This window comes from Erpetoichthys calabaricus, chromosome 15 (assembly GCF_900747795.2).
Source record: "Erpetoichthys calabaricus chromosome 15, fErpCal1.3, whole genome shotgun sequence".
Taxonomy (NCBI): domain Eukaryota; kingdom Metazoa; phylum Chordata; class Cladistia; order Polypteriformes; family Polypteridae; genus Erpetoichthys; species Erpetoichthys calabaricus.
The window spans coordinates 89,916,115-91,069,547 of record NC_041408.2 but is presented as its reverse complement, the minus strand read 5'-3'; the positions used below and the strand labels follow the sequence as shown (position 1 = coordinate 91,069,547).

Genomic DNA, 1,153,433 nt, shown 5'->3' with positions numbered 1-1,153,433 from the left:
AATAGCTGAACTTTTTGACGATTTTCCTTATTATATTTTGTTCCATAAATGAACATGATATTGTTAAATTTCCCCATTAACCTACTACATATTTCACTAAAAAAAATGAAAAAAAAACTAAGTCTCATACATTGCAAGAATAAGTGGACTATCGTTTCTTTTTGTCCACAAAATACACAAGTATCATCCTCTTTCTGCTCAATTATTTTTAAAAAGGAATTGGTAGCAACAATCCCATGCAGGACTCTCCATTGTAAGTCTGCTGTTCTTTTCTTATATATCTCCCTCCAAGCAGGTGCACTCCCACCTTCCACCCCCAGATATTCTCTCCATGGTGTGTCACATGCTGTTTTTAGTGCTGCAAAGTGTACAGTTTTAACACAATATTTATAAAGGTCCCCCTTTGTCAGAGACTTAAAACTCACGACTTCCCCTTTATGGAATGTCATGATCGTATTATCGGTGAGCGAGGACAGATCAACAGCAGGGCAGACCTCCATCTCTGAGTTCGCTGCTCTGATCGAGTTGTTCAGCCGATGATAATCTTTGGCCATGAATGATAAAAAACTCTGAAGCATTCTGACTGACTTGACCCCCAGTATTGAAGATAGCACTGCTGGGTCAATAAAGGACTTCTTGCTGTCATCATAAATTTGGGACAGTGTAAGTATTTGATGTGTGATGAGTGTTTTAACAAAACTATCACTTAACAGCAGAGGACATGAAAAAACAGAGTTGAAAACTAAAGGTTCATCAGCCAACCAACCAGATGTAGCAAAGTTTCTTTTAAAGACAAAGTGCCACGTTAATAAGACTCCCTTGTAAAAATGGGGTAGGCTGGACAGGTCCATTTTGTGAATGTTCATCACCAGAAGTTGTTTATCAAAACCGAAGCCTCCCACTCGGTGGAAGAAACCCATCGCCATCTCTCTCCAACTCAGAGGATGAGAAACAAAAAAAAAACCTTCTGCAGAACCTGAAGTCGAAATTGTGCAACTTTAGAGACAACATCAATGAGCCCCTGACCACCCTCTTCCAAAGGTAAAAACAGTACACTTTGTTTAATCCAGTGTAGGCCCCCCCAAAAAAAATCAACCAGAAGTTTCTGGATTCTGTGTAAAAGCCCAGGAGGAGGGTCCCCACTCACAAGTTTGTGCCAGAGCATAGAGGCTATCAAATTGTTAATTACAATCACACGTCCCCTGTAAGACAGCTTAGACACAATCCATTTCCATTTGTTCAGTCTCATAGTTACTTTATCTAAAAATCCTTCCCAATTACTGTTGTCCACCCCCTCAGCACCCATCACCACCCCGAGATTTCGAAAACACCTTCTGTCCCACCTCATTTCTAAGGGCAGATCTGGTGGTGAACATGCTGTCCAGGAGCCAACCAAAAAAGCGGTACTTTTGGCCCAGTTGATTCTTGCTGACGATATTTTCTCAAATACTTGTTGACATGAAATTAACATTTTTATGTCATCGTTTGATGTGACAAAGATGACAACATCATCAGCATAGGCCAAATATTTAAAATTAACAGTTGGGCACATAGGAAAAACCCACACCCTGCAGTCTGCGACTTATCTGACGTAAAAATGGTTCAATTGACAAAGCATATAGCATTCCAGATAAAGCACAGCCCTGTCGAATTCCTCTCTTTACTGAGAACGGGGCACTCAGCGAACCGTTGACTTTTAAAACTCCAAAAATATTAGTATATAACAGCCTTATCATATTTATAAAACTGTCCCCAAAACCAAAACTTTTCAATGTATTAAACAAATATCGGTGATCTACTCGATCGAAAGCCTTTTCCTGGTCTAGGGACAGAATCCCCAAATCAACCCCACACAGATTACAGGCTGAGATAACATCCCGCACTACAAATATATTGTCATGTATTGACCGGCCTGGCACACAGTATGATTGACACGGGTGAATTATAGAGTCCATTACATTCCTCAGGCGGTTGGCCAAGGCCCTTGAAAAGATCTTGTAGTCTGTACACAATAGGCTCACAGGACGCCAGTTTTTGATTTGACACAAGTCTCCTGTTTTTGGTAGCAGAACGATGACGGCTCTTCTGCAGCTCAGTGGTAATTCACCAACCGTAATGCTCTCCAGAAACACTGTAAGCATATCTGGTCCCAACAGATGCCAAAACTGCTTATAGAATTCTGTTGGAATCCCGTCAATCCCCGGAGTCTTTCCAACATTTAAATTAGACAGCGAGTCGGAGAGTTCCTGCAGATTAATCTCGGTGTCCAGATGTAATTTTAACTTTTCCGAAATTGATGGCATACCTTCCAAGAACTCAGACATTGCAGCCTCATCGATGCTTTCCTCCTTGAATAAATTCTTGTAAAACGATACAGCAAAGTCTCTTATCTCCCCTGTAGTACACAGTTCTTGACCGTTGGTGTCACGGAGCATATGGATTGTCTTGCTCTGTGCTTCCTTCTTTTCAAGACTAAAAAAAAACCTTGTGGGTGCGTCCAGGTGATTCAGATTCTGGAAGCGAGACCTCACTAAAGCCCCCTGAGCCTGCAACTCCAGAAGCTGAGACAGTGAATGTTTTTTTGCTGTCAAAATTTCAAAGGTATCCTTATCAAAATTGTTTTGAAGAGTAGCCTGTAGTTCAGTGATGTCCTCCTCCAGGCTTTTCATATGATCCACCACTCCTCTTCGTCACTTGCTTGGTGTATTGTTGGCAAAAAGCTTTGATCTGTACTTTTGAGATATCCCACCATTGTTTGAGGGAAATGAATTTGGATTTAGTGAGGGTCCATTGCTGCCAGAAAAAATTCAAAGCACTGAAGGAAGTTCGAATCATCCAACAGGGAAACATTGAATTGCCAGAAAGACTTGAATAAAAGTTTTTTAGAAAAGGTGAGCTTTAATGCTACTAGCGAGTGATCAGAAAGACCGAAAGGACAGATATAAGTGGTGGTGATTGTATTCAGAAGATGCCGTGAACAGTAAAACCTGTCTAACCGTGCCATTGAAATGCGGCCACCCCCCCCCCCCCCCCCCCCCTTTTACCCAGGTGTATTGTCTATCTGTAGGAAAATTATTCCGCCATACATCCACCAGATCTGACTGCTGTAATAAAGTATGTAATACTCTGACAGAAGCTGGATGAGGCTCAGCACCATTTCGATCCAGTTGAGCATTTTCTGTACAATTAAAATCCCCTCCTAGTAGAAGGATTTCCCCATTAATAAATGATTCCACCACCTTTCTCAATGAATCAAAGAAACAGATCCTCTCTCGACCATTTGTTGGTGCATAAGAATTAATGAACACGAGGTCCTGATCGCCATCTTTAATCTGCACCACCAGCAGGCGCCCAGCCACCACCTCACTAATATTAGTAATCTGTAAATTTACAGTTTTGGAAATCAGCACAGCAACCCCAGCACTGATATGGGATCCGTGACTAAGCACAGCCTGACCCCCCCATTCACGTAGCCAGTCCAACTGATTCCTAATATTGGTGTGTGTTTCCTGAAGTAGTGCTATGTGAAGGCCTTTTTGCACTAAATAATCAAACACAGCAGCCCTTTTTGCGTCTCCCCTACACCCATTTACATTTAGACTCCCAATATGTAAAGAGTCCATTAATACAAAACACAAGGGAGTGACCAATAAATTACACAACACAAACGAATAAAAGCAACGTAGAGCTACCTCCATCATGATTAAAGCAGTGATTTCCTAACCCTACTGATCAGATTCTTTAATCTCACGGACTCTTTCTGGTCCATACCAAGCTGTACGGCATTGTGCATCACCCTCTGTGCTGACACCAGGAAGAGCTGAACATCTGGGAAGTGCTCCTCCACTTTAACTCCTCTCTTGCCCTCAATAAATTCCAAGAAATACCGAATACTTGCGGTGCTGTATCCGCCTCCGAGTGTATACCTTGATGAGGACTCGCTTCTCACGGAGGCGTCAGTGTCACTGCCCTCATCCTCCCTGTCACCCACATCACAGTCACTGTAACTTTTAAACAAGTGACTGCGTTCACTGGATGGCTCGCTGGACACAAGGCTTTTCTTTGCAGACTTCGTATTCTCCGATTTATTCTTTCGCTTATGACGGGGCACTTTGAAACTCTCATCCCTCTCGCTCACACTTGCACTCCCACTCTCCACGGCACACACCTCGTCCATCGACCTCTCACTCAGCTGCCTTTCCACGACTTGCGCCGAGCTCTGCTTCGTCAGCAGTGCGTCCTCAGCGGCCTGAACTTGTGCAGCTTCATCGGTTACCTGAGACTCGTTCACAGCAGTGGCGACTGGTGCAGCTCCCTCGGAAAGAGCGTTCAATGTCGTCCCCTCACTGCTACTGGTCTCAGGCTCTGTGCTTACTTTACACACTGCACTGTCGGCTTCAGCCGGCATTTCATTGGCAACAAGAAGCGCGCTCTTCTCTGGAGCGTCTTCAGACAGAAAGCTTGCAGGCCGATCACACACAACACCCGCACCCTCCAACCGATCATTACACACAGACCCATCATCCTCCATATTATCCACCTCACTTTCATACTCAGACTCGCAGTTTTCATCGTTAACCCCGTCATTGTTCTCCTTAATCGGAGCGGAGCCGCCCGGCAGCACCCCAGGTTCATGTTTGCACTGTGCCGCCTTGTGTCCAGCTCTGCCACAGTTAAAGCATTTCATTGTATCTGAAGTGACAAATACTACATAATCATCGCCCTCTACCTTAAACCTGAGGTCCACGTTTATTTCCTCATTCATGTTATTTAAAATCATATAAACTTGTCTCCGAAAGGAGACCACATGTTTTAATTCCTGCATCTTGCAGCCAAGTGGGATCAATACTATATCAGACATTATCTGCCCATAACGTTTCAATTCCCTTAGTAAAATATCATTTTTTAAGAAAGGTGGAACATTAGAAACAATAACTTTCTTCGCAGGCGCTGATAACGGCAGGACAGGAACTAATGCGCCATTGATAACAACCCCTTCTTCAAAGAGTGTATTTACAAGAGACTCATCGTTTAAAAAAACAACCACAGCCTTGTTCATTCTGGAGGCGGATAGGACATTTTTATAACCGACAACTTTTCCTACTCCCACCACACATGCTTCGGCAGAAACCTGGGGGTCCACCAGGACCTTTGCGCCATGACGGCGTGAAAGATTTTCAAATGCCTTTGGTAACAAACCAGTAGCCCTGCCTTTGGACACGGCCATGGCGATAGCCGCCAAAGCCGCGTCTTAAACAGTAAAAGCTATCAAAAAAAAAACAATTCTAAGACAAAACACTAAGAAAAAACAACTAAGAGAAAGAAAAAAAGGAGAAAAAGTAAAAGACTTACACAGAGAGCTCGACGCCCGTCGGCTTCCCACGACTCGAACACGCCCACCCCAGGCAGCACTAATCGAGCAACACACAGACAGCAAGATAGATAGATAGATAGATAGATAGATAGATAGATAGATAGATAGATAGATAGATAGATAGATAGCGTAGTTGGCAGGATTAGATAGATAGATAGATAGATAGATAGATAGATAGATAGATAGATAGATAGATAGATAGATAGATAGATAGATAGCGTAGTTGGCAGGATTAGATAGATAGATAGATAGATAGATAGATAGATAGATAGATAGATAGATAGATAGATAGATAGATAGCATAGTTGGCAGGATTATATAGATAGATAGATAGATAGATAGATAGATAGATAGATAGATAGATAGATAGCGTAGTTGGCAGGATTAGATAGATAGATAGATAGATAGATAGATAGATAGATAGATAGATAGATAGATAGATAGATAGATAGATAGCGTAGTTGGCAGGATTAGATAGATAGATAGATAGATAGATAGATAGATAGATAGATAGATAGATAGATAGATAGATAGATAGATAGATAGATAGATAGATAGCGTAGTTGGCAGGATTAGATAGATAGATAGATAGCGTAGTTGGCAGGATTAGATAGATAGATAGATAGATAGATAGATAGATAGATAGATAGATAGATAGATAGATAGATAGATAGATAGATAGATAGATAGATAGATAGATAGATAGCGTAGTTGGCAGGATTAGATAGATAGATAGATAGCGTAGTTGGCAGGATTAGATAGATAGATAGATAGATAGATAGCGTAGTTGGCAGGATTAGATAGATAGATAGATAGATAGATAGATAGATAGATAGATAGATAGATAGATAGATAGATAGATAGATAGATAGATAGATAGATAGATAGATAGCGTAGCTGGCAGGATTAGATAGATAGATAGATAGATAGATAGATAGATAGATAGATAGATAGATAGATAGATAGATAGATAGATAGATAGATAGATAGATAGATAGATAGATAGATAGATAGATAGATACTTTATTAATCCCAAGGGGAAATTCACATACTCCAGCAGCAGCATACTGATATAAGCAATATTAAATTAAAGAGTGATAACAATGTACATATAACAGACAGTAACTTTGTATAATGTTAACGTTGGAATTGAAGAGTTGCATAGTGTGGGGGAGGAACGATCTCCTCAGTCTGTCGCTGAAGCTGCTCCTCTGTCTGGAGATGATCCTGTTCAGTGGATGCAGTGGATTCTCCATGACTGACAGGAGTCTGCTCAGCACCCGTCGCTCTGCCACAGATGTCAGACTGTCCAGCTCCATGCCTACAATAGCATAATGTATAATAGTATAATAGTATAATGTTCCTTGTATCTTCCATCAATGGCAGGCGTTTATAGCACGACCACGATATTTTCGGATTCGCTTTTACAGCAAACTGCTACAGCGATGGGAGCCTGTGATTACTTCGCGTGTCATCCCGTTAGGGGGGGGGGGTCTCAAAAGAGTTTAGAAACCTTACAGTGCGTAAAGCCAGTCAGTCAGTCAGTCATTGTCCAACCCACCATATCATAACACAGGGTCATAGGGCAGTGTGTAAAGCATTTTATTCATTTTGTGTTCAAGTGTAGTGACTCTTCAGGCAAAAGCAACTGTCATTCGACAGACTCCTTGTTAAAGTCACAAAAAAAAAGAAGAAGATTCCAGTGAGCCAACAGATAGTCAAGTCAAAGTCAAAGCGAACTTTATTGTCAACTCAACCATATACAAGTATACAGATAGACGAAATTGCGAAGCTCAGGGTCCACAGTGTAACTGTGCAAATAATAAATTAAAAATAGAATTAAAATTTAAATTTACAATTAAAACACAAACATGACAAGACATTGTGCAAAGACAAGACAAAGAAGTAGCAGCAATATTGATGTGTAGTAAGCAATATGAACATTGATGCAACGTATGGTATTTGCCATCTAGATACATAAAAATATTCAATAGATATGTAATATAAAAAATAAACAAATAATAGATATAGATAATACAGAAATTATCAGTGTATGATAATAGTTGTTTAAGACATGTGTAAACAATGACAGGTCAGAATGTTTCACAGCAGAAGGATATCCATCCATCCATCCATTATCCAACCCGCTATATCCTAAGTACAGGGTCACAGGAGTCTGCTGGACGCAATCCCAGCCAACACAGGGAGCAAGGCAGGAAACAAACCTGGGTAAGGCGCCAGCCCACCACAGGGCGCGCACACACACACCAAGGACACACCAGGGACAATTTAGAATCGCCAATGCACCTAACCTGCATGTCTTTGGACTGTGGGAGGAAATCCACGCAGACACGGGGAGAACATGCAAACTCCACGCAGGGAGAACCCAGGAAGCGAACTCGGGTCTTGTAACTGCGAGGCAGCAGCACTACCCACTACCCACTGCACCACCATGCCGCAATACAAATTTTTTTTTTTTTTTTTACAGTGGAACCTTCGTTTCGGATTTGTGCTTGTAATCCATCAGTCTCATCAGTCCAAAGCACTTTGTTCCCAAATGAATCTGGCTTGTCTAAATGAGCATTGGCATACAACAAGCAACTCTGTTTGTGGCGTGAGTGCAGAAAGGGCTTCTTTCTCATCACCCTGCCATACAGATGTTCTTTGTGCAAATTCTGTTGAATTGTAGAACAATGTACAGATACACCATCTGCAGCCAGATGTTCTTGCAGGTCTCTGGAGGTGATCTGTGGTTGTCTGTCACCATTCTCACAATCCTGCTCATATGCCGCTCCTGTATTTTTCTTGGCCTGCCAGACCTGCTGGGTTTAACAGCAACTGTGCCTGTGGCCTTCCATTTCCTGATTCCATTCCTTACAGTTACAGAAACTGACAGTTTAAACCTCTGAGATGGCTTTTTGTAGCCTTCCCCTAAACCAGGAGACTGAACAATCTTTGTTTGCAGATCTTTGGAGAGTTGCTTTGAGGATCCCATGCTGTCACTCTTCAGAGGAGAGTCAAAGGGAAGGAAGCACAACTTGTAATTGACCACCTTAAATACCTTTATATCACATGATGGGACACACCTGTCTATGAAGTTCAAGTCTTAATGAGCTCATCACACCAAGTAATCAGCATTGAGCAGTGACAGGCATTCAAATCAGCACAATGACAAGGGGACCCACATTTGTGCACAGCCAGTTTTCACATTTGATTTAATTTCATACAACTAAATACTGCGTCACTAAAAATCTTTGTTCGGAAAACACTGCAGTACTCAGATGTTCCTAGGAAATTAAAAACATTCCCACTGTTATCTTTATTGTTGAAAGGAGAGTCAATTATTATGCAGGCTCAGAGGGGGTCCCAAACTTTTTCATATGACTGTATATTATATTTCAAGTCTATCACCTTTATCAGTAGGCCCGTTCTGCTTGACGGTCTACTGGTTGCCGGTTCAGATATGTTGATAAAGTCAGCCATTTCCATGGGGTCTTCTCACATATTCACACCCCTGTTTTATGCCTGAATTTTCCATTACAGAGTCACGGTGGGGGCTATAATAACAGCAGTAGGTGCAAATCAGGATCCAACTCTGCAGGACATGCCAGTCCGCCATGAGGGTCCTGATTTCTTCAGAATGTCCGTCTATAAATCTCTTCCACCCCGAGTGATGTCACGTCACGTCGGCCAGAGACGAGCCCCAAACTCCTCCATGAGGAGGCTATAACTTGCCCCCAGTACTGTACACATGCAAAAGCCAAAGCAGGGGCATCCTGTGAACCACAGCAAGAATTCAGGAGGCCCACAGGGCAAAAATAAAAAAATCAACGTGGGAAGAGGATGACGGGAAGCGTTTTCTTTTCCTACACAATGCCCCCATGCTGACGCTGGAATCCTGGAGGTGTGGGGAACGCCGAATGCGGCAATCTGAAGGCAGTTTGAAAATAAAAACAGATGAGGCTTAGACACCGGGGGTCAAATTTGGTCGAAAAGTCAAACATGGTGTGTGTGTGTGTGTGTGTGTGTGAGACACACTGACGCAGAGGAGATTTAACACTGGCTGAATAGGAACTTGAAAAGCTTTCACAATGATGAAAATGTCAAAGGAGCGATTATTGAGCAACTAGCCACTTAGCAGAACAAGTGGGCGTGTCTAATTATTCAAAGTGGCTAACGAGGCGAATTAGCATAAACGACTAAAAAAAAAAAAACAATGTTAGTTCAAAGTCTCCATGTGCTTTGCACATTCATGTGTTTCTAATTACGGGAGGACGCTGGACTGCACAGAATGGCTGATTCTGGCCAGCTATGGCTCACCTGCGTTCTTCTGACAGATGGCCTGCAAGTTCTCCGACTGTTGATTATCCTGGCTTTGTCAGAAATGTGGGGACATGTCTCACAGCTTCGGGGGTCTGGGCTCAACCGCCAGCTTTCTTAGCCTCTGTCTGCCTGTGTGTGGCACTCTTAGTGGGTGACTTTGGTTCTATAGGGGATGTGTGGCTAAGTGGGCCCTGCAGTGCATTGTGGGAAAGAGAACAAACAAAGCAGAAATGTTTGGGGGATCCGCCCCGTATACTGTTGGCAAAGAAGAAAACGAACGTAAAAAGAGCAGTCAACACGGAGTGAGTGAAGGGTGGAGGGATCGGTCAGTGCAGGAAGGGGCGGGTTCTGAGGCGGAAGTGAGGTCTGTCCGGGGGCGTGGTCTGGATACGGAAGTGGGAGGGGCTCTAGCTGGTCTTATGGGAGAGGCAGAAAAAGTATTAGTACAGTTCATTAACCCTTTCGGCCCTGGATTTTCTGTTTTTGTTGGAAAAATTATTTTGAGATACTTTGGGGTGTCTAACAAGCTCAAAAATGAAAAAAAAAATAGATCACTATCCATCCATCCATCCATTTTCCAACCTGCTGAATCTGAACACAGGGTCACGGGGGTCTGCTGGAGCCAATCCCAGCCAACACAGGGCACAAGGCAGGAACCAATCCCGGGCAGGGTGCCAACCCACCGCAGGACACACACAAACACACCCACACCCCAAGCACACACTAGGGCCAATTTAGAATCGCCAATCCACCTAACCTGCATGTCTTTGGACTATGGGAGGAAACCGGAGCACCCGGAGGAAACCCATGCAGACACGGAAAATAGATCACTATTATTATACAATAGCTGCCAAATACTTCAATCTTCTTGAGGAAATAAAATTGAAAGTGGTGAACACTGTCCGGAAGTGTCCATTTTCACTTCCATGTCTCGCAGACTGTATGTCAGTCTCTCCAGTTTGCGCAAATAGTAGCTCGCCCGCTTCCAATGGTTGCAAGCGTACCTGTGCTTTACAAAAATGGCTGCATATATGTGTACTCATAATAGGATGTCAGGGCCGAAAGAGTTAACCCCTGATTTTGTGTCTTATCCCCAGTTAAACCCTTAGACACGCGCGTGTGTGACAATTGGCACTGCCATCCTACCTTGTGCCAGATTTTGGCAGTGTAGGCTCTGCTCTGTTATTTAAGCGAGTTAGAGGAGATTTTGTCATGCCTGCTAGACACATAGCTAATTGGTGACTAATTAGAGTCTCTAAATTGACCCTGTATGAATAGGTGAACTGGTGTCCCACCTGGGGTCATCTCCCACCCAATGTTTCTAGCTGAGCTCCGTTTGACTCTCAATTAGACTAAGCATCCATCCTTCCATTTTCTTAACCAACATTTTCCAGGGCAGGGTCACAGGACACCTGGAGCCCATCCCAGCAATTATTGGGCCATTCATTCATTAAGTAGAACTGCCTAAAGAAGTTTTTGGGGGAATCCAGATGGAGTGAATCCAACCAAGGTAAGAAGGATGGAAGTTTCGAGATCAGGTTTTTCTACTCACTAAAGATGGCTGCTAGGCATTTGCTTTTATTAAGCAGTTTGGAGAAGGTTTTGTTAGGTTTGCTAGATATGTGCTGATCTGCGTAACTCATGGCTAATTAGAGTCTCTAGATTGCTAAGGGGACGCCCACGTAACATCTGGCTGCAGCAGATAGAGGGTCATTTCCGGAGGGTGGGACTGGACCACCGTGTGTCTGCCTGGGGGGTTGCCAACCAGGATCCCAAGCTGTTTTGTGATGTGGTGGGCGTGGCGATGAACCGTACCAGTGCAGGCTCCCCAACCTGACCTGACCTGACCTATATTGTCCCCATATGAATATATGAACGGGTGTCCCACCTGGTGTCAGACCCTGCTGACGCTTATAGCCGGAGTGAGCTTCAGCTTGACATGACTCTGAATTAGGCTAAGCATCCATCTGTCCATCTGTTTTCTTAACCTGATTATCCAGGGCAAGGTTGCAGGGCAGCCTGAGCCCACCCCAGCCATCGTCGCGCCGCTCATTAATGAACTGGAACCACCTAAATAACTTTTGGGATTCCTAGATGAAGTGACACCAACCAAGGTAAGGAAGATGGAAGTTTTGAGACCGGGTTGTTCTGTTCACTAAAGATCTCCACTAGACACATGCTGATTGGTTAATTTGTGACTAATTAGAGTCTCTAAATTGACCATGTATGGGTATGTGCACTGCTATTCCATCTTGGGTCTTCTCCTGCGTGGTGCTTCTAGCATTGGTGAGCTTCAGCTCCGTGTGACTCAATTAGACTGAACATCCGTCAACCCATCAGACAGGAAGATATGGAACAAGATGATCTGCTGTGGCAACCCCTAATGGAAGCAGCCGAAAGAAGAAGAAAATAAAAGAAGAAGAAGAACCCATCATCCCATTCACATATCCATTTTCTTAACCCACTTTTTTCAGGAAACCCATCTAAACAATCATTGGGCCATTTACTCAATAACTGGAACCAACTAAACCATTCTGGAGGAACCTAGACATGATATGAAACCAATCAAGGTTAGGAAGACGGAAGTTCTGAGGTCGGGTAGATCTACTCACTAATCATTTCAGTGTGGTGCACATTGATTAGTACATGCAAGTGAGTAACCCTGTCGAGAGTCAGTTCCTGCCTTCCACACAATGCTCTATCAGGATTGGCCCCTGCGACCTTGGACTGGGTTTGAGAATGGCGGGATGAATGAGTGCATAAGCATTTGATTAATGGGAAATTCAACACTCCATCACGAGGATTGTTTCCTACCAATTGTTGGGAGAATAGACTTGGTCCTGAATTCTATTAAGCGGTGTTGAGAGGGTTTTGTTAGTTCTGCTGGACACTGTTCTGCTGGATGGATGGATGGATGGATGAATTCTGGAAATGTGTGTAGACCTCAAAGGACATACTGAATCCATTCATTAATTTACTGGAACCACCTAACCCAGTTTTGGAGACCCAGATTAAGTAAAGCTGGCACAAGCAGCAACAGATACAAGGCAGGAACCAACCCTGTAGAGGTTAGAGGCAGGATTATGTTGTTGCGCAAGGTGACAAAAACATTATTGAGGCACTGAACATTCCCAACAGCCTGGTGACCACCATAATTCTCAAATGGAAGAAGTTGGCAACAACCCCAACTCTTCCTAGGGCTGTCCACCTCACCAAGATGAGCAATCTTGGGAGAAGGACAGTTGGAAAGTGAGGTGGCCAAGAACCAGATGGTCACTAACCTCCAGAGAAGCTGTGTGGAGATGAGAAAAACTTCCAGAAGGACAACCACACCACCACTGAAACACTCCACTAATCTGGGTTTGATGGCAGAGCGGCCAGAAGACACACAGTATGAAAGCTCTGCTTGTAGTCACCTATAGAAGTGTCAAGACTGTAAGAAACAAGGTACTCTGGTCTGATGAAAGTAAGACTGGAATGTTTGGACTCAACTCTAAGCATCATGTCTGGAGGAAACCAGGCACCATACTCTTCCAGCAGTGATGCACAGTGGTTGCAGCATCATGCTGTAGGGGGTCTCTTTCAGCAGCAGGAACTGTGAGACTAAACAGGATTGAGGGATAGTAGAATGGAATAAAGGAGAGAGAGGGAGATCCTTAATGAATACCTGCTGCAGAGCCCTCTAGACCTCAGACTAGGAACAGAACAGGAGTGACTTAGGGACCACGCTGGGAAAGTCCTTGGGTGGCTTAGGGACCACTCTGGGAAAGTCCTTGGGTGGCTTAGGGACCACTTTGGGAAAATTCTTGGGTGGCTTAGGGACCACTCTGTGAATGCCATTTGGTGGCTTAGGGATCACTCTGGGAAGGTCCTTGAGTGGGTTAGGGACCACTCTGTCAATGTCCTTGGGTGGCTTAAGGACCACTCTGGGAAAGTCCTTGGGTAGCTTAGGGACCACTTTGGGAAAGTCCTTGGGTGGCTTAGGGACCATTCTGGGAAGGTCCTTGAGTGTCTTAGGGACCACTGTGGGAATGTCCTTGGGTGGCTTATGGACCACTCTGGGAAAGTCCTTGGGTGGCTTAGGGACCACTTTGGGAAAATTCTTGGGTGGCTTAGGGACCACTCTGGAAAAGTCCTTGGGTGGCTTAGGGACCACTCTGTGAAAGTCCTTGGGTGGCCCAGCCATAGGCTAGATGAACCCAATTGCACATCTCTGGAGAAACCTGAAAACAGTCATCCACCGGTGGTCTCCATCCAACCTGACAAAGCTTGAGAAGACCCACAGAGAAGATTGGCAGAAAATTCCCAAATCCAGGTGTATCAAATTCATCACATCAGACCCAAGAAGACTCCAGTCTGGAATGGCTGCATGAATGAAGTATACTGAGTACAGGGGTCTGTGTACTTATGTCTGTGGGCTATTTCAGTTTTTAATTTTTAGAAATGTACACAAATTTCTAAAAATGTAGTTTTCGCTTTGTCATTCTGAGGGTATCATGTGGGAATGTAAATGATTTGAGTTTCTGAAGGTGCCGTATGCTGTCGTAAGAGCCTGAAGCTGAAGCAACATTGAGAGCAAAGCAAGGACCACCACCAGATGGGATACTGCTGGGCCATCAGCACAAAATGTTTTCCCTAAAAGACTTAACTCTGGGTCCGCCTCAGCATGACGCACCATAAACCGAGCGAGAATTACCAACGTGAGAGGATCTCCCAGTTGCCGTAAACATTCCCACCTCTGCTGAGCCTTATTTGTAGGTAGGGCTGCCCCCCGAGGATCAGATTCCTCGAGTTTTTCCCACAAATGGAGTTAACGACTTTATAAACATAGCAGGTTGCCTCTTTCACGTCGTTCAGGAAGCCAGTCTGTACCAGGCCAACTTTCCGCAGCCCTTCTCTCCCGAGACCCCATATGTAAGAGAGATTATTTCACAGCCATTTCCTCTTTTGGTACCCGTGGTCTCCGGTTACAACATTCATTGACCTGCTTGTCAATTGCAGGTGATGGGTCAGTGGAAACCTTGGACCTTTAAACACGTTTTATCGTAAATCCGTTGGAATGGACGACACATAAATATTTACTGGTGAACGAATGGGGGGGGGGGGGAGAGTCTGAATTAGTGTGATCCCCCCGAATGTTCATAAATAATGTAATGATTTACTTCACAAGGTGGACTGACACAATATACAAGAGTAGTTGTGCCAAATATCTGAAATGTGTGCTTCAATTTACATGTTTAACGTCTAAATATTCTAGAATATTTGTCATTTGTCACCCTCTGATAGAGGTCCATGGGGGGCTAGACACCTACTAAAGAATCAAAAGTCAAAAATAACATCATATTCGTAATCACTGACCTTGAAATAGTTTAATTTCTCAGCTGTCTTGCCACTCTGGGAAATTAACGGAGAAGATGCAAACTGCAATGAGCGTGTATGAGGTGTGCCACCACACGCCAAGCCATGCCAAGCTCTTTATTTCAGTCCCTTACTCTCTTTTCTCATGACGTCTTCTTTCATTGCTTTCTTAAGAGAAGCCCTCTGTGGATCAGATGGTGGTGGTATGCAAGGCCTGGGACCCCCTTAAAAAATAAATCCTGAAAAACTATAAAAATTAAAAATTGTGGATGGTTCCTTAATTTTTTTTTTTTAAAAGCGTGTAATGGTGTTATAAATGACTGCTTTATAGCAGATGGCAATGAGCTGGCAGAAGGCTGTGTGCTTCGTGGGCTGGGCGGGGCAAGAGGGGTGTGTGACAGGAAGCTGGGCGGGGCTAGATGCTTGAATAGGAGAGGGATGGGAGGGGCTCGGTGCTGGGAATCCGCATGGAGGGCAGGACTATGTGTTTGAGTGGCAATACATAGGGCGGGGCTAGATGTATGAGTGGCAGGTTTGGTTTAACTGGCCACATGTTGGGTGGGGCAAGATGTTTTGAGGGTAGCTGGCAGAGCAGGGCTAGATATTCAGAATTAGCAGGATGAGTGGGTGTTATACTATGTGTTTTTATTAAGTTTAATGTCACTGTTCTCTGTGCCCACTGTTATAGACTCATTCATACAGGCCGACCAAGTATGGCACACAGGGGCACTGCATTAGTATTTAGAATTGCCGAGCCAAGCACAGGACTAGAGAGCCAAAGGACAACTGGAGAATTGAACAGTCAGCCTAAAGACAGACTAGTATATTTCTGTCTTCTGTCAGCACACCATTTTCTTTCCTTGTTGGGAGAATGAGAACTGTATGTAGGCATTGTGCTATTCCTGTATGTTTGAAGGTGGGGTTTGAGTCCTGTCCTGACCTTGTTTGGATTCGGAGCCCAGGAGCCTGCACATGGAGCAACCAGTATATAAGAATGGACACCTATGGCCAACACTTTGAAGCTTCTGGGCGGAAGAGTATGTCTTCCGTCCAAGGCTGGGAAGAAGATTATGTCTTCTGTCCGGTGAAAATAGTTTCAGCGTGGCGACGAAAGATGACGGACTGCACAGATCAAGCTTCCCATGACTTGATATGTCTGTCATAAGCTTTCCGTTTGTAATACCACGTGAACCCGTCAGTAAAGAACTAGTTTATCCTTTTTGTTCTCGTGTAATCTTTTAACCGTCATATTGCATGCAGGGGAGGGATAATACCTTTTTATTTAAATTCAGATTAATTAAAACGCCGCAGTTGAAAAGAACACATTTCCAGAGAGCTAATGCCTCCCTTAAGGAAACAGTGGGGTTAGATGTCTAAGTGGCACCAGAATGGGTGGGGCTATATAGATGAGTGGCAGCATGTTGGGTGGGACTAGATGTATGAGTGGTAGCAACACCATGTTCTTGCAGGTCTTTGGAGGTGATCTGTGGCTTGTCTGTCTCCATTCTCACAATCCTGCTCATATGCCGCTCCTGTATTTTTCTTGGCCTGCCAGACCTGCTGGGTTTAACAGCAACTGTGCCTGTGGCCTTCCATTTCCTGATTCCATTCCTTATATTGGGTTGAATTCATCCGACCCTCGACTTTAAGAAGGGCCCCAGTCCCTGAACTAGCCCCACAGCCCCACAGCATGATGGAACCTCCACCAAATTTGACAGTAGGTAGCAGGTGTTTGTCTTGGAATGCGGTGTTCTTCTTCTGCCATGCAAAGCGCTTTTTGTTCTGACCAAATAGCTCAATTTGTGTCTCATCAGTCCAAAGCACTTTGTTCCAAAATGAATCAGGCTTGTCTAAATGAGCATTGGCATACAACAAGCGACTCTGTTTGTGGCGTGAGTCAGAAAGGGCTTCTTTCTCATCACCCTGCCATACAGATGTTCTTTGTGCAAATTGTGCTGAATTGTAGAACGATGTACAGATACACCATCTGCAGCAAGATGTTCTTGCAGGTCTTTGGAGGTGATCTGTGGGTTGTCTGTCACCATTCTCACAATCCTGCTCATATGCCACCACTGTATTTTTCTTGGCCTGTCAGACCCGCTGGGTTTAACAGCAACTGTGTCTGTGGCCTTCCATTTCCTGATTCCATTCCTTACAGTTGAAACTGACAGTTTAAACCTCTGAGATGGCTTTTTGTAGCCTTCCCCTAAACCAGGAGACTCAACAATCTTTGTTTTCAGATCTTTGGAGAGTTAATAATAATTCATTACATTTATATAGTGCTTTTCTCAGTACTCAAAGCGCTATCCACAAAGGGAGGAACCGGGAAGCGAACCCACAATCCTCCACAGTCTCCTTACTGCAAAGCAGCAGCACTACCACTGCGCCACCTTTGCCACAGTTGCTTTGAGGATCCCATGCTGTCACTCTTCAGAGGAGAGTCAAAGGGAAGGAAGCACAACTTGTAATTGACCACCTTAAATACCTTTATATCTCATGATGGGACACACCTGTCTATGAAGTTCAAGGCGTAACGAGCTCATCAACCAATCAGCACTGAGCAGTGACAGGCATTCAAATCAGCACAATGACAAGGGGACCCACATTTGTGCACAGCCAGTTTTTCACATTTGATTTAATTGCATACAACTAAATACTGCGTCACTAAAAATCTTTGTTCGGAAAACACCGCAGTACTCAGATGTTCCTAGGAAATGACATCCCACTGTTATCTTTATTGTTGAAAGGAGAGTTAATTATTATGCAGGCTGAGAGGGGGTCCCAAACTTTTTCATATGACTGTATATTATATTTCAAGTCTATCACCTTTATCAGTAGGCCCAGTCTGCTTGCCGGTTCAGATATGTTGATAAAGTCAGCCATTTCCATGGGGTCTTCTCACATATTCACACCCCTGTTTTATGCCTGAATTTTCCATTACAGAGTCACGGTGGGGGCTATAATAACAGCAGTAGGTGCAAATCAGGATCCAACTCTGTAGGACATGCCAGTCCGCCATGAGGGTCCTGATTTTTATCCATCCATCCATTTTCCAACCCGCTGAATCCGAACACAGGGTCACGGGGGTCTGCTGGAGCCAATCCCAGCCAACACAGGGCACAAGGCAGGAACCAATCCAGGGCAGGGTGCCAACCCACCGCAGGACACACACAAACACTCCACACACACCAAGCACACACTAGGGCCAATTTAGAATCGCCAATCCACCTAACCTGCATGTCTTTGGACTGTGGGAGGAAACCCACGCAGACACGGGGAGAACATGCAAACTCCACGCAGGGAGGACCCGGGAAGCGAACCCAGGTCCCCAGATCTCCCAACTGCGAGGCAGCAGCGCTACCCACTGCGCCACCGTGCCGCCCTGATTTTTATTATAAATAAATTTTATTATTATAAATTATTATTATTTATTATTTAAGTAATAATTATTATTTATTATTTATTATAAATTATTATGCAAACTGAGAGGGGGTCCCAAACTTTTTCATATGACTATATAATCATTCATAAGCATCAACTAGACAAGAATATCGTATAGACTCACTGATATGCCGTGTTCTAATTATTAGTTTAACATAATTACGCTGTGAAAACCAACACCAGCGTAGTGTACAAGTGATAGGTGGGAATGAGCAAGAACACATCTGGATTGATAACAAAGTGAAATAATAAATTGTAAATTAGTCATTTATCTTCCTAGAAATTCTTATCGGTATCATGTTTCTGTTTATTTTGTTATCGCCTCCTAAATTTCAACTGTTGTGTCTGATGCCGTCACAGAAGGACAGTCTGAAAATTATTTTTGAAGCATTTGTGGATAAAAATCAGAGAATTTTCCTTTTTTCATTCATGAGCGATATTCTACTGAACCCTGCTGCTTACACACGGATTGTACTGAGCCTTTCAGCCAATAATGCCACCCCCAAAAATGTGCCGCCCGCCCTCAGCTACGCCACAACAACAACTTACAATAACACAAAGAATAACAATGTGTGGTCTTCCTACACATGAATGACTGTAGAACAGCGGTTCTCAACCTGTGGGGCGCGAAGTAACAAAACCGGGGGCGCAAAGATGAGAAAAAAAGAAAACGAGAATTGAAAATGTGAAAAATCCATCTATTGAAACTAAAACAAATTAACTTAAACTCCATTCTGATACTAGAAAAAGAAATATAGAGTTAGATAAATGTTGATAAAAGTTAAGCAGGTATATTAAAATATGCATCTATGATATATCATTAATTAAAAAAGAACAAATTGGTATTAGTGGGCTCCTTTCAAAAAAACGTTAGGGGGGCGCAATTAAAACTGTTATGAAAACTCGGGTCGCAAATACTTAAAGGTTGAGAAACGCTGCTGTAGAAAGAAGGATGTATCCAGGAAAGGTCATGTAGTTCATCTTCAGGGGATGACATTAGACACCAAAGGAGATCTTGATATGAAATTTGTATTACAGTTTCTCATTAGAAAAGCTTTTGTAAAGACAGTTAACAAATCACAGCTACAAACATTCGAAAAAGTCGTTTTATTTTTTTAATTATTTTTTTTTTAGCTTTATTGGATCTAGGCTGAATGACTTGTTTTTCTCGTCATAAACATTTCATTGTATGTTGACCCTGTGTTAACCTATATATGACAAATAAACCTAAACCTAAACCTAAATGAAATTCACTCACGGGCTGTTATACGTTGCATTGTCACGATGAAAGTCCAAACACGGAATCAAAATTCAGTGCGATATTGACGAAAATTTAATTCAAAAAATTGTTTTTGCTGACGTTTTACAGTAAAAGTGTAAGTTTAAAAAGTATTTGCGTGTTAATTTCAAAGTTGAACAAACCGAAATCGTAATACGCAACCAATAACTCTAACACAACGTGAAACATAATTCTCTTTCAATTCATCACATTTTACTATTTTTTTACTATGGTTAATTACTCGCTATACCGGAAATAAAAGACAAAGAGTAGATGATGAAGTAGGACGTCATAAAGAATTCAAAAACGTTGGCGCGGTACACATGCAGAGCAGGTTAGAGATAATGGAAGTACGAAAATTCGAAAGTCTCCAAAAAAATGATCGTAAAAATCACATTAGCGCAAAAACGGAAATGATTACTCGATGAAATAACGGAACAGCGAAAAGAGATTGAATATATTGTTTGGATGTAAACTTTAAGTCGGTGACTTGCAGATCGTCTAATTTGTGTTGCCTTCAGGGAAAAGTCGTGTTTTCTTCCCAAGGTAAGAGGTGTACCAGCGAGAATTAAACGATTTGTTGTTTGGTGAAAGTGAAATCGAGAGAAAATTTTAAGCTCCGAGTGACAAGACTTGCAAAGAGATTTGGAAATGTCCCAGTGACATCTATAACATTTACAACCACGCACACGGCTCAATCATTTCTCATTTGTGTGAATTCTATTGTGAGATACAGTTTGTGTAGAGAGAAAGAAACGATATTCACTCACGGGCAGTGATACGTGGCGTTGTCACGATGAAAGTCCAAACACAGAATCAGAATTCAGTGCGATATTGACGAAAATTTATTTTAAAAAATAGTTTTTGCTGAGGTTTTACAGTAAAAGTGTAAGTTTAAAAAGTATTTGCGTGTTAATTTCAAAGTCGACCAGAACAAAATCGTATTATGCAACGAATAACTCTAACACAACGTGAAACATAATTCTCTTTCAATTCATCACATTTTACTATTTTTTTACTATGGTTAATTACTCGCTCTACTGGAAATAAAAGACAAAGAGTAGATGATGAAGTAGGACGTCGTAAAGAATTCAAAAATGCTGGGGTGATACACATGCAGAGCAGGTTAGAGATAATGGAAGTACGAAAATTTGAAAGTCTCCAAAAAAATGATCGTAAAAATCACATTAGCGCAAACAAACGGAAATTATTACTCGATGAAATAACGGAACAGCGAAAAGAGATTGAATATTTTGTTCGGATGTAAACTTTAAGTCGGTGACTTGCAGATCGTCTAATTTGTGTTGCCTTCAGGGAAAAGTCGTGTTTTCTTCCCAAGGTAAGAGGCGTACCCGCGAGAATTAAACGATTTGTTGTTTGGTGAAAGTGAAATCGAGAGAAAATTTTAAGCTCCGAGTGACAAGACTTGCAAAGAGATTTGGAAATGTCCCGGTGACATCTATAACATTTACAACCACGCACACGGCTCAATCATTTCTCGTTTGTGTGAATGCTATTGTAAGATACAGTTCATATAGAGAGAAAGAAACGATATTCACTCACGGTCAGTGATACATGGCGTTGTCACGATGAAAGTCCAAACACGGAATCAAAATTCAGTGCGATATTGACGAAAATTTAATTCGAAAAATTGTTTTTGCTGACGTTTTACAGTAAAAGTGTAAGTTTAAAAAGTATTTGTGTGTTAATTTCAAAGCCGAACAGAACAAAATCGTATTACGCAACGAATAACTCTAACGCAACGTGAAACATCATTTTCTTTCAATTTATTACCTTTTACTATTTGTTTTACTCTGGTTAATTACTCTCTGTAATGTAAAATAGTTAGTTCTATCATTCATATGTAACAATTCCCATGAAAATAACAATCTGAGGCTAGCGAATAGCACAGGCCTGGGGGTTGGCGGTTGGCGAGCGAAGCCAGCAGGGGGCAAAGCCCACTAGTCTGACAAAAAGATCTAAAAAGACTGAAGCAGCAAACTTTGTGAACACCAACACTTGGGTCGTTCCCAGAACTTTTGGCCACAACTGTAAAATGGCGCCCTGCTGGTAAACCATCCAGTGTGTATCTGCACATCAAGAGCACACGCAGCTGACATGTTCGCTCGCACTCACGCTCATACGCACGTACGCAGGCTCACACCCCCTCTGTGCTCTTTTTCAAGTCTCTTTTTGAAAAGCCCTCACATCTGTGCTAAATTTCCCCGAGTCCGCCGTGTGCCGCATTAGGAGCACATAACTCACCCTCGGTACGCTTTGCTGCGTCTCCTTTGATCTTTCCTGAAGTCCAGTGATTCATTTAAATAGGAAGCCCCTGGAACGGCCCGTTCATGAATAACAGGTACACACAGCCCGGGCGCGCGTGACATGATTTAACAGGCCTGTAATGGATTGTGCAGGTTAGTTAATTACACTGTGGAGAAAACGGACGGCTCCCTCAACGGCACACGGAATTGAAATCCTCCCGTCTTGTTTGTGTTTTCTCCCGGAGGTTAATGTGAGATCAGCTTTGGACTTTTCAGGGTTTGTGTTCTGTGTCTGAGTCATCCCATCGGCCCGCTGTCACTACGGTTCACTGCCCGGTGAGTGGGCTTAAAGGATAAGCTTGGTATTTTTTTGTAAGGTCAAAGTTATTTCTTCACAAACGTGCTGCAGATGCATTTGCCATTTGAAACTGTGTTCTAAAGAGAAGTGTTTTCTGTGAATTTTAAAGAACACACCAGGGTTCAAGTCCTGGGTGCTTCCTGTGTGGAGTTTGCATGTTCTCCCCGTGTCTGGTGGGTTTCCTCCCACTGTCCAAAGACATGCAGGTTTGGTGAACTGGAGATGCTGAATTGGTTTGAGTGTGTGTGTGTGTGTGTGTGTGTGTGTGTGTGTGTGTGTGTGTGCCCTAAGATGGACTGGTGTCCTATTCAGGATTTGCTCCTGCCTTGCACCACTATGTGGGCTGGGAAAGGCTCCACCACCCCATAAACCCTGGTCTGGGTTAAGCAGGTTAGAAAATGACATGTCATTAGAAATCTAGCAGCATTAAATAGTGTGACCACTAGGCGGTGCTCTACAAGACAATACATACTGGAGGACACAATGATCACTGGCCATCCATCCACATTTAAACCCACCTAATCCCTCAGTGGCTGTAGTCGTAGTGGTGACCGCGCCAAACACAGGGAGAGCAGTGCAAACCTAACTGACACGTCAGACCATCATGAGACATGTCAGCACGATAACCTGGAAAGGATTCAAACACACAGCACAACATCAAGGCGAGTGCAAAGAGTGGCCATGTATCAAAATCTCACAAAAGCAGCAAACTTTAACATGAGCAAGAGAGAAAGACAGATTGGAAAGTCACTATATAAGAAACAACCTTTTATTACTATTTTTATATCCACGTACGTCAAAGATGGATTTGAAAGGCACTCAATAAAGTTGGTCTTTAATTACTATGGTTATCTCCAACTATGCCAAAGATAGATCTGTAAGGCACCATACAGGATAGATAGATAGATAGATAGATAGATAGATAGATAGATAGATAGATAGATAGATAGATAGATAGATAGATAGATAGATATGAAAGGCACTATAAGTTAGATAGATAGATAGATAGATAGATAGATAGATAGATAGATAGATAGATAGATAGATAGATAGATAGATAGATAGATATGAAAGGCACTATAAGTTAGATAGATGGATAGATAGATAGGAAAGGCACTATATGATAGATAGATAGATAGATAGATAGATAGATAGATAGATAGATAGATAGATAGATAGATAGATATGAAAGGCACTATAAGTTAGATAGATAGATAGATAGATAGATAGATAGATAGATAGATAGATAGATAGATAGATAGATAGATAGGAAAGGCACTATATGATAGATAGATAGATAGATAGATAGATAGATAGATAGATAGATAGATAGATAGATAGATAGATAGATAGGAAAGGCACTATATGATAGATAGATAGATAGATAGATAGATAGATAGATAGATAGATAGATAGATAGATAGATAGATAGATAGATAGATAGATATGAAAGGCACTATAAGTTAGATAGATGGATAGATAGATAGGAAAGGCACTATATGATAGATAGATAGATAGATAGATAGATAGATAGATAGATAGATAGATAGATATGAAAGGCACTATAAGTTAGATAGATAGATAGATAGATAGATAGATAGATAGATAGATAGATAGATAGATAGATAGATATGAAAGGCACTATAAGTTAGATAGATAGATAGATAGATAGATAGATAGATAGATAGATAGATAGATAGATAGATAGATAGGAAAGGCACTATATGATAGATAGATAGATAGATAGATAGATAGATAGATAGATAGATAGATAGGAAAGGCACTATATGATAGATAGATAGATAGATAGATAGATAGATAGATAGATAGATAGATAGATAGATAGATAGATAGATATGAAAGGCACTATAAGTTAGATAGATGGATAGATAGATAGGAAAGGCACTATATGATAGATAGATAGATAGATAGATAGATAGATAGATAGATAGATAGATAGATAGATAGATAGATAGATAGATAGATAGATAGATAGATAGATATGAAAGGCACTATAAGTTAGATAGATAGATAGATAGATAGATAGATAGATAGATAGATAGATAGATAGATAGGAAAGGCACTAAATGATAGATAGATAGATAGATAGATAGATAGATAGATAGATAGATAGATAGATAAGAAAGGCACTATATGATAGATAGATAGATAGATAGATAGATAGATAGATAGATAGATAGATAGATAGATAGATAGATAGATAGATAGATAGATATGAAAAGCACTATAAGATAGATAGATAGATAGATAGATAGATAGATAGATAGATAGATAGATAGATAGATAGATATGAAAGGCACTATAAGTTAGATAGATAGATAGATAGATAGATAGATAGATAGATAGATAGATAGATAGATAGATAGATATGAAAAGCACTATAAGATAGATAGATAGATAGATAGATAGATAGATAGATAGATAGATAGATATGAAAGGCACTATAAGTTAGATAGATAGATAGATAGATAGATAGATAGATAGATAGATAGATCATCAGGTCTGAGCCCATTCCCAAGGCATGCTGGGATTAAGAATTCAAAAACTCAGCCCTATCTATGATCTTTGGTGACCAGAGGGTGCTGTCCGGGGGAATACTGCCCTGGTTTCTGCATGACCTGAAAGTGCACCAGACAATTTGTGTGTAATACCAGAATAAGTTCTTGGGTCTAATTCAAAAAAAGCCTGCAGCCTGTCACAGTGGGCGACACTTATTTGGAGGAAAGAAGATGGAAAGAAATTACTTATTATATTTTGATATTGATCTTTGGTCTGGAAATTATTGGAAATATGTTGTTGGCAATTAGATACCTTTATTTGCACTTGGAATTGTGTTGGGTAATACTGTGTCTTAGGTTTGGGACTCAATGGCGTCCTCTTGTGGTTGCAATAGATAGATAGATATTTTATTACTATAGCTACATCCCACTGTATTGCAGATAGATTTGAAAGCCATTACATAAGATGATAGATATGAATATACTGTGTATGTCAAACTTTGTATTACTGTAGCTCTGTTGAAGAACTTCTTAGATAGAAAGTTCGAACACACATGGGTACACCTCATGGCCATGTGGCCCAATTTTAAAGCAGCACCCAGCCCTGGTGTCTCTTCTGTAACATCATGCCAAGTTGATGACACCAGTCCACTATGCCATCTGCCCTGCCGGTTACTTCGCAAGGACAGCTGGACGAGTCAGGAAGCTGAAGGCCGTACTTTTCATTTGGTTGGGGCCTCTCTTCGCCTCGTCAGTGGATTCCCACCCACCTCTCTGCATTGCTCGGTTGTTTTATCAAACTCGGTGGGATACACACCTGGCTATATGCGTTTTCATGTCGTTTCCCGACGTGCGTCTGCTTCAATAACGTGTTTCGTGTTGATTAGCACATTCGAGTACACGTGGCCATAATAACCCTATAAACTTGAATATTGAATCGATTCGCGTTCTTCTAAATGAGGTTGTGCGCATATTTTCTGACTGACCAGTGCACGAACAGCCATTTGATTCATTTTTAAAACCTCACACTTGCCATCTGCTCACATTGTAAGAATCCTTCAGAAATCCCAAAGGTTTCAGCGATGTCGCCTCATAGGGCTGTGGAGCCAATCAGATCTCGTCAAACGGCCGGGCTGCCCGATTCGCTAACATAGCGGCGCTTCGTGTCAGCTGTGCTGCGTCTCGTTTCTGCTGTCGTGGTGCCGTTCAGACTCCAACAGGCCGTTCGTGCAAATGTCTGACTGGATTCACTTTTTTTTGTGAGTTGTAGCCTCTGGCACCAGCACTTCGTTATTTTATCAAGTTTACATTAAAATTCAGGACGGATTCTTTAGTTTTGTTTCCCAGTCCCCTTTAAAGCCTAAACTTGAGATTTCGTGTTTAATTACAGGCTCAAGGCAGAAATAAAACACCAAACCATAGAGAATAAAGACAATAATGAGAAACCTGTCAGTCTTGATTGCCCAACAAAAAAACACGGCAGTGCTAGGATTTGGTTTCAAAGTGAGTTCGCTTTGTTTGGATTTACATTTAAGTGGAGCTATGGGGTCACATTTTCCCGCAGCTGCGAGTGTCATTATCGGCAGAAAAGCCAAATAACACCGCAAAGAAATCAGCAATCAAGCCATTGAGGGATTAGCGCATTCCGGCGAGGCAGGTTTTAAATTCTCGCTTAACACCTGTTTGTGTGAAAGAAAGGCGGGGGGGGGGCGGACCCAGCGCTTCGGAAAAAGGCACGCCGTCCATCCTTCAGATTATTTATCAGGCTGACACCTTCAGCTTTTTCATAACCTTACCACCCAGCTTTTCGTTTTTCTTCTTTTTTTTGACTCCTCTCTCGTTGCCGGACCCACCACAATCTTCACAAATGTTACAAACATCCTAACATTGCGTCCTACTTATAAACCTTTTTTTTTTTTTTATAATAAAAGGGACAGACTTTCAAAATCTGCGCAAGCGCGCCTGCAGCTTCTTCGCGTGATCGACACCTCCGACAAGTGCTGAGTAGTGATGGGTCGTTCTTGAACGAATCTTTAATGTGACTCGGGAAGAACGAGTCGTCTCGAGGGAGTGATTTGTTCAGTCGCGCATGCGCATTTGCGCAACTTTCTATAGTTTTTTTCGAGTCATTCGTTCATCACGTGACAGCCCCATAAGCTTAACCAACTCCGTCTGAGCCGGAAAGAGAATTGATTAGTTCATCTCTTGAGTCTTCGGGTTTGAGTCGTTCGTTCATCACGTGACAGCCCCATAAGCTTAACCTTAGCAGTCTGAGCCGGAAAGAGAATTGATTAGTTTATTCCTCGAGTCTTTCGAGTCGTTCGTTCTTTTGTCACGTGACCACTTACCGGCTCAGTAGTAGCGAATCATAGACTAAAGACCCAGGTAAACAATGAATTAATATTTTCTGTTTCTTATAGCATTATAGTTTTGTCTTGTTTGTAGTGTGATCAACATTTGTGTAAGCAGTAGATGTGTTAGGGAGGTAACAGGTAACATTTTAATTATATTTTGCTAAAACGAGCGAAATGAACGAAATGACTCGGAAAAAAGATTCGTTCATTTTGCTGAACGAGACTCAAAGGTCCGAGTCGGTAAAATGATCCGAATTACCCATCACTAGTGCTGAGTGGCAAAAATTCGACAAAACCGCTTCTCGCAGCGAATTTCCTGCGTTTTTTCCCATTTATGGAGAGGGGTCTGGCTGCACATACTGTAAACTGTGGAGCTCCAGGCTAGACCGGAAACACGTGACGTCCACAGAAGCTCGTTTTTGTCTCTTTGAGTCAGATAACCCTAAACTCAACCCTAATCATAACCTCACGATTTTGAGCATGGAGGTAGTGCCGCTCAAAGCCAATTTGGCGAGATTGATGGAAGTCGCCCCTCACTGTCCACAGAGCAAGTAGTCGGTATTGTTAAATTTTGACGCCCCGTGGGGTGGGGTCCCCCTTGGTGGGCTCGATGTCTGGAGGGCACGTCCCTACAATAGCACGAATGGCACCCCTTTGTGGATATGCCATGGGCTGTAAGGAGCGTAGGCCCCTAGGAGTATGGAGCCTGCAAATTTTACTTTCTTAACTGGGCCCAGCGGTAAACAGTGCAAACTCGTTATCACCATAGTTTGATGACCGGGTGGGGAAGCCATAGTTTCCCCATCTGTGTCCAGAACATTCATGCCTTCAGAAAGACAAACGGTGCCCCTTTGCATCAATATCATGGACATTATCCATCATATTATTACGAGCTTGGTGCGGGTGGTCCTCGGTGTCCAGGGCACATGCCCTCAGATGACGACACCTTAGGCAGCTTCCAATGTCACCTAATGGACTCGTCTGCTTTGTATGGCGGTAATGCGTTTTCCTGTCAACCGTGGACCTCCATTAAAAGTATCTGACGGCAGCTACTGGAAGGTGTGGAGCGCCACGCTAGACAGGAAACGTGATGTCCACACAAACTCGTTTTTGTCTCTTTGAGTCAGATAACCCTAAACCCAACCCTAATCATAACTGGAATCAAAGCAGACCCTTCACGATTTTGAGCATGGAGGCAGTGCCGCTCAAAGCCAATTTAGCAGGATTGATGGACATCACCCCTCATTGTCCACAGAGTGGGTAGTTGGTATTATTACACTTTGATGATCCATGGGGTGGGATTCCCCTTGGTGGGCTCGATGTCTGGAGGGTATGTCCTTACAATAGCATGAACAGCACCCCTTTGTGCATATGCCATGGGCTGTAAGGAGCGGGCAGACTACGGACCATGCAGATTTTACTTTCTTAACCGGGCCCAGCATATAACAAAGACCAACTCACATCAGCATAGTTTGACGAGCGGGTAGGGAAATCACATGTGCCTTCAGAAAGACAAACAGTGCACTTTTGTGTAAATATCACAGACATTATCATCATGTTATTACAACCTGTGTGTGGGTGGTCCTCAGTGTCCAGAATGCATGCCCTCAGATGACGACACCATAGGCAGCTTCCTGTGTCACCTAATGTACTCATCGGCTCTGCATGGCAGTAACGCCTTTTCTGTCTAGCGTGGACCTCTAGCAAGAGTATCTGACGGCAGCTACCGGAAGGATGTGGAGCTCCACGCCAGACAGGAAACATGTGACCTTCCTGCGGTGATTGTACTTCAACAAAATAATCATTGCGTTAGCTTATGTGTAGCTTTAAAAGGTAATTGGACTAACCTTTAATGATGCTGGGCTCTGGGAATTCTAGTCCTCGAGGTCCGAGTTTGGAATCCCATCCTTCTCCTTGTTACTTTCTCGTATAGCGAAAGTAGTGGAATCGTCCAAAAATTCGACCTCGAGATTTTGATGAATCTCGACATTTTAGAACACCCTGACTTTCTCGTTTATAAAGTAAAGGGGAAATATTGGAATCGTCCAAAAATTTGATGTCGAGATTTTATTGAATCTCAACGTTTTAGACCTTGACTTTCTCCTATACAAATTATAAGGAAAGTATTGTAATCGTCAAAAAATTTAATGTTGAGATTTTGATGAATCTCGATGTTTTAGACCTCCCTGAGTCCAATTTACTTTCTCGCTGGGAAAGTATTGTAATTTTCCAAAAATCGATGTCGAGATTTTGATTAATCTTGATGTTTTAGACCTCCCTGAGTCTGATTTACTTTCTTGTTGGGAAAGTATTGTAATTGTCCAAAAATTGATGTCGAGATTTTGATGAATCTCGACGTTTTAGACCTCCCTGAGTCTGATTTACTTTCTCGTTGGGAAAGTATTGTAATTTTCCAAAAATCGATGTTGAGATTTTGATTAATCTCAATGTTTTAGACCTCCCTGAGTCCGATTTACTTTCTCGCTGGGAAAGTATTATAATTGTCCAAAAATCGATGTTGAGATTTTGATGAATCTCAACATTTTAGACCTCCCTGAGTCTGATTTACTTTCTCGTTGGGAAAGTATTGTAATTGTCCAAAAATCGATGTCGAGATTTTGATGAATCTCGACGTTTTAAACCTCCCTGACTTTCTCATTTATAAAGTATAGGGGAAATATTGGAATCGTACAAAAATTTGATGTCGAGATTTTATTGAATCTCGACATTTTAGACCTCCCTGACTTTCTTGTATATAAAGTATAGGGAAAGTATTGGAATCCTCCAAAAATTCCATTTCGCAGATTTGATGAATCTCAACATTTTAGACCGCCCTGAGTCAGAAAATACAATTTTTGGAATTATGACTGTGTGTCTGTCTGTGTGTGTGTTTAAACACATATTCAAGTTATTGCTTACACTTCGGTCAACCAAATGTTGTATACAAGTATTAGGTACAAAATGTAGATTTCTATCAACTTTTGCACTATTTCCGCTAACTGGAAGTGGTACTTTACCTGAAACGTTTCCCCAAAAATATTAAAAACTTGATAATTTCACATCATATTATGGTAAAGCACCACATTCTAAGCATTTTTTGTCCCTTTGCATTTTTTCGTAAAACAACCGGTTTTCGAGATAATCCCAGTGTTCCACTTGACGCTCAAATGGTAATACATGCATATTTGAGAACGTTTAGCTTTACATAAATTAAATTTTGTGTACAAGTATAACATTACACACTTTACTAAAGTCTCTTGCCATGTTTGACCCACTTCCGCACCCTGCTGGACACAGGGGCACAGCAGCACTTTTTTGTTTACCCGCTCCCAGGCCCATGTGTGGGTTGTGCCAGCACTGGAGTAGCCAAAGCTCCCAGACATTAAAGGAGTTACGGAGGTGAGTAAGGAGAGCTTTGGGTGTTGGTGCCCTGCACTGATCTTGAATGCTTACGTAAACACTTCTAAAAAGTGTCTGCCCTCTGTGTGCCGTGCTGGCTTAGCTTTACTTTTCCTTCATTGTCACAGGCCTGTTACTTTGCGTAAAGCCTCCGACTGATTTGTGCAACTTGAGGAGCTGAGGAATCCATCCTTCCATTCCAGATGCTGTCCCATAAATAAAAACGATGTGTGCCCGGCCTTGATTGGCTCTCATGTTGCCTTGCAGCCCTTCCCATGGACCTTGGGGCTGTTGACGCCACTTATCAGTGACATTCAGACTGAAGTGACACTTTAAGAGTGGCAGTTCAAGTTCAGCCCTGAAATAGAAGCCACTTGCTATCTCTGTTTGACGTCATTTGGTGTTTCTGTTTTATTGTTGCCACCTGGAAGACCACCGTGACTGAAAGAGTTCAACAAGAGATACGGATGGTGTAATAGAAACGAGTCGGAGGCAGAAAAGGATTTGGGATTTTTTGGGGTGAGGTATGAGTGCCAATCTGTATACTGAAAAAAAGCAGGTTGAAATCAAACCGGGCGAGCGCTCCCCTCTACTTTCTCATATACTGAGACGGAGGAAAAGGCCATCAGAACCACTTCTAGTTGGGTGATATAGTCTCAAATATCAGATGTCTTTGTTTCTTATCATAACTAATTGCTAATATCAATACACAATCATTTATCTCTATTTATAATCAAACTTTATATTAAAATTATATTTTCGCACTTAGGGAGGTCGAAAACGGTGGTGGAATTATTTCAGGATTACAAATGCTTTACCAAGATTGCAAAGTAAAAAGAGTTATAGTCACCTAAAAAAATTGAAAAAGGGTTGGTGTAGTATATTGTAGTCTGGACCTTTGGGGATTCCATAGTAATAAGGAATTATGGGTATTGGGGAGCTTTGAGGAAGTGTTAATAATAATAAGGCTGTGCGGCGTGTACTCTGAAACGATCTTAGTAAAAGGACCTGTTAAAGTTTATTACTTTGAACCTGTCTCTCCGTCTTCTTCCTTTTTATTGGTACAATATTATTGCCCATAGATATAACAGTCGGTATTACAGTTGTGATGGATGGCCGGCTGAATATTCCGGCCCACCCCTCCAGGCCGCCAGGTGGAGCTCTCCCAACAGCATGGAGGTTCCCCGAATTCCAGCAGGGCCTCATGGACCTTGTAGTTTGTATGCGCAGCCCTGCTGGATACCATGGGGGCCACCGGGAGTCGCTGTAGGGAGGTGGTCAGACTGTTATGTGCCCTATAACCTGGAAGTACATCCTGGTCACATGAACAGGAGAAATGACGTACTTCCAGGTTGAAGAATAAAGGACTTTGACTCTGACCCGGAAGTAATGAGGACTTGTGGATTGTTGGACAGGAACCACTTCCGGGTCAGGGGGTATAAAAGGACTGTGGGAAAGCCCAGACACTGAGCTGAGCTGGGAGGAAGGGTGGCAAAGTGTCTGGGAGAGGAGGATTGGTATCGTAGTGCTGCTGCTTTGTGGAAGATTGTGGGTTCACTTCCCGGTCCCTCCCTGTGTGGATAGCGCTTTGAGTACTGAGAAAAGCGCTATATAAATGTAATGAATTATTATTATTATTATTGTGATTATAGAGAATAGTATTGATTTATTGTATGTGTAGTGTGGAGTGGAGGGTGCTTTGTGCACGTAATTATTATAAAGTCTTGGACTTTTACCTGGTGTTTGACGTGGTACCTGAGGGTTCAAGAGGTCGATAACAGCCTCTACTGCTACACAGTATATAAGATGTGTTGCAATAAATCGCTGTAAGTAAAACTACATTTAGTTACATTTAATTATGATAATAAAAGCAAAAATCATAAGCTTAAATGTGTTACCAGGAACACAGTGGGGACGTAGCAGCTTATTGTTCCCATTACATCTTTATAAACTGCTCACAACCATTAAAAGAACACTTTGAAAACTCATCAGATCTCAATGGGGGAAAAAAAACTCCTGCTGGCTCTCTCTACGGCTATGGACGGATATGGTGATGTGTGAGGAACGAGAGGATAGCGATGAAAATGATCAACCGACAGAGGGACACCCCGAAAATCAAAGGGAAACAATTATGGGCCAGGCAGGCTGGAGAGTCCATTTGGCCAAAATGTCATTGCAGCAACTCCAAATCGTACTCAGTAGTTTGTATGCCTGACAACGTCCTAATGAGACGACAGATGGTGTCCTGGGGGATCTCCTCCCTGATCTGGGCCAGGGCATCACTGAGCTCCTGGACAGGCTTAAGCGTCGGATGGACCGAAACATAATGTCCCACCCAGAGGTGTTCTATGGGATTAAGGTCAGGCGAGTGAGCGTTTGGGCAGTCAGTGGTATCAATTCCTTCATCTTCTCGCCACATTAGGCAGGGCATTGTCACACACCAGGAGGAACCAGCACAGAGTCTGACAATGGGTCCAAGGATTTCATCCGTAGCTGTGAGATCTTTCACTTGGATGTTAGAGATTGCATTGAGTAAGTAAAGCTGGAAAAAATATTGTTTTGTGTGTTTTCATTTAAAGCTGTAAAGCAAACAAAATGGGAACATTTCAAAGGGGGGGATTCTTTTCTATATCCACTGTAAGTTGGTGTGGGTTGGCATGTGGATGTTCTCTACAGGTTTGCTTCTGATCTGGTGGCAAGGGTAGATTTCAGGTCTCTGTAATGATGAACTGGACTAATGGAGCTCGATAGTGGATTAATGGGTAAAGGTGTGGGCCTATAATTGTGCCCTACGGGAGAATGGCACGACCCAGCATTCATTACTGTATAATGCTGCAAAAAAAGGAACCCTCACCTTGGACAACTCAAATTCAAGTTCAAATTGACATGGACGGAGCACGGTGAACGTCTTACTTGCATAGCTCAGCAAAGATGTACGGATATTGGAACAGAAAGAGAGGACAACAATAAAGAGTGGGGATGCCAAGTCGGCCAACCCGTATGATTGGTAGCAGCTTAATAAAGGGGAACAGCTTAAAGGTTTGAGTGATTGCAACTTTCCACCGAGACATGAGGTGGCGCTGTCTAATAACTATTGCCCTTCTCTCTCCCTCTGCAGAAAGGAAGACTGACATCTTTCCATTAAATCAGCGTTTCTCAACCTTTAAGTATTTGCGACCCGAGTTTTCATAACAGCTTTAATTGCACCCCCTAACGTTTTTTTAAAACCCTAATAAAATTTATTTCTATAAATTCTCTTGTTTTACACAGCAAAATTCAAAAAACACGCAATGACTGCAGAGTCAAGTTCAAAAGAGAACGGTCACCAGGAAGGCGGAGCTTCCAGTTCAGGGCCCTTCTGACAGGAAGAGGCGGATCCAGGTGGATGGACACTGGAAGTGATGTCAGAGGTGTTCTAGCTGTCAATCAACCGGCCTGCAGAGGGCGGAAGGGAGAAAGACATTAGGACACAGCGCCAACCCCTGGAGCGGTAGTAGTATTACACTTGCTAGACCCTATGTGCACATGCGCGTGACAGTAGATAGATTTTGAGCCTTAAGTTTTCATTGTACTATTAGAACAGCGTTTCTCAACCTTTAAGTATTTGCGACTCGAGTTTTCATAACAGTTTTAATCGCACCCCGTAACATTTTTTTAAAACCCTAATAAAATGTATTCCTATATTTTGTGCTGCCAATACACCACTACAAGTTTAAAATTTCCCTACGAATAGCACAATTACGCCACATATGGCAACAAGTTTGAGAACCGCTGTATTAGAATGACGTCTGACTGTGGGTATAAGATCTGAATTCAACCAACGGGATGCAGAATGAATGGGCACCGAACTAGAATACATGGGAATGAGCCCAGTCAGAAAATTCTAGAATTATCACCACATGAAAAAAATAAAAAAAGGAGAGTGACCAAACGCCACGATAAAAATCTGATGGGTAGCAGTTGACCGATGAAGAGGAGAAACGAGCATTTGACTAAAGTTCCTCCTGAGAACTGGCGACGGGCACCGCGCAGTAAATGAAGTGAGGTGTTTATTGCTGCAAATTACTTGCCTTTGAACTTGAGCCAGCCGTGCCAAGCGGCACATGTGTGTTTACAGCAGGAAGCCATTTGTACTGCTGCTCTCTGCTTGAATATTCAAGCAGCTGAAATCGGTAAAGTTAAGACTTGAAAGAATGAAATGAAAGCGAGCCTTGAAGTCAAAAATTAAAAAAGAGAGAGAGAGTAGGAAATGAGATCAGGAAAACGTACAAAGGGGCCTTTGAGAACATAAAGAAAGGGGTCTTAGCAGAAAGGTGTGGGACGGCTATGGCTGCAGTTAATTAACGGTTCACGCTCTGTAGAGAAATGCGGTTCATTAAGACAAGTCATTAAGGACTCGGCTTGGGGGTTAGGGGGGCCACCGTGTCATCCTCGAGCTTTGACTTCATGGGCGGTTTTCAGTTTTAGGCCACAAAAGTGCACTCTATGGAGGACTTGCGCCCATCACAGGTCAGGGAAGGTGTGGAAAGTGCACATCGCCTCCTAGAAAGTCTCCGGACCCCCTCAATATTTTACACATATTTGTTACGTTGCAGCCTTGTGCTGAAATCATTTTATTTCAAATTTCTTGTTTTTCATTTCATTATCCACCCCTTATCTGAGGTCGGCAGCAGCCTAAGCAAGGAAACCCAGACCTCCCTCTCGCCGGACACGTCCTCCAGCTCATCTGGGAGGACCCCGAGGTGTTCCAAGGCCAGCCGGGAGATATAATCCCTCCAGCATGTCCTGGGACTGCCCAGTGGGACATGCCCCCCTCTAGGGAGGCGTCCAGGGGGCATCCTGACCAGATGCCCGAACCACCTCAGCTGACTCCTCTAAATGCGGAGGAGCAGCGACTCTACTCCGAGTCTCTCCCAGATAACTGAACTCCTCACCCTATCTCTAAGGGAACGACCAGCCACCCTGCGGAGAAAACTCATTTCGGCCGCTTGTAGCCGCAATCTTGCTCTTTCGGTCACTACCCAAAGCTCGTGGTCATAGGTGAGGGTAGGAACGTAGAACCACTGGTAAATCGACAGCCTGGCCTTTAGGCTCGGCTCTCTCTTCACCACGACGGACTGTTGCAGAGCTCACATTACTGCGGATGCCGCACCGATCCATCTGTCGAACTCCCGCTCCATTCTTCCCTCACTCGTGAACAAGACCCCGAAATACTTGAACTCCTCCACTTGAGGCAGTACTGTGTTCCCAACCCGGAGAGAGCATTCCACCCTTTTCCGGCTGAGAACCATGGCCTCGGATTTAGAGGTGCTGACTCTCATCCCCGCTGCTTCGCACTCGGCTGCGAACCGCTCCAGTGAGAGCTGGAGGTCACTGTCCGATGAAGCCAACAGAACCACGTCATCTGCAAATAGCAGAGACGAGATTCTGAGGTCACCGAACAAGACCCCCTCCGCCCCTTGGCTGTGCCTAGAAATTCTGTCCATAAAACTTATGAACAGAATCGGTGACAAAGGGCAGCCCTGGCGGAGTCCAACCTCAACAGGAAATGAGTTTGACTTATTACTGGCAATGTGGACCCATCTCCTGCTCCTCCTGTACAGGGACTGAATGGCTCGTAACAACGAGCCTTGTACCCCCTACTCTCGGAGCACACCCCACAGGATGCTTCGAGGGACACGGTCGAGTGCCTTCTCCAAATCCACAAAACACATGTGGAGTGGTTGAGCAAACTCCTATGCCCCCTGCAGGATCCTGGCCAGGGTGTTAGAGCTGGTCCAGTGTTCCACGGCCGGGGCAGAATCCGCATTGTTCCTCTTGAATCCGAGATTCGACCATCGACTGAACTCTCTTCTCCAGGACCCCTGAATAGACCTTACCGGGGAGCACAGTTGGAGTTGGAGCACATCCTCTGGTCTTGGGAAAAGGGGAACCACCACCCTGGTTTGCCAATCCAGACGTACTGCCCCCGATGTCCATGCAATGTTGCAGAGACGTGTCAACCAGGACAGCCCCACAGTATCCAGAGCCTTGAGGAACCCAGGGTGAACCTCGTCCACCCCAGGGGCCCTGCCACCTCTGAGCTTTTTAACTAACTCGGTGACCTCGGCCCCTGATATGAACGTGCCCCCCCCGGAGTCCTCCAGCTCTGCTTCCTCTAAGGAAGACATACTGGTGGGATTGAGAAGATCCTTGAAGTATTCCTTCCACCGGTCAATAACGTCTGCAGTTGAAGTCAGCACGGCCCCATCTCCACTGTACACAGTGTTGGTGGAGCACTGCTTTCCCCTCCTGAGGCACCTGACGGTTTGCCAGAACCTTCTTGGTGTTGACCGAAAGTCATTTTCCATGGCTTCCCCAAACTCCTCCCATGCCCGAGTTTTTGTCTCTGCAACAGCCGATGCCGCCACATGCTTGGCCCGCCGGTACCCCTCAGCTGCCTCTGGAGTCCCACTGGTCAACCAGACCCGATAGGACTCTTTCCTATCAGCTATCAGCTTGACGGCCTCTTGAACCTTAGGTGTCCACCACTGGGTACGTGGATTGCCGTCACGAGAGGTACCGACAACCTTGCGGCCACAGCTCCGTTCTGCTGCTTTGACAATGAAGTTTCGGAACATGGCCCATTCAGACTCAATGTCCTTCGCCTCCCTCGGAAAGAGGTTGAATTTCTGCCGGTGGTGGCAGTTAGAGATCTTTCTTTCCGGTTCCTCAGCCAGACGTTCCCAGCAGACCCTCATTATTCGTTTGGGTGTGCCTGGTCTGTCCGGCAGCCTCTCCCATCATCTGATCCAACTTACCACCAGGTGGTGATCAGTTGATAGCTCAGCCCCTCTCATCACCCGAGTGTCCAAGACATAAGGTTGCAGATCTGATGACACGATTACAAAGTCGATCATCGGGCTGCGACCTTGGGCATCCTGGCGCCAAGTGCACTTATGGATACCCTTATGCTTGAACATGGTGTTTGTTATGGACAATCCATGGCCAGCACAGAAGTCCAACAAATGAACACTAATCCAGTTTAGATCAAGGAGGCCGTTCCTCCTAATCACACCTCTCCAGGTTTCACTGTCGTTGCACCTCGCAGCGCCTCTTCCAGGGACTCCAAGAAGGCCGCGTACTCCGAACTGTCATTCGGCGTATAAGCGCAAACAACAGTCAGAGTCCTTGCCCCAACTCGAAGGTGTAGGGAAACAACCCTCTCATCCAACGGGGAGAACCCCAATGTACAGGCCTCGAGCTGGGGGGCCATAAGCAAGCCCACCCCTGCCCGACGCCTCTCACCCACGGCAACTCCAGAGTGGAACAAAGTCCAGCCTCTCTCAAGATTAATGGTTCCAGAGCCCAGACCATGCGTAGAGGTGAGCCCGACTATATCTAGCCGGTACCTCTCAACCTCTCGCACCAGTTCAGGCTCCTTCCCCGCCAGAGAGGTAACATTCCATGTCCCAAAAGCCAGTTTTGGTAACCGAGGGTCGGAACACCAGAGTGCCCACCTTCGGCTACCACCCATATCACATTGCACCCAACCCCTATGGCCTCTCTTGCAGGTGGTGGGCCCACAAGAGGGTTTCCCACAATCCTTTTAAAGTCCCTGACCCGGAAGTATTCCGTCTCCAGGTCAAACGCCTTCTTCAGGTGTCCTGGAAGTACTGTGGGTTTCCGTCCTCGTGACTCCAAAGTAGTTCCAGGTTAATGTCACCATAATAGTCCTCGGGTTCTTGGTGAGCACCCCCTGGCAGCACCCACGGTATGCAACAGGGCTGAGGAAATGGACTCCATGTCCCATGCTGCCCTGCGGGAGTCCGGGGAACCATTTCTGTCCAGGGGAGCTGCCATCTAGCGTCCCGGGGGATGTAGTGCCCTAAAAAGGCTCTTTCTTTCAGTTGAGGGGCGTCCCGGGCAAACTGAAATGCCAGCCATCCATTACAATATATATATATACTAGCCTGCGGTGGGCTGGTGCCCTGCCCGGGGTTTGTTTCCTGCCTTGCGCCCTGTGTTGGCTGGGATTGGCTCCAGCAGACCCCCATGACCCTGTAGTTAGGATATAGCGGGTTGGATAATGGATGGATGGATGGATATACAGTACTAGCTGTGTAAGCCTGTGCTGTAAAAAGCCACCGCTCCTAGAAACTATTGAAATTGTCAGACAAAAAAATTGAAATGCCGAGTCTGTGGTTTTCGTTTTGCGTACGCGCTCGGCCCCCTTGTCTATCAGCAACTAAGCGAGTTTCTCTCTCGTTTGTCTTTCCTCGGTGGTTTCACTTTGGCGACGGAGTCGCTCTCTTTGAGCTTCATGCTGTAGTCTCGCACTTCTGGGCCGGACAGACAGACACACTCACTTCCACGTGTAGACGTTTATATATAAGATACTGTATGTGTTTGTGTGTCTATGTAGCATGTGTGTGTGTATGTTTGTGTATAAGTGATGTAGATAGATAGATAGATAGATAGATAGATAGATAGATAGATAGATAGATAGATAGATAGATAGATAGATAGATAGATAGATAGAAATGAAAGGCACTATATTATAGATAGATAGATAGATAGATAGATAGATAGATAGATAGATAGATAGATAGATAGATAGATAGATAGATAGATAGAAATGAAAGGCACTATATTATAGATAGATAGATAGATAGATAGATAGATAGATAGATAGATAGATAGATAGATAGATAGATAGATAGATAGATAGATAGATAGATAGATAGATAGATAGAAATGAAAGGCACTATATTATAGATAGATAGATAGATAGATAGATAGATAGATAGATAGATAGATAGATAGATAGATAGATAGATAGATAGATAGATAGATAGATAGATAGATAGATAGAAATGAAAGGCACTATATTATAGATAGATAGATAGATAGATAGATAGATAGATAGATAGATAGATAGATAGATAGATAGATAGATAGATAGATAGATAGAAATGAAAGGCACTATATTATAGATAGATAGATAGATAGATAGATAGATAGATAGATAGATAGATAGATAGATAGATAGATAGAAATGAAAGGCACTATATTATAGATAGATAGATAGATAGATAGATAGATAGATAGATAGATAGATAGATAGATAGATAGATAGATAGATAGATAGATAGATAGATAGAAATGAAAGGCACTATATTATAGATAGATAGATAGATAGATAGATAGATAGATAGATAGATAGATAGATAGATAAATAGATAGATAGATAGCTAGAAATGAAAGGAACTATATTATAGATAGATAGATAGATAGATAGATAGATAGATAGATAGATAGATAGATAGATAGATAGATAGATAGATAGATAGAAATGAAAGGCACTATATTATAGATAGATAGATAGATAGATAGATAGATAGATAGATAGATAGAAATGAAAGGCACTATATTATAGATAGATAGATAGATAGATAGATAGATAGATAGATAGATAGATAGATAGTTTATTAATCTCAAGGGGAAATTCACATGCAATATGTACATCAGTGTGTGTGTACGGTATGTACAGGTGTATAATTGTACATAAAGAATGTCTGAGGGTTGTCACAAGAACGACAAAGAGATATTGGAAAAGTTTGGGGCAGCCACCCATATAATTCCTGGATGCAAAATTGATCAAAAAGAACAAACATGTTCACACGACTTGAGTCCAAAGCAGAACTGACTTGCTGCCTTAAAATGGCGGCCTTTAAATGCAAGTAGAGGAAGTGATGTCATCAGGGCCGGAACCCGAAAGTGACATCATTGGTTGCTCCGGAGCTGGTCGGGACTTCCCGAGAATGGTCTGCAAGGAACCGAGAGAGAGAATCAGTGCACTTCGCCGCCCACTGGTCAGGTGTGGAATTACTTTGATTCAAGCCCTTTAGTTGTCCCCTAAGTGTGTGACAGGGTGTATTTACAGAAGGCATGTAGTGTGTATACAGAACATACGTGCATGTACTGTGAATGTATATGTACAATATGTTTGTATGCATTGTGTTCATGTATGTGACTGTATATACAATACAATACAACACAATTTATTGTTGTGTAGCCCAAAATCACACAAGAAGTGCCGCAATGGGATTTATCAGGCCCTGTCTCTTGACAGCCCCCCAGCCTTGACTCTCTAAGAAGACAAGGAAAAAAAATATGGTATGTGCATGCACATGTTTGTGTAAAAAGGATGTGTAAGGGTGTTTGTGTGTATTTAGTGTATGAAGTGAGCATTACATATATACACATATGTGTGTGTTTGAGGGTTTGCATTTAGAGTATGTAGGACTGTGGTATGAGTACAGCATGTACACAAGTGTGGATACAGTATTACAGGTGTGTGTTTGTACATAAAGGATCTTTGAGGGTGTGTATACAGCATATACAGTTAGACGTGTGTATACAGTACATACTGTATGTGAAAGCAAATGTATCACATGTGTGTATGCAGTGTGTCCGTGTGTGTGTATGATATGCACATGTGTATGTTAAGCATGCAGTATGTATATGTGTGAGTGTTGTGTATACAGAGTGTATGAGCGTGAGTGTGTATGGGATTAATGTAGCATGTATGCAGCATGTATAGCACATATGTAGGTGTGAGTGTGCTGTGTGCATGCTTGTACAGTATACTGTGTTTGCAGCATATGTGAATGGCCTCAGTGTGTACACGTGTTTTAGATAGATAGATAGATAGATAGATAGATAGATAGATAGATAGATAGATAGATAGATAGATAGATAGATAGATAGATAGATAGATAGATAGATAGATAGATAGGAAAGGAACTATATAGATAGATAGATAGATAGATAGATAGATAGATAGATAGATAGATAGATAGATAGATAGATAGATAGATAGATAGATAGATAGATAGATAGATAGATAGATGTGAAAGGCACTATATAATAGATAGATAGATAGATAGATAGATAGATAGATAGATAGATAGATAGATAGATAGATAGATAGATAGATAGATAGATAGATAGATAGATAGATAGATAGATAGATAGATAGATAGATAGATACGTTATTATTCCCAAGGAGAAATTTACATACTCCAGGAGCAGCATACTGATAAAGAACAAGATTAAAGAGTGATAACAATGCAGGTATACAGACTTTGTATAATGTTAACGTTTACCCCCCACCCAGGCGGAATTGAAGAGTCACATAGTGTGGTGGAGGAACGATCTCCTCAGTCTGTCAGTGGAGCAGGACGGTGACAGCAGTCTGTTGCTGAAGCTGCTCCTCTGTCTGGAGATGATCCTGTTCAGTGGATGCAGTGGATTCTCCATGATTGACAGGAGTCTGCTCAGCGCCCGTCGCTCTGCCACGGATGTCAAACTGTCTAGCTCAGTGCCTACAATACAGCCTGCCTTCCTCACCAGTTTGTCCAGGCATGAGGCGTCCTTCTTCGTTATGCTGCCTCCCCAGCACACCACCGTGTAGAAGAGGGCGTTCGCCACAACCGTCTGATAGAACATCTGCAGCATCTTATTGCAGATGTTGAAGGACGCCAGCCTTCTAAGGAAGTATAGTCGGCTCTGTCCTCTCTTGCACAGAGCATCAGTATTGGCAGTCCAGTCCAATTTATCATCCAGCTGCACTCCCAGGTATTTATAGGTCTGCACCCTCTGCACACAGTCACCTCTGATGATCACGGGGTCCATGAGTGGCCTGGTCCTCCTAAAATCCACCACCAGCTCCTTGGTTTTGCTGGTGTTCAGGTGTAAGTGGTTTGAGTCGCACCATTTAACAAAGTCCTTGATTAGGTTCCTATTCTCCTCCTCCTGCCCACTCCTGATACAGCCCATGATAGCAGTGTTGTCAGTGAACTTTTGCACGTGGCAGGACTCTGAGTTGTATTGGTAGTCCGATGTATATAGGCTGAACAGGACCGGAGAAAGTACAGTACCCTGCGACACTCCTGTGTTGCTGACCACAATGTCAGACCTGCAGTTCCCGAGACACACATACTGAGGTCTGTCTTTAAGATAGTCCACGATCCATGCCACCAGGTATGAATCTACTCCCATCTCTGTCAGCTTGTCCCTGAGGAGCAGAGGTTGGATGGTGTTGAAGGCACTAGAGACGTTTTATGCTTATACAGGAAGTATGTATTTTATGTGTTATGCATGGAGCTGTGTACGCAGCGAGGGCACATGTACAATATGTTTGTGCACCCAGTATGTACATGTGTGGGTACTCACATATGTCCACAGATACGCCATGTCTAAGTGTGTCCCTCTGTGTATGCACAGTGAGCACTCGTGCACGTGTGTGTGTGTATTTTTCCACCAGCTCACTCCTGCGAGGATGGGGGTGCCCAGCCCGCCCAGCAGCGCCTGTTTTCCTTTCCTCTTCTGCAGCTCTCGAGATTGATGCTTGAAGTTCACGAGCTGCCGGCTCCGTCTCCTCAATAGGCGCCCATTCATTTTCTGTACGCTCCAGTGAGGAGGATATTTTGCCTGACTGGAAAGAGTCCATGATGTTAAACAGTACACAGGATTGTGAAGTGCGAGGAGTAATCACGCAGCGTAACAGGCCACAGGAATGCAAATCATCCGGCGAGCCAAGAGTAAAGTTAGCAGGTGGCCTCTTCCATTCATCTAATGTCAACACTCTTTTCAGATGAAGCCCACAAAACATCTGGGCCGGCCGGTCGCTGCTTTTAATTAAGTGAAATACAGTCACTCAATGTTCCTACAAGCATGGAAACCGCACAGTAAAAAAGCCGAACTGAGTACATATCCTGTGCTCGGTGAGGGTCAAGCCAGTTGTGTAAATAAATATTAATCTTTAACCTAATCTGTCAGGTTACCGACACGGGGCAGCCGTCCCGACCAGCCAGCCGTGCCTTTCATGTCTGCAGTCTTTCTTAGATGGTGAGAATCGTGAGTTTTATAGCCCCCTTGAAAGGCGCTATATAAAATGAACGACATAGCTGGGATAGCCTGACATCACATGCAGGGTGGGATCCCGTCTTGCCATTGATCTGGCGTCCCATCCAAGGTGGGTTCCTGCTCAACACCAAGTCCTGCTATGTTAGGCTCCAGGCCTGCGAAACTCCAGTCACTTTCTAACATACCCAGCCCTGAACAGGGTCACAGCGGTCTGCTGGAGCCTATCCCGGCCAGCATAGGGCACAAGTGAGGAACCAACCCTGGACAGGCCGCCAATCCATCACAGGATGAATTCACACACAAACCTCAATAATAATAATAATTCTTTGCATTTATATAGCGCTTTTCTCACTTCTCAAAGCGCTCAGCAATTGCAGGTTAAGGGCCTTGCTCAAGGGCCCAACAGAGCAGAGTCCCTATTGCCATTTTACAGGATTCAAACCAGCAACCTTCCGATTGCCAGTGCAGATCACCACTCCACCAATCACACACTTTAGGATCGCCAATCCATCTCACCTGCACGTCTTTGGATTGTGGGAGGAAATCCACGCAGACATGGGGAGAACATGCCAATTTCAGCCAATGAGAATCTGAACCCTAGTCTTCTTACTGAGAGGCAGCAGCACTACCACAGATCCACCGTGCCACCCCCAATAAGGTGAGCATTTAAATTAAATCCAATCCCAAAACAAAAGCCCAGGAGGACAATAACAAGAAATGCAACACTCACCCGAAACGAAAAGTCAAAATGAGTCTCCCATTTCCTAACTGCATATAAAAGCTTGAAGGCGGGGCCAACAGCAGTGATGTCAGAGTGGCCCCGCCTCCAAGAGCTCCACCCACTACGTTCACAGAAATGCTTCATATTTAAGTTACAGGACACAATTACTAAATCACAGACAAACATAACAGAAATTACATGTAAAATGATCATTCAAAAAAGATAAATGCAAGCCTTGGCTGTAACATCATGCTTTATTTGTGGTGGAAATCATGATATTGCAACAATGACATCACGCATCGCGCAGTTCTGGTTGTCCCAGCATAGCTCACCAGTCTGCCAGGTTTCAGTGGTAAAGTGAATTTTGGGGTCCATTTAAGGCAGTGTGTCAGTTTTAGTAAAAATGGTGCATTCGGACTCCGGGTGGGGGTGTAGCTGTGCCCAGTAGCATGGCCGAGCAGCCCTGGGCCCCCCCCCCCCCCAACACCCACATGCAGATGCGACAGGTTTGGCCGATTTCGTCACTAGAACTAAAAAAAAAATTAAGGCACCTGCGGCCCCTGAAATAAAGGACCACTTTGAAAATCATTGAATTATTTATTGATAGTTGATGTGGTTTTAGTCCCCCACCAAACACCGTTTTTATGAATTATTTATTGACTTGAAGATCTACACTGTACTTTCTTTGAGTTTGGAAAACTTTTTTGGGACAATAAAAGCCCTCAGCAATTTGCACCGTCCTTTGCTGTGTGTGCTCTCATTGCCCAACACATCTCGGTTTATGATTATCAATGTCCAGGTTAAAGGACAAGTGTGCCAACTGTGACCAACCAGGGCATCACATGTGCCCCCCAAGGCTGGGGTATAAATTGCTCATTTATGTCTGTTTTATTTACTGTGTATGTTTCCATTGCACCTCCTTCTGGGAAGGTGTTTCATCTCGCAGGGCACCCTGGATATCATCGAGAGGAGTCGCAGCGCACGGCTCAATGGCAACTCTGGTCTTTACCGGGAACGGCTGCGAGGGCTCTGAGGGCAGATAAAGAGTCGTCTGTTAGAGGAATCTGTGAGCAAGTGACACCCCATCTGTGGTCTAGCGACCCACGTCCTGCTTACAGAGGAATCAAAGAATCTGTTCCTCGGAGAGTTGCAGTCAGGGCGGCTGATGGAACGGTCCTTATGGATGACACTGCAGTTGTGACCCACTGGGCTGGCTACTTTGAGCAGTTGTTCAAAGATGATCCTCCAGCTATGACGTTGGATATCTCTGGGTCCTTGGTTCTTGAGGCTGATCCTCCAATTAGCTGTGAACCCCCCAGTCTCACTGAGATGGCACAGGTGGTGAACCAGCTGAGGATAGAGAAAGGCTGCAGGGATCTGTGGTATCCTGGGGTGAACTTCTCCAGGCTGGTGGTAGGGCTGTCCTCCTGGCATTGCAAGCAATCTTTGCTTCCATTTGAGAGACTGGCATCATCCCAACTGACTGGAAAATGAGCCTTGTCATCCCTAAATGGAAAGGGAAGGGCGATCGCCTGGATTGCAGCAACTACAGGGGGATAACACTGCTCTCGGTGCCGGGTAAGGTCCTGTCGTGGCGAAAAATTGTCACCACAAGGCTTTTTACCTGAAATGAAGGCTATTAGGAGACTCGGGATAGGCAAACAGAGTCTACAGTTTTATTGCAATAAAATAACAATAATAATAACACGGACTCAACCCAATACGGCCAAATTGAGCTGAGCCCTGAACAGTTCAGAACCCAAAACTTATATAGTAATTTCTTATCACTCCGACCTCGTTCAATTAGCTCATTCTGCGCCTGTCCTTATTGTTCATTGTTCATCTCTAGTTTCTGTTTTGCTTATTTTTGATTGGCCTAGGCTGATCAGATGTTCCCTTCTTCCATTCTTGGGCACTCTTATCATTTCCTTCCCCTTGGCCTTCAAGCTATTTTTTATTTAGCGGCTGAAGCTAAGCTTTTAATTAAAAAGAAATATAGCATGTATCTTTATATAATTCTTTGCGTGGCAGGCCTGACTTGCATTAGTATCTACACTAAGGTTATCCATCCATCCATTTTCCAACCCGCTGAATCCGAACACAGGGTCACGGGGGTCTGCTGGAGCCAATCCCAGCCAACACAGGGCACAAGGCAGGGAACCAATCCTGGGCAGGGTGCCAACCCACCGCAGGGCACACACAAACACATCCACACACCAAGCACACACTAGGTCAGGGGTCGGCAACCCGCGGCTCTGGAGCCACATGCGGCTCTTCAGCCTCCTTGTAATGGCTCCTTTTGGCCTTGACAAAAAAAAAAAAAAAACATGAAAATGAATAACGGCAATTTCTTAATTTAATTTGTATATAATATATGTAATATATATAATGTTTATTTACTACTACTACTGTTATACACTTTAACATCTAATTTTTATTTTTATTTTTTATTTATAATTTGTCAACTAAAATATGCGTCACATCTACGTCTATAGCCCTCGCCTTTACCTGCAGGTGGCTTCTGGAGTGTGCGACCCCTGCACTAACCATGAATAAATCCCAAAAATGAAAAATCCCAGAAGAGAACAGAGAGTTTAATTCTGCGTGGACAGAAGCATTTGCCTTCACCGCCAACGACGCTGGCTTACCGGTGTGCTTAATATGTGGCGATAAATTATCGAACAACAAAAAATGTAACGTTGAAAGACATTTTCGAAACAAGCTCTCAGCATTCACTGAAAAATACCCAAGTGAAGATGAGCGAAAGAGAGCAATTTCGGAACTGCAACAGAAAGCTGAACAGAGCAAACATACTTTCAAAAAGTGGATCACTTCTCCACAATCAACTACAGCTGCTAGTTTTGTGGCAGCTCAAGAGATCGTAAGGAGGGGTAAGCCGTTCACAGATGGAGAATACATGAAAGAATCGTTCATAAAAATATCAGAGCATCCATTCTCTGACTTTAAATGTTTTGGCGTAGGATGTTTTGGTGTTTGAGCGCATGATGACAGTGTTTGCCAGAGATGTACAGAAAGGTACACTCTCTCACTTCCCCTCCCTGAGAGAATTCAAAGCAGTGAACATTCACATAAATTGTGATTATTTCCACCGTACAATTATTGCAATGCAAGCTGCATTTAGAGAAAGATTCAGTGAGTTCAGAAAGAAAAAAAACACTCTCTCCTTCCCTGGACATCGACCCATCCCTGCTGAACACATCCGCATTCACAGGAGTAAGTAAGCCCGATCTAGAAATTGAACTGGCCGCATAGCGGATAAAGATTTATGGGTGTCCAAGTTCAAATGCCTGACAGCGGATCTTGAAGAAGTCGCCCGTCAGAAGGCTACTCTCGCTAAAGAGCACAAATGGACTGATATTGAAAACCTCCCCAAACCCGACAAACTTGTTTTCAATACATGGAGTGCCATTCCCGAAACATATATGAACAAGAAAAAATATGCATTTGGAGTCCTGTCCATCTTTGGCTCAACATACTTATGTGAGCAAGTTTTCTCAAGCATGAACTTCATAAAGTCCAACTATCTCTCCCACCTCACACATGAGCCTGCAGTCCTGTGTGAAGGTCAAAGTCACATCGTATAACCCCGACATAGAACAACAACAACATTTATTTATATAGCACATTTTCATACAAAAAGTAGCTCAAAGTGCTAGAGATGATCTGCAGCGAACTTCAGAAACAGAAGTCACATTAAACAGGTGAGAACAATAGCATTTAATAGGCTAATATTTAAAAAAAAAAAAAAAAAAAACACATTTATTTCAGACCCGGAGCTGATGTCGGTTTTTTTGTATGTTCAGGTGCTTCAGTTGATTGCTGGCTGAGAGGGAAACCTGAAGAGGATGAGAGCACACTGAAATGGAATTTTATGTTTACTTTTTTAAAGCTGCTAAGCTACAGCTAAATGTTTTATTTATATTAAAGTGGGCTAGTTTTTATTTTAATTTTATACAGGTATAGGAAGGACTCAAATAGGCCTGCAGAGTTCAGTTAAATTTATTTCAAAGTAGGCCTACACATGCACACTGCACTTCTGTTTGTTGTATTCCGTGGTTGTAACATGTAAAATCTAAAAAAAGATTAAAACTTTTAAAAGTTTATAAGCTGTGTTATGTTTTGCGGCTCCAGACTATTTTTCTTTGGAGGAAGAGGGGGCAAAATGGCTCTTTTTATAGTGAAGGTTGCAGACCCCTGCACTAGGTTAATGCTTATATATTTGTCTATTTTTATTTTTACTAGTACATGAACCTGCGGTGGGTTGGCACCCTGCCCAGGATTGGTTCCTGCCTTGTGCCCTGTGTTGGCTGGGATTGGCTCCAGCAGAACCCCGTGACCCTGTGTTCGGATTCAGCAGGTTGGAAAATGGATGGATGGATGAATATACTAGCCTCGCAGTTAGGAGACCCGAGTTCGCTTCCCAGGTCCTCCCTGTGTGGAGTTTGCATGTTCTCCCCGTGTCTGCGTGGGTTTCCTCCGGGCGCTCCGGTTTCCTCCCACAGTCCAAAGACATGCAGGTTAGGTGGATTGGCGATTCTAAACTGGCCCTAGTGTGTGCTTGGTGTGTGGGTGTGTTTGTGTGTGTCCTGCGGTGGGTTGGCACCCTGCCCAGGACTGGTTCCTGCCTTGTGCCCTGTGTGGCTGGGATTGGCTCCAGCAGACCCCCGTGACCCTGTGTTCGGATTCAGCGGGTTGGAAAATGGATGGATGGATGGATGAATATACTAATTTTATTTTTCATGCATTACATCATCCCACTTCTGACTTTGTTAGTAGCAATGCCTCTTGCTGTTTCTGCTGATTCACTATTCACGTGTCTGAGCGCCAGGATGTGAAGATTGTTGGGCCTCAGACACCTCAACGTAGAACTTCTGATCACCAGATACAAAGAAATAAGAAATAAATAGGCCCAGCAGAATGTTGCGTGGGTGAGTTTGGCACCGGGCATGGTGATGTGAAAAGAGTTGGGTTCAACTTACAATGATGACCAGTCACAAGGTACCATGATGAGAAGATAATTAGGATTCAGGTGCAATAACATCGAGCAGCCAAATGCTGCATAGCTGGGTGACAGACATGAAGAATTGTTGAAACAAACTGGCCAGAGAATGTCACCGGAGGCCAATGACACAAAGAGTGTTGGGTCCCAGCTACAATGAAACTGAGAATATGGGAACTGGTCACTGTGATAAGAAGATAATTAGGACTGAAGGATAGTCATATTTGCAGTGGGCTGGCGCCCTGTCCGGGGTTTGTTTCCTGCCTTGTGCCCTGTGTTGGCTGGGATTGGCTCCTGCACACCCCCGTGAACCTGTGTTCGGATTCAGCGGATTGGAAAATGGATGGATGGATGGATATACTAATTTTATTTTTCATGCATTACATCATCCCACTTCTGACCTTGTTAGTAGAAATGCCTCTTGCTGGTTCTTCTGATTCACTATTCCAGCTGGCTTCTCATGTGCCCACCAGGACCATTTTTCTATATTATATCATTGGTATCGTTCCTCAGCTTCCTAACCTTGAACACAGGTGTCCATGTTTTCCCTACTTCTGTTCTTGAGAGTTTCTGTGTGTCATTCTCTTTCTATTCTGTCGTTCCTTTCCCAAATTGGTAATTCTGCTCCAAGCTTAAAAAATAATGTACTATGGATAATGGTTTTTTTTTTTATTTAACTATTTGCTTGACATTCTAATTTATGCTAAATCTAATGCTTCAGAAGCTGTTAATTACTTGTATGGCTATTTATGCTAATATATGAATTTCTTATCTTCCATAGTCCTTGCTAGGGTCATCCTCAATGGGATCCGTGATCACTTGCTCACCTACCAGAGACCAGAAACAGTCTGGTTTGACGCCTAAGAAGTCCACCATCGACCACATCCTGGCACTGAGGGTTCTCATGGAGCGCAAACGCGAATATCGTCAGAGTTTCTTTGCGGCCTTTGTCGATTTTCACAAACCGTTCGACTCAGTTGATCGAGCTGCCCTGTGGGACATCCTGAGACTTTACGGCATCCCCTGAAGGTTGTTGGATATCATGGCTGGCCTGTACGCTGGTACTGTGGGTGCTGTGCAGAGTGGAGGCAGGACCTCTGTGTTTTTCCCAGTTGATTCTGGTGTTCGTCAGTGGTGTGTTCTCCTCCTACTATGTTCAATGTTTGTATGGACTGGGTGTTGGGCAAGGGTGTGGGGTCCAGCGGCTGGGGGGCATCTGTTGGTGAAGAAAGATTCACTGATCTTGACTTTGCTGATGATGCTGTGATCTTCGCGGAGTCAATGGAGGCTCTGATTGGGGCGCTCGAGAGACTGAGTGAGGGGTCTGACTGTCTGGGCTTGCGAGGGTCCTGATAAAAACCAAAGAGCCAGGCCTTTAATGACCTCATGGGCACGGCCATCAGAAGTGTGTCTGTCTGCAGAGAGAGTGTTGACCTCGTCGAGAGGTTTACTGACCTCGGCAGTGATATTCATGTCTCTGGTGACTCTTCCTATGAAGTCAGTAGACGGATTGGGAGAACATGGAGGGGTCATAAGGTCACTGGTAAGGGGTGTGTGGCGCTCCCAATATCTATGCAAAAGGACGAAGGTACAAGTCTTTAGAGTCCTGGTGCTTCCTGTCTTGCTATATGGTTGTGAGACATGGACGCTATCCAGTGACCGGAGACAAAGACTGAACTCCTTTGGTACTGTGTCTCTCCTGAGGTACCATTGGTTTGACTTTGTGTTGCTCATGGAGTCCCGAATGAGGCACATGACCTGCATTGTGAGGGAGCATCAATTACGGCACTGCGGCCATGTGGCACGTTTCCCCGTAGGTGATCCATCTCGTAAGATCACCAAGGGGCCGCCCACGTAACACCTGGCTGCGGCAGATAGAGGGTCATTTCCGGAGGGTGGGACTGGACTGCGTGTCTGCCTGGGGGGGGTTGCAAACCGGGATCCCGAGTTGTTTCGTTGTGTAGTGGGTGCGGCGGCGTGCTGTACCAGTGCATGCTCCCCAACTTGACTTGACTTGACTTGTTATCATTGCTAATCATTTCATTTTTTTACATGTCTGTGTACTGCGGTGGGCTGGCGCCCTGCCCAGGGTTTGTTTCCTGCCTTGCGCCCTGTGTTGGCTGGGATTGGCTCCAGCAGACCCCCGTGACCCTGTAGTTAGGATATAGCGGTTTGGATAATGGACGGATTGAGATGTCTGTGTATCTTTTACTGTGTGCCATGTATTTTATGGGTGGCTCCCAAAGAGGCTGGGCCACTTGCCCATCAGGGCTGTCTTAACATCATCACGGGCCCCTGGGCAAAGTAGTACTCTGCGGCCGCTATTTTGATAACAAAAAAGAAACATACATAGGCATCAGAAACATTGTGGGCCCCTATGCTGAGCCCATTGTGCTCATACGTTTAGACGGCCCTGCTGCCCGTCACCATCAAGCAGTCTAACTTCAACCCATTAAAGGCTGAGGAAGGCCCACAGTCCCTTGCGGTTCATTGAATGCCCAGTGCTGGCGAGTTTCTTTCCTGATTATTTTTCTATGCCATTGTGAATTATTGGGTTTTTGACATCCGTGCTCTGGTTTTGTGGCAAGGTGTTGGATTTGTGCATGGGAACATTATTTACCTGAGTTGATTTTTTTTTTTTGTTCTTTTTTTTTTGTTCTTTTGTTCTTTATTTCATCTTATACGATTTCTCGTATTAGAAATTTGTTAGTTTTCGCATACCCCTTGGGGTCAGAGCACAGGGTCAGCCATTGTACAGCGCCCCTAGAGCAATTACAGGTTAAGGGTCTTGCTCAAGGGCCCAACAGAGTAGGATCTCTTTTGGCAGTGACGGGGATTCGAACCGGCAACCTTCAGGATACCAGCGCAGATCCTTAGCCTCAGAGCCACCACTCCACCCCAACTTCTTTGGCCTATTGTGCTCCATGCAGCTTATTGTGTACCTTGAAACATTTTTTGCAAAATACTAATCTTTTTATTTATAAAGATTTCATGGTTGCCCTTTTTGTTACTAAGCCAGGGTTTGATGGCTTTCCCCCTCTAATCACCATTTTAAGGCATTTTTAGGGACTTTAAAGCTTAGGAACTCTGTAGTTCACAACACCATTGACCCATAGTGTGGATAGGCTACTGGACCTCACAGTACAATATGAGATTTGCTAACAAGGATGAAAAGTGGTGGGAGAATCAAGTAATTTATCATCCCTGTTATTCCTAGGTGTATACTTGGAGACCCTGAGAGGCAATGAGATTGTAGTCTTCAATTCTCTGACCAGAACTTGTGTCAAGACCTGTAGTCTTTGCCGGCCTTATGTGACATTTGATGTCTTTTTGATGGCAAAACTCCCCCAACCATACCATCACCCCTCCCTATAACCCATCTGCTTCCTGAACTGGCCTCATTAAAGCAAGAAGCTGACTATTAATAGGGAATAGAGATACTGATAAGAAACGGGATATGGGGGGTTAAGCGTGTGCTCTCTTTCCCTCTTACTAAAACCGGAATGGTTGCCATGCCTCCGAGATAAGAGGCCACTGGCTTGCCGGTATCTTTGAAGAGCAAACACCCGGCCCCCAGGACTCCATCAAGTGCCATACTTCAGACGTCCAGCTTTTGACATGTTTATCTAATCTCAGAAGAGCCACAAAAGCCCCTCATAGCACATTGAACTCATTACTGCACCCAGGAATGCGCTTACACATCTGATCTCAGTTCCTGGTGCGCCTTTTTGTTTTCCTGTTTTGCTTCATTGGGAAACATGGATTAAATTTGTATGACATTGTATTTCAATTAATGGGCGTCTTGATCTTGGGAAGGATCCATTTGGGCGGCCCCATCCTTGAGCACGATGGTAGGAAGACCTCTGGGATTGGAACGCCCTGCCGTCAGTCACAAAAAGACACGTCTGGGGGAATCACAGCCAGTGCCCATCTCAGAGGATTAAACTTGTTTATTCTCGAGACTTCATGGGGGACCTCATCCAGGGTCCGTATTTATCAATCATCTCAGAATCACTCGTTGGAATTGAACATAATGTCTCACTAGGAGGAGATTTTGGGCTGCCTCAGAGTGGGACATTGGAAGAATTTACTAACCACCCAACGTCCCACTCGCAGCTAGGAGCAGAAGTTTGAGAACGAATGGCAGTGAGTGGTTTTGTGGATTTTTAAATACTAATGGTAAGGCATCACCACAAAGATGATCATGATGATAATAACAACAATATTTGAAGTAGCAGCAGAAGAAGAAGGAGGAAAGCATAAGGTGGAAAATTGTGCTAAGTTACATGTAAGCGTTTGCCACTTTGCAAACTTAATAATAATATTTCAACTGTGACACTAGGGGTCGCTATTGCCCCGTAAAACCCACAGACAACACGTCCAAACACCAGGTCAAAAGTATCAGAAATAATTTCTGTAATACTGCAATACCCCGTGACCCTGTGTTCAGATTCAGCAGGTTGGAAAATGGATGGATGGATGGAATACTGCAATACAAAATGGCTGCTGCTTCACCACCTAAGGCCACAGCTCTGCCACGCCCTCGACCCTCTGCAGTTTACATACCCGGAGAAGGTGGGAGTGGAGGATGCCATCATCTAAATGCTACACCAATCCCTCTCCCACTTGGACAGAGGCAGTGGTGCTGTAAGAATTATGTTTCTGGACTTCTCTAGCGCCTTCAACACCATCCAACCTCTGCTCCTCAGAGACAAGCTGGCAGAGATGGGAGTAGATTCATACCTGGTGGCGTGGATCGTGGACTATCTTACAGACAGACCTCAGTATGTGCGTCTCAGGAACTGCAGGTCTGACATTGTGGTCAGCAACACAGGAGCGCCACAGGGGACTGTACTTTCTCCGGTCCTGTTCAGCCTATATACATCAGACTTCTAATACAACTTGGAGTCCTGCCACGTGCAAAAGTTCGCTGACGACACTGCTATCGTGGGCTGCATCAGGAGTGGGCAGGAGGAGGAGTATAGGAACCTAATCAAGGACTTTGTTAAATGGTGCGACTCAAACCACCTACACCTGAACACCAGCAAAACCACGGAGCTGGTGGTGGATTTTAGGAGGACCAGGCCCCTCCTGGACCCTGTGATCATCAGAGGTGACTGTGTGCAGAGGGTGCAGACCTATAAATACCTGGGAGTGCAACTGGATGATAAATTAGACTGGACTGCCAATACTGATGCTCTGTGTAAGAGAGGACAGAGCCGATTATACTTCATTAGAAGGCTGGCGTCCTTCAACATCTGCAATAAGATGCTGCAGATGTTCTATCAGACGGTTGTGGTGAGCGCCTTCTTCTACGCGGTGGTCTGCTGGGGAGGCAGCATAAAGAAGAAAGATGCCTCACGCCTGGACAAACTGGTGAGGAAAGCAGGCTCTACTGTTGGCATGGAGCTGGACAGTTTGACATCCATGGCAGAGTGACGGGCGCTCAGTGGGCTCCTATCCAGGAGAATCCACTGCATCCACTGAACAGGATCATCTCCAGACAGAGGAGCAGCTTCAGCGACAGACTGCTGTCACCGTCCTGCTCCACTGACAGACTGAGGAGATCGTTCCTCCCCCAAACTATGCAACGCTTCAATTTCACCCGTGGGGGTAAACGTTAACATTATAGAAAGTTATTGTCTGTCTGTATACCTGCATTGTTATCACTCTTTAATTTAATATTGTTCTTTATCAGTATGCTGCTGCTGGAGCATGGGAATTTCCCCTTCGGATTAATAAAGTATCTATCTATCTATCTATCTATCTATCTATCTATCTATCTATCTATCTATCTATCTATCTATCTATCTATCTATCTATCTATCTATCTATCTATCTATCTATCTATCTATCTATCTATCTATCTATCATCTAATCCTGCCAACTATGCTATCTATCTATCTATCTATCTATCTATCTATCTATCTATCTATCTATCTATCTATCTATCTATCTATCTATCTATCTATCTATCTATCTATCTATCTATCTATCTATCTATCATATAGTGCATTTTAATTATAGGGTGGTTGTATTATATAGTACCTTTTATATCTATCTATCTATCTATCTATCTATCTATCTATCTATCTATCTATCTATCTATCTATCTATCTATCTATCTATCTATCTATCTATCTATCTATCTATCTATCTATCTATCTATCTGTGCACAAAGCTCCTCCACCTCCACAATACACAAATAATAATCAATCCTCCTCTCCACCCAGCAGCTCTGTCACACTTCCAGCTTCCCTTGCTGGGTTTCCCACAGTCCTTTAAATAGTCCTTGACCCGGAAGTGCTCCTGTCCTTCAGTCCACATGATCCAATGGCACTTCCGGGTCAGATGAAGAGTTATATTTTTCTTTAGCCCTGAAGTACTTCTGTCCTTCCATCCCCATGAATTGGGAGTAGTTCCGGGTTATAATGGAAACAATCTTTGTGTCTCCCTGCAGCGTCCCCTGGTGGCCCCCACGGTATCCAGCAGGGCTGTGAAGCCGAACTCCATTGTCCATGATGCCCTGCGGGAATTCGGGGCATCTCCATGTCGCAGGGAGAACTCTATCTAGCGGTTTGGGGTTTGCTGGCCAGGATAAACTGCCGGCCATCTCTCACACAATACACACCAAGATGGAGTGACTGAGACACACACACACACACACACATACAATAATGAGTGTAAAGCCCAATATCAGGCCTAATTATTTACCAATGGATGATCCACAGCTGTACTTTCAATCGAGTTAACTTCCCGCCGTCCTAGCTGTGGGAAACGCCTCATAAAGTAACAGTTTACCACAACAATTTCTTGCGCTGTTTCTGAAGTTCTGTTAACTATTCCAGTGTTCCCGATCGTCTTCCACTGTTTTGTGCCCTGCCTCTTTCTCTATAACCCCCCCCCCCCCCCCGCCCCATCTTCTGTCCAATGTCCTCAGAGTCTCCGCCTGCCTTCTTGAACCTTCCCGGCCTTGTAGAATGAAACGTGAATTCCCCAGGGAGAGATTCAATGCAATTCAAATAGTTTAATTCAGAGCTCAGCATACCTTTGTGACATTTTGCTGTCAATCATCCATCCGGCCCCGCCTACCCTCAGGGTAAAATGCTGGGTACTGCAGCACAGTTTGCATCCATGACCTCCTGGGTGTTGATATCATGATTCACAATTTCACGCTCGTCCACTCTTGGGAAGTTGATCTTTAGGTTGTGTTGTAAGGGTGGTTGCCAAATTTGACATATGGCTGGCTACGACAAAACAAAATCATCACCTTTGAAAAGCTCCACTTTAGACGTAACGCTAGCAGAACTTTCATCTCATGACATCCTTTGGCCTTTCCACGTAGACGGGTTGATCAGGTAACATACCAGAATATCGTAATGTTATAAATATTATTCCATCTTTGCCAGATTAATTTCTTCTTACAAGTTCATTGCAGTCCAGCGTTTCCATAAACATTCCACCTTTCCCAGGATGTGCGTGCCGATCTCTGCCCGGACACCATCTTACAGCAAGTCCTAATGAGTCAGATCAGCTCACGAGTTCTCCTAAGTCCTGGTAAAGTTGATTTTGTAAATGAGGATATTTGATAAAATGCTTTCACTCCGACTCCTAAGGGATGGACCCAGTTTGCGTCACTCAGATTTTTGAGCCAGTTGGGACCGTTTTCTTAGCCTGAAATGCTTGACAAATGCGGGCCCAGGACTCTGACTGACATCCACACCTGGGACACTCGAGTTCAAACTAACAAAGTCAGCAATTTAATGGTGTCCATCTGCACCCTGACCGAAGGGACTGCTCACCTTATGACAAAACAAATGAGCCGGAAAAACCAACGGCATCAAAGAAGCCAGAATGGCTCAGCAACGTTAACTTAAGCGTATTGGCAGATCCAAATCTCTCGGTGGCAATTTATTCTTTTGATGTGACTTTTCCTTGCTGCTTTGGCTGCTCAGCACGATTCAGATATAAAGGAGGGTCTTGTTCTTAAATGATCACCATCAGCCTCGGGAGCTTCCAGTCTCATTCCATGTGCCCTTCATGTGCATTCATCCGTTTTAACCTGCACTTGTCCCGATGATGGTAAAGCTAACCGCGCGCTGCAGGATGAAGCCTTCTGGAAGATTCCTAGGATTCAATTCCTCTTGGGCTTAGGGGCACACCTGGTAGATCTTATAGGAGGAAAACACAATGAGACCACAATGATCATCTCAGCTAACTGTGCTCAATATAAAAGAGTGCATGCAGGAATCAGAGGGTCTCCAGGACAGGCTTCTGATCACTTCTCTTTACTAAAGAGTCAAGAATTCAACTGTAATGATAAATGAGCTGTACTATAGAGAGAGAGATATACAGTAGATGGGTACAGAGATGTAAAAAGGATTAAGAGATAATTAAATGGTCTTCGATAGATAGATAGATAGATAGATAGATAGATAGATAGATAGATAGATAGATAGATAGATAGATAGATAGATAGATAGATAGATAGATAGATAGATAGATAGATAGATAGATAGATAGATAGATAGATAGATAGATAGATGTGAAAGGCACTATATTCAATAGACAGATATTCTGCTTTCAAGTGCTCTTGGACAGACAGTAAATCCAAGTTGTGAGTTGGAAATGCCAGGTGAACGCTTGATGAACATTGACCTTTCACCTTAGCCAATTGTTGAAAGTAAAACATAACCTGCTCAGCCCAAAATACCACTATTGGTTGAAATGCATCTGGAGAGAAACTTTTGTTTTGCTCTTTATTTCCACAAAAAATGCGAACAGACAGATATTTTGAAATGAATAACTAATTACTGCTGCTAATGGCACAGACTTGTTTATTGGCTCAAGATGAAGGGATTGCGGAGGCCATTGCAGCAAACTACACGCCCCATCACGTTTGTGGAAGCAGATTGAGAAGGAGTGTTTTTGGAGACATGTCCATTTGAAAGAGGGCAGACTGCGACCATTGAAGGGATGCCTGTGGCCGGCATCAACACTTAAGGTGGGCTGATGATCGGGGCGTGTTTTCGGAGGTCGTGACCTGGGCATTACGACACAACAGTATAAGTGGTCTTACAGGGTAATCCATTCATCCATCTATCTATCTATCTATCTATCTATCTATCTATCTATCTATCTATCTATCTATCTATCTATCTATCTATCTATCTATCTATCTATCTATCTATCTATCTATCTATCTATCTATCTATATAGTGCCTTTCACATCTATCTATCTATCTATCTATCTATCTATCTATCTATCTATCTATCTATCTATCTATCTATCATCTAATCCTGCCAACTACGCTATCTATCTATCTATCTATCTATCTATCTATCTATCTATCTATCTATCTATCTATCTATCTATCTATCTATCTATCTATCTATCTATTCCTGCCAACTACGCTATCTATCTATCTATCTATCTATCTATCTATCTATCTATCTATCTATCTATCTATCTATCTATCTATCTATTCCTGCCAACTACGCTATCTATCTATCTATCTATCTATCTATCTATCTATCTATCTATCTATCTATCTATCTATCTATCTATCTATCTAATCCTGCCAACTACGCTATCTATCTATCTATCTATCTATCTATCTATCTATCTATCTATCTATCTATCTATCTATCTATCTATCTATCTATTCCTGCCAACTACGCTATCTATCTATCTATCTATCTATCTATCTATCTATCTATCTATCTATCTATCTATCTATCTATCTATCTATCTATCTATCTATCTATCTAGCTCATTATATAGTGCCTTTCACATCTATCTATCTATCTATCTATCTATCTATCTATCTATCTATCTATCTATCTATCTATCTATCTATCTATCTATCTATCTATTTGTGAAGTATTCAGGACTAACTATAATAACACAAGATCTGTAGTACTGTATATGATGCATTTCATATTAAACAATCTTATATGACGCCTTTCAAAGCCATCTGGAAAGTAGTTGGACGTATCAAGATCTGCTTTATCCGTATTGTCGCTTTCATTCTTCTCTTCTTTTTTGAAATGTTTCCAATTTCATAATAAGTAGAGAGGTTGATTAAATAAATCAATGTGCGAGTCCGATGGTTCAACCCGACCTTCTTTTTCTCCGGGAGTCCCGTGGACGCTTTTTCGTTTTTCGGCGCTTCTCATTCCGTGCCTGGCTCTTCCTTTAGCCCCCCCACCCCCAGCTGATCACCTGCTCTTCCACGCACCCCCTCCTTCACTTTTCTGCGCGTGGACGTGTCACGTGTGAGCCGAGCGCTCTTTTCGCGTCGTGGTCAAAGAGATCACCGCGATGTAACTTTTCGTCCAGCGTGACAGTACAGAATTTCTTTGATCAACTTTTCGGAATATTAACATTCATTTATCGCGAAATCTTTTGAAGGGAATGTTGCATTTAAGTAAAGCGCTGAAGACGCGCTCCGGCATTTCTGACTTTAAAAGGAGACACCGAGAAATGGTGAAAGGGGGGATTGCTTGAATTCCAGCGGAAGGTCCTGACTTTGAATAAACAGCTCGAAAGGCATTCGTGTTTGAACAAAAGTGCACGTGCAGATAAAAAATGATTTGAAGACGAGTACAGTGAACAGATGACACGAGGAGAGCTCATCTCCGAGCAGCGTTGGGGCTTTTATCAGAAGGGCTTGAGGGGGAGAAGCGGGCGGCAATCTGGAGTTTGTCAAACAAACCGCTTAGGTGGTCCTAGGGAAGCGCAGTTCGGCCGGTACGGTGTGATAACGTGGAGTATATGAAGATACGGGAGTGAACGCCAACGGCATAAACGGACACGATTATTATGTGATTAAAAATACAGTGAAATATACCGCAGTGAAGGAGACGAGGTACCAAGTAACTGAGAGCGGGAGGAAGGAGGGCAGAAAAGGGGCCATAAAATAAACAGGATGGGGAAAGAAAATGTGCCATATAAGAGAAAGACTTGGAAAAATACGTTCAAGGGTTGGTGAAAGGCACTATAAACATAAAAGGGCGAAGATAAAAGGTACAGTATGAGTGGGGAAAGTTAACATACGAAGGACAGAAAAATAGATCATATAGCGCCTTGTAATGTTCATGTAATACTCAGAAAAAATATATAAAATTATAAAATAAAATAAAATTATAAAATATAAATGTAAAATCAAAGAGATCAATGTATGTGTATTATAAAACACTGGAAAATAAACTGTATGAAAGCAAAAATGACACTATATTATAAAAAGACTTCCTGGATTTGTTCCTGCCTCGCGCCCAGTGCTCACCGGGTTAGGTTGCAGCTCCCCGCGACCCTCATCAGGATTAGGCAAGTTTAGTAAAAAAAAAAAAGAGAGAGAGAGAGAGAGAGAAATTAGGGGCACTATAAAAAATAGGCACTATATCAAAGCAGAAAGGCTGCTATATTATCAAAATGACATTTAAAACAATAAAGGGAAAAAGTGCTAAACGAAAGCAAAAAGGCTCTGTACTATACCAACATTAAATAAAAGTATAAGAAAGAGATTAGGTGCACTAAAGACAAAAAATGACATTAAATAACAGCTAATGAAAGGTGCTATATTATGAAAGAGGGAATATGTGCATTAGAAAACAATGGGCAATATGAAAGCCGTTAATCAAATACATTTAAAATAAAACAACAATAGAACAAGTATGTGAATTATGAGACGATGGAGAAAGCAAGAGGGCATTAAATTATAAAAAACACTTTCAAGAGTAAGAAAGGACATTAGGAGCTCTGTAAAGATCTGAAAGCAAAACGGGTCTGTGCTATCAAAATACATTTAAAATGAACAAGTACTTTAAAAATTAATTAGATATACTATGAAAGAAACTGGGAAAAAGCACTAAAGTGGCAAAGCTTCACTATATTATAAAATATATTTAAAATTAACGAAAAATGAGGGCGTACATTATAAACAATATATGAAACCAAAAGGCACTATATTACAAAAAAAAACACATTTAAACACCAACAAACACATACATACATACATACATACATACATACATACATACATACATACATACAGTACATACATTAATGAACATTTTGCTTTGTTAAACCTAAAAGTACATTTATTTAATTCTCTTTAATACCATAAAGAATGAATTAACAAGTAAAAGAACTGATAGCACATTTTCTTGTGAATGTCAACGATGATTGCCTAATTCTTTGAAATTCATTATTATCAGATTATATGTCAAATTATCATATCAGAACATAGAAAGAAAGAAAGAAAGAAAGAAAGAAAGAAAGAAAGAAAGAAAGAAAGAAAGAAAGAAAGAAAGAAAGAAAGCACGTGTTTATTTCATTATTAACTCAAAAAGAATTAATGGATTTCTCTTGTATACCATAATAAACGAACTGCACATTCACTGGTATTCTCTGCTTGGTGTGAAATGTTAACACACAAATAAACAAACAAATGAATAATTATCAATGAATTCAAAACGCATTGTCATAGGAATGAAAGACTTTAGTCTAATTCTCTGATTCATGATACTAAACAAGTCAAAGCTTTACTTTCTATAAAGCGCTTTTCTTCTATAGTTTCTTTTACATTTAAAAAAGTCTAGTCCTGTTAAATAATATATTGATTAAACAGACAAATAAATAACGAAATTTCAAGTAAAGCTTAAAAGACATTGTCTTTTCTGATGTGCAACTCTAAACCAGCAAACAAAGAAACAAATAAATAAACTGAGTGCACATATTTTATTAATAAGAAAAGAGAGTGTCTTTGGTTTTAAGTATAATAATAAACAAACTACCATGTAAATAAATAAATAAATATCACTTAATCTAATTTTCCCCTTGGGGTTTATTAAGTCTACTTAATTTAATCTAACTTCAATTAATATAAAATAAAATAAAGTGCTTGATTTAATTTCTGTTAAAACTCACTGAAATGTTTTCCTGGTATATGGTACTAAATAAATATATACATTAAGTTGATACACAGACTATCATGAATTGCATATTTTTTTAATTAACTACAACTGATTCAATAAATATATGAAATATCGTGAGTTTGGGTATATAAATATATGACTGAACACAAATACAAATCAACATGTTAGTATGCAAAATTACTGTTTTATGAAATTCTTTATCTCCAGGGCATTTCATGTAGATGTTTATGGTGGTCTGAAAAACAATATTTAACTAGAAAAATAGACATGAAAGACACTATTTAATAGATAGATAGATAGATAGATAGATAGATAGATAGATAGATAGATAGATAGATAGATAGATAGATAGATAGATGTGAAAGGCACTATATAATAGATAGATAGATAGATAGATAGATAGATAGATAGATAGATAGATAGATAGATAGATAGATAGATAGATAGATAGATGTGAAAGGCACTATATAATAGATAGATAGATAGATAGATAGATAGATAGATAGATAGATAGATAGATAGATAGATAGATAGATAGATAGATAGATAGATAGATAGCCAGGAGGCCGTTGTAACGGGTGGTCCAAATGGACACCTGGTGGATGGATGAATTTTTGCCTGGCCCCTAACCCCTTGAATGCATGGAAGGGGTCTTCCTACTGGGGTCATAGGCGCCCCTTTCACGATTTGCGGCACTATCCCATGTCCACACGTAAAGAGCAGTATGTAACTGACAGACAGATGGACAGACTGTAATTTCTGACTTGACTATCAGAGGCTGCAGTTTTTATTTTTCATTTTAATCCTCAGACTTGTGTGTAGTTGTGTAGAGCATTGGGCCTGAAGGAGTGAATAAAATAAATATAAAAGTAAAAAAAAAGCAAAGACCTTATAAACGTCACCGTTTTCTAGATTAACGTTCCCTGTTTTTCATCCCATACGGCCGGCTGTCCGGTGCGCAGTGTCTGCCAGGACTGCACGTCTGATAAATAAATAAGTCTACAGCTGATCGTCCCAATCATCTAAATTTCACTTTCTTTCTTTCTTTCTTTCTTTCTTTCTTTCTTTCTTTCTTTCTTTCTTTCTTTCTTTCTTTCTTTCTTTCTTTATTTATTTATTTATTTATTTATTCTCAGTTGTTCCTGTTATTAACTTTGTAAATATAGAGCTGGTCGTTGTGAATTATTCATTGCAGTTTTCATTCTCCATTAAACCCGCAGCCTTCAGTGTTGTTCTCCGATAGCGCACATTTAAGTAAATAATTAAATAAGCAGCCCAACTCATCTGAGCTCCGTGTCCCACGTTACAATTTTTTTTTATTTTGCCATTGAGGCCCAGAACTTTTTTTTTTCAGTTGAGTGATACAGTTATAAGAAAAAAACAACCCCACACGCTCTCCCACCATATTCATCTGCCATCTGAAGAAAGCAAAATTGTGAGAAAACGTCGGAGAGCGAAATGAGCCCGAGGTCTGGCCGCCTCGCAGGGAAACTGATCCTCGTCTTCCTTGTGAAGCATTAAAGGCTTTTGGGGACAAAAGGCTCACGAGCTATTAGAGGCAGCGTTTGTAAAGTAAGAAGATCTAAGGGCGGAAGTGCTGGGAAAACAAAGGCGCGTTACTGAGCCCCTTATCATCTAATCACAGGTGATGAAGGACAAGAACGTGAGGCGCAGGCACGGAAGAAAAGAGCGGCATTATGAGGTCTTGATGAGAAAATGTAGACTTATGAGAACCTCGCTCTTCAAATTGATGAGAAACGTGTCCTGGGAATTCCCGAGGGTGGGACAGTAATTCAGTAGCAGACAGGCGAGGCTGCACTGCGTGTGACCCCCTCGGCCGGACACGGTCACAGTCTTTGTGATTCACGAGACGGTAGCCGAAGGTCACAGTCGCAGAGGTCCTTCCAGCTCGCTCATCCACGGCCTTTGTAGTCTGATTAGGTTGCAGTTTAAAGCGCCTCGGTGAGGGTGAAAGGAGCTGTAAAGTACAGGCGGTGTGAAAAAGTGAGGGCACCCCCTTGTTTTCAAATATATGTGGACAGATCGAGATTTAGTCCTCATTTATCTTTGAGCATGGGAAAGGCGCTATATAAATAACATTTACTACTACTACTACTACTACTACTACTACTACTACTACTATTATTATTATTATTATTATTATTATTATTATTATTATTATTATTATTATTATCTCTAGATAAAGGTGATGCAATTGAAGAAAAAAAAAATTCACTTTCAGTAATTTCTTCAGCACAAATAAACAGATATGTCATCCATATCTGGCCCAAATAGTCAGTATTGTCCCATCAAGTCCTGCTCCTCCATGGCAGAATTCTTTCACCTGTAGAGCTGGAGGGGTCTCTTATATCCACAAACACACACACACACACACACATTCAGATCTGACTTGGCCTTTCCAGAACTTTTCCTTTCTTTCTTGTCACCCATTTTTTGGTGGGCTTACAGGTGTTGTTAGGGTCACTGGTCACCTTCAGTTGATTTTCCTTCTTTGATAGATGGTCTCATATTATTCTCCTGCCCCGAGGACTGGCTCTATAGGTGAACTTGATGGTCATCTAGGGTGGCAAAGTTTCTGGTGTGCGTGGTGGGTGGCAGCATTTTGTTATGTATAATAGGCGTCATTGTTGGCTTCAGAAAGTGGAGGATTTGGGTGATTTTAGGATGTCCAAACACCTCATTTTCCCAGCCATCACCTGCCAATCACTCTTTTAAATGACATCCATGTTTGATTTGTGTGAATCTACAAGGAGTTCCACCAACTCAACTCTTTGATGACTTGTGTGAATTTTCAAGGGGGACCCAAAACCTCATTGATGCATCATAAGTGTGTGACTTGCATGAAAAGATGAAGCCCCTGATTGTCCCTCTACAGTCTGCAGTAATTTGAAGAGCAGTTGCCTTTGAGTTTGGGTAGGACTTTTTCATTTTTGCTGGAATTAGACCTGCCAGCACCAACTGCCATAGTGAAGAATTCCTAGTGGACACAACGGTGGGGCCAAAGTAAAATGTAATGAATTATTATTATTATTATTATCCCCAAACCAGAACATCTCCACCAGCCCGCTTTACAGCTGCTATCAGGCTGTTCAGCTCAAATGCCATCTTTGGTTTGTGCCAATTTTGTGTCCAAACAGCTCTATATATGTCTGTCCAAAGCACATTGCTCCAGAAGTCCTGGTATTTGCCTAAGTATTCATGGACACACGTGAGCCTTCCGCTGATGTTCGTTTGGATTTTCTCTTGGCACACATCTCATGTAGACATCATTTGTGCAGCCTCTTTGGCAGACTTTAACATGAGCAACTGGGATTCCTAGAGATTTCCTTTTAGCATCTCATGTTCTGATGTCAGACTAAACTCGCTGGGGCGGCCTGGCCTGGACAAATTTGCATTGTTCTTCATCCACCTTAACAAAAGGCCAGTGTCTGACTGTGTATGTGTCTATGTGGGGCTATGTCTCTGTTATATGCCATTTGTTGTAAGATTCGTAAAAGCAGTTTGTAATGTGTCATCTGTTGGAATGAAAAACACAATGCATTTTATTACTACAAATGTATGTCATGAGCCATCTGTTAGAATTAAAAATGTAATGCATTTTATTAATATAAATGTTTGGATTATGCTATCTGCCTGAATGAAAAACGCAACTCATTTTAATTCCTACAAATATTCATGATGTATCTTTTATTGGATTAACAAATGCAATACATTTTATTACTACAAATGTTTGTAATGCACCATCTGTTGGAGTAAAATATGCAATGATTATATTATTAAGACATTGCGTGATGTGCCATCTGCTGGAATGAAAAATGCAATGAATTATAGTACTTCAAATGTCTGTAATGCACCATTTGTTGGAAAGGAAAATGCAATGCATTTTATTAATACAAATGTTTGTGGTGCACCATATGTTGGAATAAAATATGCAATGATTATATTACTAAAAAGATTGTGTGATGTGTCATCTGCTGGAATTAAAAATGCAATGCATTTTACTGCTACACATTCTTGTGATGCACCATTTGTTGGAATGCAAAATTCAATGGATTTTCATCCATCCATCCATTATTCAACCCGCTATATCCTAACTACAGGGTCACAGGGGTCTGCTGGAGCCAATCCCAGCAGGCAAGGCAAGAAACAAATCCCGGGCAGGGCGCCAGCCCACCACAGGGCACACAAACACACACACACACGGGACAATTTAGAATCGCCAATGCACCTAACATGCATGTCTTTGGACCGTGGGAGGAAAGCGGAGTACCCGGAGGAAACCCACGCAGACACGGGGAGAACTTGCAAACTCCAGGCAATGAATTATATTACTACAAATGTCTGTAATGCGCCATTTGTTGGAAATGAAAATGCAATGCATTTTATTAATACAAATATTTGTGATGCCCCATCTGTTGGAGTAAAATATGCAATGATTATATTACTAAAAACATTGTGTGATGTGCCATCTGCTGGAATGAAAAATGCAATGCATTTTACTGCTACACATGCTTGTGATACACCATCTGTTGGAATGCAAAATGCGATGAATTTTATTGCTACAAATCTGTACGAAAGAAAAATACAATGCATTTTATTACTACATGCATTGGAAATATTTTCCGATTGATGGTGCACTGAAAATGTTAACAGTTAGTTTAAATTACACAATAGACTACAAAATATGCGGTGGGCTGGAGCCCTGCCCGGGGTTTGTTTCCTGCCTTGTGCCCTGTGTTGGATGGGATTGGCTCCAGCAGACCCCCGTGACCCTGTAGTTAGGATATAGCGGGTTGGTTAATGGATGGATAGAATAGACTACAAAATGTAAATGTGATTTTGTTTGTTAAATTCTATTACCTTTATCTATAGATACTGTTTAAATGAAGATCAAATCTTGATATGTTCATATATGTCAGTTTAAATAGTTTAACCTTTGCAGTGGTTTGCATTATTATTTCTCCTTTTTGGAAAATGTTTAAAAATCCATCATTTTGCAATGCATTTGGAGCATCTAATACTGATTTTCATTCAAAACTACCAGTACATTTCATACTGCATATTATTGTCAGATACTTTTTCAAACTCCTAAACGTTCCCTGGCCTGTATCTTTGGGAATAAACATAAAAATGCTGCTTGAAAAGTCAAGAGACAGAGAGAAGATCTGGCACTAATGGGCCGTGACGTTTCTTGGTCGTGTTAGTTTTCCAGTAGGATTGTCACATGTTTGTTATTCAACCAACCGAGTGACATCCACAAGAGCACTATGTTAAGGGTAGTCGGCAAGTGGGCACTTATCACCATGGATACGCATTATTTAGACTTATCAAAGGTAAGCATTACCACTCTGGGACACGAGGAGGCACTGTCGCTGATGCTATTGTCTCCTTTTCCACCCACAGCTCCAAGAAGACACCCAATGAGGGCAAATGACTGCACCTCTTCTGGTCCAGGGACTATAAAGCTGAGGCGCTCCTGGAAGGAGGTGTCTCATTTTGGGAAAGAGCAGACCGCTGGATGACTGCTCTACAGAGCTTCACTGAACCAATTGTCACGCATGCTCACTTAGGGATCTCCCGAAAGGGCTCGGCTAAGCCAATGCGCTACCACCGCCATGCAGTAGGGGGCGCTGCCGCTAATCATGTCTCTACTTTCCTGTGCAGCATGCAGCCATTGCCAGGAGGCGACACCTAGCCCCGCCCCGGCCAGGCATTGGAAGCACCGCCCCTTTCTGGAGCCAGCAGATATAAGCGGGCTGATTACAGATCATGGTCACCATTTAGACCCAAGAAAGACAGAAAGGTGGAGGGTGTCTTGTTGCCGATAGCTACATCCTATTGATTGTAATCTGTGTGCCACGCGGGTACACAGCCAATCTATGGGAGCCAGAATTCTGGCTGTGCTATAGGGGATCAAATCCTTTTCTCTGTCAATGGCATGCAAATCAGTTTCTAACTTTGATGTCATGTGTTTTTTCTGGATTTTTGGTTCATACTCTGTCTCTCTCCATTAAAATGAAACTACCATAAAAATTAGAGACTGTTCATTTCTTTGTACTGTAAGTGAGAAAACTTACAAATTCAGCAGGGGATAGAGAGGTGGCAAGATGGAAGCCCCTCCTGAGTTCCAAAGCATATGACAGTTTAAAGGATCTGGAGAGCACGAAGGGAAAGATTCTGAGGTCTGATGAGACAACAATTGAATTCTTTGGGCAGAACTCCAAGCACTGGCTTTCTATGGCTCTGCTACCCACGCTGCACCCTATGGCTTATCTCCATCTCTAATTCTCCATCCTGATCTTCGTTCAACCTGAAGTGTTCTGTCTTCTTCCTAAGTATCCCCAATCTTCTGTCATCCAAAGCCATTATTTATTCTTCCATCTTTTCTCTCCAGTAAAAAGTCTGCACCAGGGACAATGCTGTTACAGTGCATCCGGAAAGTATTCCCAGCGCATCACTGTTTCCACATTTTGTTATGTTACAGCCTTATTCCAAAATGGATTCAATTCATTTTTTTCTTCAGAATTCTACACACAACACCCCATAATGACAACATGAAAAAAGTTTACTTGAGATTTTTGCAAATTTATTAAAAATAAAAAAACTGAGAAAGCACATGTACATAAGTATTCACAGCCTTTGCCGTGAAGCTCCAAATTGAGCTCAGGTCCATCCTGTTTCCTCTGATCATCCTTGAGATGTTTCTGCAGCTTCATTGGAGTCCACCTGTGGTACATTCAGTTGACTGGACCTGATTTGGAAAGGCACACACCTGTCTATAGAAGGTCCCACAGTTGACAGTTCATGTCAGAGCACAAACCAAGCATGAAGTCAAAGGAATTGTCTGTAGACCTCCGAGACAGGATTGTCTCGAGGCACAAATCTGGGGAAGGTTACAGAAAAATTTCTGCTGCTTTGAAGGTCCCAATGAGCACAGTGGCCTCCATCATCTGTAAGTGGAAGAAGTTCGAAACCACCAGGACTCTTCCTAGAGCTGGCCGGCCATCTAAACTGAGCGATCAGAGGAGAAGGGCCTTAGTCAGGGAGGTGACCAAGAACCCAATGGTCACTCTGTCAGAGCTCCAGAGGTCCTCTATGGAGAGAGGAGAACATTCCAGAAGGACAACCATCTCTGCAGCAATCCACCAATCAGGCCTATGTGGTAGAGTGGCCAGATGGAAGCCACTCCTTAGTAAAAGGCACATGGCAGCCAGCCTGGAGTTTGCCAAAAGGCACCTGAAGGACTCTCAGACCATGAGAAAGAAAATTCTCTGGTCTGATGAGACAAAAATTGAACTCTCTGGTGTGAATGCCAGGCGTCACGTTTGGAGGAAACCAGGCACCGCTCATCACCAGGTCAATACCATCCCTACAGTGAAGCATGGTGGTGGCAGCATCATGATGTGGGGAACTAGGAGACTAGTCAGGATAAAGGGAATGATGACTGCAGCAATGTACAGAGACATCCTGGATGAAAACCTGCTCCAGAGCGCTCTTGACCTCAGACTGGGGCGACGGTTCATCTTTCAGCAGGACAACGACCCTAAGCACACAGCCAAAATATCAAAGGAGTGGCTTCAGGACAACTCTGTGAATGTCCTTGAGTGGCCCAGCCAGAGCCCAGACTTGAATCCGATTGAACATCTCTGGAGAGATCTTAAAATGGCTGTGCACCGACGCTTCCCATCCAACCTGATGGAGCTTGAGAGGTGCTGCAAAGAGGAATGGGCCAAACTGGCCAAGGATAGGTGTGCCAAGCTTGTGGCATCATATTCAAATAGACTTGAGGCTGGAATTGCTGCCAAAGGTGCATCGACAAAGTATTGAGCAAAGGCTGTGAATACTTATGGACATGGGATTTCTCAGTTTTTTTTATTTTTAATAAATTTACAAAAACCTCAAGTAAACTTTTTTCACGTTGTCATTATGGGGTGTTGTGTGTAGAATTCTGAGGAAAAAAATGAATTTAATCCATTTTGGAATAAGGCTGTAACATAACAAAATGTGGAAAAAGTGATGCGCTGGGAATACTTTCTGGATGCACTGTATATCCTGCAAGTCAACACATCCATAATCAGATCAGAGAGGTAAGGACTTGGACTTCAAGAAGACACTCATATGCAGACCTACTCTTATATAAAGCCTTAAATGGCAGAGGCCCGGCTTACTTGTCTGAACTTATCATGACTTACAAACCAGAACGTACATTAAGATCTCAAGATGCCGGTCTGCTTCTGATTCCAAGGATTAACAAAATAACAGCGGGAAGTTGAGCTTAAAGTTACAGGACCCCTAAACTGTGGACTGGTCTGTCTATAAGACAGCGTTTCTCAACCTTTAAGTATTTGTGACCTGAGTTTTCATAACAGTTTTAATCGCGCCCCCCTAACGTTTTTTTGAAACCCTAATAAAATTTATTCCTATATTTTTTGCTGCCGATACACCGCTACAAGTTTAAAATTTTCCTACGAATAGCGAAATTACGCCCACAGTTTGAGAACCGCTGCTATAAGAGAAGCCCCTTTGGTCTCAGCTTTCAAATCTCACTACTTCAGTTTAGCACACCCTGACTAGAGCTGCTGATTAACTGTACAGACTTCATCTCTTTTGTTAGTCATTAGCACTAAAACATAAGTAATATCCATCCATTTTCCAACCCGCTGAATCCAAACACAGGGTCACGGGGGTCTGCTGGAGCCAATCCCAGACAACACAACGCACAAGGCAGGAACCAATCCTAGGCAGGGTGCCAACCCACCGCAGGACACACACAAACACACCCACATACCAAGCACACACTAGGGCCAATTTAGAATCGCCAATAGTTCGAATTTGTTACTAACCCTCACCTATTCTGTTTCTCTTCTTGGTACTCAAATGTGGCGCTTGGTGCCACAGCCCACCTGCCAAGTTGTTTTGCCTGCCTAAGGTAAAGATGGAGGATCGCAGGAGTCGTCTGGTAGAGGGGTCCTTTCATCGGATTGGCTGGCCCAGTGCTGACTCAGCTGGGGAATGGCCAATAGGGGGAGGCAGCTTGATGGTCTCCAGGACAAATCCAAATCGTATTATGGGATATCATCTACTGTTGAATTCTGCCCTGTACTTTCTATTACACTATTATACTGTATTGTATTGAGCATTACTTGTGTTCTGTGTATTGTGTTGTATTGACCCCCCATTTTTGACAGCCACTGCATGCCCAGCCTACCTGGAAAGGGGTCTCACTCTGAACTGCCTTTCCCAAAATTTCAACTGGTTTGACTTTGTGTTGCTCATGGAGTCCCAAATGAGGCACATGACCTGCACTGTGAGGGAGAGTCAGTTACAGCACTACGCCCATGTGCCGCCATTACCCGAGGGTGATCCAGCTCACAGAATCCTCATTTATGAAGGCCCGAACGGCTGAACCAGGCCAAGGGGATGCCCACATAACACCTGGCTGTTCCAGATGGTCATTTCTGGAGGGTGGTACTGGTCTGCCCTGGGGGGTTGCCAACCAGGATCCCAAGCTGTTTCATCAGTTGCTGGGTGCGGCAACACGCTGTACCAGTGCCAGCTGCCCAACCTGACCTGACGTGACCTGTTTATGCCCATTAAGTATCATACTAATAGTTTTTTACTATTGCTAATCAGTTTATTACAATGAATTTTGCCTTTCCGTCTGGATTTTCACCTGCAATAAAATTCAGAAAAGTCGTACATCACGTGAACTTCAGAAATGTTCACCGTTCTCTGCAATTCTGGAAGCGTTGCCCACAATTTCTTTACAGTGATCACATGCTTTTTCATCTGACACGTCTTTCATTAAACTAAATGTTCAAATATTAGTCAACTTAACATGTACACCTAAGGGACATAATGTATCCTAGGATGACGGTGTCACAATTCAGCTTATCCTGCAAGTCAACACATCCATAGTCCGATCAAAGAGGTAAGGACTGGGACTTGAAGAAGACCCTCGTAGGCAGACCTGCTCCATGTGGGATGTTGTTTGTTACCCCAACACTGAACATCAGAACTTAATGAGGAGACAGTGACCTGAGATGAAGATTGGATTCCTTCATGTGTGTCTCTTCGGAGAATCCTTGGGTCCCGCTGGTTTGACTTTGTGTTGCTCATGGAGTCCTGAATGAGGCGCATGACCTGCACTGTGAGGGAGCATCACTTACATGTGACACCATTACCCGAGGGTGATCAAGCTCACAGGACCCTCACATTGTAGAGGACCCGAGTGGCTGGACCAGGCCATGGGGATACCCACGTAACACCAGATAGATGGTCATTTCCAGGTATTGGACCATCTGCCTGGGGGGTTGCCAACCAGGATCCTGAACTGTTTCGTCATGTGGAGGGTACGGCAACATGCTGTGCCAGTGTGTGCTTCCCAACCTGACCTGACTTGATCAACTTTAGAAATGTGCTTTTCTATAGGAACCCTGGCTGTGATGTGACACAACTCTGCTCATGCTTTGCCACTATGAACTGGTACAGCCGAACAGAATCCACTTGTCGATCTCATGTTCGCTTCTTCCATCAAACATGAACGAGATTCTGAGATACTTGAACTCCTCCACTACACATAAGAAATGTGACAAACGAGAGGAGACCATTCAGTCCATCAGGCCTGTTTGTTTAGCTGTTAGCTCAGTTGTCCCGATATCTCATCTACGGGCAGCTGTTCCATCCTAACCTGCAGAGAGCAGTCAACTCTTTTCAAAGAGAGGGTCATGACTGCAGACTTGGAGCTGCTGATCCTCATCATATTATCATATTCAGTTTATCCTGCAAGTCAACACATCCATAGTCAGATCAAAGAGGTAAGGACTTGGACTTGACCTGCTCTAAGTGGGAAGTTGTTTGTTACCCCAACACTGAACATCAGAACATAATGAGGAGACAATGACCAGAGACGAAGACTGGACTTCTTCATGTGTGTCTCCTTGTAGAATCCTTGGGTACCGCTGGTTTGACTTTGTGTTGCTTACTTGCACTGTGAGGGAGCGTCACTTACGGCACTACGGCCATGTGCCACCATTACCCAAGGGTGATCCGGCTCACAGAATCCTCATTTTTGAAGGCCCGAGCGGTTGGACCAGGCCAAGGGTATGCCCATGTAACACCTGGTTGTTCCAGATGTTCATTTCCAGAGGGTGGTACTGGTCTGCCCTGGGGGGTTGCCAACCAGGATCCCAAGCTGTTTCATCATGTGGTAGGTACGGTAATGTGCTGTACCAGTGCAAGCTCCCCAACCTGACCTGACCTGACCTGACCATTCAGTTCATCAGACCCATTTGTCTAGCTGTGGGCTCAGCCGTCCCAGTATCTCATCTGGATTCTTCTTTAAGGTTGTCAAGGTTTCACTTTTGTTTGTTCCAGTGTCCTACAATTCTTTGCATAAAGAAGTGCTTTCCGGCTTCTTTACTTCTAACCCGAGTCCCCACTTCTTCATACATGTCCTGGACTCTGGTACTCCTTTCTTTCTCTCTTGTCCACCTCCAGACCTCTCAACGTGGCACTCTATCCTAAGCCTTCATAAGCCTCCTTCTGATAAGCATCGTTCCTTATTTCTCTAAACTACTGTAAAAACTGAAAACTAAATAAATAAATATCCCAGGCCACCCTTTCCATGTTTTTCACTCCTGAAAAGCACAGCTGGAGACAGATGTGCGAGCCTCCCGGGGTGAACCCTAATGTTTATATTCGACTTGTCAGCTATTTATCAATTTCAGAAATGCGATGCCACAAATGCAGTGGAAAGCATCCGCAGAATTTTCAATAATAACAAAACGAAAAAAAAAAAAAAGAGAGGCCGCCTGAGTAACAATAAATATCCGTGTCGCATGAGACACGCAAAAGCAACCGCTGCCAGACTGTTGTGGCTTATAGAGGTGCCGCTTTCAGCTCTTTCCTCCTTTCAATGACCAGGACTTTCTTCTCCCATACGCGACATCTGTATGGACCATCCATGTTGAATGCTCTTTCAATGTCAAGAAATGTTGTCTGGGAATTTTAGAAGTTGTGCAACATGCAAACAAATGGAGAGGTGTTGGCAGGTTTGGCACCAGACGGGCACAAGGAAACAGAAGGGGCAATCAATGGCTGGAGCGTGAGGATCAAAAGGCCAAAAAGACTTGACCTAAGAAACTCAGACAAAAAATGATCCATTTGAGGGTCACTGGGTGGAGGGGTAAGAGCCAACAGCATCGGGCACAAGGCAGGAACCAACCCTGTTTGCATGCCAGGCTTTCACAGGACCAGTTTACAGTGTAGACACCAACTCACTTGTCATTTGAATCTCAAGTTGGTTGAGATGAGGAGGGGATTGATCCACCTTGATCGCTTAAGGGGTCTGTCCTTGGACCCTCATAACTTTTTCCGATTTTCATTAATGACACACACTTTGGTATTTTTAGTAAACGTGTGAAATTTGAAGATGATGCTAAGATTGGAGGAACAGCAGACACTGAGGAGGACCACCCAGAAGACCTGGACAAGCTTCAGAACTGGGCAAACCCTTGGAAAAATAGAGTTTAACGTAGAAAAGCACAAAGTGTTACATGTGGACAACAGGAACATCACTTATAAATACAAGAGGGGAGACCCCCATCCTACAGGAAGCAACCCCTGAAAAGGATCCAGGGGTTTATGTTGACCCAACATTTTCATCAAGTGAGCAATGTGTAGAAGCGATTAAAAAGGTAAATAAACTGTTAGGCCATATTGTAAGAGCTGCAGATTATAAATCCAGGAACATTATGCTCAGATGATACAACGCACTTGTGAGACCACATCTGGAGTACTGACTACAGTTCTGGTCACCACACCAGGGAAGACACAGCCGAACTGTTTAGGAGGGATGGCAGTGGAGTTTCTAACCAGATTGTTTAATGCTGTCTTGGAAAGTGAGAGGATGCCTGAGGAATGGAGAAGAAGTGTACTGGTGCCGATTTTTAAGAATAAGGGGGCTGTGCAGAGCTGTAGGAACTACCGGGGGATAACGTCGATGAGCCACAGCATGAAGTTATGGGAAAGAGTAGTGGAAGCTCGGTTAAGAAGTGAGGTGATGATTAGTGAGCAGCAGGATGGTTTCATGATGGCAAAGAGCACCACAGATGTGATTTTGGTCTGAGAATGTTGATGGAGAAGTAGAGAGAAGGCCAGGAGGAGTTGCATTGCGTCTTTGTGGACCTGGAGAAAGAACATGACAGGGTGACTGAGAGAGGAGCTGTGGTATTGTATGAGGAAGTCGGGAGTGGCAGAGAAGTATGTGAGAGTGGTACAGGATATGTACGAGGGAAGTGTGACTATGGTGAGGTCTGCGGTAGGAGTGACGGTGGTGGGATTACATCAGGGATCGGCTCTGAGCCCTTTCTTATTTGCAATGGTGATGTACAGGTGGACAGACGAGATTAGATAGGAGTCCCCGTGGACTGTGATGACATTGTGATCTGTAGCGAGAGTAGGGAGCAGGTTGAGGAGACCCTGGAGAGGTGGAGATATGAGAGGAGAGGAATGAAGGTCAGTAGGACTACCAAGACAGAATACATGTGTGTGAATGAGAGGGAGGTCAGTGGAATGGTGAAGATGAGGGGAGTAGAGTTGGCAAAGGTGGAGGAGTTTAAATACTTGGGATCAACAGTACAGAGTAATGGGGATTGTGGAAGAGAAGTGAAGAAGAGAGTGCAGGCAGGGTGGAGAAGAGTGTCAGGAATGACTTGTGACAGACAGGGAGTGACAGGGAAGGTCCACAAGATGGTAGTGAGACCAGCTATGTTATATGGGTTGGAGGTGGCAGAGTTAAAGATGCTAAGATTTGCATTGAGTGTGACGAGGATGGACAGGATTAGAAATGAGGACATTAGAGGGTCAGCTCAGGTTGGATGGTTGGGAGAGAAAGTCAGAGAGGCGAGATTGTGTTGGTTTGGACATGTGCAGAGGAGAGATGCTGAATATAATGAGAGAAGGGTGCTAAGGATAGAGCTGCCAGGAAGAGGACAAGAGGAAGGCCTAAGAGAAGGTTTATGGATGTGGTGAGAGAGGACATGCAGGTGATGATGGGGGTGACAGAGCAAGATGATGAGGACAAGAAGATGTGAAAAAAGATGATCCGCTGTGATGACCCCTAACAGGAGCAGCCAAAAGAAGACGACGAAGAAGAAGGCTGTGGCCAAGCAACTCCACAACATTGCTCCTAAAGGCCTGGTCTTTGCCTAGATGTTCACTGGCAAACTGTCATCATGCTCTAATGTCCTGCAGGTCACATTGGTTCACTCTCATTCCGATTGTAGATGACTGACACCAACTTTCTCAAGAGTTACCTGCAGATCCTGCAATGAAATCTTGAAGTCCTTGAAGACTTCTTTTGGTATCAAAAAGGGTCAGTTTTTGGACTGGCTAGTCCTGGTCAAGTTAGCAGTCGTCTGAAATCTACTCCACTTGTAGATGGTCTTCCTTATGGTGGAACTATTGATTTCAAATAATTAGGAGATCTCTTGACATCTCTTAGCAGACTTCTAGGCATCCACACCCTTCTTTCTGAGGTCCTCATAGGGGTCTTCAGTACTTGACTTGATAACACCACACAGATGTCAATAGCAAAGAAAACATCAGGCACTTGATATCTGCCATTTAAATGAGATGGGGTCCACCTGGACACTCCATAATAAGGCTCTAATCATTGGCACCTCATTTGGACCACCTGGTTTTTATGTGGCGGATTTGAAGTGGTGGTCATTGTAGGGGTGGACTTACTTCTTCCATGGGAAAAATTGTTCATTTAGATTATGAGAGCGAGTACAGCATGTCCATTTCATGTGTAATTTGTTCAAGTAAAGAATAACATTCACCTATCCTTCTTAAAGGCTCCTCAGCACTGTCTGGATGTAGACAGTGATGAGTCCACTATCACCATCAGGACCTTCTCATTAGCAGTACTTTCAAATTTCAGACCTTCCATTGTGTATTCAAATCTCACATTTCGACTTCCTATTTACTGACATTAAGGTTCATCTGCCACACATCTACCCAAGCCTGTATGCCCTCTAAGTTCACTTGCAATGATTCAGATGATTTGCCATCATCTGCCATGCCACCTTCTTTAGGATCATCTTCACACCACCAGCTCCTTGTTTAAATTCTTATTCAAGACACCATTTTTTAACGTCACCCAATTCTGAAAAGGCTCCTCTACTCATGTGTTTGAGACGATCTGCACCCATTTACACCCCGTGTCCCGCATCCCCACCCACAGCCTCTCATGCTGCACCTTCTCAAACGCCGTCCAAAATCCCAGCCCAGCAGTCTCATCTGCACCTCCTGATCATCTGCTTTTGCTGCTTCTTCATAGAATTCCAGCGTATTAGTGAAACACAACCTCTCCCTTCTGAACCCACGGTGACTGCTCACTGGCCATGTGCTTCTTGACCTTTTCCTTAATAATTGCTTCCATCATTTTTTCCCCGTGATGCGTGTAAGGTGATTGGCCTAAACGTTCTTGTTCTGGCCAGAGAAATTCTACAAAAACAACATGGGGGTGCAGACTGAAACTTATTAAGGGGAGATTTTGCACAAATGTTGGAAAGTTTATCTTTACACAGAAAATCACAGACACATGGGATGAATTAGTGAATTGGTGGAGACGGGGAGCGGCAGCAGGTGAGCATCCAAGAACATGTCGGGACTGTGGGGAGTTTCAAAACTTGACCAGATGGCACCTTGAAGAAATTAGACTGATATCCTACAGATTGACTGACAATAAAAGATTAAATTAATAATCTGCAAAAAAAAGTGTCATCCCCATTGGGAATTTTCACATTATACTATTATACAACAATGAATCCCACTGGATTAATTTTGGCTTTATCAAAATGAATAACAGATCTGTGAAACATGAGCTAAATGAACTCCAAATAAAAAATGCAAAATACTTGATCACATGGAGTATTCACTCCCTTTAGATAGATAGATAGATAGATAGATAGATAGATAGATAGATAGATAGATAGATAGATAGATAGATAGATAGATAGATAGATAGATAGATAGATAGATAGATAGATAGATAGATAGATAGATAGATAGATAGATAGACTTTATTTTAGTATAGTTGGCAGGATAGATAGATAGATAGATAGATAGATAGATAGATAGATAGATAGATAGATAGATAGATAGATAGATAGATAGATAGATAGATAGATAGATAGATAGATAGATAGATAGATAGATAGATAGATAGATAGATAGATAGCATAGTTGGCAGGATTAGATGATAGATAGATAGATAGATAGATAGATAGATAGATAGATAGAATAGATAGATAGATAGATAGATAGATAGATAGATAGATAGATAGATAGATAGATAGATAGATAGATAGATAGATAGACTTTATTTTAGTATAGTTGGCAGGATAGATAGATAGATAGATAGATAGATAGATAGATAGATAGATAGATAGATAGATAGATAGATAGATAGATAGATAGCGTAGTTGGCAGGATTAGATGATAGATAGATAGATAGATAGATAGATAGATAGATAGATAGATAGATAGATAGATAGATAGATAGATAGATAGATAGATAGATAGATAGATAGATAGATAGATAGATAGATAGATAGATCAGGCGCCCACACAAATTAGTTGCAATTTAAACAGACTGGAATATCAAATAAATAAATCAATTCCATGAAATTAATTCAGGGGCCCCTAAACCGAGTGTTGTATCAAGAAGACTGATGCCCAGTGGTCTGTAGAAAATCAAAAGCCACGTCATTCCCACGATAAGAGAGGAATGCCATGCTTGTCCGGTGTAATAAGAAGACCCCACATATTCCAGTAACAGCCCTTTAATGCAGTGCTTTACAGAAGGACATTTCTCCCCATACAATGTGGTGGACTTTGGGCACGTCCATCACTCCATTTTCCACTCCTGTCAGTGGGCAATTTAGAATTGACACAATACAAGCTGACCTGATGAGTCTAACTTTTCTGTGGTCCCATCCTGGTGTTAGCATCTGAAGTTTGTAGAGAAAAGCTTGCGTATCCATGGATCCATCCTGCGTGCTGGTGGGGTGTTAGCTTGGCAGATCATCCGCCCACCTTAGGCATTGATGCCAGCCATGGGCATCCCTTCAATGGCCACAGTCTACCCACTTTCAAATGAACATGTCACCAAGAACACTCCTTCTCAAGCTGCCTCCACAAATGTGATGGGGCTGGCAGTTTGCTCCAATGGCCTCCACAGTCCCTTCATCTCGAGCCGATAAACAAGTCTGTGCCATTAGCAGCAGTAATTAGTTATTCAATTAAATAATTGGCTAAAATGAAACTGTAAAGAAGCCGAGCTCGACAGCCCTGCTCTAATCTTTTAATCATCACCACAATCGCCACAACACTGTGATGTGTTGAAGGCGCATCAGCAGGCAGGTACTGGCACCTTAGGTTTCCATTTTATAGGAATATTCCACCCAAAATGTATTTTTTATGAGTTATTTACCCCATGTGGTTTGTAGTGATGGTCGCGAAACATGACAAAGTTTTGGGACCCAATGACGATCAACACTGGACCACAGCAAACGACATCAAGAAGGTCCGTGAGAAGACTTCACGTTACTCATGGCTCAGAGTCCACATGTCTGTCAGGATGATCTGGACTTTGCTTTCAATTTTTATTAATTTTATTTTTTGATAGCCGTTTCCTTAGCTTCAAAAAATAACGGGGGTAGTGTTTTTAGGGTGGGTTTCAGAGGTTGAGAGCTTTAATGGTCTGTGCCCGCATTTATCAAGCATCTCAGAATAGGAAAACGGTCCTAACTGGCTCCAAAATCTCAGAGTGACACAAACGTGGTGCAACTCGTAGGCCTAAAAGCGTTTTACTAATTTTTCTAATTTAAACCACAGATGAATGACTTTCACCAGGACTTTAGGAGACCTTGTGAGATGGCCTGACTTGCCAGGATCTGCCAGTAGATGGAACTCAGCATGCACATCCCAGCTCTAAGGCTAAATGTTTTAAAAATGCTGGACAGCACTGAACTTATACAAAGATATCAATTTTTCAAATAATAATATTTCTATCTTGAACATTACGTGATCAGTCCGCCTACAGGGAGAAGCCATGTGCTGTTAAGCAAAATGAAAGCGTTGCTAACGTTACATTTTTTTGGGTGCAGGGAAAATGCAGAATCAGCATAGTGATGACCTGGGCCTGTCACAACCAACCATTTCAGTCCTTACAACACGTGACGTTATACGCAGATTTATACATTTGCCCACCATTCCATCCACGGGAGGTAATCTGTGAGACCACCTCAGGGCTGATTTAATAAGTGTTATACTCCGAGCCAGAGGGTGGCACTGTTGTCTCCTCCCCTCTGCAGAATGGATGATTGGCAGCTCCTCTGGCTCTGATGTCACTTCCTGTTTTTCGCCCTTTCTAGCTTTGCAAATGTCATAACCGACTCCAGCGCCATCTTGTGGCAGTCTGAGGGGGGCTCACGTCTGAACGACACAATCTCTATCAAAGGGTTTCAAAAAGATTCATCCATCCATCCATCCATTATCCAACCCGCTATATCCTAACTACAGGCTGGAGCCAATCCCAGCCAACACAGGGCGCAAAGCAGGAAACAAATCCTGGGCAGGGCGCCAGCCCACCGCAGCAAAAAGATTCATCCGATTTCAAAGTCCCATATTTTTTACAACTGTGCGGAACACCTAGGAACCAATTAAACGAAGGGGGTCATAGAGTCTGCTGGAAGTTCAAGCATTTCTCAACAACGAGCTCCCTCATCGTTGCCACATTCCTGAAAACTGGCACTCACATTAAGATCAATGTCCTAATATGTGATTCGCAAAATGATACCACGATATCAACACACAGGTGCTCATGGATTCAAACCATACTCTGATATCCACCATATTACCCTGAACATAGGCGGGGCCGGACGAATGATTGACAGTGAAATGTCACACAGGTATGCTAAGCTCTGCACTCCATGAATACTGAAAACATTCTCATTGCACGTTGCAAGCCCAGGAAGGTTCAAGAACGTAGGAGGAGACTCCTGGGGCAGTGGATAAGCCTTTCAGGTTTTGTGTGTTTCTTACGGCAAACTGCATGTGCAAACTGTTTGAAAAGGTGACACGGTAGAGAGAAAAAGAAGAGCAGCAACATCTGCTAAGCCTGAAGCAAATTGATGTGACAGTAAGAAGAAGAAGAGGAAGAAGCGACATCTGCTGACCCAGAAGCTAATTGAAGTGACAGTAAGAAGAAGCAGAAGAAGAAGAAGCGACATCTGCTGAGCCTGAAGCAAATTGAAGTCACAGTAAGAAGAAGCAGAAGAAGAAGAAGAAAAAGTGACATCTGCTGAGCCTGAAGCTAATTGAAGTCACAGTAAGAAGAAGCAGAAGAAGAAGAAGAAGTGACATCTGCTGAGCCTGAAGCTAATTGAAGTGACAGTAAGAAGAAGCAGAAGAAGATGATGATGATGAAGAAGGAGAGATATCTGCTCAGCCTGAAGCTAATTGAAGTGACAGCAAGAAGAAGCAGAAGAAGAAGAAGAGATATCTGCTTAGCCTGAAGCAAACTGAAGTGACAGTAAGAAGAAGATGATGATGACGAAGAAGCAACATCTGCTGAGCATGAAGCTAATTGAAGTGACAGTAAGAAGAAGTAGAAGAAGATGATGATGAAGAAGAAGAGATATCTTCTGAGCCTGAAGCAAACTGAAGTGATAGTAAGAAGAAGAAGAAGCAGAAGAAGAAGCGACATCTGCTGAGCATGAAGCTAATTGAAGTGACACTAAGAAGAAGCAGCAGCAGAAGATGATGAAGAAGAAGCTATATCTGCTGAACCTGAAGCAAACTGAATTGACAGTAAGAAGAAGCAGAAGAAGAAGAAGTGACATCTGCTGAGCCGAAAGCAAATTAAGGTGACAGGAACAAGAAGAAGAATGACAGCTTCTGCATCTGCTGTGTGTAACCTGCTGGTACTTGCAAACAACTGGGGATGGAAGCTTGATAATGGGAGAACTGGAGGTCTGCATGTTCGATCACAAATGCTGTTAGGTAAGATCCATTCTGCATGAAAACATTTTCTCAGCCATCGCTACCAACAACATGGAGTAAGTATCACGTAAAAAAATATGATTTTATTTTTGGGTGGCATATTTCTTAAAGGTCTGTGAGCTCTTAGTTCAATCTGTTTCTTATCTTATTTTTTTTTTTCATCTGTAGGACACTGTGTGAATTTAAAGCTCAACGTTTTAACCTCTAAATAAAATATAAAATAAATAACAAAACCAAGAAACTGTTATATACATTACACTATACATACGTTCAGATCTTTCGAGTGGAATCTCGTTTTTCTTTTCTTTTTTTTTTTTTTTAATTATGATAAGAAATATGAATGTTGTAACATTATAAAGAAAACTCCCAGCAGGTCCAGTTAATGACATCCACAAGAGCGGACCACCATGTTTCTGTATTTCTTCAAGATGACGTTTGAACTGTCGTCAAAGTAGAGGACCGAGATGGCATTGAGTTTGGTGGGAGCGCAGCAAGGCTTCGGCACGTTATCTGGAAACATCAGGTGGACCTAAAAAAAGAAGGGGAAACAAAAATGTGAAACCAACCACATTGTAGAGTCTCAAGTAGCGACGGTGAGTGCGAAAAAAAAGGACTTTTACAAGCTGAAAAGATGAATTGCAATAACGTCGTCCTGGTGTACGTTCTGTTCCTTAGGTGTACATGTTAAGTTGACTAGTATTTGAACATTTAGTCTAATTAAAGATGTGTCAGATGAAAAAGTGTGAGATCACTGTAAGGAAATTGTGGACAACGCTTTCAGAATTGCAGACAACGGTGAACATTTCTGAGGTTCACGTGATCCACGACTTTTCTGAATTTTATTACAAGTGAAAATCAAGACGGAAAGACGAAATTCATTGTAATCCACTGATTAGCTAAACCGATCAGCGTTTTTTTAGGATCAGTATGTTCCTTAATGGGAATAAACAGGTCATGTCAGGTCAGGATGGGGAGCAGGCACTGGTACAGCGCGTTGCCACCCCCACCACACGACAAAACAGCTCGGGATCCTGGTTGGCAAACAAGGCGGACATGCGGTCCAATCCCACCCTCCGGTAATGACCCTCTATCTGCCACAGCCAGGTGTTACGTGGGCATCCCCTTAGCCTCAACAATGAGGGTCCTGCGAGCCGGATCACCCTCGGGTATTCGCACCACATGGCCGTAGTGTCGTAACTGACGCTTCCTCACAATGAAGGTCACCTGCCTCATTCAGGACTCCATGAGCAACACAAAGTCAAACCAGCAGCACCCAAGGATTCAATGAAGAGACACAGAACCACAGGACTTCTTCTTCTTTTGGCTGCTCCCGTTAGGGGTCGCCACAGCAGATCATCTTCTTCCATATCTTCCTGTCCTCGTCATCTTGTTCTGTCACCACCATCACCTGCATGTCCTCTCTCACCACATCCATAAACCTTCCCTTAGGCCTTCCTCTTCTCCGGCAGCTCTATCCTTAGCACCCTTCTCCCAATATACCCAGCATCTCTCCTCTGCACATGTCCAAACCAACAAAATCTCACCTGTCTGACTGTGTCTCCCAACCGTCCAACCTGAGGTGACCCTCTAATGTCCTCGTTTCGAATCCTGTCCATCCTTGTCACACCCAATGCAAATCTTAGCATCTTTAACTCTGCCACCTCCAGCTCTGTCTCCTGTGCCACTGTCTCCAGCCCATGTAACATAGCTGGTCTCACTACCGTCCTGTAGACCTTCCCTTTCACTCCCAAGTATTTAAACTCATCCACCATCGCCAACTCTACTCCCTTCATCCTCACCTCTCCACTGACCTCCCTCTCATTCACATACATGTATTCTGTCTTGGTGGTCCTACTGACCTTCATTCCTCTTCTCTCTAGAGCAGATCTCCACCTCTCCAGGGTCTCCTCAACCTGCTCCCTACTCTTACTACAGATCACAATGTCATCACATTCCATGGGGACTCCTGTCTAATCTCATCTGTCCACCTGTCCATCACCATTGCCAATAAGAAAGGGCTCAGAGCCGATCCCTGATGTAATCCCACCTCCGTCACTCCTACCGCAGACCTCACCACGGTCACACTTCCCTCGTACGTATCCTGTACAACTATGTACTTCTCTGCCACTCCCGACTTCATCATTCAATACCACAGCTCCTCTCTCCTCACCCTGTCATATGCTTTCTCCAGGTCAAGGAGAAAAGGATACTGCAGGGCAAGGACAAAAAATATTTACTCTTCAAAACAAAAATAGGGTGGCACAGTGGCACAGTGGGTTCGCTTCCTGGGTCCTCCCTCCGTGGAGTTTGCATGTTCTCCCTGTGTCTGCGTGGGTTTCCTCCCACAGTCCAAAGACAGTGCAGGTTAGGTGCATTGGCGATCCTAAGTTGTCCCCCTAGTGTGTGCTTGGTGTGTTTGCCCTGCGGTGGGCTGGCACCCTGCCCGGGGTTTGTTGCTGCCTTGCGCCCTGTGTTGGCTGGGAATGGCTCCAGCAGACCCCCGTGACCCTGTATTATGATATAGCGGGTTGGACGATCACTGACTGACAACAAAATTTCTCTGTAGTGCTGTGAAGTTCCAAAGAGTACAAAAAGCTTTCAACTCCCATTAAAAAGCAAATCCAAAAGCCAAACATGGTCTTAATGCATCATCCAAAGAGTAGTCAAACGAAATAAAGTCAAAAAATCCATGAAATCCAAAATGGCAGAAGCGCATTCAGAATGAACCACCAGGAGCTGTGGGAGACCCTCCAGATTTATAGCGCAGAGGGCAGACCCTGGGGATGATTGGCAGGTGGCCCCGCCTTTTGGGGAGTGGCCACCCACAAGACATATGGAGCACAACAAAGGCATTTTATATACTGTAACCACCCAGGGGGGCACCACTGAGCCCCAAACCACAGGCACAGTAACGCCCAACATTTACCCAAAGCACCCTCACAATGATCACATGTGCAAAGAACACACCACCCAAAACAAGTTCTTCCTCCTTCTGTCCTCCAAGAGTGTCTGCCCACGGCTTCCTGACTCAGTGTGCTCCTTTTCAAGCCGGACCTGGAAATGCTTCCAGTGCCACAGCATGTCTTCCAGGTCATACGAAAAGCAGGGAGGTCCTCCCTCCGACAACACCCAGAGGACCGCTGCCACCTGCCATCTGTGGGATGGAACTTCTCCCAGCTCTTCCGGCTTCCTCCTGTGGTCCAACAGTTATTTCATTCCTGCCGGGCCTCATCTAGGCTCATCTGACCTTCCATCTTGGCTTCCCTTCCAGGCAAAAAATGATGCCACCTCTGGGCCGGGAAGCCCGTCTGTCCTCTTGAGTGCTTAAAACACATAGAGGGCACCAAAAATAAAGAATGCTGCCAATAACATATATAAAAGAATCACAAATGAACAAAAGAGACACGAAACATCAATTTGAACCTCAGCCATGGGAGGTATGTTGTGGCACTCGGAGACCTCTGGATACTGTGGCGAGTGGCTGGGGGTGGTACCCAGCCGGGATGCCCAGAAGAATTACACCTCCTCCAGACCACGAGGGGGCAACTGCCCTGAGCTTAGAAGCTCAACCCTATAGGGGCCCGTGGTCACCACCAGGGGGCGCCCCAATGCCTATGGAGCCCTGGCCCTCAGCACTTCCGCCACACCCGGAAGTGCTTGGGGGGGAAGAAGACCAGAGACACCCAGAGTGCTTCCTGGTGTGCAGCCAATACTTCTGCCACACCAGGAAGGGCCAGCGGAAGCTTATCGGGAGGCACCTGGAGCACATCTGGGTGGATATAAAAGGGGGCGCCTCCCTCCATTTGATGGCTAGAGTCGGGTGGAAGAGGACGGAGCTCGGAGGAGAGGAGTGGAGGTGGCGAAGAAAGGCATCGTTGAGGGCCTGGACTGAGGGTGATTGGTGCTGCTGCACTGGGTTGTGTGCTTCATTTGTGTAAAAATATTGTAAAATAAACGTGTGTGGGTTGAAACAATGATGTCTACCTGTCTGTGTCCGGGCTGTTCCCCACAATATGCAGGCAGAATCGAACTTTATTGCGTGATGTGCACACGGTCTCAGTTCAGATGATCTGAGCAAATTAACAACTCGGCTCCCATTCATTTATTCCAGTCCTTGTCACGAGTTTACCTCACTCAGCTCATTTGACGCCCCCCTCCCCCCTTATCTGACTCCCAATTTCCCGTTGCCTTGGTCCCGCCTCTAATTAGCTCCACCCACATTTCCCAGCCTAATGAGCGTAGCACTCTATCTTATCCATCATGGCCACCTGGCAGGCCCTCTCCCCACCTTGAACCCGTCCAGTTCCTGCCACCATTATCTCTAGTCCTCAGCTGATGATGGCCACCTGGAAAAAAAAGTGGGGGGCTTGCCTGTCAGCCTCTCTCTATGTCCCTGACCTTGAATCGTGAACTATTGGTGCTTTCCAGCTTGCTAAGAAAAATAAAAATTATACCGGCACAGGCCTTTTGTGATTTAACCCTTGCTATACTAACGTGCACTAGGATATAATGTTTATTTTCATATAGGCTTGTGAGTCTCTTAAAATATATGCAAACCATCAAATGTAAATATATGCAAATCATCAAATATAAATATATGCAAATCACCAAATGTAAATATATGCAAATCATTAAATATAAATATATACAAATCATCAAATGTAAATATATGAAAATCATCAAATGTAAACATATGCAAATCATTAAATATAAATATATACAAATCATCAAATATAAATATATGAAAATCATCAAATGTAAACATATGCAAATCATTAAATATAAATATATGCAAACCATCAAATGTAAATATATGCAGATCATCCACTTTTTACACTTAAATTCTTCAACTCTGTCTTTTATCTTAATGTTATGTCAATCACCTTCTAACCCACTTAGTTCTGAACAGGGTGGCAGGGAGTGCTGTAGCCAGGACAGGGTGCCAGTCTATCACAGGGCAAACATGTATACACACCCCAACCACACACTAGGGCCAGTTTAGTAATGCCTACTGTGATCGACAGCGGGGATTCTTACCCGGTCGGGATGCCTTCTTAAGGGAAGGAGCTGGCATGGGGCAATACCTCCCCCGGGATGACAGAGGGCAGCCCCTTGCCACGGAGTTGGCGCATGGAAGCTGTGCAGAGTGGAGGCAGAACCTCTGCGTTTTCCCCAGTTGATTTTGGGGTCTGTCAGGGGTGTGTTCTGCTCCTACTCTGTTCAAAGCTTGCATGGACTGGGTTCTGGGCAGGGTCGTGGGGTCCAGCGGCTGTGGGGCATATCTGTTGGTGAAGAAAGACTCACTGATCTTGACTTTGCTGATGATCTTCATGGAGTCAATGCAGGCTTTGATCAGGGCTCTCGACAGTCTGAGTGAGGGGTCTAAGTGTCTGGGCTTGCAAGGGTCCTGATGAAAACCAAAGATCCAGGCCTTTAATGGCTTCTTAGGCACAGCCATCAGCAGTGTGTCTGTCTGCGGAGAGAATGTCGACTTCATCAAGAGGTTTATTACCTTGGCAGTGACATTCATGTCTCTGGTGACTCTTCATATGAAGTTAGTAGACGGATTGGGAGAGCATGGGGGGGTCATGAGGTCACTGGAAAGGAATGTGTGGTGCTCCTGATATCTCAGCAAAAGGACGAAGGTCCAAGTCTTTAGAGTCCCGGTGCGTCCTGTTTGTGAGACATGGACGCTCTCCAGTGACCTGAGATGAAGACTGGACTCCTTCAGCAGTATGTTTCTCTTCAGAGGGTCCTTGGGTACCGCTGGTGTGACTTTGTGATGCTCATGGTGTCCTGAATGAGGCACATGACCTGCATTGTGAGGGAGCGTCAGTTACAACACTATGGCCATGTGGTGCGATTACCCAAAGGTGATCTGGCTCCCAGGACCCGAGTGGCTGGACCAGGCCAAGGGGATACCCATGTAACACCAGATTGATGGTCATTTCTGGGTACTGGACCGTGTGTCTGCCTGAGGGGTTGCCAACCAGGATGCTGAACTGTTTCGTCGTGTGGTGGGTGCGGCAATGCGCTCTACCAGTGTCTGCTCCCCAACCTGACCTGACCTGACTTGATCAATTTTAAGAATATCCTTTTCTATAGGAACTCTGACTGTGACGTGACACAACTCTGCTCATGCTTTGCCACCATGGACTGGTACAGACGAACAGAATACACTTGCCAATCTCATGTTTGCTTCTTTCTTCACCCATGAACGAGATGCTGAGATACTTGAACTCCTCCACTACACATAAGAAATGTGACAAACAAGAGGAGACCATTCAGTCCATCAGGGTCATTTGTTAAGCTAATAGCTCAGTTGTCCCGATATCTCATCTACGGGCAGCTGTCCCCCCATAACCTGCAAAGAACAGTCAACTCTTTTCCAAGAGAGGGTCCTGACCTCAGACTTGGAGGTGCTGATCCTCATTACATCCACTTCACATTTCTTCTTCTTCTTCTTCTTCTTCTTCTTCTTCTTCTTCTTCTTCTTCTTCTTCTTCTTCCAGTCACCTCAATTTGCTTCAGGCTCAGCAGATGTTGCTGCTTCTTCTTCTTCCAGTCACCTCAATTTGCTTCAGGCTCAGCAGATGTTGCTTCATATTCTTCTTCCAGTCATTTCAGTTTGCTTCAGGCTTAGAAGATGTTGCTTCTTCTTCTTCTTCCTGTCACTTCAATTTGCTTTAGGCTCAGCAGATCTTCTTCTTCTTCTCTTCGAAAGCATGAAGGTGCAAGTCTTTAGAGTCCTGGAGCTCCCTGTCTGTGAGACATGATGGACGCTATTCAGTGATCTCAGATGAATATTGGACTCCTTTGGTAATGGATCTCTTCGGAGAATCCTGGAGTACCAGTGGTTTGACTTTGTGTTGCTCATGGAGTCCTGAATGAGGCACTTGACCTGCATTGTGAAGGAGCGTCAGTTACAGCACTACAGCCATGTCGCGTCATTACCCGAGGGTGATCCAGCTCACAGGTTCCTCATTGTTGAACACCCGAGTAGCTGGACTAGGTCAAGGGGATACCCATGTAACACCAGATTGATGTTCATTTCCAGGTAATGGACCATGTGTCTGCCTGGGTTGTTACCCATCCTGAACCATTTCATCGTGTGGAGGGTGCGGCATCGCACTGTACAAGTGCCTGCTCCCCAACCTGACCTGACTTTTCTACAGGAACTCTGGCTGTGACGTGACATGACTCTGCTCATGCTTTGCCACCATGGACTGGTACAGCCGAAGACAATCCACCTGTCGATCTCACGTTTGCTTCTTCCATCCACCGTGAACGAGATCCTGACAAACTTGAACTCCTCCACTACACATAAGAAATGTGACAAACGAGAGGAGAACATTCAGTCCGTCAGCTAATAGCTCAGTTGTCCCGATATCTCATGTATGGGCAGCTGTTCCCCCCTAACCTGCAGAGAGCAGTCATTCCAAGAGGGGACCCTGACTTCAGACTTGGAGGTGCTGATCCTCATCACATCCACTTCACGCTCTGCGGCGAATTCCTTGACTGAAGGTCTTTAGTTATGAAAGTTTTTTGAAAGAAAGGAATTTGGTTATTGCAGCTGAGGTTCAGTTTGGGGGCAACTTGCAAGTTAGTTGGCCGTGACGCATCGTGGCCAAGCACTGATTAAACGGAATTCCTTTTTTTTTAATGGTCAGAATTGCATGTGTTGGTTAAAACGCACATTAGTGTCAGTTGTTACGCTCTCAGTTTTCTCATATTCCTCAACCACGAGGGCCTGTTATGCAGCAGACCACCACTCCACCGTAACTTAAATCTCATGGGCCCCCTTTTTCCGTAGCCTGCTTTATTTGCGTGTGGCACACATGAGGCCTGCACACTGCCAAGTGCGCCATCCCCGTCCACAGCTATTTTCATTTGTCAAGTTTCATTCACTTCTTTTACATTAATTGAGTTTGTGTGCAGATTTTCATGCATCCCTCTTCCCAGTCGGTTTGCGAGTTTCTTGGTGAATGGCGGGTTACTTATGAGAAAAATCGGCAGGCACAGTGGGCAGCAAAGGCCAGAGGCCCTCTACGGCGAGGGTAGGCCTGAAGATCTCAGGGAAGGATGTGAAGGACGTGACTCTCTAAAACAGACCAAGGCACCAAGAAGGCCCGTTTCAGAACTAACACTGGGGATGTGATTCCTATTAAGTTTGTGACAACTCTCATCGTGTTAAGTATCATAGATTGCTTGCAGGAGCGATGTATTCACGCTAATCTGAGGCAGTGGCTGCGGGCAGGGCCTCAGGAGTAGGGAGTTGGCCGGGGTCTTCTTCACTGTTTTGTTTCACTACTACATGGACGAAGCCGTGAGGGACAGCTAGTATCTCTATATATATAAAATCCAACGTCTGCCTGTGTGTCTGTCCACTTTTCATGAGAGAACTACTTAACGGATCTAGATCAGGTGTTTTTCTAGAATTTGCTTGAACATTCTGGTTGATTTTGCCACTTTTCTCGTCACGCTTGTGGCACCAATTTATTTAAGCGAATCTGAGAGAGCAGCTGTGGGCCAAGGGGAGGGGAAAGCGGGACCTCAGGAGTAGGGAGCTGGGCGGGGCCATCGTCACTCACACACCCGCCTCCGTCTGAGTCGCTGTACCTCTCGCCACATGTTGGAGCGCACCTCGCCTCCGCTTAGCTGTTGATACCTGTTTGTTCAGCAGACATTATCATCTGGAGTAGCGTTTGACGTTTTTGAGAGAGCGATCAGAGCTACGTGTGTTTTAGAGGGTACCTGCCCACTGGCAGAGATATCACAGCTATATGCTCTTCTCCCCATGTGTGGCATGCTCTCCTGTCAGAGCTGAACACAATCACATACAGTGCCAACGTTCAACATCGGAGTGTACCTACTTTCCGCTTGGCCACATACCTTGCCAACTTTATCTTTAACTTTATATTATCGCCCCTGATAGCAAAATCAAAAATATTGTATATCAAGAGGCCCTTGGATACGAAAACTATCAATATAAATTCTTCTCAATACAAGTTATTACATTTTATTTTTATTAAGTTTATCCTGTTTCACTACTACGCGGGCAGAGCCGTGGAGTACAGCTATTATAACATATAATAATGTAACATATATAGCATAATTGGACTGGACTGCCAATACTGATGATCTGTGCAAGAGAGGACAGAGCTGACTATACTTCCTTAGAAGGCTGGTGTCCTTCAACATCTGCAATAAGATGCTGCAGATGTTCTATCAGACAGTTGTGGTGAGCGCCCTCTTCTACGCGGTGGTGTGCTGGGGAGGCAGCATAAAGAAGAAGGACGCCTCACGCCTGGACAAACTGGTGAGGAAGGTAGGCTCTATTGTTGGCATGGAGCTGGACAGTCTGACATCCGTGGCACTCATCTTCTTTCTACATGGCCATTAAAAGGGGTCTATCAGGCTGGCATCTCAAAACTTTTTACTTCTACCAATCTTGTTTCCACAGGCCCATTAAACAGGGTCTATCAGACTGGTACCCCAAAACTTGTGATATGTGCCCATCTTGTTACCACAGGTCCATTCAACAGGCTCTATCAGGTTAGCACCCCAAAACCTTTCATGTGTGCCCATCCTGTTCCCACAGGCCCATTAAACAAGGTCTATCAGGCTGGCACCCCAACACTTTTTATGTGTAACCATTTAGTTTCCACAGGCTGATTCAATGGGGTCTATAAAGCTGGTACACCTACATATTTTTTGTGTACTCATCTTCTTTCCACACAGCCTTTACAAGGGGTCTACCAGGCTGGCACTCCAAATCTTTTCATTTCTACCAATCTTGTTTCCACAGGCCCATTAAATGGGGTCTATCAGACTGGTACCCCAACACTATTCATATGTATCCATCTTTTTCCAGAGGCCTATTCAATGGGGTCTATCAAGCGGCTACACCTACACATTTTACATGTACAGTACTCATCATGTTACCACAGGTCCATTAAATGGAGCCTATCAGGCTGGCATCCCAAAACTTTTCATATGTGCCCATCCTGTTCCCATAGGCCCATTAAAAGGGGTCTATCAGGCTGGCACCGCAACACTTTTCATGTGTGCCCATCTTGTTACCACAGGCCCATTAAATGGAGTCTATCAGGCTGGCATCCCAAAACTTTTCATATGTGCCCATCCTGTTCCCATAGGCCCATTAAAAGGAGTCTATCAGGCTGACACCCCAACACTTTTCACATCTACCCATCCTTTTCCCATAGGTCTATTTAATGCGGTTTATCAGGCTGGCACCCCAACACTTTTCATGTGTGCCCATCTTGTTACCACAGGCCCATTAAATGGAGTCTATCAGGCTGGCATCCCAAAACTTTTCATATGTGCCCATCCTGTTCCCATAGGCCCATTAAAAGGAGTCTATCAGGCTGACACCCTAACACTTTTCTCATCTACCCATCCTTTTCCCATAGGTCTATTTAATGGGGTCTATCAGGCTGGCACCCCAACACTTTTCATGTGTGCCCATCTTGTTACCACAGGCCCATTAAATGGAGTCTATCAGGCTGACACCCCAACACTTTTCACATCTACCCATCCTTTTCCCATAGGTCTATTTAATGGGGTCTATCAGGTTGGCACCCCAACACTTTTCATGTGTGCCCATCTTGTTACCACAGGCCCATTAAATGGAGTCTATCAGGCTGACACCCCAACACTTTTCACATCTACCCATCCTTTTCCCATAGGTCTATTTAATGGGGTCTATCAGGCTGGCACCCCAACACTTTTCATGTGTGCCCATCTTGTTACCACAGGCCCATTAAATGGAGTCTATCAGGCTGGCATCCCAAAACTTTTCATATGTGCCCATCCTGTTCCCATAGGCCCATTAAAAGGAGTCTATCAGGCTGACACCCTAACACTTTTCTCATCTACCCATCCTTTTCCCATAGGTCTATTTAATGGGGTCTATCAGGCTGGCACCCCAACACTTTTCATGTGTGCCCATCTTGTTACCACAGGCCCATTAAATGGAGTCTATCAGGCTGACACCCCAACACTTTTCACATCTACCCATCCTTTTCCCATAGGTCTATTTAATGGGGTCTATCAGGCTGGCACCCCAACACTTTTCATGTGTGCCCATCTTGTTACCACAGGCCCATTAAATGGAGTCTATCAGGCTGACACCCCAACACTTTTCACATCTACCCATCCTTTTCCCATAGGTCTATTTAATGGGGTCTATCAGGCTGGCACCCCAACACTTTTCATGTGTGCCCATCTTGTTACCACAGGCCCATTAAATGGAGTCTATCAGGCTGACACCCCAACACTTTTCACATCTACCCATCCTGTTCCCATAGGTCTATTTAATGGGGTCTATCAGGCTGGCACCCCAACACTTTTCACATCTACCCATCTTGTTTTTGCACGCCCATTAAATGGAGTCTATCAGGCTGGTATCCAAACACTTTCTACGTGTACCCGTCTCATGTCAAAATTGCGTTCATAACTTTTGGCAAACATCAGGGATGTCAAAGCCCCACAATTCTGAAGATAAAGGAGTCAAAGTGTCACCTTACCAGGGTTTGCACGATGGCATGATTTGTAGCATTCATGTGGGCATTGAGAGGAAACGAGCATTCTCCGTCACAATAGAAAGCCGCGTATCCCTCAGGAGCAATAATCCAATCCTTCAGTTACAGTTGGAGGGGGGAGAAAGAAAATAACAGCGATGAATAAATTAGAGGATTATGGATTGACCACCTTTAACCAAAAAAAAAAGCAAAACAAAACAGGATTCCACATGCTCTCGAAGCGAGGACTTCTTATCAGGAGCAGACATTTACAAGCTGCGGAGGGCGTGCGTGATCATCGGCATAACAGGCTCGGCAACATCCAGCACCTCCAGCACCACATTAGCACCCCTTCAAAACGGTAACTTAAACCCTCTGGAAGCAGAGAGACAGAGAGAGAGAGAGAGACATCTGGATTTCATTACGGAGGACATTCTATGATAAAGATCTAACTGGGGACAAGTGTTCAAACTCAATTAAACAGTCTGCACATTCTCTTTCTCTCTCTCCCTTTTTCCCCTTTTTAAATCAAAACATATGAGCCAAAGCATAACAGCTTCTTTGTCGTCGATCCATTCCCCGGCGGGGGGAGGGGGGCGTTACACATGGCACATTTTATGTGTATACAAGTCGATTATTAGGAAATGTTCAAAGCAAAGAATGTCTCTAACCTGCCACCCGAGGTCACGGAAGCTGACGTAGAGTTCGTGCTTCTTACAGGCCTGCTTCTGTTCACTGGTGTTATAATCTGTAATATCAAAAGGGAATAAAAGACATGTTAGAGGGGAGCCAAAATAAGCACGGAAAAAAATAAGCCTGCTATCCGTATGCTCATCCACTTTTAAACCGGCTTACGCAGTTCGGGGTTGAAACAAAAATATGTACATGCAGTTTATTTTACCAAACCTACCACAGTTATCCACTTTAATAAAAAGATATGTGTCTGTGTGTCTGTCTGGTGGCTATGCCTCTGTCATTCCAACAGATGGCGCATCACAAACAATTGTAATAATAAGATGTATTGCATTTGTGATTTCAACAGATGGCACATCACAAACACTTATAGTAATAAGATGTATCATATTCATCATTCCAACAGATGGCACATCACAAACACTTATAGTAACAAGATGTATCATATTCATCATTCTAACAGATGGTGCGTCACAAACAATACAATACAATACAATTTATTTTTTGTATAGCCCAAAATCACACAAAAAGTGCCGCAATGGGCTTTAACAGGCCCTGCCTCTTGACAGCACCCCAGCCTTGACTCTCTAAGAAGACAAGAAAAAACTCCCAAAAAAAAACCCTTGTAGGGAAAAAAATGGAAGAAACCTCGGGAAAGGCAATTCAAAGAGAGACCCCTTTTCAGATAGGTTGGGCGTGCAGTGGGTGTCAAACAGTTTTAGTAATAAGATGTATTGCATTTGTCATTCCAACAGATGGTGCATCACAAACAGTTGTACTAATAAGATGTATTGCATTTATCATTCCAACAGATGGTGCCTCAGAAACAGTTATAAGTAAAAAAAAGTGTTTTGCATTTGTCATTCCAACAGATGGTGCCTCAGAAACAGTTATAGTAAAAAGATGTATTGCATTTGTCATTCCAAACCTCGGGAAAGGCAATTCAAAGAGAGACCCCTTTCCAGGTAGGTTGGGCATGCAGTGGGGGTCAAACAGTTATAGTAATAAGATGTATTGCATTTGTCATTCCAACAGATGGTGCATCACAAACAGTTGTAGTAATAAGATGTATTGTATTTGTCATTCCAACAGATGGCGCATCACAAACAGTTGTAGTAATAAGATGTATTGCATTTATCATTCCAACAGCTGGTGCATCACAAACAGTTGTAGTAATAAGATGTATTGCGTTTATCATTCCAACAGTTGGTGCCTCAGAAACAGTTATAGTAATAAGATGTATTGCATTTGTCATTCCAACAGATGGTGCATCACAAACAGTTGTAGTAATAAGATGTATTGTATTTGTCATTCCAACATATGGCGCATCACAAACAGTTGTAGTAATAAGATGTATTGTATTTGTCATTCCAACAGATGGCGCATCACAAACAGTTGTAGTAATAGGATGTATTGCACTTGTCATTCCAACAGATGACATATCACAGACATTTGTAGTAATAAAATTTTTTGGTACTGTATTAATCCCCGAGGGGAGATTGTGTTTTTGCATGATCTTTGTAGGTCAGAGTGCAGGGTCAGCCATTGTGCAGCAAACCTGCATCAGGTTCAGAAATGTTGTTCAGCTGCCATGCCAACAGATGAAACATAACAAACATTTGTAGTATTAACATCCATCCATCCATCCATTTTCCAACCCGCTGAATCTGAACACAGGGTCACGGGGGTCTGCTGGAGCCAATCCCAGCCAACACAGGGCACAAGGCAGGAACCAATCCTGGGCAGGGTGACAACCCACCGCAGGACACACACAAACACACCCACACACCAAGCACACACTAGGGCCAATTTAGAATCACCAATCCACCTAACCTGCATGTGTTTGGACTGTGGGAGGAAACCCACGCAGACACGGGGAGAACATGCAAACTCCACGCAGGGAGGACCCGGGAAGCGAACCCAGGTCTCCTTACTGCAAGGCAGCAGCGCTACCACTGCGCCACTGTGCCACCTAGTATTAACATGTTTTGCATTTGTCTTTCCAATAGATGGCAAACCACAAACATTAACATTAATTTTATGAATAGCATACCAAATGGCACATAACAGAGACATATGCATTGCATGTGTCATTCCAATAGATGGTGAATCACAAATATTTGTAGTAATAACGTTTTTTGGTACACAGCATTAATCTCCAAGGGGAAATTGTCTTTTCACATGATTTTGAGGGGGTCAGCGCTGAGGGTCAACCATAGTACAGCGACCCTGGAGCAATTTTCAGGTTAAGAAAAGTATTGCATTTGTCAAGCCGACAGATGAAGCATAACATTAATTTGTAGTATTAAAATGTATTGCAAGTGTCATTCCTATAGATGGCGTATAACAAACATTTGTAGTAATTAAGATGCATTGTGTGTGTCATTCCCACAGATGGCGTATCACAAACATTAACACTGCTTTTATGAATCCTATACCATATGACATATAACGGAGGCATATACATTGCAGTTGTCATTCCAACAGATGGTGTATCACAAACATTAAAACTGCTTTTATGAATCCCATACCATATGACATATAACAGAAGCATATGCATTGCATTTATCATTCCAACAGATGGCGCATCACAAACATTAACACTGCTTTTAGGAATCATATATCATATGACATATAACAGAGGCATATGCATTGCATTTGTCATTCCAACAGATGGCACATCACAACCATTTGTAGTGAGGTTAATCTGAAGTTCATTGGTTGGATCACATATTATTTAGGGGTTCCATAGAAAAGGGGATGAATACATATGCATTCACAACTTTGCCATGTTTTACTAGATATTTTATATGTACATATGGAACTGTTTTATTTTCATTCCAGTTAATAAATTTGTTAAGTCCATTACATAAAATCCAAATGAAAATCCATTTTAATTCCAGGCTGTAATGCGACAAAACAGGATGCAGAGGAGGGTGAATACTTTTGTACGGCCCTGGGATTCAGTGTTGTGTAACATTAGCACGTGAAAGCTGCCAAGGGGCTGAAGACTTTTTTTTTTTTTTAAAGGTGCTGTACTTTCTAGAAGCACAGCTTCAAAAACCTAAATCCGAGCAGAATGTAAGCGTTTTGAAATATTTCCACTTAGATAATCCTGGCAATGAATAAAGCATTCACAATTTGGGAATATCCCAACATGCGGAATGATATTCAAAACCACAGTAAAGCCGAGGTCTGCTATCAAGGGCTTTCATTTTAAACGTGTGATACGAAGAAGGAGACACAAAGGGCAAGCTGTTTAGCGCTTCCAACCAAATTAACACTGCCCCTTGGCATTGCTGTAAATTCAGTTTATTTTGGCAGCGACATCTTCCCATATATAAAAGAGTGAAGACAGTCGGGTTTTATTTAGAGAAAAAAATATTGCCGCAGAGGCTAAACTTGTTCAAATTTGTCCAGACCTCGAACGGCCACATGAAGCATGAATCTGACGATGTCTGCATCTACTTATAGGCGTGGAGGATGCTGTGAATTTGTATGCCCCATGGTGCCAACCCCCACCTGGGCATAGCTGGCACCACTGTCACGATCACATTCTTTACTTTCTCCAACACCTTTAGCATCAGACTGCATCACAGGCTAGGACAGGGGTCCTCAGCTCCGTTCCTGGTGGGCTGCAGTGGCTGAAGGTTTTCATTCTTAACTCTTTTCTTAATTAATGACCCGTTTTTTGCTGCTAATCAGGTGTTTGCTTACCTGAACTTACACTAAAAGGCCAAAAGTATGTGGTGTCCCCTTCAAAGTCACAGACCGGGCAAGGAGGGCATTGATCAGAGATGCAACAAAGACACCAAGGATAACCCTGAAGGGGCTGCAAAGATCCACCGTGGAGATAGGAGCAGGGCCGTTCTTAGCAGTTTGGGAGCCCTACGCGGTTCAGAAATGTGCAGGCCCTGGATGGAGGGGGGGTCCGGGGGCAGAGCCCCCCTTTAGCTCAGGAATGACCAGTAGGCCTACATGTACGCTTGTGTGTATGCAGAGTGGTACAATATTGATTTTGTTCTGGATATGGTAATATAGGGATATTTCATGATTTTATGGGGATCTCTCTGAATGAATCCGAAACGAATCTCTAAAATTAACGTTTGCTAGAGTGCATTTGTCAAAGTTACGACGGCGTGACAATATTATTAGGGATTTATAGTGCATCCGGAAAGTATTCACAGCGCATCACTTTTTCCACATTTTGTTATGTTACAGCCTTATTCCAAAATGGATTAAATTCATTTTTTTTCCTCAGAATTCTACACACAACACCCCATAATGACAACGTGAAAAAAGTTTACTTGAGGTTTTTGCAAATTTATTAAAAATAAAACAACTGAGAAATCCCAAGTCCATAAGTATTCACAGCCTTTGCTCAATACTTTGTCGATGCACCTTTGGCAGCAATTCCAGCCTCAAGTCTTTTTGAATATGATGCCACAAGCTTGGCACACCTATCCTTGGCCAGTTTCGCCCATTCCTCTTTGCAGCACCTCTCAAGCTCCATCAGGTTGGTATGGGAAGCGTCGGTGCACAGCCATTTTAAGATCTCTCCATAGATGTTCAATCGGATTCAAGTCTGGGCTCTGGCTGGGCCACTCAAGGACATTCACAGAGTTGTCCTGAAGCCACTCCTTTGATATCTTGGCTGTGTGCTTAGGGTCGTTGTCCTGCTGAAAGATGAACCATCGCCCCAGTCTGAGGTCAAGAGCCCTCTGGAGCAGGTTTTCATCCAGGATGTCTCTGTACATTGCTGCAGTCATCTTTCCCTTTATCCTGACTAGTCTCCCAGTCCCCATAGCATGATGCTGCCACCACCATGCTTCACTGTAGGGATGGTATTGGCCTGGTGATGAGCGGTGCCTGGTTTCCTCCAAACGTGACGCCTGGCATTCACACCAAAGAGTTCAATCTTTGTCTCCTCAGACCAGAGAATTTTCTGTCTCATGGTCTGAGAGTCCTTCAGGTGCCTTTTGACAAACTCCAGGTGGGCTGCCATGTGCCTTTTACTAAGGAGTGGCTTCCGTCTGGCCACTCTACCATACAGGCCTGATTGTTCATCAGCCTGATTGGGCTGTATCAGGAGTGGGCTGGAGGAGGAGGAGTATAGGGACCTAATCAATGACTATGTTAAATGGTGCGACTCAAACCACCTACACCTGAACACCAGCAAAACCAAGGAGCTGGTGGTGGATTTTAGGAGGACCAGGCCACTCATGGACCCCGTGATCATCAGAGGTGACTGTGTGCAGAGGGTGCAGACCTATAAATACCTGGGAGTGCAGCTGGATGATAAATTAGACCGGACTACCAATACTGATGCGCTGTGTAAGAAAGGACAGAGCCGACTATACTTCCTTAGAAGGCTGGCATCCTTCAACATCTGCAATAAGATGCTGCAAATGTTCTATCAGACGCTTGTGGTGAGCGCCCTCTTCTACGCGGTGGTGTGCTGGGGAGGCAGCATAAAGAAGAAAGATGCCTCACGCATGGACAAACTGGTGAGGAAAGCAGGCTCTATTGTTGGCACGGAGCTGGACAGTTTGACATCTGTGGCAGAGCGACGGGCGCTGAGCAGAATCCTGTCAATCATGGAGAATCCACTGCATCCACTGAACAGGATCATCTCTAGACAGAGGAGCAGCTCCACTGACAGACTGAGGAGATCGTTCCTCCCCCAAAGTATGTGACTCTTCAATTCCACCGGGTGGGGGGGGGGGGGGGGGGGTAAACGTTAACATTATTCAAAGTTATTGTCTGTTTTTTACCTGCATTATTATCAATCTTTAATTTAATATTGTTTTTTTTGTATCAGTAAGGTGCTGCTGGAGTAAGTGAATTTCCCCTTGGGATTAATAAAGTATCTATCTATCTATCTATCTATCTATCTATCTATCTATCTATCTATCTATCTATCTATCTATCTATCTATCTATCTATCTGATTGGTGGATTGCTGCAGAGATGATTGTCCTTCTGGAAGGTTCTCCTCTCTCCACAGAGGACCTCTGGAGCTCTGACAGAGTGACCATCGGGTTCTTGGTCACCTCCCTGACTAAGGTCATTCTCCCCCGATCGCTCAGTTTAGATGGCCGGCCAGCTCTAGGAAGAGTCCTGGTGGTTTTGAACTTCTTCCACTTACGGATGATGGAGGCCACTGTGCTCATTGGGACCTTCAAAGCAGCAGAAATTTTCTGTAACCTTCCCCAGATTTGTGCCTCGAGACAATCCTGTCTCGGAGGTCTACAGACAATTCCTTTGACTTCATGCTTGGTTTGTGCTCTGACATGAACTGTCAACTGTGGGACCTTCTATAGACAGGTGTGTGCCTTTCCAAATCAGGTCCAGTCAACTGAATGTACCACAGGTGGACTCCAATGAAGCTGCAGAAACATCTCAAGGATGATCAGGGGAAACAGGAGGTACCTGAGCTCAATTTGGAGCTTCATGGCAAAGGCTGTGAATACTTAGGTGTGCCAAGCTTGTGGCATCATATTCAACAAGACTTGAGGCTGTAATTGGTGCCAAAGGGGCATCGACAAAGTATTGAGCAAAGGCTGTGAACACTTATGGACATGGGATTTCTCAGTTTTTTTTATTTTTAATAAATTTGCAAAAACCTCAAGTAAACTTTTTTCACGTTGTCATTATGGGGTGTTGTGTGTAGAAATCTGAGGAAAAAAATTAATTTCATCCATTTTGGAATAAGTCTGTAATATAAGAAAATGTGGAAAAACTTGTGCACTGTGAATACTTTCTGGATGCACTGTAGGTGAAGATTGCAATTTGGATAATAAATTATCATTGTTAATAAGACGAAGAGATGCACTGAAGTGAATTTCCTGGGACTGGCACAGATGGCTGCAGTGCCAGGGGCATGACAGGAGCCCTAGGCCCACAGCCCGACAACAAAAAAAAAAATTTTTTTTAATATTGTAAGTTGGGGCCGGGCCGGGTCCCCCTCACGGTTGGGGCCTTAGTCGTTCGTGTATGCCTAAGAACGTCCCTGATAGGAGTATCCGTCCATAGGGACCACTATTGGCCCGTACGCTTCTCAAAGAGGGGCTTTATGGAAGAGTGACGCAGAAGGAACAAAAACAAGAAAACACATTTGATGGACTCCCCAAAAACACGGAAGAAGCTTCTCTGGTCAGACGAGAGTAAAAATGGAGCCTTTTGGGCCATCTTGAGTTAACACCCCATGTGGCACAAACCCAACACTTTCCAATTCCGTTTTTAATAATCCCTTTCCAGGAGTCTTTCGACTTTAGAAAATGGGGAGTGAGCTGCCCCTCATTGGGTGGGATTCTCTGCGCCTTGGGTGAAAAAAAAAAAAGAGACAAAAGCCGTCAGCCGCAGCGCCCCCTCATGTCCCGGAGTGGCAGTGCTTTCCCTAAACATCACGCTGTGTACTTAATAAAGTGGGCGCCTTGTGCGTATATTCAGACACGGATACTCCAGGGACCCCCCGATTCCCGAAAAAGAGCATAATACATCAAACGTAAGGGAAGAGCCTTAGCACAGCAGCGTCATAAACCACCAATGACACCATAAATCGTCGACAATAAGAGCATTTTAGAAACGTGTCTCTTAACGTCTGAGGCGTCTGTAGCGGTGCCGTACAAAAAGATCTTCCTCAATGCCAAATTAAGCGACGTGTAAATCTGAATTACCGTATAATTACAGGCTAACAGGTTGAAACAAAGCACCTCGCAAATGTTTTTGTGTTTTTACAAGGTTAGATAAGCACGGCCCTTTCCTTCTAGTTTTATTTAGAATTCCTACCAGGGATGAACAAATACCTTGTGGGAAGCAGCTGGGCCCCCGAGGCTCTGCCTGCGCTAAAACAGAAAGCCCACACACACCCGCTCGAGGGGGCAGGACGTTCGGCTTCATTCTTTTTTCTCATCCAGCTCTTTAATTATGTTTTCAAAAGCCGCCTGCTTCGAGCCGAAGAAGAAAAAGAAAAAGAACAACAAAACGAATCGCTCCGCGGGGCTGCTGGTTCACAAGAGCCGCTCTTCCATCACGCCGTTGTTTGTGTATAGGAGAAGCAAAAACTGCGCCGCTCCGCAACAAGCGAGCCAATTTAGAAAACTGGCAGAGAAACACGCGAGCCTTAGACATAACATCCTGTAGTGTGTAAGAACGGAGCGAGAAAACGAGGGAAGGAAGAGGGCCGTGAATTAAATGGCCAATTCGTTTTCTACACACTTGGATTGTTAGGTAGCAACAAGAGTACAAGGGGTAGGAACTCGACCAGTAGGGGGCGCCAGTCCATATTCAAACCAGGCCTGTATAGAGTTTCCAATGTACAAGGCATGCATGTGTAAAAATTGAAAAGGAATGGCGTCTAGTGACCCCAAATCAGATTATGCATTTTTAAGAATAATCTATAAGGGTCAATATGCAGAAATGTAAGAAAAAGTGCCCTGGCCAGTGTTTAATGGGGTAGCCCATGACAGAGAAGGGCAGGGGGAGGCCTGTGCAGCACCCCTTATGGATTGGGGCAATACAGTAGGTGAGTATTTACATGTACGAGGGCGACATGGTGGCGCAGTGGGTAGCGCTGCTGCCTCGCAGTTAGGAGACCTGGGTTCTCCCCGTGTCTGCTTGGCTTTATTCCGGGTACTCCGGTTTCCTCCCACAGTCCAAAGACATGCAGGTTAGGTGCATTGGCGATTCTAAATTGTCCCTAGTGCGTGCTTGGTGTGTGTGTGTGTGTGTGTGCACCCTGCGGTGGGCTGGCGCCTTGCCCAGGGTTTGTTTCACTGCCTTGCACCCTGTGTTGGCTGGGATTGGCTCCAACAGACCCCCGTGACCCTGTAGTTAGGATATAGCTGGTTGGATAATGGATGGATGGACTTCTGTATGAGGGCGGCACGGTGGCGCAGTGGGTAGCGCTGCTGCCTTGTAGTTAGGAGACCTGGGTTCTCCCCGTGTCTGCGTGGCTTTATTCCGGGTACTCCGGTTTCCTCCAACAGTCCAAAGACATGCAGGTTAGGTGCATTGGTGATTCTATATTGTCCCTAGTGCGTGCTTAGTGTGTGTGCGCCCTGCAGTGGGCTGGTGCCCTACCCAGGGTTTGTTTCCTGCCTTGTGCCCTGTGTTGGCTGGGATTGGCTCCAGCAGACCCCCATGACCCTGCAGTTAGGATATAGCTGGTTGGATAATGGATGGATGGATGGACTTCTGTACGAGGGTGGCACAGTGGCGCAGTGGGTAGCGCTGCTGCCTCGCAGTAAGGAGACTCGGGTTCGCTTCCTGGGTCCTCCCTGCATGGAGTTTGCATGTGTTTCTTCCCACAGTCCAAAGACATGCAGGTTAGGTGCATTGGCGATTCTAAATTGTCCCTAGTGCGTGCTTGGTGTGTGTGTGTGTGTGTGTGCGCCCTGCGGTGGGCTGGCGCCTTGCCCAGGGTTTGTTTCACTGCCTTGCACCCTGTGTTGGCTGGGATTGGCTCCAACAGACCCCCGTGACCCTGTAGTTAGGATATAGCAGGTTGGATAATGGATGGATGGATGGACTTCTGTACGAGGGCGGCACAGTGGCGCAGTGGGTAGCGCTGCTGCCTCGCAGTAAGGAGACCTGGGCTTGCTTCCCGGGTCCTCCCTGCATGGAGTTTGCATGTGTTTCTTCCCACAGTCCAAAGACATGCAGGTTAGGTGCATTGGCGATCCGAAATTGTCCCTGGTGTGTGTGTGTGTGTGCCCTGTGGTGGGCTGGCACCCTGCCCGGGGTTTGTTTCCTTCCTTGCGCCCTGTGTTGATGGGATTGGCTCCAGCAGCCAACATGCATACAAGACCGCACGGTCACCCCCCCCGCCCACCCTATACAGAAGGGGGTGGGGTAGGGCTGATTTCAGCTTACAGTATTTTTAGTCGACCAATGAGGAACATGTGTACCAAGTTTCATGAAAATCGCTCCAGCCGTTCGGATGTGATGCTGGAACATTCATACGAACACACATTGACTTTTATTTAGATAGATAAAGATCTTGATGAGTTTGAGTCCGGATATTCTCTTAAGTGTATCCCACATTGACAAGACAGACTGCAATTCAGATGTTGGATCGTGATTTTGTGTGAACAGGATCATGATATGATTTTTTGGAATTTGACTGATTTATGTAGGATTCATTAACCCTTTGGTGAGCTACTTGGAAAGGGGTTTGCGAGTTACCGGTAGCTCGTGAGTGACGTATTGCAAACCCCTGGACTAGTGGGATAACAGTCATGGAGTTCAGGGGACACCATCGGCCAGTCCAGAGGCAGAAATATTTCTTTAAAAAAACCCAAAGAAGAAATATTTTTTATTCAAGTTAATACACTTCACATACCCCTAGGTGGCAGCACAAGGTGAGCTCATACAGAAGTCCATCCATCCATTATCCAACCTGCTATATCCTAATACAGGGTCAAAGGGGTCTGCTGGAGCCAATCCCAGCCAACACAGGGTGCAAGGCAGGGCGCCAGCTCACCACAGTATATATATATATACATACATACATATTTATATACTGTATATATAGTGGTAGATGCCTGTATAATGCGTGAGAGAGGGCAGCCCCCTTAGGTTGCTACAGCACCACGGATTCCCGCAGGGCATGCTGGGAACTGGAGTTTGCTACAGCACTGTTGGGTTCAGTGGGTGCTGCCAGGGGTTGCTGCACAGCCTGCCCGGCCCTAATACGTTGGGCTTCCGCCACAGCTGGAATTGCTGCAGGAAGATGATCACCGGGCACTTGGAGCACCTCCAGGTACCCTATAAAAGGAGGCAGTTGCCACTGCTCGGAGAGCCAGAGTCGGGTGGGAGAGGACAAAGCTTGGCAGGTGGAGTGGAGGTGGAAGAAATAAAGAGAGAGAGAGAGAGAGAGAGAAAAGGACTGCATTGAATTGTGCTTGGTACTGTGCTGTATTAGGAAAAGTGCTACCTCACTGAAATAAAGCCTCCATTGTGCTGCAACTTGTGTCTCTGTCTGCGGATCTGTATGCCCCCCAATGTCCACAATATATATATATATATATATATAGTTTATTCATGCACGCACATCAGTCAGACGAACACCTTCTGGGCTCATCAGAGAGACATGTTGAGATATACGAGAGAGGATGTTGTCGCTATTTGTGTCATCTCCCTTTCTCTCCACAGCTCAGAGACGACGCCCCATGAGGGCAACTGTCTCCGCCCCTTCCGGTTGAGAGCCCAATCAAGCTCAGGCCTTCTGGAAGACAGCGTCACCTGTTGGAGTAAGCTAACTGCATGACAGACCTCCATCCTAGTCCAGGGACCCACAGAGCGCGTGGCTCTAATTTGGCCACCGAGGCTGTTTTCTTTAGTTCTTAGACATTTCTATTGATATTGCGCCATTGTGTGCCGTTTTTGCTTATAGCACAGGGAATTAAACGGGACAACTCGGCTGCCATCTCAATTGTTTCTTTTTTTTGGGCTATTTTATTCCTCCTGCTCGATGACTAAATGTATATATATAGTAGATAGATATCCATCCATCCATTTTCCAACCCGCTGAATCCGAACACAGGGTCACGGGGGTCTGCTGGAGCCAATCCCAGCCAACACAGGGCACAAGGCAGGAACCAATCCCGGGCAGGGTGCCAACCCACCGCAGGACACACACAAACACATCCACACACCAAGCACACACTAGGGCCAATTTAGAATCGCCAATCCACCTAACCTGCATGTCTTTGGACTGTGTGATGTGTCATCTGCTGGAATGAAAAATGCAATACATTTTACTGCTACACATTCTTGTAATGCACCATCTGTTAGAATGCAAAATGTAATGAATTTTATTACTACAAATGTTTGTAATGCGCCATTTGTTGCAAATGAAAATGCAATGCATTTTATTAATACAAATATTTGTGATGCCCCATCTGTTGGAGTAAAATGTGCAATGATTATATTACTAAAAACATTGTGTGATGTGTCATCTGCGGGAATGAAAAATGCAATGCATTTTACTGCTACACATTCTTGTAATGCACCATCTGTTGGAATGCAAAATGCAATGAATTTTATTACTACAAATGTTTGTAATGCGCCATTTGTTGGAAATGAAAATGCAATGCATTTTATTACTACTAATATTTGTGATGCCCCATCTGTTGGAGTAAAATATGCAATGATTATATTACTAAAAACATTGTGTGATGTGTCATCTGCAGGAATGAAAAATGCAATGCATTTTACTGCTACACATTCTTGTGATGCACCATCTGTTGGAATGCAAAATGCAATGGATTTTCATCTATCCATCCATTATTCAACCCGCTATATCCTAACTACAGGGTCACAGGGGTCTGCTAGAGCCAATCCCAGCACACAAGGCAGGAAACAAACCCCGGACAGGGCGCCAGCCCACCACAGGGCACACAAACACACACACGGGACAATTTAGAATCGCCAATGCACCTAACCTGCATGTCTTTGGACTGTGGGAGGAAACCCACGCAGACACGGAGAGAACATGCAAACTCCACGCAGGGAGGACCCGGGAAGCGAACCCGGGTCCCCGGGTCTCCCAACTGCGAGGCAGCAGCGCTACCCACTGCGCCACCGTGCCGCCCGTAGATAGATATAAGCATCATAAATATACGATACATAAAATAATGAATAATAAATAAACATGACAATATTACATAAAAACAATAAACATAAAATTGAAAATAAACATAAGCCGGGCGACAAAGCCAGTACCGTAACATAACGTGTCCCACCCACACTGCCTATAGTTACACCACTGGGGTCCATCACAACATGAACAAATCAGAACAGGAGAGATTCTTAAAGGGAGTCTCCATGAAGACACTGTGACCACCGGGGGAGCTGTTGCCGCACCACAAACACCCAACACAACGGCTCGGACCCAAGTTCTAGTGAGGACAAAGGGTTTTTATTGTTTGAAACGCACGTTTCCACAACTCACAGAATGTAAATCAAACTCGCAGCACACCTTCCATCTCTCCTCCACGTCAGCTTTGTCGTCTTTTCTCCCGTCTCTGGCTCCCCGTATGGAAGCAGGCCGTTCCTTTCATACAAAACCCTGAAGCACTTTGAGTGCCCCCGAATCTGTGGCTCTGAAGCATGTTTGAAGCCCCACAAAGTAGGACTCTCTAGTCCCTTCATCTCCATCAGGCGGCACTCACAGTAACCCAACAGGGCTGACCCAAAGAACCACAATTCCCATGATGCACCCTGTGGGTATTTGCAGGGACGTTGCCACCTAGCGTTTGGGGGGATATAATGACCGGCATACATTGCCTTCCCCTGTCCTTCTATGATACTGGCGTCTCGGCCGGGTTATGATCCCAGATCAAGTCCGGTCAGAATGCCAGTCCCAGTGTGCCGATCTTCACACCACGAATGAAAAAGCAGCGCCCGCCTCAGGACCCTAGAGCTGTACTGCCAGGTGTCTACTGTGGACATCTTTGGTCGGGTCAAGTCACTGGGACGTCGCTGTCAGGATCCGGCTTCTGCAAGAAGCCACAACGCCGTTCACAGACTCAAACAAAGGCAATGACTCAAACGAGGCGTGCAAATTACATGGAATACGAGGAGAAACACAATCAGAAACAGGCAAGTGTTGGCAGCAGCTTCTGAGGCATGCCTCGGTGGCCACAAAAGTAAAACAATTTCCTCAAAACAATGGTCGTCTGGCATAAGGAGCCGCTCTGTGCAATGCTGGGCTCCCACCCACAGTGTGCACTGGTAAGCTATTTCCACATGACAAGCTTTTCGCTTAATTTAGACATTTGCTGCAAATTTTTTTTTAAGTTCAACCCAAAAATAAGAAAACACCAACAACGATGGATCATCAAGTCCTAACATTGCACTTCTTACTGCTGAACATTTGTTACTTTCAGATGAATGTTTTCCATTTGCAGTGTTCCAAAGCACAAAATGTCCCAAACAATTTGAAAAAGACCCACTAGAGGGGGAAATCCTGTTAAAAACCCTGGCTAGTATCACACAGGGTAATGTAGTATCGTTATAAATAAGAGATTTATTTTTTTTAAAGGGCTCTGCTGCACAAAAAAAAGTTCCATGGAGCTCAAAAGGCAAAGAAGCACAAAATCCAAGAGGAAACATCAAAAACAGCGCAGGTTCAAAAAAAAAAAAAAAAAATCACAACAGCATAAGAATAAACACAAAATAACACTACAAGTGCAATCAGATGAACCGTAAAAGACTGTGGGTTATCCCCGTCTTTATAGGGCTGAGGGCAGTCCTTAGTGATGATGGGCAGGTGACCCCACCTCTCAATGAACTACCCATAAAACACAAGGAAACACAGCACAGGTATCAAGAACACGGCGAGTAACAAATAAAAAGTAAGAGTAACATAAATAATGAACAAAAAAAAAGACACAAAACAAGAGTTTGAACACCAGACTAGTGAGAAAACCTGGCTGAAATATAATGGCAGAGGAGAACATGCAGCTCAGTCTTTAGGGGATCATCAGCAAATAATACTAAGTGGTGGGTCTGTCCTCTAGGGGCAGTAGTGAGCAATGAGGGTCTAACATTCATAACCTGTCAGCAGTGGCAGCATGGCAGGTGAGAATATGCAGTCCAGCGTCTTATGTCTGCAGCCTTCTTATGTAACACGTAGATCCCGATTTTATTTACTGTGCTCAGCCTCTGGGGGCACTAGTGAGTAAACTGCTGTGTGAAATGGGGCTATTTAGACCAACCTCTCTCACACACACACACACACACTGTCATTTTTAGAGCTTTTTGATAGATAGATAGATAGATAGATAGATAGATAGATAGATAGATAGATAGATAGATAGATAGATAGATAGATAGATAGATAGATAGATAGATAGATAGATAGATAGATAGATAGATAGATAGATAGATAGATAGATAGATAGATAGGGACCCCTTTTAGCATACATTTCTCATGCTGACCCTCAAGAGGTTTACAAATTCCGAGGTGGACAAGATGATCAGAGTCCACCATGTTTTTTTTATTGGAGTGATATGTTCAGTTTTTCCCTCATCATTCTTAACCCTCATTCCAATCCATAGCCTCTTGAACTTATCATTTTGGATGTTAAAAGCTCTCTTCATACCTCCTGCATTGGGCACTCGTGACGAGTCCTGATGCCCAGGAGATTTACTTCTGTTCTGATTCTTCCGTTTGTTATTTGCTGCCCTCACCGACCGAAGCAGAACTTCACTTGCTTTGAAGAAGGCCACCATGAAGGGTTGTTTCGACTGAGGCCCGTTTCTCCCGATGATGCCAGCTGATTTGATGTTGATGCTGCGACCTATTGAGGGAACAGAAATGAAGGGGGACAAAAGCGTCAGGATTTCCGATCTTTAATTGACGGTCATTCTATACTTGACATAACACTTTTCAATGCATGGACAATCTCTAATATTACATTTCATTGCTGCTGCTGGAGTATGTGAATTTCCCCTTGGGATAAATAAAGTATCTATCTATCTATCTATCTATCTATCTATCTATCTATCTATCTATCTATCTATCTATCTATCTATCTATCTATCTATCTATCTATCTATCTATCTATCTATCTATCTATCTATCTACATTCTCAAACGCCCTTATCCAGGTCAGGTCCCTGGGGTGCTAATGACTACCCCTGTAGCACCAGTGACAGGACAGAAAGCAGCCAAGGATGTGATGCCTGTCCAGGCCATCAGAGGGCGCAGACTAATTTTGAATTGCAAATGACCCTAATGGGCATGTCTATGTTGTGTGGCCTGTAGGGGGCACCTTGGAGCCCCAACCCCAGACACTCTACAGTTTTCCTTTGTTCCACAAATTATTCACTGAACTGGAACAGTACAAATTTCAATAAAAACTGGAAAAATGGGGATGACAGATCACTTATTACCACAGTTTGTTCAGTTTTCTGTGGGTGCCATCTCTTATTTTGCGTGTGTCATTTGTTTGATCGCGTCCCTTCTTTTAATTTTGCAACTGCGTCACCTTTTATTTTGTGAGTGCACCACTAGTTTGAATTGTCACCCCACTTGTTCCAAATGTCTGCCTGTGTCACTTCTTATGCTGTGCACATCTCTTGTTGGATCACCAGTTTGTTCAAATATCTGCGGGTGTCATCCCTTATTTTATCCGCGTCACTTCTTTTCATTTTCTGCACGCGTGTCCTCTTATTTTGTGCACTTCACTTGTTTGATCACATCCCTTCTTTTAAGTTTGCCCCTGCGTCTTATTTTGTGTGTGCCACTAGTTTGAATTGTTACCCCACTTGTTTCAACTTTCTGGGGAATCCACCATAAAAAATCCCTACCAGGAGGCTGGCACATTGTACCAACAGACCCACAAAATGTCTCCCTAAAAAATAAGAGTAGAAAATCCTGAATTAAAACCAACGTGGAAAATAAAAGTGAAAGCAAATTTCTTACACCTCAAACCCATCAGCATAACAAAGAATATCTCAAGGCCAGGAAAATGTAAGAAACATCATCATGTTCATCATCTCAATGGAGCAAACACAAAGCAGCTCCACACCGATTCACATAAATGGATCTTCACGTCTCTTTATGTTATCAATGAGCTCTGGGCAGCTGACAACGTAAAGGAGCAAAACAAAAACCGCAGAGAAAAGGAACCTCTGGGGGTCCACTGTCATTTAGAACAGACGAACGTCTGACATGATCAAAGACCCAGAGAACCCCGGCCAGCTGCCCACCCACTCTCGATTGAACATTCTACTGCCTGAGATTATATGACAACGGGTTATGGTGGCAGATAGAAAAATCGTTAGTGCCAGTTAAACGAAAACTACAGCAAGGGTCCGGTTCCTGTGGCTTACAACGCTTGCTTGCTCCTTTGACTTTAATTTTAGTTTCTCCGCTTCCAATAAGTATGACAACTCTTTCAGCCATCTGGTTTTTGAGGTGGTTTAACATGTAATGCGTGAAGCACTTATTGTGAAAGCCCATGTCTGTCCATCTGTCTGTCTGTCTGTCTTTCTGTCAGCATGGAACAACTCAGCCAATGGTGGACCAATCTTGTGGCACACTTATTCGTCAAAGGAATTTGTGGAGTCCACTCAATTTTCGTTCAGATATCTCTGACCAATCGTACTGTACAAAGGTTTAACATTTCAAAATCTCCCTTTGAAAAGCATCGCCAAATCAGCGATCTCGTCCATCTTTAAATGGGGATACGTTCGGTGCAACTTCAACTACACTCTAAAAAGAGAAAAGGGGCTCTTTTTGATTTAAGGTAATTTTAGTAGTTGTAATGAACTATATTAATATGTTTGTTCACCTAATGTAATTTTTTGCCTTACTTCAAATTGAAAAACCTTGCTGTCTCTTAATGTAACTTCTTCTATTTAGTCTAAAGCAAAAAAATCGCTTTGGAGACCTTGCTGGCTCCTCCCCCTGTGATGTCACGTCCGGGCTCACACCAATGGCAGAAGACCTACATGAGCCCGACCCCTTTGACTTCACTTCCTGTCTCCCCCTTTAAAAGCCTCCACCTTTTCCCTATTCCCTCAGGTCTGTTTGGACTCGGTTTTGTGCACATCAGTGCTGTATTATTTTGAAAAGCAACTTTGCAGCCAGGAAACCAAATTATACGGGTGGCTGCCCTAAACCATTATATGAGTTTGTGACTATATATATATATAGAATTTAAGTTGGCATTACAGTGAATACAATAATGGACAAAATTTTAATTTGAGTTCATCCATCCATTATCCAACCCGCTATATCCTAACTACAGGGTGATGGGGGTCTGCTGGAGCCAATCCCAGCCAACACAGGGCACAAGGCAGGAAACAAACCCCGGGCAGGGTGCCAGCCCACCGCAGTTAATTTTAGTTTTTAAACAAATTTGGTTTGAGCTACAGTAAATACATTTTTTTGCTTTTATTCAAGTTTTTGAAAAGGTTAAAACAAACTCAAATGAATTAAGTTTACTCAACTACTTTTTAAAATTTGAAAGAAATCAATTAAATTGCTTGTTACCTTGTGAAGTAATTTATTTAGGTTGATCCAACAAAATATTTTTTTACAGTGTAGGAGCGAGTTTACTGTTTCCATTTTAACCTTGAGAGCGGTTGCTTCAACTTGCACATTTTGTATTTTTTCCTCTTTTACTCGTCTGAGGGCCCCTCGGATGCCCAATACAAGTTCAGAACAAACAGCTCACACAACAGCGCCCTCTCCTGGTGCTTTAAGTAAGATAACTAATAGAGGACACAAAATTTGGCCGTGAGCATCAGTAGGCTTTGCACCCTCGGAACGAAGTTACCCAAACTATTCAATAAAATTTCAATAATTACCGCTCTGACGCGGATCTTTCTCACCAGCAATTGACGAGAAGAATTAATAACACTATGTAACACAATTTTTGTTCCTGGCTTCCAAGAGTTATATTTCAACTGCTTATGTCTAAAGCCTATGGAAAAACGACTACATTCAGCACAAACTTTGAGTTTATGACCACAGCCCAGAACATTTCGGATTTATAGTGACAAAACAAGGGAATTTTTATCTTTTCGTTCATGCGGTCTGATAAAGAACAACACTTGCATGGTAAATAGACAAAGACAGTCAAAACCACTCAAAAAGGTTCAGAAATGAGTAGGTGTTCTAGATTTGCGACTGTACTGCAAATCGCTTTCTCGAAGAAGCCCCCAAATGTAGTCCCCCATCATGTTTTCGTTATACTGTCCTTGGTAACGACGTTCAAAGTCCAGTATATCCTGATGAAAGCGCTCGCCTTGCTCCTCTGAGTAAGCTCCCATGTTCTCCTTGAATTTGTCAAGATGAGCGTCAAGGATATCTGCAATATCTTCCTCGCTGTCTGACTTGCTGCTGTCTCCAGAAGATGGCTGATTCCTCTTCGGAGGAGTGGGAACGGGCAGCTCGGGGCAGTGTGGTACTGGGGCAATGGAAGAAGGAATGTCTGGATAAACGATTTGAGGCGCATTCTTGCCAGTGTGCTGTTTGGTAGGATCCACCATGCAGAAGTAGCAGTTGCTTGAGTGGTCAGTCGGTTGCCGCCAAATTCACGGGATAGCAAACTTCATGGCTCTCTTTTCTCTCCTGTACCAACCTTCAAGAGTTTTCTTGCAATATTCGCATGTGAAATGAGGTGCCCAGGGCTTGTCTTGATCCCCGACAGGCATGCCAAAGTATGCCTTGTAGGCCTCGCACATCTTACGACATGCTTCACAGAATACTTTCTCGCTCTTGTCTTTATAAATTGTCCACAGACGTAGCAAAATGCATCTGCTGGGTGCAAGCAACCTCTTGATGCCATCTAAATCAAATCAAAAAAATAACATAAACCGAATTGTTGGTTTGAGTCACTTGTGCTTCTATACTTGTATGACTGCTATTGTACAGTCTGAGAACGTTCTAGAAAGTTCTAAAAGTTTCTTGAAAGTTCCAGATAATTCTGGAAAATTCTAGAAATTTCTGGACAATTCTAACAGTTCAAGAATATTCTAGAAGACTACTCAGTATTGAATGCGAATCGAGAATTTTCTCGAAAACAGACAAATTTCAAAATATCATTGTCCTGATCACAAAAGCAAAGTTTTTGTGGAACAACAGCTATTTTCTATTTTTTTAGGCATAACAGGTTAGGAAAACACACTTTGTACCCCAGGAACAAAATAAAAATAAAAATTTGTTACATAGTGTAATTAATTGGAGAATTACGGTATTTGAGGGTTCTCTTTCCTTTGCACGATTTGCCTTCAAAACTAATCTGCACATCGTCATCTCATAACAAGCTTAAGTTTCCAGTTTGGTATTTTTTCCGTCTGACCATTTTAGCTCTACAGTAGACCGTCCTCAAGAAATATACAGACAGACGCACACACAAACACTAACGATATATCGATGTTTTCGGTTTCAGGGGACCATAAAACATCGAGATCTGTCAAAAACCAGAGATCTACATTTTTTAACGAATCTCCCATAGACGATGGGTTATGGTGGGGGGGGCCGCAAAGCAGAAAGTCACTTCTCTGGAAATAAACGGAAGGGAAAAGCAATAAAAACATAAACAAGACGCTATTATCTGAAAATTATTATTGTATAGAACCAACGTTATCAACCTGCCACCAAATGGCATTTGAACTCATTAATTAAACAGAAACTGACAGGTTTAAAATCATCTAGTGGTATCGGCAGGAGGGGGACTTCAGTAACTTAAGGGGTGCAGCCCAACCGACTCTTCAGTCCCAGTTATGTGCATTTCTATTCCTGTTATAAAATAAATCAGGTCTTTTCGAAATTCTTACTTCATTATATTATTTTAATGATTTTCAGTGTTTTTATCTAATATTAATAGCTTGACGGGGGATGTATTTCAGTTCCTTTTCTCCTGTCGTGGGGTGATAGCGATGCTGATTTTATGCTAGTATCGGTCATTTTGTATTAATAGATATTTTCCAATTGTTAATTATTGGATACTACCCTGTCGGTATACTTTAAAAATGTAATGTTTAAGAGAACTGAACAACAATTAATTACAGACCCCCTGTAGCAGATATAGCGCTTGTCCACCTCTCGAACCCTCAGGTACCACTCTTCAGACCAGGTGAAAGTACAACAATATTTTATTTTTCTATTGTACAGTGCACCAAGCACTCTCCACACTACACTCATATATTCAATAGCTCTTCTCTATAAACACAATCCTCCTCGCCCAGACACGTCGCCACCCTACCTCCCAGCTCAGCTCAGTGTTCTGGGCTTTCCTTAGTCCTTTTATAGCTCCTGACCCGGAAGTGGTTCCAAGCCAAACCCACAAGTCCATTTCCTTCCGGGTCAGGGCAAACAGTCCTCTTCTTCATCCCGGGAGCACGTCGCTTCCTCCAGTCACGTGACTGTGACGCACTCCCGGGTTATAGGGCATGCAAGAGCCCACTAGCCCCCCCTACAGCGACTCCTGGCGGCCCCCCAAGGTATCCAGCAGGGCTGTGTCACAACACTACAAAGTCCATGAGGCCCTGCTGGAACTCGTGGCACGAATATGCTGTCCGGAGGGCTCCTCCTAGCGGCCTGGGGGTGAGGGCCGGACTGGAAAGCCGGCAATCCTCCACACCCCTCACCACCACTAACACACATCAGTGGATGTCGTTGTCTTATCGCTTGAATCGCAGTCTTCTAGGTATGAAAGCCATTGAGCCGCCACAAGCCTCTCTCTGCTCTGTTTCGAACACCACTGTGAAAAAAGTGAGGATTTAATGTCATCTGCTAATACATTGTATTATTGCTATTACTGTTGAATACGACTCATTGCTACAAAACTGTTTAATTAACACAAATGGGATAACTCACCTTTGGAAATTAAGTACATTAAAAATTGTGAAATGTTCCAACTTCCACATCTGCTAACTTAGTCGCCGAACACGCACTTTGCCTACATTGTCTAACTTGTTCAAGTAAATTAAAAACTGTAAAAAAATTCCAACTTCCATATCCACTAACTTAGTCGCCGATACGCACTTTGAGTACATTGTCTAACTTACTGAAGTAAATTAAAAATTGTGAAATGCTCCATCTTCCACATCTGCTAACTTAGTCACCGAACACGCACTTTGAGTACATTGTCTAACTTACTGAAGTAAATTAAAAATTGTGAAATGCTCCATCTTCCACATCTGCTAACTTAGTCACCGAACACGCACTTTGAGTACATTGTCTAACTTACTGAAGTAAATTAAAAATTGTGAAATGCTCCATCTTCCATATCTGCTAACTTAGTCGACAAACATGCAGTTTGAGTACATTGTCGAATTTGTTCAAGTAAATTAATAACTGTAAAAAATTCCAACTTCCATATCCGCTAACTTAGTCACCGATACACACTTTGAGTACATTGTCTAACTTACTGAAGTAAATTAAAAATTGTGAAATGCTCCATCTTCCACATCTGCTAACTTAGTCACCGAACACGCACTTTGAGTACATTGTCTAACTTACTGAAGTAAATTAAAAATTGTGAAATGCTCCATCTTCCACATCTGCTAACTTAGTCGACAAACGCGCGATTTGCATACATTGTCTAATTTGCTCAAGTAAATAAAAAATTGTGAAAAATTCCAACTTCTATATCTGCTAACTTGGTCGTTGAACACACAGTTTGAGTACATTGTCTAACTTGTTCAAGTAAATTAAAAACTGAAAAATTCCAACTTCCATATTTGCTAACTTAGTCGCCGATACACACTTTGAGTACTTTGTCTAACTTGTCAAGTAAATTAAAACTTGTGAAATGTTCTAACTTTCATTAACTTAGTCGCTGAACACGCAGTTTGAGTACATTGTCTAACTTACTGAAGTAAATTAAAAATTGTGAAATGCTCCATCTTCCATATCTGCTAACTTAGTCGCCAAACGCGCGGTTTGCACACATTGTCTAATTTGCTCAAGTAAATTAATAACTGTAAAAAATTCCAACTTCCATATCCGCTAACTTAGTCACCGATACGCACTTTGAGTACTTTGTCTAACTTACTGAAGTAAATTAAAAATTGTGAAATGCTCCATCTTCCATATCTGCTAACTTAGTCGCCAAACGCGCGATTTGCATACATTGTCTAATTTACTCAAGTAAATAAAAAATTGTGAAAAATTCCAACTTCTATATCTGCTAACTTGGTCGTTGAACACACAGTTTGAGTACATTGTCTAACTTGTTCAAGTAAATTAAAAACTGAAAAATTCTAACTTCCATATTTGCTAACTTAGTCGCCGATACACACTTTGAGTACTTTGTCTAACTTGTCAAGTAAATTAAAACTTGTGAAATGTTCTAACTTTCGTTAACTTAGTCGCTGAACACGCAGTTTGAGTACATTGTCTAACTTACTGAAGTAAATTAAAAATTGTGAAATGCTCCATCTTCCATATCTGCTAACTTAGTCGCCAAACGCGCGATTTGCACACATTGTCTAACTTGTTCAAGTTAATTAAAACTTGTGAAATGCTCCAACTTCCTTATCTGCTAACTTAGTCGCCAATAAGCACTTTGCCTACACTGTCTAACTTGTTCAAGTTAATTAAAAATTGTGAAATGCTCCATCTTCCATATCTGCTAACTTAGTCGGCAATATGCACTTTGCGTACACTTTGTCTAACTTGTTCACTTCTTGGATTTCAGGCTCTGCTATCTTCATCTCCTCATATTGTTTCCCCTCACAATTATTTTTAGGTGTCTTTCTTACTTTGCTTTTTACACAAAGCTACTCAGTGGTGCCAATTACTTTCCAAAAACACAATCCCGACATCCAAAAATCTGGTGAGGGGGTTCTTAATTTGAAACTTGAGTTATTTTTCCATCCACATTTTCATTGTAACAAATGCATTAATTCATTTCAGATTTTCTTTTCCTGGCTTGGATGTTTGCTGGATAACATTCAAGCAAATCGCATACCTTGAACTGACCCGCTTTGGGATAAAAAACAGTTTAACAACATGTTTATTCAGGTGTTTTCCTTTAATAGGTTTAAGATGTAGTTGGTGACACTCAATACAACTCCCCACATTCTCCGGTATGTTAACATTTATACAGTAAAATCAGAGCCCATATTGAAATAATTGAGCAATTCACATTTATTGAATTATACGACAAAATGCATTAGGGTGTCTTTACTGACTCCAAAGAGCTTTTGCTAACGTATAGCACAAGTTGATTCGTATCGCACGGAACTCCATTTTGTCAAAATGTGATAAAAAACACAAAGCCTTTGTCTGTCTTTACCAAATCTGACAAGCCTGAGCTAACATTTAGCAAACAAACTGATTTATATCGCACAGAATTCAATTTTGTCACATGCAGATTTTTTGTTTTGTTCCATTTTCCAAGACTAAATTCTAAAAATGAATACCACACAGCCTTATTTTTTTTTTCCAGCGTACTTTGCAATTATTTGTTTGAGACTTTTGAACGTTTACCGCTCCCCATTCACTAAACATGTCCATTTCTACTTCATGTTTGTGGAAACAAAACATTTTAATGGAACACAAGTCGATCATTCACATGCTTCGATGGAAATCCTTAAGGTCGACGTATTATCAGTTTATGTACGGTAACAGCTGGCCAGATTGTAAGAGGATCAGTGAGCAGGTCTCCTCGACCTCAGCCAAGAAAAGCTGCCGTCTGCCACAAACAACCAGAGACAGACATTGGCGATATTGTCATTTGCCCTAAACATCTCTAAATATTGTCAAAAGTTTTTAAAGGTGCTCAATGATTTCAATAAGTGAATACCTCCATAGACAAAATGATCACACGAACGTACAAATATGTCAATATTATAGTGTGTTGTATACCAGTGTTGTCATTGGTGGGGGGCTTCTGGAGTTTTAAACCCTGATCTCAAGCATCCAGCCTACCTGTCCAATGACGTCAGGCTTCTAGCCCCCCGTGATGTTGGAGAGATGGGTGAACAGATGGTCACTCAGAAAGCTGCTTACTATTCTGGATGATCCTTGGAGTGAGGCTTGGCCTAAACAGAGGACCACCTTCATTAACAGACTGGGACAACCGTGCTGCTCCAAGTGGCGCCATGGGAGGTTACATCTACCCCCCCCCCCAGACATCACTCCCATCCATGGCCCAGGTGTTCTCGTGCCCTGTCTGCTGAATGGTGCTGAGCTGGTCTAGCAGTCATCTTAACTGACAATGATACCATCTGCGATACATTGTGCCAATGCCTGGCATCCTGTACAGTGAAATTGTAACTTATAAGTATGGGCAATTCTTATCACTTCACACTCAGTAAATACCCGTTCATTTACAGGTGCTGGTCATAAAATTAGAATATCATGACAAAGTTAATTACAAAATAGAAATAAACATTTGAAATACATCAGTCTGTGTGTAATGAATGAATCTAATATACAAGTTTCACTTTTTGAATGGAATTACTGAAATAAATCAACTTTGTCATGATATTCTAATTTTATGACCAGCACCTATACTTATAGATAATTCATGTTGTATTTGTACCTTGCTAGCATATGTAAGATTATTATAACTCTTGTTTTATGTATACGAGGTGAGACACAAAAATAAGCGGATTGGTAAAAAAAAATATTTCTTGATGAATGTTTCTGTCTTCACTTCATCCACTGAAGAAAAATGTCTTCCCTTCAGGTCACTTTTGATTTTCGGGAACAAGTAAAAATCACAGGGAGCTAAATCCGGCGCATAGGGAGGATGATGGAGGACAGGAATGTTTTTGTTCATTAAAAAACTGCTTTACGGAAAAAAAGGTATAATAATTTCGAACAATCTGATTCACTGTTTAGCTGCTTTCATCCGTCCGAGACAAGCGTGGGCGACCTGGGTGTTGAAGTCTTCCACATTTTCTTGTCCTTCCGTGAAATGTTTATGCCACTCAAAACCTTGTGTGTGAGACAAACTGTTATCACTGTACACTGCTTTTATCATTTCATAAGTTTCTGTGGCCGTTTTGTTCAGTTTCACGAGAAAGTTTGATGTTGATTTCGTTGTTTGATTTTTTTCACCCGACATTATCTCGTAGCAACTCGTGTAGCCATTGTTGTGCAAATACTGACTGGGCTATTCACAGGATATACCTGGGCGGTCAGCGGTTTGAGAGGGCATGTAGGAGGTGATATAGTTCTATGATTCACGTTCGGCCGACATCCAGACGGTTTCCAGGAAAGCCCCAAGCCCAGTCCGGTTATTTTTGAGTCTCACCTTGTACTTGTGCTTTTTTTGTGTCTGCTGATGTAACCCGGTAATTTTACTTTGCATAAATAAAGTTAATCCAATAACATTACTTCAGAAAGAGGCCCACAAAATTAAGAAGCTGATTAGGAAGGTATGAGTTAGGTATGGGATGCTCTCTGGACTCGCTGGAGGTAGTAGAGAATTAAGACAAAACTAATTGATGTTATGAGCAATGTTGGATATCTTCTGTCTGTGACATGTTAGGATTAAGGGCATTTAGTCAATCTGTTAGACTATTGCTATAAATTTCATGAACTTTAAACATAAATTTCTTAAAATTTAAAACTAAATTCCCCCTTGGGAAAATTAAAGTACTATCTATCTATCTATCTATCTATCTATCTATCTATCTATCTATCTATCTATCTATCTATCTATCTATCTATCTATCTATCTATCTATCTATCTATCTATCTATCTATCTATCTATCTATCTATATAGTGCCTTTCACTCTATCTATCGATCATTCCATCTGTCTGTCTATCTGTTGCCACACACGTGCGCATGGGAGGCAGCTAAAGGGCTCGAAAGAAGGTGAACCAGGGGATGGCAGAGTGTGCTAATCCTTTCTCTTTTGTCCTTGCAGACAAAACACAGGAAATTCCTCCTGAGCCCAATGACATCACTTCTGGTTTCCGGGCCTGAGGACTTCACTTCTGCTTCCTGTCCAGATGACATCCTTTCCCCTGCCTGACATTAAAAGCTATCCTTCTGTCAAACAGTTCTGTTTTGGACTCACATCTGTAAGCAGCTCGCATCTATATTTTTTGTTTGCCTATTTTTGCAGCAACACTCCAATTATATGGGAGGCTGCCACAAACCTTTTTCTGTGTCAAGGCGTATTCTGTTCTATCAATCTACTGTATATACTCATGTTTAAGTTCTCCACGGATAAGTCGGGGCTTGATTTTTACCGTATAATTTCTGGTATTTTATAATGTCAGACGTATAAGTCGAATACGGAAAACTCACAATTATGATATGCTAACGCCCACCTGAGAGAGTAACCACGGAGCACAAGGCCTTTTTATTCTATGTATTGTGCCTACATGACCACATGGTAATAACCAAACTATTCCGAAGCGACATTTGCACCGTTTTGTGTTTTTTTGTATCTCACACCCTCATACACCTTTATCGTAAGAGCATCCCTCATCTACGATGGAGCATTCGATCAGAAGAAAATATGAAACTGGTTTATAATTAAAAGTCGTTGAAGTGGCAAAAGAAATTGGTAACTGCGCTGCTGCAACAAAATTCGATGTGTCTGAGAAACTGATGTGAGATTGGATTAGGCAAGAAGATGTAAAAAAAAAAATCTAAGTGTCATATTTTTGAACGGGCGTATAAGTCGGGCTCTGATTTTATGATTTTCAAGACCCAACTTATACCCGAGTATATGCGGTATATATTTGTATCATCAAATGGGAATAGGAAGGTTGTCTGATTTTTGTTGTTATTAATTGATTTTTCACTCAATATATTTCACACATTTGTTTGATTCGAGTCTCTGTCGGTGAGCGTGTGTGGGTCGGGCCAAGGGCTGGGTGTGTTGTTTTTAGTCGCCTAGATTACTGTAACACACTCCTCTCAGGAACACCCAAAAAAGACATCAAATCGATTGCAATGAATGCAGAATGGAGCTGCCAGAATGTTAACTAGCAAATCACAGCAGTCTTAGCGTCACTACACTGGTTACCCGTTCCATTTAGAATTGACTTTAAAATCCTGCTTGTGGTTTACAAAGCCTTCAATAATCTGCTCCATCCTATATTTCAGAATGCCTCTCACCTTACACTCCAAATCGTAACCTTAGATGTTCAAATGAGGGTCTGCTTAGAATTCCAAGAGTTAAACTTAAAGGAAGTGGTGAGGCGGTCATCTGCTGTTATGCACCTAAAATCTGGACTAGCTGACCAATAGAACCTCGCCAGACTAATACAGTGGAGCACTTTAATAAACTGCTAAAAACACATTACTTTAATATGGCACTCCCATAGCTTCATTTTAGTAACCCTGATGTTCTGTAAATGTATTGAATTATCATTTTTCTCATGGTTCAGCAATCCGTACTAACCCCTCCTTTCTCTGCTGATCTGCGTTGCCCATCTGCGTCACCACCACCTGATCAGGGCACCATGCAGTCCTTACATTAATGGATTGAAGGCCAGAGGTCCACATTCCCACCATCATCGTCTAATTCTTCCACATGAAGCTTGAAAACCCTGAGGACTGATTGAGATCAAATATTTTAGGGGGAGCTGGGTGGTCTTGTGGCCTCGGGACCCCTGCAGATTTTGTTTTTATGTTTTTTTCCTCCAGCCTTCTAGAGTTTTTTTTGTTGTTTTTTCTGTCCCATCGTACCTTACTTTATTCTTTGTTAAATAGTATTGCCTAATTTTATTTTTATATTTTTTCTTTCTTCATCTTGTAAAAGCACTTTGAGCTACACCATTTGTATGAAAACGTGCTGTAGAAATAAATGTTGTTGTTGTTTCTGCTGCATTCAAACTGTGATGAGGATATTGTCGTAAGTGTCTATTAATTATTGTGTGTTTATATTTGTATCACCGAAGGGGAAGGGGGCGGTTGTCTGATTTTGGTTTTTCTATATTTGATTTTCACCCAATATATTTCACACATTTGTTTGATATCGAGTCTCTGTCGGTGAGTGTGTGTGGGTCGGGTCAAGGGCTGGGTGCGTTCCTGGTATCCCCACCAAAAAACAATAAATAAATCACCGTCCCATTGACGGTGTGAATCTGAGCGGCACTGGACTGCTACATTGATCACATCCCTGACAGAAGGCCCTTCTTGCCAAATTAATCAGTTTGGCAGGACAGCCAACTCTAGGAAGAGTCCTGGTGGTTCCAAATGTCTCCCAGTTCACAATTCCTGGAGCCTGGAAACACTCAAATATTTAACAATGGCTTGATCCCCTCGTCCCGAATCTCTGCCTCACCACAATTTGATCGTGGAGGTCTACAGAGAGCTCCTTGAACGTCACGGCTTGGTTTGTGTCCCAACATGCATTGTGAATTGTGGGACCCTCTATATACACAGATACAAGTGTGCCTTTCTAAATGATGTCCAATCCATTCAGTTTTCCAAAGGTGGACTTCAGTCAGGTTCTAGAAGCATCTTGAGGAGAATTAAAGCCAACAGGAGACCCCCCGAGTGCCAGTTGGAGAGCCAGAGCAGAAAGGGTCTGATTACTTCTAGGGATTGAAAGATTTCAGTTTGTAATTTGTAATAAATGTGCCCCCCTTTCTGAGTCTAAAGAGTTAATTATTATTTTATTATTGCTTACATTTTTCAGATTATATTATTCATTCAGGTGTATTGTATTTGCGATGTGTCATTTTTCCATCTGTACTCGTTCATGTCAAGTCAAGCGCCACCAGGGACATTGGATTTCTCTTATGACGGCTTGTGAAACTTACAAGAGATTCTCATTTCTGTTTCATTGGAGAATGAACCTAAAATTCCGAAGACGTGTTTTCATTTTGGCATTATGGGATATGAAGCGTAGACTGACGGGTAAAGATTGCAAGTGTACCCATTTAAAAATGAAATGTGCGGCACAGCAAAGCATGCAGGAAGGGAAGGGGACTGAATATGTGCCGAAGCCACTGTACAGTATGTCATGTTCTTGTGGTTTGATTGAGCACCGTAGAGTGGCATCAGATCTCCATACCATAACCTCTGCAATTCACCCTGCCAGGCTGTCTGTCAATCAACATCTGGGCCAAATCCTGACTGATGGCAGCTGCCCATTCTTGCATAATCAATAATTGGTGGGTTTTTGTTTGTCCACCCGCCTCTTGAGGATTGACTACAAGTTCTCAGTGAGGAGTTTCCTGGTCCATGGACAACAAAATGTCGATGTTTTGTTCCCCGAGCCACTTAGTTCTCACTTTTTCCTTATGGCCCGGCGTTCCATCATGTTGGTCACCAAACTGTTCTTGAATTGTTGGGAGAAGTTGTCTCTAGGAGGATGTTTTGGTCCCATTCTCTATTCATGGCTGTGTTCTTAGGCCAAATTGGGAGTGTGAAGCAACCCCAGGTGACATAAATGGTCTCAGGATGCTTTACTGTTGGCCTGACACAGGACTGATGGTAGCGCCGCTCACCTTTTCTTTTTTCCGAATACCCCCAAACAATCAGAAAGGGGGTTCATCAGAGACAATGACTTTTCCCCAAGCAGTCCTCAGCAGCAGTCCAATCCCAGAATATCAGTCTGTCCCTGACGGCTTCTTTGCTTCCCTTCTTGACACCCACCAGGCCATCCTCCAAAAGTCTTCGCCTCACTCCCACCTGCCTGCTGCCATTCCTGAGCCAGCTCTGCCCTGGTGGTGCCCGCAGCTGAATCAACTTTAAGAAACGGTGCTGGCGCTTGCTGGACGTTCTTGGGTGGCCTGAAGCCTTTCTCCTTGAAGTTCTTGATGATCTCATAAATGGTTGATTTAGGTGCCATCATACCAGCAGCAATAGCCTGGCCTGTGAAGCCCTTTTTGTGCAAAGCAATGATGACTGCATGTGTTTCCTTGCAGGTAAACCATGGTCAACAGAGGAAGAACAAGGATTTCAAGCACTGCCCGCCTGTTAATGCTTCCAATCTGCAACTGTAACTCAATCAGCGTGACAGAGTGACCTCCAGCCTTGTCCTCGTCAGCACTCTCACCCGTCTGAATGAGAGGATCAAGTCAGCAGGTCCTTTTGTGACATGAAGTGTTTTTTTGGGGATGAAGTTCATTTCCATGGCAGAGAGGGACTTTGCAATTAATTGCAGCTCATCTGATCAGTCGTAAGAACATTCTGGAGTCGATGCAAATGGCTATCATTAAAACTGAGGCAGCAAACTTTGTGAAAATGAACATTTGTGTCATTCCCAGATCTTCTGGTCATGACTGTATATGTCATGGTTCCATCAAGCACCGTATAGTGGCAACAATCCCCATACCATAATCTTCCTAGCACCCCCACCTTGGTTCATCACACGGACCAGAGGGACTCTGCATAGACGGTGAAGGATTTGAACCCGTGGCCCGAATATGACAAGCCCCCCCCACAACCTACCCCCCTCCCCCGCTCCAATACATACTGTGCTTCAATTTATTATACCGGGTGTCCCAAAAAGAATATCAGAGTTTTAAAGAGCTGTAGCTTGGCACCCATTCATCGGAGACTGCAGAGCAACCTAGTGGCATATTGAGGAATTAATCCAGTTTCATTTCGTTGCCAGTAGATGGTGCTAGTGCTTATCAAAAAGCTAACAGTGTGTTGTTTCGATTAGTTATGTTTGCAGTTATGGCTGTGCAACAACAAAAAGCTTTTTGCGTTTGCAAATTCACCAGAACTCAATCGGTTGTTACTGTGCAGCGGGCATTTCGTCAAAAATATGGGACTGACCCTCCGAATGACAATAACATTTGTTGATGGTACCGGCAATTTCGGGATACTGGGTGTATCTGCAAAGGTAAAGGCACTGGGACGACCTCGAACTTCCTCCTCTGCTGAGAATGTCGCCCAAGTGCAAACTGCGTTCGATCAGAGCTCATCGAAATCAGTTCAATGAGCAAGTCATGAGTTACAGATACCAAAGTCAAGTGTATGGAGAATTCTCCGCAGTTGGTTCAGGCCCTTAGACGAGGGGATAAGACGCGTTGAGTTGAGTTTTCAACTTCATCTAGCAAAATTTGGAGACCAATGAAGATTTTTGTTCCTTGATTATCTGCAGTGATGAGGCCACGTTTCACATTAGTGGGGAGGTAAATCGGCATAATGTACGAATTTGGGGTGAAGAAAACCCTCATGCGGTTATCGAACATGAACGAGACTCCCCCAAGACTAACGTTTTTTTTGCGCGATTTCCAAGTCGAAAGTTTACGGGCCTGCGGTGGGTTGGCACCCTGCCCGGGATTGGTTCCTGCCTTGTGCCCTGTGTTGGCTGGGATTGGCTCCAGCAGACCCCCGTGACCCTGTGTTCGGATTCAGCGGGTTGGAAAATGGATGGATGGAAGTTTACGGGCCTTACTTTTTTTTTGAAGGAACCACTGTAACAGGGGCTGTGTACCCGCAAATGCTGCAACACTGGCTATTTCCCTCAATTGGAAGATCAAGAACCAGCCGATTTCATTTTTCAACAGGATGGGGGTACCACCTCACTGGTCTCTTCCAGTGTGGCATTTCCTAAATGAGACCTATCCCCCAACGTTGGATAGGAAGATCTGGGAATAAAGATTTGTCACTCCACCATTGGCCTCCAAGATCCCCAGATATCACCCCATGTGACTTTTTCCTTTGGGGATCCATCAAAGGATTAGTGTTCCTACTACCAATGTGTTCCACCACCAACCTACAACTTTGGACGAAATGAAGTTGAAGATAACATTCAGAGCGTCAATCCCGATATGTTAGAGAGGGTTTGGCAGGAATTTCAATACCGCCTCGATATCGTTACAGTTACTCGTAGGGGGCACATAGGACATTTATAGACAATGTGGGAAACACGTGAATATAACAGTTTTTGTATATGCTTGTACAATTCAATAAATATAGCTCTTTGAGGCGGCACGGTGGCGCAGTGGTAGCACTGCTGCCTTGCAGTAAGGAGACCTGGGTTCACTTCCCGGGTCCTCCCTGCGTGGAGTTTGCATGTTCTCCCCGTGTCTGCGTGGGTTTCCTCCCACAGTCCAAAGACATGCAGGTTAGGTGCATTGGCGATCCTAAATTGTCCCGTGTGTGTGTGCCCTGCGGTGGGTTGGTGCCCTGCCCAGGGTTTGTTTCCTGCCTTGTGCCCTGGGATTGGCTCCAGCAGACCCCCGTGACCCTGTGTTCAGATTCAGCGGGTTGGAAAATGGATGGATGGATGGATATTTCACACATTTGTTTGATATCGAGTCTCTGTCGGTGAGTGTGTGTGGGTCGGGTCAAGGGCTGGGTGCCAGGGTTTGTTTCCTGCCTTGTGCTCTGTGTGGGCTTGGATTGGCTCCAGCAGACCCCCGTAACCCTGTAGTTAGGATATAGCAGGTTGGATAATGGATGGATGGATGGATAGCTCTTTGAAACTCCAAGGTCCTGTTTTTCAATCCCGCAGGACTTTCTTCAGGTTTAAATTAGCCAAACGTCTTTCTTTTCTTTGTGAGCTCACACAGAGTCTATGGAGTCAGCTAGCGGTTCTGCACCAGTGAACTTTACAAATAAGCACATGTCTGTTTTTCCTGTATTACAGTCTCTCAGTCATTCCTGTGATCCCCCCCCACCACCACCCCTTAACCAAAATAACTCCACCCTCGCTCCTGCTGGGAGAAGAGTGGTTGGAATAACTTGAGGGCTTCCCAAGGCCACTCTGTGCCAACACCCACGCCCAGTCCAGTCCGCCATGGTGCTGCTGCCAGTAAAGAATCTGAAACAAGTGCCAAAGGATTTCTTTTTATTTTTTTATTTTTTTTTCTCCTAGCTTTACAGAATTCTGGAAAGCCATCTCATCTTGAGGAAGTACCTACGTGTGCCTTCGGAAAGCATTCAGATCCCTTCACTTTTCACACATTCACCATCCATCGACAAACAATGAGACCCTTTTCTTACCGTCCATTGTCTCCACGCAGAGTTGAAGCCCCATATTCTGGTGAGGATTCAGGACCCAGTGGTTGCTAGTCGCAGTGATATCGAAGACCAGCCAGCCGCCGTCCGATGCTTTTATCTTCCTGAAGTCTAACAAGAAGGTGTCTGCATCCCTGAAAACAAAGCAATAGCCAATCAGGTGCCTGAATTCTCATTTGAAATAGACAAGAGCTTTACCCAGTTCTCCAAGGTTGTCCTCATTTCTGATCTCATAAACTGCCAGACTGTGTTTCTCTAGGTTTGTAATGTTAGAGCATCCACCTCGTGCCCCTCCACATACCAGAGCCGTCTTAACAGCATTATAGACCCCCCTCCTGGGCAAAGCAGTGCACTTGGGGCCCCTACTTGCACAACCACTCATAGGAATAAAAATGTAGATGGTCGATAAAATTAAACATATATTCAAGGTGGAGGTGGGATTACATCAGGGATCGGCTCTGAGGCCTTTCTTATCTGCAGTGGCTGACAGACGAGATTAGACAGGAGTCCCCATGGACTGTGATGTTTGCCGATGACATTGTGATCTGTAGTGAGAGTAGGGAGCAGGTTGAAGGTCAGTAGGACCACCAAGACAGAATACATGTATGTGAATGAGAGGGAGGTCAGTGGAATGGTGAGGATGAGGGGAGTAGAGCTGACGAAGGTGGATGAGTTTAAATACTTGGGGTCAACAGTACAGAGTAGCACGGAGTGAGGAAGAGAAGTGAAGAAGAAAGTGCAGGCAGAGTGGATTGGGTGGAGAAGAGTGTCAGGAGTGATTTGTGACAGACGGGCATCACCAAGAGTGAAAGGGAAGGTCTACAGGATGGTAGTGAGACCAGCTATATTATATGGGCTGGAGACCGTGGTGAGGTCTGCGGTAGAAGTGACGGAGGTGGGATTACATCAGGGATCGGCTCTGAGCCCTTTCTTATTTGCAATGGTGATGGACAGGTGGACAGACGAGATTAGACACGAGATTAGACACGAGTCCCTATGGAATGTGATGGCATTGAGATCTGTAGTAAGAGTAGGGAGCAGGTTGAGGAGACCCTGGAGAAGTGGAGATATGCTCTAGAGAGAAGAGGATTGAAGGTCAGTAGGACCACCAAGACAGAATACATGTATACCATGATGTTCCAACAATGATGGATGGATTAAAAGCCAGAAGTCTGTATGACCATCAGCATCAAGTGACTCCGTGAAAAACCCGAACTACAAAGAGGACTTTTTCATTTATGTTAGGTAGAATGCCCAGAGGGGACTGGGCGGTCTCGTGGCCTGGAACCCCTACAGATTTTATTTTTTTCTCTCCAGCCTTCTGGAGATTTTTTTTGTTTTTTCTGTCCACCCTGGCCATCGGACCTTACTCCTTTCTATGTTAATTAATGTTGTCTTATTTTAATTTCTTATTTTGTCTTTTATTTTTCTTCTCTTCATTATGTAAAGCACTTTGAGCTACTTTTTGTATGAAAATGTGCTATATAAATAAATGTTGTTGTTGTTGTTGAAGTATGTGAATGAGAGGGAGGTCAGTGGAGTGGTGAGGATGAAGGGAGTAGAGTTGGCGATGGTGGATGAGTTTAAATACTTGGGAGTGAAAGGGAAGGTCTACAGGACGGTAGTGAGACCAGCTATGTTATATGGGCTGGAGATGGTGGCACAGGAGAGAGGGCTGGAGGTGGCAGAGTTAAAGATGCTAAGATTTGCATCGGGTGTGACAAGGGTGGGCAGGATTAGAAATGAAGACATTAGAGGGTCAGCTCAGGTTGGACGGCTGGGAGACAAAGTCAGAGAGGCGAGATTGCATTGGTTTGGACATTTGTATAGAAGAGATGCTGGGTTTATTGGGTGAAGGGTGCTAAGGATAGAGCTGCCAGGTAAGGGGAACAGAGGAAGGCCTAAGAGAAGGTTTATGGATGTGGTGAGAGAGGACATGCAGGTGATGATGGGTGTGACAGAACAAGATGACGAGGGCAGGACAATATGGAAGAATATGATCCGCTGTGGCAACCCCTAACGGAAGCAGCCAAAAGAAGAAGAAGATTCATTCTATTGGTACTTCCATCAAAATGAAACAAAACGCTGTCCAGCAAAGATGAATCAACACAAACGTTTGAACAATACAACATGATCCTTGAAAAAACACACAAAATTTCAACGTATAAATGATACTTAATTGGTAAACCATACAGACAGAGATGGCACAGTATGAAATTACTATGAATTATTTATTATTAATCATCCATCCATTTTCCAACCCGCTGAATCCGAACACAGGATTCTCTCTTCGCCTCCCTCTTGTCGCCTCTCACTCCTCTTTTTTAAATGTTAAATGTCCCGGATGTAACTGGTGTGAAAACAGGTGACTTCTGTCCTGGGGTTGCGGTCTCTCTCCATCATCCTTCCCCTCTGCACTTACGGGGATAACATTCACTGACGCACACATAACGGACAGTAAACGGGACGATGAAAACAACATGCATTTAGCACACACATAGAATATACTATTACTGTGTAGCCCCGCTACAATGTGGCAGGTCCATCTTAACACGTGGGCACGCTGGGCCCCACGAGCATAGAGGTCCCATGCTAATCTATGTATGTTGGGACTTGCTGTCAATAAATAAATAAATACTATACTATACTAAACTATATCCACCCATTATTCAACCCACCATATCCTAACTACAGGGTCACGGGGGTCTGATGGAGTCAATCCCACCCTACCCAGGGCACAAGGCAGGAAACAAACCCGGGCAGGGTGCCAACCCACCGCGGAACACACACACCAAGCACACACACTAGGGACAATTTAGGATCGCCAATGCACCTAACCTGCATGTCTTTGGACCGTGGGAGGAAACCCATGCAGATACGAGGAGAACATGCAAACTGCACACAGGGAGGACCCGGGAGGTGAACCCAGGTCTTCTAACTGCGAGGCAGGAGTGCTACCACTGCACCACCCTTAATAATCAAGTGTTTGCAAAATTTGTTTGCATAGAATTGAGTTGAAGTGACGTTAACATATACGCTTTTATGTGATGTTGTGTGTGAGACCCGTACACAGATAGGCACGTGAGGTGGCAGAGGTGACCGTGATACTAAATCAGAGGTGAATGCCAATGTCCACTTTTAACACAATAACAAATATTTATAGTTTAGTATCTGCGGTGGGCTGGCGCCCTGCCTGGGGTTTGTTTCCTGCCTTGTGCCCTGTGTTGGCTGGGATTGGCTCCAGCCGACCCCCGTGACCCTGTAGTTAGGATATAGCGGGTTGGATAATGGATGGATATAGTTTAGTACAGTATAGTATTTATTTATTTATTGACAGCAAGTCCCAACATACATAGATTAGCATGGGACCCCTATGCTTGTGGGGCCCAGTGTGCCCATGCGTTAAGATGGTCCTGCCACATTGTAGCGGGGCTACATAGTAATATTCTATGTGTGTGCTAAATGCCTGTTGTTTTCATCGTCCCGTTTATTGTCCGTTATGTGTGCGTCAGTGAATGTTGTCCCCGTAAGTGCAGAGGGGAAGGATGATGGAGAGAGACCGCAGCCCCAGGACAGAAGTCACCTGTTTTCACACCAGTTACATCCGGGACATTTTACATTTAAAAAAGAGGAGTGAGAGGCGACAAGAGAGAGAGAGAGGAAAAGAAAAGAAGACAATTTATCCATCCATTTACAAACTCATTACTGCTATTCATTGCTTTATTCCACTGCCTGCTTTTCCATCTACCGATCATTCATCACGACAGCCAGAGATGAGAAACCCCAGGGTTGAAGTCATTCCAACCATTGCCAGGACGTTTATGGTGAGGTCGTTTTGTTGTCGGGAAGGAGCACAATAACAGCACAACCAGTTTCTATACCGCCAGACTTTATTTTAGAACACATTTATTCACCACATTTTCAACTGCCATGGTTTTCAGATCTATGTTTGTATTTATGTTGTGTGCTTTTGTTAATTGTTTGGGGTCAAGGGAGGGTTTTTTGTAAATATTTGTGTTATTACATACTAGCCAACCCGCGGCGTAGCATACGCCGCATAATTATGTATTGATGGGTGAACACTTCCTGAAAGACACAGTTGTCCAAATGGGGTTGGTTTTGAGGATACGACTGTAGGTGAATGAAAAGATGTTACTCTGGAGAGGGCAACATACTGTAGAAGTGCTACTTAAGAACTGCATCTCCCAGCAGTCCCTGCTGGGGCTGCTGGGGGTCAAAGGTAGTCACAGGCAGTTAAAAGGAGGGCAGAGGGCAAAGAGAAAAAAAGTTAGTTTTGTTTTGGTGTGTTGCGGTTATTTGTCGTCTCTGCCTGCTGTTATTGGAACTCTAATCATTTTGTCTTGGACTGTATTCGTTTGTTGGGGTCTGGATTGTCTGTCTACCTGTACACTGAGAACTGTGTTGGATTATTTGGTTTTCCGGAAGAGTGGAGCGCTCCTGAATCAACCATCAACATCATCAGTAACTACCGGTAGGACTGTATTTTTCCTTCTCCATTTCAACATACAGATCGCTGGACTTTACTCGGTCACTTTTCGTCTTTCAACCTGTTTGGTATATATGGACTTTGCTGTGTGGTGTTTGTGTTTATTTTGTTTATGTGTAATATCGCCGAAGGGGTCAGGGGTGGTATTACTGTTTCATTACTTATTTCGGGTCATTATATTTGTAATTGTTTGCCATTCCCAGTGTGCTTTATTGTCTCTGTTGTGTGTGTGTGTGTTTGGGTCGATCCAAGGCTGGGGACGTTCCTGGGATCTCTTCAATTAAAATAAATAAATCACCGTCATCTTTGACGGTGTGAATCTTAGTGGCCCCTGACCGCTACAATACAATACAGCGTTTTACATGCTGCATACAGCGATTCACAGCGAAGCATAGACACTGCTAAGACCATGGGATACCCCTCGCAAACTGTTTTACACGCTGCATACAGCGATTTACATCCACGACAAATATGATTCTTCTTAGATGGTGCTGTCGCGTCCACCCTCGTTCTCGAAGCATACACACCGCCTGGTCATGTGCCCCCTCACAAGAGCAACTCACGGAGACCCGCCCACCAACTCTAAGACCATGGCGTGTAAAACAGTTTGCGATGGTGGACGCGGTCATGCATCATAACCGAAAAGAATGCAGTGGAACCTTGGTTCACGACCATAATTCGTTCCCAAACTCTGGTCGTAAACCGATTTGGTCGTGAACCTAAGCAATTTCTCCCATAGGATTGTATGTAAATACAATTAATCCGTTCCAGACCGTACGAACTGTATTATATATATATTAGTTTTTAAGCACAAACATATAGTTAATTATACCATAGAATGCACAGCGTAATAGTAAACTAAATGTAAAAACATTGAATAACACTGAGAAAACCTTGAACAACAGAGAAAACTAACACTGCAATGGTTTGCGCTATAGCAACAAAAAAATGAACATTTGAAAAAATCCGTAATTTAATAAACCACCAAGAAAAGTAACATTTCAAAAATGCACACTATGAACCGATCGCTATAAACAGAAGTAAAAACAAAATCAAGCCCAGTGCATTCTTTAACTGCCTTCCTACCTTATGAGTCCAGCCCTCTCTCTCGCTCGCGCTGCCTCTGTGTGTGTGTGTGTGTGTGTGTCGCACAGGAAATGCACAGGGAGAGACTGAACCTCGCCCACCAACTGTAAGACCATGGGATACCCCTCGCAAACTGTTCTACATGCCGCATACAGCGATTCACATCCACGACAAACAAACTTCTTCAGAGGTGCATGTGGAGTGTAGCAGAGACGAACGCGAATGACGCTCTGCTCTGTGAGTTGCTGCGTCCGAGTTGGTGGGCGTGGCTCTGCGAGTTGTCGTCGTATCCAATGGTCTTAGAGTTGGTGGGCGTGGCTCTCTTGCGTGCTTTCCATGGGTGTCTACTTGTCGGCGGCTTAGTGAATTATGTATATAGATAGTAATTAGTCACTGGTGTTTTGGGGATAAGTGGTAATTTGCGCACCCATATACATATTTATTATTGAATGTTTGTCTGTCTTTCATTTTACAATATATCTGTGTTTAATTTGACATATCCATTGTCAATATCTATTGTCCATCCATATCCATGACATATACTGTCTCTGGTTATTTCATTGTGTCGGGAAAATAAGATATCTTTCTCAGAACATTTCCAAAATTTAATCGCCCTCAAAATATTCTCCCTGAGACACAATACACGTGTCCCACCTTTTCTTCCATTGTTCAAAACTGTCCTGAAACTCTCCATCGTTTACTTCTTGACCTCTTCTACATCCTGAAAATGCTTTCCTCTTCATTCTTGGAAATAAGAGAAAATTGCAGGGTGCAAAGTCCAGGAAGTGGGGGGGAATGGGAAACTGTTGTTATCCCGTTTTTCGTGAGAAACCGAGTGTTGTTGTGATGCAGAAGCCACTCGCCTGATTGCCACAATTTGGGTCATTTTCTTGGCAATAGAGTGAAAGGCACTATATAATAGATAGATAGATAGATAGAATTTAGTATAGTAGGCAGGAATAGATAGATAGATAGATAGAGTGAAAGGCACTGTATGATAGATAGATAGAGCTTTTTCATTTTTAAGAGATTGTTAAAATATTTCTACAATTCTGCTTTCGCTCTGCCATTCTGGGGTATTGAGTGTTGTTTAATGAAGAAAAAAAAAAGAATTTCAATGTTTTTAGCAGAAGGTTCCAACATAAGAAAATATGAGACAAGTGGAGGGTCTGAATATTTCCTGAAGGCGTTGCATGGAGGAATTCTGGTCTCACAACCATTTTTACTCGATGGCCCATTTCACTGTTTCTCTTGATTTGAGTCGTTTGTCCTTTGTTTCATATTTACAGTTGAGCTTTTCTTATTTAACTCGAGTGGAAATTTGATCAACTCAATAAAAACGGGTCACGCCTGCAGATCCTAACGGAGACCCTCGAACGATGTTCAAGCCACAGGTACTGTAGATGTACCACAGAACAGACGTTATTTTTCAGAAGTGAATGATTTCATTCCAGACTTCAGTCATTTTACATCTGAGACATCCAACTAAATGATAGAGCAATTACTTTTTAAAAGGCCACTTTCACTGTCTGCTGATCCACATTGGGTATGAAGCCCAAACACGTTGTTGGTGTGCAGTTTTCTTTTCCCCACCTCGCAGAACTCTACGGTATAATTACAAATGTTTTCCATATGTCTTCAGTTCTGTACCGGAGTAATGTGATCCCATCCTGTTTTCAACAATGGAGTGAAGATCAAAGAGGCACCTACAGTAGAGGGAAGGTGTTTCATCCTGGCTTCTGTACGTTTACAGTTTACGGGTGTTTCCACTACTAAGGTTTTCATTCATGGGCCATGTGCCATGCAAAATTCTGAAAAACTACGAGCCCCTAGGAAGTCTTCAGACCCCCCTCACTTTTTACACATTTGGTTGGGTTGCAGCCTTCTGCTAAAATCATTTCAATTCATTTTTTTCCCCACTCAGCAAGCAACACTCAAAACTCGAGAAAGGGAAAACGAAAATAGGATTTTAGGAATTTTTGGTGATTCGTTAAAAAGAAATTAAAAAAGAAAACACAATTTAAGATGGGTGGCATGTCAGTCGATGATTCGTCACCTCCTGGCTAGTTCTTCAACTTCTCAAACAGACCAAAACGTGGAGAAATTTCAAGAAGCAATTCTGGTCAAATTCACGTGACACTCAAAGTTCCAAAGCACGTAAGTCCTAAAAAGCTGCCCAAAGCACTAAGGGAGAGGAGGGGGACATCGTCAAAATCCCCGGCAAGACACAAACAGACATTGATGAATTTTTATAAAGTTAAAAGTTTACTTTAACAAAAAAATGAATCGGAGTAACGCTTTCGAAAAACATAATCGCAAAATAGAGTTGCCTTAAAACACAGTTTAGGGTCCTTTTGTTATTTTCCATATCGGACGCCAATTTGTGTAACCGTCGTTAGGGACGCATCCCGTATTTCTAGGGGTGTGGTCTCTGAGTTCAGCGACACGATGGGACAAAATGTCAGCGTATGTACCAAACTTTATCCAATTTGCGGATAAATTCTTAAAAAACAAAAAATAATTCTTTTTGCTAACTGATCTTCTGGTCTTGCCTAATTTTTGATAGAGATTAGGAAGAAGCCAACAAGCCCTAAGGTGAGCCTTTCTATAAGGGATAGGGGGTCGATTGTGGTAACTAACGCCTCCCTTTCTCTATCAACAGAACCAAAGAAGACAAACAATTATCCACCTCTGGTGTTTTCGGTCATTTGCAATAACTGTCCTGCATCACTCCCGTCTCCGTTTCCCATCAACAACATCGCTTCCAACTCCCCTGTGATGACGTCAATCCCGGCACACCAAGATGACATCGAGCCTGGCACATCACTTCCATACTCACTTCCGTTCTCCCACATCTGATGTCACTTCCTACCTATCTCATTTCCTGCCTCCATTTTTCTCTATAAAAACGCCATGTTTTCCACGAGTTGTTATCAAATGCCTTATTTTCATCCTCTTATTATTATTCTCTTTCCAAACCTATTACGGGGCTATTCCCCAAACCTTTTTCGAGTATTCCTCGATTTGCTTATTCTTCACAACAGCTTTAGACAGAAAGGAGACATGAGATACAGTTGTGGTAAAAGGAATCAGAATTGAGAACTTTCTCTGAAAAGCACATGAAATGTTGTGAGATCTCTTTCTACTTTTGTTTAAATCGATTTCAAGACTTCATCATGTTTACTCTACTTTATCCAAGGTGACGTACAACATCTGAGATACAAGTCAGTTCAATTTCTAATGGGAAAACAGGCAGCTGAAGTGACTGGCACGTGGTCACACAATGGTGTCAGTGGTGGGATTTGAAGTTCAAAAAGAACAAAAAAGAGACATGCCACCATTTTATTTCTTTCTGATCTCATTGCTGTCTAGATGGACCCAAAATGATATTAAGAAGGTCACTTTTTCTGATTCTTCATTTCTATGGTGTGAGAGGTTCAGCCCGGACACAACCAAATGGGCACCAACTGTTCATAAAAACACACACTTTTATTCTGAATTGGCCCCACAAGTCCAAATCCCGCACACTCACAGTGCTTCATGCACCAAACACCCTTACTCGGGTCTTCCACTAATGTCCTTGGACCGTCTTTCCTCTGCTCCCGCTCCCGACTCTAACTCCCAGACTGTAGGAAGGCGGCCCTTTTTATTCTCACCCGAACGTGCTCCAGGTGCCTGATGACGCTCTTCCGGCAGCACTTCTTGGTGTGGTGGAAGTGCTGCCCTTGCACCCGGAAGCACTCTGAGCGTCGCTGGAAGGATCTTCTCCCACCTTCCCAGGTGTGGCAGAAGTATAGAGTTTCCGGGGTTTAGGATACTTGGGGCGCCCCCTGGCGGCAGCCATGGGCCCCCACGGGTTTGTGCCTCCTTGCTCCATCCCCGTGGTCCCCTGCTTATCCAGGGCAGTTGCCTTCTAGCGGCCCGGGTGACGTACTGACTGCCTCCCCGTCCTTCCAAGCATCCCGGCTGGGTCTGGCCCCCAGCCTCCTGTGACGATGGGTTACCCTCATCACCTTAAGGACATCAAATTACATGACTAGACATCACTAGAGATGACAGACTTAATGTTTCCGTGATGACTTTCCACATCAATTTCACATTTTAAAACTACGAAGACTTTGCTGCCTTCTAACAGCCAATTACGTCTTGCCTGACAGAGCTGGTGCTGTAGCAAGTCTTTCCAGGGCTTCATTTATTTGGTTTAAAATACAGCAAGGGGCTCAAGAACAAGTCTACAGTTGGAAACTTCCTCTTAGGACAAGCAAAATAAGCAATTTTAAAAACGAGACAAAATGAGAAGAAAAAGAAAATACTCCAGTAGACTGAAACTTGAATATACGTATTATAAAGTGATGAAAGATGTCAGAGGGTTTAATGAGTTATGGGGGGTTGGACAAGTGCTGTGCTCTGTTGAGAGGGACAAGTTGATGGTAAATTGGTGAACTGATGTTGAAAGGTGGGAATGGCTTCCTTATTTGTTGTTGGTATTTATTAATACGCAAAATGCTGTTTTTCTGTATATGCCTTGGAATGTCATGAATCCATGTGAAAAATATGGGATGTGTAACAGGGGTAGTGGTGGTGGTGCATTTATTTATTATTTTTAACTGGTCTCTAACTGGAGAGGGGAACGTGTAGATGGAGGACGGTGTGATGATACTTATAATTATTATGATTTTAACAGGGGGGTGGAATATAATTTGTGATACTTTTATGATACTAATAATAATTGACAGACAGACAGATAGATAGATAGATAGATAGATAATACAACCACCCCAAAATTGAAAGGCACTATATAATAGATAGATAGAACCACCCTATAATTGGAAGGCACTATATAATAGATAGATAGATAGATAGATAGATAGATAGATAGATAGATAGATAGATAGGGTGGTTCTATCTATCTATCTATCTATCTATCTATCTATCTATCTATCTATCATATAGTGCCTTCCAATTATAGGGTGGTTCTATCTATCTATCTATCTATGATTGGAAGGCACTATATAATAGATAGATATGAAAGGCACTATATAATAGATAGATAGATAGATAGATAGATAGAACCACCCTATAATTGGAAGGCACTATATGATAGATAGATAGATAGAACCACCCTATAATTGGAAGGCACTATATGATAGATAGATAGATAGATAGAACCACCCTATAATTGGAAGGCACTATATGATAGATAGATAGATAGATAGATAGATAGATAGAACCACCCTATCTATCTATCTATCTATCTATCATATAGTGCCTTCCAATTATAGGGTGGTTCTATCTATCTATCTATCTATCATATAGTGCCTTCCAATTATAGGGTGGTTCTATCTATCTATCATATAGTGCCTTCCAATTATAGGGTGGTTCTATCTATCTATCTATCTATGATTGGAAGGCACTATATAATAGATAGATATGAAAGGCACTATATAATAGATAGATAGATAGAACCACCCTATAATTGGAAGGCACTATATGATAGATAGATAGATATTTAGGTTATGTAAATTGTCACTGTATATGAATATGGGCGTATGTGTGTGTGTATATGTGTGTGTGTGTGTAAGTGAGAGTGGTGGAGTCCTGCCCAGGTCTGTTTTTAGCCTTTTGCCCAGTCCCGGTGGGATAGCCCCTGGCCCCCATAAACCTGAGATGGATTGAGAAGGTTCTAGAACCGACCTACAGACCTCAGTCCATTGAGTGCTGCAGTGTGTCATGCACGTGTGTATCGGAATCATCAGGATGGCTGTAGTAAGTTGACAAATAGCGCTGTGGGGTTGACGGTGTCTTCTGCTTTCACCACAGATCCGAACAGCCACCCTGAAAACAATACCTAGCCCCGCCCCCAAAGGGCACCATTGGTCCCGCCTTCTAGGGGCTGTAGCCCATAAGACCAGGTGGCCGAGAGCAGACGGGGTCTGTTGATCTCCACGTGAGTTGAGAGACGGAGCTTTTGAAACAAAGCTGACTTACTTTGTGAGATGGCACACCTTTATTTGTGTTTAGTTTTTGCCAATTTTAAAGGGGGGACGGTTGGCACCTGTGTCCAGCTAGTACTTTACAGGTGCCTGCACGGCGCCTCAAACGGTCCTGAGTATTACGCCATGCAGACATTTTCTAACTTAACTTTTTTTTGTAGAGTACAGAGGGTTAATGTCCTCTTATGGTGCAGCCTGCTAATCCGCATATCATTCGGCTAAATCTTTTTTGCAGTTTAACACGCAATTAAGTCAGTTCACAGAAAGAGTAAAAAAAAAGGTGGGGGGGGGGGGTGGCACAAGTCAGTTGTTACTGCAAAAATAATTCAAAATGGTTTAGTCATTATCAGAGGTCGATCTGGAATTTGCTCTTTAATGCTTGACTAAAATTCACATGAATTCACCAATGGCTGGGGGCTTCTTTCAAAGCTCACAGATGTCCACCACTGGTGGAAAAGGCCTCCTTCTGCCAACACCGTTTAGATTCATTTAGAGCTCTGTGAGGCAGTTTACTATTTTAATTATAAAAGTGCAGATGAAAAAAAAACGATCTCGTGATAAAACAGGTGGGCTTACACTACATTCTACCTAATGGTGTCCATTTCAGCCTTTATTTTTATTTGTAAATATAGTTATCTGATTGTTCCTTAAAAGCAGATGTTTCCAAATAGCACAGTATGGCGCCAAACACTGGGGGGGCACATTGAAAAAAAAATGAGTAAAGTGAAGATGCCTTCAGAAATAATGAAATTTAGAGTCTGAAAATATCAAGAAAATGTACAACAAAGAGCAGTAATGTCACTCTCTCTCTCACTCTCTTTCTCTCTCTCTCTCTCTCTCTCTCTCTGTGTGTATATATATATATATATATATATATATATATATATATACATACACATAGTCGTATGAAAAAGTTTGGGACCCCCTCTCAGCCTACATAATAATTGACTCTCCTTTCAACAATAAAGATAACAGTGGGATGTCTTTCATTTCCTAGGAACATCTGAGTCCTGCGGTGTTTTCCGAACAAAGATTTTTAGTGGCACAGTATTTAGTTGTATGAAATTAAATCAAATGTGAAAAACTGGCTGTGCACAAATGTGGGTCCCCTTGTCCTTTTGCTGATTTGAATGCCTGTCACTGCTCAATGCTGATTACTTGGTGTGATGAGCTCATTAAGCCTTGAACTTCATAGACAGGTGTGTCCCATCATGAGATATAAAGGGATTTAAGGAGGTCAATTACAAGTTGTGCTTCCTTCCCTTTGACTCTCCTCTGAAGAGTGACAGCATGGGATCCTCAAAGCAACTCTCCAAAGATCTGAAAACAAAGATTGTTGAGTCTCCTGGTTTAGGGGAAGGCTACAAAAAGCCATCTCAGAGGTTTAAACTGTCAGTTTCTGTAACTGTAAAGAAATGGAATCAGGAAATGGAAGGTCACAGGCACAGTTGCTGTTAAACCCAGCAGGTCTGGCAGGCCAAGAAAAATACAGGAGCGGCATATGAGTAGGATTGTGAGAATGGTGACAGACAACCCACAGATCACCTCCAAAGACCTGCAAGAACATCTTGCTGCAGTTGGTGTATCTGTACATCGTTCTACAATTCAGTGCAATTTGCACAAAGAACATCTGTATGGCAGGGTGAAGAGAAAGAAGCCCTTTCTGCACTCACGCCACAAACAGAGTCGCTTGTTGTATGCCAATGCTCATTTAGACAAGCCAGATTCATTGTGGATCAAAGTGTTTTGGACTGATGAGACACAAATTGAGTTATTTGGTCAGAAGAAAAAGCACTTTACATGGTGGAAGAAGAACACCGCATTCCAAGAAAAACACCTGCTACCTACTGTCCAATTTGGGGGAAGGTTCCATCATGCTGTGGGGCTGTGTGGCTAGTTCAGGGACTGGGGCCCTTGTTAAAATCGAGGGTGAGATGAATTCAACCCAATTTCAACAAATTCTTCAGGATAATGTTCAAGCATCAGTCACAAAGTTGAAGTTAAGCAGGGGTTGGATATTCCAACAAGACAATGTGCCAAAACACAGTTGGAAATGTACAAAGGCATTCATGCAGAGGGAGAAGTACAATGTTCTGGAATGGCCGTCACAGTCCTCTGACTTCAATATCACAGAAAATCTATGAGATGATTTGAAGCAGACTGTCCATCAAATTGAATTGAACTGGAGAGATTTTGTATGAAGAATGGTCAACAAGACCTCCATCCAGAATCAGACACTCATCAGAGGCTATAGGAGGACAGCGTCTAGAGGACAAAAGGAGGCTCAACTAAGTATTGATGTCATATCTCTGTTGTGTGCCCACATTTATGCACCTGTCTAATTTTGTTATGATGCATGTTGCATATTTTCTGTTAATCCAATAAACTTAATGTCACTGCTGAAATCCTACTGTGTCCTTAAGGCATGTCAGATATTAAAAGGAAGTTGTTACTTTGAAAGCTCAGCCAATGAGAAACAGAAATCCAAAGAATTACGAGGGGTTCCCAGACTTTTTCATATGACTATAAATTTATAATATATATTATAATAAAAAAATCTTGAAAGAAGATGAGATATGATTTTCTCAGAGAGACACTTTCATGTCCTGCGAGACGAGACTTTGTTTCAAGAGATTTAACCAGGCCCGGGACCAGAAATAAAAGGCAAAGAGTAGATGACAAAGTAGAATATCGTAAAGAATTCAAAAACGTTGGCGCCATACACATGAAGAGCAGGTTAGAGTCTATAGAAGTACGAACATTCGAAAGTCTCCAAAAAATGATAATAAAAATTGCATTAGCGCAAACAAATGGAAATTATTACAGTGAAAAGAGATCAAATATATTGTTCGGCTTTAAACTTTAAGTCAGAGACTTGTGGATCGTCTAATTTGTGTTGCCATCAGGGATAAGTTGTGTTTCTTCCCAATGAAGAGGCATATCTACGAGAATTAAAAGATGTGTTATTTGGTGAAAGTGAAATCCACATACGTGAGCGGCACAGATGTGAAGTGGCTGGCGTGTAGCACAGGCCAGGGGGTTGGCAAGCGAAGTGAGCAGGGGGCGAAGCCCCCTAATATAAATATATATATATATATCCATCCATTCATCCATTTTCCAACCCACTGAATCCAAACACAGGGTCACGGGGGTCTGCTGGAGCCAATCCCAGCCAACACAGGGCACAAGGCAGGAACCAATCCCAGGCAGGGCGCCAACCCACCGCAGGACACACACAAACACACCCACACACCAAACACACACTAGGGCCAATTTAGAATCGCCAATCCACCTATATATATATATATATATATATATATATATATATATATATATAAAATCCAACATCTGTCTGAATGTCTGTCCGCTTTTCACAAGAGAACCACTTCACGGATTTAGATCTTTTTTTTTTTCTATAAGTTGCTTGAACATTCCGGTTGATTTTGCGACTCCTCTCATCGCGTTATGTTTCATAGTTTGCTTCCAGGAGTGATATATTCGCACTAATCCGAGACAGATGCTGCGGGCCGAGGGCAGGAGTGGGGAGCCAGGCGAGGCCCTCCTCGCTGTCCTGTTTCACTTCTACGAGGGCAGAGCTGCGGGGGGGTGGCTAGTCAGTATTAATCTTATCTAATCGATATTCGGTGTGCCCACCCTCTTCCTTTTGAACTGCCTCAGTTCTCTTCGGTGGTCCACTACCCAGTCTGCCCATCAAGCATGCAGCTGGTTGTCTGACCCCAGCCTCTCGTGCCATTCACTCCAGTTTTTCTGCACGCTTTGGCTGCTACGTCACCTTTGATTGCCTTCACGTTACTTGGATAATTCTAGAACGTATACGTGCGCAAACATGCGTTGACTCCCTCCCCCTTGTGGGGTGGGTGGGAGCATTGATTTTTTTTTTTTAATCAGACCAAAAACCCACGAAGATCCACGCACTCGGCCTGACTTGGTGACTCTCGTGTCACACATGGGAGGGAGTCAAAGGGCCTAACTGAGGGTAATATGTCAGCTCGAGGGTTGCTGAAGTTCACTAACCTCTCTTCTCCCTCAACAGAAGGGAATCCCAGTTAAGACAGCGCCAACTTCTGCCCGCCTGTCCAGACCACACCCTCCTACTGACCTCCCTTCCGCCAATTACCCTGCACAGGCCCACCTCTTCCTGTACAACAACTATAAAAGTCCGCACCTTCTTTCCTCAGGCAGTCTATTCGGGACTCGGTTACTATTTAAGTTGGCCTTACAATACACAGGCGGACCCCCAAGCCTTCCTCTCTCTTTCTCTTGTCCTTCTGTTACACTAGATCAGGGGTTCTTAACCAGTATCCATGCCCCTTGGGGGTATGGGAACCAAATGCTGGGGATATGGGACTCGATCTCTGGGTACTGGTATTTATTTTATTTAATGTATTAATTTATACTTCTGCGGTGGGTTGGCGCCGTGCCCGGGGTTTGTTACTGCCTTGTGCCCTGTGTTGGCTGGGTTTGGCTCCAGCAGACCCCCATGACCCTGTAGTTAGGATATAGCGGGTTGGATAATGGATGGATGGATGGATTTATATTTGGGTAGAACGTGAATGGAACGCGATAGAATCTTCGGGAACATTCGACATTTCCTGCAAATGCTTGTATTTAATTTTACACATGTGTATTTACTACAACTTTAATTTTAAATTTAATACGTTTTAATTTTAATATGTAAATTTAATAAATGTGTATTTACTGAACAAGCGTGTATTGGTTTATAATCTGAAACAGGTGAATCAAAGTTATATTGTAAAATAGTTGTAGCTGTTTGTATATTGGGCGGCACGGTGGTGCAGTGGTAGCGCTGCTGCCTCGCATCTGGGGACCTGGGTTCGCTTCCCGGGTCCTCCCTGCGTGGAGTTTGCATGTTCTCCCTGTGTCTGCGTGGGTTTCCTCCGGGCGCTCCGGTTTCCTCCCACAGTCCAAAGACATGCAGGTTAGGTGGATTGGTGATTCTAAATTGGCCCTAGTGTGTGCTTGGTGTGTTTGTGTGTGTCCTGCGGTGGGTTGGCACCCTGCCCGGGATTGGTTCCTGCCTTGTGCCCTATGTTGGCTGGGATTGGCTCCGGCAGACCCCCGTGGCCCTGTGTTCGGATTCAGCAGGTTGGAAACTGAATGGATGGATGGATGGATGTTTTGTCATTTTTTATAAATAAATATGATAAAGTTATCAATGCTTATGATTTTAGTTCATGTTCTCTTCCTAGATATCCATATCTAAAGTGCAGTAAATTCAAGCTGTTGACATATTTGGAAATCACACTGACAACTTATATAAGGAATGGTGATGATTATTTCGACAGTCAAGTAAAGGGACAATTCATTGGGGGTCTGAAGTCATCAAAAGGTTAAGAACCCCTGCACTAGATAGTACATGGCTAGGGGTCAGACCTGGCCGGGACGCCTGGAGGGACCAAGTGGTGGCATATTTGTCCTCCGGGCCACGAGGGGGCAACAGCCCTGGAGCAGAAGAGGCCCAGGGAAGGAGAGCAGGGAGGCTCAAGACCGTTGGGGCACCGCCAGGGGGTGCCCCGAGCCTCATGGAGCCCGGGACTTATTTACTTCCAACACACCCATGGAGGACGATCCTTCCAGGGTCACCCGGATTGCTTCCGGGTACTCTCCTGACACTTCTGCCACACCAGGACGTGACGTCAGGTAGAGCACCTGGAGCTATCAGAGAGCTGGAGTCGGGAGCAGGAGCAGGACGAAGCTCCTGGAGACAGAGTACAGGTGGCCCAGGGACGAGGAGAGAGAAGGCCCAAGAGAAAGGTGACTGGGGCTAGAGGCACCGTGTGTTGTGCGAGACTGAGTTGTGTTGTGTTAACTGGAAGAAAATAAAGAAGCATGTCGTTTATAAAGATGCGGTGTCTGTCTGATGGTGTCCGGGCAAATATCACAATAGCTTCAGGCCAATCGTGTGCCCCCCGCGACTGCAATGACTCATTCGAATGTTAGCTGTCGATGGTCCTTTCTATGCCCACCGTGGGTAATGGTGAACCCAGGTTCGATTCCGTAGAGCGAGCCTGAGAAATGGCTACCACATCCAAGGAAGGCAGCAATGGCCGAGTTGGTTAAGGCATTGAATCTGAAATTCAGTGGGGATGACCCCATGCAGGTTTTATAACCTGCGGGCAGTGCAAATTGTCATAATTAAATTCACAGAACCATAACACTGGGTGAGGATAAAGCGGGTTTAGAAAATGGATGGATGGATTGATGTTTGGGAAGCATCTGTAAACTGCCATTTTATGGTCTCTCCACACATGTTCAATGGCAGGGGTGTCCAACTCCGGTCCTTGAGGGCTGCAGTGGCTGTAGGTTTTCATTCTAACCATCTTCTTAATCAGTGAGCAGTTTTTGCTGCTTATTAACTATATTATGATTTCACTTTAATTGGCTTGTTCTTGTAGAGTCAGTCCCCTGGGATTTGTTGGGTTGCAGTGCCCCCATAGTGGTCACAAAAACCCACCACCAACTCCTTTGTCTTGTTGCTGTTGATCCTCCACCAGCATCCTGTGCTCCGACTCGCCTCCATTATCAGTACGACCCATGATGGGAACTTCTGTAGATGGCAAGAGCTGGTGCTGTACTGGGAGTCCATGGTGTAGAGCAGGGGCCCCCAACTCCAGTCCTGGTGGACCACAGTGGCTGCAGGTTTTCATTCTAACCACCTTCTTAATCAGTAAGCCGTTTTTGCTGCTAATTAGCTTCTTTTGATTTCATTTTAATTGACTTGTTCTTGAAGATTCAGACTCCTGGGATCTGTGGTGTTGCAATGTCCCCATAGTGGCCACAAAGACCCACCACCAACTCCTTTGTCTTGTTGATCCACAGGTGGTCCTCTCTGTACCACAGAACAAAGTCCTTCACCAGCATCCTGTGCTCCGACTCGCCTCCATTATCAGTACGACCCATGATGGGAACCTCTGTAGATGGCAAGAGCTGGTATCGTACTGGGAGTCCGTGGTGTAGAGCAGGGGTGTCCAACTCCCGCCCTGGTGGGCCATCGTGGCTGCAGGTTTTCATTCCAATCCTATTTTTAATGAGTACCCTGTTTGTGCTGCTAATTAACTTCTTTTCATTGAATTGCTTTTTTATGATTTGTCCCCTTGAATTTCTTCGCCGTTCCTCTGAGTTGCTTCATTTCTTTCCTTAAATGGCACCCAAATAGAAATGAGGTGTGAAGTGAGTGAGCCGACAGAAGACCAACTAAGTCAGGGCCTCAAACTCCAACCAATTTCACTCCAACCAGTTGCTCAATGAGACACCGCGGCTTGTCGTTAATTAAACTCGTTCTTTAATTCTGTGGCTTGTTGCTGCTCTCATTGTGCAATAGCAGACATTTTGGAAATTGTTGTTGTTCTCTTTTCTAAGAGCACTGTGAACATGTTTTGGGGGTCCTGAGTAGATGGATATTCCTGAGACCCTCACTTTATTTTCAGATACTGTATGATGGACACCAGTTGTATTAATTGTGGTTGTATTAAAACCTGTAGCCATTACGGCCCACCAGGACTAGAGTTGTTCTATGAGATTTAAGCCTGGGTTTTCCACCCAAAGACTTAACCTTCAGCCACTCCAGCATCATCTTGGCCATGTGCTTCAGGTCATTCAGGTTGCTCCATGTCCACTCTGGAGCAGGTGTTGGTTCAAGGACCCCCACTGTATTTGCTGCATTCACCCTTTTGTCAATTCGGACAGGTCACGTTGTACCTGCCATTGGGAAGCACTTCCACAGCATGAGGCTGATGCCACCAGAGAGATGGTTTAAAGCAGGTGATGCCCAAAAACTGGGAGGACAAACCTTCTGCAAAATATAAAGTTGCCATCCCCCCAATGTCAAACCAGCTAAGCAAGTCCAAGGCTACCCCTGAGTGTTACATCGCAGCTGACATTTCTTACTTCTTGTATATTCCATTATATCAAAATGTCATGCACCAGACCTCTCCCGAGTGATGTTTTTTGTACTCGTTTTTCTTTTTCCAGCCTTCTCGAGATGCGCTGCCTATAAACAAAGGTCGCCCTCTGTGCGCACGTGAAGGACAGTTTGTTCCTTGGAAAGCTGAACAGAGGAACTCATCTGGAGTCTGGAAAATGACTTATAATTAATGGAGGCTCAAAAAGGAGCCCTGAAGAAGGAAGTGACTTGGCCATGTTTTTATTGCGTGAAGTCGACATCCAAGAATGCCTGAGTTCAGGTCTGTGCCATGAATGCCAAAGTGCCTCCTAGCCACCCTTACATACCAGGAGAAAATTCATTTAAAATATACGAGACACAAATAGAGACATGACTATGGGCTATGATATCTTAGCCTTAAATAATTCTTCTCCTCTGGGCTTATAATTCATGCCAATTCAATTGGCTCATTCTCGTACATGTTGTGCCTTCAGTATTTATCTTAATTTTGCTTATTCTCTTTTATTTTAAAGATATGCCCCATTGATGAAAAACATTGTTGGATTTACGTTTCACTAATTCCCTGAAATTTCCTCCTTTTAATCCCATTTCATTATGTAGAAAATGGATGAAAGGCCACACATGGAGAAAGTCTCTGTGTCCCCTGGGTGTAAGTAAGGAGGAAATAATATTATAATTCGAGAGGCCCTGATCCAGCACTCACAACTGATTGCATAAACAAAGTTCAGCGGCCAGCGAATACGACTCCCCACAGATTTCACTTGTAGATGTGTGGTGTGCCTTTAGGACGTCTCCAATCAGTTCTGCTCGTGGGGAAATTCCTGCTATATTGCGTCTGGACTTACATTATCAACTCTTCTTCCGGAAAACAACCTGCACAGAACAGATGGGTTACTGCTGCCGTCTAACGACTCCAGGGCTCCGGGTTCAAATCCCAGCCAAGTTATGGAACAATTTGTCTGTGTGGGTTTACTTTGTAACCATCAGCTCCATTATACATCCGAAAAGTGTACCACTGAGATAAATAGATCTGAAAGGCCTCTTTAAAACTCATAGCTGTAACTATACATAACTATGTGATATGAAAGGTGCTATAGATGCGTTCAGTCTCCCCTCTTCACAACATGAGCGGCGGAGACATGAAGTGGCTGGCGCGTAGTGCAGGGCGAGGGGAGGTTGGCAAGCGAAGTGAACAGGGGGCGATCCCCCTAGTAGATAGACATGAAGTACACTAGAAAGATAGATAGATAGATAGATATGAAAGGACCAATAATTCATAGATAGATAGATAGATAGATAGATAGGAAAGGACCAATAATTCATAGATAGATAGATAGATAGATATGAAAGGCACTATATGATAGATAGATAGATAGATATGAAAGGCACTATATGATAGATAGATAGATATGAAAGGCACTATATCATAGATAGACAGATAGATATGAAAGGCACTATATGATAGATAGATATGAAAGGACCAATAATTCATAGATAGATAGATAGATAGAATAGTCACTTTATAGTAAATAGATATGAAAGGCACTATATAATGATAGATAGATTGTAAGGAACAGCTGGCAGCCTTATCTAGCTGGAATGCCCACAAGATGGAAGGACGGAAGGGTGGGGCGGGGGGCATGCACGGGTCATTATCTCCCCAGGAGTGCTGGATCCTTTAATCCTTTAAATCTTTTACAATTTTTTGTATTAGGAATTTGTCATTTTTTCACATAGACCAACTTACTCTCCAGAGAGTTTTGGGGTCAGAGCGCAGGGTCAGGTATTTGTAAAGTGCCCACTGGAGCAATTGCAAGTTAAGGGCCTTCCTCAAGGGCCCAACAGAATAGCATTCCTTCTGTCACTGCTGGGATTCGATCCGTCAAGCTTCAAGTTACCAGCCCAGATTCTTTATTGGTTATTTATACACACACAGTAAAGTCTGAACACACACCAGAATGACTTAAAAAAAAAGAAAATTAAAATGAAAGAAAACCTTCTAATTTGGCAGTCCCAGTCCCAGTGAAGTGCTATTAAGGTGTATTGCTGTTGGTATAAAGGACCCCACTCGTGGTTCCTGACCCACTTCTGCTGAATGATTCATTGACTGAAAGTCCTCAGTGCTGGTGTGTCAGAGTGAGGATGTGCAGCTTTGTTCATAATGGCTTTGTCTTCATTCTCTCCTTTGCTACGACCTCCAGGGGGTCTGGAATGTCTCCCATAATTGAGCCTGCCCTTTTAATTAGCTTATTGATTTGGTGGGCCCCTCTTTTTGTGATGTTACCAGCCCAGCACACCACACTGGACATCTGAGTTGTAGAAGATGTGAAGGATGTCATTTTCTCATATTAAGAGAATGTAGTCTCGTAAGACAAAGGAGCACACTCTGCCCTTTATTCTGTGGTTCATCTGTGTTATGAGGCCATTCCAACCTGTCATTGATGTGGACCCCCAAGTACTTGTAGGAATGGACACCTCAACATGCACTCCTTGAATAGTGACTGGACACAGAGGATCTTTGGTGCAGTGAATGTCAATAAACAGTTTCTTGGTTTTGCTGATGTTAAGTTACAAACAATTCTCAAAGTTCTCCCCCTGACTCCTCTCCTTTTTCTCATCCCCCTTATCAATACCAACCTCCCCGCCCCCACCAATAAGTGCAGAATGCATCTGAGAATTTCTTCAAGTGACCTGACCTCCTGTTATATTTAAAGTCGGAGGTGAGCAGAGTGAAGTGAGAAGGTGACAGGCTTGTCCCTTGTGGTGCCCCACTGTTGCTCACACAGTCCTTGAGTCTCTACCTGAATGATGGGCCATCATCTACCTGGGCAGACCCTTTAACAGAGACGTCTGGATGGCATCAAAGGCACTGGAGAAATCAAAATCATAACCCTCACAGTGCTGCCAGTTTTGACCAGGTGATAATATGGACCACTGCCCTGTAGTCACCCACATCACAATCACATTATTTGAAACTGTGGTCTGCTGGACGGGTAGTCCATTATTCAAGACACCACACCTCAGTACCCCTGAGCTTTGCTCCTTAACAGAAATGGCTGGATGGCATTGAAGACCCTGGAGAATTGAGAACACATCATTCTCAGAGTGCTAACAGCTTTGTCCACCCTTGTGGAGCAGACAGATCATTGCATTCTCCACTCCAATATTTGTCCGATAGGCAGACCTCAGTTGGCCCAGGTGGTCTTCCACAAGAGGACTTATGTAGTCCTCTCAAAGGCCTTCATGATTTGCACTGCCTATAATAAAGTAATCACCCCTCATGAAAGGAATCCCATTTGGTTAGCTAGATATGAATGATGCTGTGTTTGGCTGGAGGGATATGAAAGGCATTATGTTTGTAGACCGGTTTGAAGGAAGCCATGTTGGTTAGATGCCATGTATAGATAGGAAACTTGCCCATTAGTGGTATTCAACCATCTGCATTTCATTGCTAAGCAACTTTGATTATTCCACGAGGCTACCATGTTACAAAGTAGGAATACTTTACAATAAATGGCACATTTTCATGTATGTGAGTGCAGTACCCAACCAAGACCACCAGTTCTGAAAGGTCTTGGGGCCTCATGCATAACGCCATGCGTAGAATTCACACTATAACATGGCGTAAGGACAAAAGCAGAAATGTGCGCACGCACAAAAAAATCCAGATGCATAAATCTGTGCGAACGCCAACTTCCACGTTCTTCCACTCCATAAATCCCAGCCAGCATGAAAAGTAACACACGTGCATGCGCCTACTGCCACTCCCCAAACTCCTCCCAGAATTACGCCTCTTTGAATATGCAAATCAATATAAATAGCCCTTAAGATTAGCATTCTGTGAAAAGGCAATGGCAAAAGCATGGGGGAAATTAGAAGGATTTCAGCGAATACCAAGTGGAAGCAAAGAAAAATATATCTATTTGTAGGTTTAAACAGTGATATAAACAACAAAAGGAAGTTGATTGAGTGACATAGGGTGTCAGAGAAAATCGAAAGCTCAAGTTCACAAAGTGAATAAAGAAGTTGTCAGATATCAAAATCGCCATGAAAAGGCGCGTCGTAGCCCACCGTCTGAGTGTCATATGAAAGCTTATTAGGGTACAGAGAAAAGAAAAATAGGCACACAGTGGGGAAAAAAGCACGAAATGTCAAGTTTAATCTCAAAATTTCCACTTTAATCACATAGTTAAAGTAGAACATCATAAACTTCATCTTAAAATCGTTTAATTTACTAGTTTCTCAAATCCTATCATAACTAAAGTAGCACATTAAATGCTTTGTTTTGTATTTGATCTTCTATGTGCTCTAGGTGTGTGAATCACTATGTGCTTCTTAAACGGGCTTTCTCTTCCTCCGACAGGACACAGAATCCATTACATTCGTGATATTACAGCTCTCTGAATAATTAAAATACTGAGATGTATACGTGATAGCATTTTCATGATGATAGGAGTTAAAGCATGTTATTAAACATGGGAACACGGTGGCGCAGTGATTGTTCATGTCTCACTCAAGATGCTTGCTGCGCCGTGCGTGACCTTCGATGAAATAATTTATTGCAGCAGTACTGTTTCTTTCAAACAATTCCTGTCCTTACTTTTCTTTCTCCAAATACCCAATCACCACACAATCAACTCTGTAATAGACGTTAATCCATCTGTAAGCTGAGAATGCAGATTCTTCAAAACTTTTAAGGAACTTTAAAATATCTTGGTAGTCCATGTTTAATTATTCTATCAATCTATCCTTCCAGTGTTGCGTCAGCACCAGCAAGAATACAGTGCTATCTCTGAGACACCGTGTCCTCACATGTTTAATTATTAACAATATAGATTATTTAAACAATGTTAAAGTTTTGTCTGTATAATGTAATAAGCATATTTTGCTGCATTTCATCTTAAAAAATGATATCGTCATCATATGTAAATACGTGCTTTATAAAGGGGCTCAGGTTGTGCAATATTATAACTGTATCGCAAGTTTACAGTGAGGTGATTGTACTTATAAGTACAACAGTTCTACAAGGAGCACTTGATGGACTGATTGAGTATGTTTAGAGCTCTTGGGATGAAACTGTTTCTGAACCACAAGGTCCGTACAGAAAAGGCTCTGAAGCATTTGATGTATGAGGGAAGTTCAAATAGACTGTGTGCATGGCTGAGGCAGCGTGTGCTTGATGCTGTATACCGATAATTCTCTTTCTGATGAGCTGCTCTAGATCTGTGATTCCCCACTCAGATACAGTGATATAAATACTCCAAGTGGTGCAGTGAGAGTAATATGGAAAAAGATGATCTGCTGTGGCAACCCCTAACGGGAGCAGCTGAAAGAAGAAGAAGGTGCAGTGAGAGTAACAATGCTAAGGCAGCTATGGCATTTAGAATAGTTTGGCTATTCCGTGGACCATTATATTGTTACAGGTTAATTGCAATCAGATGCCTTAAACTAATAAACAATATGTGGTTAATTTCAGTGTACTCGATAAAGCCGTGTCAGGGATGAGGATCTAAAAAAGAAAGGGAAACCACACTGGAACAAAAGCACTGCTTTGACGCTGGGTGCTGCCAGTTTGCAAAACCAAGTAGTGAACTAGCATACACCAAGGATTGAGCTACCGTGAAAATGTGTGTGGCTTTACGCCAAGTTTAGGTTTTATACATCACTATGTGAGCGTGGAAACGGGCGTACGCAACATTTTTGTGTGTACGCACCGTTTATACATGAGGCCCTTTTGAAACTGGAAGTAATGTCATATGCCTTTGATTTGTTGGCTACCACATCTGCAAGGGGAAGGAGAGGAGAAGTGTTTTAAGGCAGTACCAACCTGTGGCTTGGGGTGGAATTACAACTCAATAAGCCCTGAAATTGTCTCCCAGGCATGTGTGTGTACGGGAATATGCAACATTTTTGTACTTACGCACCGTTTATATATGAGGCCCTTGGTCTTGGCTGTTTTGCTATGTTCATGTACCAGACTATGGGGCAAATCATTAAAGGGTTTCAAAACATTAGCTCCAAACAAACCAGTTGTGAAAGAATATTGGCAATCATTGCAGCTTTACTTAGACCCGTGTGCGCTGGCACATGTCCATCCTGGGTGGTGAGTCCATCGCCCTTCACCTACTCCTTACAATGAATGAACCCTAATGCCTAACCCTAACCCCTCTGAGATTATTATGAACTGAGAGGCAGTAGACCCCCAATTCCAGTTCCCCTCACTGAATTTCAAACAAGATCTCACCAAAGAGGAGGCACTTACTTGTTCTGGTATTCCTGGATGACTTGATAGATGCTGATCTTTAGAGTGTCGTTCTCATACCGCGCATGGCTTCGATCCTTGTAAATCCTAAACTCGGCAGCTGTTACGGCTTCACCGTCTGGGATCTGGGTGAGATCAAAACGAAACTCCTTGTAGTGCCGTCTCTGATGGGAGAAGTCCTTATCTCGCTCCACTGAAAGAGGGAAAGGAGAAGCGAGTGAGTTTCATCGTGGACAGGAACGCTCAAGGGGGCAGGTCCTTTAAAAAAGCTACAACCCCCAAAATCCAAACAAAAAGTTGGGACAGGATGGGGAACGCGAGCGCAAGCACATAGGTGTGATTTGTCAGTTCTCTTCACCGCGGACTCAATTGAAAACACCACAACAGCACATTATTGGAAGTTCAACTTTGTGAGTTTCATTGTTTTTACTTTCTCATATATAAAGTATAGGGAAAGTATTGTAATCGTCCAAAAATTCAATGGCGAGATTTTGATGAGGGCGGCACGGTGGCGCAGTGGGTAGTGCTGCTGCCTCGTAGTTGGGAGATCTGGGGACCTGGGTTCACTTCCCGGGTCCTCCCTGCGTGGAGTTTGCATGTTCTCCCCGTGTCTGCGTGGGTTTCCTCCGGGCGCTCCGGTTTCCTCCCACAGTCCGAAGACATGCAGGTTAGGTGGATTGGCGATTCTAAATTGGCCCTAGTGTGTGCTTGGTGTGTGGGTGTGTTTGTGTGTGTCCTGCGGTGGGTTGGCACCCTGCCCGGGATTGGTTCCCTGCCTTGTGCCCTGTGTTGGCTGGGATTGGCTCCAGCAGACCCCCGTGACCCTGTGTTCGGATTCAGCGGGTTGGAAAATGGATGGATGGATTTTGATGAATCTCAACGTTTTATACCTCCTTGACTTTCTCATATATAAAGTATAGGGAAAGTATTGTAATTGTCCAAAAATTTGATGTCGAGATTTTGATGAATCTTGACGTTTTAGACCTCCTTGACTTTCTCCTATACAAATTATAGGGAAAGTATTGTAATCGTCGAAAAATTCAATGTCGAGATTTTGATGAATCTCAACCTTTTAGACCTCCTTGACTTTCTCCTATACAAATTATAGGGAAAGTATTGTAATCGTCGAAAAATTCAATGTCGAGATTTTGATGAATCTTGACGTTTTAGACCTCCCTGACTTTCTTGTATATGAAGTATACAGAAAGTATTGTAATCGTCCAAAAATTTGATGTTGAGATTTTATTGAATCTCGACATTTTAGACTTCCTTGACTTTCTCATACAGTATGCAAAGTATGGGGAAAGTATTGTATTCATCCAAAGATTCTATTTCGCAGATTTGATGAATCTCGATGTTTTAGACCTCCCTGAGTCCGAAAATACCATTTTTGGAATTATGTCTGTCTATGTGTGTGTGTGTGTGTGTGTAAACACAATAACGCTTTCACTTCAGTCAACCAAATTTTGCATATAAGTATTAGGTACAAAACATAGATTTCTATCAACTTTTGGGCTATTTCCACTAACCGGAAGTGGTACTGTACCTTTTATTTTTTATCCACTCACGTCAGATAGGACAACTGCAGCATGCTTCTCAAAAGTGGAGACAGTCAAGCGTTTCCCGCTGTGTCACATCACCTTTTCTTTTAATAACATTTTCTCACACATGGGCGCCTGAGGATCACCTTCCAGGCTTGGACAAAGTATGCAATAACCCGCCGGGACAGAAGGGGGCGCAAAGCTAACCGTATCTTCTCTTTTCTCTTCCCTAGCTCAGAGAAACCACCCATGGAGGGCAAATCAGCCACGCCCCAATGCAAGTAAGTCACGCCCCTTAAGGTAAGATGGTATAAAGCTGAGAGCTCATGAAGGATGTCATCTCAGTTGACAGAACTTCGTCTCTCAAGCACGAGCTTCCCGACACAGACCCGCTTGAGACAGCTGATTGTTTAGCAAAAAAGCCATTGAGGGTAAAAGGGCAGTGGTGCCCCTGGATTTCCACAGGGCATCATGAGACTTGGAGTTCTTTACCTCAGCCCTGTTTGGTCCCTTGGGTGCCACCAGGGGGTGCTGCAAGGACTGTAGAGCTATATGGCCTGGAATGTGGGCAGAAGAGCAGAAGCACTTCTGTGATGGCCGACATAAAAGGAGAGACAAGCCAGAGTCACACAGAGACTTATCCTTTTGTTAAGGTTGATTAGTAAAATAAATAGTCCGATATCAATTACCCTTTTTCTTAGAATATAATTTCTCCTTTGAAAATTTCTGCTGTTTTTTTCCCCCAACAGGGCACAGAAATCTCAGATGGATTTGTTTCAATATGGAGGAGTTTCTTTAGCCCTGCACACTCTTATTACCTTTCTTTTTTAATTGATACATTTCCTCTGTGGAGCACATATTATACTTTTATAATATTTATCGATAAGTTTAAATAGGTTTTTTCCATTAATAGGAATGAAAGACCACTGCTTATTTTCAGTATCAATGAATCAACCGACAGATTTTGTTCTGAGCGCAGTTAAATGGCAGCTTATCTGCTCAGAGAGCTTGTGGTTACTTAACACAAGAAGGTCAAAGGTGGCCCGGGACTTTTACTGGAATTACTCAGCTCAACTAGTAATGACTGCTAATTGGAAGCAGAGACTGAGACTATCAAGCAGGCTGGGTGACAGATAAGCAGCAGATTAATGGCAATTCCTCACAAACTTGACTGAAAGGTCACAGTAGGCAGGAATCGCAGGGCATCACGTTCTTTCAAAGACGAGTCATTTCTTACCCCTTGGTTATAGATTTGTATCTCATAGTTGATTCAGACATTATTTAGACCCTTCAGTTTCTGTACTCCTACAAGCAGTTAGGGGTCTACATCAATGACAGGCTGGACTGGTCTCATAATACAGAGGGACTAGAGAAGAAAGGGCAGAGTGGGGTCATCTTCTTATAGGAGACTGTGTTCCTTTAATGTGAGAAATCACCTCCTTTACATCTTCTACCACTCTGTGATGACTAGTGTGTTGTGCTGGTGTGGTAACATCACTTCAAGAGAGGACCACCAAGTCAACAAGCTAATCAGAAAGGCAGGCTCAATTATGGGATACACTCTGAACCCCCTGGATGTCGTAGAATGAAATGAAAGAGAATGAAAACAAAACTGAGAGCCAATATGAACAACGCTGCACATCCTCTCTGTGACACATCAACACTGACGACTTTCAGCCAACAAATCAATCAGCAGAAGTGGGTCAGGACACATGACGAGGGCTCCTGCATACCACCTGTATAGTGCCTCACCGGGACTGCAAGGCAGGAGTTTTTCCTTCTGTTTAATTTTGTTAATTTTTGTAATTCTGGTGTATAATACTATGGTGTGTGTGTATAATAATGAATTAATGTCTTTAAAGAACTTCAACTAGCCAAAAGGCACAAATACAGTTCTTTCTATCTATCTATCTATCTATCTATCTATCTATCTATCTATCTATCTATCTATCTATCTATCTATCTATCTATCTATCTATCTATCTATCTATCTATCTATCTATCTATCTATCTATCTATCTGGTATCTTCCAGCAACCCTCTGTGTATTCTGGAGGAGCATTTTGTACCTGGTTGATCTCAAAATCCCAACTAAAGTGTGAGATTTCAGAACAGGTTCTACCTGCGGGTGGTGAGGCTCTTCAGCTGTCATATGTGACAAACTGTAATCAACTGAGAGAATGAAGTGCCACATCTCTGTGATTCACATGCACGTGATGTTGTCTTTAGTGTTCATCACTGGGGTTGTTATTATTGATATTAGTTTTAGGTGTGAGGTTTTACTTTTCCTGATGTGTTATGTTGATTGTTGTGTCTACAAAGGATATTACATTAGTAAGAATTTCACTGTTCATTGTTGATGGACAGGTTGACAGACGAGATTAGACAGGAGTCCCTGTGGACTGTGATGACATTGTGATCTGTGGTGAGAGTAGGGAACAGGTCAAGGAGACCCTAGAGAGGTGGAGATCTGTTGTAGAGAGGAGAGGAATGAAGGTCAGTAGGACCACTAAGACAGAATACATGTGTGTGAATGAGAGGGAGGTCAGTGGAATGGTGAGGATGCAGGGAGTAGAGTTGGCGAAGGTGGATGAGTTTAAATACTTGGGATCGACAGTACAGAGTAATGGAGATTGTGGAAGAGAAGTGAAAAAGAGAATGCAGGCAGGGTGGAATGGGTGGAGAAGAGTGTCAGGAGTGATTTGTGACAGACGGGTATCAGCAAGAATGACAGGGAAGGTCTACAGGACGGTAGTGAGACCAGCTATGTTATATGGGTTGGAGACGGTGGCACAGGAGACAGAGCTGGAGGTGGCAGAGTTAAAGATGTTAAGATTTGCATTGGGGGTGATGAGGTTGGACAGGATTAGAAATGAGGACATTAGAGGGATGGCTGAGGTTGGACGGTTTGGAAATGAAGTCAGAGAGATGAGATTGTGTTGGTTTGGACAGGTGCCGAGGATAGATAGATAGATAGATAGATAGATAGATAAATAGATAGATAGATAGATAGATAGATAGATAGATAGATAGATAGATAGATAGATAGATAGATAGATAGATAGATAGATAGATAGATAGATAGATAGATAGATAGATAGATAGATAGATAGAGAAGGGTACTAAGGATAGAGCTGCCAGGGAAGAGGAGAAGATGAAGGCCTAAGAGAAGGTTTATGGATGTGATGAGAGAGGATATGCAGGTGATGAGGGTGATGACGAGGACAGGAAGAGATGGAAGGAGATGATCCGCTGTGGCGACACCTAACAGGAGCAGCTGAGAGAAGAGGAAAAAGATTGTACGTGTGACAATAAACCACTGACCTTGACCTTAACTAAAAGCACACCAATCATTCACGCTGGAAGTGATGTACCTCAGGGGTCGATTTCCAGTTCTGAATGATAATTTTTGTTTTATTAATCTTTATGCTTATCTAATTTCATGTGAGATTATATGCTTGAACAGTAAATGTTTTAATTGAACAGCCATCATTACTTGTCTGTGTGTAGACGATGTGTATAAAGTTCCTTATCTTGGGTCTCAGTCCGATTTTCTGATTTTCATTCAGCTTTGGAGGCCACACTCCTTTTTTTGTCACCCATGTGTGTGCAAATCACCACAAAAACGGCTCAACATTTCAGTCTAAGGAAAGGAGAGTCAGTCTGTGGTTGGACGGTGACCACCTATGACGTCAGAGGCAGTGCGTCCAGCTGCTTCCTGTCCTTGACAGACAGAGAGAGAGAGAGAGAGACCACCATTAAGATTTTGCATGTTAGCCCATCTCATTAACCCGGCGATCATTTCAATCTCTGAAAATATTTCACTCCAGGCGAAACTTTCCTCCGCTCGAGTCTCAAGTCCATTGCAGGCCATTAGTACTTAAAGCCAAAATAAATGCTTGGCAGTAAAGACGGTCCCAAAAGTGCCGTCAGATTAATAAAGTGCATCTCTGATGTTGTCCAAACAAATCCGCAAGTCTAATAAACGTCCGGCCGCTCAGCTCCAGCGTTTTCCCCACAAGCGCAGTAAGTTCCTGTGGTTTCTGATGGAAGTTTTGACATTTGTGATAAACAATGGGACCCTTCGCTTTGTACTTATTAGCATGTGGTGGGTGGGGGGGGCACGGAATGGGGGTGGAGTGGTGGCTCTGAGGCTAGGGATCTGCACTGGCAATCGGAAGGTTGCCAGTTTGAATCACATAAATGCCAATAGGAACTCTGCTCTGTTGGGCCCTTGAGTAAGGCCCTTAACCTGCAATTGCTGAGCGCTTTGAGTAGTGAGAAAACTGCTATATAAATGCAAAGAATTATTATTATTATTATTATTAAGGAGTAGAGGGCGACTGCATGTTGATAGCTTTCTTGTTTAACGTCTTGAAAAACAAAGTCTGGAGGGTGGTGGTGGGTTCAAATTCCACCCCCCCGCCACCTCACCAGTGGTATGGACGTCAAACGAAGATCCCATTTGTCAAGTCAAGTCAAATTGTATTTACAGAAGCCCATTGACGAGAGCCAAAACTGAACCAGAGTGCTGTACAAGGAAGGAAGCAGTTGAAATAAACAACATAATCACGCGTCACAGACGCAACCAACCATCACTCTCTCTCTCTATATATATATATATATTTACTGTATATATATAAACTCCAACGTCTGTCTGTCTGACTGTCCACTTTTCGTGAGAGAACTACTTCACGGATTTAGATCGGGTTTTTTTCTAGAATTTGCTTGAACATTCCGGTTAATTTTGTGACTTTTTTCATCGCGTTACGTATCATAGTTCGCTTTATATGAGCGAATCTGAGAGACATGCAGTGGGCCGAGGGGAAGGGGGCGGGGCCCTCCTCACTTACATGCCAGCCTCGGGGGCGTAACCTTAACTCCACGTAGTTAGCGAACGAGAGAACTACTTCACGGATTTAATTCAATTTTTTTTTCTATAATTTGCTTGAACATTCTGGTTTATTTTGCGATTCCTCTCATTGCGCTATGCTTCATAGTTCGCTTGCGGTACCGATTTATTTGTACGAATCCAAGAGACGTGCAGCGGGCTCTGCTCACTCAGCCTCGGGGCGTAACCTTAACTCCACTTAGCTAGCAAACGAGATAACTACTTCATGGATATAGATTGTTTTGTTTTTTTCTAGAATTTGCTTGAACATCCCGGTTGATTTTGCGACTTCTCTCATCGCACTAAGAATCACAGCTCTCTTGCAGGAACGATATATATTCACGCTAATCTCAGACAGAGGCTGAGGGCCGAAGGGACGGGGAAGCGTGACATCAGAAGTGGGGAGCCAGACCGGGCCCTCCTCACTGTCCTGTTTCGCTTCTACGCGGGCGGAGCTGCTGGGGATGGCTAGCATATATATATATATATATATATATATATATATATATATATATATATATATATATATATAAAATCCAACATCTGTCTGTATGTCTGTCCGATTTTTCACTACTTACATTTACATCATTTAGCAGACGCTCTTATCCAGAGCAACTTACAACAGTGTTTGTTAGTTTTTTCGCATACCCCTTGGGGTCAGAGCGCAGGGTCAGCCATTGTACAGCACCCCTTGGAGCAATTACAGGTTAAGGGCCTTGCTCAAGGGCCCAGCAGAGTAGGATCTCTTTTGGCACTGACGGGGATTCGAACCGGCAACCTTCGGGATACCAGCGCAGATCCTTAGCCTCAGAGCCACCACTTCACAGATTTAGATCGGGATTTTTTCTAGAATTTGCTTAAGCATTCCAGTTGATGGGCGGCACAGTGGCGCAGTGGGTAGCGCTGCTGCCTCGCAGTAACGAGACCCGGGTTCACTTCCCGTGTCCTCCCTGCATGGAGTTTGCATGTTCTCCCCGTGTCTGTGTGGGTTTCCTCCGGGCGCTCCGGTTTCCTCCCACAGTCCAAAGACATGCAGGTTAGGTGGATTGGCGATTCTAAATTGGCCCTAGTGTGTGCTTGGTGTGTTGGGTGTGTTTGTGTGTGTCCTGCGGTGGGTTGGCACCCTGCCCGGGATTGGTTCCTGCCTTGTGCCCTGTGTTGGCTGGGATTGGCTCCAGCAGACCCCTGTGACTCTGTGTTCGGATTCAGCGGGTTGGAAAATGGATGGATGGATGGATTCCAGTTGATTTTGTGACTTCTCTCATCACACTAAGTATCACAGTACGATTTATTCATGCGAATCCGAGAAAGAGGCTGCAGGCCGAGGGGAGAGGGAGGCGGGACCTCAGGAGTAGGTAGCTGGAAGGTTTATTAAGGCTGAGGGTGAGAGCTCCACTCAATAGTAGGGAACAGTACGTAAAGAAGGTATTCTTGGCTGATAAATGGCCTATAATCAAGAGTGCTGAGCCTTTGTATGTTTAAATGTATTCTTGTAGACCCAAAGTAATATTTAGGTCTGAGATATCATTAAAACATCACATGTTGTTCGTGCCGATAATAAGTAAGTCTCTTGAAGTGCTGAGTGACAGGCCGTGTTGTACCTAAAGCACTTGAGTGGTTTAAAGTGCTAAAGGTTAGCACTTGGCGGTTAGGGTCTGTGTGTATGCGTATAGCTATGTATGTGTGTGTTCATCTTAAAGTGCAGCAGTAGACCAACCCGATAACGAACTTGACGAGTACACTTACCCTTGAGAAAACAGGTAAAGGGTAAGTAGAGGGAAATACTACGATAATACACCTCCTAATGTCACAAATATACAACACATTGTACTCTTCTTTCTTCCCCCCAATACTACTGCACGTACACAACCGATGGATTGCGGCATCATTAAGAACATCAAGCACTTCTACCGAAGAAGGCTGCACTAAAGCGGCTGACGGATCAAGAGCAAAACATTAACTTTTCTTTTGGTTGGCTGGATGCTGTGGTGCTTCTTATCAGGAGTGGGCAGGAGGAGGAGTATAGGGACCTAATCAATGACTTTGTTAAATGGTGCGACTCAAACCACCTACACCTGAACACCAGCAAAACCAAGGAGCTGGTGGTGGATTTTAAGAGGCCCAGACCCCTCATGGACCCCGTGATCATCAGAGGTGACTGTGTGCAGAGGGTGCAGACCTATAAATACCTGGGAGTGCAGCTGAATGATAAATTGGACTGGACTGCCAATACTGATGCTCTGTGTAAGAAAGGACAGAGCCGGTTATACTTCCTTAGAAGGCTGGCGTCCTTCAACATCTGCAATAATATGCTGCAGATGTTCTATCAGACGGTTGTGGCGAGCGCCCTCTTCTAACCGATGGTGTGCTGGGGAGGCAGCATTAAGAAGAAAGATGCCTCACGCCTGGACAAACTGGTGAGGAAGGCAGGCTCTATTGTAGGCAAGGAGCTGGACAGTTTAACATCTGTGGCAGAGCGACGGGCACTCAGCAGGCTCCTGTCAACTATGGAGAATCCACTGCATCCACTGAACAGGATCATCTCCAGACAGAGGAGCAGCTTCAGCGACAGACTGCTGTCACCGTCCTGCTCCACTGACAGACTGAGGAGATCGTTCCTCCCCCAAACTATGTGACTCTTCAATTCCACCCAGGGGGGTAAACGTTAACATTATATTAAGTTATTGTCTGTTTTTACCTGCATTGTTATCAATCTTTAATTTAATATTGTTTTTTGTATCAGTAAGGTGCTGCTGGAGTATGGGAATTTCCCCTAAAGTATCTATCTATCTATCTATCTATCTATCTATCTATCTATCTATCTATCTATCTATCTATCTATCTATCTATCTATCTATCTATCTATCTATCTATCTATCTATCTATCTATCTATCTATCTACAGTGATCCCTCACCTATCGCGGGGGTTACGTTCCAGAGCCCCCCGCGATAGGTGAAAATCCGCGAAGTAGCGACCTATATTTATTTTATTATTTATACATATTTTAAGGCTTTATAAACCCTTCCCACACTCTTATAAACCTTTCTCACTCTCTTGTTAACCTTTCCCACACTCTTATAAACACTTCCTATGCTCTTAAACACTTTCTACATTCTTAAACACCGCAGACCAACACTGCACAGTGCACGCAGCGATCAGACAAAATGTGTCTGCACTCGCTTTGTGAAGGGGGGCAGCTGAACTCACGCTGAGCAGAAATGGACTTTGTGCTGCTTCTGCCAAAATCCCTGCTTGTCGCTCTGCGCGTTCAGAAGGAGGAGGAGGAGTGGGGGTGTGTGAGGGCTGAACTCACGTTTGCTCACACCCCCCTCCCTGGAGGCGCAGTACGCTCCTGCCACTTCGCATTGTCAAGGGGGTGGGGAGCTGAATGAACACTGAGAAGTGGACTTTGTGCTGCTTGTCGCTCTGCGTGTCAATAATTTAAAAGCCTGTACAGAACCTATTTTCCTGTCTCACTGTCTTGTCTTGCGTGAAGTTAAAATGTTTTATAATAGTGAGATGTTACTTATATCCTTAGCCCGACATCCACATATCATATGTGTTAACAAAGTGTGTTTTATAAGTTTACATGTGTTTAAAGCATGTGGGATGGGTATTTTAAGGCTTAAACTATAAAAATGTTTATTTATATGGTCTTTCTATATCGCGGATTTTCTCCTGTTGCTGATGGGTCTGGAACATAACTTCCGCGATAGGCGGGCAATCACTTGTATTTAAAAACCCGCAATGTCGTGAATCTGCGAAAAGTGAACCGCGAAGTAGCGAGGGATTACTCTATCTATCTATCTGTCTATCTGTCTATCTGTCTGTCTGTCTGTCTGTCTGTCTGTCTATCTATCTATCTATCTATCTATCTATCTTCTCTAGGAATCATGGGATGGAGTGAAGGAAAGCACAATCGTCAACTGCTTTCATGCAGCTGGATTTTTCCACAAAGAATCAGTGTCCCTACAGATGCAACGCAAAATCATGTGAAGATGGCCCGAGAGCTTCGAGCATTTGTTGTGGATTCCTCAGCTGCAAAAGTAAAGCAGACACATTTATCAAGCAAATTTTTGCACCCGTAAAATTCATCAGCGCAATGTGCAATTGGGGAGTAGAATATCGAGTTGAGCGGATTTTTTCCATTGGGGACGCCTAAACTTTATCGAATTAAGTGGAAATTCAAGTTATCCGATATCCATCCATCCATCCATTATCCAACCTGCTATATCCTAACTATAGGGTCATGGGGGTCTGCTGGAGTCAATCCCAGCCAACAAAGGGTGCAAGGCAGGAAACAAACCACCGCAGGGCGCATACACACACCAAACACACACTAGAAACAATTTAGAATCGCCAATGCACCTAACTGGGTCTCCTAACTGTGCCACCGTGCTGCCCCTTATCCGATATCGTGTATAACAAATATTTTTTAACGGGGCTTGATTTTACCGTTTAATTTACTGTATTTTATAATGCCGGTCATATAAGTCGCATGCGGAAAACTCAACGCTATTGGTCCAAGAGATTACGATAAGCTAACGCCCACCTGAGAGAGTAACCACGGAGCACACGCCCTTTTGTTTTTCTATGTATTGTGCCTACGTGACCACACGGTGATACCCGCACTATTCCGAAGTGACGTTTGCACTGATTTTTGTTTTTTGTATCTCACACCCTCATACACTTTTATCATAAGAGCATCCCTCATCTACGATCAATCAGAAGAAAATAGGAAGCTGGTTTTAAATTAAGTCATTGAAGTGGTGAAAGAAATTGGTAACTGCGCTGCTGCAACAAAACTCGATGTGTCTGAGAAACTGGGGCGAGACTGGAGGAGACAAGAAGTTGTAAAAATCAAAATAATTAAGTGTCACATTTTTGAACGGGCGTATAAGTCGGGGTCTGATTTTTATGATCGATTTTTCGGGTTTCAAGACCCGACTTATACGCGAGTATATACGGTAAATTGAAAAGAGTAGAATTATTTTTATTTTACTAGAAGTGAATTTACCAAGTGTATCATTTTTTTTACAGTCAAGCTATCCCAATGAGAATGGAAGGGATGAAGTCTGTTCATTTAAAGAGGCTTGACGTATTCAAAATATCGAATGGCGTATTCGATTGCCAGTGACTGCGATTGTGGCCATCATATTATCATTATAGTGATAAACTGCTACTAAAGGTTTATATTATTTTTAAAAACCGTAAAACGGTATAAAGGCGTATTACAGGAAAAGGCGTCCTCAAAAGTCCTCACTTTTCGACCCAAATGTCCTCATTTCCAGAGAAAGAGAGTTGGCAGCCCTATGTACGCCTCTACCTGTCCATCCATCCTTTCATTTTTCTAAACTTATTCTTATCAGTGAGGACGTTCTCAGATTACCCAGAGCCCATCAGGCTGCAGGAGTAACAATAATGGCAGCCCCCCCACCCCCTTTTTTTTGATCCTCAGACCTGGGCTGCACTGTGTCGGCTATCAAACGCAGGCTTCCTGCTGATAACACAAACCACGGCACCCTCTGTCTTCGGTGTGGCATACACAGGAGGCGTCGGAATTATTTGTCGGGATCCTGCAGCTCTTCATAAAGCAGCTAATTTAAGGAGAAAAAAAAATCGCCCTTTGTTCCTTATGAACTTCTGACTTTTTACGAAACTGTTTTGGCTTTAGGCAATCCGATCAGATGAGATAGCAGAGGCTGATTCATCCGTTCCCCTGTCCCACACGCTCCTATGATCTCATACTTGAGGAACCCAAACATTATCGGGCTCTTTCACATGCAGGCGAAGGTAAACATGAACTCACGTTAAGCAGCGGGTCTCTTGACAGGCACTGACTTGGTCAAATTGAAACGGGCATCGGGGTCTCGGCGATACGCACATCATTTACGACTTGGTGGGCTGCAACTCAGGGGAAAGGAAACAAGGAGCCTCCATCTCATCTCATCTCATCTTCTCTTTCGTCTTTTCCAGGCAAGGGTCGTGGTGGCAGCAGGCCAATGCAGGTCAACCTAAGACTTCCATGTCCCCAGTCTACAGATTCCAGCACTTTCTGGTGAATTCCCAGGCAGCCAACCGAGACATATAATTCCTGAGGTGGGTCCTAGTTGTACTGCTGGGTCTCTGAGGTGGGAGCTGATGGAGGACATTCTTCTTCAACTGGCTCTCCTCAATCTGAAGGAGCAGCGACTCTACTCTGAGGTGTTCCCAAATGGTTGATCTTCTCACTCCATCACAGAGTATCAGAGCAGCCACCTTTGTGAAGAAACCTCACATCTTTCACTTGTACTTGTGATCTCATTCTTTTGGTCATTCTGCACAGCACATGACCATAGTTGAGGATGAGGATGTTGAGCAACTGGTAAACCGAGAGCTTTGTCTTTAGAACCATGGCCCACCATAGACTGGTACGGCACCACTACTCAGATCTGTGTGCTGATCTCACGTTCCCTTTTTCCATTACCTGTAAAGAAAATCTCGAGATACCTGAACTTCTTCTCTAAGAGTGGTTGTTTCATCCTTACCTGGACAAAGCAATCCACGCTTTTTCCATGAGAGAGCCATGAGAACTGATCTTCATCCTAGCTGCTTCACACTTGGCAGCGATTCTCTCGAGCGCTCGCCGAAGTTCAAAGAGGACGACATCATCTGCATCAAGTCGCGATGCTCCCCATACCATCCCCAAGTGGACACCCCCAGATTTTCAGCTATTCTGTCCATGAAAACCACAAACGGGAAATAATGTTGAAAAGACAACGCCTGGATGGAGCCCAACACTCACAGCGAACGAATTCTACTTAATACGCCCCCACTTTGGACTGTCACAGTGATGTGGTGGTGGGGTTTGTGCACCTTAGTGATGCTGAGAGGTATGCAGACACCCACTCATCCTCGGATGTACATGTAAACAGTAATGGAGCCTACATGCTAACTTGAAGGCCACAGCGAAGATAGTTTCAAAAATAATGAAATAAAAACTTACTAAATATCAAAAAAATTACTATAAAGAGTGGTAGAAACCTAAATCCAATCACCATTTGGTATGCCCACCAAGGGTTAACAGGTCCTTAAAAATGTATAGCCCAAGGACAGTTTCAAAATAGCACAGTTGCCCGAAAAAATAGCCCAACAGTTGATGTAGCCAAAGTGACACACCGTAAAGTGTGGAGTGGTGTCGACAGCAAGGGATTAGGTACATACCATTGAAGCCCAGGGGGACGGGTCCCCTCGTAGATATTTGAGAGTGATAGAATCGATATATACCATTACACAACTTCCAAAGGACAACTTCCTAAGGACAAAGTACATTGACAACTGTGAATAGCAGGGAAAGGGGGGTCAGATGAAAAAGATGGTAATAATGTGCAGGAGTGGGGTGAAAAAATAGCCCAAAATATCCTATTAAATTTCGAAAAAAGTAGCCCAAAAAACTACATTCCGTGAAAGCTTATTTTGTTTTCCCATGTGAAAGCTTTTTTTGTTCCCCCTTGGATGCCAATCAAAAATAGCCCAATTGGGCAGAAAAACCTTGGACCAATGGCAACACTGGTGCTCACCCTTTGCCTTTTTCCAGCTGCCTCAGTTCTCTCAGGTCTACTGTCTGTCTGTCATGCTGTCCATTTGTTCTCCACCTCTAGTTTCACTCGGCCGAGTTCTTCTGCACACTTTGGCCAATTGCTTCCATCTCTCTGCATCATTCCTTGACGGCCTCCATCCTCTTCAGGTCAGGGCTATGTGGAGGCCATCTCTCATCTGGCTGCAGAACTCTTTGTTCTTTCTGTTTTCACCAGTTCTTTATAACCTTGGCTGAACGTTTGAGGGTCATTGAAATGCAGACCAACCAGATGCATCTCTGATGGGATTGTGTGATGGATGAAAAACATGATAATAACAGGGAGGAGTGGGGTGAAAAAAGCACAAAATACCACGTTAAATTTGGAAAAGTAGCCCAAAACACTACATCCCGCAAAAGTTTATTTATTTCCTCCCACAGATACCAATCAAAAATAGCTCAATTGGGCAGGAGAGCCTTGGACCAGTAGCAACACTGGTGTCCACCCTTTGCCTTTTTCCAGCTGCCTCAGTTCTCTCAGGTCTACTGTCTGTCTGTCATGCTGTCCATTTGTTCTCCACCTCTAGTTTCACTCGGCCGAGTTCTTCTGCACACTTTGACCACTTGCTTCCATCTCTCCGCATCATTCCTTGATGGCCTCCATCCTCTTCAGGTCAGGGCTCTGTGGAGACCATCTCTCATCTGGCTGGAGAACCTCTTGTTCTTTCTGTTTTCGCAAGTTCTTTGTAACCTAGGCCGTACGTTTGGGGGTTGTTGAAATTGAGACCAACCCGATGCCTCTCTGATGGGATTGTGTGATGGATGACAACGTGCTTGTCCTTCTCAATTCATTCTAACCAGATGACCAACTCCACTTGCCTCTGCCATGCGTTTCAATGTTGACCCACCCGAACACTCATCTTTGTAGCTCTCGCTCTGCAGCCCCTTTGTGGACAATCTGCTTCCAGTTTGGGCCAGAAACCTGAAATGTGGACTCGTCAGTGAAGGACACTTACCGCGCCCCAGTCCTTGAGCTTCTGTGAGCCTCTTGGCTTTGATTCCACTTTGCTTTTGGGCAGCAACTCTTCCATTTCTGACCGCACTTCCATCAACTCTGAAGGGCTAAACTTGGGTTCCAGTGGTCTCTCCAGTAGTGGTGTTGGACTTCTGATTTTACCGGATGTGTCTCTCATCTGCCGCCCTGCATTTCCATGGCTTGCTATTCCAATTCTGGTCCTCCCTATTGGCCAGTTTCCCTTTGTGCTTCTTCACAAAATCTTGGGCAGCACATCTGGAAACTCCTGTCTGCTTGGAGATGCTGGATGACCACCTTGTGTCTTGTTGTTCTGCTTAAATTGACGATTTGAAAGTTTAAATGTCACATTTGCCACCCTTTTACTCTGGAGGTCCTCATTCCTTCTCCGCCCTTTCCTGTTTCACTTCATCAGTTCGGCACTCATAAATCAGAGTGCAGAAAACTGGTGCATAGGAGGAGAGCGACAAAGCTGCAGGTCTTCCATACTGCATGGACAGAGAGCATTAAAAGGTATAAAAAAAGCCCTCTTTATAGCCCACTCAGACTACTATTCTAGATTAATGGATAACAACAGAAATAATCCTCAAGAACTGTTTGGAATAACAGCTACTCGAACGATTGGGAATTCGGAACAGCCATGTAAAATCCCGGCAGACATTAGCAGTGCAGACTTTTTGAACTTTAATGAGAAATTTGACTGCATAAGAGCTCAGATCTCAGTGTCACCTCAGTGTCACCTCATAAACTTAATACAGGATTGGCGTACCCTGTCTCGACTTGCGTGACCATTTTAATACGGTCAGAGAACAGGAAGTCATAACTTTCATTTGGAAAATGGAACCTACGACTTGATCCCCTTGGGATTAATTAAGTATCTATCTATCTATCTATCTATCTATCTATCTATCTATCTATCTATCTATCTATCTATCTATCTATCTATCTATCTATCTATCTATCTATCTATCTACTTTATAATGCTTTTCATATCTATCTATCTTATCCTGCCTACTATAATAAAATTATCTATCTATCTATCTATCTATCTATCTATCTATCTATCTATCTATCTATCTATCTATCTATCTATCTATCTATCTATCTATCTATCTATCTATCTATCTATCTATCTATCTATCTATCTATCTATCATACAATGCCTTTCATGTCTATCTATCTATCTATCTATCTATCTATCTATCTATCTATCTATCTATCTATCTATCTATCTATCTATCTATCTATCTATCTATCTATCTATCATACAATGCCTTTCATGTCTATCTATCTATCTATCTATCTATCTATCTATCTATCTATCTATCTATCTATCTATCTATCTGCTCCATAGATCCAGTCCTGACAAAACTAGCGAGAAGCTCAATGGCTGTCCTGGCAGCACCCATTCTTAGCACTGTCAACGGTTCATCACAATTCTCTGACCCGTACTTAAAAACCCAGAGCTGGACATGTCACAGTTCCAGGTTGGCAGCACCAGCCAAGTCTCCCTTGAACCCTGATTGTAGATAGTCGTAAACCGAGATGAGCCAGTGCAATGAGAGAGAAGATACAAAACTGTGCAAAATGAAATTCTTATTCAAATAAGTAATAAGAGATAAATAAATTCCAGCACTGACGAGCATTTTAAAAGCCACCATAAATAATTAAAATCCACTCTGTAAACTGTGCAGGTCACCAATCAGTTCATGACGGCTCTCCACAGCTGGCAGAGATGCCAACAGCTGTGTTCAGTTTCTCCCGACCTGCGTCCTGCAAACCTCCACTAAGCGTTTGGCAAAACACATAGAGCCGGACCTCCATTATCCTTCATGCTCACTCAGTGCATTTTTGGATCCCTGGGAGGCTTTAGTTCCAGATCCCTGTTCCAACACAATTGCTTGGACCGCCATTGCTTTGCTCCCTCATGGCGGTCCGACCACACTGTCTCCTTACTTCCACCTTCACTCGTCCTCCCAATTTTGCCTCTCGTTTCCCTACCCAAAAGTGTTCCTCCCTCCACTTCCTACTCCGTCTCCTTTTAAAGCCACATTTGTGGGTGCAGATGCCACAATCGCAAACCCCAGGGTCCTACTGAGGCAACTGGCTGTGACGCACCTCCGCACATAATTACTTAGCCAATGCCTCACCTACACCCTGGAGCCACTCCGCCAGCTTACCGCTCACCCTCGCCACACCCTAGCATTGATTGTACTGTTTATTATAAAACTGGCACCGCTGTGGACCTCTCTTTATCTCAGGACCCGCATACACTTAATAATTATAGAACCATTTCAAATGAAACCTTTCTTTCTAAAATACAATGGAATCCCCTGTATCTTTCAGAAAGCGTGTGATGATGTGCCACATGAAATGGTGGGCATCAAACTAAAACCAGAGACAGTTCAGGGCATGGTATGTAGATGGGTGCAGAATTGGCACAGATACAGGAAGGGGAGGGTGATGGTGTGAGGAACCTCATCAGAAATGGCCAATGATAAAGGAGGTCCTTGGGACCCCCGGGGTCTCCAGCGCTCGTTTGTTACCCATCACACTTTGATCCACTGCAGGATTTAAACTGTCACTTCAGCTATTCAATGGTTAAAAACCTGCAGCCCCGTTGGGTCACCAGGGTTAAGTTTGGGAATCCCTGTATTAGTACATTAGAACAGGGGTTCCCAAATTCGGTCCTAGGGACCCCCGGGGTCTCCAGCGTTCGTTCGTTACCCGTCTCACTTTGATCCATTGCAGGATTTACGCTGGTGACACATTATTCAGTTATTGAATGTTCTTTGCAGACAAAGTCATCGCCAGAAGGACATCTCGGGTGTTGGCATACATACAGTTAGGTCCATAAATATTTGGACAGAGACCACTTTTGTCTAATTTTGGTTCTGTACATCACCACAATGAATTTTAAATGACACAACTCCGATGCAGTTGAAGTGCAGACTTTCAGCTTTAATTCAGTGGGGTGAACAAAACGATTGCATAAAAATGTGAGGTAACTAAAGCATTTTTTGAACACAATCCCTTCATTTCAGGGGCTCAAAAGTAATTGGACAATTGACTCAAAGGCTATTTCATGGGCAGGTGTGTGCAAGTCCGTCGTTATGTCATTATCAATGAAGCAGATAAAAGGCCTGGAGTTGACTTGAGGTGTGCTGCTTGCATGTGGAAGATTTTGCTGTGAACAGACAACATGCGGTCAAAGGAGCTCTCCATGCAGGTGAAAGAAGCCATCCTTAAGCTGCGAAAACAGAAAAAACCCATCCGAGAAATTGCTTCAATATTACGAGTGGAAAGATCTACAGTTTGGTACATCCTGAGAAAGAAAGCAAGCACTGGTGAACTCAGCAACGCAAAAAGACCTGGACGTCCACGGAAGACAACAGTGGTGGATGATCGCAGAATCATTTCCATGGTGAAGAGAAACCCCTTCACAACAGCCAAGCAAGTGAACAACACTCTCCAGGGGGTAGGCGGGCGTATCGATATCCAAGTCTACCATAAAGAGAAGACTGCATGAAAGTAAATACAGAGGGTGCACTGCAAGGTGCAGGCCACTCATAAGCCTCAAGAATTGAAAGGCTAGACTGGACTTTGCTAAAGAACATCTAAAAAAGCCAGCACAGTTCTGGAAAAACATTCTTTGGGCAGATGAAACCAAGATCAACCTCTACCAGAATGATGGCAAGAAAAATGTATGGAGAAGGTGTGGAACAGCTCATTATCCAAAGCATAGCACATCATCTGTAAAACACGGTGGAGGGAGGCAGTGTGATGGCTTGGGCGTGCATGGCTGCCAGTGGCACTGGGACACTCGTGTTTAGTGATGATGTGACACAGGACAGAAGCAGCCGAATGAATTCTGAGGTGTTCAGAGACATACTGTCTGCTAAATACAGCAGTCACATTGATTCATGATACAGATGGACAATGACCCAAAACATACAGCCAAAGCAACCCAGGAGTTTATTAAAGCAAAGAAGTGGAAAATTCTTCAATGGCCAAGTCAGTCACCTGATCTTAACCCAAATGAGCAGGCATTTCACTTGTTGAAGACTAAACTTCAGACAGAAAGGCCCACAAACAAACAGCAACTGAAAGCCGCTGCAGTAAAGGCCTGGCAGAGCATTCAAAAGGAGGAAACCCAGCATCTGGTGATGTCCAGGAGTTCAAGACTTCAGGCTGTCATTGCCAGCAAAGGGTTTTCAAACCTGAAGAAGGGGCCTGAGTTGCCTCGAAAGCTTGCATATTGTAATCTTTCTAGTTAGCCAATAAAAGGTGTCATTTTGCTTGGCTTTTCTCTACATTCATAATGGCTAACACGGTACAACACCCTAGTACTACAACCAAGTATTAGAAATAAACATTTGATTTCCAGTTATTTAATTTGTCCAATTACTTTTGAGCCCCTGAAATGAAGGGATTGTGTTCAAAAAATGCTTCAGTTGCCTCACATTTTTATGCAATCGTTTTGTTCACCCCACTGAATTAAAGCTGAAAGTCTGCACTTCAACTGCATCGGAGTTGTTTCTTTTAAAATTCATTGTGGTGATGTACAGAACCAAAATTAGAAAACAGTTGTCTCTGTCCAAATATTTACAGACCTAACTGTACATAAGCGCCAAATGGAACTGGTGAACTGGGCATCCACTCATAAAACCAGCTGGGGCACATTGGAGGGACACCGAAGGCCCCTAAAACGAGCAGGGAAGACACGGTTTTAACCAAACGTTTTCTAATTTCTATAGTGTTGCCCAAACACAGAATCCTGGACAGAAGAACCCACTTAATGAGCCCAATTGAAAAGGTTGGAAATGCGCCATATGAAACTGGCGACTGGGCATCCACTCATAAAACCGGCTGGGGGCACACTGGACTTGGAATGACTCGAGCTAAGGAAAAATGGCGGATGCCATTCAAGTAAAAGGACGTTGGGCACAAATAACTTGAGACTGGTATGCAAAATAGAGCAGCGCGAGTAATTTAAGATTTAAGCGCAACACGCAAGGTAAACGCTTAGCTCGCTCAGAGCGCATTCACTTAACCACGAGCTGAACTCACATGTGGAAAAATAGTAACAGGAAAACAACCAAAAAAGGAGGAAAAATAACAGGAAAACAACAATAAGGAGTTAAGCGTTTAAAGCTATACCCAAAAAAATGCAAAAATCGCACTGCTGTGCTTTTCTGAATGCAGAATAAGAGAAAAGACAAGAAGACCCGCTAACTAAATGAGATCAATTACACACATCAACAGATCGTTTTCATCAGCCATAATTTTAGGTGCGTTCTCCAGTGCTGATTGCGTTTAGTTTTACTCAAGCGCGTCTAGTTTTTCTTTTTTCTGAAGAAGCTAATTATACATTGCATGCTATTTGTTATAATTAAGCCTAAGCGTATTGCAAGGTTTAACGACAGCTGTCTGTATTTTTTACAGACGGCATTAACTGCGAGTGATTTCGGTTGTTATCATGCCTAGAAATTATCTTAATCATGCAGACGGTTTCTGTTCTGCGTGTGGTTCGTTCACGACAAAAGCACGACGTCGCCCAATTAAGAAAGAAACACAAATTGTACTCCGGCCGTCCACTTGGTGACATGCAGGATAAATGTTAGGGATATTCGTAGGGTCACAGATCAAGTCCGTTTTGCAGGATGATGGTTTTAAACAAGCCGGCTCTTTGAAGTGGCCCTGTGAAGACTTTCTGGGGAGCCATAAGTCTCCTGCATACCAGATTCCTACCAGAAACTGGGCTGTCGTGTATCATTGAAAACACACTCCTTACACTCACCTGAAAGAGTGCTTTCCACAAACTCTTGTTAGGGTGAGTGACGAGCAAGGAGAACGTTTTCACCAGGACATTCAGTTAATGGTGCGTCCCTGGAATGAGCAAGTATGATGGCCGACTAGGATGCTGCACTGCCACAATCCACACACACAGCTGGCACAAGACAATCCGACTCGAAGCGTTTTTGTAAAAAAATGTGGTCTCCTCTGGACTTTCTCGTATACTCAGATAATGGAGATGGATATTTGAGGAGTAAAGCGCAAGACAATCTTCTTCTTCTTCTTTCGGCAGGTCCTGTTTGGGGTTGCCACAGCGAATCATCCAAAATTGTTGTCTGCATATTGATTTGGCAAAATTTTACACCGGAAAATGATTCTGTTTTTATATTATGTACATCAAAGAACCACAGGCAACAAATCAAATCACACTAATAATATATTAAATAATTATTTTAAAAGTAAAGTTGAATTAATCGGATTCTGCAGCGGTATGATTAGAATCCACCACTTCCGGTTAACGGAAATAGCCCAAAAGTTAATAGAAATCTACGTTGTGCACGTCATACTTCCATCCGTCCATCCATTTTCCAACCCGCTGAATCCGAACACAGGGTCACGGGGGTCTGCTGGAGCCAATCCCAGCCAACACAGGGCACAAGGCACGAACCAATCCCAGGCAGGGTGCCAACCCACCGCAGGCATCAGTACTAGTGCTTTGAAACTTCGGGGCCATTACCGTATTAAGCAAAAAATCTGTTGTCAGATTGCACGTGTTACCTACAAGGCCCAATCAAATTCAGACCGAAGGGGCGGGAACCGTCCAATATAGCGGCACTCGCGTATCATTGGCTGAACCCTGTGGGTGTGCGCGCGCGCGCGCGTGTATATTGCCTGGCCTTGTCCGTTCTTTTTACTAAGATTACAGAAGTTGCGACGGCACTAAATTTTAAAATTTAAAGGCAGCGCAGTTTAGTTCTAAAATATGAATATATTGCAGCGACCTCAACAAGAAACACAGAAGGACAAAGTGGGGATTGCAGACCAGTTTACGGGAACAGTCAAAATAAATAAATAAATACACGATTGTCAAAGCAAAAACGAACGACTTTGAACTTGAACTATTTACAGTTGTCTATGAATCTCTCATTATTCTGGCCCTGAGTGACTCCATTTCTAACCCCCCCAAAAAAACCCGCTGATCCCACATGCACCATTACATTCACATCCCTCACAGCCCACCCACCCGAACCATCCCTTACCTCCGTCCTCCGACCCTCCATTCAGAAGGTGCCACCCTCTTCCCTCCCTTTTTCCGTCAATCATACCCCCATGTCGATCCTCTGCGCCCACACTCGATCGACCCAGCAGTCACTACCATACCCCGTGCTCCAACCTGTGTGTGGTTACATTCAACAACAAAATAAAGGGCAGGAGGGGGCAATTACGCGCCGTGCATACCAGTGGTAAAGTGGGAGAGTCGCAGTATTTACGATACGATAATATGCAGTTGTTTGTGATCTCCAGAAAAACGCTGCATTTATAAATAGATAGGCGTACAAAGGGATCCCCCCCCCCCCCTCCCCCGCCCACCTTGTGCCGCACGCCTTCTTTAATTCCGCCGATGCCTCCTCGTTACCTGCAGTCACAAAGGGGGAAAAAAGCAGCTGGAGGGGAAGTAAAGCACTAAGCGAATTTAAGAGTTCAGTGACTTCAAACTCTTGTCTTTTCTACCGGGGGGCATAAGAGAAAACGAGAAAGAGAAGCAGGTGGGGAGGAAATGAATGAAAGAGAGAGAATGCCTCCCAAAATAATTAGAAAGGTGGAGGTTTCTGTGGGGTCGCAGGGGAGTGGAATCAGTTCGCATGACATTACAGGCGGTGCAAAGGGGGAACTGAAATCAGACAAAACTCGAAACGAATCGATTCGCCGCGGTACGCAGCAGGAAAGCGCTCAGGTCTCATTGGCGGAGCTATCAGCGCGTGTTTACGTCCCCAATATGCTCAGACTTTATTATTTTATTAAGATAAGATAAAGCACACACGAGACTTGCAATTACTGTGCTTGCTGTCCTTCGAAATTTAAAACCGCGTTATCTGATTTAGTTTGAAAAATGAAAATCTAACATGCTGGAAATTAAACGGTGCGCGGTAGGGCAGGGGCGAGCGCCGCTTCACAGATTCACCCTTTTGGGTTGGCATCCCGTGTCAAGCTGATGTCCGTGTGCGAGTTTTAAAAACAATGACATTTGACTGGGTGGTGTGGTTCCATTGCTTGAACAAGACCCATTTTGTACTTTTGCACACGAACTCGGTTCTTTGGGCTTTGGGAAGGGTCCTTACATGAGGACAAAAAAATAAACCGCCATGGGTGACCTAAGCAGGACACGAACAGATCCGGAAAACCTCAACTGAGCCTGCAGGATTTTATATGCATTGAGACCCCTTCTAAAATCAACAAACCAATTCACAAGTCAGTTATCTCTTCGTGATCATTTATGGAACTTGTTACGGATCGAAATGCAGACTTGTTCTCGAACCTTCATGGGCGTGGATGGGTCTTGTGGGGACAAAAAATTGCGCCCCCTATGCCATCGCTCTGAAGAGCCACTTTTGGCACTTTTCTATTTATGAGGGTTTGTGGGTTTCTCTCTGGGTATCCTCTACTCTTCTTCTCAAATCACCAAAGACGTGCAGGTAAGCTGGGGATAATGACCAAAATGTGGAGGCGTGGGTACTCTGATGGACTGGCACTCTCCAGGGCTGTGCCCTGAGATGTTGCGGGTACGATCCAGTCCCCTGGCCCTACATCGGACAATGTCATTTTTCAGAGTGGAATAATAATAATAATAATAAGGGGGGACAAGGGGAGAGAGTAAGAGTGGAAGCTATCTCTAATATGTCCTTCTAATTGAGCCAACGTAACAATAAGCTTCATGGCAATAACTGCTGGAAAAATTGGAAATTAGGGTCAATATTTACTATTTGAATTTGGAAAAAAATTAAACCTTTTTTTTTTTTACAACCTGGCACGATCTAATTAATAACAGTTTGGAATAAGCATTTAAATTGAGGAAGAAGATTTTCTTCACCCCTGTACTGGGCTGGCGCGGTTCTATTCAATAAGGGCGCGCACAAAAAGGCGACCTTCAAAAGGGCGACCTCAATTAGGCTCGGAGAATAAACGCGCACATAAATAAAAGCGATCTTCAAAAGGGCGACCTCAATTGAGCGCTGAAAAAAGGCGCGCGCAAATAAAGGCGGGCTTCAAAAGGACGACCTCCATTGAGCGCCGAATAAATGCGCGCGCAAATAAAGGAGCCCTTCAAAAGGATGACCTTCGGAGCGAATTAAATTAATTGTCCTTGATTATGCTAATAGACCGCATCTCGAATATCTACGTAGCATTGCACATAATCTACAGCTTCAAGTGTAACTTGCTTTCACCTTTTTATACATTCAGTCATTGCCTTAATCTAATTTTCTGTAATTTTGAAAACAACGAAATACAGAGAGCTTTGGAAATAGTTCGTTAGAAGTAGTTCGTTAGAAGTTCATGCATTAATTAATTGGATGTTTTAATATTCTTGCTTTCACTTCTTTATACGTTCAATCATTGCCTCTATCTAATACATTTTCTGTAATTTTGTTGCGTTTGCCTTTATTCGCTGCGCCCAATTGACGTCACCCTTTTGAAGCACTCCTTTATGCGCGCAGTTATTCGGCGCTCAATTGAGGTCGCCCTTTTGAAGATCGCTTTTATTTATGTGCGCTTTTATTCGCCGCGCCCAATTGAGGTCGCCCTTTTGAAGGTCGCCTTTATGTGCGCGCCCTTATTGACGGATACCGGCTGGCGCCCTGCCCCGGGGTTTGTTTCCTGCCTTGCGCCCTGTGTTGGCTGAGATTGGTTCCAGCAGACCCACGTGACCCTGTAGTTAGGATATAGCGGGTTGGAAAATGGATGGATGGATGGATTTACTATTTGAAATTGGAAAAAAATCAAACCTTTTTTTTTTTACAACCTGGCAGGATCTAATTAATAACAGTTTGGAATAAGCATTTAAATTGAGGAAGAAGATTTTCTTCACCCCTGTGGCGCCCTGCCTGGGGTTTGTTTCCTGCCTTGCGCCCTGTGTTGGCTGGGATTGGCTCCAGCAGACCCACGTGACCCTGTAGTTAGGATATAGCAGGTTGGAAAATGGATGGATGGATTTTCTTCACGTTTTTTATTCTATTTATTATTTACTTATTTTTCCTACTATTAAAGTTTTACTCTGATGCGCTCCCTTTCTCATGGGTGGGGGTTGATTTGATTTGAACCTAAACTTTGACTTGCTTGTATGGAATGTTTTTTTTATTTTAATAAATTCAATAAAATGTAAAAAAAATTAATAATAATAATAAAACACTTGAAAATATTTAGCTTTTCTTTTAAAGTCTTCAGTGGTACTGTGTCTAGGGCCAGTGCCACCATCAAGGCGAATTAGGCGCAGATCATAAACCAGTCAAACAGGTTAGCTACCAAAAAGTTGGTTGGCACACTAATGAACTTCGGGTACAAAATAACCCGGCATGGGCACTGACGGTGGTTCACTGTGGCTTGTGCTGTGACCTCACAATGTGACACTTGAGTTTGATTCCCACTTGCAGTCTTTGATCACACCTTTAAAACTCCGATGACGTCACACTCACACACAGACTAGCTCTGGTTATCTCTCTGGAATAATGTACCATCGATAGAAACGTATACAAACACAGGTAAACTTAAACATAAAGGTGCCAAAGGGGTTCTTTAGAGCAATGCCAGATTTAAATGGTTCTTTGTCAACTACTGGTAAGAGCCAAACAACCCAGTAAAGTGTAATGGAAAGCTGCAGCTCCATATTTTTTATTTTGTCAGTGACTTGTGTTAAATGTGCTCTGCTGTTTCTTGGGGATTGTTGTTAACAGTGCAGCGCGTTTCTTTAAAGAGATGGATGGTGGTATACTTAATAAAAAAAAGGTCTGAAACAATTTGAAATGTCGATTTTTAATGTAATTTAATTTAAACAAAATATCGGGTCTCCAAGCCAGTTCATCTTTGCTTTGCGTGCGTTGCTCCAGGGGTCCTGACTTTACGGACTGAGGGAAAGTACTGAGAAAAGCGCTATATAAATGTAATTAATTATTATTAATTATTATTATTAATGTGAATTCCAGATTGCATTAGTTAGTTTTTAACAACTACAGAATTTATTTATTTACTTATTTTTATGTATTTATTTATTCATGTTTATTCCCGCGACCCCGACTCTCTTGATTCACTGACACAATGTCTTACTTGTGTTTCTGAATGGATGAGTAGTAATTTTCTCAAACTGGAGATAACAGAAATCTTAGTGATCTGCAAAAATGGATATAATGAGGGTATTAAAAATAAATTTGATCCATTAGGGTTAAACGTCAAGACAGAGGTAAAATATTTAGGGGTAACTATTGACTCTGAGGGTGGCACGGTGGCGCAGTGGGTAGCGCTGCTGCCTCGCAGTAAGGAGACCTGAGTTTGCATGTTCTCCCCGAGTCCACAGACATGCAGGTTAGGCGGATTGGCGATTCTAAATTGTCCCGTGGGTGTGTGTGCCCTGCGGTGGGTTGGCGCCCTGCCCGGGGCCCTGTGTTGGCTGGGATTGGCTCCAGCAGACCCCTGTGTCCCCCGTAGTCAGGAAATAGCGGGTTGGATAATGGATGGATGTTTATTTCCCTTCGTATTACCTTTTAGAAACAACAACAGTAATAAAAAGAGGGGCATCCTGCAGAAGTCTTTGAATTGTAATGCAATGACTGACGGCTCAGCTGTCACCATTGATTTGGGGGGCACAACAAGCTGCATGTTGTAATGGTGGTGGAGGAGGGGGGTGTTGCCAAATGGGTATTTTGTTGCCCCGTAGCGATGTGCCTCAGTCACCATGTACTTGCACCAGCGACCCTCAGTTGAATAAGCGGGGTAAGAAACGGGTTAGGTGTACATGCGTTATATAAAATTCAGAAGCAACCCGAATATCCATTCAGCCTAAAAATCCTAACAGTTAACAAGACTTCTGCCCTGAGAAGAATTCAGTCCGGCGACGACCATCGGCCTCTCCCTGCGGCTCAAGTGTCACCGCGGCCACTTTATAGGGACACAGTGGCGTAAGACGTACTGGAAGGAGTGACACATGGAATGAGTTTTAATTTTCATTAGACACTGGAAATTTGTGGCCTGAAATCCGCCATTTTTAAGTAGCTACAGGAATAGTTACAGGAAGGAAACAATTAAATTAAGAGGAAACGGCAGTAGCCTATACATGACTAATAGCTTAAACAGAGACGGGATATACTGAAGCAAAGTCCAAAAAGTGAAAAGTCATAACAGGCTAACGATGTTCAAGGAGACCCGACCGGGCATTTCGTTAGAATAACAGCTATAGGGTGAGGAAGACCCGTTTTACTCGTGTGTGAGGCACAAAAACACACGTTTAGTAACAATAAGTAAGTAAGCAACACATCTGAGGGCTTATTCTGCAAGAGAAAAAGTCTCCAGCAATGCGAAAATGGCAGCACCGAGTTATAAAACGAGTCGCTTTCCTGGTATTTTGGAGATACAGCGGGTTCCAATGGCGGCTGTGTGACATGTCGTTAAACGATCCAGACCGACTCCGCGGCACCTGCCGTACAGACCCCTTCAGACCCTCGTAAACGACAGAGTGAAGCTGGGGGCCAGTCAGACTGCGAGTGAAAAAGGCCCTGCTCCGTCTTTGGGGGGGCTTTTAAAGTCCCCAGCGTCACTCGTCAGGCCGGGCGTACATAAGAGGAGGAGGACGACGACATGCTTAAGGGACAGTTGGTAGCAAGAAGTCCCTGACTTGGAGGTGCGCAGCGTGTTTGGCTGCTTTTATGGGCGGCTGCCTAATTATATTCCAGGAACCCCGCATATGAAAGGCACTATATGATAGATAGATAGATAGATAGATAGATAGATAGATAGATAGATAGATAGATAGATAGATAGATAGATAGATAGATAGATAGATAGATAGAGTGAAAGGCACTGTATGATAGATAGATAGATAGATAGATAGATAGATAGATAGATAGATAGATAGATAGATAGATAGATAGATAGATAGATAGATAGATAGATAGATAGAGTGAAAGGCACTGTATGATAGATAGATAGATAGATAGATAGATAGATAGATAGATAGATAGATAGATAGATAGATAGATAGATAGATAGATAGAGTGAAAGGCACTGTATGATAGATAGATAGATAGATAGATAGATAGATAGATAGATAGATAGATAGATAGATAGATAGATAGATAGATAGATAGATAGAGTGAAAGGCACTCTATGATAGATAGATAGATAGATAGATAGATAGATAGATAGATAGATAGATAGATAGATAGATAGATAGATAGATAGATAGAGTGAAAGGCACTGTATGATAGATAGATAGATAGATAGATAGATAGATAGATAGATAGATAGATAGATAGATAGATAGATAGAGTGAAAGGCACTGTATGATAGATAGATAGATAGATAGATAGATAGATAGATAGATAGATAGATAGATAGATAGATAGATAGAGTGAAAGGCACTGTATGATAGATAGATAGATAGAGTGAAAGGCACTGTATGATAGATAGATAGATAGAGTGAAAGGCACTGTATGATAGATAGATAGATAGAGTGAAAGGCACTGATAGATAGATAGATAGATAGATAGAGTGAAAGGCACTGTATGATAGATAGATAGATAGATAGATAGATAGATAGATAGATAGATAGATAGATAGATAGATAGATAGATAGATAGATGAAAGGCACTATATGATAGATAGATAGATAGATAGATAGATAGATAGATAGATAGATAGATAGATAGATAGATAGATAGATAGATAGATAGATAGATAGATAGATAGATGAAAGGCACTATATGATAGATAGATAGATAGATAGATAGATAGATAGATAGATAGATAGATAGTGAAAGGCACTATATGATAGATAGATAGATAGATAGATAGATAGATAGATAGATAGATAGATAGATAGATAGATAGATAGATAGATATGAAAGGAATGATTAATAAACTGACAGAAAAACATAAAATGCACGTTAACGTTGTACTTCCATCAGAGAGACCAGATAAACTGGGTGTGGGAGGCGTATGTGTGTATGTGTGTGTGTGTGCGCGCGCGTGTGTGTGTGTGTGGGGGGGGGGGGGGAATGCGCGCGCGCGCGCGTGTGTGTGTGTGTGTGTGTGTGTGTGTGTGTGTGTGTGTGTTCACTCTGCGATGCTGCTACGCATTTCCAGGTGCTGTTCCCGCCTTATCCCGATGATTGCTGGCGACTCAGCTCCGGATTGAATAACGGAGGGATGGTTAAAGGGTCACAGTGTCACCTGTCTATCTAATATTTTCGTGTAGTGATCCCTCTAATTTGTGTTTGATGGCGACTCTAAATATCCCCGCTATGTGTCAGTTTTGGGGCTGACGCGCCGTCCGGCATTGATTTCTAGCTAGTGTTTGATTCCGTCCGTGTGGTCTCGGACCTCTTCATACTCTAAAACGCATTAAATATCATGCATTTCAATATTGTATAAATCCACCGTTTTGCAGAAGACTGGGGAGCGGGAGCCCACCGTAACAGCATAAAGGCACCAAAGCAGGATTCATTCCTGAATGGATCCGTCACAATAGATACACGCGTACCCGACAAAACGGCATGCATTTACGTACAGCTTCTCTTCAGAGAAAAAGAAAACAATTGCGTTCGCCATTACAGGACACTCGAATTGATCAACGCTAAAAAATGATGCTCTTTGTTAAAAAGTCCCCAACTTTCTTCTTCTGTATGTTTTTAATAGGAAAATAAAACACACACACAGACACACATAAGGCTAGCTGCTGGTACTGCGGTGGCCAGTCTCCCCGTCCAGAGTTCGTTCCTGCCTTGCGCCTCATGCTTTATAATAATAATAATACATTTTATTTATATAGCGCCTTTCCCATGCTCAAGGCACTTACAGAATAAATAAAGAACGGCAGAATATACAGTATATAGCATTGTACAAACCAGATAAATAAATAAAGAAGATTAAGACAGTAAATTCTGAAAAAGAAACAGACAATATAATTGATGGTCTAGCACACACATACACGTTACATTAGCATCTTGACAGAGAAGTCAAGGATTTCCAGGATTGGCCCCAGCTTCCCCGTCCGTGTCTGGATAAGCGGGTTTAGAAAATGGATGGACGTTAAACAATCAAAGTGTCACCTGTCCATCTATTAATTTTTCATTGAACCCTTTGGTAGCGACTCTAAATATTCGCGGTATGAATGAGTATGCCCGTTTTGGGATGACACGCCACACTGAAACGATTTTCTGTGTGATTCAGTCCGTGTGGTCTCCGGCCTCTTTAAACCCTAAAACGCATTACATGCCAGATACAATATTTGATAAATACATCCAACTTCTTTATCTCTTTCTTTTTTTTTTCAGAGGGAGGCAAAGGGGAGCCGGAACCCACCGTAACAGCATCAACGCGCAAAAAATATGCTAGATGGGGCGATGCTCCTAAATTCACCGTAATCGATTAATTGTAAATCCATTACAATCGATACACACGTAGCCGTCAAAACGGCCTTTACTTACAGCTTGTGTTCAGATAAAAATACAACACTTGTGCTCGTTTATTACAAGATACGCGTGGACATATCAACGCTAATAAATGACGATCTTTGCTAAGCAAAGTCCCTCATCCGTTCTTCTTGTGTATGCTTTCTATAACGATACATAAACAAGCAAACAGGGGGTTTGATTTGTCTTCAATTTTGTTGGGTTATAAATTGATCTATTTGTATGGAATGATTACAATGAAATAAAATAAATAAAAAAAAACAAGCAAACAAACAATCAAAACAAACAGACAGACAAATAAATAAATAAATAACAACAAGTCTAATGAGTACTGGGATTCGTTCGTGCTTTGCGCCTCATGCTTTCCAGGTTTGGCTCCAGCTGTCCCAGTTCCGGAAAAGCGGGTTTTGAAAATGGATGGATGTTAAATAATCAAAGTCTCAGCTGTCCATCTATTATTTTTATTTACTGAACCCTTTGGTGGCGACTCTAAATAATCCCGGTATGAGCGAGTGTGTCCGTTTCGGGCTAACGCGCCGTCCAGAATCGATTTCTAGCTTTTGTCTGATTTCCGTCCGTGTTGTCTTCGGCTTCTTTAAACCCTGAGACTCATTAAACGTCAGATATAATATTTGATAAAAACATCCAGCCAGTATTCGATACACACGTATCCGTCAAAACGGTATGCATTTATTTATAGCTTGTGTTCAGATTAAAAGAAAACCCTTGTGCTTGTTAAGATACGCGTAAATATACCATAGGTAATAAATAACGCTCTTTGCTAAGCAAAGTCCCTCATTCATTCTTCTTATGCTTTATATAGGGAAAAAGAAAGAAAGAAAGAAAGAAAGAAAGAAAGAAAGAAAGAAAGAAAGAAAGAAAGAAAGAAAGAAAGAAATACAATGCTGGCTGGTACAGCGGTAACCACTCGCCCCGTCCAGGGTTTGTTCCTGCCTTGCGCTTCATGCTTTCCAGGGTTGGCTCCAGCTGTCCCAGTTCGGGATCAGCGGGTTTAGAGAATGAAACAATATTTATTAATCAAGGTGTCACCTGTCCGTCTATTATTTTTATTTATTGAAGCGTCTGGCGGCGACTCTAAATATTGCCGGTATGAGCGAGTGTGTCTATTTTTGGGATGACTCGCCGTCCAGAATTGATTTTTTTAGGTTACGCCTGATTTCCGCCCGGTTGGTCTCCGGGTTCTTCAAATTCTAAAACACATCAAATGTCAGAAGCGATATTTGATAAATCCACCCAGGCTGTGGGTGACTATTTTAGGCTGACACTCTGTACGTCCCAAATTTGTTTCTATAACTCCGTCCGCGTGGTGTCCCGCTAATTCAAACCTTGAAACGCATTAAATGTCAGATATGATATTTAATAAATACATCAAATCGGTTTCTAAACTTGCTTGTGTTTTTGTTTTACTTTCCAGAAGGTGGGGGAGCCCGAGCCCATCCTGGCAGCTTTAAGGAGCAATTCAGGATTCACCCCTGGATGGATCCATCACCGTAAATTCACGGTAACCGTCCATCCATCCATCCATTTTCCAACCCGCTGAATCCGAACACAGGGTCACGGGGTTCACGGTAACCGATTGATTGTAAATCCATCGCAATTTATATACACGTATTCGTCATCACGGTATACTTTTACTTATTGCTTGTCTTCAGAAAAGACGCGATCGCATTTATTTCTTAAAGTTATACTTTGCATTGGAAAATATGGCTGAATTTCATAGCTGAAGCGTTAAAAGTCGTCAGAGGTTACATACCCAAGTTGACGAAGCTCATCACCATGTCGGCGTCATTGAGAAAGTTGGTGTCATGCGAACTCGCCAACGGAGGTGTCTGGGTGACCAGCGGAGATGCCCTGTAGGGCTGGGCACCACGGGAGTAGCCATTGGGCACCGCGTGATATCCTTTCCTCGAGCCACCTTTGCCGTAAGATCCTTTGCCGGTGCTGGGCGCAATGCCATCATCTTCTTCAATCGACATGGCATTGTAGAGGTCCAACATAAAAAGGGGCGCAGAGGATGCCTGCTTGCCAGGTGAAAAGGGACGGGGTCGATGAGGTAAACCCAGGATGGACAGGATCTCCCTTTGAATCTCCCTTCTTTCGTGGTTGCGCAGCCTCCTGTAAATGAAACTCGAGTGGACGTGATTGTCCCCTAATCCGCAGTGGACGCAATCCAGAAGTCCCCAGCTATTCCACACGAGGCCGAAAATCGCGTGAAACAAAAACAACAATGGTTTCATTTTATTGCTCGTCACGCTTTCCTTCCCTTTCGCTCGAAAAAAAAAGAAGAAGAAGAAGCAAACTTTCAGCTTTTCATTTTGCCAAAAATAAATCATAAGCAAAAAAACGGCACCCACATTTGTGTAAAGTGCAACATGATTACAATGGAACAGCTGTTTGATTCTTCCATGTCAAAATCATTTTTGTACACTTTATTCCCAATTCCTGTTCTGGATTTTTCGCATTCTTCCGATCTCCCGATCTTGAGCGGCAGGTAGAGCTCCCAGGTGCGCTTCTGCGGAAACACTCGGTAAACACACTCAGTGCGCAGGTCCCGCTTGGAAGTGGATTGAGTTTGACGATCCGACTGCGTTAAAGACACACTTCAGGATATCGTTTCAGTTTCCCCTTTGAAATCCGAAAGTTCTGCCACACGGGATATTTGAAACCGCGAAGTGGAAAAAAAAAACACTTAAAGAAAACACCACGCGACGTTTCCGTACGCCCCAGTGAACACATAAGCATTCATATCTTCATTAAAGACAGCATACAGAATATACATATTCGGAAGGAATGAGCGGGACCCTCGTGCTTTACAGATATATATACATATGCCACAGTTGAACAGTAGCGCTCCAGCCATCTCAAGATGGGAGAAAAATACGCGGGCGCCCTCTACCGGCGCTCTGGGGAAATGCGCCACTGTTGACTCCAATCATGAAACGACCGACTGTGAACCGGGCACTCAAGTATTTAATGACACGTGACGTGAGTGAAGCGAAAGAGAGAATTTTTTTTCCCGGAAACAGAAAAGATGCAAAGTACAATACATTATGTTTTATCATGTTTTTATTTTTTATTTACTTAAAACACCAATTTCCATATTTAAAGTTCAAGGATTGATTTAAATGCTAGGTTTTGTAAACTGCTCAAAAAAATGAAAGGACCCCCTTGTAATGAGAGTATAGCATCAAGTCAATGAAACTTGTGGGCTATTGATCTGGTCAGTTAAGTAGCAGAGGGGCTTGTTCATCAGTTTCAGCTGCTTTGGTGCATTAGAGGGGCAACAATGAAACGACCCCATGAGATGAATGGGTTAACAGCTGGAGGGAGGCCACTGACATTTTTCCCTCCTCATTTGTTTTGTCACTCGTTTTGCATTTGGGTACGGTCAGTGTCACTACTGGTACCATGAGGCCATACCTGGACCCTACAGAGCTGGCACAGGTAGTCCAACTTCTCCAGGATGGCACAACAATACGTGCCTCTCATTGCCAGAAGTTTTGCTGTGTCTCCCAGCACAGTCTCATGGGCATGGAGGAGATTCCTGGAGACAGACAGGCAGTTACTCGAGGAGAGCTGGACAGGGCCCCTCGTAGAAGGTCCTTAACCCATCAGCAGGACCCACCGCTATCTGCTCCTTTGGGCAAAGAGGAACAGGATGAGCACTGGCAGAGCCTACAAAATGACCTCCAGCAGGCAGGCAGGCCACTGGTGTGATTGTCTCTGACCAAACAATCAGAAACAGACTTCATGAGGGCCTGACATCCTCTAATGGGCACTGTGGAGCTCGATTGGCATTTGCCATAGAATATCAGAATTGGCAGGTCCACCACTGGCGGGCGCCCTGTGCTTTTCACAGATAAGAGTAGGTTCACCCTCAGCACATGTGACGGACGTGAAAGGGTCTGGAGAAGCCGTGGAGAACGTTATGCTGCCCGTAATATTGTTCAGCATGAGCAGTTTGGTGGTGGGTCAGTGATGGTCTGGGGAGGCATATCCATGGAGGGACACACAGACCTCTACAGGCTAGACAATGGCACTGCCATTAGGTTCCTCCTGGTGCACGACAATGCCCGGCCTCATGTGGTGAGAGGGTGAAGGAATTGATACCATTGACTGGCCGGACCTCACGCTCACTCGCCTGACCTCAATCCAATAGCACACCTCTGGGTGGGACATTATATTTCGGTCCATCCGACGCCTCAGACTGTCCAGGAGCTCAGTGATGCCCTGATCCAGATCTGGAAGGAGATCCCCCAGGACACCATCCATTGTCTCATTAGGACGTTGTCAGACATGGGGGACATACAAACTAGATTTGGAGTTGCTGCAATGAAAATGGGACTCACCTGCCTGTTCCCTCTGATTTTCGAGGTGTCTTTGAATTCAGCCCTCTGTAGGTTCATCATTTTCATTTCCATCTAACGATGTGTCATCCTTTTGTTCCTCACACATCACCATATCAGTCCAGAGCAGTAGAAAGCCAGCAGGAGTATTTTTCCTTTTGAGATCTGATGGGTTTTCAAAGTGGTCCTTTTATTTTTTTTTGAGCAGGAAGTCGGGAGTGGCAGAGAAGTACATAAGAGTTGTACAAGATATGTACGAGGGAAGTGTGACAGCGGTGAGGTCTGCGGTGGGAGTGACGGAGGTGGGATTACATCAGGGATCGGCTCTGAGTCCTTTCTTATTTGCAATGGTGATGGACAGGTTGACAGACGAGATCAGACAGGAGTCCCCGTGGACTGTGATGACATTGTGATCTGTAGTGAGAGTAGGGAGCAGGTTGAGGAGACCCTGGAGAGGTGGAGATATGAGAGGAGAGGAATGAAGGTCAGTAGGAACATCAAGACAGAATACATGTGTGTGAATAAGAAGGAGGTCAGTGGAATGGTGAGGATGCAGGAAGTAGAGCTGGTGAAGGTGGATGAGTTTAAATACTTGGGATCAACAGTACAGAGTAATGGGGATTGTGGAAGAGAAGTGAAGAAGAGAGTGCAGGCAGGGTGGAGAAGAGTGTCAGGAGTAATTTGTGACAGACGGGTATCAGCAAAAGTGAAAGGAAAGGTCTACAGGATGGTAGTGAGACCAGCTGTGTTATATGGGCTGGAGACGGTGGCACAGGAGACAGAGCTGGAGGTGGCAGAGTTAAAGATGCTACGATTTGCATTTAGTGTGACGAGGATGGACAGGATTAGAAATGAGGACATTAGAGGGTCAGAGATTGTGGTGGTTTGGACATGTGCAGAGGAGAGATGAGGGGTATATTGGGAGAAGGGTGCTAAGGATAGAGCAACCAGGTAAGAGAATAAGAGGAAGACCTAAGAGAAGGTTATAGATGTGGTGAGAGAGGACATGCAGGTGATGGAGTGACAGAGAAAGATGGAGAGGACAGGAGGAGATGGAAGAAGATGATCCTCTGTGGTGAACCCTAACAGGAGTAGCTGACAGAAGAAGACGAAGATTATTTAACGTAACCTCCCTCATCTGAGCCTAGCTTGACTTCTTAGTGAAACTAATGTTCTTGTGTTGCATTGCTCAATCTTTTTAGACCATCTGCAATGACGTGAGAGCACATGCGGGACCCACCTCTAGTAGTGGGGTGCAGTAATCCAGTCCGGACCACAAGTCGTGCTGCATACTCACTCAGAACATGACTGAAGGTGCAGATGTCCCAAGGTTGAGTTGGACTTGGCAGGTGTTTTAGTGACGATGAGCCAAGCTGCACTGAGATGAACGGAATGGCAGTCTGGGATAAGAAGAAGCTCCGTCTTTGGCATGCTGAGCTGTACATGGTGGTCCTTCATCCAGGCTGAATTATCCGTAAGACACGCAGAGACATTAGCCGACACCGTGTTGTCCTCAGGAGGGAGTGGAAGGTTCAGCTGTGCGGCGTCAGCACAAAAGTGATATGTGAGCAACCATGGGATTGGATGATGGGGCCAAGTCAGGTGATGTTCATAAGGGAAGAGCAGAGGACCCTGGGATACCCCTATGCATGTCTGATGCACTCTAGACAGGACACATGGTGGGATCTGCCCAAGATGTTGGTGCTTAATCCATCTTAGAGCAGTTATGGTGGTGCCAAGGGCAGGGAGGGTGGCAAGAAGGATCTCATGGTTGACTGTGCCAAAGGCAGAAGAGAGATCTAGAAAGATCTGGACCGAGCCAAGCTTATATAATAATGAAAGTCCCCGTGCTTGACTATAATACCCCCCTCCAAATGTGCTTTTGTAAAGTATCAAAAAGATGTAAATTTAAATGATTGTCCACATTAGGGGTCTATCACAACAACTGCTGCTGATTACGTTGATAAATGGTCTGCTTGAACCCCTCGTCCTCCTCAGCGTCTCTCTGAGTTCTGATTCAGTTTCTGAGTCTTGCATTGCGAGGCGCCATATGAAATAAAGAATGACTTGTGACTGTTTCCTTTTCTTTCTTTCTTTCTTTCTTTCTTTCTTTCTTTCTTTCTTTCTTTCTTTCTTTCTTTCTTTCTTTCTTTCTTTCTTTCTTTCTTTCTTTTTTATTTAACAGATGAAGTACGGCAGTGAAAGCCCCATCCCATCCCATTTACAGCCTTATTTACCTCAAAGCTCTCCTGCTGTCAAATGAGTTCCTGTTCCATCGGAAAGAAAAAAAAAATTTAAAAAAGCGCCGACCTCCCTCCGTCAAATTCAAATAAAGTGAATTTGTCAAAGATACGACATTGACAGGTCCGGTGACGAAAAGTCTATCTCTTTTCCAGATCCAGGAAACCAGCAGAAGGAATGGAGAAACCATGAGAGCCTGCAGAAGGAGGAAGCGAGAATCTGGCAATAAGCAGAGGACTGTAAATGAGCGCTCGAAAAAAAAGTGATGAAACAGCCTGCCTTGAGGTCCGCACGTTCTCATCCTGCTGTGACATCCTCCGTAATGACACGTCTGCCTCGTTAAGGCCCAACATTACTCCAGAAGGGAAAGGTCAGGAAATCAAAGAAGAATCCCATCCATATCAGTCAATCAACCAGAGAGTCTGTCAATCTGCAAATTCATCAACTAGTCTGTCAATACATTCAGTGAGCCAAGTAGTTAGTCAATCGGTCATCCACTTTAATTAAAGGACCATCGTCTGTGTGTCTGTGTACCTATATGAGCCCCAAAAACATTCAAAATACCCACAAATGGGGGGAAAACCAATAAACCCTGGCTAAAAAATGAAGAGGCCCTCATAGAATCAAGCCTAATGAAAAGATAACTGTTTGTGTGTCTGAGTGCCTTTGTCTTTCCAACAGATGGCACATCACAAATGTTTGTTGTAAGAAAATGCATTGTATTTTTTTCATTCCAACAGATGGCACCTCACAAAAATTTTTTGGATTTCACGAATCCCATACCAGATGGCATATACCAAAGACATATAAATTGCATTTGTCTTTCCAACAGATGGTGTATCACAAACATTTGCAGTAATAAAATACATTGCATTTTTTCATTCCAACGGATGATACGCCACAAACATTAACACTGCTTTTATGTATCTCATACCAGATGGCATATACCAGAGACCTATGTTTTGCATTTGTCTTTCCAACAGATGGTACATCACAAACATTTGCAATAATAGTCAGTATTTTTCCAAATTTTTTTATTTATGTATTTTTTTTTTTTTTGGTTCTTCAAACTAATTAAGCATATATAGCCAAGTGATAAAGTGTGTACAGCATTTTTCAACTCTGTTTGGAATTTGAGGACATCACTAACCGTTTTCTAGTCCAGGGGTCTGCATGCTTGGTCCTTGAGGAACATAGTGGCTGCAGGTTTTTATGCCAGCCTAGTTTCTTAATAAGAGGTCATTTATTGCCTCTTAAACACTTCTTGTGCAACCATCATTTTTATGATTCATTTTACTTGTTTTGATTGCTTAGCTTCTCTATCTCCCAGTTTCTTATTTTAGTTTTAAGCTCTTGATTACTTCTAATTAGCAATGAGATTGTGATATTATTGTGAAGTTTGTGAGACTTACCAGGAACGTTTACTTGGTTCATCTACTCTCACCCTTGAAGATTAACACACATACACATACACTGAAATCCTAGCCAGACAGAGTTTCAGGTGGGACCAGTTGCTAGTCACCCTGCAATATTCCTCATAGAATTCTCTTCACATGCATGCATATGGAGATCCGATCCAGACAAAGGCGCTAGTGGTGCCAAGTGCCAGTCACTGTGCATAGGATTCTCTACATGGGGACTTCACTATTACCAGCACTAACAAACATGTCGGTGTCCTTGTGACACACATAAAAGCACAGCTCTTTTGGTTAAATGTCACTTACCCAACCAAACAATGTTGTACTTTGACCACAGTTATTCTAATGATTGATGAGTGATCTCAACAGCCTCAATTATCCCTGCCAGCAAGACTGTGACAGTTTTGCCCATGCTTGGTACCTTTTTATTATTTCAATCACTCTAGATAAAAGCCAAAGTATAGAAAATATAAAATGAATTATTTTTATAAAAATAACATTTTACTGCGGTGGGTTGGCACCCTGCCCGGGATTGGTTCCTGCCTTGTGCCCTGTGTTGGCTGGGATTGGCTCCAGCAGACCCCCGTGACCCTGTGTTCGGATTCAGCGGGTTGGAAAATGGATGGATGGATGGATTATTATTAATATGTTATTTATTAATTTATAACAATACCAAATATAACAAATTCTAATGGAAAATAAAACTGAGAGCAAAGTCTGGATATAAACAGTCGTAGAAAAGCTTACTGAAAATCAGAAATGTCAAGGGGTGGATGTTGTTCTGGGTGGCTTTTGATTTATCAGTTGTATTATTCATAGATTACGTTTTCTATTGTCCAAATCAGATGTTCACACGTCGCTCGATTTCTGACATCACTTCCTATGTTGTTGCCCTTCTGTCCTTTTCTGCTCTTCTGTCCCTTAGATGAGTCATATTTAAGTTCAAATGTACACGTAGGGTCCAGGACGTGTGTCATATTATACCCATTTGATTGGCTATCTTGTCCTGATGATGAATGACTCTGCTCAGAGTGTTTGATCTTTTAAATATCTCCATACTTCTTCCTTAAGTCCACATAACCGTCATCATCAAGTTCTTCTATGTGAACCCTGAATACAATGAGGACTGATTGAGGTCATTTATGTTAGGTAGAATGCCTAGTTGGGCTTGGTGGTCTTGTGCCCTTGGAACCCCTGCAGATTTTTTTTTTTTTTCTCCAGCCGTTTGGAGTTCGTTTTTTTTTTTGTTTTTTTCTGTCCTCCCTGGCCTTTGAACCTTACTTTTATCCTATGTTAATTAGTATTCCCCAATTCTATTTTCTTATTTATCTTTGTCTTTTTTCTCTTTCTTCATCATGTAAAGCACTTTGAGCTACATCACTTGTATGAAAATGTGCTATAGAAAAAAATATTGTTGTTGTTGTTGTAATAAAATACATTGCATTTTTTTATTCCAACAGATGGTGCCCCACAAACATTAACACTGCTTTTTTGTATTTCATACCAGATGGCATATACCAGAGACCAATGTATTGCATTTGTCTTTCCAACAGATGGTGCATCACAAACGCTTGTAGTACTGTAATTTATTAGTAAAAATGCTTGTGATGTACCATCTGTTGGAAAGACAAATGCAAAAAAAATTATTACTACATGCATTGCAATAGATAGTGCATTGCAAATGTTAAACGCTTGAAGGTCTACATTAATTATTTAGATTTCAAACTGTCTTGGATGAGTAACACAGCTAGTTTGATCAATAAGTCAATCAGTAAATCAAATAACTCTCTGAATGGCAAGAAAAAGTGCGTGAACCCTTTGGAAGGACCAAAGGGTCATTCTATTTGAGTTTATAAAGTTTCTTTATTTATACAGACACTTTATTTGTGTGTATGTGTGTCAGTTTGCCAGATGTCTTTTGTTTTTCCTTATTGTGTTAGTGTTTAATTAGCCATCTTATGTGGGGAGGGGCAGGTGGGCATCAGTGGGGGTTGTTCCTACATAATCCAAAAAGCAGTTAGTATTTCTGGATTTCCTTGTACTGTTTTCCTTTTTCATTTTATTAATAAAAAAATTGATCAGTAAAAAAAGTACTTGATTTCCCCTGGGGATTATTATTCTGGGACATTTCTGTGCTATTTTGCCAGGTCCCTGTTAATTTTTTGGCCAGGGTTCCTGCCCTGGCTTATGTTTACATTTCTTTTTTTTTTGCCTATTTTTCATTCATTTTTCAGTTTGAATTATTCAGTTTGAATATTTCTGCTATATTGTTCTGTTTATTTTCCATGTAAGTGATATGTTTAATGTATTGTGTTTTTTACTGTGTTTACCAAAATTTATGTCCTGTTTCTTTAAAAATCCCTTACGTTCCCTGTATTTTGTGGGTGGTTCCTCAAGAGGCGGGGCCACATGTCCATCACTATTGATGGACTGCCCCCAGCCCTGTAAAGGCTCATGGGACATGCAGTTTTCTTGTGGTCCATTACATACAGTACACTATGGGAATGAGTTTTCTCAGCTGTGCTGTTTTGTTATTCCTGGACAGTTATTCGGATCTCTGTGCTTCTGTTTATTGGGTTACTCTGATTGGATTCTACTTTGGGACTTGTTTGCTGCGGATTTCCTTTTTAACAAATACTTTTGCAACATGTATATATACATACAGTGCATCCAGAAAGTATTCACAGCGCATCACTTTTTCCACATTTTGTTATGTTACAGCCTTATTCCAAAATGGATTAAATTCATTTTTTTCCTCAGAATTCTACACACAACACCCCATAATGACAACGTGAAAAAAGTTTACTTGAGATTGTTGCAAATTTATTAAAAATAAAAAAAACTGAGAAATCCCATGTCCGTAAGTATTCACAGCCTTTGCTCAATACTTTGTTGATGCCCCTTTGGCAGCAATTCCAGCCTCAAGTCTTTTTGAATATGATGCCACAAGCTTGGCACACCTATCCTTGGTCAGTTTCGCCCATTCCTCTTTGCAGCACCTCTCAAGCTCCATCAGGTTGGATGGGAAGCGTCGGTGCACAGCCATTTTAAGATCTCTCCAGAGATGTTCAATCAGATTCAAGTCTGGGCTCTGGCTGGGCCACTCAAGGACATTCACAGAGTTGTCCTGAAGCCACTCCTTTGATATCTTGGCCGTGTGCTTAGGGTCGTTGTCCTGCTGAAAGATGAACCGTCGCCCCAGTCTGAGGTCAAGAGCGCTCTGGAGCAGGTTTTCATCCAGGATGTCTCTGTACATTGCTGCAGTCATCTTTCCCTTTATCCTGACTAGTCTCCCAGTTCCCCACAGCATGATGCTGCCACCACCATACTTCACTGTAGGGATGGTATTGGCCTGGTGATGAACAGTGCCTGGTTTCCTCCAAACGTGACGCCTGGCATTCACACCAAAGAGTTCAATCTTTGTCTCATCAGACCAGAGAATTTTCTTTCTCATGGTCTGAGAGTCCTTCAGGTGCCTTTTAGCAAACTCCAGGCGGGCTGCCATGTGCCTTTTACTAAGGAGTGGCTTCCGTCTGGCCACTGTACCATACAGGCCTGATTGATGGATTGCTGCAGAGATGGTTGTCCTTCTGGAAGGTTCTCCTCTCTCCACAGAGGACCTCTGGAGCTCTGACAGAGTGACCATCGGGTTCTTGCTCACCTCCCTGACTAAGGCCCTTCTCCCCGATTGCTCAGTTTAGATGGCCGGCCAGCTCTAGGAAGAGTCCTGGTGGTTTCGAACTTCTTCCACTTACAGATGATGGAGGCCACTGTGCTCATTGGGACCTTCAAAGCAGCAGAAATTTTTCTGTAACCTTCCCCAGATTTGTGCCTTGAGACAATCCTGTCTCGGAGGTCTACAGACAATTCCTTTGACTTCATGCTTGGTTTGTGCTCTGACATGAACTGTCAACTGTGGGACCTTCTATAGACAGGTGTGTGCCTTTCCAAATCAGGTCCAGTCAACTGAATTTACCACAGGTGGACTCCAATAAAGCTGCAGAAACATCTCAAGGATGATCAGGGGAAACAGGAGGCACCTGAGCTCAATTTGGAGTTTCATGCCAAAGGCTGTGAATACTTATGTACATGTGCTTTCTCAGTTTTTTTATTTTTAATAAATTTGCAAAAACCTCAAGTAAACTTTTTTCACGTTGTCATTATGGGGTGTTGTGTGTAGAATTCTGAGGAAAGAAATGAATTTAATCCATTTTGGAATAAGGCTGTAACATAACAAAATGTGGAAAAAGTGATGAAGCGCTGGGAATACTTTCCGGATGCACTATGTATGTGTTCATATATATATATATATATATATTTACAGTATATATGTATACACAGTATATACGTGTATATATATATATATATATATATATATATATATATATATATATATATAATATACTGTATATATATATATATATATATATATATCCATCCATCCATTTTCCAATCCGCTATATCCTAACTACAGGGTCACGGGGGTCTGCTGGAGCCAATCCCAGCCAACACAGGGCACAAGAAAGGAAACAAACCCCAGGCAGGGCACCAGTCCACCGCAGTATAGATTATATATATATATATATATATATATATATATATATATATATATATATATATATATATATATATATATATATATATCACTTTTTCCACATTTTGTTATGTTACAGCTTTATTCCAAAATGGATTAAATTCATTTTTTTCCTCAGAATTCTACACACAACACCCCATAATGACAACATGAAAAAAGTTTATTTGAGGTTTTTGCAAATTTATTAAAAATAAAAAAACTGAGAAATCCCATGTCCATAAGTATTCACAGCCTTTGCTCAATACTTTGTCGATGCACCTTTGGTAGCAATTCCAGCCTCAAGTCTTAGCCTGAGCTCCTTGATTGACCTCCAAGGTTATTCCTCTTTTTATTTTTATTTTATTTTATTGTAGATTCAACTCTCAGCAGCAGGGTGGCCGTGTGGCGCATGTGTATTGGCGCCGTTCTCATTCCTACCACCTTTGCCATCACTTCCCCTACCTCTTTATATCTGAAATTGTTCTTGAGGCAGATTGAAGAGAAAAATGAAAGAAAACGTCCTAAGTAATTGCAACACAAACACCGACTTAATCAGTTTTAATGCAAAAAGATGCCGACAGAAGAAGAGAAGAAGCGGACCACTAGGGTGGAGGAAAGAATCGCTGCTCAGGAAGGAGCAAGCACATCAGCATCTGAGCAAACGAATACTAAACGTACAGAGAAAGAAAGAGGAGGAAAACTAGGAATGCTCAAGTCAAGTAGATTCACTGCACGTTATCGTACAGTGTGCCATTACTGGTATATGTATATATAAAGTATATTTAAACTGCTCAAAAAAATGAAAGGACCACTTTGAAAACCCATCAGTTCTCAAAGGGAAACTAATCCTGCTGGCTCTCTCTGCTGCTATGGACTGATATGGTGATGTGTGAGGAACAAAAGGATGGCAATGAAAATGATCAACCGACAGACGGACACCCCAAAAATCAAAGGGAAAAAATGAGGCAGCAGGCAGGTGAGTCCATTTGCCGAAATTTCATTGCAACAACTCCAAATCGTACTCAGAAGTTTGAATGCCTGACAACGTTCTAATGAGATGACGGATGGTGTCCTGGGGGATCTCCTCCCAGATCTGGACCAGAGCATCACTGAGCTCCTTGACAAGCTGAGGCGTTGGATGGACCGAAACATAATGTCCCACCCAGAGGTGTTCTATTGGATTGAGGTCAGGCGAGTTGAGTGTGTGTGTGTATTGGGTCGACAGTTTATGGTATCAATTCCTTCATCTTCTTGCCACATTAGGCCGGGCATGGTTGTGCACCAGGAGGAACCAGCATAGGGTCTGATAATGGGACCAAGGATTTCATTCCAATACCTAATGGCAGTCAAGGTGCCATTGTCTAGCCTGTGGAGGTCTGTGTGTCCCTCCATGGATATGCCTCCCCAGATATACCATCACTGACCCACCACCAAACCGGTCATGCTGAACAATGTGACAGGCAGCATAACGTTCTCCACAGCTTCTCCAGACCCTTTCACGTCTGTCACGTGTGCTCATGGTGAACCTGCTCTCATCTGTGAAAAGCACAGGGCACTCGCCAGTGGTGGACCTGCCAATTCTGGTATTCTATGGCAAATGCCAATCGAGCTCCTCAGGCCCCCCTCATGATGTCTGTTTCTGATTGTTTGATCAGAGACATTCACACCAGTGGCCGGCCTGCCTGCTGGAGGTCATTTTGTAGGCTCTGCCAGTGCTCATCCTGTTCCTCTTTGCCCAAAGGAGCAGACAGCGGTGGGTCCTGCTGATGGATTAAGGACCTCTGCAAGGGGCCCTGTCCAGCTCTCCTCGAGTAACTGTCTGTCTCCTGGAATCTCCTCCATGTCCTTGAGACTGTGCTGGGAGACACAGCAAACATTCTGGCAATGCCACGTATTGATGTGCCATCCTGGAGAAGTTGGATTACCTGTGCCAGCTCTGTAGGGTCCAGGTATGGCCTCATGCTACCAGTAGTGACACTGACCACAGCCAAATGCAAAATGAGTGACAAAACAGATGAGGAGGGAAAAATGTCCGTGGCCTCCTCTAGCTGTTAACCCATTCATTCCTGTTTTGGGGGTCGTCTCATTGTTGCCCCTCTAGTGCACCAAAGCAGCTGAAACTGATGAACAAGCCCCTCTGCCACTGAACTGACCTGATCAATAGCCCACAAGTGTCATTGACTTGATGCTGTACTCTCATTACAAAGGGGTTGCTTCATTTTTTGAGCAATATATTATATTATATACAGTATGTATGTGCTGTGAATATTCGTGTGTTGTCTGTAAGTAGTCACATTTCTTTTTTTGTTTGTCTCATTTCCTTTTCTGTTTTGACGTTTTTCTGTGCAGTTCATTATAACGGGTGGTTCAGGTATCTCGTCCTATTAGTTTGAATCTGTTTACTTGTTCAGTTAACTTTTGGGTAGGATTTTCTAAAGGGGAATATGTTTAGAATTGTGTTTGGGTTTTCATAATATATGCTCGTTTTTTATCGACTTAAATTGGTCTGGCGGTTATTTTTTGCAGTTCATAAAGGACACCTCCATCAAAGGGGGTCAAATTAGGGCTAAGGTTCTGTCTGTTTCCTAACCTGATATAATTAGTCCCTTACTAAGAGTAAGAGGTTTGTGTGTGTGTCGGGCTCCTCATACTGGGGGAACTCGCTACACTGTAGCCCTCCAAAGCCACAGCCCTGCTATGTTGCATAAAGGGGAGACCTGAAAACAAGGGCCAATGTGGGGGACTACAACTCCCATCAGGCAGCAAGAGACCCAATATCCCCAAATTCAAATTCTCCATTTTGTTTTTTTTGTTTTTTTTGTTTGACTTCTTATTACATCCATTATGGCTAACAGGGCGGAGTGGTGGCTCTGAGGCTAAGGATCTGCGCTGGTATCCCGAAGGTTGCCGGTTCAAAATCCCCATCACTGCCAAAGGAGACCCTAGTCTGCTGGGCCCTTGAGCAAGACCTTTAACCTTCAATTGCTCCAGGGGCACTGTACAATGGCTGACTCTGTGCTCTGACCCCAAGGGGTATGCGAAAACTAACAAATTCCTAATACAATACAAGAAATTGTATAAGGCGAAATAAATAAAGAAGAAGGCTGCAACACCCTAGTTGTATCATTTTTGTTTCTATTATTTCAAATGCCACAGCGCCATCTAGTGGGGAGCTGATAATATCTCTCCAAGGCAGCAATTAAGATTTCTTTTTCACATTTACAAGTGAATACTGTAAAACATCAACTTGTCTCATCTCATTTTCTAAAACTGCTTCAACTGGTGAGGGTCATGGTGGTCTACCAGGTCAGTTCAAACTTCTCTATCCCCATCTACAGATTCCAGCTCTTCCTGGGAAAAAACCCAGATGTTCCCAATCTAGCTAAATGATATAATCCCACCAGTGTGTCTTAGGTCTACCGCAGAGGTCACCTCCCAGAAGAGGGTCCAGGGGGAGGCACCAGGTTGGGAGGATTCTTACAACATGGCCAAGCCACCTCAACTGGTCCTTCTCAATCAAGAGGACCATCAGCTCTACTCTAAGGCTTCACCAAATAGCGGAGCTTCTCACCTTATCATGAAGTGTCAGTCCAGGCACGCCGTGAAGAAGACTCCTTTAAGCAGCTTGTCACACCTGCCATCTCATTCTTTTGGCCGTCACCCACGGCTCGTGTCCATAGGTGAGGACAAGGGTGTAAGATTGACTGGTAAACTGAGAGATTTGTCTTCATCACCATGGGCCAGTGTGGCGCCCATAGAACAGCTGTCATCATGAAAAGTAAAAAAAATTAATAATGATAAATGTGTCCACTGGTCTGTGCTATAAATTTGTTTTCTGTATGATTCTAATAACTTTGATCATTTTGATAGTCCAAATCACTGAATTTGCGCATTTCCTGTTCAAATACAGGGGAGAAATACGAGGATCGGCAGCGACGAGTCTCACCTCCCCTCGGACTGTGCTCTCCTCACACACTCACGGAGTTGATGCGTGTGGCTGTCGCTGTCTCTCAGTATGTCGCCAATATAATGTGTGAAGACACGTTTATTCTACACCCTGACTTTCCACAGTCTGGCTAATATCTTTAATGAATGTATTTGACATATTTAGTCTTGCTGGTCGACCGCAGTGCAAAGGCACAAGGAGAGGCAGACAGTACGGTACTATCCTGAAGGGGGCGCATGTGAGCCTAACAGCTGCTCCTTGCTGTTCTTCTACGCAGAGGCGCCGATAAGTCAGCGACATCAGAAAGTCACGTGTACGGCAGCGGGCCGTTTATTTTTATATTTTATTCCGAATGACTGCCGAAATGGAAGATTAAGATTTTTAAAACTACAGGAATATAAGGAGGACTTTTACAAGGAAGTGACGGAGATTTCCGTGGAGAAGGATAGGCGCATGGATTTCATCTATACTAATAAAAGGCAAAGCCCTCACTGACTCACTGACTCACTGACTGACTCACTCACTCATCACTAATTGTCCAACTTCCCGTGTAGGTAAAAGGCTGAAATTCTACACGTAATGGTCATAACTGGAACCTGTTTTTTGTCCATATACTCTAATGGAGGAGGCGGAGTCACGTATCGCGTCATCACGTATTACGCCTCCTATGTAATCACGTGAAGTGAAAACAAGGAAGAGATTTACAGCACGAGTCAAACGCGGGAACGAAGGTAAATGACGTTAATTGTTGAGTGTCTTTTAATACTGTGTAATTGTTGAGTGTCTTTTAATACTGTGTAAGCATACATATTAACAGATGTGCAATTAAACGTGTGCATTTACAGGGTGATTTCTCAGGCTTAAAGCTCGAAGTGATCACTCGAGTGAAGGCAGCTTTACAAAAAAACAGATCCTTAACAAACTGTTATTGGTATATTTTACCTCAATTTTAAAAGGTTTTCTTTTCTTCTTAATAAAAATTTAAAAGCAGAACTTCGCCGGTGCGAACCGCGGGGATTTGAGCGACTGACGCATACAGACATATTCATGAGTGCAGGTACTTCGGAAAGAAAGCACCGTGTAAACCTAAAGTTTAAATTAAGTTCATAGACCTACAAAAGGTTGCCATTGATTTGAGGCAAGATTGCTTTTCTCCTGTACAACTATACGTTGCATTCTTAACAGTAAGCTTGCACGGCTTGGTCATATTCCAACCGGAGTGCTGAACTGACAAACTGGTATACAAACAGAACAATCGTAAAAACAGGATTAAATAAAAAGGCTGCTTCCGTTGGCGAAGCAACGAAAAAGGAAGACCATATATGGCGTTCGTTTATAAAACAGCGGAGAGGCTGTGTGAAGTCAGCTACACAAAAAAACAGATCCTTAACAAATTGTTAGTGGTATATTTTACGTCAATTTAAAAAGGTTTTCTTTTCTTCTTAATAAAAATTTAAAAGCAGTACTTCGCCGGTGCCAAGCGCGGGGATTTCAGCGACTGACACATACAGATATATTCATGAGTGCAGGTACTATGGAAACAGAGCACCGTGTAAACCTAAAGTTTAAATTAAGTTCATAGACCTACAAAAGGTTGCCATTGATTTGAGGCAAGATTGCTTTTCTCCTGTACAACTATACGTTGCATTCTTAACAGTAAGCTTGCACGGCTTGGTCATATTCCAACTGGAGTGCTGAACTGAAAATAGATAGATAGAGATATGTATATATATATATATATATATATATATATATATATATATATATATATATATATATATATATATATACATATATAGATAGATAGATAGATAGATAGATAGATAGATAGATAGATAGATGTGTATGTATGTAGATATGTAAATAGTATATGTATATATATGTGTCTGTATGTGTATATATATATATATATATATATATATATATATATGTGTGTGTGTGTGTATGTATGTATGTGTGTATATATGTTGATATATGTATATATATGTGGATGTGTATATGTACAGTATATATATATATATGTAGATATGTAGATATGTGTATATGTAGATATGTATATATAAGTATATATGTTTATGTATATATATGTTTACATAACCTCTTTAACACACTACTTCTCCACTGCGAAGCACGGGTATTTTGCTAGTTTACAAATAAAGGTAAGACCATCAACGGTTTTCAATTTTATAAGAAAAAAATGGGATCAGACTATGAATAAAAAAACAATCCAATATTTCAAAAACTAAATTTTGACCTTACATTAAATATTCTTTTGTTTGTCTTGTTATCCTTTTATTGAGCAGTCTGTATTAAAATTGATTAAATCATCAGAATTAAAAGCTTTTAAAAACAACTAAATATTTCAATCAAGGTCAAAATTGAAATCCGTTTTTTTTTGTACACCACTCTATACTTTCATTTGTATTAATGATTAGGAATTGTGGAATAGCAACGGCAAATTTAGAACACGTGGAGGGTGAGGAGCAAATGCGTTCTCTCCGCTAGAAATGTAACGTTCTTCTTATCCAAATATGCGCCTTACCTGCGTGTGTGTAAAGAATGAGATATGAAACATAACCAGTAGGCAATGTGCATGCTGGCTGCCAAATGAATAGTGAATACGCAACTCTTTAGGTTCATAGATTTGTAAAACTCACTCTGAAGGAGTCACCAGCCATGAACCTCACCGCACGTCACTGAGCTACTGCCCCCCAATTCCCTTGTTGATTCCTTCCCATACACTCCCACATTTCTTGTGAATAAGAGAGACCTCCTCCACTAATGGCCCCCTCACCTAAAGAGAGCAATCCCCCCTTTTCTTAAAGAGAAGCTGAACTCAGACTTGGAGGTGCCCATCCCAGCTGCTTCACATTCACTCAGCTGAGTGCTGATAGGTCACAGTCACATGAGGCTAAGAGGACAACCTCATCTGCATAATGTACTGCTGTCCCATAGCCGCCCCAACGGGTACACCCTCACACCCTAAGCTGTGCCATGATATCCTGTACATAAAAACCACAAGCAGAAGTGGTGATAAGACACAACCTTAATGGAGTCTGACACTCACAATGAACGAATCCGGCCTTGACATGATGGTATGGCTTGGGCACCTCGGTGATGCTAAGAGCTGGGTGGTCTGGAGCTTTGTGCTTCTAGTGAGGTTTCCCAAGGCAAATGGGTATGGGCTTAAAGTTCAAACAAACAATGGTTCACAAAGACCCTCATGAAGATGCTCATTAAAAAAACAGTCCCTGACCACAATAGGGTCACTGGAGTCCACTGCTTGACTCTGGCCTGGAGGTGGCGTTTGCCATGCAGAGAGCGCCTGGTGGTCAGGCAACCCAAAGAACCCAGCATAGCGCAGCCCAAAAATGATGACATGGAGTCCATGGGCCCATCACCTTCAGGATGAAGGGGAGGGGAGTGGGTTTTGGCTAGGGTCGAGTGTGATTCCAGTTAAGTGAAAGGCACAGGTAGGAAAGACCTAACAGAAGTTCACCCTGGCAATGGACACTGCATGGGGAAATATAAAGTTATAACTTCTTTTAATTATTTCATTCTCAACATACGATTTCATAATGTTCAGATTTTGAAAATGACTTTTAAGAGACCTGAGGAAAAGTTCACATTTCACCGTATAGAGGCCAGGGAGCACCTAAGGACTTCATCTGCAACATATGGGAGAAAATCTGCATTCAAAGGAACTAAGTAACGTTTATATTTTTGGTACCTTTTTGTACTTTATAGAGATTTTGAACAGCTGCTCCCGTGTCTGTGATAGGAAGAGCAAAGGCGTTCACAACCAGGACCTGAACCAGCGACCTTCTGCTTAGCAATCCAGTATCTCAATCACTGCGCCACTCGGCCCTGCCTAGTCACACTTGCCAGATGGAATATTGTCACTTATTCAATTGTTAGTTCACCAAACTCAAAATGTAAAGAGCAACTTTTTAAAATGATTTTGAAGGCTACACTGCCATCTTGTGGGAAAGTGAGGTATTGTAAGGACCGATTTAAAGTGGGACAGCACCAACATAGGTTTAGGTTTAGGTTTAGGTTTCTTTATTTAGTCATGTTTACACAGGAAAACATGAAATTTGCCTTCTCAGTTGCATCTAATAACAGGTAACAGACAGAATGAAATAAAACAGACAAATAGAAATAAGAAAGGTTAAGGTAAGGCAGTTAGATAAAACATATTTACACAAAAAAAAAAGGTAACAGGATATATATCAAAACCTTAAATAAGAAATAGATAGATAGATAGATAGATAGATAGATAGATAGATAGATAGATAGATAGATAGATAGATAGATAGATAGATAGATAGATAGATAGATAGATAGATAGATATGAAAGGCACTATATAATAGATAGATAGATAGATAGATAGATAGATAGATAGATAGATAGATAGATAGATAGATAGATAGATAGATAGATAGATAGATAGTTATGAAAGGCACTATATGATAGATAGATAGATAGATAGATAGATAGATAGATAGATAGATAGATAGATAGATAGATAGATAGATAGATAGATAGATAGATAGATAGATAGATAGATAGATACATAGATAGATAGATAGTTATGAAAGGCACTATATAATAGATAGATAGATAGATAGATAGATAGATAGATAGATAGATAGATAGATATGAAAGGCACTATATAATAGATAGATAGATAGATAGATAGATAGATAGATAGATAGATAGATAGATAGATAGATATGAAAGGCACTATATAATAGATAGATAGATAGATAGATAGATAGATAGATAGATAGATAGATAGATAGATAGATAGATAGATAGATAGATAGATAGATAGATAGATAGATAGATATGAAAGGCACTATATAATAGATAGATAGATAGATAGATAGATAGATAGATAGATAGATAGATAGATAGATAGATAGATAGATAGATAGATAGATAGATAGATAGATATGAAAGGCACTATATAATAACAGGCAGATAGAACTTTATTTGTCCAAAGGAGGCTCCGAGTTTCTCTTTTTCATAAATGAGTATCAGTAATGCAGACATGCTGAGTGCCATTTTTTTGCTGTTATGAGGTTGCTGATCATTAATATGCTGATATTTTTGATAGCTGATTTTATACCGGTGGTCCCGTCCCTCTAGGAGTCACTCCCAGAAGGTTAAAAATGATCAATTTCAAACATAAGCATGTGGTCTATTGTTTTAGGGTATTTTAAAGTCCTTGATTATGAATTTGATGTTATTTTTGATTTATGATCCTTTACTAGGAATCTGCCGCTCTGTGGACCCTCATCAGAGGGTGAAGAAGGAGACATTTCTATTACAATCTGTACTGTCCAGAGGGCAAGAGAAAATAAGAACAACTGGAAGAAAAGACGTAGAGAAAAAAAATAATATATGAACAAAGCAAGCGTCTAAGCCAGGAGAACAAAAAGATAAGAATAAGAACCAAAAGGTTTGCAGAATTCAAAACCGGTAAGAAATCAAACACCAATTAATGAAATTAGAGATCAAGAAAGGTTTTGGAATCCAAGAAGTCGGATGAGGAAGTGAAACAAGAACAAGGTTATTATAGTTAACGAAAACTAAAATCAAAACTGAAACTTTTATTAAAAAACATTTAATACACGTGGGCTGCAGTGTGTAGGGGGCACCAAACACGGCAACCCCTTTCAGGATTTCATGTATGGTCAGGTCACATTTGACTGGTCATCCAAACATCATTCAGCTACAGGAACTCATATGGCGAAAGAGGCTGTCGGGCACTAACATGATTTGTACACTGAAACAAGCGGTGGTCAGTCAGTCAATCGAGGATTGCAAAATTAGCCCCCATGAAGGCACATCAGAATACATCACTTTTCACCCATGGGGTATGGAAGCTGGCAGCCCAACTGCTTTCCACACCTGCCAAGAAGGTGCAGGCATAGCAGGCAAGGAACCCAATGATTGGACAAAGGAGGATCATCACGTGTATCCCGAGTCCATCTCATTGGCCGACCAGACGTAGAGGAAAACCCAATGGGATCCATTGTGATGGGTGTTAGCGGTGGCGCTCTGTTGCCAAGGACTTCATTTCATGGTGGTGTCAAATAAATAGAGGAACACAGAAAAAGGATTGAGGTGGCCACCCCGCATACTTGAAGATTGGGTGAAAAAAGAGAGCAATAAGTCATTGAAATCTCTTTATAGAGTTGAGTCCAAAGCAGAAGTGATGCACGGGTAACAAAATGGCATTTTTAAAACGGGGTGACGTCATCGGGTCTGAAACAGTAAAAGACGTCGTCAGGTCCGGAACCGGAAGTGATGTCATTGGGAGTGGAATCAGAAGTGACATCATCAAGCCCAGAACTGGAAGTGACAGCATCGGGTCCAGAATCGGAAGTGATGTCATTGGGACCGGAATTGGAAGTGATGTCATCGGGCCCTGGTGAGATTTCTCTTGGGTGGTCTGCAGAAGAAAGAGAGAAAGGATTAGTGTACACTGCCACCCTCTGATCCGTCATGGAATTACCGTCTTTGATGCCCTTTAGCTGCCTCCCATGCGCACGTGTGTGACAGAGGTTAATAATAATCTCTAATTGACGGACGCACCTCGAGGACCTTTCCACATCCAGATGTTCCCCGAGCAGCAAGTCATAAGTATAAAACTCAGACATGTGCGAAGCAGCCTTTCTAAACAACACGTGATCATCAAGTGAATTCCAGACTATATATCTATTTACATTGGATGGCTCAGCCAAAAAAAAAATCAAACTTTATTTTCTTTTGCATTCCTAACAAAAGAAAAAAAAAAATTAAAGACAAAGCAGTCTGGAGTTCAGCTATTTATTCTGAATGATTCAGAAGAAAACAGGAAAAGAGTCTTACTTGTAAAGTGTTTCCTTCGGGATGCTGATTGCAGTAATGGATTCCAGGCAGGCGTCTGCCCTGTAGAGGGCGCCAGTCCACCACCGACATCAACCCGTTCTCCTGCTCCTCTCTCTCCAGTTATGTAGTCTCCTTTGTTTATTGAAGGGTCTCAGGTTGAAGGTGGTGGGGGGCACTCATCAATGGATGCAGCTCTTCATGATGTGCCAGTCCATTACAGATGAATCTCTATGCATGCATCTATACGCTGTTCTCCATCATCCATCCATCATTCCAAAAAAAAAACAGCACTCAATCCATCCCAAGTTAACGATTACAGGCCTGTCTCTCTCCTTTCCTTTCTTTCCAAAACACCTGAATGTACCATTTCTAACCAGGTCTCTTCCTTCCTTGTAGAGAATGGATTGCTCGATACCAACCAGTCCGGCTTCAAGAGGAACCACTCAACTGAGAAGACTCTACTGACTGTGATGGACGAGCTAAGACTTGTTAGAGATACCAACAGGTCATCGGTCCTGATCGTCGTAGATCTCTCCACTGCCTTCGACACGGTTAACCGTGACATCCTTCTTACCACCCTCTCTGACCTTGGCATCACTGGAACTGCCCTCAGATGGTCTGAGTCCTCCATCTTCAGCAGATCCTAGAGCAGGGGTGGCGAACTCCAGGCCTGGAGGGCCGCAGTGGCTGCAGGTTTTCATTCTTACCATCTTCTTAATTAGTGACCAGTTTTTGCTGCTGATTACTTCTTTTAATTAACTTGACTCAGGCCCCATAGTTGTTTCTTTTTCTTTAATTAGCAGCCAAACAATGATGAGACACAAAACAAGCCACCACATGACCAGCTCCCCTGTGCCCATCACACAATATCTGAAATTAAAGAGAGGTGATGGTCTTGGTAAGGCTGATCTCTCAGGTCACCAAAACATTTTGACGGCGCTCTTAGAAAGAACAGAAAAACAACAGTTTTGCTGAGGCAGAAAGAGAGCAGCAACAAGACATGGAAATAAATAACGGGTTTAATTAACAGCAAGAATTGGCTTCTCATTAAGAAAGTGATTGGAGTGAAACTGGTTGGAGTTTGAAGCACCAGTTTAGCTGGTCATCTGTTAGCTCATTTCACATCTCATTTCTGCTTTGCTCTCATTTAATGAAGAAAGGAATCAATTCAGAGGGCTGAACTCTTCTAACAGGGCTATTAAAGTGATGGGGAAAGAGTTAATTAGCAGCGAAAACTGGTCACTGATTAGGAAAAGGGTTAGAATGAAAACCTGCAGCCACTGCGGCCCTCCAGGCCTGGAGCTCGCCACCCCTGTCCTAGAGCATGTCCTGTGAGGGCACTCCAGACATGCACCGGGGTACCCCAAGGATCAGTGCTAAGTCCTCTAATTTTGTACTCTGTACTCCACCTCACTGGGCTCCATCATCCAATCCCATGGTTTCTCTTTTCAGTGCTGTCACATTGCAGTACCGAGATGGGCACGTGTCACTCCTCTCTTCAGGTCGCTGCATTGGCTCTCTGCAGCAGCACACATTAAATTCAAATCTGCAAACTTGCACACACCCACCTCCTGGGTGCCCATTTAGGCAACAAAGAAACCCTTCAGCATATTAAGCTCTGATTTTATTGGCCGAGGATTAATGAAGAGGTCCGTCGCTTTTGCATGTCCTGTCTAGAGTGTCAGCTATGTCAAATTCCTAGGAAAGAACTGTGCTCCTGTGGTCCCCACTCCCCATATTGATATCCCATTTAAACGTATTGGGATTGATTTAATAGGACCCCTAGAACCCTTAGCTAGAGAACATAAATATATCTTAGTCCTAGTTGACTACACTACCCGATATCCCGAAGCTGTCCTTCTGCGCACAGATACTTCCAAAGCCATCGTGCAGAAATTGGTAGGGGTCTTTGCAGGATGTGCCAACCCTAAACAAGTCCTAAATGACCAGGGGACGCCCTTTACTTCAGGGACATTCAGGGAAATGGCCAAGTTACTTAATTCTTTTAGGGCTAATTTTTTTTTTTTGTTTCTTTTCTTCCAGGGCTGAATATTTTTTCAAAAAGTAACATTTTTTAAAAAAGAACACAAAGCAATTGTTTAAAATAGCAAATCACCAAAAAATATTTACTTTTGACAAATGTTACTGTCTTGCATGTTGTATGAGCCTGCATACTCTATGATTTCACATACAGTGCATCCGGAAAGTATTCACAGCACATCACTTTTTCCACATTTTGTTATGTTACAGCCTTATTCCAAAATGGATTAAATTCATTTTTTTCCTCAGAATTCTACACACAACACCCCATAATGACAACGTGAAAAAAGTTTACTTGAGATTGTTGCAAATTTATTAAAAATAAAAAAACTGAGAAATCCCATGTCCATAAGTATTCACAGCCTTTGCTCAATACTTTGTCGATGCACCTTTGGCAGCAATTCCAGCCTCAAGTCTTGTTGAATATGATGCCACAAGCTTGGCACACCTATCCTTGGCCAGTTGCGCCCATTCCTATTTGCAGCACCTCTCAAGCTCCATCAGGTTGGATGGGAAGCGTCGGTGCACAGCCATTTTAAGATCTCTCCAGAGATGTTCAATCGGATTCAAGTCTGGGCTCTGGCTGGGCCACTCAAGGACATTCACAGAGTTGTCCTGAAGCCACTCCTTTGATATCTTGGCTGTGTGCTTAGGGTCGTTGTCCTGCTGAAAGATGAACCGTCGCCCCAGTCTGAGGTCAAGAGAGCTCTGGAGCAGGTTTTCATCCAGGATGTCTCTGTACATTGCTGCAGTCATCTTTCCCTTTATCCTGACTAGTCTCCCAGTCCCTGCTGCTGAAAAACATCCCCACAGCATGATGCTGCCACCACCATGCTTCACTGTAGGGATGGTGCCAGGTTTTCTCCAAACATGACGCCTGGCATTCACGCCAAAGAGTTCAATCTTTGTCTCATCAGACCAGAGAATTTTCTTTCTCATGGTCTGAGAGTCCTTCAGGTGCCTTTTGGTAAACTCCAGGTGGGCTGCCATGTGCCTTTTACTAAGGAGTGGCTCCAAGGTGGACTCCAATGAAGCTGCAGAAACATCTCAAGGATGATCAGGGGAAACAGGATACACCTGAGCTCAATTTTGAGCTTAATGGCAAAGGCTGTGAATACTTATGTACATGTGCTTTCTCAGTTTTTTTATTTTTAATAAATTTGCAAAAACCTCAAGTAAACTTTTTTCACGTTGTCATTATGGGGTGTTGTGTGTAGAATTCTGAGTAAAAAAATGAATTTAATCCATTTTGGAATAAGGCTGTAACATAACAAAATGTGGAAAAAGTGATGTGCTGTGAATACTTTCTGGATGCACTGTACATGTTACACAGTAAAGTCCTGCACAGTCTGATCTCGCTCAAAGCAGCCAATTTCAGTCATCGCCACATTGCACTCCTTACAATACGTGTTGCTTTGGTGCCTACTTTTCAATTGTCTGTTGCTGCACTTTCTCACATATATTGTTAGTGTGTACTGTAGAGAGACAAGTCACCCATTTGTCATCGTGCCATGCCACTGCCACCAAGTTTTCCACCCACATGAAAACCGCATTGTCACATCTTTTTATCTTCAGCCTGTCTGGCTTCAACTGTGAAGCCATGTGTCTCCTGTTCACCCTCACTGTGCCACAAGCTCCAATTCCTCTGCTCTGTAGCTCCATGAACAATTCTGTGCAGGTATAAAAATTGTCCAAATGTACACAACATGACCCAAATATTCATAGCCCTGAAGCAGCTCCAGCACAACCTGACTTGTCAAGGGACACTTCTCTCTTTGAAAGAAATACTTTCCTGTATATGTAATTATTTTCAGGCAGAAACCAGTGTTTGCTTCTGCCAGTACAAAATCCTTTATGCCATACTTTGTGGGCTTGTCTGGCATATATTTGCAGAAAAAAAGGCAACCCTTTTATTTTATCATAGATTCATGCACAGACAAATCACGGTCAGGCTGATAAAATTGTTTCTATGTTGGTTCCACAATGTCAAGCAGGGGCTGAACTTTATACATGGCGTTATAGCCTGGCTCACCCCTTGGGATTTGCTTCTGTTTATTAGAGAAGTGAATAAAACTTTGCAGCATCACGTACCTATCATCACGCTGCATAACCTGTCCAAAGCCACCAGGGGATAAAGCACGTTTGGACCTATGCTCCCTGTAGTTATATCACCAGTTCTGTTCCATCTCTATTTGTAATGCCACAGCGCGCTTCATCTCGTCTTTTGTTGTGGGTTTCCACTTTGAAAAATGAGAATGCGATGCAAACGCAGCCTGCGATTCAAAAAATTTCTCTGCCTACCTGTTTGTCTCGTCTGACAGTAGCTGAAAAGCAGCATCAGGAGAGAGCAGCCTGAAGTAGTCCAGCGGCTGGTGATCTGTCGTGTCCAACAGCAAGCCATGCCGTCTTGTGAAGTCCGGTAGCCAGTTTGGCTCCCACAGATAAATGTCTGTGTATTCCTCCCACACGAACCTTGCCGTAGATGCATCGGCTGCACGAATGCGTTCAGCTGGCAGCGGATCAGCTGGCGCGGCATCGGCTGGTGTCCGATCAGCTGATGCCAGCTTCTCACTCTCTTGTTTGATCTCCTGATCACTGTCAATAAAATCCGATTCTGAAAAATCAGAGTCCTTCTCCGCGATAATGCGCAAAACATTTTCTCCTGAGTGTTTTCTTTTCTGCACTTGCTTCGCTCCCTTGTGACATGTCGATGCCATCTTGCCATTGTTTACATTTCGCAACTCACGCACACGCAAGGATTAGTTGCCGAGTCAACGAGTCTAGCATTCCTCCAAGCACAGAGGGAATGCCTGCGATGTGACAGTGAGTTTTGTCGCCATTAACAGCTGATTGTCGCCCTCTATCTTTTGTCGACATTCGCCCTCAACCCCTCCTGTCGACAAAAGTCGACATCCGCCCTAAAAGAGTTAAGATAAAGCATTTAAAGACCTTGGTGTATCATTCTCAAACTAATGGTCTAGTGGAGCAGTTTAACCAAACCCTCAAGCAGATGCTACGGTAGGTGGACAGTGGGGATGGGAGGAACTGGGATCAGCTCCTCTCACTCGTCCTCTTTACCTATCGGGAAGTCCCCCAAGCCTCTTGGTGTTTCTCACTGTTTGAATTGTTATATGGGCAAAAACCCCACGGCGTATTAGATATTCTAAAGGAAGGATGGGAGGAAGAGGCTCTCCCCTTTACAAATATACTGCTGAATATCGCGCAGGTATGTGGTAAATTCTCAAAAGTTCAATCTATTGTAAAAAGTCACAAGGAAAAGACACAAGCAGCACAGGCCCATTATTATGGCAAGTCTTTTTGGGAATACCACCCAGGAGATCATGTCATGGTCTTCATCCCCACCTCACACTCCAAATTACCGGCCCATTGGCAAGACCATCATGAAGTTAAGGAGAGGAAATGACTTATCGAATATTTGGTGAAACAACCCTATTCTCGAACGAGCAAATGGGTATATCATGTAAATCTGCTGAAACTGTAGAAGAATAAGGATCCTGATCCCTCCTCCGGCCAGCCCTGTTCACTCTTTGCTCACAAAACAATCCTTAACTATAGACCCAATTTGGCAGCCAAACAACGACAGGAGCTGGGAACAGTCATCCTGTCTATCCCAGAGGTGATGAGCGAAAAACCGGGATGACCCGTCTATACCGACTTCCTGAAGCAAAAAGAGCCGAGGTGGAATAAGAGATCAAGCGCATGCTGGAACTAGGTGTTATTGTGGAGAGTCATAGTCCCTGGTCCAGCCCTATTGTCTTGGTCACTAAACCTGATGGAGTTGGGGATTTTGCAATGACATTCATCATCTTAATCAAGTCTCGCAGTTTGATGCCTCTCAGATGTAACTAGTGGACCTCTTTGAGTGGCTAAGACAGGTTGAATTCTTGACCACACTTGAAATGACAAAAAGATACTGGCAGGTTCCTTTAGCGGACTCTGCAAAAGCTAAGATTGTTTTCAACACCCCTAGTAGTCATTAACAGTATTGTGTCCTTCCTTTTGGGTTACATGGGGCACCAGTGACTTTCCAGCATGTGGATGATAAAGTGCTACATCCTCATAACTCCTATAGTGTTGCCTACATGGATGACATGGTCATTTATTCCAACACCTGGAAGGAACACCTACAGCAGGTCCAAGTGGTGCTACAGACATTAGGTCAAGCCAGGCTTCGAATTAATCCAAAGAAATACTTATTTGGATTAAACAGAGTCAAATATTTGGGCTAACTGGTGGGTAGGGTACCATGAAGCCACAGTGTTCCAAAGTAGATACCATATTGAAATTGCCTCGTCCGAAGACCAAGAAGCCAATACAAGCCTTTTCGGCTTAGCAGGTTACTACTGCCAGTTTGTACTCTGGTTTTCTGAGAGAACGGCGCCCTTGACAGATCTGACAAAAAAGAGGGCCCTGAATACTGTGGTATGGAATGATAAAGCAGAAGCTGCATTTAGTGATCTAAAGCAGGCCCTAACATCAGCACTGGTATTGAAAGTTCCTCACTTTTCTTTGCCTTTCATTCTCCAGACAGACACTTCGCCCACAGGTCTTGGTGCCTTGCAGAGCCAGAGCTTCAACGGTGTTGAGCATCCCATCATGTTCCTGAGCCAGAAACTGCTGGACCGGGAAACCAGGTATACGGCAGTGGAGCGGGAAGCCTTGGTGATCAAATGGGTGATTACGCAGCTGAAGTATTATCTCTTGGGTCATGAGATCACCTTGGTTACGAATCATGCACCCTGGATGTGGATACAGTGGATGGCCTTTCAAAGGGAATCGAACCCTTGTGTCACAAGGTGGTTTTTGACCTTCAGCTTTACAAGTTTTCACTTGTTCATCATCAAGGCTCTCTCCATACCAACACTGATGCTCTTTCTCGGGTTCACGACCTCTCGGTTAAAACCGCCTGACCGGGGGGGGGGGGGGGGGGGGGTATTTCGGGGGGGGTTGGATCCGTATCACAGACGTGTGCATGGGAGGCAGGCAGCTAAAGGGCTCAAAAGATGGTAATCCCACACCGGATCAGGGGGTGGCAGTGTACACTAATGCTTTCTCTTTTTCTCCTGCAGACCACCTGAGGGAAATTACGCCTGAGCCCCTCAACATCACTTCCAGATCCTGATGTCATCACTCTTTGCTCCAGGTCTAATGACATCACTTCCTTAACCCAACTTTAAAAATGCCATCTTGTTTGCAATGAATCAGTTCTGTAAAAATCAACTGATGATACTTTTTACTCTATCTATCTATCTATCTATCTATCTATCTATCTATCTATCTATCTATCTATCTATCTATCTATCTATCTATCTATCTATCTATCTATCTATCTATCTATCTATCTATCTATCTATCTATCTATCTATCTATCATATAGTGCCTTTCACATCTATCTATCTATCTATCTATCTATCTATCTATCTATCTATCTATCTATCTATCTATCTATCTATCTAGCTGTTATATAGTGCGTTACACATCTATCTATCTATCTATCTATCTATCTATCTATCTATCTATCTATCTATCTATCTATCTATCTATCTATCTAGCTGTTATATAGTGCGTTACACATCTATCTATCTATCTATCTATCTATCTATCTATCTATCTATCTATCTATCTATCTATCTATCTATCTATCTATCTATCTATCTATCTATCTATCTAGCTGTTATATAGTGCGTTACACATCTATCTATCTATCTATCTATCTATCTATCTATCTATCTATCTATCTATCTATCTATCTATCTATCTATCTATCTATCTATCTATCTATCTATCTATCTATCTATCTATCTATCTATCTATCTATTGTAACACACGTGCGATTGGGAGGCAACTGAAGGACCTGAATAACAATAGTTCCATGTCAGACCAGGGGGTGGCAAGGTGCACTTGCCACTTTCTCTCTCAATCCTCTGCAGACCATCAACGGTAAATCTCGCACAGTTCCAGCCCCACTGATGATGGTACTTCTGGATCGGGGCCCACTAATGATGTCACTTCCGGTTTCAGCCTCACTGATGAGATCACTTCCTGTCACAGCCTTTAAAGCCACCATCTTTGCAACCTTAAGTCAGTTCTGTTTTGAACTCAAACCTGTGAGCATCTCATAATCTGTTTACCCATTTTGCAGCCAGGGCACACTATATGGGTGGCTGCCCCAAACCTTTTTGATGTCTTTTGTCTATTCTTGTGACACTATCTATCTATCTATCTATCTATCTATCTATCTATCTATCTATCTATCTATCTATCTATCTATCTATCTATCTATCTATCTATCTATCTATCTATCTATCTATCTATCTATCTATCTTTAGCAGTACTTCTGTATGGGACAGAGACTCAAAGAGCCATCAAGACCCCCATGCGTGTGAAGGATTCTTTTTCATTCATTGGCCAAAGACCAGCTGACCTGTGACAAATCTGAGGAAATCCTGAAGACAGGATGGGGATGGCTATGCCAACCAGCTTCAAACATAACATGTAAGGGCATCCCCAAGGCAAGAGGAAATGAGGGGGACCAAGAAATACTTGGAGAAGCGACCTTGATGCTGATATATAAGTGGTGACAGAAGAGTAAGACAAGGAACACTGGAGGACCATCGTCGATGGTCTGTGCTCCAGGAGCAGTGATGCATTTACAGTAAGTAAGTACGTACGTAAGTATGATGCTACCACTAACTTTTGATCCTTCTCTCCTTTTATAATGGAGAGGAGGAAATGCCCAGAAGACCAATGAGGCCACCTTCTTTGTGGCCAAAGCCATGCTCATGCTGGTCACACTTGTATGTAAACCAGAGTCCCATCAAAAGTTGGTGTTCAGTTGTGGCCCAGCTTCTGAAGACCATGGAGCTCTTTACCTGTGAAGATCTTCTCCAAAGACTGTGTTACACTAAATGCTTTCTTATCTTTTTTGTCCATCAGACACCAAAATTCAACAGGGCATCCCTCATCCCTCTGTTGACTGTTTCATTTTACACACTGTTAGGCTACGGTCATTAGGGTTGTCCATCAAACACCACTGGAAGGAGATATGAGATGCCATGAGCATAAGAATGAATTGTCCGCAGTCATTTTTTTTATTGTTACACTGACATTTTATTTTCAAAGACAAGAGAAAAGGAACTAAAACCCAAATTTAATTGAATAGAAAAAGTTACTTCCACTTTGAAAGCCCAGACACTGAGGGTCACCAGGGTTTGGTTCTGACTGGTGGACACTGCTGGACCGTATGGGGAAGTCGCCCTCACCCTCTATTTAATTATGAAAAAATAAAACAAATCTAATTTATACAATTAATCAATATGTTGTTTGCGAGTATTTATATGCTCTTCACATACTTCAAGCATTCCGGTATATTCTTGCGACATACACACAATATGCTGTAGATAAAGCACCCCTAAAGGAGACAGGTAGACACGCCTGTGTACACTTGAACGTGCGAGTGTATGACAAACCGAGGTACCCCTGGTCCTGCTACAGGCCGAAAAGGAGCTTCCTGAGACTTGAAAGAATTTTTTTTTTTTCAATAGTTAAGCACCATGTCCAAAAACTGCTGGTGTCGTCAGCCAGGGATTATCAAAAATTGGGTCCTTTCCTGAAGGGGTCTCTTCCCACCATCACATTGTAACACAAAGATGGATCGCACATTCCTGGCTGTCCGGGTACTCCGGGCATTCCGGGATTTCCTTGGGCTCCAGTCTGTCCTGGGGGGCCTGGATTACCAGGAGATCCTTCCTTTCCTATTCCAGGTGGGCCTGCTGGACCTGCAGTGAATGGAGATGGAGGACAATCGAATCAGTGACGCACGGTAGCCACGTAAATGCTTTGTACTGAATTTCTTAAAAACACATAACATTCCATACAATATAATAAAACTAAATTCAATTCAACCCCCCCAACACAAGCTTGCGAAAGAGAGGAAGGCCAACAGGCAGAATAAAACAATTGCAAGCAGTAAAGAGAGAAAGAAGTGTTTCTCCGCAATATCAATGCTTATTCTAAAATATTATTAGGTCCTGCCAGGTTTTCAAAAGGTTTTGAACACATCCTCGGAGTGAGAATTTGATTTTTTCCAATTTAAAATAATATATAATATCAGTTACCCGCTGACTTAGGAGCGGTGAGTTAGGATTCTTCCATTTGAGCAAGACAAGTCTTCATGCCAATAGTGAAGTAAAGGCCATTCCAGTTTGTTTGTCCTTCTCCACTTTAAGCCCCTCTGTGAGCCCACCAAACACAGCTGTTAATGGATTAGGAGGGATTGTGACGCCAAGGCTGTCTGATAAGCATTTAAAGATTTTGGTCCAGAATGATGTTAATTTGGTACCCACCCAGAACACGTGGCCTAGTGAGGCTGGAGCTCGATCGCAACATTCTGTGAAGCCCAAGGTGCATACAGTCGCCCTAAACCCAACACAGGCAGGCAGGACATGACTGTAGCACACACTTTTATTGAATTTATTAAAACCATTATAACCTTCCACACAGTCAAGTCAAAACTTAATAAAACTAAATTCAATTCAACCCCCCCCAATGAGAAAGAGAAGAAAGCCTGTGGTAAAAAAAAGGGCCAGGTTTTAAATCTGTATAGCTGTGTTGTTCGTTCTCCGTGGGCGCGATTGCATGACCGTGAGGAATTAATGAGGTAGATGGAGCGAGTCGCACCTGCACGTGTGGGTGTGATCGTTCTCGATTGCCTCATTGGCTTCCTGTGGTGTGTGATTAAGGCGGCCGAGGGTCTGTATATACAGTGCATCTGTAAAGTATTCACAGCGCATCACTTTTTCCACATTTTGTTATGTCACAGCCTTATTCCAAAATGGATTAAATTCATTTTTTTCCTCAGAATTCTACACACAACACCCCATAATGACAACGTAAAAAAAGTTTACTTGAGGTTTTTGCAAATTTATTAAAAATAAAAAAATTGAGAAAGCACATGTACATAAGTATTCACAGCCTTTGCCATGAAGCTCAAAATTGAGCTCAGGTGCCTCCTGTTTCCCCTGATCATCCTTGAGATGTTTCTGCAGCTTCATTGGAGTCCATCTGTGGTAAATTCAGTTGACTGGACAGGATTTGGAAAGGCACACACCTGTCTATAGAAGGTCCCACAGTTGACAGTTCATGTCAGAGCACAAACCAAGCTTGAAGTCAAAGGAATTGTCTGTAGACCTCCGAGACAGGATTGTCTCGAGGCGCAAATCTGGGGAAGGTTGCAGAAAAATTTCTGCTGCTTTGAAAGTCCCAATGAGCACAGTGGCCTCCATCATCCGTAAGTGGAAGAAGTTCGAAACCACCAGGACTCTTCCTAGAGCTGGCCGGCCATCTAAACTGAGCGATCGGGGGAGAAGGGCCTTAGTCAGGGAGGTGACCAAGAACCCGATGGTCAGTCTGTCAGAGGTCCAGAGGTCCTCTGTGGAGAGAGGAGAACCTTCCAGAAGGACAATCATCTCTGCAGCAATCCACCAATCAGGCCTGTATGGTAGAGTGGCCAGACGGAAGACACTCCTTAGTAAAAGGCACATGGCAGCCCACCTGGAGTTTGCCAAAAGGCACCTGAAGGACTCTCAGACCATGAGAAAGAAAATTCTCTGGTCTGATGAGATAAAGATTGAACTCTTTGGTGTGAATGCCAGGCGTCACGTTTGGAGGAAACCAGGCACCATCCCTACAGTGAAGCATGGTGGTGGCAGCATCATGTTGTGGAGATGTTTTTCAGTGGCAGGAACTGGGAGACTAGTCAGGATAAAGAGAAAGATGACTGCAGCAATGTATAGAGACATCCTGGATGAAAACCTGATCCAGAGCGCTCTTGACCTCAGACTGGGGCGACGGTTCATCTTTCAGCAAGACAACGACCCTAAGCACACAGCCAAGATATCAAAGGAGTGGCTTCAGGACAACTCTGTGAATGTCCTTCAGTAGCCCAGCCAGAGCCCAGACTTGAATCCGATTGAACATCTCTGGAGAGATCTTAAAATGGCTGTGCACTGACGCTTCCCATCCAACCTGATGGAGCTTGAGAGGTGCTGCAAAGAGGAATGGGCCAAACTGGCCAAGGATAGGTGTGCCAAGCTTGTGGCATCATATTCAACAAGACTTGAGGCTGGAATTGCTGCCAAAGGGGCATCGACAAAGTATTGAGCAAAGGCTGTGAATACTTATGGACATGGGATTTCTCAATTTTTTTATTTTTAATAAATTTGCAAAAATCTCAAGCAAACTTTTTTCACGTTGTCATTATGGGGTGTTGTGTGTAGAATTCTGAGGAAAAAAATGAATTTAATCCATTTTGGAATAAGGTTGTAACATAACAAATGTGGAAAAAGTGATGCGCTGGGAATACTTTCTGGATGCACTGTATATGGGTCGACACCAGGAAAGAGGGAAAAAAAAGATGGATGGATAGATAAATCGAGGAGAAAGAGAAAGGAGGTTAAAGGATGGGAAAGAGTAGTCCTAGCAGGATGATCCGGCCACCTACAGCAGGAGACAGAACGAGCTGAGGCCCCGCGAAGGAGCGTTTGGTTGTGGAGCTGTAGGGACTAGTTCACTCCACTGAATGTTCGAGTGAATGGTGTGAGCAAGGCAGGTGTCCTCCCGAGGGATCTGAGGAGCGACTGTGGGAGCGCAAAGGATGAAGGGAGGAGAGCCAACCTCGGACGGTCTGGCAGTGACGTCTGTAAGGAGGCCAAGGCGGAGGTTGGCCGAAGGACCTCGTGGCTGTTGGGTCTCCGCTGGCTGTGGGAGCAATGGGAGAGCCGGGGAGAAGGATAGAAGGAGGTGTGCCGAGATCGGGATGAGAGAGACTGCATTTTTAACTTCTGATTTTAAAGGATTTATTTATTGATGGTTTTTATCCCCACTGGACACTTGTTTTATGGATTATTTATAGAAACTATGACGCACTTGCACTTTGGACACTGTTTTGATGTTTGTTTGTAATAAAAGCATGTTGGCACTTTTGGAAATATCCCCTGGCTTCATTTAAGAATTGTCCTTATATGTCAGTTCATCTCGGTGACATTACCGATGGTGTTGGGTTTAGGGCTCCCATGAGAACGTTGGGAGCATGGAGAGAACCCGCATCGTCACAAGCCAACAGCCAGAATAAAACTATTGAGAGTAGTAAAGAGAAAAAGGAGATATCCCCCCATTATGAATTCTTATTCTAAAATATTATTATACTAGCTGTCTCCTGTGGCTTCGCCCCTGTAGTAGTGAAACAGGACAAACTTTAAAAATTAATAAAAAAAATAATTTGTATTGAGAAGAATTTATATTGATATGTTTTCATATCCGAAGGCCTCTTGATATACAATATTTTCAGTTGTGCTATCAGGGGCGAGGACAGAAAGGTTTCTTAGGGAACGAACCCGGGAGAAAGCGACATAAAAGCTGACTATGTGAGAAGCCCGGTGTGCCAACCCAGAGGCTGGAAGTGCCCACGAAACACTGGGGATGATGAATTTGGTTTTATTTCGAAGCCAGTCGGGCCTGCATTAAAGCTAACCTAAAGATACATGTCTGACTGTTTCGTTGAACCAGCAGGTGGAGACCATTTAGGGCTGTGTAGCTTTGGCCATTCGAAACATACTGTACTGTGTAAGAGTTAATGGCCGCGTTCATTCTAAAGAGCTTGAAACCAGAGGTAAATCCCTGCGCCTTGTTAATTGATATCGCAAAGCAAAGCTTCACTGGGAACTGTAATCTCTTGAATTGAAATGGCACGTCCGTCACGATTAGAGGAAACATAGGGATTAAAACCCTCTCGCCAATGCCACATCAGACCGACTCGAACAGTGGCAGACACATGAATGAGGAGGGCCCCGCCTGCTATCCGCCCCTCCTTGGCCCACTGCGTCTTTCTTGGATTCGCACAAATAAATAGGCAGTGCAAGCGAACTATGATATGTATTGCAATGGGAGAATTAAAAAAATCAGAGTAAATTATAGAAAAAAACCTGATCTAAATCCGTTACATAGTTCTCTTGTGAAAAGCAGACAGACAGACAGATATTGGATTTTATATATATAGACTATATATATATACAGTATATTTACTAGCTGTCCGCCACGGCTCCACCCACGTAGTAGTAAAACAGGACAAACTGAAAATCAACCGGAATGTTCAAGTAAATTCTAGAAATAAACCCGATCTAAATCTATTACGTAGGTCTCTCGTGAAAAGCGGACAGACAGACGTTGGAGTTTATATATATACAGTACTGTGCAAAAGTTTTAGGCAGGTGTGAAAAAATGCTGTAAACAAAGAATTCTTTCAGAAATATAAATAATGATTGTTTATTGTTATCAATTTACAAAATGCAAAGTGAGCGAACAAAAGACAAATCTAAATCAAATCAATATTTGGTGTTCCTACCCTTTGCCTTCAAACCAGCATCAATTCTTACAGGTCCACTTGCACAAAGTCAGGGATTTTGTAGGATTCTAGTCAGGTGTCTGATCAACCAATTCTACCAAACAGGTGCTAATGATCATCAATGTCACACGGAGGTTGAAACACAGTCATTAACTGAAACAGAAACAGCTTCAAACTGGGTGAGGAACAGCCAAACTCTGCTACCAAGGTGAGGTTTCATGTCATGGTGAGATTGAGCACAGCAACAAGACACAAGGTAGTTCTACTGCATCAGCAAGGTCTCTCCCAGACAAAGACTTCAAAGCAGACTGGGGTTTCAAGATGTGCTGTTCAAACTCCTTTGAAGAAGCACAAAGAAACGGGCAATGTTGAGGATCGTAGACGCGGTGGTCGGCCAAGGAAACTTAGTGCAGCAGATAAAAGACACATCAAGCTTATTACCCTTCGAAATCGGAAGATGTCCAGCAGTGCCATCAGCTCAGAACTGGCAGAAACCAGTGGGACCCAGGTACACACATCTACTGTCTGGAGAAGTCAGACAAGAAGTGATCTTCATGGAAGAGTTGCAGCCAAAAAGCCATACCTCTGATGTGGAAACAAGGCCAAGCGACTCAAGTATGCATGAAAACATAGGAACTGGGGTGCAGAAAAATGGCAGCAGGTGCTCTGGACTGATGAGTCAAAGTTTGAAATATTTGGCTGTAGCAGAAGGCAGTTTGTTCGTCGAAGGGCTGGAGAGCGGTACAATAATGAGTGTCTGCAGGCAACAGTGAAGCATGGTGGAGGTTCCATGAAAGTTTGGGGCTGCATTTCTGCAAATGGAGTTGGAGATTTGGTCAGGATTAATGGTGTTCTCAATGCTGAGAAATACAGGCAGATACTTATCCATCATGCAATACCATCAGGGAGGCGTATGATTGGCCCCAAATTTATTCTGCAGCAGGACAATGACCCCAAACATACAGCCAAAGTCATTAAGAACTATCTTCAGCGTAAAGAAGAACAAGAAGTCCTGGAAGTGATGGTACGACCCCCACAGAGCCCTGATCTCAACATCATCGAGTGTGTCTGGGATTACATGAAGAAGGATGTGAGGAAGCCTACATCCACAGAAGATCTGTGGTTAGTTCTCCAAGATGTTTGGAACAACCTACCAGCCGAGTTCCTTCAAAATCTGTGTGCAAGTGTACCTAGAAGAACTGATGCTGTTTTGAAGGCAAAGGGTGGTCACATCAAATATTGATTTGATTTAGATTTCTCTTTTGTTCATTCACTGCATTTTGTTGATTGATGAAAATAAATGATTAACACTTCCATTTTGGAAAGCATTCTTTGTTTACGGCATTTTTTCACACCTGCCTAAAACTTTTGCACAGTACTGTATATATATATACTAGCTGTCTGCCACGGCTCCACCCACGTAGGACAAACTTTAAAAATCAATAAAAAAAAAGTAATAATTTCTATTGAGAAGAATTTATATTGATAGCCTTTGTATCTGAAGGCCTCTTGATATACAATATTTTTGGTTTTGCTATCAGGGGCGAGGACATTGAGGTTTCTTGGGGAACTAACCCGGGAGAAAGCGACGTAAAGCTGACCATGCGAGAAGTCCAGTGAGCTAAGATCAACACCTGCCAACTTGAGGGTCTGTCCCTGAGTCTTATTAATTGACGTTGTAAAGCTAAACTTCACCGGGAACTGTAATCTCTTGAATTGAAAGGATTAGAGGAATGCAAGGGATTAAAACCCTCTCATCAGTACCGCATCCCATGATGATTATCGCCTCTATGACGTTGTTCTGAAGCTGACAGACCTGGAGACGGGTACCAGTGCAAAGTTTGGGTGGGCTCAGGTTTCTCAAAAGGATAATCTGTGCTCCTACTTTCAATGCTAAGATGTGGGGCGGCATGCCAGAAGGATTAATGGAATTTAAAAATTCTGTAGGATAATGAACTGAATTCTGGTGTTCTAAAATGGTATTTATTGAAGTGTATGTCTGAGACAGTGTGTCAAATAATTTGAGCACCAATTGATTAAGTTTATGCCTCCCCCGCCCCTCGGCCCGCAGCCTCTCTCTTCACTTCTTGCTTACAGATCTCTGCTGCAAGCGATCTATGATTCTTAGCGCGATGAGAGAAGTCGCAAAATCAACCAGAATGTTCATGCAAATTATAGAAGAAAACCCAATCTAAATCCGTGAAGTAGTCAGATAGATAGATAGATAGATAGATAGATAGATAGATAGATAGATAGATAGATAGATAGATAGATAGATAGATAGATAGATAGATAGATAGATAGATAGATAGATAGATAGATAGATAGATAGATAGATAGATAGATAGATAGATAGATAGATAGATAGATAGATACTTTATTAATCCCAAGGGGAAATTCACTTACTCCAGCAGCACCTTACTGATACAAAAAACAATATTAAAGATTGATAATAATGCAGGTAAAAACAGACAATAACTTTATATAATGTGATGTAAGATGTTTTCCAAAGCCTCGGGACTCTCCCCTGTTCCAGGCTCAGGTTGAAGATGTGCTGTAGTGGACCCCCCAGCTCCGATGCACAGACCTTCAGCAGTTGTGGCGATACTCCATCTGGACCCACTGCTTTGCTGGCACGAAGTCTCCTCAGCTCTCTGCTCACCTGCGCTGCTGTAATTGTGGGTGGGGATGTCTCTCCTATTCTGGTATCAGCAGAAGGATGGTTGAAGGGTGCAGTACTCCAAGGTGACAGTGAAAGTGGGTTAGGATGGTCAAACCTGTTAAAGAAGTTGTTCATTTGGTTTCCTCTCTTCACGTCTCTCTCAATGGTGGTACCCTGCTTTGAGCTGCAGCCAGTGATGATCTTCATCCCATCCCACACTTACTTCATGCTGTTATTCTGCAACTTCTGCTCCAGCTTTCTCCTGTACTGCTCCTTCGCCGCCCTGAGCTGGACTCGGAGTTCCTTCTGCACTCGCTTGAGCTCATGCTGATCACCGTCTTTAAAAGCCCTTTTCTTCTGCTTCAGACGGCCCTTGATGTCACTTGTAATCCATGGCTTGTTGTTAGCATAGCAGCGTACTGTTCTTACTGGGACTACAATGTCCATACAGAAGTTGATGTAGTCAGTAGTGCAGTCAACAACCTCCTCAATGTTCTCACTATGTGATCCCTGCAGGATATCCCAGTCTGTAGTTTCTCTCGTGAAAAGCGGTCAAACATACAGACCTGACTCGGACGGAGGTTGGCGCATGAGTGAGGTGGGCCCCATCCGGCTCCCTACTCCTGAGGTCCCGCCTCCCTCTCCCCTCAGCCTGCAGACTCTGCATGAGATTAGCATGAATAAATCACTCCTACATGCAAACTATGATACTTAGCACAATGAGAGAAGTCGCAAAATCAACCGGAATGTTCAAGCAAATTATCGAAAAAAACTCGATCTAAATCCGTGAAGTAGTTCTCTTGTTCGCTTGCTAAGCGGAGGCAAGGTACTCTCCGAGGCTGGTGCCCAGCCTGGCTCCTTGCTTCTGACGTCAAGCTTCCCCTTCCCCTTGGCCTGCAGCCTCTCTCTCTGATTCGGTGCTTTGACCAAACTATGATACTTAGCGAGATGAAAGATGGCGCAAAATCAACCAGAATGTTCAAGCAAATTATAGAAAAAAAAACCCAATCTAAATCTGTTAAGTAGTTCTCTCGTGAAAAAGCGAACAGACATTCAGACCTGACTCAAACGAAGGCTGGCGCGTGAGTGAGGATGGCACCATCTGGCTCCCCACTTCTGATGTCACGCTTCCCCCTACCCTCAGCCCGCAGACTCTGTATGAGATTAGAACAAATAAATCGCCCCTGCAAGCGAACTATGATACTTCGCAAAATCAACCGGAATGTTCAAGCAAATTCTAGAAATAAACCCGATCAAAATCCGGGAAGCAGTTATCTCGTGAAAAGTGGACAGACATACAGACAGACAGACGTTGGATTTTTATATACTTAGAGAAGATCCTGGTTTTAAAAAAGTTTTGCACAGATCTTCTAAGTGAGAATTTGATTTTTTCCAATTTCAAATAGTATAGAACATCAGTTACCTACTGACTTCACAAGAGGTGGGTTAGGATTCTTCCAGTTGAGCAAGGCAAGTCTACCTGCTGTCACACACGTCATGTCCAAGGGAGGCAACTAAATGGGCCAATAGAAGGTAATTCCACGCCAGGCCAGGGGGTGGCGGGGTGAGCTAAACCTTTCTCCAATATACTAACAGACCAAACATCGAAAATTCTGCCTGGTTCCGGCCCCAATGATGTCACTTCCTGTTCCCAACAGATGTCACTTCCGCCATTCAGCTATTTATGCCAAACCACATCCTGCTTTTACTGAGTTCTGTTCTGGACTCAACTCTGTACACATCTGGACTTAATACTTGCCTTTTTGCAGCCTGGATTCAAGTATGCAGATGGCTGCCCCAAACCTTTATTTCGTGTGTCAAGGCTATTCATGTCACAGTACCAATAGCAAAGTAAAGGCAATTTGATAGATAGATAGATAGATAGATAGATAGATAGATAGATAGATAGATAGATAGATAGATAGATAGATAGATAGATAGATAGATAGATAGATAGATAGATAGATAGATAGATAGATAGATAGATAGATAGATAGATAGATAGATAGATAGATAGATAGATAGATAGATAGATACTTTATTAATCCCAAGGGGAGAGTCACTTGTCCTTCTCCACTTTAAGCCCCTCTGTGAGCCCACCCAGCACAGCTGTTAGTCCTGTTGGTGAATGACCTGAGTTGCTTACCGGACAGAAAGAAACTGAATAAGGATGGACAAAGTGCAAAGATTCAGGTAAGATTGCAATGGCAATATAGGAAAAACACATTGTACCCACAATGGTGGAGGGGGGTTTAAGGTGGGATAAATGGTGGGCAGAGAAGACCCCTGATTTAAGAGGCAGTATACACCACTTTTCTCTTTCTCTCTCTCTCTTTCTGCTTCCTGTCTTCTTTAGACAAACAGCGATGAGTGAAATGCTTGGTGTGAAATTCCTTTAAATACGTCGTGACAGGTGGACACATGCGGAATTAAGGCACATAGACACTTACAGACAGGAGCGAGTTGCAGAAATTTCACTGCAAGCAAAACGCAATTTATTCTGAGAGTTTTTAGATCAAGCAAAACTCAGAGTTTCACTGAAAATTTATTGTCATGCAAAATCGCTTCGCACATCACTAACATGGCACTCTGGTGGCACAGCTACCTACTTAAATCCACACTTCTTCTTCTTTTGGTTACTCCCATTAGCGGTTGCCACAGTGGATCATCTTCTTCCACATCATTCTGTCCTCTGCATCTTGCTCTGTTACACCCATCACCTGCATGTCCTCTCTCACCACATCCATAAACCTTCTTTTAGGCCTTCCTCTCTTCCCCTTACCTGGCAGCTCTATCCTTAGCACCCTTCTCCCAATATACTTAGCACCTCTCCTCTGCACATGACCAAACCTACGCAATCTCGCCTCTCTGACTTTGTCTCTAAACCGTCCAACTTGAGCTGACCCTCTAATGTCCTCATTTCTAATCCTGTCTATCCTCGTCACACCCAATGCAAATCTTAGCATCTTTAACTCTGCCACCTCCAGCTCTGTCTCCTGTGCCACCGTCTCCAACCCATATAACATAGCTGGTCTCACTACCATCCTGTAGACCTTCCCTTTCACTCTTGGTGATACCTGTCTGTCACAAATCACTCCTGACACTCTTCTCCACCCACTCCACCCTACCTGCACTCTCTTCTTCACCTCTCTTCCACACTCCCCATTACTCCATACTGTATTTAAACTCATCCACCATCGCCAACTCTACTCCCTTCATCCTCACCACTCCACTGACCTCCCTCTGATTCACATACATGTATTCTGTCTTGGTGGTCCTACTGACCTTTATTCCTCTTCTCTCTAGAGCATATCTCCACCTCTCCAGGGTCTCCTCAACCTGCTCCCACTACAGATCTCAATGTCATCACATTCCATGGGGACTCCTGTCTAATCTCGTCTGTCCACCTGTCCATCACCATTGCAAATAAGAAAGGGCTCAGAGCCGATCCCTGATGTAATCCCACCTCTGTCACTCCTACCACAGACCTCACTACTGTCACACTTCCCTCGTACATATCCTGTACCACTCTCACGTACTTCTCTGCCACTCCCGACTTCCTCATACAATACCACAACTCCTCTCGAGGCCCCCTGTCATATGCTTTCTCCAGGTCCACAAAGACGCAATGCAACTCCTTCTGGCCTTTTCTAAACTTCTCTATCAACATCCTCAGAGCACACCTACTTAAACCAACACTGGAGGTTAATAACCTTTTCTGTTCTTAGGAGGACCTCTAGGATGTCATCCTTGCTGTGTTGAGAGACCCCTGCTACTGTATGTACGATGACAAAACATCTCCAAAAAGCATAATAATATTTCATAATGAAATTCACTTTACCTGGTGGACCTGAAATGCCCGGTGTTCCAGGTTCTCCAACTCCTGAGCTGCCTTTAACCCCTTTTTCACCCAGGTCTCCTATAAATGAGAAGAGGAGTTTGTTTTACAACATTGGATTGCCAGCCAAACCGCAGAGCAACTAAATATACCCCAGGAACATTTTTTTCTTTTTTATCATATGTGGAAATATGGAAATGTGGAGCTCAGACTCCAGATTGGAGAAAGAAGGTTTAAAAAAGGTCACACAACAAAGACAGAAAACTCAAATATAAAACCAAAACAGAAGCATCCTTCTTCCAATATACCCAGCATCTCTCATCTGCACATGTCCAGACCAACGCAATCTCGCCTCTCTGACTTTGTCTCCCAACCATCCAACCTGAGCTGACCCTGTAATGTCCTCATTTCTAATCCTGTCCATCCTCGTCACACCCAATGCAAATCTTAGTATCTTTAACTCTGCCACCTCCAGCTCTGTCTCCTGTGCCACGGTCTCCACCCCATATAACATAGCTGGTCTCACTACCGTCCTGTAGACCTTCCCTGTCATTCTTGCTGATACCCGTCTGTCACAAATCACTCCTGACACTCTTCTCCACCCACTCCACCCTGCCTGTACTCTCTTCTTCACTTCTCTTCTACAATCCCCATTACTCTGTACTGTTGATCCCAAGTATTTAAACTCATCCACCTTCGCCAGCTCTACTCCCTTTATCCTCACCATTCCACTGACCTCCCTCTCATTCACACACATGTATTCTGTCTTGGTGGTCCTACTGACCTTCATTCCACTCCTCTCATATCATATCTCCACTTCTCCAGGGTCTCCTCCACCTCCTCCCTACTATCATTACAGATCACAATGTCATCAGCAAACATCACAGTCCACGGGGACTCCTGTCTAATCTCGTCTGTCCACCTGTCCATCACCATTGCAAATAATTTCACCCTCATCACTGTTGCTGGGGGAAATAAAATGAGAAGAACAACAAAAAAAACCAAACTTAAGATCCCTGACCAAAAACAAAAAATCATTTCATTTTGATGGCATGCTAAGCTGTGACTGTAATATTTCGGTCAGGGTTCTAAATCTCCACCACCAGCTGGAGTTTAAATGTCCCTTTTATCAGGGCTGTGGAGTTGGTAGATAAATCCTTCGATTCCGACTCCTTAGTTTCCAATACTTCTGACTCCGACTCCTCTGTATTTAATATGCTAATGTAGTTTCCATGTTGATTGAAGGAAGGCAACATACACGTCATTTAACTACAGAAGTACTGGCTAGGAAGCTGACTCTCTACCGTATTGGCCAGTTTGAACCCCTGAACACACATCAGGCCATAGCACACACCTCCACCTACATCATGACACTTGTTTACACTCACATGAACTTGTTAAACACATTATATCTGAAATCAAATGAAAACACATTTTGTAATGTACCATAATCCAGATTACAATATGTGAATGTGAGGTTGTATAATAGCTCAGATGAACTTCACACTACAGTAGTAGTAACTCAACTATGCACTGGGCTTTATTCTTACATCAGAGAATTACTTAATTAGGACTATCGTTTGTGAAATGGGACATTTGAACTTGCTGTATTTTTTTTCATTACAATTTAAATTTATTAGGAGTCAGAGTCAGTACATTTTTGCCGACTCCAGGTACCCAAAATTGTCTCCAACTCCAACTCCGATTCCACAGCCCTGCCTTTTATGCCTGTTTTGTTCATTTTTTACGTTAACACAGTTCTTCATTTAGTTTCTTTATGTCTCTCTTTTTCTGTGTACAGTGGAACCTCGGGTCACGACTGTAATTCGGTTCCAAAGTTCTGGTCGCAACCCGATTTGGTCGTGACCCAAAGTAATTTCCCCCATAGGATTGTAAGTAAATACAATTAATCTGTTCCGGACCGTACAAGCTGTATGTAAATATATATTTTTTAAAGATTTTTAAGCACAAAAATAGTTAATTATACCATAGAATGCACAGTGTAATAGTAAACTAAATGATCACTTACTTCTTCTGTAATGTTTACTTCTTCTGCTTGGGCTCTCTCGCTCACTCTTTCTCTTTCTCTCTCTCGCTCACTCTTTCTCTCTCTCGCTTGCTCGCTCGCTCTCTCTCTCTCGCTCGCGCTCTCTCTCTCTCATTCGCTCATGCTCTCACTCTCTCTCTCTCATGTTCTCGTGCTCTCTCGCTCGCTGTTTCTCTCTCTCGCTCACTCTTTCTCTCTCTCGTGCTTTCTCTCTCTCTCTCGTTCACTCTTGCTCTCTCTCTCTCTTTCTCTCGCTTTCTCGCGCTCTCTTGCTCGCTGCACAGAGAATGCACAGGGAGACACTGAACACGTGCAGAAATCATCGGCACATGTGAACCGGAAGGGGAACTGGCTTGTTCGTCACCTGAGTGTGTGGTCGTGAACAGATGCAAAAGTTTGGTGCACTTTTTGGTCATAACCCGATTTGTACATGGTCCAAGATGTTCGTGACCCGAGGTTCCACTGTACCAGGAATATTGTGGGTGGTTCCCCAAGAGGCGGAGCCACCTGCCCCTCTTTGTCATGTGACTGCCTCTGCCCTATTAAGTCTGAAAACCCACAGTCCCTTGCGGTTCATTGAATGTGCTGGCATCGGTCAGTTTTGTGAACATTTGACTCTGTTTTTGGTATTATGTTGGGATTTGTTTGCCATGGAGTGCATTGGTCTCTCCTTCTGTGCCTTTTGGTACTCTTCGGAGCTTCACTATTTTCATTTATTTATAAAGACTCAGTGTTTGCTGTCTCATTACTAGTTGGGTTTTGACAGTTTCCCTGCTTTAATTAGACATGACTGGAACTTGTTCTGCTTTGGAACTGTCTAGTTCACTGTTTCTCAAATTATGGTCTGCCAAAGAGACTTCTATAAAGTACTGAATTAAGGGTGTGAATACTTCTAGGAATGAAAGAGTTCAGTTTTGGATTTTTAATAAATTTGTAAACCTTTCTGAAAGCATGTTCTCAATTTGTCATTATTGGTGATGGGTGTCACCGAACAAGATGCAGAGGACAGAAAGATATGGAAAAAAATGACCCGCTGTGACGACCCCAAACAGGAGCAGCCGAACGAAGAAGAAGAAGAAGGTAATTATTTATCAATGGCGCCTGATGACCCCGACTCTCTTGATTCACTGACACAATGTCTTACTTGTGTTTCTGAATTGATGAGTACTAATTTTCTCAAACTAAATAAGGAGAAATTAATGAGGGTATTAAAAATAAACTTGATCCATTAGGCTTAAAAGTCAATACAGAGGTAAAAAATTTAGGGGTAACTATTGACTCTGAGGGCGGCACGGTGGTGCAGTGGTAGAGTTGCTGCCTCGCAGTAAGGAGACCTGGGTTCGCTTCCCGGGTCCTCCCTGCGTGGAGTTGCATGTTCTCCCCGTGTCTGCGTGGGTTTCCTCTGGATACTCCAGTTTCCTCCCATAGTCCAAAGACATGCAGGTTAGGTGCATTGGCGATTCTAAATTGTCCCAAGTGTGTGCTTGGTGTGTGTGTGCGTGTGCCCTGCGGTGGGCTGGCGCCCTGCCCGGGGTTTGTTTCCTGCCTTGTGCCCTGTGTAGACTGGGATTGGCTCCAGCAGACACCCGTGACCCTGTAGTTAGGATATAGCGGGTTGGATAATGGATGGATGGATAATCTCACTTTTTTAATATTTTTATTTTATGTAAACTTTTCATTCTTCATCTTGTAAAGCACTTTGAGCTACACCCTTTGTATGAAAATGTGCAATAGAAATAAATGTTGTTGTTGCGTGTAGATTGTTGGGCACAAATGGCAAATGTATACATTTACAATGAACTCTAGAACACAAAGAAGCGGGTGGAAAGTAAGGGAATCTGAATACGCTTTATCATATATCTCTTTAAATTAAAAGTGAAAGACCCCAGCCTGCGTATCCCATCATGTGCAGTGATCTGTCCCAATTCATATTCAATGGGCCACTGCTTGGCTCGTCCACAGCTCACACCATTTAACTGACTTCTGCTACCTTTGAGTCCTGGGATTCCAGGAGAACCCGGTGAGCCGACGCGTCCAGTTAAGCCATTCATTCCAGGAACTCCTGGGAAACCGCGTGGTCCTTGTAAACCATTTTGTCCTGGTGGCCCAGGTGGTCCTTCTCGTATGTGGCAATGACTACAGCTTCTTGATCTCCCGTTATGCAAAAAGGAGGGCAGCTCAGCTATAGAAGAAGACATAACAGAAAAGGAAAGTTACTTCAAAGCAAAATGACATCTGTCGTAGCAAAACAAAAACAGCCTGAGTAGAGTTAATGTGACATTCACGTGTTATTCTAAATGCCATAACACTTTCATTTCTTGCTTGTGAATTTAGAGCACCGGGATGTGTAAGGCGTTTAGGTTTATGCATTGAGTTAGGGCTCGTTTATACTTCACGCTCAGAACGCGTACGCGCACGCTTCATGGCTGCCACGTGTTTATTTGACGCATCCTCTGAGCAGGTCCTCAGAAATTAACGTGACGTGTGCACGAGTTGCAGTACCAGAAAAAAGTTGGGGGGGCTCAGTGTGATAAAAGTTGGAATGTGACGTCAGAGTCTCTCTTCAACATTTGGAAATGACTTTGCTTTACCCAGTGAATGATCCAAGTTGTACTCTTGTACAGGAGGTAACATCTCATCCACAAGCAGATGCATTATTAATTCACAAAGCTCATGAAATCTAATATAACACACTTTCATTCTTGCTACGCTGCACAGAAACCGTAGTGGCAAAGTGTGGGATGAAGTCTCAGACTGGGAAGTTTACCCTTCTCTGGGCATACAGTGCCTCTGGTTTGGGATAAGAAAGCTCAGAAAATTTAGGGACGGAGAGACGGAAGGCTGAAATGAGGTGTATGGTTGAGGACTGGAGTGCCCCCTAGTGGCAACTCGGACAGAAAGGAAACCCTCAACGTTAGTCTCACCACAGAGCGATCCCCGAGCACTGGAGTCGTGTCATAGAATCAGGAACACCGGCACACAGAAAATGGAAAACTTTATAGCAGAGGTGGCCATCTTTGACCCTGGAGGGCTGCAGTAGCTGCAGGTTTTGTTGCAACCCAGTTGTTTAATTAGAAACCAATCCTCCCCAATAATTTCATAGCTTGTTAGAGTTTTCAGGGCTCGTTTATACTTCACACTCAGAACGCGGACACACACACATCATGGCTGCCACACGCTCCCAGCATTCATTTGGCGCGTCCTCTGAGCAGGTCCTCAGAAATTAACAGGACGTGTGCGCAAGTTGTAGTACCAGCAAAAAGTCGGGGGGGGGGGGGGGGGGGGGCGCACTGTGATCAAGTCGGAACGTGACGTCAGAATCTCGGTTTACTATTTACATGTGACAAAAAGCCACTTTGAGGATCCTACAGGATCGATGTGCGCGCTTCGATGTTCGATTGTGGTGAAGCAAAATTCTGACATTCAGATGCGTTCATGCTGATTTTATATTTAATCGTTGCATATTTCCGATAGTAATGATACGATACATTTTAAAAGTCTCACATACTGTCTTCTGTTCCTTCTTTTTTTTCTGGTGCTTCCTCTGGTACTGACAGCAGTGGCAAGCAGCAATAGATCGCCACACTGAGCACATTAAATGTATGATATTCCAACTCTCTGCACATTTAGAATCCTTAGATTTATACTTGACTAGCAAAATACCCGCGCTTCGCAGTGGAGAAGTAGTGTGTTAAAGAGGTTATGTAAACATATATATACATATATACATATATATACATATTTACATATACACATATCTACATATACATATATATACATATATACATATATATATATATATATATACATATACACATCCACATATATATACATATATATATATATATATATATATACACAAATCAACATATATATATACACATACATACACACACACATATACATATATACATATACACATACATACATACACATACATATATATATATACACACATACATACATACATACATACATACACATATATATATATATATATATACACACATACAGACACATATATATATACATATACATATTTACATATCTACATATATATACACATATATATATACATATCTACATATATATATATATATATATATATATATATATATATATATATATATATATATATACACATATATATATATATATAGACATACATATATACATACATACATTCACATATATATATATATATATATATATATATATACATATCTACATATATATATATATATATAGCCAAATCCATGTGCTTCGCAGCGGCGAAGTATTGCTTTTAAATTTTTATTAAGAAGAAAAGAAAACCTTTTTAAATTGAGGGAAAATATACCAATAACAATTTGTTAAGGATCAGTTTTTTAGTGAAGCTGCCTTTCCGCTGTTTTATAAACGAACGCCATATAAGGCCGTCCTTTCTCCTTGCTTAGCGGTTCTGTATTGTTTTATGGTTCGTTTATTACGATTGTTATAGTTATTGTGTAGCTATTTGAGACTCACTTTTCTGTTCAGGTACTCATTTCCTTTATGTAATCTGCGGATTCTCCGCTATTTTTTGTTCGTTTATTACAATTATAGTTATTTATTGATTCCCTTCTTTAGCTGACTGCCTGCTCATATAAGGCGCTCTGCTGTTTTTTTGTGAAGCAGTCTTTACACAGCTTCTCCGCTGTTTTATAAACGAACGCCATATAAGGTCATCCTTTTTCCTTGCTTCGCCAAGGAAGCAGCCTTTTTATTTAATCCACGGGTTCTCCGCTGTTTTATTGTTCATTTATTACGATTGTTATAGTTCTCTTTGTATACCACGTTGTCAGTTCAGCACTCCAGTTGTAATATGACCAAGCTGTGCAAGCTTACTGTTGAGAATGCAACGTATAGTTGTACAGGAGAAAAGCAATCTTGCCTCAAATCAATGGCAACCTTTTGTAGGTCTATGAACTTAATTTAAACTTTAGGTTTACACGGTGCTTTGTTTCTGAAGTACCTGCACTCATGAAAATGTCTGTATGCGTCAGTTGCTTCATATTCTTTTCCTACATTATCAATTGTGTAATGTGTTTTTTGAACAGGTTTGATTCATCGAAGTGATCACTTGTGCTGCGTTCAGTCACTTCACGTGAGCCGCTCTTTTGTGTGATGTTGCGATGTCCACGGCTTTATTTAATGTTAGCTAAGACCCGGCACTTAAAAGTTTCTCGCTACAGCAATTTTAACTCCGTTACAAAGTGATCCAAAGTCTCGTTTATACCTCGTGTCTTCTCATTAAACTTGTATGTCGCGAATATGGTATTGCAAACGGCAGCGGGAGCGTTTCTATAAACTTAATTTAAACTTACGGTTTACACCGTGCTTTGTTTCCGCAGTAGCTGCACTTATGAATATGCTTGTATGCGTCACTCGCTCGCTTCTTATTGTTTCGCTGCCTTCTCAATTGTGTAATGAATGTTTTCTTCAGCGCTCTTTGGGGCTCTTCCTTGTTTTATACGTACTGCGTTCACAGTCAGTTCACGTGATTACATGGGAGGCGTGATGACGCGATACGCAACTCCGCCTCCCACGGCCATCGAGCTGCAGTCTATTACAGTATATGGACAAAAAAGAGGTTCCAGTTATGACCATTACGCATAGAATTTCAAAATGAAACCTGCCTAACTTTTGTAAGTAAGCTGTAAGGAATGAGCCTGCCAAATTTCAGCCTTCCACCTACACGGGAAGTTGGACAATTAGTGATGAGTGAGTCAGTCAATCAGTGAGTGAGTGAGTGAGTGAGTGAGTGAGTCAGTGAGGGCTTTGCCTTTTATTAGTATAGATATCACTTTCATGATGAAATACATTAAAGGATGTATGTTACATTTTACGGATAAATCGGTAATTTCGTTTAAATAATGAATACTGTTAATAATTACACACATGGGGGTGACACGGTGGCGGAGTGGTAGCGCTGCTGTCTTGCAGGGTGTCACCTCGCTGGTATTCCCTGCCTGGAGTTTCCATGTTTTCCTGCTGGGTTTCCACAGTGAGCTCCAGTTTCCTTCCAAAGATATGCAGATTTGGTGACGCTAAAATGACGCCAGTGTTTGTGAGTGCTTTAATTCACCTTGCGATGAGCTGATGCCGCATCTAGGGATTATTTCTGCCTCGTGCGCAATGCTTGCTGGAATGGACACATCCCTGGATTGATGGATTCAATCATTAAACATCCTTTTCAGAGATATTGCGGTAAGGTGTCATCGGAATTTAATTGCTGTTCCAGCTAATTCACAACACAGCGAAGCCGAACCTGTTCTCACCATGATAATATCTCACACTGCCACCTGATGGATTCTTCCAGATTTACGTCAAGTACGCACACAAGTATAAACAGTCCTGCGTAGCAGGAATGTCCGCTGGAGCATGCGTCATGTCGCGTGAAGTATAAACCCGGCCTTAGTGGTAATTAGTCAATCAGCAAACTTACGGAGAAGACGTAAATGCCGTGACCACTAGAGGGCATCATCCTCATAGATCTAATTTTAGATAAAAGCGCCTGCTAAATGAGTGGATGGAAACGATTTGCAACATAACTAATGCTGCAGAGCATCCTGTGGAGTAAATTAAAAGATACATTTTTATTTTTCAAGTCAACATTATTTCTTCATAATCAGGGTGTAGTGGAGGGCATATTAATATTCTGCATGTGTGTTTTGCAAGATAGACCAAGCAAATGTAATGTTTGATTGTGTTTCACAAGTTACGTTTTACTCCCATTGATAAGAAAAGCGGTGCTTAGATGTTAACTTAACCACAAGTGCTTAGGACTGACCCAAGATGTGACATTTATGGCAGGTGGGGATGGAACATCAGACCGGTTTGTCAAAGGTGACTGTGTTTGGACTTTGGTGTTTCATAAATCTGTTGCCATCTATTCATGGTTATTTACTGTATGGAGTCCGTTACAGATCTAAAAAAATAAAAAGTTCCTTCCAGAACCTTGATGTGGAAAGGTCTTGTGACCAAAAATGGTTCCCCCTCTGGCATCTCTCTGAAGAGCCTGTTTCATCTGGTTATGGATGTGTTGAGTTATGAGGTAAAAGACCAATTCCCCCCTTCGGTGCAGGCTTCTTGCTGATGAGATGGAGTGGTGTAGCACCAGAAATGAAGAACTGGAGAGGAAGTTGGAAGAATTTAGAATGGCTTTGGAAGATAAAGGGTTGAAGATGAACAAGAAGAAGAAGACACAACATCTGAGGATTCAAAAGGTAGCTTGCAAGGAGAGCCAGTAAAAAGAGTGGAGAAGTTGAAATGTCTAGAATCAGTGGTAGCCCAAGATGAAGAGTTAGATGCAAAGATAACCAATAGAGTGCAGTGTGGATGAACAGCTGGAAGAAGGTGTCAAGACTATTGCATGATTAGATAGTTAAGACAAAGGTTAAAGGCGAGGTTTATAAGACAGTGAGGTAAGACCAGCAATGCCGTATGGAGCTGAGACGTGGCCAGTAAAGGGAGTTCAGAAGAAGAAGTCTGATGTGCAGGAACAAGGAAGATGTGGACAAAACAGGGATGAGAATGGAGAAGAGAAAGATGGGAAGGCCAAAGCAGAGTAAAAAAAAAGATCTGAAAGAAAAGGACATGACTGGGGAGGAGGTGCAGGACCAAGCCATGTGGAGAAGATTGATCAAGCACATTGACCCCACACAGAAGTGGGAAAAGAAGAAGGTGAAGAAGACGATTTTGCAAATATTACAATGTCTTGTTCTAGGGGCACTTACATCTTAAGACATCCATACATATCTGCCGAATGAAGTCTTCCGAAAGCTCTCTCCCCTGTTCATATAAACCAAAATATATAAACACAATGAATTTCTAGAAAAGACAAAACTCTGGCCATAAATTTCTTTTAGGCCCCACATTCAGATTCATTTTAAGCAACTGCTTCTTTTTTCTCAAAATATTAATTTGTTTGTGTATGTATTTCATTTCTCAAACCCCCTGGGGTCTTTTCAGGCCCAAAGCCAGAGCTCACAGGGTACACTCACTCACTCACATTTGGCCAATTTAGACTCGCCAGTCAACCCAACAGACAATATGCCAGACCCAAAAAGGGCCTTGGGTCCTGGCACCTGAGTTGGCCTGTTGTTGTAACCAGAAGTACTCCCAGGTCCAGGTTGAAAAGGAACTGCTTCACCTTCCTGTCATGAACTAGGAGTCACACAGCGTGTAAGGTCCCAAAAGCACTTCCAAAACTGCTCACTAGAGGGAGAAATCTCATCAAAAACCCTGGCTAGACACGAAAAGGGCCTTGTAGAACCTTGCACCTGAGTTGACCTGTTGTTGTAACCAGAAGTACTCCCAGGTCCAGGTTGAAAAGGAACTGCTCCACCTTCCTGTCATGAACTAGGAGTCACACATTGTGTAATGTCCCAAAAGCACTTCCAAAACTGCTCACTAGAGGGAGAAATCTCATCTAAAACTCTGGCTAGACACGAAAAGGGCCTTGTAGAATCTTGCAACTGAGTTGGCCTGTTGTTGTACCAGAAGTGCTCCAATGTCCAGGTTGAAAAGGAACTGCTCCACCTTCCTGTCATGAACTATGAGTCACAAAGCAAGTAAGTCCCAGGAGCACTTCCAAAATTGCTCACTAGAGGGAGAAATCTCATCAAAAACCCTGGCTAGACACGAAAAGGACCTTGTAGAACCTTGTACCTGAGTTGGCCTGTTGTTGTAACCAGAAGTACTCCCAGGTCCAGGTTGAAAAGGAACTGCTTCACCTTCCTGTCATGAACTAGGAGTCACACAGCGTGTAAGGTCCAAAAAGCACTTCCAAAACTGCTCACTAGAGGGAGAAATCTCATCAAAAACCCTGGCTAGACACGAAAAGGGCCTTGTAGAACCTTATACCTGAGTTGGCCTGTTGTTGTACTGGACGTACTCCCAGGTCCAGGTTGAAAAGGAACTGCTCCACCTTCCTGTCATGAACTAGGAGTCACAGACCATGTGAGGTCACCAAAAGCACTTCCAAAATTGCTCACTAGAGGGAGAAATCTCATCAAAAACCCTGGCTAGACACAAAATTGGACTTGCACAATCTTTATAAAATGAGATTAATGCTTTGCAAAAAAATGTTCTTCAGTAACAAAAGAGCTCCATGGAGCAGAAAGAACATAGGATTTACCCAAAACATTAAGGCACACCTATACAACTTATAGTCCCGATATGGAATCCCAAGAACGGTCAAAGCACAAAACGAAATGTCAATAATCCAGTAACCACAAAGCACATTGGGTTTCACAAAAATCACAAGAACTCATGACTCCTAAGCATAACCACCAGGAATTACGGGAGGCTCTCCACATTTATAGGACGAAGGGCAGTTCCTGGTGTGAGTGGCAGGTGACCCCGCCTCTTGGGGGATCCGCCCACAAAACATGCAGAACATAAGACAGGCTAAAATGTAAAGAATACAATAAAACATAAGCCAAAGAAATAATAGCACGTACAAATAAATCAGAAATGTACAACAAGGACACAAAACAAGCATTTGAACCACCTTGGCTGAGATCTGACACTTGCACAGAGGAGTCCGAGTCAGAAGAGGAGGAAGATAAAACCCACCAGGGTGGAGAAAGGACTGTATTTGTCTGAGGGTACTTTATTACATTTAAATAATATTTTTTTGAACCCAGAACTTGTGTGAAGGGTTTGGGGCTTTGAGATGCTCCCTACAGGTCACACTGTGCAATCCCATTCTCTATCAAACATTAGACGAATCTGTGAGTCTGAATTGGCCCTGTATGAACGAGAAGTGATGGGTGCAGGAGTGTACCCTATAAAGGACTGGCATCCTAACCCCTTGCACTCAGTGCTGCCAGGAGAGTTTCTGGCTCCCAGGGCACCTATGATGGAATAAGAAGGCATGAAAATGGATGGATGGAGCAGAAACTTGAACTTCTGTAGAAGGCATAGAAATAAAAAAGAACATACAGGCCTTCCTTCGGGTCCTGGTGGACCCAATGGTCCCATTTCTCCGCTTTGCCCCCTTGGACCTGTAAGTCCCATTGGGCCTGGTTGCCCTGGGTCTCCAGTGAGTCCATTTTGGCCCCTACTTCCAGGCTCTCCTTTTTCTCCTTTCTGTTAACAGGATGATCACACATACATTTCATTAAAAACATTCGTTTATGCTCATACTAGTATTATTACAGCACTGCACACAGAGAAGTCCTCATTACCTGTCCTTCTGATCCCGGAAGCCCAGGCTGTCCCTAGAAATTCACAAAAAGTTACAAATTCATCAACGCTTGTTTTGTATGGAATCATCAAGAGCATCATCTTTAAGTTAATAGGATTAGGGTACAGAATTACAATCAGAATCCAGTTTATTGGCCAAGTGTGTTCACATGTGCAAGAGGTTTGACTCCAGTTGTTGGCAGCTCTCATAGAAGTTCATGATATATTTATGTGCAACAAACAGAAATAACCAGAATTGACACCCACGAAGTTCAAATACAAAGACTACAATTCCACATACAAATTTTCAGGGCCAATAAATACATAAATGTTTAAACTATGTTAAGCCAATATTTTTACAAATCTATAAATGGACTAGAACAATAGATAGATAGATAGATAGATAGATAGATACTTTATTAATCCCAATGGGAAATTCACATTCTTCAGCAGCAGCATACTGATACAATAAATAATATTAAATTAAAGAATGATAATAATACAGGTGAAAAAAAAAACAGACAATAACTTTGTATAATGTTAAATGTTAACGTTTACCCCCCCTGGTGGAATTAAAGAGTCGCATAGTTTGGGGGAGGAACGATCTCCTCAGTCTGTCAGTGGAGCAGGACAGTGACAGCAGTCTGTCGCTGAAGCTGCTCTTCTGTCTGGAGATGACATTATTTAGTGGATGCAGTGGATTCTCCATAATTGATAGGAGCCTGCTGAGCGCCCTTCGCTCTGCCACAGATGTTAAACTGTCCAGCTCCATGCCAACAATAGAGCCTGCCTTCCTCACCAGTTTGTCCAGGCGTGAGGCGTCTTTCCTCTTAATGCTGCCTCCCCAGCACACCACTGCGTAGAAGAGGGCGCTCGCCACAACTGTTTGATAGAACATCTGCAGCATCTTATTGCAGATGTTGAAGGAAGCCAGCCTTCTAAGGAAGTATAACCGGCTTTGTGCTTTCTTGCACAGCGCATCAGTATTGGCAGTCCAGTCTAATTTATCATCCAGCTGCACTCCCAGATATTTATAGGTCTGCACCATCTGCACACAGTCACCTTTGATGATCACTGGGTCTATGAGGGGTCTGGGCCTCCTAAAATCCACCACCAGCTCCTTGGTTTTGCTGGTGTTCAGGTGTAGGTGGTTTGAGTCGGACCATTTAACAAAGTCATTGATTAGGTCCCTATACTCCTCCTCCAGCCCATTCCTGATACAGCCCACGATAGCAGTGTCATCAGCGAACTTTTGCACATGGCAGGACTCCGAGTTGTATTGGAAGTCCGATGTATATAGGCTGAACAGGACCGGAGAAAGTACAGTCCCTTGTGGCGCTCCTGTGTTGCTGACCACAATGTCAGACGTGCAGTTCCCAAGACGCACATACTGAGGTCTGTCTTTAAGATAGTCCACGATCCATGCCACTAGGTATGAATCTAATCCCATCTCTGTCAGCTTGTCCCTAAGGAGCAGAGGTTGGATTGTGTTGAAGGCGCTAGAGAAGTCTAGAAACATAATTCTTACAGCACCACTGCCTCTGTCCAAATGGGAGAGGGATCGGTGTAGCATATAGATGATGGCATCTTCCGCTCCCACCTTCTCCTGATATGCTTAAAAAATGTAGCCCTGAATGCTACCGAGAGCATCCGGGAATGGCATGTGACAGATCTCAAACAACGGTGACGGACAAAGTCACAGAAGCGGATAAGTTGATTAAATTTTGGTGCAGCTAGTAGACCAACTATGAGCATATACATTGTGGTGGTGCTGTAAATGTGAAACTCCTACATGAAGGAAAAGAAATTAAAAAGTCACGGAAAGTGAGAAACAGGGTGATCCTTCAGCTCAAGCGTTCAGATCAGGATGACCTAGCCTGGGGTCTGTGGAGACCAGGGAGCTCTAGAATTGACTCCAGGAGGGAGTTAAAAAAAATGCCAAAAATATCAGGCGCCTGACGTCAGTAGCAAAAGTCTGCTGGTGTGATGACGAGAGGTGAAGATCAAGAGGAGGTAGGAGGTGAGGGGTAGGAGCTGAGAAGTAGAGGTCTACATTCCCAAAGAAGTGCTCCAAATTTCTGCAGAATGAAACTAAAATTTAAGAGTAGTGACAAGTGATACGGGGCAAGTTAGCTTTATTCCCGTGAACATGATTGGATGGTCAGGGTGCAGATGAACCTCTAGGAAAATTCTTAAAACAAAACAAAACAAAAAAATACATACAAACAGGTATAGACATCTGTACTTGACTAACTCTCTCTCTCTCTCTCTGTATATATATATATATATATATATATATATATATATATATATATATATATATATATATATATATTATACAGTAATCCCTCTCTATATCGCGCTTCGACTTTCACGGCTTCACTCTATATATGTAAGCATATCTAAAAATATAACGCGGATTTTTCGCTGCTTCGCGGGTTTCTGCGGAGAATGGCTCCTTTAACTTCTGGTACACGCTTCTTCAGTTGGTTTGCCCAGTTGATTTCATACAAGGGATGCTATTGGTGGATGGCTGAGAAGCTACCCAATCACAGCACGCAGTTAAGTTCCTGTGTGCTGATTGGCTCAGCGACGGTGCGCCAAATTCGATTCTGCTGCATTAACCAGAAAGTCTCATCTCGCTCATTCAGCATCAACGTGTTTCGCTGTGTAAAGAGTTAACTTTTGTGCTCTTTTGTGTTTATCTTTGTGCGTAGTCAAGCCCTACGTCATGGCTCCAAAACGATCTGCTCCTGCTACTGCTTCAGGGGCCAAGTTGCTACTTTGAAAGCTCAGCCAATGAGAAACAAAAATCCAAAGAATTAAGAGGGGTTCCCAAACTTTTTCATATGACTGTATATGTGTGAGTATATTATTCTTTGTATTTAAAAAAATATTAAGAAATACATTGCAATAAACAAAAATGTCAATAATTTACATACAATATAATAACAATAATGATACTTTTCACTTATATTAAAGTGTACTACTGAAAATTGTAACATATTTTTCCTTGAAGAACATTTTAATATGTTTTAAAATATATATTTATGTTGCTAGAAATATATTTTTCCAAAATACATTTGACATTTCATTTTTGTAAGGGATACTTTCATTCAATTAGTCTCTGTGTTAGTCTTTTCCATTGCTACAAAAGAAAATGAAAAACTCGCCGGTGAGTCCATGTTTGAGTCAGATGGTGGAACGGGACACGTCCAGTCCACTGCCAGACACAATAAGCGTTTTGTTTTTTTGCATTGAAATCCAAATAATTCACCAGTATTACGAAAGAACATGAACAAATCTGAACTCTTTTCTTCTTACTGTAAATAATTTTTAAAAAAAAAATCAAATATTCACCTGTGCTCCAGGCCTCCCCATCTCTCCCTTGACGCCCATGGCACCCTGAAAGACATTCAAAAGAAAGAATTTCTATTGATTTGTGTACCGTGAGAGGATAAGGAGGGGAACAGAAAGATCATTCATCTAGCAGCATTTTCCAAAATAAACAGCCTTTATAGCGTCTTCAGAAAGAACTCAGACCCCCATTGTACTTTTTTTGCATTTTGTTATGTTGCAGCCTAGTGCTAAAATTCTATGGGAAATGGCAACACCCTTGATAAAGTAGGGAAATGCGGCCAAATCAGATACATGATGGTTCGTGCACATAATAATTCATACCACCAAGATGTTTTAATAATGTGCATTAAAGTGACAAACATATTAAACCTCAAATGTGATGAATATGAATATGTGATCACCACAGCACTTGCCTCACATAGTCAAACAGAATGTAATTGATATGAGCAGACTGCAAAATCCTTAAGTCTTGTATACATGGCACTTTCAACAAGCACTATTACATATGTAGGGCCTTTAGAGACCCACCATATATTTATATGTAAGTGTATGTTTAATGTAAACAAATTCATTTTTTTCCACATCAAGTATTACTTAATTACTCAACACTCATAAAATAAAAGTGTGGGCGCTTTTGCTAAGATTTTATTGAATGATGAAAGCACCCACACTTTTATTTTAAGAGTGATGCATGAGACACTTATTTTTTACTTTTTAGTACATTTTTAATTTAATATAAGCTTGGTTTTTAAAAAGTATTTTTTTAATATATATATTATTTTCAACTTTTTAGTCTTGGGTTTGTTTAAGTATAATTTTGTAATCAATATTTTAACACTTCCTTTAATATTTCTATCTGCTACTAGCGCCATCTATTGGTGAAATCTTGAACTATTCTTCATATGAAAATTTCATTTCTTAATTAACATGGATTCATTGATCAATTAGTGAAAGTGATTATTGATTCATGTATTGTCATCGGAAGTGAGTGTGTCCCCACTTGCCATAGCAACAAGATTATAAAGTTTGCGGATGACACGACTGTGGTTGGACTCATCTCGGGCAAGGAGGGTGAGCTAGCATACAGGGACGAGGTGGAGCGACTGTCAGAGTGGTGCACAGTCAATAACCTGCTCCTCAACAACAAAAAAACAAAGGAGCTTGTTATTGACTTTAGGAAAAACAAAACTGACATCCAGCCACTCATCATTGGCGGGGTCTGTGTGGAGAGGGTCCCGGTGTTCAGGTTTCTAGGTATGGAGCTGGAGGATGACCTGACCTGGAGTGCCAACACCAAGGAGCTGCTAAAGAAGGCGCAGCAGAGACTGTATTTTCTGAGAATTCTCAGAAAGAACCATCTCCCCAAAAAATCTACTCCTTGCTTTTTATCATTGTTCCATTGAGAGTGTGCTCACGTACGGACTGTGTGTGTGGTACGGCAGCTGCACTTCCTCAGTAAAGAAAGTGCTCCACAGGGTCGTCAGGATAGCAGAGAGAACAATTAGTTGTACCCTCCCCACTCTGGAACAAATCTACACATCCCGAAGCCACAAAAAAGCAATAGACATTTCACAGGACTCATCACATCCCGGTCATTGCCTCTTCCAGCTTTTGCCATTGGGCAAGAGATACAGAGCTATGAAAACTAGGACAAACCGCCTTAAAAACAGCTTTTATCCGAAAGCAATCATGGCCCTGAACTCAGAATAAAACTGCTCCATATTATTCTACCAATGTGCAATATAGACCTTAAGTCAACAAGTGCAATTTGTATATTTATTACTATTCGGTTTGTTATTATTTTCTCTCTACTTGTCTTTATGTCTTTTTAACTTTTATTCCTCACACTGAGTTGATTGCACCTTCAATTTCGTTGTTCCTTTGTAAAAGTGACAATGACAATAAAGATCTATCTATCTATCTAAAATTTCAAGTCATTTGGACAATAGGAAGTGGGTTAAATATCGATTACAAGATTCATACCAGACAACAAACAGGTGAAGTTAAAAGAAGTGTGGTAAAAAGAAGGATACAGACTCACAGGACAGATGATACAGTCAGTCAGTCAACCACTAAATAAATAAATAAATTTAACAAGTACATTGGGGAGAAGCATTGAATTGCCTGATAGCAGTTGGCAGAAAAGACCCTCAGAGGTGCTTCTTAGCACACAGTTGTGATTTGATCCTATGGCTAAAACTGCTCCAAGAGAGTGCCTCCTGGTGGAGAAAAAATCTCTCTATATATAAAATCCAACATCTGTATGTTTGTCCGCTTTTCACGAGAGAACTAATTCATGGATATAGATCAGGTTTTTTTCTATAATTTGCTTGAACATTCCGGTTGATTTTGCGACTTTTCTCATCACACTAAGAATCATAGTTCGCTTGGAGGAGCAGTTTTATAAGTGTGAATCCAAGAAAGAGGCTGTGGGCCGAGGGGAGAAGGAAGCGTGAAGTCAGGAGTGGGGAGCCAGGCAGAGTCCTCCTCACTGGCATGTTTCACTTCTACGTGGGCAGAAACACAGGGGTGGCTAGTATAAAATAAAATATAATAATATATTATATATATATATAAAAAAAAAAAATAATCTGAAATATTAACATAAAACATCTGCACTCCAGCAACATTAGACATGTGGTATGTTAATTAGTACATGTAAGTATTAGTTATTAGTTAACTGTTAATTAGTAGATGTAGGTAAAATTTAGAGAAAAGGTTTCAGCAAAAGTTTAGACAATTTTGGTTATTTTGACATAATTTAAATATAAATAGGCACGGTGGCGCAGTGGGTAACGCTGCTGCCTCACAGTTAGGAGACCTGTGGTTCGCTTCCCATGTCCTCCCTGCATGGAGTCTGCATGTTGTCCCCGTGTCTGCATGGGTTTCCTCCGGGTGCTCCGGTTTCCTCCCACAGTACAAAGACATGCAGATTAGATGGACTGGCGATTCTAAATTGTCCCTAGTGTGTGCTTGGTGTGTGTGTGTGTGTGTGTCCTGCCTGGGGTTTGTTTCCTGCCTTGCGCCCTGTGTTGGCTGGGATTGGCTCCAGCAGACCCCCGTGACCCTGTAGTTAGGATATAGCGGGTTGGATAATGGATGGATGGATGGATTAAATATAAATATATACGCCGGGTCAATAAAGACCCTAAGTATGTGATAGTGTCTGTTGAAAATCCCACGTTGATAGTTCTAACAGAATTATCTTCTTTCATCTTGAAGGAAAATTAAAAAAAAAAGAATAAATTAAAAGGTTAGAAGTGATAGGGTACCCCAAACTATTCTTGAATGCTTTTCAGTAAAGTGTTAAGTGACTTGTAAAAACACAATATTACATGCTAATAAATTGTACAGCGGCATCTTCCTAATTTCCGAGATGACCTCAAATCTCTTAGTATTTTACCAAAATAAATTCAGTTCTGCCCTCTAAGAAAATCCTCAAAAATGCTGAGATTTATCATCTACAGGACATTAATACACAATGAAATACACCAAGTAACTAACATTCTGCCCATAAACCTCCGTCCACAAACCGCTGGTTTAGACCTGTGGTGACGTCTGATGCTGCAGCTGTGCAAATGGCAGTCCTGATCAATTCGAAAACAAGCCTGGAGGTGCAGTGGTGCATTTATGATACAAATGTTACAATAAGACTCACTAAATGAAGTGTTTGTATGTGAAACACCTAACCTGTGGTCCCAGCCCACTTTCAGGCACAACGTTCACTTTGTTGTGCGCCGACAGCTTCCACGTAAACATCATTGCGCAGATGGTGAATGTCGGTTTTGTGAAAGTGCAAGTACATAGTTTTTCACTTTGGGTTTCATTTTTGTCCTGTGTTAATGTCATACGATACACAATACAAGGCTGCATTTCTTAGTTCTAATATTCTGAATCGATAGATAGATAGATAGATAGATAGATAGATAGATAGATAGATAGATAGATAGATAGATAGATAGATAGATAGATAGATAGATAGATAGATAGATAGATACTTCATTAATCCCAGCAGCATACTGATAAAAAAAACAATATTACAGTAAAGAGTGATAAAAACACAGTGCATGTTAAAAAGTGCAAGGTGGAGAGGGCATGGCGGGTATAACAGACAATAACTTTGTATAATGTTAACGTTTACCCCCCCGGGTGGAATTGAAGAGTCTCATAGTGTGGTGGAAGAACGATCTCCTCAGTCTGTCAGTGGAGCAGGACGGTGACAGCAGTCTGTCGCTGAAGCTGCTCCTCTGTCTGGAGATGATCCTGTTCAGTGGATGCAGTGGATTCTCCATGATTGACAGGAGTCTGCTCAGCGCCCGTCGCTCTGCCATGGATGTCAAACTGTCCAGCTCCGTGCCTACAATAGAAGCCTGCCTTCCACACCAGTTTGTCCATGCGTGAGGCATCCCTCTTCGTTATGCTACCTCCCCAGCACACCACCGCGTAGAAGAGGGCGCTCGCCACAACCATCTGATAGAACATCTGCAGCATCTTATTACAGATGTTGAAGGACGCCAGCCCTCTAAGGAAGTATAGTCGGCTCTTTCCTCTCTTGCACAGGGCATCAGTATTGGCAGTCCAGTCCAATTTATCATCCAGCTGCACTCCCAGGTATTTATAGGTCTGCACCATCTGCACACAGTCACCTTTGATGATCACGGGGTCCATGAGGGGTCTGGGCCTCCTAAAATCCACCACCAGCTCCTTGGTTTTGCTGGTGTTCAGGTGTAGGTGGTTTGAGTCACACCATTTAACAAAGTCCTTGATTAGGTTCCTATACTCCTCCTCCTGCCCACTCCTGATACAGCCCACGATAGCAGTGTCGTCAGCGAACTTTTGCACGTGGCAGGACTCCGAGTTGTATTGGAAGTCCGATGTATATAGGCTGAACAGGACTGGAGAAAGTATAGTCCCCTGCGGCACTCCTGTGCTGCTGACCACAATGTCAGACCTGCAGTTCCCGAGACGCACATACTGAAGTCTGTCTGTAAGATAGTCCACGATCCACACCACCAGGTATGAATCTACTCTGTCAGCTTGTCCCTAAGGAGCAGAGGTTGGATGGTGTTGAAGGCGCTAGAGAAGTCCAGAAACATAATTCTTACTGCAGTACTGCCTCTGTCCAAGTGGGAGAGGGATCGGTGTAGCATGTAGATGATGACATCCTCCGCTCCCACCTTCTCCTGGTATGCGAACTGCAGAGAGTCGAGGGCGTGATGGACCTGTGGCCTCAGGTGGTGAAGCAGCAGCCGCTCCATGGTCTTCATCACATGTGATGTCAGAGAGACAGGCCAGAAGTCATTCAGCTCACTGGGACGTGATACCTTTGGGACTGGGGTGATGCAAGATGTTTTCCAAAGCCTCGGGACTCTCCCCTGTTCCAGGCTCATGAAATTTGGTACATTCAGCGTGTGTACATTTGTATTTTCAAAAATGTCACATAGACCATTATTCTGGTTAGTGAAAGCAGGTTACTGGTCTGTGAGAAACTGGGTTAACAGACATAGATTTCTATGTGAGCCCACGCTGACTGTTCCTAATAACTCCTGTCCTTGCCAGGTGTTGCTCAATCTTCTCCTTAATAATTCCATCCATCCATCCAGTTTCCAACCCGCTGAATCCGAACACAGGGACACGGGGGTCTGCTGGAGCCAATCCCAGCCAACACAGGGCACAAGGCAGGAACCAATCCCGGGCAGGGTGCCAACCCACCACAGGACACACACAAACACACCAAGCACACACCAGGGACAATTTAGGATCGCCAATCCACCTAACCTGCATGTCTTTGGACTGTGGGAGGAAACCCACGCAGACACGGGGAGAACATGCAAACTCCACGCAAGGAGGCGAACCCAGGTCCCCAGGTCTCCCAACTGCGAGGCAGCAGCACTACCCACTGCGCCACCGTGCCGCCCCCCCCCTTAATAATTCCTTCCATTAATTTTCCTGTGATGCATGTTAAGCTTACTGGCCTATAGTTACTTGGATCTGCCCTGTCACCCTTTTTCTATAATGGGATGATATTTGCCATTTTCCAGTCCTTCGGATTCTCTCCAGTGCGCAGTGACTTCCTAAACATATGTGTCATTTGTGTTATGATAACACCTTGGGTGTATGAATTATTATGTGCACGAGTCGTCATTTATCAGATGTGGCTGTGTTTCCCTACTTAATCAAGAGTGTTGCCATTTCCCAGTTTCTCCGAAATGTTATATATTGATGGGTTCAGAGTTGTTGTGTATAGACGCACGCTCCCCTGTCAATTTTCCTTTTATAAGTCTTGACGTTTGCGTGGGAAATTGTGTATTCACATTTCAAGTCTCTTTTTGTGTGTAAGCAAGATTTATAAATGAGGTCTAAGGTTTCTGCCTTAAAAGGGTTACACACATTATTCCAGTTTCGTGTGTGCATATAAATGTGCTGACTGAAATTTGGTTGCATGTCTATTTCCTGTCGTGGTCCAGCATTGGTCTCCATTGATGCCCATTATGTCAGAAAGTTTATCTCCATTCTCCATGAAAGCGTTTTTCTTGGCCATCATTATAAACTATATGGAGTAAGACATTACAAAACATCATTTTCTGGATTTTTCTTTAAGAAGCACCTTCTCCTTATTTCCACTCATCCATCATATTCTCTGTGGATTTTGTTTGGTCCAAGAAAGCTGTGCCAGAAATTGGTTTCTTTGTTTCAGTACGCATCGCACAATCAGCAAAAAAAAAAATATGCTTTAGTTTTCGGTTGGTTTATTACAGTACTTGGAAATCTGATAATAAAACTTTAATGTTTATACATCTTCTTTCTGCCAGAATGAACCGTGCCATTGCTTTCCACAGAGTTTGTCTTTCATTCATTGCTTGCATGTTGTATCAATAGAGAAAATTCGAGATTCATCATTTTTTCCCACATCCTTCAGCCTCAACTTGTTTGATGTAGTGATTTAGTAGCAGGGGAGATGGCTGACTAATGTAGGCAACACAGTCTGATCTGCAGACATTCACAAAAAGCCTCCGTCTCCTAAAACAATGTTATCTGAAGAGAGGAGGCTGTCATTTCAGTCGGGTTTGTGACGCTTCAGATGTCACACATTTGACAATTTTGTCCTGTGTGCCAGAACTGACGCAGTTGCCATATTTAGAAAGTGTCCAGACCCCTGTACTTTCTGCACACTTTACTGTGTTGTACATTTTATGTTAAATGGATAAATTTGCTACTTTTGCCCCTCAATCTTAACTCAGTAACCCATCACGACAAAGTAAAAACATATTTTTAGAAAGGTTTGCAAATTTATTACAAATCAAAAACTGAAATCTCTCCTTCATAGAAGCATTCAGACCCTTCATTCAGTACTTTGCAGAAGACCCTTTGGCAGCAATTCCAGCTTCATGTTTTCTTGGCTAAGTCCCTACAAAAGCTTTGGACACCAGGATTTGGGCAGCTGATCCCATTCTTCTTGGCAGATCCCTTCACGCTCCATTAGACTGCATGAGAAGCATCTTCAAACTGACATCTTCAGGTCTCTCTGGAGTTTAAGTGAGGGCTTTGATTGGGACACTCAGAGACTAGTGCCATATTCACTCCAGTGTTGTCTTGGGTCATTGTCATGGTAAAAGGTGAACTATTGTCCCACTCTGAGGTTGCATGCACTTTGGAGCAGGTTTCCTTCAAGGACCTCTCTGAATTTGGCTGCCTTCATCCTTCCCTCAGTTCTGACCAGTCTTCCTGTCCCTGCATCTCAATAGCATGATGCTGCCCCCATCATGCTTCACCATAGGGATGGTACTGGGCAGGTGATGATGAGATATGCTTCACCCTCACCAGACACACTGCTTGAAGTTCTCCACAAAGAATTCCATTTTTCTCACATTAGACCAGACCGTCTTTTTCCGCATGGTCCCAGAGTCCGTTGAATTCAATTTGGAAAACTCCAAGCAGACAGTCATAGGCATCTAATTGATGGGGAGCTGCTGAAGTGGTCCTCGTTTTGATAGGAGCTCTCAACTCAGCAGAGGTCTTCTGAAGCTCAGTTAGAATGACCATTGGGTTTTTGATCAACTCACTGATCAAGACTCTTCTGGTCCCGTCACCTCCAAAGGGAGGCGCTGATCTACATGGCAAATTCTGATGCATTCAACCCTCACAAGATGGCCAACTCTAGGAAAATTCAAAAAAATTTCTTTGTGTATTGAGAGTTTTGTATTGGGCCTGTCTCTCAAGCCAGAAGTTTAACAGTTCCTCTCCTTTATTGGGAAGTTTTGGGTTTTTTTATAGACTTTTTTAAAAATATATTTTAAGCTTTAAAATCCTGGATCTTGTTTTAGGCCTTTGTAGGCCGAAGCCTGCCTGTTGATTTTTGGGGTAAGGCTGCCTGAGGAAAGGCCTACATGTTATGTTATAGCCAGGAGTTGTTCCCTGGTTTATGTTTATTTTCATTATTATACTTGCTTCTGTTAAATTTTAAGTATTATTGTTTTTACATGTTTTTTTCATGTTGTTTTTATGTAATTATTTTATATTGTTATATTTATTTATGATTTTGGATATACCTTATTAATCCCCAAGGGAAAATTGTCTTTTCTTATGCCCTTTGCAGGTCAGATTGCAGGGTCAGGCATTGTGCAGCCCCCTGGAGTAATTTTCATGTTAAGGGCCCTGCTCATGTTTTAGGCCTGTGTAGGCTGAAGCCTGCCTGTTGATTTTTGGGGTAAGGATGCCTGAGGAAAGGCCTATATGTTATGTTATAGCCAGGAGTTGTTCCCTGGTTTATGTTTATTTTCATTATTATACTTGCTTCTGTTAAATTTTAAGTATTATTTTTTACATGTTTTTTTCATGTTGTTTTTATGTAATTATTTTATATTGTTATATTTATTTATGATTTTGGATATACCTTATTAATCCCCAAAGGAAAATTGTCTTTTCTTTTGACCTTTGCAGGTCAGAGTGCAGGGTCAGGCATTGTGCAGCCACCATGGAGTAATTTTCATGCTAAGGGCCCTGCTCATGTTTTAGGCCTGTGTAGGCTGAAGCCTGCCTGTTGATTTTTGGGGTAAGGCTGCCTGGGGAAAGGCCTATATGTTATTTTATAGCCAGGAGTTGTTCCCTGGTTTATGTTTATTTTCATTATTATACTTGCTTCTGTTAATTTTTTGCATTGGGTGTGACAATGATGGATAGGATTTAAACAAGTAAATTAAAGGGTCAACTTAGGTGGACAGTTGGGAGAAAAAGTCAGAGAGGCAAGATTGTGTTGGTTTGGACATGTGCAGAGGAGAGATGTTGAGTATATTGGGAGAAAGGTGCTAAGGATAGAGCTGCCAGGTAAGAGGAGAAGGAGAAGGCCTAAGAGAAGGTTTATGGATGTGGTGAGAGAGGACATGAAGGTGATGGGGGTGACAGAACAAGATGACAAGGAGGGGAAGAGATGGAAAAAGATGATCCACTGCGGTAACCCCTAACAAGAGCAGCCAAAAGAAGAAGATTGTTTTTACATGTTTTTTTTTATTTTGTTTTTATGTAATTTTTGTTCATATTGTTATATTTATTTATTATTTATCATTTTTGATTTTGGATATACCTTATTAATCCCCAAGGGAAAATTGTCTTTTCTTATGACCTTTGCAGGTCAGGGTGCAGTGTCAGTCATTGTGCAGCCCCCTGGTGCAATTTTCAGGTTAAGGGCCCTGCTCATGTAGTATGTGTGTATCCGTGTCTGTGTATTCACCCTGTGGTGGGCTGGTATTCCGTCCAGGTGTTGTTCCTGCCTTGCACCCAATGCTTGCTGGGATTGTTTCCCTGTGACTCTACTCAGGATAAAGTGGTTTTGGAAGATGGATGAATGGATGGATGGATATCTGTTCTTAAAGGATACATGCCTTGTTTTCTGTGTCTGGAACTCCCAAAAGGTGGAGCCACCGTTATGTCACCTCCGAGGGAGGCGCTGCTCTTCATGGCAAATTCTTACGCATTCAACCCGCACCAGATGGCCAACTCTAGGAAAATTCAAAAAATTTTCTTTGTGTATTGAGAGTTTTGTTATGGGCATGTCTCTCATGCCAGATGTTTGACAGTTCCTCTCCTTTGTTGGGAAGTCTTGATTTTTTAGACTTTTTAAAAATATATTTTAAGCTTAAAATCTTGGGTCCTGTTTTAGGCCTTTGTAGGCTGAAGCCTGCCTGTTGATTTTTGGGGTAAGGCTGCCTGGGGAAAGGCCTATATGTTACGTTATAGCCAGGAGTTGTTCCCTGGTTTATGTTTATTTTCATTATTATGTCATTTCTGTTAAATTTTAAGTATTATTGTTTTTACATGTTTTTTTGTTTAATTTTTATGTAATTTTTGTTAATATTATTATATTTGTTTATTTTTTATGATTTTTGATATACCTTATTAATCTCCAAGGGGAAATTGTCTTTTCTTATGACCCTTGCAGGTCAGAGTGCAGCGTCAGCCATTGTGCAGCCCCCGGTGCAGTTTTCAGGTTAAGGGCCCTGCTCATGTAGTATGTGTGTATCCATGTTTGTGTATTCGCCCTACGTTGGGCTGGCACTCCATCCAGGTGTTGTTCCTGCCTTGCACCCAATGCTTGCTGGGATTGTTTCCCCGTGACCCTGCTCAGGATAAAGTGGTTTTGGAAGATGGATGAATGGATGGATGGATATCTATTTTTAAAGGATACATGCCTTGTTTTCTGTGGATGGAACTCCCACAAGCTGGAGCCACCGTTATGTCACCTCCGAGGGAGGCGCTGCCCCTCATCGCAAATTCTTATGCATTCAACCCACACCAGATGGCCAACTCTAGGAAAATTCAAAAAAGGTTGTTCATGTATTGAAAGTTTTGTTTTGGGCCTATTTCTCAAGCCAGAACTTTGACAGTTTCTCTCCTTTGTTGGGAAGTTTTAGTTTTTTTAGACTTTTGACATTTTCAAAATATATTTTAAGCTTTAAAAGCCTGGGTCCTGTTTTAGTTCTGTGTAGGCTGAAGCCTGCCTGTTGATTTTTGGGGTAAGGCTGCCTGGGGAAAGGCCTATATGTTATGTTATAGCAAGGAGTTGTTCCCTGGTTTATGTTTATTTTCATTAATATGTTGTTTCTGTTCAATTTTAAGTATTAGTGTTTTTACATGTTTTTTTGTTTTGTTTATTATGTATGATTTGGGATTTTGGATATACCTTATTAATCCGCAAGGGGAAATTGTCTTTTCTTATGACCTTGCAGGTCAGAGTGCAGCGTCAGCCATTGTGCAGCCCCCTGGTGCAGTTTTCAGGTTAAGGGCCCTGCTCATGTAGTATGTGTGTATCCGTGTTTGTGTATTCACCCTACGGTGGGCTGGCACTCCATCCAGGTGTTGTTCCTGCCTTGCACCCAATGCTTGCTGGGATTGTTTCCCTGTGACCCTGCTCAGGATAAAGTAGTTTTGGAAGATGGATGGATGGATATCTGTTTTTAAAGGATACATGCCTTGTTTTCTGTGGCTGGAACTCCCAAAAGGTGGAGTCATCGTTCTGTCACCTCTGAGGGAGGCGCTGACCCTCACGGCAAATTCTTATGCTTTCAACCCGCAGCAGATGGCCAACTCTAGGAAAATTCAAAAAATGTTCTGCATGTATTGAGAGTTTTGTTTTGGGCCTATCTCTCAAGCCAGAAGTTTGACAGTTTCTCTCCTTTGTTGGGAAGTTTTGTTTTTTAAGTCTATGGGCATTTTAACAATATATTTTAAACTTTAAAAGCCTGGGTCCTGTTTCAGGCCTTTGTAGGCTGAAGCCTGCCTGTTAATTTTTGGGGTAAGGCTGCCTGGGGAAAGGCCTATATGTTATGTTATAGCCAGGAGTTGTTCTCTGGTTTATGTTTATTTTCATTATTATACATATTTCTGTTAAATTTTAAGTATTATTGTTTTTACATGTTGTTTTTTCATGTTGTTTTTATGTAATTATTGTTATATTTATTTATGATTTTTGATTTTGGATATACCTTATTAATCCCCAAGGGAAATTTTTCTTTGCAGGTCAGAGTGCAGGGTCAGGCATTGTGCAGCCGCTTGGAGTAATTTTAACGTTAAGGGCCCTTCTCATGTTTTAGGCCTGTGTAGACTGAAGCCTACCTGTTGATTTATGGGGTAAGGCTGCCTGGGGAAAGGCCTATATGTTATGTTATAGCTAGGAGTTGTTCACTGGGTTATGTTTATTTCCCCTTGGGATTAAAAATATTTTTGACAAAAAAAAATTAAGACAAGAAACAGAATGAGGTCAAGGTCCCTTGCCATTTAATATAGACTGTTCCTACTAATGTTTATGCACTACATTAACATTATATTATTATATTAACATTAACATTATACAAAGATGTTGTCTGTTTTTTACCTGCATTATTATCAATCTTTAATTTAATATTGTTTTTTGTATCAGTAAGGTGCTGCTGGAGTATGTGAATTTCCCCTTGGGATTAATAAAGTATCTATCTATCTATCTATCTATCTATCTATCTATCTATCTATCTATCTATCTATCTATCTATCTATCTATCTATCTATCTATCTATCTATCTATCTATCTTTATTTTCATTATTATAAATGGATAAATTGATGGATGGATATCTGTTCTTAAAGGATACATTCCTAGTTTTCTGTTGCTGGAACTCCCAAAAGGTGGAGCCGCTGCTATGTCACCTCTAAGGAAGGCACCGCTCCACATGGCATATTCTTACACGTTTGGCCCGCACCTCCTTCCTTACTCCTGTGTTTCTCAAACTTTATGGTCCCAATGCAAGTGAGTCAAACGTCGGGCCGAGTGGGCGCATCAAATTAGTCGCCGAATGCACCTGAATGCTCCGCCATGCTGACATCGTCAAACTTGTTCCATTCATAATTACCTGGTTTCCTTTTTCTCCTTGACTTCCTTTGTCTCCCTGAAAAAATAAACACATTTACAGTAATTAGATGTTACATTTTTTCTTCCGCAGAAAATTTCTCTCAATAATTCCCAACATGCAATTTTCCACTTTTAATCAAATAATATGAATGAATCTGTTGCTGCAATAAGGAATACTGGCGCACACTTAAATAACAAATACCTTTGAGCAGATAGCCTACCAGAGGAAGTCGGCTATTACAGTTCAAAAATAAGAACAACATCAAAAGAACCCCAAAATGAGGAGAGCAAGTAGAACGCTTTAAAGATGTAAATTAATTCAAGAACTTGATTATTTCTGATTTTCTTAAGACACCACAAAGTATATTTCTAATTGCTTATGGAAAACCATGTTCCTTGGAATATATAATATTTGCTTTTGGCTAAGTGTACAAGATAATGGCCACATGGAAGCCAGATGCCGTCCGTCTCCCCGCTTTCCTTCTTGAATGCCAAATGTAGTCAGCCGTCTGAGCAAACTGGCGCTGCAGTGGAAAGGAAATCTGCAAATATTACCAGGCAATGACCCCGAATCATCACACGTTCACGTGGATTAACTACTGGAGATGCACATGGAACAAAAGTATTAGACGGTAATGAAAAAAATAATTGAGATAAAGAATAGAAGGGGACTGAGATGGACTGGCATCCCGTCCAGGGTTTGCTCCTGCCTTGCACCCTGTGCTAGCTGGGTAAGGCTCCTGCACCCCTCTGCCACCCCGGTCTGGATTTAGCAGAAATTAGAAAATGACATGACGATGTAAGTGAAAAAAACAAAAGCAAGTATTCAAGAATTATCTTAGGCAGTTCCATAGATTTGGGTGTGTAACATTTTTATGCAAAGAGAATTACAAATCCCCAAGAGTGTAGTTACTTTAATATTCAAGCAGTGTGAACACAGCTCAGGATCATAAAAAGAATCAATAATAGATCAGAAAAGCAGTGAGACTGAGTCCATAACATTAAGAGTGTCTTATGAAAGTATTCAGACTCCTTCATTTTTTACACCTGTTGTTCTGTCGCAGCCCTGTGCTAAAATCATTTACATTCTTTTTCTTTTCTCTCGTCAAACAACACTCAATACACCAGAATGATCAAGTAAATAAAGGATTTCAGGAATTTCTGCAAAATTATTTTAAAAACTAGCAGTGTTAACTATCTAAAATGGGTGGAAATCTAAGTAATCAACGTATAACACAGCATTAACATTTGCAGCACACCATGCAATGTATGTGTCTTTGTAATATGCCATTTGGTATGGGATTCATAAAGGCAGTGTTAATGTTTGTGGTGCTCCATCTGTTGGAAAGACAAATGCAATGTATTTGTCTCTGTAATATGCCATTTGGTGTGTGTTTCATAAAAGTAGTTTTAATGTTTGTGATGCTCTATCTGTTGGAATGACAAATGCAATCTATGTGTCTCTATAATATGCCATTTGGTATGGCATTCATAAAAACAGTGTTAATGTTTTGATGCACCATCTGTTGGAATAACAAATGCAATGTATGAGTCTCTGTAATATGCCATTTGGCGTGGGATTCATAAAAGCAGTGTTAAGGTTTGTGATGTACCATCTGTTTAAAAGACAAATGCAATGTATATGTCTCTGTAATATGCCATTTGGTATGGGATTCATAAAAACAGTGTTAATGTTTGTGATGCTCCATCTGTTGGAATGACAAATGCAATGTATGCGACTGTGTAATATGCCATTTGGTTTGGGATTCATAAAAACAGTGTTAATGTTTTGATGCACCATCTGTTGGAATGACAAATGCAATGTGTATGTCTCTGTAAAATGCCATATGGTGTGGGACTTATAAAGCAGTGTTAATGTTTGTGATGCTCCATCTGTTGGAGTGACAACTACAATGCATTTTGTTACTACAAATGTTTCTTATCTGCCATCTGTTGGAATGACACATGCATTGAATTTCATTACAACATGCATTACATAATACATTCTAATAGATAGTGCACTGCAATCATTAACACTGAGTTCTATGGTTGATAACTTTGATTTCAGCACATCTTAGATGGGAAGCACAGCTCTGTCCATGTAATACATGTTGTAATAAAATTCTAGCAGTTTCTCCCATCTTCACACAGGTTCCCTGGAGCTCAGGCCGAATGACCTTTAGGTTTTTGGTCAACTCACTTTTCCCATGAATGCTCAATTTGGCTGGGTGGTCAGATGTAGGAAGGGTCATGGTTGTTCCAAACATTTTCCATTCAAGAATTATGGAGGCTCTTAGGAAGTTTCAATGCTGCAAATATTACCTTCTAGCCTTCGCCAGATCTGTGCATCGACACAATCCTTGGACCTCATGGCTTGCTTTGTGCTTAACTCTGGGCCCTTCCATAGACAGGTGTGTGTCTTTCACAGTCCGTCCACAGAATTGACCACAGGTGGACTCCAAACAAGGTGCAGAAACATCTCAATGATGACCAATGGAATGGGTTGTCCCTGAGCCCCCACAGTGTCATTGTGAGATTTCAGTTCTTTAATTTTTAATAAATTTACAAACTTTTATAAAATCATGTTTCCATTAAGTAAAAGGTGAAGTGTCTGTATGTTCATCTGGTTGCTATGTCTCTGTTATTCCAACAGATGGCACATCACAACCATTACCATTGCTTTTATGAATGTCATACCCAAATACATAAAACAGAGACATGTGCATTGCATTTGTTATTCCAACAATTGGTGCATCACAAACATTTTTAGTAATAAAATGAGTCTCATTTGTCATTCTAACAGATGACACATCACAAACATTAACACTGCTTTTATGAATGCCATACCCAAAGACATATAACAGAGACCTGTGTATTGCATTTGTTATTCCAACAAGTGGTACATCACAAACATTTTTAGTAATAAAATGAGTCTCATTTGTCATTCTAACAGATGGCACATCACAAACATTAACACTTATTTTATGAATGCCATACCCAAAGACATATAACAGAGACATGTGAATTGCATGATGCCTTGCTGAGGTCTACCTTAAATACTTAGATTTCCACACATCTTAGAGGGTACCACAGCTAGTTTTTAATACATTTGCAAATATTCTTAAAATCCTTTATTTACTTTGTCATTCTGGGGTATTGAGTGATGTTGGACATGGGGAACAATGAATGTAAGTGATTTTGGTACAAGACTGTAACATAAGAGAATGTTTTAAGAGAGAAGGGGTCCGAATACTTTCAAAAGGATCTGTATATGGTGCCTGGGATCAATTCCTAATTTTCGGATCATTTCAAGTGTATTATCGCATACAGATAACACAATTGAACATCATTACCTGTAATGAACTTCTTGGTCTCTGAGCCCCCTCAAATTGCATAATAAAATAACACTTAACATTAAAACAAAAAGAGTGAAAGTAGTAAAAGTAAGAATAAAATAGTTGGATGCATAGTAAAAAATGTCTGTAGAGCAAGAGAGTAAAGTGCTCAGCGTTTCTCTGCAGGTTGAGCAATGGCCATATAACAGGCCAAGGTGCACTCTGAGTGGCTGGCATAACCTCATCTGCAGGGAACAGCTCTGTCACCATAAAACAATGGCATGTCAAACTTTTTAATGCCACTCCAGCTTTAATTTGCCCCTCTTGGTGAAGTGCATCCCCTGTAAACCCTCCTGAAGTTTTCTTCTGTTTGCCTTTAAAATCGGATGCGGCTCATACCTTAAGACTCAGAGCACCACCTCAGCATGACCAAATACACGAGGGGCCCAGCAGGTGGCACTAAAGAGCGGCTTTCATTACGCTTCCGTTTGCCTACAGTGGGAAGTTCCATCAAAAGCATCAACAGTAAATGTTACTAGAATTTATTTCCAGAGTCCAGATAGACCACGACGACCATTAAACATCCAAAACCCCTACCAGTAAGAAAGAAGCAGCAGCAGCAGCATCCTTAGAGCCTCAACAGATTGGACATTTTTCATATGTTGTTGAGTGCCAGACCCTGTTTGCTGCTTTTACAGCATTTTCTGTTTCTTTATTCCATGTCACTCCTCTGCAGCAGCTTGTAAGCTTCAGCATGATTGCCTTTAATGGTCACCACCCGTACTTAAGCATTTTAATATTTTTTCCATCTCTGTTCTCAATGTACTACTGTTTGAATTCCACGAATAAGCCAAGTGCATGATTCACTCATCATTGCTACAGGGTTGTATTAAATGTAATTTCCAATAATATCCCATAAGGAAGGCGCAACATACTGGCACAGGGGTACCATTTCCATCTCTGGACTTCAGTAACCCAATGCCAGCCAAGTCACTTTTTGTTTGGAGTTTTCATGTTTTCTTCAGATTTCTTCAGACACAGTCACAGTTGGACGTGGGAACTTTGTGTCAGTCTATAAGCTATAACAGTTTATATTTTGCACGAGCTGTGCTACCCATCTGAGACACGTTGAAATCTCGGAATCAACATAGACCTCGGCATTAATATTTGCATTGCAACATCTATTGGAATGTATTGCATTTATAACTCCAACAGATGGGGCACCACAAACCTCAATCTTAAGGACAGGTCCATGTCTCTGTCTAATTGCTGTGTCTCTGCTATCCAACAGATGGTGCATCACAAATATATAAATCCCGTACCAACTGGCATACAAAGCCACTGGACGGACATACTGCAATACAAACATTAATGATGAATGCGTTCAACAGAGAGTAACTGCTGGATGGAGAGAAATCAGCTTATCAGCCTTAAGAAAGAGACAAGCGTCTGTGTATCTACATGTCCATCCGGTTGCATTGTCTCTACTTTATGCCATTTGGTATGGGATTTATAAAGCAGTGGTAATGTTTGTGATGCACCATCTGTTGGAATGAAAAATGCAATGCATTTTGTAACTACAAATGTTTGCGACGTGCTATCTTCTAGAATGACAGACACAGAGAAACTGGTCAGATACACAGACACACAGACACTTGTCCTTTTATTAAGGTGGACTAGCTTTGCTACCTGTCTAAGAGAGGATGAAATCGTAGTAATCGACACAGATCCCAGCGTTGACATTTGCAGAGCACCATTTATTGGAATGTATTGTGTAATGCATGTAGTAATAAAATGCATTGCATTTGCCATTCCAACAAATGGTGCATCACAAACATTTCTATTAATGAAATGCATTATTACAAATGATTGTGATGCAGCATCTGTTGGAATGACAAATGCAATACATATGTCTCTGTTATATGCCATTTGGTATGAGATTCTTAAGAGCAGTGCTAATGTTTGTGATGTGTGATCTGTTGGAATGAAAAATGCAATGCATTTTGTAACTACAAATGTTTGCGACGTTCTCTCTGCTAGAATGACAGACACAGAGAAACTGGTCAGATACACAGACACACAGACACTTGTCCTTTTATTAAGGTGGACTAGCTTTGCTACCTGTCTAAGAGAGGATGAAATTGTAGTAATCGACACAGATCCCAGCGTTGACATTTGCAGTGCACCATTTATTTGAATGTATTGTGTAATGCATGTAGGAATAAAATGCATTGCATTTGCCATTCCAACAAATGAAATGCATTATTACAAATGATTGTGATGCGGCATCTTTTGGAATGACAAATGCAATACATATGTCTCTGTTATATGCCATTTGGTATGGGATTCTTAAGAGCAGTGCCAATGTTTGTGATGTGTCATCTGTTGGAATGACAAAGGCAATGCATATATCTCTGTTATATGCCATTTGGTATGGGAATTCTGAAAGCAGTGGTAGTGTTTGTGATGTGTCATCTGTTGGAATGATACACACACATAGCAAACAGGTGGACACATAGAGACACAGACATAAATATACTTGTCCTTTTATTAGCTGTACTACCCATCTAAGACAAACTCAAGTCTAAGCAATCTATGTAGATCTATCTCAGTGTTAACATTTGCACTGCACCAGTCTATTGTGCTGTATTTTGCACTATTTTAGTAATAAAATGCATTAATACAAATGTTTGTGACATGCCATCCATTGGAATGACAAATGCAATACATATGTTTCTCTTATATGCCATTTGGTATGGGATCCATTGAAGCAATGCTAATGTTTGTGATGCACCATCTGTTGTAATGAGAGATGCAATGCATTTTATTACTACATTTGTTTGTTTACATTTAATGTCATTTTAAAACTTGCTTAATTCAGACCAGGGTGTGGTAGATGCTGGAGCCTATCCCAGAAAGCACAAAGGCGCAAGGCAGGTATAAACTCTGGACAGGGTGCCAGTCCATCACAGGCAATGCATTTTATTGGTAGAAATGTATGTGATGCACCATCTGTTGGAATGATAAAAGCAATTTTATTACTTAAAATGTGAGTGATGTGTCATCTGCTGGATGACAGAGACATAGCAACCAGACAGACACACAGATGCACAGACACCTGTCCTTTGATTATGGAAGATAGTTTTTCCCTTTACATTTGTCTTCTGGCTTTTCCTGGGCACTGCTGTGTGTCACAAGGTGCATAGGCCACATCCTACATGTGGTGTAATTTCATTGAATTTGTCTATTAAATCAGGGGCCGGCTGCTAAATGACATCCAACCTTATAAATGAAGGAGCAACTTTGCAAGTGAATTCTATTCTTGAGCAGTCTGAAGGGTAGGGTTGATCGGCTCAGAGAGTTTGCTGGGTGACCTCATTTGCCGAATTGTTGTGTGGCCAGTTTACTCTTCCCATTGCTCCACGCTGCTTTTTGAGAGGCTAGTGTGACATCACAGAGCAATGTGGGATGGGGATGTCAGGAACTGCTTTGCGCTACCTGCCCAATTTGTATCAGGCATATGCATAATGACAAAGTTCTCAACATACTCTGTTATTTGACTCATTGGATGTCTTCACTGCTGGGTTAAGCACGTTGTTGCTCGTCAGTTTGTAGTGCTGATCCCTTGCATCACAGGCTCTGTGTGTTTTAGTTAGCCGTAGTGATGGGAGCTCAGGAGCCGCAGAGAGAGGTAAAGGATTTGGAGTGAGGCACGGTGGCGCAGTGGTTAGCATGGATGCCTCACAGCTCAATTCAGGTGTGAATAACTTCTAATAAAGGAGAGAATTGGGAGCTCGGGAGCCACAGAAAGAGATAAAGGGCTTGGAGTGAGGTACGGTGGCACAGTGCTTAGCACGGCTGCCTCAGAGCTCAATCCAGGTGTGAATAACTTCTAACAAAGGAGAGAATTGCGAACTCGGGAGCAACAGAAAGAGATAAAGGGCTTGGAGTGAGTTATGGTGGCACAGTGGTTAGCATGGATGCCTCACAGCTCAATTCAGGTGTGAATAGCTTCTTTCAAAGGAAAGAATTGCGAGCTTGGGGGCTGCAGAGAGAGATAGAGGGCTTGGAGTGAGGCATGGTGGCACAGTGGTTAGCATGGATGCCTCACAGCTCAATTCAGGTGTGAATAGCTTCTAACAAAGGCGAGAATTGCGAGCTTGGGAGCTGCAGAGAGAGGTGAAGGACTTGGAGTGAGGCATGGTGGCACAGTGCTTAGCACGGCTGCCTCAGAGCTCAATCCAGGTGTGAATAACTTCTAACAAAGGAGAGAATTGCGAACTCGGGAGCAACAGAAAGAGATAAAGGGCTTGGAGTGAGGCATGGTGGCACAGTGGTTAGCATGGATGCCTCACAGCTCAATTCAGGTGTGACTAGCTTCTAACAAAGGCGAGAATTGCGAGCTTGGGGGCTGCAGAGAGAGATAGAGGGCTTGGAGTGAGGCATGGTGGCACAGTGGTTAGCATGGATGCCTCAGCACTCAATTCAGGTGTGAATAACTTCTAACAAAGGAGAGAATTGCGAACTCGGGAGCAACAGAAAGAGATAAAGGGCTTGGAGTGAGGCATGGTGGCACAGTGGTTAGCATGGATGCCTCACAGCTCAAGTCAGGTGTGACTAGCTTCCAACAAAGGAGAGAATTTGGGGTCTCCATCCTGAAGATGGCAGTTTTGCAGATGCTTTCTATTCAATCTGATGGAGCTTGAGAGGATCAGCCAAGAAGAATAGGATCAGCTTTCCAAATCCTGGTGTCCAATGCTTGTAGAGACTTAGCCAAGAAGCGGGAACTGCTGCCAAAGGGGCTTCTGCACATTACTGAATTACAGGACTGAATGCTTCTGTGAAGGAGAGATTTCAGTTCTTGATTTTTATTACATTTGCAAACCTTTCAGAAAACACGTTTTCACTTTGTCATTTTGGGTTATGGCCACTGTATCCAAAAATGTGCAACACAGTAAACTGAGCAGAAAGTGAAGGGGTCTGTAGACATGATGAACGCAGCGTAGGGTGAGGGTCAGCATTGACACACGGAGTAAACCCTACGGTTTAAAGCGGAGCCTTCAGCTCACCATGCCAAGGTGCTTTACAGGTAAAGTAGAAGTTTATAAAGTGAACAATGGGTTGGTGGGCTTGTAACTGTAAATGGCTCTTTTCAATAGAGAACAACATCTGAATAAATAACCCAGTCGTCTCCGTTATTTCTAAAGGTCCTTCATCGCCTGCTCCACTGAGAACAAACAGCTGGACGTGTTTAGTGAGCGGTTCTTGGCCACACAAATACTTTTCACCAGTAATTGCTCTGTTTTTTTCCTTCCACATAAAACATACAAATGTGCTTTGGAAAGAAACTTCAACAGCTCCCTTTGAGCTTCTTTACAAGTTTTTTATTCAAGAGTTTACGGTTTCCGAGTTGTTTCTGTTGTAGCTGAGCGGCTTACCTGGAAGGCAGAAATGGTGGTTGCGGAAAGCGTAAGTGATAAAAAAAATAAATAAAAAGCTGAAAACGAGATGCCACTTGACCTTTGCTTACTTCTGTAGAGACCCAAACGCCTGCCGAGGTTATTTCTAGACTAATTAAATTATAAGCTTGGTAATTCTCAACTTGAAGTTGTTTCTTCACAATAATGTTATAAATTAATTTGTCGCAATGAATCTGCCTCCTAAAGTGAAGCGTAGTTAACTGGCCTGCACTTTTGTCTTATAACTGCGCTCTACATGTCACAGGAGGTTCTGCTCAAGCTTTATAACACACTGGTGAGGCCTCATCTGGAGTCCTGGGTGCAGTTTTAGTGTCCAATCTATTAAAAAAGACATAGCAGCACAAGAAGAGGTCCAGTGAAGAGCGACTAGGCTGAGTCCAGGGCTACAGGGGATGAGTTACAGCGCATCCAGAAAGTATTCCCAGCGCATCACTTTTTCCATATTTTGTTATGTTACAGCCTTATTCCGAAATGGATTAAATTCATTTTTTTACTCAGAATTCTACACACAACACCCCAAAAAAGTTTACTTGAGGTTTTTGCAAATGTATTAATTTGTTAATTATTTTTTACATCTTCTTGCTCCTTCCAATCTTGCACCAGTTTCTCAGACACATTGAATTTTATTACCAATTTCTTTCGCTACTTCAAAGACTTTTAATTTAAAACCAGCTTCATATTTTCTTCTGGTCAAACGCTCCATTGTAGATAAGGGATGCTCTTACGATAAAGGTGTATGAGGGTGTGAGATACAAAAAAACACAAATTCGGGCAAACGTCGCTTGAGAATAGTGCGGGTATCACCGTGTGGTCACGTAAGCACAATAGAGAGGTGAGGAGCACACGCTGATACAGCGCATTGCCGCAGTCACATAGAAAATAAAGGCCGTGTGCTCCGTGGTTCCCCTCTCAGGTGGGCGTTAGCATATCGTAATTTCTTGGACAAATAGCCTGAGTTTTCCGCATTCGACTTATATGACCAACATTTCAGGTCATTATTTTCTCCAGTTATATTTTGATAAAGTCCACATGTTATCTTGCAAAAATGTAGCTGAAAACTGTAATGATGAAATCCTGTGTATGTTAACATTATTTTTTTATTAAATTCACGCTCAAGTCTCCACAGTCCCCACATACCGGTAACAGCATTTGACGTAAGCGGCCCCGCGTGCGGTTGGTCAGCCCTACGCCCCGCACACCCCTCTGAACCTTGAGACCTGTCACAACATCCGCAGACTTGTTTCAACTTACTTTAAGATTTTAATCTTTTTCTTTTTTAAATGATATTTTCTGAAACGAAATTTCAAATACCAAAAAGTACACGGATCATTTTTGCATTTTACAATTTGTTTTTGTGTATTCAATTTATTTTAACAATTTCCGATTCGTTTTTGTGTATTCAATTTATTTTAATGATTTCCAATTCGTTTTTGTGTATTCAATTTATTTTAACAATTTCCGATTCGTTTTTGTGTATTCAATTTATTTTAACGATTTCCGATTTGTTTTTGTGTATTTAATTTATTTTAACGATTTCCGATTCGTTTTTGTGTATTCAATTTATTTTAACAATTTTCAATTAGTTTTTGTGTATTCAATTTATTTTAACGATTTCCGATTCATTTTTGTGTATTCAATTTATTTTAACGATTTCCAATTCGTTTTTGTGTATTCAATTTATTTGAACGATTTCCGATTCGTTTTTGTGTATTCAATTTATTTGAACGATTTCCGATTTGTTTTTGTGTATTTAATTTATTTCTGCGATTCCTGATTTGCTTTTGTGTATTCAATTTGTTTTTGCATTTTCTCATTTGTTTTGGCGTTTTCAGTTAGTTTTTGCGATTTTTTGATTTTGCTTTTATCTATTCATTTTATGTTTGCATTTTCTAATTTATTTTTGTGATTTCCGATTTGCTTTTGCATATTCAATTTATTTTTTCCTGTTCAGCTTGTTTCTGCGATTCCTGATTTGCTTTTACGTATTCAATTAATTTTGATTCTCAAGTGGTCTCAGCGATGTAGGCACATCTGTTTGATTTCTTGTGATTTCAGATCAGGACCCCTCTTTAGCCTTGAGCTGGGATTCCATTTGCAAAAAAAAAAATTCTCTAAAATTCTAATCAACAGTTTATTCCTTTTAAAATTGTCCTCAGGATTTATTCGGCTCCTTTACATGCTAACATCCTCCATGGCATCTTGCTGGGAAACCAAGATTAGTGTTTAAGAAATGCCTGGAGGAACTCATTTTATAACTTACTAACCAGCCGCACCTATTCATTTCTCGTCTCCATCCATCTTATCATCTTTAGAAAAACAATTGAACTTATTAAAAACAAAACCACGCACTGCACAAGTCTGCCACTAACTCAGCCTTTTGTTCTTTTTTTTTACTTCAGCCATCTTTCAATAGGGGGGATGGGCTGCAGTCTTAATTAATTTTTTTAAGTTGCACCTCGCTCAGTTCTATTCTTTAAAAATAAATACATTGTTTTAACAAATATTAGAGTTATCTAAATATACTGGCCAGTAACTCGTTTAATTCATTTCTGAAGTTATAACCCTGCAGAACAACACGAGTTACTACATCAGCGTACCTTATTACCGATCATCCCACGTAAGCCTGGATGTCCTGGCTGTCCCACAATTCCCGAGTCACCTGGCTTTCCCTTAAAAACAAAACCAAAAACACATTAACACGTTAAAACAATATCATTCTATATTTGGGAATTTGAGAAATGTGAAAGTGTTGTCGAATTTGTTGAGACCAACGGGGGTCACTGCTGGGATGGGTTCTGCCGATTGAACCTGGCCACCTGCAGAGCAGTGATATTCCCCCTGCCATGTCAGGACAGGGGCACAGGAGGATACTGCAGCAGGAGCTGCACTGCGGTTGGCATCCCTACAACCCTCGAAGGACACACGGATCTGGGATTGTGTACCAAGAACGCCAGGACAGTGGTGAGTGACTGCCTGTTATGGGCAGAGTGTTCCCCTGTTCACCGGGTGACAGCATTCTTTCTAGATGAACTCAGCAGGGCAGCATGGGAGTTGTGGTCCCGGCAATCTGTCCTGCCAGGTTCTGTGGGGGCTACAAGGGGCAAGCTGTTGAATATTATTGGAACAAGGACCGTTGGGGGGTCCTGCCAGACATGGAAGAGCTTCCTGGGGGTAATAGAAGATAGAGTAGATAGATAAAGGCACTATATGATAGATAGATAGATAGATAGATAGATAGATAGATAGATAGATAGATAGATAGATAGATAGATAGATAGATAGATAGATAGATAGATAGATAGATAGATATTTTAGTATAGTCGGCAGGATAGATAGATAGATAGATAGATAGATAGATAGATAGATAGATAGATAGATAGATAGATAGATAGATAGATAGATAGATAGATAGATAGATAGATAGATAGATAGATATTTTAGTATAGTCGGCGGGATAGATAGATAGATAGATAGATAGATAGATAGATAGATAGATAGATAGATAGATAGATAGATAGATAGATAGATAGATAGATAATGAAAGGCACTATATAATAGATAGATAGATAGATAGATAGATAGATAGATAGATAGATAGATAGATAGATAGATAGATAGATAGATAGATAGATAGATATTTTAGTATAGTCGGCAGGATAGATAGATAGATAGATAGATAGATAGATAGATAGATAGATAGATAGATAGATAGATAGATAGATAGATAGATAGATAGATAGATAGATAGATAGATGAAAGGCACTAAATATTATAGATAGATAGATAGATAGATAGATAGATAGATAGATAGATAGATAGATAGATAGATAGATAGATAGATAGATAGATAGATAGATAGATAGATAGATAGATAGATAGATAGATAGATAGATAGATAGATAGATAATGAAAGGCACTATATAATAGATAGATATAAAAGGCACCAGGTAGATAGATAGATAGATAGATAGATAGATAGATAGATAGATAGATAGATAGATAGATAGATAGATAGATAGATAGATAGATAGATAGATAGATAGATAGATAGATAGAATCACACGAGTCCTACGATGAAAATGAGAAATCTTCACCTGTGGTCCTTGCAATCCTGAGATCCCCGGCTTTCCAGCTTCACCTTTACTTCCCTAAGTGTATTAAATCAAAATAAGAAAGTTAAAAAGCAGAGAATATGATTAAACATAATTTCATACCTTCTTTCATTTCTTTAAAATTATGTTTCACCAGTATGATGCTGTAAAACCCGACGCAGTCTTCTCATTGACCTCTGAGACCCCCATTAGAAGTTGCCAGTGTGTCTCACTCTTCCTTTTCTCTTTAGGTTAAGATTTGTAGGAAGCTTTTTATGAATGCAAATTTTCCATAGCTTTTTTGGTTCTCTTCATCTTCTAATCTGAATCATTCCTACATTTGTGGTTACTGTCCATCTCGTGATCATTAATGGTTAGCTTCTCCTTGTAGCGTTGAACTTTGGTTTTAAAAGAAGCCATTTTCACATCACTTGAAGCTTGAGTGAGTCTCTCATAAAGCAGACGGGTCACTAACAGATCTGACACTCGCTTCTTTCAACTCGCTGGCAAACTCTAGAGAGAGCAGTGTGTGAAAATCAAGTAACTAACTTGGTGGGACCACCAGGGACCCACAATCACATCACAGCCAAAGGAGTTTAACTCAAGAGTCCTTCCCTTGGTGAGGTCTGGACAAACAACAACAAGACCCCCTGAACTGGCTGGCTTGGACTGGACTGGCTGGCTGGATGGAGGAGCAACATATTTGTGATAACAAGAAGGTGGGCCGAGTACACTGGCCACATGGAGGACACAAGCTGACAAGTGACTAATGCTTGAAGTTATTGACATGAGTTGATGAAGTTCAAACAAATAAATCATTAATGCAGCCATGCAACATCAGGGCAACAGTAGTCATCTATCCCCAAAGCCACCAAATGACCCACTTAAGGAATGAAGAGAAGACCCACAATGTAAGATGAGTAAAAAAATAATCATCACATACCTTAGTTCCAGGTAATCCAGGTACGCCGGGCAGTCCAGGTAAACCAGTCTCACCCTAAATTAGCACATAAAAAATATTTTACTTAAAAGAGAAGATCATAGAATCTATCAAGTTATGTATTACAGCATGCTTTATACACAGTGATCAAGTGGGGCAAAATCAGTGGCTTGAACTGCATGATGGGTACTGGGATACCTGGCAGTACCTCACTCAGGGTCACCCAGGGAATATGAGGCGGGGGGGCAAACAGGAAATGTTACTTAAATCACTTCATTTGTATAAAGTGCTCTTTGCAGATAGATAGATAGATAGATAGATAGATAGATAGATAGATAGATAGATAGATAGATAGATAGATAGATAGATAGATAGATAGATAGATAGATAGATAGATAGATAGATAGATAGATAGATAGATAGATAGATAGATAGATAGATGCAGTCATAATTTAGTAATAGATTTTACCAAACTGTGTGTGATGCATCATCTGTTGGAATGACGACTGCAATGCATTATATTATTACAAATGTCTGTGATGTGCCATCTTTTGGAACGACAGAGACAAAGCACTGTGACAGACACACAGACAGACGTTCAGACACTTCTCCTTTTATTACGGTGGATTCCTGGTGCTCTTTCTCTCGTGGTAAAGGATACGTTTTCTTTTTGCTTGTGTGATTTCTCACATAAACACGTAAGTAAATCAAAACAAAACCAACCGCGTGGCATGAAACGTTTACTGTGATTTGGTCCTTCGGGAGGAAACCACATGCTGAAAGTATGAAAGGCTGTCGCTCAGAAACAAGTGCTGCGCAGCCATTCTTCTTTTAAAATGGCCAAATCTCATAATATTGGTGTTTTTTGGTTCAAAAATCACATGTCTGGACTATTTCATAAAGTGTGTGTAATTGCAAGGCGCAGATCAGTACTCTACAACTGTCTTGGCTTGAAAAACAAACGTATTTGGTACAATTTTACACTTTTCCTCCGTGCCCCACGGCCTCCAATGTAAAGTATTGGAGTGGGTAAGATACAATTTAAAGTAATAAAAAGCGCTTAACTTTAGAACACAACTTTGAGTGACAAATGCATGGCTATGAGAAAAATCCCAAATCTAGCCTAATTGAATGTAATCTAATGTGATGGATTCACTTAATCTGCAGGAGCTCGAGGATTTAACGAAGTGCTCCGCTGTAACACATCTTTGCAGGCTGCCTTGGGTGACGCTACAGGCTGAACGTCACTTGGCAGATCGTTACTCAGAATGGTAATAAATAAGGAAATGAAGGAGTCGTTAAACAAAACCTCATCAAATCCTAATACTTTCCTTTATAGCATTAGTTGCTTTCTTATTTAGGAAAATAGCATTAAGAGTTAACAATAAGCGTCGTTCATCTTTGTTGTTTAATGTTTGAACGCATAGAAATATCACTGAGCAAAACTAATCGCCATCTGGACACCTTCTGACGACTCCTCTTCTGCAGATCCTGACATAATTAGCTCTGGCACTAGAAAAGCTGACATGCCAATAGCAGGCCTGCAGAGGAGGATGACAAATGTTCATTGGTTGCGATGTAAATTTTCCTGGAAAGACAGAACATCAGAAACAAATTTCCAGGGTGTTATTAGGCATAACCCAACGGTACTAAATTATTTTTCCTGACACTGCAGGCACATTTTTTTAATGGATGTGCTCTTATTTTTTTAATACTGGATATCATGTTGTATATTTGTTTTAATTCCTAGATAATGTTACGGTAGTGTGTCTCAGGGCCATCTTAATAGGAATTTATAGGTCCCCCGGGCAAAGCAGTGGACTGGGGCCCCTACCTGCACAACCACTCACAGGAATAAAAACGTAAATGGTTGATAATATTAAACATATAGTTATTGTATTGGTACCTCCAACAAAATCCATGTTTAAGCATTAAAAAACATGCTGTGCAGCAAAGATGAATCAACACAAATGTTTGAAGAATATAACATGAGCCTTTAAAAACACCTAAATTTCAATAAATAAATCAGTGGTTCTCAATCTGTGGGGGCGTGAAGATGTGAACAAAAGAAAACAAGAATCAAAAATATGAAAAATACATCTATTAAAACCAAAACAAATTAACTTAAACTATATTCTGATACTAGAAAAATTAATATAGAGTTAGATAAATGTCAATAAAAGTTAATTAGGTATAATAAAATATGCATCTATGATTAGGGTTAGGGTTAGGGTTAGTGCTGACTGTGGAAGATTGTGGGTTCTCTTCCCGGTTCCTCTCTGTGTGGATAGCGCTTTGAGTACTGAGAAAAGCGCTATATAAATGTAATGAATTATTATTATTATCATTAATTAAAAAAGAACAAATTGGTATTAATGGGCTCCTTTCAAAAAAACGTTAGGGGGCACGATTAAAACTGTTATGAAAACTTGGGTCGCAAATACTTAAAGGTTGAGAAACGCTGGTATAAATGATACTCAATTGGTAAACCATAAAGATGGAGATGGCACAGTATGAAATTACTATGAATTATTTATTATTAATCAAGTGTTTGTGAAATTTCTTTGCAGAGAATTGAGCTGAAGTGATGTTAACAGATACACTTTTACGTGATGTCGTGCGTGAGACCCGTACACAGACAGGTGACCGTGAAACTAAATCAGAGGTGAATGCCAACGTCCACTTGTAACACAATAACAAATATTTATAGTTTTGTAGAGTACTAGGGGGCTTTGCCCCCTGCTTGCTCCGCTCGCCAACCCCCGGGCCTGCGCTACATGCTAGCCTCTTTGTGGATCTGCCGCTTGCGTATGGGGATGCGGATTATTACAGTGAGTTATTAACCATATTAAAAAATAGTAAAACATAATAATTTGATAGTAAATTATGTTTCATGTTGCGTTAGAGTTATTGATCACGTAATATGATTTCGTTCTGTTTGGCTTTGAAATGAACATGCATATACTTTTTAAACTTACACTTTTACTGTAAAACTTCAGTAAAAACAATTTTTTTAATTCAATTTTCGTCAATATCACATTGAATTTTGACTCTGTGTTTGGACTTTCATCCTGACAACGCACCATAAAGCTGCCCGTGAGTTAATTTCATTTCTTTCTCTCTAATTAATAAAACGACTTTTTCGAATTCTAATGTTATCCCCTGAAGATGCACTACATGACTTTTCTTGAATATATCCTTCTTTCTACAGTAATTTGTGCAGTTGAAGACCGGACAGTGTTAACGGTTGTAGATATTCTTCGTGATATTGTAAGTTGATGTTTTCATCTTCCGCACCATCACCACCAACTGTTTCAGCAGAGTCTATTGATACGCATTTAACCAATTTGCAGTGTAACCGATCGACAATTTTCGCATTAATTCGTTTGACTTCATCGTTTCTTGGTGCTAGGATTGCCCGTGTACTCATTTCTTCTGTTGATAACCCTTCGGGATGAAAGTCTTAGATAGATAGATAGATAGATAGATAGATAGATAGATAGATAGATAGATAGATAGATAGATAGATAGATAGATAGATAGATAGATAGATAGATAGATAGATAGATAGATAGATAGATAGATAGACACTTTATTAATCCCCAAGGGGAAATTCCCATACTCCAGCAGCAGCATACTGATAATAACAATATTAAATTAAAGAGTAATAAAAATGCAGGTATAACAGACAATAACTTTGAATAATGTTAACGTTTAACCCCTCGGGTGGAACTGAAGAGTCTCATAGTGTGGTGGAGGAACGATCTCCTCAGTCTGTCAGTCAGCAGGACGGTGATAGCAGTCTGTCGCTGAAGCTGCTCCTCTGTCTGGAGATGATCCTGTTCAGTGGATGCAGTGGATTCTCCATGATTGACAGGAGTCTGCTCAACGCCCGTCACTCCGCCACAGATGTCAGACTGTCCAGCTCCGTACCTACAATAGAGCCTGCCTTCCTCATCAGTTTGTCCAGGCGTGAGGCGTCTTTCTTCTTAATGCTTCCTCCCCAGCACACCACCACGTAGAAAAGGGCGCTCGCCACAACCTTCTCATAGAACATCTGCAGCATCTTATTGCAGATGTTGAAGGACGCCAGCCTTCTAGGAAGTATAGTCGGCTCTGTCCTCTTGCACAGGGCATCAGTATTGGCAGTCCAGTCCAATTTATCATCCAGCTGCACTCCCAGGTATTTATAGGTCTGCACCCTCTGCACACAGTCACCTCTGATGATCACGGGGTGTGTGAGGGGCCTGGTCATCCTAAAATCCACCACCAGCTCCTTGGTCTTGCTGGTGTTCAGGTGTAAGTGGTTTGAGTCACACCATTTAACAAAATCCTTGATTAGGTTCCTATACTCCTCCTCCTACCCACTCCTGATGCAGCCCGTGATAGCAGTGTTGTCAGCAAGTTTTTGCACGTGGCAGGACTCCGAGTTGTATTGGAAGTCCGATGTATATAGGCTGAAGAGGACCGGAGAAAGTACAGTCCCCTGTGGTGCTCCTGTGTTGCTGACCACAATGTCAGACCTGCAGTTCCCGAGACGCACATACTGAGGTCTGTCTGTAACATAGTCCACGATCCATGCCACCAGGTATGAATCTACTCCCATCTCTGTCAGCTTGTCCCTAAGGAGCAGGGGTTTGATGGTGTTGAAGGTGCTAGAGAAGTCCAGAAACATAATTCTTAGTGCACCACTGCCTCTGTCCAAGTGGGAGAGGGATCATTGTAGCATGTAGATGATGGCATCCTCCGCACCCACCTTCTCCTGGTATGCAAACTGCAGAGGGTCGAGGGCGTGACGGACCTGTGGCCTCAGGTGGTGAAGCAGCAGCCGCTCCATGGTCTTCATCACATGTGACGTCAGAGCGACAGGCCGGAAGTCATTCAGCTCACTAGTACGTGATACCTTTGGGACTGGGGTGATGCAAGATGTTTTCCAAAGCCTCAGGACTCTCCCCTGTTCCAGGCTCAGGTTGAAGATGCGCTGTAGAGGACTCCCCAGCTCCAACGCACAGGCCTTCAGCAGTCATGGCGATACTCCATCTGGACCCTCTGCTTTGCTGGCACGAAGTCTCCTCAGCTCTCTGCTCACCTGGGCTGCTGTAATTGTGGGTGGGGGGAAAACTCTGTCCTTATGCTGGTATCAGCAGAAGGATGGGTGGAGGATGCAGTACTCTTACGTGAGAGTGGGTTAGGGTGGTCAAACCTGTTAAAGAAGTTGTCCATCTGGTTTGCTCTCTTCACGTCTCTCTCAATGGTGGCACCCCACTTCGAGCTGCAGCCAGTGATGATCTTCATCCCATCCCACACTTCCTTCATGCTGTTATTCTGCAACTTCTGCTCCAGCTTTCTCCTGTACTGCTCCTTTGCCGCCCTGAGCTGGACTCGGAGTTCCTTCTGCACGCGCTTGAGCTCATGCTGATCACCGCCTTTAAAAGCCCTTTTCTTCTGGTTCAATAGGCCCTTGATGTCACTTGTAATCCATGGCTTGTTGTTAGCATAGCAGCGTACTGTTCTTACTGGAACTACAATGTCCATACAGAAGTTGATGTAGTAAGTAAGATTTGGACATAATATGTCTTCTTTAATTGTGAACTTAAAGTGAGGAAAACGTTAAAATTTATAAGAGCTGAGAGAGCAAGAACTGTGTCTGTCAAAAGCATGCACACCAATGAGAGGTGAGAGGACCGTGGGCGTGGTTCAATATGGTTGAGGATGAGGATGGGAGTTGAAAAAAAAATCTCATGGCCAGTCTCGTCTGCAGGATTTTTTTATATGATAGAGAGATAGTATTTATTTATTGACAGCAAGTCACAACATACATAGATTAGCAGAGGGTCCAGCATGCCCATGTGTTAAGACGGCCCTGAGTGTGATATCATCTGAGCTGACTGTCGAAATACAACAAGGGATCGAAACTTGGATACGTAAAGAGATTCAACTTACGGCTACTCCGGGTAACCCTCTGGCTCCATTTTCACCACTTAATCCAAGATCCCCCTATATTTAGAACAAAACAAAAAAAGAAAGAGTTTAGGTGGTAGTATACTGTATGTCAAAGCAGGATTAAGGCCTCCCCACAGGCCCCGGGGTGACTTAGCTCCCCAACGGAGAGTCTTACCAATGCAGCACATGGAAAAATTGTGAGTAAGCCCTGCACTGCCTTGGCTGAGAAGAAACCCCACATGACATGAATGGTCTCAGGATGCTTTACTGTTGGCATCACACAGGTCTGATGGTAGCACCGTTCTCCTTTTCTTTTTTCCAGATACCCCCAAACAATCAGAAAGGGGATTCATCAGAGACAATCACTTTTTCCCAGCAGTCCAATCCCAGCATATCAGTCTGTCCCTGATGGCTTCTTTGCTGCCCTTCTTGACAACCACCAGGCCATCCTCCATGAGTCTTCACCTCACTCACACCTGCCTGCTGCCATTCCTGAGCCAGCTCTGCACTGGTGGTGCCCCAATCCCGAGCCATGAATGAAGAATGGGACCAAAACATCCTCTGAGACCAACTTCTCTCAACCATCCAAGAACAGTTTGTTGGTCAACAATGCATGATGGAGCACCGGGCCATAAGGCAAAATTGAGAACTAAGTGGCTTGGGGAACAAAACATCGACATTGTAGATCCATGTCCAGGAAACTCCTCAGAATTTAATCCCATTGAGAGGTGGGTGGACAAACAAAAATCCACCGATCCTGATTATGTAAGAATGGGCAGCTGCCATCTGCACTGGTGGTGCCCCAATCCCGAGCTATGAATGAAGAATGGGACCAAAACATCCTCAGAGACCAAATTCTCCCAACCATCCAAGAACAGTTTGTTGGCCAACAATGCATTATGGAGCACCGGACCACAAGGCAAAAGTTAGAACTAAGTGGCTCGGAGAACAAAACATTCGAAATTGTAGATCCATGGTCAGGAAACTCCTCAGACCTTAATCCCATTGAGAGGTGGGTGGACAAACAAAAATCCACCAATCCTGATTATTTAAGAATGGGCAGCTGCCATCAGTCAGGATTGGGCCCAGAAGTTGATGGACAGCCTGCCAGGGTTAATTGCAGAGGTCTTGAAAAAGAAAGAAGAGCCAACACTGCAAATATGGACTGTTAATGTCATTGTCAATAAAATACTTTGAAACTTCTGAAATGCTTGTAATTCTACTTCAGTATCCCATAGAAACATCTGACCAAAAGATCTAAAAACACTGAAGCAGCAAACTTTGTGAAAACCAACACTTGGGTCATTCTCAGAACTTTTCACCATGACTGTATAGGGCCCACAGTTCTGTGCTACACCCCTGCACACACCACAACCACACACAAGGATCAGCAATCCACCAGGGAGAACATGAAAATTCCACATAGGGAGGTCCCTGGTCTCCTTACTACCAGTGCTCCATCGTACCCACCCTTCCTGTATTTGGTGTAATTTCCACATTCAAATCCAGTCGCATTTTTTATAAAAGAGATCCACGGACTTGCATGTTTTCCATAACAGATGAAAGTTACTGGTGTTGGTAAACAAATTAAAAGTGCGTACCTTCGGTCCGGGAAGGCCGTCATTTCCTGGAATTCCTGGCATACCCTGCAAAAACAATATGTATGTGAGAAAAGTAAATCAAACTTTGTGGATGTCCATAACCACTGAGTATAGTCGTTGATTGTAAGCACAACGTAATAATGGAAGAGTCTGCACTTGGAAAACAACAGAAGGGTACATGCATAGTAGATCCATACTTTGCTCATAACATTTCAGGTTGGTCCCTCAACCATTGAATGAAAAACACCAATCATAACAGTTCCCTGTTCACCCCTTATCCAGGTTTAACGGTGTCCACAGTAGAAGGAGGTTGCCCACTTCTCCTAGGGCTTCAACCGGTACTGATTTCCAGATCTTTTCAATCCCTTGCTAGACTCCTAGGATTCCACAAGCTTCTATCATGTCTTAGGGAGCTCTTTTGATCCACACACGTCAATAAGCAAAGAAATAGCAAACACCAGACCCTCGATATCTACATTTTAAATAAGACAGTCGGGCCCACCTTCATTCTTCCTTAAGGAGTTTCTAATCATTGGCACCTCATAAGAAACACCTGATTCTCATTTGACGGATTTCACGTGGTGATCAATGCAAGGTTGGAGTTACATTAGCCACGTGACAAACCTGCATTTTTTTGTGGAATTCCATTACGAGAATGAAAACTCCATGTCCGTCTGATGGGTCATTTGTTCAGGTCCATCACCTTTACCTGCAGGCACCGTTTGCATGAAGATCCATTGTTCGTCTTGTTCAAATACAGTAGAGTCTCGCTTATCCGACCTTCACTTATCCGACATTCCGTATTATCCGACGTCCCACCGCAAAAAAAAAAAAAAAACGCATCAATCGGCAACAAGAACTGCAAGTTGCGAGCGTGAGCGTAGTCTATTTTTTGTTACTAAGTTCATTTTTTCAGTTCATTTTTTCTGTTGTTTTGTTGTAAAACATGATTATTAGGTTTGTAATGTGTAAAATTACAGTATAACATAGTTTGATGTTTGATGTTAACGTTAACGGTAACATTTAACATTATACAAAGTTATTGTCTGGTTTTTTTTTTTGTTTTTTTTTTTACCTGCATTATTATCAATATTTAATTTAATATTGTTTATTGTATCAGTATGCTGCTGCTGGATAATGTGAATTTCCCCTTGGGATTAATAAAGTATCTATCTATCTATCTATCTATCTATCTATCTATCTATCTATCTATCTATCTATCTATCTATCTATCTATCAGGCTTTTTCTTTTTTTTTGTTTTTATTTATCAATTTTTATTGTAATCATTCCATACAAATAGATCAATTTATAACCAAACAAAATTGAAGACAAATCAAACCCCACCCCTGAGAGGGAGAGCTTAGCCAAAGGAGAATCGCTTAGTGCTTTTTAATAAGGCAACAATAAGCAAAAGAACGGGAGAAATAAATATATAGGTAAATAGGAGATGGAGAAGGGAATTAAATGTGGTAATAGTTATTTCTCTTATTCTAAAATAATATTGATTAGATCGTGCCAGGTTTTGAAAAAAATAGGCATTTTCTTAACACCTCCTATTATCTGACATTTTTGCTTATCAGACGTTCTGCCGGCCCGTTTATGTCAGATAAGCCAGACTCTACTGTATATTGACGAAGTTCCGTAGTTTCCTTGGGGTGCACTGACTTTTTCACACGACTGTTTTTTTTTTTTTTTGTGTGTGTGTGTGTGTGTGCCTGGGTAGAACTGAACAAAAAGCCTAGAAAAGGCCAAGCATACATATTGAGCTGCTTTGGAAATACTGGTCTGGAGTGTTTAAAACTCTAAAGTGAACAGCAAGATACGACTATGATGGGCCAACTTCTCTGAAGCGGCCTTGTACGAGTCAGTCTTGGCACCGAGGGTAATTTAAACCAGATCAAATATGTGGCTTCGAAAGCTCAATCTAAATCACCCAAGGAAGCACAGCAATGTGGAACACACCATAGCTGGGAGAACAATGCCAGGCTCCAGCAAGAAAGATTGTGATGGAATAGCGAATGACTCGCTGGCGTGGACAGAAAGTTGATGTCATTGTTTTAGGAAATCCTCTGTAAGCATTTATCTGATTTCGGCACTGGCTGCAGCAGGCATCCCATTTTCATAAAACATCGCTCATTTACCTAATGATGAGACTGAGCGATGAGGACAGAATCCACGGAAGTAATTGCACTGCATGCAGAGACTTTGGGAAATCCAGCAATCGCCTCCAGAGACAGTAAGAACATAATATCCCGTCACATACATAACATCCTCAGACCTGCTTCATTTGGTTTTGGGTTGCGGTGGGCAGCCCCGTCGCCAGAAAATCTTGGGCCCCTGACCATTAAGGCTGAGCACCTGGACCCCCCTTGTTCCGTACTAGGATAATTTTGCCTCCCCTAGCTGATCGAGTAACGTGCCTATGCTACACTCATGCTTAACGCCAATCACATTGAAATTTAGCGCAACCATAATTAAATTTATGTAATATCATATCTACTATGTAAACGTCCCGCCAATTTCTGCAATTTCTTCTTCCCTCGTGATTCCCATAAAGATGTCGCTTCAAGATGAAAGCTTTGATGTTTGAACTAGGTGGGCTCCCCTTGTGTCCTGGAGATGTTTAGTGGCAGGGATCTCTTCGATGGAGGTTGTGACAACGAGTGCAATTCTTAGTAGGCTTATATCTGGCTCTGGTGCGGATTTCACTCGGCAGAACTAGAAATGCTTCACAGTGGCACTCATACTAATTAACACACAATACAATATCGCCGGCTCAGTGAAATCGAGTTACAGAGTTTATATCGATATGGCATACGTTCGCACCACGCCAATAATTGCTATTCGACCTCAGCCGTCCCGTCGGCGCCATTGGATGAAGATTCACAGAAATCTTGGGGCCCCTTGTCATGGTTGCCTCCCCCAGACGGCAGCTCTGTGGTGGGTCACAGCTGTCCTTGACAGCATCAGGTGCAAAGATGGTACAAGCACCGGGCATGGCCTCGATCTACTGCCAGTCCCGCTCATGCGTATGCCTGTATTGCGACCTGCAAGCTTTATCCATTTTTTGTGGATTTCCTGGATGGATTTACGCAATTCTATACATTGATCTGGATGGGGTTTAGACTTCAAGGAGTATGACTTTCTCATTACTTCATAATTTTCCAAGCTCAAAATATTCCCATATCTTTGTTTTCTAAGGGAGCTGCAATTCCGGAACTCTTGTGTCATTCATTGTCATGCTTATTCTCCCAGAATTCCCTTGGAATGTGACATCATTGAAGCAACCCTTAAACCAGCGTTTCTCAACCTTTAAGGATTTGCGACCCGAGTTTTCATAACAGTTTTAATCGTACCCCCCTAACTTTTTTTTGAAAGGAGCCCACTAATACCAATTTGTTCTTTTTTAATTAATGATATATCATAGATGCATATTTTATTATACTGTACTTACTTAACTTTTATCGACATTTATCTAACTCTATATTTATTTTTCTAGTATCAGAATGTAGTTTAAGTTAATTTGTTTTGTTTTCAATATTTTCGATTCTTGTTTTCTTTTTTTCACATCTTCGCGACCCCCTTTTTGTTACTTTGCGCACCCCTAGGGGGGCCCGCCCAACAGATTGAGAACCACTGCCTTAAACCGTTGTTGAACTCTCTGTGCTCTTACCACAACAAGACTGAAAGAACCCTCTGAGATCTTCCGAGAGAAGGTTCTGGATGCTTAGGAGTTTAGAAAGGGATCTCGCCACAATCGGTGTTGAGGATTGCGATTAAGGATTGTCACACAAGTGTGACTGGGAGAGAGTTAAAGGGCATGAATGGTAGTAATTCCACGGCAGACCAGGGGGTGGCGAGCTGCACTGATTTTCTTTCTCGATCCCTTGCAGACCATCCATGGGAAATCCTGCAGGGTTCTGGCACCACAAATGATGTCACTTCCAGTCCAGGAGCCACTGATAATGTCACTTTCCTTCTCGGCATATACAGTGGGTATAGAAAATAATCCCCCCCCCCCTTCAAAATATTCCTATTTTTTTGCTTTACAGCCTTAAATGAAAACACACAAACCAATATTTTTTCCAGCTTTACTTACTCAATGCAATCTCTAACATCCAAGTGAAAGATCTCACAGCTACAGTTCAGGAGAATTTAAAAAAAATAAAAAACAAAAACTTCCCGGCCCAATGACATCACTTCCAGTTCCAACCCCAAGAATGTTAATTCTGGTCCCGCCCCCCCAGATGACATCACTTCCGCCGACCTGCTTTAAAAGCCAGACGACCTCCACTTGTATTCAGTTCAGTTGCTGGACTCAACCTGTACACTTCTGTGTTGCCAAATCTCCAGTATTGCAGCCTTATTCAAGTATACGGGTGGCTGCCCCAAACCTCTTTTTGGTGTCAAGGTCTATTCATTTTACAATCAATAATTCAGGCAGTAAAGTTAATATGAAATGAATTATGATATCTAGTTAGACTGCGCTACTATAGGGGCTCAAGAGTGGATTAGCGAAGGTCAGGGTCCTTCACCTGCACATTGATGTCCGCGCAGCGTAGCCTCTGCCAGACGAGTGTGCAGAGTACTCCACGATTTAACAGCGCTGATATCTGCGTTCTCAGGCTTTTATATTAACACGCACAAATATACAGTGGGGTGGGGGGGACAAGGAATTGATCCCCTGCTGAATTTGTAAGTCTGCTCCTTTACAAAGAAATGAACAGTCCCTGATTTTTATGGTAGTTTCATTTTAATGGAGAGAGACGGAATATCAACCGAAAATCCAGAAAAGGTACACGACATCAGAGTTATTAGAGACGGTTCATTTCTTTGTACAGTCAGTGAGCAAACGTACAAATTCAGCAGGGGATCAAATCCTTTGTATTTATAAAATATTGTATTTTAAATTAGCATGTAAGTGTATTTGTCAATGCGTCTTTGTATATCCTAATGATAATAAAGTTACAGCAGAACATATTAGCATAAAGAATCAGTTGTTAAAGGCTCGTCATTTTTCCCTTCTTGCAAGCGGCATTGAAGCACCAAGTCGAGGCTGTCCGCTGCTTGGCCCTCATCAGTGAAGCTGCCCGCTGCCGCTGACTGGCACAGCCGCCTGTCATTCCAGCCATAAGGGACACGAGTGCAACAATGAATTAGTAATTGAATTATTAGTTGAGCGGTCCGGGTTTTCACATCCTGATCCCAAATTAATTGTAAGAATTGATTAACCAAAAGGCCATCGATTTTTAACAGGGACGTGAAAACGAAGGGAGGGGCAATCAGATGATGCTCACCTCCAGGTGGCGAATACGTCCTTGACGTCAAAGTGGCTGTGATGAGAAAATGGACTCCAATAGCATTTCGATTCATTAGGGCTCATCTTCGGGCAATAAAGTTAATACGAAATGCATTATGATATCTAGTTAGCCTGCGTTACGTAGGGGCTCAAGAGTGGATTAGCGAAGGTCAAGGTCCTTTACCTGCACATTGATATCCGCGCAGCGTAGCTTCTGCCAGACGAGTGTGCAGCGTACGCCACGACTTCACAGCGCCGATATCTGCGTTCGCAGGCTTTTATATTAACACGCACAAATATACAGTGGGGTGAAATTTGGATTTGATCCCCTGCTGAATTTGTAAGTTTGCTCCTTTACAAAGAATTGAACAGTCTCTGATTTTAATGGAGAGAAACAGAATATCAACGGAAAATCCAGAAAAGACACATCCATATTACTAACCGAGAATGCTAAACCGGATGATGGACGCAGGCACATCCGGCAATGGGCCATAGCTGCAAAAAGACGTACTGCGCAGGCGCAAAAAGAGTCCGCGAGAGTCGGCTGAGGAGCCGAGAAAGGCGGACAAAAGAGGGCGAGAGAGGCGGATGAGGGGCCGCGAGAGGCGGACAAGACCACAGAAAAAAGGAGTGAGCACAGGAAAAATGGAGAAATGAGGCGCAAAGAGCACCGAAAAAAGGAAAAGGCACATAAAAAAGTATTCAAACGCAAGCAAAGCACGAAACACATTGCACACGAAACTAGACCCAAAAAAAAAAAAAAAAAAAAAAAAGAGGCTCGCGCACAACAGCAAGGCACCCCCCCCCCCCCCACCTACAGGCACCGGACGGAACACACACCAAGAGGGGGATTCAACAAGCCCATGGAACACAAAAAAAAGAACACAAAACCACCCCACAGACCCTACAAGCAAGGGACGGGACACACACAAAGAGGGGGATTCAACAAGACACAGGAACACAAAAAGAAAGAAGACGCTCGCGCGACAACAATCCTCAACCCCCCCCCCACACACACACACACATCCATAAGAAGTGACACCCAAAGCCACATATTCTAAAGTGAACATCAACACCTTCACACTAGACAGCATAGGTGTCAGCATTGGTGGATCTCCTTACAATAAAGCACTATTAATCGTTCAACTGCAGAAAAGGAAACATATTAACAGTGACTGCGATCCTCCTTATTACTTATCCATATTTCGCATGCTGAGAAAGAAACAAGTCATGAATACACGGTCACGGGTACAAAACGAAAAGGAAAGGATAACAGGAACAAACACACGAACACGAAAGAAACAACAAAATAGACGGCTATGCAGCATAGGTGGATCTCCTTACAATAAGGCACTATTAACCGTTCAACCGCAGAAAAGTCTCCATATTAACAGTGAGTGCAATACTCCTTATTACTTATCCATATTTCTAAAAGAAAAAATGTCTCGACTCCAAAAACGCAAAGCTCAACTAAAGCTTCTAACTAACGATGTACCTAAAAGTAAAAACTTTATGAACTGCATTAGATCCTACAATAGTTCATTTGCTTTTGCATGTACCGGAGTAAATATCAGGCCACCAAAAGGCAATGGCCCATACTACTTTCGCATATGTGCACAAATACTGCATCAAATTGGAACAGTGAACCCTGAAACAAATCAACAACGCAAATATGCACAAATCTACATCCTAGATCCACATTACGCAAACTATCAATCAAAGTGCTGCATCGCAACAGGCACGGATTCAAAACGAAACACCTCCCGTCTCAGACATACGTTAATGGCAGCGAAGGCTACAACGGGCTTCTCACACAGCACAGGCAAATGGATTACAGCTCCAAAACAACACGTCTCAAATACTACACATGCAACAACGCGCCTCTCAAACGGCACAAGCAAAACATACACCAGGAAAATTCATTCGGATTAATGAATGTCATTTGCAATCATTCTCATTCAGTTCACTTCCCTGAAGAAACAACTGGCAATACAAGTTATACATTTACACGTTGTTGTCAAAAGGGTCAAATTAGACTGCCTTCTTTACATTCATATACTGAATATCTACAGAAGCTTATAACTGACGATGTACCTGAAAGTGAAATCTTTATCAACTACATTAGATCCTACAAATCGGTATCCACTATGAACATTAACGGTGGCACTGCACGTGACATCCGTCTTGAAAAAATGTTATTTATTGATGAATGTACAATGGCATGAAGTCACTTACTCAACACCATTCATAAACTTCTACAAACGTTTATGAATAATAATATTCGATTTGGAGGAAAGGTAATTTTATGAGGAGGAGATTTTAGACAGTGATTAGCTATTCTTCCAGATGCCATGCACTCAGCTATTGTTTAGTGCACCTTAAAATACGCAGACAATTGGCATTACTTTCAAAAGATACAGTTAGTAAAAAAGATACGATGTCCAGAACCAGATCATAACAATTGCTTATTACAACTGAGAGATGGTACACTCACCAATACAGCTGGACTTCAGGCACATATTATTACAATTCCTCAAGCCTTTATCTGCGACGACTTAGTTACAGAGACATTTGGAACAGCAATCTCATTAGACCAAATGCCCCTTTTAACACAACGCACTATATTATGTCCAAAAAATATTAATGTGGAAAACATTAATACCCAAGTCATTCCATTACTTCCTGGAGAGACACAACTCTTTCTAAGCTCTGAGAAACTTGACTCTGATCACAACAATAACCATCTTAAATGACCTTACAAGTTCTGAGCTGGAATTACCTTTTACACTTAAACGGCGTGTACAAAGAAATTTTCCAATAAACCTTTACACTGTGCCACACACTTTATTGTTTGCTTTCTATTTGCATCATCTACACCGTCACACTATTCTATATCTCATTCATACATCACGCTCTTTGTCATTCCGAACACCAGGGGTTGGCGAGCGAAGCGAGCAGGGGGCAGAGCCCCCTAGTGACATCAGAGTTAGAAATTGATTTACATGTCATTGAGTGAAACACGTATGTGATCCCCTACAACCCAGCCGGAATTCTGGCTCCCACAGATTGGCTCACATGGCACACAGATTACAATCAATCAATCAATCCCAGATACCCCTGATCTCAACTCCTTATGTGTATAAAGCACACCAGTCCACAGAATCCATTTCTTCCATTCCAGCCTCTCCACCACTATGGGCAACACCAAAGAGCCGTCACAGGACTGGAATGGGCTACAAGACCACCAGCAAGAAGCTTGGTGACAAGGTGACAACTGTTGCGGTTATTTTCCAGTGGCCTTCACTTTTTGATTTACCCTCTGTGGACCACCAGGGGGCACACCAGCCACCCCAGCCCGATACAGACAGACATTGGGAAAGAAGTTCAGCACATTTATTTTTTATTTTTCTTTCTCCTCCTGTGGGAATCACCTTCCCCTGTTTCCCACGTGTACAGCACAGTCACAACACAAGTACAGTCCAGCACCAAACACTCTCTTTGCCTCGACTCCTCCTCACAAGCTTCATTCTTCTCCCACCCGACTCTGGCTCCCTTAGTAGTGGCCGCTGGCTCCTTTTATAAGGCACCCCGAGGGGCTCCAGGTGCTCGTTGACCATCTGGCAGCACTTCTGGGTGTGGCAGAAGTGCTACATACAAGGGCTCAGCAGTTCACCAGGCACCCCCTAGTGGTGGCCATGGGCACCAACAGGGTTGAGCTTCCAAGCTCCATGCTGCATGCCAGGAGGACCTGCCTTCTAGCGCTCGAGGGGGTAATAGTATGGATAGGCTCTCTCCCAATGACCTCCTATTATAGGGGCATCCCAGCCGGGCAAGGTCCCCAGCCGTCCACCACACCTTATAGTTATGTCAAGAACTGCACTTCACTTTATTTTGTTAATAAAAGCACTGAGCGCACTTTGCACCTACTTGTCCTTATTATGGCTTATCCTCAGACATGACTATCAAGAGTTGCAGGTTCAAGGAGGTGTTGGCAGTTGCAGCCACCGTGGGCCATTAAATACCCCCAACACCCACACCCACACCCACACCCACACCATACAGTTTACAGCGACCCGTGATTGTGTTTTGCTACTCTTGCAGGCCCATCTTTTTCTACAGAGTTTACAAAATCCACACTGACCTATCCCAGAATTCCAAGCACCGATACAATCTATCCACAATTACAAACCCCCTCAAGATTCTTTTCCTTAATCTGTTGCTGCTCCTGCACTGCCATGTGTCAAAGAGATTTAGATGGAAACGGAATTTCCCCGAGCGGCGGGCTGTTCCAGCGATTTGAAAAGGCTGCACCGAGGTGAACTTCCTGCAACGTAGCAAAACAAACAGAGCAGCTTGGCCCATTCTCGTTTTTTTTCTCTCAAAGTAACCACAGCAGAGAAGTTACATTTCTCCAATTTTATTTATTTATTTATTTATTTTCGTTTAATGGGTTGCATGCCAGGAAAAAAAAAAAAAGGGACTTCTCAAAAGACGGGCAAGGATGAGACCCCCCCGACGACGTTGTCCTGGTTAGTATCTCAAAACCCAGAAAACAGCGGTTATTTCTTAACTCTTTGACCATTTGAATGTGGAGGTCTTCCTTCTCGCGCATATCTGGATTGGCTGTTTCCACCACTTCCGCCATTTTTTTGTTTTCAGGGTCCAGTCCCCCAAACCCCCCCACCCCAGGTCCTCACAGACCATACTCTGAAAAATAAAGATTCTAAAATGAGGGAGTATGGTTGTTCATAGGACTATTGCTTGATAAAGGACCGTATCATTCTATAAAGGCTTCTTTGCTTATGGGCTTTGTAAAGGTTCATAGTTTGATTTTTGATTTGATTTGATAAACTTTCTTAATCAGGTCAGGTCAGGTTGGGGAGCCTGCACTGGTACATCACATGGCTACACCCACCACATGATGAAACAACTCAGGATCCTGGTTGGCAACCCCCAAGGCAGACCCCCCCTAGGAAATGACCCTCTATCTGCTGCAGCCAGTTGTTATGTGGGCATCCCCTTGGCCTGGTCCAGCAACTCGGGTCCTCAACAATCAGGGTTCTGTGAGTCAGATCACCTTCTGGGAATCCCGCCATATGGCCGTAGTGCCATAACTGATGCTCCCTCACAATGCAGGTCATGTGACTCATTCAGGACTCCGTGACCAACAAAGTCACACCAGCGAGTCTGAAGAGACACACACAATACTGAAGGAGTCCAGTCTTCATCTCAGGTCACTGGATAGCGTCCATGTCTCACAAACAGGGAGCACCAGGACTCTAAAGACTTGGACTCTGGTCTGGAACTGGCTCTTGGTTCTTATCAGGACCCTCGCAAGCCCAGACACTCAGACTCCTCACTCAGTCTCTCAAGAGCCCCCATCAGAGCCTCCATTGATTCTGTGAAGACCAAAGTCAAGATCAGTGAATCTCCCTTCACCAACAGATACCCCACAGTTGCTGGACCCTATGACACTCTGGAAATGGCCATCTATCTGCTGCAGCCAGGTGTTATGTGGGTATCCCCTTGGCCTGGTCCAGCCACTAGAGTTCTCAACAATGAGGGTCCTGCGAGCCAGTTCACCCTCAGGGAATCATAGCGCTGTAACTGACGCTCCCTCACAATGCAGGTCATGTGCCTCATTCGGGACTCCGTGACCAATAACGTCACACCAGCGAGTCTGAAGAGACACTCACAATACTGAAGGAGTCCAGTCTTCATCTCAGGTCACTGGATAGCATCCATGTTTCACAAACAGGGAGAACCAAGACTCTAAAGACTTAGACCTTCATCCTTTTGTTAAGATATCAGGACCACCACACACCCCTTTCCAGCGAGCTCATGACCCCTCCATGCTCTCCCAATCCATCTACTGACTTCATAGGAAGAGTCACCAGAGACATGAATGTCACTGCCCAGGTAAGTAAACCTCTCAATGACGAGGTTGACACTCTCTCTGCAGACAGACACACTGCTGATGGACGTGCCCAAGAGGTCATTAAATTCCTGGATCTCTGGTTTTTATCAGGACCCTCACAAGCCCAGACACTCAGACTCCTCACTCAGTCTCTCGTGAGCCCCCATCAGAGCCTCCATTGATTCTGTGAAGATCAAAGTCAAGATCAGTGAATCTCCCTTCACCAACAGATACCCCACAGTTGCTGGACCCTACGACCCTCTGGAAATGGCCATCTATCTGCTGCAGCCAGGTGTTATGTGGGTATCCCCTTGGCCTGGTCCAGCCACTCGAGTTCTCGACAATGAGGGTCCTGCGAGCCAGTTCACCCTCAGGGAATCATAGCACTATAACTGACACTCCCTCACAATGCAGGTCATGTGCCTCATTCAGTACTCCGTGACCAACAAAGTCACACCAGCGAGTCTGAAGAGACACTCACAATACTGAAGGAGTCCAGTCTTCATCTCAGGTCATTGGATAGCGTCCATGTCTCAGAAACAGGGAGAACCAGGACTCTAAAGACTTGGACCTTCGTCCTTTTGTTGAGATATCAGGAGCGCCACACACCCCTTTCCAGTGACCTCATGACCCCCCCATGCCCTCCCAATCCATCTACTGACTTCATAGGAAGAGTCACTAGAGTCACATGAATGTCACTGCCTAGGTAAGTAAACCTCTCAATAACGAGGTCGACACTCTCTCTGCAGACAGACACACTGCTGATGGCCATGCCCAAGAGGTCATTAAAGTCCTGGATCTTTGGTTTTTATTAGGACACTCACAAGCCCAGACCCTCAGACTCCTCACTCAGTCTCTTGAGCGCTCCGATCAGAGCATCCATTGATTCTGTGAAGATCACAGCATCGTCAGCAAAGTCAAGATCCATGAATGTCTCTTCACCAACAGATGCCCCACAGCCTCTGGACCCCACGACTGTGCCCACCACCCAGTCCATGAAAGCATTGAACAGAGTAGGAGCAGAACACACCGCTGACGGACCTCAGAATCAACTGGGATAAACATAGAGGGTTTGCTTCCACTCTGCACAGCACTCACAGTACCAGTGTACAAGCCGGCCATGGTATCCAGCAATCCCACCAAGTCTCAGAATGTCCCACAGGGAAGCTCGATCAACTGAGTCAAACGCTTTACGACAATCGACAAATGCTGCAAAGAAACTCCGCCGATATTTCTGCTCACCACAACACTTTTGGGCCATCAAAGGGGAACGCATTCTGAATTTGCTTCATTTGTCACCATCCAAAACACCAGGGAGTAGCGACAGTTCCTTCCTTTCTTTCCACATCAATGACTGCTATTGACTTTTGATACAACGTTTGGTTTAACATCGTTTGTTTCAAAGCAGGTCCCAGTTGGGTGGTTTTAACTGAGCAATTGTGGAAAAGGAAGGGGCCTTGGTAAAAGAGAGGTGACTAAGAAACCAATGGTCCCTTTTGTCTGCGTGGGAATGGGAGAAGATTCCAGAAGGATCTCTGTATGTGTGTGTTGATCTTAAGGTGCGACAGTAAACCAACTCGGTATGAACCTGATGAGTACAATTACCCCTGAAGAAAATAAGTAAAGGGTAAGTACAGGGAAATATCAGTGTGACCGTGGTGAGGTCTGCGGTAGGAGTGACGGAGGTGGGATTACATCAGGGATCGGTTCTCAGCCCTTTCTTCTTTGCAATGGTGATGGACAGGTGGACAAACGAGATTAGACAGGAGTCCCCGTGGACTATGATGACATTGTGATCTGCAGTGAGAGTAGGGAGCAAGTTGAGGAGACCCTGGAGAGGTGGAGATCTGCTCTAGAGAGGAGAGGAATGAAGGAAAGAAGGGGCCTTGGTAAAAGAGAGGTGACTAAGAAAGCAATGGTCCCTTTTGTCTGCGTAGGAATGGGAGAAGATTCCAGAAGGACCACCATCCCTGCAAGCATTCCACTTTTTACCAAGGGGTAAATTGTCTTTGCGCATGATCTTTGTGAGTCAGATATGTAGGGAAAAAAAAGGAAAGGTGTAGTAGGCTAACAAGCAGGAAACAACAAATTGAGAAAATCAGAACTTATTGTATGTGGCAGGAATTCTTTTAAAAGGCAGGAGCCCAGCAGTATTTTATAAATCTGTCATCAGGATATGTAAATCAATAAAGGATCTTTCTGGAACTTTCATGCAGACGGGTCTTTAGGGAACCAGAAGTGGCATCACTCCAAAGGACCGCCCTGTGCCCGCCTGCCACACGCTTGTGGCGACTCTGAGTTCATATGTAAATTCTAGTTCCCTGGCAAATATTGAAAGAAATGTGGTGGGGTACTTAAGAGGGGCTCGTGCAGCCACCCAGTGCACTAATATTACTTTTTTATGTGCGTGTTTTTGTGTATTTTGGCCTTTTCAGAGGAGAGAGAGGTTATTTTTCCTTTGTTTATTTTTTTATTTTAATCTTGTTCTGGAAAGTTGATCTTGGCTCATTTTTATTATTTCTCCTTGAAGCGGGCCAGAACTCGGCGGTACTCAGTGCTAGCAATTGCTTTCCCCGTTCGGCCCCTTGAAGGAGCAGCACTTCGCCCCACAAGAACAGGCTATAATGTCACCAAGCTGTCACACTTCCACGGAGATGACCACCCTCCCTTAACCCCACACCCCACTCTCCACTATAGTTTCTGTGTACCACCCGTTTATTGGAAGCCCACTCCACAACACCTCCCTGCTGCCATGAGTCGGTATGATTTTGAAGTTTAAAGTCAAGCAATATCTACATACTTCTGTCACATTCGATCTCTTTTCGCTGTTCCGTTATTTCATCGAGTAATAATTTCCTCTTATTAGCGCTAAGGCGATCTTTACTATCAGTTTTTTGAGACTTTCGAAGTTTAGTACTCTCATAATCTCTAACCTGCTCTGCATGTGTACCGTGCCAACGTTTTTGAACCTCTTTACGACGTTCTACTTTGTCTTCTACTCTTTGTCTTTTCTTCTTCTACTCTTTGTCTTTTATTTCCACCCCTGCTTGGACCTGTTAGGTTTTCAGTTCATCTCTTGGCACAAAGTCTCGTCTCGCGGGACATGAAGTTATCTCTCTGAAAATGTCTCGCCACGTCTCTCTGAAAAAGTCTTGTCTTGTCCCAATAATCTATATTACGAAACGACAGTTTAATTTATGCACGGCGGACTCACCGAAGCGCATGCGCACTGCGCCGCGGCGCCCCAGAGTCAAACACAGCGGCTTCCCAGAGTCAGTAGGTGGTGCCCAAACAACACAACCTGTAAACTAAACTTGCTCTAATCCACTGTGCCAGCAGTCTGTGTGGCATGTTCAATTATGATTCCTAACAGTAAACGACGTCTACCTAATGACACAGCCACAGAACAACAAAGACGAGACCATCCATCCATCCATCCATCCATTGTCTCCCGCTTATCCGAGGTCGGGTCGCGGTGGCAGCAGCTTGAGCAGAGATGCCCAGACTTCCCTCTCCCCGGCCACTTCTTCTAGCTCTTTCGGGAGAATCCCAAGGCGTTCCCAGGCCAGTCGAGAGACATAGTCCCTCCAGCGTGTCCTGGGTCTTCCCCGGGGCCTCCTCCCGGTTGGACGTGCCCGGAACACCTCACCAGGGAGGCGTCCAGGAGGCATCCTGATCAGATGCCCGAGCCACCTCATCTGACTCCTCTCGATGCGGAGGAGCAGCGGCTCTACTCTGAGCCCCTCCCGGATGACTGAGCTTCTCACCCTATCTTTAAGGGAGAGCCCAGACACCCTGCAGAGGAAACTCATTTCAGCCGCTTGTATTCGCGATCTCGTTCTTTCGGTCACTACCCATAGCTGATGATCATAGGTGAGGGTAGGAACATAGATCGACTGGTAAATTGAGAGCTTCGCCTTGCGGCTCAGCTCCTTTTTCACCACGACAGACCGATGCAGAGCCCGCATTACTGCGGATGCCGCACCGATCCGCCTGTCGATCTCACGTTCCATTCTTCCCTCACTCGTGAACAAGACCCCGAGATACTTGAACTCCTCCACTTGAGGCAGGATCTCGCTACCAACCCTGAGAGGGCACTCCACCCTTTTCCGGCTGAGGGACCATGGTCTCGGATTTGGAGGTGCTGATTCTCATCCCAGCCGCTTCACACTCAGCTGTGAACCGATCCAGAGAGAGCTGAAGATCACGGCCTGATGAAGCAAACAGGACAACATCATCTGCAAAAAGCAGTGACCCAATCCTGAGTCCACCAAACCGGACCCCCTCAATGCCCTAGCTGTGTCTAGAAATTCTGTCCATAAAAGTTATGAACAGAATCGGTGACAAAGGGCAGCCCTGGTGGAGTCCAACTCTCACCGGAAACGGGTTCGACTTACTGCCGGCAATGCGGACCAAGCTCTGACACCGGTTGTACAGGGACCGAACAGCCCTTGTCAGGGGGTCCGGTACCCCATACTCCCGGAGCACCCCCCACAGGACTCCCCGAGGGACACAGTCGAACGCCTTTTCCAAGTCCACAAAACACATGTAGACTGGTTGGGCAAACTCCCATGCACCCTCCAGGACCCTGCTAAGGGTGTAGAGCTGGTCCACTGTTCCACGACCAGGACGAAAACCACACTGTTCCTCCTGACGGACGGACGGACCCTCCTCTCCAGGACCCCCGAATAGACTTTTCCAGAGAGGCTGAGGATTGTGATCCCTCTGTAGTTGGAACACACCCTCCGGTCCCCCTTCTTAAAGACCTAAGAATCCTGGTGAATCCTACAGCCCTGGAAACCAGCACTTCCGCCACACCAGGAAGTGCTGGTGAGAGGAATTCCAGGGTCACCTGGACTGCTTCTGGGGGCTCGTGCAGCACTTCCACCACACCAGGAAGTGCTGCCGGAAGTTCATCAGAGGCACATGGATCACATCCTGGTGGGGATAAAAGGGGACCGCCTTCCTGCGATTGGAGAGCCGGAGTCGGGTGGAAGAAGGCAACGCTCGGGAGTGAGGAGGAAAGGTGGCCCAGAAAGGACCAGTGAAAGGCACTGAATCAAAGAGTGTTTGGAGCTGGAGCGCTGTGTGTGTGCGGGGACTTGTGTTTTTGAACCATGTCTGTAATAAACGTGTGTGCTTTTAGAACTTGCTGGTGTCCGTCTGGATGGTGTTCAGGCTACCTCTCACAGTGTGTATACATCGTTCATACGGTACTGTTGCAGTTAGGGTCTGTGTGTTTGCGTATATCTCTGTATGTGTGTGTTAATCTTAAAGTGTGACAGTAGACCAACTCGGTATGAACGTGATGAGTACAATTACCCCTGAAGAAAATAAGTAAAGGGTAAGTACAGGAAAATATCAGTGTGACCGTGGTGAGGTCTGCGGTAGGAGTGACGGAGGTGGGATTACATCAGGGATCGGCTCTGAGTTCTTTCTTATTTGCAATGGTGATGGACAGATGAGATTAGACAGGAGTCCCCGTGGACTGTGATGACATTGTGATCTGCAGTGAGAGTAGGGAGCAGGTCGAGGAGACCCTGGAGAGGTGGAGATATGCTCTAGAGAGAAGAGGAATGAAGATCAGTAGGACCACCAAGACAGAATACATGTGTGTGAATGAGAGGAGGTCAGTGGAATGGTGAGGATGCAGAGAGTGAAGGAGGTGAAAGTGGATGAGTTTAAATACTTGGGATCAACAGTACAGAGTAATGGGGATTGTGGAAGAGAAGTGAAGAAGAGAGTGCAGGCAGGGTGGAGAAGAGTGTCAGGAGTGATTTGTATCTGCAAGAGTGAAAGGGAAGGTCCACAGGACGGTAGTGAGACCAGCTATGTTATATGGGCTGCATACGGTGGCACAGGAGACAGAGCTGGAGATGGCAGAGTTAAAGATGTTAAGGTTTGCATTGGGTGTGATAAGGATGGACAGGATTGGAAAGGAGGACATTAGAGGGTCAGCTCAGGTTGGACGGGTTGGGAGACAAACTCAGAGAGGCGAGATTGTGGTGGTTTGGACATGTGCAGAGGAGAGATGAGGGGTATAATGAGAGAAGGGTGCTAAGGATAGAGCTGTCGGGTAAGGGGAGAAGAGGAAAGTCTAAGAGAAGGTTTATGGATGTGGAGAGTGAGGACATGCAGGTGATGGGGGTGACAGAACAAGATGGAGAGGACAGGAAGAGATGGAAAAAGATGATCTGCTGTGGCGACCCCTAATGGGAGCAGAAGAAGAAGAAGACAGGAAGCAAATCCTTATCTGATCTGTGGATGCCAAATCTCTGAAATATTTGTGCTCTTTTCTCATGTGTTCTTTCCGGTTCTCTCCACCACAATTATTATCACTCATATTGGGCTTCTGTTTCGTCTCGTTTTACATTTTTTTTTAGACTTCCCGAATCCACGCTAGGACTCTGTGACCTACCAGGGGGCACTCCAGCCGCTGCAGCCTCCCCAACCCTGACACAGACAGACGCTAGGCACAAGTGCAGCACACCACGTGTTTTATATACCAGTGGGGTAGCGATTTTCCCTTGATCCCCAAAGCACCAATCTACACCTCCACCGGTAAGTCTCATCCCTCTTGCTCCTGACTGGAGGGAGGCGACTCCTTTTATATTACACCAGATGGTTCATCAGGCTTAACTGGAATTGTCATGGAAACCCAATATAGCAGGGCTCTGCTGTCTCTGCAGCTCCCCCTAGTGAGCCACACGGGAACCCAACAGGGCTGCATTACACTCCAACTCCCAGCATGCTGTGCGGGAATCTGTGGTACCAAAGCCACCCGGGGGTGCTGCTCACTCATGTCCCGGGTGAGGTAATGCCTTATGGATGCTCTCTCTTCCACAGTCCTTCCATCCAGGTGGCGTTCCGGCCGGGTAATGGCTGTGGCCGTCCATCACATCTTGTAATATTAATATTTTTGGTTGGTGTGTATTGACTCATGGAAAAGAACAGCGTCTTTTGTCGACTGCCATAAAAAGAAGCTGATAAATAAATTAGATGGAGATAGAGAGGGGGTGAGAGACAAGAAGAAGAAGAAGAAGAAAAATGAGGGAATCCACAGCTCCTCCTTAACACAAACCAGACATGTTCGTGCTAATAAGGAACAGCACAAGGTGGTCCAGGAGATTCTGAACACGTCCCAATGGGAGATTAATGAGATGTCGTTGACTGAATCTGGAAGATACCATCAAGAGACGGAAAGGAAGCATAATTAGCCCAGGCGGGCATATTGATGACCATCCTTTGGCCAAGTTTCAAGATGCTAACAATAGAAACCCAAGCATAACACGAGCGAGGCTTAAAAATAACAAAAAAGAAATTGTAAAAACTTTGGTAATTTATGACAGGGGAACATCTGTTTTCCTGCAAAAAGTCTCTGCTAGCTGTAAAAAGGCGCAGTCACGCCAAACGGTTTATCGTTTTCGAGTGTTCCTAAGCTGTATCACTGCAAATAACATTTCCTTTCTCTGGAAAGGTATTATGTCATTCTGATTTGAAGCCGTTTCAGATTTCTGCTTGGGCCTCAATTTAAAATGTACCGCTAACAGCGTCAATTTATGAAATAAAAAGATGAATATCCGTTCTACACCTGTTGGTGCCTGGTGGGCGTTCATATTTCATTTTGTGTTTTGTATTCATTAAATGTCTTCCTGCCTCATCGGCGTAGATTTGATGGGGCTGGGACTGGCAACACTGAATGACTGGAGTACGTGGGTGTGTGTATGTGTATATGAGTGTGTGTGCGTGTCTTTATATGTGTGTGTGTGTGTGTGTATATGAGTGCGTGTGCGTGTGTGTGTGTGTGTATATGAGTGTGTGCGTGTCTTTATATGTGTGCGTGTGTGCGTGTGTCTTTATATGAGTGTGCGTATGTGTGTGAGTGTGTGTGTGTGTGTGTATGAGTGTGTGTGTGTGTATATGAGTGTGTGTGCATGTCTTTATATGTGTGTGTGTGCGTGAGTGTGTGTTTGTGTGTGTGTGCAGGTGAAGATATAGTGAAAGGCACTATATAATAGATAGATAGATAGATAGATGTGAAAGGCACTATATAACAGGTAGATAGATAGATAGATAGATAGATAGATAGATAGATAGATAGATAGATAGATAGATAGATAGATAGATAGATAGATAGATAGATAGACTTTATTTTAGTATAGTTGGCAGGATAGATAGATAGATAGATAGATAGATAGATAGATAGATAGATAGATAGATAGATAGATAGATAGATAGATAGATAGATAGATAGATAGATAGATAGATAGATAGATAGATAGATAGATAGATAGACTTTATTTTAGTATAGTTGGCAAGATAGATAGATAGATAGATAGATAGATAGATAGATAGATAGATAGATAGATAGATAGATAGATAGATAGATAGATAGATAGATAGATAGATAGATAGATAGATAGATAGATAGATAGATAGATAGACTTCATTTAATATAGTTGGCAGGAGCCAGAGTCAGGAAAGAGAGAGATGAAGCTTGTCAGAGGAGGAATGGAGGCAAAGAGAAAGAAAGAAAGAAAGAAAGAAAGAAAGAAAGAAAGAAAGAAAGAAAGAAAGAAAGAAAGAAAGAAAGAAAGAAAGAAAGAACTGTGTACATATTGTGTTGTTATTATTCCTTTGTACTGTGCTGTGCTGTGAACAGCGTGATGCTGTGCCGGGTATCCTGGTGTATCCTGGTGCCTGCTTGTGTTGGATTTGGGTGGCTGGAGCGCCCCCATCAGGTCACAACATTCATTGAAAAAATACATTTTATTAGGTTATAAATATTACAACAAACAACACCCTCTACCCCTCAAATTCAGAGCAGAATAACTGAAAAGGAAAAGGAAACTTCTGACTTGGCGAAGGATAACGAGAGCAGCCCCAGTCCCAGCGACCCTGTCACAGATGTCTGGGCCTTCCCCTTACTGAGTTTTAATCATAAGACTTTATAATAAGGCGTATTCCTGGAGCACTTTTCTAATTTAGTGTTTGTCATTGACACATGTGCTGGATTACCTGGGCTCATTGATACGCCTAGATTTCATACGGCCCGCTGTTTGAGTCATTACTGACAATCTGGCCCACCAGTGCCAAAGTTTGCCCACCCTTGCTTTGTATTATTCTGGAATGATCTGTCATTATGTCTACGTTGTTGTAACCCTATTTAAACTTTTATTTCTTAAGGAATGGTTTGCATTTGTTGTATTTTGCAGATTAGGCAAAAAAAAGAATAGAAAAGCAAACTTATTTCTAATAGTCTGACAATTATGCCAAAAATAAGAGCAAGTCACCATAAGAGCCAGCAGCATTTCAACTGGCAAGTTACGAAGGAGGCTGATGTAAGCACTTGCATTATACGAGTTAACTGAAATGAGCTTTTGCTCTGGAGTAAAACATACCAGACTAACAAAGCAACCATCAAAGTGCCTAACCTTAGTACAACCAGTTAAATGACTAGAGAGGAGACCCTCTTAAAGTTATTAATAAGGTCTGCAACTGTGGCCTACATGGTGCTACATGGTCCATCTACATAAGGACATGATTCTTGCCATATATTGTTGTCTCTCACTGTCCCCTAACCTGAACCTGCTGGGCTTGATCCTACTTTCCTGAAGGGAGTTAAGACAGAATCTAAGGAAAGGCAAAATAAAGGGAATTGTTTGGTGGCTCAACAATCAAAACATTGCTTCTGTATTTTATTACTGTGGACACAGCCTTTACTGCACTTATTATTTCCATGCTTGCTGTGTTACCTGACTAAGGCAGGTTGAAATCTCACTAATCAACGTAGGAGAGGTCAACATTGACATTCCACACATTTTTTTTGCAGTGCCCCATCTATAGAAATATATTTTCCAACGCATGTAGTAATAAAATGAATGGTATCTTTCATTCCAACAGATGGCGCATCACAGATTTTAGCACTGTTTTTACAAACCCCATACTAAATAGCATATAATAGAGACATGTGCATTGCATGTGTCATTCCAACATGTGGTGCATCACAAACATTAACACTGCTTTTGCAAATCCCATACCAACTGGCATATAACAAAGACATATGCGTTACAAATACATAGAACTTTATAGAAAGAACTTTATTGGTTCCCAGGGGAAATGTGTCTTACAGAAGCTCTTTAAATAAATACATGTACAAATATATATGTATAGCTAGCTGTACATGTATAGATAAAGCTGTAGATGTAGCTGTATGTATAGATAAAGAGGTGACCTGACTGACGTGTGCAAAATGATGAAGGTAATTAGTCCACTTAGATCAAGACGGTGACTTTAAAATGAGGTCAACAAGAAAACGGGGACACCGTTGGAAACTTGTGAGGGGGAAATTTGGCACAAACATGAGGAGGTTTTTCTTCACAGAGAACCACAGAGACATGGAATAAGTGACCAAGTGCTGTGGTGGACAGGAGGACTTTAGGGACCTTCAGAATGTCACTTGATGTTACTTTGGACAACACTGGTGAGCTTTGTGGGCCTGTTCTCGTCCAGATTGTTCTAATAGCTAAACAGTTAGAAAAGTAAGTAAAACACTAAAGAACATTCATCATAAGAATGTGAATCAAATCTTCCAGCTTAATGAAGAAAACCACAGTGAGATGGACAGGGAGGAGAAGAAAATAAAAAAAAAACTGGAGAATAGTAACCCTGCAGGGGTCCCCCCTATGCTAAATTGTTTGTACAGGATAGTGAGGAGCCCCCCATGTCCCACGTTCCCCCTCACCCCCCAAAATGGCACAGCCAAACTTTATTTGCAAATGTTTCACCTCCAGGTCAGCATTTGCAAATGAGGAGAACAAAGTAGTCGGATTTCTAAGGAAAAAGTGGTCCGATTTCCTAGAAAACATCAGCATGTGCGCCAAAGGGTGGTCCCGGCTCGGCAAATTTTTAATTATTTTTTGCTTAAAAGCAAATATTAATTGGGACTCGCTGAAGAGACAAAATGCACAGATTTTACACGGCAGCAGATTGAAAATGCGACCGTCACCCGCTCAGGTGGATTTTATGAGGGTCTTGTTGTCGTCACCTGAGTGCGATTGAAATGATCTTTAAACCAGATTTGCCAGCCGCTGTTTCCCTGGGTGTCTAATCTAAAGCTATTTAAGGAAGATCATTCTCCAAATATTTAAAGACGGCTTTAATGATAAACTGATACAGATGTTTGGAACTTGAAATTTATATATCTTGAGGGGATTATGAAGTGAACACGCTCTGGAAAATGTTGGAAAGTAACCGTTGTCTGCTAATATTCTGCTGCTTTGAAAAGTTTAGGCCTTTTCTTAAAATTTCTTTTTTTTCATTCAAATGATTGGTAGAAAAAAAAGGATAAAAAACGACCTGTTTGTGTTGGCCTGCTTCCATGCTTGCATAATTGCTATATTTTTTTGAGTTGAGTTGCACGCTGGCTCTCGTCCGCCCCACCTAAACGTCTCACTTCACTTTCTGAAGTTCCTTCAAGCCCAGAAGGCTTTGAATACTTTGGGCTCTGAGGTCAGTGATGCCACCGTACCCGTTGTTGTACTGCAGGCTTATACTGAACTGTCACCACTCCCAAGATCTTGCCTGGTTAAAAATGTCACCGGACTGTGCTTGATTGGCTTCCCTGTCCTTCATTCCTATCTCAGGACCCCAATAAGGTTAACTCAAGTCCACTTTCCTTGTTGCCTCTAAACATTTGGATTCCTGAATGATTTCCATTTACAAACCCCTTCACAATTATGTTGTAAACTTATTTTAAAATGGAAACATTTGATATTTTTGCCATTCAATGTACTCTTCATAACCCAGAGTGACAAAGTGACAACATGTTTTCAGAGAGGTTTGCAAATTGATTAAAAATCAAAAACTGAAATATCTCATTCCTAAAACTATTCCGATTTTTAATTCAGTACTTTGTTGAAGTCCCTTAAGGCAGCAGTTTCAGCATCAGGTCTACTTGGGTAAGGCTCTACAAGCTTCACACCCCTGGATTTGGGAAATTCATCCAATTCGTCCTTGTAGAGCCTCTCAAGCTCCACTAGATTGGATTGGAAGTGTCTGTAAACCGCATCACAAACATCTGTGATGTGCCATCTGTAGGAATGACAAATGCAGTGCACATATCTCTGCTATATGCCATTTGGCATGGGATTCTTAAAAGCAGTGTTAACGTCTGTGATGCACCATATTTAGAAATGATAAATGCAATACTTTTTATCTCTACAAATGTTTGTGAAGCACCAAGTGTTGGAATGACAAATGCAGTGGTTTTTATCTCTACAAATATCTGTGATGCACCATCTGTTAGAATCGCAAGAGCTATGTTTTTTATCAATACAAATGTCTGTGTTGTGCCATCTGTTAGAATTGCAAGAGCTATGTTTTTTGACACTACATATGTTTGTGATCTGCCATCTGTTGAAATGCCAAATGCAACGATTTTTAACTCTCCAAATGTTTGTGAAGCACCAAGTGTTGGAATGACAAATGCAATGATTTTTAACTCTTATTAAATAGTGCCTTTCATTTCTATCTATCCATTATTATATATTGCCTTTCATTTCTATCTATCTATCTATCTATCTATCTATCTATCTATCTATCTATCTATCTATCTAGCTCTAATTATATGGTGCCTTTCATTTCTATCTATCTATCTATCTATCTATCTATCTATCTATCTATCTATCTATCTATCTATCTATCTATTATTATATAGTGCCTTTCATTTCTATCTATCTATCTATTATTATATAGTGCCTTTCATTTCTATCTATCTATCTATCTATCTATCTATCTCTTATTATATAGTGCCTTTCATTTCTATCTATCTATCTATCTCTTATTATATAGTGCCTTTCATTTCTATCTATCTATCTATCTCTTATTATATAGTGCCTTTCATTTCTATCTATCTATCTATCTATCTATCTATCTCTTATTATATAGTGCCTTTCATTTCTATCTATCTATCTATCTATCTATCTATCTATCTATCTATCTATCTATCTATCTATCTATCTATCTATCTCTTATTATATAGTGCCTTTCATTTCTATCTATCTATCTATCTATCTATCTCTTATTATATAGTGCCTTTCATTTCTATCTATCTATCTATCTATCTATCTATCTATCTCTTATTATATAGTGCCTTTCATTTCTATCTATCTATCTATCTATCTATCTATCTATCTATCTATCTATCTATCTATCTATCTATCTATCTATCTATCTAGCTCTTATTATATAGTGCCTTTCATTTCTATCTATCTATCTATCTATCTATCTATCTATCTATCTATCTATCTATCTATCTATCTATCTAGCTCTTATTATATGGTGCCTTTCATTTCTATCTATCTATCTGTAGCAGTGCTACTTAAATTGCCTACAACTCCCAGAAGTCCCAGCAGTGTTACACCATTGGTCAGACTCAGAGGGTGCAGGGTTTGCTGGGAAGAATGCTGATTAAGGGGGCTTCTTTAAAAAGCAGCCAAAAAGACACTGAGGATATCACGATTGATTGTCTGTTCTCATTTGTTTCTACACATCACACACACCATTGGATTACCGCCATGCATTACGGTTTCTGTGTGGATGACTGTGCTATCGTGTGCCTGCTTGTCCATGTGATTCCGTTTTATTTGGATTCTTCTTCTTCTGGGGGGCTTTCCCAAATCTTCACACAACAACTGGAAGCTGGTTGGAGTCCTGGAACTTTCCATTTCCTTCAGAGGGTTTGTCACAGGGGGTTTTCATGCCCCACGTCATCGTCATCTGCACCTGCTGTACCGGACTGTGTTTGGACTATCGCGTGTGTTCATTTTTGGACTGTGTAGTGTTTGTTGTCGTTCGGTTTTACATATTTTACATATTTATTGCTGGTGGCGAATCGGGGAGGGCTTTTGCATGTGGGTTTTTTATTTCATATTTTTTTTTCCTTCTTTATTGTTTAAACCCTCCTGGATTAACCATTAAGCAAAATAAGCACATGCTTAGGGCACCACAGAAATCTTCCATTGCCGGATTTCCCATGGAGCACTTGGTGCAAAACTGCAAAATAAACACTATTTTTATTGTAAGTTTTATTTCATTTCAAAAATTAATTTTTATTTTACGATTTATTGTAGTTTATAATTTGAATTATTTATATATGGGGTACCAAAATCATTGAAGTGCTTAGGGCCCCTAGAGGTCTTTATCTGACCCTGTTGTTAAATATACACTTTCTTATTGATGTTCATGGAGCCGCTCACCAGTGTCTCTGGGTGCCATTGTGTGTGTGTGTGTGTGTGTGTGTGTGTGTGTGTACCAAGTCAAGGCTGGTGGTGTTGCTGGGGTCCGCGTAATAAAATAAAAAAAATCCACATCTTCGGATGGAGTGAATCTTCGTGCCCTTGTGACCGTTGCTTATCAGATCTATGAAACGTTTAAATGTTCTCTTCTACTCCCTGCTAACTTGCACTTTCTCAATAAACACTCAGATATCTTTTATGTAACGACGTCTGATAAACAATCTTGATTTGAATTGCAAAACTTTGAAAACTGAAAAAAAAGAATAAAAGTAGATGTCATCAAACACGTGAGACTGGGAGGCAGCTAGAGGGCCTGAATAATAGTAGTACCACGCCAGACCAGGGTGCGGTCGAGCTATCCCGCCGACTAACTTTCTCTCTCCGTCTTCTGCAGACCATCCACAGGAAATCCCACTAGGTACTGACGCCACTGATGACATCACTTCCGGTCTCGACGACATCACTTCCTGTCACGGCCTTTAAAGCCGCCATGTTATCAAACTAAAATCAGTTCTGTTTTGGATTTCAACCTAAACACAACTCACAAAAAAATACCCACATGCAGCCAGGGCATGTTATACAGGTGGCTGCCCCAAACTTTAGATGTCTCTTGGCCATCTTTGTTACAATGTGACAACACTTGAGGGCACAGGAAAGACATATCAGCCATTACTTTCACAAGACTGTTGTGTTTCCTTTTATTTAGTAGTTGATTTAGTTGAATTAGGTGGTCACCCACTGTTCACAATAAAGAATTCAACATTTCATAATGATCCATTGCCATATCATGAACAAATGACATTAACCACGACACGGTACTGAAGCAAAAAGAGCCGATGACAATGAAAATACTCACGGGGTGTCCCCGTAATCCATCCCTTCCCGGCATTCCAGGGCTTCCCACTTCACCCTATAATCATAGAAATTAAAAATAGAAAAAGAATTATAAAATGACCCGATTTTGTGAATATCAAGAAAAACAATACTATTATTTTTTCTTATTTCTCCTCATCAACAATGTCACATATACCATTGGTACATTTATTGAGGTTTAACTCAGGGGTAGACTTACCAATCAGTTTATAAGTATAAAGTGCGTTCAGAATGTGAGTCAGACCCTTCCATTTTTACCTTCTCATATACGAAGTATAGGGAAAGTATTGAAATCGTCCAAAAATTCAGTTTCGAGATTCTTTTAAACCTCCCTGAGTCCGATTCACTTTCTCATAGGGAAAGTATTGTAATCATCCAAAAATTCGATTTCAAGATTTTGATGAATCTCAACGTATTAGACCGCCCTGAGTCCAATTTCCTTTCTCATAGCGAAAGTATTGCAATCATCCAAAAATTCAATTTTCGAGATTTTGATGAATCTCAACGTTTTAGACCTCCCTGAGTCCGATTTACTTTCTCGTAGGGAAAGTATTGGAATCATCCAAAAATCTGATTTCAAGATTTTGATGAATCTCAACGTATTAGACCGCCCTGAGTCCAATTTCCTTTCTCATAGCAAAAGTATTGTAATCATCCAAAAATTCGATTTCAAGACTTTGATGAATCTCGACGTATTAGACCGCCCTGAGTCCAATTTACTTTCTCGTGGAGAAAGTATTGCAATCGTTCAAAAATTAAATTTTCGAGATTTTGATGAATCTCAACGTTTTAGACCGCCCTGAGTCCGATTTACTTTCTCGTAGGGAAAGTATTGGAATCATCCAAAAATTTGATTTCAAGATTTTGATGAATCTCGACGTATTAGACCGCCCTGAGTTCCAATTTACTTTCTCGTAGGGAAAGTATTGGAATCATCCAAAAATTCGATTTCAAGATTTTGATGAATCTCGACGTATTAGACCGCCCTGAATCCAATTTACTTTCTCGTGGAGAAAGTATTGTAATTGTCCAAAAATTCAATTTCAAGATTTTGATGAATCTCGATGTTTTAGACCTCCCTGAGCCCAATTTACTTTCTCATAGGGAAAGTATTGGAATTGTCCAAAAATTAAATTTCGAGATTCTTTTAAACCTCCCTGAGTCCGATTTACTTTCTTGTAGGGAAAGTGTTGTAATCGTCCAAAAATTCGATTTCAAGATTTTGATGAATCTCGATGTATTAGACAACCCTGAGTCCAATTAACTTTCTCTTAGAGAAAGTATTGGAATTGTCCAAAAATTCAATTTCAAGATTTTGATGAATCTCGACATTTTAGACAACCCTGAATCCAATTTACTTTCTTGTAGAGAAAGTATTGTAATCGTCCAAAAATTAGATTTTCAAGATTTTGATGAATCTCAACGTTTTAGACCTTCCTCAGTCCAATTTACTTTCTCGTAATGAAAGTATTGGAATCATTCAAAAATTCAATTTTTGAGATTTTGATGAATCTCGATATTTTAGACCTCCTTGAGTCAGAGATCTCCGAGTCAGGGGGCAGAGTGGTGGCTCTGAGGCTATAGGGATTTGCACTTGGCAATCGGAAGGTTGCCAGTTCGAATCCTGCAAATGCCAAAAAGTGACTCTATTTCATTGGACCCTTGAGCGAGGCCCTTAACCTGCAATTGCTCCGTCCTGTGTGTTATGTTAATCTGCATCCAGCCCTGCATGTAGGCCTGTAAAGAAAAACCTGAAGTACTCCAGTCATCATAAGAAAACCTCCCACTGGTTCCATTCCATCTGAACTGGTGTGGTGCTGATGTGTCACCTGCCGCATGGCTGCACTCGGGGTCCTAATCTGGGATCCTGAGTTGGTTTGTCATGTGGTGGGTGCAGCAATGCTCTGTATCAGCGTGTACTCCTAACCAAACATCTGAGTCAGAAAATACCATTTTTGGAATTATGTCTGTGTGTGTTGTGACAGACGGCTAGGGGTCTTACGCGGTCGGGATGCCCTTCTGATGGAAGGAACACGAGAGGACAAAATCCCCGGATTGCATTGTGGGCCATAAGCTTGGAGCTTGGAAGCTCAACCCTGCTGGGGCCCGTAGCCAACACCACGGGTCACCTGGACAGTTCCGGAGCCCTGGACTGCAGCACTTCTGCCACACTCGGAAGTGCTGCCAGAAGAGGATAAACAATTTATTGATGTTTGTGAGTGTTATTAAGACTAAAAGAAGCCTTTGCCAACATGCTTTTGTTGCTGAGAAGTCCAAATATCAGATGAACAATCACCTAAAGACCACTGTAAAAGATTTCCACAGACCTTTTCTCCATGATTTCCAGGAGCTCCATTTTGACCATTAAGTCCAGGGTGTCCCTAGAACAGAAAAAAACAGAATTTAATTTTCCTAATACTAATCCAGTAAGAGTAATTCAACGTTCTGTGGTTTTTGTGATACATACAGGTGGTCCGGATGGTCCTGGTAACCCTTGAGAGCCTCTCTCTCCCTTCTCACCCTAAAACAGAAAGGAAATTCCATAAATAACATTTCATGGTTAGAGAAATTGATCATCCAACACATCATAGCAACTGAAACACAGGACAGAGCAATAATGTAACAGCAGAACAAAAACACAATGGAAATAATTGTTTAAGCCCTCCAGTGTCATAACACCAGAACAAATACTAGTCAACAGTCACAAACAAAGAACTTTAGCTCAAAAGTCCACAAGGAATAATTCTAAATCAAAAGCCGAAGGACTCTCAAACCAAACACACTGCAATTCGACTTGAATCGGTGATCTCGGACAAACTGCAGGTGCACAACGCTAACTGTTATGCCACATTGACGTCAGGCCTCATGAATTTTTGGAATACAATCACCAGCAATCTAACCACCCAGAAAAATCACAATGGCATATCATGGTGTACTACTCCAATGAGGTAAGCAGAGGAAAAGATGGTTCAAGAGACAATAGTCAAGGAATGAAGCAAGACCAGGAAATCAAGACACATATACTAAACCAGGGTCCAAGTCATAAAACACAGGGTGACATTTATAAGCCGGAGATTCCATAGGAAGCATAAGATTGAAGATTTTGAGATGTTTCCTCAATCATGGACAAGAAGATTAGTGCGACACCAGCTTAAATTGTCTCAGTCCAGTGACCCAATGTGACACAACTTTCAGGGAATGTGGCCTGAACTTGTAACTCCACAGCTGCTTATCTAAAATGGCACGGCAGATTTGGCTAAAACTTAACACTGAAATAAAATAATAATTCTTTTAATTTTATTTGAAGAAAATGATATTCCATTCCGTCGAGTCGAACTTATACAACAGATGACTTCATAGTCAAACTAGAAAAGAAAGAAGAAAAAAAGCAAAACAATAAGAGACAAAACCTAACAAAACAGAATTGACAATAGAAAACAATGTCAGACACAATGTGAGTGCCTTGGGGACAGCTTAAAGACCCTGGGGGTATAATTCAATGCCCATCCACTAGGTGGAGGTGTACATTAACGCCTCTTCTCGTCCTCCCTCTGCAGACCAGATGATTGACAGTCTGACCACCTCGCACATCACTTCCTGTGTCCGTCCCCCTGGATCCGCCTCTTCCTGCCTGGCCTGCACTTAACAGGAAGTGTTGTCATCCTTGTCCTAAAGGACATACTTTTGTTGGCGGCAAAGCCCTTTATTATTTTGAATTCATAATATAAGGGACCATGGTGTCACCCTAAACCTTTTTTATTTGTTCTGTTACTTTTTACAACAATAATTGTAAACCAAAGTTTTTCATAAAAAATAAAGGTGCCATTAGATACCCCGTCTTTCAAAATCCACAATAAAAAATGAAAACAGAACAACCAAAACTGTATTGGGCCCAAAAACATTAAAGAAGCAAAAGCTAATATAACACACTGGGAGATGTGAACAATTTTTAACTCCTTCAAAAATTAAAAGTAATGATAATAATATAATATATATAATATAATATATCATAAAATGATAATAAAGAATATTACATCATAAAAAGCCATCCTGGGAAAATAAACTTCTCAAAATGAAAGTGAATTATGTGAGAAAAAAACAAAACCTAGTAATTAACCACAAAATGGCAGCACCCATTAAAAAAACAATTTAACTCCTTCAAAAAAAATTAAACCATAAGTAAAAATAAATCATCCTAAAGAATATTAAACCATAAAAAGCCATCATGGGAAAACAAACTTCTCTAAATGAAAGTGATTTTACTTGGGAAAAAAAACCAAAAAATCGAAACAAAACAAAACCTAGTAATCTAACCACAAAATGGCAGCACCCATAAAAAAACAAAAATTATCATGGGACAATGTGAAAATTTTTTAACTGCTTCAAAAATTAAATCAAAAGTAAAAATAAATGCCAATAAAAAATATTACACCATAAAAATCCATCCTGGGAAAACAAACTTCTCGAAATGAAAGTGAATTATGTGAAAAAACAAAACATAGTATTCTAACCACAAAATGGCAGCACCCATAAAAAAAACAATTTTTAACTCCTTCAAAAAATGTAACAAAAACTAAAAATAAATGATAATAAAGAATATTACACCATAAAAAGGCATCATGGGAAAACAAACTTCTCGAAATGAAAGTGAATTACGTGGAAAAAATATAAAATGAAACCTAGCAATCTAGCCACAAAATGGCGGCACCCATAAAAAAAAAATTGTCATGGGACAATGTGAACATTTTTTAACTGCTTCAAAAATTAAATTAAAAGTAAAAATAAATGCCAATAAAAAATATTACACCATAAAAATCCATCCTGGGAAAACAAACTTCTCGAAATGAAAGTGAATTATGTGAAAAAACAAAACATAGTATTCTAACCACAAAATGGCAGCACCCATAAAAAAAACAATTTTTAACTCCTTCAAAAAATGTAACAAAAACTAAAAATAAATGATAATAAAGAATATTACACCATAAAAAGGCATCATGGGAAAACAAACTTCTCGAAATGAAAGTGAATTATGTGAAAAAACAAAACATAGTATTCTAACCACAAAATGGCAGCACCCATAAAAAAAAAAAACAATTTTTAACTCCTTCAAAAAATTTAACAAAAACTAAAAATAAATGATAATAAAGAATATTACACCATAAAAAGGCATCATGGGAAAACAAACTTCTCGAAATGAAAGTGAATTACGTGGAAAAAATATACAATGAAACCTAGCAATCTAGCCACAAAATGCCTTGTGCCCTGTGTTGGCTGGGATTGGCTCCAGCAGACCCCCGTGACCCTGTGTTCGGATTCAGCGGGTTGGATAATGGATGGATGGAAGTAAAAATAAATGCCAATAAAAACAATTACACCATAAAAATCCATCCTGGGCAAACAAACTTCTCAAAATGAAAGTGAATTATGTGAAAAAGCAAAACAAAACATAGTAATCTAACCACAAAATGGCAGCACCTATAAAAAAATAAAAATTGTCATGGGACAATGTGAACATTTTTTAACTCCTTTAAAAAAAATTAAACCAAAAGTAAATGCCAATGAAGAATATAACAGCATAAAAAGGCATCATGGGAAAACAAACTTCTCGAAATGAAAGTGAATTACGTGGAAAAAAAAAATCAAAACAAAACATAGTAATCTAACCACAGCTCTGCTACCACTTGGCTAACCAGCCCAAAAAGCCTCATTTCTTTAAGTTGGAAAACCCACAAAATGGGTACAAACCATTGAGTGCTGCCTTTTGTTTTTGCTTTTTGTGTCATCGGACAATAAACGGGTTATTTTCTTGTGTCATGGAGCTGTCAAGTGGCGTAGTCGGCAGGATTTTGGCAGGAGCAATGGCACACCCAGCCAACATCACAGAATTAGTACAGCAGCTGGCTGACCACATATCCTTTTTAATAAAACCCCTGTGTGCATCCAGTGTCCGTGTGTGTGTGTCTTCTGGTGAAGTGCGCATGCGCGGGGCACGGTGCGATGCTTCAAAGGCCGCCTGATGCATCACACAAGACAGAGAGGGCGGGACCTATACAATATCGCGCGGCCGATCCCATCGGATTTCGGTAAATGAGGTAACACCTAAAACATAACGCACGAAAAATCCAATCGGGTACTGAGACGCAGAGACCAACTTCCCCAAAGTGTTTGTTGTTGTGCAAGTGTTCACTCTGAGGATGTCAGATTTGCAATTAACAAACTTGGCCCAGTAAAGTGTAAAGTGTCAGTCATTGGAGGGGTTTTCCTAAATATACGAATTTCCATGATATTACAATAGGATGACTTTTAAAAGTAGATTTATTTTTGCGCACATAAAATCCATTGCTGGGGAGATGCCACACATACAATAATCATCTGCACACCAGCACAGATTAAAATATTTGCTGGGGAACTGCACAGTACTTGCTGGAGAGACGTATTACTGCGAGAGAAAATTAAAGGCACACAATACAGTGACGCATATTACAGCCACATACAGTACAAGCCAGGATTACTGTAACAGAAAATAGACGGTCCCTTGCCATTTAATATAGACTGTTCCTACTAATGTTTATGCACTACTGTTCTAGCGCCCGTTATTGTAACGGGCTTAATGTCTATTACAGTATATTATACTTTGTAACTTTTCTATTTTTTTTGTAAGTAGGGAGTAATGTAACTAAGTATAATCTTAAGAGTAATGTTCCCCGCGACATTTGGGAGATACAGGCTCCATTCTTGTTTTTAGATTACTGGCAGCCATGTATGATTTAACTGTTTTAGGGTTTTTTATGACAGTGGAGCTCCAAACGGAAGTTTTTAAGAGACGAGATTTCTGTCTTAACCGGGGGACTCGCCTTATGCTGGTTTTGTGTGTGCACATAAAGGCAACTCATTGTTGATTGTTGTCTCTTAATTAAAAGGCCATCTCTTTCACTGCCTTGCTATATCCTGATTTGTCATCCCTGCTTCTTCTCCAACCCAGCACAGCCATGTCATCAGCAAACTTCATGATGGAATTAGAGCTGTGTGTGGCTGTGCAGTCAGGAGGCAGCAGGGTGAAGAGCAGAGGACTGAGCATGCAACCCTGAGGAGCTCCAGTAGTCAGCATGAGGGACTTGGAAGTGTTGTGGCCGATACAACGTGATTGGGGGGCATCGCTGTCAGAAAATCCAAGATCCAATTACAGAGTGAGGTGTTCAGCCTTAGTTTCACAATCAGCTTTTGGGCAACAGTGGTGTGAAATGCTGAACTGAGGTCTGTGAACAACATTCTGGCTTTTATCTGGGTGTGTTATGGAGAGGTGGAGCTCAGACGATATGCGTAGCATCCTCAGCAATCAGCAAATTGTAAAGGATCAAGACAGCTAGGGAGACGGGACTTTATGTGTGCCCTGACCCTCCTTTCTGCCACGTTGCAGCCAGCATTTCTCCCCTACTTGGAGTTCAAAGTTGTGTTCCTTGTCTGTTTTTGTACAATTTTCTCCATTTATTTATATTAATGTTCCCTGGAAAGGTGGGGACATGCTATAGAGAGGAGAGGAATGGAGGTCAGTAGGACCACCAAGGTAGAATACATGTGTGTGAATGAGAGGGAGGTCAGTGGAGTGGTGAGGATGAATGGAGTAGAATTGGTGAAGGTGGATGAGTTTAAATTCTTGGGATCAACAGTACTGCAAGAGTACAGGATTGTGGAAGAGAAGTGAAGAAGAGAGTGCAGGCAGGATGGAGTCAGTGAAGAAGATGTCAGGAGTGATTGGTGATGGACGGGTATCAGCAAGAGTGAAAGGGAAGGTCTACAGGACGGTAGTGAGACCAGCTGTGTTATATAGGTTGGAGAGGGTGGCATAGGAGACAGAGCTGGAGATGGCAGAGTTAAAGATGCTAAGGTTTGCATTGGGGGTGACGAGGATGGACAGGATTAGAAATGAGGACATTAGAGGGTCAGCTCAGGTTGGATGGTTGGGAGACAAAGTCAGAGAGTCGAGATTGCATTGGTTTGGACATGTGCAGAGGAGAGATGAGGGGTATATTGGGAGAAGGATGCTAAGGATAGAGCTGCCAGGCAAGGGGAGAAGAGGAAGGCCAAGGAGAAGATTTATGGATGTGGTGAGAGAGGACATGAAGGTGGTGGGGGTGACAGAGCAAGATGGAGAGGACAGGAAGAGATGGAAAAATATGATCCACTTTGGCAACCCCTAACAGGAGCAGCCGAAAGAAGAAGAAGAATCATGAAGACCTTTGAAAGGTTGGTCCTGGACTATTTGAATCCTGTTGTGGTAGACCACCTGGACCCACTGCGGCTTGTCTATCAGACAAAGATTGGAGTGGAGGATACTATTGTCTGTCTGCTCCACAAGGCTGATGACATGTTTTGATTTCTCTGGTGCATCAGTGCCCTCCAGCCATCTCTGTTAAGGGGGACATACTGGTGGGAGAGCCTGTGGTGTTCTGGATAACGGACTGTCTGTCTGGTAGACCGCAGTGTGTGAGACTCTAAGAAGAAGAAGAAGAATGTTCCTTTTCTGTACTATGTACATTATTGTTTGTTCATCTGCAAGTGTCCCATGCATTTTGTGGGTGGTCCCCTAAGGGGCTGGGACCAATCACCACCAGGAACTGCCCTCCACCTTATATACTGTAGGGCCTTCCATAGTTCCTGGTGGTTCATTTTGAACACGCTAGAGTGTATAGTGTTACTCGTGGTTTGGTTTGCCTTCTCAGGCATTTCATTTTGTGCTCGTAAGAGCTTTTTGGACTTTTGTTTCAATCAAACTTTTATTTTATAAAGATTCTTCTGAGCCCATTAGTTTCTAGTTGGGGTTTGGATGGTAATCAAGGGGCAATTTCTGAAAGAATTTTTGTGTCTTCTGTGTTTTTCGAACTCCCGAGTCATGACACTTTTGAAGCATTTCATGGTAACAGAAGGGTGATAGTCATTCAGGTTGATCACTGATGGTTTCTCAGGTTCCTCAATGATAATGGTGGATTTGAAGCACACTGGGATGGGTGACCGGCTTCAAGATGTATTAAAAAGTGTCCCCTCAGTGTTTCTAATGTGTCCTTTGGTTAGTTTTTGACATTTCTAATGCTCAGGGAAAATTCTACTCACCGGTTTTCCGTTGATGCCAGGCAAACCATCAATTCCTCTTGGACCCCTCGGTCCCTGAAACACAAATGGACAAAAGACAAAAAATGAAAATCAGCAGATGCTGACAAAATAGTAACTGCAACCTCAGGTTGAGCTTCTTCAGCTCTATGCCGTGACAGGGACGAGTGACTGAAATTCAACAAGTCAAAAATGTCAAAATAAATTCATCAGACTTCAGGGCAAGTGAAGGAGGCCAAGTGCGCGTGGCTGCGTGACAGCAAAGAAGGGAGCCAGCAGGCATGACATCACTCTTTTCCTTCATCATTCCACATGTCTCTGTTGGCTTTGCCAGGATAAACCTGACTCCATTTCTGCTGAGTCAGTTCATTATCCTAAATGAAATATCGAAATATCTTTTCTAATATGAATCACTTAGTTGGCCCACCCAAAACGTCTTTAAAATTTGGCACAGGTTTGCCAGGAGGAATCATCCTGGATGATACGACTCTGCTTGTAATGGAAGCCAAGCTCAGTTTGGACCTGTTCTTCAAAAATCCATATCATGCATTAAAAATGCATTTTCACCTTTGTAGTTGATGACGTGGATTACTTGGCAGGCTTCTTAAAAATTAAACGTACATTTCAGGTTTGTAAACCGCAAACAATTGTCAACAGTCTGATTTACCAAAGGATTTCTGATCCATCTGGAAGATTTTGAATGTCCACAGTATTCATCTATCCATCTTCCTAACCTCCTTATTCAGGGCAGGGTCATGTGAACACACACACTTTTTACCACCGAAGCCCAATTTTGGGGTCTACAGGTAGTCATCGACTTACGACTTAGGCGTGTTACGACCATTTAACTTACGAGTGCTACCGCGTGTCACGGGCAAGCAACAGTTTTTGCCACTCCAGCTCCAAATGTCGTGATTCATTCATCTCGATCTCACTTTATTACCTGCAACGGTTTCGACTACATTTAGTTACATTTGTCTTACAATTACAGGAAAAACGCAATTGATCTCGACATGAAAACAAAGGCGATCAAGCAGTACGAGAAAGTGAATGTGATTGCATGTGACATTAAGTTACGCCATTGTAACGGGTGTTCACCACATGCGCTGTACTTCTGGCTTTAAATACAGTTAAGCTCCAAAGCTTCTGCGTTGTGACTTACGATGTGCAGCTTTGTACAAACTGCCACCGAGGGGGTAATGGAACTGCACTGAACTCCTCTATCGATCAATGTTTATTATTAACAGGCCAAAATTTTAAAACAGAAAACACACGAGTGCACAAACTCTGGCGGTACAATTCCTCCTCTCACGGTTAGCAGAATGAACACTGGGAGAGGCCCATGCTGATGACGTAACAAAACACACATAAAGAACGGATTCGTGAAGCTGTTAAAGGTTCGGCACCCATGCGAGCAACGGCAATAACGAAACAAAATAATACAATAACAAAATCATTTGCTAAAAATAAATGATAGAAAATTCACACAATGTGCTAAGAATGATGATAAAAAAGGATATACGGTATATACTCGCGTATAAGTCGGGTCTTGAAACCCGAAAAATCGATCATAAAATCAGACCCCGACTTATACGCCCGTTCAAAAATACGACGCTTAACTTAATTTTTATTTCTTTTTTTACATCTTCTTGCCTCCTCCAATCTCGCACCAGTTTCTCAGACAGTTACCAATTTCTTTCGCTACTTCAACGACTTTTAATTTAACTCTTTGAGGGCTGAATATTTTTTGCAGGCAACTCACTTTTCTGAAGAGCACACAAAGCAAAGGTTTCATATGTTGCTGTGGCTGCTGTCGGCGCCTGTTCAGGGTCTCTGGTGGCTGTGTAGGGGGGGCCGGTAGGAGTGCGTGGCGGGCTGGCTGCCTGACTGTCTTCGTATGGCAGTGTGACACAGTTTGGTTTGTACCTCCTGTCGTCGTAAGTGGCGGTCCTCCCAGGCGAACATTGCCGTAGGCGCATCGGCTACACAAGTGTGCGTTCAGCACCGCAATCAGCTGGGAGCCAACCGACCGATCAGCTGAAGCCGGTTCCTCACTTTCGTCTTCAGTCCGAGTTGGCAATAATACGCAAAACGTCATGCACTGAATATTTTGCTTTGTACTTTTGCTTTGATGCCATTTTAGAGGTTGTTTGCTCTTCGCTACTCATGCATGCACAGATAATCGAGGTCAAATCAACGAAGCTGACTTTCCTTCTAGTAAAGAGAGCCAAACTAAAACAAAGCAGCAAGTTTTACGGCTGATTACCGTCCTCTACTCCTGAATTTCTGATCAAACGCTCCATCGTAGATAAGGGATGCTCTTACAATTAAGGTGTATGAGGGTGTGAGATACAAAAAACACAAATCAGTGCAATTGCTGCTTCAGAATATTTCGGGTATTACCGTGTGGTCACATTGGCACAATACATAGAAAAAAAAAAGGCCGTGTGCTCCGTGGTTACTCTCTCCGGTGGGTGTTAGCATATCGTAATCTCTTGGACCAATAGTGGGAGTTTTCCGTAAAGTATATACGGTGTCACACATGTGCGAGTAAGAGGCAGCTAATGGGCTCAAGTAATTGTAATACCACATCAGACCAGGGGGTGGCGGGGTGCACTGACTGTCTTTCTCAGTTCCTTGCAGACCTTTCCCGGAAATTCCCACCTTCAATGACATCACTTCCGTTTTCTGGAGCTTTTTGATGACGTCACTTCCATTTCGAAGCATTGGATGACGCCACTTCCGGTTCCCGATGGCATCACTTCTGGTTCTGGCCCCTATGACGATGTCATTTCTGGTGTTGCTTCCTTTACGGGCCTTTAAGGCCACCATCTTGCCTTTGTTTCATCAGTTCTGTTTTGGACTCAGTCTTGTAAACAACTCTTTTTGAGAATTCAACCTTTTTTGCAGCCAGGACATATTATATGGGTGGTTGCCCCAAACCTTTATCATGTCTGGTGTTTTATTGTGTCACAACAAATAATATGACTTAAGGGACTTATTATAATACTATACATATGGCCAGGTTTGAATACATATACCGTTCCGTCTTACGTACAGATTGACTTACGACCGGTCCACTGGAACCAGACATGTTCGTAAGTCGACGACTACCTGTACATGAATTTTAATGGAGGGTGGATCTACAGCACCTTCTCATCAATACAATAATCAGTTTCATGGGCATTCGATTTTAGGTCCTTGATTTCACTTACGTCTCCACCTTATTGGTGTGCATTCTGCAAAATGGTCCCCAGTTTTAATAAAATTTTGAGAACACACACACACACAAGGGCTGATTTTACGATGCCAATTCATCCACCCATCCATCCATTTTCCAAACCGCTGAATCCGAACACAGGGTCACGGGGGTCTGCTGGAGCCAATCTCAGCCAACACAGGGCACAAGGCAGGAACAAATCCCGGGCAGGGTGCCAACCCACCGCAGGACACACACACACACACACACCAAGCACACACACTAAGGCCAATTTAGAATCGCCAATCCACCTAACCTGCATGTCTTTGGACTGTGGGAGGAAACCTGTGCATACTTGAGGAGAACATGCAAACTCCACGCAGGGAGAACTTGGGACGTGAACCCCAGTCTGCAAAGACCATTTAACTGAGGATGATAACCGGAAAGACACATCTGAGAAAGAGAGAGAGACGCGTCGAAACAAGAACGGGGGATCATAAGCCATGGGTACCACAGAATAAGCCGAGGAATGGTGTTGGAAATAAAAGAAATGCGATAGCTCCCAATTGAAAAGTAATGGGGGGAGCATGCATTCGATAACATCTCTTCCCTAAGGTTTGCCATCAACACATAAGATGTTGGGTTTAATTTTAAGGTGAAGGGGTCTTAATAGAAGATCAGAAATCATTTAAGAACTGATAATGTTTTCAGCTGCTCCCAAATCGATCAGTGCTTTAATAACGCAAACCCCCAATTTAACAGGCAAAACAAATGGACTGTCCCACAGAGCAGATGCACCCGTCTTTGCTGAACTCAAACAGAGGAAGGACCAACTCAGCCACTGGCCAGAGTCTCAACAATAAATGCCACATTTTCCTTTTAAATGTCAGTATCATTCTGCCAAGTTTACACCTTTAATTATAATAATAAATTCTATTTGGCTCTAGCAGACCCCCGTGACCCTGTAGTTATGATATAGCGGGTTGGGTAATGGATGGATGGATACATTTTATTTATATAGCACCTTTCCCATAGGTTCAGAGACATTGGGATCAGTCTTTTCTCCCTCTGCTTTTTAGGTTAGAGATCCCTATGGCCTTCTCCGTAATATTTTCAGGCATGTTAGTAATAATCAAATCTTGGTCTTACCTTTTCTCCTGTTAATCCAGGTGATCCGGGAATCCCTGGAATCCCACGTTCTCCCTACAATCCATACAATGAAGAGGGTGACTGCACTGCATTTTTTCATGCTTTCATATATAATCAGAGCATGTCCGCCTCGCAAAGATGCTCAGTAATGACCAGTTTCTAAGAGTTCTGCATGTGTTACTATTCACAAGGGATTTCTATAAATTTAAAACATTAGAACAATCTGGACGAGAGCAGGCCATTAACCCTGACAAACCTCACCAGTCCTGTCCATTTAATTATTCCAAAATAACATCAAGTCAAGTTTTGAAAGTCTCTAAAGTCCTACTGTCCACCACACTCTTTGGTCACTTCTTCTATATGTCAGTGGTTCTCTGTGTGAAGAAAATATTTATAATGTTTGTGTGAAATTTCCCCTTAACAAGTTTCCAACTGTGTCCCCATGTTCTTGATGAACTCATTTTAAAATAACAGTTTCGATCCACTGGACTAATTCCCTTCATCATTTTCCACACGTCAGTCAGGTCTCCTCTTCATCTCCTTAAGGCTCAGCTCTTTTCATTTTTCCTCATCACTCATCCCCCTGTAGCCCTGGACTCAGCCTAGTCGCTCTTCTGTGGACCTTGTCTAGTGCTGCTATGTCTTTATGGAGACCCAAACTGCACACAGCACTCCAGATGAGGCCTCACCAGCTTGAGCAGAACCTCCTGGGACTTGTACTCCACACGTCAAGGCGCTATATAACCTGACATTCTGTGAGCCTTCTTAATGGCTTCTGAACACTGTCTAGTAGCTGATACTGTCAAGTCCACTAGGACCCCAAAATCCTTCTCATGGGGGCGTACTTTCAATTTTCAGACCTCCTATTGTGTATTCAAACCTCACATTTTTACTTCCCATGTGTGACCCTTTACATTTACTGACATTAAATGGTTAAAAGGCTCAGCTCTTTTAATCTTTCCTCATAACTCATCCCCTGTAGCCCTGAATCAGCCTAGTTGCTCTTCTCTGGACATTTTCTTGTGCTGCTATGTCTTTTTTAATAGATTGGACACTAAAACCGCACACAGGACTCCAGATGAGTCCTCACCAGTGTGTTATAAAGCTTGAGCGGACCCTCCTGTGACTTGTACTCCACACATCAAGGCGCTATATAACCTGACATTCTGTTAGCCTTCTTAATGGCTTCTGAACACTGTCTGGCAGTTTATAGTGTCAAGTCCACTGGACTAATTCAGTCAGGTCTCCTCTTAGTCTCCTTAAGGCTCAGCTCTTTTAATCTTTCTTCATAACTCATCCCCTGTAGTCCCAGAATCAACATAGTCACTCTTCTCTGGACCTTCTCTTGTGCTGCTATGTCCTTTTTTGTAGCCTGGAGACCCAAACTGCACTCAGGACTGCAGATGAGGCCTCACCGGTGTGTTATAAAGCTTGAGCAGAACCTCCTGTGACTTGAACTCCACACGTCAAGGCGCTATATAACCTGACATTCTGTTAACTGTCTTAATGGTTTCTGAACACTGCCTGGTAGTTGATGGTGTCGAGTCCACTATGACTCCTAAATCCTTCTCACATGACGTACTCTCGATTTTCAGACCCCTCATTGTATATCCAAACCTCACATTTTTACTTCCTGCATTTTCTGACATTAAATTTCATCTGCCACAAATCTGCCCAAGCCTGTCTGCTGTCCAAGTCCCTCTGTGATGACTCAACAGATTCTCGATTATCTGCCAATCCACCCAGCTTGGTATCATCCGCAGACCTGACCAGTTTGTTACTTATATTCCTATCTAAATCATTTCTCTATATTAAAAATAGCAGTGTCCTGACCCCCTGCTGGTCACCACTCTTAACATCGGCCAATTCTGATGAGGTTCCTCACCCCATCACCCTCTGCTTCCTGTGCCTGAGCCAATTCTGCCCCCACCACACCCTGAACTGCCACTTCTTTTCGTTTGATGCCCAGCCTCTCATGTGGCACCTCATCAAATGCTTTCTGAAAGTCAAGATAAATAATCTCATGTGCTCCATTCTGGTCGTATCCTTTTGTTCCTTCCTCCTAGATTTCCAGCATGTTAGTAAAACACGACCTCCTCGTCTGAATCCATGCTGACTCTTTCGTAAAACTCCTGTTCCTGCCATGTGCTACTCAATCTTGTCCTTAATAATTCCTTCCATTACTCGACCTGTGGTGTGTGTTAAGCTTACTGGCCTATAGTTGAGGTTGATTAGCACATCTAAATAAAAATGTCAATATCGTCTGAACACATGACACTCATAATCCTATAAACCTTTAAATCATTTTCTTATTAAATTCACCATACCGACTCGCCAGATCTGCCAGGCTCGCCTTTATATCCTCTTGGTCCTTCAGGCCCCTGAAAAATACCAAAACAATTCCTGTGTGAGTGTTAAACATACTAAGAAAAATTTCATAATGGGTGAAGCTAACTGGGGCTGAGAGGTCCTGCCATCTACCCAAACTTTATCCTTGAATGTTGACTGCAGTTGCTGGGGCCATGTTAGGCAAAACAAATAGAACTGAAATAAATTGGTGTTGTGATAGAACCAGGGGCGTCAGTGAGCCCCAAACCCCCAAACACGATCACACCCAATGTCCCGGGTTCAAATAAAAGTAACACACACACACAGGTTTTCTTTCTTTCCTCTCACTCCAGTCAAATGTTGCCTTCCTTCCTCCCAGCTCCAACTCGCCTGGATAAGGGAGTGCGGTCCCTTTTATTAAGGACCCGGGAGTACTTCCGGTGCCAGGGCCACTGCCCGTTGGAAGTACTCCTGGGTCATGCAGAAGTCCTATATTTTGGGGAGCGCATCTCTCTGTAACACTCCCTTGTGGCACCCACGGACCCCAGTAGGGCTGTGCTGACAGACTACAATTCCCAGCATTCTCTGCTGGTTCCTGAATGGGCACCGATATGGAGGACTGCTGCCATCTAGCGCCCATGGGGTGTAAACATCCCCCAGGGACAGTCTTTCCCTGTCCTCTTCTTTTCCCATGGACAGGGATGGTGTTAAGTCCGGTCAGGACACCTTTATGTTCCCTCGGGAGCCTCACATCTGGGTAAGGGATCTTCCAGGTTCCTGGCCGGGACGTCCATCCATTCCGTGTGCCACCTACAGTATTTACGCCAAAATCTTGAACCACGTTGTAATTGAGCATTATAATAAGATCATTTTGGAAAATGATGGTGTAAATTACCTGAACTCCTGGAGAGCCTGGTCGGCCTGGGGTTCCATGATGTCCTGGGATGCCCTAAAAATTAAAAAGGGAACAAAAAAAGAAAACATTCAATTAGATTCCAACTGGAAGATAGAACTTTGCAGGTATCACCTCTTCTATTTTCTTACATTTGATCTGAAACCGTTTAAATGCAGTACTTCCCTTTCCTCAATTTAATTTATTCTTGCCAGGGTCAACATGACTGGAGTCTGATCTCTGAAATGTGGCAGGTGCCAGTCTAGCGAGTCATTCCCATCAGATCAGGTCGGAGATATCAATCAAACTTTGTTGGAGAACATGCAAACTCCATAGAGATGGGAATCAAAATGGTGTCCAAGTGATTGTGTGGTAGTGGATGTTCATGAATATCTGGGGACTGAAAGATCAGGATTGGCCACCAGACATCAGGGGCTTAAGTTACTGCAACTCCACTATCCATTTTGAAACTCATCCTGTGTTTATATCAATTAGGGTAGCAGCACCTTTCTTATGTTATTAATTAGTTTAAACACCATTTAGCTGCAGGGTCTTTACAATAATAATCTGCAGATATTATTGCTCAATCAATTCAGTCGTATCTGTTCTTACTTCATTACTTTCCCCTTCCATTTCTTTCCAGAAAAGTGACTTTTTCTGAACTCTATGAGTTAACTTACCCAAAGCACCAGGAGAGGGCGCTGCTGTGTGAGTTGTTTGCAGTGCCGCTCTACTCTGCCCAGCGTTTGATTCGCTTGCATTGGGCAGACAAGTAAATGAGGAAAATCTACAAAATCTACAGGTTCAAGGAACCGCTGTGAAGGTAAAACTGAAACAGTAAACGAATCCATAGTTGAAGTTGCACCGAACGTTTCCCTGTTTTAAGATGGACGCGTTCCCAAATTCACCGGTGCTTTTTCTATTGGGAAATTGTGTGTGAAGTCAAGCAAAATGACACTTTTTATTGGCTAACTAAAAAGATTACAATATGCAAGCTTTCTAGGCGACTCAGGCCCCTTCTTCAGGCGAGACATAATACAGAGAGTGGAGTTCCCTGCGTTTATAAAGACACCGGGACAGATACAACTTTGTAAAACCTTTAAGTGAGACATCTCAAATGTAAAAAATTAATAGACTTCTTCAGGCTAAGATTCATTTCGCAAAAGAGAACAATGCACGGTCGAGATCTCTGGATAAGATAACTGTCCAACAAAGTCTTTTGACGTTTCTGGCGAGTTTTTCAATACAATGTGGGTCTGTAATCAGGGTGTCTGGGACAGTTCGAGAGATGCAAACAATCCTCATATCTGGCCATAAAACTCTGTTCTCTATTTAAACCAGGGGTCCTCAGTCTGTCTCAGTCCTGGAGGGCCGCAGTGGCTGCAGGTTTTCACTCCAACCCAATTGCTTAATAAGAAGCACTTATTGCTCAAGTAACACTTCTGTTTTACTTTAGTTGTCTCACTCGTTAAGATTTTGAACCCTTATTGATTATTTTAGTCTTAAACAGCCATATTCTCAATGTTTAATTGCTCCTAATTAGCAATAACATGCAAATGACAAAAGAGACCAGCATTTCTCCATTTGGCTTGTTACCATTTACACCTGTGTGTATTTATCATGTACTATTGGGTTTAATTAAAGACTTGGAAGGAAAGAGAAGAGAAAAAAGTGAAGGACTGAGAATTACTCCTCCATTTTAGCCTTCAAATCATTAGGATGATATCCTTAGAAAGGGGAAGAAAATATAGGACATGAGAATGAGCTGACATAGCAGAGTTAGAGCACAAACAAGCCATGAAATGAAATTATTGGCAAGAATTGCTTTCTAATTAAGCAACCGGGTTAGAACAAAAACCTGCAGCCACTGCGGCCCTCCAGGATTGGGATTGAGGACCCCTGATTTAAACTCTGTTGTAATGTGCTCAGTTTTAGCATGAGTTTAACTTCCCATTCTTTTCTGTCTTGCTATGTCCTGAAGTTGTCCATAAGCATAAAGTCCCTCTCCAGTGTCCAATGTTTTATCTGTGACTAACTCCTAGACTTTCTGACTGGCAGACCCCAGTAATAGGATTTCAGTCACCATTATCACAAACACATGCACCCCACAGGGGTGCGTCCTCAGCCCTATCCTCTACAACCTTGTTCACCCATGACTGTGTCGCCTCCCACAAAGATAACATCCTCCTAAAGTTTGCAGATGACACCACAGTGATAGGACGCATCACTAGGGCGAATGAGGCAGCCTACAAGAGGGAGGTGAACAGTCTGACGTCATGGTGTGAGGACAACAACCTCACCCTCAGCACAGACAAGATGAAGGAGACGATAGTGGACATGAGGATGGAGAGCAGACCTCACCGGCCACTGTTCATCCGAGGGCTTGAAGTGGAGAGAGTGAGCAGCATTAAATACCTGGGCGTCTACATCAGTGAGGACCTTTCATGGACACTTAACACCACACAGCTGGTCAAGAGGGCTCAGCAGCGGCTGTACTTTCTGAGGAGGTTGAGGAAGTTTGGTGTGTCGACTAAGATCCTCAGCAACTTCTACAGCTGTATTGTTGAGAGCATCTTGAACAGCTGCATCACCGTGTGGTACGGCAACACTACTGCTATGGACGGCAAATGACTGCAGGGAAGATCACCAGGACCCCAGTGCCTTCTCTGCAGAGCATCTACAACTGCAGAGTCTGAAGGAGAACTGCCTCGACTCACCCCCAACATGAACTGTTCACACTTCTACCCTCAGGCAGGAGGTACTGGAGTGTGAAATTCAGGACTTCCAGGCCGAAGAACTCTTTCTTCTCCAAGGCCATTAGACTCCTAAATAACTGACTGGAGTTTATAACCGTGAGCCACCTCATTCTATCGACCCTCACATGACTGCATTTCACTTGTCCATCACACACCTACCTGCACATTACACTTTATACTTCTTTTCTGTTTTTATACTTTATGCTGCCTCTGCTACCTATTATTTATGTTTATCTTTATACGTTGGTTTTGGCATTTGGTGTGGACAGCAAAGAAAGAACTTCATTGTACAGGGAAACGTGTTTTCTTACTGTTCACGTGACAATAAATTTTGAACTTGAACTTCTCCCAATATACCCCTCATCTGTCCAATGCACATGTCCAAACCAACACAATCTCTCCTCTCTGGCTGGAGCACCCCCTGGTAGGTCACAGAGTCATAGCGTGGATTCGGGAAGTCTAAAAAAAAATGTAAAACGAGACGAAACAGAAGCCCAATATGAGTGTTAATAATCGTGGTGGAGAGAACCGGAAAGAACACACGAGAAAAGAGCACAAATATTTCAGAGATTTGGCATCCACAGATCAGATAATGATTTGCTCCCTGTCTTCTTCTTCTGCTCCCATTAGGGGTCGCCACAGCAGATCATCTTTTTCCATCTCTTCCTGTCCTCGTCATCTTGCTCTGTCACCCCTATCACCTGCATGTCCTCACTCACCACATCCATAAACCTTCTCTTAGACCTTCCTCTTCTCCCCTTACCTGGCAGCTCTATCCTTAGCACCCTTCTCTCATTATACCCGTCATTTCTCCTCTGCACCTGTCCAAACCACCACAATCTCACCTCTCTGACTTTGTCTCCCAACCCGTCCTACCTGAGCTGACCTTCTAATGTCCTCATTTCTAATCCTGCCCATCCTCGTCACACCCAATGCAAATCTTAGCATCTTTAACTCTGCCACCTCCAGCTCTGTGTCCTGTGCCAACGTCTCCAGCCCATATAACATAGCTGGTCTCACCACCGTCCTGTAGACCTTCCCTTTCACACTTGCTGATACCCGTCTGTCACAAATGACTCCTGACACTCTTCTCCACGCTGCCTGCACTCTCTTCTTCACTTCTCTTCCTCATTCCCTGTTACTCTGTATTGTTGATCCCAAGTATTTAAACTCATCCACCTTCGCCTTCTCCACTCCCTGCATCCTCACCATTCCACTGACCTCCCTCTCATTCACACACATGTATTCTGTCTTGGTGGTCCTACTGACCTTCATTCCTCTTCTCTCATATCTCCACCTCTCCAGGGTCTCCTCAACCTTCTCCATACTCTCACTACAGATCACAATGTCATCACATTCCATGGGGACTCCTGTCTAATCTCGTCTGTCAACCTGTCCATCACCATTGCAAATAAGAAAGGACTCAGAGCTGATCCCTGATGTCATCCCACCTCCGCTGTCACTCCTACCACAGACCTCACCACAGTCACACTTCATATCCTGTAAAATTCTTACGTACTTCTCTGCCATTCCCAACTCCCTTGTACAAACCCAATATGCCAAGACACCTAATAATCATAAAAAGACAGATCAAAATCTTCAGTGCTCATCATGGTCCAGTTAAAATAATTTTTAAAAAAAGTTTGCACAAATGGAATTTGCAGTCCAGCTTGTTTTATTTATGACTGTGTTATTTTAGCTCTTGAATAAATTATTATATCTTAAAATAAGTTAAAGGCATTGAAATCACTTTGAGTGGGAAAGAATGAGTAGGATTTCATTTATGTAGCATTTCTGGAAAAACGTCTAAATATATAATATACACAAAGGATCTTGTTACGCTAAACTGTTTTAATTTATGGAGGCATTTCAGTGTTCCTAGATTTCCACTCAGATTGACCTTTAACATCTTTATTTTTTTTCTTTGTTTTATTTTTAAAACAATGGTAGACTTGAATCAACGAGCCGTATCTTTTGGACAATAAAACAAAACCCGCATTTAACTGGACATCCGTGGTGAAATGTCATGAAACGCATGCAGGGAATTAATGTGCCGACTCACAAAGACCACTTGTGCTGAACTGACCTTAAAACGTCGAACATTAGGCGCACTTCATTCTTGCAGATGTCAATTCGACTAACAGTTTGGGCCTCCTGAATTTAACACACTGTATGCAGAACGTGAAAAGAACAAAACCAAAACTGTAGCCGTTGTCTGACATACAGAGGATTCAGAACGTCTCTCCGCAGACAGACACACTTGCTGATGGCCGTGCCCAAGAGGTCATTAAAGGTCTCTTGAACGCTCCGATCAGAGCCGCCATTGACTCTGTGAAGATCACAGCATCATCAGCAAAATCAAGATCCGTGAGACTCTGTTCACCAACAGATGCCCCCTAGCTGATGGACCCCACGCCCCTGCCCAACACCCAGTCCATGCAAGCATTGAACAGAGTAGGAGCAGAACAGACCCCTGACGGGCCCCAGAATCAACTGGGAAAAACACAGAGGGTCTGCCTCCACTCTGCACAGCATTCACAGTACCGGTGTACAGGCCGGCCATGATATCCAGCAACCTCGAGGGGATCCCAGGTAACAATTCGTCCCGCATGCTGACACGAGACGATCGCTACCGCTAATCTGTCCTAGGTGACGGCAGATTATTAAAGGATAGGCCAATATCACACCCCAATAAATTGCCCGTATACCCCTTATTCTACAGGGTTCAGTCCCCTAATGCCGATGCATTTATAGCCCTCAAAAAACTAATAGACAGTCTCTATCATCACATAAAGAATATATTACATAAAATAAAAAAGAACACAATTCCTTACTTATGCACCCCTCCAACCCTAAATAACCCTTATATTGTAGCACCACAAATATATACATATATATACAATAACATATTCCTTCCCCCAGTTCCCCTTTCAGAGATTGTAAATAGGTCCACAGTTGTCCACAGTACTGCCCCCCTGATTGCCGGCAGGCGAAACGAGGAGTTCTGACAATTGCGGACTCCTAGCTGCAATCAAATCTTCGCTATAAAAGACATACAGTCAGTCTTGCGCCATGAATACAATACAATAAGTCCTTTGATTTAGCTCACCCTAGTCCGAAGGAAATAGTGGAACGTTCAATTCCCCGATCAAAAGAATCACTTCCACCTTTTGACAGGACCGTAGGACCTCCTGGAGTTCGTTACATGGCCTATGTAATAGCTGATCTGTTTTTCTTCTCCGATTGTCTTTTTTTTTTCCTCCTCTTCTTTTAAAAACGGTGCACTTTATGCAAATCACTCCCCGAAAGAAAAAGATGAAACCGGAAGATCCACCTCTGGGGCACCGCTGTCAATCTCCAGATGTAAGAATGATCCCCACAACACCCGATCAACAGCAGAAAAACATTATATTTATGTGGTGGCGCTACACCGTGAACCCTCAGGATTTCTCACAGGGCAGCCCAATCAACTGAGTCAAACGCATTATGAAAATTGACAAAGACAGCAAAGAAACTCTACCGATATTTGCGTTTGCGCTTGATAACCAAGGAGTGGCCTTAGAAACAACACTTAGAATGTCCATGAGTGGTCCGGCCAAAGCCCAGAACTGAACCCAATCAAACATCTCTGGAGTGACCTGAAAATATACAACCACTTATGGTCTCCATCCAACCTGTCAGAGCTTGAAAGGATCTGCAGACAAGAAAAATAATAATAATAATTCTTTACATTTATATAGCGCTTTTCTCACTACTTAAAAGCACTCTCCACACAGGGAGGACCCGGGAAGTGAACCCACAATCTACTTACTGCAAAGCAGCAGCAGCACTACCACTGAGAAGAGCAAGAAACCCTTAAAGAGACATGGAAGCCTGCTGAGAGTAGATAGATAGATAGATAGATAGATAGATAGATAGATAGATAGATAGATAGATAGATAGATAGATAGATAGATAGATAGATAGACAGACAGACAGATAGATAGATAGATAGATAGATAGATAGATAGATAGATAGATAGATAGATAGATAGATAGATAGATAGATAGATAGATAGATGTGAAAGACACTATATAATAATGATAGATAGATAGATAGATAGATAGATAGATAGATAGATAGATAGATAGATAGATAGATAGATAGATAGATAGATAGATAGATAGATAGATAGATAGATAGATGTGAAAGACACTATATAATAATGATAGATAGATAGATAGATAGATAGATAGATAGATAGATAGATAGATAGATAGATAGATAGATAGATAGATAGATAGATAGATAGATAGATAGATAGATGTGAAAGACACTATATAATAATGATAGATAGATAGATAGATAGATAGATAGATAGATAGATAGATAGATAGATAGATAGATAGATAGATAGATAGATAGATAGATAGATAGATAGATAGATAGATAGATAGATAGATAGATAGATACTTTATTAATCCCAAGGGGAAATTCCCATACTCCAGCAGCAGCATACTGATAATAACAATATTAAATTAAAGAGTGATAACAATGCAGGTATACAGACAGACAATAACTTTGTATAATGTTAATGTTTACCCCCCCGGTGGAATTGAAGAGTCGCATAGTGTGGTGGAGGAACGATCTCCTCAGTCTGTCAGAGAGCAGGACGGTGACAGCAGTCTGTCGCTGAAGCTGCTCCTCTGTCTTGAGATGATCCTGTTCAGTGGATGCAGTGGATTCTCCATAATTGACAGGAGCCTGCTCAGCGCCCGTCGCTCTGCCACTGATGTCAAACTGTCCAGCTCCATGCCTACAATAGAGCCTGCCTTCCTCACCAGTTTGTCCATGCGTGAGGCGTCCATCTTCTTTGTGCTGCCTCCCCAGCACACCACCGTGTAGAAGAGGGCACTCGCCACAACTGTCTGATAGAACATCTGCAGCATCTTATTGCAGATGTTGAAGGACGCCAGCCTTCTAATGAAGTATAGTCGGCTCTGTCCTGTCTTGCACAGAGCATCAGTATTGGCAGTCCAGTCTAATTTATCATCCAGCTGCACTCCCAGGTATTTATAGGTCTGCACCCTCTGCACACAGTCACCTCTGATGATCATGGGGTCCATGAGGGGTCTGGGCCTCCTAAAATCCACCACCAGCTCCTTGGTTTTGCTGGTGTTCAGTTGTAGGTGGTTTGAGTCGCACCATTTAACAAAGTCCTTGATTAGGTTCCTGTACTCCTCCTCCTGCCCACTCCTGATGCAGCCCACGATAGCAGTGTCATCAGTGAACTTTTGCACGTGGCAGGACTCCGAGTTGTATTGGAAGTCTGATGTATATAGGCTGAACAGGACCGGAGAAAGTACAGTCCCCTGCAGCGCTCCTGTGCTGCTGACCACAATGTCAGACGTGCAGTTCCCGAGACGCACATACTGAGGTCTGTCTGTAAGATAGTCCACAATCCATGCCACCAGGTATGAATCTACTCCCATCTCTGTCAGCTTGTCCCTAAGGAGCAGAGGTTGGATGGTGTTGAAGGCGCTAGAGAAGTCCAGAAACATAATTCTTACAGCACCACTGCCTCTGTCCAAGTGGGAGAGTGATCGGTGTAGCATGTAGATGATGGCATCCTCCGCTCCCACCTTCTCCGGGTATGCGAACTGCAGAGGGTCGAGGGCGTGATGGACCTGTGGCCTCAGGTGGTGAAGCAGCAGCCGCAGAGCGCATTGCCTCACCCACCACACGAAGAAACAGCTCAGGATCCTGGTTGGCAACCCCCCGATACAGACGCGCTGGTCCAGTCACCCCCTCTATCTGCCATGGCCAGGTGTTACGTGGGTGTCCCGGTCCAAATCCAGGTGTGCCAAGCTTGTTATGTGAGACCCAAAGAGAACTCCAGGCTTGAATCACTAAGGACTGAATTAAAGGCCCGAATACTTGTGTCAAAGGGATATTTTGATCAATTTGTTATATTTTTAATACTTTTGAGAAAACTTCTAAAGTCCTGTTTTCCGTTTGTCATTCCGAGGTACGGTATTGAGTGGTGCTTAATGAGAGGAGAAAACCAATTCATACGTATGACTTTAGCACAAGGCTGCAACAACAAAATGTGAGAAAAGTGAAGAGAAAGAACGTGAATTAAACTCAAACAGCCTGCCTACAATGTGCTCACTATGGCTGTTATCATGAACAAGAACAGAGACACGGAGGACACGTGAACTTCTTCAAACGACCACGTCCTGCTCCCGTAACGACAACTGATTTCACACTCGCAGCCTACGACTGGCCAGACTGTTTTTCTTCTTAACCGGTTGAGTTGACTCCATTCCAGTTTCTTGTACATGTACAGAAATATTTTCCACATTCACATCCCGGAGATGTCGATCCCTGTGAATTACGGTGAGTCGCTGGAAAAGCTGAAAGCCTGCCAGACTGCAGAACTGCACAAGTCTGCAAAAAAACGTTTTCCAAGATGAGTCAGGAGGCCTGTGATCCTCTAAGCTGCCTGAAGTGCAAAGTCACAGAAACAACGGCCAGCTGACCACTAGTTGAACGCCAAAACAGTTCCAGAAAGTTCTCTGCTTTTGATTTTTTCATTGATAAGAAGGAAATAAAGATGGGAAGTCAGTCATTGATGATGGAACTGCCGATGGCAGATGCACAATAAAATCTGAGGTGTTCAGAAACATCTTATCTGCTCAAGTTCCAGTAAATGTCTCCAAACTCAGTGGACGGCACTTCATCCTACAACAAGGTGATGATCCAAACATACAGCTGAAGCAGCACAGGAGTTTATCAAAGCTAGAAAATGGAAAATTCTAGAATGGCCAAACCAGTCGCCTGATTTGAATCTAATTGAGCGGGCCTTTCATAAATAGAAGAGAAAACTTAAGGGGACAAGCCCCCTGAAACAAGCAGGAGCTGAAGATGGCTGCATTAGAGGCTTGGCAGAGCAGACCCTCAGCACCTAATGATGTCTGTGCATGCCACAGATATGTGACAAAGTGCTAAATATGACGGCTTTAATGTCCAAATCAGTAACACAGTCCTGGAGTCTACCTGACAGACAGTCCGTTATCTGGGACACCACAGGCTCTCCCACCAGCATATCCGTAAAGTTTACCCCTTAACATAGAGGATTGGATGGTACTGAAGGCACCAGAGAAATCAAAAGGCATCATCCTCACAGTGCTGCCAGCTTTGTCTAGCCTTGTGGAGCAGAGAGACAATCGTATCCTCCACTCTAATCTTTGTCCGATAGACAAGCCTCAGTGGGTCCTGGTGGTCTACCACAACAGGACTCAAATAGTTCAGGACCAGCCTCTCAAAGGTCTTCATGATTCTTCTTCTTCTTTCGGCTGCTCCTGTTAGGGGTCGCCACAGCAGATCATCTTCTTCCATATCTTCCTGTCCTCGTCATTTTGCTCTGTCACCCCCATCACCTGCATGTCCTCCCTCAGCACATCCATAAACCTTCTCTTAGGCCTTCCTCTTCTCCTCTTGCCTGGCAGCTCTATCCTTAGCACCCTTCTCTCATTATACCCCTCATCTCTCCAATGCACATGTCCAAACCAACGCAATCTCTCCTCTCTGACTTTGCCTCCCAGTTGTACAACCTGAGCTGACCCTGTAATGTCCTCATTTCTAATCCTGTCCATCCTCGTCACACCCAATGCAAATCTCAGCATCTTTAACTCTGCCACCTCCAGCTCTGTCTCCTGTGCCACCGTCTACAGCTCATATACCATAACTGGTCTCACTACCGTCCTGTAGACCTTCCCTTTCACTCTTGTTGACAGTGGCGTAGCTAGGGGCGGGCGGAGGGGGTGGTCCGCCCCGGGTGACTCATTAATAAAAAACGTCAAATTCTCTGATTTTTATCCACAAATGCTTCGAAAATAATTTTCAGACTGTCCTTCTGTGATGGCATCAGACACAGCAGTTGAAATTTATGAGGCAATAATAAAAATAAATAGAAACATGAGACCAATAAGAATTTCTAGGAAGATAAACAACTAATTTATAATTCATAATTTCGTTTCGTTATCAATCCGAATGCGTTTTGCTCATCCCCACCTATCACTTGTACACTACACTGGTTCTGGTTTTCGCAGCGTAATTATATTAAACTAATATTTAAAACACAGCTTATCAGTGCGTCTATACCATATTCTTGTCTAGTTGATGCTTATAAATAATTATATTTGAAAAATGATTGCTGTTTCTCTATATATGAATAAATCAATGCAAAATTTATCTTATTTTTTTCTGTATATGTCATTTTAATTTTCTATTAACAACAGTACCATCTCCAGACAGAGGAGCAGCTTCAGCGACAGACTGCTGTCACCGTCCTGCTCCACTGACAGACTGAGGAGATCGGTCCTCCATCACACTATGCGACTCTTCAATACCACCCGGAGGGGGTAAACGTTAACATTATACAAAGATATTGTCTGTCTGTATACCTGCATTGTTATCACTCTTTAATTTAATATTGTTTTTATCAATATGCTGCTGCTGGAGTATGGTGCCTTTTATATCTATCTATCTATTATATAGTGCCTTATCTATCTATCTATCTATCTATCTATCTATCTATCTATCTATCTATCTATCTATCTATCTATTATATAGTACCTTTCAAATCTATCTATCTATCTATCTATTATATAGTGCCTTTCAAATCTATCTATCCATCTATTATATAGTGCCTTATCTATCTATCTATCTATCTATCTATCTATCTATCTATCTATCTATCTATCTATCTATCTATCTATTATATAGTGCCTTTCAAATCTATCTATCTATTATATAGTGCCTTATCTATCTATCTATCTATCTATCTATCTATCTATCTATCTATCTATCTATCTATCTATCTATCTATCTATCTATCTATTATATAGTGCATTTCAAATCTATCTATCTACTATATAGTGCCTTTCAAATCTATCTATCTATCTATCTATCTATCTATCTATCTATCTATCTATCTATCTATCTATTATATAGTGCCTTTCAAATATATCTATCTATTATATAGTGCCTTTCAAATATATCTATCTATCTATTATATAGTGCCTTATCTATCTATCTATCTATCTATCTATCTATCTATCTATCTATCTATCTATCTATCTATCTATCTATTATATAGTGCCTTTCAAATATATCTATCTGTTATATAGTGCCTTTCAAATATATCTATCTATTATATAGTGCCTTATCTATCTATCTATCTATCTATCTATCTATCTATCTATCTATCTATCTATCTATCTATCTATCTATCTATCTATCTATATATTTAAATAGATTAACATATTCAGATATGTTGGTGGGTGGCAAATTGATGCACCGCCCCGCCTTGTGTGGCACAAACTCTAGCTATGCCACTGATTGCTGATACCCGTCTGTCCCAAATCCCTCCTGACGCTCTTCTCCAGCTACTCCACCCTGCCTGCACTCTCTTCTTCCCTTCTCTTCCACATTCCCAGTTACTCTGTACTGTTGATCCCAAGTATTTAAACTCCAGAGGAAAACCAGAGTAGTGAGAAGAAAGCCCACTCCAACCAGAGGAGAACTGCGCCGCATGCATCCAATGCTAAGAATGTATTTATTTATTTGTTTGTTTGTTTGTTTATCCATCCATTATCCAACCCGCTATATCCTAACTACAGGGTCACGGGGGTCTGCTGGAGCCAATCCCAGCCAACACAGGGCGCAAGGCAGGAAACAAACCCCGGGCAGGGCGCCAGCCCACCGTAGGGCACACACACACACACACACACCCCAATCACACACTAGGGACAATTTAGAATCGCCATGCACCTAACCTGCATGTCTTTGGACTATGGGAGGAAACCCACGCAGAGAACATGCAAACTCCACGTAGGGAGGACCCAGGAAGCGAACCCAAGTCTCCTAACTGCGAGGCAGCAGCGCTACCCACTGCGCCACCGTGCCACCTGTTTGTTTATTATTTGCTATAATTACACTTGTACATCAGAAACCAATCTTTACAAGCAACAACATAAACAAAAAAAACAAATATACAAAAAGACCGCAGAAACCCATTCGACCCGCTGAGATCTAAAGACTGGTGCCCACCCTCCCCTTATAAGAAAACACGGGCAGTTCTGCTTTAAATAGTTGCACTTTTTTTTTTTTGTTTTGGCCGTGAAGGATAATTTTCAAAATTATTTTTGCCAGAGTCCAAAATAATTACAATCAATTAAGGTGGCACCGAGCCATTTTTATGCCATATTTGATGCCATTTGCGTCTCACTCTAAAATACACAGGGGTGTACTGTTACAGATTACTGGCTGCACATGCTTTTCATTTTGGAATTGTTTAAGTGACTAAAAGCAGAATTCAATTTCCATTTTTTTATTTTTTTTATTATTATTCTGTAATGTGCTTGAAATCCAAGACTAAACAGGAAAGACGTGCACAGTTTACTATCAATGGAGTCGCCCGTAGTGTTGAGACATCTGTGAACATCGGCTTTAGTGAAGTATTAAAAGGGGGCCCACTTAGTGGTGGACCCATTTGGGAACCAACCAAATCTGCCTCAATGAGAGACATGCCCCCACCGCCACCCCTCCCAAAGCGACTGGCGAGTCTCAGGACGGTGTAGGACGTGTGGCCTAAGGAAAGTCCGGCAATGTCTGTCCACAGGAAAGACGGCGTTCCCCTTATCTTGTGAGTTCTCAAGAGCACATCCATTAAAAATCTTCCACCAAATGGACATTCAACCCATCTCATGTCTTGCCCGTTTAATTAATTTAAGATTTTCGATGATATGTGTAATATCTTCATAGAAATCTTTACGGGACTATTTCCAGAAGAGTATGTCTTTGCAGCAATCTTTCGATAATTGTGCATATTAATGAAGCTGATCCCAGGTATGTTCCCTGGGGTGAAACTGTGGCTTTTATGGCATTTAAAGTGTCAGCCCTCATCCTCCATTTCTTTGTATCTCTCAGTAGCAAATGGAACTGGAGAAGAGGAGAGGTTGGGAGCCTGCGCCGATAACATGTTACTGTACCCACCATACGACGAACCAACCCAGGATTGGGACCCGAGTGCAGCGGGTGACACCTCAGCACCACACTGGACCAGTGGGAGTTTTTTTTTTTTGTATGGTGACAGCATTGGCCTGTCCGGGATTGGTTCCTGCCTTGTGCCCTGTGTTGGCTAGGATTGGCTCCAGCAGACCCCCGTGACCCTGTGTTCAGATTCAGCGGGTTGGACAATGGATGGATGGATGGATGGATGGACAGGATTGGCACACATCATCAGTGATGGTACCTGGGGTCATCGGCTCATTCTGGCCTTTCAGCATCATGCACCCATGCCCAGGACACCCAACCTGGAGACATCTTTGTCACCGGCTTTTGTCCAAGTACCTTGTGTAGTCCACTTTGGTGGAGTGAGATTTGGTACATAAGTTGATGATAATTTTGTACGTCTTTATTTGTAAACTAGACATACCAACAGTAATTTTAACATTTCGTTAGGCTTCTTGGTGAACTTTCAAGTCTAACTAACCAACCCCTGAGTCTTCAGGATGTCAGATTTATTGCAGGGTTGGGGACGTGCGGAGTGCCTCAAACCACTTTGGCAAGGGGGGATTCTGTGCAGGACATTCTAGAAAGCATCGCCCACATGAAGCTGGCAAGCTTCAGCTAAACAAATGGTGTCCAATACTTGAGGGGAGCATAGGAGTATATGCTGATACCACATGACGAACCCCCTGGATTGGGACCCGAGTGCAGCGGGTGACACCTCAGCACCACACTGGACCAGTGGGAGGTTTTTTTATGTTAGCTGGAGTGCCAATCCTGCCACCAACCCCCAAGTTTTCCTTGTAAGTTGGAGGACCTGCTTGCAGGGCTGGATGCAGATGAACGTCATAATGGATTCTGGTGTCGACTCTTTTGAAGATTTTTATGGCCATGCGTTGCCCCATTTGGATAAGCTTTGATCTCTGACTTCAGGATAAGTTTTCAAATTCCGAAAGGGAACAATAGTATTTCGTTGATCCTGAAAGTACGAGGATGAGTATAATTATACTGATTGTTTTGTTTTTTTCATTTTTGAGCTTCGTAGACACCCCAAAGGTAGAATATCTCACAAAATAATTTTTCCCATAAAAACAGAAAATCCAGGGCTGAAAGGTTAAGTCACATAGCGCTGCTACAACTGAGCATCTGAGGTTGCAGATGAAATTTATGCAACCCACGCTGAGATAGCAACTGAGCCCCAGAAGTTTTATTATAGAGCCCACGCTAGTTAAACGGCCTTGACCTCTGAGGTTCCAGATAAGACGCCATTATTAGCTATAGTTGTATTGCTTTCTAGGGGTGTATAACCAAAGCTTCACAAATGATACTTAGTCAAGCTAACTCGACTATTACAGTAAACTTATTACTAATTTATATCATAAAGATAAAATTAATCTCTTAGCCCAAAAGCAATAAATTGTAGTCAAATTAATGGTCCACGTTTCTATTCCGTCGTGTTTAGTAGACATGAGGCTGTAGAGAAACGGAGTGAGTTTAAATGTAATATATGTGTCTAACCTCACAACCAGGTAAAAACACTTACAGTGGAACCTCGGTTCATGAACGTCTCTGAACACGTACAAATCGGGTTACGACCAAAAAGTTCGCCACTTTTGCATCAGTTCACAACCACACTTTCAGTTTGTGCGCGCTGATGATTTCCGTACGTGTTCAGTCTCTCCCTGTGCAGCGCGGGAGAGAGAGAGACAGACAGACGGATACATGCACGCACGCAAGAGAGAGAGAGACACACACGCGAGAGAGACACACACACGAGCACAAGAGAGACACACGCACACACACGAGAGAGACACACACACGCGCACGCATGCGAGAGAGAGACACACACACGAGAGAGAGAGACAGACAGATGGATACACACACGCATGCGAGAGAGAGACACACACGTGCAAGCGTGCGAGAGAGAGACACACACACGAGAGAGACACACACGCGCACACATGCGAGAGAGAGAGACACATATGCACAAGAGAGACACAGACACACGCACACGAGAGAGACACACGCACACATACGAGAGAGACACACACGCGCGCACGCATGCGAGAGAGAGACACACACGCGAGAGAGAGAGACACACACACGTGCAAGCGTGCAAGAGAGAGACACACATGCGAGAGAGACACACACACGCGCACAAGAGAGAGACACACAGACACACGCACACGAGAGAGACACACGCACACACACGAGAGAGACACACACACGCGCACGCATGTGAGAGAGAGACACACACGCGTGCGAGAGAGAGACACACATGCGTGAGAGAGACACACATGCGAGAGAGACACACACACGCGCACGAGAGAGACGCACACGCGCACACATGCAAGAGAGAGACACACACGTGAGAGAGAGAGACACATATTCGCGAGAGAGACACAGACACATGCACACAAGAGAGACACACACACGCGCACGCATGCGAGAGAGAGAGACAGACAGATGGATACACACACACATGCAAGAGAGAGAGACACACACATGTGCAAGCGTGCGAGAGAGAGACACACACGCGAGAGAGAGAGACAGACAGACGGATACACACACACATGCAAGAGAGAGAGACACACACACGTGCAAGCGTGCGAGAGAGAGACACACATGCGAGAGAGACACACACACACGCACGAGAGAGAGAGACACACGCACACGAGAGAGACACACGCACACACACGAGAGAGACACACACACGCGCACGCATGCGAGAGAGAGACACACACATGTGCACGAGAGAGACGCACACGCGCACACATGCAAGAGACACACACGTGAGAGAGAGAGACACATATTCGCGAGAGAGACACAGACACATGCACACAAGAGAGACACACACACGTGCACGCATGCGAGAGAGAGAGACAGACAGATGGATACACACACGCATGCAAGAGAGAGAGACACACACACATGCAAGCGTGCGAGAGAGAGACACACACGCGTGAGAGACACACACACGCGCACGCATGCGAGAGAGAGACACACACGCGAGAGAGAGAGACAGACAGACGGATACACACACACATGCAAGAGAGAGAGACACACACACGTGCAAGCGTGCGAGAGAGAGACACACACGCGTGAGAGACACACACACGCGCACGCATGCGAGAGAGAGACACACACGCGAGAGAGAGAGACAGACAGACGGATACACACACACATGCAAGAGAGAGAGACACACACACGTGCAAGCGTGCGAGAGAGAGACACACACGCGTGAGAGACACACACACGCGCACGCATGCGAGAGAGAGACACACACGCGAGAGAGAGAGACAGACAGACGGATACACACACACATGCAAGAGAGAGAGACACACACACGTGCACGCGTGCGAGAGAGAGACACACACGCGTGAGAGACACACACACGCGCATGCATGCGAGAGAGAGACACACACGCGAGAGAGAGAGACAGACAGACGGATACACACACACATGCAAGAGAGAGAGACACACACACGTGCAAGCATGCGAGAGAGAGACACACACGCGTGAGAGACACACACACGCGCACGAGAGAGAGACACACAGACACACGCACACGAGAGAGACACACGCACACACACGAGAGAGACACACACACGCGCACGCATGCGAGAGAGAGACACACACACGTGCAAGCGTGTGAGAGAGAGACACACATGCGTGAGAGAGAGACAGACAGACGGATACACACACACATGCAAGAGAGAGAGACACACACACGTGCAAGCGTGCGAGAGAGAGACACACACGCGTGAGAGACACACACACGCGCACGAGAGAGAGACACACAGACACACGCACACAAGAGAGACACACGCACACACACGAGAGAGACACACACACGCGCACGCATGCGAGAGAGAGACACACACACGTGCAAGCGTGTGAGAGAGAGACACACATGCGTGAGAGAGACACACATGCAAGAGAGACACACACACGTGCACGAGAGAGACACACACGCGCACACATGCAAGAGAGAGACACACACGTGAGAGAGAGAGACACATATTCACGAGAGAGACACAGACACATGCACACGAGAGAGACACACACACGCGCACGCATGCGAGACAGAGAGACAGACAGACGGATACACACACGCATGCGAGAGAGAGAGAGTCACACACGTGCAAGCGTGCGAGAGAGAGACACACATGCGTGAGAGAGAGACACAGACACACGCGCACGAGAGACAGAGACACACACACAAGAGAGACACACACTCTAGAGAGAGACACACACACGCACGCACATGCGAGAGAGAGAGAGACACACGCGCACGAGAGAGAGAGACACACACAATGCAATGTTAGTTTTCTCTGTTGTTGAAGGTTTTCTCAGTGGTATTCAATGTTTAGTTTACTTTTACGCTGTGCATTCTATGCTATAATCTTATATATAATTCGCCTGCCTCCTCACTCACTCACTCACTCACGTCTGTCTGAAGCCGAATGCGCAGTCGCCTTCTGCGCAGCTGCCCGAAAATCCTTACGAGACCGACATCATGGCAGGCGGCGGATTTACGACCGCAAAAATTCAAAGAGAAAGGCGACTTCGATTAAAGCTCTGGAGGCCTGAAAGGTGATTTCGACTACAGCTCCAGGCCTAATTACGCATTCTGATTCAATACACCTATATCAGGTTTGTGGTACTTATACTTATTACTATTCCACTCGTGCCCGTTTCATCTTACGTTGTTGAAACGGGCTCTTTGTCTAGTTAACTATATTTGTGCTTAAAAATCTTTAAAAAAATATTTACATACAGTTCATACAGTCTGGAACGGATTAATTGTATATACATACAATCCTATTGGGGAAATTACTTCGGGTCACGACCAAATCGAGTTACGACCAGAGTTTTGGAATGAATTACAGTTGTGACCCGAGGTTCCATTGTACAATGGATCCTGATTTCCATCAGCTCATGCAGTTAGAAACAGTGAGTGCAGATATTGTCAGCTGGGACCCCATGTGTGTGGTGTGAAGGAGAGCAGGTGGTGTGAATGTGCAGGCAGTGAACGTGGCAGGAAAAAGATCCTGGGAGCAGCTTGGAAGGAGCAGCCATGGGTGACAGTAACGATGTTGGAGGACTCTTGCAAGTTAGCGTCCTCTGTGATGGGCTGCCACCTCATTCGGGGGCTTGTGCCCATATACTACAGCAACAGGATTAGATCTCTACACAGGATTCGGTACAATTTAGGATGGATACCCGCCACCATCAGCTGTATGGACCCTTGTATCTTATTGCCTGAATGTTTATTTCCAGATGTTTATCATTACATGCCTTGTCCATCTGGGATTATCCAGAGTTGGAGCTAATTATTCCTTCACTCCTCAGGCTGGATGCTTCAGAATAGCTCATCTGAATCTCGACAAATTGTAACCAGATATACAGCTTTCGTAAAACTTGCATTTATTTGCACATCTTAACAGTACCTGGAGGAAATCAGAGTTTGAAATGGAGCTTAAAACCTATCATGGTTAAGCCAGCGTTCCTCCCCTGGTTTAAGCTGATATTTATTTTTCTGTCTTCTTTATTCCATTTTTATTATTATTCATATGTTTTCTACCATTGCTGATCATCCATCCATCTATTATCCAACCTGCTATATCCTAACTACATTGTCATAGGGGTCTGCTGGAGCCAATCCCAGCCAACACAGGACACAAGGCAGGAAACAAACCTCGGGCAGGGCGCCAGCCCACCGCAGTTGCTGATCATTTAGTAGGCATTTTCTGTTAATTTTACTCTATTTAGTTATTACTTATTACCTAGGGATGGCGCAGTGGTAGCGCTGCTGCCTCACAGTAAGGAGACGTGGGGGTTCACTTCCCGGGCCCTCCCTGCGTGGAGTTTGCATGTTCTCCCCGTGTCTGCGTGGCTTTCCTCCCACAGTCCAAAGACATGCAGGTTAGGTGCATTGGCGAGCCCAAATTGTCCCTAGTGTGTGCTTGGTGTGTGGGTGTGTGTGTGTGTGCCCTGCCTGGGGATTTGTTCCTGCCTTGTGCCCTGTGCTGGCTGGGATTGGCTCCAGCAGACCCTCGTGACCCTGTGTTAGGATTTAATGGGTTGGACAATGACTGACTGACTTATCAACTACTTTATAAGTATTGTGAACACCCCAAACCCCGGACACAACAGACACAGAGGCCAAGTCCAGCACACAACACACTTTTATTCAGCTGTGGGAAACGCTTTTGTCTCGCTCCCCACAGCAGCCCATAGTACTTAGTATGAAATATTAAATACAGTAATCCCTCGCTACTTCGCGGTTCACTTTTCGCGGATTCACGACTTCGCGGATTTTATATGTAAGCATATCTAAATATATAACGCGGATTTTTCGCTGCTTCGCGGGTTTCTGCGGACAATGGGTCTTTTTACTTCTGGTATTTGCTTCCTCAGTTGGTTTGCCCAGTTGATTTCATACAAGAGATGCTATTGGCGGATGGCTGAGAAGCTACCCAATCAGAGCACGCAGTTAAGTTCCTGTGTGCTGCTGATTGGCTCAGCGACGGAGTGCTGCATTAACCAGGAAGTCTCATCTCACTCATTCAGCATTAATGTGCTCTTGCTACTGCATTCAGGGGATTATTACCTTCATCGTCATCATTTTTACTGCGCAGCATATTCATCACCATCATCACGTCATATATAGCTACGTGTACTTCGTTATACAGTAAGTGTAAACTTATCTACCGATTTCATATTGCTTAGCAGTTGTCCCTGTTATTAATAGAGTAAAGGGTGGGTTGTAAACAATAAAGGGAGGGTTTAAAAATGTCCAAATACACGTTAAATAATTAAATAAATATGGTGTCCCTACTTCGCGGAAATTCAGTTATCGCGGTCGGCCTTGGAACCTTTCTCCCGTGATAAGTGAGGGATTACTGTACACAGTCCTTTTTCTTCGTCTCTCTCAATTCTCCACTTCTACTCCCTTAAGCTTTGTCCACCTCCTCCCGACTCTGGCTCCCCAAATGGAGTGAGGTGGCCCCTTTTATAGAGCACCCAGGAAGTGCTCCAGGTGTTCCACAATCTCCTTCTAGGTGTGGTGGCAGCTCTACAGAGGCGGGCTCAGTCGTTCTCCATGCACCCCCTTGGCGGTGGCCACGGGCCCCAGCAGGGTTGATCTTCCATGCTCCAAACCTGTGGCCCTCTATCGGTCAGTATCAGTATCCGGAATAAGCCCCTCTCCCCCTGTCCTTCTGTGCCAAAGGTGTCCCGGCTGGGTAAGAGTCCCGGCGGTCTGTTACAGCATGTTATCCTGTTCTATTATAGTTCTTTGTAGTTTGTGGGTGGGTCCCCCAAGAGGTGGAGCCACCCTTCAATCAGCATTAAGGCACCGCCCCTAACCAATAAAAGCAGGCTGGGAAATGAAGTCCCTTCATGGTTTATTTGAATTTATCCTTGAGGAGTTTGGTCATCTTTGTAAGTATTGCTTATTTCTTTGTATTTTTACAGGGTTTTCAACTATTTTGCTACTGATTTAAGGATTACAATTATGGAAAATATTTGTGGACTTGTTATTTGTGGATTGTCTGCTGGAAACTCCTTTTTCCTCCTTTTGAATTCTTTTTTCTCGTCAAGTAAATTTTGCAGCGCCAGTGCTGAGTGTCAGAATGAGCTCTCTTCACATGGCATCTTCACTGGCCCTGTGAAGGAAAGGAACTACGGCTATGAAGAACTGTCTAGACAGGCGGACGTCAGCATTCGTCTCCGGGGACGTGGATCTTGCGTTAATCTTAATTACAACTAACAGACTCGGTTTTGGGGGGGCTCGTTGAAGTTCTGTTTTTTTTTTGATGGTGGAAACATTTTACATTTAAAAACTCTTTCGTTAGCTGGCTTCAAAAATGTAGCCACCCAGCATAATAGGACACCTCTAGCTCTGGACAACTGTGTAGAAATTCTGGAGAGGATGGGTGTCAGGAGCAGGCTGGGTCTCAAAACCGGCCCGGGCATCCTTCAACAAGTGAGGTGACGAGGTCGGCCCACTTGGCCCATTATTCATTATAATTTTCTTAAAATTTGTCGTGAGTACGCGGCTCGCTACTTGCTATAAGCCTATGATATGAACTAAACTGTTGTTAAACTTAATCTGTACACTGTTGTTTAGACACAACTTAAAATTTGACGACGTGCTTAGAAATAAAATTGAATGAAAAATTTAGTAACACGGCTTACACGTTATTAGAGTACATGTCAAATGTCAACGTCATGTCCAAGTGCCAGTACCCTAGTAGGCTAGCAGCTGCTCATTTATAATGGAATAAATGACAGTATAACCGAGGTTATAATGAAAACCTCACATGATTGAAATGTTCCATTAACTTAACGAAAAACTATAAGTGTTCCGTCCTAATATGAAAAATTCCTATCCTGTGCTTTATAACTTTATTTCATCATACTAATAATCGCAGCTGAAAACCACTAATTGTTGCTCTCGCTGACAACCAGAGAATAATAAAATGCATAATACATAATCTAAACTAATTATTAGTACCAAAGAATTGAAATACTAGATATGAGATAAAATAAATTTCAGTAATGTACAGCTGCGGTGGGTTGGCACCCTGCCTGGGATTGGTTCCTGCCTTGTGCCCTGTGTTGGCTGGGATTGGTTCCAGCAGACCCCCGTGACCCTGTGTTCGGATTCAGCGGGTTGGAAAATGGATGGATGGATAATGTACAGTCACATGAAAAAGTCTGGGAGCCCCTCTTAATTCTTTGGATTTTTGTTTCTCATTGGCTGAACTTCCTTTTAATATCTGACCTGCCTTATGGACACAGTAGGATTTCAGCAGTGACATTAAGTTTATTGGATTAACAGAAAATATGCAACATGCATCATAACAAAATTAGACAGGTGCATAAATGTGGGCACCTCAACAGAGATATGACATCAGTACTTAGTTGAGCCTCCTTTTGTCCTCTAGACGCTGTCCTCCTATAGCCTCTGATGAGTGTCTGATTCTGGATGGAGGTATTGTTGACCATTCTTCATACCAAATCTCTCCAGTTCAGTTCAATTTGATGGACAGCCTGCTTCAAATCATCCCATAGATTTTCAATGATATTCAAGTCAGGGGACTGTGACGGCCATTTCAGAACATTGTACTTCTCCCTCTGCATGAATGCCTTTTGTAGATTTCCAACTGTGTTTTGGGTTATTGTCTTGTTGGAAAATCCAACCCCTGCGTAACTTCAACTTTGTGACTGATGCTTGAACATTATCCTGAAGAATTGGTTGATATTGGGTTGAATTCATCTGACCCTCGACTTTAACAAGGGCCCCAGTCCCTGAACTAGCCACACAGCCCCACAGCATGATGGAACCTCCACCAGATTTGACAGTAGGTAGCAGGTGTTTTTCTTGGAATGCAGTGTTCTTCTTCCACCATGCAAAGCGCTTTTTGTTCTGACCAAATAACTCCATTTTTGTCTCATCAGTCCAAAGCACTCTGTTCCAAAATGAATCTGGCTTGTCTAAATGAGCATTGGCATACAACAAGCGACTCTGTTTGTGGTGTGAGTGCAGAAAGGGCTTCTTTCTCATCACCCTGCCATACAGATGTTCTTTGTGCAAATTGCTCTGAATTGTAGAACGATGTAGAATAACCACTGGGATCCCCCAATCCTCCACTCTGACAATCGAACTTGAATCACTGAGGAGGACCCCCAACCTCCCTACTCGGGTGATCATGCTTGGGTATTCCCATTCCACTGCTCTGATGATCGTTCTCAAATCACCAAGGGGGACACCCACCACCCTACACTGGAGATCATGCTCGAGTATACCCATTCCCCTGCTCTGATGTTTGTGCCTGAATCACTGAATGGGACCTCCATCCCTTTTTTCTAACATTCGAGTTTAAACCACCAAGGGGGACTCTCACCACCCTACTCTGGTGATCATGCTTCCCATTCCCCTGTTCTGACAATCATGCTCAAATTATTAATGAGGACCCCCAACCCTCCCATTTGATGATCATGCTTGAATCACCGAGGGGACCATCCCCCCAAAACCTCCACTCTGACAATTCTGCTCAAATTACTGAAGAGGACCCCCATTCCTCTGCTCTGATGTTCATGCATTGAATCATTGAGGGGGACCCCCAACCTTCAGTTATAATAATCAAACCTGAATCACCGAGGGGCGAACCTCTCACTGTACTCTGGTGATCATGCTCAGGGATTCCCATTTCCCTGCTCTAATGATCATGCTGAAATCAATGAGGGGCTCCTCCAACCCTCCGCTCTGACATTGGTGCTCAGATCACCAAAGGGGACCCCCGTCTCTCCACAGAGAATCACAAAGACACTCACAGGGAAAGAAAATGGGTCAGAACACCAAAAAGTTTAAGAAAGACCATTCTAGAAGGAACGACAGATACAACACTGTATCACCAGCACCACGATAAGACTGGACGAGAGTGAGGAGGTGTAGAGAGAAAAATATTTTTCAAAACTGATATGAAATTCATATTCTTTAGGGATCAAAACCCAGAACATATGTAAAACACGTACCCACCAACCACAGAGAAAGCAGAACAAATACTAGAAAATAACTGCTTATGACACTGAGGTGGATCAGGTTAAGGGTTTGCTACAATGTACCGTATATATTCGCGTTTAAGTTCTCCCGCGGGGCTTGATTTTAAAGCATACTTTCCGATATTTTATAATGTCAGTCGTATAAGTTGAATGTGGAAAACTGACGCTATTGGTCCAAGAGATTATGATATGCTGACGCCCACCTGAGAGAGTAACCACGGAGCACACGGCCTTTTTCTTTCTACGCATTGTGCCTACGTGACCTCACGGTGATACCCGCACTATTCTGAAGCGACGTACGCACTGTTTTGTGTTTTTTGTATCTCACACCCTCATACACCTTTATCGTAAGAGCATCCCTTATCTACGATGGAGTGTCCGATCAGAAGGAAACATGAAGCTGGTTTTAAATTAAACGTCATTGATGTGGCGAAAGAAATTGGTAACAAAATTCGATTTGTCTGAGAAGCCGGTGCGAGATTGGAGGAAGCAAGAAGCTATAAAAATAAAAAATGAAGTATCGTATTTTTGAATGAACGTATAAGACGGGGTCTGATTTTATGATCGATTTTTCAGGGTTTCAAGACCCGACTTATACACGAGTATATACGGTATATCCTTTTTTATCATCATTCTTAGCACATCGTGTGAATTTATTTTTAGCAAATTATTTTGTTATTGTATTATTTTGTTTCGTTATTACCGTTGCTCGCATGGGCGCCGAACCTTTAACAGCTTCACGAATCCGTTCTTTATGTGTGTTTTGTTACGTCCTCAGCGTGCGCCTCTCCCAGTGTACATTGTGCTAACTGTGAGAGGAGGAATTGTACCGCCAGAGTTTGTGCACTCATGAGTTTTCTGTTTTAACATTTCGGCCTGTTAATAATAAACATTGATCGACAGAGGAGTTCAGTGCGGTTCCATTACCCCTCGGTGGCAGTTTGTGAGTCACAACGCAGAAGCTTTGGAGCTTAACTGGATTTAAAGCCAGCAGTACAGCGCGTGTGGTGAACACCCGTTACAATGGCGTAACTTAAAGTCACATGCGATCACATTCACTTTCTCGTATTGCTTGATCTCCTTCGTTTTTGTGTCGAAATCAATTACGTTATTCCTGTAATTGTAAGACAAATGTAACTAAATGTAGTTGAAACCGTTGCAGGTAATTAAGTGAGGTTGAGATGAACGAGTCACGACACTTGGAGCTGGAGAGCCGAAAACTGCTGCTTGCTCGTGACATGCGGTAGCGGTTGTAAGTCAAACGGTCGTAACACGCTTAAGTCGTAAGTCGATGACTACCTGTTTGCAAGATAACACGCAGACTTTAGAAAAATATAACTAGAGTATATACAGTAACTTCCACTCGGACCTCAAGGACCTCAAATGTCGGTCGTATAAGTCGAATGCAGAAAACTCACGCTATTGGTCCAAGAGATTACGATATGCAAATGCCCACCTGAGAGAGTAATCACAGAGCACACAGCCTTTTCTATTTCTATGTATTGTGCCTACGTGACCACACGGTAATACCCGAACTATTCTGAAGCGACATTTGCACTGTTTTGTGTGTTTTGTATCTCACACCCTCATACACCTTTAACGTAAGAGCATCCCTTATGTACGATGGAGCGTTCGATCAGAAGAAAATATGACGCAGGTTTTAAATTAAACGTCGTTGAAGTGACGAAAGAAATTGGTAGCAAAATTCGATATGTCTGAGAAGCCGGTGCGAGATTGGAGGAAGCAAGAAGCTGTAAAACAAAAAGTAAGTGTCGTATTTTTAAACGGGCGAATAAGTCGGGGTCTAATTTTATGATCGACTTTTCGGGTTTCCAGACCCGACTTATACGCGAGTATATACGGTAATATTCAAATATTGGCCAGCCATATTCTACCACTCAAATCACAGGCAGGTCATGTGTGGGACACATCACATTTGCATGTCAGTGACGCGGATGTTTTTAGATTAAACTATACAGTACTCACAGGCTTACCATCTGCACCACGGTGTCCAGGGTCTCCAGGATTTCCAGGCATCCCTTGTTCCCCCTGTGAAACAAGCAGTCATTCTGTTACAATAGAAAAGGTTTGTCTGAAGAAGACCTCAAGCCGAGATTATTAAATTGTAATCACCCGCGGACCGCTGGCATCGCGCCCCTGCACCGCTCATACAGTATGGAAATTCGCACGTCCGCACTGCACTTCATCTAACATTCAGCGAGGATGGGCGACGAATCAATTTGTATACATTTCAAACGGTACCACCCAGCCTTTACATTTTCGAGAATTTCTTTAAGACGCGGGATCCACTTAAAGGGAAAACAAAGAGGCGAGGGGATTTTATTGCAAGATTGGTTATTGAAAAAATATGTTGCACTTACCCGGCTTGCCAGTTTTGAAAAACAAGAGCTTAACTCAGTCCAGAAAATGAAAACAGACGGTGCCAATCTGCACTTCTCCTTGGTTGTAGTAAGTGTACATTATAAAGGCTTGGTGTGCGTCAATTGACAAACCGACTAAATACTTCAGCAGGTTACAGGAGAACAAAAAATAAAATTGCTGTACTGTATATGAACTGCAGCCGGAAAGTGCGCACAGGTACAGTGGGGTCTGCAGTACGTGGCCTGAAGGGGGCGCTTTTGAGCCCAAAAGAAACACAATAACAGAGCAATGGAGGACAGAAGTACAGTGGGTATAGAAAAGAATCCCCCCCTTTGAAATATTCCCATTATTTTTTTTTTGCTTTACAGCCTTAAATGAAAACACACACAAAAATATTTTTTCCCAGCTTGCAACCTCTAACATCCCAGTACATTAGAATATTACAACAGTCTAGACGAGAACAGGCCATTCAGCCCAACAAAGCTCGCCAGTCCTATCCACTTACCCACAAGTGAAAGATATCACAGCTACAGTTCAGAAAAATGATAAAAAATCAAAAACAAGACCTACTGAGATGAATAAAGGATCACCCCCCCCAATGTCAATGTCATTTTGTTGACCCCCCTTTCTGCTTTAATGACAGCCTTGAGTCCATTGATTCTTCTCTATCAGCTTTGCACACCTAGATCGAGCCCACTCAATATTTGCCCCCCACTCTTCTTTACAGTTTAACTGTTCAAGTTCGGTCACATCAGATGTTGAGCATTGGTGGTCTGCTATCTTCAGATCTTTCCACAGATTTTCAGTGTGATTTTGGTCTGGGCTCTGACTGGCCACACCAGGATTTTCACTTTCTTCTCCTTCAGCCACTCCATTTTGCTGTGTGCTTCGGGTCGTTGTCGTGTTGAAAGGTGGACATTCTGCCCATCTTCAACTTTCTGGCTGAGGTTAGAAGGTTTTCCTCAAGAATTTGATGGTATTTTGCCCCAACCATTTTTCCTTCTACCCTAACGAGAGCCCCAGGCCCCCCCACACAAGGATGCTGCCCCCTCCATGCTTTACTGTAGGTATGGTGTGTTGTGGACGGTGAGCTGCATTGGTGTACTGTTTGGTGTTGAGGCCAAATAGATTGATTGTGGTCTCATCTGACCATAAGACCTTTATCCACTTGGCATCAGAATCTTCAAGGTGCATTCTGGGAAAAGCTCAAACGAGCCTTAATGTGGCCTTTCTTGACAAGTGGCTTTTTCCTTGGGACTCTCCTGTAAAAGCCACAATTGTGGAGCGCTTCTGAAATTGTTGTCACATGGACACCATTAATGACCACTCTTTGCCATCAAATCCTGTAACTCCTTCAAAATGGCCTTTGCCCTCATGGTAGCCTCTGTTACCATTTTCCAGTTTGGAGGGACGGCCAGATCCAGGAAGAGTCCTAGTAGTACCAAACACTTCTTTATGATGCTCCTTGGGATTGATAAAGCCTTTGAGATGTTTTTGTCTCCATCTCCTGCCTCATGTCTGTCCACAGCTCTGTCCCTGAGATCTTTTGAAAGTGGCTTACCACCCACAGTCAGTTGTTTGCTGTCAGTGGCACTACCAAGCAAAGGAATGAATGAGCCAGGAACAGCTTCACTAGTCACACTGAGTACAATTGATCACAGGTGGAAGGAAGCCAGTAACCGCAATGGAAATGGTGGGCACTGACACCTGAGTGAGTTTAGGAGGGCGGGGGGGTCCTTTATTAATCTCAGGATTTCTTGTTTTTGATTTGGTAAAATTCTCCTGAACTGTAGCTGTGAGATCTTTCACTTGGATGTTAGAGATTGCATTGAGTAAGTAAAGCTGTAAAAAATATTAGTTTGTGTGTTTTCATTTAAGGCTGTAAAGCAAAAAACAATGGGAATATTTCAAAGGTGGGGATCAAAGTAATAAATAAAATAAGCAAATCAAAAGCCTGACGGGGGTCAAACTTCTTTTACCACCTTTAAACCACATTAACATTTTTTTTACTTTTTATACCCTTTACAACAGGAAGACAAAAAGGTGCCAATCCTGACTGAATCAAAATGGCGGTGAAAGCAGAAACAACTGTAACCACTAAATCAAAAAATGAACATTGGAATTGAATTCTAGGGCATAAGAAGCCCACAATTTTCAATAGCAGATTGCTAAATATACAGGAGAAAACCTGCAAAAGGGCAAAACAGGCAATGGGAACACCTCTGGAGGACACTTTGGATGGACAAAGCACATGAGAGGGCATCTATTGGATCGACAGGCCGCACAGACTCAATGTGGACGTCACTCAAGGTGAGGAGGAGCAGCCTGAGCGGGCCAGCGAGACAGAAAGGGAATGCCATGTGCAGATCCGGCTTTGTGTCACTTATCACAATTTGCTGATCAGCGAGGATCCAGACAGGACCCAAAACCTATGACAGCATCAGGCCTACAGAGTCGTCGACACAATATTAAAAATAAAATGCAGTCACAAATAACTCATCATCACGATGGGCAGATACTCCGGGACAAAGAAGGATCCATTCATCGTGTGAACGTGCTTTGTCCTGAGTCATAGAATAGCTTTAAAAATATGTTTTACTGACTGACCTTTAGACCGGGCTTTCCTGGCAACCCTGGGGGGCATGTGCACGGGGCAGGGGTCAGCTCATTGTCTACATCACCAGGACCATTAAGACACTGTGAAAATAGGAGAACGGGAGAAGAGTCATGCTGCTGCTCCCTCTATATAATATCTATTATATAGTGCCTTTCATGTCAATATATATATTTATTATATAGTACTTATAATGTCAAGCTATCTAGTATATAGTGCCTTTGATGTCTATCTATGCATATATTTAATATATAGTGGCTTTCATGTATATCTATCTATATATTTATTATATAGTACCATTCATGTCTATCTATCTTTTATTTACTGCCTTTCATGTCTGTCTATACATATATTTATTATATAGCGCCTTTCATGTCTGTCTGTTTATCTATATATGTATTATACAGTCCCTTTCACATCTATCTATCTATCTATCTATCTATTATATGGTGCCCTTCATATCTATCGATCTATCATATAGTGCCTTTTAATCTATCTATCTATCTATCTATTATATGGTTCCTTTCATATCTATCGATCTATCATATAGTGCCTTTTAATCTATCTATCTATCTATCTATCTATCTATCTATCTATCTATCTATCTATCTATCTATTATATGGTGCCTTTCATATCTATCTATCTATCATATAGTGCCTTTTAATCTATCTATCTATTATATGGTGCCCTTCATATCTATCGATCTATCATATAGTGCCTTTTAATCTATCTATCTATCTATCTATCTATCTATCTATCTATCTATCTATTATATGGTGCCTTTCATATCTATCGATCTATCATATAGTGCCTTTTAATCTATCTATCTATCTATCTATCTATCTATCTATCTATCTATCTATCTATCATATGGTGCCTTTCATATCTATCGATCTATCATATAGTGCCTTTTAATCTATCTATCTATCTATCTATCTATCTATCTATCTATCTATCTATCTATCTATCATATAGAGCCTTTCCAGTTTGTCTCTTTATCCATCTATTCTGGCAACATCAAGTAAAGACAGTAGCAAACCCTGGACTGGGCAGTCGTTCCTTACAGGACACACTCACACATTCACATTGAGACAGTTAAGAGTTGTCCATTAATCTGACATGCACTTCTTTATGGCGTATTTTCCTTTTTAAAAAGCTATATTAGCACATTTCACACAATTGAATGTAAAGGATAACAAAAACTTACCACTGCTGTGTGACAAATTCAATTTATTACTACATACCTCTCCATCCTGAAAAAAAAAACAAAACAAAATATGAGCAGAGAGGCCTTTTAATGCAATGTAGGATGACATCAGATCAGCAGTTTTTGGTTATTTTAATATAAAGCTGCATGTCTGCTTGTGAAAAATCAGCAACACACCAGGACCTTCAGAATCACAATGTGCAGTGTCATTCAACTGCATTAGTGAATCAATCACACTGGTTCATAGATATAACTGTAAAATCTGTGATAGTAATGTTAAAGCTCTAATCAAGCTAATGACTCTCATTTAATTTATGATAATAACACAAGCCATTAAGTATGAAGTGAAGCTAAAGCCAGTAATCACACTGTGATGCCAAAGCAGATTATGAATGTCAGGGCTGTGGTGACGACACTGCACAGAGAAGGTGGCTGAGGCTGACACTTAGAGAGATCAGCTGATGTCACCAAGGAAGTAAACACCGCCCCCCCCCCCCCCCCCCCCTCCACACACACATCATGGCAGTCAGAGACACCACAGTCAGACCACAAAGTGTCTTTCTCTGAGCTGGAGAGTGCGGGTTACACAACTCATTAGCAGCGGTTCACCACAGTGCAAATGTTCAAACTGAGAAGCTTCACGGTGCAAGTCGACAGCAATTATAAAGGATAAACAGCTCTTGGCACACAACTGCAAAATTCACTAATTGATACATTTCTAAACTTTCTTCTTTATTTCTTGTCTCCTTGCCCTTCACTACTTTATTTGCTCATTCATTCCATTGCTTATTTTTCTATTTATTTTATAGTGCCTTTCACACATCTATCTATCTATCTATCTATCTATCTATCTATCTATCTATCTATCTATCTATCTATTTTCAAAAGTATCCTTATTCATCATATAAAGACCCAGTATTGATTTTTGTTGTCACTTTCCCATTCATTCATTCATTAATTTCTTTCTTTACTTTTTGTTGCCTTCATTCATGGACCGCCTCAGTCCAGGAGGGCTTAAACTCAAATACTAGTTACAGAATTGTGGTGGCCATTCTTCTTTAAATCCATGACTTCAGGGACCACTACAAGAGTCAGAGGTCTCAGCCATGATGAAATGGCGTGTGGGTCGGATAAAGAACAGAGAGCACCCTCTTAGACATGGGCAGCGTCTGCTCAGAGGGTGTGTTGAAGTGATGGACTGAGTTTTTGTCTGGATTTCCTCTGCCCTGCAGTCAAGTAGAAGGACTCAATGGAAGGCTCTTGATCAGTTTGTGGGTGTCTGTCCTTCATTTTCATTGTTGATCCAATCTTTGATGATGGGGATGCACTTCATTTTCTTATGGTCTTTTAAAAAAAGTTCAGCAATCACCGTCCACTTAGCCATTAGATTAAATTGGCAGTCACCACCTCTGAAATGGGTGTCAGGCCATCACTGACAACGCAGGACTAATCTGGGACCACCAGGTAAGCTAACCTGCCTGTCTTTGAAATGAGGCCCCTTTTGGTGAACACACTTATCAAGTTAAGATCTTCTAAAATCCCCAGAGCTGGACAATGAAACTGCTCTGCTTCTCAGCATTATGTTCAGACTCTGACATTCATTGATTTTACATTTCAAATGATTGCCATCATACTCACAATTCCTGGGATCTCGCAGGCCGTTTCTCGACTGTTCTGCTCAGGGCTACAGTAGATCCTGAGTTTCTGCACCTCAAACTGTGAATACAAAGTAAGAGCAGGCAAATCACGTCAGGCAGGTTCACGTCGAAACGCGCCGCTCCGCCTCCAGAATGCAAGGAGCGTAAGACCATTTGAAGAGACAGTGCATAAACCTACATAACAAAAATTACATAAAAATATGAAAAATATTCAAAAATAAAGAATACAACAATAAAACAGAAATGCTCATAAGCCCAGGCTAACACATAACTCTTTCATTGAACAATCCTCAAATTTTGCGTTTAAAATATGCTTCACTTACCGCTACAGATTCCTCTTTATTGATGTACTTCCCGACTTGTGTTTTTCCATTAACGTAGATACCGAGAACTGGTGCCAGTGCCAAGGTTTCAATTTCTTGGTCGTCGACATACAATTTAATTTGTTCCTCTGTTACTAGAAGGCGAAGCTGGTGCCACTTTTCATCAAAGAGTTTCTGCAAATTCACCACAAGAGCCATGTCAGTTCGAGATGTCCAAATAAAACAATCGTAAAGAACGTTCTCAAACTGTGGCCTGAACATCGTGGTGGGAGGTGTCATCCCAGAATTTTCGTCAGTGTGTGCAGGCGTCTCTACCATTTACATGAATTTACAGTGGCAAATGAATCGTGTCTTCTAATCGTGTCTAGTGAAACCTGCATGTTCACCAAAAAAAAATAATCAATCAAATCATGTCGGTTGCTGATTTGTTTCAATTGGCATCAGATCATCAAGGTACCCTCTGACAAAATAAGGCCATAGAGATTTAAACATTAAGTAAACTGAGAGCCTCATGACCACCCGCTGCCAGACTATGAAGCACTGGCGTAGCAATGGATTGTGCAGATTGTGCAAAGCAGAAGGGCCTACGGGCTTGGGGGGCTCACGTGGGGCCATATAGATTTTTAAAAAATGTTTAGTTAACTTAACTAAAACAGCAGTTTCACAGTCTCGATTCAGTGGCTTCAACCTTCAATGTCTTGTTACCATCAACTCTGACCTCGATGGCTGACGACAAATTGTATGCTGCTGCCGCTCTTCTCGTTGAACGCTATATGGCGTTTGCTGCTCAATTGTTGTCATTTCGTGTGTGTTTTCAGTCCATCCTGTCAACCAAGTCGACTGTTTTCGAAGTAGCTGAGCTGTTGCTGATAGGTCACTGTGTACCGTCGTCTACTTTCAGTGACATTTGCACGGCTTACATGTTACTGCCGACTATACCAGTGACTGTCACTGCATGTGAATGATCGTTCTCCATCAAAAATGACCTCAGAAGCACCACGTCGCGGAAGACAGACTTAGTGGCTTGGCTGTTCTCTCAATTGAAAACGAGCGTGCCGGACAACTTGACGTGTCAAACATCGTTGAGACTTTTCGCAACATAAAGCACACAGGCAAATATTTTAGCGAACCCAGGTCCCCAGATCTCCCAACTGCAAGGCAGCAGCGCTACCCACTGCGCTACCGTGCCGCCAACGTGTAAGCCGTGTTACTAAATTTTTATTTTTCATTAAATTTTATTCCCAAACTTTTTCATATGACTGTATATATAGAGAGTGAGTGTAGATCAATGGGAAAAATGGCAAAGTTTTTCCAAATAAAATTAAATCAACATCACAATAAAGGGTGCAGAAGGTGACAGGACCCAAAGACTTTCTGAATCGACTATATGAACTAAACGTTACAGTTTTCCGTTAAAGTTTAAAGTGTTTCTCTGGTGCACACTTTCTCACTATAACAATACCATTAAGACAACTTAATATAATGTGAAAGCAGATACAGCCAGCAATTGTCCAAAGTCCACCCTCGTAACATGCCATTTATTTGTTTTTAAGTCCCCCTCCGACGTGTAGGCTGCCCTGTCAATGACTCTAATTCAGTAGGGTACAGCTTACAGTATTCTATTAAAAAGACTTGACTTTCAAAGCTTGACGGCATTCATCAGAGACACTAAAATCATTTTTTAGAGAGCTATCTGGCTGACTTTGTGTCTGCAGTTATCCTGGAAAAAAAAAAAAAAAATCAAAGCTGAATTTGTGAATTTCAGAGATGGCATCTGCATTGGAATGGATTAAAGCTGTCATCGGATATTAAATCAAAGTAGACAGCCTGCTGAGCATTAATACATCTACACTGATTTTAATGTATAATACATCCACTCCCTTTGGTCCCGGCTTTATTTCTCAGTCTGTAAACATTTTTTTATTAATCTTTTCATTTTCTCTGCCTATATAATCCAATATAAGGGTGGTGTGGCTGCACAGTGAGCTCAAACCTCATGTCCAGTTGTTGTCTATGTGGCATTTCCATTGTTTCCTCCGACATCATAAAGATTAAGATTCATCAGGTTAAAATTGAGAACTTTATATTAAATGTGAGTTTGTGCAGGAGTGGACCCAACTCTGGACTGGAACACTGTCCACGCCTTGCCTCCTGTCCTGCGCCCAGTGCTGTTTGACATTTTCTCCATCTCAAAAATGTTGGAATATTAAGACATTTTTTAAATATACACGATACCCAGAAATTAATTCATGTATTCATTTCTACCAGGATTGACCACTGCGATGTGCTACTCACTGGCTCTTCAAATTATTCTTTAGGTGACTTTCAGTTCATTAGAACATTAGATAGATAGATAGATAGATAGATAGATAGATAGATAGATAGATAGATAGATAGATAGATAGATAGATAGATAGATAGATAGATAGATAGATAGATAGATAGATAGATAGATAGATAGATAGATAGATAGATAGATACTTTATTAATCCCAAGGGGAAATTCACACTCTAGATGAGAACAGGCCATTCAGCCCAACAAAGCTCACCAGTCCTATCCATTTATTTCTTCAAAAAAAACATCAAGTCGAGTTTTGAAAGTCCCCAACGTCGTAATGTCTACCACACTACTTGGTGGCTTATTCCAAGTGTCTATCGTTCTTTGTGTAAAGAAAAACTTCTTAATGTTTGTGTGAAATTTCCCCTTCACAAGTTTCCAACTGTGTCCCTGTGTTCCTGATGAACTCATTTTAAAGTCACAGTCCCGATCCACTGGACTAATCCCCTTCATAATTTTAAACACTTCAATCATCTCACCTCTTAATCTTCTTTTGCTTAAACTGTAAAGGCTCAGCTCTTTTAATCTTTCCTCATAATTCAACCCCTGTAGCCCTGGACTCAGCCTAGTTGCTCTTCTCTGGACATTTTCTAGTGCTGCTATGTCCTTTTTGTAGCTTGGAGACCAAAACTACACATAGTACTCAAGATGAGGCCTCACCAGTGTGTTATAAAGCTTGAGCAGAACCTTCTGGGACTTGTACTCCACACATCAAGGCGCTATATAACCTGACATTCTGTGAGCCTTCTTAATGGCTTCTGAACACTGACTGGTAGTTGATAGTGTCAAGTCCACTATGACTCCTAAATCCTTCTCATGAGGCGTACTTTCAATTTTCAGACTTCCCATTGTGTATTCAAACCTCATATTTTTACTTTCTATCTGTGACCCTTTACATTTACTGATATTAAATGGTTAAAAGGCTCAGCTCTTTTAATCTTTCCTCATAACTCATCCCCTGTAGCCCAGGACTCAGCCTAGTCACTCTTCTCTGGACCGTCTCTTGTGCTGCTGTGTCTTTTTTAATAGACTGGACACCAAATCAGCACACAGTACTCCAGATGAGGCCTCACCAGTGTGTTATAAAGCTTGATCAGAACCTCCTGTGACTTGTACTCCACACATCAAGGCGCTATATAACCTGACATTCTGTTTGCCTTCTTAATGGCTTCTGAACACTGTCTGGCAGTTGATAGTGTCGAGTCCACTATGACTTCTAATCTCTTCTCATAAGGTGTACTCTCGATTTTCATACCTCATCTGAAACTGAATCTGAATGCTACTAACTCATCCCATGTAGCCCTGGATTCACCCTAGTTGCTCTTCTCTGGACTTTCTCTGGTGCTGTTATGTCCTTTTTGTAGCCTGGAGACCCAAACTGCACACAGGAGACCAGATGAGTCCTCACCAGTGTGTTATAAAGCTTGAGCAGAACCTCCTGTGACTTGTACTCCACACATCAAGGCGCTATATAACCTGACATTCTGTTAGCCTTCTTAATGACTTCTGAACACTGGAAGTCGATAGCTTAGAGTCCACTATGACTCCTAAAACCTTCTCATAAGGTGGACTCTCGATTTTCCAACCACCCATTGTGTATTCAGACCTCCCATTTTTACTTCCTATGTGTAATTCTTTACATTTACTGACATTAAATTTCATCTGCCCAGGCCTGTCTGCTATCCAAGTCCTTCTGTAATGATATAACGGATTCCAAAGTATCTGCTAATCCTCCTATCTTGGTATCATATGAGTTCATTCCAAACGCTGCTGCAAGTATTCTTACAAGAACTAGACAGTCTGACCACATAACCCCTGTCCTTAAGTCATTACACTGGCTACCAGTTAAGCTTAGGGCTGATTACAAAATCCAACTCTTAATTGATATGAATAGGAAAAAAAGTAACAATAATGTATATATTAAAATATTTTTGGTTATATTAAGTACTAGGGGGCTTTGCCCAGACACCCAGCACCCCCTCCCCCGCCCCCCACCACCGCCAGCAGTACGCACTGTTGTTAAGAAAGGGGGCTGAATGCACCCCAAGAAGACACGACCGCCTCCGAAACCCCCTCTTAAACGGTGATACAATGGGAAACAGTTGGTTTTTTTTACCTCCTCTTTGCTCGATCAGCTGCTGCTGCCATGCCATGTTGATCTGCATCTCGCATGGCTCTTTGAACATTTAAAAGCCTGTACAGCAGCTGTCCTTTTGGTCTCACTGCCTTGTCTGTCTTGTCCCCCAGACACTCTGTGATCTCTTTTCGCTGAAAATAGTTGTAAGTAGGGCGTGAATTGAAAGAATCTCATGTTAAAAGTCTCCCTCTCACGGGACTTCATACCGCGACAACGTTTTTGGAATCTTTTAAATAGACGATCTACAAGCTTCCGACTTAAAGTTTAAATCCGAACAATATTTCTGATGTCTTATTTATTAAGTTATTTCACCGAGTTGTATTTTCCGTTTGTTTGCGTTGATGCGATCCTTACTCTCATTTTTTTGAGACTTTCGAATTTTCCTGCTTCCATTATCTCTAACCTGCTCTGCATGTGTATCACGGGACTTGCTTCCAAAGGATGTAAGTATGACGTGACTTGTCCGTCTCGCGGGACGTGAAAGTGTCACTCTGTCTCTCAAAAGATCACGTCTCGTCGCCAGGATAAAAGTCTCGTCGCAAGATTTTTTTTAATAATAGAGAGATAATGATTATAGAGCTGGCTCTGTTACTTACCTGTGTCTGTTTATCTCTCTCTATATATATAATCCAGCGTCTGTCAGTATGTCTGGCCGCTTTTCACGAAAGAACTGTTTAACGGATTTAGATCGGGTTTTTTTCCAGAATTTGCTTGAACATGCTGTTGATTTTGCGACTTCTCTTATCACGCTAAGAATCAGAGTCCGCTTGCAGGAGTGATTTGTAGGAGCGAATACGAGAGAGAGGCTGCGGGCCGAGAGGAGGGGGAAGCGTGACGTCAGGAGTAGGAGCCGGGCGGGGTCCTCCTCACTCACTCACTCACTCACCAGCCTCCATTCGAGTCGGGTCTGTATGTCTGTCCGCTTTCACGAGAAAACTACTTCATTGATTTAGATCGGGTTTTTTTTCTATAATTTGCTTGAACATTCTCTTTGATTTTGCGACTTCTCTCATCGCGCTAAGAATCGGTTTGCTTGCGGTACCGATTTATTTGCGCATATCTGAGACAGAGGCTGCGGGCCGAGGGGAGGGGGAGGCGGGACCTCAGGAGTGGGGAGCCTCCTCACTGAAGCGCCAGTCTCTGTTCAAGTCGCTCTACCTCTCGCCACGTGTTGGCGCGCACCTTGCCTCTGCTTAGCCAGCGATACCTGTTTGTTCAGCAGACATTATCATCTAGAGATTGTTAAAGAGTAACGTTTGATGGTTTTGAGAGAGAGATACAAATTATTACATTTTTTGATTGTTTTTAAATGTTTGTTACAGTTAACTTTGTGAGCTGGAATGTTAAAGGCCTGAATCATGAATTAAAGAGAAAGAAAGTATGCTCTCACCTAACAGGCTTAAACGCTAAAATAGTATTTTTACAGGAGACCCACTTACTAACCAAGGATCAGTTCAGACTACAAAAAGACTGGACTGGCCAAATGTTCCATTCTAGCTTTATAAAGAAAACTAGAGGGGTGGGAATTCTCATACACAGAACAGTCCCATTTGTAGCATCAGAGGTAGTGTCGGACCCTGAAGGGAGATATGTGATGGTCATGGGCAACTTATATAACAGTAAAATGATTTTGATAAATGTTTATGCACCCAATGTTGATGATAAGGAATTCATGCAAAATCTATTTGCATCCATTCCCAATGTGAACACTCATAAAATTATAATGGCTGGGGACTTTAATTGTGTTTTAAATCCACTCTTAGATAGGACTCCTGTGACAGGGGGGACGACATCTAATACTGCAAAGATAATTACACAGTTCTTAAATGATCACAACTTATCAGACCCCTGGAGGTTTCTTAACCCAAACTCAAGAACATATTCGTTCTACTCACCAGTGCATTATAGCTACTCAAGAATTGATTATTTTTTTATAGATAATAATTTCCTGCCTACAATTAAATCATGCAAATATGACACAATTGTTATCTCTGACCATGCCCCTCTAGTCTTGGAGCTAAAATCAATAAGCCCCTCGTACTCACCTCGCAGATGGCATCTTAACCCTCTTTTATTGGCAGACGAGAACTGCACAGAATTTATATCCAAACAAATCAGCTTCTTCCTAGAGACAAACACGTCCACAGAGGTTTCTGCAGGAACACTCTGGGAAACTCTAAAGGCCTTCTTAAGAGGCCAGATTATTTCATATCTTTCCCATAGAAATAAATTAGAAACCAAGAAAGTGTCAGAGCTAAGAAATGAAATTACTAGAATAGATGAAGAACAAGCCAGGCGTCCAAGTGAAGCTCTTCACAGGAAAAGGCAGGCCCTGCATACAGAACTTAACATCTTAACAACTAAAGAAACTGAACAACTTATTTATAAGTCTAGACAGCATTACTATGAACATGGAGAAAAAGCTAATAAGCTTTTAGCTCAACAAATTCATAAACAAGAAGTTCACAATGCAATACCAGTAATCACCAACAAGAATGGAGAAGAAATCATCGACCATAATAAAATAATGCACACATTTAGAGATTACTATAAGTCTTTATATTCCACTGAGCCCAAAGAAGACAACACGCAATCTAATGCATTTCTGGATAATTCACAAATACCACAAATAGATGCTTTAAGTGCTGAGGAACTAGATAAACCTCTAACGCTAACAGAATTACTAGACGCTATAAAGTCACTACAAAGCGGGAAATCATCAGGCCCTGATGGTTACCCCGTAGAGTTTTATAAGAAATTCTCCACTCAGCTAGCTCCACTCTTATTGGTAACATTTACAGAAGCTAAAGACCACCAAATACTACCTCAAACATTTCGACAAGCATTAATCACCGTCTTTCCTAAACAAAATAAGGACTTGTTACAATGTGCATCATATAGACCAATTTCACTCCTGAATAATGATGTTAAGATACTCTCAAAAATCCTAGCTAGAAGGATGGAGAAAGTGCTGCCCTCGGTAATATCACAAGATCAAACTGGATTTATTAAAGGCCGACATCTATCTTCAAATCTCCGACGCTTGTTTAATGTTATATATTCACCAGCAAAATCAAACACCCCAGAGATATTACTATCATTAGACGCAGAAAAGGCATTTGACATGATCGAATGGAATTACCTTTTCACTGCATTGGAGAAATTTGGGTTTGGCCCGAATATTTGTGCTTGGATTAAACTACTGTATACCAGTCCAGAAGCTTCAGTTTGTATTAATAAAATTTGCTCAGACTACTTTAAACTAGAACGTGGTACCAGACAAGGATGTCCCTTGTCGCCACTGTTGTTTGCAATCGCTATTGAACCACTGGCGGTTCACTGCCGAAATTCTTATCAGATAAAGGGGATTGTCAGAGAAGGACTGGAACAGAAAATTTCTCTATATGCAGATGATATGGTCTTATATATATCGGACCCAGAAAACACTGTCCCTGCTGTTTTAACAGCACTAACAGAATTTCAAAAGATATCTGGTCTTAGAATTAATCTGAATAAAAGTATACTCTTTCCAGTGAACTCACAAGCATATAATATTAAATTAGACACCCTACCTTTTACCATAGCAGATCAGTTTAAATACCTAGGGGTAAATATCACAAGTAAACATAAAGCTCTTTATCAACAAAATTTTGGCGTCTGTATGGAAAAAATTAAGCAAGACTTGCATAGATGGTCAACCCTTCATCTCACTCTAGCCGGAAGAATTAACATCGTTAAGATGAATATCCTTCCTAAACTTCTCTTTTTATTTCAAAACATTTCAATATATATCAATAAATCGTTTTTTAAACAGTTAGATTCAATAATAACCTCATTCATTTGGAACTCAAAACACCCACGTATCCGAAGAGCGAGCCTACAAAGACCTCAGGCAGAAGGTGGCATGGCTTTACCTAATTTTCAGTTTTATTACTGGGCAGCAAACATACAAGCCATAAAAACCTGGACACAAATAAATGCACATACACAGGCTTGGTCTGCAATAGAAGTAAAATCCTGTAGTACTTCTTTATATTCCCTGCTCTGCTCTCCAATAAATGAAAGTTATCGCAAATATACTAATAACCCAATTGTGCTTTACTCACTCAGAATATGGAACCAAATTAGGAAGCATTTTAAGATGGAAAATCTTTTATCAGTGGCACCTTTGCAAGGGAACCACCTCTTTCAACCTTCGCAAGTATATCCAGTTTTTAATACCTGGAAAAGTTTTGGGATTAAAATGCTCAGAGATCTTTATATAGACAACATATTTACATCTTTTGAACAATTACGTTCAAAATTTAACCTCCCAGCTACACATTTCTTTTACTATCTTCAAATTAGAAATTTTGTTAAACAGAAATTGCCCGATTTCCCCCACCTTGCACCCTCCACAATGCTGGAAAAAATACTGCTCAATTCCGAGGAAACAAACACTATTTCCGCAATATATAAAATCTTATTAGAGTCCCTACCTTTCAAAGATCCAAGAGGACATTGGGAAGAAGATCTCTTAATCAATATATCAGAAAAGGAGTGGAAGGTAGCAAAGCAGAGAATTCACTCGAGTTCTATATGCGCAAAGCATAGAATTATTCAACTAAAAATTATATATCGAGCTCATCTGTCTCGCTTAAAACTGTCCAAAATGTTTCCAGGCCAGGATCCGACCTGCGAGCGCTGCAACCAAGCTCCTGCCTCACTGGGTCACATGTTCTGGGCCTGCACCAAACTAACATCATTTTGGACAAAAATTTTTAAGTGCCTCTCAGACAGCCTTAGTATCACAATCCCTCCTAACCCACTAACAGCTGTGTTTGGTGTCCTTCCAGATGGACTGGAATTGGAGAAGGACAAGCAAACAGTGATTGCATTCACTACACTCTTGGCACGCAGACTTATTTTGTTAAATTGGAAGAATCCTAATTCTCCTCTTATAAGTCAGTGGGAAACCGATGTTTTATATTATTTGAAATTGGAAAAAATCAAATTTTCAGTTAGAGGATCTGTACAAAATTTTTTCAAAACTTGGCAGGATTTAATCAATATTATTTTAGAATAAGAGAATTAACTATTATTGCATTTAACTCCCTTCTCCATCTCTTATTTATATAGATATTTACTTCTCCCCTTCTTTTGTCTAATGTTGCCTTATTAAAAAGCTTAAAGAAATTTTCCTTTAGCTAAGCTCTCCTTCTCAGGGGTGGGGTTTGAATTGTCTTCAAATTTGTTGGGTTATAAATTGAGCTGTTTGTATGGAATGATTACAATAAAATTAATAAAAAAATAAAAAATAAAAAAATAAAAAAAAATGTTTGTTCAACACGGGTGGAGCCACAGCGGACAGCTGGTACCATATAAGAAAAGGTTCAGCTCAAGCAAAGTTTTATTTTTTTTTTGTAAAGGGTAAAAGGTCAAAGGACAGAATGTAAAAGGAAATTGCAGGAAATTGCATCAGTCGGTCAGTCAGTGAATCAGAGGTCAGTTCAGATCAGATAAAGATGAGAGAAAGGGATGATCCAGAGAAGGATTAAGACCGACAGCCAGGAAGCTGCAGGGTTCCTTTCCTTTTGTTTTGTGGTCAGGTCAGGTCAGGTTGGGCAGCAGGCACTGGTACAGCGCATTGCCACACACACATCACACAACGAAACCCGGTGGGCAACCCCCCCAGACGGTCCAGTCCCACCCTTCAGAAATGACCCATCTATCTGCCGCAGCCAGGTGTTACGTGAGCATCCCCTTGGCCTCATCCATCCACTCGAGTCCTCGACAATGAGGATCCTGTGAGCCGGATCAACCTCGGGAAATCGCGCCACATGGCCGTAGTGCCGTAACTGACGCACTTTCTCACAACGCGGGTAATGTTTTGTGGAATGTTCAATTATTGTTCATGTCTGTCTATTATAAAAAAAAATCTTGGAAGGAGACGAAACGTGATTTTCTCAGAGAGACACTTATACGTCCCACGAGACAAGTCCACGCCCGGGGCCGGAAATAAAAGTTCAAAGTGTAGATGACAAAGTAGAATGTCATAAAGAATTCAAAAACATTGGCGCAGTACACATGCAGAGCAGGTTAGAGATAATGGAAGTACGAAAATTCAAAAGTCTTAAAAAAACGATAGGAAAGATCGCATTAGCGCAAAACAAACGGAAATTACTACTCGGTGAAATAACAGAACAGCGAAAAGAGATCAAATATATTGCTTGGATTTAAACTTTAAGTTGGAGACTTGTAGATTGTCCAATTCGTGTTGCCATCAAGAATTAAAAGATTCCAAAAATGTTGGCACGGTATGAAGTCCCGTGAGAGGGAGATTTTTAACAAGTCACGCCCTTCTTACCACCATTTTCAAACAAGACCACGGTCATCTGATCTCTCAGTCGTGTGAATGCTTTTGTCAGATACACTTTCTGCGCTCTCAGCTCTTATAAATTTTATCAGGACAATAAATTTATACATTTTTAGATGACACGTCAATGACTAAGCGAAGAAGAAAGAGCATGCACAAACATTCAAACAAGTCGTTTTATTTATTAGAGAGGAAAAAAACGATATTCTCTCACAGGCAGTTATACGTTGCGTTGTCACGATGTAAGTCCAAACACGGAATCAAAATTGAATGCAATCTTAAAGAAATGTTAATTCCAAATAATGTTTTTACTAAAGTTTTAAAGTAAAAGTGAAAATATTGCATATGTGACAATTCCCATGAAAATAACAATCTCTTAAAATTGTGTATCTGGTTAACCAAACCCGGGGGTAGGTGAGAGAAGCAAGCAGGTGGCAGAGCCCCCTAGTTATATAAAATAAATTAAGACAACGCCTGTTGTTAATCTGCATCACGTCTGAATGAAGATGAATGTTACCTTCTAAAGCTGAGGTCCTGCCTACTTCCAAAGGTTTTAATTCCAAGCTGAAGACTCACTACTTTGGTTTAGTATACCCCGACTAGAGCTGCTGAGTAGTTATACATACGACATTTCTGTGGTTTGTCATTAGTACTGAAATATAAGTAATAAGATATTTATAAATAATCCAGCCCTGTTCTGTTTCTCTTCTCAATATCCTCATGTGGCACTTGGTACCACTGCTCTACTGCCAAGTTGTTTGCCTGCCTATGGACATAAGGCAAGAATCAACCCTTATCGTGGTAGCAGTACATTGTAGGGCAATAAATTACATTTAGGTAACAACAGGATCCACACATGTCCATTTCCATGTATTTGCTTAGCAGACACTTTTATCCAAAGCGACTTACAAAAGAGGTCAACGTAATCGAGTGACATCAGTATAGGGTACTGTTTGGGGACAAGTGTGACAGGATGATGGAGAATTGATCATCACAAGCGAGGAGCTCAGAATCCCAAGTGAGTTGCAAGTACCAGATTTACAAAACCTAACAGTCAATTTCAGTTAGACTCACCAAAATAGAGGGTCTTCAAATGCTTCTTGAAGACATTGAGAGAGTCCGGGTTTCGAATGGAGGTGGGCAGCTCGTTCCACCAGCCAGCCAGGAGCTACAGACGAGAAGAGTCTGGAGTGAGATTTGATACCACGCAGAGGCGGCATCACCAGACACCATTCATCAGCAGATCTGAGTGGTCGAGGAGGAGCACAGGACCTCCCAAGTCTCTCCATATATATCGAGGGGGCAGACCCACTGACCACTCTGAAGTCAAGCATCAAAGATCTGAACTTAATGCTTGCTGCTATAGGAAGCCAGTGTAGACATCTGAAGAGAGGAGTGACACGTGCCCACCACCGGACATGCCGCTGCAATTTGAATCATCTGCAGTGGCTTGGTGACACACGCCGGTCCTCCTCTCAGCAGAGAATTGCAATAGTGCAGACGTGACAAAACTAGAGCCTTGAGCATGGGAAAGGCACTATATAAATAAAATGTATTATTATTATTATTATTGGAGCCTGGACCAGGAGTTGTGCTGGAAATTCTGTCAGAAGGGATCTGATCTTGTGGAGATTGTACAGAGTGAATCTGCAAGACTGATCCTTGAAGGACAGCTGGTCATCAATCGCCACCCCAAGGTTGCATACCAACATGGTAGGTAATAATTAAGAAAGCTGAACGGTGATGGGGTGATGGATGAGCTGGGATAACAAGAAGATCCAAGTTCCTTCATCTGAGTTGCAGTGTCAGTGAGACATGCACACAGGGCCATCTTAACGCATGGGCACGCCGGGCAGTTGCCCTTCCTAATCTGTGTATGTTGTGACTCGCTGAGTGGTTGTGTAGGTAGGGGCCCCAGTGCACTGCTTTGCCCTGGGGGCCTATAATGCTGTGTCACAGATGGCTGGGGTTCATGTCCGGCCGGGATGCCTCTTCATTGTATAGACCAGGAGAGCAAGCCTGGTCAGGACAGTACCTCCTACTGGAATACTAGATGACAGCCCCCTGGGTTGCATCGAGGTCACAGGCATGGGATTTTGGAACTCAAGCCTGTTGGGGTCCATGGCCACCACCAGGGGGCACTGCAGTGGTTCCTGAGCCCATGTGGGCGGTTCTTCCACCACACCCGGAAGTGCAGCTGGAAATAGGTCATCAAACACCAGGAGCATTACTGGGTGGGCTATAAAAGGAGCCAGCAGCCACCACTCCAGGAGCCAGAGTCTGGAGGAGGAAGACAAAGGTTGCCAGAAAGGTGTGGAGAAGAAAGAAAAGTATTGTGTGGATTGTGCTTGTGTTGGGACTGTGTTGTGCGAAGAAGAAAAATAAAAGAAAACATTTATTTGTTTTATCAGTGTACCTCCTGTATCTGTCTGTGTCGGGTTGAGCGCTCGTATAGCGCCTTTGTCACAGCTTTTAAGACGGCCCTGCATGCAGAGGTCCTGTGTGTCCAGGCCCCTCCTGGACCCCGTGATCATCAGAGGTGACTGTGTGCAGAGGGTGCAGACCTATAAATACCTGGGAGTGCAGCTGGATGATAAATTGGACTGGACTACCAATACTGATGCTCTGTGCAAGAGAAGACAGAGCCGACTATACTTCCTTAGAAGGCTGGCGTCCTTCAACATCTGCAATAAGATGCTGCAGATGTTCTATCAGACGGTTGTGGCGAGCGCCCTCTTCTACGTGGTGGTGTGCTGGGGAGGCAGCATAAAGAAGAGGGACGCCTCACACCTGGACAAACTGGTGAGGATGGCAGGCTCTATTGTAGGCACGGAGGTGGACAGTTTGACATTCATGGCAAAGCGACGGGCACTGAGCAGACTCCTGTCAATCATGGAGAATCCACTGCATCCACTGAACAGGATCATCTCCAGACAGAGGAGCAGCTTCAGCGACAGACTGCTGTCACCATCCTGCTCCACTGACAGACTGAGGAGATCGTTCCTCACCCACACTATGCGACTCTTCGATTCCACCCGGGGGGGTAAACGTTAACATTATACAAAGTTATTGTCTGTCTGTATACCTGCATTGTTATCACTCTTTAATTTAATATTGTTTTTTATCAGTATGCTGCTGCTGGAGTATGGGAATTAATAAAGTATCTATCTATCTATCTATCTATCTATCTATCTATCTATCTATCTATCTATCTATCTATCTATCTATCTATCTATCTATCTATCTGAGTTATATAGTGCCTTTCACATCTATCTATCTATCTATCTATCTATCTATCTATCTATCTATCTATCTATCTATCTATCTATCTATCTATCTATCTATCTATCTATCTGTGTGGTCGTCTGGAGGGAATGGCAGGTACAGCTGGGCATCATCAGCCTAGAACTTATAATAGAGACCATGGGACGGGATGATAGAACCTAGTGAGGAGGACGAGGAGGAGGAGTATAGGGAAAAGAGGAGCAGGCCCAGTATTGACGCTTGGGGCTCAGATGTGCTCGCCAGGCATCCCCTTGACATCTCATAATTATAGTAATAAAATAAAAACCAAAATGAAAAGAGAGAGATGAAAAGATACGCAGTCAGAAATATGTTCTTGGCTTCTGTTTCATACGACTGCTACCAGAACTCTCAGAGACAATGCGAGATGAAAAGATTTCATCAGTGGCGAGATATTTCATACACAACGTTTGGAAAAGAAAGACGCACGGATAATAAAATACAATTTGCTTTCATCTTCAATTGCCCCCCTAAGGAGGTGAAGCCTTGGAATCAACCTGCCTGACAAAAAGAACAGGTTACGGCAGGGTTATGCTGTAGCTTTAAATAAACCCCTTGGCCCCCGGCTCTTGGCGGAAACAATCATTTTTAATTTTGCACTGAAAGATATGCCATGGGGGTGGTGGGGGGGGGGGACTTCGCTTTAGACTTCACATTTAGGCGTCAGCCATCAAGACTAGAGTGGAGGTTACCTAACCCGCTGGACCCCAGCTCTGCTATTGCAGAAAAGCGTTTTGAAGTGAAATCTTATCATTGGGCGGAAGGACTCGCTGAGGGCCGAGTGCCAGGGGTCTGCTATTGTGTACCAATATCCAGATGTTCTGCCATTTCTGGTAAAAAATACCACACGCTGCAGCCATGTCTGTTTAAATATCTGCTTTACGTCACCTTGAAATGTAAACTCATTACACTGGTATTTAATTAAAAAAAAAAAAAACAGAAGTAGCGTCCTCCGAAAAATGAACTAAACTTATTTTTATTGTTTAGCAAAGAAGTCAACATTTTATTTATATATGCCAGCTGTGTTACGACGGGCTGACATCTAAATAATCGGTGTTAAAATTTGCAGTGCACCATCTAGTGGAATGGGTTTTGTAATGCAGCTAGCAATAAAATGCATTGCATTTGCCATTCCAACAGATGGCACCTCACAATTATTTCTAGTAATACATCTTATTACGAGTGGCACAGTGGTGCAGTGGTAACACTGCTGCCTCACATTAAGGAGAATGGGGTTTGTGTCCTGCGTCCCCCCTGCATGGTCTGCGTGGGTTTCCATTGGATACTCTTTTGTAGAATGAATTAAAATAACAGCTAATTAGACTTGTGCAACACAATTTAATTCTTAAAAGGTATTTGGAAAAAGCAATATATGGATGGCGCCCTGCGGTGGGCTGGCTCCCTGCCCGGGGTTTGTTCCCTGCCTTGCGCCCTGTGTTGGCTGGGATTGGCTCCAGCAGACCCCCGTGACCCCTGTGTTCGGATTCAACGGGTTGGAAAATGGATGGATGGAATATATGGATGGTAATGTTACGGAGTACATCTACGTAACTGCAGCTGCCATGTCCCTCTTGAACCCGCAACCGTCAATAGTCTTGACCAGGATAAGCCGTGTAATCACAAGAGGACGGTGCCAAGTGTCAGTAGTGCTTTAATTAAGAAACCGGTCCAGAATTCAGATCCCCAAAGTGGAAAATATGTTCACTGCATTAAATAAATCAATTCAATAACTGATCAATAAAAACAAAAAAAAAAATCTCAAATAAACATTCCTAAAAAACCTGCAGAAATTGGATTTCTTTTCCTCCACCTCTCTTTGTGTCTCTCTTGCTTTCCCCATCCAGCATGTCTTCTCTTTGTCTCCCCAACTCACTTCCAGTTCTCTCTGGTGTCTGCTACGGAGCTCAGAGTCGGTCCCCTCAGTCTTCCCCCCCCATCCTTCATGGTATCTACTGGATCCCCTAGGAGGGCTCAACTTTTGTCCCCTGATCTACTCAAAGCACTGTGATGTTCCAACATTGATGGATTAAAAGCCAGAAGTCTGCATGACCATCATCAACAAGTCCTTCCGTGAGAACCTTAACTACAAAGAGGACTGTTTCATTTTTGTTAGGTAGAATGCCCAGAGGGGACTGGGTGGTCTCGTGGCCTTAGAGCCCCTGCAGATTTTATTTTTTTCTCCAGCCATCTGCAGGGTTTGTTTCCTGCCTTGCGCCCTGTGCTGGCTGGGATTGGCTCCAGCAGACCCCCGTGACCCTGTAGTTAGGATCCTTTTACTGTTGTGAACCGGAGATCCAGACATGGCAAAAGGGTGTGAAGCCTCCTAATGCTCAACAAAACACTTTACAAGCCAGGCCAGACATCCTTTGCCTACCTAGAAAAGGCCTCACCCCAGTGGAGCTTAATCCTCACTCCAGTGGCCTGCCTCTGAGCTCTGCAGGCCCAAAAGGGATTTTTCACCTCAAAACAAACTTAAATGTCTCAAAATGTGTCCAAATGCTCCTCGAGGAGAAGGATGACCATTAATCCTCCCCACTTTATACACAGAAATAGTAACAAAATCCTTCCAAATAAAAGATTTATTAGAAGGAATGGAGAGAAATACAAGATAAATGCTCAAAAGCAGGCAAAAAAAGGAGTTGCCTAATAGGGAATCCTAAGCAAACCATTCCAGAGGAGAGCAGCAAGGCCGATTCCAGGACTGCGACAGATGAGTTATGAGGGAAGATTAAAAGAGCTGAGCCTTTTCCGTTTAATCAAAAGAAGATTAAGAGATGTCATGACTGAAGTGTTTAAAATGATGAAGGGAATTAGTCTGGTGGATCGAGACGGTGACTTTAAAATGAGTTCATCAAAAACACGGGGACACAGCTGGAAACTTGTGAAGGGGAAATTTCACACAAACATTAGGAAGTTTTTCCTCACATAGAGAACCACAGACACACAGCACTTGTAGGACTTTAACCCTTTAACCGCCAACTCCCTAAATATTCCCCACGCCGGGCGAAATCTGAACAATTTTTGGTTTTTTACTTTTTTTACATTTATTCAAGCAGTATTTACCACTAAATGTTGTGCAAGTTCTAGAAATGGGCAAACGCGATAATAAAACACAAAAATGTACATTTTCTCAGGCTTCTGGATTTAGTGTCTACTACAAAATGGAACAGTCAAAAGTTATCGAAGTAGTTCGGTCAGTCATAGTTTCATTCCCAGTATTTGAGTTTGCTGTGCCACAGGCCAAAGCAGGGAGCTGCACAGAGTCCTGGATTGTTGGGACTCTGGTAGTGTCAATGGTAGTTCACCACGTCAGCAGTCCAGTTGAGATGTTGGGGATACAGCCACTCATCACCATCATCCGATGCGTCGTCATTCACAGTATCATGCAGCGCACGTTGCTGATCATCATTGTCGCTAAAATAATCGTGATCAGAATTATTGTCCAAAATCACCTGCAAAACCTCACTTGAAGTCAGTTTACGTTTCGCCATATTCACAACTTTCACTTCCGAATCACAACGTAAACAATGGTTATCACGTGACCAGCAAAGAAAAACAACCACAGAGTTGTCGAAATACAATGTAGTAATAATACCCACGCCAAACCGTCAGTTATACTACGCGCCAGGCATTCACACAAATGTGCCGGATAATTCCGGCAGTATGGCATCAGCAATAACGCTACGATGCCGGATATATCTGGCACAGGGCGGTTAAGAGGTTAAGGACCCTCAAAACTTGACTGGAGGTTACTTTGGGAGCATTAAGTGGATAGGCCTGGCTGCATGGATTTTTCTAATATTCTAAATTCAAGCCATAAGAGAAATCCAAAACACGAATTAAAAATCCAGAGGAAAAACAACACTTACAGTAAAACATCTGCAATACTCAACTGCTGGCTGGAATAAATAGCCAGAAGGAGGAGCCAGCAGCTGTGACATCATGATGGCCCCGCCTGCTGGGGGCTCCACCCACAAAACACAGGGAATGGACATCCATTTAAGAGGACTGAGCACAGATTACTGTGGAAATGAGCCAGGCAGACACCGACGGTTCAAACCCAAACACACGTTTATTCATTACTGCTATATACAAGTGTACGCACAACCCAGTGCCTCTGCACCAATCACCCTCAGTCCAAACCTTTCACAATGATGCCTCTTTCTCCTGACCGCCTCCACTCCTCTCCTCCGAGCTACGTCCACTTCCACCCGACTCCAGCTTTCGAATGGAGGGAGGCGGCCCCTTTTATGTTCACCCGGACTTGCTCCGGGTGCCTCCCGATGAACTTCCGCTAGCACTTCCTGATGTGGCGGAAGTGCTGGCTGAGCACCCGGAAGCACTCTGGGTGTCCCTGGTAATAATTTCGCCAGCACCTGCGGAAGTGCTGACATCCAGGGCTCTTCAGGCATGGTGGTGACCACAGGCCCCTATAGGGTTGAGCTTCCATGCTCTGTTCCCGTGGTCCCCATACCAACCAGGGTTGCTGCCCCCTCGTGGTCTGGAGGAGGCATAATCCCTCTTCCGGTCCTTTCAGGCGTCACCGGCTGGGTAGCCACAAAAAACATGAAAAATAATAACTCACATAATTGACATAAAACACATATAAGAACTGATACATGACATGAGGAGGGCACTTCGACAAGAAACAGTGGAGAAGAAGTTAGACATCGTTGATTGGTAAGTGGCCGATAACCATAGGGTGTGACGGCCTTCATGTGTTTGAGGTATTCTTGGGGACCAATGTGGCGTTAAAGGTCTGGGTTAGATCTGGGGACAGACGTACATTGTTCTTGCCGCATGTATGTGGACTTCTAGAGAAGTAGGCATCGCTGTTGTGAAAACAGGATCTCTGTGGGTGCGTGTGTTGAGCTTAAGGTGTGACAGTAGAACAATCCAATAATGAACATGCTGAGTCTCACTCATCCATCAATAATATAAATAAAAGACAACACATAACAAGCGGTTCATGTGGCGTACCTTCATCTCAGCTGCCGTAAAGGTCACCACCTGCACGCCATTTTCTGTACTCGTCGTCGAAAACTGCACCGACTTTTCTTGGCCCAGTAACGTCACGGCAATTTGCGTCATTCCGTTCAGGGCGCGGATTCTCCACAGATCCCAGTTTTCTCTGGTCAGCGGACTCTTAAATCTCATCGTAGCCACGAAAACATACGACGGAGGTAGACCATCGGGAAATATGTTTCTGGAACGAAAGCAACATCATAAGCGAAAAACCCAGCACGGCTAAAAGGGGAAGAAGGGGACGAGTACAGAACGAAACCTACCGTGTCTGTTCCGTCAAGTCCACCTGTTGGGTCACCTGGTAGGCTCTCTTAGTGGCAAACGACCCCGGAACTCTTTTGGCTTTTTTGTTGATGTCAACACCAACGAGAATATCAAAACCCTTCTCATCGCTGGCCGCCACTGGGATTTTAGAGGGACACACGGTTTCTGAAAGAGAAGAACAAGGACATTAGACTCAGGCATGATTGAAAAATCAGCTTTTTTACTGTTTATAAAGAGTCTCTTTTGGACCCCCATTAGTAGCCGGGTTTTGATGGTCCTCCTTTCATATACTCCAGGGGGTGTTTTAATAAGTTTGATGACAAAGTCGAGAGATGCCAGGATGTGACTGTTGAGCTCTGCTGTCACCAAGGTACTGAACCACCTTATGGAAAGTGCTAGCGAAATGTGGAAGGAAAGAGAAATATACAAGTCGGTGACATGAATGCTTGTAGCGGGTGCCATATGTGCTAATGTCCCTGTATTAGTTTGCATCTCCTTTAGGAGAACCTCAGGAAGTGGGTTGCTGAGGGTTCACCGAAAATGGGGAACTACACCTTTAAGGGGCAGTGACGTGCGGTGAGGTTCATGGCTGGTGACTCCTTCAGAGTGAGATTTACAAATCTATGAACCCCAAAGAGTCGCGTATTGACTATTCAATTGGCAGCCAGCATGCACGTTGCCTACTGGTTATGTTTCATATCTCATTCTTTACACACACGCAGGTAAGGCGCATATTTGGCTAAAAAAGAACGTTATGTTTATAGCGGCGAGAGAGAGCAGAGAGAACGCATTTGCTCCTCACCCTCCATGTGTTCTAAATTTGCCGTCGTGATTCCACAATTCAAACTCATTCAATACAAATGAAAGTTTAGAGTGGCGTACAAAAAAACGGATCTCAATTTTGACCTTAATTGAAATATTTGGTCGTTTTTAAAAGCTTTTAATTCTGATGCTTTACTCAATTTTAGTACAGACTGTTCAACAAAAGGATGACAAGAAAGATTATTTCATTTAAGGTTAAAATTTAGTTTTTAAATATTGCATTGTTTTTTTTTTCTTAGTCTGACCCCATTTTTTATAAAACTGAAAACCGTTGATGGTCTTACCTTTATTTGTAAATGAAGTCCATGTGCCTGTCATTCTCCACGAAAATCCCCGTCACTTTCTTCTAAAAGTCCCTCCTTATTTTCCTTTATTTTTAAAAATCTTAATCTTTCTTTTTGGCAGTCAGTTGGAACGAAAAATAAAAATAAACGGCCCGCTGCAGTTCACTTACTTTCTGATGTCGCTAACTTATCGGTACCTCTGCGTAGAAGAACAGCAGCAACGAGCACCTGTTAGACTCGCATGTGCCACCTTCAGGGAGGCACGGTACTGTCTGCCTCACCCTGTGCCTTTTCACTGCGGTTTTGTGTCCAATCAACAAGACTAAATATGTCACACACATTCATTAAAGGGTGTGTAATAAACGTGTCTGCAAACCTTATATTGGTGACATACAGAGAGACAGCAAGGGGCACGTGATAATCGCAGGCATCAATCCCGTGAGTGAGGAGAGTGCAGTACGAGGTGAGGTGAGGCTTGTTGCTGCTGTACCTCGCGTTTCTCCCGTGTATTTGAACAGGAAATGCGCCAGTTCAGCGATTTTTCTGACTACAGGCCAGTGGCGCTCACCGCACACATCATGAAAGTCTTTGAGAGACTAGTCCTGGAAATACTTCACCCCCAGGTTAAGTCAGCACTAGACCCTCTCCAGTTTGCCTACCAGGTGAGGATTGGAGTCGAAGATGCAATCATCTACCTGCTGCACCGTGCCTACAGTCACCTAGACAAGCCAGGAGGAACTCTCAGGATTATGTTCTTCGATTTCTCATGTGCCTTTAACACCATCCAGCCAGCCAGACACTAGAGTAAGCTATCGGAAATGCCAGTGGATGCTCCCTTAGTTTCGTGGATCATGGATGGATCATCAGTTTGTGCGGCTACAGGGCTCTGTGTCTGACACCGTACTGTGTAGCACTGGTGCTCCACAAGGGACAGTTCTGTCACCATTCCTCTTCACCCTGTGCACTACAGATTTTAGTTATAACACAGAGGGCTGCCATCTGCAGAAATTCTCTGATGACTCTGCAATAGTTGGTAGTATCAGACATGGAGAAGAGACGGAATACAGGAAGGTAGTGGACAGGTTTGTTGACTGGTGTGAGCTGAATCAACTGCAGATCAACACCAGTAAAACTAAAGAACTGGTAGTGGATTTAAGAAGATCGTGATCTCCAGCCACTCCCCTGTCTATTAGGTGTGTGGAGGTGGAGATAGTTGAGGAGTACAAGTATCTAGGGGTGCATATGAGCAATAAGCTAGACTGGTCCAGGAACTCGCTGGCCATATACAAGAAGGGTCAAAGTAGGCTGTATTTCCTACGCAAGCTCAGATCTTTTAGTGTCAGCAGCACTATGTTGTGGATGTTCTATGACCGTGTGATTGCCAGTGCCTTTTTCTTCGCTGTGGCATGTTGGGGGAGCAGCATGAAAGTGGCAGACATCAGGAGGCTAAACCAAGTAATTCAGAAGGCTTCCTCTGTGGTAGGAGAGAAACTGGACAGCATCAGAGAATGTTGTCTAGGCTTTGGTCTATTATTGAAAATGCGAATCACCCACTTCATAGTGTTGTGGTTGGACAGAGGAGCGTTTTCAGCAGTAGACTGAATAGCATTAAGTGCTCCACTGAACGTCACAGGAAATCCTTCCTCCCCACAGCCATCAGACTCTCTACCTCCTTTTTCCGGTCACTCACCCACACTTTAAGCTATTACCCTTTTTTCTTTATTGGATATCCAGGTACATTTTTCAAGTACTTATAATGCAATCAGCAAGCCCGCAATTCTCGAAAGAATCGCAAATCCAAGAATGGCAATCACTTTCTGTTCCCTCCCATACTTGGAGGGATGAAATATCATGGAGGGTGGGTGTGTCCTGGGAAAGTTCATTTAATTAAATAAACATATTTGTACTAAAGCGGTTTCTTTTTGGAGCTGTGACTCATCTGGTTCTGGTGTTTCAGAATTGTGTTGTAGGCGCCTTCGTTTATTGTTTTTATATGGCTGTGTCGTCAGCGAGAAGTCGTTTGCTGACGGCGGCGGATTCACGTGCTGAAGTGACCATGGCGGCGGATCCGGGCATGGAGGGCTACATTACTAAACGAAGGTGGTACATACGGTGGTGTGGGCCATCGCGTTCGGGTGGCTGTACAACCTGGCGTGCATGCTTTACCTCAGGTTTAGTTTGCAGGTCGTAGCCATGGTAAAGTTGTCATTTAATTAAATAAACATATTTGTACTAAACCATTTTCTTTGTGTGAGCGCCTTCGTTCATTGCTTTTATCCGTACGGGCTTGTGTTTGTATTACTAATCGTTGAGCGCCTTCCATTTGCAGCCGTGACTCCTTTGCCTCTGCTGTGTCAGAAGCGCGTTGTGGGTGCGTTCGTTCATTGTGTTTATCCATACGGGCTCATTTTGTATTTCCATTAGTTGAGCTCTTTCATTGTGGAGCCGTGACATCATTGCTTCTGGTGTGTCTGAAGCACGTCGTAGGAGCCTCCGTGTATTGTTTTTATCTATGCGGTCTCGTCTTTGTTGTTCTGTGGCTGTGTCGTTAGGTAGAAGTCGTTTACTGTTAGGAAGCATAATCCAACTTACACACACTGACTGCTGGCACAGTGGATTAGAGCAGGTGTAGGTTACAGGTTGTGATGTTTGGGCGCCACGCACTGACTCTGGGAACTACGGGCTCGGTTTTGTATTACAAATCGTTGAGCTCTTTGTATTATGTGATTCAAATATGCCACACAGACCGCTGGCACAGTGGATTAGAGCAGGTTTAGTTCACAGGTTGTGTTGTTTGGGCGCCACCTACTGACTCTGGGAAGCCGCTGGGTTTGACTCTGAGGCGCAGTGTGCATGCGGTGCGTCCGCCATCCATGCATAAATTAAACTGTGGTTTAGTAATATAGATAAATTGTCTTCTCTTCACATGAGAATAACCTTATTTGTTCTCAGAATGTGCAATATTAACTTAAGGTGCAACACTCTGCACTCTAGTTTGATATGTACATTTATTATACTTTATTATATTTACATGATCACTTTTATACGTGCTCTTAGTGTAACATGTCCCTTGTCTGTTGTTAAGTTGTAACATAAGTAATTTCCTTTGAGATTAATAAAGTTTTCTGATTCTGATTCTGATTTAAAATGATCAAAATTATTGGAATCATACAGAAAACAAATTTATAGCACAGACCAGTGGACACATTTATTTTATGTTATCATTATTAGTTTTTTTACTTTTCATAATGACAGGGGAGGCTCCGTCTCCCTTGACTGCACGTCCCTGTTAAGGGGAAGATACAGCGTGGACAGGACGGTTGGGGCTGAAGACAATTTAAGGAAGGGAGAGAGAGAAGGAGACATTGAGTGGCGAAGTGAGGAGCAACAGTGTGTTAGCGCCGAGAATCCACTTGCGGGCCACCTGCTTGAAGAAAGATTCACTGGAGCGACTGGACCGGTAGGACAGAACATTTACGTTATTGGCATCGGCTACCAGTGTACTCCGTTGGGCTTACGGCCTTTCAGCGTTCTCTTGAACTGTAAGGACAATAAAGCCATTTGGGATGATTTGGGGGAATTGGGTTATCTCCAATGACAGCATCTCACACCCTAATTTGTGAATGCTTGTTTTTAATTCTTGTTACTCGTACTTGTTGTTTGGAGAAGTACGTTTAAACTATTTTGTCTGTTAATATGTAGAAAAAAGTAGTAGAAAAAAATCTACTTTTTTTTTCTTTCATTGCTTTAATGCTTTTTTATCATATGCTGATCGGGGGCGTATGGTGATTGGGTCAAATAGGACGATTTCTCTAAAGTACTGCTATTACTCTAGCAGTATTCTGATTGTGCAGCAGCCCTGGGCTTAGTTGTTCTCCCGAGATGGTGGTATACGTCTTTTAAATCCAAAAAATGTGTTTTTTAAATTAAAGTCTCAAAAAGTATAAATCTACAGTACAACACATATGTGAAACCCTTGTTAAATAATTCACTGGTGTACAAATCATTACTGCCCTGCCTGGGGTTTGTTTCCTGCCTTGCACCCTGTGTTGGCTGGGATTGGCTCCAGCAGACCCTCATGACCCTGTAATTAGGGTATAGTGGGTTGGATAATGGATGGATGGATGGACAAATCATTACAATATTGCTATTTGCATAATTTTTTGCCAGTTTCATTTATCTTTAAGTTCTTTGTGTGAGAATTTGTTCTACCAAGTGCATTGTATTTTGTGGTGGTTTCCCAAGAGGTGGAGCCACCTGTCAATCTTCCTGTAGGCACCGCCCCCAGTCTAATAAAGGCTGAGGAGGCAGGCAGTTAATGGCAGCATGCTGTATAGGCAGGCAGCATGGTGGCGCAGTGGGTAGCGCTGCTGCCTCGCAGTTGGGAGACCTGGGGACCTGGGTTCGCTTCCCTGTGTGGAGTTTGCATGTTCTCCCCGTGTCTGCGTGGGTTTCCTCCAGGCGCTCCAGTTTCCTCCCACAGTCCAAAGACATGCAGGTTAGATGGATTGGCAATTATAAATTGGGCTTCGTGTGTTTGTGTGTGTCCTGCGGTGGGTTGGCACCCTGCCCAGGATTGGTTCCTGTGTTGGCTGGGATTGGCTCCAGCAGACCCCTGTGACCCTGTGTTCGGATTCAGCGGGTTGGAAAATGGATGGATGGATGCTGTATAGGCTGGCTGTTGGCGAGTTCTCCTGTGTTTTGCTTTTCGTTGTTATTGGATTACTGGATTTTTGATATTCACACCCTGTTCTCCTCAGAATGGGTATTGGGGGGTTCTGTTTGTTCCTGGATTTCCCTTTTTTGTGCAACTCCTTGTGTGTCTTTCTGTTCTTTGAGCTTTCATTTCCTATTCAGAGCTTTCGTGCCACCATAAAAAAACCTCCCACGGTTCCATTCCATCTGAACTCGTATGGTGCTGAGGTGTCACCCATTGCATGGCTGCACTCGGGTCCTAATCTGGGATCCTGAGATGGTTTGTCATGTGGTGGGTGCAGCCATGCCCTGTATCAACGCATTTTCCTAACCTCATCCTCCTCTGCCTTGTTTTCCTTTTTGGTCCCCTAGCCAAGGGTTTATGGCACGGATAGCCACGTCAGTTGTGGACGTTATAATAGTACATATAGCTTACTGCTCCTACTCTAGTGACATTAGTAAATACAGCGTACTAATTGACAAGAAACACAATGTTTTTCGGCCACATTGCCGTCAGCTGTGTCGTTATTTTCTCTCTGTTTTATTTTCAATATATATTGGCGTGGCGGCCCCTGGGAATTGGCGGCCCTGTGCAAGCTGCACAATTTGCACATGCCTAAGGACTCCCCTGTCAGGAGGCATTGCCCCACCAGGCTCATCACAAGGGGCAAAGGGAGAATAATCAAAATTAACATAACTACAAAAGAGCAGGGACATGTGAAGATATTTGGCAGCAGAGAAATATTCAATGAAAAACAATTAAATGTAAAAAGAAGGAGCACCATTACAGCACTAACAAAAGACTCTTTTCAAAAAAATGAACAAAATAAACAGGCAGAATTCAAGTTTTGAAATCAAATATGGCAAAGCCATAATGCAGTGGGACCTGAACATGTCCGTGTTATGTAGGTATGGATTGGGATTTTCGTGCATGTTATGTTATGTTTGTATGTTTGCAACGGGGTCTCTAAATATGATTCCATTCCATACACTTTGTGGGTGGTGCCTCAAGAGGCGGAGCCAACGTCGGGTCACTGCTGCTGGCTCCTCCCTCCCTCTGCCGTTATCTGGTGGTCCGAGTGAGAGACCCAGCCAGTGGATCATTGGGAGTTGTTTGGTGGAGTTTTTTTTTTTTTTGCTTTTGAAATTTGCTGCTTCTGTTGGATTTTGCTTGTGGATTTCATTTTTAGGCAAATCCATTTTTGATATTTTGAACCTTTTTCTTATGTCTTCTAACTCCTAATTTGTAAATATTACCATTTGGGATTGGCCAGAGTTTTCACGGTTTTATCTCCCGTGTAAGGCAGTTTTCCTTTATTTTGGAACTCTTATAAGCTTTCAGAACTTTCAGAGCCAGCATCCTGTTGTCTTCTGGGCAGGCCAATGAAGGTTCCTGGCCTGTTGTATGGTCATTTCGGAGGCATGAGACCCCCTTATTGCCATGTTTGTATCTCCATTACACAACGGGTGGCTCTCATTCTTGTTGGCCAGAGGAGTTAATGGAGATCTCCACCATGTCAAGTAGCCAGTCAGGACTCTAACTGGGAGGGTGCCTCTCTTTCTCGGCCATTGTCACACTCTCCCCCTTCTGATTACGCCCTAACTCACCCCCTGACTGTAAGGCACTTTTAAGAGGTTTCCAGACCCCTTTGACCATTTCTGGGGCCAGCACAACACCCTGTAGATCCCCTGGGGTCTTCTACCAGAGGTCCCGCTACACACCTTGACTTGAGAAAGGTGAACCCTGAGCCAGTTCAGCCTCAGACGTTTAAGCCTGTTGTCTGTTTCTGCATCACCACCCCGGGGCAACAACCTTCACTATCAGCCAGCCAGACAGCTGCCACCAGGTGAGATAATTTAGCAGTCAATTAAATGTTCAAGCAGCCACTTGTCCGCTCATCATGGGGCACTACGTGCTGTGAGAGCTCTCCAGCTGCATTTTTCCATAACGGGCCACGCTCCTAAGCATCGGGTTGATGTCATGTTTCGCCACACCGCATTCCAGCACAATCTCAGGCTATTCTGGGCTGGCAGGCGGCCTGTGACTTGGACTGAACTGCTGCATGGCCAGCCAAAGTAAACGGCCTTACAACAGGCAAGCGCGGCCCCGTCGAGCCACAGCGGTCTCTTCACTGGAGGTCGGTTTGCACCTCTGAATGAGCTTCTTGCTGAACGAGACTTGAGTTTCTGCCTCCACGAGGATGTCACAGGAGGGGATTTGTGATATGCTAGTGATAAAGAAAGTGATGTGATCTAAAAGACTAGAAAAGTGTAGTTCTGCTTGACACCTAGACCTTTCATTTTTTATTTTTTTTTGGCTAGAAGATGTGAAATTAGGGGGATTAGACCCAGGTGTGAATCATCCATCCAATCTTTAAACCTCTGAGTTCATTCTTGGCTTGCAGAGAAGTGACGTCTACCCTAAGGACATTGGGCTCCAAGTTAAGATCCATCTCTGTCTGGCCTGCCCAGACTGGACCAGTTTTCCTATCTAATCTTTGCCCTGTTAGAGAAAACCGGTGGTCTCAATGAAGCCCCACATGAACTCAGGAGAACATGGAAATTCCAGAGGGAAGCAGGATTTGGACAGAAAGCCAGCAATCTCAATGGAACCCCACACAGACTCAGGAGAACATGGAAACACAGCAAAGAGAAGCAGGATTTGGATAGTAAACCAGCGATCTCAATAAAGCCCCATGCGAACTCAGAAGAACACGGAAACAATTGTTTTGTCTCTGTAGAGTCCTCTGTTACTCTGCTTTAACCCTTTTGTATTATTAATGTGTAGCTTTTGTCAGAATGCCTCAAATCTCACAGACTTGCCACTGCTTATAAGGTTATTGCACTTTATAACTTCTCCCCACCTTCCCTTCTACATTTATAACATCAGGCAATTAGGTGTAGTAAAAGACAAGCAGGAGTTAAGTTACACTTTAAATAATGTATTATTGAGAATATTCATAAATAATAACAATAAGCAAAGTACGAGTGAATATTGGCAGCCATACAACCTGATAAATGCTGATGTGTAGTTTCAGGTGGCACACAGGACTTGTTTGTTCTTTAAAATGTCTCTACAGCCCAGACTAGACCAGTTTATCTATCTAATCTTTGCCCTGGTGGTCTCAATGAAGCCCCACCTGAACTCAGGAGAACATGGAAACACAGCAAAGTGAAGCAGGACTGAAACAGAAAGACAGCGATCTTAATGGAACCCCACACAAACTCAGCAGAACATGGAAACACAGCAAAGAGAAGCAGGATTTGGATAGTAAACCAGCAATCTCAATAAAGCCCCATGCAAACTCAGAAGAACACGGAAACAATTGTTTTGTCTCGGTAGAGTTCTCTGTTACTCTGCTTTCCCCTTTTGTATTATTAAGGTGTAGCTTTTGTCAGAAGGCCTCAAATCTCGCAAACTTACCACTGTTTATAAGGTATTGTACTCTATAACTTCTCCCCATCTTCCCTTCTACATTTATAACCTCAGGCAATTACACAGAGTAAAAGTCAATCAGGACTTAAGTTACACTTTAAATAATGTATTATTGATAATATTCATAAATGATAACAATAAGCAAAGTATGAATGAAAATTGGCAACCATACAACCTGACAAATGCTGATGTGTAGTTTCAGACGGCACACAGCACTTGTTTGTTCCTTAAAATGTCTCTACAGCCCAGACTGGACCAGCTCACCTATCTAATCTTTGCCCTGGTGGTCTCAGTGGAGTCCCACATAAACTCGAGAGAACATGGAAACACAGCAAAGAGAAGCAGGATTTGGATAATAAAGCAGCGATTTCAAGTGGTGCAGTGGTAGTGCTGCTGCTTTGCAGTAAGGAGACTGTGGAAGATTGTGGGTTCGCTTCCCGGTTCCTCCCTGTGTGGATAGCGCTTTGAGTACTGAGAAGAGCGCTATATAAATGTAATGAATTATTATTAATAAAGCCCCACAACAAACTCAGAAGAACACAGAAACAATTGTTTTGTCTCGGTAGAGTTCTCTGTTACTCCGCTTTCCCCCTTTTGTATTATTAAGGTGTAGCTTTTGTCAGAAGGCCTCAAATCTCCCAAACGTACCACTGTTTATAAAGATTTTGTACTCTATAACTTCTCCCCACCTTCCCTTCTACATTTATAACCTCAGGCAATTACACAGAGTAAAAGTCAAGCAGGAGTTAAGCTACACTTTAAGTAATGTATTATTGAGAATATTCATAAATGATAACAATAAGCAAACTACGAGTGAATATTGGCAACCATACAACCTGACAAATGCTGATGTGTAGTTTCAGGTGGCACACAGGACTTGTTTGTTCCTTAAAATGTCTCTACAGTCGTGGCCAAAAGTTTTGATAATGACACAGATATTCATTTTCACAAAGTTTGCTGCCTCAGTTTTTATGATGGCAATTTGCATCGACTCCAGAATGTTCTGATGAGCGATCAGATGAATTGCATTTAATTGCAAAGTCCCTCTCTGCCATGAAAATGAACTTCATCCCCAAACAAACAGTTCATGTCAGCCCTGCCACAAAGGGACCTGCTGATGTCATTTCAGTGATACCAGGGCCATCTTAACAGCTTTATAGGCTCCCCGGGCAAAGCAATGCAGTGAGGCCCCTACCTACACAACAAGTCACAGGATTGAAAATGTAAACCGTCGATACATTTAAATATATATTTACTGTATTGGTACTTCCAACAAAATTAAAAAACATGCTGTCCCACAAAGATGAATCAACACAAATGTTTGAACAATACAACATGAGCCTTGAAAAGTACAAAAATGTCAACATATAAATGATACTCAATTGGTAAACCATACAGATGGAGATGGCACAGTATGAAATTACTATGAATTATGTGTGTTTAACACAAACATTTTTGAAATTTCTTGAAGTGACGTTAACATATACAATTTTACGTGATGTTGTGCATGAGACCCGTACACATACAGGTGACTGTGATACTTAATCAGAGGCAAATGCCAATGTCCCCTTATAACACAATAACAAATATTTATAGTATAGTACAGTATAGTATTTATTTATTGACAGCAAGTCACAACATACAGTACATAGATTAGCATGGGGCCCCTATGCTCTGAAATATTCTGTTGAATCAAAACTCAAAAGCAAAGTCTTATCTTTGTTAAATACGGAATAAACAATGATGGGCGGCAAATACTTTTGTCCATCTCAGGTTATTTCAGAGACAATTGTGGGCTCTTCTTTTTTCATGTAGGGGTACCAACACATTTGACCAGGAGAACATGGAAACTCCAAAGAGAAGCAGGATTGGGACAGAAAACCAGTGATCTCAATAAAGCCCCCTGTTATGGTGTATAATATCTACAAGTTATTCTCTATATTTTTATTATTATGTGTAAGAGCCATGTTCCTAGTTATATAAGATTCATAAATATTTTACTAGCAATAGCACCTGATGACCCCAATTCTCTTGATTCACTAACACAATGTCTGACTTGTATTTCTGAATGGATGAATAGTAATTTTCTAAAGCTAAATAAAGAGAAAACTGAAATCTTATTGATTGGCAATAATGGATACAATGAGGCTATTAGAAATAAACTGGATACATTAGGATTAAAAGTCAAGATGGAGGTAAAAAGCTTAGAGGTAACTGTTGACTGTAATCTGAATTTTAAATCGCATACTAATCAGATCACTAGGAGAGCATTTTTTCACTTAAGAAACATTGCAAAAGTTAGACCTCTTATATCATTGAAAGATGCTGAGAAATTAGTTCATGGGTTTGTTTTCAGTCGACTAGATTACTGTAACGCACTCTTCTCAGGAATACCCAAAAAAGACATAAATCATTTGCAACTAGTGCAGAATGCAGCTGCTAGAATCCTAACCAGGAAAAGAAAATCCGAGCACATCTATCCAGTTTTGATGTCACTACACTGGTTACCTGTGTCATTCAGGACTGACTTTAAAATTCTGCTTATGGTTTATAAAGCCTTAAATAATCTCGCCCCATCTTATATATCGGATTGTCTGACATCTTATATTCCAAATCGCAACCACAGATCCTCAACTGAGTGTCTCCTTAGAATTCCAAGAGCAAAACTTAAAAGAAGTGGTGAGGCGGGCGGCCTTCTGCTGTTATGCACCTAAAATCTGGAATAGCCTGCCAATAGGAATTCGCCAGGCTGATACAGTGGAGCACTTTAAAAAACTGCTGAAAACACATTACTGTAACATGGCCTTCTCATAACTTCACTGTAATTTAATCCTGATACTCTGTATATCCAATTCATTATAATAACTATTCATGGTGCCTCTAAAATCTGTACTAACCCCTACTCTCTCTTCTGTTTCCTTTTCCACTGTCCTTTTGCATCTACTCAAAGCACCATGATGTTCCAACAGTGATGGATTAAAAGCCAGAACTCTGCATGACCATCATCATCAAGTCCTTCCGTGAGAACCCTAACTACAAAGAGGACTATTTCATTTATGTTAGGTAGAATGCCCAGAGGGGACTGGGTGGTCTCGTGGCCTGGAACCCCTACAGATTTTATTTTTTTCTCCAGCCGTCTGGAGTTTTTTTTGGTTTTTTCTGTCCCCCCTGGCCATCGGACCTTTCTCTTTTTCTATGTTAACTAATGTCTTATTTTAAATTTCTTATTTTGTCTTTTATTTTTCTTTTCTTCATTATGTAAAGCACTTTGAGCTACTTTTTTGTATGAAAATGTGCTATAGAAATAAATGTTGTTGTTGTTGTACTAAATGACAATGCATAATCTATGGGAGGTTCCTATAACCCCCATAAGTAGAATTGTATTGGTATATTCTTGCCATTTCTAACAGCTTTGAGTAAACATTATTCTTCAGTTAGCGACAGCCTTGCCATGTTTTAAACCGTGACCGTGCCTGTGCACATGCCTATGTGCTTATGGGCCTACGGGCTTTTTGAGTGTGTAAAGTTACTTGTAAAACAGCACTTATTTAAGTGCAGAACTGTACACGTATAGTGTATAGAAGAAGAAGCTAAGAATCTTTAAGTATATAAGAACTTAAGAACCTTTAAGTAAAGAAGAAGAAGTAAAGAACTTTAAGTACAGAAATAACTAAAGTTTCTCAAGAAAAGCTAAGTTTTTTTTTTGCCTTTTGGACAAAAGCATAGTGCTAAAATGGTATTACAGCCTGGGAAAAGAAGACTGAGCCATGCCTCAGGCTATTGATTACTTTATGGATGGACATCTGGGACAACAATTTGGTTTACAGCCTGGGAAAGGAGGACATGAGGCAATATCAAAAAACTTGGGAAAAGATAGATTAAAGAGTTTGAGCAAAATCCATCCATCATATTGACAGCCAGCCAATCAGGCGCATGGAACATTCATGTGTTGTGAAACCATGGCATTGAAACTTTATAATAAATATCCCACATTTGAAAGCAACGTCAGAAGAAGAGAAACAGCAATGACGGAAGAGCAATGTCAGAAAATAAAACAAAGACACATGGAACCAGTTTTCATCAGATTGTCAGTTGACAGCATTTTCATGAAAATCGATTGCTAAATCAAACGCTGCCCTGGGACTTTTATCCTTGACATCACTGATTCCTTTCAGTAAGCTTTTCTAAGACTCTTTTATCTTTACTATCGATCTTATTTTCTATTGCTTATTATTGTTCTTTAATAAATAGTAACTTGTTTTCATCTTTCTATGCTTTGTCTTAATGTCTAGAGTGACTGAAATAATAAGGTAGATTTCTTTGAGCACCTGGTGCAGCCGGAGATTTGCCATACGCTCTGTGCTGCAAGGTTTATTAAGGCTGAGGATGAGAGCTCCACTCAATAGTAGGGAACAGGACGTGAAGAAGGTATTCTTGGCTGATAAATGGCCTATAGTCAAGGATGCTGAATCTTTGTATGTTTTAATATTTTCTTGGAGACCAAAAGTAATATTTAGGTCTAAGATCTATTTAAAACATCGTACGTTGTTCGTGCCGATAATAAATAAGTCTCTTGATGTGCTGAGAGAGTGACAAGTTGTGTTATTCTTATAGCACTTGTGTGTCTTAAAATGCTTAACGTTAGCCAACTGTGTGTGTGTCATTCATAGGGTACTGTTATGGTGTGTATCTATGTATGTGTGTGTTATTATTTAGGGTGCAGGAGCAGACCAATCCAATAACGAACTTGACAAGTGTAAGGGGTAAATAGACAATAACACCCCCCCCCCCTCCCCCTTGAACTCAGGAGAACATGGAAACCCAGCAAAGAGATTTGGACTGTTCTTCCAGGAGGTGTGAGGCAACAGCACCAGGCCCTAGACACCCATCTTCATTTAGCAAGTAATCCATAGGAAAACCAGCGGGTCTTATTTATCAAGCATCTCAGAATTTCTTCTAGGAATTTTATGAAAGGTCTGTCTAGGGTAAGATATTGTCCTACTCCAGAGGAGGACATTTTTTGTTAATTGTGGAATAAACAATGACAGGCGGCAAATACTTTTGTCTATCTCAGGTTATTTCAGAGACAATTGTGGGTTCTTCTTTTTTCACGGAGATTATCATTGGAGTCCCGTTGCCTAATGTACAAGACTTGGCAAAACAATGCTGTCTGGCCAGAGCTGTGCGGATTTCTAGAGACCCTACTTATCCTCCCTCATGCCCTCAAGCAGAAGGTACCGCAGCCTGAAATGTAGAACTACCAGGTTTAAAAATAATTTTTTTTCCTACTGCCGTTCGTCTTTTAAATGAAGCATTTTAGTATTTTATTGTAGGCATTTTTAATTCAGAATTTTATGTATTTTCAATTTAGACTTTTATGCACCTCTAATTAGAATTTTTGTGCATCTTTAATCAGAATCTTTCTGCACTTTTAATTAGAATGTAATTGATTTTAACTATGTGTTTTTATTAAAGGGCGGCACGGTGGCACAGTGGTAGCACTGCTGCCTCGCAGTTATGAGACCTGGGTTCATGTCCCAGGTCCTCCCTGCGTGGAGTTTGCATGTTCTCCCCGTGTCTGCGTGGGTTTCCTCCCACAGTCCAAAGACATGCAGATTAGGTGGATTGGCGATTCTAAATTGGCCCTAGTGTGTGGGTGTGTGTCCTGTGGTGGGTTGGCACCCTGCCTGGGATTGGTTCATGCCCTGTGTTGGCTGGGATTGGCTCCAGCAGACCCCCGTGACCCTGTGTTCGGATTCAGCAGGTTGGAAAATGGATGGATGGATGGATGTTTTTATTAATGTCTTGTGCATCATATGTTCGTTCTGCAGCACATCTTGGATGTTCTGCTGAATGACAAATAAAATTGAATTGAATTGAAGCTCTTTACGTGTCTTGCACTCATCTTGTGTTAATGTACACTACTGGCCAAAAGTTTTAGAACACCTCCGTTTTTTGCAGTTGTTCTTCAAATTTAATCCATTGAGATGTAATGAATGTTCTAAAATGGTCAAAATGTCAGCAATAAACTGCCAGAGGTTTAACATTTAAAGTTTAGGTTAGCAAAAGCTGAAATAAAAAGGAAAGATCAGAATATTACAAATGGGCCTTCATCAGGGAACAACTAACAGGTTACAACCTACAGATGCTCTGCAGCAATTCAAGAAAAGTAAGCCTCACAAAAAAATTGAAGCAAACAATTTGCACAGGTGTCCCAACTTCTGTTGATTACTTAAAAACCCTCCGCCTGTCTTATCCCTTAGACCACCACATACTTGGGTGGGGGGGTTAATGCACCCCAAATGCCAAATACTTTTTTGCTGCACTTTTTAAGGAAACGTCACAATTCACCAAGATATAGTGAAATTTGAATGGAACACGTATTTTTTTCATGCAAAGAGCATCATGATTACTGCAACCCTGATCATTTTACACACTGCCAATGAACTGTAAAAACTATAAAAAATAAACTACTGCAACAATCTATTATTATATGTACGAGGTGCAACTGACGCCATTGATGAAATTCAGTAAATCACTGACTGTGACAACTGCGCTTGAACTGGCTGCACACAGAGGCCAACGCTGATGCCAGCAGGCCAGTCGAGTGCAGCGGCTGAATCCCAGGGACAGTGACGCTGATTCGCTAGGGGGTTCCAGTGGTTACGAGCTGGCTGCTCAACAAGTGTACGGCACGGACTGACAAAACTTTGCTGGCAAATTGCACTGGGAACTGAACATAGCCGGTTGCAGCTATTAGACATTTTCCAACCCGCTATATCATAACACATGGTCACGGGGGTCTGCTGGAGCCAATCCCAGCCAACACAGGAACAAATCCCAGGCAGGGCACATACCAAGCACAATTTAGGACCACCAATGCACCTAACCTGCATGTCTTTGGACTGTGGGAGGAAACCCATGCAGACACGGGGAGAACATGCAAACTCCACAGAAGGAGGACCCAGGAAGCGAACCTCAGGTCTCCTTACTGCAAGGCAGCAGCACTACCAGCCCACCGCATGGTGCACACACACACACACACACACCAGGGACAATTTAGGACCGCCAATGCACCTAACCTGCATGTCTTTGGACTGTGGGACAAAACCCACGCAGACACGGGGAGAACATGCAAACTCCACCCAGGTCTCCTTACTGCGAGGCAGCAACGCTACCACCGTGCCACCGTGCCGCCCTTCAAAGAATGCACGTCGTTAAATATACTCTGCTCCGGCATGCTGGCAAATTGCACTGGGAACCAACTATAGCTGGTTCCAGCAGGTTTAAGGGTTAAAGAAGAGTTGGCACAGACTGTGTCACTACACCCTCTGAAGTACAACTTGGACAATATTCTAGTGATGATGGCAAGAATTAAAAATTAAATGAGACTGGGCATCATTACCCTTAGAAGTGTAGGCCTTTCTTTTAGAGAAACTGCAAAGGAAAATCAAAGTGTCAGCAAGTCCAGTGGTGTCCTATACCAGTGGTTCTCAATCTGTGGGGCGGGGCAACGACCCTAAGCACACAGCCAAGATATCAAAGGAGTGGCTTCAGGACAACTCTGTGAATGTTCTTGAGTGGCCCAGCCAGAGCCCAGACTTGAATCCGATTGAACATCTCTGGAGAGATCTTAAAATGGCTGTGCACTGACGCTTCCCATCCAACCTGATGGAGCTTGAGAGGTGCTGCAAAGAGGAATGGGCGAAACTGGCCAAGGATAGGTGTGCCAAGCTTGTGGCATCATATTCAAAAAGACTTGAGGCTGGAATTGCTGCCAAAGGGGCATCGACAAAGTATTGAGCAAAGGCTGTGAATACTTATGCACATGGGATTTCTCAGTTGTTTTATTTTTAATAAATTTGCAAAAACCTCAAGTAAATTTTTTTCACATTGTCATTGTGGGGTGTTTTGTGCAGAATTCTGAGGAAAAAAATGAATTGAATCCATTTTGGAATAAGGCTGTAAAATAACAAAATGTGGAAAACGTGATGAAGTGCTGTGAATACTTTCTGGATGCACTGTATAATGAGTGGCCATTTTGCATACAAAAGGAGTGTTTATTTTTAAAGTTTAATAATACTTTGTGTATGTCGTATATGTATGAGACAATCACAAATCTCTATAAATTAAGGACATTCTATTCATTGCACGCAAAGTTGTGTTTATGTGGATATTCTTGGAGAAGGGGGCCCATAGCTTTCATCAGATTCTTAAAGGGGTCCGTGACTCAAAAAAAGGTCAAGGATCACCGACCTAAGGGATGACTGCAGCACCTCGTTTGGTATTCCTCTCTCAAAGAGTCGCGGCTGTTCTGGAGGCAAAACGATTGGTTAATTCCTCAGTACACTGATGTTATGAAAGAATAAATCATTGCCGAGTTAAGAACTAAGGATGTCTGCCTCCCTTTTGAAAACAGAGCAGTGGCAAAAACAAAAAAACGCTTGGCAGGCTTTGGACCTTCAATGTGCCGGCAATCAGGCTTTTCAAAGCCAAGTAAAAATGTCATCCCAAAGACTAATTTCTTGGTAAGCTAACCAACCATTGCTTCGGGAAAAAGTTCTGCACTTAATCCTGGAGTAACCACATCAGTATGAAGTTGTAACAGACAGCCGATGACTAGGCAAAAAGAAAAATAAAAAGACCACGATGTGAATTTGTTTAAATAACCGATGATGAGAAGGAGTTGTAGCAAAAGTCAAAAACAATCTTCTCCTATTTTTCCCCCCCTTTTTTTTAATATAAAATGTGTGTCCCCCCCCCCAATTCAGGCTTCATGTCTCCAAAAGTAATGAAAATCTGGCAGGTCACCTGGAGGACTCTCAGTGTCCAGTGGTTTTTTTTGGGGTGGGGGGGGGGGGGGGGAATAAAAAGGGCGAGTGAGTCAAAGCAAATTCAGCAGGGGGTTCCGCTCATCACTAGTCAGTAACCCGTCTTGGTTGATCTTGGCTGGCAACGAACTCCATAAATCTCATAAAAATGCTTTACTCTCCCACTGAGAATAAAAGGTTCACCACGTGCTCCACTAAAAGAGAACTTGGGTAAAAGAAAATCTATTCACAGATAAACTGAGATACTTTGTGAATACAATTAGTGATGAGCAAAACAGCCAAGACGTAAACCAAAAGGGGGGGGGGGGTCAAAACAGGACCAGAAATCAAGTCCTAATCTCATAGAAAAACAATGCTAGGGTTTTGGGTTGAATCCGTAAACTTGGACAACCAGCATGTGTACGACGCTGACCTTTAAACCTTTACATGTTTGACTCGGTGATATCATGCAGCTCCAGAAATTATTATGAGGAGCAAGAAGACCAGGAGATGTCCTGTCAGGAAGACTTGTGATGAGGAACAGGCAAAGGTCAGAACTTAAAAATCAGGTGTGGTCTCCCCTGGACTTGCTCGTATACTCAGATATGGGGATGGATATTTGAGGAGTAAACCGCAAGACAATGATTATATTTTTATATTATGTACATTAAAGAGCTGTCAACAAAAAATCAAATCAAATTAATAACATACTGAACAATTATTATAAAAGTAAAGTTGAATAAATCAGACTCTGCAGCTGCATGAATAAAAGGTAATGTACCCCATCCAGTTAGCTGAAATAGCTCAACAGTTGCTAGAAAACTACATTTTGTACCTAATACTTGTATGCAAAATTTGGCTGACCCAAGTGAAAGCGTACTCAGGTTATCGTGTTTATACACACACACACACAGACAGACACAGACATAATTCCAAAAATAGTATTTTCTGACTCAGGGAGGTCTAAACTGTCGAGATTCATCAAAATTTTGAAATTGAATTCTTCAATGATTACAATACTTTACCTAGGGGAAAGTAAATGGGACTCAGAGAGGTCTAACACATTGAGATTCATTAAAATCTCGAAATTGAATTTTTGGACAATTACAATACTTTCCCTATGAGAAAGTAAATCAGACTCAGGGTGGTCTAATACATTGAGATTCATAAAAATTTCGAAATTGAATTTTTTGATGATTATACAATACTTTACCTAAGGGAAAGTAAATGGGACTCTGGGAGGTCTAAAACATCAGGATTCGTTAAAATCTTGAAATCGAATTTTTGGACGATTACAATACTTTCCCTACAAGAAAGTAAATTGGAATCAAGGAGGTCTAAAACGTTGGGATTCATTAAAATCTTGAAATGGAATTTTTGGACGATTACAATACTTTCCCTACGAGAAAGTAAATCGGACTCAGGGAGGTCTAAAACGTCGAGATTCATTAAAACCTTAGGTTGAATTTTTGGACAATTACAATACTTTCAGTACGAGAAAGTAAATCAGACTCAGGGAGGTCTAAAACGTTGAGATTCATCAAAATTTCGAAATTGAATTTTTCGATGATTATATAATACTTTACCTAGGGGAAAGTAAATGGGACTCTGGGAGGTCTAAAACGTCAGGATTCATTAAAGTCTTGAAATTTAATTTTTGGACGATTACAATACTTTACCTAGGGGAAAGTAAATGGGACTCTGGGAGGTCTAAAACGTCAGGATTCATTAAAGTCTTGAAATTGAATTTTTGGACGATTACAATACTTTCCCAGAAGAAAGTAAATTGGAATCAAGGAGGTCTAAAACATTGGGATTCATTAAAATCTCGAAATGGAATTTTTGGACGATTACAATACTTTCAGTACGAGAAAGTAAATCGGACTCAGGGAGGTCTAAAACATCGAGATTCATCAACATTTCAAAATCGAATTTTTCGATGATTACAATACTTCACCTAGGAGAAAGTAAATCGGATTCAGGGAGGTCTAAAATGTCAGGATTCATTAAAGTCTTGAAATTTAATTTCTGGACGATTACAATATTTTCACTACGAGAAAGTAAATCAGACTCACGGAGGTCTAAAATGTCGAGATTCATCAAAATCTTGAGGTAAAATTTTTGGACGATTACAATACTTTGTAAACGAGAAAGTAAAAAGGTTGTAAATAATCAGCAAACTAAACAGGGGATGGCACATCGAAGGAGAAGTCAGGAACAAAAAGTCAGAAACCAAAATGCACCCTACTTGATAAATTAACAAGAGGCGGAGCCACCTGCCCATCACCCTCAAGGGACTGCCCTCAACCCTTTTAAGGACAACCCACAGTCCCTGGCAGTTCATTCTGAATGTGCTTGTGTTTGTGCTTGTGATGGTGATGGTGATGGTGATGGTGGTGGTGAGCTCCACCTATTGTGCATTTGTGATTGTCTGGATTTTTCTGAACCTGTACTCTGTTTTTGACTTTGCCTTTTGGATTTTGGAATGGGACTTTGTTCACTTTTGGGATTGCCTTCTATCCCTTTTGAGCTCTTACTTCTTATTTCTGAAGAGCATTTTTGTGAAAATATGTCTTTTCTTATTTACTTTATTATCTGAAAAAATAACACTGCATACAATCCAGTCAATTTAAATACAACAAATGAGATTCATAGATCTTCCTGTATTAAACCCAAAAGCCTGCAATGAAATCAGCTGCTTGTTTTTCCAGACCAGAAGGATGATGGAGCTATAGGCACTATACAATAGATAGATAGATATGAAAGGCACTATATGATAGATAGATAGATAGATAGATATGAAAGGCACTATATGATAGATAGATAGATAGATAGATAGATAGATAGATAGATAGATAGATAGATAGATAGATAGATAGATAGATAGATAGATATGAAAGGCACTATATGATAGATAGATAGATAGATAGATGTCAAAGGCACTATATAATAGATAGATAGATAAACAGATAGATAGATGTCAAAGGCACTATATAATAGATAGATAGATAGATAGATAGATAGATAGATAGATAGATAGATAGATAGATAGATAGATAGATAGATAGATAGATAGATAGATAGGCAAGGAACTATATAATAGATAAATATATTAATTTACTCTGTCAGAAACATAATCTCATGGTGCAAAATAGTCAAATCAAAATATTTAAAATATTACCCAGGTGCAAGACTACCTAACATACACAGTTGCCATTTCATATTTAGTGTCCCTAATGCAATATTTCACTTACAATAATGTGCCTTTATAGAGCTGCCCAAGTTAAAGATGGGGACAATAGGAGGAGACATTCTGTAGTGTGCAGGACATGGGCAACCACATAAACAGCTCCAGTTTTGGTTCTTTGCAGAATGGGTGGACTGAGCTGGTGGATAAAGAAAGGTGTCTCAGATGAACACATCATGGAAAGGATGGAGAGCCATAATGACATCTCATTTTTCAGTTTCTGGCTGAAGTGTTTGGTCATATACCTTGATAGTCTGATGATCTTAAGCCTTCTACCCTCTTCTGTTGAATTCTGCTTTTTCATGAGAGCTCAAGGTATTAAACACCAGGGCACTGACCACCAGAAGGCGTCCAGCTGGTTCCTGTTTGAGTTTGCTGGGCCCCTGTCAGATGGCGCTCATTCGTGCGTGATACAATAAGCAGTCTGCTGATTTTTTCCATCATGCTTTTTTTTTTTTTTGCAAGCACTAGTAGCAGCAGAGAAATTCCTCGAGGACATAAGCCAAGGCTGGAAACTTGGCTTCCCTCAGATTCAAGGCTGGGAGCTCCCAGCCGTATGACTCATTGAAGACTTCATCAAAACAGGCCAAGAAATGTGAACAGACAAAGGCAGCAGCCTTTCTGCCTGAATATATATGGTCCATATATTTAAAGTACGATATGAATATTCTTTCCATCCATCCAAGTTAGGAAGACACTTTTTCCATGGTCCAAAAGGAGCCAGAGTCTATCCCAGCATCCTTAGATAGATAGATAGATAGATAGATAGATAGATAGATAGATAGATAGATAGATAGATAGATAGATAGATAGATAGATAGATAGATAGATAGATAGATAGATAGATAGATAGATAGATAGATATTTGTCCCCTGTGGGAAATGTGGCCTTCAAGGTACAAAGTTCAACTATTATTAAGGGGGGCACTTACTTTTTCACATGACTGAGCAAATGGAGTGCATTTTACTTTAAGGAACAAGTTCAATAATCGAAACGGATGTAGCACTCCATGTTGTATTTGTTGATTTCAAGAAAGTGTTTGTCTCAATCAAGAGAAGTATTATGTTGAGAATCCACACACATTATGGGTGTAACCACAAGGGGGTGCCACTGAGCTCCAAACTAGCCTTCAAGGGCAGAAATAGATGAATCTCGTAAATGTTCCTAGTAAGTCTCACAAACTTCACGATGACTCACCCAGCCCATACTTCTTTATGGAAGCGAGCGTTGCATCATCACTGAAAAGCTGGTAAAAAGCCTGAACAGTTTCAATACTAATGGTCAAAGAACCATGATCATCAGACACTTGCACGGAGTAACAAAGGACTCGCTAGATGAAAGAATCCAAATGGAAGCTTTGGTCCCAATCTTACAATAAACACAACTCAGATTTCTCACATGCTGGCCTCAGGAAAACATGAAGCGAGCTTATTAACCAATACATTCTCCACAAGTCACATGAGAGCTACGAGAAGAGAAGTAGAAGTTTGTCATGCAATAACTACATTGGCCAACAAGCAAATCGTGATGTTCCACCAACGGTCAACGAGATAAGGGAAGCAGCTGCCAATCATGAAGAGCGGCGAAAAACTGTGAACGTCAGCACACTCACCATATTTGCAGTCAAGTGAAGATTATGATGATGAGCAATTAGGGTATTAAGAGCTTTCATCCTCCTGTTACTATCACAGCAAACATGTTAATGTTCCCCAGTTTCACTACCAGACTCTTGGGTGGAGTAACAAAGAACTCGCTAAATGAAAGAGCGCAAGTGGAAGCTTTGGTTCCAATCATACAACAAACACAACTCGGATTTCTCAGACGCTGGCTCAGGAAACCAAGAACCGAGCTTATTAACCAATACGTTCTCCACGAGTCACCTGAAAGCTACAAGAAGAGAAGCAGACGTTTGTCGTGCAAAAACTACATCGACCAACTTGTATATCATGATGTTCCACCAACAGTCAGCAAGATAAGGAAACCAGCTGCCAAGAATGGAGAAAGACTGCTAACATCTGCACACCCACCATATTTGCAGTCAAGTAAAGATGATGATGATGATGAGCAATTAGGGTATTAAAGGCTTTCATCCTCCTGTTACTATCACAGCAAACACGTTAATGTTCCCCAGTTTCACTACAAGACTCTTGGATGGAGTAGCAAAGGACTCCCCAGATGAAAGAATGCATGTGGTGGCTTTGGTTCCAATCATACAACAAAGACAACTCAGATTTGTCAGACAAGGGCTCAGGTAACCAATACCCAAGCTTATTAACCAATATGTTCTCCATGAGTCACCTGAAAGCTATTTGAAGAGAAGTAGAAATTTGTCGTGCAACAACTACATCAGCCAACTTGTAAATTGTGATGTTCCACCAACAGTCAGCAAGATAAAGAAACCAGCTGCCAAGAATGAAAAAAGTCTGTGAACATCTGCACACCCACCATATTTGCAGTCAAGTAAAGATGATGATAAGGAGGAGCATGGAGCAATTATGGAATTAATGGCTTTCATCCTCCCGTTACTATCACAGCAAACACATTAATGTTCCCCAGTTTCACTACAAGACTCTTGGGCTGAATAACAAAGGACACCCCAGATGAAAGAACGCAAGTGGAAGCTTTGGTTCCAATCATACAACAAAGATAACTAAGATTTGTCAGGCACGGGTTCAGGAAACCAATACCCAAGCTTATTAACCAATATGTTCTCCACGAGTCACCTGAAAGCTATTTGAAGAGAAGTAGAAGTTTGTCATGCAACAACTACATCAGCCAACTTGTAAATCGTGATGTTCCACCAACAGTCAGCAAGATAAGGCAACCAACTGCCAAGAATGGAGAAAGACTGCTAACATCTGCACACCCACCATATATGCAGTCAAGTGAAGATGATGATGATGATGATGATGAGCAATTAGGGTATTAAAGGCTTTCATCCTCCAGTTACTATCACAGCAAACACGTTAATGTTCCCCACTTTCACTACAAGACTCTTGGGTGGAATAACAAAGGACTCCCCAGATGAAAGAACGCAAGTGGTGGCTTTGGTTCCAATCATACAACAAAGACTGCAGTTTGCATATCAGGAGAAGGTGGGAGTGGAGGATGCCATCATCTATATGCTACACCGATCCCTCTCTCACTTGGACAGAGGCAGTGGTGCTGTAAGAATTATGTTTCTGGACTTCTCTAGTGCCTTTAACACAATCCAACCTCTGCTCCTTAGGGACAAGCTGACAGAGATGGGAGTAGATTCATACCTGGTGGCATGGATCGTGGACTATCTTACAGACAGACCTCATTATGTGCGTCTCGGGAGCTGCAGGTCTGACATTGTGGTCAGCAGCACAGGAGCACCGCAGGGGACTGTACTTTCTCCGGTCCTGTTCAGCCTATATACATCAGACTTCCAATACAACTCAGAGTCCTGCCACGTGCAAAAGTTCGCTGACGACACTGCTATCGTGGGCTGTATCAGGAGTGGGCAGGACGAGGAGTATAGGGACCTAATCAAGGACTTTGTTAAATGGTGCGACTCAAACCACCTACAACTGAACACCAGCAAAACCAAGGAGCTGGTGTTGGATTTTAGGAAGACCAGACCCATCATGAACCCCGTGATCATCAGAGGTGACTGTGTGCGGAGGGTGCAGACCTATAAATACCTGGGAGTGCAGCTGGATGATAAATTAGACTGGACTGCCAATACTGATGCTCTGTGTAAGAAAGGACAGAGCTGACTATACTTCCTTAGAAGGCTGGCATCCTTCAACATCTGCAATAAGATGCTGCAGATGTTCTATCAGACGGTTGTGGCGAGCGCCCTCTTCTACGCGGTGGTGTGCTGGGGAGGCAGCATTAAGAAGAGGGACACCTCACGCCTGGACAAACTGGTGAGGAAGGCAGGCTCTATTGTAGGCACGGAGCTGGACAGTTTAACATCTGTGACAGAGCGACGGGCACTAAGCAGGCTCCTGTCAATCATGGAGAATCCACTGCATCCACTAAACAGTGTCATCTCTAGACAGGAGTAAACGTTAACATTATAAAAAGTTATTGTCTGTTTTTTCCTGCATTATTATCAATCTTTAATTTATTATTGTTTTTTTGTATCAGTATGCTGCTGCTGGAGAATGTGAATTTCCCCTTGGGATTAATAAAGTATCTATCTATCTATCTATCTATCTATCTATCTATCTATCTGTTGTGAAGGACAGCCGGGTCCCATGCCCGGCAGGGACGCCCCTGCTGCATCTGTTCCAGGGGAGCAGCCATGGACACTTCAATATCTCCCCCGGGATGCTTGGTGGCAGCCTCCCTGGCGGACGATGATTCCCCAACCTGGCGCATGGCTCCATGGGAGATGGAGTCCTCCACAGCCTGGTTGGGGGCTCGGATGACCGCTAGGGGGAGCTGCATGGAGTTGCAGCCCGGCTGGTTGAATCTTCAGCCCCACCCGGAAATGCAATTAGGACCAGGTGATCAAGCACCTGGAACGCTTCCGGGTGGGGTATAAAAAGGGCCAGCCACCACCACTCAAGGAGCCAGAGTTGGGAGGAAGGAGGACTAAGCTTGTGGAGGAGTGGTGGGAGAAGAGGAAAGAGTGCTGTTGTTGTTGTGGACTTGTGTTTTGTGGGACTGTGTATTACCTGTGGGTCACGGGGAAGACGTGCGCCCACGGGAGAAGAAAATAAAAAGTCCATTGATTTTATACGTGCCTCTGTGTCCTTCTGTGCCGGATCAGGTGCTTATATAGTGCCTTTCTACACTATCTATCTATCCTGCCAACTACACTAAAATATCTATCCATCTATTTATCATATAGTGCCTTTCATATCTATCTATCTATCTATCTATCTATCTATCTATCTATCTATCTATCTATCTATCTATCTATCTATCTATCCTGCCAACTACACTAAAATATCTATCCATCTATCTATCATATGGTGCCTTTCATATCTATCTATCTATCTATCTATCTATCTATCTATCTATCTATCTATCTATCTATCTATCTATCTATCTATCTATCTATCTATTATATAGCACCTTTCATTTCTATTTATCGATTATATAGTGCCTTTTATATCTATCTATCTATCTATCTATCTATCTATCTATCTATCTATCTATCTATCTATCTATCTATCATATAGTCCCTTTCACATCTATCTATCTATCTATCTATCTATCTATCTATCTATCTATCTATCTATCTATCTATCTATCTATCTATCCTGCTAACTACACTAAAATATCTATCCATCTATCTATCATATAGTGCCTTTCATATCTATCTATCTATCTATCTATCTATCTATCTATCTATCTATCTATCTATCTATCTATCTATCTATCTATCTATCTATCTATCTATCTATCTATCTATCTATCTATCCTGCTAACTACACTAAAATATCTATCCATCTATCTATCATATAGTGCCTTTCATATCTATCTATCTATCTATCTATCTATCTATCTATCTATCTATCTATCTATCTATCTATCTATCTATCTATCTATCTATCTATCTATCATTACAAGGGGTCCTTTCATTTTTCTGAGCAGTATAAAAAGCCAGGACTCAAGCCATCTTCTGGCGTAGTAAGACAACAGCAGCTCTAACCAGAGAAGCCCCCCAGCCCCGCCCCCCAAAGTGGTGAACACAGCAATGCCAAATAAAATTGGATGTAATAATTTATGGTACCTTCACAGAGCTTCTGTCTCATCACTTCTCGTATTTTGGAAATGACGATATACTCTTCGACATGAAACACGTAGGTGGACGGCGGCTTGTTGGCGATGGCTTTCAGCTCGTCGTCTTTGATTTCTGGCCCAACCCCAATGGCAAAGAGGGTAATTTTATTGTTTCTCGCCTCTTCGGCTGCATCTTTCACTTCATCCTGGGATTTCCCGTCCGTGAGCACCACTGCAATTTTCGTGACGCCGTTCGGGGCTCTTTCTGAGATGGCAAACATTTGTTTATCTGCAAATTTTATCGCTTCTCCCGTTCTGGTGTTTCCTCCCATGTAACTGATGGACTCCATGTCCCTTAGAAGTTCTTCACTGGAAGAATGAGTTCCCAGAGGAATTTCCAATACGGGGTTATCGCTGTACTGGATCACCCCCACTTGCGTAAAAGTGTTACCGATGTTAAAGTTTGAGGTAATGTTCACCAGCCATTTTTTCACAATTTCAAAATTTGTGTCCTCCACACTCCAGGAACCATCTAAAATAAATACGAGATCACTGGGAGCCGTCCTGCAACCTGCGGGGTTTAGGGAACAGAAAGAAAGCGTTATGAAGGATCAGATGAAAGACTGAAAAATATTCACATTTTTAAAAAATATTTTGAAAAACAGTAAGGTAAACATTTCATTTGACATTTGTATTATTATCCATCTTATAAACAAATGTCTTCGCTTCTATTGGTCGCTGCTGATTAGTCTTAATTGGTCAATTTTACCAAAGAGTTTTCTGCTATTTGCCGGTGACCCTTGTCACACATGTGCATCAGAAGGTCACCTCACGGGCTAATCTGAGATGTGTAATGCCACCCTGGAGCATGAGGGGGCGCTAGCACTAAATTTGAAATCTACTTTTCCCCCCAGAATCCAGAGAAGACGCCCCTTGAGGGCAACTGACTCCGCCCCTTCCAAAACAGAGCCCTGTAAAACTTGGGCACATCAGGAGGAGAAGAGCCAGCTGTTGGTGACCTTAGCGACTCACAGGTCGGAGCTCTGTGCAATCTGAAGACTCGCAGCTCCCCGATTACCGCATCCTGTGTGTTATTATTAGTTTTTCTTTTCGTACACCATTGAGGGTCTCTTTTTTAAAAGAATTAATCGGGGACCACCAGATTGGCATCTCCTTCCCTCACACAACGACACCCTAGATTACATTTTCATTCTGTGCCCCGTGATGCTTTGTGAGGCCAGCGTGACTTCACCAAGCTGTAGCAGCCATATTGGATGAGGATGACACTACCTGATCTGCACTACCTGCCTGATTGGCTTTGCATGTGTACAGACATTTCATACATGCGTACCGTAACCGTACTTCACCTCAGACTTCATGGAAATGCCCAATTTGTTTCAGGCATGCATAAATAATTTATAACATAATGTTACTGCCCCACAAAAACATCACAGATTTTTATCTGAGGAGGTATATTAACTTTGTACATGGATTAGGAGCATTCTGGTCTGGCGCTAAAATATTCAAGAAATGATTACGTGTGATAAGGACCTGCACAGTTTCAGACACTTGGACTATCACATTTGGTCTAAGGTGACAGAGTGTCACATCTCAAGTGACAAAGCAAAGGGCCTGATGGCTTGTGTCATCTATCTATCTATCTATCTATCTATCTATCTATCTATCTATCTATCTATCTATCTATCTATCTATCTATCTATCTATCTATCTATCATATAGACACCTTTCACATCTATCTATCTATCTATCTATCTATCTATCTATCTATCTATCTATCTATCTATCTATCTATCTATCTATTATATAGTGCCTTTGATATCTATCTATCTATCTATCTATCTATCTATCTATCTATCTATCTATCATATAGACACCTTTCACATCTATCTATCTATCTATCTATCTATCTATCTATCTATCTATCTATCTATCTATCTATCTATCTATCTATTATATAGTGCCTTTCATATCTATCTATCTATCTATCTATCTATCTATCTATCTATCTATCTATCTATCTATCTATCTATCTATCTGTCATATAGACACCTTTCACATCTATCTATCTATCTATTATATAGTGTCTTTCATATCTATCTATCTATCTATCTATCTATCTATCTATCTATCTATCTATCTATCTAAGGTATGTGGTGCCACCCCCGGTCGAGAGGGGGCGCTATTGCTAACCAGGCCCTCTCTTTTTCCTCCAGTAACACTGAGACGATGTCCTCCTAGGGCACCTGACTCCGCCCCTTCAGGTTTTTCCACTTTCCATTGTGAGGTCACCAGAAGGAGGCGTCGACTCTGAGAGCAGAGCTCCTGTGACCCGACCTAAACCTGATCTAAGCCCAGCTGGGTCTAATTTTATTGTTTTATTTTTATGACTGTTGTGTCTCTGGGCGCCTGTATTTCAGTTAAACCTGAAAGAAGTAGACAGGGATGACCAATTTGGTGGACTGACATTTCTTTGTCTAGGACTTGCTGTTCCTCACTCGTCTACAGTATATATCTATTATATAGTGCCTTTCACTCTGTCTGCCTGTTATTTACTGCCTCTTCTGTCTGTCTTTCTGTCTATGTACCGTTGGTCATTTTCTGTTTGTGCCTCATATGCTGCTTGCTTTTGCCCATACCATACATTTTGCACACTCTGCCTGAGGTGGGCTTGGTGGCATTTTGTTTAAATACTTGGGCCACTAAAATAATACAAATAATTAATTTGCCTGGTGCTCTGGCGCGAGTCAGCGGGGGTCTGCGTGTGAGTTTGCCCCGTGCTGGTAGCCCATGCAGGTGATGTGCTTAATTCTGCCCAGAGAAGCTCTGGAGCTCCAGTGGCTTGGGTTGGAATGGCCTGAGTCAGTAAAGCGATGGCTCCTAATTAGGATTACAAAGCATTTAATAAAACATAGCAGGCTGTCCAGCCCACCACAAATCACCAGCTCCAGCTAAGCAGATCTGTGCACATTTCAAATTTGTGGCTCCCTCAGGGGCTATTTGAGATTCTGCTGCCAGACAGCTGCTTCCATATATTCACGCTCTTCTTTTATCTTATGTATGCCTGCCATTTCTTCCTAACCTGTTTCCATATGTGACATCACATTCTTCTTAAAATAAAATGGGTGCCCACCACCCCCATTGCCTCCATAATTTCAATATTTTTCCACATGCGCTCTCAAGAGGACAGCACTGTGACTTGAAGTTTAGCACCAAAGGCCCCTCCAGTCATTGTTTGTTGTCCCATCTGCTCGCTGTCCTCCTGTCCATTTGGATTTTCCTCGGACGTCTATGAACTCCAGGTACTCTGGACACACCTGGCCCAATGTGAATGTGTGTGAGAGTCGGCCTTGCAGTCGACTGGCTCCTGATCCTACACATATTGCTGCTGTGAGAGGCTGGGACCTCCACCACTTGAACTCGATTAAACCGATGGGTGACAGTGCACGCACAGCATCTCCTTGCATTTGTTCAGTAGATTTGGTCCTTTCAGTCTTTCCATATACAGAAGCTTTGATTGAACTTTTCCGTCCTTTTAAGAAGGACCATTCTCCACCAGTCTGTAACGCTCCACTACACTCATAGGGGCCGATACAGAACCCATAATCGGCCTTTGGGATGTGGAAGGAGAACAGGCAGGCACTGTGGCATGGCGGCTGAGGCTCTGAAATCTTAACCACAAGCTGGCCAGTCCAGCGCCCACCTTTGACTGCCTGTGTGACCCCGAGTGAAACACTTAGCCTGCAATCGTATAGAACAATGACCCTCGAAGTGGGGCACACACTCCACACACCCACACTCACATACCCTGCTAGTGGACAAAACTGGCACATCTCTTGTGCGTGGAGATAGGCATCAGCTAAATGCACAAAATTAATAATAATAATAATAATAATAATAATAAAGAAATAACCATAGTGCCAGCTAACAGTATAATAATGGGGGAAAAATAAATAAATGGAGGGCCAGCAAGTTATGCAATATTAACAAAGAAAGAAATAACATGAGTGCCACCTAAGTAGGAATTATTCTTAACGATATGAATAAATGCAGTGCCAGCCAATTATGTGAAAAATAATGAAGAAATGAATAGCTAGAGTGCCAGCCATTTACATAATAGAAGAAAAATTAATAACTGGAGTGCCAGCAAGTTATGCAATAATAATAAAGACAGAAAGAACACGAGTGCCAGCCAGTAATACAATATCTACCCAACTGTAGTGCCAGCCAATTATATAATAATAATAATAATAATAATAATAATAATAATAATAATAATACTGCGGTGGGCTGGCACCCTGCCCGGGATTGGTTCCCTGCCTTGTGCCCTGTGTTGGCTGGGATTGGCTCCAGCAGACCCCCGTGACCCTGTGTTCGGATTCAGCGGGTTGGAAAATGGATGGATGGATAATAATAATAATAATAATAATAATAATAATAATAATAATAATAATAATAATAATAATAATAGGAAAATAAATTAAGAACTGTATTGTCAGCTAATTATGCAATAATAATGAAGTAATGAATAACTGGAGTGCCAACCAATTATATAATAGTAAGAAATAAATAACAGCAGTGCCAGCTAATTATGCAATAATAATAAAGAAACAAATGATAATGGTGACAGCCAATTATACAGTAATAATAAAGAATTAAATAACTGATGTGCCAGCTAAAATAATAGAAAAATAAATAAATAACTATAGTGTCAGCTACTTATGCAATAATAATAAAGACATAAATAACTAGAGTACCAGAAAATTATATAATAATATGATAATAAAGAAATACATAACTGCAGTGTCAGCTAATTATTCAATAATAATAAAGAAACAAATGACAATGGTGATAGCCAATTATACAGTAATAATACATAATTAAATAACTGAAGTGCCAGCTAAAATAATAGAAAAATAAATAAATAACTCAAGTGTCAGCTAATTATACAATAATAATAAAGACATAAATAACTAAAGTACCAGAAATTTTTATAATAATATAATAAAGAAATAACTGAAGCACCTGCTAATTATAAAATAATAATAAAAAAATAAATAAATAACTCGTGTCAGCTAATTATACAATAATAATAAAGACATAAATAACTAGACTACCAGCAAATTATATAATAATATGATAATAAAGAAATAAATAACTGCAGTGTCAGCTAATTATTCAATTATAATAAAGAAACAAATGACAATGGTGACAGACAATTATACAGTAATAATAAATAATTAAATAACTGAAGTGCCAGCTAAAATAACAGAAAAATAAATAAATAAATAACTGTTGTTTAGCTAATTATGCAATAATAATAAAGACATAAATAACTAGAGTACCAGCAAATTATTCATCCATCCATCCATCCATTATCCAACCCGCTATATCCTAACTACTGGGTCACAGGGGTCTGCGGGAGCCAATCCCAGCCAACACAAAGCGCAAGGCAGGAAACAAACCCCGGGCAGGGCGCCAGCCCACCGCAGACCAACAAATTATATAATAATATATATATACTTCCTTAGAAGACTGGCGTCCTTCAACATCTGCAATAAGATTGCTGCAGATGTTCTATCAGACGGTTGTGGCGAGCGCCCTCTTCTACGTGGTGGTGTGCTGGGGAGGCAGCATAAAGAAGAGGGACGCCTCACGCCTGGACAAACTGGTGAGGAAGGCAGGCTCTATTGTAGGCACGGAGCTGGACAGCTTGACATCCATGGCAGAGCGACGGGCACTGAGTAGACTCCTGTTAATCATGGAGAATCCACTGCATCCACTGAACAGGATCATCTCCAGACAGAGGAGCAGCTTCAGCGACAGACTGCTGTCACCGTCCTGCTTCACTGACAGACTGAGGAGATCGTTCCTCCCCCCACACTATGCGACTCTTCAATTCCACCCGGGGGGGTAAACGTTAACATTATACAAAGTTACTGTCTGTTATACCTGCATTGTTATCACTCTTTAATTTAATGTTGTTTTTTGTATCAGTATGCTGCTGCTGGAGTATGTGAATTTCCCCTTGGGATTAATAAAGTAGAATAATAAAAATAATAATTCATTACATTTATATAATGCTTTTCTCGGTACTCAAAGTGCTATCCACACAGGGAGGAACAGGGAAGCGAACCCACAATCTTCCACAGTCTCCTTATTGCAAAGCAGCAGCACTACCACTCTATCTATCTATCTATCTATCTATCTATCTATCTATCTATCTATCTATCATATAGTGCCTTTCACATATCTATCTATCTATCTATCTATCTATCTATCTATCTATCTATCTATCTATCTATCTATCTATCTATCTATCTATCATATAGTGCCTTTCACATATCTATCTATCTATCTATCTATCTATCTATCTATCTATCTATCTATCTATCTATCTATCTATCTATCTATCTAATATAATAATAAAGAAATAATTGAAGCACCTGTTAATTATATAATAATATTAGAAAAACAAATAAATAACTCAAGTACCGCTAGTTTTGCAATAATAATAAAGACATAATAACTAGAGTGCCAGCAAATTATGTAATAATATAATAATAAAGAAATAACTGAAGCACCTGCTAATTATATAATAATAATAATAATAATAGATAAATAAATAAATAACTCAAATTCCATAACTGAAGTGCCACTAATTTTGCACTAATAATAAAGACATAAATAACAAGAGTACCAGCAAATTATATAATAATATAATAATAAAGAAATAAATAACTGCAGTGGCAGCTAATAATTCAATAATAAAAAAGACAGAAATAACAAGGGTGCCAGCCAATTATACAGTAATAATAAAGAAATAAATAACTGAAGTGCCAACTAATTATTCAATAATAAAAAAGGAATAAGTAACTGGAGTGCTATGCAATTATAAATTATTATTAAAGATATAAATAACTGGGGTGCAAACACAGTAATAAAGAAATAAATACTCAGAGTGCCAGCTAATTATGCAAAAATGATAAAGAAATACATAACTGTAGTGCCAGCCAATTATTTAATATTTATAGAAAAAAATAAAACTGGAGTGCCGGCCAAATATGCAATAATAATAATAATAATAATAGTAATAATAATAATAATAATGAAGAAACAGATCCCTGCTATACCAGCCAGTTTTCCCACATCTCACAGGTGTGGATGAAGGCCTCAGTCAAGGGTACAATAACAACAAAGAACCAAATAATGGAAGTGCCAGCCAATAATAACAACAACAAAGACATAAATGAGTGGAGTCCTGGAGAAACTCCCAACATGGTGAAGCAGGGTTAAACTGCACCAAGACGCTGAGGGGGCCTGTGAATCGGCCGCTGCTGTTTTTCTATCCCCTCTCTTTTTCTTGGGCCCACACACACCAGGCCCCCCATATTATATGTGAACTGAGGGCTGCCACGATGTCCATTTAAATGTTTAACATGACCCACTTCTATCTGCTCGTGCCCTCTGCTTGTATCTTTTGAACTGGGCAGAAAAGCTGAAGGCAGAAGAACAAAGCTTCATTTTTGCCAGAGTAATAATCCTTACTTGATCTCATATCCTCCTCCTGTGCCACAGCATCATGTCTGATGAAAAGAGCCAATAACGCTGGAAGAAAGAGCCTCAGGGATGTCCTTTCGGTAGCCATGGCAAAAGATGAGAAACTTGTACACCTCTGTTTGAAAAAGAAAGAGAACGGACGTCAGTGAAACACAAAACTGAATCAACATCTGACTTCCAAAGGTCAGCAGCCCACACGCTTGTTTTCCACATCCACTCCCTGAGTGGTTACCGGGCTCTTGGCTGCGGTGAAAGTCGTTAGCAGTTCCTTGGTTTGGATGATGTTTAGTTACCAACAGATCTCAAAGTTCTCCCCCTGACTTCTCCCCCTTATCAAATACCCCTCATAAGTGCAGAATCGTCTGAGAATTTCTGCAGGTGAGCTGACCTGCTGTTATTTTTCTAGTCGGAGGTGTGCAGAGTGAAGAGAAGATCCACACCTCAACACAATCCTGTCTGTCAGCTCAGCAGGCCATTCCTTGGACCTCACAGCCTGGTGTGGAGTTGCTCACCTGTCAGACCCCCTATAGACAGCTGTGTGCCCCTACTGATGGACTGAACTGACCACAGGTGGACCCCAAACAAGGTGTAGAAACATCTCAGTGATGATCAACAGAATGGGAGGCACCTGAGCCAAATGTCAAGTGTCATAGTGAAGGGTCTGAATACTTCTATCCATGGGATACTTCCGTTTTTAATTTTTTGTATTTTTAATAAATTTGCAGCAATTTCTAAACTCCTGTTTTTGGTTTTGCCCTTCTGGGGTGTTGAGTGTTGCCTGATGAGGGAAAAAAGGAATGGACGTGATTTGAGCACAAGGCTGCGACATAACACAATGTGTAAAAGTGAAGGGGTCTGGAGCCTTTCTGAAAGGCGCTATATTTTGGAATACAATTGGCGATGCCGGGGTTCGTTTTTTGTTAAAACTCTAAACGTTTCAAGCTGCCCGTAACTGTGTTCTGTAAAAAAAGGTGCTATCTATTTGATTCAGACACACAAATGGCCCTTTTTAAATCTGTCGTAACGTGGCAATCATCAAAACAACGGGAACACAAGATTTTTGGGATTGCAAGCCATCAGCCGAAATGCCAAATTAATAACTCGGCATCTGCACATCATTTTCAAAGTAACTGGTCCAACATGAATTGCAAAAAAAAAAGTAAAAAACGCATCAGCTGGCTTGCGTTTTGCTTTGAATGCTGTGAGTGATGGCCCGCAGTAAAACTTCAAAATGTGTAACAAAGTAGGGCTGCACTCTGAGGCCGGGTACATGTCATTAAATTATGGAGGATGAGCACATAATCCTCCCCTGCCATCGTGAGAAATTACTGGAGAGCTTGGCAGATAGCAAGATAGCAAGTGCTTGTTGTTTAGCAAGACCCCCCCCCCAGGCCTGTGTCCCTATTGAACCCTTTGAATATTTCTGAAGTGTCGTGAGTGTGGAAAGTCGTTAGTATTATTATTAAATCCATCGTTCCTCCTATTTTGTGCGGTGATGGAGAACAGAAAGAGCAAGGGAAACATGGAGAACTCGGGAGAAGAGACGTAATCCAAAAAAACCAAGCTTAGTCGTAACCGGAAAAAAACGTTGAAGACCGACACCGACACCGAAACCAAAACGAGAACCAGAAGAGTCAAAGTCAGGCAAACAGAGCAGAGAGACGACTCGAGAGAATTTGCTGTGCAGAGTTTTCAGTACTTATCCGCAATCTCGGACGGATAAGAGACAACAGCAGTGACCTTTTAACCCATCACCTTCATGACTCTCTTGTACTTTTTCTCCCCCAGCTTGAATTTATTCTTGGTTCAATAGATACATTTATATCATTATATTTTTATGTCTTGTTACACATGCGCTGCAGAGGACCACCATTCCAAACTCACCTGAAGTATGCAGTACCACTCTGGGGCGAAAAGGTGGCGCTGTCACTAACGGTCTTTTCTCCTTTTTTTCCTTCATAGTTCAGAGAAGACGCCCAGTGAGGTCAACTGAACCAGATAAGCCCCACCCCATCCAGTCCAGACGACAGAAGGATTTCAAAAAAGATGTAGTCAGACGTCAAAGTCGACGTGAAAAGACGAGTGTCTGAGTGTCATATGGAAGCTTATTAGGGCCACAGAGAAGAAGACACCCAACCTTCTCACGTCGACTTTGACATCTGACCATTTCTTTTTTATTTCGGGCACTGTGCGACTTTCTGAACTTGAACTTTTGAGTGCCACTTCTTCAATTTCCCTTTGTTGCTTATACCAATGCCTAAGCCAACAAATAGTACATTTCTCCTTATCTCCACTTCACTGAGTGGGACCTCCACTTCTCTTTCACTGAAATTCTTCTTTTTTCCACTATTGTCTTTTAACAAAACACTATACGGAAGGAGCCATTTATATTGATTTGCATATTCATAATATGCAAAATTCAGGGTGGAGTCGGGGTGGGGCTATTGACTGGGATTTGTAAAGGGAAAGTCCATGGAATTTAGCTTACACACAGTTTTATGCGTCTGAATTTCTTTGTGCGTACGCACATTTCCATTATTGTCCGTACGCCATATTTTAGTCTGAATTCTACGTACGACGTTACACATGAGGCCCCATATCTTTAAAGATGATGTCTGATGTTGTGCGGAGTTGTCGTTCTTGTTGGTCTCGGTTCAAATGGAGGACTCATTTTTGCCTTTCTCTTTATGACGTGGTCCTTTGGTCGAGGGGTGCCGTGCTTTCCTCAGTTTGACCCGTTGCTGTGACGTCTGCAACCTCAAAGGGAAAGGCGTTGCTCTTTCTGGTAGAAGAGTTCAGATGCTGAAGTTCCCTCCTTGAAGTCAATGGCTGTTTCTCAATCTTCTCAGACTGGGCTCAGTCACCGGCACAGAGCTTGACTTGGCAGAGTGGATGCCAGCTTTCAGGTCCACAAACAGAAGAGACTGTCAGCTCCCCAACGGGAGGGCAGCTCATCAGCTTTATGGTTTCAGAGAGGATTTGGTATCAGAGAGTGTAAGACAACATAGTCAGAGAGGCGTCCATTGCCCCTTTACCTGATGTGATCTCTCATGATTGATAAGTGTCTGCACATAGGTGTGTTATTTTGTCCATCACTGTTGTCACTTGAGTGCCTTTGGTCTGGATGGCTCTGCAGAGATGTCACTTCAACTCCGATTTACACTTTTGTTATCAGATGAAGTTACTGGCTGATCCTGTTGCAGACTGATGTTTAAATGTGGGTGGGAGTTTGGTTAAGCTGGATTTCTTCACCCCTGTTAAATCTGCTGTCTTCACAGGCCTCATGCACCACTTAAAGACTGGCAGAATGGGCAATGCCCATTGGTGAAGAACATGGATGAGCTCCTTTTTCACCACGACACACCGAGGCCGCACCGATTCACCTGTCGATTTCCCGCTCCATTCTTCTCTCACTCGTGAACAAGACCTTGATATACTTGAACCCCTTCACTTGGGGCAGGATCTCGCGCCCAACCCTGAGAGGACAATCCACCCTTTTCCGGCATTAGGAATCCCAACTCCTTTAAAAGGAAGAAGGTTGGATAGGGAGAAGGTGACGCACAGAATAGTTGGGTTTTCCTGCCCAATTGGGCTATTTTTGAAACAGGGGGTGTTTTGGGCTATTTTCCAGCCTTCCTCCACCTCAGTTTTACCATTTCCACCTGGCACTCTTTCTCCTGCTACTCACACTTTCGTTTGTTCTTTGTGAGATCTCTGAGATGGTGTATGTCCATTCTATCCCTCTGAAATTCCTCTAAGGGGACCTCTAATACCTTTAATGGTAGGTCCCTAACCCTCTCACTCTCAACACTGCCCCCTGCTTTCCGGTGTGTCATTTTGTCTACCTCAGGTATTGGGCTATTTTTTTGGTTATTTTTAACCTGTCCTTGGGCTATCATTTTTTTTTTTTTTATGAACCTGGAAACCCTGTTGACACATAAAATAATGGCTGAACGTTTGTAGTGCATTCCTTTGATAATGGAAAGGTGTCAGGTTTAAATTTATTGCTTTTGAGGTTCGAGGTGGGCTGATCCAGCTGTCAGCAGATTTTGGGAATGTGTCTAAGGTTTTAATATCAAATGCATTTCACCAGTCTAACTGGAAATGTAAAACTTCGCCTTTGGGATTTTGAAGGTAATTATTTCAGAGCCGCCATAGTGGTGGTAGGGGTGGGGGGCTAATTTATTCCAATGGTGGGCCAGGCAGCGTCATTAATTATGCTGAACTGACAGATTTGTTGCCTTTTTTCTCCTCCACTGTGAAATAACTTGTTTGACACTTTCTGATATACTTCCCCATTAATTAATAAGTGCTGCAAAGCATATTTCAGATAAAGAAAAAAAAAGAAATGTATTTAATGCTTTGTAAAAAAAATATCCTTTATCCAGGATGGGTTTCAGCCTTGTGCCCATTTCTCACCATCATTAGAATAAGAAGAATTTATTAAATTAAAATAGGGAGTGCAGTGTGATGTATTCTTTTGTGCACAATGTCGCCCCCTGGTGTCAAAATATCAAACTGTCCACATTTCCCCTCCCCACTGCCAGCTCTTACACCAAGCCTAGTCCCTTACTGATATGTGGAAACAACCCCACTGTGATTTGTGAATCACTTGAGCTAAAAGTATAAGCTAAGTAGACACATGGAGAGGTTACTCTTGTAGGGCGGCATGATGGCACAGTGTTTAGTAAAGCTGCTTTGTGTGTCGTAGTTGGGCTGCAGTTAGAACTTTTGTAGAAGTTCTACTCCTTTGAGCTTGTTTTCTAATCTTAATATCTATTGCTTTTACTGTTTGCACCTTCATGCTTGTAAGTATTATAACTTGCTTTGTAAGGCATCTTGGATAAAGGCGTCTACTAAATTAATAACAACAAACTACAGCATCTGGAGAAAACCCACATAAACAAAGGGAGAACATGCAAACTCCACACTAGGAAGTACCCAAGACGTGAAGCTTAGTCTTCTTGTTGCAAAGCAGTACCATTACCGCTGTGCCACCCCAAAGACCACCAGCCTAGACTGACTGGAAGTTCTAAACCAATTTGCTGTTGGCGCTGTGTGTGAATGGGTCATGGCTTAAAGCTGGTTTAAAGCTCTTTGCAGTTTGCCATGCAATTAGCACTACATCTGCATAGCATCGTAAATAGAACAAAAAAAAAAAACAATAACACTGGCTTATGGGCTTACTAGACAAACTACCCATCCAAGATGGGTTGAAATCTAAATAATCAACTTAGACCACAGCATTAATTTTTGCAGTGCACCATGTAATGTATATGTCTCTGTTATATGCCATTTGTTATGGTATTAGTAAAAAGAAGTATTAATGTTTGTGATGCACCATCTGTTGGAATGAAACATTAGGGTTAGGCTCTCTGGGATTTGTAAAAGTAGTGTTAATGTTATGATGTGCCATCTGTTGGAATGACAAATGTAATGCATATAGTATGTCTCTGGTATATGCCATTTGAGATGAAATTAATAAAAACAGTGTTAATGTTTATGATGTGCCATATGTTGGAATGACAAAAGCCAAGTATTTTATTACTACAAATGTTTGTGATGCACCATCTGTTGAAATGACAAATGCAATGCAAATGATTCTGTTAGGGCGGCACGGTGCCGCAGTGGTAGCGCTGCTGCCTTGCAGTTAGGAGACCCAGGTTCGCTTCCCGGGTCCTCCCAGCGTGGAGTTTGCATGTTCTCCTCGTGTCTGTGTGGGTTTCCTCCGGGCGCTCCGGTTTCCTCCCACAGTCCAAAGACATGCAGGTTAGGTGGATTGCCGATTCTAAATTGGGCTTGGTGTGTTTATGTGTGTCCTGCGGTGGGTTGGCACCCTGCCCAGGATTGGTTCCTGCCTCGTGCCTTGTGTTGGCTGGGATTGGCTCCAGCAGACCCCCGTGACCCTGTGTTCGGATTCAGCGGGTTGGAAAATGGATGGATGGATGGATGGATTCATAAAAATAGTAGTAATGTTTGTGATGCACCATCTGTTGGAATGACAAATGCAATGCAAATGTCACTGTTATATGCCATTTGGTATGGGATTTATAAAAGTAGTAGTAATGTTTGTGATGTACCCTCTATTGGAATGACACATGCAATCCACTTTATTACTACAAATGTTTATGATGCACCATCTGTTGGAATGAAAATTTAAACGCAAACATCTCTGGTATATGCCATTGTTTGTGATGTACCCTCTATTGGAATGACAAATGCAATCCACTTTATTACTACAAATGTTTATGATGCACCATCTGTTGGAATGAAAATTGCAACACAAACATCTCTGGTAAATGCCATTTGAGATGGAGTTCATAAAAGCAGTGTTAATGATTATGATGTGCCATATGTTGGAATGACAAATGCCATGCATTTTATTACTACAAATGTTTGTGGTGTACCTTCTGTTGGAATGACAAATGCAATGCAAATGACTCAGTTATATACCATTTGGTATGGGATTCATAAAAACAGTAGTAATGTTTGTGGTGTACCCTCTGTTGGAATGACACAAGCAATGCACTTTATTACTACAAATGTTTGTGATGTACCATCTGTTGGAATGGAATATGCAATGCAAATGTCTTTCTTATATGCCATTTGGTATGGTATTTGTAAAAGAAGTATTAATGTTTGTGATGTGCCATCTGTTGGAATGATAAATGCAATGCATATGTGTCTGTTATAACATTTCCTATGAGATTCGTAAAAATAATTGTAATGTTTGTGATGTACCCTCTTTTGGAATGACACGTGCAATCCATTTTATTATTACAAATGTTTGTGATGCACCATCTGTTGTAATGTCAGAGGAAAAGCAACCAGTCAAAAACACAGATACACAGACCAATAATATCCATTGTCACTTGCAGTTCTACAACACACATGCAGATTTTTTTCCAAAATATTGTTAAACTGACACTTGGGAAATTTGTGGAGCCGTGTTCAGGTGTCGTCTCGCTGCAGTACTTTGGAGTTGTGGATGGAAAGATGAAGTTGGGAGCAACAGCACCCCCTGTCTTATTAGAGCGGCCACACAGAGGAAGTGAGTTCAAAGGAGATTGAGCTTTCTGAACTGAGCTTTCCTCTCCTCCTCACTCATTGGTTGAGAGTCCTGTCTACAATTCAGACACTCAATTCCCCAGTTATTCAGATAAGTCAGACAGGCACTTCAGTTTATTTCCCAGACTGATTCACTGTCTACAGCTGCCAGCGCCCACATATACTGAAATACGGAAATAACTTTCTTCACACACTTGAGACGGGTAATTCTCTTTGAATTAAAGTGTCAACCGAGTAAGAGTAATGTAAGTGCAGGCCCACCGCAAACATGGCCGCCCCTGAGTTTAGGAAATGTCAGGCAAGCCTGGGCCACATCTCACAAAGGAAGGACATCTGTGAAAAACATTGGATGCTTAGGGAAGAATTCATTTCTTACATGTCTGCAAGATGTTGTGGGGAACCGGAAAAGGCTTCAAAGAAATTTATGGAAAATACAAAAAAAGAATTAAAAAAATGAATCTGAGTGGTGTCCCATCCAGGGTGGGATCCTGCCTTGTGCCCAGTGTTATCCGGAGGTGTAGGGTCTGCTTCATCGCAGCACCTCAGTTGAATACGTGTGTTAGAAGTTGAATGGATCGTTAAATGACCGTCTGATTTATTTGCTTGGTAATTGATCTCGTATTATTGGGGAGCAGATCATAAGGGGGGGAAGTGAAGGGGGGGCTACTGAACAGTCGGTTGGCGCACTAATAAGCTTGGCCAAGGGTGCAAAATAACCTGTCGGGAGGGACATTTTATAAGGCAGTTGTTCCCATCAAGCTGCTTGGAGATGGTGGTCTTCAAGCTTTTGCCTGGTCTGTCATTTTCTTTGTGATCCTCTCACTCAACTCTCTCCTTTGCTTTGGTCCATGTTCAGTGCGGGACACACAGTGACACCAAACACGACTTTTCTCTGTTTAAATTGGCTGATTGCATGATTGGAGACGTGTGTCATATGAATTCAAGAAAACTGCTTATTTGAAAACTCACTCGAATCTAATTTTTTAGGGGCTTTTCTAGGGGTCCCAACAAATGTGGTCCATTTTGGAAAGTCTTTGTAGAATAAGCCACACTTGATCTCTTGTCCCACTTGCTTTGCTTCACTCAATGACACCGAGGACAATGGCTTTTCATGTTTTCAGGACGCAGACAGCACTTGAGCTGTAAGGGGGCCGACAAATTTGTCCACGTCTATGTGTAGCCCACCCCGACTGAAGTCGCTGTCTCCCTCGTGAGAGCACAAGAGGAAAAGAGGAGTTTGGTTCTTCTCTGTTATAAAAATTTCCGTTATTGTTAACAGTAGAGTTGGATCATGTTGTCTTTGATTTGATTCCGTTCCAACAGGTGGTTCCCTAACTTGAACCTGTGTCTGACCAGTCCGGCCACAGTTTCAATAACAGACCTTCATGGTTTTCAGTTCTTCTCCTAAGACCTTTTTTTCTTTGTTAACTTGTGCTTGTCTTGTTGTTCTTTATGGTGTTGAGCTGACATTTTGCTCTGACCTCCTGGTCCCTGCCACTCTTTGATGTTTTGTCCCTGTCACCCTTTCACAGTGGCATCACATGTCAGGGAGAAAACTGCATTCTGGGAATGCTCAGAAGGTGAGTCTGAAATCAGATGAATAAACTGATGACTAAACATGTTGGCGTGATCTTGTCGCTGATAACCATTCAACTTCCTGAGAAATATTTACTGACGGCAAGACAAGCGCACTGGCGTGACCCGCTTGCTTCGTAACTCCCAGTTTCTTATCCTGATGTGAGCTCTCAGCTGGAAAACCCCACAGCTGCACAAGTTCTGCCTGTGATTTCCTTTTGTCTTTTTTTTTGCCACACTGGATATTTTTACATCATTAAAGATCTCACATGGAACCCATTTGTATAAGCAGACAGCGAAATTCCTCTTGGACGCGGCCCAAACACATGTACTGTACCTTCTGCGCTTGTACTGTACGCTACATGACAAAGCTGCACGATTTTAGAAGCACGAGGCAGAATGGGGCCTCTAGACTGGAAGTCGGCTCAAACTTGTTTTGGGATTTTATTTACATCTGGCCCTTGTGGAAATCGGCTTACCCGGGGCAGAGTGGCGGGGCAGCTGGAGCATCTGGCACAAGGCAGGAACAACCCCTAGAAGAGGTGCCAATCCACCACAGGGGCAAACACACCAGGAGGCCTACTTACTGTCACCAATCCACTTCATCTTCATGTCTTTGGATCTTAGGCTCTCAGTCAGATAATCTCAAACGTGGGTGACGGGGTCTCGATGCATCAGGTGGGAGGCCGCTCTTCCAGCCAATGAAGTTCTGTGGCAATCGGGATTACATATGCATGAGGTCGATTGAAGCAATCTGGACGAGAAGAGGCCACTTGGCCCAATGAAGCTCACCAGTCCCATCCACTTAATTCCCCCAAAATAACATCGAGTCGAGTTCTGGCAGTCCCTAAAGTCCTCCTGCCCACCACACTATTTGGTCACTTGTTCCACGTGTCTGTGGTTCTCTGAGTAAAGAAAAAACGTCATAATGTTTGAGCAAAATTTCTCCTTAACAGGTTTCCAGCGGTGTCCCCGTGTTCTTAATGAAATCATTTTTAAGTCACCGTCTCGATCCACTGGACTAATTCCCTTCATCATTTTGCACACTTCACTCCTCTTCATCTCCTTAAGGCGCAGCTCTCTTAATTTTTCCTCATCACTCATCCCCTGTAGCCCTGTAATCAGCCTAGTCGTTCTTCTCTGGACCTTCTCTTGTGCTGCTATGTCCTTTTTGTAGCCTGGAGACCAAAACTACACACAGGACTCCAGATGAGGCCTCACCAGTGTGTTATAAAGACTTGAGCAGAACCTCCTGTGACTTGTACTCCACACATCAAGGCGCTATATAACCTGATATTGTGATAGCCTTCTTAATGGCTTCTGAACACTGTCTAGCAGTTGATAGTGTCAAATCCACTGGACTAACTCCGTTCGTCATTTTGCACACTTCAGTAAGGTCTCCTCTTCATTTCCTTAAAGCTCAGATCTTTTAATCTTTCCTCATAACCCTGGACTCAGCCTAGTTGCTCTTCTCTTGACTTCTTCTTGTGCTGCCATGTCTTTTTTAATAGATTGGACACAGATAGATAGATCCTGCACACATGACTCCAGATGAGGCCTCACCATTGTGTTATAAAGCCTGAGCAGAACCTCCTGTGACTTGTACGCCACACATCAAGGCGCTATATAACCTGACATTGTGATAGCCTTCTTAATAGCTTCTGAACACTGTCTGGAAGTCGATAGCTTAGAGTCCTCTACGACTCCTAAACTCTTCTCATAAGGTGGACTCTCGATTTTCAGACCTCCCGTTGTGCATTCAGACCTCACTCTTTGACTTCCTACGTGTGACCCTTTACATTACGGTGGATTTAGAAAGTTTTTCTGACTCCTTCACTTTCACTACACTTTAATATGTCGTTGATTTAATTCTAAATGAATGATCTTGCCATTGTTGCCCATATATCTGTACTCAATAACCCATAATGACAAATGAGAAAATGTTTTCGAGTAGGTTGGCAACTCTAATAAAAATACAAAAAACTGACAACTCTCCGTCCTCGAAGTGTTCAAAGCCTTTAATTCAATGCTCTGTTGAAGCCTCTTTGGCAACACTTCTAGCTTTGACTCTTTACAACATAAGCACAAGCTCTTTTAATCTTTTCTCATAACCCTGGACTCACCCTAGTCGTTCTTGTCTGGACTTTTTCTAGTGCTGTTATGTCCTTTTTGTAGCCTGAAGACCCAAACTACACACAGGACTCCAGATGAGGCCTCACCAGTGTGTTATAAAGCCTGAGTAGAACCTCCTGTGACTTGAACTGCACACATCAAGGCACTATATAACCTGACATTCTGTGAGCCTTCTTAATAGCTTCTGAACACTGATGGGAAGTCAATAGCTTAGCATCCACTATGACCCTTAAATCCTTCTCATAAGGTGAGCTTTTGAATTTTCAGACCTCACATTATTACTTCCTATGTGTAATACTTTACATTTACTGACAGTACATTAAATGGTTAAAAGGCTCAGATCTTTTCATTTTTCCTAATAACTCATCCCCTGTAGCCGTGGATTCAGCCTAGTTGCTCTTCTCTGGACCTTTTCTTGTGCTGCTATGTCTTTTTTAATAGATTGGACACTAAAACTGCACACAGGACTCCAGTTGAGGCCTCACCAGTGTGTTATAAAGATTGAGCAGAACCTCCTGTGACTTATACTCCACACATCAAGGCGCTATATAACCTGACATTCTGTTAGCCTTCTTAATGTCTTCTGAACACTGTCTGGTAGTTGATAGCTTAGAGTCCACTATGACTCCTAAATCCTTCTCATGAGGCGTACTTGCAATTTTCAGACTTCCCATTGTGTATTCAAACCTCACATTTTTACTTCCTACCAGTGACCTTTTACATTTACTGATATTAAATGGTTAAATGGTCTTTTAATCTTTCCTCGTCACTCATCCCCTGTAGCCCTGGACTCAGCCTAGTTGCTCTTCTCTGGACCTTTTCTTGTGCTGCTATGTCCTTTTTGTTATCAAGAGACCCAAACTGCACCCAGTACTCCAGATGAGGCCTCACCAGTGTGTTATAAAGCCTGAGTAGAACCTCCTGTGACTTGAACTGCACACATCAAGGCGCTATATAACCTAAGATTCTGTTAGCCTTCTTAATGGCTTCTGAACACTGTCTGGTAGTTGATACTGTCAAGTCCACTATGACTCCTAAATCCTTCTCATGAGGCGTACTTTCAATTTTCAGACCTCCCATTGTGTATTCAAACCTCATATTTTTACTTCCTATGTGTGACCCTTTACATTTACTGACATTAAATGGTTAAAAGGCTCAGGTCTTTTAATTTTTCCTCTTAACTCATCCCCTGTAGCCCTGGACTCAGCCTAGTTGCTCTTCTCTGGACCTTCTCTTGTGCTGTTATGTCATTTTTTGTAATTAAGAGACCCAAACTGCACCCAGTACTCCAGATGAGGCCTCACCAGTGTGTTATAAAGTTTGAGCAGAACCTCCTGTGACTTGTACTCCACACATCAGTGGAGTGGAGGCAGCAGAAGAAAGGAGAAGATTACTTCATAAAGGACTGAGTTTATTGGGGTTTTGCACTGTATGTGCTGTGCTCATTTGGAAAAGAAGAATCAACGTGGACTTGTGAGTCTGTCTGGATCGGGCTGGCCTTGGACAACAGGAACACCTTATGGATGAGGAAGGTCAGAGAAGAATGGCCGGACTGCTTCAAGCTGACAGAAAGGCTGCGCCAACTCTGTTGGAGTTATGATCTCCTGTTGAATTCTGTTCTGTACTTGTAATATTTCTATTGCACTGTTATATTGTATTGACGATTACTTGTGTTCTCTTCTGTGTATTGTGTTGTATTGACCCTCCTTTTGTTTTTGACACCCACTGCACGCCCAGCCTACCTGGAAAGGGGTCTCTCTTTGAACTGCCTTTCCCAAAGTTTCTTCCATTTTTTTCCCTTCAAGGGTTTTTCTTGTCTTCTTAGAGAGTCAAGGCTGGGGGGGCTGTCAAGAGGCAGGGCCTGTTAAAATCCATGGCGGCACTCCTTGTGTGACTTTGGGCTACACAACAATAGATTGTATTGTATTGTATTGTATTGTTGGAGACTCTGCACAATCGTGGTGAGCAGAAAAGCATTCAGATTGCACAGTTCATCGAACCTTGAGGCCGATGGGCTACGATAGCAGAAGACCACGTCAGGTTCCACTCCTGTCGGCCAAGAACAGTGGGCACAGACTCATCAAAACTGGACAGCTGAAGAGGGGAAGAAAACGTAGCCTAGTCTGATGAATCTCGATTTTCTGCCAAGGCGGACAGATGATTGGCACCCACAGCATGAATCCAGGCACCCAACCTGCATGGTGTCAACAGTTCAGGATGGTGGAGGTGGTCTGTTGGTGTTGGGAATGTCTTCTTGGCACACTTTGGGCCTGTTAATAACAATCCACCATTGCTTGAATGCCACGGCCTACTTGAGAATTTCCAGGTTGCATCCCTTCATGGCTGCAGTTTCCCCATCCATCTTCCAAAGGCTACATCCAGAAAATGTCACAAAACTAACTGGTTTCATGAGCAGGAGGACGATGAGTTCAGTGGTCTACAGTGGGCTTCCTGGTCACTGGATCTGAATCCACTTTTGAGATGTTGGAGAACATGAAGGTGCAGCTTACAAATCAGCAGAAACTTCAAGTCAACATGTTGTCCAACGTCTTGTGGAATCCATTTCATGATTAATTGAGGTCTTTCTGAGAGTAAAATGAGGCCCCCTGCCCTGTATTACTGTAGTGGTCCTAAGGATTTGCTTGGTGAGTGTATGTTGACAGCAGGATGTCTGGAGGCGTTGTAGCGGCTCCATACGTCTCCGTCATCCACCTTGCATATGAATTACCCACCTCCTTACTTACCTTGGGCACTTTGCAGAGTCTCACAGGATGGCAACTCACATATGGATCGACTGATCAATAAGCTGACCTAATGTGGTGTCCCCACGCCTTTCTATAAGCACGACGGATGGATTGCAAATGACAATGAGGAATAAATTGAAATGCATCCAACAGCCTAACGAAATTAGCGGTATGGCCACTGGCGCTAGCGGGTGCCGGCAATGACAATAACCACCAGCCGTGTCAGAGCGCTGTGCCATATGTTTTCTATAACTCTGTCAAAGAGTATGTGAACCCCCTCAAGTCGGTGTCTTATGTACTGCACGTTTCAGCGGCACTAATCTGAAACCGGTATTTGTCAACACAATGAACGCATTGTTTGCTTGTTCTCGACTACTTTGTCTTACTACTTTTTTTGAAAGTTAATAGATCTGTACTTCTGGAAGTAATGTCTAGGCATGTTCAACGACTTCTTTTTCTCCAAGATGATAGGAAAATTAATTAGGGCCAAGATTTTTAAGGCTCTGAAATCGAAGCCAAGACATTATATCAGCTCCCCACCCCCTAGACCTCGTTGAATTTGATTCACATTTTTAATACTCGCAGAGGGATTTTACAGCGCTGGATTGACTCTCGGAGGATTGACAAATGCCAAATGCATTTTATAAAGAATGCAGGTTCTATGGTCAAGAAAGGCTCTTAACAGAATTCACTTTTCAACAAATGGAAACTTCAGCAGAGGCGTTCAAAAGTCGGGGGGCTTTTGTTTCCTTTCACTGAAAATGAATGGGAAAACTGTCTTAAATCAATAAATACATCAAATAAAGTTCTATCTATCTATTATATAGTGCCTTTCATATCTATCTATCTATCAAAAAAGTTATATCTATTATATAGTGCCTTTCATATCTATCTATCTATCTCTCTATCTATCTATCTATCTATCTGTCTATCTATCTATCTATTATATAGTGCCTTTTGCATCTATCTATCAAAAAAGTTCTATCTTTTATATAGTGCCTTTCATATCTATCTATCTATCTATCTATCTGTCTATCTATCTATCTATCTATTATATAGTGCCTTTTGCATCTATCTATATATAAAAAAAGTTTTTCTATTATATAGTGCCTTCCATTTCTATCTATCTATCTATCTATCTATCTATCTATCTATCTATCTATCTATCTATCTATCTATCTATCTATCTATCTATCTTTTATATAGTGCCTTTCATATCTATCTATCTATCTATTATATAGTACCTTTTGCATCTATCTATCAAAAAAGTTTTTCTATTATATAATACCTTTCATATCTATCAATCTATCTATTATATAGTGCCTTTGCATCTATCTATCAAAAAAGTTCTAACTTTTATATAATGCCTTTCCTATCTATCTATCTATCTATCTATCTATCTATCTATCTATCTATCTATCTATCTATCTATCTATCAAAAAAATTATATCTATTATATAGTGCCTTTCATATCTATCTATCAATCTATTTATCTATCAAAAAAATTTTTCTATTATATAGTGCATTTCATATCTATCTATCTATCTATCTATCTATCTATCTATCTATCTATCTATCTATCTATCTATCTATCTATCAAAAAAGTTCTATCTATTATATAGTGCCTTTCATATCTATCTATCAATCTATCTATCTATTATATAGTGCCTTTTGCATCTATCTATCTAACAAAAAGGTTTTCTATTATATAGTGCCTTTCATATCTATCTATCTATCTATCTATCTATCTATCTATCTATCTATCTATCTATCTATCTATCTATCTATCTATCTATCTATCTATTCTTTAGTGCCTTTCTGCTCTATCTTTTTATAAAAATGAAGCAAGCTATGAGGAGATCATTCCATCATTTCAGACAGTTAGAAGGATTGTTGTTTAGCGACAAGCAAACTCCACTGAATTCACTTCGCCTCAACTTTAGAGAAAAGACTGACATTTTTGGGGAATTTCTACAAACCTGGTGTAATGCATTGAAGTCAATAAAGAAGGAGAAGCCAAACAAGTTTTGAGGGGGTTATTGTGGTCTTTTAAGTGCCCCTGAGGGCTGAGGAAGTGACTATCGACTACACTTGGCCATTTTTTGGAAAGTTGGGGAACTCAAAGCAGGCAGCTACAGGGTTTTGAGGTCACACTGGCATTACAAAGCATCATGGGGTGCTGGGATAAAAATGAAAAAATAAAAAAACAAGTAGTTTGCTTAGGTGTGCCGTCCCGTGAATTTCTGAGGAAAAGGACAAGGAATAAGGTCACAGGCGTATACAGCAAATTCATTACGAAATACACTTTGCCAGATGTCACTGACCACCACCAATATGAACACACCGATGAAACATTGCATTCGCTCCAGAGTTGCTGTTTTTAGTAAGTCATATTCATTCAATCATTACTTTATATATAAGGCTGGTTTGCAGAATTCCATGAGCATTATATTATATAGCGCCTTCCACATTAAGCACGATTACGTATTGCTTTATAATCATTACCCATTTCTTTCTGAACTCTTTCATCTTGTGCAGTGGTGCCAAGTGGAAGGCGACATCACCCACAGACAGGACGCCACCTTCACTCACCCTGTCACCTACTTTACACCTCACCTAACACACCTGGGGACTTTCAACTTTCACCCTCACATGCAGGGTGAAATTCAAAACACCAGCAGAAGTTACGTTTTCAGCACACAACCCAACATTGTCAGACTGCAGCCCATAATCGTGTCATAAGCTCTTAAGATGCAATCGAAGAGTCTTGAACAAATCAGTCAACCTCATATTGTGCCATCTGCAGCAATAAAAGGTGCTATATAAACCTGAACACAACTCTTACCAGTGCACTGTAGCTCCAGTTCTTCAATTTAATTAAGAAAGCAAGAACTCTTTCTTCAATATAGCGCCTTACACAGCGAGCCCCCCCTCCCCCCACCCCATTTAAACAACATATGTCCATTCACTTGCGATTTCATTGTAAAATATACTGTATTCTGCGTGGCTTGATTCTACACATGCCGTGCATATCAAAGTCAGGACATGTCGGCTTCCGAAACAAAAATCTATTTTATAAAGCGCCATCCACAGTGGCAACATATAAAAGCAATGCCAGATTTCCTTTCATCAGTGGGTGTCTTATATGGAGCCTTGCAAAATGAACAAATTGGTTTATATGGTAAAGGGTGTGACACACGTGTGCTTAGGAGGAAGCTGAATGAGCCAAATGAAGGCAATTCCACGCCAGGCCAGGAGGTGGCGGGGTCCACTAAACTTTCCTCTGTTATTTCTGCAGACCAAATACGGGAAACTCTACCTGAGTCAGCCTTGACGACATCACTTCCATTTCTGACCTAAATGACATCACTTCCTTTAAAGACCTTTAAAGCCACCATCTTTGGCTTAACTAACCGGTTCAGTTTTGGACTCCAACCCATTAAAAAAATAAATAAATACAAAATCCATGTTATCCATCCATCCACCCATCTTCCAAACCCGCTCATCCAGTATGGGGGGCAGTGGGGCAACTGGGACCGATCCAATCACTCACTTGGCGCAAGGAAGGAACAGCACCTGCACTCTTAAAAATGAAGGAGCCAGAGGGGCTCTTCAGATTGATGCCATAGGGCCCAAAAGAATCCAAATGAACCATTCACATGAAGGTTCCAGAAAGCATCTCAGAGGGACATGCCCCTCAAGTGTCAGCGGACCCACTGAGGGAGGGGGTTACCTGGAGAGGCCAGCTCTATATAAGGCAGCCTGTGAGAAGGGGGGCACTTAATGTATTATTATTATTATTAGTATTAGTTAAATAAATAATAACTATTATTATTATTTTATTTTTATTATTATTATTATTACTGCTGCAGTGGGTTGGCACCCTGCCTGGGATTGGTTCCTGCCTTGTGCCCTGTGTTGGCTGGGATTGGCTCCAGCAGACCCCCGTGACCCTGTGTTTGGATTCAGCGGGTTGGAAAATGGATGGATGGATGGATATTATTTTTATCATATTATTATTATTATTTTATTATTATTATTATAATTATTATCATTATTATTATTTCTATTATTATTATTATTATTATTATTATTATTAGTTAAATAAATAATAACTATTATTTTTTTTATTTTATTATTATTTTTATCATATTATTATTATTTTATTATCATTATTATTATTTCTATTATTATTATTATTATTATCAGTATTATTATTTTTTATTAATATTATTATTATTGTATCATTATTATTACTATTATTGTTATTATTTTATTTTATTATTATCATTATTATTATTTCTATTAATATTATTATTATTATTGTATCATTATTATTACTATTATTATTATTATTTTATTATTATTATTATCATTATTATTATTTCTATTAATATTATTATTATTATTGTATCATTATTATTACTATTTTTATTATTATTTTATTATTATTATTATTATCAGTATTATTATTATTATTATTATTATCAATATTATTATTACTATTATTATTATTAGTTAAATAAATAATAGCTATTATTTTTTATTAATATTATTATTATTGTAACATTATTATTACTATTAGTATTATTACATAAATAAATAATAACTATTATTATTATTATTATTAAGACCACTTCGATGGTACACATCTCCCTGCTGCCGACGCCTGTCATCTCAGATGTGTCATCGCCGCCCAAACCTTAAATTGTAACCTGGACTTGGGTCAATTCACAGAGAGCTGGAGTAATGGTGTGGCCTCCAGACCCTTGTTGAGACAAACCTGCATGAAGGGACAAAGTGACAAGCACCTGGGAGGCCATGGCACTACTGAAGTGGTGGTGAAAACAGCACTGAAGATGCCAAGGGTCCTATTCAGGACCCACTCATCAGTATTCAGCATTAAGAGGCTAATTTCATTCCTCTGTTTTTAACATTGGTGGCAGCGGTGGGATGAAGAACAGACTAATGAACCCAAGACAGAGGACTAGTTTTAGCTAACTCTATTGAACCTCTCGATCACATTCATGAGAGTTTCCTTCAGGCAGGGCTGACCTCGCACCCCTGGAATGTCCCGGTGGACAGAGTTTCTGTTAACCCTTTTTTCTTAAATCTCTTAAAGAGCTCGGTGTCCAAAAACTAACAGGGATATATGCCATAGGTGATAGCAGATGGTCTAAGGGTGCAGGAATACCTGGAATGTCCCGGTGGACAGAGTTTCTGTTAACCCTTTTTTCTTAAATCTCTTAAAGAGCTCGGTGTCCAAAAACTAACAGGGATATATGCCATAGGTGATAGCAGATGGTCTAAGGGTGCAGGAATACCTGGAGAAGCCGTCTATAAAGCAGCTCGTGAGGTAAGGGAGGGCACAGACACAACACTTTGATGAGCACTTCAATAGGACACGTCTCCCGTGTTCTGAAGCCCATCGGCTTAGATGTGTCACCACCATCAAAACTTGGATTGGACCTTGGACTTGGGTTGGCTTGCAGAGAGTTGGAGTAATGGTGTGGCATACGGGTTACCTCTGACCCCAGGTGAGGTGGAGGTGGGTGGTGTGCATGAAAGGACAAAGGGATAAGTACAGTAGCTGAAGACCTGAGCTGCGGTGAAAACAGCTCTGAAGGTGCCAACGGTCCCTTTGCGGCTGCTCACCAGCAATCACCATTAAGAGGCTTATTCCATTCCTCTGTTTCTCTCACATTCCCGGGTCATCACATTAGTGGCAGCAGTGGGATAAAGAACAGACTTCGAGACAAAAGCAGGAATATCTGGAGAAACCGGCTTAAAACTACTTGTGAGGTTAGGGGGGGACAAGGACACAACACTTTGATTGGACACATCTCCCAGCTGCTGAAGCCCATCAACTCAGATGTGTCAGATTGGACCTCTGGTTCGCTCTCAGAACGATTCACTAAAAGTGTGGCATGCAGGTTGCCTCATAACCCCAAGTGAGGTGGAGGTGGGCGACATGCAAGGAGGGACAAAGAGATAAGCAGCTGGCAAGACTCGAGTGATGGTGAAAACAGCACTGAAGATGCCAACGGTCCATTTTGGGGGCCACTCAGAAGAGCAATCAGCATTAGGAGGCTAATTCCATTCCTCCATCTCTTACCCCCCGGGGTCGTTACAGAACATTTACTTATTTAGCAGGCCAATCAATAAAAAGCCACGAATAGCTGGGAACAAACCTGTGAAATGCCAGTGCGTTTTGTGATTTGAAGAAGACTCTTAATGCACACAGTAACACAGACTGAGTTCAGGTCATCTTGATCTCTTATAGTATCCTGCTAGACAGGAGAGGCTCAAGATTTCTGTTTTCTCCACAAGTTAAGAACCTTTTTCAAAACTCAAAGCACCAACTTTATACATAAAGAACCAGTATAGCAGAATGAAATGGTTCTTTGTCAACAAATGGTTCTACTGGGAATCACACCACCCAGTAAAGAACCAGTCAGTATATGTGGCCATGGCAAACAGACGCGCACGTCTTTCCCCTTGGGATTAATAAAGTATCTATCTATCTATCTATCTATCTATCTATCTATCTATCTATCTATCTATCTATCTATCTATCTATCTATCTATCTATCTACAGGGTCAAATTAAACAACGCGAATCCATACACCCATAAATGTCTCGGGATATTGGAAGGAAACAGGAGAAAATCCAGGCAGACACGAGGAGAACATGCAACGTCCACGCAGGACCAGCACCCGGACGAGGCGTTCTTGTTAAGAAAGAGCACCGGGTATAGTCAACGTGCGAAGTCCGCATAGCATCCTGCATGGCCGGGATTCGAACCCAATTCGACTTAAACAACACAGATAGGCCTATTAAAATCTTCAGTACTGATTACAAGAAACAAGAAAGTTAAATAAAACAAATCCATAACATTCATAATTGGTGGTGAAGCCAACCCCGTTAAAGATGCGAGGGGGCGTCCCGCCCTGACTCGATCGATGCATCGCGACCGCACATCTGAATTAAGCCTCTGAGAAAATGAATGGATGTAATCCTTTTTTATTAATTTATTTATTTGTTTGCTTGTTTTTAATTATTTTTTTAAAGTAAACGCCATTTTTATTGCACGGCGAGACGTCGTGAACAAACTGTCACGCACATCGCACGGACTCCGGGAGTCCCGCAAACTTTAACGGTGTCTCCGCTCATCCTGTTCAGGTCTGCACCCACCGAACTTCTGCCTTACTGTTGTTCTTACGCCGCTCTTCGCTTCTCACGGATATATAAAAAAAATACACTTTTGGAAGTTTCCTCCTGTAAATCGAACCCCCAGCCGGCTGCGGTCAACTTACCAGCAGGCAGGTGCGCCACTATAGCGGCTCCTCGCAGTGACTCAGTCCGTTAAGTTCTGGCTGGTGTGACCGGGCATCGGCGTATTGCTGCTGCTGCTGCTGCGCGGTTGTTGGAAGACAACTGGACGCTCCTGCCCAGCTCGTTCTTCATTGAGTAAAGCCTGCCCTCTCTGCAGGATCTCTCTTCTCTTCTCTTCTCCTCTGTGACTAGCGCTGGCCACTCGCCATACTACGGGGGGAGAGGCTCAGATAAGGAGCAGTAGAGGGGGCCGCCCGGATACGAGTTAACTGCTTTGACTCGTTTAGCGTCGCTCTTTTTCGATTTCCAAAAATCAGTTTCCAAGTTTAGCAAGAGGAGGGCAGATCGCTGCAAAATTCTGCAAAAAAAAATTCCCTGGAGACCCTTGCGTTATTTTTTGCACAATCAGTTTTTTGTCTTTCCAAAGTTAGCCACTTTGAAAATAATTACGAGCTACTAGCAATTGGCCAGATTTTGAATAAAAACAATTCTTTCACTGATTATTTGAAGGAGGGGAACTGGAGCCTGTCCCAGAAGAAAATAATTCTGGAGAAGGCATGCTTCACTGATAGAATGCTGCTTCAAGAAGATAGCCATATTCGGAGTGAGCACAGTCTGCGGGACCGCGGGCCAGTGACGCTCATTCCACAGGTGCCATGGTGGTTCTTCAGAGCGATGGCACGCTGTAAAAAAAATAATGTTAAATTTACGGTAAAATACTGGCAGCTGGGGTCGCCTGAATTTTACCGTAAAAAAGAAGGTGACAATATTTTTTGGTCTACGGTACACTTTAAAAAAAATGTTACATTTACGGTAAAATACTGGCAGCTGGGTTGCCAAAATTTTACTGTAATAAATAAGGTGACAATATTTTTAGGTCTACAGTATAAAAACTATTGGTTCTTTGCAACAAATTCCAACAGAAGGAAATGTTTAACCATAACCAGAAATTCATGTTGTGTAATAAACATGCTGATCAATAAACAATATGTATTGTTAGGAGCAAACCTCAGTACACAGTTTGCATCAGTAAAGTAATAACAATCAATAACAAGAATGTACCATTTAATTATATACATTGAAAATTATTCAATGTTTAAGGAAGTTACGGCACGTTGTCTGGTGGGGAAGTAAAGTTTGTTTTTGTGGTGTATGGTGTCCTACTTATCGAATACAACCCACCATAAATCAGCTTCCATAACCACAAAAAACCTTCAGCATGCAGGGAAAAATAAGTCTGCTAACTAATTTAAGTTTTTTTCCCTACTATTCAAAGGTATTCGGTAGAAGGGGGCGTGTCCTTATGCAAATATCGTAACGGTTTTACTGAAACTGCGCTTTACCGTTTTACATTTTACGGTTGTTTACTTTCGCTATTTAACAGTTTTACACTGTAAAATTAACAGGTCTTGTCAGTGTAACTGTAATACATCAATAAACAGTATTTAGCTTATTTTGAAGGCAGAAAAATATCGATTTTACAGAACTTGGCTGTAAAAAATAATGAAATGTATTGTTTAAGATATACAGGTAATTTTCAGTAGAACATAAGGTAACTTTCCTTTTTTTCCCAAAAGGTCTTTTACTTTCACCATTTACAGTATTTTTACCGTTAAATTTACTGACATTTTTTACAGTGCATAGGGGACCCATTTTTAGTTCACTAAAGAATCATCCACATGAGGGTTCCACAAAGAAATTTTATGTATAGTCATAACAGGTTTCATAAATAGCGTGTCTGGGGACCACCTTCCAAGCTCTGGTGAGGTAAGTAATTCCACCTCGGGACAAGAGGGGACGCTAACACAAACGGTATCACCTCTTTCCCCAGCAGTTTGAAAGGGCTGCCGAAGGAAGACGACACCACACCCCCCCCCAGACCCCGCCCCTTTTGGCTCTGGCACTATAAATAAGAAATCAACCAGGGAGCCTGGCGTCACACCAAGTGATATACGTTTCAATTCACCTTACTGATTTGATTCTTTCGAACTTCCCATTTAAGTGAATTGATTCATTTGATTTATTTACACTTTGGTGTATACAGAGGGGAGAAATCCCTTATGATCACATCACAAATGTATAGTTTAATAATTTGTTCATTATTTTGATATACAGTATAAATTTGAGTGTATATAAATAATATTGTTTATTGATTTATTTATTACTGATTATGTATACTGCAGTAGGTTGGCGCCTTGCCCAGGATTGTTTCCTGCCTTGTGCCCTGTGTTGGCTGGGATTGGCTCCAGCAGACCCCCGTGACCCTGTGTTCGGATTCAGCGGGTTGGAAAATGGATGGATGGATGGATTATGTATTTAAAGAATGATCACACATTTAAGATGCATAATTAAAAGAAGATGTTTTATTACAGAATCACAAGTGAATGAGAATTTTACAGCTGGTAATGACTCGTGAACCACTCGTGAACCTCGAGAATCATTAAACTGATTCTTGGGTAGTAAATCATCCAGCCATCCATCCATCCACACTAGAGACAAGTGTCTTTCTAACCTTCTTTTTCGAATTTTCAGTGTGGAAATACCTTTTACCATTTTCTTCCAGACAGTATTAATTCCAAGTGTTATTCGACTTTCCACCCAGCCTTGGAAAGGCCACTGGCTTTGTTTCGACCTCTTAGGTTTATAGTGACGCCATCTGCTTAACACCATTTACAGTGCAGAAAAATTGTTTTCAATTTTTGTCCATTATGAGCTCTTGCAGGTGAAATACCAAGATGGGTCTCGCTGCAGACCTCTGCTGCCCCGTTAGACAGCCAATTGGATTGCAGGTTTTTGTCACTGACTTTACTTGACTTACGTAACTCCTCCACCAACCCTACCACAGCGTAACCAGGTGTTCTCACTGAAGTATAACATAAAGCAACAACCTCCTCGATGGAGCGGAGCTCTGGAGATCCATAGTTAGAGTCTATTGGAAATACCTCACCTTGGTAATGTTGTGGGATATCAGTTAGTTAGTTAGTTAGTTAGTTAGTTAGTTAGTTAGTTAGTTAGTTAGTTAGTTAGTTAGTCCTCCAGTCAGAACATAGGGCCTTCATTGTAAGCTTCCATCTCTCTCTATCTTGAGCTGTCTAAGATCTCCCCAAGATAGACCAATGGTCTTGAGCTCTTCTCCATGTCAGGATTGGTCTACTCTTCCTCTTTTCCTTTTTCCCTTGGGGGTTCCATTCCAAGACATGGCGCGGAATGCTTATCTGCTTCTTGCACAGGGTTTGTGTTGCACACTCTCTGCTTCTTGCACAGTCATGGTGTTACCCGATCCACTTCCATTTCCTCATCTGCATGGTATTGACGTTGGGCTGCTGCCGGGTTTTCTGACAGAGCTCCTGGTTGGAAATCCATTGAGACCACCTAATGCACAGGATCTGTTAACGAAGACTTGTAACTTGTGGTCAACTCTCTTAGCATGTTTTCAGGTCTCTGCTCCACACAGTAGTATGGACTTAGCATTTGTGTTAAACACCCTCAACTTGGTATGAAGGCTAAGGTTTTTATTCCTCCACTCTGGTTTCAGGGCAACAACTGGATTACAATTAAACCCACCGGATTTCAGTTGTCTCTGGATTTATGTCTCTGTGCCTGCTTGTTCGTGTGATTTCATCTTGGTTGGAAGATGTTTTCATCTCGGGAGCGCTATCAACTTCTACAAATCTCCACTTACATCAGCATCACGGTAGGACAAAACTTTACATAACACACAGAACGCTACTCTTTCACTGGGCATCTCCTTCATTATTTCAGGCCCGGTCTTAGGTATTATGGGGCCCTAGGCGAAAGGGGGGTACAGGGGCCCCCTGAGGGGGGTGGAGCCCCTCTGGAAGCTCTGCGAAATGCATGAAAATTAGACCAAGGAGACGTTTTCTTGTAACGTTACGAGGTCATCACCCTGTGTCCCTTTATCGCCCGGAGTAGTTAGCTGCTACAATTTAGCCAGTTTGAACTGTTTCCACTGGGCACCACATGGCGGTATGTAGCTAGGCCCAGCTTAGTTTTTTTGTATTTTTTCTTTTTTTAGTTTTTTTGTCCTTTTTTATTTTTTGGGATATTTGAAACTTTTGGAATGCATTGCGAGGGGAGGGGCAGGCCGGGGGCCTGGCCGCCGTTGATCCGGGGCCCCCCGGACGCCGGGACCCTAGGCGGTCGCCTACTTCGCCTATGCCTAAGGCCGGGCCTGATTATTTGCTCTCATCTGTATTTGTTTCACTGGACTGTGTCTGAACTTTTGTCTTGAGTGTTCAGCTTTGATCATGTGCTGCTCAGTGTTTTGTTGAATTTTCGTTTCTATCTTTGCTATTGCCATTTGGGATATTTAGATGAGATTTTGAGCGTGTAAAATTTGTTCAATTATCTTTGCTTCATTACTTATTCAATGAATTCTATTTCGTTTTGAATGAACTTCCATTTGTGTGTCTCTGTTTCTGAGGGTGCGATCTGAATCAAGGCTGGGTGCATTCCCAAATTAAGACAAATAAATCAACTTATTACAAAATATTATCTATCTATCTATCTATCTATCTATCTATCTATCTATCTATCTATCTATCTATCTATCTATCTATCTATCTATCTATCTATCTATCTATCTATCTATCTATCTATCTATGTCTGCTATATACTGCCTTACACATCTGTCTATCTATTGTGTCAGCATCTAGTCCAGAGGGAAAGCTGACCCCGTGTCAGGTAAGGATACTGGAGCAGAAGGACAACAGTGGATCGGCATCCTGACTAGGTCAAAAATTGTTCCATTGCCAGGGAAGGAGACCAGCATGATGGCATGGGTAGTTAGCCTTCCCAAAGCACATACTTTCCTAAAAACTCCTATGTCTCTGGTCCTTTTTTTTTCAGCATATAGACATACTGGTGTCATTTTGTGTTGCAGCCCTGTTGTGTGCTATGGGTGCCACAAGGGGTAGCTGCAAGAAGAAACCATCTCTGCATCATAGAAGCTTCATAGAAGTGACTCAAAAGAGCTTCTGTCAGAATTTGGGTGGATTCCAGATGTACTCCTGGCGTCTGGTTAAAAGGGAGCAACTCTAACCTGCCTCATAGAGTTGGAGTTGTAAGAAGAGAGAGGGGTTAGGAGGAGAAGAAGAAAGATAATGGTTACACCATCTTCTTCTTCTTCGTCTTCTTCTTCTTCTGCTTATTATTATTATTATTATTATTATTATTATTATTACTAAACAGTGTCATCTCCAGACAGAAGAGCAGCTTCAGCGACAGACTGCTGTCACCGTCCTGCTCCACTGATAGACTGAGAAGATCCTTCCTCCCCAAAACTATGTGACTCTTCAGTTCCACCCGGGGTGGGGGGTAAACATTAACATTATACAAAGATATTGTCTGTTTTTTACCTGCATTATTATCAATCTTTAATTTAATATTGTTTTTTGTATCAGTAAGGTGCTGCTGGAGTATGTGAATTTCCCCTTGGGATTAATAAAGTATCTATCTATCTATCTATCTATCTATCTATCTATCTATCTATCTATCTATCTATCTATCTATCTATCTATCTATCTATCTATCTATCTATCTATCATATAGTGCCCTTCATTATCTATCTATCTATCTATCTATCTATCTATCTATCTATCTATCTATCTATCTATCTATCTATCTATCTATCTATCATATAGTGCCTTTCATTATCTATCTATCTATCTATCTATCTATCTATCTATCTATCTATCTATCTATCTATCTATCTATCATATAGTGCCTTTCATTATCTATCTATCTATCTATCTATCTATCTATCTATCTATCTATCTATCTATCTATCTATCATATAGTGCCTTTCATTATCTATCTATCTATCTATCTATCTATCTATCTATCTATCTATCTATCTATCTATCTATCTATCTATCTATCTATCTATCTATCATATAGTGCCTTTCATTATCTATCTATCTATCTATCTATCTATCTATCTATCTATCTATCTATCTATCTATCTATCTATCATATAGTGCCTTTCATTATCTATCTATCTATCTATCTATCTATCTATCTATCTATCTATCTATCTATCTATCATATAGTGCCTTTCATTATCTATCTATCTATCTATCTATCTATCTATCTATCTATCTATCTATCTATCTATCTATCTATCATATAGTGCCTTTCATTATCTATCTATCTATCTATCTATCTATCTATCTATCTATCTATCTATCTATCTATCTATCTATCTATCATATAGTGCCTTTCATTATCTATCTATCTATCTATCTATCTATCTATCTATCTATCTATCTATCTATCATATAGTGCCTTTCATTATCTATCTATCTATCTATCTATCTATCTATCTATCTATCTATCTATCTATCTATCTATCTATCTATCATTTAGTGCCTTTCATTATCTATCTATCTATCTATCTATCTATCTATCTATCTATCTATCTATCTATCTATCTATCTATCATATAGTGCCTTTCATTATCTATCTATCTATCTATCTATCTATCTATCTATCTATCTATCTATCTATCTATCTATCTATCTATCATATAGTGCCTTTCATTATCTATCTATCTATCTATCTATCTATCTATCTATCTATCTATCTATCTATCTATCTATCTATCTATCATTTAGTGCCTTTCATTATCTATCTATCTATCTATCTATCTATCTATCTATCTATCTATCTATCTATCTATCTATCTATCTATCATATAGTGCCTTTCATTATCTATCTATCTATCTATCTATCTATCTATCTATCTATCTATCATATAGTGCCTTTCATTATCTATCTATCTATCTATCTATCTATCTATCTATCTATCTATCTATCTATCTATCTATCTATCTATCTATCTATCTATCTATCTATCTATCTATCTATCTATCTATCTATGTGGTGCCTTTCACATTGATCTAAGTAATGGAGACCACAGTTTCATGGTAAGACTGTTACACACATTTAGACATGACATATGTAGCACATGCATGCTGGGATTCCTCCATGGTCTGTACATGTGACAATAAGGACCCTGTCAATTTATAAAATTGTACTTGTGTACTGTGTTGCATAACCATCACTTTGTTTTTATTTTTACTGCTATTATTTACAAATTATTTATTTACTGCTATCTATTCACCTACCTGTTTTTTATTTGTAATTACTGATCTATTTATAGATAGATTAGATAGATAGGTAAAGTTAAAGGCACTATATGATAGATAGATAGATAGATAGATAGATAGATAGATAGATAGATAGATAGATAGATAGATAGATAGATAGATAGATAGGAAAGACACTATATTACAAAATAATAATATTAATAATAAGAATAATAGATAGATAGATAGATAGATAGATAGATAGATAGATAGATAGATAGATAGATAGATAGATAGATAGATAGATAGATAGATAGATAGATAGATAGATAGATAGCACCTTTCACTTTATCTTTCTATCTATCCCTCTATCCCCAAACCCTTCACCAGACGTATTTCTCAAACTGCACTTCATGCCCCATGGCAGGTGACCCACCTGATGTCATCGCAGATCACTTAGGACCCCCAGTATTTTACACTCCCATGATGCTTTACAGACACTCCACACTTGTCTCCATATTTCCACAGCAGGAGCTCCTCGAGTGTAAAGTGGACACTCACAGACACCTAAGAAGTCACTGGCAGGACACCCGTGTCCTTTTATATAGCGCCTTTCCATGACAAACACCACTTTATCCGCTAGACCTCCAGTGCCTTCAGAGATTAAGACATATTTGAACATGTCATCTGAAGAGCGTTCTTTTAATTACTGTTTGGTATCTGCACATAAGCACTTGGCTCGGGGCTTCACAAATGTTATTACTTCAACATGGCTGCTGTGATTTACGGTGCCTGTTGCTAGTCAGCCATTTATTAGGTTTGAGATGTTCAACAGCCGCTTCACCCCTTGATTTCTGAAACCATAATTATTTAACCAGCCAGGGAATCACCCCGAATGATTCCAAAACAGCAAAGCCCCCCTGAGATGCGAGGAACTACTCACATCCGTTTAAAAGGGGAAAATTGGAAAAGAAGGGGAACGAGGGAATACATGATCAGTCAGCGTGTGACGGAGTGTTTTCTTTGTCACGGTGCCATGGAGATCCCAGCTCATCCTAATTATGAGAAAATCACAGGAGCGTTTGTTAAACAGCTTGTAGGGGAGGAAACAATCTGTGCTTTCTATTTTCCTTTATGTATTTCTTTATTGTCATTTTTTTCTTTTTTCCTTTTCAAGACGGTCAGGACAGCAGGCCAGGATTCTGTCAATACAATCGTCTCCAGTCGAGCCCACATGCTGCGGCGTGTCTTTGGCACTGGCGCCGCACCAGAGGACCTTTCATCGTCATGCAGGATTTTCTACCAATGTGAGTTACAACCCTCAACACAAACGCTGTGTTGGAAAACCGATGTTTCTTAGTGACTTATCTTTCCAAATGCTTATCCAGAACTTTTAAGGGAACTTAGTTACTTGGTGTTTATTCAGGTTTTGCAGGAATTGTCTTCATTTGTAAGGAAGTCTGAAGGGAGATCGCCCCTCCATCTTGGAAACCTCCATTTCTTTTTTTTACAGTGACATTTATTTCCTTAGCAGATGCTTTTTATCAAAAAGAGGTCAACAAGTAAACTTCTGTCTGGGGGACTGTTTGGGGACAAAGTGACAAAGTAAAGAGCTAAGAACACAATACCAGTGAGTTACACTTCTACAAAACCTAACAGACAGAAATTCATCACACAAGAGGGTCTCCAAATGCTTCTCAAACACATCAGATGAAGGTGGGCAGCTTGTTCCACCGGCTAGGAGCTACAGAGTTTGAAAAGAGTTTGGACTGAGGTTTGAGAGGTGGCGTCCCACCAGATGACGCCCATCAGTAGAACTGAATGGGTGAGAAGGACCGGAGGACCCCACAAGTGTCTCTGTGTGTGTAGGTGTTGACCATTCGACTTCTCTGTAGGCAATCATCAAGGATTTGAACTTAATGTGTGCTGCGACAGGGAGACAGTGGAGTGACCTGAAAAGTGAGGAGTGAGATGTCCCCCAACTCGGGTGACACATGCCAGCAGAGAAGTGCAGCAGTCCAGACGTGACAAGGCCAAAGCCTGGGCCAGGAGTTGTGTGGCATCCTCCATCAGGTATGGTCTGATCTTGTAGACGTTGTATAAAGTAAGTGAATCTGCATGACTGAGAGGCCACATTGCAATGGCCATGCGGGGACTGGCATCCTGGCCAGAGCTGAACCGAGATCCGTACCCAGCCTGGACCCCCCTGGTGTGGAAGGACAGGAAAATGGCAGCTTGCTTTGGGCATTATCTTCCCCAAGGCACTAGATGGCAGCCTCCCTGGATTACTGCACCTCTATGGATTCCCACATTGGGAACTGTAGTTCATTGGCTCAGCCCTGTTGGATTCCGTGGGCACCACCAGGGGGCACAGAAGGAACTAGCAAGGCCTACTTTTTCGGGCTCCAACCCCACCCTTACAGCCACAGTTTTGGGACCCTAGAAGAAGTCCCGGGTGTTACATAAAAAGAGCTGACAACATCAACACAAGGAGCCAGAGTCGAGAGGAGGAGGAGGAGGAGGAAGAGGACAAAGCTTGTTGGAGGAGCGAAGGAGAGGGCACAACGCGTTACGGAGTGTTGAAATTGTAATTGTGGTTGTGGTGTAGGAAACTCTTCCTTAGAAGAGTTTCACAAAATTAAAACCATTTATGTAGAGTGAACTTGTGTCCGAGCCTTTGTGTCAGGAGTCTGGTGGGGCTGCAGTGACCCCTGGGGACCACAACAGCAAATAAGAGACAGGAAACATCAAAGGTTTGGGGAAGCCATCTGTATAATATCCCTGGCTGCAGGATGAGTATTTATTCATGAGTTGTGAATGGTACAACATCCAAAACAGAACTGATTTTAGTTTGGAAAAATGGCAGCTTTATAGGCCGTGACCGGAAGTGACATCATCTGGACCAGAACAGGAAGTGATGTCGTCTAGCTTAGAAGTGACTTCAGCCGGAGTGCCAGTACCGGAAGTGGCATTTCCAGTGGCGCCGACACCTAGATAGATAGATAGATAGATAGATAGATAGATAGATAGATAGATAGATAGATAGATAGATAGATAGATAGATAGATAGATAGATAGATACTTTATTAATCCCAAGGGGAAATTCCCATACTCCAGCAGCACCTTACTGATACAAAAAACAACATTAAATTAAAGATTGATAATAATGCAGGTAAAAACAGACAATAACTTTATATAATGTTAATGTTTACCCCCCCGGGTGGAATTGAAGAGTCGCATAGTTTGGAGGAGGAACGATCTCCTCAGTCTGTCAGTGGAAGCTGCTCCTCTGTCTGGAGATGATCCTGTTCAGTGGATGCAGTGGATTCTCCATGATTGACAGGAGCCTGCTCAGCGCCCGTCGCTCTGCCACAGATGTCAAACTGTCCAGCTCCGTGCCTACAATAGAGCCTGCCTTCCTCACCTGTTTGTCCAGGCGTGCGGCGTCCTTCTTCTTTATGCTGCCTCCCCAGCACACCACCACGTAGAAGAGGGCGCTCACCACAACCGTCTGATAGAACATCTGCAGCATCTTATTGCAGATGTTGAAGGACGCCAGCCTTCTAAGGAAGTATAATCAGCTCTGTCCTCTCTTGCACAGAGCATCAGTATTGGCAGTCCAGTCTAATTTATCATCCAGCTGCACTCCCAGATATTTATAGGTCTGCACCATCTGCACAGAGTCACCTCTGATGATCACGGGGTCCATGAGGGGTCTGGGCCTCCTAAAATCCACCACCAGCTCCTTGGTTTTGCTGGTGTTCAGTTGTAGGTGGTTTGAGTCGCACCATTTAACAAAGTCATTGATTAGGTTCCTATACTCCTCCTCCTGCCCACTCCTGATGCAGCCCACGACAGCATTGTCATCAGCGAACTTTTGCACGTGGCAGGACTCCGAGTTGTGTTGGAAGTCTGATGTATATAGGCTGAACAGGACCGGAGAAAGTACAGTCCCCTGAGGCGCTCCTGTGCTGCTGACCACAATGTCAGACCTGCAGTTCCCAAGATGCACATACTGAGGTCTGTCTTTAAGATAGTCCACGATCCATGCCACCAGGTATGAATCTACTCCCATCTCTGTCAGCTTGTCCCTAAGGAGCAGAGGTTGGATGGTGTTGAAGGCGCTAGAGAAGTCCAGAAACATAATTCTAACTGCACCACTGCCTCTGTCCAAGTGGGAGAGGGATCAATGTAGCATATAGATGATGGCATCCTCCTTTCCCACATACTCCTAATATGCAAACTGCAGAGGGTCGAGGGCGTGTTGAACCTGTGGCCTCAGGTGGTGAAGCAGCAGCCTCTCCATGGTCTTCATCACATGTGATGTCAGAGCAACAGGCAGGAACAGACCTAGTGGGATTTCCCGAGGATAGTCTGCAGAGGACGGAGAGAGAAAGTTAGTGCAGGTCGCCACCCCCTGGTCTGGCATGGTACTATCATTATTTAGGCCCTTTAGCTGCATCCCATGCGCACATGTGTGACAACACCTTTGTATGAAATTTTCAGGTTTCTGTTCCATAGAATAACCTCCATTCTAAAAAAGCAATAGACTGACACGCTTCGTCAGAAGGCTGTTTTCATTCTGGCCATTTTTGAACCCAGAACTGAACTTTAAGGATTGACAGCATCCTGCAGCACAAGTGAACAAAGTAACAGGTGTTAGCAGTGGAAATGCAATTACAAAGGTTTCTCTAATAACCAATTAACATGTAAACACAACTAATGAAAGAGGAGCTGAGGGAGTTGACCATTAGAAGAGTAAAGGAATGGCTGCTGAAAATGGGGCCTTGCAGTCGTATATGAATAATACGTTAAAAATCAGTCATCTCAAGCGGTAATGGCCGTTGTACACACTAGGAAGGTCTTGGCTGTATTTTAAAAGGTATCCATTTCTATCAGAAACGTGAAACTCTCTGGATGTGTTCAGTCTTTTCACTGGTATCCCTGGATCTCAGACCAACGTGCACATCTATTTTACGCTCTGGAGGATGGAGCCTCCAAATCCTACCAACGCCAACTAACATGCACAGGTGGGGAAAGAGGGTGGACCCACTGTGCAAGCTATGTGGGGAGAGAGGCACGCTGGCACATTGGCACGCATACTGGCGAGGTGCAAGATGGCGCTTAGCCAGAGAAGATATGGATGGCAGGGCTGTCTTAACGCATGGGCTTGTTGGGCAGTTGCCCCACGAACATAGAGGTCCCATGCTAATCTACGTATGTTGTGACTTGCTGAGTGGTTGTGTAGGTAGGGGTTCCAGTGCACTGCTTTGCCCGGGGGGGCCTATAATGTTGTTAAGACGGCCCTGATGGATGGCGCCATGACAAGGTTCTCAGGGCACTGCAAGATATGTTGAAAAGTGTCCAACCCGTGTGAGTATGGTGTCACACACATGCGCATGGGAGTCAGCTAAAGGGCCTGAATGAGAGGAATTCCATGCCCGACCAGGGGATGGCAGACTGCACTCACTCTTTCACTCGCTTATCCACAGCCCCGATGACGTCACTTCCAGTTCCGGGGCTCAATGATGTCATTTCCGGTTCTGGCTCCAAAGATGACTTCACTCCCAGTCCCGTCCCCTATGATGACATCATTTCCTCAACTCCCCTTTAAAGCCACCACCTTTGTGCCAGAGAATCAGTTCTGTCCTGGACTCGAACTTGTACATATCATACTTGCCTAAACCCAATTTGCAGCCAGGGAACAATAAGCGGGTGGCAGCCCCTAACCTTTTTGATGTCTCCAGTCATTTCTTCTGACAATAGGTCTATCCATCCAGTTCATCAGAGAGAGGGAGATGCCACTCTCCTTCAAGAATGACCAAGCTGGCCCAATCATGGCAGATGATGGGTGGACCTGGGCAGGAAGCTACATTTCCCCAAAGTCTATCAAACACCTCTAAGGCCTGACATCGTCATATGGTCAGAGGAGGAGAAGAGGATCATCCCGATAGAACTGACTGTTCCGTGGGAAGTTGGATGTGAAGATGCCTTGGAGAGGAAGGCCACCAAGAATCAGGATTTGGTTCAACAATGCAGGGACAAAAGCTGTCATGTCTGGCCATTTCCATTCCAGGTTCTGTAGGCTGTGGAGGTTTTCCAGCACAATCGGTGTGGAAGATGTGGACATCCCTGGGAATAGAAGGAAGGGAATGGAAAGTAGCATCTCACAGGTTGGGGGAGGCAGTGGAATGAGCCTCTTATTGGCTCAGGAGAAGGCGAGCTGGTGTCTGGGCACCACTGCCAACCCTCCAACTAGAGGATGTTGTGGTTTAGGGTTGAAACATTCAATGAAAGCTGGACGCCACCTGACGACACCTTCTCCAGGCTGAAGGCGTCAGTCACAATCGGTGATGGAAGGTTTGGTCACTAGATGTATTCAATAGCACATTAACCAAATTACTTGGACTGCATTTGTCTATTTACAGAACATTGTGAAGGTTAGGCCTCCTATAACATCGCAAGATGCTAAGAAAATAATTCACGCTTTCGTTTTTTATTCAACTAGATTACTGTCACACACCCTTAACAGGACAACCTAAGAAAGACGTCAATCAGTGGCCATCAGTTCAGAATGCAGCAGCAGGAATCGTAGACAGGAAAAGTAAATCTGAGCGCAGCACATCAGTCCTGGCATCACTGCACTGGTTACCCGTGTCCTTTAGAACTGACTTATAAATACAGCTAAAGGTATGTAAAGCCGTAAGTAATCTGCTCTTTCCTACGGTGCCTGTCCCCCTACATTTCAAGTCATAACCTTAAATCTTCTAATGGTGGTCTTCTTAATATTCCAGGAGCCACGAATAAAAGAAGTGGTGAGGTAGCGTTTTGTTGTCACGCACCAAAAATCTGAAATACTTTACCGATAAAAATACGCCAGGGTTAGGGTTAGAGTTAGGGATTGTGACGCCACCAGGGGGCGTATCGCCACCATAACACGGACACAGACAGGCAGGACACAGGTTCAACACACAACACCCGGTTTATTTATAATAAGAGTGCACAAACCATCAACACCACAATACACAGTCCATTCCCTTCCTTGCCACCAGTCCCTCCGCCTCCACTCTTCCTCAGGCTTTGTCCACTCCTTCCTCCCGACTCTCGCCTCTGAATGGTGGGACCGGCCCCTCTTTATAGAGCATCTTCTGGCCAAATAAGGGGAACCGGAAAGGTTCATGTGCCCCTTGGCGGTGGCCACAGGTTCCAACAGGGTTGACCTCCCATGATCACAACCCGTGACCCTGCTGGAAACCAGGGGGGGGGGGGGGCTGCCCTCTGTCCACCTGGGGGAGAAACTGTTCCAAAAATACTTTCTCCCCCAGACTCTGGGCATCCCAGCCGGGCAAGAGTCCCAGCCCCCTGCCACAGGATCATTTAAAAAACTCCTAAAAAGCCATTCCTTTAGTTCTGCTTTTTATCCATCCATCCATCCATTTTCCAACCCGCTGAATCCAAACACAGGGTCACGGGGGTCTGCTGGAGCCAATCCCAGCCAACACAGGGCACATGGCAGGAACCAGTCCTGGGCAGGGTGCCAACCCACCGCAGGACACACACAAACACACCCACACACCAAGCCCAATTTAGAATCGCCAATCCAGCTAACCTGCATGTCTTTGGACTTTGGGAGGAAACCCACGCAGACACGGGGAGAACATGCAAACTCCACGCAGGGAGAACCCGGGAAGCGAACCGACAAAAATTATTACTCTGTGAAATAACAGAACAGCGAAAAGAGATCGAATATATTGTTCAAATTTAAACTTTAAGTCGGTGACTTGTAGATCGTCTAATTCATGTTGGCAGTGAGAATTAAATGATTCCAAAAACGTTGGCGCGGTATGAAGTCCTGTGAGACGGTGACTTTTAACGTGAGATTCTTTCAAGTCATCTGACCTCTCAGTCGTATGAATGCTTTTGTCGGACACACTTCCGGCACTCCCAGCTCTTAGATATGTTATCAGGACAATAATTTTATACGTTCTAGATGACACGTCAACGACAAAGTGAAGAAGACAGAGCAGGGACAAACATTCAAAAAAGTCATTTTATTTATTAGAGAGAAAGAAACAAAATTCACTCCTGGGCAGTTGTTATAAGTCCAAACACAGAATCAGGGCTGCCCTTTGTCACCGATTACTGTTCATAACTTTTATGGATAGAATTTCTAGGCGCGGCCAGGGTGTTGAGGGGGTCCAGTTTGGTGGACTCAGGATTGGGTCACTGCTTTTTGCAGATGATGTTGTCCTGTTTGCTTCATCAGGCCGTGATCTTCAGCTCTCTCTGGATCGGTTCGCAGCTGAGTGTGAAGTGGCTGGGATGAGAATCAGCACCTCCAAATCCGAGACCATGGTCCTCAGCCGGAAAAGGGTGGAGTGCCCTCTCAGGGTTGGGAGCGAGATCCTGACTCAAGTGGAGGAGTTCAAGTATCTTGGGGTCTTGTTCATGAGTGAGGGAAGAATGGAGTGTGAGATCGACAGGCGGATCGGTGCGGCGTCCGCAGTGAGGAGGGCTCTGCATCGGTCTGTCGTGGTGAAAAAGGAGCTGAGCCGTAAGGCAAAGCTCTCAATTTACCGGTCGATCTACGTTCCTACCCTCACCTATGGTCATGAGCTGTGGGTAGTGACCGAAAGAACGAGATCGCGAATACAAGCGGCTGAAATGAGTTTCCTCCGCAGGGTGTCTGGGCTCTCCCTTAAAGATAGGGTGAGAAGCTCAGAGTAGAGCCGCTGCTCCTCCACATCGAGAGGAGTCAGATGAGGTGGCTCGGGCATCTGATTAGGATGCCTCCTGGATGCCTCCCTGGTGAGGTGTTCTGGGCACGTCTAACCGGGAGGAGGCCCCAGGGAAGACCCAGGAGACGCTGGAGGGACTATGTCTCCCGGCTGGCCTGGGAACGCCTCTGGATTCTCCCGGAAGAGCTGGAAGAAGCGGCAAGAGAGAGGGAAGTCTGGGCATCTCTGCTCAAGCTGCTGCCCCCGCGACCCGACCTCGGATAAGCGGAAGAAAATGGATGGATGGAGGGAATCAAAATTCAATGCGATCTTGAAGAAAAGTGAATTCCAAATATTGTTTTTACTAAAGTTTTAAAGTCAGTTGTTTTCCAACCCACTATATCCGAACTACAGGGTCACAATCCCAGCCAACACAGGACGCAAGGCAGGAAACAAACCCCGGGCAGGGCACACACACCAAGCACACACACGGGACAATTTAGAATCGCCAATGCACCCAACCTGCATGTCTTTGGACTGTGGGAGGAAACCCAGACAGACATGGGGAGAACATGCAAACTCCACACAGGGAGAACCCGGGTCTCCTAACTGTGAGGTAGCAGCACTACCCACTGCGCCACCGACGTTTTAAAGTAAAAGTGAAAATAATTCCCAATGAAAATAATAATTCTTTAAATTGTAAATCCGGTTAACCAAACCCAGGGGTGGGCAAGCGAAGCAAGCAGGGGGGATAGCCCCCTTGTCTTCTTTATACAGTATAAGGAGTCTACTTCTCTATTAAGGCAGTGTCACAGGGCCAGTAGGGGGCATGGACACGATGGGAGGCCCACACAACTAGAGGTGCCAGCTGGGCAGACACCTGGAGAACACCACAGGGACGGCTGAGCTTCCTGAGAAGGTGACAGATGACACTCTCGCTTGTTCTGAGAACCTCGCTCTGTGGTTTGCGAGCGAGGAGAAGTGCCCACTGTGTAACAACTGCAGCACAGGTCTCCAGCACATCTTGTCGGGATGCAAGGTTGCATTGATAAAGGGGCGCTCTGGGTGGCACCATTACCTGGTGTTGAGCAAGCTGGCAGAGCCATTAGAAAGGCACAGGGTGATGACAAATGACACTTCAGAACTCCATTTGTTAAACAAGGTGGGACTCGAGCAAAAACAGCAGAAGGAAAGTCACAGTCAGTGCTGACCCCCTGGGATGGCATGGGGGTTGAGGGTGGACTTGGAGGAGCAGCTGGTTTTTCCGTCAGAAATCCCTCAAACACCATTAAGGCCCGATGCTGTAATGTGCCGTACAGCTGCCAGGAAGGTCCTCATCATCTGCTAGTAGCACATGAGTCCAAGCACCTCAAGTACTCCCAGTTGGCCGCAGAGGGCAAAGAGTCAGGAGGGGCTTTGTGGGTAACCTGGCTCCCGTGGGCTACGGGGATGACTGGTACCAACTTACAGAAGGCCATACTCGTTGTGGCTGTGGAAGTGAAATAGTTTTTGGGACTTAACCATACAGTAAGGCCAGCTATAGGAGTGACCACTGTCACAAAGGGTGATATACTGGCATCAGTGACGCCCCTAATGGGTACTGGCAATGCCAAGCAGGAGTAGCGCCACCTGTACAACAAACTGACAGATCTCTCTTATGTGTGGATTCGTTTTTTTATGTTATTTATTTATTATTACTCTCATCAAATTTTAATTTATTTTTTCTTTCCTCTGACATCTCGTAAAGCACTTTGAGCACATCCGAAATGTGCTGTAGAAATGAATGTCGTTGCTTACTGTATTATACGAAAGTAGACTTGCTAGACACGGGTGCAATAATTGGGGCTGCCAAGCCAGTGGTACCCCGTTTAATTGGTAACATTAAAAAGATCAAATCCAGCGCATGCCATGGTGTCAACACCCTCTCACAAGAATGCTGAGATCTTCGTCTCCGTCTACTTGACCACCTCCTGGTTTCGTTCCTCCACCTTGAAGGACCCCCCAGTTCTGGGACGGGGGTGGGACCGATGTTGACTTTTGGGGGCGGTGCTATGCATCCTCTCCTGGCAACTGCTCAGCAGTTTGGAGAAAAAATAGGAGATACCATTAGCGACAGCGCCCCCTCCTGCCCCGGGGTGGTATTTGTCGACTTACCTGGGCTACCCAGGTGATCCCAATGCACAGGTGCCTGACAGCAGCTAATTTAATGTCATTTTAACAAAGATTTTTGTGTTGCTCTGCAGTTTCCCTTCAGTCTTCATGGCAGCCTTTTCCCACTTTTGTCATTGTGTGTCTGTCCGTGCCATGGAATGGATTGGCATCCCCCCCATGGGTGCTACCAGGACCTGCCCCAGCCAGCAATGACGCTGAACTGGATTAGGTGGATTTGAGTGTGGTATGGTTTGTGAATTTGTAATCTTATTGAACTAAACATTGTAAGATGCTGTTCGGCGGGTGGGAGGGCGAAGCGCTAAACCTGCGCTTTTCTTGACAAGATTTCTAAAGTACAACAAGAATTTCCACGAAATAAGGAAAGCGTGTGGGGGCAGGAAGGGAAACTTGACATCCCAAAATAGCGGCGGCTCCGTTGTGTCACTTGTGGCAATAATCTGTTTTAAATTAAAAAAAATAAAATTCTCTGAAATACCCCGATAGGAGCGGCGGCCGGGCGGGCGAACGGGACGGGAGGGCAGGCGCGCGCACCCCTTCTGAGTCACTTACTTGCCTTTCTCGTGATTGCCAGGGAGGATTCATCCATTCCTGCTTTATTGGAAATGTCTTCCTTTCCATTCATTAATTCTGCTCTTGTTATAACAAAGAAGGGGATTTCTGCTGATTCAGCGAAAAAAGAGGAGAGGCGCGGAATCTGCGCCAGCGCTTTAACTTCGGACTGCGGCACCCCGACCCGCTGCGCTCCGTAAATTGCGTAGCTCGAGCGCTGCGCAAATGGCGTAGCTGGAGCGCTCCGTGGAGTCACCGCTCGAGTTCAGTCCGCTCCCCGAGCTCTTACAGCAAGTCGGGCTACAGGGGGACCCTCGATCACTGAAGCAGGGGCGTCGTTAGCTTCAGTGCTTTGTAATGGTGGGTATTGTGGGACCGTCCCACCCCCCCACTGAAGGTGTAGTGCTGTCATCGAGCATTATCACAATGCCGACACTCGGGGCCGGGTTTGTACAAAATCGGGTACTGAAAGCCAAAGTGAATTGGACCGGTCTGGGGGTGGCGGTGGTTTCCTACTGATCAGGGGGCTAAAGCCCCGGAAGCCCCAAACAAAGCCACAACACTCCAGCCTCACTCCAGCAGTTCACGCAGCCAAGTCCTTCTCCGCATCCGCTTGCATTTCCTGCCTCATGATGGCCCCGCTGGCCTCCAAGCAGACGCTTCTCGTGGGCCAACGGGGAGTCCTGCCAATGAAACCAAACGTCTTCTTCCACATCCACCTCCTGGTTAACCGACCCTGCTGAACTGAGATGTTGCATCGCAGAAGAAAGAGAAATCTGATCGACATTGTCCAGTGAAACATCCGGACGGGCAGAATGGAATTGGAAACAAACTTTTAACCCTAATTAGGACAAACTACCTTTATTTTTATAGCGTCTTGTTATAGTGACCACGTGACCCAGGTGACCCAAGTGCCTTGCACCTTCTCTTGATTTTTTTTTTTTTTTTTACAGTTGCGCTGTCAGGGGACACAACCAATGTCACTTAGGTTTTAACAGGAATGGAGATGTTATTGTATTGGTTTTATATGGTGCCTTACACGGTTAGCACTGACACAGCTGATCCACAGTTTCTACAGCTCAGGTGGATAAATACAGCGCCTTCCATGGACTACACTATTCCAAGGCACTTCACATATATAATATGGAAGAGAGGATTCAATGTGCGGTATGGTGGCGCAGTGGATAGCGTTGCTGCCTCACAGTTAGGAGACCCGGGTTCGCCCTGCGTGGAGTTTGCATGTCCTCCCCGTGTCTGCGTGGGTTTCCTCCCACAGTCCAAAGACATGCAGGTTAGGTGGATTGGCGATTCTAAATTGGCCCTAGTGTGTGCTTGGTGTGTGTGTGTCCTGCCCGGGAGAAATGGTGCATTTTCTGGGAAAATTCCAGGGGTGCCGATAATTTCGGCCATGACTGTAGATAGATAGATAGATAGATAGATAGATAGATAGATAGATAGATAGATAGATAGATATGAAAGGCACTATATAATAGATAGATAGATGCGGTGGGTTGGCGCCCTGCCCGGGATTGGTTCCTGCCTTGTGCCCTGTGTTGGCTGGGATTGGCTCCAGCAGACCCCTGTGACCCTGTGTTCGGATTCAGCGGGTTGGAAAATGGATGGATGGTTTCAATGTGTAAAGTGAACACGAGCAGTGGCGAGAATGTAAAAATAAACTTTCTGATGTATATAGCGCCTTTCATGGTGCGCATAGATGGAGCAGAGACCAATAGTATCCATAGTTCTTCAACAATTGGACTTGTACAGGATTGTTGAATGGTTTCCAGATTTCTAACAATGTGAATACCATCAAGTCAAATGAATTTACACCATCACCTTATGGGACTGGACAGGCCACTTTGTGAAATTATATAGCGCCTTTCATAGTGAGAACAGAGATGGTTTCCATATTTCTTCAATGAATGGATTTCTACAGTGGTAGCTGCAGTGACCGACTTCATCCTCATGTGCAGTGCCTATGGAGGGGATGGGAATGTTAACCTTACTGTATATAGCGCCTTCAATGACTCCTCACTGGGTCAAGCTAAAGGCCACCGCTCTCGAGGAGCTTCACACGACTCGCACAAGTGCTGAAAAGCAAATGGGGAGCAGACAAGAACTTCAAGTTGTACAACTGCAGTTGGCGTTCTTACCACGTTCTGCTCCAACACCACTTCTTCTCGTACGCTTATGATGCCACAAATTCATTCCATAATAATATATTTTATTTATATAGCGCCTTTCCTACACTTAAGGTGCTTCTGACCCTGCCGGTCACTCAGGTGGGCTGACGCGGGACCTGAGCAGCTGAAGTTCATCAGACGTCGACTGACGAGGGTCACGTGGGCACAGGAATGTCTCTTTCTGTCAACGTCACCTAATGAGGACATCCTTACGACTCGCGAAGCAGACCTCGCGGACAAAATTGAACTCCAACGACGACTTCTGACGGTTTAAAGGTTAGACAGATTTTATTTTTTATTTTTTTGTTTTGTTGTGCCTGCCGAGTTATTAGTTGTGTGTTAATTGAGCCCTGCAGATTTGCATTTGGACGTCATACCTGCGGTGGCAGCTCCAAGTGCCGTGGCCCGATGGATGTCAGCTTTGGTTGCTTTTGTGTTTTGAGCGGTTTGGTTGTTCTGCTCATCTTGAAACTGTCAGCCTTGTTGAGGACATTCTCGTCATCGTATTTGGTTGTTTGATTTTGCTGTTGTGTACAGCGGGTGGGTCGTGATGCACAGATCAATCCACTTATCACACGGCTCTGCGGTGTTTAGTGGGCCGACAGAATCTTAACATTTAGGGTGCCAGGGTGGCATGGTGGCACAGAGGCAGGGCTTCTGCCTTGCAGTAACAACAACAACAACATGTATTTATATAGCACATTTTCATACAAATAATGTAGCTCAAAGTGTTCAAAGTGTCTTCCCTGCATGTTCTCCCCATGTCTTTGTGGGTTTCCTCTCATTGTCCAAAGACAAGCAGGTTAGGTGACTTGGTGACATTGTTTGCTGTGTGTGTTTGAGTGTGTGTCCATCTTGTCCAGGGTTTGTTCCTGCCATGCACCGTAAGCTCCAACACCCTCCTCTAACAGATGGCCTGTCACAAACTTTTGTAGAAATGAAAGCATTACTAAAAATGTTTTTGATGCGCCATCTGTTGGAATGGCAGAGACAGAGCAACACACAGGCATATATCTCTTTATTAAGGTGGACTGATATGTGGTCGCTTGTACTAAACTTCTGTATTATAAATCCAGAACCCAGATCCTTAGAGATTAGGGGTCACTGGATTAGTTAGCGCTGTGGTGGGCTGGCGCTCTGCCCGGGGTTTGTTTCCTGCCTTGCACCCTGTGTTGGCTCGGATTGGCTCCAGCAGACCCCCGTGACCCTGTGGTTAGGATATAGCTGGTTGGATGATGGATGGATGGATGGATTAATTAGCGTGCCACATCATTTGATACCCTGCACTGCATTAATCTTTAATTGGCTCATCTGAATTTACACAGGACAGGCATAGAGAGGCTCACGTGGCCCCCTAGTGGCTATGACTGTAAAGCACTTGTGGTTCACTTGTTTGATGAGCCCAAGCAAATTGCCTAACCTGCCTATGTGACAAATGTAAATATATATATATATATATATATATCTATCCATCCATTTGCCAACCCACTGAATCCGAACACAGGGTCACGGGGGTCTGCTGGAGCCAATCCCAGCCAACACAGGGCACAAGGCAGGAACCAATCCCGGGCAGGGTGCCAACCCACCGCAGATATATATATATATATATATATATATATATATATATGTCAACAATGGTGATGTACTTCTCCAAAGTAAAGTGCCTTCACTACAGGAAAGGCGCTATATAAAATAAAGTTTGCTTGTTTTTACCAAGCACCAATTACAGTTTGTCAGAGAAGAGTAACTGAGCTGTGCTGCATTACAAAAGAGAGCACCCCAGGGTTCCAGGCTTGTCTTCAAGTGTACAAGACATTAAAGGGTTAACAGAGCGAGGCTCTAAACCCCAGCCAATGGGGTCTGCAATTTTAACGTCAAAGCAGACACACCGGATGCGCCCAGCAGGGGAGGAGACTTCCATTTGTCAAAAGATCAACCAGTAGGCGTAGGCAGTGAGGACTCCAGAAAGATGAGGATTGCAGTTGTCAATGGAAAAAACATTCAAAAGAACTCAAATCCATGAAAAGGGAAATCTGGGGGTCTTCGCAGTGACACATAGCAGGGGGAAACCAACAGTGGGCTGATCTTTACTGAAAGGAAAAAAAACTGGACAGGTCAACTCTGAGAATGCTGAGGGGCACATTAAAAATGGGCTTAAAAATGAAAAGTGCTGGCCAAGGGTCGAACAGAGCGGACCCCCATATGACATTTGTGGGGAGTCAACATGTACTCCTCATGTTGTTAGAGCTGCTCTGTGTGGATTGTGGTTACCAGACCATTAAAAATGGTGTTGCCTGAGAAGCAGGACAGCTTTGAGTCTCTGATAGGGTGGGCTCGGTGATGGACTGACACCCCCTCTGGGATGGGTCACTGCTCAACGTCTGCTGCCGTCAAGATGGCTTCTGGGGTCTAGAAACATGAAAATGATACCTTAGTCCTAGTTATGTATGGCCACCTTTAAAACTTCAGAAACAGATGAAAGTAAAGTTGGGCATCATGGTGGCACAGCAGTTAGTGCTGCTACCTCACGTCTTACAAAACCAGAATTCTAAAATAGACCAAAATAGCCATTTTAACTTCTGAATCCTCAGTCCTTCAACTGGTGACTCTAAGTTGGCCCCCCATGAATAAACAGGTGGTCCTGGGATGAACCTGATGGCCCATTTGTGGGGATTGGGGGTCTGCCTTGGTGTCACAGAGTGAACTGAACCAGCATCCATGACGCTGGGGGGCTAGTGCTTTACCAGTGGGCCACTCCCTGTGGGACCCTACACTGCATCTATGTAATATATAGTGCCTTTCACTCTATCTATCTATCTATCTATCTATCTATCTATTATATAGTGCCTTACAATCTATCTATCTATCTATCTATCTATCTATCTATCTATCTATCTATCTATCTATCTATCTATCTATCTATCTATTATATAGTGCCTTACAATCTATCTATCTATCTATCTATCTATCTATCTATCTATCTATCTATCTATCTATCTATCTATCTATCTATCTATCTATCTATTATATAGTGCCTTACAATCTATCTATCTATCTATCTATCTATCTATCTATCTATCTATCTATCTATCTAATCCTGCCAACTATGCTTATCTATCTATCTATCTATCTATCTATCTATCTATCTATCTATCTATCTATCTATCTATCTATCTATCTATCTATCTATTATATAGTGCCTTAAAATCTATCTATCTATCTATCTATCTATCTATCTATCTATCTATCTATCTATCTATCTATCATATAGTGCCTTTCCTATCTATCTATCTATCTATTATATAGTGCCTTATACTCTATCTATCTATCTATTTTAAAGTGCCTTTCACATCTATCTATCTATCTATCTATCTATCTATCTATCTATCTATTATATAGTGCCTTACAATCTATCTATCTATCTATCTATCTATCTATCTATCTATTATATAGTGCCTTACAATCTATCTATCTATCTATCTATCTATCTATTATATAGTGCCTTACAATCTATCTATCTATCTATCTATCTATCTATCTATCTATCTATCTAATCCTGCCAACTATGCTTATCTATCTATCTATCTATCTATCTATCTATCTATCTATCTATCTATCTATCTATTATATAGTGCCTTAAAATCTATCTATCTATCTATCTATCTATCTATCTATCTATCTATCTATCTATCTATCATATAGTGCCTTTCCTATCTATCTATCTATCTATCTATCTATCTATTATATAGTGCCTTATACTCTATCTATCTATCTATTTTAAAGTGCCTTTCACATCTATCTATCTATCTATCTATCTATCTATCTATCTATCTATCTATCTATCTATCTATCTATCTATCTATCTATCTATCATATAGTGCCTTTCACATCTATCTATCTATCTATGTATGTATCTATCTATCTATCTATCTATCTATCTATTATATAGTGCCTTACACTCTGTCTGTCTATCTATCTATCTATCTATCAATCTATCTATCTATCTATCTATCTATCTATCTATCTATCTATCTATCTATTATATAGTGCCTTACAATCTATCTATCTATCTATCTATCTATCTATCTATCTATCTATCTATCTATCTATCTATCTATCTATCTATCTATCTATTTTAAAGTGCCTTTCATTCTATCTATCTATCTATCTATCTATCTATCTATCTATCTATCTATTATATAGTGCCTTACACTCTATCTATCTATCTATCTATCTATCTATCTATCTATCTATCTATCTATCTATCTATCTATCTATCTATCTATCTATCTATCTATTTTAAAGTGCCTTTCATTCTATCTATCTATCTATCTATCTATCTATCTATCTATCTATCTATCTATCTGTCTATTATATAGTGCCTTACACTCTATCTATCTATCTATCTATCTATCTATCTATCTATCTATCTATCTATCTATCTATCTATCTATCTATTATATAGTGCCTTACACTCTATCTATCTATCTATCTATCTATCTATCTATCTATCTATCTGTCTATCTATCTATCTATTATATAGTGCCTTTCACTCTATCTATCTATCTATCTATCTATCTATCTATCTATCTATCTATCTATTATATAGTGCCTTTCATATCTATCTATCTATCTATCTATCTATCTATCTATCTATCTATTATATAGTGCCTTACACTCTATCTATCTATCTATCTATCTATCTATCTATTATATAGTGCCTTACACTCTATCTCCTTTCATGCCTATCCGTCTGTCTGTCTCTTCCGTGGTATAAATGGTTTGCTAACACCACTCAGTCATCACGCGATGCGGACATTTGCCCATTAAAGTATTTGGCTGTTCAAGTTGGTATTTTTAGTGACTATAATGGTGACATGGTGGCATGTTGATTAGCACATGCAAGTAAGAATTCCATTGGAGTCCCCATATGTGACATTAATGTCCATTTGTCCCTTTATTAATCATTGAGTTTCCTAGCTGATCGCGCAGAGGCTCACGCCGCCCCCTAGTGGCTCTGATTATACAGCACCCCTGCCTCCTCCCCTAATGAGCCTGTGCAGGTCCCCTAGTCTGTCGCGTAGCATTTGCTGAATGTGTAAATTATTGCACTAAACTTCTGTATTATAAACTGAGAAGGCTGATCCTCGGAGTGTAAAGACCACCTCGTTCCTCAGTGTGCCCCCCGTTTTTCGCCATTCCTTTTTCTAGTCCGTTCGCTGAACATCGAGCTCTTGTTCCACTTCATATTTATGTGCTCCTCGGTTTGGAATCGGAGTGCACATGTGGGATTTGAACTGCTAACATGTAATTAGTCAATCAGTCGCTGGCTTTTTCGGAATGTTTTCCAAGATTTCTGGTTAGCGCGGTTTTGTTTCAAATGCACGACAAATCCGAAGACACAGCAATGGATGGCGGAAACTACTGTGGGGGATCAAAGGAGTTTTTAATGCGTGTGGAGGACGCCGGTCTGTGGACTTCACTGTTTCTGACGCTGCCTCCTTCTCTTTGGTTTAACTGACTTTTTCCGATTTGGATTCTCATTCCCGACTCTCATGTGTGGACACGGGAGACGTGGAGTCCATTTAGACTATTGGGGTCCACTTCATGCCAGTTAGCTCATTCGCAGTTTATCAGGATAGCCAACCTGTTCGGGCACAGTGCTTGGGCACTCACTGTGAGCGCAATACCCTGGAAATTCAATGTGAAGATCACATCGCGCAGACGGGGCGTCAGTAAAGCCAGCAGATAAGGTGGTCTTGGTTTGCTGCAGGTCTTTCCCCATTGAGACGTGTTGGTGCAGCACCAGGTAGAGGCAGCAGGTGGCGCTCTTACCTTATTTAACATATGACCAACTTCAAACAGACGTTCATGACCCACTGCTGCCATTTAAGCCTGTGGACCCGTCTATTCATCACATTATCCAATAAACTCATCCATCCATCCTTTATCAGATCTGCTTAATCATTTTCAAGATTGTGGACTGTGAAAGTCCCCACTTCTTTTACATGTAGCAGACTACAAACTGAAAAAAACATAATGAAGGACTTTTTAGAGTTAAAGAACCTCATGCTGTTCCTTCACGGACTACACGAAAACTTAAAGCAAAGCAGCCATGGCACCGGTTCACCTGGCAGAAGGGCGCCTTGGAACAGCCGGCATTTTCCATTTAGTCCTGATGGAGCCTGTGTGGTCTTAATGCTTCAGTGCCAGAGCAGGAACAAACGGTACATTTTCATCCTTATTGCCATCGGGTAATGAAATATGAAGCTGTTTTCTTGATTTTAGGCCGAAGCTATTAACACTTTTGTAAATTACACCTGACCCTAATGTGACTACTCTGTAGGTAGGAAGACTCACTTTGTGCCCTTCTGTGACTTTCACCGCCAGGAACATTACATTTCTGCAATTTACAAGAATTTCATTATTAAAATATTCTTATTTATACATTTATTGGTTATCACTTTTTATTACTTGGTTTTCTAACTTCAACTCCAGTTCTTTTTCTACATTTTCTTGTGTGGCGAAGGCAAAGTCTGTGCCTCTGGTGACCTCTGCTGGTCACTTTCAGTAGTGCAGAATTACTGGTCTGTTTTAATAAGGGGATGAATGGAAGGGGCGTGTGGTGTGTCTTTGTAAAACTGTATTCATTATCATGGGACTGAAAAACTACAATCCGTGTGTCATATAGTGGCTTTTTTCTATCTATCTATCTATCTATCTATCTATCTATCTATCTATCTATCTATCTATCTATCTATCTATTATATAGTGCCTTTCATATCTATCTATCTATCTATCTATTATATAGTGCCTTTCATATCTATCTATCTATCTATCTATCTATTATATAGTGCCTTTCATATCTATCTATCTATCTATCTATCTATCTATCTATCTATCTATTATATAGTGCCTTTCATATCTATCTATCTATCTATCTACTATATAGTGCCTTTCATATCTATCTATCTATCTATCTATCTATCTATCTATCTATCTATCTATCTATCTATCTATCTATTATATAGTGCCTTTCATATCTATCTATCTATCTATCTATCTATCTATCTATCTATCTATCTATCTATCTATCTATTATATAGTGCCTTTCATATCTATCTATCTATCTATCTATTATATAGTGCCTTTCATATCTATCTATCTATCTATCTATCTATCTATCTATCTATCTATTATATAGTGCCTTTCATATCTATCTATCTATCTATCTATCTATCTATCTATCTATCTATCTATCTATCTATTATATAGTGCCTTTCATATCTATCTATCTATCTATCTATCTATCTATCTATCTATCTATCTATCTATCTATCTATCTATTATATAGTGCCTTTCATATCTATCTATCTATCTATCTATCTATTATATAGTGCCTTTCATATCTATCTATCTATCTATTATATAGTGCCTTTCATATCTATCTATCTATCTATCTATCTATCTATCTATCTATCTATCTATCTATTATATAGTGCCTTTCATATCTATCTATCTATCTATCTATCTATCTATCTATCTATCTATCTACTATATAGTGCCTTTCATATCTATCTATCTATCTATCTATCTATCTATCTATCTATCTATCTATCTATTATATAGTGCCTTTCATATCTATCTATCTATCTATCTATCTATCTATCTATCTATCTATCTATCTATCTATCTATCTATCTATCTATCTATTATATAGTGCCTTTCATATCTATCTATCTATCTATCTATTATATAGTGCCTTTCATATCTATCTATCTATCTATCTATCTATCTATCTATCTATCTATCTATCTATCTATCTATCTATCTATCTATTATATAGTGCCTTTCATATCTATCTATCTATCTATCTATCTATCTATCTATCTATCTATCTATCTATCTATCTATCTATCTATCTATTATATAGTGCCTTTCATATCTATCTATCTATCTATCTATCTATCTATCTATCTATCTATCTATCTATCTATTATATAGTGCCTTTCATATCTATCTATCTATCTATCTATTATATAGTGCCTTTCATATCTATCTATCTATCTATCTATCTATCTATCTATTATATAGTGCCTTTCATATCTATCTATCTATCTATCTATCTATCTATCTATCTATCTATCTATCTATCTATTATATAGTGCCTTTCATATCTATCTATCTATCTATCTATCTATCTATCTATCTATCTATCTATCTATCTATTATATAGTGCCTTTCATATATCTATCTATCTATCTATCTATCTATCTATCTATCTATCTATCTATCTATCTATCTATCTATCTATCTATTATATAGTGCCTTTCATATCTATCTATCTATCTATCTATCTATCTATCTATCTATCTATCTATCTATCTATCTATCTATTATATAGTGCCTTTCATATCTATCTATCTATCTATCTATCTATCTATCTATCTATCTATCTATCTATCTATCTATCTATTATATAGTGCCTTTCATATCTATCTATCTATCTATCTATCTATCTATCTATCTATCTATCTATCTATCTATCTATTATATAGTGCCTTTCATATCTATCTATCTATCTATCTATCTATCTATCTATCTATCTATCTATCTATCTATCTATCTATTATATAGTGCCTTTCATATCTATCTATCTATCTATCTATCTATCTATCTATCTATCTATCTATCTATCTATCTATTATATAGTGCCTTTCATATATCTATCTATCTATCTATCTATCTATCTATCTATCTATCTATCTATCTATCTATCTATCTATCTATCTATTATATAGTGCCTTTCATATCTATCTATCTATCTATCTATCTATCTATCTATCTATCTATCTATCTATCTATCTATCTATCTATCTATTATATAGTGCCTTTCATATCTATCTATCTATCTATCTATCTATCTATCTATCTATCTATCTATCTATCTATCTATCTATCTATCTATTATATAGTGCCTTTCATATCTATCTATCTATCTATCTATCTATCTATCTATCTATCTATCTATCTATCTATCTATCTATCTATCTATCTATTATATAGTGCCTTTCATATCTATCTATCTATCTATCTATCTATCTATCTATCTATCTATCTATCTATCTATCTATCTATCTATCTATTATATAGTGCCTTTCATATCTATCTATCTATCTATCTATCTATCTATCTATCTATCTATCTATCTATCTATCTATCTATCTATCTATCTAGATAGATAGATAGATAGATAGATAGATCGATCCTTTATTAATCCCACGGGTACATTCCCATACTCCAGCAGCAGCATACTGATAATAACAATATTAAATTAAAGAGTGATAACAATGCAGGTATGACAGATAATAACTTTGTGTAATGTTAACGTTTACCCCCCCGGTGGAATTGAAGAGTCTCATAGTTTGGCGGAGGAACGATCTCCTCAGTCTGTCAGTGGAGCAGGACGGTGACAGCAGTCTGTCGCTGAAGCTGCTCCTCTGTCTGGAGATGATCCTGTTTAGTGGATGCAGTGGATTCTCCATGATTGACAGGAGTCTGCTCAGCGCCCGTCGCTCTGCCACAGATGTCAAACTGTCCAGCTCCATGCCTACAATAGAGCCTGCCTTCCTCTCCAGTTTGTCCAGGCGGGAGGCGTCCCTCCTCTTTATGCTTCCTCCCCAGCACACCACCGCGTAGAAGAGGGCACTCGTCACAACCGTCTGATAGAACATCTGCAGCATCTTATTGCAGATGTTGAAGGACGCCAGTCTTCTAAGGAAGTATATTATTATACCCCTCATCTCTCCTCTGCACATGTCCAAAACAACACAATCTCGCCTCTCTGACTTTGTCTCCCAACCTGAGCTGACCCTCTAATGTCCTCATTTCTAATCCTGTCCATCCTCGTCACACTGAATGCAAATCTTAACATCTTTATCTCTGCCACCTCCAGCTCTGTCTCCTGTGCCACCGTCTCCAGCCCATATAACACAGCTGGTCTCACTACCGTCCTGTAGACCTTCCCTGTCACTCTTGCTGATATCCGTCTGTCACAAATCACTCCTGACACTTTTCTCCACCCTGCCTGCACTCTCTTCTTCACTTCTCTTTCACACTCTCCATTACTCTGTACTGTTGATCCCAAGTATTTAAACTCCTCCACCTTCACCTCCTCCACTCCCCAGGATGACCTCACCATTCCTCTGACCTCCTCTCATTCACACACATGTATTCTGTCTTGGTGGTCCTACTGACCTTCATTCCTCTCCTCACTAGGGCATATCTCTTACATTATTATTCATTATTAAATTATTATTATTCATACATTTAATAATTTAATTATGATTAATTATTAGTTAAATATCCACAGTAAATGGTTTTATTTGGACTTTGGAAATGTATTGTTACAGCGTAAGAGTTCACGTTACTAACACTGAATGGAACAATACATAAAACATTTGTCAAGCAGAAAACGAGGATGACTTTCAAGGGGGGTGAATACTTTTGCACACCACTGTACATCTCCAGTGGACTCCCAGTTCCAGGAGAGTAACAAGCTGTCACTTTAAAACCGATCTGCTTAATCCAGTTCAGGGGCTCGGGGACTGTCATATTTTTTCATAATAATACGTCGAATGACACCAGAGAATTATGTTAATCCGTTTAAGGAAAACAAATAAAAGAGTTTTGGAATTTTATTAAAAACAACAGATTTGTCTTTTTTTTTTGACATCACATATTTCTGTTTACCATTTTATTACAGACTTGAGTTGTCAGGTTTCAGTAACATCAAGAACATTTTTACATTTCCAAATTATAACACTTTATTGCTTAAATATATGGTTTCCTTAGAGGACTCAGGCCTTACATAAAATAAAGAGTTTTCAAATAGTCAGACGTCGGCAAAACTTTACCCACCAAATGGTAGAAATTAGGATACTGGACTTTACTGGAGAAGCAACTGTGTGAATAAGTGGACACTGTCATGACATCTCCTTCGTTCTGCTGTTGTTACTAGCTGCACATATGTTCAGCAGTTATTCCCTGCAAATGAGTATTTCCCAGTAATAGAAAAACCATCAGATTTTGTATTTAAATGAATGTAGATATGACTCAGGCTCTAAGTGCGCTGTAATGAAGGTCTTGGCCCTCTTTGAGGGGTCGAAGGTCTTGGCCCTCTTTGAGGGGTCGAAGGTCTTGGCCCTCTTTGAGGGGTCTCTGCCCCGGTACTTTCGGTTGCATTGTTCATCTCACATCCAGAAGCCATGCAAATTCCTGGAGCACCACGGAGTCCTGGGTATCCTCTCAAGCCAGGCTGGCCTGGGTGTCCACGGGGTCCCTGATGACCTGGCTGACCGTTAAATACTGTCCCGGTTCTTCCTCGTTTTCCTATTGTTTTGTTATAAAAGGAAAATAAAAATGGTATTTCTCTTTTGTGACTGTGTTTATTTTTAATAATTACTTTATTCAGGATAGACACAAAATCTGATTGAGTACTATAAAATCCATACAATGTCTACAAAGGTTTGAGAATGACATGAATATGAATTTTCACAAAGTTTGCTGCCTCAGTTTTTATGATGGCAATTTGAATCGACTCCAGAATGTTCTGATGAGCGATCAGATGAATTGTAATGAACTGCAAAGTCCCTGTTTGCCATTAAAATTAACTTCATCCCAAAAAACCACTGCGTGTCAGCCCTGCCACCAAAGGACCTGCTGACATCATTTCAGTGATCCTCTCATTAGTACGGATGAGAGTGTCGATGAGGACGAGGCTGGAGGTCATTCTGTCACACTGATTGAGTTACAATAGCGAGGTGAAGAAGGCTCCAGGGCGCCCAAGAGAGTCCAGCAAGCGCCAGGAGCGTCTCCTAAAGTCGATTCATGGCTCGGGATCGGGGGGGTTTGCACCACCAGGGCAGAGCTGGCTCAGGAATGGCAGAAGGCAGGTGTGAGTGAGGTGAAGACTTTTGGAGGATGGCCTGGTGTGTCAAGAAGGGCAGCAAAGAAGCCAAGAAAAACATCAGGGACAGACTGATATTCTGGGGTTGGACTGCTGAGGACTGCTGGGGTCAAGTCATTTTCTCGGATGAATCCCCTTTCAGATTGTTTGGGGCATCCGGAAAAAAGAAAAGGTGAGCGGCGCTACCATCAGTCCTGTGTCAGGCTAATAGTAAAGTATCCTGAGACCATTCATGTCACATGCGGTTGTGTTTCAACCAAGGCAGTGCAGGGCTCACTCACAATTTGGCCTAAGAACACAGCCATGAATAAAGAATGGCACCAAAACATCCTCTGAGAACAACTTCTCCCAACCATCCAACAACAGTTTGGTGACCAACATGATGGAGCACCAGGTCATAAGGCAGAAGTTAGAATTAAGTGATTCAGAGAACAAAACATTTGGGGTCCATGGCCAGGAAACTCCCCAGAACTTTAATCTCATTGAGAACTTGTGGTCAGTCCTCAAGAGGCGGGTGACAAACAAAAACCCACCAATTCTAATTATGCAAGAATGGGCAGCTGCCATCAATCAGGATTTGGGCGAGAAGTTGATCTACAGACAGCCTGCCAGGGTGAATTGCAGAGGTCTTGAAAAAGAAAGAAGAGCCAACACTGCAAATATGGACTGTTAATGTCATTGTCAAGAAAAGCCTTTGAAAATCATGAAATGTTTGTAAGTCTACTTCAGTATCCCAGAGAAACATCTGACACAAAGATCTAAAAACACTGAAGCAGCAAACTTTGTGAAAACCAACACTTGGGTCATTCTCAAAACTTTTGGCCACAACTATAATTTGTAACTATTTGGTTAATATAGAAAGTAGCAGATAAAATGTTAGTCAGTCATTGTCCAACCCGCTATATCCTAACACAGGGTCACGGGGGTCTGCTGGAGCCAAACCCAGTCAACAAGGCAGGAACAAATCCCTGGGCAGGGCGCCAGCCTACTGCAGGGCACACACACACACACGGGACATGGCCAATGCACCTAACCTGCATGTCTTTGGACTGTGAGAGGAAACCCACACAGACACGGGGAGAACATGCAAACTCCACGCAGAGAGGACACAGGAAGCGAACCCGGGTCTCCTTACTGTGAGGCAGCAGCGCTACCACTGTGCCACCGTGCTGCCCCAGATAAAAAATAAATAAATATAATTCAAAGCAAAGGTACCTCATTTTGTTGACCTGAATGTCTTAATAAAGGCTGTCACACATGCGCGTCCAAGGATCTCCTCAAAAGCATGTAATAACCCTCCAGGATGAGAGGGGGCACTGTCACTAACAAGTTTTTCTCCTTCTGTTCCCACAGCTCTGACAAAGCACCCATTTACAGCCCTTAGCCCCGCCCTTCCAGTCCATGCAACGTAAGAAGCCCGGCCATCCAGAAGGAGGCATCTTTTGTGAACAAAACAGATCACAGGACGGACGCTCCCTGGAAGACCCTAGTCTTGACAACCAAAGTTCTTGCTTCTTTGCTTTTGTTGATTTGCCCACACAAGCTAAATTTTGAAGCCATAAAGTCACAAATTTAAGTTGAGTGATATTATTAAATGGGACGACCAGGCTGGTGTCCAGATTGTTCTTCCGTGCTATTCCAGCACTCATCCACAAGGTTTAAAAAGCATCTCCAGTGTCCACTCATATTCATCTGTGCTGCACAGTGCACTTCTGCCTGTAGTTAGAATGGAAACTGACCCCAAAACAGGGTGATATGCCACACTGCCACAAAGAACTTTCATATGATGCCGAAGAGGCGACAATCTCGTCAAAGAGATGGTAGGCCCGTCTTCACACACACTGGTTCTGACACTGTTCTCACATTTTTAAAGCCACACAGATGTCAGAACTGGCCAGCTTTCTGTTGGTTTACCTGACCGCTGACTCGGCCCCGCACAATTATTTTTACTTTTCCACTGACTTAGTAGTTTTACGTGAATAGAAAACGCATTGAAATTGCTATCCTTTGTTGATGAGCTTTGAGTGTGGGTTGTGTGGTTAACACTTGGTTTTTAATTTGGTCAGTCATGACACTCATTAATGCAGGTGTCAACGAACACACTTTGCTTTAGCTCATCCGGACTGCTACTCTCCCTCAAGTTTATAAGCTGACTTAAGGCTGATTTCGGTCCTTTGGCCTCTGGTAGCTTTCCTAACTCATTAATCAAATGTTATGAGGGTAGACAGTTTCAGGAGAGAAGTGGGGCACAAAACAGGATTGTGATGAGCGGAGAGGAACTTGTTGGCCTCTCTTAGGTATATAAAGTGTTATTTCTGGCCTTCAATTAAATTGAGTTTGGCCCCCTTGATCTACACAAATGTGAATAATAAAAAAATGACCTATGTCTTCAAAAAAAACATTAAGTTGAGTTTTAAAAGTCCTTAAAGTCTTACTGTCTACCACACTACTTGGCTCTGATTTTAGAACATTAGAACAATCTGGATGAGAACAGGCCATTCAGCTCAACAAAACTCTCCAATCCTCTCCACTTAGTTCTTCCAAAAAAACATCAAGTAAAGTTTTGAAAGTCCCTAAAGTCTTACTGTCCACCACACTACTTGGTCACTTATTCAAGGTGTCTGTGGTTCTCCGTGTGGAGAAAAACTTCCTAATGTTTGTGTGAAATTTCCTCTTCACAAGTTTCCAACTATGTCCCCGTGTTCTTGATGACCTCATTTTAAAGTCACCGTCTCGATCCACTGGACTAATTCCCTTCATCATTTTATATACTTCAGTCAGGTCTCCTCTTAATCTTCTTTTGCTAAAACTGTAAAGGCTCAGTTCTTTTAATCTTTCCTCTTAACTCATCCCCTGTAGCACTGGACTCACCCTAGTTGCTCTTCTCTGGACCTTCTCTAGTGCTGCTATGTCCTTTTTATAGCCTGGAGACAAAAACTGCACACAGGACTCCAGATGAGGCCTCACCAGTGTGTTATAAAGCTTGAGCAGAACCTCCTGTGACTTGTACTCCACACATCAAGGTGCTATATAACCTGACATTCTGTTAGCCTTCTTTTTTTATGATAATTACATTTTTAATTATAAATATAATGACAATAGTCCTAAGGCTAGTGACTGAACTGATATTTTGGATTTTCAGATTTATGGCTCACCGATGCTTCCATGTTTATAACTGCTTCTAGTCTTAGTAGCGCTCTTTGCTTGGCTGATAATGCTTCATTTTTTACCCTAAACCTGTGACAGACAACAGCAAACTCCAATTTTCAGACTTCCCATTGTGTATTCAAACCTCACATTTTTACTTCCTACCTGTGACCTTTTACATTTACTGATATTAAATGGTTAAAAGGCTCAGATCTTTTAATCTTTCCTCTTAACTCATCCCCTGTAGCCCTGGACTCAGCCTAGTTGCTCTTCTCTGGACCTTTTCTTGTGCTGCTATGTCCTTTTTGTAATCAAGAGACCCAAACTGCACCCAGTACTCCAGATGAGGCCTCACCAGTGTGTTATAAAGCTTGAGCAGAACCTCCTGGGACTTGTACTCCACACATCAAGGCGCTATATAACCTGACATTCTGTTAGCCTTCTTAATGGCTTCTGAACACTGTTGGGAAGTCGATGGCTTACAGTCCACTATGACACCTAAATCCTTCTAATAAGGTGTACTCTCTGCCAAGCCTCAAATGAGCCATCTTAAGCTTCTGCTTTGTTTCGGGGGGCTTGTCCCCTTACATTTTCTCTTCACCATATGGAAGGCCTACTCATCTGGATTTACATTGGGTGACTGGCTTGTTCAGTCATGAATTTTCCATTTTGTAGCTTTGATAAACCCCTGTATGGCCTCAGCAGTGCATTTGGATCATCATCTTCTTTTAGGATGAAGCACAGTCCAATGGGTTTGGAGGCATTTATTGGAACTTGAGCAGATCAGATTTTTCTATACACCTCAGAATTCATTGTGCTACTGCCATCAGCAGTTCATCAATGAAGAGAAGTGTGCCCAGGACCTGTGACTGCCATACATGCCCATGCCGTAACACCCCCAGAACCATGTTTAACAGATAAGGTGATCTGCTTTGGATCTCCGGCAGTTCCTTGTCGTCTCCAAACTTTGCTCTTGACGTCACTCTGATGAGGTTCATCTTTGTTTCATCTGTACACAAGACCTTTTCCCAGAATTCTGCAGGCTCTTTGAAGTCCTTTTTCACAAACTGTAATCTGGCCATCCTGTTTCTGTGGCTCACTAGTGGTTTGCATAATGCAGTGTGGCCTTTGTGTTTCAGTTCATGTAGTTTTCTGTGTATAGTCGCCTCTGACACATTCACATCTGCCTCCTGATGACTGTCTATGATCTGTCGACAGGTGTTAGGGGCTTTTTCTTGACTATGGTCTGTCATCAGCAGTGTAGGCCTTCCTCATCTCTATCTGCTACACTACTACTGCACCTAAATCTGAAACAGCTAAATGTAAATTCGAACTGAATACTTTACCTTTTGGTCCTTGATTACCAACATGGCCAGATATTCCATAGCCTTTAGCTCCCTTATCTCCTGGTGCTCCAACATCACCTGAAATAAAAAATATATATATATTTTATTTATAGCACCCCAACAATCAAAATATAATAATAAATAAAAAGGTAACCTGCATATTTGTAAAAGGTTTCCCATCTTTAAGTACTTGAACAAACCCACTGATTTACTATGAACAAATACTACAGGCAAATCAGGTATGATAAGGTATGTGGCTGGCAATGGGGTTGCAATGAACATGAGTACCACTATGGTAGCAAAACACTGGGGTAAATGTCTGCATTTAAACCTACAAACAAAATAAATAAACAGACTGTCAAAATTAGAGTTCAATTGAGCGCCTTTATATGTCATTGTGGGAAGGCTGAGGTCACTTGTTTAGAGGTATCATTACAAGAGAGCGAGTGCAGCACCCTGGCAGGGGGGTACAAGAGGAAATTCCTCTGGTTCATGTACACCAAGAAGGTACTAGAAAAGAATGATCTTCTGCTTGCAGTGAGGATGTGACTATGCATGTCTGGCATATATATTGTCACGCATGGGCATCAGAGGATTCCTCTAAGGGCCAGGGAAATGTATGCAATAACCCACCGAGACTAGAGGGGGGGGGGGCTACCGCTGAATTTGTCCTGTTGTTCTTCTTCCCTCACAGCTCCAAAAAGCTGCCCGGTAAGGGCACTTAACCCCGCCCCTTCCGGAAGTTGCGCTATAAAAAAGCGCTGATGAAGAAAAAGGCATCTTTTGCCAGGAGACTGGAACAAGCCATACAGTGGAGCAGGTGACTGTCGAAAACTCTTTAGAAGGAGAAAATCCCTGATCAGGGATAGCACATTGCCACTGTTTTTCAATAATTCTTTGTTTTTGTCTGTTTCGTCTCACGACGATTAAAAGGGACAACCTGGTTGGCGTCCCAACATTTCAATTGTTTGAAGTCTGTCCTTCCACCACCCAAAAACTATTGTCATATCTTTTTGTTGCTTCCTGATAGAATTCCAGCATGTTGGTAAAACATAACCTCTCTCTTATGAACCCATGGTGACTGTTCAGTAAAACTCCTGTTCTTGCCATGTGCTGCTCATTGTTCTCCTTGATTATCCCTTCTATTAATTTACCTGTGATGCAAGTTAAGCTTATGGGCCTGCTCAGTTGCTTAGATCTCCCTGATTACCCCTTACATATGACTGGATAATATTTGCTATTTTCAAGTCCATCAGAGTTCCCCCATTACGCAGTGACTTCCTAAAGGTATGCATCAAGGATTTGTATATGTACTCACTAACCTCCTTAAGAATTCAAGGATAAATATTATCTGGTCCTAGTGATTTGTTGGACTTCAGCCTTTTTAATCTTAGCAGTACTGCTCCCTCTACAATTTCCAAATCACTTGTAAATAACAGATAGGTAGTTATATGAGTCTTGCCAAAGCTTGTTTAGCAGCCTATTTTGGAAGGTTTGGGGGGAAGCAGGTTCTTTTACTATTGTGTTTTTGATAAATAACACACTACTGCAATTTTTATAGCGCCCTTGTAATACTGCAGATGTGGAAAGATGCCATATCTTATAGATACTAACAAGACATATAAAAACACAGCTCACTCCAGCCCCTTACATCGATCATCTTTTGGGGTTTTGGTCAGATTAAAAAGAAGGGCATTGAGAAGCTTAACTGCTTTATGGACAGTCCTTTTCACATGGCAAGAAGGCACCAGATGTGCAAGTGTCAGAACACACCTAAGAAAGAAAGGTGGAAATCAAGAGAGTCCAACATGGCCTAGAAAGGTCCACAAGGACAACTTATGATGTCACCACTTCATGTTACAATGGACATTATCTGATGTATCCTCTGAATAGGTTAAAGTATACATCAGATCAAAACATGTTTAACCAGTAAGGGAAGTAAAAAGAGTATCATACCTGGTGGTCCTTGTGCTCCAGTATCGCCTGCTTCTCCATAGAAACCTTCTTGTCCCTCTTCACCGTCGACTCCATTTATACCAGGCTCCCCCTTAACAGGAAAAATACATTTTAGTAAGTTCATTAGACTGCTTGCAATTTTGCAAAAATCAGCTTTACTTAACACTTGCAGTTGTCAGTGGAAAAAACATTCAAAAGAACTTGCATCTGTGAAATGGAAAAATCTCGGGGTCACCGCAGTGATATGTAGTAGAGGGAAACCAACAGAGGAAGACCCCCAGTGAACTGATCCTTAATGAAAGCAAGGAAAAAAACACTGGACAAGTCAACTCTCAGAATGTTGTGGTGGAAATAATTAACATGCTTTTAAAATTTAAAGGTGCTGGCCAAGTATCAAACCAAGTGTTATTACAGGAACCCAGAACAACATCTATGTGGAGTCTGCATGTTCTCCTCATGTTGTTATAAGCTGCCCTGTGTGAATTGTGGTTACCAGATCATCAAAAATGATGTTGTTTGATAAGCTGATCAACTCTGAGTTTGTGCCTGAGTGAGTTTGATGATGGACTACCATCCCTCTGGGATGGATCACTCAGCCCCTCTCTCCTGCTGGTGGTCCTGGCAGGAGCACAGTAATTTTAGCTATGTGCCACGTCTTTTTGTGAACTGCAGTGAAGTAGTGATCAGGGGGACAAAGCTAATTGACTGTGTTTCACTGCTTAGTGGTGCGCCAACACCTGTTGCTTTACAGTGGGTCTCCAGTCCCCCAGACTCCTTGACTGTTGATCACATGTCATTTCCTCATGGCACTTGAAGATTCACGGGATACCCCAACCCCTGGATCGTCAATCAACTGTTTAAGCTTCACTGGGGACACATTTACAAGATTATTGAGATTTATAAAGGTAAATTGCTCAATTTATATTTAAATTGTATGTACTGAGTTCAAGGCTTATTTTTTTGAGTTCAATTTGTTCACTGGCAGTACTGTATGCATGTGGTTCAAAACTTAGAAATTTGACTTCCTCATCTTGAAATGTTATTTGTAGGGAGTGCAAATATAAATCAGACATTTTTTTAGGGTCCAGGGCATAGAAAAGGTTGGGAACCACTGCCCGAGGGTGACCAAACACTGAGAGCTTTTGATTAACCATAACAGTCGATGAACCAGATCTGTAGATACTGTATATCAGGTTCCATTGAGTAAGATATACAAAACTAGACAACTGCTCGAGGCTATACAAATGAATCAAGGCTATAAGACAGTGAGTTGATGAGTGTAAGGAAAATGATTTCTTTTTTCTCTCTGTGTTATATATGGTTAGATTTTAGGACAGAATATTTGTAATACTTGGTATTATGAACTGTTCACTTTAAAAATGTATTTCTCTTAAAATATTTTTTCTCAGCAAAAGCATACTAAGGGGTTTGGTTTTCTATCACTCTGGAATATTTCTGTGTGGTTACATTTACCATATTTTTAGAGCATAGTGATTATTTATTTTGTGGTGTCGCGGCGCTTTGTTTTGCATATGGGCGCCGCCATGTTATAATTCCCGTTTCCAGGACGCTACTCCCGGTTGCCAAGGTAATGTGGTTTGAACGCCGCTGCGTCATACGTCATAAGCGCGACGCTATAAAAACCGGCGAGAAAATTCATTCGGTTTCTGTGATTCGCATATAAATAGTACCAAATGTAGTACGGGTTTCTCTCTTGATTTTCTGGTTTACGATCTGTTTTCTCTTAAACATTGATTACTGTTTAGCGGTTAGGCTTTTGACTCAGAAGTAACGTGTTTTTGGTTTTCGTTTCATCTTCCGGACCTCCCGAGATGATAAATGGGTTTAGGGAAATAACACGTTTTCAAGGGGATGTTGAAGAGTAAAAAAGTCATAAGAAGTGGTTAAACAAGTGATTTAACCAACTCTTTTCAACACGTAGCAACAGAATTAAGTAAAATAAGAACAGGCGGGAGCATAAGGGGGAGCTCTAGGATCACAGAAACTGCTAAGACAGCGTTAATAAACTGTGGGTTGTCTTATGATTGCGTTTCAAAATTAGCTGAGCTCGTCCAAGTGGGAATTCTATGACGATTGGTATTTCATCCTCTGTTTAGCGCGCTTGTTATTGTTAATATGTGGTCTGAGATGCGGGCTGTAAACAACACTCCTGAAACATCACAGAGAGCTTTTATTTGTATGGTATGAAAATTGAATATGCAAACTGACTCCGTCAAACCGAGATGAGCAGCAGAAAAGGCACGCCTATAGGACGGACGAGCTTGTGAGGTAATTGGTGAAGGAACCGCAGGGGTAGTTTGCAATGTCGGAACTATAAGAACTGGGGCCTCATTTATAAAACTGAATTTCGAGCATGAAAAGGTGTGCACCCGTACGCCAAAAAAAATCAGGTTTTCTAACATCTGGCGTACACAATTTACTCGTTATAAAATCAGTCATCCTGTACATGTGCGTTCGTGAACGCGCCTCATTTCCTCAAACCCGGCCCGGTTTCACCCATATATTCACAACCATATATGGCTCATGTTAATCGAACGTATACATATGATATCACTATGTCGCAGAGCTTCATGGTAGTGCAGCCTCATAAGACGAGATAAAATTGGTCGCTTAAGTGCGGGTGTCAACAAGTGCATAGATGTTGAGTGGCATCATATTACCGCTGCTGTATGTCGAGCCAGTCGAGCCATTCCTGAAATTAAAAAAAAAAAAAAAAAAAAAAAAAAAAGTTTGATTTTTGGCAGCGAAGCAGTACGTTAGTCGCTGGCAGAGTGTGCTTGTATCGGATGGAGGAAAAACATTAACGCACTCAAATTTCGATCTGCGAAGGGTATCCGTAATGGGAGACCAGTCCTGACGATTGAAAGTCTCATCTTGGTATCACAGATGGCATGCAAATTAATAGAATGTAACTGTGTTTAAACGAAGTAGCGTCTTTCTTTGCTGGCTGCCCTTATTGCAATTTTTAGTCAAAAGTGTGTGAGAATGTATTTCTATTACCCTGGCATACTTCTGTGGGGTTACTTTGCATTCATAATGTTTCTAAAGCAGAGTTTATTTTGCCATATCGTAACACTGTTTAGTTTTGCATATGGGTACTGACATGTTATGATTCCCGTTACCTGGATGCTGCTGCTGGTATCCATGGCATGTGGTTTTTGGATGCCACCACATCATCTGCCATCAGCACAATGCCTAAAATATTGGCAAGATGGTTCATTCAGTATCCATGACATGAATAAAAGGAGAATCAATGCAAATTTCCTTTTTGATTTTCTGATATTTGGTTACTGTTTCCCATCATCTTTAATTACTCGTTAGCGGTTAGGCTTTGGTGAAAAACTAAGGTCTTCTAAGTTCTGACTGTTTTATCTTCTGGCCCTCTTCCAGCTTTAGGGTAGAAGAGTTGATGATGAGAGCTCTGCGAGTTACAAGTCAGCTAACGTGTAATGAGCTGTGAGTTTGATAAAAGACAGAACACTAGCCTGTGTATTTTGAACTTCTTGTAGCCAACTAATATTTTCAAGAAAAAAATCTGACATCCTAGATAAGAGGTTATAAAGATACAAGTGAGGGTTTCAGCATCTAACAGTGTGAGGTTAGAACATTAGAACAATTTAGACGAGAACAGGCCATTCAGCCCAACAAAGCTCGCCTGTCCTCTCCACTTATTTCTTCCAAAAAAACATCAAGTCGTGTTTTGAAAGTCCCTAAAGTCTTACTGTTCACCACACTACTTGGTCACTTATTCCAAGTGTCTATCATTCTTTGTGTAAAGTAAAACTTTCTAATGTTTGTGAAATTTCCCCTTACATTTCCAACAGTGTCCCCGTTGTTCTTGATGAACTCATTTTAAAGTCACTGTCTCAATCCACTGGACTCATTCCCTTAATCGTTTTAAACACTTCTGTCATGTCACATCCTAATCTTCTTTTCCTTAAGGTTCTGGGGCATTGGGTGAAATGTGAAAGGATGAAGTCTTGACATCAGCCCAGAATTCAAGTTACCAATCCAAACACCTAGACCTTTCATAAAATGATATAACATGACTGGAACCAATATTTCAGCAAGGTGGATTCATGTTTCTTTAACTAATGGAGGTTATCAAGTACCAGATTTTAAATCTTTCAGGGTGGATGTCGACTTTTGTCGAAATTCAGGGGTAGATGATGGTAATCAGCTGTAAGCTGCAACAAAACTCGACGTTGCATTTTAGTTTGAATCTCTTCTAGAAGAAAAGTTAGCTTTGTTGACTTGCACATACAGGTAATCAATGGCATGAGTAGTGAAGAATTAACAAGTGCTATCATGGCATCGACATCTGGCGAGAGACTAAATTGAATGTGCAAAGCAAAATACTCTATGGACAACATTTTACGCATCATTGCCACTGAATTGGACTCTGACCTGTCGGACTCCAATTTTGATGCAAGTAGTCCAGAGATGGAGATTGAAAAGGAAAGTGAGGTACCAACATTAGCTGATTTTTCCCTACAGCAATATTTGCCTGGGAAGACCGCCACTTATGACGACAAGAGGTGCATACCAGATTGTGTCACACTGCGCCTGCCGCCCATTAGCCATGTAAAGACAGCCATTGAGCCGCCCAGAGACGCAGAATAGGAACTGACTGTAGCCACAGCATACAGCAACAGACGATTTATGTGTGAAACCATTGCTTTGTGAGCTTTTCAGAAAACTGAGTTTTTTGGAAAAAATATTCAGCCGTTAAAGAGTTAAATAAGAGCAGATCAAGAGGAAATCCTTCAGGGAGAGAAGAAGCCACTGGCAGTGGAGAACAAAAGAAATGCAATGGGCAGTCAGTAACGTGTAAAAAAAGCCCTGTAAATCCTTAGAAATATTAGTCATTGACCACATCTAGTTAGAGCATCGTCTTCTCTTACAGTAATATCCTTAATCTGTGATTGAGATGCTGTGGTTAAGGGTTTATTTCTACTCAATATCTGTATATTTATGCAATATTTTTTATTTATAATACTTGCAGTATGATCGCTGTGTTCTGTACCCTTTTGTTTAATCGGGTAGCATGTAGGAGTTGCTCTTTTATGGTGCAAACTACTGAATCTTGGAAAATAAATTTTATAGGGGGGGCAGAGTTATGACATGTTCTTCCTTTTCTGTTTATTATCTATCTTAGGCACTAATAATATGTTGAAAAACAGACACAGATAAGAAATAATTTTATTGATTGCATGCATTATATGAAGTGTTGTGAATTGTTAACTCTTTCACCTTTTGCCTGCTTTGCTAAGGGGAGGAAAACTGCACAACACTGTATGTAATAAACTATTATTTCATCGGATGATTGTACATGCGAATATGTTTTTTTTTGTTTTTTTTTAATTCCAGTGTGTTACCACAGTGTTCAAGTGTAATAAAACTTTATCCAAACTGTTAAAGACTCCTGCCAGTAATTGCCTCCAGCAGTGTATAAATTCAGATGGGTGGCTTATCACCCCTTTCAGGTACAAGGACCGAGAAGACTGGCAGGTTGCCAACTGCACATGATGGTGAAAGTCTGCTCTCAAAGGCACCGAGCAACAGTTAGTTCTCCACAAGATATAGCAGTCAGAAAAGGTATATGAATAAACTGCTATTTTAAAAGTTAATAGAAGGACAAAGATAAGAATTCCGAGGAGTATATAGCAGAGGTTCCCAAACTCGGTCCTGGGGACCCACTGTGGCTGCAGGTTTTTGTTCCAACCAAATTCATAATAAGTGACAACACCTGATAACACTCATCTCATTTAATTAGCTGGCATTTGTTTTCTGTTATTCTATTTTCAGAAAAGCACAGCAGCATGATTTTTACATTTATAAGACATCTGGAAATATTTCTGCTTTTGCTATAGATATAAATGCTTAACTCTTTTGTTGATTTCATTATATTTTGCCCTTTCTCTGTGCAGTTTTCACCCTTTGTTGTATCTTATTAGTGACAATTAAAAACAAGCGGTGCAGACACCCAGGCAAACAACACTGAATAATCAAAGGCTGCATCTACTTTAGCATCAGACCCACTAATTAGTAAATAATGGATTAATGAAACAATTAGAACACCTGGAAAAGTAGAACAAAAAAAACATTATTTCCATATAACTGCATGATACATTTTAATTTTTTTTTTTTTTTTTTTTTGCCTAACTTAGTTTTCTAATTTCTATATTGTTCCCAAAACACAGAACTTGGGAAATAACAGTTCACTTAATTAGCCCAGGAGTCCAATTAAAAACAAGCTGGTTGAAACAAAAACCTGCAGCCACAAGGGATCCACAGGACCGAGTTTGGGAAGCACTGTATATAGGACTCAAAACCAAGCAACAGAGCTATGCTCTGGTAGAAGAGGAATGCTTCAAAACGAGTGAAATCATGCATGATGTCTTCAAGATTAAGCAAATAACTCACACACACCCTCAAATGGTGACTGCCATAAATAACTAGATGTCTTAATACTCTGTTTTGAAGAAACAAATTGCAGAAAAGTGTCCATTAATCAAAATGTGATGGACTTGTATGAATTCATTTATCACTTGGTTGAGGTATGCAATCTGTATTTTGCCATATGATAAAAATGACTTCCAGATCTTCCATTAATTTTATTACGTCATTGTAATCAAGGCTGACCCCATATCTTTTACCCTCTTGGCCTCCATTTCATTGCCTATACTAATAGGCGAGTTGACGTAATTTTATTCAGGGGTCTAAACCAATATAGACACTTTTGTTTGGTAATGTCCAACGCTAGAGGTTTATCTGTTAATTGATGAAAAGTGGCACTGCAGACTAATTATCAATCAGTTAATATTATAACAGCGATAACTTGTTTTGTTTGTGCTTCTTTACTTCTGGGTACCTACAAAAGCAACTTGCTCATCTGATTTCAACTTGCTCAAGCACTGCTGCTCACTCAATTTACTTTACATTGTAGTTTAAGTTGACTTTTACTCTAAAGCTGATTCCCTGGTTATACTCTACCTTATACATACAGTACAGTATTAATGTAAATGCACTGAACATCTGGTAAAATTATCTTATTAAAATTAGCTAATATGCATCTGGTTTTTAACATTGGCATTAATAAAAGGTGCTGTACAACAGCGAAGTAATTAGGTCAGTTTGTGTTTTTTTATGGATTTAGTGTCATTAAGTGCTGGGAAGTTAAAGTGCTCCACTAGAGACTCTCACACTTACTAACATCCATACTTACTGGAGATCCAGCAGATCCTGTCAAGCCTGGAGGACCTGGGGGACCCATTGGTACATCTCCATAAAGAGGACAAGCAGTGGCACATTTCCTCCTCACAACATTTGCAAACACTGACATCTGCTCCATCACTACTCGTTTGCAGACTTCTACTACACGCTCCGCTGGGAATGTTGGTCCCTGTTTGAGATAAAGTAGGAAGCGAGATAAAATTAGAGCAGAGTTAAAAATATAATGGTACGATTTTATTGTTCATGGACATTGGTGTATGCAACCCCATCAGACCATTCAATAATGGCTGCCAATAAAGTTTAGGGTCAACTACAAAATTTTAGTCCTTACATATAAGGCCATTCATAATCTTGCCCCCACATATCTTTCACAGCTCCTACAAGTCATTAAACCCTCTCGTATGCTCAGATCCTCTTCTTCCATTAACTTAAATAATCCACCAGCACGTCTTGTTACGATGGGATATCGCGCATTTAGCAGATCGGCACATTCCTTATGGAACTCATTACCTGCTTATCTTAGGAATATGACTACCCTTCACCAATTTCAGGCTAATCTTAAAACTTATCTGTTCAAAATTGCTTATTCATTGTAACTGTTATTGGTGTTTTATCTGATGTTTTATTTGGATTTTAAATTTTCTAGTTATTGAATGTTTATTTTTTAACCTGATTGTACAGTGACCTTGAGTTTTTTGAAAGGCGCTTCAAATAAAATGTATTATTATTATTATTATAATAAATATATTTAAAATATAAACACTTTTTTTGATTTTAAATTCTAATTGTCCCACAACACTTACCGGAGGTCCAGGAGGTCCCTGGAATCCAACCAAACCTCCATCCCCGCGAACACCTTTTGTTCCAGTAGACCCTATGCGACCAGGCTCCCCTCCTTTGCCCCTTGAACCTCTTACTCCCTGGGGCCCTGGTAATCCTTTGTCTCCAACCTGCAAGACAAACATTTAATCCCATTGTTTCAACAAAGAAATTTTGCACAGAAAAAACATGTATCACAATAAACCTTACATTAGGTAATCTTTCTTTCCTATAAAATAATATACCATTTATTAATATAACATCTTGTATTATTTGGGTAATTTGATTGATTACTAGGCAGTACAGTGGCACAGTGGGTAACACTACTGCCCCACAACTCTAGGAACCTACAATTAATTAACATCCCTGGTTAGTGTTTGCATTGGATTTCCCGGTCTGTATGATTTTTCTCCATGTGTTTAGGTTACCAGCCACATCCCAAACGTGCATGTTAGGTTGTGACTCTAAACTGACCAGTGACTGAGTGAGTGTGTGTGACTACGTACTGTCACTTTTGCTTCATTAAGGGTTGATTCCTGCCTTGTACCAGATCCTGCTGGTTAGTACAAAGAGCTGACAAACCAGGTAACCTGTATTCCTAGTAAGTCTTTCACCTCCTTCTGGGGAATTCACAAACACTTTTAGGCCAATCAAGAAATATTATCAGGTCCTGGCTGTCCATCTCTGTCACTATCCCTCTTGTGTGTACACTAGTGACAGAACAGGCCAATTCAGGTAATGACCCCCCTGTTCAAAGTGATGGACTCCTTCAATTACAGCCTGCATCATTGCTCAGGAGGTCATTGATCGCGTAAACCACTCCACCACGTTAAGGCACTGACTTAACAAGAAATATTATAATTGTATAAGTCCCTTGGCTTTTATGGGTAGGTATTCTATCTCTACGCTAACCGCAACTTCTTACGAAGTAGATAACACAGGTCTCCTCCAAGGCTCTCCTGTATTTCTGAGCTCCTGTGCCTATCATGAGGAGTAAGGCTAGAAACGCTGCACACTGTGCCCCCTGGAATTCACAATCTCATTCTTCCAACCATTGCTTAAAGATTGAGACCATAAGTGAGGATGGTGAAGCAGTGTTTGAAATAATTGGTAGCAAAAGACAACAATGCCAACAGATTAAACAATTCTGACCCTTTAAATAGAATTGAGAGGGTTAAAAAATGCCTCCTAATTAAAGCAAGCATACTGATAGTAATAATTTATTATGTTTGACTGTCACTATTACACTAAAATTACACTAAACTCTAAAATTTCACACTGAAACTTGATTTTCCAATTCAATCTAATGTTATGCTTTTTTCACAGATTCTCACTTCCTTTCTTTGTGTGCTTACTGTGTAAATGCTTTCTTTACAAAATGGACCACTCATCTCTCCACATCTTGACTGTGCCTTGACATCTTGTCCAGAAAATCGTAAAGAGGAGAAGACAAGATACAGCCTTGGCAGAGTTCAGCATTCACATCGATGGAATGAACTTAACCTCAAGTGGATGGGTGGATGGATGGATGGAAGGAACTACTTTTTACATAATAATAAAAATAATGTGTCTGTTTGGAGAAGAAAATATGCATACTGTAGAGTTACTCATTAGTTGGGATATAATGTATTATCAAATACTATTGTCCATCCTTCACTTTTCTGAACTTTGTCTAGCAGAGCATTAGAGACAGCCAGTGCCCATCTATCAACAATGGATGGGACAGCAGTCCTCATCAATTGCACATTTATGTAAACACTCAAATTTACTGGTACTGAGTCAGTTTACTGTAACCATTCAGTGAAAAACAATGCTTTAGGAATGCAGCAGGAATGTCATGAAGGTTGGAGAACATATGAAAGCTCAAGACATCCGGAAACTCCAGCAGAGAATGAAAGTTAAAATGTTAACCTATGGATTATATTATATTATATTGATAATGCTAAGGAGTTTGTGTTTAAAGTAAACATTGCATACTGATATTAACAATAGAAAGCATTTACTCACCTGCCCTTTTGGTCCTTTTATTCCTTTTTGCCCCTTTGCAAAGACAATGGAAAATATATTTTAATTAAAGGCTTTAAGGCTTTAGGAATTACTAATATTCTGCTTGGTTGTGCAAAGCACTGCGTGAAGTACTTGTATTGAGCAGTGATATGTAAAATTAAGGATGAAGGTGCAACAATTAAGTTTAGGAAAGGTTTCAGCCTACCTTTTCACCTTTAACACCCTGAATTCCTTGTGTTCCTTTATCGCCCTGGAATAAAAATATATCAAGTTTATATATGCAATATAGTATTAGATTCAGTTTTTATCTTTGGCACTCACAAATATTATTGGATTAATCAATTAATCTCAGGAAGCTATATACTCATCCTTAAAATTTCAGTTCTGATTTATTACTTTTAAGTCCTGTCAATTATTAACTCACTTAATCCATGCCAGGGTAAACACACGCACACCAAACACCCACCAAGGCCAATTTAGAGTCACCAATTCACCTAACCTGCATGTCTTTGGACAGCTGGAGGAAACCCACAAAGACATGGGGAGAACATGCAATCTCCATGCAGGGGGGACCTGGGACATGAATCCTAGTCTCCTTACTGTGCATCAGCACCACTTCTACTGCACCACTGTGCCACCCATTCCTTTGAAGTGTAGAAGTCAAAGTTTATCTTTACAGTAATTGAAAGCAAAGCTTTCATGTGGAGAATTTGAGAAAATGTAAACACGTAAGTGAAACAAAATTGCCTTATAATGTGTCCCACTCTACCATCTGTAGGCACCAATCCAGATCCTGAATACACAACTTTAGCAGTTGTCAAAAATACATAATTAGGACATTTATTTAATAAGAAACAATGTGCAGGAATTTATTCTTAGTTTTTGATGCAAACTCTTCTTTTACCACAGACTGGAGGTATAAATGTATAACATCAGATATTACATGCGGGTTCAGAGGTCACAATAATCTTCTAGTTTTGCCAGGTTGCCCCTCAGAGCACTACAGTTCAAACTAACTGTCCACCCTCAATTCAGGGAAGCAGATTATTTTATAATTCTGTCACTTTGCTCTCACTCTATGGTCCCTTCCTTTTTATGAATGGAAAACTGAGAGACGGATTAAATGAATTCATCAATCAATTTGTTGTAAGTTATTAATTATAATTAAATGAAGGTTGCTGTACTTTGCAGATCAGAAAAGAATCATTTAATTTTGGTTTATTATTATTATTGAAAAAAACTGTTATTACAGAACTCCCAAGGAGAAATCGTATATGTATTTGAAATGAAAAGAAACCTATGTGGTTTTCTAGCTGGATCTCAAAAGTAAACTGTCCAAAATGTAAGATTTCAATTCGGCTATTCCATATTTTTGAAGAAATTTTGTTTTCTTAAGCGGTAAATCCCTGCATTTAGAGGCCAAAGCCTAACCAGGCAGCGGCCATCAGGAGACATATATCTGGTTTAGAGGTTCCTCTCTACATTTTTTTATATAAAATAATGATTTAAATTATATGAAAGTCACATGATGACAGTACTAGATTTGTAGTGATTTAATTTGCTTTCACAAATATCTCTGTCACTCAAAGCTAAACATATATTTTGCAATTCTTCTTGAAAGTAAAAATTAATAATATGGCAACTAGAAGAAATATAAAGTCCAACATAAAACCACTGAGATACTAAACAACGGAAAAGTTGCCCCTCACATTTCACCCCAACAATTCGCCTCCTACATTTTGCCCCTTACATTTCGCACTTACTACGTTTTGCCTTCTACAATTTGCCCCCTGTAGATAATGAATAGGTTACAGAAATGTAAATAATGCACCCAATTTTTTTTTAAATCTTGTCATTTATTTTGGTTTAATAAATGCACATGTTAAAATTGGCAAAAAATGCAGATGGGTTGTTCATCTACCGTTCTCTTTGAAAACACATAAATGTGGTTGTCACCATCTACCAGTTTTCTTTTGCCTCTTATTGACGGAACTCTTTTTGCCATTGTAAATTTTTATAACATTATACAGCGCAGTGCATGGCGGCATATATACTAATATTGCACTGTCTGTGACGCACTGCTTGTTCTTCAGCACCACCAATAGTCAGGCGGCGAAAACAGCAAACGCACACTGTATAACGGGCTTAGTGTGTTCGCACACATTAAATTGAGTAATGATGCTGACGAAAAAAACGAGTGAAATCCAGTAACTTTAGTTCTATGTAACGCTATTTCGATATTTGAAATAAAATCAAAATGAAAAACAAAAACAATAAAATACAGGTAATTTTTTATAAAAAAGTTTAAATGATCCAAGTAGATGATAGGAAAAATATCTAGTGAGGAGCGAAATGTGGGGGGCAGCTTTTTCAGATACACTAAACATACGGTGCAGCACATGGCAAAGCTTGGTGGCACCAAAACATAAAAACACAAATATTTTCTATTCTTTTAGGTACATTTAAGAATAGGCTACTTCACTCAACACAAAATATCTACCTTAGAACCTTGTTTCCCAGGTAATCCCAGATGGCCCTAAAAAATAAAATCAAGTTATACAATTACAGTTGATTTTAGTATAACATAATTTTATGGATTATTATTATTATTAGACATAATAACTTACAGTTGCTCCAGGTGGACCAATAAATCCTGGTCTTCCTGGTTTTCCTGCTGAGCCTTTGTAACCTTTTGGACCCTGCAAAAACCCCAGCATCTCCAGATTAAACAAATTTCCAACATAAGCATCAGAATCCACATTTGCAAATATTGTAACAGTTTACCAGATGTTACACTCACCCATTCCGTTTTGTAAATACAATTTAAATGTCTGTTGTTGTGTAATAATGTACAGATAAGAAAACCTTTAAAATATCTTTCTGTTGTCTGTGGTTCTTTGAAAGCTAACTATACTGTGCCCTCTAATTTACTATCAACTGCTACTAATACTATGAAACCTGTAGGAATTTTTCCATTTCTTATCAGTTTGAAGAAATTTAAAACCTATTGTCCCAGAGTCACATTTTATTTCTCCAATGGCACTATAGAACATTTTGTATCTGATGACTGGGTTTTGATTTATGATTTTTAGACCTGACAGTACAAAGTCACAAGTAGACTCCCCATTGTCTGATCCTTCAGAACATCACTTACTCACATATGCATTAGCAGAATCAAAATTTAACTCTGAAATGAGTGTGTTTCACTGTGTATCAACAGTACTTGTGGAAAGTATTTAGTATGAAAGACATGGCAGTATACCTAAAACAAACACATCTGCATACTTGTTATCTCTTCAAGTGGAATAAGCACTATATAAATACAATGTATTGTTATTATTAAAGGGTTACATAAAAATATACCAGAGGCTAATAGTATAGTACATAATAAATTTATTCCTACTTTTAACAAAGACATCCGAAAGATTTTTATATTATGGTTTACATAAAATAGTGTATAAGATGATTACTTACCGGTATACCTCTTAAGCCTTCATGTCCATCAGGTCCTTGCGCACCTTTTTCACCCTTTTATCATAAAACAAGCATTTTTACTGTGTCATATTCATAACTAACAACACCATTTCTTCTACAATGAATAAATAAACTTACCCTTTCACCAGATGAACCAGTTCTTCCTTCACCACCCTGAGGCCCTTGATATGCCTAAAATGTTCACCAATATATCATTTAAGACATACTGTATAACATTTAAAATATAAATAAAACACTAAAAGTGATAGAACTCCTGCTATGTTACTGTTGTATCCTGACCTCAATACCCGAATCTCCATCTCGTCCAGGTATTCCAGGATCACCAACAATTCCCTATAAAACAAAAAGCATAAATGACGATGATTCACTGGTGATATGTGTGCATGTACTGTCAAAGTCATTTCTGAGCAGTTAGTTACCTTTATTCCAAAAACCCCCTTCTGTCCAACAGGTCCAAGTGCACCCTGTAAAGAAGTATGAAAAATATTATTTGACATATATTTAGCAGCAACAAACTAAATCTCTAAGAAAATATTTAAGTATTGGAAGGCCATTCAGTAAACTGGCGTATGGTACACATGATGTATAACTTTTGTTTGAGATAAACTCAAAAGTAAACACCTTCTTCTCAATCCATTAATGAAAATTTGAAACTTGGTCAACAGGATCTTCATTTTTACTTTGTTTTATTTTAATATGAACTGGCATAGTTTTTATGTGTTACTTTTATAAATGCACAGCACTTAACATAAAACATCTCATGATGCTGAATTGAAATAACATCCAAACACCAAAGCTGGGCACCCTGGAGCAGTGCTAATCACTACAACAATGTTCTGTCTCTCTTGCAATAGATACACAGGCATTTCCACATACTGTATTTTATACAGCAGATGCTTAAACTTATAAGTATATATTTTTTAAGATAGCCAAACATGATTCAATTCACAAATCTTTCTATATGGTTTCAAAAATCTGCAAACCCTAATGTAATGAAAAAATACATACTTGTAAATGGCAGGGATCTGATAGTCTAGTTAAATAATGGAGAAAAAGTACTGAACAAATAAGAACTCCCAACCTGAAAATCTAAACAGAACATTCACCAGCCCATAACTGATACAAGGCAGGAACCAGCCCTGCATAGGCTGCCAGTCCACTCACAAACACACATCGATTCTCATAAAGGGTCAATTTGCAAATAGCACTCATCATAACCAGCCTGTCTTTGGGGATCTCCTTATCTAATCCACAAAGAGATGCTGGTTACTAATGTCATTAATATTCATACTGAGGAATATATACCCAGGAAAGCACTAAATACAACATCATTGAAGATGTCAAAAGTCATTAAAATATGAAAAAGTTTACTTCGCAAACCCGAAGATTATAGGTCAGGTGTCACAGGTAAATTAATGGCTGCATTTCTTAAAGACCAGACAGAGAAGAATGTTGCAGGTATTCCACCAAACTTTCAACATGCATTTATGGAGGAAAGATCATTTTTCAGTAGTGCAGTATATTCTCTAAAGATCAGAATGATGCATTCTTGATTTCCAGAAACATATAACTAAATTAACCGTATGAAAAGATAATGATTAAAATGCAAGGTTCAGGGTTTCAGGATACAATAAACCAATGGGTGCAAGATCAATTTTAACAGAGGTATATCAGTAGCAATTAATGCTTATATTACGTTATTTAGTTCTCTCATTACATAGATAATACATATAGAACAGAAATAAATTATACAATATTAAAGGCATACATTATGATCTAAAGTAATCGTTCAACTCACAGTTCAATAACTGTGCAGCACCAAGTCAGATACGTGAACTGATAAAGAACATTGGAGGATACAGGCAGGACTGAGCCACAATGGCATTGACAAGCTGCTATCTGTGCTATCTTCTGCAACTGTTGTAGACCAGCACTAGCATCACCTTTTCCATTTATTAAGTATGAAACATAATTATTTCTCTGATTTTTATATGACTAACTTTCAGTGAGTATGGATTTTTATGGGCCTTAGGGTCATAATATATATTATGTTGGAGGGACCAGCAACCCAGCTGTTCCTTTACCTGGCTTGGCAGCTAGCATAATAGACAGTCAGGATTGGGGGGGGGGGGGGGGGGGGGGTTGAGTGTGTGACAGGGGCAAGGTGGTGGACATGGAGGGGGACTGCGGAAGCTGGTGCAATGGGACTGGCATCCCAGCATAATGGATGGGTGACCTGGGTGAAGAAGCATCCCACTCAGAACAAGTAGCAGTCCTTTTCCTGGTCAGGAAGCCAGATGAATTGTGGGGCAGTGGGAGATTGCCTCCCATACACAGTACATTCCCTCATACACTAGGTGGCAGCATCCTTTGTGACAAGCTCGTATATGGATGTCTGCTGGGCAGCGTGGGAGTTGTGGTTACATAGGGTTGCCCTGTTGGATTCCACTGGGGGCCACCTATCTGTCAGGAGATAAATGCTCTGTTGCAGGGGGGTCCACTTGACTGGTAAATGCTTCCTGGAGACAATGGTTTGGGCAGTGGAAGTACTCCTAGTTCAAGTTTAAAAGAGATCCCTCCACTTTGCCTGTGAAGTCTTGGTTGAGAGAGGAGTTGGACAACACCCAACTGCGAAGAGTGGCGGAGGGAAAAAAAGAAAAGGAGTGTACTGTATTGTATTGCATTGTATTGTGCACTTCTAAGGAAAAAATGCATGTCAGTAATTAACAGTAACTGTTGCTTAGTGTGTATTTTTGCATACTAATGATTTATCAATTATTTTGTGTTTGGGGATATACCCAGCTATATTATTTAGTTACAATGCCTGTTGCCATTCACTAGGGGGAGTGTGACGTGTGAAAAGACATAGGTGTGACATATGACATCATTACACCACTACTGTTTAAGATGGTGGCTCACACTGCCAGAACATTCTTAAAAAATGCTGGTTCTTTAATGGCACTATATGATTTTTTTTTACTGGGTTGTGTGCTTTCTCATATAGCCATCGCTTTACAAAGCACCACTTCATTCTGGGAAGGGTTCTCTGCATATAAAGTTGATTCTTTATAATTTGAAAAACTTCCTAATGTGTGGCAAAAAAGTGACATATTTAATGTATGGTAGGCTACCAAGTAGGATACAAATAGAGTAAGAAAACCTTGACTTGGCTTGTGTTACTGTACGTATGCAGTGAGAATTCTTTTAAAATTATGATCCATTGGTATTTCACAAATCTGTTATCAGCTATTCATGGTTATTTACTTTATGGAGCCTGTTACAGATCTAGATAAATAAAAGGTTCAAAAATGGTTCCCATATGGCATCGCTCTGAAGAACCACTCTGGCACCTTTATCTTTACAACTGTTTGTATTTTCACTAATAAGAACCATTAAATTCTAGCAAGTTATGAAAGGATGTAATTTTGTCTTTTAGGATGACTGATTTTTCCTCCCATTTTGTTTTAAGATACATAGCTCTTGTGATTACTTTGGTATTTGACTGTAGCTTGTATCCTGATGCTTCGTTCAGCTTGCCCTTAAAGAAAACTCAACATTTTTCAACTCACAATTTATTTATTTAGCCGTATTTTAAAAGTCATAGCCATTTATTGATTTACTGTTATTTTAAAGTGATCTTGAAATGATAAAGGCAGTGTGATTTGTGCTTTGACAGCCACCATGTAGATGGTTGTTGCTGACCAGGGCATTGTGATGTTTTGAGGCTGATATAATCAGCAGGGTTTCATGATTTTTTTTAATGAATTCCTTTAAGGTTTTTAACAATCTGTGTCTAATTTTAAGTTCCTTTTTTATATTGAAGTTCCTTGACAAAGTTTTTGAGTTTTATCATGGCACCCATAAAAAAACAAGGACGTTTGCATCTAACTTGGTGGTCACATTCCCTTAGCATTGCCTGGATTGCTCTTCACTTGTGATGTCCTACTAGCTATGGTATAAAGGTTGGCCCAGTCAGTTCAGGGATATCCAGAATTGTGGAAAAGCAAACTCTTTCCTTTGTGCACGTTACATTTTGCCATTTGCTGTTCTCCCTGGTTAAGACATTTTTGCTCTGTTCCTGGCGTTTGATTTTTGGTTTGAGACTCTAACTTTGATCAAAGATCAGCTTGACCTTTGATTTTGACCTCGGCTTGTTTATTGACTATGCGCATCTCCCAGTCACTTTTATCTCTTATACACCATACACAGGCTCTTTAAATCAATAAGGTGGCTATGTTCATGAAACCCATATTCCTCATCCTAAACATTTTGCAAGTGATCCAAGTTATTGTAAAGGTTTTTTTTTTTATCATTGCAGGTTAACTTTTGACCTGAAGCTTAACACCTAGACATGCTTTAAAGCAGGGGTCGGCAACCTACGAATTGAAATATAGTAAAAAAAAAAATTTTCAATTACAGCGCACATGCTCGCACCCTCACATACGTCTTGTGTATGCGACTCACATGTAAATGGAAATCATGTGTTCAGTGCAAGCCGTGGTACATTAAAACAAACCTCTTATTATATTTTAATTACAGCGCATGCGTTCGCGCTCCATGTCCCCACCAACGTTTTGCACGTGTGACTCACATACAAAGGGAAACCATGTGTTCAGTGCAGGCTGTGGTACTGTATGTTAATACAAGCCTATTTTTATTATTACGTAATATACTGCTCTAAAATGACTCATAAAAGGCAAAAACTTGATGTTCGCTATTTTCAAGACTCTTGGACGAATGAATATGAATTTGTATAAACAAAAGGACTGTGCTGCGTGTGTGTTATACTGTGAAAGTGTCGTGTCATACGTCAAGTGTACAAAGACATTATCAAGCTACACATCAATCCACGTTTAAAAACTCTGATGAGAAAAGTGAAGCTATAAAAGAAGTTGTCTAACACCTGAACATTCAGAAGCCTGCGTGAAGCTAAAAGTGACCAATTACACACCTGATAATGAGCAAAGAGTTACAGGGACAAGGTTCGCATTAATTGATTAATAGCTCTGATTAATAATAAAGAATGATTAATCATATTAGAATTCTTTAACTTTTTCTTATTCAAACTATGTATTTTGTATTGAAAAAAATTGTAATTTATAATTTGTAATACAACTTTTAATGTGTTGAAAATTAAAATTTGACAAAACATTCTTTTCACATATGATCCTATGTATTTTAAATATTGAATGACCAATAATATAAGATCTGGTTATAATGGGCTTCAAAAGTATATAATGTACTTTTATATAGTATATTATATACTTTTGAAGCCCATAATAACCCAACCAACTTTGTTACTATATATAACAAAATTGGTAGAATTATGTCGGCACGCGGAATAACATTGTAACACAGGTTCGGCATGACACTGCTGAAAGGTTGCCGGCCCCTGCTTTAAAGCAAAGATGGCATTCATTATTTGTTAGTTGGGAGACCTTTAGAGCAGGCATCTGCTTTTTATGATGCAGGATATACTTTTTCAAATCTACGTGATTTTAAAGAGTTTAGGGCTATTTCTCATTTCCATGGAAGGAAGGGAATGGTTGTTGAATATAGTTGGTCAGCCATGATTCATCATACCATCAGGTACACAAGAAGAAGCACAGAAATGTCTCATAGGAGTGTTACACATAAGCAGTGGGCATTCCCTGATAAATTACCCATAGCAGAAGACAAATCCAAGCTAACTGGAAAAAAAAAAAAAAAAAAAAAAACTGAATGACTAGACAAAAGCCAGCAGAGAAAAGTTGTTTGTCCATCCAGCAGTGAAATTCTGAAGATAAGTATCTCTCATTCAACCAGTAGAATACCCCAGTAGAAGGTTCTCATTTTTGAAAATTACCAAGGAGCACAAACAGATAATGATGATGAACTTGGCACTATATTTAAGTTAGATCTCTTCTTTTCCTGTCAAAGGCACATTTGGATGCTGCAGTCCTCCTGTATGTACAGCTTAGAGTTTTCTGCTCTACTGGTCAAGAATGTATAGTTAATTAGGGGTTCCTGGGAAAAATATGTTCTTTTGGAGTGTGGCTTAAATATGTGATATCAGTTAGACAAAATTAAAATTTGATTGACTGAATTTGTTTAGACAATTCAGCTTCAGTCTCTCCAGGCCCCACAGTAGTCATTGCACAGCCAAAATGAACTGTACAAATTTTAACGCTGGTTCAACCAGGTCACCAACTCAGGCCCAGAACTGGTACTCAGCATTCAACAATATGTTTCTCAAGGCTGAGAACAAGAGCATGCTCATAATTGTCAATTCCTTACTGTAGAATGTTAAAATTAAAACTACGTCAACCCAGCAGTTAAACTTAAATTCCTCCCAGAGGCCAAGACATCTAACATTGAGGCTAAATTGGATTTCCAGATTAATGAAGTATCCACTTTATTGCTTTGCAAAAATCTTCGCTATTAAAGAGAAACTACATATCTTTGCGCAAAAAAGTTTAAAAAATGTCAGAACTTCATTGTGTTGGGCCCGTTACCAAGATTATACAAAGGAGATATGGTCCATAGCAAATTGTGTTCCCTTCACTGCTTTTTAACCTGGTGTGCAAATAAAAACAATACATTTTTAAGAGAGACTGTCCTAACTAGTGGGTATATTTTATTTTAACCTAAATTAATGACCTAGTTGACTAACCAGTGCACCATCTAGACCACAGCCTTGTGATCTTAAATCTCAGGATGTCTTTTGTCTTATCTCTTATTGTTGTAGTTGCTACCCAGAACACCTGCTGTGGGGCATCTCATAAACTGAGTCATGAAACAATGTATAAATCAATTGATAATCAAATAATAAAGAGTATAGTTAGACTTAGAATTAAAATCAGATCCTCCATCAGGGTTACCAGGTCAGGACAGGTCAGGTTGGAGAGCATGTACTGGTACAGCGCGTTGCCAAACTCAACACATGACGAAGCTTGGGATCCTGGTTGGCAGCCCCTAAGGCAGACACAAGTTCCAGTCCCACCCTCCAGAAATATCCCTCTATCTGCCACAGCCATGTGTTACGTGGGCATTCCCTTGGCGTGGTCTTGCCACTCAGGTCCTCAACAATGAGGATCCTGCAAACCGGATCACCCTGTGAGAATCGTGCCACATAGCCATAGTGCCGTAACTGATGCTCCCTCACAATGCAGGTCATGTGCCTTATTTGTGACTCCATGAGCAACACAAAGCCAACCCAGTGATACCCAAGGATTCTCCAAAGAGACACAGTACCAAAGGAGTCCAGTTTTCATCTCAAAGACTTGGACTTCTGTCCTTTTGCAGAGATATCAGGAGTACCACACACTAGTGACACCCCATGCTCTCCCAACCTGTCTACTGACTTCATAGTAAGAGTCACAGAGACATGAATGTCACTGCAGGGGTAAGTAAACCTCTCAATGAGGTCAACACTCTCTCCGCAGACATACACACTGCTGATGGCCGTGCCCAAGAAGTCATTAAAGGCCTGGGTCTTGTTTCTATCAGGACACTCGCAAGCTCAGACACTCAGACTCCTCTCCCCGATCAGGATGTCCCACAGGGCAGCCCAATCAAATGAGTCAAACTCTTTACGAAAATCGACAAACGCTGTTACCTGTATAATTAATTTAATTGAAATTATAATATCAAGTATATTACTACCTGAAAACTTTCTTTGCAGTTGTTTGCTGAACATTACCTCTCTTGGAAGTAAAGTTGTTTTGAGTAACAATATTATATAAACACAAATCTGATCTGTGTACTCTTACTGAATCCTGGGCAAATCAGGCACTTTTCATTTAGCTGAGGCAGCATCAAATGGTTTAAAATTTATTTATAAATCAAGAGATATTTGGTCAAGCATGCAAACTTTGGATAATTCTGTGTGATGAATATTGCTTCTAAAAATATGTTTGAATTTACATCCTTTGAGGCACTCCAATTAGGTAATATAACAGTTTCCAGTCCTTGTTCATGACTGAATTTTTCAGATTTTATATAACTTAGCTATTAATAACGATTATGCAGTGTTGAAAATGATATTTTTAGTAAACATTTTACTCATCTGCTAAACTTACAAGGGTTTTGCCAGAGTGTTAATGGTCCGACTCATTGTCATATTCACACATTTGATTTAATTATTACTTCCAGAGTTGAGATACAAAATTTTAGTATTACTCCACTAAATTATCTGTGATCACAACTTAATTATATCTGACTTGTTCTTGTTCTTACCATTACAATCAAAAGGACAGTGTGACATTTAGATTGTAACTCTGCATCAAAATAAGTAGATATTTTGATAAATATGAACTTAACCTAAATTGCTTTCCATAATTATCTAACATATAATTATGATGTCTCTGAAAGAGACCTTAGATACAGTGGCTACCATTTAAACAAAATTGATTACAGTACATAGAACTCTCTCTGGTTTAAAGAGAGTATTCACATTCCTAAATTAGAATCTCAAAGACTAAAGATGAAGGACAAAAAAGCTATAGATCTTTGTTGAGATCTATGAACAATCAATGTAAAAACATAAAAATAATCTTTTGTGGCCCACTCTGACTGCTACATCAAATTAATATGAGAATAGAAAAAAATCCTTCTGTATTATGTAGAAGAGTTGCTAGTCTGTTTTATACCTGTATATAGTTTATATATAGTCTAAGCTAGCACTGAGGCTGAAACCAATTTAAGATAATTTATTAAGACCATGTAATATTCCATTGAACGCTCAGTTGACAGTTTCTTGTTCCAACTGTAACAGTGGTTCTCCTGACATAAGCTTTGTTGGATAGTTTCATAATGGCAACACTTACTGGTTTTCCTTTTTGTCCTGGAGTTCCACGGTCACCAGAATCTCCCACAATGCCCTTAAAGAAATAATGAAAGCAATAAATATGCTAGATACTTTTAAGCAATTGTATTGGAGAAAAATGGAGAAATTTGTACCTGCCGGCCTTTTGGTCCTGATGTCCCTTCAGCTCCAGAAAAGCCTTCTTCACCCTTAAAAAGATTGAATGCAGAATAAAATGAGAACAAAAATCATAGCAAATATAATTAGAATTGAAAAAAATAAAACAAAAAAAAGACTTTCTAATACATACAGTGATCCCCCGCTACATCGTGGATTTATTAATACTATTATTATTACTAGGGGGCAGAGCCCCCTGCTCGCTTCGCTCGCCCACCCCCGGGTTTAGTTTACTGGGTAAACAATTTAAAGAGGTTATTTTCATGGGAATTGTTACATATGCATTATTTTCATTTTTACTTTAAAAATTTTGTAAAAACAATATTTGTTCTTTATTTCCTGCCCGGGCGTGGCTAAATCTCTTTCAAATGGCACTTATAACGCTGCTCGTGTTGTGAAGGGGGGGGGGGTCTGAACGCACGCTAAAGAGATGCGATCAGTTCAGCTGGTGTCTTGCTGCTGCTGCTGGTCAGCTGTGTGTTGTGCTTGTCGCGCTTTGCGTCAATCACTTAAAAGCCTGTACAGCAGATGTCCTTTTGCCACTTCTTGTCTCTGCCGCTCGCTTTGTGAAGGGGGGAGCTGAACGCACGCTAAGCAGAAGTGGACAGATCAGCTACAGGCTGCTTCTACCAAGATGTCTGTTCTGCTTGTCGCTCTGCACATTCTGAAGGAGGAGGAGGAGGAGAAGGCTGGGGGTGAGGGCTGAATGCACGCTAAGGAGAAGTGCTTGGATCATTTGCTGGGTTTCTGCAGCTGCTACTGGCAAGCTGCGTGTTCTGCTTCTCGCCAAAAGCATTCCAACAACTGCTAGGTTAGATGTCAATGAACTTGTTTTATATTGTTTGTAAGTAGGGCGTGTCATCCAAGTGTCTGTCTGAGATGATCCGGTCTCGATCGCTTCGCTCAAACTCCCCCCCTTCACGTTGTGCTGGCTTTGTGCTGCTTCTGCCAAGATGCTTGTTCTGCTTGTCGCTCTGCGTGTCAATCATTTAAAAGCCTGTACAGCAGCTGTCCTTCTGTCTCACTGCCTTGTCTTGCGTGATGTTAAATGTTTTATAATAGAGAAATGTTAATCCTATCCTTAGCCCGACATCTACATATCATATGTGTTTACAAAGTGTGTTTTAATAAGTTTACATGTGTTTAATGCGTGTGGGGTGGGGGGGGGTATTTTAAGGCTTAAGCTATAAAAAAAAAATGTGGTCTTTCTATATCACGGATTTTCACCTATCGTGGGTGGGTCTCGAACTTAACTTCTGCGATATATATATAAAATCCAACATCTGTCTGTCTGTATGTCTCTCTGCTTTTCACAATTTAGGATTTAGATTGGATTTTTTCTATAATTTGTTTCAACATTCTGGTTGATTTTGTGACTTCTCTCATCGCGCTAAGTATCATAGTTCGCTTGCTGGAGCGATTTATTCACACGAATCCTAGAGACAGGCTTCGGGCCAAGGGGAGGGGGGACCTCAGGAGTAGGGAGAGGGGCGGGGCCCTCCTCACTTACGCACCAGCCTCCAAGTCACTCTACCTCTCACCACGTGTTGGAGTGTACCTTGCTTCCGCTTAGCTAGCGATACCTGTTTGCTCAACAGACATTATCATCTACAGATTGTTAAGGAGTAACATTTGATGTTTTTGAGAGAGAGATCACAGCTATGTGTTTTAGAGGGTACCTGCTGATTGCCAGAGGTATCACAGCCACGTGCTCTTCTCCCCACATGGAGGTCACTCACCCATCACAGCTGAACACGATCAGATACAGTGCCAGCGTTTGACGTTGGAGTGTACCTACCTTCAGCTTGGCCAGAATTACATTTTTTTTTTAAGTTTATTTATTTTTGAAGTTTATCCTGTTTCACTACTACATGGGTGGAACTGTGGGGGTCAGCTAGTATTACTTAAAAAAAAAAAAAACTTGATAAAATACAAGTAAATTAAAGTCAATTGAAGAGCCCATCGGAAATGCAAACATATTATAGTAAAGCCAACAAGTTTAAATAATTACTATATCTGTAAAAGTTAAGAGCTCAACAGGAAACTGAATCAACTGATTAATCAACCATTTATAAACAGTAAAAACCACTCCATGTTCATTTACATTTAATGTAATTACTTCACCCGCATTAATCACTTCTTCTACACTTGTAGTCATGTGGACTAACTTTTGGATCTAATAAATTTTACAAACCACCGTGTTATCCCTTTGAAACTATATCTTTCATAAATTCAGCCAAAGTCATATTCCAAACTCGGTCTCTTTTATATTAACACACAAGCTGTTTAAACCTGTAATTATTATATAGAACAGAACTGTTCTGATAAATCAACTTCATCACAGTATATATGCAATCAGAAATTGTTTTTTATTAAGATAATATGCTACTGAAAGAAAATAAATAAAAATTCAGTCCTCCAATTATCCATCAATGTTAACTTACCTTGGCCTAAATGTAATTGTACCATAGCTAATCTTAAAAAGTAAGGCATAATGTCTCCTATTGAACTGAATAGTAGTCCATTATAGTATACACATGCACACACACACACACACAAACACATATTGTGCAGTATAAAAACCACATTCAAAATCAGCTAATCAGTGATCTCATTTAAGCTCATGGTGTCAGTCAGGACTGTTACATAGTGTGTAGCAGCGCTACAAATTATAGGACTCCATTTCCCTGCTTTCCCAAATCACCACCTGTACATCAGTCAATGTATGGTCTGTCTTGTGCCTGCCTGTCATGTAATTAGTGTGTCAGATTTACCACTGTCATCATCGGAGGGAGCACTCCCAAATTCTCACCAGTCCTTGCCATATCAGGAATACTCTTAGAACTGTTTATACAATTCTTTCAGCAAGCTGTTCACAGGATCGCCATTTTGTTTCTTCATTCCACAACATCTGTTCCCACTGCTTTTGTACTGATTATGGACTTTGTTCTTAGTGTTTATTGTTAGGTGTTTCATTGTGTTATTTGTTATCATTTTATCACCGTAGGGGGTGGGGGGTTATCTGTTCATTTATAGTTTGTTTTTGTTTCATTTAATATACAGCATTATTATTTTATATACTGTTAACTTCATGTCTTTGTGAGTGAGTGGTGCAGGTCAGGCCAAGGCTGGGCGCATTCCTGGGGTCCCCACCAAACAAATCACCGTCTCTATGACAGTGTGAATCTGAGCAGCTCCAGACTGCTACAAGTGTATGATACATTTAACACTTTATACATGGGGTTCATGCTATATGACACCCTAGTATTCACTGATTTGCATATATAAAGTGAATTAATTATGATAGTATCTTGCTATATGATTTATTTCCCCATGAAAACATGTAATTGACCCAAAGAAAACATGAAAATGTTTAATAATTGAATGCATTTAGGAAATAATTTTTATATGTATATAATTAAAAAAAAATCTGTATATTATGAGATGATTCAATGTTAATAATAAATGGACATATTGAACAAATCACACACACCAAATTTCTGAGTGCATGTGAGGATTTATGCAACGCTTCTTATTTTGGTTATCAACATTAACAAGAAAGGCTTTGACAAGACTGAAATGGGCACTATCCTATATCCCTGCTACAGTAATTTTTATATTGTCTCACACTTGAATTAAAAATGGCACCCATTGCATCTGTTATATTTATAAGTTTAGCATGAAAAATGGCTAACGGGCTAAAAGACATGGGACATCATGGTGCTGTGTGTAGATGCATATAAAATTGTTTCAAATACAGGAAAAAAGGGTAGTAATAGTGAGAGGAAATTTTTCACACTTGGGTGGTTTTATAGGGGTGTCCCTTAGGGATCAGTGTTGGAGACGCTGCTCCTTTTTATATACATTAACATTCTGGACAGAAATATAATCGATAAGCTGGTTAAATTTGCAGATGATACCACATTTGGAGGAAAGGCAGATAATGTAGAATCAGCTAAATTCCTTCACAGGGATCAGAATAGCATAAAGGCTTGGGAATATTTGTGTCAGGTGAAATTTAATATAAGTAAATGTTAAGTATTACATGCAGGAAGGATTTAAATACATAAGAGTTCAAAAATGTGAATGTACACCTTATGAGCAGCACCTGGGAGTCACAGTGAACTCATCACTTTCTAAATCCAGACCATGTATAGAAGCAATGAAGAAAGCTAAATATATAGTACCTCGATGGGTTAAGTATGAGTCTAAGGGGGTTATGCTTAAGTTATATAATGCACTATCAAGGCCTCATCTGGAGTAATGTGTGTAGTTTTGGTCTCCATATTACAAAACAGACAAAGCAGCACTAGAGAAAGTCCAGAGGAGAATGACTAGGCTTATTTCGGGACTAAGAGGCATATGACCTATGAGGAGTGGTTGAAGGAGATGAACTTTTTCAATTTAAAAAAACTGAGATCAAGAAGGGACATGAATAAAGTGTTTAAAATTATAAAATGAATTAGTACAATAGGTTACAATTGTTACTGTAAAATAAATGTAGCGAAAAGGTAGCTCCATTCAACTACAGATCAAATTCTTTTTCTGCATCCAACGATAATAATATCTCTGGGGTGTTAGACTTTGTGGGTGAATATATCACATTAAACAGGCATCAAAGATTGGAAGCTAAGTGTCTGGCTTTAATAAATCCAGGTTGGTCTTGTGATATTGCCAAAGGAAGCACTTTCTCAATCTTTCTAACCACCTAAATTCAACTGTAATTTCATTGTTGTTCACTTCCATCAAGGATTCTTCGATAGTTAAGATTTTATTAGCTTTCGCAATTGTAATTTTTATTTTGCTCTTTGTAAAGCACTTCAAGCTGCACTGTTGTGTAATAATGAGCAGTTCAAATTAATTCTTTTGTTATCATGCAGAAGCTCTGTATTTAAAGAGCTTCGGTAAAAAGCCGAAAAGGACAAATAGAGTTCTATGTATTCAATCTATACTAGATGTATATGGAAACAATGACAGCATGTCTTTCTGTTTCAAAAGTTAGCACCCCAACACCAATATACAATGACAGATTTTGTCTGAAAAGCAATAGTATGACTTATTGATTTCTGACCATGGCATTAAAAATCAAATATACCTTAATTCCTTGATATCCTGGTATTCCTGAATAGCCCTGTTCTCCTCGATCTCCCTTAAAGGAAACATAATACACATTTAGAGCTGCATTCAAAAGTCAACAGCCATGATATTCACATGAAAGCATCACTTTTGCCAGATGCATCTCACAACAGTTTAACACTGGGCTTTTGGTTAGATAATGCATAGCTAGTTGCTTTTTTCTTTATTTGTTCTGCAGTCCTTAGTCTCATCAACACTGTTCTGCTGTTGTACAATTTTATTATATACATATTCTGTTATGGTATTCCCCCAACTCAGTCCCTTTGTATGCTTCCAAGCTTGGTGCTATGATATCTCTTACTAATATAACATCTTGTCTTGACATGTCCAAAATATTGCAATTGACAGACGTTAACTAAAAAAATATTTCACATCTACATAAAAGTTGATGTTTCTAATTACATGTTTAGTAGTGCTAACAATTACATGAACTCTTCTTTTTTTTTTTTTTCTTCTAAGATAGTGAATGCATTTGGAAGCACAGGTAGTGTTCAGACTGGCAGACACAGCCTTTGAAAGTAATAGTAGTTCTAGTGATCATTACATAAATTAATGATTTAACGCAAAATAAAAGGACTACAGAAGGTTCTGTAACAGTAAGTGTTGCTGTTACTCACTACTGTCCCTTGAAGTCCAGTGTCTCCCCGATCTCCTGGATGTCCTTGTACCCCCTACAACAGAAAAAAAATAATGATTTATATCATGTACTCTGCTACTTTATACAAATCATTCTAATTCCATGAAGGTAATGTGAAGGGCAAAAAAAAACTGCTAAATTAGGGATTGTGATAACTGAAATTTATGTTCCAGACTTTTAGGCATCAATCCTGAAATGGAAAAGAAAGTCAAATTTGCATGTCATCATGCTAATATAATAATAAATTAATATCCAGATATCCATAATGACGACACAGTGGCACTGGGCAAGAAGGATGGATACTCGGTTCTTTTGATGTGTGCAGCAGGCTGCTGGAAATGTTCTATCAGTCCACAGTTGCCAGTGTGTTTTTCTATGCTGTGGTCTCCTGGGAAAGCAACTTGAGCTCAAAAGAAGCACAAAACCTGAGCAAACATAACGGGAAAGAATGCTTCTTCACAGGGCGGACCCTGGACACACTAGAAGCTGTTGTGGAAAAGCGGATGATGGCAAAATTGGAAAAAATCCCCTCCAGAAGGCACTATCTCTTGGAACATTTATAGCCACATGCTCAGTCCTCCATGGTATTCTAAGAAGCACCCCTGGGGGTCTGGACTGCTTGCTCCTATCAGGCAATTCAATGCTTCCTCTTGACATACTCTTTAATTTCATTTTAAAATATCTAAAATGAATTTATGTACCAGACATCCACACTCATTCATTCACTCATACAGGGCAAGGTTTGAGGGGCCAATCTATCTAACGCGTACCTTTGGGATACTGGATTAAGAAAAATACAGAACATTTGGAAAAACCCCACAGAGACGTGGGGAGAATGTGCAGACTTCACATAGGCAGCGACTAGAACTGGATTCAAACTCAAGAGCTGTGAAATGGAATGACAAACCACAATGCCATCTGACCACTCAATAATTCAGTATGACAAATAGATCTAATGTAATTATTAACAATTCATTTACAACATTAGCTCTTTAAATCCACAGAAATTTTGTTTTCAGTAATATAAAAATATTATATGTGCATGATTATATTGGTACCAGTAACAGCACACTGCACAATAACATGCAGTGAATATACTTGACTTGAGCATTCATAGTTTTCCTCCTCTTTCTCTGTATGTTTATCATTCGTTTGCTCAGAGGTTGATGCGCTTGCTGCTTTCTGAGCAGCTTTTCTTTTCTCCACCCTAGCGGCCTGCTTCTTCTCTTCTTTCGTCAGCATCTTTTCGCATTAAAACTGATTGTCAGTTTTTGTGTTGCAATAACTTAAGACGTTTTCTTTAATTTGGCACTTAAGTCTTCAATCTGTCTCAAGATTGATTTAAGATATGAAGAGGTAGGGATGAGAATGGTGCCTGTACGCATGCGCCTTACTACCGCCCTGCTGGCCGCTGCCGAGAGTTGATTCTACAATAAAATAAAAATAAAAAGAGGAATAACCTTGGAGGTCAATCGTCACCCTAAAAGCGGATAGTAGACGTCACGTAGTATATGTGTACCAAATTTCAACTCAATAGGTCAAACGGTTTGCGAGCTACAGGTGATTTAATATCCTGAACAGACAAACGGACAGCCACGGTAGCGTATTGTATATAAAGATAGTATACATCTAAAATACAGTGTTCATCATTTTGCATTTTATTATACTTTAAATAATTTACCAGGCAAATAAGCTGGAAAATGAACATCCATACTAAGCAAGAAGCAAAAAATGTGAGACATTATAAAGAGTTTTGAAATGTTTAATCACTTATTTCATCTTTTGCTACTATTTAACTTTGCTAAATAGTTAAATACGAATTGAAACAGTTGAAGAATTAATTATAAATATTACCAAAATATTTTTAGCTCTCAGTTTTCAGTTGATTTTAAGTATTTTACACTACATTTTCAGGGATGGATGTGTTTTTTAATTACATTATATGAGTGACTTCAATAAGTTATTGAATGGGAAGACAAAATAAATGCATGCTCCAGTTTTAATTAAGGAAATAAACATGAGCTTACTTTAAAACCAAGAGCACCAGGCAGTCCTTTTAATCCTTTGGGACCACGGTCGCCCTGAAAAGTTAAAGATCAGTATTGAAAATCTAAACTTTGCAAAATTATCCAACTTTAATGTCTCAAATGTAAAATACATTACCCTTTGACCATGAATTCCTCTCACTCCTTTTTCTCCTTTAATGCCCCGTATTCCCTAGAAAACAAAACACGTCCAGGAAATATCAATCTAAGTAAAGGTGCAATAAAGTGTAAATCTGATACGTCACCAGCTTCTCAATGTCTTTGTTAAAATGTTGCTTACTTTAGGACCCGTTTCACCAAATAAGCCATAGTCCCCAGTACTTCCACGTACACCCTGATCAGAAAAAAAAATATTAAATTATTAGAAAATAGCCCTGACTGTATGCATCAATAGTAGTTGTTTCCCCTCCACTGACTCAGCACCTTCATATGGCTAAGTAGTTTTTGTGATCAATGATCCCCTAAGCAATGCCGTTGGGAGCTTGTGTACTTATGGTAGGGCCATTCATGGTGTCAAGGTTAGAGGTGAGGTACTGAGTAAGATTGACTCAACCATGTTCCACTCCCCCATCCCACAAAGGATTGATCCAATGTGCTGCAACTTCCTGCCATCCCTCATTGTCCTGCACTTGGCATCTCACATGGACTCCCGACAGTAAGTGAAGTGGTGTGACTGAGGACTGCACACCCTCACCACCACCAATATCAACAATTCCTTTGTGCAGGCTCTTCTTTCTATCTGTCTTTCTCATCCTTTTTAATGTATCAAGACTTTTTCACTAAGTCTGTACAGGTTGTGTGGCCTAGCGGTGAAGGCAATTGCCTTTATGCCAATAGACTTTTAAGGATCCTGAAATTCACTTAACTTTCAGGATCATATGGTGGTCCTGAAAAGTCCTTCCATGTCCTCGCCACCCAACCTCCTTCATTTTCTATTACCAAGTAGAAACAGCCAACAGAAATGTCAAATAAAAGTGCACTATTCAACCAAATGCCAATTTCTATTTGTATTCACAGTATAATACATCAAACACAATTTAATAACTTTATTATATTAGCTGAACAGATTGCACATACTACATACTGTATATAGCATTTACATGCATAAACAGTAATCAAAAACAAATACAGTAAAATCCTGCAATAATACACCCCAAAAAATTACATCACAATTATTTTTTTTTGGCAACCAAGTGATCATAAAAATCAGTCACTAGTCTGCTCCTTGCTAAAACCAAATGAACGATGGTCACAAGCTGCAGTCTAAAACTAAACCACTGGCAATGGGGTATACCTGAGCGATTCTGTGGCACTATAAGCAATAACAACACATCCTTACTCAACCATTCAATATAGTTCAATATCGATCACCAAGTCTAGCTTATGTAGAAAGCACAAGAACAGAAGGGGGGCCCAAAATCATCACCACTAGCTTTCAAGACTCAGTTGCTTTAATTAACCTGAGGGCCCCCAACCTTACAACCTTTGGGTCAGATAGGCTCATTCAGTGATCCATGCATGCGAGTCTGTGCTCCAGTTCTACAAAGTACACGTAACCATGTGTACTATATGACAGCACTAGTAAAGCACCTTGGAATGTTAACAATAGGGATGAGTGGGGTGGTCCACTGTTTTGTTTGCTACAGCTATGTGATACATCTACTGATACAGCAAATATAAACATCCCGAATGAGTACATTGAAAGGAAATTGCCTAAAAAAATCATATTTAATCAAAATGAACTCTCAATCATTAAAAATAGAAAACTGATACTATTTTTATTCTCCTATCTACCTTTACAAAATACAATATTTTTCTTTCTACTCTTTCAATATTTTAATGCTAATGTCATATCAGTGGAAACTGTAATACTTAACTAATGTTAAATTGTCAAAAGAAATATATTGCATCAACCAAATGATACAGAGTTTTAAGTTGAGTGTAACACTCTTCAACACAACAGCAATAAAGAGCATTTATCCTTCTTCCACATAATAATGATGTGATGCCCATAATGTCTTCTACAAACTACCAAGTCATGGAGCTGAAGCAGAAACCTTGACAAGCTTTAAGAAGGATCTGGATGAGATAAACAAATGAGCCTAATGGACTGAATGGTCTCCTCTCAGTTTTCAGATTTCTTAAGTTCTCTTATCAAATTTATCTGCATTATAAAACAAGTCAAGTAATATGGGTAGACAGATACTTACAAGGTTGCCTACTCTTCCTGGCTCTCCCTGTTTGCCTTTAAAACCCTTGTGACCCTATGGATGCAAAACACTTTAGTGGCTAAAGATGAAGTTATAATCATCATCATTATATTACATGCATATGATTTATATTATTACAATACCTTGGGTCCTGGGCTCCCTTGTACACCTGGCTGGCCATGAGAGCAATGACACATATATGAATTCCCACCACCAAGCTGTGCTCTTCCACCACACTGAAAGGGCAAAATAAAATAAGTTGTGGAATTTATTTGACATACTGTAGGTTGTTGATTAAAATATCAAGCAATAAACACAATTCACAACATTCCTTACTTACAACATCTGAAAGCTCACAGCATCCCTCAGCACTGGCTCTATCTGGATCACAATAAAGTTCCATTTGCTGCAGATCCACCTACATCAAATCATCCAGCATATAACAGTTTATAAATTATTACAAACAAAAAAGCAAATACTTATTTGACCAGTGCTTCTGCACAATAATTTAAAGAAAGTTCTTGCTAAATAGAGGACTGATGTAGAACAAATGCAAATACATAAATAAAATCTTTACTCTGTGGCACTATAGGATGATTACATAAGTAACACAATCATAAATGATAGCAAAAATTTTAGTTTAAAAACTGCATTGGTCAGAGATGTAATTAATGAAGCCTGTCATCACTAGGAACGTGTTTGTAATCTAAATTATGAATATGGAACAGAAAAATGTCTCTCATAAAACAACACCTTATCCACAGCAAAAACATCTAGTCTGTCCAAATGCTATCATGTATCAACTAAAATAGGGACAAGGGTTTTAGACCTACACCCTTATGCAACTCTATACTACAGTATTAAGTACTACAATTTGTTAAACAAACATATATGCATAATAAAAAATAAAAACATATTTTTCAAAAAAACCACAATTTATTCATGACTTTAACTCCCTTTGATTAGTAAGAAAAAACATAAAACCTTTATGAAACACCTTTCATTTGGTAAGTACAGTACGGTAATGTCCAATGACTATTTGTTCAGGTGTTACAGTCTAGTTGATGCTTTACTTAAAGTCTAAATCAGTGTATTCAATCTGTTTAAACCCCAAATACTGTGTATGTTAATATTGGTACAAATCACACAATATTTTGTCCATATTATGTAATACTTATTTCATTGATTCTGGGTAAACCTTGCATCACATCTGTTTTCCAATATGTGAGGGGCATTCAAAACGTTTCCACTCTGTTATATTTTCGTTGCAAATGGTGAAGGTGGGAGGAGTAGTCATTGGTCGTGTCATGTGACTAGTTCTGTCTGGCAAGCCGGCTGCCCTTGCAGTTTAGTATAACAGTTGTCACCCTTTGGTGAAGATGGCTGCGAAACTTATAAATTGTACCAAAGAGGAACAGCATCCTGTCACATGCTTTTTGTGGGCAGAAGGTGTGCCGGGAGCACAAATTAATCTCTGCATGTGTGCTCAGTATGGGGATAAAGTTCTCTCTAGTAGAGTCGTCCATGAGTGGATTGAAATGTTCGAAAATGGCCATACTAGCATCAGAGTGTAATTGCAGACTGCAGTAACCTATGAGGTCAGTCATGTAATGCACCAACATCAAGAAACACCTTCAATGTCAGTCACAAAACACCCATCGCATTAGACTATAATTAATATTAAGGCCCCATTGCACTATGGTTAAGATTAGGGTTGTGGGAGGGTTATCTGATTTAAAGGGCGTTTCTTGACTGACATTGTTGGCGTTACCTAACCTATGTCATAGGTATTGCATGCTGCAGTTAGACACTTCTCGTACTAGTGTGACGGATACAGATCGCTCCGGATGTCCAGCTACAGCCATGACCACGAGGAGTGAAAGAGGAACCCTGGAACTGATTTGTGAAAACAGAATTTTTTCGCTGATGGCTGGGAAAATTGCATTGCAAAGGAAGGTGACTATGTAGAAAAGTGATGTCATTTGTTTTTGAAATTCTTCATAAATAGAGTTAAAAAAATGTGTGGAAACTTTTTGAACGTCCCTCGAATTCTTATTTTCTTTTAAAATGTAACATTAGTAGTTTTGCGAAATGGACAGATATAATTAAACACAGTCCAAATGACAAACAGGCTTGCAGACTGAAATACAGATAAATACAGAGGCAGGTAGTAGATAGATGGAAAGATCTGGAAGGCACTATGTTAGATAGATAGATAGATAGATAGATAGATAGATAGATAGATAGATAGATAGATAGATAGATAGATAGATAGATAGATAGATAGATAGATAGATAGATAGATAGATAGATAGATAGATAGATAGATAGATAGATAGATAGATAGATAGATAGATAGATAGATAGATAGATAGATACGTATATTCCTCCTTCCACCTGTGAACCTGTGCCCTAGCTGAAACTTTTTTTAAAGTAACAGTTACCTACAACCTCAGTAACTTTCTTCCTATTTATTAATATTTCACTTATTCTGCTGGTTGATCTTCAAATGTTAACATTTAACTCCTTCAAGCTTTGATCATAACTCATGCCCTGCAGTCCTGGAATTAATCTAATAGCCCTTTTCTGAACCCACTCTAATATCGTTATGCCCTTCTTACAATAATGAAACTAAAACTGCAGGTAATATTCCAGTAGCCTTGTGAATGTAATGTATGTCTTAAGCATAATTTCTTCACTCTGCATGCAAGGGATATGTAACAAAGTCCTAAATATGATGGCTTCAATAGACCTGCCATTGCTGTGTCCCAAACATTATGGGGTCCTGAAATAGGGGGACTGTGTAGAAAAGGCATTGTGTGACCAAAATGTATGTAAATACCCTTAAATTCAAGTCTGCAATGTGCACTTTAATCACAATGTCTGAATGGTTTGATTAGTAATTTTAAACTGTGGAGCGGAGGAGGAAATCAAGGAAAAATTAGTGTTTGTCCCACACCTTATGGAGTGCACTTTGTATTGTAGATCAAGACCCAAAGTGTGTATGCATATTTAATATTTTTTACACTGTGTGCAGAAGGCATTTTTTATTACATTAAAATGTATCTGCAAATTTTAATTTTGCCCATGCTGCTCTGTCATGATTTTGCTTACTGTATGGTATTTACTAAATGCTACATTTACTGACTTGCTTCTTTACTTTTTTATCCAAATCATTCACATAAACGAAGAAGCAGGCCCAAAGCAGCAGCAGCCGCAGCAATGGCTGGCCTGAGCTAGTCGCAAAGAGTGCCTAATACTACAGCTTGTTATTGCCCATACTTGGGGCAGGTGTAGAATCCTTGCCATTTAAAGGTTTATAAACTGCCTCTCAGGTAATAAAAAAATAAAAAAAAAACATATTTCATGCTTTCTTATAAATAAATTCTTATGTTGCTATTGTATAACATTCCTGCATTTTATTGAAGGTGCACAAGTTTCTATTAACTGTCTATGAACACGGCAGATAAAATGATTGTAAGGCACTATATAAATAATAGATATGTAAAGCACTATGTGATAAAGATATCTTTCTTGTTTATAATGATGGACATAATTTGATTGAATTCATCAGATTAACTAAGGAATTCTGTTTTACACGGCAGAATGCAGAAGATCTATAGACATCTGAAAGTACCAAGTAGTAGCTGCCCGGCTGTGTGGTTGAATCAAATACGGTGTGGCCATCATTTACTGAATACTTACAGATACTGATGAGTCATCAATGGCTCGTTTCACAATAGAGGTGTACCCATTTCTAATAACAGGTCGCTGGTCATTAATGGGAATGGTGCTAACTTCTTTACAGTCAATGAGCAGCTTCATTACATCTCCTTTCACACTAAGCGCCAGCTTATGCCAAGATCCATCAAAGAGTTTCTCCACATTACTGAAAGTCCTCAGCATCTGTGTGCTCTCCGGAGTGCCATAAAAGAAGTCCATGGATTTGGTCTCCCCTGAAAAACGAATTCCCACTTGTTCTCTGTTATCAGGGCTGCTGATTTGCCACAAATCCCAGGCACTTTTGGGGGTGTCTTCCAGCATCTTAAAAGTGGCAATGATGGAATAGTCTGTGGGGAGGCCATTGGGATGCAGATCACTGATGAAGAGTATGGGAATAGAAAAAAAGATATTTAGTAATATGCCTAATGATATTAATAATCTGTATTTATACACGTTTGTACTGTAATGTTTATTTTTATGCATATTGAATGGTACATTGTGCTCATCCTGGTTGTTTTGATTATTACAGTATTTAGGTATTTTTTTTGTTTATCAAATAAATCACAAAATAACAATGTACTATTTAAAAATGACAGGTCTCTGAGCTGAGAAATGCACTTTATAAAACTAAAAGTAAATTAAACTTAATTATGAATTTCATTGTTCTGTATGATATCTAATTTAGTATAACTGTTTTTCCTAAAATGAGTAGCAGCAGTTTGTCAGCCCAATGCATTGGATTACTTTTGTGTTATAGCTAACAGATTAGTGTTTGTCTTTGTACACTAAGAAGGAATTAGAGATTCTTAAGAAGAATGTGGAAATATCAGAATGTAAACACAAGAATGGGCTCAAAGAGAGACGGGGGCAATAATAAGGATTATACCACCCATAGGCTCCAACTTTCATTAAATCTGTTGTATAAGAGATAACAGCAGTAGTAACTATAAATGTATTTCTAACTGTTTAAAATGGTGTTTTAGTGAATACTAAGCAAGCAAAAAAAACAAATAAATACGAAAGGTAATATAATTACCTTTATTATAATTATTTTTGCATAATCACATATAACCGAAAGTTATCTACTTGATACTCTAATATCTACTGTACATGTACCAACTGTATGAAACCTTACATCAGTTCTTGTTTAAGGGTGTGACTACCCTTAAACCCATAAAATTATTAAAGAAATCAGTCTTAGTTTAATTTAGTACTATTTCATTTTATTCAGTTTTCATTTTCAACGTCTGGGGTAAAACAAATATGCATTTAATTATTTAACTTATTCTTAACTTTGTACTTAGAGCTATTTCTCTATTATATTAAAAATGTTTTCCATGATGTCCGTGTTATTCAGCCTTGACCACGCCCCTCCACACAGCTCGCCCAATCATTACTCCTCCTGCGCACATCCTTTCTCTGCACCACTCCGTGACTCTCTCAGTGCTGCAAACTTGCCCTTCAACGCAGTCAGTTATAATGGCAAGGCAGAAAAGCAAATTATCTATTCAAGAACATCGAATTTTAGATTGTGATAGAAGAACAGAGAAAAATATCCCAAACAATATTTGAACAGAAATGCAAAAATGCAACATTTATAGAATGTAAGTTAGAGGATAAAGTTATTTATACTATTGTTTTTGACGAGGTGTTAATATCATTTAATTTTTTATTTACTTTTTATTTAACTTTTTTTACATCTACTTTTTTTTACTACGTGTTATTATTCATTGGGATTTAAAATAGACCATTGTAGTGAAATACTCAAGTAACTGATTTTCTATCTATAATAACTAAGGAACAAACCGTCTTTCTCCTGTGCCCCACATACTTTTCTATATACCAACTCTTTACATACAATCGCTTTCTCTGTTTCCCTTCAAGTGGCTCAGCCCCCAGGAGTAGGCAAGTGAAGCAAGCGGGGGCAGAGCCCCCTAGTGATATTTATAAAATCTAATGTGGCCAGCATGTGACTTTCACCATATTGGCAGCTTGATTACAGTATAAGGTATTCACTTATCAAAATACATGCAATATATAATATTGCATGTATATATTGCATGTATTTTATTATATATTATTCCCAAAGACCTTAAAATGGTTATGCAGTATTTTAAGAGAGACAAATGGGTTTACCTCTTGTTGATCCATCCAAAGTGCAGTGCTAAACATTAATGAAATCTTAATTCTAATACAATATAATTTTTCATCAAAATAATTGATAAATTACCCTAAAGATTTTTTCAAATGCAGGTTTGGGTTAATACGATAGGCCAGCTTATCAGGCTCCGATCCATCCACTCTTTTCACGGCTGATGATTGGGTAATCTTGAATTGTTCCAGGAGATCAAAGCCTAACACAAAACAATAGATATTATATTATTGTAGGTGTTCAACATGGCTAATAACGGTAAAATTTGTCAAAGTTTTCAATTTTAAAAATTCAACTGACTTCAGATAGTCCACTCCGATAATCTAACAAGACTTCTATTATGCTAAAGACCTGTGACAGCATGCAATCTATCAATCAATCAATTAAGCAATTATGCATTATTTATACATAATATAAGTGAAGTGGTTCAATCGGGCGATCGCCCCTTGGCACCAGGAGTACTCCCGGGTCTGTAATAAAAGGGACCGCCCTCCCTTATCCAGGCGAGTCGGAGCTGTGAGGTAGAGAGGCAACACTCGACTGGAGGAGGGCAATGCGGTGGTGAGAAAATTATTGTGAGGAGAAAATAACCTGTGTTTTTGTGCTTATTGTTATATATTTGAGAGGAGTTGGTTAATAAATCAACCTTAAATTGGACCCGAGACTGTGCTTGTGTGTTTGTGTTGGGGTTTGGGCTTGGGCTTGCTGACACCCGGGTTTCCTTCACAATAGATAAATAAATCAATGTATTGTCAATGCCATGCTCGATGCCCTGGCATCCCAACCAGGAAGGGAGGCCGGAATGGAAGGATGGAGATGGCTATGCGTACTAACCAGGATGGGTACTTGTTCCTTTCCTGGAGGTGAGGTCTATTTGGAAGTGCAGATGGTTACTGCTTCCGGGAGTCATGGTCTACCCCCAGTGCACACTGGTAGAACCCCTATATGGATATCCAATGGGCAGGATGGGAATTGTAGTCCCGTGGGACCACCCGGTCGGGGTTTTTGGGTGCCACCAAGGGGGAGCTGCAGGAGAGCACTATCACTTCTTTGAAAGGCTTCCACCTGATCTGGAAGTGCTCCCACAATGCACTGCTGTGGCACTGGAAGTACTCCTGGGTCCAGGATAAAAGACACTGGCTTTCCTGTCTCAGGAGTCCGAGTCAAGAGGAGGTTGAAGAGACTATGTTGAAGGTGTGGAAGGAGGAAAAAGAGCTGAACACTTTGTTAGGGTTAGGGTAATTTAATTTAATTAGGGTAACCCTAATTTCTGAACAGCAGGAAATTTGACACCTAAGTATTGTCTTAAATAAAGCTCCTTGTATATGAACCTGTGACTTTGTTGTGTAGTTGTGGTGTTTGGGGCTCAGTGGAGCTCTCTATTGGCCACATTATGTTGTGCAGGAATAGCAAGATGAATACAAGAGACCTTAAACAGCATAAGTACTTAGTATTAGTACTTAGTTTGGGAAGACAGGAGAAAGCAGTGGGGAGAAACGATCATCATTTGAGTAAATGTGTGTGTGTGAAATTTACATTTTTGTTTTTGAATTGCCTTTCTTGACCTTAGGATTATTTTAAAACACCCTTGAATACTTTCTTCAACCACCTCTTGCAGGTATAAAAAACAAGTAAACTTTCTAGATAAGTAGTGAAGTAATATTTGTCTATTCCTTTTCGTAAAATTGATTTAGCTAAGGCAAGTTTAACTGGGGAACAATAATGAACACCAGTTTTTTCGGGGTCTTACTTTGTCCTCTGACCCATTCATCTGGAGACTCTACTACTGAAGGGCTTCCCATAACATGACTTTAGTGTAACTCTATTTTATGGTAGGGATGATCTAATTGTATGGGTGTGAAGTTTAATATGTAAAGTACCTTGAATAAAGCAAAAGAGAGTGATGGGATTGGAAGACCAGGGAAAGAGAAAGCGAGGGAGGCCAAAGTGTAGGTGGGTGGGTAAGTAAAAGAAGATCTGAAGGAAAAGGGCTGAGGAGGAGGAGGACCAAACTATTTGGAGAGGACTGATCAAGCACATCGACCTCACTTAAAAGTGGGAAAAGACGAAAAAGAATATTCTAGTTACTCATACTGCTTGGCATTTTGGCAAAAAGGTTTCACCTTATTCTATCTGAGTACAAGACACTGACCCTCATGTCTATGGTATTCTGTAAAGCAATATTTTAAGAATACGTTTCATTTTGTTTTTTTTGTTTTTTTCAGCCAAGGCATCTTTCTTCTCACTCGATCATACAGTCTTGCTCCAATTTTAAATGTATAATTGCCATCTACAAGTCATCAAGGGTCATATTTGGTCTTCCTGACAATGTTCCTTTGAGTGTCATTCCAAAAGACAATACATTTTCTCAATAACTAATAAACTTAACTGGCAAGGCACTATATACACAGGGGAAAATAAGTATTAACACATCAACGATTTTCTCTGTAAATATATTTCTAATGGGGCTATTGACATGAAATATTCACCAGACGTCAGTAACAACCCAAGTAATCCACACATACAAAGAAATCAAAACATGTAAGCCCATAAATTAAGTTATGTGTAATAAAGTGGAATGACACTGGGAATAAGTACTGAACACATCAAGTAAAGGAGGAGCAAAAAGGCCTGGAAAGGCAAGAAACCAGTTGAGATCTCTCAATCCTGATAGCCCCTCGTCAGTGCAAATGAATATCAGCTGGTTTAGTCCTAACTGATGGCCTGTCATTACCAAGGGGTCACACAAGAAGCATCCCATGATGGGTAAAAGCAAAGAGCTTTCTCAAGACCTTCGCAACCTTATTGTTGCCCAACATACTAATGGCGTTGGTGACAGACATATTTCTGAACTTCTGAATGTGCCAGTGAGCACCGTTAATCCGCAAGTAGAAAGAACATCATTTCACCATAAACCAGCCACGACCAGCTGCTCCTTGCAAGATTTCTGAGTCAAAAGAATAATCAGAAGAGTTGTCCAAGAGCCAAAGACCACACTCCGAGATCTTCAGAAAGACCAGGAATTAGCAGGTTCAGTTGTTTCAAAGAAAACAATAAGTGATGCACTCCACCACCATGGCCTCTATGAACGCTCACCGCACAAGACTCCACAGCTGAAGAAAAAGCACATTGAAGCTCGTTGAAAGTTTGCTGCACAACATTTGGACAAGCCAATGAAATACTGGGAGAGTAGAGTCTGGTCAGAGGAGAGCAAAATTGAACTCTTTGGATGTCATTACACACACCATGTTTGGAGGAGAAATGGCACTGCACATCACCCCAAAAAACACCACAGCAACAGTGAAGTTTACAGGTGGGAACATCATGAAATGGAGAATTGAGAAATGTAGCGTTCTTGATAAGAATCTGCTGCCATCTACCAGGATGTTGAAGATGAAACGAGGGGGGACATTTCAGCAAGACACACAACCAAGGAAACTCTCAGTTGGTGTCAGAGAAAGAAAATAAAGAAGCTGCTCGAAAGGCCCAGTCAATCACCCGACTTGAATCCAATTGAAAATCTATGGAAAGAACTGAAGATCAGAGTTGATAGAACAGGCCCCTGGAACCTTCCAGATTTGAAGACGGTTTGTGTGGAAGAATGAGTCCAAATTACACCTGAGCAATGCAGTCGACTCATTTCTCCATACAGGAGGCGTCTTGAAGCTGTCATTACCAACAAAGGCTTTTCTACTAAGTATAAAATACATTTCAGTAAGCTTGTTCAATACTTATTCCCTGTGTCATTCCACTTTATAACACACTAGGGGGCTCCGCCCCCTGCTCGCTTCGCTCGCCAACCCCTGGCGTTGGGACATGAGAAAGAGTCAGATGTATGAATTAGATATAGAATAGTGTGCAGCTTTGGATGATGCCCATAGAAATAACAAATAGAGTGTTTGTCATATATTAATGTTTTATTGGAATATTTCTTTGTATACAACATTAGCAGTAAAGATGGTGTCTTGTCCTTGAATGAGTCTTCCTTGGCATGGATTATTTATAATTTTAACTTTAACGTCAGATGAACGGCGAACACGTGAGAAGGCAACATAAAGTTGTCCATGTCCAAAAACGGGTTCAGAGAGGTAGATGCCAACCTTGTCCATGGTTTGTCCTTGTGATTTGTTGATGGTCATGGCAAATGCAGGTTTAATGGGGAACTGTCGGCGTTTCAATGTAAAAGGTAATTCTAGCTCAGAACTCGTAAGGTCAATTCTAGGAATGAGAACAGTATTGTTAGCATGTGATCCTGTAAGAACTGTCGCTTGAATAACATTGCGTGTCATGGTGTTGACGACTAACCGTGTGACATTGGATAAACCCTGTTTTGTGTTAAGGTTTCTTAATAGCATGATTATTGTTCCGTTTTTAAGGGCAAGGTCGTGTTGTGGTAATCCGGCAGGGTTAATAGTGTTCAAATATTCTAAGAGGAAATTTATATGTTCATTGTCGTCATTAGAGTCAACTTTGTCTGAGCTTAGAAAGATCTGTGTCTCTCCAGGAAGTAATGAAATGACTTGGTTATTAATGTGATTAACATTAATATTTTTTGGACATAATATAGTGCGTTGTGTTAACAGGGGTATTTGGTCTAATGTGATTGCTGTTCCAAATATCTGTTTTACTAAGTCGTCTGAGATAAAGGATTGTGGAATGGAAATAATATCTGGGTGAAGTCCATCTGTATTTGTGAGTGTATCATTTCCCAGTTGTATTAGCCAACTGTTATATTCTGGATCTGGACATCGCATGTTTTGTACCAACTGTATTGTTTTAAAGCAATGCCAATTGTCTGCGTATTTTAAGGTGGACTGAACAATAGCTGAGCGCATGGCATGTGGAACAATAGCTAAGCATTGTCTAAAATCTCCTCCTAATAAAAGAACTTTTCCTCCAAAGGGAATATTATTATTCATCAACGTTTGTAGAAGTTTATCAATGGTGTTGAGTAAGTGACTGGATGCCATTGTACATTCATCAATAATTATCAGTTTTGCAAGACGGATGTCTCGGGCATTGCTACTGTGAATGTTCATAGTGGATACTGATGTCTCTGTGATTGGGACCGGTATTTTGAATATTGAGTGACATGTACGACCATTTATTAACAGATTTGCTGCCACTCCGGAGGATCGCAGTCACTGTTAATATGTTTCCTTTTCTGCAGTTGAACGGTTAATAGTGCTTTATTGTAAGGAGATCCACCTATGCTGACACCTATGCTGTCTAGTGTGAAGGTGTTGACGTTCACTTTAGAATATGTGGCTTTGGGTGTCACTTCTTATGGATGTGTGTTTGTTGGGGGGGGGGGGGGGGGGTGAGGATTGTTGTTGCGCGAGCGTTTTCTTTCTTTTTGTGTTCCTGTGTCTTGTTTGAATCCCCCTCTTTGTGTGTGTCCCGTCCGTTGCTTGTAGGGTCTGTGGGGTGGGCTTCGCTCGCCAACCCCTGGTGTTGGGAATGACAAAGAGCGTGATGTATGAATGAGATATAGAATAGTGTGACGGTGTAGATGATGCAAATAGAAATCAAACAATAAAGTGTGTGGCACAGTGTAAAGGTTTATTTGAAAATTTCTTTGTACACGCCGTTTAAGTGTAAAAGGTAATTCCAGCTCAGAACTTGTAAGGTCATTTAAGATGGTTATTGTTGTGATCAGAGTCAAGTTTGTCAGAGCTTAGAAAGAGTTGTGTCTCTCCAGGAAGTAATGGAATGACTTGGGTATTTATGTTTTCCACATTAATATTTTTTGGACATAATATAGTGTGTTGTGTTAAAAGGGGCATTTGGTCTAATGAGATTGCTGTTCCAAATGTCTCTGTAACTAAGTCGTCGCAGATAAAGGCTTGAGGAATTGTAATAATATGTGGCTGAAGTCCATCTGTATTGGTGAGTGTACCATCTCTCAGTTGTAATAAGCAATTGTTATGATCTGGTTCTGGACATCGTATCTTTTTTACTAACTATCTTTTGAAAGTAATGCCAATTGTCTGCGTATTTTAAGGTGCACTGAACAATAGCTGAGTGCATGGCATCTGGAAGAATAGCTAATCACTGTCTAAAATCTCCTCCTCATAAAAGTACCTTTCCTCCAAATCGAATATTATTATTCATAAACGTTTGTAGAAGTTTATGAATAGTGTTGAGTAAGTGACTTCATGCCATTGAACATTCATCAATAAACAACATTTTTTCAAGACGGATGTCACGTGCAGTGCCACCGTTAATGTTCATAGTGGATACCGATTTGTAGGATCTCATGCAGTTGATAAAGATTTAACTTTCAGGTACATCGTCAGTTATAAGCTTCTGTAGATATTCAGTATATGAATGTAAAGAAGGCAGTCTAATTTGACCCTTTTGACAACAACGTGTAAATGTATAACTTGTATTGCCAGTTGTTTCTTCAGGGAAGTGAACTGAATGACAATGATTGCAAATGACATTCATTAATCCGAATGAATTTTCCTGGTGTATGTTTTCCTTGTGCCGTTTGAGAGGCGCGTTGTTGCATGTGTAGTATTTGGGACGTGTTGTTTTGGAGCTGTAATCGATTTGCCTGTGCTGTGTGAGAAGCCCGTTGTAGCCTTCGCTGCCATTAACGTATGTCTGAGACGGGAGGTGTTTCGTTTTGAATCCGTGCCTGTTGCGATGCAACACTTTGATTGATAGATTGTGTAATGTGGATCTAGGATGTAGATTTGTGCATATTTGCGTTGTTGATTTGTTTCAGGGTGCACTGTTCCAATGCGATGCAGTATTTGTGCACATATGGGAAAGCAGTATGGTCCATTGCCTTTTGGTGGCCTGATATTTACTAAAAGCAAATGAACTATTGTAGGATCTAACGCAGTTCATAAAGTTTTTACTTTTAGGTACATCGTTAGTTAGAAGCTTTAGTTGAGCTTTGCGTTTTTGGAGTCGAGACATTTTTTCTTATGGATGTGTGGGGGGGATCGTTGTTGCGCGAGCGTTTTGTTTCTTTTTGTGTTCCTGTGTCTTGTTTGAATCCCCCTCTTTGTGTGTGTCCCGTCCCTTGCTTGTAGGGTCTGTGGGGTGGTTTTGTGTTCTTTTTTTTGGTCTTCCATGGGCTTGTTGAACCCCCCTCTTGGTGTGTGTCCCGTCCTGTCCCGTGCCTGTAGGGTGGGGTGGGGGGGGGTGTATGGTCGTGCCTTGCTATTGTGCGCTCGTCTGTCCTTTTTTTTTTTTGGTGTGTTTAGTTTCGTGTGCAATGTGTTTCGTGCTTTCCCCTCGTTTGAGTACTCTTTTATGTGCCTTTTCCTTATTTTGGTGCTTGTTGAGCCTCATTTTTGTGACTCCTTTCTGTATGTGCTCACTCCTGTTTTCTGTGCTCTTGTCGGACTCTTTTTGCGCCTGCGTCTCTCGCGGCCCCTCATCCGCCTCTCTCGCCCTCTTTTGTCCGCCTTTCTCGGGTCCTCAGCCGACTCTCGCGGACTGTTTGTTGCGCCGGCGCAGTACGTCTTTTTGCAGCTACGGCCCATGGCCGGATGTGCCTGCGTCCATCATCCGGTTTAGCATTCTCGGTTAGTAATATGGATTATTTATAGACTTATTTGTTTTGATTTCTTTGTATGTGTGGATTACTTGGGTTGTTACCAACATCTGGTGAAAATTTCATACCAATAGCCCCATTACAAATATATTTACTTTGAAAATCGTTGATGCTTTCAATATTTATTTTCCCTGCTGTATAACTGCACTGTAAGTACTGAATAGCAACACTCAAGGCGGTGGGATGCATCATAAAAATACTACTGGGTCAAATGTGTATCTCTCTATGTATTAGTCCAGGGGTCCTCAATCACAATCCTGGAGGGCCGCAGTGGCTGCAACTTTTTAGCTTCCTAATTAGAAAGCAGTCCTGGCAGATAATGAAACTTGGTATTGAACTATTTATCTTGTTAGTGCTTGCATTCAATCCAAGAGCAATTTGAATTGCACTGTAGAGTTTCCTTCTGTGAGAACGTCATCCATGTGTTTTATGGACCAGAATATATTTAAGCTTAATGGTCCTTCCAATTTCCCTCTCATTCATTTCTAAACATTTTTTTTATCACAGATACTTAGCGCGTTAGCTGGAGAGCTGCTGGTTTATTGGTTATCTGCATCTCATTATTAATTAATGTATGATTAAGAAAACAGACAACAATTAAAACTTAAATGCAGCTGCTAAAATCTAAAATAGGCAATTAAGGGTTCTGAATGGCAACAGGCAAGAGAACTAAAATTAAGCCCAAAAAACGTACTGCTTTAGTAGTAAATAAAAGGGTTCTAATTAAGAAACTGGTTGAAGTAAAAACCTGCAGCCATAGCAGACCTCCAGGACTGTAATTGAGGACCTCTGATCTACAAAGGAACTCAAATTTGTCTTTGATGAATGAAGGCACTAACAAGGCAGAGCATTAAACACCAATTATCATTATCAGCAATTACTGAGTTCTAATTAGGACACAGGCTGGAATGAAAACCTGTAGTCACTGCGGCCCTCCAGGACCGTGATTGAGGACCCCTGTAGTAGTCAATTGAAGCAGAAAAACATTTTAGCTAGATATTTTACTGTGATCTGTTTTATACCACAGTCCTAGCACAGCACAGACAAAACTGGTCATCCCAGATGTTGTACTTACTTGGCAGCTCCTGACATCTTACAAGGCCAAGCAATGCAAACAGGACAGAGTAAACAATGGCCGGGGTATCCATGTTCATTTAGTACAGTATCAGCTTTTACACACACCTGGACATACAAGAGAAATACATGAATTAGGCTAGAATGTTTCTAGTTTCATTAAACACACTGAAATCTTTTTTTATAATAACAGAATCATAGTGTAACATAATATTCTTTTTGATTGCCATTTTTTGCCAAATAAGCTATGAACAAGAAATATATAAAGAGAGATCTGTTTTAGTGTATGCAGGAATTCAAACACAAGGAATAAAAAGGGTCAAATAATACAACGCTACTGTACTCATCCCTCCTTACTCCCAGTGACCATATTTATTGTAAGAACATACGAATATAAGAAATTTGAGAAGTGAGAGGAAACCATTCAGTCCATCAAGCCCGTTTGTTTAGTTAATAGACAAACTATCCTGATGCCTCATCCAGATTCTTCTTAAAGGTTTTCAAGGGTTCTGCTTCCACTCCATGTCTCAGTAGTTTCTTTCAGAGTCCCCAACTTTTTTTTAAAGATGTACTTCCTGGTTTTATTTTTAAATGCACTTTCCACTGATGTCTTTGAGTACAGGATTCACCCTTGAGCCAAAAGAATGTTGGCTGGACAGTAATACAGGGAAGCTTATTTGTCAAAATCAAATAAGGACCTTTCAAAATTACTTTTACTTATCAGGTGTGTGTTCTTTTCAGAGGTCTTATTCAAAATGCTCATTCAAATTCTAAGACAAGGCCTACAGACATTCTCCAAATTTCCTAGTTTTGATCCAAAATTCATGGGAAGAAGCAGCATACACAGTACTAGATTAACCATTTCCAAAAGCTGAAGAAAGGCCACAAGTTTAGATAGACGGATAGATAGATCTTTATAGGTTCCGAGGAGAAAATTTGTTTTTCTTACAGAAACGCTTTAAATAAAAACATAAATAGGTAGATAAGTAAATATTATGCTTCCTCTTAGTGAATAAAATGCTTCCTCTTAGTGTTTTCCTTCAAAATAAAAATCAAAGTAAGAATCAAATTAAATTTATTACATAACTTGCATTAAAGGTACTGCGGTTCACTGTTAAAGAATATTTTTCTTCATGTATAACTGCAAAACATTGATTCACTGGGAACTGCAGGCATTTAAAATAAAAAAAGAACGGTTAACTTGACAGAATGAGGGGAATGAGAGGAATGGGCAACATAAACAGAACTTCTCCTACAGCACCTTCTGCTAAGAATGTCATCAGTCATTCTCACCAGCGCCGCCCCCAGGTGGACTGTTACTCACCTTCAAGCAATCATCTTTAAAGTTAGCCTATGTCTCTGATATTGTAAAGAACAGACTTAATGTTTAAGAACAGAAACTCAATGCTAAACATGGATTCATTTACAGTAAGTGAGAAACCCAGACTGAAATAAATTACTTTATTCAAGACTTCCTTGCACTATTACATCATAAAGTGTTACACATGATTATTATTCAGTATGCAAACAGCACTGTCTAGGTTTAGACAAACAATTTATCTATTAAAAATCATCTAATAGCGCTATAAACATTTTCCATTAAATTTTAATTTTACTGGCTCTTTTTTGCAAATATAATATGCGTCTATTAATTTACTGAACTATCAGATAAGAGGAGAGAACCAGTCCTTATTAACAGACATACAAAAACACACCCATGTATATAGTACATTCAAGTTTCTTATTTTTATATATATATATATATATATATATATATATATATATATATATATATATATATATACATACACAAGGGCAGCATGGTGGCGCAGCGCTGCTGCCTCACAGTAAGGAGACCTGGGTTCACTTCCCGGGTCCTCCCTGCATGGAGTTTGCATGTTCTCCCTGTGGGTTTCCTCCCACAGTCCAAAGACATGCAGGTTAAGTGCATTGGTGATCCTAAATTGTCCCTAGTGTGTGCTTGGTGTGTGGGTGTGTGGTTGTGTGCCCTGCGGTGGGCTGGCACCCTGCCTGGGATTTGTTCCTGCCTTGCACCCTGTGCTGGCTGGGATTGGCTCCAGCAGATCCCCGTGACCCTGTGTTAGGATATAGCGGGTTGGATGATGGATGGACGGATATATTTATACAAAAGCATATGACTTTATATAAACTCGCATAAAGAGAAAATTTAAGACATTCTTACAACCATTACTGTTCACCATGTTACCAAAAATTAAATGAAGTTCATTTAAATGGTACATAAAAAGGAATATAACCTTTTATATGTTAATAATCATTAAAAAAAAATCTAATATAATGGATTACTTAAATTACCTAATTTAGCAGCACACCCACACCTGGTCAAAAATTAAAGGAATCAAACGCAGTTGTTTTATTTTATTTATTTATTTTCATTATTTTAGCTTGGAAAGGGATAAATTATCCTGATAGTCTCCATACAATCAACCATCAAGGAAACATACAATATATATTAATTAATATATAATAATATATTTCATTATATAGATAGATATAAATATATAATTTAACCATTCATCTGTAAGCTTCTTTAATGCAGATTATTGGTAGCATGGATTTATCTCAGCAGAAATGTGCAAAAGGCAGGATCCCACAACAAATATGAAGCTAATCAATCACATATATACAGTACTGTAGTCGATATATATTTTTATTTTATATAAATATAAAATACCATGTGCTGTATCAATTTCTGGAAAATACAGGAATGAACTGAAAAGGCCTTTAAGGTGAAACAGAGTTAACCTTCTTTCAATAGGTGCTGGTCCCACAGAATTATTTTTTAAGGATTTGTATAGGCTACTGTATATATTATTTATTGTATCAGTATGCTGCTGCTGAAGAATTTGAATTTCCCATTGGGATTAATAAAGTATCTATCTATCTATCTATCTATCTATCTATCTATCTATCTATCTATCTATCTATCTATCTATCTATCTATCTATCTATCTATATCTATCTATCTATTTATTTGCTTTATACTTCCATTAATTACTGTCAATAGGATTCTGCCATGCATAAAAGACTAGAAAAATACATTTTGTGTGTATGTAAGAATGAATTATACTGAGCATTCAACAATGTTATGTTTGTGAATGAAAACAGGGCTCTACATAAATATATATTAAAATTAAATCAGTTTCCATTTTCAACAGACAAACCACAAATGCGCAATTAGCAAAAGATTTTCCTTTAAATATTCCGCATTTATGCGTTCAATATTTTAAGTAGGATGAAACAATATTAGCATTTTTTACTTAGTGGAAAAGATAAATGTTAGTTTTAGCACTCACATCTTACTGTTAAATACCGTTCTGTGTCTGCATTTCTCAGTTTCATGGCAATGTAACTGTCCGAGGTTCTGACTTCTGTGAGTTTATTGTATTCGGGGGTTGACGGTAGGGTGCTGGATTTTTAAGGTTTTCTGCTGAAAATGCATAATTCAGTTATCTGCCTTTAAATTAATTTTTTTAATGGTGCCATAATATAATATTTTTTTAATTACCTTTTAAATCAAGTGAAACATTAATTGAAGTCGTAGCTAGGAGGGCATTTCTTATACTTTGAAAGCTAATGCCGGATTTTTGGAAAAACGCTGCATATTCTCACATATGTCTCATAATCCAGAAAGTTGCCCCCCAAAGGCACAATGTTAAGTAAAATACAACACTCATAAATCAGCGCACAGTATTGAGAGGGCGACCCATCTTGGCAGCCTCGGTAGTAAGGCAGGAACCAGCCATTACAGTCTTCTCCTTCGCACATATCAGAGTTAGAAAAGCGAGTCCATTTCAAAGATCAAATTTTAGGATTTGACAGACAGAGGGTTCCAACTACTAAGACAGCGATGCTGGTCATGTATCTCGTGAAATAAACAAATAAACAACTCATAAATACACACATATTTACACATTAAAGATTACAGGTCCTACATTTTAAAGGATTTTTTCGTTTAGCCGCGTACACGGAAAAAAAAAGCTGCTGTCATTTATCAAAATGACTTTTCCATTTTTGCATTCATATTTATAATTAAATAAGACTACGCTTAACATGCTCCAACAAAATGTTGAACATTTTACTGTCTAATTTATTACCATATTACCATACTTTGTTTTTCGTTACCGTTTTCTTTTTAATGAAGGGATCTCAAGAAATAATAGGAGTGCTGGGGTATCCGTCCTTTCCGACACGTTCACAGGGTCGGTGGAGCAGAAGAGTTGAACTCTGAGCCACTTTAAACCTGTTCGATTTGATGAGGTGGGCGATTCGGTCTGTTTAATTTAAAAAGCCTCCTTTATATGGCATTTTGGTTTACAGAAAAATACCTTTTTTGTTTTTTACACTACATTCTTAAAACTAACAGCGTTTCCTATAATAAAGACACGTGCATCGGTCTATTCATTGTATAAATCAGCGGTGAACCTTCCTCTGAAAGAACACATCGTAGTCACGGGCCGGGCAAACAAATGTTTCATTTTGGGTTTCACATTGAAATGCAGAATAAAACTTTTTCTTTTCGTTTGTTTTTTTGTAATGCTATACGACTACAAAAGTTGCGTTTAGTTAGTAACGATAATATTTTTTCTCATCCTAACCATTTTATATGCAATAACAACGTGACATGCAATTAAAATTTCCCCCCTTCATTATTTACTGTTTGTTATTTCTGCACACGAATTGTGAGCATAAATACATTTAATGTATTATGTACTTTCACACATTACAGACACCTCAGATACACTTCCAACCACAGACTAGAGAGTTTTCTTCTCGATGGCCCAATCGAAACACTTGAATAAACAGGTGCACCGCATCTACGCGCGACAAAAATGGGAAATAGAAGTTAAAGGAAATGGACTTACATATTCTGGGGGAATCAGGCAGCGGCGAATGTTTGCGAGTTAGTCGGGAGCACCTCGGTTAGACACAATTTTAAAGTGTCATCCCAACTGACAGCCAAAAAACCGCTACTCACAGCGCGGGCGCTGACTGGCGTGTCCTCCTCAAGCACCACGTCGCCTTCGGCGCCAATGGGCTCGCGCTTCTCTTCATTGGCCAGAAACGCCCGCGCGACGCTCTGATTGGCTCATCATCCCTCGTTAGCTATTTCCCACTTATCGTTTCATTCGAGAAAGCAGCAGGTTAAGAAAAAGAAAAATAAACTCGGACTTAATCTTCGAAGGAATCGACTCTTTATTTTCTTTCAAAGAAATTAAAATGTTTTATGAAAACCTATGTTCATGGAAAAAAATATGCTTTATAATTTCAGTGCAATGTTAAGGTGATCTTACACTATCCTTCAACGTTATGTTTTTTTTAACGTAAATGAATATCGGAATATAATAATTTTAGAGTTACAAAAAATTATAAGAAAACACACTGAGTGATTGGTAGTGTTTTAATTATTAGCATCATTTGCACTCGGAGTAGACGCACTGTAACAATGTAAACTTTCTGCCCCTTACTGTTAAATGTTCGATCTACAAACTATTCATTTAAAATTACATTTTGTTGCTTTATTTTTATTCCAGGTGCCCGTTAAGCAGACACCTGCAATTTAACAGGATTCAATACTTCCTCCTTTAAAATTATTACAATTATTAAATGGAGCAGATTCACATTGTTTAATAGATCTAATACTGTTTCGATTTGATGCAGCACTATGGCGGAGAACATCTGCCGAGTCCAGGCTTCGATTTATTTGCACTGTCTGTGCATACTATATAAATGTAATGAATTATTATTATTATTATTACAAATGGTCCCTAATGATTCTTATGAAATTGAAATTGTGTACCACTGTATAGAATAGAATACTGTGTTCATAAGAATTACTTACTGTATGAATGCTTTGAATTCACTTCAGCACCTTTTTGGGTTACCCAATATATATTTGGGCCTCTTGACTCGAAAATCCTCTTTTTTTATGCCGTTCTTGGACCATACGTTGTGTAGGAAATTACACTCTTGTGTTAAAGAGAAAACCGAGAAATGATCAGAAAGAGTTCATGTCGTGCAGACGCCACTTCAGCGGACTTCAGGGGCTCACCCCCAACTGGGAAATGAGTGGTCAAAGTTCGAAAAAACAGGAATGGTCATTTAGGCACATGGGATGTCATTTAATGCTATTTTAAAGCTGCTGATCACAAATACGATAATACATTTGATATTGGATTCTTTACGGTGGTCCAAGACCTCTAAGAGCCACTCTCAGAAGGCTAAACATGACAAACAGAAGCATGTGGGGTACCGTTATGGACTATTTCAAAGTCGGTATAAATAGAATGTTATTTTTGATCCTTTGAATAGACCTCTGTCAGAGGGAGACAAATGACACATTTCTATTACAATCGAGAATATTGAGACATTTAACTTAAAACACACATTTTAATATGTGAAATATCTAACACAACATTTTATTTAGTTTTATGTACTTATACCTAATGAAGCAAACCATTACATGTCTTATGAACACCGTGAATTCGGGACAACTTACACTAATTTTGACTTTTTTATTTCAAAGTTAAGCCCATTTATGTATTTAATGTAAAAAGGCAAAGTTTTGCAGTTCAAATGAATGGCTAGTTTAAAAGTAGTGAAGTCATCTGTCCTTCTAATATATTTCATTGCACACCATAATTTGAATTTTTCCTACTTCTTCTACTTTCTTATTAATTTCTTTTTCTCCTTTTAATATTTTTTATTTTTTTATTCTATCTATCTATCTATCTATCTATCTATCTATCTATCTATCTATCTATCTATCTATCTATCTATCTATCTATTATATAGTGACTTTTAATCCTATCTATCTATCTATCTATCTATCTATCTATCTATCTATCTATCTATCTATCTATCTATCTATCTATCTATCTATCTATCTATCTATTATATAGTGCCTTTCACATCTATCTATCTATCTATCTATCTATCTATCTATCTATCTATCTATCTATCTATCTATCTATCTATCTATCTATCTATTATATAGTGCCTTTCACATCTATCTATCTATCTATCTATCTATCTATCTATCTATCTATCTATCTATCTATCTATCTATCTATCTATTACATGGTGCCTTTCACAATCCATCTCTCTATCTAGTATATTGTACGTATTAGTTTTATTTGTCATTGTCACCTGCCCTGTCACTTGTATGTTGACCCCCAGAGGGCAGGTCCACTTCCTTATTCATCTGGTGGACTGTGGGCAGCAGTACCAGTGGAGATGCTGGTGGGATTGTTGATTTTTCATTTTGCTTTTCTTTTGATGTTTGGATATCCCGGCTTTTGGCCCCGGCTATCGCACTAAGCTGCTGCTGCTTCTGTTTGGTTCTTATTTGAATTCAGCTGATAAACACATTTTTCTCCTTTCTGCTACTGCCTTGCTTATTTCTTTTTCTGTTTTTGCATTATTTTGAACAAATCTTTAAATAGAAAATACTTTGACTTGTTTAGTCCTGAACCAAAGGTCTATCAGTTTGTCTTCTCTTTAACTTTTGTTACAGACTGAGACTTTTACTGTTTATGAGAGAAGTTCCATTTTGGGATATAATATATTTCATTGCACAAAATAATTTGATTTTTTCCTACTTCCTCTACTTCTTTGTTAATTTCTTTTTCTCCTTTTAATATTTTTTTCATTGTTTGATTTTATCTATCTATCTATCTATCTATCTATCTATCTATCTATCTATCTATCTATCTATCTATCTATCTATCTATCTATCTATCTATCTATCTATCTATCTATCTATCTATCTATCTAATCCTGCCAACTACGCTATCTATTTATCTAAGGATTATATAGTGCCTTTCATATCATATAGCACCTTTCATTTCTATCTATCTATCTATCTATCTATCTATCTATCTATCTATCTATCTATCTATCTATCTATCTATCTATCTATCTATCTATCTAATCCTGCCAACTATGCTATCTATTTATCTAAGGATTATATAGTGCCTTTCATATCATATAGCACCTTTCATTTCTATCTATCTATCTATCTATCTATCTATCTATCTATCTATCTATCTATCATATAGCAACTTTATCTATCTATCTATCTATCTAATCCTGCCAACTACGCTATCTATTTATCTAAGGATTATATAGTGCCTTTCATATCATATAGCACCTTTCATTTCTTTCTTTCTATCTATCTATCTATCTATCTATCTATCTATCTATCTATCTATCTATCTATCTATCTATCTATCTATCTATCTATCTATCTATCTATCATCTATCTATCATCTATCTATCATCTATCTATCTATCTATCTATCTATCATATAGTGCCATATGTAGTGGTATGCCATGGATAAGTATGTTTGTAAGATGGCTGGATGTTTGAAATGACCTCAAAACAATTGTTTCTATGTGTTTTTGTCAATGGAGCACTGGCATCTTATTTGACTGTATTTCCCAGGTTTCACTGATCACCTTTTTATTTTATTTGAAACTGGTTTTAGTACAACATAAACATTCCATTCCATTTTTTCGGAGAGCTTTTCAGAAGATGTAGTATGTCGCAGGCAAATTCAACCTTTTAAGCAAACATTCCTTGAAAGAGAATCTGATGTCCTGAGGGTAGCGCGCAGTAACAGAGCGCTCAGACCAGCAATATCGGATCAAATTTGGACAAGCAAGTAAAGGGGAGACCTCTTTGTCTTGTGCACTTTTCTTCCCCTGGGGTGTCACTTGTGTCCTTACTGCACTCCTGAATTGTGTTACCTGTCACAACTACACTGTGCTGTTAGCAAATGCTGTTTGGGTTTAGCAGGCACCTTCAAAATACCAAAGGGATTGTTCACATAAGCCACTGTGCCGTCTGTGCTGGCAGTATAAATGAGGCCATGTTTTAATTGCAGTTGTTGGAAAAACTGCAGACTGCATGAATAAGGCATCAAAGAACTGTTCATTTAGAGAGCACTTTTCTATAATGTATAGAAGTAGATTCAATTAGATAAACTTTATTAATCACATGAAGAAATTCAGAATTACACAGTATGATAACTGTTTAGCAATATGCAGGAAACATTTGAAATTACAGTGGCACAGTGGTAGTGTCCTGGGTGCTTCATGTGTGGAGTTTGCATGTTCTCCCCATGTCTGATATTTTTCCTCCCACAGTAGACAAAGACATGAAAATGTGGTGTATAGGTGATGCTAAATCCACCTCTGGTTTGTGTTTGTGTATAACTTATTCCCCTGGCCTAGTGTAAAGGTTCCCATCCTCAGGTGCCCGCACTCCCTGGAGCTGCGAGATGGCATTTGAGGGGGTACAACAAAGTGGAAGGCCGCGTTGCGATTCGTCAAGAGTAAGGTGTGTTGTTCGACTTTATGCAAGAGGTGTCTTGCAGTGTGCCATCATTTGTCGGTCATTTATTAGTCAGTGCTCCTGTTCTGTGACATGAAAGAGTCCAGCATTACATACACCATTGTCACCTGGGAATGAGGGCTCCCTCCTGCGTTCATGAAAGCGAATAACTTTTTTTGAAGAGAATGAAATTTGGACCTCGCAATGATCCGTGGAGAAGGCAGAGGTCTACTATTGATTTCAGTGCAAGCCCTGATTGTGAAATGTCGCAGATGTCAAGGTTTGATTGACATTTTTATCAGGTAGGGGGGACATCTCTACTGCTGGCGTCCTGGCTGTAGAGCAGCAATTTGAATTGTGCGGTGCTTCTATTTTATTACCACGCTTATTTTTAACTTCACCTGTTTGTTGTCTGCTACAAATTTTGTCATCGATATTTAACCCACTTCCTATTGTCCAAATGACTTGAAATTTTGCACACTTACTCACTTCTGATGACAATACATGAATCAATAATCACTTTCACTAATTGATCAATTAATCCATGTTAATTAAGAAATGAAATTTTCATATGAAGAATAGTTCAAGATTTCACCAATAGATGGCGCTAGTAACGTATAAAAATATTAAAGGAGGTGTTAAAATATCGATTTTAAAATTATACTAAAACAAACCCGAAACTAAAAAGTTGAAAAATAATTTATATATATATATATATATCTAAATACTTTTAAAAAACCACACTTATATTAAGTTTAAGTTTTAATAGTAGTGGAAAATAAGTCTCTCATACATCACTTGTAAAATAAAAGCAGCCACAGGGGGTCCCCCAGGTCTGAGTCTGGGAACCTCTGATCTAAGTAATTTAATACAAAATGTTTTCCAGTCAATAAAAACTGCGTACGTTTGTGAGGGTGGAAAAAGGTGTTTATCGTGCAGAGGTGCCACAAATAAAAGCTTCTCCATCTCGAAGTTCTTCCTCCATTGGTTCCATATTCTGAGTGAGTGAAGCACCATTGGGTTGTTAGCATATTGGCGATGACTTCTACTTATTGGGGTACAAAGCAAGGAATATAAACAAGTGCTGCAGGATTTTATTTCTTCTCAAGTTCAAGGTTGTCATGTGGACAGTAAGGAAACACGTTTCCCTGTACAATGAAACTCTTTCTTTGCTGTCCACACCAAATGCCAACGGTTAACAAACCAACATACAGAGATAAACATAAATAATAAGTAGCAGAGGCAGCATAAAGTATAAAAACAGAATGGAAGTATAAAGTGTAATGTGCAGGTAGGTGTGTGATGGACAAGTCCAATACAGTCGTGTGAGGTCCACAGAATGAGGTGGCTCACGGTTATAAACTCCAGTCAGTTATTTAGGAGTCTAATGGCCTTGGAGAAGAAAGAGTTCTTTGGCCTGGAAGTCCTGAATTTCACACTCTGATACCTCCTGCCTGAGGGTAGAAGTGTGAACAGTTCGTGTTGGTGGTGAGTCGAGGCAGTTCTCCTGTGGACTCTGCAGTTGTAGATGCTCTGCAGAGAGGGCAGTGGGGTCCTGGTGATCTTCTCTGCAGTCATTTGTGGTCCACAGCAGTAGTGTTGAAGCACCACACGGTGATGCAGCTGGTCAAGATGCTCTCAACAATGCAGCTGTAGAAGTTGCCGAGGATCTTAGTCGACATACCAAACTTCCTCAGCCTTCTCAGAAAGTAGGGCCGCTGTTAAGCCCTCTTGACCAGATGTGTGGTGTTAAGTGTCCAAGTGAGGTCCTCACTGATGTAGACGCCCAGGTATTTAATGTTGCTCACCCTCTCCACTTCAAGCCCTCGAATGAACAGTGGCCGGTGAGGTCTCCTCTCCTTCCTCATGCCCACTATCGTCTCCTTCATCTTGTCTATGTTGAGGGTGAGGTTGTTGTCCTCACACCATGACACCAGACTGGCCACCTACCTCCTGTAGGCCGCCTCATCCCCACCAGCGATGCGTCCTATCACTGCAGTGTCGTCTGAGAACTTTAGGAGGATGTTATCTTTGTGGGAGGTGACACAGTCATGGGTGAACAAGGTTGTAGAGGATAGGGCTGAGGACGCACCCCTGTGGTCCAGGCCTGTGTCTGTTCATCTGTTTGTGTCCATGTCCAGATTTTTATCGCTTGTTTGACTCCATTTGTACCGCGGCCTTTCCTATTTGTGGCCTTCTCAGTTGGTTATTAGTAATGAACCTCCCAAGCAAGCTGTTCTATGCACCTGATTGATGGCGTGCTGCTTCCAACAGGCTCTACCGTCTCGGCAGAAGACCCCCGAAGCTCTGTTCGATTGGGTTTATGGTTACTTCAGATTACTAGGACAACATTTTTTCACTTAAGAAATATAACAAAAGTTAGACCTCTTACAACATTGCAAGATGCTGAGAAATGAGCTCACGCTTGAGATTACTGTAACGTACTCCTCTCAGGACCACCTAAAAAAGACATCAATCGATCACAACGGGTGCAGAATGGAGCTGCTAACATCTTAACTAGGAAAAGAAAATCTGAGCACATCACACCAGTCTTAGCGTCACTACACTGGTTATCGGTGCCGTTTAGAATTGATTTTAAAATCCTGCTTATGGTTTACAAAGCCTTCAATCATCTGCTCCATCTTATATCTCAGAATGTCTGTCACCTTACACTCCAAATCGTAACCTTAGATCTTCAGATGAGGGTCTGCTTAGAATTCTGAGAAGTGGTGAGGCGGGCGTCCTACTGCTGTTAGGCACCGAAAATCTGGAATAACTGACCGATAGAAACTCACCAGGCTAATATGGTGGAGCACTTTAATAAACTGCTAACAACTCATTACTGTCACATGGCGCTCTCAGAGCTTCATTTTAGTGTCACGCTGATACTCTGGATATGCATTGAATTATCAATATCAATCCTGATGGCTCCTCAATCTGTACTCACCCCTACTTTCTCTGCTGTTCTTTTTCCAGTTTTCTATGGTGGCGACCTGTGCCACCACCACCTGATCAGCTATCCTTATATTGATGGATTGAAGGCCAGAGGTCCACATGACCAGCATCATCAAGTTCTTCCATGTGAATCCTGAACACCATGAGGACTGATTGTGAGGTTATTGATGTCAGGTAGAATGGGGGCTGGCTGGGTGGTCTCGTGGCCTCAGACCCCCTGCACATTTTATTTGTTTTTTTTTCTCCAGGCGTCTGGAGTTTTTTGGTTTGTTTTTTCTGTCCTCCTGGCCATCAGACCTTACTTTAATTCTTTGTTAATTAGTGTTCCCTAATTCTATTTTCTTATTTATTTTGTCTTTTGTTCTTTTTCTTCATCCTGTAAAGCACTTTGAGATCATCATTTGTATGAAAATGTGCGACAGAAGTAAATGATGTTGTTCTTCTCTGACTAAAGTCCTTCTTGCCCGGCTACTCAGTTGGGCCAAGTGGCCAGCTCTAAGGAAGGACCCAAACGTCTTCCATTTCCCAATTCTCAAAGCCACTGCGCTCCTGGGAGCCCCCAAAGCTTTAGAAACGGTTTGATCCCCTTGGACTAATCAATGCCTCGTGGGGGTCTAGAGAGAGTTGATTAGACTTCATGGTTTGTTTTTTTGTTCCAGACATGCAGTGTGAATTGTGGGACCCTCTAATCCACAGGAACCCGTGGGCCTCTCTGAATGGTGGTCAGTCAGTTTGGTCGGCCACAGGTGGACCCCAATCAAGTTCTAGAAACATCTGAAAGAGAATCAAAATAAACAGGGTGGGCCCAAGGACAATTTTGAGGACCACCACAAGGTCTCTAAATACTCTTATGAATGAGAGATTTCAGTTTTTGTTTTTTAATACATTTTCTAACCTTTCTGTGGACATGTGTTCACTTTTTTATCATGAGTGTAGATCGAGGGGCAGAAATTCCAAAAAATAAAATCTACAAGAAAATTAAGTGGGCAGAAAGTGAAAGGGGTCTGAAGACTCTCTGAATCCACTATATAAGCCCACTCTGTGCTGGGACACTTCATTCAAGATTGGAGATACCATCTCAAGAGCTTAGTGTGCTTATCGTTAATAATTCACCAGAAACGAGTCTGCACTTCTACTGCTGAGTACCATTTTGGTTTACATTCTGGTTTTGATGAAAGATCAGCTTCATTTATTGGTTTTGTTAGTAAGTGTTGTGAAATCCTCCCACCAGACTTTAAAAAAATCCATACACAAAAAATGAAGGTTCAAGTCTCCTGGATAGGCATCTCACCCGGGCTGCCTAGCCCCAAACTCCAAAGGCCTACACAGGCCCAAAATGGAAAACAGTAAAAGTCTCGGTCTGCAACAAAAGTTAAAGAAAAGACAAGCTGATAAACCTTTGGGTCAGGACTAAACAAGTCAAAGTATTTTCTATTTAAGGATTTATTGAAAAGAATGCAAAAATAGAACAAGAACAAAGCACGGGAGTAGTTCAGTGGTTCAGGTCACATCTAACTGGTAGACACTTTTCAGTGACTTTAAATTCCTCTTTTTCGTCTACTGCTCCTCTTAAATGTGGTGTTCCTCAGGGATCCATTTTGGGTCTAAATACCTTCACCCTATTGGAGCTATTTTTAGGAAATTTAACATTGTTTTCACTGCTATGCTGATGATCTTCTTTTCTTCTTCGTTTGGCTGCTCCCGTTAGGGGTCTCCGCAGCAGATCATCTTCTTCCATATCTTCCTGTCCTCATCATCTTGCTCTGTCACACCCATCACCTGCATGTCCTCTCTCAGCACATCCATAAACCTTCTCTTAGGCCTTCCTCTTCTCCTCTTCCCTGGCAGCTCTACCCTTATAACCCTTCTCTCATTATACCCCTTATCTCTCCTCTGCACGTGTCCAAACCAACGCAATCTCGCCTCTATGACTTTGTCGCCCAACTGTCCCACTTGAGCTGACCCTCTAATGTCCTCATTTCTAATCCTGTTCATCTTCGTCACACACTAGTGCAAATCTTAGCACCTTTAACTCTGCCACCTCCAGCTCCGTCTCCTGCTTTCTGGTCTGTGCCACCCAAATAACAGTGGGAGGTCGAGTGTTTAGTTACAGGGGGACCCTAAACCGTGGAGTGGTCTGCCTGCTACTATAAGAGATGCCCCTTCGGTCTCAGCCTTCAAATCTCACCACTTCAGTTTAGCACACCCTGACTAGAGCTGCTGATTAACTGTACAGACTGCATCTCTGTTGTTAGTCATTAGCACTAAAACATAAGTCACATGATAGTTAGAATTTGTTACTAACCCTCACCTATTCTGTTTCTCTTCTCGGTATCAAATGTGCCACTTGGTGCCACGGCCCACCTGCCAAGTGGTTTTGCCTGCCTAAGGTAAAGTCATCCGTGATGGAGGATTGCAGGAATCGTGGGGTAGATTGGATCGGATTGGCTGTCTCAGCTGTGGAATGGCCAAATGAGGGAGGCAGCTTGATGGCCGAGGTCTCCTGGACTCTAAACAAATACAAATCATATTATGGGATATCATCTACTGTTAAATTCTGCTCCATACTTGTAAAATTTTTATTTTTATACTGTTTTGAGGATTTGTTCTGTTCTGTGTATTGTATTGTATTGTATTGTATGACCCCCCTTCTTTTTGACACCCACTGCACGCCCAACCTACCTGCACAGGGGGTCTCTCTTTGAACGGCCTTTCTGAAGGTTTCTTCCATTTTTTCCCTACAAGGTTTTTTTTTTGGGAGTTTTTCCTCATCTTCTTAGAGAGTCGAGGCTGGGGGGCTGTCAAGAGGCAGGGACTGTTAGAGCCCATTGCGGGACTTCTTGTGTGATTTTGGGCTGCTATACAAAAATAAATTGTATTGTGTTGTATTGTCTCCAACCCATATAACGTACTCACTACTCAGGTTTATATTCCCGTCTGCAACTCTGCAATGAATCAACTGCACAACTGCCTTTTTGAACTGAGATCCTGGATGGCTAATCAGTTTCTTGATCTGAATCAAAATAAAACGGAGGTGCTTATAGCGGGTCCATCAGCTAAAGCCCAAATTGTTCTTGGACTTCTCGGCTCTTTCTCTGTCTTTTGCAAACCTCAAGTCCACAATCTTGGTGTTATCTTTGACAGTAACCTCTCTTTTCAGAAACAGATTAATTCTGCGGTCAAGAGTTGCTTCTTTCAGCTTTGTCTTTTAAGTAAGATCAGGCCTTTTTTGATCTTCTAGGGATCTTGAGAAAGCTGCTCATGCTTTTATCTTTTCTCGCCTTGATTACTGCAACTCGCTGTATTCTGGGATTAGCAAATCCCTGATACGCAGGTTACAGTTGGTCCAGAATGCTGCCGCTCGCTTTCTGGTTGGGGCAAGAAAGTCTGATTCTGTTTCTCCAATATTAGCTTCTTTACACTGGCTGCCTGTCAGTTTTCAAATTGATTTTAAAATCTTGTTACTAGTCTTTAAATCTTTACATGGGCTTACTCCTGCCTGTTTATATGAATTGTGTGCTTTACACCAGCCATCTAGGGTGCTTAGACCTTCTGGTCAGTTGTCTCTTGTTGTCCTTCGTGCCAAGTGTACAACTAAGGGGGACGCACAGGACTTTGGCAGCCTCGCCTGTGGAACTCGTTACCTCATCACATAAAGGAGTCGTCGACAATTCAAAACGAGATTAAAGACTCATTTCTATTCACTTGCTTTCCGTGACCTTCAGTAAGACTGATGGTTTCCTCATTGTGATTATGTAACCTTACTTCTATTTATTATTTATTTTTTTATGTTCATTTATTTTATTTCTATTTATGTTATTTATGTTAATTGTAGGGAGTTTGCATGTTCTGCGTGGGTTTCCTCCCACAGTCCAAAGACATGCAGGTTAGGTGGACTGGCGATCCTAAATTGTCCCTGGTGTGTGTGTGTGTGCCCTGCGGTGGGCTGGCACCCTGCCTGGGGTTTGTTTCCTGCCTTGTGCCCTGTGTTGGCTGGGATTGGCTCCAGCAGACCCCCGTGACCCTGTAGTTAGGATATAGCAGGTTGGATAATGGATGGATGGATGTTAATTGTATATTTTTTCTTCTTTTATTGTAAAGCACTTTGGCCACAGCATTCCTATGTTGTTTTAAATGTGCTATAGAAATAAATTAACATTGACGAGAAGGAGAAAAATGTGTTTATCAGCTGAGTTCAAATAAGAACCAAACAGCAGCAGCTTAGTGCAATAGCCGGGGCCAAAAGCCGGGATATCCAAACATCAAAAGAAAAGCAAAATGAAAAATCAGCAATCCCACCAGCATCTCCACTGGTACTGCTGCCCACAGTCCACCAGATGAATAAGGAAGTGGACCTGCCCTCTGGGGGTCAACATACAAGTGACAGGGCAGGTGACAATGACAAATAAAACTAATACGTACAATATACTAGATAGAGAGATGGATAGTGAAAGGCACCATGTAATTAATAGATAGACAGATGAGAAAGGTGCCATATAATAGATAAGATAGATGTGAAAGGCACTATATAAAAGATAGATAGATATAAAAGGCACTATATGATAGATAGATAGACAGACATGAAAGGCACGATAGATAGATAGATAGATAGATAGATAGATAGATAGATAGATAGATAGATAGATAGATAGATAGATAGATATGAAAGGCACTATATGATAGATAGATAGATGATGGCGCCTTATGGGTGTCTGAATGTTCGTATTCCCCTCACATCATTTTTCTGAAAGGGTACTAAAGATAAAAGGCCGTGTCACATAATAGTTTAGGGTTGGGAAGCCAAACCTGGGGGTCGTGGATTTAAGCCACAGTGTCACTATGAGCAGGTTACGTTACCTGCCTGTAATAAAACTGAAAAAAACGAAAGTGATTTAATTGATTGAATCTTTTAAATGTTGTAAATCGCCTTGGTTAAAGGCGTCAGCCAAATCATATGCATTAGTAACATATTAGATAGATAGATAGATACTTAATTAATATTATTACACATAGTACTGTATTATGTTAACACACCAGTAACGCCAGATTGCACGATAACATACCAGTGAATCCACTTGACTTGATCATTCCTAGTTTTCCTCCTCTTTCTTTCTCTGTACGTTTATCATTCGTTTGCTCAGAAGTTGATGCGCTTGCTCCTTCCTGAGCAGCATTTCTTGTCTCCACCCTAGTGGTCCGCTTCTTCTCTTCTTTTGTTGGCATCTTTTTGCATTAAAACGGTTGAAGTCAGAGTTTGTGTTGCAATTACTTAGGACGTTTTTCTTAATTTTTCACTTAAGCTGGCAGTTAAGTCTTCAATCTGCCTCAAGAATGATTTAAGATATGAAGAGGTAGGGGAAGTGACCGCGAAGGTGGTAGGGACGAGAACGGCGCCATACGCATGCGCTACACGGCAGCTCTGCTGGTCGCAGCCAAAAGTTGATTCTACAAAAAGATAAAATAAGAATAAAAAGAGGAATAAAATCATCACCCCGAAAACAGACAGTAGAGGTCACGTAGAGTACATTGAGTACCAAATTTCAGGTCAATCGGTCAAACGGTTTGCGAACTACAGGGAATTTAAAATCCTGGACAGACAAACGGACAGCCACGGTAGCGTATTATAGAAGAAGATTGTTTGTGAGAGTTGGCCGCTAGAGGGCGCTGATGTATTTCGGTTAGGGTTGCCAGACTCATTTTTTGCTGTTACGAATCCGCACTGAGCTCTTGCCCGGAATTGAGTTTTAATTAAATAGACTTCTAATCTTACTCTGTCAGTTTGTTTTAGTTTCTTTAGAGACCAGCAGAGATTTCTGGGGGTTTATTTACAGGAATGATTTTATTTCTGGGAGTTCCTACGTTAAACATTTTCTGTACTTTTTCTTTTTTTGACTTCAAACAATCAACTCACCGCCTTATCCGCGGAGACTAAATAATGAAGACCCTAATGCCTTCATTTTGGCGTCAATCCATGTCACCAAGATCTGAACTTGACGGCTTCATCTCTCACTGGGTGTGTCTTAATCACATTTTCCTTTGCGGTGTTAACCATTAAAGCAGCTGCTTGGTGATGAGCACCCAGATGTGAACAGAGCTGAATGAAGAGCCGTCATTGTCACGGCTGCAGCTGTCCATTTAAAGTCATTTGTAGATTAATTCTTTGTTTCTCAAGTAACTGCGTCGTGACCTTGGCTGCCGCTGGCGGGTCGTAAGTTGCTTTTGTGTATAACGGGAGGAAGTCACGGTGGGTTACGAAATGGGCCAAGCATTTGATGGTGGCATATATCGCTCTTACAATCATCAAGTCTCCCTCTTTGACGAAGACACTTACATTGGAAAAGGTGGGTCTCAGCACCCGAAAATGTCGAGAAACGCTAGAAAGAACAAAAGAGTCCGTTTTTAAAACGAGTCAAGAGTACTTTAAATGCCAATGTGCCAAGAGAAATGGAAAAAACGCCTTGGGTTAGGAATTTTCTATGCCAGCTGTGATGGAAGACAAGGGTGGGCGGGCATTCCTGGCTCGGGTGGATGATCGTTTTTCCCGACTGGGATGCCCCCATAATGGGTATAGAAGGCCAGTAGTTGGTCTCCCCTTTCCCAGTCAAGAAGATATAATGGAAGGTTAGGGGTTGGCGCCTGCCGGGCTTACGTTCCCCGAGTCCACTCAATGGCCGCATCTCTCTATGCGATTCATTTGAATTGGGAAGGCGGCATTTCCGAGTGTAGTGTCATACGGTCTGTTAGCATTTGTGTCTCACTAAATCAGTCTTACACACAAACTGCAACTTCTACGTGTGCACATGCCGTTAACTTAACGGTGTTTGAATACGCAACATACCGCGCGATTCATTTGTATATTAACTGCTATTTATTCCGATGGCGCAAGCGCAACAAAGGTTTTCCAGGACACGTCCGTATTGATATTCCGAATGTTTTACCAGAACGCAGTCAAATCGCGTGTGACGTCATTGCCAGCTCTGACATCTGATTGGCGCAGAGGTGAAGGGAACGCAGTATTAGCTCCCGTTTGGATACCCGCAGGGCAACTTGGGAGTTGTAGTTCTGGAAGGTAGCCCTGGCGGGGGACCTTGGGGCCCACTGTAGGTACAGTTGTGAGGAAGCTCCCATGTCTCTGCTGGGCCCTTGAGCAAGACCCTTAACCTGTAATTGCTCCAGGGGCGCTGTACAATGGCTGACCCTGCGCTCTGACCCCAAGGGGTATGTGAAAACTAACAAATTCCTAATATAAGAAATTGTATAAGGCGAAAACAACAAAAAAAAAATGTCAGATGGAGGTCTGGTATTCCGTGCCTGGGCATAATGTCATCCAGTGTCCACAAGAGGGCAGCAATCTCCAATGAAAAAAGGCAATAAGAAATGCAAAGAAAGAGGGACGTAAGGGCTAGTGTATCCACAGCATGCATGATGGGATTGGACATACCATGGTACTATCAATAAAATGTATATGTCTCTGTTATACATCATTTGGTATGAGAGTATTAATGTTTGTGATGTACCCAGTGCCATGTTATTTTGCACCCTAGGCCAAACTTATCAGTCTGCCAACTGGCTGTACAGTAGCTAACCGATGCAGCTGGGTCCCCCCACCCTTTATAATCTGTGACCAAGGTGAGTGTCTAATTGGCCTTGATGGTAGCACTGGCACTGGAAGTGCCATCTGTTGGAATGATAAATGCAATCCATAGGTTTCTGTTATATGCCATTTGGTTTGGGATTTGTAAAAGCAGTATTCATTTTTGGGATGCACCATCTGTTGGAATGATAAATGCAATCCATAGGTTTCTGTTATATGCCATTTGGTTTGGGATTTGTAAAAGCAGTATTCATTTTTGGGATGCACCATCTGTTGGAATGATAAATACAATCCATAGGTTTTTGTTATATGCCATTTGGTTTGGGATTTGTAAAAGCAGTATTCATTTTTGGGATGCACCATCTGTTGGAATGATAAATACAATCCATAGGTTTTTGTTATATGCCATTTGGTTTGGGATTTATAAAAGCAGACTTAATTTTTGTGATGTGCCATCTGTTGGAATGATTCATGCAATCCATAGGTTTCTGTTATAATATCATTTTGTAAGGGATTTGTAAAAGCAGTATTCATTTTTGTGATGCACCTTCTGTTGGAATGTCAAATGCAATGTAGTTTATGATTACAAATGTTTGTGTTGCACCCTCTGTTGAAATAAGAGATATAGCTAACTAGACAGACACACAAACACACAGACACTTCTCGTTTTATTAAGGTGGACTAGATGATATCCATCTTAGATAGGTTGAAATCTAATTAATGCAGACCTCAGCATGGTTTCCAGTGCACCATCTGTTAGAATATATTTTGTAATACGATCACATTTTTGCTGCATTGTGAACAGTGCAGAGAAGAGTGACTGGGCTGAGTCCAGGGCTAAAGGGGATGACTTATAAAGAAAGATTAAAAGAGCTGAGCCGTTACAGTTTAAGCAAAAGAAGATTAAGAGGTGACCTGAGTGAAGTGTTTAAAATGATGAAGGGAATTAGTGCAGTGGATCGAGACTATCAGCTGCCAGACAATGTGTAGAGAAGCCATGAAGAAGGCTCACAGAATGTCAGGTTATATAGCACCTTGATGTGTGCAGCTCAAGTCACAGGAGGTTCTGCTCAAGCTTTATAACACACTGGTGAGGTCTCATCTGAAGTCCTGTGAGCAGTTTTGGTCTCTATAAAGACATAGCAGCACTAGAGAAGGTCCAGAGGACAGCAACTAGGCTGAGTGCAGGGCTACAGGGGATGAGCGATGAGGAAAGATTAAAAGAGCTGAGCCTTAAGGAGATGAAGAGGAGACCTGACTGACTGAAGTGTGCAAAATGATGAAGGGCATTAGTTCAGTGGATTGAGATGGTGACTTTAAAATGAGTTCATCAAGAACACAGGGACACAGTTGAACACTTGTGAAGGGGAAATTTCACACAAACATTAGGAAGTTTTTCTTTACACAAAGAACAATAGACACCTGGAATAAGAGACCAAGTAGTGTGGTGGACAGTAAGACTTTAGGGACCCTCAAAACTCGACTTGATTTTATTTTAAAAGAATGAAGTGGACAGGACTGGTGAGCTTTGTTGGGCTGAATGGCCTCTTCTTGTCCAGATTGTTTTAATATTCTAATAAAATATAAAATCCATTGCATTTCTCACAGGTGGTGCACTGTTGAAAGTGCTCTGATGGTCTGAATGCATACCGGAAAGAAAAAAAAGTTAAAATGAAAAAGAAAGAAAACTCCTGACTTGGCAGTTCCACTCTCTGTGAGACATCATGCAGACGTGTTGCTGTTGGGGTGAAGGACCCCCAGTTTAATTTTGCTGAATGTTTCGTCAGCTGAAAGTCTTCAGAGTTGGTGTGTCACAGAGTGATGTGCAGCGATGTTCATAATGGCACTCAGTTTTTTCTTTTCATTCTCTCCTTTGCTATGACCTCCAGGGGGTCCACTGTGTGTCCTATAACTGAGCTTACCCTTTTATATTAGCTTGTTGATTCGGTGGGCCCCTCTTGAAGTGATGTCACCAGCTCAGCGGACCACCCTGACCATCACAGAGCTGTAGAAGATGGTGAAGGAGGTCACTTAATGGAGCTCATAGTCTGCTCTGCCCTTTCTTCTCCAGCTCCTCTGTGTTTATCTGACCAGTCCAACCTGTCACAGATGTGGACCCCCAAGTACCCGAGGGACACCTGATTCTGAGGAGGTTTCTCACACCATCACCCTCTCCTTCCCATGTCTGGGCCAATTCTGCACCCACAGCACCCCCTGAGCTCCCACCTCTTTTAGTTTGCTGTACCTCCCAACGTCACATGGCACCTTATCGAAGGCTTTCTACAAGTCCAGATAACAGTTGTAATGTCGCATCCACCACTCTGGTTGTGTCCTTTTGTTGCTTTGCAGACAGAAGATCTCATTTCACACAAGACGACCTCTGAGTGCTCACTTACAGGTTTTAATGTCTCATCTCTGAAGGCCTCACACTCCAAATCACAACCTCAGATCTTCAAATGAGGGTCTGCTTAGAATCCCAGGAGCTAAACTGAAAAGTTAAGGGGTGAGGCGGGCGGGCGGGCAGGCAGGCGGCCTTCTGCTGTTAGGCACCTCAAATCTGAATGGCTGACCGAGAGAAACTCGCCAGGCTGATATGGTGGAGCACTTTAATAAACTGATAGTCTCATTACTGTCACATGGCGCTCTCAGAGCTTCATGTTAGTGTCACCCTGATACTCTGGATATGCATTGAACTATCATTTCTATCATGGCTCCACAATCCGTACTCACCCCTACTTTCTCTGCTGTTCTTTGTCCAGTTTTCTGTGGTGCCAACCTGTGCCACCACCACCTGATCAGGGCACCATGATGTCCCTACATGGATGAATTGAAGGCCACAGGTCCACATGACTGTCATCATCTAATTCTTCAACATGAAGCCTAAAAACCCTGAGGACTGACTGAGATCATTGATGTTAGGTGGTCTTGTGGCCTTGAGACCCCTGCAGATTTTGTTTTTTTCTCCAGCCGTCTGGAGTTTTTTTTTTCTTTGTTTTTCTGTCCTCCTGGCCATCGGACCTCACTGCATCCTGGAAAGAACTTTGAGCTTCGCTGTTAGTAGGAAAATGTGTGACAGAAAGAAAGAAAGAAATCAATCACTCAAGAAAGAAAGAAAGAAAGAAAGAAAGAGTGTGGTGTTGTTGTCGTCTCACCTCACCTTACAAGTGGAACACGTCTCTCTCTCTTTCTCCCCATTTTTCTCTTTTTCCCTCTCCCTCCCTCTCTCTTTTTCTCTGTCTTCCCCTCTCTTTCTCTCTTTTTTCCTCTCTCTCTTTCCCTCTCTCCCTCCCCCTCTCTTTTTTCCTCTCTTCCCCTCTCTTTTTTCTCTCCCTCTCTCTCTCTTTTTCCCTGTCTTACCCTTTCTTTTTCCCTTTCTCTCTCCTTTTTCCTCTCTCTGCCTCCCTCTCTCTCTCTTTCCCCCTCTATCCTTCCCTCTCTTTCTCTATTTTTCTTTCTCCCTCCCTCTCTCTTTTTCCCTATCTCACCCTTCCCCCTCTCTTTCTCTTTTTCCCCCTCTCCCTCCCTCTCTCTCTCTTTTTTCCTCTCTCTCTTTCTCCCCCCCTCTTTTTTTTCCGCCTCCTTGTGCGGCGAATCTCGACGAGTCCGATGCCCATTTGGGCCGCACTCCGAGCTCCTGTACTTATATGGAGTGATTTTTCGGCCCTTTATTGCTGTAATTGAATGATAAGCCGGGGGTCTGCCTGGCTGCCAAATCCAAAGCCCACCAGCAAGTCGGTTTTCCTTTTTTTGCTTTTTGGTTTGTGTCCATTGTGTAAGTCGAGGGTCTGCTGAGAGCCGCTCAGGTCGGCCCCGTTGATTTGTGTAAAGAACGCTGGCAGGAGCGGCGCTGCTGGCGGATCTCCTAAAACATTTAAAACTGAAATGAGAACAATTACGTCGGGCTCTCGAACTTCGCAAATGAAGCCTAAAATGATTAAATAGAATTTAATGTGTGGAGGCAGAGGGAATACAACAAATGAATGGAATTGGGCGAGTCCGGCTTCATACTGGGATGTTCCCTTCTTTCTCTGTTTGTACAGAGTGCCACAGGGAATAAGGGGCACAGGGCGGTAAAGACTGGCAGGGAAGATGCGTGTCCTCATGCCAACGAGTCGAGGGCACCACCAGATGGCAGTTTGCAATCAAAATAGCCCCCCAGTGAAGCTTCTTCTCACTTTGAGTTGCATGAACGATGCGAGATCAAAGTCAGCGAACATCACATAGCCATCAAAGTGGTAGATAAGGGGGGGGGTGACATCTGCACTGTACGATGAGCTTGTCGTAGCCCCCTTAATGTATAAAAAAGTAGAAAAATGTCATTACATATAAGAGAAACAAAAATGTAAAACAGAACGTTTTTGGGGGGTGTTGGGTGGACGGGGACGGGGACCGCTGCTGTGCCGATTGACTTCCCGTCCATCGAGTGACTGTCACCGCCACACGGCCCGACGTCACAACCGAGACACGACACGCCAGTTTCCTTGGGCTCTCTTTTCTTATTTAATGTTACTGACTGGACCCCACGATCAACGAGCCCCCCAAACCCCACCATGTGTTATTGTAGGCGACAGCAGCGCGAGGCTTAGTGACTTCGATTCCCTGGCGCTAACGTTGGCAGTCATTGCATTGTGAGCGGTGCTTGGGGTGACGTCGTTCTTGTCCGCCCACTTGACCGCAGTCCTTATGTACCCGCGCCACAGTCAGCCCTTCAACTGAGCGAAGTCACAATCCGGACTAAGACCACCAGAGGTCCGCAGGTGACTTCACGAACAGAGAGCTCAGCACACTTTAAAAACGCAACGTGCGAACACCCGGCCGTTAAATCCTCGTGGCAACTCCTTCATTTCATTGATGGGGCGGAATTCCTCTTTAATGGTTTCAAATGGGCCTGTTGGGTCCTTGGTCGTCATAAGGCCTCCTAGACACACACCCAGAATGCCTTGTTGGTAGACCCACCTCCTGTCCGTGCCAATGTCATCTTGTCATTGCTGAGTGGTTGTGTAGGTAGGGGGCACCAGTGCACTGCTTTGCCCGGTGGGGTGGGGGGAGAGGGGGGGACTATAATGCTGTTAAGATGGCCCTGATTCAACTGACACCCCCTGTGCTATAGTCAGTTAGCATAGCGCAAGGTTTTAGGACAGGGGTCCCCAACTCCAGTCCCGGAGGACCACGGTGGCTGCAGGTTTTCATTCTCACCCTTTCCTTAATCAGTGACCTGTTTTTGCTGCTAATTCACTTCTTTTGAATTCATTTTAATTGACTTGCCTTTGAAGACGCAGACCCCCTTAATTGTTACTTTTTCCTTAATTAGCTGCCAAATGATAATGAGATATATCCATCCATCCATCCATTCTCTTCCGCTTATCTGAGGTTGGGTCGCGGGTGCAGCAGCTTGAGCAGAGATGCCCAGACTTCTCTATCCCTGGCCACTTCTTCTAGCTCTTCTGGGAGAATCCCGAGGCGTTCCCAGGCCAGCCGAGAGACATAGTCCCTCCAGCGTGTCCTGGGTCTCAATATCGAGTTTTTGGACAATTCCATTACTTTCCCTACACTTTGTATACGAGAAAGTCAGGGAGGTCTAAAACATCGAGATTCATCAAAATCTCAAAATGGAATTTTTGGACGATTTCAATACGTTTCCTATAATTTGTATACGAGAAAGTCAGGGAGGTCTAAAACATCGAGATTCATCAAAATCTCGAAATGGAATTTTTGGACGATTTCAATACGTTTCCTATAATTTGTATACGAGAAAGTCAGGGAGGTCTAAAACATCGAGATTCATCAAAATCTCAAAATGGAATTTTTGGACGATTTCAATACGTTTCCTATAATTTGTATACGAGAAAGTCAGGGAGGTCTAAAACATCGAGATTCATCAAAATCTCGAAATGGAATTTTTGGACGATTTCAATACGTTTCCTATAATTTGTATACGAGAAAGTCAGGGAGGTCTAAAACATCGAGATTCATCAAAATCTCGAAATGGAATTTTTGGACGATTTCAATACGTTTCCTATAATTTGTATACGAGAAAGTCAGGGAGGTCTAAAACATCGAGATTCATCAAAATCTCAAAATGGAATTTTTGGACGATTTCAATACGTTTCCTATAATTTGTATACGAGAAAGTCAGGGAGGTCTAAAACATCGAGATTCATCAAAATCTCGAAATGGAATTTTTGGACGATTTCAATACGTTTCCTATAATTTGTATACGAGAAAGTCAGGGAGGTCTAAAACATCGAGATTCATCAAAATCTCGAAATGGAATTTTTGGACGATTTCAATACGTTTCCTATAATTTGTATACGAGAAAGTTAGGGAGGTCTAAAACATCGAGATTCATCAAAATCTCGAAATGGAATTTTTGGATGATTTCATTACTTTCCCTACACTTTGTATACAAGAAAGTCAGGGAGATCTAAAACATCGAGATTCACTAAAATATTGAAATGGAATTTTTGGACGATTCCAATACGTTTCCTATAGTTTGTATACGAGAAAGTCAGGGAGGTCTAAAATGTCAAGATTTATCAAAATGTCAATATCGAGTTTTTGGACGATTAGAATACTTTCGCAAAACTTTGTATACGAGAAAGTAAAAATGATGTACCCAATGTGGAGTGAAAACACCACGTGCACAAGCGGATGTGAGAAAAAGTCAATAAATCTGCGTAATAATCTTCCACTGTGACGCCGTAACCCATGTGTTGCTGTCTTTTTACTTCTAGAAAATAAGTACTCCAGTACGTTACAAAGTAATCAGACTTTGTAACACACGTTATCCCCAACGACACCAGTTTCTTTCCGCTGTGCGCTGCTATGTGTGAATTCGAATGACAGACAAACTTTGGAGAATAACGGGGTGAGCCCGGGACCCTTACCATGATGGAACAAGGGGGGCCTGCCACTGGAGGTCTGCAGCCAGACACCTCTCGTCTGATCTGACAACAAGATTGAACAAACAGACAAACCAACAGCCGCGCAGACACCGTACACGTCATCGGCGCCACGCCACCCCTTACGGTAAAAGACGGAAGACAGAGATTCATCTTCAGCTTTGTGCAAGCAAATTTATTAAAAAAAAAAAAAAACAAAATGAACTGATACAGCAGTCCTGTCCACTCAAGCGAAATGAAACCCGTACAGTGACATGGACGCCCTTCCTAGTGATGTTATAGCGAAGCCTCTCGGAGTCCGTATACGGCCCTGGACACGGTTAAAATAAATGGCACAAAATCGCTCGGAGATCATGAAAGTTAAGTGTAACATCTGCAGGTGCGTAACGTGATGTCCGATTGTGATTCTGGAGTGTGAGCCGTACATTTCACACCAGCGTTTGTGTTTCTCGGATTCTCTACTTAGTGTCTCTTCCGTTTGGATTCTGGTTGAACTTCATTGCACAGTCAGTATAAATAAATTACGTGTTAAGGTCAGGCAGGAGCCACCGCCTAACTTAAATAGGTGAAAGTCATATTCCAGCAAAATTACAGTACATTCATTCAGCAACGTTCTTCTCACATGTTACTTAGTGTCGCGTTTACACGTTAGTGTGTAGAAATGTCAGCTTAGCTTTTACAATAAAGTCTCTCGCTTACCCCGTTAGGGATAACTGACAAAAACAGTCTAATCCGCAGTGATCATCAGACAGAACGTTATTCACATGAAATAAAATAACAGGACAAATAACACATAAGGCCAACCGCATTCAGGTCCTCCTGGCGCAATATTAAAACAGTCATTTTCTACAGAATATTTTACATCTCACAGCCTTTAAATATGTGACGTAATGCACGTTAGAGCAACTCTGCCAGGCCCCGGGTACTCGTAACTATCTCTTTGAAGGCTTGGCGGCCAACTTGCTAGCAGCAGGAGACCTCCTCTTGGGAGTGGGGATCTTTGAAGGCTTCGAGGACGAGGTCCGGGGTCCAGCACGCGGCAACGCTTTGCTACTTTCGGGCGCCGTCTCGGACGTGTCTGAGCACACAGACTGGATTTCCGAGATGTCGTAGTCCGAGGCGTCGCTGCCTCGCCGGCTGCTCGCCCGACTGCCCGCTTTGCTTCCGGGGCGACTTCCAGGTCGGCTTGGGGTTTTCTTCAGGTCTGAAAGATGAGAGAAAAAAGTCTGAATTAGCGTAATTATGGGGGGTCTTCCTAAAAAAAATGGAATGATTTACTTCATGAGGTAGAAGAACGTAAGAAACGAGGATAGTCAGGTCAGATATTTCAAGTATTAAAATGTCTGCTTGAATTTCAGTGTTTAAAGATTGTAACAGAAATGTGCCATTTGTCACCCGCTGATTGAGATCCAAAGAGGGCAACATCTCTAGTAAAGGATCAAAAGTCATAATCACTGACCTTAAACTCCTCTAAAATGATACCCCACATGCTTATGTTTGAAATTTGTCATTTTTAACCTTCTAGGAGTAGAACTTAGAGAGCTCGGACCACCGGTAAAGGATCAAACATCTAAATATGTATATATATGTATATATATATATATATATGTACACACTAGCGGTACCCCGTGGCTATGACCATATAGTAATGAAACAGGACAAACTTTAAAAATCAATAACTGTATCTGATCGTGTTCAGCTCTGACAGGAGAGCGTCAAAAAGCACATGGCCATGACATCTCTACCAATCAGCAGCTACCCTCTAAAACGTCAAACGTCACTCCTTAACAGTCTGTAGATGATAACGTCTGCTGAACAAACAGGTATCGCTAGCTAAGCAGAGGCAAGGTGCGCTCCAACACGTGGCGAGAGGTAGAGCGACTCGAACGGAGGCTGGCGAGTGACTGACGAAGGCCATGCCGCCCCCCAACAGCTCTCGGCCCACAGCCACTCTCTTGGATTTGCATGAATACATCGGTACCGCAAGAGAACTCTGGCGCTTAGTGCGATGAGAGAAGTCGCAAAATCAAATTATAAAAAAGCAACCCCATCTAAATCCGTTAAGTAGGTCTCTCGTGAAAAGCGGACAGACATACAGACAGACAGCTTGGACCACGAAAGTTTTAAAACCGTTTCTTAGCGAGCACCTATGGGCCAAAGGTAACCTACATTCCAAATTTCAAGTCCCAAGTCCTCATGGTTTGGGAGATTTCGTGATGGCTTATATATCCATCCATCCATCCATTGTCTCCCGCTTATCCGAGGTCGGGTCGCAGGGGCAGCAGCTTGAGCAGAGATGCCCAGACTTCCCTCTCCCCGGCCACTTCTTCTAGTTCTTCCGGGAGAATCCCAAGGCGTTCCCAGGCCAGCCGAGAGACATAGTCCCTCCAGCGTGTCCTGGGTCTTCCCCGGGGCCTCCTCCCGGTTGGACGTGCCCGGAACACCTCACCAGGGAGGCGTCCAGGAGGCATCCTGATCAGATGCCCGAGCCACCTCATCTGACTCCTCTCGATGCGGAGGAGCAGCGGCTCTACTCTGAGCTCCTCCCGGATGACTGAGCTTCTCACCCTATCTTTAAGGGAGAGCCCAGACACCCTGCGGAGGAAACTCATTTCAGCCGCTTGTATTCGCGATCTCGTTCTTTCGGTCACTACCCATAGCTCATTACCATAGGTGAGGGTAGGAACATAGATCGACTGGTAAATTGAGAGCTTCGCCTTGCGGCTCAGCTCCTTTTTCACCACGACAGACCGATGCAGAGCCCGCATTACTGCGGATGCCGCACCGATCCGCCTGTCGATCTCACGCTCCATTCTTCCCTCACTCGTGAACAAGACCCCGAGATACTTGAACTCCTCCACTTGGGGCAGGATCTTGCTCCCAACCCTGAGAAGACACTCCACCCTTTTCCGGCTGAGGACCGTGGTCTCGGATTTGGAGGTGCTGATTCTCATCCCAGCCGCTTCACACTCGGCTGCGAACCGATCCAGAGAGAGCTGAAGATCACGGCCTGATGAAGCAAACAGGACAACATCATCTGCAAAAAGCAGTGACCCAATCCTGAGCCCACCAAACCGGACCCCCTCAACACCCTGGCTGCGCCTAGAAATTCTGTCCATAAAAGTTATGAACAGAATCGGTGACAAAGGGCAGCCCTGGCGGAGTCCAACTCTCACTGGAAACGGGTTCGACTTACTGCTGGCAATGCGGACCAAGCTCTGGCACCGATCGTACAGGGACTGAACAGCCCTTATCAAGGGGGGCCGGTACCCCATACTCTCGGAGTACCCCCACAGGATTCCCCGAGGGACACGGTCGAATGCCTTTTCCAAGTCCACAAAACACATGTAGACTGGTTGGGCAAACTCCCATGCACCCTCCAGGACCCTGCTAAGGGTATAGAGCTGGTCCACTGTTCCGTGACCAGGACGAAAACCACACTGTTCCTCCTGAATCCGAGGCTCGACTATCCGACGGACCCTCCTCTCCAGGACCCCTAAATAGACTTTTCCAGGGAGGCTGAGGAGTGTGATCCCTCTGTAGTTGGAACACACCCTCCGATCCCCCTTCTTAAAGAGGGGGACCACCACCCCGGTCTGCCAATCCAGAGGCACTGTCCCTGATGTCCATGCGATGTTGCAGAGGCGTGTCAACCAAGACAGTCCTACAACATCCAATAAATAAATAATATATATATATATATAGTGTAGCAAGCAGCTGGGGGGTGGCACCCAGCTGGGATGCCCAGAAGGACCAGACCACGAGGGGGCGACTGTCCTGGTGGCTTTGGGACCACAGGAACAGAGCTTAGAAGCTCAACCCTATAGTGGGCTGTGGTCACCACCAGGGGGTGCCCCAATGCCTGAGGAGCCCTGGCCCTCAGCACTTCCACCACACCCGGAAGTGCAGGGGGGAAGAAGACCAGGGACACCCGGAGTGCTTCTGGGTGCGCAGCCGGTACTTCCACCACACCGGGGAGTGCTGGCGGAAGCTAATCGGGAGGCACATGGAGCACATCTGGGTGTGTATAAAAGGGGCCGCCTCCCTCCATTCGATGGCTAGAGTCGGGTGGAAGAGAGACGGAGCTCGGAGGTGAGGAGTGGAGGCGGCCTGAAGAAAGTGAGGAAAAGGCATTGTAGAGGCCTGGACTTTGGGGGAGTTTTGGGCTTGTCTGTGCACCTTGTAAATAATATATTATAAATAAACGTGTGTTGGGTGATTTAACAGGCCAGGTTCCACAATAGATATTCAGTATATCTGTTACCGGCAATGTATGAAAGGCAGGCATTGTACTGAATGCCTGGTGTTTTTGGGCAAAGTATGAAATACTTGAATTAATTTAATATTATATATACTTTCCCTAGGCATTATATAGAATGACAAATGCTATTTAGGCAAAGTATTAAAAGAGAGTCATGAAAAGGCTTTTATTAAAAAGACGTATATGAAAAAGAAAGGAATACAAAATTAAGTATAGGACTTTCTTATTGAGGAAAACAAGAAAAAATAAAATATGAACCTACTTGTTGCAACAAGGAAGGAAAAAAAAATGATTTTAAACTGCACTGAAATGCAAATGGGGAATTCTCGTCGAAAGTCATGTGACATTAGAAACGTCATTAGCGGGAGTATTTTATACTTTGCCGGTTTATGCTGAAGAAATGTGTAAAATATTAATCGTTTCATACTTTGATGTCCAATTTTCGGCATTCTATATATTGCCTGCATTTCATACATTGCTGGTAACATACAGTACTGTGCAAAAGTTTTAGGCAGGTGTGAAAAAATGCTGTAAACAAAGAATGCTTTCCAAAATGGAAGTGTTAATCATTTATTTTCATCAATCAACAAAATGCAGTGAATGAACAAAAGAGAAATCGAAATCAAATCAATATTTGGTGTGACCACCCTTTGCCTTCAAAACAGCATCAGTTCTTCTAGGTACACTTGCACACAGTTTTTGAAGGAACTCGGCTGGTAGGTTGTTCCAAACATCTTGGAGAACTAACCCCAGATCTTCTGTGGATGTCGGCTTCCTCACATCCTTCTGTCTCTTCATGTAATCCCAGACACACTCGATGATGTGGAGATCAGGGCTCTGTGGGGGCCATACCATCACTTCCAGGACTTCTTGTTCTTCTTTACGTTGAAGATAGTTCTTAATGACTTTGGCTGTATGTTTGGGGTCGTTGTCCTGCTGCAGAATAAATTTGGGGCCAATCATACGCCTCCCTGATGGTATTGCATGATGGATAAGTATCTGCCTGTATTTCTCAGCATTGAGAACACCATTAATCCTAACCAAATCTCCAACTCCATTTGCAGAAATGCAGCCCCAAACGTTCAAGGAACCTCCACCATGCTTCACTGTTGCCTGCAGACACTCATTATTGTACCGCTCTCCAGCCCTTCGACGAACAAACTGCCTTCTGCTACAGCCAAATATTTCAAATTTTGACTCATCAGTCCAGAGCACCTGCTGCCATTTTTCTGCACCCCAGTTCCTATGTTTTCGTGCATACTTGAGTTGCTTGGCCTTGTTTCCACATCAGAGGTATGGCTTTTTGGCTGCAACTCTTCCATGAAGATCACTTCTGGCCAGACTTCTCCGGACAGTAGATGGGTGTACCTGGGTCCCACTGGTTTCTGCCAGTTCTGAGCTGATGGCACTGCTGGACATCTTCTGATTTCGAAGGGGTAATAAGCTTGATGTGTCTTTCATCTGCTGCACTAAGTTTCCTTGGCCGACCACTGCGTCTACGATCCTCAACGTTGCCCGTTTCTTTGTGCTTCTTCAAAAGAGCTTGAACAGCACATCTTGAAACCCCAGTCTGCTTTGAAATCTTTGTCTGGGAGAGACCTTGCTGATGCAGTAGAACTACCTTGTGTCTTGTTGCTGTGCTCAATCTTGCCATGACATGAAACTGTCTTCCACAACCTCACCTTGGTAGCAGAGTTTGGCTGTTCCTCACCCAGTTGTAAGCTGTTTCTGTTTCAGTTAATGACTGTGTTTCAACCTACGTGTGACATTGATGATCATTAGCACCTGTTTGGTAGAATTGGTTGATCAGACACCTGACTAGAATCCTACAAAATCCCTGACTTTGTGCAAGTGGACCTACAAGAATTGATGCTGGTTTGAAGGCACAAGGTAGGAACACCAAATATTGATTTGATTTAGATTTCTCTTTTGTTCGCTCACTTTGCATTTTGTAAATTGATAACAATAAACAATCATTATTTATATTTCTGAAAGCATTCTTTGTTTACAGCATTTTGTCACACCTGCCTAAAACTTTTGCACAGTACTGTGTATATATAAAATCCAACGTCTCTCTGTCTGCTTTTCATGAGATCTGGTTGTTTTCTATAATTTGCTTGAATATTCCGGTTGATTTTGTGACTTCTCTCATCGCACTGAGTATCACAGTTCGCTTGTGGTACTGATTTATTTGTACTAATCCGAGGCAGAGGCTGTGGGCCGAGCGGCGGGACCCTCCTCACTCACATGCCAACCTCCGTTCGAGTCGCCCTACCTCTTGCCACGTGTTGCCAAATGCATTCTTGCCCCTGGAATGTTGTAGAATTTGTGATCCTCTAAAACTACAGTAGTGACAGATGCTGATGAACGGGCATTGCTGGTGGGCATTAAGGGCATGGCTAATTATTGAAATTTTTGTAAGCGACTTAAAAAGCAATGCCTTTTGACAATAACTTTTAAATCAATAAATTCAAATGAAATATTCAATCCCTGCCTGACGGCCTTAGTCCATTCCTGTACATACCTGGGAGTGGCATCCTGACTTTGGTGGCTGCAGCTGATATTAGGCTGCTCTCCTCAAAAGAATGGAACCCTTTTCCAGACAAATAGCCGGGAAGACGTAGTTTGCTTCCTTGTATCGGTGTACCCTGTTGACAAAGGAGACATGGAATATGACAAAAGTAAGACGTGGGTCTGCTCTCTCCTCTCAGTATGTTATGCGTCCTCACAGGACATTAGGGCGCCATATGTAAAAGGTTCAGAAGTGGAACACGAATTTGCTGAACAGAGCAAATCTGCTTTATTTGTTCATTTTGTGTCAAGTCAAGTCGGCCTTATTTGTCATCCCACCATATAAAGAATATGCAGACAGACAAAATGGCGTGCCTCTAGGACCACAGTGCAACCCGATACAAACCGAACAACAAAATTTGATGTTTGCGGCGATTTACGAACGTCCCGTCTGCATTATTTATTGCGTTTATGATAATGTGGGGTGGGCAGACGTGATTCTCAAACAAAAATACCCGTGTGGGGACAACCCGTTAAAAAAGGCTCCACCCATTAGGCTTTTCCCCCCCAAAAACAGCCACCTCCCTAATTCCTTCAGTCCGTGCACTAAAGTCACACATCGGGGTTCAGAGCGAGAGCAAAAGAAACTCAATAAAAGACTTGACGCTGAAAGGAAATCAAAAGTTAAAACTGCTGTCACCCATTCAGGTAACCGAAGCCTAATAATTAACTTGTGCGTTGTAATGACAGACTGACACACGCACACACACATATGCAGACCACCGCTGCCCCACCCGTTTGAGAAGTGCCTCTGTCTGCTATGAAGTCTTTCTGTCATTTTCACTGTTGCATCACTTATACGGCATTACAAGTTTAGATAAGCATTGTGCTCTATGGATGCATGAAGTGGTAAAACGTGGTGGCCATTTTATCACGGCATGTTTGCATTTCCAACTAGACAGCCATGTTAAATTTCTCTATTTATTTGTTTAGATGTGCAGTCAGAAGGTGGATGATGCGCAGCCCCATCAACCTGTGCCATTAGGCAGGTTTGGTGTTTTGAGCACTGAAGTCTTCGTCTCCTGCGGCTCTTCGTTATCCGCTCTTTTAACGGCAGTCCTTTTGACAGAGTGTGACGCGCCGTTTACTTCAAAAGCATATTTTGCAGTTCATATTGTCACAGGCATGACTGCCAATTCTTTCAAACTCGCATTGACTCCTACACCATCGTTGTAACTCTGAACAACAGGGAGCACACACAGCGCCTGTGGTGATATATCATTCATGTTTACCACTCGTCCGTTGATGCCGGTGAATGCCAATGTAGGTTGGTGAAGACTTTTCACTTGCAATGGGTTGTGTTTATTTTGAAAATGTGCAACACGTGACACACATTTATATGCCTGACAGGGTTATTGTAGAAGACTTTACGCCTGTTCATCGAAACTGGAAACTGTCAGTCTGTCAGCTCAGGTTAACAAGGGCACCTCTGATCCCCGCCCCCTACTCTTAGCTCCACCTCCATGAGGCGTCGGATTGGTTTAGAAAGATGACACTCAGTAAGTCGGGTGATTGTTCCTCCTACTTCCTACTTTTAAGCAAAATTCCCTCATGGTTGTCTCCAGACTTATATACTATATGATATTTTGTCATATTTATGTTTGTTACTTTAAAACTGGGGTGTCTAGCTCCGGTCCTGGAGGGCCACAGTGGCTTCAGGTTTTCATTCTAACCATCTTCTTAATCAGTGAGCTGTTTTTGCTGCTGATTTAACTCGTTTCCTTTAGTTTTAATTGATGTGACTCAAACCTCTTAGTTCAGGGGTGTCCAACTCTGGTCCTGGAGGGCCGCAGTGGCTTCAGGTTTTCATTCTAACCATCTTCTTAATCAGTGAGCTGTTTTTGCTGCTGATTTAACTAGTTTCCTTTAGTTTTAATTGATGTGACTCAAACCTCTTAGTTCAGGGGTGTCCAGCTCCGGTCCTGGAGGGCCGCAGTGGCTTCAGGTTTTCATTCTAACCCTTTTCCTAATCAGTTTTCACTGCTAATTAACTCCTTTTCCCTTCATTTTAATAGCCCTGTTTTTAAGGATTCAGTCCTCTGAATTGATTTGTTTCTTCATTAAATGGCAGCCAAACAGAATTGAGATGTGAAACGAGCCGACAGATGACCAGCTAAACTGGAACGTCAAACTCCAGCCAGTTTGTTAATGAGAAGCCAATTCTTGCTGTTAATTAAAGCCATTATTGAATATCAGGACTTGTTGCTGCTCTCATTCCACCACAGCAGACTCTTGATTTTCTGTTTTTTTCCGTCAAGATGTTTTGGTGACCCAAGCAGCCCAACGTGACCGAGACCCTCACCTATCTTTATTTTCAGGTTAGCTGGTCATGTTGCGGCTCGTTTTGTGTCTCATTATTGTTTGGCTGCTCATTAAGGAAAAATGAACAACTAAGGGGGTCTGAGTCATGTCAATTAAAACTGAGGCAAAAAAAGTTAATTAGCTGCAAAAACTGGTCACTGATTAAGAAGGTGGTTAGAATTAAAACCTGCAGCCACTGCGGCCCACCAGGAGCGGAGTTGGACACCCCTGATTTAAAAGGACACATCCAGGAAGCAAGTCTCGAATTCTGGTTAGACGTAAATGAGTGTTTATTTTCTCAACCTGTTTATTTTACTACTGGGTTGCAAGATGCAAATAAGTGCACCCCAAGGACTAAGAGGGGCGGGCAGGGGGGGGGTCTGTCCTCGTCTGTCAGGCCATTTTTTTTTTATTTTTGAGTGAAGAAGGTTGCATGGCGATCTAATCCAAGTCTTCAAAATTCTCAAAGGCTTCACTAGCGTTGATCCATCAGAATTCTTTCAATTGGATAACAAATCACATACTTGAGGACGCCAGTGGGAATTATGGGGAAGTGTATTTAAAATGGAAGCCAGGTAGCGATCCCTTATGCAAAGAGTCAAAACGAAACCTTGGACATTTTTAACAAGTAAGAAAATGTCAGTTTATGTGACCGAGTTCCAGTCCGCCAACACCTCACATCGCACTCGGCCCATACTCCTTCTGCAGGTGGTGGCCCGTCACAAAGAAGTGACAGAGTTGGACAGTCCTCTCCGAGCCAGAGATGAGTTACTACCTCAAGTGGAGGAGTTTGAGCATCCTGGGGTCTTATTCATGAGTGTGAGGGTAAGAGCAATGGCGAGATCAACAGAACGATCAGGGCAGCGAGTGAACTTACACGGTAGTAGCTACACTGATCCATTGTGGTGAGAAAGGAACTGAGCCAGAAGGCAAAGCTCTCGATTTACCAGAAGATTTATGTCCCTACCTTCACCTATGGTTATGAGCTTTGGGTATTGACTGAAAGGATGAAAAACTGATCTCGTCCAATAGGGCTTGCGGACACCAGGGGGTGCTCCAGCTCACCAAACACCCAGCACAAGCAGACATGGATGCAAGTTTGAAAGGCAAAGAGTTTTTTGTTGTGGGAAACTCTTCCCCAAAGCATTTCCCACCACAGCGACAAGTACAATCAAGCACAATACAGCGCAACTCTCTTCTTCTCTCCTCCTCCTCCGCTCCTCCTCCTGACTCTGGCTCGTCCATGTGAGACAGGCAGCTCCTTTTATCTCCCACCCGGAGATGTCGTCTGAAAACACATCCAGGTGAAGATGGAAACCCCATGAACTTGGGCTCCCCAGTACCTGCAGCACCCCCTGGAGGCACCCAACAGAACGGAGTTGAAAAACTGCCCTGTGGAAATCTGAGGCACTGCTGCCATCTAGCGCTCTAGGGGAGATGATGGCCTGTGCAAGCTCTCTCCCTCCCCGCCAGCCGGGTAAGGACACGGGACGTCCCTCACAGGCTCAAAATGTTCATAAGCAAAGATTTTAATAGCACGTGTTAACCTGGCGTGACAAAAAAACTGAAAGTTTCTAAACAAATTCGCAGGGAAGAAGACAACATGAAAATGTCACACAGAGGGTCCTAACGATATGAGGAGGCAGTGCTGCAAACTGCCTTGTTGGTCCACCCTAAGAATAAACGCCGCAGTCTGTCTTTTTGATGTTTACTTTTTTGTGAATTTCCCCTTGGGATTAATAAAGTATCTATCTATCTATCTATCTATCTATCTATCTATCTATCTATCTATCTATCTATCTATCTATCTTATAGTGCCTTTCATATCTATCTATCTATCTATCTATCTATCTATCTATCTATCTATCTATCTATCTATCTATCTATCCATCCATCCATCCATCCATCCATCCATCCATCCATCCATCCATCCATCCAACTATACTAAAATAAAGTCTATCTGTCTATCTATCTCAATTGGGAAGGCCCACAAAACAGCAAGACAATCCAGCGTTGAGCTAGAATGAACCGTGGTTCCTCTGGTTTATCAGCAAGCCATTAAAGGGAATGCAAGTGTAATGAAGATAAATTATAAATAGTTCCATGGAAAAAAAGATCAGGCTGCAAAAATGAGGAAGAATTAAAAAAAAAAAAAAAAGAAAAAGAAAAATAAATGAGTGCAAAAGACCAGAACGCCTCAAGAGGAGCTTGTAACACAAAGACGTTTTGGCACAGCCAGTACATACTTGGGCATGTGAAACATGCTGGAAAAATATTTTAATGATTTGGTTGAAGAAAACAAAATGATTTTTCTTGTGTTCAGTTTTTGAGTATAAAGCTTAGCCACCCTCTAAACCATCCATCCATTATCCAACCCGTTAAATCCTAACTACAGGGTCACGGGGGTCTGCTGGAGCCAATCCCAGCCAACACGGGGCACAAGGCAGGAAACAAACCCTGGGCAGGGTGCCAGCCCACCGCAGCCCTCTAAACCAGGGGTCCCCAACTCTGGTCCTGGTGGGCCGCAGTGGCTGCAGGTTTTCATTCTAACCCTTTTCTTAATGAGTGACCTGCTTTTGCTGCTAATTCACTTCTTTTGAATTCAGGCATGATGTAAGCTTGCATATTGTGATCTTTTTAGTTAGCCAATAAAAAGGGTCATTTTTTGCTTGACGTCTCACACTGTCAAGTTCAAAAGCAAGCGTCTGTCAAGTTATGGGGGTGTCTGAGTGCTCATTGCATCTACTAGGGTGGCATTAAACCAGAAGGACGTGGGAAAATATTGGAGCAATGTGTGCTGCCATCCAGACAGTGAGTGACTTTACCAGGGACGTCCCTGCAAGGACAACAGCAAACCACATTCTGCTTAAGTATGAGCTTGGCAGTCCTGACCTGTGGGGGGCGCATTATGAAATGCAAAATGGAGTGGTGGATGAATGGGGGGAAAACACCTGCTGGCTAAACTCACCCAAATGGGTGTCTTCGGTGCCCAAACACTTAATGAGCATCACCAAAAGAAATGGCGATGTGACAGTCGGCTGTCCTGACTTTTTTGAAGCACATCACAGCCATCACATTTGACACGGGTGTGTGTTCTTTCAAAAAAAAAAAAAAATAATTCAATGTGAAGTGTTGTCAGAGTGTGCGCAGTGTGAACAGAATTTACAAATCCCAACTTTTTATAGAATTGCGGGTTGGACTTTTCCACTCAGAATTGAGTCTGATGAAAACTTGGCAGGATAGATGCCACCAGAAAGAAAGAAAGAGAAAGAAGGAAATACGAAATCCCTGCTACAAGACGAGTCAGACGAGCAGTTAGTGTGAGAAAGGCGTCTAGTAAGCAGCGACTAAGAGGTGTTAGCAGCGGTGAGCCGATTAGAGCAGTTAGTTGGTTTTTACTGTACCTCTGCAGACGACACTTGACTTTCAAAGGATTCTGCTGACTTAACAGGCGTGGAGGTTTTGCTGTTTGTCAGCCATGGTTTATCATAATTGCGGGTTATGTGTTGGGGAGTCTGCATGAAACAATGGCAAAATCAAAAATACAAAGGGCATTAGATGAAAGAGGATAACATGAAATGGCAGGACATGAAAATGACACATGAGATGTTACAAGCCAAAAATCAAAGAAGCTTACAAACTGTCACGCAAAACAAAACAGCAAAATGCGGCCATAAAACAAATGCAGCGGCGAATAGCAACTGGCTATTAATAGAAACTGAAAATCCATTTAATGTCAGCTGCTCCAAGATGAAGTCACCGGAGGTGATGCTGAGGCTCCGTTTTGGGTTGAGCTTTGGAAAAGAACGGATTTCAGTGGTTGGCCGAGGACCGTCCACAGGCATCTGATTTCAATTCCGAGATCTCATTTCTGTCACCTCTCCATTCGGGGTACTCTAAGGACATGTCCTTGGCCTCACTTTGCACAGGGAGGGACACTCTACAAAACCGGACACGACTTGGGGAAGCTTCTGGAGAGCCCTGCTGTCATCAAGCTGTCTGATCAAACCTTAACTTGAAGGAGTACGCCACCCAAAAATGATACGTTTTTAAAAATATTATTCACCCCAAGCAGTTTGTAGTGGTGGCCGAGGACCAATTATAATGCCATGTGTTCATGGAGAAATCAAATATTGAATACTCAAACTCAGCTGGGTCGATAGATGACCGGAGCTACACAGGGCCAAACGATGTAAAACAAAAAAGAAAAATCTCACGTAACTCATGCTGCATAATCCACATGTCCGATATCGATTTGAATGGTGAAAATGTGCAAAATGTGTGCATTATGTGTTGAAAAAATGTTAACAGTTACTTCCTGAAAAGCCACCATTACATGTAAACAGGAAAGACGTAACTCCCACAATGCTGTGTGGTAGAACTGAAGAGCCGCATATCTCCCTCATTCATTAGTGTAGAAAACTGTCCTTAATTCAAACGCAACACACTGTGGAAGTGATGTTTTCCGACAAACATCTGTATTAATAAAATGCTTTGCATTTGTCATTTCAACACATGGTGCATTACAAACATTTGCAGTCATAAAATCCACTGCATTAGTCATTTCAGCCGATGGCACATCACAAACATTGCCATGGCTTTTACAAATCCCATACCAAATGGCATTTAACAGAGACATATACTGTACATTGAATTTGTCATTCCAGCAGATGGCACATCACAACATCTGTCATAATAAAATGAATTGCATTTGTCATTCCAATACATGGCACATCATAAGCATTAACACTGTTTATATAAATTCCAAACCAAATGGCATATAACAGAGACATGTGCATTGCATTTGTCACTCCAGCAAACGGTGCATCATAAACATTTAACACTGCAATAACAAATCTCATATCAAATGGTATGTAATATAGACATATGCATTGCATTTGTCATTCCAACAGATGGCGCATCACCAACATTTAGAGTAATAAAATGCATTGCATTTCTCATTCTAACAGATGGCACATCATCAACATTCCATCAAAAGGAATATACCAAAGACATATGCATTGCATTTGTCATTTCAACAGATGGCGCAACACAAATATTGTTAGTAATGCATTTTATTAGTACAGATGTTTGTGATAGACAGACAGACAGACAGACAGACAGACAGACAGACAGACAGACAGACAGATAGATAGATAGATAGATAGATAGATAGATAGATAGATAGATAGATAGATAGATAGATAGATAGATAGATAGATAGATAGGTAACTTTATTAATCCCAAGGGGAAATTCACATGTACATGATGTACCACCCGCTGGAATGACAAATGCAACGCATATGTCTCTGTTATATGCTATCTGGTATGTGATTCTTATGAGCTATGTGCTAATGTTGGAATGACATGTGCAATGTATTTTATTACAACATTCCAATAGATGGTGCACTGCAAATGTTAACACCAAGGTCTACATTTGCTTACTGGGATGTCAAACAGGTAGCAGAGTTAGTCCAGAAATAAACTGAATTGAATTGAATGACTTGACATGTGGATTACACAACATCAGTAACGTGAGATTTTAATTTTTTTTCGAAGACGTTTCTATATTGTTTGCTGACGTCCAGCACTGGTGACCATTGAAACTTGTTCTATCACAAAGTTCTCCATGAAAATACGCGATTAAACATTTTGCTCAGCCACCTTTACAAAGCACCCAGGGTAATTTGGCATGTATAAAATCTCATTTCTTTGGTGGAGTTTTCCTTTAAGTTACTTTCCAATGCATTTGAATTGTCTCTGAATCAGCAGAAAGTTACCTGAGGATGTCATGAACAGAACTGACGTGCCCAGGTTTTCATGAAATGCACCGAGGTAGCTTCACAATTCATGTGGTGTTCCTCGGGACAGACGCATAATCACATATCTGTACCTGATCTTTCTTTGAGAAATATCTCAACATTTGATTGGCTGGCCATACACACGCCAATCTTGAATCTTTTACGCCTTGCAAACACGTGTTACAAATGGGGGAGTATAAAAGTGAGAGCAGCCCAAGGGTGAAAAGCAACTCATGATCTACACTTCAAGAAGGGGGTCCATCTGGCTTCTTGATCCTCCTAACATGGCTGTTTGCCACCACTGGGACGCCCCGGCATTATTCAATCTGACCTGAGCTGGTCCCTCAGAGAGCCGAAAGCTAACTTCATAAGTGTGTGATCATTTAGTCAAACACTCTATAAGGAATTATGGGTGATTGTGAAGAGCTGGTCCACTGGCAGGACACCGCCAATCATCTTAAACAAACACAGAAATCAACCAATCAAAGCCTTTCTTGCCTTGGCAGGATGCACAAGTCGTCTTACCTTGGGGGTACTGGTGGCAGCGGGTTGAGGTTGGACGGAAGCACAGCTGTGACTGGAGTTTGATCGATTCGGAGAGGCAGCTCTGGAAGACGGCCGTGATCGGCGACCTCGGTAGCGGAAGCTACCCATCGCCTGGGATATACCCTCTGGTAGAATGAACTTTTCTCGAAGTTCCACGTTTGTTCTCCCTTTAGCTAAAAACACCACCAAGAAAGACCAGGAAGGTTAGTCAGTTTCTAACAACGGGCGAGGAGTTTTCTTCTAGAAAGAGACGTGAGACACAGTAATGCAGGGTTGGAGATCGGGGAACACAAAAGTTCAAAAATGATCTTGCTTTTTGGTTTTTTTTTTTTTTTTTTTCATTTAAAGCAGATCGAAATAAAGACAAGCTTTGGCAAAGTCATAAATCAGCAATCAGAGGTGAACAAAACCAAACATGCATTTTCCACAACATTGCACAATAAGTAACAATTGTTTTAATTCCAGACCATTAAAAATGAAAGGGCTATTGTACTACCAGAGACACGAGAAAAGAAACCAAACAAAAAAAACATAAACAGCACTCAGTGGATTCAAGGCATCATGCTCGAGCACCTCTCACAACATATTTAGACGTTTCATAGTAAAACGATATCATGCAGCTGACAGAAACTCTTTTTATGTGACTTTAAGGACAGAGTGAATTAACCTATAAAACAAAATCAGCTGTTTGCATAGCCACAAAATTAAATTCAGACTGGCCGAAGCGCTCGGTGCTGCCCGGGGTTTATCTGTAAAATGGGCTTTTCAAAATGGCGACCCTGTTGTTATTTCTAGCTGTCCCATCCGTCATCTATACTGCCCCTCTATCGATGTCTCTGCTCTTGTGATAATCGAGAATTTGTTCTTTTTGCCTCAAACTGGATTCCAGAGTCGCGGTAAACTCCTTGCTGGGTTGTAGCCATGAATGCTGTCATGTCTGACTCGTCCTCGTAGTTCTAGATGGACAGTGCATAGTGTTTAAATTTTGAAGAAAGGCTGACAAAGCAAAAGTTAAATAACAATCCTTTGAGTCTCCCTTGTGTTACGCTGCACTTCCACTCCCAATCAGGCCTCACTCAACACCTCCCTGCTAAAGCGCATGATACTCCATTTTATATTACAGTGGATAGAAGCAGCACGCGGTGCTGCCCGGGTAAGTCATTTGTAAGGTGTGGTCATTTCGTCTGGTCCTCTGGCTTCAGTCTGTTCAGATGTTTCATTTGCTCTGAGCCAGTAGGTGGCAGTCGCATGGGAATTATAGGGAAAAAACATTGGCACATCCTGGGTCCAAATTTGGGATTCCAAAGTAATCTATCTTGTCTGTATGGTCCTAGAGAGCAACTACAAAAAATGTGGTGCAGATCAGTCAAAAGGCCGAGGTTTGTAATACTTGCTCTGAGCCAGCAGGTGGCACTGGTGTACAAACTGTAACACATAGGAGAAAAACAAACACTGGGACTCCCAGGGTCAAAATTTTAGGTTCCAAAGTAGACTATCTTGTCCGTACAGTCATAGAGAGCAAATATGCAAAATTTGGTCCAGGTCTGTCATACAGTGTAGGATTGTGATACTTGTAGTGACTTGTAGTGAGTCAGTAGGTGGCACTGTTGTGCAAACTGTAACACATACAGAAAAAAGCTGGGATTCACAGGTTCCAAAGTTGTCTATCTTGTCCATGTGGTCAGAGACAGCAACTAAACAAACATTTGGACCAGATCAGTCCAAGGGTGTGGGATTGTAATACTTGCTCTTAGTCAGCAGGTTCCAATGGTATGAAAACTGTAGCACACAAGAAAAAATAAAAAATCCCACTGGAATTCCCTGGGTCAAAATTTTGGGTTCCTAAGTAGTCTACTTTATTTGTATGGTCTTAGAGAACAACTATGCAAAATTTGGTCCATATTGGTCAAATGGTGTAAAATTGCTATACTTGTACTGAGCCACTACGTGGCATCGTTGTGCAAAGGTGCTATATAAATAAAATGTATTATTATGATTATGAATATCATTATTAAACTGTAACATCTATGGAAAAAAATCACTGGGATTCACTGTCAAAATTTTGGGCTCTCTATGGTCATAGAGAGCAACTATGAAAAATTTAGTCCAGATCTGTCAAACAGTGTAGGATTGCAATACTTGTAGTGAGTCAGTAGGTGGCACTGTTGTGCAAACTGTAACACATACAGAAAAAAGCTGGGCTTCACAGGTTCCAAAATTGTCTATCTTGTCCATGTGGTCAGAGACAGCAACTAAACAAACATTTGGTCCAGATCAGTCCAAGGGTGTGGGATTGTAATACTTGCTCTTAGTCAGCAGGTTCCAATGGTATGAAAACTGTAGCACACAAGAAAAAATAAAAAATCCCACTGGAATTCCCTGGGTCAAAATTTTGGGTTCCTAAGTAGTCTACTTTATTTGTATGGTCCTAGAGAGCAACTATTCAAAATTTGGTCCAGATCGGTCAAAGGGTCTAAGGTTTGTAATACTGCTCTGAGCCAGCAGGTGGCACTGGTGTACAAACTGTAACACATAGGAGGTAAAAAAAAAAAACATTGGGACTCCCAGGGTCAAACTTTTAGGTTCCAAAGTTGTCTGTCTTATCAGTATGGTCATAGAGAGCAACTATGCAAAATTTATTCCAGATATGTCAAACAGTGTAGGATTGCAATACGTGTACTAAGTCAGTAGGTGGCACTGTTGTGCAAACTGTAACACATACAGAAATAAAAAGCTGGGATTCACAGGGTCACAAGTTTGGGTTCCAAAGTAGACCAACTTGTCCATATGGTCATAGACAGCAACTAAGCAAAATTTAGTCCAGATCAGTCAAAGGGTGTAATACTTGCTCTGAGCCAGCAGGTGGCATATGGTGTGAAAACTGTAGCACACAAGAAAAAATAAAAATCCCACTGGGACCCCAGGGTTAAAATTTTGGGTTCCTAAGTAGTCTAGTTTATTTGTATGGTCTTAGAGAACAACTGTGCAAAATTTGGTCCATAAATGGTGTAAAATTTCTATACTTGTACTGAGCCACTAGGTTGTTGTGCAAAGGTGCTATATAAATAAAATGTATTATTATGATTATGAATATCATTATTAAACTGTAACATCTATGGAAAAAAATCACTGGGATTCACTGTCAAAATTTTGGGCTCTCTATGGTCATTGAGAGCAACTATGAAAAATCTGGTCCAGATCAGTCAAAGGGTGTAGGATTATAGAGGGAACACAAAAGATAGACATTCTATTTTATACAGATAGATTTAATAAAATTAACTTAAAAACAAATAAGAATAGGACCTGCCTATATATAAATAAGAACAAAGATATTTTTATTTTACATACTGCTGCTAGGGCCACAAACGTTATTGCATTTTGGGCCGACACCATTATAATGTTATAGCGTCGAGTCCAGTGAAGTTCTTATGTGCTAATCAACATGAAACACATCTCTACTCTATAAAAAAAATTGTTTGATAGTTTTCTCCTTCTTCTTATCTTTTATCTCCTTAATTAAACTCTTTTTTTCTGCTACTTGTAATTTTTAATTAATCGTATTACTGTGTTTCCCCTTGGCCTTCTTAATTGTTCTTATTGCCTAATCTACTATATAATTAAACAGTATGGTCTGTGTGTCCCGCCCCTCGGAGCAATCTGATTGGTCTGTTTGGCTTTGGTGATGTGACAGAAGAGGAAGTGTGTGTGTGTGTGTGTGTGAGGAGTTAAGGCGTATGAAGCACACAGGCTGAGAGAGTCGCCTTGAAACACCGGACAGGAGGTGACAAAGGGGCCTTGAGAGTAACGGCTGAGTCTGAGAAGCCGAATGCGCTCGCTCGAGACAGGGAGCGTCAGTGTAGAGACGTTCACACACACACACACACACACACGAGTACCGAGGAAAGGAGCTGAAGGTACGGCAAGAGATAGATAATACTTATTAGATAATTCTACTATTACTGGTCTTTGACAGGTACTGTGGCTAGTAAACAGAATTAAATGACATAAGTGACATTATGATTTTGACTTACGAGTTTAGTTATGGGTTTCATTAGGGTGTCACCTTCCCCTTGATGATAAACACAATGTTTGTGACAGCGCTAATTCTAAATATGATGGCTTTACTAGACCTGTCCCAGACATTACGATGCCCTGAAATGGGGGTGGGTCCATGTAGAAAAAGTGTGGTGTGACCGAAATCAGAGGGGTACATCAAAGAAAAATGTGTCTTTGACACAAACATTATGGAGGGCAAGTGTATCTGTGCTATGGATAGCGAGAGAGTGCAACTGAAGAACGCTATACAGTGTGATGGATGACATGGATGGACTGGTGTCCTGCCCAGGATGGATGGATGGCATTCCCTTACCCGGCCACGGTGCCAACGTGTTCTAGCGTTTAAGAGCGCTGACCTGAGGGGTATCCCAGCTCTTTCTGTTTGTTACAATGGATATCTTTGGTACAAACTCATGTGGATACTGAAGAAGGAGCAAACTCCACACTGGAACTGGGATATTAAATTCCACCTGAGTCCCTGGATTTATGATAAAGCAATTCCAGTGCTGTCTTGGAATCAAACCAGGACTGTTATGGCCAAGTACAGTCAAACGATGTAAGTCGACTCTGAAATGGTTTACTTTGCAGAACCTCCAGCTGGAAGAACTTAGAGAAACTGGATTAGGAACACATTCTACTTTTTTTTGTAGCCTGTTGGGTTATTGCCTTTTTAGTTATTACTTTATAAAGTTAGAAGTAGATTACTGCATATTAAAAAAGGGCAGTTAAGCTGATATAACTGTGCAAACATGAAGTGCAAGCATGGCTTACGAACTAAAGAGCACACACACACAAAAAAAATGAAGGGCACAGCAGTGGCCACGCTGGCACAGCCTCACCAGAACGCAGGCTCTACCACAGGACAAGGACACAGCAGCATGCGTTTGACCCGAAGGCGATTCAGTCCACGACAAAGGGGACGAGCCATTAGCTAGAAGCAGAGAGTCACACAGATGCCACAGAAGCAAGGCAAGAGAGAAAGGGACAGGGAAAGACAGAGAGACGGACAGACTGACGGACAGACACAGAGAGAGAGAGAGATTTGCAAACCTATAGGAGACTGAGTAATTGAAGAGTTTGATTCCGAACGTAACATTTTACTCCCATGATGATGAACTAGAAAAAACAATATAGGTATCTGGTCACAAGAGAAGCAGGAGAAGGGCTGAGCAGGAAAAGAACAACCACAAAAAAAAATAAAATAAATAAAGATAAAGAAAAGTAGAACAGCCAGAGGAAAATAAATAAAGACAGAGACACGAGACTGCAAGCTTTCACAGACAATACAGTAGAAGAGTGTTCAACAGACTTGACACCGTGCTTGCCTCCCAATTGCTTGCTTAGCTTACGGCCTCCTGCACCCTTCTCACATTATACTATGAAGTGGGACAGGAACACTTTTTGTTACCCTTGACGATGTCCCCCCCCCCCGCTTCCCAGGCCACTAGAAGGCACTGGGGGCTGAATTTGCAAGAATAAAAGGGAGGATGGGCAGTCTGGACCTCCCAATCACACTCTGTGGTATGGGGAGTCCAAAAAGAGTCCACCAAGTGCCGCTACAGGGGGCTCCTCAGGGGTACTTGCAGACCTTGGAGTGCTGGCCAGGTAACCCAAAGGTACTTACTACTTAGTAAAGGCTTTCCAAATTCAGGCTTAAAAAGCCTCAGTATCAGTAGATCGACAAGAAAGGCGCTATATAACAGATAGATAGATAGATAGATATGTAAGGCACTGTATGATAGATAGATAGATAGATAGATAGATAGATAGATAGATAGATAGATAGATAGATAGATAGATAGATAGATAGATAGATATGTGAAAGGCACTATATGATAGATAGATAGATAGATAGATAGATAGATAGATAGATAGATAGATAGATAGATAGATAGATAGATTAAAAGTCACTATATAATAGATAGACAGATAGATAGATAGATAGATAGATAGATAGATAGATAGATAGATAGATTAAAAGTCACTATATAATAGATAGATAGATAGATAGATAGATAGATAGATAGATAGATAGATAGATAGATATGTAAGGCACTGTATGATAGATAGATAGATAGATAGATAGACAGATAGATAGATAGATAGATAGATAGATAGATAGATAGATAGATAGATTAAAAGTCACTATATAATAGATAGACAGATATGAAAGGTACTATATGATAGATAGATAGATAGATAGATAGATAGATAGATAGATAGATAGATAGATAGATAGATAGATAGATAGATAGATAGATTAAAAGTCACTATATAATAGATAGACAGATATGAAAGGTACTATATGATAGATAGATAGATAGATAGATAGATAGATAGATAGATAGATAGATAGATAGATAGATAGATAGATAGATAGATCACAAAGGCACTACATGATAGATAGACAGACCAATACAACCTGCCTTACATGTAGGCCCATAAATTTACAAATCTTTCTGAAGACATGTTTTCACTTTTTCATTGGGGTTATTGAGTGTAGATTAATGGACAGAAATTGGAAATTTATTAATTTTAAATGAAATTGACAACAAAACAAAGTGTACAGAAAGTAAAGGGGTCTTAGTTCTTTCTTGATGCACTATAAAGGTAAGACTTCTGTATAGAAATAATAGATTACAAACTAATAACTTAGTGACCCCAATATGTGAGGGTGTAAAGATCGTGACTGTTTCTATCTATAGACTAACTATAGAAATGTCTGTGTGAACTGTAGGAGGATCTTATGTATCATCTCAGAACCAAAATGATGACTAGAATAATGAAAGTAACAAAGAAAAGGGTTTTATTAACAAAACTGTTGAACAATCAAACCAAATGCAATTCGAACACATAGGTGTTGAAAATAACAAAATCCTAAAACTTGTCAAGTATATTAGCAATGGCTTCCTCCCACTTCAAAGTCCCAGTACCCCCATGTACAAATAAAGTTCTATCTATCTATTATATAGTACCTTTCATATCTATCTATCTATCTATCTATCTATCTATCTATCTATCTATCTATCTATCTATCTATCTATCTATCTATCTATCTATCTATCTATCTATCATATAGTGCCTTTGTGATCTATCTATGATCTATCTATCTGTTATATAGTGCCTTTTAATCTATCTGTTATATACTGCCTTTTAATCTATTTATCTATTATATAGTGCCTTTCACCCCTGAACAAAGCCATGAAAAATGTAGTACAATCCCAGTTACAGCATCTGCACTTCCACAGAGTTACACACAATGGTGGACAATACATCACACTGCAGGTTAGACGGCTTGAATTTTGTTCCAAATCAGAGAACAAGGCCGTGAGTAAATAACACTGTTGCAGGCACCAAAGGGACCTTTTTACTTAATGGGGCCGTCTCAAGCAGGTGCAGTTCCTATTATGTGTGACTTTGTGGGCTGTAAGTCCTCAGTTGGATTCAAAAAGACAAATCACGTGGGAGGTGATTAGCATTCACTGCACATTTAGGCTCTGCTTTAGTTACTCGTGTAATGGGGTCTGTTAATTCAGTGTACATCACCAAGAACACCATTGTAATTGCTGCTTTGGCAGTTCTTCCTTAAGGTTTTCTGTTATGTTTTCCCAGTTTTTAACAATTCCAAGGTCTGGTTGAAGGGCTCACAGATAAGGCGAGTTTCTCAAAGTGTACTTTAATCAACACATCAAGCAGCTGATGAGATCAAGTCAGTATTTTAACCCTTGGCACCATTTGGTTTGGCCAAATATGGAAGCATTCTTCACCTTATACATGTGCTACTGGGGACACAAAGCGGGATCTGTTGGACATAACACAAATAAATTGTGATTATTTACCTCTGCACGGGTCATTCTTCACTAAAAATTCATCAAGCGCCATCCAGCCACCTCCAACACGAACCATGACTGTACTCCGCAGGATCCGGACGAGACGCAGCTGCTGTGAATCTCCAAACTGTTAAAGATGAAGAGCAGAAGGTGAGTGGAGATGTTCTGTGATTGCTTATTATTCCTTTCAGCTCATAAATGCGTGACAGGAACACACATTCCCACTGATGCAGACATCGGATCAATCCAACTGGTTGATATTTTTTTTTTCCTCCTTGCAGAAACGGCTTCAATTTTTAAAATTTTTTTTTGTAATACGACAAGCTTTTTTATAGTGTGACTTACCACTAAAAGTAACGTGAGGGTTGGGGACTCTGAATTTCTATTAAAAACTTTATTATACAATTTACATCAATTCCTTTATTAGTCGCTGGGTATGTCAGACTACGCTACTGAACCGAGTCAAAAAAAATGAAGTCTATGACCAAAAATTGCTGGAAGAGTCACGTACCGTGTGACATGGTCTTCAGCTGCATGCATGACAACAGTTCGAGCTCAGATACACGTCTGGACTGTTAAAGCACTAATCCTGCTCGCTGCGCCATTTGTTACAGTCTAGGAAGTGTGGTGTCACTGGCTAAGCAGTGCAAGCTGGCAATATTTGGGTTACATAGAAGCTCTTTCTTCAACCTGAGCAATAGAAGGCGAATGCCAGTTGCCCGGCCAATGGGAGGCTACTAAGCTGGTGTGCTGCCCAGTTAGTGTTCACAACATCAAGCTGAGCTTTTCCTGAGCCTCCAAGCAGGCTGGGATTCAAGACACATGGTTAGAGCAGGAGTGGGGTGTTTTTCACTTGGTTTGGTTGGAGAAGAAGGAATGAGAACGAAAAATAGCATCAGCCATGTTGATTACTCGCTGGAGGAGACCAGGCCCGAGAGCTGTGTGACGGTTCCGTGAGGTGGCAGTGTTCTCGTCCGCGGAGTGCTGGAGCAGGCGAGAGGTGGAGATGTCACCAGAGCGAGTTGGAGGAAGGAGGCTCAAGTGTAGTGGCATCTGGAGATGGGTAAAGGACCCTGGCAGCTGTGGTAGCCACTGCAGATCTGCAGGATAGATCTAGGGATGCAGCTGGCTGCATCTGGGAAGGAGCCAGATGCAACGGCATCGCCTGGAAGAGCAAGGCACCCTGGGAGCTGCGGGCAGTCACAATTCGAATCTGCTTGAGGATCTGGGATGAGCCTGAGGTGCCCCGTGATGGACTGAAAGTGAGGACAGGGAAAGACTACAAGGATGTTTACCTCTCCACCATTTTGGTTTTAACTTTATTTATCGAATTATTTATTTGTACCCCCAAAAATAAATTGCTTTTATGTCACGATATTCTGGATTTATTTTTATTGAACTATGAATTTATTTTGGGAATGCACGGTTTACTGCACTTTTGCTTCTCCAATTTGAAAATGAATTGCCAATCATCTCATTTTAAACTCTTTGTATTGTCTGCCCGACTCTTCCTGGTCCTTCCTCGTTTTTTAACTATTGATACCCCAGATAAAGGAAGATGACCACTGGCTGTGGGTTCGGGACATCACTTGAGACAGCAGGTTCTCCTCTTTTAGTGACTTTCTAGTTGGCTCGTTTTGTGTGTTCCTCTCAGTAGGCTTTTTATAAAGCGGTGACACTGCGGTCCTCTAATTACAAAACGATGACCATGCCAGCGTGCTGTGATTTGTGAACGCTAAACAAACAGGGAACCAAAGCGTTAGCCAGCCGCTTGTTTTTCTTGCTGTGCTTTAATACTTGACATCTAATTTTGAAAACCACAGACTGACAGATGAAACAAATCTGAATGAGGGGGACGCGGACCACGCGTTTCCAGAAATTTCTACTGCATTCCTGATGGCTTGTCAACCAGTTGCATTCTGATCCGGGCACGATCACTTGGTACCACAGAACAACAGCTATGGCCTCATGCTTTCTGCAGACAAAAATAAATAAAATAAAATCTTTTGGAAAATCAAGAAAAGTGAATAGTGTGATTTTTCTTTTTTCTAGACTATAGATCACCAAATTGAAAAACACAAGTGCTGACACGATACAGAAAAAAAAAAAAAATTAAAATATTGTAGAATGGAACATCTGATTAAAAAAAAAAAGGAACAAACATGAGAAATGATTACTTCATACTAAAGAAATTTTGGGTGGAAATTTAGGAGAGGGTCAAATGTTCTTGACCCCCTCGGTTCAGGATGACGTCTGGCTACAGACGTCCGTCCATGTGGCCTGATTGAATATCACACTTTCTTTCCAAATGATTATGCAGCTGGGTGAATTTGGGTGATCAGATAAAAGAAATGAAATTTGGTAATGATCTGAAAAATTGACGACAAACGCTGAAGAATAACAATTTACCAGTATACAGCTTTCCAATACAGCAACTTGTAGTTGTGGGGTTACATTTTGATTGTCTCTGTTTGTTACTGTCTCATCCACGATTAATGGTTCATGTAAGCAGTGTACAAGACCAAACTGTTAAAAGAATTGTTTAAGTAGATATCTGTAGTAATGTATTGAAATATGTGCTTACATGACATAAAAATGTAGAGGAGATACATGGCTTCAAAACAAAACAAAACAAAAAAAGGAAAACCTAAAAGTAAACCAATAGCATTGTCCAGGTTTAGGTGAATGTCAAACACATACATACATTTACAAACAGTGGCAGCTGGTGACAAGCCGGCGGGGGACACTTTCGTTACTTACATCGTTCAGTGGGGACAGTCTGTAACAGCACGACTTCAGCGGGGCAACCTGGCGCCAAAGTGTGGCATGTGACAATTTAAATGAAACTTCACATGTGCGCCCAGTTAGTTTACCCTGGCCTTTGGTTTTATAGAGAAATTGCTGAACTTCACTCATCTCACCAGTTTTCTAATCCAATCTATAAATCTTATTATACACTCGTCTGTTTGTCTGGTACGTAAATCAACACAGTTGAACCAATCGTCGCCAAATTCAGCACGGATTCCCCATTTGTAATAAGACCATAGACTATTTTCCCCATCAGAAACTTTATGTAGTGACCGCCCAAAATGGGCCAGTACTCACCAATACTCTGTACTGGCAATTCGACGTTATGTTATTTAGTATACCGGAAGTTTTTCTTGCGTACCAACAGTGTTTGACATCAGCTGGTACTCACTTGTATCTACAACAGGCATTTACACTTTTTAACTCCAGTATGATTTATTTTTCTCTCATAACTCTATAATGTAATGCTGCAAGTAAGAACTGGCAGCGATCTCCTGAGAACTGTAGCAGGGGTGATACCAGTCTCTATCTAAAATCCCTCCATCTCCTAGCTAATATATATACAAATGAATATCCTCCTGCTACTCTGGTTTCCTACCAAAAATCCCTCCATCTCCTAACTTACTGCACATATTTACAACAGAATATTCCTTTTCATCTCTGATCTCCTACCTAAATTCCTAAAATCGTTCTGTCTCCTAGCTTATATATGTACAAGCAAATATCCTCCTGCACCTCTGGTTTCCTTATCTAAAATCCAAAAATTCCTCTATCTCCTAGTTTACTGCATATACAGTATGTACAAAGGAATATCCTCCTGCACCTCTGGTCTCCTACCCAAATTCCTAAAACTCTTCTGTCTCCTATCTTAAATATTTACAAGCGAATATCCCCCTGCACCTCTGGTCTCCCCATCTTTCAGCTTATATATTTACAAGGGAATATCCATTTCTGGTCTTCTAACTAAAATCCTAACATCCCTCCATCTCCTAGTTTATATATGTACAAGGGAATATCCTCCTGCACCTCCAGTCTCCTACCTAAAATCTCTCCATCCCTTAGCCACTATACTGTATGTACAAGGGAATATCCTCCTGCACCTCCGGTCTCCTACCTAAAATCTCCCCATCCCCTATACTGTATATACAAGGGAATATCCTCCTGCACCTCTGGTCTCCTACCTAAAATCTCCCCATCCCCTAGCCACTATACTGTATGTACAAGGGAATATCCTCCTGCACCTCCGGTCTCCTACCTAAAATCTCCCCATCCCCTATACTGTATATACAAGGGAATATCCTCCTGCACCTCCGGTCTCCTACCTCAGATCCTAAAATCCTTCAGTCTCCTGGAAGAGAGAGAAAGAGACCTTTGTTCACAGATTCAAGGCTATCATGGCTGCCATCTGCTAAATACTGACTCGAAGGGGGTGAATACTTATACCTTCAATTATTATTTGTTTTATATTTATAATTAATTTAGTTTCTATTACAGTAGTAATTAATGTCATCTTTGCATTACCAATTTTTTATTTCTCTGTGGGTCATTTACTTTTTGGTGCTATGTTCTCTTTGGTATATTAAATTTCTAGATTTCCCTCTTGGGACAAATTATCTATCTATCTATCTATCTATCTATCTATCTATCTATCTATCTATCTATCTATCTATAATTAACCCCAACTTCCCTGATTTCTATTGCTTATAATAATTTCTTGTATAAATTAATATCCTGTTAGTATGTTGTTCAACTGGTCAGGAAACACTGGATGGAGTGTTGGGCTGAACGGAAACGTCCATTTCCCCCAACACAAATTAGGGAGGGTTCACCCCCTTAGGCCCACTTATACCAGCCACCACTATATGTATATGTATATATCTCTATATTTATATCTATATATATGTATATACACTCTATAGATATACTTAGACACAAATCCGGTGTTGCTCAATTGCATTATTTTCATCTCCTGTCCTTACACTTACATATTTTATGTTATTCTTTAGTAGCTTCAGAAAGCACGTGGCCTGTGGCTTGTGATATATGAGCGTTATATTTGAACATGCATTTCTCACAATGCAAGGTATTCACTTCACTGGGGTTCATCTGCTTGGGTTTTATTAGAGGATTAAAGAAACCACAAAGACAAACAGCAGGTTCCAAAGTCCTAAGCATCATTCTTAATTTGAAAACATCAGGAGAGACCATTAATTATGACTCGCAGGTGAATTAGAGTAAAGCACATATTGGTAGCATTAGTGATGATCCCACAGCTATCCATTAAAACACCAGTTATACAAGCTGGAAGGGAAAATGAGGTCAGCACTGACAGGCCTAGGTTTATAAGCCAAAGGAAAAGGATATGCAATAAAGCTTGGAAATGGTCTGATTAGTTTCTACTTACTCTACATATAACATTAATATTTTTTAAAATCAAGACATAATGGGCTACATGCATAAAGAAGTTTAAACAAAAGGAAGTACATTAAGTTTCACCTCTACCAGAGAAGTCCACATACAATCGTGATTATAATAAATCTAGTCACAAAAAAGAAACACCCACATACAGAACAAAAGGCAGTTTACATGTACCTGGTTTCCAAGGAAGAACTGATGATGAAAGAAAACAATACAGAAATAAGCAGTTAGTTCTTCTGAAACTTCTTAAATTCACACACATTGCCCCCAACTGGTGATTAAAATTACACAAATACAAAAGAAATACTCAACAACGTCTGGGACAGTTCCCACTAAGGGAAGCCATTACCTGCTGACAATAACAGCTTAGTCCTCTTATGAAAACAGAGCCCACCTACAAACCCGATGTGGACGAAGTCTGAACCTAAACATCTACACATTTAAATTCACATTAAACACATCATTTCTGTTATTGGTAAGCTTGTAGCTAATCTTAAAGATAGAATGTATTTTCACCATTTGGAGATTCTAATGACAAGTATCGTGTATCTCTCTTCTGATTCTGCTATTTATTGTTGTTATTTGCTTAAAAAGAAAAGGATTACTATTGGTTGCTGTCATAGTTTAGTTACAGCCCGCCCCTTTATTTGGTTCATTATTATTTTCCCCAGCTCTTCTTTAAGATTGTGCCCAAGGGGGGCGGGACCATCACTTGATGCTAATTCTTACTGTATAACGACTCGGAAAAAAGGAATTCATATTATTAAATAAAAATGAACAGGAGACACATGTAGTCAAGAAACAAGCTACGGTCAGAACTGTAAATGTTACAATTGGCAATTTTCAGCCTTTTTTTGTGCCTTTTCCTCCACAAATTCTGGCTAGTTAGATGATGTTTCTGGGGTTTTGGAATTGAGGATTCTAATTCTTAAGTCAGATTTGAGATGTAATGCATTTTTAGGAATTTACAATTTATTAAGAGTTTTGCTACAACACCAAGGCCTCCTCCATTTTGTGGATTCTGTCGTTATGATGTGGGTCCTTGTTACTAGAGGCGTGAACTCCAGGGTCGTGACACCGAGGGCTCAATTGGTGAAGGGTTAAAAAGTCATCATGAGAGATGTTTTGTGGATGACAAACCTTTTCTCTGCGACTTTCACAACCTTTACTGCTTCTCGAACGTTTGCTCTTCTTCCCTGACCTTTGATTTTAATCTCATTCTGATTCCTCTGACAGATCGGTTTGACTTTCGGTTTTGATCTCATTTAGTTTTTTGACTTTCTGTTTATCTCCTGGTCCTTTACATAAAAATATACCATCTATCTCTCTCTTTCTCTATCTCTCTCTATATATATATATCTCAGAACCATTAAAGTAAGTTAATCAAATTTTTTGTGAAATCGTTAAACAGAAATCATGAGACAGAAAAGGAAGTAGAAGTTCAAGAGGTGGGAAGTCACAAACAAAAGATTCTCTTTAGAAGTTCAAATGCAATATCTATCAGCAAATGCTGATACTCAGGGAATGGCCCAAGGTGGACATCCCAAGGAATTCTGGGAGAATTACTGCGACACTGAACAAAGCAAAAGTCCAGAAATGACAGCAAAGTGATAAAAATATTCAGCTTTGTCAATTTACACTGAAATAAAACAAGTGAAAAACTTGTTGGGTAAAGCATGTGGTAGAAACACCCATCTTCTCCAGCAAAGAAGAAATTCAAATGACCACCCAACGGCAAAAAAAAATCATGATGACCACCTTTTGGGACACGAAGGGCCCTTTTCTAGTGCATTTTCGTCGCTTCTTTTCAACATTGTGATCGACACGATTATGCGAGAAGCATTCGATGGGCGACACGGAGTTCGGTATGACGATACAAACTTCTTAACCGATCTGATGTTCGCCGATGACAGCGATGTTTTCGCCAACACAGATACTGAAGCAATGTACACTTTGTATGACATTTCCTGCATTGCACAGTCATACAGATTGAGAATCAACGTGGATAAGACCAAAGTACTTACGACAGACGGATCGGAAGCCAGAGTTTACCTTGAGGGAACTCATATCGAGCAGGTACCAAAGTTCAAGTACTTGGGATCATTGATCACGGAGAAGAAAGCAGCGTCGGCAGCCGAAGTTCACAGCCGGATAGGCCAGGCAACAGCAGCATTCGCCTCACTCAAGTGGTGCATATGGAAGCGGGCGAATATTACCATCAAAACCAAAATACGCCTATATAGGACGCTGATCCTTCCAATTTTTCTTTACAGATCGGAAACATGGACATTGCTCAAGTCGGACCTCAACAAGCTCGAGGCCTTCCAAATGCGATGCTTGAGACAGATTCTCCGTGTCTCACTCCGTGACCGTCTCCGAAACGAGACAATCAGAGAAAGGTGCGATCAACAGGCATTGATCACGGAGGAAATTCAAAAACGTCGATTAAGATGGTTCGGCCACGTCTGTAGGATGGATGAAAATTGACTACCGCACAAACTCCTATGGAGAAAACGTCCTCCTGATTGGAGGATACAACAACAAGCACCGAAGATGACATGGTTGAAACACGTAGAGAACGACCTAAAGAACCAGCGACTGACAACAATCGAAGCAAGAACCGTCGCAACCGATCGACTAGCATGGAAGAGTGTGGTGAACAGAGCACGGAATCCAGCGGCACCAACAGCAGCGCATTGGCTAAGAGGTCGACCTCCTTTCCAAACGCCAGCTATGGAATAAAGAAGAGAAAGGAAAGAAGAAGCATTTTCAGGAATAGGACAATCGGTGATCGGTACAACGTACTCTGCTATGCTTAGAGAGAATCTGAAACCTGCAACTCGCTGCAAAAGAAGGGGAATGCTGTCAGAAACTGCTCCTTGCAACACATGTCTCTAACGGTGGCGGCAGATTGTGGTGTGAACTTCTTTCACACACCCCTTAGAGTCCTGATCTGGCGCCATGCGACTATCACATCTTTGGTCCTCTTCAAGAGGTTCTGCGCGGTCGTAGGTTCACAGGTTCTGATGATGATGAGAATTGGATTCAGGAGCAGCTGAAAAGCTTCTTCTACCAAGGAATGAAGAAGTGAGAGGAACGATACAAGAAATGCATCGACCTGTAGGGAGACGATGTGGAGAAGTGATAAAACTGTGATGTCCACCTGGCTCAAGTTGTCTTTACTTCTTGATTCTCCTTCGTATATCTGGCCCTGCAAGACTACGTTGGATGAGACGCAAGCTCAAGTCGAGTGCATACAAACACACTCACAGCTTTGCTCCAATTTGGGAAGTGCAGTAGACCACAGAAGAAAATCTACCATCTATTCAAAACTGTCCCAGGAGGAAAGCCATATTACCCTATTTTATGCATAATTTTACAAAATTCAGTGTTTCTTCACATTGCCTTACAAGATTAATCAATCCAATTCCAAAAGTTGTCTCCCAACTTACCCGGTATTTGTTGGCACCGATCTGCTCCACCTGGAACCGTTTTGGACACTTACACTTGGCGACTTGTCGAGTGACCTGTCGAAGAGGGAAAACTTTAATTTAGAGGATTAAAACTAAATCAAAGAACCACTGTGATTCAAATCTTTGAGAATTCACGTTATATCATGTGAGAAGATGGCAGCAAGTTCACATACGGTAGGTTTGGAGTCGTCCATAAATGACATCTGATTATTTTCGAGCCCCTTGTCGTCACATTTCATCACAGATCTCCCAATACCCTTCTAGTAAAGACATCATATCACCCACTACCAATGAAGTCAGTGGGGCTCGGAGATTTTACTCCCATTCATTCAATTTCATGGAATTTAGTTCTTACAAATATCTCATTGGTGTCAAGAAATCCTAATCACCAATAAAACTCAAGATGTCCACCGATTATATTTTACCTCCCATAGATGATATGCTTGGGGACTGGAATCTGACTTAAATTGTCACTTTTGCTCCCTGAGCACCCCAGGTACATTTATGCATTTATCATCTCGGACAAAGCAGCATTGGGATCATCGGATGGAAAGATTCTGTCATCAGCTTGGACGGCCAGCACAGACTCCACCACAGAAAGCCCAGGAGTGGGTGGACAGCCACAACTGGGACGTTCGCTTTTATAATTTTAATCTCCTCTTTTGTCAACTAGCCATAGTTCATCAATTAATTAATTGGCAGATATTGTTGGCTTCCATTTTGTTTAATCAGTTCCTACCTTGTTGTCTGTGTGTTTTAACTGATCTGCATTTATATGTGTGGTAGTTCTGTATTTAGTACACAATGGGAGGTCTGAAAATCGAGAGTCCACCTTATGTGTAGGATTTAGGATTTGCAGTGGACTCGACACTACCCACTCCCAGACAGTGTTCAGAAGCCATTAAAAAGGCTAACAGAATGTCAGGTTATATAGCGCCTTGACAAGTCACAGGAGGTTCTGCTCAAGCTTTATAACACACTGGTGAGGCCTCATCTGGAGTCCTGGGTGCAGTTTGGGTCTCCAGGCTACAGAAAGGACATAACGGCACAAGAGAAAGTCCAGAGAAGAGCAACTAGGGTGACTGAGGGCTACAGGGGATGAGTTATGAGGAAAGATTAAAAGAGCTGAGCCTTCACAGTGATGAAGAGGAGACCTGACTGAAGTGTGCAAAATGATGAAGTGAATTAGTCCAGTGCATCGAGATGGTGACTTTAAAATGAGGACACCACTGGAAACTTGTGAAGGGGAAATTTCACACAAAAATTTTTATTTGTAATTCACAACTGAATGGCTTTCTGTTCCCCATCGCAGTGTTCGTTTCGCATTTCAACAAAAATTTTGATTTTATTATGGATGCTAGCCACACACCACACCTTTGTGGTACACTGACTGATGACTAAGCTTAGCGTTTGCTTGCCATGTATGTATGATAGCACAGTTGGCATCTCCGCATAAACTTGAGACTTGAAGTATCGGCAGTTTGGACCATAATCAGTATCAGTTATCTTACATCATCACAGAGGTCCTGATCCACCATTTATAGGTGGCCATTTTATCAATATTTGTATCTCATCCTCTGTTTTGTCTTATGTTGATGCCAGCCACACACCATACAATTGTGGTGCATTGACTGATGACTAAGCTCAGTGTTTGCTGCTGCACCACTGGTGATGTTGGGTTGCCTGCCATGCATGACAGCAGAGTTGGCGTCTCTGCATAAACTCGAGACTTTGAAGTATCGCCAATGCTGACCAAAATCAGTATCAATTATCTTGTAGCTTTGTGACATCACGATTTGTCATATAGCGCCACAAGAGTCATAATTTTACCCAGGACATGACGTCATTTGTGGGCAGCCCCCTTTATTAATACTTTTACCTCATCCTCTGTTTTGTCTTATATGGATGGCTACCTACATACCCTACATTTGTGGTACACTTACTGATGTATGCTGCTATACCACCAATGATGATGGGTTATCTGCAATGCATGGCACGAGAGTTGACATCTCTGCATAAACTCAAGACACTGAAGAATCGCCAACGCTGACCACAATCAGTGTCAGTTATCTTACACCTTTGTGACATCACGATATGTCAGATTCGTCATAAACGCAATAACCCTCTCCCTAAATTGGGACTTGACGTCATTTATGGGCGTCCCCCTTTATCAATATTCTTACCTCGTCCTCTATTTTGTCTGCGTCAGTAAGAGGCTTATAGGCATCTTTGTTGGGATGGAGAGCCGCGACAAACTCGTAGTAATCGATGTAACCATCGCCATCTCGATCAAAGATGTCAGCCACTGCGCTCATTTCCAAACGACTCGTGGGGAACTCTGAAAGGTAACAGAGAAGACTTGACTTTTCTTTGCCTCCTTAGTAGTCAATGCCACTCCCCAGTTCCTTTTCTCTTGGTTTTTTTTGTCGGTTCTTGTTATTTTTCCGCAACTGGGAAAGCTTACTTGAAGAAAGAATTCCATCAATAAACTCCTGTCTGGTTATTTTTCCATCCTGGTCTTTGTCAATGCGCCTGAAGAAGTCCATCACCCTCGACTTTTTGTGGTTCATCCATCTCATGTATCGCTTTCTCCAAATGTCAAAGTCAAAGTTGGCAAACTCCCTCAGCTGGGACGAAATGCGTACAAAATGAGAGAAATGTTTGTTCTTACTGAAAAAGGAAAGTGCAAAATACCATCAGCTCTGAGGTTCTAAAAAGCCAAAGGTACCTACCTCCTCCAGTCGATCCAGGGCGTCATTCAACTTTCTCCGTCTGTCCAGTGCCAGAAGCCAGACCTGCTGCCATTTGCTAACAAGGTGATTCACTCGGGGGTTCTTCGTCTCGATGGGAGCGGGAGCTGCTGATGGATATAAACCTTGGGTAGGGGAACGCTTTCCTGAAAAACATTTTAAAAACGTTTTGTCGTGTACACCTAAATGCTTTTCACAGCTCTTCTTACAACTGTCATTTGCAAATTAAAGTAGTAATCACACACTTCTCCACATTAATCCATTCATTGATTTTTCTTTAGCTATTTATACAGTTCCGTGTTATGGTGGAGTTAAGGGTTAGAGTTAGGAGTTATGAGCCATCTAAGATTATCTAAAGGAAGTCTGTAACTGAAAATCATTGGAATGATTGTAAAATGTGAGGAAGGAGCCTGTTCTGTTTCAACCAGGGTTCCTTTATGTCCACCTCTGATCATCAGAAGAGTTGTCCATAACTTAGTGAGAACTGAGGAAGCTACACACAGGAAAAGCCACGGGTCCAGACAGAGCCAGTCCTTGACTTCTTCAGGCCCGTGCTGACCAACATTGCGGTGTCCTCTGTCACCTGTCCAGTCAGTCATTAACGCTCCAGAAAGTGCCACCACTCATGAAAATGCCCAGCATTGTAAGGTGGGCGCCTCATCATCTAACGCCTACAGCCCTGTGGCACTTGTGTTTTGCATCAATGGAGACCTTTGAGAAGCTGGTCATTCTTGTGGTAGACCACTTGTGTTTTTATGGGACTTTTGTGTTTAGGAACTCTTAGTTCATGACTGGAGCCAACCCTGGACAGGTGTGCTTATGCCAAGAAAATGCACTTTCTCCTCCATCAGCCTAACTGCATGTGCTTCGACTTTGGAGGACACTGCATGGGAACAAATGTGAGAATGTGAAAATTCCATACTGACCACCAACTGTGAATTGATCCAGGGTCCTAAAGTGGTGAGGCTGACCACTGTGTTTATTCATCATATCCGAAATGAGGTGAATGTTTTAATAAAAACTGTGTGACAGATGGCCAGCAGCATTACCAAGCCAGGACGTCGTATAGGTGGAAGGACTGAGGGAGAGACCGTAGTCACGACATTATCTCCCCCAAGACACTAGAGGGCAGCACCACCTGACTTGCTATAGCACCACAGATCCCCGCAGGGCACACTGGGACTTGTACTTTGGAACAGCCCTGCTGGGCTCCGTGGGTGCCACCAGGGGGTGCTGCAGGGTCCTTGGAGGAACCTCTTCCATCACACCCAGAAGTGCAGCCAGAAGAAGGTCGAGAAACACCTGGAGCACTTCCAGGTGTGCTATAAAAGGAGCCGCCTCACCACCAATCGGGGAGCCAGGGTCGGGTGGTGGAGGACAAAGCTTACGAGGAGGAGTTGAAGCAAGGAAGATAGAAAGAAGAAGAAGAAGAAGAAGAAAGGACTGTATTTATATACAGTATATATATACTGGTGCTTTACACTGTGCTGTGTAGTGGGGAGTGAAGGAAACACACTTCCCCACTGAAGAATATGAACTTGTGTCTTAGCCTGTCTGTGTTGGGGTTGAAGGAGCGGTACGCCCCCTGGTGGACAGCTGCTAACTCAAGGAAAAGCCATTTTAAGCTGTTTAGCTGTACAAAGAGAATGTTAGACTCTTAGTTGATGAAAAACAACACAAGAAATTAAGACTCATTAAACAAGAGCTGGAAAACACCCCACCACTCCAGAAAGATTCACAGTCCCGCTCTACTATGTGATGACAGCATTACAGGACGCCGCTTTAATTACTAAAATGTGTTTACGGCCTCACCATCCTGTAACGAGTCCCGAGTTCAAGAAAGAAAATATGTTTAATTCAAGCATGAAATAATTAGCAAGACAAAAAGTTAGTTATCACCGGCAGTGCACCTTACTAAGCCCACCATAAAATGCCTAAGCCAGCTCTTGATTTTTACTTTTGTCTTTAATTAAAGCAACACTCTATCAAAAAAGAGTAATAAAAAAAAACAAAAAAACCAAAACACCATCAAAAGAAATCCATTAGTACATGCAGTACACTGATTTGAATAGAATGTAACGGATATGAGGCAAGCGCTCAGGCAGTAAACTCGGCCATCTGCTCTCCATTAAAAACAAGTGCACGTACTTCCACCTCTTCCTTTATCCAGGACAGGAATATGCGAGTGGGAGGACGACTCGGCAGCAGGCTTCCTTTTGTACGTCTTGGTTACTTTGTCAACATCAGGTTGCTTCCTTGTCATTTCTTCCATAAAGGTCTGACGAAATGAAAGCAAGAATAAACTTGAGGTGGTCACAACATGACTTTTCTGATATAAGCAGTAGCAGTAAAATGTTGAAGACCAACATTACAATAAAATGGTATATTGATCTCCCCAGATGTGCTGCAGTTGGGGGCCAAACAGAATAATTCATAGTTGTAACAAAAGCAAATCCCACTCACAATGATACTAAAGTGCTATCAATCTCTGTCTGTCTGTCTATCTATTTGAATTATATAGTGCCTTTCAGATCTATCTATCTATCTATCTATTATATAGTGCCTTTCAGATCGATCTATCTGAGTTATATAGTGCCTTTCAGATCTGTCTATCTATTTATCTATCTATCTGAGTTATATGGTGACTTTCAGATCTATCTCTCCATCTATCTCTCCATCTATCTATCTATCTATCTATCTATCTATCTATCTATCTATCTATCTAAGTTATATAGTGCCTTTCAGATCTATCTATCTATCTATGAGTTATATAGTGTCATTCAGATCTATCTCTCCATCTATCTATGAGTTATATAGTGCCTTTCAGATCTATCTTTCCATCTATCTATCTATTATATAGTGCCTTTCAGATCTATCTATCTGAGTTATATAGTGCCTTTCAGATCTATCTCTCCATCTATCTATCTATTATATAGTGCCTTTCAGATCTATCTATCTATGAGTTATATAGTGTCATTCAGATCTATCTTTCCATCTATCTATGAGTTATATAGTGCCTTTCAGATCTATCTATCTATCTATCTATCTATCTATTATATAGTGCCTTTCAGATCTATCTATCTATGAGTTATATAGTGTCATTCAGATCTATCTCTCCATCTATCTATGAGTTATATAGTGCCTTTCAGATCTATCTTTCCATCTATCTATCTATTATATAGTGCCTTTCAGATCTATCTATCTATGAGTTATATAGTGTCATTCAGATCTATCTTTCCATCTATCTATGAGTTATATAGTGCCTTTCAGATCTATCTATCTATCTATCTATCTATCTATCTATCTATTATATAGTGCCTTTCAGATCTATCTATGAGTTATATAGTGTCATTCAGATCTATCTCTCCATCTATCTATGAGTTATATAGTGCCTTTCAGATCTATCTATTTATCTATCTATCTATCTATCTATCTATCTATCTATCTATCTATCTATCTATCTATCTATCTATCTATCTATCTATCTATCTATCTATCTATCTATCTGTCTGTCTGTCAGTTTTAGAAAGAAGCACAAGGGCTCAGGAATGATTTTAAAGGGCAGACCCTGCGGTTTCACACCTTCGATGTGAACCTGTTTTTGGCTTTAACTTTTGTGATTTTTAGCCTCCACAAAAGCGCTGCTTTTACTGGACTATTTATTGACTTATTAAGAAGCTGAACTGCACTTTTGTTCTGGAACACAATTTATTGAATAATAAAAGCACTAAGCACATTCTGTCCCATCTTTTCTTTTGTGTCCTCACTGCCCAGTCCATCTCGGTTTCATGACTATCGATGTCCCGGGTACAAGGGGAGTGTGCCAGCTGCGGACCACTCTAGCATCACACGGCTACAGAGGAGACACTTGAGCCAGATGTGGCCAAGATGGCAGTCCATAACAGGACACACTCGCATTCTCACAATGCCATTCTAGAATCACAGACTATTCAAGAAAACATCTTTCAATTATGGTGGCCTCAAAAAGAAGCTAGTTGGGGAAACCCATTGGGGTAGCCTACACCATCCACATTGACATCATCCTCACTACAAATCAACATGCAGTTACACTACTGTGAAGCAGCAGGTCTACCCACTGTGCCACCATGTCACTTGCGTTAAAAAAAAAAAGATTAAGGGGAATCCAAGAGTGATCACCTGATGTTCTGCAATCAGGTTCTTGACTTCATCGATTTCCTGAGGGATGGTCTCTTTATCCTTTTCATTGAGAGTTGTCTCTGCCCACTGCAGCCATCGTAGCAAAGTCTCCATCAGCTCCTGATTGGCGAGGAGCTCATTGAGGGCACTGCTCAGTCTTTGATGGTGTTGCTTTGCCCAAGCAAGTACCTGAAAAAGAGATGAATGAAGGTCTTCAGTTTAGAATGTCCCTGAGGCAGAAACAGTCGCTTTGATCATTGAAGAATTGTACAGCATCGGGCAGCATGGCCATAGAGAATGAACCACAGTTGTTCTGTTGGGCGGCTTGAGTGTCGTGAAAGAAGATGAACAGACTGGCATAGCACAGCAATGACTAACTGTGTCTGGAGTCAAGGGGGGGGGTGCACAGTTATGGTTCAGTGATGTGTAAGTCGATTAACTGTCCCCTTAAGCTTTGCTTAATGAAGACAGGGGGCAGCAGACGGGTATCACCATCTTAACAAAGTAGGAAAACAGAGCTTCTCTGCAATTCGTGTACAGTGGGCTCACCACGTTTTCAGACCAATTCACTTTGTAGATTTCATTTTAAATGAATAAATTTGACATTGTGTCTACCCTCAATAACCCCCCCCCTAATGACAAGGTAAGGACAAGGTTTGCAAAATTATTAAAAATCAACCATGCAAAGTGAAGAAAACGGTGCGCCAATCACGTTGAACCTCACCATTTAGCAGATTGTCAGACGGCTAATTTGCATTTTATGAGAAAAAAATCAGATTTGTACATTTCTGCTAAAGAAACATTTCAAGCTTCTAGTTGTAAATACAATCGGGATACAAAGTGCTTACTATAATTACGACAGCTTTAGTCATGCAAAGAGGACGTCCATTGGCATTATAAGTAATCAATAGTGTTTATTGGCAAATTTCGCAAAAGCATGTCCTGCAGCAAATATGCTCCATTTGCCGGTTACCTTGCTCGCCGAATATTTTTCTGGAAGTTTGCCCTACTTGCCATATTGCTTAAGCAAACATTTTTTTCTCCCAGCGCCCCATGATGCTTTGCAAGGCCAACCTGACATCACAGAACTGTTAGCTGTCTCTGCACACCCTTAGTGTGCAAAGAGCTAAGGTGATAAAACAATCGTCATAAAGGGAAGAACAGAACTGACCCGCTTTATGTTGTCTACTTTGTCACGTATGATGCAACAAAATTAAAATGGTGAACGGATATCGTGTATGCCCAGGTGCTTCCTGTGACGGAAGTGCTGTGAGGTCGCAACTGAATTCACGGATTCCAAATCAGGAAAAAGGGAGATGCAGATTGAAACTATCAATGATGGTAACTGTCGATGACCCTCAACACAAAGCAATGGCAACTCAGCACTGGGTTAGGGTCCACTTTGGGAATGTTCTGGAATGGCCCAGACCTGAACATCTTTGAAAATAGCATGGTGCTGGAGGCATCAGGAAGTGGGAGAGTAGTCAGGGTCGTCGAAAGCTGAAGTGAGCAGAGTACAGAGAAGTCTATAATGGAAATGTGTTGTGGAGCACTCTGGACCTCAGACTAGGCCGAGGGTTCATCCTCCAGCAGGACAAAGCAAAGGCAACAGATGACTGGCTTAGTGTCAACTCTGAGAATGTCCTTAACTGGCACCTATGGAGAGACTCGAAAACAGCATGGTGGTGGAAGCATGAGTGGCTGGGAGACCATTCAGGGTGGAGGGTAATTTGAATGGACTGAAGTAAAGACATATCCATAATAGAGACCTGCTCTGGAATACTCTGGACCATAGACTAGGCTGTGGGTTCATCTTCCAGCAGGGCAAAGCAAAGGCAACACATGACTGGCTTAGTGTCAACTCTGGGAATGTCTTTGACTGGCACCTCCTGAGAGACCTGAAAACAGCACAGTGGTGGCAGCATCAGGGGCTGGGAGACCATTCAGGATGGAGAGTAATTTGAATGGACTGAAATACAGATATATCCATAATGGAAATGTGTTGTGGAGCACTCTGAACCTCAGACTAGGCCGAAGGTTCATCTTCCAGCAGGACAAAGCAAAGGCACACGTGACTGGCTTAGTGTAAACTCTGGAAATGTCCGTGACTGGCACCTCCTGAGACCCCTGAAAACAGCACAGTGGTGGCAGCATCAGGGTGGAGGGTAATCTGAACAGAGTGAACAAAGTACAGGCATATCCATAATGGAGACCTGCTCTGGAGCACTCTGGACCTCAAACTAGGCCGAGGATTCATCTTCCACCAGGACAATGACCCTCAGGACAAAGCAAAGGCAACAGATGACTGGCTTAGTGTCAACTTTGAGAATGTTCATGACTGGCACCTTTGGAGAGACCCGAAAACAGTATGGTGGTGGAAGCACGAGGGGCTGGGAGACCATTCAGGGTGGAGGGTAATTTGAATGGACTGAAGTACAGGCATATCCATAATAGAGACCTGCTCTGGAACACTCTGGACCATAGACTAGGCCGAGGGTTCATCTTCCCAGCAGTGCAAAGCAAAGGCAACACGTGACTGGCTTAGTGTCAACTCTGAGAATGTCCTTGACTAGCACCTTTGGAGAGACCTGAAAACAGCATGGTGGTGGCAGCATGAGGGGCTGGGAGACCATTTAGGGTGGAGGATAATTTGAATGGACTGAAGTACAGGCATATCCATAATGGAAATGTGTTGTGGAGCACTCTGGACTTCAGACTAGGCCGAAGGTTCTTCTTCCAACAGGATTTAATTGAGGATCATTTATTTATTTAACGGAAAGACTGCATTGCATCTCTTTGAATACTCTGATGGTTGAATAAAAGCACTGCACACTTTTACACCACCCTCGCCACGTTACGTGCCCTCATTACCCGGTCCATCCTCGGCACATGACTATCGACATCCCCGGCCTTAAGAGGAGTATTCCAGCTGTGGGAGGCCCGAGGTCTGTTAGTCTTGTCCTACTTGGATCAAGCGCTCCACTTTTTCTCCATCCATCCATTTTCCAACCCGCTGAATCCGAACACAGGGTCACGGGGGTCTGCTGGAGCCAATCCCAGCCAACACAGGGCACAAGGCAGGAACCAATCCTGGGCAGGGTGCCAACCCACTGCAGGACACACACAAACACACCCACACTCCAAGCACACACTAGGGCCAATTTAGAATCACCAATCCACCTAACCTGCATGTCTTTGGACTGTGGGAGGAAACCCACGCAGACACGGGGAGAACATGCAAACTCCACACAAGGAGGACCCGGGAAGCGAACCTCAGGTCTCCTAACTGCGAGGCAGCAGCGCTACCACTGCGCCACCATGCCGCCCACCCACTTTTTCTCAGTCTCCCTAATTTTATAAATGAAGGTGAGATACACAAACTGTTCAAAGTAAGGAAATAAATAAATGATCTGAATGAATCAGTAATACGGGGTTCATGGCTCACAGCTTTGTTATATTATGCTACTTCCCACCAGATTAAATCGGCTTCTTCAAACCACATGCAAGTGTCACTCTCAAATAAAAATGACCTCGGTAGGCTGCATGCGTGGCGTCGCTTTGAACAAAGTCCATCATTACTTAGAATACTGACCTCCTCGAATCTGGCTTTGATGATGGTGTTCCAGTGTTTAATGGTGGTGATCGAATCTGGGTGGCAGATGGTCAAGATCGCTTCCCCCATACCTGTTGCTTTGCTCAATGCTACTCTCTTTTCTTCGAGTTTCCTCATAAATTCCTGAAAAAAAAAAAAAAAAAAAGCAAACGTTTTCAATTAGCAGCTGGCACATTTTCAAAGACGTGGCAGAAACGTTTGCGTCCACATGCCGATCCAGAAGCCAACACTCCCTTTATTCAGGTGTAAATCTTACAGGATCCCAACAATGCCGCATTTATCAAATGTTAGAATAGAGAGGAATAAAGAATAAATGGTGAATTATCTCACTATGAGACAAATCTCAGATACAGAAGGTCGGCATGAAGAAGCCGTCACACGTTCAAATTGGGTTAGGAAATTTCTAACCATTCATTTTCATTTGTCCGTTCACTAGTGCCTCAGCAGATAGGAGTGCGAGAAGAGAAACCGTAAATCGATCGAGTCAATGCGGAATACCTGAGCCAGCCAAGTCAAAGAGAACGAAACTCTGGCAGTTGATTTATAGTGCCAAGGTCTTCAGAGCATATTCTGACCCCTTCACTCTCTTCACATTTTGGTACGTCACAGCCTGCAGCTAAAAGTCACTTCAATTTTTCGCTCATCAAGCAAAGTGAAAACAGACTGCTAAGAAATTTTTTGTACATTTTTTTAAAAGTAAGAAACTGAAACATCCCATTGGCACAAGTACTCGGACCCTGCGCTATGACACTTGAAATGCTGCTGCTCATCACTGAGCTGTTCCTACACCTTGTTTGGAGTCCACCTGTGGTCAGTTCAATTGACTGGACAGAATTAGGAAAGGCGCACACCGGTCTGTAGAAGTTCCCACAGCTGAGCAAAAACCAAGCCAGGAGGTCCATGGAATTACCCATAAAGCTTAGCGACAGCATTGTGTCAAGGAGCAGATCTGGTGAAGGCTACTGGGTAATATGGGCAGCATTGAAGGTTCCCGAGATCACAGTGGTCTCTATAAATCTTGAAAGGAATCAGGTTGGTCAAAACAGCACGGTTGGGAAGAAGGGCCATGGAAAGAGAGGTGACCAAGAGACCGAGCTGCAGAGAACCTCAGTGGAGATGGGAGAAACTTCCAGAAAGGCACCGTTTGTTAACATTGTCATCTCCTTCTTTCGCCACAGTGCTGAGAAACCGCCCAGTGAGGGCAACTGACTCCGCCCCTTCCAATACTGGAAGGAGGCACCAGGCGGAGCTCCCGAGCAGACTGACCTCACTTGTCCTACCAGAGAGCCTGAGAACACAGCAGATTGTGGGCTGTTTAAAAAAACAGCGGAAGACTTTTCTGTTTAGGAAAGCTTATTAACAAGAATGCTATAATGATTGTTGTTTTATCTCCGTTTTTAACTTGTATTGCCTTTGTTTAAACTTTTTATGTAGCACTTTGAGATTTACTACAAATGTAAAGTGCCCTATAAATAAAATGCATTATTATTATTATTACTTGTGACTAAGAAACCGGTTCTTTGTGTTTTGTCTCCAGCTCAGAACCCCATAGGGAGAATATGTCAGACAGAATTTCTTTGGTTTTGAATTATTGGGCATTAAAAGGAATGACCCGGCTGGTGCCAGAAATTTTTCCCTTTCTAAGTATATACAATACAATACAATACAGTTTATTTTTGTATAGCCCAAAATCACACAGGAAGTGCCGCAATGGGCTTTAACAGGCCCTGCCTCTTGACAGCCCCCCAGCCTTGACTCTCTAAGAAGACAAGGAAAAATTCCCAAAAAAACCCAGTAGGGAAAAAATGGAAGAAACCTCAGGAAAGGCAGTTCAAACAGAGACCCCTTTCCAGGTAGGTTGGGCGTGCAGTGGGTGTCAAACAGTTATAGTAATAAGATATATTGCATTTGTCATTCCAACAGATGGTGCATCACAAACAGTTATAGTAATAAGATGTATTGCATTTGTCATTCCAACAGATGGTGCATCACAAACAGTTATAGTAATAAGATGTATTGCATTTTTCATTCCAACAGATGGTGCATCACAAACAGTTATAGTAATAAGATGTATTGCATTTGTCATTCCAACAGATGGTGCATCACAAACAGTTATAGTAATAAGATGTATTGCATTTGTCATTCCAACAGATGGTGCATCACAAACAGTTATAGTAATAAGATGTATTGCATTTTTCATTCCAACAGATGGTGCATCACAAACAGTTATAGTAATAAGATGTATTGTATTTGTCATTCCAACAGATGGCGCATCACAAACAGTTATAGTAGTAAGATGTATTGCATTTGTCATTCCAAACCTCGGGAAAGGCAATTCAAAGAGAGACCCCTTTCCAGGTAATGTTTGTATTATATATTACAGGGGTGGGCACACAAGTGTACTGTGACATTCTTTTGAGTTAACAAAGTTAATAAAGCTGTTGTAATAATCATAACCTGCATGTTTTTTTCTATATGAACAGTTGTAAACCTACTTGTGCCTACCCTTATATAAATATTTATATACTGTATATAAATATATATGTACACAATATACTGTATATATATTTAGTATACATATAATAATAATAATTCATTACATTTATATAGCACTTTTCTCAGTACTCACACAGGGAGGAACCGGGAAGCGAACCCACAATCTTCCACAGTCTCCTTACTACAAAGCAGCAGCACTACCACTGTGCCACCTGTGAGGATAAATATACATATATAAATACAGTATATATATATATACTGTATATGTTGCATAGTTTACTGTCAAATAATGCAAAGAGTACGCGACCGATCTACAGGCTGTCAAATAAACGAACTACACGCTGTGGTGCAGCGTAAAGGGACTTCGTCTCTAACGCTGACGTCCGAGGTTCGATCCCCGCAAGGGGAGCAGTAGAGTGTGTACGCCTGATGAGCCCAAATGAGGGCGAAACACGTGTCGCGTACTCTTTGCATTATTTGACAGTAAACTATGCAACATTCCATGATCTTATTCTCGCAACTGAAGAGGGCCCCGTGGCGGATGTTTGCCGAATGGCAGACCAACCGCAAGCGTTACCTGGTAGGTAACCACCCATGCAAATCAGGTCGTGACTCAGACTACAAATGCAATGAATGAATATATATATATTTATATATATAGATAAAATCCTAAGCCTAAAAATGCAACGATGACGTTTTTAAAGCCACGTTTTTTGTCACGCATTAAATCGGGCTTATTTTAAAATCTACATATGTTTGGTATCATTCTTTTCAGAATGTATCAAAGTTTAATGTGATGTTGTTAGATTTTCTGATTCTTATTCCGTTTTTAAATTATAAACTAAACAACATCAAGAACTCACGTCCCGCGAGACGAGACTTTGAACCAAAAGATATAAGCGTGCCCAGGGCCGGATATAAAAGACAAAGAGTAGGACAGCCGCTGTACAGGCTTTTAAATGTTCAAAGCGCTGGGCAAGATGAAGATCATGTGGCACGGCAGTAGCAGCAGCTGATCGAGCAAAGAGGAGGTAAAAAAAAAACTATTTGTTTCCCATTGTATTGCCATTTAAGAGGGGGTTTCGGAGGAGCGACTGCGTCTCCCTGGGGTGCGTTCAGCCCCCCTCTTCACAACGCGAGCGGCAGTGACATGAAGTGGCTGGTGCATAGCACAGTGGGCGAGTGAAGCGAGTAGGGGCGAAACCCCTAGTATATATATATATTGTCACAGACAGCCGGGGTCCGTGTCCGGTCAAGACGCCTCTTCACTGAGAGGACCGGGAGAGCAAGTGTAGCCAGAACAGTTCCTGCCCCGGGACGCTAGATGGCAGCCCCCATGGGTTGCAGTGGTGCCACAGGGCTTCATGGGAGATGGAGTTGGATACAGCCCTTTTGGGATCCAGGGGCACTGCCAGGGGGTGCTGCAGCTGCTGCTGAGCCTTGGAGAGCAGATCTTCCGCCACACCCAGAAGTGCTGCCAGAATTAGTTCAACGAGCACCTGGAGCACTTTCGGGTGCCTTATAAAAGGAGCCAGCAGCCACCACTCAGGAAGGTAGTCGGGAGTCGGGAGGAGGAAGACAAAGCTTGCCGGGAGTAGTGGAGGAGAAAAGAGAAGAAGAAAGTTAAAGAATTGTGAATGTGGGACTGTGTTGTGGGCTCGTGGGAATGGGGAAGAAAATAAAAACAGCTTGTGTTTTGATCAGTGTGCCTCCAGCGTCTGTCTGTGTCAGGTTAAGTGCTGGTATAGTGCCATCTGTTGTCACAATTTATATTATATACACACTATACAGTATATAGGAATGCATGTGCACCAGAGGGTCACCTTCCAGTCTCACCTAAGGTATATAATGCCACCCTGGAATGAGAGGGGGCTGCTGTTACTAACAGTCTTGTCTCATTTTTACACTCACAGACTCGAGGAAGCGCACCTTGAGGGCAAGGAAACCAAGGAATTCCCACCCCTTCTGCTCCACTCAGTTATAAAAGGGAGACAACTCCCAGAAGGTGGCATTTCATTTTGAATGTGACTGCCATAAGGAGCATAAGAGAGACAGAAAGTGTGTCCTTTAAGAGAGCACTGTTTCCTGAGGAATTGTGCCAGTCATATCGTGCCATCAACTGTGTGTTTTATTTAAAAGTTTTCTTTTATGTTGGAATTAAATGGGGTTTTGCCCAGTTGGCACCCCAAGAATTTGGCTTTTGCCCCTGCTTCAGCATTCACCTTGGTACAATATACATTTTATATATATTATATTACTATACTGTGTATATATATATATATATATATATATATATATATATATATATATATATATATATATATATATATATATATATATATATATATACACACACACACACAAATTATGAAAAGCACTTTGTTAATGAATGCTGTAAATAAGTCATGACATAACATGAAGTGTTTTGAAAAAATGCTATCTGCAGTAACATGAAATTATAACATAAAGGCTTCTATATATGACTAGAAGATAAGAGAGTGAAGGAGACAGCAAGAGAGAGAGAGAGACGGAGAAAGCACCCAGGATGAAATTATGAAGAGCAAAGCCATCCATGATGGGCTTCAGGATGGGATAAGGAGGAGTAGCCAGGCTGCAGGTTTTATTTGTCCTAAATTTGACACCAAAGTGATTGCTTAAGACAGCAGGAAGATGAATGACAGTAACAGTGGAAAAACAGTTATGTGTGCTCCTTGCTTGACACCCGATCCATACCATTATGTGTATATTTTATTTATAGACAGCCTGCTTAATATTACAAATTTGGCAGCATATGGCTTTTTTTCTATTCTATGCAGTATATACAATGTCTGGCAAGAAGAAAGTCATGTGGCAGTGTTCTGTATTGTCTCATTTATTGAGTGGTTTCGTTGCACTGCAGTAAAACATACTTTAATATTGTGAAAATTCTGAGAAGTAGCAGCAGGAAAGTGGAGAAGCAAGGAAGACTCTGCCAAATTAATTAAAAAAAATCATTAATAATCCATCCATACATCCATTTTCATAACCCACTTATTCAGGGCAAGGTGGGGAGGCTGGAGCCAATTCTAGCAAGAATAGAGAACAAGGCAGGAATAAGGCCTGGGCAGGGCGTCAACTCGTCACAAGGTGAACACACACACACATCAGGGGTCAGTTCAGCATCTCCAAAATATAATAATAATAATTATGACACTAGATAGATAGATAGATAGATAGATAGATAGATAGATAGATATGAAAGGCACTAATTAGGATAGATAGATAGATAGATAGATAGATAGATAGATAGATAGATAGATAGATAGATAGATAGATAGATAGATAGATAGATAGATAGATAGATAGATAGATAGATATGAAAGGCACTATATGATAGATAGATAGATAGATAGATAGATAGATAGATAGATAGATAGATAGATAGATAGATAGATAGATAGATAGACATGAAAGGCACTATATAACAGATAGATAGATAGATAGATAGATAGATAGATAGAGTGAAAGGCACTATATAATACAAGGAGAGATGTTTAAGGTGCTATACTGTATAATAGAAGCTCCCACACCTGAAGGTCCAGGAATATTATAACAAACAACAACATCCTCCTTAAATTCACACAAAGAATTACAACAAAGAAAAATATTTCTGACTTTGCTGAAGATAAGCGAGTAGTCGCGGGGAGGCACTATAAGGTTGTTTTTCCGTTGGTATGAAGAAGCCCCTGTAGTGTTTCTTCACACACGCCTGCTGAATAATTCAATGGCTGAAAGCCCTTCGCTCCAAGTGTGTGTCACACTGAGGATGTGCAGCTTTGTTCCTAATGGCCGTCAGTCTTGTCGCCATTCTTTCCTCCATATCTGAGCCTGCCTTCGTAATCAGCATGTTGATTCGGTGGGCCTCCCTTGACGTGATGTTGCCGGCCCAGCACACCACAGCGGTCATCACAGTGTTGCAGAAGATGTAAAGGACGTCATCTCGCCTATTTGTGGTTTGGGGTAAGGGGATCACTCAAGAGTGCCTCCTACAGAGCACAGTTTATTAATCTTTCTGTAACTATAACTTGGCACTGCCCATAAAATCTACAATCCCAAAATAAAACCTGGCATTCATAATTTTAAGAAAATAAAAGAGACGCTACAAGCACTTATAAGGACATGCATGGTGAGCAGATACATCCTGTGCAGAGACGGTTTCTGAATTGTTTTAGAAATGATTTGCTCTTCTATGTGCAGATATCGCGTATGGATCTGCCGATAAGCGGGCAGACTTTTATTGCTAGGGCACTGCGGGGTCCTGCACTGCACAAAGCCAAAGAATAAAATGTACATAAAATAAACCGAGCCGATTATAAACAGAAGGGAGTCGTTCTGAATGGCACGTTAGATGTTTATCTTTTCTCTAAGAGGCCCCAGATGTACTTTTGGAACTTTTTAAGTTTAGACTTTACAATAATATTTATAGGCCAAAATCAAAGCAACATAAAATTATGAAATGCGATGTAAAGCTTCAGATAAAACAATAAATTCATAACAAAAATTAGAATAAATCATTTACAGAATTATGTATATAATTCTTCCTGCTGTATTACCGGACTTATTTCTGGATGGCTGCAGAAATTCTTGTAACAATTAGGCAAAAAACTTCTTTTCTCATGGAGGGGTACCAACAAATTGGGTGGAGCAAAGTAAAGCACGCCGCCATTGGACTCGGGAGCGGTGGAGACGTTCTCTCTTCAGGGGTGAATCACGGACACCCTATCTGGTAGGCTGGTGGACTAATCTGGGTTTGGTAGATGCCTGGCAGGGCGCTACCTTCTAAAGTTTATTGTGCCTACTGTAAAGCTTGGCGGAGGAGGGGACAATGATCTGAGGTTGTTCATCAAGTTTTGGGGTGGCCCATTGGCACTGTTAATACTACGGCATACAAGTTAGACAATTGTGGGCTTCCGGTCCACTTTACTGTTCCATCACTGACTGGGCTCCAAATCCAGGACCATAAAGACATGGAGGAACTCGAGTGGCCTGCACAGAGACCTGACCTCAACCTTTGGGATGAACTGGAATGCTGATTGTGAGAGGGGTCTTCTGATCCAATGTCGGAGCGAATGCTTAGTAGGCTATATGGGCACAGCCTTCCCAGAAGACTGCAGGCTATGACGGGAGGCACCAACTCCATATGAATTCCCGTGGTTTTCGAGTGGGATGTCCAGCAAGTTCAAATTGGTGTGATGGTCCATTTATGGCATACAGTGTACCTGGTGATTGTCAGATTGTCCCAAACTGAAGGCTTGCAGCATCGGTGGACCTCGATGACTTTAAATTGATTTGGGAGTTTTTAGGGACCCTTCATTACAGTTAATATGTCATTAAACAATTAGGCTTCTTTAACTTCTCTTTCACAAGTGTGGCCCCCTACACCCCCCGGAGAAAGGGAACGCAAGTTATGAGCTGCTCAGACTTTTCACCACAGCTGGCGTTGTCACCACCTGTCACTTGGCACCAGCTCTTGTATAAAACGTCTGCAGGCTTGGCAAGCGTTTTATATCCAATGTGAGAGCCAAACTCTCAGCTAGTAAAATTCTGCTAAATGAGAGCTGGCTGACAGTGGATTTTAAAAGGGGAGTTACGGAGGATTCAGAAAATCTGCGGACCCCATCACTTTATTCACATTTTGTTTGTCACATGGGTGGGTTTGCTGATGCTAGTTACCCACCGATCCAGGGGTTGGCGCTGTGTTCTAATGCCGTCTCTCTTCCTTCCTTCCACTGACATCACTTCCGGTATCCGCCCTCCTAGACCCTCCCCTTCCTGTCGGGAACCCAAATAACCAGACGTTCGGCCATATTGACTCAGTTCTGTATTAGACTTGCGTGTGAAAAGACGTTATCAAAATCTTTGTAAAAAGAAGCCTTGATTGTCATTTATTTTTTTATTAAATGGGGTCACAGACCTGCGGTGGGTTGGCACCCTGCCCAGGATTGTTTCCTGCATTGTGCCCTGTGTTGGCTGGGAGTGGCTCCAGCAGACCCCCGTGACCCTGTAGTTAGGAATATAGCGGGTTGGAAAATGGATGGATGGATGGGGTCACAGACGGACCCCCAAACCTTTTTCTTTGTTGACGTCCGTTCTTACATGTCATGTTGCAGCCTTGAGTTCAAAATTATTTAAATTCCATTATTTCCTTCGTCAAGCAACACTCAAAGACGCCAGAACGGTGAAGCGAAAACAGCAAATTTCCCAGAATGCACGGCAAGTGTCATTGCAACAGATATGTAAATAATAAAACGAGGGACGATCAAAAAACTTCCGCACTTTTATATTTTCGTTAGAAACGGTGAAGGCGGGAGGAGTAGTGATTGGTTGTGACTGAGAGTGTCATGTGACTAGTTCTGTCTGGCAAGCCGGCTGCCCTTGTAGTGTAGTATAAGAGTTGTCACCCTGTGCTGAAGATGGCTTATAAATTGCACCAAAGAGGAGTAGCATTCTGTCATACGCTTTTTGTGGGATGAAGGTGGCGTGCCACACGTTTGCTCAGTATGGGGATAAAGTTCTCTCTCGTAGAGTTGTCTATGAGTGGATTGAAATGTTCGAAAATGGCTGCACTGGTGTGACGGATGCAGAGCGCTCCAGACGTCCAGCTAGGTTCTATTCAATAAGGGCACGCGCAAAAAGGGGAGCTTCAAAAGGGCGACCTCAATTGGGCGCGGCGAATAAAGGCGTTCGTAGATAATTTAGTTCAAATGGCTCTGGAATATGTGAAGAGCAACAAAGGTGCAGATCTACTCGTAGTCGAAGGCTACACATTGCGCCCAATTGTTAGTCAATGGTGCTAGTTTCGGTCATTATGCAAAGCTACTGTTTATAAGGTTGGAGAAACCTGCAGAGAACTTGAGACTGAGGAAGTCACCTGGATGAGTGATGTAACGTATCTCCCTATGTCCAGATGAACTGAATCAACTTTCTGGAATGTTGTTGGTTAAATTTGAAATGGATCAGATTGCCATTTTTACCCATCAATCTATACTCAGTCACGAATGATGACAAAGTGAAAACCAAGTTTTCGGAAAGCATGTATAGAAATTCATGAAAAATCAAAAACTGAAATCTCTCATTCCTAGATGTATTCAGACCCTTTGCTGAAGCCCTCCAAATTATGGTCAGGTGCCTCCTGTTTGTCTGAATCCACCGTACGGAGTGAAAATTACAGGCTTGATTAAGAGTAGCCGACTATAACTATAACATTTAAGATGACCTCCATTCCCCCCATTCCAACCCCCCCACCATTCCGACCTGTGGTCCTCCCATGCTCGTGTTTACCTTGTGTTGATCGATGAGCACACGCAGAGCTTCTTCATCATCTGGGAGGGCGCCATGGAAACGCAGGCTCTGTTCAGCCTCAGCGAGCCAATCCAGGAGAATGTGCACCGTGGAATGGAACTCCTCCGCCTGCACAAAGCAAAGGGTTCGGAAAAAGACAACGTTAGGGAGTCCTACTGGAAACGGCCCTTCAATCAGGACAAGCCAAGCCTTAAAGCTGCTTCTGAAAACATTTGGTTGCCAGGGCTCACAGCAATTCATAAAACGAAATAGGAGGTCATCTGCCGTGCTGTCAAGGTGGTCTTTAATCGGCATTTGTCTAAAAGAGCACACGCTCCAGTTCTGAACCAATGCAGATGAATTTTACATGGGTTAAACATTTTTTAAAGAAGTATGAATGTTACACATTAAGCCTCATCGACACCTAGAAGGAAATCTGAGGAAAGTGATGGACGACCTGGCCTTCTTTATCAGTTCCCAAAGGAATAGAGTTTTACTGTCACACAGTGCTAGTGCTACTGTCTGTATATCTCAGATGTCTAATATTTAAAACTAGCTAAAGTACCTGGCATTGCATTGCCTGGGCATCCACCTAAATAAAACAATAAGTGTCTGTGTGTCTGTCTGAGTGTCCGTCCGAATGATATATCTCCATCATTCCAAAATATGGCGCAACACAAGCATTTGCAGTAATAAAATGTATTACACTTTCCATTCCAACGGATGGTGCATCACAAACATTAGAACTGCTTTTACAAATCCATACCAAATGGCATTTAACAGAGACCTGTGCATTGCATTTGTCATTTCAACAGATGGCACATCACAAACATTAACACTGTTTTAATGAATCCCAAATCAAATTATTGAGACAAACACAATGCACATGTCATTAAAACAGACGAAACATCACAAACATTAATACTGCTTTTATGAATCCCGTACCAAATTACATCTACCAGAGACCTATGCCTTGCATTTGTCATTCCAACAGATGAAACATCACAAACATTAACACTGCTTTTATGAATCCCATACCAAATTACATCTACCAGAGACCTATGCATTGCATTTGTCATTCCAACAGATGGCACATCACCAACATTAACAGTGTTTTTATGAATCCCATACCAAATAATAGAGACAAACACAAAACACCTGTCATTCCAACAGATAATGCATCACAAACATTAACACTGCTTCAATGAATCCCATACCAAATGGCATATAACATGGACACATGCATTACATTTGCCATTCCAACAAAAGGCTCATCACAAATATTAACACTACTTTTACTTCATACAAAAAGACATATAACAGAGACATATGCATTGCACTTGTCATTCCAAAAGATGGCACATCACAAACATTAACACTGTTTTTTTTATGAACTCCCATACCAATTAATCGAGACAAACACAATGCACATGTCACTCCAACAGATGACACATTAAAAACATTAACACTGTTTTTATAAATCTAATACCAAATGACACATAACAGAGACAATCACAAAGCACTTGTCATTCCAATAGATGATGTATCACAAACATTAACACTGCTTTTATTAATCCATACCAAATGGAATATAACAGAGACATATGCATTGCATTTTTCATTCCAACAGATGGCACAGCACAAACATTAACAGTTTTTATGAATCCCATACCAAATGGCATATAACACAGACATATGAATGGCACCTGTCAGTCCAACAGATGGCGCATGGCAAACATTATTACTGCTTTTACAAATCCCCCTCCATACCAGAGACAATGATGTATTCTGTCACTATGTTTGTTCATCTTGGCGTGGGACCATCTACTGAGCTAGGTGGATGAAACAGATAATAGAGGACATGGACAAGATGAAGAGATTAAGTCTGGCAGGAGTAGTGTATGTTGAGTTCTTTGGAGGCATGGAGACATCAAACTATGGACAAAATTAAGAGTCTACAACATACTAGTACGTAGTGCCGGTAGCCTTGTATGGAGCTGAAAGCTGGAGTTTAGCCAAGCGATTTAGAGAAGGCTGGATGTGTTTGATTGAAGATGCTTGAGATGGATTATGGGAATAAGATGGCCAAGAATGATCAATTACAAGGATTTGTGAGAAAAGACAGGTGAGATGAAATGGAGCCGAGTGAAAAAGGTGTATTGAAAATGATAAGATGGGAAAGACATGTGAGGCGCATGGACAACTCAAGGACAGGAAAGATGAATTCTGGCAGGACGGAGAAGAGCTGGAAGGCCAAGAAAGAGTTGGAAAGATATGGTGACAAAGGAACCTGGAGGAAGTGGTACAGGATAGAGAGAAACGGAGGGAGCTGTATAACAGGTGAAGTGTGGTTAACTAACTAACTCAAGTTCAGCGTGGTAGGAAGGTCAACACATTGGATGTGGCCATTAGTAGCAGCAGTGTTGTAGGCCATGACTCTGCTAAACACCCTCTGTACCTGACAGAACATCTGATATTTGAACCTTTCAAGAAATCTCACTGTGCTAGCATCTCCACGACTAGGGGAATGACGATGGGGACTCACCTGACAGAGGGCCTGCTCCAGACGGCTTTGCTTGGACACAGAGCGCGCACAGACAGTCTCCCAGCGGGTACTCAGTTCTTGCATTTGAGCTTTGACCCAAGACGAGTCGTCATGGCTGCTTTCAATCAGCTCTCTTGCTGAACGTTTCAAAGCCTGGACGCTGCTTGTCCGTTTCCCCAACTCCTTTTGAAAGGCCTAGGATGGAAAGAGAGAGTGTAGGAACATCACTGGCAGAGCTCACTTTTGCGTTCTTCACACCTGCTTGTCCACCTTACTCTACCAAACGGGGCCAAAGGATTCGGTGCTAGTGAAAACGGAGCTGGTAACTCATCCCACATGCATTGTCAGCTCCTATCAGGACAAAATAACAAGCACTTCGACATCTCCCATGAATATAAAAGCAAGGCTGCGGACAGGTTAAGAAAGTAGGATATGCAGAGAACCGAACGTCATCTAGAACATAACCCAGTGAGCAGAGACTCAGGAACATTAGCAGAACCACCATGGGGCCCTAAACTCACTCCGTTGTCACGCATGCACGTCTAAGGATCCCCTCACAGGTTTATTGGAGACAAGCGACACCACTGCAGGGCATGAGGGGGCACAGTCACTAAACTTCTTTCGTCACCCACAGTGGGCAACTGACTCTGCCCCTGCTGGCCGGAGGACTTTAGAAAAGCAGATGGTGTCCGACAGCATCACGGAGCTCCCCAAGGCGACCTGCTCTATCACGGTCAATTCAGTCCAAAAAAACGTCACGTAGACCCCCCTTTTCTTTTGTTAAAATTGCCTGTAAATGCCGTATTTACGTTAGGATTGTGACCCGCCTGGAACCCCAACACTTCCTTGATGTCAACAAGTGTCCTTCCAACCGTCGACAATGCATAACAAAGTAACGGGTACCGTGTCATCTACTTTCATTGTCCTCACCGTCATTGTTCTTCTAAAACAGTCAAATGGAAGTATGTCTCCCATTCCAAAACAGTTGGGAGAGCATGAACTATACTAATAAAAATAAAAAGGAGTCATCTGTAAATTGACTTGGACTTACTTCTATTCAACCATCAATAGCATAAAGACGAGGCATTTCTAATCAACTCCATTGTTTTCTGAAGACATACATATACAGTGCATCCGGAAAGTATTCACAGCGCTTCATCACTGTTTCCACATTTTGTTATGTTACAGCCTTATTCCAAAATGGATTAAATTCATTTTTTCCCTCAGAATTCTACACACAACACCCCATAATGACAATGTGAAAAAAAGTTTACTTGAGATTTTTGCAAATTTATTAAAAATAAAACAATTGAGAAATCCCATGTACATAAGTATTCACAGCCTTTGCCATGAAGCTCCAAATTGAGCTCAGGTGCCTCCTGTTTCCCCTGATCATCCTTGAGATGTTTCTGCAGCTTCATTGGAGTCCACCTGTGGTACATTCAGTTGACTGGACCTGATTTGGAAAGGCACACACCTGTCTATAGAAGGTCCCACAGTTGACAGTTCATGTCAGAGCACAAACCAAGCATGAAGTCAAAGGAATTGTCTGTAGACCTCCGAGACAGGATTGTCTCCAGGCACAAATCTGGGGAAGGTTACAGAAAAATGTCTGCTGCTTTGAAGGTCCCAATGAGCACAGTGGCCTCCATCATCCGTAAGTGGAAGAAGTTTGAAACCACCAGGACTCTTCCTAGAGCTGGCCGGCCATCTAAACTGAGCGATCAGGGGAGAAGGGCCTTAGTCAGGGAGGTGACCAAGAACCCGATGGTCACTCTGTCAGAGCTCCAGAGGTCCTCTGTGGAGAGAGGAGAACCTTCCAGAAGGACAACCATCTCTGCAGCAATCCACCAATCAGGCTTGTATGGTAGAGTGGCCAGATGGAAGCCACTCCTTAGTAAAAGGCACATGGCAGCCCGCCTGGAGTTTGCCAAAAGGCACCCGAAGGACTCTCAGACCATGAGAAAGAAAATTCTCTGGTCTGATGAGACAAAGATTGAACTCTTTGGTGTGAATGCCAGGCGTCACGTTTGGAGGAAACCAGGCACCGCTCATCACCAGGCCAATACCATCCCTACAGTGAAGCATGGTGGTGGCAGCATCATGCTGTGGGGAACTGGGAGACTAGTCAGGATAAAGGGAAAGATGACTGCAGCAATGTACAGAGACATCCTGGATGAAAACCTGCTCCAGAGCGCTCTTGACCTCAGACTGGGGCGACGGTTCATCTTTCAGCAGGACAACGACCCTAAGCACACAGCCAAGATATCAAAGGAGTGGCTTCAGGACAACTCTGTGAATGTCCTTGAGTGGCCCAGCCAGAGCCCAGACTTGAATCCCATTGAACATCTCTGGAGAGATCTTAAAATGGCTGTGCACTGACGCTTCCCATCCAACCTGATGGAGCTTGAGAGGTGCTGCAAAGAGGAATGGGTGAAACTGGCCAAGGATAGGTGTGCCAAGCTTGTGGCATCATATTCAAAAAGACTTGAGGCTGGAATTGCTGCCAAACAGAGCTCTTAGAAAGAGAAAATCCACAATTTCAGAAATGTCTGCTATTGCACAATGAGAGCAGCAACAAGCCACAAAATTAAAGAACGAGTTTAATTAACGACAAGAATCGGCGCCTCATTAAGCAGCTGGTTGGAGTGAAATTGGTCGGAGTTTGAAGCCCTGACTTAGGTGGTCTTCTGTTGGCTCCCTCACTTCACATTTCATTTCTGTTTGCGTGCCACTTAAGGAAAGAAATGAAGCAATTCATAGGAACGATGAAGAAATTCAGGGGAACAAGTCCTAAAAAAGCAATTCAATTAAAATGAATTCACAAGAAGTAAATTAGCAGCACAAACAGGGCACTCATTAAAAAAAAAAAAGGGTTAGAGTGAAAACCTGCTGCCACGGTGGTCCTCCAGGACCAGACTTGGCGATCCCTGATATAAAGGGAGGACAATTTACAAATCACTCCTCTTTGTTCTGATCTGCCTTTTCCATATTGTCCCACCTTTGTGGCTGCAGTTGTACAAATGACTTCTATGGATAGCAAATAACACCGAGAACAACAGAGAAGCCCTCGAAAACGTAAAACCCGTTCCTTCTGCTTTCTGTTTGGAGAAACAAAAATTGTAAAACAAGCGTGCAAATACCTTGTGATTATCTATTAAATTTAAGACAAGGTCAATATCTCCATGAACCGGCTGGTCCTCCGCTAGCTGGGGCTCCACCTTGTACAGCCAGTCGATGAGAGCCTGCAAGGCATCAGTGAACTGTCCAGAAAACAGCAGGGCTTCCTCAAGTTTATTCTGCCTGTGGGAGCAAACAAGCACACGTTATTAGTCCGTCACGTCCATACGAAGACAAATGCAGTGACAGTTTTGACAGCCCCCAAAATGTCACCTAGAGATGAGCAATCTGCAAACAAAAGCGACCCTGCATGGACCCTCTTGTCCAGCATCATGCAGAATGGCCAGTTTGCATTTCAGTGCGGAAGAGCAGGAGCCGCCATCACTGTAGGTCCAATTGTTCAGTCCATCCCCAGCTGTTTATCGAGGGTCCCATTGTTGGACGATCCTGCAGTTCATAAGCTTGGCAGGACTGCCAGGCCAACTACCCGTATTCTTCACCCCATGCTTTCTTTTTTGGTTATGGCTGCTTTGCTTTTTCTTCTCACTTTTATTACCAGTATCATCAACACATCTCTTTATACTGACTTGGTGTCTGCCAGCCTAAAGATGGCTGCCACTGTTTGTTCCAAACGTTGCCCTCTGGTCTGAGTTATGGGTTAGTGGAGTACGGTGTAACACCCTTATCCTTATTTTCCATTTCAGAGCTAGACAGCCGTACCCGCAGCTTCCGTGTATGGCAGGAGTTCTTTTGTACGCATGTAGGCCAAGTGCCAGGTAACGTGAAAAATCCCTCGGTGTTCTTGGCTTTCGATTCTCTGATTGGCCCGCGGGTCTTGTTCACTCGGTCTCTACGATTATTCTGGCTTTGACCCCTTTCTGTCCCTCACTACGTTTAGCCACATGTTTGTGTCTCCTGGGGCCTCATTTATAAAGCTTGTGTACGCACAAGAAGAGGCCTGAAATATGCGTACCCAACTTCTCACAAAAATGGTGAAAAAATCTTGATGGTGGATCATAGGTATATTGACGGCAACTCTGACCTGTGCGTCTACAACATTTTGGAGGAACTGGGGAAAGACGGCACCTTTGATCAAGCCAGCTAAATGAAGACTCACGTGTATAATACAGGTGCTGGTCATAAAATTAGAATATCATGACAAAGTTGATTTATTTCAGTAATTCCATTCAAAAAGTGAAACTTGTATATTAGATTCATTCATTACACACAGACTGATGTATTTCAAATGTTTATTTCTTTTAATGTTGATGATTATAACTGACAACTAATGAAAGTCCCAAATTCAGTATCTCGGAAAATTAGAATATCAATTAAGACCAATGCAAAAAAAGGATTTTTTAGAAATGTTGGCCAACTGAAAGGTATGAACATGAAAAGTATGAGCATGTACAGCACTCAATATTTAGTTGGGGCTCCTTTGGCCTGGATTACTGCAGCAATGCGGCGTGGCATGGAGTCGATCAGTCTGTGGCACTGCTCAGGTGGTATGAGAGCCCATGTTGCTCTGATAGTGGCCTTCAGCTCTCCTGAATTGTTGGGTCTGGTGTATTGCATCTTCCTCTTCACAATACCCCATAGATTTTCTATGGGGTTAAGGTCAGGCGAGTTTGCTGGCCAATCAAGAACAGGGATACCATGGTCCTTAAACCAGGTACTGGTAGCTTTGGCACTGTGTGCAGGTGGAAAATGAAATCTGCATCTCCATAAAGTTCGTCAACAGCAGGAAGCATGAAGTGCTCTAAAACTTCCTGGTAGACGGCTGCGTTGACCTTGGACCTCAGAAAACACAACGGACCAACACCAGCAGATGACATGGCACCCCAAACCATCACTGACTGTGGAAACTTTACACTGGACCTCACGCAATGTGGATTCTGTGCCTCTCCTCTCTTCCTCCAGACTCTGGGACCTTGATTTCCAAAGGAAATGCAAAATTTACTTTCATCAGAGAACATAACTTTGGACCACTCAGCAGCAGTCCAAAGGCGAGACGTTTCTGACGCTGTTTCTTGTTCAAGAGTGGCTTGACACAAGGAATGCGACAGCTGAAACCCATGTCTTGCATACGTCTGTGTGTGGTGGTTCTTGAAGCACTGACTCCAGCTGCAGTCCACTCTTTGTGAATCTCCCCCACATTTTTGTTTCACAATCCTCTCCAGGGTGCGGTTATCCCTATTGCTTGTCCACTTTTTTCTACCACATCTTGTCCTTCCCTTCGCCTCTCTATTAATGTGCTTGGACACAGAGCTCTGTGAACAGCCAGCCTCTTTAGCAATGACCTTTGGTGTCTTGCCCTCCTTGTGCAAGGTGTCAATGGTCGTCTTTTGGACAACTGTCAAGTCAGAAGTCTTCCCCATGATTGTGTGGCCTACAGAACTCGACTGAGAGACCATTTAAAGGCTTTTGAGTTAATTAGCTGATTAGAGTGTGGCACCAGGTGTCTTCAATATTGAACCTTTTCACAATATTCTAATTTTCCGAGATACTGAATTTGGGACTTTCATTAGTTGTCAGTTATAATCATCAACATTAAAAGAAATAAACATCTGAAATACATCAGTCTGTGTGTAATGAATGAATCTAATATACAAGTTATATATATATAGATATTCTAATTTTATGACCAGCACCTGTAATCCATATAATTGTGCCGTCCATGGAATGTGTGTTGACGTGACAAACATATTAAAGGATGTACAGACTGTATTTTAGCTCTCTTTCACGAGGGCCACTGCTGCGTGTTTCCATCTACGAATCTTTTGCTTTGTCATCAGTTTAATATCGCCTACCTGTTGTCACTTCTCGGGTCACTGGCTGACAGGTCAGGAATATCTCAGCCAAGCTTCACTCCGTCATGCCTGCTGTACTGTAAGCCATTAACAAACTGGCGAGGCGCTAGATTCACTTTTCGTGTGGTGAGGGTGTACATACTGTGATGGACAGCACAACTGTGCAGGCGTCCTGGTCAGGATGGGTTCCGATCCCTTACACATAGGATGGAAGAACAAGGGGAGACATCCTAGTAAGGTTGCAAGCCCCCCAACCCTCGAAACAATAGATTGCAGCTTCCCCAAGTGACTCTACCAGTATGGACACTGGCAAGGCATGCTGGGAAATGAAAAATCTGATAAGAGCAGCCTCCAGGTGGTGTTGCAGGGATATGTGATCCTTACACTCTGGGACCTCCGACTGACCCTCAAGTACTTCCACTGGGCTATGCCCTGGCACCAGAAGTACTCCCGGGCGTAAGATAAAAGGAACTGACTTGCCACATCTGACTCGGAGTTGGGAAGGCGGAGGACAAAGCTCAGCTGGAGGTGTGAAGGAAGAGCAAAGAATGAGATAAAGAGGAATTGTGTGCATTGGAGACCATTGTGAAGATTTTATTAATAACAAATCATTCTTTTGAACCTGGGACTTGTGTCTGAGATTTGGAGTGCTGCAACACTCCCTACCAGTAACAGTGCATGAAACATAACATGTTGTTATCAATATACAAAGGCAACTGGCAGCCGTCTCCTTCTCCTAACGTAATCGGAACACCCGACTGCACCCATATTGCAATAAGGGCACCTAGCGAGAATGAAGCTGCTTTTGTTAACCATAAGCTGTTACATTCCATTAATGTACAAGTCATATGAGGTGCCAAGATGAACCTGAATAATGTTGTGGCTCGGTGCCCTGCTTGATTCATTTACTTTGAGGCAAAGTGGTTTTCACAGACATGACGGCGCTACACATGGTGACTAGCTTGTTGGTGAGGTAACTGGCTGTACCCCTCAGTGTTTTCACATGGCCTGCACTATTTATTGTATCACGTTATCACATGTGCCAGGGGATAGTGGCTACCTGCTCAGACGCTGGCACCTTATGCCCTTCCCTGACCCCCAGTAGGCAGAAGACAGGTGCTATTATGGCCCGCTTGATTTTGCCCTCTCAGTTGCAAGAGTGAAAGGGAAGGTCTACAGGATGGCAGTGAGACCAGCTATGTTACATGGGCAGGAGACGGTGGCACAGGAGACAGAGCTGGAGGTGGCAGAGTTAAAGATGTGAAGATTTGCACTGGGTGTGATGAGGATGGACAGGATTAGAAATGAGGACATTAGAGGGTCAGCTCAGGTGGGACGGTTGGGCGACAAAGTCATAGAGGCGAGATTGCATTGGTTTGGACACGTGCAGAGGAGAGATGAGGGGTATAATGAGAGAAGGGTGATAAGGATAGAGCTGCCAGGCAAGAGGAGAAGAGGAAGGCCTAAGAGAAGGTTTATGGATCTGGAGAGGAAGGAGATGCAGGTGTGGAGGGTGTGACAGAGCAAGATGACGAGGACAGGAAGAGATGGAAAAAGATGATCCGCTGTGACGACCCCTAACGGGAGCAGCCGGAAGAAGAAGTTGCAGAGCACAGCCAGACACTCTTGAATGCAGGGGGCGGGGTCTCGACGCATCAGGTGGGAGGCTGCTCTGCCAGCCAATGAAGTTCTGCAGCATCGTGATTACATATGTATGGGGTTGATTTGCATGCTCCGAATATGGATGCTTCAGGGCGACGCTCGTGACGTGTTCACATACGCACATTTAAAAGGTGATTGCAATTTCTAAAGGGTATGGCAGGTTTTATAAATCAGATTTTTTTTTTTTTTTTGACGCTCACATATTTTCGCAATCAAATCTATGCAAAGTTTTATTAATGAGACCCCTGGTTATCTGCTCTCACTATAATATCTGGAGGCAAACGTCTCTCACCCCTGCCACTGAGTGAGTGAAAAACACCAGAACGTGATTTTAAAATGTATTTTGGGGGATTAGCCATAATTTTGAGATTTTCAGGGAGTCCTAAGGGTTAATTTAAGGGGTCCCAGACCCCCCCCCCCCCCCAAGAACCCTTGTATTTCACACCTTCAGTTTGTCATTGGTCTTTTCTTTGACACCCCTTTAAACTTTTCAACCATTTCATTTCTCTTAAATATAAACTGAATTTTGAAAGTTCTCACTATATGAGTGGTGGCTCTGAGGGTTGGGATCTGCACTGGAAATCAGAAGGCTGCCAGTTCAAATCCGGTAAACACCAGAAGTGACTCTTAACCTGCAATTGCTTCTTCCTGGGTAATGACGTTAATCTGCAAGCAGGTCCTCCAACTTAGGGGCTGGTGGCAGGATTGGCCCTCCAGCCACCATAAAAACCCTCCCACTGTTCCATTCCATTCAAACTAGTGTGGTGCTGAGGTGTCAACCGCTGTACTTGGGTCCCAATCCAGGTGGTTGGTCATGTGGTGGGTGCAGCAGCGCGCTATCAGTGCCTGCTCCCAACCAAACTATACGACAAGAATGTAACAGCAGTTTACACATTTACAGCTCTTACTATTAATAAACTCGGCCTGAATCACAAACCCCTCCACGCACCTTTCCACAGATTTTCCGCACACCGTGTCCCACTTGTCTCTCAGTTCGCTTAGCATGTCGTCCAGTTTCTGGTTGTCATCACTCAGGGAGGTCTTTTCCTTTAACGATCGGCCTGAACGGAGGGTCGTGTCGTACATGGAATGCTTGGCTCCGAGGGCCTTCTGAAACTCCTGTATTACAAAGAAAATGGAAGCATAAGGACAAAGTTAAAGGTGCAGCGGAGTTTTGCATGGCAACATTCACAACAATGAGTTAAACGGAACAAGACTTTCATAAAAAACATTTTGGAAATATTTTCACAGTGAAGAATGAAGTGAGTTGATTCTTATATAGTGCCATTCGCTACAGACAGGCTCAATGTATTTAATCACATTTTCAGGTTTAATACTAACAAGAAGGGCGGCACGGTGGCACAGTGGGTAGCGCTGCTGCCTTTCAGTTAGCTTCCCGGGTCCTCCCTGCGTGGAGTTTGCATGTTCTCCCCGTGTCTTGGTGGGTTTCCTCTGGGTACTCCGGTTCCCTCCCACAGTCCAAAGACATGCAGGTTAGGTGCATTGGCGATCCTAAATTGTCCCTAGTGTGTGTGCTTGGTGTGTGTGTGCGCACCCTGCTGTGGGCTGGCACTGCCCAGGGTTTGCTTCCTGCCGTGCACCCTGTGTTGGCTGGGATTGGATAATGGATGGATGGATAGATACTAACAAGAAAAACGTACAGAACCATACAACCATATAACAACCTATATCCAGTATCCAGGGTGTGATGGTTCATGTGTGCCCACCAGGACAGTCGTAGAAGATGCCAGGGAACTCGTAATTGCCAGCCTGCTCCAACATCCAGAAGTCGCCAGCCAAGAATAAGCTGACTCTGCCAATGTCTCAATACTCTGCAACACCCACTTTTCCATCCATTAAAGAAGATACCCGCTGCCTCTTATGACCAGGAGTGGAAAGTTCACACCACCTTTGGAAGCACTTAGTGTAGCGATCAATACAGCCAACCTCCACATTGTGACTGCCACAAACAGGTGCACCTGTTGCTCCTGACACCAATGTAAAATCATATCCTATCCACCATAAAAAAAGACAAGTGTCTGTGTGTCTGTCCAGCTTTCCAACAGATGGCGCATTACAGTCTGTTATGAATCCTGTACCAAATGTTACATGACAGAGGCATCGCAACCAGATTGGCAAAACAACAATTTCTTGCATAGCCCAAAATCACACAAAGGATGCCTGAGTGGGCTTTAACTGGCTCTTTTTTTTGACAGACCCCCAAACCTTGTCCTTGTCTTAACTCTAATCTCATTTACAACAGTATAAGTTGGATTGACCAACAAATAGTTGAAGTGGCAGACATTGTAATGGACCTTGCAGGCAAAAGGGTGACATACCCCGATTTAGTGGTCAGTCTAAATCGGCTTCCCCACCAATGCTCAGGAGAACTTGACGGTGACCGACAGAATGAGATTGTGAGTACGTGTGGACAAAATGAGGTGGCTGGCATTCACTCTCTGTGATTGGGTCAAGAGCTCAACGCTACACCAGGACCTTGGAGTAGAGACGCTGCTTCTCCGGATCATTCTGGCCACTTGACCTGCCCTTTCCAGTCTGCACAATGTTTAAAGTATGACATGACTGGTAATTGGCGTTCATTTTACATTTACATTTATTAACTTGGTTGACGCCTTTATCCAAGGTGATTTACAACATTTATGATACAACTGGTTCCATTCCTTTTGGTTTCCAGTTGGAGCCCAGGCAGATCAAGTGACTTGCTCAGGGTCACACAGTGGTGTCAGTAGTGGGATATGAACCCAAACCTTCAGGGTTTGAAGTGCAAAGCATTAACAACTACACCACATTCCAGGACCACCTTCATTACAGAAGAAGCATATATAGACCACGATGAAGGACAGACCAGTGGCGTTCCCTTTTTTCCCATTTTAGTTTCGATTTAACGTTTCACTTAGAAACACTGGACATTAAATGGGGCATCTTTAGGGACCCTCATTCTCTTTCTTTTTTTTCCACTCTTTTTCATTTGGAGCATTAAATGTGGGATTCACCAGCAAATCTGTAAAGTGGCAGATGTTTTGTGGACATTGAGGTAAAGAGAAAACTAAGACTCTTGACGAAACTCTCAACTTAAATGTCAGTCTAAAATCACAAGCCCACCTTGGCAGTGACCACCAAAAATTAGATTGTGAGTACAAGTGGTCAAAATGAGGTGCCTGGGCTCACTCTCACAGTTCTTAAATCCTTACACTGGCTCCCAGTTAAGTTTAGGTCAGATTTCAAAATCCTCCTTTTAACATATAAAGCCTTAAATGGCCGAGGTCCGGCTTACTTGTCTGAACTTATCATGACTTACAAACCGGAATGTACATTAAGATGTCAAGATGCTGGTCTGCTTAGGATTCCAAGGATTAATAAAATAACGGTGGGAGGTCGAGCTTTTAGTTACAGGACCCCTAAACCGTGGACTGGTCTGCCTACTACTATAAGAGATGCCCCTTCAGTCTCAGATTTCAAATCTCACCACTTTAGTTTAGCACACCCCGACTAGAGCTGCTGATTAACTGTATGGACTGCATCTCTGCTGTTAGTCATTAGCACTAAGTAAGTAACATGATAGTTAGAATTGGATACTAACCCTCACCTATTCTGTTTCTCTTCTCGGTACTCAAATGTGCCACTTGGTGCCACTGCCCACCCGCCAAGTTGTTTTGCCTGCCTAAGGTAAAGTCATCCCTGATGGAGGATCACAGGAATCGTGGGAAAGAGGGGTCCTTTCATCGGATTGGCTGGCCCAGAGCTGAGCCAGCTGTGGAATGGCCAATGTGGGGAGGCAAGGCAGCTTGATGGCCAAGGTCTCCAGGACTCTCTGAACAAATCCAAATCATATTATGGGATATCATCTACTGTTGAGCTCTGCTCTGCACTTGTAATATTTCTATTGCACTATTATATTGTATTGGGGATTACTTGTGTTCTGTTCTGTGTATTGTATTGTATTGTATTGACTCCCCTTTTTCTGACACCCACTGCACGCCCAACCTACCTGGAAAGAGGTCTCTCTTTGAACTGCCTTTCCCGAAGTTTCTTCCATTTTTTCCCTACAAGGTTTTTTTGTGAGTTTTTCCTTGTCAAGGCTGGGGGCACCCGTTGTGTGATTTTGGGCTATACAATACATTGTATTGTATTGTACTCTAAATGGAGCTCAATAGTACTGAAGAACCCTGGAGAAGAACCGCTGCTTCTTAAAGATGGAGAGGAGTCTGCTGAGGTGGCTTACGCAGACAGAACATACTCAGGGTACCTAACAGGGTAGGAAGGATACGCAGTACACTTTGAACACAATGACTGCAATGGCCTGGGAGCATCTAGAAGTTTACCAAGAGCAGACAGAAGGAGCTGCTGAGAACATGTTGGCATGCTTAGTACCATGCCACCTGTCACACATGCATATCACCTTCAGGGCACATCTGAGGTATGTAATACCACTCTGGGATGGCAGGGGTGCTCTATCACTAACTCTCTTTCCCTTCAGAGTGCCAAGAAGATGCCCAATGAGACCAAGTGACTTCATCCTCTCTGGTCAGAGCTCTATAAATCCCAGCCACCCCAGAAGGAGGCATCCTTCTTTTGAACCAAGCAGACTGCTGGACGGAGCTCCTCCGAATGATGATGATGGTCATTGTATAGCACCCCTGGAGCAGACCCACTTAAGAGAGCCATATAACCTCAATTCAAGTGGCCATATTTGTGATTTTCTTGGTTTTAGAAAACTTTGATGTGCCAACGTGCTACTTAAATGGGGCGACCCGGTTGGCACCCCGACATTTCTTTCTGGAGCCGGCAAGTCCCTCACCTGACGATGCACCTGAGCCATCAGAAGGATAAGCGGAGCGAGTGTGAAGTGAACTGAAGTAAATGTATGAAGCATGTTATCATGAGTTGTTTATCAGTAATGTAAGCGGGCTGAAGTATGCGCAAAAACTGTTTCTAAAAAAAAAAAGGAGACATTTTCCAAACTGTCCTGAAGAAGCACACGAAAAGAAAAAGATGAAGAACTTGCATTGTAGTGACAGACAAACATTATATACAGAGACTTTTGGCATCTGCGGCACCCCATAAATTAAAAGAGTTCAGTTTTCTCTAAATCAGGCTGTGGCCCACAGAGCGTGCAGAAATCAGATTTCAAAGTTATTGCTTAAAATGTCTATGACATGACAGCACTGCAGTAGATACGGCAGTGATTGGCTCATCTGTCTTTATGATCCACGGCATAAGTCAACAATTACAGTGCTGAGAAAGAACAAAAATAGGAATCCTATCAGCGGCTTTGTGCGTAGAAGGATTCAGATTTATTACCTTGTGCTGTGCCAGCTGCAATTTAATCTTGTCTGGATCGTTTGCAATTTCCAGCTCAGAGTCCAGAGCCTTTTCAGATTCCTCCAGCCACTCCATCAGTTTGTTCCAGGCTTCACTGAACTATTTGAAAAACAAGAAAAGCAAAGAAAAGTCAGTTTACTCATGTAACGGGGCAGCTTTTCTTTCTGTCTTCACAAGGATTTTAACAAACTGCAGGTACAACGGAGCAGCGCACGCTCCCATGGACCAGAAAGATCGACGGCCAAAGTGGTGAGCTCATTACAAGGTGCAAGAAGTCCGCGTCTTTGGCCAGATTGCTGCCCTTGTACCAGTTTGCCCATCGTCGTGTCTCCACTTCTGTCAACTGACTCATTCCTACTGCTGTCACCCACAAACTTAATGATGGTGTTACAGCCGGGCGTAGTCATATACTGTAACTCCGACTAGAAATATAACAGCAGGTCAGGTCACCTGCAGAAATCCTCAGATGACTCGGCACTAATGGGGTGTAAAGAGGATGAGGAGTCAGGGGGAGAACTTTGAGAATTCTCTGCAACTCAACATCAGCAAAACCAACAAACTGCTTATTGACTTTCACAGCACCAAACAGCCTCCAAGTCCAGTCACTATTCAAGGAGTACATGTAGAAGTGGTCCGCTCCAAGTAAATGGGGGTCCACGTCAGTGACAGGCTGGACTCGGAGGAACTACAGAAGCCAGTTCTTCCTTAAGACACTGTGGTCCTTTAATGTGAGAAATGACAACCTTAACGTCTTCTACATCTCTGTGAGCGCCACTTTGGTGCGCTGGGCTGGTAACATCACCTCAAGTGAGGCCCACCAAATCAACAAGCTAATTAGAAGGGCAGGCTCCGTTATGGGGCACACTCTGGACCCCCGGGAAGTTGTAAAGGAGGAGAGAATTAAAATAAAACTGAGCGCCATTATGAACAACGCTGCACATCCTCACTGTGACACACAACATTTAGAACCTGCAGCCAATAACTAACTCAGTAAAAGTGTGTGAAGAAACACAACTGGGGGTGCTTCATCCCAACAGCAATATACCTGTAGAGACCCTCACTGGGACCGGGACTGTCAAGTCGGAGGTTTTTCTTCTTTTTAATTTTCTTCATTTTTAGTTTATCTGGTGCGTGTTTACATATATTTATTTATCTATCTATTTATGTATTTATTTAAAGAGTGTCTGTAAAAAGTCAAACTTTTCCCTAGGGACAAATAAAGTTCTATCAATCAATTACATAGTGCCTTTCCTATCTATCTATCTATTATATAGTGCCTTTCATGTTTATCTGTCTATCAATTATATAGTGCGTTTCACATCTATCTATCTATCTATTATAGAGCGCCTTTCCTATCTATCTATTTATCTATCTATTATGGAGTGTCTTTTATGCCGACCTATTTATTATTCTTTCTATTTGTTATATAGTGCCTATCTATCTATCTATCTATCTATCTATCTATCTATCTATCTATCTATCTATCTATCTATCTATCTATCTATCTATCTATCTATCATATACTGCCTTTCACATCTATCTATCTATCTATCTATCTATCTATCTATCTATCTATCTATCTGTCTGCCTGTCTGTCTGTCTGTCTGTCTGTCTTGTCTTTCATGTAGTGTTTTCCCCAGTGGGGGCTGGGTGGTCTTGTGGCCTTGGAACCCTTGCAGATTTTGTTTTTTCTGTCCTCCTGTCCATCAGACCTTACTTTATTCTTTGTTATTTAGTATTGCCTAAACTTATTTCTATATATTTCTTTCTTCATTTTGCAAAGCACTTTGAGCTACATAATTTGTATGAAAATGTGCGATACAAATAAATATTGTTGTTGTTTCAGGCCAATCTATTTATTAACCTTTCTATTTGTTATATAGTGCCTTTCTTATCTGTCTATTAATCTACATTCACGTGTTTGCTGAGTGAACAGAAGCGTGCCGAGTACACTCACCGTGATGATGATGGTGTTGGAGATGGGGTTTCCAACGCAGGCCTTGCATTCTTGCTCTTACAATACACACACACACACACACACACACACACAGTATATATGCACTCGCACTTAAAATTCTACAGAGAGCCTTTCCACTGACCTGCTTTGCCCGCTTCCTTGCGTCGTCCAGGACGCGGCCCCTCTCCACAGACCGCTGGACCACCTTCTCCCACCGACTTTGCACACTAATCAGGAGATTCTTAATGAGGACGACATCTTGCTTCTGACTGAAGTATTTCAGATGGGTTCCAGTTTTGTCCAGCTCTATTATTTGATCACGATGAGAATTCACTTCCGTGACAAAGACCTACAAGAGACGACACGTCAGAAGATGTGCTCACGGTGTAACATTCTGCTGCACTCAGGGAGGTTAGTTGAACATTTTTCATTTTTGCTAATCTACATTATCAAAGACACAGATGTAAATACGTGTTGTGAAGTATCCTCTCACTCAAAGTCAATCTGAAAGAGCAAATTCAGTCATTCAGTCTGCACTCGATATTTCTCTTTTGAACAAAGGCGGACTGTTTTGAAAGTTTGGCAGTACTTTATAAAAGGGAGTTTTTGAAATTTCAAATAAAATGGAACCTTCCCAACTACTCTTCTTGAAGAGTAAGTATAAATTTAAATGAAATTCAGTTGTTTTAATATGGACACATTGACAGATATGGCGATGACAATTGGAGCGCATGTATGTAATAAAGACATTAAATGTTAAAGTCTGACAGATGTTAGGCATTTCTTCTTCTACTTTATTACTACTTAGTTTTGCAAAGGGAAAAAACATTGCAGATAAAGTATATATATCAAAAATAAAAAACTGAAATCTCTCCTTCATATGAGCATTCAGACCTTTATTTTGGTACTTTGTAGAAGTCCGTTTGGTTGCAATTCCAGCTTCGAGTCTTCTTGGCTAAGTCTCTACTAGCTTTGCACACCTCAATTTGGGCAGTTGCTCCCATTCTTCCTGGCAGATCCTCTCAGGCTCCTTCAGATTGGATGGTGGGCGTCTGTAAGCTGCCATGTTCAGGTCTCTCCACACGTGTGCAATGGGGTTTAAGTCTGTTACTGTGACTGGGCCACTCAGAGACTTGTCCCAAAGCCACTCCAGCGTTGTCTTGGCTGTATGTGTCAGGCTGTTATTTCTCTTGAAAGGGGAACAGTCAACTCAGGCTGAGGTGGCGTCCACTCTGGAACAGGTCTTTAGAACATTCAGCCCAACAAAGCTTGCCAGTCCTGTCCACTTATTTCTTCCAAAAAAACATCAAGTTGAGTTTTGCAAGTCTCTAAAGTCTTACTGTCCACCACACTACTTGATTGCTTATTCCAAGTGTCTATCATTCTTTGTGTAAAGAAAACTTCCTAATGTTTGCGTGAAATTTACCCTTAATAAGTTTCCAACTGTGTCTCCGTGATCTTGATGAACTCATTTTAAAGTCACCGTCTCGATCCACTGCACTAATTCCCTTCATCATTTTAAACACTCCAGTCAGGTCTCCTCTTAATCTTCTTTTGCTTAAACTGTAAAGGCTCAGCTCTTTTAATTTTTCCTCATCACTCATCCCCTGCAGTCCTGGACTCAGCCTAGTCGCTCTTCTCTGGACCTTCTCTAGTGCTGCAATGTCTTTATGGAGACCAAACCTGCACACAGTACTCCAGATGAGACCTCACCAGTGTGTTATAAAACTTCAGAATAACCTCCTATGACTTGTACTCCACACATCAAGGCGCTATATGACCTGACATTCTGTTAGCCTTCTTAATGGCTTCTGAACATTGTCTGGAAGGCAATAGCTTAGAGTCCACTATGACCCCTAAATCCTTCTCATAAGGTGGGCTCTTGATTTTCAGACTGCCCATTGTGTAGTCAGACTTCACATTATTACTTCCTATGTGTGATACTTTACATTACTGACAGTAAATTAAATGGTTTAAAGGCTCAGCTCTTTTAGTTTTTCCTCATAGCTCATCCACTGTAGCCCTGGATTCAGCCTAGTTGCTCTTCTCCGGACTTCCTCTTGTGCTGCTATGTCTTTTTTTATAGATTGGACACCAAAACTGCACACAGGACTCCAGATGAGGCCTCACCAGTGTGTTATAAAGCTTGAGCAGAATCTCCTATGACTTGTACTCCACACATCAAGGCGCTATATAACCTGACATTCTGTGAGCCTTCTTAATGGCTTCTGAACACTGCCTGGCAGTCCATATCTTAGAGTCCACTACGACTCCTAATCCTTCTCATAAGGTGGACTTTCGATTTTCAGACCTCCCATTGTGTATTCAGACCTCCCATTTTTACTTCCTATGTGTGATTCTTTACATTTACTGACATTAAATTTCATCTGCCCAAGCCTGTCTGCTGTCCAAGTCCTTCTGTGATGATATAACGGATTCCAAATGATCTGCTAATCCACCTATGTTGGTATCATCTGCAGACTTCACCAGCTTGTTACTTATATTCCTATCCAAATCATTTCTATGTATTAAAAATAGCAGCTACCCCAACACTGCCCTCTGCTGGTCGCCACTCTTAACATCAGCCAATTCTGATGAGGTTCCTCGCACCATCACCTTCTGCTTCCTGTGTCTGTGCCAAATCTGCACCCATCACACCCAGAACTGCCAATTCTTTTAGTTTGATGCCCACCCTCTCATGTGGCACCTCATCAAATGCTTTCTGAAAGTCCACATCAATCATACCATGAGCTCCACTCTGATCAGATCCTTTTGTTGCCTCCTCATACAATTCCATCCTGTTAGTAAAACACGACCTCCCTCTTCTGACCCCACACTGACTGTTCCTAATAACTCCTCTCCTTGCCAGGTGTTGCTCAATCTTCTCCTTAATAATTCCTTCCATTAATTTTCCTGTGATGCACGTTAAGCTCACTGGCCTACAGTTACTTGGATCTGCCCTGCCACCCTTTTTATATAATGGGATGATATTTGCCATTTTCTCCCCAGTGTGCAGTGTCTTCCTTTCTTCAAGGATCTCTCTCTACTCAGCGGCATTCATCTTTCCTCTTCTCCTGAACAGTCTTCCTGTCCCTGCCGCTGAGAAGAACCTAACAGCATGATGCTGCCACCACCATACTATACACTGTAGGGATTCCATTCGGCCAGTGACGAGCAGTTCCAGGTCTTTGCCAGATATATCACTTTGAGTTCTGCACAAAGACTTTAATTTTTGTCTTATCAGGCCAGAGAATCTTTTTCCTTAGGTCCACAGAGTCCTTTAAATGCCATTTGGTAGACACCTAGCAGATTGACATATGCCATTTTACTCAAGAGTGTTTCCCATCTGGCTACTCTACCATAAATGGCTGATTAGTGGAATGCTGCTGAGATGGCCGCCGTTCACACAGGTTCTCCTACTTCAGCAGAGGACTCCCGATGCTCTTGTAGAGTGACCACTGGGCTCATAGGTCACCTCCCTGACTAAGGCCATTCTTGGCTGCTTTTTGAGTTTGACCAGATGGTTAACTCAAGGAAGAGTCCTGATGGTTAACTCAAGGAAGAGTCCTGATGGTTCCAAACTTCTTCCATCTTTGGAATCCATGAGACAAACTCAAAGCTTTACAAATGGCTTGATCCCCTTGCCCTGAACTGAGCCTCACCACCAGTTGATCGCGGAGGTCTAACTGAGAATTCCTTGGAGTTCGTATTTTAGTTTCTGTCCTAACGTGCAGTGTGACTTGCAGGACCTTCTATACACAGGTACTTGTGTGTCCTTCTCAGCGATGTCCAAACAATTGAGTTTGCCACAGGAGGACACCAATTAAGTTCTAGAAACATCTCAAGGAGAACAAAAGCAAACAGGTGGCACCTGAGCACAATCTGGAGGGTCCAAAAACTTCTAGGAATGAGAGATTTCAGCTTTTGCTTTGTAATAAATTCACAAATCTTTCGGAAGACGTGTTTTCACTTTAACATGATGGGTTATTGAGTGTAGCCTGATGGGCAAAAATGGCAAATTTCTCCATTTAAGGTGAAATCGACATCACAATAAAGTGGCAGAACGTGAAGTAGGTCTGAAGACTTTTGTGCTGTCAGTCGCCTCCGTAAATACAGAAAGCCAAAGTCACTTGCTTAGGGACACACAGTGCTGGCGACGGACGCTCGACCCAGGAGACCCAAACCTCAAATATGTTTCAGGTACCTTACCGAGTTTGTGGAAATAAAAATGTAGAAGCAATGCAGACTTTTGAGAAAGCAATAATCATGTTTATTAACGGGGGGCAGATCTACAATCAGGGCATTCTGGGTGCCCGTGATGGCAAAGGGGCATTTTGACCAATCAAACTCCCCCCCAGCTTGATGAAACAATCAAATCTTAGTATGAGAAAGTGACCAAGGGGGGGAACCTGGTGCACACTCTCGATGAAACGATCGAGTCTCTGTGTGCTGACATCGAGATTGGGCAATACCGCGCTGCATTACATGACCTGGTGTCTGAACACTGTATGGTGTGGCAGACGGCCAGCGCCCATACCCAGCCGGGATGTCTGTGGAGTGGAAGGACCGGGGGAGACAGTGTGTACAGGGCACTATCTCCCCGGGATTGCTAGATGGCAGGACCCCTGGGTTGCAGCAGGGCCTTGGATTCCCATAAGGCACCATGGGACATGGAGTTCTGTGACTCGACCCTGTTGGGCTCTGTAGGTGCGTCCAGGAGGTGCTGCGGGGATTGCAGAGCCCTGCGTTTTTGGGACTCCTGAGTGTAGCATAAAATCTGCTGCCTTCATTCGAGGAGCCAGAGTCAGGAGGAAGGTGACAAAGCTTGCTGGAGGAGGAGTGGAGGCGGCCAGAGGCAGAAAGAGAGAGACAGAAGGAAGAGAGAAGAAGAAAAGACAAAGGACTGTGCGCTTATTTGTGCACTGTAACTGTGGCTGAATTGTGGGAAACGCTTAAGGAAGAGTTTCCCATGAAACAATAAAACCTGTGTGATGTGCTGGACTTGTGCCTTGTGTTTGTCAGTGTTGGGTTTGGGGAGCTGCAGCGTCCCCTACAGGCCACAATGGTCAAAAGGAGGATCAGCTCTCTGTTAAGGAGCTAAGTCAGCTGAGGGGCCTGTTGGGGGGGGGGGTCTTAAACACTATTACACTCTACGAGAGTTTACACTACATATGCAATGTGTCTGACAGACTAGTACAGAAGGCTAAAAAAAATAAAGTCAACCTTGTGCTCATCGATCTGAAAGAGGATGGTATCCAGGATGAGACTCGGTGACGTGGCCATGGTAAGAGTTTGTTCAGCCTGAGTCAGCCAGTTGATGAAGTCCTGCAAGGAGTTGTGGAATTCTGTGGCCAAGGTCAGGGCCTCCTCGAGTTTCACCTAAAAAAAAAAAATGAAACAAAGACACATTGGATAGGAATTCTGTTTCGCGTTACAGAAGACGGCTTCCTGGAAGGCTCACAACACAAGATTAGGGCCTTCCAGAACTGCAACTCTTTGGCACATTCACTTTATTTTATGTATTTACTAGGGGGCTTAAACTCGTTGTGAAGAGGGGGGGCTGAACGCACCCCAAAGGAGACACGGCAGCTCCTCCCTGAACCCCCTCTCAAATGGTGAAACAATGGGAAACACTTGATTTTTTTTTTACCTCCTCTTTGCTCAATTAGCTGCTGCCATGCCGTGTGGTCTGCATCTCGTTCGAACGTTTAAAAGCCTGTAGAGCAGCTGTCCTCTTATCTCACTGCCTTCGTCTCTGTTCTCCCCCAGACGTCCTCAAACACTTTTCGATCTCTTTACATTGTTCCGTTATTTCACCGAATAATATTTTCCGTTTGTTTGAGCTAAAGCGACCTTTACTCTCATTTCTGTGAAACATTCGTATTTTCCTATTTCCATTATCTCTAACCTGCTCTGCATGTGTACCACAGGATTTGCTTCCAAAGGCTGTAAGTATGACGTGACTTTACCATCTCGCGGGATGTGAAAGTGTCTCTCTTTTCCAAAGATCACGTCTCGTCGCAGGAAATAAGTCTTGTATGGCCGCAAGATTTTTTTTTTTATAACAGAGAGATTTCCGTTTTTTCTTTCAGAACTGCTTGTGGGAATGGACGTGTGGAAACAGAGGCCACTTGTGACCGTTTACTAAAGATTGTCAAAACAGGAAGGACATGTCACTCGTTTCTTTCATACTTTCCTTTTGGTACTGAAGCACACCATTAGTGCCATCATGAATGTTGAACCTAAATTTACTATACAAACAGAATTAAATTCCATCCATCCATTATCCAACCCGCTATATCCTAACTGCAGGGTCACCGGGGTCTGCTGGAGCCAATCCCAGCCAACACAGGGCGCAAGGCAGGAAACAAACCCCGGGCAGGGCGCCAGCCCACCGCAGGGCACACACTCACACACCAAGCACACAATTGGGACAATTTAGAATCGCCAATGCACCTAACCTGCATGTCTTTGGACTGTGGGAGGAAATCCACGCAGACATGGGGAGAACATGCAAACTCCACACAGGGAGGACCCGGGAAGCGAACCTCAGGTTTCCTAACTGTGAGGCAGCAGTGCTACCATGTGAATTTATGTGAATTTCTCCTTGGGATTAATAAAGTATCTATCTATCATTATTATATAGTGCCTTTCATATCTATCTATCTATCTATCTATTATATATTGCCTTTCACATCTATCTATCTATCTATCTATTATTATTATATAGTGCTTTTCAGATCTATCTATCTATCATTATTATATAGTACCTTTCATATCTATCTATTATATAGTGCCTTTCATATCTATCTATCCTTTATTATTATATAGTGCCTTTCAGATCAACCTATCTATCTATTATATAGTGCCTTTCAGATCTATCTATCTATCTATCATTATTATATAGAGCCTTTCATATCTATCTATTATTAGTATATAGTGCCTTTCATATCTATCTATCTATTATTATTATATAGTGCCTTTCAGATCTATCTATCTATTTATCTATCTATCTATTATATAGTGCCTTTCAGATCTATCTATCTATCATTATTATATAGTGCCTTTCATATCTATCTATTATTAGTATATAGTGCCTTTCATATCTATCTGTCTATCTATTATTATATAGTGACTTTCATATCTATCTATTATTAGTATATAGTGCCTTTCATATTTATCTATTATTTTTATATAGTGCCTTTCATATCTATCTATCTATCTATTATTATTATATAGTGCTTTTCAGATCTATCTATCTATCATTATTATATAGTGCCTTTCAGGTATATCTATCTATTTATCTATCTATCATTATTATATAGTGCCTTTCATATCTATCTATCTATCATTATTATATAGTGCCTTTCATATCTATCTATCTATCTATCTATCTATCTATCTATCTATCTATCTATCTATCTACCACTGTGCCACCATGCCGCCCCCAGAATTAAATTAAACAAATAAATCTTAATAACATTGAGCGATTGCAGTGTTTCCTCTCCAGGCCAACCTTGGATTCAGCATCGGTGCAGAATCGGGCCCTTAACCCTTTCGGCCCTGACATCGTATTTCGAGTACACATATATGCAGCCGTTTTTGTAAAGCATGGGTACGTTTGCAGTCGTTGGAAGCGGGCGTGCTACTAACAGACTGGAGAGACTGGCATCCAGTCAGCGAGACACAGGAGTGAACATGGACGCTTTGGACTGTGTGCACCGCCTTAAATTTTATTTCCTCATGAAGATTGAAGTATTGTATAATAATAGTGATCATTTTTTGTTTTTTTTTTTTTCATTTTAGAACTTCCTAGACACCCCAAAGGCAGAATATCTCACAAAATATTTTTTCCCATAAACACAGAAAATCCAGGGCCGAAAGGGCTAAAGAGGCCTTAAATGATAATTCCCAGAGTCACCGTGAAGGTGCGGACCACCACGACGGCCGTCTTACCTTTCTTTCCGTCATCTTCGCTTGTACGGATTCCCATTTCTCCCGCAGGTTCAGCAGGTCTTGTTGCGTGTTGCTGTCGCGGCTCTCCGGACACATCGCGATCAGTTGCTCCCCTTTCGCCATCAGCTTTTTGTACAGCTCTTCCTTCAGCTCAAACACCGCGCAGAGTTCCTAAGGAGATAAGCCGGGTTTGGGGGTTTATCAGTGCAGATCGTGAAGACAAAAAACACAAAAACATAAAGAGGGATCCATCCATCCATCCATTATCCAAGCCGCTATATCCTAACTACAGGGTCACAGGGGTCTGCTGGTGCCAATCCCAGCCAACACAGGGCACAAGGCAGGAAACAATCCCAGGCAGGGCGCCAACCCACCGCATCTATCTATCTATCTATCTATCTATCTATCTATCTATCTATCTATCTATCTATCTATCTATCTATCTATTATATAGTGCCTTTCATATCTATCTATCTATCTACAGTCATGGCCAAAATTATCGGCACCCCTGGAATTTTCCTAGAAAATGTACCATTTCTCCCGGGCAGAGTGCCAACCCACCACAGGACACACACACAAACACACCCACACACCAAGCACCCAATTTAGAATGGCCAATCTACCTAACCTGCATGTCTTTGGACTGTGGGAGGAAACCGGAGCGCCCGGAAGGAAACCCATGCAGACACGGGGAGAACATGCAAACTCCACACAGGGAAGACCCTGGAAGCGAACCTGAGTCTCCTAACTGCGAGGCAGCAGCGCTACCCACTGTGCCACTGTGCCGCCCTTAAATGTAACCTATTAGTATTATTATTATTATTCTCTCAACCTCCACTCCTCCCAGCAAGCTTCATCTTCTCTCTCCCGGCTACCAGAGTAGTGGATCCTTTTATGTAATCCCGGGGAGTACTTCCCGTGTCCCTTAGGCTTGGTCCGGCAGCACTTCTGGGTAAGGTGGGAGCCCAATGAAGTCCCTGCAGCACCCCCTCCAACAGAGCTGAGCCACCAAATTCCAAGTCCCAGGGTGCCCTGTGGGAATTCGGGGTTCAATGGCAACCCAGGGGGAGTGCCAACTAGCGACTGACGTTTGGAGATAATGCCCTGAGCACACTTACTCCCCTAGTCCTTACATTAAGAACGGGTCCCGGTCAGGCAAGGGCGCTGGCTGTCCGCCACACCATATACTTGGATTTCAGAATGCATGACTTTTTCTTTTTTTTTTTTTGGTTTTATTAATTGAGTTCACTATGTGAAGAGTCCATTCAAGGAGCGGACATACGAATCACATGCAGACACACAGCTGCCTTCATCCTCGCTGACTTGCACTAATCCATTCGAAACTGTCAGTACGCCTTTAATGCCGCCGGCTCCAAGTTCAATAGGGAGCAATTTCACAATGTCATTTTCTATTCACACTTCTCGGGATCTGAATAGACGTATCTGCGGTCTTTACAAGTCTACCATCTGTAAGAAAACCTTTTGTTATCATGAAACACATACCAGATGGACATTAAGCTGCTCTCTGGCTGTTTCTGGTAAACCTCCAACTCCCTTTGATGCCAGCAGCTGACGCTCGGTCTCCTTCAGCCAGTGCTGCATATCTTCAATTTCGCCATGGAAACCTTGAGCCTGAAGTGTATACACAGAAAAAGAGCCGATTGTAAGAATAATTCAACAAAATAAAAAAACGGAGACCTCCGTCTGCCCGCTAGGTCTTTAAAGTTGGGATACCATTGAGGTGACTGCTTAGGAAGAGCAAAAGGAAAGGAAAAACGGCAAGGATGCAAAAAAAAATGTAATCCACTTTAAGCGGCACCAGTCCAAAGTTTTAGAACTTCTTCAAATGTAATCAGTTGAAATGCAATGAATGACCTAAAAAAGGTGAACAGGAAAGCAATAAACTGTTAAGAGGTTAAAATAAAAAAGTTTAGGTTAGCAAAAACTGAAAAAATAATGAAATATCAGAATATTACAAATAATGGGCCTTCTTCAGGGTCACAACGTACAGCAATTCAAGCAAATGAAGCTTGGCAAGTGAAAGCAAACAATTTACGCAGGTGTCCCAACTCCTGCTGATTACTTACTTAAAGGAGAGTTGGCCCAGACTGTGTTGCTACACCCTCTGAAGTACGACTTGGACAACATTCCAGTGATAATGTCAAGGAAACGGCAATTAACAAATACAATGCTTCATGAAATCAAGGCATAGAACAAATAAACAATGGCAAATTAAAGAAATCATGATTCAAATTTTGGAGTCATCAAAGAATCCTGCACTTTTTTCTGATGTAACAGCCAACCACAGACATGGCATTCTTTCTATAAATATCGATCAGAAAGTTCTTCCCAACACTGTTGCAGACGTTCCCACAAATGTTTTGCCCTTGTGGGTTGCTTTCCTTTCACCTTTCTGTTCAATTAATCCCAAACTAACTCAATGGGGTTTAAGTCTGGAGACTGCTGGCCACTCCGTGTTTTGAGGTGTACCTTCCTGTTCTTTTCTTTTAACGTAATTCTCACATGGCCGCGAGAAACACGGCTCATTGTCTTGCTGTATGATGAACCCCCACATACAAAATGGCCTACTAGACGCAGATCAGAAGGTATTGTGTGGCGCTGCAAAATGCTGTGGTAACGTTTGTGATTCAGAATGCCAGTCACTCTGTGCAAGTCACCAACTCTGCCTCCAGCAAAAGGACCCCAGACCATCACATGTCCAGTAGCGTAGCTAGGGACGGGCGGAGGGGGCGGTCCGCCCCAGGTGGCACATTTTTGGGGGCGGCATTATTGGCCAAAAGGCTCAGAACACTTCACGTGTAAGCAGCAGGGTTCAGAAAAACATCCTTGAGATGTTTCTGCAGCTTCATTGGAGTCCACCTGTGGTAAATTCAGTTGACTGGACATGATTTGGAAAGGCACACACCTGTCTATAGAACGTCCCACAGTTGACAGTTCATGTCAGAGCACAAACCAAATATGAAGTCAAAGGAATTGTCTGTAGACCTCCGAGACAGGATTGTCTCGAGGCACAAATCTGGGGAAGGTTACAGAAAAATTTCTGCTGCTTTGAAGGTCCCAATGAGCACAGTGGCCTCCATCATCCGTAAGTGGAAGAAGTTCGAAATCACCAGGACTCTTCCTAGAGCTGGCCGGCCATCTAAACTGAGCGATCAGGGGAGAAGGGCCTTAGTCAGGGAGGTGACCAAGAACCCAATGGTCACTCTGTCAGAGCTCCAGAGGTCCTCTGTGGAGAGTGGAGAACCTTCTAGAAGGACAACCATCTCTGCAGCAATCCACCAATCAGGCCTGTATGGTAGAGTGGCCAGATGGAAGCCACTCCTTAGTAAAAGGCACATGGCAGCCCGCCTGGAGTTTGCCAAAAGGCACCTGAAGGACTCTCAGACCATGAGAAAGAAAATTCTCTGGTCTGTGAGACAAAGATTGAACTCTTTGGTGTGAATGCCAGGTGTCACATTTGGAGGAAACCAGGCACCGCTCATCACCAGGCCAATACCATCCCTACAGTGAAGCATGGTGGTGGCAGTGTCATACTGTGAGGATGTTTTTCAGCGGCAGGAACTGGGAGACTAGTCAGGATAAAGGGAAAGATGACTGCAGCAATGTACAGAGACATCCTGGATGAAAACCTGCTCCAGAACGCTCTTGACCTCAGACTGGGGCAACGGTTCATCTTTCAGCAGGACAATGACCCTAAGCACACAGCCAAGATATCAAAGGAGTGGCTTCAGGACAACTCTGTGAATGTCCTTGAGTGGCCCAGCCAGAGCCCAGACTTGAATCTGATTGAACATCTCTGGAGAGATCTTAAAATGGCTGTGCACCGACGCTTCCCATCCAACCTGATGGAGCTTGAGAGGTGCTGCAAAGAGGAATGGGCGAAACTGGCCAAGGATAGGTGTGCCAAGCTTGTGGCATCATATTCAAAAAGACTTGAGGCTGGAATTGCTGCCAAAGGTGCATCGACAAAGTATTGAGCAAAGGCTGTGAATACTTATGGACATGGATTTCTCAGTTTTTTTATTTTTAATAAATTTGCAAAAACCTCAAGTAAACTTTTTTCACGTTGTCATTATGGGGTGTTGTGTGTAGAATTCTGAGGAAAAAAATGAATTTAATCCATTTTGGAATAAGGCTGTAACATAACAAAATATGGAAAAAGTGATGCGCTGTGAATACTTTCTGGATGCACTGTAGATGGGCCTTTAAAGTCGCCATCTTACCACCAATGAATCAGTTCTGTTTTGGACTCAGTCTTGTGAACAACTCTGTCCTTTTCAAAAGTCCTCTTGCAGCCAGGGATATTATATGGGTGGCTGCCCCAAAGCTTTTTACAATGTCTGGTCTGTGTTTCTATCACACATTACATTTCAACTGATTACATTTGAAGAAAAACTGGAAAAACTGAGATGTTCTGAAACTTTTGACCGGTAGTGTAAGTAAAATAAACTTTGCAAAAAAGGCCACTAGGAGCTCGCCATATCATCATCTGCCTAACACAAAAGCATTTTACCATTCAGAATCATTAAATCAGAACATCAACGTCGATGGCTTTTATGGAGTTGACCCCTGAACGGTGTGCAGGGTGGACGTGACTGACCGATGTGCAGCATGCGCCTGTGCACCTCGTCACGTCCACCACCTCTTGCCCCCGACATACCTGCAGTAGAGCGCTGTCCAGTTGCTGTCTCCGCTGCTCTGTTTTTTCCAGAATTTTCCCCCACCTCTGGTTTAAACTTCCAAGCTTATTCTGCAGGTTGCTGGCTTCTTCCCCGGCGCTCGACTCAATGAGATCGTTTCCTGCGATGTTGACCGCTTCCACGGTGGTTTTGTGCGCCAGCACGTCGTTCTGGAGAACCTGTGGTATACGGGACAACATTCAGTTACATGTACAATTAAACTGAGGTAGAAGGAACTTGGAAAAACGGTAAAAGGGGTTTGGCGCTCGTATAAACATTACAGAAAGAGTATCTTCATTTATTAAAAATTAAATATTCCCAATGTGTAATTACGTAAAAGAGCTTGATTTATTTTCCCTTAATAAGATTTTTTTTGGGTGTTGTTGTCTTCTTAGAGAGTCAAGGCTTGTCAAAAAAACAAGGCCCATTGAGCCATCCCTTGTGTGATTTTGGGCCATGCAAGAAATTGTTGCTGTTGTTGATAAGGCCTCAGATGGAACGTCTGAAATCGAAGAGCAATTTGACACCGTTGTGTGCTTGACATGGCAATTATCCTGACAGATGAGAGTGTCACGTGTTAGCAAATCACCGAATTTTGTTTCCAATGCAATTTCATAAGAATCATTTCACCCAGCACTGTGCAAAGAAAAAGAATTAACTAGAGATCTTTAGTCGAATAATACATGACGCGTGCAGAATTAGTACGTGAAAACACTTGCACACATTGGTGAAACGGCTTTCTTCTTGTACGAAGAGCACAATTTTCCCAGCAAGCAAAACTCAATGCATTTCTGAAATTTTTTTGTGGAGCAAAAATCACTGAGTTTCGTTACAAATGCAATTTCGGAACAATCACCTCACTCAGTATTACGTAAAGAAAGAGTGTTCACAAATAAAACGCATGCGTCATTAATGTGTGAAAACACTTCCAGACGTGGACGAAACGCCTTTCTTCTTGTACGGACGATGCAACTTTTACAGCAAGCGAAACTCAATTCACTTCTCGAATTTTTTTTTGTGGGCAAATCAAAGCGTTTAATTTTGAATGGAATTTTGGAAGAATTGTTCCATCTTACACTGTGCAAAGAAGCAGCGTTCGCTAGAGATATTTAGTTAAATAATAAATGACACACAAAGAATTAACGCGTGAAAACACTTTCAGACACGGATGAGTCAAACGACGTACTTCTTGTATGAACGACACAATTTCCACGGCAAGAAAAATTCAATTTACTTCACAATTTTTTTTATGGGGCAAATTACAAATTCAATTTCGCCAGCTTTGTTTCACTCAACACTACACAGAGATATATTTTTTTATATGAAAGGGTCACCCGTGCAAAGCTAGAGGATAGTGCGATGTCGAGCAGAAATCGAGACTAAGAGTGGGAATGGCTCAGCTCATCTTTCTGAGAGTCTCAGCCTCGATGGTGGACAGGGACAATACCTTCTGCAACGACAACAGAAGGACAACCTTAAATTGTTGTACTATTAAATATTCTCATAATTTACAAAAAAAAGAAAATATCATCTTGAAAATGTCATCTCTAAACATGAAAGTTATAACTGGAGCTTTACCATATGAATAGCATTGGGAATATCAACATGGAATTCATTTTATTATCTCAAGGCATAACGTGAGCTACCACAGCTCTGCTGATGACACACAACTGTATTTATCCATAGCGCCTGATGACCCCGACTCTCCTGGTTCACTGACCCCTAATGTCTTACTTGTGCTTCTGAATGGATGAGCAGTAATGTTTTCAAACTAAATAAGGAGAAAACAGAAATCTTAGTGATTGGCAAAAATGGATATAATAAGGGTATTAGAAATAAACTTGATCCATTAGGCTTAAAAGTCAAGATGGAGGTAAAGAATTTAGGGGTCATTATTGACTCTGACCTGAATTTTAAATCACATATTAATCAGATTACTAGGAGACCATTTTTTTCACCTAAGAAATATAACAAAAGTTAGACCTCTGATAATTCTGCAAGATGCTGAAAAATAAGTTCACGCTTTTGTTTTCAGTCGGCTAGATTACTGTAACGCACTCCTCTCAGGACCACCCAAAATTGATCGACATCAATCGATTGTAACGAGTGCACAATGGAACTTCTAGAATCTTAACTAGGAAGAGAAATTCCGAGCACATCACACCAGTCTTAGCATCCTTACATTGGTTACCGGTGTCATTTAGAATTTAAAATACTGCTTATGGTTTGCAAAGCCTTAAATAATCTCGCTCCGTCCTATATTTCAGAATGTCTTACACCTTACACTCCAAATTGTAATCTCAGATCTTCAAATGAGGGTCTGCTTAGAATTCCAAGAGCTAAACTTAAAAGATGTGGTGAGGTGGGCGGCCTTCTGCTGTTAGGCACCTCAAATCTGGAAGAGCTGATCGATAGAAACTCGCCAGGCTGATACGGTGGAGCACTTTAATAAACTGCTAACAACTCATTACTGTAACATGGCTTTCTCAGAGTTTCATTTTAGTGTCACCCTGATATTCTGTAAATGCATTTCATTATCGTATCATGGCTCCACAGTCCGTACTAACCCCTACTTTCTCTGCTGTTCTTTTTCCGGTTTTCTGTATTGCCCATCTGTGCCACCACCACCTGATCAGGGCACCATGCTGTCCCTACATTGATGGATTGAACGCCAGATATCCACATGACCATCATCATCATCATCTAATTCTTCCACGTGAAGCCTGAAAACCATGAGGACTGATTGAAATCATTGATGTTAGGTAGAATTTCTAGTGGGGGCTGGCCAGGTGGTCTCGTGGCCTGGAACCCCTGCAGATTTCGTTTTTTTTTTTTTTCTCCAGCCGTCTGGAGTCTTTTTGTTTTTTCTATCCTCCTGGCCACTGGACCTTACTTTTATTCTTTGTTAATTAGTCTTCCCTAATTCTGTTTTCTTATTTATGTTGTCTTTTGTCTCTTTCTTCATTCTGTAAAGCACTTTGAGCTCCATCATTTGTAAGAAAACGTGCTCTAGAAATAAATGTTGTTTACGGACAAGCCGTTTCAGAAGACTTCTATGCTGCTAAGGTTCCCATTCCAAAGACCTAAAATGTTTGTCTTTCAGTTACATCAAATACAAATGAAGACTTCCATAACAGTTTCTAGAAACATGAGGCCCAAGACATACGTGATGTTTTGCAAGTTCGATTTCGATGGCCTTAGGGTCGCCCGTTGTTTTCTTCTGTTCGTTCAGCAGCTCCTCGGTGTGCGTCATCCACGTCAGCAGTTCGTCCAGAGCATGCTGGAACTGTCCCAGGGCGAGAAGAGCATCCTCCAGTTTGTGCTGTAAGAAAAATAAGAGGAAAAGACACAACGCTAAGGACACTGATGCACATTACGATATTACTACATAAGTCGAAATGCAATATACAGTACGGCAAATTCACAAATTTAAGGAGAAGTCAATCATTTTGTGATGATTTTGTTTGAGGTGGTGGTACGGCTTTTTCCTGTGCACGTGCGGACACACGGTGGGTCTGTGGTCCCAGCAGTAACCTTTCCAACTTCTTCTCTTAGTTTCTATTCTTGTTTTTCCGGGAGCAAACAAATTGGCCAATCTGCTCTCATTTTACACCAAAGAAGAGCAGCGAGCTGTGAAGGTGGATCCACTTTTTATCGGCTGAAGGTGTATGAGGGGCTGAAATCCACACAAGGCTTTCTGCACAATATGGGGGCACTACGTTACCACGGCAGAGAGTTTATGAATGGACGGAGAAGTTCAAATATGGCTGGGCAAGTGTTAAGCACGAAGAAGGAGCCACTACAGAGGACAACTATCAGTGAAGTGACACATTATAAGCAAATTAGTCATGGATCTGCATACGATGTCATCCACAATGGGCTCGGCTTTCATAAAGTCTGTTTGTGACGGGTCCCGAAAAAGCTCACAGAGGAGCGTACAGTAAGTGCAATCGTCCAACCACCTGCCAACGCTTACTGGCTCACCAGCCAGAAAGAAAATCAACAACGCAACCCACTACAGTGAAAGTGACGCTGATGGGGTTTTGGGACTTACAAGGGACATTAATGGGACAGGGCAGGGGTTCAGCTGTGCACAGTGCAAGTTACAGTGCCATGCTGTCAGATGAGAGGAGGCCTGCAATTTGAGGCAAACGTTAAAGAGGAGGCCTGCAATTTGAGGCAAACGTTAAGTCAAAAGGGGATGTGTTGTTGAATGATAACACACATCCACACTGCTGCCCATACCGTTGAAACGCTTTGGAATCTGGGATTTTGAGGTCTTGGACCATCCTCGGCATAGCCCTTGTGAACCACCATGGGGCGTACAGCTCCCCTGACACAACAGACACGGAGCACAAGTCCAGTACACAACACACATTTATTATTAAGAGTGGGAAACGTTTCTCCCTCGTTTCCCACCACGCCAGCACAGTACCAACAAGCACTGATACACTCCTCTTTCTTCTGCCTCCACTCCTCCATCAAGTTTGGTCCACTTCCTCCCGACTCTGGCTCCCGGAGTAGTTGTAGCTGGCACCTTTTATAGGGCACCTGGAAGTGTTTCCAGGTGTCCAGTGATCATCTTCCGGCAGCACATCTGGATGTGGCAGTAGTCTTGCTAAGGAGGGCTCAGACGTTTCCCTTGCGTCCCCTGGCAGTGTTGAGCTTCCATACTCCAAACCTGTGGCACCGTAGCAAGCCAGGGGGATGCCCTCTGTCGTCCCGGGGGAGGTATTTCCCTGTGCAAGCTCCTTTCCACAGTCCTTCTCGTCCAGGGATGTCCCTCACACCATGACCTCGCATTCTCATGGTCCACTTATAAATACTTTAAAAAGGTCATCGATTTCAAAGTTTGTCCTCGAAAAACCAAAGAGGGAATTATAACCTGAAATGCTCCCAAAATAGCAATTTTGATTTTCTTTCCAGGTTGTTCCAAAGAGGAAGGTCTCAATATTTGTCCACTTTGTCACACACATCAGTGTCACTAGCTGCTCTCGTGTGTCCCTTGTTGCCCAGTTACCTGCCAGATTTTAGTGCCGACACACTGCTTGTCTTCCTTTTCAACCAGAATCACCCCTCAGCTAGAGGATCCAAGACCTCCAAACTCCAATTCCAACCCACCGTCGTACACCATGACAATTAACTTGAGGGGTTGGCACCAGGACCGCTTCAGCTTACCTGTCGGTTGACGATTTTTTCATCCAGGTTGTCCCAGAGTAGCTTGAGCTCCGTAAAAGGGTCCTGAATGGCGTGTTTGTCGTCCTCCTCCACAACCTTCTTCAGCAAGAGCTCTGCCTGATGATTGAGCTTCTCCATTTCTATCTGGAGCTGGTAGGCTTCTACCTTGAATTCCTATTGGACAAAAATTGCAATTAATGCCAAGGAAACGTCACCCTCGTAATCCTCAGAAGATCTCAACTATTGAACATGTACTGTATACTGCATGACATGCAGGGCTGGTCAACCCATTAGGTGACATAGGTGGCCGCCTAGGGCACCGTCACCCAAGGGGGCATACCCCAGACAATGAGGGGTACCCCCCCCCCACATAGGGTTCCATATGGACTTCATCTGTCATTAATGACATGTATACTTTTTATTTACATATATTTTTTATTGTACTTTGTCAACTGTGAAGAGACATGCAAGATTCATGGTATTCGTGACCATAAACTTGACTCTTTCAATACACAGCACTTCGGACCCCCACCACATTTTTTTGTGTTGCAGCCTTTTGCTAAAATCATTTCAATTCATTTCTTCTTTCATCAAACAACGCTCAGTACCTCAGAATAAGAAAGCGAAAGCTGAATGATAGGAATATTTGCAAATTTATTAAAAAGTAGCTGTCCCCTCACTCACATATGTGTGCCCGGACCCCCACTCCTGACGTCACACTCACCCCCCCCCCCACTCGGCCCGCAGCCTCTGTCTCAGATCAGCGTGAATATATCGCTCCTGCAAGCGAACTATGATTTTTAGCATGATGACAGAAGTCGCAAAATCAATCAGAATGTTCAAGCAAATTCTAGAAAAAAAACCCCGATCTAAATCTGTCTCTCATGAAAAGTGGACAGACATACAGACAGGCAGATGTTGGATTTTATATAGATGGAGATAAAAAACTGAACTATCACATTGACTCAAGTATTCAGGCCCTGTTGATCTTCATTGAGATGTTCCTAAACCTTGTTCAGAATCCACCTCTGGTCAGTTCAGTGCATTGGATTGATTAGGAAAGGCACACACTCACACCTGTCTATAGAAGGTCCCACAGGTGAGCAAAAAAACAAGTCATGAGGCCCAAGGAGTTCCCTGTAGAGCTTAGCGATGGGAATGTGTGGACGCACAGATCTGGGGAAGGCCACAAAAAATATTCCTGCATCATTGGAAGCTCCCAGGAGGACAGTAGCCTCCATAATTCTTAAATGGAAATGGCTTACTAAAGATGGCCAACCATCCAAACTGAAACATCAGGAAGAAGTTCCTCAGTAAGACAGGTGACCAAAAACCTGATGATCACTTTGTTTGAGCTCCACAAAACCTGCGTGGAGGTGGGAGGAATTTCCAGAAGGTCAACCATCACCGCAACTCTCCATTGAGCTGGGACAGCTTAGCTATTAAGTAAATGAACGGGCCTGAGTAATTGAATGATCTCCTCTCATCTGTCAAATTTCTTATGTCCTAATCTGGGCATTGCGGCACAAGAAAGCCTTCTTGGGAGTTTACAAAAAGCCACCTAAAGGACTCTCAGATTTTGAGAAAGAAGATTATCTGGTCTGACAAAACCAAGATTGAAATGTTGGTTGCAATTCGAAGTGTCACCTCTGGGGGAGACAGGACACCGCTTAGAACCTGTGCAACACCAGCCAACAGTGAAGCTTGGTAATGGCAGCGTCATGCTGAAGAATTCTTCATTAGTTACAGGGACTCCATGACAGGGTAGATGAAATGCAGAATGGGGAAGAATACAAAGATATCCTCACTGAAAATCTGCTCCCGAGTGCTCCGAACCTCAGATTGGTCAATTCTAAGCCTCACTTGTAGAGAGAACCGGGCACCGTTCATCACCTGCACCACTTCAACATTGAAACATGGTGGTGGTAGAATCAGGGAATGGGAGACTGCTGAGGATTGAGAGAAAGCTAAATGGAGCAAAGTACAGAAATATCTTTAATGAAAACCTGCTCAGAGCATGCTGGACCTCAGACTGGGCCAAACATTCACCTTCCAACAGGACAATGACCCCGAGCACAAAGCAAACACAACACAGGAGTGGCTTAGGGACCACTCTGGGAATGTCCTTGAGTGGCTCAACCAGAGGCCAGACTTGAACCCAATCAAACATCTCTGGAGTTATCAGAAAATAGCCGCCCACCGACGGTCTCCATCCAACCTGTCGGAGCTTCAGAGGATCTGCCGAGAAGAATTGCAGAAAACACCCACATACAGGTGTGTGAAGCTTCTCACCAAAGACCCAAGAAGACGTCAGGATGAAATCACTGCTTCAACAAAGTGCTGAGTACAGGGGTGGGAATACTTGTGTTGATGTGTTATTACACTCTTTTATTTTGAATAAATTTGCAAAAGTTTCAACAATACTGTTTATGTTTTGTTATTTTGGGGTATGGAGCATTGCTAGATTTGGGAAAAATGACATTTAATTAATTTTAGCTTGAAGCTGCAACATAGAGAAATGTGACAAAAGTGAAGGGGACTGAAGACTTTCTGAACCCACTCTATCTATCATATAGTGCTTTTCATATCTATCTATCTATCTATCTATCTATCTATCTATCTATCTATCTATCTATCTATCTATCTATCTATCTATCTATCTATCTATCTATCTATCTATCTATCATATAGTGCCTTTCATATCTATCTATCTATCTATCTATCTATCATATAGTGCCTTTCATATCTATCTATCTATCATATAGTGCCTTTCATATCTATCTATCTATCTATCTATCATATAGTGCCTCTCATATCTATCTATCATATAGTGCCTTTCATATCTATCTATCTATCTATCTATCATATAGTGCCTTTCATATCTATCTATCTATCTATCTATCTATCTATCTATCTATCATATAGTGCCTTTCATATCTATCTATCATATAGTGCCTTTCATATCTATCTATCTATCATATAGTGCCTTTCATATCTATCTATCTATCTGTCTGTCTATCTATCTATCATATAGTGCCTTTCATATCTATCTATCTATCTATCATATAGTGCCTTTCATATCTATCTATTATATAGTGCCTTTCATATCTATCTATCTATCTATCTATCTATCTATCTATCTATCTATCTATCTATCTATCTATCTATCTATCTATCATATAGTGCCTTTCATATCTATCTATCTATCTATCTATCTATCTATCTATCTATCATATAGTGCCTTTCATATCTATCTATCATACAGTGCCTTTCATATCTATCTATCTGTCTGTCTATCTATCTATCAATCATATAGTGCCTTTCATATCTATCTATCTATCTGATTGCCATGTCTCATTCAGTTATACAGTAATAGCATTTGTGTCTTGTACAAACTGTGTAAGTTATCAGGTTATAAAGATTGATGTAAACTGCAATGCAACACGATAACAAATGGATGATATTAAATGACATACCTTAAGTTCCATAATTTGTTGCTTGACGGTCTCAAGATCAGTGCCAACTGGTGACATTGAGTCAATTTTCCCTTCCAAAATGTCCACCCAGTCAAACATTCCCTATAAAGCACAAAAGAAAATGAAATGTACTGGTGAGTGTTGTTCTGTATGGCTTACCAGCAGAGCTCATCCCATTGTGGCCTACAACTCTGAAGTTTTCAGCTTCTCAGTGTATTCATAAAACGTGTTTCTTAATTTACCCTGTTTAAAATTTTTTTTGCATTCCTCATACCCTACACTTCAACATTAGACTGGAAGTGTGCCCACCACTAAATGTGTCATCCACACTGGGCCCCTTCTTTTATGATCTTTGGCAAGCCAGCAAAGTCGCAGCATTTTCCAACTAGTGAGCAGTCCTTTTAAGGATAGAGAGCCACCTCAAAGAGCCATGAAAAGAGCAGAGAATCCATCCATTGTGGCACTTGTTGTAGATGCAACAATGGTGTCAGCAGTGGGATGAGAAGACCTACAGATTGACTTAGCAGAATGCTGAGTGCCTTGGAGACGTAAAATGGACCTGCTTGGCTCTTAAGATGAGTTGCTGGACGCACCTCAAAGAGCCACGTAACGGGCACAGAATCAATCCAATGGGCGCTCATTGCCGATACAATACGGGTGTCAACAGTGGGATGAGAAGACAGACAGTCTGACTTAGCAGAGTGCCCTGGAGCCCTAAAATGGACCCGCTTGGGTATTAAGATGAGTTGCTAGAGGCACCTCAAAGGGCAGAGAACCCATCCATCAGGGCACTCAGCTCCGACACTACAACAGAGTCATGTTTTTAGGGTATGAAATCACACGTAAGGATCTGGCAATGAACAAATCAAAAGTAGAAGCCATAATCAATTGGAAAATTCCAGACAACGTAAAATAAGAACTGCGCATCTGTCATTTTTGCAAATTATTAGGGGTGATTTATAAAACAGCTTTAGTTCTGCGGCTTCATCTGTTGACTCGGCTGTAGCCAAAGCTTTGCCCCAAGTGCCACTTTTACTTCTCTTGGTAAGTCATCATCTGGCAAACACAAGAAAATATGGATAATCGGAGCTTGGCAGCAAATCAGGACTTGACTTGACTGAAGGAATACGTGACAAGTTAAAGGCTAGCAATCAAACCGCAAAACAGGCCAAGGAACGCATCAAACCGGGGAAGTCCAGGCTTTCAAAATGAGACCAACTTAACCTGTCTGAAAGCTGCTACACTCTTGTAAGATGAAGCATTTTGGAAGCTCCTGTTCCTTCCTCGAAAATGTACTGATGGCCAAAACATCTGCAAAATGGCCGCAATCCAGGTCAGCAAATGTCCATGCACATATCAATCAACTCATTATCTACCAGATGTCTCTACACACAATACAACCCCCTGAGATGACCTCACGCTATGGGCCATTTTGCGCTGTAATCTGTAATCTACTTGGACTTTTCAAAAGGCCTTTGATGTTTCTGCACAACAACAAAGATTAATTCTGAAGGTGGAAGCCACTGGCATCAGACGAAACAAAACAAAGTCGAAAATGAAGACGGTTAATAGGCCCAAGACAACAACAAAAAAAAAAAAAACAGTCAAGAAAAGCACGGACCGCAGAAGGCATCGCCTCCTTAAAAAAAAACTTGAATAAACGTCGACCAACGAGAAACCGTAAAGGTTACGATTTACTTTACTCGCTCCAACAATCCTTCTCCAGTCATTCCTTCTGCCACCCTCTGAATAAGAAAGACAGAGCGTGCGCTATTAAAAAAAAAAATAGCACCTCATTTTGTTTCATTATTGCTCAAGTCCGTTTACATTCTCCTCCATTTCCTCAGCATTTCTCTTATTGTGTGCGCACACGACATGCCACATAACGCTTAGAACCTGAGTGCTGACTGATATTGCGACCTCAGGAACATGATACAGGCGGACGGAGGAGTTTTTTTTTTCTTCAAAATACTCAGCTTTGCTTTGACAAAAATGTGGTGTCATCAGTTGTGGGCGGAGCTAATCTTTAATTCCATTTATGTTTGACGGTCGTTTAATATTTAAATAAAGATCTCTAGTGAGAAACAACAAACTACACATTTATTTCCTTTGACATGTAGAAGTTGGTGTGCCAATCTTTGTGTGACAATTAAAATGAACTTACACTGTACTGCCAAAAGTATTGGGACCCCCACCCTTGCCTCCAAATCATTGAATTCAGGTGTTCAGGTCACTTCCATGGCCACAGGTGTATAACATCGAGCACCTGAGCATGCAGACAGCCTCTACAAACATTTGTGAAAGAATGGGTCGCTCTCAGGAGCTCAGTGAGTTCAAGTCTGGTATCCTGATAGGATGCCACCTGTGCAATAAGTCTGGGTCCTGGTCCTGGGTCCTTGAAAATTCCACTGTCTTGCTCAGAGTTGGCTGATCCTTTCCCTCTCAACATTTCTGCTCACCTCATTTTGTGGCGTCTCTAAACATCACACAACGTGGTTCAGTGTGAATTATCTGAGACGCTACCATGACATGCCGGAAACAGGCCAGAAACACGTCAGGCTTGAGTAAAACGACAAAGGACAAACCCTGTAGATATCGAGCGATCGGCCCTGATCGAGTACCTGCAATCCATCTTGGAACTGCACGGCCGACTGCATGGCCTCCTCCAGCCTTTCCATCCGTTCTTTCCAGTTCTTGTTCAGATTATCAAAGGCTGTATTGAGCTGCGGAAGGTGAACACAGCATGATAAGTTCAGGCATAAATGCAAATGAAAAGTCTAAATAATCATCTAAATAATAATAATAATGTGCTGCAATCTCACTGTTGAAACAAGAACTTCAAAAGAAGAAACCTTACAGCACAAGTCTTTAACAGTGCAGACGACACACTTTAACATTCACAAATGTGGCGTACAGATGACACACATAAATAAAAAAAAAGAAAGAAAACACATCCAAAATTACATCATGCTGATGATAAATGCAGTATTCCATTAGCAACAGAAATATTTTAATGTCCAACCTCATCAATGCTCTTCTTAATTACAGGCTTGTCTGGTTCTCCACAAGCTGACATCAATTCATCTCCCAGGTTCTGAATGGCATCAAGTTCTTCTTGAAGTCCTTCGATTTCTTCCCCAAAGCTCTGAAAAAAATAACATTAACACAATTGTGAAAGTGCAGTTCTGATGGAACACGTCAATTAGTCTTTAGAATAAAAGGACCAACGACAGTGGACATCTGCGTTCTATCCACCCATTCATCAAGTTCCCAAACCCATGTAATACAATTTGAAGACTTTTTCAGTTGCATTGGCATATAACATGTGAAGCCCCAATTGGGGAAGCCAAAGTCTGTCTGTCTGACTGCAAAAAAAACAACTGGGCCCCCACCGTGGATCAATTCTGTTGAGATGTGGCATGGTTATCCTTCAAAGAAATTTGTCAAAAACGCTCAATTTTTGTTCCGATATCACAAACAGAACACGCTGTACAAAGTCTTAAAATTTCAAAATTTCCCGCTGAACAGCTTTGGCAAACTTGAGGTCTCGTCAACCTTAAAATAGAGAAACGATTGGTGCAACTTCAACTAATGATTTGTTTCCGCTTTTACTCGGCCTGACGGCCACTTGGATGCCCAACGCAAGCCAGTCTGACGCTGGGCAGAGCGTGTGCTCACACATAGCTCCTTCACTCCTAGGAATACACGAAAAATTGTGGCAAGCCCCTGATCTTCTTGCTTTTCGTGTTCCAGTCGTATTCTTGTTATACAATAAATCAGTTCCTTTCCAATTTGAATTAATTACTGTGTTTTAACTAATATTAATAACTACATGGCGAACTGATCCCATGCTTTCATGGGGTAATACTGATGCTGACTTCATGATAGTTGGTCATTTTGCATTAATAGATATTTTTCAATTGTTATTTACTGGATTTTACTCTATTGGGCACACTTTCAAAAAGAGATAGATAGATAGATAGATAGATAGATAGATAGATAGATAGATAGATAGATAGATAGATAGATAGATAGATAGATAGATAGATAGATAGATACTATATAACAGATAAAGTGAAAGGCACTATATAATAGATAGATAGATAGATAGATAGATAGATAGATAGATAGATAGATAGATAGATAGATAGATAGATAGATAGATAGATAGATAGATAGATAGATAGATAGATAGATAGATAGTGTGAAGGACAGCTGGGTCCCAATGCCGGCAGGGACGCCCCTACTGCATCTGTTCCAGGGGAGCTACCATGGACTGCTCAATACCTCCCCCGGGACGCTTGGTGGCAACCTCCCTGGCAGACGATGATTCCCCAACCGGGCACATGGCTCCATGGGAGACAGAGTCCTCCACAGCCTGGTTGGGGGCTTGGATGGCCGCCAGGGGGAGCTGCATGGACTTTGCAGCCTGGCTGGTCAATTCCTCAGCCCCACCCGGAAATGCAATTAGGCCCAGGTGATCAAGCACCTGGACTACTTCCGGGTGGGGTATAAAAAAGGCCAGCCACCACCACTCGGGAGAGCCAGAGTCGGGAGGAGGAGGACTAAGCCTGAGGAGGAGTGGTGGTAAAGAAAGAAGAGAGAATTGTATTGTGATATTGTGAGTGTTCTGGGACTGTGTTGGGCCTGTGGGACACGGGGAAGGCGTGCCCCACGGCTGAAGAAAAATAAAGGAGTGTGCTTTATTTAAGTACGTGCCTCTGTCTGAGTCTGTGCCGGGTCGGGCGCTATATAGCGCCGTTCTCAACAGATAGATAGATAGATAGATAGATAGATAGATAGATAGATAGATAGATAGATAGATAGATAGATAGATAGATAGATAGATAGATAGAAATACAAGAGCTCTGAAAGGATGTTGAATTTTAAAGTGTTTAAAATATGAGTTCACGGGTTTGAAGCAATAAACAACGCTGTGCTTGAATCTTACTATACAAGTTCATTAATTCATACCTGAGGCCCCCCACTTTACCTTTAGCATAATTTTTTTTTTGTCAAAGACTCTACTCCTGGTAGACCCTTTTTAGGAAATCCTATTAAAATCCTCCCTGTCTTTACATCCAGACACATTTTGGCATTTAGAGTGGCCTGGAATTTTAAAAGCCCCTGGCTTATTTATGGGTGGTTTATATTCTGGTGTAATTCTGCACTATGTGTAATAATGACCTCACTATATCAGCTGCTTCCCCTGCTTATTTTCTTCTTTTTCTATCAGTTTGATCTATGATAAGTTAAAAAAAACAGTGAGGCTTATTAGTTCTTATTGTCACATGTACAGTGAAATTCTTATTTGCGTGACCAATCAATCAGCAGCATGTCGTCAACCTGTAGTGCCATGACTGTTGAGTACCACCACCTCACTTTCAAATTTCAAAAGTCTCAGGATATATTTATATTATATACATGCTTATAAAATGCCTCATAAGTTTTATTCATCCCATTAGCACTTTACACAAAAGGTCTTACTAAACACTTGATTACTATCTATCTATCTATCTATCTATCTATCTATCTATCTATCTATCTATCTATCTATCTATCTATCTATCTATCTTATAGTGCCTTTCACATCTATCTATCTATCTATTATATAGTGCCATTCATATCTATCTATCTATCTATCTATCTATCTATCTTATAGTGCCTTTCACATCTATCTATCTATCTATTATATAGTGCCATTCATATCTATCTATCTATCTATCTATCTATCTATCTATCTATCTATCTATCCTATATAGTGCCTTTCATATCTATCTACTTTTTTGTATTGTATAAATGTTAGGAAGTTTTTCTACAGGCAAGGTACTACAGACCCATGACATACACTACCAAGTAACATGGTGGCAAGTAGGACTTTGGGGACCTTCAGATCTCAACCTGGTGTTATTTTGGACAATGTTGGTGGGCTGGATGGATGAGCAGGTTGGACTGAATGACCTGTGAATGTATCACTCATATGACCACACAGCAGACGGACACTACTTTTTATCAACACCCTCTTGGGAAGCCAACACTTTGACATGTGTTTTGTTACAAGGGTCTGTCTCCCTTTTTCATGTTACTCGTTTCATCCACTGACCTCTGCTGTCTCTTGCTGCTGCTTTACGACCGAGGGGTCAACTCCTGGTTCTTCAAGCTCTCGAAGAAGGTCCTGCGTGTCTTTGATGGTGGCAATGAGTCCACTGTGGTCACACCAGAACTTCTCTGCAAGGTCCATTACATCGAGGAGCTTTGTTTCTCTTTCTTCGAGCAGGGCGTGAATATCCTCCCAGATAAATACCATGAGGTCTAACTTTTCCTGAACAGCTTAAAAAAAAAAAAAAAAGCCATATTTAAAATTCACTTTGTAAAGGGATGCAAGTAGAGACAAAAGAGACCCTCCAGACGGCCAGATAAAGTGAACAATCCCACTGCCGAACAGAGGGGGGGCGCTTTCATTAATTGTGTCTCCAATTTCCAAAACCTGTCACCAGGAGATGATGCCTAGCCCCGCCCCCTCGGGGTGCTACAAGCACCGCCCCTTACAGGGACAGAGCAACATAAGTGGGGCGCCTAATTATGGAGGTCATGTCTTGAGCTGCCTAGAGCTCGTGTCCAAAGCCTACTCAAGATCTAAAGAACATACTGAGTCAGCTGACAGCTTCTAAGTCCAGAGGAATTGATTTCTGGTTTACACTTTTTATTTTCTGTGTTATTACAATACAATACAATTTATTTTTGTATAGCATCCCAAAATCACACAGGAAGTGCTGCAATGGGCTTTAACAGGCCCTGCCTCTTGACAGCCCCCCAGCCTTGACTCTCTAAGAGACAAGAAAAAACTCCCATAAAACCCCTTGTAGGGAAAAAATGGAAGAAACCTCAGAAAAGGCAGTTCAAAGAGAGACCCCCTCTCCAGGTAGGTTGGGCGTGCAGTGGGTGTCAGAAAGAAGGGGGTCAATACAGTATAATACAGTACACAGAACAGAACAAATCCTCAATACAGTATTAAAATAAAAATTTTAGAAGTACGGAGTAGAATTTAACAGTAGATGATATCCCATGATATGATTTGGATTTGTTTAGAGTCCTGGATACCTCATTTATCAAGCTACCTCCCCCATTTGGCCATTCCACAGCTGAAATAGTGCCAATCCGATGAAAGGACCCCTCTTTCTCACAATTCCTGCGACCCTCCATCAGGGATGACTTTACCTTAGGCAGGCAAAACAACTTGGCAGGTGGGCCGCAGCACCAAGTGCCACATTTGAGTACAGAGAAGAGAAACAGAATAGGTGAGGGTTAGTATGAAATTCTAACTATCATGTTACTTATGTTTTAGTGCTAATGACTAACAACAGAGATGAAGTCTGTACAGTTAATCAGCAGCTCTAGTCAGGGTGTGCTAAACTGAAGTGGTGAGTCTTGAAAGTTGAGACCGAAGGGGCATCTCTTATAGTAGCAGGCAGAACACTCCACAGTTTAGGGGCCCTGTAACTAAAAGCTCGACCTCCCTTTGTTATTTTATTAATTTTTGGAATCACAAGCAGACCGGCATCTTGAGATCTTAATGTGCGCTCAGGTTTGTAAGTCATGATAAGTTCAGACAAGTAAGCCGGACCTCAGCCATTTAATGCTTTATGTGTTAAAAGGAGGATTTTGAAATCTGCCCTAAACTTAACCGGGAGCCAGTGTAAGGATTTAAGAACTGGAGTGATGTGTTCGTATTTTCTTGTTCTTGTAATAATTCTTGCAGCAGCATTTTGGATTAACTGGAGGCTGTATAAAGAACAGTTTGAACATCCAGTGAACACCGCATTGCAGTAGTCAATCCTACTAGAAATAAATACAGGAATTAATTTCTCAGAATCCTGTATACGGTATTTAGAAAGCGCCTTAATTTCCCAACATTTTTAAGATGGAAGAAACATGATTTGGACAACTTTGTAATTTGCGCTTTAAATGACACGCTAGAGTCAAAGATCACTCCTAGATTGTGGGCTGATTCAGTACAATTAATGGGGATTCCAACTGAGTTCAATGATGACAGAATATTGTTGCAATCAGCGTCATTCCCTCCAACAATTAACTTCTCTGTTTTATCGGTGTTTAAAGACAAATAGTTCTCATTCATGCACTCCTTTAATTTACTAACACAACTAATTAAAGACAACATCGGAGAAACTTCATTTGATTTAAATGAAAGGTATAACTGGGTGTCATCTGCATACGAGTGAAAATTAACATGATGTTTCCTAATGAGAGATCCCAGTGGAAGCATGTACAGTGAAAACAGTAAAGGTCCCAGTACTGAGCCCTGCGGGACACCATATTGAACTTCTGTGTATAATGATGGAGTCCTGTCAGCACATTGCTGTACAAATTGGAATCGATTTGATAAATAAGAACTAAACCAAGCGAGCACGGTGCCTGTAAGCCCAACATCATTTTCTAAGTCTAACAACATAATTACAGTGGAGTTTCCTTCATCAGAGGATATCAGAATGTCGTTTACAACCCGCGTTAGTGCCGTTTCTGTACTATGACCAGTGCGGAAACCAGACTGGAATTTCTCAAATAAATTGTAATGCGTAACGTGTGACTGAAGCTGATTGGTGACTACCTTTTCTAGTATTTTTATTAAACCCCCAAATTTTCCAAAGTCTAAACATTCTTCACATCACATTATCTGTTGTCACAGGCACAGCAGTGTAGGAGACATCTACTGGGCTCTGGTCAGGTACGCAATACCACCCTGGGATAAGAAGGTGAGCTCTCACTAAAGCAACATCTTAATTAATCAATCCACAATTCAGAAGGACAGCGACTGTAAAATGAGGGATGGCATTTCTGGGCCTTCATCATCAATCTATCTGTTATATGGTGCCTTTCTGCTTTATCAATCTATTTGAGGAAAAATTAAATTTAATTAATTTTAGCACAAGGCTGCAACAGAGAGAAATGCATAAGTATAACATTTTTGAAAAAGTGCCCAATAGAGTAGAATCCAGTAACAACTGAAAAATATCTATCTTATAGTGTCTTTAATCTGTTTATCTATTATATAGTGCCTTTCATCCCTCTATCTATCTATCTATCTATCTATCTATCTATCTATCTATCTATCTGTCTATCTATCTATCTATCTATCATCTAATCCTGCCAAATACGCTATCTATCTATCTATCTATCTATTATATAGTCTTTCATATCTATCTATCATATAGTGACTTTCTTATCTATCTATCTATCATCTAATCCTGTCAACTATGCTATCTATCTATCATCTAATCCTGCCAACTACGCTATCTATCTATCATCTAATCCTGCCAACTACGCTATCTATCTATCTATCTATCTATCTATCATCTAATCCTGCCAACTACGCTATCTATCTATCATCGCCTTACCTCTCTGTTTATTATACAGTATAGTGTCTTCCATCAGTTATCACAGCCACGCTGACCTCTTTTCCAGCACCTTCCCTTTTGAATTCAGATGCTTACTTACAAAGCTGTAAATTCCAAAGCCGAAGCACCCCGGGGTCAATGACACACCCAGGAGTGAGTTGTTTTGTTTGTTGGTTTCTTTTAATGAAAAATGTGCAAAATGGGTTTTAGCCTCAACTTTATAAAACTGTTTAAAATGAAGGTCGGCTCTTTGAGTTATCACCTCTTTCATCTTTAATTTTGTTATATTCATTTTTGAATATTTTTATGTTGTGTAAATGATGCATCGATTGATTGATTTGTTAATTGATTTTCTTATTAATCAGTTTTCTTTTATTCTTTTCTATCTTTTTTTAAATCCAGACCTGTCACTTGTCTGCACATCCTTGGTGGTGTCTCTGAGTCCCAAAGCCTCTCATCGTCCTCCTCGTCCTCATTGCTGCTTCAGCCCCAGCAGTGTGTTATGTGACCAGAACCACAACAGATGCCATTTCCTGACTTCACGCTGGCCTTGACTGTTTTATTTATTTGTGGCTCAGTTTTCTTGGCTACTCTTAGTAATAATCGTTTTACGCAGTGTGAACAAATTCCAAGGCATGGAGAAGCATTAGCAGGAATTTGCCAGGGGTCAACAAGGCAGAAATTCCTTCTTTGGGTGTTTGATCAATGGAACTGAACATCAAGCTGGCTGCTTTTAAACAACGGAGGAAATAAAATTCAAATCCTGCTGGCGACATCAAAGTCGGCATCTGCTGATCAATACATTTGTTTCTAATCAGGCGTAAAGTCCCTGATGCATTTAATTGCTTCCCTGCTGTAGGGCATCCTGCCTCCACCACTTACAAGAAAAGCGAAATGATTTACAGAGTCTGTGAAACGTCTCATTTTCTATAAATACAAATTACAGATTTTTTTTCTCTTTTGTTGTTTTGTTTTGTAGCACACTGAGGTTTTCAATTCCCATCAGCTTCTTCATCACACCTGCAGTTTGCTGCAAAACAAGAGGGTGACAGCCAGTGGTATGTGACATGGCGTTATGGTGTCCTGGCTGGGATGGTTTAAGGTTCCTTACCCCGTTTAACAGAAGGTCCAGGGAAGACTAATCACATGGACTGTGTGCAGAGGGTACAGACCTATAAATACCTGGGAGTGCAGCTGGATGATAAACTGGACTGGACTGCCAATACTGATGCCCTGTGCAAGAGAGGACAGAGCCGACTATACTTCCTTAGTCCTTCAACATCTGCAACAAGATGCTGCAGATGTTCTATCAGACAGTTGTGGTGAGCACCCTCTTCTACACGGTGGTGTGCTGGGGAGGCAGCATTAAGAAGAAAGACGCCTCACGCCTAGACAAACTGGTGAGGAAGGCAGGCTCTATTGTAGGCACGGTGCTGGACGGTTTGACATCTGTGGCAGAGTGACGGGTGCTGAGCAGACTCCTGTCTGTCATGGAGAATCCACTGCATCCACTGAACAGGATCATCTCCAGACAGAGGAGCAGCTTCAGCGACAGACTGCTGTCACCGTCCTGCTCCACTGACAGACTAAGGAGATCAAACCTCCAACACAGTATGCGACTCTTCAATTCCACCCGGGGGGATAAACGTTAAATTATACAAAGTTATTGTCTGTTATACCTGCATTGTTATCACTCTCTAATTTAATATTGGTTTTTATCAGTATGCCGCTGCTGGAGTATGTAATATTTCCCCTTGGGATTAATAAAGTATCTATCTATCTATATTTGCTCCTTTAATACAATACGGGGCAGTGTTTATGGGCTATAGGGCCTACATGGGTACCCAGGGGGCATGCTGGGAATTGTAGTCCGTCAGATGGCCCTGCTGTGTTCCGTGGGTGCCACCAGGGGGAGCTGCAGGGAGAGATCATCCCCAACTTTAAGGAACGTCCTCCTGACCCAGATGTGCTTCCATCCTGTAGTGCGGTAACAACGGAGATACTCCGTTAAAGGAGATACTCTGCCAGACGCAGAGTCAATAGAGTCCAGCTGCAGTCAGGACGGGTTTAGACCTCGGACAGATTCAGTGACCCGAGACATTCTGTGGCCCGTAAGGTGACGTTCCTGTCAGCTGCATCTCTTTTGACTCCACCACACTTTCCATGCTCCCGCTCCCATGTTTGCAGTACACGTCTGTTCCAAATGTACTATTATAGTAATGGTGGCAAACCGAACGTGTGTGCAAATAAAAAAAAAAGCTTCACCAGGCTAAACGGTCGTGCTAATGTAATAAACGTCTCTTCGTACTTGATGTGACGTCGTGAGCCATCATCCCCAAACAGGAACGCAAAGCCATTCGGCTAACAGAGAAGGTCTTAGCTGGGTGACTCAAACGACTACTTTAGGCCTCTTTGTGCTTCTGAAAGGCGAGTGCGTCATTCTTCTGGCGCATAAACTTTGCCACAATTAATATATCGTTAATTTAAATATTACAATTTTGTACACCAGTACTAATGATATGACACAGAGAGGCCCACAAAGGCAGTAAAATTAATTTGTCCTCAAATGAACCCGAGTTCACCTGACGTTTTCCATGCGGCGTCAATCTCTTTCCCTCTTGCCTTTTCCTTTGATGGCATCCACTTCTCTCTTGGCTCTGCACTTCTCCTCTTCTTTTTCCCGTCACCCATATACATACCATTGACTCCTCCCCCTACATTATATTGGCTCCTCCCACTACAGTCTGTTGGGCCCTCCAAGTCAGGTGCTCCCCTCCCCCTGTACAATTGGCCGGCCTTACAAATTAAGCCATTCCACTAATAACAGGAATGGGAAAAGGTACAAACTCACAGAGACGCACACATATTCCAGATGACCGTTACAGTGGAATGTGGAAAAAAATCCTAACTTCATGTACATTCCGATGAAAACACTTTTGCCTTTTATGTGAAAAGAAAAGAAAGAAAACAAAAGTGAGGACATTTTGAATGTGCAGCTTTGCCAGTATTTTTTCTGTTCTGTTGAGAATGAGAGCCAGGTGAAGAACAACGTGCTGCGATTTCTCAATTAAGCAGCCGTGTGAGCCGTAGACGCTCTACCGGCAGCCATGAGCTGAAGGCGGAAGTACCGTACCTTTGGCTGATACGTCTTTGTCCGCTCCCTCCGAGCGGGCGATCATCTCCTGGCCTCGCTGCTTCAGGGTCTCAAAGACGGGCTGGAGCTTCTCGAGGTCCACCAGAACGTTCTTGTTTTCATTGATCTGCTCCTTGATTTTCTCCACTTCAACGGAGATGGAAGGCGGAGTTCTGAGACGCTCGACAATCCTCTTCAAAGTTTCCAGCATTGGGTCGATTTTGTCGTGGAACTGCGGAACGAAATTAAGAAAGAAGAGTGAGAAAAACTAAAACAATGTGAAGACAGCCATTTGTTACATCTCTCGCAATATTAACATTTTTCATTCATATTAAGGGTCGGCCCACCATATCTGCGGATATAGCCTTCCAGGACCCTGTGATGGTACGAGTCGGCTCCATGGGCCTTCTACTTGTATATATTGTCACACACACGTGCAAATGGGAAGCAGCTAAAAGGACCAAATGACGGTAATTCCATGGCAGGCCAGGGTGTGCTAACCTTTTCTCCGTTATCCCTGCAGACCAAACACAGGAAATTCTGCCTGATTCCAGCCACAAAGACACCACTTCCGGGGTCCGACTACAATGATGTCACTTCTGGGTCTGGCCACCCTGACATAACTTCTAGTTCCAGCCACGATGACATCACTTCCAGTTCCTATCACCCTGAGTTCACTTCCGGTTCCCTTCCTTAAAACCCAGACCACTTCCTATGTTTCCTCAGTTCAATGGTGGACTCGAATCTGTACACATCAGTGCAACAAGTTTTGCGTTGTGCAGCCAGGGCTCAAGTATACGGGTGGCTGCCCCAAACCTATTTATTTCACAATATATATTGTCACACACGTGCTCTTAGCAGGGCAGTCGAAAGGCTTAAATGAGCGAGAAAGAACAAAAGACAGAGGATCTCATCACAGTTTTAATGCCTTCCTCTACTCCCAACAGAAAACCAGAAGACTAACAAATAACATTCCATCCTCCGAACTCACACAATAACACCACTTCCTGATTCCCTGAAGACTCCGCCTCTGGTCCCTGCTTGATGACTTCACCACCGGCCCCAGGACGACGACCTCACTTCCGCCTCCACCCATCAACATCACTTCCTCCCAGACTAAATTCCATTTCCTGTTTGTCAAGATGAAAGAACCGTGAACGTTACTCTCTCTGTCAAATGCCTGTAATTACAAAGTTTGACCGTGGTATCAGTCTAGCAAGACGACCACCGAGATTATACGGGGAATTCCCTCAACCCTTGACCTGTTTTCTCCTATTGTTTGGACCATTACAAGTTTTTGAACTTTAAAGTGTTTTATGGTTTGCGGCTCAATGGCGCCCCCTTGTGCTTACATTGTACTTCCCTTTATTTCAAGATCAGTGGTTTATGAATAAAACTAGTGGCGTTTGGTCTTGGGGACAAAAAAACAACCCGAAGACTCCCTAGCGGTTTTACTATAATGGTGAACTTGCACAGGCGTCAGGTAAGTGGGCCGGGAAAAGGTCGTATGTTGCCCGAGGTGGACGTGTAGTCGAGTGCAGCTGTGGCACAAATTGAGCAGGACAGGCTGGAAGCTTGTGAACGTACACAGTGCATGCACCACACAGCTGAGTGTGTATGCTTGCGTTGAATGAGAAGTGAGGTGCGTACGAGTGCTGAAAAAATGTAAAAGTGCATGCATGTGTCATCTCACCAAGTGCAAGTCACACTTGGATAAGCTTCTACATCTTCACACCAACTCCCGTGGCTGTGGTTGAGTGTGAGCAGAGCAGCCTGCTCCATACACACACACAGGTCTTTCATGGTGAGAAGTAAGGTGCATGCAAGAGCCAAAAAAAAATGTAAAAGTGCGTGCATGCGCCATCTAGTGGCTGTGGTCGAGTGTGAGCAGAACGGACTGCTCTACACACACACACACACACGTCTTTTGTTTAAATATGTTTAACTCTTTGAGGGCTGAATATCTTTTGCAGGCAACTCCGTTTTCTGAAAAGCACACAAAGCAAAGGTTTCACATGTAAATCAACGTAAAACGTTTGTTGCTGTGACTTCTGTCGACGCCTGTTCAGTGTCCCTGGTGGCTGTGTAGGGGCAGCTCGATGGCCAGTAGGAATGCGTGGCGAGCTGGCTGCCTGTCCTGTCTTTGCGTGGCGGTGCGGCCCAATCTGGTTTGTACCTCTTGTCATTGTAAGTGGCGGTCTTCCCGGGAGAACGTTGCATCAGCTACGTAAGCCGATACCTCACTTTTGTTTTCAGGTCACTTGCATCAAAATCAGAGTCCAACAAGTCAGAGTCCGATTCGGCGATAATAAGCAAAATGTCGTCAACGGAGTATTTCGCTTTCTGTATTTGCTTCGGTCTCTCGCCAGATGTCGATGCCATTTTAGAGGTTGTTTGCTCTTCGCTACGCACGCATGTGCAGGTAATCGAGGTGAAACCAATGAGGTTAACTTTCCTTCTAGCAAAGAGAGTCAAACTAAAACATAGCGGGCCGTTTACGGCTGATTACTGTCTTCTACCCCTGAATTTTGACAAAAGTCGACATCCGACCTAAAAGAGTTAATGTGATTTTTTAATCCTTTCTGTTGGCCTCTGTTCAGGAGGTGACAAGTGACAAATTTCTATTAGAAAGGAGATTATTTAGACTTCAAACATTGAAAATGAAGCTCATGTTTTAATTTTTCAAACATTTCCAGGCCTTTAATGACCTCTTGGGCACGGCCATCAACAGCGTGTCTGCCTGCGGAGAGAGTGTCGACTTCGTCGAGAGGTTTACTTACCTTGGCAGTGACATTCATGTGACTCTTCATATGAAGTCAGTAGACGGATTGGGAGAGCACGGGGGGTCATGAGGTCACTGGAAAGGGGTGTGTGGCGCTCATGATATCTCCCTGCTTGTGAGACATGGCCGCTATCCAGTGACCTGACATGAAGACTGGACTCCTTCAGTACGGTGTCTCTTCGGAGAATCCTTGGGTCCCACTGGTTTGACTTTGTGTTGTTCACGGAGTCCCAAATGAGGCACATGACATGCATTGTGAGGGAGCGTCAGTTACAGCACTATAATTTCCCCGAGGGTGAGCCGGCTCTCAGGACCCTCATTGTTGCGGACTCGAGTGGCTGGACCTGGCCAAGGGGTCTCCCACGTAACACCTGGTTGCAGTTGATAGATGGTAATTTCCGGGGGGTTGTGGGGTCCAGCAACTGTGGGGCATCTGTTGATGAAGAGAGATTCACTGATCTTGACTTTGATGTTCTCAGAGTCAATGGAAGCTCTGATGGGGGCTCTCGAGAGACTGAGTGGGGAGTCTGAGTGTCTGGGCTTGTGAGGGTCCTGATAAAAACCAACATCCAGGCCTTTAATGACCTCTTGGGCACGGCCATCAGCAGTGTGTCTGTCTGCGGAGAGAGTATCAACCTCGTCGAGAGGTTTACTTACCTCAGCAGTGACATTCATGCGACTCTTCATATGAAGTCAGTAGACAGATTGAGAGAGCATGGGGGGTCATGAGGTCACTGGAAAGGGGTGTGTGGCACTCCCGATATCTTAACAAAAGGATGAAGGTCCGGGTCTTTAGAGTCCTGGTGGTCCCGGTTTGTGAGACATGGTCGCTATCCAGTGACCCGATATGAAGACTGGACTCCTTCATGTGTGTCTCTTCAGAGGGTCCTTGGGCACCACTGGTTTGACTTTGTGTTGCTCACGGAGTCCCGAATGAGGCACGTTAACCGCATTATGAGGAAGTGTCAGTTATGGCTTGCAGGACCCTCATTGTTGAGAACCCAAATGGCTGGACCTGGCCAAGTGGACACCCATGTACCACCTGGCTGTGGCAGATAGACGATCATTTCCAGAAGGTGGGACTGAACCTGGGGGGGTTGCCAACTGGAATCCCGAGTTGTTTCATCATGTGGTGGGTGCATTGATGCGCTGTACCCCAGCGTGTCCTGTATTCCTGTTTATTATGTACTTCTACCTCATAAAGTAAATCATTACATCTCCTACAAACACCCTGAATTAGGGCGGCTTAGGCTAATTCAGACTTTTGGACCCCTTTCAAGCTTTAACGTCTCCCTCCTGGTCCTCCCTTTACAATCTGCCATGCCAGAGCACATATCAAAGACCCCTTTAACAGCTGGCACATCCTGCTGACGCTACCTAACGTGACTCACCTTTGCAGCTGCATTGGTGACTGTGGATTAGTTACTTGAAGGTTAAACTCCTTTTTTCATGGGTGCACCGACTGAAAGGGTAGTCATTAAAAACCTTTATGAGCAATGATCCAAAAAAGGGGTCAATACTGGAAGTCGGAAAGATTTTCCAAAAAGCCAAATCGCTGACTAAAAATCAAAGCCAAAAGTTCAGAGCTTTTTCCTATTGCCAGGAGTCACAAAAAAAAAAAAATATGAAGAATCGTAAAAAATATTTAAATTAATCTCGGATATGCCAGGAATGCATGAAGTGACCTTTATATGGGGGCTCCCTGTTCAGCGGATGGTTCGTGCCTTGGTTGCTAGGAAACCCTCCAGAATTCCCCCACGACCCTGTTCAAGAATAAATATTTTAGAAAATGAATGACTAGCTGATTTTTATATGGTTGCCCCAGTGACATCACCAGTTGATCACTCCTGGTGCATCATGGGAAAATTTGCCACAGTAACGAAAACACAACTATCCCATAAAGAGAGCGAAAACGGAAGTAAATGATTAAAAACGTATTATAAACTGAGAAGCCTGTGATTGAAAAATAAGTTACATTACTACATTCCTTGTGCCTAAAAATGCCCCATAAAATGAACTTTAGGTCAGGAAGGAGAGACGCAAACAATTTATAGAAGGTGCCATCATAACAAGATGGAGTTTCCCGTTCTTTTGTCCCCCTCCGTATGTTTCTTGTTCCAATGCCAGGTCTACTCAGATGTTGAAACTGAATTTCTAATGCTACAGAACAACACGCCTCGTGAGGTTCATTCTCGTCTAGTCAACGTGGACCAGAACCAGTGTCACCCGCGGGCACATAGGGGACAGCTTTAGGGCTCCGCTGATTGTAATTCCCTGCCGCTCCAGAGGTTGGCGCTGTGTGCTAAGTAAAGCCTGATTTCTCCTCCTCCCTCTGCTCTACCACCACTGATGTCACTTCCGGTGTCTGGTCCTGCCTCTTCCTGGAAGATCCGCCATCTTGAGTCATTTCACTTGGGAACTAAAGTCTGAAAAGACATCTCCGCCATTAATGGGTGGTTTGCTTTGTTTTTCAATACTTCAACTATAAGGGGTCACCAGGGGTGGTGCCCCAATTCTTTATCTTGATGGTCTGTCTGATCTCTTACAGCAGTTAATTTCATAGACCACGGTCTTATTATGCTGTTGGAGGGTCCATGAGCTGTGACTGAGACAGAGCGCCCTGACACTGGGCGGGATGTTTTGCTCCAGAAGGTCTTGGTGGTCTTGAGACTTCATTGTTCCCTGCACAGACTCGAGGCACCCCATGCCAGACACAACCAAGGATCCCCAAAACATCACCACTCATTCATGTTAGAGACTCGTGGTGTTAGAACCAGAGATGTTGATTCTCTTCATGACTGTGACAAAATCAGCTGTAGACCACTCCAGAGCATGCCAGAGATCACTATTACGTCTAGGTGTAAACCATAGCTGCAACTTGACATCCTGTCCAAGAAAATCACAAAGATGAGAAGAGGCTAAATGGTCTCCATGTTTCACAGTAGCTAAGGTGCTCTTTTCTTTGAAAGCTTCATATTTTCATCTGTGGACATTGAGCTGATGTGACTTGACACAAAGCCCTCCGGTTTTGTCACCTCTGTCCACAAGACGTTCTCCCAGAAGGATTGTGGCAAGTCAGCAGGGATTTGAGCAACTTCAAGTCTGGCTCTTATAAGTGGAGTCCTTCTGGAAGTGGAATCCTTTCAAAAAATGCTGGATGGTGGGATGAGACACTGGAGTTCAGCTTGGATCTCTTTGGAAGTTGTCCTCAGCTTTTTGTCTACCATTCCCACTGTCCTTCTGCCCATTCTGGGCTGGATTTTCCTCTTGGCGGCCGCGTCCAGGGAGGTTGTCTACAGTCTCATGGAACTTAAACTTCTTCATAATATTTGCAGCTGTCATCATAGGAACATCAGGCTGCTTGGAGGTGGTGGTCTTCTAGCCTTTGCCTTTATCACGCTGGTCTAGAATTTTCTTTCTGATCTCCTCAGGCGACTCTCTCCTTTGATTTCTCTGCTCCATGTTCAGTGTGGGACACCAAACAGCAGGGTGACGACTCATCTCATTTTATAAACTGGCTGAATGGCTGATTGTAGACGTCTGTGATTACGAATTCAAGAAAATGGCGAGTTTGAAAAATTCACTCCAATCCAATGTTTTAATTGGGGTCGCAACAAATGTGTCCAGGCCATTTTAGAAGATCTTTGTAGAAGAAGCCATACTTGATCTCTTTTCACACTTGCTCTGATTTACTCGATGACATCTCAAAGGGGCGTGCAGGTACACAGGGGACAATGGCTTTTCATGTCATCACTTTTCAGGGGCCGTGCAGCACACTTTTAATGAGCTCTAAGGGGACCAACGTGTTTGTCCTTGTCTGGGTCTACATGACAGAGTTAGGATCGGGTCACCCCAAATCCCTTCTACACTGAAACACACGATTACCTGGCAGCACTGGACGCTCCATGAGGGTGAGTAGTAAGACTAAAAAGTTTATTTTTTCTCTCTGTAATATTTTTCTGCTATTATCTGTCCTCATTGTGTTCTTTTCCAAAGCACTTAAAAAACACACAAACAACCCAAAGACATAAAAGTCCTGGACAAATTACAAACTGTGCATTCCAAAGCTTAAATATTTGTTAAATGTAAGTTCAGCTGCCCAGAAAGCCTCAGCAGTAAATGACAACCAGACAAGCAACGCGTGTGATACACGGCAAGCCATGCCGTCCTGACAAAACATTCAGGCGGGAGGCCATCGTGCGTCAGATCTCACCTCATTTAACTGGTTGGCAGTTTGAGTCATAAACAGTCAGGAGAGTGAAGGCCCGACACATACAGTGGGGGGGGAACGAAGTGAACAAGAAGAGAGGAAAAGAGAAAGAACACAGTAAGTGAATTTCAACAGTGGGAAGGGGTCAGGGCCGACTCCCACTTTTTTTGCTTCCCTAAGCAAAAGTGAAAACATTACCCACAATCCACAGCGTCTCAAAGGCACTTGCTATGCGTATTATTGCCGATCAAAGAGCGGTGCTCCCCCTGAGTCGTACATGCATGTCAAAATGAAGAGCGAAGGGTTAGAGGTCACCCTGAAGTTTAATGCAAGTCACACATAGATGTCAAATCAAAGAGGGGTTAGGGGTCAACTTGACATTTCGTACATGGATGTCAAATCAAAGGGAGATGAGGGGTCAGCTTGAAATTTCATGCAAGTCATAAATGAATGACAAATCAAAGGGAGATGAGGAGTCTCCCTGATGTTTAATGAAACTCATACATGGATGTTAAATCAAAGGGGGGCGAGTGGGTCACCTTGAAGTTCTATGCTAGTTGTACATGGGTTTCAAATCAAAGAGAGGAGAGAAGTCACCCTGAACTACAATGCAAGTCATACATGGATGTCAAACTGAAGAGGGGATGATGGGTCACCTTGAAGTTTCACACTAGTCATACATGGATGACAAATGAAAGGGAGATAAGGAGTCACCCTGAAGTTTCATGCAAGTCGCACATGGATGTCAAATCAAAGGGAGATGAGGGGGTCAGCTTGAAGTTTCACGCTAGTCATAAATGGATGTCAAGTGAAAGGGAGTGTGAGAGGGTCACCTTGAAGTTCTACCTTAGTTGTACACGGGCTTCAAATCAAAGAGAGTGAGAAGTCACCCTGAAGTATAATTCAAGTCATACATGGATGTCAAATCAAAGAGGGGTTAGGGGTCAACTTGACATTTCGTACATGGATATCAAATCAAAGGGAGACGAGGGGTCAGCTTCAAGTTTCATGCAAGTCATACATGGATGTTAAACTGAAGAGGGTTGAGGGGGTCAGCTTGAAGTTTCACACTAGTCATAAATGAATGACAAATCAAAGGGAGATGAGGAGTCACCCTGACGTTTAATGCAAGTCATACATGAATGTCAAATCAAAGGGGGATGAGGAGATCACCTTGAAGTTCTACGCTAGTTGTACATTGGTTTCAAATCAAAGAGAGGAGAGAAGTCACCCTGAACTATAATGCAAGTCATACATGGATGTCAAACTGAAGAGGGGATGATGGGTCACCTTGAAATTTCACGCTAGTCATACATTGATGTCAAGTGAAAGGGAGGGTGAGAGGGTCACCTTGAAGTTCTACCCTAGTTGTACATGGGCTTCAAATCAAAGAGAGTGAGAAGTCACCCTGAAGTATAATTCAAGTCATACATGGATGTCAAGTCAAAGAGGGCTGAGAGGGTCAGCTTGAAGTTTCACGCTAGTCATAAATGGATGTCAAGTGAAAGGGAGGGTGAGAGGGTCACCTTGAAGTTCTACCCTAGTTGTACATGGGCTTCAAATCAAAGAGAGTGAGAAGTCACCCTGAAGTATAATTCAAGTCATACATGGATGTCAAGTCAAAGAGGGCTGAGAGGGTCAGCTTGAAGTTTCACGCTAGTCATAAATGGATGTCAAGTCAAAGGGAGATGAGGAGACACCCTCAAGGTTCATGCATGTTATACATGGATGTCAAGTCAAAAGGACTGGGGGATAATCAGTAAAATCACAGGCTGGGTGCTAAAGATCACCTGACGCCACCCCTTCCTCTGTCTATTATAGTTGACAAAAATGTGTTAAACTTTACCAGCCTATGCGACCGCTTCGTTCGCACACATGGCAGGGCCGGCGCTGGGAAGGGTCTTTCTTATCATATACCTAAATCAAGTAAGAACCAAAAAGCCACCCCAAATCTGGATTTAGGGCCTTGAGCCTTTCCTGAATGGTTAGGCGTAAGGCCCTTTGACTTTTCAAGCCCTTTGTCACCTTTTTTTAAGCTCGTAACATTTCATCCAGTGCTTTGTACATACAGGGTATGGTCTTTAATGGCTGACCATTCAGCATTCTACACATACAGCCTAGAGGCGTATTATATTAAAATTTGATCATACTTATGGCAGATCACTCCTACACAGTACATGGCTTTCCTCCAATATTCCTCACTCAACAAAGCGAGAGGACACCAGTAGACATCTGGCCGTATTTCACTGGGTAAATACGAGGTTGTTACCCCATGAGAAGAATGAAAGGAAGCAAACGTCATGAGCACGCCGAGTCAAGGTGGGCTCCCATAACTCACAAAATGGCATTACCTGTGTGGACTTGGACATGGCTTCATCCAGCACCGCTGCCCGCTGTTTCACATTCTCCTTGATTTGGGCATAGAGCTGATCGGCGGCTGTGTACTTCGCTTGGATGGAGAGGCCTTCAGGGGGACTGAGCTGAAGAAGCTGAGGTCCAGTCTTGTTCATTTTGTCGATGTGAGGCTTGTGCTCTGCTATCAACTCCCGCATTTGCTGTAAATAACAGAATGAATACCGTTTTACTTTTCCATTTATTTGCTTTGGAGACGCTCTTATCCAAAGAGGGCAACAAAATTTAAAATGCTGGTGCAAGGATTATCACACAAACCAGAAAACACGTAACTCCAGTCCTCAAGCCCATACACTGGCTCCCAGTTAAGTTTAGGCCTGATTTCAAAATCCTCCTTTCAACATACAGGTCTTCAATGACTGGGGCCCTACTTACTTATCTGAGCTTATCATTACTTGAAACCAGAGCACACATTGAGATCTCAGGATGCCATGCCGGCTTACGATTCTGATTATCAATAAAACCAGGGGGCTTCGTCCTCTGCTCGCTTCGCACGCCAACCCCTCGGCCTGCACTCCGCGTCAGCTACTTCACATCTCTGTCGCTCGCATTTGTGGATTTCACTTTCACCAAACAACAAATCTTTTAATACTCGCGGATACACCTCTTCATTGGGAAGAAACACGACTTATCCCTGATGGCAACACGAATTAGACGATCTACAAGTCTCTGACTTAAAGTGTACATCTGAACAATATATTTGATCTCTTTTTGCTGTTCTGTTATTTCACCGAGTAATAATTTGTTTGTTTGCGCTAATGTGATCTTTACTATCATTTTTTTTAAGACTTTCGAATTTTCGTACTTCCTTTATCTCTAACCTGCTCTGCATGTGTACTGCGCCAAGATTTTTTAATTCTTTATGACGTACTACTTTGTCATCTATTCTTTCTCTTTTACTTCTGGCACCCGGTGTGGTTAAATCTCTTGGCACAAAGTCTTGTCTCCCGGGACGTGAAAGTATCTCTCTGAAAAAATCACATCTCGTCCTGGACTAAAAAGTCTCGTCTCGTCCCAGGTTTTTTTAATATAATAAGAGAGACAACAGGGATGGGTCGAGCTTTTAGTTACAGGGACCCAAAGCTGTAGACTGATCTGCCTGCTAATATAAAAGAATCCCCTTCAGTCACAGCTTTTAAATCCAAGCAGGAGACTCACGACTTTAGTCCAGTATACCCTGACTAGAGCTGCTGATCAGCTATGCATGCTGCCTCTCTGTGTGTTAGTCATTTGTACATAAATTTGTGAATTTCCCATTGGGATTAATAAAGTATCTATCTATCTATCTATCTATCTATCTATCTATCTATCTATCTATCTATCTATCTATAAACAACTCTGTACACCTCCAACTATAAATGCAACAGCAGCATATGTCACATGTGGAAATTCTCAGATGATTCTGCACTTATGGGGAGTATTGATAAGGGGGGATGAGACGGAGGAGAGGAGTCAGGGGGAGAACTTTGAGAATTGTCTGCAATTTACCAACAGCAAAACCAAAGAACTGCTTATTGACTTTTACTGCACCAAACGGCCTTGATGTCTGGTCACTATTCAAGGAGTGGATGTAGAAGTGGTGCACTCTTACAGGTCCATTGGGGTCCACATTAATCACATGTCTCGGAAAAATATGAGAAAAGGGCTGAGCGGGCTTTTCTTTCTTAGGAGGTTGTTTTCCTTTAATGTGGGAAGTGACATTATTCATGTCTTCTACAACTCAGTGATGGCCAGTGTGGAGAGCTGGGTCAATAACATCAGTTCAAAAGAGGCCCACTCAACCAACAAGTTAATTAAAAGGGCAAGTTTGGTTATAGGATGCACTCGGGACCCCATGGAGTTAAGCAAAAAAGAGAATTGAAACAAAACCGAGTGCCATTATGAGCAATGCTACACATCCTCTCTCTTGACACACCAACACTGAGGACATTCAGCCAACAAATTATTCAGGACCCCCACGAATGCAAAAATCTGCAAATACAATTTGGGCCCTTGATCACTATATATTCTAAGTTTACCGAACTAAAGATAGTAAGATGCAAAAGGTCCCGAGAAATGCGAGACAGAATGATCACCGTGCAGTCAAATTACGTGGGTGAGGCTGGCGGCCAAGACAAAGATGTGTGGTACCCCCCAGACAAAGTGCATAGTTCAGCAGTTCTTTAGTGAACGGCAACTGGTTAACAAAATGTAACTTATTATAATTCATTTTGTGTGTTGTGGCTGTGGGAGGAATGGTATTTCCACAGAATGAATGTTGGGACACCAACCCGGCCGTCCTTGTTTACTTTGAATGTTCAACGAAAAGGGCACTCAATGACACAGTTAACCTAAACAACTTAACAAAGGTAACCTCTCTTGGGCTCACAACAATTAGGCTTCTCGTTTGGCTACAAGGAGAGATAGGAGACAGACCCCCGACACCCCCCCACCCTGCGTATGGACACCAACCCAAAGCACGATGGCTCAGATTCAGGAAGAGCTTCCTTTTAAGAACGTTAGTTTTGGAAGGAACTCGGGAAGTGAACCAAATCACCAAATAGAGGAGTGAAGTGACAACCCACACTTTCCAGTCTAAGAAGATCTGTCTTACACATTGTGGAGAACCTTAAATCGTATTAGAGTGGGTATGCCAAGATGGAAGACCAACCTGCAGAAATGGGGTCTCCTGCCAGCTGAGTGTGGTGCTGTCCAATATCCTCATCACTTGTTAGACCATACTGTACATACACAGTGGAAGACATCCAAGTAGTCAACAACAAAGCCATCTTAGCTGCAAGTTTTTGTTAAGTATTATGTCTCACTGGACACGGAAAGAAGAAGAGGAGGAGGACGAAGAACAACAGGAACTATCAGCAGTTCTTTTTCCCACTTCATCCTCTCAGCAAAAACAAGAACTATAAATTTCTTGGCCACCTAAAGATCCTGCTCTTGTCATTTATTTTTGAACGCTTTCCTTCATCTTAACTACAAACAGTGTCATGATGTCACTTGTCAGGATGCCAGCAGCAAAACCTGGCAACGTTGGCCCACACAACATGGGAAACCTGCATGTGAACTGTCAGCTGTGAGAGACATGGGGACTGGCATGCAAGCAAGAGCTGTTCTGGGATCCTTGCCCGGCCGGAATGCCAGTGGCATGGAAGGTCAGGGGAAGACAATTTGATCAGGGCATTGTCTCCCTCAAAACTCTAGGTGACAGCTGTCCTGGCTTATGGTGCCATTCTGGATTCCCACAGGGCACATTGGGAACTGTAGTTTGTTGGCTCAGTCCAGTTTGGTTCTGTGGGTGCTGCCAGGGTGGGCACTATGGGGACTAGCGAGCCCTACTTTTGTCAGGCACCAGCCTTACCTGGAAGTACTCCCGAGCCACAGTTCTTACAGAAAAGGGGCTGAAGGCCTCAACTCAGACAGCCAGAGTCGGGAGGATGAAGTCAAAACTTGCAAAGGGGAGCAGGAAAGAGACGACAGAGAATTGCAGAAAATGAGAGTTGTGGTTGTGGTGTGGGAAACGCTTACCTGTACGAATTTTACACAGTGAAACTCTGTTCATATGAGACCTTATGTGCAAACCTTTGTGTCAGGAATTTGGGAGCAACAGCACCCCCTACAGGTCCCACAGGATTAATTAAAAGATTTGACTGAGTAAATGAATATATCAATCGCAGGACATCATGGTGGCATGGTGATGTCCCCAGCATAACCATACAATAAATACAGTATACGAAAAAAATCCAAATAATAATAAGTAAAATGAGTCAGAAATGAAAGGGAAGGTCAACATTGTAATATTCTGGGCAAAATCATCACACAAGAACCCTCACCCTCAGTTCTTCTTGCTGTTGCTTCAGGGTTTCGTACTCAATGGCAGGGGCCGGCAGCTGAGAAATGACACTGGTGATATCCTGTAGCCAGGGCCACAGCTCCTCGTAGGTCTCCCAGAACTGGCTGGCCAGTGAGTGGGCACGTTCTAACTGGAGACACCTCTCCGAATTGATATGGCTGACCACATCGTACTTCTCCAGGAGCTGTCGGATTTTCTCCTACAGAAGAGAGCACAAAGAGTTAACCCATCTCCGCCTTGGCCGTGGTAAACGTTACAAAGCAATATTTGTCTTTTTGCTCTCTCATAATTCAACATCTCATGACTTTAATTAAATTAATAATAGAAAAACAGAACCCGGGGACAGAGTCAAGTTATTATTAGACCAAATGTCAAGAGCAGCTTTGAGCAGCTGGCTTACGACATTGCAACACTCTCCAAGTATGTGGTAGCCACTTGACAATGGCGCGAGCTCGTTTGTCGGCAACGCAAACACAGAATTTCCATTGCTGGCTCATCTGTGTTATTACAGCTGCTCTCCGCTGGTGAGAAGAGAAGGAACCATGCCCATTCTAGTGAGCCATTGCAGATGACAGCATTTCGGCGAAAAGGAATGCGTTGAGCTTTAGATGTGGTTGCCAGCTCCTCAACAGCTGTCCCGTGCAGTACATGACTGTGCCTAACACAACTGGCCATAATAGAGGTCTCGCTGACTGCCTAATCCTCCTTACAGACACGGAAAGCAGAGACTTTTAACAGAGGGCACAGTTACGGTGCAGCTGGCATTTTTACCTTTAAAGATGCTTTCTCTTCTTCATCACTGTTATCCAACATGGCCTCCCCTTTCTTTACAATCTCATCAATGTTGTCCTTATGCCTCAAAATGTCCATTGAGAACGCCTGGGGAAAACAGCAAATCAAGAACAGTTAAAGGAATAGGCCACACAAAAGTGACACTGTATATTTTTATTATTTTGCTTACCCCATGTAGTTTGTATGGATGCCAGGTTCTCATGTTTTCATGGAGAATGGAGATTACAGTTTCTGTCTATGGAGACCAACTCTGGACAAAAATCATCCATGACGCATAATCTACGCGTTTGCAAGGGCCCAAGAGGACAGACGAGCTTACCGGCTGGACAAGGAAACGACGTCGTGCCAGCCGGAGTAAGATAACTGATGGACCAGAAGAAGCAGTTCCATCCCCCATACAGCAGGTGTCGGTGGTCCTCGTCCCAGTTTGGACACCCGCAGAGGTGCTTTGTTGCTGGAAGTGCAACCCTGTTGGGGTCCCTGGATGCCAGTAGAGGGCGCTTTCTGGGGAGGACTGCCCTGCTTTCCATGTGACCCGGAAGTGCTTCCAAAAGGACTCATTGGGGCACAGGATGCATTCCCGGGTCCGGCTTGAAAAGGAGCCCACCGCCCTCACATCAGAGAGTCAGCGGGCAACATTCTTGAAAAGAGGAAGGAGGAAGAATTGCGACGGTTATTGTATTTATTTAGTGATCTTAGTACAGGTGATTATTGTGAGAGTGTTTTGTTTAAATAAATATTTTTTATTTAAACCAAGAATTGTGTTGGGCATCACTGTGTCTGAGGTTTGGGGCTCAGTGGTGCCCCCTGGTGGTTACAGCATGAAGTCATCCACTCGTAGACTCATCATGGGCAAAATGCATGCTTATTTCTGCTAAAGGTTTGTTAAATAAATACATTCATGTGCTGATTTTATGGTTAACTAATTTGAGGCGATCCATACTTTTGGCAGAGGGCCACAGAAAAACAGAATTCCAGAAACTGCCGGAACTAGTTGCAGTGATAAATCTTGCTATTATCATAATTATTATTGCTATCATTTCGCAGGGTCTCATATGTTTTCTGACTCCCGGAGGGACCTCTATGGTTTGCTTTGATCGGCGCTGCTAACCATGTTGCTAACTTTTACGTATTCGGCCCACACCACTTTCCTTACACCGGTGTTTCCCAAATTTTATGGTCCCGAGACCCAGTTTTGCCTTTTTAAATTCATTGACAACCCCCTTGGTGAACCAAGCGCAATCAGATCTCCCCATTGCTGAAATAAGCTCAGTTAGAAATAGGGAAACATATCGCGTAGTGCTGCCGATCTCTTAGGTGATGCACTACAGCCCACTCGCTAAGCCACCACCATAACCCCTCGACCCATCAGTGGCAACCAGGGTCACGACTCAGTGGCTTAGGCAACCCACTCACGAAACAATGACGGCAACCTATGACCCACCTATGGATACACAGGTGGCAACCCCAGTGTTTGAGAAACACTGGCTTAGGCGACCTACTCTTGAACCAACAACGGTAACCCACAACCCACCAGAGGCAATCAGGGTTATGACCCCGTGGTTGAGAAGCACGATGCCAGGCCACTGGAATCACCTCCGGATCAGGCGGATCACAAATCCCTGCAGCATCCCCCTGGCAACACCCAAAGAACCCAATATGGCTTCCCTGGGGGACTACAGCTCCCAACATGCACTGGGGGTGTGCGTACAGGTAAAGCACCTCAGGGACGCTGCCATCTTGTGTCTTGGGGAACACAAACAGTTCACATAGGTTGCCTCACCTTGGCCTTCCAGTATACTGACTTCTCAGCCAGGAAAGGATCTACAATAGCGCCCTCTCTGGGTTGCCAATATATCTGCTGCGGTGTTGGCACTCTATGCCAATTTCCTCTTCTTTTAATTGGGGCAGCTTAGCTGTTAGGGTTAGGGTTAGGGCAAATGAACTCGATGGATTGAATGGTCACCTCTCGTTTGTCAAATTTCTTATCTTCTTATGTATGTTCTGGTTGTGGCAGGGAATGCCCTGCCTTTCTTCTTTTTATTCTTCGTCATTTACTGGCTTGGCCTCCTAGCCGGGTAGGAGACTTTGAAAACCATCCCAGAAGGGCACTGCATGCTTGCCGTCTATTCAAGTCCATTCTTCATGAAAACATGAGATTAAAAATTTGTCTCGGTCGTCACAACAAACCACATGGGCTAAGTAAACATATTACTCAGAATATAAGTCATGTTTTCTGAACTATAGGGAATTTCTTACCTTCTGTGCCTGGAGCTGGGAGGTGGTCTGGTCTTGCTCCAGTCGGATGTCACCCTGAGACAGCAGCTTTGTCTCCATATCTGACAGCCAGGCAAACTCCACGTCAGCCGCCTGCTCAAACTGAATCACAGGGCAGCAGTGCAAATTAGAGACAGCTTCGTTCACATTTGCGCTAAATAGAAAATACTTGCGGCCAGAGTAAAACATCATCATCATCAATCATGTGACTATTTCAGAATGGCGCCAAGGGCTATGACGCTGGATTTTTAATCAGCCAAGAGTGTGTCACCAGCCCTGAAGGTGTAAATAGTGACTAACATCTCTCTCTCATCCTCGGTAAGTTCACGTGAAATCATACAGACAGTAAATATGCGTTTCGGGGTCAGGAATTCCACGTAAACACGCTAAGAACATGGAGCCGTGAGTCGGATAATTTGAAGAAAATGAATTTTGTTAGGTCTAGCTGGAGTCACTGGGTATGACAGACTAAATGTCTGCTGGTCACAAGAACACACCACCGACCCCCTAAGATTACGTGTGTGTCCTGGAGAACACCGTATGCTGCAATATGGTGTATGGGTGGTGTGACAATCAAGCCACTTGACTTGACGTGCCTAATCTCTACATATATAAAATCCAACGTCTGCCTGTCTGTCCGCTTTTCACGAGAGAACTACTTAATGGAATTTTCTAGAATTTGCTTGAACATTCTGGTTGATCTTGCGACTTCTCTCATCGCGCTAAGTATCACAGTTTGCTTGCTGTACCGATTTATTTGCGTGAATCTGAGAGAGATGCAGCGGGCCAAGGGGAGGGGGCGGGGCCTCAGGAGTAGGGAGCTGGGCGGGACCCTCCTCACTCACGTGTCAGCGAACGAGAGAACTACTTCACAGATTTAGATCTTTTTTTTTTTTCTAGAATTTGCTTGAACATTCCGGTTGATTATGCGACTTCTCTCATTGCGCTATGTATCATAATTCGCTTGTGGTACAGATTTATTTGCGTGAATCTGGGAGACACGCAGTGGGCCAAGGGGCGGGGCCCTCCTCACTCACGTGCCAGCCACTGGGCGTGTACCTTACCTCCGCTTAGCGAACGACAGAACTACTTAATGCATTTAGATCTTTTATTTTTTCTAGAATTTGCTTGAACATTCCGGTTGATGTTCACTTCCCGGGTTCCTCCCTGTGCGGAGTTTGCATGTTCTCCCCGTGTCTGCGTGGGTTTCCTCCGGGCTCTCCGGTTTCCTCCCACAGTCCAAAGACATGCTCGTTAGGTGGATTGGCAATTCTAAATTGGCCCTAGTGTGTGCTTGGTGTGTGGGTGTGTGTGTGTGTGTCCTGTGGTGGGTTGGCACCCTGTCTGGGATTGGTTCCTGCCTTGTGCCCTGTGTTGGCTGGGATTGGCTCCAGCAGACCCCCGTGACCCTCTGTTCGGATTCAGTGGGTTGGTAAATGGATGGATGGATGGATTCCGGTTGATTTTGCGACTTCTCTCATCATGCTAAGTATCATAGTTTGCTTGCTGTACCGATTTATTTGTGTGAATCTGAGAGAGATGCAGCGGGCCAAGGGGAGGGGGCGGGGCCTCAGGAGTAGGGAGCTGGGCGGGGCCCTCCTCACTCACGTGCCAGCGAACGAGAGAACTACTTCACAGATTTAGATCTTTTTTTTTTTTTCTAGAATTTGCTTGAACATCCCGGTTGATTTTGCGACTTCTCTCATTGCGCTATGTATCATAATTTGCTTGCTGTACCGATTTATTTGCGTGAATCCAGGAGTCACGCAGTGGGCCAAGGGGCGGGGCCATCCTCACTCACGTGGCAGCCTCTGGGCATGTACCTTACCTCCGCTTAGCGAACGACAGAACTAATTAATGGATTTAGATCGTTTTTTTTTCTAGAATTTGCTTGAACATTCCGGTTGATTTTGCGACTTCTCTCATCACGCTAAGTATAATAGTTTGCTTGCTGTACCGATTTATTTGCGTGAATCCGAGAGAGATGCAGTGCGGCAAGGGGAGGGGGGCGGGGCCTCAGAAGTAGGGAGCTGGGCGGGACCCTCCTCACTCACGTGCCAGCCTCTGGGCGTATCTTACCTCCACTTAGCTAGCGAATGAGAGAACTACTTCTCAGATTTAGATTGGTTTTTTTTTCTAGAATTTGCTTGAACATTCCGGTTGATTATGCGACTTCTCTCATCGCACTAAGAATCACGGTTCGCTTGCAGGAGCGATATATTCGTGCTAATCTGAGAGACAGAGGCTGCAGGCCGAGGTGAGGGGGAAGCGTGACGTCAGCGGTAGGGAGCTGTCCTGTTTCACAACTACGCGGGCGAAGCCACGGGGGATGGCTAGTTAGCTATAAATAACAATCCATTTTCATATGCAAAGCATTAAAATTGAATGATTTTTTTTAATAAAGAAATCAAGCAGTGTGTTACCTGCTGAGACCGAAGGATGGCGGCATCGATTTCTTCAACATGGTGCACCAGAGCATCGTTCACAAGCTTGTATCGCTCGTTGTACTCCGACACCAACTTGTCCAGACCTTCCCGGGCCCTCCATGGTACGAGTTCCAGCAGGCTACTGCTCACTTCATTCAGGCTGCTCAGTAATCCTTTGTGATCCTTCACATCCTTCAAAAGGTCCTGCGTAAAAGATAAAATCAAATATTTACGAAATCTGAAATCTCCACCAGGACTGCCCACCGATGCTGTGTGTCATTTTTACCGAGAGATTTTCTTAGAGCAGCCAAAAGAGTGGAGAGAGTAGGGTTACCAGACATCCGGCAAACCTTTTCGGCGTGGTGTTCTCCGTCCGGCAGGCATCGCCCAAAAAGGTGAAAATGGCTTTCATTACTCACTGACTTGACCGTGACATTGGCTGAAATCACACGCTAGCATCTCTATGTTTTACACAAATCACCTGTTTTGATGCGTTTATGCCCACTTTGCCTTTTTGTGTTGTCCGTACTTGTTATACGAATACGCAGAGTATAACAGTAGTACTGTAAGTAGAGACTGAAAGAGCTAGATCTCGAATGTACGCTGGGTTGTGGAAATGGCCTTCCTTGTAGGGTGTCTGGGCTCAAGTTTGTAGACAGGGTGAAGACCACAGACATTCTAATATCATTTTATTATAAGAAATGGTATAAGGCAGTGAAAGGCTACCTTTCTCGAGTCCAAAAATTTTCTTTCGTGGCGCACCTGAGGGACTGCCCATAAATATAGTCGCGACAACACAATCTATGGACAATCGCCAATAAAAACAGTTAATTTTACAAGTTTGAAAGACATTTTATTAATAAAGGAATCAAAGGATAAATCTTAAATTTAATTAATGTGAACGTTGAGATTGTTTTTCAGCACATATGAGATTGATGCGAGGATCAGTTTTCGAAAGACAGATCATTTGAAGTCTCTCGCGTTTCTTAGACTTCATTTCCGTAAGTGTTGAAAAACCTTAATCACAGAGATAAGAGCTTCCAAATGGTAATAGTGATTCGACGGCCTTGTTACTGAGTTTCCGTGCAGTGAGCGAGATCTTCTAACGAGACTTTTTAAGTCTCACGAGATGTGTTTTTGACACCGCTGGTGTTGATATTATGATGAATGGTGAACAGCGAAAATTTTAACTTGCATTCAAAATAAATACGTTCGTTTATTCAACAATCTGATTAACCGTTATCTGTTTTTCCAATATAAAATATTTTTTTTAAACATTATCTTTTTAATCAACCAAAAGTTCAAAAACACTAGCAATTTTACATATTTTACAAAAGTTTTCGCAGCGCCCCTAAAAAATTCCTAGAAAATTCCACGGTGTGGCGCACCGGTTGCCCGACAGTGGTATAAGGTGAGAAAAGTTATTGCTATAAAGGCTGTTTGTGTAGGATTATAGGCAAAGAATAAATGTTTAATTAGAGATATTTATTTATTTATTTATTTTAGTGTTGGGCAGGCGATTCAAATTTTTAATTGCATTCATCGCAGATAATCACAACAATCACATTGTTATGTGCAAAATTCAATAATGAACTCAAAAGTAGTGTATTGCGTGTATTTGGTTTGCCAACACTTTAAACAAATAACAGCAGTATTCCCTTTACATAGCAGCAGTTAAAATATTTTTGTAAATCTCAAATTAAACATTAATGTACTGTATCACGTATAAGTCGGGTCTTGAAACACAAAAAATGATCATAAAATCAGAAACCGTTCAAAAATGCGACACTTTACATCTTCTTGCCTCCTCCAATCTCACATCAGTTTCTCAGACACATAGAATTTTGTTGTAGCAGTACAGTTACCAATTTCTTTCGCCACTTTTAATTTAAAACCATCTTCATGTTTTCTTCTGATCGAACACTCCATCGTAGATAAGGAATGCTCTTACGATAAAGGTGCATGAGGGGGTGAGATACAAAAAACACAAAACAGGGCAAACGGCGGGTATTACCGCGTGGTCACGTAGGCACACTACATCGAAAAACAAGGCTGTGTGCTCCGTGGTGACTCCCTCAGGTGGGCATCAGCATATCGTAATCTCTTGGACCAATCGCGTGAGTTTTCCGCATTCGACTTATATGACCGAGATTATAAAATACTGGAAATTATACAGTAAAATCAAGGCCCGACTTATCCGCGGGAGAACTTAAACACAAGTATATACGGTAATCAAATCAAATGTAAAACCAAAGCTATTGGCCACTGCTAGGGCATTAACATTTTATCGAGTTTGTTATAAAAAAACAAGTTACCCTCAGAGTCCGGAGTCACAATCACAACATTATAACAGGCACCTTCCGAGCGACAGCAAGTTAACATTTCTAAATCTGTTTTCTTTTTTTATCTGCCCGGGGTTTGTTTCCTGCCTTGTGCCCTGTGTTGGCTGGGATTGGCTCCAGCAGACCCCCGTGACCCTGTGTTAGGATATAGCGGGTTGGACAATGACTGACTGACTGACAGCTCTGATGTTAAGTCAGTAGAATGGGGCGTGTTTGTAACCCTATAGGTGATCCAATTATAAAATTTTAGTAATTATATAATTTATATTTTATGGTGCATTTATTAATATTTGTGTTTTAGGACTATTGTATACCCAAATTTTTAAGGTCATGATTTTAGCATGGCATATGAGTTTATCCTGGGTGTAATCCTTAGTGTTCATGTAATATTTTATGGCTTTTTAAGGGGGGGGGGGGGTTTAGTCTATATTAGAGTATTTTTACAGCACCAATTTTATAAATTATAATTATTTAATTATTAGAGATTTCTGTGTCTGGGTTTAAAAATTGTTAAAGATTAAAACTAATGCTCAAATCTGTGTACCCATACATTTCCCCTTCGGGGGAGTATCCTCCACTACCCTAACCTAACCCTAACTCTGAATGTTGGAGGACCTGCTGGCGGGGCTGGATGCACATTAACGTCACACTCAGGATGAAGCCATTGCAGGTTAAGGGCTTTGCTCAACGGCCCAACGGATTCAAACCGGCAACCTTCCAATTGCAGATACAGACCCCCAGCCGCAAAGCCCCCACTCCAGTGCTATCAATAACGATCCCCTAAGCTCTTAACCTGGGAGGATCAGAGAATAATCGATATTCAACACAATATCACATTTGCCCAAAACAGTTTTAGTTCCTACCAGAAGAACCTCTGTTTAATCACTATTTAATTTAAGAGAATTAGCAGACAGCCATCATTTAACTTCCTATTACCCACTAAAGTGTGACTCAGGCACCGCCGCGAGTGGCAGACTTTCCAGCAGCTCTGTGTATGACTTTATCTTTCTACCTTTTTACTTTATTTTTCTCAATTTCACTGTTCACAAATACCACCTTCTGTGGACTCGTTCCCTGGACACTTTTTATTACCTTTTACTACTTGGACATGGTGTGAATTTCCCCTTGGGATTAATAAAGTATCTATCTATCTATCTATCTATCTGATAGAAGTTTATATGCAAAATCAACAAAACGCTTACTTTTTGCCTCTCCTGGACCTGGCTTAGCTGTTCTCCAACAGGGACCTGAGCCTCAAAGGTAACGACCTCGGCTTCGACACCATCCAGCCAGTGGCACAACTCCTCGTGCGTCCGGAACAGCCTTGTGGAAAGCGTCAAGGCCTGGTTCAGCAGTTTCGAAACGTTTGCACTCATTGTATTGATCTCGGCATATCTGGCTTTGATTCCATCCAGTTTTTCTTGGATGATAAGAACTTCGTCACCTGAAAAACACAACAAGAAAGATTTCATTCACTTTGGTCATTTCTGCCGGAGGGGTTCATGTGGTACAGTGATGCAGGAATCGTCGGGTAGACGGGTACTTTCATCGGATTGGCTGGCTCATCGCTGTCTCAGCTGTGGAATGGCCAATAGGGGGAGGCAGCTTGATGGCCGAGGTCTCCAGGACTCTCTGAACAAATCCAAATCATATTACTGTATGTAATATCATCTCCTGTTGAATTCTGCTCTGTACTTGTAATATTTATATTGCACTATTATACTGTATTGAGGATTACTTGTGTTCTGTTCTGTGTATTGTGTTGTATTGACCCCCTTCTTTTGACACCCACGGAACACCCAACCTCTCTGGAAAGGGGGTCTCTCTTTGAACTGCCTTTCCCGAGGTTTCTTTCGATTTTTTCCCCACCATAAGGGTTTATTTTGGGAGTTTTTTCTTGTCTTCTTAAGAGAGTCAAGGCTGGGGGGCTGTCAAGAGGCAGTGACTGTTAAAGCCCATTGCAGCACTCCTTGTGTGATTTTGGGCTATACAAAAATAAATGGTATTGTATTGTATACACACCATGAAGGACCAACAGGTGTCCCTGCCGGGATGGGTCCTGCTCCCTTACCTGGCCAGGAACCTATACCAAACGAAGGACAGATAAGACAGTGGCAGCAGTCCCCTGCCATGCCAGGATATGGATGCAGGAAGATGCTGCACGCAGGAGCTACACCTCAGTTGGCGTCCCAGCAACATCAGAAGGACACGTTGTGTACTGGGAACATCAGGACAGAGGACAGAGAATGGCTGCCTGCTATAGGCAGAGCGTCTCCAGATGGGGTGCTGCCACAGTACACTGGGTGGCAGTGTCCCATCTAAAAAGCCCCGATATGGACACCCACAGGGCAGCATGGGAGTTGTGGTCTCAGGGGCCTGTCCTGCTGGGTTCTCCAGAGAGAGCTGTTGGATACTAACAGTACAAGGACTGTTGGGGTCTTGCCAGACCCAGAAGTTCTTCCCAGGGAAAACAGATTAAACACTAGAAGAACTCCGGGGTCCGGAGTTAAAAGTGAGCCCTCCACTCGACCAGGTAGTCAGAGTCGGACGTGGAGGAGAGAGAGGAACAGAGAAACAGAAGGGCTTTACAGACCAGCCATGGAAAAACCTGACTGATTCAGAGCTGATGGCGTCACTTCCGGTTCCGGCGCCCAGAAGAACGCCACTTCCGGCGCACAAACTGATGTTGGAAGAACATCACTTCCGGTTCCCTTACAAAACTTCTGGTCTGATCCCTTAACCCCTTAACCGCCCTCTGCCGGATATATCCGGCATCGTAGCTTTAATGCTCACGCCTTACTGCCGGAATTATCCGGCACATTTGCCTGTGGTTATGTGAATGCCTGGCGCGTAGTATAACTGACAGTTTGGCGTGGGTATTATTACTACGTTGTATTTTGACAACTCTGCGCTTGTATTGGCCGATCACGTGATGTGATTCGAAAGTGAAAGCTGTGAATATGGCGAAACGTAAACTGACTTCAAGTGAGGTTTTGCAGGCGATTTTGGACAATAATTCTGATCATGATTGTAGCAGTTCTGAAGAAGATTTTAGCGACAATGATGATCAGCAACGTGCGCTGCATGATACTGTGAATGACGGCGCATCGGATGACGGCGATGAGTGGGTGTATCCACAGCATCTCAACTGGACTGCTGCCCGAGGTGAACTACCTTTTCTGCATCCGTTTGAGGCAACGTGTGGCTTTACTGTTGATGTAAACAATTACACTGCTGAGCAGTTTTATGAGCTGTTTGTGTCACCTGACTTGATCAGACATTTTGCTCATCAGACAAATCTGTATGCAGCACAGTTTATTGAGAAAAATCCCAATTTACCTCCACATTCCCGTGTTCATGCTTGGGTAGACACTGATGAAAACGAAATGAAAAAATTCATTGGGATTTTGATGTTGATGGGAATAATCAGAAAACCAGATATTGAGATGTACTGGTCTACAGATCCTATGTATGCAACACCTATTTTTGCAGCTATCATGACACGTAACCGATTCTCTTTGCTGCTGAAATTCTTTCATTTGAATGACAACAGAAATGAGCCAGATAAGAAAGATCCAAACCGCGACCGCTTGTTCAAGCTACGTCTTTTGATTGACCATTTATTTGAAGCATTTCAGTTGCCCTACATGCCAGGACCGTCAGTTACAGTTGATGAAAGTTTATTGTTGTGGAAGCCTGAGAAAAGGTACATTTTGTGTTTTATTATGTGTTTGCCCATTTCTAGAACTTGCACAACATTTAGTGGTCAATACTGCTTGAATAAATGCAAAAATGTTAAAAAAAATGTAGAAAAGTAAAAAAACGAAAATTGTTCAGATTTCGCCTGGCGTGGGGAATATTTAGGGAGTTGGCGGTTAAAGGGTTAAAGGCGCCATCTTTGCAAACCCTCGGCATTTCTGTTTTGGACTCAATAGTGTGAACATCTCTGTGACGAATATTCAAAACCCTTTTGCAGCCACGAATATTATACAGGTGGCTACCCCAAGCCTTTTAAAGTGTGTCGAGTCTGTTCATTTTCACAATAGATAGATAGACGTGAAAGACACTATATAATAGATAGATAGATAGATAGATAGATAGATAGATAGATAGATAGATAGATAGATAGATAGATAGATAGATAGATATGAAAGGCACTATATAATAGATAAGTTAGATAGATAGATAGATAGATGTGAAAGACACTATATAATAATAGATAGATAGATAGATAGATAGATAGATAGATAGATAGATAGATAGATAGATAGATAGATAGATAGATAGATAGATAGATAGATAGATATGAAAAGCACTATATACCGTATTTACCAGTGTACCACGTGCACATTTTTTCCCGAACATTAGCATTAGAAAATCAGGTGCGCGTCATACACGAGGAAATTGTTTTCTGTAATGTTTACTTCTTCTGTTTGGGCTCTCTTTCTCTCTCTTTCTCTCTCTCTCGCTCTTTCTCTCTCTTTCTCACTCGCTCTTTCATCATGCAACAAAAACAGAAGGGCATTTCGCAGAAAACGTGCTCTAAACTCTTCCTATACAATCACAACGCGCGTCATACATGGGGCAAATTTTTTCCGTGATTTTCTTTGTAAAAATTAAGGTGCGCGTCTTACATGAGGGTACGTGGTACACAAGTAAATATGGTGATAGATAGATAGATAGATAGATAGATAGATAGATAGATAGATAGATAGATAGATAGATAGATAGATAGATAGATAGATAGATAGATAGATAGATAGATAGATACTTTATTGATCCTGGGGGAGCTCTAAGTATCAGTAACCCAGAATTAAAGCAAGTCAAGTGAAACACAAACACACTAGTACACACATAAGTACACACTATACTAATAACAAACACTATTCAAATAACGCAATCACAAGCTGTTGCATACAATAATGCCAGTGCAATGGGAACTGTGCCAATAATACTATATTACCAAAAGTGAGAAGTGTCATATAATATTAAAGTGACAGATACTAAAGTAACATTAATATTAAAGTAAAATAAAACAAAATAAAGTGACATGGCTTAAGCTGAGAGGGTAGCATGTTTAAAGTGACACGTTCTGAAGATGTTCTAGAGTAGTGACCATGAGGTGAGATATCAGATGGAGTGTATAGCTAATAACGCTACCATAGCTTATGAGCAGAGAAGGGGCATCAGGCCCAGAACTCAAAGACCACCAACCTCCCCCAGTTTGGTAAGAGTTAAAGAGTCTAATGGCTTCTGGGGACACAAGACCTCCTGTGTCTGTCCGTATTGCAGTTCTGCGATGGCGGCCTCACTAAACAAACTCCTCTGCTTAATTACAGTGATGTACAGCCAGTGATATTTATTGTTCTTACAATGTGGAGAAGTTGCCAGGAGACAACACCTGACTCCGCCCCCCTGCCAAGTACTGGTGGCGCTGCCCCTTCTGGGAGCAGGTAGATACAGCCGGGGTGATTACAGATCATAGTCGTCATTTGGACCCAGGAATGACAGAGAGACAGCCGTTTTCTCATATAAATGAGTTATTTTATATGAGAGAACAGTATTGCATTGCAAGATACTTTTTTCTTTCTTTTTTGTTTTCTTCATAATTAAAAGGGCAATCCGCCAGGTTGGCACCCCAACAATTCTTAACGTCTCAGCCGTCCTTCTTTCACAGTCCTTCATTTTCATTTCACACGCTGCACAGAGATGAATAGCCGCTTCACTCATGCTGTATCAACGCCAGAAGAATCCGTTCTTAAGTTACTGTTACCTAAGAGTCCACGAGTGACACAGGCATTCTTGCATGGCTTGAACTAAAGCATTGCCAGCCCTTCTGCCACAACTGCTCAGTTTGATCAGGTGACCAACTCTAGGAAGAGCTGTTCTTGTTCCAAACGTTCTCTATTTGTTAAATGGGGCGGGAGCGTAGGAAAAGTGCAGTGTGACCAAAAAGCCTGCAAATCCCTTTAAATGAAAGTCTGCAATTAAACACGTCTGAAAGGTCTGATCTGTAATTTAAACTGAGGGGTAAATCAAGGAAAAAAAAGTGTCCTTGTGTCCAACATTACGGAGGGCACTGTAACCAAATGTGACAAAAGTGAAGGGGTCTGATTACTTTCTGGACCCACTGTATCTATAAAGCAACATCTCTGTCGACCCGTCTCCTCGCGTGACTTTGTGTCCCTGGGCCTAATAAAATTCAAGGCCACAGTCGTCCACTGTTATTATAAACCAGCAACTACAGCGCTCACCTCAAAGCCATAATGGATTTTTTCCATCATAACTGTCTGGCAGCGCCCTGCGCAGCGCCAGCCACGTGTTACGTCGCATCCTAGTGACCACCCGCTGCTCTGTGTTTAAACAGGCCCACGTGATTTGAGGGGTGATACTGGAAGGAGGACGTGGTTGTTGTGCCCCGATGATGAATGCCCTCTACGCCGGGCCTTGTAATCAGGCACCACCACCAAAGCACTTTGAACAAACTTCAAGCAGCTCGGGGCTTTGGTGCTGCAGACAGTTAACCCTTAGTGAAGTCTTTAATTTACCCCGGGTTTCCACACACAACACCCACCCAATTTTTTTTTCTCTGCCATACAATGCACTGCAGTCGTCTCCAACTCTGGGAAATAAAATATCAAAGAAAATACGAACATCTATATATATCTATATATATTAAGGAATCTCTATCAGCCTCAACATTTGAATCAAGGCTGAAGATTCCATATTTTAATATAACATTTAGCAGTTGCCTTTCTTCTTATTTATCTATACTGGATTTCCACTCATTGTGCTAAGGGTGGTCTTCAGGTTACAAGTGAGTTCCATAAACCGATTTTGGAGCATCGGTCAGACCTTACACTGAAGATGTCCATTAACGGAAATATCAGCGAAAATGCGAAAGGCTTTATTCTTAACTAGCTGTGCTACGTGGCTAAGATGCATTTGCAGGGCACCACCTGTTGGAATGCATTTTGTAATGCATTTTTCCTTAATAAAAAAATCTTAACATTTATATAGCACGTTTCTCACTTACTAAAGTGCTTCAGGGAGTAGGGTGCTCCTTTAACCACCACTAATGTGTAGCATCCACTTTGAAGATGCGACGGCAGCCAGTACGCTTACCACACATGAGGAATTAGTTGGTGAAGTAGTGAGAGAGACAGGGGATGATTAGGTGGTCAGAATGACTAGGCCATGGTGGGCATTTTAGCCAGGACATCGGGATACCCCCTACTCCTTATGAAAGATGCCCACATATCTTTAATGACCACAGAGACATAGGAGCTCAGTTTTATATCTCATCTGAAGAACGGCGCCATTTTTACAGCACAGTGTTTCCCACATTGCATTGGGGTCCACATTCATGCTACAGGGTAAGTGCACCCTGCTGGCCTCACCAACACCTCTTCTAGCAGCAACCCAAGCTTTTTCTGAGATGGTCTCTTATCCAGGTATTGTTTAGCTTCAGGTGGATGACCTCTTCTGAAATGCAAATTAATGTTTGCAGGGCACCATCTGTTGAAATGCATTTTGTAACGACTCCACCTTAATAAAAAAAGTCACATCCACCTGCCAAACTACAGAACCATACATCACCATAGGTCTATGCCAGCAGTTTAGGGATGGAAGTGACGTCACTGCACATCTGGACCAGCGGTTTGGTGGTAGGAGTTGGCACCAATCAGATTAACTGACCCTCTAAACACACCCAATCCTAACCTTAACTGCATGTATGGACTGTGCAGCTCTGCAGTTGGATATTTTTGCAGTAAAAGGGTAACTGTCTCTGTGTCCTTCTGGCTGCCATCTGTCCGTCTGCTGTCGGGAGTCATGGTCACCCATGGCGGCAAAGTCAGAGATGAGGTCCTGACTAAGAGTCACCATCATGGAGCCCCGACAGGAAGTGAAGCGGTGCGATTGAGGATCCCGCACCCTCACTGCCACCCATACCAACAAGTCCTTTGTGCCAACTCTTCCTCCCTTCTTCTTCATTCCTATATTGTAGATTTTCTTTTATCTCCTTTTCTTAAGGATATCATCCAAATTCAAAGGCCCCTCACTTTGTTCCGCTTCGGCTTTCTTCCAGATTTTTTTATTAGCCAAATACTTCATGATGAATACACAGAGGTGTAGATGGAAGCAAGTTAGACAGACTTGCTGGTCACAATGGGCCATTAAAGCAGAGACTGCAGCTGTTTAAGGCTAAAACAAGCCATTAAGGGTGGGAAATCAAAAACAAAGGAGACCACGGAAATGAAGGTTAAAAATGGTGTTTGAGTAACGAGTGCTTCAAGGGCAAGAAGTGAGGTTTCATTAAGAATAAAAACCATCAGCCACTATGGACTCCTGAGGACCAACTTTGAAGATCCCACACAGACCCAAGGAGAACGTGCAGGGTCCTCACAGACAAAGAGTCGGGGTGCCCATCGCACCCAGGAAGCAACATCTTTATATCCGCCGCCCCACCAAGCTGCTCCAGCAGCAGCTAGTAAGACCGCTTCAGTGCAGGTGGGCATTGCAGATGGTTTAGACCTCCAGACCAAACGTACACAAAACAAACAAATCAAAGAACATAAAGACAGAAGCAGAATCTCAGCTGCCTGCGTTTCCCTAGAGGTCAGCAATAAAGAGAACAATCTCAGTATGCGATCGCTAACAAACGTCAAAGGGGGCACCGAGCTTTGAGACCACCGTAATTCCCTTCAGGGTACCATTAGGTCAATGAAATTCAAGACGCTAAATTACCATGCAGTTTTATGAGTCACTTCATACAATTGGCTCTAGTCAGCCTGGCAGCTGCGATGGGCTAATCATTTGATGCCTTGTTTTGTCTTATTGGCCTGGCATTTTATTTTTTTTCACTTGTCAGTAGGGCTATAAATTTCTTTAGTTTCCCAGTTCAACTCAATTCACATCAAACATTATCTCAACTTTTCTGGTGGCGTCATCCACTTTTTTGCACGTAGGTGTCTTTGTGACCCACCACCCTTATAAACAACAGCAACACGCGACCCACCGGCAGCAGCCTGGAACCCGCACACAGGAACAAAGCCCAACAAGAGAGACCTTCCATTAATGGCACTGGGTACCTAATACAGTAGTTCAATCACTGTGGTGAAGTGTGAGCTAGGGGTCCACGGCTGTGTGATGGTTTTTAGTTTCGTTACGGACGAGTGTAAAGCAGCTAGGATGAGGATCAGCACTTCCATGTCCGAGGTCGTGGTTCTCAGTCCGCAAATGGTGGCCTGTCCTCTCCAGGCTGAACATGAGCTGCTGCCTCAGGTGAAGTATCTCTGGATGACAAGTGAGGGACGAAGGGAATGGGAGATCGACGGTGGGGGGGGATCGGAATAGCGTTGTAAGGGTCAGTCGTGGAGAAGAAGAGAGCTAAGCGGAAAGGCCAAGCACTTGATTTATGGGATGGTCGACATTCCCACCTTCACCTGCGGACACAAGCTGTGGGTTTCGTTTTTAAAAAATGGAAATGGGGGTTTTGTGTTTCCATCCATCCATCCATCCATTTTCCAACCCGCTGAATCCAAACACAGGGTCACGGGGGTCTGCTGGAGCCAATCCCAGCCAACACAGGGCACAAGGCAGGAACCAATCCCGGGCAGGGTGCCAACCCACCGCAGGACACACACACACACACACCCACACACCAAGCACACACTAGGGCCAATTTAGAATCGCCAATCCACCTAACCTGCATGTCTTTGGACTGTGGGAGGAAACCCATGCAGACACGGGGAGAACATGCAAACTCCATGCAGGGAGGACCCGGTTTTGTGTTTCTTCCCTGAATTTTCTGTTCTAATTGGTTTTGTTTTTGGAAAAAAAAATTAAAATAAGCATTCATGTAGGGAAAAAGGTGTGTTTTTGTATTGTATTTTTGGTTCATAGTGTGGTGGGTGCGGCAGCACACTGTCTCCGTGTTGCTCCCAAACTTTTTTCCCTTTTGCTTTTGTTTTTTTTTTTTTAATTTTTTTGTTCTGTTACATTTAGTTTTGTTCTGTTTTATAGGAAAAAAACAATATTTTTTTTTGTTTTTCCCCTACATATTTTTGTTCTGTTAGGTTTTGCTTTTTGAAAAAAGAAAAAAAGAATAAGCATTCATATAAGGGGAAGGACATTTTTTGGCTTGTATTTTCCCTGCAGTTTTCTGTACTGTTAGGTTTTGGTTTTGAAAAAAAAAGTAAATAAGAAAAAGCAAATAGGGGGTGAAAGATATGTTTATTTTTTTATATTTTTGTACTGTTAGGTTTTGCTTTGTCTTTTGTGTTTTTGAAAAAAAAAAATAGAATAAGCATTCGTATGCAGGAGTTTTTTGTGTGTTTGTTTCTTCTGTTATTTTTTTTTCAATAACAAAATAAAACCTATAATAAGCATTCATAGGCACAGCAAAAATGAAATCTAAGCAAGTGAAAAGTATTTATATATCATGACATTAAGGTTTGTTTTACTTATTGTAAGAATTATTGATTTGTCAAAAAAATTAATTAATTTAAAATTAAAAGTAATTGCAACACAAAAACTAACTTAATCAGTTTTAACGCGAAAAGATGCCGACAAAAGAAGAGAAGCAGCAGGCCGCTAGGGTGGAGTAAAGAAGAGCTGCTCGGGAAGCAGCAAGCGCATCAACCTCTGAGCAAACGAATGATAAACGTACAGAGAAAGAAAGAGGAAAACTAGGAATGCTCAAGTCAAGTGTATTCACTGCATGTTATCGTGCTGTGCGCCATTACTGGTCTGTAATAACTAAGCAACAAACCGTCGTCCTCCCGCGCCCCGCATTTTTTTCTATGTACCAGCTCTTTAAATACAATCGCTTTCTCTAACAAAGGGGTGCCCAAAAACGCCCTATGAGCAGCTCAGCCATGAGACAGCAGATGCCCAGTGCCTACCCCTGGGTGTTGGTGAGTGAGGAGAGCAGGGGGCAGTGCCCCCAAGTTAAAAAAAAAAAAACTGACTACAAAAAAAAAAATTCCAGGTCGTCACGTCTTGGCAGTGACATTCACGTCTCTGGTGACTCTTCCTATGAAGTCAGTAGATGGATTGGGAGAGCATGGTGGGGGGTCATGAGGTCACTGGAAAGGGTGTGTGGCGCTCCCGATATCTATGAAAAAGGACGAAGGTCCAAGTCTTTAGAGTCCTGGTGCTTCCTGTCTTGCTATATGGTTGCGAGACATGGATGCTATCCAGTGACCTGAGATGAAGACTGGACTCCTTCATGTGTGTCTCTCCGGAAAATCCTTGGGTACCGCTGGTTTGACTTTATGTTGCTCACGGAGTCCTGAGTGAGGCACATGACCTGCATTGTGAGGGAGTGTCAGTTACGGCACTACTGCCATTAAGATCGTCATTGTTGGGGACACGAGTGGATGGACCAGGCCAAGGGGTCGCCCACGTAACACCTGGCTGCGGCAGATAGAGGGTCATTACCGGAGTGTGGGACTGGGTCGCGTGTCTGCCTGGGGGGATACCAACCGGGATCCCGAGTTGTTTCGACATGTAGTGGGTGCTGCAATACACTGTGCCAGTCCATGCTCCCCAACTTGACACGTCAGAGCCAAGAAGACCCCAAAGGGGCTTCAGATAGATAGATAGATAGATAGATAGATAGATAGATAGATAGATAGATAGATAGATAGATAGATAGATAGATAGATAGATAGATAGATACTTTATTTAATCCCAAGGGGACATTCACATACTCCAACAGTAGCATACTGATACAATAAACAATATTAAATTAAAGATTGATAACAATGCAGGTACAACAGACAGTAACTTTGTATAATGTTAACGTTTACCCCCCCGGGTGGAATTGAAGAGTCGCATAGTGTGGGGGAGGAGCGATCTCCTCAGTCTGTCAGTGGAGCAGGACGGTGACAGCAGTCTGTCACTGAAGCTGCTCCTCTGTCTGGAGATGATCCTGTTCAGTGGATGCAGTGGATTCTCCATGATTGACAGGAGCCTGCTCAGCGCCCGTCGCTCTACCACGGATGTCAGACTGTCCAGCTCCATGCCTATAATAGAGCCTGCCTTCCTCACCAGTTTGTCCAGGTGTGAGGCGTCCCTCTTCTTTATGCTGCCTCCCCAGCACACCACTGCGAAGAAGAGGGCGCTCGCCACAACCGTCTGATAGAACATCTGCAGCATCTTATTGCAGATGTTGAAGGACGCCACCCTTCTAAGGAAGTATAGTCAGCTCTGTCCTCTCTTGCACAGAGCATCAGTAACTATGCAACTATGTGCAGAGTAAAGGGTCTGAATGCCATTTATTATTTTTAATAAATTTCCAATAATTGCTGACCTCCTCTTTTCTTTCGCTTTGTCATTCTGGGGTACTTACTCTTGTTTGATGAGGTGGAAAAAAAATGAAAGTCAATGATTTTAACACAAGGCTGTGACATACGGAAAGGTGAAACCGGGTCTGAAGAGTCTGCGCAGGTGCCACAGATGAAGAAGCTGGCAGGATTGAAACGTTGGGGTACGAGCGATGTCTTGCGTTTTGTTTTTTGCTCACCTGTCGTTTGTTTCAGGAGCTCCAGGCCATTTTGAATCGCCAAGTCCACGTTCTGTTTCTTTTCAATGATGTCCACGTGCAGCGCCTAAAGAGACAGGAAAGTGAGAGGACTGCAGAAAGCGTTCACGGCAGACAAAGATCCAATTTTGAAATGCAAAAAACAAAACAAACAAGCAAAGATGCAAAGAAAGACAAATGACTTAAACCATTAAAGAAAATAATTAAAAAGTAAATAACATTGGGGGGAAAAAAAAAAGATAATGAGGATACCCGTTGTTCCGCATCCTGCTTCTGGAGGAGGTCGGGGTGATAATCGTGGACGGCCACGTTGCTCAGCTTATCGTGAACTTCGCTTAACCAATTCATAAGCGCGACTTCGTCTTCCCCAAAGTGCTGAGCATTGGAGAAGGCCTGCTGCAGCATGGCCGCCTTCCTGCCGCTCGTCTCCTGGAGCTCGCTGAACTGACTCTGGGTTGAATCCACTTTGCTTTGAACCGAGTCCTTGTCGTCCGGAGAGCTCAGAGTTTTTAGAGTCTGACCAACGCTAATGGCCTGGTGCAAGTTTTTGCTATGAGCCATTATGTCGTCTTCTAACGCCTACGTGAAGGACAAATGAAGCAACAGAAAGGAACATGCAGAAGATGATGAACAAAAAACAACACAAATGCAAATAAAACCAAAGATGGGGGAGAACTTAAAAGTCAAATAAATTCATGCATGGAAAGAAAACGTCAAAAAAAAAAAAAAAAAAAAAACGCTAACAGAATTACTTGATGCTATAAAGTCACTTCAAAGCGGGAAATCAGCAGGCCCTGATGGCTACCCCATAGAATTTTATAAGAAATTCTCCACTCAGCTAGCTCCCCTCTTATTGGCAACATTTACAGAAGCTAGAGACAACCAAATTCTACCTCAAACATTTCGTCAAGCATTAATCACCGTCTTTCCTAAACAAAATAAGGACTTGTTACAATGTGCATCATACAGACCAATTTCACTCCTGAATAATGATGTTAAGATACTCTCAAAAATACTAGCTAGAAGGATGGAGAAAGTGCTGCCCTCGGTAATATCACAGGATCAAACTGTGACATCTATCTTCAAATCTCCGACGCTTGTTTAATGTTATATATTCACCAGCAAAATCAAACACCCCAGAGATATTACTATCATTAGACGCAGAAAAAGCATTTGATATGATTGAATGGAACTACCTCAGGGGTGGGGTTTGATTTGTCTTCAGTTGTGTTTGGTTATAAATTGATCTACTGTATTTGTATGGAATGATTACAATAAAAATTAATAAAAAAAAAAAAAAACAAAAAACCTCCAACGTTAACCAACGCAGCACCTACTGACGGCAGGGTGGGGTGTTAACGTGGTGGTACCTTGTGCTGAGAGATTTGCTCTTCTAATTTCTTGGTCTGGGTGCCGATGGGCTCCGTGTTTGCGAGACGCTTTTCCATGGATGTCAGCCACTCGGTCAGAGGCTCCAGGGTTTCGTGGAACTGTTGGGCCACCACGAGAATGCACTCCAGCTGCCTGTGCCTGTTCAAAAAAAAAAACCAAACAGCAGGAACGTTATTTTAACTCTTTCAGGGGCTGAATATTTTTTCCAGTTTTCTGAAAAGCACACAAAGCAACAGTTTCACACACAAATCAATATAAAATGTCTTTTGCTGTATGCCGTGGCTGGGGTCGGCGCCCGCTTGGTGACTCTGGCAGCAGCGGGGGCAGCTCAATGACCAACATGAATATGCGGTGGGTCGGCTGCCTGGCTGTCTTCGTGCAGCAGTAGGGGTCGCAGTGTGACGCAATCTGGTTTGTAGCTCTTGTCATCTTGTCAGGTGAACGTTGGCGTCGGTGCATTAGCTACACGGAAATGTTCAGCACCATGATCAGCTGATGCTGGTCCCTTCACTTTCGTTTTCGACCTCCAGATCACTTCCATCAAAATCCGACAACTCAGAGTCCGACTCAGCGATATGATACGCAAGACGTCGTCCACGGAAGTATTTTGCTTTGCGCATTCGCTTTTGTCTCTCATCAGATATCGATGCCATGTGAGGGGTTGCTTGCTCTTCTCTATTCATGCACGCGCAGGAAATCTCGGTCAGATCAACGTAGCATCGAACTAAAACATAACAGTGAGTTTTGTCCCCGTTTACAGCTGATTACTGTCCTCTACCCATGAATTTCGACAGAAGTCGACATCCGCCCTGGAAGAGTTAAATAAAAAAATCAGAAGGGGCTTTCGAGTTTGGATTCAACAGAACATTTTGAATCGTAACTCAAACGGACACACATGATGGGACCCTTCATCTCACATCTTGTGGCGCATCCTTTGGAGTTTACAATCCCTACACACACACACACACGCGCGTGCATGATTCCTGGAGCTCTCCATGAGAACTTTGTCACCTGTTCCCACTCGAAGGGTCAGGTTTGAAGGGGGCTGGGGGGGGTCTTCCTTCTGCAGACGGCTTGTTTCATTTCTTTCCATAGGTGCTTGGTGGGATTCAAATCGGGGCTCCTAGAAGGCCACTTCAGAACATTCTTGGTGCTCTTACTTGTAGGTTGTGGCTCATCATCCTGTCAGAGGGTCCATGATCTGTGATTGAGATGGAGCTTTCTGACACTGGGCAGAATGTCTTGGTGGTCTTGAGATTTCATTGTTCCCTGCACAGACTCGAGGCCCCCTGTGCCAGATGCAGCAAAGCAGCCCCAAAACCTAAGCGAGTCTCCTCCGTGTCTCACAGTAGGTCTGCTGCTCTTTGCTTTGAAAGCTTCATTTTCTCATCTGTGGACATTGAGCTGATGTGACCTGCCAAGAAGCTCCAGTTGTGTCCCATCTGTGCACAGGACATTCTCCCAGAAGTCATTGTGGCTTGTCTGTATGTGTTTGAGCAAATTTCAGTCTGGCTTTTCATGTGGAGTCCTCCTGGGTCTTCTTCCATTGAGCCGTCACTCGAAAAGCGCTGGATAGTGTGACTGCCATCTTCACGTATCTACACACGTGGACTACAGGGGTTTGTCTAGGCCATTCCAGAACACTCGGAGACACTTGTCCCCGAAGCCACTCCAGTGTTGTCCTGGCTGTATGCTTCAGCTCATTGTCACGATGAAAGGTGAATTGTTGCCCCAGTCTGAGGTGGTTTGCACTGACGGACCTCAACCTCAGAGTTCAACTCTTTGGAAGCCGTCCTCGGCTTTTGGTCCACCATCCTTACTGTCCTGTCCATTCTGGGCTTGATTTTCCTCTTTGGAGGTTGGCTACAGTCCTCTTGACATTTAAATTCTTCGTAACATTTGTATTTGTTGTCACGGGAACATCAAGCTGCTTGGAGATGGTGGTCTTCTAGCCTTTGCCTTCTAGAATTTTCTTTCTGATCTCCTCAGACGACTCTCTGCTTTTGCTTTCTCTGCTCCATGTCCGGTGTGGGGCACACGCTATGACCTCATACAACAGAGTGACGACTTGTCTCCATTTAAGTTGTCTGATTGCACGACTGGAGACACGTGTGTGATACGAACTCAAGAGAAGAGCAAGTTTTAACGTACCTCGTTTCTGCTTTCCCAAGCAGGGATTCCCATCGTTGACCGAGGGTCACCAACTCCTTGAGTGTCTTCTCCTTATCCGGTGACTCTACAGAGGCAGATATTTTCTCTCCTTCTCTTTTGATTATGTCCACAGTCGGTTTACGGTCTTCCAGTAGCCTCTGAAGGAGCTGATAATGAAAAAGAAAGAGTCACTCTGGTGTATTTATATTTTTTTTCCACCTGATTGAATTTTGTTATATGTGACATTTATCCAGGAAACTCAAAACAAAATCATTCTGTGACCTGTGGACACAAGCAGTGGGGAAAATTCATTTTGGGGGAAGGCCACTGAGGTGGTCTAAATTCCAATGCAAAGCATTCAGACACTCTGGGATTTCTCGTTATCAAGTGTGGGCCTTGCCAAGCCGGGATGCCCGGAGGGCATGACCGGAGGAGTGGGCATATTCAAAGCATTACCTCCCCCAGAATGCTAGAGGTCAGCCCCCCTGGCTTGTTTGGAGCATGTAAGCTCAACCCTGCTGGGGCCCGTGGCCACCGCCAGGGGGTGCCAGGATCACTGCTAAGCCCTTTGATGCAGCATCTCCGCCAGAAGAAGGTCATTGTGCACCTGGAGCACTCCCGGGTGCCCTATAAAAGGTGCCAGCCTCCACTACTCCAGAAGCCAGCAGGGGTGGACAAAGCTTGCCAGGAGGAGTGGAGGTCAAAGGACTAAGAGAGAGAGAGAAAAGGAAAAAGAAGAAGAACGGTGCTTTAGTACTGTTTTGTGCTGTGTTGTGGTTGGGAAGATGAGACAAATTCATCACAATTCAAATGCTTGTGATGCACCATCTGTTGGAATGACAAATGAAATACATTTTATTACTACAAATATTTGTGATGGGCGGCACGGTGGCGCAGTGGGTAGCGCTGCTGCCTCACAGTTGGGAGATCTGGGGACCTGGGTTCGCTTCCCGGGCCCTCCCTGCGTGGACTTTGCATGTTCTCCCCGTGTCTGCGTGGGTTTCCTCCGGGCGCTCCGGTTTCCTCCCACAGTCCAAAGACATGCTGGTTAGGTGGATTGGCGATTATAAATTGGCCCTAGTGTGTGCTTGGTGTGTGTGTCCTGCAGTGGGCTGGCACCCTGCCCGGGATTGCTTCCTGCCTTGTTCCCTGTGTTGGCTGAGATTGCCTCCAGCAGGCCCCCGTGACCCTGTGTTCGGATTCAGCGGGTTGGAAAATGGATGGATGGAATATTTGTGATGCACCATCTGCTAGAATGACAAATGCAATGCATTTTAGTAGTACAAATATCTGTGATGCACAGGGCCGGTGCCAGCATTAAGGCGAATTAGGCATTCACCTAGGGCACAAATCGTAAGTGTTGGGGGGGCACGGACATGCCGCATGGGTTAGCTACCAAACTGTTGGTTGGAGCACCGGCACTGGTGATGCACCATCTGTTGGAATAATAAATGCAATGCATATTATTACCACAAATGATCAACTGCCCAAACCCAGGGGTGCAAAGCTTGTAGAGACTCACCCAAGAGGACTTGAAGCTGTAATGGCTGTCGAAGGGGCTCCTTCAAAGTTCTGAAGAGTGTACATAGGGTTCGCCGTCATATGGAGGGCGATAGCATAATTCATTTTTTGCACCAGGGTCCCATCAGATTCTTGTTATGCCACTGCTTCAAATAACTGTGAGTGCAGAACCACATCACGGAAACATTTTACAGCACTTACTTTCTGTTCCTGAATCTGCGCCTTCACCACTTTGAACTCGGCAGAAGGTGGCTTTTGGTTGGCGACCAGTTCTTCAGTGTCCGTCAGCCAACTGAGGAGTGACTCCAGGGCGTCCTGGAATCGGCCACAGTGTAGCAGGGCTTCATGCAGGAGGGCAGCTCGTTCTGCGACCTGTGGGCACAAAGCAGTGGGGAAAGTTAATTTCGGGTGAAGGCTGCTGAGGTGCTCTAAATTCCAATGCAAAGCATTCAGGCACTCTGGGATTTCTCGTCATCAAGACAATGAGGCTGTACAGAACGGTACAATACACTTCCTTACATTGCGTTCATTTGATTAGCAGATGCTTTTATTTTTTGTTCATTCATTTTGCCTTACATAATATCTTGCATTAGACATTTGTTAGTTTTCGCATACCCCTTGGGGTCAGAGCACAGGGTCAGCCATTGCACAGCACCCCCCGGAGCAATTGCAGGTTAAGGGATTTGCTCAAAGGCCCAGCAGAGTAGGATCTCTTATGGCAGTAATGAGAATTTGAACCGGCAACCTTCTGGATACCAGCGCAGATCCTCAGCCTCAGAACAACCACTCTGCCCACAGTGACTTACAAAAGGGGTCAACATAATCGAGTTAACGTCAGTCTGGGGGGCTGTTTAGGAACAAGTGTGACAGGTTTATGAAATGGATCACCGCAAGTGAAGGGCTCAGAACAAAATACCAGCGAGTTACACTTCCAAGGTGTCAAAAAATCCTAACCGCTACTACAGTGCCAGCTGTGCAAAAGAATTCACCCCCCACCCCCCCTTCGATGTTTGTCCTGTTTTGTCGCATTACAATGTAATGGACTTAACAATGTAGTCCAAATCGCTGAAGTGGAACAAGTAAAAACACTGAACAGTTGGGAATATGTAGGTCCTTTGCTATGGAACCCCTAAATAAGATCTGGGCCATCCAATGAACTTCAAAAGTCATATAAAGAGTTGGTGAGGGTCCAATCAAAATGTCACATGATGTGTCACATGATTTCCTGTTCTGAAAGGCCACCTGACTCAGCATCATCACTAAGCAAGTGACACGAAAACCACGGAGTACTCCAGTCAGGTCAGAGACAAAGTGGAATGACATAATGCAATGCATTTTTAGTACTTACGAATGTTTGTGATGCGCCATCTGTTGGAATGACAAATGCAATGAGTTTTAGTACTACAAATATTTGTGATGCACAGGAACGGTGCCACCATTAGGGCAAATTAGGCATTCACCTAGGACGCAAATCATGGGGGGGGGGAACAACAGCTGCATGGGTTAGCTACAAAACAGTAGGTTGGGCCACCAGCACTGGTGATGTGCCACCTGTTGGAATAACAAATGCAATGTATATTATTACTACAAATGTTTGTGATGCACCATCTGTTGGAATGACAAATGCAATGCATTTTATTGCTATAAATGTTTGTGATTTGCCATCTGTTGGAATGACAAATGTAATGCATTTTTACACTACAAATGTTTGTGATGTGCCTTTGAGCTACTTTTTGTATGAAAATCTGCTATATAAATAAATGTTGTTGTTGTTGTTGCTGCCACCATTAAGGCGAATTAGACATTCGCCTAGGGTGCAAATCATAAGGGGGGGGGGGTAAAAACCTAGCCGCATAGGTTAGCTACCGAACAGTCGGCTGGTGCCCTGCACTGGTGATGCACCATATGTTGGAACGACAAATGCAATGCATGTTATTGCTACCAATGTTTGTGATGTGTCATATGTTGGAATGACAAATGTAATGCATTTTCACACTACAAATGTTTGTGATGCGCCATCTGTTGGAATGACAAATGCATTGCATTTTATTACTATAAATGTTTGCAATGCACCATCTGTTGGAATGATAAATGAAATGCATTTTATAACTACAACTAAGATGGTGGACTGCAAATGTTAACACCAAGATTTAAGTTGATTATTTAAATTTCAACCCATCTTAGAAGGGTAGCACAGCTTATTACTCAGAATCTCAGATGCCGTTTCTGTGGTTTTTGCCCATGCCCGTACACCTATTGCATGTTCTCACACTACTTGCTGTTTAATCGACTTCTAAGCTTTGACGTTACAAATTAAATTTTCCGCAGTTCCCTCAGACAACCTAGGAGGGGACCATAACAGTAGTTCAAGCCCATCAAGCCCACCCTCTCTCCTAAGTGCGCAACTGCCAGCGACACCTAATCTTTTTCGTTGGTAACAACTAATTAGCTGTCATGGCAGAAGTTTAAAAGAGTGCACGAGAAAGAAACAAGAGCTTCTCTGCAGCTTTGTATTTAGACTTTTGGAAGAATGTGTGAAATTATAAGCACAGGGCCTCTCAGCCAGCATTGTGTATTTTCATCTGTCAAGTCTTCTAATCACTGATGCGCTGCACGTTTCTTAAAGGTCATCACTGCAAAAAAAGAAAACATCTATGCTAACCAAGGGCATTGCTAATTTCTGCACTAATTGGGGGCTTAGCCCTCGTTCCCCCCACCTCCCCCAAACCTGATAAAACGGTTACCACATGGGACAGGAGCGTCCCCCTATATAGTTTCAATGTTGACTGGTGGGGGAACGTCAGAGCGGAGTTACTTGTGGAGTTTCACATTTTCCATGAGTAAATTTCAGAACATGTGCTGGGCCCTCCAAGATCAGGGACTTCATTGGACAGGCAATTAAGTAATTAATTACATTTATATAGCGTTCTTCTCTCTACTCAGAGGGCTTTCCAGATCCAGAGTGAGTGGGGAGCCACTTCAGCCACCACTAATGTGTACCACCAAACTGGATGATGAGATGGCAGCCATTATTGCACCAGTATTCTCACCACATATTAGCTAGGGGGGGGGGGGGGGGGATTTGGGGGGGGTGGGGCAAGAATGGCCGAGGTCATGATGGGCAATTTAGCGAGGACAACAGGAAACAACCCTACTCTTTAACAAGGATGCTCATGGAACGTTAATGACCACAAAGAGTCAGGACCTCGGGTTTACGTCTCATCTGAAGAGCGTCATTAGGATCCACACACACCACAGAGTAAGCGCCCCCTGCTGGCCCAACCATCACCTCTTCCAGCAGAAACCTCAGCTTGTCCTAGATCAGGGGTCCCCCAACTTTGGACCACTTCAGAAGAGGTCATCCACCTGGAGCTAAGTCTGTTCAGGCCCGGTCAGTACTTGGATGGGAGACCACCTAGGACAGGGGTCCCCAACTCCAGGCCTGGAGGGCCCCAGTAGCTGCAGGTTTTCATTCTAACCCATTTCTTAATTAGTGACTTATTTTTGCTCCTAATTCACTTCTTTTGAATTATTTTTATTTGATTTGTTCTTGAAGACTCGGACCCCTTAATTGTTTCTTTTTCCTTTAATTAGCAGCCAAACAATCATGAGATAACAAAATGAGCCAAAACATGACCAGCAAACTGTGACCACCATATAATATCTGAAAATAAAGACCGGTGAGGGTCTCAGGAATGTTGATCTGCTCCAGACCCCCAAAACATTCTACCAGTGCTCTTAGAAAAGAGAAAATCAAAAATTCTGAAAATGTCTGCCATTGCACAATGAGAGCAGCAACAAGCCACAGAATTAAAGAACGGGTTTAATTAACGACGAGACCTGGCACCTCATTGAGCAACTGGTTGGAGTTTGAGGCCCTGACTAAGCTGCCACCCAAAGAGAAATGAAATGTGAAGTGAGTGAGCCGACAGAAGACCACCTAAGTCAGGGCCTCAAACTCCAACCAGTTGCTCAATGAGGCGCCGAGTCTCGTCTTTAATTCAACTCGTTCTTTAACTTCATGGCTTGTTGCTGCTCTCATTGTACAATGGCAGACATTTCTGAAATTATTTTCTCTTTTCTAAGAGCTCTGGTCAAATGTTTTGGGGGTCCGGAGCAGATCAACATTCCTGAGACCCTCATCTTTCTTTATTTTCAGATATTGTATGATGGACACCAGTTGTTTTGGCTCATTTTGTATCTCATGATTGGCTGCTAATTAAGGAAAAAGAAACAATGAAGGAGTCCGAGTCTTCAAGAGCAACTCAATTACAATGAAATCAAAAGAAGTGAATTAGCAGCAAAAACAGGTCACTGATTAAGGAAAGGGTTAGAATGAAAACCTGCAGCCACTGCGGCCCTCCAGGACTGGAGTTGGGGACCCCTGTCCTAGGTGGTCTCCCAGCCAAGTACTGACCAGGCCTGAACAAGGCTTAGCTCCAGGTGGATGACCTCTTCTGAAGTGCAGGTGGTGGGGCTGCTGGGTAGGTGAGATGGTTCTGATTGATGCAGGGCTGGACGCTTGAGATGGGGGGGAGCTAAAGCCTCAGAAAGCCCCCTCGACTGATCCTAACTATACAGTACATTTAGCTCCATTAGCCTGCTGGGAGAAGCAAAGTGTACCTTTTTGTTAAGTGTGTTACACCGCATGTTGATGTCTTCCAGGTCCTGCTCCAGCTTCTGCGTGTTGGTCGTTTTGGCCGCACTCTGAATGAGGCCTTGACCAATCCAGTTGACATCCTGCAGCTTGCCTTGCAAGGGTTCAATTTCTTCTTTCTGGAATACCTACAGATTTAATTAAAATAAACGGGGTTATGATCTCTTACTGAGAAAACAGTTTGAACCACAGGTTAGATTGATTCATTGCAGTACCCATACATCTTGGTTGGCCTCAACCCATCATAGCTGACTCAGCATTTGGGAGACGAGTTAAAAACAATTATAATGACAAAGCTGGCAGCTCCAATCCGTCCATTTTCTGAAAAAGAACATCAAGTTGAGTTTTGACCATTGCCACAAAGTCCTACAGGCCACCACACTACCTGCTCACTTATTACTCCACGCCTCTGTGGTTCTCTGAAGGACCCCAGCAATGGGCTCGTCCTTCATTGGGAAATTGCAATGCGTGAAGACAAGGACCACCTGAGCACCTCCAGCTTACGGTTGATTTGAGAAGCACTCGGACCCCTTGACTTTCTGCACGCTTCATTGTGTTAAGCAGATATATTGGCCATTTGTGACCATCAATCTACACTCAACAACCCATAATGACAAAAGTGAAGACATGTGACCAGAAAGGTGAGTGTTCAAAATCGCAAAGTGAAATCTCTCGGACCCTTAGCTGTGGCCCTCCAGATTGTGCTCGGGTGCCTTCAGGTTGCTCTCATTCTCCATGAGATGTTTCCAGAACTTGACTGGAGTCCACCGGTAGAAGACTGGATTGACCGGTCGTGGATCAGAAGGGGCACACGTGTCCCTGTGTCAAGGTTGGGAGCATGCGCTGATTATTACACCCACCACACGACAAACCACCTGGATTGCGACCCGAGTGCAGCGTTTTCCAGAAGCCCCCGCAATTCACGCTGCATATTAGGAGGAAAAACTAAGCCACAACGTCCAAGGAACTCTCTGTAGATCTCCAAGATCAAATTTTGGGGAGGCACAGACCGAGGCATGGAGATCAAACCATTCCTAGAAGTCTGAGGAGCACAGCGGCCTCGACAATTGTGCAATGGAAGACGTTTGGAACGACCAGGACTCTTCCAAGAGTGTGCCGTCCAGCCAAACTGAGTAACTCAGCAAGAAGGGCTTTGGTCAGGGAGGTGACCACAAAAAACCCAACAGTCAGTATAGGAGAACCTTCAGAAGTCATCTGCTGAGATAGAAGAACCTGTCAGGAGGACAACCATCACAGCAGCGCTCCATCAATCAGGTGTTTATGGTATGGCGGCTAGATGGGCCTTGGGCAGGGAGGTGACCAAGAACCAAATGGTTACTCAAACAGAGCATCAGAAGCCCACTGATGAGATGGGGAGAACTTGTCAGGAGGACGGCCATCTCGGCATCACTCCAGCAGTCAGGCATTGATGGTAGAGTGGCTAACATCTGCATCTGACCATGGGAGACCATGAAGAAAAAGATTCTCTGGTCTGATGAGACAAAAATTGAAATCTTTGGGCTGCTCTGCTGCTCGCGTATGGTGAAGCAGATGTACAATTTAAACAGATTGTTATTTTCATGTGAATTGTTACATATGCATAATAGAACTAACTATTATATATTACAGCAAGTAATTAACCGTAGTAAAAAATAGTAAAACATAATAAACGAAAGAAAATTATGTTTCAAGTTGTGTTAGAGGTATTTGGTGCGTAATACGTTTTCATTCTGTTTAGCTTGGAAATGAACACGCAAATACTTTATAAACGTTCACTTTTACTGTAAAACTTTTTTTTTTTAATTAACTTTTCTTCAAGGTCGCATTGAATTTTGGTTCCGTGTTTGGACATTCATCGTGACAACGTGACATATAACTGCCCGGGAGTGAAAATCGTTTCTTTCTCTCAAATAAGTAAACCGACTTTTTCGAATGTTTGTCCCTGTGATTTGTTAATTGTCTTTGCAAAAGCTATTCTCACGGGAAACTGTAAACGTTTTAATACAAATGGCACATCAAGATCTCCTTTGGTGTCTCAAGTTATCCCCTGAAGATGTACTCCATTACCTTTCTTGTCGCCTGTTAAAATTTTACACGTCAGAATTGTTCGACCAATTTCGAATACAACTAATCTTGTCCTATTGCATAGCCCATCACTCCGACATCAATTACGCAATTACATTACGATACATCCTTCTTTCAACAGTAATTCATGCGGTGGAAGACCAGACACTGTTAACGGTTGTAGATCCATCCATTATGCAACCCGCTATATCCTAACTACAGCTTCACGGGGGTCTGCTGGAGCCAATCCCAGCCAACACAGGGCAGGAAACAAATCCAGGGTAGGGCGCCAGCCCACCACGGGGCACACACACACACACACACACACACACACACACCAAGGACAATTTAGGATCGCCAATGCACCTAACCTGCATGTCTTTGGACTGTGGGAGGAAACCCACTTAGACACGAGGAGAACATGCAAACTCCATACAGGGAAGACCCAGGAAGCGAACCCGGGTCTCCTTACTGCAAGGGGTTGTAGATATTCTACAGGATATTGTAAGTTGATGTTTTCATCTTCCGCACCATCACCACCAACTGTTTCAGCACAGTCTGTTGATACACATTTAACCAGTTTGCAGTGTTACAGATTGACAAGTTTCGTATTAGTTTGATTGACTTCATCGTTTCTCGGTGCTAGGATTGTCTGTGTACTCATTTGTTCTCTTGATAACCCTTCGGGATGAAATTCTTCAATAAGATTTGGACATAATACGTCTTCTTTAATTGGGAACTTAAAGTGAGGAAAACGTAAAAAATTTATAAGAGCTGAGAGCGCAGGAACTGTGTCTGACAAAAGCATTCACACGAATGAGAGGTGAGAAGACCAAGGGTGTGGGCTGTTAACTGGAAATGGTGGAGAGGAGGGCGGGACTTGAAAAAAATCTCTTGGCAGTAGTCTCGTCTCGAGATTTTCTTTTATAATATATACAATATATATATTCTAGGGGGCTTCGCCCCCTGCTCGTTTCACTCACCAACCCCCCGGCCTGCCACTTTGCATCTCTGCCACTCGCGTTTGTGGATTTCACTTTCACCAAACAACAAATCTTTTAATTCTGGCGGATACGCCTCTTCATTTGGAAGAAACAATACTTTTCCCCGATGGCAATATGAATTAGATGATCTACAAATCTCCGACTTAAAGTTTAAATCAGAACAATATATTCGATCTGTTTTCGCTGTTGCGTTATTTCGCCGAGTAATAATTTCCGTTTGTTAGCACTAATGTGATCTTTACTATCATTTTTTTGAGACTTTCAAATTTTTGGACTTCCATTATCTCTAACCCGCTCTGCATGTATATCACGCCAACGTTTTTGAATTCTTTATGACGTTCTACTTTGTCATCTACTCTTTGTCTTTTATTTCCGGCCCTGGGCGTCATTAAATCTCTTGGCACAAAGTCTCGTCTCACGGGACATGAAAGTGTCTCTCTGAAAAGTCGCATCTCGTCCCAGGCTAAAAAGTCTCGTCTCGTAACAGGATTTTTTTTCTTATAATAGAGAGATATATACACATACTGTACATTTACATATACATACATTCATACACATATATACCTGTATACATATATATATATAAAGCAATAAGATGTCTGGTCTATCTATCCAGCATTCACAACCCTGCTCGGTTGTAATGTTGTCCGGCATCCACAAGGGGGCAGGAATGTCCTCTTGAACAATGACCAGTGGCAGTGTCTGTGTGCCACATGGTCCAAAGCAGGACTGGCATGTCTGATGAAGAAAGGCAACAAGAAGCACAAAGAAAGAGGAGTGTAAAGGCTAGAATGTCCAAAGGCATGTCAGGTGCACAGAGGTTCACAAACGCATGACGCGACTGAAACAGACGGACTTAGCCATGAAGCTCAATGGGCTTTAACTTTGATTGTATTAATTTCAGCAGTACTGAACTTTGGCCGCCCTCGACAAGATGCCATAAAGAGTGCAACAAGAGAGATTAATGACTTCCTGCTCATGGCCGGCTACTCCTGTTTTGATTGTTTTTTGCCTTTTGTTTCACAGTCGGTGTTCAGGCCTGATATTTCACAGCACTCACTTACCACGTATTGGCAAAATAAACATCAGACTGACAGCACTTAAGAAGATGTAAAAAATGAGAATTTAACTGGGAAAACCAACACTGTTGAAAATAAAATAAACAGAAAAGAGAACATTCACAGATTACAAAGAATGCTGAATATCTCGGGGCTCCAGCTGTTGTGGTGCACAGTTTGGTTTGCTCTGACAGAAAACCGATGAAGCAGCCATGAAATAACCAAATGAATGGCAGGGGCGTAAGGCTTATAAGAAAAGCCACTGGCACAGGCCAAGATAAATTCTGGACTACTGCACTATGACTCAAATTCAAGCGCTGAAGCATCAGCTAATTTATATGAAGTCGGCAGAGTGGAACATCAGTCCCCAATCCCTACGACGTCACTCACAGCACATCCATTGCAAGGTGTCTGTTTGTGATAACCCATCTGTTGGAATGACAAATGCAGTGATTATGCCTCTGTTATATGCCATTTGGTATGGCACTTGTAAAAAAAGCAGTGCTCATTTTTGGGATACACCATCTGTTGGAATGGCAACTACAGTGCATTTTATTACTAAAAATGTTTGTGATGCGCCAGCAACAGAACTGACACACCCAATAAGGGTGACATGGTGGCACACAGTAAGGTGATCGTGGTTCACATTCCAGGTCCTCCTTGCACGGAGTTTGCATGTTCTCCCCGTGCCTAGGTGGGTTTACCTTTGGGCGCTCAAGTTTTCTCCCAGAGTCCAAAGACATGCAGGTTAGGTGGATTGGCGATGCTAAATTTGCCCGAGTGTGTGCGTCTGTTCAGCCTACGATGGACTGGTGCCCTGTGCATGGGTTGTTCCCGCCTTGCATCCAATGCTTGCTGGGATAGAATAAGCTTAAACCAATCAATCTAATTCTGAGTTGCTGTGGGGGGGCCAAGTGGGTCCAAGGCTCAAAGACCACCAATTTGTACAAACAGAAAATACTAAAACATTCTCCAATCTATTTAATCCATCTCAGGGTCCTAAGGGCTGAAGCCTATCGCAGCAGCATCAGACATAAGGCAGGAATCAGCCTGCGAAGGGATGGCAGCATACACCGACACAGCGTAATACGAAAGCATCAAAACCATTTAATCCAATTCACCATCAGAGGGAAGCCAAAGCCACAATGCAGGAACTGTCTTGGCAGAGGATGCTAGTTCAGTTATGTAATTTAATAGAACATATCACGCCCAAAAACAATTTAACCAACTCAGAGTCATGGAAGGGGGCGAGAGCCTATCCTGGCAGCAACGGGCACAGGGCACTCGCCAAACCCTTGTGGAAGGCCAGCGCAGGCTGACATAATACAACATTTAATCAATTACTGACTCATGGAGAATGGGGTCCATCCCAGCAGCACTGGACACAAGGCAAGAACGAACCCTCGATGGGACAACAGCAACATACAGTATACCAGTATAGCATATGACGATATTCTGAAGCCCACTTAATCGATAGATAGATAGATAGATAGATAGATAGATAGATAGATAGATAGATAGATAGATAGATAGATAGATAGATAGATAGATAGATAGATAGACATGAAAGGCACTGTATGATAGATAGATAGATAGATAGATAGATAGATAGATAGATAGATAGATAGATAGATAGATAGATAGATAGACATGAAAGGCACTATATGATAGATAGATAGATAGATAGATAGATAGATAGATAGATAGATAGATAGATAGATAGATAGATAGATAGATAGATAGATAGATAGATAGATAAGGCACTACATAATAGATAGATAGATAGATAGATAGATAGATAGATAGATAGATAGATAGATAGATAGATAGATAGATAGATAGATAGACATGAAAGGCACTATATGATAGATAGATAGATAGATAGATAGATAGATAGATAGATAGATAGATAGATAGATAGATAGATAGATAGATAGATAGATAGAATCCAGACCATGGCAGTTGGTGGAGCCTAACCCAGCTAGCGTCAGGTGCCAGGCAGTAACAAACCTCAGACAGGATGCCAGTCCATTGCAGCACAGTGTGTGGTGGGCTGGTCAAAAGAAGCCAAAAACGAAAAAGTGATTTTTACCATACAATGTATAAGTTAGCAAATGGATACAAAAATAAGTTAAAAAGATTGTTTGTGATGCGTCACCTGTTGGAATGACAGACACATAGCAACAAGATGGACACACACACTGTTAACCTTTTGCTAGCTATGCTAAATACTATAAAAACTTTCAGAATGGGTTGGCACGTTGGCGCACTGGTATGCTGCTGTCCTCGCAGTATAGAGACCAGTGTTCACGCCCGTTTCCTCCCACAGTCCAAAGACATGCTGGTTAGGTGGACTGGCGTTTCTAAATCGGCTCTAGTGTGTGGTTGGTGTGTGTGTGTGTGTGGCCTGCGATGGACTGGCATCTGGTCCAGCGTTTGTTCCCCATGTTGTACCCTATGATAGCTGGGATAGGCTCCAGCAGAGCCTTGCTGTTCAGGACAGAGCAGATTAGGAAATGACTGACTGACCTTTCAGAATGGGGTGGCATTGTGGCACAGTGGCAGCGCTGCTATCCTCACAGTAAGGAGACCAGGGTTCATGTCTGGGTCCTCGCTGTGTAGAGTTTGCATGTTCTCCCCGTGTCTGTGTGGGTTTCCTCCCAAAGTCCAAAGACATGCAGGTTAGGTGCATCAGCACTGCTAAACTGGCCTGAGTGTGTGTTCACCCAGCAGTGGAGGACTGGCCCCCCAGTCCAGGGGTTTGTTCCTGCCTTGCACCCTATGCTAGCTGGGATAGGCTCCACAACACAACAGCGTCCCTGATCAGGATGAAGGAGGTTAGAAAATGACTGACCTTTAAAAGTGAACTCTAGTATGAAAAGTGCTCTCTACTTGATGCAATCAAAAATGTGGTTTAAATGCAAAGCTATTTAAAAAGTATGGTAGGAGGAAAAGCTAAAAAAAGAATAAACGTCAAGTTTCTTGGCGCATCAAGTTCAGTCCACCCTGAAGCTTCACATCTCCTATAAAAGGCACAGACTGGCACGCCAGAAACGCTCCTACTAGAAAATGGGGTAATATTTCTTTGCCCCCATTTGACTGAGCTTCATATATGGGCTCCCCGGCATGTGTGCTCAACAACTGGCACATCTACCAAAACCGATATGAGGAACAAACTCAACAACGTGAATAATGGAAGAAACGTCCGACTCCTGATTCACTTGAAAAGCCGTCACGGCCAGCTGTAAGCGTGCTTGGGAAAGCAATTAATGGGATGAGGTAACTGCAATCCCTGGTGACTAAGCTTAAGACAAATGACCGGGAACGTGTGAATCAGAAAGACGGCCCTGGGGGGAGAAGCCCACGGCGACAGGCCAGACAGCGTCCTCGAATGCGCTTAAAAGGCAAAGCTCCAAAAACCAGACGAAGAGAGCGAGAGAAAGGGTAATGTGCGATTCCCCACATAAGACCACGCAGTTCATAACCTGAGCGGGCTTGAGCTGCTAGGAGACGTCGATCAGGATGCCAAGCTTTGCTGGCCATTTAAGCCGCTCGCCTCTATTTGACTCCTAAGTTTAATGCCTCCTGCCCCACGCTGGGGTGCTGATAAACAAGGAACTGAAAATCCTGCTCTCCTCAGTGTTGGGAGGCACGTGGCTCTCCATTTCTTTACTTCTAATACATTTAAATCGATGTTAAAAATCCGATAACACATAAACTTGGCCCTTCAAAACTCCATCCACATCTTGGACGGAAACGAGACATGGCCTTGGCATCGTCGGCATGATCTGACTTATTTATCTTCCACGACTTTTTCAGAATTTAATAATATAAACTTGGCACCTCAAAACTCCACCCAGATCTGGAATAAAAGTAAGGAATGGCCTTGGCATAGTTGGCATGATCTGATTTATTGTATCTTTGACAACCCTTTCAAAATTTAATAATATACATTTGTCCTTTCGAAACTCTAGCCAGATCTTGAATTAAAACTAGGCATGGCTTTGGTATAGTCGGCATGATCTGACTTATTGTATCTTCCACATTAATAATATAAACTTAGAACTTCAAAACTCTACCCACATCTTGGATGGAAACGAGACATGGCCTAAGTATAGTTGGCATCAGGTTAGGTCAGGTCAGGTCAGGTTGAGGAGCCTGCATTGGTACAGCACATCACCACACCCCCCACACGACGAAACAGCTCGGGATCCCGGTTGGTAACGCCCCCAGGTAGACATGCAGTCTAGTCCCACCCACTGGAAATGACCATCTATCTGCCACAGTCAGGTGTTACGACAGCATCCCCTTGGCCTGGTCCAGCCGCTTGGGTCCTAAACAATGAGAATCCCGCGAGCTGGATCATCCTTGGGGAAATCGCACCACAAGCCATAGTTGGCACAATCAGACTAAATGTATCTTCCACGACTTTTTCATAATTTAATAATATAAACTTGAGACTTCAAAACTCCATCCACATCTTGGATGGAAACAAGACATGGCCTTGGCATAGTCGGCATGATCTGATTTATCGTATCTTTGACGATCTTTTCAGAATTTTATAATATAAATTTGGCACCTCAAAACTCCACCCAGATCTTGAATGAAAATAAGGCATGGCTTTGGCATAGTCGGCATGATCTGATTTATTGTATCTTCCACATTAATAATATAAACTTAGCACTTCAAAACTCCACCCATATCTTGGATAGAAACGAGACATGGCCTTGGCATAGTTGGCATCAGGTCAGGTCAGGGAGCCTGCACTGGTACAGCACATCACCACACCCCCCACACGACGAAGCAGCTGGGGTTCCCGGTTGGTAACGCCCCCAGGTAGACATGCAGTCTAGTCCCGCCCACTGGAAATGACCATCTATCTACCGCAGTCAGGTGTTACGTGAGCATCCCCTTGGCCTGGTCCAGCCGCTTGGGTCCTCAACAATGAGAATCCCGCGAGCTGGATCGTCCTTGGGGAAATCGCACCACAAGTCACAGTTGGCACAATCAGATCAAATTTATCTTCTGCGACTTTTTCATAATTTAATAATATAAACTTGTGACTTCAAAATTCCACCCATATCTTGGATGGAAGTGAGACATGGCCTTGGTATAGCCGGCATGATCAGATTAATTGTAACTCCTATGACTTTTCCATAATTTAATACAATTTCACCGTGTAGCAACCCTGCGTGGGAGTGAGAAAAAGAAGTTAAAAGGGAATGCAGACCTTTACCCTGCCGTAAATCACGTCATCCATTATCCGTCCATTCATCTGGAGACCCAAATTATTTCGGGAGACTTCATCTTTAGGAGAAGGTTGGATGTCGACAGCAGCAGCAGCAGCATCCATGCAGGCCACACTGTCCTGGAGGAGCCGGTCATTGACATTTAGCCAGTAAGGTTCCACTTGAGAAGGTCGGGGTTCATCCAGTAGTTCCAGTGTGGGCAGCTCTTCGTAAGGAGCCCGCAGGTCGCTGCCTGCACCGTAGACATTTGCAACTTTGTCTGTTATTCCACACAATGTATGAAGTGCTTCCTCTCTGCACCCCAGTCTTTGACTCAGATGATCGATGCTGACCCCATCCATCATCTCTGGACATATCATGACATTTTTCTGGAACTTTCTGGCCCCCTCGTTGTGCTTTGGAGTGCTAAGTTGCTCCTCGTTATCAGAGTTGTCCACAAATTCAAGTCTGGCATCGTCTAAGAAGCAAACATCTTCTGAAGAGATTGCAGGACTGGCGTTATTGTCGGGGACGTCCTGTTGCAGTTCAATTTCTGCCAGTGGGCTGCACACACCAGAGTCATCTTCCGATGCCAGGGAGCTCGGGGTCCGCTTGCTCTTACTCTGCTCCGACAAATCGGACTCGTTAGCGCTGTCCGCAAACTGGGCTTCGCTTTTATTAGCGTAGTCGATCAGATTGGTAGGGGCGTACGTTCTCCATGAACGTCTCCTTTCGGTGTGGGACTTCACTTTAGGCATTACCGTCCCTGGCGTTCTCCTCACATTGGCACTGAGCTTTAGGGCATCCAAAATCATCTGCTCGTCCAGCCTGCTTGCCTCCCGACTCCGCAGCTCATAAACGCTGGAAGACGCCAGGAGGCCATTGCTGTAAAAAGTGCCATTGTCCATAGTCCTGAAGCTGTAGGGAAGGGTGCGCTCGGTGAAGTGTCGGGATGACAGGCTGCCCTTGGACTCTGCGTCAATCTGCTCGTTCAGTCTCACCGTGTCATATATGGATCGCTGCGGGACATAGCAGTCGTCGATGTTCAAGTCCTCTTCCTCGGGCTTCCCAACGCAGGTCGGGTTCTGCCGCAAGCAGTCGGGCCTACTCAGGGGCTTTCCCATTTTGGTGTCAAAGTGTTGCCGGTGGTGTAAACGCACACCGCATGTCCTGGAGTACCAGCAGTATCAGCAGCCACCCTGCACTTTACGAGGAGGAAGAGGAGGCATTCCGTGCTGTGGCATTTCCCAAAAATTGAACAAAGCTGACTACCTGTCCAAGTAAAAAGTCTAGATGAAGAATCCAAAGAAGGAAACAAATGACATCCTCATGGAAGGACCAAAGGCAGGTTACTGTTTTTTTCTTTTGTTTTTTTTTTTTAATAAAGGAAAAGTTTCCTTGGAGAAGAAGGACACGAAGTGTCAAAGTCTGTAAACACACTCACGTGACCAACGATCAACCAAAAAAAACAGAAAGCCGAATTGTGCCGTAACTCACAATGCAGCTCCGGGCAGCCCGGCGTCTCTTAGTTCTTTGTTCAGCAGCAGAAGATCCACAGTGGGTGAATGAGCTGAACACGGCCCCCCCAAACCCGACCACGACCCCACCATCCCCAGACCACAGCGGCTTTAAAACATTACCACAACAATGACTTTTGACTCCCGTGCTCCTGCTAATGCCTTTCTATGGCTCCAATACGGAAGGCATCACGGTGTCCGTTAAAAAAAAAAAAAGCTCGGCACTTTATCCGTGACATGAAAAAAAAAAGTTGGGAAAGATCTGCTTCTTCTCTCTCTCTCTGTTGTCCCGTTCATACACATAAATCCAAATCGATATTGCGTTTAGTACGAAAGCAACACATGGAAAATAAATAAATAAACAACTGCAACTTTCGTAACACAAAAGGCAATCCCGAGGCAGCCTGCGTGCGGCTGCTGCTGATAAAGCGGCTCTCGTACTTTGCTGGAGTTGACAGGGCGCCCTCCTCGCAGCCCGCCTGACAGGACACGCCCCCTTCTCATTATTCAGGCAACATCTGCCGCAGCTCCGATTGTACTGCGCGGCCTGCGCCCGTGCTGACTGTGAGCGCTGAACGCTTGACCTCGCGCACTCCGGGCCCACATGACTTAATTCCTGAGTCATCTTTTCACTCCTCACCATTTGTCTTATTGTAGAGGGGGGTGTATGGAGGGTTGATGTTTGGAACAAGGCGACGCTCATGCTACAGGACAGGCGTGTGGGGGCTTGACGCGAACTTTATACCTTCCGTGGTGTCCTTCTTCGGCTGAGTGCAAGCCAGGCTGGCCAGACGTCCCGAGATGAACAAGCAGTTCATCTCCAGTCCCGCATTGCCACTGAAAATCCCGAATGAACAAAAATTGTATGTAGAAAAAATATTTTAAAAAGATTGACTTGATTGTTATATACTTATAATAAATTCAATAAACGATTTTTAAATGACGTAATTGTATTAAAAATGCCCTCAAAAATATTTTTTTCTTGTACTAAGATCTTTCGGTTATATGTGACTTAAAATAAAATCGTGGGGCGCACATAAAAGAATTAACGTAATTCAATTAAAATGCATAGATTTGTGAAATTTCTAACCAGCTTAACGATGAAAAGAAAATGACACATCATATATAAAAGTTGATGAAAGTGCGTAGGATAATAGTTATAACTGGAGAAGTTTTCCAATCGTTAAGAGTTATTTATGTTTTTTGGAATCATTTAAGAAATCTATGCATTTTAATTGAATTAAAGAAGTTCTTTTATGGGCGCCCCATGATTTTATCTTTAGTCTCATATGACCAACAAAATCTTAGTAGAAGAAAAAAAAATAATTTTGAGTGTATTTTTTATGCATTTTAACCACCCTAACGCAGCACGGTCTTCGGCACGTTACAAAAACCTTGACTTGGGTGGGAAGGTGACAGAAATGACATTAGCGACAGAGTGGAATCAAACTTATGATCTTAAGAGGTAACGTTCATTCACGTTCGTTACTCACTTCAGGAAATCCTAAGCACGGTGAAACGTCACGGGTGTGGAGCGCTGGGAAAGTGCGTTTGTCTATTGGAGCCTCGAACCTTCAGTCCTCCTTAGAAAAGACCAACACTTCATCCACTGAGCCAAACCACTGCGTATTTCAGCAAGTAATAAATGTTAGGATATAGCGGGTTGGATAATGAATGGATGGATGAGGAAAAATTGGTAAAATTAAAAAAAAAAAAGATTGTGTCTCGAACTTTCGTCCATTTGACTGAACGCCCAATACGCTAAGCGCTTGACCAGTGCTGCTTAACCGTCATACTGAAGTTACTGGACAACACTTCAATTTCAATTAATCAAAATTATTTTTTTAAATTAATTTATCTATAGTACATTGGTCTTGAACCTTCGACCGTTTGATCAAAAGTCCAACACGCTACTTGACCAACACCGCTAACTTTTCATATTTACAGTATGTGTGTTGGCTATATATATATGGAACAGAAGGTCTGTGATACGGTTTGCATATCTGCAGCTGGAGATCCACAAAGGGAGAAAAAGCGAATCACGTATCATAAAATAGTTTTATTCCTGAGCTTTCAACCCCTATCAGGGGTCTTCATCAGAGGATAATGCTTAGACTTACAAGAATCAAAGGCAATATATAGCAACACATTACGTGGAGGGGGTGGGTGGCTAAGTCATATATATATATATATATATATATATATATATATATATATATATATATATATATATATATATATATATATATATATATATATGCGTGTGTGTGTGTGTAATCACTGAAAGTAAAAAAAAAGAAAGCAGAATTTTAAATTTGACGTAATTAACGCACAGATCCCCGATCAAAACTTATGAAATATTTAATTGTCACCAGAGATCTTCACGCGTGCAAAGTTTGAAGAAAATCAGTTTAGTAAAGGGGGGTAAAAATTGATTGCAAAATTTGACTCAGACAGAGAGGGCAAGTTGAAGAAAATCGTGTAGTAGTAATACTAATAATAAGAAGAAGACGATGAAGAAGAAGAATTCATTTCTATATTGGATATCTAGTTAAAGAGGTTCGCTACATTTCTGTAGACGGCCTGGCGTAACATCTTTCATGAATTCAGTTTATTACTGTCAGCTGAATCCGGGTGTTTAAATTCGTGTGCGCGCTCGTGCTTATCATGGCTGCTCGTGCTCGAGTGTAATTCTTTTTCTAAGTGCAGTGATACTGATGAAGACTTTTCGACTAACAAGGTAGGTCGTAACTGCTTATCTGCATTCTATTTAAACGCATCCTGTCGTATTATATGAAATACAAAACCAATTACACGTTATATCCGTACTTCTGTGACTGTTTTATATATGTACTTATTTACATACATGTTTAGGTTATACAGGTATATACGTCTATACTTATAAGTTAATTAAAATGATCCTTTTCTTTTGGTCGCTCGAAATGGTGGCTGTCCCGATCTGTCATGTTTGGTGGGAGCACAAGGAACTCGCGCCGATGCTTTCTTACGCGTTTCTCCGTTTCTACAGCGTGTCGCACCATTCAATGGAAAAGACGCGACGGGGGTCCATGCTAATTATACGGCGCCTTCACAAAGCGGTCAGACCCCTTCACCTTCTTCACATTTTGTGCCCTTCAAAAATTTTTCCCCACAACAAGCAACACTCCATACACCCCCCCCCTGACAACGCGATAACAATGTATGCATTTATCTAAAAAAAAAAAAAAAAAACTGAAATATCCCATTGATACAAGTATACAGTACTCTGACATTCAGTCCCTTTATGGGAATTCATGGGTGTCAGAGCCTAATCGAGCAGCTCAGAGTGCAAACCAAGAACCAATGAGACCCCAGAGTATCATAACTAGAATTCTCAAACTGTAGGGGTCCCCAAACTAGTGTGATGGCTTTGCAGGGAGTGGGACAAACAGGACGGCTGACTTGCAATTCGTCAGTCCTGATCAGTGTCAGGTGGAGGTGGAACCGATCCCAACAGCTCAGGGTGCAGAGCAGGAGCCCTCCCTGAATGAGACCCCGGTATATACCAGTATAACATAATGCAGCATTCTCAAACTGTAGGGATTTCCAACCTGTGGTGCCCACAACTCCAGGGGGTGTGAGTGTGAGATGGCATTTCAGGGGGTGCGACAAAGAGAAAAGCAGCATTGCAATTCACCAGACATGTTCAGTGTCAGGTGGTGGGGGGGGTTGTGTGTGGGGGGGTTGTGTGTGGGTTGGGATGCACGGCTTATCAAAGCTGCTTATAGCTCAGAGTGCAAAGCAGAAACCAACCCTGAATGAGACACCAGTTATAACATAATGTAGCACTCTCAAATTCCAGGGGTTTTGAAACTGGGGTGCCCACATTCAAGGTAGCATGTCAGGGGTTATGAGACAAAGAAGAAGGCTGCATCGCAATTGGCCAGTTCTGTTCAGGTGGGGGTGGAGCCTATCTCAGCAGCACAGAATGCAAAGCAGGAACCAACCTGAGACCCCACAGCATAACACAGAATTCTCAAACTGGGGTGCTCGCACCTCCAGGGAGTGTGTAATGGCTTTGCAGGGACTGCGACAAAGAAGAAGGCTGCGTCGCAAGTGGCCAGTCCTGTTCAGGGTTAGGTGGGGGTGGAGCCTATCACAGCAACTCAGAGAGCAAAGCAGGAACCAACCATGAATGAGACTCCAGTATATATCAAAATAATATAGCATTCTGAAACTTCTAGGGTTCACAACCTGGAGTGCCCGCACCCCCAAAGGGCTGCAAGATGGCATTTCAGGCAGGTGCGACAAAGAGGAAGGCTGCATTGCAATCGGCCAAAATCAAAGTGAGGCGTGTTGTCCGACTTTGCTGTGGTGCAGTCGGTGTCTTGCAGCGCATCGTCATTTGTAGTTAGGTGCAGCACAGCACTGGACATGCAGTGGTCACCTGTGAATGAGCCGCGGGGTCCTCGCTGCGGACACAGCATTCTTGAAGCGGTTATAACTTTCTTTTTTTTTTGTTGAGTGGAGTTTGGACCTTCAATGATCCACAGAGAAGGCCGAGGTCTAGTATTGATTTCCGTGCAGGTCCTGATCGTGAAACGCCACCGAATTGGAAATTTGATTCACGTTTTTTGTTACCTGCTGCTTCCACTCGGCCCATCTCTCCTGCTGGTGGTCCTGGCAGTAGAGCAGGAGTCTGGACTGTGTGGTGCGTCTGTTTTTGAACTACAGTGCAGGTGTCATCGGTTTGGGGGCTGGGGAGACAAAGCTCGTCGACTGTTTTTCAGCACAACATTCCCCACATGTATCATCGTGAGCTGGGTAAGACCTACTAAGTCCACTACTAGGTTTGTCTTCTCCTGCACCATAAGATTAATACACACACAAACCTTACAATTTCAAAGTATGACGTCAATGGATCATAAAGTGACGCCGCTACCAACGCATGGCAGTCGCAAGCCGGTTATCCCTGTGGTAAGTTTTCTGAAACACAAATTAGCACACCTGACGTCTACACAATGTCACGCACAAACGCTTAGATGGCATTTTCAGAGCACCAGAGAGGTAAGCAATACCACCCTGAATCTAGAGGGGGTGTTGTCGGTAGAGGGACGTCAACCGGAGGACGACTGACATCACTTCCACATTGACCGCTGACGCCCCGTCCCTTCTGTAAGTCAGCTACAAAGACCCGACAGCAACTGGAAGTGGGAGTTCATTAAGAACAGTGGAGATACCAGTCAGGAGCAGCACCACCGATCTTACGCATGCCAGGGGGTGTTGTTTGGCACCCACACATGCTCTTTTCTTTGCCCTTTATTCAATACCATCGCCATTAAACTGGTTTAGCTCCTTGTACCCCAATCTTTCATTTTGACTTCCCTCTAGCGTTCTCTTACTACAGTGAAGTTCTCAACTGCATTCAGAGTACCACACTGACTGGGTGGCATGGTGACAACACTAGTGCTGCTGCCTCATTGATCTTGCAGTCCCAGTTCCGGACATTGTCTATATAGAGTTTGCATGTTCTCCCTGTGTAGATGTGGTGCAGGTTGGGTTAACCGTCAACTCCAAACTGGCCCCACTGGGTATGTGAGGTAGGCCTGGTGCCTGGTCCTGGCCTGGCACCCTACTCATATGTGCCTTGATCTGTTGCTTTCAGTACGGACAACATGATGCCATTTGAATTGTGTATAATGGATTGAGGATCACTTTTTTGTTTTGCTTGTTTTTACCACACATGAAACACGCAGGCTGCCTTCCAAAATCCTACTAGTCAGGAGTTTACCACTCAGCAGTCAATACACAGAAGAGGGTAAAGTTTAAAAAAACAAAATGTCTGCTGTGTCCCATCCCCAAAAGTACATGGGCTCCAAAGTTCACACTAAAACCAAAGTCTGAAGTGCTTTGACTAAGGAAAGAAATAAAAGGACAACAACAGAAACAGTTCATGAATTGGTAGAAACACTCAAAGGCTTTTATAATAATAATATCATGATTATTATTATTATTTTTATTATATCTAGTCCTATTATTCTGAACCATGGACAGATCAAAAGGAAAAAAACCTAATGGTTTATGTATGTATACCTCCATCCATCATCTCTCTAACCCACGTAACGAGTGCAGGGTCTCGGGGGAAGCTGGAGCCTATCCCAGCATCACTGGGCACAGGGAAGGAATAATTTCTGGACAGAATGCCAGTCCATCACTGGGTGAACATGCAATCGAGAATTTAGTGTCACCAGTCCACCTAACCTGCATGTCATTGGACTGGGGGAGGAAAACAGAGCACCTGGAAAAAACAGACACAGACACAAGGAGACCACGCAGACGTCATGCAAAGAGCACCTGGGACTCGGACCCCCAGTCTGCACCTGCACCACCCTAGATAGACAAGCTAGCTAGCTAGACAGATAGACAGATAGGTGTCAAAGGCACTAAATAATACATAGATAGATAGGCATGAAAGGCACTATAAAATAGATAGATAGATAGATAGATAGATAGATAGATAGATAGATAGATAGATAGATAGATAGATAGATAGATAGATAGATAGATAGATAGATAGATAGATAGATAGATAGATAGATAGGCATAAAAGGCATTATAAAATAGATAAGGCTGATGTTAAAGGCACTATATAATAGATACATATGAAAGGTACTATGTAATAGCTAGATAGACTTTAAAGGCACTATATAATACATAGATAAGACAGATGTTAAAGGCACTATATAATAGATAGATGTTAAAGGCACTATATAATAGATACATATGAAAGGCACTGTATAATAGATAGATGTTAAAGGCACTATATAATAGATAGAGCTGCTGATTAACTGTGCAGACTGCATCTCTGTTGTTAGTCATTAGCACTAAAACATAAGTAATATGATCGTTATAATTTGTTACTAACCCTCACCTATTCATTGTCTTCTCTGTACTCAAATGTGGCACTTGGTGCCCACGGCCCACCTGCCAAGTTGTTTTGCCTGCCTAAGGTGAAGTCTTCCCTGATGGAGGATCGCATGAATCATGGGGTAGAGGGGTCCTTTCATCGAATTGGCTTGCACAGAGTTTATTCAGCTGTGGAATGGCCAACAGGGGGAGGCAGCTTGATGAATGAGGTCTCCAGGACTCTAAACATTATGGAATATCATCTACTGTTGAATTCTGCTCCGTACTTTGTAACAATTTTATTTTTATACTGTATTGAGGATTTGTTCTGTTCTGTGTATTGTACTGTATTGACCCCCCCCCCCCCCTTCTTTTTGACACCCACTGCACACCCAACCTACCTGGAAAGGGGTCTCTTTTTGAACTGCTTTTCCCGAGGTTTCTTCCATTTTTTCCCTACAAGGGGTTTTATGGGAGTTTTTCTTTTGTCTTCTTAGAGAGTCAAGGCTGGGGGGCTGTCAAGAGGCAGGGCCTGTCAAAGCGCATTGCGACACTTCTTGTGTGATTTTGGGCTATACAAAAATAAACTGTATTGTATTGTATTGTGCAGTATATGAAAAGCACTATATAATAGATGTTAAAAGCACTATATAATAGATAGATAGATAGATAGATAGATAGATAGATAGATAGATAGATAGATAGATAGATAGATAGATAGATAGATAGATAGATAGATAGATAGATAGATAGATAGATAGATAGATAGATAGATAGATAGTGATGGACTACTTCCCGACCAGGATGGATGGTTCCTTGTCTAGCTGAAGGATTCATGCATTGGGCAGAGCACTGAAGGAGTGAAGTTCTGACTGTGATGGCCCTTCAACTTACAACTGAAACTCCAGACAGGGTGGATGGTGTTCCCTTTTCCTAGATGGGACTGTGAAATGGAGGGGCGTGGGGTGTCTGCCCATCTGGGCTGTATATTCCCTGTATATTCAGTTTTCTGTCTTGCCTGTCCTGTCACTATGCCTCTGATCAGCCCCTTGAAAGTTCTTCCAGCAGAGTCTCCTGTGTGCCATCTGCTGAGATGCCCTCTATCTGTGTGTGTGTTTTTTTTCTTTCTGCCACTCTCCCTGGTAAAGCACACAGTTGTTGCCAATCTCAGAAACTATAGCTTGTCACTCCTTCAGATTTCTCAGAGGTGTCGTGGTAGTCTCCCTCATTCATCTTCTTCAGTTTTGGTGGGCAGCCTGCTCTAGTAGATTTACAGCTGTGCCATACTCGTCTTATTTCACTTGTTAGAGGAGTTATTGTCATTGTCCCCTGACGTGTGCTTTTAACCGCGTTGCTTGGTGTGTTTTTTTTGTCCCACCATACTCGCCACAAGTTGGCCCTTCAACATACAACTGAACAGGTGACCTCCAATGATGGGACATCTCAAACCAGTTGCCTGCACCCCTGTCATATTAAAGGGGGGTGAATACTTACATAATCGATTATTTTGCGCTTTATATTTTTAAATGAATTTAGATCACTTTGCAGAGATCTGTTTTCACTTTGACATTAATGAGTCAATTTGTAGTGATCGGTGTCAAAAAGCCAAATTAAATCCTCTGGGATTCAAAGTTGTATAACAATAAAATGTGGAAACCTCCAAGGGGTGAATACTTTTATAGGCTCTGTATGTTTCCCATAACATAACAGATAGGAAAAGACCACCAAGTTAGGAAACACCATCGGAGGTGACGAGTAGGTGTGCAGTTCCTCACAGAATTTCACACAGGGCCGAGCATCTTAAAAACATCTTGAATTTCCGGGAGCACACCACACGCCCCACCAGCATACTTCTCATTCGGATTGTAAAGCCCCCTTCAGCTAAGACCACCTGCACTGCAGGACGTCACCGAGCCCAGGTTTCAAGGTCTTGAGTTTCTGAAGATGAAACAGCCAAGTCTTTCTTTCCTTTGTGGTTGGCACAATAGCACATTTTGGTCCAAGTCAGCAGTGAATCATGGACTCTGATGTAATGTCTTAAAGTGTAAAAAGCAACTCACGCAAGTATCGAGTTACCATCTTCATTCCCACCACATGCCCCAGAGGGTTAGGGTTACAGAGCTTGTTTCTCCCTATATCCAGTTCAACAGAATAACCCACCAGAGAAGAAAAACTGGAAAATAAAAACTGGAATGCCGTGGTTGGTGCTACAGCTTTAAGGTTCCAGTTTCAAATCCATCCCAGTCCAGTCACCATCTTTAGTTTGTACTTTCCCTGTGCCGGTCTATGGTGGTGAAGCTGGAGCTGAACCTAAAGACAAAACTCTCGGTTTACCAGTTGATCTACATCCCTGTCGTGTGGGTAATGACCAAAAGAATGAGATGATGGGTACATGGGTGGCTGGGATGACACTCCACGACAGGGTGAGAAGCTCAGCGATTCAGGAGACCTTCAGGGTAGAGTCGCTGCTTCTCCAGATGGAGAGGAGCCAACAGAGAAGAAGGTTTAGGAATGTCAGGCGACTTCCCTCTGGAGCTGCTCCAGGCATGTCCCACTGGGAGGAGACCCTGCGATAGAAGCAGGACATGCTGGAGGGATTACATCTCTCAGCTTTAGCTTCAGAATGCCTGGAAATTCCCCAGGAAGTGCTGGAATCTGTAGCTGGGGGGGACAGGGAAGTCACAGCCCTCACCGGGAAAAACAGTCTTAGAAGATGGGATGAGATAATATGAGACATTCCACCAGAGTCTACATGGGTTCACCGGCAATAGACTGGTGTCCTTTGTCAGAGAAGACGGAGGCTGGTGGGCATCCCGACTGGGATGGATGTTTCCTTACAACTTGGTAATGGAAAGGAGGAAGGAGGCCACCACCCAGGGCCAGGTGCTTCCTCCAGTATGACAAGTGACAGCAGCTCTCTGGTAGGTCTCCCATATACACACTCGGGGCAGCAAGGGAACTGGTGCTCTAATGGGCAGCCCTGCTGGGTCTCATGGGAGCCGCTAGGGGGTGCTGCGGGGAGGAGGTTTCCTCATTTTAGGGAGATATAAAGGAAGCCACTCCTCCTCATTAGAGGAGTCAGAGTCAGGTGGAAGAGGATGAAGCTCACTGAGGAGGAGTGGAGGAGAGGGAAGAGACAGAGAGAGAAAGAAGAAGACCATTTTCTTGTAATCGCAAGTTTTGGAGAAGCCTGTGAGAGGTATGTGTGCACAATAAATCATTTGCTTGAACCCTTGACTATGTAGAGTTGTGGTTGTGGTGCTGCAACGCCCCCTACTGGTCACACCTTCTATATTTGAAAAAAATGCACAGGTTGGGTCTACTAGAAACTATATGAGAAAAAGATTTGGAACCCACGTTTGAGGATAATTCGTGCTGCTATCCGTGTTCTTATTTAGCATTTCAGACCCGCTTCGACTTTGGTTCCCGATTTAGCATTTAGGTTTGACACCAAAGATGGGGCTGATTCTTGTTATTGAAATTTTTCCTGCTATTTTTAAATTTTTTTTTCTCATGGTTTCTTCACTAATTTATATACTCGCGTTTAAGTTCTCCCGCAGATAATTCAGGAATTGATTTTACCGTATATTTTCCGGTATTTTATAATGTCGGTCGTATAAGTCGAATGCGGAAAACTCAACACTATTGGTCCAAGAGATTATGATATGCTAACCTTTTTTTTTGTATGTATTGTGTCTACATGACCACACGGCAATACCCGAACTATTCCGAAGTGTCGTTGGCACTGATTAGTGTTTTGTGTATCTCACACCCTCATACAACTTTATCGTAAGAGCATCCCTTATCTATGATGGAGCGTTCGATCAGAAGAAAATAGGAAGCTGAAGTGTTGCTGAAGTCTTGAAAGAAACTGGTAACTGTGCTGCTACAACAAAATTTGATGCGTCTGAGAAACTGGTGCAAGACTGGAGGAGGCAAGAAGATGTAAAAGAAAAAAAAATGAAGCGTCACATTTTGGAACGGGCGTATAAGTCGGGGACTGATTTTATGATTGATTTTTCGGGTTTTAAGACCCGACTTATACGCGAGTATATACGGTAGTTTTCCTTCTCTTTCCTTGGCAAACTTGTACACTTTTGGTTTTGGTTTCTCTTTATTATATTTATCTAATATTTTGTTGACATTATAATGTGAATTTTAAATATTGTGATTACTGTGTGTGTTATTTAATTTATTCAGTAGTATTTTCTAGCATAATTTATAAAGTTTATTCAGTTGTCTGCCCTGTCTCCTTCATGTAGAGCCAAAGCCTTTACACTCTGGCAGAAGGTTAAGGTCCTTCAAAGCTTCATTAAAGTGTTGGAGGATTTGAATCCATTTTGTAAACATCGCTTGCACATTCTGCTCGTAGTGAGGGATGTCTGTGGCGGTTTGTAGTGCGATTGGTCATTTGATTACGTCTAGTTTTGGCACAAATCGAAACGTGATATGCATGGAGCTGCTGCAAAATGGAATGCAATACGTCGGCTTTGCTTTTAGTTATGACACGCGGTCTGCGGGCAAAACTCAAAATGTAATAAGCCTTTGAACCAACGTGTAAAATGTGCACCCGTCGTGAAAAGCAATCGATCGTTTTGTTGAAGTGTTTTTAATTAGGATACGATAAAACTGTGCCAAAACTAAACTGCCCACTTGCATACGTATTGCATTTCAATGTAGTTAACATGTTTGGATTGCATTTCATTTTGGCACAAATAATCTTCTATGTATCTGTGAACATGAGGCCAGACTTCTCAAAAAGAAGAGATAAAAAAAAGATGCATCTTATATTTTAATAAAAAACCAATCAAAGGCAGAGCTAAAAATATCCAGTGAAATCCAAATAATTAGATCATCGGCTGACGTTGCGAGGGTCTCGTTTTTTCCGTTTCCTTTTATTACTCATCTGGCTCAGCGGTTGTGTTACTGAAACAACAAACAGATTAAGCAAACTTCTCACCGAGGGTCTCAGAGCTGTTGAGAGGTTAACGTTTTTTTGGTTTTTTTTTGGCTTGAGTTCCATAAAGAAAAAAAAAACCAAACTTGGAGATCGGTGCCAGGTCACATCCTGCTTTATTCTAACCCATGGAGCCAGAAGTGATCAACACATACATTTCTCTAACCTACTTAATCCACATCAGAGTCAAGGGGCGATTGGTGCTTATACCATCAGAAACGGGCACAGGCCAGGAGCCAACCAGTCCACCCGAGGCCCCAATCACACACAGGGACCACTGGGAAACACCCGTTGACCTTACCCACTGCTGCACATGGCAGGAAAAGAAGGGCGTTCAAAGTTATTTTCTTAGTGGACAAAAAGGACAACAGGGAGATGAAGGTCAAAAAAAGGTGATGGCAAACACGTAAAGTGGATTCTGATTAGGATGTCCCCTGGACGCCTCGCTGGGGGTGTATTTTGGTTCATGTTCAACCGGGAGGAGACCTCAGGGTAGACACGGGACACGCTGGAGAGGTTATATCTACCCACTTGGGTATCCCACCAGAGGAGTTGGCGGGGAAAAACGACGCCTGGGCATCATTGCTTAGACTGCTGCCCCCGTGACCTGGATGAGCATGAGAAGGTGGATAGATGGATTCAGAAAGTATTCAGACCCCTTCACTTGTAATACACTATGTTGCAATAATTTATATTCATTTTGCCCCTCATCAAACAACACTCAATATCTCAGAATAATAAAACAGAATTTTAGGAATTTTGGCAAATTATAAAAGAAACTGAGCGCTAACACAAGTATTTAAACCCTAAATTTGGCTCATTCCCCCCATTTGGCAGCAATTTCAGCCCATAGTCTTCCTTGGTTTCACTCCACATGTTCTCACACACCTGCATTTACAGATTTTCTGCCATTCTCTCTGCAGATCCTCTCAAGTTCTGTCAGGTTGGATGGGGGCTGTCAGTGGTCAGCTGTTTTCAGGTCTCTCTCGTTATATTCCATTGGGTTCAAGTCGGGGATGTTGCTGGGACCCTAAGAACATTCACAGGGTTGTCTGTAAGTCACTCCTGAGTCATTTTTTTGCTTTGTGTCCGGCTGGAATGTGAACCTTTGGCCAAGTCTGTGGTTCAGAGTGCTCTGGAGCAGGTTTCCATCATGGATATCTCAGTACTTTGCTTCATTCCCTCCACCCTGACTAGTGGACCACCCTGATGCTGCCACCACTATGCTGTTCAGGACTCTCCAGAGATGTTCGATTGGGTTCAGGCTGAGTCGATCAAGAACATTCCCAAAGTTTTACATTTACATCATTTAGCAGACGCTCTTATCCAGAGCGACTTACAACAGTGTTTGTTAGTTTTTTGTTTTTTTTCGCATACCCCTTGGGGTCAGAGCGCCCCCTGGAGCAATTACAGGTTAAGGGCCTTGCTCAAGGGCCCAGCAGAGTAGGATCTCTTTTGGCACTGACGGGGATTCGAACCGGCAACCTTCGGGATACCAGCGCAGATCCTTAGCCTCAGAGCCACCACTCCGCCCCAGTTGACCCTAATCCAATCCTGTGTTGCCTTTAATTTGCACTGAGGGTCTTTGTCTTGTTGGAAGATGAACCCTCACCCTCATCTATGGTCCAGAGTGTTTTGAAGCAGGTTTCCATTATGGATATCTCTGTACTTTACTCTGTTCACCGTTTCCTGTACCCTGACTAGTCTCCCAGTCCTTGATGCTATCACCACCATGCTTTACAAGTATTCCACAGGTAACGAGCGGTGCCTGGTTTCCTCAAGACATGGTGGTTAGAACTGAGGACAAGCCCTGGTTTCATCTTTCTCATACTCCAAGAGTTCCTAAGCTGCCTATTATGAAACTCAAAGTGGGCTTCCGTGTGACTTTTACTGAGGAGAGACTTCTGCCATTCTTCTCTGCTGATCCTCTCAAGCTCTGTCAGGTTGGATGGGGGCTGTCGGTGGTTAGCTATTTTCAGGTCTCTCCTGTGAGGTTCCTTTGGATTCAAGCCAGGGATCTGGCTGGGACCCTAAAAACAGTCACAGAGTTGTCAGTATGTCACTCCTGTGTCACTTTTCGTTTTGTGTCCCACTAGAATGTGAACCTTTGGCCAAGTCTGTGGTCCAGAGTGCTCTGGAGCAGGGTTTCATTCAGGTTATCTCTGTCCTTTGCTCTGTTCAGCTTTCCCTAAACCCTATCTAACTTCCCAGTCCCTGCCCACCCCATGATTCTATCACTACCAGGCTTCACCTTGGGAATGGCATTGCACAGGTGATGAATGGTGCCTTTGTTACCTTCAGATAAGACACTAACCTAGGCTTCATTTGATCAGAGAATATAGCTTCTCACAGTCTGAGGGACCCCCAGGTACCTTTTGGCAAAACCTTCCATGTGTCTTTTAACGAGGAGAGGCTTCTATCTGGCCACTAAGCCAAAAAGCCCAAATGGGTGGAGTGTTGCAGTGCTGGTTGTCCTTCTGGTAGTTACTCCCATCTCCACACAGGATGTCTGGAGGTCAACCAGAGGGACCATCAAATTCTTAGCTACCTTTCCCACCATGGCCCTTCTCTCACGATTGCTCACTTTGGGAGAGTGACCAGCTCTAGCAAGTGCTGTAGTTGTTCCAAACATCTTCCAATTCAGAAATATAGAGGACACTGTGCTCTTGGGAACCTTCAGTGCTGCAGAAATGTTTTCTGTAACCTTCCCCCGGATCTCGGCCGCCATGTAATTCTGTCTCAGAGCTCTACAGGCAATTCCTTTGACCTCTTGGCTTGGTGTGTCCTCCACTGTGGGACCTTCCACAGACAGGCGTGTGTCTTTCCTATTGTCTCAAAGGAGACATTGCAGAAGACGAGGAAAGTGTGAGGGGGCGTACTCGTGAGGCTTAAAATGTATCTGGCATCTAGTCTGGTGATTGATCCTTGCTAAGGTTCAGCTTATGGTCGTTTCATCTCGTGGCGCTCTCTCTGGAACCTACTGTATGTATAGATGGATCCAGCCTGTTGTTTCAAACCGACACGATCTGCTCCTCTGTTGGCGATCGCTGCACCTCCACAGGGGTGAAGTGGATTTTGGAAACCTTCGTCTGCTGGGTCGTGTGCCCCAACAGTAAGGCAATTTGACTCGATTGAAGACTGAGGAAATGCCAGATTCCTAACTAACAAAACGTTTATTTTTCACACTAGAATCCCAGAAACCTACAAAAAAATGTAATCCTGGGCAACCTTAAATTCCTTTGCACCTCTCCATCAATGTCTTTTGTTTTGTAAATGTGTCCATCAGCACAAGCAGCAAGCAGACTGCTATTCCATCAACCCCACCCCAAAGCTCAACTCAGGCAAAAAGTTCTCCCACCTCAAGTCTGTTTATTTGGGTGTGAGGTGCCTGGAGTTGTATAAGGCAAATAATAAACTACTCAAAAAATGAAAGGACCCCTTTTTAATGAGAGTATAGCATCAAGTCAATGACACTTGTGGGCTATTGATCTGGTCAGTTCAGTAACAGAGGGGCTTGTTCATCAGTTTCAGCTGCTTTGGTGCACTAGAGGGGCAACAATGAGACGACCCCCAAAACAGGAATGAATGGTTTAACTGGTGGAGGGAGGCCACTGACATTTTCCCCTCCTCATCTGTTTTGTCACTCATTTTACATTTGGCTGCGGTCAATGTCACTACTGGTGGCATGAAGCCATACCTGGACCCTATAGAGCTGGCACAGGTAGTTCAACTTCTCCAGGATGGCACATCAATACATGGCATTCCCAGAAGGTTTGCTGTGTCTCCCAGCACAGTCTCAAGGGCATGGAGGAGATTCCAGGAGACAGGCAGCTACTCTTGGAGAGCTGGACAGGGCCCCTAGTAGAAGGTCCTTAACCCATCAGCAGGAAACACCGGTATCTGCTCTTTTGGGCAAGGAGGAACAGGATGAGCACTGCCAGAGCCTACAAAATGACCTCCAGCAGGCAGGCCACTGGTGTGACTGTCTCTGAGCAAACAATCAGAAACAGACATCATGAGGCTGGCCTGAGGGCCCTATGTCCTCTAGTGGGCACCATGAAGCTCGATTGGCATTTGCCATAGAATACCAGAATTGGCAGGTCCACCACTGGCACCCTGTGCTTTTCACAGATGAGAGCAGGTTCACCCTGAGCACATGGGAGAGACGTAAAAGGGTCTGGGGAAGCCGTGGAGAATGTTATGCTGCCTGTAACATCATTCAGCATGAGCAGTTTGGTGGTGGGTCAGTGATGGTCTGGGGAGGCATATCCATGGAGGGACGCACAGACCTGTACAGGCTAGACAACGGCACCACAGGACTGCTATTAGGTATCGGGATGAAATCCTTGGTCCCATTATCAGACCCTATGCTGGTTCCTCCTGGTGCACAACAATGCCCGGCCTCACGTGGCAAGAGGATGAAGGAATTGAAACCATTGACTGGCCAGACCCCCCACTCACTCACCTGACCTCAATCCAACAGAACACCACTGGGTGGGACATTATGTTTCAGTCCATCCGACACCTCAGATTGTTCAGGAGCTCAGTGATGCTCTGGTCCAGATCTCAGAGGAGATCCCCCAGGACACCATCCGTCGTCTCATTAGGCCGTTGTCAGGCATACAAACTACCGAGAATGATTTGGAGTTCCTGCCATGACATTTTGACCAAATGGACTCCCCTGCCTGCCATATCATTGTTTCCCTTTGATTTTCGGGGTGTCCCTCTGTTGTTTGATCATTTTCATTGCCATCCTTTCATTCCTCACACATCACCATATCAGTCCATAGCAGTAGAGAGAGCCAGCAGGATTTGTTTCTCTTGGAGATCTGATGGGTTTTCAAAGTATTCCTTTTTTTTTTTTGAGCAGTTTATATCGTTATTTGGAACACATGCATTTCATATGGGATTACGATTTTTTTCGTATGCTTCAGGGATGCTAGTGTTAAAAGATTTCTTCACCTCACGAGGATTGCATTTTTTATTTGTGACTGAAACATGGCTAACTGTTGGTGAGTTAAATCAATACGATACTTTGGTCAACATCTGTTGTTTTTTAATGTGCTCGACAAATAAAATGGACTTGACTTGACTTGACTTTCCTAATCAGTCTAGTGCACTGAATGGACCACAGGTGGACTCCAAACATCTCAGTGATGATCAGTAGAATGGGATGCACCCCATTTAATTTTAATACATTTGTAAAAATTTCACATTGTCACTCTGGAGTATGGAGTGTTGATTGATGTGACAGAGAAAAATGAATTTGAAATGACTTTAGCACAAGACGGCAACATCAAAGAACGTAATAAAAGTGAAGGGGTCTAGTAAGGCACTAGAAATAGTCCAGAGAAGTTCTGCTAGGCTGATTCCAGGACTACAGGGGGATGAGTTATGAGGAGAGATTAAAAGAGCTGAGCCTTCAGTTTAAGCAAAAGCATGTTCTCCCCATGTCTATGTGGGTTTCCTCCCACCCTGCAGAGACCCGCAGATTATGTGAAGTGCAAACACTAGCATGTGTGTGTTCACCCTGTGATGGACTGGGCTCTGTCCTGGGTTTGTTCCTGCCATGCGCACCAATGCTAGTTGGGATAGACTCCTCTCAGTGCAGACCACTTTCCCCCAAACCCACCTTGATGGCTTCCATTAACAATAAGAATAGACAAGTGGACTGAGGGATGCATAATCACCACAGCCTTGATTTCCAGTTAGACAAAACAGCATGGTAACATGGAATTAATTGTACAGTCAGGGCAATAAGTGCTTAGCTATCTTTTCATAAGTTTGGCTCTGTGTGCCACCACAATGGATTTGAAATGAAGCAATCAAGATGTGATTGAAATGTAACTTCATCCATCCATCCATTTTCAAATCCGCTGAATCCAAACACAGAGTCACGGGGGTCTGCTGGAGCCAATCCCAGCCAACACAGGGCACAAGGCAGGAACCAATCCCAGGCAGGGTGCCAACCCACCGCAGGACAAACACAAACACCAAGCACACATTAGGGTCAATTTAGAATCACCAATCCACCTAACCTGCATGTCTTTGGACTGTGGGAGGAAACCCACGCAGACACGGGGAGAACATGCAAACTCCATGCTGGGAGGACCCGGGCAGCGAACCCAGGTCTCCTAACTGCGAGGCAGCAGTGCTACCACTGCGCCACCGTGGCACCCGAAATGTAACTTTGCAGTTTTAATTTGAGGTGTTTAACAGAAACATTGTATGAGCTGTTTAGAAAAGACAGCCATTTTTATAGATCGTCCCCCTATTTTCAAGGGGCTGCAAGGATCCTGATGAGGGTGCAGAAATATGAGCATATCTCACCAATCCTTCAGTCACTTCATTGGCTCCCTATTCACCCAAACTCTGTTTGCTCACTCATCAGTGTATTCATGGAAATGCTCCACAATATCTGAAGGAACTCCTTATATTACAATCCACTTCATGAAACCTCCATTTTGCAAATACCCACCACCAGCCAAACTCTGCTACCAAGGTGAGGTTGTGGAAGACAGTTTCATGTCATGGCAAGATGGAGCACAGCAACAAGACACAAGGTAGTTCTACTGCATCAGCAAGGTCTCTCCCAGACAAAGATTTCAAAGCAGACTGGGGTTTCAAGATGTGCTGTTCAAGCTCTTTTGAAGAAGCACAAAGAAACGGGCAACGTTGAGGATCATAGACACGGTGGTCGGCCAAGGAAACTTAGTGCAGCAGATGAAAGACACATCAAGCTTATTACCCTTCAAAATCGGAAGATGTCCAGCAGTGCCATCAGCTCAGAACTGGCAGAAACCAGTGGGACCCAGGTACACCCATCTACTGTCCGGAGAAGTCTGGCCAGAAGTGGTCTTCATGGAAGAGTTGCAGCCAAAAAGCCATACCTCCGACGTGGAAACAAGGCCAAACGACTCAAGTATGCACGAAAAGATAGGAACTGGGGTGCAAAAAATGGCAGCAGGTGCTCTGGACTGATGAGTCAAAATTTGAAATATTTGGCTGTAGCAGAAGGCAGTTTGTTCGTCGAAGGGCTGGAGAGCGGTACAATAATGAGTGTCTGCGGGCAACAGTGAAGCATGGTGGAGGTTCCTTGAACGTTTGGGGCTGCATTTCTGCAAATGGAGTTGGAGATTTGGTCAGGATTAATGGTGTTCTCAATGCTGAGAAATACAGGCAGATACTTATCCATCATGCAATACCATCAGGGAGGCGTATGATTGGCCCCAAATTTATTCTGCAGCAGGACAACGACCCCAAACATACAGCCAAAGTCATTAAGAACTTTCTTCATCGTAAAGAAGAACAAGAAGTCCTGGAAGTGATGGTATGGCCCCCACAGAGCCCTGATCTCAACATCATCGAGTGTGTCTGGGATTACATGAAGAGACAGAAGGATGTGAGGAAGCCGATATCCACAGAAGATCTGTGCTTAGTTCTCCAAGATGTTTGGAACAACCTACCAGCCGAGTTCCTTCAAAAACTGTGTGCAAGTGTACCTAGAAGAACTGATGCCTTTTTGAAGGCAAAGGGTGGTCACACTAAACATTGATATGATTTAGATTTCTCTTTTGTTCATTCACTGCATTGTGTTGATTGATGAAAATAAATGATTAACATTTCCATTTTTAAAAGCATTCTTTGTTTACAGCATTTTTTCACACCTGCCTAAAACTTTTGCACAGTACTGTATATATTTTCAATACTTGGTTGGAAGTCCTTTCCAGTCAATGAGTGCCTGAAGTCTGAGCCCACAGCCATCTCCAAGTGTTGAGTTTCCACCCTCCTGATGCTTTCCCAGGCCTTTCCTGCCGCTGTCTTCAGGTGCTGCTTGTTCACTGGACTTTCTGCAATCAGTTAGTGAACTGCCTGTCCAGAAGTGTTGAGGTCAGTTGACTAACTCAGCCATTGAAGAATATTCGATTTCTTGCTATACGGTTGCGAGACATGGACGCTATCCAGTGACCTGAGACGAAGACTGGACTCCTTTGGTACTGTGTCTCTCCGGAAACACCTTGGGTACCGTTGGTTTGACTTTGTGTTGCTCATGGAGTCCTGAATGAGGCACATTACCTGCATTGTGAGGGAGGAGCGTCAGTTACGACACTATGGCCATGTGGCACGTTTCCCCCGAGGGTGATCCGGCTCGTAAGATCATCATTGTTGGGGACCCGAGTGGCTGGACCAGGCCAAGAGGTCGCCCACGTAACACCTGGCTGCAGCAGTTAGAGGGTCATTTCCGGAGGGTGGGACTGGACCGTGTATCTGCCTGTGGGGATTGCCAACTGAGATCCCGAGTTGTTTCGTCGTGTAGTGGGGTGCGGCAATGTGCTGTACCAGTGCATGCTCCCAAACTTGACTTTACTTGGTGTTGAAGAGCCCTTGGTTTCCTGTCCCAAATGGTCCGTCTATACTGTGAGGTGTCGTCCTGTCAGTTTTGCTGCATTTGTCTGACTCTGAGCAGACAGTATGGTGCCCTGGACACTTCAGAATTCATTCTGCTACTTCTGCCAGCAGTCGTATCATCAATAAACACCAGTGACCAACTTTTATTGACAGCCATGCATGATCAGGCCATAACACGACCTCCACCATGTTTCACAGATGATGTGGTATTCATCTGATCATAAGACACTCCTTCTCTTCCCCATACTCTTCTCTATCCATCATTCTGCTACATTCATCCATCCATCCATCCTCTTCCGCTTATCCGAGGCCAGGTCGTGGGGGCAACAGCTTGAGTAGCGATGCCCAGACTTCCTTCTCTCCGGCCACTTCTTCTAGCTCTTCCAGGAGAATCCCAAGGCGTTCCCAGGCCAGCAGTGAGACATAGTCCCTCCAGCGTGTCCTGGGTATTCCCCGGTGGCCTCCTCCTGGTTGGACGTGCCCGGAACACCTCACCAGGGAGGCGTCCAGGAGGCATCCTGATCAGATGCCCGAGCCACCTCATCTGACTCCTCTCGATGTGGAGGAGCAGCGGCTGTACACTGCGCCCTTCCCTGATGACTGAGCTTCTCACCCTATCTTTAAGGGAAAGCTACATACATACATACATATTCTGCTACATACTGATCTTAATTTCATTTGTTCAAAGTAAACTGTTCCAAAACTGGACTTTTTTTTTAAATGTTTTCTGTCAATGTCTAATTTGTCCTTCCTCATCTTGAGACTTACCAGTGGTCTACACCTTGTGGTGAACCCTCTGTCTTTACTTTCATGAGGTCTCCTCTTGATTGTAGATTTTGCTAATGACAGGCCTACCTCCCAGAGAGTGGTCTTGGTTTGGCTAAATATTGTGAAGGGGTTCTTCATCACCAAGGACAGAATTCTGTGATCATCCAGCACAGTTGTCTTCTGTGGTTTTCCAGACCTTCTGGTCAGGGCCATCTTACCAGCATTCAGCAAGTCACAACATACATAGATTGGCAACTCCCCAGCATGCCCATGTCTTAAGATGGCCCTACTTCTGATGTTGCTGAGCTCACCCGTGTGTTCCTTCTCTTTAAGAAATGGTTGACTTGACCACTCCTGGTGTTTTTGTTGTTTCTCTGATGGGTTTGTTTTGTTTTCTCGGCCTAATGTTGGCCTGTTTTTACTCGCATGGACCTCACATTGAGAGTTCACAGTGGCAGCTTCCACACTTGGAATCAACTGCAGACCTTCTAGCTGCTTAATATTTAATGACATAATGAGGGACCTGCTCACACCTGGCTATGGAACAGCGTGACAGTCAAATGTCCAAATACTTTTGAGCCCCAGTTGGCTGTAGATAAAAATGGTGGTCATTCCTAAACGACTCATTCTAATTCTGTTAAACCCTTTGAATGAATGCTGAAAGTCTACACTTTAATTACGTGACGATTTTCATTACAAATGCATTGTGGTGGCACACGGATCCAAAATCGTGACAATGGTGTCACTGTCTAAACACTTACAGACCTGACGGTAAGGTGACCTCCACAGGGACTCCATCTGAACCCAGGCTTTCATGTAAATCATCGAAGTCTCACCTTGTTTCTATTATGCCAAGTTTCTGCGTTTCCCCCCTTTCATAATCACAGGAAATACTTTTTTTTCTGAAACTGAAATAAAATAACAAGGAAGGCGGTGTAATACTTGGCAGAGGCCGCTGTGTTTCCAATTGCGTCTTCCTTCCCCACTTCTAAGCAAATAAAAATCTCTGATTTCTGACCTTAAACATGGCGTGTGAAACCTGGCGTGTTTGTTTGACTGAAGGCCACGGGACGCCCTCGGGCAGGAAGACATCAGGATTGCGACGGACTGAACTCCTTTTATCGGCCGTCATCGGAGCTCATCCGAAAAGCAACTCCGAACTTTAGAAAGGGAATTATGATTCATAAAATCAGAGTGTCCCTTTCACCTGCATATCCATCTGTTTGTTTTTCTAGCCTGCTCAGCCAGTTTAAGGTTGGCTGTTGTCATGTCGTGTCATTTTCTAACCTGCTTAATCCAGACCGGGGCCGCGGTGGGAGCTGGAGCCAATCCCAGTTAGCATCGGGTGCAAGGCAGGAACAAATTCTGGACCAAGGAGGTTCTGCTCAGGCTTTATAACACACTGGTGAGGCCTCATCTGGAGTCATGTGTGCAGTTTTGGTCTCCATAAAGACATAGCAGCACCAGAGAAGGTCCAGAGAAGAGCAACTAGGCTAATACTAGGGCTACAGGGGATGAGTTATGAGGAAAGATTAAAAGAGCTGAGCCTCATTAGTCTAAGCAAATCTAAGCCTGAAGAGGAGATGTAATTGAAGTGTTTAAAATGCTGAAGGGAATTAGTCCAGTGGATCCGACACTATCAACTACCAGACAGTGTGGAGAAGCCATTAAGTCACCGTCCTGCTCCACTGATAGACTGAGAAGATCGTTCCTCCCCCAAACTATGCGACTCTTCAATTCCACCCGGGCGGGGTAAACATTAACATTATATAAAGTTATTGTGTGTTTTTACCTGCATTATTATCAATCTTTAATTTAATATTGTTTTTTGTATCAGTATGCTGCTGCTGGAGAATGTGAATTTCCCTTTGGGATTAAAAAAGTATCTATCTATCTATCTATCTATCTATCTATCTATCTATCTATCTATCTATCTATCTATCTATCTATCTATCTATCTATCTATCTATCTATCTATCAAGAAGGCTAACAGAATGTCAGGTTATATAGCGCCTTGACGTGTGGAGTTCAAGTCACAGGAGGTTCTGCTCAAGCTTTATAACACACTGGTGAGGCCTCATCTGGAGTCCTGTGGGCAGTTTTGGTCTCCATAAAGACATAGCAGCACTAGAGAAGCTCCAGAGGACAGCAACTAGGCTGAGTGCAGGGCTACAGGGGATGAGTTATGAGGAAAGATTAAAAGAGTTGAGCCTTAAGGAGATGAAGAAGAGACCTGACTGAAGGGGTTAAAATGATGAAGGCAATCAGTCCAGTGGATCGAGATGGTGATTTTAAAATGAGTTCATCAAGAACACAGGGACACGTAAAAGTCACCATATATGAAGGATTTTGTAGTCATAGTGGACTCGTTACTATCAACTACCAGATAGTGTTGAGAAGCCATTAAGAAGGCTCACAGAATGTCAGGTTATATAGCGCCTTGATGTGTGGAGTACAAGTCACAGGAGGTTCTGCTCAAGCTTTATAACACACTGGTGAGGCCTCATCTGGAGTCCTGGGTGCAGTTTTGGTCTCCATAAAGACATAGCAGCACTAGAGAAGGTCCAGAGAAGTGCGACGAGGCTGAGTCCAGGGCTACAAGGGATGAGTTATGAGGAAAAATTAAAAGAGCTGAGCCTTAAGGAGATGAAGAGGAGACCTGACTGAAATGTGCAAAATGATGAAGGGAGTTAGTCCAGTGGATCGAGACGGTGACTTTAAAATGAGTTCAACAAGAACACGGGGACACAGTTGGAAACTTGTGAAGAGGAAATCTCACATAAACTTTAGGAAGGTTTTCTTTACCCAAAGAACGACAGACACTTGGAATAAGCGACCAAGTAGTGTGGTGGACAGTAAGACTTAAGGGACTTTCAAACAAAACTTCACTTGATGTTTCTTTAGAAGAAATAAGTGGACAGGACTGGCAATCTTTGTTGGGCTGAATGGTCTGTTCTCGTCCAGATTGTTCTCACATTCTAATGATGTTGTCGGAAATGAACGTGCGCGAATTTCAGTACCAGGAAAAATTTTGTGGCATTTGTGTTCAAGTCTTGGTACGCGATGTAGGGCATCATTGTTTTCTATCAACATCTCCATAGTGACCATCATGCCTGTCAGAAGGGCTGGCATCAAATCGCCAGCTCTCTGAAAGTGGATGTGGAAATGTGTAAGACAAAATGGAAGCAAATTCGAGACAGATATATGTTTGTGACTGCGAGCGAGCCAGGCCTTCTCGTCCAACATCACAAATGCTCTCCTAGTCACAAATTCCCATCAACACACTCCTACATATTTGTGGAAAGTCTTCCTAGAAGAGCTGAAGCTGATAGAGCTGCAAAAGGTGAGCCGACTCCATATTAAAGGTTATGGATTAAGAATGGGATGTTGTTAAAGTTCATGTGTGTGGAAAGGCAGGCGTCCCAATACTTTTCAAACAAAACCTTTTTCCGTCTTTTCTGCAGTCACCTGCTCCCTTTTATCTGCTGTCACACACGCGCGATTAGGGGACAACTAAAGGGCTTGAATAAAAGTAATTCCACGCCTGACCAGTGGGCGGCGAACTGCACTGATTCTCTCTCTCAATTCCTTGCAGACCATTCTCGGGAAATCCCACCCGGTTCTGGGGCAACCAATGACATCACTTCCGGGTTCCGGCCCTGATGACATCACTTCCTCTACTTGCATTTAAAGGCCGCCATTTTAAGGCAGCAAGTCAGTTCTGTTTTGGACTCAAGTCGTGTGAACATGTCTGTTCTTTTTGATCAGTTTTGCAGCCGGGAAATATTATACGGGTGGCTGCTCCAAACCTTTCCAATGACTTTTTGTCATTCTTATGACACTGTGTAGTGCCCAGCTGGTGCCTGCTGATTACCGCTTCACGCTAATTGACTTATTAAGCCAGCACACACAGTCGCACGTTAACAGGTGGTGCTAAAAACCCTTAAAATCAATTCCTCAAAACGCCCCCCATACTCGTGATACCACAGGATCCTACCTTGAAGGCGTCCAACTGCTGGTTGACAATTTCAATCTCCATCCGCACTGCTCCTTGAGATTTCTCATGTTCCTCTACCACGATGCATTTCTCGGAGAGCTCCTTTAGTTTCTGGTAGAACTCATCAACGCGAGAGTAGATGGCTTCTACTTGTTCCTGTCTCCCTTTGGCCCGGTCCATCAGTTTCCCACATTGCTTGTTTAGAGCCTCGAGGTCGCGCTTTAAGCCAGGAAGATCAGGAGATCCTTCTTTCTCAAGCATCTGCTGGCAGTTTTTGTTGGCAGTTGCCGTGTTGTCAATGAGCTCTTGGAGTTTTTTAATAAAATTCCTTATGTCTTCCTTCTGGAGCTGTAAAACGTCCAAGTCTCGGCCAACCGGCTGCATGCTGTCCAGCTCATCGTCCAAGTCGGAGAACTGCGAGAACATTTCCCTAATGCTATTCTGGAATTGTCCGATTCCTTGGAGCTTCGTCTCCAGGAATGAGGAAACGTCTTCCACCTGCTGTTTTACAGACTTGAACTCTGTGTCTAGAGATTCCACCTTCAATAGCAGGTCTGAGACTCCTGCCGCGTCCGAAGCGTCCACCACCAAACCCTGGGCCAGGCCTTTGAGGCTACCTACTTGTATTCCAAGAGTCTCCAGAGCTTTCTGCTGGGCTTTCATATTAGTGAGGTGTTTGTTGCTGTACACCTGGGCTCCCAGTGACTCGTGGACTGTAAGCTGCTGCCTGGCACCCTTCAGATGTTCACGGACCTCTTTATGGGTATCGTTGAATTCCTTCAGCCGCTGTGCTATTTTGTCTAAGGAGTCCCTTTTCTGCTGCAGAATTTCAGAAATGTTCTCAACCTTCTGGGTGACATTGGCCTTCTCCTCTTTGACGGGCTCGTGGTCGGCTTGTGTCACCTCAAGTAAACTGTCAGCCGCGTTGTGGAAAAGCTCGACCACTCCTCGATGTTTGTCGACGTCCTTCTGTAACGTTCTGGCCCGTGAGATCGAACAGTCCACTTCTGCGGGGTCCACCGAGACCGTCACCTGAGTTAACTGCTTCTCGCAGTCCTCGATCCACGGCTGCACTTTTTCCAGATGCTCTTTATATTTCTGGGCCTGCTTCAGGCAGACCTGTGCCCTGTCCGAGTAGTCCGCGGACTGTTTCCGTAAGGTGTCCCACTTGCCTTGAAGAGTGGCCAGTTGATTCTGGAGAGCCGTCCTCTCGGCCCCTTGGGTTGTCTGAAGCAGAGTCTCTCCTTCTTGGACAATCTTTTTGTATGGCCCACTTTGCTCCTCCAAGGACGTCTGGTAAGTCACGTGTTCTTTAATGCGCCGGTGCAGAACCTCCATGTTGGCAGATAAAGGAGGAACCTGGGAAAGTTCTTGTATTTTCCCATCCAACCATTCATGGAAATTTCTGGACATCTGATTGAACTGCTGAGAGCTGGCAAAAGCTAAATTCAGCTGCTCTATCCTGTTACCTAAAAAACAAAAAAAAAATACACACGTACATGTTTACATACTGCATATGCCGAAAATTAATTTAATTCTGGTTAACTAATATCTGTATGCTTTGTCCAAGTGACAGTTACTCATTAGATGGGTCCATCATTAAAGGGACCTTACAAAGTCGGGAGACGGTGGTCTATACTTGCTGAGAAAGAAAGAAAGAAAGAAAGGAAAGAAAAGAAAGGAAAGAAAGAAAGAAAGAAAGAAAGAAAGAAAGAAAGAAAGAAAGAAAGAAAGAAAGAAAGAAAGAAAGAAAGAAAGAAAGAAAGAAAGAAAGAAAGAAAGAAAGGTCTGTGTGCATTGGTGGTATAAACATCAAATAAATGGTGGGTTTGTGCCGTTGTGTCAAGGATTTGGGGTCTTGACACATCCCCTCATTGGTCTTAATACATTATTTCTTCATATTTCTTCACTACATTTTAACAGTTGGACCTTAGGGTCACACATTCGCTCAAAGGGACGGCAGCAGGTTGATTTCAAGTTTTCATCTTTGGCACCCTGCCTGTCATATTTTGTATTTCAGATTCATTGCTTTGCTGGAAGGTTGTCAGAATTGTGCTTTAATGGAAGATTTAATAATGGGGGGGTGCATCTCTGGATTTAGAACAGAGAACCTTCACTTATCTGGAGATATTCGTGAAATGCCAGTTACTCTGAAGACTGCAGATAACAATAAGCTGAGCTCGACCAGGTTATGAATGTCTCTGCTACTGACATTCAGCCAAATGGGAACAAATTAAAAAAAGGAATGAAAGAACAAACCTGCTTTTTCTTTAAGGTCTTTAAAAGGTTTTAAGATGCTTTCCAGCTGTCTGCTGAGATCCGCTTTTAAATATTCCTCGCCAACCAGTGCTGACAGCTCTTTACACAGAGCCTCGGCCTCAGCCACCCTCATCTTTTCTTGGTCCAGCTTGCTGCGGACGTCCATCGCCGTTTCAAGTTGTTGCTTCACGGCATCAGGCTGGGTGCTAAGAGATGACGGGCCACCCAAACTCTGGCCCAGGACGTTGACTTGCTCACTGAGGTTTCTGAGAACCTCCTGGAACTTGGAGGTTTTGACGATGGCCTCGTCAATTCGGTCGGATCTGTCGGTCAGCTGGCCTGTCAGACCCTCCCATTTTTCCGTGATGGCAGCCAACTGAGACTTGACTGCGGTACAAGATGGTGAAAGGTCTCCTGGTTGGCTCAAAATACTCAGTGCGGTTTCCTTTAGCTGTTCGTACTGAGACTTTCGAGAGTCGAATTCCTTCAGGAGAATCTGCAAGCGAAAAATTGGAGAAAACAATGAGAAAATGGTAGGACATCTCAGGACACCAGACCCTTCATGAAGAATCACAACTGACTGTCTAAACTTTCTGGCAAGATGTTGTTTGAGTGGCACAATGCCACCGGCTAGACCTGTGCTGAAATTGTTTGCGAGTGCAAAGAAGAAGCATTTAATGCTAGGAAAACATAACGATTATTATCTCATCTCAATTTGTGACACCACTTTTCCTGGTGAAGGTCATGGTGGCAGCTTGGCCAAACAGGTCATCCCAGACCTCCTTGTCCCCAGCTACGGATTCCAACTCATCCTGGGGAATTTCCAGGTGTTTCCAAGCCAGCTGAGATATATAATGTTCTGGGACTGCCAGAGGGTTTCCACCCAGTAGGTCAGCTCTAGGGGGAGCCACCCAAGGGGACATCCTTATGACATGCCCAAGCCACCACAACTGGCTCTTCTCAATCTGGAGGAGCAGCGACTCTATTCTGAGGCTTTCCTGAATCGCTGAGCATCTGACCATATGATGAAGGGTCAGCCCAACCACCCTGCGGAGAAACCTCTGCCTCTTGTTCTCACCGACAACTCATGGCACCCCAAAATATTCTGGTTTTGTTGACCCTTCTTCATTTGCGTGACCACAATATGCATGTAATGGTGTATGTGATAACACCTAGAAACTTGGAGAGATGTAACTAAGATACATAAGCCTGTGAGCATTGGGGGTACAAACATCAAATAAATGGTGTTTTGAACCTGGTGGGCTTGTGCCGTTGTGTCAAGGATTTGGGGTCTTGAGTCACCCCTTACTGGTCTTAATACATATTTCTTCAGTACACTTTAACAGTTGGACCATAGTCCGGTTAGGTGACTAGACTCAGGGTCACTCAGTCGCTCAAACGACAGCACCAGGGAGATTTCGAAGTTTTTATCTATGGCACCCCGCCTGTCATATTGTGTATTTCAGATTCATTTTTTTGTTGGAAGGTTGTCACAATTATACTTTAATGGAAGATATACTGTAACAATGGGGGGTGCATCTCTGGAGACAGAACAGAGAACCTTCACTTATCTGGAGATGTCTGCTAAATGCCAATTACTCAGAAGGCTGTAGATAACAACAAGCTGAGCTCGACTGTAAGTGAGAACCAGGATGTGGACTTTTGTCTTTGGACTAAACTCCTGCTTCACCACCATGGAGCGTCACAGTGCCTGTGGAACAGATGCTGCTGTTTCAATGTGTTTCTCAATCTCATGTTCCTCTTTATGCCATCAATCAAGAACAACATCCCAAGATGCTTGAATTCCTCCACTTTTGGGGGGTTGCCCCCTCATCTGGAGAGAGCAATCCACTCTTTTCTGGGATAAAACCAGGACCTCAGACTTGGAGGTGCTGGTCCTCATTCCAACCACACAGCCCAGTAAATTATTATGGACACTTGTAGACCTGCAATGATCTAAACAGCCAATCACATGGCAGCACCACCATAGTCATGCAGATATGGGTCAGGAGCTTCAGATGATGTTCACATCAGAATGAGGAAAAAATGGGACCCTGGTCTCCTTACTGCAAAGCAGCAGTGTTACCACTGCACCACCCAGGACTTCCTAACAGTTTTCTGGGCTGGGTGGCTGACATGAGGATCAGCACCCCCAAGTCTGAGGTCCTGGTGTTCTCCCAGAAAACAGTGGATTGCTCTCTCCAGGATTGTCCTTTCCTTGATTCTGTGTGTCTTTAATGTTCATTTCTTTTCAGTCACTTAGCACATTCTGCGTGTTTCATTTTGTGTGAGGAGACCTCTGTGGTTCCTGTGCCCCCTCTTTTAAAGGTGACAGTAGTAATGTGAGTGCTGGCTGACAGTTTGAGTTCTCACCTGCACCTGCTGCTTCTGCGCCTTCAGCATGTTGGGATCGATGGAGAGAGGACCAAGCACGCCAAGCATCAATTCCTTTTCGGCGAGCCACTGCTTCAGCTGCTCCTCGTTGGTCTGGAACTGGGCGAGATTCCTGCACGACTCCTCCAGCTTCTCTTTCCTCTCCTCCATGGAGCTGGTGACATCCTTCCACGTGGAATCTAAAGGACATTAAATTCATTGAGTGGGAGCAAACAAAGAGAGGATGTGCTTGGCCAACTACACCATTCAAGTCATCATTTGCGGAGTAAAGCCACAGGTTCCAATGCTATCTATCACTGAAAGGCTGCATGACAATCAACAATTTTGCTTAACCTGCTCAAAGACTAACTATAAAATAAGTCAAACGAATAAATAAACAAAATGGAGAAGAACACTCCAAGTCCTCCATGAAAAGAATCCTGGAAAAAAGACTCCACTCAATGGCCGAATCTCAGATACAGGAGGAGAATTTTGGAACCCAAACCTGGACATTGCACAGTAGACCAACTGTTTGTCCATGGAAAGATACAGCGGACTCACAAAGTAATCCGACCCCTTCGTTGTGTTGTACATTTACCTTGAAATGGATACATCTGCCAATTTTGCACATCAATCTGCACTCAGCAACCCATCATAACAAGGTGAGAACATGCCTTCAGAAAGGTTGGTAAAGTTATTACAAACCACAAGCAGAAGTCATTTTTCATTCCTAGGAGTATTCAGACCCTTGACTCTCCATGAGATGTTTGTAGAACAGGGGTCTCCAGCTCCAGTCCTGGAGTGCCACTGTGGCTGCAGGTTTTCATTTTCTTCATTAGTGATCAGCTTTCGTTGCTAATGAACTTCTTTCCCCTTGTAATTGTAATTTGTAATTATTGAATTGCACAATGGCCTAATAGGAGGGCTATCTGTGCTACCCACCTAAGTAATCAACATCGACCTCCGCATTAATGTTTACAGTGCACCATCTCTTAGAATGCATTTTGTAATGGATGTAGCTTTGCAAGTTTTCATTATAACAGATGGTGCATTACAAAATTTTTTACTAGTAACAGGCATTGCATTTGTAATTTCAAGAGATAGTGCATTACAAATGATTTTAGCAATAAAATGCATTACATTTGCAATTCTAACAGATGATGCATCACAAACCTTAGCACTGGTTTAAAATTCCCATACCAAATGGCATGTAACAGAGACACAGCAACTGGACTGACACATGGATACACAGACATTTTCCTTCAATTAAGGTGGATAAGCTGATTTTTGTCTGTCCAGCAGGTCCTCTCTGTTGGATGTACTCAGCATTAACTTTTGTTGTGCACCATCTATTGGAATGTATTTTGTAATGCATATAGTGATAAAATGCATTGCATTCTTCATTCCAACACATGGCGCATCACAAGCATTGGCACTGCTTTTACAAAACCCATACCAAATGGCTTATAACAGAGACATAGCAAGCATACTGACACACAGATACACAGACACTTGTCCTTTTATTAAAGCTGATTTCTGCGCATCGGGGCAGTTCCTCTTTGTTTAACGTATTCAGCGTTAATGTTTGTAGGTCAGCATGTTCAGCCGGTTGCTATGTCTGTGTTATATGCCATTTGGTATGGGATTTGTAAAAGCACAGCTAACATTTCTGAAGCGCCATCTGTTGGCTAACAGAAACATAGCAACTGTACTGATACACAGATGCACAGACGCATAGACACGTGTCCTTTTATTAAAGTAAAAGTGTACTTAACAAGAATAAATTGAACTGGAACACACCCAGCATGCCCACACTGCACACAGTAAGACACGCTTCATCATATAAGAGAGAAGGCGGCTCGTTTACCTATCTGATCCAGCATCTGCTTCCATTTTTCTGCTTCTGAGGATTCTGGGTGCTTCTCCAGCAGGTCAGAGAGCTTTTCCTTCAGCTGCTGAAGTTGGCCTTGCTTTAGCTTTACCTCTGCTTCAAGAGACTGCAAAAACAGGACAAACCGAGAAATCAGAAAACTGCAATTATGTATTTCAGTATGAAAGGACTGCCAATGTTTTCATTCATTGCCACCAGAGGAGCACGGCCTGCATCACTGGGGGTTTTCAGGAGACACAAATTTTTCGTTCTTTTTTTTCTGTGCCACCTATAATTTATTGTTCATTTCTTCAAAGTGAGGCAGCCTAGCTGCATGTGTTTTTGCTTTAAGTACGGCATGTGGACAAGCATAACACTCAACAGCAGGGGAGAGTGTGAGGAAAGGAGAGGTCAGCCTGTCCATCAACACTTGAAAGAAACCCGAGGAGATAACCAAAGACTTCGAGGGGTCTAATGCAGAATAGGTGGACAGGCACATTACAGAGTTAAACAGAGCAATTAAGGACATTGTTGTTTTTTTCACTATCTATTAAAAAAATGCCCGTTTGTTAAATTGCCATGAAACTAATGTCAGTAAGAAGCCATCAGGACCTTGAAAGTATGTCTAATGAGGCAGAGTTAGAAACTGTGCTGTATGGACGGCGCAGGAGGCACCAGGCCAAGGGGCATCAAGCACTTGGGGGAGACACCAAAACCCCTCCTTGAGCATCCAACGGTCTTGGAGGTGCGTAGTGAAGTTAACCGCCTGCTCGTCGATTTTCATATGCAATTGGGAGGGTGCTGATTTCCATGGAACACATGGAATTTCAGTTACAGATCCGAGTGCAAGGATCTATTTGGAGGACGTTGTGTTGGGTGTCACTTTTTGGCAGCTTCAAACAAATTATCTATCTATCTATCTATCTATCTATCTATCTATCTATCTATCTATCTATCTATCTATCTATCTATCTATCTATCTATCTATCTATCTATCTTATAGTGCCTTTCATGTCTATCTATCTATCTATCTATCTATCTATCTATCTATCTATCTATCTATCTATCTATTATAAAGTGCCTTTCATCTATCTATCTATCTATCTTATAGTGCCTTTCATATCTATCTATTATGTAGTGTCTTTCATATCTATCTATCTATCTATCTATCTATCTATCTATCTATCTATCTATCTATCTATTATAAAGTGCCTTTCATCTATCTATCTATCTATCTATCTATCTATCTATCTATCTATCTATCTATCTATCTATCTATCTATCTATCTATCATATAGTGCCTTTTATATCTATCTATCTTATAGTGCCTTTCATATCTATCTATTATGTAGTGCCTTTCATATCTATCTATCTATCTATCTATCTATCTATCTATCTATCTATCTATCTATCTATCTATCTATCTATCTATCTATCTTAAAGTGCCTTTCATCTGTCTATCTATCTATTTATCATATAGTGCCTTTCCTATCTATCTATCTATCTATCTATCTATCTATCTATCTATCTATCTATCTATCTATCTATCTATCTATCTATCTATCTATTATAAAGTGCCTTTCATCTGTCTATCTATCTATTTATCATATAGTGCCTTTCCTATCTATCTATCTATCTATCTATCTATCTATCTATCTATCTATCTATCTATCTATCTATCTATCTATCTATCTATCTATCTATCTATCTATTATAAAGTGCCTTTCATCTATCTATCTATCATATAGTGCCTTTCATATCTATCTACCTATCTATCTATCTTATAGTGCCTTTCATATCTATTATGTAGTGCCTTTCATATCTATCTATCTATCTATCTATCTATCTATCTATCTATCTATCTATCTATCTATCTATCTATCTTATAGTGCCTTTCATGTCTATCTATCTATCTATCTATCTATCTATCTATCTATCTATTATAAAGTGCCTTTCATCTATCTATCTATCTATCTTATAGTGCCTTTCATATCTATCTATTATGTAGTGTCTTTCATATCTATCTATCTATCTATCTATCTATCTATCTATCTATCTATCTATCTATCTATTATAAAGTGCCTTTCATCTATCTATCTATCTATCATATAGTGCCTTTCATATCTATCTATTATGTAGTGCCTTTCATATCTATCTATCTATCTATCTATCTATCTATCTATCTATCTATCTATCTATCTATCTATTATAAAGTGCCTTTCATCTATCTATCTATCATATAGTGCCTTTCATATCTATCTACCTATCTATCTATCTTATAGTGCCTTTCATATCTATCTATTATGTAGTGCCTTTCATATCTATCTATCTATCTATCTATCTATCTATCTATCTATCTATCTATCTATCTATCTATCTATCTATCTATCTATCTATTATAAAGTGCCTTTCATCTATCTATCTATCTATCTATCTATCTATCTATCTATCTATCTATCTATCTATCTATCTATCTATCTATCTATCTATCTTAAAGTGCCTTTCATATCTATCTATCTATCTATCTATTATAAAGTGCCTTTCATCTGTCTATCTATCTATCTGTTTATCATATAGTGCCTTTCCTGTCTATCTATCTATCTATCTATCTATCTATCTATCTATCTATCTATCTATCTATCTATCTATCTATCTATTATAAAGTGCCTTTCATCTATCTATCTATCATATAGTGCCTTTCATATCTATCTACCTATCTATCTATCTTATAGTGCCTTTCATATCTATCTATTATGTAGTGCCTTTCATATCTATCTATCTATCTATCTATCTATCTATCTATCTATCTATCTATCTATCTATCTATCTATCTATCTATCTATCTTATAGTGCCTTTCATATCTATCTATCTATTATGTAGTGCCTTTCATATCTATCTATCTATCTATCTATCTATCTATCTATCTATCTATCTATCTATCTATCTATCTATCTTATAGTGCCTTTCATATCTATCTATCTATTATGTAGTGCCTTTCATATCTATCTATCTATTATGTAGTGCCTTTCATATCTATCTATCTATCTATCTATCTATCTATCTATCTATCTATCTATCTATCTATCTATCTATCTATCTATCTATCTTAAAGTGCCTTTCATATCTATCTATTATGTAGTGCCTTTCATATCTATCTATCTATCTATCTTATAGTGCCTTTCATATCTATCTATCTATCTATCATATAGTGCCTTTCACTCTATCTATCTCTGTCTATCTGACTGACATTATTAGCTGTGGCTCCCATCACTGTTTTTCTAATATTTCAAATACCTTATGCTGCTCCATCTGCGTCTTCACAGATTCATTCCCCGCCTGCCCGGTGTTCCATGATGCGACTTCTTTCTGCATGTCAGTCAGCCATTGCTTCAGTGAATTTCCTTCATTGTGCACCACTGACAGATCTTGGAGAACCCCCTCAAGCTCGCCACTTTTCTCTTTCAGACGCTCCCCCAGATTATCGTAGCTCTGATTGACGTATGTCAGGTGGTGCTGAACTAACATTAGCTCTGTAGACAAGAACAGAAGGAAAAAAAAAATAGAAATTTATTGGTATCATCAGAGAGATTTGTGAAACAATTATCTTCATTCCAGCAAAATATAGTCGTGTTCCTAAATTGTGTTCTTGATGTTATCTAAATATTTTGTCTCTTACGATAAAACACAATCATAAAACTGACAAGAAAGACTGGGAAAAGGATCACTGCACTTCCCACTCTTGGAACTCTTGTATTGCTCCTCCAAAAAGTCAGCTGTCAGCTCACCTCTTTCTTCTAAGCCCACAGTCCTGTACTGGAATTGCCTGATCGATGCACCGCGGGGTAGTCAGCCACAAACAAGTGATCACAGTCAGACTTGCTGGCTTCTAACTCTGTACTCCAGCATCCTTCCACCCTCCAATCCTTTCTTTTATAGCAGATACAGAAAATATGGAGACCCCCTCATGTTCCACACACTTTATTTTTTTTTGATGTAGATTTCATTTTAAATGAATACATTTGTCAATTATGCCCATCACTGTACACTCAATAACCCATAATGACAAAGTGACAACATCTTTTCAGGTTTGCATATTCATTAAAAATCAAAAACTGAAATCTCTCATTCAGAGAAGTATTAATGCTCTTAATTCAGTACTTCGTAGAAGGCTCTTTGGCAGCACTTCCAGTCTTACTGGGTGAGTCTCTATAAGCTTGGTACCTCTGGATTTGGGCAATTTATTTTGTTCTTCCTGGCAGATCCTCTCAAGCTCTATTAGACTGGATAGGAAGTGTCTTGTCAACTGCCATCTTCAGGTCTCGCCACACATGTGCTGTGGGGTTTAAGTCCGGGCGTTGGCTCAGCCACTCCAGGACACTCAGAGACTCGTCCTGAAGCCGCCCCAGCAATGTCTTTGGTGTTTGCTTCAGGCCATTCTTGTGCTAGAAGGTGAAACGTCACACCAGTCTGACGTAACATGCACTCTGGAGCAGGTTTTCTTCAAGGACTTCTCTGTATTCTGCGGTGGGTTGGCACCCTGCCCGGGATTGGTTCCTGCCTTGTTCCCTGTGTTGGCTGGGATTGGCTCCAGCAGACCCCCGTGACCCTGTGTTCAGATTCAGCAGGTTGGAAAATGGATGGATGGATGGATGGACTTCTCTGTATTGGGCCGCATTCATCCATCCCTCAATTCTGACCAGTCTCCATATCTGAATTTCCCCATGGCATTAACAAAAAAGTGTTTCTAATCTAATCTAATCTAATATCCGCATAGCATAATGCTGAGTAATGATTAATTTTTCTCAACTTTTTGTTTATACAGTTTTTACTATTCATACTTTTATGACATGTGAAGCAATGATAGCAGGACTGACGTAGGAGAGAAGAGAAACAAACAACGAAATGCTTACCCTTGTTTGTCAGATAGCCATGTGCTCCAGAACCATTCACCACAGCTTTGCCTGAAATGAAAAACATTTAATACTATTAGCATTTATATTTAGGTAAGCAGAATTGTAAAGAGTAAGTCGCTTTCTAAATAATATTTACTATGAACGTCATGGACATGATCCACTGCACAGCATAATACTCTTCATCATGAAGCAAGTAAGCACTTTTAATGGGGATGTCTTCAGGAATGACTGAGAGCTGCCCATTTTACAGAGTCACAGTGGCCAGGAGGCGGCATGGCACTAATGCAGTAGACACAAAAACGCAGCCACACTCACACACGTCTATGAAAAGCAGACCTCCAAATTGTTCTAAATAATGTATGCATTTGGACAGTTAATTACAATATAGCATCAGTGGAGAGAAAACAAAACCACTCTGAGCGTGTAAATGACATAACTTAGCTTAGAAATGAACCAGTACCAGGCCTTATTCTCACATCGTGATCTGGACTTTGATTTCAATTTTTGCTGCCGTCTTTTTGGCCTCTAAAGATAATCGAGATATCATTTTGGGTTTTTAGAGTTCAAGGGATTTAATGGTTGGATTGGTTTTTTTTTAAAATTTAGGACATTATTTTTTTTTATGGAAAAATTAGTCGTGCCAAAATTAACAGCAAACTGGTTAGGTGAATAATAACCTGTGGGGTACGTTTGTGCATGATACCAAGCTGGGTGGACTGGCAGATAATCTTAAATCTGTTGAATCATCACAGAGGGACATGGACAGCATACAGGCTTGGGCAGAAGAAATGTAATGCCATTATATCTAGTGTGAATAAAGGCGCTATATAAGCGTCCGACCCGGCACAGACTCACACTGAGACACGTATAAATTGAACACAACCTTTTATTTTCTCTTCAGCCGTGGGGCACGTCTTCCCCGTGTCCCACAGGCCCAACACAGTCCCACAAGCACTTAACACAACACAAATCTTTTTCTTCACCTGTGGGGCACATCTTCCCCGTGAACCCCACAGGTATAACACAGTCCCAAAGTACCTCTTTCTCAAGACAGCAATCCTTCCTTTGGCAACACCACTCCTCTCAGGCACCTCGTCCTCTTCCTCCCGATTCTGGCCCCTGACTGGAGGGAGGCGGCCACTTTTATACACCCCAGATGGACTCCAGGTGCATCCTAAGGGCTTCTGTAGCCACCCCCGTGTGTGGCAGAAGCTCTGTCGGTGTATTCGGAAGTCATCCAGGTGTCCTCAATACTCTTCCTCCAGCACTTCGGACATACTGAGGTCCAGGGCTCCCAAGACATCGGGGCGCCCCCTCATGTTCTGGAGGAGGCACAAGCCCTCCTCCGGTCCTCCTGGGCATCCCGGCTAGGCATGAACCCCCGCCGGGTACCACACTATATATATAATTCACTAAGCCGCCAGCGAGCAAGACACCCATGGAGCACGTAGGACGGAGCCACGCCCACCAACTCCAAGACCATTGGATACGACGACAACTCGCAGAGCCACGCCCACCAACTCGGACGCAGCAACGCATAAAAAACGGCATCATTCGCGTTCGTCTCTGCTACAGTCCACATTCACCTCTGAGCCACGTTGACTTTTCATTATTCTGTTGGTTATGACGTACGACCACGTCCACCATCGCAAACTGTTTTACACGCCATGGTCTTAGAGTTGGTGGGCAGGTCTCTGTGAGTTGCTCTAGCGAGCGGGCACATGACCAGGCGGTGTGTATGCTTCGAAAGCGAGGGTGGACACAACATGATCATCTAAGAAAAATCATGCTTGCTGCAGATGTGAATCGCTGTATGCAGCATGTAAAACAGTTTGTTTGTCGCGGATGTGAATCGCTGAATGAGCATGTGATGGCGGTCCTCCAATTGTCAGTCACGGACAATTTTATGTTGCCCTTTCCAGAGTTCCATCTTTTCATTAACCTACAGTCGTATCCTCAAATCCACCCCATTTGGACAACTGTATCTTTCAGGAAGTGTTCACCCATCAATACATAATTATGCGGCGTAGCGGGTTGGCTAGTATAAAATGTTACAGTACATGTAGGAAGTAGAACTGTGAGGTTTGAATACACAATGGGAGTTCGGAAAACTGAAAGTACATCTTATGAGAAGGATTTAGGTGTCGTAGTGGACTTGACACTATCAACTGTCAGACAGTGGTCAGAAGCCATTAAGAAGGCTAACAGAATGTCAGGTTATATAACGCCCTGATGTGTCACAGGAGGTTCTGCTCAAGCTTTATAACACACTGGTTATGGTCCAGACTGATCATCTGGAGTACTGTGTGCAGTTTGGGTCTCCAGGCTACAAAAAGGACATAACAGCACAAGAAAATGTCCAGAGAAGAGCAACTAGGATGACTGAGGGCTACAGGGGATGAGTTATGAGGAAAGATTAAAAGAGCTGAGCCTTAAGGAGATGAAGAGGAGACCTGACTGAAGTGTGCAAAATGTATGAAGGGAATTAATCCAGTGGACTCGACACAATCAACTTCGAGACAGCATTTAGAAGCCATTAAGAAGGCTAACAGAATGTCAGGTTATATAGCGCCCTGATGTGTGGAGTACAAGTTCAAGGAGCTTCTGCTCAAGGTTTATAACACACTAGTGAGGCCTCATTCAGAGTCCTGTGTGCAGTTTTGGTCTCCAGGCTACAAAAAGGACATAACAGCACTAGAGAAGGTCCAGAGAGGAGCAACTAGGGTGAGTCCAGGGCTACGGGGGATGAGTTAGTAGCATTCAGATTCAGTTTCAGATGAGGTCTGAAAATTGAGAGTACACCTTATGGGAAGAGATTAGAAGTCATAGAGAACTTGAACACTATCAACTGCCAGACAGTGTTCAGAATCCATTAAGAAGGCAAACAGAATGTCAGGTTATATAGCGCCTCGATGTGTGGAGTACAAGTCCCAGGAGGTTCTGCTCAGGCTTTATAGCACACTGGTGAGGCCTCATCTGGAGTCCTGTGTGCAGTTTTAGTGTCCAATCTATTAAAAAAGACATAGCAGCACAAGAAGAAGTCCAGAGAAGAGCAACTAGGCTGATGAGAGGAATAAAAGGTATGACTACAAAGACAGACTGAAGGAGTTGAACCTTTTCTGTTTAAGCAAATGGAGATTAATAGCAGTAAAAAGATATAATCAAAGTGGAGGATATAACATTATTTATCTGCACTTTTAGAAAGCATGTGATAAGGTGCCATGTGAGAGATTGGGTGTCAAACTAAAAGAAGTGGCATTTCAGGGTGGAAATAAAGGGGACGTGTGTTTAAAACCAATGCCAGGCAGCACTTCTTCACGCTCAGAATTGTGGGACTCTGAAAAAAAACTACTGAGGCATGGAGTTGAAGCAGAAACCTTGAGAGCCTCTAAGATGAATCTGGATGAGATATCGTGACAGCTTAGCTTTTAGCTAAACAAAAGGGCTTGATGGACTGAATGGTCTCCTCTCGTTTGTCAAATTTCTTATGTTCTTAAGATCCAGCATAGCTGGCAGATGTCTGTCACAGCAGGACATGTCCTTAAGTCCCATGATGCACTTGGGTGATCTCCTCTGCACAGCTTCAAGTGCTGTTATGTCTTTCTTATAGCGTGGCGACCAGAACCATACATTTTAGTCACACTAGTTTGTTGCATATCCTAAGCATTACATTCCTTGATTTATAATCAACAGTTTTTATGATATAATTTATGACTATGATATCATTTTTTTCATAAAATTTATTTGCCTTTTTAGTTGCTTCTGTGCATTGCTCAGATCAGTGTTTCTTAATCTAAATGGGCCGCGTGATGTCTGTGCTTGGGTCACACTGAATCATGAATTATAATTGTACTGAGTAGCTGAGGGTCTCCCATCTTTGTATTTATAAAACACTCAGGGAAACGTAAAACACCACTGCACCATTATAAGCCATTTAAAACCTCCATCCAGGTTGACTTCTGTAGATTTTGTGGAGTTTGGCGAAGTTCACAGACATTTTTGTGATTTTGTTGAACTCACAGTTAAGCGAGCTACGTGGGGTTCACTCAAAACTACTCACCAAGAAGGGCCAGGAAGATGGCATTCCAGTAGGGAGTCAATATGAGCTTAAACGCCAAATGTTATGGACAATTATCCAGAAATGATGACGGCAGTCTCCGTTTTAATAAAAACCACAGAATGTGGCGTCAGATCTATAAAATGATGGACGAGCTGCAGTATGTCAGGTCTGTAAGGTCCAGTCTTGTCAGAATTGTTGTAACGCTCTAATTGAAAATTCTATTTTGATTGAAAATGGCAGGACATGGAGTCACAACATGAGAATGTGCTGTGAAAACTGGGGGAGCTGCACATACCTGCTTTTACAGAAGATTTTGTTTTAGCCGGGGAGGTCAGAACGCTTATCAGGTTACACACTTCTGACCCTTTTCTATTAACGTCTTCAACAGCCGGTGCCTTTGCGGTCCATTCCTCTGATAAGGCCTACAAACAGGAGACAGAATTGAAAAGAAAAACGTTTTCACCAATCCGGAAAACAAACTGATCACTAGAATAATGTCAAAAATCACACAATGGTAAAGACCGCATGGAAACAAATGCAGTTCGGCGAAACAATTTCAGATTGTTCTCTGAGGATTTAATCCACCTGCTGACCATTACAAAAATAAAAAAAAAATAAAAGTGATGTTTATAAAAGGGTAAAAGTGAGACATACCAAACTTAAAAATGGAAAATAAGAAGCGATAAGCAAATGGCGACTTTCCAGCTATTTGTGTTGTCTTAGGCAGCAGACGAAAACCAAACAGGAGTTAAGGCCTTCATTTTAGAACTGATTTCCAGACATTTTTCTTTTGGATCAATTTTTCAGATTGCAGCTTATCTTGGACAGTTGAAATTTGGACTTAAAATCTCCTGCTATACATATATACTGTATTTTATATCTAACTAGACAAAGAGCCCGTTTCGACAACGTAAGATGAAACGGGCACGAGTTTGTGTCAGCAGTGTATGAAGAACAAATGATAAGTAACGAAGAAGTTGTTTTGTAATTATTGTAGTCCGCTTTACTCATTACTGTGCAGGCTTGTACTGTTAGTTGATGAATTTTCAAGGCCTATAGTATAATACTGAACGATGAATGTTCCAGTACAATATGGAATAGTAATAAGTATAAGCACCACAAACCTGATATAGGTGTATTGAATGAATGCGTAATTGAATCAGAATGCGTAATTAGGCCTCGAGCTGTAGTCGAAGAAAGCAAATGACAGGGTGAGGGGAGAGGAGCTGTGGTATTGCATGAGGAAGTTAGGAGTGGCAGAGAAGTACGTAAGAGTTGTACAGGATACGTACGAGGGAAGTGTGACCGTGGTGAGGTCTGCGGTAGGAGTGACAGCGGAGGTGGGATTACATCAGGGATTGGCTCTGAGCCCTTTCTTATTTGCAATGGTGATGGACAGGTGGACAGACGAGATTAGACAGGAGTCCCCATGGAATGTGATGAGATTGTGATCTGTAGTGAGAGTAGGGAGAAGGTCGAGGAGATCCTGGAGAGGTGGAGATCTGCTCTAGAGAGAAGAGGAATGAAGGTCAGTAGGACCACCAAGACGGAATACATGTGTGTGAATGAGAGGGAGGTCAGTGGAATGGTGAGGATGAAGGGAGTAGAGTTGGCAAAGGTGGATGAGTTTAAATACTTGGGATCAACAGTACAGAGTAATGGGGATTGTGGAAGAGAAGTGAAAAAGAGAGTGCAGGAAGGGTGGAGAAGACTGTCAGGAGTGATTTGTGACAGATGGGTATCAGCAAGAGTGAAAGGGAAGGTCTACAGGACAGTAGTGAGAGCAGCTGTGTTATATGGGCTGGAGATGGTGGCACAGGAGACAGAGCAGGAGGTGGCAGAGTTAAAGATGCTAAGATTTGCATTGGGTGTGACGAGGATAGACAGGATTAGAAATGAGGACATTAGAGGGTCAGCTCAGGTTGCACGTTTTGGGGACAAAGCCAGAGAGGTGAGATTGTGTTGATTTGGACATGTGCAGAGGAGAGATGCTGGGGTCAAACTTCTTCCATGTCACAATTATTGGGGATAATGTGCTTTGGGGAACTCTTAAAGCTTTAGAAATGGTTTACCCTTCTGAACTGATCTGTGCCTCACCACAGTTTGATTGTAGATGCCTACAGAGAGCTCCTTGGACTTCATGGCTTGGTCTCTATCCTGACAGGCAGTGTGAATTGTAACACCTTCTATACGCAGGCACACATGGGCTTTTCTAAATGATGTCCAAACAATTCACAGTCACCACTGGTGGACTCCAATCCAAGTTGGAGTGCAACAGCTGAATACTTGGAGGAATGACAGACTTCAATTTTTATTTTTTAATGAATGTGCAAACCTTTCAGATACATGGTGTCACATTGTCATTATGGGATATTGAGTGTAGAGTGAGGGGCAAAAGTGGCAAACCTGTCAATTTAAAATGAAATCTACAAAACAATAAATTGTGTAGAAAGTTAAGGGGTCTCAGGACTTTCTCAATCCTATATAATAGATAGATAGATAGATAGATAGATAGATAGATAGATAGATAGATAGATAGATAGATAGATAGATAGATAGATAGATAGATAGATAGATAGATAGATAGATAGAAAGGCACTATATAATAGATAGATAGATAGAGTGAAAGGCACTATATAATAGATAGATAGATAGATAGATAGATAGATAGATAGATAGATAGATAGATAGATAGATAGATAGATAGATAGATAGATAGATAGATAGATAGATAGACGTGAAAGGCACTATATAATACAGATAGATAGATAGATAGATAGATAGATAGATAGATAGATAGATAGATAGATAGATAGATAGATAGATAGATAGATAGATAGATAGATAGATAGATGTGAAAGGCACTATATGATATAGATAGATAGATAGATAGATAGATAGATAGATAGATAGATAGATAGATAGATAGATAGATAGATAGATAGATAGATAGATAGATAGATAGATAGATAGAGTGAAAGGCACTATATAATAGATAGATAGATAGCGTGAAAGGCACTATATAATAGATAGATAGATAGATAGATAGATAGATAGATAGATAGATAGATAGATAGATAGATAGATAGATGTGAAAGGCACTATATGATAGATAGATAGATAGATAGATAGATAGATAGATAGATAGATAGATAGATAGATAGATAGATAGATACAGTGGTGTGAAAAACTATTTGCCCCCTTCCTGATTTCTTATTCTTTTGCATGTTTGTCACACAAAATGTTTCTGATCATCAAACACATTTAACCATTAGTCAAATATAACACAAGTAAACACAAAATGCAGTTTTTAAATGGTGGTTTTTATTATTTAGGGAGAAAAAAAATCCAAACCTACATGGTCCTGTGTGAAAAAGTAATTGCCCCCTGAACCTAATAACTGGTTGGGCCACCCTTAGCAGCAATAACTGCAATCAAGCGTTTGCGATAACTTGCAATGAGTCTTTTACAGCGCTCTGGAGGAATTTTGGCCCACTCATCTTTGCAAAATTGTTGTAATTCAGCTTTATTTGAGGGTTTTCTAGCATGAACCGCCTTTTTAAGGTCATGCCATAGCATCTCAATTGGATTCAGGTCAGGACTTTGACTAGGCCACTCCAAAGTCTTCATTTTGTTTTTCTTCAGCCATTCAGAGGTGGATTTGCTGGTGTGTTTTGGGTCATTGTCCTGTTGCAGCACCCAAGATCGCTTCAGCTTGAGTTGACGAACAGATGGCCGGACATTCTCCTTCAGGATTTTTTGGTAGACAGTAGAATTCATGGTTCCATCTATCACAGCAAGCCTTCCAGGTCCTGAAGCAGCAAAACAACCCCAGACCATCACACTACCACCACCATATTTTACTGTTGGTATGATGTTCTTTTTCTGAAATGCTGTGTTCCTTTCACGCCAGATGTAACGGGACATTTGCCTTCCAAAAAGTTCAACCTTTGACTCATCAGTCCACAAGGTATTTTCCCAAAAGTCTTGGCAATCATTGAGATGTTTCTTAGCAAAATTGAGACGAGCCCTAATGTTCTTTTTGCTTAACAGTGGTTTGCGTCTTGGAAATCTGCCATGCAGGCCGTTTTTGCCCAGTCTCTTTCTTATGGTGGAGTCGTGAACACTGACCTTAATTGAGGCAAGTGAGGCCTGCAGTTCTTTAGACGTTGTCCTGGGGTCTTTTGTGACCTCTCGGATGAGTCGTCTCTGCGCTCTTGGGGTAATTTTGTTCGGCCAGCCACTCCTGGGAAGGTTCACCACTGTTCCATGTTTTTGCCATTTGTGGATAATGGCTCTCACTGTGGTTCGCTGGAGTCCCAAAGCTTTAGAAATGGCTTTATAACCTTTACCAGACTGATAGATCTCAATTACTTCTGTTCTCATTTGTTCCTGAATTTCTTTGGATCTTGGCATGATGTCTAGCTTTTGAGGTGCTTTTGGTCTACTTCTCTGTGTCAGGCAGCTCCTATTTAAGTGATTTCTTGATTGAAGCAGGTGTGGCAGTAATCAGGCCTGGGGGTGGCTACGGAAATTGAAGTCAGGTGTGATACACCACAGTTAGGTTATTTTTTAACAAGGGGGCAATTACTTTTTCACACAGGGCCATGTAGGTTTGGATTTTTTTTCTCCCTAAATAATAAACACCATCATTTAAAAACTGCATTTTGTGTTTACTTGTGTTATATTTGACTAATGGTTAAATGTGTTTGATGATCAGAAACATTTTGTGTGACAAACATGCAAAAGAATAAGAAATCAGGAAGGGGGCAAATAGTTTTTCACACCACTGTAGATAGATAGATAGATAGATAGATAGATAGATAGATAGATAGATAGATAGATAGATAGATAGATAGATAGATGTGAAAGGCACTATATAATAAATACACTATATATTAGACAAATAAATGGGAACAACCCTATAGAATATATAGACAGATGGTTATTTATTAGCATAATATAAAATGTAATATATTATATAATTAAATATAAAATACAGCATATCTGCGGAGAGGGAGATTTTAAGTCCAAATTCCAACAATCCAAGACAAGCTGTAATCTGCACAGGACCCTCTCACAAAGTGTGCAGACCATAAGCAGGTTTGGATGCTTTCGGCCCCCTGTCTGCGTATCCTGCACTCGCCCGCACATCTTTCTGGGCAGATTTGTTGTTTTTGCTTGGCAGAATGAAAAGGGAGTGAATGCGCGCAGTTAATTAGTGGACCATGAAATATGAAGGGCAGTGAATCAGGAAAGATCCCCTCTGGCAGACTGTTACGGAGGGGAGTGACTGCTTATGGCTTTGCTTTATTAACTGCACAGCAGATTTATATTTCAAGCTGACACAGGGAGCTGAAGTTCACACAAATGTTGGAGTTTTCAGCCCATTTGCCATATGAAGACATTCCGTGGTCAGCTGTGTTTCCTCACCGTGAGCCGCATGGCGGGGGAGGGAGAGATTATTCGGCATTCCAAGTCATTATTAATAGGGAATTGCAAAGTAAGAGGAGATATAAAAAGTAACAAAAGATGTACAGCACTGCATTTGCAGCTGGAAAACGACGGACCAAACCTGCGGTTTTCAGCTGTGGGAGAAGGTAAACAGGAAATATTTCTTTTCATTTCACGGCCACTACAGTAGTAGAAAAGCTGTCATGTAGGAAAGTGTTCATCTTTGCAGAACAATACTTAGCGTCATTGAAACAGCCAGGCAGCTGTGCACAGGCACATCCACACAGAGAGGTCTGTAAGGTAAACAGGAGGAGCCCGGCCGGCCATTGTAACAGCTTATCTCAAAGTGAAGTTGTGGTGGTGGGGGGACGGTGACAAAACTGTACATTACCTTACTGAAGGAATAAATGAAGAAAACCAGAGGGTTGAAGATGATGATATACTGTATATAAAGCCATTATTACAAAACTTGGGCATTGGGATCCACATTCAACCCACAGGATGACTGCACCCTGCTGGTCTCACTAAAACCTCATCCAGCAGCAACCCAAGCTTTTTCCTGGATGGTCTCCCATCCAAGTACTGGCTGGGTTCAAACATGCTTATCTTCATGTGGATGACCTCTTCAGAGGTGCAGGTGGTATGGCTGCTGACATGTAGCACCTAACTGAAGATCGCTGCAGTCCACACCACACCCCATCATGGCAATGGCCTCAGCAGCAGGATAATGTACCCTGCCACACTGCAAAAACGGTTCAAGAATGGTTTGAGGAGCACGACAAATTCCCTGGATCTCAATTCACATGAGCATCTATGGGATGTGCTGAAAAAACAAGGCCAATCCATGGAGGTCCCAAATAGCAACTTATAGGACTTAAAGGATCTGCTGCTAACGTCTTAGTGCCAAATACCACAGGACACCTTCAGAGGTCTTGTAGAGTCCATTCCTCAACAGTTCAAAGCTATTTTGGTGACACGAGGGGTTCCTAATGTAGTGGTTGATCTTTGTATATTTTGTGAAGGACAGCCCGTGTCCTTACCTGGTTGGGATGCCCTTGGGATGGTAGGACTGGAGGAGAGAACATGCATGGGGCAATATCTCCCTCGGAGTGCTAGATAGCAGCAGGCCCAGGCTCGGATTCCTGCATAGGTGTCCACAAGGCATGCCAGGTATTGTGGTCTTGCTGGTTCCCCTAGGTGCTGTCAGGGGGAGCTGCAGGATTTGGGAGTCCCTAACCAACCCAGAAGTGCTTCGGAGTGGCAGCGTCATGTCAGCAGAAGCGCTCCCGGGTATTAGATAAAATGAGCGGTCTGCCTCACAAGGACAAACCAGAGTTGTGAGGGAGAAGACTAAGCTTTCTGGAAGGAGTGGAGGTGGAGGAGACAGATGGAGGGAGACAAAGAGAAGGAGGAGAAGAAAACTGCTGTGTACTGCTTTTATTATTGGTGCTTTTGTACTGTGCAGGTTGGACACTTGGGAAACATTTAACACATCAAAGTAAAGCCAGCGTTGTGCTTGAGAACTTGTGCCTGGTGTCTGTCTGTGTAAGGTTTGGGAAGCTGGTGTGCTCCCTGAAGACCAATATATATATATATATATATATATATATATATATATATATATATATATATTTACACACACACATATATATATATATATATATATATATATATATATATATATATATATACATACACATACATACACAGTATATATATATATATATATACATACATACACAGTATATATATATATATATATATATATATATATATATACACAGTATGGAAAATGGATGGATGGATATATATGTATATGAGGTGTGATCAAAAAATATGGTTAATGTTTAAATAAAAAAAATAAATTACAGTAAAAGATACATTGCCATTTATCCATCCATCCATTTTCCAACCCGCTGAATCCAAACACAGGGTCACGGGGGTCCGCTGGAGCCAATCCCAGCCAACACAGGGCACAAGGCAGGAACCAATCCCGGGCAGGGCGCCAACCCACCGCAGGACACACACACATACACACCCACAAACCAAGCACACACTAGGGCCAATTTACAATCGCCAATCCACCTAACCTGCATGTCTTTGGACTGTGGGAGGAAACCCACGCAGACAAGGGGAGAACATGCAAACTCCACACAGGGAGGACCCGGGAAGCGAACCTGAGCCCACAAAGCCATTTATCCCCCTCAAAATACTTCCCATTGCTTCGAACAATCATATTCCATTGTTCTTGCCACTTTCTGAAGCAGTTCTGGAAGTCCTCTTTCATGAGTGTCTTTAGTTGCGCTGTCATGGCTGCCTCGACATCCTGAATTGATTCAAATATATATATATATATATATATATATAGAATGGTTGAAATAGTTTTACTGTCAAATAATGCAAAGAGTACGCGACACGTGTTTCGCCCTAATTCTAGGCTCATCAGGCGTACACACTCACTGCATCCCCTCTCGGGAATCGAACCTCGGATGTCAGCGCTAGAGGCGAAGCCCCTAACGTTGCGCCACAGCGTGTGGTTCGTTTATTGGACAACATGTAGATCGGGGTAATTACATTCATGGCATTCGTAGTCTGAATCACAATCTGATTGTATGGGTGATTACCTACCAGGTAACGCTTGTGGTTGGTCAGCAAGTCGGCTAACATCCGCCACGGTGCCCGCGTACTCTTTGCATTATTTGACAGTAAAACTATTTCAACCATTCTATGATCTGCTTCTCGCAACTGAAAGAGGGCACCGTGGCAGATGTTAGCCGACTTGCTGACCAACCACAAGCATTACCTGGCAGGTAACCACCCATACAATCAGATTGTGATTCAGACTACGAATGCCATGAATATATATATATATATATATATATATATATATATATATATATATATATATATATATATATTATATATACTAGCTGTGTAAGTCCGTGCTATAAAAAGCCTAGGCTCCTAGAAACTATTGAAATCGCCAGAAATAAAATTGAAATGCAGTGTCAGCAGTGACCTGGGTTCGCATCCCGGGTCCTCCCTGCGTGGAGTTTGCATGTTCTCCCCGTGTCTGCGTGGGTTTCCTCCCACAGTCCAAAGACATGCAGGTTAGGTGCATTGGCGATCCTAAATTGTCCCTAGTGTGTGCTTGGTGTGTGTGTGTGTCCTGTGGTGGGTTGGCACCCTGCCCGGGATTGGTTCCTTGCCTTGCGCCCTGTGTTGGCTGGGATTGGCTCCAGCAGACCCCCGTGACCCTGTGTTCGGATTCAGTGGGTTGGAAAATGGATGGACAGTCGGCAGTTTCGTTTTGCCTATGTGCTCGCCTTGCTTGTCTATCAGTGGCTAAGCGAGTTTTTCTCTCGTTTGTCTTTCCTCAGCAGTTTCACTTTGGCGACAGAGTCACTTTCTTTCAGTTTCATGCTGTAGCCTCGTACTTCTTTCTTCTTCCGACTCATTAACTTGGGGTCGCCTTACCGGCTCTTTGAGCTTCATGCTGTAGCCTCACACTTCCGGGCCGGACAGACAGACACACACGCTTCCACACGTAGACGTTTATATATAAGATACATGTGTGTATATATTCGGGCATTCAGGCATAGTGGCTCACTCATTCAGGCTCACTGTGCATAGTGAGCACCACACAGAGATCACATCATGTAACCTATTATTGGTGTGAAACCCCCCTTCGTGAAGACGTTTCTGACCTTGACAGTCTGCAGACTTTTCTCGTGCTCCTCCACACTGCAGGAAGGCTGCACCAACGCAAGCTTCTCTGTTGACTCGTCCAGCCATCTTTGGAGAGACTCCACGGTGTTTTTAAACGCCTGAAGCTGTCCTTGACAGGAAGAAACTTCCTCTTCTCTGAAATTGAAAACATACAAAATATAATAAAACATCAGTTTTATCTGAAATAGGGGTGAAACCCGTCTGAAAATGGAACTGAATGCTATTTCTTGTGTCTATATGTAGGCGGAATGGAGGCTCGGAGGCTAAGTATCTATGGTGGTATCTGGAAGGTTGACAGTTCAAATCCCATTACTGCCAGAAGGGATCCTACTCTGTTGGGCCCTTAAGCAAGGCCGTTAACCTCGCAAATTGCTGAAGGGGTGCTATACAATGGCTGACCCTGCACTCCTCCTTCTGGTTCTTTTTGCATTATTTTAGGATTTTTCTAGCTATTCTTTCAGCTCTTTTCATTTGGGGCCTGCTTGGCCGAAGCCAGCAGTTAGCAGTGAGGTGTAGCTGGATTTCGGCTGAGTCTTCTCAGTCTGGCTGGTGAGGTAGCTGGCCTTCCTTCACGGTCCCTTCAGAACACCTCACAGACATTTTGTGATTCCAGCACACAACAGAAACAATGTGTGTGGTAACACAGCAGTGCCCCAAGTTGGAATGAACAAAATGGAGGCAAAAACAATTAAATGAATACACGGATAAAATCAAGTGAGCTATGTGCAAGGTGACCAGAAAAAAATAAAGCTTCATAACAAAACAAGACCATTTCTTACTTTTCCTTAACGGTGTCTTCAAAGTCTTTAAAGTTCCTGGAGAGTGTTTCAATGGTTTTCTGAATATGACTGTGGCTTCCATCCGGGTCGAGGTCGGCCAGCTCGGCAGACAGTTTCTGGAGGAGCTCGATGTCTTTCGCTTGGTCTGTCAGCTCAGCATTTGTCTCCTGAAAGAAAACCGAGTGGCACCCAATAAGAGATCCAATATTACTGTTGACGAATAACTAAATGATGCAAGAAACTTGAATAAAGCCTTGAAGCTTGAGAAACATCTTGACAAGAGGATTTACAGAATATTCAGTTCTCTACCAGATTGCATAAAATGTACTGTTTGTCAAAATTATTTTTATTATCCATGTCGCCACGCTGACAAACGCTGCCATCTATCAAAAGTTCAGATGTATCTGAATTAGTGAAGTGCGCCTCTAGTGGTGTGGCCTGGTAATCCACTGAAGCAACCTGTCGGTGCCAAAGCCAACCCTGCACCTCAGCCCACAGGGAAAGAGGCCATGCGGGCATCCAAAGAAGTGGCGGCTTGATCGGATGAGTGATCACATGTGCAAAGTCCGTGTGATGGTCCGGAATGTCCCCAACAGCCCAACACAAGTCGAACTCAGTAACCGTCAATAATGGGCCCGAGATGAGCCGTGCAATGAGGACCCATTGAGTCAAGAGTAGACATAAAGTGCAAGAACGCTTTACATAAAACGGACAAGAGCGCTTCAAAAAAATGCTGGCATTCCATCCAATAAATACAGCGGGGAAAATAAGTACTGAACGCATCAACGATTTTCTCATTAAATTTATTTCTAATGCTGCTATTGACATGAAAATGTCACCAGATGTCAATAACAACCCAAGTAATCCACACATACAAAGACATCAAAACGTCTGTAAGTTATGTGTTCACTTCACTTCAATCCTCTTCGTCCCTTATGGGACATAAGGCTTCAATGAGCTCCCTCCATCGCCTGCGGTCCGTTGCAGCATGTTGTGCTTCTCCCCATGACAGGTTCATCTTTTAAAGCTCTTGTACCACCGTTCTACACCAGGTGTTTTTGGGTCTTCCAGTTTTTCTTTTTCCAGGTGGTGTCCATCTTAAGGCAACTCTTGGGATGCGGTTTTGCTCCATCCTTAACACATGTCCAAGCCATCTTAAGCGTCTTAATGTAATGTCCTTGGTGATGCATTGACTGCTTGTTTTCTTGTATAATTGTTGGTTTGATATTTTGTTGGGCCAAAAGATCTGGCAGATTCGTCTGAGACATCTGTTGTGGAAGACCTCAAGTCTCCTCATGTCTGTACTGACCAACACTCTGAACCATACGGGAGGAAAGACTTTACGTTGCTGTTGTACAGGAGTATCTTTGTATTTAGGCTGTATTGTTTGACCTCAAGATGGAACGGAGTTGGGAAAAAGTGTCCTGAGCCTTTCCCAGCCTTGCTCTAATGTCTTTATGGACAGCGCTATCCTTGCTGATAAGGCTGCCAAGGTAGGTGAAGTCCTCCACAAACTGGAATGGTGCTCCATTTACCTGGATGGGTGCTGTGGGGATGGAGTTTATGCACATCGCTTGGGTTTTGGAGGTGCTGATGTTAAGTCCGGCCTGTCTGGCATATTTATGAAGCCTGTCAGTTTTTGATTGCATGTTTGTTGTGGTTTGTTGTTATGTGTAATAAAGTGGAATGACACAGGGAGAACGTATTGAACACATGAAGAAAAGGAGGTGCAAAGAGGCCTGGAAAGTCAAGACACCAGCTGAGATCTGTTAATCCTGATAGCCCCCCGTCAGTGCAAATGCATATCAGCTGGTTTAGTCCTAACTGATGGTCTATCATTACCAAGGGGTCACACAAGAAGCATCTCATGATGGGTAAAAGCAAAGAGCTCTCTCAAGACCTTCACAAACCTACTGACGGCATTGGTGACGGAGATATTTCTAAACTTCTGAATTTGCCAGTGAGCCCCGTTAATCCACAAGTGGAAAGAACATCATTTCACCATAAACCGGCCACGACCAGCTGCTCCTCGCAAGATTTTTGAGTCAAATGAATAATCAGAAGAGTTGTCCAAGAGCTTCAGAAAGACCTGGAATTAGCAGGTCCAGTAAGTGATGCACTCCACCGCCATGGCCTCTAGGCATGCTCACCGCACAAAACTCCACTGCTGAAGTAAAAGCACGTTGAAGCTCGTTGAAAGTTTGCTGCACAACATTTGGACAAGCCAATGAAATACTGGGAGAGTAGAGTCTGGTCAGAGGAGAGCAAAATTGAACTCTTTGGATGTCATTACACACACCATGTTTGGAGGAGAAATGGCACTGCACATCACCCCAAAAAAACACCAGCAGTTAAGACTGGAGATGGGAATGTGATGGTGTGGGGCTGACAGACTTCTCAGAATTGAAGGAAGGAAGGATGAATGGAGAAATGTAGAGGAACATTCTTGATAAAAATCTGCTGTCATCTACCAGGATGCTGAAGATGAGACGAGGGGGGGACATTTCAGCAAGACAAGGATCCCAAACACACAGCCAAGGAAAGTCTCGATTGAAGCCTGGCTTCAGAGAATTAAGAAAATAAAGAAGCTCAAATAGCCAAGTCAATCAGCCGACTTGAATCCAATTGCAAATCTATGGAAAGAACTGAAGATCAGAGTTCATAGAAGAGGCCCCCCGGAACCTTCCAGATTTGATGACAGTTTGTGTGGAATGAAGAATGGGCCAAAATCCCACCTGAGCAATGCATGTGACTCGTTTCTCCATACAGGAGGTGTCTTGAAGCTGTCAAGGCTTTTCTACTAAGTATTCAATAAATTTCAGTAAGTGTGTTCAATACTTATTCTGTGTGTCATTCCACTTTAATTTATAGACTTTATTTGTTTTGATTTTTTTGTATGTGTGGATTACCTGCGTTGTTACCAACATCTGGTGAAAATTTCATGTCAATAGCCCCATTAGAAATATATTTACTGAGAAAAATGTTGACGAGTTCAGTACTTATTTTCCCAGCTTGTATATAATAAAATAATGACCCAAGAAAGGGTGAGGTGTTCTACAGTGGCGAAAAAGTTCAAATAAATAATCCATAAATGCTTCCCTAAATTGAGGTTAAAAATCACTGGCAGGATCAATCCTTTAAAAATGGCCGTGAACTGCAGTGCTTCTTTCCAAAATGGCGTCACTGCTGCTCACCCTCACGGATCTCCAACAAGTACCTTCCTCCTTTACACTGGCTTGTGCCGCAGTCACCTCATTCAATCACCGCCGAGGCACTCCAAGTCCGTCCCGTGTCCTCGCTGCCATCCATCTGCATCTGTGGGGACCCCGTGTTCCCTGTTCTTGTATCCCGTCTCCGTCCCTTGGTGTCTGCAGGAGCCCACTCAGAGCCCACTCCAGCTCCTTAAGTGTTCCTGCAGCACCTAACTGCTCCAACCGGTGGTCATTCCCTAGTACAGTGGAATCTCGGGTCACGACCATAATTCGTTCCAAAACTCTGGTCGCAACCCGATTTGGTCGTGACCTGAATGTAATTTCCCCCATAGGATTGTATGGAAATACAATTAATCCGTTCCGGCCAAAAAAAAAAAACCTGCTTGGGCTCTCTCTCACTCGCTCGCTCACTCGTGCTCTCTCTCTCTCTTTCACTTACTCGCTCGCGCTCTCTCTCTCTCTCTCTGACTTGCTTGCGCGCTCTCTCTCTCTCTCTTTCACTTACTCGCTCGCGCTCTCTCTCTCACTCGCTCTCTCTCTCTCTCGCTGCACAGGGAGAGACTGAGCACGTGCGGAAATCATCGGCGCGTACGAACCGGAAGGGAAACTGGCTTGTTCATCACCCGAGTGTGTGGTCGTGAACAGATGCAAAAGTTTGGCCAACTTTTTGGTCGTAACCTGATTTTTACGTGGTCCGAGACGTTCGTGACCCGAGGTTCCACTGTACTTGCTTCCCCTCAGCTCAGCTGTGATCCTGCCTATTTTCCTTTTCCTTCTCTTAACCTCCATGCTCTTTCATTTTCAAACTCCATGTTCCTTGCTCAGGTTCCCTCTTTATACATCTAGGGACGCCGGTGTGCTGGCATTGATGAGGCAGTCGGCTGAACCCCACACGTCAGCAAGTAAACGCACGATCTGTCGATCGCCCCATTAATACTCCATAGCCGCACCAGTTTGCTACCATGTGCCCATCTATCCATCCCGAAGCCTGAGCACTCCTTTATTTATTTATTTTTAAAATAGCCAACACCATGGACCCCTCTTGTGACACCTCCTTCAAAATGCCCTGAATTGGTACAAGTGGAAAGTGATGGGCCCAAAAGCATACCATGAATCAAAGTGGGACAAACTCAAGGAGGAGGAAGAAGAAGAAGAGGGAAAGAAACAAAAGAAATGTCAAAAACTCCACCGATTAACTCATCTCATACCTGCATCAGCTGGGAGAGCTCATTCACGTTCTTTCCCGGTCCATCCGTTTCTGTCAATGTCCGCGACCCTTTGGCAACAAACTGCTGCACTTTCTCGGCCGTCTTTTCAAACATGTCCACTTTGTCCTTCAGTTCTTCCAGTTTGTGGACCTTCTCCCTGTGTTTCTGGCTGGCGTCGGTGAACCGTTTCGACAGAGTGTCCATCTTGGCTTGCAGAGAAGAGGCAGTGGATGGGTCGGTGGTCTCGATGAACTTGCTGACCTTCTCCTTCATGGCAGCGATGCTGCTCTGCCGGCTGACAATGTCCTGCTCCAACATCTGAATTGGAACACAGAAAAACAAAATGAAGCCCATGGATTTACATTCTTTGTTGTTTTAACCTTTGTGATCAACAATGAATTGTTTTGCTGTGGGCGTTCCACTGAAAGGAAAGCTAGAAATAAAGAACATTTTTAAACAAGTAATAAAGAATGCCTGATCCCCTAATGATGCGGGCTGTTCAGATACGGGAATTCAATACGTTATTAGGCTCATACCTCACATCCGGTCGTTGTTTATGTGGAATTTGCAAGTTCGGCCTTGTCTTTGTGAATTTACCTCCAGGTCATCCAGTGGTCTTCTATGTGCCCGCAGAAGTCTGAATTACTTTGAATGGTAGTTCTAGCTTGGTCCAGTGTGAGTGTAATGTGGCTATGGGGGTCCACTCTATCCATGAGTGAGTCTTAACAGGCATCTGGTGCCATCGGTATTAGCTTAGCAACACAGCCACCCAGAAATGGATTAGAATGGTTTGATAATGTTGGGTATATTTTATAGGTGGGCAAGATGGCACAAGGAATTGGTGATGCCTCGCAATAAGGAGACCAAACTACATGGAGGGGCAGATAACAGAAAATCAGCTAAACTGTAAAAGAGGGATTTGGGTAGAATACAGCATTGGGCAGATTTGTGGTGTGCAACTTTGGGTTTCTTTTCTGTCTCTGATGCATCTTTAGGATTCCCGCTGCCAAGATTGTCATAATAATAGGGAAAGTGGGGAGGGGTATAGGGGTGATCGTCCTACCAAAACACATATGGCAGCTCAAGAAAATGTCTAAGTGTGACACTAAAAGAGCCTGGTGATTTATTTTCACTACAGCACTTTACTTAAATTCTATAACATAACTGTCAGACGAATACGGAATTATTTCATGAAAACGCCTCCAGACAGGAACTGAAAGACCATTGCTCCTGTGTTAATGGTGCAGATTTTTACTGGAAGTGAAACACCACTTTTTGCGGATCTTTTGTTTTTCAAAATGAAACACCAAGTTTTACACACATAGTTTCACTTTTTACTGCCTTGCCAATGTTAGAATCATTTCATGAAAAATAAAAAGGAAAATTTCTAATAAAGTTCTATCTATCTATCTATCTATCTATCTATCTATCTATCTATCTATCTATCTATCTATCTATCTATCTATCTATCTATCTATCTATCTATCTATCTATCTTTAGTGGTGTATGGCCGGCAGTTCATCCCGGCCAATACCCCCACGCCGCCAGGTGGAGCCCTTCTTGAAACATGGAGGTGCCCAGAGTTCCAGCAGGGCATCATGGACAGTGGAGTTTTACATCACAGCCCAGCTGGATACCATGGGGCCCGCCAGGGGACACTGCAGGGAGGCTCAGGGACTTATATTTTCCTTATAACCTAGAAGTGCTTCCCAGTCACGGGGACAGAGGAAATGATGTACTTCCGGGTGGAAGAAAAGAAGTAGTTTTCATCTGACCCAGAAGTGCTGGGAAATCACACGGACTGAGGGACAGAAGCATTTCCGGGTCAAGAGATATAAAAGGACTGTGGGAAACCCCAGCAGGTTGAGCCGAGTTGGGAGAAAGGGTGACTGAGCTGCTGGGAGTTGAGGATTGTGTATTGTATTATTGATTATTTATTGTGTATAGTGGAGGTGCTTGGTACACTTATTTATAATAATAAATTTAATTATTGGACTTTTATCTGGTGTCTGACAAGTGGTCTGAGGGTTCAAGGGGATGACAGCACCCCCGTCACACTATCAATCAATCATATGGTGCCTTTCATATCTATATATCTATTATATAGTGCCTTTCATATCTATTTATCTATCTATTATATAGTGCCTTTCATATCTATCTATCTATCTATCTATTATATGGTACCCTTCATATCTATCTATCTATCTATCTATCTATCTATCTATTATATAGTGCCTTTCATATCTATCTATCTATCTATCAATCAATCATATGGTGCCTTTCATATCTATCTATCTATCTATTATATAGTGCCTTTCATATCTATCTATCTATCTATCTATTATATAGTGCCTTTCATATCTATCTATCTATCTATCTATCTATCTATCTATCTATCTATCTATCTATCTATCTATCTATCTATCTATCTATCTATCATATGGTGCCTTTCATATCTATCTATCTATCTATCTATCTATCTATCTATCTATCTATCTATCTATCTATCTATCTATTATATAGTGCCTTTCATATCTATCTATCTATCTATTATATAGTGCCTTTCATATCTATCTATCTATCTATCTATCTATCTATCTATCTATAATATGGTGCCTTTCATATCTATTTATCATATAGTGCCTTTCATATCTATCTATCTATTATATAGTGCCTTTCATATCTATCTATCTATCTATCTATAATATGGTGCCTTTCATATCTATCTATCATATAGTGCCTTTCATATCTATCTATCTATTATATAGTGCCTTTCATATCTATCTATCTATCTATCTATCTATCTATCTATCTATCTATCTATCTATCTATCTATCTATCTATCTATCTATCTATCTATCTATTAGGACCAGACTTTCAGGAGCATTTTGCTCTTTTAAATTTTGAAATGAACAGATAATAAACCAATCAATGATAAAGGTGAGAACCAGAAAAGACAGAAGTCCATTAGAAACTTGACAGAAATATAGGGCGAACATGGCTAGTTTAGTACTTTCTTTTTAATACTCACAAAATGTTAACCTCCTGTAAGTTAATCCAGAGCCTCTTTCAGGTTCAGAATTCTATGTAATAATGGTTAAGCCCAAGTGTTTTTTTTCTTGGGTGACACTGATGCACCTGCCACTGTACAACCAAACTGCCATTGATAAGCCATGGTAAATTTGAACACGTGAAGGTTCACCGTGGTGCAAGTAAGTCCAACCATCCATCCATTTTCCAACCCACTGAATCCGAACACAGGGTCACGGGGGTCTGCTGGAGCCAATCCCAGCCAACACAGGGCACAAGGCAGGAACCAATCCCGGGCAGGGTGCCAACCCACCGCAGGGTGCAAGTAAGTGTGTGACAAAAAGGCAAAATGATTGTGATTGAAGAACAAGAAGGACGTTAGCCTCCTTACCACTAAGCAGCACTTTTCACAATGCAGCAGCTGTCAATGTTTTTGTCAGAGGAAATGTGGAAGTCACTACGTCTGGAGCTGTGGTAGCCCACAATAACACAATGGGCAATGTCCATTATGTTGATCAGACAGTGACATGCTACCCTTTCAAGTGCAAGCAACAGAAATATATTATATATATTATTTTTTATATATATTGTTTTATACGTTTTCATATTATATTGTTTATATATATATATATATATATATATATATATATACACCGATATATATTTACTAAATGGGCATCAGAAATACAGCAGTGGACACTCGACAGGACTTTCCCACTGTATTTATGTTGACATTTTGGTATTCACTTGTTCTTGTTGCACACAATAACATTTCTTTCTTGTTGAAAATACAATTAAACATTTTTGGTGTGTTTTTCTCTGGGAAAAACATAAAGCTAAGGAGGTTAATCAATGATCCAAGTTACAGATTCAATAATGGCCACAACTCTCATTCAATGTCTTAAAATATATATATGGCAGTTTAGTGTAAAAATTCCTTGTCTGCTTAATCTCAAGGTAATCCACATGTGAAACTTAACATGACCCAAACATTTATAATGGACAGACGTGATTTTAACACGCTGTTAATGACTTACAGCCTCTTTACTCAGAGCTTCCTGGATTGCTGTGGAATGTAAAGGCACTTGCTCCTGCTCTTCCAGACTCTTCTCCACATTTTTCATCCAGTCCAGCATTTCGTCCAAACCATCCTGCACACTCAAAGAGCGAGTCAGCGTAATCTGCAGAGTCTCGTTTCGATCACTCACTGATTTGGCAAGACTGTCATACCTCTCGACAATGTCACCTAAAGGAATGAGAAAGAAGGTATTGATGCCGTGGCCATAGAACCCTTGGCATAAAGATGAAAAATTTAAAAAAAAAAGAAGAGTGGGGCTCACTAGTTGTGTGTTCATATAAGACTAGCTGTCCCCTGCGGCTCCGCCCACGTAATAGTGAAACAGGACGAACTTTAAAAATCAAAAAAAATAAATAAAAGTAATAATTTGTATTAAGAAGAATTTATATTGATAGCTTTCGTATCCTCTTGATATACAATATTTTTGGTTTTTGCTATCAGGGGTGAGAATGTAGCTGTGATCTCTGCCAGAAATGTAATAAGTTGGGAAGGTATGTCTGGCCAAGTGTAAGGTAGGTACGCTCCAATGTCAAACGTGGGCACTGTATCTGATCGTGTTCAGCTCTGACGGGACAGCACCCCCCGCGTGGGGAGAAGAGCACATGACCGTGATATCTCTGTCAATGAGCAGCTACCCTCTAAAACACACATATCTGAGATCTCTCTCTCAAAAATGGCAAACACTACTCCTTAACAATCTCTAGATGATAATGTCTGCTGAACAAACAGGTATCGCTACCTAAGAGGAGGCAAGGTGCGCTCCAACACGTGGCGAGAGGTAGAGTGACTTGCACGGAGGCTGGTGTGTGAGTGAGGAGGACCCCTGCCTGGCTCCCCACTCCTGAGGTCCCGCCTCCCCCTCTCCTCAGCCTGCTGCATGTCTCTCAGATTCACGTGAATAAATCGCTGCCACAACCGAACTCTGATTCTTAGCACGATGAGAGAAGTCACTAAATCAACCGGAATGTTCAAGCAAATTATAGAAAAAAATCCCAAACTAAATCCGTTAAGTAGTTCTCTCGTGAAAAGTGGACAGACAGACAGACAAGACGTTGGATTTTATATATAGAGATGTGATTGTACAGGCATGCCTAACAGGTCTAAGCAAACAGAATCACAGCAGAAGACTGGTGAAGATGGCAAGAAACACACACATTTTCTTCGTAGTTTCAAAGCCACAGTGTCATGCACGTGCATCAGAGGATCATCTTCCAGGCTCACCATAAGGTTTGTAATACCATTGTGGAGCAAGAGAGGGCGCTGTCAGCAATGATATGTCTCATTTCTCATTCACAGCACCGAGAAGACGTCCAATGAGGGCATCTGACCCCGCCCTTTCCGGTCAGAGCCCTATAAAATCCAGATGTCCCCAGAAGGAGGCCTCACCTTTAAACCTGAGCTGGCTGCAGGATGAAGCTCCCCAAAGGCAGACCCTACTGAGAAGTACTGACTTAAGAATCTGACCCGAAGCAATAAATGCCTATTGGCATGGACACCAAGCATGGGGTGGCATTGCAGCTGGGATGGTTTAAGAAGGCCAGTTTAATAGAAGGACAGGGGAAGACCATTCGATACAATAAGTGGCAGTTTCCTTGGCCTCCCTGGCTTGTGGTCCCGGCATGGATGCCCTCAGGGCAGGCTGGGAACTGCAGCCCCCACTGGATTCTATGGATGCCACCAAGAGGAGCTATAGGGACAGACTCTCCCTACTTTAAGGAACTTCCGCCTGACCCAGAAGTACTTCCAAAGTGCAGCGTGATAATACTAGCAGTACTCCACTGGGTCGGGCATAAAAGGGATCCAACGCCTCAGAGTCAGAGTCAGGAGGTGTAGGACGAAGCTCACCTGGAGGAGTGGAAGGAGAAGAAGAAGAAGACAGAGAGGTAGAGAAGAGAATTGTGCTTGGGTGATTCTATTAACGATAATAAGAAGTCTTGTAAAGGTATTGTGAAAATTAAATTCATTTACTTGAACTTTGGGACTTGTGTTGGTGTGTCTGAGGGTTTGGGGGTGTCACAAGCGGCTGGGGGACAGACCCAGCCGGGACGCCTGGAAGGAACGGGAGGTGGTGTATTCGTCCTCCGGGCCACGAGGGGGCAACCGCCCTGGACCTGGAGAGGACAAAAGGAGAGGAGTAAGGAGGCTCTAGCCCATTGGGGCCCGTGGCCACCACAGGGGGCGCCCCGAGTCTCAGAGAGTCCGGGAAACAGTTACTTCTGCCACACCCGGGAACATGGAAGTTAATCCTTCCAGGGACGCCTGGAGTGCTTCCGGGTGCTCTCCTGACACTTCCGCCACACCAGCAAGTGTCGTCAGACGGAGCACCTGGAGCCCATCCGGGTCACTATATAAGGGGCTACCTCCCTACAGTCAGGGAGCTTGAGTCGGGAGCGGGAGCAGGACGAAGCTCCCGGGAGAAGAGGAAAGGCGGCCCACGGACATTGGGACGAGAGACCCGTGGAAAGGAGGGTGATTGGTGCTGGGGGCACTGTGTGCTGTGTGGGACTTCTGCATTTGTAAATAAACGTGTGTTTTGGGCAAAGTGCTGGTGTTGGCCTGATGGTATTCGGACCCGAGCTCACAGGGGGCTCAATAGCGCACCCAACAGGTTACTCTATTTATTTGTGTTCTTTTGCACCATCATGCGCCTCCTTTTGTTATTATTATATGCCAGTATCAGATTAAACGGGGCAACCTGGATGGCGCCCCAACAATTCTTTAGACAGCATGACATCCACAACAGACATGAAAGAAAATCTGTAACCACCAACTAACTCCATCTACCCATCCACCCTGTACCAATCCCTCTCCACCTCTAAAATAACTCCATCATCCTCAAGATACCATCTAGGCGATGACCGCTAACTAAAAACTCTGTCTATAGGATGCAAGTTTACGGGATTCTCCTCTACTGGCTTTTAGGAGAAAAACAGACATTCGATTGGTAGGTTTTATGAATAACCATACCTTCACAAAGCATGGTACCTTACCCACTGATTGCTGGATTTCATCACAGTTGGTCAACAGGTTGCCTTCCGTAGCAATCACAGCATCTGCTGCCTTCCGCAACTTCTCTATGGCGCCTTGACGCCCAGACACCTGGCCATGAAGCACCTAAAAATGAAAAGGAAGACATGAGAATTGCATGAAAACCTTCACACGCCAGGGTTCACATAAACTCCATTAAGGACTGGTAACTGAATCAAGCGCTACCACAATGGTGAAGAACTTGTCACTGGGTTTAAACATGACATCAGCCTCATTGTCTTACTGCTGACTGAAATAAATCATAGTTGGCAGGATCTGCACTGGGGCGGGTTTGGATTGTGGTGGGCTAGTGGTATTTGCTGATGAAGACATCAGAGAATGTTGACGAGTCGTATGTTGGTCAGACTTTCATATAACAATTTCCCTGTACCCTGCATAAGATGATAAACTTGAACTTGAAATACCCTCACATAAAAGCCCCCACCTCCAAACTAAACGTATGCCAATGTGTTATTCCAGCTTTTTATTTTTAATTGTCACATGCACATAACAGAGGGCTGTCTTCCAGGCTCATCCAAGGTATGCAGTACCACCCCAGAACGAGAGGGGATGCTGTCACTACCAGTCTTGTTAGTTTTTCAAAGCCACCCATTAAGGGCAACGGAGCCCGAGAAGCCCCACCCCTTATGGTCCAGATAATATAAAAGTACAGACTGGAGCTCCCCTAAAGCCTGACTAATTTTTGTTTAATGCCACTAGAGGGCGAATGTGAGGCTGTTGCCTTATTTATGCTTGAGTGCCGTCGATTCCTGTGGTGGGTTGGCACCCTGCCCAGGATTGGTTCCCTGCCTTGTGCCCTGTGTTGGCTGGGATTGGCTCCAGCAGACCCCCGTGACCCTGTGTTCGGATTCAGCGGGTTGGAAAATGGATGGATGGATGCCGTCGATTCATTGGGGTGGCACCCCAGCTTTTTTTGGGTCTCATTCTACCTTTGTCACTCACTCCCCCACATAATACACCTGTAAAGATTCCTAGAATCCTGTTTTGTTTCGTCATTCTGGGATATTGAGTGTTGCCCGATGACGTCATGTCTCAGATTCATGTTTTGCGTCTCTTTAGTTCATTTTTGATTCCTTTATTTACGTCATTCATTATTTTTGTTTTTTTTTTCTATGTACGAGGTTAGACACAATAGGAAATATATATATATTTCTTGATGAATTCCAGCATTCTAAACATTGTCACCTTCTCTATACTCCCCCTCCCTCCCGATCTCTAAACCGCTCCATGCATATCTGCCATTGATGGAAACAGTGCTGGAAGTCTTGCTTGAGGCTCTTCAAACAGGCTTGCCGTTTCTGTCTTCACTTCATCCATTGAAGAAAAATGTCTTCCCTTCAGGTCAGTTTTGATTTTCGGGAACAAGTAAAAATATCACAGGGAGCTAAATCGGGCGCCTAGGGAGGAGGATCGAGGGCAGGACTGTTTTTGTCAGTCAAAAACTGCTTTATGGAAAAAGAGAAAATTTGCGAGAAATTTGATGTTGATTCGCTGTTCAATTTTTTCACCTGACGTTGTCACGGCAATTCGTGTAGTGATTGTTGTGCAAATACTGACTGGGCTGTTCACAGGATATACCTGGCGGTTTGAGAGGGCGTGTAGGAAGGGCATATAGTTGTATGATTCACGTCCAGCCGACCTCCACATGGCTTTCCAGGAAAGCCCCAAGCCCAGTCCAGTTATTTTTGTGTCTCACCTCGTACAGTCATGGCTGAAATTATCGGCACCCCTGGAATTTTCCCAGAAAATGCACCATTTCTCCCAGAAAATCATTGCAATTGCAAATGTTTTGGTATACACACGTTTATTTCCTTTATGTGCATTGGAACAACACAAAAAAACTGAGAAAAAAAGCCAAATCTGACATCATGTCACACAAAACTCAAAAACCGGGCTGGACAAAATTATTGGCACCTTCTACTTAATATTTGGTTGCACGCCCTTTGGAAAAAATAACTGAAATCAAGCGCTTCCTACAGTATAACCATCAACAAGCTTGTTACACCTCTCAACGGGAATTTCCGACCACTCTTCTTTTGCAAACTGCTCAAGGTCTCACAGATTTGAAGGACGCCTTCTCCCAACAGCAATTTTGAGATCTCTCCATAAGTGTTCAATCGACTTTAGATCCGGACTCATTGCTGGCCACTTCAGAACTTTCCAGCGCTTTGTCTTCAACCATTTCTGAGTGCTTTTAGAGGTATGTTTGGGGTCATTGTCCTGCTGGAACACCCATGACCTCTGACGCAGACCCAGCTTTCTGACACTAGGCCCTACATTGTGCCCCAATATCTTTTGGTAGTCTTCAGATTTCATGATGCCTTGCACACAGTCAAGGCATCCAGTGCCAGAGGCAGCAAAACATCCCCAAAACATCTTAGTACCTCCACCATGTTTGACTGTAGGTACTGTGTTCTTTTCTTCGTAGGCCTCATTCCATTTTCTGTAAGCAGTAGAATGATGAGCTTTACCAAAAAGCTCTACCTTGGTCTCATCTGTCCACAAGACGTTCGCCCAGAAGGATTTTGGCTTTCTCAAGTACATTTTGGCAAACTCCAGTCTGGCTTTTTTATGTTTCTGTGTCAGCAGTGGGGTCCTCCTGGCTCTCCTGCCATAGCGTTTCATTTCGTTCAGACGTCGACACTGTTGCACCCTGAGTCTGCAGAACAGCTTGAATATGTTTTGAAGTTGATTGGCATTGTTTATCCACCATTCGGACTATCCCTCGTTGCAGTCTTTTATCAATTTTTCTCTTCCGTCCACGTCCCGGGAGATTAGCTACAGTGCCATGTGTTGTGAACTTCTTGATTATGTTGCACACAGTGGACAAAGGAACATGAAGATCTCTGGAGATGGATTTGTAGCCTTGAGATTCTTGATGTTTCTCCACAATTTTTGTTCTTAAGTCCTCAGATAATTCTCTGCTCTTCTTTCTGTTCTCCATGCTTAGTGTGGCACACTCAGACACACAACAGAAAGGTTGAGTCAACTTTTCTCCATTTTAACAGGCTTCAGGTGTGATTGCTATATTGCCAGCACCTGTTTTTTGCCACAGGTGAGTTCAAATGAGCATCATACGCTTGAAATAAAACGATTTACCCACAATTTTGAAAGGGTGCCAATAATTTTGTCCGGCCCATTTTTGGAGTTCTGTGTGACATGATGTCAGATTTGGCTTTTCTTCTCTGTTTTTTCGTGTTGTTCCAATGCACATAAAGGAAATAAACATGTGGATACCAAAACATTTGTAATTGCAATGATTTTCTGGGAGAAATGGTGCATTTTCTGGGAAAATTCCAGGGGTGCTGATAATTTCAGCCATGACTGTACATCAATTGCCTTTGCTATGTTCCTTGTCTTTTGTGGGTGGTTCCCCAATCACCGTCAGGAACTGCCCTCCACTCTATAAATCCAGAGGGTCATTTCATAGATAACGGAGTTAAACCTTTAAAACTCTGACACGAAGGTTAATTTAGGTGGTTGTTAGAATCCAGAGGTTGTGGGTTGACAGCTGGTCAACAGGAGCTACCAAAGTGCAAACCTGTAAACTGACAGGACTCGTTGTGTGAGTGTAAACTCGTGACAGAACAATTGGCACAGTCGGCAGGATTTACACTGTGATGAGGGTGGAGTGTGGCGTTGGTTGATTGCTGCTCAGTAGAATGGGAGCTGGGTAACAGAATGAGCCCAACTGATGTCACCAGGAAGCCCTTCTTGCCCACTTACAGTCTGTCCTTGTGCTTAGAGATAACGGAATTACTCCTTTAACGATGGGCGCTCAGCAGGCTCCTATCCATTATGGAGAATCCACTGCATCCACTAAACAGCATCATCTCCAGACAGAGGAGCAGCTTCAGCGACAGACTGCTGTCACCGTCCTGCTCCACTGACAGACTGACGAGATCGTTCCTCCCCCAAACTATGCGACTCTTCAATTCCATCCGGGGGGTAAACGTTAACACTTCTCAAAGTTATTGTTTGTTTTTACCTGCATTTTTATTACTCTTTAATTTAATATTGTTTTTTTGTATCAGTATGCTGCTGCTGGAGTATGTGAATTTCCCCTTGGGATTAATAAAGTATCTATCTATCTATCATATAGTGCCTTTCATATCTATCTATCTATTGTGGCACCCGGACGAGGCTCATGCCCGGCCGGGATGCCCAGGAAGACAGGAGGAGGGCTCATTCCTCCTCCAGACCGTGAGGGGGCGTCTGCCCTGGTTGTATTGGGGGTCACGGGTACAGGGCTTGGAAGCCCAACCCTGTAGGGGCCCATGGCGTCCCCGTGCCTGAAAGACCCTGGACCCCAGTACTTCCACCACACCAGGAAGTGATGGGGGGAAGAAGACAGGGAACACCCGGAGTGCTTCCGGGAGGACAGCCGGCACTTCCGCCACACTGGAGCGTGTCCGCGGGATTGCCGGTGCACACCTGGAGCACATCCGGGTAGTGATAAAAGGGGCCACCTCCCTTCATTCGAGGCTGGAGTCGGGTGGAAGTAGGACAAGGTACAAGAACGAGAGAAGGAGGCGGTCCGAAGAGGCAGAGTGGTTGGCCTGGACTTTGGGGAAGATTGGGGTTTGTGGCACAATAATAGTAAATAATAGTGTAAATAAACGTGTGTGACATGAGCGTGTCTGCCTGTCTGTGTCCGAGCCAGTCTCCACACTATCTATCTATCTATTTATCTATCTATCTATCTATCTATCATATAGTGCTTTTCACATCTATCTATCTATCTATCTATCTATCTATCATATAGTGCCTTTCATATCTATCTATCTATCTATCTATCTTTAAAATGATGACAAGAAGGTTCATTTAGGAGGCCACTAGAATCCAGAGGTCACAGGTTTGTGACTAGCAGTTACAAAAGTGCAAATTTACAAACTGAGAAGGCTTGTGGTGTGTGTGAGTCTACGACAGAACAACTAACCAGTTCATCAGGATTTGCACTGTGGTGAGGATGGAGTGTGGAGCAGGCATGGAGCTGTGCAGTATAGTGGGTGAAGGGTAGGACAGAGGGCCTGGCTGACATCACCAGTAGGCGGTCTGTGCCGCTTAGACCTTTAGTCCTGGTGACACGAGATAACAGAGCTACTCCTTTAGTTCAAAAGGCTGACAAGAAGACCGATTTAGAGAGCTGTTAGAATTCAGAGGTCATGAGTTTGTAGCTGGCCGCTGGCAGACACCAAAGTGCAAATCTGTGCGCTGAGAGGGCTTGTTGTGTGTGTGTGTGTGTGAACCCACGACAGAACAAATTGGCATTGTTGGCAGGATCTGCACTGTGGTTAGGGTGGAGTAAGGTGTTGATTGAAAACTGCTCAGTAGAATGGGGTTTGGGTAAGAGACAAAGAGCCAAGCTGACATTGACAGCAAGTGCTCTGCTCCGCATAGATGTCTAGTCCTTGTGACCTGAGATAATGGAGCTACTCCTTTAGTTCTAAAGGCTGACAAGGCAACTGAGGTCGCGGGATTGTAGCTGCCTACTGGCAGCTACCAAAGTGCAAATCTGTGCACTGAGAGGGCTTGTTGTGTGTGTGTATGTGAACCCACGACAGAACAATTGGCATAGTCGGCAGGATCTGCACTGTGGTTAGGGTGGAGTAAGGTGTTGATTGATAACTGCACAGTAGGATGGGGGCTGAGTAAGAGAGAAACAACAACAAAAACATTTATTTCTAGAGCACATTTTCACACAAATGATGAAGCTCAAAGTGCTTTACATGATGAAGAAAGAGAAAAAAGGCAAATGAAAGACCCAAGCTGACATCGACATCAAGTGCTCTGCTCCGCTTAGATGTCTAGTCCTTGTGACCTGAGATAATAAGAGTTACTCCATCCATCCATTTTCCAACATGCTGAATCCAAACACAGGGTCACGGAGGTCTGCTGGAGCCAATCCCAGGCAACACTGGGCACAAGGCAGGAACCAATCCTGGGCAGGGTGCCAACCCAGCACAGGACACACACAAACACACCCACACACCAAGGCCAATTTAGAATCGCCAGTCCACCTAACCTGCATGTCTTTGGACTGTGGGAGGAAAACAGAGCACCCGGAGGAAACCCACGCAGACACGGGGAGAACATGCAAACTCCACGCAGGGAGGACCCGGGAAGTGAACCTGGGTCTCCTAACTGCGAGGCAGCAGTGCTACCACTGCACCACCGTGCCGCCCAATAGAGTTACTCCTTTAGTTTAAAAGGCTGACAAGGCAACTGAGGGCACGAGTTTGTAGCTGACCGCTGGCAGTTACCAAAGTGCAGATCTGTGCACTGAGAGGGCTTACTGCATGTATGTGTGTGTGTGTGTGTGTGTATGTGAACCCGCGACCGAACAATTGGCATAGTCGGCAGGATCTGCACTGTGGTTAGGGTGGAGTATGGTGTTGATTGAAAACTGCACAGTAGAATGGGGTTTGGGTAAGAGAGAAAAAGCCAAGCTGACATTGACATTAAGTGCTCTGCTCCGCTTAGATGTCTAGTCCTTGTGACCTGAGATAATGGAGTTACTCCTTTAGTTCTAAAGGCTGACAAGGTGACTGAGGTTGTGGATTTGTAGCTGGCCACTGGCAACTACCAAAGTGAAAATCTATGCACTGAGAGGGCATATTGAATGTGTGTGTGTGTGTAAGTGAACCTGTGACAGAACAATTGGCATAGTCGGCAGGATCTGCACTGTGGTTAGGGTGGAGTACGGTGTTGATTGAAAACTGCACAGTAGAATGGGGGCTGAGTAAGAAAGAAAGAGCCAAGCCGCCATCGACAGCAAGTGCTCTGCTCCGCTTAGATGTCTAGTCCTTGTGACCTGAGATAACGGAGATACTCCTTAAGTTTTAAAGGCTGACAAGGCAACTGAGGGCACGAGTTTGTAGCTGACCGCTGGCAGTTACCAAAGTGCAAATCTGCGCACTAAGAGGGCTCGTGGTGTGTGTTTGGACTCATGACCAAATAGTCACTTTATATCAAAACAGCAACTAAACAGGCAAACAAACAAAAGCCAATTTGGGAATTCAGCTCTGATCCTGTATTGCTATTGTTGGCCTCACATTGCAGAGAAGTAAATTTAATTTAATAGGTTATTGTTATACAAAAGAACTTTTGAAGGACTTGCAGCCATGAGTGCTAAGGATGTCAGCCAAGTGCAAAAACTGGTAAAAAACAGGGTTAGATAAAAAAAAAAAATGTAAGAAAAAAAATCTGGCAGATTCAAATTAAAAAAATAGAACATTTAGCAAAAAGAATCTTTATGGGACCGAGTCCCAGGGACTGATTCAGCGGTAAAGTGGTTTGGACAAGGAGGGAAAAAAAACATTTTAGAGGTGCAGCGAACGGCGAATAGGGCCTAATCTGTGCCTGTCTAGAAGCCAGAGGGCCTTTGGCAGGACACGGGTGAAAGAAAGAAAGAAAAAAAAAAAACACTTGGCATCCGTCCACCTTCTAACAGCTGTGTCCTGATAAAACTGGCCGAGTAGGACACAACAAATTAAAACCACCAGGCTGAGAAATACAAAAGCTAGCAGAATCTTGGCAGCGTAATACGACTGAGCTAAATACACTAAACAAATTCTCCATATAATCTGATTTTGATGCTTATTGTGGGTATACGGCTGTCCTGCATTCAGAAAGAAAGAAATAAAATAAGCAAAGGAACACAGAATAAACCTGCTATAGATCTTCTCTGCTATGTATCTGTACATTTGAACCGGTGTAAGAACATGAGAACAATTTGGACAAGAACAGGCCATCCAGCCCAACTGAATTCGTCCAAGCTAACATCAAGTCACGTTCTGTAGGTCCCTAAAGTCCTACTGCCCACCACACTCCTTGCTCACTTATTCCATGTGTCTGTGGTTCTGTGTGAGAAAGAAACTTCCTAATATTTGAGCGAAATTTCCCCTTAACAAGTTACCAGCTGTGTCCCCGTGTTCTTGATGAACTCATTTTAAAGTCACCGTCTCGATCCACTGGACTAACTCCCTTCATCACTTTGCACACTTCAGTTAGGTCTTCTCTTAATCTCCATAAGACTCATCTCTTTTAATCTTTCTTTCATAACTCATCCCCTGTATCCCTGGAATCAGCCAAGTTATTCTTCTCTGGACCTTTTCTTGTGCTGCTATGTCCAATTTGTAGTCTGGAGACCAAAACTGCACACAGGACTCCACATGAGGCCTCACCAGTGTGTTATAAAGCTTCAGCATCACCTCCTTGGGCTTGTACTCTGCACATCAGTGTAAGAACTGCTTTTACGAACCCCATACCAAATGGCATATAACTGAGACATATGAACTGCATTTGTCATTCCAACAGATGGCACATCACAAACATTGACACCACTTTTAAGAACCCCATACCAAATGGCATATAACCGAGACATATGCATTGCATTTGTCATTTCAACGGATGGAATATCACAAATATTAACATTGCTATTACAAATCCCATACCAAATTGTTTTTAACAGACATATGCATTCTATTTGTCATTTCAAAAGATGATGCATCACATTTTAATTAATAAAGTGCATTGCATTTGTCATTCCAACAATTGGTGCATAATAAACATTAACACTGCTTTTACGAATCCCATACCAAATGGCATATAACTGAGACATATGAACTGCATTTGTCATTCCAACAGATTGCGCATCACAAACATTGACACCGCTTTTAAGAACCCCATACCAAATGGCATATAACTGAGACATATGCATTGCATTTGTCATTTCAACAGATGGTATATCACAAAAATTAGCATTGCAATTACAACTCCCATACCAAATGGTTTATAACAGACATTTGCATTCTATTTGTCATTTTAAAAATAAGATGATGCCTCACATTTTAATTAATAAAGTGCATTGCATTTGTCATTCCAACAGATGGTGCATAACAAACATTAGCACTGCTTTTACAAACTTCATACCAAATGGTATATAATTGAGACACATTCACTGCATTTGTCATTGTGACATAAGGTGCATCACAAACATTTTTAGTTATGTGTTTTATTACTACAAATGTTTGTGATACACCATATGTTGGAATGGCAAATGCAATGCATTATTTTTTTTTTACTACACACATTGCAAAATACATTCCAGTAGATGTTGCACTGCAAATGTTAATGCTGAGGTCAATGTTGATTACTTAGATTTGAACCCAACTTAGATGGGTAGCACAGCCAGTGATTTTGTAAATCAGTAAATCAGTACAGGGAGACTACTTAACAGACTGAAGGAGAAACAAGTAAAGCCAAACGTCCATTAAATTCCACTTTGGTTTATGCAATATCCCAAAGTCATCCTCACACTGAATTCTACATTAGGAATGCCATTAACAGATTGCTAAAATGAAGCGCAACATAAAATTCTTAAAAAAAACTACAGAGCAAACACATACACTAACTGGAAAAAGAAAATGAAATGAATTAATGCCCCCTACATAATGTAAAATCTTGACAATATCGATTAATGCACTTCAGACCACCTTTAGCCTATCGGTAGCAGGGCACATTAAATTGTTAATTTTCACAAACGCCACTGTCTGCCTGACAACTTGCACTCACTCCAGGATACGACAAACGTCGCTAGACGTCCGGCCTTAAGCTAAACTCACCTTGGTGTCTTCCAGCTGCTTTTGGAGATCCTGTGGATCCACGGCGATCACCTCGGCCAGCTGCTTCCTGGCAGTTTCTTCTGCGTCTTCCAACCAAGTCACGATCCCAGACGAGGCGTCTCCATAGTGCTTGTACTTCTCGACCACGTCTTTAAGGTTGTTGCCTAGCAGGTAGCACTGAAATGTGAAAGTTCAGAGAACAGTCCTGGTCAGAATGTACGTGAGCTGCAAAGCCTGGCAGGTCTGCAAGAATACAAAGGTAAGCATCTCAAGAGCTTTGTGGATCTGGTAAGTTACTGACATGTTGAAAGATGGTGGGCAAGAACAAGCCACCTGTGTGCCCAATGACATCAGTCAGCATGTTGTAATGTGCCGTGTTGCACAAGGTAAAGCTTGGATTTCAATTATGCAAGTGTACTCCACCTCACATTTTACGTCGCGTGTGCATAAAAAGACCTACCTGATCCAGCTGAATTTCTGTTTAAATAAACAAAAAACTTTTGGTATTTTAATTTCAGGATGAGAATACTAAGAGTACTGCCACCAAATACATGACACTGATCTCTGTGCGCTCGCTCACTCACTTGCCACCAAGGCTAATTTTGTATGCCAGCTGAATGCTTGCTTAAGTAGCCTCGCACCACAGCTATGGGTCAAAAATAAGCCATAGCCTCCTTAGTGTGATGTTAACCCCCCAGAAAAACGAGACGGAAACATGTTATGTTTGAGCCTTCAGTGACAGGAACACTCTGCCTTCTTGTACTACTGCACCCCCCTGTGGCAAGTTAGGAGTAGTGCACTGAAATGTGTCCACAGTAGTACTGATGCAGATTCAGGACTCGTCCTTCATGTGATACGTTTTGTGACAGTCACCAACGCACAGTTCAATGTCACAATTGGGACAGGAGCACTTAAATCCCACGCAAATTGTTTAATTTGTAATTTTAAACTGTGGAGAAGAGGGGGAAAATCAAGATAAAATGTGTCCTTGTCCCAAACATTATGGAGGGCAAGGCTAGACATTTTTATTCAACATTGTTTGACTTAATTGACAAATGTTGAGACCATCATGACAAGAGGCATTTGGAAATATGTAATGCAGTCACTTCAGGAAAAGTCCCATCCTCTTTAATAAAATCCCTGTGTGCGTCCAGGTGTCCGTGTGTGTGCGTCTTCTGGTGAAGTGCGCATGCGCGGGGCACGGTGCGATGCACGATATTACTGTCAGAGAAAGTTACAGGCGTTTTACGGAAATATAAACCAGTATTACTGTGAGAGGAAATTAAAGGTACACAATACAGTGACTCGTATTACAGCCACATACAAGCCAGTATTACTGTCAGAGAATAGTAAAGGCATATTACCGACGCGCACGCCTGTATTACCGACAGAGAAAATTAAAGGTATGTTACGGACGTACAAGACAGTATTACTGTCACAGAAAATTAAAGATACACAATACACGGCGGCAGCCCACAAAGAACGGTCAGCTCAGCAAGTAAACAACAAAAGAAAGGCTGAAAGACAAAGAAAAATACGACCAACAAACAGAATGAGGTCAAAGTCCCTTGCCATTTAATATAGACTGGTCCTACTGATGTTTATGCACTATTGTTCTAGCGCCCATTATTGTAACGGGCTTGAAATAAATAAAATAAAATTTAAATAAAACACATTCATTCTGAAATAACAACAGCAATCATTTTACACAAACTAACTACATTATTGAACCCAGATAAAATGAAGATACTGTATCTCATAATAATTATTTATCTAATTTTGTATTTTTTGTAATCTGTTTCCTCATTTATATAATTTGCTGTATTTTTACGTGCAATTACTTTTTTCACAATTGCCATTTTGCGTATTTAATTTTGCCTCACATGTGATTCCAAATTTACCAACTTCACAGGAAATACGTTAAAAAAAGGGAAAGAAGTACTCTGTCGCCACCTAGTGGTACACATTTCATAGCACTTAACAATTACAATTTTTACTTTTTAATCGACCGTCTCTTGAAACGCATATATATATATATACAATATTTATAATTTATATATATATATATATATATATATATATATATATATATATATATATATAATTTTTTTGTGAGCAAATATTTATTGGAGTTTTAGTAACATTAACAATTACAATTTTTATTATTTAATTAAATCGATTGTCTCTTGAGACTTAAATATATGTATAATATTTATAATTTATAATATATTTAATTTCTTTGAACAAATGTATTATTTTTTTAATTTTATTGATTTTATTGAAATCACACAACATTCCATACAAATAGATCAATTTTTACAAAAATAGGATTGAAAACAAATCAACAAAATAACTTAATTTATTTAAACTTCTTTGAAGTTTAATTAACATTAACAATTTTTTTTTATTTAATCTAATCAATTGTCTCTTGAGACTTATAATTTACTGCGGTGGGTTGGCGCCCTGCCTGGAGTTTGTTTCCTGCCTTGCGCCCTGTGTTGGCTGGGATTGGCTTCAGCAGACCCCCATGTCCCTGTAGTTAGGATATAGCGGGTTGGATAATGGATGGATGGATGGACTTATAATTTATAATTATACTATATATAAATTTTTTTGTGAGCAAATATTTATTGAAGTTTAAATAGCACTAAGAACTACAATTTTTATTATTTAATCAAATCGATTGTCTCTTGTGACTTAAATATATTTCAACCATTCTATGATCTGCTTCTCGCAACTGAAAGAGGGCACGTGGCGGATGTTAGCCGACTTGCTGACCAACCACAAGCGTTACCTGGTAGGTAACCACCCATACAATCAGATTGTGATTCAGACTACGAATGCCATGAATATATATATATATACATATATATATATATATATATATATATATATATATATTTATTATTTATCATTTATATTTATAATATACATAATATATTTTGTGAGTAAATATTTATTGAAGTTTAAAGAAAAGAAAAGAAAAACTTCCTAATGTTTGTGCGAAATTTACCCTTAACAAGTTTCCAACTCTGTCCCCGTGTTCTTGATGAACTCATTTTAAAATAACAGTCTCAATCCACTGCACTAATTCCCTTCATCATTTTAAACACTCCAGTCAGGTCACTTCTTCATCTTCTTTTGCTTAAACTGTAAAGGCTCAGCTCTTTTAATCTTTCCTCATAATTCAACCCCTGTAGCCCTGGAATCAGCCTAGTCGCTCTTCTCTGGACCTTTTCTAGCGCTGCTATGTCCTTTTTGTAGCCTGGAGACCAAAACTGCACACAGGACTCAAGATGAGGCCTCACCAGTGTGTTATAAAGGTTGAGCAGAACCTCCTTGGACTTGGACTTAAATAACACTAACAATTTTTATTATTTAATCAAATCGATTGTCTCTTGTGACTTACAATTTATATTTAGAATATATGTTTAATATTTAAGTTTAAATACCATAAAAAGTGTATAAATAGCAGGTTTCTAAAAAAAAAACAAACAGCCAAGAGAAAACAATTGTAAATGCAGCAATAACAGTAAAAATACAACCCCACCCCAGAAAATATGCCCTGTTAAAAAAGCTAAAAAAGAAAACAGCCTGAGGAAAACCAAGGAGGGAACTTGTTGCCTTGTTACAGAGGTATCGTATCTAATAAATGATGCATTTTGAACCCAGGACTTCTTGTGTCTTCTGGTTTGAGGATCTGTTACACCCCCTACAGGCTGCAATGTATTTAACCCTCATTGCAGATGAAAACAAATGTCAGATGTGGGATCTCTACTGTCAAAAACCACAAACAGAACCCAAACCCACCAGAAAAAGGTTAAGAAAAAGCCCAGAAACAAAAATATCACAGCAATGATGGTAACAAGAAAATAATCAGAATAAACTCAAATTGGTACAAAAATGAGAAAAAACCTTGGGGTACTTTGAATTCCCCTTACATTTTAACAAACCCATTTTGTGTCACCTTGATGTCACTCTTTGTTCAGAGACAGCTCAAGGGCACCCCCTTTAGTAACACCGACACGACTGGCTGCCTAACCAGTAGGTTCGTCTATGTTCTTAAATTTCCCTCAGGATCAATAAAGTATCTATCTATCTATCTATCTATCTATCTATCTATCTATCTATCTATCTATCTATCTATCTATCTATCTATCTATCTATCTATCTATCTATCTATCTTATAGTACCTTTCTATCTATCAATCAATCAATCAATCAATCAAAGACTTACTTGTGAATGAAGGGACTTGTACCGATTTGCAGCCAACTCCAGTTTGTCCTGCACCAGTGTGGAGACCCCCGAGGTGTCCACAGAGAGTTCAGAGTCCTTGCTGGTGTCAGATTTATTGCACATTTTAGCAGCGTCCAGCACCCTCTGGCCGGATATTGTAATGAAGCGCAGGTCCCCTTTGTGGGAGATGACATCATCAGAAAAACTTTTTTGCCGTTGCAGTTTGCTGTTAAGGTGGTCCTGGTCAGAGACTCCAGATTTCAGTTCGGTGATCTCAGTTTCCGATTGCTGTAACCAGTTTTCAAATTCACCGCAGTCGGTCCTAAACTTCTGCAGTTCGTCCTGGACGGTCTGAATCAGCTTCATTTTGAGTTCTGCCTCAGTCAGCGTCGTCTCGTAGCGGTCCCGTAGTTCCTGGATGTTACTCTGAAGTTTCTCCTTCTCCCCTGGGGAAAGCATGTGGCCCTGCTTCTCGAGGAGCGCCTGAGCCGACTGAGTGGCAATGATGAAGGCCTGCTGCTGCGATAAGATCTCACGATGATGAGCCTGCAGAAGAAGCACAGGATTGAATCCACCACCAGCTAAAAGCCATTCAGTTTTAGAAGAGATGTAAAAAAGTGTATTTGAAAACAGGAATCTGGAAAATGAAACGCCATTGAAGTGACAGTTTACTTAAGGCCACATCGATTTTCAGTCATATACACATTCATAGGTATTTCTGAAATGTCTGTTAAATTTGGGGTCTGGCTGATGGGGTGAGGCGGCATAGCTAGTGAGGTACTACTGTGGCATTTTTGTGTATTTTGTGGCCTGTTCCCTTTATCTGCCAATTTCTACTGCAGCTCCTCAACACCTGAGACTTTAGCTATGGAAACAATCTTTCTTCTTAAGCTATTACGACCCTGTTGCAGATTTGGAGTATTGTCCTGAAACAGTCAAATGGAAAAAAAAACAGAATAGAAAACCAGAATGAGGGCCAGTGGAGACAATAGACAGGAGTCTTATGTTTTAGTTGGGGTTCCTCCTCTGCTTAAATTTGAATTTCTTTTCTCTTGAATTTTTCGTTCAATTTTTAGTAATGTTCATTTGTTACAACAGTTTCTGTTGATATTGTTCTGTCCAGTTATTATGTAATAGTGTTTTTCAATCAGAAGTGGGATAAGGGCTTACGTCGGTGCATCACCAGTTGCTGTTGTTCAGAATGGTAGGGAGTCATTGTGGGTTGTGATTGGGCGGCACAGTGGATCACCACTCTTGTTAAATACGGAATACACAATGATGGGCGTCAATGACTTTTGTCAGTTTCAACTTAGTTCAGAGACCATTGTGGGGTCTTCTTTTATCATGGAGGGGAACTACGAGTATACAGTATTTCGAGATATTGAGTCTCTCTTGTGATTTTGTCCTCTGTTTTGAGGCCTAGACAGACCATAAGCCTCTCATTAAGTGCTTTTGAGTAGCTAGAAAAGAGCGATATAAATGTAACGGGACAGGCAGTCAGGCAGCCTGGGAGTGAGCCTCAGTTAAGCAAGCTAGAAAGAAGTCTGGCCTGCTCTTTGGAGGTCTCACACCTTTCGTGTGTGCTTGATTAGAACCCAACAGCAGCAATGACTTCTAAGCTAGTGTGCCACCAGCATACACGTTTACACACAACCAAACACGTGGATCCTAATTTCATTTATAAAACAACAGCATTGTAAATGTTCTTCATGCAGTGAGTAGACCAAAGAACCCTTACCTTTACTCGATCGTGCTGCTTGCTTAGGTCCAGGTCATCCTTGCCCGTCCTCTTTCCATCAGTAACTGTGCATGTCTGGCCATTGAGCTGAGGTAGGTTTCCATTTGCATCGTCTTCTTGTCCGTTCAACTTGCTTCTGTTTTCCAGAGGTAGATTCCCATTTTGTCTCACCATCTGATCCTGAAGGTTTTCATCCACCCCCTGATCTTTTCCAATATTTGACAGCCAGCCCAGGAGTCCTTTAATTTTATTCTTGCTGTCTTCCAGTTGCTCCTCTGCAGCCACCTATGGATCAAAGGGTAGAACTTAATGATATTGAAGAAATAAAAAAACATAACTGAGCACCTCACTTTCATCACTGAATCTTATTTTATTGCGGTAGGTCCATCTGACCAGATGGAAGACCACAGGAACCCCCTTCTTCAAAGGGAAATGGCGGCACTCCAATCCTAAAAGTGAGGAGGGATGGGTGACATGCACCTGATACTAGTTGTGTTTTAAGGACACTTCGAGGTCACTACATTCAGTGTGAAATTTAAAAGGAGATCCACTTAAACTACAAGTAGATGTATAACTTCACATGACCAAGTTCACTTTTGTTTTTAGGTAAAACCTTCTTGGACCATCTGTTGAACCCCAGGATAGCAATCTATGATGCCCCAGACCCACAGCCATGGTCACCTTCCTTAATCTGGGGCTTCGATAGTCATGAAGAGAAGACGAAACAGGACAAGTGAGCAGACAAGAGAAATGTGAAGGAGAAGTTTATCAGAATCACAGGGATTTGAAGGTGCCTCAAAACTTGTGCAAAGCAGTGGACAAATATCAATAAAAATCTCATAAATAAATACCATTAAATTCCTTGGTCCTGGGGTGCTTCAACCTAATTAAGATGTCACACACGTGAGAGTGGGATCTAACCTAAGGGCCCATTTGACTGTAATTCCACCCCTGACCATGGGTCAGCGCTGTCACCTAATGCCGCTCCTCTTTTTTCATCTGCAAGATCCGACAATTGACAGCGAGATGAGTCATGACATCAAGTCCGGTTTTCTGAACCCGCCTCTTCCTCTCCACTAACCTCTTAATCGGCTCCACCGCCATCTGTAGGCAGTCTATTGCTAGACTCGTGCCTGGAAAGATGTCATTGCTAAACAAATGTTAATCGATGTTATTTCGTTTTATTCCAAATATACTGGGTTTGCCTATGGGTGTCCTATTTCTTTATTCCCTCTCTTGTCTTTTTATTACAAAGAATAAACAAGTGAATACACTTAGAATTTCTGTTCTCCTGTTTGTCTATACTTCCACATTAGGGCATCCCACTATATCCACCAACACAGCCTGCTGCATCAGCCGTGTCACACATGTCTCTCTGGGGACCTCCATACGGGCTCTGAGAAGGTACACAATACCATCCAGGGATGAGAAGGTGTGCCAGCATTAACCATTTATTATCTCTACACCGCAGTTTCAAGGATGACATCTACAGTAGCCCCACTCACAGCACATAGAGAAAGCCCCACCTCTTCCACTTGTGATGCTGTAAAATGGGTGGGCCCCAGAACAAGGGATTCATTTTTGACCTGGACATCAACATCATCAGAGCTCCTGCTGAAGTGTTGGACCTTTGGCTACTGAAGGCCCTATAATTGGAGGTGCTTATTTTTTTATTTTCTGCAATTAAATGGGGCTGCCTAGTTGGCTCCCCAATTTTTCTTCTGGCATCCTTGGTCACCACAGACCTGAACTGCCACCCTTGCTGCTTACAGAGCTGCAACCTCTGATGGTCACCGCAGTTCCTCCAGGGAGCTTTGCCCTCTTGTTAGATGTGACCTCACTGCAGGTCCACATTCGTACCTGTGGCCTCTCTCCATTCGTGTCTGCTCCCCTGATCAGTGTTCAGCCTACAGGGACTTCATGACACACCAGAAACCTCTTCTATGCCATCGACCCTGGATTGAGCTTTTGAACTGTAGACAGACAGGACTCCTAACCAATGAATGAACGGAAGAGGTGGGTCTTCAATTCAAATATTTGACTTAGTGTGAACGCAACTTTAGCAAAGAACTGCATTTTACTTGGACTTATGGATCACACCGTAATCTTGCAGTCCCCAATAAACTAAATGGAAAAAATATTTATAGTGTGAATTCTTCAATTGCATATTAAATGTTTTTGCTGGTTTGGCGATTCTAAATTGGCCCTAGTGTGTGCTTGGTGTGTGGGTGTGTTTGTGTGTGTCCTGCGGTGGGTTGGCACCCTGCCCAGGATTGTTTCCTGCCTTGTGCCCTGTGTTGGTTGGGATTGGCTCCAGTGGACCCCCGTGACCCTGTGTTCGGATTCAGCGGGTTGGACAATGGATGGATTGATGGATGTTTTTGCTGGTGAAAATTAACAAACTGAAATATATGAGACCAAACATAACCTGATGCACCCGACACATGAAGCCAAATAGCCAAGAAAGACAAATTAACTGTCACCATTAAGGCCATTCTGAAAGATAACCAGACCTTAGCTGTTTCTTGTTTGATGGCTGTTGTCAAAGCCTTGTCCAGCTCTTTCCTCGATTCCTCAGCTCGTTGACTTAGCAGTTTGGATTTTCTCTTGGCTTCATCCACTCTGCTTTCAATGAGTGTGACTTGATCAGGGTGCAGTTTGCCTCGATTCTCTTCTAGGAACTTGTTTGAGCTCTTCACAATTTCCGCTAAGGCACTCTGGCCTGCCTGGACATCCCTCTGCAAAGCCTGAATGGAACAGTAAAACAGAAGAGTCCCGCTCAGAATTTGACATTTCAACCATTTCCTAAAGTGACTTCTTATACCACACCAAGTCTGACTTTCTGTGTGTGGAATTTCACAAACCATTTAAGAGAAATTGTGAATTTCCCCTTGGGATTAATAAAGTATCTATCTATCTATCTATCTATCTATCTATCTATCTATCTATCTATCTATCTATCTATCTATCTATCTATCTATCTATCTATCTATCTATCTATCTATCTATCTATCTATCTATCTATCTATCTATGAGAAAAGAAAATCAAAACAATGTTCCTTATCAGGATTTGTGACATCAACCGGATTCCAAAATGGTGTAATATGGTGAGTGCCATTTAAACTCACGACCTCGTTAAAGACCCTCAGTTACACAAACACTGTGTCCACCCCTTCATCCAACATTCAAATTTGTATTCATCAGTTCACTTTAATTTTGATTCCACTTCTTATAACACAAGTAAAAAGTAGATGGCTACCAAGTGATCTATTGGTGCCACCAAGGCGCGCTGTTAGGAGATGCGCTCCCCAATTTATGGGACTTCCCTGGCACCGGAAGTACTCCCGGGTCCTTAATAAAAGGGACTGCACTCCCTTATTCAGGCAAGTTTGAGCTGGGAGGATGTGGAGCAACACTCATTTGGAGGAGGGCAGTGCGGTGGTGAGAGGAATTGCAATTTGTAGAAGGTGAGAGAAAAAGATAAGAGATATTACTTGTTTTTTGCTTGTGCTTATAACTTAATGTGGAATAAACCATTCATTATTTGAACCTGGGACTGTGCTGGTGCATTTGTGTTGGGGTTTGGGCTCATTGACGCCCTGGTTTCTATCTATCTATTATATAGTGCCGGTGCATTTGTGTTGGGGTTTGGGCTCATTGACGCCCTGGTTTCTATCTATCTATTATATAGTTCCTTTCATATCTATCTATCTATCTATCTATCTATCTATCTATCTATCTATCTATCTATCTATCTATCTATCTATCTATCTATCTATCTATCTATCTTTTGCAAAGCATTTTATTACTACATGCATTACAAAATATTTTCCGAAAGTTGGTGCACTGCAGACGTTAACACTGAGGTCCACGTTAACTACTTTGATTTGAACCCGTCTTTCACTGGTATTACACCTAGCAGACTGATTAATGCATTTGGACTGTGAAATGAAGAGGGTTAATGAACTTTCACAATACAAATACTGTATGTGTTTATTTAGTGAGCAATATATGAAATTTAATTTGTTTTAAGACATCAGGCTGTGTTTCCTGGTTATTGCCTTGTTCGAAAAAGGCCACTTATGTGAGCAGTATGTATTTGGTACCCCAGAATGACGGTCGTGGGGCCGGATGGTGGTGCCTTCTGTGGCTCTGGCCGAGTTTGGTGGGCTTTATTACACAGTTCTCACCTGATGCTCTGTCTGGTACTGCTGCAGATCACCAAGGCTGTCTTTATTTAACGCGGTCTGCTGGTGCCCAATGATGCGGTTTTCTGTCTGTGTTAAGAGATGGCACATCTCCTCCAGTTTCTCGGTATATTCCTTCTGCTTTTCTGCAAGAGTCTAAAAAGACCAAAACAGTTTACAACCCCAGAACTGCAGAGGCTCCCTGATACAAGTAGAACATTTCCCTTCATCATCTCACAAGTGTGCTGTAAACATGATAGCAGTTGACCAGGACAGAACATGGAGCGCACTGTAAATAACACAATATCATTTCAAACACATTACAGGTTATTTGGATGGTAACAAAATGTGTTTCTGTTAGGCCCGTTGTGCCATGCAAACTGAAGCGGTGTTTTGCTTTGGTCCTCTTGAGTAACATTCACATCTACCATCTTGAAGCCTGAAAGGTAAGGTGGACCACAGAAATGGTTAATCTACAGGAATGTAATTGAACAGCACTATGCAGCAGGCATTATTAAGTCATGCAGACAAAAATGAGAGACACAACCAGTGCTTACCTCCCGCTTGGCCTAAATGAATATAATTTTCTCTACTCAGTATGGAATATGGTGATTAAACTTCTGCAAGCTTTGAGTTCTCCATCCTAACTAAATATAGCGCCCTCCAGCAATCCACACCAGTAAATGACTACTTGGAGAGCAGAATCTGATTTTCTGAAATTTGAAGCGCGTTTTCTTTCTACTACACATGCACTTGAAGATCTCGCAGAGGTGAGTTGTGCCGACTCGGTGGAGTCCATCAGACGGCATCTCCTTCTACGTGTTAGTGACAGCAAGTGGCATTGCCAGGTGTATAGACAAACAAACATTCCCTTCCCAGACATTGGCAACAGAGCTTCATGTCTCCTTACCACATACTCAAGCACGAAAAAAAAAAAAGAAACATCAAACCTTCTGGGTACTCAGATCTCGTCTTATTTCGAGATGAAGCATCAGTGTGTCGCGCTGTGTGGAGACCATTTCCATAACTTCCTTAAATGACCTCTGGGTGGTACTGAGAGTCCTCAGAAGATCCCTGCTATCGGAGGGCAGCAGATCCTGAGCGTACTCCGAGATGAAGTACTGAACATCAAATGCTGTCGTATCCAGCTCATGACCCTTGGCAGATAAAGCTTTTTTCCAGATCCTAAATTGAAAAAGAGACATGTGAGTGGGCAAGTGTCACCATGTACAGTCTTATCTAACATGGTGTACACTTCCTGTGATCTCTGCTTAATAGCCATGTGCTGCATTGAGTGAAGTTCCATGGTGGTGAGTGGTTTAGAATGAATCAATTAAGGAGCACTCAGGCTTTGATGGGCTGATGGGGTAATCGACCAATCGTACATTCATCTTGTCACGCATGCGCGTCAAAGGGTCACCCTCCCAGGTATGTAATCCCACCACTAGGCTGACAAGGGGGTGCAGTGGCTCACTATGTTGTCTTCCTTTTCCTTCACAGTGCAGAGAACTGCCCATGTAGTAAGGGCAACTGACTCCGCCCCTTCCAACTGCCTGGAAGGAGGTGTTTCTTCCCTCAACAAATCAAAACACAAAAAAACCCATAAGAGGCGGAGTTTTCCTTTTTTTTTGGTTCAAAGACAGAAGTAAACGTTTACCAGCATTTACCCCTTGTTTCGACCTGCCATTCTCTAGGATGTCACGTGCGGTTCTCATTAGCGCCCTGCCCTCTGTAATCAGTGCCAGCGCAATGTCATTTACTAATAGTATCAAAGAAGCCTGAGCAGGAAACAGGAAAGAAAAACAAAAAAGAGAAAGGAAAAGAAAATGGGAGGAGTAAAGGAAGAAAAGGAAAGCAGAATCCTAATGTAGCCGGTGCTGATGTAGAGTGGAAGCAGGCAAGGAGGTCAGGAACGTGAGACCTGAGAAAACATGTGAGGGGATAGGGGACACTCCTGCTGAGCATTCCAAGGAGCAGGACCCACCATTGGTTTAGAGTCGGGCTCACGCAAAAGTCTGAGGGACTTATGGGAACGAGGAGTAAGGCTCGGTGTGGCACCTCACAGACGCTGAAGGATCCGAGGCTCACTTGAAGGTCAGTTGACGTCTCTGGTGAGCTTTGGAGACCCTCAGTTTCAGAGTGAAAGCACCGTGGCTCATCGTTGTTTTAACAAAAGGGTTCTGCCTGTAGGATCTGAACCTCATTTTACTGGATTATTTATTATTATTGATTTATAGTTGGGTGGCACGGTAGCGCAGTGGTAGCACTGCTGCCACCCAGTTAGGAGACCCAGGTTTGCTTACCGAGTCATCCCTGCGTAGAGTCTGCATGTTCTCCCCGTGTCTGCGTGGGTTTCCTCCCACAGTCCAAAGACATGCAGGTTAGGTGCATTGGCAGTCCTAAATTGTGCTTCGTGTGTGGGTGTGTGCCCTGCGGTGGGCTGGGGATTTGTTCCTGCCTTGACCCTGTGTTAGGATATAGCAAGTTGGGAAGTGACTGACTGATTTATAGATTTTAACCTTCACGTGATCGCCTGTTTAAATGGGTTATTTCTTTATTTCTAACTAGCTGTCCCTTGCGGCTCTGCCTAAGTAGACGTGAAACAGGACAAACTTTAAAAATCAATCTCTCTATTATAATAGAAAAATCCTGGGAGGAGATGAGACTTTTTCAGAGAGATACCATCACGTCCCGCAAGACTTTGTGCCAAGAGATTTAACCATGCCCGGGGCTGGAAATAAAAGACAAAGAGTACAGTTGCTGGTCATAAAATTATCATGACAAAGTTGATTTATTTCAGTAATTTCATTCAAAAAGTGAAACTTGTATATTAGATTCATTCATTACACACAGACTGATGTATTTCAAATGTTTATTTCTTTTAATGTTGATGATTATAACTGACAACTAATGAAAGTCCCAAATTCAGTATCTCGGAAAATTAGAATATTGTGAAAAGGTTCAATATTGAAGACACCTGGTGCCACACTCTAATCAGCTAATTAACTCAAAAGCCTTTAAATAGTCTCTCAGTCGAGTTCTGTAGGCTACACAATCATGGGGAAGACTGCTGACTTGACAGTTGTCCAAAAGACGACCATTGACACCTTGCACAAGGAGGGCAAGACACAAAAGGTCATTGCTAAAGAGGCTGGCTGTTCACAGAGCTTTGTGTCCAAGCACATTAATAGAGAGGCGAAGGGAAGGACAAGATGTGGTAGAAAAAAGTGTACAAGCAATAGGGATAACCGCACCCTGGAGAGGATTCCAGACTTCAACATAACAAAATGGGTGGAAGTGAAAGGGTCTGAATAGTTTCTGAACCGACAGTAGAGAATGTTAATAGATTATACTTTACAATATTTGTTCTAAGGGAGAAATTTAGCTACAAAAGTTCAAGAAATACTGTAGCAAACAGCAACAACTACTCTCCTCAGATACACACAAGAATTACAAAAATGAAGAAAACTTCTTAAAGAGGGCAGTCCCAGTGAGGGTCTATAAAGGAGTATTAATATGAAGTCACATCTCTTCGCAAACATCCACCGAATGAGATGTTGGCTGAAAATCGTCAGTGTTGGTGTGTCACAGAGAGGATGTGCAGCTTTGTTCATAATTGCACTCAGTTGTGTCTTCCTTCTCTCATCATCTTCAACCTCCAGGGGGTCCAGAGTATGTACCATAACTAAGTCTGCTCTTTTAATCAGCCTGTTGATTTGGTGGTCCTTACTTCAAGTGATGCTACCATCACACACACTGGCCATCCCAGACTTGTAGAACATGTAGGAAGATATCACTACCTACATTGAGGGAATGCAGTCTCCTAAGAAAAAACAGCCTGCTCTGCCCTTTCTTAAAAATCTCCACTGTGTTACAAGACTAGTCCAGTCATTGATGTGGACCCCCCAACTACTTGTAACAGTTACATGTCACATTGGCAGTCACATTACCTTAAGCAATTTTTGATTGTCAAACTCTGACAAAAATGTCATCCTTCTGAAGTTGACAACGTACACTACTGTAAGAACTGGTATCACAGTGGCACTGATTCTCTTTTGTGGTCAATTTTGAGGCTGGACATTAGTGGATTGTTTTTTTTTTTTATCCATTTTGGTTAGGAATATGAACATTTCACCAATACAGTGTGTTCAAATCAAATCTTAATCACTAAAAAATGACTGATTGGTTTACAGTGACTACCTTGTTATGCTGAATTCTGTACTTCACTGTTTCCAGATCATCTGTATTCATGATATCCAGGCTTGTGATCGTCTTTGTGTTATCCTGAATGAAGTCTGCCAGTCTCTGAAGTCGGTCAAGGAGGTCCTGCTTCAAAGCCTTTATTTTGGACTGCGAGGGGATTAAACAGAAATTCATTTAATTTCTAATTGATAGATATGAAAGGCACTATATTATAGATAGATAGATAGATAATTTTAATATAGTCGACAGGTCAGACAGACAGACAGACAGACAGACAGACAGACAGACAGACAGACAGACAGACAGACAGACAGATAGATAGATAGATAGATAGATAGATAGATAGATAGATAGATAGATAGATAGATAGATCGATCTAGGGACCATTTGTAACCAAAATAGGGACCATTTGTAACTCATAGGGATCATTTGTAACTCATAGGGATCATTTGTAACTTATAGGAAGAATAACTTCCTATAAGAGTAACTTCAGTGGGGTAATTTTGTAACTTTTAGGGAACTTTTGTAACTTGAGGCAGGCATTTAGTCAGACAGATATAAACACTTCATTACATAAATATAAACAATGGTGGAAGGATAGGAATGGCATTACATGTGATTAATTGGAAAGGTTTGAAATAAATCATATACTGTGTGTTACAGATTTAGGGAAGGTGCCATTTATGGATATAAAAGGCACTATATAGTGCCTATAAAAAGTATTCACCTCCATGGAAGTATTCACATATTTTTCTCTCATGTCACTCAATTTATGATAGATAGATAGATAGATAGATAGATAGATAGATAGATAGATAGATAGATAGATAGATAGATAGATAGATAATTTTAATATAGTCGACCAGATAGATAGATAGATAGATAGATAGATAGATAGATAGATAGATAGATAGATAGATAGATAGATAGATAGATAGATAGATAGATAGATCGATCGATCGATCGATCGATCGATCTAGGGATCATTTGTAACCAAAATAGGGACCATTTGTAACTCATAGGGATCGTTTGTAACCTGATAGGGATCATTTGTAACTTATAGGAAGAATAACTTCCTATAAGAGTAACCTCAGTAGGGTAATTTTGTAACTTTTAGAGAACTTTTGTAACTTGAGGCAGGCATTTGGACAGACAGATATAAACACTTCATTACATAAATATAAACAATGGTGGAAGGATAGGAATGGCATTACATTTGATTAAATGGAAAGGTTTGAAATAAATCATACACTGTATGTTACAGATTTAGGGAAGGTGCCATTTATGGATATAAAAGGCACTATATAGTGCCTATAAAAAGTATTCACCTCCATGAAAGTATTCACATATTTTTCTCTCATGTCACTCAATTTATGATAGATAGATAGATAGATAGATAGATAGATAGATAGATAGATAGATAGATAGATAGATAGATAGATAGATAGATAGATAGATAGATAGATAGATAGATAGATAGATAGATAGATAATGAAAGGCACTATATAACAGATTCTTGTCGAAAGATGTCCAGGGATATTTTGTGACCACAGAGAGTCAGGGCCTTGGTTTTATGTTTCATCTGAAGGACTGTGACATTTTTACAGCACAGTTTCTCTGGGGCATTGGGATCCACCTTCAGAAAACAGGTTAAGCGCCCCCTGCTGGCCTTACTAACACCTCTTCCAGCGCCAACCCAAGCGTTTCCTGATTGGTCTCCCATCCAAGTACTGGCTGGGTCTGAACATGTTTAGCTGCAGGTGGATGACCTCATTTGAAATGCATGTCTTTGGTACAGATACTCTGGTGATTTGTTTTATTCTACTAGAAATATATTACTTAATAACTAGAAAAAAGGGAGAAACATGCGGAATTAATTCATGAAAACCCTTCCAGGAAGGTATTATAACGCATTTCTCCTTGTGCAAATGGCACGCATTTCTCTAGAAGAGAAACACCATTTAGTTTGCAAAATTTTTTTGCAAAGTTGAAAATTCTTTCACGTGAACCACTTTGCTCATCACCACCCGCCAGCCATTAAACAAGACATTCCCTCAATAGACGCCAACTTTTTCCAGTTCTCGTTCGTGTTTTCCGTTGACAACTGATGGCCAGTTTCTGAGATTGTTTGCCATGCTTTCCTGGACCATAAAGTGGAACAGATTGTTTCTGTAACTCCAGTGACATTCACTTTTTAGTAGACGCATGCATGCAAGGACAAATTAGTACAGCAGAAGAGATAAATGACAACCCAACACATTACTTTAGCCTAATCACGAGTACCTAGACCCGCAGGTTTTTGTTTCCCCAGACAAAATACTGACCTTTTCCAAGGCAGTGGCCTCTTTAATACAAGTTCTCCTTTCTGTAGCCATTTTGCAAATATCAGCAAAAGCAAGCTGCAAATCTTTGGAGACTGTTTCCAGATCTCTGCGAATTTGTGTGGGCACGTGCTCCCCGGCGGACTCTAACAAGCATTCAGCTGTCTTCAGATCTGCAGCTAGCGTGCCGGACAGAGCAGAAAGCTGTGACTCTAGAGACTGAAAAAAGGAAAAGGGTCCATGCTTTACCGAAAAGCTGGCTCCCAGCAAGAGAAGTGCTTCTGGTCTAAAAGAGATTGCAACTCGTATCTATCTAAGGGTGCATTCATGCAAACTGAGCAATGAACCGCAGCAGCACTATAAAGATGGCAATCTGAAAAGATAGGATGCTTAAGCTTTTCCGTCTTGTTGTCTACTGCGAAAATAACTAATACAAGCAATTATCATAACTAATTAAGAATTACCATACCTCTGATCTGTCGAGTTGTTCTGTCAGAATTTCCAAAGTGTGACCTACGAGTTCTTGGCTATTGAGATCCTCTCTTAAATCTTCTAACACATCCGAATGATCCTGAAGTCTCCCAATACACTCCAGATAATGCTGTGTACAACTTAATGGCTGAAATATATTGAAGCACTCACAGTAAGCACATTAATATCAAGTAGACACCGCACTGCTCATCAAACAAACCTGGAAAAGATCCTTACTTTGCCATTCTCATTCTTCTTCCCTTTCAAAATTTCTTCTGAATTTTCAGACCCTTCTTCATGTTTTTCCCGCTCCTTCAGTTCTGAATCGGCCTTACTCAAAGTGCAGAGCCGTGTGCCATAATCAGTAGCTTCAGCCATTTGCCCGCTCTTAACACCTTCAGCAGCAGGAGGTCCTTCCCTCTCCATGAAACCTACTAAGATCTCACTAAGCTGAGCATTCAGATCCGGATCTGTGCCACGAGGTGAAATGTGGAAAAGACGCTGTAACTGCGCCTGAAGGAGTTCTGCTGGAGTCATGGATTTTGAGACACGTTGTGGGCTTTCCTTGAACAATTCGCCTTTCTTCGTTTCGGGTATTGTGTCAGCTATTGTACTGGCGCCGCTTTGTTTTAGCAAGTCGATTAGGATATCTGGACTTCTGCTATCAATGCACGTGAGAGCATCATCCCTGTCCTCATCGTCACTCGAATCGCTTGCGTTGTCCAAACCGCCGCTCGACTGTATTGCATTATTTATAATTTTGATCATGCCTTCGATGACCTTTGACTCGGCTTTTTGCAAAACTTCCACTGTAGTGTCCGTAACTTTCACTTTCATCAGGTCCTGCCAATTGGATCTCAGGGTGTGGTAGAGGTCACACATTTCCGGAGGTTCTTCCCGAGGTTTATTAACTTGGAAGAGCTCATTGGTTTCCATGTCTGCACCACCACTTAGTAGTACATCTTGTGGGGATGCACTTTGTCTCTCCTCAATGATATCATCTAATGTACCACTTTCTTGATCGTCACTTGTCTCCTCAGGTTCAAAGTTTGGGACATATGGGTAGCTGCCACTACTTTCACCAATCCCACTTATCTGTTCCATACCACTTTCTTGCTCGTCACTTGTCTCCTCAGGTTCAAAGTTTGGGACATATGGGTAGCTGCCACTACTTTCACCAATCCCACTTATCTGCTCCAAATTCTCATATTCGGTTTCAATTGCAATTTCTGAATTATTGAAGGCTTTGGGATGTTCCGACTTTCCATTTTCGGAAAGCTCTAGATTGTTGTGATTGTTCCTAGCATTTATCTTCATTCCCGTTAAAGGATGGAGCACACCAGGAATGGTATCATGACACTCCACAGCCTTGGAGTCTTTATCTTCCAGGCCAAACTGGTGTACTTCACTAGATTTGAGAAACAAAGTGTCTGCTGGATCAGTAGTGGGCTCCTCTTCATCACTGTTGACAAATGATGAAAAAACATCGGTGGAGCTGTCCTCTTCCAAATAATGATCATCTCCATTTTTGCTTGGGTCACCAGGAAGATTCTGTATACCCATTTTCTTTCTTTTAGTCAATAAAGATAGCTGTCCTTCATTACTAACTGCATCTGTAGATTCTGAATTAAAAGACCTGGTCATTTCAGACAACAACCCGACCAATGACTCTGAGTCTTGGTCAAATTTGTGGCTCTCCCTGATTGCTTGTGAAATTTTTGGGTCACAGTTTTCCTCAGTCTGTGCCCGCTTGCATGTCTGTCTGGTTTTATTAACAGAGTCAGTTATATCAAAATTCGGAAAGATTTGTTTATCGGCGATAGTCGATTTACATGGCTGATCATTGGTTGTTACCGTAGTCCATGGAAGACCACAGTCCTGGGAAAGTGTCTTGTCTGAAGCCGACGTGCCCTTAATGAATTGTTCTTCTATAGACAATTCACAATTACCCCAATGTTGCTCTCTGGTACCATCAAACATCTCTCCACCATCGGCCCACTCATGTGGAATGGCTCTGTCTGTGTTTCTTAACACACCTACACTACTTTCTATTGAAGCTGAGATGGGCTGGTGTTGGAAGTCATGGGAAGCCCTGAACTGTACCAATGTAGGCTTCTCTACTCTATGACCTGCTTCCAGGTCACAGGGTAACTTTTCAGGTTCTAAACACAATTCATCCTTTTCTTCTTCCTTAAGCCAAGATTTGGCCTGCACATCCCCTAACATTTCTTCTTCATTTTCCAGGAGAGCATACTTCATAGTAGAGACATCCTCCAGCTGTAACTTCACCGTTGCCTTCTCTGGTGCAGCATGAACCTCAATGGCATCGGAACACCTTTTGCTTTCTGAAACACTGATCTTCTCCACCATGCCATCATCATCTGAACTAAGCAACTTAACATTACTTTTCACGTTGCCTGTTGTGGATAAATCTTGAAGGTCATTCAGTCCATCTAAAATATCCACAACTAGATGTTTGTGTTGTGCACGGTTCCCAAGTGTTAACATTTCTCTACTTCTGTCTTTAATGATTTCTCCTCCCCTAATCTCAGCAGATGACTCTTCAATCATCAACTGCTCACCAAAAGAACTCTTTTTGACATAAGGTTCAAGCTTGAGTTCTTCATCAGTGCATTCATCTAAAGGACTAGGTTGATTTTCCATGGATTGTACAGAGTTCTTATCAAATTCTAAACATTTTATGATCATTGCTTCTGTGTGAAGAGATTGCTCTTTCAAGAAATGTCCCTGTTTCTCAGTATGTCTACCAGGTGACGGTTCTGATGTCAATTTGTCCACTTCCCCATTATGGCTTCTTGACATATCTGGTGCATTTGGGCTAAATGAAGGACTCTCACTTATATCATGTGGAGAGTTCATGTTTCTAAGAGAAGCCCAATCTAATTCACAACTGCCACGGATTTTATTAGGCTCACTTGTAAATAAAGCTTCTTCTTTTGTCACCAGGGCCATCTGTGGAACTGTAGAACCTCCACTGAGTATTTGGGCAATTTTGTTTTGATGCATTCTATAATCAGTTTTACTGTCACTTAGGTTGATTTCAAAAATGTGGTTATGATCCAGGACAGGTTCAGTGACAAGATCATGATGAGGTTCTTCTTGAATATTAAGGTTTTGGTGATGGTTTGTAGGTGTTGTGTCCATCGGTTCATTTAATAAGAGGAAATCGTTTTGTACGTTCATATGGGATCCAACCGTGCTACTGCTCAAATGCATAAAATCTCGAGAATCAACATTTGCAACAACTTCACTATCTGGAGAAGTTTCAGATGTTACTTTGTCATGCTGCTCTTGAACCTGGCCCAGAAACCCCTGAGTATCAACTGATTCCACAACTTCCTTCCCATCAAATGTATTTGCATCCATAGACTGTCTACTGCCAATATTGTTGTTAAATGCTGTTTCTAATCTTTGCCTAACTGAAATGTTTTCCATTTCTGTGTTGAAGCACTGATGAAGAAGTGTGGATATTTCTTTTCCAGGTTCTTGCGGGACAGCTGACAAAATAATTTGAAAATTATCATGATTAGGTAACAAAATTTTCTCTGCATAAAAAGAAGTAATTTTATCCAACTCTCGTTCGTATATTAAAACTCTTTGCCCAGATTTGGGATCTACGTAACTGTTAATCATCAGATAGGATATGAACCACCGTTTTGCTTCTGAAGCTGACACTGGAGCCAAATGAGGCTGCTGAGATTCCGATAAATCATGCCCATCTACACAAGAATTACAAAACAATGTCCATTTTGCAGCATTTTCATTCATCTCTTCTGGGTTAGGCATAGAGTCCGGAAGTGCTGTTGATCTTAGGAGCAACGTGGAGGTACGTTGCAGCATTCCTTGTGCTTCTGCATTTTCAAAGTTGAGCACTTTGGATGTCTCGGGAATGTAAAGAGCTGTAATTTGGTGACGGTTTTCAGGCAACTTGCAGTCGAGCTCGGTGGTAGCTTCTTTATACTCGAAATAGGAAGAAACTGTAAAGGTTTCTCCTGAATGTGGACATATTAGACCTTTAAGACTCCCTTGTCTTTCCAGGACTAAGAGAGCACTTCTTGATGACATCAAATTGCACTGCACTGCTTCATCCAAAGTAAGTCTCTTACCACTGTGAGGGTTGACGATCCCACCGTTTTGTACTTGATAGCTCAATATTGCGCAAGACATGTCTTCATCGATCAAGCCCTTGTGGATGGCCTCTTCCACATTCAGTTTGTGGCCGCTTTCAGGGTCAATAATACCCCCGGCAAACAGCTGAGCTCCTAATAATCTGACTGCTGTTTCCCGATCAATACGTCCTTCAAGTGTTGCCTGAAAAATGCTGAGGTCACCACGAGACTGCAAAGCTATCCTGCCATCCTTTCGTTTCCTCACATCCAACACTCTTAATCCCAATTTTCCATGTAATCTGCTTCTTTGTACCGTCTGAGCTAGACTGAGCTTTTCCGCTGTATTCGGATCAACAAGATGTTTGCCACTACCTTCGGTTTCTAGAATCCGGACAAACAGAAACTCGGGAATGAGATCATTTTGGAATGCAGTCTGTAAACTCAACAGCTCCCCGGTACGACTGACCCTTAATCCGCCACTTGCCAAATGTATATTTATTATTCTGAAAGCTAGAGCCTCAGAGATCGCTCCTTCTGTCACTGCTCTGATGACTGGAAGAGCATCTGATGAATACTGTTGGAGATTTTTGTTAGCGCAATCGATATCCTGCAGTTGAGTATATGTGCTTTGGTCAATCAGACCATTCTGAAACGCCTCCTCCAGATCTAAACCCTTCATGGATTCAGGGGAGACAAGCCCAGTGGTCACCAGCTGAGCTTCAAGTAACAGAATTCCAGTTGTACAGTCAATGAGACCCTTCTGCATTGCAAGGGGCACTGAAAAGACAGCTCCTGTTTCAAGATCAAGGATGCCTTGGATGACCTGGTGTTCCTAGAGAGGAAGGAAAAAAAAAATAATGTAATTACGTGCAAGGAAACACTCGGGAATATTTATGGACGGCTCTTAAAAAAAAAAAAAAAGTTAAGATCGTGTACTTACCAAATACAGCAAAGCATGTGAATGTTAGCAGGTCATACGCACAAGTGAAAAAATCTGTGTCAGTGTTTCAGCAGCAAGAAGAGACGACACAACGCAAGCAGGCATGCATCGGTGAACGGAAACCCCTACTCCTTGCAGTTGACAAAATAGAGTTAGTCAGAGAACACAACAGAATCAACAAGGGTGCTGGCCTGTTTTAGTTCAGTGGAAACCTGTGAAAACGGCGTCGCCATGCGCTCCTCTGACGTGACACGTTAGAACGTGGGCAAACCATTAGATGGTCATGCTAAGCATGTTTACAGCACACTTGGTCCTTTATTACATAAATGCAGTCCCTTAAATTGAAACCAAACAAGGTTAATAAAGTGGTGCTTAAAAACAGACACATTCAAATTACGCACATATTAACTCTCTCGACTGGAAATACTCTATAGACCGATTCCTAGGCAAGTACCACAGCGGTGTGAAAAAGTAAAGACACCCCATACGATGAACATATCAAGATTTAAACCGCATCTTAGGTGATGGGACTGTAAGAAAAAAACATTGAAAATTTGAATTTGCAATGATTTTCTTCAACAAAAAATGAATAGATATGCTATTTCTGTCTGTGGTAAAAGTAAGCCCACCTTTGGCTCTAACAGCTGGTGTTGCCCCCTCAAGGAGGCATTTCCTATCACTGGCCAGCAGGCTCTGACATCAACTGGTTGAGAGTTTTTCCCCACTAATCCACAATGAATTCTCTCAGCTTTGTCTTGTTTGAGTGGGCATCTTGTAATACACAGCTCGCTGTAAATCCCCCCACCCCACAGCATCTGGATGGGATTCAGATCCGTGCTTAGACTTGGTCATCCCAGAACCCTCCCAAGCTGAGGGAAAAACTTGAGGGGGCAATAGCAGGTATTAGAGTGAAGGGTGGGCTTACTTCTCCCACAGGCAGAAATGGCATATCTGATTGTTTTTCAATAAATTATTGCAAAGTTAAATCAGCATTGTTTTATTTATTCAGTTCCATCACCTTTATCTTTAGATACTGTTTAAATGGCAGATAAATCTTAAAGTGTTTTTAAATATCTTAAAAAAAGAAAAAAAACTTTCATGGGGTGTGTTTACTTGTAAACATGAGATATGTGGTATATAAATATACACACAACCACAATAAACAAACACACACACACACACACACACACACACACACGATATGCTGCAGCAACCTGCCATCATGAAGCCATTAATACCTGCACACTTCACTTATCTGTACTTGAGATAAGAGACGTCACACTAAGTGACTCAGAATCTGAATTAGAGTCACAATGAGTCCTGCATCTGTATTAATGGCTTCAGTTACTGTTTATGAGTTAAAATTTGACTTCTTTAAGAATAATTGACAAATGATTATTCATAGGCTTATCTAACCTCAAGCGCTATGGTACTTAATACAAAACATAAAAGTGATACAAAAATAAAAACTCTTCTTTGCTGTGCAGTAAAACACCATACTTACAGTTCTGTTAGTCATCTTCACATGCATCTCAGAATAATTTACTCTTCTACTTCTAGAAAGTCCTACCTGCTCGGCCGGAAGGCTCTGCGGCTGATGGAGCTGATCGAGAGGCTGCTGAGACAAATCGTTGTAGGCCTGCTGGAGGGACTTGAGCTGCTCTTTGGTTTCCTGCTTTTCTTCTTCTGTCATTCTAAAAAAGAAAATCCACAATCCAGAATTATGGTGCTGGAAAAACTGCAGGTAAAAGGTGAGTCAGATCAGCCATTTTATAACCAACTGATCTCATCCTGAAGATAGATAGATAGATAGATAGATAGATAGATAGATAGATAGATAGATAGATAGATAGATAGATAGATAGATAGATAGATAGATAGATAGATAGATAGATAGATAGATAGATAGGAAAGATGATAAATAACAAACATATACAAACGTAAAATGTAACAGGTAAATGGATGTGAATGGCGCTATATAATAGATAGATAAGGAACTATATAACATAGACTGATTATTTATCCCTCCTTCTACAGGTTTGGCCTATTTTAAAATTTTTGTACCTAACCCTAAACAGGACAGACCCACACATCCAATTGTCCTTTTATTAATCTCTTAATTGTCCTATGTAGCTATCTATTATACAATGCCTTTCATATGTATCTATTATATAGTGCCTTTCACATCTATCTATGAATTATGTAGTACCTTTCATATCTATTTTTCTATGAATTATACAGTGTCTTTCACATCTATCTATCTATCTATCTATCTATCTATCTATCTATCAATCATATAGTGCCTTTCATATCTATCTATCTATCTATCTATCTATCTCTCTATCTATCTATCTATTATATTGTGCCTTTCATATCTATCTATCTATCTATCTATCTATCTATCTATCTATCTATCTATCTATCTATCTATCTATCTATCAATTATATTGGTCCTTTCAGATCTATCTATCTATCTATTAATTATATTGGTCCTTTCAGATCTATCTATCTATTAATTATATTGGTCCTTTCAGATCTATCTATCTATCTATCTATCTATCTATCTATCTATTATATTGTGCCTTTCATGTTTATCTATCACTCTTTAGTAGTCATGAACAGTGAAATTGCTGGATTTCAGTCAGAAATGTCAACATTTTCAAAATGAGTAGGAAAACTAACTTGTCACTGTGTTTGGTCAAAATCATCTGAGTTGCTCTTAAAGCTTCAGAAATTTGCTCCTTCTTTCTTGCCACATCTTCCATTGATACCTGCAGTAACAAAAAATAAATACATAAATAAATATCTTATATTAACTTTTTGAAAAAATATTAGTACATGTGACATCTCTTAATCCACCTTTTCCCAAAACCCCACTGCTGTCAGAAAATGGAAGTGCTGAGCTGTGATCCTGGAGTGGATAAGCACTCCTACAAGTGGATTGATGGACTGATGGATATGTGGTTTTACTGAATTGTTAAATTTCTGAAATTTCACTATCCTTTTGAGTTGTGTCATGAACTTGAGTGTAGGCATAAAACGACAGGTTACAACATAAATACTAACAATTCATGTTGGCTGCAATCAACAACCTACCATTGACACCCTAACTGCCTGAGTTTAGAGATTCATCATTGGCATCGAAAGATTCAGGAGTAGTGGGTCCACGATAAAACATTTACATAAATAATGAAAAATTCCTACACCTAATCTTTGATGTACAACTGTCATGTTTAGGTTTCAAGTGAATTCATTTGGTATTTTTCTACATCTTGAATGTTACTTTTTCAGTCTTTCTAGCCGGTCTCGGTGCCACTGCTGATGGTGTCTGGTAGTGTTGGTGAGTTCTTGTGATTATTATTTGTTTTGTTTTATGTTGATTCTTTGAATTTTTGACCTCTATGCTCTGTTTTTGACGTTGCTTTCTCAGTTTCCCCTGGATTGCCTTTGTTGTTTATCCTACTTAGTGTCATGTTTGTTTATTCTCCAGAAAAAACAAGTTAAATATGTGTACGCCAAGACTCGCGGAAAATCCGCACAATTGAATAAAAAGTCGACTTGGGGGGGTTCCTTTCCTTATCCAATCTGCAAAATGAAAAACTTCTAAGAAGCATTTTGTTATTGTGCTTCTCGTGAGTTTTGTTTGGTTTGAACTCTTTGCCTGTTTATTCAACTTAAATTCTTGTCTCTCATTAGGATTTCATACCTAGCATTATTTTTATTTGTATTGGTTTCATTTTTTTATGTGCTTTTCCCAGTTTAGCTCAGTAAATCACCAGTCTGCTTCTGGGCAAGACAGAAACAGAGCTGAGGTTTTCAATAATTATTGAAAGGCAGTGTACTGTAAGCTACTGTTGAGATATTTTCCCCTTCATTTTCATTTGATAGGAAATACAATACTCATGAAATTTTCATTCATTTTAAGAAGCACATTTCAAAATCTTACTCTAGAATTTTCAATGTATGCAAATGTATAATTACAGCAGCGATTTTTCTCACTGAAAACAATCTATATATATAAAGGAGAGTTCAGATCCGAGAGACTGTGTTTGTGGAGGGATGGAGAGTTAAGGCGGGAGTTGGAGTCACGTGATCATCTCCCCTCCCATTCACCTCATTTTATTCACTTCATTTCGTTCCGAGCTGAGCTCCGCAGCTGACGCGGTCTTGCCGTTCTTGATTTGCTTTTCACATGGCCAACTATACGTTACATGCTAAAGAGTAAGCTCAGCGCACAGCTTGGTCATATTACAACCGGAGGGGCGAACTGACAACATGGTATACAAAGAGATCCTTAACAAATAATTATTGGTATATTTTCCCTCAGTTTATTATTTAAAATTTTAAAGCAGTACTTCGCCACTGCAAAGCGCGGGTATTTTGTTAGTTTCAAATAAAGGATAGTAGGATAACACTATGATATAATAAAATGCTAAGTTCTGTGTGTCCAGTCCCTCACAGCAATCTGATTGGTCGGTTTGGCTTTGGTGTAATTGGATTGGTTTGGCTTTGGAAGAGGAAGTGCAAGTGAGAGACACAAAAGGAAAAGTAAAGACGCTGCAAGAATAAAGACAGAGCGCAAGAAGAAGGTTTTCTGGGAATGCGCTCAAGAGAGAAATGGCCGGAGAAAAGACATTCACACACACAGGAATACTCAGGAAAGTACACGTAGGGCAAGAGATAGCAAATATGTTTAAATTATTCTATTACCGGTCTTCGACAGGTACCATGACGTGATGTGTGCAAAAAAAATGTGGATGCCAGCAACTTCCGTAAAGTTATCAGGGTCCACATTTACTTATGGCAAACTGCATTGCCAAAACTGATCAAGAAGGTGACATGGCAGATATCTGCTGAGCATGAGGCAAAGTGCAGAAGCCAATTACATGATAAAAGAAGAAGAACAACCTCTCCAGTGAACTACTGGGGCTGGAATCTTGTTCTTGCTGGGACCAGGGGTCCACGTGTTTCCTCTAATATCAGATATAGTTTCTATTTAAATGTACAACATGTTATAAAAACATTGGTATGGAATGGTGCACACAGCCCTTCCATGTAAATTTCACTTTGGTGATACCACAGGAAATCAGTCAATGGAACATTTTACAATACAATACAACTATACAATGAAGTACATTAATGTAATGTACATTTATTATTTACACAAATCAAATGATGAGTAAAATTAATTGGAAACTGAACCATATGAACAACTTCATGACAATATTTAATCAAAAGGGTCCAATGAAGTAAACATGTCACACAAACAGGCGGTTTGGTACCGGGCCGGCGTAACACCTCAGTGCATGTCGTTCTGTTCCGTTTGTGTTTCTCTGTTTATTTCCTTATCATCACCATTCAGAAACAAGCTGTCACTTATAAATAGCTCTTGTGTGTGCGCGTCTGTGTGCCCCTTCGTGTGTGCCAACATGAAGACTTCAGTAAATTATCTATCAAGAAAACAACAGACGTTCATAAACAGGAAGGCCTGCCACAAGGGATTGTACTTCTGAAGTGAACACAGGACTCTTGACCAATGACTGTTAAGGACGGAGGCGGGTCTTGGTCCAGATTTACTTTTTTAACAATTTGTTTAGGTAAATTTTGCACACTGTGATCATATGACTAGATGACTTGACGTGTCACCTGTCAGATAAAATGAACACTGCCCAGGTGCAGAAGACCACCTTCCTAGGAACAGCCCACAATCTTCGTAAAGTTCTGGCATTTGGACAATAAGACATAAGGAATCTGGTGGGTTCCTGGTTATATGCACCCAGCACAAATTTAACAGCAGAATAAAAACCGGATAAAAACTCGATTTGAGGGGTTCCTTTCATTATTCAATCCGTTTTGCTATTTTTTCTCGTCAGTTTCGTTTGGTTTGACCTCTTTGCCTGTTTTTTCAAATTCAATTCTCGTCTCTTTTTAGGAAGGCCTTCCAACATGGGACTGTGCTTCTGAATTGAACACAGGACTCTTGACCAATGGTTGTTAGGGGGAGGCGGGGTCTTGGTCCAGAGATATTTGTTTAACAATACTGTAGCAAAATTTTGCATGTTGTGAGGATACGACTGGATGACTTGACGTGTGACCTGCCAGGTAAACTTGAGTGCTGCCCAGGTGGAGAAGATCACAATCCTTGAAAGTGCCCACACACTTTGTAAAATCAGACAAAAAAACGGTAATAATAATAAAAAATTGGATCCATGAGGCAGAAGCCCAGCCACATTGACCAAAAATAGGTGCAAATACATTCATTCTTGAAAATGTCATAAGAACATTTTTATTATTAGGTTGGTCCTAAGAAATTTGTGTTTTGTAGCAACTAAGGCAATGCAACCCAAAGCTGATGCTCAACTGATAGTCTTCGACCTGCTGCATGACCCGGCCTAAAACATTTAAGTTGCCACGGCTTCAGTCGTAAAAAGCAAAATGTCTGAGACCAATTTAAATGAATGCCAACTGCCCTGAGTAAAGGTGCCACATGGGAAAGGCACTACATAAATAAAATGTATTATTATTATTATTACTATAATTATTAATATCCACACACTCTAAATCTAACCCTAATAATAAGCATGATGCCTCAGAAGATAATTTTGTTTCAGACAAGTCAATTGAACTCTCAACATTTGGCATTTCATTTATCTAAAATAACATTCCATACAATCAAGTTGAACTTATACAATGAAGAATATAACATTTGGCATTTTGAAAAAGTGAACTCATTTTCATAATTCTAAGAAAAAAATTCCAGTAAATGGGTAGTTCTACTTTTTTACTGTGATTTTATTTACTAAAGTGTACAATTATAATGAATCGGGCTAATCAGAGTTTTGGTCACAGCTTATGGTGCACGAGTTGAAAGTCGGTGTAGTGTTAGGAAGTCGGAGATACACGAGACTCTACGGAGGGACGACGTCTTCATCTTAAAATAAGTAATCTCCTCAAACCTGCTTAATCCAGTTTACAGTGCATGAATTTTTTCAGAGCAAATATGAACAGCACGAGTCTACAAGACACAGAAATAAGAATGCTCACAAAGATTTGGTGTCAAGAATATTTATGCAATTTAATTTGGTTTAGTTGCAGAATTTGCTTTTAATGCTTAATACAGTCAGTCCTGAACGGTTATACTGGCTGCAGGTTTATGTTCCAACTTGATTGATTTTAATGAGAACAACATCAGTCCAAGGAGGTTCTGCTCAAGATTTATAATGCACTGGTGAGGCCTCATCTGGAGTCCTGGGTGCAGTTTTGGTGTCCGGGCTACAAAAAGGACATAACAGCACAAGAAAAGGTCCAGAGAAGAGCAACTAGGCTGAGTGCAGGGCTACAGGGGATGAGTTATGAGAGAAAGATTAAAAGAGCTGAGACTTAAGGAGATGAAGAGGAGACCTGATTAAGGTGTTTGAAATTACGATGGGAATTAGTCCAGTGGATCGAGACAGTGACTTTAAAATGAGTTCAACAAGAACATAGGGACACATTTGGAAACTTGTTAAGGGGACATTTCACACAAACATTAGGAAGTTTTCCTTTACACAAAGAACCATAGACACTTGGAATAAGTAACCAAGTATTACAAGTATTGTGATGGACAGGAGGACTTTAGGGACCCTCAAAACTCAACTTGATGTTGTTTTAGAAAAATAAAGCAGAGAGATCTGGTGCGTTTTTTTAGTCTGAATGGTCTGCTATCGTTCAGATTGTTCTAAATTCAATTACTGCTGTTGAAGCAGTTCACACAAAATTTTTATGCTTCATTTTATACTTCCCGCATGTTAAGATTCCCTACCCTTAAATTCTTCTTTTCGACTTAAAAAGCTGCACTCCTTTTTTTAATGGCTCCTTATCAGCAATGAAATGCAATGACAATGGACCCAGACATTCTCCATCTAACTTGTTTCCACTTCCACCAATGTGTATTCATCGTGAACTATCTAACATAATAAAATATTTGGGAGGAAAACCGAAGAGAAAAAAACTGAAGGGCTGATAATTTGTCAACTGTTTCAGGCTGCAAATCATTTGCATGATATCTTTAGACAGGAAAAAAAAAATCTACGATGTAAGAATGGCCCACCACGGCAGAATGGAAACACTCATAAGCTATCAAATTAAATGAGATCTGTTATCAGCAAGAACTAATCAAGCTACTTTGACTGGAGCAGAAAGCCTGCTGCCACTACGAGGCCCTCCGAGACCCACTATGCAGTCCCCTGATCTGATGACATACTAAAGATAGTCTAAAAGGCATTATTAGGAAACTTGAGTATTCCACCAAATTTGAACATGCGAGCAATCATCTGCTATATGATAAGATGCTAAGGTCTGTGTGTGGGTGTGTCCGGTCCCTCAGAGCAATCTGATTGGTCAGTGTAGCTTCGGTGTAATTGGCCAGCTTGACTTTGGTGATGCGTCAGCAGAGGAAGTGCAAGTGTGAGACGCACGAGGAGGAGGAGCAAAGATGTAGGAGGCACACTGAGAGTCGACTTCAAAAAGACCAGAAGTATAAAAACAGCAAAATGGCGCAGTCTGGGAAGCAGGATTTATGGAATTGGACTAAATGGGGGAATCGGTCAAGAGACGTTCAGACACATACAGAAACAGAGTAAAGGTGCCAAAGGTACGTGAAGGGCAAGAGATATCAAATATTTTAAAATGCATTCTATTACTTGTCTTCTACAGGTAAAGTGACTAGTGAGATCATAAAACAGACAACCATTTCTAGTTCTTCTGTTTATTTCTACTAATTTTTTGGCTATGTTCTTTTGTTTCACTGTGTTAGCTCAGGTATTTTGTCTTAATGATTTTGTTTTCAAACTTTCCCTGCACTTCTGGTAAGAGTTTATCTCAGTTTGCAAGTTTTTCTTATCCCAAGGATTTTGGTTGTGACGTTTGTTTTTCGCTTTATGGTTTCGTTTTGCTTTAGTGAAATATTTGGAGCATTTCCGTCACCGTTTTTTGAGCTCACGTTATCAGGGTGTATCGAGACGGGGTATAAGTTCATTGTGAGGTTTTGAACATTTCCCTATCCAAGTCCAAGGATTAAACAAGCAAGTTGCTGTTATGTTTGTTAACAATCTGCTGGCAAAGTATCTGTCAAGTTTTTTGTTTTTTGCTGATTTTTGTGTCGTTGTGTTTTCGCTGCGGTTGCCCTAATTTTAAGTTCACAGTTTTTGACCCGTTTCTGTCTTTTGACTATGTCTCTTCTCCTGGTCACCTTTTAAAAGTTCTTTGTCGTTCCCACTAAGTATAATAACTGTGTCACACTTTCCATATACAAACACTTTCTTGTTGATGCATTTGTATAAATTAAATAAAAATACTAGCCGGCCTAGTCCACTGTAAATCGCGGACTGTCTGTCTACCACTTAAATTTAATTGTAGAAGAGTCGGCTAATTCAAGGGAACTATTCCGAATGACTCCTTTCTACATGCAGTTCTATGGTACAGCTGACCATGAATTCCAAAGCAGTACAGTCCATTCTCTGAATGTACAGCAATTTTAGCACCCATAGAGGCAAAAGCCAAAGAACCGTGGATTGATTGTATTTGATCGCAAACATTTTTACTCTCAGTGTCCGCATTTTTCATCAAATATTCTGGTTAGTCTTTTGGTTCTTCAAGGGAAACTTCCCATTTCTGGTGACACTGACTAAACTTTCCATCAGTGTGATTCTCATCTGCAAAGCTTATAAAAATGTAGTATTCACAACAGAGATCCATGGCAGCAATGCTCTGAAATAATTTCTTTTCGAGTTAAGGCAAATTCTGTTAGATTTTTCATGATTTCTGATCTTTACTGAATGAGATTTTGTGTTGATGATAACTGGCGTCCCATTAATGCTGAGGCAGAGTCTCACAGACTCCTTTGTTTCATTTTCTTGTCACCTCAGTCTCACGTCGAGATGGGTCCAGCTGCAGACCTCCACAGTTCTGTGATTCAGTAGCCAATTAGATTGCAGGTTTTTGTCACATGGTTTAATTAACTTGAGTCAGATGACCCTAATCTTGTCCACAGTGTAACCAGGTGATATTATTGATGTATAAAATAAAGCAGCAATTTCCTCAAAGGAGTGACGGTCTAGCAGAGTCTGTTGCTCACATCTGCAAATTTTCACTTCTTTATCTCCATTTGCATGTCGTAATTACATGCTGGTGTTTCACATTCGTATCTTTTGTGCGTTTCTTCATCTGCAACATTTGTTCTCCTTTTACTCTCTGCTGCAGCTTCTCTTAATCTTGCCTTTTTCGTTGTCCAGGTGAATCATTTTATTGCCTTTAATGTATGTTTCTGCAGTGCTTTTTCACATATCTTTGCCATATTCAACATCATCAATTGCTTAAATATTCTTAACAATTTGGTGGGAGTGCTAATATGAAAAGCTAATTCCCTTGGAATTTCATCAAAATTGGTTTGACGGAGAAGCAAACTTCTTTTAATTGTAACTGCCAGTAAGATAAAAACTGGCTTATGTTATATAGATAGTAAGAGTTTAGAACCAAATGGTGTTCTTGCAAAGTTAGAGAGGAAAAACTATTGTCTGGATAGTGTGCCTCAAAGGGTGTGTGATTTCACATTTTACTAAATTAGGAGGATTTTACTAATATTCATTTAAAAAAAAAAACATACATGGGCAGTATAATATGTACAGTAACATATCACCTGATTTGAATATGAGCTAAGAAACATTCACATCAGAAAATACGTCAATAAGGGAGGATCCAAAAATTTGCAGAATCAGTCAATAGCACAGGAGGGGATAGTTATCGAATACGTTGCTACGTTTCGTACACCTACAGTTCGGTTAATCAGTCCAGCGAGTGGCACCATGATGAGCTGATCGAGTGCGTATTTCTGCCGTTTATTCTAGTCGTGCACGTGACTTTACCGAGTTTTTTTGTGACCACGGTGGAATTTTAAGAGACAATGATGATGGTGTTTTTTGACACAGAGTTTGTTCCCTGTGAGCGACGTTGCAATGAAAAGCTGTGAGAAAAAGCATCAGAGGAAAAAAAATGTCCGGAGAAGTCACAAACCAAAAACTGGATTTTGCACAATGACTACACACCTGCATACATACCACTATCATTCAAAAATCTGTGGTTCTTGTTTTGTACCCTCAATATTCATCAGATCTTGCACCCCGTGACTTTTCATAGTTCCCGAAAAATAAAATTGAGACTGAACGGAACAATATTTGCTACCGGGGAAGAAATATAGGAGAAAATAAAAAACACACAGGAGGCACTAGACACGGTCACAAAAGATGAGTGCGGGAAATGTTTCCAGGAATGGGAGAAGAGTTGGGACTAGTGAATTGCATCTAAGTGTGCAAGTTTTAGATATGATGAAATTTGCACATTATCTAAGACAGCTTTACAATGCCAACACTCATTAGAACTATTTATAAAGATTTTTGACACTTGGAGCACAGGACTAACCACCCAGTGAAGCTGAGGCAGGACATGAAACCACAACTTTATGGGTTAGGGTCTAAATGACTTGACCACGACTGCCTGTCCGCTGACTAGTATGATGGTCAAAGGGAAACAACAGGAGTGAATGCTTCAACTTGATTTGACGACCATAAGATGAGACTTTCAGACCTGTCAATGCCTCCACTGAAAGTGCTGTTGCCAAACAGGTGGGGTTTTACTTTCGAGGGGATGTACAAAATGCAAACACTTGGGTAGGGACAACTTTAGACACATTAGAACAGGGGTCCCCAACTCCAGTCCTGGAGGGCCCCAGTGGCTGCAGGTTTTCATTCTAACCCTTTTCTTAATTAGTGAATTGTTTTTGCTGCTAATTAACTTCTTTTGAATAAATTATATTTGACTTGCTCTTGAAGACTCAGACCCCTTGATTGTTACTTTTACCTTAATTAGCTGTCAAACAATAATGAGATTCAAAATGAGCCAATACAACTGGTGTCCATCATACAATATCTGAAAATAAAGAAAGGTGAAGGTCTCAGTAATGTTGATATGCTCGGGTCCCCAAAACATTTTAAACAAGAGAAAATCAACAATATCGGAAATGTCTGCTATTACACAACAAGTAAGCCCGCGATTCGCTAGCGAATCGGAAATCCAAGAACGGCAATCGGTTTCTGTTCCGTCCGATATCTGGATGGATGACATATGTGTCTGGTTGGGAAGCCGCTGGGTTAGAGTCTGTGACCGTTATGTGATCTATATTACTGGCACAGTGGATTAGAGCAAGTGTAGCTCACAGGTTGTGTTGTTTGGGCGCCACGTAGTGACTCTGGGAAGCCGCTGCGTTTGACTCTGGGGCGAGCGCCACGGCGTATTACGATGTGATATTTGGGCGCCACCTACTGACTCTGGGAAGCCGCCGCGTATTGGGAAGTCGCTGCGTTTGACTCTGGGGCAGGCGCCACCGCGTTTTGGGATGCCGCTGCATTTGACTCTGGACTCTGGGGCGGGTGACAAACTGAATGACCATTATGTGATCTACATTACTGGCACAGTGGATTAGAGCAAGTCTAGTTTACAAGTGGCGGGCTCGTGGCAGTGCACGTGACATCCGGTGTATAACCCTCTCGTCCATATTACTAACCTTTCTGTGGCTGTGTCATTAGCTATGGGCGGGCTCGTTGCAGTACGCATGCGCTTCCATGCGCCCTGCGTCCATAACCTTCGGTTAGTAATATGGATGAGAGTAGCAACAAGCCACAGAATTAAAGAACGGGTTTAATTAACGACAAGATTCAATGCCTAATTAAACAACTGGTTGGAGTGAAATTGGTTGGAGTTTGAGGCCCTGACTTAGTTCGTCTTCTGTTGGCTCACTCACTTCACGTTTCATTTCTGTTTGGGTGCCATTTAAGGAAAGAAATGAAGCAATTCAGAGGAACGATGAAGAAATTCAGGGGAGCAAATCTTAAAAAACAAGTCAATAAAAATGAATTCAAAAGACGTTAATTAGCAGCAAAAACAGGTCACTAATTAAGAAAAGTGTTACAGTGAAAACCTGCAGCCACTGGAGCCCTCCAGGATCGGAGTTGGGGGACCCCTGCACTAGAAGATATCTGCATGGTGTAACGTTAATCTGGGGGCATTCAGGGTGAACGGGGCATTTTTAATATTTTTCATTTACTTCAGACAGAGATATCACATTTTTCTTTATTAAATATTCCTGTAACAATGATTTCTATTCAAAAACATACCACAGTACATAAACTCAAAGTCTTTCAATAGCATTTTACAAAACCATTTAATTAAAAACTGAGCCCAAATGGCTATCGTATCTTTCATAGTCACCAGATTCCAACTCAAGTGATGTAAATATTGCATCAATCGATGGGCCATTATTAGTCGTTGGTAGTGTATGGATCGACAGTTAATTGTAGCCCAAATTTCATACACATCAAAAGAAACACTCAACGAAGAGTGAAAGTCTATGGTCACGTTTACCCACTACACGGATTAAACAGCAGACGTGACGGCGAATTCCCTGCTACAGTCTCGACTGTGCTGTCAATTCTATAAGCTGTACTGGATATTTGCTTTTGCCTTATGGAGTGGCTGTTGCATGAATAAAAGCGGAAAACACGCACTTTAAAATGACCTCCGTTAAGGTAAATTTGAAAGACACAATGAATTAGTAATTGATTTCTCTGATTTAAAAAAAAATTGCCAATGCTATTTAGTGCTGCTGCTTTGCAGTAAGGAGACTGTGGAAGATTGTGGGTTCGCTTCCCGGTTCCTCCCTGTGTGGATAGCGCTTTGAGTACTGAGAAAAGCGCTATATAAATGTAATGAATTATTATTATTATATTAAAAAGGAGTTTTTTGAAATTTCAAAAATTGGCATAGAGTGCTCTATTCGACGTATCCCAAGTAAAAATTTGTTTTTATGCAGACTGAGAAAAAGATGTGACAACGACAATAGGTGCTTTTGCATTCTGTACAACCGCGCTGTCGCTTGTGCTTGAATAGGGAGCACCCCATAGCATAATGAGGTAAGAGATTAAAAGCCTCTCATTTTCCACACCGGAAGAAGAAGGCCGCTGACGTCACTTTGGCTCCGGAGCTCCCGCCTATTCCACCCTGCAACATCCCGAAGAAGTGGATGTTCCCTCGAAACTAACGAGCAATGAACACGGAACTCAGTAGTACAGACAGAGGCATTGGAGGATGCGCAACGTCTATGATAATTTAGCAAGAATCTAATTTCTTTTCGTTCTTTTGTTCAGCATTAAGTTAGGGAAGTGGTAGTTTGCTGCCCTTTTATCATCTCTCTTTTGTTTTTCATTAGTCGTTAAGGTCCATCTTCTATTCTTTACTTTTTCATGCATTTAATAATAAACAAGTAATAAAAATCTACATATCAAATAAGCAAGAACAAACCATTTGGAAAATTCTCGGGTGCTGACTAAAGCTGTATCTTTTTAAGTTTTTTAGGTAGACGTTAACCACGTAAATCCATGAAAATGTCTGCCTCTTGTTGCGTGAAATGGACCTTTATCAATCAATTAATCTGTTCCCCAAAAACAGAACTTCCAATTACCTGCGGCATATAAGACGGCTCGTTTGTGCCATCCTCTAATGGTCTCTCTTCCTTTTTAACACGTGATACCCAGTTTAACAGTTTATTAACTTTCTCGCCATGTTCTTTCTTCTCCTCCTCTACAGATTTCTGGGGTGGAGTCAAAAAAAAAAAGTCGAAATAAACATTAGACCTTCCATTGGCTTTTTATTGGTTGGCGAGAGGTTAATCAGAAAAGGCACACGACAGGTGGAAGACCCGCACCAACCTAGAAAATAACAACAGAAATATAAGAACCTCAGAAAACCTCTCAGCCACTGCATGGAGAACCCAGATTTGGGATCACGTCTACAAGCTCTCTGAAGCCAGATATCACTTCAGGAGGGACTCCTGACACTGTTAAAAAGTTCTCTTCACCGCGTGCGCTTGATCGAGAAGATTACCTTAACAGAAAGTTTGACACAAAGTTCTTCCTACTGCTCTCGGATACACACACAGTATGTTGGCCTACTTTAAACTGTCAATTACTCGTTAACCGCACCAACGCTCTTACATTTGTCAGCCTCTTTATAAGCAGAAACACTGTAATTCACCTGGTTGAGCAAAAAACAGATAATTAAAATCAAATTATTCTTATAGCACTAACTATATGATTAAAAACAATAACAGGAATTTTGAAGTTCCATTTCTTAAAACAGCAAGTGAAAACGAGTATTTTTTCTTCCTATACACACAGCGCGCATTTTTTAACATCTGCAAAATTTCCTGTTACATTATACAAAAAAAAAGTTTGCAAGTGCTCAGACACATACACATAACTCAAAAATTAAAATGTCCTCATATAATAAATAGATGTGGAGCCTCCGGGAACTTGAGGTTTAGAGGCTTCCAGTATTTTAAGTCCGGTATGACAATCGTAAACTGCTCGATCTAACGCTTCCTTGAAGGACATCTTCTTTTTAGTTTTTGGACAGGTAAGGCTTTTGGCATGAAATTTATCATCCTTCAGCTTCATGGCGGTATTGGCGTCAATAAGTCCGGTCCTGATGGCCTCTTCCAAACGAATCTTCCCCCCTGTATTCGGATCTATTAGGCCACCTGTCAGGAACTGGAATTCAAGACAGCGTTGACCGACATCTTTGGGAAACAGATGGTTTTTCATTGCTTCGGCTATAGACAACGGTTTTTTAGTATGTGGAGAGATCACGCCCGAGTAAGCGAGCTCAGCCTGTTGTATTTGTCGGTTCAAAGAATCATCGATCAGCCCTCTTTTCAAGGCGTCTGACACCGAATACTTTTTTCCAGTTGAGGGGTCATAGATTCCCCCAGTGCATGCCTGAGCCTCGAGAAGACGAATGGCTGTGAGCCTTTCCACCAGATTCAGTTGCAGTGCTTGGAGAAAGGTAAGCCTTTTGTTGGATAAAGTATCCCAGAAGCCTGTGATGGGACAATCAGAGACCGTCAGCACTTTATGTTTGGCAATTAACTGGTCAGCCAGCTCATTGATGGTTATGATACCCACTTTATACTTCGTAACCTCACTAGTTCCAACAGTACCCTCCTTGAGTGCATCTTCAAGAACAAATCCTCTTCCACTCTTGCCATCAGATAACACAGTAACGGTCAGATTATTGGAATCCAGATCTGAGGTTTCCTTCCATTCGCTTTCCTGTTCAGAAAGTTTCTGATACATCTTCTGGTCAATTTTCTGCTTGCAGTATGCATCGTAGATTGTCATCTCTGCTCCCGTGTTACTCTCGACCACTAGGATCCTCTGTGGCTTGGTTGGTGAAGGAGATGAAATGCTCCGGTCACCGAATGGTAGGAGTAAATCTTTTCCACTCACATCCAAAACGCACAACTTTAGCAACTCCGAGTAATACATACTTTGTCCTGTGTTTGGATTATGGAAGCCTCTTGGATTGCTCGATGGATCATGCAAGTGAGTCAGAGTAAATCTGTTCAGCATTCCTTGATCGATTGCTGTTTCAGGAGAGAGGCGAATACTTCGCTGAGGATCGATGATACCCCCAGTTGAAATCTGCAACTCAATTATCTTCTTCCCTTTCATTCGCTCGATCAGCCGGTTCTCCATTGCTTGGAACACTGACAAGGTCTTGCCGCCATGCACATATCCTATGGCTGCCTTTTCCGCATCCAGTAACTTATCCCTGAACTCGGTACTGACGATATCGTTGTGTACTGCTTCTTCAACTGAATACTTCCTTCCTGTCTGGGAATCAGTGATAAAGCCGGTGGCAGCCTGGGCCTCCAGGAATTCCAGAGCATAAGATTTTGCCATTAGCCCCTTATTGGCCGCATCCATGAAGGACACTTTTTTCTTGCCGGATTCAACGTAAAGACCAGCAATCACCGTTCTGCTGCTTATATAGTCTTCAAGCGATTCTTGTACTTCTTCGATGGTTGTCATTCCTAACTCAAGCCTTTTCAGAGTGTTGAGGTCTAAAATTTTCGCTTCGGCTAAAGCACTGGCTGTGACGTAATCTCTAAGTCCTCGAAACTTAAATTTGTCGTCGGTGCCAGTGTGGCTCCACTCACTTTTCAGAGACGAGTTTCCTGGAGATACGAATGAGTTGGTTACCCTCTTTGTCATGATTAGTTCTGGATGAGGAGTTGAGAAGATATCTCGGCTATCGTGGTTTGTCATTTCTACCTTTCCAAATACGTTATTTGCCAAATCTGTAGACATAATGTCATGTTTCATTACCGAAATATCCATTTGTACATTTACATTCGCTGTGTCAACATACTGATTCGGTGTCTGGTAGACACGAGAGGTTTGAACACTATAGGAGTTTTCGTGGTTAATGAAATCCGCTTCTAATTCTCGGCTTTTATTGTGCATTATCTCTCTGTCTTTCAAAATGTTTTCACTTTCCTGCATTAATTTCATCACCTCGTCTGTAACCTTATTTTGCTCCAGTTTGGTTATCTGTGAATAAAAAAGTATGACATGAGTTACAGAAAATGCATATTTACTATTATACTTTTCGTAAACAGGTATATTCTTTTCATGTCAAAGTCAGAAAAATGTAAACAATTAACAGTCACGGCAAAACACGGCTTGACTAAAGATCCTTGCAAAAATTGGAAAAATTTCGATGATGTCAGAAATCGCAAGTACAGTTTTCTAAACGGTACAAGTCGACCAAGAAAGTTACACGTTACGAAAAACACGCGAGTAACAGAGGAAAGCGAACGGGAAAGACTTGATGTACGTATACCTCTGCAGTGAGCTTCATTTTCCGCAGCTCTTCTTCTAGCTTTTCTTTAAGGTCTTCATTAGCTGTAATGACATGCGTTGTTATTTGTAGCTCCCGTTTCACCAGATCACATTTATCTAGCTCGGTGTGTTTTCTCAGAGAATTAACCTCCGTTTCCGACCTCGGTCGCAGAAACAGCTCTTTGGAGTCTTGGTAGTTGAGCTGATCCTGTAGTTTTAAGTCGATTGCTTTTTCCTTAATGCCATTGGTGTTCACAGTCGAATCGAAAATGGTGACCATTTCCTTCAGAGTGCTCATTTCCTTTCGATTATTAAAAATGTGTTCCTTTAACGTCCGGGCTTCTTGGTCAGTGAGCTCTTGCTTTCTTTCGCTCTCAGCTAGCGCATGTTTGAGGCGCGTGTTTTCGAGCGAAACCTCTTTGCGGATATTGTCGGCCTGTGTCACGTTCGCCTTGAGTTTGACGTTCTCATTCTCTAACTCGACAATGTAAGATTTTGCATTGTGTATTTCGTTGTTAGCGGTGCCCCTTTCCTTTTCCGCATATTGGAACTTCATAAGCAGGGCATCCATGTCTTTCTGCATCTCCTGCTTATTTTTGAGAAAGTTCTGGTTAATTGCTTTCAGCTGTTCAATCTCCTGGCGAAGGAACTTGTTTTCCCGTTCGGCGGTTTCTATGTTTTGCGATTGAGTTCGAGCCTTTTGGTCAAACTCCAGTTTAACCGAGGATTCCTTCTGCTGAAGCTTCTGCTGTGTCTCCCTTTGAATGGTCTGCAGCTTTTGCTCGTGCTCCTTCCTCTGAAGGTCAAGCTTGCTTTTATGTTCCTGCACCATTTTCTTATATTGTCCAAGCTCCTCTTCCAATTTTTTAATCCTTTGGTTCCCCATAACGTCATCTCTCTGTCTCTGCTGAAACTCCATCTGGACTTTATCCAGTCGTTGCTTCAGCAAATTCATCTCCGTCGTTTGTAGGTGGACTTTCTCCTGTGCTGCACTTTTCTCCTTCTTCAGATTCTGAAGCTCGAGCTTAAAGCTCTCAGCGTATTTTTCCGAGCTGACGCTAGCATCCCTGAGATTCTCCGACTTTCTTCTGAAGTCTTCTGCAACCAGCTTACATTTCTGCAATTCGGCTTCAAGCTCTCGGATTCTGGTTTGATTCTTTTGAACCTCTCGGGATTCCTTTTGCAGGTCCTCTTTAGCTTTCTTCAGCTTGATGTTCACATCATCAATTTCCGTTTTCTGCGACTGGACCTTAAGTTCTGCCGATTTCTTCTCCATAGTTGTAGAATTGTGCTCTGATTTTAAGGCCCTTAGGTCCTTTTCATTGTTTATATTGATAAGGTTGAGTTCCTTGACCTTTTGCTGCAGTTCGGCCATTCTCTTCATGTCCTCCTCATAACTTCGGAGCTTTAGCTGATACTCCTGTGACATCTTATTCTTCTTCATCAACTCGTCTTCCACAATTTTTATCTGAGATTTGTACCCCTCTGCTTGAGATTTGAAAATGTCAACCTGCTGCTGATGGCTGCTTTTTTCCATAGCCAGTTTTTCCAGCTCAGACTTCACGTTTTTTCAAGGCCACGTCGGACTCTACATTGATTCTCCTAAGTTCTTCCACCTTTTCTTTAAGCTGGTGCACAAGTCGGTTGGTCCTTCTGCAGCTCCATATCGAGACTACGGTTTTTCAACTGGGCTTCTTGTTCTGCCTTTGTCTTGAGCATGATCTCCTCCTTTGCTTTAGAAAGTTGTTCACGCATGTTTTCTAATTCAGTCCTTTGCGACTTGAGCTTTTCCTCAAAGAAGACTCTGTCCTGCTGGCAGGTGTCAACATTAATTTTCAAACTCCTGATGTCATTCTCAGATTTCACATTGACCCTAGTGAGTTCGCTAACCTTGAACCTGAGCTTGTCGATTTCGCTTTTGGCGTTGGAGAGATCGTCCTCTAAGAATTTGGTCTTGTGGCTGCTTTCTTGTTCGGTGCTGGCTCGTTTTAACAGATCTTCATGCTTCATTCTCAACTGTTCCGACAAGCCGTCAATTTCGGTCTTGTGAAAGAGACATTCTTGCTCAAGGGAGTCCTTATCTCGTTGGAGACTTTTCACTTCCTCTTGTAAGCGGAAAACCGATTTCTTCAACTCGGCAGCCTCCTGCCTGAGCTCCTCTGATTTCTGCCTACCGTTTGCCAGCTCGGACTCCATTTCTCGAAGGTTCAGCATGTGGCTGCTCTGCGAGGAGTTCTTCTGCTGCAACTCCAACTGAAACAGCTTCATCTTATTATTGGCTTCCTCCAAACAGTCCCTTAAAAAGTTGTGCTTTCTCCTCCACGGCATTTTTCTGAATCTCGAGGGAATTCAGCTCAGATTTCAGACTCTTCAAATCGTTTTCGGCTTTTTTCTTCTCAAGAATCAACTCGTCCACTTTGAGTTGAAGGGCTTCTGTTTTCTTTGACTCCATTTCAGAGTTAAGATAGCCCACGCTATAAGGTAAGGCGGACTGTTGATGGCTCTCCCTCACCACCGAATGCATGATTTCGCTTCTCATCATTTTAGCTTCCGCTTCTTTGGCCTCTTCTTGCTGCATGAGTCTCAGTTTGAGGTCGCCTTCCGCAAGCTCTTTTGTTCTCAGCTCCTTCTCTAATATCCTCTTTTGCTGCTCCAAATCTTGAACATCTATGTCCTTTCTTCTGAGATGTTCCTCCATCTTCCTTCGTGCCATTGTGCTGTCTTCAATTTCTTTTTTGAGAACCCTCAGCTTTTCTTCAACAGCTGCCTGCTTGGATTCAGCCTGTAAAATGAGCTGACGCGTGTGCTCCAGATCCTGCTCAGCCGCCGCCTTCTTCCTTACGGTTGCCTCCAGCTCCAAACGATATTCTTTGGCTTCATATTCTGCTTTAGTTTTCTGATGGTTAATTTCTTCGATAATTTTCTGTTTTTTAGACAACTCATTTTCCGCAGACGCTACTACTTTGGGAAGTTCCTGCTCCAGATGTTCCTTTTGCTGCTTTATTTTCTCTAAGCTGCCCTCGAGTTCCTTAACCAGCTTTTTCAACTTTTGCATCTCAACCTCATATGACTGACTCGTAGCATTTACCGCCCTTCTTCTCTAGAATAAAAAACAACACTTTGTTTAACAGCAGTCTGGCATTGTAAGATGCTGACAAGTAATGAAGGATAACTCAACCAATTTAGAATTCTTCATGAATGAGGGAGTTTCACATATGAAGGAAAAAGGAACTTTGAGGGATGAAGACACAAAAACCACAAAGGTCAGACTCACACGTTAAATATACCTGCTATGGTGGGGCATGCTGTACAGAACCTCAACCCGTGTGGTCTGCGGATTTACAATCTCGGAAGTGGCAAACAAAACAATCAGTGAGCTCGACAAAGAAATTCTGAGTCAAATGTGACATGTTGTACGGACTGTCCACTTCTTCATGTACACCTAGCAAACTTTAACTGGAAAAAAAATCAGAAGGCATTTCTTCCAGCTGAATGTGAAATATGGGGTGAGGGGAGCATTGGGCAGTCATGACAAAAGTAAGACTGAATTGATTCAACTTTAATTTATTTTTTAAGATTTTCTACATTTATTTTAGTTATAGAGCAGCTTTAAACACCACCTCACCCCACCAGGGAGTGCTACGGGGCACCGTAGCCATCAGACTGTGTAATGCCTCCTGCCATCGAGCCAAACATCATTGGGACCAGTTACAAAAGACTCACTGACAAGGGGGAAAGATGTCTTTGTATTACAATGTAATTACTAATGTATTGTGTGTATAATGTACATCCAGGTTTTGCACCTATGGAATAATTTGAATTTTGTTTTTACAGTTTTGCACTGTGCTTTATATTCTATACTGCTGCTGTAGTAAGTGAATGTCCCTTCAGGGATCAAGAAAAATAGAATCAATTTACTATAAACTGGCTTTTCTATCTATCTATCTATCGATGTATCTATTATATAGCGCATATAGTGCCTTTCATATTAACCTATCTACTATATAGTGTCTTTCACATCTATCTATCTATCTATCTATCTATCTATCTATCTATCTATCTATCTATCTATCTATCTATCTATCTAGTATGTAGTAACCTCATTTTCTGTCTCTTCTGTATCTCTAATATAATGCCTTTATTATTATATTATACAGTGCCTTTCCTATCTTTGTAATATACAGTGCTTTTCCTATATATTATATAGTGCCTTTCCTATCTATCTATCTATCTAGTATGTAGTAACCTCATTTTCTGTCTCTTCTGTATCTCTAATTTAATGCCTGTAGTAAGTGCCTTTCAAGTATACTTCATCTGTCTCTTATACGGTCTGTTTTATGTTTATCTATTTATCTTTCTATTACACAGTACCTGCATTTTTCTATCTATTCTCTGTCTACTACGGTGTATTCACAAAGTATTCAGACCCCTTCTCTTTTTTTTCATATTTTATTATGTTGCAGTTAGCTGTTTCCGGTTTGTCTTTCTAAGGTATTGAAAGTTGCTTCATGTGGGAAAAAATGAATAGAAGTGATTTTACCGCAAGGCTACATCCGAACAAAATCTGTAAATGGATGAAAAGTTGTGAAGACTTTCTGAAACCACTGTACTCCGTAAAGTAGAAAACATCATCTATTATAAGTAGGGGGGTCCAAGCCTGGATTAAGACCCCTAGAGGGCCCTGGATGAGTTAATGACTCCAGCTCCTTAACAGATAGATGGTGGTGGTACCCCATCACGCGGTCCCATGACTGGGCACATACCCAGAACACCCCAATGGTAGATCCACCCCTGTGTTTTTCCTTCATATGCAAAGCTCCATCCTTACTGTAAATTGAGTTACTGTTACCTTGAAGTTGATATGCAAATTGGTTTGGATGTTGATGGCACCTGAAACGTCAATCATACTTACATGAAAAAGCAGCATAGCCTCAAAGAGGTGGCCTCCACCATCAGCCAAGCTAAAGCTCACTAATGGAAAAATGTTAAGAAAGTCACCGTCACCAAACAAAAGACAATCTGACGTCTTTTGTATTTCAAACGAAGCAACAGAAGCAGAGAGACGGTGAAGAATTTAGCTCAAGAGGGAAATAAAATACCAATAAAACATTCAGTTTCTTATGTAAATTCACAGATCTCCACCGTATTTCATAATTCTGTACAATCAAATTATAACAATGCAGCATTATTAGATAAGAGGTTAACAAGGATCAAAATAACAAAGGTACTCTAGAGCTCCGTTTTTTCTGCTTACTGTGGACGTTTAAGTTCAATTCTATTTTCCCAAACCTTTCCGGCCTCCCTTTCCAATCCCACACATTTTTTACAATGTCTACCATGCATTTTCAGGGCTGAGAGGTTTCCTTCAAAAGTGACTGGAAGAGAAGAGATATGGTTATTGTAACACAAATCAATCAACTTTATAACTCCACAGTTCTGAAATAAGAATCCCATGCACAAAACTCCCAATAACCCCAAAGTAAATCTTTGGTACCCAACCATCCAACAGACTGAGTGATAAATCAATGCCATCTCACCATTGCCAGCCTAGCTTTTCTGCACTTTGGGCCTCTGGCAGTTGAGGTGGGACTGCCTATTCTCTTCAATTAACTGTTTCATCAATTATTGAAGTTCATAAAGAAATTACATAAATTTATCAGCATCTTTGCTGAACAGTTTCGAAAACAGAACAACAATATTCAGCTCCCAATTTCAATTGCCCAGTGGCATCCACCTTTCTCTATATTACTCAGTCTGTGACACCACTTACCTTTTTGTTTTATTCCAGAGATTACACACGTTAGGGAAAACAAAAGTTTAAATTACCCATAAAGCAAAACCACCAGGTGTCGAGAAGTAGAAATTTAAAGATTGGTGACACCAATGAACACACATAGGTACCTCTTCATGATCTTTTATGGAGCAGCTGAATCCGGAACTTTGTTGTTCTGTAAATGCTTGCAAGCCAAAAGGTATAGTAACAACGTTCTCCTCAACCAGGTCTTCCTCCACAACCGCACCATTTGGCCACCATAACATTTTCTCTTCTTGGATGCCACCGGCCATTGAGTCGCTGTTAATGGCTCTATGATGGTAACCAGGTGTGGTTTCAACTGATTTAAGAGATGTCGCTTCGACCAGCAACTGAGTTTCGTCTATGAGATGTGGAGTATTTTCTGCATTGTACGTTTCAGCTTTTGGTACCTGCTTGACACAGAAAGACTTCTTGCTACTCTGTAATGAGGTCTGCTGAAATTCTGACTCTAGAATTTCTTCGGGGATGGTCTCAAGAGGAAAACCAAACAACGAAGAGCCTATCATTAGGTATTCATCATACGTTATTTCTAATCCAGGTAAAGGTTCACAACCTAGTATCGTGCTGTCCTTCTTGAGATTCGGGTGGAACCATCTCTCTTCTGTGTCGCTGCAGGGATCGGAAGAAAAGTAGCAATCTTCCATTCTGTCTAAAACTATCTGTAGCCTTTCCTGAATGACTCTGTCTCTCTTCATCTGCTCTCTGCTGATTAGCATTTCCTGATAGGCGTTCAGCTCATCTCCATCTTCAATGATCTGCAAAATGGCATCCAGATCCATAATGCTCTCTTTACCTATAGGTGACGTAATAGAAAATCGTCCCCATGTCTCCTCAGAATCACCGCACAGACTCTTATACATACCAAAATTTGGCTCCTTTTCAAGTGTTAGGGACGTACCCTCACCTTTGGGAGAATCGATATTGCCACCTACATCTTCGAACATTCTGCCTAACTGTCTGTGTGCATCACACGCTTGAAAATTCAAGTTTGCTCGACTGCTTTCTGAAGCATAGACTTCCTGGAGGTTCTGTAGGCCTGTGTTACTTATCTGTGATGCACACAATGATCCTCTGCAACTGTTTTCGAATTCCCTGAAAATTGACCTTTTGCATGTTCTTCAGCAGACGAGTTTCCCACCAGGGGAGCAAACTCAGGTTCATCTTTTCTTTGTGTCAAAGAATAATCTTCAGCAGATTCAAGATCTGCATCTCTGTTGTTGTTGAGTGTGTCAGGAGGCAGCAAAGCCCTCATGGTGTTCTTCATTTCGAGTCCAGTGTACAAAAACTCATCCTCTGCTTCCCCATAAAGCAACTCCATGTAGAAATCCCCATCCTCAGACGAATACTGGATACAACAGCAAACGTTACTCACACAAGTCAGTACAGGACATTGGATACGTTAAAAAAAACGAGAGGAAAAATCGATGATATGTTGGAGGTCGATTATGCATCCTTTATTAATAGCTTAGTAATGTATAACAGATAATTAACTGCAAAATGTTGGAAATAATTAAAATTAACATTTCACTTGAATAATTTTTTATTTTCTCAGATGACAAAAACGAGTGCTAAAATTTTAGATTTCTGTGCATTTTTATTTAGCACAAAGAGCATAGAAAAGACGAGAAGTATAGAAATACCTTACATTTATTAACTCATGAAATCTCTACAGATCACAAAGCTGGTTCTAAAATCTGGCTGTTGAACCAATCATTTATTACTCAAATGTAGTATTTATGAATGATGTTTTTTGTTTGTCAGGTTTTACTGTGCTTTGTGTTTTGTTGGTGGTCCCCTAAGAGGCGAGGTCACCTGTTTATCTCCCTTGATTGACTGCTCCCAGCCTTATAAAAGGCTCATGGGAATTGCAGTCCCTCTGCCGTACATTGCATGTGCTTGGTAGTTGGTGAGTGTTTTCTGTTTTGCTACAACTATCTTTTACCTTTCTCGACTCTTTGCTTCTGTTTTTGTGATTTTAATAGCTGGGTAAAAAATACTTTATGTGAGATTCCTCCGTGTCTTTCCGCAAGTCTCAGAGATTACACAGAAATTAGCAATTTGCTTTCTGTAAATTTCTGATTACTGCCTCCTGACTTCAATTTTGGGGTTATAAATTGGCTCTGGTGTTTCCGGCTTCTGGCCCTCACTGTCCTCTTTGACTTTATTCTTCCTCCTGCTCTTCACTCTTTTATTTTCAGACTAACTGGCTAATTTTCTTGCAGGTGGTACATCTGCAATGCGAACGATGACCTCACATATTTTAGCACATCACTTTTGTCCATAATAAATACCACATTTACAAATTTGCTTAAAGTGTATGAATTAACATTTCAGTAAAATGATCTATTAGACGTTCATAAGCTATTAATAAAACACATATAGTATAGGCAGCCTTTTTGAAGGAAAAAAAATTACAGAAAATGAATCCCTGCAGAAAATATAATCTGCACCATGGAAAACATAATTGAGTGATAGATCACACTGGGAGCCATTTAAATGGTTACTTAGACCACTTTGTATAATGTGCATATCATTTCTTCACAAACCAGCACATTTCATTTTACCACCGACCTGCATTTCTTCTAACAGTTGTAATTCTTTGAAACTTAAATAGGAACAAAAGGCACAAATCAACCAATAAATGGCAATGAAAGGAAGAGGAAGCTGAGGACGCTATTCATGCTGTTAGTTCTGAGTGCTCAAGCATCAGTAGTGAGTACAATGGCACTTGCCAGACAAGCACACCACACCCCAAAGACAAGGAGCAAACAGAAAATGTATCTTTTCCCAGGTATCCCAGGTAAAAAAAAACTATTTTAAAACATAAAAATACAAAATATTTAATTCTTTGAGGCATGACTTCTTTTTAGGTTAAACTTTCTAACACAATGCTCAGCTTGAGGTAAAAATCAAGATGCACATCAGAGGATCATTTTCAGGACTCGTCTGAGGTATGTAATAACCCTCCGGGATGAGAGGGGGTGCTGGTGCTAATCATGTCCTCTCCTTTTTTCCTCCACAGTGCTGAGAAGACGCACGGCGAGGGCAAATGACCCCTCCCCTTTCTGTCACCGGTCCATAAATTCAGAGCCAGCCATGAAGGAGGTTCTGAGCGACCCACAAGATGGAGCTCCATAGCCCGACAGTGAGAGTGGGGAAAGACACCTTGTGTTTGTGAGCCCAGGAGAGTTTACCTTTGTTAAGTCATTATTGCTAACTGCACCATCGAGTGCCCTTTAGTATTTAAATAACTTTCAAAGTAAACGGGGTTGGCCGGCTTAGCGCTCCAACATTTATTTTGTGGAATTGTCATTCCCTGCATAACCAGAATACACAGAAGGAATTACCCACTCGTGCTGAAGCTGATGCAATAAGTAGGACATGATTCTCAGTCAATCTACTGTTACATACTAGGAGGCATTCAGAGGACTTGTGTGTGGAGAGGGGATGCTGTTATTTATACATCCTGCTCTCTTCCATCTACACACCAGAAGCACTGAATGCCAAGGATCCATGAGGTCACTTCTGACTCCTCCTCCTAGCCCGCCTTATAAGGCCAGCTGAAGTAACATAAACTCCAGCCTGGCCTTCACAGAGAGTCAGTCAGCTTCTGGACTCACGTCTGTGAAGATGTCTTCTTTCGCTCATGCGTCACACAAACCTGTTTCATCCCTCTAATTACATGGGGATCACCGGCTGGTACCCTCAATCTTTTCTTGACTCCTGTCTACTCTTTTACAACACTGACATTGAACATTTGTACAAATCCAGATGCTTTTCTCATGTAATTCGGTTAACACTCACAGGCATCCACTCTGCTGCCAGTCTCGATGGCGTCCACATATCACAATCCCATTCCTCTCACCATCTCACTGTAGAAATCTGACCTTCGTTTCCTTTATATTGGTCCAACCAGATCACAACTCAGATTTAAAGATCAGATAACTGCTTGTTATAATGCTCTTAGTATTCTCTGGTTTCGAACTTGTATTTCCTTCAAAGTGCAACTTATTGAATCACTTCTTATATTCTAAATAATCAGGGTGATGACACTAGAGTTAAATCACCCATGAGGACATCTGTCAGGTGTTTTACGACTTTGGACAAACCACCTCAAAGAATTAAAAGCCAAATTTAAAGTGACATACATATTTACATGCATACATATACATATACTGTGTATATATATATATATATATATATATATATATATATATATATATATATATATATATATATATATATATATATATATATGTGTGTGTGTGTGTGTGTGTATGTGACCTTATAATGATACAAATATAGCTGCAATATTCTGTTCATGACCAGAAAGCCCAAATGGTGGTGCCCCAGCTCACGTTATGTAACGTTCCTACCTCTTCCTCTTCTGTCCTCTTCAAGGTTTCACTAGCAAACTTGACATACTGAGTCATGAGTGTCACCAGTGCCGTGTAACGAGTCCGAAGGTCCATGAACTAAAAAGGAAGACAAAACATGTGACAAATTATCTGCTGGATTCTATGGATGCTTATTCCTGACACTCAAAAATATATGTTATTTTGTTATTTTACAAACGTATTGCCATAACATCTTCAAAGCCCACTTAACACTGAGCAGTTTTACAGGAACCTATCCCAGCAAGCAATAGGGTGCAAGACAAGGAACAATCCATGGACAGGGTGCCAGTCCATCACAGGGTGAACACACACACACACACACACACTAAGGGCCAATTTAGGGTCACCAGTCCACCTAACCTGTGTGTCTTTGGACTGTGGGAGGAAACCAGAGCACCCTGAGGAAACTCATACAGACATGGGGAGAACAAGCAAACTCCACATAAGGAGGACACTTGACATGAACCCCGGTCTCCAATGCGCCACTAGTCCACCCCAAATGTATTACATTATTATGCGATAATGACTGTGTTATTTCTCAATATCTTTCCTACTGCTGCTGTTATCATTGTGTGCACGAGTGCTCCAGTGGTCTTGAGACAGCAACTGATGAAGAGATTAAGCACGTGAGTAGCTTGAAGGGAAGTAAGAAGTGAACACGTTATAGGCATATGTTTAATTTCAAACAAGTTAAAGTTTATTACGTTTGGTGCAGATGTTTCAACGTCATCAGAGTGGTAGCTGTGATTCCTGACTCACGGCACAGAGTCAGTCGATCCAATAGGTGACATTAGGGTGACATCCACTAGGGGTGGTGTTCATGAAACTCAAGGGTGTGTGGTCGTTACACTGATGGGCACCATTTATGTGATTCAAGGGGCACGTGTTCCAGGCACTGAAGGGGACCCCTGCCCCTCTGGTCCTAGATGTCTTATTGTACTTTTTGCACAGCCATGGACACCAAGGGACACCGTTTACATTATTCTTGGGGTGCATGTCCCTCGGGCTCTGTGTGTGCATTGATCAGGAGTGTCACAGCACCAGGGTCTGCACTGGTTCCTCCCGTGAATTTCTGTTTGACTGCGCATGATTACTTGTTTTAACACTGAATACTGGAAATGCATCAGTGACACTTCTCAATTAACAAAATACGTCTAGATCTTCATGTGCTGTAGCTCGGGTAATATTTTTCTTCTGTGTGACCCCACAGCTTCTTGATCAAATAGCTGGAGCAGAATTAAGATTTGATGCGGCAGTAAATTCCTTGTTAACCAATCATATGAAAAAAATGCAAGTTTCATATGGCATAAAATGTATGGGCATGCAGAGTATATACTGAGCAGCACTAAAATTAGGGCCCGATTATGGACAGGCTGAGTAGGCACTGGACTTGAGGTACCACACCTGGGAGTGGGATGTGGGGGGGGGGGGGGGGCGTGGGCGGCAAAACGTTGTTTTATATGCAATCATCCCCCAGGGGGCTCATTGAGTGTATATGAAACCATGTGTGACCACCCTACCTCACGCGTTGATTAAATATATGTTCGGAAAGGGTGCCAATCTCCATTGATTTCATATGCAATTGCCAGGGTGTGATCACCTAGGTTGACCTATGCCCTACCCTTCATCGATTTCAGTTTTGGATCCAGCCACGCAAATCTCGAAGGGGGGGCTCTTTCTTGGATGTCTCTTTTTGGGACGCAATGAACCCTTGAGCCAGCCATGGCTATAATACGTGATGTGTTGCATGCCAGTGTGAAGCTGCCATATTACACACACGCACACAAACAGAACGAGTACAGTATGTACCTTATCGTACAAAACTCTTGTGAAACCCGCTGGATTTGAGTTTAAGGTTGTGGGTAGCCTAAGCCTCTCCCGACCACACTGGGCACAAGCCATGAAGCGGCCCTGGAAGATGAGCCAGTGTGTATATGTGTTTGTGTGTTAATGTTCACCTGGTGCTGCATCTTAAATTCATGTAGGAACGGATCTATAATTATTGAACAGAGATGTTACTAGGGTGTCATGTTGTGGTGGCCATTTAAACATCTTGGGCTAATTTTAGTGATTTTTATTGGGTGGACAGACAACACTTTCCCTCGTCCACCCATAGTTATTCCCATCTCCATGGACAACACGTATTGGACTGAGACCAAAGAAGTTCTCTGTTTGCTGATGAACAGCAGATTCCCCAAGTCTCCCAGACTGCCCTGGACATTTCCTCTTTTGCTTCACACTCATTGCGTTGCACCCTACCTCCTGGATAATCATGTCTGACGAGCTCTGCATCCTGCGCCGTTTCACCGGAGACTTGTGTTGAGAATCCACCATGGCTCTGTAGGTCATAAGCTGGAGTTCATAGTCCTGCAAAGGAATATTATAAAGCCATCAGTGACATAAGTAGTGTGTAAAATCAGCTCTCTTCCTTAAATGCTTGTAATTCTTACCTTGACTGCTGCTGAATACTGCTCTGAATATTTCTGACATTCATCAATTTTACTTTGCTTGACCTCAATTTCTGAAACTAGAACCTAATAAAAAAGAAAGAGAACATTAAGTGTGTATTTTGTACCATGCCAAGGTCCATCGTAGCAGTGTACAGCTTTCCAGTGGAAGGCAAACAGCACTTCAAAGAAGCCATGTCTATAAGCTGCTAAAGGGACAGAGCAGTGAAACGACAAGGACAAAAGTCCATTGGGAGAAGATTCTGGAAAGAGACAAAGAGTGAGAGAAAGTTTGTTGGGGTTTCGGTGCATTTACCTAAGGTAATGGCAGTTGGGACAAGGGGATTCTGGATGGCCCAGTAATTGAGATTTCAGATCTGCACCTCGGAATCATTGTTGACATGGTGTGGTCTCCCATATACCACACAATGACACATCTTTGTGATGAGTGAAACCCGCTGAATTCACTTTGCCTCGAGTTCGGCAAAAGCACAGAAATGTTTGTGAAAATCAGCCAACTCAGCTAAAAAGCAATGAAGTTAATGCAAAAGGAGAAGGTGAACTAGTTCTCAGTAGATTATAATGACACAATGGTCCTTAAAGTGTTCCTGAGGGCTAGGGAAGTGTCTGTCGACAATGTTGGACCAATTATTAAGGCTAAAAAAACGTGATCTGAGCTGTGGGGCACAAGTACACCACCATGCCCTTCATCTCTCTCTGCATTCCCCGAGATCCTATCACTACAACTGACTAACATACACAGAAGTTATGGTGTAAGGGATCAGCATTATATATTCAGGGGCTTGGGCTGTCACTAACCCATCTGCATGACATAGCCAGGAGCATAACAGGCTTAATCCAGCAGTGAAGACACAACATACAGTGAACCTATGCAGAACAACAAAGTATCCACCTTAATAACAGGATAAGTGTATCTGTGTGTCCATCTAGTAATTCCAGCTCTGTCATTCCAAAAGATGGCGCATAACAAACATTAACTTTGCTTTAATGAATCCCATACCAAATGCCATATTACAGAGACACATGAATTGCATTTGTCATTCCAACAGATGCCGCATCACACACATTAACACTGCTTTTATGAATGCCATACCAAATGGCACATACCATAGACATATGCATTGCAAAGTGCATTGCAAACATTAACGCTGAGGTCTGCTTCGATTATTTAGATTTCAACGTGTCTCAGACGGGTAACACAGCTAGTTTTTGTAATATTCTGATTATGGTCAGCTTTGTACCCCTCCAATAAAAATACTGTTGAGTTTTTTTTTTAATACCTGAAGGGTACAAATCTGGCTAGAATACAAACCAGGTAGTGACATCATGCATGTGTGTATACACTGTGTCATGCACGTGTGTGTTCGGTTATTACACTCCAAGTCAGGAGAGGGCACTATTATTCACATCCTGTTCTTCTTCGTCTGCAGACTAGAAGCCTTGAATGTCAAGGATTTGTGATGTCACTTCCGGTGCCGCCTCAAAGTCCCACCTCTTCCACAGAGGAAGCATTATAAACTCCACCTCCTCCAACAGCGAGTTAGCCAATTGATGGACTTGTGTCTGGAAAGACGCCTTGGCTTATATTTGCAAACTCTATGATAATACTATATGGGGAGCATCAGCTGGTGCCCCAAACCTTTTTCTGTCTTCTGTGTATTTTGTTACAACTGTAAATTATTCAAACATATGCAAAGCAGATCAGGCAGTGCCGTAAAGTGTGAAGTGGAGTCCGATAACAGTGCACATGTTTGAAATTTCTGCACATGAGCAACACAAATCAGGCAGGTGACACTGACCAGGTAATGGCATCCCCACCCAACATGGCTGCTCCGTGATAACAGGCTGTCCTTTCCAAGCATCACGGGGTGCTGGAAAAAAAATTTCATCTAAGCCAGCCACATGGTGAATGTTGGGGAAAAATTTGGTGAACAAACTCACTAACCAACCCAGCAAATTCATTGTGAAAAACACTTTGGTGAATTTTGCCAATCAACAATAGTTATTTTTGATGACACATGTTTTGGCCTGACTTGGTGACCATTTTGTGTTCTTCATAATTGTCAAAGGATGTTTAGCAATAATTAACAACAGTGACAAAAATTCTGTTTTTCTATTTGTTAACAAGTCTCCAAACAATTCCGTGTTCTGCTCCCAGAGTGCGTTTTCCTACCTTTTGTTGATTCAGAAGTTCTGCCAGGGCCTTGCTGTCTTCCGGTTGGTTCTCTTGCATTCGTAACTGGGTGGCCTCCATTTCTTTTATCCAGTCATTCAGGGCAAAATAAGTGTCTTTGTAGTACCTCAGCGATTTGCTGATTCCTTCCAAGTCCCGTAACCTAAGTGATCAAGCAAATGCAATTTTAAATGAGTCGTGTTTGTTTGTTCATTTACAAATTTTGTTCAGCTAAAAATTTAAAAGTTCACATTGACTGACTGAAAGACACCATAACTAATCTGTAAGTCAACCCATCTGAGACCCCGATACTCCTTCAGCTTTATGCGTGTTTTCTCATTCCATACTTAACAATACTATTAAATTCAGTACAGTAGTGCTGCTGCTTTTATTACATACAACTGTATTTAACCTGGTCAGCATAGGACGAATTAAACAGTGTTGTGCTGCGCAAATGCGGGGAAAGAATTGAGTGTGACACCACTGCTGACTTTTTCTCTGTCTGCCTCATTAGACTGGAGAAAGAGAAAGTCTGGTGGACCACCAACATCATTTCAAAATGGCTGAAGACCTATTAACTCGGCTCACCCCAATGTTCACTCTGGTGGTCTGAAAATATAATTAAAAAAAAAAAAACTGCATGTACCCAAAATCCCAGCTTTGCTCAGTTAGCTTCCATAATTACCTCCAGGTATATAATTTATGCTTAAATGCTTTTTTTGAACACTCTAACTAATTTTTGACATTGTAAAGTTAACTGTAGATCGGTTACTTCAGTCGACTAGATTACTGTAATGCACTCATAACAGGACTACCTAAGTATGACATCAATCCATCCATCCATTATCCAACCTGCTGAATCCAAACACAGGGTCACGGGGGTCTGCTGGAGCCAATCCCAGCCAACACAGGGCACAAGGCAGGAACCAATCCCAGGCAGGGTGCCAACAAGAATGACATCAAGCGATTGCAATTAGTCCAGAATGCAGCAGCCAGAATCTTAACTAGATAGACAATTTGAGCACATTACACCAGTCATAGCGTCGTTACACTGGCTACCCGTGTCACTTTAAAATACTACTAATGGTTTGTAAAGCCTTAAATAATCTCACTCCATCCTATATTCTGGAATGCCTGTCCCCCTATCCTCCAAGTTGTAACCTTAAATCTTCTAATGGTGATCTGCTTATAATTCCAAGAGCCAAGCTTTAAAGAAGTGGCGAGTCGCCTTTTGCTGTTATGCGTCTAAAATCTGGAATACTTTACCAATAGAAATTTACCAGGCTAGTGTTGTGGAACATTTTAAAAAACTGCCAAAACCCGTTTTTTTAATTTAGCTTTTTCGTGGCTACGTTGACTGCATGTGTATAGAATTATCATATTCTTCAAGGGTCCACAATCTGTACTAAACTTTGCTAATCTCTGCTACATTTGCCGGTCCTTCTGTGGTAGTGATCTGTGCCACCACCACCTAATCAAGGCACCATGAAATCCCCTGAAATGATGGAATGAAGATGGGTGTTCCCAGCTGTCCACAAGACCAACTTCGCCATGTGGAGCAAGAAAACTAAGAGGACTGATTTAGAAGCGTTTATGTTAGGTAGAATACCCAAGGGGGACTGGGTGGTCTTTTTGGCCCTGGAACCCCTGCAGATTTTGTTTTTTTCTCCAGCCTACCTGGAATTTTTATGTTTCCTCTGTCCTCCCGGCCATCCGACCTTATCTTGTTTTGTTACTTATTTTTTAATATTATTGCCTAATCTTAATTGCTTTTCATTTCATATAACTTTTATGATGGACGGCCGGCAGCTCAACCCGGCCGGGACACCCCTGAAATGGAAGGATGGGGCAAGGCAGCTACTTGCCGACACTGCCTCCCCCAAAACGCTAGATGGCAGCTCCCCTGGAGTGTAGCGGTGCCCCCGGATTCCCGCAGGGCATCCTAGGACTTGGAGTTTGGTTTCTTAGCCCTGTTGGGTGCCGTGAGTGGCGCCAGGGGGAGCTGTCGAAGGACCTGGGGACTCATCCTTTCCCTATAGCCCGGAAGTACGAGGTAGTCACAAGGACAGAAGCCCCAAAGTACTACCGGGCTGAAGAAAAAGCCAGTTCTTCATTAGACCTGGAAGTTCTAGCCAGTCACGTGGTCGGAAGGACAGAAGCACTTCCGGGTCAAGTGCTATTTAAAGGACTGATGGGAACCCAGCAAGAGAGCCGGAGTTGGGAGGTAGAAGACAGAGCTTGCTGGGAGGTGTGAAGGAGAGAATTGCATTGATTTATTGGTTATTCGATTGGGTTATGGTTGTTGTGATGCTTAGGAAGCACTATTTAAAGAAGAAAAATATTAAAATACTTCTGAGTGCTTTTACTCTGTGTCCTGTGTATCTGTCTGCAGGGTTTAAGGGGCGACAGCGACCCCCTAGCATTCTTACGTTTCTTTTCGTTGCCCTGTAAACCACTTTGAGCTACACTGATCGTATGAAAATGTGCTATAGAAATAACTGTTGCTGTTGTAAATGAGTGACTGAGTGACAGAAATGATGACACTAATACATTATGAGTTGTATTTGTGGGCAACACAATGTAACAAATGTCAGAGGGGCTTACAGTATTCCAGAAGGCCCCAATGTTAGTAAAACAAGCCCAGGCAGGCAGAGGGGACCCCTTTTAGTAAATGTGACAAACAAGAGACGGCATTGACACAAACCTGCTCTCTACTTGTGAGTGAACACTCTGCCACCTCTCTGTCAACTGATCTGCCTTTTCTTTGTGCCAGTCCAAGTCAAAATCGCGTTCATTGTGCGTTTTGAACATTCGCTCGCTAACAGTCCTGGCTTTCTGCAGTTCGTCCTCCAAGTCGTGAAACACTTCTCTTTTCTCATCAATTTCAGTGCGCCATTGCTACATTGCACAAGAAACATATATAAAAACAATAAAGACAGTTATGATTGGCATTTGTACATCTTGGCAGGTGAGAGTCAAATCAAGGCATACACTGAAGAAGATGAGACAAACAAATGGGTACGAAACATCATTTCAAGGGAAGCTTGAACTTTAAATTGTCACAACCTTAAGAGTGCCCATGATGGACTCAATGGCTTTGGCATCAGCATTCACGGCGTCTTCCTCGCACAGTTTAGCCTCATAAAGCTTAACCAGTGCCTCGGCCGCCTGGCTGTTCTTCACCACCAGGTTCACCGTCTTCAGCCTGAGAGATGAAGAAGACAAAGTGTCGGTTTGCCAATGAGTGTTAGGATCTAGGAACCCTAGAGATGAGTAGCAGAAAAGCTGAGGAAACATCAGAGAGTGAGATAGTATGAGAAACAAGGCTTTCCATACATACTTTTCCAGGTAAATTGCTGACATGGAATAGATCTGATTCATGTTCTGGACAACCAGGTTGAGCTCTGAAGAGAGGGTCGGAGCAGACGGGGAAGTAGATGATTGATTTAAAAACATCTCGCATTTCCCTTTCATGGTCTCCAGGTCTTCCTTTAGCCTGTCCATTTCTTTTTTGGATTTCTGTGAATGAGGATGGGAACAATTAAACACAAGGAGCATTGCAAACTATTCAGTAGTAAGGTATGAACCGCTCCCGAATAGGTGAAGTAAAGAAGGAACAGCACTGTCATGATGGATGCCATGACAATTACATTCAGTGGCTACTTTATAAGGTCCAACTACTCATTAATGAATATCCCGACTCCTCCAAATGCCCAGTCCTGTGGCTGAAACTCAGGCTACGTCTACACTATATAAATGCAGACATTAGTCTCCATTTTCGTCTATTGTAAGCACTCTCCAGGGTCACATATTTCTGAAATCGCCGGCTCAGTGTTGTACAGTGGATGGGTGAAAATGAAGAGTTTTGAAAGCACAGGCTCTAATCACGCTCTGATTGGTTCATGCTTATTATGTGACCTATCCTTGATTGGATTCTACTTATTATAACATCTCATTCCCCAAAAGGTCACCCTTCACGGATGAAAATCATATTCCAAGTAATCGAATGGAGAGGAGCGCCTGTTGTGTTGCTTACCTGTACACTTCTAAATTGCGTTATGTCATGTTTGAATGCTGCATGCAAAAGCAAAAGGTCTTGATACTTTTGCAATAAATCCTGTGGTAGGCAGCATTACAATTCCTTAAAGGATTTTAGTGAGAAGTCAAGCAAAATGACCCCTTTTATTGGCTAACTAAAAAGATTACAATATGCAAGCTTTTGAGGCAACTCAGGCCCCTTCTTCAGACGAGATGTAATTAGGGTTAGGGCTACATCTTGCCTGATGAAGGGGCCTGAGTCGCCTCGAAAACTTGCACACTGTAATCTTTTTAGTTAGCCAATAAAAGGGGTCATTCTGCTTAACTTCTCACCATATCCATAATGGCTAACCAGGTACAACACCCTAGTACTACACACATTAAAGGATTCTGTGTGCTAGTCCAGTGTAGGTGAACAGCTAAGTCGTGTAAGTTTTTGGTCATTTTAGTGAGAGTGGAGGTACTTTTACAAGCAATGTGAAAACACTAGTGTGGCCGGAGATTGTTTTTGTTTTAAAAATGCTACTTGTAAATGAATACATAGTAGAGTGATGGGGCCTCTTTTAAAACCAGCACAGGGAGATTTATAACGCCATACTATACTAACATTTGTTTAAAGCACTGCGCCAAGCTGCTTCATAAAACATGACAGTGACATCCTCAGAGGTCAATCGAAGACAGTCTTTGGGTGTGGATGGAATTGTGAGGTCTACAGCCGAAAAATATGGAGAGACAAAGACAAGATGGACTAAAAGCCTACAGCCAAAAAATAGGCAGGAACAAAATCAACATGGATGGAAACATTTAAGGAATTGTAAGGTCTACGGTCGAAAAATATGCAGGAACAAAGATAAGGTGGAATGAAATGTTTAGAGAATTGTGAGGCCTACAGCCAAAAAATTAGCAGGAACTAAGGTAACATGGATTAAAATGTTTAAGGAATTGTGAGGTCTACAGCTGAAAAATATGGAGAGACAAAAACAAGATGGACTAAAAGCCTACAGCCAAAAAATAGGCAGGAACAAAGTCAACATGGATGGAAACATTTAAGGAATTGTGAGGTTTACAGCTGAAAAATATGCAGGAACTAAGCCAACATGCACTAAAATGGTTAAGGAATTGTGAGGCCTACAGCCAAAAAATTAGTAGGAACTGAGGTAACATGGACTAAAATGTTTAAGGAATTGCGAGGCCTACAGCCGAAAAATAGGCAAGAACAAAATCAACATGGATGGAAACATTTAAGAAATTGTAAGGTCTACAGCCGAAAAATATGCAGGAACAAAGATAAGGTGGAATGAAATGTTTAGAGAATTGTGAGGGCTACAGCCAAAAAATTAGCAGGAACTAAGGTAACATGGACTAAAATGTTTAAGGAATTGTGAGGTCTACAGCCGAAAAATAGGCAAGAACAAAATCAACATGGATGGAAACATTTAAGGAATTGTAAGGTCTACAGCCGAAAAATATGGAGAGACAAAGACAAGATGGACTAAAAGCCTACAGCCAAAAAATAGGCAGGAACAAAATCAACATGGATGGAAACATTTAAGGAATTGTAAGGTCTACAGCCGAAAAATATGCAGGAACAAAGATAAGGTGGAATGAAATGTTTAGAGAATTGTGAGGGCTACAGCCAAAAAATTAGCAGGAACTAAGGTAACATGGACTAAAATGTTTAAGGAATTGTGAGGTCTACAGCCGAAAAATAGGCAAGAACAAAATCAACATGGATGGAAACATTTAAGGAATTGTAAGGTCTACAGCCGAAAAATATGCAGGAACAAAGATAAGGTGGAATGAAATGTTTAGAGAATTGTGAGGGCTATAGCCAAAAAATTAGCAGGAACTAAGGTAACATGGACTAAAATGTTTAAGGAATTGTAAGGCCTACAGCTAAAAAATTAGCAGGAACTAAGGTAACATGGACTAAAATGTTTAAGGAATTGTGACGTCTACAGCCGAAAAATATGGAGAGACAAAGACAAGATGGACTAAAAGCCTACAGCCAAAAAATAGGCAGGAACAAAGTCAACATGGATGGAAACATTTAAGGAATTGTGAGGTCTACAGCCGAAAAATATCCACAAGCAAAGCCAACATGGACTAAACTGTTTTAAGAAATTGTAAGGTCTACAGCCGAAAAATATGGAGAAACAAAGACAAGATGGACTAAAAGCCTACAGCCGAAATATATCCAGGAGCAAAGACAAGGTGGACAAGGTGGCCTACAAATATGCAGGAACTAAGTCAACAAGAATGGAAACGTTTAAGAAGTTTTGAGGTCTGCGGTCAAAAAACATGCAGGAACAAAGGAGTTCTACATGGTACTAAGACAGGTAGTTCTAAAAAGTGTGAACTGAACGAAGCTTCCTATTAATTCATTATTTGATTCTCTATGAAAATACTTTTGGATCTTTTTGTTTGGCTTTCTAAGATTATCTAGAGTACCCTACAGGATAAGGACCCTGAAAGTATGATTAACTTTGGCACCCTGAGTAGCCTCACCATAAAAATAAAAACAGGGATTAGAAGATCATGAAAAGTATGAAGTTCCAAGGGGACTGCCTTTACCAACCTCTTGCTCTGCAATCCGTAGTGCACTCTCCTGAAGGTCATCTCGCTGGAGTGGCGTTCGGATCTGACGGATCAATCGCTCCTCACAGCTCTCCAGTCGCATTCGGAAGTTGCGCACATCAGAAATAAAGAGGTTGTAAACGGATTCCTCGTGTTCTTCTGTTGGGGTGAAACACAATGAAAATGTCAGTTACGTTTTTTAAATGTAGCCTGCGGCCAATATCCACATGATTGTTAAGACATAAAAAATGAGACTATTCTCGTATCTCCACAATAATCACAGAAATAATATAAGGTATTGAATATTTCTATAATTTAAAGGCTCAGGTTCTATTATTTTAAATGCTCAGGAGATTGCTACTAGCAGGCCACTATATGGCACGATGTTTCTGTAGCAGCTGTCAATTTCTGGTGTCTCAGGTCTCCAAATGAGTGTTTTAATAAGAAACCAATTCTTACCTCTTTCAGCAGACTTCAGAAGCTCCTCGTAGTACTGCTTGCAGATTTCCACCTCTCTTTCCAGATGGTTCCGGTCAGAAATCGTGAAAATCTCAGATTCTTCTGTGTCATCAAGAAAGTCTTCAAAGTGGGTTTGAAGATTGCTGAGGACCTGCTGGTGTTCACCAGGCAACATGGTTTTTATCTGAAAGGAAATTTTTTTTTTTTTAAATTGCAGGCGGATTGGTGCAAAATGGATGAAAGCCTAGGACACCAAGGGAGTTACCTTTGTTCAAAATCCAACCGCTAGAGCTTTAGCCAAAAATGAGAAAATCTGAACCCATGACACCGGTATTAGTGACATTAATTATCTACAAGGCGTTCAACAAACTTGCCCCTCCACAGATTTCAGAATCCTGTCCCTTTACATCCCTAAGCACACTGGCTCCACATTCTGAGAGGGACACAGAAAAGTTATGGCAAAGTGGACTTCTGCTTTTCTCCATACGAGGGGGTACCCAAATATAACTGAAATCTGTACCTGGTGCACAATCTAGACTACCATAATTTGCAAATTTCACCGCTAGGTGTAGCATAGTTAAGTATTCTGTGCCCGTCTGCCAAGTGGCATTGCTCTGTATTGTTTGTACACCATTCCATGTTGGTTTTTCATGCGGTTTATTAAGCATGTTCTGTGATTTTTGTGATGGGTGATCATAAAGAACAGCTAGTCTGCATTAAAGTTTGTTTTCTGTTAAGGGAAAACAGCTGCTGAAACTGTAGTGATGCTTGAAACTGCTTTTAAAGAGGAAGTCTGAAGTAAAACACAGGTCGACGAGTGGTTTTCGCGTTTCAAATGAGGAGAAATGTCACTTGAAGACCAACCAAGATCTGGCTGAACTTCCACAATTAGGAATGACAAATAGGATGTCTTGGAGTTCTTGCCACCTTCCCTCCTCGGCTGATCTTTGCTCCGTAGGACTTTTTCCAGTTCCCACATATGAAAAAAGAACTCAAAGGAAAGCGTTTTTGTACCGTGGAGGAAGTCAAAGAAAAATTCCAAAAATGTTTCCACCAGTGGGAAAACCGTTGGGACAAGTGCATTCATTCACATGGAGAGTACTTTGAAGGAGACTAAAGTTTCAGTAAGTAAAAATTATTAAAACGCATTTTGTTTTTCAATTCCAGTTATTTTTGGGTACCCCCCTCATATGTATACATAAAATGCTAAGGGTTGTCCGTCTATCATGCAAAAACTTGCAAACAACTTGGTCCTGAACCTTGAACTTCACCTTAATCGGAGCATAAGACATGATGGTGTATAGCACAACAATGCGAGACACAATACCCTGTCCACAAATTTAGGCTTTGGGTCTCCCTCTCCATAAGCGGCCGCGTGGCCGCTCCCTGTCTGACAAGAGAAGAACAGCAGAAGGACATGCAGCATTGCTGACAGGAGATGAACCGTGGCCACCTGTGTTGACCATAAAGCACGTTGTACGTTTCTCACTTTCCTCGCAAACATAAGAACACGACATAAAGTCTTACATCACCAAAGAATTGGAGGTGTGGGATTTCTCCGCCACACGATTGGGCTTCGGGTCCTTCTCACATAAAGCGGCAGCGCGGCCACAACTTATTGTTTTTCATCGCAAATGCAAGTCACACACTACGAGAGCGAAAAGGTAGGGCATGACAGAGATGGTGGCCCCTTGGGCAGAGTGTGTTGTTAGAAGTGTAAGAACCGCCTTAGCTTGAGGACTGGAGGTCCAACTGTTTTCAAGTGTACCAATAATTTTAAATATTTTACTGATAGAGAAATAAAAGCTACTGCAGGCACACACCCTTTCTAAGAGTGCGTGCATAAAATGCGACACCACCTGTTGTTATCGTCATGTCTGGCTGTTGGTCTGCATGAAGAAACCCGACTCGATTTCAGTGACGTTTTGTACACTCTGTCTGCTAGGTTTCCTTTTCAGTGAGAATTCTTGGACAGAGTTTGCTGTGGAAATTTTTTTAAATTTCCCAAACTCCCTAATAATTTTAAATGTATTGGTAAATTTCGAAATCGCCTACCTTGAAACAGAGAAACAGTTAATGTATCAAATGTGCCTTAAGAGAGATCATTTCACGATATTTCATTATGTCTGTCATTGTGATGAAGCAAATAAACAAAGCTGAAAAATATCTGAACACACCCGGAGGTTAAGGTTCATTTTCAAACGTTATTTTCTTAGGCCTTTTTATGACTGACAGTCGATTCACAGTCTTCAGACCCTTTCACTTTCTGCACACTTTACTGTGTTGTAGTATTTCATTTTAAATGGATACGTTTACCATTTCTGCCCATCAATCTACACTCCATAACCCGTAATGACAAAGTTAAAAAACCCGTCTTCAGAAAGGTTTGGAAATTTAAGGGAGATGAGTGCCAGCTAATTGCACACCCAGCGACATGAGATATGCCTTCAAGGAGAAGCGTGTGGGAGATGACTAATAAAGAAACATTTTAGCAACTCTAGAAAATAAGTAGTTTCCTTAAAATGGTACAGCCTTACCCTGAAGGCACGCAAAATAAAGAAGACAACGGCGATTTGGGCACAACTCAAGGCAGCCCGCCCGTCTCTCACTTACCGAGGCCACTTTGCCGTTGCGGATCGCTTCGATGTCATTCATCAGGTAACGCCACGAGACGACGCTCTTCATGTTGATGTGGGACTGATGCCAGAGCGCCAGCACGTTTTGATACAGCTGCTCAATTCTTTAAAAAAAAGATACAAAAAAAAACACAGAAAGAATGTGAGACAACAAATCACATGACGCAAAGCTGAGCAGGAGTGTGGCGTCCGCTCAGCCCTTCTCAAGCAAAGTCCGATTTATTGTGCTCTGTGTCGTCCTGAAGCAAAACGCACAATAATAGCTCCTGCACGTTGAGTGTGGACGCTCAATTCTAAGAGTTTAATTTTAAAAAATGAGGGTTTTGTTAATTAAAGAAGTTATATGGTGTGTACTATATGGCATAAATTAAAGGTGATAAACAGTGTATGTCAGTGATACTGCATTGAAGGTGAAATACAGAAAATACCAAATACCGTGAATATATACAGTACATACTGAGCTCAAGGTTTAAGCTAATTATTACCATGTACAATAAATCAAAGGTGATCTAAAGTAAATGCCAAATATACTGAATTAAAGATGATGCACAGTATAAGCCATTCACTGTAAATGGAGTGTGATACTGTACACAGTAATTTAAAGATGATATACAGATATATTATATACACTAATGACAGATGATACACAGTATATAGCACATAGTGAATAGTAAGTGAAATAAATATACTAAAGTAAATATACGTACAGTATGTATTGTATGTAGTAACAAACAATATGCCATTTAAAGTAAATTAAAGATGAAATACTGTACATGCCAATTATAGCAAATAACAGATGATATAGTTTTTACCATGTATAGCAAAACACAGGTGATATATACTGTATACTGTATATGGTAAATAAAAGGTGATACATATTATGTACTGCTTATAGAAAGTTCAAGATAATAAACAGCACATACCATAAATGTTATATATACAGAATATATTGTATATAATGAATTAAAGAAGATATAATGTACAGTATAAACTATGTAGTAACTTTATAGTAAATTAAAAATGATATACAACATATACCCCACATAGTAAATGACAGGTGATATACAGTATATGTCATATATAGCAAATTATAGGTATAGCACAGTACAATATAACATGCATAGTAAACGAAAGATGATTCACAGTATATTTAATACATAGTAAAGGAAAGGTGCTAAACAGCATTTACTGCACATGGTAAATTAAAAATTATATACAGTGTAAACTCTATACACCATATAGTAAATTAAAGACTAATACAGTATATGCCATGAGTAAAGATAATACACAGTGTATACCAATCCATATTACTAACCGAGAATGCTAAACCGGATGATGGACGCAGGGACATCCGGCCATGGGCCGTAGCTGCAAAAAGATGTACTGCGCAGGCGCAAAAAGAGTCCGCGAGAGTCGGCTGAGGAGCCGAGAAAGGCGGACAAAAGAGGGCGAGAGAGGCGGATGAGGGTCCGCGAGAGGCGCAGGCGCAAAAAGAGTCCGCGAGAGTCGGAGAAAGACGGACAAAAGAGGGCGACAAAGGCGGATGAGGGGCCGCGAGAGGCGGACAAGACCACAGAAAAAAGGAGTGAGCACATACAAAAATGGAGTTACAGAAATGAGGCGCAACAAGCACCGAAAAAAGGAAAAGGCACATAAAAAAGTAGTCAAACGCGGGCAAAGCATGAAACACACTGCACACGAAACTAAACACACCAAAAAAAAAGAACAGACGAGCGCACAACAACAAGGCACGACCACACACCCCCCCCCCCCCCCCCCCCACCCTACAGGCACGGGACGGAACGACACGGGACACACACCAAGAGGGGGATTCAACAAGCCCATGGAAGACAAAAAAAAAGAACACAAAACCACCCCACAGACCCTAGTAATATGGATACTGTAAATATAGTAAATCAAGGTGATATACAGTATTCAATGTGTAGTAAAATACATGATATATACAGTACTATACAGTAAATAGTAAATGAAAGGTGATATATAGTATATACTGTATATACTCATTTTAAAATATATACTGTGTATATAGTAAATTAAATGTAGTATAAAGTATGCCATGTATTGTAAATAAAGATGGTGCATGATATATATATAGTAAATGAAAGGTGATATATAGTATACACTGCATATACTCATTTTAAAATATATAAAATATATACTCTATACATAGTAAATGACAGGTGATATATAGTATACACTGTATATGCTCATTTTAAAATGTATACTGTATATATAGTAAATTAAGTTGTATAAAGTATACCATGTATTGTAAATAAAGATGGTGCATGATATATATATATATATATATCCATCCATCCATTTTCCAACCCGCTGAATCCAAACAGGGTCACGGGGGTCCGCTGGAGCCAATCCCAGCCAACACAGGGCACAAGGCAGGGAACCAATCCCAGGCAGGGTGCCAACCCACCGCAGGACACACACAAACACACCCATACACCAAACACACACTCGGGCCAATTTAGAATCGCCAATCCACCTAACCTGCATGTCTTTGGACTGTGGGAGGAAACCGGAGCGCCCGGAGGAAACCCACGCAGACACGGGGAGAACATGCAAACTCCACGCAGGGAGGACCCGGGAAGCGAACCCGGGTCCCCAGGTCTCCCAACTGCGAGGCAGCAGCGCTACCCACTGCGCCACCGTGCCGCCCATATATATATATATATATATATAGTAAATAAAAGGTGATATACAGTATATGGTATTTAGTAAATTAAAGACTTTCTAATGCACGCATTGTAAATGACATTCTGTAGCGCCTTCACACCTGCCAGCATATTCGATGGCTTCCTTGTTTGGCGGAGGGATTGTGAAGCAGACTGAAGGCACCATGGCTTCATTTCCAGTCGGACTTATGATTTTCCATTTTGCACGATGTGAATTATTGGCCAGCACACACTCATCATCTTTGTATATCGTGATCTAGTGGAAAAAAAAACCAAAAAAAAACCAAATAAAACGAACGCCCAGGAGTTATTTTACACATCAGCTGTCTTCACCAAAAACAACAAGCATGCAGCGACATTTTCAGGCAAGTTAAACACGCCACTACTTTATCCAATTCCTGTCTAATTAAACACGTGAAGTTCAAGGAACACGTCTGAGTGAACGAGCAGCAGATGACACCCACCTCAATCTGGCGATAGTCACAGATGGCTTTCACGGGGATGGAGGTTCGGATCGGACTGTCGGGGCTCCTCAGCTTCAGCTGGACGATGGCCTTTGCTCTGCCCACGAGACTCGCTACGGTGCTTCTGTACTGCAGGAGCTGCTCCTTTTCATCCTGAAATCAGCAGCGAGAAGAATGAGATACATGCTTTCAGTATTTCTTGTTTGAATACATAGAATGTGTTTTTGATACGAATGACAACTTCTAAATAAGGTGGTGTGGTAGCCGTTCAACATGACAGGCACCATACAGTATGAAACAATGAGTCTGGGAAAGGCAAAAGATGATTGGGTGAAGAGGTGCACCAAGATGGAGGTAGATGGGACCAAACAAGATGTGGTTGGAGGTTGTGACGGATGATTTCAGTCTCACCACGGGTCTCACCACAAAGGACAGGAAAAAGATTTGGGGGGGCAATCAGCTAACTTGGATAAACCCCTGAAAAGGACCATTAAAGCAGTGATGGATGATGATGACGACGAGGATGACGATGATGACTTATTACCATTGATTCCTGGATCAGGTCTTCTAGTTTGTGCAAAGTGCTTGTCCGGTCACAGCTGTACTTCCTTTGTATTGTCTCTTGGAGAGTTTTCAAGTAGTCCAATGATTCTCTGGCATCGTTGAAAAACTAAATTGGAGAAAAATGAAAAGCCATATTGAAGAGAAGAACAATTTGTATTCTTCAATTCAACACATCGTTCATCGTGTGATGAAGATATCAGGCTTACTTCAAAGTAGAGCGTGTTCTCCTTCAGGTGCTGCTCGACACAACCACAAAGCTGCAAAATCCAGCTCCACTGTGTCTGCATTGCTGCACGGTACGCCTGTAGCAATAAAACAAAAAACACCATGGAGTTAAGTGTTTCATGGGTCTTAGTGAAGGGGGAACCCCAGGGGGAAGACTAAAGGTGAAGACCAAACACAAACCCGATTTCCATTTCCATCGTTAGAGTGGAGAAGCCCCTGACGTCACTTCAAGTTTGATGACCAAAGTCCTACCTCTTCCAGAATGCGCCGCGTATTTACTGTTGGTGTTCATTTTAGGACCAACGTTCAAGGAGGATGGAGCTCATATAGAATATGTGCGGTATGTATAGCACCTTCAGGACGTGGTCAGACCCCTTCACTTTTTTCACATTTTGTTATGCTTCAGCCTTCATATCTATCAATCTATTATATAGTGCCTTTCACATCTATCTATCTATTACATAGAGCCTTTCATATCTATTACATATAGTTTCTTTCATATCTATTTTATAGTGCCTTTCATATATATCTATGTATGTAGCTATTATATAGTGCCTTTCATCTATCTTAAATCTAAATACAGAGTTCATATTGCAGTAAAAAATCTAATTCTCACCCACACTATTTATCGTGGCATCAGTGCCATGCATACTTAATTGCTATGGTTAGATTATCGAAGGGCACCTTTGTATCTTTTTATTGATTTGTCACACGCTTTTTATTTAAGACATCTTACACCATTTTAGGTTCAGTTGGTTTTGTTTTTTCATTTGGAGCAAAGGAAGTTAAAGTGACTTGCTCAGGGTCACACCGTACCAGTATTCAAACCCATAACCTTAAGGTCTGAAGTCCAAAGCTGTAACCTCTATGCCACACTGCCCATCCTAATGCCTTTATAACACATCCCCCCACCCATGCCCACCACCTTTGCTCACCATGATGGTTTTACAATACATTAAAAGTACCCAGTTTTGCACAAATGCCAGGCTGTTTAACATATACATGAAGTTCTGCATTACCTCAATAGTCAACCTTGCTGGGTGATTTTCAAGCAGAAGCTGCTCGGCCATTTCTTGAACTGACTTTATAACTCTTTCTTTGTCGTCGAGTACTCTCATAAGATCCTATAAAAAGACATCAGATGAATGCATATTCAATTTGTAAGGATTCTCTTTATGTGAAGAAGAAAATTAAGACACAGTTTGGACACTAAAATTAGCCAAAGAGTGAAATGACTGGTCTTACACTTAGCTGACTTGGTTGAGCTGATCCTACGAAACGTTAAAACATTAAATTAGAGCTCTAAATAAGCACAAATCACCCTGTGATGGGTTGGCATCTTGTCCATCCTGTCCAGGATTGGTTCCTGCCTTGCACCCTGTGTGTTCTGGGACAGGCTCCAGCTTCCCCGGGACCAGTGGAGATGTTAGGAGGTGGGCTCCAGTGCTGTCAGCCATGTTGCCCCCCCCTATTATTTTAAAGCCCCCCCCCTCCCACCTGTTGAATCCATGTATGCTTATAGCCCTGGGTCTTCCACAGATATGCCCTGTTTTGCCTTGTTCAGTGGTCTGTTAAGGTAAACTCAAAGGGATATCAGACCAGCAAACCTCAAGCACATACATGTCAACTGTGCAAAAACTCCAAGAGGAAACAGGTCATCAAGGAGCAGGGGCTAAGCAACTAATAAGGGCTGAGGTTAGTGATGCCCCAGCCTGTGACCCTGTTCAGGATAAAGCGGCTTTGGAGAATGGATGGGTGGGTGGATAAAAGCTTGTTTTAATTTTTCTTTTTCTGTTTCTTTATTCATTTCACCACTGCATCGTCTGACTTCATGACATAACTCTCCAAATCTAATTCACAGCAGCTGTAGTGAGCTGAAGCCTGTCCAAGCAGCAGAGCAGACAAGGCAGTGACCCATCCTGGAAGGAGGACAGATCCCCCTGTCTCATGGCACACACAAAAGCAGCCACACTGGGGCGACGTAGAGTCACTAAGGGACGGTTCGTGGACTGTGGAAGCAAATGTGCTACACTGTGAACTAAAAAAAAAATAAAATGACACGGGACTTCTCAATAATTCAGATATTTGCGGTCACACTACTTCAAAAAAAATATTTTAATAATAATGACTTACTGCATGGTAGTCTTTCTTTTTTGCCAAATTGGAACTCCTGTCACTCCAGTCATAAGCCACCTCCTCCTCTTCTTTCTCATTTAACCAGATTAGTTCTCGAGTGGCCCTTGAGACAAACTCATGTAAGGTATCAAGGTGCTTCTGACGATTTCTAGATGTGTTCTGAAATGAAACAGTCAAAAAAAGCTATGACGCAACCACAGATGTTGCAGATAAAACATTTCTGTACATCTTCAAATGCACTGGCCTACCAGGAGCTTTCCATATTGGCTCTCCAGTCGTCCCAGCTTCTCTGAGTAGCTGTGCTTCAATGGAGGCGTCATCTGGATCTGTGCAGATGGTGAGAAGGAATATGAAGAAACAGTTCAGAGGTAATCACTAGGCAGTATAACCAATAAAAGAGTAAATGTGTGTGTGTGCACTGCATTTGTCATTCCAATGCATCAAAAACATCAACACTGATTTTACAAATTCCATACCAAATGGCATATAACAGAGGCATGGGTGCATCACATATCTGTAGTAATAAAATGCTTTCCATTTGTCATTCCAACAGAATTTGCATCGCAATCATTAACACTGCTTTTATGAGTCCCATAACAAATGGCAAATAACAGAGACATACACATTGCATGTGTCATTCCAATATATAGTGCATTTTTAGTAATAAAATCCATCCCATGTGTCATTCCAATAGGTAACTCATCACAAACGTTAACACTGTGTTTACGAAACCCATACCAAACGGCCTATAACAAAGACATATGCATTGCATTTGTCACTCCAACAGATGGCATATCATAAACTTTTCTAATAACATGCATCGCATTTGTCATTCCAACAGATGGTGCATCACAAACATCTTTAGAAATAAAATATATTGAATTTTTCATTCCAACTAATGGCACATCACAAACATTAACACTGATTTCACAAATCCCATACCAAATGGCATATAACAGGGGTATTTGCATTGCATGTGTCATTCCAACCAATGGCACCTCACAAACATATTTAGTAATAAAATGCATTGCATTCTTCACTCCAACAGATGACACACCACAGACATTAACACTGATTTTATGAATCCCATATGAAATGGGATATAAAATAGACAAATGTATTGCATTTGTCATTCCAACAGATGGCGCATTACAAATATTATCACTGCATTTACAAATCCTATACAAAATGGCATGTAACAGAGACACATGCATTGCATTTGTCATTCCAACAGATGGCGCATCACAAACAATAACATTATTTTTGTGAATCCTAAACCAAAGGGTATGTAACAGAGACAGAGGCACTGCAAGGTGTACCGCAAACATTAATGCTAAAGTCTACGTACACTGATATCTCAGATGTCAACCTACCTTAGAGGGGTGGCACAGCTAGTCTCTAAATATTTATAAAGGTGCGCATTTTGCTTTAGTAATTGAGTATCAAACTTTACCTTATACACTGAAAGCCATTTTAATCCTATTACTGAGATCTTAACTAACATCGTGTCTATGTTGGATACCACATTATAATAACAGTTGCAATTATTCTGTAATGATTTGCAGGTAATTGTGGTAAAAAGAATCACATGTTAAGGTGTCAAATTTCCCAGAAGAGCAAGTGTTCCTCTTCAAACATGGCAGCATAGCAGGTAGTCCTGCATAGAGCCCGCTGCAGCTCCTGGTTGGATTGCCCTCTGGGCAGACTTTAAATAATCTCATCTTGTGTACAGGATAAGAAGCGTGCATGAGCGTGTGCCATCATGAAATGGAATCTTGGCCAGCGTCGGTCCCTGCCTTGCTACCAGGATAGACTGTAGATCCTTAAGACTGGAAGAATCAGATTTAGAAAGTGAAAGGACAATAATTAATTATACACGCTAATCTTCTGTTAAAAATATGTATTATATATATATTATATATTGTGATGAACGGCCAGGTCCCATGCCCGGCCGGGACGCCCCTGCTGTGTATGTTGAGCCATGGACAGCTCAATACCTCCCCCGGGGCACTTGGTGGCAGCTTCCCTGGCCGACGCTGATTCCCCAACCTCCCGCAGGGCTCCATGGGAGATGGAGTCCTCCACAGCTTGGTTGGGGCCCGGAGTGGCCGCTAGGGGGGGCTGTCTCCTTCCAACAGCCTGCCTGGAAAAATCTGCAGCCCCACCCGGAAGTGCAATTAGGACCAGGTGGTTAAGCACCTGGAACACTTCCGGGTGGGTTATAAAAAGGGCCAGCCACCACCACTCGAGAGCCAGAGTCGGGAGGAGGAGGACTAAGCTAGAGGAGAAGTGGTGGTCAAGGAAAAGAGTGTTTTGGTGTATTAAGTGCTTTGTGGGACTGTGTTGGGCCTGTGGGACACGGGGAAGGCGTGCCCCACGGCTGAAGAGAAAATAAAAGTCTGTTTGTTTAAGTACGTGCCTCTGCGTCAGTCTGTGCCAGGTCGGGCGCTATATAGCGCCTTTCACTATATATATATATATATATATATATATATATATATATATATATATATATATATATACACATACTATACTGTGTGTATATATATATATATACTATACTGTGTATATATATATATAGCCTGCGGACATACCACCTGCACTCCAGAAGAGGTCATCCACCTGAAGCTAAGCATATTCAGGCCCGGCCAGTACTTGGATGGGAGACCATCTCAGAAAAAGCTTGCCGCTGGAAGAGATGTTGGCGAGGCCAGCTGGGGGGCGCTTACCCTGTGGTCTGTGTGTGGATCTCAATGCCCCAAGTGCAGAGAGAGGGACACCGTGCTATAAAAATGGCACCGTCCATTGGATGAGACGTAAAACCGAGGTCCGGACACTCTCTGGTCATTAATGATCCCTGGGCATCCTTTGTAAAGAGTAGGGCATATCCTGATGTCCATGTTAAATTGCCCACCAAGGCTTAGTCATTCTGGCCCCTTGGCTAACTGTCTCTAACTACTTAACTAACAGCTCATGTGTGGTGAGCATGCTGGCACAGGAATGGCTGCCATTGCATCACCCAGGTGGATGCTACACATTAATGGTGCTGGAAGTGGCTCCATACTCACTTTGAAAAGCACTTTGAGTAGTGAGAAAGGTGCTATAAATGTAAAGAATTATTATTATTATAGAAATATATATATAGTATATATAATATACACACTCAGTGACCAAGTTCTTAGGAGCACAATACTAACACTGAGTAGGACCTCCTTTTGCTGTCCAGACAGCCTCCATTCTTCATGGCATGAATTCCACAAGATGTTGGACACATGTTTGAGATTCTGGTCAATGTAGACATGTTTGCATCACACAGTGTCTGCGGACTTGTCCGCTGCATGTTCATGTTGCGCATCACCCATTCTATCACCTCTCAAAGGTGTTCTACTGGATTCAGATCCAGTGACTGGAAAGTCCACTGGAGAACACTAAAGTCAATGTGTCATGTTCATTAACCCATAAGGGCCAAAAGGCCTTTACAATGGATGGGAGGAAGAAGACCCTCTCCTGGGGCCATGTGTTCTCCCCAGCAACCCTCTAGTTGATCTCCCCTGTGTTCTCATTTTTTGGGAATATGGGAGAAAAATCCATGCAGACACTGGGAGAACATGCAAACTCCACACATATAATGACTGAGTGCAGCATTCAAACCGAGGACCCGGGATCCATGAAGTGGCAGGACTAACCAGTAACCTACCAACACCAACCTGCTGTATGTCTCTGAACACACCCAGTTGTTGTTTTTTTGTTTTTGCTGTATACCCATTTGTGATCCTATGAACACACGACATGGAATACTCGAGACTGAAATCTACTGAGCGTGAAACAATTTCCCCAGCACATATTAAAAAATCTGCATAACTTTGGCTAAGGTGTGGTGTCCCACCCTAAAACAAAATAAAAAAAAAGATGTGCATTACCTCACTGATTTTGGCTTCTTTAAGACTCATTTGAAATTCCTCAATGGCCCCGTGGACATTTTTGTGGTTTTCAAAATGGGATTCAACACTCTGCAAGTCCGATCCCCATTCTGCTCGATCTAATTGCAGCTTAAAAGAAAGACAAGTAATGTTATATAAATGATAAACATTTACCATTTGGGTTAGATTGTTATTATTCTTCCAGCTGCAAAAGTAAAGACATTTCTGTAACATTTGAGATGACACACTGCCTATAATGGCATTTTCCTCAACAGTGTTTCGACTTGCTATTTTTGTTTAACATTTACTGATTTATTTCAATGATTATTTTTTTATTTTACAGTATCTCTGGTATGGAACCCTGCACATATTTTTTGACCTCACTTCATCATCTCCTAACCCTGTTAATTCAGATTTTCCTCTGTCTTTCTGCTGAGTCAAAACATTTACAAGCCAGGGGTTTGTGGTTATCTCTCCTCTTGTAGGGTATTTTCATCTATTTCAGGACATTTCTTCATATTTTAACATGTTAAGCCAGTCTACCCAACTTTGGGCTTATCCAAAGCCTAGTTGCTTGAGGCAAGCTGGACTGGATGTGCCTCATCTGGCTGGCTAGTGAAGGTAATGGCCTATGTGATATGGGTGTTTTAGGAGGCCTGGATCCCATTTCATCATATTTGTAATAACAGAGTCTATCAAGGGCACTATGGCCTCCATATCCCTTAAACCTGTATGCCTAGAAAAGGAATAACCTTGATGACCCATCAAGCCCGGCTCCAGAGAAAGTCGGATATTAGAGGATCTGAGGAATTCTGCTTGTGTCAACCCTGATGGAGTTGACCTATTAGGGTTTTAGCTCAAATTATTGGGAGTGTCAAGGCTGAGCTCCACACAATGTTGAAGTCAGTGCCTGGCAAAGCCTGCTGTTGTGAAAACAAATATAAAGAGATGTCCCAAAATAAATCAAAATACACTACAAGGGGAAGGACAACCACAAACCCCTGGCTTGTAAATGTTTTGATTCAGCAGAAAGTCAGAGGGAAATTCTGAATTGATAGGGTCAGGAGATGAAGAAGTGAATACATAGAGGGGTCCAAACCATGCATGCAGGGGTCAATAATACATGCAGGAGTCCATATCACAGGAGGAAAAAAAAGAAAGGTCTGTCAAAAGTACCAGAAAACGTTAAACAAAAAGCAGAAGCCGTTCACTAGAAGAAGAGTCGAGACGCTGTTAAGGGATACACCATTATAGGCAGTGCCTTATCTCAAGTGTCACCGAAATGTCTCACCTGTTGCAGTTAAAAGTTTTCAAATGCTTCGATGTTTTGTAAGAGTTATTAGGACCAAAATGTCCTCCCCGTGGGTTAATTTATAATGGAGTGCTAACAGTGCCGTATCTTAATTAACTGACTGCGAAAACATCTAAATCACAAGACGATTTCAGTCAGTCAAAAATTATGGAAATTTTATAGCCTACAGTTACTATCTTTTATTATAATTGCAATTTGTTGCACAAGGAGCAGTGTGATGAATCTCACCGTGAAAGGTGCTATATAAAACAAAGCTCAGTGGGGGATCTCCACAAAAACACACAACTTGACACGTTACAAATACACAAGGGTTACCTGCATCTCGTCGACCCAGTTTAAAAGGTCCTGCACAAACTTCATGTTGACCTCCTCTTCCGTTAAGCTGGGGTCCGCAAGCGACGACTTCAACAAAGGTTTCCGGATCTGCATCAGTTTCAAGGTCTGCAGAGATCCTGAATCCATTCCTCCCAGGTAGCTTGGAACCATCGGGGACTGAAGGCCTGGGGTTATGCCTGGTGTGAGGGAGGAGGTCTGGGAGGGCGTCAGGCTCGACGTGTAACTGGATGTGAGTCCGGGGGAAAGACCCGGCATAAGACTGGGTGTTAAGCTGGATGTCAAACTGGAAGGCAAGCTGGGGCTCAAACTCTGGGAGAAACCGGAGTTCAAGCTTTGTGTGATTCCTGATATCATCCGTTTGGTTTGCTCAGTGGTTAAACTGCGTCCCTTGCTGTACACCGAGGAACATTCTGATTTAAGGGTGAAGAGGTCATCTCGAATTTTGGAAACCCTAAGAGACAGCAATTGATAAAGAGAAGTTGTTCATCAGTGTTGTTGTACAATCTAATGTGCAAATGTCTATTAGGAATTTTACTCTACATGGCGCTTCTATTCAAACATGACAGGTGAGCAACTTACAAACACAGGCTGGCCACCTTTATGTGAACTCAGTTCAGTTTGATGTCAAGCATCAGCAAAGCTTAGGATTATTAATTATTGCTGGAGTGGTGGCTCTATGGCTAAAGGACCTGGGCTGGTAACCCAAAGGTTGTCGGTTCAAACACCGGCAGTGACAGAAGGAATGCTAATCCGTTGGGCCCTTGCGCAAGGCCCTTAACCTGCAATTGCTCCAGGGGGCTCTGCACAAATAGCTGACCCTGCGCTCTGCCCCCTAAAACTCTGAGTAAGTTGGGGTATGTGAAAAGGAAATTTCCCAAGTTAACCAAAAAAAAAAAAAGAGGAAAATGCACCTCTGAACCAGCTGATCCGCTAAGTAAAATTTTCCATCCAGTAAAATCTGAATGTCAACGACCTGCTGCCGCAGAAGAGTCTCACACTCCAGCAAGTAGCCAGCGATCTCAGCCTCATTCTGGAATTGGATTCCCGATTCAAGCCTCTTGGCATCCTGAAAAAAAAAAAAAAGTAAAAGAGCCGGTTAAAGCAACCAAGGTGTTGTGGAATCTGAGACATGGAAACGGGCAGCAGAACTTCAACGGGTGGCGCTTCGGTATGCAGTGGCAATGTGCCAAGGGTGTGCAGAAGAGCGAAGAATCAAAATGAAAGGCTGCGATCAACGGGCCGTGTGAGAATAAAAACAGAAAAAAGCAGGTGGAGTTTGAAAGTCCTCATGATGGAGTGCAACCTGACAGGGAACTTCAGCAAAACATTTTCAAGGGACATTAAAAAAGTAAAAAATAACCCTGGGGACAAAAGAAACTTCTCTTTGTATCTACAACCATTAAGAGCTTCACGCAAAAGAGAAACCTTAAAGTGACCCGTTAGGAATATTAACAACGGAGCAGATCCGTGTCTGTATTGGGATTTATGGAACTGCGGGATATTCTAATGTCAGGCATTGTTTTAGCAAACATGTGCATACTGTACGAGCAGCTTTGTTATTTTGTTTGATATGATTTTACAAATAAAGGTGCACTATACCTTAACAGATGGTTTCTTAAATATATCCTTTCATTATTGACATTTTATATTATTTTAACACAGCTGTATAGTTTGATAACAGTCTTCTTAACTACTGTACGTTCATTTGTTTGTATTACTTACACCAAAAAACTGCAAACCTCAATAGAAACAGAAATTTGAATGGAATAAAAATAGAAATCTTAATCAGAACTGTTGGCGCGTTTTAATTTACTTTTTATATCAGAAATAAATAAATAAATAAATAAATTTATATATAAATATATATATATATATATATATATATAGTAATTGAAAATTTCCTAAATATATTCTTTTTTAAGTTAACTTTTTATATATTTTAGCAAGAACATGCATATAGATCTCCTAATAAAACATCTTCCTAACTATATTCTTTTTTCAAAATGTTCTTATATTAGCAAACAAATGGCATCTTAATTGACATTTTCCTGACTATATTATTTTTTCACTTAATCCTAATATTGTTATAACAAGTTTGCACATATTTATCTCTTAAAAGAATTTTTTCAAACTATATTCTTTTTTATTTGATTTTTCACCAAAGAATCACATATCTTAATTGAAATTTTCCTAACTATACACTTTTTTATTGCTTCTTGTATAAAACACTGCATATATTAATTGTTCATTTGCATGTCCTTCTTTCATTTATTTCTTGTATTATTTTACTGTCCTGTTTATAGTTTTTTATTTATATTTAATATTATATTAGTAAAAAAAATAATTGAAATGTTCCTAAGTATATTCTTTTTCTATTTGTAGCTTTAGCATGAATTAACAATATTCTTTTTCCACTTATTTCTTATATTATTTACCAAAAACATGTATATCTATCTCCTAACAAAAATTTTCCTATATTTTTTTCATTTATTTTACATGTCTATGTCTTAATTAAAATTTTCTTAACTATGTATTTCTTTGATTTTTTTTCTAATATTATTTTAGCAAAAAACACCTATATATTTATTGCTATTTTCTATCCATCCATTTTTCTTAACCTGCTTATCCAGGGCAGAGTAAGATGGCAGCTGCAGCCATCACAACACACGTCGGGCACAAGGCAGGAACAACACCAGGCCAGGGTGCCAGTCCTAATTGATATTGCTTATCTAGATTCTTCTTTAATTTATTTCACATATTATTTTGGAAAAATCTACACAGCAAAGCCACCCGTGTTACAGTAAGACACAAACTGTCTGTCGACATGAGCACTTTAACTACAGGCTGACTTTATGGTGTGCATTTAGCACTTGCAGTGTGTATTTTAACTGAAATGTTCTAAACTACAACGCTGTATATGCAACAGTGGACTTCTGTAATAATACTAACTAACCCCCCCAAGTCTTTAATAAATAGGAGAACAACGATGTTAATATTATAAAAGGAACAGACAGAAAACATAAGTTCAATGTCACAAGACAAACTTCACTTCAATGGACACATCACGGCGTCAACTTACTGACTGCAGTGCATTCCTGGCCAAAATCAACTTGTCTTCTCCAGCGACGCAGTCCCGCTGCACCCTGTTTGCAATTTGTTGTAACATTTCTAGCCTAAAGAAACAAACACACAAATAAATAAATAAATAAATAAATAAATAAATAAATAAATAAATAAATAATGAATTAAACATATAAATATGGTCTACTTCAGTGTTCCACTCCATTTATAATTAATGAACATCAAGCTTTAAAAAATGCTGTTCTGCATACAGCAGGACAGCTACACTGAAAGGCACTATATGAGAGATAGATAGATAGATAGATAGATAGATAGATAGATAGATAGATAGATAGATAGATAGATAGATAGATAGATAGATAGATAGATAGATAGATAAGGCACTATATAAAAGATAGATAGATAGATAGATAGATAGATAGATAGATAGATAGATAGATAGATAGATAGATAGATAGATAGATAGATAGATAGATAGATAGATGTGAAAGGCACTATATAATAGAGAGATAGGATAGGCACTATATGATAGATAGATAGATAGATAGATAGATAGATAGATAGATAGATAGATAGATAGATAGATAGATAGATAGATAGATAGATGTGAAAGGCACTATATAATAGAGAGATAGGAAAGGCACTATATGATAGATAGATAGATAGATAGATAGATAGATAGATAGATAGATAGATAGATAGATAGATAGATAGATAGATAGATAGATAGGAAAGGCACTATAGATAGATAGATAGATAGATAGATAGATAGATAGATAGATAGATAGATAGATAGATAGATAGATATGAAAAGCACTTTATGATAGATAGATAGATAGATAGATAGATAGATAGATAGATAGATAGATAGATAGATAGATAGATAGATGTGAAAGGCACTATATAATAGAGAGATAGGAAAGGCACTATATGATAGATAGATAGATAGATAGATAGATAGATAGATAGATAGATAGATAGATAGATAGATAGATGTGAAAGGCACTATATAATAGAGAGATAGGATAGGCACTATATGATTGATAGATAGATAGATAGATAGATAGATAGATAGATAGATAGATAGATAGATAGATAGATAGATAGATAGATAGATAGATAGATAGATATGAAAAGCACTTTATGATAGATAGATAGATAGATAGATAGATAGATAGATAGATAGATAGATAGATAGATGTGAAAGGCACTATATAATAGAGAGATAGGAAAGGCACTATATGATAGATAGATAGATAGATAGATAGATAGATAGATAGATAGATAGATAGATAGATAGATAGATAGATAGATAGATAGATGTGAAAGGAACTATATAATATGTAGCTAGATATGAAAAGCACTACATAACAGATTGATAGATAGATGGGTGCCTCCTATAATTTTTATCTGCATCCTTTGAGGCAAGACTCATTCTTCACATTTCATCCGGATTGATCTGCCCGATAAAATACAAATAGACACAGGTGTGAAAGGCACTATATAGTATATAGATAGGGTTGAATTCCACTATTAGATAGACAGATAGACAGACATGAAAGGCACCATAGATAGATAGATAGATAGATAGATAGATAGATAGATAGATAGATAGATAGATAGATAGATAGATAGATAGATAGATAACATGCACATTATAGTCTGGTATATACGTATGTGAACGGTCCATATGTACATACATTTATAAATGAGTACGTTTATCTGTGTAAACTGCGTATATTCGTTATAATTTGTCTATAAAGCGTTATACACACACAAAGCTCATCTATTTATCTATTTCTGAACGATCGTTCTAAGAGCGCATACATTGTTTTTATTGATTTATTTTTGTTCATTTCGTGTTCTTTTCTACACATACCTGGATCCATTAACCGTGTTGCTAGTAAAAATCAAAGAGGTGTCGATAACGGTGGGTCCACACGGTATGCTCAGGAGGTTTTCGGTCGAGTCGATGCTCGTCAGGGTGCTGTTACTGACGGAGGACACGCTGCTCGAGTACTGCAGATTGCTGTGCATTCTCGTGCGCACGCCGCGATGTCGGGCAGGTGACGCTGGGCTGCTGGCTGGCGCAGACGAGCGAAGCCCTTGTGCACCTACAGAGACTCACCTCGTCTGTGGAGCTGGCGCGTGTGCCGGGGTCTATTTATAGGTTTCAACGTGTACAGTCACCACGCTTGCAGAGAATACATATTTGCATCAAACGGTTTCGGATTTCGCTCCCAGCCATTTCGCCTTCACGCGGTGTAGTACTGACACTGCGGTGCAGGTTGAGACGGATTACAAGTGAGATGGGTGTGGACCAGTAAATTATCTGCAAACCTTTAATCTTCACGCTAACTCACCTCCAGTTATGACAGATTAAACACCATTTAACTCCTTCTGCTAATTCAAAAAGTGTTTGGATTTCCTCAAAAAAAAAAGTTTTTTTCCTCCAGACTGCACATTTCCTAACAGCTCGAGTGGGACATACGACAGAAAGATCAATTTAGGCCACATAACAACAGAGAGCAGGTCAGGATAATCCACTTGAGGTCGACCTCGTTCGTGCCAAGTGTGCTCCGTACGGCTGAGATCATTCATTCAGTTCTCAAAATGTTTGGCTGATGGGACCCACGGCGGCAGCAGCAGCACCAGACGCCCCCAAAACGACTTTCTTTTCCATCCTCATACCTTTCCACTTCAGGTCGTAAACTCTTTTCTCTCTCCAGCATTGCAATTATGAGTTTTCCCCACTCCTTCTCCACATCATTGGGATGATATCCTTGTGGCAGCTTAATCCGACCAAATTCAATCCAGGGCTTTTTGGGGTACACCAAAGGGGAAAAAAAAAAGGAAAAACAGAATCTTCAGCAAAGGAGGAAAATTGGCGTCAGAGCAGTTATGCAGAACATGCCAAAAGGTACATACCTCTAGTAGCCGGTAGAGATGTTTAATTCTTGCTTTTTCATTCTCTTTCAATGGAATTTCCGACTCTTTAAACTTCAGGTACTGATTGTAAAGTGCCTGGAAAGTAAAAGGCAACAAAAATGGGAAACGGTTCCGAGTTTTATTTATATAGAGGGATGTTTTAAATACAGGGTGTGGCTATCGCACAAAAAAGGCGCCCCATCCTTGTGCAAACGGCGTAACTTCATCTTCTACAACACCCTGCGCATCATTCTTGCCAGTCTCTTCAGTGGCTAATGAAAACTCAGTGCTTAGCGGAAAAAAATGCCTTCAGGCGGGAAGGTGGAAAAGACTTCGCGAGCCTACCATTTAAAAAGCGCCTATCTAGGACTACAGAGCTGCGGGGGCACAAGGAGACCTCCATGACTGCGAACAACCGGGCAAAAAAAGGAATAGTTTACGTCTTTAAACTGCACAGCACCGTCACTCTGGGCAGTTCTGGACACTCACGGTTAGGCGCTGCCGCACATCGACTCGACACGCTCGAAATGTCTTCTCGAGCACCTGCTTAACTGCGCGAAATAAGAGCCGGCGTTTGTGCATCACTTTTACAATTTAATGACGCATATGGCTCACGTAATTTTATTTGATATCGACTACTGCTCACAACAACTGAAACGTGCTACGCGCTAGATCGTCTGCATATATAACACAGAAACGACATCTCATTTTGACTTACGTGCAAATACAACGGAAAATATGTTGGGATATGCGGAAAACAAAACGCTGGCACCAAATACACACACTGGCATATCGGGTCGTCTCCCTTTTAGGGCCATCTTGGAGCCAAACTCCTGTTCTGCCCCATGGTGACATTGCTGTCAATGGAGTCCCGGCCAAGTCTCACTTTTTACACAGCATAAGCAAATAGCCATCAGGAATGGGAAACTCCAAAAGGTTCAGTAAGCTTTACGAAAAGGCCGGCCGGCTAAAAAGGGGATTTGTTCAGAACTTAAAAATCTGGATTATTATTATTAATAATAATAATACGATATTTATATAGCGCCTTTCCCAGGCTCAAAGCACTTAATACAACCATTTATTTCGGGTAGGCAAAAAACTATTATTCAAAGGCGGCTGGCTGGCTAACAAGAGGATTTATTCAGAACTTAAGAATCTGGATTATTATTGTTATTATTATTAAGAAGAAGAACATTATTAATATTATTAATACTGTTATTTTTATTAATAGTTATAATATATTTATTTAGCGCCTTTCCAAAGCCATTTATTCTGAGTAGCCATTATAAATAACTAATATTCCAAGCTTTTTTAACATGATATAAAACAATTTAAAATGACATAACAATTGAATAATAATTCATTATTGTTAATTGCATACTTAATAAAAAGGTTATAGAATGATAGTAGCTGAATATTATTATTATTATTATTAATATTAATATTGTTATTTTAATTAATAATAATATTTATAGAGAGCCTTTCCAAAGCATAAAGCACTTAATGTAACCATTTATTCTGAGTAGCCATTATAAGTAACTAATATTCAAAGCTTTTTTAACAGGATATAAAACAATTTAAAATGACATAATTGAATAATAATTCATTTTTGCTAATTGCATACTTAATAAAAAGGTTATAGAATGATAGTAGCTGAATATTATTATTATTATTATTAATATTGTTATTTTAATTAATAATAATAATATTTATATAGAGCCTTTCCAAAGCATAAAGCACTTAATGTAACCATTTATTCTGAGTAGCCATTATAAGTAACTAATATTCAAAGCTTTTTTAACAGGATATAAAACAATTTAAAATGACATAACAATTGAATAAATATTCATTATTGCTAATTGCATACTTAATAAAAGGGTTATAGAATGATAGTAGCTCAACATTATTATTAATATTGTTATTTTAATTAATAATATTTATATAGAGCCCTTCCAAAGCATAAAGCACTTAATGTAACCATTTATTCTGAGTAGCCATTATAAGTAACTAATATTCAAAGCTTTTTTAACGTGATATAAAACAATTTAAAATGACATAATTGAATAATAATTCATTATTGCTAATTGCATACTTAATAAAAGGGTTATAGAATGACAGTAGCTGGATTACAATGGATACCTAAACAAAAGTGTAATCAGCACTATAATACATGAATGTTCCTAACATTTTAAAACATACTGTGTATGTGTATAATTTAAATAATTATATTTAAAGGCTAAGGAATCAGTTTTTTTTTAGCACAATAATATTTTTTGCACAGTAAATGACAACATAAATTTTATTTTGGATATGCAGCAATAAAGAAAATAGAGAATCAGGTGGTAAAACATTATTAAACATTATCATCACCCTCCAAACATCAGCAACATTGTTAAACATTGTTACCACATTACTAAACATTATTATTAATATTATTGCCACATTTTGAACATTGTTAACATTATGAAACATTATTATTAACATAATTAAACATTACTGTCACATTCCGTACATTAGTAACATTATGAAACATTGTTAGCACGTTATTAAACATTAACAGTATTAAATATTATTGCTGTAGTAACAAGCGTTATTATTAACTTTATTAATAACAAGCTGATGAAGAAGGCAGGCTCAGTTATGGGACGCCCCCTGGACCTGCTGGAGGTGGTAGAGAATGGCCATTATGAACAATGCTGCACACCCACCTGGTGACACTCTGTGACAAGAGCTTGAATTACTGGCAGTACTCAGTTTATGGTGGTCACTACAATGTGATTGAGAAGTTGGGGCAGTGAGCTGAGTAAACTCGGTGAGTTAGAAGTAATTTGTGGAGATGAGGGACTTACTTTAAGTTCTACAGGACTGTTAGGATATGTTCTGTCAGACATGACGGTCACGTGGTGTTTGATCCACTGGCTGAGGTAATTGACCATGTTTTGGTATTCCACCCACTTGATATCGACGTCCTGTATGAAGAACAAAATAAAGAATCTGAAACTTTCAATAGATCATGTTAATATAATGCAACATTTTCAAGGGGGGGGGGGGGAGTTTCAGAAGCTCTAGGGGTAATGCAGGGGCCAACTCTGGAGAGACCACCAGTCCATTCCAACACACACACATACACAGGGCACAATTTGAAGTCACCAATTCCCCACTTGTTTTGTCAAAAAACTGGTTTAAAGATCATGCATGAAGGGGTTAATTACATTCCAGAAAAGTTGGGAACGAATGGAAAATGCTATAAACAAAACACAAAGGAGTGGTCTGTAAGCTGACGTGGTCTTGTATTCCAACACAAACTATATAAAGACAAGGCCTTTCATGCATGACCTAATCAACTGAATTGCTTTTAGAAGACACAGGTTTCTTCCATAAAAGTTAGGACCAGGTTAGTTTGGGACCAATGGCGATGTAACAAGTTGACATAGCAAGGTGAAGCCATCATGATCAAGTATACAAGAAGCCTCCAAAAAACGGCTGATTCCTTCAAGAGAAAGGATGGAGTGAGGCTCGCCAGTTATCAGGGAACAATTCAACACTTTGAGGACGAAGTTCCCCAAAGACAAGCTGGTAGAATTTTGGACACTGAACTCCCTTTACTCCTGCCTTGCGCCCTGTGTTGGCTGGGATTGGCTCCAGCAGACCCCCGTGACCCTGTAGTTAGGATATAGCGGGCTGGATAATGGATGGATGAATGGATGGAACTCCCTTTACTGTGCAGAACATAATTAAAAGATTGAAGGAAGTCAGTCAAAGTCTCATAAAGGGCACAGCTTACAAGCACTTGTGAATGCGTGGGATCTCCGCCGTCTCAAACACCGTCATACGTCTGTAATGGATATCAAGACCTGGGTGTGGGAATGGAGAGCAGGGTTCACGTCCCTGGGTGGTCCCTTACATGGTGTTTAAATGTTCTCCCCTTGTGTCTGTGTGGGTTTCTTCCCAACATCCAAAGACATACAGGTGAAGTGGACTGTCGACGCTAAACTGGCCATTTGGTGAGTGTGTCTGTGTGTGTGTGTGTTTGCCCTGCGACGGACTGGTACCTTGCACATGGTTTGTTCCTGCCTTGCGCCCTGTGCTAGCTGGGATAGGCCCCTGCACCCCCTAACAACCAACACCCCCTCCCCCCCCCCCCGGGGCCTTGATTAGGAAGACTAAGGTGACATTAGTAAACCATTCTCAGGCAACAGTGGCAAATTAAGTCATTTCAATGCCAAGCAAAAGCCAAACATCAACACCGTACACAAGCGACGGCAACTTCTGACATGGGCCATGGCATAGGGGGGTCGTGTTGTATGGTCTGACAAGTCAGAACTTCAAACACGTTTTTGGAAAAAACAGCCAACGTGGAAAAGGACCAAACCAATCAAGTTACCCGCATCTGACATGGTATGATGGGGGTGGGGGTCAGTGCCCATGGCATCTGTAAGTATGCCATTAATGCTGAAAGATTGGTAGAAATTTTAGAGAGACACACGCTGCCCTTCAGATGCCATCTTTTCCAGAGATGTCCCTGCATTTTCCAGCAGGACAACTGCAGACAGCATTCTGCCCGGATAACGAGTGCATGGCTGCGTAAATACGAGCCTGGCAGTCCTGACCTGTGGGGCACATGATGAAGTGAAAAATACGGTGGAGCTCCTCACAGGCTCAGTGGAGGTATGTAATGAACTGCCGAGATGAGAGAGGGCGCTGGCGCTAACCTTTTCTTCTCTTTCTTTTCCCCCTGCTGCCCAGAGATGGCGATTAAGCCTGCCCCTTCCGGTTCAGCTGCCATAAAGTCCCAGACATCCTGGAGGGATGCGCCATTTACTGACCTGAGTAACCACCGGACGGACACCACTGCAAATCAGACTCACACACCTTAGAGCACTATTTCTTTTTCTTTACTTTCCTTTTGTCTGCAGACAATAAAAAGGGATGACCCCCGTTGACGCCCCAAATTTCCTTTTCCGTCTGTCATTCACCTACCTGGCCATGACAGCAACAATGGAGCGGTACAACTGAAGACCTGCATGAAGGATGAAAGGGGGGAAAAGCCTGCTGGGTAAACGTGCCCACCCAACATGCATCTTCAGTGCCTAAATGCTTAATGAATGTTATTGAAAGTTACGGCAGAGCGGCTTTTTCGGAGCACATCACACTCATCAGATTTGACGCAAGTGTATATTTTCAAAATAAATAAATCCAAGAGATAAAGCACCCTATGATGTGCTCTTGTAGTGTTTTCAGTGTAGAGCACTTACAGGTCACTCCTGTTTGTTTTTAATTAGCGTTTTCCATAGTGTCCCACACTTTTTTTTTTTTTCTTGGAATTGGGGTTTGGAATGTCTGGCTCCGGCTCAATTAAGAACAAAGAGCCAAAACATCTTCAGTCTGAAATTGGATGAAAGACGGTTTCTTCAGAGGTGATGTCACCTTCCAAGATCAGAGGCCTTCCCTGTCATTCCACTCTTACTAACACTCAGTCCCATGAAATCCCGCAAGCGGCACAAAAGAATGAGCTCATTGTTTGGCCCTTCTACATCGGATCACAGCCAAAGTGTCATGCGCACTGTGAAGCGGGCCCACCCTGTGAAGAAGAGCCACCTTGGCAGTCAAAAGCCTAACTGGTCACTTGGACTGACCGATTTCCCCTTTCGCTCTAAGGGGCAAAGACAGCCGCTTTTGAACACTGCATGTGGAGCTGAGAAACTGGAAGCCCAATGGTACTGTAGCTGGGAAGAACTGGAAACACTTCATTTTGATTTTTTTTTTTTTTGCAAAAGGTGAAACCTATTCTTTCAGTAAGGCCTTCACACATATCACATTGAATCACATTGAATCTTGTGGCAGCGCCATTGCAGAAGGCTAAGATTGTATTTAAAAATGATTTTAAGGAAATCAACTGAGCAGAGGACTATTTTATATAGCGCCTTTTACAGTGTTTTACAGTGTTACTAGTTACATTTGAACTATTGTGTGTGTGCTGAGGTGTCACCTACTGCACCGCTGCACTCGGGTCCTAATTTGGGATCCTGAGGTGGTTTGTCGTGTGGTGGGTGCAGCAACACGCTGTATCAGTGCATGCTGTAGGAGGCATTGCAGCCCCCACACCCCAGACACAATCTCACAGATACAAGTCTCAGGTTGAATTAACAATTCTTCACCTTAACAAAGACTCCTTAATAACAACAACACAAACACAACACTCTTCTTCTTCTTTCTCTTCCTCTTCTCCATGTCTCCTCCCAGATGGCCTTCATCCTTCTTCTACCCAACATAACACTTACACACTAGATGTGCCTTTGTGAACAACACAAGTAAGGGTTTAAGGGGGTGTCACGCAGAAGTCTCTCCACCTCAGACAGGTGACTCAGAGTTAGGAGTGGAGGTCGGACAATGCACCTCTAGAGTTGAGGATCTGATGGGGAAGATAAGCCGGACTTGTAAAAGTCATTGCAGAATAATACGAGACCTGGCTGACATGGTCCTGTTCAGGTGTTCTTAAACGGCCACAGCATGGTACCTGTAGGATGCTCTGGTACCACTGTGCAGCAGATGACAACGGATTTCACAGTTTATGCCATTTAGAAATGCCTGTTCCCTAAGGCTTTCTTTCTTTTCTTTCTTTCTTTTTTTCCAAAATTAAAGGCTTTATTTGCTTTGAATTTTGCTTATCATGAAAGGCACTATATAACAATTTCATTTTTTTCTTTTTCTTTCTTTCTAAAGTTGAATTTTTTGTAATTTGCTTTGCATATTGCTTATTATGAAATGCATTATAAAACAATCTTTCTTTCTTTCTTTCTTTCTTTCTTTTCACAGTTGATGGCTTTATTTGCTTTGAGTTTTGCTTATCATGGAAGGCACTACATTATGATGCTTTACTTTCTTTCAAAAGTTGAATGCAATATATACTTTGAATATTATTTAAATGAAAGGCATTATATAACAATCACCTTTCTTTCCTTTCTTTGACTGATGTTTACTATGAAAGGCACTCTATAACAATTTCATTTTTTCTTTTTTCTTTCTTTATAAAGTTGAATTTTGTTGCAATATACTTTGAGTCTTGCATATCATAAAAAGCACTATAAAACAATCTCTTTCTTTCAAAAGAAAGAAAGAAAGAAAGAAAGAAAGAAAGAAAGAAAGAAAGAAAGAAAGAAAGAAAGAAAGAAAGAAAGTTGAAGGCCTTGTTATTTACTTTGACCATCTATTTAATGTAAGGCACTATATAACTATGTTCTTTCTTTCTTTCTTTCTTTCCGCAGTTGAGGCTTTATTAGCTTTGAGTTAAGCATCATGAAAGGCACTATATAACAATTTCATTTTTTCTTTTTTCTTTCTTTATAAAGTTGAATTTTGATGCTATTTACTTTGAGTCTTGCATATCATAAAAAGCACTATAAAACAATCTCTTTCTTTCAAAAGAAAGAAAGAAAGAAAGAAAGAAAGAAAGAAAGAAAGAAAGAAAGAAAGAAAGAAAGTAAGTTGAAGGCCTTGTTATTTACTTTGACCATCTATTTAATGTAAGGCACTATATAACTATGTTCTTTCTTTCTTTCTTTCTTTCTTTCTTTCTTTCTTTCTTTCTTTCTTTCTTTCTTTCCACAGTTGAGGCTTTATTAGCTTTGAGTTAAGCTTATCATGAAAGGCACTATATAACAATTTCATTTTTTATTTTTTCTTTCTTTATAAAGTTGAAATTTTTTGCTATTTACTTTGAGTCTTGTTTATCATAAAAAACACCATACAATTTTCTTTTTCTTTCTTTCTTTCTTTCTTTCTTTCTTTCTTTCTTTCTTTCTTTCTTTCTTTCTTTCTTTCTTTCTTAAGTTGAAGGCCTTGTTATTTACTTTGACCATCTTTTTAATGAAAGGCACTATATAACTATTTTTATCATAAAAAAACACCATAAAACAATCTCTCTTTCATTCTTCCTTCCTTCCTTCCTTCCGTCCGTCCTTCCTTCCTTCCTTCCCTGTTGGAGCCACGTATTCAACTGACCTGTGTGAACAATTCTGAAACTGAGAAGAGAAAGGAATTCCACTGCCCTAGGCTCTGACAGACCAAAATGAAAATATATATATATATATATATATATATATATATATATATATATATATATCTTTTTTGAAATTTTACAAGGATCGCTCTCGGCATGGCCAGAGTGAGCCTTAGCAGGGGCCAAGCAATATTCAAGTCGGCCTGAAAAAAAAAAAAAAAAAAGAAAAAAAAAGAAAGCAGGCGCTGCAGAAGAAACTCTGCTCCCATCACAAGTCCCTACATGTGTAGTCTTTCACACCCACACGTCCATTTAGGAGATTCTGATGCCAAGAGCTGCTCATGCCAAAAAAAAAAGAGGCTCATCCTTTTCAAAACTAAAGCATGAAAAGCTAAAAGGGAAACGAGGACGACGACAGAACTGTGTGACGGATTAGATGTTCACGTGAAACCTCCACAAAGAGCGGTGGAGTGCCTGTCTAAGTTCTGAAATGCTCTTCAAATCCGGGATGAGCAAACTTGTCATGTCCTGGGTGTAATAATATTTAAAAAAGAGAACGGTACTCTTACAGACGTGGACAAACGCATTGGTACACCTCCACGAAGAAAGAAGACCCCACAATTGTCTCACAAGTTACTTGAAACTGATAACAGTCATCAGCTCCCATCATTGTTTATTCCGCATTCAACAAAAATCTGACTTTGCTTTTGAGTTATGATTCAACGGAAAATTTCAACTAAGAACACAAATAGACAAAAATTGATGGGATCCTTAACCTCATATTGGGTGACACAACCTTTAGAGTCTGCAGTCCCTGTCCAGAAGTGATTCCTGGAGCTCTCAGTGAAACTTCGGTCCACAGGGCCCACTTGTCCTGAGCAAACTGCTCCATCCGGTTTAGTTTTGAAGGGGGTCTTCTCAAGACGGCAGGGCCAGATTAAGACCTTTAGAGACCCTAAGCACTGTTGGTGCCCCCATATGTCTGAGCTGCACTCGCTCTCAGTGGACGACTGGACGGGACGGGTGACATGACCAAGACAAGAATGATCACCTGAGCCTCAGTGGACCGTATGGCAGTCAGCAGATTATCATTTTGTGGGATTCCCAAGATAAACCTCTATTATTACTATTTTATTAATGTGTATATATATATATATATATATATATATTGTCATAATAATGAGACATCACACTGATAAAGGGTTGGGGCAGCCACCCGTATAATATGGTATCCTGGCTGCTTAGTTGTTTCTTCAATAAAGAACACAGTTGTGCATAATACAGAGTCCAAAACAAGACTGACACATAGGGGAAACGGTTAGACTTTTAAAGGGGAAGAAAGGACGTGAGGTCATATGGGTTTGGCTCAGGATCATCTGCCATTGGTTCAAGCCCGGAGGTGACATCACAGGGGCCGGAGCCGGTAATGTCTTCTTCCATTGGCTCGGTCCCGGAAGTGACGTCATGAGAGCCAGGTGAGATCTCCCAGGAATGGTCTACAGGCAACGGAAAAAAAATCAGTGCACTCTGCCACATCCTGGCATGCCTCAGAACTGCCTTCCCTCGAGCCCTTTAGCTGCCTCCCATGCGCACGTGTGTGACAAGATATATATATATATATATATATATTCTTAATCTTCTGCTTTCGGCTGCTCCTGTTAGGGATTGCCACAGTGGATCATTATTTTCCATCTCTTCCTGGCCTCGTCATCTTGTTCTGTCACCCCCATCATCACCTGCATGTCCTCTCTCCCCACATCCATAAACCTTCTCTTAGGCCTTCCTCTCTTCCCCTTCCCTGGCAGCTCTATCCTTAGCACCCTTCACCCAATATATTCAGCATCTCCCTTCTGCACATGTTCAAACCAACACAATCTCGCCTCTCTGACTTTGTCTCCCAACCCGTCCAACCTGAGCTGACCCTCTAATGTCCTCATTTCTAATCCTGTCCATCCTCATCACACCCAATGCAAATCTTAGCATCTTTAACTCTGCCACCTCCACCTCTGTCTCCTGCTTTCTGGTCAGTGCCACCATCTCCAGCCCATATAACATAACTGGTCTCACTACCATCTTGTAGACCTTCCCTTTCACTCTTGCTGATACCCGTCTGTCACAAATCACTCCTGATACTCTTCTCCACCCTGCCTGCACTCATTTCTTCACTTCTCTTCCACAATCCCTGTTACTCTGTACTGTTGATCCCAAGTATTTAAACTCCTCCACCTTCGCCAGCTCTACTCCCTGCATCCTCACCATTCCACTGACCTACCTCTCATTCACACACATGTATTCTGTCTTGGTGGTCCTACTAACCTTCATTCCTCTCCTCTCATATCTCCACCTCTCCAGGGTCTCCTCAACCTGCTCTCTACTCTCACTACAGATCACAATGTCATCAGCAAACATCACAGTCCACAGAGACTCCTATCTAATCTCGTCTGTCAACCTGTCCATCACCATTGCAAATAAGAAAGAACTCAGAGCCGATCCCTGATGTAATCCCACCTCCGTCACTCCTACCACAGACCTCACTACTGTCACATTTCCCTCGTACGTATCCTGTACAACTCTTATGTACTTCTCTGCTACTCTCGACTTCTTCATACAATACCACAGCTCCTCTCGAGGCCCCCTGTCATTTGCTATCTCCAGGTCCACAAAGACACAATGCAACTCCTTCTGGTCTTCTCTAAACTTCTCCATCAACATCCTCAGAACAAACATCGCATCTGTATATATATATATATATATATATATATATGTTAGTGTATGTCATTTTTTCATTTAATGTGGGGGCCCCTTTTTGTGGAACCCGCTTTTGCTGCACCATTTGCAGTTTTGCACCATATGGTCCATATGGTAAATCCAGCAATGGAAAACTTCTGTGGTGCCCCCCGTCCCCCGATGCCCTAAGCTGTGGCTTATTTTGCGTAATGGTTAATCCAGCCCCGCCTTATGGCTTGTTTCAGTTCTTTCCATTGATGTTCAGAGAGATTCAAATCAGGGTTCATAGAAGGTCACTTCAGAACAGTCCCAATGTTTTGTTCGTCACCGGTATTATTTTGGGGCTTTTTGCTGTGTGCTTTGTCTCCTTATCCTGTTGGACGGTCCATGACCTATGACTGAGACAGAGCTCCCTGTCACTGGGCAGTACATTTCACTCCAGAATGTCTTGGTGGTCTTGAGATTTCATTGTTCCCTGCACAGACTCAAGGCCCGCTGTGACAGACACAGCCAAGCAGCCCCAAAACCTTCATGAGCCTCCTCCAAGTCTCACAGTAGGTCTGGTGTTCCTTTCTTCACAAGTTTCATTTTCTTGTCTGTGGACATTGAGCTGATGTGACTTGTCCAAATGCTCCAGTTTTGTCCCATCTGTCCACCACAGCACATTCTCCCAGATGTCATTGTGGTTTGTCAGTATGTGTTTGAGCAAATTGCAGTCTGGCTTATTTAGGAGGCGTCCGCCTGGCACTTCTTCCATTGAGCCCACCGTCACTCAAAAAGCGTTGAATGGTGTGAGCAGACACTGATGGACCCTCGACCTTGGAGTTCAGCTTGGATCTCTTTGGAAGTTGTCCTCAGCTTTTTGTCCACCATTCTCGCTATTTTGCTGTACATTATGAGGTTGATTTTCCTCTTGCAGCCACATTGCCTATCGTCTCATGGATCTCAAACTTCTTAATAACATTTGCAACTGTGGTCACAGGAACATCAAGCTGCTTGGAGATGGTGGTCTTCCAGCCTTTGCCATTAATGTGCTGGTCTAGAATTTTCTTTCTGATCTCTTCAGATAACTCTGTCCATTAATTTCTCAGGTCCATGGTAAGTGTGGGACACCAAAAAGCAGAGTGACGAGTTTCCTCCATTTAAATGGGTAAAAGGACTGGTTGTACGATTGGAGACGCATGTGTGACATGAATTCAGTCAGTCTGAAAAATCACTCCAATGATTTAGGGTCTTTTTTAGGGGTACCAACAACAGTTTTCAGGCCATTTTAGAAGTGCTTTGTACAATAAACAAAACTTGATCTCTTGTCACATTTGCTTTGATTTTCTTCATGACATCTCAAAGGCATGCAGGTACAGAGGGGACAATGGCATTTCATGTCATCACTTTTCAGGGGCCACACAGCACTTTTTTCAATGAGTTCTAAGGGGACCAACGCATTTGTCCACGTCTGTATGACATTAAGAACTCAGCCAGCCAAACAGATTGCAAAGGAGGTCCTTCTTATTTACTGGATTACCTCACAGCACAGACTGCCGATTTACAGCTACATCAAACAAATCAATCAAATCAAATCCAATTTTATTTCTCACGTAAACGTTATGCATACCGTGCAATACGCTTACTTGCCAAACTCCAAGACTGTGCATTTAGGAACTGACAATGGACTTCTACAACGTCAAGGTGCCACTCCTGAGATCCTCTTTCCTTTGTCTTAAATAGCCAGAGGAAGGAATCAGGAGTGGTGACGTCAAGGTGGTCCCGCTGCTGGGGGCACCACCCACAGAGCACAAGCAATGGACTCAAGTTTAAAGGGACAGAATACAAACAATAAACAAATCTAACAGAAATAATATCAAAACATGACCACTAATCCACCTCAATAGAAGGGTAAGTTTCTGTGTGTGCGTCCATCCTGTTGCAATGTCTATCTTTCCAAACGATGGTGCATCACAAACATTTTTAGTAATAAAATACATTGCATTTGTCATTCTAAATGATGGTGCATCACAAACAATAACACTGCTTTTATGAATGCCATACAAAATGGCATATCACAGAAACATATGCATTAAATCTGTCATTAAAACAGATGGCACATCAAAAACATTTCTAGCAAATAAAATGCATGGTATTTGTCATTCCAACACATGGTACATCACAAACATTAACACTATTTTTACGAATTCCATGTCAAATGGCATATAGAAGAGACATGAGATTTGATATTTTCATTCCAACATATTGTGCATCATAACATTAACACTGCTTTTACAGATCCTATGCCAAATGGCATGTAACAGAGACATATGCATTGCATTTGTCATTCCAACACATGGCACATCACAAACATTAACACTATTTTTACGAATCCTACATCAAATGGCATATATCAGAGACATAAGAATTGCATTTGTCATTCCAACAGATGGTGCATCATAACAGTAACACTACTTTTACAAATCCCATACCAAATTGCATATAACATTGACATAGACATTGCATCTCTCATTCCAACAGATGGCACATTACAAACATTAACCCTGTTTTTACAAATCGCATGCCAAAAGGCATGTAACAGAGACATATGCAATGCATTTGTCATTCCCACTGATTGCGCATCACAAACAATAACACTGCTTTCATGAATGCCATACAAAATAGCATATCACAGAGACATATGCATTAAATCTGTCATTCAAACAGATGGTACATCAAAAACATTTCTAGCAAATAAAATGCACGGTATTTGTCATTCCAACACATGGCACATCACAAACATTAACACTATTTTTATGAATCCCACATCAAATGACATATATCAGAGACAGAAGAATTGCATTTGTCACTCCAACAAATGGTGCATCATAACAGTAACACTACTTTTACAAATCCCATACCAAATTGCATATAACATTGACATAGGCATTGCATTTCCCATTCCAACAGATGGCACATTACAAACATTAACCCTGTTTTTACAAATCGCATGCCAAAAGGCATGTAACAGAAACATATGCAATGCATTTGTCATTCCCACTGATGGCGCATCACAAACATTAACACTATTTTTACGAATTCCATGTCAAATGGCATATAGCAGAGACATAAGAATTGCACTTGTCATTCCAACAGATTGCACATCATAACATTAACACTACTTTTACAAAGCCTATGCCAAATGGTATATAACAGAGACATATGCACGGCATTTATCATTCCCACAGATGACGCATCACAAACGCTAACACTGTTTTTACAAATTCCATATCAAATGGCATATACCCGAGACACATGCATTGCATTTGTCATTCCAACACATGGTGCATCACAAACATTAACACTATTCGTATGAATCCCACATCAAATGGCATATATCAGAGACATAAGAATTGCATTTGTCATTCCAACAGATGGCACATTACAAACATTAACCCTGTTTTTATGAATCATATACCAAAAGGCATGTAACAGAGACATATGCATTGCATTTGTCGTTTCAACACATGACACATGGCAAACATTAACACTGTTTTTATGAATTCCATATCAAATGGCTTAAACCTGAGGCTTATGCATTGCATTTGTCTTTTCAACAGATGGTGCAGCATAACAGTAACACTGCTTTTACAAATCCTATACCAAATGGCATATAACAGAGACATATGCATTGCTTTTCTCATTCCAATAGATGGCACATCACAAACATTAACACTGTGTTTATGATTGCCATACTAAATAGCTTATCACAGAGACATGGACAATGCATGGTTGACTACTTAGATATCAACCCATCTTAGATGGGTAGCACAGCTAAAAACTAAAAAAATGACAAAAACAACAATAAAACAAGAAGTAAACACAGCCCAGGGAGAAAGTCCTCTCTGTGTGACATTCACATTAAATTGGAATATTATTATTTAAATCAAAGAAACTTACATTGGCGTTAATGCCTTCTGAGCCTTCGAGAACTTTGGGGAAGACATCATATAGCGTGGACACATACGTTATGACTGATTTCTCATCAGGTGATTGCACATCGACATCTGAGAGAAAGAAAACAATCATTATATAAAACAATCCATTCCATCCATCCATCCATCATCCAACCCGCTATATCCTAACACAGGGTCACAGGGGTCTCCTGGAGCCAATCCCAGCCAACACAGGGTGCAAGGCAGGAACAAACCCTGGGAAGGGCGCCCATTCACCACAGGGCACACACACACACACACACACACACACACACACACACACACACACACACCAAGCACACACTAGGAACAATTTAGGATCGCCAATGCACCTAGCCTGCATGTCTTTGGACTACAGGAGGAAACCGGAGCACCCAGAGGAAGCCCACACAGAGAACATGCAAACTCCACGCAGGGAGGACCCGGGAAGCGAACCCTTGTCTCCTCACTGCAAGGCAGCAGCACTACCATTGTGCCACCGTGCCGCCCTAAATAAAACAAACATTCATGAAGATCAAACATGCTGACATTTTATTAAGTTGTCAGTTCTCCTTATAAACTTGCTATTTTAAATGTCGCATGTGGTATATGAGGAAACCTGCAAACCCAGAGAAAAACCATGAGGTGAAACACATAAAGACATGCCCTGGAATAGCATTTGAACCCAGATCAGCTACCTTCCGAAGCCACTGTGCTGTTCTTCAATTCTGTCTGGTTTGGATTCCATTTGGTGCATTCATATGTTGACACCAATGTGCCGTTTCAGCAAGAGACAGTGAAAAAATTTTTAGCAACAGGATTAGAAGATGAAACATTACCAAAAAGTCAAACTAATCTGCCGCCAACTCGAGATCGTTAAACAAAAATCAAGCACCAGAATGCCAAGATGAAGTCTGTTAACCTGGCAAAGTTTTATCTCTAAGAGTCTCACGCCAAATGCTATTTTTAATCCAAGTTCAGATGAGTCGCAAATGAATGTGTCACTCTTTATACAGTCAGGCCAATGATGTTATGCTGCGTGTCCCATGTTCCTGGGGGGATATGGGATTGATTTGTGTGGCAATAGCTGATGCAAACAGTACTTGCTGTGCCCGAAAACAGACAAAATGTCATCACAGGAGAACATTAAAAATACACAACTCTCTCGGGACAAGAGCTAGAAAAACATAAACCTCAAAATCAGATTCCTTGGGTTAGAAAACCCCCATTTATTCATGTAGATGACCCCAAAAGATCCTAGGGAAGGCAGAAAAAGAAACTAATAAAAAACATCAAACACACCCATGAGCAGATACCACTGACCCTAAATTAAAGCCAAGGAGGCCAAATATATAAAAGAGAAAAGGATGTGCTACAACAAATTCCTTGGATCCACCTTAATAAACGGACAAGTGTCTGTGTGTGCCTGTTATATGCCATTTGGTATGGAGTTTGTAAAAACAGCACTAATGTTTGTGGTGCTCCATCTCTTGGAATGAAAAATGCAATGAATATGTCTCTGTTATATGCCATTTGTTATGGGATTTATAAAAATAGCCCCATTTGTTGGAATGACAAATGCAATGCATGTCTTTGTGATATGCTATTTGGTATTTGCAGCTCACAGACTCTTCCCATCCAATCTAAAGGAGCTTGAGAGAATCAACCAGGATTAATGGTATGAGTTGTCCAAATCCAGGTGTGCAAAGCTTCTAGAGACTTTCCAAAAGACTGAAAACCGGAATTGCTGCGGGAGGGGACTTCTACAGAGTACTGAATGAAGGGTCTGAATACTTCCAGGAAAGAGAGATTTCAATTTTCAGTTTTTAACAAAATTGCAAACCTTTCTGAAAACATTCTGTCACTTTGTCATTATGGGTTACTGAGTGCAGATATTTGGGCAAAAATGGCAAATGTATCCATTTAAAATTAAATCTACAAGACAATGAAGTGTGACGAAAGTAAAAGGGCCTGAATACCTTCTAAATCCACTTTATTTATTTATTTGTTTGTTTGTTTGTTTGTCAGATGTTCCAAAGAGTCATGCAGCTATAAACTCCATTATACCCTGTAGACTTGCCTGACTTGACAGGAAGACCACTAAAGTCGAGGCCAGAGAATCTCACATGGGCCACAACAATTTATGACTTTGGTGAAGATGTCACCTGCTACTCCATCGGGTCAAAGTCACATATTAAATCAAAGCTAACTATTGCATAAATTTAAGACTTTCATTCATTTCTGCACTGAGTCACCCTGGGCAAAGAGGGTGCCAAATCCTGGCACAGAAGTTGCCAACCCAAGGCATAGACTATTTCAGATTTTTATTTTTTAATTTTTTGATGAGACTCCAACCACTCACAATGCAGCAGCAAGATACGTAACGAGAAAAAGGAAATCCTGAGCACATCACACCGGTCTTAGCATTTGTTACACTGGCGACCCGTGTCTTTTAGAATTGATTTTAAAATGGTGTATGAAGCCTGAAACCATCTGCTCCTTCCTATATTTTGGAGTGCCTGTCCCCCTACACTCCAAGTCATTACCTTAGATTTTCTAATAGTAGCCTGCTTATAATTCCAAGAGCCAAGCTTAAAAGAAGTGGTGAGGCAGCCATTTGCAATTACAAACAAACGAGTTCTTCTGTACATGTCTTGGTCACTGGATGAACATACTGGTGCAATGACATTAAAGACCGAACCCTTTTAAGGCATGTGCAGTGTGCGCTACATTTTTATATTGCATTCCGCGACACTCGGGAGCGATCATCTTAATTTCACATAAATGGCTGCTGTCTTTGGGAAAGAGCCAATCAGTAAACTGTTTCAGCAAAACAGTCATGACAACAACTAGATAATGACTGATTTGTGTCACACACGTGCGCTTAGGGGGCAACCAAAGGGTCCAAGTGAGTGAGAAATAATAAAGGATAAGGGATTGGAACGGAGCACTAATGCCTTTCTCCCTCTTTTAAGAGACCAACAGAGGACTAATCCTTCTTTTCCAACCTCTCTTCCAGCTCCTCGTAAAATGCCTCTTCCAACTCCCCGCTGATGATATCACTTCCGGCTACCCTTGATGACGTCACTTTTTGGACAGCCATGATGGCGTCACTTCTGATCTGCCCTCAGCTTCCTACCTGCCGCCATTATTTAAATAGAAGCCATTTTTCTCTGTTTGATTGTCGAATGTTTTTCAAACTTTTTGACCAACAAATCATTTTCCTCACTGGACATTATGCAGGGAAGCTTCCCCAAATCTTTTTCTGTGTCCTCGATGTATTTATTTCTCACACTGACTGACTGAATGAACTCTGCTCCCTGCACACTTCACTAGCCAAACCCCGGGTTTGGCATCAGGACTCTCCTCCGTTACGGAAAGCAATTGTATTTAAAGTGATGGCATAGAGAAGAGTATGTGGGGTGTGGAAAAAAGACGGTTTGTGCTTAGTTATTACAGACAGAAAATCAGTTACTTGAGTATTTTGCCATTACTGTCTATTTGAAATACCAATGAAAAATAAAACATAGTAAAATGTAAAAGAGTAAAAGTAGAAGTAAAAAAGTAAAACGTAATAAAAAGTAAATAAAAAATTACATTAATGCCTTATCAAAAACAATATTATGAATTACTTTATCCTCTAACTTACATTCTTCTGTTAAACGTTGCTTTTTTGAATTGGAGTTTTCCTTTACAACCCTGCTGGATACCACGGGGGCCGCTAGAAGGTGCTGCAGGGAGGAGCGGTAATTCTTTTTACTACGCCCCGGAAGTATGTCAGAGTCACATAAACAAAAGGAATGACGTGCTTCCGGGGTGAAGAAAAGGATTTTTTTCTGACCCGGAAGTGTTTCTAGTCACATGGTCAGAGAGGGTGAAACACTTCCGGGTCAAGGACTATAAAAGACTCAGAGAAACACCAGAGCGTTGAGCTGAGTTGGGAGGCAGGGTGGCTAAGCATCTGGGAGTGGAGGATTGAGTATTGGTTATTGTGGATTTATTGCGTATTGTGGAGAGGAGGGTGCTTTGTGCACTTATTTATAATAATAAATATTCATTTTGGACTTTTATCTGGTGTCTGACGTCAGGTCTGAGGGTTCAAGGGGTCGACAGTGCCTCTATCTGTTACAATATCTTTTGCATTTCTGTGTGTAAATTAAAACTCTTTCATGTCCTTTGTGTTCTGTGGGGTGGAGCTGCCAGAAGACGGGAGCCAACCTGACGTCACCTGGGGTCAGTTGATGTGGCCTGCACAACTGCAAGTCTGTCTGATCACTTTTGCTAAAGACACCTACTGGCTTACTCTTTATGAGAGGGGGTGTAAATTCCAGACATAACTACACAAAAACAGTCACGGGTGCAAATAAACAGGTTTCTTCCTTTTGATCCAGCTCCTCTCCCGACTCTGACTCACCAGGCTGAGATCGAGCGGCTTCTTTTATCTACGACCCGGGAGCAGTTCCGGCTCTAGGGCAAGGCCCGTCGGAAGCAATTCCAGGTCAACTAGAAGTCCCTGTAAGTGGGTACTATGAATCCTAACAGCTCCCCTAGGTGGCCAGCACGGAACTCAGCAGGGCTGTACAACAGGACTACAGATCCCAGCATGCCATGTGGACGTCTGTGTGGGAATCTCAACCCTTGAATACTGCCATCTGGTGTATTGCAGGAGATAATGTTCATCAGTGTTCATCTCCCCTGGTCCTTCTACTACACTAAGGATCATTGTTCAACCCCAATTGGGATGCCACCCATTAAACTCACATAACTAGACATCAAGATGATATCATATGTGGAAGTTTGTTCATACCAGCAAGTCATAAGGTGCTAGACAACATAATAAAACGTAGAATACTAAAACACAAGTCCTACTGACCTTCGGGATCCAGGAGCCTGGCCACTCCCAGCTGTTCAGCGACATTGAAGGCTTGTTCCAAATTAATTCGGCTGCACTGACTTGCAACTTTGTTCATGTCAATCAGGTCCGGCCTACAATGAAAGAAAACATTTAACTTATAATGAGAGAATTCAAAACTTTATTAGAATTTATCAATTTTGACCTGAGATCAGTTCATCAAATGGCTTGCTTTCCAAAAGTTTGCCAGGGTAAGGGCATCACCAGGATGACACAGAGAACAGAAACATCAGCCATTCTAAGCAGAGACAATATGGTGCTGGCAACGAGAGGGCAAAGTTGGCCATGGCTGGTCCCAAGCCCAGATGAGGAACAAGGAAGGTCAGGCATGAGACCACTTAGCCCACCTCAGAAAAGCTGCAGAAATTACAAAAAAAAAGAAAAAAAAATGGCTGAAAGAGTGAAGGTGTTTCCACAATGAGTTTGTATGGAGCGTTTCTTTTGGAATTCTGGCACAACTGCCCCCCTGGTATTGAATAAAAAATGAATAACAGCTTCCATAAGATAACAAGATACTTCACTTGGTCCTTGTTTTTTGTTATTGTCACTGAAATGTACTTAAAAAGCCCCTTTTTTGATAGCAGTTTGATCTCCTTGGCAAACAGTCAGCCTTCAGCGTCTGCAGGTTCCACATCCGAGGATTTAACTAACCGCGGATATAAAATATAAAAAAAAAAAAAAAATCATTCCAGAAAGTTCCAAAAAGCAAAGCCTGAATTTGTGCCGCACTGAACACTATGCTGAATTTATGCAAGTTAAGTGATGTGTAGGCATATCCTGCGGAAAGCCACTTTGGGGGAAGGACCTCCACTCTCGCCCCCCTGAGTCTCAGCTAACGATCCTTTCACTGTTTTACCTACATAAGCTTTCATACGATTTTTACTTCCACTATGGTCAAGTGTAATCGCCATCTCGGTGCTCCACTCACCGATCGTCATCGCAATTTCCCCTTGGAAAATCGGCAGCAATCGTCAACCGGGGTGGGGAGTGATTTGCCCTCAAAGAATTGCTAGCGATTTTCATTGAGATCCCCCTTGGAGAATTACAGATGTGAGTCATAGCGGAGCAATGACATTTGCCAGATTGAGGCAGGGCCAGCTCGATGACCTCACCGATCCATCCAATTGGCAGTAGCGATGGGCGGAGCATACAAAGTGCAGGGACATAATCAGTACAAGTACAAAGGCTAAGAAGGAGCGTAAAGTGCTTATCTCTCAATAAGAAATTTAAATCTTTTGTAAAGGGGCATGTCACTTACCGAGGTCAGTAAGGACGAATCGAGCATTCACACAATAAAGTGGAAAGAAGCGGAAATTCGTGGAAGTATTAGTGCTGCTAGTGCAATTATAAGTTATCCAGAGATGATTTAAAGAAATACTGTGCCATTTTATATAAGGGACTTGAGCTCTGCAGATACTGAGAGGCGTCTTCACATTGAGCTTGGGGGGAACTTAAGGGTACCCATAATGGTGACGTACCTTGTTCTCCCTTGTTGCTTTATATGATTTGTTAATGACCATGAGAAAGGAAAGAGACCAAATGAAATGTTGAGGGACCAGCCGGGTCACCCTGTTTACTTGAGTTTACTTACAGTGCATCCGGAAAGTATTCACAGCGCATCACTGTTTCCACATTTTGTTATGTCACAGCCTTATTCCAAAATGGATTAAATTCATTTTTTTCCTCAGAATTCTACACACAACACCCCATAATGACAACATGAAAAAGGTTTACTTGAGATTTTTGCAAATTTATTAAAAATAAAAAAATTGAGAAAGCGCATGTACATAAGTATTCACAGCCTTTGCCATGAAGCTCAAAATTGAGCTCAGGTGCCTCCTGTTTCCCCTGATCATCCTTGAGATGTTTCTGCAGCTTCATTGGAGTCTACCTGTGGTAGATTCAGTTGACTGGACATGATTTGGAAAGGCACACACCTGTCTATATAAGGTCCCACAGTTGACAGTTCATGTCAGAGCACAAACCAAGCATGAAGTCAAAGGAATTGTCTGTAGACCTCCGAGACAGGATTGTCTCGAGGCACAAATCTGGGGAAGGTTACAGAAAAATTTCTGCTGCTTTGAAGGTCCCAATGAGCACAGTGGCCTCCATCATCCGTAAGTGGAAGAAGTTTGAAACCACCAGGACTCTTCCTAGAGCTGGCCGGCCATCTGAACTGAGCGATCGGGGGAGAAGGGCCTTAGTCAGGGAGGTGACCAAGAACCCGATGGTCACTCTGTCAGAGCTCCAGAGGTCCTCTGTGGAGAGAGTAGAACCTTCCAGAAGGACAACCATCTCTGTAGTAATCCACCAATCAGGCCTGTATGGTAGAGTGGCCAGACGGAAGCCACTCCTTAGTAAAAGGCACATGGCAGCCCGCCTGGAGTTTGCCAAAAGGCACCTGAAGGACTCTCAGACCACGAGAAAGAAAATTCTCTGGTCTGATGAGACAAAGATTGAACTCTTTGGTGTGAATGCCAGGCGTCACGTTTGGAGGAAAACAGGCACCGCTCATCACCAGGCCAATACCATCCCTACAGTGAATCATGGTGGTGGCAGCATCATGCTGTGGGGATGTCTTTCAGCGGCAGGGACTGGGAGACTAGTCAGGATAAAGGGAAAGATGACTGCAGCAATGTACAGAGACATCCTGGATGAAAACCTGCTCCAGAGCGCTCTTGACCTCAGACTGGGGCGACAGCTCATCTTTCAGCAGGACAACGACCCTAAGCACACAGCCAATATATCAAAGGAGTGGCTTCAGGACAACTCTGTGAATGTCCTTGAGTGGCCCAGCCAGAGCCCAGACTTGAATCCGATTGAACATCTCTGGAGAGATCTTAAAATGGCTGTGCACCGACGCTTCCCATCCAACCTGATGGAGCTTGAGAGGTGCTGCAAAGAGGAATGGGCCAAACTGGCCAAGGATAGGTGTGCCAAGCTTGTGGCATCATATTCAAAAAGACTTGAGGCTGGAATTGCTGCCAAAGGGGCATCAACAAAGTATTGAGCAAAGGCTGTGAATACTTCTGTACATGGGATTTGTCAGTTTTTTTATTTTTAATAAATTTGCAAAAACCTCAAGTAAACTTTTTTCACGTTGTTGTTATGGGGTGTTGTGTGTAGAATGCTGAGGAAAAAAATGAATTTAATCCATTTTGGAATAAGGCTGTAACATAACAAAATGTGGAAAAAGTGATGCACTGTGAATACTTTCCGGATGCACTGTAAGTACGCATGATGGGATAATAACAACAAGCTATGCTCAGATATTTGCCGTGGTTAGAATCTTCTAGAGCAGGAATCCCCAACTCCAGTCCTGGAGGGACCCAATTGCTGCAGGTCTTCATTCTAACCCTTTTCTTACTTATTGACCTCTTTCTGCTGCTAATTAACAACTTTTGAATTAATTGTAATTGATTTGCTCTTGAAGACTCAGGCCCCTTTGTTGTTTCTTTGTCCTTAATTAGCTGCCAAACAATAATGAGATACAAAATGAGCCAAAACAACTGGTGTCCATCATACAATATCTGAAAATAAAGAAAGATGAATATCTCAGGAATGTCGATCTGCTCAGGTTCCCAGCACTCTTAGAAAAGAGGAAATCAACAATTTCAGAAATGTCTGCTATTGCGGAATGAGAGCAGCAACAAGCCATGGAATTAAAGAATGAGTTTAATTAACGAGAATCAGCACCTCATTGAGCAACTGGTTGGAGTGAAATTGGTTGGACTTTGAGGCCCTGACTTAGGTGGTCTTCCGTTGGTCACTCACTTCACATCTCACTTCTGTTTGGGTGCCATTTAAGGAAAGAAATGAAGAAATTCAGAGGAACAATGAAGAAATTCAGGGGGACAAATCTTAAAAAACAAGTCAATTAAAATAATAAGAATTAATTAGCAGCAAACACAGTGCACTAGATAAGAAAAGGGTTAGAATGAATACTTGTAGCCACTTTGGACCTCCAGGACCGGAGTTTAAGACCCCTGCTCTATAGACTGGTCAGGCACTGGGGTCAGATGGATCTCTCCAAACAAGACGCCACCATCCGGGAGTGCCCTGCATTTATAACTTATGGACTGGAAAGTGCGGAATCAGTTGCCCTAAATGGGCATATTCTCGAAGCTCTTGATGTGTGAGCACAATGGTCACTGGCTGGGGACCCCAGGAGCATAGGGGCTCACGATGTTTCTGATGCCTATCTACAGTATGTTTCTGTTTTGCTATCAAACCAGGGGTCACAGTGCACTACTTTGCCGGGGGGGGGGGGCCTATGATGCTGTTAAGATGGCACAGACTGTGGGTGAGACAAGAGACAGAAGACTTAGCAATCGTAAACCCCCCCGGTGTCCCAGGGTGGCATTGCTTACTTCTTTGAAAAGCCCAGAATGGGGCCCCTATGACAAAAAGGGGGGTCAAAGGGGGTTTATCAAAAAGTAAAGACAATTTGAAAATGATGCACTAACCGCAAGGTATAGACGTTGATGCCATACAGCACGTTTGCAATGGCTCCCAGGTTTGTTTGAACACGCACAGCGCAGCATTCTGCTGTTAGTCAAGCCGAGGTCAAATGAATATGGACGCCCCACTTTGCAATATTGTAGAACGACTGAATGACGTGCCGTAGTGAGATTTCTTTGGGTGGTGAGAGTGGAACCTGCTGAAATTCGCCAAAGTTAAGACTTCATCAATGGGTAGTAAGGTTTAAAGTGTGAAAAATGAGTGTGACCAACGAAGCTCGAGCTGGTCGACCATCAGCATCAGCAACACAAGCCCACATTGACATCGCAAATGCCTTCATCAGAGAAGACCCGACAGATTGAGTTGTCCGCTGTTGCTGCACAGTTGGATAGCTGCTATGGATCTGCGCATCACATAGTGCATGAGGACATGGGGTGCCATAAAGTTTGCACGAGATGGGAACCCAAACATCTTACTAATCTGAAGAACAAGTGTAATCAGCAAGGTTTGATCTGGTCATCCATCAACATCGCTAACACAAGACCACATCGACATGGCGAATGCCTTCAATAGAGAAGAGTGACAGATTGAGTTGTCCGCTGTTGCTGCACAGCTGGATATCCGCTATGGATCCGCACCTCTCATGAGGACTTGGGGTACCATAAAGTTTGTATGAGATGGGAACCCAAAAAAATTTACTAATCTGAAGAACAAGTGTAACCAACAAAGCTCAATCTGGTCAACCGTGAGCATCACCAACACAAGCTCACATCGACATGGCGAACACCTTCATCAGACAAGACCGACAGATTGAGTTGTCCGCTGTTGCTCCACAGTTGGATATCCGCTATGGATCTGCGCATTCCATGAGGACTTGGGGTACCATAAAGTTTGCACAAAATGGAAACCCAAACAGTTTACTAAGCTGAAGAACAAGTATAACCAACAAAGCTCGATAGATAGATAGATAGATAGATAGATAGATAGATAGATAGATAGATAGATAGATAGATAGATAGATAGATAGATAGATAGATAGATAGATAGATAGATAGATAGATAGATAGATAGATAGATAGATAGATAGATAGATAGATAGATAGATAGATAGATAGATAGATAGATAGATAGATAGATACTTTATTCACAAACAAACTGCATTCTCTGTAGGTCCTGACATTTTTCACCAGCACAGCCAGTTCAACGATCTTATTTGGTAGTGACTTCACATTTCCCATGATCACCGAAGGCTTGTATCGCCATTTCCTCGTTAGCCGCTTAGCCTTTAGCTTAGCACTGGCTCTGATCGTCAGGTAAATAGGGAACCACAACGGCACGGGCCTTTGTTCTCAGCGCTAGAAGTTGACTAACTGACGAGTCTCGGCATGTAAGAATCCATGTCCAAGTGGTAAAAAGTGTCCAGGAAATGAGTCCACATAAAAGAAAGTGGTAGGAGTGATCAGAGAGATAGAGTAAAAGGTAGAAAGATAAAGAAGATAAAGTCCTACACGGAGCTGCTGGAAAGGCTGCCACTCACGGCGGCGCCGATTCTATTCACAAGCCCACATTGACATGGCGAACGCCTTCATCAGAGAAGAGCGACAGATTGAGTTGTCCGCTGTTGCTGCACATTTGGATATCCGCTAAGCATCTGCACATCCCATAGTGCATGATGACTTCAGGTGCCGTAATGTCTACGCAAGACAGGTACCCCAACAGCTTACTGATCTGCACAAGCCAACATCCTTTAGGTGAATTTCATCTCCCTCTGCCCAAACGTACGCTGATCAAAAATGATGCAGACCCACAAAGGAACATCCATATTGGCTTCAACTAGACTAATGGCAGAGTGCTGTGCTGTGTGCGTTCAAACTACCCATAAGCCACTGCGAACATGTGATAGTACATTGTCTTTTTAACTATTTAATTACGACATAATTTTCAACTTGCCTTTACTTCAGGATTTACCCTCTGTCACACGTGTGGGCATGAGAGGACAGTTTAAGGGCTCGGTGATGGTAATTCTCCACCAAACCAGGGGGTGGCGCTGTGTGATAACGCTCTCTCGTTTCCTCCTTCTGTAGATCGAACGACTGACGGCTCTCCTCCACTGATGTCACTTCCGGTGTCCGCCCACCTGGACCCGCCTCTTCCTGCCCAGCAACCATATAACTGGAAGACCTGCCATCTTTGACAGTTGGAATAGGACTCCGGTCTAAGAAAACTCATTTTACACATTTACTTCACAATAGATGGGGATGGCTGCAAGGTGCCCCAAAACATTTTCATTGTCACCGTGTTTCTATTACCCCTTGTATTATCATGACTTGTGTTTGCTTTGAAAGTTGTCCGGTGAAGGGGTGCCTGCTTATGTAGAATAACGATTGACTGAAATGTCTCACAAGCTCTTGAGGACGGCCTTTACTTCACTCCAGCTTGAAAACATTCACTGCGGGCTTTGCCTTTTTATTCCCGAGATTTTTAATCCTTTACACTCGGCTTGACTCCAAAGCCCTATGTGTAAAGCACACATTTAGCATACCAGGAGGCTGCCAACAGTTTTCTATTTTCAAATCAATTCCTAAGTATACATTTTCCGTGGCACATGCCTAGGCACAGCCGTGTAACACACCTGCCGCGTTCATGACAGCAACATCTCGCTACATGTATAAAAATGCAAGGTATATTTTAACAGTCAAAAAGAAAAACTGATAGATTTTTTTTTCCCCCTTGTCTGAAGTCTTAGCCCTTCCTGATATCCCCGAGACTGATATGAACAACTCATCAACGGCCAATCAAGCCGACTGCTCGGCCCTGACAGGTGGGAATGCTCAGGTAAGCTCCGTGCAACCAGCTGCCACTCCTTAGGGGCACATTTGCTCAAACCACTTTCTCGACTGAGTGTGAGGTTCATAAAGAGGTGGAGTGCTGACATGGAGTGCAATTTTCTCACCTCCATGTGGTATGTTTCAGTCAAACCGCCCGAGCATTGCAGGCATACATGGTGTCCTTCATGGCCTGCTCCTGAAAGCCATCATTGTCTGATTTGTATACTGCATGGCCAGGATGAGTCACAGCAGACAGGGTCACATCGCCCGCGCCCTCTGGTTCCTCAGTGTCAGCGCATTTTGTGCAGTAGGTGGCAGACACCCGTCCCAACGTCACCCTGGACTGCAAGGAAAAGGATGACAACACCCTGCAGTACATGGTCACCCTGGGCTGTTTCATGTTCCATGTTGACTACAAAATGATACGAGCGTTTTGAATGGACACAGAACCCAAATGGAGGCAGACGCTTTATAATCACCCATATTCAATTTTACTTAAGAGAACTTCTTATACGAAAAAAATCAGGAAGGTGGTTCTTAAACCTTTTTATCTCATGACCCAATTTTGCCATTTTTAAATGATTTTATTTATTTATTATTATTAATTATAGCGCCACAAGGGACTGCACTTTCTTCGGTCCTGTTCAGCCTATATACATCAGACTTCCAATACAACTCGGAGTCCTGCCACATGCAAAAGTTCACTGATGACACTGCTATCGTAGGCTGTATCAGGAGTGGGCAGGAGGAGGAGGAGTATAGGGACCTAATCGAGGACTTTGTTAAATGGTGTGACTCAAACCACCTACAACTGAACACCAGCAAAACCAAGGAGCTGGTGGTGGATTTTAGGAGGACCAGGCCCCTCATGGACCCCGTGATCATCAGAGGTGACTGTGTGCAGATGGTGCAGACGTATAAATACCTGGGAGTGCAGCTGGATGATAAATTGGACTGGGCTGCCAATACTGATGCTCTGTGTAAGAAAGGACAGAGCCGGTTATACTTCCTTAGAAGGCTGGCGGTCCTTTAACATCTGCAATAAGATGCTGCACATGTTCTATCAGACAGTTGTGGCGAGCACCCTCTTCTACTCGGTGGTGTGCTGGGGAGGCAGCATTAAGAAGAGGGACGCCTCACGCCTGGACAAACTGGTGAGGAAGGCAGGCTCTATTGTGGGCACGGAGCTGGACAGTCTGATATCCGTGGCAGAGCGACGGGCGCTGAGCAGACTCCTGTCAATCATGGAGAATCCACTGCATCCACTTAACAGGATCATCTCCAGACAGAGGAGCAGCTTCAGCGACAGACTGCTGTCACCGTCCTGCTCCACTGACAGACTGAGGAGATCGTTCCTCCCGCACACTATGCGACTCTTCAATTACACCCGAGGGGTTAAACGTTAACATTATATTAAGTTATTGCCTGTTTTTTCCTGCATTGTTATCAATCTTTAATTTAAAATTGTTTTTTTTTTTGTATCAGTATGCTGCTGCTGGAGTATGTGAATTTCCCCTTGGGATGAATAAAGTATCTATCTATCTATTTAACTTGACTCCTCTGCTGTTTGTTTGTCTGGGTCAAATCTTGCAACTGATTTTAAACCCACTTTTGGCAAAGCAAATCTCTTCAAATTTTGCATATGTGTTCACTATTAATAATAATAATTCATTACATTTATATAGAGCTTTTCTCAGTACTCAAAGCGCTATCCACACAGGGAGGAACCGGGAAGCGAACCCACAATCTTCCACAGTCTCCTTACTGCAAAGCAGCAGCACTACCACTGCGCCACCTGACAATACAATAACCCATCAAAACTGATGCAATTACATAACAAATTTCACCGTAATCAATGGTTATGCGATTCTGATTAACACACACACAACAATGACAGAGAGCATACATGTACAGTGCATCCGGAAAGTATTCACAGCGCATCACTTTTTCCACATTTTGTTATGTTACAGCCTTATTCCAAAATGGATTAAATTCATTTTTTTCCTCAGAATTCTAGGTTACAGGTTACAGAAAAATGTCTGCCGCTTTGAAGGTCTCAATAAGCACAGTGGCCTCCATCATCCGTAAGTGGAAGAAGTTTGAAACCACCAGGACTCTTCTTAGAGCTGGCCGGCCATCTAAACTGAGCGATCAGGGGAGAAGGGCCTTAGTCAGGGAGGTGACCAAGAACCCGATGGTCACTTTGTCAGAGCTCCAGAGGTGTGTTCTCCTCTGTGGAGAGAGGAGAACCTTCCAGAAGGACAACCATCTCTGCAGCAATCCACCAATCCGGCCTGTATGGTAGAGTGGCCAGACGGAAGCCACTCCTTAGTAAAAGGCACATGGCAGCCCGCCTGGAGTTTGCCAAGAGGCACCAGAAGGACTCTCTGGTCTGATGAGACAAAGACTGAACTCTTTGGTGTGAATGGCAGGCGTCACATTTGGGGAAACCAGGCACCGCTCATCACCAGGCCAATACCATCCATACAGTGAAGCATGGTGGTGGCAGCATCATGCTGTGGGGAACTGGGAGACTAGTCAGGATAAAGGGAAAGATGACTGCAGCAATGTACAGAGACATCCTGGATGAAAACCTGCTCCAGAGCGCTCTTGACCTCAGACTGGGGCGACGGTTCATCTTTCAGCAGGACAACGACCCTAAGCACACTGCCAAGATATCAAAGGAGTGGCTTCAGGACAACTCTGTGAATGTCCTTGAGTGGCCCAGCCAGAGCCCAGACTTGAATCTGATTGAACATCTCTGGAGAGATCTTAAAATGGCTGTGCACCGACACTTACCATCCAACCTCATGGAGCTTGAGAGGTGCTGCAAAGAGGAATGGGCGAAACTGGCCAAGGATAGGTGTGCCAAGCTTGTGGCATCATATTCAAAAAGACTTGAGGCTGGAATTGCTGCCAAAGGGGCATCGACAAAGTATTGAGCAAAAGCTGTGAATACTTATGGACATGGGATTTGTCAGTTTTTTTATTTTTAATAAATTTGCAAAAACCTCAAGTAAACTTTTTTCATGTTGTCATTATGGGGTGTTGTGTGTAGAATTCTGAGGAAAAAAATGAATTTAATCCATTTTGGAATAAGGCTGTAACATAACAAAATGTGGAAAAAGTGATGCGCTGTGAATACTTTCCGGATGCACTGTATACGCACACAGGAGCTGTCAAACACGTGCGAGTAGGAGTCAACTAAAGGGCCTGAATAATGGCAATTCCATGTCCGACCAAGGGGTGGCGGGGTGCACTAACTATCCCTCTAAATCCCTTGCAGACCATTCTATATAAATCCCATAGGGTTCCAGCGCCTCCGATGACGTCACTTCCTGTTTCGGCGCATCTGACGACATCACTTCCTCTTCCGGCCCTAATGACATCATTTCCTACCCTGGCCGTTAAAGCCGCCATCTTAAGTTCATATAATCTGTTGTGGAGTTTGGAAAACATCTCTTGAAAATTACCCATTTTGCAGCCAGGATATATTATACGGGTGGCTGCCTCAAACCTTTATAATGTCTTTTTGTCATTCTTGTGACAGGAGCATACAAGTGAGAGACGCATCAGATTGCCCCCACAGTGAGTGGAGTGGGTCAATACGCGTGCCGACTTTACTTGATTACTCTCGCGAAGGAGTAGCCTTGATGATCACGGTGAGGAAGTATTGGCGTAAGTTTGCCGTTCAGTCGTCGAAATTTTTTTTTTTGCAGCGACTGAGGGCTAATCCCATAAGAGCCAAAATATAATTCTGTTTAACATTCAAATAATTCTGCAAAGAAGATATATTATTTATTACTTTTAAAGAAGCTTCAAGAAAAATCATTTGCAAAATACTCAAAAACTAAAGAGTAAAAAATAAAATATATAAAAAAAGTTTTTGTAAGTAAAATAATTTTATTTACTTTAGTTATAAATGCACTAAAAAGGAAAAAAATATTTTTTCTTTAACCACAACTTTCGTGGTTATATGTGACTAAATAAAATCGTGGGCGCACATAAATTAATTAATTCAATCAATTAATAGAATAGCTACTTTCATCATAAAATATAAAAAAATAATTTCCCACCATTCTAGACAAGTTTCAAAAATTGTTTGAATCAATTCATTTAATTGCACTGCTGTAGCCCACCTAAAGGTTCGACATGTTGTGTGCTCAGAGCTGCTCTTCTGCGCACCTCACTTGTAATGAGTACTTATTTGAGTTCCTGTTACCGTTCTATCAGCTCAAACCAGTCTGGCCATTCACCTCTGACCTCTGGCATCAACAAGGCATTTTTGTCAGTCAGTCATTTTCCAACCTGTTATATCCTAACACAGGGTCACGGGGGTCTGCTGGAGCCAAGCCCAGCCAACACAGAGCACAAGGCAGGAAACAAATCCCGGGCAGGGCGCCAGCCCACAGCAGGGCACACACACTCACACTCCAAGCACACACTAGGGACAATTTAGGATCGCCAATGCACCTAACCTGCATATCTTTGGACTGTGGGAGAAAACCCACACAGACACAGGGAGAACATGCAAACTCCACGCAGGGAGGACCCAGAAAGTGAACCCGGGTCTCCTTACTGCGAGGCAGCAGCAAAGGCATTTTTGCCTACTGGATATTTTCCCTTTTTTCGAACCATGCTCTGTAAACTCTAGAGATGATAATGCGTGAATATCTCAGTAGTTTTTGAAATACTCAGACCAGCCCATCTGGCACCAACAAAGACGCCACATTCACAGTCACTTCAATTCCCTTTTTTCAACATTCTGATGCTCAGCTTGAACGTCAGCAGATCATCATGACAATGTCTACATGCCGAAATGCACTGAGCTGCTGCCATGTGATTGGCTGATTAGAGATTTGTGTTAACAAACGGGTGTACCTAGTAAAGTGGCCGGTGAGTGTAGCATCACATAAGTCATGTCAAGTCACCATGCTTTATTATCATGCCGTCCATACACCATATTGCAGCATACAGTGGCATGAAATAACAGGACCACCACAGTGCAACATCTACATAGACACAGGACATGTGCAAGACAGGTAAAGAACTATACTATACTACCAATAAATAAATAATAGGTAAGTGAATAGATGGTAATAATTTGAAATAAATAAATAAATAATAACAAGAACTGACAATAAGAAACAACAATAGTAACAAGCATAACAAATGTACTGCAAATAAAGAAGCAGTTCTAAGTGGAAGGGGCCAGCGGTGAGTTCAGTGTCCGGACCGCCAAGGGGTAGAAGCTGTTGAAGAACCTGGCAGTACGTTCTGCCAAATGGAAGCGAGACAATGAGACCACTGAAGGGGGGGCAGTGGTCCTTCATAATGTTATAGGCTTTGTGGATGTAACACTTTATAAAGATGTTTTTAATGGAGGGTAGGGCTGAACCCTGGGCTTTCCCTTAAAGATAGGGTGAGAAGCTCAGTCATCCGGGAGGGCCTCAGAGTAGAGCCGCTGCTCCTCCGCATCGAGAAGAGTCAGATGAGGTGGCTCGGGCATCTGATCAGGATGCCTCCTTGGTGAGGTGTTCCGGGCATGTCCAACCAGGAGGAGGCCCCGGGGAAGACCCAGGACACGCTGGAGGGACTATGTCTCCCGGCTGGCCTGGGAACGCCTCGGGATTCTCCCGGAAGAGCTAGAAGTGGCCTGGGAGAGGGAAGTCTGGGCATCTCTGCTCAAGCTGCTGCCCCCGCGACCCGACCTTGGATAAGCGGAAGAGGATGGATGGATGGATGGTAGGCTGGTCTCAGTGATTGCATACCTCTTTCAGGATATGGAAATTAAAGTCACATATAGTATGTACAGTATAGAGAGAACATTCCAGCACCACATGGACAACAAGCAGGGCGCAGGATTTGAGCCCGGAGAGCTGAGAGCTGCTGCTCTACCACCTGTACTTGTAAAACATTTTTACTCCAATTCATGGTACGGATTTCAGAAGATGTTGGAAACTATCCTTTGAGATTCTGGTCCACGTTGACATGATTTCAACACGCAGTTTGTGCAGGTTTGTCAAGTAGCACATTCATCTCCTGTTCTACCACATCCCAGAGGTGTTCTATTGGATTCAGAGGCAGGGATTTTGAAGGCCACTGAAGAGCACTGAACTCTTGGTCACATTCGTGCAACCACTTTGAGATGACTTTTGCTTGGTGACGTGGTGGGTTATCATGCTGGAAGCAGCCATTAGAAGATGGGTAAATTGTGGCCATGAAGGGACACACGTGGTCAGCAATGACACTCACATAGGCCGGGGCATTCAAGCAATAATTGATTGGTATTAACGGGCCTCAGAAAAGCAACATTTGATCCAGCCCAAGGTAGCAGTTACAGGCCTGCCTCTCTCCTTTCCTTTCTCTCCAAAGTACTCACAAATGTTGTACCAAACCAGATCTCTTCTTTCCTGGTACAGAACAAATTGCTCGATCCCAACCAACTCCAGCTCCAGTATGAACCACTCTACTGACTTGTGGTCTTCAGCCAGAGCTACCAACATGTCATCAGTCCTGCTCCTTCTAGATTACTCCTAAATATGGCAACAGCTTTAATAGTCCTCCCATTGCTGTGTCCCAAACATTATGGTGCCCAGAAATGGGGGGGGGGACCACGTAGAAAAAGTGTTATGTGACCGAAATGTCTGCAAATCCCCTTAAATGCAAGTCTGCAGAGTGCACTTTAATCACAATGTCTGAATTGCTTGATTTGTAATTTTAAACGGTGGCGCTGAGGGGTCATTTAAAGAAAAAGGGGTCTTTGTCCTGAGGGCACGGTATTTATAACAGTATTGTCTCGTCTAGAATTTGTGAAATAATCGACTAAATGTTATTGGTAAAGCTTGTGGTTAACAGTACAGTATTAGGAGGTGAGGTGGGGGGACCAGATCTTCACTTTCGCAGGTTTCCTACGCCCCTAAATCCCCACAAATCCCAGGGGATAACTGTACACTGCTCGGCAAAAACAGCACATTTATCTGTTTAAAATGAAACGTAAGTGGGCAGAAAGTGAAGGGGTCCGAAGACTCGCCGAATCTGCTGTTTGTCAGGTGTTTCTGTTATTTTTCCAACCCCCCCACTCACATACACCTTTTTTAAAAACTGTGGATAAAACTGGCAGGCGTCTCTTTTGGAATTTTACCTGCTTTCTCTTATCATCCCCTTAAATGCCTGCTGAAGCCCCCTCTAATTCGACAGATTTACTCTCACTGAGCTCCGGCGGGGGGGGGTGGGGGGGGGTTCAATCTCTCATCTGAACAATGGGAGGTATGGACTCCCACCTATTAACTACTGCACGCTTGATTTGTGATGAGCAGCTTTCCAAGACTGCATTGTGACGGAGGGATCTGCCATGACCATGACAAGCTGACGCACACGCCAACACGCGTGTAGCCACATGAGCACAGAAAGGCCCACAAAAAACGTGCAAAACATATTGGGCTGCAGCAAATGACGGGTTAAGAACAGCAGGCGCAAAGAAATAAACACAATGAAGAGATGATGGGTTGGCGGCTCCTTCACTTAAACCTCTCTTCATTGTTCCCTGTGGTTATAAGCCAAGATAACATGGAGGACGGGAATGCGAAGGTTAAAACAAAATGCCTTTTAGTCCAATTCAGAAAAAAATGCAAACAGACTAACTGATTAGGATACAAGGACAAGATAAGACATGCAAGAAAACAAGAAGAAGCTTCTCTGTTGAAGCTCCATGAAGACAAGGCTGCCGCATTTGTCAGGAGTTGTTGGCAGAGAGCAATTCCCAAACGAATTGCCATCTACATCCACTAGAAGGCAGCACTGCAGGCTAGCCAGGTGGCCTCCCTCCTGAACCTTGGATCTCCATAAGAGGGCCATAAAAGAATCCGGCTTTAGTTGATCTGGTGAGCTTCAAAATGGCTGGTGTTGCACTGCGCGACTTGAAGCAACTTCTGTCACATGTTTACGGGAATCGCCGAGTGTCTTTGCTTCCGAGGGCAGGGACGGTCACTCCATCACACGACTAGGGTGCCATTTATGAAAGCTCATTAATCGAGAGTCTGGTCTTTGATTCAAACGCACAGCATTGTGGGAACGACATCTTTCCTGTTTACTACAATGCCCATTTAATTCTTGATGTCAAACCCGCGAGTAGGCAGATCTGCAAATCGCAAGGCCCGATGATACACTCAGTAACTCATGACGGCAAAGTGAAGACGTCTTTCCAGAAAGGTTTGAAAATTGAGTAAAACATGAAAACTGATGTCTCTCATGGGCAGTTTGGGCAAAAATTATTAGGAACACCTGTACACCTGCAGAAGGCTTGTACCAGGTATGGACCACCTCGTGATAAGAGCAATTCCAAACTTGTAAAAAGTCAACTATCCATCAAAGATGGGGCAGCATCCTAAAGAGACGCCGTTCTACTGTACATTAACTTGCGTTTATGTGTGTTATGTTTATTTTAGTTGTTTTTGAGTCATTATTTGTCAGATCTGTACGAGTTTACTCTTATTTCAGTTATCATGTCTCGTGTTCTTTATGGGCGGATCCCAAGAGGCGGGGGCCACCTTGACATCATCGCTCCTGAGCCCTCCCACTGGACATTTAATCCCAGAGAAAAGACGCCCACTCGGGCAGAGTTCTCACTGAAGTCTACTTGGAGTCTTTGGAAGTGTTGTCTGTCTCTTGGATTTTCTCGTTTCCTATTCTATTTATGAAAATAAAAACAAAGTACATATTCTTAAACATAAGAAAAACAATATATTAAACATGTTGACTAAGTGACAAATGAACAGAATGTTTTTAACCTGTTTCTCATTAATCATGATTCTGCGTAATTATGGTTAAGCCCGTGTCAGATTCGGAGTGATGTGCAATAATCTGCTTTGCACATTTTAGCACTCAGGACAGTATTTTACTGCCATCTAGTGAATGATATAACATCACACTAGAAAAAAATCATGAATATTTCATGCATTAAGGTAGCTCATCAATATTCATGAGTGGGCGGAGCCTCCAACTAAATACACAATGGCAAACAACAAGACACAAAGGCAGTTGCAGAACAAACTGAAACTGAAGCATTGCTTGAATCGAACGATAGTAATGACAAGGTGAACTGGTCATCAAGCATTGACATGGCAAAAGGTAACACAAGAATGAATGCACAGAAACTAAACAATACGCCAAACTAATTAAACACACATAATTATTCAAATAAGCATAAAAAACAATATTTTCATAAATCATGAGCAAATAAGACATAAAAAAGGAATCTGAATGCAATTCAGGAGATGAACTCTGGCTGAAATGTAACACAAATGAGCAAACAAAGAATCTTTACAAATTAGGATTTATTTACCACAATAGAAAAATACATTAAAATGCACAAGGGTACAAACTAAACAATTTGCCTACCAAAAATAAACAAAATCCAAGAGAAAGAACAGAACATCACAAAAAATAATCCTTCCAATACTCCAAGTACAACTCAGAGTCATTGCCTAGAAGTTCCAAAGCACATAAGACCCAATAAGTACTTTCCAAAAATATGCCCACTAGAGGGGGATCTCAACATCAAACCCCGGCTAGTAATGAGAGCAAGCCCCGAATCTTTATAAAATATATCTTTATTCTCACAAGATGTTCATCAATCACAATGAAGCTCACTGGACCACAAGAAGCAAAAGAATATTGCCGAACAACACCAAGGCAGTCCAACAGAAACAAAGTCTCGACTCAGTAATCCAGTCAAACACCGAGCATGAAGGTTCAAAAATCCAAAGATACATCAACAGCACGAGCACAACAAAAACACAATTAACTTCACAATTGGTGTTCACAATAGACCGCCACAACCTGCCCACCCCACTATATAAAATCCAGGGGGGTCTCCCACAGTCCACTGTGAATGCACTCTGGAGTCGGTGAGTTATTTTATGTTTATGTTGTGCTTTGTGGGGACCACCCACAACATGCATGGGACATAACAAAGGCAGGTTGTACACTTATAAACAATAATGCATATATTCAATATAAAAAGAATCAAAAAGGAACAAAAGAGACCCAAAACAATGACTCTGAACCCTCGACCCTGGCTGACACTCAGTAATTTGCTACTGGATCTCTCCCTTTATAGTGAGAAGGAGGAGTCTATAGCATTGTTGTCAGAGTGGCCCCGCCTTTTGAAGCTCCACCCACAAAGCACCTCAAGCGACGGTACAGAAATACAAACATAACAAATATGAATTCAGAATTAAACAACACAACATAAAAGACACAAGAATACAAACCCAGACATAACAGTCATATTCCACCAGTCACGTGTTATTAAACTTTATTACATTTTCAAATTATCTGCGGTATCAGAATGTGCCCTCATGTGCATCACCCATGTTAACGCTGCACGCCCACAGAACCGGGGGACCCTACACAGCCAGTGAGACCACACAGGTCGGTCTTATTAGCCCACTGCAGATGACCTTCTACACACCGAGGGGAGGGAGACCGTTACGTCCATCAAGATGGTTTTGTCAGCTGATGGTCGAAGATGTCCTGATCGTTTTTAAGAGCTGACCAGGCTCCTCTGCTGGATCGTCTGGATTTGACATTCACTGTCTGTCTGCCGGAATACCTTCAGCTCTTAGATGAAGAACGCTAACGAGATAATTAGGCAACTGACATAATACTAGTGCTATAATTCAGTAATTACACCTCAGCAAAATCACAGCAGCGGCGTCACAGGTACACAAACATATACTTATACAAAATGAGCCCAGACAGGCTAAGTGACCTGACTCTTCACCTTGAGGTCTCCGAAGAGCGGCTCCGGGTGCCAAGACCTTCACGTATAAATAAAACCTCAGGAGTGCATTGGAGCCGAAAAAACCTAACATAGAAGTCATAGCGGGCAACAACACAACAAAAAGGCCAAAGCACGAACCAACACGTGACCCACAAGCGCACTACAATAAAATATATATCCATCCATTTTCCAACCCGCTGAATCCGAACACAGGGTCACGGGGGTCTGCTGGAGCCAATCCCAGCCAACACAGGGCACAAGGCAGGAACCAATCCCAGGCAGGGTGCCAACCCACCGCAGCACAATAAAACATATAAACAATAAAACAACGTTATAAATGATTACTTTAAATTAAAGCAATACCTGTATTTATGAATAATAGCGCTAAACAGCCTCCCATCCCTCCAGCAGGTAGTGAAGTTTTCACAGCGAACTCCCACATAGCCATCGGTGGTTTGCTGAGACCACAACAGCAGACGCTCCTTGGCCGTCATGTCCTCTGACTCTCCAGTAACGTGAATGTCAGAAATCTAGAAGACAAAGAGGAAAAAATAAGGAGTGTTTATAAGCCATCTCATATACAAACAAAACTCTCTTTTTAAACATATCTGAGATTTAAAGCCACATAGACCTTAGTGTTTGTAAAAAAGAAGCTGAGCACAGAACTGTTAAGGGGCAGGCTGAACGGCAAGAGAAGGATCAGGAGAGGAAGAGACACGCAGAAGACAAAGAGTAAGACACAAAGACGTCAAAGTGTATCAACCAACGACGTGACCATCTAGTTAAAGAACATCCACACACTTGGAAGTCAATTAGACGGCGACATGTTAATGAAGTCACGACAAGTGACAATCAAAGCCACAACTCGAGCTACGACTGGCCACATCACAGCAACGAACCATAAAAGAAAACAGGAAAAATAAAAAAGGGAACAATATTTCTTTTTGCCTGAATAGAAAACTGATAACATAATAATACATACTGTAAAACGAACAGTAAGCCAGAATATACAGCATAAAACAAATTTAAAATGGAAAAAATGTATAATGACAATAACAAGAAACAATATTTTCAAAATGGCTAGTAGATAGATAGATAGATAGATAGATAGATAGATAGATAGATAGATAGATAGATAGATAGATAGATAGATAGATAGATAGATGTGAAAGGCACTATAATAGAAAGAAAGAAAGAAAGAAAGAAAGAAAGAAAGAAAGAAAGAAAGAAAGAAAGAAAGAAAGAAAGAAAGGCACTATATGATAGATAGATAGATAGATAGATAGATAGATAGATAGATAGATAGATAGATAGATAGATAGATAGATAGATAGATAGATAGATAGATAGATAGATAGATAGATAGATAGATAGATAGATAGATAGATAGATGCTCATTCCTGTCTGATCTTCAATCAGGGAGTGCTTTCTATGAATGGTTTATTTAACAGTATTTTAGTAAAGATTCACGTGTGTTCAGGACATTGTCAGCATACGACTGGATGACTCATAAATTATCCGTCCGGAGTTACAGGAGATTTTTTCCCAGGTTGTTTTTCACATTGGTTGCTGCTCTCCAGGATTGGTCCCCATGGATGCCTTTACTATCAGAAACTTTTGTTATTTCCATTCTGCATGACAACAGGATGTTAAAAGTTTCCTCAGACATCAAGTCAGACTACATGGGTTAAGTAACATCATAGAAGAACATGATCATTTTTGGGTGGGGCTAGGAGAGGTCCCCCAAGTCTGTGGCCCGGATCAAACTAGCAGACCCCTAGCAGAGCAGACTGACATAGACAGGCAGGAGTCAACACTCTTCAGTCTTTATAAATCTATTAAAGAAATGCCAAACTCAGTGATGGTGGCTCGTCTCATTTATGGTTGGGGGGGATTCTTTCAACACATAAACATTGGCTACTGAGGTTGAAGACACCACTAAGACCACTCTCTCCCTCTTTTCCTCCCCTCCTGGTCATGTTTTAAATCTCCTCAGCCAGACGGCTCAATGATTCACACACAAAGGCATGTCGGCTGGGCCGACTGCTCGGAAACTGTGATGTGTTCACTCACACGTGGTGGGGATTCAAGAACTTTGCACTTCGGCTCCTAACTGAACCTTCAGGAGGCTCAAAGGTTGATTCGTTTTCATTATCACTTTTAGTTTCACAGCACTGTGCACAATTACCTTAATGATTTAAACAAAATAAAAAAACATATCTGAGAGCAGATCAGCCACACCCGGTGGACATTCAGCTGCATTCCTGTTAACCAGCAGTACAGCTTGGCTGAGATGCCGAGGACCACCACAGACAGTATGGGGGTACACAAGGCCCTGTTCCATTTTGCTTCAAAATATACACCAGCCACTGTCTAAGACACTAACCAATAAGCTTGTCGATGGTTGGACTTCTACATGAACATTAAAATTAGTAATTCATTCAACAACTGGTGCCTTAATATTTTACTGTTTTAAAATTAAAAATACAAAAAATGAAACAGCTACCCATTCTAAAATGGGGCCAAGGGGATCACCCAGGTTATCTGCCTTTCTTTCCTAGTTTCTGCCCTGAGAGATCTGGTGGCAGTGATGATTTTAGGACCCTTGGGGGTCAACCTACCATTCCAGACCTCTGTGGCGGGCTTTGCCAACCATTCATTTCAAATGAAACAAAACCCTCAAGTGGCCAGTCAACCAAGGAAGCACCTCATGAAAGGGGACATGAAGTGTTTATCTTTTAATAATCTGTGGATTCCGAAGGTCTGCAGCAGGTTTTCTTCCAGGACCTCCATCCGTCTCTCAGTTCTGACCAGCCGTCCTGTCCCTGCACCCCTCACCCCCCTTATCATGAGGCTGCAGATTTTCAGTTTTCAGCGTTTGACTTTTCATCATTATGTCAAGTTTTCTGCAGACATGTTTTCACGTTGTCATTATGCGTTATTGAGTGTCAACTGAGGGGCAAAGAATGGGGAACGTGTCCATTTCAAATGAAATCGACAATAAAGTGTGCAGAAAATGAAGGAGTCTGAAGACCTTCAGAATCCACTAAATAAAACGGAATGTTTGTTTTTGTCTGCTATGCAAATCCACACCATTGAGCCCTCAAACAATGCATGGGATTCAGTGTGATTCTACATACCAGGGAAGCCCATAGGCGATGTTTCGTTCCAAATCTTTCCCCTTTCAGAACTTTATTTACAGACCGCACCTGCGTTTTATCAGCGATGTGCCCCCAGGGGGCATTTATGAGACTTGGCACAGGTATCTCAAGTTGCTCCGCAAGATGGCTTTATCCAGTGAAATGTTGGTTTGGGGCCAACATATTTAGCCTTGGACAATTTATTTAGTAACAACACCTTCTCTCTAATGCACATACTGTATACTTGTAGCTAGAGATCCACAAATGTGCAAACTGTATCACAGACCCTCGCTTCCATACTCTATACATATTGTGCTACCCATCGAAGACAGGTTGAAATGTTAGTTTGCACTGCACCATCTTTTGGAATGTATTTTGTAATACATGTAGTAATAAAATGCATTGCATTTTTCACTTCAACAGATGGCGCATCACAAACAGTAGCACTGCTTTTACTAAAACCCCTCCCAAATGGCACATAACAGAGACATATGCATTACATTTGTCGTTCCAACAAATGGTGCATCACAAACATTGTAGTAATAAAATACATTGCATTTTCCATTCCAACAGATGGCACATCACAAACATTAGCACTGCTTTGATGAGCCCCATACCAAATGTCACATAACAGAGACATATGGATTGTATTTGTCATTCCAACAGACAGAGCATTACAGAAATTAACATTGCTTTTATGAATCCCATACCAAATGGCATATGACAGAGAAATAGCCCCGCACAGACACACAGATACACAGACACTTGTCCTTTTATAAGGGTGGATATGTACATTTCTGTCTGTCCAGCAGCTACTCTCCGTTGGACATATTCAGCGTTAACGTTTGCGGTGCACCGTCTATTGGAATGTATTTTGTAACATACAGTATGTAGTAATAAGATGCATTGCATTTTTCATTCCAACAGGTGGCACAACACAAACACTGCTTTTATGAATCCCATACCAAATGGCATATAATAGAAAGATAACCCTGAATGGATACACAGACACAGAAACATGGATTGACATCTAAGTAATCAATGTAGACCTCACCAATAACGTTTGCAGTGCAACAATTATTGGAATGTACTTTGTAATGCATGGAGCAATAAAATGAGTTCTAGTTTTCATTCCAACACATGTCACATCACAAATATTTGCCCTGCTTTTACCAATCCCATATCAAATGACATATAACAGAGACATTGCATTGCATTTATCATTTCCACAGACAGCACATTACAAACATTTGCATAGCTTTTACAAATCCCATACCAAATAGCCTACAACAGAGATATATGCATTGCACTTGACTTTCCAACAGATGGCACATCACAAACATTAACATTGTGTTTAGAAATCCCATACCAAAAGGCATATAACAGAGACATGGTAACTGGATGGACACACTGATACACAGACACATGTCCTTTATTAAAGTGGATAGATAGATAGATAGATAGATAGATAGATAGATAGATAGATAGATAGATAGATAGATAGATAGATAGATAGATAGATAGATAGATAGATAGATAGATAGATAGATAGATAGGAAAGGCACTGTATAATAGTCTTTTCCGGCATTTTCCTTCTATTTTTTTTAAAGACTCCGCCAGCACATTTCCAGGACTGTCAAGTAAATCCTGTGCTGCCTTTGAACTTCAAGTATCGGCCTCAGGTCTTCTACAACTACTGTGCCCTCAAGTCAGAATTCTGTATTTATTAAAGCTGTCAAATCTAACGGATTCACTTAACACCTTAATGGTATGCATGTAACATGTTCATTTATAACATGCAGCATTATTGCTGTCATTTATTATTAGAACATATTTATTTCATTGCTCATATTTCTATAATTTTAAGCTATGACGAGAATTCGCTTCATCAAACTGGCAGCTATGAACACTTTCTTACTGATTAATCACACCAGCTCTTGAGGTCTAATTTGCTGGCTTAGGGTTATCTGACACCACAAGCAATAGTGGTGGCGATGGCAGTGGTGGTATAACAATAAATCGTCCGTATTTTCTGCATGTTAGACTGCTGTGACTTGTAAACCCATTACTATTATTATTATTTATATTTGATGTCATTTGTCATGTATTTTTCACTTTGCGTCAAGTCGCACCTGCTCTGTGCTTGTTAATCACGGTCCAAGGTGTGTGTTCGTTATAATAATGCCAGCTGCTGCCATTCACATGGGTGTGGCCTGTGACCTAACCTCAGTACTCAGAATCCACACTTTCAGATGGTGAAAAATAAACCATTCTTTGAATTGCCGTCAGTGTGACTGGTCAAGGATTTTCGTTTTTAAAGAACATTAGGGAAACCTTGACGAGAATGGGTCGTTCGGCCAAAAATGTGAGAAAAGTGCAGGGATCTAAATAGTTTCTTGAAGGCATGATGCACTTTATTCATTTACGATTTATTTTTGCATGCCACTGTAATACGTTTAACCAAATAACTCCAAACTGAAAAGAAAAAAAGTCTTCTGGAACAGAGAACATTCTAGAAAACCTGGATTATAATCTACAGTCTACTCATTGCTGTTTCTAGGAAACAGACAAATGAGGACGGCAGATAAAAAGTAAAGTCCGCTCACTTTGATTAGGCAGATGTCTGACACTGGCATCTCTGAGTCACTGGGTTGCATCTCAGCAGGACTTTGGCATACCTGCAGCTGGAAATGAAGGAAGTTGAAGAATCTTTAAAGAGTTAAGGTGTGAATAAGGAGGTGGGTAGGTGCCTTATGAGATTTACAGCCAACCCTGGCTTATCTTTAAGCTTCTTAAAAATTCCAATGCCAGCCTAATCATGCACGTGGCACATTTAAATCGCAGTGAAAGCTCAGGTCAGCTTCATTCTGTTGAAGACAGAGAATGACTGAAATCTTTACAACTGATAACTAGTTCTTGGAAACAACGCACCCAGGCACTCACACTGTAAGGCTAAACGTTTATGGACACCTGACCATCACACCTATATGAGCTTGCTGGACATCTCGCTCCAAAACAACAGGCATTCATATGGAGATGGCCATCTACAAGAGCCTCTGTTCAACTTTGAAGGCTTTCCAAAAGATTGTGTTGGGTGTCTGTGGGAATTTGTGACCATTCAGTCAGAAAAAAAATATATATAATATATATATATACTGTATTTATTTATTTATTTATTTATGTATGTGTGAGATCAGGTCCTGATGTTGGATGAAAAGGCCTAACTAACAAGCGGCATTCCAATTCATCCCAGCGGCGTTCCACACGCCTCTCTTCAAGCCACTTGACCCCCTCCATGTCTTTATGGACCTGGCTTTGTGCACTGGGGGCACAGTCATGCTGGAACAGAAAAGGTCACCGCAAACTCGGAAATAGGCAACTGTCCACTTTGTCTGCTGTAGCATTAATAGTATCCTTCACTGAGACCCAGGAACCAAACCCAAACCCTGTCATTGTCAGTCCTCCTCCAAACTTTATAGTAGGCACTACGCAGTCCAGAAGGTGGCATTCTCCTGGCATCCACCAAACCCAAATTTGTCCATCAGACTTCCAAGCATGATTTATCACTTGTCATGCATTGGCGTCAGTGGGTCACCCTCAGGGCTTCATATAAGGGATTGTAGTACCACCCCTGGAGGAGAGGGGGCGCTGGCACTAATCATGTCCTCTCCTAATCCCTGCACAACACTGAGAAGATGCCCAGTGAAGGCACCTGACTCCGCCCCTTCCATTCCTCCTCCTACAAATCACGGGGGTTGACGGAAGGAGGTGTCACTCTGTGAGCAGAGCACACCACAGGACGGAGCTCCTGCATACCTCACCTTCCAGATCTTGATGCTCATATTTGGCTCATATAGCAAAAGAAACATCAGGTGACGTCTACATGTTGTAACCCACTGTTAGAATCTAAATAAACACAAATGCAAAAATTTGCATGTCAAAAAAAGTAAGTACATCCCATTAGATCTTCTTTTTACTTAATGTGCACATATTAAGATTTGATCTTCACTTAAATCAGGGGTTCCCAACATGTGGTGCCTGCAGCCGCTGTGGATGTGCGATTGCATTTCAGGGGCTGTGACAAAGTGGAAGGCTGCGGCACAATTCTCCAAAATTGAGCGAGGTGCGTCGTCCGAATTTATTGGGGTGAAATAGGTGTCTTGTAGAGTGCTGCCATTTGTAGGTCGTATTTAGTGCTCGTATTCTGGGTTTGGGAGGGCCCACACTAATACGGTGGGTTTGGGAGGGCCCACACTAATAGGGTGGGGGATTGGGTGGGCCCACACTAATGGGGTGGGGGACTGGGTGGGCCCGCACTAATGGGGTGGGGGACTGGGTGGGCCTGCAGTAATGGGGTGGGGGACTGGGTGGGCCTGCAGTAATGGGGTGGGCCCAAACTAGAAATGTGAGGTCCCGCACTAATGGGGTGGGAATTTCCACCCTGGTGATAGCATGGGATGGGAGATTGGGTGGGCCCGCACTAATGGGGTGGGGGATTGGGTGGGCCCAAGCTAGAATTGTGAGGTTCCTACACTAATGGAGTGGGAATTTCCCACCCTAGTGGGATTGGGTGGGATAGCATGGGGTGGGATAGCATGGAGTGGGATATTGGGTGGGCCCACACTAGAATTGTGAGGTCCCACAATAACGGGGTGGAAATTTCCAGCCCTGGTGGGATTGGTCAGGATAGGATGGGATGGGAGATTGGGTGGGCCCGCACTAATGCGGTGAAATTGGCTGGGACCTACACTCATTTGAATTGGCTGGGCCCACACTAGGATTGTGATGTACCACACTATTGGGGTGTGAAATTCCTGCCCTGGTGGGATAGGATGGGGTGGGGTGGGAGATTGAGAGGCCCCCTCCCATTGATGCGGAGGGAGACTGGCTGAGCCCACACTAATCGGGTGGGATGGAGTGGACCGGTACTGAATGGGGTGGAGGCTAAGCTCAGCCAGCACTAAGGTGGTTTGGGTGGGCCTTTTCCCAATCCCCACACTATAAGGCAAGTCATTTGTATAAATGAGAGATCCTGGTATCTCCTCTTCAACCTGATAACCTCTTAAATATCCCTATTCAAATATGAAAAATACATCAGCAAATTCTGAATTATAAAACTGACTGTTTTTCCATGTGATGCCAGCTCTTAAGCAGCATTCCCCCCGCCATTTCTGCAAGCTTTTCATGGGTCAGATGACCTCCTGTCCCCTGTGTGGCCCCACCTTGTGAGTTACACTAGTGTAATAACTGAATGCAGGCAGAGTGGCACAATCATTAAGGCATTAGCTTTCAAACCCTGAAGTTGTGGATTCAACTCCCACTACTGACAGCACACCTCGTGTGACCCTGAGCATGTCACTTCACCTGCCTGTGCTCCAAGTGAAAAGCAAAATGTGACCAAACGCCATACACCACCCTAGATAAAGGCATCACCCACACAAGTAAATCTAAATGCAACTTCACTGACTCCCACAATCCAAGCCATCCAGTGCTGGGGCTGGTGGGCTCAGTATGAGCCCCCTTAAAGCACCTTGGGCAGATGACACAATACAGGGCCATCTCTCTGACACGCCACAAGACATCTTTGACAAGCGAGCGCCCTTCAAGCTGTAAGCACGTGTCGCTGATTTCTAAATGTGACGACACAAAGCCACGCTCGGGTATCCCATCTCGGGTTTCAAGTGCAAATGGCCAACCCCTTTGAAGACACAAAGGCGGTATAAAAATAAAAAATAAAAAAACAACACATCCAGCTGATTACCTGGTCTTCTAGAGAAGATGAGCATGCGGGACGATGTGCCTCATTATGACATTTTTGACACAGTGTACCCCCGGAAGCGGGAACGCTGCAGCAGCTGTGAGGTGTCTCCTTGCCAAGCTCTGCTTTGAGCACCCGGCTCGGCTCAGTGCCCATGAGAGAGGCGGTCTTCTCCCTGTTACATTCATTCTGAGGTGAGGAGGAACCCTCCAAGGTGTCGTCCAAGCTGGCCGCCTTCGTGCTCCGTAGCCCAAACGTTTTGGTTTTTCTCACTTCTTCCTCCTCTGCTATGTTCAGGTGGGCCAGTTCTTCTTTTGTGGGCATCTCAGTCCCCTGTGTAAAAGTATTGACCCCTTTATCTCCCCACTCTGTGACATCCTCATCAGTGCCACCTGCTGCATCTTCCACCAGATCACCCCGAATTTCCCAGTCCCGTTCATTCGAGTCTGGCTTTTTCTCACCATCCATTTCTTCGTCTTCTCCGTCCCACTGACCATCCTCCCCTGCCATTTCCAAGCGCTGGTCTCCCACAGAAGTGGCTACTAGCATCCTTTTTTTCTTCCGGCGGAAATATCTTCTGCTTCTGGAATATTTGCCGTGACTTATAGGGGCTTTGGCAGGGTCCTTATAATATTCCTCCTTTGTACTCCGGACGCAGCCGCACACATTCCCCATGACTCCCGAGAAGCCAGTCAGCCAGGCGTGTTTCACTTTCCCGGCCTGTCAAAAGTCCGACTTCCCCGCCTACCTCACTTAACTTATTCCAGACTTCTTCTTCTTCTCAGGAAGCAGCCATCTTGAGCTGGTGAGGGGGAGGGTGTTCATGTGGGAGTCAAGGGGGCTACGGTCATGCAGGAAGCTGTGGCATTCAGGCTGTGTCTGATTAGGCAGGCAAACAAACCTCAAAACTCATCCAAGCTTGCGTGGCACGATGTGAAGCAGCAGTGGCGCTGCCCCTCAAAATGTCCCTGGAGTTTTCCGTTTTTACAGCTTCTAGGACAGCACGCTTGTCCCTGCCCCCTAGAGAGAGGCCACTGGAATTCTCAATAACCTTTGAAACTTTCAAGCAAGCAAGCCGGGTGACACGCAAATCCAAAACAAACAGAAGGCAGACGAAGCTCAGCCGCCTTCCCCAGATGCCCCCCTTTAAAAGGGGACCTCGGCCTGCGCCGCTCCAGCTCTTTCTCCCATCGTTTTCTTTTTCGCCGCCAATCGTCGGCTTGTCACGGAGTGACTACCGGACAGTTCGCCCTTCACTAGGACGTATCAGGCTGGTCCGTTTCTCTCTGGTCATAAGGGGGTGGGGGGTTAAAAATAACAAGAGCGGCTGCAGCATGCGCTATACAAGCACAAAGTGACGGCTTCAGGCCTGCAGGCAATGCAATGCCCCTTACGAGATGGGCAGGAATAAAACGAGACAGCTGAGTGCAGTCGGCCCCCCGGCTCCGGTGAGCTTTCATGAAAATGGCACAGGCGTCAGCATCAGCCGCATGAGAGAGAGAATAACTAAAATAAAAAGATCCGCTCTTTCATTGTGAATGGTCACTCACGTTGTTCATTCTATTGAGATTACAGAGCAAATACATCTTGGGGAACAAAAGACGCCCTGTGGATGGTTTACTCTGGCACAAGAGCAAGTAAAGGTTGAGAACGGCAACAGCCTGGAAAACGATGAGTCTGACCCTTCGGCCGGACCCTCACCTCATCTCATCTCATTCTCAGACTCACGTCTTCATGTCATTCTGAGTCCACTGGGGCCAGAGCCTATCCTGGCAACATGGGCACAAGGCAGGAGGTACCCCAAACGCAATGCATACATATGTCTCTGTTACATGCCATTTGAAACGGGATTTGTAAAAGTCATGTAATTTTTGTGATGCTACATCTATTGAAAGGACAAATGTGTTGCATATACCTCTGTTATAGATAGATAGATAGATAGATAGATAGATAGATAGATAGATAGATAGATAGATAGATAGATAGATAGATAGATAGATAGATAGATAGATAGATAGATAGATAGATAGATAGATAGATAGATACTTTATTAATCCCAAGGGGAAATTCACAAATTATATGTCATTTAGTATGGGATTCGTAACTGCAGTGTTAATATTTGTAATGCACCATCTGTTGGAATGACAAATGTAATGCATTTTACTAATAAAATATGACGTGCCATCTTTTGAAATGACAAATACAAGGCATATGTTTCTGTTATGTGCCATTTGGTATGGGATTTGTAACAGCAGTGTAAACATCTGTAATGTACCATCGGTTGGAATGACAAATGCAATGCATAGGTCTCCATTATATGCCATTTGGTAGGGGATTCATAAAAGGAGTGTTAATGCTTAAAACACTATATAAATGTAAAGAATTATTATTATTATTATTATTATGGAAAAGGATGCTAAGGATAGAGCTGCCAGGCAAGAATAAAAGAGGAAGGCCTAAAACGAGGTATATGGATGTGGTGAGAGAGGACATGCAGGTGATGGGTGTAACAGAACAAGATGCAGAGGACAGGAAGAGATGAAACAAGATGATCTGCTGTGGCGACCCCTAACGGGAGCAACTGTAAGAAGACGATTGCGTGTGATGAACCATGTGTTGGAATGACAAATGCAATGCAAATGTCTCTGTATAAGCTATTAGGTATAAGAATCATAAAAGCAGTGTTAATGTTTGTGCTGCGCCATTTGTTGGAATGACAAATGCAACGCATATGTCCCTGTTATATGCCATTTGGTATAGAATTCATAACCGCACTTTTAATCTTTGCAATGCACCATCTGTTGGAATGACAAATGCAATGCATTTTATTAATACAAATATGACATGCCATCTTTTGAAATGACAAATACAATTCAAATATCTCTCTTATATTCCATTTGGTATGGGATTAGTAACTGCAGTGTTAATATCTGCGATGCACCATCTGTTGGAATGACAAATGCAGTGCATTTTATTAATAAAAATGTTTGTGATGGACCATCTTTTGGAGTGATAGAGACCCAGCAACCAGACACACACACAGAAATGTATCCTTTTATTGAGATGGATGAATGAATTTGTCACTCAAAATGGATAAATCTACAGTCAATAATTTATAATGACAAAGTGAAAACGTTTTCAGAAAGATTACCTAATATATTAAAATAGCATGGCTTGGTTTTTGTCCTGACATGCAGTGTGAATTGTGGGAACTTCTACTGTATTTACAGGAACATTTTAAACATACCAAACGATGTCCAATCAATCCACTGCAATCAAGTTCTGGACACATCTCAAAAAGAATGACAGCAAAGAGAAGGCACCCCGGGCACCATTTGGAGGGCCGTAGCAAAGGCTCTAAATACTTCTAGGAATAAGAGAGTTTAGTTTGTCATTTTTAGCTCGTTTTCCATCCTTTTTACTTTGTCATTATGTGTTTTGCCCCTGTCTTCATTGTTTCTCCTCATGACATGTCCACCCCACTTTAACCTACCTTCCTAGGCTTTCTTAGGATATCTTCTACCACTTTTGTTGTACCCCTGATGGTTTCACTTCTTATTCTGTTCTTTTTTGTGACTCCACACATCCATCTCAACCTTCTGATTTCTGTCACATCCAACTTCTTTACTGGCCACGTCTCAGCTCCACACATCATTGCTGGTCTTGCACTTTCTTATAGGCCTTAATTCTTCGATCGCACATCACTCCTGATACCTTCTCCCAACTGTTCCATCCACACTGCACTCTGTGGGTTATCTCTGCATCTAATTCTCCATCTTGGGCCACCTTGATATTTAAACTATTTAAACTCCATTACTCCTTCCAGTAGCTCTCCCTGCAGGCTAACATCTGAATCCTGGTCATCATTAAACTTCATATATTCTATTTATCTTCCCTCCTCCATTCTCCTAACGTCCTCCTCCTCCTCTCTGGTGCCACACAACACAATGTCACAAAACCTGCACCAATGGATTGGTCTTTTCTCCCACAACTCAACACATCTATGACCAGTTCAAAGAGCCAAGGACTTCAAGAAGATCCCAGGTGCAGATCTTCTTCAACTGAGACCTCCTTGTCTGTTACCCATACCCGACTCCTCACTCTCTCATACACATCCTCACACACTTTTCTGGTTCTCCTCTCCATCTCATGTCCCTTCAGACCTCTTGACGTGACACTTTTATCATAAGGGCAGGACAAAACTGCCTGCAGGTATTTATGTGTCTGTCCACATTCTGCAGAGCTCAACGTGACAACATCTCCATGCTGGACTCATTGAGTGTAACCAAACAAAGGTGCCCACTGGCAGTTTGCCACGTTCTGTTCATCTCCCCCATTACTGCAATCTCTTGTTCAGAGCTAACTGGACTTCTACTGGGATGTTCCCAGCACAGAAGTGTGGCAGTTCAGTGATATGACATGGGAGCCCTTCACCGCCTTGAGCATCAGCTGACGGGAGTCACCCATTTCTTTTCTACTGAATCTCGGCTTTCCGTTTGTACAAACAAAGCAGGGGCGGAGGGCGTGTGAGGCGTGACGAGGCTCCGATACAACAGTGGAGCTCAGAGATAAAACAGTAAATGGCAAGAGCAGCAAAGCACAGCTGCCTTTGTCAGAAATCCCCAGGAGCGCCGCATGCGAGAAACCCACGTTCCCACAGAAAACAGCACCTCGGGCGTAAGGGCGTACAAAGACGACTTCAACAATGAGGCGCTGCCATGATTGCTCCTGCTGCAAAGCCACTGGGCGCATTGTTTCCTGGGCGAGGCTTTGGACTGCCAAGCTTTGCTCGAATTCTGAGGCGGTTTCCAAGGGTTTTGTTTTGCCACCTTTCCCTTTGTGGTCTCTGCACATCAAAACGCCTCGAGGTGGATCTCCGTAATCAGATCTTGCGTAACAGAAATGGAACTGTTTACATCTGGCATTGAGGGCTTTGTCCAAATGAGGGATCTGAGGATCAGACTTGTCAACGTGAGGCCAATCAGCAACACATTGCCAGCTTATAAACACATAACATCTCCAGAGATAAAATACCAACCCCGGTGTTGGGGGTCTTCCACGAGTTAAAATTATACTAGTTCATTCTGGGGGTCTCACACGTGTGCATGGGAGACAAATTCAGGGCTCGTCTAATGGTAATTACACGGGTTGGGCGATGTCACTTCCTGAAAAGATGATTGACGGAGAGACCATCGATGATGTCACTTCTGAGTTCCCGCCTCCTTCACCTTTCATCCCTGAAAACTGGAATCAGTGGTTATTTCCAATAGCTGCGGACCGCCAGAGCTCCACTCCTTTGAGGAGTCTGTCGCTTTATATCACACATCAGTGATAACGTCTCCTTACTGTACACTGTGGTTAACATTAGGGTTAGGGGTGGAGTTATCTGACTCACGTCAAGTAAACCATGTGACAAAAACCTGCAATCCAATTGGCTGTCCAGCCGAGCTACGGAGGTCTGCAGCTGGACCCATCTCGTTATCTGACCCGCATCTGAAGACAATGTCTCCGTGTTTCTGGCACATTTTATTTTCAGTTATATGGGGAATCCCTTTTTGGGTGCCCCCCACACTTCATAATCTCATGGGTGTGGGTTGATTTGCTTCAAACCTAGTTTTGTTAAACTTGACTTGCTTGTATGGAATGTTATTTGATTTTAATAAACAGCTCCCCCTTTTGGCTCAATGTCGAGCTGCGGTCACGGATCATATTTGTTTCTCCACGCATAACATAATGTAGTCAAAGTTTGACTGATTGACAGGCGCAATGTGCCTCACTGTCAGCAGATGTCCTGCGAGTCATGGCAGGTACCACACACGGCTGTTTATTTCCTGTTAGCCTTTGGTGTGTCGCCGCTTGCCATGAGAAGGACCCCAAGCCTAACTGATTGACCTGCGCAAAGTGCCTCACTGTCAGCAGATGTCCTGCAAGTCATGGCGGGTACCATGCATGGCTGTTTATTTCCTGCTAGCCTTTGGCGTGTCGGCACTTTCCATGAAAAGGACCCCAAGCCTAATTTTATGGCCAAGGTAAGCCACTCGTTCACTTCCTACGTTGTGTTACACATATCACGGCATTTACTGTATATTAATTAGTACTGAACTGTTTGTTTTAAATAAAAGCACTGAATCACGTTGCACCAACCCCATGCTGACTGTGTCTCTCCTCATTTGGCAGGCTCATCCTCGGGTACATCATCGACAGTTACGGGTTCAAGAAAAAAATAAACAACAACATTAACAAAGAAACAGAGGAGAAATTCAAGCCAGGGACAGAGCTCTGGTCAGACGGTGCCAAATAGGCCCAGTGCAGCAGCCATTGTTTATTTAGTGCGTTGTTTGTCTGAGACTGCAGCATTAACCCCCTCAGCCCCCCCATCCCAACCAGCCATAATCAGCATTCCCTCGAGTTTCTTCCTTTCCTACCAAAAGCTTCTATTCTGCATTCAGTATTTTGGGCTCATGACGTCTTTCTGTTTCAGGTCACGATGAGCAGTGGTGGTCTCTGCTGGAAGCCCTCATTGCTTTGATCTTTCACAGACCTCATCACCTCTTCGACTACGAGAGCAGAGAAAAAGGCTGGTGGCCCTCGTAGCTTGGATTTTAGTATATGAGAGATGCAAGTGTGCGGAGATGCTGCCTCACTGCCCCTCCAATTGTAAGGACAATGTCCTCAGTGCTGTGTCACATGCAGCGTGGGGGTCAGCAGATGCTTTGGCCTGGAGTTGACTAACTGGACGGGAACTATAAATAAATGGCAAGTGTTACTGGGCTGCCAGCTCATAACATCACAGTTGGCAAGAAAATAACTGACATTTACCGGAAAGCTATTATTAAATGTGTTTGTAGCTTACAAGATGACTGCAGCGCTGCAGAGCAAACATGGGCTATAAAGAATGGACAGATAGCTTTATTGTGAAATGTGCAGTTATAGGGTTCATCTATTATATAGTGTCTTTCATCTATCTATCTATCTATTATATAGTGTCTTTCATCTATCTATCTATCTATCTATGGTGACCCGACTGGGCATAAGCCCCAGCCATCCGCCACACTATCTATCTATTATATAGTGTCTTTCATCTATCTATCTATCTATCTATGGCATCGCGACTGGGCATAATCCCCAGCCATTTGCCACACTATCTACCTATCTATCTATTATATAGTGTCTTTCATCTATCTACAGTATCTATCTATCTACCTATTATATAGTGTCTTACATCTATCTATCTATCTATGGTGACCCGACTGGGCATAAGCCCCAGCCATCCGCCACACTATCTATCTATCTATTATATAGTGTCTTTCATCTATCTATCTATCTATTATATATTGTCTTTCATCTATCTATCTATCTATCTATGGCATCCCGACTGGGCATGATCCCCAGCCATTTGCCACACTATCTACCTATCTATCTATTATATAGTGTCTTTCATCTATCTACAGTATCTATCTATCTATCTATTATATAGTGTCTTTCATCTATCTATCTATCTATCTACAGTATCTATCTATCTATCTATTATATAGTGTCTTTCATCTATCTATCTATCTATCTATGGCATCCCGACTGGGCATGAGCCCCAGCCATTTGCCACACTATCCATCTATCTATCTATCTATCTATCTATCTATCTATCTATCTATCTATCTATCTATCTATCTATCTATCTATCTTATAGTGTCTTTCATCTATCTATTATATAGTGTCTTTCATCTATCTATCTATCTATCTATCTATCTATCTATCTATCTATCTATCTATCTATCTATCTATCTATCTATCTATCTATCTATCTATTATATAGTGTCTTTCATCAGTCTATCTATCTATCTATCTATTATATAGTGTCTTTCATCTATCTATCTATCTATTATATAGTGTCTTTCATCTATCTATTATATAGTGTCTTTCATCTATCTATCTATTATATAGTGTCTTTCATCTATCTATCTATCTATCTATTATATAGTGTCTTTCATCTATCTATCTATCTATCTATTATATAGTGTCTTTCATCTATCTATCTATCTATTTATCTATCTATGCCATCCCGACTGGGCATGATCCCCAGCCATTCGCCACACTATCTATCTATCTATTATATAGTGTCTTTCATCTATCTACAGTATCTATCTATCTACCTATCTATCTATTATATAGTGTCTTTCATCCCCAGCCATTCACCACACTATCTATCTATCTATTATATAGTGTCTTTCATCTATCTACAGTATCTATCTATCTATCTATCTATTATATAGTGTCTTTCATCTATCTATGGCATCCCGACTGGGCATGAGCCCCAGCCATTTGCCACACTATCTATCTATCTATCTATCTATCTATCTATCTATCTATCTATCTATCTATCTATCTATCTATCTATCTATCTTATAGTGTCTTTCATCTATCTATCTATTATATAGTGTCTTTCATCTATCTATCTATCTATCTATCTATCTATCTATTATATAGTGTCTTTCATCTATCTATCTATCTATCTATGGCATCCCGACTGGGCATGAGCCCCAGCCATTTGCCACACTATCTATCTATCTATCTATCTATCTATCTATCTATCTATCTATCTATCTATCTATCTATCTATCTATCTATCTATCTATTATATAGTGTCTTTCATCTATCTATCTATCTATTATATAGTGTCTTTCATCTATCTATTATATAGTGTCTTTCATCTATCTATCTATTATATAGTGTCTTTCATCTATCTATCTATCTATTTATCTATTTATGCCATCCCGACTGGGCATGATCCCCAGCCATTCGCCACACTATCTATCTATCTATCTATTATATAGTGTCTTTCATCTATCTACAGTATCTATCTATCTACCTATCTATCTATCTATTATATAGTGTCTTTCATCCCCAGCCATTCACCACACTATCTATCTATCTATTATATAGTGTCTTTCATCTATCTACAGTATCTATCTATCTATCTATCTATCTATCTATCTATCTATCTATCTATCTATTATATAGTGTCTTTCTATCTATCTATCTATCTATTATATAGTGTCTTTCATCTATCTATCTATGGCATCCCGACTGGGCATGAGCCCCAGCCATTCGCCACACTATCTATCTATCTATCTATTATATAGTGTCTTTCATCTATCTACACTATCTATGTATCTATTATATAGTGTCTTTCATCTATCTACAGCATCTATCTATCTATCTATTTATCTATCTATCTATTATAAAGTGTCTTTCATCTATCTACAGTATCTATCTATCTATCTATTATATAGTGTCTTTCATCTATCTATCTATCTATCTATCTATTATATAGTGTCTTTCATCAGTCTATCTATCTATCTATCTATCTATCTATATATCTATCTATTATATAGTGTCTTTCATCTATCTATCTATCTATTATATAGTGTCTTTCATCTATCTATCTATCTATTATATAGTGTCTTTCATCTATCTATCTATCTATTTATCTATCTATGCCATCCCGACTGGGCATGATCCCTAGCCATTCGCCACACTATCTATCTATCTATTATACAGTGTCTTTCATCTATCTACAGTATCTATCTATCTACCTATCTATCTATCTATTATATAGTGTCTTTCATCCCCAGCCATTCACCACACTATCTATCTATCTATTATATAGTGTCTTTCATCTATCTACAGTATCTATCTATCTACCTATCTATCTATTATATAGTCTTTCATCTATCTACAGTATCTATCTATCTATCTATCTATCTATCTATCTATCTATCTATCTATCTATTATATAGTGTCTTTCATCTATCTATCTATCTATTATATAGTGTCTTACATCTATCTATTTATCTATAGTGCTGTTTATGTATATCTATGTATCTATCAGCATATTTCTGCAAGGATCATCAACAAGAAAGGCATCATTCCCACAATACTCTGCAGTTAAACTGAAGACCCACCCCTCTGCCTTCTTCATTGGTCAACACTCTACATCTTTTTGTTCCCATAATTAATATTGAGACTGAATGGAAGATGATTTGCTACCGCTGAAAAAATTCAGGGAAAGAAAATGCTGGAGACTGTAAACAAGTAATAAAAGATGAGTACAAGAAATGTCTCCAGGAATGGGAAAAGCAGTGAGACAAGGACAGGGAGAGGATTTTGAAGGTGACTAAAAGGGAATTGCATTTAAGTTTTATAGTAAAGGTTTTTTTTTTTTTTAACAATTCTGCAAATTTGTGAGTGCCCCCCATCATATAAATACATTAAAATGCAGAAAAGTACACAAATATTTGATGAACAAATAAATGCAAGTTTCTTTTCATACATGTGAAATTTGTAAAACTTCCCAGTCACACGCTAGTCAATAACTGCAGAAAAACTTTCATTTCTGTACGTGTCAATGTCAACATTCCTTTATTTCTCTATTTCACGTTTAAAATGGAGCTATGAATGCAAGAGCCCGGGTCTATTATGTGTTGAGCAGACATCTGGAAGGCTTTAGGGAGTCGTCATGGAAGAAGTTTGGAGAGCACGGCTGTAGACTTTGTGCTCGATTTGGCAGGCAAGGCGCACTATAAAACACATTAAGCTTGCAGCCTAATCCGATGTACCGACTCCCTCAGCTCTCAGCAGCACTTTATCTGCGTTGGTTTACAGATTGCTTTAACGTGCTTAAATGTAATCTTGAGAAAATCCAGATGTGGCGCACTGTAGCCTGAAAATTGAACAAATCTATTACAACTACTAGTAAATAAGCATTAAAGACAGAAACCAGCCTAAAGCCATTTGTTAATCCAATTTTTTATGCCCACACTCTCCGGAGCAGGGCCGCGATGAATCACATGAGCACAACCCAACCCTGGCTGGTGTGACGTTATGTGAACTACAAATCCCATGAGCCCTTGGAGGGCAAGGTAGCAGGATAGGAAGACAGTAGTTTTATGCTCCATTTGACTAAAACTTGAAACTCGAGTCATAATTTCCGATGTCCAACTTGGACAAAGGAAAGAAAATGCACCCCAGGCTTGGAATTCCTATTTGCAAACTCGGGCTTGGTCTCTCAGGTCTGAGTTTGTCCAATTTCAGACTACAATGCCAATTCAAAATGACAGCATACACTGTAAACAGTTAAATACAGCAACACTTTATAGGTTTAATTTGTTTATTTGAAGAATTTTCTTTAATGAATCTCCTCAATCCACAATCCTGAATATTGAGAAAGTAAACGTTAACATTACCAGAACAAACAGTAATAGACAATGTTAGCCTGATGCACACTACTGCTAGCAACATTGCGGTCAGTGGTTATTTTATGTTGTGGGTACTATGCATCATGGCCAAGAGTATTAAATCATTTTTAGACATGACAACGTCCTTTTTGCACCTTTCTTACTCATCAGTTCCTTCTTTGATCTCATCTATACAACTATTGACTTAGTGTAAGCTCCTGAAACATCAGCTTTCAGGGGGACATCCAGGTTTAGTTTCCCACTTGGGGGACGAGAATGTGTGGAGATCACAAACGACTGTCACACACGTTCGCATAAGGGAGAGCTAAAGGGACCAAGCGACTGCAATTCTCCCACTGCTCCAGGGTGTGGCGCTGTGTCTTATTACCTCCCCCTCTTCCTCTCTCTGCAGACCGTTTGACTGACAGCTAGGACACCAATGACTGTCCACCTGGACCCGCCTCATCCTATCAGAGGGCTCCAAAACCAGAAGCGCTGTCATCTTCTGGCAGTTCAGTGTGGAACTCGTCTCTATTAAGATGACTCTGCAATATCGGTGTGTGTGTTTATTGATTTTTGCCGCCTCCAAACATATGGGGTGGCTGTCATGGCACCCCATTCTGTTTATCATTGTCATCTCTTTCTGTTATACAACGCAATTGCAACTTCTGACTTCCCAGATCTGCTGTATGATGAGTACAGCATAAGTTAGTGGTGTGATTAAATACAGTTGACTCATATCACCGGGTTCACTCCGCAGACAAGACACTCACGTCCGACCAAATCAGCATGTCGTGCCACTGCAATAAAATGTTGGTGAGAAGTCAGTATTAGTCAGCATGGAATCAGCCACAAAACACTAATGTGAGGTGATAAGAATTCTACTACCTATCTATCTATCGTGGTGGACGGCCGGGGCCCTTGTCTGGTCGGGATGCCTCCATGCTGGGAGAACCAGGGGAGCAAGCATGGCCACAGCGTTATCTCCTTCCGAAGCGCTAGATGGCAGCCCCCCCCCCCCCCCGGGTTGCAGTGGTGCTTAGGACTCCTGCAGAGCTCCATGGGAGTTGGAGTTTGGGGCAGCCCTGTTGGGATACATGGGCGCCGCCAGGGGGTGCTGCAGCAACTGCCGAGCCCTCATAGGCAGTTCTTCCGCAACACTCAGAAGTAGGTCAAACACCTGGAGCACTTCTGGGTGCCTTATATAAGGGGCCAGCAGACATTACTCGGGGAGGCAGAGTCGGGAGGAGGGAGACGAAGCTTGCCAAGGAAGAGTGGAGGAGTAAAGAGAGAGAAGAAAAGAAGAAGAAGAAGAAAAATTTGTGTGGTATTGTGCCTTATTGAACTGTGCTTGGGACTGTGTTTGAATTGTGGGAACACAAGGGGGAAAAAGAAAATAAAACCTGTGTACGTCTGTCCTCCTATGTCTGTCAATGTCGGGTTGGGTGGCTGGTATGCCGGTGCCACACTATATATCTATCTATCTATTACATAGTGCTTTTCATCCATCTATCTATCTATTATATAGTGCCTTTCATATCTATCTATTACATAGTGCTTTTCATCCATCTATCTATCTATTATATAGTGCCTTTCATATCTATCTATCTATCTATCTATCAATTAAAAGAACAAGTGTCTGTGTTCCTACATGTCCATCCAGTTGCTATGTCTCTGTTAAGTGCCACTTGGTATGAGATTCATAAAAGCAGTGCAAATGTTTGTGAAGCACCATCTGTTGGAATGAGAAATGCAATACATATTATTACTCCATGCATTTAAAAATACATTCCAATAAATGGTCCACTGCAAACATTAACACTGATAACTTATAGTAGATATCAACCCATCTTAGATGGGTAACAGAGCTATCCAGCTTAATGAAAGGATAAGTGTATCTGTAGCCAGGTTTCCATCCAAGGAGTTTTTGCGAAAAAATATTTAGCGATTCAAATTTTTTTACCGATATAGCTGATGGAAATGCTAATTATCGATAAAATGTTGTACATGTCGACATAATATTTTTCCATTTAACTTATCGATACTTCAGATGTCGCAAAAACTACATTGGAAACACTTTTTGTCGGAAAAAAGGGCTTTAGCGCAAATAAATGTGTCACATTTTCATCACGTGCAATCAAAACGAGAATGGCGGAGCGGTTCTCATGGTCTGATGAAGAGAGTTTTTTTTTGATTAAACGTCGTTATTTTGTATTAATTCAAATTTCAGTTTTAATTAAAAACCTTAAGGGAAGCAGGTTAATTCAGTTGTTATCGCACTGAGAAGGGATGTTGAAAGGTAGGCTCACCTGTACAGATCCGATGCTGCAAACACAGCTGCATCATGGGCACTTCCAGGAGTGCCAACGCAAATGTCTCGTATCATGCACCTGTCATCAACAAGGGCCTGGAGAACAATAGATGGCCACCCTTTGCGATTAATGTAATCGCGGTAGCCTTCCGTCGGGGGAAGAATAGGCACATGCGTGCCATCCAGCGCACCGTAAATCTGTGGCACAAGATGCACCAAGGAATTGCGGTATGCAATTTCATTGGCCTCCGCTACAGTCGGAAGTCTGATATAACGGCGCATTAATTTTTCTTTAATAGCGGTGCACACAGCATATACACATCGATGGACGGTAGTTTTACTAACCCCGAAAGTTTCTCCAACTACTCTATACTCGGCGCAGGTTGCCAGCATGTAAAGGGCGATGGCAATCCGCTTTTGGGTTGGAACCGGTGGTCGGTGGCAACCTGTGATGGGCGCAACATCAGGACTGATGAATCCACACAACATCTCAAACGTCGGCCGTGTCATTCTAAAATGTTGCAGCCAGAGATTTTCTGTTAAGTGTCTCTCCACCACCTCCTCCCAAAAGGTCTTATTCCGTCGTCTCTCCCATACCCGTGGGTTTCGTCGCACTGGGGTACTTTCTTCGAGCTCTAGGGCTATCAGACAAGCAACTGCTTCATTCTGCTGTCGTCTTCGGATATTATGTACAATTCCAATTATTTGTGAAACTGAAATAACAGTAAGCTGGCAAATTTCAAAAAACTGTCTGAATAATCTCTCCATTTCTTTGTTTCTTTGTTTAGTGGAGGGGGTGTAACGTGGAAAACAAAAGGTAGATAATTTGCGACATACACAAAATTATGTATGGAAACGGCTCAAGGGCAGATTTTTTTCGCGATACAACAAAAGTTATGCGACAGTTCGTTTTGGGGGGGGATGACGTCATCACGCACACCATTTTATCGATAAAAAGCCAGTTTGATGGAAACAGGCTGGAGACAGCAAATTTCACACATTTTTTTTACGTATATTCTGTTTGTCGATAACAAAACGTCGCAAAAAACTGGATGGAAACTTAGCTTGTGTTTGTGTATCTGTGTGTCTGTCCAGGGCTATCTCTCTGTTACATGCCATTTGCTTTGGTATCTGTAGTAGTGTCTGTGGTGTGCCATCTGTTGCTATCTGTCTGTCTGTCCGTCTATCTATCTATCTATCTATCTATCTATCTATCTATCTATCTATCTATCTATCTATCTATCAATAATATGGTGCCTTTCATTTCTATCTATCTATCTATTATATGGTGCCTATCATTTCTATCTATCTATCTAACTATCTATCTGCAGTATTTACAGTCAGCGGTGGAGAGTGAGGTGCTCCAGCGTTGCTCACACGCATATCAGACACATGGTTCCTGTGTTTATTGATTAACAGCTCTAGATGTCAAAAGCATTAAACCAAAGCTGAAGTTCTGAACACTGGTCTCATATTCATCTTTGGATCTCAAATCCAAACATCTTCAGCACATATCAATAGCAAATGAGCCGGTCTGTAAATTCCCTCAATCACAGAAGACGAGCCCACTGCTCCGCCAACACAAACGGCTCCAGACAAGACCTCGCTCTCTCATGCCGATCATCAGAGGCATTTTGTCAAAAGCCTAACAAGAAGGGAAGCTTATTAACTTTTAGAAGTAATGAGAAACAGTGAAAAAAAAATGTCAGGCCAGTGCCTAGATTCCAAGTAAAATGAGTGAAGGCCCCTTCTCCCTCAAAGTGAAAATTCAAGAAGGAACAGGTCCATACCCAGTAGCACTAATGCCAAACTCCTTGCGTGAGGCTGACAGCGGCAGGTGTAGGCACATATTATAAATCTCCCAAGCTAGCTGTCAATATATTTTATTACCCCAAGCACAGTTAAACATGTTTCTAAATAAATTTGTAATTTTTTACTAGAAGGTATTCGGTGCCGCATCTCAAACATTCTTCTTTTGCTGATAAATGGCACTGAGGCCGAGCTGCCAAGTCAAGTGGCTAACAGGCGTACGCTCAATCAAAACTACTGGAAGCTCGATTTTCTCCTGTGTTCCCTAAAATAATCTGCCTTGTGGGCAGGACAGATCATTCAAAGCAGCCGCTGGGCATTGAGTGCAATTTTCTTTCTTTTTTTAAAATAAATAAATAAACGGCACATTCCGGGTTTGGCTGAATGTCAGCTAACTATGTGCACTATGTGTCTGTCTTTATCACACAAAAATAGTAGAGATTGTTATCTGCACAGCATCCTAAATTAAATCTCCACCGCCGCGGTGCTGCCGTCGTCGTCGTGATGGACAAGACTTCTTCCTTCTGAGAAAAAACCCTGATATTCACTTTAACCTCCTAGAGAGCTCCCTCTACAGGCCACTCTGGTTATACATGATAAAGTTCACAATGCCAGAGACTGAGTGCTGAGGCTTTTATCCTGTTAGTTTCAAATTCTACATAAAAATAAATAAATAAATAGTATGGTCTTCTTCTGGCATCTCATTGTATTGTTGTGATTCATGGTGTGTTAATTGTTTTTGTATGTACACTCACTACTGATTCTGTGTGTTTATAGTTTTTTTACCCATAGAGAATTTACTCTTTTTAGGTGTGTTTGCATATAATGTGCACGGCACCCATTGCAAAATCCCATGTCCATCTGTCTGCCTGTCTGTCAGTCCACCATATTTCCACCTGTCCATCCGTCCTTCCGCTCATCACCCTGTTTGTCTATCTGCCCATCCATCCATCCACCCATCTGTTTGCCCATCCGTCTATCTGCATGTTCGCCTGTCTCTTTGCTCATCCATCTGTCCGTCCATCTGCCTTCCCGTTTGTCCACCCATCTGTCTGTCTGTCTGTGTCTTTTTTATAGATTGGACACCAAATCAGCACACAGGACTCCAGATGAGGCCTCACCAGTGTGTTATAAAGCTTGAGCTGAACCTCCTGTGACTTGTACTCCACACATCAAGGCGCTATATAACCTGATAGTCTGTTAGCCTTCTTAATGGCTTCTGAACAGTGCCTGCTGGTTGAAAGTCCACTACGACTTCTAAATCCTTCCCATAAGTTGAACATTCGATTTTCTGACCTCCCATTGTGTATTCAAACCTCACATTTTTACTTCCTACGTGTAATTCTTTACATTTACTGACATTAAATTTCATCTGCCCAAGCCTTCTGCTGTCCAAGTCCGTCTGTGATGATTCAACGGATTCTCGATTATCTGCTAATCCACCTATCTTGGTATCATCTGCACACTTAACCAGCTTGTTACTTCTATTCCTATCTAAATCATTTTTATATATTAAATATAGAAGCAGCCTCAGCACTGACCACTGCTGGCCACCACTCTTAACATCAGCCAATTCTGATGAGGTTCCTCACACCATCACCCCCTGCTATCTGTGTCTGTGACAATTCTGCACTCATCTACACTCCACACCCTGAACTACCACTTCTTTTAGTTTGATGCCCACTCTCTCAGGTGGCACCTCATCAAATGCTTTCTGAAAGTCCAAATAAATAATCTCATAAGCTCCACTCTGGTCGTATCCTTTTCTTGCTTCCCCATACAATTCCAGCATGTTAGTAGAACACGACCTCCACGTCTGAACCCAAGCTGACTGCTCAGTAAAACTCCTGTTCCTGCCACGTGCTGCTCAGTCCTATCCTTAATAATTTACCTGTAATAGGATGGGATTAAAAATGGACGTCACACCTTGAGGCGGATGGGCTACAACAGTTGAAGGCCACGTCAGGTTCCACTCCTGTCAGCCAAGAACAGAAAGCTGAGTCTGCAGTGGGCACAGAATCACCAAAAATGGACAAAGTGTAGCCTGGTCTGATGGATCTCGACTTTCTGCTGGGGCACACAGATGGTTGGCACCAACAGCATGAATCCAGGCACCCAACCTGCCTTGGTTCATGAGTCCAAGCTGCTGGTGGTGGTGGTGGTGGTGGTGTGATGGTGTGGAGAATGTTTTCTTGGCACATTTTGGGCCTCTGTTAATACCAATCAGTCACCCGTTGAATGCCACAGCCTATTTCAGTTTTGTTCCCTGGTCATGTGCAGCTCTTGATGGCTACATCTCCTAATGGCTACTTCCAGCATGATAACGCATTGCATCACATAACAATGAGTTGTGTTCTTCAGTGGACTTCCCAGTCACCAGATCTGAATGCAGTACAGCATTTATGAGATGTGGCAGACTGGGAGATTCACAACTTGAATGTGCAGCTGACAAATCTGCAGAGATTGTGTGAGTACAATCAGGTGGACCAGAATCTCAGAGGAATATTTCCACCATCTTGTGGAATCCACGCCATAAGAGGCTTGTGTTGAGACCAAAAAAGGGGGCCCTACCCAGTATTAGTACAGTGGTCCAAAGACGCTAGACAGGCAGTGTGCTGTACTGTACTGGTGAAGGCTCTGGGCTTTCCGACCTTGTGGTTGTGGGTTCAAATCCCACTACTGACACCACTGTGTGACTGTGAGCAGGTCCCTTCACCTGCCTGTGCTCCAATTGGAGAAATAAAAAGAAACGTAACCCACCGTACTTTAGATGTGGTGTGTGACGTCGGATAAAGGCGCCCATCAAGTAATACTCATTTTCTGAGTGACTGTATAATTTAATAAAAGGCTGTAAGAAACTGAGAAAATATTCTAGAAAAATCAAAGCATAAAACAATCCACATCCAAGCTTAGAATGAAGTGTTAGGTTAGCCCCAGTCTGAGACAGCAGAGGGCAACAGAGTGGCGCTTTCATTTAAGTCCGAACCGCAGCTGATCTGGAAAAGATTAGCAGAGCGACTCCTAACAGGGAAGTTGAGTGCCATTATATTTTAAGCAGCGGTTAATATTTCAGCATAATGATGGTATAATCTTTCATGAAGTGTCATTCATATGACACACAAACATACAATTTTGGCAGATCGCTGCTGCAGTGTGGTTTAGGAGAGACAGAAATAAATTTCAAATTCAAATATTTCAAAGATCACTCTTCATGGCTGACTCATTATCTTGTAACAAATGCAATGCGTATATCTCTGTTATGTGCCATTTGGTATAGGATTTGTAAAAGCACTGTTAATGTTTGTGAAGTGATGCACCGTCTGTTGAAATGAGAAATGTAACACATATGTCTCCGTTTATATGGCATTTGGTATGGGATTTGTAAAAGCAGTGTCAATGTTTGTGATGTGATGCACCATTTGTTAAAATGTCAAATGCAGTGTATATGTCTGTTATACAGCATGCCATTTGGTATCGGATTTGTGAAATCAGTGTTAATGCTTGTGATGTGCCATCTGTTGGAATGACAAATGCATTGTATATGTCTCTATTATATGCCATTTGGTATGGGATTCATAAAAACACTGTTAATGTTTGTGGTGCGTCATCTGTTAGAATGACATATGTAATGCATATGTTTCTGTTATATGCCATTTGGTATTGCATTCGTAAAAGCAAGTTAATGTTTTTGATGTGATGCACCATCTGTTGGAATGACAAATGTAACAGATATGTCTGTTATATGGCATTTGGTATGAGATTCGTAAAAGCAGTGCTAATGATTATGATGCACCATTTGCCGGAATGACATATGCAATGCATTTTATTACTATAAATATTTGTGATGTGCCATCTGTTGGAATGAGAAATACAGTCAGTCAGTCATTATCCAACCTGCAATATCCTAACACAGGGTCACGGGGGTCTGCTGGAGCCAATCCCAGGCAACACAGGGGGCAAGGCAGGAACAAATACCGGGCAGGGCACCAGACCACCGCAGGGCACACACACACACACCAGGGACAATTTAGGATCGCCAATGCACCTAACCTGCATGTCTTTGGACTGTGGGAGGAAACAGGAGCACCCGGAGGAAACCCACGGAGACACAGGGAGAACAAGCAAACTCCACGCAGGGAGGACCTGGGAAGCGAACCCAGGTCTCCACCACAAATACAGTGTATATGTTATATGCCATTTGGAATGGGATTCGTAAAAAACAGTGTTAATGTTTGTGATACATCATCTGTTAGAATGACATTGTGGGAAGCAGCCCGGACACAGACAGACGGGCATCATTTTGTCACCCAGCACACGTTTATTTACAGTATGTACAATAAGTCAAAGTACAAACCCAGTGCCTCCAGCACCAATCCCACAAAGTCCAGGCCTCTCTCTCCAGTGCCTGCCTTCTTCAGGCCGCCTCCACTCTTCTCCAACAAGACTCTTGTCCACCTCCACCCGACTCCAGTCTCTGTCTGCAGGGAGGCGGCCGGCCCCTATTATGCATGCCCGGATGGGCTCCAGGTGCTTCCCGACACTCCTCTGCCGACACTCCCGTGTGGAGGAAGTGCCGGCTGTGCACCCAGAAGCCCTCTGGGTGTCCCCGTTCTACTTCCCCCCAGCACTTCCGGGTGTGGCGAAAGTGTTGAGGTCCAGGGCTCTCCAGGCACCGGGGCGCCCCCTGGCGGTGACCACGGGCCCCTACAGGGTTGGGCTTCCAAGCCCTACACCGTGGTCCCCAACGTAACCAGGGCGGTTGCCCCCTCATGGTCCGGAATACACTTTGTAATGCACTGTCAAGCATCTGTGCCTAGATGTCCGCTGACAAGTTCAACCAAGATAAGCAATACCAATGCAGGGTGAGAGAGGGCACTGTCGCATTTGGCATCCTCTTCTTTCTCCACAGCCTATACAAGACGCACAGACAGGGCACGCACTACTGGCCATGATGTCACTAACAAGTCCTGCCCCTCCTGGTTGTTCCGCTATAAAAAGCAAGGAGCCAAAAAGGTGTCAGCTTCATCCCAGACTGGAGCAGATCAATAGGAAGACCAATAGCTCCATGTCTTTTAAGTTCTACGGTATTCCTATTTATTTTATAACTACTCCTTTTTGTAGGACCTTTGGTTTTATTAAACAGGGTTACTGAGTTAGTACCCCAATGTTTTCCCTGCTCCTGGCTGCCTCCTAATGTGTGTGATGCGCCATTTGTTAGAATGACAAATGCAATGCATAAGACTCTGTTATATGCCATTTAGAAAGGGATTTGTAAAAGCAGTGTTTGTGATGTGATGTGCCATCTGTTGGAATGACAGAGACATAGCAACCAGACAGACAAACAGATAACGACACACAGACACTTTTACTAAGGTGAATGTTACTGAAAAATTAGATGTGCTGCTGAAATAATCCTTGGTAACCCTATGGATTTCAATGCAGGGATTGTTCTGGTTAATTGGTAAATCAAACGTATGCGTTTGGGCTGTGGGGTAATGTTTTTATGATCCTAATTAAAAGCATGTTTTTTTGTTACAAATTACGGGTGATTACAATTAAATCACTTTGACTGGGATGGTAAGAATAAAAATAAAAAAGATTTATAATGATCAGGACTGGCCGTGTCCACTCATTAGTTGGCTTGATTTACTTTTTACTTTTACTTATTTAGCTGACGCCTTTATCCAAGCCGACTTACGACATCTGAGATATAATTGGTTACATTTGTTTGCTTTTTACCAATTGGAGCACAGGCAGGCAAAGTGACTTCCTGGTGGTCACACAGTATCAGTCACTGAGGGGGCAATTACATTTTCACATAATGCCGTTTCCTTGTTGGTTAACTTTATTCACTAGATGCATGATAAAGTTGTGCCCTGTAGCTAATATTAGACTCTAGGTGATGACCTGAAAACATTCAGTGGCAAATATTTGTAATATAAGAGGAAATCAGCAAGGGAGAATTCATTTTTTATGGCACTGCAACTAAATGTGAATAAAAACAGCCACAAGAAGACCGCCACTGGACTCTGTGACCCCAAGTGAGAGTTTATGAAACTGTTCTAAACCTGTTAAAGTTTGTTTTCGCTGGCTTTAATCTGAACAAATATTGATTAAGAGCAGCACAGTCCACGTCCATAGACAAGACCCTGCAAGCTGTTGTATGCAGGAATGTAACAGATTATTTGTACAAAAACAGGGTCACATTTTTCTGATTACTTTCAAAATATTTTTCATGGAGGTGTAAGACCCACACTCGGCAAAACATGTGGAATATTTGTGGAACCACCATGCGACATTTACTGAAACGAAGGCAAAAGGCTGCCAACCACAGCCAGCTGTAAAGCCAAAAAAAACACACACCCAGCCACCAGGCAGAAGTCACAGAACAGTAGAAAACATCACGTCTACTCCATCTAGCTGTCCATGTAAACTTCACTTCTACACCAGCTTAACCAGTAAAGGACTGTGGGCGACAGGAGCTGATCCTGGCATCACTGAGTACAACCTGTTGGTTAGACTGACCTTAAATGTCAAAACAATGGGCACACCATCAATCAAAGGCAGGATGACTACTCACCAAGAAAGAGCAAACATTAAAACAATAAAATAAAATAAAAATCAATCATACGGTGTGATAATGGGAATGAGAAGAGCAGCAACCATCAAGTCAGATTCATATTTATATAAACCAATAGAAGCAAAAGTCACCAATATTACCAATCTCAGCGTACGATTGAACAACGCTGTTGACAATGTGCGATTAAAATACATTAAACATAAAACAGAGTGGTGACAAATAACATTTAACTATCAATTATATAGCAACTTTCACATCTATCTATCTATCTATCATATAGTGCCTTTTGCATCTATCTATTATACAGTGCCTTTCCTACCTACCTATCTTATTATATGGCACCTTTCACATTTATCTGTTTATGTTATATAGTGCCTTTCATATCTATCTATCTATCTATCTATCTGTCTATCTGTAGACACAGATCAATATTTATCTATCTATCTATTATATAGTTTATTTCCTATTTATCTGTTTATCTGTTATATAGTGCCTTTTACTCTATCTATCTATCTACTATATAGTGCCTTTCACATCTATTTATCTATCTGTCTATCGATAGACACAGATCAATATTTATCTATCTATCTATTATATAGTTTATTTCCTACTTATCAGTCTATCTATCTATCTTTATACTATATAGTGCCTTTCACATCTATCTCTGTCTATCTGTAGACACAGATCAATATTTATCTATCTATCTATTATATAGTTTATTTCCTATTTATCTGTCTATCTGTTACATAGTGCCTTTTACTCTATCTATCTATCTTTATACTATATAGTGCCTTTCACATCTATCTATCGATCTGTAGACACAGATTAATATTTATCTATCTATCTATCTATTATATAGTTTATTTCCTACTTATCTGTCTATCTGTTATATAGTGCTTTTTACTCTATCTATCTGTCTATATACTATATAGTGCCTTTCACATCTATCTATCTATCTATCTGTCTATCTGTAGACACAGATCAATATTTATCTATCTATCTATCTATTATATAGTTTATTTCCTATTTATCTGTCTATCTGTTATATAGTGCCTTTTACTCTATCTATCTATCTATATACTATATAGTGCCTTTCACATCTATCTATCGATCTGTCTATCTGTAGACACAGATCAATATTTATCTATCTATTATATGGTTTATTTCCTATTTATCTGTCTATCTGTTATATAGTGCCTTTTACTCTATCTATCTATATACTATATAGTGCCTTTCACATCTATTTATCTATCTGTTTATCTATAGACACAGATCAGTATTTATCTATCTATCTATCTATCTATCTATCTATCTATCATATAGAACCTTTCACTCTATCTATCCATCTATTACTTATATAGTGACTTCAAATCTATCTTTCTGTCCATTTATTTTTTATGGGGAATATCTTCTTATAATAATAGAAGGTAGCAGTGTGAACAAATAACATTTTTTTCAGTCAAGCTTAGTTGTGTTCACTATTTAACTGACTTTAATAATTGCCATAATTCTGTTGATTTAATTAGGGGCAGTTGCTGTCAATCTATTCATTATATAGTGCCTTTCGTATCAATCTAACTATTTGTCTATTATACGGTGCCTTTCAAAACTATCTCTTACATAGAGGTTTTCATATCTATCTATCTATATATAATATAGTGCCTTTCACTATTTATCTGTCTATTGTGAAAGTACAGCCCAGACACAGACAGGCACACACCAACAGTTCCCAAAACACACACTTTTATTTATTTACACTATTTACAGTATAATGAACACAGTCCCGCACACAACCCAGTGTCCCTACACCAAATACCCCTACGTCTGTTCTGGGCCTTCTAGCAGTCCTTCCTTCACCGCCTCCACTCCTCTCCTCCGAGCCTCATCCCCTTCCTCCCAACTCCGGCTGATGACTGGAGGGAGGCAGACCCTTTTATTTCCACCTGGACGGGCTCCAGGTGCCCTCTGATGAACTTCCTGCGCACCTGGAAGCACTCCGGGTGTTCCTGGTATTCCTTCCGCCGGCACCTCCGGGTGTGGCAGAAGTGCTGACGTCCAGGGCTCCACAACCTTCCGGGCGCCCCCTGGAGGTGGCCATGGGCCCCTGTAGGGTTGAGCTTCCATGCTCAATTCCCGTGGCCCCCATACAAACCAAGGTGGCTACCCTCTCGTGGTCCAGGGGAGGCACAGTCCCTCTCCTGGTCCTTCCAGGCGTCGCGGCTGGGAACAGCCCCCAGCTGACCACCACACTATCTATAATATAGTGCCTCTCGCATCTGTCTAGCTATCTATACTTAGATAGGCTTACTTTTCTGCTAGTGTGAAGACGCCATGCTTTAACTGAAGCTCAGCCACAGTCTGATCCTTTAGAAGAGACCTTCTAAAGAGACCACAAAGAACAAGAAAAAGCTTTCAGTGTATGCGCTGAAGGCAAACTAAGAATAAACTCGTCACTATCACAGGAAACAGCTTACATGTCCTGCAGACCGTCCAAAGACCACAGCCACAGACCAACTACAATTTGCAGACAACTGATAAAAATGACAATTTTACTTATGAATTTCCAGAATACACTTGCAATAAAGCTAACCTTTTTTATAAGGACAGCCACAGTTCTTTAACTGGCCACCACTAGAAGCACTTGCCCTCTTACAAGGCTCCACTCCTATCTTATTCTCCTTAAAATCTTTGCCCACCACAACAACAGAACAGGTAAATGGCGGACAGGCTAGACGCATTTTGAAGCGGTAGGAGGAGCAGCGATAAGGACAGCCATGAGCCTACCTGAAAGTGCAGGATGATGGTCCATATCAAGCCTAGCGTCAGCTTCGGGTTCCCATCTGTTATGTCATCATTTCTGATGTTTACAAGCTTTACCTGTAGTCGGTATAAAAGAACAGCATTAGAAGTGTAAAATAAGGAGAAATTTAATAAACAGTAGAACGAGCATCCCGAGGCATCAGGCTAGACAGATTTGCTGTTCCAATTAGCTGTTAGGCTTTCCACCTCATCTACAGTATATTACTCGGGATTTTGTTTTTCTTTGTTAAATTCTAACCTCACTGTGAGGAAATGAGTATATGATTCAACGTTTTAGCTATCGACTAGGTGTGCTACCCATCTAAGACAAGGGTTGATATCTAAGTAATCATCACAGACCTTGGCATTAACGCTTGCAGTGCACCATGCAATGCACATATCTCTGTTATATGCCATTTGGTATAGGATTTGCAAAATCAGTGTTAGTTGTACATGAGAGCAGTTGTTGACTTCTGTAGAGAAAGCCGTTCCAGTATCTACTGTACTCCACCAGAGCGCAGTGGTGACGATGAAATAAAGACTACATAAAAACAGAAATTAGCTTAGCCATCTTGTGACATCTAACATATTCAACCTCATGTCCCTATAAAAATGATGTCCCCAAATATATTGTGAACATGGAAAGCATGAAGTCAACGGCACAGAAAACCGACTTGAAGTGATGGAGCTGTGATGTCTACTCCATGCCATATCACTACTCTATGGTGCTATACTATACTAATACTATAAGATGTAGTACTATTATATACTACACTACACTATACTACAGTATGCTATAATACAGTATATTATTCTGTGTTACATTATGCTATAAAATGCTATGTTATTCAATACTGTAGCATCCTATAATTATGCTATGTTACATTAAACCCTGCTATGTTATACTATGCTAGGCACACTATATCATGCTATGGTATACCATACTATACTATGATACATATATTATGCTATGGCATACTGTACTACACTATACGCTACTCCAGTATGCTATGATAATGTATCCTATGCTATATGATGCTATAAAATGCTCTGCAATCACATACTATACTATGCTATGCTATGTAATATGTTATCTTACACTGTACTATGTTATAAAAAGATTATGTTATCCTATATTATAGGTATACATTATGCTATGTTACACTATACTCTGCTATGTTATAAGTTATCCTACGCCATACTACGCTATAAAATGCTATGTTATCATATACTATAGTTATACTAAATTATGGTATGTCATTGTATACTCTGCTATGTTATGACACTATATGTTATCCTATGCTATACATTGCTATTATAATAATAGTAATAATTCTTTTAATTTACATAGTGCTTTTTCTCTCTAATCAAAGCGCTCCATGCAGGGAGTACCCTGGACTCAAACTATACTACACTACACAATGCTGTTTTATCCTATACAATTGAATATACTATGCCAAGTGTCCAACCCATGTGCCCAGAGGGAGTCTTCACAGCTCAGTACTGACACACAATACCAGTCCGGTGCACAAGGTGGCACTGTCAGTAACACCTTTTGTCCTTTTACCTATAGAAACAAGGACATCTAGAGACATGACGGATGTCACTTCTGCCTCCAGTCCGGAAATTTCACCTGTTCCACCATGTTGAAAGCCACAATTCATCCCTGAACCCACATCTGTGAGCGACAACAGTGCTTTAACTCAAGATGTCGACCACTGGAGATCTTTTGTTGTTTATTTTTTCTTTTTTGTCTCAACTGGCCAATTATTAAATGGGGTGTCCGAAAACCTTCATCTTCATTTTGTCTCATCTTTCATGTTATACTGTACTATGTTATGATATATTATGCTATACAGTACTCTGCTACATTATAATGTGTAACTCTGCTCTATTCTACACTATGCCATACAATGCTGCCTTACTAATAATGCACACCGTTAACACAATGTACGACTTGATGGAAATGTAGAATGGTGAGGGCCGTAACTAATGAATTGACAATTCAGTGTATGACACTGAGGTAAATAAATGCTTGTAAAAGTAAACTTTTCTTTCTCTTTTGAATAAATCGAGCCACAAGAGGGCGCCAGATGGCAGCAGATTAGAACAAGAGCCATATGGCTGACTTGTCTGTGAGGAGAGTACGGTGTGTCCACATCTGCCAAGCTTGTGGGTGCTCAAGGAGGCCATAAGCCATTTCAGCCAGTAGGGGGCACTCCACCAGACATCCTAAGGATGCAGGATCAAATTCCTTTGCTCCCAGTCTATCAAATAGCAGGTTGTAAACTTTATATTGGTGATAGCTGTTTGGCAGTGATGGTTCATTTGTATGAGCTTCGCCTAATCAAATTCTATGCAATGGGCACCATTATGGCATTAATTTCTTCTTCCACAGTACCAAGAAGATGCTCAATAAGGACGACTGACCCCGCCTCCTCCAGTCAGAGCCTGATAAAGACTGGATGTCCCTGGAAGGAGGCATCTCCTTTGGACCTGAGCTTCCCACACTGGATGGATGGAGCTCCTCCAAGATAAGGGAGCAAGTAACGGCAAATAACAATGATAGTTTTTTTTTTTCTTTTCACACTACAATACATTAAATATCAATATTTTATTTGATTCATAGTTTGTTTGAATTTAATGTTTTGTAATATTAAAAACCATGTTTAAAAAAAAAAACGGTTCTTTTATCTGATAATAAGGTTAGAATATAGCTGGAACTGAATAGGGTGAGGAGTCTTAAGAGCAGGCAGCAGCACACAACTGTTCGACGTAAGGACAAGAGCTGCGCCAGTGAAAGTCAAAGAAGCTATCATGAGGGTGAAAAACAAAAAATAACCATTTGAGACATCTGTAAAACCTTAAGAAATCAGCTGTCTGGAATATCATGAAGAAGAACATAACAAAGGGACTGGTAGTCCAAGGAAGACCTACACTGCAGATAACAGAAGAGTCCTCATTATGGTTGTAAGAGCCATTTTCCTAGTTCTATAAGATTCATGAATATTTTACTAGATAACAATGCATAATCTATGGGAGGTTCCTATAACCCCCGTAAGTAGAATTGTATTGGTATATTCTTGCCAGGGCAGCACGGTGGCGCAGTGGTAGCGCTGCTGCCTCGCAGTTAGAGGAGTCCTAGGTTCGCTTCCCGGGTCCTCCCTGCGTGGAGTTTGCATGTTCTCCCTGTGTCTGCGTGGGTTTCCTCCGGGCGCTCTGGTTTCCTCCCACAGTCCAAAGACATGCAGGTTAGATGGATTGGCGATCCTAAATTGGCCCTAGTATGTGCTTGGTGTGTTTGTGTGTGTCCTGCGGTGGGTTGGCACCCTGCCCAGGATTGATTCCTGCCTTGTGCCCTGTGTTGGCTGGGATTGGCTCCAGCAGACCCCCGTGACCCTGTGTTCGGATTCAGCGGGTTGGCAAATGGATGGATGGATGGATATTCTTGCCACTTCTAACAGCTTTGAGTAAACATTATTGTTCAGTTAGTGACAGCCTTGCCATGACTAAGGTGTGGAAGGCATAAGGTTTTAAACCGTGCCAACTGGCCTACGGGCCTTTTGAGTGTGTGAAGTAAATATGTAAGAAAACAGCACGTAATTTATGTGCTGTGCCGTACGTTTAAAGTGTACAGAAGAAGAAGTTAAGGACTTTTAAGTACAGAAATAACTAAAGTTTCTGAAGAAAAGCTAAGTTTAGAGAAGATACATTTTTCTTTTTTTGCCTTTTATTCTACGTGTAACTATTTTTCTTTTTATTCTTGTGTGGATTATTTGCTTTTAAGTTTAAATAAATATTTTTAAAACAAACTTTTGGGACTGTGAGATTTCTTTCGGCACGCGTTTTGCCCGTACTCGACTCCGCCTTACGCTACGGCGGCTACAATGCTCAAGGAAAAAGCTGCAAAAGCCTGTCTGACAGAACAGGAGGCCGATGTGGACGTGTCAGAGACGACTATCAGCAGAAGACTCCAGAAACACAGAGGCCACACTGCAAGATGCAAACCACAAAAACAGGATGGCCAGATTACAGTTGGTGAAAAAGGACTTCAAAGAGCTTGCAGAATTCTGGGAAAAAATCATGTGGACAGACGAGACAAAGATAAACCTGCATCAGAGTGATGGTAAGAGCAAAGTGTGGAGACGAAAAGGAACTGCACAAGATCCAAAGCAGACCACCTCATCTGTTAAACATGGCGGTGCTGGGGGTGTTACAGCTTGGGCATGTATGGCTGCCACAAGTCCTGGGCACACTTCTCTTCACTGACAGCAGTGGCACAATGAATTCTGAGATGTAGAGAAACATCTCATCTGCTCAAGTTCCCCTAAATGTCTCCAAACTCAGTGGACGGCACTTTATCCTACAAAAAGGTGATGATCCAAACAGACTGCTAAGGCAACACAGGAGCTTATCAAAGCTACAAAATGGAAAATTCTGGAATAGCCAAGCCAGTCACCCGATTTTAATCTAATTGAGCAGGCCTTCCATATGCAGAAGAGAAAACGCAACAGGACAAGCCCCCTGAAACAAACAGGAGTTGAAGATGGCTGCATGAGAGGCTTGGCAGAGCATCGCCATCTTCAGCACCTGCTGATGTCTGTGAATCGCCGACTTCAAGCGGTCATTCCATGTGAGGGATACGCGACAAAGTGCTAAATATGACAACGGCTTTAATAGACCTGCCATTGTTATGTCTCAAACATTACGATGCCGTGTAGAAAAAGTGCTGAGTGACTGAAATGTCTGCAAATCCCCTTAAATGAAAGTCTATAGTGTGCACTTTAATCACAATGTCTGAATGATTTGAATTGTAATTTTAAACTGTGGAGCACAGGAGGAAATCATGGAAAAATAGGTCTTTGTCCCAGACATTATGGGCGGCACTGCAATTAAATAATTTGTACAGGATTCTGATACATGTGTATCGTATATATGTGTGAGTGTATTAAACAATATCCTTGTCTATTCATTTATATATACAGGTGCTGGTCATAAAATTAGAATATCATGACAAAGTTGATTTATTTCAGTAATTCCATTCAAAAAGTGAAACTTGTTTATTAGATTCATTCATTACACACAGACTGATGTATTTCAAATGTTTACTTCTTTTAATGTTGATGATTATAACTGACAACTAATGAAAGTCCCAAATTCAGTATCTCGGAAAATTAGAATATTGTGAAAAGGTTCAATATTGAAGACACCTGGTGCCACACTCTAATCAGCTAATGAACTCCAAACACCTGCAAAAGCCTTTAAATGGTCTCTCAGTCGAGTTCTGTAGGCCACACAATCATGAGGAAGACTGCTGACTTGACAGTTGTCCAAAACATGACCATTGACACCTCGCACAAGTAAGGCAAGACACAAAAGGTCATTGCTAAAGAGGCTGGCTGTTCACAGAGCTCTGTGTCCAAGCACATTAATAGAGAGGCGAAGGGAAGGACAAGATGTGGTAGAAAAAAGTGGACAAGCAATAGGGATAACCGCACCCTGGAGAGGATTGTGAAACAAAACCCATTCAAAAATGTGGTGGAGATTCACAAAGAGTGGACTGCAGCTGGAGTCAGTGCTTCAAGAACCACCACACACAGACGTATGTAGGACATGGGTTTCAGCTGTCGCATTCCTTGTGTCAAGCCACTCTTGAACAAGAGACAGCGTCAGAAGCGTCTCGCCTTTGGACTGCTGCTGAGTGGTCCAAAGTTATGTTCTCTGATGAAAGTAAATTTTGCATTTCCTTTGGAAATCAAGGTCCAGAGTGTGGAGGAAGAGAGGAGAGGCACAGAATCCACGTTGCGTGAGGTCCAGTGTAAAGTTTCCACAGTCAGTGATGGTTTGGGGTGCCATGTCATCTGCTGGGGTTGGTCCATTGTGTTTTCTGAGGTCCAAGGTCAACGCAGCCGTCTACCAGGAAGTTTTAGAGCACTTCATGTTTCCTGCGCTTGACGAACTTTATGGAGATGCAGATTTCATTTTCCAACAGGACCTGGCACCTGCACACAGTGCCAAAGCTACCAGTACCTGGTTTAAGGACCATGGTATCCCTGTTCTTGATTGGCCAGCAAACTCGCCTGACCTTAACCCCATAGAAAATCTATGGGGTATTGTGAAGAGGAAGATGCAATACACCAGACCCAACAATTCAGGAGAGCTGAAGGCCACTATCAGAGCAACATGGGCTCTCATACCACCTGAGCAGTGCCACAGACTGATCGACTCCATGCCACGCCGCATTGCTGCAGTAATCCAGGCCAAAGGAGCCCCAACTAAATATTGAGTGCTGTACATGCTCATACTTTTCATGTTCATACCTTTCAGTTGGCCAACATTTCTAAAAATCCTTTTTTTGCATTGGTCTTAATTGATATTCTAATTTTCCGAGATACTGAATTTGGGACTTTCATTAGTTGTCAGTTATAATCATCAACATTAAAAGAAATAAACATTTGAAATACATCAGTCTGTGTGTAATGAATGAATCTAATATACAAGTTTCAGTTTTTGAATGGAATTACTGAAATAAATCAACTTTGTCATGATATTCTAATTTTATGACCAGCACCTGTATAATACTGTATTCATGTGTTCATGGATGAAAATAAGAATAACTCTTTATAATTAAAACAGTATTTATGAGTTTCATTCTGCAGACCTATGTTATCAATAACTCAGGAAAAACATTTATTTAACGTTTATTGATGTTGCTGTTATTTAAGTGTTTATTTAACAGGAGACCCTCGACTCTGCCATCGTCCCCTAATTGTGGTGTGAGACGTGCACACCAGCCTGACGTGTGACCCTGCAGTGCCCTGACATTTTGGTCACTCTGCCTGACAGCCATTACGATTTTTTTTGTTCTGTTTAAAAAACCCAAATGGGCCCATTGATTCCCCCAAACCACCACCAAGCATGCACAGTCCCTGAGCCGTGTGGATGTCATCGTCTTACCTGCCGTTTCTTCAGATAATCAAGTGCAATCTGGACATTCTGCAGCCTGTGGAAGCGCATCCTCCCTTTCTCCCGAGGCTATGAAAGACAAACAGCCATGGAAAGTAATGTTAGACTCTCAGCTCAGAGATCGTCTGCCCAGCAGAGGCGTTGCTCAGCTCCACAGTCGCTCCAAAGGTCTTTGTGCCACAGACACCAACAGACGTGGGAGGCTTGGGTCCTGAGCCAGGCCTGCTTGGGGCAGCTATGAGAGGATGAAGAGCACCAGACCTTTAAACAAGATATATCTTTAACAACCCCCACCCCAAAAAACACCAGTCCATCCCACCCAAACCCCACTCCTTGTAGCCCTCAGCAGGAGAACAAGAGACACAGAGAACAGTCAGAAGCTACGTGCCGCTGTTAGCTTTGGTGTTTCTTTCCTTTCCTGGAGCCACAGCTCCATGGGGGTTGCCTAACTAGCAGTGAAGATGGAGACACAGAGCGGCCAATTCACTCTCGCCGTAACGGCTCGGGTCACTGCCTGCTTTGCAATTTTCTGCAGTCCCCAACCTCTCTCTGTACCCCCATCTGATGTACATGGTTTGATGTCTGAATGCTGCGCCACTTTATTAAGTATTATTTAATATAGCGCCTTTCATGTTCATATTCCTTGCAATTTGAAAGGAACAGAGAAGTCAGTCCAGCCAATGATTGCCCACTAATCTGGGCATGTGATAGGAAAAAATCATTTCAATGATAAAATCTTAATGCATTCCTCCCTGCGTGGAGTTTGCATGTTCTCCCCGTGTCTGCGTGGGTTTCCTCCGGGGGCTCCGGTTTCCTCCCACAGTCCAAAGACATGCAGGTTAGGTGGATTGGCGATTCTAAATTGGCCCTAGTGTGTGCTTGGTGTGTGGGTGTGTTTGTGTGTGTCCTGCGGTGGGTTGGCACCCTGCCCAGGATTGTTTCCTGCCTTGTGCCCTGTGTTGGCTGGGATTGGCTCCAGCAGACCCCCGTGACCCTGTGTTCGGATTCAGCGGGTTGGAAAATGGATGGATGGATGGATCTTAATGCATATAATTTGGACATTTTATCTTGCTCAACATAATAAACTATATAACATGAAAGTGACAACAAACTCTTAAAAAAAATAAACAATTCACAGAAAACCACTGATTGCATAAGCATTCTGTTCCTGTGACACAACGTGTCCTGTGAATAAACTCAGAGCTCACAAGTGGTGACGTCACAGTAAGTAACCCTGACACACTGGCAGTCACATGGTCTGAGTGTCTATGGCGCTCCACAAGAACTACGAACATCACAAAAACAAAAATGAAGTTACTGGAAAGATCCCACTGGTAAAGAACTGGTAAAGAACAAGCAAACAAACACTCCAAAGTAATAAAACTCTCCTAAAGTCCATTAGAGTGAAATGTAAAAGTAGGGCACATTTGTGAAGAGCCGGGCATTGATTGACAATGGCACCAGAGTACAAGGCCAGTTCTCCTGATGACAGACACTGCAAGTACAGCTGGGCTCTCAGACACACATGGACTTCATGATTTAATGACAAAATAAAAGAATCTCAAGACACGTAGGTGCTCATGGCAGCCCTCAGCTACACTCTGACAGAAAGAAAGTGTTTGGGGGTCCAACTGGGGGAAAGGCTGTCCTGTCTGAGAAGGCCATCTTGGACCCAACTGGCCACGCTGGTAAACAATGATATGCAACACAGTACGTGAGCCGGAGAAGAAACTTTGGGGACAATTACTGCTATTAATATACACTACAGAGATTATTAATTAGTTTAAGGGTATTACTGCTACTACTACTACTAGTTAAGAAAGCTAACCTTTAATATTTATACTACTATAACTAGTACTACTTTCAGTACTATTACTACTACTAGCAACCCCGGTTCGATTCCGGGTCACGGCACCAATGACTGCTGCAGTGGCGCAACAATATCAGTTGCTGACTGGCAATTAACAAGTCACAAGTTCGATCCTGCACGACTCCCTTTTGTGAATTTCCCCTTGGGATTAATAAAGTATCTATCTATCTATCTACTACTACTAGTTAAGGATATTATTATATTCTACTTCCCACAGTCCAAACACATGCAGGTTAGGTGCATTGGCGATCCTAAATTGTCCCTAGTGTTTGCTTAGTGTGTGTGTGTGTGTGTGTGTGCCCTACGGTGGGCTGGCGCCCTGCCCGGGGTTTGTTTCCTGCCTTGTGCCCTGTGTTGGCTGGGATTGGCTCCACCAGACCTCTGTGACCCTGTAGTTAGGATATAGCGGGTTGGATAATAGATGGATGGATGGATTATATTCTATTACAACTGCTGCTACTGCCACTTAAGATTAGATAGATAGATAGATTATTATTAATATTTCTAAGACTACTACTACTATTACTACTAATGGTATTATTACTTCTACTACTACTTAAGGATAATTAATACTGTTACCTCCACTACTACTTCTGCTCCTACTGCAATTTCCTTCATGATTAATAAAGTTCCTGTTATATAGTGCCTTTCATATCTATCTGTTATATAGTGCCTTTCCTACCTACCTATCTTATTATATACCACCTTTCATATCTATTTATCTATCTATCTGTTATATAGTGCCTTTCACATCTATCTATTTATCTATCTATCTATCTGTTATATAGTGCCTTTCCTAACTACCTACCTATCCTATTATATGGCATCTTTCATATCTATTTATCTATCTGTTATATAGTGCCTTTCCTACATATCTTATTATATAGAAACTTTTATATCTATCTATCTATCTATCTATATGTTATATAGTGCCTTTCACATCTATCTATCTATCCATCCATCCATTTTCCAACCCGCTGAATCCGAACACAGGGTCACGGGGGTCTGCTGGAGCCAATCCCAGCCAACACAGGGCACAAGGCAGGGAACCCATCCTGGGCAGGGTGCCAACCCACCGCAGGACACACACAAACACACCCCACACACCAAGCACACACTAGGGCCAATTTAGAATCGCCAATCCACCTAACCAGCATGTCTTTGGACTGTGGGAGGAAACCGGATCGCCCGGAGGAAACCCACGCAGACACGGGGAGAACATGCAAACTCCACGCAGGGAGGGCCCGGGAAGCGAACCCGGGTCCCCAGGTCTCCCAACTGCGAGGCAGCAGCGCTACCCACTGCGCCACCGTGCCGCCTCTATCTATCTATCTATCTATAATCACAGAGCAATATTCCGTAATACTCTTGGCATAAAAAGCAGACATACTAAGTTTTAAGGGTTTTTTTTTTACATTGGGACCCCAGTACCCATTAGCTCCAAGACTAACAGCAGGGACAGAGCGACTAGACAGTACAGAGATGACCTTAATGAAAACCTGGACATCAGACTGGCCTGAAGGTTCCCCTTCCAACAGTAAAAAGCAAAAACAACACAGGAGTGGCTAAGTGACAACTCTGTGAATGTCCTTGAGTGTCCCAGCCAGAGCCCAGACATGCATCCAATCAAACATCAGTGGAGAGATCTGGAAATAGCTGCCCACCGATGGTCTCCATCCCATATGACTAAGTTTGAGAGGATCTGCAGAGAAGAATGGCAGAAAGTCCTCAAGTCCAACTGTGTGAAGCTGGTGATGTGAAACTCAGCAGCACTCCGGGCTGGCTTACTGGAATGGCTGTTAAAGGGGCTTCAACAAAGTAGTGAGTAAAGGATCTGAACACTTGTGTCTTTATTATATTTCACTTGTTATTCGTAATAAATTTGCAAAAAATCCTAAAATCCTGTTAGTTCGCTTTTTCATTCTGGGGTATGAAGTGTTGCCCGATGAGGGAAAAAATGACTTTATATGATTTCAGCCTAAGGCTGTGACCGAACAAAATGTGTAAAAGTGAAGGGGTCTGAAGACTTTCTGAAGGCGCTAGTCTTCCTAATGCAATTCATTTTAGCCATGAGTATTAGCAGGCTTTCCGCCCTCTGAACCAAGTAACCTAAACTATTCTCTAATATTTGAGTAATTATTTTCCACTCTGATGCTGATCTTTCTGATCATAAAATAGGTCATTATGATAGCGAGTGATGAGAAGAATTCATAATTCATTGCAGAATTACGGTATTTGAGGGTTTCCCTAGAGTGCCTGTTTCTCTTGGGACAATTTGGCTCAAAAACTAATCGGCACATCGTCATCTCATAACAGGCTTAAGTTTCGAGTTTGGTATTTTGTCATTGAGATATCAAACTTTTCAGTATCAGGGAACCCAAAAACATTGAGATCCGTCAAAAACTAGAGATCAACATTTTTGACGAATCTAAAGCTTTTGCTCCTCTCCCATAGACGATAGGTTATGGTGGGGGAGGGCGGAAAGCAAAAAAGCAAATGCTGACCGTTGACGTTGTCGCCTGATTGCATGGATGTGCAGACACAACCAAAAGAATCCCAAAGCTACTGTGTATCCGGATGCCTGGACGCATTGTGGACTGCAGTGACTTTTGCATGAATACTAAAGCAGACTTTTTTAGATTTTCATGTGTCTCCATGTCCACTGGTCTACAGGAAATTCTATTTCTTTCATCTTCAGCACAGCTAAGGTCTCAACACTGCAGCACCCCTGGCTTTGTTTCAGATGAGCCCCATCAAGGACAATTCAGCTGAAACAGTCACCAGATGGAGTCCATGATATAGCAACAGCATGACAAGGGATGAGAAGGGGATAAAAATAACTACAAAGCCCTAAACGGACGGCTGTCCCTTCAGACCATGAGGAGCTGAAATGTGATGGCTCACCGAGTTGAAATGTCTGTCTCGGTTACTCCAAATCTGGCAGAGACTTTAACACAGAAGAGTGTGTGTGTATGTATGCTGACCACCGAGCAGATTCCAGTTCAAATCCAAACGTGTTTGGTGTCATCTGGTAGGAAGCAGAGCTAGAACAAACCTCTCTTTCAGATTTAAAAGTTTTCCAGACAAGAACCACTAACGGAGATGAATTGTGTAGCAGGTCCTCCCTTTGGTGAATGTCACTGGCCGAGAAATCATCCCATCATTCTCCACTTCATATTCTCACATGACAAACTTGGGGCCTCCCTTTTGATTATCCGTTTGAGTGAGTGGAGACAGACTGGCCTCTCCATGCAAGGACCCTGAGAATTTCCCAGTGGAGCTTAGGAGAAGGTCGAGTGTAGCAGGTAACGGGAAGGCTACGCGACAGAGACGCCCTGGTGGTGCATACTATGGTGCCCTCGCCAGCCAGGTTGAAGTCAGAAGTAACTTACGTGACTTTTAGAAGCTGGGTACGTCAGACTTGCCAACTGCAGATGCTGATCTCATCGGCGGACCACATAAATTTAAACCACTGCAAATCTCTGGGCAGGTCACATTTAGTGTCTGAGTGCCAACCTTCCAGCACAGTCGTGAGCCCCTCTTTTGGATAGACAATTGCATGCTGTCTGACGGAGCTGACACTTTATTCTGTACCATTCTGTCGTGGTACATAAAACACGAGACCTCAGACAGACAAAGCTTCTCTTCTGTTTGTGGGGTCCAAAACCCCCATGTTCCTTGTTCCTCATCTGCTGTCATGTGTGAGCATCTGTGGATTACTCTCTGGGCTCATCTGAAGTAAGTATTACCTCCCCAGGTCAAAAGGGGGCACTCATGCTAACCTTCTCCTCTTTTTGTTCCCTCCACAGTACAAAGATGACTCCGCCCCCCATCTATAAAGCCTGCAGCTGCCGGCAGGTGGTGTTCAGTCTTGAACCAAACGCACCACAGGACGGCTATCTTGTTGGATTTTGAGGTCCTTATATTGGTGCACACAGCTACCTTTTATCTCTACTTATTTTTACAACCTGAGGACAACTTGGTTGGCATTCCAACATTTTTTTCACGGAAGTTGTAGTGCTTTCCTCAACCACAATGCATTGCACATCCCAGGTGAGCATTCATTGGTTGTCAGCTCTCACTCATGCAGAGTCCACCCTACGACTAAAGACAAAAGTCAAACCTTTTTGATTTCATTGAAGCGACTCGCAGACCTGCTGGACTGAGTGGTTAAGGGGTGTCACATTATGTGACTGGCTTCACAAGAAACATGCCGCTGACCACCACTGACTCCCTAAGATTATGTGATTGAAGGTCTATGACTGAAAGTCACTGGAAAAGTCGTGCAATGTGATGTGGTGTTTGGTCACAATCGGGGACGAGATTGGAGACCTCCCTTTAGCTCAACTGCCTAAGCAGCTGCTTACTGGCTTAGGGGCTCTGAGTGCGCAGCCTGCCTCTCCATGTGAGAACATGAAAGTTCAAGGACCTGAATGTCTTCTCCCAAGTCACAGAGATGAAATGGTCCATCAGCAGAAGCTACAAATTCAGTGTGTCTGCTTTGTGGTTAAAGTCCATTAGGGTACACCCATTTACAAATGCAGACACGAGTCTAGGTCTTCACCTTTCCTCCACACCACCCTCGAAAATGAAGACTTTTGAAAATGTTCTCCAGAGCCGTACATTTCAGAAAAACGCAGAATCAGCATTGTAGTGTGGATGCGTGAAAATGAAGAGTTTTGAAAATGGAGACCCTAATCACGCTTTGATTGGTTTATGCTTATAATTCGTTCCTTTCCCGATTGGATCCTGCTCATTACATTTTCTCAGCTGCTTTCCTCGCCTTATGCTCTCAATAACAATTCTGCTTCATCATCATCAAACAAAACAATCTGTTTTATTTTATTTTCATTTTTCATATTCACCATTGCAGTTCTCCGTGTGTAAACGTAAAGCTGCACATGAATGTCAAGCATGGAGGACACACCCTCTTGGTCATGTTTAAGCCAGGGTTCCCCCCCGTCTTACACTTAAATTTGTTTTATTTTATCTATTTTGTTTATTTTTAATTCTTTAATCATTATTGTAATTTTAATATTGTTATTTATGTTTATTCCTTATACAACTGTGTATTTTTTTTGTCTGTTTAGTTTATTACTTATTTTCCAGGTGTCCATGCTTGTTCTACCAAGTCCCTTGTATTTTGCTGGGTGCTTCCCCAAGAGGCGTGGCCACCTGTCCATCTCCCTCTAGGGCCCCACCCACCCAGCTCTACAAAGGCTGAGGAGACAAGCAGTTAAAGGCAGTACACTGAATGCATTTGCCGTTGGTGAGTTCTCCTGTGTTTTGCTTATTGTTATTAATGAATTACTGGATTTTTGACCTCCTTCTTCTGTGTTTTTGACCACTTTATTCAGACTGAGGATGAGGAATGCAATGCAAGATCCACGAAGAACTAAATAGGCTAAGGAGACAGACAGTGACAAGCAGTACACTGAATGCGCTTGGCGTTGGTGAGTTCTCTTGTTTTCTTATGACGTCTTGAATTACAATGTCATTTTGATGAATGATAGAACAGACCAGGTATTGTTTTAACATTAAAAATTTCCTTCCCCAAGTCATCCCCTTTCACTCGGGTAGCTAGTGATGCTCCGATCGATCGTCCGTCAATTTATATTGCCCAATCTTCATTATAAAAGCAGTGTTTAACTGCCAAAATCAATTAACTGAATCAATGTGTAAGAATATATATTTTTCTTTAAACAAATGGTGAGAACTGCCTTTTTTTTAATTTAGCATTTTGTTTCAGATAAGTACAGGTCAGGTCAGGTCGGAAAGCATGCACTGGAACAGGACGTTGCCACACCCATCACATGATGAAACAGCTTGGGATCCTGGTTGGAAACCCCCCAGGTAGTCCAGTTCCACCCTCCGGAAATTACCTTCTATCTGCCAACTGTTACGTGGGAATTCTCTTGGCCTGGTCCTGCCACTCAGGTCCTCAAGAATGAGCTGGATCACCCTTGGGTAATCGTGCCACATGGCCATAGTGCCGTGACTGACGTTCCCTCACAATGCAGGTCATGTGCCTCATTCGGGACTCCATGAACAACACAAAGTGAAACCAGCGGGACCCAAGGATTCTCTGAAGAGACACACATGAAGGAGTCCAGTCTTCATCTCAGGTCACTGGATAGCGTCCATGTCATAGCAACACAGGAAGCACCAGGACTCTAAAGACTTGGACCTTCGTCCTTTTGCAGAGATATATCGGGAGCGCCACACACCCCTTTCCAGTGACCTCATGACCCCCCCATGCTCTCCCAATCTGTCTACTGACTTCATAGGAAGAGTCACCAGAGACATGAATGTCACTGCCAAGGTAAGTAAACCTCTCGATGAGGTCGACACTCTCTCCACGGACAGACACACCGCTGATGGCCGTGCCCAAGAGGTCATTAAAGGCCTGGCTCTTTGTTTTTATCAGGACACTTGTAAGCGCAGACACTCAAGACTCCTCGCTCTCAGATAAGTACAAAAATATTAAATAATATGATAGCTTGAAATTATGGAACATGTAACACCTGTGGTTTATATTTTATTTATAAAAATACCAAAGCTAACACTTTAATACGGAGCACAGGGCATGAGCAGAGTGGTGTAGTAATAAAAAAAAAATCGTAATTGGTATCGAAATCGGCCAATCTGGTAACATTATGTCGGTATCAGGCTTATTAAAAACCTGACTGGTGCCCCCCTACTGGTAGCCTTTCATTTTGCAAGGCTTAACACTTGATAATTTTCCTCTTATTTTGTTTGCTCTTTAATTATTGAAAAAAGATGAATTGTTATTCTGGCCAAAGGTTTTACAGTTCCCCTCTCCCTTTTGAGAGTTGGGCCTCTTTTTGCATGTGTAGAAAATGAAAGCCCACTTCTTCGAGTTTTTGGGAGTCAGGCTTAGCTTGTGCCGGAGAGGTCTACTTTGTGTTTTTCGGTCCATGTAGGGGTACACGCCTGACATTTGTGTGTCCACACATGCACATTGAAGGTCCTCCTCTCGGGCTTGAACAAAGTATATGATAACCTGCCAACTCGAGAGGGGGCACTGCCATTAATGTTCACTTCTCCTTCTCTCCCTAAACCATCCAATGAGGGCGCTTAGCTCCGCTCCTTCTGGAATGTGCCGCCATAAGAAGCCCGGTTGCCAAGAAGAAGTTGTCATTTTCCTGAGAGCAAACCGGCCAGACGGCACTCCCAAATGACTGACCCTTTCAGTACCAGTAGCAGCCTGACCATAGCCTGTTGTGTTAAGTCCATATGGCGATTTTATTTTGTTTAATTTTTGTGACTTTCTGTTTATAAAAATATGCCACCAACTTTTACTGTTGTCCATCCTGTCTTCCTGCACCCAGCCACACATGCTTTTTGAGGTTCATGAGTCTTGTAAATCATAACAGCAGGATCGAGTGTGTTAACAAGGGAAGAGATTTGAACAGGAATCTGTTCTCATGTGACCACACAGTTAATGCAAAATATCAAAAATATTAAAATAAATGCTGCCCAAATATCTCTTCTAAATTCACATGCTTTGAGATGTCAACAAAAAAAAAAAAAACACCCAGCAAAAACGTCCACCCAGATGGCTTTCACTTTATGACTCCTTGTTTACAGCACTTAGGCAGTCAAAAACAATAATCTGCCCCCAATTTCAGTTACCAAGAATTTAACTATTATATTGTTTTTTAACATCACAAAGCAGAAAACCCACCTGATGGAGGAAGACCAGTATCTTCTCGATTCATAAAGAAGCAAAGCAAGCAGCCATGAGCACAGCAGTTTTGTCTGGACCTACTGGTTTTATTTGGAGTGAAAGTGACAAGTGGACAGCTGACCCCCCCCCCCACCCACCCACCCGTGTGTTGTGCACACTCGTGTAGTAAGTGGATTAGTATTTTGCCAGGGGGGTTTCACACCTACCCCCTTATCATCATCCTGCTCATCCTCATGCTGCTCAAAGGCACATGCGTCAGCTGCACTCACCAACCGCAGCGTCTTCAGAAAATCGCGCTCCCTTGGCTTATCAACATATCAGAGACAAGAGAAAGTTCAGGAGAAGCACAAGACAGGACAACAAATGAAAAGAGAAAGCATGAAGCCAAAGAATAAATAAAAAATAACAGTTTGAATAAACATGAGGAAACAAAAACAAGAGCAATGCATACAAAGGACGAGATGGCAGAAGACAAATGGGTTAGGCACAGGCACAGAGGGGGCTCATATATGACTGTGAGAAGGATTGGGGGTCTTGGTGGGAAATCTTATTCAAGACAGCACAGGGGGTTGGGGGGAGACACAAACATTGTTTGCTGTTCATCCTTCAGATTCTTGAAATGACAACTGGAGACATTTTATTAACCAGGTGCACTAAATGGAGCATTTCTAATTTTAAAGAATAGCAAACAAGATGCTAAACCCCCTCAGTCCTCATAGTTTGGTTTTCCATCAAGTCTCCAACTGCTCTATCAACAGACACCAGTTTGTAAGGCTGAGGGACTGTGTGGTGTGTTATACAGGAGCACCTCAGGCTGTACTGTCCCATCTCCCTTCCGGTGGACCCCTGTACATAGCAGACTTCCAGTACAATGCCAGCGCTTGCCACCTGCAAAAGTTCTCCAATGATTCGTCCATCACGGGCGGCATTAATAATGGAGTTGAGTCCGAGTGCAGGAAGGTTGTGGTGCAGGAAGAACCATCTGCAACTCGACATCTGCAAGACAAAAGAGCTGGTGGTGGGCTTACAGCATGCCAAGAACCTCTGAGACCAGTCACCATCCAGTAGGAGGATGGGAAAGTTGAAGCACCAGCAAACTGGACTGGTCTGACAACACAGTGGCACTGGACAAGAAGGGCCAGAGCAGAGTGGACTTGGTAAGGATGCTCAGGTCTTCTGATGTATGCAGCAAATTGTTGGAAAGGTTCTATCACTCCATAGTAGCCAGTGTGGTACACTACGCTGTGTTCTCCTGGAGAAGCACAATGCCCGAACAAACTTATCAGGGAAGTCTGCTCCATCACAGGGCGAACCCTGGACACACTGGAAGCTGTTGTGGTAAAGAGGATGGGGGCAACATTGCTCCATTATTAAGTATGCGGATGACACCATGATCATAGGATGCAAATCTGGGGAGGATGAAAGCCACTATCTAAATCAAGTGGACTGGATGGTAAACTGGTACAATAAAAACTCTCTCACTCTGAATGTAAAAAAGACCAAAGAAATGATATTTGATTTTAAGAGACAGAAATCTGTATGTTCACCTATTGTAGTTCTGGGAGAGGAGGTAGAAATAGTGAATGAATATAAATACTTAGGAACTTACCTAGACAACAATCTTAACTGGAATACAAACACAAAAAATTATATTCTAAGTGCAACCAGCGCTTATTTCTCCTCCATAAACTCAAACTATTTAAAGTAGACAAGGACCTCATGTTGTCCTTCTATCGCAGTATGATCCAGTCTGTGATCACTTTCAGTTTCATTGCCTGGTTTAATAGTCTGACAAATCAAAACTCAAAAAAGCTCCAGCAGATTACGAAGTATGCAGCTAAAAGTTATTGGGGCTGATGTTGATGATTTGACTACTGTGTGTCAGAGGGCAATGCTAAAGAAACTGGAAATCATCTCAACTGATGACAGACATCCATTACATGTAGAACTAAACTTCAGTAAATCAGGAAGGACAGTTGCTTTGAAAACCCACACAAATCGCTCCAGAAACTCCTTTCTTCCTAGTGCCATACGACTTTTCAATAAGAAATATCGGAGATAATGTTTAAGGTTTTGATATATATCCTGTTACCTTTTTTTTTGGTGTAAATATGTTTTATCTAACTGCCTTACCTTAACCTTTCTTATTTCTATTTGTTTGTTTTATTTCATTCTGTCTGTTACCTGTCATTAGATGCAACAGAGAAGGCAAATTTCATGTTTTCCTGTGTAAACATGACTAAATAAAGAAACCTAACCTAACATAAACCTAAACCTAAACATTGGGTGCCATCATAAAAAACCCCTCTAGGAGGTGCTATGTTTTGGAGCACTTTAAGGAACAGGCTCATTTCACCACAGAGTACTAAGAAGAACCTCTGGGGGGCTTTTCTGCCCACTGCTATCCAGCAAGCATAGCACATGCACTTCAGAAGAGGTCATCCACCTGAAGCTAAACCTGCTCAGGCCCGGCAAGTTCTTGGATGGGAGACCATCTAGGAAAAGCTTGGGTTGCTGCTGGAAGAGGTGTTAGTGAGGCCAGCAGGGGGCGCTTGCCATGTGGTCCGTGTGTGGATTGAAGTCCTGACTCTCTTATAAAAGATCCATGAACATCCATCATAAAGAGTGTATCCCGATAAACTGGCAAAATTGCCAACCACAGCCTGGTTATTCAGGCCCCCTAATCATCCCCTGTCTCTAATTGGTTATTTCTCTCAACACTTCACCATCTAACAGCTGATGTGTGGTGAGTGTACTGTACCAGGTGGGTGCTACTACACATAAGTGCTGGTTGAAGTGGCTCCCCACTCAATAAAGTGCTCTGAGTAGTGCGAGATGTGCTATATATATATAAATGGAAAGAATTATTATTATCAATTTAATGCCCCCACTTGATGTGCTCATTGTTGATTTTTATTTATTTTGATTTATTGATTGATTGATTGGCTGTATTATTGGTTCTGTGAGTCTTGTTTTTTATGTTTCTACTGCTGTGTATGTATTTGAGTTTCCTTATGGGGTTGATAAAGTTTATCTAATCTAATTTATAAATTAAATTCAATTATATGTTCCACTTCCAATGAAGTGAAGTTCAGGGTAAGGAAGAGGGTCACAAAGATCATCACTGATCCGACTCACTCAGGTCATCTATCATCTGTGTCGTCATTTGTCTGGCTCATCTTGGTTCATGACTTTCAAAGGTTCCAGGTTCAAGAGGCTTGTGGAAGCAACCATGGAGGGTGAAACCAACCCGAACCATCACACAGCCAAACACAGAGAGGTCTTTGAAGAAAATCTGGTCCAGAGAGCAGGCCACTCGGACTGGAGCGACGGTTCACTTTGCAACATGACAATGACCCAGAGCGTCATTGCTGGAGTGGCTTTGGGACAAGTCTCTGAGGGTCCTTGAGTGGTCCCACCAAAGCACAGACTTAAATCTAATAGAACATGTGTGGAGAGACCTGAAGTTGGCCATTTACAGGCACTTCCCATCTCATGTGATGGAGCTTGAGAGGATCTGACAGGTAGAATGGGGTAAACTGCCCAAAACAACAGGTGTGCAAAGCTTGTAGAGACTCACTTAAGAAGACTCAAAGCTGTAATTTCCACCGAAAAACGGAATACTTTTATAAAGATGAGAAATTTCAGTTTTTAATTACTTTTAAACCTTTCTGAACATGTTTTTCACTTTGACATTATGGGTTATCGAGTGTAGATAGATAGATAGATCTTAGAATCCCTAGGGAGAAATTTGGCTTTTTACAGACGACAATGGGAAATGCGTACTTATAATATAAAATCTAGCATACATAAGGGTACAGAAAGCAATGGGGTCTGAAGACTTTCTCAGTCAGCTGTAGCCCTGTACTTGGTAAGAAGTTAACTTAGAAGGTGAAGACAAAATGGATATAAGACATCTGAAGATCACTTCATAGGATGACTCCTATGATGTTCCACTTTGGCATACATGGGGGGGTATGTTACCATGGAAATGAAAGCAGTGTACAAAGGTTAGTACAGGATACTCGTGGTTGTATTTAATGGTGTGATAAACACAACCACAAATGGTGGGTTAGGTTGGGGGGGGGGGAGTGGAGGATGGGAAAGAGACAAATACACCATCACACAGAAGCAGCAGCAAACAGTTTTTCATAGCTCACCAAAGTCTCTCCTGAAAGGACTTCCAAAAGGGAGATCAGGTTATGTCCATCACGGAGGTCTTCGTACAAGTCGTTGACATGCTTCCGTACCTATAAGATGAATTGCACACATTACTACAGACAGTTCATTTCTTCTTTGGAGTACATCACACACACAAATGACGTTTCTACTTACTTTATAATTGTGTATACTGTGAAAGTGCCTCTCAAAGAGCAGGGGGCCCACATAGGGCCCCTCCACAATCGGCATTGCCATACGGTGATCCGCTCACAATCAGATAGCAGTTGACCACGTTTATAAAACCAGGTGCCAGAGCACTTGTGATCAGACCACTCAGACCACATTTGGGGGTGGTTAGAAGCAGACTGAGACCACAAGTAACACAAGTGTAAATGTTTGATCATCATACAGCAGCCATGTACAGTAAGCAGAAGAAGATCTGAATTTTGCATCAAGAAAAGTGTCTCATCAGTTATCAGTTTGGACACTGGGGACACTCCGTTTAATACCAGTGTAACAACCTGTGTCCTTTTACTTAGGACTAGCAGGACCAGGATATCTAGTAGCGAGGGCCAAATACCAGCAAATCCTAGTCAGAGTCCAAAAACACTGGTGGGTTTGCACAAAAAGTTGATTTTAATACATAGGAGACTATTAATCCCAAAGGAAATTTCAGGGTAGCAGCAGCAGACAAAAAAAGAACAAATATATCTTGTAGGTGCCATGCGGGTTTCTCTGGCATCCCGTCCAGGAGAAAAGGTGCCCCCTTGGCAGGAAAGAGATAAAAGGGCAGCAGTAGACCAGTGCCCTGATCAGATTGGGAATCAATCCCACATCAGGAATGGAGGCCAAAATAATACAAGAACTGCGGGAGTTTGTTCTTCTTTGGAGTATACACTCCCCACCCAACACACTTAGAGGGGGTCTTCTTGTGTCACTGCTATCCATTTTCCAGACCACAGGGCAGGCTGGGAATTATAGTACCATGAGCTAGCCTTGCCAGTGTGTCGTGGGTGCCGCCAGGGGGAGCAGCAGGGTTGGACCATCCCTCCTCTATGACACTTCCTGACCTGGAAGTAACTCATTCTCCAGACTTTGCCCAAGCACCAGAAGTACTTCCAGGGTCTTCCGGCTTAAGAAAGTCTCACTAACCCCCCAAGACCTCAGGGAGTCGGAGTCTGGAGGCAGAGAACAACGCCTGAACAATGCTGCCTAATGGTTTTCACCTCCTCATTAGCCTCTAAAGTATTCAGAAAGAGACAGCAGTCTTTTCACTTGCACCCTGAAGGAGATTCAATGCCTTTTGAATTCAGTGACCCCCTTCCAAACATGTACTACCCACTCGAGCTCTGAGTGTGTCAGAGGCTTCTTCACATGAATCAAAATGGTGGACATTTTAGGATGAGAGACACATGCTGATCTCTCTCTCTCTCTCTCTCTCCCCCTTTTCCAGCTCTGGAATCATTTCATCGAGCAGCAGGGGAGGTTCCCCTCTTGTTAATTTCGCTATGCAATTTAAGGATTGTGGAGTGGTGAACAGGCTTCTTATCGTCACCGCCCCCAGGACACCCTGATGGTAGATCCACCTCTGACTGTAGTAAAGTTATGTAGAAATCATTTTTAGAAGAGTGGGTTGAGTCGGCCCTACTTTGATAGTAAGCAGCCTTTCGGAATACGCCACCCCTTCTGCTCGACGAACTCTTGAGCCCTCCGGTCCGCTTGAGGTCTGTTTCATTCTTTTAAATATATCATCATAAATAAAAAAAAGCGAGCATATGAAGGTAAACAACAGATCACTTCATTCATTTAATATGCCAATCTTCATGGCACACTAATTATAAATATACCTTTTCTTAAATACTAAAGACCTGCACATCTCGAGGCACTACTGACTGGTGTTGTGTTGATCTGTGCTGCCTTGTCAAAACAAGCTACACATGCAAATATTTACATTTTTAAAGGTGAAAACGTTGAAATGAACATAACATTTTTATGATATTATGCACCATCAGCCAAATTTTATTTTTTCTAAGGTTGCACATACCAGTCACGTTCAGCTTATAATCAGAACATGCTGGACAAAAACAAAAGGATCAAAATGGGAAAGGCATTGGATACATTTGCTCCTAATGGTTTAAACGACAATTAATCATTTTAGTAGGGTCTGTTTAAACTCAATTTATTTTATTTATTTATTTAAAAATTATTTAAGAGGCTGTCATTTTGGAATCAATGTATACTGCACATGCGCAGAAGCACCTTTCGATAGGTTGCGTGGTTTGACAGAACACCGGTTTTGTTAAAGCACCAGTGAACAGACGGTGGGCCATGTGATCATGGCGGTTCTTCTGCGGGTGCTGTGTTTGCTGAAGTCTGCAAGTGTGCAAGTGTATTTTTATTCTCACCAGCCGAATTTGCATTTAAATCATGTCTTTGGTGGTCTCTAAAAAGCCATGCAGCCATTACTACATCTTTTTTTTCTTTGTCTTTTAAAGGGTTTGCATGTTTTTCATCTGCACGGAAGCAAAGCAGAACACTGAAGAGAGAGCGGGAGCAACTGTTGATTGGTGAACGGCACGTGTGCAAAACCGCTGAGTCGAACAGCAAGCTCATCTTCATTTATCTTCACTTAAATCCATGTTAGTGAAGGCACACTGAAAGCAGGGGGGTTGATAACGTCAAATTTTGTAAATTCTGTCTAACAGAAAAGGGTGTGCAGGAAAAATCCGTGATCTCGTTAGGTATGTCACAGTTACGTGTCGCTTCCGCCACTGGCTAAGATTATGTAAAAGTCGTCTAATGTGACAAGGGCTTTAATGACTCTTGTAAGTCATGAGACTCGCTTTGATAAAATCTAACAAGTTAGTCGGTGCGGTGGACTGCGCATTCGCAGGAGAACTGACAACCAATGACTGATCTTCTGGAAAGTACAATTTAGCAGAACGTAGCGACAAGGAATAAGGAACACCCAAGTTTTGAGCTTCACAGATTGAAGAGAAACTCATCGGTCTGAATTCTTGTGCTTTAGGTACCATAACAGAATATTAAAAAAAAGAAATAAACGGCAGAGATTTGTGTTTTATGTACGGTATATAAAAAAAGAAATAAACGGCAGAGATTCATATTGTACATAACAAAATATTTAAAAAGCGGTACAGATCTGTATTATACATATAATAACGGAATATAAAAATATAAATGGCACAAATTCATGTTTTATGTACCATAATCGAATGTAAAAAGCAAATAAATGGGACAGACTCATTATACCGGCCAGCAATGTGACTCTAGAGATGGGCGTGTTCTAGATGGGTGATTGACAGCAGGGTATTGACAGGTGTGCTGAGCGCTGCTTTCCAGGAACCACTGGAACTTTCTTGTTATACCTCTGAGGTCCGAGAAGGTTCGAGAAGGCAGGTGGAGACTCCCATGGCATTATAAATACAGACTTGCAGATGATAACGGGGCAACTGCAAGAAAAGGGACACAACACAAGATGCTGGACGATGATCAGGGACACTGCGTGAGTGGAATAGCCTGCCTAGTGAAGTGACTGTTATTATTTACAGGTAGTTTGTGAGTTTGGTTCTGCTAGAAGTATGCTGTAAAGTGTTTATTGTGGAATTAACGCGCCCATTGTTGGGCTTAACTTCCATTCGGTATGTGTCTCGGTCTTTCCATCTCGACGTTCGTTTCAGTATTTTATGTATAATAACGGAATGTAAAAAAGGAAAAAAACAGCAGAGTCATATTTTACATACCAATAAAGAATATAAAAAAGAAAAAAACAGCAGAGATTCATGTTTGAGGTACAATAACAGAATGTAAAAAAATAAATAAACGGCAGAGACTTGTATTTTGCGTACAATAACAGAATGTTAAAAAGTAATTAACTGCAGAGATTTGTATTTTAAGCACCATAAAAGAATATGAGAAAGTAATAAACTGCAGAGATCCATATTTTATGTACCACAACTGAATGTAAAAAAGAAATAAATAGCAGAGATTAGTATTTTATGTATAATAATGGAATGTCACGTACTGCCTTGTGCCCTGTGTTGGCTGGGATTGGCTCCAGCAGACCCCCGTGACCCTGTGTTCGGATTCAGCGGGTTGGAAAATGGATGGATGGATAATGGAATGTAAAATGGAAATAAACTGCAGAGATTCAGATTTTATAATAACAATATAAAAAAGAAATAAACGGCAGACATTCATACTTTACGCACCATAACATATATAAAAAAAATAAACGGCAGAGATTCATATTTTGCGCTCAATAACAATGTTAAAAAGAAATTAACCGCAGAGATTCGTATTTTAAGTACCATAAAATAATATAAAAAAAGTAATAAATGGCAGAGATTAGTATTTCATGTACCATAACAGAATGTAAAAAAGGAATTAAGGATTGCTGCTGATCTCGCTGTAGCTGTATTAACCATTCATAGAGCACCGGCTCGGTCAGGCAGCACGCTATTGGCTGTCAGAAAAATGGGGCGTGCACGACTAGGCTCAAAGATCGGCCCTCGGTCGGTAAACATGACATGGGCTGCGATTTTCAGTCATGTAATTCAAAATGGTGCAGCGAGGAGATCAACGACTGAGACCTGCAAATCAGACATACCCCAGCTCGATAAGAACTCATCCAGGGATTTAGGGGAAATCTCCCACCTAGTGGACATTTTCGGAAGTGTTTTTAGGACTTGCGTGCTTTGGGATTCGTAGTCATAACTTTTGAGGATCAAAGAGAACAAGGTCAGTGTTAAAAATTTGGAAAGTGGTCTTATTGGGGGTGCTGATACAAAGATAACATTTATAAAGGCAGTGGTCTCCAGATGGAGCTGAACAAGATATGAGACGGACTCATGTGGTCTTCCTTTCCTTTCTTCCATTTTTCTCAGTCATCAAAGCTGAATGACATTGCAGTCAGGGGTCTGAGAATGCCCATTCAATTCTGTCTGTGTCCACGCCACACCCCAGCTCTCAAACAGCCATCAAAACTCTAAATTTTCCATTCATTCAAAGTTATTCACTGTTTTGTGGTGAGGAATTTGGCTTTGCTGCGCTCTCTTTTTGTCTCCACCTATTTAACAACACCTGAAAATTCAATGTTGTCTATCGGAAGTAGACGATCTGAAGTGACTAACGCAACTAAACAGGCAATAGTGGTCACTGACTCACTACCGGGGGACGTGCACTTGCATTATTTCTGCTGGAATGTTCCTCTGCCCTTCAGTGATCTCACCCATGACAGTCGATCAGAGACGAGAGTTCCCCCTCGGCTACTTCTAACTGACAGAAGGTTCACCAAAAAGCACATAAACAGAGGCGAAGCTAACCCTAAAACAAAGCCCACCTGCCACTCCTTATAATCACTGTCAATGTGCCGGCTTATAGCCAGACTATCCTGATGCCAACATGGCATGTGAAATATTGCCCTTGTATTAGTCAACATATGAAAGGTGCAAACATTAAAAAAAAAATAAATAAACCCTCTGTGCTCGTGTGCCAAGCCAATTCCTGTCGGCGTCTGATCCATGTAAAAACTTGACTCCGTTTTAATTACAGTAAGTCAAGTTAAGGCAATGGGCCTATCTCAGAAAAAGGAACTTGGAGCAAAGCTGAGGCCCCAGACGTTATACTAACCCGATCTCCTTTAGAGCAGGCCTAACGGAGTCATTTCCAAGTAGCCAAGTCAGCCACAGGGTACTACTGCAGATGTCTTTGAACTGGAATTTTTTTCCTCTCCCTGCCTTTGCAGTTTGTCAAGTGGCTAATGTCCGGAAAAAATAAATAGGTGGATGTAATGTACAAGGTGGCATAGTGGCTGAGGACAGAGCCTCCATGTTCTTCACACTCATCTATGTTCTCTCATGCCAGGCTGAGGCATGGCAGTGTACTATTTTCTATTGGTGTAATCTCAAATAGTGATAAGTGAAGCAGTTTCACATGGAATTTGAGAATTACCAAATATGAAATGCACTGAATTGTGGTTCTGGGGGAGATTTAAAAGTTTTTTAGAATGGAAAGCACAGAACTGCTGTCTCCTTCCTCGGCCGCCCTGTAACGCTGCTCTACAATCTTCCACAGCCCCCTCAATGCAGCTCCACATGCTCTCATTTGCCTAGTGCTCTGTCTATTTACACATTCACACTGCCGGATCTATCTCATGGCATTCATTCGAGGTCAAAGGTAACACCACCTGCACTAGGGTCGCGTGATACATCAGTCCCCAAAAAAAACTAATTTGAAAACGGTACCATAACTGCATTTCAGGATTTTCGATAAATAAACATCAGCTTTCCACTGATGTGGAAAAACTATAGACTTCACGAAACAAAACTATACGCTTTGACACTTCATGGGGGCAATCAAAACAAAGCCTGACACAATCATCACATTCATGTTGGGATGTTGGAGCTACAACATGATGAGGACAATACAGGGGAGAACCCCTTATTGCTTTCACATGACCAGGACTCTACAGCCGAAACCGTTTTGGTACCGGTACAGAGGTCTGAAAGCTGGTATCAATACCAAATCACAATTGTACTACTGATTTCACTCCCCACAATTCCATAAGACAGGATCCTTCTGGAGACATGCTGGTGGCCTCACACTCATGCCAATAGATTTTGGCTACAGAGGAGCACCTCCAAAGTGTTTGTGGGTAGGCGCTCTCCAGCTGTGTCCTTCTTTCCATGCAACACACCAGAGTAAATGCTGCTGTTACTTTTGCACATGGAGAAAAAATGTGTGCATCTTAGTCAAGGGACAGGCGGGGGGGGGTTCGATACACAACAAAGCCTACACACGTGAGCAGTAATGGGAGCCGTAACCATAAACGGTAAGACCACAGCCATCATAAAATTCCATAATATGGCAGTGTGGTCATCCCTCTCCTAGGATTCACTCTTAAGATGAAAGAATGTTACTGGTTCTACCTTATGAATGCTTTTGAGAAATCTCCTGGTTAGGCAAAACAAAATCAAAGTCTTAGAGATCCTCGCCAAGAATGTGTTATTACCAGTGTGATAGATAGGGGGCATCACTGACTATCAACCACGGGACACAACTAACAAAGACACAGCCACAGGTTTAAATGCAGTGATTCACCATCTTTATAGGCCCTTCTAGAATCCTCTGTATAGATTTTTCCTCTTTCTCAGTCCTACGCCTCTTCCTCCAAACAAGTGCTGTTCCCTGCCACTTGACTCTGACTCACTTAGATGAGGTCGAATGGCTTCTTTTATCTATGATCCAAGAGCACTTCCAGTGTTAGAGTGTAGCCCGCTGGAAGAACTTCCAGGTCAAAAGGAAGTCCCAAAAAACTGGGATAAAAAACTGGGATTACTGATCCCTAGCAGCCACCACAGAACCCAACAGGGCTATCTCACTGGACTACAGGTCCCAGAATGCCCTGCCAGTGTCTATGTGGGAATCCTAACCCAAGGATGCTGTCATCTAGCATTCTGAGAGATAAATGATCCAAACATTGTTGTCTCCCCAGTCCTTGCATTGTATTGGGTAAGGGTTCCTGTTCCCTCCCAGCTGGAAAGCCATTTTCCTTTATTATGTCATCCTAGTCAGGGAAGGAATCGTCCACCATGCTCTTTGGGATGCCTGTCCATCCACTGTGGTACTCACATCAGAAAGAATAACGAGGAAGCACTCACCGAGGTTTTTGATTGTATGTACAAAATTGGACAAAGTGAATGAAATACCATGTTGGTTCAGATCGCATCACGCCAATGACATCATCAGGAGCTGCCCTCTGAGACCACACCCCCTAACAACAAGTCGTCAAATCACAGAAACGACTTTCCATAAATGGCAGAACCCACTATAGGAGAACTTGGTGTTATGGTGCTTCTAAAACATGATTATAAAATCAAAACGATCTGCAAACAAAACAAAAGAAGAAAATGGAAGCGATGCTGGAGTTCTACACCACTGCAAGACTGATTGGAAGAACTAAAAAGTCTCAGGGGAGAAATTTATAAAGACTTGAAAGGGCTTCATTCGCTGTCACCTGTTTCGAGGAATGTGTGGGTGATTTTGGGCTATCTTTAGGCTACAAGATCAAAGAACCTACTTTGAAGGGTACAGGAGTCCCTGTAGGTAATAAAATCAAATTCTACTGGTATTTTTAGATCCACTCCACCAAGTGGAGGTCAACATTAAACTGGAACTGGTGGTCAAAGTCACAGACCACAGACAAGCAGAGAAAGGAACATTATCAATGGCTGACAATTCAAGGTCATCCGAGAGCCAGAAATCATCTAAAGAAGTCTAAAAAAGCCATTGTGGACTCTAGAGGGCGCCAGTGAGCCCAGAACACCAGACACAATTTCCACAGACACAACTCCAAGTTAAAACAGAGTTCTTTCATTTCATTAGAATATCTTGTAAGGCTTTTAGGTCAGTCCATACTGTATAAACCAGTAACTCCATTGCCTTTCTGTCTCCTTCCACCTCCACGCTGTGTGTCGTTCTTATCCTCCCGACTCTGACTGTCATAAGTGAGGCAAGATGGCTCCTTTTATGTTGGACCCAGGAATACTTCCAATGTCAAGACACAGCATGGCAGAAGAACTTCCGAGTCATGCGGAACATCCCCAAAGTAGAGCAACCTTTTTCCGTTAGCACCCAGGGTTGCCCTTTCGAACTACATATTCCATGGAACCTTGCGGGAATCCAAACTGGGACCAGGCCAGAGTAGCACTGCCACCCTTCACCTTGGGGGCTAAACTGTCCCAGGGCATCAGTCTCCCCCAGTCCAACCATTATATGACTATCCCAACTAGGATAGGAACCTAGAATCATCCTGTCTGGGTTGCAGTTCCACTTATGCAGTCCATCGAATATGGCCTCCTGGTCAGGTATGGTATGGTTCCTCTTCCCAGACGAGATGTCATGGCATCAACACCATCTACATGTCATCGAGTGGGTTGGGTCACCAGAAATCGAAGCATTCAAATTTGATATTATTATTGGCTGAGACCCACACTGTGTGTCATCTCTAAGTCTATCAAGTACAACTCAACAATATAAGTGGCATAAGAACAGCAGCACTTCCAAATAAACACTGGCACTCAATCGGCAAGAGAGGCATCACGTAGGGAAGCCATGTGTGGCATTCTAAACCACATCCATTTAGATGTCTACCTCCTCAGCTGCTTGCTACCTGGCAAGTCGAATGGCAGGAGTGACTAATAACTCTCGTGTTTGTCCCATGTCACAGATTTATCCATTCAAATGTCATACTATACCTTCAGGAGGTGCTGGTTGATCCATTTTGTGAATGTCTTCTTCTGTACCCTGTCTCTCTCATCTGAAAAGACACAAACAGACAGGGACAAACCGTGATTACTCTTATCATTGAACCACACTCAGTGCACAAACAGGAAAATCTCACTTGATCACAAAGTAAACATTTGTAGAATTAGTCTCACCTCAACTAATTATCTATTAATTTATCAATTATCCAACTATCATTGTCCTTCTAAAGTCTCGGAACATTTAATTTTTGTTTCTGCTTTTAAGTTCACTCAGAGTGTTGGTGCTCTCATCGCGACCACTACACATCCTCTGGTGTACCATTCAGCTAAACGGAGACCCCCGATAGCCAGTGGGCCGATCTCGATGCTAGCTATGAAGGAGCTTCTTGTACAACAGCAAACATCGCTCCCAGCTTCACATGAGCAACAACAGAATCCACATCACTGTTTGTGTTTGCTGAGCAAATTCCTCAACAAAGTTACCAGAACCACTTAACAAAAGTTGGTGTCTCACCCAGGGCTGGTGCGTTAAATAACACGGCTGGAGGCAAGGCGCAAAATACCTCATACATCCTCACTATGACGGTACTCTTACAACACATACAATACGATAGCCAAATTACATGGCGTCCTACGAACAGACAACGAGAAAAATTAAAATTAATGCTGGATGAGAAACATTAGCTTTAAAATAATAAAGCTCACAAAATGTGCATTAAAAACAATAATAATATAAATTCTTAACTGCTTCTGTTTGAATCCCCCAAACAAATGTATTCACCCACCCCGTTCTTCCAGGGTCATTGAAAACCAGATACGCCGCTATTTCTCGACTCCTTTCTGTGAAGATGTGCTCACATCTTCTTTGATTATTTTCATTTCAACCAATAACATGGGGCTCGTCACACTGCCCCAAAAACTCTCTCTCGCGCTTTATTCATGTACAGTGCATCCGGAAAGTATTCACAGCGCATCACTTTTTCCACCTTTTGTTATGTTACAGCCTTATTCCAAAATGGATTAAATTCATTTTTTTCCTCAGAATTCTACACACAACACCCCATAATGACAACGTGAAAAAAGTTTACGTGAGGTTTTTGCAAATTTATTAAAAATAAAAAAATTGAGAAAGCACATGTCCATAAGTATTCACAGCCTTTGCCATGAAGCTCAAAATTGAGCTCAGGTGCATCCTGTTTCCCCTGATCATCCTTGAGATGTTTCTGCAGCTTCATTGGAGTCCACCTGTGGTAAATTCAGTTGACTGGACATGATTTGGAAAGGCACACACCTGTCTACAGAAGGTCCCACAGTTCATAGTTCATGTCAGAGCACAAACCAAACATGAAGTCAAAGGAATTGTCTGTAGACCTCCGAGACAGGATTGTCTCGAGGCACAAATCTGGGGAAGGTTACAGAAAAATTTCTGCTGCTTTGAAGGTCCCAATGAGCACAGTGGCCTCCATCATCCGTAAGTGGAAGAAGTTTCGAAACCACCAGGACTCTTCCTAGAGCTGGCCGGCCATCTAAACTGAGCGATCGGGGAGAAGGGCCTTAGTCAGGGAGGTGACCAAGAACCCGATGGTCACTCTGTCAGAGCTCCAGAGGTCCTTTGTGGAGAGAGGAGAACCTTCCAGAAGGACAACCATCTCTGCAGCAATCCACCAATCAGGCCTATATGGTAGAGTGGCCAGACGGAAGCCACTCCTTAGTAAAAGGCACATGGCAGCCCGCCTGGAGTTTGCCAAAAGGCACCTGAAGGACACTCAGACCATGAGAAAGAAAATTCTCTGGTCTGATGAGACAAAGATTGAACTCTTTGGTGTGAATGCCAGGCGTCACCTGTGGAGGAAACCTGGCACAGCTCATCACCAGGCCAGTACCATCCCTACAGTGAAGCATGGTGGTGGCAGCATCATGCTGTGGGGATGTTTTTCAGCGGCAGGGACTGGGAGACTAGTCAGGATAAAGGAAAGATGACTGCAGCAATGTACAGAGACATCCTGGATGAAAACCTGCTCCAGAGCGCTCTTGACCTCAGACTGGGGCGACGGTTCATCTTTCAGCAGGACAACGACCCTAAGCACACAGCCAAGATATCAAAGGAGTGGCTTCAGGACAACTCTGTGAATGTCCTTGAGTGGCCCAGCCAGAGCCCAGACTTGAATCCGATTGAACATCTCTGGAGAGATCTTAAAATGGCTGTGCACCGACGCTTCCCATCCAACCTGATGGAGCTTGAGAGGTGCTGCAAAGAGGAATGGGCCGAAACTGGCCAAGGATAGGTGTGCCAAGCTTGTGGCATCATATTCAACAAGACTTGAGGCTGGAATTGCTGCCAAAGGTGCATCGACAAAGTATTGAGCAAAGGCTGTGAATACTTATGGACATGGGATTTCTCAGTTTTTTTATTTTTAATAAATTTGCAAAAATCTCAAGTAAACTTTTTTCACGTTGTTATTATGGGGTGTTGTGTGTAGAATTCTGAGGGAAAAAATGAATTTAATCCATTTTGGAATAAGGCTGTAACATAACAAAATGTGAAAAAAGTGATGAAGCGCTGGGAATACTTTCTGGATGCACTGTAGATATACAGGTATTAAATATAGCATATATTACATAATGGTTCTCTGTTTACATTGAATGAAGTATGGTATGTATATCACATTTAATATTCTGTATATTTATAATTATTGCAGTATTTACTGGGCCAATAAGTGGAAATGTCATGTCAAGTCATTTTCTAACCTGTTTAATCCAGACAAGGGTCGTAGGGTGTTGGTGGAGCCTATCCCAGCTAGTGTAGTGTGCAAGGCAGGAACAAACCTTGGCCAGGGATGCCAGTCCATCACAGAGGGAACACAAACACACACACGGGCCAATTTAGCATCGCCAGTCCACGTCACCTGCATGTCTTTGGACAGGAGGAAGAAGCCCACGCAGACACGGAGAGAACATGCAATCTCCACGCATGAGAGGAAATGAATGAATGAAATGAATGAAGGCCGAATGCAGGGAGGAACCACAACACAAACCTTGATCTCCTTACTGTGAGGCAGCAATGCTACCACTGTGCCACCCTAAAGTGACAATATGCTGAATTCAATTTCTGAAGAGATATTGGTTCTATATTCATCCATCCATTATCCAACCCGCTATATCCTAACTACAGGGTCACGGGGGGTTTGCTGGAGCCAATCCCAGCCAACACAGGGCGCAAGGCAGGAAACAAACCCCGGGCAGGGTGCCAGCCCACCACATGGCACACACGCACACACACACCCACACACCAAGCACACACTAGGGACAATTTAGGATTACCAATGCACCTAACCTGCATGTCTTGAATATTGTAAATGGTTTGGTGCTGCTTGATGTAAAATCAGCTATTTGTAATAAGAGGAAATAAGCAGAAAGAAGTGGGCAGTAGTACACAGCACTGCCATCCACCAGCTCTGCGGCACCGGTATGACACCCATGCCAGGCTCACTGTGCATGAAGGGTAAATCTTACAACACCTGCTCTGTTTGTATTTTTCTCAGTTGTCAGTTTCAGAAAGCATACAACACACAAAATAAAAAACAGATCTGCTAAGCGTCTAGCAGCATGTCTACCTTCCATGCCCCGCGCCCCTCAGATAGGCAATGCTACGCTCCTTTGGGAATTATTAGGATGGCTTCCAGAGTTCCAAAAAAACAAAAACAGTCCAGGGAAACATAACACATAAACACGAGGCTGCATGCTGCATTCACTTTGCCCCAAACTCGATGACTTCACAACGTGTTTCTAGTCAGGGCCCTAGCACTACAGACACAGCAGTTTATATTTTGCTACCGGTTGCCATGGCAGCCATCCCTCAAATGCAGCAGACGCCTTTTGTCGACTGCGCGCGTTCTTTCACTTTTACTTTACACAAACACCTTACTATTACCAAAAAGACGTAGACCCCCACCCTGGTCTCAATTTGAAAGACGGGGAATTCTCGTCCAAGAATAACTGAACAGACCAACCAGCGGGCACGCAGTGCGGCCAACCTGATCGATCTGATGGCCACTTTTTAAAGCCAGCCGTCCAAAAGAGTGTGCACTGGTACAAAAAAAAAGACTGAACAAACTCCACCAGAAAGCAAGACACCTCTTGCCACTTTAAACCGAAAGGAATTTTAATCCGCGACATGAGATGCTCCATTGACTTTGTCAGACAGGCAGCCTCACCTTCTTCTCCATTAGCTGCACCTTTGGCTTTACAGTATTTACTGTGCGTGAAAATATGCAAATAGAAATGAACGCGGTGGTCGTTGTGATGGTGGTATTGCCAACATTTCCACATTTCCATTTGTGTCGCGAGGCGGGTAGATGAAATTTTAATGATGCATTCCCTTCTTGGACACCAACAGAAAAAAAATCCTAGACATCTTATAGACAAACACTGAAGTCATCCATTGCAGTGGAAACTCGGGCTGCTCCTTGTGTTCCGCGTAATTGATGGATCAATAGAGCCGAGTGTCAGCGGCACCAGCTTGACACTGAAAATATCTGCTGGTGGTAGACAGACAAGTGTTACAACATACACACTCATCAGCCTCAATAGTCAAACCCCTGGCAGATGAAGTGAAGAACATCAATGATCTCGTTACAATGGCACCTGTCCAGTGGTGGGATATAAACTGCTCAAAAAACTTAAAGGACCACTTTGAAAACCCATCAGATCTCAATGGGAAAACAATCCTGCTGGCTCTCTCTACTGCTATGGACTGATATGGTGATGTGTGAGGAACAAAAGGATGGAAATGAAAATGATCAACCGATAGAGGGACACCCCAAAAATCAAAGGGAAAAAATAAGGCGGCAGGCAGGCAGGCGAGTCCATTTGCCTGAAATGTCATTGCAGCAACTCCAAATCATACTCCGTAGTTTGTATGCCTGACAACATCCTAATTAGACGACAGATGGTGTCCTGGGGGATCTTCTCCCAGATCTGGACCAGGGCATCACTGAGCTCCTGGATAGGTTGAGGTGTCAGATGGACCGAAACATAATGTCCCACCCAGAGGTGCTCTATTGGATTGAGGTCAGGCGAATGAGAGTGGGGGCCAGTCAATGGTATCAATGCCTTCATCCTCTCGCCACATGAGGCCGGGCATTGTCATGCACCAGGAGGAACCAGCATAGGGTCTGGTAATGGGAACAAGGATTTCATCCAGATACCTAATGACAGTCTAGGTGCTGTTGTCTAGCCTGTAGAGGTCTGTGTGTCCCTCCATGGATATGTATCCCCAGATATACCATCACTGACCCACCACCACACCGGCCATGCTGAACGATGTCACAGGCAGCATAACGTTCTCCACGGCTTCTCCAGACAACTTTCACGTCTGTCACATGTGCTCAGGGTGAACCTGCTCTCATCTGTGAAAAGCACAGGGCACCAGTGGTGGACCTGTTAATTCTGCTATTCTATGGTAAATGCCAATCGAGCTCCACAGTGCCCACTAGAGGACGTCAGGCCCTCAGGCCACCCTCATGAAGTCTGTTTCTGATTGTTTGCTCAGAGACATTCACACCAGTGGCCTGCCTGCCTGCTGGAGGTTATTTTGTAGGCTCTGCCAGTGCTCATCCTGTTCTTCCTTGCCCAAATGAGCTGATACCAGTGGGTTAAGGACCTTCTACGAGGGGCCCTGTCTCCTGGAATCTCCATGCTCTTGAGACTGTGCTGGGAGACACACAGCAAACCTTCTGGCATAGCCACGTATTGATGTGCCATCCTGGAGAAGTTGGATTACCTGTGCCACCTCTGTAGGGTCTTGTGAAGTCCGGTAGCCAGGTTGGCTCCCACAGATCAATGTCTGTGTATTCCTCCCACACGAACCTTGCCATAGGTGCATCGGCTGTACTAATGCGCTCAGCTGCGGCGGCATCGGCTGGTGTCCCGATCAGCTGATGCCAGTTCCTCACTCTCTTGTTCGATCTCCTGGTCACTCTCAACAAAATCAGATTCTGAAAAATCAGAGTCCAACTCAGTGATAATGCGCAAAACATCGTCTGCTGAGTATTTTGTTTTCTGCACTCGCTTCGCTCCCTCGTGAGATGTCGATGCCATCTTGCCTTTGCTTATATTTGTTTACATTTCGCAGCTCACGCACACGCAAGGATTAGATGCCGAGTCAATGAGTCTAGCATTCCTCCAAGCACAGAGGGAATGCCTGTAACGTGAGATTTGTCACCCTCTACCCCTGGATGTCGACTTTTGTCAGGTAATACACATCATGGTCTGTGACGCAATATTCGCTCCAAAAGACGCACAGACATTTCCAACCTTCTTTTGGGGAAAAAAATACGGTATATTTTATGTTGCGGATTTATATTCTTGTGTCTGTCATTGAATTGTATTTAATATATTCCCACACTTATTTTACATATTTGCTTTCGTTTGCTAGTCTTTAACTGTCGATTGGGGAGGAGGGAATATTATTATTTGTTAGCGGTACGGCTTGGTGTTGATAGGTTTTCTCAGTGTGGCTGCCAACTGGGTAACGGGTCGGCCATTACAATACAATACGACAACTGTCATCTTGAGCTGCGGCTTCCGGCCTTGTTGTAAAACCCGGCTCAATAAGAAAGGGACACCTTAACTAACAGGAGCATAAATCTACCAATGTGCAACCACGGATTCCAACAAGCGCAGATCAAAAGAGAAATAAAATTCCAGAAACTTCTAAAATAACAAAACTTGAATTTGCGCCGCACCAAACACTAGGCTGAATCCACGTGAATGAAGTGACGTGTAGGGAAACGCATAACCGCACTCCACTCTCACACCTCGAGGCTCTCCTCTGCTGTTTCACCGGCACAGACCCTGTTATGATTTTGACTTTTGTACTTTTCAAACTGCCTTTACTTTTTGATTTATCCTCATACTGCTCGGGTATGGCCATTTTAACATCAACTTCCGAGGTTAAGTTAAAGAGTTAAACTGAGATAAGTGCAAAAGGCCAAACTAAAGTTAATAGTAAAATTACAAATACGATGAGTTTGCTGGGTATACGTGGGAAAGGCTGGGCATAAGAAGACAAAAAGCCCTTTAAGGGTCTTTAATAAAGACTTACATTTGGCCTTTACACTAACCGGCCAATTTATTAGGTACACCTTGGACCCCCTTTTGCCTTCTGCCTTTCATGGCATTGATTCAAAAAATTGCAGGAAACATTCCTCAGGGATTGTGGTCCATATTGATATGATAGCATCATGCAGTTGCTGCAGATTTGCCGGTTGCACATCCATGATGCGAATCTCCCGTTCCACCACATCCCAAAGGTGCTCTGTTGTTGAGATCTGCTGACTGTGGAGGCCATTTGAGTCCAGTGAACTCCTTGTCATGTTCAAGAAACCAGTTGGAGATGATCTGAGCTTTGTGACATGGCGCGTTATCCTACAGGGAGTAGCCATCAGAAGATGGAGGTCATAAAGGGATGGACATGGTCAGCAACAACACTCAGGTAGGCTGTGGCCATTAAATGATGCTCAATTGGTACTAAGGGGTCCAAAGTGTGCCAAGAAAATATCCATCACACCACCAGCAACCGCTGATACAAGGCAGGATGGATCCCAGCTTTCATGTTGCTGACCCCACCATCCAAATGCCGCAACAGAAATCGAGACTCATCAGACCAGGTGACGTTTTTCCAATCTTCTAAAGTCCAGTTCTGGTTAGCCCGTGTGAATTGTACCCTCATTTGTCTGTTCTCAGCTGACAGGAGTGGCACCCGGTGTGGTCCCCTGCTGCTGTAGCCCACCTGCTTCAAGGTTTGACGTGTTGTGTGTTCAGAGCTGCTCTTCTGCACACCTCACTTGTAACGAGTGCTTATTTGAGTTCCTGTTGCCTTTCTCTCAGCTCAGACCAGTCTGGCCATTCTCCTCTGACCTCAACAAGGCATTTTCACCCACTGGATATTTTCCTTTTTTCAGACCATTCTCTGAAAACTCTAGAGATAGTTGTGCGTGAAAATGGAAGTAAATCAGAAGTTTCCGAAATATGTCTGGCACCAACAACCACGCCACATTCAAAGTCACTTCAATCCCCTTTCCGCTCCATTCTGATGCTCGGTTTCAACTCCAGCAGGTGGTCTTGACAAGGTCTACAGGCCGAAATGCACTGAGAGGCTCCCCTGTGATTGGCTGATTAGAGATTTGCGTTAAGAACCTGATGTACCTAATAAAGTGACCGGTGAGTGCATATTGGAGGTGATAAACGCTGGGCCAAATGCTGCTATAATACAACTATTATTTAAAGAGCATGACTCAACTGAAAATGAGTAAGCATTTGGAAAATGTTAGTTGATTTTTATTTTAAATTTTATTCAGCTACTAAATTTTTTTTTTTCCGGATAGGCTGATTCAGTGTGCAGCTGCCAAAGGAAAAAAGAGGTAAAGCCTGAAATCTCCACCAACAAAGCAAGAGAATCACAGCATTTATTTTTTTTATGTATAAATGTGAAATTACATGTTTCCCTTTTATAAAACTCAACTCTACTGCCTTCCCTTGTCTGGCACATTAAAATATTTCCTATCCATGTTCTAAACCCAAAAAGAGCAACTGGCTCCTTCTGTAATTATTTGTACTTTCCATACAAATACTGCAAATACACAACTTAAAGGACAGGGTCACAGTTAGGTCTTCTGGTTCCAAAGAGTGTCATGTTTTATGCTTGAACTTGAATTTGAATCCAGCACCTTCTTTTAGGATTTATGTTCATTGTGACAGACAGAGGGCGCCACTGAGCCCCAGATGCCAGATATAGCTAAGAGTTCAAATTAAAGTACATTTCATTATACACAAATCTCTTTCTCTGGTTCTTTCTTCACAAGAGTACTCACAAGCACAGTTCATAAATGAATTCTCCTCTCCTTGTCCTCCACCTCCTGACTCCGGCGGCTCCTTTTATGCCAGACCCGGGAGCACTTCCTGTGTCACATGTTTACACCCTGAGAGCACTCCTGGGTCAGGCGGAACCTCCTTAAAATGTGTGAGCCCTCTCCCCACAACTACCCTCTGGTGGTACCCACGTACCTCGACAGGGCTGCTCATCAGGACTACAATTCCCAAGGGACCCTGCGGGTGTATAGATTGGTGCTCTGCCTGAGTGATACTGTCATCTGACATACTGGAGGAACTACATGGACCCCAAGAGAAAGTTCTTCCCTGTCCTTCTGTTAGATCTTGGTATATTTTATACAACATAATCCACAGATCAAATCTGTGTCACGGCGTATGTCCAGTTATCCACCTTGATTAAAGGACAACTGTCTGTGTATATCTGTGTGTCCATTTAGTTGCTATGTCTCTGTCATTCCAACAGATGGCGCATCACAAACATTAACACTGCTTTTACAAATATGACACCAGTACAAAAGTAGAATTTAGATCCTAATTAATCAGTAAAGAAACAGTCTGAAACTCCAGCTGAGCAAAGATTCTGTCCTTTACAGTCTTATTCTGTTACGTCCCAAGGAGATGAGACTTTCTAGTTTTTACACTTTATTTTCTTTTAAAATAAAGCTGGCCATAGTTACTCAGTGGCATGTGTATGGTTTGTTCGCTTATAGCAAGAGATTTCTGCAACGTAATCCACCTAGCAAATCTGTGTCAGGATTTATGTCAAATTATCCACCTTACTTAAAGGACAAGTGTCTGTATATCTGTGTGTTCAACCAGCTGCCGTGTCTCTGTCGTTGCAAAAGATGGCAAATCACAAACATTAACACTGCTTTTATAAGTCCCATACCAAGTGGCATATAACAGAGACATAAACATTGTAATTCTCATTCCAACAGATGGCACATCACAAACATCTGTAGTAAAAAAATGCATTCTATTTGTCATTCCAACAGATGGAGCCTCACAAACACTAATACTGCCTTTATGAGTCCCATACCAAATGGCATATTACAGAGACATAAACATTGTAATTGTCATTCCAACAGATGGAGCCTCACAAACATTGGATAGATAGATAGATAGATAGATAGATAGATAGATAGATAGATAGATAGATAGATAGATAGATAGATAGATAGATAGATAGATAGATAGATAGATAGATACCAAATGGCTTATGACAGAGAAATAGCCCTGCACAGACACACAGATACACAGACACTTGGCCTTTTATAATTGTGGATATGTACATTTCTGTCTGTCCAGCAGCTACTCTCCGTTGGACATATTCAGCGTTAACGTTTGCGGTGCACCATCTATTGGAATGTATTTTGTAACATATAGTATGTAGTAATAAAATGCATTGCATTTTTCATTCCAACAGGTGGCACAACACAAACACTACTTTTATGAATCCCATACCAAATGGCATATAATAGAAAGATAACCCTGAATGGACACACAGACACAGAAACATGGATTGACATCTAAGTAATCAATGTAGACCTCACCAATAACATTTGCAGTGCAACAACTATTGGAATGTCCACAGACAGCACATTACAAACATTTGCATAGCTTTTACAAATCCCATACCAAATAGCCTACAACAGAGATATATGCATTGCACTTGACTTTCCAACATATGGCACATCACAAACATTAACATTGTGTTTAGAAATCCCATACCAAAAGGCATATAACAGAGACATGGTAACTGGATGGACACACTGATACACAGACACATGTCCTTTATTAAAGTGGATAGATAGATAGATAGATAGATAGATAGATAGATAGATAGATAGATAGATAGATAGATAGATAGATAGATAGATAGATAGATAGATAGATAGATAGATAGATAGATAGATAGATAGATAGATAGATAGTTTTTCACACCACTCTATCTATCTATCTATCTATCTATTTGCCCCCTTCCTGATTTCTTATTCTTTTGCATGTTTGTCACACAAAATGTTTCTGATCATCAAACACATTTAACCATTAGTCAAATATAACACAAGGTAAACACAAAATGCAGTTTTTAAATGATGGTTTTTATTATTTAGGGAGAAAAAAAAATCCAAAACCTACATGGCCCTGTGTGAAAAAAGTAATTGCCCCCTTGTTAAAAATAACCTAACTGTGGTGTATCACACCTGAGTTCAATTTCCGTAGCCACCCCCCAGGCCTGATTACTGCCACACCTGTTTTCAATCAAGAAATCACTTAAATAGAGCTGCCTGACACAGAGAAGTAGACCAAAAGCACCTCAAAAGCTAGACATCATGCCAAGATCCAAAGAAATTCAGGAACAATGAGAACAGAAGTAATTGAGATCTATCAGTCTGGTAAAGTTTATAAGCCATTTCTAAAGCTTTGGGACTCCAGCGAACCACAGTGAGAGCCATTATCCACAAATGGCAAAAACATGGAACAGTGGTGAACCTTCCCAGGAGTGGCCGGCCGACCAAAATTACCCCCAAGAGCGCAGAGACGACTCATCCGAGAGGTCACAAAAGACCCCAGGGACAACGTCTAAAGAACTGCAGGCCTTACTTGCCTCAATTAAGGTCAGTGTTCACGACTCCACCATAAGAAAGAGACTGGGCAAAAACAGCCTGCATGGCAGATTTCCAAGACGCAAACCACTGTTAAGCAAAAAGAACATTAGGGCTCGTCTCAATTTTGCTAAGAAACATCTCAATGATTGCCAAGACTTTTGGGGAAAATACCTTGTGGACTGATGAGACAAAAGATGAACTTTTTGGAAGGCAAATGTCCCGTTACATCTGGCATAAAAGGAACACAGCATTTCAGAAAAAGAACATCATACCAACAGTAAAATATGGTGGTGGTAATGTGATGGTCTGGGGTTGTTTTGCTGCTTCAGGACCTGGAAGGCTTGCTGTGATAGATGGAACCATGAATTCTACTGTCTACCAAAAAATCCTGAAGGAGAATGTCCGGCCATCTGTCGTCAACTCAAGCTGAAGCGATCTTGGGTGCTGCAACAGACAATGACCCAAAACACACCAGCAAATCCACCTCTGAATGGCTGAAGAAAAACAAAATGAAGACTTTGGAGTGGCCTAGTCAAAGTCCTGACCTGAATCCAATTTAGATGCTATGGCATGACCTTAAAAAGGCGGTTCATGCTAGAAAACCCTCAAATAAAGCTGAATTACAACAATTTTTGCAAAGATGAGTGGGCCAAAATTCCTCCAGAGCGCTGTAATAGACTCATTGCAAGTTATCGCAAACGCTTGATTGCAGTTATTGCTGCTAAGGGTGGCCCAACCAGTTATTAGGTTCAGGGGGCAATTACTTTTTCACACAGGGCCATGTAGGTTTGGATTTTTTTTTCTCCCTAAATAATAAAAACCACCATTTACAAACTGCATTTTGTGTTTACTTGTGTTATATTTGACTAATGGTTAAATGTGTTTGATGATCAGAAACATTTTGTGTGACAAACATGCAAAAGAATAAGAAATCAGGAAGGGGGCAAATAATTTTTCACACCACTGTAGATAGATAGATAGATAGATAGATAGATAGATAGATAGATAGATAGATAGATAGATAGATACTTTAATTTATTATTGTTTTTTAACACTGCTTTTATGAGTCCCATACCAAATGCGATATAACAGAGTAGTAAAGCATTTTATTTGAGTGTGGGATGTGTCCCTGAATTCAATGCATTTTATTACTACATACAGTACATCATGTATCATTTGGTTCCTGATCAGTCAGTAAAGAAATTGTCTGAAACTGCAGCTGAGCAGAGATTTTGTCATGTACAGCCTTTTTTCTGTTATGTTCCAGGTAGATGGGAGTTTCTGATTTTTCCAGTTTCTTTTCAAAGGAAATCTGGCCAGAGCTGCTCTGTGACACATGTGAGGTTTCCTCACTTATAGCAACAAGATTTCTGTAACATAATCCACAGAGCAAATCTGTGTCAGGCCGTATGTCAAAATTATTCACCTTACTTAAAGGTGTCAGTGTATCTGCATCTCCATCCAATTGCTTCATCTCTATGATTCGAACAGATGGCACATTAAAAACATTAACACTGCTTTAATGAATACCATACCAAAAGGCAGGGACATTTGCATTGTAGTTGTTATTCCAGCAGATGGCGCATTTCAAACATTTGTAGTAATGCATTTTAATACTACAAAAGCTTGTGATGCGCCATTTGTTGGAATGACAAATGCAATGCATTTTATTCTTACATGCAGTCCAGCGACATTCCAATAGATGGTGCATTTCAAATGTTAACATTGAGGTCTACTGTACATTGATTATTTTAATTGCAACCCACCTTAGACTGGTAGTGCAACTAGCATTTATTACATTTTCAAAAACTGTCTAAAATTCTGCTTTGCTTTGTACTTCTGGGGTATTAAGAGTTTCTCAATGAGAGGGGAAATAATAAATTTAAGCGGTTTTAGCACAAGACTGCAGCATAAAAAAGCATTAGAAAGAGAAGGGGTCTGAATATATTCTGAAGGCGCTGTATAACAGGTGCTTATGAAAAAGAAAACACACAATATGACACCCATAACAGGTTACTTGAGGGTCTGCACCCTTAACCACCCAGTGGACTGTTTACTTTCATACCCCCACTCCAGTGTACCTCTGCCCGTGTCCGTCACCAGCTCACAAAACTTGGACACCTCCATTTCATCAGGCAATTCCTGTCTCTGTGTATTGGTTCAATAAATTCTAACCAGGAGGGTCCTATTTTGGCACTGTCATCAGGGTCACAAAAGACCCCACTGAGTTCAGAGGGCAAAGTCTCCAGTGATCGCCTATAACCACAGGTATCCTCACTGCCTTGACCGTTGACGTCCTACTTGAGGACTGTCTACTGATTGTAATAAATGTCGGGGGCTCTGCACAGCTCTTTTCAAGATGCTTTGTCACCCCCTGTTACTTAAAGACTCTCACAAGGATACCCAGTCACAGACACTTTGTCAGAATTACAAGGCAGCCACGAAGAAGCAGAGAAAACAAAAAGAGGTTTGAAAGTGTTCTGAAAAGCCCTCATGGACCTGTGGAATTTGTGTCACTAGTCATGTAATCTGACATAATCAGGGGACAATGAGATCCAGCAACTGCAGTCGTCAACTTTGACATCCCCTCTGACGAGATGTCTTAGCGATTAGTCACGGTGCCCCCTTTGAATCTCAGTCATGTAGCCTGACATCCCCTGTGACTTAATCTGACCAGGATAGGCGTAGGGACAGCTGGGGTGTGTGTGTCATGACCACCAACCAATGTGCACCCACTCAGAAGTGCACGGTAGCCTCATGAGATGACTGAAACTGTTCTGAAAAGTCATCATAGAGTTCCACAATTTGTTATTTCAAGTTATGTAATCTGACATCCTCAAGGGCCACAAGATCCAGGAATGGCAGTCATCAACTTTGACATCCCCTCTGACGAGATGTCTTAGCAATTAGTCACGGTGCTCCCTTTGAATTTCAGTTGTGTAGCCAGACATCCCCTGTGACTTAATCTGACCAGGTTAAGCCGTAGGGACAGCTGGTATGTGTGTGTCACGATCACCAACCGATGTGCAATTACTCGGAAGGGCAGAAAAGCAGAGACAATTAGAGAAGTTTGAAACTGTTTGTTATGGAGCTGTGTAATTTGTTATTTCAAGTCATGTAATCTGACATCCTTGAGGGTGATGAGATTCGGCAACTGCAGTCGTCCACTTTGACACCACAAGTCTTAATCTGACCGGGTCAAGACGTAGAGACAGCTGGTATGTGTGTCATGACCACCAACCAATGTGTGCTCACTCAGAAGTGCGAAGAAACAAAGAAAACACGAGATGATTGGAGGTGTTTGTCACAAAGCCATGCAATTTGTTATTCCCAGTCGTGTAATCTGACATCCTCAGGGCAACGAGGTCTGGCAATGGCAGTCATCCATTCTGACATCCCCACCCACCAGAAGTCATGGAATGCATCACCAGCTTACATTTTTTTCCATTTCAATTAATAGCAGTAATGTGTTCGCGTTACAGTCATTCACCTGACAAAGGGGTTTTCTGGAGAGGATCCCACAGTCCAAAGACATGCAGGTTAGGTGCATTGGCAATCCTAAATTGTCCCAAGTGTGTGCTTGGTGTGTGAGTGTCCTGTGGTGGGTTGGCACCCTGCCTGGGATTGGTTCCTGCCTTGCATCCTGTGTTGGCTGGGATTGGCTCCAGCAGACCCCCGTGACCCTGTGTTCGGATTCAGCGGGTTGGAAAATGGATGGATGGATGGATTAGGTGGGGGAAGCTTGTGCGCAGAAGGGTACCTAAAAAAGGCACTTTTAAATAAAATGTGTTATTATTCGTTAGAATACAGTCATGTCCCAAATGACAGGTCCATTTGGGACCGGCCATTTGGCCATATGTTGGTCACAAAGTACAATGGAGGCTCTGTGGGTCTGGTAACTGTCACCGGTATGCATACTTTACCTGCCACTATGGAGTTGTTACTCCATAACATCTCACTTTTGCAAGATAAGTGTTTCTCTACCACTGGTGGGCAGTGTTACCAGGTCTGTGGTTTTCTCACCCAATTGGGCTATTTTTGATCATCGTCCATGGGGGGAAAAAAATGGGCTTTTGCGAGTTGTGCTGTTTTGGGTTACTGGGCTATTCAACCATCTGGCACCCCTTCCCCTGCCATTCGCACTATATATGTTCTTTGCCGTTATAAAACCGGGACCCCCACCCATTATGTGATGGTTTACACCCATTCTACCATCTGAAATATTTCAGATTGAGCCCACTTGCCCCCCCCCCCCTCACTTGGGCTCTGAAGGAATGTACCAAACCCACTGCTCCTCACTTTCAGTCATGTCAACTTGTCTACCTCAGGCACTGAGCTATCTTATTTGTGGGTCATAGTGGGTTACCTGAAAGATCGTCAGCATTGCATTGCATGATATGCTTCCCTGTTTCTAAGTGTGCTTGTTTCACCACGGGGGACCCCCCAATTGCACTTGTTTCACCAAATGGAGGGATGGATTGCAATTACTACTAGTGTGTCATTAATGAATGTTTAAAAAGGCAAAACTGGGGTGCAGGACCGTAAAAGTTGAGAAACAACTGGTGTACGGACAATGAGAAACAATAGCGAGAAACAACAGTGAGAAACATCAGTGAAGGCTGACAGCATAAGAGTGGCCCATGTAGAGCGGCGCCAATCAAAACAAACCTTAAGGGGTCCTCCAAGAGTCAGAAAGCATATGAAATCCTGTGAAATAGTAATAATAATAATAATAATAATGATGATATTTGTATTACTGTGTCTGGCTTTGGCAATGTCTAGAACATTATATAACCCTACTGCTCTCCTATGACCCTCAGCCGCGAGTGTGAATCTCCTCATCTCAGTGGGCCGTAAAATGGCGCATGACTGTATAACATCCTTTTTATGAGTTTTCTCATTCCTGCACAGCCCATCTGAAAGGCGCTATATAAATAAAATCTATGACTATTACGTCTAGGAAAGATTTCAACACTACTGTAAGTGATGCTGTTCATCTCAGGCTACACGCAAGCAGAAACCCGTACACTCTCACTGGGACAAGATGCTCTTTAGGGGTGTATGGGAAAGGCGCTATACAAATAAAATGTTTTATTATTACTGACGACATCAGAGGGCCTGAAGAAAGCATACATATTATGCAGCAACTGCAGTCCTGGAAATCGTGTACTGTGTTGCCTGATGAAAACATACACAAGCACAGGGAGGACATGCAAATGGCACATTTTGGGATTTGAATCTGGGACTTCAGAGCTGTGAGGCAGAAGGTGTTCAGTAAAACTGCTGTGATCTGCCCACCACGTTAGCAGAAAGGCCCTGTCCTTGTAGCTGAAGACAACTCCAGTGATCTACCACCTGATGATGGCACATTAACCAGGAGGTCACACACTTGTATCTCAACTATGTTAACGTCCTGAAGTGGCAAAGCTGAACTTTTTCCCCCCTTCGTGTCTCACTTCATATTTCACCAAGTCTGACAGAAGTCACGTCAACAGTACAACAAACGTCCAGGCTGGTTTTGCAACATCTCCAGCGTGCACTCGCAGCCCTTCACCAGTTCACGCACAATCTCTTCAAATACAACTTGTAACATATTGCACAACAGGATCTCCTAGAACGTAACAAATCTCCACCCTTGAAAATGAAAGCCTTAAGCCAGTGAGTGCATGCAAAGCAGCAAGTAAACACGTGTCCGTGCCCCCCCCGAATGGAGGCTGACCTCCCGGCGCTCGACACGGCATACTGACCCATGCAGCACATCTGCCTCACCAGCCTGGCATTCAGTTCCTTGTCGCCGCTCAGGAGATGCCGCATCATTCCTCCGTTCAGCTCTGTCATTTCACTGAGATCAGGGCATGCCTGCATAGGAAGTGGTGCAAGCTGACGCCACCAGTCTCCTCCCTGCTGCTGCTGGAAAGGCACAGCAACTCCCACCCCTGAAGACGACCAGTACGACGGGTCCCGTCACTTTTTCCAAACTCGTCGGGCGGCACGGCTGCTCGGGTATTTAGACTTTTAGCTCTGCTGCCCTGTGTGTTTAGCAGAACTGAGTAAATCATTTGCTAAAACACAGGCCTGTGTTTGGGGGGGGGGGGCTGGACAAAGATGCAATCATACGATTAGCTAAAATTACAGAACGCATCCAGCAGCCGGGCAGCCGAACATCTCCAATTATGCCTCCCATCTTTGTAATTAACATTAAAGTAGCTGTGCTGGCAGCGTCTGTGGAAGGAAACTGTCAGCTGCCTGCCATGCACCGCAGAGTCTGACCATAGGCTAGGAATCATAAAGACACATGAATACATGAATGACTTATTACATATAGCGCCTTCCCTTAGACGATTTATAGTTCCTGCACTGAAAGGAAGTCCAGCCAGGACACGGACTTTAGTAGTGCCTTTCCTGTGGAGCACCACTAGATAACCTATGAACCATAAAAACAGATGAATACATGAATGACCTTATTTTATATAGCGCCTTGCTTTAGGCTATTTATAGTTGCTGTAGTGGAAGAAACCCAAATCAAGATATGGATTTTATAGTGCCTTACTTGTGGTGCCTGACCATAACCTGCGAATCATAAAGATACATGAATACATGAATGGTTTGTTTTAAATTGTGCCTACCATTATGTGATTTATAGTTACCAGAAGCCCAATCAAGATAAGGATTTTAGAGTGCCTTGCCTGTGGTGCACCACTTGGTGTGGCCATGACCTATGAATATTAAAGACAGATGAACACATGAATGACCTTATTTTATATAGCGCCATCCCTTAAGCTATTTATAGATGCTGTAGTGGAAGGAACCCAAATCAAAACATGGATTTTATATCGCCTTATTTGTGGTGCCTGACCATAACCTATGAACCATAAAGACTTGAATACATCCATTTTCCAACCCGCTGAATCCGAACACAGGGTCACGGGGGTCTGCTGGAGCCAATCCCAGCCAACACAGGGCACAAGGCAGGAACCAATCCTGGACAGGGTGCCAACCCACCGCAGGACACACACAAACACACCCACACACCAAGCACACACTAGGGCCAATTTAGAATCGCCAATCCACCTAACCTGCATGTCTTTGGACTGTGGGAGGAAACCAGAGCGCCCGGAGAAAACCCACGCAGACACGGGGAGAACATGCAAACTCCACGCAGGGAGGACCCGGGTCCCCAGGTCTCCCAACTGCGAGGCAGCAGCGCTACCCACTGCGCCACTGTGCCGCCCGACTTGAATACATGAATGACCTTATTTTATATTGCACCGACCTATGGATGCTTTATTGTGGAAGGAAGCCCAATCAGGACATGGATTTTATAGTGCCTTTCCTGTGGTACACCACTTGGTTAGGCCGTAACCTATGAACCATAAAAATACATGAATACAATAATGGGTGTTTTAAATTGTGCCTACTATTAAGTGATTTATAGTTGCCAGAAGCCCAATCAGGACAAGGATTTTATAGTGCCTTTCCTGTGGAGCATCACTTGATAACCAATGAACTATAAAGACAGATGAATATATGAATGCCTTATTTTATATAGTGCCATCCATTAAGCTATTTATAGATGCTGTAGTGGAAGAAACCCAAATCAGGACATGGATTTTATAGTGCCTTACTTGTGGTGCTTGACCATAACCTATGAACCATAAAGACTTGAATACACGAATGACCTTATTTTATATAGTGCCTACCCATGGATGCTTTATAGTTGCTATTGTGGAAGGAAGTCCATAGAGTTGGGTGGCTGCTTATTCTTTCACTGGGCAGACGGGTATTCAGGTAAGTATTATTTTGACATTTAAGTGAAGTTGGGGGTAATTACAACAATGCAGACACCTGGCACACTGCAACAGATTACAGACTTTCAGAGCAAAACAAGGGAAGAATTCAACAGCAACGTCACACTGCCTGATAAGTTAATGCCTGCCCTACGACCTTTAAGACCAGGCTGGTGGTCAGGAAGATACAGAATCCATCATTTATGGTCTCAGCAGTGGATATGGGCAATAGAATCTGAGCAGAATTAACCCAAGGATAAAGTCCCTGGGCGAGTACTCATAGCAAAGGTCTTTGCAGACATATTTCATTTATTCTTTGTGCAAGCCCAAGTTCCCCACTTGTTTTAAAACAACAACTATTGTGCCTATCACAAAGAAGAGCCTGGTGACACAATGCCATGACACCTGAAGTACTGGCATGTCCCACATAAAGGAAGCCGCTTAATATCATCCAGGCGTCAGAATCAAAAATCATCTGGAGGAGCTGGAGGAAGGAAAACAGCACCTGTGGGGGTAAAAGTGGATTGTCTTCATTTGTCAAGGTACTGTATGGAGTAGATAATAACCTTTACCTGAACCCCGGAATAAGTTTGTGTCTGTAGTTTGAGGCTCAGTGGCACCCCCTACTGGTTAATATATATATATAAATTCATCAGCGAAAACACTTTGAATGAAACAGATTCTCATCCTCCTTTCATCCTCAGTTGGGTGTAACCCACTGCATCCTGACTTTGACACCCCGACGTGAGGCGACGGTCTCCTTTGAAAGTGGACCCGGGAATGCTGCAAGTGCCATAGTGTGTCCTCCAGGAAGCACTTCTGGGTTATATGGAAAAGGGGGTCCTCCCCTGACAACACCCCCTCTAATGGCACTCAGGGACCCCGACAGGGCTGCAGTTCTGGACTCCAATTCCCATGTAACCCTCTGGGTACGCAAACTGGGACGCTTCGGGAGGACCACTGCCACATGTCATATACTGTAGGGGATGGAACTCTGGCTTCTGCTGTTCCATCATTTATATGACTTTGGCTGGCCGGTACCAGGGTGATTGCCCGATGGAAGTACTTCCGGGTCGCACGGAAGTCCATTATTTGTGTAGGGAGCTTGTTTCCCTGGAACGTCCTCTTGAGGCACTCCGTAACCCCAGCAGGGCTGCCCTGCCAGACTACATTTCCCGGCATGCCCTGCTGGCTTCTCACTGGGTGGAGATATCCGGAACTGCTGCCATCTAGCATGCTTGGGGAATAATACTTCTATAGGGGCTGTCCATTTCTTTTTTCCAGGTCTGCCTCCTTTCCTGGCCGGGATGTCCATCCAGCCCGTGTGGCATTTACAATATATATATATATATATATATATATATATATATATATATATATATATATATTTATATATATGTATATATATATGTGCATATATATATATATATATATATATATATATATATATATATATATATATATATATATATATTGTATATATAAATAACCATCCCCCCACCCCAGCTTGAGGCTCCGCAGCAATTAATGATTGCAAAGATGCACAAAATGCAAAATTGCCTCATAAAACAAAATATATTAAGATTCACTGTAATTGCATCTTTAGAAGAAGAAGCCATAACATTTTTATAGTGTTGCTCTCACTACTCAAAGCACTTTACACAGTGAGTGGGGAGCCACTTGAACAACCACTAATGTGCGGCATCCACCTGCATGATGCGACAGCAGCCATTTTTGTGCCAGTACGCTCACCACACATTAGCTATTAGGTGGTGAAGTGGTGAGAGAGATAGCCAATTAGAAACAGGGGATGATTAGCGGGCCTTTATGTCCAGGCCGTGGTGGGCAATTTAGCCAGGATATCAGGAGATTCCCTTTTCTTTATGAGAGAAGCCCAGTGATCTTTAATGACCACAGAGAAACAGAACCTCGATTTTACATCTCATCTTTAATGACCACAGGGTAAGCGCCCCCTACTGGCCTCACCAACACCTCCCCCAGCAGCAACCCAAGCTTTTCCTAGATGATCTCCCATCGAAGTACTGGCCAGGCCTGAACATGCTTAGCTTCAGGTAGATGACCTCTTCTGAAGTGCAGGTGTGTTACGAGTACAGCTACTGTGATGGGGTACAAGTTTTTAACTTTGTGTTATTAATGGATTTATGAATCTCTAAACACTATCTAACAGCTTTCAGACTGATGTGTGGGTGCCTGTGCCTGTGCCTCTGTGTGTGTGTGTCTGTCTGTCTCTGTCTGTCTGTGTGTCACTGAATCAGCCTGACACTCAGCCCAAGTATCCACACTGTTGTTGTTGTTCTCTCCTCGGTGGCCATTTGACCCTAATATTTGTCACTACACTGAATTTTCAGTTCCTCATTCCTAATATCTCAAATAACCTTTTTATAAATAACGGTTCCTTACGCTTTACTTTTGTTGTGTAAGTCAGTTGACTATTGTAAAGCACTTTGAGCTACAGGACTTTCATGCATGAAACTGTCTAAACAAATTAACAAAACATGGATCCTCAAAAAAGGACTTGTTGGGCCGAAGTCCAGGTGACCTAAGGGTTTAAAATGAACCCAACTGAGTCTTAGAAATTGAACCCGGTTTCTGTTATATGCCATTTTATATAGGACTCGTAAAAGCAGTGATAATGTTTGTGATGTGCCATCTGTTGGAATGAAAAAAGAAATGCATTGTACTGTATTACCACATGCATTCCAAATTATATTCCAATAGATGCCACACTACAAACATTAACACTTAGTATGTCCAACAGGGAGTGACTGCAAAACCATCAGAAATCAGCTTATTCACATTAATAACAGGACAGGTGCCTGTGTATCTGTGTGTCTGTCCAGTTGCTATGTCTGTCATTCTAAAAGATGGCACATCACAAGCATTTGTGGTAAAGAAATACATTGCACTTGTTATTCCAATAGATGGCACATCACAAACATTAACACGGCTTTTACAAACCCCACAGCAAATGGCACATAACAGAGACATATGCATTGCATTTGTCTTTCCAATGGATGGCACACGACAAACATTTGTAGGGATAAAATACATTGCATTTTCCATTCCAACAGATGGCACATCACAAATATTAACACTGCTTTTGTGAATCCCGTACCAAATGGTATATAACGGAGACATATGCATTGCATTTGTCATTCCAACAGATGGCACATCACAAACACTAGCACTGCTTTTATGAATCCCACACTAAAAGGCACATAAAAGAGACATGTGCATTGCATTTGTCATTCCAACAGATAGCACATCACAAACATTAACACTGCTTTTATGAACGCCATCCCAAATGGCACATAACAGAGACATGTGCATTGCATTCATCATTCCAACAGATGAAGCATGACAAACATTTGTAGTAATAAAATGCATTGTATTTGTCATTCCCACAGATGACACATTGCAGACATTAACACTTCTTTTACAAATCCCATACCAAATGGCATTCCATGTAGTTTGTGTTTGTGATGCGCCATCTGTTGAACTGACACATGCAATGCATTTTATTACTACATGCATTACAAAATTCTTTCCAACTGGTGGTAAACCTGATGTAAATGTCAACCCCGAGGTCTACATCAATTATTTAGATTTCAACCTGTCACCGATCAGTAGCACAGCTATGCGCCATCTGCTGGAATAGAAAATGTGATGCATTTTGTCACTAAAAATGGTGGTGATTCAAAAGCAATGCTAAATGAAAGCTGTTTAGATTTTCAGGCCTGGTGAATTTATTATTTGTATTTTTGTATATTTAGTGGTTACTTTTGTTTTGTTATATTCTGGGTGAAGTAGTAAAAGTCTTTATTTACCATATTTTGGTTGTAAATACTTGTGTGAACCTACTCCTTAAATAATTTTTATATTTCATTAACAAGCGCTTATTCTTGTTGACCACCCATCGAGTCTGTCATGTAAGGTATCGGCGTTTTATGCTTAGCAGTTATATTTGATTTGCACTTCTCAGTTTGACCTTCAGAGTACCAACAGTTAATGTACGTCAGCACAGTGGGCTCGAATCCCACCAGTCGCTCAAAGACATTGCGCATGTTCTGTAAAACGTATCATGAGGATAAAGCAGAACCCGACACTACAGAGACTACAGATGTCCCAACAAATATTGGCTGCTATGGCTCTGTGATGTCTCGCTAAACCTTGCAAAGCATTGTGGGACGCCGGGAAAAAAACTTTGCCTAAGCCACCCGAATGGTGAATCTTCTGGGAAAGAATTCTAAAAACGAAGCAACCAGAAAATGTAGCAAATTCACTGCAAAAAAATGCTTTGCTGATCCGACGCGAGTGAGGAGGACATGTCAACTTCATTTGACAACTCTGTTCGTGTGAACCTCCTCCCTTTCAAAATAATCCGCACCTTCATGTGAGCATTCAGAGCACAGCCTGCTTCCTGCATCGTATTTGAATGTCCCGCTCGAGTAGCTCCTCTGCCTTGCTGGATTTTCTCGTATCACATCCGGAACAAGAAATTTGCAATGCAGTCCATTAAAATCTGAACAAGTGGTAAGGTCGGATAAACAAGCCAAATGAAAATTCAGAGAATGAAATGGCAGAAGAGGACACAGATTCTAAACACTGACCTCGGCCAACAGCATTTTACAAGGCCGGCACTCACTTACAGTACGAGTTGGTCGTTACTAAGGAACAGGGAACTCTGGGTAATCTGAGCATGACTTCCACAAAGCAGCCTGGGATATTTTCATTGCCAGTGGGTCCTGAAGTGGTCTGATGATCAAGGGTTCTAAACACCATTCTCAAAAGCAGGCTTATTCACTCAAGCCCATCGGGACTAAGCCAAAGGAATCACCAGGTCAGTTTTGAATGATAGACGCCAGTAGACTGATGACCCTTGACTACAGTTTGACCTCGTCCAACTAGGCATCAGTGCCACCACTAAAAACATTTAAAAATGGCTCCAAGATAAAAAGGGGGCCATCTCTGACCACACCTGCCCCTCAAGCTTACTACAACTGACTTTAAAGAGAGCTTTCAAGCTGAAGCCCCAGCTTAAGAAAAGCATGTACAGATCAGGGAGACAATGGTCAGGGTAGGGTTTGGAGGGGCATCTGTTACAGCCATACAATAAATAGCTAGGGTCTTAAAAATGGGCAGCACCCATGCAAAAGAGGAAGTGAAATTTTATGGGGAACAGAGAAAGTTGGTCTGACACACCTTAGTAGACACCCATGAGAGAGTAGATGGGCATACTGAGTAATGATGCCAGGCAGGGAGGGCAATTCTGTTCATCCCCTTAGAAATGCACAATCAGAGGATACCCATAAGATTCAAGCAGCTCATTCACACGTCTCTTTATTTTAATCCATTCATTCCCATGTTTTTGTTCTGCTCATCTGTACACAAGAGACTAAAATAAATCACTCCACATCTTAAAAATGTTGTTAAATAAAATCCACACAAATTATAACAGCAAAATAATAACACAGATCCTGATGACTTTGATGAGATACAAGAATTTTAAAAAATCAATGTGGCCAGTTGGTTTTATTTAGATTAAAAATTCAAAGGCTTTCCTGCGGTGGGTTGGCACCCTGCCCAGGATTGGTTCCTGCCTTGTGCCCTGTGTTGGCTGGGTTTGGCTCCAGCAGACCCCCGTGACCCTGTGTTCGGATTCAGCGGGTTGGAAAATGGATTCAAAGGCTTATGGAATAAAAAAACAAAATGTGAACATCAACTCAGTCAGCAAAAGCTGTACAACAGCACCACCTAGTGGACCAGCAGTAACTAGCAGGCAGGACTGAAAAGACTCATTTAGTAGATAGATAGATAGATAGATAGATAGATAGATAGATAGATAGATAGATAGATAGATAGATAGATAGATAGATAGATAGATAGATAGATATGAAAGGCACTATATAATAAGAGTGGAGGTGCAGCCTGGCCAGGTTGGCATTAGGTTCATATTCCAGTTGGGGTGATCATAATGTATGGTGTAAGGGGACAGCCGGTAGCCCAAACCGGCCGGGACGCCCAAAGAGTGGAAGAATGGGGGAAGGCAGCTACTTTGGGACATTGCCTCCCCCAAGACGCTGAATGGCAGCTTCCCTGTAGTGTAGTGGTGCCCCGGATTCCCGCAGGGCATCATGGGACATGGAGTTCAGTATAACAGCCCTGTTGGGTACCATGGGTGCCACCAGGGGACGCTGTGGAAGGACGATGGGAGATAAGGTTCTCGCCTAACCCGGAAATACTGGCAGGTCACAAGAACGGAACAGCTAAAGTACTTCTGGGCTGATTAAAAATAAGTTATCCATCTGACCCGGAAGTGCTGGCAGGTCATGTGGACAGAACAGCAGAAGCACTTCCGGGGTGGACACTATATAGTATAAAGGACTGCCTCAAACCCAGCAGCAAGCCTGAGTCGGGAGGAGGTGGACAACGCTTGCTGGGAGGTGTGGAGGAGAAAGAGAGAGAAAGAATTGTGTTTTATTTGCTAGTTAACCTGTTTTACCCTGTGTTCTGTGTGTCTGTCTGTTGGGTTTGAGGAGCAACAGTGCCCTCTAGCATCTACAATGGATATGGGGAGACTAGTTATTGAGGACAGTTTATCCCCCAGGGCAAAAGTGCTACTCAGAAATGGTCCCAGTTTGGACTTCTCCATGTTCCATAAGATCTGTGGTTCAGGGGCGCTACCCTGTTGAGGTCTCTGGGTGCCATCAGAAGGCGTTGCCAGGAGAAGGTCTCAAAATCAAATCAAATCAAATCAAAATCTTTATTGTCATTGTAGCAATGAGATATTATACAATTAAATTTTAGGTGCAATTTTCCAGTGCAAAAAAAAATAAAGTAAAAAACACAATTACTCAAGTTAAAACTAAAATAAAGAGGGAATAAAATAAGTACCAAAATAGTCCATAACAGCAGAACAATGTTTTCCACTCATACATACATTATATTGCACTTGTCCCTTATCCAATGTTAACTTAGAGCTGTATTGTAAACATGAGAGTGTATTGTATTGTAAACATGAAGGTGATTTAGGGAGCTTCTGCATGACTCAGAAAGGCTTCCACCGTTCTACATGGCAACATTTGAAGGACTCTGAGGTCCAACATAAAAGGAGACATTTTGCCTCACTTAGGTGAGTCCAGGTTGGGAGGCAATGAGCAAAGCTCACCTGGAGGAGATGAAGAAGATGAACTTGTAGAACTGTGGTTGTGTTATTTGGCCATTGTCCACCAGTCAAAGAAATGTTGTTAAATAAATATCATTTATTTGAACCAGGTATTGAGTTGTGTCTGGTGTTCAGGGCGCCCCCATGTGGTCACAATAGATTTACAAATAGAGAGAGAGACAGAGAGAGAGATAGGATAGATGATAAATAACATAAATATATAGACAGGAAGAAATGTACTAGACAGATAGACAGCTGTGAAAGGCTCTAGATAGATAGATAGATAGATAGATAGATAGATAGATAGATAGATAGATAGATAGATAGATAGATAGATAGATAGATAGATAGATAGATGTGAAAGGCACTATATGATAGATAGATAGATAGATAGATAGATAGATAGATAGATAGATAGATAGATAGATAGATAGATAGATAGATAGATAGATAGATAGATAGATGTGAAAGGCACTATATGATAGAGATAGATAGATAGATAGATAGATAGATAGATAGATAGATAGATAGATAGATAGATAGATAGATAGATAGATAGATAGATAGATAGATAGATAGATAGATAGATAGATAGATAGATAGAAAAGGCCTTATATAACAATAGTCAGAAAATGGTCGGGTGAGCATGACTGAGCTGGAGGGTGGGCAGGCAGTCGCTATATTTGACATGCCCAGAGATATTCAGTCGTGCAAACATGACGTAGTCCATCGACGAGATCAGCAACTGCTGTCAGCAAGTCTGATGTACCCTATGACTAGACATCGGCTTCACTCTCACTTTTCTGAAGGTTTTTCGTGGGAGTTTTCCTCTACTTTGTGCCACCCTGCTGGTGCCAGTGCCCTAGAGCCTTGTTTCTCTACCTTTCTGGTATGCAAGTGTCTTCAAGATTCATCTTTCCCCCTGACACACGCAAACTGAAACCATGTAGGGTGATGCCACTGTGGGAATGGAGCCCGATCTTGACAGCAGAGACTGGCCATCAGATTGTTGACCTGGCATCACCCACTCGCAACCCACTACCATTATAAACAACTGCTAAGCAAACAACAGCTACTTGTAATCCACCAGTGGCAACCCACAACCCTGAGTTTGAGAAACACTTCTTAGGGAACCCGTTGTCAGCCAGACATCTTTCCACGCTCATGTCATTCTTGGTGAATACTTGTATGCACTTAGACCTGAACTCCAAGTTAAAGTCCAATTCGTATAAAGGACCTCACACAAAAAGACCACTCAGGCCAGAATCCCATCATCTTTGTTATGTATTGCCAATTTTAAGCACTAAGGCCAGTTGGGGAGGATGAACTGATAGATGCCACCTAACAGCTCTCACTGCCAACCGTCCTCCCCGTCTATCTATCCCTGTTTTTGCATTTTTCCCCCCTAATAGCCAATCCTGGCATTACTGACGTGGCAAATCTAAGGCCCAGGGCAGCTTCATAAACAGGGTGTGTGCCGCCCAGGCTTCTGTTACACACTATGGCAGACTTTTTGTTTTTCATTGAGATAAATTGCCTCAAGTGTGATCACTGCAGTCATCTGTCAAAGTTTCAGCAGCAGCCAACTTCCATATGAGATGCAAATGAATTCCGTCTCCGGGGCTAAATAAAGAATTGGGAGGCATGTGAAAGCCAATGCCAGGCTGACCCACTGAAAGAGGCTGTTTAAAATATGGCCAAGATTTAGCAGGAATTCCAAAAACATCCATAATGGGGTGCATGAAGTTTTCCTAGCAAAAGTAAATCACCAACCAGTGAATTACACTTTCATCATCAGAGCTCAAAAATGGAATAAAGGGGCGGCTCAGCTGGCTTCGAGCAGTTGGCATGGTCTCGGTATGTGCCAGCCTGATAGTCTGCACTGGGAGCTCCCTAACATTTTGTGCAGGCACTGCTGTCTTAAATACTAAAAGAGATAGGAAGTGCAGATGGGAAGAGAAGCTTTAAAATAAAGTGAAGTTGAAACCAGGAGGGCAAGACGATGAGTAAAGAATAAAACCAAAAAACAAACCAAAGTCGACACCAGGAAAAAAAATTATCTGTGAACAATAAAACCAAAAATCAAACAAAAATTGACACCGGGAAGACAAAACAGACAGTGAAGAACAAAATTAAAAAACAAACAAAAGTCAAAACCAGGGAGAGAAAACGATCTGTGAACAATAAGAAAAAATCGGGAAGACAAAATGATCAGAGAGAAATTAAACTAAAAAACGAACAAAAGTCAACATCAGGAAAACAAAATGATCTGCAAACAATAAAGCCAAAAATCAAACAAAAAGGAAGACAAGAAGATAAGTGAAAAAACAAACAAAAGTCAAAACCAGGGAGAGAAAACAATCTGTGAACAATTAGAAAAAAAAAGAATAAAAGTCAACATCGGGAAAACAAAATAATCTGCAAACAATAAAACCAAAAATCAAACAAAACTCAACACCTGGGTCCGTGTACTTTTTGGTATTTGAAATTTCGTTTTAGAAGCAAAAACGAAAAAACGAAAATGAAAGGAATTTTCAGATTTTGATTTTTGATTAAAGAATAAAATGTGAGAAAATAAGGTATTTTTTAATTCTGTGGTAACAAATAGCAGTCATAAACTTAAAATTACACATATTTTTCTGGATTTATTTGTGATTCAAATAATGAAAGTGTTATAGCTCAAAAACAACAAAACAGATGCATTGTCGTTGTCTGAAACTGGAGGTACTTCTTCTTCTGCGCGATTTTTGACGACACGTGCGAACAGTTCTCCTCACAACACATCGACCGACGGCCTTGAAATTACACTGCATGGCATCAGCAGAGGATGGACCATTACGTTGTTTTTCGGAACAGTGAAAGAGTGACACTCCGGGACGAGGACATAACTGCAGAAAAACTGAGTTGCATCTTTCAGGTAAAAATACAAGCTTTGCTTCATTGATGTGGCAGTTCTTTTATGAACGTTATTGTTATTACTTACTGTGAAACAGCTAACATTTGGCGATTTCATTTACTAACACTAAGTCTGGCAATTTTTATAGTGCTAGCATTTTGAATGGTTGCTCATTGACTTTTACTGGCTACTATAGCGAGTAATCGTTTCGAGTATTAACAGTGCGCACAAGTGTAACACATTAGGAGAGCAACGTGATTTACAGAAAGTTTTCTTAACATGTGCTACACTTGTCAATGATCAACCATTCACACATTTACACACATTCAAAATGCTAGCACTACAAAATTTGCCAGGCTTAGTGTTAGTAAATAAAATCACCAAATGTTAGCTGTTTCATAGTAAGTAACAACAACAACGTTCATAAAAGAACTGCTACATCAATGAAGCAAAGTTTGCAAAGCTTGTATTTTTACCTGAAAGATGCGACTGTTTCTCTACAGTCATGTCCTCGTCCCGGAGTGAACATTGAAATGTTCTTTTAATTCTGAAAAACAACATAATGGTCCATCCCCTGCTGATGCCATGCAGTGAAACTTCAAGGCCGTCAGTCGATGAGTTGTGAGGAGAACTGTTCGCATGTGTCATCAAAAATCGCGCAGAAAAAGAAGTACCTCTGGTGCCAGACAACGAAAATGCGTCTGTTTTGTTGTTTTTGAGCTATTACACTTTCATCATTTGAATCACAAATGAATCCAGAAAAGTATGTGTAATTTTAAGTTTATGACTGCTATTTGTTACCACAGAATTAAAAAATACCTTATTTTCCCTCATTTTATTCTTTGATCAAAAATTAAAATCTGAACTTTCCTTTCATTTTCTTTTTTCCGTTTTTGTTTCTAAAATGAAATTTCAAATACCAAAAAGTACACGGACCCACCTGGAAGACAAAACAGTCGGTAAAGAATAAAAAAAAAAAACAAACAAATGTCGAAACCAAGAAGACAAAAAGATCAGTGAAAAAACGGTCCGTGTACTTTTTGGTATTTTAAATTTCGTTTCAGAAAATATCATTTAAAAAAGAAAAAGACACTTATTTGATTGTCAACTTAAAAGGAAAAATGAAAAACGCAAAACAATTACTTTTTTCCTTTTGTTCTTTCCCATATCAGAAAAGAAAAATGCAAGAAACGAAAACGAGAAAACGCCCTTTATTTATTTCGCAGTAAGTAACAAGAATAACGTTCATAAAAGAACGGCTACATCAATGAAGCAAAGTTTTCAAGGCTTGTATTTTTACCTGAAAGATGCGACTCAGTTTTTCTGCAGTCATGTCTTCTTTTACTGCCCCGAAAAACAACGTAATGGTCCATCCTCTGCTAATGTCAGTTGTGAGATATGGCCGGCTGTTCATCCCGGCCAATACCCCCAGGCCGCTAGATGGAGCCCTCCCTGCAACATGGAGGTGCCCCGAATTCCAGCAGGACCTCATGGACAGTGGAGTTTTAATGCACAGCCCTGCTGGATACCATGGGGGCCACCAGGAGTCGCTGCAGGGAGGCCCAGGGATTTATATTTTCCGTATAGTCCGGAAGTATTTCCAAGTCATGGGAACGTTAGAAATGATATACTTCCGGGCTGAAGAAAAAGAGAAGTTTTTACCTGACCCAGAAGTGCTGGATAATCACATGGACTGAGGGCTCAGAAGCACTTCCGGGTCGAGGACTATAAAAGACTGTGGGAAATCCCTGATGGACAAGCTGAGTTGGGAGGCAGGGTGGCTAAGGATTGTTTATTTGTTGTTGTTTATTGAGTATAGTGGAGTGGTGGTGCTTTGTGCACTTTATTTATAATAATAAATATTATTATTGGACTTTTATCTGGTGTCTGATGTCTGGTCTGAGGGTTCAAGGGGTCGACAGTGCCTCTATTGTCGCACAGTGTAACTTCAAGGCCGTCGATCGATGTGTTGTGAGGAGGACTGTTCGCACATGTCGTCAAAAATCGCGCAGAAGAAGAAGAAGTACTTCTGGTTTCAGACAACGAAAATGCGTCTGTTTTGTTGTTTTTGAGCTATTACACTTTCATTATTTGAATCACAAATAAATCCAGAAAAGTATGTGTAATTTTAAGTTTATGACTGCTATTTGTTACCATAGAATTAAAAAAATACCTTATTTTCCCTCATTTTATTCTTTAATTTTTTTAACATCCGGCGCCGCCGTGAGTGGCAGCCTTTTCGGCAGCTCCGTGTATGACTGTATATGTATGTGTACTTTTCTACTTTTATTTTTCTATTTTTTTTTATTGATCACTCCTATTACTTTATTTTATGTGGGTTCGTTCCCTGGACACACTTACTTTTACAACGTGGGCATGGATTTTTACACGCCGAGACTCGCCTATTCAAGTACTCAACTTCGAGCGCTGAGAACAAATGCCAGTGCCGGTGTGGTTCCCTATTTACCCGACAAGGTAAGAAGGCAGTATCGTGGCAGCAGAGCCGGCACTAAGCTAAAAATGAAGCGGCTTGCGAGAAAGTGGCGTTTCAAGCCTTCGGTGCCTTCTGTGATTCTGGGGAATGTGAACTCAATCTCAAATAAGATCGACGAACTGGCTGCGCTGGTGAAAAATGTCAGGACCTACAGAGAATGCAGTTTGTTGTGTTTTTGCGAAACGTGGCTAACTACCACCATCCCAGATGCTAATGTGGAGCTACCCGGGTTTAGCACAGTTAGAGCGGACAGAGACGCAAGTACCTGTGGGAAGTACAAAGGAGGAGGACTCGCTCTCGATGTTAATACACGATGGTGTAACTCTGGACATGTTAACGTCAAAATCTCCACTTGCTGCAGGGACATCGAACTGTTGGCCGTAAGTCTGCGTCCCTATTACTTGCCCAGAGAGTTTGGACACGTCATTGTTGTTGTCGTGTATATTCCTCCTCGGGCGGACGTGGAGATAGCGAGTGACATCATCCATTCTGCTGTTGCTAAGTTACAAACGCAGCACCCTGAGGCACTTGTGCTAATCGCTGGAGACTTTAACCATGTGACGCTGGACAAAACATTACCTGCATTCTCCCAGTATGTGGACTGTAACACCCAGGGAAATAAGACTATTGACTTACTGTATGTTAACGTTAAAGACACATACAGCGCCACCCCGCTGCCTGCGCTTGGGAAAGCAGATCATAACCTGGTTCTGCTTCAGCCTCACTATAAACCAAAAGTGAGAGTCCTACCTGTAACCACACGATCATTCAGGAAGTGGACCCCGGAGGCTGAGAATACTCTGAGAGAATGTTTTGGAACTACAGACTGGGATATCCTGCAGGGATCACATAGTGAGAACATTGAGGAAGTTGTTGACTGCACTACTGACTACATCAACTTCTGTATGGACATTGTACAGTAGTTCCAGTAAGAACAGTACGCTGCTATGCTAACAACAAGCCATGGATTACAAGTGACATCAAGGGCCTTTTGAACCAGAAGAAAAGGGCTTTTAAAGACGGTGATCAGCATGAGCTCAAGCGCGTGCAGAAGGAACTCCAAGTCCAGCTCAGGGCGGTGAAGGAGCAGTACAGGAGAAAGCTGGAGCAGAAGTTGCAGAATAACAGCATGAAGGAAGTCTGGGATGGGATGAAGATCATCACTGGCTGCAGCTCGAAGCGGGGTACCACCATCGAGAGAGACGTGAAGAGAGCAAACCAAATGAACAACTTCTTTAACAGGTTTGACCACCCTAACCCACTCTCACTCTCACCTCGGAGTACTGCACCCTCCACACATCCTTCTGCTGATACCAGCATAGGAAAGACATCCCCACCCATAATAACAACAGCGCAAGTGAGCAGAGAGCTGAGGAGACTTCGTGCCAGCAAAGCAGCGGGTCCAGATGGAGTATCGCCACGACTGCTGAAGGTCTGTGCATCAGAGCTAGGGGGTCCTCTACAGCGCATCTTCAACCTGAGCCTGGAACAGGCGAGAGTCCCGAGGCTTTGGAAAACATCTTGTATCACCCCAGTCCCAAAGGTATCACGTCCTAGTGAGCTGAATGACTTTCGGCCTGTTGCTCTGACATCACATGTGATGAAGACCACGGAGAGGCTGCTGCTTCACCACCTTAGGCCACAGGTTCAACACGCCCTTGACCCTCTGCAGTTTGCATATCAGGAGAAGGTGGGAGCGGAGGATGCCATCATCTATATGCTACACTGATCCCTCTCTCACTTGGACAGAGGCAGTGGTGCTGTAAGACTTATGTTTCTAGACTTCTCTAGCGCCTTCAACACAATCCAACCTCTGCTCCTTAGGGACAAGCTGACAGAGATGGGATTAGATTCATACCTAGTGGCATGGATTGTGGACTATCTTAAAGACAGACCTCAGTATGTGCGTCTTGGGAACTGCACATCTGACATTGTGGTCAGCAACACAGGAGCGCCACAAGGGACTGTACTTTCTCCGGTCCTGTTCAGCCTATATACATCAGACTTCCAGTACAACTCGGAGTCCTGCCACGTGCAAAAGTTCGCCGACGACACTGCTATCGTGGGCTGCATCAGGAATGGGCTGGAGGAGGAGTATAGGAACCTAATCAATGACTTTGTTAAATGGTGCGACTCAAACCACCTACACCTGAACACCAGCAAAACCAAGGAGCTGGTGGTGGATTTTAGGAGGACCAGACCCCTCATTGACCCAGTGATCATCAAAGGTGACTGTGTGCAGATGGTGCAGACCTATAAATACCTGGGAGTGCAGCTGGATGATAAATTAGACTGGACTGCCAATACTGATGCGCTGTGCAAGAAAGGACAGAGCCGGTTATACTTCCTTAGAAGGCTGGCGTCCTTCAACATCTGCAATAAGATGCTGCAGATGTTCTATCAGACGTTTGTGGCGAGCGCCCTCTTCTACGTGGTGGTGTGCTGGGGAGGCAGCATAAAGAAGAAAGACGCCTCACGCCTTGACAAACTGGTGAGGAAGGCAGGCTCTATTGTTGGCATGGAACTGCACAGTTTAACATCTGTGGCAGAGCGAAGGGCGCTCAGCAGGCTCCTATCAATTATGGAGAATCCACTGCATCCACTAAATAATGTCATCTCCAGACAGAAGAGCAGCTTCAGCGACAGACTGCTGTCACTGTCCTGCTCCACTGACAGACTGAGGAGATCGTTCCTCCCCCAAACTATGCGACTCTTTAATTCCATCCGGGGGGGGTAAACGTTAACATTTAACATTATACATAGTTATTGTCTGTTTTTCACCTGCATTATTATCATTCTTTAATTTAATATTATTTATTGTATCAGTAAGGTGCTGCTGAAGAATGTGAATTTCCCATTGGGATTAATAAAGTATCTATCTATCTATCTCTAATCAAAAATCAAAATCTGAAAATTCCTTTCATTTTCGTTTTTGCTTCTAAAATGAAATTTCAAATACCAGAAAGTTCACGGACCAAAAACAAACAAAAGTCAACATCTCAAAGACAAAATGATCAGTGAAAAATGAAACTAAAAAATGAACAAAAGTCAACATAAAGAAGGCAAACTGATCAGTGAAAAAACGAACAAAAGTCGACATCAGGAAAACAAAATGATCTGTGAAAAATGAAAATGAATGAAAATGAAACTAAAAAACGAACAAAAGTCGACATCAGGAAAACAATCTGCAAACAATAAAGCCAAAAATCAAACAAAAGTCAATGCCTGGAAGACAAAACGGTCGGTGAAGAATAAAATAAAAAAACGAATAAAGGTCGAAACCAGGAAGACAAAAAGATCAATAAAAAAAAAACGAACAAAAGTTCACATCTCAAAGACAAAACAGTGAAAAATTAAACTAAAAAATGAACAAAAGTCGACAAAAAGAAGGCAAAATGATCAGTGACCAATAAGACTGAAAAAAAAACTAAATTCAACACTATGAAGACAAAGCAATCAATGAAGAGTAAAACCAAAAAACAAAGAGAAGTCGACACTAGGAAGACAAAATGATTGATGAACAATAAAACCTAAAAAGGAACAAAAGTTGACACCAAGAATGCAGATTGATGAGAAAAAAAACTAAAATTGAACAAAAGTGAAAGTCCAGACGTCTTCCCTAAAAGCTGCCAACACTAACCAGAGGAGAGTTCATTTTCCCTACTTAATTTAAAGAACTGTGCACTTGTTTGTTATTATTTTTAGCCCAAATCTCAGACACAAAGTAATGCCTGCTCCCAAGATGTATACGAGGGGTGACCCAAACATTCCTAAAACTGATCAATAGCATGGAAGTATGGGCCAGTTTGTACTTCGCGCTCACACATCATGGCTGCCACGCGTTCCCAGCATTCATTTGATGCGTCCTCTGAGCACGTCCTCAGAAATGAACGAGATGAGTGTGCGAGTCACAGTACCAGCAAAAAATCGGTGGGTGCAGTGTGTTCAATTTGTAACATGACGTCAGAGTCTCTGTTTACTATCAACACGTGACAGCACGCTGCTCTGCCGATCCTACAGGATCGATGTGTGAGCTTCGATGTTTGATGAATGGCTCGATGTGGTGAAGCAAATCATCACGCTGACATACACGTGCATTTCTGGTGCTTTTCTTCATGTATTTCTTGCATAGGCCATACAAGTGTTGCACACTCCCCATCGTAATGACGCGATACATTTTAAAGGTCTCACATACCATCTTCTGTGCCATCTTTTTTTTTTTTGGCACCTTTGCAACACAATCCGAATGTATGGAAGCGTATTTGAGCCACAGAGGGAAAAAAAAGGGACACAGTGAAGAAAAAAAAGGCCTATTTTGTGATTAAAGATGGAAATTTCTACTTTAACCTCACAGTTTATTTTGACATTAAAGTAGAACATCGTAAACGTCATCTTCAAACTGACCCAGTTGTTAATTGCTATGTGCTTCTGGGTCTTCCTCCTGCACGGACAGCAGCGATTGTCACACAGAACACATTACATTTATGATATTGCAGCTCTCTGCACATTTAGAATCCTCAGATTTACTGTATATGTGATTATCACGTTCATGATGAAATGTGTTAAAGCATGTATGTTACATGTTACAAAAAAAACTGAAATAATGTTGTGAGGACAGCACGGTGGCGGAGCAGTAGTAGGGAGTCACGTCCCTGGTGTTCCCTGCTTGAGAGTCTGCATGTTGTCCTGGTGGGTTTCCACAGTGTGCTCCCATATCGTTCCAAGAACATGCAGGTTTGGAGATCTGGTGATGATAAAATGACGCCAGTGTGTGTGTGTGCTTGTACTCACTTTGCGATGAGCTGATGCCCCATCCAGGGAGTGTTTCTGCCTCATGCCCAATGCTAGCTGGAATGGGACGCATCCCTGGATTGATGGATGTAATCATTAAACTTCCATCCTTTTCAGAGAGATTGTGGCCACGAGTGCTGGATGTTGTTGTCTATGTCTCTTAGTTGTTGCAGCCCAGTGGCGGAGTGATTAGCACGGCTGCCTCACTTCTCAGGTCACAGTTTTGCCCACAATAATCGGTCCAGCATAGTTGGCAGATGCTACCCTGACTTTTGGGGGCACTTAAAAGATCACTGCCCCATTATAATCCACTCAAAACCACTTCAGATCCTTTATCCCGAGTCTGCTAAAAATTCCTGAACATTTTTACCTGAACACAATTTCATGCCCATTCAGCCAAAAAAAAAAAAAGCATTTGTGAGCTTGGGTACTGCCCATCAAAAGTGTTTATACACTGTTGTGAACCCATCCATCCATCCTTTTTCCAACCCGCTGAATCCGAACACAGGGTCACAGGGGTCTGTTGGAGCCAATCCCAGCCAACACAGGGCACAAGGCAGGAACCAATCCCGGGCAGGGTGCCAACCCACCGCAGGACACACCCAGCACACACTAGGGCCAATTTAGAATCGCCAATCCACCTAACGAGCATGTCTTTGGACTGTGGGAGGAAACCCACACAGACACGGGGAGAACATGCAAACTCCATGCAGGGAGGGCCCGGGAAGCGAACCCGGGTCCCCAGGTCTCCCAACTGCGAGGCAGCAGCGCTACCCACTGCGCCACCGTGCCGCCCACTGTTGTGAACTTTTGAGCCGAAATGGAAAACATAAAGAAGAAAACGAAAAAAGAAGAATAGACAAGGAAATGAAATTGAACAAAAGAGATCAGCAAAACAATAGTCTAGGAAACAGACACAAGGTCAAACCTGCAAGGAGCCAAAATCTGACGTCAGCTCGAAAATCGTGAATCAAAACACTGCCTCAAAAATGAAAGAGAAAGAGTCCTGGCTACCGAAGAATCCATTTTCTAACAAAATCGCAAACCTGCAAGCAGTCATTCGAGTCAGGAAATATCCACACATTTGGAGGTCAAGTATGGCCAGTTTGGTAGTCTTCTTATCTTGGGGTCTTCTTATTTAGTTTAGATTAGGATTATTTAATGTGGAGAAATCACTTTCACTTTCATTTTTGTAGTTACATTGTGTTTTTGGACTTTGTCAGCTTATTTTACACGTTACACTGGAAATGGCCGTGCATTAAAAGACAGATACATCTCTGAGGATTACTGTAAGTGGCAAAAATGGACCAGGAGATGATAACATATACTGGCAAGAAAAAGTATAGGAGCCTTTTGGAAATAACCGCCATTTACGTATCAACTAGCAGCAGCAACAGCAGGTGATTTTAAGTGGTGCTCCTTTGGTCTGCTAGCCTGGCTTCAGTCTGATCTGGTGTTTCACTTGCTCTGAGCCACTAGGTGTCACAGTCCTCAAAGCTCACTCTAGCAAAAAGGGGGAAAAAAACTCTTAAATGATAAAAATGTTGGGCTCCAAAGTAGTCAAGTGTCTCCACCTGACAAAGTGCAATATGTGCGGAAACATTTTGTTGAGACTGGACCAAGTGTGTGTAACTAGCTCTGCTACCAATCAATGAGGTTGAAATCTAAAGAATCGACGTAGACCTCAGCTTTAAGGTTTGCAGTGCACCATCTATTGGAATATATTTTGTATTTGTTTGTACTAATAAAATGCATTACATTTGTCATTTTATTTGTAGTAGTAAAATTTACTGCTACTCCATTATATGCCATTTGCTATGGGATTCATAAAAGCAATGTTGTTTATGATGCATCATCTGTTGGAATGACAAATGCAGGCATTTTACTACTACACATATTTGTGATGCACCATCTGTTAGAATAACAAATGCAATGCATTTTATTACTACACATTTGTGATGCACCATCTGTTGGAATGACAAATGCAATGCATTTTATTACTTCAAATGTTTGTGATGCGGCATCTGTTGGGAATGACAAATGCAATGCATTTTATTACTACAAATGTTTGTGATGCGCCATCTGTTGGAATGACAAATGCAATGCAGTTTATTACTACAAATGTTTGTGATGCACCATCTGTTGGAATGACAAATGCAATGCAGTTTATTACTACAAATGTTTGTGATGCACCATCTGTTGGAATGACAAATGCAATGCAGTTTATTACTACAAATGTTTGTGATGCAGCATCTGTTGGAATGACAAATGCAATGCAGTTTATTACTACAAATGTTTGTGATGCGCCATCTGTTGGAATGACAAATGCAATGCAGTTTATTACTACAAATGTTTGTGATGCGCCATCTGTTGGAATGACAAATGCAGTGCAGTTTATTACTACAAATGTTTGTGATGCGGCATCTGTTGGGAATGACACATGCAGTGCAGTTTACTACTACAAATGTTTGTGATGCACTATCTGTTGGAATGACAAATGCAATGCAGTTTATTACTACAAATGTTTGTGATGCGGCATCTGTTGGGAATGACAAATGCAATGCAGTTTATTACTTCAAATGTTTGTGATGCACCATCTGTTGGAATGACAAATGCAATGCAGTTTATTACTACAAATGTTTGTGATGCGGCATCTGTTGGAATGACAAATGCAATGCAGTTTATTACTACAAATGTTTGTGATGCAGCATCTGTTGGAATGACAAATGCAATGCAGTTTATTACTACAAATGTTTGTGATGCAGCATCTGTTGGAATGACAAATGCAATGCAGTTTATTACTACAAATGTTTGTGATGCGCCATCTGTTGGAATAACAAATGCTGTGCAGTTTATTACTACAAATGTTTGTGATGCGCCATCTGTTGGAATGACAAATGCAGTGCAGTTTATTACTACAAATGTTTGTGATGCGGCATCTGTTGGGAATGACACATGCAGTGCAGTTTACTACTACAAATGTTTGTGATGCACTCTCTGTTGGAATGACAAATGCAATGCAGTTTATTACTACAAATGTTTGTGATGCGGCATATGTTGGAATAACAAATGCACTGAATTTTATTACTACAAATATTTGTGATGTGCCATCTGTTGGGAATTACAAATTCAGAGCATTTTATTAATATAAATATTTGTGATGCACCATCTGTTGGAATGACAAATACAATGCTTTTTATTACCACAAATGTTTGTGATACACAATCTGTTGAAACAGCAAATAATTCAAACTGAAAAATGAATGTAAAAGACCAGGGACGTAAGTGTAAGCCAAGGCAGGCACCCTGGCCAAAACATAACACTATTCAATTTGTTTTTAATTTTCTATACTTTTTTTAATCCTTTCCCTTTCTTTTCAGCTGACCCTCCCTGACCCTCAGCGTTTGCAGTTGCTACTTAACTGAATCTGCTCGTCTTTGAAAGGTGAGAAGAGTTCGGTATAAAGAAAATCGATGAATTCATTTTTATTTCAGACTAAACCCTCCAAAGTGTACAAAGGTACTTTAAAAAAGAAAACAGCTACGGTAGATTAGATTACGAGATAAAAGCAATCTGACGCTATGGACGCAAACAGGCCAGTATGAATGTAAAAGGTCAAGATTAAGGCACGCAACTTAAAAGCGTGAATGGTGAAATTGCAATGCTTTTGAAGATAAAAAGCCACAGTTTGAACCCTGACATGAGTGTAAGCACAAAAAGAACCTTTTGTGAAGATTTTGCTAAACGTGTCATCAGGTAGTCCATACCTTCACCATTTAATGGGTTAAAGCAGAACTGGGTGTTTATGGAGGTCCGGTCCTCATCAGAAATAAAACAATCAGAGCACAGATTTGCTTTTCTCAGATACACCAGCCAGTCTTCAGAGACTTACTGGGACCCTCATTCGCTGCATTCAGGTGCCAAAGGGACTGTCACTGGTGACATCTCACCTTCCGACTTTACGTAGTCATATGAACTTTCCGGTAGAAAACTAAGGTCTTCACAAAAATGAATTAAACATTACCTTTTACTTTCTTGTAAAAGATTCATGACTCAGGCGCCGCCGCGAGTGGCAGCCTTTCCAGCAGCTCCGTGTACGACTTTATCTTTCTACCTTTTTATCTATTTCACTGATCACACCTACCACTTTCTTTTATGTGGACTCATTTTCCTGGACACTTTTTACTACTTATGAATTTCCCCTTGGGATTAATAAAGTATCCATCTATCCTATCTATCTATCTGTCTATCTAAAGTAACAAGCCAACAAAATGCCATCTCATCGCCCCTCACATTTAGTGGATGTCTGAGGTCAAGTCTCGAGTCTGAGCCCTCTCAGTCTTGCTAAGCCGAGTAATCTGCCTGAGAAGGTTTTCATTTTGTGGATTCTGCATTGTTCTGGTATCAAACAGAGTGGGGACCCGACCTGCTGAACAAACTGGAGAAAAAGCCAGGAGGAGGGAGCTGGCAGACTAAGTGCCAGCTTATAAAGAAGAGGGTAACCAGTGGTGGGCGAATGATCAGTAGAAAGAAATTTGAATCTTGCGAAAGCGTCAACAAGTCATCCAAGGCAGGGAATGGCATGCCGCCTGTCTGCTCTGAGGACCTGAGCGGGCACATTCTGCCTTGAAGGCCTCACCTGAATGGCACTCCCAGAAACATCTGACCTTCAAAGAAATCATTAAAAATGAAAAAAGCAGAGTATTTCATTTGGGTTAGGCACTGCTGAGCACTTCAGATAAACAGATCAAATATTAAAACGAGTAACTTAGAGACATTGTGGCTGAAAGGGCAATACCAAATTCAGAGCTACAAAATGTTGCAGGTCAACAGCTGGGCACACGTTTTCATCAGCTGAGCAGCAGGCATCGAGTTTATTTAAAATTAATGTGGTCTGATACATTGCTGAAACCCACTAGAGCATGGCATGATTATGCTGCACACTTTTGCAGGTTTATGATAACACGGTGGGTTGGCGCCCTGCCCAGGATTGGTTCCCTGCCCTGCGCCCTGTGTTGGCTGGGATTGGCTCCAGCAGACCCCCGTGACCCTGTGTTCGGATTCAGCGGGTTGGAAAATGGATGGATGGATGATAACACGGTCGGCAGCAGCAGCCCCCCCTTCCCATACCACGATGATTCGTTTGAATATTTGTGGTTCTGTATGGCATCTCTGCCAGCTTCCATGGGCTCGGCCTTCACTCCACCAGTTTCCCTAAAGCACTTCCACACCCGCTGAGCCATGGAAGCGTCCCAAGTTTTCTTCTCTGCCAGAGTCGGGCAGGATCTCCTAACTAAAGCTGTAAATTTACAAGGGCTTGTGGGCATTAGTGGAGCTCTTGAGCAGACCACCATGATCCCAAATACCCACCAATACCAGTGAAGTGAAAATAGCTGAGCAGATCAACACAAAGGGGTGGCAATAAGACCAAAATAACAGAAAGTAAAGGACAGCAGCTTCTAGGGGTCTAACCTATACACCAGTCCGGTGACTCTATGGAAGGAAAAGCTTGGTTTGCTGCTGGTGAGGCCACCAGGGGGCGCTTACCATGAGGTCTGAATGTGGATCTCAGTGCCCCAGTGTAGTGACAGGGTGACACTGTGCTGTAAAAATGGCACGGCCCTTCACATGAGATATAAAACTGAAGTCTTGTGTCTCTGTGGTCATAAAAGATCACCTGGGCATCCTTCGTAAAGAGTAGGGTGTATTCCAATGTCCAGGCTAAACTGTCCCCCGTGACCCCCTCATAAAGAGGTTTCAGTTTCTCTAGATGTCCTCACTAAATTGCCCACCCAGTCATAGGGGGCCCCCCTAATCATCCCCTGTCTCTAATTGGTTCTCTCACTCACCACTTCACCACCTAACAGCTAATTTGTGGTGAGCGTAGTGGCTGCATCATCCAGGTGGATGCCACACACGAGTGGTGGTTGAAGTGCCTCCCCACTCAATATGAAAAGTGCTTTGAGTAGTGAGAAAGGCACTATATAAAGGCAAAGAACTATCATCATTATTATTATTATTAGGGCCTTAATTAGAAGTACGTACTTCACCATCAGTCAGTATTCAGACCCCTCAATTTTTGCTCAAATAACTTAAAAATTATTTTGTACCTCATCAAGCAACACTCAGTACTCTGGAATGACAAAGCGAAGGCAAAATTTTTAGAAATGTTTGCCAATTGATTAGAAATAAAACAATGAAATATTCCAGTGACACAATCATTCAGACCCTTTACTTAAGACTTAGCTGATTCCAGCCTGGAGTCTTCTTTAGGTCTAGCGTTTCACATACAGCCATTATCCTCTGCAGATCCTCTTAAGCTCCAAGACCCCCCCCCCCCCCCCCCATAAAATGGACAGTTATTTCCAGGACTCTCCAGAATTGGAGTTCAAGCCTGGGCTCTGGCAGTTCCACTCAAGGACATTCCCAGAGTTGTCCCTGAGTCAGCTGGTAATTTTAACATACAGACAACCTGATGGCTTCAATGAGGTCCCCCTTGGTGACTTTAGCATCCAGACAACTCGTTCGTTTTGTTGATGTCCAACTTGCCCATTTCATTATGTTAACAACTTGTTAAATCGAGGTTCCCCTTTGTGATTCCAGCACATGAACACTCAATTGTTTTATTAGGCGCATGTTTCCCTTGGTGATTTGGACACTTGATCGTTTCATTGAGGTTCCTCTGTTGTGATTTTAGCATGCAGTCAACTTGATCCTTTCATCAAGGTCATCCCCCTTGGTGATTTCAAAATTTGGACAATTGATCCTTTCATTCTATTTGGGATTCCAGCACATGGACACTCGATGGTTTTATCAAGCACATGTTCCCCTTGGTGATTTCAGCCTGCACAAAAATTTTCTAGACAAGTCATTTGGATGTCTCCCCCACTGATGGTCCGTACACCCATGGTGACACCACTTGGCCCAAACACTAAGCACCGTCTGCTCTGTGTACTTCATAAACCTTCACTCTGTTTAAGCACATTGCCCACCTCTGTTCCACACTTCCGATATCTCTGCTTGCTTGAAGGCTCAGATCTAGAGCACTTTCACGTTCAGATCTACAGATCATTCACCCACCACTGGTTTCCCTCTTCATTATAAGCTGGTATTCCCTGTGTTGTCTTTGCTTTGACCCTTCCGCCCAGTACAATTTTCATGAAGGATATTTCTGTAGTTTGCTCCAATTAGGTTTCCCTCAACCCTATCTAGTTCCTGCAGTCCCTGCTGCTGAAAAACAATCCCACTTCTGCAACCACCATGCTTCATCATTGAAGTTGGCATTGCATATGCGGTGGTCGGTGTCATGATGTTTATCTTGGTTTCACCATATCAGTGAATCTTGCTTCTCACAGTCCTTTAGGTGCCTCTTTATAAACTCGAAGGAGGCTTCTATGTAACCTTTGCAGAGGAGAGGCCACTCCATCTTAAAGTCCAGATTGGTGGAGTGATGAACTGAATGGATGTCCTTCCCTGAAGCTCACCCAGAGTAGTCACAGTGTCTTACAGGAGATCAGCTTTCTTACCGAGGAACCTCCTTCCCTGATTGCACAGCAGGTCTGGGTAGCCACCTCTAGGAAGAGTCATGGCTGCTCCAAACCTCTTCAATGTAATAATCATGGAGGCCAGTGCACTCTTGGAAGCCTGGAAAGCTGCAAAAATTTTCGTTTGAGCCTTCCCTAGGTCCTGTCCCTAAACTGCGCAGTCAATTCCTTCATCTTCATGGTTGCTCAACTGTGAGACCTTCACAGACCTTGTGGGCCTTTCCTAATCACTCCAATCAAATGAATTGGAAATCCACGTGTGCCAAGCTTATAGAGACGATCCCCAGAAGAACTGCTGCCAAAGGAGCTTCTACAAAGTACTGAATTTACGGGTCTGAATACTTCTAGGAATGACAGATTTCAGTTTTTCATTTTTAAGATGTTTGCCAGCCTTTCTGAAAACATGCTGCCACTTTGTCATAATGGAATGTTGAGTGTGGATTAATGGTAAATTAATGGAATAATTATCCATTTAGGGCGGCACGGTAGCGCTGATGCCTCGCAGTTAGGAGACCTGAGGTTCGCTTCCCGGGTCCTCCCTGCGTGGAGTTTGCATGTTCTCCCCGCGTCTGCGTGGGTGTCCTCCCACAGTCCAAAGACATGCAGGTTAGGTGCATAGGTGATTCTAAATTGTCCCTAGTGTGTGCTTGGTGTGTGGGTGTGTGTTGGCGCCCGGCCCAGGGTTTGTTTCCTGCCTTGCGCCCTGTGTTGGCTGGGATTGGCTCCAGCAGACCCCCATGACCCTGTAGTTAGGATATAGCAGGTTGGATAATGGATGGATGGATGGTTGGATTATCCATTTAAAGTTAAATCTACAACACAACAAAATACGCAGAAAGTGAAGGGGTCTGAGTGCTTTCTCAAACCACTGTATTTCAGTGAGTAGCCCAGGGGGCACTCGCAACCGTGCCACACGTGCCTTAGCTCACCCGCCCCTGTGCTACACAGACAATAAAGAGCAACCAAGCGATTAAAGTGGAGAGGCGTGTGGTTACTGGATTGCAGCGTCCCGCCTATTACCTCAGGGGTCTCGGATAACGTAACCTTAGTGCACAGCCACCACATCACAATTTCACTGACTAGCTGCTCTATTTTACAACCGCACGCCGTCAAACAAGATGCCGTCTCAGGGGGCCGGCAGCCCGTCTAAGCCCTGAGGCCCAGTGCCGTCTCACCCACCCCTGTTTGTAATTAGTGCGGCTCTGCTGTCAGATTCAAGCAGCCTAAAAACCCCACGCAGTATGAAGAGGTCCAGTTTAATGGATGAACCAATGTGACATTTGGAAGGCTGCTTGGTGCTTCATATTACAAATCTGCGAGCTGCTAGGACACTCGGCAGCTGCTGTCTCTCCTGCAATTTGAACAAGAGACTGAATTGATGGGACAGCATTACAAAGAGCTCAAGATGAGAGAGAGGAGAGTACTGGCTGGGAAATGGACTTAAAATTAAGATCTGTGTGAAAAAGTAAGTACACCCCACGGGAATGGTTGACTTTAACACATTTGAACTTGCAAACAGTCAATCTTCATGTGCTACCTGAACAAAAACACAAGGAAATTAGCCTTTTCAATCATTTGGCCATCAAAGATATTCATAGATGGAAAAGTCCACTTACTTTTTCACATGACCACACGTGCAGGACCAAGCAGATGATCCAAACTGAGCTGGAAAGCCACAGCCTATGCTGTTATCTTTAGATGCTCAAGGAAGCGTAAAGTCATGAGCATGTGGCATCGCTAAAACAGAAAAAAGCTCCTCAAGTACGAGAAAGTTGTGCCTCACACAAGACAATGCAAACAGTGGGCATCCTCAAAGGCGGTGACGTGACTAGCGGTGGTCCTTGTCATAGCAACACCACTAGAAAGATGATCAGTTCGGGCTTTATACAAAAAGATTGCCTTTTAGGGGGGACAGACCTGGCATGCAAAGTGTCGTACTTCGAAAAACGGGAGGGAGTTGAATCTGTGGCCATCAAAACGAAAAAATAAAATTTGGACTAGAAGTGAACAGCATACACTTAAGTGATTTCTGTAAAGAAAATGAAAGCCATGAGAAAGTATTGGCTACCTAGAAATAAGCCTCACCTCAAGCAGCCTGCCCCCCAAACTCTATTGGCTTGCTTCGGCCTACACAGGTCTAAAAACCATTTTGCCGTCAAATGTTTTTATATAATACATGTTTTTTTTATTTATAAAGATTCCATGTTTGTCCTTTTGCTATTATCCGGAGATTGATGATCCTCATCAATCCCCACCCCCCACCCCCCGCAGTGGCCATTTTTTATTTTTCTTGTAACTTAATCTGCTAAGGACAAAACGTTATAAAAAAAAGCCTGCTTCTCAGATTCTGTCATTATTATTGTTGGCAGCTCTCTCAATGTGCTGTAACGCCTTTACGTGAATTTCCCATTGGGATTAATAAAGTATCTATCTATCTATCTACTCCTCCTCGTGTGTTTCTCACACTTGCACTTCCTCTTTCGATCACATCACCAAAGCCAAACTGACCAATCAAACCAAAGCAAAACTGACCAATCAGATTGCTCTGAGACACAAACACACACACAGATCTTTGTGTTTTATTATACAGTATAGTTGTACATTTACTTTGTATATGACTATGTATCCTTTTCTGTGTGCCATGTGTTTTGTGGGTGGTCCCCCAAGAGGTGGGGCCAACTGCTCCTCATTGTCAAGGGGGCTGTACTGAGCCCTGTACAGGTGGAGGAAAACCGACAATCCCTTGCGGTTCATTGAATATGCCAGCATTGGTGAGTTTCCCTGGTGCTTCTTAAGAATTTTCTGGATTTTTTGATGTCTGTACTCTGTTTTTTGACCATTCTTGGGAAATGTGTATTGGACTTGTTTGCCTTGGGTCACCTCGGTTTTGCAGACACTCCCTCGGAGCTTTACTGTGTTACAGAGCATTTTTGCATTAATAAATCTTGTTTTGTATTTAAAGATTATACCCTCTGGTGTTACTAGCCAGGGTTTTGACGGTGTTTCCCCCTCTAGTGGGCATCTTTGGAGCTGTGCAGGACTTACATGCTTTGGGGACTGTCACGCACACAGAACACTGCTGGTACCACCTTACACATGTGAAAGTGAGCTACAGGTTAAAGAATGGTTTGAAAGCAACTAAGTGAACAAAAGAGTTCAATGCCTGGAGTCTCAAGCCAGACTGCAAAATTTAGGTTGAATTATCTGTGCAGGATGGCACATAAGTTCACTTTGTCTCCTATTTTCCAAAACCATTAATCAAAATCATCCAGATTTAGCAGTGGAGATGGAAGAGCAAATCCTGCACCTTACAATTAGCAGCAGAATGCCTGGCGTAATGACATTTACTGCAGGCATAAGACACCACATCAGGAGATCAGAGCAATTAGCAGCTACCAGGATTATAGATATTAAGAGGCCGAGGCCGGTTTCTCCCAGGCTGGGTGACAGTTATTGTTATGTTCAAGAAAGTATAACGCAGGCATCATCTGAATAGGCATAAGTAACGTAGTCAGACATTACTTAAACTGTCAAAATGCGCAAAAATCAATGAGCATTTCAAATGTACGCTAAATTACAAAGTATTCCCTCTTATAACACCTGTCACCAACCGGCTGTTTAAATTTTATTTTTATTTCAAAAACTGAAATTGTCAAATGATGCTTTGTTTAGTGGACAAATATTTTTCTGTGTATTAATATATAGTGGGGTAAAATAAGTATTCAACAATCATTAACACTGTTTGACAAATCCAATACCAACCAGAAATATAACAGAGACATATGCATTGCATTTTATCATTCCAACAGATGGCGCATCACAAACATTAACACTGCTTTTATGAATCTCAAACCAAATGGCACATGACATAGAGGTCTATTGGAATGCACTTTGTAATGCATGAAGCAATGAAATGCAATGCATTTGTCATTCCAACAGATGGCACATCACAAAAATTTGCTCTGCTTTTACGAATCCCATACCAAATGGCATAAAACAGAGACATATGCATTGCATTTGTCATTTCAGCAGATGGCGCATCACAAACATTAGCTCTGTTTTTATGAATGAGATGCCAACTGGCATATAACAGATATAAACATTGTAATTGTCATTCCAACAGATGGCACATCACAAACATCTGTAGTAATAAAATGCACTCTATTTGTCATTCCAACAGATGGCGCCTCACAAACATTAACACTGCTTTTATGAGTCCCATACCAAGTGGCATATAACACAGACATAAACAATGCATTTGTCATTCCAACAGATGGTGCATCACACACATTAACACAATGTTTATGAATCCCATACCAAATGTAATATATATGACAGAGAAATCTATTGTAATGTATTTTGTAACTCAGGTAGCAATGCGCTGCATTTGTCATTGTTGCTGATGTCACATCACAAACATTTCTAGTCATAAAAGACATTGCCTTGTGTCATTTCAACAGATGGTGTATTACAAACATTAACACTGTTTTTTATGAATCCCATACCAAATGGTATATAACAGAGGCATCTGTCAGAATGTATTGTGTAAGGCGTGTTGTAAGAAATGCACTGCATTTGTAATTCCAACAGATGGTCGATCACAAACATTTGTAGTAAGGCATTTTATTTCTTGAGGTAAAGACGTTTCCTGTTCGCTTTTCTGTTCACAGAGGCCATCACAGTTGGAACTTTATATATTCACATTACATGTGAAGAGGTGGTGCATCTATAGCAAAACCATGCAAATGACACTTCCACTGCTCTTTGCTATTATATGGTCACACAAGTCACTACTTATCTGAATTCAATAGTAAATACAGTCTTCTCCATCAGCCTACTGCCAGTAATAAAGTGCGTCAGACCTCTGAATTTGGTGAATCCCTCAGGAAGGAGAATAAAGTATCACATAGCAGGAAGGTCATGAAACTCCAGCACATAACACTCTAATGTTGATGTGAGTAGACACCGTCTGCTGAACTCAGTTAGTGCAGTGATCTTTGCCCAAATGTACATCATTAATAAAGTATGAGTATAATCAGTTACTGGAAGCTAGGAAGAAAAAAATAAATCAATTAATATCTGCATCGTGCTATTCACGGAGTACAGGCTCAAAGTGCTTGTATAAGTTTATAGCTGTAATGAAATTAAGAAATCATTATTATCAATCCAGAAAACTGTCACACCCAGGCAGTCCTGACACACTCTACCAATCTGCCTCACCATCATGGAAAGAAAGAAAGAAAGAAAGAAAGAAAGAAAGAAAGAAAGAAAGAAAGAAAGAAAGAAAGAAAGAAAGAAAGAAAGAAAGAAAGAAAGAAAGAAAGATACTTTATTAATCCCAAACAAACAATTTAAATGTTAAAGATCTTTGTCCGGACTCTCGCTGTCCCCTTCTCTCTTCCGTCATCTGTCTCTCTCTCTCCAATTCACACACTCTTCAGGCACACTGCAAGACACCAATTGCACCACGATAAAGTAGGACAACGCACCTCAGTCAACTTATCTGTACAACCTGAAATGTCATATTGCACCCACTGAGGGGGCAAGCACCCCAGGTTGGGTTTACATTAACAGGATTTATTGTGCTGAATGGTCTGTCAAGTCACTTAATTGAGATAAGAAAGACTGAAAATATTCACTAATCATGGTCCTGGAGAGTGGCGCCATCTTAGATGTTGCCATGCATGCATGTCTGTGCATCACCTTGCTGGCGGGTATGGGGTACCACCCCAGGTTGAGAGAAGGCACTGATGCTAACTGTCTTGTCTCTTACCTCCACAGCACAGAGAAGCAAACTGACCTCACTGCAGCTTTGTGATTTTGACAGGAAAATTTAATTTGATGGCCCGGTTGGCACCCCAACTAGTTTTGTGATTCCACAATCTCACACTTTTTCCACAATGTACTTCAGCATCTGTTAATTGGAATGTCACTGGACTCTGTACATGTTGTGACAGTACTGACCCTATGAACCCGTTTCAATTTTTATTTTGAAAGAGCCTCTGGGTCATACCATTTTATTCAGGATTTGTCTACCCCTGTGACCTGGGCTTAGAATAAGGTCACCGACCCTCTGAGAAGTCATAAAAGGCAGCTAACGAAGGGTGGCGTCAGGAAGGGCATCCAGCTGTTAAAAAAATTCCGCTCCAATACCTCCTTTAAGCAGTGAAGACTTGCCAACATGGGAGAGCTCAAGGTGGGGGGAGGGCAGAGAAAGAAAGAAAGAAAGAAAGAAAGAAAGAAAGAAAGAAAGAAAGAAAGAAAGAAAGAAAGAAAGAAAGAAAGAAAGAAAGAAAGAAAGAAAGAAAGAAAGAAAGAAAGAAAGAAAGAAAGAAAGAAAGATCTGCACATTAATACGATTCCCGTAATCCTGTGCTGAAATTTAAGCTCTGGCGTCACACACAAGAGAGATCAGTGCTGGCGTTCCTAACAGGCACTGTGGTGTGTGCAGAGTGGCGGGTCCTACATCTGGCTGGATGTCTTCTACAGCTGGGCCCTCCTCCCTCGGTCTACTAATGAATGGCGTCTGGTGATGTCACCTCTGCATGACATCAAATCTCAATCCAGACTCTTTTTATGCTAAGCGTCCTAGCTGGTGGGACAAGCTTTCCATCTCCATTCAAGAGTCTGAGACCCTCAAGGTGTTTAAGAAGTGTTTGAAGATCCTCTCGTTTTGTGAAATTGTATCTAACTGATATTAGTTGTTGATTTTATGTAACCAAGGAATTATAACTTGTAGGCATATTGTTTTGAGTTCTTCACGTGCGAAGACCAATTTTGTAACCTTGTCCTTGACACACTCACTGACTCTGTCAGAAAATGCCAGTGTGGACAAGAGAGTTTTTTTAAACTTTACAGAAAACGCTTACCTTTAATACACAATTTTGTGTGGCAAACGCATATATACCACAATTGAGAGGAAATAACTTCAAAATTATCATACTTATCCTTTTCTACTAATATAATGTATAATTATTGTTGCATAGTACATGAATTTGCACTTTATTAGTTTACCTAAGGTTATTTACATTTTTGTAATATATATATTTGTGACTTTTTTGTCTGCTGGTGTAACCCTGCAATTTCCTTTGGGATTATTAAAGTCTGTATCTATCTATTCATCTGTGATATAGTGCCTTTCATGTCTATCTATTGTGGTGGATTGCCGGCTTCCTATTCCGGCCCTCACCCCCAGGCCGCCAGGAGGAGCTCTCCCGACAGCATGGACGTGCCCCGAGTTCCAGCAGGGCCTCATGGACTATGTAGTTTTTATACACAGCCCTGCTGGATACCTTGGGGACCACTGGGAGTCGCTGTCGGGAAGCCCGTGGACTCATATGTGCCCTATAACCTGGAAGTATGTCCTGGTCGCGTGAGCAGGAGAGATGACGTACTTCCAGGTTGAAGAAAAGGACTTTTACCCTGAACCAGAAGGAATACGGAACTGTGGACTGTTGGGCAGGAACACCTCCGGGTTCACGGTGTATAAAAGGACTCTGGGAAAGCCCAGACACTGAGCTGAGCTGGGAGGTAGGGTGGCTAAGTGTATGGGAGAGGAGGATTGGTATTGTGAGTAGAGAGTTGATTTATATGAGTAGTGTGGAGTAGAGGGTGCTTGGTGCACTGTGTTATTGTACAATAAAGAAGAATTGTACTATTACCTGGTGTTTGGAGTTTTACCTGAGGGTTCAAGAGGTGGATACCCGCCTGTACTGCTACACTATCTATCTATGATATAGCGCCTTTCATATCTATCTGTTACGTAGTGCCCTGCATTCTATCTATCTATGATATAGCATCTTTCATATCCATCTATATACTGTATCTATGTATGAATGATATATCTAATTATCCTATTTATCTATTATATAGTGCCTTTCACATCTATTATATAGTGCCTTTCATATTCTATCTATTATATGGTGCCTTTCCTATGTATCTATTTATTATATAGTGCCTTTTTATATTTCTCAATTATACAGTGCCTTTCCTATCTGTCTATCTATTTTTGATATAGTGCCCTTTATATCTATTTTTTTACCTATGACATAGTGCATTTTTATATTTCTCTATTACACAGTGCCTTTCCTATCTATTTATTATATAGTGCCTTTCATTTCTATCTATCTATTATTATGTGGTGGTTTGCATTCTATCTATCTATGATATAGTGCCTTTCTTATCTTTATATCTATTATGTAGTGTTTTGCATTCTATCTATCTATTATATAATGCCTTTCTTATCTATCTATCTGTTATGTTGTGCCTTTCATATCTACCTATCATATAGTGCCTTTCCTATGTATCTATTTGCTACAGAGTGCCTGGCATTCTCTCTCTCTCTCTCTCTCTGAAAGCCTCGCTCGGTGCTGTCACCTACTGTATACACAGATGAATGGCTTCTTTTTGCCTTGCAGTTTCCCCAAAGTACATAATGACTCTCACTGTCTTTTTATTGCGGACTCCAAACTTGATGTCTATTGCTGCTGTTACAGACTGTTGTTAGTTAAATGCCTGCCTTTCTTCTCTGTTTATTATATTTATAAATGTCCTAAAAAGATGCTTTTGAATGCGTAACACTGTATTGTGAGGTGCAAGCAAACAGACACAGCACAGCTTATAAGAGTGAAGGAAGATCATACTAAGTGGAGAAAAAATACAAACACAGCCGGCTTCAGGAAAAAAAGAGAAGCATGAAGCCTGCCTTGTCATTGTGGAAAATGCAGCCTTTATCAGCAGAACTGCCTGCCTGAATGAGATATTCCACTGGGTTTTGTCAGCTGTTCTTTATCGCTGCACATGTACAGTAAATAACCTCAGCCTGACAAAAAAAAGAAGCAAGCCAGCGGCTGTCACTTCCTTTGGAATGCGCCTCGCTGTACTAATGCTGACTCACGGCACATTTGAACCATGAAATCCTCCTGACGTGACGATGATCACAACATACGGGGAACACAGGCTCTGGTGCTCACTGCTTTTGTGGACTTCACTTTATCTTCTCATTGCAGTTATGCTTATGGTTTGTTATACAGTCATGGATGTGATTTTTTGCTGCTATATTTTTCCTGTCTTTTAAATTTGACTTCCTTTGATGACCGGCAAGACATCTGCAGTATTAGGTTACTCCAACACACGACTGTGGAAGTTATTCTCTGCTAGAAAGCCTAATGCCAAGACACTGCGATGTGGTGTCTGGCAGCTGAAAGTCAGCAGAAAGTCATTACACGGCCCAGCCTTTTTTCTTTTTTGCCTGAATGCATCAATCATTTATATTTTGTTTTAAAAAGAGGAACAACCACATTGAGGAGAGTTTACTGGGTAGTCAGAAAACACAGTGAAGTCAAAACCGGAAAGTCAAAAATTGAACCCAAAATGTGATGATATAAATCAGAAACAGAAAATTCTAATCTATCTATCTAGCTATCTAACAAATAGTGCCTTTCATATCTGTCTGTATGTCATATAGTGCCTTTCATATCTATCTATCGATCTATTATGGCAGGAGGCTAGGGGTCAGACCCAGCCAGCACGCCTGGAAGGACCAGGAGGCAGTGTATACATCCCTCGGGCCACGAGGGGGCAACCACCCTGGATAGTGTGGGGACCACGGGGACGGAGCGTGGAGGCTCAAACCCATTGAGGCCCGTGGCCACCGCCAGGGTGCACCCCGAGCCTCATAGGGCCCGGGAGATCTGCACTTCCGCCACACCCGGGAGGGTGGATGGAAGACCTTCCAGGGATGCCCTGAGTGCCTCTGGGTGCTCATGCGTCACTTCTGCCACACCAGGAAAGCCGGCGGAAGGACGTCAACAAGCACCTGGAGCACATTCTGGGTGATTATAAAAGGGGCCGCCGTCCTACAGTCAGGGAGGAGAGTTGGGTGCAGGAAGAGGACGAAGCTCCAGCGAGAGGAAGAAAGACGGCCCATGGACGATAAAGGCCTGTGTGAGGGTGAATGGTGCAGGAGCACTGCGTGCTGTGCAGGACTGTGTTGGGGACATTGTTTAAAATAAACTGTGTGTTTTGTAATAGTGCCGGTGTCTGTCTGATGGTGTTCTTTCACTCTATTATATAGTGCCTTTCACTCTATCTATCACATAGAGCCTTTCATTCTATCTATCTATTATATACTGTAGTGCCTTTCACTATATCTATTACAGTATATAGTACCTTTCACATATCTATTTATCTACCTATCAATCATATTGTGCCTTTCATACAGTATCTATTTATCTATCTATTATATACTGCCTTTCACTCTATTATCATATACTGCCTTTCATATCTATCCATCATACAGTGCCTTTCTATCTATCTATCTATCTATCTATCTATCTATCTATCATAAAGTGCCTTTCACTCTATTATCATTCATAGCCTTTCATTCTGTCTATTATATAGTGCCTTTCACTCTATTATATAGAGCCTTTCATTCTATCTATCTATCATATAGTGCCTTTCACTCTATTATCATTCATAGCCTTTCATTCTATCTATCTATATATCTATTATATAGTGCCTTTCACTCTATCATATTGAGCCTTTCATTCTATCTATAAATCTATCTATCATATAGTGCCTTTCACTCTATTATCATTCATAGCCCTTCATTCTATCTATCTATTATATTATATAATGCCTTTCACTCTATCATAGATAGATAGATAGAATGAAAGGCTCTATATCTATCTATTATATATATAGTGCCTTTCACTCTATCATATAAAGCCTTTCATTCTATCTATCTATCTATTATATAGTGCCTTTCACTCTATCATATAGAGCCTTTCATTCTATCTATAAATCTATCTATCATATAGTGCCTTTCACTCTATTATCATTCATAGCCCTTCATTCTATCTATCTATTATATAATGCCTTTCACTCTATCATATAGAGCCTTTCATTCTATCTATCTATCTATTATATAGTGCCTTTCACTCTATTATCATTCATAGCCCTTCATTCTATCTATCTATTATATAATGCCTTTCACTCTAACATATAGAGCCTTTCATTCTATCTATCTATCTATCATATAGTGCCTTTCACTCTATCATATAGAGCCTTTCATTCTATCTATCTATCTATCTATCATATAGTGCCTTTCACTCTATCATATAGAGCCTTTCATTCTATCTATCTATCTTCCTTAGCTTTACCTCCTGGAAAAACAAGTCAAAATACTGAATTTTTTTCAACAATAAAAAATGTTATTACGAAAATGTTATTATCAAAACGATGTAAATACCAAACCGCGTGACATGTTTTGTAACAGACACCAGTACACGGCCCGACGTCACAATCAGGACAGCAGTTTCGTGTTTCTCTGTATATTTATTCTTACAGTTACCTTAGAACTTAAAACTTATGAAAGTAAACAGACATCAAGGGTGCAACAGATCAAAAGCTAAGGCTGAAGTGAAGTAAATGAAGAGAGCGCCATGTGGTCAGGGTGGTCTGCTGGTAAGGAGTGAATGCCCTTTTATCTGGTGGTTCCTGAAGGGGTGGGGCTTGGCGGAGGACATGGAGGTATCCTCAGTGCTCTTTGGGTCTGGACAGTGGATAGAGAGGAAGAACGCATTATTGTTGGCACCCTCACTTGGCTCGGGGTGAGATTGCTTATATTTCCAGAGCACTGAAGAGGACTCTGAAGTGCTTGTAAATGACAATGGCACTTATGAGACCAGGTTTCTGTGCATAATCAGGTTATTAAGGTACTCTACATGATGTTTGTAAGGACGCTGTATCTTTATAATGCACGGGGGGTGGATGAGCCCCTAATAGTTGCCAGTACTAAATTACAATTAATAAAATGATTAGCTCCATGTCAAAGAAGATCGATATAAATGTTCCCACCATGGACACATGTGCTTCATTTGACAGCTGACAAAGCCTACAGAATTCAACCAAGAGCCGAAGTCCTTGTGAAGTCAGAAGTGTTCAGGGAATGACCGCTTTTAAGCCCATTGCAGGCTGTTTTCCACGTACCCTCGGGATCAAAGATCTAAAAAGGGACTCGGCTTACGTTCCTTCCAGTTTAATTTTCTTCTCAAAATTCAATGCAGGCCAGCCTTTCCTTAGAAACAACAGTGCAAAGCCATCCACAGAATAAAAGTGAGCTAAGCCAAGGAATGCTTGCTGATTGAAATCCTCCCCATGACCAATTGTTTTCTTTATGAAAACAGATTCAGTCAAGCAGATAGTTAGCAACTTTTTAATCCTCTTAAAAAGTAAAGTGAACCCCCCACCCCGATGGTGAATGAAAAAGAAAAAATGGCAGCAACATTATAAGCGCACCTACTGTATTTGGAAAGCACGGCCTTCCCCATCGCCCTTTACAAGTTTTGTACTCTCTCCTTTTCTTTAGTATTATTCCTTGGTTTAGTCTTACAAAACACTCCCAAAAATGGGGGCTCTCGTTTCCTTATTTAACATCACAGCACCGCTTTGAAGCATGTGGGACGGGAGCAAGTAAAGGAGAAGGGCACGGTGGCACCACCAAAACCTGCCTATGTGTGGACTTGGAACAGTTTCCTTATGACTGCATATGTGCCAGAGCGTCACCTTCCAGGTTCACCTAAAGTAAGTAGTACCACCCCAGGAAGATAGGGGGCACTCTCACTAACGGTCTTATCTCCTTTTTTTCCCCCTCACAGCCTTGAGAAACCGTCCCTCGAGGGCAACGAAGCTAAGAAAGCCAAGCCTCTTCCGGTCTGCCCAGTAATAAAAGGAAAATGCCGTCTCATTTCAGTTTTTGATTTTTTAATAAATTTGTGAACCTTTCTGAAAACATTGTCATATGGGATACTGAGTGTAGATGGGTGGGCAAAACCAGCAAATGTATTCATTTAAAATTAAATGTACAACATAATAAAGTGTGCAGAACGTGAAGGGGTCTGACTGCTTTCTGAATCGCTTGCATTTCTGTGAGTAGCCTGGGGGGTCCCTCGAACCCATGCCATGTGCTGTAGTGTGCCCACTCAAAAATGACAATGAATTGTAAAAATAAACTGTAACTGGTTTGTGACGCTTCATTCCATTTCCTGTCAGCTCGGCTACTGCGTATCTCACAATCTGCTTTTTGTTTTTTGTTTCCTTTGTATTTTTCTTATCTTACTTACACACGCCACACCATATTAGGCGCTCAAAGCTGCCTACTTGTTTTGTGTTATGAACTTAGCCTCCACATACAGGTGGCCTGTGCCACTGGCTCTTTCAAAAGGTTCTGGTTTTAAAAAAAAAATGTAATGCAGTGTAATCAGACCAGTTCAGATGTGTTGTCACTTCTATAATGAAACTCTTATTTGTATGTGAGATAGCATGGAGTCATAAACAGAGCGAGATGAGAAAGTGAGGCCTCCAAAAGACCATAAAGCATGTCAGGCAGGGCCCTTCAGAAGAGGTTCACTCCAAGTCAGCTGGTCCCTCAACTGCTACCTGCAGGCTTCGACCTACACAGGCCAATAAACTGAGAGCAGGTTATAAAAGATGAAAAAAAAAAACCAATCAAGTCCCAAATTTCACAAAAATGACTTACGAGGGAGAAAAACCGTAATGACTGAAAGACTCTTTATAAAAGAAGATATTTATTAAATGAAGGAAAAATATTGTAAAATATGACAAAACTTAAACACAGAAGAACAGAAAGAAGCGACTTAAAAGGCCATCTAAAGCTAAACCCTCCCAAAGACAGAAAATCCAAATGAAAAACAATCCTCAGAGTAAACTCCTAAGAAACTCAATGAACTGCTGCTGAAGCCTTCTCTTTGAAGCCAGAGGGTGAAGTCAGCAGCAGTGATCTCAGGGAGGCCCCGCCTCCTGAGTGTTCACCCAGCAAGTGCAATGAATAGCAGCACACTTGAAGATTTAAAGTGATAAAACTCAAATAACAAATGATAAGCAAAGCTGATCAAACTAATATAAAACTATGAAAAACTCAGAATTAATAAATACAACAATAAAAGGGTGCCATGCATGTGCGTCACAGGACCTCCTTGCAGGCTCAGGTGAGGTGTTTGATAACCCGCCGAGACGAGAGAGGGTGCTGCCACTAAACACTGGCTTCTTCTTCTTTCCTCACAGTGCAGAGCAGCTGCCCGGTGAAGTCACTTAGCCCCTCCCCTTCCAGTCCCCCCCAAACCCCCCCCCCATAAGATCCCAGGCCTCCCAGAAGGAGGCGTCACATTTTGGCCAGAGCAACCTGGGAGACGGAGCACCACTAGACAACTCACAATCCTCTTGTTGTATTCCCCATAAGAAGGACATGCACTAACAAGCGCCATCTTTGCAGTTCTTTCTTTTTGTTTTGCGTTTTTGGACCAATAGAAGGGACAAACCATTTGGCGCCTGTGGTTGAAATTTAACATCTTATTAAAGAAAGAAACATCCTCTAACAGGACAATTCAGTAATCAGGCAGGAAAAAAGCTGTTCATTGTATCTTTTAAAAACTCCTCAGCAAAATGCCTTGGAGGGAGCATTCATCAAAAGCAGTCTGTTACAGCACAGTCAGAATCTATATTACTAAACGACAGTTTAATTTATGCACGGCAGACGCACCGAAGCGCATGCGCACTGCGCCGCAGCGCCCCAGAGTCAAACGCGGCGGCTTCCCAGAGTCAGTAGGTGGCGCCCAAACAACACAACCTGTAAACTAAACTTGCTCAAATCCACTGTGCCAGCAGTCTGTGTGGTATGTCTGAATCACATAACGGTAATTCAGTAACAGAGAAACAAAAACGATAAACGGAGGCTCCTACAACACGCTTCACAAACACCAGAAGCAAAGAAGTCACGGCTCCAAAACGAAACACGGACGGCGGACGTACCAAAGCACATGCGCACTGCGCCACAGCGCCCCAGAGGCAAACCCAGCGGAACTTGCTCTAATCCACTGTGCCAGCAGTCGGTGTCAGCATAGGCAAAGGAGTCACGGCTCCAAATGGAAAGAGCTCAACGATTTGTATTACACAACCGAGCCCGTACTTCCCAGAGTTAGTACGTGGCGCCCAAGCACCACAACCTGTAAACTACACTTGCTCTAATCCTCTGTGCCAGCAGTCGGTGTGGCATATTTGAATCACATAACGGTAATTCAGTATTAAATGTAAGTTGGATTATGCTTCCTAACAGTAAACGACTTCTACCTGACACAGCCACAGAACAACAAAGACGAGACCGCATGGATAAAAACAATACACAGAGGCTCCTACAACGCGCTTCAGACACACCAGATGCAATGACTTCACGGCTCCACAATGAAAGAGCTCAACTAACGGAAATACAAAACGAGCCCGTATGGATAAACACAATGAACAAACGCGCCCACAACGCGCTTCTGACACAGCAGAGGCAAAAGAGTCACGGCTCCAAATGGAAGGAGCTCAACAATTAGTAATACAAACACGAGCCCATATGGCTACGACCTGTGAACGAGCCCGTATGGATAAAAACAATGAACGAAAGCGCCCATACAAAGAAACCGCTTTAGTACAAATATGTTTATTTAATTAAATGACAACTTTACCATGGCTACGACCTGTGAACTAAACCTGAGGTAAAGCGTGCATGCCAGGTTGTACAGCCACCCGAACGCGACGGCCCACACCACCGTATGTACCACCTTCGTTTAGTAATGTAGCCCTCCATGCCCGAATCCGCCGCCATGGTCACTTCAGCACACGAATCCGCCGCCATCAGCAAAATACTTCTCGCTGACGACACAGCCATATAAAAACAATAAACGAAGGCGCCTACAACACGCTTCTGAAACACCAGAACCAGATGAGTCACAGCTCCAAAAAGAAACTGCTTTAGTACAAATATGTTTATTTAATTAAATGAACTTTTCCAGGACGCTCCCACCCTCCATGATATTTCATCCCTCCAAATACCGGAGGGAACAGAAAGTGATTGCCATTCTTGGATTTGCGATTCTTTCGAGAATCGCGGGCTTGCTAGTGGTCAGAGAAACAAAAGATAGAGGTTCATTTTATAAACTGTTGAATTTACACATACAGCGTCAATCAATACATACATTTTACTCTAGTTGGTTCATTGGTTTACACCCAAATGATTTATATAAAATAAAAGTCTATTATATTATATTCTGGTTCTTCTTGTACCTTTTGAGATGAGCCACCACCCTTGAAATTTCTGTGCATATAACAAGTGTCCATTCTCATTTATAGGACATCTGCTGATTTCTTAATCATCTCTTAGTCATCCTCCAGTACATTTTGTATATTACATCAACCTTTCTTCTGGTACATTCTTTATTTACTTGACCATCTCAGTATTTTTCCTAAACCAATTCTTTTATTTCAGTGTACATTTTGTTGTTCACTTGATCTTTGTCTCGTTTCCAACATTTATTAACCCTTTATGCTATTTCTTAAAGATGAATGCTATGCGACCCTAAAATTATTCTTCCACACGCCCCAAACTTTCTTGTTGCAGGTCCTGTGCTGTCATTACCGCACCCAGCCACAACAGAATAAATACAAACCGGGGATAAAAAACAACTGTAAAATAACTGCTTGACAGACTCACAACACACTGCTTTTGTTGGCATTGCGATTCTCGTTGTATATGTTATATGTGTTATAAAACTTGTGTTTTTTGCTCATTTTTTAAATCATTTAAAATTATGTTAAGGTTTCTTTTGTTTATTTGTATTGTCTACTATGCCTGGGGTGTCTTCCATGTGTTTTGTGGGTGGTTCCCCCTAAGAGGCGGGGCCACCTGCCAATCACTGCCAGGAAATGCCCTCTAAATCCAGAAGGGCCTCCCACAGTTCCTGGCGGTTCATCTCAAATGTGCTAGGGAGTTGCGTGAGTTCACTTGTGTTTCTTTGATTTATTGGATTTCTGGATTGCTCTGTTTCTGACTAAATGGTTTTGGGATTTGTTTTAATTGGGGCATGTATTGCTATCAAAGAGCATTTTGTAATAATAAACTTGACTTTATAAAGATTCGGTGCTTGCCCTTATTACTCGCTGGAGTTTGACAGGGTTTTCCCCCTCTAGTGGACATTTTTGGAAGTGCGTTTTGAACATATCAGGATTTATGTGCTTTGGGACAATATGAAGTATAACAACACAGAAAATTAGAGACGAAAAGTAGCCATGGCGCCCCAGCTCACTTCCGCAGTCTGTAGACGGACAGACAGTTCAATGGCACTTGGAGACGAAGAGACAACACCTTAGAAATGTTTGCTTAAATAAAGGTATTGTACTCTGTTTAAAAAAAAGTGACAATGTAAATACACTTCAGGATTGAAAAAGATTAAGTGCATCAAGTGTTACAATGCAGCGTCAAGGAAAAAGCACGTCAAAGCTATATTTATCCAAAGATAAGAAACAATAGAGAAGAAACATGGGGCCAAGTGTGTGAAAGAGATGCCATAACATTCTAGGAATTGCAATGCGAGGGCTGCTGACACTCTCAAACACATCCCTCCATTTTAAAAACCAGACTATCCGAAGCAGGGTCACGGGGAAGCAAGGGCCTAACCCAGCAAGTACTGGATGGAAAGCAGGAACAATCCCTGGATGGAACAACAGACCATCGCATCCTCGCTTAGTCCAATTCAGGGTCCTAAATTCCACCTAAAAGCTAATGTGTGGTGAGCATATTGGCACAAAATGGCTGCAGTCACACCATCCAGGTGGATGCTGCACATTAGTGGGGGTTTGAAGTGGCTCCCCACTCATTACGTAAAAGCATTTCGAGTAGCAATGTAAATGTGAAGAATTATTATTGAATACATGGCAGTATCAGGAGCAAGGCAGGGACCCACTCCTGACCAGACACCAGTCAATCATGGGGACCACACTCTAGAATCTCCAGTCCACTTAAGGGTGCTTTCACACTAGATCTTGTGATCCATTTCACCATAAAGTTTAGATTGTTTTGTTAGTGTGAAAGTTGCTTTCCATACTCAGATGCAGACCAAGGAACCAAACTCACATCCATGCAATAATAGGATCTGGAGTACAGTATATGAAATATTTTCTGTGTGATGGACGGCGCAATGGTACAAGGAACAATTACCTGGCTGGGAGTCCAGTGTGATGTAAGTACATGGGGAGACAATTTGTCCGAACTACATGTTGCCTCCAATATGCTAGATGGCAGAATCCTTGGGCTAGGATAACCCACACAGATACCCGCAGGGCATGCTGGGTCCTGTAGTCCCATAGACCAGCCCTGTTGGGTTTCATGGGGGCCACCTGGAGGAGCTGCTGGGATTAGTAATCCCTACTTTGTGGGGCTTCAGTTTGTCCCAAAAGTACTCCCATCAGGCTATGCCCTGGCATCAGAAGTACTCCTGGGTCCAACATGAAAGGAGACGCTCAACCTCATCCAAGCAAATTGGAGGCAGGTGTGTAGGACAGACAAAGCTCGCCTGGGAGGTTTGGAGGAGAAGAGTTGGTGTTGGGAGTTCACGGACTTTAAGCTGTGGAATAATAATAATAATACTAATGATAATAATAATACATTTTATTTATATAGCACCTTTCCCATGAGACAGAAGGTGACCGGTTGTGCATTATTTATTGTGCTGGACTGATAGAACTTTCTTAATAAATTACCATATATTAAACTACCTTAAATTTAGTCAGAAACTGTGTTTGGTTGAGTTGTGTCTGGTATTCAGGATACTGGGGGGCACCCTCTGGTGGTCACAACTGCTAACTGGAACCAAGGGGCCTTGCCCAAACCCTGCCACTATCCCTCCTCCACCAAACATTACAGTAGGCACAATTCAGCCCAGAAGGTTGTGTTCTCCTGCTATCCACCACACCCAGAATCATCTGTAAGGATGCCAGATAGTGAAGTGGCCTTCATCACTCCATGTTTCAACTGCTCTAACTGTCTAGTGGCGGCCTGCTATATGCATGGCATCGTTTATAGAAACCTTATCCTTGTGTACAGTTGCTCGACCATGGAAGCCCCCCTTCATGAAGCTCCCGACGCACAATTCTTGTGCTGATGTGGTCTTGTAGCTGAACTGTTGTTGCTCTGAAACACTTCCACTTCACCAAAATAGCACTTATAGTTGACCAGGGGCAGATCTAGCAGTGTAAAGGTGGCATCCCATGACAGTGCTATGTTCACCAAGCTCTCCAGTATGACCCATTTAATTACTAATGTTTGAAAGTGAGGGCGAAGTGCAAAATCCTTAAAGTGTAACCCAGTTATGGGCTTAAATTGCCAAACAAGCTGGTTACTCACTGAGAAAACTACTTCTGTTAAGCTGGTGCGACTCGAGAACTTGCTGAGGCGTTGCAATATTTTGGGTGCCAACCCCAGTTAATGATAGTCAGTCCTACAAAATACACAATAAACAACAGGGCACAAATTAAACAAAATAATGTGTGTTTGTCACACTTGTCTAAGTAGATGTACCGAGACCACCGTCTCAATATCCCACTCAGATCAAAAGAAGACCTCAGTCTCTGGGCACGCTCTTAATGCTGATCTGAGGGGTGGCAGGGCTAGGTGTCATCTACTGGCAAGGGCTCAACACTGTTAACGAAACAAGAGCCATGGATAGTGGCAGAGCCCCCTCCTGCCCAGCGGCTGGTAGAACTTGGCTTACCTGAGCCTTCCAAAAGGTCCCCAAGTGTGCAGGTGTGGCACTGGCTACTCAGAGACCAATAATGTGGTTTCTCTAACCAGAACAAGGGTATGCGTGGAATTTTGGAAACCAGGTTTCTGTGAAACACCGTGTTATTAAAGTGCAAGTAAGCACACTGACCGTTACAAATGCATTGTCACGTACGTGCCCTCTGGGCTCGTCTGATGCAGGTATTGTCACCCCCGGGCTGAGAGGGGGCATGCACACTAACCTTCTTTTTTTGTTTTTCCTAAGCAACACTGAGAAGATGCCCAGTGAGGGCCTACTGACTCTGAAAGAAGCATTAAACTGAAAGGAGTGGCAGTTCACGGTGATATTTGTGATGGTGCGAGGAGCCTTATCAGAATTGGTTGATTTTAAGAGTGGCGTCCAGCACGGGTCAGTACTGGGGCCGCTGCTATTTTTAATATATATATATAAATGATTTTGATAGGAGAATAAATAACAAGATGGTGAAGTTTACAGATGATGCCAAGAGTGGTGGACTGGCAGACAATCTCTAATCCATTGAATCATCACAGTGGGACCTGGACAGCATACAGGCTTGGGCTGATTTTTGGACGATGAAATTTAATGTCAGTAAATGTAAAGTATTACATGTAGGAAGTAAAAATGTGAGGTCTAAATACACAATTGGAGCTGTGAAAATCAAAAGTAGTCCTTATGAGAAGGACTTAGGCGTCACAGTGGACTCGACACTATCAACTCCCAGACAGTGTTCAGAAGCCATTAAGAAGGCTAACACAATGTCAGGTTATATAGCGCCTTGATGTGCACACTTCAAGTCACAGGAGGTTCTGCTCAAGCTTTATAACACACTGGTGAGGCCTTGTCTGGAGTCCTGGATGCAGTTTGGGTCTCCAGGCTACAAAAAGGACATAGTAGCACTAGAAGAAGTCCAGAGAAGAGCAACTAGGGTGATTCTGGGACTACATGGGATGAGTTATGAAGAAAGATTAAAAGAGCTGAGCCTTAAGGAGATGAAGAGGAGACCTCATGAAGTGCGCAAAATGATGAAGGGAATTTGTGCAGTGGATCAAGACAGTGACTTTAAAATGAGTTGATAAAGAACACGTGGACACCGCTGGAAACTTGTTAAGGGTAAATTTTATACAAGTATTAGTATTCTACATTCATAATGGCTAACACGGTACAACACCCTAGTACTACATACAAGTATTAGGTAGTTCTTCTTCACACAGAGAACCACAGACACATGGAATAAGTCACCAAGTAGTGAGATGGACAGCAGGACTTGTAGGGACCTTCGCTGTCCTAGTAGGGACCTTCAAAACTCAACTTAATGTTATTTTAGAAGAATTGAGTGGAGGGGACTGGCAAGCTTTGTTGGGCTGAATGGCCTGTTCTCATCTAGATTGTTCTAATGTTCTAACTTTTAAAACCCGCTGTTGCTAGAAAGAGACAGTCAGTCTTGAAAAGACTGAAGCAGAGAGCGGAGCCCCCTAAACCTAACCTCTCGACTGAGAGAGCACCGGCTGACCTGCCTTGCCTTTTGTTAATTTTGTAGAGGCACGCACTGCTGCCCTTTTTGTTGCGTTGTGACCCGGGGAAGACCAGGTTGGCGCCCCACCTTCAGTGCCTTATTCAACTATATTTATTAAAATAAAGATGTGATAGCAACACTTACTTCTATAACGAAGTAACCAAAGAAAAAATTCAAATGCCCCAATTGTTAAAACGATTCACTCTGTCCCCCAGGTACACCTGAAAGTTAAGCCCTGCACATGTTTTCTAATTTGGTTGTCCTCACTTATATGATTTATGATAGAGAAATGTGCTATATAACAGAAACAATAAAAGCAATTCAGAGTCCAAATGGCAGAAGAAATCCTTTCTAAGGAATAATTGTTACAAATGTGCCAGAGAGATCTATAGATCTTAAAATAGAATGGCTTCCTATATTATGGGACGTGATTAATTAAGCTATTATGTTAAGGATGATCCTCTAATGAGTGACCTGACCCTTTGAACAAGATAGCAATCATTAACAGCCACCAAATGCCTTTCAGAGGACACAGACAAAGCTACTTCACCCTCACACCCCTGTAAATAATCAATTCAGCCGCAGTGTGTAAAAAGATAAGAGGGTGTAAAGAAAAAGCGTCCTTATCAGTCTGTGGTTTATACGGCAAAGGAGCGTGTGAGCCTCTAATAATGAAACATTTTCAAAACCGTGAGTAAATAAATAACAAAAAAGCCTGACTGGAATACTGAGTGCCCACTATAAAGCGACGCAGGTTTCTGTATAAATTACAATTGTCTCATTCAGCCGAGGTTCTGCAGCAGAACAGCTGGTGGACTCGAAGATAAAATTCACAAATTCATTACCTGTTGTTGACTATCCTCCTGTGTTGCTTAGCAACAAAAACTTAGCAACAGACCTTTAAACGCCCGACGCACAAGGAACTGCGTCTAATGCGTCATGTCATGCCGGGGAAAACAAGTCTGCGCACAATGTTACCTAAAGGGAACGCTTCGAGGCAAAAACTCAAGCTCGTGCCGGTTATGCATCTTTGTTATCAATCTTTAATTTAATATTGTTTTTTGTATCAGTATGCTGCTGCTGGAGTATGTGAATTTCCCCTTGGGATTAATAAAGTATATATCTATCTATCTGTTTATAAAACCACTGTCTAATACGCTGCTTCTTTTTTTTTCCCCAAGGGTGTCATTGACAGCTGCCATACCAACATGTTCTTCAGAAGAAGTCATCCACCTGAAGCTAAGCATGTTTGGACCTGGCCAGAGACCATCTAGGAAAAGCTTGAGTTGCTGCTCGAAGAGGTGCTGGTGAGGCCAGCAGGGGGCGTTTACCCTGTGATCAGTGTGTGGAACCCAGTGTCCCAGTGCAGTGAAAAATGGCACTGTCCTTGGACGAGACATAAAACTGAGGTCCTGATTCTCTGTGGTTATAAAAGATCCCTGGGCATCCTTCTTAAACAGTAGGGTGTATCTGAGGTCCAGGCTAAATTGCCCTCCATTGCCAAGCCCCTGTGTCATTAATCATCCCCTGTGTCTAATTGGCCAACTATGTCTCACTCCTTCACCACTTGACAGTTAAAGCGTGGTGAGCATATTGGCACAAAAAAAAAATGGCTGCCATTGCATCATCAAGGTAGCTACTGCACATTAATGGTGGTTGAAGTGTCTCTCCACTCACTACTATGTAAAGTGCTTTAAGCAGTGAGAAAAGTGCTAAATAAATGTAAAGAATTATTATTACTATTTATGCAATTATAATTACAAAGGATTCTCTAATAATCAGTTAGCATTTAAACATGACTGATGAAGGATAAGTCAAGCGGGTTGGCCTTTAGGACACTGAAGGAATGGCTGTAAAGAATATTTATTATTATATTATTATTATTATTAATGCAATTAAAATTACAAAGGATTCTCTAATAACTAGTTAGCATTTAAACATGACAGATGAATGAAAAGCTAAGAGAGTTGGCATTTAGGACACTGGAGTCATGGCTGATAAAATGTGCAAATAAATGTAAATTATTTATTATTGTGCCCTACTCTTTATGAAGGATACCCAGTTTACCTCCCCTCATATATAGCGCCTTTCCTATGTTTTTGGCCTAACCAGGACTGGCAGATGGAAGGACTTCTCACTTGTCCCTCTCACAGTGTGAGTTACTTTTGGCTTTATGGAAGCAGCTGTAAAAATAAGGTTATACAATGAAGAGCACAGACAACGGGGCCACCCATCCGGGACCGCCCAGAAACCCAGGCTAAAAGTGGGCACTTCCTAATGTCCTGTAAACACATAAACATCCTCCGAGGCAGTGCGACATGCGATCGCAAACACAAACCTACAGGATGTAGAGTTAAGGGGCTTTGCTGCATCAGGTCATAGGAAGCCTCCAGAAAGTATTTGGACCCCTTCACCATTCATCAAGCAACAAAGTGAAAACAGGATTTCAGGAAAGTTTTGCTCATGTTTACACCCGCCAAGCAGATCCTTGAGGATGACTCAATGAACCTTTAACGTTTTTACAAACGCGTCATAGCGGGACTAGCAGCCCTGAAATTGTTACACTAACCCTGACACCAGGCCACGTCTTAATCCTGCATTTTTTGTCTCTTCCATTTCTTACGATAGTTCTATCAGAATAAATTGCATTACGTAAGATCACAAGCATCTAAGTATGCAGTAAGAAGCTGAGCCAAATAAAATTCAAATTCAGTAGCATTTCCCTTTGGGGGGGGGGGGGGTAATTTTTCATCAGTGCATTTAAAGCCAAGTCTTTGTGTAAATGCTAATATGTATCAGTTGATCTGAACTCTTCGTGTCTCGTACGTCACATTCTCCATTACACCCACATGCACATTTTTTTCAGATACACTGAAGTACAAATAAAGCAAATAAGACAAAACATCAGCCAGCAAAGAGAACGTCTTGCAGAATCCATCCAAGGTTATGACTAATCCAGCTTTTTATTCTCATTTAGGTGTTTTTTTTAATTATTCACTATTAGACTGCGTGTAAAAGACATCGGCCTTCTACCAACAACAAAAACTCAAGAACTACCGGCCGAGAAGAACGATAAAAGAGTATACAGTGGCGACAAAACCCACTTAGATGGTCCCATGAGTCATTAAAAAGCTCAGACTCTTTACTTTGCAGGGGGTGGGATGGTAATGGGTAGACCCAGCATCACGAGGGAGTAAAAGGGGGCATTGCCCCCTCAAGTGACTGCCCTGCTTGGTGTATTTCAGTCAGGGGCCCTCCTTGGCTGGGGTTCAAATGTGTGTTTTTTTTATGTTGACATTCTTGATTAATTGCCTTGCTTATGCCTAAGCATCTCTTATTATGAGCTATGTGCTTTGTGGGTGGTCCCCCCTAAAGGAAGGATCACCTGCCCATTACCATCAAGGGTGGCCCATCATTACTGCCTATCACCATCACCCTTAGCCCTATAAGGGTAGGGACAACCCACAGTCCCTTGCAGTTCATTGAATGCCCTCATGGTTGTCATGTCTCTCAGGATTTCTCCCCTGGCTGGGGTTCAAATATCTTTTTTTTTTGGATATTTGTTTTTTTATGTTAACATTTGTGATGATTTCTTTTCTTTATGTCTAAGCTTCTTTTCTTATCTGCTCTGCGTTGGTAGGTGGTTCCCACAAAAAGGTGGCATCACCTGCAGATCACCGTCAAGAGACTGCACTTAGCCCTATAAAGGTAGAAACAACCCAGAGTCCCCTGTGGTTCATTGAATACAGTTATGTTCCAGCTAAAAAGGCACACACAGTCCTAATCACTTACTGAAACCTACACTTTGTGACAATTAATAATGACAGGACAGATACATATTTTGCTAACTTTCACCCCATTTTACAGCTTAGCATCATGAAGAATCAAATGCATACAGCGGACATGAATTATAAGGCTAAGAGGATTAACTTGGAATTAAATATGGAATTCATAAGGAAGACAGCGTTGTTCTGTGACAAGCCTACACTAAACGGGTCTGCAGACCCCTGGGCTGCCATGATTCACCTGAAGTCTTTGGCCCAGTCAGAAACTGATATCTCCCACGGTGCTTCTGGTAATGGCCTCTGGCAGCCGCTCAGCATTCCCATCGTCATGCTGACTGAAGTGAAATTGTGTTCTTTTAATAGACGACTACACACACATACACACACACACACACACACACCAATTTGTACTTCCTAAGGGCAGTCCAAGCCATCAGCAAGCGATAGTCAGGATTCAAGGCGGATTTATATGTCACACAGGCAGCAATTCGCATCCAACGTGCTACTGACCGCTACTCAAACAGAGTAAAAGGTAAGCAAAACAGAGAAACAGGAAAATCAAGTATGAGGATAAATAAAACAAGTTCAATTTAAGTTCGATATGGCTGAATAGAAAGAACTTGAATTTAAATAATATATACAAGCGTGCAGTAGCGACGGGACAGCATGTACAGATGACTTTAAATTCTTCAATTAGGTCAATAGTGACTTTAACATTCCTTGTGATTTACAGTCCCAATGACCTTAAATTCTTCAATTAAATCAATAGTGACATTACTTTAGTTCAAAAAGAATACTGACACTACCATTCAAAAGTCTGGACACCATAAGAAATGTTCATATTTTCAAGTCAAGTTGGGGAGCATGCACTGGTACAGCACGTTGCCACACCCACTACGTGACAAAACAACTCGAAATCCCGGTTGGCAACCCCCCAAGCAGACGCGCAGTCCAGTCCCACCCTCCAGAAATGACCCTCTAATCGCCGCAGCCAGGTATTACGTGGGCAACATCTTGGCCTGGTCCAGCCACTCGGATCCCCAACAGTGAGGATCTTACGAGCCGGATCACCCTCGGGGAAACGCGCCACTTGGCCGTAGTGCCATAATTGATGCTCCCTCAAAATGCAGGTATTGTGCCTCATTTGGGGCTCCATATTTTTGATAGAAATTACTTTTGTTTTAATGAGGATATAATTAAATTGACCTAAAACATACCTAAGGCATTACTAGTGTGTATAGTGGCCATTACTACATAATTTATTATTCACATAGAACTGCAAAGCCCCATTTTTAGCAGCAGTGACTCCAGTGCCTTAAAGGCCAACTCCCTTAGCTTATCCTTCATCAGTCATGTTTAAATGTTTAAATGCTAACTGGTTATTAGAGAAGCCTTTGTAATTGTAATTGCATTAATAATAATAATAATAATTTACATTTATAGCATTTTTCTCACTACTCAAAGTGCTTTGCATAGAGAGGGGAGCCACTTCAAGCACCAGTAATGTGTTTCATCTACCTGGATGATGAGACAGCAGCCATTTCTGTCCCAATACGCTCACCACTAGTTAGCTGTTAGGTGGTGAAGAACTGAGAGAGAGATAGCCAATTAGAGGCTGGGAATGATTGGGAGGGGGGGGGCAGAATGGACTAGGCAGTGGTGGGCAGCGTAGCCAGGACTCTTTCGAGAAAGATGCCAAGGAATCTTTTATGGCCACATTGTCCCCATCACTACCCCGGGGCATTGGGATCCACACAAAGAGCACAGGGTAAGTGTCCCCCTGTAACAAAAAAAAAAAAAAAAAAACAGACGGGATGATTAGGGGGCCAGAATGGACTAGGCCGTGGTGGGTAGTGTAGCCAGGGCTCTTTCAAGAAAGATGCCAAGGGATCTTTTATGACCACAGTGTCTCCATCACTACCCTGGGGCATTGGGATCCATACTAAGAGCACAGGGTAAGTGCCCCCTGCAAAAGAAAAAGAGACAGGGGATGATTAGGGGGCCAGAATGGATTAGGCCGTGGTGGGCAGTGTAGCCAGGACTCTTTCAAGAAAGATGCCCAGGGATCTTTTATAATTACCGAGTCAGCACCTCGATTTTACATCACACAGCACAGTGTCCACGTCACTGACCCAGGGCATTGGGATCCACACAAAGACCACAGGATAAGCTCCCCATGTGAAAAATAAGAGACAGGGGATGATTAGGAGGCCAGAATGACTAGGCCATCATGGGCAATTTAGACAGGACATTTTGAAACACCCTGCTCTTTATGAAGGATGCCCAGGGATCTTTAATGGCTATAAAAGCACACCTACAGATCACCCCATACGTTATACTAGTAGTAATAAAGGTTTGCGTCCCCCGAGTCATTTTTTCATTTTTTTTGTGTAATGGATAACACGGCCATCATGATGGCATACTGCACATAGGAGTAGTGAAGTTTACAGAACACTAATGACGTACTTAGCATTGTTTTTTGGTATTTGGTACACTGTATTTATCTCTGAGAGGAAATTGTCTTCTCACATGACCTTTGGAGGTCAGAGCACAGAGTCAGATATTTTACAACACCACCTAGAGCAATTGTCAGGTAAAAGGTCTTGCTCAAGCGCCCAACGGAGAAGGACCCCTTCCAGCAGTAACAAGATTTGAACTAAGCACAGATGCTTAGCCTCAGAATCACCACCGAATGACATACTTGGCATCTACAGCAAAGATTTGTACGTTCGCTCCATCATCTACAATTAAAACGTTTACTAAAACACCTAAGAAGAGTGTAAACGGAATCACGGCATGCAGCCTGTCAGCGAGTGGCACTTCATGCTGAGACAGTGCAGGGAGTCAGCGTCCTCTGGAGCGAGCCGAAGTTAAACGTACACAAATTGTAGCAGCCGATTTCCTCAGGAGCCTTTGTGTTATTTATGGGACGCTGCTCTGAGTCATCGGTTGATTTTAGCAGGCTTGTAGAGCTCAGTGTGAGAAATCACGGCCAAAACAAGGCATGAGTTTGGTAGTTTTGAATGTTCTGACAGGTTGCTGTCGACCTGCACTCTCCCTCTGGTCTCCAAACATGAGGTGAATACTGCAGAATGGGAGCCTCTGGAGACGGGAACCCAAAAAATCCCCAGTGTGGTGTAACATGGCAAGGTCCAAATTTACTGAACTGTAGCATCACCCATATGAGAGCCCTCAGAATGGTGAAAAGCACAACCAAAATCACATGTTGGATGTCTTTAAATTGCTACTGCATAGATGAGGTGAATACTTCAAGGAGAGACTGGGCTTAGTTCTTATAAAAACAAGACTGACAACATGTCTGAAATGAGCTTAGTGACGGCTGCCTGGTGGGCAGAAACAAGAAGGAGAGGACGGTAAAGTCACTTTGACCTAAGCCACTTGGGATACCAGCTGGCATTCCACCTGAACCTACACAGTTCACCTCACAGTGTCGCGGCACAGCGCATGCAAAGTCTACACAAACAGCAACTTGGAAAAACCATTCAGACTTAGTGTACTGGCTGGAATTTGAGCAACACGAAAAGAATGAATATTTGGGAGCGGGAAATGAGTCAAGATCAAACCATGAAAAAAAAAAAATCAAAGAAAGAATCTGTAGCATCCAAAGAAGCGCTGCCAAGTCCTGCAACAGCTTCTACCCTTCTGGGGTCTGGACTCTGAACTGTGTGCTGCCCCCCAGAGTTCAGATCTGCTCCGGGTAACATTTATATACAGTACATTTGTTAGACAGCGTCATTACTGCTGTTTTTGTATTATTAGTACAGTATATACTCACGTATAAGTCGGGTCTTGAAACCCAAAAAAATCGATCATAAAATCACACCCCAACTTATGCGCCCGTTCAAAAATGCGATGCTTACATTTTTTTTTTTACATCTTCTTGCCTCCTCCAATCTCACATCAGTTTCTCAGGCGCATTGAATTTTGTTGCAGCAGCGCAGTTACCAATTTCTTTTGCAACTTCAACGACGTTTAATTTAAAACAAGCTTCATATTTTCTTCTGATCGAACGATCCATTGTAGATAAGAGATGCTGTTACGATAAAGGTGTATGAGGGTGTGAGATACAAAAAACACAAAACAGTGCAAACGTCACTTCGGGATAGTTTAGGTATTACCGTGTGGTCACATAGGCACAATAGAGAGAAAGAGAGGTTAGGAGCACACGATAGATAGATAGATAGATAGATAGATAGATAGATAGATAGATAGATAGATAGATAGATAGATAGATAGATAGATAGATAGATAGATAGATAGATAGATGTGAAAGGCACTATATAATAAATAAATTAACAGATAATGATTCTAAAGACAGATTCAGATCTGCCTCCTGCCTTGCACCCGATGCTGCTGGGAAAAGCTCCCCCGCCACACTCCTGAATTGGATTAAACAGGCTGGCAAGTATTATGTTGTGTCAAATATTAATTAAATGATGCACACGAGCGGCCTCACACAGCACAAGATAACTTGTATAACCAATTCATGGACTGCCACAGTTTTGTAGTTTTGCTCCTCCATATCTCACAGTCAGCTCCAAATGCAGTCAGCATGGCACAGCAGCTCAGCAAAAGGTCACAATAACTTGTAACCTCAGGTGACTCAACCAAGAAAGCTATTGTACAAGAAAAGAAAACAACTTTCAGACACTTCCGGACTTGAACAAAAACGTGTAAAGGCCACAAATGTACACAATGGCAAAAGCCAAGCGGATAGCAAGACAAAGTCCTGGCCTTCTTCAAGATAGTGACATTCCTCCGACACGCTCAGCGAGGACACGGTTACCAGCTAAGTGCAAATGTTAAGCAGCCGCCCAGCCACACAACAGTTTTTCATCCCAGCAGCAGGGCTGCCGTTTGAGACCCTTGTACAATGCCAACCATTTTCATCATGCAAATGTAATCTTTTCTCTGTTTTTCTCCCAAAGAATGAAAAGAACTCCAAATGTGTGAGGGAGGACAATCGGTCCAGCAATGCAGAAGAATGCGGTACACACCCACTGAAAAGAAATCCCATGTTCGGGGGGGGGGGCCTCGCTGCTTCACACGGTAAATAAAACGCAAGCCACTCCAGTTGAAAAACAGCTGAATTCAATCCCATTGCTACTGTGATACTCTAAAGCTCGTCTGTAATGAATGGGAAGTGGCAATTAAACAAACACGCCAGGCTATTAAATACTCAATAAGGAAAGAAATCTGATCAGACCGCCATCAGGGTTACGGCATGGGCAGGCTACGGGGTTGTGAGCTACCTGGCTTGTCTTATTTTTAAGGCATTGTCAGAGCTTTAAATCTCATAACATGCTGAGATGTGATAAAATCAGAAAAATAAAGGCTCAGAAAGCCATCTACAGTATGTGTGATGTCAAGTAGTAGCAGCCTGCATGGACAGCACAGTCACAGGTCGTTTAATAAAAGTAGTCGGCCCTTTGGTTACATTAATCTCACACACTTACATGCAGCACAGCATTTCCGTAATAACATAAAATATAAGAAACCAGGGTTCATGTAATAAGTGCTCTTGGAGTGGTGTTTGCATGTTCTCCCTATGTCTGTGTCAGTTTCCTCCGGGTGCTCCTGCTTCCTCCTATGCAGGTGAAGTGAATTGGTGATGCTGAATTGACCCATGATGTGTGTGTGTGCGTGTGTGTGTGTGTGTGTGTGTGTGTGCGTGTGTGTGTGTGTGTGTGTGTGTGAGTTCACGCTGTGATGGATTGGCGCCCTGTCTAGGTGCTTTCCTGCATTGAGTCTGATGCTTACTAGGATAGGCTCCAGCTTCCAGCTTCGTTACCCTGCTGAGGATAAGCAGGTTTTAAAATTAGTGGAGGAACAGCACACCTCTCACCTCAGACATTCTCCAGGGCTGCTAGGAGTGAAGTAAACAGATTTGGATAGCAAATGGCTAACCTGGGTCACCTCGGATAATGAACATTCAACCAGTGAAGATGATGAGGATGAGGATGACGATGACATTTAACTAACTGTGACTGCTTACTACATTTAAGAGGTCACAAGAAGCTGGAACCGCACCCTGCAGGAGTAAACACCAAGCCCACCATCCATTCTCAAACCTGCTTAATCCAGTTCAGTGTGAAAGAGGCGGAGTCTGTCTGGAGGCTGCTTAATGCACTCCACATGGTAAATCGCTTAGCAGAGAATCTCAGAGGTAACTTTGTATACTTTACTGTTTTGATTTCTTCTTTTTCTTCTCCTTTCAAATTTTTTTTCTCAGTTTGTTCTGGATGCTTTTTATGATATTATTATTATTATTATTTCAGTAACACATTCAGTGTACAGTATATGCTATATACTGTATGTACATTTATCATTCCAGATAGATAGATAGATAGATAGATAGATAGATAGATAGATAGATAGATAGATAGAAAGGCACTAAATAACAGACAGACAGACAGACAGACGGATAGATAGATAGATGTGAAAGGCAGTATATGATAGATAGATAGATAGATAGATAGATAGATAGATAGATAGATAGATAGATAGATAGATAGATAGATATGTAAGGCACTGTATGATAGATAGATAGATAGATAGATAGATAGATAGATAGATAGATAGATAGATAGATAGATAGATAGATAGATAGATATGAAAGGCACTATATGATAGATAGATAGATAGATAGATAGATAGATAGATAGATAGATAGATAGATAGATACGATATAACAGACAGACAGACAGACAGACAGACAGACAGACAGACAGACAGACGGATAGAAAATATTTATGAAACGCACTATACACTTACTTGCATGCTTTACGTTTCTAAATATTTATCTTCTTCTTAATAATAATAACAATAATAATAGTTCAGTAACATTTTACTAGCATCTGGTTTATCCTTTATAATCATACAGTATATATATTTCTTTTTTATGTAGGCTACATTGTTCTGTTATTTGTGTAAAGCTTCTTGACCTGCATTCAGTGTAAGGAATGAGTGAAGTATTGCAGATACATTTATTATTCTTATTAAATTATAGATAGATATTGTACACAGGAACATTAGTGTGCCCTCGATGCACAATGACATTTTCCATGGTCAGAACCCACAGTGTGCCCAGTGTTTCCAGGGTTGGCCCAGGCTCTCCATGACCCCAATCTGCATAAGCAGGTTAAAACTTCAGTACTTTTTCGATCGCAGGCGTAAAATCTCATCCAACAGAAGTATCCGCCAAAGCAATGCCTAACGTGTGCTCGTAACCATAAGAGCTCTAATGCCTTCACCCAAACAGGGCCACTGTGTGACTGAGCTGAATTTGCCCTATGTAATGTGTCGTGTAAATATTTGTAAGCTAAAAAGCCACTTTGGAGCGGCCCACACTGAATGGAACAAGAGGATGTGTACATAAGCTTAAGGAGAAGAGCACTTACAGCAGACACCTTATCCAAACATCGCCTCCTGCCTCCCGCCACAGTAGCCGTCTCATGTACAGTAAATGTTCGAACACTTCATTCATTTACCAGAAAACAAGCGGATGAAAAGGAAGTATTATTAAACGTCTTTTGTAATCACAGTGGAGAAAATGTCTTCTGGACAAGTGCAGCTGGTGCCTTTGATGTCCCCACTGACTGGGCTTGTGCACTCATGGCTGCGTGATTTGCCACACATCTTACCAGAGTAGTCAAGGCTTTTCTCGCTGCTCCAAACCTAATTGGTGCACTCAGAGACTTTCCCACTGCCACTGACATTACTCCTACCCATTCCGATCGACTTTGGCTGTGTACAGGGGGCCATTCCCATTCCCCCTGACCTGAACCCTGAACTGGGGACTTTTCCATTCCTGCTGATGATGCCTAGGCACTGGGAGCTTTTCCTCAATCATGCCCTCTGAGGGCCTCAGTCATTTCTTCTAACTCTACTTGTGCACCTCGGGGTTGTTCCCATCCCTACTAACTTTCCCCATGCATCCTGGACCTTTCCCATTCCCACTGATCTTACCTTTAAACTCAGGAGCTTTTCCCACTTTCCTATGACCTGGCCGGTGCACTCAGGGACTTTCACCTTCCTTGGTGACCTCATCTGTAGATTCTGGGTTTTTTCCCCATTCCCCCAAGCCATGCACTAAGTCGCTTGACTACGTCATTTCTCTAAACTCAGTGTCATCAACTCCCTGATACCGACTAGACTGCAATGGCCCTGCAGTGGCCACTTCATTACTGCAAAACACATACTAAAGGTGACACCATATAAAGTACACGGGCACCTTGTGGCACATCAATGAAGTGGCCATGAAGTCTGTACAGCCTGTTTTCACTAAACACTGACAAAGAAAAGCATTGTTTGCGTCTGAAACATGTGATCCAGAAACCAAAAACAGTGTCACATAAATTCTCACTGTCTCTAGCTGGCTTTTTTCCAGCGTGACAGTTTCTTTCTAATCTCGTATTTTCACTTCAAAACACAACTGCTAAGGCTCACATGGCATTTGGAAAACAAGAGGCTCACAAAATGTGTTGCATGCCAACAGGCAGCAGCCAGCGAAAGAAAGAAAGAAAGAAAGAAAGAAAGAAAGAAAGAAAGAAAGAAAGAAAGAAAGAAAGAAAGAAAGAAAGAAAGAAAGAAAGAACATTCCATAGAGCCCAATCCCGTCGAGCTGATGTTTCTTTCTCTGCAATTTGGCCCCCACTTAACACATCCCCTGGTGGTCTCCCAGTTAATCAAACGGGCGCCTTTTAAATGACCAACGCTTGGTGACAGAGTGCTGATTGGGAGCAATGAACTCAGCCAGTTTTCCACATGAATAAACAAATGGCTCTCTCTTGGATGAGCCATCGAATAGAGGACCGTGTCCCGTCGTGTGACAGGGGTCACTCACCCCCCCTTCAATCAAGCACTTCCTTCCAAAAAAAGCAAAAAAAAAAAAAAAAAAAAAAGAACAGACGTGAAGCTATTTCTTCGTTTTTCCAACACTGTCCGCACAAGGAATGAACAGCCAGTTCATGACAATAAGGCAGCATCGCAGTCGGTAAATTTAATTCCAAATACATGACACACAAATTCCCAAATTTCCATTAAACACACTCTAATAAAACTCCTAAATGTACAATTTCCTTTATAAAACTCAATTGAAATTCTCAAGCTTCAACTTCATTCCACGTGTTTAAAGACTTTGTAATGGAGATGAAATATTGAAATACAAAATGAAGAATAAAAGTCAAGCAGAGGCCATTCAGCCCTTAAAGGTACAGGAAGGACTCAGGGGAGAGAAAAAGTACAAATAACACATAGTATACTGCAGCGTCTCAAACCAGCTGAATCCTGTTCAGGGTCATGTGGGGGCGGAGCCTATCCCAGCAGCTTAGCATGCAAAGCAGAAACTGACTTTGAGTGAGACACCAATATATACCAGTACGATATACTGTACATTCTCAGAACTGCAGGCGTTCCCAACCTGGGCTGCCCGGACCACCCAGGAGGTACAACAAAGAGGTAGGCTGCATCACAATTTGCCAAAAATCGAGTGAGGTGTGTTGTCCAACTTTCTCATGGTGCAAGCGGTGTCTTGCAGTGTGCCATCATTTTCAGGTCATTTACTAGTTTAGTGCTCCTGTTCTATGACATGAAGAGAATGGAACACTGTGGCACAATTGTCACCTGTGAATGAGCCACAGGAATGATTTCATAAAGAGGAATCGTTTTTTTTTAAGAGAATGGAGTTTGGACCTTGCAATGATCTGTAGAGAAGGCCAAGTTCTAATATTGATTTCAATGAAAGCCCTGATCATTAAATGCCACCGATTTTGAGGTTTGATTGACATTTTTGCCAAGGGAGACTGAATCGGATGTAACACCTGCTGCTTCCACTTAGCCAATCCATCCTGCTGGCAGCGGCACAGGAATTTGAACTGTGTGGCACATCTGTTTTTGAACTTCAGTGCAGGTGTCATCAGTGGGGGGGACAAAGCTTATCGGCATGCTGGCAACCCATTGCTTCCCGGAGGTCCCCAATCCCCCTAACCCCTCGATTATTGATCGTGTGCCATTTCCATGTGGTGCTTGATGTTTTGCACCCCAGATTGTCATTCGAGTATCTAAGCTTCACAAGGGACACATTTACAAGATTATGCCTGCTTTATGGAAGGACTTGGGGAGAAGACATGCACAGGGCATTATCTTCCCTAGAGCGCTACATGGCACACACACCCCCCGAAACTACATATAATACTCTTAGGTTAACTTAATCCAACAGCCCAACAGTATTAGCTGTACATCAGGAACCTAACCTGGATAGGAAGCCATTAGACACAAATACAACAATCTGAAATTAACTTAATCAAGTAGCATATCATTACCCCAATGTTTTAGCATGTGACACCCCATGTTTACTTTGGACTTTGTCAGTCACTCGTACCCGACACCTCATTATCGTTTATGGACTCCCAGTGGTTAGCACCACGGTCTCACAACTCCACTGTCTCAGGTTCAGATCTCAGCTCTGTCATTACATCTGTGTGGACCTTCCATACCCTGTATTTACTTTGGTGGACGGCACGGACAGCTAGTACCCTTTTCTATATAAATGTAAAGAATTATTATTATTATCATTATTATTATTATTATTATCGTGACGCAAATTGGATTTTCATTTTTAACATTTGGCACCCAAAGGGGACATTAACATTAGGGAACTATAGGCAACTATGCTCCACCCCCACTAACTTTAAGGTTAGTATTTGTGGTTGGGGTAAGTCAGTCTAATAATTTAAACTCCAAGAATTAAGTAACCGGGGCACCTCCACCATGGAGCCCAACACTAGAATGGGTAGGAACTGCCCTCCGTGCCGTCTGTTTAGTACACAAGTACCATTTTGGTTTTCCTCCCACATCCCAGAGATGCCCAAGTTAACTGGTAACACTAAACAGGTCCCAAAGATGCACTACAGTCCCATCCAGGGTTGAAAAGCCACCTTATATCCAATGCTGCCATGAAACATTCCAGCCCATGTGACTGACAGGGCTTGAGAATGTATGTAGGATCAAAGCTTGAAAGATGTGACTTCTTTAAATGTGCCCTGGGCCACTGACTAATACACGCAGCCTTCTCAGAGATCACAAGACTGCAGAAGAACATCATGACTAACAACATCACACTCAACATCATAACATCATTTATTCACTGTTGTCACAGTCCAGTTTCAAAACGTATTAAAGATTTTTGAGCCGGCATATTCATAACTTTGGTGTGAAAAAGGAACTTTAGAAGATGACTATGGATGGCTCACTGGTCCATGCAGAAACAGGCCCTGACTGTGTGGAGTTTGCATGAACTTCTCATACCTGTGTGGGTTTTGATCCCAAATCACCAAAAACAAGGACACTGGGTGAACTAGGAGTTCTAAATTGCCCCTCATGGATGTGTGCCCTGCTTAGGACTGGATGAGTTTCTTCCTTGAACCTGATGCTACTGGGACAGGTTCTGGCCTCTTGTCACACTAAGCTGAATTAAACGTGTCTAACAATGTTATGTTAACACGCTGTGGTAGGGCTGCACGATAACAGAAAAAATTATTATCACGATTATTTTGCTCAAAATTTTTATCACGATTAATAATGACGATTATTCCTTTGGTAAATGAAGTCTGTGACCAAAGCAGTGTAGCCTCGGCCAGTTATTCACAGATGCTGCCCTAATCATATTAGCTGCGTTGTCCGTTGTGAGGCACACAAGTCTTTCTTCCACCAAGCCCCAAGCGGACATCGCTTCTTTGAGGCCCACTGCAATAAACTCCGCTGTATGGTCTTGTGGGAAAAACGAAGTTTGCAAAAGCTTGCTTTTCATCTCAAACTCGCCGTCAATAAAATGAACTGTCAAGCTCAAATACGGTTCCGCAGTTCTGCTTGACCATAAGTCGGTCGTGGCAGCAAAATATTCAAGGCTGAGCCTGAGAATTTCTCTTTCTATTTCTTTTTGGCATTTCGCATACAGCGAGGGCAGCGCAACATTGGAAAAATGGTTGCGTGAGGGAATGCTATATCTTTTATCAAGTGTTGCGATCATTTTGTTAAACCCCTCACTGCTCACGGTGGTTATTGGACACATATCCTTGGCTATATGGTACGCGATCGCCTCTGTTATTTCCCGGTGTCTTTGCGAGCTAGGCAGATATGGCATTGCGTTGAACAATGTCCCTGATATTCTTGTCTGTGTTGTGGATGGCTGGTAATTTTTTGTTGTTGCTGTTGCTGTGCCTTCAGTCGTTGAAATTCTTGATAGTGTACTTTGTGGTGGCTTTTAAGGTGGTTGATGAGGTTTGTTGTGTTACCTTGGGACGTTTGGACGGAACAGGAGCAAAGTTTGCACAAGACTCGTACCTGATCAACATCCCATTCCTCGAAATCGAAATAGTTCCAGACAACTGAGTATGACCCCTTTTTAGGAACTAACGATCGCACTTCTGCACGTTGCTCCGCCATCATATGTTTATTCTGACCGACTGTTATTGCTGCTATTGACTTCTATTGCTTCAGAAAGCGCTTGCAATCTAGACGCAGTAACGTCATAGTGACGCAGTCCAATCCGTAAACTCAGCCCACAAAAAACAGTTTGGTCTTTATACTGTAAAATCGCGACGATATTTATTAACTGATCGTGAGTCATAAATATCGTTATCATGAGAAAAAAAAGATTAATCGTGCAGCCCTACGCTGTGGCAGTTCATCTTCTCCGTATCATGGCTACCACACCAGTTTACCAAACCATTTTGGGTCTAGTTGATGTGGCAAGCAATACTTCAGGTTCTTCTGATCATTTTTGCCTATGACACCTACTGGACACCAAACCATTTTGAACCATATTTACGCCACAAAATTGGATACACCAGCAAGTTAAGTCATCCCTAATTACATTTGATCCAGCACATTCCTTTAATGTGGAGGTGACATCCATCAAATCTTCTACGATTCTTCTGATGGTCAGTGACTGATTTTCTATGCTGTGACGTGCTGGGCTGTTAACAGAGAGGCCCACCAAATTAACAATCTAATTAAAAGGGCGGGGTGAGTTATGAGACTCACACAGGACCCCCCTGGAGGTTGTAGTGAAGGAGACAATGAAGACAATGCTGAGTGCCATTAAGAACAATGCTGCATATCAACACTGAGGACTTTCAGCCAATGAATCAATCAGCAGGCAGAAGTGTGTCAAGAAACGCATTGGGGGTACAACAATTTACTTGAATAGCGCCTTACTGGGACTGAGACTGCCAAGTCAGAAGTTTTCTTTCTTTTTAATTTTTCTTTCTTTTTAGTAATCCTATGCAATCTACACATACTCTCACCGGCCACTTTATTAGGTACACCTGTTCAGATGCTTGTTGACGCAAACACCAAATCAGCCAATCACATGGCAGCAACTCAGTGCATTTCAGCCTGTAAACATTGCCAAGACGACCTGCTGAAGTTCAAACTGAGCATCAGAACTGGGAAGAAAGGGGATTGAAGTGACTTTGAACATGGTGTGGTTGTTGGTGCAAGACAGGCTGATCTGAGTATTTCAGAAACTGCTATTCTACAGGGATTTTCACACACAACCATCTCAGGGGTATACAGAGAATGGTCTGAAAAAGGGAAACTATCCAGTGAGTGAAAATGCCTTGTTGATGCCAGACTGGTTTGAGCTAATAGAAAGGCAACAGGAACTCAACTAAGCACTCGTTACAACCGAGGAATGCGAAAGGGCATCTCTGAACGCACAATACGTCAAACCTTGAAGCAGATGGGTTACAGCAGCAGGAGACCACACCGGGTGCCATTCCTGACAGCTAAGAACAGACAACCGAGTCTACAATTCACAAAGGCTCACTAAAACGCTACCAGGTCTGGCGAGCCTCGATTTCTACTGCGACATTTGGATGGCAGGGTCAGAATTTGGCATCCACAACATGAAAGCTTGGATCTTTCCTGACTTGTATCAATGGTTCAGGCTGGTGCTGGTGGTTGTGTAATAGTGTGGAGGATATTTCCTTGCCATACTTTAGGCCCCTTAATACCAACTAAGTATCGTTTAAATGCCACAGCCTACATAAGTAATGTTGCTGACCATGTCCATCCCTTTATGACTGACATCTTCTGATGGCTCCTTCCAGCAGGAAAACGCACCCTGTCACAAAGCTCAAATCATCTCCAACTGGTTTCTTGAACATGACACTGAGTTCACTGGACTCACATGGCATCCACGGCCAGGAGATCTCAATCCAACAGAGCACCTCTGGGATGTGGTGGAACGAGAGATTTGCATCATGGATGTGCAGCTGATAAATCTGCAGCAATTGCGTGATGCTATCGTGTCCAGGAGGAGGAGAAGGTTGGGGGCATGCGCTTATTATAGTACGTTGCCGCACCCACCACATGGCAAACCACCAGGATTGAGATCCAAGTGCAGCCGTGCAACAGGTGACAGCTCAGCACCACACTGAATAGTGTGAGGTATTTTACAGTGGCTGGAGTGCCAATCTTGCCACCAACCCTCGGGTTTTCCCTGCAAATTGGAGGACCTGCTTGCAGGGCTGGATGCAGATTAACATCGTACCCAGGATGGAGCATTTACAGGGGCCCAACGGAGTAGTCTCATCTGGCGTTTATGGGATTCGAACCGGCAACCTTTTGATTGACGACACAGATCCCTAGCCTCAGAGCCACCACTCCACCAAAATCCCTTAGGGATGTTTCTAGTGCCTTGATGAATCAATGCCATGGAGAATTACAGCAGTTTTGAAGGCTAAAGGGGGTCCAACCCAGTACTAGTAAGGTGTACCTAATAAAGTGGCCGGTGAGTGTATATCTGCTTCCTTTTTCAGTTGTGTTCCCTGTCAGCCTGTTAGGAACGAGTACCTTATGGCCAAAAGACTAAATGGATGGCAGAGATAAATATATAAATGAATGAACAAATAAATGTTTCATTCGTTGCACAACATGACAGCTCGATTATTGTGCTCCAATGAAAGAACAAGATCTGCATTCAGATGCCAAAGAGGAAATGGCTTTTGGCAGGGGCACCACACATTCAGCATGCCCCCTATTGAAATCTGTCAGACAAGTTGACATTTTCACAATCTTCAGTCATCTGGGTTTTGGTGATTAGGGAAATAAATGGAGTGCCCTCAAATCTCGGCCCCTCACTATGGAGACTACACGTTCTTCTTGGTACTCCAAAACAAGACAGTTTAAACAGTGACACTAAACCAGCTCTGTTTAAATAACAATAGCTGTGTGACAAGTGTGCTCTGAAGTAGGCTGGCATCCTGTCCAGGGTTGGTTCTGATTTGACAACTTTGGTCTCATCTTGACCCTGAATGGGATTTATAGAATCAAAAAATTAACACCTAGATGAACAGATTTGGGAAGTGAATCCATGAGATATCTTTTTGTACTGTCACTTTCTCCCTGGACCATGTAAAAGGAGCTGAGTTTCCTCAGAACGATTTGGCAAACGGGCCAATCTACGTTAAATGACCCAAATGATGTAGACAATAAAAAATAATTGACTGCATCAAATCAAGCATATGGCCATGCAATCTCCATCGGCTGTAAAATGGGTTATACCGATGGGCTCAGTGACTTTAAACGTGGCACTGTCATAGGATGCCACCTTTGCCACAAGTCAGGACACGAAATTTCTGCTCTGCAAGATCTGCCCTGGTCAACTGCAAGTGCTACTATTTGAGAAGTGGAAATTTCAACGAGTAACAACAGCTCAGTCATGAAGTGGTAGACCACACAAACACACAGAGCGAGGCCACCAAGTGCTGAAGCAAACAGCGTGTAGATATCGGGTATCTTTTACAGCAAACTGCATCACCATCAGCAGAACTGCATGCCTGACGCTTCATGAAACGGATTTCTATAGACAAGAAGATGCGTACAAGCCTAAGATCAGTCTGCATGATGCCAAGCATTGGCAAGGGTGGTATAAAGGACACCAGCATTGGACTCTGGAGCAGAGGAAACATGGAGTGATGAATTACATTATACTATCTGGCAGTCTGATGGACCAATCTAGGCTTGACGGGCACCAGCAGAAATCTACCTTCTAGACTACATACTCTAGGGCATACTGTAAAGTTTGGTGAAGGAGGGTATGACGGGCGACTGGGGGCGGAACCCAGCCGGGACGCCTGGAAGGACCGGGAGAGGGACTATGCCTCCTCCGGACCATGAGAGGGCAGCTGCCCTGGTTTGTATGGAGGCCACGGGAACAAAGCATGGAAGCTTAACCGACACTTCCACCACACCAGGAAGTGCCGCAGGAAGCTCATCAGGAGGCACCTGGAGCACGTCCAGATGGATTTAAAAGGGGCCGCCTCCCTTCATTCGTCAGCTGGAGTCGGGTGGAAGAGGACGAAGCTCGGAGGAGAGGAGTGGAGGCAGTGAAGAGAGGACTTGTGAGAGGCCCAGACCTGAGGGTGTGTGGTGCTGGGGCACCGAGTCATGTGCATTCGTGTAAATATTGTAAATAAACATGTGGTGGTGTTCTTTAACCATTGGTGTCTGCCTGTCTGTGTCCGGGACTGGCTTCCACAAGGGATAATGGCAGGGTTTGCACTATCCCCCTTGGTCCCAGTGAAGGGTCCTGTTAATGCTACAGCAGACAAAGACATTTTAGACAATCATCCTCTTCAGCTTGATGAAGGCCTTTCCTGTTCCACTGTGCTCCAGCACAAACACAGGTCCACAAAGACATGGAGAAACGAGAATGGCCTGCACAGAGCTCTGACCTCAACCACACAATCTCCATTGGCCTTATATAAGCTCAGTGACTTTAAGTGTGGCACTTTAATACCATTTAGATGAATTGGAACACTAATTCTGAGCCAGGTCTTCTCATCCAACATCAGTACCCAACCTCACAAATGCTCTTTTGGCTGAATGGGCACAAATTCCCACAGACACACACAACAACATCTTGGGAAAAGAGAAGAGGGGAAGCTGTTAAATGGGGCCAACTCCGTATCAATGTCCACTGGTTTAAAAATGGGATGTCCTGTAAGCTCAAGTAGGTGTGATGGTCAGATATCCACAAACATTTGGCCCATATATGAGTCCATGTTCACAGCCAAATGGAATTAGTCGCAAAATTGTGTGGTTGGAAGCAGAACTTTGTGGATCTTGACCTGAATTTAGATGAAATGGGATGAAATGTCTGTTCTCATCAATATTATTCTTATGTAGCAATATCATATTGATAATATAACATTATTATAACATTAAATACAAAATCTAAATACATAAAATAAAACATCTGTCTGTTTGTATGTATCTTCCCTATACAATCCTATACCCTTTGACCAATCTGAACCAAATTTTGTATAATTGCCCTCCAGGACCTACAGAGCATCCAGAAAGTATTCCCAGCGCATCACTGTTTCCACATTTTGTTATGTTTCAGCCTTATTCCAAAATGGATTAAATTCATTTTTTTCCTTAGATTTTTACACACAACACCCCATAATGACAACGTGAAAAAAGTTTACTTGAGATTTTTGTAAATTTATTAAAAATAAAAAAATTGAGAAAGCACATGTACATAAGTATTCACAGCCTTTGCCATGAAGCTCGAAATTGAACTCAGGTGCATCCTGTTTCCCCTGATTATCCTTGAGATGTTTCTGCAGCTTCATTGGAGTCCACCTGTGGTAAATTCAGTTGACTGGACATGATTTGGAAAGGCACACACCTGTCTATAGAAGGTCCCACAGTTGACAGTTCATGTCAGAGCACAAACCAAGCATGAAGTCAAAGGAATTGTCTGTAGACCTCCGAGACAGGATTGTCTCGAGGCACAATACTGGGGAAGGTTACAGAAAAATTTCTGCTGCTTTGAAGGTCCCAATGAGCACAGTGGCCTCCATCATCCGTAAGTGGAAGAAGTTTGAAACCACCAGGACTCTTCCTAGAGCTGGCCGGCCATCTAAACTGAGCGATCGGGGGAGAAGGGCCTTAGTCAGGGAGGTGACCAAGAACCCGATGGTCACTCTGTCAGAGCTCCAGAGGTCCTTTGTGGACAGAGAAGAACCTTCCAGAAGGACAACCATCTCTACAGCAATCCACCAATCAGGCCTATATGGTAGAGTGGCCAGACGGAAGCCACTCCTTAGTAAAAGGCACATGGCAGCCCGCCTGGAGTTTGCCAAAAGGCACCTGAAGGACTCTCAGACCATGAGAAAGAAAATTCTCTGGTCTGATGAGACAAAGATTGAACTCTTTGGTGTGAATGCCAGGCGTCACATTTGGAGGAAACCAGGCACCGCTCATCACCAGGCCAATACCATCCCTACAGTGAAGCATGGTGGTGGCAGCATCATGCTGTGGGGATGTTTTTCAGCGGCAGGGACTGGGAGACTAGTCAGGATAAAGGGAAAGATGACTGCAGCAATGTACAGAGACATCCTGGATGAAAACCTGCTCCAGAGCGCTCTTGACCTCAGACTGGGGCGACGGTTCATCTTGCAGCAGGACAACGACCCTAAGCACACAGCCAAGATATCAAAGGAGTGGCTTCAGGACAACTCTGTGAATGTCCTTGAGTGGCCCAGCCAGAGCCCAGACTTGAATCCGATTGAACATCTCTGGAGAGATCTTAAAATGGCTGTGCACCGACACTTCCCATCCAACCGATGGAGCTTGAGAGGTGCTGCAAAGAGGAATGGGCGAAACTGGCCAAGGATAGGTGTGCCAAGCTTGTGGCATCATATTCAAAAAGACTTGAGGCTGGAATTGCTGCCAAAGGTGCATCGACAAAGTATTGAGCAAAGGCTGTGAATACTTATGGACATGGGATTTCTCAGTTTTTTTATTTTTAATAAATTTGCAAAAACCTCAAGTAAACTTTTTTCACGTTGTCATTATGGGGTGTTGTGTGTAGAATTCTGAGGAAAAAAATGAATTTAATCCATTTTGGAATAAGGCTGTAACATAACAAAATGTGGAAAAAGTGATGCGCTGTGAATACTTTCCGGATGCACTGTACAAGATAGACTACTATGGAACCAAAAATTTTGACCCTGGGTGGTCCTTACAGCAGGGTACCTTGAAGGTGGTCGGGCAACAGCATAAAAGGGCCTTGCTTCCTTTGGTCAGGGAGGTGACAAGAGCTCAGCTGGACACACAGAGGAAGGACACCCATGGAGTGGAAGGTGATAGCAGAGTAGCCACGGGTTACTATTGTTTCGCTAGGCCCTGGGGGCAGAGGGGCTTTGTTATTTTCTGTTTTAGTATGTACTTTATTGTTCTCCTGTATCACTAATTGAGACTCTGTGATAGTGATTGAGACTCTTTGTTTTGTTTGACATTCCAGACTCCCAGGTTAGTGCTTGGCGTTGCGAGACGCCCCCTACAGGCCACATTATTTACTTCAATAAGCCGTCTGAGTTTTTCTGTATTGAAACCCTAAGCTTTCACTATTAAAGGTACTATATGAAAGAATAGCTGCTTGCCTCAGACACATTTCAAAACACTCCTCAGCCATAGCGGGGTCCTCATCAGCAGCACATTAAACAAGGAAATCACTGCAGCTCATTCAATTTCACATTCAAAATTCTTCTTTGGTTTAATGAATGGCTTTCAAAGGGCCATTTAAGTTCTGTATGATCCTGCATCTTTCACTAGAAAAGGCATCATATCAAACTGCATTTGACATTCTTCATTGGCTTTACTGCATGACTTTCAATGAGCCATTAAAGTTCTATTTGAGGCCTAAGCTTTCACCCCAAAAGGCACTATATGGAAGAACAGGCTCACTGCCTTCCAGATGCAGAATTCTTCAAAAGGTTTAATATCCTAAATTGCCCCTAGTGTGTGCTTGGAGTGTGTGTGTGTCCTGCGGTGGGTTGGCGTCCTGCCTTGCTCCCTGTGTTGGCTGGGATTGGCTCCAGCAGACCCCTGTGACCCTGTGTTTGGATTCAGCGGGTTGGAAAATAGATAGATGGATATTATATTTGTACTGTTGAATGGAGAATTCCCTGGGCGGAGTGGTGGCTCTGAGGCTAAGGATCTGCGCTGGTATCCCGAAGGTTGCCGGTTTGAATCCCCGTCACTGCCTAAAGAGATCCTACTCTGCTGGGCCCTTGAGCAAGGCCCTTAACCTTCAATTGCTCCAGGGGCGCTGTACAAGCTCTGACCCCAAGGGGTATGCGAAAACTAACCTATTCCTGATACGTACAAGAAATTGTTTAAGGCGAAATAAAGAACAAAAAAATAATAATTTAGAATAATTACATTTAAACAAACCCTTAAAAGCTGTTTGTGTAACAAACTACTTTTAAAATCTGCTTTGTCAGAGAATCACTCTGTTAGGTTGCAACAATGCTATTGTAAGATTTATATTTACATCATTAGCTTGTTAAAAAAACTCACTAATGATTAACATTTAACCAATTTACATGAATCCCAATATTTCAGAAATCTTGTAAAGGAGCCTTTGCTGGGCTGTTTAAGTGTTTCACAGGAGTGATCACACTTTATTGCTTCACCTGCGTGCAAATCCAGCATTTAAAAAGTTGCATGTAGTCAATTAATCATAACAGAGAGACTGCATTACATTCACTAACGTACCACTCTAATATATGACATAAGTGCGTTTACTTGCTTCTTCACATTTTAGGGGTTATGCTCATAAACATTAGTTTACTCTCAAACCCCAAACGAATAACACAAATTTAGTGTTCGCAGATTCGTATTCAGCAGTGAGGCAATGCTGTTTTACCGTACTGTACAGTACATGTGCCTATCGAATTGATTGGGAGATGTGCTTCAAAACACTTCAAGCACTGAAATCCAAAATACATTTTATGTTAGTAATAACAAATGGAGAAGCTAATTTCTTCGATGATGCGGACAAGCCAAACAGCCACTTAGTTTGAAACTTTCCTCGATTTTTACTTTCTCGCATTACAAAGCGTAGGGAAAGTATTGTAATCGTCCAAAACTTCGATGTCGGGATTTTGATGAATCTCGACATTTTAGACCTCCTCGGCCTTCTCGTATACGGAGTATTGGGAAAGCATTGTAACCCTCCAAACAATTTCATTTCGAGATTTCAATGAATCTCGACGTTTTAGACCTCCCCGAGTCCGAAAATACCATTTTTGGAATTATGTCTGTGTGTCTGTGTATGTAAACACGATAACCTGAGTACCCTTTCACTTAGGTCAACCAAATTTTGCATACAAGTACAGTACTGTATTAGGTACAAAAACGTAGATTTTTATCAACCTTTGGGCTATTTCCGCTAACCGGAAATGGTACTTTACCTGAATACATAACTCGATTTTTTTTATTCATGCAGCTGCATAGTCCGATTTATTTAACTTTACTTTTATGATAATTGTTCAATATATTATTATTTGTATTTGATTTGTTGTTGATGGTTCTTTAATGTACATAATATAAAAAATATAATCATTGTCTTGCGGTCTACTCCTCAGATATCCATCCCCATGACTGAGTATGCGAGAACGTCTAGGAGACACCACTCCCGATTTGTTAATTCCACGACTCTTGTCGTCACTGCCATTGTGCCCGTAAGTGGATGAGCGCCAGGTGGTGTCACTCGGAACCCTGTACTGTATCCACCGATTACAAAATGGATGGATTTGCGGACAAACGTGTTAGATGCGCTCATTACAATCAATGAACAAATGCGACGCTTCTGTTCCTTTGTCGGGACTGTGTAGGACACTGGATTAAAAGCGATCCCCCCCGTCATTTAATCTGCAGTATTATCACTACAAGCTGAACAGTTGCAACTCCCATCTGAAGCTGAACGCGTCTAATTACGCTCTCCAAGCTGCACGAATCTGTTTCTTAAGTGACCTGTAGTGAGAAGTCAAGCAAATGACACCTTTTATTGGCTCACTAAAAAGAATACAATATGCAAGCTTTCGAAGCAACTCGGGCCCATTTTTTGCCTCGAAAGCTTGCATATTCTAATATTTTTAGTGAGCCAAAAAAAAGGTGTCATTTGCTTGACTTCTCACTACATCCACAATAGGTATCACGGTACAACACCCGCTAGTATTTAAGTAATCTGTGAAGGGATAAAACTGGCAATCACGAAATCCTGTGTGTGTCTGTGTTGGCATTTTTTTCATTAATAATCAAGTTTTCCACAATTGCACGCTGAAATTCTCGAACATGCCATTGCATTGAAGTATCAGTTCTTGTGACAGATCTACTAGCAGCACACCTAAAATAAACCGACGTACCCGATGCATTAGAATTAGCAGGATGAACGAGAGACAGAGGTAACGGTAATGCCGTCGGGCAAGTCACCACCTAGATAACGTTACGTACCTTGGCATGTATCTCAGGATGGTGCCCCACAGGAGACGCTTCTTCAGGTTTGTGTTGTTCCTTCCCGTGAGTTTCATTCCACGTGGTTTACACTGAGTTTTCTTTTCGTCGGCGTTGTAATTAAAGTTGGTGCCTACTTCTGACCGCTTTCTTCGCCGGCGTAGCTGAGCGGGCTTCTGCCTGACGTAATGATATCCTGATGGCGCCCAAACTCGTGTTAGCCAATTACAAGCGTGCATACAAGTTTTTTTAAAATTGCACCACTGCAAAGCAAGCTCCCTATTTGTTGGCGGACCATGTCACGTGTCACAGAGCGCGCTAAGAGCTTCCCATCCAGTGTTTCCACCCCTATGCTTTTCCACCTATTTCTCTGTTCCTATCTACGTTTCTATGTTTTTTTTCTCCCGAGTCTGTTTTTTCATCACAATCATTTATTTCGTTTAGAACAATTCTTGAACTACAGTTTCTTGTGTACATAAATGTATTGTTTCGTACATCCTAACAAAAACTTATCAACTCTGTGCATCTCTAAAATGTAACTACTAGTCTGTGCATAGACAAATTTAGTTGGTGACATTGACAGAGCAAGATGCAGAAGACTTCAGAAAACCTGAGTTTTCAAAAGTGTTTACCTCCATGTCAATCTCTCCAATCTATAATGGACTTTAATGGCGCTCTCCATCCCGCGGTCATTTTCCTTTCTCAGCTCTCACAAACTATAGAGAAACCTAGCAAGTCACATCTTTCAGGTTTTCAGCAAATTGACAAAACGATGTTCTCTAAATTTCATTTTTCCTGAGCTTCACGTACACAATAAGTTTCCATCCAGTTTTTTGCGACGTTTTGTTATCGACAAACAGAATATACGTAAAAAAAATGTGCGAAATTTGCTGTCTCCAGCCTGTTTCCATCAAACTAGCTTTTTATCGATAAAATGGTGTGCGTGATGACGTCACCCCCCCCCCCCCAAAACGAACTGTCGCATAACTTTTGTTGTATCGCGAAAAAAATCTGCCCTTGAGCCGTTTCCATACATAATTTTGTGTATGTCGCAAATTATCTACCTTTTGTTTTCCACGTTACACCCCCTCCACTAAACAAAGAAATGGAGAGATTATTCAGACAGTTTTTTGAAATTTGCCAGCTTACTGTTATTTCAGTTTCACAAATAATTGGAATTGTACATAATATCCGAAGACGACAGCAGAATGAAGCAGTTGCTTGTCTGAATAGCCCTAGAGCTCGAAGAAAGTACCAGTGCGACGAAACCCACGGGTATGGGAGAGACGACGGAATAAGACCTTCTGGGAGGAGGTGGTGGAGAGACATTTAACAGAAAATCTCTGGCTGCAACATTTTATAATGACACGGCCGACGTTTGACATGTTGTGTGGATTCATCAGTCCTGATGTTGCGCCCATCACAGGTTGCCACCGACCACCGGTTCCAACCCAAAAGCGGATTGCCATCGCCCTTTACAAGCTGGCAACCTGTGCCGAGTATAGAGTAGTTGGAGAAACTTTCGTGGTTAGTAAAACTACCGTCCATCGATGTGTATATGCTGTGTGCACCGCTATTAAAGAAAAATTAATGCGGCGTTATATCAGACTTCCGACTGTAGCGGAGGCCAATGAAATTGCATACCGCAATTCCTTGGTGCATCTTGTGCCACAGATTTACGGTGCGCTGGATGGCACGCATGTGCCTATTCTTCCCCCGACGGAAGGCTACCGCGATTACATTAATCGCAAAGGGTGGCCATCTATTGTTCTCCAGGCCCTTGTTGATGACAGGTGCATGATACGAGACATTTGCGTTGGTACTCCTGGAAGTGCCCATGATGCAGCTGTGTTTGCAGCATCGGATCTGTACAGGTGAGCCTACCTTTCAACATCCCTTCACAGTGCGATAACAACTGAATTAACCTGCTTCCCTTAAGGTTTTTAATTAAAACTGAAATTTGAATTAATACAAAATAACGACGTTTAATCAAAAAAAAAAACTCTCTTCATCAGACCATGCGAGCCGCTCCGCCATTCTCGTTTTGATTGCACGTGATGAAAATGTGACACATTTATTTGCGTTAAAGCCCTTTTTTCCGACAAAAACTGTTTCCAATGTAGTTTTTGCGACATCTGAAGTATCGACATGGAATTTATGCGCTAAAGTTAAACGGAAAAATATTATGTCGACACGTACAACATTTTATCGATAATTAGCATTTCCATCAGCTATATCGGTAAAAAATTTGAAGCGCTAAATATTTTTTCGCAAAAACTCCTTGGATGGAAACCTGGCTACTGTTGGTTTTTTTTTCACCTGCCATCTAAAACACGCACTTGCAGCATTTAAATCACGTGATCGCACATTGGTTCTTATACATTGTGATCTGCAGAGAGAGTATGGCGCAGGTCGAGGAGACCCTGGAGAGGTGGAGATCTGCTCTAGAGAGAAGAGGAATGAAGGACCACCAAGACAGAATACATGTGTGTGAATGAGAGGGAGGTCAGTGGAATAGTGAGGATGCAGGGAGTAGAGGTGGCAAAGGTGGATGAGTTTAAATACTTGGGATCAAGAGTACAGAGTAATGGGGATTGTGGAAGAGAAGTGAAAAAGAGAGTGCAGGCAGGGTGGAGAAGAGTGCCAGGAGTGATTTGTGACAGACGGGTGTCACCAAGAGTGAAAGGGTAGGTCTACAGGACGGGAGTGAGACCAGCTGTGTTATATGGGCTGGAGACGGTGGCACAGGAGACAGAGCTGGAGGTGGCAGAGTTAAAGATGTTAAGATTTGCATTGGGTGTGACGAGGATGGACAGGATTAGAAATGAGGACATTAGAGGGTCAGCTCAAGTTGGACGGTTGGGAGACAAAGTCACAGAGGCGAGATTGTGTTGGTTTGGACATGTGCAGAGGAGAGATGCTGGGTATATTGGCATTAGGATGCTAAGGACAGAGCTGCCAGGGAAGAGAAAAAGAAGAAGGCCTAAGAGAAGGTTTATGGATGTGGTGAGAGAGGACATGCAGGTGATGGGGGTGACAGAACAAGATGATGAGGACCGGAAGGTATGGAAGAAGACGATCCGCAGTGGCGACCCCTAACGGGAGCAGCCGAAAGAATAAGACGACTGCTTGGTTATTTATTTTGTGATCTACCTGCAAGTGTCAATCAAGTATATGGCTTACATTTATTGTTGCCCTTTGAATTACAAAAGGTAATTCACTATAATCTGATCTGTGCTTTACCACTTATGTTAATTTCTTCATCACTTATTGGTTATTCCACTGTGTTCTACCTACCATACACAGTGCCAGTGCCAGGCTGTTTTGTGCCCTAGGCCAAGCTTATTAGCGTGCCAACTGACTGTTCGGTGGCTGACCCATGTGGCTGTGTTTTTCCCCGCCCGTATGATCTGCGCCCTAGGGGAATGCCTAATTTGCCTTAATGGTGGCTCTGGCCCTCACCATATATTAAAGATTTCAGTTTTTTTTTTTTTGCCACATATTAGGAAGTTTATGAACACACAAAGAATTAACTTCATATGCGGAGATTCCTTTCCACAGCCCAGTAAAGATCAACAAAGTGCCATTACAGAACCAGAGTGTCCTGGCACGTAGACTAATCCTGCTTAACTAGAAGAATTGCAACCCACCTTTATAAAATGTTCTATATTATTTGAAACTGGAAAAATGGATTTGTCCAAAAATTTTTTAAAAGATGGTTAAGACTTAATTCAGATTTTTTTAGAATAATTATTCACTTAGAGCCGGGATGTCCAGCTCTAATCTTGGAGGTGCCACAGGTGCTGCAGTCTTTCATTCTAACCATTTTCTTAATTAGTGACCAATTTCTGCTGCTAATTAACTTCTTGTCTTCATTTTAAATGACTTGCTATTTAAGACGCAGACCCCATAATTGTTTCTTTTTTTTTCTTAATTATCACTCACACAATAATGAGACACAAAGTAAGCAAACATATATAACCAGCTAATCTGTGTCCATCATATTTAAAAATAAAGAAAAGTGAAGTTGATCTGCTCAGGTGCATAAAACATCAATCCATCCATTTTCCAACACAGGGTCATGGGGGTCTGCTGGAGCCAATCCCAGCCAACACCGGGCACAAGGCAGGGAACCAATCCTGGGCAGGGTGCCAACCCACCTCAGGACACACACAAACACACACCAAGCACACACTAGGGCCAATTTAGAATCGCCAAGCATAAAACATTCTGATGGTTTTCTTCGCAAAAAAAGGTTACAAAACGTTTTGGAAATGGCCGCTGAGGCAGAATGAGAGCACCAGCAAGCCATGGAGGTAAACAGTAGGGTTAATTAACAACAAGAATTGCATTCTAATTAAGAAACTGGTTGGAGAGAAATAGGTTGGAGTTAGCTGGCCACCTGTTGGCTCACTTCACATCTCATTTTTTGTTTGGCTGCCATTTAAGGGAAAAAATTAATACATTCAGAGGATGGAGTCTTTAATAACACGGCAATTAAAACGAAGGGAATAGAAGTCAATGAAGAGCAGGAAATGGTCCCCCGATGAAGAAAGTGGCAGGAAGGAAAACCAGCAGCCACTGCTGGCCTAAAGGATCAGATTTGGACAACCCCCTGACTTACAGGGAAAAGGTTAGGCTTAGGGTTAGGGTTTGGACAGGGCTGTCTTACCAGCATCATACGGCCCCCAGCAAAGTAGTGCACTGGGGCCCCTGTTTTGATAGCAAAACAGAAACATACATAGACATCAGAAACATTCGGGGGGCCCCGGCTAGTGTCCATTGTGCCAATACGTTAAGACAGCCCTGGGTTAGGAGGGTGTTTTTCCTTTTTGTATATTTGTTGCTTTGCACCCTCCACACCCCCCTCCACCATAGGGGTTACAGAGACTGCTTCCCCCAAAGGGGCAAAACTTTGCAGTGGCACACATCCATCCCTCCATTTTCCAACCCGCTGAATCCGAACACAGGGTCACGGGGGTCTGCTGGAGCCAATCCCAGCCAACACAGGGCACAAGGTAGGAACCAATCCCAGGCAGGGTGCCAACCCACCGCAGGACACACACAAACACACCCACCCACACACCAAGCACACACTAGGGACAATTTAGAATCGCCAATCCACCTAACCTGCATGTCTTTGGACTGTGGGAGGAAACCGGAGCGCCAGTGGCACACATGTCCATGAAAATAGAAACTACTTTCTATCCCCCTCCCAACACTTTACCCTAGGTATTAAAAGACTTTAAAATACCTCAAAACATCCTAATACATTGCATAAAAACCTCTTAATTATTATTTTTAATAAAACTGTGCAAAATTTGCATAAAATCATAAATGTTTAAAATTGCAAAATTGAGACAGTTAAAAGTACTTTTTTTTATAAACTGAATACTGAGGTTCTAAAAGCAATACAAAAGGAATAAATTTAGAATCCCTACTCTTAAAATAGTAACTCTAGAGCCCTGATGTTAAATTTTTAGAACCCTATAGAGCACTTATAGATTAAGTTGTTTTTTGTTTTTTTTTTTTGTTCTTTTTGTTCTTTATTTCGCCTTATACAATTTCTTGTATTAGGAATTTGTTAGTTTTCGCATACCCCTTGGGGTCAGAGCGCAGGGTCAGCCATTGTACAGCACCCCTGGAGCAATTACAGGTTAAGGGTCTTGCTCAAGGGCCCAGCAGAGTAGGATCTCTTTTGGCAGTGACAGGGATTCGAACCGGCAACCTTCGGGATACCAGCGCAGATCCTTAGCCTCAGAGCCACCCATATAATTATTTTAAAATTTTAGGGCCTTTTCATACTTTATTTTATCCATTTTTATTGCTTTGAGAACCTCAGTATTCATTTTATAAAAATAATTACTTTAACTGTCTCAATTTTGCAATTTTAAACATTTATGATTTTATGCAAATTTTGTACAGTTTTATTAAAAATAATATTTATTAATATGTTTTAAGAGTTTTTTATGCAATGTATTGGGATGTTTTGAGGTATTTTGAAGTCTTTTAATACTTAGGGTAAAGTGTTGGGAAGGGAATAGTAAATAGTTTTTGTGCCATGTGTGCCAGTGCAAATATTTGCCCCTTCAGGGGCAACAGTCTCTGCAACCCTAACATAACCTATCGTCTATGGGAGGGATGGGGCGAAAGCTTTGTCAAAAATTTCGATCTCCGGTTTTTGACGGATCTCCATGTTTTAGGGCCCCCTGATACAGAAAACATCAACATGTCAATGATGTGTGTGTCTGTCTGACTGTGTGTGTGAGTCTGTTTGTCACAGTTTCTTGGGGACGGTCAAGAGCTAAAACGGTTGGACGGAAAAATACCAAACTCGAAACTTAAGCCTGTTATGAGATGAAGATGTGCCGATTAGTTTTTGAGGCAAATAATGCAAAGAGAAAGAGAACTCGCAGATACCGTAATTCTGCAATTAATTATGAATAGGCTACTTCTGGTCAATTGCTATCGTAATGACCTATTTTATGACCAGAAAGATTAGCATCAGAGCAGTAAATAACTACTGAAATGTCAGAGAAGTTCCATGGGCGCAAAGCTTACTGACGCTCACTGCCGAATTTTATTTTATTGAGTTCCTATGCTCTTTTTTTTCGGGTGATTGTTGAATTTATGCTTTGTTAGGTTTGGAAGTTATTTGTTGTAAAGATTCTGCTGATTTTATTTGCTTGATGGCTTGCTATGTTACTTTCTTGAAATAAAGCTATTAAATAATAATGCGGATGAGCTATTCATTTTTGTCTCTAGTTCTCCTCTGATTTGATTTTCTTTTTTAGTGATTTCCGGACCGTGGCGCCTGCAGACACCAAGTCAGAAATTCCAGCTGATGCTCCATCATCTGACTGCCTGCGCACGCCGGTGTATCCGAGGGCTAAGCTGCCGCACAGCTGACCGTCTTGTCAGTTACAACGTCCAACAGCTGAGAATAATCTGATTTAGACGTCTGGTATGCGGGGTGTATTCGATTTCTAAACACTTTCTGCCTTTCATTTTAAAAACTTTAGCCATTATTAAAATAGAAATGACTCAAAAAACAATATTTCCCCTTTTCCAAAAGCGAAGCCCTTCCGCCCACACGTTGTGCTCTCTCCACTCCCTCTGAATGTCACGGTTCCCACAGAGATTTGCCAGTCCATTATATCGAAAAGGATGATGTCATGCAGCTTGAAGAACTCAGTGGAAAGTTGAACTACTGGATAAATTCGAAAACAACGCCATGCATTTTTTTCCAGTCTTTTCCTCCTCTTTTCTGCTCTGGCTGGACGCCACTTCGAGTCTCAAGCAGCAGCCGCAGTCAGAGTGCGAGAGCCCGAAGCGCAGCTGATGATAGGCTGTCCGGTATCGATCGGGTCACTCGAATGGGCCAATGGGTTACGCCCCTAAATTCTCACATCACCGCTGCCATTGGCTCGTGTATTCTTCAAGGGGGCTACACAAAGGGGTGTCGTTTCTGGATGGATTGATTTTATTGATCCACGGCTGCCAGGCAATACCAACTCCTCCCTTTTTCTATGACTAATCAATGCTCTCTGTTATTCCGTTACTTAATATTAACGCGCAAGTCATCAAGCAGAAACGAGCGGTTCACATCAACGGTTTTCTTTTTTAAAATACTCTTCGCTTTTCTGCCGTCACTTTCTCTTTAGTGTCTTTACTCCGCTTCAGCGCTTCCCCACCCAGATCAATGACATTCAATATGCGGGCGCGCTTTGTCTCTTTCTTTTTTTGAAAACATTAATTATTTATTTGTCTTTTACTAACACTGGAAAGAGAAAATATTGTAAGGTGCGGTGGGCTCGATTCACGGAACACTCTTGCTGCCCCCCGTCCCTGACATCCCTTCTACCCCACCTCTACTGACGGACTTATTTGCCCTTCACATAACGGGATCAGGCGTGGGCAGCGATTGGAGTGGCGGCTCCCCTTCTCTCGCTCCTACACTCTCTGAAGTTCACTTCGCGTGTAACATAATCCCACCAGAACTCTTACTCAGCCCCTCTTTTTTTACGATCGCGGAGCAGCCACTTGTTTACCGCTACGACACCAGGCTATTTAGGGCAAGGCTGCCCATGTCCGAGTCACCGCGGCGGCGAGTGGTGTCCCAGTCGGGCGCATGGCGACGATTTCATACCTTTGTATCTTTCCAGCACGTCCTCGTACGCCTGCAGATATTCCTGCTCGTCTGCTGCATATAGATAGGCACTGGGGATATAGTGTCCAGCCATGGTCGGCAAAATTTAGCGCAGGAGGCTCGCAGCCTGCCGGAGCCTTGGGAGCCGCAAACGGGGCTTGGGGGAAGGAGGGGAGGGAAAATGTCAGGCTGGGCCGGGCGGATCGTGAAAATGAGCACAGTGTTTCGGCTCGAGGGAACGCCCTGTCCGCCCGCCCACAACAGCCGAGCTCCAATAGGAAAAAAGAGGCTTGCAGCCCTGTCCACCACCTCCCTTCCCTGATGACTTCCTGAGCGCACTTAAGGCCGACAGGAAGGGGCTGATTAAGAAGAGTCGCGATCTCTGGACACACGCGGCTGCGAATCACTGCTGTTGTGGAAGAAACAACCGCGCATTAGTCTGTTGGTCCATTAAGTTGTGGACCGGTGTGCGCAGCTGTGTGGAAAACGTCACGGGAAAAACGAACGAAAGTAAGGGCTGATCTGCTGCTGAGGAACACTGAAGACGGGACGCAGCACGTGCGCACCCGAAGCCTTCGGTACTCTCAGTCCCGTTCAGAAATCCTTAAAGGGGAAGCGAGTCCGCCTGTGTCGGACCTCATGTTTCCGAGTTTAATCAAAGTTAAAAATCTCAACACAGTCATGTAACGGCCCCAAAAAAAGTCTGAATTAGCGTAAGCCGACCTAATTCGGAGCGACCAGAACAAATGAATGATTTACTTCAGGAGGTACAAGTACAAAGTAAACACGAGTAGATGCGATAAATGTGCGAAGTATGCTTACGTTTGGAAGATTTCTTTTTAAGAGAAATAAATTCTCAAGATGAACATCTCATAACAGAGGAGACTGTTAATTCATTAAGCTTGTTTATTCAGCTAATAGCAAGGCATTTATTTCTTTTATTAATTTTAGGGATACCACATTCTATGGAGGAATATTTCGGACAAAATTAAATATGTAAATACACAAAGAAAGAAGTGTATTGTGAAATGTAAGAGTAAATTCACAAATAATGTCTTGATCATTCCAACAGATGGCGCATCAAAAACATTTAGTAATAAAATGCATAGCGTTTGCCATTCCAACAGATGGCACATCACAAGCATTAACACTGTTTTTATAAATCCCATAACAAATGGAATATAACAGACACACATGCATACCAATTGTCATTCCAACTGAGGGCACATCACAAATATTGCATTGCTTTTACGAATCCCATATCAAATGGCATATAAAACAAACATATGCATTGCACTTGTCATTCCAAGAGTTGGCGCATCACAAACATTTACACTTCTTTTACAAAGCCCATATCAAATGGCATATAACACAGACATGCATACCAGTTGTCATTCCAACAGGTGGCGCATCAGAAACATTAAAACTGCTTTTATGAATCCCATATCAAATGGCATATAACACAGACATGCATAGCATTTGTTTTTCCTACAGATGGCACATCACAAACATTTAACACTGCTTTTATGAATCCCTTATCAAATGGCACATAACACAGACATGCATACCAGTTGTCATTCCAACAGATGGCGCATCAGAAACATTAACACTGCTTTTATGAATCACATATCAAATGGCACATAACACAGACATGCATGCCAGTTGTCATTCTGACAGATGGAGCATCAGAAACATTAACACTGCTTTTATGAATTAAATTTCAAATGACATATAAAAGCAATAATGTCTAAATGAAGAGCTGCAGCACTATACGTCACTGCAGGTCTACACTAGCAATTTCACTGCAAAAGTTAAGGTTGGGGGTTCATGTGATTTGCATGTAGTATAAACAGTTAAGATTAGGGATAACTTAAGGTTAGAGGTTAGTGTTGTTAGCGTATACCATAAATGCGCAGGGACAGGGACATCACTTCCACCATAAAACTGCTGGTGAAGACCAGCAGTGCGGCTCTGCAGTTGGATGATTTTCTATAACAGAGATATATGTATTGCAAGACATCATGGTGCTGCAGCGGTAGCGCTGCTGCCTTGCAGGGTTCATGTCCTGGGTCCTCCCTGTGCGAAGTTTGCATTTACTCCCCGTGTCTGCATGGGTTTCATTTCATTCCGAAGACATGCAGGTAAGGTAGATTGGCATGACTAATTTGTCCTTAGTCTGTAGGTGGGGTGTGTGGTCCCCTGAGAAAGGTTCGGCACCCTGTTTAGGGGTTGTTCCTGCTTTTCCACCTTATGCTTGCTGTGTTAGGCTCCTGACAACCCCCCTAGACCCTGGTCATGATTATGCAGGTTAGAAAATGACCTGACATATGCGTTGCATTTGTCATTCCAACAGATCAGATTGTGCATCACAAACATATGTAGGGATGTGTGATGCGCCATCTGTTGGAATGGCAGTTGCTATGGATTGTTTCACTACAAGCATTACAAAATACATTCCAATAGATGGTGCACTGCAAATGTTAACGCTGAGGTCTATGTTGCCTACTTAGGTTATAAAGTACAACGATATTTGTATAAATAAATGTTTAGTTTTGTTAATTATTTCATTATGTGTCTTTTAAATTCTTTCTTCATTTATTTCAGTGACGCGCATTCAACATGAAATAGACAAAATAAAAGCTGTCATTTCCCCGTTAAAAGTCGGGGGGCGGGGTGCTAAAGCAAATGGGCAGTGTTTTGATTGGTAAATCATCAGTAGAGTGGGTGTAAACCTTCAGACATCAAAGGCCACATTTATGACTCCTGATGATGAACTCGGTGCTTCTTTAATTAAAGTCGCCGCTTCTTGCAGCAGTTCTTGGCAGCTTTTTCTTGTAGTCATCCACCACAGATCAGTTACAACTCTGAGCGTCTTTACTGACAATGTTTGTCATTTCAGTTTGTCATTTTCTGCTTCCTCTTCATGTTGAGCCTAAAGGGGTGGGCCCCCCTGGATCTGCAGCTGCCTTCAGAGACCCAGTTACAGGCTGCAGAGGCCTTAGGCTGAGTACTGAGGCACTGAATATACAGTATTTCAGTGCTGTTGGCTCACTTATGCTCTTGTTAGGAATCAGTTTTCCAGCAGATTCCGCGCCTTTTACCAGGCATTTTCATACTTGCTATGGGGTTTCTGATTCTGAAATCAGGGTTTTGAACTGAGGTGTACGTTAATAGTTGTCCTCACAGGTGGCGCAGTGGTAGTGCTGCTGCTTTGCAGTAGGAAGATTGTGGGTTCGCTTCCCGGTTCCTCCCTGTGTGGATAGCGCTTTGAGTACTGAGAAAAGCGCTATATAAATGTAATGAATTATTATTATTATTGTGATGTTTTTGAGCCAATTTCACCAAAAGTTTGGTTATTTATGGGTACCACGGATTTGTGTCTCCTATCATAAAGATAGTGACCTGCATTGTTAAGGGTGTGTCCTCAGAGGTCATAACCTCCCAGTTGTTATGCCACTCAAGAGACTCAAAGCACACAAGTTCCAAATAGTTTCAAAAATGCCCTGTAGAGGGGAAAATCCCATTTAAAAACCCTGGCTAGTATCACAAAAGGCCACATAGAGTCTCTATAAAAGTCTTAATGAAAATGTCCTGGTACAACATGAATCTTTATGGAGCACAGGCAGGAGTTGCCCAAACCAATGCAAGCAAAGGCCCAATACAGTAATGCAGAGAGCAGAGGGTCTAAAAACTCCAAAGATATCACAAAACCACAAGCTCATCAAAAAACACAAGAAAGCCCACCAACTTCCTAACGCGTTTGAATGAACCGCCGGAAACTGTGGGAAAGCTCTCACCTTTACAGAGCTGAGGGCGGTCCCTGGCGGTGATGGGCAGGTGGCCCCGCCTCTTGAGGAACCACCCACGAAACACAAGGCACATAGCAACAGATTAGAGACGAAATCAAAACACCAGGAATAATGCAAATAATTAATGTAACTAAATAACTCCAGAATGTGCAAAAAGGGCCGTAAAACAAGGAAATGAACCCCAGGCAAGGGGGAGGAACCCAGGCTGAAATATAACACCAGTAATAATGCGGTAGGTTAAAAGGATTTTGTTCAGAACACCCCGGCTTCAGAATTTGCAGACAACGAAACTTTCTTTTGTCATTTGCAAAATTCTTTTTCTTTGGCACTTCATGGCTTTGACTTACTCTTACGTTTTCTGACCACAGTTTTGTCTTTCATTTTGTTGATTGACCACCCGGCTTAGACTTTTGTTTTGGCTTTTCGCGTTGCCACATTTCTGTATAGCAGGTCCTCTTTAATGTTAGTTAATTGTTAGCTGCATTTCTGGTGGGTGCCTCGCAGTTAGGAGACCTGTCTGGGTTCGCTACCTGGGTCCTCCCTGTGTGGAGTTTGCATGTTCTCCCCGTGTCTGCATGGGTTTCCTCAAACAGTCCAAAGACATGCAGGTTGGGTGCATTGGCGATTCTAAATTGTCCCGAGTGTGTGCTTGGTGTGTGTGTGTGTGTGTGTGTGTGCACCCTGTGGTGGGCTGGTGCCCTGCCCAGGGTTTGTTTCCTGCCTTGCGCCCTGTGTTGGCTGGGATTGGCTGCAGCAGACCCCCGTGACCATGTAGTTAGGATATAGCGGGTTGGGTAATGGATGGATGGATGGATTTCTGGTGGGCAAGGTTTGTAAATATGAGGTCTGTGTCTTTAAACAGACTTGCATGAATGTGGAGGGACTTGTGGGAAATGTAGTGGGTAGTTAGTTGTAGGCAAACCGAAGAGAAGGATATGGAAATGTCACACACGTGCGCATGGGAGGCAACTAAAGGGCTAGAATGAGGGCAATTCCGAGCCAGACTGGGATGGGGCAGAGTGCGCTGGCTCTTTTTCTCACTTTTCTGCAGGTCCTGATGACATCAATTCGGGTTCAGACCCCTTTGACGTCAATTCCGGGTCCGAGCCTATGGATGAAGACCCTCTGATGTCATTTCTTATACTGGCCTTTAAAAGCCGCCACCTTTCCCCTATCCCCTCAGTTCTGTTTTGGACTCCGATTCGTGCACATCAGTGCTATCACTTTATTCAATTTTGCAACCAGGAATCAATTTACTGGGTGGCTGCCCCAAACCTTGCTATGGCTCTTGATCGAGTTTGTAACAGGATTGCCGGTGCAGATCTTTAGCATCAGAGCCTCCCCGTAGGATTTAAGTGTTGGCCTAACTCTATCTGGCCCTCGTTTTACAAGCATAGTGACCCCATTGCTCTGAAAAATCTGTTCTCAACCTCGGCAAAGTCGGGGTTCACTACAAGCTCCTTTTTTTCCCCCTCACTGCCATTTGATACTCTCTGCTAGCGTGCCCAGCATAGCAGCTCTTATATCGTCAGGTCAGCTTTGCATTTGTGAACTTTTTGTCTCTTTGGGTTTTTGCGTATTTACACATTTAACATTTTCTCCGTATTTAGGCTTTTGGTCCTTTCAGTATTTTAGGGTTTTAGTCTTTCTGGTTATTTGGAGTTTCAAGGCCTTTTGTGTTTTGAAAAACTTGGTGATCTTAACTGGGCCTAATTTTCCTTGTGGATTATATTTTGCATTACTTTGCATAATTTTCCTTGCTGAATATTTTTATATTTCCATGGCCTAATTTCCTCATAGATTATTTTTGTAACACTGGATTTTATAATTTTTTACTGGAAATAAACCACTTAAATTTAGAAGCAATTCACGGTAGGGTTCTTCTCTCCCCGGCACAATTTGATTGTGGAGGTTGTGGCGGACGGCCAGGGCCTTTGCCCAGCTGGGACGCCCCTGTGGTGGTGGAAGGACCGGGGAAGAGGACATGCCTCCACTGGGACACATGAGTGCAGACCCCCTTGGATTACACTGGGGCCACAGGTTTGGAGCTTAGAAACTCAACCCTGCTGGGGCCCAGTGCAGGCACCTGGACAGCTCCGGAGCCCTGGACTGCAGCACACTTCCACCACAACCTTCCGGGTGCGCTATAAAAGAGGCCGCCTCGCTCCGTTCGGGGAGCCGGAGTCGGGAGGAGGAAGACAAAGTTTGCTGGGAGAGGACTGGAGGCAGCAGAAGAAGAGAAAAAGAGAGTGAGAGAAGAAGGGATTCAGCAGTGTAAGAGACGGCCGGCAGCTCAACCCAGCTGGGACACCCCTGGGATGGAAAGATGGGAGAAGGCAGATTTTTAAGGACACTGCCTCCCCCAAAACGCTAGATGGCAGCTCCCTTGGAGAGTAACTGTGCCCCAGATTCCCACAGGGCATCTTGGGACTTGGAGTTCGGTGTCTCAGCCCTGTTGGGTACCGTGGGTGCCACCAGGAGGAGCTGTGAGAGGACCGGAGGAGCCATGCCTGTCACGAGGACAGGAGCCCTGAAGTTCTTCCGGACTGACTAAAGAACTTTAATTCTCCGTCTTGCTGGCAAGTCACATGGATGGAAGAGTAGAAGCACTTCCAGGTCAAGGAGTATTTAAAGGACGGCTGAAGACCCAGCAAGTGAGCCGGAGTTGGGAGGTAGAGGACAGAGCTTGCTGGGAGGTGTGGAGGAGAGATTTCGAGAATTAACCCCTTGTTGCCTGAATTTATTTACAATTATATAAAAAAAAAGAAATTATTTGTGTTTTTGCTGTCAAGCAGATGCTAAATTAAGTGGAGATTGTTAATCTGAATAGAGCACACAAGCAAACAATAAGCAGGTACGTATTTTTATCTTGGCACAACTTACCTCAAATTTGGACAATTTCTCAAAATTAGCAGCCAAAATCCATCTGCACGGCCACACCAACAGTTCGCTTCCATCAGGTGGATGTAGTTTCCACTAGGACTGCTAGATGGCGTGACCAGTGCTTCCAATATGATCCTTGGTACGTATCGAATACGCACCAACCGGCGTTGGCGGAATACATATTCCACCTCGGCTGCATTCAGGCCGGAAGCGGTTTGAGCGACTTCACGACGGTCATCTAACAAGGGGTTAAATATGATTGTGTTTATTTGTTTGTTGTGGTGGAGGTGCTTTGGGCACTATTTATTTAAAGAGAAGAAATGAAACAACTTCTTGGTGCTTTTAAAACGTGTTGTCAGTATCTGTGTGTCGGGTTAAGCGCTGGTATAGCGCCATCTAGTGTTGCAGCAGTTTTGCTGGGACTGTGTTATGCTTGTTGGGAACGGGGAAGACGTTTATCCACAAGGGAAAAAAGAAATAAAGTGTGTGGTGGTTTTGCACTTACGTGTTGCTGTGCCTGACTGTGTTTGGGTTTGGAGAGCTGTACAGCCCCGATATACCACAATCCGTACAGGAAAAGTACCAAAAAGACACAAAATTTAAAACGGTACGGTACCAGCTGTTCAGGATTTTCGGTTCCGAAAGTAGACGTCACGTTTCCAGTCACATCCCTGCCCTGACTGTCGGTGGAGTAGCTGGGGGGAAAACAAACGTAGACTTGCTGGAGACCTCACAAAACCACATGCATCGATATGATTGAGATTTCACCAGGGAATGAAGCCCCCCCCCCACCCCCCCAGATTGCTTTGAAGTGATCGAGACTTCCTCCCCCATTGCTTAAACATGATCAGGACCTCACAGGGAACACCCAGCCACTGCTCTGTCATTAAGAGGGAAGCGGTGCGTATTGTGGCATAGCAGGAAGGCTGGAGTAAGACAGGGAGGTTTTACAGATATCTGTTATTTGCTTCAGAACTGGTTTGGTTCTAGTACTGGTATCGATACTGGAGTGAAAAGTTTAGTACTGATCTGACACTAATTCACAGTTGTTAGCAACATCCCAAAGCACATTAGTCCATAAAACACTTCCAAAAATGCTCACTAGAGGGGGAAATCCTGTCAAAAACCCTGGCTAGACACAAAAAGGACCTTGTAAAGTAAAATATTTATGGTTCACAAAAAATGCTCTTCAATAAGAAAAGGAAGCTCCATGGAGCACAAAGGCAATGGGATTTGCTCAAAACAATAAAGCAGTCCCATACAACCAACAGTCCCAGTACGCAGTCCCAAGAACAGTCAAAATACAAATCAAAATGTCAAAAATGCACTAACTACAAAGTGCATTGGATTTCATAAAAGGCACAAGAACTCATTATTCCAGAATGAATAGCCAGCAACTATGAGAGATCCACCGGATGTAAAGGGCATTGACTGACAGGCATCCCACCTCTTAGGGACCATCCGCAAAACACATGGAACATAACAAAGAAAATCAAAAATAGACAACTATGTACATAATCAATATAAAAAAGAATCAAGAATGAACAAAAGAGACATAAAACACAAATCTGAAACCCAGCCAGGGGAGGAGCCCCGACTGAGATATGACAGCAGGTCCCTTATCTTTTGCATCATCTCAATCATAATGTTTTCTTTGTGCTCCTCAAGAAAGCAGACAAGTCTACGGAAGTGTGAATGCCCTGCTGAACATTTTTGGTGATTCTCTTCTGCTGTGGGATGCATTCAGGATGCACTCTAAGAAGACCTCAACATTAATATATTCAGAGCACCATCTACTGGAATGTATTTAGTTATGCATGTACAAATAAAATACATCCATCCATTATCCAACTCGCTATATCCAAACTACAGGGTCACAGGGGTATGCTGGAGCCAATCCCACCCAACACAGGGCGCAAAGCAGGAAATAAACCCCAGGCAGGGTGCCAGCCCACCACAGGGCACACCCACTAGGGATAATTTAGAATCGCCAATGCACCTAACCTGCATGTGTTTGGACTGTGGGAGGAAACCAGAGCACACCCATGCAGAGAACATGCAAACTCCATGCAGGGAGGACCCGGGAAGCGAACGCGGGTCTCCTAACTGCGAGGCAGCAGCGCTACCACTGCACCACCATGCCGCCCAAATAAAATACATTGTATTTGTAATTCCAACTGATGGCATGTCACAAACATTTGTAGTAGCAAAATACATCACTGCAGATGTTTGTGATGCACTATTTGTTGGAACAACAAGTTAAATGCATATGTATCTGTTGTATGCCATTTGGTATGGGATTCATAAAAGCAGTGGTAATGTTTGTGATGTGATGCACCATCTGTTGGAATGACGAATGCAAAGCATGCGTCTCTGCTATATACCATTTGGTATGAGATTTGTAAAAGCAGAGTTAATGTTTGTGATGCACCATCTGTTCGAATGACAGAGACATAGAAACCAGATGGACACACAGATACACAGGCACTTAACCTTTTACTAGTCATGCTACCGTTATAAGACAGGATGAAATCTAAGTAATCAATGCAGACCTCAGCAATAACATCTATGGTGCACCATGTAATGCATTTGTCTTTGTTATATGGCATTAGTCATGGGATTCGCAAAAGCAGTGTTAATATTTGTGATATGTCATCTGTTGGAATGAAACATGCAAACTATATGTCTCTGTTATATGCTGTTTTACCTGGGATTCATAAAAGCACTGTTAATGTTTGTGATGTGATGCACCATCTGTTGGAATGACAAATGTGATGCATATGTCTCTGTTATACACCATTTGGTATCAGATTTGTAAAAGCAATGTTAATGTTTGTGTTGTACCATCTGTTGGAATGACAGAGATATAGCAACCATACTGACACACAGATACACAGACCCTTAACCTTTTACTAGCTATGCTACCCTTTCAGACAAGTTAAAATCTAAGTAATCAACGTAAACCTCAGTATTAACATTTGCAGTGCATCATGCAGTGCATATGCATTAGGTATGGGAATTGTAAAAGTAGTGTTAATGTTTGTAATGTGCCATCTGTTGGAATGAAAAATGCAATGCATATCTCTCAGTTATATGCCATTTGGTATGGGATTCGTAAAAGCAGTATTAATGTTTATCATCTGCCATCAGTTGGAATGATAAAATCAATGAGTTTTATTACCAGAAACACTGGTCATGTACCATCTGTTGGAATGACACAGACACTTTTTATTTATTGTTATTTTAATACAAATGCATGTGTTTAGGACATACAACTGGATGAGCTGACATTTGGATTATGTGGCATGAGTAACATGAGAATCTTTTCATGGGAGTTTTTTTAAATTGTTTGCTGTTGTCCTGTGTTGGTCACCATAGATGCCAATTCTGTCAAAAAACTTTGTTACCTCCATTCTGCTTGAAAACATGACATTATTTTTTTTCTTGGCTATCGCTACAAACTACATGGGGTAAGTAATATATATATATATTTTTTTTTGAGTGGCCTATTCCTTTAATCTAGTTCATGGTCACAGAAGATCACAAATTGTTCTGGCAACACTGGGCTCAATGCTTAAGCCAGTCTGGATGGGGCCGGAGTCCATGGTAAGGTCCGCTCACACACACATTCACAGAGGACTAATTAGGACTCACCAATCGACCCAACATGGAGTAGCTGGAGACAAATGCACACAGACTTGGGGACAACATTCAGACTCTACAGTGACAATGACAAGGCCTTGGATTTGAGTCCCGGACACTGCACACATGAGGTGTAAGTGCTGACCACTCCACCACCCTTCGTCTGCCCGTTCTCATTGTTCAGGTCTGCTTTAATTGCTGATTTCATAACTTAAAAGGTCTTATGACTGATGCAGTTTTCATTTTTAATGGATATTCTTCCATGAGATGAATAATCTTGCAGATGGAGACCCCAAGCACAGGGTGCCTGCTCAGATTTAAAAGCCTGTTCCCAAATATGTCCCAAGATCAAATCCCTCATGTATTTACTGTAAAAGCCCTCCTGTATTACACAACACAGTGTACCTCATGTCACACAAATAGGCCAAATGACCTGCGTCACATGCCTCTGAGGACCAACGCAGACACGGGGAGGACATGCAGGTTCCACACAGATACAGTCAGACGTGGGGTTCAAAGCCAGCAAACCTGAGACGGCAGCCTTAACCACTGTTCATGCTCTAAATGTGGTATTTGTGCCCCTTATTTGTCACAAATCCTGCATTCCCTGCCTGGCATGCCAGAAGGAGGCAATCAGACCCCCTCCATTAAGTCCAAAGATTAATTAAATGGTGTACGCCTGTCAGGATTGAGGGACAAAAACCACACGCGTGTATTGCAGGACTGCAAGACTGGATTGTGTGAAAAGGAGGTTAAAGTTCAATTACTTTCAAATAAAACAAGTCAGCCTCAGGTAAAGTGATACGACACGGAGTGGGGACATTGGAAAGGCACAGCACAGGTTCACAAGGCATATGCCCACCTGCTTCTCACATTAAATATTCCACATTAGAGAGCAGATCATGACTCTCACCCTCCAAAACTCCGCACGAGACAGCGTGACAGCCAAACCGACGCTCACCCCTGTCACATAAACATGGAGTCACTGCCGAAACCCGGTCTGAGACAAATCAGGGTGGAGAAACTGCAGGAAAGAACGTGTCAAGTGCAGAGAAAGTAAAAACGAGGAAAGGGAGGAAGAAAAAAAAGGAGATGAGAAAGACAAAATGACCTGGGTGTGAAGGCAAAGCAGCCTTATTGATTTAAGAGGAGTGCCAAAATGTGCCAGTCATCTAGGAGCAGGAGTCAGAAAATGAAGGGAAGGCGGAGGGAAACGTCATCAGCTGACACTGTCTGGGCCCATCTGGGTGGGTGGGCACGAGGAACCGCAGTTATAAATACACAGATATGGTGCCTTCAAAAAGCATGTCACCTTTTATTTTGAATACATTTGCAAAAATTCCTAAGCTCCTGTTTTCACTTCACGTCACTCTGAGGTCTTGAGTGTTGATTTAATGGTGGGGGGGGGGGGGGGGGGGGGGGAATTGAAATGACAGCAAAACAAAATGTGTAAAAAGTCAGGGGGTCTGAAGACTACAATACAATGAATAGAAAGGGCATTCTATAATAGATAGATAGATAGATAGATAGATAGATAGATAGATAGATAGATAGATAGATAGATAGATAGATTGATAGATAGATAGATAGATAGGAAAGGTGCTATATAATAGATAGATAGATAGATGAAAGGCACTATATGATAGATAGATAGATAGATAGATAGATAGATAGATAGATAGATAGATAGATAGATAGATAGATAGATAGATAGATAGATAGATAGATAGGAAAGGTGTTATATAATAGATAGATAGATAGATGAAAGGCACTATATGATAGATAGATAGATAGATAGATAGATAGATAGATAGATAGATAGATAGATAGATAGATAGATAGATGAAAGGCACTATATGATAGATAGATAGATAGATAGATAGATAGATAGATAGATAGATAGATAGATAGATAGATAGATAGATAGATAGATAGATAGATAGATAGATAGATAGATAGATAGATGCCCATGAGTATGCACTTTAATGGTCTGGCATCTCATCCAGGGTTGCATAATACAGCTGAGACGGGTCATATAATGCAGTTCTACTCTACCAATGCATCCATTATATAGTGCCTTTCACATCTGTATATTTGTAGTTATTATATGTCTGGCACCTTTATATTTGAATTAGTATATCATAAACTAGTCAATCAGAAATATTTAAAGAGATTTGGAGTATAAACAGTGCTCTTTATATACTACAGAAAATTAATTTCTAGTATTAAAATGTGAATGGAAAAGTCTTAAATTTAGACTGGTGTCTGTTAATATGGCTGTAATTGTATTATAATTGTAAATAAAGGTCTATATTTTAATTTCTATCTATCTATCTATCTATCTATCTATCTATCTATCTATCTATCTATCTATCTATCTATCTATCTATCTATTATATAGCACCTTTCCTATCTATCTATCTTTCTATCTATCTAGCTAGCTATCAATTGCAAAGTGCATTTCCTCTCTGTCTACTTATCTATATATTATATAGTGCCTTTCTAGTCTATCTATATATCTATTAATTATATTGTACCTTTCCTATCTATCTATCTGGTATTTACTTATGTGTTTTTAATAATTTTTGTGTTTTTTCGTATTGCAATCTAATTATCAAGCAGATACTTCCCTGTAGCTTTAACATAATGATTTGCCTGTTTGGGTCATTTATTAAATTATTATTTACCTTCTATCTGTAAATAGACAGGAATGGAGCTGTAATTCATAGATAGATAGATAGATAGATAGATAGATAGATAGATAGATAGATAGATAGATAGGAAAGGTGCTATATAATAGATAGATAGATAGATAGATAGATAGATAGATAGATAGATAGATAGATAGATAGATAGATAGGAAAGGTGCTATATAATAGATAGATAGATAGATAGATAGATAGATAGATAGATAGATAGATAGATAGATAGATAGGAAAGGTGCTATATAATAGATAGATAGATAGATAGATAGATAGATAGATAGATAGATAGATAGATAGATAGATAGATAGATAGATAGATGTGAAAGGCACTATATAATAGATAGATAGATAGATAGATAGATAGATAGATAGATAGATAGATAGATAGATAGATAGATAGATAGACGTGAAAGGCACTATATAATAGATAGATAGATAGATAGATAGATAGATAGATAGATAGATAGATAGATAGATAGATAGATAGATAGATTAGACGGGTACTTATTGAGACAACATACGGTATGACCTGACACATTACCAGACGGTCATCGGTGCGTTTACAAATCGTAACACGTTACGTTACTGATCTATCATTAATATTAATGTTTTTAACATTACGTAGCTATGACAATAAGCTCACACTCTCGGACACCGAGCACCCCAGACTCCAATAAATGAATTCTGTATTTTCGATTGTTTTACTCCAGATGGTTTTAGCAACAGCCTTCAAAAAGCAAATCAGTTCATTAACCACGATATTAGTGGTAACAAGTATTTCTAACAGTAAGCCTTGTGAATTTCCCATTAGGATTAATAAAGTATCTATCTATCTATCTATCTATCTATCTATCTATCTATCTATCTATCTATCTATCTATCTATCTATCTATCTATCTATCTACATGGGTCGGTCACGTTGTCTACATGGGTCGCGATTACGCGCTGAGTTCACTTCACGGTTTCTTTCAGCTGTTCGGGAGCGACTGGGTGTCACCGGGCGTGAAGAGAGTGGTATGTGGCGGAGGGCAGACAGCTGAATGCCGCGGCAACAATGAAGTGAATGCGGATGTGGACGCCGAGGTACCGCCTCCGGGTAACAGGGGAGTCAGGGAGTCAGGAACTTTTCGGAAATCCGAGCGGAAGCGGCTCTTTGCTACCGAGCCAGCCTTTTTTTTTCTGTACGCAGGATCCGTACGTAACAAGTAACAGCGCCTGCCCCCACCATGCACATTCCATTCCAAACGTATCTGTCTAATCGTCGCCATCTAGTATATATAGTGCCTTTCATAACTGTCTGTCTATAGAGTTTTGATAAAACAGACGGTGGTTTCTATGAATTGCACGTGTCCGGCTCAGCGCACATGTGTGGCACATGCATCCCATATGTTACACAACACGGGTAGCGCGCCCCCTTTTTGCTAAATGCAGGTATTTGATTAACCACGTTAAATGGCTTTGATCCAATCGCATTAAGCAATAACCCCCTGAAATCAATCTCGCCCGGAGATACCTCGAGGCGCCAGAGCCGGGGTGTCGCACTCTGTTGCACTCTTTGGAATTGCTGCTATTGGCTGCCCTACTCTTCTCAATCGGTAAAGGGGGCCGAAAAAAAGTGTCATTTGTGCGACACCGGGGGGATGTTTGACCGCGCGAGCCACCACCCCTCCAGTCTGGCAAACCGCACAATAAACCAATGTAAACCTTGCAAGGCTGGTTTCACGCAAACATGAGATTGCAGTCTCACACTTACACACACACAATCCGCTTCGCAGCCAAGAGAAAAAAAGCAGCGTATCTTAGTTTGAACCCTTTAATGACGTGTCGTGCAAAACACCTTAACAATATCTAATCGTTTATCACAATCAAACCTGAAAACCAAAGCTTTTCTGTGATCAGGGTTCAGCCCCGCCATCCAAGCCGGTGCAGTTAAAAGCAGATTCCAGTACAAGCAGCAAATCGGAACAAGACGATCAAATTCGCCGGGTTGTCATTCATTGTGTTGCTGCCAGATTTTAATTCCCCCCCATAAATCAGAGGCAGCGGTAATGAGCGGCGTTAGAGCACACGAGGCAGACGCGTCCCCTTGAACCCGCGTGTGTTCACATTTTACAACATTTTCCCGTCATTGCACACATCCAAGAAAGCGACACTCCCTCAACGCCTAATGGAATGCATTATAATGAGAAATCGAGTAAGCATTCTGAAGATTAATCATTATAATGCGTTAGACGGCACCATTACCTTCACATACCCAGCGCAGCAATTTGCCAGACAATCTGAGGACATTCATTTCGCCAACATAACCTTCTAGCTGACATTCAAATCTCCTTTTTTTAAAACGAATTCGATTTTTTTTCAGCCTAGATTGGATGACGCCTTACCGGCAATCCTGAGCACGGCTCTCTCCGCCGGGTCCAGCACCGATCCTCCCTGAATCTTCCTTTTTGATCTCTCATGTCTCGGTAGGTTCCACGGTAAAGTGTCTCCCGGAGCCGGCGAGATAGATCCAGATTTCTGACTAAAATCATCGTCGTCAGAAAAATCCGCAGACGAGGACATGGAACAGCGATGGGAAGCGTTCCCGGACCCAGAACTCTGTGGAGGAGAGGAGAGAAGAGAAGGGATTACGCCTCAGAGATTAGGGCATGGATGGAGAAATCAGAACTCACACACCTTCGTGGATCTCCTCACCATTTGTGGTAGTGCAGAAAAATAAAAGAAAGAGCAGACAAATACATTGAGGTAATGCGGAAGCTATGTGGCCTGCGCACAGACAGCAGTGATCCCGGCCAGCTTAACAATAAAAGCAAAAGTAATGAAGCAGAAGCGGCGGCTGCCCAAACCGATTGTGTGTGGCTCCCCCGTCAGGCCTACAACGAAACGCACTCACCAGCGTATCCATGTCGCTTGGCGTTTCTTCTTCTTTTTTCACAGAAGAAATTCAATTCTACAAGATATTAAATTGTCTTTTCACGCCTCATAGTGAAACTACAACCGCAAGACGACGGCTGTCTTCTGACACTCTCGTATTCCACTTCGTATGCAGTCACCAATTGATGAGAAATCTCTCTAGGGGGGCGGGGGTACAGACGAGCAGATGGATCAGCGAGGATCGGGATGTGCCTCTACAAACAGCTGGGCACCGCCGTCACCGCTGGACGCGAACAAGGCACATATGCGGCTCTGCTCTCCCTTTACGTGCTGACAGGTTCACATGCCGCTCCTCCCTTCCTCATCCCCTTCCTCTTCCTCCTCCTCCCTCGCTCTAATATGGATATGCAAAGCGAACGAACACCCCGGCGCGACACCGCGCAGCCAGCCAGCCGGCTCGACAGAATACGACGGAGGATCGGATTGGGATGCGGGCGCCGTCACGCTGCTGGTCCCGTGACATTCGGGAACAATGCGCGCCGCTTTTCTCGTCTGTAGTAGCACAGCAGGAACAGTGGGGACGGAGCGAGAGGCGTTGTTTTAGCAGAGGGAATATCCCGGCCTCTTCTCCTTATGATGATGAGGAGGATGATGATGATGATAATAATTATCATCATCATCAATGTAACAACATCACAAACAATATTTTAACACTGGATATATTAATATAACACCAATATATATGTTTAAATATTAAATGATCAATTTATTTTTGTTACATTGATAAGACACAATGACATAAACACAATGTTACACTGACATTTAAAATAATAATAATGATAGCAACAAGCAGAGCAGATAACTATAGCATCTTACAGTTACTTTGTCCTCATGATGTAATAGTAAAGTAAACAAAGAAAAAACTATCCATAGTGTATATAGATAGAAAAGGCACTATATAATAGATAGATAGATAGATAGATAGAAAAGGCACTATATAATAGATAGATAGATAGATAGATAGATAGATAGATAGATAGATAGATAGATAGATAGATAGATAGATAGAAAAGGCACTATATAATAGATAGATAGATAGATAGATAGATAGATAGATAGATAGATAGATAGATAGATAGATAGATAGATAGATAGATAGATAGAAAAGGCACTATATAATAGATAGATAGATAGATAGATAGATAGATAGATAGATAGATAGATAGATAGATAAAAAGGCACTATATGACAGATAGATAGATAGATAGAAATGGCACTATATAATAGATAGATAGATAGATAGATAGATAGATAGATAGATAGATAGATAGATAGATAGATAGATAGATAGATAAAAAGGCACTATATGACAGATAGATAGATAGATAGATAGATAGAAATGGCACTATATAATACATAGATAGATAGATAAAAGGCACTATATGACAGATAGATAGATAGATAGATAGATAGATAGATAGATAGATAGATAGATAGATAGATAGATAGATAGATAGATAGATAGATAGAAATGGCACTATATAATAGATAGATAGATAGATAGATAGATAGATAGATAGATAGATAGATAGATAGATAGATAGATAGAAAAGGCACTATATTACAGATAGATAGATAGACAGATAGATAGATAGATAGATAGATAGATAGATAGATAGATAGATAGATAGATAGAAAAGGCACTATATTACAGATAGATAGATAGATAGATAGATAGATAGATAGATAGATAGATAGATAGATAGATAGATAGAAAAGGCACTATATAATAGATAGATAGATAGATAGATAGATAGATAGATAGATAGATAGATAGATAGATAGATAGATAGATAGATAAGGCACTATATAATAGATAGATAGATAGATAGATAGATAGATAGATAGATAGATAGATAGATAGATAGATAGATAGATAGATAGATAGAAAAGGCACTATATTACAGATAGATAGATAGATAGATAGATAGATAGATAGATAGCTAGATAGATAGATAGATAGATAGATAGATAGATAGATAGATAGATAGATAAGGCACTATATAATAGATAGATAGATAGATAGATAGATAGATAGATAGATAGATAGATAGATAGATAGATAGATAGATAGATAGATAGATAGATAGATAGACACTCACCGGCCATTTTATTAGGTACACCTGCTCAAATGCTTGTTAACAGAAATATCTAATCAGCCAATCACATGGCAGCCATTTCAGTCAAGTTGAACCAAGAAAAGGGATTGAAGTGACTTTGAACGTGTTGTGTTTGTTGGTGCCAGACAGGCTGGTCTGAGTATTTCAGAAACTGCTCATCTACTGGGATTTTCACACACAATCATCTCGAGGGATTACAGAGAATGGTCTAAAAAAGGTTAAATATCCAGTGGGTGGCAGTTCTCTGGGTAAAAATGCCTTGTTGATGCCGAAAATCAGAGGTGAATGGCCAGACTGGGCAGAAAGGCAACAGGAACTCCAATAAGTACTTGTTACAAGTGAGGTCAGCAGAAGAGCAGCTCTGAACACACAACACATCAAACCTTGAAGCAGGTGGGCTATGACAGCAGGAGACCACACCGGGTGCCATTCCTGTCAGCTAAAAACAGGCAACTAAGGCTACAATTCACACAGGTTCACCAAAACTGGACAATAGAAGATTGGAAAAACATCACCTGGTCTGATGAGTCTCCATTTCTGTTGCAACATTCAGAGGGTGGGGTCAGAATTTGGTGTCACAACATGAAAGCATGGATCCATGCTACCTTGTATCAATGTTTCAGGTGGTGGTGGTGTAATGGCGTGGGGGATATTTTCTTGTCACACTTTGGGGTCCTTAGTACTAACTGATCATCATTCGTTTATATGCCACAGCCCACCTGAGTGTTGCTGCTGACCATGTCCATCCATTTATGACTACCATCTTCTGATGGCTACTCCCTGCAGGATAACACGCCATGTCACAAAGCTCACATCATCTCAAACTGGTTTCTTGAACTTGACAAGGAGTTCACTCGACTCAAATGGCCTCCACCACAGTCACCAGATCTAAATCCAATAGAGAACCTTTGGGATGTGGTGGAATGGGAGATTCACATTATGGATGTGCAGCTGAGAAATCAGCAGCAACTGCATGATGCTATCATGTCAGTATGGACCCAAATCCCTGAGGAATGCTTCCAGCACCTTGCTGTATCTGTGCCAGGAAGGATTATGGCAATTCTCAAAGGAAAAGGGGACCCAGCCTAGTACTAGCAAGGTGTACCTAATAAAGTGGCCTGTGAGTGTATATAGATAGATAGTTTGGGGGCACTGGGTGTGCAATAGCAAATAGTTTTGTTTTGACTATGGGCATCACTATTTTATGTGCCCATTGCCCAGATGACATTCGAGAATTTCCAAGCACATACGTTCCAAACAGTTCCAAAAAATGGCCACTGGAGGGGGGAAATTCCATCCCAAAACCCTGGCTAGTTACACAGAGGGCCACGTAGAATCTTTATAAAATCAGTGATTTATTCTGAATGAAAATGCTTTGAAATTATATGAAGCTCAGTGGAGTACAAAAATGCAAAAAGGAGTTCCGAGCAAAGACAATCTCAAAAATAACAACAGAGTCTGAGAAACAGGATTTACGGGATCGTGCTTGAGAGAAGTTCCGCCAGTGAAGAGACATTAGTAAAGGCAAAAGACGCTCGTTGATGGAATCCCCATCAAGGACTGAAAGTATAACGTCCCAAATATCCATCCATCCATCCATTTTCCAACCCGCTGTATCCTAACACAGGGTCACGGGGGTCTGCTGGAGCCAATCCCAGATAGCACAGGGCACAAGGCAGGAACAATTCCCGGGCAGGGTGCCAGCCCACCATTGGGCACACACACACCCACACACCAAGCACACACTAGAGACAATTTACGATCGCCAATACACCTAACCTGCATGTCTTTGGATGGTGGGAGGAAACCCACACAGACATGGGGAGAACATGCAAACTCCAAGCAGGGAGGACCCGGGAAGCAAACCCAGGTCTCCTTACCACTGCGCCACCATGCTGCCACGTCCCAAATATTCAATATCCAAATCATGATAAAAATCATGCTGTCCTTTTTACAGCACCACACTAATGGAGCAACCGCCATGCCATAAAGTAAACCCTTTTCATGCATGTCTGACAGTAAACTGTTACTCAGCTCTTCCAGTATTTCACACGTCAATGGGCGTGCAGTGGGGGGTCTCAATCCTTGGCATGAAAAAACAGTCCAGAAGGTCGAAAATCCCGAAAACACAACAAGCATAAGCAGAGATATGAAAAGACTCACCAACTCCCTAGCGCATTCAAATGAACTGTCAGGAACTGAGGGAAACCCTCCACCATTATGGGGTTGAGGGCAGTCCCTGGTAGTGATGGGCAGGTGGCCCCGCCTCTTAGAGAACCACCCACAAGACCCAAGGCACATAAAACAGGCATAGAAAACAAAGCAGATAATCAACAAAAGTAACCAAAACATAAAAATGAACAAATAGGACATAAAACAAGGAATTGAATTACGGGGGTTTGGGGCGGGGGGGGGAATTAGGGAATGCCGGCTGAAGCATAATAGAGGTTGTCTGTTGTCAGGGACCTGCCCCCCAGAAGCTGCGTCACGTGATGTCATTGCCACGACGATATTTAAACTAGTGTCACAGGTCAATGTCCAAGTTTGCGGATTGTTTCTTAGGAGCTTTTTCAAGAACCAAATCAGTTTCTGGTTTCATTTTGGGAATTTTTAAAATCAGAATTGAAGTTTAGGTGGGCTGGTAGTTTACAATTTTTAATACAATTAGAAAATATTTCTCTAATAACAAATTAGCCTTAAAGTATGATTACTTAAGGATGAGCAAGAACAGGTTACCATATAGGACAAGGGTCGCCAGCTGCGGTCCTGGAGGACCACCATGGTTGCAGGTTTTCATTCTAACCCTTTTCTTAATTAGTGACCTGTTTTTGCTGCTAATGAACTTCTTTTGAATTAATTTTAATTGACTTGTTCTTGAAGACTCAGACCCCTTACTTGTTTCTTCTTCCTTAATTAGTAGCCAAACAATAATGAGATACAAACTGAGCCAAAACAACTGGTGTCCATCATACAATATCTGAAAATAAAGAAAGGGGAGGGTCTCAGGAATGTTGATCTGCTCCGGACCCCCAAAACATTCTGCCAGTGCTCTTAGAAAAGAGGAAATCCACAATTTCAGAAATGTCTGCTATTGCACAACGAGAGCAGCAACAAGCCACAGAATTAAAGAACAAGTTTAATAAACGACAAGACATGGCACCTCATTGAGCAGCTGGTTGGAGTGAAATTGGTTGGAGTTTGAGGCCCTGACTTAGTTGGTCTTCTGTCAGCTCCCTCATTTCACATTTCATTTCTGTTTGGGTGCCATTTAAGGAAAGAAATGAAGCAACTCAGAGGAACGATGAAGAAATTCAGGGGAACGAATTTTAAAAAACAAGTCAATTAAAGTGAATTCAGAAGAAGTTAATTAGCAGCACAAATAGGGCACTTTAAAAAAAGGGTTAGAATGAAAACTTGCAACCACAGTGGTCCTCCAGGACCGGAGTTGGCGACTCCTGATATAGGACATTGGAATAAAGCCGACTGAAAATGGAGCCTTACAGTCATACTGTATGTGAATGAGCTACTATATAATCAGAACAGTAAGCGCAATCTGATTGGTCACTTTGGCTTTAGTGTGATTGGTCACTTTGGCTCTGGTGGAGCAACAACAGAGGAAGTGCGAACGTCAAACATATGAGGAGGGAAGTAAAGGTGCACTCTGAGAGAGTCGGGAAGTACACAACCGAAAAGGAGGCGATAAAGGCGCCTCGGAAATAACAACAAGAGTTTGAGAAGCTGGCTTCACGGGAACAGGCTTAAGAGACAGAAAGAGGTTCACCCAGAGAGAGCCGACTTCAAAGATGGAAAGTATTAAACCAAACAGTCAGTCATTTTTCAACCCACTATATCAAAACACAGGGTCACGGGGGTCTGCTGGAGCCAATCCAATGCGAGAAATGTGCCTCGGAAATAACGAAAAGAGTCTGAGAAGCCGGCTTCACGGAAACGCACGTAAGAGATGGAGTGACAGTGAAAAGAGTTTAATAATGGCATAAGACATACAGTGACAGGGTTGCCTTCCAAGATGGGAAGTATAAAACCAGCAGGAGGCAAAAAGGATGTTTCGGAAATAACGAAAAGAGCCTGAGAAGCCGGTTTTATGGGAACATGTTCAAGAGAAGGGAGTGTCCGTGATGGGACATTCATAATACACATGAATACCAAAGGAAAGGCATTGAAGGTAGGGCAAGAGATAGGAAATATTTTTAAATAATTGCATTACCTGACTTCAACGCGTGCTGTAGTTAGCATATTATAAAACTGTAAAATATATATATATACAGTATATTATTCAATAATTTAATTGTACCTTAATAAAAAAAAGCATTAACTTCTATCAAATACTATTTGTGCTACCCACCAATGTCCAGGTAAAATCTAAGTAATCAACGGAGACCTCAACGTTAACATTTGCAGTGCAGAGTGTCCATCTGGTTGGCGTTGTCTTTACTACATACCATTTGGTACAGGATTAGTAACTGCAGTGCTAATACTTGGGATGCACCATCTGTTGGATATCAGAGATCTAGTAACCTGGACGGAGACATTTGCCCTTTTATTAAGGTGGGCATGGACATGGTTTCATATTAGTGTATTTACATTTATTCATCCATTCACTGAGCTCTCTGAACACAATTTTAGGATCATAGGGGATAGGGGGGTACCATCTGGACCATCTGTTCAGTCAGAGGCCGAGCCCGTTTAACTAAAGGGCACAAACCAAGATCCACATTCAATCACACCAAGCCAATCATTCTGGTATTTGGGATGTGGAATGAAACCAATCTGACATGGGGAAAAGTGCAATTTCTCCAGCCTGACACCAGTGACCACAGTGGAATCAGTGAGACCCTTTCAGTTTCTAAACAATTTTGTTATGTTGCAGCCTTATGCCTCAAATCATTTAAATTTAAATATCTATATCTATGTATCTATATATATGTATATATTGTGGCAAGTGGCTGGGGGTGGTACTCAGCCGGGATGCCCGAAAGGACCAGAAGAAGGACTATGCCTACTCCAGATCACGAGGGGGCGACTGCCCTGGTAGCTATGGGGACCACGGGAAAGGAACTAGGAAGCTCAACCCTATAGGGGCCCGTGGTCACCACCAGGGGGCGCCCCGATGCCTGAGGAGCCCTGGCTCTCAGCATTTCTGCCACACCCGGAAGTGCTGGGGGGAAGAAGACCAGGGACACCCGGAGTGCTTACCGGCTGTGCAGTCGGTACTTCCGCCACACCAGGAAGTTCTGGCAGAAGTTCATCGGGAGGCACGTGGAGCATGTCTGGGTGAGCATTAAAGGGGCCGCCTCCCTCCATTCGGCAGCTGGAGTTGGGTGGAAGAGGACAAAGCCTGGAGGAGAGGAGTAGAGGGGGTCAGGAGGAGAGGCATTGAGAGAGACCTGGACTGTGGGTGTTTGGTACGGGGTACTGGGTTGTGTGCACTGTAAATAATAGTTGGAGATGAATAAACGTGTGTTGGGTTTTGTACCTACCATGTCCGCCTGTCTGTGTCAGGGCCAGTCACCACAATAAATATATATATAATAAAATGCTTCTGGGCGGCACGGTGGTGCAGTGGGTAGCGCTGCTGCCTCACAGTTAGGAGACCCAGGTTTGCTTCCCAGGTCCTCCCTGCGTGGAGTTTGTTCTCCCCGTGTCTGCATGGGTTTCTTCCGGGTACTCTGGTTTCCTCCCACAGTCCAAAGACATGCAGGTTAGGTGCGTGGTTGGTGTGTGTGTGCGTGCCCTGCAGTGGGCTGGCGCCCTGCCCAGGGTTTGTTTCCTGCCTTGCGCCCTGTGTTCGCTGGGATTGGCTCCAGCAGACCCCCGTAGACCCTGTAGTTAGGATATAGCAGGTTGGATAATGGATGGATGGATGGAAAATGCTTCTGTGTGTGTGTGTGTCTGGTCCCTCCAAGCAATCTGATTGGTCAGTTGTGCTTTGGTTGCTCAGTCACATGTGATCAAGAAAGGAAACTTCAGGCAAGAGAGGCTGAGACACACGAGGGTCCCAGAGGAGAGGCGTAGGAGGAACGCTGAGGATAGATGTTAAGGTAAGAGATATCAGAACTTAAAAATTTTCAAATGTATTCTGTTACCTGTCTTTGATCATTTTAATACATTTCCAGAAATTTCTAAAATTCTACTGGGGTATTAAGGGTTGTTTGATGAGGGCAAAAAAAATTAATTGAAATGATTTTAGCACAAGACTGCAACGTAACAAAATGTGAAGAAAGTGAAGAAAGTCCAAATATGCACTGAAGATATGACACATGAACACTGGCCACCGGTGCTGTGAAGGAGCAGTGCTAACCATCGTGTCATCCATGAAAATCCTTCATCTCCCCAAGTCCCACCTAAAGAATGAGTTGGACCAAGAGTTCACCTTGTTACATCTTCAACTTCTCTCCTGAGTGCCAGTTCTCCTTGGACATTTTGCCCTCCTTGCTCATCTAATCGCCCACTTTGAACCTTCTCTCCAGTTTTGAAGCCTTTCTGTCAGGTCCTTTTTACAGCACCACACTAATGGAGCAACCGCCATGCCATAAAGTAAACCCTTTTCACGCATGTCTGACAGTAAACTGTTACTCAGCTCTTCCAGTATTTCACACGTCAGTGGGCGTGCAGTGGGGGTCTCAATCCTTAGCATCTGTCTGACTGTGCCCACCGTCTGTTTCAATGCATCCCTGACTTTTTCACTCCTTTTTTCACTGCTTACTCTGATTTCTTTTGCTTATCCAGACTGATTGCGTGCTGGCTGGTCAGGTGGGCTTCTCTGCATACGTTGCTGCATCTTATTCATTTTCCTGTTTTCCCCCTGGGTTCGTTTGTCCTCTTACATTCCTTTACAAATAGAAAGCATTCCCAATACCTCAGTGTTTCCAGGCTCTCTATTGATTTCTCCAAATAAAGATATCCCATTGTGCACATAAAAAAATCTCTTTTCCAAATTAACCAGAGTGGATTTATAAAGTCTTCAGAGTCCTTCACTTTCTGCACACTTTACTGTCTTGAAGATTTCATTTGCCATTTGTGCCCATCAGTCGTCACGCAGTAACCCATAATGACAAAGTCAAAACATCGTTTCAGAAAGGTTTGCATCCTTAGAAGCATTTTGTTAGAAGCCCCTTTGAGTCTTCTTGGAGGGGTCTCTACAAGCTTTGCACACCTGCATTCAGGCAGTTTCTCCTACTCTTAATGGCAGATCCTCTCAAGCTCGGTTAGACTCGATTGGCTGTGTCCTCAAACTGCCACCTTCAAGGTGTCTCCACACATGCCAGGCCCACAAAAGGACGCTCAGAGACTTTCCACTCCAGCTGTGTGCTTCAGGTCATTATTATGGTGAAAGGTGGGCAGTCACCCCCAGTCTGAGGTGGCATGCACTCTAGAGCAGGTTTCCTTCAAGGTTCTCTCTGTATTTGGCTTCATTCATCCTTCCCTCAATTCTGATCAGTCTCCTTGTTCCTGTAGCCCCATATCATGATGCTGCTACCCTCATGCTCCACCATAGGGAGGGTATTAGACAAGTGATGGGAGTTCCTGGTCCTCACTAGATGTGTGCTTGGAGTTCTGCCCAAAGAGTTCCATTATTTTTCTCATCAGATCAGAGAATCTTTTTTCCTCCTGCTCTTCAAGTCCTTTAAATGCCATCATATGCCTTCTACTCAAGAGTGGCTCCCAACTAGCCCCTCTACCATAAACGCTTAATTGATGGAGTGCCGCTTAGATGGTCATCCTTCTCACAGGTTCTCCCATTTCAGCAGAGGACATCTGAAGCTCTGTTGCAGTGACCATTGGGGTTTTTGGTCACCTCCCTGACCAAGGCTCTTCTTGCCTGGTGACTCAGTTTGGCTGGGTGGCCAACTCTAAGAAGAGTCCAGGGGCCTCATGTATAACGCCATGCGTAGAATTCACACTATAACATGGTGTACAGACAAAAACGGAAATGTGCGTATGCACAGAAAAATCCAGATGCATAAATCTGTGCGAACACCAACTTCCACGTTCTTCCTGGTCAGCGTGAAAAGTAACGCATGTGCACACGCTTATCGTCCCGCCCCTCTCCTCCTGGAATTACGCTTCTTTGAATATGCAAATCAATATGAATAGCCATTAAGCTCAGCCTTCTGTGAAAACGCAATGGCAAATGCACGGGGGTAAATAGAAGAATTTCAGCGAATACCAAGTGGAGGCAAAGAAAAACGTACTATTTGTTGGTTTAAACAGTGATATAATCAACAAAAGGAAGTTGATCGAGTGACATAGGGTGTCGGAAAAACTTGAAAGCTCAAGTTCACAAAGTCGCACAGTGCCCGAAATAAAGAAGAAGTTGTCAGATATCAAAGTCGCCATGAAAAGGGGAGTCATAGCCCAGTGTCATATGAAAGCTTGTTAGGGTACAGAGAAAAAAAAAATAGGCACACAGTGGGGAGAAAAGCACGAAATGTCAACTTTAATCTCGAAATTTCCACTTTAATCACGTAGCTTATTTTGTCATTAAAGTAGAACATCATAAACTTCATCTTAAAATCGTTTATTTTACTAGGTTCTCAAATCCCATTGTAACTAAAGTACACGTTAAATGGTTTGTTTTGTATTTGATCTTCTATGTGCTCTATGTGTGTGAATCACTACGTGCTTCCGGGCTTTCTCTTCTTCCGACAGGACACAGAATCCATTACATTCATGATATTACAGCTCTCTGAATAATTAAAATACTGAGATGTATACGGGATATCATTTTCATGATGATAGGAGTTAAAGCATGTTATTAAACATGGGAACATGGTGGCACAGTGCTTGTTCATGTCTCACGCAAGATGCTTGCTGTGCCGTGCGCGACCTCCAACGAAATACTTTATTGCAGCAGTACTGTCTCTGTCAAACGTACTAACCCCCAATTCCTGTCCTTACTTTTCTTTCTCCAAATACCCAATCGCCACACAATCAGATCTAGATGATAATAGATGTTAAGCCATCTGTAAGCTTAGAACGCCAATTCTTCAAAACTTTTAAGGAACATTGAAATATCTTCGTAGTACGTGTTTAATTATTCTATACATTCAGTGTCGCGCGAATACAGCGCGAGGCAGGAAAAATCCGAGAATGGAGCGCCAGATCCTCGCTAGCGTAGCAACACCGTGTCCTCACATGTTTACTTATTAACAATATAGATTATTTAAATGAAGTGAAAGTTTTATCTGTATAATATAATAAACATATTTTGCTGCATTTCATCTTGAAATTGATATCGTCATATTATGTAAATACTCGCTTTATAAAGTGGCTCAGTTTGTGTAATATTATAACTGTATCGCAAGTTTACAGTGAGGTCATTGTACTTATAAGTACAAACAGTTCTACAAGGAGCACTTGATGGCTGATTGAGTGCGTTTAGAATTCTTGGGATGAAACTGTTTCTGAACCGCGAGGTCTGTACAGGAAAGGCTCTGAAGCGTTTCTCGTATGACGGCAGTTCAAATAGACTGTGTGCATGGCTGAGGCACCATGTGCTTGATGCTGTATACCAATAATTCTCTGCTGTAGAGCTGTGATTCCCCACTCAGATACAGTGATATAAATACTGTGGTGCAGTGAGAGTAATATGGAAAAAGATGATCCGCTGTGGCAACCCCTAACGGGAGCAGCTGAAAGAAGAAGAAGAAGGTGCAGTGAGAGTAACAACGCTAAAGCAGTTATGGTATTTGGAATACTTTGGCTATTCCCTGGACCATTATATTGTTACAGGTTAATTACAATCAGATGCATTAAACTAATAAACAATATGAGGTTAGTGTCAGTGCATATGATAAAGACGCATCAGGGATATGGATATAAAAAAGAAAGGGTAACCACACAGCTTTGATGCTGGGTGCCGCCAGTCTGCAGAACCAAGCGGAGAACTTGCGTACACCAGGTTATGAGGTACCGTGGAAATGTGCGTGGCTTTACACCAAGTTTAGGTTTTATACATCGTGATTTGAAACATTCGTACGTAACATTTATGTGCATACGCACCGTTTATACATGAGGCCCCTGGTAATTCCAAACTTCTTCCATTTCACAGTTCTTGCATTTGCCCTCAGAGTCCTTCTAAATGCTGTTTGGCAAACTCCAAGTGGGCTGTCATTTACTTTGCGCCCTGCCCCACCATAACCTGTCCTGCTTTTTTCAAAAGCTTTAGATTTGTCAAAAATTTCGACCTCTGGGTTTTTGACAGATCTCAACATTTTAGGGTCAGCTGATACTGAAAACATTGATATCTCGATGCTGGGTGTGTGTCTGTCTGTGTCTGTCTGTGTGTCACAGTTTCTTGAAAATGGTCAAGAGCTAAAACGGCTGGACGGAAAAATACCAAACTCTGTATCTCAGCCTGTTATAAGATGACGATGTGCTCATTCGTTTTTGAGCCAAATTGTGCCTTTTACTTTCATCGAGATACTCTGCCATCAGTGTCTGATTGATAGAATGCTGCTGAGATGTCTGTCCTTCTGACAGGTTCTCCTATCTCAGCAGTGGACTTCTGAAGCAGTGTTAGAGTCACCATGTGTGGTCCTGGTCAACTCCCTAACCAAGGTCCTAATTGCCTATATACTCAATTTGGCCAATTCTCTGAAGAGTCCTGGTAGTTCCTAACTTCTTCCATTTCAAAGTTCTTGAGTGTGCTGTGCTACTTGGAACATCCAAAGCATTAGAAATGGTATGATCGCCTTTGCCCTGATCTGTACCTCACCACAGTTTGATCACAGAGGTCTATAGAGAGTTCCTTGGACTTCATGGCTTCTAGTCCCGACCTGCAGTGTGAATTATGAGACCTGCTATACACAGCGAATATGTTTAAAGTTCTGCTCAAGTAGTACAAAGTCTGTCTCATCAGACCAGAAAATCTTTTCCATCAGGCTCTGAAAGTCCAAGCCGGCAGTCACATGCTTTTTACTTTCTTCTAGACACTCTGCCATCAATGCCTGATTGATAGAGTGCTGCTGAGATCATTGATCTTCTGACAGGTTCTCCTATCTCAGCAGTGGATTTCTGAACCTGTGCTAGAGTGAGCATTTCTGGTCACCTCCCTAACCCAGGTCCTAATTGCCCTTATACTTAGTTTGGCCAATTCTCAGAGGAGTCCTGGTGCTTCCTAATGTCTTCCAGTTCAAAGTTCTTGAGGGTGCTGTGCTGCTTGGAACATTCAAAGCCCTACAAATGGTTTGATCCCCTTTGTCCTGATCTTTATCTCACCACAGTTTGGTCACAGAAGTCTACAGAGAGTTCCTTGGACTTCATGGCTTGGTTTTTGTCCTGACCTGAAGTGTAAATTATGAGATCTTCTATACACAGGGACAGTGGATGAAGTTCTGCTCATGGAGTAAAACTTCTGTCTCATCAGATCAGAAAATCTTTTCCTTCAGGCTCTGAAAGTCCACGCAGGCCATCACATTCCTTTTACTTTCTTCTAGACACTCTGCTATCAATGCCTGATTGATAGAGTGCTGCTGAGATGGTTGATCTTCTGACAGGTGGTCCTGTCTCAGCAGTGGGCTTCTGAAGCTGTGTTAGAGTGACCATCTGTGGTCCTGGTCACCTCCTTAACCAAGGTCCTAATTGCCCATTTACTCAGTTTGGCTAATTCTCAGAAGAGTCCTGGTGAATCCTAACTTCTTCCATTTCAAAATTCTTGAGGGTGGTGTACTGCTTGGAAAATTCAAAGCTTTACAAATGGTTTGACCCCTTTGCCCTGATCTGTACCTCACCACAGTTTGGTCACAGAGGTCTACAGAGAGTTCTTTGGACTTCATGGCTTGGTTTTTGTCCTGACCTGAAGTGTGAATTATGGGACCTGCTATACACAGGAATGTCTGTCTCATCAGACCAGAAAATCTCTTCCCTTGGGCTCTGAAAGTCCAAGCAGACTGTCACTTGCCTTTTACTTTCATTTAGACACTCTGCTATTATGTTTGATCTTCTGACAGATTCTTCTATCTCAGCAGTGGACTTCTGAAGCTGTGTTAGATTGACCATGTGTGGTCCTAGTCAACTCCCTAACCAAGGTCCTTATTGCCCATATACTCAGTTTGGTCAATTCTCAGAAGAGTTCTGGTAGTTCCTAACTTCTTCCACTTCAAAGTTCTTGAGTGTGCTGTGGTACTTGGAACATCCAAAGCCTTAGAAATGGTATGATTGCCTTTGCCCTGATCTGTACCTTACCACAGTTTGGTCGCAGAGGTCTGCAGAGAGTTCCTTGGACCTCACGGCTTTGTGTCCCAGTCTACAGTACAAATTATGGGACCTTCTGTATACCGGGACAAGTGTGCCTTTCTAAATGTCCAGCCAGTTCAATGAGCCACAGGTGGGACTCCAATCAAGTTCTAGAAACATCTCAAGGAGAATGAAAGCAGACAGGAGGCACCTGACCACAATCTGGAGTGCTGCAGCAAAAAGGTCTTCAAGGAAGGAGAGATTTCAGTTTGTGATCTTTAAGAAATTTGCCAAACTTTCTAAAAATGTGTTGCCACTTTGTCATTTTGGGTTATGGAGTGTAGACTGAGGGGCAAAAATAAGCATTTCAAATGAAATCAGTCAGTCAGTCAGTCAGTCAGTCATTGTCCAACCTGCTATATCCTAACACAGGGTCATAGGGGTCCGCTCGAGCTAATCGCAGCCAGCACAGGGCACAAAGCAGGAAACAAACCCCGGGCAGGGCGCCCACCCACCGCAGGGCACACACTAAGCACACACTTGGGACAATTTAGGACTGCCAATGCACCTAACCTGCATAGGTTAGGTTGGGTCTGTTGGGTTGAAAGGGGCAACAGCGACCCCTAGCGTCTTACAACACTCACATCAGATCTGATGGCTGCGGCACGCTGCCACAAAAATGGGAACAATTGAGTGTTGGCCAACGTGTCTCATCACCATCTTTTTGAATAACACTTGGTCACCCCCTGATTTGGTTCAGATCGGTCAAAGGGTGGGAAGATTGTAATATTTACTCTCAGCCAGCAGGTGCCACTAGTGTGCAAACTGTAACGTACAAGGGGAAAAAAAACAACTGGGACCCTCAGGGTGAAATATTTGGTTTACAAAGTAGTGTGTCTTATCTGAATGGCCCTACAGAGTAACTATGCCAAATTTGATCCAGATGGGTCATAGGATGTAGGATTGCAATACTTACTCTATGCCACCAGGTGGCACTAGTGGCAAACTGTAGCCCACAATGGGAGGGGGACCTACTGGAACCCCAAGGATCAAAATTTTGGCTTCCAAAGTAGTCTGTCTTGTGTGTATGGTCCTAGAGAACAACCATGCCAAATTTGGTCCAGATGGGTCAAAGGGTGCAGGATTGTATATGGAACAGTCAGACAGACAGACAGACATTCCATTTTATGCACAGAGATTTTAAGAATAAATGCAGAGATGACTTTCTAGCGGGTGATTTACAACAAGAATTTGTTGCACTAAACTTGGTGACAATGCTGCAATACTGCACGTCTTTGGACAGTGGGAGGAAACCCACGCAGACACGAAGGGAAGACCTGGGAAGCAAACGCAAGTCTCCTTACTGCGAGGCAGCAGCGCTACCACTGTGCCACCGTGCCGCCCCCAAATAAAATCAACAACACCATAAAGTGTGCAGAAAGTGAAGGGGCTGACTACGTTCTGCAGCCGCGGTGCGTATAGGCGGACATTTAAGAGTTTAACGCGTTGAGGGTGGGTTTGGATTCGAGGTCTGCTCATGAGTGTCCCCTGCAGTCTGAAATACATGATATATATCTATGCGCACCAAGCCTAAATTATTCATGTAAACGTATTGATTAGCACAGCCATTCCTAGGCTCCAATCCCATTAATTTATTTTTCTGTCCGAGGCGGCAGCGGTGATGTAATCTTAGAGCCACTGAGTGCTCAGCACAAAGCTGGCAGCCGATCTTCGGTTTCATGAAAAATGAAAGCAGCGTCTCATCCAGGCAGCGGGACAAAATGGGCACCGGGGGCATTTTCAAAGCAGATGCCTCTTGTATGAAAGGCGCTATACAAAATAATGAGGGAATGTTTTCTGCTTCTCATGAGAGTTGTGAGATATCGGCATCCTGTGATAAAGAAACAACACATCCACAGAGGACTTTGTTGTAATGTTCACAATGTAAAAAAAGGCAAAGGCACTGGACAAAAATAAAGATGGATTGATAAAAGGTTCTGCAAAGAATTTGTAAAGAAACGCCCGTGATGAGATAACCCCAATTCCAAAATGGTTAGGACAGCTTGGGCAACGCTAATAGACACACAAAGGAGTGATCTGTAAATTCTGTTTCCCCTGCACTATACTAAAAACACTAAACCAAGACATTATTGGATAGCTGACCTTGTGAATTGAATTATTTTTTTTAATATACACTGCGGCGGACATCTGGCTGCTCAACCCGGCTGGGACGCCCAAGGAAGAGAAGGATGGGGGAAGGCAGCAACTAAGGGGACATTGCCTCCCCCAAGACACCAGATGGCAAGTTCCCTGCAGCATAGCGTTGCCCCGGATTCCCGCAGTGCACCATGGGATTTGGAGTTCAGCTTCTCAGCCCTGCTGGATACCAGGGGTGCCGCCCGGAGACGCTGCCAGGGGACTCGCATCTTTCCCATAGCCCAGAAGTACTATCGAGTCACGGGGAAGGAAGCCCCGAAGTACTTCCAGGCTGAAGGAAAAGCAGGTTCTCCATCTGACCCGGAAGTACTGGCAAGTCACGTGACCGAAAGAGGAGAAGCACTTCTGGGTCAAGGGCTATATAAAGGACTGATGGAGACCCAGCAAGCTAGCTGGAGTTGTGAGGTAGAAGACGGAGCTCGCTGGCAAGTGTAGGGGAGAGAATTGTGTGGATTTCTGGTATTGTTATTATAGCTTTTGCCTGTGTATGGTGGCGGAGGTGCTTTTGAGCACTATTACAAGAAGAAAAAGAATTAAAGACCTTCCTGGTGATTTTACCCTGTGTTCAGTGTGTCTGTCTGTTGGGTTGAAACGGGCAACAGTGACCCCTAACGTCTTATAACACTCACGTCAAATCTGACGGCTGCAACACGCTGCCACAAAAATGGGAACAATCGAGTTTTGACCAACGTGTCTCATCACCATCTCCTTGAATAACACTTAGTCACCCCCTGATTTGGTTCAGATCGGTCAAAGGGTGGGAGGATTGTAATACTTACTCTCAGCCTGCAGGTGCCACTAGTGTGCAAACTGTAACATACAAGGGGGAAAAAAACAACTGGGACCCTCAGGGTGAAATATTTGGTTTACAAAGTAGTGTGTCTTATCTGGATGGCCCTACAAGGAAGGAGGAGGTGAGAAGGAAGGAGGTGAAAAGTCAAGGAGGAGCGCTGGGGCCATCAACACGAGTTCTGCCGGCCATCCATCTCCGAGGGTCCTTCATGACCCCGTAAGTTCAGAGCCACCCACTTTATGTCTGCTGCTGAGAAACCATCTGAGACAAAAAGAAAAATGTGGCTGCTGTGTGTGTGTGTGTTGGGTGAGGGGGGCTGTTTCGGAATATGTACCAAGGTGGGATGATGTGGGGGTGGTCAGGCCAACAATTACTGACCAGGTTTGTGTCTCCTACTGTTACTGAGCATGGCAATGACAGTCGGCAAAGACAAAGGCCCACCAGGGAGGCACCCACACCGCCAGGTTAAAGTTGGTGTCAAGGGGGACCCTGTTAGACCCTTCAGGAAGGTGCATATGGAGTTATGGTGGTGGTGGGATGGGAGAGAAGAGCATGGTGGCACAGCAGTTGGTGCTGCTGCTACCACCTCACAGCCTGGTTGTAAAAATGCAGTTTCATTACGACGTGCTAGCGTACACGAACAAACAAAATAATGCCAACGTGTGACGATGCGGGTTCGCTGCATACTGCCATCGTCCGTCTGGGAGCCCTTGAACCCTGCACCATTGTAATGTTACCGATGAGTGAGGCCTAACAATGGAGCAAGGGGATGGAGATAGATAGATAGATAGATAGATAGATAGATAGATAGATAGATAGATAGATAGATAGATAGATAGATAGATAGATAGATAGGAAAGGTGCTATACAACAGATAGATAGATAGATAGATAGATAGATAGATAGATAGATAGATAGATAGATAGATAGATAGATAGATAGATAGATAGATAGATAGATAGATAGATAGATAGATAGATAGATAGGAAAGGTGCTATACAACAGATAGATAGATAGATAGATAGATAGATAGATAGATAGATAGATAGATAGATAGATAGATAGATAGATAGATAGATAGATAGATAGATAGATAAGAAAGGTGCTATATAATAGATAGATAGATAGATAGATAGATAGATAGATAGATAGATAGATAGATAGATAGATAGATAGATAGATAGATAGATAGGAAAGGTGCTATATAATAGATAGATAGATAGATAGATAGATAGATAGATAGATAGATAGATAGATAGATAGATAGATAGATAGATAGATAGATAGATAGATAGATAGATAGATAGATAGGAAAGGTGCTATATAATAGATAGATAGATAGATAGATAGATAGATAGATAGATAGATAGATAGATAGATAGATAGATAGATAGATAGATAGATAGATAGATAGACCGACCACAGGGCAAGCACCCCCTGTGAAAAACAGAGACAAGGGATAATTAGGGGGGCAGAACGATTAGGCCGTGGTGGGCAATTTAGCCAGGAGATCAGGAATCACCCTGCTCTTTACAAAGGGTACCCAGGGATCTTTTATGACCACAGAGAGTCAGGACTTGGGTTTTATGTCATATCTGAAGGACGGCATCATTGTTACAGCCCAGTGTTCTTGTCACTGCACCGGGGACATTGGGATCCACATACAAACCACAGGGTAAGCCTTCCCTGCTGGGCTCACCAACACCTCTTCCAGCAGCAACCCAAGCTTTTCCAAGATGCTGTGAAAGCTAGGGGGCACCAGAGAGCCCCAAACCCCAACATAAACACAGCAAGATAAATGGATGTTTTATTACAGATACCTCACAAATGATACAAAAGCACAAGTTATCTCTCCTTTCTCTCTTTCTCCCTCTCACCAATGCACTGCCCTCCTCCAGTTGAGTGTTGCCTTCCTTCCTCCCAGCTCTGACTTGCTTGGACAAAAGAGTGCGGACCCTTTTATTGAGGACCCAGGGGTACTTGCAGTGCCAGGGCTGTTGCCCGTTGGAAGTACTTCCAGCTCACATGGAAATCCCACGGAACAAGGAGTACATCTCCCTGCAGCACTCTGTTGAGTCACCCACAGACCCCAACAGGGATGTACTTCCGGACTACAACTCCCAGCATTTCCTGCCGGTTCCTGAATGCGCGCCAATATAGCAACTGGAGGGAATACAAACCTCCCAGAGACTGTCCTTCCCTGTCCTCTTTTATCCTGACCAGGGAATGCTATGCACATGTCCAGTTGGGACGCCTGTCCATTTGTTTTGGGGCTTCCCGCTCGGGTGAAGAACCATCTTCTTCTCTGGCTGGGATGTCTGTCCCACTATTAGGAAAGTCTAGTCTGGGTGCATCATCCTTCCCTCTCTCGGCCATGATACCTTTCTGTCTACTCAGGGTCTCTCATCTGGGTAAGCTATCTACCCGCCAGCTTGCCAGGATGCCCGTACATACCGTGTGCCACCTACAAGTACTGGCTGGGTCTGACCAGGCAAACAGGAAAGGGTTCAAGCGCAGATCCTTGATGTCATCCCAGTGTCACCTTGAACCAGGCTGTCATTCCTACCGTCACTCTGTCCTCATACATATCCTGTGCCACTCTCACATACTTTTCTGCTACTCCCGACTTCCTCATTCAGTACCATAACTCCTCTCTTGGCACCACACTTTCTCCAAGTACACAAACACACAATACAATTCCTTCTGACCTTCTCTGCACTTCTCCATCAACACTCTTAAAGCAAACATCACATCTGTAGGAATTCTCCTCTCCTCTCCTCTCAGCCCGGCCCTCCACCACCGCTTGCCGTATCTCCATTGGTGAGGCTGATCAGCTTTATCCCCCTGTGGTTACCGCAGCCCTGCACATCTCCCTTGTTCTTGAAAATCGGTCCTCGCGTACTCCTTCTCCACACCTCAGGCATCTCCTCTCTTTTTCAAGATCTTGTTAAACAATCCAATTAGAAACTCGACTGCCATCTCCCTTAAACATCTCCAAGCCTCCACTGTGTAAAGTGTCTGTGCTCCCTGCAAATGGCGTGAAGAAAGACACAAAGGAGTGTCCGGAAAATGTTTGCAGTGTGTTTACTGTGAATGGCACTATACAACAGAAATATCAGTTTATTTTATTTGGAGAACACATGCTGATGATACTCACTAGTGGTGCTTCGCCTCAATCTCAAAAAACGAGAGGGGCACAAAAACAACAAAATCAGTTGCCATTGGGCTAAGCTGCTTATCTTTCCAGTCAGCTTATTCCTGTTATGACGCCGGGGTGTCCTGAAGCTCGGCCGGCAGCACGGAGTGCATGTGTAGCTCTGGGTTACCACGGTGACCGCGGGCTCATGGACCACCGAGTGGCGATATTTACAGATTTTCGTTTTTTTTTTTGTTTCCAGATGGAATGTTAATATCAGGCAATCAGTTACGGAAGAAAGGTGAGAAGAAGATAAAAGCCTGCGTGACAAAGGTGTTGTTGTTGTTTTTATAGCAATGGTTTGCATTTCATTTTAATAAGAGAAACCAGCTGAGGGAAACTGTTCACTCAGAACAATAGAGCAGTTTTACTGACGCTCTACCCCCCCCCCCCCCCCCCACCCCTTCTTTATAAAGTTTTTTTTTTGTTTTGTTTTTTTAACAAATTCATATTCAGATTAGATGTGATCTGGCATCTGGATTGTCACTATATATTTTTTAAAATTGATTTTTGAAGTGAAGATATGCTGCTGTCACAGTGGTGCACAAAGATGGTGGTGGGGGGGATCAGTACCGAGGGAGCAACAGCTCCGGGTATCCATATCTGTTGGGGGGGGGGGGGGGAGCATCCAATCCAAAGAGTGTACCTATCTAGGAGAGCCCTGTTTCGAAAATAATTTTAATTCAATATGAACAAATTTAATTGGGGCGGCACGGTGGCATTAGGAGACCTGGGTTCACTTCCCGGGCCCTCCCTGTGTGGAGTTTGCATGTTCTCCCCGTGTCTGCGCTAGGGAGTGGTTCTATTTAATAAGGGCGCGCACAAAAAGGCGACCTTCAAAAGGGCGACCTCAATTGGGCACGGAGAATAAAAGCGCACATCAATAAAAGCGATCTTCAAAAGGACGAACTCAATTGAGCGCCGAATAAATGCGCGCGCAAATAAAGGAGCACTTCAAAAGGATGACCTTCGGAGCGAATTAAATTAATTGTCCTTGATTATGCTAATAGACCGCATCTCGAATATCTACGTGGCATTCAGCTTCAAGTGTAACTTGCTTTCACCTTTTTATACATTCTGTCATTGCCTTAATCTATCCATCCATCTATCCATTTTCCAACCCGCTGAATCCGAACACAGGGTCACGGGGGTCTGCTGGAGCCAATCCCAGCCAACACAGGGCACAAGGCAGGAACCAATCCTGGGCAGGGTGCCAACCCACCGCAGGACACACACAAACACACCAAGCACACACTAGGGCCAATTTAGAATGGCCAATCCACCTAACCTGCATGTCTTTGGACTGTGGGAGGAAACCGGAGCGCCCGGAGGAAACCCACGCAGACACGGGGAGAACATGCAAACTCCACGCAGGGAGGACCCGGGAATCGAACCCAGGTCCGCAGATCTCCCAACTGCAAGGCAGCAGCGCTACCCACTGCGCCACCGTGCCGCCCTGCCTTAATCGAATTTTCTGTAATTTTGAAAACAACGAAATATAGAGAGCTTTAGAAATAGTTTGTTAGAAGTAGTTCGTTAGAAGTTCATGCATTAATTAATTGGATGTTTTAATATTCTTGCTTTCACCTTTTTATACGTTCAATCATTGCCTTTATCTAATACATTTTCTGTAATTTTGTTGCGTTTGCCTTTATTCGCTGCGCCCAATTGACGTCACCCTTTTGAAGCTCACCTTTATTTACGCGCGCAGTTATTCGGCGCTCAATTGAGGTCGCCCTTTTGAAGCTCGCCTTTATGTGCGCGCCCTTATTGACGGATACCCTAGAGTTGGTGAGTCTTTTCATATTTCTCCTTATGCTTGTTGTGTTTTCGGGATTTTCGACCTTCTGGACTGTTTTTTTTTTTTTTATCATGATTTGGATATTGAATATTTGGGACGTGGCAGCATGGTGGCACAGTGGTAAGGAGACCTGGGTTCGCTTCCCGGGACCTCCCTGCTTGGAGTTTGCATGTTCTCCCCATGTCTGCGTGGGCTTCCTCCCACCATCCAAAGACATGCAGGTTAGGTGCACTGGCGACCCTAAATTGTCCCTAGTGTGTGTGCTTGTGCGTGTGTGTGTGTGCCCTGCGGTGGGCTGGTGCCCTGCCCAGGATTTGTTCCTGCCATGCGCCCTGTGCTGGCTGGGATTGGCTCCAGCACACCCCCACGACCCTGTGTTAGGATAGAGCAGGTTGGACAATGACTGACTGATTTCATTTGAAATGCTTATTTTTGCCCCCCAGTCTACACTCCATAACCCATAATGACAAAGTGGCAACATGTTTTCAGAAAGTTTGGCAAATTTCTTAAAGATCACAAACTGAAATCTCTTCTTCCTTGAAGACCCTTTTGCTGCAGCACTCCAGATTGTGGTCAGGTGCCTCCTGTCTGCTTTCATTCTCCTTGAGATGTTTCTAGAACTCGACTGGAGTCCCACCTGTGGCACACCCCCGCGACCCTGTAGATAGGACATAGCAGGTTGGATAATGACTGACTGACTGACAAATTTAAATGATTATGGCTCATTCTCAGTGAAGCACTAGGACTTCTAAGCGCTAGAAGTGCTCACACCGAGCCTGACCGGGTCCCGCACAGCAAAAAGAGGCCTTCCCTCTTGAAAACATTAAGAGAACTATCTTTATTTCACATGGGACAGGAAATTGATCCCATGAGTCAAAGGACTTTGAAAAGGGCATTCAGCACATCTCCCTCCCTCAGTCCTGTATGCACAGTGAACATGTTAAGGGGTCATTTGTCCAACCTTTTGGTGCATTGAAGTGTTTTTCTGAAACTGAGTTTACCTCACTTACTTCATCTCTCGTGTTCTTTTTCTAGCTAGTCCAGTAAGGTAAGTCGGAGAAATACGTAGTCTGTGTAGCCAGAGACTCTAAATCTGGGAAATGTTACAATTCTTGCATGTCAGGGTTCTTAACCTTTCACATGCGAGCTTTATAAGCACACTAAAGTCATGCATTGTTATAAACGGTGACGACTATACATTAAAATATCTGACTATTTTTAATTATGGCTTTTTGGAATAAAAAAAATATATACATAAAGGGCCGTGTTATATGTCTATTTCATAAGACGATTGAATCATTAAGATTTAATTATGAATAATTATAGGGTCAGTGAAGCAGTGTGGAGCCAGTCTAGGCTGGTATCCCCTACCCTAAACCTAACCCTTATGTTAATAAGATCCCCTATAGGGTCCCTTATGTTAATGAGACCCCTTATAGGGCCCTGATGTTAAGGTCAGTCTTAGAAAAAAGATATTTAAGGTCCTGCGGTGGGCTGGCGCCCTGCCTGGGGTTTGTTTCCTGCCTTGCGCCCTGTGTTGGCTGGGATTGGCTCCAGCAAACCCTGTAGTTAGGATATAGCGGGTTGAATAATGGATGGATGGAAAAATAGGCCTTTCCTATTATTTCTTAAACCACTTGGGTTTCCTCCGGGTGCTCTGTTTTCCGATGATGATGATGTAGTGAATTTCCCCTTGGGATTAATAAAGTATCTATCTATCTATCTATCTATCTATCTATCTATCTATCTATCTATCTATCTATCTATCTATCTATCTATCTATCTATCTATCTATCTATCTAGCTAGCTAGCTAGCTAGCTAGCTAGCTGTGCAGTACGATGAAAGGATTTAAAACTCCTCGGGTGGCACCTCTTCTTCAGGCGCTTCAGGAGGAGAGTCGTATCTTTGGATGGGTGGTCTTCTTCTGGTGGGGTTTCCTGTTGGCTTTTCTTTATTGGTTTCAGGAACATTGTGATGGGAAGTTGCTACATTGTCTCCTGTAACGAACTGCTGGTACAATTTCCGTGCTCTCTCACGGATGATGTTACCGTCCAAGGGGATGTTCTTCTTCCTGCACTCGGTGATCCACAATGCCAAGGCAGATTCCATCCTGACAATATTTTTATTCCTTACGGTCGTTACCTTTTTGGCACCATCACAGAAATTTACAGATACTGTACTCCAGATCACTGCCTTGTTCTTCTTTATGTAGCGTGCGGTGCTTTCATTAATGCTATAATGGCGCACTACTGCAGCATAACTTTTTACTTCCCGGAGCAAATCCAGTAGTTCAACCTTCTCCTGGAGTGTTTTTTAAACTTTTTCTGGCGCTTAGGCTCAGTGCCAGAAGCCTTAGAAGGCACAGGGCGTTTCGGCGACATCGTGTGCGTTTAAGAATAACAAAATGGAAAACACGAGGACACTCAGCTGGAGACGCGTCACAGGGCAGCAGTCAGTCAGCAGCAAGGAGAAATGAATAACGCTCTCGGATTGGCTACTTTCACCATCCCAAACCGCGTTTCCCTCAGCGGTTGCTTCCTGTTCTCTCTTCAGCACAGTATTGCCACGAAAAAAGCCATAAAAAATTGTGGAGGATATTTGCGCTTTCCGCTAACAATTAATAGTTAGGTTCTAAGGAAAAATCCGCGAACGACTGAGTCCGCAAACCCTGAACCCATGACTTCACGGGGGTCTACTGTATTATGCATTTGAGCCTGCAGATCACAAAAACCACCTTTAAATCTTCCTGTCATATACCATGTATTGTAATCGCCTATTTTTGTGTCATTATAAGCATACGTACATAGCACAAAAATTACATCTGGAACCAATCAAACCAGGAATAGCACAAAATACTGCAAATCTCCTGGGTTTGCTGCACTCTCATTCCAGAACAGGGATGTGAAATAGGCATTGATTGACTCAGAATTGCATAACTCAGCACTCTTTACTGAAAATAAAAAGAAAGAGAGAAGCTTTATCAGAAGGATATCACATGGGGCCTCAAGCATAATGGAAAATTAAAGAGAGCAGCCGCAAGCAGCACGTGAAGGCCTTGAAGCGAATAAAAGCCTGCGTCCTCACCAGTGGGCCTATAATCCCTAAAATGGCTGGAAGACAACCTGATAGGCAACAAAAGAGGCACCCTCCGAAACTGAGGTGCTTGTCACGTGTCTCCTTCATGAGTGAGGTTTGTGCCTCAGTGGCGCCCCCTACTGGACACACACTGGACTACCAAGACTTTGCTGTTGTAACAGACGGCCAGCAGCTCAACTCGGCAGGGACACCCACAGAAAGGAAGGGGGGGGGGAGGCAACCCCTTTGGGACACTACATCCCACAAGATGGGAGCTTCCCTGCTGTGTAGTGGTACCCTGGATTCCTGCAGGGCACCATGGGACATGTAGTTTAATACCACAGCCCTGCTGGATACCATGGGTACCGCCAGGGGATGCTGCAAGAGAACCGGGGGAGTGATGTCTTATCCATAGCATGGAAGTATTACCAAGTCATGGGGACGAAAGCCCAGAAGTAAAAAAAAATCAAGTTCTCCATCTGACCTGGCAAGTCACATGGACAGAAGGACAGCAGCACTTCCAGGTCAGACCATTTATAAAGGACTGCTGTGAACCCAGCAAGGGAGCCAGAGTCGGGTGGAGGTGTACAAAGCTTGTAGGGAGATGCGGAGGAGATAGAGAAGAGAGAGCAGGGACCGTGAGGGGGGCCCCCCGGCCCGGCCCCGACTTACAATTTTTTTTTTTTTTTTTTGTCGGGCTGTGGGCCTGGACCCCCTGTCATGCCCCTGGCACTGCAGCCGTCTGTGCCAGTCCCAGGAAATTCAGTTCAGTGCATCTCTTAGTCTTATTAACAATGGTAATTTATTATCCAAACTGCAGTCTTCACCTAAATCCCTAATAATATTGTCACGCCGTCGTAACTTTGACAAATGCACTATAGCAGACATTAATTTTAGAGATTTGTTTCGGATTCATTCAGAGAGATCCCCATAAAATCATGAAATATCCCAATATTACCAGATCCAGAACAAAATCAATATTGTACCACTCTGCATACACACAAGCGTACATGTAGGCCTACTGGTCATCTAAGGCCTTTTATTAGAACACCTTCCTGTGCTCAAGCCCCCCTTGGCACCCCCCCCCCCCATCCGGGGCCTGCACATCAGGGGCCTGCACATTACTGTATGTATATTGTATTGTATTGTATTTCTGAACCGCGTAGGGCCCCCAAACTGCTAAGAACGGCCCTGGGAGAATTGTGATTATTATATTGATTTACTAGGAGGCTCCGCCCCCTGATCACTTCGCTTGCTCGCCCACCCCCAGGTTTGCTTAACCGGATATACAATTTAAAGAGATTGTTATTTTCATGGGAATTGTTACATATAGATAGATAGATAGATAGATAGATAGATAGATAGATAGATAGATAGATAGATAGATAGATAGATAGATAGATAGATAGATAGATAGATAGATAGATAGATAGATAGATAGAGTGAAAGGCACTATATAATAGATAGATAGATAGATAGATAGATAGATAGATAGATAGATAGATAGATAGATAGATAGATAGATAGATAGATAGATAGATAGATAGATAGATAGATCTTTATTGTCATTGTCACTTTTACAAAGGAACAACGAAATTGAAGGTGCAATTTATGCATTACTTTCAACTTTTACTTTAAAACTTCAGTCAAAAGAATATTTGGAATTAACTTTTCTTCAAGATCGCATTGAATTTTGATTCCGTGTTTGGACTTACATCGTGACAACGCAACGTATAACTGCCTGTGAGTTTCTTTCTCTCTAATAAATAAACCGACTTTTTCAAATGTTTGTCCCTGCTCTTTCTTCTTCACTTAGTCCTTGACGGGTCATCTAGAACGTATACATGATAACATTTATAAGAGCTGGGAGCGCAGGAAGTGTGTCTGACAAAAGCATTCACACGACTGAGAGGTGAGATGACCGCGGTCTCATTTGAAAACAGTTGTAAGCAGGGTGTGACTTGAAAGAGTTTCATGTTAGGGTCTCTGTCTCGCGGGACTTCATTCCCAAAAGTCTCTCATCCGGAGAGATTTGTGTTATTGTGGTTGAGATGGGCAGCACGGTGGCGCAGTGGGTAGCGCTGCTGCCTCGCAGTTAGGAGACCATGGTTCGCTTCCCGGGTCCTCCCTGCGTGGAGTTTGCATGTTCTCCCCGTGTCTGCGTGGGTTTCCTCCCACAGTCCAAAGACATGCAGGTTAGGTGGATTGGCGATTCTAAACTGGCCCTAGTGTGTGCTTGGTGTGTGGGTGTGTTTGTGTGTGTCCTGCGGTGGGTTGGCACCCTGCCTGGGATTGATTCCTGCCTTGTGCCCTGTGTTGGCTGGGATTGGCTCCAGCAGACCCCCGTGACCCTGTGTTCGGATTCAGCGGGTTGGAAAATGGATGGATGGATGGTTGAGGTGTTTGGAGGGCACTGTTCAAGAAGGAAAAGAAATGAAAGAACTTCTTAGTGCTTTGACCGGGTGTCTGTTGGGTTTAAAGGGGCCACCTAGCGTCCACACTTTCTGAACACATTTGGGTGTATCTTATAGATCTGAGCCTGCCGATCACAAAAGTCGCTTTTAAATTGTTCTATCATGCACCACTCACTGCAATCACCTATTTTTATGTCATATTATAAAGCATATGTATACAGTACACCGACTACATCTGCTTTTAGGAATGCAGCTCCAATATACCAAGTCCTGTTGTTTCATTTGCTGTGCTAAAGAGTCTCATTACAGTATAAAGAGCTGACCACCCTGTAAGTGTTTGGTTTCAGGGCACAAAAAATGGCACATAAACCGAAAGTCTTCTCTTTCTATTTAAGTCTACTGACTGTAATTCAACTGCCTCTCCAGGGGTGGGCGCTGTGTCCTAATGCTTTATTTCATCCTCCCTCTCAACCCCCTCCTCCTCCTCCTCTGTAGACCAGATGATTGACAGCTAGGACACCTCTGATGTCACTTCCAGTGTCTGTCCACCTGAACCCGCCTCTTCCTGCCAGGAGGACTAAAACTCATTTTTGTCAGTTGTATCCCGAACTCACATCTGAAAAGACGTCTCCAAAATTATTGTGTGTTTGCAATTCAGTTACTTGTGGTGTTTAGCCTGGTACTTCAACTCTTTATTGTTATCATCTCTTTACTTTTGCATTGGACTGATGAAAAAGTTTGTGAAAGCGATGAAGGATTTTCGATATTTTAGAGAGATGTTTTCACAAATAACTGATGCCAACACCAAAGAGGCTATTTGTGTTGGTCCACAAATGAGACACGTCATCAATGGGTGACAGGAAGGCACACACACCCCCTCAGAAAATAAGACTTTTGCCACGTGTCTCCTTCATGAGAATTGAGGGCAACGTCCACAGGACCTCGTAGTGACCAGTTCTACTGCCAAGAACACAGCAGAGGGTCACCTGCCATCTTGTATAGTCGGTGGACTGATAGCCTCTCTCTGAAGCAGACGTACCATATACACATCTGCAGCCAGCCATGAGTGAGTTTTGGGTAACAGTGGGCGGGAACAATTAGCCGGCTCACTGATTGTCACATTTCTAAACCAATCAAACTCCTCCTGAAGGCGGAGCTCAGACTAGGGGCGGTGATTTTGAACTGCAAAGGTCCAACAAGCAAGCACCTGATTATGATGAACTGGCTACCATTGAAATATCTCCCAAAAAAAACCTATTAGACAAAGCTGAGAATAAATGGTGTCACACATACACCTGGCAGACAGTGGGCATGGCTCTGGTGGTGGCAATGCCTTGGCAATCCACAGCATGGCGCTGTATTTTAATGCTTCTTCTCTTTCTCCCTCTACAGACCTGCCCACATGTGACATCACTTCCAGTGTCCAGCCCCCTTGGACCCTCCTCTTCCTGCCTGGCTGGCCTTTAACCAGAAGTGTTGCCATCTTAGATAGTCTGATCTAAGACTCGCATCCTTAGTTACGTCTCCTGTTAATGAAAACCTGCATTTATTCAGCCTTTAAATTATTCAGGGTCACAGTGTCACCTCAACTCTGTATCTTTGTTTTGTCCTCTTTTACAAAGGATAATTACTCTATTATAATGAGAAGCCTGACTTGATTTTTATAATTATTGGATTATTTCACACTAGCTGTACTAACCATCTGCGGTGGGTTGGCACCCTGCCCGGGATTGGTTCCTGCCTTGTGCCCTGTGTTGGCTGGGATTGGCTCCAGCAGACCCCCGTGACCCTGTGTTCGGATTCAGCGGGTTGGAAAATGGATGGATGGATGTACTAACCATCTAAGAAATGTTAAAATCGAATCAATCGTAGTAATAAAGAAATGTGAAATGTAGACCTTGGTATATTCAGCATTAACGTTTGCAGTACACCATCTATTGGAATGTAGTAGCAACATGCATTGCATTTTTCATTCCAACAGATGGTGCATCACAAACATTAGTACTGCTTTTACAAATCCCATAACAAATGGCATATAACAGTGACATATGCATTGCTACGTGTCTATCATTCCAACAGATGGTGCATCACAAACATTAGCACTGCGTTTACAAATCCCATACCAAATGGCATATAACAGAGACATATGCATTGCTACGCGTCTATCATTCCAACAGATGGTGCATCACAAACATTAGCATTGCGTTTACAAATCCCATACCACATGGAGCATAACAGAGATATATGCATTGCTATGTGTCTATCATTCCAACAGATGGTGCATCACAAACATTAGCACTGTGTTTAAAAATCCCATACCAAATGGAACAAAACAGAGATATATGCATTGCTATGTGTCTATCATTCCAACAGATGGTGCATCACAAACATTAACACTGCTTTTACAAATCCCAAACCAAATGGCATATAACAGAGACATATGCATTGCTACATGTCTATCATTCCAACAGATGGTGCATCACAAACATTAACAATGCTTTTAAAAATCCCATACCAAATAGAATATAACAGAGACATAGCAATTGGATGGATACACAGACACACACATACACGCTTGTCCTTTTACAGTATTAAGGTGATTTGCATTGGATTTCTATTGTTATTATTAGATTAGGGTCATGAAAATTGTTTGGAATGAGTCACAGATGTGGTCATCTCTGAATGGTATTTCTTACAATTTTTTGTACTGCCTTATAAGCACATGAGTCATATTTCAAGTAGGCAGCTTCTAGAATGAATGAAATAAAGGTGGGCGTCTAAACAGAAGGAAATATTTTAATCCCATCCATAACCTCAAAAGAAAATTAGCAGGTGGCAATATTAGACAGTAATTGATGTGACATCATAGATGTGACACCTTTGTTACCATTCTAGGAAAATGTCTATAAAATGGCATCTCATAATCACAAGAAACGGCATTTGCCACGTGGGAAAGGACGCAACGACAGGCTTCTAATACTGTTGGTGAAACATTCTCCTCTTATGTCACCGAGGACTCCTGATTACTTATGTCACTTTCTCTGTCGTCTGACAGGAGGTCTCGTCTATTTCATGTGAAGAAACTCAAAGCTAGAAGTCAACATTCATTGTAGAAGAGTGGGGCAGTTTATCCCCCAAAACACAAGGTGATAATGTTCCTCTGGTACAGTCCCCATTTGGACACCCGCAGAGCATCACAGGGCGTGTGCTATAAACTTGTTTCTGTATGATTCCAATAATTTTGATCATTTCTATAGTCAAAATCGCTGAACTGGCGTATTTCTTGTTCAAATACAGAGGAGAAACGCGAGGTGCTGCAGCGACGAGTCTCACCTCCCCTCGGACTGCGCTCTCCTCACACACTCACGGGGTTGATGCTTACAATTGTCGCGTGCCTGTCGCTGTCTATCTGTATGTCGCCAATATAATGTGTGCAGACACGTTTATTATACACCCTGACTTTCCACAGTCTGACTAATATCTTTAATGAATGTGGATGACATATTTAGTCTTCCTGATCAAACATAAAACCGCAGTGCAAAGGCACAGAGTGAGGCAGACAGTACCGTACCGTCCTGAAGGGGGCGCATGTGAGCCTAACAGGTGCTCGTTGCTTCTGTTCTACGCAGAGGCGCCGATAAGTCAGCGACATCAGAAAGTCAAGTGCACTGCAGCGGGCCGTTTATTGTTATTTTCTGTTCCGACTGACTGCCAAAAAGGAAGATTTAAGGATTTTAAAACTACAGGAAAATAAGGAAGAATTTTACAAGAAAGTGCCGAAGATTATTGTGGAGAAGGATAGGCGCATGGGCTTCATTTACAAATAAAGGTAAGACCAGCAACGGTTTTCAATTTTATAAAAAGTGGGACCAGATTAAGAAAAAAAAACAATCCAATATTTAAAAAAAAAAACTAAATTTTGCGCCCTGTGCTGGCTGCAATTGACTCCAGCAGACCGCCGTGACCCTGTGTTTGGATATAGCGGGTTGGTAAATGACTGACTGACTGACTGACTGACTAAAATATTCTTTTGTTTTTCTTGTTTTCCTTTTGTTGAACAGTCTGTATTAAAATTAATTACTGTAAAGCATCAGAATTAAAAGCTTTGAAAAACAACTAAATATCTCAATTAAGGTCACTCTACTTTCATTTGTATTGAATGAGTTTGAATTGTGGAATCACAACGGCAAATTTAGAACACATGGAAGGTGAGGAGCAAATGCGCTCTCTCTGCGCTCTCTCTCAGCTAGAAATGTCACGTTCGTTCTTAGCCAAATATGCGCCTTATCTGCGTGTGTGTAAAGAATGAAGATGAGATCTTTTAAAACTGAAGCCAGAAGCACATCTTCACTCAGCGAGCGCTTAAACTCTGAAACAAACAACCGACACGTGGAGTTGAAGCAGAAGCCCTGACAACCTTTATGAAGGATCTGGAGGAGATGCTGGGAGAGCTGAGCTATGAGCTAAACACACGGCCTTGATGGGCTGGCGGGTCTCCTGCCGTTTGTCACACGTCTTATGTTCTCGTGTTTTTATATTCATGTCAAGCCTTCATATGGATGGCTCTTTTGGGAATCTTGGTTTGCCTATGAAGAACCACTTTGGCACCTTTGTTTTTAAGAGTGTACAGTAAATATATATAATTAATAATAACAGGACATTGGAAGACCAAACTAGAAAAGTCTCTCAATTTTAATAAATATTTCATAGTAATTAACCCTTTAAACTCAGTACCATTGTTTTGAACCCGCTGGCAGGAGTGAACAATAATGCAGAATGTTTTTCAAAACTGCAAAAAATTATTAATTTGCTGTAATTAAAGACCAGTGTTTTTACATTAAAATGCTCTATTACATACTCTGATACCGTATTGCAATGCTTTTGTTTTTTGCCCTCAAAAACTGACAAATTACTGTAACACAAAACAATATCTAGATTAGATAGGTAGATAGATACATAGATAGATATGAAAGGTACTGTATAATAGATAGATAGATAGATAGATATGAAAGGCACTATATAATAGATAGATAGATAGATAGATATGAAAGGCACTATATAATTGACAGATATGAAAGGCACTATATGATAGATAGATAGATAGATATGAAAAGCACTATATAATAGATAGATAGATAGATAGATGTGAAAGGCACTATATAATAGATAGATAGATAGATAGATAGATAGATAGATAGATAGATATGAAAGGCACTATATAATAGATAGATAGATAGATAGATATGAAAAGCACTATATAATAGATAGATAGATAGATAGATAGATAGATGTGAAAGGCACTATATAATAGATAGATAGATAGATATGAAAGGCACTATATAATAGATAGATAGATAGATAGATATGAAAGGCACTATATAATAGATAGATAGATAGATAGATAGATAGATAGATAGATAGATAGATAGATAGATAGATTTGAAAGACACTATATAATAGATAAGATAAGAATAAAATTCAAAGTGCATTTTTTGGTAAATCTATTATCAAATTAATAACTTATTTTGCCGCAACATACAGTATGTGCACAACAGGTGTAAAAATTCTGACCTTGATTTTCAGGGGAGAACATGAATATTATAATATTGAGTGAAGGATGACAATCTGAAAACCAGTTAAATGAAGGTATCAGAAAACGGGCATAAATGAGACAGAGTTAAAAGGATTAAATAAAGCTTCTTAATTCTCTGATTTCCATGCCATATTAACAAGAAAATAATTTATGTGCCATTGTATTTTAAAGAGGTGAAGGGGAGAATGGGATTTCACGCAAAGATGTTATGAAAAATCTGATATAAAATTTAACCAGAAGCGGACACACAATCAAAGTAATTCAGTGTTAATTTCCCATCACTTTCCATTTTTTCTTTCACTTAACTTACCTTTTATTAAGGATTCTTTTATTGTTCCTAATTTTGTTTTCTGGTATTTTCAATGCAATCCATATTTTTGAATTAAATTTTAATAAAACACTTTGACATATATCTGCACTTTGAAAGTGACTATAGAGTAGTAGAGTATTTCTTTTAGAAATGTTTTTGGAGACATTTCATACCTACAAGCCTAGTTTTAATTCCTGCTTCTGAAAAGCTTTTCATTTTCCCCATCCCATCACGCGATTCACTCACACATATATATATTCCCTGTGAATTTCCCATTGGGATTAATAAAGTATCTATCTATCTATCTATCTATCTATCTATCTATCTATCTATCTATCTATCTATCTATCTATCTATCTATCTATCACTTATATAGTGCCTTTCACTCTATCTATCTATCTATCTATCTATCTATCTATCTATCTATCTATCTATCTATCTATCTATCTATCTATCACTTATATAGTGCCTTTCACTCTATCTATCTATCTATCTATCTATCTATCTATCTATCTATCTATCTATCTATCTATCTATCTATCTATCTATCTATCACTTATATAGTGCCTTTCACTCTATCTATCTATCTATCTATCTATCTATCTATCTATCTATCTATCTATCTATCTATCTATCACTTATATAGTGCCTTTCACTCTATCTATCTATCTATCTATCTATCTATCTATCTATCTATCTATCTATCTATCTATCTATCTATCTATCTATCTATCTATCACTTATATAGTGCCTTTCACTCTATCTATCTATCTATCTATCTATCTATCTATCTATCTATCTATCTATCTATCTATCTATCTATTATATAGTGCCTTTCATATCTATCTATCTATCCTGCCTACTTTACTAAAATTAAATTCTATCTATCTATCTATCTATCTATCTATCTATCTATCTATCTATCTATCTATCTATCTATCTATCTATCTATCTATCACTTATATAGTGCCTTTCACTCTATCTATCTATCTATCTATCTATCTATCTATCTATCTATCTATCTATCACTTATATAGTGCCTTTCACTCTATCTATCTATCTATCTATCTATCTATCTATCTATCTATCTATCTATCTATCTATCTATCTATCTATCTATTATATAGTGCCTTTCATTTCTGTCTATCTATCCTGCCTACTTAACTAAAATTAAATTCTATCTATCTATCTATCTATCTATCTATCTATCTATCTATCTATCTATCACTTATATAGTGCCTTTCACTCTATCTATCTATCTATCTATCTATCTATCTATCTATCTATCTATCACTTATATAGTGCCTTTCACTCTATCTATCTATCTATCTATCTATCTATCTATCTATCTATCTATCTATCTATCTTGCCAACTATACCAATTTCTATCTATCTATCTATCTATCTATCTATCTATCACTTATATAGTGCCTTTCACTCTATCTATCTATCTATCTATCTATCTATCTATCTATCTATCTATCTATCTATCTATCTATCATATAGTGCCTTTCACTCTATCTATCTATCTATCTATCTATCTATCTATCTATCTATCTATCTATCTTGCCAACTATACCAATTTCTATCTATCTATCTATCTATCTATCTATCTATCTATCTATCTATCTATCTATCTATCTATCTATCTATCTATCTATCACATAGTGCCTTTCACTCTATCTATCTATCTATCTATCTATCTATCTATCTATCTATCTATCTATCTATCACTTATATAGTGCCTTTCACTCTATCTATCTATCTATCTATCTATCTATCTATCTATCTATCTATCTATCTATCTATCTATCTATCTATCTATCTATCTATCACTTATATAGTGCCTTTCACTCTATCTATCTATCTATCTATCTATCTATCTATCTATCTATCTATCTATCTATCTATCTATCTATCTATCTATCTATCTATTATATAGTGCCTTTCATATCTATCTATCTATCCTGCCTACTTTACTAAAATTAAATTCTATCTATCTATCTATCTATCTATCTATCTATCTATCTATCTATCTATCTATCTATCTATCTATCTATCTATCTATCACTTATATAGTGCCTTTCACTCTATCTATCTATCTATCTATCTATCTATCTATCTATCTATCTATCACTTATATAGTGCCTTTCACTCTATCTATCTATCTATCTATCTATCTATCTATCTATCTATCTATCTATCTATCTATCTATCTATCTATCTATCTATCTATCTATTATATAGTGCCTTTCATTTCTGTCTATCTATCCTGCCTACTTAACTAAAATTAAATTCTATCTATCTATCTATCTATCTATCTATCTATCTATCTATCTATCTATCTATCTATCTATCTATCTATCTATCTATCACTTATATAGTGCCTTTCACTCTATCTATCTATCTATCTATCTATCTATCTATCTATCTATCTATCTATCTATCTATCTATCACTTATATAGTGCCTTTCACTCTATCTATCTATCTATCTATCTATCTATCTATCTATCTATCTATCTATCTATCTATCTATCTATCTATCTATCTATCTATCTATCTATCTATCTATCTATCTATCTATCTATCTAAACTCTGGCGAGCGACACGTCATCAGTTAGTATTCCCGATTCGGACAGCACAATATCATGCAGAAGCACTTTAGACGGCGCCGTGTTTGAGGGTCGCGGAGGATACCTACGGGTCTACGAGTCGGAGTGACTTGCACAGAGTGGTAGAATTCCGGCTGCACCCTCTTCTTGACTTTGCGCTTCCTCACGGGGGTTTCTTGCTCGCTCTCCGGGATTTCTACCAGAGGCTGAGTCTCTTCTGAAACTCGAGGCTTGGCGACCCTCCTGACGTGTCTCGGGCTGTGTCTGTATCCCTTCAAAAAGAAAAGAACAGAATCCATCATAGGGTGGAAGTGATGCGCATTCGTTCAGTGGAGTCCGTGCTAATCGCTTTTCTAGCAAATTTACCTCTTGAGTTACTTTAAGGGTCGTTACTGTGTAGTTGTGACCTTGATAGTAAAATAAAATAAAAAAATATTTACCTCATATCGGAAATGATGAGATCGGAAACCAGCTTCTAGAAAAAAAGACAAACATTGAAAAGAATCTGTCGTGAAGCACGTGCTTCTCGTCAGATTATATAAACACTGGGCACAGGTTCAAGAATCCCATTTTATAGTACATACGTGGTGAGCAGCGTGATGGATGAATAGATTAATCTCACACAAGAACAGTAAATGAAAAATTCATTCAAACATGAAATGCTTAATAGGCAAAGGCAAGAAAGGTGAAATTCCTGTCGCAGTGTCGGTTGCTTGCACTATCGTTTTCTGCCTGCCTGCAGCCGGAAAGTGCGCAGACTTGCACCGGCTACGGAACACGCAGGGCGTGCAGTTCGGTGCTACATCAGAAACAAGTAAAATATTCAAACATTTCAACCCCGTCAAGCACATCTATGGTGTGGGCTTGCAGACTAAAATGTCACTGCATGGAAATGAAAGTATTTTATACTCACCTCGACTTCGTGAGCGACCTGAAAATACCGATTTAATAGGATGCTTCCCCTTACGAAGCCTGCGATGCCAGCAACAGAAAAATAAAATTGTAGCGATAGTGCCCAGCAATAGAAGCAGCAGTAGCAGAACACACTGGATGCTGTAAGGTCTCAGCAACACCAGGAAAGCCGCAGCAATCATGATAAGACGACATGTAGGACAGACTGCGCTGCGTCACCGCTAACCGATCTGCGGACTAAGGCTCAGCCAGGGAAAATACGTACAGCACCAATCTGCCTCGTTAACATATGAGAGATGATGGAAGGGGCTCTCCAGATAATCCGCAAATTCACCCTCGAGATGCAGGCATCGGCGTTTGGACATCCATGACTCAGCGCAAGAGAGGGAGAGTGAAAAGAGAGAGAGAGAGAGAGAGAGAGAATAGATAGAGAAATAGAGAGAGAGAGAGAGAGAGAGGCGAGCGCGTGTTCAGGACCGCGGACAGAGCAGCCTCTGCGTGCAGCGACTCAGCCCGGTGCTGCAGTGAGCTGCGCGTTTAAAGGTGGCAAAGCCTGGCGCTGCAGCAGCCACCGCTCTCTCCTCAGCGAAAAAATCGACAGCTGCTCCAATGTGCTTAACAGGCAGACTTCCTTCAGAAAAATCAAAGGCTCGGCGAAGCGATCTATTGCTATTGTCGGCTAGCGTTACTCTAGTTTAAGTGCGTAAAAACATCATACAAAGAAAGCAACCTAAATTCTCATATAGCACCTCTCGAAGTGTATAATATCCCAAAGTAGAATACATGTAAAAAAAAAAAAAACCTTCCAAGCCATATTAAACCAGCAAAACTATCAAGAGTATACCACAAACATACTGGGTGTGCTGCCTGGATTGATTGACTTCCTTGGGAACCTGAATTGGATTAAATAGATTCAGAATGTTACCTCTGTATACACTGCCTTCCCATCCAATATGTTTTACACACCTCTGTCATGATATGATGGGCTCCCCTAACTGTAATTTGGATTAGATGGGTTTGGGGATCTATCTATCTATCTATCTATCTATCTATCTATCTATCTATCTATCTATCTATCTATCTATCTATCTATCTATCTATCTATCTATCTATTATATAGTGCCTTTCACATCTATCTATCTATCTATCTATCTATCTATCTATCTATCTATCTATCTATCTATCTATCTATTATATAGTGCCTTTCACATCTATCTATCTATCTATCTATCTATCTATCTATCTATCTATCTATCTATCTATCTATCTATCTATCTATCTATCTATCTATCTATCTATTATACAGTGCCTTTCATATCTATCTATCTATCTATCTATCTATCTATCTATCTATCTATCTATCTATCTATCTATCTATCTATCTATCTATCTATTATATAGTGCCTTTCACATCTATCTATCTATCTATCTATCTATCTATCTATCTATCTATCTATCTATCTATCTATCTATCTATCTATTATATAGTGTCTTTCACATCTATCTATCTATCTATCTATCTATCTATCTATCTATCTATCTATCTATCTATCTATCTATCTATCTATCTATCTATCTATCTATCTATTATATAGTGCCTTTCACATCTATCTATCTATCTATCTATCTATCTATCTATCTATCTATCTATCTATCTATCTATCTATCTATCTATCTATCTATCTATTATATAGTGCCTTTCACATCTATCTATCTATCTATCTATCTATCTATCTATCTATCTATCTATCTATCTATCTATCTATCTATCTATCTATCTATCTATCTAAGATAGAAAGTTGCTGTTAGTCACAAACAGATGATGTGTGTTCAAATATATTTAATAATCCCAAATATTTACCCAAACTATAGAAATATTTCACCTTTAGAAGTATTAAAACATTTTTAAAAAGTAAACTTTATCCATCCCAGGACTGAACAAATACATCATTTTAAATAGGCAGATTCCACAAGGACATATGGCCATTAAATCTGCAGTAAAGAACCAGAGAAGTAATAACATTTTAATTTAAATCTCTGAACAATAGTTAGTTTTGCTTCCGAGAGAAATCCAAAAAGTGTGACATGTGGCGCTCCACTCGCCTTCTTCTCTGAGACTTCATTAGCTTCGAAGCCATTTGCGTTTGCCTCCAGGGAGGACGTAATGATTTTGGCCTCATAAAAGGCTGGGTTATACAACTAGAACATCAGGGAGTGAGAGCCTCACAAAAATATGAAGAAGAGTAAGATGAACGCAGGAGTTTATTATATTTCTGTACACAAACAGATAACAAGGCGTATTATTAATCTTATTATTTCTGTGGAGCTGGTTGCATTATCCTAAAGGCAGATTGAAATCTTAGACTCGACGATTTATTCTCTAAGTAGAGCAGCAGACAGTTCCACAATCAGGTGCTGAATTATTAAAAATGTAAAGTGGGTTCACGTCCACACACATTAACACCCACTCCAAAGCCCCCCCTTCCCCCCCGCCGTGTTCAGGTCCTCACTTCGCCCACATAGAACTTTTAAACTTGACTCTGACTGAAAGATGCATTGACGTGAATGTCAGAAATAGGCTTTAGGCCCACCGGGGTTGACATTCATGATAATGTACAGTAATTAAAAAAATAGCAGCTTTTGGACGTCAAGATGCTTTAAAATTGTTCCCAAATGTTTTATTTTTTTATTTTGTCCAGGTCTGATGGGTTTTCCCAGGCTGGACCTTTAATGTAAATTGGATTTAGAAAACATTTAGATCCTTTGACTTTCTGCATGCTTTATTGTGTTATCAATTTAACTGTAAATGGATAAATTTGCCATTTTTGCTCATAACTCTACATTCAATATCCCAAAATGACAAACTGAAAGGAGTGCAAATGTATTAAAAATTAGAAACCGAAATCTCCCATTCATAAGGATATTCAGATCCTTTGCTGTGGTCCTTCAGCGTGTGTTCAGGTGCTTCCTGTTTGCTTTAATTCTCCTTGAGATGTTTCTAGAACTTGATAGGAGTCCACCTGTGGCCACCTGGATTGGCTGGACATCACTGAGAAAGGCACAAGTGCATCTGAGTGTGGAAGGTCCACAACGTCAGGACAAAAAACAAGCCATGAAGTCCAAAGAACTCTCTGCAGACCTCCATGATTACAATTGTGGCCAAAAGTTTTGAGAATGACACAAGTATGAATTTTCACAAAGTTTGCTGCCTCAGTTATTATGATGGCCATTTGCATCGACTCCAGAATGTTCTAACGAGTGATCAGATGAATTGTAATGAATTGCAAAGTCCTTCTCTGCCATGAAAATTAACTTATTGCCAAAAAGAAACACTGCATGCCAGCCCTGCCACCAAAGGACCTGCTGACGTCATTTCAGTGATCCTCTCGTTCACACGGGTGAGAGTGTCGATGAGGACGAGGCTGCAGGTCACTGTGTCATGCTGATGGATTTACAATAGCAAGGTGAAGAAGACTTCAGGGAGCCCAAAAAAGTCCAGCAAGCGCCAGGGCTGTCTCCTAAGGTCGATTCATGGCTCGGGATCGGAGGGCACCACCAGGGCAGAGCTGGCTCAAGGATGGCAGCAGGCAGGTGTGAGTGAGGCGAAGACTTTTGGAGGATGGCCTGGTGGGGCATAAAGAAGGGCAGCAAAGAAGCCAAGAAAAACATCAGGGACAGACTGGTATTCTGGGATTGGACTGCTGGGGACTGCTGGGGTCAAGTCATTTTCTCAGATGAATCCCCTTTCAGATTGTTTGAGGGCATCCGGAAAAAAGAAGAGGTGAGTGGCGCTACCATCAGTCCAGTGTCAGGCCAACAGTAAAGCCTCCTGAGACCATTCATGTCAGCCAAGGCAGTGGACTCATTCCCAATTTGGCCTAGGAACACAGCCATGAATAAAGAATGGCACCAAAACATCCTCTGAAAGCAACTTCTCCCAACCATCCAACAACAGTTTGGTGACCAACATGATGGAGCACCGGGTCATAAGGCAAAAGTGGGAAATGAGTGGCTCAGGGAACAAATCATCAAAATTTGGGGTCCATGGCCAGGAAAGTCCCCAGACCTTTAATCCCATTGAGAACTTGTGGTCAAGAGGCGGGTGGACAAACAAAAACCCAGCAATTCTGTCAAATGCCAAGCATTGATTACGGGCTGCCATCTGTCAAGATTTGGCCTAGAAGTTGATTGCCAGCCTGCCTGGGTGAATTGCAGAGGTCTTGAAAAAGAAAGAAGGGCCAAAACACTGCAAATATGGACACTTAATGTCATTGTCAATAAAAAGCCTTTGAAACTCATGAAATGTTTGTAAGTCTACTTCAGTATCCCAGAGAAACATCTGACACAAAGATCTAAAAACACTGAAGCAGCAGACTTGGTGAAAACCAACACTTGGGTCATTCTCCAAACTTTTGGTCATGACAATATATTGTGATGAGGCAAAGATCAGGGCCAGGGGATACGACCATTTCTAAAGCTTGGAGCGTTCCCAGGGGGCACAGTGACCTCAAGAATGCAGCTGCATGAATAAAAGGTAAAGTACCACTTCCGGTTAGCGGAAATAGCCCAAAAGTTGATAGAAATCTACGTTTTGTACCGAATACTTGTATGCAACATTTGGTTGACTGAAGTGAAAGTGAACTCAGGTTATCATGTTTACATACACACACACAGACATACCGTATACACTCGCGTTTAAGTTCACCCGCGGATAAGTCGGGGTTTGATTTTACTGTATAATTGCTGGTATTTTATAATGTTGGTCGTATAAGTTGACACGCTATTGGTCCAAGAGATTACGATATGCTAATGCCCACCTGAGAGAGGAACCACGGAGCACACGGCCTTTTTATTCTATGTATTGTGACCACACGGTAATACCCGACGTTTGCATTGATTTGTGTTTTTTGTATCTCACACCCTCATACACCTTTATAGTCATAGCCTCCCTTATCTACGATGGAGCATTCGATCAGAAGAAACTATGAAGCTGGTTTTAAATTAAATGTCGTTGAAGTGGCGAAAGAAATTGGTAACTGTGTTGCTGCAACAAAATTCAATGTGTCTGAGAAACTGACGTGAGATTGGAGGAGGCAAGAAGATGTGGAAAAAAAAATGTAAGTGTCGTATTTTTGAATGGGCGTATAAGTCTGATTTTATGATTGCTTTTTCAAGTTTCAAGACCCGACTTATACACGAGTATATACGGTATTTTCCAAAAATGGAATTTTCCGACTCAGGAAGGTGTAAAACGTTGAGATTCATCAAAATCTTGAAATGGACGATTGGACGATTACAATACTTTCCTTATTCTTCGTATTCGAGAAAGCAAAAAGTGGTAAATGATACACAGAAAGTAAAACACAACTAGATGGGCAATGGCCACATCAGAAATACAAGACAACAGTACAAACTGCTTTGTTCTTGCATGGCGCTCCTCACCATTACTGCGGGCGCAGACCACCAATACAAATCAAGAATAAATTCTACCACTCATTAAATATACAGCAATCACATATGAGGATACAGATTTGTTCAAATATATCAAAAACAATGTAGAAAGAATAAAAGACAATATCTGTCCATCAGCTGATTGTAGAAATACGGCTTGATTGTAGCAAAGGACTCAGACAAGCCAGAAACCATCAGAGTCCTGGAGACCTCGGCCAACAAGTCGCGTCCCCCCATTGGCCATTCTACAGCTGAGTCAGGGTTGGGCCGGCCAATCAGATGAAAAGACCCTCCTACCCATTGATTCCAGTGTTCCTTTATCTGAGACGACTTCTCCATTGGCAGGCAAACAACTGGGCAGTAAACCAGTGGCACCAAGTGCCACATGAGGATACTGAGAAAAGAAGCAGAATAGGGGAACATTAGTAACAGTTTATAAATATCATATTACTTATATTTTAGTACAAATGACTAATAATAACAACAACATTTATTTATATAGCACATTTTCATACAAATAATGCAGCCCAAAGTGCTTTACATGATGAAGAAAGAGAAAAAAGACAAAATAAATAAAAATTAGAATAAGGGGACACTAATTAACATAGAAAAAAAGTAAGGTCCGATGGCCAGGGAGGACAGAAAAAACAAAACAAAAAAAACTCCAGATGGCTGGAGAAAAAAATCAAATCTGCAGGGGTTCCAGGCCACTAAGGACTTCTAATACAACTCGGAGTCCTGCCACGTGCAAAAGTTCACTGATGACACTGCTATCGTGGGCTGCATCAGGAGTGGGCAGGAGGAGGAGTATAGGAACCTAATCAAGGACTTTGTTAAATGGTGCGACTCAAACCACCTACACCTGAACACCAGCAAAACCAAGGAGCTGGTGGTGGATTTTAGGAGGCCCAGACCCCTCATGGAGCCCGTGATCATCAGAGGTAGACTGTGTGCAGAGGGTGCAGACCTATAAATACCTGGGAGTGCAACTGGATGATAAATTAGACTGGACTGCCAATACTGATGCTCTGTGTAAGAAAGGACAGAGCTGACTATACTTCCTTAGAAGGCTGGCGTCCTTTAACATCTGCAATAAGATGCTGCAGATGTTCTATCAGATGGTTGTGGCGAGCGCCCTCTTCTACGCAGTGGTGTGCTGGGGAGGCAGCATTAAGAAGAGGGACACCTCACGCCTGGACAAACTGGTGAGGAAGGCAGGCTCTATCTATCTATCTATCTAATGTATAGTGCCTTTCATATCTATCTATCTATCTATCTATCTATCTATCTATCTATCTATCTATCTATCTATCTATCTATCTATCTATCTATCTATCTATCTATCTATCTATCTATCTATCTATCTATCTATCCATCTTTCATATAGTGCCTTTTCTATCTATCTATCTATCTATCTATCTATCTATCTATCTATCTATCTATCTATCTATCTATCTATCTATCTATCTATCTATAAGAGAAACACTCGCCAAACTGATTTAAAACACACCCACCCTCCCCCAACTCTATCGTAAAATTCAGAGAAACCCATTCCTAAAGGGGGGGGGGGGGTAAGCACTCACTAATGTACCACTAAATCACATCGCTTTTCCTAAATTACAAATAAACACATACAAAAATATTTATCAAGTTATATGCAAAGTCTTACATCACAACAACAACAATCTCTTATTTTGCTAAACTGGAAGAATCCTAATTCTCCTCTTTTAAGTCAGTGGGTGACTGATGTTTTATATTATTTAAAATTGGAAAAAATCAAATTCTCACTTAGAGGATCTGTGCAGACCTTTTTCAAAACCTGGCAGGATCTGATCAATAACATTTTAGAATAAGCTCTTAAAGCACTGAGGATGTAGATTCTCTCCCCATTACGTTCTCTTCTCCATTTATCTGTAGCCGCCTATTAAACTCATCAATTTATTCATTTTTACTATTTTTAAGTTTTATTCCATTGGCCATGCTCTCTTTCTCAGGGGTGGGGGTTAATTTCTTTTCAATTCTAATTTTTTTTTTGTAAAAATTGATCTATTTGTATGGAATGATTACAAATCAATAAACTTAAAAAATAAATAAATAAATAAATAAATCAAAAATAACAATCTCTTTAAATTGTATATCCAGTAAACCAAACCTGGGGGTGGGCAAGCAAAGTGAGTAGGGGGCAGAGCCCCATAGTCTACCTGTAAATATACAAGGAACATTCAAAAAGTTTCTGCACTTATTTTTAACTCTATTTATTAAGAATTTCAAAAACAAATTACAAGTAATCCCTCCTCCATCGCGGGGGTTGCGTTCCAGAGCCACCCGCGAAATAAGAATATCCGCGAAGTAGAAACCATATGTTTATATGGTTATTTTTATATTGTCATGCTTGGGTCACAGATTTGCGCAGAAACACAGGAGGTTGTAGAGAGACAGGAACGTTATTCAAACACTGCAAACAAACATTTGTCTCTTTTTCAAAAGTTTAAACTGTGCTCCATGACAAGACAGAGATGACAGTTCCGTCTCACAATTAACAGAATGCAAACATATCTTCGTCTTCAAAGGAGTGCGCTTCAGGAGCAGAGACTGTCAGAAAGAGAGAGGAAAGCAAACAAATCAATATGGCTGTTTGGTTTAAGTATGCGAAGCACCCGCGGCACAAAGCTGTTGAAGGCGGCAGCTCACACCCCCTCCGTCAGGAGCAGGGGGAGAGAGAGAGAGAGAGACAGATAAAAAAATCAATACGAGCCCTTCGAGCTTTTAAGTATGTGAAGCACCGTGCAGCATGTCGTTTCAGGAAGCAGCTGCACAAAAGATAGCAACGTGAAGATAATCTTTCAGCATTTTTAGACGAGCGTCCGTATCGTCTAGGTGTGCGAACAGCCCCCCTGCTCAATCCCCCTACGTCAGGATCAGAGAAAGTCAGCGCAAGAGAGACAGAGAAAAGTAAGTTGGGTAGCTTCTCAGCCATCTGCCAATAGCGTCCCTTGTATGAAATCAACTGGGCAAACCAACTGAGGAAGCATGTACCAGAAATTAAAAGACCCAGTGTCCGCAGAAACCCGCGAAGCAGCGAAAAATCCGCGATATATATTTAAATATGCTTACATATAAAATCCGCGATGGAGTGAAGCCGCGAAAGGCGAAGCGTGATATAGCGAGGGATTACTGTATATCACTTTTCTACATAGTCACCTTCCTTTGTGATGCAATTTTCCCAGCGTTGTACCAACTTTTTAATGCCATCAGCAAAAAATGTTTTTGGTTCAGTTCATAGCCACTGATCACATCATCATCACGTGGCTGTAGCTGGACGTCCAGAGTACTTTGCATCCGTCACAGCAGTACGGCCATTTTCGAGCATTTCAATCCACTCATAGACGACTCTACGAGAGAGAACTTTATCCCCAAACTGAGCACACATACGGAGATTAATTTGTGCTCCCTGCACACCTTCTGAACACAAAAAGTGTATGACAGGATGCTGCTCCTCTTTGGTGCAATTTATAAGCCGTCTTCACCACAGGGTGACAACTCTTATACTAAACTACAAGGGCAGCCGGCTTGCCAGACAGAACTAGTCACATGACACTCTCAGTCACAGCCAATGACTACTCCTCCTGCCTTCACCATTTCCGACAAAAATATAAAAATGCAGAAACTTTTTTGAATATCCCTTTTATGTATATATATAAACAGTCATATGGAAAAGTTTGGGACCCCCTCCCAGCCTACATAATAATTGACTCTCCTTTCAACAATAAAGATAACAGTGGTCTGTCTTTCATTTCCTAGGAACATCTGAGTACTGCGGTGTTTTCAGAACAAAGATTTTTAGTGACACAGTATTTAGTTGTATGAATTTAAATCAAATGTGAAAAACTGGCTGTGCACAAATGTGGGTCCCCTTGTCATTGTGCTGATTTGAATGCCTGTCACTGCTCAATGCTGATTGGTTGGTGTGATGAGCTCATTAAGCCTTGAACTTCATTGACAGGTGTGTCCCATCATGAGATATAAAGGTATTTAAGGAGGTCAATTACAAGTTGTGCTTCCTTCCCTTTGACTCTCCTCTGAAGAGTGACAGCATGGGATCCTCAAAGCAACTCTCCAAAGATCTGAAAACAAAGATTGTTGAGTCTCCTGGTTTAGGGGAAGGCTACAAAAAGCCATCTCAGAGGTTTAAACTGTCAGTTTCTGTAACTGTAAGGAATGGAATCAGGAAATGGAAGGCCACAGGCACAGTTGCTGTTAAACCAGCAGGTCTGGCAGGCCAAGAAAAATACAGGAGCGGCATATGTGCAGGATTGTGAGAATGGTGACAGACAACCCACAGATCACCTCCAAAGACCTGCAAGAACATCTTGCTGCAGATGGTGTATCTGTACATTGTTCTACAATTCAGAGCAATTTGCACAAAGAACATCTGTATGGCAGGGTGATGAGAAAGAAGCCCTTTCTGCACTCACGCCACAAACAGAGTTGCTTGTTGTATGCCAATGCTCATCTAGACAAGCCTGATTCATTTTGGAACAAAGTGCTTTGGACTGATGAGACAAAAATTGAGTTATTTGGTCAGAACAAAAAGTGCTTTGCATGGCGGAAGAAGAACACCGCATTCCAAGAAAAACACCTGCTACCTACTGTCAAATTTGGTGAAGGCATCCATCTTGCAGGCTGTGTGTCACATAGGAAGACCAGTGGGTGAGTCCTAACTGCCGAAGTTGAGGTGGCTCTGTCTCATGGTCATGTGTGTGGGGGACAGGTAGTGACAAGGCCACATGTCACACTAGATGCCTGGCACACTGCAGTACACAAATTGTTCTGTACATAGAGTAGACAGTGCAGGAGCCACTGAGGTGTACACCATAAACATGTATTTGTGTTACAGTCCGGTCCAGACAAGTGTTTCTAAACAAAATAGAGAAAGGAATCTCTACAGAAGGGCTGCAGTAATGCACCCCGATAACTAGAGGGCACCCTAGGGCCTTGAGTAGATAGCCTTATGCCCAGAAATGACCCTGCACTCAATAGAATATCCACAAGATCAGATCGTATCGGACAGAGTATGCAGCACAACTCCTTGTCCAGGCTTTTGGTCTTGTCACACCTGGATTGGCAGGTGTCACCAAGCAGCTGCAATTGATTCAAAATGTAGTGGCACATCTGGTGTTTAATTAGCTGAGGTGGGCACATGTCACTCCTCTTTCCAGATCACTGCACTGGCTTTCTGTAGTGCCAGGTATTGCCAATAGAGTAGTCAATGGGTCAGCGTCCATACATTTCAGAGGTCCTGTGCTCCTTCTCGACCACTCTGGTCTGCTATTAAATGGTGTCTGGTGAGGCCACCTCCGTGTGCTATTAAATCTCAGTCCAGACTCTTTTCATGTGTAGATCCTGGCTAGTGGAACGAGCTGCCCACCTCAATTTGGAAATCTGACTCCCTCTCTGTGTTTAGGAAGCATTTGAAGACTCTCTTGTTTGGTGAACTTCTGTCTAACTGATATTAGAAGTTGGAGTTTTGAAACCTAGTGTGATGGACGGCCGCCAGCTCAACCCAGCTGGGACGTCCCTGGGCTGGATTAAATCCTTTAGAGGCCCCAAGCACTTAAAAGATTTTGGGCCCTCATATATATGACCTGTACTCACTCTCAGTGGACGACTGACCGGGACAGCCAACATGACGAATACAAGAACAATCACTTGAGCCTCAGTGGACAGTGCGGCAGTTACCAGATTCTAATTTTCTTGTATTCCCAAGATTAATATACTGTATATCATTAGCCTCTATTATTACTATTTTATTATTATTTTTATTATTATTATATTTATAAATATATATATATGTCATTTTTTCCATTTACTGTGGCAGCCCCTTTTCATGGAACCTAGTTCAATTTTGCACTATATGGTCCATGGTAAATCCAACAATGGAAAATTTCTGTGGTGCCCCCCTTCTCTTGATGCCCTAAGCACATGATTATTTTGCCTAATGGTTAATCCAGCCCTGGGGACATCCCTGGAATGGAAGGAGCTACTTGCCGACACTGCTTCCCCCAAAATGTTAGATGGCAGCTCCCCTGCAGCGTAGTGGTGCCCCAGATTCCTGCAGGGCATCCTGGAACATGGAGTTCAATTTCTCAGCCCTGTTGGATGCCGTGGGTGCCACTAGGAGGAGCTGTTGAAGGACCTGAGGACATATTCTTTCCTTATAGCCCGGGCTGAAGAAAACCTCAATTTTTCATTAGACCCGGAAATGCCAGCCAGTCATGTGGTCGGAAGGACAGAAGCACTTCCAGGTCAAAGACTACTTAAAGGACTGATGGGAACCTAGCAAGACGAGCTGGAGTTGGGAGGTAGTGGACAGAGCTTGCTGGGAGGTGTGGAGGAGAGAACTGAATATTATTTTGTGTATTTGTTGATTGTGGTGGAGGTGCTTTGGGCACTGTACAAGAAGGCAAAAGAAATTAAACAGCTTCTTGGTGTTTTATAGACGTGTTGTCAGTGTCTGTGTGTCGGGTCAAGCGCTGGTATAGCGCCATCTACTGTTACACTAGGAAGTGTAACGCGCTTGGATTTTGTCCTGAACTCTTCACTTGTGCTGCTCAATTTTGTAACGTCGTCCTGTAATCCCAGACTGATGTGTACTCAGTTATGTTGACCTCTTTTGTAAGCCACTTTGGATAAAAGCATCTGCTTAGCACATACATCTAAATGTAAGTGGAAGGATTCCAAGCACACATGTCCCAAAGTGGAATCCAAGAGCAGAACCCAAGGACGGAGCAGAATAATCAGAAAAACAAGGACATCCAAAGAAAAAGAAAATACAGCAGAGTCACGGTTACTGATGCTACTTCAGATAAAACTTGGATAGAATGAAAGGCGGTGGAAGCACAGAAATAAAGTTTCAAAGTGTTTTCATACTCACCCTTTATCACATCTTTTCTGCTTACATACACACTCTTTGTGAAACCCACTTTTCAATTTCTTCTCTTCCAGTTCCCCTCAATCACTCTTCTCATGGGTCACCAGTACCCACAAAGTTTTATCAGGATCCACTGTTCCCCCTGTGAGAAGGAGTAAGTTTGACCCCTCGTATACCGTTATGGGTGAAACTCCTAAGGGGTTGGTTGATGTGGCCTACACAACTTCAAACCCCTCCTGATCATTTTCGCTGAAGACACCTATTGGTTTATCATAAGGGTGTCGTTTCCGGCACCAAATTTGGACCAAATATAGCCTAAAAATAAGGGCTTTTTTCTGGTCTTTAGAGTCTAAAATTGGGGAGAACCCCCAAAAACTTTTGTGTGAGCAGACATTAAGACGGGTCAAACAGTATATCATATTGGGGGTTTTATCGTACCAATGAGTCAGAAAAGAAATGAAGCGAATCCAAAGCATTCATAAGTAATTCTTATGAACACCGAAGTTGTTCCATACAGTATTTTACTGAGGTATATTTTGAGCCCAGGGAAGTGCAGTCAGGGGAGCCAGGTGTCATCTTGAAAAGAAAAAAAATAATAATGATAACATATAATTTTGTTTTCTGTGTGATTCCACTAATTTTCATCATTTTTATAATCAAAATCACTGAATTGGCACATTTCCTGTTCAAATACAGGGGAGAAACGCAAGCCTCACCTCACGTCGGACTGCGCTCTCCTCACACACTCACGGGGTTGATGCCTGCGATTGTCGTGTGCCTGTCGCTGTCTCTCTGTATGTCGCCAATATAATGTGTGCAGACACGTTTATTATACACCCTGACTTTCCACAGTCTGGCTAATATCTTTAATGAATGTGTGTGACATATTTAGTCTTGCTGATCAAACATAAATCCGCAGTGAAAAGGCACAAGGAAAGGGCGGACAGTACCGTGGCGCCCTGAAGGGGGCGCATGTGAGCCTAACAGGTGCTCGTTGCTCCTGTTCTTCTACGCAGAGGCACCGATAAGTCAGTGACATCAGAAAGTCACGTGCACTGCAGCGGGCCGGTTATTGTTATTTTTTATTCGAACTGCCTGCCAAAATGGAAGATTAAGACTTTTTAAAACTACAGGAAAATAAGGAGGACTTTTACAAGAAAGTGACGGAGATTTTCGTGGGGAAGGATAGGCGCATGGCCTTCATCTATAATAATAAAAGGCAAAGCCCTCACGGACTCACTCACTCACTCACTCATCACTAATTCTCCAACTTCCCGTGTAGGTTGAAGGCTCATTCCTTACAGCTTACTTACAAAAGTTAGGCAGGTTTCATTTCGAAATTGTACATGTAATGGTCATAACTGGAACCTCTTTTTTGTCCATATACTGTAATGGAGTGCAGCTCGATGGCCGTGGGAGGCGGAGTCGCGTATCGCGTCATCACGCCTCCTACGTAATCATGTGAACTGAAAACAAGGAACAGCCACAAAGAGCGCTGAAGAAAACATTCATTACACAATTGAGAAGGCAGCGAAACAATAAGAAGCGAGCGAGTGACTGACTGAACACAGCACGAGTGATCACTTCGATGAATCAAACCTGTTCAAAAAACTAAACTTGCAGTGCCGCTATTCAATGACGTGCCGCTATTCAATGACACTTGCCTAACGCCTGACTTTATTGAAAAGAAACTAAACTTGCAGCGCCGCTATTCAATGACACTTGCCTAACGCCTCTCCTAAGGGGAGATACTGTGGGATCTAGGCATCAGTCAAAGCACCAATCACAGGCCCGATTAGAAAGCGGGAAGCTGTGATTTGTCGTCTCCCTCCCATGTAACAATCACAGCCCGTGTTACAATGCACTTAGTCACCGAATATGTATATATGTATATGTAGATATGTGTATATGTAGATATGTATATATGTATATGTATATATATGTTTACATAACCTCTTTCACACACTACGTCTCCGCTGCGAAGCGCGGGTATTTTGCTAGTTTACAAATAAAGGTAAGACCATCAACGGTTTTCAATTTTATAAAAAATGGGATCAGACTAAGAAAAAAACAATCCAATATTTAATAACTAAATTTTGACCTTAAATAAAATATTCTTTTGTTTTTCTTGTTATCCTTTTTTTGAACAGTCTATATTAAAATTGATTAAAGCATTAGAATTAAAAGCTTTTAAAAAAACAACTAAAAATTTCAATCATGGTCAAACTTGAAATCCGTTTTTTTTTGTACACCACTCTGTACTTTCATTTGTATTAATGAGTATGAATTGTGGAATCCATCCATCCATCCATTTTCCAACCCGCTGAATCCGAACACAGGGTCACGGGGGTCTGCTGGAGCCAAACCCAGCCAACACAGGGCACAAGGCAGGGAACCAATCCTGGGCAGGGTGCCAACCCACTGCAGGACACACACAAACACACCCACACACCAAGCACACACTAGGGCCAATTAAGAATCGCCAATCCACCTAACCTGCATGTCTTTGAACTGTAGGAGGAAACCGGAGCGCCCGGAGGAAACCCACGTAGACACGGGGAGAACATGCAAACTCCACGCAGGGAGGACCCGGGAAGCGAACCCGGGTCCCCAGGTCTCCCAACTGCTAGGCAGCAGCGCTACCCACTGCGCCACCGTGCCGCCCTGAATTGTGGAATCGCGATGGCAAATTTAGAACACATGGAGGGTGAGGAGCAAATGCGCTCTCTCTCGCTGCTAGAAATGTAACGTTCTTCTTAGCCAAATACGCGCCTTACCTGCGTGTGTGTAAAGAATGAGATATGAAACATAACGAGTAGTCAATGTGCATGATGGCTGCCAATTGATTAGTGAATAAGCTACTCTTTTTAGTTCATAAATTTGTAAATCTGACTCTGAAAGTGTCCGTGCCTCACCGCACGTCACTGTTTGAGCCAAACATGAAATATCTGAAGGTCATTTATAACCAACACTGACAATGAATAAACAAAATCCTAACTTGCACTTTATAGACCCTCGAAGGTTGAAGCACGTTGGAAACTACATTTCCCAACGGTCTCTGCGCCACACGCACGTGGTTTTGTGAAATCACGCGTGTTTGAATGTGTTGGAATCGCGCGAAAACTAGTAAGCAGTTGCCGGATGAGAAGAGCGGAAGGTACTAATGCTTCTTCTGAAGTCAGTTAATTTATTTGCTGTATACAAAGTCGTTCCGTTACGTGACGACGTTTATGACTTATATCATACGGACCTGGGTTGAGACGCTGTCGTGCTCCGGTTCTGCATGATTAAGCACTGTTTTGCAAATGGAGGGCCTTGATTGTTGTGCTTTGGCTCTGAGCATCAGTTTGCAACACCAAACTAAATCCTGGTATCAGCTACTTGTGTGTCGATTTGATAATTTAAACTGGACTACGGAGCTGCATGCTGTGCCAGTGTCCAGAAGGCCCCTTCGCTGGCAGGATACCTCGTGTTTTCTCCTTCACTTATCTTTATCAACGACAATTCACACACTTTCCATTTCTCTTCATTCAGGATCGCTGAAATTCCACGGAGATGTCGGAAGGCTGCGGTGCAGATTGTGAGGCGAATGAGGAGACGGGAGGCTGTAGCGATGATGAAGTCGAGTTCGTTGGGGTGAGTGGTGATGCCACAACTTCGAGGTTAATGAAATGTAAAAAGTGTTAAACTTTTGGTTATGTTTTAAGCAGAGCCCTCCATTTTAGAGTGATCCATTTTGAGCCCTAGATTTAAAGTTCATATGTTCGTCCTGGAATAGAACCTTAATGTAGTGCATTTATCAATGATAACCGTTTAAAAATAATTGTAAATTTGTCACCAGTGTTTTTGCTTAAAAAAAGTATTTAACGTTCACTAGTAGTCAGTATTTATGATATGCGACTTTCGTTAATGCGCAAAATTGGACAGCTTTTTTAAAAACGTTTTAATGCATCATGCAAACATTTCATTGTGCGAGTCTGCAAATAAAAATTTAATAGGTTACCACAATAATTGGTCTGCATGCTATCTTGTTAATAAAATAAGCAGATTAGACAATAGATGAGTGGATATGTAGGAACCCCTGCAACAAATAGACTGGCACAATTTTTCAGGTTCATGCCCAGTGCCAGAGGCTGCATGGAATTTGGATAAAATAACTTTACAAACCTTGATGGGCTTGGGTAGTTAAAGGAATAAAACCAACAGCTTTTCTTTCTATAGCACGTTTTTCCCACATAGATTTTTGCTTGAAGTGCTTTCTTTGCAAGTTGTCAAAGAGATGGTTACAAGAAAAAAAAACAAACACAATTAGGTAAAATTTAATAATGAATAAGTAACAAAATTAACAAACCCATCCATGTTTATATAATAGATCTATAATTAGTAGAAAAGCAGCATCCTTATATACAATATTATTTTGTATGTCTCTATAGATGAGTAAGACAATACAGTCAGATGACCAGGAGGACAGAAAATAAATTAATAAACACTCCAGTCAAGCAGGAGAAAAAATAAAATCTCCCTCCAAAGATCATATGTTTTATATGTTATCTGTAGTTTGTAGTGTTGGCTGGATATTTTTTTAAATCTCTTGTTTTCATTCAGAACGGAGAGTAAAAAAAAAAAAAGCCAATAGTGACCAATGCAGTACAGTGGCAAACAATTTCAAAAACGTCCATACAATAAAGAAAAAAATGTCCTGTTACTCATGATGCCTAATCCACGTGTCCGTGTTATCGAGTTGTATACTCAAAACCTGCAAAAATATTAAATATATTCTTTTAGAATAATCAAACATTATAAACAGGAAACTAAAGCCTTGTGGGAATGATTTGTACTGAAGATCCACCTCTCACCTTATTTGTTGGTCAAGAATCCTGTCTTTAATTCAAGAAATACTCGGCCACCAGTACAAATTACATTGCGCAGCTAACATATAAATCAATATTTTTATGTGGAGCAATTCTTTAATGTATAGAGTAAACCTTTGGATGCACATAGTCACCACTTCAAGATGAACTACTGATTTATCGTTTTACTTGAGGGGGTGTCTGATGCACAGTTTGTTAAAATACAACAACATTTGGACAATGTACAGTACTTATGAATTTTTTATTTTGGTTACATTTTGATATTTGATTTGTTATACTCTGTGGTGGGTTGGCACCCTGCCTGGGATTGGTTCCTGCCGTGTGCCCTGTGTTGGCTGGGATTGGCTCCAGCAGACCCCCGTGACCCTGTGTTTGGATTCAGCGGGTTGGAAAATGGATGGATGGATGGATTTGTTATACTTTATTAATCCCTATGGGAAATTATCAAATGAAGTGTAACAGTGTAGAAATTGGTTTTACATTGTTAGAAGTGCCATGTGGTGGTTAGAGTATTAGCGTTTAAAGGAACACTCCACCGAAAAATTATATTTCTTTGGTTCTGTTACTTGATCTTTGAAGTTTATAGTGACAGCAGAAGAAAATATTTAATCTCGTGTTGAAGACCGGATTCTCGACCAATGAATGAGGGGGAGAGCTGGGTCTTCAGTTCAAAACCACAGTATTGTGGGAAATGTGTTTTCCTGTTTAAAATGTTCATTTTTCCCCCCAAATGTAGCTATTCATTATATTTTAGCAAAAAATACATGCTTTTTGCATGACTGGATAATGGACATGAAGATTATACAGCACAAGTAATGTGAGGAGTTTCTTTCGTATTTCCATTGATGTTTTTCACGTTTTTTGCTATTATACAGCACAAGTAGCCTGATTGGTTCTTTTATAACATAATCTTTTTTCTGTCATTCTGCATGAAAACTTTAGATTAAAATGTTAAAACTACAGTTTAGGTTGTAATATATATCATGTTTAGATGAAGCATTCCTTTAACTCTTAAGATGTCTTTGAATTCTGACTGAATGTTTTATCTTAAGGGTCTGTTTTGACCTCATTCTAAGACACCTTTTTAGGTTCCCTGGACAGCAAGGGTCTCCACCCAAATCCTATTTTATATACTGACTGACTATATTAACCTGTAGTTTTGCTATGTTTTAGTGCGGATAACATTTAAGATGTTTAATGGATTGTAAATAATTAAGGTATCCTAAATGTAGAGTAAAATCCATTAAACTGTCAGTCGTAATTGACCCGAAAGCCCTGGCAGCTTCACAAAAATGTGCCATTGATTTTTAATGATGTTTCAGTTTCTGAGCTGAAAATATGACATGTATGTTGTTTTTAAGAGTTTTGAATAACATCCGTAAATGTAGAGTAAAATTCACTAAACTATAGGTGGATCAAAACTGACATGAAGGATATGGCAAGAAAAACAAATTTTTAAATGATGGAATGTTTCCATTTTTTTGTTCTGTTGTTATAACCTGAGCAGATAAAGTGTAAGGTGCGTTTTACTGATTGCAAATACAAAACTGGGTCATATTTGACCTGAGGATGACATAAGAAAAGGTGAAAAATGTAGACTTAAGTTCTAGTTCTAGTCCCAACTTGTTGTATAACCAAGAACAAGAAACGTAAATGTGTTAGCTACTGGAATAAACACAGTTCTATGTTAACAACTGTAATATACAGTATTCTGGTTCTGTAATTGCCTTGGATAGGGCTATTTTGTTTATGAATATTATTTTTTTGTCATTTTTGTTCTTGTCTAACACATCTAGAAGCATTTTTAATTAGAGTAGACTCAAAGTTTTAAGAAACCTAAACCTGGCAAAGAAAAACATCTGAAATATATTGAGATTTTTACATTATTTTCACTCCTATTTATTCAGTTTGAAGTTATAGGCCAAAAGATATCCTGACTGAAAAGCAGCAAAGATCCTAGGGCTTCATGTTGCATGCCAGTTGATGTCCTAGAGAAGTGAAGACATAGTGGAGCTCACTACCTACTCGCAGAATGACTGCACCCATTATAAAAAATCATTTATTATTTTCAGTAGCTGCAGGTTATTAAAAAAATAATAAGCTAACAATAGGGAGCTACATCAGTATGATTTTATTATTCTTGATATATTTAACTGGCACCTTTTATCCATGCCAACTTAAAACCTCTATGGGATACACTACAGTTATGAATGTATTTTATTTGTGCATCTTTTAACCCAGTATTATTAAATGATTTGTTCATACAGTGGTTGTGCTGCTGGGAACTGAAAATGGCAGCCCTGTGGTTTGAATTCCAGTGCCTTGGACAGTACACCACAGTTCTAGTGTGCCAGCTACTTTATTAAGTCACAGGTTAGAGCTGTTGACAAGTTACAAGGCTCTGAGAAAGGCTGGCTTGGCATGCATACAGTATGCTTATAATACAGGTCAAATTCCGTGACAACGAATATCTTTACAATGAAATTTTCATTACAACGAAGTATTTTTATGGTCCCGATAGTTTCCTCAAATGAGACACGAGTCTATAGAATTCAGCAGATACTTTCATTTCAACGAAGTGAACCTTGAAATGCCTGAACGATTCATCCGCAGAGCAGTTAGTTCTGTGGTCGCAGCTCAGTTGTGCACAACGATCCCCAAACATAAATATTGTACTTTTTTTTTTTTTTCTTCGCCACCAAAGCAAACTGAAAAGATCTTGATGGGTGATGCAAGGCACATTGTAAAATGCAGGGCACAGGATTACCTGGCCGCGACCCTGCCTGACTGCTGTGTCTCTGTATAGGAGAGCGGCAGATCGCTCTACAATAAATAACTCTGCTGTTCCTGTTTCAAGCTGAATAAAGCTGGTGTTGCTAAAGTACTGAATCTCAGCCTCGTGTTTTGGGGTATAGGACATGGACTTATAGCTCGACCCCGATCTTTTAGGATTCACTTCTGTGGCACGTCACTGAACCGCTGTGAGCCTGCTGTTGCCCTGCCCCGGCAATAGAGAAACAGTCTTCCACAGACAAGGCAATTGCACTTCAGGACGCACTTCAGCGTGTCGTTCCTGTTGGTATCCCAATGAGTTCAGAAACATCACAATATGAAGAAGAGGAAGAAAAAGAATGATTTGGCTTCTGATTGATAACTGAGCAGCTCACAGCATGCGTCCACATTCAGATAATGTTCGCGTTGAATTCCTCCCATCCAATTGTACAGCAGTGCTTCAGCCATTGGATTTGGGCATCATTCGCACCCTGAAAGTGAATTATCACAAGGAAATGCTGAGAAAAATTCTCGTTAGCATAGCTTGTAGAAAGGAGAAGATTAAAATTAACGCAAAAGAAGCTATTGAAATGATTGCAAACGTCTGGATGCAAGTTAAAGAAAGCACAATAGTGACAAATAAAAAATATTTCGTAGTAATGAGATTCTGTAAGTCCCTTTCAGTTCGTTGTAACAGAATTTTACCTGTATTTTACTTGTAAACTTCACTTTTAATTTAAATACATTGTAATTTTGGTAAACTGATAAGTTAAATGTTTCCTGCTTAGATGATAAAAATGCACAGTATTTTCATGTTTTTTTTTTTTTCCGATAGTCATGAAATAGTTGTGAAAATATCATTTACAGCATGTATTACACTGTCTCAGTATCAATTTTGTGAATAGATTAATCTTGCAGAGTGTTTCACACAGGATCAAAGAGAAGAGAATGTGAATGAAGAGCAGTCAGCATGGTCTGTTCATGTAGAAGAGCTTCAGGTAGGAAGTGGTGTTTAGAAGGTAGAGCACAGCTCAGACTTTTATTAACAGTTTTAATAATGCAGAATTTCTCCAACTTATATTCTGTTGAATGAAAAACAGTAACCCAGAAAGAGGAAGAATTAATAGTATCCTAAGTTCAGGTGGACTTTATCAGTTAAAGTAGGAATGATTTCTACACCTCAGAATACATTGCACACTTCCGTTGTTCTTGATATATTTTTCAATACAGTGTAATCTCTGCATTAGTGTTGTACAGTTTATTAATGATGGACATTCCAGTTTACCAGAGTAATTGGAATCCTTTGGTGCAGTTGAGGGAAAACCTGTAGATCAGTGGTTCCCAAACTCGGTCCTGGGGTACCCCCTGTGGCTGCAGGTTTTTGTTCTAACCAGCTTCCATTTTTCACTGGACTCTTAGCCTAATTAAATGAGTCACTATTTCTTAGTTTCTGTGTTTTTAAGTCAATGTAGAAATTACAAACTAAGTTTTGTAGATTTTTTATTAAAATGTAATAAGCAGTTATATGGGTATATGTATTTTTTAAGTTGTTAACAGTATTAATTTTAATTCTGCTTTTCCAGGTGTTCTGGTTATTTAATTGATTCTTTACTAATTAGTGGGTCTGACACTGAAGTCGTTGCTGCTTTCATCATCCCGGGTGTCTGCTATGCTGGCTGTTAATTGTCACTATTAGGGTTAAATAAAGGGAGCAAACTACATAGAAAAAGGGGAAAATAATAGGAATACAACAAGAGAGAGTTAAGCATTTACAGCTTTAGAAAAAATAAAAATATTTCTAAATATATTATAAATGTAAAAACCTACTGTTGTGTTTTTCTGAATGCAGAATAAGTGAAGAGTTAAAAAGACCAGATAATTAAATGAGATCAGTTGTTATCAATTATTATCACCGATTGTGAATCTGGTTGGAACAAAAACCTGCAGCCACAGGGGGTCCCCAGGACCAAATCTGGGAACCACTGATGTAGACTGATTACTCGGGTACTGATTCCTTCATGCACCAGGCTGAGTAATAGGGAGTTACTCGGTAGAGGAGACCTGCACAGCTGCAATTCTGCACATGCCTATGAGCTACGGGAGGCAAACAAACCACATGTGCATTGGTTGGCAGACAGGTGCAAGAAGTAGTGCTACTTTCACCCAGGGCGTTCCAAATTCATTACATTCTCAGGAATCCCCATCTGAAGTGTCTGCCTGTAAATGTAGCACTAGAGGGCTAGATGTTTAAATGTACTCTGCTGGCAATTCACCAATCAAAACGCAGTACTCGCTAGAGCCCGGCCTCTTAACTTTGACAGGTAAAAATAACCGACTTTGTTCCAAGGTTTATTTCATGGGGTGTTTGGTGTCACTGAAATAAATAAATGAAGAGATAATTAAACATATTAACAAAAAAAACTTTTACCATTGTATTTTTATTTATGTATTGTCACATTTCACACTACATTTGTACATTTTATTTAATTTTTACCAAATAACATAAAGTTCAAAGAGAAAACTACTGTTGTGGTAGGCATAAATTGTTAAAATATTTCACACATACCTTAGTATATTTTGATTTGTGTTTGTCATTTTGATGGTACTCATCTTTAAGGTTTTATAAGAAAAAACTGAAAATGAATAAAGTGATGTAAAAATGTGTAGTGATTAATACCACTACTAGGTTATATATCTCTGTAGGATTTTTCGTAGGCATGTTCTTTATAAAATCTGTCTTTTTCCATATGTTACCAGGCAGTATTTGGCCTTTTAATTCTAATTTTCTAAAATGTTAAAAGAAAGGAAAACATAAGGGAACTAGTGATGAAACCCAAGTAAATGTTCCAGTCAGCACAGTGTCTTCCCGGGTGGCTCAGAATGCAAAGTAAGCACAAATGGCTATGTGAGCAATAAATTAGATTACTTATACCCTTTGGCAATGTATTTAGTGTTTTTGTCTACACAAGGATTTTTAGTATCATTCTGACATGATACTTGAAAACAAACTCCACAATGAAAGTAAGCAAAGATTTGTTGACTTGATGCTGAAACTTTGTTGTTTTCCTTTTGCACCAGGGATCATGATAACCGGCCTGTTTAATCTGCAGTCTCTTCACATCTTATTGATGATGCATGTATTGTGTCATGTCAGAAGCTGTTTGACATCACAGGAGACTAACATAAACTGAATGTCTTATCATGTTAAAGCAGCCCAGGAAATTGCTAATGTCTGGGCACGATAACACCAACAAATCACATAATTAGGCATAGTTATTAGCACTGTAAAATATTTGAAGCATTTTATTGTTGAGGAAAATTGCTCAAGTACATTTTGTTTTAAGAGAGCAATACATAAATGAAATATTGTTTCAGGTCCAAAACTGAAATCACAGCTTTATTTAGGTAAATTTATGTCCTAAACACAGGAGACCTTTAAAGTCAATTTAGTTTAGCTGTAGAAGATAACTATGCCTGTGTAGGAATAAACTGTACACAAGCCGCATTGTTCAGTGTTTCTACCATGTTAGAAAGCTGCAAAATGAACGAATGAATGTATGAAATGCGAGTATAAAGCTCAACAATCTCAGTTAAGGTGCAGAGTGCAGTGACAAGTTCTCAGGTTAAATGCAAGTAAATAAATTACCATATACAAAAAAGCACACATAAAGACACAGATTTGTTTGAACCCACAAGAAAACATAATAGTTTGAAACCGATTAACATAAATGGAAACTAGTGAAACAAGTCCTTTAAATGAAAATTTATTAAATATCTCTGCATATGAGACGAAGTAGAAAATAAGAAAACAAAAAGCTATATATATATATACAGTGGTGTGAAAAACTATTTGCCCCCTTCCTGATTTCTTATTCTTTTGCATGTTTGTCACACAAAATGTTTCTGATCATCAAACACATTTAACCATTAGTCAAATATAACACAAGTAAACACAAAATGCAGTTTGTAAATGGTGGTTTTTATTATTTAGGGAGAAAAAAAAATCCAAACCTACATGGCCCTGTGTGAAAAAGTAATTGCCCCCTGAACCTAATAACTGGTTGGGCCACCCTTAGCAGCAATAACTGCAATCAAGCGTTTGCGATAACTTGCAATGAGTCTTTTACAGCGCTCTGGAGGAATTTTGGCCCACTCATCTTTGCAAAATTGTTGTAATTCAGCTTTATTTGAGGGTTTTCTAGCATGAACCGCCTTTTTAAGGTCATGCCATAGCATCTCAATTGGATTCAGGTCAGGACTTTGACTAGGCCACTCCAAAGTCTTCATTTTGTTTTTCTTCAGCCATTCAGAGGTGGATTTGCTGGTGTGTTTTGGGTCATTGTCCTGTTGCAGCACCCAAGATCGCTTCAGCTTGAGTTGACGAACAGATGGCCGGACATTCTCCTTCAGGATTTTTTGGTAGACAGTAGAATTCATGGTTCCATCTATCACAGCAAGCCTTCCAGGTCCTGAAGCAGCAAAACAACCCCAGACCATCACACTACCACCACCATATTTTACTGTTGGTATGATGTTCTTTTTCTGAAATGCTGTGTTCCTTTTACGCCAAATGTAACGGGACATTTGCCTTCCAAAAAGTTCAACTTTTGACTCATCAGTCCACAAGGTATTTTCCCAAAAGTCTTGGCAATCATTGAGATGTTTCTTAGCAAAATTGAGACGAGCCCTAATGTTCTTTTTGCTTAACAGTGGTTTGCGTCTTGGAAATCTGCCATGCAGGCCGTTTTTGCCCAGTCTCTTTCTTATGGTGGAGTCGTGAACACTGACCTTAATTGAGGCAAGTGAAGCCTGCAGTTCTTTAGACGTTGTCCTGGGGTCTTTTGTGACCTCTCGGATGAGTCGTCTCTGCGCTCTTGGGGTAATTTTGGTCGGCCGGCCACTCCTGGGAAGGTTCACCACTGTTCCATGTTTTTGCCATTTGTGGATAATAGCTCTCACTGTGGTTCGCTGGAGTCCCAAAGCTTTAGAAATGGCTTTATAACCTTTACCAGACTGATAGATCTCAATTACTTCTGTTCTCATTTGTTCCTGAATTTCTTTGGATCTTGGCATGATGTCTAGCTTTTGAGGTGCTTTTGGTCTACTTCTCTGTGTCAGGCAGCTCCTATTTAAGTGATTTCTTGATTGAAACAGGTGTGGCAATAATCAGGCCTGGGGGTGGCTGCGGAAATTGAACTCAGGTGTGATACACCACAGTTAGGTTATTTTTTAACAAGGGGGCAATTACTTTTTCACACAGGGCCATGTAGGTTTGGATTTTTTTTCTCCCTAAATAATAAACACCATCATTGAAAAACTGCATTTTGTGTTTACTTGTGTTATATTTGACTAATGGTTAAATGTGTTTGATGATCAGAAACATTTTGTGTGACAAACATGCAAAAGAATAAGAAATCAGGAAGGGGGCAAATAGTTTTTCACACCACTGTATATATATATATATATATTGTGACAGATTGGGGCGCTGTTGTCCCCTTGAACCCTCAGATCAGATACCAGATAAAAGTCCAAATAATGGTTTTATTATAATAATGTGCACAAGCACCTCCACCACCACTATACTTAATAATAAATCAATAATCACAATCAATGCAACAATTCACAATAATCCTCCACACCTCCCAGCAGCTCAGTCACCCTTCCTCCCAACTCGGCTCACTGCTGGGATCTCCCAGAGTCCTTTTATAGTACCTGACCCGGAAGTGCGTCTGATCCTCCCCCCACTCATGTGATTCTTATCACTTCCGGGTCAGATTAAAACTCTTCTTTTTTTTCAACCTGGAAGTACTTTATCTCTTACTTCCTCGTAACTACGAAGTACTTCCGGGCTATATCGAACATACGAGTCCTTGATCCTCCCTGCAGCGTCCTCTGGTGGCCCCCATGGTATCCAGCAGGGCTGTGAAGGAAAACTCCAAGGTCCAAGATGCCCTGCTGGAATTCGGGGCCTCTCCACGTCGCAGAGAGGGCTCCATCTGGCAGTGTGGGGGTATTGGCTGGGATAAATGGCCGGCCATATGCCACAATATATATATATATATATATATATATATATATATATATATATAGATATATATATATATATATATATATATATATATAAAATATACAGCTTCACCCCCATACAATGGGAAACAAATTCCTTTTTTATTTCCTTCTCTGTGCTCAATCAGCTGCTGGCTTGCTGCTGCCATGCTGCGTGATCTGCACTTCGCTCGCCTACCCAAGCCCCCACCCCAACTAGATGCGGTTGCTCCTCCGAAACCCCTCCTAATTGGGGATTTTTTAAAAAATTTTTTAACCTCCACTTTGCTCGATCAGCTGCTGGCTTGCTGTTGCTCCTGTGCAGCATCATCTGCATTCTGTGTGGCGCTTTGAACATTTTAAAGTCATTGCCCTGTCTCTCTTCTCTCCCAGACATCCTCAAACACTTTTCAATCTATTTTTGCCGTTCCGTTATTTTACCGAGTTATATTTTCCATTTGGGCAGAACGGTGGCGCAGTGGGTAGCGCTGCTGCCTCGCAGTTGGGAGACCTGGGGACCCGGGTTCGCTTCCCGGGTCCTCCCTGTGTGGAGTTTGCATGTTCTCCCCGTGTCTGCGTGGGTTTCCTCCGGGCACTCCGGTTTCCTCCCACAGTCCAAAGACATGCAGGTTAGGTGGATTGGCGATTCTAAATTGGCCCTAGTGTGTGCTTGGTGTGTGGGTGTGTATGTGTGTGTCCTGCGGTGGGTTGGCACCCTGCCCGGGATTGGTTCCTGCCTTGTGCCCTGTGTTGGCTGGGATTGGCTCCAGCAGACCCTCGTGACCCTGTGTTCGGATTCAGCGGGTTGGAAAATGGATGGATGGATATTTTCCATTTGTTTGTGCTAATGCGATCTTTGCTCTACTTTTTTTGAGACTTTAGAATTTTCCTACTTTCATTATCTCTAACCTGCTCTGCATGTGTATCACAGGACTTGCTTCCAAAGGTTGTAAGTATGACGTGACTTGCCCGTCTCGCGGGACGTGAAAGTGTCTCTCATCAAAAGATCACGTCTTGTTACAGTCTCGTCCTAAGTTTTTTTTTTTTTTTTTTTTATTTAATATATATATATATAAATCCCCAATGTTTGTGTATATATGTAATATACTGAAAAATATAAATGTTACCTTATAAGATTCCTGCTGAATTTTACGAGGGCAATCCAAAAAGTAAGGTCTCCAAAGCGGTGGGGACATAGAGAAACTGTTCGTACGGCTGTTGGCCACACTGTTGTGATTGGTGCTTCTTCCACTCCCAAACAAGCATGTGCGGCTTCGCTGGGATACTCAATCTTGGCTTGGCAGCCCTTGAAAATGGAGCTCCTGTTGAATGCTACCGCCAAGTGCGAAGTTCACGCAGGAGACCATCAATTTCCGACGAGACAGTTGCGAAGGTTGAGGAAAACAGGCGTAAAAAGATCAGCGGTTGGAACTTCATCACCCACCCTATAGTCCGGACTTGGCATCCAGTGACTATCACCTGTTCCCTAAGTTGAAAGAACATTTTTCGGAAGGCGATTCTGCTCCAATGAAGAGGTGAAAGGTGAGGTTCAACGCTTCCTGAAGAACATGGCGGCGAGCTGGTATGACATGGGCAATCTAAAACTACCACAGCGTCTACAAAAATGCATCGACTGATATGGCGATTATGTAGAAAAACAAATAAGTCTTTAACCTTTAAAATGATGTAAACATTATAGAAAATAAACGGTTGTTTGTATTTCTAAAAAAATAGGAGACCTTACTTTTGGGATTGCCCTCGTACAATATCCCTGCAAAATATAGAGACTTTCCATGCCCGCCTCAGTGATTTGGAAAAACATATTAAGTTGTTTTTCTGAGAAATTTTGGAGGAGGAGTGGTGGCTCTGAGGCTAGGAATCTGCACTGGCAATCAGAAGGTTGCCGGTTCGAATCCCGTAAATGCCAACAGGGACTCTGCTCTGTTGGGCCCTTGAGCAAGGTCCTTAACCTGCAATTGATGAGCACTTTGAGTAGTGAGAAAAGCACTATATAAATGCAAAGAATTATTGTTATTATTATTTTGTTAATAATGTTTATGCACGTGAAAATTTAATCTTTTTCAGAAATAGTTTTGAAATATTTGAACGACACAAGCGAAGAACCTGGAATTTTTGATCTCAAGTGTCTGACATAAAGGGAGTAATAATGAAAACTAAAAGCGGTTTAAAAAATGTGACCCCTATTACTAGGCATGAAATAAATTGTATCTAATTTTATAATCCAAACTCCTGTCATTGCAAAATGTGGCCACGTGTGTAGTACATGGTATAATATTATAACAAGACTAAAATGAAAGACAAAAGGCAAACAAACATCTTTTGTTGAAAGCAGATCAAATTTGACTAAAAACTAGAACGAAGATATAACAGGTCAAGCTTAATGTACTTTGACAGATCTGTTGTTCATCATCTGTATAATAATGTAAAGGTGAAAAGTTATCGGTACACAGCATGGACATCACAGTATATGAAAGTGAGCTTGCAGTGCAGGTTAACCATTTTGCGCATACACTTCATTTACTTAGTTGTGTTCCTGGACAAGTGTGGTGAATCACAGCATCATTTCATAAACACACCACTGTGACAAATCAAACTCTGCTAGGCCCGCCGAAGCACCACCTTGTCATAGTATCGGTGCAGTTCTCATGATTGCTAAAATGCTACTGGAAGCAGCAAGCTGTAGTAACTGCAGCTCTCACAAGTCATGAGAATGAGTGCTAGAGACCTCGATACATTTGTCACTGACCCTGGTTCAGAAAGTGGACTCGATTACATCAAGGAGAAGTCGTACCACAGCTGGTCTTGTAACAGCAGTCCTGTAGTATGATGGAGGGAGAAAGCCGACAAACTCCCAGTGTTTGTTTTTCTGGTCAAATCAGACAACTGTCTCTGCTATGACTGTACTGAGTGTGTGTTTTCAGTCACAGGGTGTATTGTCACAGTGGGAAGGTCGCAACTTCATTTAGAGTTTTGACCATGTCTTTTTTTTTTTTTTTTTTTTTAAAGTAAATGCAACATTAAAATTCTACGCAGATACAGTCAGGAACCACAGCCAAGGTAGTTAAGGCTTTCAAGCAGGAAATAAAAGGTCAGCCATCGTTGGGGCAATATTTTATGTTCACTCAGAAAACAAAACGAGATGTTTAAATTTGAATGGTTTTCCACTGCAGTAACTTTATAGTATAGGTTATTAGGTTTGTTATTGTCAGGAGAAATTCTTATTTGCATGTGTTAATTAACAGGCAATATCTCTTATGTTACTGCAGTTTTTAATTATTTTATGTTAATATTTGAGTGTTGTATTTTAATAAAAAATGCTTGCAAAAAACACATTTTAAAACGTAGGTATTTGATTTGAAGTTGCTTTGCATCGTTTTGATTTATAAATGACTAATAATAATAATAAAAACATTAAACATGCAGTACATTTTTATCAAAACTTCATATTGTAGGAACATTATATTGTGAAGCCTGAATTGCCATATGAATTGTATTGTGGGATAAGTGAATGTCTCATGCCTGCCTATTACACTTTCACTTAAAAGAGATAAGGAGTGGCCTTTTTATAGTGATAAATTAAACTAAGCTTTAGTGTGATTTAAATTTTCATGCATACAACCAAAACATAAAGGAAAATTGAAACAGAAAAAAATTATAGTACTTCCTCTGTCAGCCTTTTTCGTTTTCATAATTCCATTGGAGCCCATTGACTGTTGTAAAGAGGGAAATGGCTACTTATCTGGTTCTGGGGGGTCTCAAACTTGGGTCCTGGGAGGCCAGTGTGCCCATTTTATAGCTGTTAATGACGTTTGTTATTTATGTGCATGTTTTATTCCTGCTCTCATTTTCCTACATTAATGAGGGCAAATCATCAGAATGTTTAATGGTCTCCAATAAGACTAGTGCTCCCTCTTTCATTCATTGTTATTTGCTACATGTTTCTGTATTCAAATTTCCTTTATTAAGTTATAGTGTTAGCTGGTCTGTTGCCTCATTTGTGCAGCATTTGGTTTAGGATTCTCTGCAGCAGTGATAATGTTTGCAGTGTCTCATCTGTTGGAAAGAAAAATTCAATGCACTTTTATTACTATTTGCATTATGTAATAACATCAATAGATGATGCCTCGTAAACATTAATGCTATAAATGACCAATAGAGTATAACTGCCGGATGGATAGAAATCAACTTGTATAGATTTTTTGACCAACAAGAACTCTGCAGTCAACTGGTTGGAAATCCCAGCTTTAGGCTATTCCACTTTCTGAGATTTAATTACTTTCACCGTCCTCTTTCTTAATGGATTTTTTATGATGTTCTCCTTCTCTCCACATTGCAGCTGTGGTCACTTTTTAAAAGCTCATGGAGGATGCTTGTAACTAAACGTGACATACTTCCCTTATACACTGTTTTGTACTTCACTCTCCACCCATATAGAACCTGCCTTTCACAGTCACCCAGAGAAAACGGCAAGCTCTGCTGCTTGGGCATGCAATTTTGTTTTTTTTAGAATATTTTTTGTTCCATAAATTCTCATCAGTATACCCAGCTGCATCCTGTGTACTGAGGTGCATCCAGTCTTTCATAAAAAAAGAAATAACATTTTGTTCTTATTTGGTGCTCTTTGCACCCAAATCCTTTAAGTTATGGATATTTCACTGCTGTGCTTTTGTTTTCAATAGGCTTGGTCATTGTAATTATTAGATTTTTTTTTCCCTTTTAGTTGAAAAATTTTGATTGTGCTGAATTATTATAAGTAAATTTAAAATGGGTGTTTTTTTTCTACATTTTCTTTCACACGCATATACACACACACACATGGAATCAGGAAAAGGAAGGCCACAGGCACAGTTGCTGTTAAACCCAGCAGGTCTGGCAGGCCAAGAAAAATACAGGAGTGGCATATGAGCAGGATTGTGAGAATGGTTACAGACAACCCACAGATCACCTCCAAAGACCTGCAAGAACATCTTGCTGCAGATGGTGTATCTGTACATCGTTCTACAATTCAGTGCAATTTGCACAAAGAACATCTGTATGGCAGGGTGATGTGAAAGAAGCCCTTTCTGAACTCACACGACAAACAGAGTTGTTTGTTGTATGCCAATGCTCATTTAGACAAGCCAGATTCATTTTGGAACAAAGTGCTTTGGACTGATGAGACACAAATGGAGTTATTTGGTCAGAACAAAAAGTGCTTTGCATGGCGGAAGAACAACACATTCCAAGAAAAACACCTGCTACCTACTGTCAAATTTGGTGGAGGTTCCATCATGCTGTGGGGCTGTGTGGCCAGTTCAGGGACTGGGGCCCTTGTTAAAGTCGAGGGTCGGATGAATTCAACCCAATATCAACAAATTCGTCAGGATAATGTTCAAACATCAGGCACAAAGTTGAAGTTACGCAGGGGGGTTGGCTATTCCAACAAGACAATGACCCAAAACACAGTTGGAAATCTACAAAGGCATTCATGCAGAGGGAGAAGTACAATGTTGTGGAATGGCCGTCACAGTCCCCTGACTTGAATATCATCCAAAATCTATGGGATGATTTGAAGCAGGCTGTCCATCAAATTGAACTGAACTGGAGAGATTTGGTATGAAGAATGGTGAACAATACCTCCATCCAGAATCAGACACTCATCAGAGGCTATAGGAGGACAGCGTCTAGAGGACAAAAGGAGGCTCAACTAAGTATTGATGTCATATCTCTGTTGGGGGGCCCACATTTATGCACCTGTCTAATTTTATTATGATGCATATTGCATATTTTCTGTTAATCCAATAAACTTAATGTCACTGCTGAAATACTAGTGGTTACATAAGGCATGTCTAAGTCTGTATCTAAGTTCTGTACCACTTTTTATTACCTATTGTGTGAATTAATGGTTCAAAATTCAATAATTAAAAGAACAAAAAACAAGTTTTTCTCGTTTCGTTTAAAACATTTGCACTTTTGCAGTTGATCATTGTCATCGACTTTTTTTTTTTTTTTAACTGCACACCAAGTTTTTTATTTGCTGAGCATATTGTACATGTAGTGTTCTTCATGCTTTGAAAATCTTTTCCTTTACATAACAATTACCACTGTTTACCCTTCTGCATAATTAGTTTTATGAAATGTAAAATACAGTTTCTTTATTTCTTACTTTTACCAAAGGAAGCTACTGAAAGACCTGTTCTGGAATATATTGATTTGATTGATGATGACGACAATGAAGCAGAAGCCAGTACATCTTTTTCTGTGAAAGTGAGTGTTGTTCTTATCTAATTATATGAATAAGATTTTTTTTGTAGTTTTCTTTAAAAATGTTATGCCTTAGGTTCCAATTAATGCTGTTAAAAGATATTTTTCACTTCTGTGAAATATTACTTGGAGTGTGACCATAAGGGATTGTAAGTTTTGTTAAGCAGAAATAGATATAGCTGACAAGGTGCAGATGCAACACATCAGAGAGTTCCTTTTTGCTGATGATGTAGTTGTCCTCACTCGCACTTGGCTGACACTTCGTGAAAGCTTATTGGGAGTTTGCCTCACTATTAACCTGAGGAAGATGTAGGTTTGGGGCCAAGAAGTTAAAGCCGACCCTTCCATCAGTATCATTAACTATAAACTGGAAGTCATCCTTGAGTTCACTTACCTGGGCTCAGTGATATTAGACAGCCTGTGACTCAGGAGTGAGGTCAACAAGCATATTGGGAAGGCAGCTACAACATTTTCCACACTGAAAAAGAGAGTTTGGGCCATCAGCAAGCTCATGGAGAATGCCAAAGTCCAGAAGCCTCATTTATAATGCTTGTGAATGCACAAAAAGAGGCTTGAAATATGTGTGCAAACATCAGCATTAATGACACAACATTTATTTATATAGCACATTTTCATACCATGTAGCTCAAAGTCCTTTACAAGATGTCAAAGAGAAAGTTACAAGAAAAGAAAAATAAGGCAGTAATATTAAAGAAGAAAGAAAAAACAAATGAATCTAAACAATCTTAAAAGCAGATAAATGTCACATGGAAGAGCAGCTTCCTTATCAGATGATTGTAATTTTTAAAGGTACATTGCGTAAAAATTTGCATGTGTCAGGTTTTATAAATTTGAATTTATTTATTTATTTTTTTTAACATACGCAGCTTCTTATTTCTTTGGCATGTGCATATTTTTTATGCTAAAATCCACTCAAAGTTTTATAAATTAGGCGCCGGGTGTGTATGGCCTGTATGCTGAGCACATTGCTGTGTGTCAGCAAGAGTTGGATTCCGGACGGAAAACAAAAATCGGCATCTCTAGTCCTTTAACATGCACTACTTCAGGCATATATTCGACATCACTTAGAAAAACAAGATTACAGCCAGTGCAGTGCATGAGAGGGAAGACACCACCTCCATCCTTACCTTTCTCAAGCACAAACATATGCGTTAGCTGGATCTCATTTCCCACATGGCCAATGGTGGGATACCCAAGAACAACCGAATACTGGCATCTCACAGCCGGCCAACAGGTAGTCCCCAAACGCATTGCTTACAATGATATCGAAAAGTGTGACCTCATTGACGTTCTCTTAACATCAAAACTGGCACTTGGCAGTTGGTCGCCTTAGGTCGGAGTACCAGAAAGTAGATGATGATAGTCTCTTGAGGTATGAGACTGAATTGATGCAGAAAGCCAATGATAAGAGATCCCACAAGAAGTCCTGTGCCCAAGATGTCAGAGCTTCTGCAGTAGACATCTGGTCAAATTCCTAATGTAGGGCTAGTTTGATAAATGCAGTAAATTACTTCAAATGGAAAGTAAGATCGGACCCCTTTCAGGCAGGAACAAGCTCTAAACAGGTTGACACTCCATCCTGATAATGAATTCTTTAAAATGCAGGTTGATTGGTCCAAATTTTGTTAACTTTGTTAAGGGAAGAAAGCAATGATTATGTGAGGAATTTGAGATGTACTGAAATATGTAGGTGTCACATACAGGTGCCATGTCTTTCAATATATAGACTGTAAGGCCACGTGGTGGTGCTGTTTTTGCACCATCAGAAACTGTAAATCCAGCCCTTATAACAATGAAGCTTTATGTGCAAATAAAAAAAAAAAAAAAAGTATTGTAAAAAGGGTTGGGTTGTGGTATCTTCTGCTTTCCCCCCCCTAGATGGTTAGGTAATATAGAACCTTTATCAGTCTTAACAAGCAAACCGTATTCAATCTGTGTGAAAACCCTTAAGGTTCTGTCCTTCATACGGGTCTGCAGCGCTGTGGAGTTGGTACACAAAACTTTCGACTCCAACTCTGCTTCCTCTAACTCCAGCTCCTCAATTTCTGGTATCTCCAAATTGGCTCCCCTTTTTTGTAATTAGACTAATATATGTACTGTGTTGATTGAAAGCACTAAAGATACAAGGCTGTTCATCTCTGCCTGTGTGAATCATCAGGTTACTTTTTATAACTCTAACCTGTTAAAGTTTGAGTTTAAAGGCTATAGGAGTATTGTTGCTTACAAACAGGGAGTAACATTAAACATCATATGACAACGACTTCTTCTTTCGGCTGCTCCCATTAGGGGTCGCCTCAGCGGATCATCTTGTTCCATAACTTCCTGTCCTCTACATTTTGTTCTGTCACACCCATCACCTTCATGTCCTCTCTCCCCACATCCATAAACCTTCTCTTAGGCCTTCCTCTCTTCCCCTTGCCTGGCAGCTCTATCCTTAGCACCCTTCTCCCAGTATACTCAGCATCTCGCCTCTCTGACTTTGTCTCCCAACCCGTCCAACCTGAGCTGACCCTCTAATGTCCTCGTTTCTAATCCTGTCCATCCTCGTCACAACCAGCGCAAATTTTAACATCTTTAACTGCCACCTCCAGCTCTGTCTCACCCAGTAATTGCTTCCGTCTCCAACTCCACAGTCCTGCAGGTACATATATGTAGCCCCCAGATTTTTAATCCATATTTAATTATTTGAAGGAATACAAATCTCCTTTGTTAGTTCATGTGACAGTTTTTTTTTTTTTTTTTTGTCATTTGGCCAACAATGTAATACTAATTGATTCAAGAAACTGCTAAAAAATCTTTTAGGCATAATAATAGGACTTCTGCCAATGCCACTACTTAAGACATGAGCTTAAATAAAACTACACTCAGTGCTCACTTGAAATTTGAAAATAGACAAAATGCCATCTGGCTTGCTAAATTGAGTAATGTCTGCTGATTTCAAAAATACTATTTACTGAAAAAAGATCATGCAACACATTATCAGCTCTACCATGTACATTTACTGTCTTCCCTTGAGTACAATTTTTATATAGTAGCAAGGTTTCAAATCTCTCCCTGAAAAAATGTACATGATAATGATATAATAAATTGGCTGCCACAGTGCCTTATTATTATTTGAAGTGGTAAGTTTCTTTTGCAGCTGTTTCTTAACAACAAAGCACACAATAAAAACATTTTCATACATAGTTCTTTTAGAGCATGTTTTCCTTTTTTTTTTTTCTTTTCAAACTCGGGACTGATCTCCCATAGTCCAGTTTGCTTAGATTAGTGTTTCTCAACCTTTAAGTATTTGTGAACCGAGTTTTCATAACAGTTTTAATCGCGCACCCCTAACGTTTTTTTGAAACCCTAATAAAATTTATTCCTATATTTTTTGCTGCCGATACACCGCTACAAGTTTAAAAATTCCCTACAAATAGCGAAATTGCACCATATATGGCAACATTTGCGGGGGCACATTTTGAGAACCACTGGCTTAGATAGAAGTGAACATGCTAATAATTTGGTGTGGACCAAAACCACTGTACCAAGACCCTTTTTTAAATCATTGTTCTGGTACAGTAGCACACGAACCTTGAAACAGGTTTAATGTGAGGTATTAATGTGGTCCGACAGGGGAGCATTCTAAGTTTAGGAAGTATTGTGTATTATATGAAACTGGTAATTAGGAAATCTCCGTATGTGACGGTTTGGGTCGCTCTAAGCTCCCTTGTCGCTTCTGGGAGCCTCTTCTACCCATAACCATTGATGGTCATGAACTGAGATAAACCTGCAGTTGATGGGAGCCAATTATTTATTTAAAACCTGTACAACGCCCCAGACCACTTCTCGCACTCCTCCCCCATCTAGGCCACCAGTTGCATGGGAATGCTCCACTTTCCTCCCAACCCCGTGCAATTAGTGTCCCAGGTCCGCAGCATGGCCATTACCACTACACAATAAAACCAAACCCTTGAATAAAACAAAACCCAAGTCCCCCATTCTAAAAACCAAGACATTAAAAGATCCAGGACTTTAAAATGACAATAAAGTCAGCAATTAATATAGTCCGTTAAAAATTTAAAAATCCTAAAATGTCCTCTTCCAGCATGAGTCTGTGTGTCTGTTTAAAATAGTGTGGCACCAAACTCAGTTGCTGTTCCTTTTTTTCTTTTCTTTCTGCCACGGCTCATCCCACTGCTTACACCGTTTGTGACCGTCTGGGTCAGCTTCACACTCCCTTGTCACTTCTGGGATTCTCTTCAACCCATAACCGTCAATAGTCATGAACTGAGATGAGCCTGCATTTGACAGGACACAACTATTTACTCATAGACCCCGTGATCATCAAAGGTGACTGTGTGCAGATGGTGCAGACCTATAAATATCTTGGAGTGCAGCTGGATGATAAATTAGACTGGACTGCCAATACTGATGCTCTGTGTAAGAAAGGACAGAGCCGACTATACTTCCTTAGAAGGCTGGTGTCCTTCAACATCTGCAATAAGATGCTGCAGATGTTCAATCAGACAGTTGTGGCAAGCGCCCTCTTCTACGCAGTGATGTGCTGGGGAGGCAGCATTAAGAGGAAAGACGCCTCACGCCTGGACAAACTGGTGAGGAAGGCAGGCTCTATTGTTGGCATGGAGCTGGACAGTTTGACATCTGTGGCAGAGCGACAGGCGCTGAGCAGACTCCTGTCAATTATGGAGAATCCACTGCATCCACTAAATAGTATCATCTCCAGACAGAGGAGCAGCTTCAGCGACAGACTGCTGTCACCGTCCTGCTCCACTGACAGACTGAGGAGATCGTTCCTCCCCCAAACTATGCGACTCTTCAATTCCACCCGGGGGGGTAAACGTTAACATTTAACATTATACAAAGTTATTGTCTGTTTTTCACCTGCATTATTATCGTTCTTTAATTTAATATTATTTATTGTATCAGTATGCTGCTGCTGGAGAATGTGAATTTCCCATTGGGATTAATAAAGTATCTATCTATCTATCACCTGTGCAACGCCACAGACCACTTATCGCACATAAGAAATATAAACCCACACATGCATTGAAGTTCACATAAAGCACCCTGGACAAGTACGAATCAGTCAGATCAATCCTAGCACCTGATTCTGCCTTGTTTAACCATGTTAAAAAGTGTTGATTCTCCCGATTCATCCACATACAGAGTTGATGAGCAATGAATGCTGTGATTCAAAATCCCTCATCGCAATTAAAGTGACACACACAGGTCGGGCTTCCTCTCAGTGGGATCAGACTGCTGGCACGTTAACTACGTTGTAAATGTGAATCAAACATTCCCAAGTGAACATTATTAACAAATATTTACAGGCCTAAAGACAGCAGACATGTGATGTGAGGTAACCTAAGTCAAGGTGGTGTTCATGCTAATGGAGAGTAAATAGGTAACATCATACAATGAAGTGAAATTCACCCGATATGTCTACTGTCTTAAATAAATTGAAGTAAGTCACTGTATGCCCTTAGGCACACCTGCCATAAGGTTGGTTAGATGACATGCATTCTTTCTGTAGCATGTAAAGTAACACATCATTTTCATGTGCTCATCTACTTACACTGGTCTACAAAAAATACATTTTTTGTTTGCTACTGGGAACTTCAGAGCAGCTCTTTAAGATTTTTACATTGATTTCATATATGAAATCAGAATTAAGCTAGCACATCAGGTTTTTGAGATACACATCACTGCCGTTTTGACACTTTTGAATATCAATATAGCAACACAATATCTAGAGTTTGAACTCTGTCCCTCCAAAATTATTTGAATGTGTTTATTCTGAAAACAAACCAGAAGACAATACCAGAGACATCTTTAAAACATGTTTATGTCAATTTACCTCAATATAAAAGTGAGGTGAGTGTGCTCAAAAATTGTCAGAGGCACTCGCTTTTGCGCTTGTACTGCACATCTGTCTCTCTTTGCATGAAGCAACAGTAGTCACCCATCATGCTCGGAGTAAATTTTCCCTGATAACGGTTTTCCATCACCTTTTGTATCTTGATGAAATCTTTCCCCATGCTCGTCTTTGACATCACTTAGATTTGGTGGGAAAAAGTCGAGATGAGAATGTAAAAAATGCGTCTTCAGTGACATTCTGGGTCCCGTAAGCTGATAACTTTCAGCATATTCTCCACAAGCTCAGTATGATTTTCTGCTCTGTGACTGTCGAGAAAATTCTGGACAACCTGCACGAATGAGGGTGCTGATTCAGTTGGCTTCAGTTTCCTTTTGAACTCTTCGTCAAGCATCAGTTCACGGATTTCAGGGCCAACAAAAACACCTTCCTTTAATTTTGGCTTCACTTTTCTTGAGACAAAACTTATTTCTCAAATGCTGAAACGCATCGCCTTTACTGTCCAGTCACCCTAATTGTCCAAGACCTGGAACATCATAATTAAAAAATGAGATGTGCTGGATTAAAACGGTTTTCAGATTTGGAGTCAGCAAGTGAAATTTGTTAAAATACAGGTGAAAGAATCCCAGTAGCAAAATGCTTGTTGACCAGTGTTATCATATAGCTCATATCTGCTCATAGAGCTACGTATGTTTCATAAAGAAACTGCAGAATCATTGAAAATGTGCCATTCACAAGCGCAGCCCTAGTCAAGTCTTCATGGAGATTTTTTTGGGACCTGTTTCTGCATTACCTGCATTGTGAGGGAGCGTCGGTTATGGCACTTACAGCCATGTGGTGTGATTTCCCCAAGGGTGGTCCGGCTTGAAAGATCCTCATTGTTGAGGACCCAAGGGGCTGGATCAGGCCAAGGGGACGCCCATGTAACACCTGGCTGCAGCAGATAAATGGTCGTTTCTGAAGGGTTGGACTGGACTGCGTGTCTGCCTGGGGGGTTGCAAACCAGGATCCCGAGCTGTTTCATCTTGTAGTGGGTGAGGCAATGCGCTGTACCAGTGTATGCTCCCCAACCTGACCTGTTTCTACTCAATGAATGAAGTCCAAAACACACCAACAGGGTGCTTGTTGTTACTTCTGGTTTGCTTGTGTGAAACGTAACCAAACTAACTAGAGATTGGAAATAAATGTAACTAATCATCTCCTGATTCAGCGCAAAGCAAACACTCTGAGTGTAAAAGCACCTTCATATGAAGATCTGCCATTTCTCCAGTCAGTACTTTTGTGTCGTGTTCCACACTAGAATGTTTAAAGTATTTTTTAATCTTGTGGAAACGTTGGTCAGTTTTTGCTTCAATAATCAGTCTATGCATTGTTATAAGATGGCATTTAATGCCAAATAGGTTTGTTGGCTTAACGTCTATGATGATTAAGAGCACACACCTTTTATTTAATGGGTGTGTCACTTTTTCTACTTTGTGTTCAGACATTTTAAAAGTGGTGTCAGTCTATGGAGTGTGTTTGTGGTGTTTAAAAAATGAAATAAAAAAATCTACCCTTGCAGAGTCGACCTCGGCCAAAAGACCATGTGGATTGGCAGAAAGCAAGGGTCACTTGCACTCTTGATCGTCTTGCTCGGCATGTAGAAGTAGAGAAAAAGGAAAGGGAGCAGAAAAATAAAGCATTTAAGGTAAGTAAGGAATATATTTAAACATACAAAGGCTCAACATCCTTGACTATAGGCCATTTACCAACCAGGAATACCTTACTTTACATACTGTTCAGGGCGGCGCAGTGATAGCACTGCTGTCTCACAAATAGGAGACCCGGGTTTGCTTCCCGGGTCCTCCCTGCGTGGAGTTTGCATGTTCTCCCCGTGTCTGTGTGGGTTTCCTCCCACAGTCCAAAGACATGCAGGTTAGGTGGATTGGCGATCCGAAATTGTCCCTAGTGTGTGTGTGTGTGTGTGTGTGTGTGTGTGTTCCCTGCCCAGGGTTTGTTTCCTGCCTTGCCTCCTGTGTTGGCTGGGATTGGCTCCAGCAGACCCCCATGACCCTGTAGTTAGGATATAGCGGGTTGGATGATGGATGGATATGCATTATATGTTTTAATTTTTTTTTCTTAGATTTAAGGATACTTCTGTAAGTTGGCTCCAGACTACATTTTCATGACTTTAAAAAACTTGCTTTGTTGTTTCACTATCATTGCACAAACTGCAAGTTGTAACTCGCAGAACTGTAGTCTGACCTGCTACAGATGATGTAAGTTTTACTCATCCAATCCAAATATCTGATTCAAGACGTAACTCACACCTTCAGATATGATTACCTTTACGGGAGTGTTTAGACACGGCAGCACAAAACAAATGCATAAAATCAACAGTTCTTTATTAAATAATAATACATAGTCCCTCCGATTACCTCATTTCTATCTATAGTAGCTCTGTCCTGGTGTGCTTTTTCTTAGTGATATCAAAAAATCTCTTTACCGTATTATTTTTTTGTTATTAAATACTTGTGTACAGGAAATTGGAAATAGAAACCTTTTGTGTGCCTGTGCAAGAATGCAGACTGGATTGTCATCCGATATTTGTTGGTTTTTATACAGTACCTTAAAAAATACAATCATTTATAAAATATGTGTCAAGCACAGAAAAGCGTATGCTTTTTAAACTTCAATATCAAGAAAAGTATTTATTGTTTTTGTGTAATACTGGACTAGAATTACATTATGATAGAATTTGTAAATTAGTCCAATTTTAGTATGGTGTACTTGAACTGGCTTGGCTGGGTTTCAAATTGAGTGTTGTTTTCTAGGGACTGTTGGTTTATGTGCCTTGGAGTTTAAGGTCTATTAGTTTTAAAGTAGATGTTGTAGGTGCCAGGGTGGATGGACTGGCATCCCAACCAGAAGAGAGAATTGTTCCTTACCCGGACTGAAGGCCATGAGGGAAAGATCTGAATGGACAGGCGACCTCAACTGGATTTTGGTTGGTACCTTTCCTGTCTGGGAAGGTATAATGTAAGGACAGAGAAGGACTGCCTCTTAGGTCATATAATTCCCTAGTACGCCAAGTGGCAGCATCCCTCCCATTTGTACACCAGCAGGGCATTGTAGGAGTTGTAGTCCTGATGGGGGTCCTTAGGTGAGATGTGTGGAGAGAACTCCCATACTTTAAATAGGTTCTTCCTGGGTGTGATTGTGTGGCACCAGAACCTCTGGGTCTGGCATAAAAGAAGATGCTCAACCTAATCAAGAGAGTCTGAGCCAGGAGGGGAGGTAGAGTAACACTTACACGGGAGTAGTGAAGGTAGTGGAAGGGGAGGAATTGTATTGTGCTTTTGAAAAGAAGAAGCCTGTAAAGGTACAATCTTCGAGTAAACCCATCAGTCTGAACCTGTGACAGTGGTCTTGGAATTGTGTTTGGGGTCTCGGTGGCATCCGCCCCATTGGTCACAATGTATTTTTGTTAAATCAGTAATGTAATAGGCCCTTTTGTCAAACGTAGTATTTTCCCTTATTTTGCTATGAATATTTCAATATACATTTTGGCAAAGGGTCAGTCACTATGTAGAAAATTTATTTTAGGTTAACACTTTTTTGCATGTTAAAATGAAAATTCTGTAATGACTTTCAGTTTTTATGCATTACTACATATGTTAATACTTTGAATTCCTTACAGCTGTAAATAATTACATGTAATCAAGAAAACTGAGGACTGTGTCAATAATTCAGTAAAATTATCACGCCGAATGAAAAATAGGTTGTAAGGGGTTTAATGGCTTAAATTCAATTTTTATACTTGAGTTTGCTCAGCTTTTGAATACTCCAGGTTATTTTGTGCCTAAGTGCTTGTTTTATTAGTTATGCGTGACATTTCAGTCCTTATTCACTGCATTCACAAATCTGACAAATTCTGTAAACATGGGCAATGCTTCATAAAGAGGGTTTGGAGCCAGCAGTGAATAAGTAGGAGGCCAGAGGTGACATAATCTCTTAAGAAGATCAGAAAACATGAAAGAATTACTTGGGAAGGATTGAGGTTGATATCCTATCTCTCTATTATAAAAAAAAAAAATCCTGGGAGGGAGACTAGGGAGACGAGACATGATCTTCTCGGAAGACAATTTGACGCCCCCCAAGAGACAAGGCACTGAGACAACATTTTAAACAAGTTCACAGACATCTAACCAAGCAGTTGGTGGAATGCTTGTGGCAGACATGTTTCATGTACTCCCTGCTCTTAAAACAATGACAAGCAACAAGCAGAAGATGCAGCTTGCATGCAGCATCAAGCCAGCAGATGATCTGATTGCTACTCCTTAACATGCGAAAAGCCAAGCCCAGCTGCTGTACAGGCTTTTAAATGATCGACACATAGCGTGACAAGCAGAATACGCATCTCGTCAGCAGCAACAAGCAGCCAGCAGATGATCCAACCGCATTTCCTTAGCGTGCGTTCAGCCACTCCCCTCTCTCAACACGAGCAGCATTATACGTCCTGCGAGAAACAGATTTAACCACGCCTGGGGCCAGAAATAAAGGACAAGCAAAGTATTGTTTTTACAAAAGTTTTAAAGTAAAAGTGAAAATAATGCATATGTAACAATTCCCATGAAAATAACAATCTCTTTAAATTGTATATCCAGTAAACCAAACCCAGGGGTGGGCAAGCGAAGCGAGCAGGGGGCAGAGCCCCCTAGTCTAACTATCTATATACAGTAGAACCTCTGGTCACGAATGTTTCCGAACACGTACAAATCGGGTTACAATTAAAAAGTTTGCCAAAATTTTCCATCTGTTCACGACCACACGCTCTGGTGGCAAACAAAAACACTGGCGGCCAGTTTCCCTACACGGGTTCGTACGCGCCAATGATTTGCTATTCTCCGTTTCCCATTTTCTTTTGTTTGCGTATATAGGGCCTAACAAAGCAGCTGATGTTGCAAAAGGAGTTATAATGTTAACCAAGCAGAGGCCTCAAGTGCTGGAAGAGGTGGAAAAACTGTTGCTAGTGTAGTTGAACGAGAAGCAATTTGCAGGGGATAGCGTAAGCGAGCTGATCATATGTGAGAAAGCCAGGAAGATTCATGGCGATTTGCTGAAAAAAAAATCCTTCTTTGAGTGGCGAAGGTGAGGAATTTAAAGCCGAAAAGTTTCACAACATAAATGGCATTTAATTTTTTTTCCCCTGTGCTTAAAACTCATTTAAAAAAAAAAAAAAAGTGTTTACAGCGAGCGGTTCATAACGGTCTAGTGCGATCTCTTACAATGTTAGTTTTCTCTGTTGTTCAAGGTTTTCTCAGTGTTCTTCAATGTTTTCACATTTAGTTTACTATTACACTGTGCATTCTATGGTATAATTATTTTTGTGCTTAAAAAATATATATATTTACATACAGTTCGTACTGTTTGGAACGGATTAATTGTATTTACATACAATCTTATGGGAAAATTATGTTCGGGTCATGACCAAATTGGGTTGCGTCCAGAGTTTTAGAACGAATTATGGTCATGACCTGAGGTAGGTGGGTAGGTGATTCTGTCTGTCTGTCTATCTATCTATCTATGAACTACTTAACGGATTTAGTTTGGGTTTTTTTTCTATAATTTGCTTAAACATTCCGGTTGATTTTGCGCCTTCTCCCATTGTGCTAAGTATCATGGTTTGCTTGCAGGAGCAATGTATTCAGGAGAGAGGCTGTGGGCTGAGGGGAGGGTGAAGTGGGTGGGCTCCTCCTCACTCACGCGTCAGCCTCGTTCAAGTCGCTCTACCTCTGGCCATGTGTTGGAGCGTATGTTGTCTCTGCTTAGCTAGCGATACCTGTTTATTGATTTTTAAAGTTTGTCCTGTTTCACTACTATGCGGGCAGAGCCGCAAGGAACAGCTAGTACTGAATAAAAAAAATAAAATTATATTAAAATACAGTGTGTCAAAGTGACAAGTCAATATATATAAAAAAAGTATAAATAGAAACAAGAATACTGAATAAAATGAACACCAAAATGATCTTAGAAAAACTTTAAGGGAAGAACATAGTAAATTACATTTACAAAGTTTATTTAGGAAGATGCTTGATCAATACACATTGATTTAATTGTATGTTACTGTGGAACAAGCTAAAAAATTGGGCATCTAGAAACTTTCCAGAATGCATTAATTACAGTAGGACTAAAATAGTTTGATACCCATTTTTTGCTGAAATGGGTTAATTGTCATCAGCATTCAATTGTGATATTTCAGTTGGTCAACTACCTGAATTCCTTGATGTGTGAATGCACAATTGTCTTTTTCCCTCTAGTGCCTTTAGTCAATAGCTGGTGCACAAATTCCACCATAGTCACCAGACACTGCTCTCCAGACGTGGAGTTTATGACAATTAAATGCAGACCCATATACCTCCCCCGTGAATTCAATGCTATACTGCTAACTGCTGTGTACATAGCACCTGATGCTAATGCTAACTCGGCTCTGGGGCTCTTGCATGACACCATCAGCAGTAAACAGAGCAAGTATCCTGAGGCTGTTCACATCATTTCTGGGGACTTTAATCATGCAGATCTGAAAGCAGTTCTCCCTCAATTCCATCAACACATAAAGTGTGCAACCAGGGGAGTAAAAACACTGGACAAGTTGTACACAAACATCAGACAGGCCTATAGGGCTAAACCCCTAGCACACCTTGGCCAGTCTGATCATACATCTCTGCTTCTAATCCCTGCATATACTCCCCTCAGGAAACAAGCTCCCATTATGACCAGGACTGTTACCATATGGCCCGAGGAGGCCTCCCAACAGTTGCAGGACTGCTTCCAGAGAACCGATTGGGAGGTTTTCTATCACCAAGACTTGGAGTACCACACTACTGCAGTCCTGGATTACATCAGGTTCTGCACGGACAACGTCACCAGGGACAGACGCATAAGGATTTATCCTAACAGGAAGCCCTGGATGACGAGGGATGTCCAGAGTCTGCTGAAAGCTAGGAATACTGCTTTCAGGTCTGGGGATGGGGCTCTTTACAGTGTAGCCAGAGCGAACCTGAAGAGAGGCATCCGAGAGGCCAAGGCAGCATACAGAAGGAGGATAGAAGATCATCTGAGGAGTAACAACACCAGGCAGGTGTGGCAGGGTGTCCAGCACATCACCGGCTACAAATCCAGCAACTCCTTGGCTGCTGAG

The 1,153,433-nt window shown here is 42.2% G+C and overlaps 6 protein-coding genes and 2 long non-coding RNA genes across 14 annotated transcripts in view; 2 read left to right on the top strand and 6 right to left on the bottom strand.

The window, feature by feature from the left end:
* Positions 1 to 82,367: 82,367 nt before the first annotated feature.
* Positions 82,368 to 187,095, bottom strand: bmp5 (bone morphogenetic protein 5). Its single transcript, XM_028820270.2, has 7 exons — positions 186,031 to 187,095; positions 153,767 to 153,959; positions 127,959 to 128,107; positions 109,710 to 109,907; positions 94,576 to 94,652; positions 93,911 to 94,021; positions 82,368 to 82,890 (listed from the first exon to the last, which is right to left on the bottom strand). The coding sequence occupies exons 1-7, from the start codon at positions 186,608 to 186,610 to the stop codon at positions 82,741 to 82,743; spliced, it is 1,458 nt and encodes a 485-aa protein (XP_028676103.2). The 5' UTR covers positions 186,611 to 187,095; the 3' UTR covers positions 82,368 to 82,740.
* Positions 132,220 to 166,513, top strand: LOC114665663 (uncharacterized). Its single transcript, XR_003718454.2, has 3 exons — positions 132,220 to 132,465; positions 155,541 to 155,588; positions 166,175 to 166,513. It is a non-coding gene; the product is annotated as an uncharacterized LOC114665663 (long non-coding RNA).
* Positions 187,096 to 216,830: 29,735 nt separating the features above from the next.
* col21a1 (collagen, type XXI, alpha 1) lies at positions 216,831 to 429,305 on the bottom strand. The gene is made up of 30 exons (XM_028820544.2): positions 428,997 to 429,305; positions 408,149 to 408,275; positions 400,593 to 401,153; positions 373,582 to 373,747; positions 373,274 to 373,499; positions 354,162 to 354,335; positions 353,819 to 353,896; positions 352,218 to 352,226; positions 350,966 to 351,055; positions 347,963 to 348,025; positions 321,593 to 321,646; positions 320,697 to 320,750; positions 318,370 to 318,423; positions 314,025 to 314,078; positions 307,384 to 307,437; positions 307,244 to 307,297; positions 304,900 to 304,953; positions 278,530 to 278,574; positions 276,929 to 276,982; positions 270,989 to 271,042; positions 270,049 to 270,102; positions 268,552 to 268,623; positions 257,141 to 257,176; positions 244,265 to 244,309; positions 240,907 to 240,939; positions 240,662 to 240,808; positions 238,450 to 238,504; positions 232,683 to 232,874; positions 228,649 to 228,726; positions 216,831 to 217,523 (listed from the first exon to the last, which is right to left on the bottom strand). Exons 2-30 carry the CDS (start codon positions 408,246 to 408,248, stop codon positions 217,336 to 217,338), a joined length of 2,898 nt encoding a protein of 965 aa, XP_028676377.1. The 5' UTR covers positions 408,249 to 408,275; positions 428,997 to 429,305; the 3' UTR covers positions 216,831 to 217,335.
* A 30,953-nt stretch (positions 429,306 to 460,258) lies between these two features.
* Positions 460,259 to 515,332, bottom strand: zmp:0000000760 (collagen alpha-1(IX) chain). The gene is made up of 26 exons (XM_051919258.1): positions 515,254 to 515,332; positions 506,684 to 506,807; positions 504,436 to 504,829; positions 501,071 to 501,148; positions 500,874 to 500,966; positions 500,731 to 500,784; positions 498,801 to 498,854; positions 498,639 to 498,692; positions 498,503 to 498,556; positions 496,456 to 496,509; positions 495,798 to 495,851; positions 490,681 to 490,734; positions 490,548 to 490,601; positions 482,160 to 482,204; positions 482,020 to 482,073; positions 481,858 to 481,911; positions 481,720 to 481,773; positions 480,873 to 480,944; positions 480,746 to 480,781; positions 478,451 to 478,495; positions 478,246 to 478,278; positions 476,223 to 476,369; positions 475,412 to 475,588; positions 468,163 to 468,253; positions 466,207 to 466,284; positions 460,259 to 461,136 (listed from the first exon to the last, which is right to left on the bottom strand). The coding sequence occupies exons 1-26, from the start codon at positions 515,330 to 515,332 to the stop codon at positions 460,868 to 460,870; spliced, it is 2,355 nt and encodes a 784-aa protein (XP_051775218.1). The 3' UTR covers positions 460,259 to 460,867.
* Positions 515,333 to 542,227: 26,895 nt separating this feature from the next.
* dst (dystonin) lies at positions 542,228 to 1,108,223 on the bottom strand. The gene is made up of 103 exons (XM_051919257.1): positions 1,108,022 to 1,108,223; positions 1,107,549 to 1,107,583; positions 1,107,198 to 1,107,380; positions 1,070,228 to 1,070,441; positions 955,175 to 955,236; positions 945,899 to 945,988; positions 932,149 to 932,226; positions 925,177 to 925,269; positions 891,924 to 892,090; positions 873,447 to 873,559; positions 868,560 to 868,666; positions 856,741 to 856,860; positions 853,892 to 853,987; positions 853,655 to 853,782; positions 850,962 to 851,055; positions 848,794 to 848,948; positions 847,862 to 848,333; positions 846,235 to 846,363; positions 842,563 to 842,640; positions 842,312 to 842,473; positions 841,198 to 841,302; positions 840,160 to 840,255; positions 839,934 to 840,059; positions 839,390 to 839,542; positions 839,027 to 839,181; positions 836,195 to 836,321; positions 833,582 to 833,765; positions 833,124 to 833,281; positions 829,848 to 830,026; positions 829,574 to 829,712; positions 829,212 to 829,405; positions 826,508 to 826,670; positions 824,317 to 824,400; positions 824,126 to 824,233; positions 821,846 to 821,944; positions 808,432 to 808,560; positions 796,566 to 796,654; positions 795,454 to 795,577; positions 789,051 to 793,775; positions 788,812 to 788,961; positions 788,346 to 788,561; positions 786,019 to 786,168; positions 783,499 to 783,596; positions 782,769 to 783,003; positions 781,822 to 781,974; positions 780,145 to 780,378; positions 777,632 to 777,916; positions 775,894 to 776,439; positions 771,658 to 771,834; positions 761,974 to 762,097; positions 758,943 to 759,151; positions 754,876 to 755,193; positions 750,456 to 750,622; positions 749,655 to 749,811; positions 740,789 to 740,915; positions 736,431 to 736,481; positions 734,815 to 735,050; positions 731,517 to 731,646; positions 729,650 to 729,849; positions 727,277 to 727,772; positions 725,018 to 726,486; positions 689,097 to 689,258; positions 684,675 to 684,845; positions 682,953 to 683,119; positions 680,780 to 680,939; positions 679,662 to 679,988; positions 679,392 to 679,476; positions 668,062 to 668,303; positions 664,515 to 664,721; positions 662,074 to 662,193; positions 659,794 to 659,901; positions 659,003 to 659,221; positions 655,118 to 655,321; positions 645,775 to 646,006; positions 639,332 to 639,558; positions 636,251 to 636,373; positions 635,850 to 635,951; positions 633,229 to 633,330; positions 629,753 to 629,926; positions 627,741 to 627,896; positions 624,556 to 624,753; positions 621,378 to 621,506; positions 619,875 to 620,045; positions 617,142 to 617,297; positions 612,061 to 612,267; positions 609,941 to 610,060; positions 605,568 to 605,737; positions 600,170 to 600,329; positions 597,027 to 597,221; positions 594,482 to 594,610; positions 584,645 to 584,788; positions 581,053 to 581,241; positions 579,043 to 579,172; positions 576,877 to 577,040; positions 576,609 to 576,771; positions 576,328 to 576,482; positions 574,124 to 574,198; positions 570,846 to 570,863; positions 565,455 to 565,572; positions 557,539 to 557,732; positions 554,617 to 554,727; positions 548,865 to 548,988; positions 542,228 to 543,283 (listed from the first exon to the last, which is right to left on the bottom strand). Exons 1-103 carry the CDS (start codon positions 1,108,200 to 1,108,202, stop codon positions 543,012 to 543,014), a joined length of 22,602 nt encoding a protein of 7,533 aa, XP_051775217.1. The 5' UTR covers positions 1,108,203 to 1,108,223; the 3' UTR covers positions 542,228 to 543,011.
* Positions 567,978 to 570,839, bottom strand: LOC127525907 (uncharacterized). 6 transcript variants are annotated; one of them, XR_007933525.1, is made up of 4 exons: positions 569,576 to 570,839; positions 569,421 to 569,508; positions 569,077 to 569,353; positions 567,978 to 568,988 (listed from the first exon to the last, which is right to left on the bottom strand). It is a non-coding gene; the product is annotated as an uncharacterized LOC127525907 (long non-coding RNA). The 6 variants fall into 6 exon arrangements; XR_007933524.1 differs by having other exon boundaries at positions 569,077 to 569,279; XR_007933523.1 differs by having other exon boundaries at positions 569,077 to 569,367; positions 569,435 to 569,508.
* LOC114665644 (plectin-like) lies at positions 808,598 to 815,525 on the bottom strand. The gene is given in 5 exon segments (XM_028820253.2): positions 808,598 to 811,363; positions 811,656 to 813,218; positions 813,220 to 813,303; positions 813,305 to 813,955; positions 813,957 to 815,525. Coding segments are annotated over 5 exon segments (5,178 nt in total). The 5' UTR covers positions 814,710 to 815,525; the 3' UTR covers positions 808,598 to 809,236.
* Positions 1,108,224 to 1,123,460: 15,237 nt separating the features above from the next.
* The window catches only part of znf451 (zinc finger protein 451), a 74,341-nt gene continuing 44,368 nt past the window's right edge, over positions 1,123,461 to 1,153,433 (top strand). The window contains exons 1-5 of one of the 2 annotated variants that reach the window (XM_051919128.1): positions 1,123,461 to 1,123,559; positions 1,123,937 to 1,124,038; positions 1,128,978 to 1,129,043; positions 1,140,268 to 1,140,357; positions 1,147,815 to 1,147,940. In XM_051919128.1, the coding sequence (XP_051775088.1) occupies positions 1,123,958 to 1,124,038; positions 1,128,978 to 1,129,043; positions 1,140,268 to 1,140,357; positions 1,147,815 to 1,147,940 (363 nt within the window). In that variant the 5' untranslated portion in view covers positions 1,123,461 to 1,123,559; positions 1,123,937 to 1,123,957. The remainder of the gene's footprint in view (positions 1,123,560 to 1,123,936; positions 1,124,039 to 1,128,977; positions 1,129,044 to 1,140,267; positions 1,140,358 to 1,147,814; positions 1,147,941 to 1,153,433) is intronic. The other variant, XM_051919129.1, reaches the window with a different exon arrangement.

Excerpts from the sequence above, each read along its gene's own strand:
- bmp5 (XM_028820270.2), bottom strand. The coding sequence starts at position 186,610 with ATGATTTATTTTTGGCAAAATGAAAAGCTGAAAGTTTGCTTCTTCTTC. Across the intron at positions 128,108-153,766 it reads ATCCAGGAATACCAGAACAA|GGATGCAGACACCTTCTTGT; the intron begins GTAAGTGCCTCC and ends CTTTGTTTTCAG. Across the intron at positions 109,908-127,958 it reads CTGCGTGGAGACAATGGACG|GTCGCAGCATCAACATCAAA; the intron begins GTAAGAAAAGGG and ends TTCCCTCAATAG.
- dst (XM_051919257.1), bottom strand. The coding sequence starts at position 1,108,202 with ATGATTGCTGCGGCTTTCCTGGTGTTGCTGAGACCTTACAGCATCCAG. Across the intron at positions 679,477-679,661 it reads AGCAGGATGCGGAACAACGG|GCGCTGCACGTGGACATCAT; the intron begins GTATCCTCATTA and ends CTGTCTCTTTAG. Across the intron at positions 621,507-624,555 it reads TGGACAGCGCTCTACTGCAG|GCTCAAGGTTTCCATGGCGA; the intron begins GTATGTCGGGGG and ends TATACACTTCAG.
- zmp:0000000760 (XM_051919258.1), bottom strand. The coding sequence starts at position 515,332 with ATGAACATGGATACCCCGGCCATTGTTTACTCTGTCCTGTTTGCATTG. Across the intron at positions 500,785-500,873 it reads AAGGGAGCCCAGGACCCAAG|GGTCACAAGGGTTTTAAAGG; the intron begins GTATTGTAATAA and ends TTGCATCCATAG. Across the intron at positions 478,496-480,745 it reads CTGGGAAACAAGGTTCTAAG|GGCGATAAAGGAACACAAGG; the intron begins GTAGATATTTTG and ends TTTTTATTCCAG.
- col21a1 (XM_028820544.2), bottom strand. The coding sequence starts at position 408,248 with ATGGCTACCGAAAGGACATCCCTGAGGCTCTTTCTTCCAGCGTTATTG. Across the intron at positions 240,809-240,906 it reads TTCCGGGATCAGAAGGACAG|AAAGGAGAAAAAGGAGAGCC; the intron begins GTAATGAGGACT and ends TCCTGTTAACAG. Across the intron at positions 217,524-228,648 it reads GGGCATTTCAGGTCCACCAG|GTCCAGCAGGCCCACCTGGA; the intron begins GTAAAGTGAATT and ends CATTCACTGCAG.